Source organism: Ambystoma mexicanum, chromosome 8 (assembly GCF_040938575.1).
Source record: "Ambystoma mexicanum isolate Mex_15411 chromosome 8, UKY_AmexF1_1, whole genome shotgun sequence".
Classification (NCBI taxonomy): Eukaryota; Metazoa; Chordata; class Amphibia; order Caudata; family Ambystomatidae; genus Ambystoma; species Ambystoma mexicanum.
Genome location: NC_090929.1, coordinates 1,391,223,385 through 1,392,376,817, shown reverse-complemented (window position 1 = coordinate 1,392,376,817; position 1,153,433 = coordinate 1,391,223,385). Strand labels below are relative to the sequence as shown.

At 47.1% G+C, this 1,153,433-nt stretch overlaps 2 protein-coding genes and 2 long non-coding RNA genes across 7 annotated transcripts; 2 read left to right on the top strand and 2 right to left on the bottom strand.

Moving 5' to 3' along the window:
• Positions 1-233,981: 233,981 nt before the first annotated feature.
• On the bottom strand, positions 233,982-336,786 carry SLC25A28 (solute carrier family 25 member 28). Of its 3 annotated transcripts, XM_069611533.1 has the most exons (4): positions 336,325-336,786; positions 291,763-291,991; positions 282,941-282,997; positions 233,982-236,975 (listed from the first exon to the last, which is right to left on the bottom strand). In XM_069611533.1, the coding sequence occupies exons 1-4, from the start codon at positions 336,628-336,630 to the stop codon at positions 236,455-236,457; spliced, it is 1,113 nt and encodes a 370-aa protein (XP_069467634.1). In that variant the 5' UTR covers positions 336,631-336,786; the 3' UTR covers positions 233,982-236,454. The 3 variants fall into 3 exon arrangements, with proteins under 3 accessions (XP_069467634.1, XP_069467635.1, XP_069467636.1); XM_069611534.1 differs by lacking the exon at positions 336,325-336,786 and having other exon boundaries at positions 291,822-291,945; XM_069611535.1 differs by lacking the exons at positions 291,763-291,991; positions 336,325-336,786 and adding an exon at positions 291,398-291,663.
• A 195,457-nt stretch (positions 336,787-532,243) lies between these two features.
• On the bottom strand, positions 532,244-610,215 carry LOC138473785 (uncharacterized). Its single transcript, XR_011268915.1, has 3 exons — positions 609,993-610,215; positions 599,969-600,060; positions 532,244-532,410 (listed from the first exon to the last, which is right to left on the bottom strand). It is a non-coding gene; the product is annotated as an uncharacterized lncRNA (long non-coding RNA).
• Positions 610,216-610,374: 159 nt separating this feature from the next.
• Positions 610,375-1,092,581, top strand: ENTPD7 (ectonucleoside triphosphate diphosphohydrolase 7). 2 transcript variants are annotated; one of them, XM_069611530.1, is made up of 13 exons: positions 610,375-610,457; positions 664,056-664,182; positions 694,495-694,677; positions 792,288-792,493; positions 813,809-813,959; positions 913,449-913,552; positions 1,019,546-1,019,605; positions 1,041,299-1,041,447; positions 1,042,580-1,042,746; positions 1,080,342-1,080,666; positions 1,080,764-1,080,849; positions 1,090,567-1,090,728; positions 1,091,472-1,092,581. In XM_069611530.1, the coding sequence occupies exons 2-13, from the start codon at positions 664,175-664,177 to the stop codon at positions 1,091,701-1,091,703; spliced, it is 1,833 nt and encodes a 610-aa protein (XP_069467631.1). In that variant the 5' UTR covers positions 610,375-610,457; positions 664,056-664,174; the 3' UTR covers positions 1,091,704-1,092,581. The 2 variants fall into 2 exon arrangements, with proteins under 2 accessions (XP_069467631.1, XP_069467632.1); XM_069611531.1 differs by lacking the exon at positions 610,375-610,457 and adding an exon at positions 610,461-610,619.
• A 26,938-nt stretch (positions 1,092,582-1,119,519) lies between these two features.
• LOC138473043 (uncharacterized) lies at positions 1,119,520-1,136,900 on the top strand. The gene is made up of 2 exons (XR_011268716.1): positions 1,119,520-1,124,178; positions 1,124,284-1,136,900. It is a non-coding gene; the product is annotated as an uncharacterized lncRNA (long non-coding RNA).
• The last annotated feature ends 16,533 nt before the right edge of the window (positions 1,136,901-1,153,433 follow it).

Genomic DNA, 1,153,433 nt, shown 5'->3' with positions numbered 1-1,153,433 from the left:
CTTGACAGGAAAAGGTCCCAAATACCTGGGGTTAAAGGTCCGAGGCCCCTTGAGTGGTAAGTGCTTAGTGGCTAACCATACTTGGTCCCCTATTTGGTATTGAGGAGCTTCACTTCTGTGCTGATCCGCATCCTTTTTGTATTTTTCCTTAGCCTTTTGCAAATGGATGGTTGCTTCTTTAAAGGCTTGTGTAATAACAGCGTGGAGATGGTCCACTGGGGGCATATCTAAATGCTGGGGTGAGTCCAAATCCGAGGTTCAAGGATGGTGCCCATAATTGGTAAAAAAAGGACTTTGTCCAGTTCCTGAGTGTACGGAATTATTGTACGCATACTCTGCGATCCACAGAATGTCTTTCCAATTCCCCTCAGACTGATGTAGCATACAACGGAGGTACTGTTCAAGAGTCTGGTTGGTCCTCTCCGTTTGACCGTCGGTCTGAGGGTGGTGACTGGTCGAAAGCCTAACATCAATTTGTGCCAGTTGGCAGCATTTCCTCCAAAAATGTGAAATGAATTGACTGCCCCGATCTGAAATTAACACTGAAGGAAAGCCATGCAGGCGGACAACATTTTCAAGGAATTCCTTGGCCAGGATTGAAGCTGAAGGTATCCCTTTTAAAGGAATGAAGTGGGCCATTTTAGAAAAAAGATCTACAATAACTAGAATGGTATTGTACCCTTGGTACGGGGGTAAATCCGTGATGAAGTCTAATGACAAGGTATGCCAAGGGGTAGGTGGTATGTCTAATGGTTGCAATAATCCAGCAGGTTTTTTCTTTTGCCCTTTATTTTGTGCGCAAATGCCACAAGACATGACAAATGACTTGACATCCTTTCGCCAGGTAGGCCACCAAAATTGCTTCCTAATTTTAGCTTCGGTTTTTGCAATACCCGGATGCCCTTCTATTAAGGTGTCATGCTAATGGGAAATGACAAATTCCTGTAGTTCCTTTTGCAGTAAAAATAGCCGGCCTTGGTAATAAGGTAAATCATCGATGACAGAGTACTCTGGACCTTTCTTTGCCCAGTCCTGTAGGGCAACGGAATCAAAGAGTTGGTGGATCTTGTTTTGAATGTTCTCCAGTGTCTGTATGGAAGTCAGGCCAAGGATTCTCTGTTCCGGAATTATGGGTACGGGTTCTAAAGTTATTTCTGCTTCTCCCATTCCAATCCGGGACAAGGCATCTGCTTTACCATTCTTACAACCTGGTCGATAGGTTATTACAAAATCAAACTCGGCGAAGAACAATGCCCAACGGAGTTGGCGCGAAGATTGGGCTTTGGCTGTCTTTAGGTATTGTAAGTTGCGGTGATCGGTGATGACCGTGATGGTATGTCTGGCACCCAGTAGATAGTGCCACCAAGCCTTGAAGGCGGACTTGATGGCCAGCAGCTCCTTGTCGGTTATGGCATAGTTTAATTCGGGGGCTGAAAATTTTCTTGACCAAAACGCCACTGGGTGAAGCTGGTTAGTTTCGGGATCCTTTTGGGAAAGGACTGCTCCCATGGCTGAACTGGATGCATCTGTTTCCACTATGTAGGGAAGCTCGGGGCGCGGGTGTCTTAATATGGGAGCAGATGTGAATTTAGCTTTTAACTCTTGGAAGGCGTTCTCGGCTTCCTCTGTCCACACAAAGCGTTTGTTTTTTCCCAATAGTGTTGTGATGGGATGTACAATGTGCGAGAAGTCCGGGATAAACCTGCGGTAGAAATTGGCAAAGCCAAGCATGCTTTGAACTCCTCTGATTGAACTTGGCGAAGGCCAATTAAGAATGGCATCCACTTTTCGTGTATCCATCCGGTTCCTCTCGGGGTCAGAATAAATCCAAGGAATTCCACTTCCGTAGTGTGGAAGATGCATTTTTCCAGTTTAGCATATAATTTATGCTGGCGTAACTTCTCTAGGACTTCTCGGACGTGTTTTACATGCTCAGATTCTGATAAAGAGTATACTAAGATGTCGTCGATATAAACGACCACACAAACGTCGATAAGCTCTCGGAGGACATCGTTCATGAAGAACTGGAAGGCTGCTGGTGCATTGCATAGTCTGAAGGGCATCACCTGGTACTCAAATAGTCCGTACTTGGTGGGAAAAGCAGTCTTCCATTCGCCACCCTCTTTGACACGTACCAGATGATATGCCCCCCAAAGGTCTAGTTTCGTGTATATACAAGCGTCCTTCACCTGGTCTAGTAGTTCTGGGATCAAAGGCAGTGGGTATCGATTCTTGATGGTTATCTGATTCAGTGCGCGGTAGTCTATACATGTTCTAAGGTCGCCTTCCTTTTTCGGTACGAAGAACAAAGCTGAAGATGCAGGGGATTTGGACGGGCGAATGAAGCCATTAGCAAGGTACTGGTCTAGGTACTGGCGCAAATGAAGATTTTCGGGTTCCGTAAGGGCATAGATTCTGATGCAAGGTGGTTGTGCTCTATTTGACAATCATACGATCTGTGAGGTGGTAAGGTGTTTGCCTGTTCCTTTTGGAAGACATCCTGAAAGTCTTGGTATTCAACAGGTAATTGCATGGCTACTGGAATTACTGGAGCCAGGACTGAGTTTTTAGTTTTCCTTGGGAGCAGGTGTGAGCACATTCTGGTAAGGTTAGTCTCTTCTCTCGCCAATCAATACAGGGATTATGTTTTTCCAACCAAGGTATCCCCAGTATCAGCTGAAACTGTGGGGCCTTGATTAAGTCAAACATCATAGCCTCTCGATGCCCATCTTGACTCAGCAATGTCATCTCTGCAGTGGAATGAGTTACGGGTCCAGAGGCAATTTCCGTTCCATCTACAGTGGTGACAACATCGGCCATGGTCTTGCGGGTGAGAGATAGATTCATCCTGGTAGCCAATTCCCAGTCCAAGTAATTTCCTATGGCTCCACTGTCTACGTACGCCTTTACCGCGTGCATGCGTGATGGCTGCTCTGGATCTACAAGGACCATGGGTATGGTGAAATGCAAGGTCAGAGTGTCCTTCTTTAAGCTCGGCAAGCGGACCTCTACGCTTGCCGGGCGTGGTCATTTCCCGAGTCAGATTTCACATGGTTTTCGTCTGCTGCTCCTATAACTTTCTTGGGTGGTTTTACAGGGCAGTTCCGAAGAAAATGACCAGCAGTTCCGCAATATAAACATAATTGCAGTTGCCGTCTTCTATCTCTCTCCTTTTGGGTTAGGGGTCCTTTAACCCCCCCGATTTGCATTGGTTCTGAGACATCTACTCCCTTGGAGCTTATGTGGGTTTTAACCAACACCCTGTTCTCAAACTTGGTTCGGTCAGCCTTCCTGGTTTGACGTCTGTGATCGAGCTGGACCACTAGATCTATATATTCAGCACATTCTTGAGGCGGGTTCACGATTTGGGCCAAAACATCTTTGAGTTCTCCTCAAAGTCCTCGATGGAATAATGTGATTCGCTTGGCTTCAGGCCATTCGGTTTCCACTACTAATCTATTGAAAGTTGCAATGTAAGATAAAAGATCCTGGTTACCTTGACGTAGGGATAAAAGTTCGTTGTCCAAAGCCTGTCCTCGGGAGTGTCGGGCGAATAGTCTTTCCATGCTTGTTCGAAAACCCTGGAAATCTCGAAGAATCGGGTCATCCTGGTTAACTAGTGGAATGGACCAATCCGCCGCACTGCTGCTGAGATATGACAGTACAAAGGCTACCTTGGCCTGATCGTTTGGGAAAGCCCCAGGTCTACATAAAAAGTGCAAGCGGCATTGATTCATGAATGTTGCAAACCCTTTTGGGTCTCCGGCAAAGCGTTCAGGCGGAGCCAAAGGAACGGCTCCAGGTAAATTTATCTGCACCGGGTTACTCGATGGTACAGGAGCTGGACTTGCCCCAAGTCCTGGTAGAGGTGTTTGTCCAGCCTGGCTCTGTAATAGTTGTCTGGCCAACTCATCAGTTCGTTCTTTTGACACTATCAGTTCCCTCCTGAGGGCATTGGTTTCTTGGCGGGCGGAATGCACTTCGGCCCTTAATTCCCCTAATAATTGGGCCAACTGATCAGTTTCCGAGGTCTCCATGACGCCCAGGTGGGTATTTGTGGGTAGGCTTCGCGTTCTGTTACGCTCACCTGGTTCCCACGGGGGCGTCGACCGGAACTGGGCCGCTGTTATTTCCACCAGCGTGACGTGTAGCGCCGAGATGACTGACTGGACTGGCCCGCTCAGCCTAGTTTGTCTGGCTCGCAAGAATATTCTTCTGCAAAGGAGAAGAGGAATTAACCACCCGTGGAATTGAGTGTCAACCCACCTTCCCCACTCCCGTTGTCTTCCCACTGATCACTCTTGATGTCCCCTCCTTAGTCTCACCTGATGGTTTGGAAGGATGAGCTCTCCATCCTGCGTCGACCGCGTGGGCGCGTTGATGACCAGTTACTTCACTGGCGTAGAGGAATTGGTGAGTTCCAGTATTGACTCTAAAGTCCAATTGTTCATAAGAGTTCAAATGTCTGCTCTTCACTCTGTCCGATTCCTTGCAGGTTGCCGATTAATCCACTCGAAGATTTCCAAATGGCACTCGGTAAGATCCAGGTAAGTCTATTGTGTTTTTCCCCTTAGGGGCCAGGGTACGGCGGTGAAGCAGAGTTGACTGCGCCGACCCGAGATGAGGTGAGACCCCCGTGGTAAATCAGGTAAGTTTTGTGGGGGGTAACTGGTATTGTCCTTGCTTTCTCCCCTTAGGGGCCGGGGTACGGCGATGAAGCAGAGTTGACTGCGCCGACCCGAAATGAGGTGAGTACCTCCCGTGGTAAATCAGGTAAGTCCTTGGGGGTAGCTTGTATGGCCTTAGAGAGTCCCCTTGCTCACCTTGCTGTCTTTGTCTCCTTAGGTGTCGGAGGGCGGCCGCGAGATGGAGAGAGCATGATGGAATGCTGAAGTATCGCCAAGCAGGTGAGTTCAGCGCGGTGCAGTAGGAATGCTTTGTCTTTCAGTTCCGTGGCGAAATGGATCAGGATTCAGGTAAGGGTTAAAGTTAAAACTCCTGTTCTAACCTTTATCCTTTTGTCTTCTTGTTTCAGGAGTCCCAGGACTGAAGCGGGCGTGGCTGAAGACTGGAGCTGCTGAAAACATGGTGAGCGTTACGCTGCAGCAAGCAGAATAACGCGAAGCACGTGTGGCTGTCCAGGCGTGGTTTAAATAGCCTTGGAAGAAGATCCAGGTAAGTATTCTTCCACAGCCCCACCCAAGTAACAAAATAGTCCATTCAGTAAAATAGTCCCTCCTAAGCCTCATTTGGCTTTAGTCTTCATGCAGCATGGTCTGCCTCATGTGAGTATGCAGCATGGTCTGCTTCAGGTAAGTTATCAATAATGAGCCTGGCACCCATGGCACCAGGAATGACTTTATCTTTATGAGCCTGGCGCCATAGGGGCCAGGACTGTACCCAAACAGCCCCTAACTGGGGCTTTTGGGCATGCTCCAAGTGGCATGATGCATGCTTTCGGGGCTGCTGGGCCTGGTCTGGTCTTCCGGGGGCAGGCATCATGACACGGTGTCCTTCTGTGCCACACCACTTTGGGTTGCACTGTGGTGTGTGTCAATGTGAAACTTGATGAGTTTACCTTTCAGGCACCCGATGCCCTGCAGAAGCCTGGGGCATTTTGTATGTCGCTGATATCTGTGGAGTCGGAGAGGCTGCAGATGGATTTGATATGTCCCAATTCTTCTGCTAACTCCCAGCTGAGTAGGAACTCAATGCCTGCATTCACGAAGTACACTTTACACCTGATTACTCTGTCCACTCTGCTCAGCATTGTTTGGAATCGTCCCACAACAGGTAATGGTAGCTTGCACCCATATGCGAACAAGGTGTCTGTGCGTTTGATATCCAGCTGTGGTTGCATTCGCTTAAATGTTTCGACTGGCATCACATTTTTTACGGAAGCCCCAGTATCGATCATCATGAAGGTTTTCTGACCTTGTAGGCACTTTGGTCTCTTCTTTTTCTTGCGTGTATTGCCGCCGTGTTCTAAGGCTGAAATGAGGTGAATCTTACCTTTCTTCTTTGTACGTCCTGTCTCAACTGCTGCCTATACACCGTCGTGTTCATCCCCATGTTCATCCGTGGTGGAGTTGTCTCCATTACCACTAGCCGACTAGCCGTGTGTCTGCTTGTTTCTTCTTCTTGGGGTATGATTTCAGTGTTTGATGCTGAGCTGTCTGAGATTGAGCACATTGTGATGGTCCTGATGACTGACATACATATGCGTAGTGATCGCGGCATCTGCATGCGCCACACGTGGTGCCCTGGGTGGGGCAGTTTCTCTTTCCATGTCACGCACCTCCACACCACCCACATTCAGGAGGTCCAGGTATTCTTGGTTGCCATCGAGAAGTTGTGTGGGATTCATTGGCATCATCTCTGGCCCCTGCAGTGTGTTGGGCTGAGCTTTGCCATTGCTGGAGGCGTGGCCTGGGAACGTAGTGTTAAGGAGTCAATTCAGACTAGTTTCACTTTAAATCCTGAACTGCCGGGTTTCCGGCCTTCCGGGATCTTTAATCACACGTCACGTCCCGCTGTGCGCAGTGACGTGACGCGTATATAACACTGTCAATAGTTTCTTTCAGGAAAGCGTTTAGGGGTTGAACACCTTGAGACAGATGTTTCAATAGGTCACATGAATCAGAAAGGAGGTTGCAATAGCATACTGGAGGAGTGGAGAAAACATCAACAAAGAGGAGGGTGGAGGTGAGAGGGGAGTGGAAAAGGGGCGCTTAAGGGGGCGGGGGGGGGGAGATTAAGCAATGCCCTGAGGAGGAAGTTGAAAGGCGACATAAGAGGGCGATTTCACAGAGAATTGAGGAGTTTGGAGGAAAAGGGCGGAAAGGAGGTTGGAGGAAGAACTCTGGATGGAAGGGAGGAAACCCTGGGACGGAGGTATTCTACTTACATTCTTCAATACACTTACACCCAGATAATGTATTTATTTTGCCCATGGCATCAATGGTGTAGTGTTGGTTGAACATCCCTGTATATCAAGGAGGCTCACTGAAACGCCCAATTCGGCATCATCCAGGCATAAACCACTGCCATTTCAATTCCACCGATTAACCAACCCTTACAACATGCCCATTAGGTAAATCACCTATATTGTTTCATTTTCAATTGGCAACTCATGTTGAAAACTGGACTTAATTTTCTGAAGAAAGAAAATATACATGCTTCAGAGCGGGTTCTTCCTGCGCTTTACAATTAGACACACTAATGTGTCCCTATTCAACAGCGCCACCTTGTGGTTATTAAATTATTGTGTTTTACGTATATTCCCGTGGGATTTATAGTCATTGCCCTCTTTTAAAAAAAAAAAAAAATACAGCTGCCATGTATTAGTTTGGGTTGGTTGGTAGTGCCAGTAAACAAAGTCCACGTGCAGTGCGTGATTGCGCGATCAAGAACTGCACAGCTGGAGACAACGCTGTTTAATATCCTCTCTGGTGAACTTTATAGATCCTGATTGTGTTAACTTAAATCACCAAGCATTTTAATGTTATGACCTTGGAACGCTGAGTGTGCCTTGGCGGGATTCGAAGTCATGCAGGTGAAAGATGTCGGAGACCAGCACCTAAGGAACAGAGCTACTTCTGCAGGAGCTAGCGAGCGTTACAGGCACCGCAGAGGAACGTGGGCTCTCCTTAAGCCTGCGACGGTAGTCCACGCTGCAGGTCCTTCCTGATAGAGTAGGTGGATTGAGTACAATAAGAAATTCAGAGAACCTTGTTAAATTATACATGGAATTTCAGTAGCGCTTCTTTCCATATGTTGAGGCCTAACCCTCTACACCAGCCTAGAAGAACGAGGCACTGACACGAGCAGCCGAGGCACAAGGGCAGCAGGGTTGCACAATATCTGAACGGCAAAGGTGCCTGTCCAGCCCCGGCACCGATGTTATTTGATGTTCTCTTGCTCTCCTGTCAAGTTTCATAGGTTTTAAAAAAAAATAAATCCAAATTGTGTTCGCCAAAAAAAGTCAAATGCTTCATTTCATAAACTTTGAGCTATTCGAAGCCACACAAATGAGAGATTTCGGCCTTAAAGATACAGCACTTTATGCGTGGGCATAGTTTTAGGGCTGGGGGCAGGGGTGTTTGTGCCCTCCAACGTTTGCAGCACACCATTTTGTCCCACTCATTTTGCAGGGCACCCTTTCATTTAGATGGTATGCCCCCCTGACATTTTCAACAAAGTTACTCCACTGACTTCATGCGCTGAGCCCCCGGGCTAAGCCAAACAAGAGTAATCTTTAACAACATAGGAGGGAGGTGTGGGTCGCTGAATCTCATCCACCCTAAGTATTCCATTCTGCAATCTGTTCTTGGGTGCCCGAGCGTTTCATATACCCTCACACACTGATAGGGACATTACTGAAAGAATAGCTCTGGTTACATAGCCATACTTTTAAAAGAAGACGGGCTTGATTGCTAAATCCTGTGAGAACCTGTTTGGGGAACTTTCCCTTGAATTAATACAATGCAAGCAGGCTCCTACAGGTGATGTGCAGTCTCATGATTTCTCAGCACTTAAGTCCCCACACGAAGAGAATGTTTCTGCCACCCCGATTTGTCTTTAAACATGACGTATTTATATATTGCAGAAAATAAATGTTAATGTTTAATTAATCACATCTGCATTTAAAAGGCAAATTAAGTGCTTGTTATTGAAAAGCTGAGCATTGCATTTCCAGTACCTGCAGGGCCGGCCTTAATGGCAGCAGCGCCCTGTTTGAAATAGTGCCCCCCCTCGCCCACGCGCGCCCCTGGTTAACAAGGGGCAGGGCGGAAAGGGGCGGGGCCAGGAAGGGCAACTTTTTTGTCGTTTTTAAAAAAATGTTATCCTCCTCTCCTCGGCGAGGAGGTTAAATAGGGCGCGTTAGCACCCCATTGTCATTGGATGAGCCCGCCGCTGCGGGTGCATTCAATGGCAATGAGGCGCCTGCCACTACACCAGCACAGGGGAGCCCTTGAAAGACTCCCCCGAGCTGGCGTGGTGGGGGGCTAATGGCGCCTTTTCTTATGAAAAGTGCCTGCGGCGGAGGGGCGCATTTAAATGCACCCGCCGCCGTGGGCACATTTTACAGTAAAAGGCCACCTGCCACGCTTTCCCCAACAACTCCAGCTCGGGGGAGTCCTTTAAAGACTCCCCCAAGCTGGCGTGTCGGGGGCTAAGGGCGCCCTGGGGGCGTGGCGCCCCGGGCAGTCGCCCGGCTCGCCCCCCTCAAGGCCGGCTCTGAGTACCTGGTAAAGCCCAAGAGCACCAATCGATACTTCTGAATGACGCATGATCAGTGCATTACACTTCGGAGTGATCCCAGTGCACGCCACACTCCAATCCAATGACCACACATACATCCTGCTTTGAAAGCAGAATTTCAATGCCACAGCACATGGTATTTGAATGTCTCTCTATATTTTAACCGAGGGTCCAGCCTGCCAGGGCCCTCCTGATTTAATTTGGCTCATAGCAGCTTCATTATCTAGTTGTATTCATGTGAACATAGACTGTAGTTTGAGAGGGATTGTGTGAATAATTAAATTGCAACACATTCTCTAGGCCACGTTCAAAGGTGACTTTGTTTAAACGTGATTAGGTGGAGAAATACATTAACATAGCATGTTTATATAGTGTGTGTTCTACTTTCCACGCCACAGCTGCCTGCATGCCCCCTTCGCTGTGGAGTTTAACATCGCTTAGGTGCTGATGGGCCGGATGCATGGCTGAATTCAAGGCCTGTGATGGGTAGCATGCAGCATGCCAGGTGTCAAATGTGCCAGGGTGGGCCGCTAAGAGGTACAATCTGCTACCACATTGCTAAGCGTTCAACTTGAAAAGAAGGCTCACATCCCGACTTCCCGCTCTCATGATAAGCAGGTGGGAAAATCCCTTATCTGACTGTGCTGCTAAAATTGTGAGCAGCTACGAGATTTTGTTAAACATTCACTATATAAACAGTGGGCCTCATTACAACTGAGGTGGTAAGGGGTTAACGGCGCTGACACCTCTACTGGCGCTGTTAACCCCTCATTACGAGGTTCCCTTGCGGGACCCGCTCTGGACGTCTGGACAGACCAGACGTCCTTTGCGGGTCCCGCGAGAGGTCCAGCATGCTAACAACGAGCCCGTTGTTAGCATGCTCCCCATTCCCATTGAGCCCTATGGGGGCTCAAATGGGAATGGGGATTGTCCGGATCTGGGTTCCCTGAATGGGGAAATACTGGGCCCTCCAAAGTCGGAATGGCCCGGTATTTCCCCATTCAGGGACCACGGACCTGGACCCGAGTTTGGAGGCAGCCATGCTCTTATTAAGGGCATGGCTGCCTCCAAACTCGTAATGAGGCCCAGTGTCCCCCCTAGATATAGTAGATGGACAACAACATTGCTCCATATAGGGTCATATATAGAGTACACAACAGCGGCTGAATTGTCTCTTAGACTTTTCATGGAATCTTCCCATGTATGCCATAGCTCTCGCATAAACATGTCAAATGAACGATGAAGCACCACACATTTGAGGTGGGGAAGTTTCCCTAGGCCGGAGTCTACAAGGCACAAAAGGAATAACTGAAATATTTTGCATTGTGTCCTCTGATTAAACAAGAAACATAATGCCAATTGGTTCTAACAAATTCACTGCATATGGATATAGTCAATTTGGAAACAGTGGACCTGAAAGACAATTCCAGATTTTACACACAACCAATGTGGTGTGAACCTGGGCGAATGACATTATCCATTAGTCTACATACAAATTTCCCAATATGGGGAGTCCATAATACAGTTACCTAACACAGTTACCACTATAAGAACTGAGTATAATGTAAAAATTAAACAACAGGGACTATCTGTTATGCCTTTATTTTTAGGGGGGAGGGTCAGCTTGCTGTGGACGGCCCCTAATGTGAGTTTTTAGATAATCCCCAGAAATTATCTATTTAAACAATTATTTTAGTCGTAAGTAGTGTGATCTTAAAGGGTATTCAAAACAAATAACGGGCAGTAGAAGAGGGCACCGAAGAATGTTTCCTGACTGGGGCGCCATTTGGTATACGTACAATCCTCTCGGTCAGTCTATTGTGGAAAGTCAGAAGAAGGACACAGTTAACCCTCTACTGTTAACCCCCTACCGCCTCAATATGAGGTCTCCTCGCGGGACCCGCGTCCTTAGCGGGTCCCGCGTGCAGATCAGGATGCAAACAACGGGCCCGTCATTAACGGGCCCGTTGTTTGAATCCTTGTTAGGGAGAATTCTCTGTTTAGGCTGAATTTCCTAACCTAGTGAGTCCCCCAGCAGCTTTGCTGGATTTTTGGGGTTTATTTCTTCCTCCTGCCAAGAGTGAGATTCTTTTACCCTCACTCTTGGACATGATTTGAGTGTGTTTCTTTGAATCTAGATGTGTTTAATGGGCTATGGGGTCTTTTACTCCATAGGGTTTCGTGTGTTTTTGTGATGTGTGTTACACAGCACCCTCCGTGCAGTAACACAGGGGTGTCATAGTGACCCCCAGTATAGACTCCATACCCTGGGACTGACTACTGTCTCCCAGGGCAGGTAAAGTCACCATTGACTTTACTAGTCTTAAATTCTGAACAGAACCAGTACAAACCATCATATTGTGGATGTACTGGCTGGGGCAATTCGATTGCCCCAGGGTCTGTTAGTCGAGGGGGCACGTCTCCGTCCCCCCTGATCAAGTTTTGGCTGGTGGCAGTGGATACTACTTTTTATATTCAACCGCAAATATTTTCCTATGGGATTTCCCATTGTTTTAGGCTACTATCTTTATTTAATTATTTAAGGTAGCCTCGAACATACCGCCGGTTTATTTAATTAATATTAATTCTCTGGTTGGTATTTTTTGCCAAAACTTGATTCTAAAATGGCGTTTGTGTTCTCTTCTGTGACTCCAATCCAAGTCGAGCCCTTTGTTCCACTTTTTGGCGGGCTTCTCCACAGAAGCCCTCCAAAGTGGTGCCACTATGTCTGGGGTACTTAGGCGGGGTGGAGGGAAATGTAGGCACCCTGGACGGAGTTGCCGAGGCAACTCAAGTCGCACTCCGTCCTGATTGGCCCAAGTGGTGAGCCGGCCGGCTCACCACTTAGCATGTTTGAGTGACAGCTAGGCTGAGTGAATGGGGGTTTGCTGCATAAAAGCAGGGCTTTGGGGACTGGAACTTCAGAAGTCGCCACAGGACCTAAGAATCCGATGAGGGAGAAGCTGAGCGGACCTGCCACGACACCACGACCGGTGGAGCCCTGCTGGACCGTCTCACCACTTTTCCCAACGACAGAGGAGATCTCCCGCCGGAGAGTCTTCTTCCTTTGACTGGTGGGGATAACCAGTTTCACCGTCTTTTCGCTTTCCCGACGTATCTCGTGGCCGTCTTGCCCGTGCTAAGCACCCCGGACTCCACGGGATACCACGTTTTACCATGACCGCGAGATAAAGGTACCACCTTTTACCGGAAAACTCAGCGGCTGGTTTCTGCCCTGGTAGTGCAACGACCTGCATCTTTCCTCCACGTCGAGATCTTCTCTTCTCCTGGACGACGCCGCAACTTCCAACCACTACCACGAACAACTGCCACCGCTGGAGGATCCTTCCCACTTAAGGTACCGTGTCCCGCCTTGCTTCCCTTGCAACCAACTGTACGGGGTAGATTTAGCCCCCGGCTTTCGAACCTGGGCTAGCCTGGGACACCCTGGCAAAACTTTTCTAAAAGCCCCTCTAAACTCTTTTCTGAACCCTCTGCAAGACTTTCTAAGCCTAGTGTAACTGTGTGATCTTGGGCGCATTTGTGCTCTGCCCTCTCTAAGAGTGGGCCCAGCCTTTGGACTTTGGCTCACCAGTGACTTTTTGCTCTCTGCCTTGCTAATAGTGTTCTTGAATCGTAGAGTGGTGTAACCCTGCATATTCTGCCTTTTTCCCTCCCTTTTTCACAACCTTAGTAGAGTGCAATCTAGTTAAGCGCTCAGCCTCTGTATGAAAATAAGTGGTGTCTTACTGTGATTTCCTAATAAGGGCAAAAGGGGTGTATATATCATAATAGTAACTGTGTTTAGAATATTTTTACAATAAGAGGGCTGGAGTGTTTCAACTGTGTGTTTTTAAATAAATAATTATATACTTTGATACCAAAGCTCTGGTCAGTGTTTGCTTGTATTAATGTATCTGAGTGCCTATTGAGTATACTTTGCATACTGCCTAACTCTTCTTGAGGGAAGTCTGACTGCTCAGCCACAGCTACCAGGTAAATCTGGGTGGTACAGACTGCTACCAAGTGGGTTTACTGCTAACGCCTGTAGTCTTAAATCTTTTGCAGTGGGCCCTAAGGGAACTGCACAGGTTTCTGCCTAACACTGGTGTACAGCGGTGGGATTGTTATTGAGTATACACTTTAGAGTGCTTGAGGATACTTTAGTACATCTAACCACAAAGCTTAGCACTGAAAAAGTAATCTTTCTAACATGTCAACTATGGAAACTTATAGTCAAGAGTCCCTTGCTACAAAAACTGCTGATTGTTTAAGAGTATTGTGTAAGCATAAGAACCTCCTGACTAAAGGCAAGAAAATGGAGTTAATAGAAAGGTTGTTAGCTAACCAAAGTCTGGATGATGGGTCTGAGGAACCTACCATGCCAGAAAATGTAGATAACAATATAGAAATTGATATTGATTCAAATGTTGATAATCTTGAGGAAGTGGCGGAAGAGGAGGGTGAGGCTGCTGTGACTGTCCCCCCTAGGCCTGTGTTTGCCCTACCTGCTGTACCTATTGGGCCTTTACCAAGTCCCACACTAAGTCCTCAACATCCTCAATTAGAGAAAATGAAACTTGAACTAGAGTTCAAGAGACTGAATACTCTGGCTGAACAGAGACATCAGGAAATGAATCAAGAACTAAGGCTAAGGGAAATGGAGCTCAAGCATGAGGTAGAAATGAAGAAATTGTCTGTCGAAAATGCTTCTCTCTCTGGCTCCTCTAGAAGTTCCAATCCTAAAAGACCCCGGATGCCTAAGGAATTGGTTGGTATATATGAGCCTAAGTTGGATGTGTTGGATTGGTTGTCTCTGTTTGAATATAATCATGGGCTCCAGAACATCACAGGAAATGACTTACTCACCTGGTTGTTCTCTAGGCTTCCCCCTGTTTCAACTGATGTGGTAATGGAGTTGGGGGAGGAGGATAGGAAAGAGTATGAATGTGTGAAACCAGCTTTGATAGCTAGGTTTGGGAAGACCCCTTCCCAGTATCTTAAGAGGTTTAGAACCCTCAAAAAGCATGATGGTACCCCTTGGGCTACCTGGGTGAGTGAAGGGTTGAAAAACTTAGAGGGATGGATTAAGGGTTACAAAGTGAACACTTATGAAGGTATGAAGAATCTTGTTTTGTTGGAGTCAATTTATGATGCCTGCTCTCCTGAGCTCAGACAGCACTTGGCTGATTCAAAGGAATTAGATTCCCGAAAACTAGCTAAGGCTGCTGACTTGTGGGTTGCCAACAGGGCCACTCACAAGGATGCTGGGGTAACTCAGAAAAAGGATGAGGGGAAACAGCCTAAAAAGGACTCCAAAGAGAATTCTAATACTGCAAATTCCAAAGAGGGCCCCAAACAAAACCAAACCAGAAGGGTAAGCCACCAGGGAAACCACAGCAGAATAGTGTCTCCTCTGGTGCTAAACCAGAGGGAGGTCAGAACAAGCCTCCATTCCAGAAGGCATTTGGTAAATGCTTTGTTTGTGGCTCTACTGACCATGTGAAAGGAGATCCCAGATGCAAGGGTAAACCTTCAGGGATCCAACTTGCCTCCTTAGCCTTCGCTCCAGACAAGGAAGTCCCAATGGCAAGTGGAAACTTTCTACTGCTGGCTGATGAACCCATTGGAGTCTCAGCCAGTGTTTCTTTAGTCTCTCTGGGGTTGTGGGAACAGCAGAATTTAGATGTGTATAATTCTATCCCAGATAATACTAAAGAGTATTATAAAGACAGTGTCCAGGTAAATGGTCAGGAGACTCTTGCCATTAGAGACACTGGGGCCAGCATAACTGTGGTGGATGAATCTTTTTTCAAGGCAGAGGATGTTGCTAAGGCACCCAAATGCCTCACCAAGTTAGCTGGAGGGCCTGTGCAGATGTGTCCCCAGTTACCAGTTCTCATCCAGTGTAATGACATGGCTGTAAAAAATACCTGTCAGTGTAAAATGTGAAGTGCCAGGTAGGGTTCTGTTGGGTAATGACCTGAAAGCTCTTGGAGTTGTGTCACATACCCCCAGACCACCTAGTAAGCGGTTACAGGAGCTCACAAAACCTGCAAGAGAGAAAACCCTGAGAGGGCTATCTCAGGAGATGATGACAGAGATCACTCCTTTGCCACTGGAGCAACTCACTGAAGTAACTACCAGATCAGGAGCAAAGGGGCAACCCAAGACTCCTAGGAAAAAGTCAGCAGCAAGCACTCCAGTGCTTCCAACAGTTACACCTGTAACTCCCCCTCCAGCTGAGGCTGAGAGGGAGGTACAACCCTGTATGGTGGAACTAGACTCTGAAGAAGAGCTAATGGGAGGCCCAGAACTTATTGGAGATCTAGACCCCGAGGACCATCCTGAGCTGCAGTCTTTACTGGCAGAAGGTGTGCCCAGCAGGGCAGCTTTCCGTAAGGGACAAAGAGAATGTCCAACTCTGGAGGGTCTCCACCAACAGGCAGCTGCTCAGGCTGAATGGAAAGAGCCTGGGAAGTAGAGGTTGCACTGAGAAGATGGCCTCTTCTACAGTGAACCCACTGAGTCTGAACCTGGAAACTACAAACGCCTTGTAGTACCTCAAGAAAACAGACAACAGTTCTTGCACTTAGCCCACGAGATTCCTTTGGCTGGTCACTTGAGTTTCAAGAAGACCAAGGAAAGGCTCTCACTCTACTTCTACTGGCCAAAAATGGGGGCCGAAGTAGATAAGTTTTGCAAGAGCTGCCATACCTGCCAAACTTCTGGTAAGGTTGGCACCAAGAATGTGGCACCATTAGTGCCTCTCCCAGTTGTGGGAGTCCCATTTGAGAGGGTAGGGATTGACATTGTTGGTCCCCTTGATCCCCCTACATCCTCAGGCAACAGGTTTATCCTTGTTGTAGTAGACCATGCTACTAGATATCCTGAGGCAATACCTATGAGAACTGTTACAGCTCCGGCTGTGGCTAAGGCCCTCCTTGGTATTTTTACCAGGGTTGGGTTTCCTAAGGAAGTAATCTCTGACAGGGGATCAAACTTTATGTCCCACTACATGAAAGCCATGTGGAAAACCTGTGGAGTTACTTACAAGTTCTCAACCGCCTACCACCCCCAAACCAATGGACTGGTAGAAAGATTTAACAGAACCATGAAGAGCAGGATAGGTGCTTTAGAAGAACCCCTGAAAAGAAAGTGGGACCTTCTACTGCCATGCCTTCTCTTTGCTTATAGAGAAGTCCCTCAGGAGGGAGTAGGTTATTCTCCCTTTGAACTTCTCTATGGCCATCCGGTCAGAGGTCCATTGGCCCTGATTAAGGAGGGGTTGGAAGGCGCTCCCCCCCTCAAGCCAGTCAGAGTGACTGACTATGTGATAGGTCTCCGAAGGAGAATGTCACACATGATGGCAGAAGCTAGTGATAACCTGAAAGCTGGACAAGCTTTGGTCAAGCATTGGCATGATCAAAAGGCTAACATGGTTGAGTTCACTCAAGACCAGCTAGTTCTCGTTATGCTCCCCACAAGGCAGAGGGCCTTGCAGGACAAATGGATGGGACCCTTCAAAGTTGTGGGAAAACTTGGAGAGGTCAACTATCTGGTGGATCTGGGCAGACCCAGGGAAGCTCCTGGAGTCTTCCACACCAACCGACTGAAGGCGTACATCTCCAGACCTGAAGTAGGAGCCTTGCTTCTAGCTTCAGCAGCAGAGGAAGAAGAGAAATGAGTCTCTCCCTGATCTCCTCAGAGGTGTACCTTTGGATGAAAAAAATTGAAGGAGTCAATCTCTCTTCATATCTGACACCTGAGCAACAAGAGGAGTGCAAATCTATGATAAATCAGTTTGCCTCCCTGTTCTCACTCTCACCAGGCTTGACCCCTTGGGGACAGCACGAGATACTCACTGGTGACTGTCTGCCAGTCAAAAGCATAGGATACCGAATGTCAGAACATGTGGGAACCCATATCAAGGGGGAGGTCAAGAAGATGCTTGATCTCGGGGTAATAGAACCCTCTACTAGTCCATGGTCTAGCCCAGTTGTGTTAGTACCAAAGGCAGGATCCAAAGACTTGAGATTCTGTGTGGACTATAGAGCTCTTAATGCAGTCACCAAGACTGATGCCCACCCTTTACCAAGGACAGATGAGTTGGTGGATAAACTTGGTGTCGCCAAGTACCGCAGCACATTTGACCTTACGTCAGGCTATTGGCAAATAGCCTTGACAGACCATGCCAAGGAGAAAACTGCATTTTCCACCCCAGTTGGCTTGTACCAGTTTAAGGTCATGCCTTTTGGATTAAAAAATGCACCTGCTACATTCCAAAGGATGGTAAACCAAGTTCTAGCTGGGATGGAGGACTTCTACATGGCATACTTGGATGACATTGCAGTCTTCAGCCACTCCTGGGAGGATCATGTGAACCACCTATGACATGTTCTGCAGGCTCTTGGACAGGCCAATTTGACTATCAAGGCAAGTAAATGCCAGATAGGTCAAAGTAAGGTGGTCTACCTTGGACATGAGGTAGGAGGTGGAGAAATAAGGCCTTTGCTCAGCAAGATTGAAGGTGTGCAAAATTGGACAACACCTACTACTCAAACCCAAGTGAGAGCCTTCCTAGGCCTCACTGGGTACTACAGGAATTTCATTGAGAACTATGGGACCATAGCTTCTCCACTGAATGTAATCTCCTCTCCAAAATTCCCTAAAAAGGTCAAATGGAATGAGGAATGCAATCAGGCCTTTGAAAAACTGAAGAAAGCTCTTTGCCAAGCTCCAGTATTGAGAGCTCCTGACTACCACCAAACTTTCATTGTACAAACTGATGCTTCCAATGTAGGTATAGGTGCAGTCCTCAGCCAACTGGATGAGAAGGGTAGGGAGCACCCCATTTGCTTCATCAGCCATAAGCTGAAGGATTCTGAGACAAGGTGGGCAACAATAGAAAGAGAATGCTTTGCTATTGTGTGGGCACTGAAGAAGTTTAGGCCATACTTGTATGGTTCTACTTTTGTCATTCAGACTGACCACCAACCCTTGAGATGGTTAATGCAAATGAAGGGAGAAAATCCAAAACTATTGAGATGGTCAATCTGCCTGCAAGGGTTTGATTTCACCATTGAGCACAGGTCAGGGTGTCACCATCAAAATGCTGATGGACTCTCTAGGATGTATGTCATCGACTAGAGGTATGTGGTTCATCCAGGAGTGGATTAAATCCTCCTGTCCCTTAGTCTGGGGGGGGGGGGCGAGTGTTAGGGAGAATTCTCTGTTTAGGCTGAATTTCCTAACCTAGTGTGTCCCTCAGCAGCTTTGCTGGATTTTTGTGGTTTATTTTTTCCTCCTGCCAAGAGTGAGACTCTTTTACCCTCACTCTTGGACATGATTTGAATGTGTTTCTTTGAATCTAGATGTGTTTAATGGGCTATGGGGTCTTTTACTCCATAGGATTTCGTGTGTTGTTGTGATGTGTGTTACACAGCACCCTCGTGCAGTAACACAGGGGTGTCATAGTGACCCCCCAGTATAGACTCCATACCCTGGGACTGACTACTGTCTCCCAGGGCATGTAAAGTCACCATTGACTTTACTAGTCTTAAATTCTGAACAGAACCAGTACAAACCATCATATTGTGGACGTACTGGCTGGGGCAATTCGATTGCCCCAGGGTCTGTTAGTCGAGGGGGCACGTCTCCGTCCCCCCTGATCGAGTTTTGGCTGGTGGCAGTGGATACTACTTTTTATATTCAACCGCGAATATTTTCCTATGGGATTTCCCATTGTTTTAGGCTACTATCTTTATTTCATTATTTAAGGTAGCCTCGAACAAACCGCCGGTTTATTTAATTAATATTAATTCTCCGGTTGGTATTTTTTGCCAAAACTTGATTCTAAAATGGCGTTTGTGTTCTCTTCTGTGACTCCAACCCAAGTCGAGCCCTTTGTTCCACTTTTTGGCGGGCTTCTCCACAGAAGCCCTCCAAAGTGGTGCCACTATGTCTGGGGTACTTAGGCGGGGTGGAGGGAAATTTAGGCACCCTGGACTGAGTTGCAGAGGCAACTCAAGTCGTACTCCGTCCTGATTGGCCAAGTGGTGAGCCGGCCGGCTCACCACTTAGCATGTTTGAGTGACAGCTAGGCTGAGTGAATGGGGGTTTGCTGCATAAAAGCAGGGCTTTGGGGACTGGAACTTCAGAAGTCGCCACATGACCTAAGAATCCGATGAGGGAGAAGCTGAGCCGACCTGCCAGGACACCATGACCGGTGGAGCCCTGCTGGACCGTCTCACCACTTTTCCCAACGACAGAGGAGATCTCCCGCGGGAGAGTCTTATTCCTTTGAATGGTGGGGATAACCAGTATCACTGTCTTTTCGCTTTCCCGACGTATCTCGTGGCCGCCTTGCCCGTGCTAAGCACCCCGGCAACCAGGATACCAGGTTTTACCACGACCGCGAGATAAAGGTACCACCTTTTACCGGAAAACTCTGTGGCTGGTTTCTGCCCTGGTAGTGCAACGACCTGCATCTTTCCTCCACGTCGAGATCTTCTCTTCCCCTGGACGATGCCGCAAGTTGCAACCACTACCAGGAACAACTGCCACCGCTGGAGGATCCTTCCCACTTAAGGTACCGTGTCCCGCCTGGCTTCCCTTGCAACCAACTGTACGGGGTAGATTTAGCCCCCGGCTTTCGAACCTGGGCTAGCCTGGGGCACCCTGGCTAAACTTTTCTAAAAGCCCCTCTAAACTCTTTTCTGAACCCTCTGCAAGACTTTCTAAGCCTAGTGTAACTGTGTGATCTTGGGCGCATTTGTGCTCTGCCCTCTCTAAGAGTGGGCCCAGCCTTTGGACTTTGGCTCACCAGTGACTTTTTGCTCTCTGCCTTGCTAATAGTGTTCTTGAATCGTAGAGTCGTGTAACCCTGCATATTCTGCCTTTTTCCCTCCCTTTTTCACAACCTTAGTAGAGTGCAATCTAGTTAAGCGCTCACCTCTGTATGAAAATAAGTGGTGTCTTACTGTGATTTCCTAATAAGGGCAAAAGGGGTGTATATATCATAATAGTAACTGTGTTTAGAATATTTTTACAATAAGAGTGCTGGAGTGTTTCAACTGTGTGTTTTTAAATAAATAATTATATACTTTGATACCAAAGCTCTGGTCAGTGTTTGCTTGTATTAATGTATCTGAGTGCCTATTGAGTATACTTTGCATACTGCCTAACTCTTCTTGAGGGAAGTCTGACTGCTCAGCCACAGCTACCAGGTAAATCTGGGTGGTACAGACTGCTACCAAGTGGGTTTACTGCTAACGCCTGTAGTCTTAAATCTTTTGCAGTGGGCCCTAAGGGAACTGCACAGGTTTCTGCCTAACACTGGTGTACAGCGGTGGGATTGTTATTGAGTATACACTTTAGAGTGCTTGAGGATACTTTAGTACATCTAACCACAAAGCTTAGCACTGAAAAAGTAATCTTTCTAACATGTCAACTATAGAAACTTATAGTCAAGAGTCCCTTGCTACAAAAACTGCTGATTGTTTAAGAGTATTGTGTAAGCATAAGAACCTCCTGACTAAAGGCAAGAAAATGGATTTAATAGAAAGGTTGTTAGCTAACCAAAGTCTGGATGATGGGTTTGAGGAACCTACCATGCCAGAAAATGTAGATAACAGTATAGAAATTGATATTGATTCAAATGTTGATAATCTTGAGGAAGAGGCGGAAGAGGAGGGTGAGGCTGCTGTGACTGTCCCCCCTAGGCCTGTGTTTGCCCTACCTGCTGTACCTACTGGGCCTTTACCAAGTCCCACACTAAGTCCTCAACATCCTCAATTAGAGAAAATGAAACTTGAACTAGAGTTCAAGAGACTGAATACTCTGGCTGAACAGAGACATCAGGAAATGAATCAAGAACTAAGGCTAAGGGAAATGGAGCTCAAGCATGAGGTAGAAATGAAGAAATTGTCTGTCGAAAATGCTTCTCTCTCTGGCTCCAGTCCTAAAAGACCCCGGATGCCTAAGGAATTGGTTGGTATGTATGAGCCTAAATTGGATGTGTTGGATTGGTTGTCTCTGTTTGAATATAATCATGGGCTCCAGAACATCACAGGAAAGGACTTACTCACCTGGTTGTTCTCTAGGCTTCCCCTGTTGCAACTGATGTGGTAATGGAGTTGGGGGAGGAGGATAGGAAAGAGTATGAATGTGTGAAACCAGCTTTGATAGCTAGGTTTGGGAAGACCCCTTCCCAGTATCTTAAGAGGTTTAGAACCCTCAAAAAGCATGATGGTACCCCTTGGGCTACCTGGGTGAGTGAAGGGTTGAAAAACTTAGAGGGATGGATTAAGGGTTACAAAGTGAACACTTATGAAGGTATGAAGAATCTTGTTTTGTTGGAGTCAATTTATGATGCCTGCTCTCCTGAGCTCAGACAGCACTTGGCTGATTCAAAGGAATTAGATTCCCGAAAACTAGCTAAGGCTGCTGACTTGTGGGTTGCCAACAGGGCCACTCACAAGGATGCTGGGGTAACTCAGAAAAAGGATGAGGGGAAACAGCCTAAAAAGGACTCCAAAGAGAATTCTAATACTGCAAATTCCAAAGAGGGCCCCAAACAAAACCAAACCAGAAGGGTAAGCCACCAGGGAAACCACAGCAGAATAGTGTCTCCCCTGGTGCTAAACCAGAGGGAGGTCAGAACAAGCCTCCATTCCAGAAGGCATTTGGTAAATGCATTGTTTGTGGCTCTACTGACCATGTGAAAGGAGATCCCAGATGTAAGGGTAAACCTTCAGGGATCCAACTTGCCTCCTTAGCCTTCGCTCCAGACGAGGAAGTCCCAATGGCAAGTGGAAACTTTCTACTGCTGGCTGATGAACCCATTGGAGTCTCAGCCAGTGTTTCTTTAGTCTCTCTGGGGTTGTGGGAACAGCAGAATTCAGATGTGTATAATTCTATCCCAGATAATACTAAAGAGTATTATAAAGACAGTGTCCAGGTAAATGGTCAGGAGACTCCTGCCATTAGAGACACTGGGGCCAGCATAACTGTGGTGGATGAATCTTTTTCCAAGGCAGAGGATGTTGCTAAGGCACCCAAATGCCTCACCAAGTTAGCTGGAGGGCCTGTGCAGATGTGTCCCCAGTTACCAGTTCTCATCCAGTGTAATGACATGGCTGTAAAAAATACCTGTCAGTGTAAAATGTGAAGTGCCAGGTAGGGTTCTGTTGGGTAATGACCTGAAAGCTCTTGGAGTTGTGTCACATACCCCCAGACCACCTAGTAAGCGGTTACAGGAGCTCACAAAACCTGCAAGAGAGAAAACCCTGAGAGGGTTATCTCAGGACATGATGACAGAGATCACTCCTTTGCCACTGGAGCAACTCACTGAAGTAACTACCAGATCAGGAGCAAAGGGGCAACCCAAGACTCCTAGGAAAAAGTCAGCAGCAAGCACTCCAGTGCTTCCAACAGTTACACCTGTAACTCCCCCTCCAGCTGAGGCTGAGAGGGAGGTACAACCCTGTATGGTGGAACTAGACTCTGAAGAAGAGCTAATGGGAGGCCCAGAACTTATTGGAGATCTAGACCCTGAGGACCATCCTCAGCTGCAGTCTTTACTGGCAGAAGGTGTGCCCAGCAGGGCAGCTTTCCGTAAGGGACAAAGAGAATGTCCAACTCTGGAGGGTCTCCACCAACAGGCAGCTGCTCAGGCTGATGGGCAAGAGCCTGGGAAGTAGAGGTTGCACTGAGAAGATGGCCTCTTCTACAGTGAACCCACTGAGTCTGAACCTGGAGACTACAAACGCCTTGTAGTACCTCAAGAAAACAGACAACAGTTCTTGCACTTAGCCCACGAGATTCCTTTGGCTGGTCACTTGAGTTTCAAGAAGACCAAGGAAAGGCTCTCACTCTACTTCTACTGGCCAAAAATGGGGGCCGAAGTAGATAAGTTTTGCAAGAGCTGCCATACCTGCCAAACTTCTGGTAAGGTTGGTGCCAAGAATGTGGCACCATTAGTGCCTCTCCCAGTTGTGGGAGTCCCATTTGAGAGGGTAGGGATTGACATTGTTGGTCCCCTTGATCCCCCTACATCCTCAGGCAACAGGTTTATCCTTGTTGTAGTAGACCATGCTACTAGATATCCTGAGGCAATACCTATGAGAACTGTTACAGCTCCGGCTGTGGCTAAGGCCCTCCTTGGTATTTTTACCAGGGTTGGGTTTCCTAAGGAAGTAATCTCTGACAGGGGATCAAACTTTATGTCCCACTACATGAAAGCCATGTGGAAAACCTGTGCAGTTACTTACAAGTTCCCAACCGCCTACCACCCCCAAACCAATGGACTGGTAGAAAGATTTAACAGAACCATGAAGAGCATGATAGGTGCTTTAGAAGAACCCCTGAAAAGAAAGTGGGACCTTCTACTGCCATGCCTTCTCTTTGCTTATAGAGAAGTCCCTCAGGAGGGAGTAGGTTATTCTCCCTTTGAACTTCTCTATGGCCATCCGGTCAGAGGTCCATTGGCCCTGATTAAGGAGGGGTTGGAAGGCGCTCCCCCCCTCAAGCCAGTCAGAGTGACTGACTATGTGATAGGTCTCCGAAGGAGAATGTCACACATGATGGCAGAAGCTAGTGATAACCTGAAAGCTGGACAAGCTTTGGTCAAGCATTGGCATGATCAAAAGGCTAACATGGTTGAGTTCACTCAAGACCAGCTAGTTCTCGTTATGCTCCCCACAAGGCAGAGGGCCTTGCAGGACAAATGGATGGGACCCTTCAAAGTTGTGGGAAAACTTGGAGAGGTCAACTATCTGGTGGATCTGGGCAGACCCAGGGAAGCTCCTGGAGTCTTCCACACCAACCGACTGAAGGCATACATCTCCAGACCTGAAGTAGGAGCCTTGCTTCTAGCTTCAGCAGCAGAGGAAGAAGAGAGTGAGTCTCTCCCTGATCTCCTCAGAGGTGTACCTTTGGATGAAAAAATTGAAGGAGTCAATCTCTCTTCATATCTGACACCTGAGCAACAAGAGGAGTGCAAATTTATGTTAAATCAGTTTGCCTCCCTGTTCTCACTCTCACCAGGCTTGACCCCTTGGGGACAGCACGAGATACTCACTGGTGACTGTCTGCCAGTCAAAAGCATAGGATACCGAATGTCAGAACATGTGGGAACCCATATCAAGGGGGAGGTCAAGAAGATGCTTGATCTCGGGGTAATAGAACCCTCTACTAGTCCATGGTCTAGCCCAGTTGTGTTAGTACCAAAGGCAGGATCCAAAGACTTGAGATTCTGTGTGGACAATAGAGCTCTTAATGCAGTCACCAAGACTGATGCCCACCCTTTACCAAGGACAGATGAGTTGGTGGATAAACTTGGTGTCGCCAAGTACCGCAGCACATTTGACCTTACGTCAGGCTATTGGCAAATAGCCTTGACAGACCATGCCAAGGAGAAAACTGCATTTTCCACCCCAGTTGGCTTGTACCAGTTTAAGGTCATTCCTTTTGGATTAAAAAATGCACCTGCTACATTCCAAAGGATGGTAAACCAAGTTCTAGCTGGGATGGAGGACTTCTACATGGCATACTTGGATGACATTGCAGTCTTCAGCCACTCCTGGGAGGATCATGTGAACCACCTATGACATGTTCTGCAGGCTCTTGGACAGGCCAATTTGACTATCAAGGCAAGTAAATGCCAGATAGGTCAAAGTAAGGTGGTCTACCTTGGACATGAGGTAGGAGGTGGAGAAATAAGGCCTTTGCTCAGCAAGATTGAAGGTGTGCAAAATTGGACAACACCTACTACTCAAACCCAAGTGAGAGCCTTCCTAGGCCTCACTGGGTACTACAGGAATTTCATTGAGAACTATGGGACCATAGCTTCTCCACTGAATGTAATCTCCTCTCCAAAATTCCCTAAAAAGGTCAAATGGAATGAGGAATGCAATCAGGCCTTTGAAAAACTGAAGAAAGCTCTTTGCCAAGCTCCAGTATTGAGAGCTCCTGACTACCACCAAACTTTCATTGTACAAACTGATGCTTCCAATGTAGGTATAGGTGCAGTCCTCAGCCAACTGGATGAGAAGGGTAGGGAGCACCCCATTTGCTTCATCAGCCGTAAGCTGAAGGATCCTGAGACAAGGTGGGCAACAATAGAAAGAGAATGCTTTGCTATTGTGTGGGCACTGAAGAAGTTTAGGCCATACTTGTATGGTTCTACTTTTGTCATTCAGACTGACCACCAACCCTTGAGATGGTTAATGCAAATGAAGGGAGAAAATCCAAAACTATTGAGATGGTCAATCTGCCTGCAAGGGTTTGATTTCACCATTGAGCACAGGTTAGGGTGTCACCATCAAAATGCTGATGGACTCTCTAGGATGTATGTCATCGACTAGAGGTATGAGGTTCATCCAGGAGTGGATTAAATCCTCCTGTCCCTTAGTCTGGGGGGGGGGGGCGAGTGTTATGGAGAATTCTCTGTTTAGGCTGAATTTCCTAACCTAGTGTGTCCCCCAGCAGCTTTGCTGGATTTTTGTGGTTTATTTTTTCCTCCTGCCAAGAGTGAGACTCTTTTACCCTCACTCTTGGACATGATTTGAGTGTGTTTCTTTGAATCTAGATGTGTTTAATGGGCTATGGGGTCTTTTACTCCATAGGGTTTCGTGTGTTTTTGTGATGTGTGTTACACAGCACCCTCCGTGCAGTAACACAGGGGTGTCATAGTGACCCCCCAGTATAGACTCCATACCCTGGGACTGACTACTGTCTCCCAGGGCATGTAAAGTCACCATTGACTTTACTAGTCTTAAATTCTGAACAGAACCAGTACAAACCATCATATTGTGGACGTACTGGCTGGGGCAATTCGATTGCCCCAGGGTCTGTTAGTCGAGGGGGCACGTCTCCGTCCCCCCTGATCGAGTTTTGGCTGGTGGCAGTGGATACTACTTTTTATATTCAACCGCAAATATTTTCCTATGGGATTTCCCATTGTTTTAGGCTACTATCTTTATTTCATTATTTAAGGTAGCCTCGAACAAACAGCCGGTTTATTTAATTAATATTAATTCTCCGGTTGGTATTTTTTGCCAAAACTTGATTCTAAAATGGCGTTTGTGTTCTCTTCTGTGACTCCAACCCAAGTCGAGCCCTTTGTTCCACTTTTTGGCGGGCTTCTCCACAGAAGCCCTCCAAAGTGGTGCCACTATGTCTGGGGTACTTAGGCGGGGTGGAGGGAAATGTAGGCACCCTGGACGGAGTTGCCGAGGCAACTCAAGTCGCACTCCGTCCTGATTGGCCCAAGTGGTGAGCCGGCCGGCTCACCACTTAGCATGTTTGAGTGACAGCTAGGCTGAGTGAATGGGGGTTTGCTGCATAAAAGCAGGGCTTTGGGGACTGGAACTTCAGAAGTCGCCACATGACCTAAGAATCCGACGAGGGAGAAGCTGAGCCGACCTGCCAGGACACCACGACCGGTGGAGCCCTGCTGGACCGTCTCACCACTTTTCCCAACGAACGAGGAGATCTCCCGCGGGACAGTCTTATTCCTTTGAATGGTGGGGATAACCAGTATCACTGTCTTTTCGCTTTCCCGACGTATCTCGTGGCCGCCTTGCCCGTGCTAAGCACCCCGGCAACCGGGATACCAGGTTTTACCACGACCGCGAGATAAAGGTACCACCTTTTACCGGAAAACTCTGTGGCTGGTTTCTGCCCTGGTAGTGCAACGACCTGCATCTTTCCTCCACGTCGAGATCTTCTCTTCCCCTGGACGACGCCGCAACTTGCAACCACTACCAGGAACAACTGCCACCGCTGGAGGATCCTTCCCACTTAAGGTACCGTGTCCCCCCTGGCTTCCCTTGCAACCAACTGTACGGGGTAGATTTAGCCCCCGGCTTTCGAACCTGGGCTAGCCTGGGGCACCCTGGCTAAACTTTTCTAAAAGCCCCTCTAAACTCTTTTCTGAACCCTCTGCAAGACTTTCTAAGCCTAGTGTAACTGTGTGATCTTGGGCGCAATTGTGCTCTGCCCTCTCTAAGAGTGGGCCCAGCCTTTGGACTTTGGCTCACCAGTGTCTTTTTTCTCTCTGCCTTGCTAATAGTCTTCTTGAATCGTAAAGTGGTGTAACCCTGCATATTCTGCCTTTTTCCCTCACTTTTCACAACCTTAGTAGAGTGCAATCTAGTTAAGCGCTCACCTCTGTATGAAAATAAGTGGTGTCTTACTGTGATTTTCTAATAAGGGCAAAAGGGGTGTATATATCATAATAGTAACTGTGTTTAGAATATTTTTACAATAAGAGTGCTGGAGTGTTTCAACTGTGTGTTTTTAAATAAATAATTATATACTTTGATACCAAAGCTCTGGGCAGTGTTTGCTTGTATTATTGTATCTGAGTGCCTATTGAGTATACTTTGCATACTGCCTAACTCTTCTTGAGGGAAGTCTGACTGCTCAGCCACAGCTACCAGGTAAATCTGGGTGGTACAGACTGCTACCAAGTGGGTTTACTGCTAACACCTGTAGTCTTAAATCTTTTGCAGTGGTCCCTAAGGGAACTGCACAGGCTTCTGCCTAACAATCCTCTCCATTCCCATTGAGCCCTATGGGGGCTCAATGGGAATGGGGATGTACCGGGTCCGGGTTCCCTGAATGGGGAAATACCGGGCCCTCCAAGGTCGGAATGGCCCGGTATTTCACCATTCAGGGAACCCGGTACCCGGTATGGGCAAGCCATGCCGCAAATAACAGCATGGCTACCTGCAGGGCCGTAATGAGGCCCATTGACCAAAAGCTAATACTAACTGACCCTATCACTAACATAAACAACTAAGGACAGGAGAATGTCTCCCTTCTCCTGTGGGGTGCTTGCTGCACGTGTCTTCTTATTCTTGGTATTTCAGATAAATACCCAATTTTTGAATAGTCCTTCTTGACTCTTTGTATTAGTTCATGCTATTCTCTCATCAGATTGTGACTTTTGTTTTCTTCCCTAGTGTTGAGTTTCTTTGTCTCTCTTCTAATTCTTAGATCAATGTTTTTGGGCTTTGTATTATCTGCTGAAATAAGTTTCGCATAAGGTTTTGGTTTTCTGGACCTTTATATTTCAGGCTGTTCTGACCTCGGTTATCTTCAAAGACATGTATCCACAAGGCTTCGCTGTCTTTTAGTTTAAATACTCATTCTCTGTTATCTCCAACTCTTCTATTTTTACCCAAGGGATATCCTTCCACTCTTTCCAGTATAGTGTTATCCCTGTTTCATTATGCCCTTTCTCTGGGATTTCTATTGGTTTTTTTCTTGTATTAAGACAGTTCAGATTCTGTAATTGTCTTTCTAATTCCTTCTCACTGTTACTGAGATGAACTTAAATTGGTTTTCCACTTCTCTGTGTTTCACTTTCCAGGACCGTTATTATCTTTTCTTTTATGTTAAGACAGTTCAAGTTCATCAGGTTTACTTTCAAGCATTTTCCATTTTCACTGAGACGAGTTTCCCAGGTCATATAATGGACCTCTTCGAGCCTCCCGTGCTCCCCATTACCCTGCTGATTCTTAGGGAATGTCTCTGAGATTCTCACAGACTTTGGCTTCTCTCTTCCCCTTTGTCTCGCTTCCTGCTCGTGTTTACTGGTGTCTCAGTCGGTCGATCCTCTCTCTCCAAGCTTCTCTGTGTCGCAGTGGTGAGCTGAGTCCTTGACTGCGACCATCCCATGGTAGTGACAGTGTTGTTGCAAGGGCCACCTGCCGGCCACGTTACTTTCATGGTCACAGCACTACCAATTCTCTGACTCTTGTTGTCGGCTCTGCTTCTCTTGGTCTCTCGCACACACCGGATTCCCAGCGTTTGGTTTGCTGGCTTCCAGCAACTCAGGATTTCTTGGGCCCCACATTCATCGACAGCTTTGCCTCCTCTTGGTCCCATGTTATCGGGGGAATTACCCTGCTTCTACAAATATTCCTCTCTCCCTCTGATGAGTACTCCTCCATTAATCCACTTGTTGCAGTGTATTGCTACTTTCTAATTAAAGGGCCAACATCTCTTTCTTCCACATGATGGTCCATGTTAACTTTCTCTTCAATCCAGTTTTGGTATTTAACAGTGTATGATTTGCTGGATAGTCCCATGTTGGCCATCATGTGTCCAGGTTTTGGGAGTTCCTTGCAGCAACGAGAGTCCTTGTCCTCTAAACGGGAGTCTCTCACAGTGAGGTCCCACTTACCTCGACCCCTAGGGAAGGTGTTGCAGAGCAGGCTAACCTCCCTAGCTTCACAGGGGTTCCCCCTTGGGGAGAAGGGACACATTCCCTTGATTTGTCACAATATGTATGTGGGCAGCAGAAAAGGATGGCTGGTAGCTGTGCTGCAATGCCACATAGCATAATTGTTGCCATGACTGGCCTTTGTATGGAGGGCTTTTGTTTTCTATGTGTTTTATTTCTCTAATATAAAATATTTTGCATAGCAAATATGCAGTTTCAGTGATTGTTTGGGGCCATTACACAACTTGTCCCCCTGGCCAAAATGTTCCAGTCTTCCTATGCATATTGACCACACGCCTGCACCACTTACCTCAGTTCATCGCAAGGTACAGCCACAACAAAGTCCGTCATGGCATCCATGTATGGAAGTCCACATCGATAGGATTGGCCCATTGATGAAACCAGCGGCTTCCATGTCAAAAATCAGGCAAGTGTCAGGAAGTCAGCTGTGCAGCATGGGGCAGACTAGATACGCCAACCTTCTCAACACCTCTGTGATCTAATGAATAAACGGGAGAGTAAATAGCTCTTTTGCACTCTGGGGAAAAGTTATACAGTAGCAGTATGAATCACTAATGCAAGTATGCAATCCATTTCCATCCTCAAAACGAGGGTGGAAATGGGTGAAAAGCAAGATGCATTGTTATGGAAATCCTATTCCATTGCCACTTTCTGGTAGATTTTCCTCCATTAGGTGGATTTCCAGAAAGACCACATGTGAAATATAATGAGAGTCTGAGTGCAGATTGAAAACATGTTTTAAGAATGTGTCATCGGGCTGACCGCTTGGCCACGCCTGACATTTCTAAGAGCCGTGCTGCAGATTAAGTTCTACACAACTATCTGTTGTGTCTCCCTCTCTGTCTCCCGTTGCTGTGGGAAATCTGCAGCTTGCAACTTCCTCTGCTATGGAATCATGCCCTGCCCGTGATTGTTGCACCCGCAAATGAATGACCCCCATTGCTGTCTTGCTTGTGTCATTTCTTGCCTGAGTTACTGGCACCTAGCTCCTCTCGCCTACCTCCAACAATGGTGGCCCACTGTGGGATTTCGCATTGTCACCTCACAAATCCCCATCACTTTGAGAATCCACCAGGTACCGGTCTGGGGGCATTGCCTGAAATGGGCAGTGCTTTCTACATTGGGAGTCAGTTTGAAAAGAACATCTTAAAATTGCAATAGACTAAAAATTAAATAATTGAAGCCTCAATAGATAGAATGTAATAGATATTAAAAGCAACCAAAGAGCAAAATGCCTTAGTCACAGATGGTAAAACATTAAAAGGATTTGTTTAAAAAAATAAAAATAAAGGTAGACTTAGCGGGCGTGTTCAAAGGTCTGAAATTAGTTCCTATCAAAGTCTGAGATTACCAGCACCCGGACCATGCTTCTGAATTCCTCAGGTGGAAGAAAGGGTGTTTCTTTATTCCTGAGGAGTGCTACTTGATACAAGGCAGTTTGGACTTTTTTGTTGCTATGCTGATAGGAGAGATGGTGGTCAATAATGAACTAGAATGATTTGGCACATAGGGTCAACTGAGGTGTGAATCCATCAAGGTGTATGTCATGTAGCCGCCCTTGGATGGCTTCTTGCTTAGCGGCATGGACTAGTAAAATGAATTCCAATTTGATTGGATTGTGCTTCAGGTAGGTGTGTGTCATAGAAGCTTAGATTGGGGTGAGGATTGTCCTGAGGCCTACACTACATTTATTTATTGTTTTGTAAATCATGCGTAGAACAGCCAGACTTACGGCTTACCACTAGGATCTTTGATTTTTGGTTGTTGACTTTCATGCTCCTGGAATTCATGAATTGTGTATATTTGTTAATTAACACCTGCATTGGTCTTGCTGTTTTAGCAATAAGTAGAGCATTGTCTGCATATTATAAGATCAGAAATGGTGCTCCATTTATAGATGGAACATCAGCAGATATCAGTTTTAGTTCTGTCTCTAAAGCTTTCGTATATATGTTGCATAACAGTGGTGCAATAACGCTCGTCTGTCTAACGCCTCTCGTTATGCTAAACAATCTTTACATTCTCCCCAATCCATAGCACCATGACAGTGATGCAACCTGAGAAACATGGATCTCCCCTCATGGCTCTGCTACACTGGTAGTTCACTGGTAGTTCTAAACACTGACTCTGCTACCTTCTCCCACTATCCCAGACCTACTGGGAATGGTGGAAGTGTGGGCTTCCTTATCAATAAGGCCCACCACACTGGTCCTCTACCCCTATGACATCAACTCTTCCTCTTTTGAATATGCCACTATTCAACTGCTTCCACTACTGCTCTCATTGTTCTGGCTCTCGATCGGCTCCCTGGTACTCTCAACTCCTTTTCCCCTGATCTGACCCTTCTCCTTAAGTCACCTATCAACATCCTCATTGTCATGCTTGGGGACTTTAACCTTCCCAAGCTCTGTTCAGCTACCTGCCTTGATCATAAATCTCTCCTTTGACCACTCCTTCTCTTAAATATCTCCTTTGACCACACCTCTCTTAAATATCTCCTTTGACCACACCTTCTACTCCCTCCATGACCAACCTATCTACTCTGGTAGAAACGCTTTATCCTTGTCTTTCTAATTCACTCTCCTCCTCCTACCTCTTCATTGGCCACTCTCCCTTGGATCACTTCATTGTTCACTTTAACAACTGAATCATTGCACCTTCTTCTCCTCATCTCCCCTCTTCATTGAATCAAAGGAAATTCAAGCAGGCCTTTGTTGCCCCTTACCTTGATGATGTTGGGGCTTCCCTCATGTCTCTTTTCCCTGTTCATGCCTCTTCCAGCGGTCATGCTTTGACTTTTACTATACACTTAGGACTCTGTTTGACCAACACAATCCTGCTTGTTCATTCACACTTCCCAGGCCTGTTCTCAGCCTTGGATCACCACTGAAATTTAGATCATCAAAACAAACATGCACCATGACCTACAATGTTGGCGCAAATTATGGACAACTTCTCTACTCATAACCTACAAAAGATCCTTTGCTTTCTGGACCTCTGCACTGGAATCTGCAAAATGTTCCTACTTCACAAACCTTATCTCCTCCCTTTGCAATCACCCACACAAACATTTACCCACTGCCCAATATTGGCTCACAGCCCCCAAGTCAATAGGCTTTGTTCACTACTTTTCCCCTAAAATTCTTAACCCTCCCATAGCCCTCCTCTCACTCTCTAGCCCTCCTTCGCTCCACCACCTCTCCCCATACCTTTTCTAGACTACCTCTCCCCTGTCGCTCCTTTTGAATCAGCGCCCATCTTTCTCAGTGCCAACCAATCTTGCACTCCTATCAATCCTTTGCTCCCCAAATGGTCAAAGACATGATCTCAATCACTTGGCCTTATCTCTCTGAGCTTTTTAAACTTTCTCTCCCCGCTGTACCTTTGCCTGCCTCCTTCAAATGTTATGACATGTTATTTTATATGGCATTTGTATAGCACCTATTGCCATTGGTATGGCCGTTAAGCGCTGTGGGTGAATGCCCTTGGAGGACTGAAGTCCGAGGTAGGAGAATTGAAAGGAGGATTTTAGAATGTGTGTGTGCATTTTAGCCAGTACAAAGGTAGGTAGGGGCAGCTAGGTCCCTGGTAGCGACCCATGTAGATCTGGCTAGTGGATGGGGGCTGTGATAGACTGTCAGGGGAGCAGGAGTCAAGGAGGCTGATGATGTGTCCAGCTGGACAGAGTCTTTTTTCGTGGGTCTCAGCTGCATTCTGATGGCAGAGGTGATGTGCGTTATGAAGTCAGGTAGTGAATTACTGCAGATGTATGCTGGTGGGTGGCCAAACCCTAGGAAGGACATGACTTTGTGCTATACATACTTGAGAATCCAGACAGTTATCTAGTTGTGATGAGAGTATGCAGATCATGTCATGTGAATTGACTGGAGTCCGTTCCGTGCTGGCTGAGTACTGACTTCTTGATTCTTCAAGTGACTTATCATTACTCCCCGCTGCCTGACTGTGGGTCATAGTTGACTCGGAGGTGGACTAGGATATGCAAGATGCCAAAGGGAAGAGCAATGATTTGAGTGTCTTCCGGAAAGCGAGGTGATCCTTTATGCGGCAGATGCTATAGGGAATAGAGTTCCAGATGGTAGGAGATTGGATGGAGAAACAAGATCCTCTATTTTGATCGATTTAGTGACTGGGATGGTAAGGAGGAGAGCTGTGCCAGGTCTCAGGTTTCTGGTGAGCCTGCATGGTGTGAGCTAGTTATTCTGGTCCTGTGTTGTACACTACTCAGTGAGTGATACACATAGCCTTGAAGGTGGATCGACATCCGATCGGCTGCCAGTGAAGGACACAGAAGGTGTGTGTGATGTGTTTGCTGCGTCCAAGGGAAATAAGGAGCATTGCTGCAGTGTTTTGAACCCATTGGAGGTTTCCAAGATGTGATGCAGGGGCGCCCAGTTATAGGGTGTTAGCATAGTATAGCCATGTGAGAGTGATAGCTGTGATTGTGGTGACTGTGTGGGAAGGTCGGGTAGGGGAAGATGTGTTGGAGAATGTATAGGTGTAGGATTTTTACACTGAGTTTATAGGCTAGAGTCAGGTCTGCGTCCAAGGTGTTTTACTGTTATATCTGCAACAGTGTTAGCCCTATTGAAGAAACCCTCTGCTGACCTAAATGTGCCAACGAACTATCACGCAGTTCACAATCCTGGGGTCCTCTTTGATAGCAACCTACAACTGCAACAGTTCATCACTATGATTACCTGTGCTGCTCATATTAACCTTCTCAACATCCAGGAAATGCATCCTCTTCTTATTAGCCACTCTGTATAAATTATAATCTCTAGTTGTGCTCAGCAATCTAGACTACTGCTCAAACCTACTCCTTGGACTTCCTCTCTACTCTTCCCTCCCTCTAGTTAAAGTCCTCAACTTTGCTACCCACACTCTCAACAACCTACCGTTATCCTCCCCATCTTCTACCTACCAACAACATGGTGGTTGGCTCTTCATGCACAACCGCCTGTCTCTTCAACTTCCTCTTCTAGTCTAAAAAAGCTATCACTGGTCTTGCTCCTCAGTACCTGTCTGATTGTATCTCAGTTTGCTCACCATCTCATCCCCTCTGATCCTCCTCTGCACTCAACCTCGCCATCCCATATCGTCCTTGTACAGCCTCTCACTTTCGCTCTATATCCGTACTCGCCCCGCTCCACTGCAACCAACTTCCCACAACAATCAGAGCCAGCCCAAGTGTGGATCTCTTCCAAGGTTGGCTTAAACTTCACTTACATGCTAGAGAGGGTGGTCCCACTGCCATCTCCCATATCCTCTGTATCTGGCCCCACCACTGACTTCAGTGATGCTTAATAATGTAATGTGCATATCTGATTAGTAGTACTCCTAGTTCGAAGCACTTGACCCCTTAGGTTAATGTTACCTTTGTAAGTCTCCTGGTTCCTCATATGCATTTTGTTTCTGTTTGTTTTTATTTTCCCCTGGTAGTTGCCCTGCTATTTTTACACCATTATAATCTGGCACACTACTTGTTTATTTATTTATTTTTGTTGCTTATATAGAACGTCAAGCCCAAAGGCATCTGGGTGCTTCTTACATAAAATTTCCATTTGTTGCATAGGTTACAGGTGTGCAGATATATTTACAATTATACATTTTTGCAGTTTTGAAAATATTCATATTCTCTAAAAAAAAAGTCTATAAATACAGATATGTACAGGTTGCAGCGGTTATTTACATGCATTGGATAAGTGTGTGTTTTAGGTGTGCAGTTTGTGTGTGATCAGGTGAGTTTTAAGCTGCTTATGGAAAATCCAGAATGGTTCCTGTGCTCTCAGATGGGTTGGTAGGGCATTCCAGAGTTTGCCGCCCTGAGTGGGTAAACTGCTGCCCACCCCACTTTTTGAAGCTTATATTTGGGGGTGACGAGGCGGTTCTTGTAGGCTGCTCTGGTGGGTCTGGTCGACTGGGGTTTGGAGAATCTGTCTTCTAGGTATGAATACACTTGTGCGTAAGCGTGAGCGTTTTGAACCAGATCCCTTCTTGTATGGGTAGCCAGTGACGTGTCCGCATAGTTGCTGATATCTGTGCTGACCTGGGGATATTTAAATCTGCTCTGACGGCGTTGTACGGAAGCACCTGGAGTTTATGAATTTTGTATGTGGAGGTGCCGATGTACAGGGCATTGCAGTAGTCTAGGCGGGTTAGGACCAATGCTCTGGCCAGTGTGATGCAGCTGTCGGGAGAGAGAAAGGGTCTGCAGGAGTAAATGAGTTTGCATATGTATGAGGTGGCTGAGGCGGTGGCATTGTTTTCATCTTTATACTATTGCACAGGCACCCTTCGTGGGAATGCTTCCAGCTATACATTTTTTATTATGTCATTTCTGTTCAAAATTGACATCCCTGGTCTTCAAATAAATATATATAAAAATAAATACATTTAGTACATTTATCAGTCAGTTTCAGGGTATTACTAGGGGGAGGAAGGTTTAAACCTGGTTCGACATTGTTCTAGGGGGATTGTGTGTCTACCAGTTGCTTCATGGTTTGGTTGAAGGTTGCCAGTAAGGCGTCATAGTTGGGGTTGGTTTGGCTGGCTAAAGCTGCAAGACAGTTGTAGTTCTTCAGAAGGGAAGGTCTTAAAGGAGTGGTTGGAAGACATGGTGGGCTTTTGGGAGGGTATGCATAAGGAGGATAGGGATAGCAGGATGGTCTATCCAGTCAAGTGTGATTGGGTTGATGCATTTGACCAGGGTTGGCACAGAGAAGATGCGGCCATGTGTGTGTTGCCTGATGTGGGTATGGTTCAGTACATTTGTTTTGTGTTCATGGATTTCATAAGATGATATAGCACACCGCTGGTGGCTCTGGTTCACGGTAAATTGAGATCAACAAGGAAGATGTTTGCTGAGTTTGCGGATATCAAGATATCATTAAGTAATGGCCCACAACTATGTCACCGAAAGTGCAAATGCATACACATTCAGAAGGTTTTTATGAAATGTAAGTGTATGTCAATATAATAATAGTAATAGTGAGCTGTGTGTTAGTTTGAGAAAACACATTCTCAATTTAGCCAGGCAAAAGAATCCATCTTGAAAAATGTGATTGCAGGCAGAATGCAAATGAATAGATTTTTAATTTACCAATGTATTTACTCTCACATTTGAAACTGCTGCACCAGCACAATTATTTAGAATAACCCTTTCACTGTGAACATTATATTAAAGCATGCTGAGAAGGATGCTCTAAAAAATAGAAGTCATCTTTCTCCTGCATTCCAATGCCATCCCTCACCTCCCCCTTTTCCACCTGACCTTCATGCTTCCTCATGCAAGGCTTGCAACCTCAGGGTCCTCTTTGATTGTGACCCCTGGCCACAACAATTCTTCACTACCACTGCTGTTCATATTAACCTTCACAGCCTTTGGGAAATATTGACATTTCTCAATAGCCACCCTATGATAACTCATTTCCACCCACATGCTCAGCAAACTTGACTACTACTCATGCCTACTCCTCAGCTTTCCTATCTACCCCCTCCTCCCTCTAGACAAAGTACTCAAGGTTGCTACCTACACCCTGCCCTAACGCCAACCTACTGACAACACGCTGATTGGCTCACCATGCACAACCATTACATTTTCAAGTTCCTTCTCCTAGTGTAGAAATCTGTCAATGGTCTTGCTCCTCAGTACCTGTCTGGTTATACCTCTTTCTACTCACCATCTCCTTCTCTCTGCTCCTCTCCTGCACTCACCCTCAATGCCCCATTCTACCCCTCCACTTGCACCTCCTCTAACCTGATCTTTTTCTCCCTGTTTGCTCTGCTTCACTGGAACCAAAGTGCCCATTACAATCCAAGGCAGCTCAACTGTGGATCTCTTCAAAATGCGGCTCAGACCTCACTTACTCACTTAAGGGTGAGCTCCCCATGCTCCCCCTTTCTGACCCCACCACTCCATGCAGTGATGCTTAGTAATGCAATTGTGTGCATTTATACAGTACTCCTATATTACTCCTCTACCCTCATCCCTTAGGTTAATGTTACCTTTGTAAGTCCTATGGTTTCTATATGTTTTGTCTGTTTATTTTGCTTTGTGCCTGGTCTATGCCCTACGTTTCTTTATTTTTACAACCTAATAAACTGGCTTGCCCTTGTTCTTAACGTTGTGCTATTTGTGCTTGCGCCCTTCGGGGGAATGCATCTGTTAATGTGTTATTGTTAGTTATTTCTGATCAAAATTAGCATCTCGGTTCTTCAAATAAATACAAATTTTAAAAAGCTAAGGAAAGGGGCGGGTTAAATTTATGCTACTTTATATGTAAAAGCAACAGATCAAAACACTACTATATGCTACTTGTGTCAACCTACAAGAGCCTTAAAAGAATGCAACTTTGAGCCACTTCCTTCACCTTTGCAGACATTGCACATGCAAAGGGAATTATTTTTGAAGACACCATCCTGCACAAGTGTTTGCTATTCCAACGTCCCCCACTGACAGACGAATTAGGAGGGCTTCTGAAAATACTGAGTGTTATAAAAGCAATGGACTCCTGAGTTTAAAAAAAAACAGAATGATACACTTAATCAACTTAGCTGTGTGGCAACATCTTCAAAACACAGAAATGCTATTATGAGATTAATAATAGGAAAATGGCACCTTATTCGTATAGGGGAGCATTTTCAATCCATACTCCAGTTTGCATTTAATAAAGGCTATGCACTGGTAGACATACCTCTTTAGAAGCAGTGCACCACGCTGAAGCACGTCTTACAACGGGTGCAACAAATCACCCATCCTATGTTAACTACATTGGCAACCTCCCCAGGCCAGGATACTGTTCAAGAATGCATATATCATCTACAAAGCAGTCACGATTAGCACACCAGCGTACCTGGCAGCTAAGTTCCACATATCCGATGGCGCACTCTTCTCTTCTCGTGCAGCAAATCGACCAACAAGCTAGAAACACAACTCGTCTGCAAAGAGAGAACCCGCAAACGATCCTGCTCTTGTCACGTACCCACCCTATGGAACTCAATCCTGGTATTGTCTCAGAATGCCACCACAATTCTCCAGGTTCCCAAATCTCTAAAAAATTGCTTTTTGAACAACACCCAACCAATGGATGCACAGACCACAACTCTCAGTTCTGCGCTATTGTTAAAAAGTGCCAACCCAAACGCTGGCTACCCACACACTGTACCCACATTCTCGCTGCTCTCAAGCGAGGTCTGTGCTTTAAACAATAAAATAAAATAAATAAATAAATTCTCAGCCTAAGAAATGTCCTGCCCCACACTTCACTATGAACATCCCTAAAGAGTTTCTAGCAAGCCTAAAGAACATCCAGAAGCACAGTTTGGGGTTTTACTCCCAGGGAAGCCATAGTTCAAAACCCTCCCTCTGTTAAAAGTGCCCATATTTCCAGTTTCCCAGACTGGCTTTTCGCAAGGCCTGGGGGGTACGTAGAAGGGTTTTGCTCTTTTGTATTTTATTGGGCTTGGTTTCAACATGCCCATGCTCACAATGGCACCTCAGTGTCCTAAAAATATTCTGCACAAACGGAAAAGCCTAGGCACATTGAGACCACTAAAGAAGTGGTTTGGAACATCATAAACACTGTGTTCCTTATTATGGGAAGAAAGATTGGAATGTTTTGCTTATTTTTCTGGGAGTTGCAAACATGACAAACTTAAGGTTCTGCCATAGATCCCCACCCAAATGTATTTATTAAAAGGGTTCCTAGGTATACAAGCTGCACAGATCACCATTTCCCATACCTGTGAATCTGTTTTGGAGCACATTCACTTCTGTTGCATGCCCCTTTGCTCTAATTTGGCTTGTTGGAGGGACGGCTAGCTGGGCACACTGGTGTTCACATTGTTGACTTGCAACCTGAAAGCTTTCCTCTCTGCTCTTTGTCCTGTGGGGTGGCCTGATTGGAGCATAAACAGTGCTTTAAGTGGGGTAAGAAATTGAGGGGGGCCCTCGTTTGGGAGCGTGGCTTCCATTGTGGGCATGGCCTAAAACGTGCACAAATCATTGTAAGGTGCGCAAACAAATATATAAATGTATGTGAGCATTTATATATTTGTATGCGTACTACTATGGTTTGTGTACCTTTCAAGCCTTATAAACATACCAATGTTACGTATTTCTATGTTTATAAAAAGGTGGCTTGAAAAGTGCACAAACCATAGTAATTTACGCACACTTGTGTGCTTACCTTACTATGGTGTGTGCACTTTTCAAGCCACCTTTTATAAGCATAGAGATTTATAACATATTTCTATGTTTATAAAAGGCGGCTTGAAACGTAAACAATTCAAGGCATCTTTTATAAAGTGTTGAGGACGGACAAAACCCTAGGTGGCTTTGTCCATCGACAAAGCTTTATAAAAGATGCCTTGAATTGTGCACGTTTCAAGCGGTCTTTTATAAACATAGACATATTTCTACGTTTATAAAGATGGCTTGAAACGTATACAATTCAAGGCATCTTTTATAAAGCTTTGCCGATGGAGAAAGGCGCCTCGGGCTCTGTGATCTCTGCTCAGAGCAGATAGATCACTGAGCCCGAGGCGCCTTTCACCCTCTGCAAACCCGCGGGCTCCGTGATCTAATCTGCATATTAGATCATGGAGCCCGCAGGTTCGCTGAGGGTCAGTGACCTGGCGAGGGCAAACAAATGAACTGTAACTTCCCTGATGACCCCTCGGATGAGGGGTCATCAGGGAAGTTACAGTGACTGACAGAAGTGCCAGCCAGCCTCAGAGACGCTGTGCCTGGCTGGCACTTCTGTCAGCTCACCTGAAATTAAACTGGCGGGCGCATCTCCCGTCGCGGCTGCAGCGGGATAATGCATCCCGCCAATGTTGTGTGGGATGGGGGGCCCCGGCAGGGCCCCGGCTCAGTCCCACTTTTTGGAGACTGCCGGGGCCCGGCACCGGCAGTCCCCGGACCACTTTAAGCACTGAGCATAAAGTATTGTACAATCGACAAAGCATGTCATACCCTTAAGGCAACATAACATAACAGAAGGGTGCCAAACTGTCACTGCAACAAAAATACTCAGGCTAGGTTTTCTCTCTACAGCTGAGGTGAGCCCCCCTTCACTCCAACCTCAATTTGGAAATCTGTAGTTTTTTGGGCCTGTGATTTAAGTTTGAGCGATGCGTGCACTTATTCCTGCCTGCCTTCCGTGTATGCCTCCCCGTCTCGTGTCCCACCCCCTCCCTGATTGGTAAACCGACTTTCCTGCCAAACGGGGACCTAGTCCCACGTTCGCCACCTCTTGCACACAATCTTTGGTCTCTGGTAGAAGCTGAAGTGAGGCCCCCTGCACACCAACCTTAATTTGGCAATCTGTGTTTTTTTGGGCCTGTAATTTAAGTTTGAGCACTGTGTACACTTCCTCCTGCCTGCCTTCTGTGTTTTGACTCCCCACCTTGTGTCCCGCCCCCTCCCCTCATTGGCTAACCGACTTTCCTGACGAACGGGGACCTAGTGCCGTGTTCGTCACCTCTTGCACACCATCTTTGGTCCCTGGTAGAAGCTGAGGTGAGGCCCGCTGCACACCACCTTAATTTGGCAATCTTTGTTTTCTTTTGGGCCTGTGATTTAAGTTTGAGCACTGCATGCGCTTCCTCCTTCCTGCCTTCCATGTTTTGTCTCCCGCCTCATGTTCCGCCCCCTCCCCTGATTAGGTAACCGACTTTCCTGCCGAACAGGACCTAGTCCCGTGTTCGCCACCTCTTGTACTCCATCTTTGGTCCCTGGTAGAAGCTGAAGTGAGGCCCCCTGCACCCTGACCTTATTTGGGCAACCTGTTTTTTTTGGGCCTGTGATTTAAGTTTGAGCACTGGATGCGCTTCCTCCTGCCTGCCTTCCGTGTTTTGGCTCCCGCCTCATGTTCCGCCCCCTCTGCTGATTAGATAACTGACTTTCCTGCCAAACGGGGTCCTAGTCCCACGTTTGCCACCTCTTGCACACAATCTTTGGTCCCTGGTAGAAGCTGAGCTCAGGCCCACTGCACACCAACCTTAATTTGGCAATCTGTGGGGGGTTTTTTGGGCCTGCGATTTACGTGTGAGTGCTGCATGCGCTTCCTCCTGCCTGCCTTCTGTGTTTGTTTCCCTGCCTTGCATCCCAACCCCTCCCCTGATTGGTTAAACAACTTTCCTGCCAAATGGGGGCCTAGTCCCGCGTTCGCCACCTCTTGCACACCATCTTTGGTCTTCAGTAGAAGCTGAGGTGAGGCCCCCTGCATCCTGACCTTAATGTGTTTTTTTGGGCCTTTGATTTAAGTTTGAGCACTGCGTGCGCTTCCTCCTACCTGCCTCCCGTGTTTGTTTCCCCGCCTCGTGTACCGCCCCCTCCGCTGATTGGTCCAGAGTATCCCATTAATATCATAGTGTGTTGCAGCCCCTGCAGCTAAGGGCCCCAGGGTAAAGGGCAGCCCCAAGAAGTGTCTGCAGGTGTCAGCAGGGGAAGCAGGCAGCCACCGACCAACAACCAGAACAGCCTAACAGTCTACTAACCCAAGCCCTCATTCACATATGCAGTCCAAAGTAGACAACACTGCCCCCACCTAACGCTTATCTCAAGGAAAAGGAAAGCTGTGATGGGCACCTAGTACCCTAGTTAGCATTGGTAAGCTCTAAACACTCGGTAACTTAAAATCCCTCTCCCCAACCACCACTCACCTCACCTGCGATCACCACAAGTAGCCCCCGACAGCATCCACAAGAGCTAGATGAAGACTACACCGCCATCAATCAGCATCAATGGACAAGGTAGACACAATTTCAGGCACAAATTGCTGCGCTACTAACTAGAAATCTCAAACCTAGGTGTGTTTAGATCTACCATTTTGTGCAGCATAGGCCTCTCTCCCACTATCTAGGAGTCTCAAATCTAGGTGTGTTCAGATCTACCATTTTGTGCAACATAGGCCTTTCTCCCACTATCTAGGAGTCTCAAATCTAGGTGTGTTCAGATCTACCATTTTGTGCAGCATAGACCTCTGTCCCACTATATAGGAGTCTCAAATCCAGGTGTGTTCAGCTCTACCATTTTGTGCAACATAGGCCTCTCTCCCACTATCTAGGAGTCTCACATCTAGGTTTGTTCAGATCTTCCATTATGCGAAACATAGTCCTCTCTCCCACTATCTAGGAGTCTTAAATATGGGTGTGTTTAGAACTGCCACTTTGTGCATCATAGGCTTCTCACACAATATCTAGGAGTCTCAAATCTAGGTGTCTATAGATTTACCATTTTGTGCAACATAGGCCTCTCTCCCACTATCTAGGAGTCTCGAATGTGAATGTGTTTATATTTGCCATTTTGTGAAGCATAGACCTCTCTCCCACTGCCTAGGAGTCTGAAATGTGAATACGTTTATAGCTGCCATTTTGTGAAACATAGGCCTCTCTCCCACTATCCAGGAGTCCCAAATGTGAATGCGTTTATCTCCGCCATTTTGTGAAACATAGGACCCTCAGACTGTCTAGGAATCTCTAGTTTAATTATGTTGCTCCCGCGTCTGCCATGCTGTGAACTGTAATCCCTCTCTAACTGTCTAGAAGTCTCGAATCTGGGTGCAGTCTGATTACGGCCTAACATCCTCTGGGGCTTAGATCTCTTGAAACACTATCTGAGATCCCATAATTCTAAAGCCATTATCTCTCTATAAACCACTCTGTGAAACTTAGGCTTTCCTGTGAAACCTGCCCGACTGCCTTAACTAGGTGCCATAGACTGGGTAAGTGCACATATCTAGCGCTGTATCCCAATTGGAAGTCCACCTCTCCCCAGACACAGAGGGCCTCATTACGAGTATGGAGGTAGCCATGCTGCTCTTAGCGGCATGGCTACCCCCATACCGGATACCGGGTCTGGTTTCCAGGAATGAGGAATTACCGGGCCATTCTGACCTTGGAGGGCCCGGTAATTCCCTTTCCTGGGACCCGGACCCGGTACATCCCCATTCCCATTTGATCCCCCATAGGGCTCAATGGGAATGGGGAGGATGCTAACAACGGGCCCGTTAATGACGGGCCTGTTGTTAGCATCCTGGTCTGCTAGCGGGTCCCGCTAAGGACGCCTGGTTTTACTAGACGTCCTTAGCGGGACCCGTGAGCAGACCTCATAATGAGGCGGTAGAGGGTTAATGGCACCGGCAGCTCTACCAGCGCCGTTAACCCTCTACCGCCTTCCTCGTAATGAGGCCCATAATCTGGCATTCCCGTCTCACTAGACAGACACCATGCCACACACTGGTCAAAGCAGATCAGCACGCTTGCACACCAGTAGGCCCGATGAGACCCACCAGAGCCAAACTCAACCACCACCAACACACAACCCATCACCTCATCCCTGCACCTCATCAATCTGCAACCCTTACACATCACCTATCCCCTCTCCTCGCCAGACCAGCCCCCACCACCCGGACCACTTCCCCCACCCCACGTAGATCCAGCTCTGCTCAATTAAGAACAGCAAGATGGAGAGAGGGAGCAGAAAACATTGTTGCCCGGAACATACCGGACCGCACAGCGAGCCATATAAAACACCCATCACACACCACCCCTGCCACCAACCACTCACCCGCACCAGCTGCTCACACCACTTCCGAACAACATAGTACCTCCAACTCACGCTTCCACAGTCTCAGCGCAGCAAGAGCAGCTCTGGCCAAAACCCCAAGCTCCACAGCCTTTCCCACTCTCACCCACACCCTTGGACTGTCCAAAAACCAAGGAAAGGTCCGGCCCAAAGGCACCTTATGCTCCTCCTAGCATCACCTATTCTCCAGCGCATATTGCAAACACTGCCACCACACTATAGGACCCAAACCTCCCCACCCACACCCAACCTGGTCCTAGCCCTATTCCCGTTATTCCACCTTCTCCACACTGCACCTCCCCCATCACCCTGCTCCACCCACCTCTCTGCCCCACTCACTCCAGCCCCTCTACCACTCACAACCCTACCCACCCAGCACCTACAAGGACACCCCCTCAACTATCCTGCGTACTCATCAACGCCAGGTTCAGTCTCCAAAAATAAATTCCACATCTCTGACCTCATCACAGAAGAAAACCCAGACATCCTCTTCATTACTGAGACCTGGTTTGCTGACGACCACAAGCCCATCGCGCACATGACCTTCCCACCCGGCTGCAGCCTTATTGTCCAGAACAGATCGTGAAGGGGCGGAGGGCTTGCAATACTACACAAACACCAATTCCCACTAATAATTAAGGACACCTCAACCAACACCACAGACTATGAATCCCTCATGGTAAAACTGCAACGCTCACCCTCCACCTTGCACATCTTCCTACTCATCTACAGACCTCCCAGCTAGAACAAAGCCTTCGCAGACACACTTGGTGAAGTACTGTCCACCTACCTCATCCAACACCTACCATCTTATGGGTTTTCAACATATGGTTCGACTCTCCTGCAATTTACTTCACCATACCACCAAGCACATCGGCTGGTGGTCAAGGTGGCACACGACCACCACCAACCACCTCTCTTCTCATTCCACTATGGAGTAAAGTCATAATCACCCTGAACTTAGCACACTCACTCCTCAACTCTCTCCCTACACTTCCCCTCCAGGAAGGACCACTAGTGATCGAAACCTTCAACCTCTGGCTTACAAACGCCCTCACACCACACCATAATGGACCCCCTCAGAGATTAGGACCAACACCTAACCCAGGGGGTTCACCGTCAAACTTAAATCACTAAAAACCTTCAAGCACTATTTTAAACGGACCTGGAGAACCGACCCCACAGCCCAGAACAAAACCACCCTAGCAAGAACAACCAGAGTATGCAGACTGGAAATCAGAAAAACAATAACTGTTTTAATGTCAGTTATCTAAAACAGGGAGTACAACGAACCTCATCAAACGTATCATAGCAAGGTCTCAATGAACTTCACTCAAAAGCACTCTTTTATACTAAAATCTCGTTATAGGTGACATACAACCTTACTAATGCCATCCTACGTGGCAAACTATAAAACCTACTAGCAAGTGTGATTGGGTCTAAGGGAATATCTTCGTATATGTTCAATACTAGTCTAATGGGCGTGAAAGAGGTGATAGGTTTCTTAACACCAGGTGGGGTAACTAGGCCCTTCCCTCAAAACAGGTCACTATGAACGTCACTAAATACACAACGTCCCATTGGTTACTTAACTATAGGTCTCCTACTCATGTGGCCCTCTATCATTGGCTGATTTCTAACCTCCGTCAGCCCTCTTCCACCAACGCTAGCAGCACGCAGGCCAGACTGCCAGGTGCTTGGTGAGCTGGTCATAACCATACCTTCTCACCACTTAGAACATTGTCCATCATCATCTCAGTGGTCTGCTGTCAATTAGGCCTTTTGAACTTGTCCTTGAAAATGTTCTCTGTTCCTGCAGAATGCAGGTGAGTAGAGATACACTAATTTCTCGTGCTTAGGTGTAACCATCATGCTCGTCCAACTTCCTCCCTCCACGTGACTGAAGACCACAAAATCGAGCTAAGACGTATTAAAAAGACCATTGTCCAATGAGCCTCTGACATCTTCTTTGTTCTTATCCACACCTTCAGAACAGGTGGCTCATTCCTTCACAGACTGCAACTAATTCCTGTTCCTCCCAGCCAAATACGACCTTGGCTTCTTGGCTCGTTCAACCTCGCCTTCTAAAATTCACCTGTAATTCACTTATTTTCTTACTCTGACACACTTGGAAAAGAACATTCTTTCCTTCTTTTGGTTCGGCTCTGCTATAATGCGTGGTGGAAGACTCCATTTCTTACTCCGCTGTCCCTGGACAAATCCTCACGAAACTTTGCAAAAACAGTATATGGCCCACTCTGAATTTTTTTGCAATGTTTGATGAGGTTTGGTCCAGGGTGGGGGGGAGAGTTGTAGAGGGGGTCCCAAAACGTCTTTTTTTCACATAGACTGAATGGGGGAAAAACTTTGCGCACGCCTACAGGCCAAACCGCTGGACGGATTTTCACCAAGTTTGTGGCTGGGGCAGGGGCTTGGTCCCGAAAGTGTGCTTTTATAAATTTGGTGACAATCCGTCCAGTAGTTTCCTTTTAAACGATCGAAACATATTTCTCTACAAATGTGCGATATCTATGTCCGCTCTGCAGTCACACTTCCCTGTTCACTCCGCGGACAGGATACCGATTGGCTAAGGGGCTGACGTCTTGACCGCGGACACGCAACGTCTCCGTCGATTGGCTGCAGTGAGCCGTGATTTGCGTCAGGTTGCTTGTATGCGCCCGACATCTTGGATCCGCCGACAGCGCGGCGGCATCCAGAGACGAAATGCTGTTCCCGAAACTGTGTTCATGATGTATTCCCTATGCCCGCCTTGTCCGGAATGTTTGTAAGTACTGAAAATGGGAGGTCTCATAAGGATAGTACTTCAGTCTGTGCTGTGCGTAGGCACTTTGAAGGTATTCTAAGGACACACGTGGTGTCAGCGAACATTAAGATTGTGTACATGCCGTACTTAACATTTTTATTAGTATGAGGGTGCTCCTCATTTATACGCCACCAGGGGGGTAATATGCTGCGGTGGTTGTGGCCAGGGCCTAGGCCGAAGGCCATGCACCCAAAAACAAAGCTATAAGCACTGTAGTTATAGGCCACTATGGTTTTTACATATTGCACACCCATACATTGCAATATCTATGGCCTTACACCCAAGACTGTAGGCTCTGGACATGACTGCAGCATATTATACAGCCACGCTAGTGGCTGTGCAGTTACGGTTAAGTTGCTGCTTCCATACAAAGAGCACTTTTTGGGCGGCTTCCATGTCCACTGACAGGTGACCCCTTTACTGATAGGTTGTGGAACAGCGTGAAGTGCATGAGATTCAGTCGCTGCGTCCGCCATCTTTCGTTCGTGTTTTGGTGTATGCAGACATCGCCCCTAACACATACAATCGCAGCCAGCTTTGCACTTGTTACACTTATGCAACACTGTTTTGGAAGTTGAGCGTTACTGAGGCTGGGATGGACTGTGGCAGCAGTAAGTCCAAAAAGTGGTGTTTTCATGTCACCAAAGTCATACAGTGCAGTGGCAGTAGATGCTCAATATACGGTGAAGAATCACTCTGTCTGTCTTGCAACGCTTTAACAATACTATTACTGTGAGACTGGCGTCCTACATTTTAAAATCTGAGACAGCCACCTGCACTATTTGCTGCCAACAGTGGTTCTGCACGTGTATGGGAGTAGCAATTCTCATGAATGGATTCTAATATGTTGTTGTAAAGTGAGAATGTATTTGCATTCTGAGTGAAGGTCACTTGATTTGCTTTTTCTGGTTTCCGGCACAGTAGGGCCACGCATCCAACTGTACCCATAAGGGTCCATTGTTTTATTACCTTCAGCTTGAGCGAAAAAACAGTAAGAATGAGGGAGTGAAAGTTTGCAACACATACCATTTGATAAGGTTATGTTTCAAAAACATTTTAAGGCACATGAAATATCACTTCATTAAGAATCATTGAGCCAAAAACATTGCTGTCTGAATTCATCTAAACCAATGGAGGCGGTACATATCATGTAAGTTGAATTTTGACGACTGCACACCGTACTGAGTTTGAATTTTTATATTACCAGACCATTATTTTTGACAATATTACTGATGTAACCTTTCTATGCAGTTGTTATTTTTTCCCCCTTACCGAGAGTGCAGATTGTCCGCGTTCTCAGGCTATGCATTCATGTCATGTTTGGCCATAGCGGTAGCTGTATCACTTTGCACGTTCTGTTGGTCTTTTCTGAAATCACGAGGTGGCATTTGCAAATGCTTGCACATTACTTTGCCTTGGTAGCTGCAATAGTATCTTTGTGTATAGTTGTCATTTTTTAAAGTTATAGAGAGTGCAAATTGTTGACTTTTGTAGCCTGTCACTAGCTATAACCATGTTGAAACCTACTATTTACCAATTTACTTAACATTTTTTGTATGGCAACTTCGATTTGTGTCTTAGTTCCTACGTTCTTTTTGTCTTTTTTTTAAATTGTTTGGTAAAGGTTGGTTTTTGATACGTGTTTTCTTTACACTTTCCCGACCAGCTACTTCCTTCCATGCCGTGCATGTCATGGTTTCCAGTTGCAGAGTGATGGCTTCTTCAGCCACCAAATGCAGTTGCTGGTGACCGGGTGCCTGCCGTAATAATTCTGTGGATGATCGCGCCAGCCCACTCTGTCCGTACACTGAAGTGTCTACTAGGAGTAACATAACATCTTTTACGTAGCCAAAAGGTCATGGCGACGTTTTGATAATCATTGCGGAAACAAAGGGGTTGCTTTATCGAAAACGCATAATTTGTGTTTGGGAAAAAAAACAACGTGTGCTTCACTATTAACATTTTCAATGACGACCGAAGGAACAAATTTATTATGTGATTGACAATGGGATTACTCCGATGTTCGTGCACAGTTTATTGTGAAATAAAAGTACTTTAGAAATTAAAAAATGTTACTCTTTCTTTTAAAAACTAGTTTACTACTTCAAAATGTCACGTGCTACATTGTACGTTCCTGGGTGTTAATTTTCAGGTGCTGCATCATGGCACGTAGGTGCTTATGAGCGCATTTGGCTATGCTGGAGAGGATCGTCAATGAGAAAAGTACTGCATATCACTAGGGTTGGTTATGTGAAGGTCAAGGGTGGCCATTATGTTTTATTGACATCAGGCCCACTTATGTTAGGCAGCTGCAGCAATGGCGAACATTACAACAGGAGGAACACGCTCTGCTGTCAGATTTAGTATATTTGTCAAAGAGGAAAAATGAGGTAAGGTACACTGCAAATGTTTGTGCTACGTCAACGTTTCTGCAAACATACATGGTTGCATCCTCGGGACAATCTTATCTTCTGACCTTTCCTCCTGGGCACCTTATGAAAATGTGTACAAAGGTGAGTTCTAATGCTCATGGTTTCAATATGTCTGCCATGATTGCGATCGAGGCCACAGAGTTTGTTGGGATTTTTTTCCACACGTAATATGAAATTCATTTGGGCAGTTATGTGACAGTTTTGGGGGGAAAAACTTGGTGCATTTACTGAAAATGTGTCTACGGCAGATTGGTAACGCCCGAAAAGACTGGTGTTGCAGATGTTGCAGTGTTTTGGTGTTTGACAAGTGTCGGTCTTTCAATAAAAAACAACTCTACAACTTCAATGGCTGAGGGGTAGGCTGTACCTATGGGTAGTGGCCACAGTGTCGGGGTCATGGTATAAGGTCATGATGTGTGCAATGTGGCTACTGGCCATGACCAGAACGGAGAAAAGCTAGCATTACAGTGGCAATGTCCACCTGGGACTGGCTTTGTGGTAAATTGTGGCACATAACCATACATTTCAATGGGAATAAAAATGTGCTCATGGCAATATGGTCACACAGTTTCCATTTTTTGTGTAGACTGCAATGGAAAGCGAAGTAGGACTATGTATGCAACACCCGGCTTCCCTTTTTATGGAGGCCATCTGGAAAGGTTTTTTATTTCTTAAAGCGGGACGCCAGAGGCGGCCCGCTTCAAGACACAAAGTCATCTGTTTAAATACCACGGGTTAATGCTTTGGAAATGTGGAAATGTACATTGCAAATGGCTTGCATCCCCCATTTTAGGAGTGGAAAGGGGGGGGGGTTAATGATCCAGAGACCTCGTGATGCACTTTCGGTTCCATTGCCATCATAACTTGCCCTGCTGGCACTTTGTCCACCGTTCCAGTCCCTGGAACGGAAGATGAACACTACAATATTCCCATTAGCATAACTGAAACTATAAGTGGAACTGTTTGAAAATATTATTGCATCCATGTACCTTACTACGAAATATAAAGCAGATGCAGTGTATGCATTTTTTTTTCATTCCTTTTTGTGACTGTGAATGGTGGGTCCCCAAGGAACATTTCTTTTGTGTATGTATGGCTTTTGTTTGGCAGGATAGCTAAGACCGAAGTTTGCGGACGGAACGGAGGAAAGAGGCAGCAAACAGTAATATGGAGGGGTAGGTGGAAGGTGGAAAATGTAGTGGGTGTGTTATTTGTGAGCTGGGGCCAGTGCTTCTATAGCTGCTTCTTCACAGCACTACTGGTGTTTTTTGGGGAGGAGGGATGGCTTTAGTTAATGTCGTTTTAAGACGAATAGCAGTTTTATTAAAAGTCTGTGCTGTGTACTACATTGTTATAAGCTGTGTACGATTAGATGTTGGAGTTGTGCACGGAAAATGTTGCGGTTGCATGTTCACACAGCAGCACAAAATGTACCTCCACACTGTCTACGAGGCACATATCTTATTGTGAATTGTGTATGGGTTTTCGGACACGTCACCATGCTGTGCGCCAGCATATGATCATGTGGTATTCTTCGGAAGATGTGCAGTGAAGGCAAATGTTTGTAACTGATATGGTTACGTGTCACTACTAGAAACCTATTGAATTTACTAGAAGAATTTTGTACAAGGCACAATATGGGTCAGTTGCCCTACTAAAAACCTATGAAATTCAGTAAAAAAAACCTTTTTAAAGGGACATTATGGTTATGTTGCACTACTAAAAACCTATTAAATTCAGTAAAAACAAAACTATGTTAAGGACACAATATTGTTCTAGGTAAAATCGAAAAACCCCTGAAATTCGCCAGTTATGGTAGGCTAAGCAACCATACCTGCCCGCACCACTGTGCACTGCTAACACCCAGGACATGACAGATGGCATCACAAATGTCATTGAGGACATCACTGATAATATCACATGTGTAGGCCCTTTGTTTTTGTTTACTTCCATATATATATATGTATATCAGTAAAAAAAAATTGTTAAAGGGATGTTATGGTTCAAAGTCAAACCGAAAAACCCTTGACATTCGCAAGTTATGGTAAGTTAAGCAACCATAACTCGCGCCACCTACGTGCATTGCTAAGACTAACACCCGGGACATCAAAGATGACATCACAAATGGACACTTGGAATCAGAAACACAGCCCTCTCATGGATCTCCTCTTTCATCTCAAATCGCTCACAAATCATTCACCTCCACCGTTCAGATCCACCTCACGACCAGTAAGAAAAGGTGTCCCACAAGGAGCATCCCTATTTCCCCTAATCTTCAATTTAACCTAAAACCACTGCCCTCAATCATCCGCTTCCACAATCTTACTTGCTACAACTACGCAGACGACACCCAGATCATCCTTAAAATCCCCAAATCTCAAGGCTTCCGGCAGTCCGAATCTGTCGTCATGCCTCTCGGATACTAGCCATTGATGATGACCAACCACCTCATCCTAAACCCTTGGAAAACTGAAATCCTAGCCTCAAACAGCCCTCCTTCCCCAACAAATTCTGTGGCCTCAATCCCTTGGACTAGCACCGGCAACTTCAAATGTGGTAAAAAACCTTGGATGCACATTGGAGATGGACTTATCCCTCACCCAACACACAGGTCCATATCTAAGACCTGTTTCTTCCATCTACGAATTCTTAGGTGTATTTTTCCTTACCTCAACTATCCACAATGCTTCGCAGCCATCAACTCCATCATCCTGTCCCACCTAGAGTACGGCAAACTGCCTCTACGTAGGCAAACCAGCGTTTCAACTGAGGAAACTCCAAAGAATCCAAAACGCAGCTGCATGCCTGCTCATTATCCTACCTCCAAGAGAACACATCAGCCCTCCACTAAAAGTCCTCAATTGGCTCCCGATTGGTCAACGCACTACCTTTAAAGCCATATGCATCACCCACTGCACCATCCACAAAATTGGTCCAGAATTCCTTCAAGACAAAATCCTGCGCCACCAGCCCTTAAGGAGTCTCAGATCACACACAGCATATTGCCTAGTGGTCCCACTTCACAACTCCTCCAGGCTGTGTGGATCCTCACTGTCCATCCAAGCGCCGATTATCTGAAACTCCCTACCCTATACATTTGCAATGCTGAAAATCACCTGAAATTCAGAAAGGCCCCAAAAACCTGGCTTTTTCCAACATCCTCTTGTACCGCTACAACTCTCTAAACTACATTGCTGAACCCAACATTCCTATACACCAATTACAGCACAGCTGCCAGCAGTGTTCACAGCAGATCACATTGACAGACTATCGCCCCCATACACAACAGCACTCCTACCCGATAAATATCGCAGGAAAGCCAGAAGCATTTGCTGGGGCACACCTCAATAAACCCTAGTCCTCCTCAAATCACAGCACCGATAATCAGCAACGCTCACATTGACTCACCCTGACAAACTATCGCCCATGCACAACAACACTCCTACCTGATGAATACACAGGAAAGCCGGCAGCATTCGCTGACGCACACCGCAATAAACACACTCGTCCTCGCTGCTCAGACTTTTGCTCCACAGAGACCACGAACAATGAGAGCATGCCATCCACATTGGACAAAGAAATAACGCTGCAGCTGAACTACATTAAAGCATGTGATACATATACCTTACACCACGTAAGTGGACACAGGGCACAGGCACGGCCAAACATCCATGCACCATAGAATGAAAATATGGCTATGCCATTCCGGTCTAGCAGCACACATAGCCATCCACACTGAAAACCCTGATGTGCCTCAACAGCTCTGCCACTAGCATACAGCGACTACCAAAGAAAGAACTTCAGTATAGCTGGGAACACATCAAATCTTCAGCAATAGCACTCTATCCAAAACCAACAACAGCGCCCACCCATGTGCCTGACCTTTGGGCTGCTTAGTGGAGCCTAGCCAGCCACCGAAGTTTCTAAGCCGGCGAAAATCCACACAAGCATCTTTTAATCTAAACTCTTAGAACCTTCCACCACGTTGACTGCGGTCACTGATGCTGTTCCAATCACAAAGTGCATTGAGGCCATACAAATGGGGAGAGAACACTATATAAAAAACCAAATGCAATACAATACAATACAATCAACTGTGCATCTCTTTAAATGAATTCAATGTAAAACATGTATACTACATTAATTTGTTCACCAGTATACGCAATATAAAACATTTCTACTCATGAACTTGATGTTACAGACAAGAGGACATGCACTAAAACAGAATCTAACATTTAAAACATATGATCAAGACTTTGTAGGTCAAATTACAGTTTCCTGTGTCTCCACATTCAGCAGAGGTGCCTTCAAAACAAATGCTTGAATTTGTAAAAAGGTGTTTAAATATCAAAACGAACACAACCACTGGTCTCAAAATCCTCTGTAGTGTATTAGCAAGGTGTGTTTAGTTGAATATACCGTGTTTTTGGCCTTCACTTTCAGCAAAGAGGCCACAACACTTAATGGTCAAAATGAACATGATGTGTCTAAAGTCAAAATGAATATCACTACTGGCCTTGAGATGCTCTCAAATGCATAACCCAAAGGTTTTTAGATGAACATAGTTATATCATTGTCTTCATTCCCAGCAAAGAAGCCACAAAACCTGAAGAGGAGTAGTCACAAATGGACTGCCTCCCGTCCCTCCTATGGTAATGGACAGGTAAACATGTCACTCAGGGCCCATGCCCAGGTCTCCTGTCCAACATTGTAAAAGTGAGAAGCATTGTCTGTTGATGCAGCTAATTCCTGGCCAGTACATTAGGAAATAGACACAATGTAAATTGAAGATGAAAAGAATAGGTGACACTTCATACATTCATTTAGGAAAACAGAAACATAAAGAAAGGCCCACATCGTGTACAACCTGAATAACACCGAATATAGCTCCCTGACATAGGAATGCCAGAGCAAAATCTAGCTATCATTCTCAAAATGGACGCCATAGCACACATTACAAATGAATGCAGTTCTTGAACCTCTTAAAAATTCAAATTGTTGAAAAAAAAGCAAGATAGGACTGTGTGGAGCTCAGACAAATAGCAACTGAAGGTAAGATTATTGGGGACAGGGGGAGACCTGGGTAAATGCCAGGTGCAGCCATTTAGCAGTATTACATTGTAGGAAAATACAGTTTTAGACTAAATGTTGGCAGAAAGCAAGGAATAGATAAAGGATATAGGGAACCAATTAGAATGCGACAGGAAATTTCATGTCCTTGGCAGGCTGACGGTGGCTCATGTTATTTCAGAACTGCTTTTATCCCATTTTTTAAAGTTACTTCATTGAGAAGGGGAAAAATATGTTTTATGCTGACCAGCATAGAATGAGGTCATTGCAAGAAGAAATCAGGATGTGTTTCAGGAAAAATGTATGACCAATTATATTGTAAGGTTCATATTAGAACATAATTGATGTGTGAGGTTTTTTGTCCATAAATATATGTTGGTTGTAAGAGAATTATGAGACTTTATTTTGTCAGCTTGTATTGCAGTTGATTAAACCAAGCTTCCAGCTAGCTGTTGGAAAGACAGGTAAGGTTTTTCTTTCTTGCATGGGGTGTGTCTTTATCCAGAGATGGCTGCATGGCAGTATGTCTGAGGAATGACCCCCCCCCCCCAATACATATGGCGTCCAAATCGCGGGGGCCTTGAATCTTTCACAGATCAAAAAGACAACTGCCACGATCCTCTGATGTGCGGCGCTGAAGAGCACAGAGAGTTTGTAGAACAAAGATGAGTGGTGTGAGTAAAGGCTGCAGTCTGACCCCATTTTTCAAAGCATGTGTTCTCTGTGCCTGGCAGTGCAAGCAGACGAGGAAGAAAGAACCTGCCCCATAGATTTATGGTGATATATGCATTGTGCAAGAAACGAAAGTGAAGAGAGGGATTGTAAATAGATATATAAGTGGGAGCAACAGGATTTTATTTAAGAAGAGAGAGATTTCCTCGTTTCACATCCTTAAGGAGATAGAAGGGCATGCATTACACTCCAAGTGTTGTATGGTTTTTTAAGAACTCCTGACGCAAGGGCCGATATGAAGGATGCATGTTCAACTCTAAAATGGGGTAAAATAGAGATGAGTTACCTTCTCTAGGGAAAGTGGGAGTAGACAATTGTAGAAAATTAATGTGCACATTTTTTGAGGGTTTATTTGTGACAATAAGGTATTTTGTATTAGCATTAGATGTATAAAATGATGTTGTTTTTGATGGTGAATAGAAGTGGAGTTTATTTTACCACTTATTGTGGAGAAAGGGGAACTGTAGATTGGAACAAGAGGTATCATCTAGAGAAAAGGCAGTGTTTTGATGATGGCCTGAGCCGTTGGCTTTTAATGTACAAATGTTTTATAAAATATTTGTTATGTTGTGTGTTCATGTCTGTTGTGTTGGATGTGTCATTATTTGTTGAATTCAAAGGAAACCATTTTTTTAGCAAAGGATTTCATTTATTTTTTTAAATAACATTTGTTCCGTGGCTCGTTGAAATGTGGGCTCCGTTTCTCCGCAAGAAAGGCATGCACAGTTTTGAATAGGGGTGGATAGCCAGTGAACATAGCAGTTGCAAAATGTATAGCCGTCTGCCAGGCATGGATAACATTCCTTTGGCTTACTCAGACTTCAAATGGGAGGGGTATAGGGCTTTTAAGGCAGGGTTGTGCGTATGTGCGGCAGAACAGACAGGCTGTATTTCTTAAGAAATTAAGAAGATGAACAGGGGCTGAGCAGGATAGCTCAATTAGTATAAAGCTGTAGGTGTACAGTTTAGTTTAAGTTTACTATTTGAGTTTAAGTTGAGGCCAGTCCCTTTAGGGGCCATTGTTTTTTGGAGATGCCAGCAGGGCTGGGGAAGTTTTGAGAAAAGATGGGAAATGTTTGTATTTTCAGGAAAGCTGGATTTGGTTGTTTGCAAGTATTTTTGAAGTAATATGTGGAAAAATGACGGCATGTTTTTTAGGGCGCAAATGGTCAGCAGGAGTATTTGATAAGACATGCACACAGACACATGCTGACATAGAAGGAGAGGTTGTTTATGTGAGTGTCAATTTTGACTGGGCAGTGATAATAGCAATTAATGAAAAATATAGGCCATGTAAAGTTCCTTGAATCATGAAGATATGTAAATATCAGAGTAATATACATTGAGTGATGTTGAAATGTAGTGTGAGGGAAATGTATTTTGCTTTAGCTGGAAGTTATTGTGTGTTAATTTAGATATGAAAATAAGATGACAAGTTTGAAAAGGCGGTGTTGTTAGACCTTTTAAATGAGGAAGGGAGTAATTGGCATAGATGTATCTGTGTATAGGATGTTTTTGTGAATAAACAAAAAAAGGGCTATATTGTAGGTCCCTTTAAAAAAGACAAATCCCTTTTGGTGGTGTGATCTGAGGTGGATAAAGGTGTACATGTGAAAAATAGATTGGCAAAATATGAGATTAGGATTAGGGTATATGAGAATAAGTAGAGCTATAAATAATATATGTGTGTGCATGAAGATGATCAGTGTAGATGGTTGAACAAAGCTAGATTTTAAAGATGTATACATTTTTTTTTATTTTTGTTGAATATAATAGCAACGTTGTTTTGGACTGACATTGTCAGTGGAGAGAGTTTTAGAATGGATGTGATGATATATTTTGAAAAATATATTTTTAATAGCGATCTTTAAGTCAGCAGGGGCTAAGTACCACTCTCATTCAAATAGTGTTCCAGAGCCAGGACTCATTGAACTGACTTTTTTTAAAAAGTTTTTTTTAATGAGATACATCAGTAATAATGGTGTTTTTTGACTAGGGGATGTCATTTTTAGGTTGATCTAAAAACACCAGTTGAAGGAATTTGAGATTGGATGGGTTTTAAAAAAAAAAAAAGAAGAAAGGGATTTGATTGTTGTTATATATTACATTAAGGTGATGCCCTTGGGGTGCCTTTGATCGATATATATGGGATTATGGGGTATATGGATCCCTGGATTTGATTTGCTGGGGGTCTATATTTGTGAGTATTTTTTTTTTGGTCAAAATTGATGTTTGATTAACCATATTTCTAGTAAATTGTTTCACGCTTGAATGGGCCCCCTTTCATTACACATGTATGGATCAGATTGGTTCCATTAGATCATCTTTTTTTAAAGATTACACAGGCCACTTCCCTTTTAAGGTTTTATTAGCTATTTTGAATTTTAAGGCCCTGATCAAAGACATTATATTAGCACACATTAGAGCCCCCTCCTCTGATTTGTTTATCCCATATAAACATTGTAGGTACCCTTATTAGTAAAGAAAGGCATTTTTAAAGGCACACTATAAGTATGCACAGGGCAGGAACACAAAAAAGGGAGAGCCACGTTGATCAATAAAAGGAGACCCTTTTTAAAAGTTTAGGTACATTGTTGAAAAGTCATTTGAAGAAGGGAAGATGCCCTGCCCAATGGTTTTCCAACACACAATGAATGAGCACATTGAGATGTCTGATCCCCTTGTGTTAAATAGCACAGAAATTATCGCAACAACTGGAAGAGCTATTGGATGTGCCAGTACATTATAAGAAAAAAAGAGTAAATGCACACAGGTTATTTTTATAGAATGTGTAACAATATGAAGGCAAGGAATTAAGTAGAAGAAGAGAAATGAGAAAGAGATTAATGAAGGAAAGGGAGAGTCACAGTGGTGACAAAGAAACAGGCAAGTAGGACACTGGTTAGAAAGGTAACTAAGGACAGAAAGAGGAGAGACAGCATATCCCCCACTGACTAGCACAGAACCATTGGAATATTATGCGCAAGATCACACATAGTGCCAGACATGCGCCAAGAATAAAAGTGCAATTATAAATGCAAATTATACAACAGGGAAGGTTAATGCAACAGCAAGTGGCACTAGTTCAAGCATGACAAGCCCCTACACAAGCACAGCAGGAATTAACACAATCATAAGCACTTTTTGCAGCAAAACACAGTAACATCATGGAACGTGTATGTGCTGACACAGACAGACATACTCAGAATATGGGAAGCAATAGTAATGAGAGGGTGCACTTTCACCAGCACAGGACTAAACGTACACATACCATTATTTTATTTTTATTGTATTTTATTTATTGGCAGACATATTGGGGAGAGATTTGAGTCACTACTTCAGGTATTAATTGAGTAAATACTTAAAAATTAATATTAGCATTTTGAGGCCAGAGAATATAATGGGGTGAACAATTAGGTCAAGAAGTATTACTTATGGAGCACACACACACAGATAAAAAGTATCCATGGATGAGAAAGAAGGACCAATGAGTGCAAGCAAGCTAGGAGCTGAAAAAGTGAGGGAATAAAATTGAAGGGCTGTGATAGCTCTTGGTGAGGAACGCAGCTAGATTAATTTGACAAACAAAGGCTTATTTAATGTAAGTTTATTTAGCAGTTAAGGATTGCAAATAGAAACAAGGGGGATTTGGCACAAGTATTGAGCATGTTGTGGATCAGTAGTAAATATGATGATTGGTTTATTAGAAGGCATGAAGAGAAGGGAACTTGGAGATGTGGAAAGAGATGGTATCGTGCACAAGAATAAATATATGTAGCCCACCTCAATAGTAGACAATATTCCCACATTGCAAGCATAGCACCAACTAAGCAACGGTAACCCCATGTCCTGCTAGCACAGCATAAGAGAACATAGAGTGCATGTCATATATATGGTATATTTGGAGCATTTAAAAAATAATGGGGGAGGGACTACAAGAAATAAATTGGCACACAGTAACATGCAACTGTCAGGGCCAGGAATGAGAGGCTGTGAGGAAAAACATAATGAGAAAACCCCTGCCAGCATATGGAGCAACGTAGGAGAGTAAGTAACAAAACAATTATTTTGGATATTTGTGTGAGTAAAAATATTGATTTGTGTTATAGAAGAAAACATTGTCCTTTTTGGAGCACAAGACAGAAGAGGAATTTCTATATGGCCTTATTGGAGTATAGTGTGACGATACAGATGGAAGGAAAATCATGAGAAAACGGTAAGTACTAGTGGAGGAAAGAGGGAGGCGAACAGAGAAATAAACGGTAGGCACCTGCGGACACAGGGAGTGTGTGGATCTCCTCATTGATTATTATTAAAGGAAAGAGTACACAGGTGAGTACAAGTGAAAGGTAGTGAGGGATACTGTGGTTTCAAACTGATAGCATATATCCTACAAAGAGTGTAGCAGGTGTAGGTAGCGTATAGTACATATATATGTAGGGCCATATCTATTGAAGACGGAAGATAAGACCCCTGGATATAAGAAGGTGGAGTAACCTTTTTATGATTATGTCAATTTAAAGTATTGAAAATTGATATATGTTTAAATGCATTGGATATGTGTTGTGTTTTATTAAAGTAACAGATAAATATTGTAAATAAAAGTGATAGACAAAAACGGTATGCATATATGTCACATGTGCCTGCACTTAAATAGAACATGTGCTTGTTTTCAGCATCCAGGGTAGGTATATTAGAGTAAGGGCAACAAAAGTGTTAATTATATCCTGCCAGGGTAAACACAGTAAAGAAAGAAGAGACAGAGGTCCAACAACATCAGAAGAAAAGCAAAGACACAGAGAAGATTTTCATCAAAATGAAGAATGTTAAAAGCAAGCCTGCCATCACATTTATACAAAAAGGATAAAGCACAGTGCACCACCACCTCTACTCTCAAAAGATGAGATTGCGCTCTACCTGGCCAGAGACGTACAGAGATAACTCCATCATTGTCACAACAAGATAATATACAGCAGCAAGGCCAATCCCCTACATGCAAAGACAGGCAAAGACTTACTAAATGGAAGTACAGTATTGTTTGTTAGTATATCATGACTTTTGCCTCCATTTGGTCACTACAGGAAGTGAATAACATTGAGGGATGCACCAAAAAGGAAGGAAAGGAGCAGCACAAGAGAAAACATAAAGAAGAGTCTTCCTTTTTTATTATTGTTGTGTCTTGTTTCATTTTTGTATTTTATGGTTACAAAATAAAAGGGGACAATTTATCCTCAGTAGTAATGATGCAACAGTTCACAATTAGTTTTACCAAAAATAGAGGAGAGATTCTTTCCTTTTTTTCATTAAGAGAAGCGCTTCGAGATGACGTTTGAGCTCAACATGGCATCGAGAAGGAAAATGTTGGACATGAACCTGTGGTAAAAATGCAAGTACAGCGTGGTAAAAAGGTGTGAACTTATCAGCTACTGGAGTAGCACTCTGAACGGGGAAGGGGCTTCCTTGATAGCCACACATTAATTTGAACTAGGCTGGAGAATACCCTAAATAAAAGTATTTCATGTTAAATAAACTTATATACTAAATATGGGTCAAAGGTAAGTATACAAGGTTTAGCATTAGGCTGAGGCACAGCAAATAGGCCTCAAAACATGCTTTCAGAAACTAGTGCTTGTTTCATTCATTAGTTTAAAAACCACAGCGGCTGGTAGCACATTGCAAATCCCAGGATCCCAGGGTCGCACAGTTGGAAGCAAACCATCTTTGTTACTTTCGAGGTCATAAAATAGAGCTCATGGGTCCACGGAAAGGCAATGAATATACAATAATTTTATAATTTGTCATATTAATTTGCAAAGCCCGATCTACTGACGGTTTCTGAAAGCCCATGGTGGTTTCAAATTGCCCCTGAGTATATTTCTGCCTAGGAAGAAGGTCAAAGAGTTCCTAATGTGCAACTTTAACATTCTAACTTGTTCTTGGTTCAAGGCTCTGACTGTGTCATGGCAGAAGACTTTCTCATGAGAACTTACATGAGATGATCGGGACAGATGAATAAAGATCCGCTGGTCATCTCAAATGTCTCAATGAATTGGCATTATGATGTGTGAATTGGGGGTCGGATTGTGACATCACAACAGAAAGCTAGGGGTAGTGTGGTAAGGTTTGCGGGACCCAATCATAAAACATAATGTTTGTGCTTCTATAACGGTATGAAAGGTTTTTACCAATCAGCTTCTTGTGGGGAGACATTTTAATGTTGCAAAGTGATTAATGTTAATTAGTTTAAATGATTATATAAAAGCTTTTGATTTAGGGGTGTTTCTTTGAAACTGCCTTTTCATGCAGTTCTGTTCCAAGTTCTGTTTGAATATTGCTGTCCCAGCTGCGTCTGGGGCCCAAGAATAAAACTGCTTTACTTCTTGCCTGGCATACGCTCCTTTTTTGACTACTTTTGTAATCTTTACTGTGAGTTCCGAGGCAACTCCCTGAACATTTATTGGAGGCCCCAGCAAGACACATCAACTTTCCTGACCAGGCATGGGAATTCCAGCCATAATCTTGGAGGAGTTTGGGATATAGTTCGCTGACCAGTCCTGAGAGCTCAAATATCCAGGAGGCACGTGGAAGCTGAGTTCCCGAAGGTCCACCTGGTCGGAGCGCTGCCTTTGAAGGAAGACTCCAAGGTCGAGAGGATTGGAGAATCTCCTAAAAGGATACGTGAGTGTTCCCACGCTTGAATGCACAGAGAGCGGGAGGGGTTCTTTTTATGGTGTATAGGATGCACCCTCAAAAGATGGAGGGCGATTGGCCGTAGTAGTCTTCGATTTTAGGTCCATTTATCCAATAGGAAATAAGAGGGCGGTGGCACATCTGCGTTAGAGCAAAGGGTTGCGTAGTAAGTGGCAGACCTTGTTAGACAAGAGTAGCGCATAGTGCAGGCAATTAGTACATTTGCGTCATCTTTTATATTTTTTTGAGATTAAAGAGTTTGAACGAGAAAAGAAAAAGGGGAAGAAGCATATCTGCTGGCGGTTTTGTGAGTAGTAGCAGCTGATAAGGTGGAAGTTGTCACACTTTTTTGTTTATTGTGGCTGTGGAAAATACAGAAGTGCCCAGCTGAACTAACGTGTAAATATCGAAAGAGCTGAGTAGCGTGTGCAGGGGTTGCGGTCGAACAAAGGGAGGAGCAACCGCACTCTCGGTATACTAACATGGGGCCTTCTTGTGAAGGTGGTGGGCCTGCGGAGAGGGCCATTCATGTACTAATCAAAACTAACAAGACAGGCCTTTGGAGAAGGCCATTGGGTTTGAGCAGTGTGAAAGGGTGGGCCTGTGGAGAAGGCCAGTACGAACGAGTTAGGGTAAATGAGTTAAAAGGGTAAGTACAGGAGTGAGTGGACATGTGTGAGCAGGGGTAACTATAACAACAAGAACAATTAGGAGGGGATAAAGAGTAAAAGTCGGAGGGGAAAGTGTTTTTTAAAAAAAATCATTGTTTTATTTAAATGGATGCACCGCTTAAGCATATGTGTAAAAAGTGCCAATTTTGAGTGGGTAAACGACACAGTGGGGAAGTGTTATCAGGAATGGCCCGGGGTGGGAACATCCAATAAAAGTATTATCGACAGTATGTACTCATACCTATCGGCTACCTACAAAGGAACCAAGCTCAAAAATAGGCAGGACATTTTAGGACTTTGGAAGCTGTACGACAAAACTAAAAAAAGAAACAGAGAATGGAGAAGGGGAGGAGAAGGGGTTTGCGCCACCCCCTTCCTATGCAATGTACCCACTGTTGAAACTAGCGGCAGGATATACAAATCCTAGGTGAGTATCTCAAGATAAGGAGGGAACAAACAAAAAGAAAGATGAGTGCGAAACTAACTCTGGAAATAAGGATGAAAAGGGGAAAAATAAATATTTAGTGTATATTAAAAGTAACACACAACAGCAACTTGACTCAGTGTTCAGGGAAGGGGAAAAAACAATGGAAAGGGAGATAGAGAAAAAAGGAAAAGAATAAAGGAAGACAGCAGATGAGCAGGGATGGACAGCAGGATTCATACAATTTTAAATTGATAACTGGGGGCAGGACTTGGATGACGGTTAACTACATATGATAGGGTGTGATCGCACTGCAATTAGACAACTGCAATGCCATCTTTCTGGGTACCTCCACCAAAAACATGGGTAAACTACAAGTAATTCAAAACAACGCTCTGCGTGCTGCCATCGGAATCCGAAAAAGAAAACATATCACGGCCACCAGAAAACAGGAGCACTGGCTCCCAGTTAAAGAACAAGTCCTCTTTAAAGCTCTTGCCCTTACTGATAAGTGTATTCACCACACTGCCCCATACCTCTCTGAGAGAATACACCACACAGTTTCCACGAGACCGACCGGAACACCCTATACAAACATGCTCTTGATCCCCAGAGCCAAGAGAGCCCGAGCCAGAGGTGCTAGCTTCCCATACTTATCAGCTCTGCAATGGAATGCCCTGCCACCACCCCTGAGAGGAGAAGCCTCTCTCTTAGTATTCCACAAAGCCATGAAAACACTACTCTTTACATAAGCTCTTGACCAGTAGGTGATCCTTCAGCACATGTCCTGGAAGGTATTAATGTATGTATTTCATATTGTTCTCATCTGAAATTAAGGGGGTAATTCATAGAATTCAGCGCACAAGTGGCGCACGCGGCTGGCGCACAGTGTGCGCGTGCGAATCCCTGCGCCAGCCGCGTGCGCCAAAATACATTTACGCGCACAGCGTATTCATGGATTCCAGCCACCAAAACCAGCCGTGGCGCACAGTGGCGCAGCGACCCTGCAGCAGCGCCAGTTACGCCCCCAAGAACGCCCCTTGCGCAGGGAAAAGGCATCAAAATCCCCAATCCAGCGCAAAGGGCTGCGCTAACCCTGTACCAGCACGGCAAGCGGGGTACGTGTATCACTGGGGTGAACGGGAAGTTCCTCACGTCATTTCAGCTGGGTACGTGTATTTCAAGGGTGCGCGGGAAGTTCCACACGCGATTCCATCAGGGTACGTGTACATCAGGGGTGCGCGGGAAGTTTCACACGTGAATTCAGCAGGGTTCCTGTATTACTGGGGTGCGCGCGAAGTTTCACACGCGATTCCATCAGGGTACGTGTATATCAGGGGTGCGCTGGAAGTTCCACACGCGAATGTCCTGGGTACGTGTATCTTGGGGTGCGCGGGAAGTTTCACACGCAATATCAGCAGGGTACATGTATTTCAGGGGTGCGCTGGAAGTTCCACACGCGAATGTCCTGGGTACGTGTATTTCGGGGTGCACGGAAACTTACACAAGTGAATTCAGCAGGGTACCTGTATTACTGGGGTGCGCTGGAAGTTCCACACGCGAATGTCCTGGGTACGTGTATCTTGTGGTGCGTGGGAAGTTTCACACGCGATATCAGCAGGGTACGTGTATTTCAGGGGTTCCGGGGAGTACTACACGTGAATTGGCCGTGTGGGTCCTCCAGGTGTTCGCTCCACAACCTCCATGGCCCCTGCAGGCAGCCCACACCACGGGAGACTAGCCTGCACCCCCACTCATGTCCCCCAGCACCCCCACCCCCCAGCACTGTGGGGCACCCTCCACCAGGCCCCCAACTCATGTCCCCCTGCACGCCCACCCCCAGCACTGTGGGGCACCCTCCACCAGGCCCCAACTCATGTTCCCCTGCACCCCCACCCCCCAGCACGGTGGGGCACCTCCCAGCAGGCCCCCAACTCATGTCCCCCTGCACCCGCACCCCCAGCACTGTGGGGCACCCTCCACCAGGCCCCCAACTCATGTTCCCCTGCACCCCCACCCCCCAGCACTGTGGGAAACCTGCCAGCAGGCCCCCACTCATGTCCACGTCATGTTCCCCTGCACCCCCACCCCCCAGCACTGTGGGGCACCCTCCACCAGGCCCCCAACTCATGTTCCCCTGCAACCCCACCCCCCAGCACTGTGGGGCACCTGCCAGCAGGCCCCCACTCATGTCCAACTCATGTTCCCCTGCACCCCCACCCCCCAGCACTGTGGGGCACCCTCCACCAGGCCCCAACTCATGTTCCCCTGCACCCCCACCCCCCAGCACTGTGGGGCACCTGCCAGCAGGCCCCCAACTCATGTCCCCCTGCACCCCCCCCAGCACTGTGGGGCACCCTCCACCAGGCCCCCAACTCATGTTCCCCTGCACCCCTACCCCCCAGCACTGTGGGGCACCTGCCAGCAGGCCCCCACTCATGTCCAACTCATGTTCCCCTGCACCCCCACCCCCCAGCACTGTGGGGCACCCTCCACCAGGCCACCAACTCATGTCCCCCTGCAGCCCCACCCCCCCAGCAGTGTGGGGCACCTGCCAGCATTCCCCCACTCATGTCCCACTCATGTCCAACTCATGTCCCCCTGCACCCCCACACCCCAGCACTGTGGGGCACCTGCCAGCAGGCCCCCACTCATGTCCAACTCATGTTCCCCTGCACCCCCACCCCCCAGCACTGTGGGGCACCCTCCACCAGGCCCCAACTCATGTCCAACTCATGTTCTCCTGCACCCCCACCCCCCAGCACTGTGGGGCACCCTCCACCAGGCCACCAACTCATGTCCCTCTGCACCCCCACCCCCCAGCACTGTGGGGCACCTGCCAGCAGGCCCCACTCATGTCCAACTCATGTCCCCCTGCATCCCCACGCCCCAGCACTGTGGGGCACCTGCCAGCAGGCCCCCACTCATGTCCAACTCATGTTCCCCTGCACCCCCACCCCCCAGCACTGTGGGGCACCCTCCACCAGGCCCCAACTCATGTCCCCCTGCACCTCCACCCCCCAGCACTGTGGGGCACCCTCCACCAGGCCCCAACTCATGTTCCCCTGCACCCCCACCCCCCAGCACTGTGGGGCACCTGCCAGCAGGCCCCCAACTCATGCCCCCCTGCACCCCCAACCCCCAGCACTGTGGGGCACCTGCCAGCAGGCCCCCACTCATGTCCAACTCATGTCCCCCTGTACCCCCACCCCCAGCACTGTGGGGCACCTGCCAGCAGGCCCCCACTCATGTCCAACTCATGTCCCCCTGCACCCCCACCCCCCAGCACTGTGGGGCACCTGCCAGCAGGCCCCCACTCATGTCCAACTCATGTTCCCCTGCACCCCCACCCCCCAGCACTGTCGGGCACCCTCCACCAGGCCCCCAACTCATGTTCCCCTGCACCCCCACCCCCCAGCACTGTGGGGCACCTGCCAGCAGGCCCCCACTCATGTCCAACTCATGTTCCCCTGCACCCCCACCCCCCCCAGCACTGTGGGGCACCCTCCACCAGGCCACCAACTCATGTCTCCCTGTACCCCCACCCCCCAGCACTGTGGGGCACCTGCCAGCAGGCCCCCACTCATGTCCAACTCATGTCCCCCTGCACCCCCACCCCCCAGCACTGTGGGGCACCTGCCAGCAGGCCCCCACTCATGTTCCCCTGCACCCCCACCCCCCAGCACTGTGGTGCACCCTCCACCAGGCCCCAACTCATGTCCCCCTGCACCCCCACCCCCCAGTACTGTGGGGCACCCTCCACCAGGCCTCAACTCATGTTCCCCTGCACCCCCACCCCCCAGCACTGTGGGGCACCTGCCAGCAGGCCCCCAACTCATGTCCCCCTTCACCCCCACCCCCCAGCACTGTGGGGCACCCTCCACCAGGCCCTCAACTCATGTTCCCCTGCACCCCCACCCCCCAGCACTGTGGGGCACCTGTCAGCAGGCCCCCACTCATGTCCAACTCATGTTCCCCTGCACCCCCACCCCCCAGCACTGTGGGGCACCCTCCACCAGGCCCCATCTCATGTCCCCCTGCAGCCCCACCCCCCCAGCAGTGTGGGGCACCTGCCAGCATGCCCCCACTCATGTCCCACTCATGTCCCCCTGCACCCCCACACCCCAGCACTGTGGGGCACCTGCCAGCAGGCCCCCACTCATGTCCAACTCATGTTCCCCTGCACCCCCACCCCCCAGCACTGTGGGGCACCCTCCACCAGGCCCCAACTCATGTCCAACTCATGTTCCCCTACACCCCCACCCCCCAGCACTGTGGGGCACCCTCCACCAGGCCACCAACTCATGTCCCTCTGCACCCCCACCCCCCAGCACTGTGGGGCACCTGCCAGCAGGCCCCAACTCATGTTCCCCTGCACCCCCACCCCCCAGAACTGTGGGGCACCTGCCAGCTGGCCCCCAACTCATGCCCCCCTGCACCCCCACCCCCCAGCACTGTGGGGCACCTGCCAGCAGGCCCCCACTTATGTCCAACTCATGTCCCCCTGCACCCCCACCCCCCAGCACTGTGGGGCACCTGCCAGCAGGCCCCCACTCATGTCCAACTCATGTCCCCCTGCACCCCCACCCCCCAGCACTGTGGGGCACCTGCCAGCAGGCCCCCACTCATGTCCAACTCATGTTCCCCTGCACCCCCACCCCCCAGCACTGTGGGGCACCCTCCACCAGGCCCCCAACTCATGTTCCCCTGCACCCCCACCCCCCAGCACTGTGGGGCACCTGCCAGCAGGCCCCCACTCATGTCCAACTCATGTTCCCCTGCACCCCCACCCCCCAGCACTGTGGGGCACCCTCCACCAGGCCACCAACTCATGTCCCCCTGTACCCCCACCCCCCAGCACTGTGGGGCACCTGCCAGCACGCCCCCACTCATGTCCAACTCATGTCCCCCTGCACCCCCGCCCCCCAGCACTGTGGGGCACCTGCCAGCAGGCCCCCACTCATGTTCCCCTGCACCCCCACCCCCAGCACTGTGGGGCACCCTCCACCAGGCCCCAACTCATGTCCCCCTGCAGCCCCACCCCCCCAGCAGTGTGGGGCACCTGCCAGCATGCCCCCACTCATGTCCCACTCATGTCCAACTCATGTCCCCCTGCACCCCCACACCCCAGCACTGTGGGGCACCTGCCAGCAGGCCCCCACTCATGTCCAACTCATGTTCCCCTACACCCCCACCCCCCAGCACTGTGGGGCACCCTCCACCAGGCCACCAACTCATGTCCCTCTGCACCCCCACCCCCCAGCACTGTGGGGCACCTGCCAGCAGGCCCCACTCATGTCCAACTCATGTCCCCCTGCATCCCCACGCCCCAGCACTGTGGGGCACCTGCCAGCAGGCCCCCACTCATGTCCAACTCATGTTCCCCTGCACCCCCACCCCCCAGCTCTGTGGGGCACCCTCCACCAGGCCCCAACTCATGTCCCCCTGCACCCCCACCCCCCAGCACTGTGGGGCACCTGCCAGCATGCCCCCACTCATGTCCCACTCATGTCCAACTCATGTCCCCCTGCACCCCCACACCCCAGCACTGTGGGGCACCTGCCAGCAGGCCCCCACTCATGTCCAACTCATGTTCCCCTACACCCCCACCCCCCAGCACTGTGGGGCACCCTCCACCAGGCCACCAACTCATGTCCCTCTGCACCCCCACCCCCCAGCACTGTGGGGCACCTGCCAGCAGGCCCCACTCATGTCCAACTCATGTCCCCCTGCATCCCCACGCCCCAGCACTGTGGGGCACCTGCCAGCAGGCCCCCACTCATGTCCAACTCATGTTCCCCTGCACCCCCACCCCCCAGCTCTGTGGGGCACCCTCCACCAGGCCCCAACTCATGTCCCCCTGCACCCCCACCCCCCAGCACTGTGGGGCACCCTCCACCAGGCCCCAACTCATGTTCCCCTGCACCCCCACCCCCCAGCACTGTGGGGCACCTGCCAGCAGGCCCCCAACTCATGCCCCCCTGCACCCCCACCCCCCAGCACTATGGGGCACCTGCCAGCAGGCCCTCACTCATGTCCAACTCATGTCCCCCTGCACCCCCACCCCCCAGCACTGTGGGGCACCTGCCAGCAGGCCCCCACTCATGTCCAACTCATGTCCCCCTGCACCCCCACCCCCCAGCACTGTGGGGCACCTGCCAGCAGGCCCCCACTCATGTCCAACTCATGTTCCCCTGCACCCCCACCCCCCAGCACTGTGGGGCACCCTCCACCAGGCCCCCAACTCATGTTCCCCTGCACCCCCACCCCCCAGCACTGTGGGGCACCTGCCAGCAGGCCCCAACTCATGTCCAACTCATGTTCCCCTGCACCCCCACCCCCCAGCACTGTGGGGCACCCTCCACCAGGCCACCAACTCATGTCCCCCTGTACCCCCACCCCCAGCACTGTGGGGCACCTGCCAGCACGCCCCCACTCATGTCCAACTCATGTCCCCCTGCACCCCCACCCCCCAGCACTGTGGGGCACCTGCCAGCAGGCCCCCACTCATGTTCCCCTGCACCCCCACCCCCCGGCACTGTGGGGCATCCTCCACCAGGCCCCAACTCATGTCCCACTGCACCCCCACCCCCCAGCACTGTGGGGCACCCTCCACCAGGCCTCAACTCATGTTCCCCTGCACCCCCACCCCCCAGCACTGTGGGGCACCTGCCAGCAGGCCCCCAGCTCATGTCCCCCTTCACCCCCACCCCCCAGCACTGTGGGGCACCCTCCACCAGGCCCTCAACTCATGTTCCCCTGCACCCCCACCCCCCAGCACTGTGGGGCACCCTCCACCAGGCCACCAACTTATGTCCCTCTGCACCCCCACCCCCCAGCACTGTGGGGCACCTGCCAGCATGCCCCCACTCATGTCCCCCAGCCAACATGTCATCACAATCTAGATCCCTGGTCCCTATGGTCAGCCTCCAAATGCCAAACACCCACCTGAGTATTGCATCCACCCACTTAGAAATGGCAATAACATGATAGAACCCCAATTGCAAGTTTGGAAATGAACACATGTCCCTCACATACACCCAATGGGTGTCAGTGAATCTCAAAACCCATATCATGATATGCATGAAACCAATGAGATGATACTACACATTGAAGTTTGAACAAAAAATATGTATTAAAGGAAACATAAAGTGAATCAAAAATAAACAAACAGAAATGGGAATTTAAAAAAATAAAAAGCAGCATGTCCGTGAAAGAATGCAAAATCAAAAATCATAATCCAAAGGAATGGTGTCCAAAGTCACAGTCGACAAAAGTAAATCCAATGGAAAATTATAATTGAAAGCCATTGCTCCATGGGTAAATTGTAAAAAAAAAAAGAAAATCCAACAGTCAACTATATACAGATGAACAAGCCAGGGTCCATGATCCCAACAGAAGAAATTAAACCTACCTAATAACACTACCTAATAAAAAAAACTATATACAAAAATGTGGCTCATTGTCCAAAAGGTCCAAAAAAAATGCAAAACCAAAGGAAACCTAACACTAACTACAGAACTATTTACAAGGGCAGCAGGCTAGTCCGACGGCTCACTTTTGGATGTCCCGGGCCAGGGCATCATCGAACTCCCACTCAATGTCCCGGAGGCGGTCCTCCTCCATGGCCCCGAGGGTCCGCAGGGCCGTCGACGTGTCCACCTCCAACCCCCTGCGGATTGCCTCGAGGCACTCGGCCCGCCTCAGGGCCCTCCGCATGGAGTTCTCCGCCCTGACCATCGTGAGCCGTGCCTCTTCCGCCCGCTGCCGTTCCGCATCTATGGCGTGGCCCAACCGCTGCCACACGGAAGACACTTTCTTTTTTTTTTTTATTTATTTTGGTAGGCTGAATAAATTCAACCTTTCAAAAAAGTTCTTCATTACAAAATACATTAATCTTTCCCAATTTTGCAATATTACAATTTTACAATTTTTCATAAAACATTTTTACATAAATTGATTTATCGAGTTTTACAATTTTTCAAGCTTTCTATGGCCTATGTGCATGTTTGATTGATCGATTTAATTTTACAGATTTGCTTCAAAAGTAATAGATAATGTTTGGTTCACAAGGACAATTGACAAATAATGTTAAAAGTTGAAAACTAAAATGAATAAATAAAACCCGCATATCCTGAAGTTTAAAATACATTTGTCAAATGGCCATCAACGATAAATTGCGAGGTAATATCGTTTTTATAAATTGCGTTAAAGCGATGTGAATAGCAGTGCGATTGCTTGTCATTAATATAGTCCATATTTCATATGAAGGGCGATCACAGTATAATTGTAATACATTACTAAAGAAATGTTTTCGTATACCACTCAAAGCCGGGCAATCCACTACTAGGTGAGCTAAGCACTCTACTTGCATAGCATCTTTACAGAAACGACAAGCTGTTTCAGTTTTTAGGATTACACCTCTTCGTGCTAGAATTTGATTTGTGGCCTGTAAATTCAAACGCAATCTTAACATTTCAGAACGAACATGGTGTGATGGAGACGTTAAAAGATAGTGGGCCATTTGTTTGAGCTTCTTGTGAGGGAACAGATTTCGATCAAAATCTACATATTTTTTACATTGTTCTTGTGTTACGTTCCAATCATGCCAATACAATCTTTTTTTTGCTAAAACAGGATTCTTGATTAGTAAGTCAATTGAAACATTTGCACTGGCTAGAGCAGTAATGATTTCTCTCGTCCACCTTTTAGGGAATACATCATTGGATACACAAATATATATTGCAATTGAACCCAGCATATTCTTAGTTTGAATACCCAATAGACATTTTCGATAAAAGTTACAAAATTTCCAAAGAATTAGGCCAAACAGGGAGATACTACCAAGTTCGTACCTTAACATACACAAGGGCGTACACACTGGTAAGCACAAAACTGTTTTCCAAAATTTTCCTTCAAGTCGGTCCCAGTAAGTTCTAGATTGAGGTAGCAGAGTTTCAACTCCGTAAGATAGAATTGGGACCGCTTTTTGATTGAAGAAGGTTACCACATGCACTACAGTGAATTTGCCATACTTGTGTAGAATTATTTTGGCTTGTGAAATTAGGGTCATGACTTTGATTTTTACAGAGACATCGTAAATTTGGTTTGACACAGAGCCAGAAAAAGGTAATCCTAAATATTTATAACTTGGTACCGTTTGTAAAGGAACTTCACGCAAAAACCACTGACTTCTAACCATTTTTGTGTGCCTTTTTCTTTGACAAATCACAATCTGAGTTTTGTCCACATTGATAGTTAGGTTGTTGGTGTGCGTGTAAAAGTCCAATTTGTTCAAAAGGTTCTGTAATCCGCTAGGAGTTTGCGAGATTAGGACAAGATCGTCAGCATACAAGAGCCATATAATTTTCTGAGCTCCTAGTTTGGGAGAATCGGACACTGCTTCTTCAAAGAAGGTCCCAATATCTAGTATGAAAAGGTTAAAGAGAGTGGACGCCAAGATGCACCCCTGTTTTAATCCTCTCATTGTATTAATGTTCGCAGACAACAGCCCTTCAAGCGATAGTCTGACTTGCATTGTCGTATTCGAGTGTAATTTTTTGATTATAGTTAACAATGACGGCGGACACCCATAGCTCTGCAATTTCTGAAATAACAAAGATCTATCAATTGAGTCAAAAGCTACCCGAAAATCGACAAATGCCATATACAGGGGTTGATTAAGTTCTGCATATTTGGATTTTAACATATTTAATGTGATTAAATTCACTGAAGTGCCTAGCCCTGCAACAAACCCAGTCTGAAATGGGTCTCTTTTAAGGTCATGTAGGGTCCAATTATTCAATTCTTGGAGAATAATACGACTGTAAAGTTTGCCAGGAGCGTCTAATAAGGCGATGGGTCTATAGTTCTGTGGCAGACACCGATCACCTTTTTTATGAATTGGCACAATCAAAGAATGGGTCCATGATGCCGGAAGCTCTTGTGACTCATTAATGTACTCATATATATGATATAGGATTGTCGACCATATTACTGGATGTTCTTTAAACATTTTGTTTGAAAGACCGTCTGGGCCAGGCGCCCTAGACTGACTTATTTTATTGATAAAATATAAGATGTCGGATTTATCAATATTAATATGAAATCGTTTGTAAGGGGTGGTACTTACAGGTAATATGCAGTCAGGCGGCTTGGCATAGATTTTGGAAAAATAATCAATCCAGCTTGCTTCTGGTACACTCTGCGTTTGTGACTTTATTTGCACCGGGGAGACGGCACTGGTCAGGGCTTTCCAGATTTGGGCAGTATTGCTATCACGAATATTTCGTAACATTAATTCACCATCCTGTTGAAATAATTTACTTCGATGGTTCCTCCGCCAGTTCCTATGTGATGTTTTGATTTGTGTCAATGCAGAACGCCTAATACTCAAAGGAAGTTTCATGGCTTCTCTTTTTTTTAGGCGAAATTCAGTTTTCTTACTTTTAGTCTCCAGGTCAAACACATGTGAATTTCTAAAAATGTGTTTTTTCTGTACCCTGTTATCTGAGAAATGATGTATTAAATCATGATAGAGAACTGGGGTGCGAGGTGTGTTATTCCGTGAGTGACAAAAGGCAGCTTGCAGGGAAGTATTGAAGTTAATTAGTTTGTTTTCAGTCCAAATAATACGATTCAACTGATTGGAGACGGTTAGTTGACCCAAATTCGCCATCATGCTACGATTGGTTTTCGTCGCTATTGACGCCCACTGTAGCGTGAGTATTCGATGATCACTATTTTGGTTTGTTACAATGTTAAAAGAGTGAATTTGTGAAAAAAGTCTATCATCAACATAAATGTAATCAATTGTAGCTTTTGCGCTGCCCTGTTGCCATGTATGAGACAGCTCGCTTTTGTCAAATTTACTCTCATTCATCATACAAAATCCTCTCGTAAGCATAAGTTGTTCCCACAATTTACAATTTGAATCCCCCGATCTGTTCATCGAGGGGAGGCAGTGAAGATTTAAATCGCCAGCGACAACTATATGCTGTATTTCCGGAACAAGCATGATAAAATCCAGCATGGAAACAACATCACCCAAAAACTTCCGATTATTAATGCTTTTGTGGTTCCAATAGAGATTAACTATAGCGTACAAGGTTGAGTCAATTGACAAAACAGTTAATTGCGTAAATGAGTTAGGAGTATGCGAATATAACATGCTGATATTAGAGCTTAACTTAGTTGCTGTGATAAGGCCAGCCATCGGACGGCCTCTCTTTCCTTGAAGAGCTGGCAGAAAGTGAATTTCATGGTTATTCCATAAGGGAGCAGTTGTTAACCATGTCTCTTGTAAAAGAATCACATCGTGTTTATTTAAGATGTTTTGTGTGTTATTAACCAAATGATTAAAACCACGAGTGTTCCAAGAGGCCAATGAGATATATCTTTCCTTCTCCGCCTTGTACACAAGTTAACTCTTGGAATCGCAATTACAGCAGCATTTGGAAGCTTCTGTTATTGCATCGCTATCTGTGTACACAATACCCTTATTAGGTTCCCTTATGACAGAATCAATCCACATTCGAGCACTAAGAGAACCATTAGATGAATTCGTTGGGCCCAGAAGTAGTATAAAGCCCAGTGACAAAAGTTGGTTTTTAGCTTCCCAGATGAGATTTCTGACAACTCTTGACGTCAGCCATAGGCATGCCGTACTTACTGTATTGTCATTGAAAAACTCAACCTGTGCTATGTCTGCCGAGCCAATGTCTTGCAATAGCGGAATATCGGAGAACACCTGTAATATGCTTTGTCGATTTAGCACGTATTGCGGATATGGGGCTGGCCGGCATCCTAGCACTAGTGCAATATTGTTATCCTTTGCTACTTTGGATTTCAAAATTGATTTACCTGGTAGGTTATTAGAAGTATTTTGTGCAACCGTGGGAGTTTGTTTAACCACAGAAGAGCGCAAAGTTTTTAACATGGTACCAATTTCATCATCGTGGGAAGCCAAAGGAGAAAGCGACTCTATTACTTCTATGTTTTTGTCGCATTTGAATGAGACTGAAGGTTTCGATAATGAATATTGAGTTTGAGAATGATCAGTTTTCTGTGATTCAAGTAAGGGGGCTTTGAGTCTCGGTGCTACAATAAGTCTGCTCATGTAAGCATCAACTTCTTTTCTGATTTCAGCACGACAACTAGCAAGCGTATCTTGTTCATGTTCATCTTCATTCACTGAAGAGGGTTGAGAAGCGCGTGCTACATTGGTTTTAGATTTCTTAGTGCATGATGATTTAGCTCTTTTGGCAGAGGATAAATTCGCACCGGATTCAGTCAAAGCCAATGGATGATGTATTTCCAGGGCAGCTTGTTCTTGTTCATGGCTATTGACTGCTTTGATCAAATTATCTAAGGGCTCATAGGGCGTTGCAGATACTTGTCCTTTCATCGCAGAGCCCAATTTATTTTTACGAATTTGGTTTAATTGTATGTACTTTTTCGTAATGGCACAGGCAGTTTGTTGACTATGTTTATTTGGAATGGTCAGCATATTAAAAAATTGTTTTGAACTTGTTGGCACCTGTACTTCATTTTTTTTAACATTTTTAGTTTTTTTAACAGTCTTAAGGTTTTTCCTTTTTTGCTGTATTGTTTTCCCAGATGAATTGGGTTTCGAAGCAGATTGAGTCATCTTTTTGCAAAATATTGTATAGGGCTCTGGAGTTGGTGAGCTGATAGAGTCACGCTCTGTCTCCTTTTCATTAACAGCTACAACCTCTCTAATCACCTGTCCTATATACGGCAAAGAACACAATATGCCGGAGTTGTCTATGGTGATTGGAGACAGTTGATTCTCTGATTGAGCGATTACATTTGATACTGCTGGTGTACTATTAGATTCATTTGTGGACATAATAATTGGAGCCATGACTGTTGTCATAGTGGCAACAGTAGCCATTTTGGTTGCCTTTGAGGACAACTCAATTGGGCTATTCGGCGAAACATGAGGCTCTTTAGTTATCAAGAGCGGAGGGGCTCGCCAAGTTTCTTGCTTAGCCTGCCAGGCTAGAACAGCTAGTAACTGGGCACTTTGTACATCCATTTTCGTGTTCAATGTATTGAACAAAGTAGAAATGGTTTGTAACGTTAAATTCATTGCTCCTAAAGTTAATTCGATTACATTTGGTACATTTGATGGAGTTTGAACCTTTTGCATAGGTGAACGCTGTCGAGGAGTGGGAAATAAAAAAGAGGAGGTGAGATTTGATTTCGTATAGCCTCCATTTGAATACAACTTGGGGGAAAAGGAAAGATTAGCAAGTGACTCTTGCATTGTAAAATCCGAGCCAGGAGAGGGTAGATCAATCACTGCTACATCCCCCAGCATTTTGGCTAAGGCAGGGCTAGATTTGGTAGCGGAAAGTAGCGCCAATGATTCTCCTCTTAATACGGTGCTGTCCGATAGAGAGACATGCAGAGTAGAGCCACAGCCCGCCTGGTTGTGGTTTGCTGTCTTTGGGTCCTTAGAGTTTTTTAAAGAAGCACTTTGTATAACGCAATCAGGGTAAAAAAAGTGTATATCTTTGGTGCTCAGATTTGGTTTCAATGCCTTAGCGACAGAAGTCACAGCGCGCTTTTTTAGTTTAAAGTTCTTTGGTACTTCTGTATTGGCTGTACAAGGAGTAGATACACAAGGCACTGCCCCAGTTGATTTACCAGTGAGGTTTAGGGACGGCCCTTGGATCGGGGGCATTCCCGTGCGAAGTGTGTATAAATTACGTTTCATGATGTTATAATTTAATAACAACTGATTGCCCCTACCCACCAAGGACTTTGAAGAAATAATCCACCAATTTGCACTTCCACCAATTTGGCGACGCGCAGATTCTCTCTTATTAGGTGAACAACAGTCAGTGTTTACTTGCGATAGACCCCCGGCCCTCGCTTTGCTCGCGATGCCGCGGCGAAGCGGCAAAGCGGGACTTTCTCGGGACTTCGCCGGTGCGCGCGTGCGGTGCGCGCGCGGTTCTTCTTAAATAGGCACGCCCACACAGAGGGCTGCAAAGCCTAAATTTAAAAAACGCAATATAAATATATATGTATATAATGGGTTAACAAGTTAATGACAATACTCTGCTGATCCTGGGGGCTTCACTTTATGGGTACTGTAGTTGTTTTCGGTTCTTCACGAACAATACTTCTCAGGGAGAAGGCAGGGAGCAGAGAGCAGCGGCAAAGCGGGACTTTCTCGGGACTTCGCCGATGCGCGCGCGCGGTGCACGCGCGGTTCTTCTTAAATAGGCACGCCCACACAGAGGGCTGCAAAGCCTTATGGGTACTGTAGTTGTTTTCGGTTCTTCACGAACAATACTTCTCAGGGAGAAGGCAGGGAGCAGAGAGCAGCGGCAAAGCGGGACTTTCTCGGGACTTCGCCGGACTGTCCTGGGTCCTCCTGCCCTCTGGCCGATGCCTGCCCCTCCGATGTCGAAGGCCCTGAGCCATCATGGCTCCCACCACGTTGCTGCTGCTGCTGTGCCTCTGCCCGTGCACTGCGTCCTGCTGCCTGCACATCCTCCGCTGGCTGGGGTGCAGTCATTGATGTGGCCACCCCTGCTGGACGTCCGACTCCCGACTGTGGCAGTGATGCCTCCTCCACCAGCCTGGCCGCACCGTCAGAGGCAGCTCCACAGGACACCCAGGTGACTGATGGGTGGGAAGATGGCACGGAGGACGACTGGCGCATAGGGGGTTCAGTTGAGGAGGGGGTCGTAGCAAGCCCCATCAAACGGAGGAATCCGGCCTGGGTGACCTGTCCCAGTAGGCCGACGCGGTCAACGAGCCATTCAAGATGACGTGCAGTCTCCTCATGAAAAGACTGCAGGTCACCTCGCATGGCCCGTTGACGCAACGTCACACCAGTCAGGACAGGCTCAACCCGGACCCGTATAGGCACGTCCGCAGGCAGAGGAAGGCCAGTTGTCGTGAGCTCATCCCCTGCCTGAAAACGGGTCTGGACGTAGGCATCCCTGCTGGTGCAAGATGATGCAGGGACAGGATTGCACACAGGCACCTCTGCGGCAGCCTGTGCTGCCTCCTGTCCCTGGTCCTGCACTGCACCACTAGCACCAGTGGAATCCCCTCCTCAGATCACAACCTGGGAGGGGAGCCGGGCCTTGCGTCTCCGGCTGGCGGTGGGATGCCCGCCGCTGTGCTCCACAGCACCTTCTCCGCCCTCTTCATCAGTTGACGCTGCAGACAGGGAGAAATAAAACACAGGCATCAGGGCACTGTACAATGGACACATACACACATGACAGTTGTACATGAGTGGCATTGGCAAACCTCAGACATGCCATCACAATCCCCAACACACATGTCATTTCAACTTGCACACATGAGCCATACCACAGCCATATCGCAACTGCCAGCACCATCCATACACATACAACAGCATGAGCAGGAAATGGTGAGCCAGACATCACATGCAACACAGGGAGTGCACTACACATGTACACACACCACCACACTTGCATGCATGTGTACACCTCTGCCAAGTGTCGCAGTGTTCAGATGGGCATCCATGTCACATCTGCCAATCAGACTTCCACATCCCGCTGTCACATGCATCCATGTTGCATCACTGTTGCACCCTTGTCAAATACACACACATGCACATGTACAAAGTGCTGATACATGCTGCTGAAAACAACATACATGCGTGACATCACAAACATGTCTACTTACATACACATTCATCCAAACATGTGTGCCCACACAACTGCATTTGGCATGCAAGCCTACACACACAAGCACCATCCATGTCTCACACATTACAGCCCTCGCATGTGTTAGTCTCACGGCCCTGTACACCCCCACCCATATTCGACCCCATACAAACAGATGTTCAACCTGCACACTACTGAAACATCACCACACGCACAGCTCACAATCAGGATACATGTACACTTACCGCTCGACTCCAGACGGGTCTGCCTCTCAAGGACCTGGACGTGGAGCGCTGGGGATATGCGTTCCAGGACCCTCATCTGATCTTCCGACAAGTGGCCCCGGCGCCCCTTAGCATACGCTACCTTCAAGAGGTGCCGGGCCTTGTTCAGGGTCCTGGACCTGAAGTCCTCCCAGCGCTTCTTGATATGTTGGAAGTCGCGGACTGCCACCCCTCCGCGTTGATGGCAGTCACGATGTCCATCCAGATCCGAGTCCGTCCTTCCTTGTCGGTGCAGGAACTTCCGAAGAGGGCATCATACTGCCCCAGGACTTGCTCCACCGGGACACCAACTTCCCTGGCACTGAAGCTGGTGCCCCTCTGCCTCTCTGGCCGGGGGTTGTCAGTGGTGCCAGATGTTGCAGTGCCCGACATGACAACCCCAGAGGCAGGAGTGGGTGGGCAACTGGGTCCTGGGGCTGGGCTGTGGAGCGATGGAATCCCAGTCGGGAGTCTTCGGTTCCAGCAGGGGTGGTCCGAGCAACAGCACCCGTGGCTGATGTGCAGGCAGCAAATGGCAGGGCACGTGGGCAGCAGGCAGTCAGGCAGCAGCAGATGGCAGGTGGGAGCGTGCTCGGGGCTCTGGGGGGCAGTAATTCGGCCTTCTGGGCAGGAGCGTGGTCTTCCGTGTGCTTACGCGTGGCCAGCTTCATACGGAGTGATTTGGCACGTGAAAATTCTGCACGTCAGCGTGTAATTCGAGGAAAGGCCCTTAGCGCGTAAGCGCGTCTGCACGCATACGCAATTTCATTGGACAGAAGGCCCCTCAAGCGCAAGCGCCCCTGTGATGTGATGCGCGCAGGCGTGCATGGGCATTTCAGCGCGCGTGAAAAACTGCACGTCCGCGTGTAATCCGAGGTAAGGGCCCATGCGCGTAAGTGACGTGACGCGCACAGGTGTTTCCCTCAGCACGGGTTAAAGGTGAGCGGGGCCAGCAGTTCGCTGTACGTGCCTTTCGTGGAGACCGACGTGTGTTGCTGCTTCCTGGTGTTTCGCGCGCCATCACAACTTCACAGCTATCAAGGACATATCTCTTCTTTTGGCGGGGGTATTGGCTACGCTTGTTTTTCTGCATCGCGCTAGTCAGACGGTGAGTCGCACACGCTCTTTTTCCCACTGCGGGTGCCCCTGTGTATCACACCCATTTTCGATGTCATAGTAGCCTGCGTGTCCCACGCGTACCGTTATTCGTATTACTGGGTGCCACCGCGTACTGCGGGAGGTTGAATCCACGCACGTAGGATGCAGGGTTGCGTGCACGGTTTTATTGCAGTTTTGGGGTGCCTGAGCGTTGCGTGACCCGTCACTACATCACCGGGGTCACATACAGCCTTGCAGGTGCAGGGGGCTGTTAACATCTTGCTTCCCACCCCCTTCACCACAATTGCCCAGGTCAATTGTGGTGTACACCTCCTATTGGCACCACTCCATCTGTGCCGGCACTACTACATCTGTGCCATGGTTGGGAGGCCACCAAAGGTGAGGGGCGCCTCAGCTGGGCGTACTCCTCGTGGCGGGCGTGGTCAGGGACGTGGCCGTGGTGACCAGGGAGTAGGGGGACTCCAGGGTGTCCAGGGCAGCCACAGAGGGGGAAGAGGCAGGGGTGCGCCACTTGAGCACAATGTTGTGCCATGTGTCGGTGCAGTCATGCCACCACCCCCTATGGTTCAGGGGGATGCAGCTTCTGCATCTGGCACTGGTGCCCGTGTGACCCGGCAGTCCGTTCCATCGACTGCCACGGGCCCAAGGGTAGTGGTAGCTGCAGGTGCAGCTGTGGACACCGCCACGCTGCACCTGCAGCCTAATTGTGCCAAAAGCAGCTTTTGGCACAATTAGGCGAGAGGAGCAATTCTCAATCTCTGCGTAGATTGGAATCGCTTCACCATTGCAGTATCCCTTCCGCTCAATTTTGGCTCAGGGTCTGCCAGCACAGGCTGCGTTGGCACTTGAGGAGCCCTTGGTAGATCTCCAACAGGCCAGGAGGGAAACTATAGGGGCAGGCCGGGCTGCTCAGACCAAGACACGTGTCCCTGGAGCAGATATGTCATCTGCTGCCCCGAACAGCCGGGTGTTGGCAAGTGCAGGGGCAGATGCACCCAACAACACCCCGGTTGTGAGTCTGCCAACCAGGACCGGTGCGGTCAATGACCCTGCCACAGCTGATGTTGCTGCGCAGGGTCCATTAGAGGGCACCCAGCTGCCACTGACTCAAGTCAGGCCTTTGGTCATCCCTCCACCTGCCACTCCCTTGGCTCAATCCACCAAACCCACTGGCCATACTGGTCAGGGCGGCATTAGCCAGCCAGGGTCTGCGCCACAGTCCAAGAAGAGGAAGGTTGCACCTGCAGCAAAGGCTGGGTCCCCACACACAGCCACGACTTCCTGCACGTCGAGGAAGAAGCCTTTCTGCAAGCAGGAACTGGACTTCCTCGTGGACTACGTGCGGGGCCATAGCCGTGACATGCTAGTGGGTGCCAATAGTCAGACTACGGCTGCCCAACGTGACACCCACTGGAAGCATGTTGCGGAACAAGTCAGTTCATTCGGCCATGAGGTGCGCACGGCGCAAGAGTGCAAAAAGCGTTGGAATGACATCAAACGCAGCACTAAGGCTAAGCGTGCCTCTAATTACAACTTGACTCTGGTGACTGGCGGTGGGCCTGCACCAGAGGAGGAAGAGCTCACTCCGCATGAGGCACTCGTTGCGGAGTTCATACCACCTGAATTGGTCGAAGGAGTGGGAGAGATGCTGGACTTTGATGCCCAGTCCAGTGAGTGTTGATGCGTGTTTGTTGAGGACGTGTGTGTTTCACTTGTGGGATGTGTAGTGCATGATTGCCACTACATGTGACTTGTACATGGTTCTGATGTGTAAGTAATGCAATGCTTCAGTGATGCATGTCTCCTCTGCCTGCATGCGGGGACTCCATGTAGGCATGCTCCCTTGCCCCTCCTCCGCCACTCTGCACCCCAGTTCCACCTTTGCACTGGTCTGCTTCAATCTTGCCAATGTGTACTTTCTTGTTCATGCGTCCTGTGTAGATGCTAACTTCCAGCGTAGAATCTGCCAGAAATATGCCGTGTGGTACAGCCTTAGTACTTGATGCAGGGTATCTCACTTGTACTGTGCATAGGTCAGATGTCCCGCAGGGACATGAGTGCCCATTCATGCTCCATGTGCATTGCACGCATGCCCCTATGTATCCTTGACTGGATGATCACTGTAATACAAGTCCTTGGTTACATACATTGCATGGCATCTCATCAGCCTTCCCATGTCAACTGTGGCTCAGTACTGCGTTGCACACATGTTTAGGGTCTGACAATCTGTGTGGCTCACAGGCCTCAGCCTGTTCAATGGCCAATGACTCTGTCCAACTGTTGTTGTGTCTTCTTCACACATGGGCGGCATCCAGAGTTTTCATCATGTGTCCTGCTTACTGTCCCATCATCATTTGCAGTGTTGTCACTTGAATCACATTAAGCTGTTGATGCCAGTCAACACTGCCTGTCAATACACAGGTGTATGGTCAGCCTTTTGATACCATGCTAGGCATCCCTGCTTTGGTACTGGGGTGGAGGGGTGCTTGGCTTCTAGATATGGTACACATTGAATGCACAATGCACATGATGCCTGAATTTGACCTTCCACTGCCTTCACATTTCCTGGCACACACCATGGAGTCCTTGTACATGTAGGTAGTGAGTGGCGTACACATTTTCTGCACTGCATAGACCCACTTCCATGGAAACTGCCACCTTTCAACAGGTCTGATCACAGAAGCAATTCAAAGTTGACCCAGCATGCATGCCAGGTTATATGTTGTGTGTCACATGTCTGCCTGATGTGTTTGCTGTCGGTGTGTGTGTGTGTGTTGTGTGCTTCTGACATGTGTAGTGACCTTTTTTCTCTCGATTTTTCACGTGATGACGCAATGGAGGCGGAGGATGGTGTTGTCATGCCAGACACAGAGTTGTTACCACTACATCAACCCGGCACAAGTGGGGGTCGTGGGGTGGTAGGCCACAAAAACCCCCAAGTGCTACAGTCCATCTTGTCTCTGGCTGCCTATGAGTCCAGCCTTGATGACGACTCTGACGTCCATGTTGAGTTGGATGAGCATCAAGTCCATGTGTCAGGGGTGAGTGATTCTGATGTGGACACTCCTCTGTCTGCGACACCTGCACTGAGGGATCAGACAGTCTTGGTTCCTCCGCCCATGGTGGATCGGGACGCAGGGTCACCCTCCACACCAGTCACTGATGTGCCTGGGACATCACGTCGACGGGGGCATGTAGTTGTGCAGCCGCGGGCGGTGCCAACACAGCCAGGACCCCCGGTCCTTGGCTCCCGCAGGGGTCAAGCCCGGCAACGCGGTCGCCGCGCGCAACCGCAGTATACTGAGTGGGAGCAAGACATGACTGCCAATTCAGAACGGCAGGGGGCCGCAATGGAGAACATCGCTGAGAGCATGGAGCGTGTGGCCCGATCTGTGCTCCCCCTGCTAGGCAGGTGCTTCTCCAGGTGGCAGGCGGCACGGTCCACGGCCCGCTCGCTCAGGCTGGGCATGGCGGCCTCAGACAGGGCACGCCAGGCTGAAATGTCGTCTCTGCGTCAAGCAATTGCTGCTCACGCAGAGGCGCACATGGATGCCCTGAGGGAGGAGTATGCTTCCCTCAAATCCACTCTGGGTGTCCTTATGATGTCCCAGAGGCAGCGGGCAGAGGAGAGGTTTGCACAGCTTGAGCGTACCATCTCGGCTGAGCTACAGACTTGCCGGGAGGTGCAGCGGTTGTCCAGCCAGGCCTTGCAGGAGGAACTCCATGTTACACGTGCTACCTTGCAAGAGGAAGCACGTGTATCACGTGAGGTTCTGCATGCAGACCTACGTCACATCGCCACACAGAACCAGGCTCACCCGTCCGGCAGACTTGCTGCCGACGAGGGACAAGCTACGGCTAGGCGTGGCCAGGCTACTGTGCCACGTCCTCCTTTCCAGGATGAGCCAGACTCGGACGACCATCTATCTCCCACATAGGTCGGTCTGTGCAGGCGTTGAGCCCATGGAGGTTTTTTTTTTGGCTCAGCATCATCGCATGTGGATGTTGAGCAGCACCCTGTCCCTCCCCCCTCCTGGGTGCCTCCCCTCCCACCCGGGTCGTATGTGGCCATTTTTGATTTTTCTTTTAGTTTAGTTAGTTAAGTTTCTGTTTGATAGTTAGTTTAATTAGGTAATGTAGGTTTTCCATAGTTAGTGTAATTAGTTAATATAGTTTAAAATTGCTTGTCTATTGTGCTTTCATGTGACGGTGCGGTGCTTTGTGGCATTTAAAGGCATCCACTGTCTGTTCCAGCTGGGCCCTTCAGGCTTGTCTTGTGTATGTGTTTGCTGCTTGGGGTCCTTGACTCACATATGCCACTCCTGCCTCCCTTATCCATGGGCTCGCAAGGATGGTTCGGTGTGACAACCTATTACACAAGGGCTTTGGACTGTCATATCTGTGGCGTGTCTGGTGCTGTGTGACTTGTGTTGACACCGCTAGTGGGGATGATTTCGGTGTTATTGTCCACTGTTCAGCTTTTTCTAGATGGGGTGTTTCATGATTAATGTGTACATTCATTGCTATGCATTGTGTAGTATGTTTCTTATCTTTACTGTACACGTGCTTGTTGCAATTCATGCCGTAGATATTGTGTTCCACACTTTGGATGTGAAAGACGGACTGATGGTGTGATTTCTGATGTAACTCTCTGACATGGTCAAGTAATGAGATGCCTGAAGAGACACACACAGAGGACTTTAAAGCATTAATCATGTGTTTCATGCCCTTTCTGCAGGGGGATGAGCCTCCAGAGCACCTTTGCCAGCAGACATGGCCCATTGGACGTCGGAATTCTGGACACGTTTGTTGGTGCCCACATGCACATCTGTGCACAAGCAGAGGCACAGGGATTGCAGACCTACATCCTAGAACTGCTGACGTGTTCCAAGGAACTCCAGGCAAGGTAAGCAGCACAGGGAGACCACAACACAGCAAAGCTTGCACCAGGCGAGTTGCACATGCAGGCTTAGTCACAGCACTGAGGGTGAGCTTGGACAAATATTGGTGTTGAAGCACACAATGCAGCTCAGATGTGTTGGTGGACTGATGGCTGTTGATTGTAAGGTTGTCTGGGACACCTGCAGGGGCAGTGGCACATACCCTCCGGTACACCAAGGTCCATTGAGGCACTTGTATCAACCATGTAGCCTTCCGAGACATGGAAAGGGGCAGCTCACAGGGACATACAGCAAGGGACATACTCGGGTGCAGTGCATTTCATTTCCATGTACATTTTGATAAATGCACTGCCAACTTTGTTTCGGTCATGGTGGTACACAATTTGCTCTGAAGTCATGCCTTGCTATATGGGTCTGTCTGCTTACCCAGGGAACATTGCATGTTGTGTGAATTGTGGCACATTGGTGTTCCATTTGCCACGCACCCACCGGCGGCTGACTTACTGCATTGACTGTGTATGACCCATCACAGGGGTAATGTTATATATGGGTACGAAGCATCTACACCAGATTTTCTGTTTGTAGAGTAGTTTGTTGCTATGGGGCATGTTTGGTGGTGTGTTTTTGTGTAATGGGCACATACAGGTTATTGACTGTGGCTCTCTTTGCAGCATTGCAGTGCTCCTGTAACCGGACCTGAGAGTGCGCAGGCAGGAGGCCAGCACTCAAAACCAGAGCTAAGTATCTTGTTGTTTTTCTTTCAAACTGCTCTGCATAGGCTTGCTGGGGGGTGCACTAATGCATGGATGAATGTGTAATTCAATTTGGTATGTTTTTTTTTCCCCTAATCACCCGGAATCCTATCCAATTTTGAACCCTGTACCCTCTACCCGGTGTTCCTGCTTCCCGTACCTATCCAAGCAACGTTCCCTAACCCTCTTTCCCCGCTGGGGTTGTGGATGCCTGTGTAAGCCCCAAACTTGCAGGCGCCAAAACCCTAGAGGGGGTGGTTGGTTCGTGCCACTCCTAAGCCTGGACTACAGAAGGCCATGACAATGATGTCCAAGTTTGTTTGGATTGTGTATGTGTTCATGCAGGTAGTACATTTTCGTGCATTCACTACTTTCATGTGTCATTCCTCCTCCCCTCTCCTGCCACTCATTCCAGTTATCCAGTGTGCCAACACCTGTCCCGACTGCATATCCCTGACCCTCCTTCCCCACCAGGGTCTCAGAGGCCTGTGTGAGTTTGACCTTGCAGGCAACCGGGACACGGTGGGGGTGGTTGTTTCGTGACACTCCCGCGCCTGTACACGGGACCTGTGACAGTACACATCCGTTCATGGTGCATCATTCTATGTTATGTACCACACATGGTTCACATCCTGTTGTGACATTGTTTTACTGTGCTACCTTGGTTGTTACATCATTGTGGTAGTACTTGGCTTTTGTGAGGTACTGCTACATCAAGTCATCTACTGGAGGGTGTTCTGGTTCGTTTTTCTGGCTTGGATTTTGTGGTTTTGCAAATGAATGTGGACTCTGAGGGTGCAGGCACCTTTTTACACACAAGGTGGGAGATGGTGACGAAGGGGAAAGGTGATCCTGTGGCCAGGTGGAATTGAGGGTTGAAGGCTCCATGACCCAGGTGCAGTTGTTCAGTGGGTCATGGTCATTTGTGAGGGGGGGGGGGTTGTTGTTGATAGTTGCCTTGCCCTGCAGTGTGATGGGAACCCTGACATTGTAATGGTGGTATCCTATGTACATGTTGTGTTCTGCTGATCAATGCCTGTTCATGTGTTGTGTTTACCTTTCAGGTGTGAGGGGATAGTTGTGGTTTGACATGCTGGGGTGTACACATTGTGAATGTTCACATGTGATGTGTAGAGGACACTGATGGTCACTTGATTGCACATGCATATGTTGAGTGCATGTCCTTACTGACCCACATACTTGCACTCTGATGCACTACATGTACAACCACCCTTGCATATCCACGTGTACACTGTTTGCCTTCTGGTGCCCACTGTGTCCCTGCAGCACATGTTCTGTGACCAATTATGGATCCTGTACATGCCTAATTTGCTTTTTGATGTGGTCTGTCGCTTAGATGTATTGCTCAGGGTGTGCATCACACACAATGGCTGTTCACTGTGCTGTGCACTGAGCAGTGTGTTGCAGGAGTTGGACACAGCACACAGAAGCTGCAGTGTTGATTTTGCAATGCACAATGTGCATGTAGACAGGCATTCATTGTTATGTTACGTCTACAACTCTTGTAATGCATTTGGAAATGACTTATTTTGGGTGGGAGGTTGTTGGTCAGTCATTTCATCTGATTCCATGTCAGGCATCATTGTCTGATGCCACTGTACATTTTGGACATGGCAATGTGTACCTTATTGTTACTGTTTTGGTGTATGGGTATTGCTTGCCATGTCATCTTGTGGTTTGGGAGGGTTTGAGTGACATAACAGTGATGGCCGTGGCCTGTTTTGCAGGTGTGTGTGATTCACACCTTGCATGTCAGGGTCATCCGCTTCTCAAAGCAACTAGCTGGGGGTAGATCTCTCTCCGCGGCAGGGGCCTCCCTCTGGAACAGCCTTCCTGCCTCACTGGAACTTGAGGAGAACCACCTCCGGTTCGGGAAGCACCTCAAGACCTTCTTCTTTGCTTCTGCTTTCTCTCTGCCTCTCCCTTGCAAAATTCTTCACTGGAACTGCACTGGATCTGCAACTGGGCCACTCTCACCGACCTCAGTCCCTGGCCCAGTCACTCTCCACTTGCACTGCCTCCCTGGCAACCCCTGCACTGCAGGACTGTCTCTCTATCCCTACAGCCCCCCCTTCCCAGCACTTGTCTGCACTTACCTTTGCAGTTGCCACCAGCTGGCCTATGTATTTGTTTTTTAGTCTACTTACCCTGTACTGCACTCCCCCCTCCCCTTCCCCTTGCACTTTTCCCTTCCCCCTACCCCTGCACTTTCACAATCTAAATCACACCTGGCCTAGTAGTATCGTTGTCTGTCTTCCCTTGTTCCCCCCTCCCTGCCTCATCGCACCTTGAAATACTTGTGTATAGGCCATATCATGTCATGTCATATGTGTGCCTTTTGGTCACACAGGATAGCTTGTGTTTAAGTAGCTAGGGATGCAGACAATGTGGCACTTCCATGGCAACTATCTCAGGGTGGTAGGGTTGTGACAGTTGACTGTCTCTTTGTCATCATCGATTGTCACCTGGTATTTGCCAGGCCTGTGTGCACTCCGCAGGGGTGGGAGTTTAGGTGAAAAATGTGGCCACAAGCTGGGTCCGGGCTTCCTCGCCACGTGCCCTGTCCCCTCCCATGGGCAGTGCCTGTGCCTGTGGTTGTGGATGTGGGGGCACCACCATGTCCACCGGTACGCCCTGCCGTGTTGCAACATTGTGCAGAACACATGCGGCCACAATGATCCTGCACACTACTGGGGGTGCATAGAGTATCTGCCCGCCAGAGCGGTCAAGGGAGCGGAAACGTGACTTGAGCACTCCGAATGTGCGCTCCACTATGGCCCTGGTTGCAATATGGGCGGCGTTGTATCTTACCTGGGGTGGTGTGGTGCCGGATTGGCGTCATCATGTGGTTGCTCAGAGGGTAGGCACTGTCCCCTGGGGAGGTGTAAATGGTTGTGATTATTGGGGTTTGTGTATTTGTGTGTGTGACATGCATGCATGTGCAAGGGCATTTGTACTCACCTAGGAGCCAGGTGTCGCCATGCTGCCCAGCTTCCAGGGCCCGGCTCAGGGCGGACATTCTGTATATTAAACTGTCATAGGTGGAGCCAGGGTAGTTTGCATAGACAGAGGTGATGATTCCCTTTGCATCGCATACCACCTGTACATTGATGGAATGCCAGTGCTTGCGGTTTCGGTAGATGTGCTCAGTGGCCCTAGGTGGACGTAGGGCCACATGGGTGCAATCTATGGCACCGAGCACTTTGGGGAAGTGTGCCACCCTGAAAAAATCCAGGACAACGGCCTGCCTTTCTGCGGGTGTTCTGGGCATGTATATGTGCCTGCGGACTGAGGGGCGCGCTGTCATGATTGCCAGTACCTGGTGTAGGCAGCGTGACTGCGTGGCCTGTGAGACACCCCCCACTATGGCAGTAGTCCGCTGAAATGACCCAGCGGCCATAAAATGCAGGACATTGAGCACCTTCTCCAAAGGGCTCAATGCTTGGGAGCAAAGGGTGGGGGATGTAAGGTCATCTTCCCACTCCCTGACCAGGTCTAGGATGATATGGGGTGGAAACCTATACCTGCCGTAGACCTGGTCGTCAGGCATCCCAAAAAGGCTTGTCCGTGGTGCGAAAATGCGTGCCCTGGCTATTCTCCTCCTCCTGCGGTGTCCCACGATCAGTGCTGCGACAAATGGGGCATTCATTGTAGCTGTATATACGTGTTTGTTGTTTGCGCACACTTTTATACTGTGCGCGGGGACGCTTCCGCCTGCCTTCGTGTGGCGGACGCGTTGACGCCTGTGTGCGTCTTTTGCCATGCGCGGGTTTCCCCTATTCGAATCCATGAATACGGGTTGCTGGCGTGCGTGTGGGCGTTCCGTGTAGTTCCCTGCAGTACTTCCCCAGTTACGCCTTCTTTTTCACACGTTATTCCCCATTCCGCGTGTTACGCCCACTGTTCCGCCCACTTTGGTTGTGTGCACCGCGCTATGTGCGCTTTTGCTGTGCGCGTAGCGCACGCCGTGTGTGCCTGCGTGCGCCATGGCAGGATTGGGCGCACGGACAGCGGGAAACACGCGCAGCGTCTTCCTTGAATCGCACTCATGCACGTGCGCTGCATTTCTCACACTTGCGCTACCTTGCGCCTGCTTGCGCTGGGATTTTCGGCGCACGTTTGCTCCATGAATCGACCCCTAAATGTTTAAATGACTCACATGCATAAGTGTCCCCTGTAAACAACCTAGTCTCCTCGTCAGCATACTATATTGAACTCCTGGCACATATAAAACCATTCCTGTCACAAACAGGATGTGAAACCATCTCGAGAGCTATCATATCTGCAAAACTGGACTATTGTAGCTTGTTACTCCATGTAGTTCAGAATAGCTCTATAAGAGCACTTATGGGTTTAAGAAAATGTGCCCATGTTTCAGAGATAAGAAGAAAACTGCATTGGCTACCCATAGATCAGAGGGTGACTTTTAGACTCCTAATTATCACGTTTAAGGCTCTTGCCGGTGATGCACCTTCTTACATAGCTAAGCTAAAACCTAAGCAAATAAAACGGTCACTCTGCTCAAATGGAGATCGAAACCTTGAAGTTCCTAAAACCTCCTTAGAACTCTGAGAAAGTGTGCGTTCTGGTCTAGCGCCCCCGTAATATGGAACGCCTTACCATCCAACATAAAAAACTGTGGCTCAATTGGAGAATTTAAAAATAAACTCAAGACACACCTCTTTAGATAATCAGCTTCTTAAGCTATCTGCTTGAAATCTCCACTCTAATGATCTGAGCCCGTATGCCTCTGGGCCACTTTGGTTGCGCATAACAAATAATAATAATAATAAGCCAGCCACAAGTAACAGCACTGCGATGCCCTTGGGCTGAATGTGCACTATACAAATGTAAAAATAAATAAATAAATACTGTCTCAGATTGGGAGGAAAGCAGCGATAGCGACCATAGGGATGACGAATTCAACACATGTGATCTAACAAATGTGAGCAGGGGAAGGTGATGAAAGAAAAGGGAAGAAGAGTAAAGAGATGAATCATCAGGGGACTGGGGAAATGGGCTTCGGCATAGGAAGACAAGAATAGCAGTAGTGAAAAGACCACGGCGAGGGAATAAAGCCAGAGCACGAAGGCAGATGCCCCTTTTGCAGAAAGCAAAAGGAGACAAGCATTACTTACCTTGGCAGACAATGGACAGGGATAATTTGGTCTACAATTAACCTTCACTGATGGCGGGAGTGAGAATGTGGATGTATGTTTTTGAGAAGGAGAAGTCAGGGATTCCGCTGGCCATAGGAGACATTAAGAGTTTATTGGCGTATTGATGGGGGAACAAAGTGACAAAATTTGGCAACAAGCAGGATAAGCATGGGTAAAATTAAGTTCTAACATACCTGATGGAGCACTCATTACCAATTATCACGCACAAATGTGTAAAGCTCTGAGAGAGCTGTATCCAGACACATCAGTTATGGGGTCAATATTAGCATGAAAAATGAAGCCAGAGGAGGACCCCGCAGAGCATATACGGTCCATACAGGAGATGTGGACACACAAAATAAACAGTCGTGGGACGAGATAAATGTCTTTGTTTTATCACATCTTAGTGAGGAGACTCCCCACGGATGTGCAGGTTTTCCTAGAAAAGATGCTTGGGATAGAAGCAAAATGATGGCCTGGGATACAGACAACTATTGTGCACTATTGCGAACAAATGCAGGAGAAAGATAAAGAGATAGCAGATAACGAGGTAAAAGTGGAAAATCAATGAGTGCAGAAAAAACTGGCTAAAATAAGCATGGAAGGAGCAGTGCTCAAAGGACCAGTTGTTGTTGCACCCGCCCATCAAGGGGGTCTTCCAGTAGCAGTGGTAACACAGCCAGAAGGATACATGCAAGCACCATATAACCAGCAGTGGGGGCCAGTACAGATGCAACAACAACCTGAATTTACGAACACACAACAGCCTGGGGTTTTCAAATGCAGTAGGATTAAACAATTACACGGGACAGCATCAGACAGGAAGAGGATATTATCCAAGGGGAAGGAGATTGGGGTACAAGGGTATGGGGCGATGGTTTGGAGGTCAATGCTTTGCCTGCTGCAACTTTGGTCATTTTGGCAGAACATGCACACTAATTGCGCAAACATGGCAACAAGGAGTGCAGCAGCATCAGGCATATATGCAGACGCAGACACCTCAACAGATGCAAGTGATACCGCAGCAGGAACTGCAATTGCTGCCCACAGAGACACAGGTTATACCAGCACAGGGAAAACCACGAGTGCAAGGTGGGGAGATGACAGGAATGCAAGGTACAGTGAGCATACTTCAAGCGCCACCACAGACACGGGTACAAGAAAAAGTAATGCTACTGGGACAGAAAACAGTGCAGAAATACACAGGAGTGACAATGGTGGGCCGCAATCCATGTGCGTCTTCTGCACACATATTTTCCCAATAGGGGCACCCACGGGAAGTGCGAGTGAGTCCTGTCCTAGCAGTAACTGAAGACCCCGAAGAGGAGCCAGAGGTAGCAGTTCAAACAGGACAAAAGGTATTTTGCTTTCTCATAGATAATGGAGTGACCATATCATATATAAAAGAAGAGGGATTCCCTTTATCCAACACATATTTGGACACACAAGGCTTTTCAGGGACAATTTAGAAGGTTTCTCTAACTAAAGATTTACAAATAACAATAGGGATGCAGCATATTGTAGCACCATTATTGTATTCGAAAGACACACCCATAAAAATTCTAGGAAGAGACCTGCTAAGCAAACGTAATGCTACAATTTCATCAATTACATTTTCAGAAAAGGGGATGGTGTGCACCAGACCTGGGATGTAACCAGCCAGTGTGGCAATGTTGATACAGGCATACAGTGCACACAGCACAATGAGAGGCATACCTACACACACACACACACACACACACACCACACCACACACACACACACACACACACGTTTCTATATGGGGTGCAGGTGCTGCTGGGAATGATCCCAGGAACTGAAGAAAAAGGTGATTCCATTGCATAAGAATGTCTGTTAAGACCACGGTGCCCCTCCACTATTACCCCAGGCACACTGCTATACCTAGAGGAAGTAGTACTGAGAAAAGACATGATTATATTTTTTGCTACTGATACTGATGATGACAACATGGAGTGGCGATCAATCTTATACATCGTTCCCAACCTGACACTGACAGGAGTAACAGACACAGAATTGTTCACTACAAAAGACAATGAGGAGGGAGAGATAGTGTTTGAACTGAGCATACTATGTCCAGTGCACATAAAAGAAAGAGCAGTGTCTCAGATAACACAATTGATGAAGAAAGAAATACAATACTTGCAGGAGGATCAGGAGAAGGGTCCAAAGGTCCTATGGACAAAAGAACCCCATGATGTGGGCATACTAAAAGGGGAGGGGGCAATACACATCAAAATAAAATAAGGAGCTCTGTTACCACAAATAAAACAATACCCCCTTTCCGAGAAGCAGACCAGGGCATATATGAGACGTTGCATGCCTTATGGCAGCAAGGCATAATACAGGAATCCACATCACCTTGCAATATTGCTATCTATCCAATCAGAAAATCAAAGGGAGGGGTGTGGTGTTTCATACAGGATTACCACCCCCTTAACAACATCATCGAGGCACAATACCCATAATTTCCAAACCCTGCGACAATTTTTTGTAGCGTTCCAGCAGGGGCACACCACTTCACAGTTGTAGATTTTAAAAATGCCTTTTTCTCAATTGCCCTACACCCATACTCCATGTATCTCACTGCGTTTACCTATCGCAAGACCAGATTCAAACATACAAGAATGCCTCAAGAGTACTGCGAGGGACCTAGCATATTAAACACAGTAATAAAAATGGATTTGAGTAATTTACAGGTTGCAAGTACAGTAATACAATACGTGGATGACCTTTTTGTGTGTAGCACAACAGAAGAGGAATGCAGACAGGACTCAGTGACACTATTGACATTGCTAGCTGACAAAGGGTGCAATGTGGACAAAGACAAATTGCAGTATTGTCAAAAAGAAGTAGTTTACTTGGGCCAGATTGTGTCAGCAGACAGGAGAAAAATAACACATATTTGAGCAATACATAAATCACCCAGGCCAAAGACAGTGAATGAAATGCACCAGTTTAAAGGGCTGTGCAACTATTGTAGGGCATGGGTTTTTCACTTACTCCACTTACACCAGGCCATTACTGTAAGCACTAAAAGAAGCTCAGAAAAACAAAAAGCAACATAAAAAGGACAGCTGAAATGGGTGAAAATGTTGACAAACTCAAACACGAGTTAGCTCATGGACCAGTATTGGCTAGACCCAATTACAAAGCAAAGTTTCACTTGTTTTCCCATTCAGATGGTAGGGTAATGACAGCTGTACTAACAGAAAAAAGGGACAGGGACACACGCCACTGGCTTATTACAGTGGATCACTGGATCCAGAAATTCAGGGACACTTCCAATGTGAGTAAGCACTTACTGCTGCTACATTTGCAATTGAGGAAGTAATTTTGTACCCAGCAGAATTCATTGCAGAAAGAATTGAGGCGGGAGATTACATACATTATTGTGTGGCATGGATACACAGGAGTGAAGGTAACCCCCTGGTAAAAGAGGAAGTGATAGATGGGGTAGACATGATTTTTATTGATGGAAGCTCAATTATCGACCAAAGTACAGTACAAAGGCATTCTGGTTCCACAGTGGTGGGACACAAACATGGAATACAAAAGGAAGGGGAGTTGATAGTGTACTCACAAACATGATTGCCAGCACACTACTCTCTGCGAGCAGCAGAATTATTGGCATTAATTGAGGCACTAAATATGTCAGAGGGTCAAGCAGTTAGCATCTGTTCCGACTCTGCATATGCAACATCCACTGTGTATTCAGGACTGGCAAGGTGGGAAAGGAGAGGGTTCACCAGTACAGCATGCAACACTGTTGAGTAAATTATTAGAAGTGTTACCACTCCTGTAAGAATTAGCTTTAATAAAGTGCAAGGCCCACCTAGGAGGACACAATTTAATTTTATTTGGTAACAGAAAAGCAGACAAAGCAACAAAAGAAGCAGCATATCTGCCTGTAACGCTCACCTGGTATCCACAGGGATGTCACTCAGCCTGTTCTGACCTCTTACGACCTCGAACCCTTCCCTGGAGGCTATTCGACTGGAGACTGGGCCTGAAACACAGGATTGGTAGAGTTTAACTCCCTATTGTCTCTGTGTGCTTGAACCCCTTCTTTCCCGGGGTCCAACCCTTCCCTTTGATCCACAGCTCACCTTGTTTTCTTGGATAGTGTGCTCTCCGTCCTGCCTTCGGCGCAGGGGTGTGTTGATTGATGAGGGCTCATTGCTGCCTAGTTACTTCACTGGCAAGAGTCCGACAGGTAAGTATAATGAGTCTTTTGAACAGTTCTCTAACTTCGTTCCTTTCCTTCCTTAGATGATGGCTGGCGTCCGGGGGTGGAGGCGTGCTGCTGAGATGAGTGGCGCTGAAGGTGAGTGAGAACGCGATGCACCCCTTTCATATTTGCATTGAACTGAGTTATTTTTCTGTGTCTTTTAGGTGCCGCAACGTTTTCAGCGTGGATGCCGGTTATGAAGAACAAATGCGGTGGGTAAGCGCGGTATGCGGCGCCTCTAGATGTTTCCACGCTAACCTGGAGTGTCTTTTCCCTCTTGCAGATGGATGAGAAGTTCCGGAGACAGAGTTCCCCCAGAGTGGCTGGGATTCAGGTAAGCGTTTGAAGCTCGTACAGTATTTACAAATAAGCAAAGATTTGCAGAATGCTTACTAATGCCTTTTTTCTGCTCTTTTCCCTTTTCCTTAGGAAGTGGCGTGCCGGGATGGGAATGACACCACCGAAGATGCCCGCAGAACAGAAGGAGCGATGACTGATGGGCAGAAGCGCCGCAAGGTAAGGCTGTTCCTAACGGTGTTCTTGTTCTTGCAAGAGCTGAGCGCAGAAGAAAGATGCAGGCCTACTGGAGACCGATCTGAACACGGTGAGTGTCACGCTGCAGGTGCAGAAAACGCAAAACATGTTTCTCAGCCTGGGTGTGGCTTAAATAATCTCTGGGTATCCCAGGTGCCTCTGGGCTGAACCACACCCAAAAGACTAGACCGCACATGTAGTTCTGGGAACCGAAATATGTGGGGCATCCATCTTGTCCCCATCAATGCACTACAAGTCCAATCCCCAATGTTATCCTATGGGGGTGAGTGAGTCTGGTGCCACAAGCGCCAATTCTGACTCCAAGTGGGCCTTTGGAGGGAAGGGGAGGCCCTTGAGGGCCATGTAGGTAATCGTGGCCTGGCTCCACCCTCACATCTTGGAGGTCTGGGGACATGAGGGGCAGGAATCATGACAGTGCCAGAAGGGACACGTGCTGTTCCCTGGTGAAGGAGAAAAAATAACTCTTATGGGATTGATAAAAACTGGCAAGGAAAAAGAGGAATTGCCTGAAAATGTTAATGCAACCCCAATAGTGCAAATGATTGAATTTCAGGGAGAAGCACGAGATTTAATGTGGTGGCATGATAGTACAGGCAAGGTGGTAATGCCAAAAACGTAGTTTAAAGTAGCATTAGAACAACTTCACAACTCGGCTCACATATCCGAAAGAGCATGTGGCTGCAGGGATAAATGAAGACTGATATGGGCCAAACTCATGCGAGAATGTTTCTAAATTTGTAAACAGCTGCGTGATTTGCCAGAAATTCCTACCTGGTCACATTTTAATAGTAGTATGGGGAACTTTGCCACGACTGGAGGGGCCCTTTTGGCACTTGCATATAAACTATGTCGATATGCAAGATAGATTGTTGGGTGTCCTGACCCACGTTTGAGCTATCATGCTGCAAAATTTGGTGCTGTGGGCTTAGAAAAGCCAAGATGGCCAAAAAGCCCACATGTGCGCCAGAATCCAGGAGAACCATGCAGTTTGTGCACACCAAAATGGCTGCCTAACTTGCCACCCACCAGTGCGAGCATCATGGGCCAGGGTGCCATGAGTGGAATGGGTGCCAAAGGTAAAACAGCAGCGCCTGTTAGCTCAAAAATGCTTTAAAATTACCTTTGGTTTCTCTGAATGCCAGCTCAAAATGCCTATTTTCAAACATTGCAACACATCCAAAAATCTCACTGAACACCAGCGGACATCTGGCAGAATGAAGTATGTGTGCATACTAAATCTGGGAAGTTGAAGAGCCCCAAAACAATGTTCATAACAAGACTGGCTGAGCTCTGCAGGTCTGCAGCAGCCTAACTGAAACTGGATTTAAAACTACCAAAAATCGAAAATGTTTAAATTAACTGAGTGACCTACTTTTGAGTGTCACATAGTTTGTAACTGTTAAATGTCATAGTTTTGAACTTAGAATCAGCATTCTAGCTGCATATGTAAAAATTGTCTTGACTTAAACTGGGGAACAAAAAGTGACATTTTACCTGAAACCTGGCTTAAGGAAACTGGAATTCTGCCAGACAGCTACCCCCGACAGGAGTGGGGGCTTGCCCAACAAATGCATTCCCAGGCCTGGCTGCATTCTGTTGCTCCTGCCAAAAGGAGGTCACACACTCTCTGATTGAATTACCAGGGGATTGCAAGAAACTAAAGAAAGGGCCCAGGCAGATGGTTTATTGGGGTGGTCGTATATGGCTTCCTTTTGAACAAAGCCCTGCCTTGACTCAGGCAGATGGTTTATTGGGGGGACCGTAAAATAGCTTCCTCTTGTCAGAAGCTGGGAGGGGCAGGGTCTCTGAGCTTGGCAGAAACTGGATAAACTGGTTTCTACACCATGTGACTTGAAAAGTCACCCCTGTTGGCCAGAATATGATTCTAAGAAAGATGTATAAGTCACAGTGCGGACTTGTCAAAATTATTTAAATGATACCATAATTCTTGTGATTCTTCTGTGCACGTTTTAAGACGTATTGGGAATTTGTGTGATGTTCTGGGGCAAAACCCTGCTATTTATTGACACCACATACTCTGTGTTTAAGCTAGAGATATGGGAATTTACTGGAGTAGGTATGGACAGCCTGTGTACATGTGTATAAATCTGGAGAAAAATCTGATGTTGCAAAACCCACTAAAAAGCACAAAATGTTGCCATTTCTGAATGCAAGCCCCCAGGAAGAGCACAGTTTGAACAGAGTATACCTCATGTGATATGTGATGGGTGCATGTAATTTTAAACACATGTGTACCTGTGCAAATATGTATTTGGGTCAAATATAGATTTGTGTAAAATTTGACAGGGGAGTATCCTTCCTGCAGACCATAAAACAGCATCACCATGACACACATTTCCTTCCCCCAATCAAAGCAGTGCGGAAAGCTTGACCAATGGGCAGTTGAGAGAGGGGCTGGCTAGTGATGCTGCACACACACCCACTTTCAAAAGACATAAAAAGAGCCACTGGAAGCTAGAGAGGACATTCAAATCCAGTTGCTGCAACGCGCTCTGCCGGACCACACAACATCCAGAAGATACCAGATCCAACACTTAGACTTTAAAACTCCAAAGAACTTGATTCAGAACTCAAATCAGAGGCCTAAACCCACAAACTGAGGACTCTTCTCAGCAGGCCTCAGCATCCAGCAAACCTAACAGCGGTAGCAGCATCCAGGAGCCGTGCAGATCAGCGCTGTGTCCAGAGAAAGCTGTGCAGAAAGATCCAGGAGCTGTGCAGAGACGCTGTACCCAGAGACCGCTGTTAGCAGAACCAGAGAGCTGACCCAGATCACTGTGAAGTGCCAAGACCAGAACCGGAGTCCAGTCCAAAACCTGACCAGATCCGTGGCGAGGCCTATTTCAAAAATATATTGTGAGCACCTAGCAGAACCGTGCAGAACCAATCTCTTAGTTAAAATAATCTAATCCAAACTATTTTAATCTAACCAGAACTGCCTCCTAACTGTCACCTGTCATTTGTAAAGCTGCACCACTGTCATTTGTCAATTCTGCAGCTGCAAAGCTGTAACCTGTTGCTTTGAACTTTTAAAATTTCAAATCCGAAAAACAACCTTCACAAAATCATTCATAACTCCGTAGCCGTTTGTGCTAGAAACTTCATTTAACTTTCCTCTGAAAGCTTAGAATCTTAGCTTTTGAAGGAACCTAGAACCGACCTGCTACTCCTTATACTTTTGCCGTGATCTTGCTTCACGCATTCGCGAATTTTGCCGCGATTCGCGATTTGGTTAAAAATCCAGCCACGTGTGAAAACAGCAGCTTCCTTGCTTTCCTTTGCCAAAAGTTTCGTTTGCCTCTTAAGAACCATCCCTGAATCATTGCTAGAGTGAGCCTGAACTCATATTAACTAGATACCACTCACCCTGAACCTCCTAAAGGGAATTAAAAGCATTTTCAGCATATTTCTCACTGCATTGTCACCATATTCAAAGCATTTTGCCTGTGTTTCAAAACTCCTATCTGTTGTATAAGCTGCTGGGGGGAATTGAACTGAATTCTATTTGATTGCATTTCTAAGAACTGTGTGCTCTCATCTTCATCTCCTTACACTGCATAAAGGGGGGGGGGGGTGAATTGTCCAAGAAAGTGATTACATTGTCTTTTGCTAAAATCCTATCAAGTTATTTTCTGTACTGCAATTTCATTCCACATTGCATCTATTTGAAACCATAAAAGTATTGTTGCTATCTTATCCATCCTATACCCACTCATCATTGATTATAAAGAAGTGTGCTAGTGCCAGACTATCCATTATTGATTACTGCTCAGATTAAGTGTGATATTCAATTATTAATTCATTATAAAAGTGTGATATATATATATATATATATACTGTTAATTATTTTTCAAATAAACCTTTTAAACTTGCAAAACAGAACTACTTCTTGGCTCAGTGGGGTCAGGGGGATTCTAAGAGAGGGGTGTTATATAGGGGTAGTCATCCAGAACTCATGAACTGGACATAAAGATATATCAATAAGGGTTTCCATTCAGTATCCCAGACTAGGCATTGACTTAGCTGTAGTGTTGAATTGAATCCTCTTACAAGATGCACCTCTTACAGATACTTGCTTGTTATGGTGGGTCTGTTATCACGTTGGCTTGAGACTGGTCTGTGTGCCCATAATGACCCCCGTTCAGTGGTGAAATTCCTGGTGAGGGAGGTGTTCCCAACGTGGGGTATCCAAGATGAAATTCGCTCTGACAATGGTCAGCATTTTACAACCGATTTAATTAAAGAAATAAAGACCCTCCTGGGGATAAGGCACAAATTGTACACAGTTTATCATCCACAAGCCAACAGTTTGGTTGAGGAGATGAATGGCCTATTAAAAATGCACCTTGCAAAGCTAACACAAACGCTTGGAAAATCATGGTGCACTGCTTACCTCTTGCACTTTTCACTTCATGCAATTTACCTGGAGGAGATCATCATCTCACTCCACATGAGATTGTTACTGGTCGGAGAACGCATGCGCCTATATCTCCATCATGTACAATCTCTGATACCAATTTCTCTGCTAGCATTCTGTGTTGAGAGTTTCATGCGTATCTCACAGAACTTTCAAAATCGCTTCAATATATATCCCTGCAGACAAGGCCGAGAGCTCATGCAGAGCAAAAAAGTGATCAAGGAGGACAGTTTCCACAAGCAGCACTTCTCTATCCAGGGGACAGTGTGTATGTAAAAAATCACATCAGGAAGTGGAAAGGGGAGCACTTTATTGGTCCTCACACAGTGACTTATGCAACACTTACAGCTGTGAAGATTAAGGGTTACCAAGGATGGGTTCACATCAATGATGTGCACGAAGACAAGAGAACCACCTCCTATTGAGAAGAGGAGCAGAGCGCAGCATAATGGACAGTACTTGTGAACTTTCATTATCTTTCTTTTCAGCAATATGATTTTATAAAAAACCTACAAAGGAGGGAGGAGATAGTGTTTTTAAAGACATTGGGGGTCATTATGACCCTGGCGGTAGCCGTGCAAGTAAATACCAGCACGGCTACCGCCGGTATCATTTTATTTCCGGCACCCATGAATGGGCAATTACGCACTCATTAGGGCCCCGCCGGACCCAGTAATTGCCCATTCGCAGGCACCAGAAATAAATGCTCCCCATTGAGCCCTAAAAGGCTCAATGGGAATGGGGAGGTTGGATGCACCGGCACCATTCAGAATGGTGCCGGTGCATCCGACATGCTCTGCTCGCGGTACCCGTCTGCCCAACAGGTCAGTCCTAGTGGCCGGTAAGGCACCCGCAAGCAGAACTCGTAGTTTGCAGAGTCCGGTAACAACGGCACTGGCAAGCTTATCGGTACAGTTGTTACCGGACCAGCAAATTTATAATGAGGCCCAATGTCATTATGAGGTGACAGCAAAAATGTTCTTTTTTTGGAGTGTGATCATATTCACATGCATTAGTATATAATTAATATTTTTGTTTTATCTGGTTTTGAAAGAAAAAAGTGGTACACAGTTAAATGGCAATGTGAATAGAGTAAAAAGGTATATAATGGATGAAGAGGGTTTTCATCATGACACTGAAAAAGGGCAAAGTTTATCATCCGGTAACGTCTGCTAGGATGAAATGTTAGGAGTGGGAAGAGAAAGGGTGAACGGTGCATGCTACATCTGCTTACTCATCCTAGACGTAATAGGAGTGCCCAAGCTCATCCTACCTCAGTGTGTGTCTTATGAGGAAGAGCAATGCCTAATGCACTCATCCCTCTGCAAAACTAGGGGTATATTCCAAGGAGCAAGTGTCACAGTCCAGTAGGTGATGAAGGGGAAAATGTCTATGCCAATAACTACATGAAACTTAAAAGAATGGCCGAAAAAAAAGGGGGACCAAAAATATGATAATAGAATATATAACAAGAGTTCTAAAAAGGGAGACTAAAAATAAATGAACACAAAAAATGTTGGTGCCTAAATAAGGAGGGCCAAAGCCCTGGTGTGGCACAATACAACTAATGAGAATAAAAGAGGCAGTATGGTATGGTAGCCAATGGGAGGGGCGGAATAATGCACTGTCATGCAGAAGGGTTGATGGGATATGAACAAAGTGTTACGCTCACCTGGTATCCACGGGGGTGCCACACGATACTGGATGGAGGTCTAAGCACTATCCGGGACCCCTCTCTGCTTGGTTATGTGCCAGACATTGGGTAGCGCCTATAACAGGAGAATGGAGGGTTAAGATACTGGTTCTGTGATGGGTGGACTCCCACCTCCCTTTGATCCAAATCCCCTCCCTTGGGGTTATTGCTCACCTTAGGTTTTTGTGCTTTGAACTCTCCGTCCTGCATGTCTGTGCAGGGGCGCGTGGTTGGTGTGGGCGTTCCGTGGACCTAGTTGCTTCACTGGTCCGTGTGCCCTTATGTCGGGTCCAGACCGGCTGTGACTCTGACTCTTCTTGCTGTCTTCCAGGTGAGTTATAACGTTTTTTCCGTCTTTATTCTGTCTCTTTCCCTACGTTTTCTCTGTCTTCTAGGCGTCTTGCTCCACCACGCTGTTCGCTAACAATGTCTCTTTTTGTTTTCACAGGGATGGTTGTGATCTCGGAGTTGCCGCGCCGTTGGTGAAGACCACAGTGAGTTATTGATGCGCAGAGCGCTGCGCTGTTTATTGGTGTTAATTGTTAACCTGTGTTCTCTTCTCTTCTTTGTACAGTTTGCAGTGATGTTCCGGAGTGATGAGAGATCGAAGCGCTGCTTGCCCAGGTAAGTGCTTTGTTAATGCTGACTTTGTTCCTTCTCCCTTGCATGTTGCGGTGAAATCCGGAGATGGGCGAGGTAAGAGAAGTGCAGGGTGCTGCCAGGACTCGCTGCTTGCCCAGGTAAGAATTGTTATTAAAGTCCTTGTTTCTTTACCTTTGCAGGTAGCGGCGAACTCCGGAGATGGGCAAGGTAAGCGAAGCGCAGGATGGATTCAAGGCCAGTTACTTCACAGGTAAGTGTTCTTGCTCCCTAATGCTGTTCTTGTTCTTCCAGGCTATTAATGGAATCCGGATCTAGGGCTTCAAGATCAGGCCACCGGAGAAGCAGATGAGCAGGAGCTGGAAACGGTGAGCGTTATGATGCAGGGGTGCAGAATAACGCGAAGCATGTTCTGCTGTTTGGGTGTGGTTTAAACAGCCCAGGCCAAGTAGTTCCAGGCCCAGCCACACCCAAAACACTAGACCGCATGGCTTGGTTCTAAAGAACTGAGCTGTATAATAGTCCTCCATGTTGGATTAAGGTCCAAAACTGGTATTGCTTTATTCCTGATAATGAGCCTGGCAGCAAAGGCACCAGGACTGACTCCATGTATGTTTCTGATGCAGTTTTAAGGCCCTTGGGGCCAGTGTGAATGGCTTTAGCCCTACTGCTGCCAGGGGGCTGTTATACCTGAGGGGGTCAGGGACATGGATCGCGACACAAAGTGTGGCAGCCACAGTCAATGGAAGTTGTAAGGCAATTTGGGGAAAATATGTGCATGAATTGACCTGGTTAAAAGAAATACACCACCCAGTTGACATAAGGAGCTTTACACGATTCCCCCTATGCTTCTTGGGACTCATACTGGCTATACCAAGTTGATGAAGAGTGTGGCACTGATGCAGGGAACAGTAGCTATCATCAACGTGTGGTGGGCCTGTGGATCGAAGGCCTACGCCCAACTTACGCCTGACTGGAGTGTGATCTGTGCAATAGTCACTCTGCACAGCCCTGCTCTGGTGGTGCCTTGAAATAGCACTGCTGTGGGACTTGCGCTACAGGAGAAAGTAGTGCAGCAAAGTGAGATGCAAAAATCGCTAAGCAGAAAGAGAAGAGAGAGCAACTATTGGTCTGAAAAGAGAAAGTTTGGCCGCTAACCCTGACGAATTTTGGTTGTTCTCCAAGGGTCCCACTTTCTTTACCCAAGGGTCCCACTTTCTTTACATCCCTGTTGCTTACAGGTGTACAGGCTGTAGCCAATGCGAAGTGGATTCAAGCTTACGTGTTATGAGCTGCTGCAATTGGTCAATTCAACCACAAAAGGGCTAAATGCAATAAAGGAAGAGTTAATGGAACTACGTTCATGGTATTCCAAAATCGGTATGTTCTTGAAATTCTTACTGCTATAGAAGGTGGAGTGTATGCTATTTTTGAGAGCAGCTGTTGCACGGGAATACCTGATGAGAGGCTTCAAATGGAACATTGCAAGCAACTATAAGGGAAATACAGACACTCCACGAAAAAATGAAAAAAGAAGGTAGTGGAATGCAGATAAGTAACTGGCTGTATGACATTTTCCCATGGGTGCCCACCTGGCTTTCTTGAGTATTGAGAATGACTGTCTCTGCATTGGTCCTCATGCTCATCACCTTCTGCATTGGCAAGCATATTTTGACACTTTATACTAACAAGCGAAGAGGAAGATTTATGCTGCCCCTGACCGTTGACAGGGTTAATTAAAAAAAAGAGTACTAATTAACTAATTGGGGAAAATGCAGAGGACAATATTCAGAGTTGGGTCAGAACACAGTTGAGGATTCCGAAAAAACTATGAGCAATTTTGGATCTCATGTCTTAAGGATGGACAGGGCTGTATACGGGTGGGAGGCTCATTGGATGGCTGGGAAGAAGCTGCGGTGACATGACGAGATTAAAAAAGATATGCATTCATAAGAATAGAGTAGCAGAAAAGGAATTGGGGTGGGGGAAAAGAGTTAGTTATTGATAGATCAATAAAAGAGGGAAAAAAGTGGTAAAAATGCAAGTTCATCACGGTAAAAAGGAGCCAACTTATCAGCTTGAGAGTAGCACTCTGAACAGGAGGAAGCTTGCTTGATAGCCCTACAGTAATTTGAAGTAGACTAGAGAATATCCTTAATAACAGTATTTCATGTTATTGTAAGATATATAATAAAGATGGGTCACAGGTAAAGTATACAAGGTTTAGCATTGGGCTGAGGCACGGCAAATAGGCCTCAAAACATGCTTTTCAAAAACAAGTGCTTGTTTCATTCATTTGTTTAGAAGCCGCAGTGGCTGGTAGCACATTGCAAATCCCACAATCCCAGGATTGCACGATAGGAAGTGAACAATCTTTGTTACTTTAAAGTTCATAAAACAGAGCTCATGGGTACCACAGAAAAGGCAATAAATATAAAATCATTTTATAATTCGGCATATTCATTTAAAAAAGCCAGATCTACTGATAGTTTCTGAAACCCCATGGCGGTTTCAAATTTCCCCCAGAGTATATATCTGCCTGGGAAGAAGGTAAAAGAGCTCCTCATGTGCAACATTAACACAGTAACTTATTCTTGGGTCAAGGCTCTGACAGTGTTATGGTAGAAGACTTTCTCATGAGAACGTAGATCAAATGACCGGGACAGATGCATAAAGATCTGCTGGTCATCTCAAATGGTTCAATGAATTGACACTATGATGTGGGAATTGGGGGTTGGATTGTGACATCACAACAGGAAGCTAGGGGTCATGTGGTAAGCTTTGTGGGACCCAATCATAAAAGATAATGTATTCCCTTTTAGAGGGGTATAAAATGTTTTCACCAATCGGTCTCTCGTAGGGAGACATTTTAATGTTGGAAAGTGATTGATGTTAATTTGTTTAGATAATTATAAAAGCTTTTGATTTAGGGGCGTTTCTTTGCCAGTGCCTTTTCATGCACTTCTGTTCCGCATTCTGCTTGAATATTGCTGCCCCAACTGCGCCTGGGCTCCGAATAAAACTGTGCTACTTCTTGCCTGGTGTAAACTCCTTTTTTGACTACTTTTGTAATCTTTACTGAGGCAAGCCCTTGTGAAAAGGGTGAGGCAAGAAATAGTAAAACACCTGTGTGTGCTTTCTGGTCCCATGTCACAGGCACACCCAGGTATAAGTATAGATGAACAAAGTAGATACTAAACTAAGCACAAGAAGTAGTAGGAGCAGCCATTTAACTAAATTAAAAAAGAAGACATTTAATAGCAAATGTTTAGAAGAATGTAATATTTCAAAGAAACAAAACATTTGAAGTAGTAAGGTTTAGGTTTTAGGAGAGAGTGATGTTAATAAAATGCACTTAATTTTCAAAACAACTAACCCGGTTTTTCACATTACAGCTAGACAGAGAATACCTGTACTTAAAAGTGACCTATACACCCAAGCCTACCAGCAGGGAGGAAGGCCCTAACTGTCATAAAAAGAGTTTAGGGGGCCCAGCCAGATGCCCGGTTGCCACCAAACTGAAAGAAACAACAATCTTCTTATGAACTCCCCCATCATTTTGTCCCCAATTGCAACAATGTCCCCTTAACTGACTTTTCTGTTCAAGAAGATATAGCATGGCCCTTATATGAACTAAGGGGATCCTGAACTTGCTGCAAAGCAGCCAAAGAAATCATGGATCAATGAAAGGTCCTTGGACTCAATATGGAGAAGAACAAAAGAACCAGATGGAAGATGTGCAGACAGATGTTGAGCCAGTTAATTGCCAGACAATCAAGGAAGAACTGCCAGCGAATGGGACAGGGACAAGGAAACATTGTGGGGTGGAGAAAGAAAATGTATGTATATACATTTTTAATGGCCTACTAAGAGAAGAAGAAAGAGGAATGAAAGTAAAAAATGGCCTGGTGGATCCCTTCAAAGAGTATATAAATGTTGTCTAACAATATATCCCGATTCTCATAGTGGCAGAGTCACTCATTGTGCATGTTAATTAATGTTTAATTGGGTAACAGGGGTAGGAACAAGATTGAAGTAAACAATTACACTTTCTGGGGATACATATATACACACAAAATAACAAAGGAGGGCAAAACATACCACATCTCTGACAAAAAAGATACGTATACAATAGATGAGAAGAATACAACATGATTGGAGACACTATTGGTCCTCTAGGATTTTTCTCCATGACACCTCTCATATTTAGCACTGAGTTGACTGAGATCGGGATACATAGGTATACCTCATGACAGGGAGGATAAACAATGAGAGTATGGTTCATATATTGACCAGAGGGGGAGTGAAGAGAAGTAGACAAAAATGTACTAGCCCCGCTCCTCTGGTGATGGACAGGTAACATGTCACTCAGGGCCCGTGACCCGCCCTCCTGTCCAACATTGGAAAAGTGAGAAGCATTGTCCATTGTAGCAGCCATATGCTCTTATTCCTGGCAGGTACATTAGAAAACAGGCACAATGTAAATTGAAGATGACAAGAATAGGTGGTACTGCATACATGCATTTAGGAAAACACAAACATAAATAAATGCCTACATTGCGAACAGCATGAATAACACAGAATATATCTCCCTGACAATGAAATGCTATTGCAAAAGGTAGCCATCTTTCCCAAAATGGTTGCCAGAGCATGCATTACAAATGAATGCAGGCCTTACGTCTCATGAACATTTAAATTGCTGAAAACACAGAAATATAGGGCTGTGTGAAGCTCAAATAGCAACTCAAGCCAGGGATTTTTGGTAACAGGGGGAGGCCTGGGTAAATGCCAGGTGCAGTGATCTAGCAGTATTAAATGGTAGGAAAATACAATTTTAGCGGTGCCATAGCAGAAAGGGACTTTTAGACTAAAAGTTGGAAGAAAGTAAGGAATAGATAAAAGATACAGGGATCCAATGAGTCTGGGACAGTGAATGTCATGTCCTTGGCAGGCTGACGGAGGTTCATGTTATCTCAGAACTACTTTTATCCAGTTTTTGCGAAACATGTCCTATGATTCATTGAGAAGGAGAAAAACATGTTTTATGCTGACCAGCATAGGATGAGGTCCTTGCAAGAAGAAATCATTATGTGTTTCAGGGTAGCCTTTATGTCCAATGAAAAAAGGCAATGCAATTTGCTTATAGAAACATGACCAATTATATTGTAAGGTTCATATTAGAACATAACTGATGTGTGATGTTTTTGTCCATAAGTATCTGTTGGTTGTAAGAAAATTCGTAGACTTTCTTTGGTCAGCCTGTATTACAGTTGATTAAACAGAGCTCCCGGCTAGCCGTGGGGAAGACAGATAATGTTTCTCTTTCTTGCATGGTGTGCGTCTTTATCCAGAGATGGCTGCCTGGGGGTATGTCAGAGGAATGACCCCCCAATACATAAAGAATGGTAAAATGACCCATGGAGAGGGAGGCACGTGAGCTGAAGTGCTTCTGGTGGGCAAGGCAAAGAGAAGATGCTCCAGGAACTGTTCCTGTCTTACTTCAAGAAAGTCATAATGGATCAAAGAGAAAACGAAAGCTCGAGAAGACCCCAAGAACAAGCAACTCACACAGTCATACAGGATTGCCCATCAGCACACGTCAGCCTTTCAGACAAGATAAAAATAATAATATTTGATTTTTATTTTGCACCTCATGCTGGATTCCTTTCACTTCCAAGTGCCGTAAAATATCAAGACAACAGTCTAATCAGGGAAGGCAAACATGCCCCACCATATGCTTGGTTGGGCTCTGCAGAGCACACACATGTGGCAAGGAATAGAGATCCTTTTGGCACATAGCTGCATGCAGGGGTACATGGGAAGGATTTGAGGCATGCAGGGCACTGTTTCAGTGAAGAGATCAATCATTATGACTTTGGGTGTCTCAAACTTAATCCACCACTGAACAGTGATAGCTGCAAGGGTGTGAATTAATTAAAAACCACTGGTGAAGTGATGCGTTACGCACCCAAACTTTATTTTTCAGACTGCCATGCCATTGCAGAAGGGGAAAGACGATGATCTAGAGCGTTGCCCAGAGCAAAGGCAGTGGTTGAATTCAATACCTTGCAGCCATCAATCTATCTCCAGTTCTGCTTATGTCACCCTGAGTAGGATGTGTATGCCTAGATACGGTGCTGAGGCTGTTGTTCCTAGAGACACAGGCTTCACCTCACTGGGATCAAGACCCCGTTTGGCTGAACCACCCCTTTTGGGTTGGAGCCACACCTGTTTTTCATATGGTTTTTCCCCTTCTATAATGGCATTGCAGGCTAAAATATGATGGTCTGGAGGACTGCCAAGAGCAATGCCATATATTATTAATTCAAAACCTTTCAGCCATCAACCTTATGTTTATGTTTTGCTTGACTGAAATATAACAGGCAGACGAGAAAACACTCAGAGGCGCTCCATTGCAGCTCCAAGCAGATCTATGCAGATCTATTACTTTCTTCTAGGCACTAACTCTATCAGAAATGTCCCTGGACCGAGAATGTTAGCAGACTCGTCTGTCTCATCCCCCTGAACCCCAGCACTATCTGTAATGTCATCAGGCCTAGTACGATAGTCGCTTGTTTTGTTCCTCCCCTCCCTTTCTGCACCCCTCTCCCTCACCTTTTGCTTTTCTCCGGCTCTACCAGAAATGTCGCTCGGCCTAGTACGGTAGTCGCCTGTCTGTTTCTAGTTTCTTCCCACTCTCCCCCTCCCTTCTTTATCTATGTCTTAGCTCTTGCACTATCTGAAATGTTGTCAGGCCGAGTACGATAGTTAATTTCACATCCTTACTGTTCATTGCCTGTAAGAATGTCATTGTATTTTCCTTGTTCCCTCCCTTCCCTGGAAGCGCTTTGAAACACATTGTGTATAGGCGCTATATAAATAAACAATCATATCACCCACTTGTAAGGTTACCAGATGACCCCATGTCACTGGGGATATATTTCACCAGTTGTGCATGTTACTGCTACTTAGGTTTAATTTTACCCCATTGTATTCCCTGGAAGTGACCCAAGACTACAACTCCCACAATGCAATTAAAGGAGAAATAACATCCCAGGACTGCCATGTTGCTCCTGATGCAAAGCGTCATATCCTACATAACCTTACCTGTAGGCCTAGTTTTTAAAGGAATAACATTGCTACATACTCTAAACCTTCAACTCTGAGGTTTGTTAGTCAATGGGCATTTTGTTCAAAGGAAGAGATGTGATCTTCGCTTATAGTGAAGAGCTCGTATAAAACCCAGAAAAAGAAGCCTACGTAACAAAGCATGCATGTGTACCGCATCTCTACATTTGGAGTTGCAGTAAATCACAACTCCAAAGTTGAAAAAAGAAACACAAATGCAATCACTTATTGGTCAATTTGTTGCAAATGTGAGTGACTCTGACAAGTGTCCTAAACACCCGATATGCTTGGCCACACTTAACGAGTTACATGGGACTCTGTTCTGCACAGCAAAGGCTCAATCACTTTTGGTGCGTTTGACATGGAGCCTGCATCATTATAGCAAGTTGTAGACAGTGCAGTTTGCTTGTTAGCTAGGCAATGCAGAGATGAGGCCTGGTCCTTCCAGGTCAGGAAAGGAATGTATGGCTCAGCTCTGGTCTATTTATAGAAGAGCATGATTTACAGCCTGATAATGTGCCCAGAGAAAGGAAAGGTTTACACGGGTAGAAAAGCAAAAGTGAGCGGCCACCCAACCGCTCACCTTTAGAGGGAACATTGAATATCCTTTTTATCTGCTTTAGTTTAGAAATAAAATGAACGCAACTCCAAGAACAGATGCCCAATAATACAATTAATTTTCCTTTGTTGTAGTAGTATGACATTTCCTCTTCATTTTCATACTTATCCTGCATGTTATTTCTCACCAAAAGCGATGAAGAATGTCCAGTATAATGCTGAATCTCTCACTCCAAGATCCCTATTCACTTTTAAATCTTTGGAAATGCAGTTGTTAAAAGGTGTACTCACGATTTGCAATGCTCCATCGTCCAACATCCAAATCCATATCTCTCAGCCGTTTGTGTTCATGGTGTGGGTGAAATCACACTATTTTATGGTTGGCAAGTGAGAGCCCATTGTTGTGTATGGCCGTGTAAAGGGCGTGGCAGGTGAGTTAGCTGATTGCATGGCAGCTGGCAACCTCCAAAATCATGTGGGTTGAGGGGCATGACAAAACCTCTTACACCTGGCTTTGGGTGGGCATTGCTCCTTTGGATGGTATGGGCACGCCTATCCTGCTCTGGTAGTCTAGATCACCATTAGACACTATTACATCACATGTCAGCTGTAGACACCATTGGCTGGAAAATAAGTTATGTGGCAACGACGGGTTAGGCAGATGTGGGTCAATAAGGAACATTGTAATATTCTGTCCTAATGTCTAAACGTTACATTGTTAGCGGTTGTATTTCTTTATTAGTAATCCCATTTTCAAATGTCCTAAATATATATTATTTCATGATCTGAATCACAAATAAATCCTGTGCTTACATCTAACTTGCTTAGTCCATATTGGTTCCGTGCTCTTGTGAATCCTAACCTGAATGTGAAACTTTGCATCATAGAAGCAAAATGCTCATTTTAAAACAAAGAACACTTTGTTCTAAATAGTTTTCAAGTTTTTATCCATGTGCATGCTGAGCTGCCGTGCATTTCCATGGTCGCAGGTTTGAGAGAACTGCTTTGATGAGTGATGAAGCTCATCAGTGGCTGTACATGGACTCAAATGTCTTTTCTCCAAACTTCACGTTTTGCAAATGGACATTCCTAAATAGTAGCAATCATACAAAACTTAGTGCAGCATATATTTTGCATTTGCCTATTTTATTAATTGTACATCCACTGACCATACAATTAAGATATCCTAGTCTGCCAACCCATTCACTAATAACTATAACAACGAAAACAAAAATCGATCACTGTGCTTTTGACACTTTTGAGTGCAAATAACAGGCAGAGTCATTACTAAAATAATAAGGTAATCGTTATGAATATATATATATATAAATATATATATATATATATGTGATCTTCATGTACATCATTACTTCCATGTCCCTCTTCCTCGTCCGGGTACTTACTATTACGTCACAAACCCCTTTAAAAAATGTAATTGATAAACGTAATAAATATGATTGAAGAAAAGCTAACCATTCTAAAGTTTTTTTAAGATTCAAATGCACCATCCACATTTTCAGGGTAACTTCCGAATTGCTTTAGAATTCAGCCTTATAGATAGAAAATGCACACCATATACTTTACTGTAGTTGGAAGGTCCTAAAGTAAGTTGATTCAGCTGCTGCATAAATCATAGTAAAAGAAGAAAGAAATATTTTTCAGATTGTTAGATAAGCATAAGCAATGTACTTGCCACTTATACTATGTTGGCTTTCATGTGGATCTTGCCCTACCTTCATAAGGGGGGGGGATAAGAAAACAGAAATTATTGTCATTCTAATCCTCCATTTGAAAAGTGTCCTGCTTTTGAACATGCAGAGGTGTCAGAAGCAAGTTCCACCATTTTACCTGAATGGTGAAAGAGAGGGGAGAGGCCAGCTTGAAACAGCACCACTAACCATTGGAAAAGTTTTCTACCATCATCCCATTTGTACAAGCTTGACATTTTGTAGAACACAAGCCGAATGAGTGGCATTGAAGGATACACATGCTCGTAGGCTTCACACGGTTGATTTTCATGACCTAGTAACACCCCTTTCACACGTACCTATGTACATTATTATTTATACTCTACTGTTACTGATGTCCCAATTTTTTCACATACCTCACAGTATTATTTACTGAAAGGGCCTTTCTTGGCATTACAGTTTTAAATTATAGACTATTGTCTGTAGTTACTATACTTTCCCTTGCCTTCTTGGCTGAAAAGCCAAATAATGAATTTTCATATTTCCATCCGGGTAGGTAGAGTAATTTTCAAAATGTGTAAATGGTATATAGAAAAGTTGGAAACAGTTATGAGGAAATCCCGGCACATTATAAGTGTAATATCCTCTCATATTGTTAAACATAGAGGACTCAAATTATCTCTATTAGTTATATTTGATCTCTCTGCAGCGTTTGAAATGGTGGATCACCGTATCTTGTTCAACCGCCTCAGAGAGATTGATTGGAAATGTATCAGAACCAGCCATAAAATGGTTTGACACATTTCTAACAGATTGGCAGCAACAGGTGAGGCTGGGAGGGTTCATCTCGGACGCCCTTCCTCAGAACTGTTCCCCAAGGATCGTCATTGTCTCCCCTACTCTTTAATTTATGGCTGCACTTTGATGGATATCTTTGAGGAAGCATCAGGTCAATTTCCATCCCTACACTGATGATACCCAGGTGTTTATCAAAATAGGTACCCGGGGCAAATAGATATAGACTAGTCCCTAAACGCAGGCTGAGTTTAACAGGGATGCAAGCAATAGCGAAGGAAGGTGTGGGTGCAGGCAAAGCAAGTATGGTTGCACTTGTAGATGTGGGCAAAATACTCACAGGTTATCAGATCCCAAACCAACAAGTAGGCAATGAAGGGACATTGTATAACATACCAGTGGAGGTTAACCCGCTAGGGGCAAAATCTAAGCAGTCTGAGAGTGAAGGAGGAGGAGGAATCATTCTACCTGAGGTCGAGGCCAAAACTGTCACCATGCACGCACCTGAGGTCACCCTCAGCAATGCATTTCAGATACTTAGCACTATGCCTACTACTGATGTCATTTCTGCTGGTTTACCATTCTCTGTGGACTTGGAATCTGCATCCCCCTTGAATTTCTGACCACCACTGGGGGGGGGGGGGTGCCCTAGAACCATGTGCAATAAATAGTACAAGGGCTAGGGGGTGCAAGGGCTGTAGGTGTGCAATGAAAATCATAGCTCTAATCCGGAAGGCGAATGAGGAACTACCAAGAGACCCGAGCAGACCATTGAGGGCCTGGAGTCGCGGGTCCCAACAGCCCGGGTGGCAGCGGGTGGTGAGGGGGCAATGGCACCAGGATCCCAAGGCAGAAGGAATGTGATGCCTACTGGGCCAAGTGGCATCAAGGGGCAGAGTCACCCGGAGTACCTGTGGGCAAAGAATGATCTTCCACTACGTTCTGTCAGGGAGGTTGTGAGTAGCCCTTGGGCAGCAGTGCCGCCAACGAAACCTTCTCCCTGGAGGATTAAACAGGATGGAGCACACAGGAAGGACACCTTTTATTTAATTAATTTGCCCATGCCCCAGCATAGTACATTTTAGCATGGGGAGGGTATCATCAATAAGTTTATACACTGGCTGAGAGGCAAGACAGCGTGTCTTTCTGTGATACTTAGCAACTTTGTGTCCTGTATGAGATTATTTGGGCCCTATGGCAAAGACTCAATAAGAATTCATCTCAAAGACCCACTTCTGGTTCAAGGGGTACTGGAAATGGAGCAGGGTCGCTGCCCCCAAGTGGATTAGAAATTGGCATAAAGATGCTCCTGCCCATCTGGGATACTGCTGTGGTAGGAAGTAGAAGGGGGCACGATTGGGCCCAGGGGGCATATTCCATGAAGATGCAGACAATGATTATCTCGGTTAGCAGGTCTCTAATCATTTGAGAGTAGACAGTATTCCCATAGGTGCCAAGGGCTGTATGGGGGGCTCTGAAAAGGTTGACTTGGGGGAGGAATTGGATTTGTCAAACCACCCTCAGGGTGTTAGTCCAGCTCAGCCAGGGCCCAGGGTGTGGGTCTTATCATGGTACATTGCCGGGGTGAACAAATACATGTTAGATAACCATTGGCTGTCCTTTGTTCAAGAATTTGGGGTGATCTGCTTACAAGAATCGTGGGCTCTGGTACCTCCAAATGTGCAAGGATATGCTACTTTTGCCATACTGGTGCCCGGGTGAGAAGGGCCGTCCAAGTGGGGGCCTGTTTAGTATGGGTGAACGCTACTCTGGTTAAATCTGTTGAGCAGACAGAAACTGGTTCCCCAGACCTTCCTGAACTAGAGCTTAAGCTCAGGGATGACTCAGTAATCCTGTTGTTGAACTTTTAAAATAGGATCATTGCAGGAAGCGGCGCAGAGCTCGTGGGGAAGATAGTGGATAATGTTTTGGCATGGAGACCATCTGCGTGAGGGCCTTTGAAGATCCTGGTGGTGGGGGATCTCAACCTCCAGTATGAGCCCCTGCGTAGTATGGCTGATATTCTGGAGGAGGAGGATAGTCACTGGATGTTGGGGACCCTAAATGTTACCCGTGGAGGTAACATGGCTGGCAGTAGAGATTGCTATTTCATTTCTGTCGGCCAACCTAAGGGCTTGTAATGGCCGATTCCTGGGGGACACACCAGCAGCCTCAACGTTAGACAACAACTTGACCAATAGTAATATTGACCATATGTTGGTGAATACTGAGGCCTAGGGGTCTGTGAAATCTTTCTGCATATGCAATAGGGCTCAGATAGATCATCACCCATTGCTTTTGGGGGTGAGTGAGGACTTTTGGGCAACAGTAGATGGGAGAGAGGCCAGAGCTAAGGCGGGTGCTGTTCCAGTGGAGGTTTTAGGTCATGCTAGGTGAAACATTAGGTGGTGTAAGCTAGATCTTGATGGGATTGTGCCACTGGTTTACCAAGATATTGTTCCGTTCCTGGATGATTTTGCCAATGCAGACCACCTCAATAGGGATGCTATAGTGACGATTCACGAGAACCGGATGGCAAAGGCAGGGTTTCGCATCTCGAAAACCTTCAAAGCAGTACATAAATACGCTGAGGTCTCAAACCCTCGGTACGACAAAGCATGCAGGCTGGCCAAGGGGAGGTTGACTAAAGAAGCAAGAGATTGAATACCTGGCAATGGGCTAAGGATGGCTAGAGCAGAATATTGCGGGGTAATCAAGAATAAAAAGAGAGTTTTGTCTGGGGGAGGTTGCTGCATGCCATAGCCAAAGGGGATTCTAAGGGATTTTGGATTCTAATGGGGCGGGGCAGTGCAAAGGATCCAACATGCTGGAAGCCTGCATCACAGAGCAAGACTGGATCGATCATTACAGTAGCCTCTACGGGGAAAGTGTGGTGGTGAGTAGTATGGTTAGACTTGGAGGAATGCACTCTAAGGGCAAAGATGTCTTAAATTACCCAGAGCGGATACTAACATGTGAAGACTTTGGTAAAGCACTACTTACCCAGAAGCTGGGCAAAAGACCTGGCCCAGATAGGGTACCCATAGATTTTTACAGGAACTAGATTGCTGTTTGGGTGCCATATCTAACAAGGTTATTTAATGTTATTCTGAGTCCGAATGTGGTGGCAGAGTGCACTGGTTAACATTACTAAGCTCTTGTCCCTTTCCTCTCTACTATTCATGGTTAAAATATACATCTCCCACAAAAAATCTTTATATGTATATGATCTGCCAGACATTTGAAACTTGAGAAGTGCTAGTATGTTGTGATTTGCACCCAAGTGTATGTTTTTTTGTCATTTATGTTTGTTATTGTACAAATTATTAGCAAAGCTAGTAAATAAATCTCTTTGTTCCTTTTCTTTATACAAAAAATCATCATTCTGTGGTCTGTGTGCTCCTTTCTGGCACCTAATACAGGTAATACTGACTAATAGCTTTTTTTTAAATAACTGGTTGTTCCAATTAGGTTGTGAGTAAGATAACCCTTTTTGTTGTCAACCCCTGGTAGCAGTACTTTTCTCTTTTGTTTATTTACTTGCAATTTGCCCAACCCTGCAACCTATCCACTAGGGCAACCAAACCCCCTTTTTTTATTTTGTGCCAGAGTCATGGACAAGAGCAGAGCTGGTCTAATTCACAAAAAAAGGCCCCAGAGATGAATCTGCAAATGACAGGCCTATTTCACTGCTGGATGCGGGGGGAAACATTTTTGCAAGGACTCTGTTGGCACACTTGGACTCCTTTGCTAGTAGCGGGATGATTATCAACCACCACCAAGCCAGGTTTCCTGAAGGACTGAGCACAATCGACAAAAGGTTTCAACTACGGTTGGTGTGCAATAAGTACACAGTCCTGAGAAAGGTCTTTGTGGACTTGCGTACTGTTTTCAACAATGTTCCCAGGCAGCATCTCTGGGAGGTGTTCAGCAAGCAGGGCAGTCCAGGTCCACTCTTGACTGGAATCCAGACTTATACACAGCAGTGGTTAGATGGGGTACCAATGGGAGAACTTCTGGTAGCATCAGAATAGATAAGGGTTTCCATCAGGGATGTGTCTCGGCCCCCAAGCTCTTCTGTATATTTATCAACAGCATGGTCAATGAGTTTCTGGCCACACAGAAGGATGCACCGGCACTGGTAGGAGATAGGATGCTGGTTTTCCTGTTTGCGGATGATGCAGTCTTGTTATCACTGACACCTGTATGCGCCCGCAGGAAGCTGGACATAAGTATTGCATTCTGCAAAAGAAACGGCTGATCAAAGGAACTGAATGTCAAGAAGACAAAAACTATGATCTTTAAGTCCAATGCCAGAAGGAAACATAAGGGATTTACACAGGGCTTGGACAAAGGGGTGATTGAACAAGTAACATCATACGATTACCTTGGGGTGAGAGTAATGGCAACCTGTGGCTGGTCGATGCAGCTAGAGAAGGCTAGGTTAACGCTGGAGAGGTCTAGTGGAGCATATGTCAGATTCACTGCAAAACATGGAAATGGGGCTGTGCCTGTTCACTTGAAGCATACAAAGCTCAGGCACAGCAACCTGCAATGTACGAAGCAGAGCTGTGGGGGCAGATGAATACACATACCCTGGCAGTTGTTGAAAATAAGTATCTCAAAAAGCTATTGGCATTGCCAATCTTATCCCTGAGCACACCAGCATGTTTAGAGACTGGCATGCAGGGAATAGAATCCATTTGCCAACTGCGCCCCATCCTCTATTAGGTCCGGTTGTGGACCAACACAAACCTCCTTAAATACAGAGAAGCATTGCATGATGTGTTGCCTCAGCAAGGGGGACATGAACTTGAAGTCGGCATCCCATGTAAGCATGTAAGCAGGTGCTTGGGGGACTGGGTCTTGGTGGCTATTGGTGTGATCCACATGCTATTACTACTGACTGTAAAAACAAGGGTAATACTGCTGCTTCAGCTAAGATGCGACAGGATTTATTGGTCAAAGCCTCATCATCAGAGTCCTTAGCATGTTAACGTAACTATTAAGACCGAGGAAACGTGGACGACCTACCCCAATAGATTATTAGTTTCAGCGGCCATTAGGGCGGCCTAACCCTACTGGGCCCTGAGTAGAAGCTTGTGCTAGGCAGGGCTAGATGTGGGGGTGCCTGAGATCCAGGAATGGAGCTGGGCAACGGTTGGGGAGGGTATTGTTGGGGGAGGGGTGGGTGGGAAGAAGGTGGGGGGACGGGAAGTTGAGTGTGTGTGTGGTTTTGGGGAGTTTGAGTTTTGTTTCGAGCCTATTTGAAGAAATCAGCATGTTGTACTTGTGGTGCATGAAGGGGCGGAATTGGCAGAGGATCGGGAGAGTGCTTACTAACGACCTATGGGGGACCTCAGGATAATAACGTGGAACGTCAGGGGCCTTAACAGTTATCTGAAAAGAAACAAAATCATGATGTATCTGAAAAGGCAGAAAATTGAAATCGCACTACTACAGGAGACGTACTTGACGCGAGAGAAGTTGGACTTGGTTAAGAGAAAGTGGAAAGGGACTGTAGTGGGCTCGCCATACTCGGCATACGCCCGGGGTGTGTTAATCTGGGTGGCACTGCATGTCCCGTTCAAATCGACACAAGAGGTAGTTGAAACTGATGGAAGAATGGCTACATTGCGAGGGCTGGTGGAGAGCAGGGAAGTATGCATAGTAAATACATATGCCCCCAACCAAAACACAGCAGCATACTTCAGAGCCCTGTGTACCAATCTCAGTACGTGTATAGGGAGCGCGGTGATCTGGGGTGGGGACTTTAATTGTGTGTTGGATCCTGTGGTAGACAGATCTGATGGCGGGGTGGGTAAGCCTAGCCCAGCGGTGAGAGCGTTGCAGACACTGCTAACTGATTTTGGCTTTACAGATGCGTGGAGGATGAAACATCCCACTGAGAGGCAATATTCGCACTATTCAGCCCCGCATCAACTGCACACTAGGCTCGATTACGTCTTTGCTTCAGCAGATGTGATGTCTGAGATTACCCAAATCGAATATAAGGCTAGAGTCCTCTCGGATCACTCGCCCCTGATCCTCGGATGGCAATATTGCCCTCGAGGGCGAAGATCCCTACATGGCGCCTCCGAGCGGAGGCGCTTAAAGATCCAGTCTTTAGAGAAGATATAAGGGAAGAGATTACTCATTTCTTTGAGGAGAATACTGGGAGTGTTGATTCCGCGGGTACGTTATGGGAAGCTTTTAAAGTGGTGATGCGGGGGGCGGCCATTGCTAAGTCAAGAGGGTTACAGGGTGGGGTCTTGGCTGACCTGCAGAGGATGGAAACTGAGCTAGAAACAGCATTGAAGAACGGTGACGTAGACACTGAGCTGGTACTCCAACCACAGCAACAATGTGCAGGGCATTGGGAAAGACTCTGCAATCTCAATTATAGGAAATATGTTGAGAGGCAGCACGCGGGGGGAGATAAGACAGGCCGCCTTTTGGCCTGGCTATACAAAAGCGAGACCCCTAGGCCTCCGATTAGGACCATCATTAGAGAGGACGGGGCTGAGGTGGCCACGCAAGAGGGGGTTAACAAAGAATTTATGGAATATTACAGAGTGCTGTACGGAGTTGATGAGAGGGGTGACCAACGCAAGATAATTGAAACGTTAGAAGACATAGGGCTGCCGAAGATAAGTGAAGAAGAGAGGGAGGAGTTAGATGAGCCAATCATGTTGGAGGAGTTAGAGGAGGTTGTGAAGCAGTTGCCTACCTGTAAGACCCCGGGAGCAGATGGGTTCCCCAGCAAATTCTATAAAGTATACAGAGAGGAAATCCTTCCCCCAATGCTAGACATGCTTAATGAAGTGTTCGAGATAGGACGGTTGCCTGAGTCACTCAGAGAGGTGATCATAATACCGCTGACTAAGCCTAATAAGCCGGAGCATAGATGTGGTTCCTACAGGCCTTTGTCGATGCTAAATCAGGACAGCAAGATTCTCACGGCTGTCTTAGCGAATCGATTGCAGAAAGTGATTGGTAGACTCATACATCCGGATCAAACGGGTTATGTCCCGAACAGGAACATAACACACAACCATAGGCGACTTCACCGGGTGGTCGAATGGGGTAGTAAGAACGAGGGTGAGATGGCAATAGTGTCTCTAGATGCAGTTAAAGCTTTTGATTCGGTCAAGTGGTCATGGCTATTGGCTGCTTTGGAAGGGTATGGAATGGGGCCGGGCTATATCAGGTGGGCAAGGATGTTATATAGTGAGCCACTTGCCAGGGTCCGAACTGGAGCGGTGATATCCGAGAGATGGCATCTTGGTAGAGGCACCAGACAAGGGTGTCCCTGGTCCCCGATGCTTTACATCTTAGCCCTGGAGCCTCTGGAAATATGCCTTAGGGCACAGTATGATGCGATAGGCATTGAGGTAGGAGGGGAACGACACTTGATATCCTTGTACGCAGATGATTTGTTACTGTACTTGCAATACCCAGAAGAAAATCTCTTATACATACTTGAAGTGATGGAAAGGTATGCAGAGTTGTCGGGCATATCGGTGAACCCCCAAAAGTCTGTCATATTCCCGCTAGGTATCTATAAGGGGACCCCCGTAGATAGACTACCGGTGCTATAGGTACCATGGGCAACTAGCTCTTTTCGTTACTTGGGTGTAGAGGTATATCACACGGTGGAGGAAGAACACAGACATAACACGGAAGTAGCCGTCGAGAAAATTAGGAACAGCATGCAGTTCTGGGCAAGATTGACCTTGGCGATGATGGGGTGGGGGGCTATGCTTAAGATGGTAGTTCTGCCCAGGCCCCTGCATTACTTTAGTAATATCCCATACATAATACCCAAGAAGTTTTTCAGTAAATTGAACAGCATGTGTAGGGATTTCCTGTGGCATGGTACCCGAAATAGAGTGGCATTTTGGAAACTGCAGAACTTTTATGAAAAAGGAGGTATTAGACTGCCTCATTTTGAGGTTTATTATTTAGCGGGACAGTTACGATATGTGGCTAAGTGGCTTTCTGATGAAGTGACCCCTGAGCACAGGGTGCCTGGACAGGACTGCACCCCGTTCTATTTGAAAGAGATGATTTGGCTGTCTGAAACCGAAATGAGGGGGCATCCTGCGATGTTGAGGCTTGGATGGAAAATTTGGCATAGGGCTTGTCGTTTGATGGAAGTCCCATGCCCGTGCCTCCCGCAGATACCGCTGGTTGCTTTGACAGGAGGGGATAATCAACTGAGGGTGATTGTTAGAACCTACTGGGAATCGGTGGGGCTGGCAACGCTAGGCGATGTTTGGCAAGAGGGATCCATTAAGGAGTTCATAGAACTCAACGAAGAGGCGGGGCTACACACGGGCCAATATGTCACGTACATTAGGTTGGTGCGGATGATTAAGAACACCTGGCCAGAGACAGTTTTGATAGAAGAACCAGATGCAGTTTTGGGAGCAATATATGATATATCCGAAGGAGGTCATGAGATCTCGAGACCCTATGAGATGGTGATGGCTAAGGCAGGGTAAGATATGACACATCTGAGACTGGACTGGGAGGCGGAAGTGTGGGCCCCGATAGAGGATGGGGTGTGGGAGCGTGCCCTGGGCTACCACAAAAAAGTGTCTAGAAATGCCAGATTAAAACAAATACAGCTGTATGTTACGCACAGGGCATACATGACCCCCTTGAGGATATCTAAGTTCCGAAACGCTGGAAGACAAGTGTGTCCTAAATGTAACCTGGTGAACGCTGACATGACACATATGTTTTGGTCGTGCCCGATCATTAGGTGTTTTTGGGGAGAAGTGGCGCAGAAACTGGCTGATAAAGGGGTTACTCTTGTCACAGATACGGCCTGGGCCTGCTTACTGGGCGGGTTTCCAAGGCCACGGAAACTTAAGCACATTGAGAAACTGAAAAATCTGGCGTTTGTGCTTGCGAAACATAGGATCGTCATGGGGTGGAAGAAATGCCACAAACCCAGGGTGGATGTATGGTGGAAGGACTTGCAGAAATGGGTGGAGGCTGAAACGGTGGCCTAGCAAGAAGCGAGTAGCCGGGCTGATGAGGGGGAGACGGGCACCCTGTTGGCTTGGAAAACGCTAATAGCAGAATTGTTTGGAGTAATATCAGATCCAACTGACTCCGAAGAGAACGAAACCCAGCAGCATGTGCCAAACATTGAATGAGATTGACAAATAGGCTCACGGGTGTAGGGAGGGCTAGTGGGAGCAGTGATTAAGATAATTTGATGTGTAATGGAACTATTATGATTATGCTGCTTGTTTGGTTTTTGTCGTTTTGTTTGCATAAAATCAATAAAATAAATAAAAATATATATATATATATATTAAGACCGAGGAGCGTTATGATCCTTACCTGGATTATATTTGCCCCAAATTTGAAAGGTCTATGTATGTGAAATTCCGAATTGGGATTTTGCCTACAGAAGAGTTGATTCACAGCTGGGACAGCGATGTTTCCCCTATATGTATGTTATATATGACTAGAATAGATGACCTGAAGCATTTAATAATGTTCTGCCCAGTGACATTGCCCCCATTTTTCCGGGGGCGTGGGTGCAGATCCATGGAATGGGCAATGGCAATCTGCTTAAATTCAGCTGACATTCCGGCAATGTTTGCGATTAGTCAATATCTGAAGTGGGCATGGAGAATATGCAAGAGATAACAGTATGGATTGCATTAACAACCAATTCTGAAACCTACATTTGCATTTTAGCCTTATTATGATGGTCCATGTGTTTTATGTATTTTATGATGTTACAAGGTTGGGTCAAATCAAAAAAAGAAAAAAAGATAGGTAATGTGTACAAGTCGTTTTTGAGGGTCAAACAGTGTTAGGATGAAGTCAGTAATTGGATGTCTTCCAAGTGGCTTCACCTTAATGCTAGTAAAACTGAAGTAGCACTGTATGGGTCCAAACATCTTCGTGACTCTAAGAGGCATTCCCACCCACCTTGTTTTCTTGGTGTGGATCTGCCGTTCGCCACTAAAATAAAAATCCCGGGCTGCATCTGGCAGGAGAATCTGAGTTGCGAAGCGCAGGTGGGCACCAAGGTGCAATTTATTTTTGTCTTCTGAGGCAAGTACTTCCGTTCGTTCCTGTGGACCATCATGCAGTGGTGGTTGGAGCCCATGTGAATTTCCAATTAGACTATTGCAATGGCCTCCTTGCATGTATTCCAATAAAACGATGTCAGCGGTTGCAAAGAGCACAAAATGCTGCAGTTAGATTGACATTCAGAGTGCGGCAGTCCTCCCTTATTTCAGGACTAAGTCGATCTTTGCAGTGGCTGGCTGTAAATGATAGAATCGACTTTAAAGTCCTTCAATTAATCTTTAAATGTTTAAACAACCTCGCTACATCATATCTTGTGAATAAAATCTGCAGATATCAACCAACACGTCGGCTGTGGTCAGGTGATAAATTTGTTGCCGGTAGTTCCACCATCTCTCTGTGTTTTTAGAGGCAACCAAATTGTCGAACAGCCTTCTGTCTGGATTCAGCTCTTCAAATGTCTTTTTCAAGCCCTAAAAACCTACCTGTTCAAGTGATTGACAGGCGGGAATATCATCATGGTTGGGTTTTGCTGGTTGTATCATTTGGTATCCGAGTTCATTTTTGTCCCTCCTGTGTTATCTACACAGTGTTTTCCATCTGCGCTTTGATACAATTTAGTTTGTTTAGTGCGTGATATAAATATCTCAAATCAAAACACCCTTCGGTGGCTACCTAATGGCTCAACCCTTTTTTCTCTAGAAAACCAGTGCTAGTGAAAACTGAACACTTTCATTGATGCAAACGTGGGAAGCGTCAATAGAAATACTTTTTAACACAATACAAATATGTTCACGAGTTGGAATGCTAGAATTCACATACATTAAACATGTGTTCTAAGGATAAGTAACATTAGACAAAGATGATAACTGACAGTTTATTAACCATCATCTCTCCACCACCTTACATACATTAGCAGGCTATGATACGTGAACAAACCACAACTCTTGATTACAGATAAAATAAATGTTATTATATTCCTTTCAATAACATTGCATTCCATTTTTCAGACAGGGCATTTTTACAATATAAAAACATCTTCGAGCACCATTACACTATTTCTTTCAAATCTTCTTGTTAGTTTGGCTACAATGGCAGACTTGGGAGGACATTTCACCAAGCTATATTCTGTTTGTGGAAGAAAATCTTTTCTAAGACCATGGGCCTCATTACAGGTCTACCGGTCTGGAAATAAAGATCCCATTAGCAACGTACCGGCACCCTTTCCAGACTGGCAGACTACAACCATGCCTGCCGGCACTGATACGCACGGCAGGTCTGACCTGCCGGGAGCAACGGCCCCAGTAGGCACACTTGCCATGGAAGCACCAGCACCATTACCAATGGTGCCGGTGCTTCTGAGTCCCCACTCCCGTGGAGTCCTATAGGACTCCACGGGAATGGGGACTAACATTTTCCACCGCATGATATCCCGGCCGCCAGTACTTGGAATGTCCCGGTGGTACAGGGATTTCAGGCAGCAGAAATGGTGTTAAAGTCTGGCGACAACCCACCAGAAGCACCAGCGGGTTACCACAGGACTTGGAATGAGCCCCCATGTGTTTCCATTGCCAACACAGTCAAAGTGAGATCTCTCATGAACTCAAATATTAATTTGAAGACATGATTGGTGACCTATTCCTTTCTTTTTATGAATGCCAAACTATAACGCAATTCTCCTGAAAGAACAGCAGTTCTGGCCTGTTGCCTACCAATGTTCTCATTGCAAGCCAGTACAGCAATCTGTGTACAAGCCTCCATACAGTCCATGCTATAATGTAATCCCATATGTGGCAAAATTCCGGGATGCCCTTGGGCTGAGTCATATGGTGCTGACATTAGAATCAACATAACGGTAGAATCCTTTGGAACAAGAAAAGATAAGAGAAGTGAAAAAAGACACACTATTATAACAGACAAAAGGTTGATAAGCATTGTAATCTGCATATTGGGAGAGTAATATCTTTCACTTGTGATATAGTTGCTTTTAACAAGCCTATAAATCCTACCCATAGATATGCAAAAAGCAAACACTAGCAACATACCTAGTCTCCTGGGGCATTGTCGTACATTCCATAAATAAGATTGCCCACCACATTATCCTCCTTCGAGACATTACTTTTTCCTATCATTTCATTGACATGTTACGTTTTATCTGCAACAAAGATTGCCTTCTACTTAGAGAGGTGGAACATTTATTTTGCAGAAAAAGAATACCAATCAAGAGGCGCTCCAAATAGTCACATGCATTTGTGGATAAAAGGCACTCCAAAATTTGGCCATGACACGGATGAGACTCTCTTACAATGTATTGAAAAATGCATTAAATGTGTCATCTCAACGGAAGACATAAATCATGATCTCTGAGCCAAGTAGTAGATAGATACAGAAACAAAATAAAATATGTTATCAAATATTGTTTTGGATACCCAACACCTGGTTTCACTAAATGGCAATTCCATGTCTAATGTGCTATATATTGCATCCATGTTGAATGCTAACATAGACATTCAAATCACCAGACAATTTGTGGCATTTGCAAGGTATGTCACCAAAGCTAAGCAGAGCAAGTTAATAGCTCTCTGGTTGACATTTCATCTGAGAAAACCCTTTCTGAATAATTATATAGCTTTCGCATATAAATGCTTTCCCATAGTGAATGTGGTTCATATAACACATCAGACTATTTAGCAGGCCCAGCTGGACAATCTGAGCACATTCTCTGGCTAAGCCTTGGTCTAGCTTCATCTAGAAAAAGAGTACTAAAATCATTCCAAGAAATTGAATGTTGAGTGGTTGAAAATCCCAACAGTCAAGACACCCTGAAAACAAATATCATTGACACATACTATTCAAACAGATTTCCGTCCTGGAAAAACATATGTTATATGAAATAGCGCAATAACTAAACATACACAAAATGCCCCTCCGAATGAAACAGCTGGTAGAGAGAGTGTTTTAAATTGCAAAGGGTGTTTAGTGAAACATTGAAAATAAAGTTCAATACACCATTTGAAACTAAACCTATCTTATCAATCTGCATACCATAAAGAATTCTATTACATAGCTCTGCTACAGTTATTTAAATCTTGACAAATAGAAGTAGAACTGAGCAGGCAGTAGAATGCACTTCAGTCTGCCTTTGAGGCAACTGAAATCAGGCTTAGAACAGACAATTGTACACAGTAAAAACATATGTTAGAAGATGAGGCTCGCCAAGAAGAAATAGCTACAGAAATCAGCCAGGAAATTCCTGAAGAAAATAAGCCATCCCTCTTATGTAGCCAAGAACCATTCAGACAACCCCCCATTCAAAACAAAGCAGAAAGCGGAATGAATGTGTTTAGAAACACAATGGTACAATTCAAACAATCTAAACAAGATTTAACAGCGCCTCTCTCAGTTTAAATGGAAACAACTAAGCATTTACCTGGAATACACAGAACGTACAGACGTTGGGTTACACCACGGAAAACAAAATATGCAACTGTAATAATTACCAACCTTGCATCTTTAATGTCTGTTGTGAAACTGGTTCAGGCAAACCTTTAATAGAAACAATCCATATATTTTTACAAAAAACACAAACATCCTCTCATGTGTTTCTACAGTCCCCACAAGAGTAGCTGCTTACAACATTGGAGATATAGCTTTACATTACCTCCTACTGGTCCCGGTTGAGCATTAAAAGAAACTAGACTATCCCAAAATATTTACAGTGGTAGCATTTAAATTAGGTAATTCTATGTCAACGGAAGGTTCTCCTAATAGGCGAGTTAAGCATAGATTTTAATTTAATGCTAACCCTTACTGACCTCAAAATACAGGAAATACTTAAGACTGGATACGAAAAAATGTTTGGAGGAAAACATATCACTGTATTTGGTGATCTCCTACAGGTAACACCAGTCAAGGGTCAACCTGTTTTCAAAACATCAGGTCATAACAAATGTCATACCACACCTGGAAGCATAAGGAATTATAAACCTCTGGCATCACTTTGGCTACTGAAAGCAAGTACACAATATGCATCAGGCAACAGACCCTATCTATGCACAAATACAAATGAACATCAGAATAAGTGCACTTTCTGAGATAGAACAACCTTAAAGATTACACTTTTAAACAATCTACATGGAAAACAAACATCAGGTCCTAAACCAATGGACCAGTTGTGAAAATCTAAAGGGTATCTCACCCGCTAGTCCTCGGGGACTTGTCATCCAGGTTGCCAGGACACAACCATCGCTTTTGGATCCAGTTCCTGGTGGTGAACCAGTACAGGAGGAGTTTTCGGTTAGTGGGGGTGAGATAGCCGATAGTGAGATGCAGTAATCCACCCTTTTTTGTTCATTTATTGTACCCCATCTTTTTTTTAGGATTTTCCGAAGGCCCAACCCCATTCCCCTTTTTACACAAACACTGGGCAGAGGAAGAGGGTGACAGAGTAACCAGACTAACTCTCTCCTATCGTACTGGACATGTCCCATTCATTGAGTCAGAAAAATGAGGCACTTTACCCTAAGTGCATACACCTGATACCAATTAGCTCTCCTTACCCGAATAAAAGGCAACACCTAAAGACACACTCTGAGCAAGACGGAACATGAGAACGAGCCAACATTCTGTGACAAAGGCACACCTACTGGAGTAGAGCACCAGACTAAGGGTCGAGAGCAGCAGGCCGAAAACTCCAGGGCTTCCGTATTGGAAGTCATTGCCTCTAACAGGCTGCAAAAGACGCATGGAGAAGGCAAGATCCCACAAGTGAAGATTGCATTGTGTTTCAAGGACACCAGGGACCCTCCCGGGTGAACAGCAGAGTTGGGAAGGCAAGGTCAAGCCTGTGGTACTAACCTTGACTCGAAAATTGGAAAACGGTGCACAAGAAAGAAGCTCACAGCCGGTGAGTTGGCAAACAACCTGAGAGACGGGTGCGTCTTAAAGTGAATGAAGTAGCAACATCATATCACAAGTGAAAGCTGCACGCGTGTGGATGAAACGTGCAGAAAGGCAGACCTGTGAATGAACTTTGAAGTGAAATACAGCTGCAAGATAACCGATACTAAGTAACAGAGTGGCCCGGTGAAGGTAAGTGACCCATTCAAAAGTTTCAGTGAAAGGTGCATTGTTTGAAGCAAAAGGGCGAACAAACAGCAAGAGTGAAAGTAAATAGTGAAGGTTGAATCGAAGTGGTCCTGCGGTGGTCTATAAAGACAAACACGCACATTCGAAAGACTTCAACATCCGAAAGTTGTTCCAGCCCGGCAGAGGGATACCCAATGTGTATGTAGCTTGAGGAATGGAGCCCTCCTTACAACTTTGTGTGAACTGTATCATGAGAGGCCTAAGCCCAGCAGAGGGAAACCTAAAAGAACTGTGTTGTGAAAGGTCTGAGCCTGGCATAGGGGGACCTTTGTGAATGTTTTGTTTGAAACATTATTTTGAAAGCCAGTGAAAGAAATTTGAACGTGGAAAGCCAGGTGGGCCTCGATCCACAGTGGTACACTGTGAACTGTGTTGGAAGCTGAGCCAGAGTGTGTCATCTTGCCTACAAGGATCGCCTTACCTCGTGAGGCCTAACGTAGGGAGGAGAGCTGGTTCAGCCACATTATCATTTGTCCATTGACTTTTCCTTTTGGCATACATTTTCTCCATGTTACACTTTTTGTACAAGAGATAGGACAGACATTAGTTTATTCTTAGAATAGGCCATTTTGATTTGACAGCACCAGCACTGCACTGTTTTGTTTACAGTTTGATGGTAGGGACTACTCCCATCTTAGTTATAGGGCAGAATAGGAGTTTCTCCAACCCCAAGATTATCAATAAAGGTTTAATTTTTTCAATACTGCATTTTATTGAGTTTTTACAACATATGTGAAAACAGGAGTCAGAGTAACAAACATTGAAACAGTGCATCAGGGAGGAGACAGCATTATGCCTAGAAAGTTAATCATTACATTTCATTGGGCCTAATTCCGACTCAGGCGTTAAGGGGTTTACGGCGCCGTAAACGGCGCCGACCCTTAACGCCTGATTACAAGGTTCCCTTTGCGGGATGGCTGTTTAACGCCTGCTTTTTGCAGGCGTTAAAAGCCATGCCGCAAAGGGACCTTGGCGATAATTACGGTGCCGTAATTATCGCCTTTCCCCATTCCCATTATGCCCTATGGGGAAAAAATGGGAATGGGGAAGGGGCCATTGGTGAATGGGGAATTACCGCCCCACTCACCTTGGAATGGGGCGGTAATTCCGCCATCCACCGTGGCGGAATTGCAACCTTAGCGGCATGGACCATGGTGCTGATAGCACCATGGTCCTCCGCCAAGGTTGTAATGAGGGCCATTGACTGGTATCAATGGTATGCTTATGTTGAAGGGTTCCAGTGTAGAGTTTTCAGTTTGCTGTGATAGTAGAGCTAGGGTCATATTGGTGGGCTTGGATTTCGACGTGTGGCTGTGAGGCATGCATTTATCTGTGTTGGGTGAGTGTTTGTACACCAGCGAAGTGCGGATGGTTGGTGGACAATACCCGGGAATTGTTCAACATACTCTAGAAAGGGGGACCACGTGCTGTAGAATCGCCCCATGTTTCCAATGTGAGTGGCAGTTATTTTTTCCAGCAACTGCTGTGTCCCAACATTTCGTCCACCCCAAAGAGAGCACAGGTCCTTAAGTTTGCTTCCACAATCGGGCAATGGTGATTTTGGCTCCAGTGAGCAAGTGTGTGGTTAGGTCGGCCAGGTGCCCTGTCAGTGGGAATGCCCCATCACCAATGTCCCCAGTAGTACTAGTCCTGGATCCCATAGTATTATCAGCCCCGTGATCAATTAGATCTGTTCTAGGACCTCCCTCCAGAATCGAGTTGACTTTGGGCATGTCCATAGGAGAAATAGTAGTGAGCCTGTTGCTTTGCAGCCCCTCCAGTATTGTGGCGATAGTGCTGAGTTGCTTTTGTTCAGAATATTTGGGGTGAGATATCATCTATAACAGACCTTCACTGCCCCCTTCCTATTCGTAACACATTTAGATCTTTTATGCATACAGGACCAAATGCATCCCCAGTCCTCCAACCCTAGCTCTCTTCCCAGGTCCCTTTCCCATTTAAGCATGTAGTTCTCCATGTTGGTGGGGTCGGCTCTATCCAGGAGTCTGTAGAGGAGCGAGATTTTCCCTTTCGGGGTCGCTGATGTTAGGGTGCACTCTTGCGCGTTTAGTTCTCTGCCTCCGTGTGTTCTCGTTCTGTTTTGTGACAACAGGTGCCTGAGCTGGGCGTATCGAAATCTTTCAGTTTCTGGGAGTCAGAATTTTGCTTTGCATGCCACAAAGGATAGTGGGGTCCCATTGGTGAAAAAATCTGTGATTTGATTTAGTCCCACTTCCTGCCTTTTATGGAATCCCGTTGGGTTGATCCCGGGAGTGAAGTCAGGGTTGTTCCATACCAGGGTAAGGGGACCCAATGAGCCTCTGTTGCCCTATCTGTGCAACGCTTTACTCCAGCACTGAACTTTGTTTTTGGTGGATGTTAGTGGGCCAATTCCCAGGGCCCCACAAGGTGTTGCGAGATGTGGCAGAGTTGCAAGCGGGGATGGGCTCAATGCTTCCTCTATTTGCTTCCACCGTGGCTGGTTATGGGTTACCTGCCAACCAAAGGAGTGTGAAGGTTGCATTTAGTCTGGAACGGTTTATAGTGACTTTTTTGAATGCCATATTTTCGAAATGCAATTTTCTCGACACAATTTTGCTGAATTTTCTTTTTCGAATGGTTTTAAAAAATATATTTTTTTTTTATATGGGGGTGGTCCCCCTCAACCCCTGTTGTTTTATATTGACACTTTTTTTCTAACAAAAACAAAAAAACATATAAAATAAAAACAAAAAACATTTGAAAAAAGAAATTTGCCATTTTGTTTTCGACAAAATGGCATTTCAATAATATGTTTTCGAAAAATGTACCAGATACCGTCTGGAACACCAAAGACTCCCCATGCTGCGCAATGCTGGATGACTTTCTTGGCTATTCGTGTTTTTTTCCTGCCCCATATGTACCTTAGCAAACCCTTTTTGCTCGATTTTGTCCAGTATCTGAAACCCTAAGTAAGTGATGTGGGATCTAGTCAAGGGATGAGGCCTGTGCTTGTCAGTGCTTCTCTGCTCCTCTGTGAAATATTTACCCCCAAGGCCTTTGATTTCACGTAGTTGACCCTAAAACCTGACACCTCTCCAAATGCTGAGACCTCCTGCCAGAGAGCCTCCAAGGAGCCTTCAATCTGGGTTAGGGTGAGAAGAACGTCATCCGCATACATGAGGCCTATAGTAGCTGCCACCCACCCTTAGGCCTTAGATTTGTGGATTGTTGTGGATTCTGGCCACAAACCGTACCATGAAAATGCAAATATTAAAGGTGAGAGGGGCAACCTTCCCGTGTGCCTGTAGAGATGGTGAGTTTCGGGGACCTAGCGCTGTTTATTCTCAGAAATGTAGTGGGGTGTTGATAGTTTGCAAGGGCCCATTTGATGTATATTGGGCCAAACCCATAGTGGGTTAACGTCTCGCTAATGTACCCCCAATCTAGTAGGTCAAATGCCTTGTGAGCGTCGAGCGATATCACCGCTAGTTCAACCCCTGTCCTGGATGTGTTCTCAATTTAGTTCAGGGTACGTCTGATGTTATCTTGCATGGTGCGGCCTGGGATGAACCCTGTTTGGTCTGGATGTATTAGCTCGGGGAGGATCCTCACAAGTCTGGTTTCCAGGAATTTAGAGAAGATTTTAGCATTGTTGTTCATTAATGTTATGGGTTGATAGGAGGCGCAATTCTCCAGGTCTTTTCCTGGTTTTGGAATGAGCACTGTTAAGGATTCTTCCATGGAGGGGGTAATGCTTCCTGTGGTCAGGAAGGTGTTACAGAGTGTCACGAGTTGGGGGGCTAGGATGTAGGCGTATGCCTTATAGAATCGTGCATTGAACCCGTCAAGATTTGGGGCTGCATTTTTCAGGGATGTTATTGCTTCTGTTACCTCTTCTATTGTGATGGGGAACTCAGGGGAGTCTAGTTGGGGTGGTTCCTCACCTCTAGGGGTAGCCACCAGATAACTTGTTTGTGCCGCTTTCTCTATAGGGGTCCCCAACATGACCTCCCTGTGGTGGTCCATCATTGCTCTCATTTTATCACCCCCTGTGCATAGTAACGTTTTATCTGGGGCCCTAAGTGTTTGGATGTTGTTTTGGGTATGTTTTGGGCATGTAATTGTTTTAGTTTATACACCAGGAACCAGTTTGCTGTATTGTTGTTCGTGTAATAATATTGCTTAGTGTATGCTAACGCCCGAGCGGATATGTCTGCTAGGTGCATTTCCAGAGTGGATTTGGCTTTGTTGAGCTCTCTTCCTGCTTTTGTGGTTTGGTGTTTTTTAAATACTTTTTCCAGTTCCACCACTCTGGCCTCAAGCCTAGTTTGTGGTAAGCGGTCTGGCTCTTCTTTGCGCTGTGGCGAAACTGATCAGAGCTCTCAGCACCACTGGCTTCATGGCATCCCAGATCACTGCCTCAGAGCACCCCACTGAGCGATTTTCCCTAAAATAGCAAACAATATTTCTTCCCTAATGACTGCATCTTGAAGCAATGAGTCTTGCAGCTCTCAGTGCCTTTGTGACTGATTTGGGAGGCCCTGCACTCGCACTAGTACTGGGGCATGGTCTGACAGCACTCTTGGTTGGATTTCAACCTATTCGATGCAGGGGAACAGCGCACTAGACATTCGGATTAGGTCTCTTCTAGACAGTCCTTTGTGGATGTGGGAGTAGAATGTGTAGTCCTGGGCTCCTTCATTAGAGAGTCTCCATATGTCTACTAACCCTGTTTCCCTCAGAAATTCGGCCAAACCTATTGCTCGAGTATAATCTTCCCTTGAAGATGGTAGGGTTTTGTCATTGTGTGGGTTAGGGACCAGGTTGAAGTCTCCTCCCATGAGGAGTCGACCTTCCGCGAATGTGGTGATGTCTGGTATAATAGTGTGGAGGAAGTGGTCTTGTGCACTGTTTGGGCAGTATGGGAGGCATAGGTTAGGGCCTGTTCGAGCAGGTAACCCCTTCCTAGTAAATATCTCCCCACAGGGTCTCGTTTTATGGTGATTTGTGTCAGTGGCATCTCCCCACTGAAAAGTAAGACAACCCCCTCTTTTTCTCTCCTGCAGTGGCAAAATAGCACTTAGTGAATCGGCCAAAGTGTATCCGTTTTTCGTTGGCTGCCAGGAGGTGTGTTTCCTGTAGGCAGACTATATCGGCTGAGAGCGCAGATAGTCTGCGTTCTACTGATTTCCGCTTCCCCAGAAAGTTGAGGTCTTTCACATTCCAGGTCACCATGCATAGTTCTTTAGTAAAGTCAGCTGTCATGTTTGTTCCTTGTTGTCAAGCTCATCAGCCCCCAACCTGGGCCCCTGCCACGTGGGATGGAATAAAAATGCCCTATATTGATTTCCATCCTGTCTTGCTGTCAAGGTGATTCCCTGTTGCTGCTCCTACCGCTTAACCTTCCCCTCAAACAAATCTTTCCCCATCAAATTCCCTCTCTCCCTCAACTCCCCCTAACAAACAGCGAGCACATGAGCCCAGTCCACAACCCTCGGGTCAACCGCTCAAAGTCCGACAACCAACCTTAATAGAGACAGCTAGTGCCTCTTGATGGCATAGGTAAAACACTACAGTTGCATCAATTCAATTCAATGTTATCGTTCCGCTGACCGCCAGCTCCAGGTGCATTTTAGGATTGCGGTTGCATCTGTTTGTGTTCCATCAGTAAGTGTTCAATAGTTTTAGTTCGGGGGGCGACTTGCCTGACCCCTGCAGGGCGCATAGATGCCATTCTGTGAAGAGCACCGGAGGCGTCATCTGGGAGATCAGATCTGCAGCGCCTGGATCAGGTACCTTTCGTTTACAGGTGAGTTATTCCGTCTCACTCCTAGTTGCTTTTCTTGCTTTTGTAGGTTGAGCCTTTGATCCTTCGTCTCCTATCCACCCAAGTCCAGGGTTTCGTGGTGCCTCTCAGTGAGGCCTCATTGAATGCGGTGCCACCTTTGTTGCTGTCATCCTCACCGATGATTCTGCAGTTTTTCCGCTTCTTTCATGGTGCGGATTTGCCATTGCTTGCTCTACAGGAAGAAGTTCAGTGAAGTGGGGAACCCCCATCAGTACAGTACTTTCTTTTACCGTAACAATTCTGTCAATGGTTTTAGGGATTTCCTTTTCAGCTTTGTGGTTGCAGCTAGATCTTCATATAGCGTAATGGAGGCGTGTCTGAATTAGATGCATGCAGAGTTCCTGTTTTCTTGCATTATCTCCTCCTTGACCGTGTAGAAGTGCACTCTCGCTAGGACATATGGCGGGGTGGCTAGTGCTAGTCTCGATCTGGTACGGTGCACCCTGTCCAGTTGCAGAGGGGCGCTGTCGGGAAGTGTTAGGATGAAGCAGAAGAGGTCTCAGGTGAAGTCGCCTAGCTCCGCATCTGTGATGGAATTTGGAATTTGGAATTCCCAGCAGGCAGATGTTATTGCAGCGAGAGTGGTTTTCTGAGTCCTCCTGCTTGAGTTCTCAGACCTCGCATCAGGCCTCCAGTGTGATGACCCTGTCTGCTCCTTCCCCAATCTCGTACAAGTGGTCACACAGTGTGGTTTCAATCTCAGTGGTTCTACTTTCGACCTCGTCCCTGCGTTTGTCGAGGCTAGTGATTTTCTTCAGTAGTTCCTCAGTGACTTTTTGCTATTCTTTGGTCATGGCTGCCAGGAGGTCCTGAAGGTCTGTCTTAGTTACAGCACAGCTTGTGCAGGAGGAGTGTTGGCAAGCTCAAGATCTCCCCCTTGGGTTAGTGCCTCATCCCGTTTCCCCCTTTTTGATTTCTTCATGGTGGTTGCCGAGAACAAGGTGAAGATGTCCACTTGCTTCACTACTTTAGGGTTTTTTGCCATCTTCTCCTGTTGTCCGAGGAGTGCTCCCATGTTCCCTCCGTCTGATACGAGATTGTATCTTGCATTGTTGTTTTGTGAAGGTGAATCAGGTCATGTCTACATTGAAATGGCTTTACTCTGTGCAGTTCTGTTGCTCCCCCTCATCTACTTGCTTAGGCGAGGTTCATATAAGGTTTATGCGGACAGCATAATCACCTTCACGCTCCTGTAGGGTTAGAATGGTGCATACTGCACCTCTGGGTAGCAGTGCTTTGAGGAGACCCTGCGCTTATGGGGCTATGAAGCCCTATTAGATGCAATGGTGAGCCGGTGCAGCATCCTCCCAAAAGAGAAGCATTATAGGGGTCGGTGTTGAGGATGTACCCTGAGCTCAGCCACCCCATTAGCTAGGTCCCGAGCGGGCTGCCCCTATTCCGGGAGGAAGACTGCCTGTGTCAATTGCAGGGAGGTGTGTAGGCCCAAAGAAATTCTCGAGCGTTCAAGTGTTCAAAACAGCATTTCTTCTACTTGTGGCTGCAGGCTTTGTGTGTTCCGCCGAGTGGGTGGAGGATTGCTACTGCTTGATGCAAACATTGCTTAAAAGTCACATTGACGTTAGTGGCAGTGCTAGGATCTCACCATGAACCTACCAGTAGCTAGTTGATATGGTGGAGGATGGTCTGATTGTTTTCAGATTGTGTCTGGTCATAAAATAGCAGTGCTCCTGGAACAGTTTGATATTTTAAATGGGATAAGAAGCACAAAGCTGGGGCTTGTGCACCTGCTATTTAGTTGTGTTTTTTTGGCACACGCTGAATAGCCAACTTATGTTTTCTGTTGTCAATGCTGAGGAATGATTTTGACATTAAAGAAGGACTGGTTACACGGTTCAGACATCTTCCCTGGAATTGCAAAACACAGTGAGTGGGGTTGAATCCTCCAGTCAGGGCGGGATGGCGAGGAGTAAGTGTTCCTATAGCAAGGGATACATGCTGATTATTGTGAGTTGCTGTAACATTTCTGTCCTCAGTCGACCTAGTTTAGAACGGCAAAGTAGTTTGTAGAGCCTTTCAAGAAAGTTGAGTGTTCCTGCAGCCTATCATACATTGAACTTCTATGGCTGTAGGGAAGCACTGACTTAGGAAAAGGGGCATAGTAGTAAGGCTGTACCGAATAGCATATTTAGTACTTGGCCGAATACCGAATAGTTTGTCAACTATTCGGCCGAAACCGAATATGAAGCCGAATAATTGCTTCATTTAATAATTCATGTCCCAAACTTAAAAAAACAAAAACACACTTATTAAAAAAACAAATAAAGCACCATTTTAAATGCATTCTATACTTTTATTTCTCTTCATTGTAATTAATGTAGCATCTTTATTTAAAGTATAAAAGCCAGCAATAAAGCAGATTTAACCAAAATGAAGGGACCAAATGTACAGAAGCTTGTTGTATATTTAATACCAGTTAAAGTAGGAGGCTTCACAAATGCAAAATGACTGCCTTTGTGAATCAGATGCATTACATTCTCTATCCAGTTGTAAAGTCGATGCAGTCGATTTTTGAAACTTCTTTACAGCTCACATAGAAATATATGAAATGGTTCATGTCGGCTCATGCAGGACACAAGTCAAGAGGAAATCTGAAATGCATGAACTCCATCTCACAACTATTCACCCCCACGCAAACAAATGCTGCTCATTTTTCACTTATCCTAGCCACTCTTTCTCGCCAGTACACAGAAGTGCACTAGAAGTTGAACTTAGAAGTGTGCCCAATAACCTCTGTGAATCTAGAAAGGTCCCAATTGCCTTTGTGAAAGTTGAATTGGAAGTGGGCCCAGTACCCTATTAGTCTAATACTGTGTGCCAATTGCCTCTGTGAAAGTTGAATTGGAAGTGGGCCCAATATCCGATTAGTCTAACTGTGCCTAGTTGAATCGACTAATCTCCCTAATAACCTCTCTGTACAAAGTTTATTTAGAATCATGCCTAATACCCTCCTTGTATAAAGTCGAATTGTGAGAAGTGTGCCTAATAGTCTGATATCCCCTCCCTCTACACAAAATCGAATCTAGAGATAGACCTAATAACAACTCTATACAAAATTAAATCGAATTGTGAGAAGTGTACCTAATAGTCTAATATCCCCATCAACACAAAATTGAATCTAGAGATAGACCTACTAACAACTCTATACAAAATTAAAATCTAGAAGTAGACCTAATACCATCCCATTGTACAGCTGAATTTGAAATGTACCTAATAGTACCTAATAGCCAATAGTAACTATAACAATAGTGCCCAATAGTCTAATATCCCCTCTTTACAAAATTGTATCTAGAGGTAGACCTAATACCATCTCTGTGTGCAGTTGAATTTAGAAGTGTACCTAATAGCACCTAATAACCTAATAACACCTCTGTGTACAGTTGAACCGAGAAGTGCACCTAATAGTCTAACATCATCCCGGTGCAAATTGAACTTAGAAGTGCGCCTAAAAGCGTGCCCCCACTGAATTTAGAACTACAATTAGAAAGCCCTTCTAAAATCCACCTAAAATCTTGTACCAAGCATGAGTACACCAACTCCACCAGAGTTTGTCGGAAACGACGACCACCGTGGACCACCCCAACTCCCCCATCTGCCTTCCCTCCCGTCCCCCCTGACCAAACTATCGCACCCCCTTTTGCATTCCCTACCATACCCCTCTCCAAACACCAAGCCAGAGGGGAACGATGGCGAGCCAACCACCCTAAGACCACTCCTCCCCCGAGCCCCACCACAGACCAGCCAATGTTAACCATGCCCGCTCCCCTCACTATCATAACAGGTACACCAAATCTGAACCTCTGAATCTACGCAAATGTTGCAAAAAACTAATAATCGTCCCGGACCTAGCCGACGCACTGATCCAGTCTCCACCACCGACCTGCCAACTCAACAAACAACTAACCCCCGACGCCTTTGACTCATGGCTCAACGCATCTCTGATGCGGCTCACACCCTCCTGCAAACCATCAACCCACCGCGGCCTCTTCCCCAGATGGTTCACTCCCGAGATGAAGATCAGCAAACAACTATATAAATACCTAGAACGCAAATGGCAGAAAGACAAAACCAAGGAAACAGGGCCACCTTGGCCAGACACCTTAATCAGTACAAGGCTGAAATCTGGAAAGCAAAAAAAGCCCACTACAACTCCCGAATCCTAAACTGCAAAAACCCAAGCAAAGAACTCCACAAAATCATCGCCGAATTCACCAATCCGACTTGCAACACGACCGTCCCGACTCCCTCACAATCACTGTGCGACTCACTCTCCCTCCACTTTTACACCACAGCTCTCGAAAGAACAAATACTCTAGCCACCAAACTGGTCCTCTTACATCCACCAAGCAACTCTCCCCCCATACCAGCCGGCCCACCAGCTACGACCGCTACGCAACCAACGTTCGAATCCTTTAGTCCAATATCACCTGAACAATTTCACAAACTTCTATCTGCCGGCAAACCATCTGGCTCGCCGCTGGACCCTTGCCCAGCCACAACCCTCAAAGAAATGTTCACATCTACCTGCGCAGGAGAACATGCAAGATCCATCATAAATGCATCCCTTTCCTCTGGTATCTTTCCCGACGCATTCAAAACGGTTCATGTCAAACCTCTAATTAAAAAACCCTCGCTCGACCATCTCGAGCCCAAAAACTACCGCCCCATCTCAAACACCAGATTCCTTGACAAACTCATTGACCAAACTGCCTACTCCCAACTAAATGCCTTTGTCGAAACCAACAATCTTCTAGACCCTGCTCAGTCAGGTTTCAGAGCCCATCACGGAACTGAAACCACCCTAACCTCTATTTGCGATGACCTTAAAATGACGGCAGACTCTGAGGGATGCGCAGCACTAATCCTTCTTGATCTATCCGCCACCTTTAACACAATCAATCACTCAAACCTCCTAGACCGCCTCCACTCACTAGGAATTCGTGGAACCGCTCTTAAATGGATAGCCTCATTCCTCACAGATCGGTACCAAATAACGATACTCTCCACATATACCTCCCAAGCCCGACCAGTTGACACGGGAGTCCCACAAGGAGCATGCCTATCCGCCCTCCTGTTCAATCTCTACTTGATCACCCTCCCACCAATAATTCGTTCGCACAACATCCTGTGCTACAACTATGCAGAAGACACTCAACTAATTCTAAAACTCCTAAACTCAAAACCCAACTCCCGTCCTGACCTTGCCTCCTGCCTCCTCGACATAGAACTCTGGATGACCCAAAGCCACCTCCTGTTAAACCCCTCCAAAACGGAAATCATGATATGTGGCAACTCTGAACTCCTTCCCCACCCACTACCCTGGCCATCCACCATGGGCAACTCACCGACCCCCTCCAACTCAGTGAAAAATCTTGGATGCACCCTTGACTCTGACCTAACACTCTCGCGCCAAGTCAACAACGTCTCAAAGTCCTGCCACTACCACCTTTAAACCCTTAGGCGCATCTTTCCATATCTCTTCTTTCCCAACAGACTCTCAGCGGTCCAATCAATCGTTATATCAAGACTGGACTACGCAAACCCCCTATACCTCGGAGTCCATGCGTACCAACTGAATAAACTCCAAAGAGCGCAGAACGCGGCAGCCAAACTGCTACTTGCGCTTGGCCCAAGAGACCACATCTCCCCAGCCCTTAAGACCCTGCACTGGCTTCCAGTAGCCCGAAGGGTGACTTTCAAAACCTTGTGCATCTCCCATCGAGCACTACATAAAACCAGACCTCAATATCTTCAAGACAAGCTAAAACCCTACAACCCCCCACGCACCCTAAAATCAAGCTCAGCCGGTCTCCTAGTCATACCGAAGACAAACTCAATCAGTCTCAAGGTCGAACCATGCACCATGCACTTGTAAGACATAGGCAACAAAGTCTTTAAAGAAGGTATATGTTATGTGGTCCTCTCATGTTTTTGTACACTCACAGTTCTTTTTTATTCAAGTTTGATGCAAGTAAAGTAAAAGCAGATATCCCCTGCTTTTGAAAGTACGATAAACATGGAAAGTATAGCTTGAGCATCAGAGCTCCCGGCAGCACCCATTAAAAAAGTTAAAAAAGCAAAACAAAAACACACCTCAACCCCTCCATACTCCACATCTGCTGGTCCCTTTAAATTTCAGAACAGTCTTGGAATTAAATGTTATGGAAATGCTGCTACGAATCTGCTGCTTCAATTGTCACCACATGTAAATAATACGTACATGCATGGCTCACAACAGTTATATGGTGCACTTGCTCACCTGCACAGATATACAAGGAATTTGGACCTAAATCACAGTGTATCCTAGCTAACAGACTTAGTGGATAGTTGTGCAGGAATTCTTAAATTCACCCAAAACACACAAGTGGATCCCTAAGAATTCCTCATGCACCTGGTTTTCTGGACAGAAGATATTCCTGTGAATGAAATTCTGGACATTGCATACACTTGGAAACATACATGCAGTCTATGTGACCATGGTTTACATTCCAATGGTAAAAATGAACCATTTGTGTGCATATCTATACCAAACTGTGACAGTGTTCCATTTCAGCTACTTTATTTAAAGAAAGTGATACCACGTGGTGCTTCTCCATGCAATTCAGACATTGTTTCCACTATTAAAAATACACAGAAATGACCAATTAGTTATACTAATGATTCTAAAACACAGCAGATGAAACAAGCTATAAAATTACCAACTTCACACGCACAAGTGTCTCTTGGTGGAAAAACATTCACTACAGTTGGCATAATATACGATTTCGTTTTCAGTACTACATCTGGCCATTACACCGCATATGTAAAACATAAAGGTGGTTGGTTGGAGTGTAATGATCATTGCATCACTCAAACAACTACTAACTGCAAACTTGCAAAATGCCTACTAAATATTTCCTAAAGCAAAATTCACCAACCAAAGTTATACCAGCAGTGTTCATGCTTTTTAACACAACTAATAGAATATGCAAATGAGTATTTAATTACTTTACAACCTTACGAATGCTACAAGATTTATTAAAGGCAATATTTGCATCATTTTATCTTTAAAACTATGATATTTGAAGTAAGGCATTCTGCTTGCAGTAACCTACATTTATAAGAATACCTGCACAGTTAAGTAGTTATATTTCACATTATAACCATCCCTCCATTGTACATTGTTTTTACTGTTTAAAGTTATAATGTGCCAAACAGTCTCTTAAAAACTTTGCAACATTGATTACATAGCAAGCTTTTATTGTAGGCAATACTCCCCATACGTTCTTCTTAAAAACTCTAATATTACAAGTAAATAATGTTGTGTTTAACAACTTAAATTCAAAATAATACCTGGCCAACAAACTAAAATTTACACTTAAAAGAATAGCCACATTCTGCGCTAAAATGAACAAAATAATGCTGTTTGTACAGTTTACTTTAGAATGTTAACTAGACTGCAAGATTAATGTCTAACAATGTTAAGCACACACACTGATTTGCTTATCATTGAAAGTAAAAACTCCCTTATGAATTGTACATGTTTTTTTAAATCTCTCTTGTATTTTGTCCCTTGACATAATGATTAGAAATATGTAAACAGAGCACCAATGTTCTAAGCAAACTGTTGTATAAACCAAAGTACATATAATATAATATCGGGGTAAAAAAAGTAATGTTTGTATTGTTCCACAAAACTTATTCCAGATCTAATAAGGTTTTCCTTTTTTTGCACTATATGCAGAACATTGTTTCACATGGGGCAAATCAAACTTGTCATTCAATTATTTCAATAATGAAAACACAATTTTATGGGAGGAAGGATAACTCAGGGGCAACGGGTTTCTCTTGGAAGCAAGACAACGCAACGCAACACAAGTTCGAATCCTGATCCCGCGGTTAGAAAACACTTGTTGGTATTAAGCGTGTTATAAAAGAACAATTATAATTAATTCATTATAAATCTACAAGTTGCAGCACTAAATGTCTTCCTAACACACCCATCCACATTCATACCTACAACCTAACCACCATAATATTAATTCTATATGTATATTTCTTAATATGAAATTCTTTTTACCTGAAATTAATTTAACAATAACTATATAAAATTTCATAATTATATACACATTTGTATATCTAAATTAATTTAACTTAAGCCAATCAAATTTGATGTATGTACACATTCACATATAAGCTTCTTTGAGCCAAATTACATCATCAATTATTTCAAAATATTTTGACATTTCTCATGATCCCCAATTGACCAAAAGGCAACTTTCCGACATGGGCAGCACAAGTCCATTTGATTTGTTGAGAGGTGCCTGCGGAAACAGAATCAGGAAGGGAGTTCATGGACCAAACAAAGATATCACTTGATTTTTACCTGCTTTTTGGCCATTTTAAATACAGAATACTGAACTGATTAATGTGAAATTTGCATTTGCACGCTTTTTGCCACAGACCACCACCCCTCCCACAAACTGGTTAAACATCTATCCAAGGTATCGAGCTATAGGCATGACAGAATTTCCTTCTGGTTTTTAAGTCAGTTCTTTTTTTTTTGGTGGGTAGGAGGTTCATGTAGTTTCATTGAAGGTGACAAATCTATAAGCCTGCATAAAAGTGTTCTTCCCAACTTTACAACACCAACTACTAGCTAGAACATCACTACAGTGGTCTGTCTTAGGTTCATAAAGCTATGGACAGTATCTATGGACAGTATAGTGCTGCTCTAGAAGATAGTATTTTCTGGAGCGAGAAAGCAAGCTTTTGAGCTAATTCACATACTCACGATGCATCGCTCAGTGACTATGAACGAGAGGCAAGCCTCTAGGGGTGGCTACGGGGTGGCATTGTGGCATGTGTGGCTTACCCACCCCGACCCCACTGAAGGCAAACATTGAACAATGGGAGAGAGTTGGATCTTGGCTGAATCCAAATTATAGGAACCAGGATTCCTTGCTGCAACATCCTGATACTTACCAGAAGATTCAACCTTGCACACCTGAAATCGACCGGCCTCCCTGAAGATCACTGAGGCATGGAAGAATGTTTGGAGGAGAGCATCACTGGACTGTGGAACTGATTGCAGCTGGAAACCTGAGTTTCACCCCTGCACCCCTCTTTTGTCTGTATATGCTACTGGACGGTGGGGCTCCAGAGGGGCTGCACCCAATCTACCTATGCCTGACTTTGGAATACCACACTTGTGGTACCATCCCCTCCTCCCCACTGAGGGTAAACATTGAACAATGGGGGAAGGGTTGGATCCTAGCTGGCTCCAAACTACAGGAACCAGAATTCCTTCCTGTAACATCCTGGTACTTACCAGAAGGATTCAACCCTGCACACCTGAATCCGATCTGCCCCCCTGGAGATCACTGAGGCATGAAAGCACGCTTGTAGGAGAGCATTTCTAGACTGTGTAGCGGATTGCAGCTGGGAACCAGAGACACACCCCTGCCACCATTGCTTTGTCTGTGCATGCTAATGGAGTGTGAGGCTCCAGAGGGGCTGCACCCGGACTACCTATGCCTGACTTTGGAGTACCACACTGGTGGCAACTTCACCCTCCCCACTGAGAGCAAGCGTTGAATAATGGGGGAGAGTTGGATCCTGGCTGGCTCTAAATTATAGGAACCAGATCTCTTCGCTGCAACATCCTGGTACTTATCAGAAGGATTCAACCTTGCACACCTGAATCAGATCTGCTGCCCTGAAGATTGCTGATGCATGAAAGCACTCTTGGAGGAGAACATTGGTGGACTGTGTAGTTGATTGCAACTGGGACCCAGACTTGTGTCTCTGCCACCCCTCTCCTCTGTACATATATTTATACAAATATTAACATACCCACAATGCAATGCCCATCTGGCTCTGAACTGGAGATGAACTTCCAGCGGTGGCGCTGTGTTATGGGTGACGCACTGTGCTATGGGTGACTAAGCTGCATTGCCTAATTCTGCTTTTACATTTCATGTGTAAGGCTTTTTTCAAGCCTTTTAAACCCACCTTACTTTATTGGTGTTTATATCTTAATATCGCTCTCATTCCGTCCCTCTCTCTTTCTCGTTCTCTCTGAATACATGTTGGGTTTAAAAGAAGCAAGACAAAAACCTGTCTACATGTAATGTGAGATTAGAAAAGCCCATTTCGCCTAGTAAAATACACACAATACAACGCCACCTAGTAGCCACTGGAAGTTCACCTCCAGATCAGAGCAATAAAACAAGGGCCGCACTGATGATCACTAATTAGGTTGAACTGCCTAGGTTGTTAGTTGCAGCACCCTCTCCACAAAAAACAAACACTGAAATAAAATAGAAAAACTTTTAAAAATAGAGTTAAGGTTACTCTAACAAAAAGGAAAGTCTACAAACAGTAGAAATACCAATGTTGAGGTTAAAGTACTCACCCAATACCATTATAAATCCACCCTTAGAACTCCATTCAGATATTGGACAGTCACCTCAATTACATAGCTGAAGTAAGTGTTAATGTTGGATTTGTAGTGGTATAGACAGAGTATCTATACTTAGAGTTTCATTATTGAATTTGTAGTAGTATAGAGTGAGTGTTTGTACCTTAACATTGCTATTTCTGCTGTTTGTATACTTTACTTTTTGTTCCGGTAACCTTTACTCCTTTTTAAAATTGCCATAGCAATCTTTCCATTAAGTGGCAATCCCTGATCTAACATTGCCACCCCACAATTCTTGGAGAAAAAAAACAGGCTTAGTTTAAAAATAAAATGCACATTTATTTAAATAAAATAAAATCAAAGTTGGTATCCTATATTTAGGGGAAGCCACCACAATCAGATACATGTCCTTGCAAAAAAGTATTTTCACAATTAGAGTTGTCTTGAATGATAAAATATAAAACACACACATTTATTCACATAGCAGAACTATTAATGACATTTCTGATTCTAGTTCTAATAAGGGAATCTAACTTCTAAACACAATCCTACTCTATAATTACATCACTGCTGACCAGCCAGCATATTGAAACTATCTTCAGTTAACAATTACATAAAATTAGTTTCTGTAAAAGAAATAGCAGATTAAAACTTTTTATTTTCTCCGATATCAAAAACAAGTATTGGTATCACAGAAAAGTTGCATTAAATAAATTATATTTATGCAAGCACATTAACATAACTTTGGGTAAATGTGCGGTTGTGGGTTACTAGCACTAGCACATTCATGGAAGTACAATAATAAGTATGATAGGTTACATTAAGATCGACAGGCCTTATGTTTAGGAAAACTGTGCTATCAATTTAGAATGCACAGCATTTATGTTCTACTTTGTGTGTCCACCCCAAATTTTGACTTCCTGAATGGACAACCACCATGTCCCCCAGGAACATAAAATTACTTGGGTATATTTAGTTAGAGGTCATCTCACTCCATCACAAAATCATTGGTGAAATAATAACTCTTATTTGGAAGGGTATCTTTTCTATAGGAATAAAAATGCTAAACCCCTTCCATTCCAATATGTCTTTTTAAATATCTATGGCTTTCACAGGTGTTGATTTATCAACTTGCTATTTAGGATATGAAGTGAGTCCACTGATTCACAACCTAGGATACCTGACTCCACATGGGTACAATTTGATTGGACTTACTTCACAATTAACTAATCTTTAGCTGCACTGAAATGGGATCAGGCTTTCACTGCGCACACAGAACAGATAATGCTATTGGTTTGCATTGAAATTAAAACCTCACATAGTTTTAAATACAGTGAGAAAGCAAAGATAATTTCCCACTATATTGTTAAAGTATTTCATTGAAAATGGGCACTGCACCCTCTAGTGGCATCGCCACCCCAGTTCAATCCCATTCCAGGGACTTAGCAGGGCAATGATTCTAGGGGACCTATCTAATTACATTTGGGGTAATTCATATATTTACTTAGAAATAATTATGTAGGGCGCTGAGCCAGAATGTACCCTCGTGAGGTTAAGGAACTCCCAATCGGTCTCTTGGAAATGTAGGCCTGCTCCAGGTAATAGTGTCCTCATTGATAGGGCCCAATCCTCCATGTACAATCCAGGCTCAGACCTCATCCATTTGGTACAGGTGTTAACCCTTACAAGCAGCTTTTGATTCCAAATGGAGATCCCTATTCCATGTGGTTTTCCTTTTTATTAGAGGTGATATTCCCACACTTTGTGATTGATAACATCACACTTTTGATTGACCAGTCTTTCCACTGGCTTGCCTAATAATCAGACACTCCCAAAGAATACACCCCCCACCTTCAATCTTCAGAAGTTCCTCATAACTCTGACATGAAAAAGTGGGGAATATTCTGATCTTAACACTTTTGAATGCAAAAATATTTGTAGGCCATGTATCATCATAGCAACATGCCACGTCCATGAAATGTGGATTTCTGGGAGCCCAGGCCTAGATGAGCACCTGGATATTCCGCATAAATATGTGCTATCATATTTCATGAAGTTAATAATATTCATAATTTAAAAATAATGTAAAGGCAATTTAGATTTGGACTCATGTGATAGAGGAATATGTCACAATCATAACACATTTTTCAATTTGTTTCTAGGTTATATGGTTGCAGATTTAATAACTTAATTCATTTTTGAATGCACAAATAGTGTTCACTCAAAAAGCCCATTATATTCATGCAAAAGAGTTCCACCATCAAGTTTCATTTCTTCGAACTTTGAAACCCTCCTACTAGCATCATGGATCATGTAAACAGCTCTCATATGCGCCATTGTCTATTTTAGATTACGGGCTTCATTGCCTTAACTGAGTTCAAAGTTCACACTCTTAGTGCAATAATGTTTCTTTGAAGCCCAGCATTAGGAGAAATGTCATGTGAGCAATTCTGATTCTTGTCAGCTTAGGAACCTGTCGATTCAGTCTTTGTGTATTTAAGGTTTATTTATTAGAATATTCACTTGAACTGGGCTCACAAGTTACGGGCACCTCATTAACTTAGGGATCTTGGTGCAGATGGCCCTTTCTTCCACCAAACCAATTATGTTTCATGATTAAAAGCAAAAAAACTATATTCACTCCTGATGGCTCAGCCAAATTTCCTTCAACATTGAAATATCCCCCATTTGAACATATAAGCAGGGCTCAAGTGAGCTTTATGTGTGGTCAAGTCAGCAAGAAAACAGCATTAATCAAGCCAACTCAAAACAACATATGATTGTATATGCATTAAAGGCGTATTCATGTCTATTGTACTGATGGAGTGTAAGCCATTCTTACCAAATACTTTACAATGGCTTCACCCCTTTATTTCAACATATTCTACTTAGAAGACACATTATAATTTAAAACAAAAAGTGATCTTTTTATTTCTACATTATTAGCTTCTCATGGGCTTCATTTGGAACACTTTGCATGTGAGCTCACATTCCAACAATGAAAACTACGTTTTCTTCTGTGGTGATCTGCATTTCACACATATTTTCACAATGAAGTATCAATGTTTCAAAATAAATTTTCTTTCTACATGTCTAGCAGGAAGCAGAAACTACCCTTTCACCTTACAATTTGGTAACGTTCCTAATATGTGTCAAACTGTGTGCCATTTGTTGGGTGTGGTCTCCCATGGAAGCAAGTACCACTGGCATCACTCAGGTGCACCCATTTCATGATAACGGCTAAGAGACATTAATGAATGAAGCAAGGCTTTATTCTGATGCCTATTGCTTTAAATTGAGGCAGTCTCCATGTCTCTTGTTTCCCAAATCTTGCCAACAAGGGTTTTTTATTTTGCTTTCGTGCCTTACTTGTGTTTCCTCACAGTCCACACCACCAAATATGTTGGGGGTCCCAGAAAAACTAGATAGTAAGGATTTGAGATGCATGACAACTCAGTACATTGGACATTTTACAATGCATTTTTATGGCAGTGCAGACCACCCACACCCCTAGTCTAGCTCCCTCCTTTTTACTCTCCAACCCCTATGCTCCCCATTTCACCACCACGACCCACCACCCTCCATAAACATTCCACATTAAAATGGTGAGTTGGGGATGTGTGAGCAGGGGATGCCTGAGCTAAAGGTGGTAGATTATTTTTATGTATTCTTTACACAAACAAATTGTCTTTACATGCCATGAGGCAGCAGTTAATTTATGTTATTTGCCGAGAGTTCCCTTTCATTCATCTGCGTGCAACATTGGTGAACTTGTCAATGGAAAGCTCCTCTTGAGGCTTCTGATGTGGGGGCAGGCTTTTCAGTGCAGCAGAGATATACACAGCACAATGTAGAAGCCATTTTAGGTGGGCTCTCTGCCTTGGAAAATGTGAACGATTGTCCCCACCTATCCCTTACTTTTCTAAATTAACAGCCTTTCTTTTTGTGAGCTCTAGTAAGAGCAGTAACTAAAGTGAAACTCCTGCAGTATTTACAATAAATGTGTTTTTTTGACAACACGCTTCTCATTGCTTGGTGGTGACTATTGGGCTTTATATTTTGTGCAACGTTATTTCAAGCAATTTTCTCTTGAAAGGAATGCAGACATGTTAAACAACTGATGGCTGAAGGACACATTTGGCCCACCTTCCAGCCAAAGTTACCTCGGGTGCTCATGGTCTTGTTCTTGGTGTGCAGTTTCCTTCTCTGGCACAAATAGGCTGTTCAGCCACGCCGCTTTTTTGCATTCGGGGCCGCTGTGCTGCAACAATGGCAGCCTGCAGTGGTGCATGTCCCAGTTCGTGTTCATGTCCCAGTTCGTGTTCATGTCCCACCTTGTTGCAGTGGATTCCTAGGTTAGTTTGAGGGATTCCAGACTTCTTGTACTGTACTCCGTGGGCCCATAATATCTATCTCTTAAAGGGTCCTCCCTCTCTTCTGTTGGAGCATGGCACAGGCTGCTACCTACAGCGGTGTACGACGGTCCCTGTGGCTGAGTGGCTCCACTGTTTCTCCAGTAACAGATTCACTTTTTGGCGTTGTGTATACCTCTGTTCGGTGGAGAGCGCACCTGGGAGGCTTTAGTGGGCTAGATCATTGTAGGTGGGTGTGCCCTGCTCTCTGAAGCTTGAGTTTACCTGCAATTAAAGACAAGCATTGGCAAAGCCAACTATTGTGGCTTTTGAGTGGGCACAGGACAGGCATTTGCCAGGCACTGCCATAAAGATGCTACCAAGCCATAAAATGGTAACAGCTGCCAAATGGTGCGAGTACTAGGGTATATGAAAGCAGCGCCTAACAAATGCTTACCCAACACCTATACCAAAACCAAAATGTTTGACCATATCACTGCTTGTTTTTAACAGAACTTCAGTGAAAAGATAAGCATACTGCTTATAAATCAAGTAGTTGAAGGCACACTTGGTTAAGAGATGTTTTTATTACACCAGTAACACATTTATAGCTACAAGTATACCATTAACCCTCTGAAGACAGCTTTGAAATAACGCTAACAGCTCCAAGTTTGATCTGACTGCTTGATAAAACTAGCTCAAAGGGACGCCATGAGAATGTGTTTTGGGCAGGGAGGGGCAGGTAATGGGTGTACATGACTATGGGAAGAGGCATGGCCAGTCATTGGCTAAGTAAATAACCAAACAACACCCTCAAGCTGTGTCCCACGTCACATACCATCTCCCTCCTCCAATGCATTTGCTGCTTTGGCTCATAGGTGACGCTAGCACTGGCAAGCATTTGGTGGTGTAGGTATGAAGTGATGCAATGTGGTACTACGCATATATAAGCAGGCACTTGGGGAGGGGGACAGGAATGTGGGCCCTCTCAACTGCTAGCACCCCCCTCTGGGGTTGGATTGGCTTTAGCTTCCACCCTGGTAGGCCTCCCAAGCCGAGAGCAGTTCCGATTTCCTTGTGACAAGGTCAGACTACTTACCTTATCACACCCGTCTTTCAGTGAGGGTTGCACCCTGCAATCCTCTGATGTGCATCCAAACCCTCCTCATTAATAGAACTCATAGTCCCAATTCAGCATTATACCAACATCAAGCTCTAACCTTCTTTGTGTACAAGACTTCCTATTTTTTACTGAAGTGCTAGCTTCAAGTTTGGCCACTAGGATTCCCTTGCCTGTCATGGACGGGCTTCATTTAGGGGTCGCCAGAGGTCGCAACTGCGACCTCTAAAAAAAAATCTTTTTTTTTTAATTTTTTTATTTTTTTTGTGTTGCAAGCTCTTGTGCTGTGGCCACCACCATGTGGCTCTTTACTTCTGGAGTGGCTGGCTTTCTTGTTCAGGCCCCTTAAAAAAAGAAGAAAAATAAGAGCAGGAGTGCCACAAGTCTAACACTTTCAGCACTGACCCTAAATAAGAAAGAATAGGAACACCAAATAATGTGTCTTTCTGGAATTCTATACAATAATTGCTAGGCTCATTAAAGGTTTATTTCAGACACACTTCAGGGGGTGAGCCACTGATTTAGTCTGTTCTTAAACACCTCAACTCAACCTTTCATCCTTCTGAGGTCGATAAATGAGTACCAACACAGGTTGGGTGATATTGGGTGTATATTTTTTCTATATAAAGCGCTTAAGTGTAAGTGCTATATAATAAAACATCGGTATCATATGGTCATGGACATCTGCTTGCATTCACAGTAATTAGGTAATATGGGACTATACACACTGATCTTAATGAGACATATGGCGATCCATTCTTGTATGAAATGTACATCACATTATAGTGATATCGTAACCATATTTTTCGTAGTGTATAATGCTATGTGATGCCACTTCCTGTTTTGTCAACAGGTAAAAGGATGTATTCCATAGATCCCCGCGATATCACTTTGGGATCGGGCCAAATGATATCACTTCCTATGATGTCATCAGGGGTCAAGGGTCATGTGATGTCATTTCCGCTACCCCTGGCATTTTAGTGAAATGACGCCGCTGCTATCGTGGACTTTGTCGGTCCTGGTGCTAATGCTTGTGGACGATTTTGTTTTTTTATTTTTTAATGTGTTCTATTTCCTGCTTCAAATTGCATACTCCATTGCATTTGGTTAACTACTTTGAAGTGGGGGAAGGCAAGATGTTTATTATGATATGTTATGATGTTGCATTTATAACGCGCCTGTACACAAGCATACACACGTTTCTACACTTGTTGCTTCTGTTCAAGTTCAAAGTTGCCAAAATATTAGTTTTTAAGCAGACCAGTGGTGATGCATATCCAACATCATCAGCTATTTCTAAGTCAATGGTCTATCGTGCATGTTTATGCTGGTCGGATACGAAAAGTCCACAGTCCCCCGAAATCTTCCTGCTGCAAACAAGACAACATCTATGGTCGGAGGAAAAGACACAACAAAATGATTACTGTAGGAAAAAAAACATATCATCATGGCTTTTTCTTGGCGTCATGAGACTGAGATGCGAACATAATGCAAAAGGAATAAAGTTTCATAGTTCAGGCGTTGGTATACATAAAGGCAATCCCCCCAGCTGTTAGAAGACAAACCATCTATGAAAGGCAAGCTAGAGCACAAGTTGTGGGAGGGAGCATGGGGGCAAGTGTTGTTCCTAAGGAACAGGGAGCTCATGAAAGTCTTGGACGAATATACAAATCCTGGATGATGGGGCCCCTAGGGGACCCTCCCGTATGTTAACAAGTCACAATCACCACACACAAACTGATACGCCAGACACAAGGTTCAGTTCCCAAAATCTAGGGTTTATTGCAAAACAAATAGTCTCAGTCGGCCAACTGGGTCTCACGTCTCCCAACGTGTGTCACCCAAACCTCGTGGGACGCAAGAGAGTGAGCATTCTACAACAGTTACATGTATACAAAACGATCATCTTAATTTCAGTAGTGACATATTCAATACCGCCCATAATGTATTTCCTTTGAAATGGTTTCGATGATTGACAATTATGACGAATATGACAGACTTGGATATTTATTCAGCAACAGTTTGCAATTTGCAAAGTTGCAGACACGATTCTTTGTTTTAGGCAACATAATGCTCTTGTTCTTACAAGCAAGCTGCATGCAGGGGAGAGACACATTCCAGGCCTCACTATCTTCTAGTTTCTATTTGTGTGCTAGAGGTCAGCTCGATCTACAGGGGCTCAGTGAAGGAGGCCGCAAAAGAGAGCATAATTCAAGCCATTAACTGTTCCTTTCTACCGTTTCTGCTGCACCAGCGAGACTAGCTGCACCTGCGTAGTGATTAAATGCCTTGTTGCTTACTTCCAAGGACGTGTGAGAGAGGAGACCGGGCATTGCTGTCTGGGTTGCCTGGGCTGTGTTTCAACATGTAAGTTGTGGCCTTGCTCTATGCATGAGCAATAACGGAATATAATTCACTTACAGCAAAGCAGTTTAAACAGAAAGCAAAAAGTGAAAATTAGTCAAAATGGCAAATTCTATTCCTACAAAATGGACGCTCTCTGGTCATGGTTATGAGTCTGTACTAATAATGCTGAACATATGATGTGGTTGGTTTTCGGCCAACAAAATATATTGCCTATGTTATGGAAGGGTAATTTCTAGACTCACAAACCATCCTCTTGGCCGTAAGCCAAGCGCATCATCCGAACATTGCATCTTCCTCTGACCAGGTATCTGATTCCGAACTTTGCATACTACTATAATCGTTATCATTGTCATCGATATTAATTGACATAAATTCTTTTACTGTCTTCATTTCATGATTCACTTTAGTATCCAATCTGGGGATTCTTTTCTGCGTTACCATGTGTATGCATTCCTCACTTATCTCAGTGCAAATTATTGCTAAACAGTGTATGCAACAACAACATGTCATGAATATTCCAAGCACTGCTACTAGAATTGCAACTAATTTCCATCCCCATGAGCGTAATACTTGCCAGAACCAGGAGATTATATTCAATTCCCAACTACCTTCTGGGGGGCGGAGGTCGCAGCTCAGAATGTGCAACTTTTTTATCGCTTCAAAAATCGTAGGGGAGGTGTCACTTACAAATACGCAACACGATGATCCCACGATTTTGCAAACTCCCCCACGATCAGCCAAAACTATGTCAAGAGCCATCCTATTTTGGAGTGTCATCAATCTAATCCCTTTTCCCTCCAAAGTCATGTTGTATAATATATCCGTTGTCCCATTTATCGTTTTTTCTAATATTCTGGACGGTTGTCTTATATTATAGGAGTTTATTGCTTGCCCCCAAAATGTTATAAATGATTTTGCTATGTCTCTGCAATTAATCCTCCGTCCTCATTTCGTCATGGTCTTGATCTAGATAGTTTCGCTATATCTGCTGTTTTTGAAAGAAACACCCCCGGAAACAGAATCCCCAAGTAACAAGTACCTCCCCAATTTCTAGGGATAAGCTTTTTCTCCACATATAAAATAGACAGGATCACCTATATATACTGATTCTTCCTCTCTGTCGAGGAACGCTATGTTCATACATCTAGTGAATGTCCCTACTGAATAGGAGCCTTTCTTTCTTAAGCAAAATGGTACAGAGTGTGGACTGTAATTTACTGTATAGAAGGGGGACACTGTATCCTTATTCCCTTCTAGGTTCATGTGAAACGGGATTACAGACTATTTATATGGCACATATAGTCTATCTTGTGGCATTATTACTGGTGTTATTAGTCTTGTTTTGTGAAATATAGGGAACCTACATGTTTCATCATTACCTCCTCAAATTCATCCATGTTTGTTCTATCTAATTGACCTGTTTCACTCTTATTCCATTTCCCATAATATAATGCACTTAAGGATGCATAACATGCAGAACTCAATGGCAATGGCTGCACATATCAACCTATTCCCTTTCCACCATGTTGCGGTATGTGTGTACACACCCAACAATTGTTTTTTCTCATGATTGAGTGTGTGATATTCATTATCAGAAGTAATGTGTTATTTCCATATCCTTCCCTGTGTCTCTCTTCCATTGGGGACAAAGTATAGGAGATTACATGGACCGGGCTTTCAGTGGCAGAAATATTTCTAATAGGCAAGAACACTTCCAATGGGTGTATTTCTTCTAGATACCATAATACCAGTACCGTCATTATCGGGGCTATTATACTCATGACACACATGACTATTGTTAAGATCAGCATACAATTCTTTCAGCACTGTTTTTTCGGCAACCCTACAGTCTCTATATTTACTACATTATCAGCATTGGTGCAGGAGGGGGCAGAAGCTGGTGCAGGCATTTTTCTTGATTCTTCTTCTCTAACAATGTTTGTTGTGAATACCTCTTACCTCTGCGGTCGTTCGAATATCAGTAAGTCCGGAAGTGTCAACAAAGTGTTTAGCCAGTTCTCCATAGCCTGGATTGCTATACGTTATGCAAGATTATCGTGCTTCTGCACATTGCTCAAAGAACTCCGGAGCAGTCATCAAATGCCTTTGTACCACATGAGCCCCAGTGTGGGGTGATCAACACATGGATTTTTTTTGTTGTTTTTTTTTGTTTTCAAGGATAGCACGGGGAGCCGCGTTCCTGAGCTGTCAGATTTGCACAACTCCCACGCCTGTCTCCACTAGGCCTCCGGTTACCACTTCATCCATGATGGGAAATAGAGGCAATAAAGAAAATGGAACAAATCTCTGATCACTTCTTGTCTCGAGGCCATAGATTGTACCGCATTGCTCCAGGTACTGTGTGATCGATGAATAGTGCGGGTGCACTCCCAGATACAGGCTCAGAGTCAGCCTGCGGCGCAACGAAAAGTGGTGGGCGCCAAAGTGATGATGCAGGCTTTGTGTCAGCCAGCAGCGATGCAGATCCTGCTGGGCAACGTTGGGGCACTCTTAGCCCTTTCTTCTTTTTAGCAATCTTTCCAGGCTTTGTGTCAGGATCAGACAGATTTTGTGGCAGAGAACTGGCAACAATTTCCTTCATTTCAGAGGCAGGCGTCTCTTTCTTGTCGTCTGGATCAGGCAGTTCTTTCAATGGCGATGGAACTTTCTTCGTATGCGTGGCATTTATCCATGTCTTCCTACCGTCCACACAGACTGCTGTCTGTGTTGCCAAAAGTACTTGGTAGGGCCCACGCCATCTGGGTGCAAGCGATGACTTCCTCTTGAAATTCTTCACCAGGATCCAGTCGCCTGGCTGCAGAGAATGCCCCGGACCAGTGTATCTGATGGGAAGAGCCTCCTGCACCTGCTGATGAATCAAACACAATTTCCGCATTAACAGGTTACAGTATGTACTGAGCACAGGGTATTCTACTTCATTCAATCGCCTTGGCTGCAGCGCACACCAAACATTAGCAGGCCTCCCCATCACAATCTCATAGGGGGAGAGCCCAGTCCTTGCTTGCACAGATGTGTGCATGCACAACAAAGCTAGGGGCAATGCATCCGTCCAGCGTAACTTGTTTCCTGCACAAATTTTACTAATCTTGGCCTTTAATATGCCGTTCTGGCGTTCAACAAGCCCGGCACTCATCGGGTGCCTGGCACAATGGAATCTTTTATCAATCTGAAGACCAGCGCAAATCTGTAATATTACTGCACCAACAAAGTGCAGGCCATTATCTGACCATATGACTCGGGGCAAGCCAAACAGCGAGAAGTACTCTTTTAGCATCACTTTAGCAGTGCTCATGGCGGTGCAATCCTTCAGTGGATATGCTTCCACCCATGTACTGCACGCACACACAACCACCAGTACATATTTTAAGTTCTGACACCTTTCCATCTCTATAAAATCAAAATGGATCACCTCAAATGGCATAGAGGGGGGGGCCAAAGCTTCCTGTTGGGGTAGCTGTTCCTTTTCCAACATTGTGTTGCAAACACGTTATGCAATTCTGTACCAGCCTTTCTGCATTTTTCTTTATGTGTGTGTTCTGCCATACTGTAGCTAGATGCTGAATTATTTTCTTTGCACAAATGTGCGTGGGACTGTGAGCCATAGTGACCATTGCAGTTACATAGGAGTTCGGCAGCATCCAATTTCTACTCTTCTTGTGTACACAACAACCTTCTAGATCTAATTCTGCAGAGCCCTCAGCCCATTCTTGTATTTCATCGGCAGTTGCTTCGGCCTGCATCTCTTTGACGGTAGCAATCCCATTCTCTATCATACATGGCACTTCCTCCGACTGTACTGTTAACATTTTGGTACTCAAATCAGTGGCAGTTTGTTTCGCAATCCTGTCTGCAAATGCGTTTCCCTCTCCTACTTTACATATTACGTTTTTATGCACCTCGCATTTTACTATTGCTAGGCGCTTTGGACACGTAAGTACAGACAGCAATCGTACAATCAAAGGGCCATGTTGAATCCTAGTTCCATGTGATGTCAAGAAACCCCTCTCAGCCCAGAGTTGGACAAAGTTATGTACCACCCCAAAGGCGTGCTGGCTGTCAGTATATATGTTTAGACTCACATTTTCAGATATTTCACATGCTCTGGTTAACGCTATTATCTCTGCGGCTTGTGCGGAGTTGTAGGGGATTCTTTTGCTTTCTACAATACCTTTTTGTGTTGTAATGGCATAGGCAGCAGTTGATGTGCCATCAGGTAATTTGAAGCAGGAGCCGTCACAAAACAGTTCTCCATCTGGCTCTTTCTGTGGGGTGTCTGTTAAATCAACTCTTCCTTTAGTTTCTTCTTCAGTAACCATTAAACAATCATGGGGAGGTGGTTCATTTTCCCTTATTTCTCCACTTGGCAGTGGCATTAATTCTGCTGGATTCAAAGCGCTACACCTCATAATTTGAATGTGGGGTGCAAATAGGACAATTTCATATCTCGTCAATCTAGCGGACGTGAGGTGTTGCGTCTGCGTTCTATTTAATAGAACGTCTATGGCATGTGACACCATTAAAATTAAGGTGTGCCCCAGCACCATTCCTTGTTTGTTTATTTATTTATTTATATAGCGCTCCGGACCCGGGAGTAAATGGGCGCTGGTACAGGTTACAAAGCACAATACAATGTAATTGACATATTATATACATTATATACAGAGAGTACGGGCAATGGCAATGAAGACATCCATTAAAGACATAAGTGATACATGTACAGTATATACAGGTAGTAGCTGTGTCTAACATACTAATTGACTTTGTGCCAATAGCCACCCAATGGCAAGCTTCCTGAAGGACTGGAAGGAATTGGCCGACTTAGTGTTTAATGGCAGGGAGTTCCAACGTTGGGAGGCGAGGACCGTGAAGCTAGAGCCTCCGGCTCTTTTAGAGATAAATCTAAGCACCATGAGACATAGGGTGTTGGAAGATCTAGTAGTTCTGTTGGACTGCTTCCAGGTGAATTTATTGGTAATGTAGGGGGGGGCTAAGTGGTTGAGAGCTTTGTATGTGAGGCACAGAGCTTTTAGGTCAATTTTTTGTTGGATGGTGAGCCATTTGCATGTAATTCTAGTGTCAGAGATATGCTCTCGCCTAGGAATGTTTAGTGCTACTCGTAGCGCATTGTTTTGAATGACTTGCAGTTTACTAATTATAGCTTGGTTGGCACCTAGGTAGAGGCTGTTGCAGTAGTCTAGCTTCGACTGTATGAGGGCTCTCGCTAGTTTAAGGCAACTATTAGTAGAGAGAAAAGGTCTACAGGCCCGAATTAGTTTTCCTGTATAGGCGGTGGAGGAGGCGGTTGAGTTGACTTGCTTAGTGAGATTGATATTGGCATCAAGATAGAAGCCAAGAGTTTTCACATTTTTGGCGACAGGGATGGTGTTGCCATCGATGATGATTTTGGAGTAGTTCGGGCTCAGTTTTTGTAGGTTGTTAGGTGAACCCACAATGAGCAACTCAGTCTTCTTGTCACTCAGGCAGAGGCCATGTGTGGACATCCATGCCTGAATGACAGAGAAAATTTCATTGATCCTGGTGACATCAGTATTGTAATTGCCAGATATGGTGAGGAGTATCTGGGTGTCATCCGCAAAATTTGTATAGGTGACACCCAGACGATCCAATTTATCAAAGAGAGGCTTTGTAAAGATATTATAAAGGGTGGGGGAAACACATGAGCCTTGTGGGACACCACAAGTAATGGGGATGGGGTCTGCTGCTGCCACAGGGGAAAAGTCCCTCATGGTTCTGTTGGCCAGGAAGGACTGTATCCACGTGACAGCAGAAGGGGAGAAATGAGCGGCGGAAGAGAGGTGGTTACAGAGTATTTTATGGTCGACCAAGTCGAAGGCTGCTGAGAGGTCTAGGAGGAGTAGGATAGCAGCCTTGCCCTTGTCTTTAATATCATCAATCTGACTTTTGAGATCAACAAGGTCAGTTTCTGTTCCATGCTGAGGTCGAAAGCCAGATTGGCGCAGTCCCAGTAATTGGTTGGACTCTAGATAATTCTGGATTTGCAAGTAAGCAATTCTATCCAGGATTTTTAGCAGGAAGGGAACGGTGGTGATAGGCCTATAATTAGTAGGTATGGCTGGGTCCAAGGTCTGTTTTTTTAGAAGAGGGAGGACCCATGACTGTTTCAAATTGTTGGGTACTGAGTTAGTAGAGAATGATACGTTTATAAGTTTAGAGATAAATGGGGAGAGGTCTCTTGCTGCACCTTTTATAATCTGTGCGGGACAGCTGTCCCATTTACAGTTTGATGGTTTGTCAAGAAAACTCCTTCAGTTTGTTTCACTGACGCAGCAGCCGCTGCAACAGCTTGCAAACAACGTGGTAAAGCGCATGCCACAGGGTCCAGCGCGGTAGAAAAATAACCGCATGCTCTATTTCTTCCACCTTGTTCCTGCTTCAAAACAGCCAACGCGCAGCCTTCATTCTCATGCACAAATAATCTGAAAATCTTTTCATAGTTTGGTGTGCCCAAAACTGGGGAGGAGCACAATGCAGTTTTGAGCAGGTCAAATGCTTTCTGGCATTCTTCATTCCATTGCAAAGGCATCACAACATCCTTCTTCGTCAATGCCACCATTGGTTTCACAATCACCGCGAAGTTTGCTATCCATTGATGGCAATAGGAAGCCATGCCTATTATGGCTCTGACTCCTTTTGGAATAGGCATACCAGAGATACTTTCTATCCTTTCTGGTGTCAGTCTTCTCCCCTCTCTCGAAAGTAGGTAGCCCAAATAAGCCACCTCCGTTTAACAATACTGGAATTTTTTAAAACTCGCTTTATGGCCGTGAGCTGCTAAGTGTGATAATAACAAAACGGTACTCTTTTTACAAATCTCTTCTGTATCAGCAGCAATCAACAGATCGTCTATATATTGCAATAATACACAACCCGCTGATAGTTCTAACATATCTAACTGTTCTTTCAATGCTCTGCTGTAAATACTTGGACTTTCTGTATAACCTTGCGGAATACGTGTGAATGTAAATGACCGGCCTCCTAACGTGAAAGCAAATAAATATCTGATATCCTTGTGTACTGGAATGCTGAAAAATGCATTCTTTAGGTCTATCACACTAAAATATGCTGCCGAGGCAGGTATCATTGTCAAAATTGTGGTGACATCTGGGACCAATGGGAATTGAGGATCAACCACTTTGTTCAATGCGCGTAGATCAATTATGAAACGATACGGTATCTCATTCCCTCCTTTCTTATACACTGGGAGAATGGGGCTGTTACATGTGCTACCTGTAATCTCCTCAATTACCTTCAATTTTACCAAATCTGAAACATTATTTGTCAATGCTTTCTCGCCTTCCATCGGAAATCTTGTACTGAGGAATACGTGGCAATGTTACTCCTTCTTACAAAACAATTTTCACTGGTTCTATTTTCAAGCATCCCACATCGTTGTCATTCATTGCCCACACACAAGCTGGTACTTCACCTAGCTCCCCTGGCAGAGGTTTGGACAGAAATTCAGGCACTGGTATATTCTGTGGTGATATTGTCAAGAAAACTCCATCAGGAGTGCAATGGATAACTGCACTCAGTTTCTTCAATAAGTTTAAGCCTAATAGATTTTCCCCACAATTCTCTGTCAAGAGAAATGGACAATATTCGGTAAATGGTCCTAATGTTACTGGTACTGATTGGGACACTGGATTGATTACTGGGGTACCTGCAAACCTTACTAAAATATTCTTTTGCCCTGACAGTGGTATTTCCGGAACCAAGTGGTGGTCTATTGAGCACATTTGTGCACCCATGTCTACGAGAAAGCTGTGCTCTCTATTCCCGACTTTCATTTCTCCGTAGCGTCCTTTTTGATTCACGGGAATAGACACTGGTTCCGACCCCTGTCTTGGGCTGTCCTATTGGGGAAACAATAAATCATCTGATGTGTAGTCCCCACAATAATATGTATTTGGTTGTGTATCAAACATATTTCCGCTCCTGCCTCTATTACGCTCACTTTGATTTTGGAAGTAAGGAGTCTGACTCTGATCTTGGTTCTGATTCTGACTGCCATTTCCTTGATTATTCTGGTTTTGCTGCATATTATTATTTCTGTTCTCTGTCCATTTGTGCCCGGATGCCTTCTGTGCTGTCTTCTCTGACCATACCCATTTCTATTTTGCAAATGTGGACATTGCACTCGCCAATGACCCTCTTCCTTACAATATGCACACTGATTTAATCCCAACGGACCTCCATGCATGTTGGAATTACTTCCTCTCCCTTGCGCATTTCCTCTTCCTCTATTGTGACCCGCTACCTGCTGAAGTAACACCCTTGTTTTCAAATGTACTCTATCTTTCACCTCTTTCTCTTTCTCTGTATTCACTCTATTCTCATAATACTGGGCCATATGCAATACTTCACTCAATGATTTTGCCTGCCATGCACTTTCAGTTGTCATTATCAGGTTTTGAATTGGAGGTATTAATCCCCTCACATATTTATCAACAAACAGTCTTTTCCCTGCCTCAGTGCTTACATCCTGCCCACTGAAATCTGTAAAAAACTTCCTCAAATCTGTTGAAATAATCTGTTGCTAACTCATCTTTGCCCTGAACACATGGAGTTAATTTGTCCCATAAAATTCTTTTTTCTGGAACTATCTCCTTCAATTTTTGTATTATTCGTCCCGGTAATGCTGCCATATTTGGCAATGGTTTCTCATCTGCTTTTCTGTCCGCATTTTCTGCTGCTAGATTCTCCCATGTGTCACAGAAACTATCCTGATCATTTACTTTTCTTATTTGTTCCCATATGTCTGCTGGCAAAATAACTGGGAATATTAGGTCAATATCGTTCATAGTAAAAATGGACGATCTCAAATAGGTCTCTATTTCTTTATAGATTCCCGCCGGATTTTTTCTCAAATAAGGGATCGTTTGTTTTATATTATTCATCTCTTGTCTGGAGAAAGGAACATGTACATACTGTGCTGTATAATGTGCTTCCGTACCTGTGCTGGTTGATTACCTGATGCAGGAATTTCTACTTTCGGCACAAAAGTAGGTGAAACTTCCCTCATGGGAAATACCGCACTTACTAGTCCTCCTCCCTCTCTCATATGCAACACTATTGCTAAGTCAAGCGATAAGGCTGTTTCTCCTGTTTCGCGTTCAATAGCTCTCTTATATATTGCCATTGATTTGGGGGGGGGCTAGCTTGTTTATTTTCTATATCTCTATTCTGCAAATATTCAACCATTACCTGCAGTGTTTTCCTCTTCATTGGTAAGGTATATTGATCAAATATTTTGTGCACTTCCATCGTGGGAACACTAGGATTTGTAATCCATTTTAGCGCCTCCCGCATGCATATTTTCATTTTCTCACGAGCCTATCTTGACGGCGGAAGAAATCGCTGCTGTACATATGGTACCACCTCTTTCCTTTCCCTCCTTATGTCTTTATTCCTATACCCTGGCATGGAAAACATTTCAGCATATGCATCAAGTTCATTTTTAAATTCAAAAAGTCTGTCCACATGTTCCTTTATTTCTGCATCTCTTTCTCTTACCCGTGCAAAAGCATTCAACTCCCGCAACTTCTGCAGCGGTACCATTCCAATCAACTGCTTCCATCTCTCCATTAAATATTCTCCCATGCATTCCAACAATACCTGTTTTTCACTAGTCTTCCTGAAATCATACATCAAATCCAGCGTTGATGTCTCATCATTTCCGTCTATATACATTTCTGCCTGTTCTTTCAACTCCTTTCTTCTCTCTTTGCTGACCGCACTACGGGTTACTCTAGTGCACTCACTTTGTGCCATCCTCTCTCTTCCCTGCCGTCTTCTCTTGTTACAGTGAATTCAAGTTCAATAGGCGGAGGGGGAGGGGCAAGGGGAATGTCTTGGGAGGGAGGTGCCGGTGCGGATGGAACAACGGGAACAGGGAGTGGTTGCTGCGGCTGTATGATCTGCGGCTGTAATGGGGACTGGGCAGCAGGGAGGGGTTGGGCAATAGGCAATGATGCAATTCTATGAGCCTCCTTTTTCTGGCGCTCTTGTCTTTTATCAGTAATATTTTATTAATTAGTTCATCTGATGAATGCAATTCTAGTTGAGGATATATTTTGTCTACTCCATCTGAACACATCTGTCTGTCTTTCTTATATTATCATCCCACTCCTTTTCATCCTGCTCTTTCACTCTCTCTGTTCTTGACTTGTGCCTGCGCGCATTTTTCTCTCTGCTTTTCAAACGAAGCATGGCTTCCTTCCTCCAGTCAAATGTCGCAGGGCGCGCTTTCTTCTTTAACAGTATTGATTCCAAATAGTCTATGTGCTCAATCTCATAACTCCCATGGTTTGGCCATTGTAAATCCTCCTCATGTCTGGTTTGCATATGCCAAATTTCACAAAACATTATTGCCCCTACACCATATTTCACATACATCTCATATGCCGGCAACCCAAAAGGGTCTCAGCCTGGCCAGTTTCCAAAAATTGTCTTCCGCAGTGGAAAAATCCCTCTAAACAGGAAGACAATACCCCAGGCATGTTTTAACCTTACCCTGGGTGTTTGATCTTGCAAGAGCAACTCTCAACCAATATCAGAGTTATTTAGAATCGGGGCATGACTCACCTGATCAACCGAGTCGTCTTTCGAGACGCAATTCGTCCATATACTAACGCAACCAAGAATCGTGTCTGCATATCTTGGCTCACTCTGCCTCGTTTCGGGACCCTCGCCTCCTTGCTCTCTGGCCAGACACATCGATCAGGGATCAGTTGTGTACAGATCTGCAAAGGCGCCCCGAACACCTCTTGATCCCGGCTCGACCATCTCATCCTCGCTTCATTTTCTCCTGTCGCCTTTTTAAATTACAACGTATACGATGGAGCAAGTGGGAGAGGGTCCCTGTTCGGGCGCCATTTTAATGGGACCCCTAGGGGATCCTCACGTATGGAAACAAGGCACAATCACCACACACGAACTGATACGCCAGACACGAGGTTCAGTTCCCAAAATCTAGGGTTTATTGCAAAGCAAATAGTCTCAGTCGGCGACTTGGTCTCACGTCCCCCAACGTGTGTCACCCAGACCTCGTGGGGCGCAAGAGAGTGAGCATTCTACAACAGTTACATATATACAAAACAATCATTTTATTATCAGTAGTGACATATTCAATACCGCCCATAATGTATTTCCTTTGAAATGGTTTCGATGATTGACAATTATGACGAATATGACACCCTCAGAGATTTATTCAGCAACAGTTTGCAATTTTCGAAGTCGCAGACACGATTCTTTGTTTTAGGGAACATAATGCTCTTGTTCTTACAAGCAAGCTGCGTGCAAGGGAGAGACACATTCCAGGCCTCACTATCTTCTAGTTTCTATTTGTGTGCTAGAGGTCAGCTCGATCTACAGGGGCTCAGTGAAGGGGGACCGCAAAAGAGAGCATAATTCAAGCCATTAACTGTTCCTTTCTACCGTTTCTGCCGCACCAGCGAGACTAGCTGGCACCTGCGTAGTGATTAAATGCCTTCTTGCTTACTTCCAAAGACTTGTGAGGGAGGAGACCGGGCATTGCTGTCTGGGTTGCCTGGGCTGTGTTTCAACATGTAACTTGTGGCCTTGCTCTATGCATGAGCAATAACGGAATAGAATTCCCTTACAGCAAAGCAGTTTAAACAGAAAGCAAAAAGCGAAAATTAGTCAAAATGGCGAGTTCTATTCCTACAAAATGTACGCTCTCTGGTCATGGTTATGAGTCTGTACTAATAATGATGAACATATGATGTGGTTGGTTTTCGGCCAACAAAATATATTGCCTATGTTATGGAAGGGTAATTTCTAGACTCACGTGGATACACTGTGATAGGATTTCACCTGCAGGAGCCAAAGAAAGGTCCATCAACTTTATTTTCAATATTCAATATTCAGTATTGAATTTGTAGTCATTCAAAGACTTAGGCATGAGCTACCCAGGTAGGAAGCAGATCAAATATAGAGGCTCAAATGACCACTAACAGCCAAGAGATAAGGCTGGATTTTGCAGAGGACCCAAAGAAGAATATGAAACAAAAAAGACAGGCATTGGCAACTATGACTTGGAGGTGAAGAGAAATAGGCCTTTCTTAAGGCGTAGTTCCTCACATGGCACAAGAGTGGAACAAGTTGCCCAGCTAGAAGAGCAGAAGGCGGAGTCCAAATTATCTTCTGAAATCCCAGTCATCCCATGGGTGTAGTCAGAGTTTAATTCTAGCCAGTTTGAGCCCAGCTGACAGCCCTTACAAGGTATTGCTGGTTGCCATCCATTCAAAGTAAAACCAGGGTGTAGCCAGCATGTGACTAAAAAGGCAGCCCACGCAAGCCTAAATGTTAAACTGCGATGCAGATGTAAAGACTTAATAAGACAGGAGACAGTAGAGAACTCTGTGGGACCACCCAATAAAGAGAGGGGGGCTATGTTCTGTTTGTGATATCAAGTATATTTGCTCTCTTATAAGAATGTTAATGCATATATAAGTAAAGAAAGACAAGATATTGTAAAAAGTTTGATATTCAAACTAAACACAATAATAAAAAAATTAAAAAGAGGCGGGGGCTTCAGAGGAAAAAGGACTGGTCGTGATTAGAAAGAATAAGGAAAAAAAGGACCGAAGCAATTCAAGGCCGATCCCTCAAATACCTGCCCCAGAGGTACAGTCCAGGAGCAGCAGATGGTCAGCTGTGTCAAACAAAGCCAAAAGGTCCAACAAGATGAACACTGACCCACTTATCTGCTGACGCAAAGGGACTGTCAAGGACTGAAAGCAAGCTTTATTTTGTGCCTCTAACGGGGCAGAACCCCACCATCTGAAGATCTTGAAAATGAGGTGAAGTGATAGATTTTACGTTACAATAGCAAGTAAGACTACAGACTGAAAATCAGATGCCTCGCCACCTGAGCGCCCCACACCTGCGTATCCAGACTGCGCCGCTATTCAGAATTCAAAACCACAGGTGAGTGAATGAGCTCTCAGAAGCGTTAGCTCACCCCAGGATTGCATCCTCTCCGAAGTGTATCCTCTCCCACTTAAACTCTTTTTAGTTGACAAATAGAGATGTGGTTTCCCAAATGGCAAACAAAGAGTACACGTGAACTAGAACTTAAAAACACACCTGGCAGTGATCGCGCTTCATAAGAGGATTTTCCGGGGCAAAATACATGGGAGTGCAGACGGCTTGCCACCAGTTGAGTCAGCACAAGAATTTGCAATGCTTGTTTGTCTCTCCTGCTATTGAGTGAGTTTCCAGGGCTTGCTGGAGAAGAGCAGGTCAGTGGTAAGGAAACACGCATTCAAAAAATTCTCAAGGCCTCAACAACCCTCAAGCGTCTGATGTACTACTGGTGGCCACCTCTATAACAGTTACTCCACACTCATCGTCTCAATGGCATAACCCTTGCAGTTGTCCATTCGTACCTTTAAGCCAATAAGCCACATTTTGCTCATTCTTCTGTTTCCCTCTGTACCTCTTAGTAAAATACCAGAATGAGACAGTTCTTCAAAAATGGCAAACTTGGCCGCAGATTTATTTTCACAACATAAAGAATCACTGTACACATTAGTGAAAATAGTATGTAAATGTTGCGCCTGCTCCGTATCCAACACCTGCTTCCCCCTATTCCTTTGCACCAAGTCCATAGTAGGCCCAACTCTCCCAACCCTTTGTGCCTGAGCCCTGCCTGCCTTTGCAGGTGTTCATGGGCGAGGAGAGCGCCGTTTTTTTGGGGGAAGCTGAGCCCTTATTGTTACCACCAGACGTCCCTGCCGTTAGGCTCCCAAGAAACGCTGGTCCGAGAAGAGCGAAGACCCTTCCGGCTTCCTCATGGCTCATTCGGAGTCTGTCTCTTGTGCTTGGTCGACCGAACACCGCCATACCACCTGGCCGTCCTGCAACGACAACGACCTGGCCTCGTCCCCTCTTTGTTCCGGTTGTAGGGTGGGTGGGTATAAAACGGAATCCTTATCTCTTCCGCGACGGGCATCCTATTCCTGGACTGGCTGTTTCCTGGTGTAGGATGCCTGACCATATAAAGGGGCATACCACGCCCCTTTCCTTTGTTCGCCCTTCACGGGCTTTTGGCAACTTTTGCCGATGGTTTTTGCTTGCTCCCTGCCCTTTACCCAGGGGGGAGGGGAGGTGGAGGAGGACCCGGAGAGGGTTATTGGGCTGCCTCCTCCATTATTCTTTTTTTTTTTGTCGTCAGCTTCATTTCTTCCCTTGCATGTCTACACACCAGTTGGGACAAGACATAATGGCTGCCTAATGTGGCCTGATTTTTCTAATGTGGGCTAGTTTGATGACTTGGTGCAACTAGGAGGTCTGACCAGTGTAGTGGCCCAAAAGGTTAAAAGATCCCTTTTCCACAAATTGTCCCAAAACATAGACCCTGTGTATTGCTTAACGCTCTGGGCCTCATTTATGGGTCTGCGGCTATTCCTCTGCTTACGGTCTATCCCTAATCTCTGCTTCTGCAGTTGTTTGAGGCTATTCCCAGTTGCCCTTGTGCTTCTTTTTGGTTGCCTTTCAAGACAAATGTTTCCCTAATCTTGCCACCTGTGTGCCAGAATTTTATTTTATTTATTGCTCTAAACATGTCCCTACTCCTCCACACAGCTAAAGGCGTATGCAAGTGTATTTCCATCCATGCAGGCCTCGGTGTGTCCGGTGTGTGCTGCATAGTTGGGTCCAGTTCTCCCCTTGTTCCAGTGTCCATTAAACCATACGCCTGTCTATAAATGGCCTTGACTAAAGTAATGCTAAAGAGAGGGGGTATTAAAACGCAGGGCATTTGGTTAGCCAGGCAATGCTCTTGTGGTATGTATCGGCTGCACTTTTCTATGTATTTCACAATATTAACCAATGGGGGGGTTAATCAGGAGTTAAAGCTAGTTGTCTGCTGTGCAGCCGGCTGGCCTGACCCCTCACAGCTGTTTACCCACTGTACACAAACGTAGGCAGTTTCCCCCTAAGTGCATCCCCACACCATACGGGGACAGGGAAGGCCGCATGGTGAAAGCACTGCATCCTATCCAATACCTGCCCACTCCTAAGGCAGACTTGCTACTACATCTGTCCAGATCAGCACTGCCTTGCAGCTCCTCCAGGGCGGGGGCCTAGCTCATCTGTGTGACCACTTCTTCTGCATACTCTGGCCAAAAGCATGGCTGCCCCCTGGTACACCTGGCCGAGCTATAAAAGACAGAGCCAAGGCCTCCACAGCTACGGTGTTTGTGCAGCAGTGAGCAAGGAGGGGACTTCTTTTTTTGTACCTCTGCCACCCACCGTATCCTTTTCTGCCCGTACGAGAACAACACCGTATGCCATGACCTTAAAGAACACAGCATTGACAGTTCAAGCTGGCACAATCAAGGCAGTTGGGAATGTCGAGACCTCGATTTCGGCATTCCACCCGTGGAAACTGTGCCCATTGCTTAAGGTGTGCTCTCGGATCCCCTCAAGTTTATTAAATACAAGCCACTCGATACCAGGAGATATTGAAATTAAAGGGAAATACTCTAGACTGTCCCCCTTATCAGAGCACCCATTGCTCCCAGGGCTCAACCCTTTGCTCCTTGCCCGATATCTCAGCACCGTATTCCCAGGAACTTTGACCCTGGGACATCTCGTCGACATATTTGCACCCTCCACGCGCACGGTCCCCAATCTGTCTCTATACCTCCAGTATGTGCTTCCAACCTCTGGTCTGTGCTCCCTGGCCCCCATTTCCATTAGCCCTGTGAGCATTTACCCTGACCGGTGGACCCTTGGTCCCTTGCCACTGTTTTTAACACCATTAACTTTGTCAACGGACTCTGCCTTTTGCTCCGAATAAAGGGGTGTGCAAGTGCTCCAATTCCCCTTGTGCTTCTGGCCATCCATCCTCAGTGTCCCCAAATCTCTTCTGTGACTCTGTCCCATGCCCCTTGATGGTACACCCTGTCTCATGCTCCACCCAGCCTATGGCTCATGGGTATGTTCACCCTGTGCAGGGGGCAAAGATTAATGTCTCTGGTCTATGTACCCCGCTAAATGTGCAGTGACTAATCCTTGTCCTAGGGCATCGATTCTTACTCCTGTTCTTTGCTAATTGTGATGTCTAAGCTCCCAGACCAATGCATAGCTCCTGCATGATTTGATTTATAAGTGCATCAGAGCATAACGTTCAAGGCAGTGGGTACTGCATTGACGCGCAGTTGTTGCTAATTAAGAGTTTTTAATTCTTTGCAAAAAAATGATAAGGGAGTTGCCATTACGAACATGAAGAGGTAGAGAGTGCCATAGAAGTGGTCCAGCTGTTGAGAAGCTCTCACCTCTTGTAGCACAACTTGAGGGGGAAGAATTAAGAGATTAAAATGTTATGAGCATGGGGGCGCTGGTGCGCATGCACGTGATGGCTGCCTAACTGTTGAGCTCCGATTCAGCCCAGATCCTTTAGTCTAAAATATTTGGTTCAGAGCCACCAGTCAAGCAGATTTAACACTGCATTCGTCCACAAACAGTCATAGAACATTCGACTAAATTCGTGAAGCAAACCTATGGAATGAACTCGAGAAAGTAGTGCTTGAAGGTAGGACCGTGAACGACATACTCTTGAGGCCGGCAGCGAGAACCCCACAGCAAGTACTCAAATCCACTGGAGAGGCGTTGCACTGCAGGCCATGAGGGAGGAGGAAGAGCCTGCCGGGAGCCCACCACACCGCCCAGTACCATATGCAATATCTCGTCGGCTTACAACATTTTATGGTGGGTGCACGCTCTGAAATAACCCCTGAGAGTGATACATGTTCAGAGATCCCCGCAATACCTCTCGCAATAAACCGCCCGTGGGATGGCCGTTTGAAAGGCGAGTGGCCCCATCATTTACCGGCCAGGAGGAACAATACTGGTGACGTTCATCTGCACCGGCCCTGGCTGCAGAGCACGGAGCCAGGCCCGCTCCGAGTGTGACTGCACCCAGCGGACATCAGCAACCGTCCCCGATATAATACGAATGACGTGATAACTGCAGCAGGTATACGTGGTGGAGCAGGCTGAGTCCTGCAAAGACAATGGGAGATGGTCCCATCGCTGGCACCACCAGCCACATCTCTCTAGACACGGGGCAGACATAGGATGATCCCCTTCTCCAGGCAGCACCCCGAGCTCTGCACATGGTGTTGTCGGTGTGGCCCACTCTATGTGGACCGACGGAAGGGACGGTGCTGGATCCCGACCGGAGTCCTGCTGCACTCCCCTATCGGAAAAGCCTCGGCCATGAAATCATTTCTGCTCCACATAATCCCTCGAGGCTTCTAGGGAGAAACACCAGGCAACTCTGATACGCACGTGGATCAGGCCTCACAATACGGTGGGCAGTGCGACCGTTGGGATGCCCGGGACAACGACTCATCACACGCTACATTTACCGCGGTGAGCAGCCTTACAAAGTACATACTAATTCCTGGGACGTGGGAGATCACAATCCATTCACATATCCTTTGGTGGAAGTTCGGGCACCACATTGACACCTTGGCATTGACATTCGTAAAGATCTGGCCAGTGGGGTGTACCTAGTGTGCTTGGTGTACTCGCTACGTTACTTTACCATTTAACCTCTCACCTGATACCCACACGCGACCAACCCCACAATGTCATCAATGAAGGAGGCCACAGGACGGATCCTGCTGCAGCAGCTGTAAGACCCCTGTGAGTTAACTAGGCGGGTGTTGGAGAGTACTCCTCGTGACAAACGTCCAGTCACAGACATACATCAGGCAGGACGATTTGTATACTGCAGCGGGCTCCTCCTGGGTGAGACACCACCGGCTACGCTAAACCGCATCCTATCCCTAGGTGGACATGGCAGATGGTCACCTGGATTGCTAAATAGCCTCATGTGAACGACCTGAAGACTACTCCACAACAGCTTGCAGGCGTTCAATTTAAGTCTGGTATAGAACACCGGACAGACTCTCTGCTGAGTGTGGCAACACTGTGAGCAAGGCTCTCGAAGTCGTGTGGGGAAACAGTCCATGCCTATCCGGACTGTGAGGCTGGCAACACATTTAAAGACTGTGCAGAGAAGAACATTCGTTGTGAGAAACTATATGCATGATAGGCCCTTCCTCTTATGAACTCTGTGCACAACTAACATTACTTGGAGCCCAGTAAAATTTGCACAGAGGAAATTGGGACCTGCTCCTGACCGAGCACACCTGGGTAGCATTGCCTCCAACAAACAACCTCGGTAGATCAGTTAGGAGGTGCCAAGGAAGCATATTACACGCAGTGATTTGGATAACAAGGTGCTGCTGCACTGCAGGGACAGGCTCCTGCCACAAACTAATCATTGATCCCCGGTATACATGACAGAGCTGAAATACCTAGATTTGAAGACAAGACCCTTTGATTGTGCTGTGCTCCAGATAAAACCACACTATCGTCAACTTGCTACACTGAAGGTTCCCGCAGCTGCAGGAGGAATACACCTCCTTTGTCAAATATCCAGCATACTCTACTTAACACTGCACTATGGAAGCCACACAGGAACAGCTCTCCTTGCGGAACACGACATGCCCTCAGCCATCTCCCCCTCCGATAGACAGTACAATGCCTGAGAACACGAGATCCAAAAGGGGACAGATTCAAGGCAGCGTGTTGATAATGACAAAAGGCTCTGGCACGAAGAAGAGCCCAATGGACTCGTACACAAGTTCCCAGGCTCCTGTGGCAACAATGACTATACCAACAACCAATGAAACACCCCGACCACATGCTGAACTAGTCAGAGAGACGATCATCTCCTCGCCACAATGCAAAATTTAGCTCTCAACGTGAAATTGGATGAAATTGTGGCCACCATTGGATGACTAAAGACGAAGTTAGGTAAAGAAAGTGCCCGAGTGACAGAAACCAAAGCTAGGATAAGCACCAATGAAGACACCATCGGCCAACATAGCCACAATATCACCCAAATGAAAGGAGAAATCGTGACAATGCAAAGCAAATGTGAAGACTTGGAGTCCAAATCCAGGAGAAACAATATCCGGATAGTCAGGGTTGCTGAATCCTTTGGTAAGGGGCCCATGGAGGTGCACACTGAAGATCTACTAAAGTCCCTATTTGGTACGACCGCATTTTGGAATACCTCCTCGTGGAGAGAGCACACCGCACCCCGGCCCGATGCCTAAACCTAGGGCCCTGTATCATCATTGCTAGGTTGCTAAACTATTGTGATAGAGATTTGATCCTCAAGCTGACCAGGGAGACGGATACACTACGTTATGAAGAAAATAACATGTACATCTACCCCGACTTCACTGCAGCAGTACAGGCTCAAAGAAGGTCCTACAAACCAGTTAAAAGAGAACTTAGACAGCATCAAATCCCTTATGCCTTACTCTTTCCAGCGAAAATGCGAATCCAACATGGTGGCCGGGCACACTTCTTCGAAAACCCAACCGCATTAATGGACTACAACGAGACCTCGATCACGCTGCCACCACGTGACCGCAGAGCTGATCAGAATTTAGCACCACGACACAATGATGAAAGAAGAGATTGAGCTAATTGAATGTAGCAGACTGCAATATCCATTTGATGTGTTTTTGTGTACTGTGTCAATGGGTGGCACCGACCTCTCTTATTAGTTGTCTGGATTCGATGCATCCAGCTGGGGCAGACGTTAGGCTGCATCATACACACCTCCAGAAGGTTCCATGTGTTTGAGGGGTATCAGCATTGAGTTGGGGTTGATGGGGTGGGAGGGGGGAGGTAGGGGTAAGCGCAATGGTCACTCCCTGCTGCACCTGATGCTGCGTGGACATGGGTGCGAGGTGTTGGCTGAGTTGGGGGGGTTAACATTTTTAAAATGTATGGTCATGTCGCTATGTACAGTACTGGAATGAGAAAAGCGCGTAAAGATTACGTAGGATGAACATCAATGGAACGTAATACATCTGCGGCCAAAGGGCTGAAGCTTAAAATATTGTCTTGGAATGTGAGGGCCTCAACAACTCGAACAAAGCTAGGAAAGTGGGAACCTATGTAACCAGACACCACCCACACATACTGATGCTCCAAGAAACCCATGCGCTACAGGAAGTGAACATTGACTTTATCGCAGGCTGGGGTCCTCTCCGATATTACACTGAATATTTCTCACAGGCCCGGGGGATCCTTACCCTTATTCATCCATTGCTGGGCTTTTGATTTGTAGATAGTAAAATAGACCCACAGGGGCGATACATACTGGTTTGGGAAGACATTGCTGGGCAGTCTATTATCCTTATAAACACTTACGGACCCAATACTGACAAACCAGATTTTATCTCAATGTGTTAAATATGCTGATCCCACTAGATGAGTCCTGGGTGCTGTGGGGAGGTGACTTTAATACGCTCCTTGACACCTCCCTGGATAGGTCATCCGACGCCCCCCCCGGACACCCACTAAAGCAGCTGCCACCCATCATCAGATACTGATACAGCTACCATTGATAGACGCCTGGAGAACGCTGCATCCGTCTGACAGACAATACTCATATTACTCCTCTGTGCATAATGCCAAATTGCGCATTGATTACTGGCTACTTACAGCCACCCTTTCAAAAACGCTGCCGAGTTGTGATATCCATCCACGCACACTTTCGGATCACTCCCCGGTTTCCCTGCTGCTCGAACTATGCAATGTCCCCCCACCTGCTAAGTGATGGAGGATGCCCTCAGCTATCCTTTGAGACCCCAATGTAACTGAATCCCCAAACACAGAAATTGAGGAATTCTTTGTTATTAACAAGGACTCTGTTAGCAGTCACACAATACTTTGAAAAGCCTTTAAGGTCTGGATGCGGGGTAACCTTATGTCCAAAACCACTGGGTTACTCAAATTCATTAGGCAGGAACTGACCCAGGTAGAAGCACGGCTACGAGAGCTGGAGCAGAGGTATAGTAGCGCATACAGCAGAGATATACTTGCAGATATCAATAAACAACTGGCAGAGTTCCACAAGCTAGCGGACAGGGAAGTACAATACATGGCCGCCCCAGCAACGGCGCGTAGATACAGGGAAGGAAATAAGGCGGGACAGTCCCTGGCCAACATGCTAAAGGCTGAACATCATCGGAACGCTATTGCCAGTATCCAAACAATAATTGGTAATGTGGTTACCCAAGAAGAGGAAATAAATCAATCACTTACACAATTTTACACTGAGTTATACTCTAATCATGATGAAAAATGTGTGCAGGATTATCTAGACACAATAGATCTCCCAAAGCTCCCCCTTGAAGCCAAATCCTTACTGCACCTACCAGTCACCCATGAGGAAATAGTAGAGGCAATTAAACCACTGACATCAGGGAAAGCCCCTGGATCTGACAGTCTGCGCGTTGAGTTTTACAAGGGATTCCATACAGAGATAACCCCTGTCTTGCTAAATGTATGGGAGGAAGCAATGGACTGAGGTATACTCCCTGAGTATATGGGTGAAGCCATAATTACCGTATTATTAAAAAACAAGGCGTTCTCCCCACGATATGTCCTCAGACAGGCCTCTCTCCTTAATTAACTCTGATGCCAAGATCTTTGCCAAGGTCCTCGCGACCACGCTTCTCCCGAACATACCCAGTTTGATACACCCGGATCAATGTGGTTTCATCCCAACTCGGGAATTATTCTACAGGGGAGACCCCACACTTTGGTGATATTCCCTCCTACTACGTGAGGATATAAGATATATATTTCTACAAAAGGAAGGAACAATCAACACATTCCCCTCCGATAGCAATTTCAAGACACCAGCCTTTAAACAAATATAGGCTGCATTCTGTGTTTCTAAGCATCATCAGAAAACATTTTCTTCACAAAATATCATTTTTAATATATTAATTTTTTGTTAAGCACAGGTAATACAAAAATTATTAAAAAACATATACACATCACATAGTCATATACAAAGTAAAAACACAACCACCTCACAGTATCGCAACTAGTATGCTGAAATATTCAACCAGCATACCACACTTCTGGCAATTCAATAGATCTCATTTTCCATTGTGTGACAAAGCCCAACTCGGTACACTGCCCTCAACCTCTGGAGATTATTCAGGGTAATGGCACAGATAAACCCCAAGACCAAAGCAGCTATAGCCTCGCTATACGCCAAAAAAATCATTTGATTCAGTTTTCTGGGAGTATTTGTTTGCAGTGCTTACGCGCTTCGGATTAGGCCCCTACTTCATAAAATGTGTTCGGCTCCTATACACCGACGCAGGGGCCAGAATCCTTACTAATCACACCCTATCTGCTATATTCCTGTTCGGCAGGGGCACCAGAAAAGGCTGCCCTTCTCTCCTATACTTTTCACTCTAACAATCGAGCCTATGGCTGCGTTTGTGCGGAAAAACCACGGGCACAGGGGTATCAGAATGACGGGCCCACCTCAAAGTATATCACTATACGCGGACAATACACTTCTTTATATCTGGGATCCCGAAGTGAACCTAGCACCTATCATGAAGGACATACACGAGTTTGCGAGATACTCTGGTTACAGGATTAGCAGCTCCAAATCAGAACTGTTCCCACTTACACCAGCTACTGAATTATGCCCTTCAAATATCAATGGATTTAAAAGGTTGCCCGTTCGTGTCCGCTACTTGGGCCTCAGTGTCTTTAAAGAGAGACAAACGTTATATACAAACAATCATGAAAACCTCCTGCAGCTGTTAGCCACGAAACTCCAAATATGGGCCACACTTCCCATCTCTTTATATGGCCAGATAGCACTCCTAAAGATGGTGGTTCTCCCCAAACTCTTTGGCAATAATCCCCTCTGGCCGGTTAGGGAATTCTTCACTAAACTTCTGTCAATGGCCACTTTATTCATATGGACCGGGGGAACAGCTAGGATGAAATATGATAAACTGGTTGAGCCATACAACACCGGTGGCATAGCCGCACCCGACCTCAAACTTTATCTTTTAACGGCACAAGCCCAATTCACTAAACACTGGTTCAATCCACAAGATACAGCCACACATATGCCGATAGAGAAATATGCTGCATCCCCCACTGAACTTTGTTTGGTCGTGTTCAGTACGCACCACAAAGACCCCTGCAGATATGACCCAGTTAGCATAACTTTCCATGCCCGGTCTATGATATTTAAAAGACTTAAAATAGAAACACTCTGCGATCCAGAAGCCCTGCTTTGGAAATTCCCCGGTATTTCCCCGAAATTCGATGAGGCCCTGCAGAGGACATGGGACCCTGACAAACAATTAAAGATGCAAGACATGTTCCGTGAGGGCAAATATGTAACCCTCGAGAACTTTGTCCATACTCTTGGTGGAGGTCAGCTGAAATCACTGCAATATTACCGTATGTGCGACGCCTTCGGTGCACGATAGCCAATATTCCCTGATGAGCCGGCCTCACAAATGCGTGCGGGCAGTGACATTCGTGGAAAGAAAGGGCGCGGGTATCTCTAAACTTTATGCTCTAGTACAAACACACCCTACACCCCAGAATACCAATAAAATGAATTGGGAATCAGATGTGGGTACCACACTCAGTGAAGAACAATGGTCTAAATATTGTTAACTGACGAAAGCTGTATCTTTAAACGCTGGTCTTCGTTTGATTCAATTCAAGATCCTTAATCAACTGCAATACACCCTAGTTTAAATGGCTAAGTTTACTGAAAACTGCTCGGGGGAATGCTTGAAATGTGCAGACCCACACGCAAACTCTTTTCACATGTATTGGGCATTGGTGGATTTTGGAATGAAGTGGCTGGGATTATCAGGAAGATAACACAAACCCCTGCCCATCTTACTCCTCGGAAATACCTGTTCGGGGATATTGGGAAAGTGGCTGAAACCACTAGAAGATTGTTCAATGTGTCATGCGCTGTCGCAAGAAAATGCATCTTGCAATGTTGGAAAGTCACACACGCATCCCGTACGGACAACTTCCTCAGAGAATTGACATTTGTAAATGAACGTGAGGAACAGTTTGTGTTGACAATGCCTACAACTAACCGCCCTAAAGACATATGGGTCCCCTTCAGAAGCTTTTTATGTGAAATGTTATCTGACGAGGACTGGTCTTCTGCCTCATCACCATGATTTTATAAAACCTGAATGTGCTTGTACTGCTGGAATTACATTGCGTTGCTGAAAATTATGTTGTGCTGTAATGTTGTCGACATGATAAATAAAGTTAAAAAATATATATATATTTGATGAGCATGGAGAATTTGAAGGTTGATAAGGTAGCAGTTTTTGAGAAAGATATTTAAGGGCTAAGCCATGAAGGGATTAAAAAAGCAAGCAAACTATTTTAAAGATGACCCGCTGGGAAAGAAGGAAATGAAAAAATCGCTTAGGTAATCTAGTCTTGCTGCAGCTTTCTGAACTTTCTGTAGACAGGTTAGTAAAATCTGTGGCAATCCCACATATAATGCATTTGCATAATCCATTCGGGAAATGATCAGGACCACGATAGGATGGTCCAATGGCGGAAAAGAATTGAAGAGTTGGACCCAAAAGTTGTAGGAAGAATAATGATGATTTGACAACTTTTATTATCTGATGATTCAGAATCCAGAATTACTCCAAGAGTTTTTAACTTCTATGCCATTTTTCGAGAAGTCACAAGTAAATGAGCAGGAGTAGGGTATCTTGCCAGATCGGTTAAAAGATGTGTAGGACCAAGAAGGAGTTTTGTGGGATTGAACTGAAGTTGATTCATGGTCAGCCGTGCCTTAATTTTGATGGGGCAAGTTTGAAGTTGAAAATAGTTTTCATGCAGACCTGATGCCTCAAAAAGTAATTGGGTATCATCTGCATATGACTGAAAAAAATCTTGTTTGTGAATAATATACATAAGGTTTAACATGTACACAATGAACAAAAACCTGCAGGGCTCCACAATTGGCCTTGGTCAGAGCTGATAGATGTTAGTCCATTTGAACTACTGCCTGGTGTCAATCTGACAGGAAATTTAGGAACCATGCCATAACAGAAGCTGCAAGTCCCAAAAGATTCTTCAGACGAGAAAGTAATATTCTATGAGCCAAAGTATTGAATGCTGCAGTTAGTTTAAACAGCAAAAGAAGGGAGAATTAATCCATATCTGAGCCTCATCCTGGACTGATACCAATGCTGATTCAGTCCCATGCCAGGTTCGGAAGCCGAACTGGAATAAATAAAGGATTTGAAGATTTTCAGGATAAGTTTAGTATTTTTTTTTACACAACTGACTTGAGGATTTTAAAGATACATTATAGACCTACTATTGGGCGATAATGTGCTCTGGCACTTTTGAAGCATCTTCTTTGTGCTAGATGGAATTACCAATAAAATATCTTAGGCCAAATAACCAGACAAACTCAAGGAAGATGGTAAAATACTGCTTTAAACTTAATGAAAGAAAGCGGGGAGATATAACAGCTATCAAAATAGATGCATGAGTATTCACACCTTTATCTTGTTCATGCAGAGTGTATATACTTTCACATACATCATATATAACATCATCCTACATGGCAATGTACAAAAACCTATTGACAGGAGGGATTGGATTAGGGAAAAATGTCTACTTATAGAATCATATAAGTGTTAATATCTCATTGGTCACCCCTTGTCTGTAGGACACGCCTGCAGCTACTTCTACATACGTCATATACTGATTATAGCCGAGAATATGGCACCGGACTGGTGAATGCAACATTGTTTGTAAAAGTGTGTGGCAGGCTTTCTGATTGGTTGCCAACCCAATCTAACCTTGGACTTTCTGCTTGCTTAGCAGCACGTATGTAGAAACAAAACTTTGGTGTTTGAGATGCAACAACTCATTCTCTGTTTTCCCAATTAGCCCATTGTCTTTCATGAACCTGATCCTTAACCAAGGTCTTCCTTTTGTAGTTGACCTTGCAGTCTGCTCACTATCTTGGAACATTCAAGGGAGTATGAGCACACCACCATCTCCATCTGGACTTCATGAATAGCCCTTGTTTTGAGTTCTCCATCACATGTTAAGAGACCATAAACTTGTCCATTTCAACTTCTCATTTACTGCTATTTGATTTTATTAAACACAGTGTTGTTACCCTTTCTGGCCTTTAGAGACTTGCTCACTCCACCTGACATGGGTTTTTTGCCACCTTTTTTATCCCTCACTTGGCTTTCAGAAATGTTCTTGCCTCTCCTAATCTTAACAAAAATATGTCTCATGCGCATGGTCTATTCTTTTGAATCCCTGTGTGCTCTGCATTCATCTCCCAAAATAGCATCCTTGAATTCAGGCCAGAGTACTCCCTTAGTCTGCACATGAAAACAGCTTCATAATTTCTTCATTTTTGCAATCCTAGGTTCCGTTGTTCATATACCTCTTTTAGCAAGCTTCTATATGCCTTTTCTACCTTGCGTTATGGCGTATTTACAGTTATTGTTTAGCAATTTTTCATCTGCTTTATATTCACGATTACTTTATCTTCAGGTACATGTTTCGCTTAGTTCTTCAGTTACATCATGAGTCTTAAGTATTTTCATATTGTTTCAACATAGACTCATATATCTTGTCATCATACTTTGCTAAACGTACATCCACATCATCCGTAGGCACATTCTGACAACTTGATAGGTGGCATCCTTCCTGGTAGCATCCTTCCGCTGTTTGAACATGAAGGTACATTCTGAATGGTGTTACGCTCACCTGGCTCCCACAGGGGCGTCGGTCGGACCCGTACAGCTGCAGTCTCCACCCACGTGATGCGTAGTGCAGCGATGACTGACTGGATCTGCCCTCCTAATCCTGTCTGCTTAACTCGTAGAAATATTCTCCTGCAAGTGGAGAGATGGATTTAGCCACTTGTGGGTTCAAGTGATGGCACCCCCACAGTCCTCCCCAGCTAATCACCTCCAAAATGCCCTCAGAGCAATCTCACCTTATATTCTTGAAAGATGAGCTCTCCATCCTGCGTGGATTTGCAGGGCCGACCTGAAGGATGCTGTGAAGACTGGTAAGTATGGTGCGGCGCTGCAGCTGGAGGTGCGGCGCGTGCAGAAATTATGTTCTTTACAGGTCCGGAGACAAGATGGATCCAGAATCAGGTGTGGAATAGAAATAAGTTTGTTTTCTAACCTTGTCCCTTTCTTTCCTCTTTGTTTTAGGAGCTCCGGATTCAAGGCGGGAGTGGCAGAAGACTGGATGCAGGCTGCAGGCACGGTGAGTGTTACGCTGCTGGATGCAGAATAACGCGAAGCATGTGTTGCTGGTCGTGTGTGGTTTAAATAGCCTCAAAAGTAGTCCCAGGTAAGAAGTCCCTAGAACCACACCCGAGTAAAAAATAGTCCCTGTAGAAAAATAGTCCCTTTCAGGCTTCATGTTGGATTGGAGTCATTTGCAGCATGGTCTGCCTGAGGTAAGTAATGACTATGAGCCTGGCGCCTTAGGCGCCAGGACTGATTCCTACTATGAGCCTGGTGCCTAAGGCACCAGGACTGAACCCAGATAGCCCCTGGCCGGGGTGCTGAGGTTTTACTAAATGTCTAGATGCCTGCTCCCAGGGCTGATGGACTTGGTCCAGATGCCTGGGGGTAGGCATCATGACAGCGGCTGCCTGAGTGCAAATTGTCTTTAATATACTCGCTGCGGTACAGGAATATTGCATGTATTCATACATGCGTCCCCAATTGTAGCTCTTCGCCTGCTATTCCAATAAGATGGTTGTGAGGGGGCAGGAACCAGGGAACAAGCATCCACCTGCTCCTCTACATTCCCCCCTCTGGTCAAGTTCTCGACCACACTCTTCTCCTCCTGCTTCATCTTCTTCTATAATCTCATCATATTTTCTTTTCTTTGGGCCCCATATCTTTATTACTCTGCTCAGATGACCTGCATTCCTTATATGTTCATCCACACTCCAGGTCATAGGATGACAATCCCCTGCTGGTGAACAGAATGTCCATCGTCCCACATACTTTTCAATCCTGAGGATAATAAAACTTCATTCCTGGGGATGAAAGAGAACTCCTTTTTATGTTCTCTCGAATACTTTCTTCATTTTGTCTCCAGTGTCTTTTTTAATGTCAATCATTATCTTCATTCCAATCGCTTTTTTGGCTGTCTTCTCGTATTGTCTGGTATTGTCCCAAGATGAGCCTTATGAGACAAAATCCTAGCATCACTAACACCAATATTGCTCCCAGTAGTTTGAAGGCATTTGCCAACCAAGATGGAATCCATGAAAACAGAGATGAGAACCAATCAACCCCTGCCATCTTATCAGCTTCATCTTCCATTTTTGTATGCAGGATTAATATCGTTATTGCTTCTGTCAGGGTTCCATTTTGGTGTGAATGTGCAACAAGAAGGTCTGATCTTGGCCCAAACGCCTCCCTCCATTGCTGTTATCAGGTCCAGGACATACCTGTTCTGAAGGGTCATCAGCCTGATGCTCTCAATTCTTTGCTGATTGCATTGAATTCTTTTATTGTTGCATCAACTCCCATTGTGTATTTTGGCATTTCCTGCAGCTTGAAGTCCTGGCATGAATATAGATGTTATTATCATGGCTGCCTTGCTAAATAGCATGTGTTCACTGGGAATATTGTCATAAGCCTCTATTAATTTTGATCAGAAATAGTTCTCTCTTTTTAGTTGATGAAGTTTAAATGATGTCTTCTTGCTCTGATGTTCATTCATTTTGGGAAATTCCTCAATATGGAGGTCACTTTGAGGGATCACTAATGCTGCAACGTGTACATTTATGCTAGAGCACACTCCTCCCCAATTCTAAGGCAACTGCATGTAGTATCTGGATCCGCAACCCAATATCGATCCATCAGCACTGCAGTTCCTCCATTCATTCCTGGTACTTCAATTATTTCTCCACAAGCTTTATTTTCTCCAACACAGACTTTGGCATCATTCTTGAAGCAGGTTGTTGCATTGTTTAATTGCAATATATGCACTGGTCCTGCTTCCTTATCAACCCAGGTTAGCAATTTTACATACTTGGCCCATGATTCCAGGCATTCATCATTCACCTTTTGCACCTTGAAAATTGATTCCTTCTTCAGTAAGTGTGCAGGGCATGATAATAGTCCATCTTCCCATCCAGTACTGGCGGCCACACGCCCATACACCAACAGCTGTGTTCCTTCCCAGCATCCTGGATCTCTGGGTTTTTCAGTTATGTCTGAGCTATTCATTCTGTTCATTTTGACAATTTTTATTTTTTCTCCATACTGGGACGGATACATGCGTTTTTTATTTGTCCACCCCGTTCCAGTCTCCAATCTCTTTGTTTTCACATATGTATCTTCGTATAGGAAAGTCTGTCTTGTTTGCCACCTAAAGTTGGCCATTTTCCTTCGAATCGTCTTTTGGTTTTGCATGCTGCCAGGTGACTGAGACATAGACATTTCTCTTGCAATACATGTTTGTGCTGCATTCATGGCATAGGGTATTAGTGAACAGACATACCAACTTTCTTCTGATGTTTTCCCTCTCAACTCTTTCATGCTCTGGTACCGTAGGTTATTAGCTAAATTAGCCTATTTGTCAAAGTACTTTCATTAACTTCTTAAGCATCTCCCCCAAAAATCGAGAAAAAGGTCTTCGAATATCAGGTATCAGTGTTTTATTTTTAACTCTTAATGAGGCTAATAATAATAATATTAATGTGTAAATACTAACATAATAAGGATAGCAGCTAAAATGAAAATACCACAAAAATGTCTGATAGTTATCTTACGCACCGTACATTTCTTTCATGGAGCTGCATTCCTTACCTCTTGAAACATTTTTCATTTCTCCAATTATTTTTAATATATCAATTTATTGGTGACTCATATTTTATAACAAGAACTGTAAAAATTATCCCGAAGATCATTCTTAAAACAATACTGTTTTTTTGGGGGCTTCCGAGAAATGTCACAATATCTGTGTTACTTCTGATTAAAGGTGGGTAAAACTGTAGTATGTTTGGGGACATGGCTAGAGAGCCATGGAATAAGCCGTGTCTCTGTGCGGCTCCTGAGGATCCTTCAATATCCTGATGTACATGGACTTCTAAACGAACGTGTTATGGCAACAAATCTAACTAAAGCTGTGGGAGCATGTGAGGCATCGAAGGACCATGCCTGGATGAAGATCCGTGACCAGAAATCATAATTAGGGCAGAAAACGTTTGTCGCAAGTCCCGAGGACAAATCCCCAAGATGGCGCCCGTCACGAACAAAGGACAATGGTGGACGGCTGATGCACGGAGAAAACCCTGACACAGGACTGGTCCAGCCCGCTGGAGCGAATGACTGACACCAATGCGCTGCAGCACTGCATGGGGATGCCAGGCCGGTGAACGCAGTGGCCCATGTGAACATTTTGTAAGCAATACACACCAGGATTACCTATCACTGGGACGGATGCGGGGTGAGGCCAGACAGACCCTCCCAGTGAATCGCGCAGTTACTGGGTTATTGACGGAGGCCTGGACTGATAGCCCCGAATTACGCTGAACGCTGAGGTAGGCGTGGGAGGCTCTGCAGCTATGAAGCAGGAAAGGGAGCTGCTGAAGTGGCGTAGCTGGGCGGGCTGTGCAGGGCACACAGTGCTCGTGGCCCCGCTGCGACAGCCCTCGAGCTTGGCAGGAGCAGAGCGGCACAAGCAATGTCAACACCCCGGCTATATAATAGCTAGAGTGGGTGAGGTGCGCGTAAATGAAATTGACATTCCCGAAGTGCACAGCGATACATTGTAACTGTGGCAATGTCACACTCGCGGTAAGCGCGAATATGCGAAAAAGAATGCTGCTGGACACAAAACAAGCAATGTTCGTTCCTAATGGTGGCAATGAATGAAGGAGCGGGCGCATGAAGAGGAGTGTGACACCGCTGGATGGGGGCTTAGACGCTGAATAGCTCCCTCCGGGGACCTGCATTACAAATGACAAGAGCGCCTCTCTAAAAAGACACGCGCATTGTGTCATAGCCCTCAGCGGCTGCCACAAATGTAATCAGTGAGCCCAGCAGTTAGTACTGTGCATAGAAGACAGACAGCTCATCCCGAACAGACAATAATCTGCGCAGGAAAGTGGACGGCAGGCCCAAATAATAAACATAATGAGACTGCGGGACACATGTTGTTGAGGGCTTGGACTAAGTAGCCTGAGATACAACGACTGTACGCCCGGACCAAGCAAATGTGCCGGGGTGACAGGGACCGCTGTTGCTGTTGGCCCGTTGGACCCTGCAGCCTAAAGCAAGTGGCAACACATCACAGCACTGCCACACGATGAAAACAGGGTGCAGAGCTAGCGTTGGAGGGATAAACCGGCGAACTAAGAAACGTGCCCTGAAGCTGGTACGTGGAAAAGAGATGAGGGCAAGCAAGGTGGTCTGCAAAGGAAGCAAGCTGAGTGACCGCCTGCCATAGGGCGGATAACACGGACGCCGGACCACTGAAGCAGAAAACTGACAGACGCACGAAAGGGAAACCAAAACACACATCCCAGGGATCCGGTGGCATTCACTGAGCGGAGATAGCAGAGCAGACAAGTGGAGAGCAAGCACCAAGACCTGAGCAAAGGACAGGATTGGACACAACACGGGGCAAGGAACATTGAACCAACAAAAAGGAAAGACGCAATAACACAGCAAAGATACACGGAGTGAGATTGCGCCGGGGAGGAAGCAGAACGGGCGAGCAGCACATCCATTGCTAGGAACCCATCTGGCAATTAGAAACCGGACCTGCACGACATGAGAAACCATGGCAGGACTGCCCTGCGAGGGGACCGCAGCAAACAAGGGATTCCCTGTCCCCTAGAGAATAGATCCAGAAGCACCACAGCTCCAGGAACAAAGAAACCGAGCCTTAGCATAACATCAGAACGCCCGAACCCCAGTCGTGCACACACTAACCCTCACGGCCTACAACAACGATACAGGGGACTGGCAAATTTCTGCTGAGTACTCGGGAGATAGTGTACTCCAGGTGTCTAGAACCCGTACAAGCCCAGGCACCAAGATGACAACTAAACTTCCCAAGTCCAAAGGGAAGCAGTCCACACTGGAGGACTTCACGAAAACCCTGCAACTGACAGAGGGGGCTAGAATTAAAGACAAAAACCCACAGGTGGATACGACACCAATGCGCAATGACCGGCAGATCCTAGATGCAATCGCAGACTTAAAGGCGACGTGGGAGAGCAAGCTGGAGGCAGCTACAGATGAACTTAAAGCAGCGCTGGAGCTCAAAGTGGGCAAAGTACAAGAAGAAGTCAACCTACTCAGACAGGATGTACGGAAGATAGCAGAATGTACAGATGAGCTGGAGAATGAAGTGACCACAAACACGAGGGCCCGAGCATCTCATGCCTCGGAAATCCACATACTGAAGCAACAGGTCAGCAATCTACAAAACAGAGCGGAGGAAGCTGAAGGGGGCGCCTGGAGGAACAATGTACGCATAGTAGGCCTTCCGGAAGGGGAAGAAGGCCCCCCCCAAGGCCAATCATCGCCAAGATACTGAATTATCGAGACAGGGAGAAGATTCTGGAACACTTCCAGAAAGGGGGCACTATACAAAGTGCATCCGCGACCATCTCGGCATATCCAGACCATACACTTCTAGTGCAGGGACAGCGACTGAATTATGGGACAGTGAAGAGGAGATTGCGCGATGCAGGTCTTCGATATATGCTGATGTACCCAGCCAAACTGAAAGTTTTTCATAAAAACAAAGCTCTGTTCTTTGAGACTCCGTAAGATGCAACAGAGTGGCTGGATGCCCAAAATTGTCCAGAGGGAGCGGACAGTCGGAAAGAGGACGGTACGGATAAGTGAACCCTGATCCTGAGGCCGAGGTGCTGTATATATTGTGACTTTGGAACTTGAATACAAGATAGAGTAGGATGGTGTTGAAATTTAGGGGTCACGGATTGAGAGGATAATATAGAATGTGCATAACATAATGTGGCAGATAGCAGGAGACGCGATGGACTCACTCTTATACCCCAATAGATAGGATAGTTGAGTTGCTGGTAGGGTAGCAACCCCCTGCTGTGTCCCTAGTATCGGCATCGCCGAATAGGTACTAAATGCGGGTAGGCCTGAGATCCAGGGATGGAGCTGGGCATCAGTTGGGCATGGGAAGGGTGGGAGGCGGGGAGGGTGCAAGGGGGTGTGTTGTGGTGTTTGTAGAAGAGGGGAGGGAATGTTGGGAGTTGGGAAGTAGGTTGGGGCTGGTAGAGGAGGGGGGTGATGGCAGGCTGGAGAAGTTGGGGTACAAAGGAGGGATGGTTCAAAGTTGGGGAACGCGCCTACAGACATGAGCGATGGCCTACGAGCAAAACCTGCAGACCTGCACAAGGAAGGGCGGGAAGGTATTGGATAATGGGGGACCTCAAAGTAATAACTTGGAATGTTAGGGGGCTCAATAATTACCTGAAAAGGAATAAGGTTATGATGTACCTGCGCAGACAGAAAATAGATATAGCCCTAACACAAGAGACACACCTTACAAAAGAAAAATTAGAGGTTATCCAGAAGAAATGGAAGGGGTCGGTGGTCGGCGCAACATATTTGGCTTACGCTAGAGGGGTGATCATCTGGGTGGCGCCGCATGTCCCATTCCAGTTATTACAATCCAGAGTGGAAGACTGTAGTATGAAGGAGAAAACAGCAAGTAAAAATGGGTGTACAATAGGTAACATAGGAAACAAGGTGTTTTTCTTTTCTTCTGGCTTCTAATATTTTTGTCTCATTGTTCCTTTTGACTTAATCTAAAGAAGGTGTTCCAGGATCACTGCAAGTCCATCAGTCCTTAGGAAACCCTAATCTGAAATGTTGCCATCTTCTTCACTTTTCTTTTCTTGGCTTTTGGTCATAGATCTTGTCTGCACACGCTGAAATTCTTCACTTGCTTCATGGAGGGTACCTTCAGGAGGGGTCAATGGTTCTCCTTTGTAGGGTTTGATGTTGTGTAGGTGGATCCACACTTGCGTTCCTCTCAGTTTGACGGCAGTAGGGCTCACTTTCTCCACTTCATGTGGGCCCTTGAAACGGTGGTACTCCATGTGAATATGAATTTGCACACCAGCACCTGGTCCCCTGGGCATAGGCATAGTGATTTGAGTGTATCTTCCACATCAACAGGTTGATTGCCTTTGTTATTTCCTTTGGACCCCTACAGTCGGTTCTGGAGCTGTTGAAACATACAAGAAACACTTTCAGTAATTTATTTCAAATACGCATGCATTTCAACGCCTAACGCCCTTGCTACACTATGGCGTCTTTATTTGCCCTTGTTGGGGGAGTGACAGGAGTTCTCATACAGTGTCCAGTCATAAACTCATGAGGAATTAGATGGTGATCTCAGCCAGGTTGATTCCGCAACACATATAGCGCAAGGGGTAGGCAATGTAGCCATTGCTTCTTTAAAGTGACTTTTAATTTTGCTATCCTTTAAAAGACCATTTACTTGCAGCAGATGAGCTGATGCAAAAGTATGTTTTATGCCTAGTAACAAAACTATTTTGTAAAATATCTCTCTTACGAAGTGCAGTCCATTATCGGACCGCAGAACCTTGTACACTCCCCATCTTGGAAATACTTTGCGCACCAGAAATTTAGCGGTGCACGCGGCATCATGGTGCATGCATGGACCAGCCTCGGTCAATCTAAAAAAGGGACATACTACAATCAGCATGTATCTATAGCCATTACAATTCTGCAGCATATCCACATAGTCTATATGTAGATGTTGAAATGGTCCATTGGGTCTGGGGATTACTTCTCTCACTAATCACAAAGTGTGTCCTGCAGTAAATTTCTGGCACACAATACAATTAATAATAAACTGTGCCACATGTTCACATAGGTTCAGTATGAACCATTCCTCTGCTATTGTAGCAGCTAGACTCTCTCGAGTCCCATGCACTGGGTAATGAAACTGCTTCAAAGCTACCCTCAATAAGGCTAGAGACATAACTGGCTTTCCAGTGCTATCCTGTCTCCAAATTGCCTCAGTGGCGCACAGAGAACACCCACGCATTTTCCATAACTCTTTCCTCCTGCAATGCTCGTCCTTGTATTTCAATTAACTACATAATGGACATCATATTAAATCCTTCCTTAACCAGCATGCATTGCCCTGTTGCCTGCCTTATATTGTTTACTTTACCCTCAAATGTAGGCTGCTTTTTGGGCCTCTAAGTCTGCGGCTTCATTCCCGCAAAAGATTAAATCTGTTCTCTTTGAACGGGTGGTACATTTTACAATTGCTATAGTCTCTGGGAAACTTACTGCTTCAATAAGTTTTTCTAATAAATCTGCATGTTGCACTGGAGTGCCGTCAGCACAGAGGAACCCCCTCCTTTTCCAACGTGATAAGCCTGCGTGTACTATTGAAGTCACATAGGCAGAGTCAGTGTACACTGTCACTCCTCATCCTCAAAGCTTCACAGCGCGTCAATAAGCGCTGTTAATTCTGCAGCCTGTGCCGAGCAATTTGGGGGACAATCGCCTGCTAATCATTACCTCAAATTGACCCTCTCGGTTCAGCTTTACCACAGCTGATCCTGTATGTCTGAGGTGTTTTTTTATCAATTCTTGATGGCCTTTTCTAATCACCTTTTTTAATTCGTAAAATCCTTCAGTCATCTCCTCTGTCCACATTAGTTTATTTTTGGCCATCTGTGCCTCTTTGAGTCCTTTCAAAAGTGATTGGATATACATACTGTAATCAAAGAGCCAGGCACTGCAATAATTAGATAGACTTACAAATTGTTGCATTTGTCTTACTATTTTTGGTTGCTGAGTCCTCATAATAGCCTTTGCTTTTTTGGGTGTCACTTTTCTTCCTTCATGTGAGATCCATTGTCCTATATACAGTACTTCTACTTGACAATATTCTAATTTCTGCTCATCTACTTTGTAACCTTTTTCAGCCAGTATAGGCATACGTTTGACAGAGTCTTCTCTACATCTTTCTTCTGTCTTACCATGCACCAAAATGTCATAGCGCGCATTCAAGGAAGTGCTCAGAATGTGCTGTTGTGGCTGTTTGGGCAGAGTGGGCATACAGTATAATGTATATGTTATTCCAAGTCTTCAAAATATAACAGAATCAGATATAAATCTAGTTGAGTTTCTTCATGACCCTGATTTAAAAGTCGCCAGGCTATGGATTCAATCTGGATTAGTTCTGAATGCGATTTGGCTCTATAATCTTGGATTCATTATCATATACCAATGCAACAACCTTGAGAAGACATGCCAAAATACACTGCTCTCTCAGGCTAGAAAAGACCCCTTAACATCTAATTTTTGCATTACCACTATGCGATACCCTGAAGATGGACAATCAAGACTTATCAGCAGGAATGTATTGGTTCAAAAGCCATCACCGTCAAGAAATTCAATTCTCAAATAAAGGGACAAATTCACTTCAAAGATGACCCTGACTGGAGCCAATCCAAACAACAAATATGCAACTCCAACGCTATCAACTAATAAGCTGGAACACGCAAGGCCACACATCTATTTTCACATCAAACAATCTTGCGCAATATGACATCATAGCTTTGCAAGAGACTTGGTTGACTGAAACACCTGTATGGGACAACTTTAATGTCCTATTAGTTCCTACGATAACTCAAGCTAAAGGTAGACCGATGTCTGGTCTGTTAATAGCTGCCAGAATTTCCACAGGATTTATGCTCCAGAAATGGGCAGAACCAAACAAATTTCTCCAATTAGTTAAAATCACCATTCAACATAAAGTTATCGCCCTAATTAAAATCTACTGGAACCACTCCGCAATACCATCTGAGATCTTCTTCAAAGATCCAGAAGCCCTTTTGAACCTGCTTATACTAGACATCACTATGACAGTCACACTCATAGCAGGCGATTTAAATACATGGTCTTCCAAATCCAAAAGGAAATCTTTTGTCTGCAGCCAAGCGATGGACTTCTCTAATGGCCAGTAGGCAGATGATCATGTTGAATGCATCAATGAAGAACGATATACCACCATCAAGTACATGGAGGAGATTTAACCAGCAAGCCATCATAGACTATGTCTATACGGACACATCTTTCTTCTCCAACGTTGACTCCTTTGAGGTTATTCATCAAAACTTAAGTGATCATGAGCAGCTAATAACAATCTGGCAATGGCAGTTCTCTCCAGCTCTAAAGAATGCCAACAGGCTCACCACCAAATTGTTAGTAACAGGAGGGTGCAATCAGCTGCGTTGGAATCCTAATCAACTGATGGAGCGGAACAAAACCATCACAACAAAGTCATCTGTTCTGCCTAATACCGACGGATACTATGTTGCTGCCCTACAACTTTTCAGAGAAGCTCATGCCAAAGTGATATAAATGATTTTCAGGCATAAACACACAGTTGATCAGGAGGTCCAGAACCAAAAGAGGGCCATGCGCAAAGCAATAAGATTGGCTATAAGATTACCGTTGGAAGAACGGTTAAAACAGATCAAATCGGGACATAAAAATTAGCAAAAAAAGAGCAGCAAGTATTAATGTACCAGAAAGATGGTGAAATTATGTTGCAAACCATAGCGTCAAAAAGTTCAAGAGATATATGGCAATTCATAAATCAAGCGACTCATAATACCCAAGCCCCTCTACAACTGAATGCAGTATCTGAGGCTGAATCGATAAGACAATTTTCGAATGTTTATGCTACAATTTAGTGTACTGAGTTGAAGTATGATCCAATACCAGGAGCAAAAACATCACTAAAATGTGATCTTGATGACATAAAATACTACATCTTGAAGCTAAGTTCATCTAGAGCTCCGGGCCCGGACAGCCTGACTAACCATATGCTCAAAGACCAACCAGAACAGTGGGAAAAGATAATGTAGAAAATCCTTTTGGATGCGACCCTAACCAGGATTATAATTGCTTAATGGCACAAATCTTTGATTGTACCAGTATTCAGAAAGGGTGACAGGCTCTTAGCCTGCAATTATCATCCAAAAGCACTAATGGATGCTCCAGGTACATTATTTGGGCAAATAATTTTGAGAGATCTCAATGCATGGACACAAGACAACAACTTGCAAGACCCCCACCAAACTGGGTTTAAATCAGGAATAGGAGCAACTATCAATCTAATGACAATATCTGCAATACAAGCACAAATCGTAACTTCAAAACAACCAATCTACATGGCCTACGTAGATTTCAAGTCAGCATTCAAATCCATTTCAAGAAACAAACTGATGTCAAAACGTAGGGATGCTGGTTGTCCGAGCAATCTCTTAGAATTCATCCATCAGTTACATTCAAACACATCAATCCAAGTAAAACTTACTCAAGATGGAATACTCTCACAGTCAATTAACACCTATCAGGGCCTAAAACAAAGGTTGTGTATTGGCCTCCACCCTATTTAATTTCTTTATAGGAGACGTGAGACAATCTTTGGCTAATATAATTTCGGATGCTGTGTGCTTTGGAACAGCTACAATAGCATGGATTTTCTATGCAGATAATCTCGTCCTTTTAAAAATTCCAAGGGGCCTGCTAAATCTAACCAATGCCCTAGAAATCTATACAAATAAGAATCAATTAGAAATAAATGGATAGAAAACCAAGATTCTGTAATCCGACAAAATCAAGGAAAAGCACACAACAAAATGGATGCTAAATGGTGAATGAATATAAGTACTTGGTGCTAAACATAAACAATAATATTGCAGATCAACCGTATCTTGAAGCACTCCGAAGCAAATTAACAACTGCAATTTCACAAGCCAGATTAATTAGCATATAATATGGGACATTTTCGCTTTCGTCTGTTATAATTCGGCAGAATTCCAGCTGAAATCAGCTATTCCGCATTCAGCATACTTATTGGAATCTTACTCGAAGCCAATGTTACACCCGTAGCACATACCACGTCTGGCGTCTCTGCAATGTCATTGGCCCTCATTACGACCCTGGCGGAAATCGAAAAACGATGGCGGAAATGCAATACCGCCATCGAATAGCGCTCGGTGCGATTACGACCCGTCACCGTAAAGTACGATGCCATTAGCGACACCGTAGCGAACGCCAACGCTAACTGCACCAAGTACGCGCACGCGCGCCATGCCAAACCGTAATTACCACCATGGCGCAACGGTACGCGAATTCCGACCCTAGCGGACATGTACCTAACGCCATCAAGCATGGCGGAAAGTACCATTCCGCCATGGTGAGAAGTACGGCATCGCGAATCAACCGTAAACGGCCCTACTGAGTGCCCGTACACCACTCCCTGGCCACATTGCACAACTCCTCGTAGGTGCAATGAAGTCACACTATGCAACCAGTGAAATGAACAAGTCACCCATGCATGCCAACAAACAAATGAATCCAGGGGCTCCAAGTGCCTTGTGAGTGGGCATCCATATCTGCCATGGCACCATTGCCGCACTGATGCAGCACAGGCATTTGAAGGTCCAAGTACAGCAACATGACCAGAAAAATGAGACAAACAAAAACAGAATAGACATTTAATGCACCACAAAACCACCAAGGGCCATACAGCCATTAGGTCATGAACTCCTAAATACATTCCAGTATTGTGGGCTGCACCCGCAAGAAATGACCAGCTACTCCTTGTGTGACGCCCTGTTCCTTCATGGTACACAGGGGCTACACTCACGTCCAAAAAGGCAACACGGAAGCGCCTAGAACCGCAGGGCCGTCCCATCAGGTAGGCACTAGTCCAGCAGAAAGGACGATATGTTGCTCCTAGCCACTAGCACTGCGTAAGGGCATGTGGCCCATTGACGATCGTCCCATAAGATCGTAATGGTGCTCCACTGATTGACACGAAGCAGCAGGTGTCGGGAGTAAAAGCCATCTGCAGGAGTGGCGTACAGATGGCAGCGGCAAAAGGGGAGGAGATACCTGTCACCCAAATGAAATGAAAAAGAATAGTATGGGCATCAGAACTACAATTGTATAACTCACTTCAATGATCACACTAAATCTACAGCCATATGCATGCCAGCCCACTCAAAAGGAATATACCCACCCAAAAATCACTTGCGAATCACAACCATAAAAATCGAGGTGAAAACAGCATTACAAACGAGTGTTTGTGTGCATGCGTCTGTGAAGACAGAATCCATCAGATGGGATTAGTAACGTGCATAGACACAAGTGCCTGAAGGCGCGTCGAGACAGGGAGGGTTCAACAAGGGCAGAAAGACGATGGTCCCACTATGGCAGCTCTGCATGACATAGCGCAGGGGAGGCGGATAGATTCCAAAAAGCCCTGTACATGGCAAACTCTCCATCAAATCATCTGTCCATGCATCCATACATCATTCCCTCATCCCGGTATGAAAACGCCTGATTATTTACTCACATCACATTTGAAACTTCCATTGAGTCTGTGCGTAATGCAGTCTGCAAAATCCACTGTTCTCCAGCCCGGAATTCTAGTGTTGTGAAGTAACATGTATTTGGGAACGTCCTGCCTTTTTGTCCACTACGCTATTGCGCATCCCATACTATCCATATCAATCATAGCATACTCGCCATGGCCCCTGTCCCAAGGACATTAAACAATAGAACGTTATACTTGCAGTCAGACCTGTGGGCGTCTCCTCGCCGCTAGCTGAAAACCGAAAGCGCTGTCCTTCGAATTCCTCATTCGCAACATCACGTCGAAAAGGCATCTGTGACCGCATGAAATCACAAATCCATCCATGTAGTGCGGCAGTGTGTGTAAATGGCAACTGGCTTCACTCACAAATGGGACGCCCCGCCCGTCGGTGAACCTCGGTACGGTGCTCGCCCAAAGGGGATTGCAGCTGGCACAGGTGGAATGAATCACCACAGGTGGAGGCTATACAGCCTGAAAACACATAAATTGCACACCCAACCCCCTCCCACAACCACACCCGCTCCAAAATGCTACCGGCAGGACTAGCGATGTTGGCCCTGGGGGACCTGATAGCACTGCAAGTACTCCAACTTCAAGAAGAAGACGAACACCAACTACTACAACAACCGGCCGCACAGAGGAGACGCAGGAGGAGGAGGAGGGCAAGGCAGGGCCAGCAAGGCCCACCAGCACAGCCACTACCACCACGCAGGCAGCCTGAAATCCCACGCCTCCGAGCTCATCCGTTCAACCTCACTGCTGAGCAGATCCACACCCTCTACCGTTTGGACCGGGACACCATAACCGCCATTGTAGACATGACACAGGCTGACCTTGTCAGCATGATAGATAGCCCTACCGCCATCCCACCCCTACTGAAGGTGGTGTCTGTACTCCACTTCCTGGCCACAGGCACCTACCAGCACACAGTCGGACAGTTGCATGGCATTTCACAGCCACTGTTCTCACGGACACTATTGCAAGTGCTCGATGCCCTCCTGAAGCACGCAGACGACTACATCTCTCTACCACGCTCGGAGCAGGAAATTACGAACACAAAAGTGGGATTCCATGCACTTGCCGGCATACCGGGTTGCATTGGTGCCATCGACTGCACCCATGTGGAATTGGTCGTCCCACATGCCATGGAGGCCCAGTACCGCAACCGAAAACAATTTCATTCTCTTAATGTACAAATGGTGTCTGACTCCAACAGGATCATTACACATTGTTGTGCCCGATTTCCTGGATCAACCCATGATTCCATGGTCTTGAGGAACTCTACAATACCACGCTACATGGAGCGACACGCAGGGAACAGATCCTGGCTACTCGGTGAGTCTCATTTCATGCATGATAATGTGGGGTATGTGATGCGGCAATGACCTGGCAGGAAGGGGGGGGGGTGCGTACGTAGCAATGTCATTCCACAAACGTCCTTTATTGTCCACATACAGGTGATGCCGGGTATCCACTGAAGAGATGGCTCCTTACACCACTCCGGAACCCACAGAACCAGCCTGAGGAGGACTACAACCATGCCCACTCACGTACCCGTGTAGTCATAGAACAGGCATTCGGCCTACTGAAGGCTCGTTTCCGCTGCCTCAGCAGGTCTGGCGGGGCACTCCTGTACCGCCATGAGAAGGTTGCAAAGATAGTCATGGCATGTGTCATGCTACACAACATGTGCGTACGTACAAATGTGCCCATGCCCCCTGACGCAGAACTGCAAGCACCTGAAGATGGTCATGATGAGGCTGGGGATGTGGCAGCACCTCAAGGAGTCCGCGAGGCACAGGAGGCCCGTGAAATTCGTCAGAATATCATAGATTCATGCTTCTAGCACCCACGCCTGGTGGCTGATACATGGACACGGGACTTGTGGCACTGTGTGTGTCTGGAACATGCACAATATGGACTGTACGCCTATGAAGGCCTCGTACACAAAGATCAATGTCCACACATCTCATTGGATGAATGTGAAATGTTTATAGCATATGTGAAATTATGTTACACACCCCATCGACCCGCCACCCAAGTAAGCCCAACACACCCCCTCCACCCTCCTACCTCCCCCCCGAACACCAGTGTCCGCAGATGCTCATTGTCAGTGGGCAGACGCTATTGCAAGCCCCCTCTCCGGGTATCAGGGGCACCCCTGCCTGTGGAGCGCAGGTTCCTCCCAGATCTACGTTGGGGGCTGCCCTGGACGGAACTTGCAACGGATGATGTCTCTGCCTGCTCACGTCCATGCATGTCCCTAAGGGTTTGTGGGAGCTCAGTGAGCACACGGCGCACAGCGGCAAGTTCAGCACATACGTCTTTGGACGTCGCATGCAGTTCCCCCCTCAGGCTCTCGGTGCTTCTCTCCATTTGTACTCTCAGGCTCTCGGTGCTTCTCTCCATTTCTGCCCTAAGCGTCTCAGTTGATGTTTCTATGGCTGCCTTAGTACCCCCACATTCATCAGCATGGTCCTTGAGGAACGTGACCAGTTGCTGTGTTGCACGATCACCTGGTCGAGGGACTGTTGCCTCTGCTGTGCCATGGCCATTTGCGGTGGTGTCACAGAGGGGCTGGTCACCTCATGTTGCCTTGCCACAGGGCTTGGGGGGGATGGCCAGTCGTCGTCTTGTGGGTGCCCCTGCGTGGTATCCTCATGGTGTACGGGATGAAACAAACAGGGGGATTGAGACAGGTCATGGATGGATCTTACTTCGACATCCCCGTCTTCTGTGTCGGAGCATGCTGCCATTAATGGGGTGTCACCTATGGTGCTGCTGCCACCAGAGGCAGTGCCTTCTGTGGCATCCATTGGGGGGACCTGTGGTGGTGCTGTTGTGGGCATGCTGGCTGCTGGGGTGCCTGTTGATGTTCCCTCCTGTGTGCTGCCACTTGATTTGTGCTGCTGCCGTGTCTTGATGCGTGCAGCTGAGTTGGAGGGTCTTTGGCCGTTGGTCTTGGCCCTCTTTGCAGGTGTGCTGGTAGGGGTGTCCTGGGGCTCGTCGTTTGAATCGGACCCTGTGGTGGAGTAAAGGAGGGCGAGCGTTATTTATGGGTCTGTGGAAATTGGAATGGCAATGTATCACATGCATTGGGGTGGTACCTGAGGGTGATTTGGGTCGGGGCCTTGGAGGTGGTTTCATTTTTGTGTGGATTGAGGATGCAGTTGTTTTGCAGCCTGCAGTTAGGGTGTGCCTGCTGCACGTGTAGGGGGTGTTTTTAGGGTTTTTAATTATTTATGTATTTAATGTGAGTTTTAAAGTGCGCTGTCAGGCCAATGTATGTGGACGTTCTCCTGGACATGTGTTACTGTTGCACTATGTGGACACATGGTACTTCACATGATTGGACATTGTGGATTTGGCATAATATCAGTTGGCCCACCTACCGGATTCTTCGGTTGTCTGCACTCCTTTCTCCATCCCTCCGACTCCCTCTATACTCTCCATTCCAATGGTGGAGGCACAGATTTCTTCCCAGGGGGTCAACTTGATGGGTGATTCCGATCCTCCCCCGGTAGCTGTGGCAATGTTGCGATTGGCGGATAGTATGCTCCGTACGCGTATCCGCAGGTCGTCCCATCGCTTTCTGCATTGCAGTGGGTTGCGGGGTGCGGTCCCCACCGCACTTACCTGCTGTGCCACCAGGGCCCATATGGCCTTCTTGTTCTCAAGTGCCGTCCTGGTCATTTGCGTGGAGAAGACAACGGCAGCATTCTCCTGGAGGGTCTCTGTTAGCACGGTGAGTTCCTCACGGGAGAAGTGGACCTGCCGCTTGTGGTCGCACGCTTTTTTCGCTACTTTTCCCATTTCTATTGCTTTCACTGGGGTGGATGACGGGTTGGGATGTGTCTCAGGGTAGTATTTTTAATGGTTGTGTGGGAATTCTGATTTTATAGGTGTACGGCGTGCTGTTTCCCGTTCCGGGCCCATGTTTTTGCTTCCGTTTCCGTATGTTTACGGTCACCGTACTTTCCGGTTGCCGCTCATTACGGTGACCGCTAAAATGGGTGGCGGAATTGCACCTAGGGCGCCGTACGACGGCGGTGTGGCGCGTTTTGGGGACATTTCCGCCATCGCGGACTTTGCACTTCCGCCATGGCGTAGTGCTCGTGCCCGATGGGTCGGAATTGGCCGCACTTTGCTCCGTCGTGCGATGGCGGAAATGCTATTTACGCTATGGCGGTCAGGTCAGTCACTTTCCGCCAGGGTCGTAATGAGGGCCATTGTGTTAAGCACATGCCAAGCTTGAATTATTCTCATTACAGCTAGCATGAAAGTGTGAGCTATTAGTATTATTGGCCAGCAGGTGACGCCATTGCATCACCTTTCACAATCAAAAAGTGGATGGGTTTCTTGCTTAAACTAATTCTACATTCCGCAACATTATCCGCATACCAGGCAGCCCCAGTGGACTGACAAGGGTGGGGGCGGCACTCCTGCTCTGAATTAAGCACGCACATGGGGGTTCCTGCAGCCCTAAACAGCCCGGTTCCTGGTCTGAATGACTCCGGCCTGCAGCTGGTCCTGCAGCACTGGCAGCCCTTGCCTCTTACATTGGAGAAAGCACTTATTGGGAAGGGGTGGGTGTCTGTTCGTGCTCCCAATCCCTGCTGCCCCTAGCACGTGGTGAGCCGTACAGCGGCCGATAGGTGCCAACAGCACAATAGAAAAACGTGAGCTCGATAGCTCGATAGACATATTTACCGGATTCAGTTTAGGAGATGCCGCAATCCCAATCGTGTTTTTACATACGGCCCTCTGCTATGGGGAAAACTAGAGAGGGCACGCAACTTCCGGAATTGAATGGAGCATGTTGCCATGAATTGCAAAGTGTTTGATACCGGCGCGACCCCCAACTCCTTACACGTGTGTACCGTGTATTGTCTCTGATACCACGCGGCTGTTGAGTCTCACACCGAGAGGCATGTGTTTACGTTTTTTCAACCAAAACTGGGTTGTTTATTCACCATTCTCCCATGAGAACGTGGCGATAAGGCAATCCCTGTGACAGGAAGCAGAGGACGAGATGCGCAGAGCTGAGTACAGGCACCAAGCGAGAGTCGCCGACGTGACGAGGGAACTGATTGCTATGAGGATTCTGAAGCTCCACAAGGGAAAGCGGGTGGCGGGACTGTACAGTGCGGGCCGTGCATGCATGTGTGAGAAATGCGGGAGCGCAGCAATGGAGCACCACTGCTCACCAATGCAATGGAATGCAAAGAGTCATGGTGATAGCCCGCGGATGGCAGGTCAATTAATCCAAACACAGCCCATTCACCCCTGCCCATGTGTGCGTTGAACCCTGACATCTCATTCGTATTATCCACGCCGGCATGCTTCTGTTTACAGCCTGGTTAATGCTGTTCTAAAAGCAAATCAATGCAGATAAGATGGGGGCGTTAATGGGCCTCTGTCCAGGGCAGCTTCTCTTCAATCACTGTTGTGGCGCCAAGTCCGACCCCTGCTGCTAAGTTTCATTAGCAGCCAGGGTAATTGAAGGGAAGATAATAAAGGTTATAGCGACGGAGGGGGAGTGAACTGCACCAGTTAATTTAATTTAGAACATGAATAAGGCCTCGCTAACTTGGGACGCAGCTGGAGGAAGCAGCACACTGATCCCAGTGCATCAGTGTTCTCTTTATTCACATTCATTTTTTTAAGTAATGGTCCATTTAAGAACCTTTGTTGGGGACAAGGGCTTGAAAATGTGCATTCAATACTGAAAGCACAGACAGAAAAACTAGTTGCCATAAAATATGTTGATCAAAAAGAGATGTGCACTATTTCAATAGTATTTATATGTCGGCATTTGGTGTGCTAAAGGCATTTGTTTTTTGGGGAAGAATGTCACTTTTAACTGGCATCATATAAAGCATGCCTTTGTTAAACAATGCAAAAGGTTACCATTACACATTATCTTTTGTTATGCTTAAGTCTTCAAAGACAGCCTATAAGCAATTGTTTATGATTTTGTGGAATTGCATTCTGGTATGGTATTTGTAGGCTTCAAGATAGGGTGAAAATGCAACATGTGTACTCTTTTTGGTTAACATGCTATTTATAAGCACTATGCATGTCCTTCACTGAAGTCTTGTTAAAACAAGCATTGCAAAGCCAACCGTTTTGGCTTGTTATGCATATTGTGACACATTTCCAGTACTAATCTACTATTCGGTCACTATTCGATTCCGGCCGAATAGTTGGACCAACTATTCAGTATTCGGCCGAATAGTTGGAGTAACTATTCGGCCGAATAGTTGCCCAACTATTCGGCACACCCCTAGTTATAACATTTTACATGCAAAAAGCAACCCCAATCATCTCATACAGATTTGAAACAAAACCTCTCAGAATCCAAACTATAGTACACCAAGATAGAAGGGTTCTTCTGGAAGCGGGTCCTAACCTTACCAAAGTCATTGCCCATGGCTATTCGAAGATTCAAACTTGGCTTACCTGCACTGTTCACCATGTACAATTGGAAAATGTGTTAATTGCATGGGAAGCTTTTTAACCAACCGATATCAAAAACACTCATCTCACCATTAGGAAATTATGTGAACAGTTCCAAGCATCCATTTCCATCAAAATGGAGAGAACAGACCGGGTTGCTCTTAACAACAGCTGATATTTCGAAAGAGTTATTACTAAATGATCCAACCAGTGCGAAAAAGAAGCTATACCAGCAAAATTGGATATGAACCATTAACCTATGTAAATCTTATAACTCATATGGAACAAATCCACTTATTGAGAAAAAGTTATCTCAAAGGGAAAATTACCTTTTAAAATTCCCAAGTCCGGTTTACAGACAGGAATTTTCACAATTTTGCCTAAATCTGTAACGCTCACCTGATTCTCGCAGAGGCGCCGGTCTTGACTGGGCGACTACCGTATCTTCAAAGGTGATGTGTAGCACCCGGTTGGCTCTTTGGGCTGGACCTCTGTGCACTGTATGCCTGACGTGTAGAGTAAGATGTCTGCAGATAGAAAATATGGGGTTAATGAACTGGGGTTATTGGGGTGTCCCTATCTCTTTCCTCTTCTCCTCTCCTGTAGACCCCCAAAGGTTAACGCTCTCACCTTAGGTAAGTGAATGCCGAGCTCTCCATCTGCCTCGGGGCAGGGTGCTGTAACCAGTTTCTTCACTGGATAGGTAGCGCAGGCCTCTTGACTTCAGAGGACTGCTGTCCGTCGTTTACTGCACTAACGGTAAGTTTCGAGTCATTCAAATGTCTTTAAAGTCTTTAGTAATGATGTCTCTTGTTTTGCAGGGTTCCGGCGATGGCGGATGACGGGCTGAAGTGAGTTGAAGATGGAGCCCGTGTGATGAATAGAAGCGCCTGGAAGCACGTAAGTAAGCGCTTGATTTTGCAGGTACGAGTTCGGAGCGGCTGCAGGGTGCCGGAATACCCACTGGATTAGATGTGGAAAGGAGTAATGGCACGTGAGTATTAAAGTTCCCCAATGTCTTTAAACGCACCTTGTTTTGTCTTTCAGATGCGGGATGCAGCGCCGAAGGCCTCCGGAGCGTGCGAAGAGTTGGTAAACTTTTGTCTTTCAGATGCCGGAATGCAGTGTGAAGACCTCCGGAGCGCACGAAGAGTAGGTAAGCCTTTGCCTTTCAGATGCCGGAATGCTAACCTGTTCTTTCTTGTCTTTATAGGTGTTGCTGAAGACTGGATTCAGGATGGTAAGCCTTTGCCTTTCAGATGCCGGAATGCTAACCTGTTCTTTCTTGTCTTTATAGGTGTTGCTGAAGACTGGATTCAGGATGGTAAGCCTTTTTCCTTAGGCCCAGGACCGGATGCAGAAGACACGATGAGCGTTCTGCTGCAGAGGTTGCAGAATAACGCAAAGCAAGATTCATCCACCGGGTGTGGTTTAAATAGCCTCCTGTAGTGCTTAGGTGCCTCCTTCCACAGCCACGCCTAAGTAAGAAAAGAGTTCCTGGTAAGAAAAGAGTTCCTGCCTTCCAGAAGAGTTCCAGTGTTCTGAATCTAGGGAGTGGCTCCAGCCCCCACCCAACAGGAAAAGTAGTTCCAAACAGAAGAGGATCAGAGGCTCAACTGGCAGGCAAGTAAGCAGCATGGTCTGCTGAAGGTAAGTCCACCCAAGCATTATGAGCCCGGCGCTTCCAGCGCTGGGACTGGGCATATTTATGAGCCTGGTGCCACTGGCGCCAGGACTGGGTCCAAAAGGTCCCAATTGGGACTGGTTGGCACTCGGAACAATGGGTTATGGATCTGCTTCCAAGGGAGTTGGGAAAACCCTGACCTTTTGGAAGCAGAGATCATGACAAATCTACATCAGACCAAAGAAATCCTAGCAGGGTGAAAGAAAATATTGGAGAGTCAAAACATCTGCTGATTTACTTGCGGATCGCAGCAAACCGTAAACCTGAAACATCTAATAGTAGAATGTCCAAATTTAGCTGCTCATCGGACTAAATATCTCAAACCATATTTTGAACACTAACTCCCGAAATTCTATGGCAGATGATTTTCCATACCAATTGGCAAATTGCCATTGTAAAATGTATTCTATCTTTGAAACTTTAACAGTCAGAACTGGTAAGAGAGGATTAGAATGCCTATGTATGTGACCGAATGAAGCTATTTTGATCAAACTGTGATGTAATTTCCATTTGGAACATTCTCTCATCATGTATACTTTTATTTACTCAAATGACAGTTTGAAAAACTATGAACCTCTCTTTCTCTACCAGCCATAACCTAAAAAAGAACATATCTACTACATGTGGTTTGATTAAGTTACATTTCTACTTAATTGTGATATACCAGATTTGTGTAAGTTTCCATTTTAATACATACTCTTCATCTTTTATCAAGCAAATGACAGCATAGGAAAATGAACTCTACTTTTACTATTAGTTGTAACTTAGAAAGAACATACTTATTGCATTTTTCGGTTTGTTAAATCTTAGTTCTTTTTTATTTTTTCTTCTTTTCTTTCTTTCTTTCTTTCTTTCTTTCTTTCTTTCTTTCTTTCTTTCTTTCTTTCTTTCTTTCTTTCTTTCTTTCTTTCTTTTTCTTTCTTTCTTTCTTTTCCTATTTGTAATACATGAATCAATGTAAAGTAATTATTATTGAAAGGTTGATTTATTCAACTATAACAATAAATACATTTTAAAAAATTAAAAAAATGTCATCAACATATTGAATTATGACACTTTCAAGTTGAACATTACCTAAGTTCATCTGAAGGACTCTATTAAAGATTGACGGGGACTCACAATACCTCTGGAGCAAACAAGTATGTTTCAAGCGAAACGTTCTGTATGAAAATGAAGTAAAATCCATTAAGTTTTCATGAAGGGGAATTGAGAAAAACGCATTTTTCAAATCTGCGACAGTAAAACACTTGGCTTTCAATGGAATATTACACAATATTGTCGCTGAATTTGGAACTAAAGTAAACTCTACTTCAACTACATTGTTTAGGGTTCTTTCCGTTAAATCTCCACAACCCCCTCCCCCCTGTTGATTTTTTGACAGGGTACATGGGCATGTTTCACAGAGAATCAGACGGTACCAAGATGCCCCGCTTCTTTAGAGTGGATATGGTTTCAAATATAACTTTGTACGCCTCTCTGGACATTGGATACTGTTTTGAACGTGGCAAAATGGCTCCTGGTTTGAGCTTAATTTTAACTGCTCCCACTCCTTTCAATAGGCCCACGTCATATGGACTTGTCCATAAAATACTTGGTACCTTTTCCAAGTCTTCCCGAAAGAATGGTGGTTTCATTTTTACTAATGTCATCCTATGTGGTACCTCTATACTCTCTACTTTAATCCAATAAGTAAGACTTATAAAAAATACTAACTCATCATCTGAATAATCATCCCTAAATAGCGCTTTGTCTGTCAAATCGGTCAACCTATATCCTTAGTTCAGGGATATTACTGTTCTCCATCCCCTTCCCTCATCATCTGTCCCATGAAGCATCACCTTTTCTTCCCTGACCACTGCTGCTTCTAACTCTAAAGGGATAACTTACCCATCCACATCATCCATGTGTATTTCTGGCCTGAACAAAAACGTATCAGCTATTCTCAATAGCTTACCTACTAATTTAGGCAACCACGATAATAAAACAGTCACTCCATAAAAAAACACTTCCTCATCTAGAGGGAATCCTTGTAAGGCTTTCCTACCGGTAAATGCTAATATAAACTCTCTCACATTTACATAATGTAACCCTGGGGTACAGCACACTATTCCTTCGTCAGTAAAAGATATCGTTTAGAGGAGCAGCCACATGCCTCTGCAAGAAGTCCCACCCCCTATTACCTATATGCTTGGAGCCTGATATAGTGCCATGCTTGACACCAGCAGTTGTGACCATTCTGCTACGAATATTCGAGAAAAGGTACCCATTGAGAAAGCCATATCAAATGGATTCCCGAAGAGAAGACAATCTGATGGAGGAGCTCCCACAGGGAAAATGAAAATGAGAGAAAAAGGAGTTGGTGACATCACAAGAAGTAAGAGGGCGCACAGAGAAGACTGGCTGAAGAAGATGTATAGACCTTATAGAATCTGGTGACGAAATAAAGAATTGAGTGAACATTCATGTGCGAAAACAAGATTACACGTGTGAAGAGCACTGCTGTAAATGCAAACAGTTCGATAACTGTACAGATGCAGTAACTGAAGTTGATTAAGTGATCATAGAAGCTGGCTGTGCGCAGTGAATAGACTGCAGGCAGAGCCGCTATTATATAGAAGCTGGACATCGGTGTCACAACTTTCAAACCCATGGAGAGAAAAATCGAAAAGCTGTATCTGGCCTGGTGTTAAGGCTGAAGCAGCCACAACTGGTTATCTATTCTTGAAGGCAGTAACCGTGAGACGCTGAATCATCCCTTGTTAAGGTGCAAAGAAAGAGCAACACAAGTGTCAAGTTTTATTCATTCAAAACAATTAAATGCTGCAAAACGGGTCGAATTGTGGTCTCCTGTCACATGAGCCAAGGGGGGACATCGAGTTGAGCATGCGGTTCCAGAACTATGATAGCGGGTGCTCACACTCCTTTCTATTGCCAGTGACGAGAATACAGTGCAAGGCCAAGTTCAAAGACACTCTTCATGGCAGAAGGCATGAGTGATGAGAGATGTTTGGCTAATTGGGTGGGGAGGTAAAGTCAAGTCCACCTCCTGGCATCTGGGGTATGAGCTTACGGGCTGCTAGTGAACCAAATGATCCAGACTGACACAAACGTGCCAACCAATTGTAGAAGGCCATATAATGAAGGGCTGTATAGTTTGAGAGCCAATCATGTACCTTGAACTTAATAATGATGAAGAATGACTTGCACTAGATATGGGCATAAGTGGAGCACCTGACAGTAGATGTCCAATCACAACCCAACCCCTTATAGAAAGTATACTTCGATGTTTCCCTTGAGCCTATCACAACTCCTCATAGGTTTTTCTCATTTGCCACGTAGTATGACATCACATATAACACATTTTTGCTATAAAAGTGTAATTTTTCATGAAATGCTTTGAGAACACTTGTACGATGTCCGTTGTAACTCCCTGTTTATGACAATTGATATTAAAACAGAAAAGTACTTTGCCATCTTCCCAAGTTGGTTCGATTATTTGGTATCAGAGTTATTCTGCATCCCAACCAGGCATGCGTGTTACCAAAAGAGTTCTAACGCTCAATCATATTAAGCTTCATCATTAAGTCACACCCTTGAATATTTTTCTGATGTTTCTTTAGAGTATAATAATGGCATAAACATGTTGTGTTCTCCTATAGAAATTGGTAATTCGTTTGTGAATGGAACTAAAATCATCACCTCAGAAAATCCCTGTGCATTCATGGCAATGCCTGACATTCAGTATTTTCCCTCATGGACTCAGGGCTCCAGTGTCTACAAGAAAAGCAAAGGTCTTGACTCCTACCCTCACCTTGAACTTTGTTCCTATTGGGGGTCCGGTTTTACAGATAGTATTGAACACATCAGGTCATTCTGTGGGCTGTCCTATTGTTGATATAAATTCATCCCCATGCCCGTTAAAGGATTCCCTCCTACCACGGTCACACTCCCTAATTTGAGTGTGGCTACTTGCGTGGCTCCCGTATCCATGTGTCAGTGTGGCGCACCTGCCTCTTGCAATGGAATATATTGTACTTGTTGTGTTGGTGCCTGTTGCATCTGCATAGGTGCTTGCTGTTGTAGCCCCTGTGGAGATTGCATCTGTATTGGTAATTGCTGTATTTGCTGTGATTGTGGTGCATACGTCTCAGGTTGCGTATGATCTTGGGCATAATAACCGGTATTAGGTCAAATGACCTTTTCAAAAAAATTTCTTTAAAAAAAATGATTTTGAAAGACCACTCTGTGACCGCACAAAGTGGTTTTTCTAAATCCAACTGTCAGCCCCTACAACACACAAGAGTGCATGCAGGGGCTGACAGGGACGTCAGGACCCAGAAGCGGCTATGAGGGAGAATGGGTAAATGCATGTGTGTTTGTGTTGGGTGTACCTGTTTGTGTGTGTATGTGTATAATGGTGGGGGGTCTTCAGCAGAGAGTGAGGTGGTGGGGGCTGAGGGAGAGGGGTCTGGCCGTGAACCCCCCCTTTCTTTTATTAAATTGGGCAATATGATGGCGTTTGGGAGGGGTGAAGAAAAGTCCCTTTTTCTATTTTTGTAGGCTGCCTAAAAGCGGCCAAAGGAAATCAGTCATTTGGTTAGGTGACCTACACAAAATGAAAAAATTACTTAGAACCTAATATCCTTGGGCATCTGTATTGTACTGTGAAGCATATCCCATCCCCCCTCTTAAAGATAGCCAATTCTGCGGCTGCATGCCTCCCCTGCTTCTGCATGCTCTGGCCAAGCGTCCTATTTTCCACAATTCCAACATTGCAGTGGCTGTATGCCATTAAATCCTTCCCTTCCTTGAGGGTTTTGAAATCCCCCTCGTCCGCCTCGAGGCCCATTGCTTCTGCCTCTGCAATGGTGAATTCTGATAATTATTTCAGCACCAACTTTCCCTCTTCCTGTTTCCTACCCTCGGTTTCTTTTTATCTTTCTCCTTTAATATTCTACAATAATGCACAATTGTCAATTATATTGGTGGCCAAGGTTTTGCTTCCATTCCCACCTGTTTTTTTAACTGACGTTCCACCGGCTCTGGTAGCCATTGACATAAAATTTGGTCAAATAATGCTACCATCTTATCCAACGGTTCATGCGTCTCCAAACTCCATCTGTCCTGAGTAACTGGATATTGTACTCTAAGTGCTCGCCACACATCCGCTTTACAATTATTAAATGGTGCTCCATCATACACCATTTTGTGCAGTTACTTTTGGATATCCTGCTCTTTTCCAACTGTCGTCAGCTCTCTCTAGAATAGCTGATAATAGGCCCTTAGTATCGCCTCTGGTTTTCTTTTCTATAATTCAGAAATCCATTTTCCCCCACCAGAAGTTAAACTTGGTAGTGTGCACTTTGAATTCTCTTTATCCATCTGGGGCCATGGAATATATAGTGGTCGACCCACTTTCTCTAATAGTGGAAACTGTGAAAATCCTGGTCCATAATCATATCTGCCCACACTCCTGGTCTTCCAAGCAGCATTGTCCTCTCCAGTTTGTCTCCGTCCTGGCACTGCTCTTAATATGGTTATATAAGGGCGGTAATATATCCCCTATATTGCACAATCATGCTTGCAGTTGTTCAGTGGATGGTATTGGTTCTGGTGTTTTTTCTATGGGGTCTTCTAAATCTGACCATTTTACCCCTTTATGTATGCTTGATTCTCCTAAAAATCCATGTGTCCTCTTTTAGTGCTCTCTCGTTTTCTCTGCTTTCTTCGCCAGACATCATTATGCCTCAACTGGTAGGACTTATCTTCTTCTATATCGTCAAGATCTAACCTGCTTAAGGACATCGTTCTATGATCGTCTGTTATGATGTCATCCACTCCTCCTTCCATTTCCTTAAAGGAACAGTCTTGTTCACCCTCTTGAGTTTTACATCCTCCTTTATCCCTTAGTTGCCTATATAATTTCCCAATCCTTGTCCCTATAGTCTCTGTGTCCTCTTCTCTCCATATCGGTATCCCTGATATTCCCTGCAACCCCCGGCCCCAGAGGATGGTTGTGACACTCTCTCATCTTCAGCTCGTTCTTGTGCTCCTATGGACACTATGCTTCTGTGGCATATATTTTCAATCTCATCCTAGTTTAATCCCCTACTTTGGTTCATTTCTTCTTTTCCTTGATCCCCCTCAATTCATCTTCCTCTCGTCTTCTTTGTAACCTACGTACTTTCAAACTTTGGGCTTGTGCCTTTTCTCGTTTCTCTTCTTCTAATCTCTCCTCTTTTCTCATCTCATAACTTTTCTGTTCTTCCCTTTGCTTACATTCTTTATCCCTTTCTTGTTTGTATGTTCTCTCTTCTTTCGCTTTCTTCTCGCTCTTCCCATTCCTCTTTCTCGAACTCCATCAATGCCTTTGTGTAATTTAGACAGTATTTGTCCCTCCGCCCATTCATTCTGTGCTATTGTCATACTCTTAGCCATGTCCATTATTCCCTTCTGTCTCTCTGCCTCTTCCTCTATGCCTGTCTGTTTTGTCCATCCTGTCTCCCACCACACTGTTTACCTTTGTTGTGTTAATATATATTTACATTCTTCATTTCCACTGACTTCCATACTGTCTTCTCAGCTATAAGCAAGGGGTTCATACTTTGGATTAGCATACTCCGATGCTGCCTTTAATTCTTTAAATGATCAAATCCCTTCTCTTCAGTCTTTACATCGTGTTTTTCAGGAGAGGAAAGAGGAGGCAAATGCATTATGTTGTCTCCTTTATGTTGATTAAGCATCCATTCCCTCTCAGCTGGATCTTCTTTCTCACTCTGGTACATTTTCCAGAGTTCTAAAATTGCCAACCTTTTCTTCAACTTCTTTCTTTCATAAGTGACATGTAAATATGTCATCATGTGACGCAGTATCGGCTTTGACAGCTAACCCTTTTGAGGCCATGACATAAGAGTTTTATTAGTTGTGCCCTTCCCCCACTCAGAAGGATACTTTCTAATTTTGGCAGTACATCTTGGCAATGTAAAAAAAAAGGTATAGAAGAGTTGTGCCTTCCATAATGACAAGTCGATTTAGGCTGTCAATACTTACCTGATCTTTTATTCTTCTTTCTCGATTAAGTGTACTGTTTTAATCTTTTTGAGCAAGCACCATCAATCGCCGCTCATAATGCATGAATCAAAATATTTAGCCTCTTCTTTTTTTTCACTCTTTACGACTGTTCTTCTTGCTCCTTAATTTACACCTATCAATTATTTTTATATCGTTCTTTGTTTTATTGTTCTCTTATTTATTTGTATTTTAATGTCATCTAATGTTAACCTTTTGATTGGCATCAATCCCTTGTTTAACCTCTTAAGTGCCAAGGATGAGGTATCTCGTCCTTGACATTACCATTACAGTGCCATGGATGAGATACCTCGTCCTTTTTGGCACTGCACTTTGTGCGATCCCTGCATAACAGGGATCGCACAAAAGTGAAATCCAAACCCCGGGCTATGTGAGGAGGAGGTTCCTCCTCACGGCCCGGGGGGTTGGATTTCCTTCAGTTTCACGTCAGTGTGCGTAATGCACGCTGATGTGAAACTGAAAGTAATTTTCAATGCGGCAGCCATTTTCAGCTGCAGCAGTGAAAAGAGAAGGTGAATGTCCACCTTCCTCTCCTTCGATCTGCGGCATTATTGTGCCGTTCGGATCAAGGGAGGTGTCGTTGGAAAGGGGAGAATCTCCCCTTTCCAACAACACCTTATTCAAAGCATTGCTGGGTGCGGATCGGACGCAGATCGCTCGACCCGCGCCCAGCAATGTCTCTAGACCACCAGGGATCTGTTTTTTAAGTGAGGGGGAAAGCAGGCTGTCAGGGCTCCCTGAGACTGCCGCTGCACTTGGGGATGGTCAACCCACATGGGAGACAGGTGCCCAAGGCCAGGTACATGATCCCTAACCATCCTGGTAATCTGGCGGGCCTGCGTTACAGCTTCTCCCTCCGGGAAAGGTTGGGGACCCTGCCGGGGCTCACTGGAACCGCTGCTAGGCTTGGGGATGGTCAAACCACATGGGAGACAGCCGCCCAAGGCCCGGGACATCATCCTCGCCCATCCTGGAGTGCTGGCCTGGCTGCATTACAGAATTTCCCCCTGGGGAGGGAAGGGGACCCTGCCAGCAGGGGCTCCATGGTGAAGCCGCTGTGCTTGGGTATGGTAGACCCACATGGGAAACGGATGCCCACAGCTGAGGACATCACCTCCAACCGTCCTGGAGCTCTTGCTGGCCTGTGTCAGTGTGCCAATACCTCCCCGAAGGGAAAAGCTGTAACACAGCCCAGCCAGAAGTCCAGGACGGTTGGAGGGGATGTCCCCGGCCTTGGATATCCGTTTACCATGTGGGTGTACTGTCCCCAAGCACAGCGGCAGCTCTAGGGGATGGTTCACTGTGCTTGGGGACGGTACACCCACATGGGAAATGGATGCCCATGGCCGGGGACATCACCTCTAACCGTCCTGGAGTTCTTGCTGGCCTGTGGCAGTGCGCCAATACCGCCCAAAGGGAAAAGCTGTAACGCAGCCCAGCCAGAAGTCCAGGACGGTTGGAGGTGATGTCCTCAGCCTTGGACATCAGTTTACCATGTGGGTGTACTGTCCACAAGCACAGCAGCAGCTCTTGGGAGCTCTGGCAGGGTCCCCTTCCTTCCCCCAAGGGGAATTCTGTAACGCAGCCCAGACAGCGCTTTAGGATGGTCGGGGAGATGTCCCTGGACTTCGGTGGCTGTTTCCCATGTGGTTTGACCATCCCCAAGCCCAGCAGCGGTCCCAGGGAGCCCCAGCAGGGTCCCCGACCTTTCCCAGAGGCAGAAATTGTTGCGCAGACAGCCAGAGCTCCAGGAAAGTCAGGAGTAGTGTCCCTGGCCTTGGGTGGCTATTTCCCATGTGGGTTGACCATCCCCAAGTGTAGCGGCAGTCCCAGGGAGCACCGGCAGGGTCCCTAACCTTTCCCAGAGGGATAAGCTGTAACACAGCCCAGCCAGAGCTCCAGGCTGGGCTTGGGGATGGTTGACCCACATGGGTGACGGGTGCCCAAGGCTTGGGACATCACCCCAGACCATCCTTGAGCTCTGGCTGGGTTGCACTACACCTTCTCCCACTGGGAAAGGATGGGGAGCCTGACGAGACTCCCTGAAACCACCGCTGGACTTGTGGATGGTCAACCAACATGAGGGACAGCCACCCCCGACCAGTCTTGAGCTCTGGCTACGCAGCATTACAGAATTTCCCTCGGGGAACGACAGGGACCCTGCCAGGACTCCCTGGGACTGCCGTTGGACTTGTGGACGGTCAACACTTTTTCTTTTCCACCCAGGTAGGTGCACCCACACATGTGAGGTACGGTTTTCATCCGGACACATGTGGGAATGGTGGAAGGTAGGACATGTGTTGTTGGCAGTGTGTTTCAGTGGTTTCCATGTGGGAAATGTCTGAAAATTGGTACTTGCAGGGGCTTGTCGGTAATACATTCTAAGGTGATTCGCCAAAGTCAGACCTCTGTGCATTCCCACGGATGTCTTCTTTTCGGAAATCCATGGGGTTCCCTGTTTTTCTTGCTGGCTGCGACATCCCAGGTCCAAATCTGTAGGTTGTCCAAAAGAGCAAATTCCCACAAAACCTGCTCTGCCAAAAGACTTGGGGTTACCAGAGGTTTAGCCTTTTCCCTTTGCGCCCGGGTAGGTGCACCCACAAATGTGAGGTAGCGTTGTCGTCGGGATCCCTACATAGTTGTCGTCTGACCTACGTAAATCACCCCTTCCTAAACCTGGAATTTTGTCTACTTTTCAGAAATGTATGCCTTTCTTTCTTCCCATTCAGCTTTCCTACCCTCCTCTTCCATTCCGTCCATGCATGTCCTATTGGGAAAAAAGGGCAAAATATTTCTTTAGTTTTCCACTCAACCTGTTTTGTGAAAGCCTGAAAAAGGTTGAATTCAGCGTAGCAAAACATTTGTTCCTAGCTCTTACAAGGAAAAAACCACAGGCTTCTTTGTACATCATTTTATGGGCATTTTCTGAAAAAAGACAAAATATGCTCCCTTTTTGGTTATTTTCTCTCACCCCCATACAGCAAACTATGACCGCCTAAATGTGGGAAGAAAAGGAGCCAACTTGGGCTGAGATATCTCATGTAACAAAAAAGTTACAAGGGATTGAATGGCGACATACCACAATTGCCAAAAAAAGCCTTGGCACTTGGGAGGTTGGGGGGGGGGGGGCGGGCCTTGGCAGTTAAGGGGTAAAAGATGTAAAAATAAAACATTTTTATTTATTTTTGCTATCGTTTTATATCTGTCTATTTAAACATGCAAAAAGCTTTATACAAACATATACATGTGCACTTTCAATGTGTTCCCCTACGTAAGTCTTCATTTACTATTCTAGTAATTTTATCTCCTCTCATATTGTTTACTCCGTCTCGGAGTTTGATATGCATTCTTTTTATTACTGTATGCCTCAGGAATCCTTAACACGCCTCAATGGAGTTATAGTGCGTACCCTTTCCGTCCCTCGCGGGCCATGAAAATGAGGTATCCTTTTCTCTTGCTTATAATCCCCAAAAATCCAGTTATGTTTAATATATGTATACAGCACCCCACAATACAATCCCTCCCCCCCTTTATCTTTTACCACGTTCGATGGTCTACTTAGATCCACTACTCAGCTCGAGACCTTCGGCATTGCCTATCCCACAATCGACCAGTTTGACTTCCATCCACAGGGTACCTGCAGGGATCGGAAAGGAATTTTTTCAACGGGGGACCGGCCAAACGAATCTTGAACACGTGTTCTTCTAAACGCTGCTCTCCGCAGGAAACTCTGCTGTCATCTAGTTAATGGTCAGAGTAGGCAATCGTCCGGGGTCTCGATCTGGGCCTAGATCTAGTCGATTAGACCAGAACCATCCTCACTGCTACCAAATGAGCTCTGGCATTTTTGAAGCATCTTCTTTGTGCTACATGGAATTACCGATAAGATATCTTAGGCCAAATAACCATACAAATTCGAGGAAGATGGTAAAATAATGCTTTAATCTCAATGAAAGAAAGCAGGGAGATAGAACAGTTATCAAAATAGATGCACAAGTAGTCACACCTTATCTTGTTCGTACAGAGTTCATATACTTTCACATACATTATTTATGACATCATCCTACGTGGCATTATACAAAACCCATTGACGGGAGGGATTGATTAGGGGAACAGGTCTACTTGTTTAAGTGTTAATATCTTATTGGCCACCCCTTGTCTGTAGGACATGCCCTGGGCTACTTCTACATAAGTCATATACTGGTTATAGCAGAGAATACGGCAGCAGACTGGTGAATGCAACATTCTAAGTAAAACTGCACAGCAGGCTTTCAAATTGGTTGGCAACCCAATCCAACCTTGGACTTTCAGCTTGCTTAGCAGCACATACACGGAAACGAAACCTAGGTGTTTGGGATGTGTCAACTCACTCCCTTTTTTCACAATTAGTCCATTGTCTTTCATCAACCTTATTCTTAGCCAAAGTCTTCAGTTTGTAGTTGACCTTGCAGTCTGCTCACTGTCCTGTAACATTGGCAGGAGTATGAGCAGACCACTATCTCCATCTGGACTTAACAAACAGCCCTTGTTTGGAGTTCTCCATCACATGTTAAGAAACCACAAACTTGTCGCTTTCAACTTCTCATTTACTGCCATTTGATTTTATTAAACAGTGTGTCGTTACCCTTTCTGATTTTTAGAGACTTGCTCACTCCTACTCACATGGGTTTTTTGCCACCTTTTTTATCCAACACTTGGCTCCAACAAATGTTCTTGCCTCTCCAAATCTTAACAGAAATATGTCTTACACACATGGTCTATTCGTTCGACTCCCTTTGTGCACTGCATTAATCTTTTGAAATAGCATCCTCGATTCCAGGCCAGGGTACTCCATTATTCTGTCTGCACATGAAAACAGCTTCTTCATCATTTCTTCATTTTTGAAATCTTACCTTCATATTTGAGGTAACTGGGTTGGTTTTTGACATGCGCCATCGTCCACCTTCTAATGGTCATCCTAAACGTTGTTCATATACCTCATTTAGCAAGCTCGTATGTGCCTTTCCTACCTTGCGTGTTGCAAGTTACTTCATCTTCTTTATATTCAGGATTACTTAATCTTCAGGTACATGTTTCTCTTAATGCATCAGTTACACCATCAGTCTTAAGTATTTCAATTTTGTTTCAACATAGGTTCGTTCATACATCGTCTTTATTTTATTTTTTTATTTTTTTTTAATTCTTTTTTTAACAACACATCAAACATTTCAAACATTGAGGACTTTCGTATCACATCATTAAATTCACATGTTGTGCGTCACAGTCGTCCCCCCACCCACCTCCTCAACTCAAGCCCCTGCTTCAATGCCGCCAGCTTGCATAACTCCAGGCTTGTCTTCCTCGTCACTCCCTCTCATATCATCCTCACCAAGTTCGGCCTGGGGGAGGGGTCCCACCATTGTGCACATAAATTGTCTCCACGCTATCAGGGGTCCCGCTTCCTCCTCCACTCCCCTACTGATGCTTCGTATCAGACTGCCGTTTCTGCATCTGCCCACTTTAGGAGGGCAGCCCACCACATCTCTATTCTAGGTCTTGGGCTGCCTTCCAGCCGATTGCAATTCTTCTTTTGGCCAGGATATAGGCCAGGTCTTTCCTCTTAATAATGTGCTTAAGGTTGCGTGGTCTGGCAAAACCCCCCAGCATGCATGCCCAGGCTGACTACCTCCAGTGTAATCCCTTTTTCAGCCAGGTGTGTCTTAACCTCTATCCAGAATCTACCCACCTCCGGGCAAGAACAAAACACGTGTAACATCCCAGCTTCCACATGCTCGCACCTTGGGCATTTCTGTATTACTGAACTTCCAAACCTGGCAATTCTGCTAGGGGTCATGTATGCCCTATGAGTAACATATAACTGGATCTGCTGTAGCCTCGCGTTTCGGGACACCTTCTTGTGGTACCTTTGGGCCCTGTCCCATTGTCCATCTGGCATAGGTTCTCCCACATCCTCCTCCCAGTCCCGCCTAAGGTGTAACAGCTCCTTGCCCACCCTAGTCATCAACAGTTCATATATGCGGGATATTTCGTGCCCACCCTCCGAGATATCATACATCGTCTCAATGACCGTATCGGGTTGCACCGCTAGCACCGCCCCAGGCCACCTCTCTCGCACCCGTTTGAGAATTCTTGTGTGAGTGATATATTGGCCTGTGTGCACCCCCGTGTCCTCCACTAGTCTCTGGAAATCTAATGCCTCCCACTCTTGCCATACATCTCCGAGGGTCGCAAGGCCCAATGGTTCCCACTATCTACGGATCCCTTTTATCGTTTGCGGGTCCTCCCCACATAGCGCCACCTGCGTGGGGACAGGTTTCCCACTACTCGCCATGCTTTGTTCCATATTTCCCAGCCCAATACCAGCAGTCTCGCCCGTCCTTGCAACAATGGTTTGGGCAACCACACCACCTCTCTTAGAAAGAGGGGGGCAGAATCCTTGTACAAAAGCCTGGTTTCAGCCGTCTCTTCTTCGGACAACCACCTGGCCACATACGGAAGCTGTCCCACCAGGTAGTATATCTTGAAGTTCGGTAGGTTTATGCCCCCCGTCACACGGGTTTTGCAGCTTCCAAAGGGCCACCCTGTTCCTGAAGTTGTGCCATATGAAACCCCTGCACAGGCTGTGGAGTTTCCTGAAAAAGCGTTTGGGGGGCATGTGTGGGATGTTCGTAAAATGGTGTAGCAATCTCGGTAGGACCACCATCTTGATCAAGGCCACCCTACCCCCCATGGCTAGGGGTAGTTTGGACCAAAACCCCATGCTATTCTTGATGCCTTCATCTGCCCTTTCTCTATTATATTTGTGTTCCTCCTCGGCCGTATGATATATGTCAATACCCAGGTATCGGAATGTCCTGGTCTGCCAGGGTATCGGAAAGATCAGTAGGTTCCTATGCCGGGCCCCCTTGTATCTACCCAAGGGGAACATGCATGATTTCTTGGGGTTTACCGCTATGCCCGAGAGGGTGGCATAGCGTTCCATCACCTCCAGGACCTATTGTATGTTTTCCTCTGGGAAGCGCAGATACAGCAGCATATCATCGGCATACAAGGATATGAGGTGCGATACTCCCTTCGTGGGGATCCCCATTTCCCCATACTGTTGTCGGAGGCAGATTGCCAGTGGTTCCAGAGCAAGGATGTAGAGCATGGGTGACCAGGGGCAGCCCTGTCTAGTTCCCCTACTGAGTAGCCACTTATCTGAGATTATTGCACCAGTTTTAACCCTGGCGATCGGGGAGCTGTATACCATTTTGGCCCACCTCAGGTACCCTGGACCCATCCATATTCTTTCAACGCTGCTAGCAGCCACCTCACAGAGTCGAAGGCCTTAACGACATCCAGCGAGATTATCACCATTTCGCCAGGGTCCTTCTCTGTCTGATCAATAATGTGGTGGTGTCTCCTATGGTTGTCGGTTATGTTCCTGCCTAGAACGTAGCCTGTTTGATCGGGGTGTATCAGTTTGCCGATAACTCGTTGGAGCCTATTTGCCAGCATAGCCTTGAGCATTTTGCTATCTTGGTTGAGCATTGATAGGGGTCTGTATGACCCACAATCTGTTCTTGGCTTGCCCTGTTTCAGGAGCGGAATGACCACTGCCTCCCTCAGGGACTCCTGCAGACTCCCTCGTTCAAACGCCTCATTTAGCATGGCCAGCAGCGGGGGGAGAACCTCCTGCTTGTGTGTCTTGTTAAATTCTCTTGGGAGCCCGTCCGACCCCGGGGCCTTACATGTGGGTAGATGCTGTATCACTGTCTCTAATTCTTCTAGTGTGATTGGGGCGTCCAGGTCCTCCCGTTCCACATCATTCAATTTGGGCAAGCCTATGTCTTCCAGTGTTTCCTGAATCTCCCGACCAATCCCCTTCCCCATGTCCTCATAAAGGTGTTTGTAGAATCTTTGGAACCCCTCGTTGACTCCCTCCTGGGTATCCCAGGTCTGGCCATCTTCCCCTCTTATCTCCCTGACCACTGGTCTTGGCATTTCGTTTTTGTATAACCATGCTAGCAGCCTTCCTGGTTTATCTCCCCCGGCATGTTGCCTTTCGACGTATTTTTTATAGTTAATTTTACATAGTCAGTCCCAGTGATCCCTGCTAGTTTGTTGCAACAGATTCATCCGTTCGGCATCCTCTTGTGAGGTGCTCCCCTATGCATTATTTCTTCTAGCTCCTTCTCTGTATCCCGTAGCTCTCTCTCTATGCCCCCTTGGAGCCCTCTGGATTTGGATATGGCTGCACCACGTACTACCACTTTGAACGCCTCCCTTAACGTTCCTTCTGACTGCACACACCCTGTGTTGCTGTCAAAGTACTCGACAATCGCCTCCCTTAACTCCTCGTGGAATCCTGAATCCTGCAGGGCCTCGGCTCTGAGCTTCCAAGTCGGGATTCTCGTTCTCGGGGGATGATGCCTCCACTCCAACACCAGGGGAGAGTGGTCCGAGAGTACTCTGGCCTTGTATTCCGAGCCTGTCATTTCTTCCACCAACTCCGAGTCGACAAACATATAGTCCAGTCTTGTAGCAGCTTGTGTGGGGCTGCATAATGTGAGTACTGCCTATCTTCTGGGTGTAGCTGTCTCCAGATATCCTCTAGCCCAAAGTCTCTCAGCTGGGCCTGCAATGCTCTCGCTGCCAGGGTGGGCCTACTTAGTTTGCCATCATACCTGTCCATTTTGGGGTGTAGCATACAGTTAAAGTCCCCACCCCATACGATCGCTCCGCCAAGTAGGGGGCTGATTTTGCCGTACAGGGCCCTGAAATAGGCCGCCGTGTCTTGTTTAGGGGCGTATGAGTTTATAATCCTCACTTCTGTTTTCCAGCATCCCACGCACTACTATCATTCTGCCATCTGGGTCTGCTGTGGACTGGAGCAGCTGAAACGGTACATGAGGTGCCACCCAAGTGACCACCCCCCTCGCATAAGCAGAGTATGTGGCTCCTGTGGTAGTCCCTCTCCACTTTCTCTTAAACACTTCTAATTTCTCCTTAGTAAGGTGGATTTCCTGCAGCAGTGCTATGTCCACTTTCAGCCTTCTCAAGTACATCATTACTTTGTTCCTTTTCAAGTAACTATTGAGGCCTCTCATATTCCAGATTACCATTCTAAGGCTACCCATCGCCATGCTTGGTTTGTTCCCCCTCCTCCCCTCCCGGTTTCCCTCTCCCATTTAGTTTGACCTGAACCTGGGCTCGTATCCCTCCCTCTCCCAACAAACTTCCCAACTAACCCCCCCTTCCCTCCCTCCACAATTATAAAACACAGCACACAACCCCTTCCCTGCCCCTCCCTACCTGTCCCCAACTGGTGCTCAGCTCCATCCTTGGATCTCAGGCTCCCCCGCGTTTGGTCCTGCCTCAGAGTGCCGAGGTCAGGAACCCAGCAGGGCGTCACCGCTCTGCAGGTAACCTAACTGGTCTATTCGTGGGGGTATGGGGGTATGAGGGCAGGTTCCGTTAGGCTCCTGTGCCAAGCGCTAAGTTCGCGTGCTCAAAGGATCATAAGTATGCAGCCCCGGTCGCACTACTCCGACAGGCTATATCCTGTCCTATATTCTAGTCCCAGTGTCTGAGACTGCAACACCCTGGGCACCACAGTCTCCATGTTACTTATCTGCACCGCCTTCCTCCTGGATACCCGATTCCGGGGGACAACTCTGCATATCCAGCCATTCTGTCGCGTCCTCCGGGGTATCAAAAAACAGTGCGCTATTTTTGTGGAACACTTTCAGTTTCGCAGGGTAGATCAGCAAGTACTTGTAGCCTGCTTCTCGCAATCTTCTCTTCACTGCGCCAAAGTTCATGCATCAGCGTTGCACCTGCAGGGTATAGTCCGGGTATGCAGTTATGTTTGCCGACGCCCGTGGTATCGTTCCGCCCTTTCAGAAATGCTCTAGAATTTTCTCCCCGTCTCGGTAATTCAGGATCTTTGCAATTACAGGCCAAGGGGGGGCTCCCGGTGGTGGCTTCCTCATCAGGGCCCTATGCACCCGCTCCACGGCAAACCCCTGAGTCAGCGCTCCTCCGGATATCTCTTGCAGCGGCAAGAGGATCTGCTGATCCTTGCTCGTGGTCTCCATTCCCGTGGTGGGGGTTCTCTCTTTGCTCCTAGCCCCCTCTGCCACCGGCGATGTTCTGTAGTATTCATCAAGCGTGGGTTGTTTGCTCTTGGTTTTAGCCAGTTTGTTGGCCACATTAATGTTACTGGGCTTGTGTGAGCAAGCACCATGGCAGGTTGGGCCTTGGTCGCCAAAGGGGTCTGGATAGGCCAACTTGAGAGTTTCCTTGTGCTGCTGGGCCTATGCCTGGAATGGATTGTGTCCTCCCACGTAATTGTACACTGGCAGTTCTTTTTCGACGGTGTGCCCCAGCTCCTACTGGTGTTGGTCTGTGGCTGCGCCCGCAGGTGCCCACGGGCCCTTCCAGGTGTCATTGTGGGCTCAGCATTCTCCCGCCGTGAGTACCATCTGGTCGCGGGTGCACTGCAGCGCTGTCCGCTGGGTGTGCCTCACTCTTTCCGCCTCTTGCGTGGGCCAGAAGGTGCCGTCTGCACCCAGCGCCTGTGTCCTCCACTCATGGCCCATTATCATAGGGGGCACATCCCTGCCGGTCCCCCAGGAAATTTCCACCCGTGCCCTCAGCCCAATGACTGCACACAGGGCCTTTCCGCCGGCTGCTGCCGGTCTGCATCTGGGCCAGGTTGTGCGTGCGCTCCTCCAGGCTCATGTGCTGCACTAGTGCCTAGCTATGTGACACTGTGGGGGGTCACCGGGCCTCCCCCGCGGCAGCCACAACTTCATATTGGCTATTGCCCTCCTCTTCATCCGGGCACCTTCATGCACATGCCATCTTTTGCCCCTCTCCCGCTGGCACAATCAAGGGCACCCTTCCTGTGCTCCCAACGCGGGTCTGCCTTCCTATCCAGGATCCCACTGGTGCTGGCTGCTCACAGTATCATTTGCTTAATACAGTCACACAAAGCAGTTAATTCTGCTAATTCATATTTAGTTCCTGGGCTACAATGTATAGGCCCACACAGCCTGTCGGTTTCAGCCTCCTAGCAGGACCGGCTGCTCTTCAGTGTTCATCTGACACAGCTTGTGTCTCCGAGTTTCTGCACTTGCCTGGTATATTCTTCTCTATCCAGTGCCTGCACGGCAGCCAACAGCCACTGTTACATGTGTTGTTGGTCCATAGCCGTTACAAGCGGGGCCTTGCATTCCAAACGTTCTTTCAATCACGCGCGCACAGAAGCCCCCACTGCGATGTGAAAAGGTCGCTGTCATGCAGCGCTAGCCCCGTGGGTCCACAGACCCATTGGAATCCGCTCGGCTGTGCCCCGACGTGTTGGTCATCCTCACAGGCACTGTCGCTTCGTTGTCCCCACCAGCTGTTTACTGCTTCTATTGAGGTGGGCACCGTAGCAATGTTTATTGTGTGCGTGCACATCTCATTTCCGCCAGCTTCACAATGGCAATTTTCTGATGGAATCCTTTCTTGTAGCTACTTCAGGCAGTCCCTTTGATGCTCGGGACCACCATTTTGAATCCTTTGTTCGTTACGTGCGCATCCGTGAAAGACTTTGGGCTCACGTATCATCACGCCGAGGCGCTTACAAGTTTCAGCAATTGTGCAGCCTGGTTTCCGATGTCCAAACCTTCTTTTATGAATTTTTTTGTGCTTTTTAAATGAATTTAAGCACAGATCGGTTTCGGATCAACAGGAGCCACCCAGAGAGCATGTCCTACTCCATGGCTGGTCAGCCACGCCCCATACATCGTCTTTATGACATCCTTTTGTTGTCATCACACTTTGCTTAACGTACATCTGCATCATCCATAGACACATTCTGATAACTTGGTAGGGGGACATCTTTCCATTGTTTCAACGTGAGGGTACATTCTGAATGGTTGCCTGAGTGCATATCGTCTTTCATATACTCTACGCAGTATATGAGTATTGCATGGATTCATACATGGTTTCCCAATTGTAGCTCTTCACCTGCTATTTCAATAAGACTGTAGCGAGAAGGTGGGAACCAGGGATAAGGCATCCACCTGCTCCCCTACAATAATTACCCAGCACAGCCAGGTGCAACAAAGGTCTTTTAAAAGAGGTGTTATGCATGCACACTTGAGTTCTAGAGGGACGAAGTCTTGTGTAAGGGAAAGGTCAATGAAGTGACAGCAATGGTAGGCAAGAATAGAGGAATGGTGTCTTGCCACCCAGGCAGGTAAGACAGAGATGGACAGAGTAGATTTGAATAACATAGGAACGATATGCTTGGCAGTTACCTCCTAAAAAGAGAAAACATAGGTAGGCACTGAAAACGTTTTCAAAAGGTCTAGCGAGGAAACTTTCAATAAATAATCTTGAATATTGGTACATTTCTAAATAGACATTGTTAAATTCCGTTGCTAAGGAAACTGATGATGGACGGGGGACTGGCAATAGATTTCAGAGGAGGAAAAAAGTATTGAGGAATTGTTGGTCGCCAACTGAATGCAGCTATTGAAAGGCTGTTTTAGCTTTAATTATTGCTGTTTTAGAACCGTTAAACATTTCATGAGCTGCTGCCCAATCGATGGCAGTGTTAGCTCTGTGCAATTGCTCTTCTTTAGATCCATTTAGCTTTTTTGAGTTGCGCAATTTCTACTTGTCACAATGTTTATTCCTGGATCTGGTCTATGCAGCACTGCTCCTTTCTCCTTGTAGTCCACTTCCTACCGATGGCTTCTTTCCTGGGCGTTTGCTTTGTTTTCACTCACATAGCTGGTGCCAAGTGGTAAGCCTCTGCACTCATGCCTATAAATGCAAAACACAATAAACAACTGCAAATGCCAACAGTACTGGCTTTGCAGTAGGTTACTGGAAATTGTTTTTTTTTTTAAAAGAGATGCATTCCCAAATATTTCACTAGATCTCATGCATATGCACATTAGATGCAAGTACCAATTTTGTTTTTGGTGCATTTTGGTAGCACAAAGCACCGGCGTATGGCAGAGATAAGAGAGAAATGGTGTTGGAATCAGACTATCTTGTCAGAATAACAAATCTTGTGGCATTAATTTGGCAGCTGAGATTATTAATTCTGGTCTCCTTCCACCACATCAACTAATTAGGGGCTGTTTAACAATAACTGATTTTGGGTTGCATTAAAATGCATACCTGGGCTCTCTCATCCCTGCTGGTGCAGGGCTTGTTGCTTCCCGACTAAACAAAAGCCTGAGGCAATCCAATGGCCAAGGCAAACCCTTGGCAATGTTGACCTATGCACAATAAAGGAAGATGGGAAATCGATTGAAACAACATTGAGGGTGATTCAATGTTTTTATAGGCACTATATAACATTTCCCCAAATATTGTATTACTGGAGTTTGTTTAAATAATTGCACCAGTCCTAAAATAGGTCGGGGAAAGCGTTGGATAGTGCTTTTTTATAAAAAAAATATCCAGTCACCCTCGATGTTTTAACCAGTGATTATTTCACATATAACCGGAAGAAGTGCCTGTGCTGTTTGGGATGCACGCAGATACATTTTTAGGGTGGCAAACGGGGCGTGTTCCCCTGGCCCCCACACTTTGGGGCCAAGGGGACCACATGCTGCACACCTTGGGTTGGGAGGTGAAGGCTGCCACTGCTTTGGGTAGGTAGGCACGTCATAGTATGGTATGGGGCCAAGTCACGAGGCCAGAAAACATTGTGTTCTTTATTTCTCCCTCTCATTTGCATCATCGTTTAGACACCAAAAAGAACATATGCTTTGTGTGTACATGCATGCACATTTGACACACACAAAAACCAAGCATCAGCAATGCCAACTGTTTGTGCTTTTGTGTAGGTATGGGAAAGGCACTTGCCAGGCACTGCATTGTGCTATTAACTGGCCATTGATGGTAGCAAGTGCAAGATGGTGCGATTACCTGGGTAATAATAGCAGCACCTGACCTGCAAAATACCGAATACTTATACAAAACCCGAAAACCGTTGGCTTTTTTAATGCTTGTTTTTAACAAGACTTCAGTGAAGGGCATGCATAGTGCTTACAAAACAAGTGGCTGAAGGCAGACCTGGTTGACACTTATTACACCAATAGCGTGTTTACAACTCAAATGAAGTCATTAACTTTCAGAGGACTGTTTTGGAAAAAACACTGGCAGGCACTATGAGAGCAACGTTTGATGGCAAGGCTTGTTTAAAGCTAGCTGAAAGAGTTCCCATAAGGAGGTGCTTTGGGTGGCGAGGGGCAAGCACTGGGAGGGAATGGCCATGGGGATTAGTATAGCCATGGGCAGTCAATGCATGGGCAAATAGGCCTAAGAACACCTTCAAGCTTTGTGTCAATGCTCAGATGACATTTACCCTATCTGTACTCCAATGCAATAGTTTTCACTACAGTTTGCCGATTCGACACATGCTATTCATGGCTGGCATCAGAGTGGGGACGACACCCAGGAATAAGATATAAAAACAAGCATTGGCAATGCAAAAGGTTTGGGCTTTTGTGTAGGCATAGGAAAGGCACTTTCTAGGCACCGTGTTGATATTAAATGGCTATTGATGGTAGCAGATGCAAAATGGTGCAAGAACCTGAGTGTCTAATACACAAGACAAAACGGTTGGCTTTGCCAATGCTTGTTTTAACAGACCTTCAGTGAAGTACACGCATAGTGCTCACAAATCGAGTGGCTTGAGGCAGACCTGGTTAAGACATTTTTATTACACCAGTAGCGTATTTATTATTACAAAAGTCATGAAACCTCAGACGACTTCAACCGAAGCACCTGCCGGTGTTTCCTCAAAGCAAAGTTTGATGGTAAGGCTTGATTAAAGCTAGATAAAAGAATAAAGTTTCCATGAGGTGTTTTTGGCAGGACCTGGGTGGGAATGGACATAGGGATTAGCATGACCATGGGAAGTCAATTGGTAGGCAAATAACAAAACACCACCTGCAACCTTTGTGCCCCTTCTCATAGGCCATTTCTGCGCATCTGTACTCTAATGCAATAGTTTTGGCGTATAGTTGGTGCTAAAGCACAATCTATACACCAAAACTTTAAAAAAAACAAAAAACAGTAATGATGTTTGACATGGAGGTCCTCGTGTTGTCTGATGGCTCAAACCCTCCTTGCAGTGAGCCATTGATTTGTCACTGTTCTCTTTGCATTCCCTGACTGTTGGGCATGGCCATGGGTGCAAAAGCGAGTGAGTGCACCTGTTCAAGCCTCAGAGCCAAGCAGCACGAGGCCCCCCGCTTTGAGAGACCACAAGCTCTGGCTTCCATCCAGATTCCAGCCTGCCTTGGATCAGATGCTTGCCCTCCTCCTCTGTGGGCGGCACAATGCTGCAGCTTGCCTGAGGCTGCTGGTCTGCCTCTGCCCTCCCTCGGTGCGCGGTGTAGCAGGTCACCAACACTGTTCCTGTTTGTCTGCCCTCCACAATCAGCACTTTTGCTTTTCTGCCTACAGCCTGCCAGCCAGCCACAGAAGAAAAGCCAGCCAGGAGACTGAGCATGACAAATTGTAATCAAACTGGGCAAGGCACATATGACGTTCCTACACGGATGATGAACATAAGGGGAGTGCCAGTCAGAGGGGCAAACTGCACCAGACCTCACAGGGAAGCCTCACTGGTTGGGGTACCTCATGTATTGAATTGTAGTTATATAGAAGTATAGGGGTCGTAAGAAGACAGTGCGTTAATTAATACCACTGGATATCAGTGTAAGAACACAGTTTAGTATGGCTCGAGTCTGCTGCCTCGGCGCCCTTCCACTGGTACCCCCTAAAAAGTACCAGGACACATAGATTAAGTAATATAGAATGAAGGTAAGTTCAATGCGCAGATCCTGAAACTTATAGAAGTCCAAGTCAAAAAGAATATTCCTGTTCATGGTTACAGAATTGTATTGATCATAGAACAGCTCATCATGAAACAGCCGACACGTGTTTCGACCCATCTGGTCGTTATCAATGCTGTTCATTAACAGAGATTGTATTGTAGCTAGACAAAAAAAAAATTAACATTAGAAAGTTACCATCAAAAGCACAATACAGAAAAGGATTCAAAGACAAATATGCAAATTATACAATAAATTGTAAATAAAATAGCATACCAGTATGCAGCAGTTGATTGGAGAAAGTGAAGGCAACGGTCATGATCAAAAAAACAAAGACAATTTCAAGATAAAGCAGGGTTAATGGAAACTTATATGCCATAAGGTAAGTAAAAAATAATGTGATCAAGGTTCAAAATGTGCATGTGGGAATAAGTAGCATATCGTGTGTCCAGGTCGATGAGTGAAAAGTAAATACAATGCTCGAAAGTTGGTGATAAAGTATAGTCACCTCAAAGAAGGGAGAGAACCCTAAATTCAGCAAATAAGGTGGTTTGTAGTTATAGAAATAAATACTGATTGGAATGGCAGACCCACTTACCATCACACGAAAGTCATAGGTGGATTAGTAAGTATTGAAGTCTGAAAAGAAAAGGGGATCATAAACCAAATATAAATGCTAAAACTAGCCATATCTGGGAAGTGTATTGACTTAGTTGCATAGTATGCAAAACGAAAAGTATACCTGTGTAGCAAAAATGTTGTCCTTGATTCAAAGGGCCCAATCCCCAAATAGAAAGAAATATGTGTGCCCAGTCCGTGGCAAAACAGTGGAACAGTGACCAGGTATAACGCTGGCCGCGTTCTTATGAAAGCGCTGCATCACGCGCGTGACGTCACGCACACGTATTGCAGATGACTTCAAGTGCACCGCGCAAGAGCGTCACTGCGTAATGAAAACAATAGAGGAGACGAAATCAACCAAGACTTACAGGTAAATTAGTACTCTCACGCGGGTAAATCCATATGCGGTATGAATAAAAAAAGAAAGAAACATAAAATGGAATGTAACGTGTTGCCGATTTACAAGTGAATTCCCACAGCACATGATGAAGCTTGGGGAAATTGAAAATTAGTATTTAAAATACATTGCCATGAACATGGATGTGGCAGGGGAAGGGATGTTCATTGTGAATGCAGGACTACAGTGTTCACATGATGAAAGTGCGAGATACTAATCATAAAGCACAAAAGCTGTTATTTGCATTCCATAGTAAATTAAACCCATTGTTGGGAGTTATATAATACTTATAAATTAGATATACAGAAAGTGAAAAGGAAATGAAGAACTACAATGTTTACATGACAATAATTTGAGATCATTGTCATAGAGCACAAAAGCTGATTGTTGCATTCCATGATAAATTAAACCCATTGTTAGGAGTGCCATAATTACAAATTAGATATACAAGAAGTAAAAGAAGCAGGGCATAGGAAGTTGAAATTAGGCTAATTAAGTCTACTGGCAAGGTATCAAACGGTACAAGGATAGTATTAAGCTCCTTATATAATAGTGTGACAATTGAAAATGTAGCTAACACTAAATATTAATGGCACAATGTAATTGAAAGATGTCAACAAGACGATAGGTTACAAAAAGACATGCATTTCATGATCTGAATTCAGGTCCATGGTAGCACATCTGAAATGGCAAATAAGCTTGCATTCAAGTTGGATCAATTTCATACAAAGGTTACCACCGCGTTTGCGGTTTGTGGCTCTTGCCAAACCTAAAAACCGTATGTCTGCTTTATTGGCTAGTTAATGTTGCGTTTGCCAATGTAATGCCAAAGGTAAATTAACACCAGTTTTATTAAGACTCGAAAGGTGTTCCCTAATACGGATTCTCAACTGCCTGATCGTACTCCCTATATATATAGTTTGTTGCAAACACAGATGATTGCATAAACTACAAATTTTGTTTTGCAGTTGATGGAAGTCTTAATCACAATTTTAGTCCCAATTTGGTCAGCAAAATCCGGATAGTTAGGCTAGGCGTATTGGCACTGATTGCAATTGCCACATTCGAAAAAGCTCATCGGTTGTTTCAACCAAGTTAGCTATCTTGCAACATCTGGGGGATCAAAGAAAGAGGGACTGAGTCTGTTGCGAAGAGTATTTGCTTTAGCAAATATAGGCCTTTGTGAAATAAAAGGCATCAAGACTGGATCCAAATGCAAAAGATTCCACTGTTTGGAGGCCAATTTAAACAGAGTTGGCGAGTCCCTTGAGAACTGCGTAATAATTGAAATGGGCCTGAATTGGTTATCTGTAATAGTTTTTGAGCCAAGTAGGTCAGCTTGATTTGTTAGCAAATATTTTTGGGATGCTTTATACAGTGTAGGGACTGGATAACCTTGTTGTTTGAATCGATTAATCAACTGTTTGCTTTCTCTGAAATCTGTGTCTTTAGAGCAATTTCTTCTTGCTCTATGGAATTCACCAGCCAGGATATTGTGCATGATGGCTCTTTGATGACAACTCCTGGCGTGCAATATGGCATTAACTGCTGTTGGTTTGTGAAAAGTTCTGGTTTGTAGTGTATTATTTTCAACAAAAATGTCAGTCTAAAAAAAGGTAACTGTGGTGAGACTGGAATGACCAGACAGAGTAATTCCAAAATTGTTGTTATTAACAAAAGTAATGATTCATTCCCCCAGATGTTACAAGACATCTAACTTGGTTGCAACAACCGATGAGCTTTTTCAAATGTGGCAATTGCAATCAGTGCCATTTTCGCCTATCCTAACTGTCAGGATTTTGCTGACCAAATTGGGACTAAAATTGTGATTAAGGACTTAATTGACTGCAAAACAAAATGTGTGGTTTATGCAATCATCTGTGTTTGCAACAAACTATATACAGGGAGTACGATCAGGCAGTTGAGAATCCGTATTGGGGGAACACCTTGCGAGTCTTACTAAAACTGGTGTTAAATTTACCTTTGGCATTACATTGGCAAATGCAACATCAACTAGCCAATAAAGCAGACATACATTTTTTAGGTTTGGCAAGAGCCACAAAAGGCAAACGCGGTGGTAACCCTTGTATGAAATTGAGGCAACTTGAATGCAAGCTTATTTGCCATTTCAGGTGTACTACCATGGGCCCGAATTCAGATCTTGAAATGCATGTCTTTTTGTAACCTATTGTCTTGTTGACATCTTTCAATTAAATTGTGCATTAATATTTATGGTTAGCTACATTTTCAATTGTGACACTATTATATAAGGAGCTTAATACTATCCTTGTACCATTAGCCTAATTTCAACTTCCTATGCCTTGCCTCTTTTACTTCTTGTATATCTAATTTTTAATTATGGCAGTCCTAACAATGGGTTTAATTTATCATGGAATGCAACGATCAGCTTTTCTGCTCTGACAATTATCTCAAATTATTGTCATGTAAACATTGTAGTTCTTCATTTCCTTTTCACTTTCTGTATATCTAATTTATAAGTATTATAAAACTCCCAACAATGGGTTTAATTTACTATGGAAGGCAAATAACAGCGTTTGTGCTTTATGATTAGTATCTCACACTTTCGTCATGTGAACACTGTAGTTCTGCATTCACATTGACCCCCACTGCCACATCCATTTTCATGGCAATGTATTTTAAATACTAATTTTCAATTTCCCTAAGCTTCATCATGTGCTGTGGGAATTCACTTGTAAATGGGCAACACATTACATTCCATTTTATGTTTCTTTCTTTTTTTAATTTATAACGCATATGGACGTACCCGCGCGAGAGTACTTACTTGCCTGTAAATCATGGTTGATTTCGTCTCCTCTATTGTTTTCATTACATAGTGATGCTCTTGTGCGGTGCAGCGCTTCCTAGGAACGCGGCCAGCGTTATACCTGGTCACTCTTCCACTGTTTTGCCATGGACTGGGCGCACATATTTTCTTTGTATTTGGGGATTGGGCCCTTTGAATCAAGGACAGCATTTTTGCTACACAGGTATACTTTTCGTTTTGCATACTATGCAACTAAGACAATACACTTCCCAGATATGGCTAGATTTAGCATTTATATGTGGTTTATGATCCACTTTTCTTTTCAGACTTCAATACTTACTAATACACCTATGACTTGTGTGATGGTAAGTGTGTCTGCCATTCAATCAGTATTTATTTCTATAACTACAAACCACCTTATTTGCTGAACTTAGGGTTCTCTCTTCTTTTAGGTGACTATACTTTATCACCAACTTTCGAGCATTGTATTTACTTTTCACTCATCGACCTGGACACACAGTATGCTACTTATTCCCACATGCACATTTTGAACCTTGATCACATTATTTTTTACTTATCTTATGGCAAATAAATTTCCATTAAACCGGTTTTATCTTGAAATTGTCTGTTTTTTTGTTCATGACCGTTGCCCTCACTTTCTCCAATCAACTGCTGTATACTGGTACGCTATTTTATTTACCTTCAGTTTTGTTTACAATTTATTGTATAATTTGTATATTTGTCTTTGAATCCTTTTCTGTATTGTGCTTTTGATGGTACCTTTCTAATCTTAAATGTTTATTTTGTCTTGCTATAATACAATCTCTGTTAATGTACAGCCTTGATAACGACCAGATACGTAGAAACACGTGTCGGCTGTTTCATGATGAGCTGTTCTATGACCAATAAAATTCTGTAACCAAGAACAGGAATATTCTTTTCGACTTGGTCTTCTATAAGTTTCAGGATCTGCGCATTGGACTTACCGTCATTCTATATTACTTAATGTATTGTAGGTTTATTTATTTTTTCATTTATAAAGCACACTAAACCCAGGGGCATCAAGTCCCTGTTCCAAAACCTTTTACTCAAAAAGGATGTACAAACGGTCACCATCAGGCAGACTTGTATTCACAAAGTATGCAAACAGCCAAGTTTTTTTTTTTAAAGAGTCCTCCAGAAGGATTGCTCAGTTCGTCAGTTTAAGCCGTGCTGATTCTGTACCAAGGGCAGGGTGGAACCACAACTTCTGCATTCTAGGATGTGGTTAGCTTCTAGGTAGTGCTGAAATTGAATGTAGGCTGCTCTGTCCAAGACTTTCAATAGGAATGGGGCAGTAGGGATTGAGCGGTAGTTGTTGGGGACAGTGGGAGCTGGTTCAGGTTAGTTGATAAGTGGGAGTACACAAGCTTCCTTAAGGCAGGTGGGGACTACACATGGGGTGTTGATAAAGGCAATAAGGGGGGCCAGGGCCTCTGAGAAGTCCTTGTAAGGGCCACAGGCATTGTGTATAGGCGTGTTATAAATGCCATATGATTGGTTATTTATAATGCGCTTATTACCCAGGATGTTTCTAAGCGCGGACCCGGGGATCGAACATGTGATGCTGCACGTCATCTTGCTTCCAAGGCGAGCACGTTGCCGCTGAGCTATCCTCTCCTCATGTCTTGATGATTTCAGACCACCAAGGATGATTTGACATCATCCTCTGAGACATTGCTGAGCAGAACATGGCGAGGTCTTGGTGGGGGGTTGGGAGTCTTGGGCTTAAGCGTAGATTGCTGGAGGTTGATTTTTTTGTGTAGGGTGTCAATTTTGGCAAGGATGGCATTTTGAAGATTGGTACACCAGCCCTCCTCTTCAATGATACAGGTTGGAGGGGGCTTCTAATTCCGCCAAGGATTTGGCATTAGCATTTCTGTCATTGTGGGGGTAGCTTTGGCAAGAAGAATGGCTTTATAAAATTTGGCTGCAGTATTGTACACCAACTTCATGGCATCTGAAGGTGATTTTTTTCCCACTTAAATTCAGCTGGCCGTTTTTCTGTGTGGAGCTCTTGAAGGTCAGGGGTGAACCAAGAGTTAATTGCGTCTCCAAGAGACAACAAAAGCAGGTGCCAGATAGGCCGCATACCCAGATGTAACAGGAAAGTAATAGCAATGGAAATTATTTGAACCCAATGCACAATAAATACGTTTTGGTTTGTGAAGGCTTTCGTTGAGAATATTTTCTCTGGCAATTATGTGGTGTCTAACTGTTGTAGGAGTGGTACAAATTAGAAGAAACAGACAGATTGCAATTGCACCTTAGTCCCTGAGGCTCAATGGTGGAAATTATAGTTTTGAAAAACAACTGACACGCTTACTGCTCTCAGTGTGCGCTTTGCAGTACACCTGTTAGAATTCATCTTTAATTTGGGACTGGCATTCACACCCTAGCCATTAGCACCTTGTAAATCTCAATCAACACCTAGCTAAGGTGATGGCTAACAACAAAAGGAGAGTGATAATAGGGAGGAAAGTGTGATCTATGTCGGCATGCACAGATGTTGCACTGTGGAAGGGGACGCCACAAGGCTACACGTTTAAGACGACTTGAACACAACATGATCATGCATAGTGTGCCGAAGAGGTATTGTATCAAGATCAGATCAACTGGACATCTAAAAGCCGGCTTGTGCATTCCCTACAGCATAACCTTTGTGGAGATTCCATCTTTCTTTGGGAGATACAATAATCAAAGTTGACATTGATAAGTTTGAGTTCCATTATGGTGAAGTAGATAGCTCAGCGAGTTAAGCACGTGTTGCAGAGATCTGTGTTTGTGTGCTGGGGGGGGCTCAAATTTGTGCATATACATGCTGTTGATAGGAGCACTTACTGTGCTACTAAACAATATACCTGCAATAAAAAAAAACTAGCTATGTAAACCAAAATAGCATCATTATGGTGCTGGTCTAGATAGTGGTGGTGCATGTCTTTCCTCACACCAATATTCTTTATAGCAAAATCAGCATTACAAGATAAATGATAACCGCTACATTTCCCAGTGTCACACATCTACTGGTTTGTGCATAATTTGCAATGGGAAGTGATGGTAGTGTTTCTCAAAGCCCACTTCTATTTGCCCTCACAAGTTCTCTACTTTTCCATTTGTGCTTTCTTTGAGGCATATATTTCGTATTATGGGTCCCCTTTGATCATTGTCCATCAATTCCTGTGCATGACATGTCACATTTTAGAAATTACAGTGTGCAGAAATGCCATCTGGTAAGGGTGCAAAGCCATGGCCTTTGTTAATACATACATTGATGCAGGTAATTTCATCTCCAAAAGGGTAATCTGCCAACGAAACTCCCTTTTTCATCAACTCCATAGCAAGATCATAGTGTAACATAGTAGCCTAATCCACGACACAGCAAAGGTCAGAAGATGCCCCCTCAACAACAAAGTTTCTGCCACCCAGGGGCAGCATTTAAGATATAGCCCTGTACCAAAACTATGATTATCAAGAGTAACCCATGCTGGAGGCAGGGTAAACTCTAAATAAATCTATGCCTGCATTTAAGCATGGTACTACTTATGATCATGGACACCACATCCCAATTGATATCGCACATGGGTCAGCTCCTGTGAGTCAGCTCTGCTGTGGCAGGTGAAGTGTATTCTAGCCAGCCTGGTGGAGACTGCCAAATGGCAGGACAGGTACCCAGAGGACCAAGTCTCTTCTTGGATCTCTTTTTGAGGACAGGTAACACCCTCTGCCAAAGGCAGCTGTCCTGAGTCCAGCCAACAAAGGAACACACCCATTCAAAAGTAGCCGGCTCACAACAGGGTGCTGCATCTCTAAGGTTTTGTTCTTAGTGGAAAGTGGGCTGGACTGGAGTAGGGTAATTGGTCTGCTGTGTGGGCATGAGCTTAAACGCTAAATTAATTGTGTTTGTTCCCTCTGCTGCCTAGTCATGTAATGTTTTTCCAAAGGCATGTACTTTGGACACATTCAAACAGAAAAAAATAAAAGTGTACGGTTGAACTTTTAGGTTATCATTTTAGTAAATAAATACTATGATTAATATTTTTCAGAAAACATTGAAAATGTCAATATAGCACCCTCTTGAAGAAACCGGTCACAGATGTGTAATATTTATATTTTATTAACTAGATAATCCATTTAAAGCCTAGACTAGTTTGTTGAATTTGACGCAAGGTATGTAAACTCTTGATTTTTTAGATTGGAGGGGACATGGGTGTCAGGGGGCACCGAAGGACATCTGTGCCCCAGGCAGCAGAAACTGTTCAAATGGCATCTTCCTAGCTTTCATCTCTTTATATTCACTCCATTCTCAGTCTCAATTCTCATTAACAGTCCCCTCCCTCCCCCCAGCCGATGTGTGCTCAATCACAATTTCTCTTTTACTTTGCTTGCACCACTCTATTGGAACGCTCTTCCCCTCTCTCTTCGCTATAGAACTGCTTACTCTCGATTTCACACTACCCTTAAGAGCAAACTCCTTCCCTCCCGATGTTGATAATATTGTATCGTTTTGAAACTCGTTTTATTGTAGGTTTTCTGAAAAGCGCTATATGAATGACAAATACAGAATACAAATGGGCTTCACGTCAGTTGATTAAGCAAGTGGACATAGAATAAGGGAACCAAGATGTCCTTAAGCAGACAACATGATTTTCCTTTGGCTCTGGGAGAAGCGAGACTGAATGAACAAGTTCTGAGGCAGTTCGGGAAATAAGAACATCCTCCCTCTGTTCAATCGAAGCCGCCCGAGTCTCAGATTAACAGCCAAATTAGCAGAGCACCTAGTGTGCATTCAAAAGTGTTTCATGCTTCAATCACTATATTTCCAATACACAACTCTTGTAATTACCAAAATGCTCATCACATTGTGCCATTTGTCCCATTACCCTTCTCACAGGTGATTTGTTTCAATACAAAAGTATTCTAACTGCCTCTTCAGGGTACATTTCTCCGCTTCTACTACACAAAAAGCAGTGAGGCTTTCGTCTAAAGATCACCATACATTTTCACTTTAAATACAAAAAAAAGGTAGCCAGCTAGACGGCCACGCTACCAACGGCACTTCACAGTTTACTTTGGAAACATTTAATTTCTTATGAGGACTTTGGTTGTCCATCAGCAGAACATCAGTTTTTCTGCCTTAATAGATTGAAGATAAATAAGGGTAAGAAAGCGTGCAGCACCACTGACAACATGCAGGTGTCTGAACAAGTTATCACTTGGCACGCAAAACTTCACTCCAATACAGGAAACTAAAGACCAATGTTGCATAGATTTTAAACATACAAGATCGTCCCGCGGTGTAGGCAAAGCGGTTTGTCAGTTAGCCAGTCTAATTCCTCAAGTCTCATTCCTCAAATTAGTTTGGTCAAGTGGGCCTGCATGATGATCATCTGAATGGTTTGCATTCTTTTTATGAAAGTTTGTAAATAAGAAACTAACAGTACATTTTCTTTTAATGAAGGTTCTCTACGTCATATTTATGTGTGTTGGTGGGGTTCTGATCACTTTAACAAGTGTGTCTTGTTTTTGGTATTTTTTGCATTGGAAGCAGGTTATTAAAGACTTCTTTCGAGGGTGCATTAGGCTCCATCTAGCACCATCCACCATACCACATTATGCCCATCCACCCTACAACCATACCTCATTCCTCTATACCATACCCTTCTGTCACCATATACACCCACTAACACCACTCATTCCCTCACCTTACACCTACACCCTACAATCCACATCTGCCTACCCTCTCAGCCTACTTCACCTCCATACAACCCCACTCTACTGACACCCTCCCTACCCCATTCATGTCCATTCACCCGATCTCACCCTGCTCATCTCCACAAACTCACCCTCCTACACTGCTCCCCCTCGCCCCCACTGATTTTGGTTTATCCATGCTCAACCCTGCCTACTAACTCCCACCATAGCTCACCCCTTTCCCTCATTTTAGCACACCTGAACTCCAACCACCCTAGGTCACCCTCATAATGTTTGCCCATATTCCTATGCACATAGTAAAAAAGAATTCTGTACATTGCACTGAAGAACAGCCACTCTTCTATGTCCGTTACTAATATTTTTCTGCAAACAACTAGACACGTTTAGAATTACTGCCCAAGAAGAGCCCAATTATGCACTGGTTTATTGACTACAAATGTAAAATGCAATAACACCAAAACTACTGGCTTTGCGAAAATGCATGTTAATAGCATTGCAGAGTTAGACCGATACGTGAAGTCAAGCAAATTAATTTGCAAAGAGGTCGAATGCTGAGGTATTGTTTTTGAGCCAATAACAATTGCACGATCCAGTTAGTTATACCAGTTTTCACCACAACACAATTTGTCTACTAGACATATTACTGCTCTTTGGCTTAGAAAAGGATGTTCGTTATATCACCAATTCCAGGGTTTTGGAAAAGAACAGGTTATTAAGAGTACCAATACTGTGAAAGTCAGAGAAATGAAAACAAAATTCAGGGGTGCATAATGCAGGCTGCTTCACTTTTGGGTGCGTGTGCCTTTCTTAAAACAATAGCTTTAGAGCACGTTGAAATCAGAAATCTCCCAATTCAGTGTGCACCATCTCTCATTGCTGGTTATTGTACCCCATTTGTCGGAGATGCTGCAACAAGAAACATCCACACGTCAGATTTAAATGAGAAACAGAATATGTAGCATTCACTTGAGCGTTTGATGCAGAGTTACAGTAGTAAAACCAAGTGGTTTTTGTTTTTTATTGTGGAATGCACCGAAATAAGAAGGCAAGAAATTGTATTAGTCACATCTCCAAAATTTATTCCGGTTCAACCAGCCCTAGAAAAGAGGCGAGATGACAACATTTGAGAGAGAGAATAGATGAACTCAAAGCTGTAATTGTGGTGATGTCGTTTGAATGCAAAAATGAAGTTCTGTCTAGAATTAGCAAATTGGGGCAAATACATAAGACTTGCTCAGCTAGTATATTCTGACTTCCAAGTGAAAAGGCAAAGCATTACTGGCTATGCTCCAATAACATCAAACCAATTGCGTTGGATAGAAGAGAGCAAGAAAAAAAATAGAGGTCCATACAAGAGTAGATCAGCACTTCCACACAGAACATACTGCAATCATCAACCACCTCTGAGGCGTATACACTTTAATGGAGACAAACTTTTGAACACTTTGAAGGCATTAGAAAAGCCATTTCCGTCAAAGTGTGATGTGCCATTTTACACACAAGGCCGTTAAGTCACAGGTAGAAATCACAGGAAGGATGACTGTGGCAACCTTGCCTTTCATGTAGTCTCCACCTATCCTCTATAGCCCCAACTTCTAATGCGGAAAACAAACATCACTTTCTCTCTTAGGACTTCGTTCAGTGTTTCGAGGGATGCCCAATAAATAACCCCAATACTTAACATTTGTTACTTGTCAATCAACTTCCCCCCACCCCAAAGTCCTAATTCCAGCAGAAAGACAATCAACTGCAAAACAAGGATATTTGCCCCCCAGCAAAGATGTACTCCACTCATCAAACCCTACCAAATTCCCACTGTTGGCTACGTATTCCTTGTTAACACTACTGTTTGGAATACAATCAAACTCTTATCCAACTCTTATCCAACAGATAGACCATCCTGATTTTTACTGGAAAGTAAATATTTCTCTTAAAACACTCATACAAAGCATTCAAGAGCAGAGCCATTCCAAAGGTCTGACACAAGGACATGACAACCAGTTCAATGTCATGGCCCAACAATGCAGAAATCTGTGTAAGGAAGGAAAGATGTTGAGAAGATTGCGATGAAAGTAGAAATTTCACCCACAACAGTAGGGCCCCAGCCACATTCTTGGCTGATGTAAGTGAATTTAAGTGTGCGTGCTTAATGGCGACAACGGCCAAGGCTACTAAATCCCTCAAAGCAAAAATAATAGACAAATTTTGGTTAGCACACAGCTATCAAAATCCAACTAACAATGATTACTTGTTGAGCACATGTGAATTCAGACAAGCTCCACAAATATTGTAGCCTCTCTCTATGGGGCAGTTACGACAAGATAAACCCTGGGTCAGAAAAGCTCAGTGTCAAATACATCATAGAAAAGTCGAACTCCAGGCAAAATTAAACAATTCCCAATGGTGTGACCTTGGGTTCGAGGTCGCACAGTATAAAACAACGCAGAGGGGAGCCAAACTTAAAAAAGTTTCGACAAAGGATGCCCAAGAAGACAAGGAGTGAATTTCCGTTTTGGCGTTTTGTCATAAGGCCTGCATGGTTTAAAGCAGCAACAAATATCACATTTTTCTTATATAGAAGAGCTACATTTGAATAACCACCAGGGTCAATTCACATATTTCGTCAACACATTAGTTCGAACAACATTGTAGTCTTCACAGGATAACAGTCGATCGGACAGACTGCACTATCCAAGCTATACATATGGTGGGGTAGCAAGAAGAAAAACATTCTGGAGGATTAGAAAATGCAGTCTGAGATTTAACAGGAGAAAAGTAGCAGCCAGGGGATTCAACTACATTCACATCAGAACATTGTTTTTTCTCTTTACAAATTAGAGCAATCTCTCAGGTGTTCAATTCAGGTCCCCCTCCCTCAAAAATAAGAATACATCCATCTGAAAGCAGGACCCAGCCCACATCAGGCAAATAAAAACAGTACTGTGTAGCATGGTGGAGGGGCAAAAGGAGCCTACAGGGAGAACTGGTGGGTTGGTTTTGAGGGGGGGGGGGACAATACACGCGCTCTGCAGTCTACATGTGGAGTAACTTTAGCAAAGAGATTGCTGGTAAACCAACAAGAGTGAATCTAATTCCCACAAGTTGAATTGAAAAGCGCCAAATGCAACATTGGAAAACATGTTTATGGGCTCATTTTAGAACTGCTCCAATGGGAAAAACTAGGCGAATTAAAAAGTGACAGATTCAGTAAGGGCCAAGACTTTGTTGATGGTTGACCGAGTTTGTGGATAGAGCAATGGGAGTTTGTAGACCTGAAGGAGTGTGTCATTTGTTTGGTTAGCATAAGATTCCAACATTCTCTAGGGTTCGCTCAGTTATCTGACTCAAGGAACTAGATTGTTAAAAGCATTCTAAAAAACAGCAAGGGAAAGGTTCACTGGAAAGAAAAGATTAACTCTGCCTGGAGTAGAACTAGACCGAGTGCACCCGACGCCCACTGTCCTTTGTTGCAGGCATTCAGTGGCCCGCCCTCCTTTCTTCTTTACGTTTGGTAATGAAGTATTTGAAGAACTCATATACAGACCATGCAATGGCTGTGGAGGGCACCTGATAAATGACTCTGGCTTGGACCCCACGAAAGTAGGCAGTCACTCCTCCAACTTGGTATACCGTCCTAAAGGCATTAGCCATGCCTGTGATATGTCCTCCAACGTTGAGGGAGTTTACAGCCAGAGATTCTTGGGTGTTGAGCAGTGTTTTGCAAACGTCCAATGGTGTGGTGGCAGCAGCGGCCACAGCCCCTGCACAAGCTCCAGACAGCATATGAGAGGCAGGATTGTATTGTCTGTGAGGATTGAGGTGTTCCTGAAGGAACTCATAAGTCATGAAGTGAATGGCCTGGAACGGGATGTTCATAGTCAGTTGAGTAGTGTAGCTTCGGTAAAAAGCACCAGCGCCTTCTTTCCGCCACACAGCTCTCATGCAGTCCGTCACCCTTTGATAGGGGGAGTTGTACATCTGCATCCTTTGCTTCACCACTTAAAATAGATGAGGGGAAACGAAGCATCACGAAGACAGCAAGAGTTGGTATCACAGAAGATCCAGCAAAAGGCCATCATTAAAGAAAGAAAAGGGAACAAAACAGAATAGTCAGTTACAATGCAAACTACAATGGCCAATGGCCAAATACATTACTCATCAATAACAGAATGCGCCATCATGATGCCAATTTTAAGATTAAATACTAGATTACAGGATCCTACATTAAGATTTCTATTTAAAAGAAAATAAGAAGCAAAGCCAAGTACAAGGTTATCTATGGAGCAGAATACCCATGTAGAAGTGGTTGTTATACAGCTATCCGGATGCTTATCAAAATATATTTTGCTTTTTGGGGGGCATACTTGAAACTATGGACTATAAAACCTGCTTTTCAAAGAGCAGGTTCTCAACTACATCGTTCTGTCTTCACAAGCTGGCCATCTGAACTAAGTCCCCATTCCCTAGGAGAGTCCAATCTGCCCCTCCCCCCTCCACCCCAAATGTAAGCGCCCAACGGGACAGAGTGAATGTGGGATGGAACAAACAAATGATTACATCCAAAGGGGCTCCAGTTGTACAGCTATTGCAAGGTGGGTAGAAAGTGCAAAAGGAAAAGAAAAGTGGGCACCATTCATAAAACTTGCAGTGCATTAGATGAGGAGAAATAGCACAAATCCAAAGAACAAAAATGCACATTTGTCAACTCATTGAGCATTAAAAAAAAAACAAACGCAGGGAGGCCCAGGTTTTATGAAACTTCTTCACGATTAAAGCCGTTACCTTCCTGGGCTATGGCCAAAATATTACACACTGATGTCCAATAGGCTGCTAAAAAGGGGGCGGGGAGATTTTCAATTTGAGCATCACAGCTATGCGGTAGTGGGTAAATCATCTGGGGGTTTAACCATTCAGGTCATACACTTGATCTAGGTTGGCATCTTCAACAAAAATTCAAGGATCAAAGACAAGATCAACTTTAGTAATCCCCTTCATGCGTGATCAAACTTCCTCAAAATAATTTAATCATATAGCAATCCCACCATAATAAGATTAGGGAGCCTCGCACAAAAGGCATCAACTCCAATTAGGAAGAAACGTCTTAAAATGTAATGTAGTAAGATACTATACAAACTTTTTTTATCCTTAAAATCCTGCTTCCATTTGCTCAAATTTGCATATAAGTGGAAGACTTGCAGCTCTGGCCCATATATTGTTCTACAACTATTGAGTTATCTCCCTCTGTGACATGGGTATTTGTCCCAGAATGGGACAATATATGAGGGTGGGGTGGGGGGGCAGCTAACACCACCTTTAACATCCAGCACTTTGTAAAGGGTAGGCATCTTGGATTGCAACAAGTGTTCGAATTTAGTAGTTTCCCCTTCTTCCTCCCATTTTACTATTCAGATGGGATATCCAGCATCAGCTGACCGTAAGAGAATCGCTCAGATTCAGAAATATGGGAAGTTGCAAAGAATTTGCAAGCCTCAAAGTCTAAGGGACTTCCTTCTGGAAACAGATTTCAATGCAGGTAACTGTAAAGGCATCAATCGAGGAGAGAAGGAACAACTTACTTACCTGTAACTATTGTTCTCCAGCATGGATCTGAAATGGATTCACATGCCCATGAATACTGCCCCCCCCCAGCCAATGACTGCCCTTTCCCCAAGCCCCTCCTCTGGCAGCCATCTTCAGATTTGGTAAGCATGTAAAGTGGCGGTATAACCAGGAAGAGTCACAGGAGGGAGCGTTTGCATGTGAATCCATGCCAGACCCATGCTGGAGAACAATAGTTACAGGTAAGTAAGTTGTTCCTTCTCCAGCATGGGGCCTGGCCTGGATTCATATGTTCATAAATAAAGAATATATCAGCAGTACAACATTACACAACCACGGGAGGTGGCAAGGCTCAACAGAAGCAATTACTCTTACCTCTGGAACAGGCTCACCTTCAAGCTAACAGGTTGCGCAGCACTGCTTGGCCAACCCTGGACTCCTTTCTGGAATCCCTGTCGACACAGTAGAATCTTGTGAAGGGGTGCGCGGACCTCCACATAACAGCCCTGCAGATGTCCAGCAGGGGCACACCAGACGAACACCGTCGTCGCAGCGATCGTTCTTGTGGAATGGGCTCTCAGACAGCTGGGCAGCGGTCAGTTTGCCAACCAAGGACAGTGTGCGATACAGCAGTAGAGCCACCTCGAGATAGAAGCTTTGGAGAAGGCCTTCCCATGTTCACTGGACCAAAGTTCAGGAATAGTTGGACGTCTTCTAGAATCTCTTCAAGCGTGCCACGTACAGCTTCAGAGCACGAGCCACAAAGTCCTTTCCACAGCGATGAAGGTTTTGGAAAACACACAGGCAAAACCAAAAGGCTGTTAAGGTGGAATTTTGACAGAAACCTTGACATTAATGAAGGGTGCATCCACAGCACCACCCTTGTGTAGTGAAAAGTCCTGGATCTCACCCACCCTCCTGGCGGAGGGAGAGTGGACTGATTCATAGGCTCGAAGGGGGCGCCCCCATGAGCTTCGTCAGCACCACGTTGAGTTCCCATACTGGGGCAGGAGCATAAACCGCCAGAAAAGATTGAAACAGTCCTAGAGGAACTCTTTGACTAGACGATGTGACCAAAGAAGATCTTCCTGGAGACCAGGTGTAGCGGAAGATGGCCGCCAGATGCACCTTGATAGAGGCATGTGCAGGCCCTGCCTTGGCAATGGACAAGTCTGGAAGAATCTGCGGGGCCATGACCCTCAAGAGGGTTGCTCTTCTGTGATCGGCCCCACGTAGCAAAACGCTTCCACTTGTGCCCATAGCACTTAGTCAATGACACTCTGGTCTTGGCAAGGACATCCCTGCAGTCTACCGGCAACTCGTATCCTCCCAACTCTAGGGCTACAGGAGCCAAGCTCAGGTTCAGCGACCCTGGGTTGTGGTGCAGGATTGCGCCGCCTTCCCTGGTGAGCAGATCCACGACCACCGGCAGCTTGACCGGAGGCAACACTGACAAGGTCCGGGTACCAAATCTGCCTCAGCCATGGCGTGGCGACGAGCATCATCCTGCATCAGCACTGTGATTTGATTGATGATTCGTGGAGGGAACTCTTACAGGAACAGGCCTTCCCACAGGAAGGGGAACAAGTCTCTTCCCCCCCCCCCCGTGCTCCTCGGCACCTGCCGGCAAAGTCCTGGCATTTGGAGTTCGTGGATGTTGCAAACAGATCGATCTGGGGTCTGCCCCACTTGAGGAAGATGCAGTCCACCTGAAGTTCCCGCTCGTGGCAGGAGCGCAGCTCCCTGCTGAGGGATTCTGCAATGGTGTTCTTGACTCCTGCCAGGTGAAAAGGAATGAGGAACATCCCTTGGTCAATGGCCCAGTGCCACAGATCTGGAGAGCGCTGGGGATCGGGTGCCTCCCACCCCCGCTTCCTGAAGTAGAACATTATGGTGGTGTTGTCCATGAAGATCCTCACCACTTTGCCCTTCAGGGACGGAAGGAATGACTTTAGGGTCCAGACCACTGCCCTCAGCTCTAGGATATTGATGTGGAGATCCTTCTGTTCTGGCAGACACAGGCCTCTGGCGTGTAGATGTCTGGTGTGGGTCCTCCAGGGAAGCATCCGTGGTGACCGTCTCCTGGTATTCCCGGGCAACTGAGTGGACACCCCACCACCTTACCGCTCGACAAAACTCCTCGATTGGGGGGGGGGGGGGGGGGGGGAGTGGTGATCTTGTCTGCGAAGCTTCCGGAAACATGTATCCAGCGAGCGTCCAGGCACTCCTGAAGAAAGGTCGCATCTGTAGCCTGCCGAGCTGGAAGTCCTGCCCTGGGAGCGATAACGGCGCTGCCCACCTCCACTGGCTCTGGCGTGGCTGACCTCCTTCCTCTCCAATCGACCCTCCCAGGTCCAACTGGGTTCCTTCCTCTCCGACATCTTTTTCTCTACCTGTGGTGTCCCCCAGGGATCTAACCTCTCCCCCTGGTTGTTCAACTAGTATCTGGCACTTCTTGCTCACTGCATCGCCGCTCTCTGTCCCAACTTCCAGTGCTACGCGGTTGATGCCCAGCTCATTTTCAGACTACCCTCGGCCTCCTCTTCCCCTTCCCTTATCTCTGACTGTCTTTCTGCTATCCAGGAATGGTGTGCCGCCAACAACCTCTGCCTTAATGCCAGTAAGACTGAGATTCTACTCATCAGCACACCCACTCCCTCCTTCCCTGCAGCTCTCTGGCCGGCCTCCCTTGGCCCTCTTCCTGCAAGGCAAAAAACCTCAGGGTCATCTTCGACTCCACACGCTTTCTCACCTCACATCTCTGACATCTCTAAGAAGTCACACTCCCAGCTACACCTCCTCAGAGGTATCCTTCCTTTCCACTCCTTCCCCCAGAAGCTCACGGTCTCCAGAGCCCTAGTTCTCTCGAAGCTGGACTACTGTAAGAGCCTCTATCTAAATCTTCCTGCCTCTACTCTCCGCCCTTTGCAACTCATCCAGAACAGGACTGCGAGACTTGTCCTTGGCCTCAAGCCCAGGGACCGTATCTCTCCAGGACTGAAATCACTACACTGGCTCCCAGTGGCTGCGAGGATTAAGTTCAAACCCTCTGCATTGTCCACAAGGCCTTCTGGGGCCTTGGGCCAAAATACCTTCAACTCGCTCTTCCTAAATATCTTCCTTCTCGAGCTCTTCGCTCATCCACCTCCAACTACCTCAGAGTCAGCCGCTTCTCCAAGCAACGAGTTGGGGGTAGATCGCTCTCCGCAGCAGGGGCCTCCCTCTGGAACAGCCTTCCTGAAACTTGAGGAGAACCATCTCCGGTTCCGGAAGCACCTCAAAACCTTCCCCTTTGCCTCCGCTTTCTCTCCCCCTCTCCCCTGCTAAAATCACTGAACCTGCACTGAATCTGCAACTGGGCCACTCACCAATCTCGGTCCTTGGCCCAGCCACTCTTCCCTGCACTGCCTACCTGCACTACAGGACTGTCCGTTTCCTACAGCCCCTTCTCCCGGCACTTACCTTGCACTTGCCACAAGCTGGCCCTATTATTCATCTTGCATTCTACTAACCATGTACTGCACTGTCCCCTCTCCCCTTCCCCTTGCACTTTTCCCATTCCCCTCTACCCTTGCACTTGCGCAATCTGAATGACACCTGGCCTAGTAGGATTGTTATCTGTCTCCCCTTGCCCCCCCCCGCCTCGTCACGCCTTGAAACACTTGTGTATAGGCGCATTACAAATGCCATATCATATCACACCGAAAGCCTTGAAACAGCCTCTGTAGCCCTCCTGGGTCATGGACCGGGCGGGTTGATGGTACGATGAGGAACCTCCACTGAAACCCTTTGTCGATCTGCTGGACCTTCTGCCGGAGGCGCAAAAGGACAGGCAGTGTTGCTAAAGGGTGCCCAGGGCACAAGCTGTCTGTAGGCCATCAAGACTGACACGGAAAGACTCAACGGTCCTCCCGAAAAGGCATATCCAGTACTCTCGCTGGACCTCCTGGCGGAAGTTGGTGGCCTTCAGCCAGCCTCGACGTCGGAGACAGACACTGATCGCCATCTGTCAGAAACCTGTGTCTGCGATGTCCAGGGCCACCCTAATGGTATAGTCTAATGCCACCTCCCCTTCCTGGAGGAGGGAGCTCACCTCTACCCATTGGTCGTCAGGTAGGAAGTCTAGAATCGGGGCCAGTTTGTACCAGAGTGCTCGGTCGTACCTGGCCACAATCGCAAGCGTATTGGCCGCGTTCCTGTCGACACTGCGGAGTAGATCCTTCTCCCTGGCTTCCAACTTCTTTCCCTCGTTGTCCAGTGGGACGGAGGATGAAGTCGAGGGTTTAGAGCTCTTCCTCGCAGCCCCGTAGGCAGCTGGGTGAGAACTACTGCACCCAGTATTTTTTTCTCCAGCTTATCCAGCTTGGCGGGGGTCAGGTTCTTCATCAGGGCCAGGCCCTCCTCCCATGTATCATCCAAGAGGGGTATCGCCAGGATGGTCTTCCTCTTTGCCTCGTGCCTCTGGTAGATGAAACCTTCCTTTTTGGTCTCATTGGGTGTCAGCTGGAAGAGTTTGGACACACTGGTGACCACAGCATCAAACAACCCCACCTCGGCCAGAGCCACCGAGGTCAGAGGCGTCGTCTTCTGGATTTCCAACACCAACATGTGCAGGGTCGAAAGTGTGTCCAGCAAAACATTTCTTGGAGCTAGGTCAACAGGCTTGCTCGGCCCCGCCGGCATTTCCACCCTGTGTCAGTGTTTCCGTCGTCGTCCCACACGTTCTCATGGATCGCGTAGATCGACTCCTGGTCTTCCTCGTCTGATGAAGAAACATCAGTTCCTTGGAGTACAACTCATCCTCAGGACTCCTTGCTCACCCCCTTTTTAGCATCCCGAGGGGCTAGGAGGGAGTGGGGGTCGCATTCAGGGTTAGCTCCAGCATCCCCTTTTCCGGTGTCCTCTCCACGGCAGAGGTCTCCTGCCTGGGGGGCAGGGAAACCCTGGGCACAGCCAGGGCTACCTTGAGCGGGTGAGCCTCTTTGGCCTTCGAGAGAACAGCCGCTACCAACTCTATCATCAATGATGATTTCTCCTGCGCCACCTGGGCCTTTTTAAAGGCAGGTTGGACACCTTTACTCGCACCTTAAAGGAATGGTTTGCCCAAAAAAAATTTATTTCAAAAATAGATAGGCAACATAAAACGATTGGCTTTTTTTTTCCGAAGTCCCTATGTAAAAGTTTGAGCAATTCAAGCTCAAAAATTGAAATGGCTGCCCGTCTGTGCTGGCTTTTGCGGCACTAATGAAGGAAAAGTCAGCCAGCTGTAGTAAACAAAAGCTACCACTGGGTGGCTTTTCCTTCATTGGTGCCGGGACTCGTAGTCTCCGGTCCGCGTCCTCCAGGCAGAAAAGCTGCAGCTGCATCTCGGTAAGTGCTATTTATTTTATAAAAATAAAGCCTAGCTGCGGTTTTTTTTCCTAAGTTTTCCGGGCTGGAGGAGCCCAGAAAACTTAGAAATAAAACCACAGCTTTAAAAATGTCGTATTTATGTTTGCGGTCGCAAACATAAATACGTTATTGTGTTTGAAACGCTGCGGTTTTTCTTTCCAAGTTATGGTCTCAAACAAATTTAGAGAAAAAGTTCATGTTACTCAGAAGGCACTACTTATAGCAGATTATGGTCTGGTATGGAGCATAGCATCCCACTTGCCAGGACCAGGGAAGAGCTTTTCTAAGCACAGTGAAAACAAAAAGGAATCCAAATGCACATGCAGTCTCATGCTCGGCCCCATCCACATCCTGGGGCTACTAAAGTATCTCTGTGGGTGGTTACTAATGGTAAGGTGAGTGGAACAGAGGAAGGCTGGTTTGGGAAAAGCAAGTGATTGAGAAAAGTGGTCCGTAAAATGAGTAGCTTGCATTCGCTCACATTCTGGTCCACCTTTCCCCAGAATACTTGCCAAGAATCCAAAGCAGTATACGTTTTGGGAGTAAGATTGAGAATTTAAAGTGTGTTTTTTTTTTTGTTTTTTTAAACTGACTGCCTAAACATGGCATTGACTTGAGATAAATCTAAATAGTTTAAAACATGCCAATTTACCAATAACATCAAGGAACTTTTAAAAGTAACCAATGCCACCATTGATCTCAAAATAAAAAATAATATGCAAAGATTTGATAGCAGGTTAGCCCAGTTTCAAAATCAATTTTTAGATACCTTGTATTGGACCAACTAGAAATATTATTCCAACAACGGGCAATGAATGAGCTTTTGAAGTCTTATAGATCTCTTCATCACTTGGTTACAGAGCTAAAAAAAGTAGCAACGAAACCTAAACTGGAAAATGTGTTCAGATGGTAAAGGGAAACAAAAATGGACCCCACTTTAATATTTGTTTTGTGAAGCAAAAGAGAAATTGGAATCAAGGCCTAGAACGGCCACTCTACCTAAAGGAACAAATCGGACAAGAAAATATGCACATTTAAAAGGATTAAAAAAAACAATGCAGCAGCCAGGTGTGCCGCGTCACATCTCTTCCACAAGGAGTTCTTAGAGGTTAAATGGATGTGCTGAAGTCATTGTTCACATTCATTGAAAAGCCCAAAGTGCTATTGTCTCCGCTGCGTGCTGGTAGCACTACTTTGCACTATAAAGAGTAAGGAGTCAGTCATCTAAGCAGGTGTAGACATGCATTACTTCTTTCTAAATGGGCGTTCACCATTGCCAGAACCTTTATGAATAGACATGGTGCCAATGTAATCTCAGGTAGGCATAAAAGCCTGCCTTAAACAAGAGAATATTTGATGTGGGGAACAAAGTATGCAATGTCTAGACTTGCCATATAATGCTCGTTGGGTAATGGGGATGACCCCCTGAAACCTATTCATTCAGAACGTCTGCACCCTGACATACATGTTTGCAGGACACAGGTCGAGGACTGGTCAGTTTCTTTGTTACGATAAAAAAAAAAAAAAGTGGAGTAAATTCTGGCGTTCTTCTCTAGTGGAGGTACATTTTATTGGTTCCATTTTGTAGTAATTAGTGGAGCTTAAGCGAAGTGGCATTAGTAGTTTCCCTTGTGGCATGTTGTATAGCAGGCATGCAGTACTTTTTTTAAATGTTTATTTTTTTGAAACCTTATTTCCATTTTATCACAAAACATTACAAAACCCACTCAAACAACACCACCACACAACACATTTCTACTGCCATTTTTCGTGTCGGAGTCCCTATATATATTTATTATTATTTTCCTTGTTTTTTTTTTGTTTTTTTATCTGCTCAATTCACAGTAGGGCCCCCTTTTCCTCCATCCATAATGTGCTGCGCCACTCTATGCATCTCATCCGGGAGTGAATGGGCCGGTCTTCTCGCTCGACTCATTTCGGGTCGGAGTCCCTGTACTTCATCCATCGCCTGTTGGTTCTCAACTCGGCTCTCCGACTCGCCTGTGCTGTCTTGGTCATTGCCACCAAAAAGTTCCTGCACAAGCGTATTCCATACCAGAATATTGGCCCCACTGTTGCCTTCTCCCCTTTGCGTCGCCCTCGTCCACACCAATGTCTTGTCTATCGCTCACTTGTGCAGGTCCGGCCACCACCCCTCTTTCGAGGGTCCCATGCTTGTGTTCCACACCATTGCTATGCAGCGTTTCCCCAGTATTGTCATCAGAACTTTCATTTTTTGCCAAATGTGTTCTCTGCTTGTCTTCTCTCGGGAACAGGCCCAACAGATAGGAAGCTGGCGACCACGCCTGTATCTGGATATCTCCCTTCAACGCTCCATCCTTGATAGTGTTCCAGAAATTCATTATTCTCGGGCATGACCAAAAGATATGCACCATATCTGCCAGTTCCTCCGCACAATGCGGGCAGCGCCGGGTCTGTCCACTCCCCATGCTAGACATTCTTTTCGGCGTTAGATATGCTCTGTGGATGAGGATCATGAGATGCATCGGTCTGAACCTGGCGTTCCTAGACACTTTCTTTGGATACCTGCGGGCCCTGTACCATTCCTCCTTCGTCAAGGGCTTCTGAAGTTCTTCCTCCCATTTCACTCGTGCTAGTAATTCTCTCCTGTTAACTCCCAGCAGTCGTTCGTAGTGCCTGGACACTGTCCCACCCTAAGAGACATCGTACCATGAGTCCATTTCCTCCCGTGTCAACCTTCGGCAGAGTCTCCCATCTTTTCCTTATCATCCGGACCATATTATTGTACAGGATAAATTGGCCCATGTGTATGCCCCGTTCTTCTACTAGAGTCCCAGTGCCCATCACCTATTTGGGCTAATCCCTTGTCCTCCCACTGTGCTCTAAACGTTGCCAGGCTTGCGATACGGTTATCAACCAGTCCCGCTAGAGGGATTTGCCTGGAGCAGGGGGTCCTTTGCGTCTTGGGTTTTCCATGCTCTTTTCCATAGGGCTCGGCCCAGTTCGACCATATTAGGGAGTGTTTTAGCTGAAGCTGCATGTATCCACAGGAGTTCTCTCAGATAGTATTGTTGCAGCAACGGTTGAAACAGTATTGAATCTATGGAGGTTTCCTCGCCCAGCCACAGCACCACGAACTGGCGTTGAGCTGGCAAATAGTACCGCTCAACGTCTGGGAGCCTGATGCCCCCCCGACCCCATTCATAGTCTCTTTGTAATGTGGTCAGTAATAGCCATCATCTTCAACAGGGCCACCCTCCATACCATCCCCAGAGGCTGTGTCCTGAAAAAATGCACGGCCTGCTCTATTTGTTCCAGGGCCACCTGTGTATTGGCCTGATGTGCATCTTGTGGGTCGTGATGTATGTCCACTCCTGGATATTTGAAGGTGAGTGGAGTCCATGTGAGGCCTAAATCCAGTAATCGGTCTGGCATCTCGCCTCTCAAGCCCACTAGGGGAAACAACAAGGATTTCCCCTTGTTGATAGTGATCCCCGACAGCCTGCCAAATGCCACCAGGGCTTCGAGCAGGTCCAGCAGTTGAGTCTGTGGGTTCTGGACAAAGCAACAGGTCATCTGTGTAGATTGATATTTGATGTACTTCCCCCCCCCCCCCGCCCCATCTATAACTATTTCCGTATCCTTGTACTCAGCCCTAAAGGAAGACGGCAAATGGTTCTAGGGCTAGGATATACAACATCTGGGACAGCTTCGTACCACGCACTATGCTCCACTCCTCTGAGACGTGTTTGACCCCACATAAGAACCCTTCTCCTATCCTGAAGTGGGCAAGCACTCCCAGAAGCCAGTCCCAGTTCACTGAGACAAATGCCTTAATGGCATCCAGCGATGCCACTGCGCACTCCTCTTTTCCCTGATTTGTGTTTTCTATTATGTTATGGAATCTGCGGAGATTCTGCGCTGTATTCTTTGCCGGTACATACCCAGTCTGGTCTGGGTGCACCAGCATGGATAGAACCCTTTTGAGTCGGTTGGCCAGAGCCGCTGTAAGGATCTTGGAATATCAAGGAGATTGGTCTATATGACCCACACTCCAGAGGTGATTTTCCAGTTTTAGTATTGGTACTAGCACTGATTCAGACATGCTATTCAGGAGCCTCCCCCTCTCATATGCCTCCTCCAGTGTCTCTAGCAGCCAGGGTATCTTTGTACCTCTTGTAGAATTCGCCTGGCAACCTGTCAGGCCCAGGGGATTTACCGGTCGGAAGCTGGGCCATGACTGCAGACAGTTCCTCTACCGTGAGGGGCATGTCCAACATTTGAGGCTGTTCCTCAGTTAGGGGAAGTGCAATTTCCGCCAGGGTATCCGCTACATGCCCCTCCTCTGACTGTTGGACCCGGGAATATAGTTTCACATAGAATCGCAAGTAGACCGTGTTAATGCCTTCTTGATCACCTCATCGTGTTCATTGGCTTCCTGTTTGGGTAGCCAGGCCTAATCAATCTATCTATATCACTCTCACTCTCATGGCACAGTCCACACTCCCCATGTTATGCTCAAGGTAGTCGTCTAACATGCTCTGAATGGGCTCCTGGAATTCACCATCTAACAGTGCTTCCGCCCTCAGTCTTCAAGTCGGTATAGGGGGGGGGGGGGGGTTCTCCTGTATGTGCACATGTGACCCCAACAGGGCATGGTCGGATAATGTTCATGCATGAATGTGCCCCCCAGTGAATTCCCCCAATGTCTCCTTGCCCGTGAACAGGTAATCAATTTGTGTGAATGGCCCATGGGGGGCATTATAGCCCACATACCTTCCTCCAGACGTCTTCTAGATCAAGCTGCTCCAGTACCTTTCGTAGTGCCCTGGCCGGTGGCGCTGGTTTTCTTATGCTTTGCATCTGACCCGTCTAGCTGGGGGTCCAATGTGCAGTTGAAGTCGCTGGCCCAGATCGATGAATCTCTGTATGGGGCCAGCCAGGGCGCAAGTGCCCTGAAAAACTGTTGCATCGTGGTTGGGGACACACGTATTCACCAGGCACACCTGCCAGTTATCCAGCATGCCCTCCATGTCAGTTTCTTGCTTTATGAGTTGAAACTGAATCCCTGTCCATGGCAACATTCACCTTGCATGAACTGATGATACAATGAACAGTACACTTGGCCCCCCCACTTCTTGGCTGTCTTGCCTTGTTTTTCTGCCGTCAGATGCGTCTCCTGCAACATTGCAATGTGGACCTTTGCCCTATTTAGTCAGGCGTAGACCATCAACCTCTTGACATAAGCGCTCAATCCCCTTACATTCCATGTGACTAGATTCAAGTCTTCCTGGCCAATGTGTTCACTGAATCTGGCGGCTCGTTCTTCCCCATGTGCCCCTGCGCTGTCTGTCCTGTGTCAACTGCCCCCACTTTCTCCACCTTGTCAGGGTGGGGCTGGTCCATCCCTTCCTCAGTGGCCTCATCCTGCATATGTTCTGTGCGGGCCCACGCTCCTGGTGTGTCTCTCTGGTTCCTTGTGTTAGGGCGCTGGTCCGACCGTGTACTTGCCTTTCCCCTGCTATGTTCCAGTTGCTTTATACTTCTTCCTCCTCTACTTCTTCCTCCTCTAGTTCTTTCACCTAATTAACCATGCAACTCCTACAACTATAAACAAACACCCAGCCTCCCCCTCTCTTGGGTGCTCCCCTCCCTCCTGCGGATGCACTCTTTGCAGCGTGGTGCCTTAATACTGGCATCGCAACTTCTGTTCTTTTGCGGGGTCACTTCTATGGGACTTGGCAGCCTGCTTCAGAGATTGCAGGCTTCCGCTTCTAACAAAATGCTGGTTCGAGTCACTGAACTAGTACTCATTTTTCGGTAAGTTTCTTCCTAGGTCATGGGGGGGGGGGGGGCGGAGTACCTGTTGTCACGCTCTTCCCGGTCTCTCAGCTGCAGGATTACCTGCTGGTCCATCCACTCTTGCGCCTCTGTCATGGTGTCAAAGAAATAGGGCCTGCCATCGTGTAGCACTTTCAATTTGGCTGGGTACAACATGAATCATACCTTGGCGGCCCTAAGACGTTCCTTTGTTGGCCAGAATTGTGCTCTGTGCCTTTGTACTTGTACCGTGTAATCTGGGTACATAGTAATTTTGGCGGCATTTCTTGTTATGACCCCCACCTTCTCTTGAAAATGACAAAATCTTTTCTCCATCTCTAAAGTTCATAATCTTTGCCATCTATCATGGGTCTGGGGGTGCCCATGGGCGAGGTCTCCTGGCGAGGGCCATGTGCACTCTCTCGACCACGAATCCCTGGGATAGATTCCCCGCCCAAACTTCATGGAGCAGAAGGTTCTCCATGTATCCCGTGGGGTTTCTGCCTTCTTCGCCCTCCAGCAGCCCCACTATGCGCACGTGGTTACGCCTGGCCCTTCCTTCCTTCCGCGTTTTCAGCCCTCTGCTCCAAGGTACGTATTCGGTCCAACGCCTCCACCCTTTGGCTCTGGGTGGCAGTTAGGTTCACTGCTTTACTCTGTACTTGCTGTTCGGCTATGCCAACCCCTTCTAAAAAGCTCCTCACATCTTGTTGTAGGAGTCCTATATCCACTATTACTGCATCCATTTTAAATTAGTGTGAGGTTTTCAGTGCCGCAATAGCCCCCAGGACACGGCCCTCTTTACTCCCCTTCTTGGCCTGTGCGGTGTCTGGTGCTGGAACCAGCTTATGGCACCCCCACTTGGGGCGCCTCAGTTTTCCGGGCAAACGCCTCCATGTTTGTTTGTTTTCCTTCGCCCCAAACCCCTACTGCCTTTTCGACATACTCCTGCTGGGGGTGCCCCGTCTCTTGCGTCGAGATCCCAGTGTCGCTGCCTCCCCACCATCGCTGTGCATCCGGTTGGCTTTCGGCCCCCTCTCTAATCTCTCCTTGTATCGTAGGTTCCTACTGCCATGACGCTTCAAAGTTCCCGTTCCGTTTGAAGTTTATTTTTATTTTTAAAGTGCAGCGAGGCCCATGGGCAACCGGGCGCATATTCTTAAGCAAGTTACAATATACATACATTAATATACACATACACTAGAATAATCTGAGATATATACAAGCAAGAGATATATTACAGTAGCAGAGCTGGTGGAGGAACTTATAGAGTCTATGTGAACAGCCAAGATTTCCATGCTCTCGTTGACTGCGCTCCTTGCTTCGGTGTGGTCCCGGCCCTTCCATACTGACGCAGCCCTGTTGGCGGCAGGCCACCGTAGCGCAGCGTCTATAGTGTTCCCCGGCTCCTTCTGCCAGCTGCACCCCCTTCCCGGGTCCAAGCACTCTTATCGGCTTATGCTGTGATGCCCTGATCAGTTAGGCTAGGTCTCCCTTTTGTAGGCTTTTATCTGAACGTACCCCTTGTCCATATGTTCGTTGCCAGATTCACACTTTTCCTTTCAGCCGATGTGATTTTACAACGTCTATGGCCTCCTTTACTGTCTTACAAGGCTGGTCTGCCATCTCGGCTGGTGTGGGCCCCTCACTGCTTGTTATGTGCTGCACAGCCACAGTCTTGGGCCCCCTTGCTCCCATCTTGGCTCTGCTGCCGCTGTCTAGTGGCCCAGCCTCATTCCCGGCTTCCCTTTGTGTCCATTCTTATCGTCCTTGCCTCAGCTGCCGGATTCTCTTCTCTTGCTCGTAGATACGTGGTCCTAGGCCGTGGACTGTGGCCTCCCATGTACTATAAAACAAACAATGGTGGGACCCTCCAAACCCGGCACCTAGAGGTAAAACAATACATAAGAAACAGGTGGTGGTGCCGGAAACACGAGAGCAACTGAAGAACAAGGCAAAGGGTATTACATCAAAAATTCATTTTATTTTGTTATAGATTGTAAAAAAGTCTTTAATTCATTTTGTAAAACACATCCTATATAACAGACATTCATACATTCCCTCACCATCCACCCCACCCCCCCACCCCCGCCCCCCCACCCGCCAATCCCCCCCCCCCCAACTCCCCACCCCCCTGCCAATCCCCCCCCCCACCCCCCACCCCCCCCGACCCCCCCACTTGTTGGGCAGAGTTATTATCCGCAGCACACAAACCCTTTCGGCCGCGTCACCACCTTCCTGCCGACTCTTCAACCCCGTCTCTCCAACATTAAGAGTACATAGTGACACAGTGGATTTGACTCTTCAAGAATATCTCCAAGAACATCTTTTTCCTCTACCTCCTGTTCAGTTGTCAAACCAGGCAGCTACTTTTAAGCAGGGAGGCATATATCATTGATACTACTGTTGAGGCTTCAGACGTCAAAATCTGGTCCTTCCGCTGAATAAATGTGGTAGCTCTTTCCGTTTGAATTTATAAAGACCTTTTTGCTAAAGCACTAAAACATTAAAAATTGTACAAATCATTTGAGGATATCATTGTTGAGTTTAGGAGGCAAGAAGCTAATCCTTAAGACAGGAATTTAACTAAGTTAGAGGAAAAAGCAAAAATTAAAGTGCTCCAGTGCCTGGGTGCAAGCAAAGAGAAGGAGTGAAAAATCAGACTGAGCGCAGAGGACAAGGAACAGAAAGAAGAAACAAAGATTGAGAGCGAAAAGAACATGTAAGGGTGTAAAAAAAAGATATGAGTGAGGAAAGGTTAAGTGGGAGGCAGTTTATGAAGAGACTTACAGAAGAGACAGAAAATTAAACTGATGAGAATGAAATTGGAGCCAGTGAAGAGATGGTAAAACCGGAGAAATAAGTCACAAGATGATAGTGGGAAAGATTGTAGACCGAACTAAGTGGACTGAGAGGAGTAGCAGGAAGACCAAAGAGAAGACTGAAGCAATAGAATAGATGAAAGAAAATGAGATCAAGGCAAGTATCTTAGTCTACCTCAAACATCTGTGCATCAGAACCAATCTCATATTCCCCAGTTATTTTGCAGCCATGGTCATTTTTAAGGTGGAGGTTTTTGGCTCCTCCCCCAACCCGGTTTTCTCTTTACTTCCTCATGTGAAGGTTTACAATAGCAAATGTATGTGCACCAATGCCTGGTTTTGCCATAAAGCAGTGCCATCTAAGTTACAGATGCGCTTGTTCCTTCTTTTCTCCCTCTGGACTTTCCACTTACCTCGACTGGGTCTTGTTCAAATTGCATTTTATTTTTTTTATGTGTGTTTAGTCAACAAGAGACATTTCACAAATTGCCTTTTTGTCTGGAGTGCTAGCGAGTGTTTAATCTGACAGTGTAAAAGCATTACTATGCACCATTGTCCGGCTCGACTATAGCATGTAAAAATAATTGTGTCATGAAAGTGTCTGCAATTTCCAGTTTGGCGGCGTTCTTTCTGTACTGAAATTATCCTTTCAGTGCAATTGACGCAATGGGGTGCCTCCAGGCAGTGTCATTCGCAAACAATATAATTGGATATTCCACCTCTCCTCCCTCCCAACACTGTGGTAATATCCAACTGGGGGTTGCCAGCATTAGATTTATAACTTATTTAAGTAACATGCAGAATCATTATGTAGCCAAAACGCAAACCTGCCGGACTCTTTTGAATCAGAAACGGTCTGGATAACTGCCAGGTTGTATTGCATTTTACAGTAGTTTCATTGTTCGAATACAATATTAGCTGGGCCAAAAACCAATGTCCGGGGATCCCCACAACTTTAACCCCTAAAGTGCTCAGGACGAGTATCTTTGCAAAGACTTGCAGAATAGCCCCGCAGTTAAAGGGTTACGTGTACTCCATAAAGTAGCGCAGGGAATGCCATGGAGTTGACAAACATGACATACAGATAGGATTTCCTGAGACCTACATATTTGTAAACAAGCAGCTGGAGCCAAAAACACTGATCCACTGTGGGAATCCCAGTTTGGAATCCTGCCTGTAGATGGTTAATCTGACCGGTTTCCTGAACCTACTTCTATATGGCCCAATAACACTCTTGCCTCTCCCGCATCAAGTAGAAACACGGGATGAAAATTTGAGGGGTCCTCCCCCCCCCAACCCCCACCCCCCAGTCTCCCCCCGCCCCCAGTCTCCCCCCCCCCACACCCCTCCAGAATTATGTAAGCAGATAATCATTTAAATCAAGTAGAGGTTAAATGGATTGCAATTTAAGAGGAGTGTCTTGACACCCTTCTCAAAGTCTGAAAGGGAATTAGCCTGCTTGAGATCGGACAAAAGCTTGTTCCACGAGGAGGGAGCCTGAACGTCAAACGAGGTACCTCCTAAACTCTCAAGCTTAAACCTTGGTTGTACCAATTTTAGAGGGTCGTAGGAATGTAAATGACGCCCAGGTAGTAGGGTGGTAAGGCGATCAGCCAGGTATTGTGGAGCCTCGCCATTACTAAAATTTAAGTAAGAGAGTAACTTTTGAGTAATGCAATGTTTAATCAGGGGCCAGTGAAGCTCTATCCTGGCCTCCGTAACATGGTCTCTCCTAGACAAGCCGAAGACAGCTCTAACTGCACCATTCTGTGCAACTAATTGGCCTTAGTCAAGGACGATTTAATCAGAGCTGTTGCTAGTAATTATCTTTTTAGCAAGAAGTAGGGACGAATGCAATTGAATAATTTGGCAACATGAGGCGCAGCATGGGTACCTGGGATTTCATAGAAATCTCAGCATCCAAAATGATGCACTGCGCCTTTACATTCTTAGTGACCGATTCGGTTCCCTGCTATAAAGAAACTTCCATAGCCCAGTTTTTTTAATCTTATATCCCGATGCTATGATCAAAAGTTCTGTTTTTTTTCAGCATTCAATGCCAGAGAATTGAGGACCATCCACTCTTGAATAGACTCATAAATTAGATTAATAGCATCAGAGTCCTGGCGATAACAACAAATTCAAACACTACCTGGGTGTCATCTGCATAATTAGTGCACTGGACACCCATGTCATCAAGGAAGGCGAGAAAAGGCAGGATATTAATTTTTTTAAAAAAGTGGGAGAAATACACGATCCCTGTGGAACCACACGGAGCCGAGCTGGCATTGTCCAGAGCGACTCTCACGCTCCTGGGATCGGGAAAAGAGGAGATCCACTGGGAAGCCGTGTTAGAACAATGTGCCTGTTTGCCTAGCAACTAACAGAGTAATCCACTAGGTCGAACGTGGCAGATAAGATCGAGCAGCATAAGAAAACTGGCTTGCCTTGGTCAACAATGCTGGCAATGTTTGATTTCAGATCCAGTAATGCGGTCTCTGTCCCGTGCCTTCATCTGAAGCCTGACTGTTGTATTAAAATTAGATTGTTGCCCTCGAACTGCTGAAATTGAAAGTAAGCGACAAATCGAAGATTTTGAGTAAAAATTGACCATTGTTGATAGGTCGGTAGTGTTTCGCTATGTTGGGGTCAAGATTACTCTTTCAGAAGGGGAGTGATCCATGCCTCCTTAAGAACCATAGGCACATTGGCTTCGGTAAAAGAAAAATGAACACGTTTAGACACCCAGGGAGCAAGAGTGCCCATACAGTCCTTAAAGATGCTGGGGAGGAATGGAGGGACCTGTCAAGATGGCTGCAAGGCAGCGAGCTCCTGGCCGAGTCTATATAAACCCGGTCTTTTACCCTGCCACACAGTCTCATCTTGCAGTGCCTTATATTGAAGCAGGTAACCCTACAATCACCCTGGTCCAACTCCTGTGTGCGGGAGTGCACCAGGAGTAGAGATACTGCGGCTGGAAGAACTAGCACGAGGCTCTGTTGAGGGTGGGGGCTGGCGCATGCGGTTTGCATCTTTGTCAGAGCCGGTGGTTGCAGAGGATCCACTAGGGGAGGTTTGCTGCAGGCAAGCCATGAAGAGCAGAGTGGTTGGTGAACCCAGCGGATTGAGGAGTCATCTCTCCACGGGTGCGCAGTACGATCGCAACCTGATGAGTGGTGTAAAACTGCAGCCAGAGTGAGAACGAGTTGTGCAGTGCTTACATCCTTTCCTCCCAGGGGGACGACCCGGGACCCACTGTGAACGGTGATCATGGCCTGCTTCAGCGGATGCCAGATTGTGTGGAGCAGGCTGGTCTGACAGCGCAGCACGGAGGCGGTAAGGAGGGGCACACTTTCCTTGGGCACCAGATCCTGAAATAGGCCTAATCTGGACTCTAGGGCGAGCACTGGTGCGGCCCAGTGGATTACTGGGCTGTGGTGAGGGTTAGTGGAGACACCCCTGATGATACTCCATCAGGGGTGTCTTCACTATGGCAGACCTCCCTCCTCTTCACTCATGGATCCAGGTGGAGCACCAAGTGTCATTAAGCGAATGCTTGGGAAGTTGCAAGCAAGCATTCGGACGGCAAGATGTATACCTTGACATGTAAGGTGGCCCATATGCAGGTGCACCTGGACAAGCATGGAGACAGATTAGACGAGGTTGAGGACCGTGTTTCCACAATTGTGGATGAGACCCTCGCCACAGGGAGGGATCTGGCCTCAATCAAACAATCAAAGAACTAACGGACAAACAGGATGCCCTAGAATGTCGCTGCAGATGCAATAATTTGCGCATTATGGGGGTGCCTGAAGGGGCAGACCAGCGGAACATGGACGCTATGGTGGAAGGCCTATTGAAAGACGTCCTGGGCGACGGAGACTTCTCAGCGGTGTACATAGTGGAAAGGGCTCATTTGATTCCAAGCGGTAGGAAGCCAGTACCGGTAGCACCCACTGCACCTCCAATTGCCAAACTGCTTATCTATCGAGATAGGGACATGGCCTTATGCAAGGCCAGGGAAAAGGGTCCTCTTAACATACCAAGGTGCCCGGACCCAGCTCCTCCCTGACCCTCTATACCCCCTCAACTCCCCACGACTTCCCAGACAAAGTAAAGTCCACTAGAAAGAAGTTTATCAGTATCAAAAGAAAGCTGAGACAGACCTGAAATAGGCTATGCTCTTTCCGGCCAAACTAAGAATGGAACATGAAGGGAGCATTGTTTTTCTACACTCCAGAAGAGGCACAGACATTTCTTGAGATCCTACCAAGGGCACCAAGCTGTAAATGCATCAACGACTGAGGGAGACCCTCCTATATTACACATGGCAGAAGGCTTGGCCTCTGAAGTGAGAAACACCTGGGTCAGCATCTGAGGGCACTATACGGTAGACTGGCCCTGGTGGGCCCTCATGCGTGAGATATGGTTTTGTGTTTTGGTCAGAGGGCGGGGGGGTGGGGGGGGAACTGGCAGGTTGGGGTTGCTGGAGGGGGGTGGTTTGTTAATGTTTTGTTCGAGACTTACCCAACCTCATTACAGAATGGGGTGGTACTGTATTACACACCACATAGGTGGAACACTATACGGTGAGCATGATGACGGGGAAATTAAATGACCAAGACATGAAATGTGGGGGTCTGAACTGTCCATCTAAGTGTTGAAAGGTCCTCTTATACATGCAGAGACATCACGAAGAGGTGGCGTTTCTACAAGAGACTCATCTACTAGTCAGGAACCAACGTTTGGTCAGAACTGTGGCTGTCACTGGTATTTCTCATCCTACTCTTCTTATTCCAAGGGGGTTCTGGGGGGTTGTATCCTCCTACATTACTGTGGCAATTAGGCAAAACCCAACCGAGTTAAGGATCAGGAGGGTAGGGGTTTACTAGTATGGAATACCATACAGGGTCAGCTATACACACAAATGAATTACTACAGTCACAATCGGGACTCAGTGGAAACACTGGAGTGAATTAGCCGCCAACTTGAAGGGTCACCACACAGGTAAATCATATGGGCTGAGGATTTTAATGCAGTCATGGATCCCAATTGGGACCGCACCAGGGAGAGTCATCATCCGATAGAGACGGTGACACGTAAACTGCAAGATATGTCTTGGATCAGAGAGATTGCTGACACTTGGAGAATTAGAAATGCAGGGAAAGCAGAATTTACATTTCACATGTCCATGGCTCAGCATCCCGCCTGGATTATTTTCTAGTTTCCCAACACACTATTGAGTAGAGTCTGAATTGTCTATACTTGCACGTACACTGTTGGATCACGCGCCAGTGTTGAGGACTACCGGGTTACCTGGCCGGGGAGAGGAAAGGACGCCCTGGGTATTCAAGAACAAGGGGTTAGCTGGTGAGGTATTCAGGGAGGAACTAGCTAAGCCATAGACACCTTTTGTTAATTGAATGATGGAACGGAGTTGCATGGGACACGGTTTTCAATGTGGGATTAGAGGAGAATGCATCTCAAAAGAAGCGAGGATACGGAGGCAAATCCAAAGTGAATTAACAGGCACAGAGATCCATTTACAGAGGGCACAAGTCGGGGCACACTTACAACAGAGCAGGTAGTGATTAAACAGCACCTACAGAAATGTAGGCAATTGGCAAAAAGAGGTAACATTTCTAATTGGGAAAGCTGCAGTGAGGCAGTCTGGGGAAGGTTCACGCCCAGGCAGATTACTGCAGAGGGCGGCAAGATCTGATGGGCCTAGGGACCAAATCTCATCAATAAGGGATGAACACAGGGAAAGAGGGGTTTGCGGACTCAGAGATAATCCAAGAATTCTATAGTCAATTGTATTCTTCCCAGATGCAGGTTCCACACCCGGACGTGAATATTTATTTAGACCAGGTTGCACTGTATTTATTGGTGCACGGATGAGGAAAGGGAGTGGTTGGGTCTGCGCTCATCGGTGGAGGAGGTGCTATCGGCTATCAGATCTCTCCAGTGCGGGAAATCCCCCAGACCGAACATCTACACAAACAAATTCTATAAACACTTCACCGGGAAACTAGCCTCTCATTTACTTAAGGTATACCACCAGAGTCTGGAAGACAGAAGATTATCAGACTATGAGGGAAGCGGTGATACTGTTGAAGCCGTACAAAGCAGACTGTTCTTCCTACCGTCTCATATCCCTTATTAACCTGGAGAACATAATTCTGGCCACAATATTGGCGTCCAGGAAGGCACCACTGATGCTTACGTCAGTGGAAGCTGATCATTTTGGAGGGGTGGGGGGGTTTGGGGGTTCATCCCTGGGCGCTCCACTTTATACAGACTACGTAGGATGTTTGGATTGATATCCATGGCACAGCAGGATGACTTGTCTGTAGCTGCATTGTTGGACGAAACCAAGGCATTTGACTCTGTCGAGTGGACCTTCCCATTTGTGGTACGGCGCAGGAAGGGAATTGGGGGGCGGGGAGGAGGGAATCAATTTGCATCTTTGATTTTGTTGCTGTATGAGATGCCTAGTGCCACAGTCAGGGTGAACGGTCAGCTCACCACAGTGATAACTTTGGCAAGAGGCATGGATACCCTTGTCCTCACTCCTTTTTGCACTAGCGATGGAGCAGTTGGCATAGTTGATCCAAGATCGCCACTTACACAGAGTGATACAGCTCTGCAAGTATAGGGTGGTTGTTTACCCCTCTACGCTGATGATATGGCGTTCTTCACTGACCCGAAGTGCAACCTAGACCCGATTATGAGAGACATTAAAATGTAGAGACTTCTCAGGACCAAGAATCAATGCTATGAAATCGGTCGTTTTCCCCCGTTAACGAGGCACCAAACGTTACGCCGAAGGATGGGAGTTTCAATGACAGGCGGATTTCACTCAATACCTGGGGATTAATATAGCTTGGCTCCGGGGGATTGATATAAAAACAATTACTAAAGAGTGCTGGAGCATTCTAAATTAACTATAGGTAGTTAGATGGATTTGCCACTTAATCGCTATGGGAGAATCGCCTTAGTAAAAATGGTGCTCCTGCCAAGGTTCCTGTATGCGTTTCTCAATGTGCCTTTTCTGCTACCCAGTGGCTACTTCGAGATCTGCGATCAGCAATCCTGGGGTTCATATGGGCTGGGAAACAGGCTAGAATCTCATGGGGAAGACAGCATCACTAACAAAGGGTAGCTAGCTCGCCCTGTTTTTGAAACTTACTAAGAAGTGGCACAGGCTGGGTTCATTCTATACTGGTATGGTGATCACGTAGATAGAAAGACACCTTGAGGCGGGGAGGGCATTGGCGGCGCCGTCTGCAATCAATGATTTTGACAGCGCTAGATAGGACATCCAAGGTAAAAACATGGCAGATCTGACCTGTAGGGTATGCGCCCCGAATGGACCAAAAAGCCAAAGGCGAGGTCATCTATTCGCCAGAACTACCAATTATGTATATTCCAGGAATCCCACTGACTAGTGAGAGAAGCTATGTGGCCTACATAAAAACGAGGGAATGTGACTTATCTTATTGTCGTGATCTTTTCCCGAAGGGTCAGTGTAGAACATTGGAAGAGATGCGGCATAGGGGGGGGATATACACCCTTGGAGTTATCAAACTACGGAACTCCTTGCGTGAGTTATTCCTGACCTTCCCTAGAGAGGCCGATGTAGCTCCGATACTCGACAAAATGCTTAAGGACCCCCAGCAGGGTGGGATAGTTTCCACTCTGTATGGTATGTGCATCAAAAACAGTGAAAGTCGATAATTCTTCCCGGGAGAAATGGGAACCTACATTAGGTTGTACGATGAGGAAGCACAGAGCTACTGTTGTGGTGAGACGAAACACGTGGCACTCAATACAAAGTGATACACTTTAAATACTTGCAGCAATTCTATTACACAAAAGCTTCACTGCATAGATTCTTACCAGAGGTCTCAGAGATGCAGGTGTTGTGGCATCACACACGCTGATTTTACGGATCTGGCATGGGGTTGCCCAGTGATCTTCTCCTTATGGGAGGGAATCTTTGAAAAACGTTGCGGAATAGCAGGGGAACGGATAGCACGGGGGCCGAACACTGCGCTGTTGGGTTACAACAAACATATCCCCAAGAGCGTGAAGAAACTGATGGTGTGCTCTTGCTTTTAGCCAAAAGGAGGGTTGCAATGGTATTGAGAGGGATTCAGGCTCCTGAATTGGAACAATGGCATGTGGATACCCTATACTGCAATGAAATGGGAGACTTCTGCATCCCCAAGCTAGACAGACATATGGGGACCATACATCCATCATTTGATTGCCCAATCTCAAACGTCATAGGGAGGCATGCGATTACTTTTCTTGAAATGTATAAGAAAACGGTTGTAATGTGTCGCAGGATCATTGGTATGAGCAACAGGAGAATCCAAGGTAATAGCAGCTGAATTGTACCCACTTCATCCTTTAGGGATATTCTGTTAATGTACTGTAGCCCTGACCACAATGCTTGGACTTACTGATGAGACCTGCGCTGTTCCACTGTGCTGTTTGTCTTACAAAATATCAATAAAGAAAAGTAAAAAATAAAAAAAATGCTAGAAGGGCAGCTGTCCCCTAGACAGGAGGTGGGGTTCATATCTGCAACAATTTTGCAAATTTGGGCCATTTTAAGGATAAACTCAAATAGTGGTTGTATGTGTTCTTTGTAAGAGAGGGTGCCGAAGAGTCAGCATGCCTGGATGGGCTTTTGGTCCACTTGATGCATTTTGTCAGACCACTATGGATTGTTGAGGACTGCAATTTTGCGATTACACTCATGTATCGATTGGCACCAGGCAGAGCCCTTCCATAATGTTTTTTTCATTGGGTAGTTTACCGTCAAACTCCGAGGATTGTAAAAAGCTCACGCGTGTTGGATTTTGCAGAATAAATTCGGACATTAAAACTGATTTTACATCAATGATGGCCTTTTTCAGATTATGTACCGATTGCTTATAAAAGGAAGAGGGAGAAAGCTTCTTCCGCCAATCCCTCTCGGCTTTCCGTTTTATACGCCATAGAGTAATAACTCATCAAACCAGGCACTCTTTCTGGATTTGGGCTGAACAAATTTGCATTTTTTAGGTGCAAGGGCTTCAATAATGTCATTGATGGTAGAAGTAAGATGAAAAGCAAGATCGTTAGAAGTGGTGAACAAATCTGCTGGAATAAGCTTGGCTTAAAGCTGAGAAGATAACACTTGAGGTTTAACCTTGTTATTTGACAGTTGCAAATTGTTTAAAGCTAGGCGCAAGGAAGAAAACAATTCACCAAAACGTGATCCGACCAAGGACAATGGTTAATGCTAGTGGAAATTGCAGGTATGCAGGGAGTCAAAACACAATTCAGAGTGTGTCCATCTGTAAGTGAGAACCAGGAGCCTCGGAGTAAAGCCAATGACCTTCAGTGCAAGAAGGAGGGAGACTGCTTGTTTATCAAGAGAATTTTACCCAGAGATTGAAATCTCCAAGGACAATCGCAGCGGTGCTTGCCTGAGGGTTTGTTATTAGGCAAATGAATCAATTATTCCTCAAAGACTGAGGTATCGGATGGAGGGCAATAAACTACCACGATGGTAATGGAGCCATGTTCATAGAGTTTAATTTTAGCTACAAGACATCACAGCAGTCTAGGGAAACGTGAGTGTTTGCCTGCATGTCAAAGCAGTTATGTACAACAATGGCAACTGGCCTCTGCGATCAAGACGATCGGCTCCAAGGACAGAAAATCCGGGTGGAATAGCCAATGTAACGGAAGTAGAATCGGTAAGCCAAGATTCTGTAATGGCCACGAGATCACACAATGTGTCCATAAGATAAGCATGGTGTGGAGGTCCACGACTAACAAGTGAACGAGTGCTCAACAAAGACAGACACATAGAAGTGTTCCGAGGATTCATATTATGTTTGGCTTTGTATGGTATTGGAAGCAGGTGGCGGTGGAAAATGTCTTGGGTCAGAGCTTAATAAATCACAAGAAACAGATTCTGGCCGTAACATAGTACTATTAAAGTGGGTTGTTCAACTGCCAGTTTGAAGGAATCTGAGATTGAAGTCTTGGACATAATTTTCCATGGCTAAGAGAATGGGGTGGGGGAGAGGGGGAAGACTTTCCACTTTGTCCAACGTCTGCGACAGTATCAGATGGCGCAAGGTGTTGGCACGCGGGAGATTCATCATCGCGAAGGGCAATGTGCAATATTTGGCAAGAAGATCAGTACGATTCTGCGAGTCAGAAGGGGAATTATGCAGATTATCTAGGATTTCCACAAAGGGCTTCATTTAGAGAGACAACGGAAGAATCTGTACATGAACAGAGCACTGGATGACTCATGTCCTGATGACTGTCAGCTACTTAAGCCCCAACAACTTGGGTTGAGGAGGCGATGTGCCACAACCTATTACATGTGGGCACTTAATTTGCTTGCAGCTGATGTTCAAAGCGGAGGGTTATGGTACTGTATACCTCTGCTTTGACTACACAGCAGCTTTTGACTATGGGAGAAATTGGAATGCTGGGGGCATCAACAAACATCTGCATTATTACATTAAGCTGCACTAACCATGCCCTCCATCACAGTGAGCCGTTCTCAGGATGGTACCATCTCAGCTCCTAGGGCCACCAATAAGGAACTCATGCAGGGGTGCTTCTCTCCCAGTATGCCATAGAGAACCAGTGGAAAATTAACCAAAGTAAAACTAAGATCCTGCAGATTCACGGAAGAGTATGACGAGCCACTGTCCATTACTGGCAGATGGTTGGTGGGGGGTGAGGGGTGGCTTCAGTAGCCAGAAGCAGGACAGTGGAAAAGATCTTGCTACTCGTGTCCAACATCACAAGGAGTCGGAAATTGCGAGGCTCAGCAAGGGCACCCTTCTTATGTACGGGAATGAGGGTGGAACTCCACCAGCTATTGGGTATAATACCATTCAAGAAAATATTTCAAAGCAGGTTTAGCAGTAGGCCAGAATACTGGATTTCTTCTTGCCCAGCATTAGCCATCCAGTCTGGGCCGGGGGCCCTAGATGCCTTAAGCTTGACAATGATCTCCAATAGGTCAGCCTCATTCATTTACATCTTGAGGCTGCCTTGTGTGGGTTTTTGTGAGTCGTGATCCAAATAATCCAAACTAGAATACCACTATAATTCCCCTCACATAGATGGTCCAAGCCTGCTCGGTTATCCCACATGTCTCCCTGGTAGCTTGAGCGGAAATGTGCTTGCAGGGAAGATACCAAAATGTACAAGCATCGTCGCATTTTATTAAACCAAACACCATCTTCAAATTCGAGGAGTTAGTGTATTATGCAACCACAGCCAATTTGTATAGATGGTGCACTGCACGCCAATCATGTTTTTTTTTACATGACAGTGGGAGTGCTTTTTACTCTTAATGGCCACTATGTTTTTGAGAAGGGCAGCCTTTTTCCTGTGAATGGTGATATCAAATAAGGATGAGGCATCTTGGTGATGTCTAACAACCAGTTAGGCATTTACTCTGGGGCCACAGTTGTTCCAACAACACTACAGAGGAGTAGGAATTACCACAGCATTGAACTCGTCAATATGCAATTCAGTCCAGATGATTCTAGTCCTAGAGTAGTGGTGGTCTCAGCCAGTAGCTGCTATTTTTTATTTTTTAAATACTAAATGTGGCACACATCGCATGATCACTAATTAAGGTTTGAAGGGGGGAATCCTCAGGAATATGCTAATTCCCTACTAACTTAGAGACCCCCCCCAGCTCTTTTTGCTGGACTTTAATTTCTAACCTGGAGAGAGCAAGAACTTTTTCCCCACCCTCATGTATTTTTCTGTGATTTTGACTCAGTTTCTTTTGACTTTGGAGTCTGACAAACCGCATAGGCAACATCTTTACATTGTGTCACAGAGCCCCTTGAGTGCAGTGACACAGGGAAGTCTTCCAGACTTCCCAAATGTTTAAATAGCTTCTCTTGGTGAAGCTACTGTTTCCAACAGCAGTGAAGTGAAATTGACTACTTACATTTTGTAACTTTCTAGACCTAGCACAATACCTTACAGTAGGGTGCGGGAGAGGTTACTTAGCATCCCATTTGTCTAGTTTCTCATATAACATTTTTATGTTACCCTTTCTACAAGTAATGGCCGGGGGCAGTGGTTTACTTTCTCCAACCATTGTGTGTTTTTACAGCGGGCTGCAGCTGCAGTAAAGCACCCATGGGTGTCCATTTTGTCAAAATGACCCTGCCGTCTTTTTTTGCCATTTCTTGTTGGAAAGGTACACGCAAGACCAGGTTTGGTCCCTTGTCTTTGGCGGGATTCACTGGTGAAGCTTGCCCCTGGCTGCTGTGTGTCTGGTAGGGGCAGGAAGTGTGGGAGGTGCCGAAACTCCCTGTGCCTAATCCCCTTGGGTACAGGAATGCAACCGAAAGGTGATTGGCCTTCTGGCTATCCTTGGAGGACAATCATCCTGCTGTTTGAGTGACAGCTATGCTGTGGATGAATGGGATAAACCTGCATAAAGAGGCAAGGCTTTTTGCTTGGAAGGCAGCTTCGACCACTGGACGAAGGAATATGAAGAACTTGAAAGGAGTGCTTGATGCAACTCCTAGACCGTTAGTTTGCCTGGTGAAGCCCTGCTGCACTGCTGAAGCTCAATTCGCCGCAACTAGAGAAGCCCTGCAACTGACGACTTCTCCCTTTGGGTTGGTGGGACCAATCAACCCCAAAGCGAACTTGTCTGGATATTCTCTCAGAGCTGGCTGTACTTCCACTGCTGCTCTAGGAACCGATTGCTAGGGAGCGCAACACCAGATTGAGTGCATCGTTTTTAAGTCGGACCCAAGCTCTAGGAAGATCCTTCGGACTCCCATTGAGCAGGACTGACCAAGCCTGAGCCACCTCAGAGTGTTGGACCCCAGGTGCGAGCAAAGTCATAAAAGGTATCCGAGAACCGCGGTGGTGCTGTTTTTGCGAGAGCCGCGAGGAGCTGAAACCGCCAAGTGCTGCTGATCTGAAGTTTGCCCATTGCTGCCGCTAACCTTCCATTCCTCTTGTTGTGTAGCCTTGCTAGCTCTCAGTTGAGACTTGTCTTGGTTGCTTTGCAGAGTTGCTTGCAGCTTTGCCCCTCACAAGCCTCCCAGCTTGTGGCCCTACAGTGATTTCATTTTCTTCAAAGACTTCTAAAACTACCAGAAGTGCTTTTTTACATTATTTTTTTGTTTATTTTTATAATCGCACTGCAGCCTGCAGGCATCAGTGTGCGCACATAAAGACAGACAACAAAAGAAGACGGGACAGCAGGTTCATTGACAAAATAGACAAGTCATTTATTTTAATAAAAGCGTTTTCAGTTTCCTTCTGAAAATCAGATCATTTGATTCTAATCTTAGGGTGCGGAGGAGCCCATTACATTTTGCTGCTGCTTTTACAGCAAGAGAGCATCAAAGTCCATTCACTCTTTTGGCACCTGTGTCCCACCAGACCTTGAGCTTCAGATCTCAGGGACCAACCTGGTTTATAGAGTTCGTTTTTTCAGGTAAGCTGGAGATGATCACTAGAGACAGTGATGTACAATTGCCATAGCTTTAAAGGCAATACGATCTAAGGCTAGGCAGTGGATAGACTTTCTTCGGAAATTTGCTTTCTTCTGGTTTTCATTCTGATGGTTCTCAGTGTTATTTTGAACGGTCTGGCATTGCGCGATACAGCCCTTGTTAGCTCCAGCCAGCAGGGCGTTACCATAGTCCAGACTAGAGAGGATAGTGGGACAGTTTTATTTTCGCTCAAGACAAGTCTAATACATTTGAGCAACCTCTGATAGTACTGGCAATTTTTCCTCAAATAAGCCACGTGTGCTTTGGCCCCAATGGACGCCTCCAGATATACACCTAAGGTTTTAACCTTCCCAGAGACTGGGATGCTGGAATCTGATACTAAAGGGGGTGCAGTCAGAATCAAGTTTGGCCCTAGCCCAAGAGGAACCAAAAATCATGAGAATGGTCTTGCTTCCAATTGAGTAGAGCCATTTTGTCTTCATCCAAGCCTCTATGATATTGTAAATATTGGCGATCTTGGTATTATCAGAGTTATGCACCCACTCAGTTCAATTACTAATTGGGTGTCGTCAGCAAAGTTGTTGAAAAACACCCCTAAATTGGTAAGCGAGGTGCAAAGACATTGTAGATCTAAGATGAACACAAGGGGGCCAGGGTGGGGGTGGGCAAGGGGGGAGAACAGACTTACCCCATGGGGTACTCCACAGCTCATCGAACAAGGCAGTGAAGACTGGTCACCCCAGTGAATTTTGGAGCTCCGTTCGGCAAGAAAAGAGGTCACCCATCCTACAGCATCCTGAGAACAGCTGCCTAATTGTTCTAAGGCCTCTTGAAGTTTGATGGTCTAACAAATTAAAGGCCGCTGATAAGTCCAAAAGTACCAGCATGCCGGTTTTTCCTCCGTCCCTGATGTTAAGCATTCTGGTTTGAAGGTCAAGCAGAGCGGTTTGGTGTGGTGCGACCCTATGAATGCCTGATTGCTGTTTGTGGAGTAGATTGTTTTCGTCCAAACACGCTTGGAGTTGTCTGGTTGCTGCCTTGTCGAAGATCTTCAATAGAAAATTACAGATGGGTATCGGGCCCTGAGGTGACCTTCAGTTCACCTAGACTTTTGCACAATTAACATTGGCTGGCCTGGCTCCCTGAAAGACTCTTCTTACCTCCGATTGTGCTTTAACTATTCCCCAGGAAAGGGTACCCAATGTACTTAAACCTCAGTATTGCTCTAAATGTACAAGTGATCTATCAATATCCCCATTGTACTGGTTATTTAAGTCACCCGAGGGTGTTGGAAGTGTCTGTGTGCCATCCTAAATGGGTATCTACGGATTTATTGAAACTGAGTGTGTAATTTTGAAGTATATTATGGGGTTACATATATTTGCTCCCTTCTAAAGAAGGCTTATTCAACTAATCATAAAAATGTGACCACCGAGTTTCTTTGGCTATATAGAGCCGGTAATTCAAGATTCTCAATGTCCTGTGCAGTCACGATCCTTAATCCATTAACTTGATGGAACAACTGCATCAAGTTGCCTCAGTTAAGAAATGGACTATTAGTTGGAGAAATCTCCTGAATCCGTACTCGGCGACATCTAGTGCCTAGGAGATGAAACACCAGTTTGCCAAATTCAAACCTGGTATGAACAGAGGCATGTTGTTGAATAGATGCGTCAATGGGATGTAAGGAGATCAGTGCTGGATATGCAGGTTGCATCGTTGTGATAGTGGTAGCCCTCACCTTCCTCAGACCTGCAATCTCTCGCAGAGGATGAAAGTCTGTGATGCACAGAATACAGGCATATTTAGCGGGGCAATCACTGCACCCCAACACAATATATCAAAGAAGAAAGATTAATGCCAGACAGCACAACCATACTTTTCCATTCCATCTCCTACAAGTTCACATTCTTAGATGGCATAGTCAAGACCAAGGGTTCTGGGAACTACAACCATTTAGCTAAGGTGCCAGCCTGTACAATGCTCAGTGTCATTTGATTTTGATCTAAAGTGGTGGTCGCCATAACTTGGGCTAGTAATTGGACGTCTGCTTCTGCGAGACATCTGCCAAAGAGCTAGCATTGGCAGGGTGTCTGGACAGGAGTTCAGGTGTTGCCTGACCATCTTCTGTTGATCTTTCGGTCTTCTCTTTCGCTGCATTATTTTCCTAGTTTTCTGGGGTGGTAACATAACTAAAGTATCAGTCAAGCAGGTGATACAGGAACTGTGGCCAGGTGCTGTACTGCTGAGTAGCCTTAACAGCCACCAGTGTATGTGTAGGCAAACCAATGGTTTGGAGGGAGGGTTGGAGGGGTTAGTATACAAGTCTCATTAGCGGAGTCATCCGCATCAACAGTTTTGCTGTCCTCAATATCCCCACCGGCTCAGGTCTAGCACTACACTAGCCAAGAGGACATCCCCAACCCTGGCTAAGATGCGTTTCATGGATCTCTGCTCATTAGCCAGCATCGACCACAAGCCAAAGACAGCATCCACAGTGACCACGATCGTGTTGAGTCTGTGTTTGAAGGAAGTCACATGAGAGTCCCAGTTGTCACTCATCGCAATTCCACTTAAATTCACTGCCCTGGCCGTAATACTGGACAAGCCGATTTGGTAAGGACCGCAGCAATTCTGCAGTTGTAATTGGACTTCCTAATGACGGTCTCTGTAAATCAAGACATATTTAGGAGGGAATGGTTATTTGTTGAAATGGGAGAGCTTGCCGATGCTGGAACCCTACAACGAGCAACAGGGGGGTGGGGTGGGCCTGAGGAGAGGGCCATCATGAACGGGAAAATAAATTGCACATTTTCTTTCCACTCTCAGTAGGTGCTCGGATTGCGTCACGCTGCACCTCATTAGCAGCTCCTGTAGCCAAGTCTAAGGCCAGTTCCCCAGACGCACCAATAGAGGCCATGCTGTTCTGTTCACAAGCCACAGCTACAAAGTGCATAAGAACAAGGCAGAGGAGGCTTAGTATTCCTCCGCTTATGCATTGTGCAATCTGTGATAATCATGAGTGGTGGAAGACAAAGGTCAGTATTAAGGTTGTAAAAAAAAATATCCTGGAATCATCTCTAAAGCTTAATAGTTTACAAACCATGTCCTGCGTTAGTAAAGATGTAACAATATTTAAAGTGCTAGCTTAATGCCTTCCCTACAGCAGACCACTCTGCTTCGACACTCCTGGATGGATGGAGGATTTACCTCCAAACCAGTAAAGGAAATTAAGTCATGCTAAACAGTTTCTTATTTGGTCCAAATCTGTCAAGCAGTTTTCACGCTACGACTGTAAAAAATAAAAAAATTAATAAAAAAAACACCTGATTGCCTTCAGCTGCCATCGCTGCATTCAACCGCCACATCTATGGAGACCTTTGCCTGCATGGCATGGGCAACCCAGCTTACAGGGTTTACAGTGCTTCGTGACATGATCGTGTCGAAGGCAGCGATTGCACACCCGGTGCATGTCCTTCCAGTGATATTTCCGATTACAAGATTGGCAGAATTTAAAGGGCGTATTGCCCATATTTTATAGAAAAGGCAACGCGGCAATAAAGGGGAATAGAGGGTGCCAAAATAGGCATTCTCTAAAAGTAAAGTGTGTAACCTCCCCCACACTCCCTAGTGTAAGGGGCCGAGGCTTGTGTAGTCCGCAGTCACGGTCTGTCGAGATGTTAGTCGGCAATGGGTCCGTCCGTCGAGAGCCACCAAAATGTTCTTGAGAGCAGCAGGAAATGGCTGGTTATACGAAAGAAAGTTAAATGTCCAAATTTAAATTTTAGCATATCTAAGACGTTCGCCTGAAGAACTCTGCAATGTGCGACCAACTAGTATGGTGGAAAAAACAATCTGATGGACCTCGACACGTGAAAGTCCATGGCTACAGTAGACGTCAAACTAGGGATAGCATGACACGTCGACATCCCTTTGAGTTTCAAAAACAAATCATGTAATACTCCGAGACTACCACTAGATGTCGGCCTATGCATAGCATGTGATCTAAGCAGATCCAAAAGCCTCAGAAGAACAAGTTACTTACCAACTGTATTGCTCTTTCGATTGGATGTTCCTCCCATGTATTCCTCATCTTAGATATGTCCTTACCTTCAGCTTTGCTGGTTCGGAAAAAATTATCTCCACCAGAGGGCGATGTGGGATGTTTTTACCCATGCATCCAAGCCCTACCATAAAACTGTGCAGTACTGGCATGGAAAACATCACGATGACCAGAACTCCCCAGAGAGTGCACAGGGAAAACATGAGGATGAGGCTGCCACCCATTTTTGCCTATGTTGTGAGCACAGGAGGGCACTGCCTAAAACCACCATTGGGCTACACACACAGTAGCCTGAAACCATTGGGAATGGCAATGCCGATTGCCAAAAAGCAACTCAGTACTGTGAGGAATTCATTTACTTAATCCCAAAAATTGAGGCAGTACCAGTACTCACCACTATCAGAAAGCCAGCGTTTTAAAACCACCAAACTTTTGTGTAAAACTGAACAAATGAAACAAAACCAGACCAAGGAAAGACTTGCTAAGAGGTGGATACAATGTAAAACTATATTCTGAAATGACTTGAAGGAAGTAATTATTTAATGTATAGGTACCAATTGTCAGTTTGATTTGAATGATTTAAACTGGGAACTAAAGTGACATTTAGCTGAAACCTGGCTTAATGAAACTGCATTCTGCCTGACAACTACCCCCGACAGGAGTTGAAACTGGATCAACAGCCACTCTTCCCAGGCCTAGCTGCATCCTGCTGCCCCTTGCCAAAAGGAGTTGACACCTCTCGGATTAGATTAGGGGTGGAGCACGTGGGAACTGGAAGGGACCGAACAAATCAACTTCCTTGACTCAGGCAAATGTTATATTGGGGGCGTCGTAAAAGAGCTTCCTCTTGGGAGAAACTGGGGGGCAGCTGTGCCTCTGAACAAGCTGGCTTGGGGAAAGTGGATAAACCAGTTATTCCACCATGTGATGTGGGAAGCCACACCCCTTTTTAAACAAGGCATAATTTAAAAAAAAGATGGATAATTCATAGTACGGACTTGTCAGAATTATATAAGTAATACCATTATTCTTGTGATTTTTCGGTGCACATTTTAAGAGGCGTTAGGACCCTGTGGTGTATTCTGGGGGGGTTGCTAGCGGAAAAAAGGTTGTCACTCCAAATGTCTGCATGTTAAAAAATCTGACACTTCATCAATTAATGTCCATACTCCTTGCGCACGTGTGTAATTTTGGGTAAATGTCAGATATTGCAAAACCAGTCAAAAAGTGAAAATTGTCATTTTTTAATGCAAGCCCCCAGGAAGATCAGAGGCGGACAAGCATGTACCATAAGGAATATATAATGTGTACATGTAATGTCAACCACTTGTGTATCTGGGAATATGTATTTGAATCAAATATAGATTTGTGGGCAAATTGACCAGGGGAGGATCCTCTGACCCATAAACAGACCTCATTATGATGACAATCCATTTCCTTCCCCCAATCATGGGAGAGGGGCGAATTGGGCCAATGACAAGTAGAGAGGGGCAGGCTTAGCTAGGCCCAGGCACACACTCATTTTCAAAACACATAAAAAGAGACTGCTGGGACAGGTAGAGACATTCAATTCCATTTGCTGCGGAGCATGCTGACCGACGACTTCACATCCAGAGATACAGACTTCAAATCCATCAATCTCCAGAACCTGTAGCAGAAATTAACTCCAGAATGTGTAGCAGAGAGGCCTGAATCCACCAGCTGAATCCTCTTCAGCAGGCCTCAAAACCAACCAAACTATTCAACAGCCGGGCGAGCCGTTTGAATTTTTGCCAAGAATTTTTGCAAGAACCTGTAGCAGTATCCAGAAAGCAGTGCTGTATCCGGAACCCGAGAGAACCACAAACCAGACCGTTGTGAGCAGAACCAGTGCCTGTTTGACCCGCCGAGCAGACAGAACCGCAGCCGGACGTGTTGACCAGATCCGTGACGAGGCCTATTTCAAATTGATATTGTGAGTACCTAGCAGAACAGAACCAATCTCTTAGTTAAAATAATCTAATCCAAACTATTTTAACCTAAGTAGAACAGCCTCCTAGAAATCGTGTCATCTGTCATTTGTAAAGCTGCAAGCTGTCACCTGTCACTTTGGGTCTTACGTTAAATCCGAAAATCTACCTTTATTAAATCGTCTGTATCTCTGGAACCGTTTGGGCTAGGAACGAAATTTAGAATCTAGGCTTTCCAAGGAACCTAGACCCGACTTCCTACTCCCTATACTTTTCCGTAATCGCGAAACACGCACTTGCGAAATTTACCACGATTTGGCCCGATTTCTTCATCTGTAGAAATCAGCAGCTTTTTGCTCCTCTTTGCTAAAATTCGTTTGCAATCTGCTAATCATTCATAGAGTATTGTTAAAGTGAGCCTGAACTAATATAAAAGTAGCCATCACCTACCCTGAACCCCTAGAGGGAATTAAAAGCAATTTTAGCACCTTTTCACTTCCTTGCAAACCACATTAAAGTAATTCGCCTGTGTTTAAAACTCATCCCTGTTTTCTCTAAGCTTGCTGGGGGAACTGGAACTGCGTATTGCATTATAAAGTGTGATTTGTTGGGATTCTTGAAGACTGTGTGCTCTCCTTCCATTTCTTGTATTGCATGGGGGGGTGGGGAGTGAATTGTCAAAAGAAAAAGTGATCATATTACCTTTTGCTAAAATCATAAGTTATTTCTGTACTGCATTTTATTCCACCTTGCGTTTCCTTGAAACCATCAAGCATTGTCAGCTACCTCATCCTCTACACTACTCCTAAGTAACCAAATCAGTGTACCCCTGTAACATTATCCATTGTTGATCACGGTCATAGTCTGAAGTGTGATATCAGTTATCAATTTATTTATAAAGTGTGATAGATATATATTGTTGAATTGCCCAAATAAACCTTTTAAATTTGCAAAACAAACCTACTTCTTGGCTCAGTGGGGTCAGGGGGATTCTAAGAGGGGGGTGTTATACAAGGGTTATCATCCAGAGTACTGAACTGGACATAAAAATACATCAATAAGGGTTTTCCTCAGCATCCCAGACTAGGCATCAACTTAGCTGTAGTGTTGATTGAATATCGCTTACAGCGCTCTACTCGAGGCTGCGGCGGCGATGTCCCTCGGCAGCATCCGTTGAGCGGCGACATCATCCACTGTATAAATGCCTCAAGCCGTGCCCGTTCGCCATAGTTCCGTTTTTTCGTATATTCTAGCCAATGGATTGTAGTTAATGGCATGCCTCTTTTGACCAAAGCCTTAGGAACTTTGAGTGTAAACCACGTAAACTGTACTGTAGGGTAGGCAGGGAGGGTCGATGAGGAATACGTGTGAGGAACATCCAATCGAAAGAACGTTTCTGTTGGTAACTTGTACTTTGAATGGATTGTGTCCTTCCACGTATTCCTCATCTTAGACTCCCAAAGCAGTTTTGTATTGCGGCGGGGAGTACAGAGATATCAATCATGAACAGAATGAAATACTGATTTAGCAAAGAGACCTCCCTGTGAAGAAGTCGAATCTAGGGCATAGTGTTTTATAAATGTGTGCAAGGATGACCAGGTGGCTGCTGCGCAAATACCTTGCACTGGGACACCCCTTTGAAGTGCTGTTGAAGTCGCCATGCCCCTGGTTGAATGAGCCCTCAGCCCATCTGGAGGATCTTTCCCAGCCAATCTATAACATCTATAACATTCAGTTATAGCCAAAATTATTCATAGACACAGTTTGCTTAGTCACTGCCAGCCCCAATTCACGGCCAGTGTATCCCACAAAGAGTTGGTCACACTGACGTAATCTTGCCAGTCTTGAAATATAGAAAATAAGAGCCCTCCCAGGGTCTAATCTATGCAGCCTTTCCTCCTCTGTATATGCGTGAGGGGGAGGGTAAAAAGCAGGCAGTGTTATTTTTTTGTGATAGATGAAAATCGTGTGAAAATCGTGTGAGGAGGCCCTCTAGAAAGTGGCTGCCACTCGCATACCCTGCAGGCTGATGTAATTGCCACTAGAAGTGTGTTTTTTAAAGTAAGGAGCCTTAACGGACAAGAATGTAAAGGCTCAAACGGGATGCATGTGAGGAACTTTAATACTAAGTTTAAGTCCCACACAGGTACTTTAATATGTATTTGAAGAAACACATTAAGACCTTTTAGGAATTGTGTAATCAAAAAGGTATTTTGAAGCAAGATTCTTCCTCTGAGGAGCATTTAAAAAATGGATAGTGCTGCTAAATAACCCTTTATCGTGGCAACCTGGAGTCCCAGATTGGCCAAGTATAGCAGAAGAGACAATATTGTGGGAATATTACACTGAAAAGGGTCCACATTCTCATCTCTGCACCAGTTACAGAACTTCCAACAACACTGGTTTTGACCTCTGGATGGAGAACTCGACCTTCCTCTCGTGAGAGCAGGTCCTCTCTTTGTGGAAGACGTATTGGAGGACAGATGACATGTCCAGAAGGTCCGGGTACCACGTTCTCCTGGCCCAATCGGGGTCAATTAGGATCATGGTTTTTGCTTAACCTCCCGATTACTTGAGGGAATCACAGGGACTGGAGAAAATGCAGGAAATTCCCAGTCCACCACAAACGAGTCCCCTACAGCTTCTCGCGGAAGAAATTCCCTTGAGCAGTACAGTTTGCACTTACTGTTGACACTGGTCGCAAACAGATCTACTTGAGGGGTTCCCCAAAGGGCAAAGATCTCTTGAAGGACTCCCCGAGCTAGTTCCCACTCGTGGGAGACTGCTCAGAGCGTCCACCGCTGTGTTATACCCTTTTCCGGCTAGATGAACTGCCGACAGAGAGATACCTTCTTGTATTGCCCAGAACCAGAGCTGCATTGCTTCTCAGCACAGTGGTAGTGACCCTTTTCTTTTGTTGAGGTAGTACATGGCCACTATGTTGTCCGCCATTATCAGGACATTCTTTCCCCGTACAGAGCGCAGGAAGGCCTTCAGCGCTAGTCTGATTGCCCTCTGCTCTAACAGGTTAATGTGTAGTTTGACTCCGATGGAGATCAACGACTGCTGATTGCCAACTCATTGGTGTGTGCGAGGCTTCCATCACTACAGTGATCTCCGGCCATGGTTGCCAAAAAGATTCTCCCTTGAGGATATGTACTCTGCAAGCCCACCATCTAAGATTCTGTGCTACTCTGGCTGGAACTTGCAAAAGATCTGACATTTTCTCCTGAACATGGGACCATTGAGTCCTGAGGGCCCATTGAATGGATCTCAAACTCAATCTGGCTTCTGAAAAACTCAGGCTGCCCTAAAACCGAGGAACCTGAGAAAATCAAAGGCCGCTAGATGCTGGGCATTCTGGAATTTTGCTACCATCTGCAGAATGTGGTGAGCTCTCTCTTCGAAGGCGAGGCTTTGCCCAAGCAAATATCCAGGACTGCTCCGATAAACTGGAGTTTCTGTGATGTATCATGTTTGACTTTAATTTCAGAGAAAAGCCCAGTCTGTGAAGGAAGTGGCAGGTCTTGGATAGATGCTCCTGGGCTTGTTCGAGAGAACGTGCCCTGATCATCCAGGTAGGAGTAGACATGAATTCCCCCTCTCCCGAGACTCGCTGCCACCACCATCATCAACTTGGTGAAAACTCTCGGGGGGGTGGTGGTCAACCCGAAAGGCAGAACTCGAAACCGATAGTGAGAATTGCCAATCGCGAACCTCAGGTACTTCCCGTGTTTGCGATGTATTGGCACATGAAAGCAAGCATCCCGAAGGTCCAATGAAACCAACCAGTCTTGAGGTTGGAGAGCCTCAAGGATCTGAGAGAGTGTGACCATCTTGAACTTGTCCTTCCTGAGGAACTTGTTCAAGTTTATCAAGTCCAAGATGGGTCTGAAACCTCAGTCCTTCTTGGTATGAGGAAATATGGAAATATGGGGAATACCAACCCTTGTTCCTCTCCCCTACAGGTACATGTTCTATTGCACCTTTCTGTAGCAGGGTTAAGATTTCCTGCAACAGGAGCGGGTCTGGATGTTTGGTAGAGTTGGATCCCAGCGGGTGATTGTTTCCAGTGCGCAAGCATCTGAAGTAATGCCTCACCATTCTTCCAGATGCTGTGAGATCCTGCCTCCCACCGAGGTCTTGTGGGTCAAAACGTCAGAGTGGTTTTGCGGCAGTTGCTGAAGGGACAGTTGCCGTTGCTGGGGCAGATCTAGTACCTTTTCCTCGCCCCAGGGGAAATTTCCTTTGTCCTCTTGACTGGCTTGTCCCCTTCCCTTTCCAAATGAGGAATAAAATCAAAAAGGGATGACCCCTCCAGGAAGGTGAGCCTGTGTAGGGGCGTTGAGGTTGTCGTATGGCGGCACCGAGTGATTTTGCTGCCGCTTTGGAGGTCTGCAGCTTCTCCAAACTTTCCTCCGCCTTGCTGCCGAATAACCTTGAGCCGTCAAATGGCATATTAATAAGCCTTGCCTGCACATCCGGTGCAAAACCTGACTTCCAGCCACGCAAACCTACGTAGCACCGTATTAGACACCATGGACCTACTGATACTGTCAGCCATGTCCAAACCTGATTGAAGGCATTCCCCCTTAGCCTCCTTGCCATCCTTTACTATGAACAGGAATCCTTCCTTTCCTCACCTACAGGGATGTGTTCAGCTGCTGCTGTCATACAGTCCCACGGGGTGTATGTACATCTTGCAAGGGTGCAAGTTACATTTGTAGACTTTAATGCCATGGTCCCCGACGGAAAAAGTATTTCAGGACCATGCATCGATCTTCTTATCCCTAACTGGGAGAATTGTAGGATATGCCACATTCCTAGTAGAAGTAGCTGCCTAGACTAAAAGACTCTCGGGTGATGGGCGTTTACTCAAATATTCAGGATCTGAAGAACAGGGCCTGTATTTTTAAACATTTTTTATGCCGGAGTAGACAGGGTTTTCCCATGCAGTGTTCACCTTCCTTTGTAGAGCTACATGAAAAAGGAAGTATGGGGTCTTGTTGAGGAACCCCCGAAAGGACGTCAGTCATATCTTCCTGATAAATGGGTGGATTTCTGCTCCACCCCATAAAATCAGTTACCCTGTTCATTAACTTTCTGTATCCTGCATCAGCATGCTCAGCCGGGTCAGGCTTTTCAAATTCATATTCTGGAGAGGTGTCCAGACCACTTGTTGACTGCAAGCACTCGTACAAGTCTGCCATCTTGGACTGAGGGTCAATCAACTCTTCAAGGACTTGTTTTGTTCCTTTTTCACACCAGCAGGTGAAACATCTTCTCCTGATGAACCTCCCTCATAAACGGAGGACATGGTTCTAAAGAAATCCTGTCTACTTTCAGGGTGAAATAATTTCTCAGGTGGCATAGACTTCAATACAGATGTCAATTTTGTAACAGGAAGGAACGAAGATGTCGACAAGGGCGTCGATGTTGTAGGCATCTTCAATACCATCGAGGAACCTTCGAAGGAACTGTTAACTGTGCATTCGACGTAACCTTCTTGGGATGGTTTGTCGACACCACATGCTCGACCGGCTTCGATAGAAGCTTCTAGGAAGTTTTTGACAACGATTTTGTTGGCGGATGAGTGTCTGACGCCATTTTAATAGAGTTCTACCCCCGATTTTTGCACCGGTAGGCGTTTGAGGTGTCAGGGAAGATTCCCTGGAAGACACCCTTGACGATGTCTCATCTGATTTTCTTGTCTTAGATCTTCCCCCGTCACTTTTTGTATTAGCAGGGGCATGGCCTTTGCTAGACTTTGAGGAGGTCTGGCCCGCACTCTCAAATTCGTTAGCATAGATGTTCCGAAAGCTTCCCACTTTCTTGGGGAATCATGTTTTGAGGGACACGTAATAACTTCCTCAAGGAAGAGGGAGACTGTTGTCTTTTCTTTGAGGAAGATTTCCCGTATCTACTCCTTGACCTAGATTTCTTGGGTTTGTGACATCTTAAAGACTCAGCCGAGTCTCTCCCCCCCCCGCCACACCCCTGAAGAAAACTTCAAGGACTCCTGCCCCTCCACCAGTTAACCCATAAAGCCTTAAAGGAACAGAGAGGTAATCGATTGACAGGAAACACTTGTCTATATGGTGGTCGGAGCAAGGCACCAGAGGCAATTCCGATGGGGGGGGTCAGTCCGCGACATCTTCCTCCCACATTTCTGGCATTTTTTTAATTCAGTCTTCGGCGTGGAAGGACTTGATGAAGAGGACATTATCACGAACTGAAGCACAATTTTCTCGATCTGAAGCTAAGCTAACGGAAAAACTGAACTAAGGCCAATGGGCGCAACTTGAGGCATTTAAACAGCGGATGACGTCGGCGCTCGACTGATGCCGCTGAGGGACAGACGCCGCAGCCTCGAGTGGACTGCCCTCTGGTGGAGAGAATTTTTTTTCCGAAGCAGTAAAGCTGAAGGTAAGGATATATCTAAGATGGGGAATATGTGGGAGGACACAATCCATTCGAAATATATATTAAATGAAATATGTACGTACTCAGCGGATGCAAGCAGTTTTATGTTGTCCTCTGCTGTTCAAATGGCAAACTGCACCCGTGTGCCCTTCAATTACGCAACAGCTATAATTTTAATAAACAGAATGAGCACGGCCCTACGCAGTGCACTCCACCTTCCACTATCGCAAACATTCTGAATAATTTCAAGTTACTTCTTTCCACCCCCACTTCCCTTCACACAGGGCAAGGCAGTTCCAGCGTCAATGAACAGTCAGTTACCGGCTCAACGTTTCAGTCTCTAATGAGCTAAACGCTGTAGGATGAATGCCTCCTCACAAGCTAAAACTGAAAGTAGGTGCTGTAATTATGCGACTATGCAATGTTATGTGATAAAAGGGACTACGCATAATTGTCAAACTTGTTCCAGTGCAAAGACAAAGAGGCCTGTGTAATCGATGGATTGTACTTAGATACTGTTCTTATACCATGCATACCTCTCATTCCATCTAATAAACATGTCTTTCAAATTCTGAAGAAAACCGTTTCCTACACATTTAGCCTTTTCAAATGGCCATTAATAAGTCAAAGAGACATACGCCCCCTTCCTGGAACCGATCAGTGGTAATTACGATATTTAAGGGAGAAAAAAGCGACTTTATGAATTACCGACCAATATTGAACTTTAACATATGCTAGAACGGCGTATGTTACGCCAAGAACAGCCATCTAATTTTCTATTGCGTGCCCAGTAAAACACCCCACCCATACATTGAAAGTCCATAGTTCTGGTCGATTTCAGTATCAAGTTTAAATCCTGGGATCTTTTCAAAGGTCCTCCTGAATCTCTGCAGTATGCAATGAGATGCAATCTTAATTATTTTCTAGGGTATCCGAAGTAATTCCCACAAACGGACAAAGTGCTCACTGCAACTACAACTCCATGTTGAGAAATTAAACAATGAAACTACAAAGCAGTTTGCAGCATCGGAAAGGTCAATGGACCAGTACACCTCATGTATAGTTAGTGCAAACACTAGCCAGGGAATTCAAGCACTGAGAAACGGGAAAGATTAGGAAATATTAATGGATGAGTTCTGTTCATTCAGAAAGTGTAAGACCAGATTTCAATAAACATTTTCTAGCAGCAAAGGAAGAGAGGGCTGCCTCCGATCTCACTCAGGATGTGTAGAGCTGAAAGCAAAACCACAATACTACAAAGGCTGTGAAATAATTGAATGCTTTCTGCTATTTAACGATCTAGTCAGTACCAGGTCCTTTGTGGCAATTTTTTCAGCTGGAAAACGTATTAAATGCGTTGTACTTTGATCGGTCTTTAAACGCAGAAACCAAGATAAAGATTGATTGGGGGGGGGGGGGGGCTTTCATGGAGACCATGGCAAGAGATTGTTCCAATGTTAACATGTTAACTACAGACACACTGTTAATTCAATTAAAGGAAACTATGATATTGCCCTCCACCACACCGTCGAGCCTCTGTGGTGTAACAAGAAAAGCACAATCAAGACTCTGTGCCATCAGCAAGTTCAGAAAACTAGCCCCAGTTTAACCGGTGCGCAACTAAGGATAGCCTTTTCATAGCATTCCTGAGCAAGCTCCGGGGTTTAAATAAAAAGGGAATCGGGAGGGGGGGGGGGGACTAAATTGCATTTGAATGAAATGACCCACTTAAAAAAAAGTAACTATTCAGAAAAAAGATGAACAGAAAGAAATGAACACATGTTAATGTTAGAGAAGGCGAGGAGGCAGCAACAATGCCTTACAAAATGAGATCCTCAGATGTCGGTCGTCTTCGACCTACTGTTGAGCACCAGAACAAAAGTCAAGTTGGCTCCAACTATTTGCTGACTTCCATGTTTTTCTTTTTACAACTGCCTTTCTGTGACTAGATGGTCGTCTACTGAACCCCCTTTCACTCAGTGTTTTTTCTGATGTACTGACCCTTAGTAGCTCATAAGGTAGGTTTGAATGTTTCCTGGGTCAGCTTCCAATGAGGGAGACTAAGGTAGGTTTCAGTGTTTCCTGGGCTCCTTTACTCTGCTCCTCTGTAACTGTGCCATAATTGCCCATTCAATGTATGTATTAAGCTGTCTGTAACCTCACCGTGATACCTAAGGGTCTGGGCGTGTAACAAATGCAATCCAATAAAAATAAAAAAAAGAAATGAGTGTCCCATTGTCAGCATCAGAAGAGGGTATGAAAATACAACCCCGCCCACCATTGCAGTGAGGAGGTCGAGGACGTACCTATTTTGCATTGTCATCAACCGGAGGGCCCTTAATTTCACCTTGATAACGTTGAACCCTTCTTCAGTGTCGTTAGCCAATTGGATCAGCTCCCATCTCACTATCTGGAGCCACTTGGCGTTCGCGCTTGTCTGAATGCTGGGAATCAGTAATGTGAAAAATGTCTCTGCTGAGTTAAATAGTTTGTACTCATTAGGTATCTGTGCAAGGAAGTCGGAGGAGTCTTGGTAGATGTAGTTTGAGCGTCTTTTCGGGAACAGACGATCAGGTCGCTCTTGCTCTGGCAGGATGCAGAAAAAAGGGGGCTCTTCAGTGAAGGCTGCGGTAGACTTTGCCGATTGTGTCTGTTGAATTGAGAGCGGGTCATCAGGCCGCAGTGCCCCACCCCCTTTCAAATGTTCTTCAGGTATCACCAGGAGCGCAGAGTGCAGGGTCACAAGTGCACAGTAGTCCCTCCATGAGGGCAGGAGATGCACACTTTCTCTCTCCCTCTCCTCTGTTAATATTACTGAAACTGCACTGAATCTGCAATGGGGCCACTCACCAACCCCCGGTCCGTGGCCCTGCCACTCTCCCCTGCACTGCCTACCTGGCAACCCCTGCACTGTGGGACTGTCTCTGTATCCTTACAGCCCCTCCTCCCAGCACTTGTCTGCACTTATCTTGCACTTGCCACCAGCTGGCCCTTATTATTTATCTTGTTCTACTAAACCTGTACTGCACTTCTCCTCCCACTTTGCCCCTTGCACTTTTCCCCTCACCCCCCCCCCCCACCCTGCACTTGCGCGATCTGAATGACACCTGGCCTAGTAGGATCGTTCGTCTGTCTCCCCTTGTCCCCCCCCCCCGCCTCGTCGCGCCTTGAAACACTTGTGTATAGGTGCGTTATAAATGCCATATCATATAGGTGCCAAGGCAGGCTCCCCGGAAGTGTGTATTGGAGTTTTCTGGTAGCAGATGTAACTTAGTTTGGCTACACCAGGGTTGCAGCCACTTTTACTGCAGTAGCAGCTCAGTACAACTGTGTGGTAGACATCAGGGTACCAACTTCGTTCCAGCCCCGTTCTGGGTTATTTGTTTTTTTTTTGTTCTTTTTTTGTGGCTCACGAGGCACTAAATTGCTGAGCCTACAAAGTCACCTTCAGTTTCGGATTAGGCTGGTTTAAAGTTCCCTAGTGACCCCAATCTACATCCAGTATCAAAGTGCCGTTTTGGGCTCAGTGGAAGTACATTTTAAATTAATTTGTTTCACTACCTGCCTGCAGGCAATATCAGGCACGCGAGACAAGCATTTTAAATGTATTGCAGATACCAGCCATGAAATCCCATTGATTTGTTAATTTGCATAAACTGCATTCCCTTAAATCCACAGCAATTCCAAAGAAACTATACCTCCTATAATAAATTGCTTCCACAAAACAGCTATCCTGAAGTGGTGCGAGAAGGGGACTTAAGGGAGCCAGCAGACATCCATTGAGCAGGAAGCCTGTGGTCACACGAATGACAGGATACACTTCCATTTCACTATTCAAGGATTGTTCTGGCACACGGTCATGCAGCTACTCAATGCAAGAGACTCAAGTAAAGGAGACTGGACATGACATTAAAAACGATGACCATCCAGAAATACCAGGGAAAGCAGATGTGCCTCCAGATGTTTGCAAACAAAGATTAAGACAGTTTAAAAAAGGGTGAAGAAAGATGAAGTGGGGAAAGAAATAGATATTTAATAACGCCGTGCACACCATGCAGACAAGATGGTTGAGGTAAATAGGGTTGTCAATACAAGGGTGTCTGTGTATGCAGGTCAATGTTCTGGGCTACCATCCAAGTCACAGTGTGGGGGATTGAATCAATAGGGCTGATCTATCAATGTACCTTCAAAAGAGAAAAATCAAAAGACCACATGGTCAGGCAAACATTTGAACGATCATGTAAGGAAGTAAGTGATCCAAAATGGATGCCCAAAAATGAGTACCAGGTCAAAGACCTTGATTCAACACACTATGTGCAATTATTCAATCTAGGATGATGTAGACGTACATATAGGTCAGAGGATTGGTCAAGGTACTTTAGCAAAAAATCAACATTATTCTTGAATGTAAAAAATCTTCACCTTCTGCTGGATTCATGGCTGCATCGTGAAGAAGAGTTGCCACACACCCAGCAGTACCTGAAAGAGAAACAGTCACAATAGGTAAAGTAATCAAGCAAGTAATAAGCAGACCTTGAGGGCAAGGCGCAGAGCTGTTTTTCTAAATTATTAAGCATACATAAAGCCTTGCATCAAATGAACTACTTATAGTCAAGCGGTCTGAATTAACATGTAACCTCTTTTCATCAAATCTCAGCTTGGTACCCTACACTTCTGCCAATACCAAATAATCTCAATGACTAGTGAAGTGGCCAAAAGGAATTACTTTCCATATTCAAGTCACAAAAACGCGGGCATACATATAGCTCCTCCCCAAATATACTCTGAATGTGAATAGACTGATCACAGATCATGTTTAAGCCTGGCAAATTTTCAAAGACAACCCCAATTAAAAGACAACTTTTTTCAGTCTACTAAAATAATCTATTTTCGCTTAAAGGTCAAAGAACTTGCAAACAATTACTCTTCACTAAACAAACCAGTAACTTGCAGAATTCAGCTTAATCTTAAGTGTCCTTAGCCGCTTGCACACAAGCCCAACTATATATGTTCAAGGTTAAAATGTCATTCTATCAGTGGTAAGCAATGATCCATATCAATTTGTAATGTTATGATATTTAATCGGAAGCCAATGATCATGTGCCAACACGTGTTTCGACCCTACTACTGGGTCCTCTTCAGGACCACTAAGACCAAACAGTTCAATTACCAATGCATTTCAACATTTGTGACGGGTTACTAGTCTGGAGGCACAGGGGTATGGGAGTCACAAGTAGCGCATACAACTGTTCGGTCTCTTGAGGTTATCAGACGTGGAATTTGGTGGTTTAATGGAGATGGTAGTCCTTAAGGAGATATCAAGCATGAGGAATTGTCAGGAATAAGGGCTGGTGCCGCCGGGGAGTAACTAAGTTTGCTTATTAAAGCATTGGTAAAGAGAACTACATTTCCCAGCATTCCGGGGAGAACCTGTAGTTCAGCGCAAGTTGCCGCGCGTTGCCAGCTGCAAGTAATGAAAGGCAGCATAAAGCCAAAACGCTCGCGCCCGCAGGTGTGGCTTATTTTGTGTTCCTGGATGGGTGCGGTCGGAGCGAGACGTGAGCAAAGCTTTCCTTGCAGCCCGTAAGACTTTGGAGCAAGACGAAGTGGGCGGACTGGCTGGCAGTTGCTACGGCGTTCTCTTCAGACTCCGAGTGGTCCCGTGGGGCTGCACGGAGCTCAGATAAGTACTGGGCACATTACGAGTTTACAGCAAAGTGTGTGTTTTCAGTGAATCCTTGTTAAGGACTTTGATGCTTAATACTCGTGTGTTTAAAGGCACACGGCAGAGTGCAGACAATGTTTATGGTTGCTAAATCAGCAACACACAGTACAGGACATTCGGGGTTAGGGGCTGTTTGGGCACAACAGTGATCTGGTGTCCTTGTCTGGGCATGTACATTATGGCTATATGTGTTCAGTGTTGCTTCAGCTTGCCCAACGGGCCATGTCATGTATTTCATGTATGGAATCTAATTCCATTGTTTGTGTTCATCTATACTTGCTATATGTTTATCTTGTTACATGTTCACACGTATTGAGGTGTGTTTATACGATTTAGAGGTAGGCTGGAGGCAAGATCAATAGCGCATACCCTATGTGTTAGGTTGAGTAAAAGAACTAGATAAGGAGTTTTTTCCCTGTGCTTCCCCTTTCCTATCGACCTTAGGAGTTCCCTAACCCTCTATCCGGTGTTCCTACATCCCTACCCTATCCACAACCTCTTCCTCTTCCCCCCCATTGGCTGCCACGTGGTGTCCCGTGTATGTTATCAGGCGCCTGTGCCAACCAAGGGTGGAGGGTCGAATTCATTCGGCTTCTGTAGTTCGGGAGGGGGAAGGGTGTGTCGATTCCTATCCTCCATTATTGTGTGCATTCTGACAGGAATGGTGCGACAGTAGGGCAGGCAATTGGGCCATATGGACAGTGTCAACCACATGGGGGTGGGGAGGGGGCATCAATATATGAGATTGTGGATAAAAATCATCCCCCCTTGTTTTTGCTTTTCTACTCCACAACTCGTGAATATGATGCACATTTGTGGGTGGAACTCGTTCTCAAATGTTGGTAATGTAGCAATTCGAAATGTGCATGTTTTGGTGAAATGTGTACTACTATGGTTGAATTGTAATAGTTATGAATGTGTATGGGGTATAACTATGTGTATCAAAATGTATATCATTTGCGATTGCCGCAATGCAATGGTAATTAAACTGTTTGGTCTTGGTAGCCGTGAAGAGGACACAATAGTAGGGTCAAAACACATGTTCGCACATGACCATTGGATTCAGATTAAATATCATAAAATTACAAATTGCTTATTTATGGATCATTGCTTACCATTGATAAGGATATTTTAACTTTGAACTATATATATTTGGGCATATGGCAAAGCAGCTAAAGACTTCTGTGTTTTTTGTGGCTGAGGGATCCAGTCACGTCCTTTTGCACTCGGAACCTGCTCATTAGGTCTTGGGTGTCAGCTTGGTGGGGGTGAGCCCAATCTATACAACACACTAATAATCTACAACAGCAACTGTTCCCATTTACTCACCTGGCTAAGACGAACTTGAGCACCTTGGACATACTTGCACCAATGAAATAAAGAACGTTCAAATTACAAAACAGACACAAAATGGCTCGATAAGAGCCGGCAGAGGTTAAGATGAAGGACAAGCCACTGAAGTAAGTTTCCTCCAGAAAAATGTGTTAAACGTCTCTGTTCAATTCGCACCACAATCTGCCAAAGCATTTACTTGTTCAAAATGGTAAAAAAAAGAAAAGTCAAAAACAACCAAATTGACAACCAACACACGCTTCAAACAAGCAAAGAACCTACTTGCCCTCATCCTAAAAGCATAAAAAGAATACATCATTGGCAAAGCATTGGACACTGGAAGCACTCTTCACGTCATTACTCACTACCAAACACTGAGGTTAATGCTCTCCAATTATTATCCCATAGGTTACTTTCAAACTACTTGCTGCAGGGAGTGTACCTGCCCATTCTGCTCCCTAAAATCAAGCAAATAGAATTAGACAAATAGATGTGAATTAACCAATGTGACCCTGCACTACGGAGGTGCTGTGTTCAGACAATTGACATGAGCAGCACCTTCTACACAGAGCAACCCTTTAACGTTGCTGCCTTGGTGCAAAAGAAACAACCTATATGACAAAGGTTTTATATTTATTTGAATTGCTAACTAAAAGAATATTTGATACATGGAAAAAGTAAATCTTTAAAAAATCCATACACTTCTTTGCCTAAAGTGTGACTCGTTCAAAAAATCCTTTTCCTTCCAACTTCCAAAAATAAAAAGCAAAAAAGAGAAACCCCGCTCAGATTCTTATCAGACACCCTGCTTACAGCACTAAAGTAAGGACATGCATTGAAGCGCAGCTCAGTTTAGACTTCCTAGAAACCAGATCAAGCTAATCAACAAGTCCAAATCTTGCGACAGGTCAGCAGTCCAGATTAACTGCAGCTCAGTCTCACTCAACACCATTGAAGTCCAAACCAAGTTAAGTAAATTCCATAATAGGCTTAAATTCCTCCCTAATAATTTCAAGGTACGCACTAGGTGATGCTGGCGTTTCATCAATTTGCTTTCCTCAAGGTAATCACACTTTCAATGCGTTGAATATTTGAGTGATGAATTCGTGTCTTTAACAGACTACACATTTGAGGCTGACACTTGTAGTCCTTTTCTTAGTCCTCTTCCCAAATGTTTGTATAGATTTAAAAAAGAAAAAAACGGAACAAAAAAAAAAAACCCAATTTATCTTTGGTCCCAATGGTGAATTTTTACCAATCGAAGTGGAGCCGAAGTTGTAAACATCAGCAACAAAACGTGGTTAAGTAAGTGGAGAAGAGTCCAGGGCATACCCTCATCTCTACCAATTTCTTTAATTCAATACAAGCTTGGTCTATCTTAATGAACAGCAATTGTAAATGGAAGATCTTGATGACTTACTTAAATGTTTGCGAGACCTCTAGGAATTAGTTGTACAAGGATATGAAATCGGGCCCTTAATAAATCATCCAACATTCTCTCTCGTTGGAATGTAGAGCACCTACTTATCTAGGTGGAGGCCAACCTATATGTATATTTAACTCAATTTGGGCAAAGAAAAGGTTTTTTCTAGGAGATTGGGTGAAAACATGAGATAAAATTGCTGGACTGAGAATGAAAGAAACACTGTTGAAGAAAAGAAATAAAAACATTTTAAAAAATGATTTGCGTCTTACTAGGATGTCTCAATTTTTGCAAATCGCCTGAGAAGAAAGGTTATAAAACTGAGTTTCAATTTATACCTAACTTTTGAAGTTTTGGGAGCCAGACCCCTTATCTGATCAGAGACAAAAACAGAACTTGTAGGATGTGTGATAATGTGGAAATAGAATCCCTAAAATACCTTCTTTTAAAATGACCTCAGTCGGTACAGCAGAGAATTTTATTTGACATATTTGGTCTATAGCTTTGATGTTTTTTTTGGATAATTTGTTTTGGACAAGGATTGGAGCAGGTTCCACTACTATTCGCTTCATGTTACTTATTTTCAATGGAAATGAATTAAATGTATGAAATGCATCTTTAATAAGTTTTAACTGTTATAGCAGAAAACGTTGTCTTCTCCGTTTATTCTGAAGACTATTGTGCAAGATTTACAATGTTAAATTTACACAAAATAAATACCAGTTTTTGACTGATATGAGATTGAATTATTGTAAAGTATAAAATGTGGGATTAAAATCGATGTAGTCACATTTTAAATTGTTTCAAATGGAATCTTGTACTTTGTATTTAAAATATGTACTTTTGTTGGAGTAATTTCCTCGAATAACATGATAATGAGCAGTTCGATCTTATTGAAAACCTCTCAAACCAGTTAGACTTCTTTTATATGCTTTTTTGAAAAGAAAAAAAAAATGCTGCCTTGTCCAAGAGAGCAAGCATCTATTTTATGGCAGACACGAAAGTTACCCTTTTAAATTTTAATTTTGCCTTTCCACTGCTTTTACGTCTCTGCATGTTTAGGATTCATTGCCAGTCTTCTGTGAAACAAGAGTGATATGTTGTTTTGTTTTAGGTACACTTCTGAAGCAATAAGTCATGAAGAGGTTTTCAACACAAAATGTTCAGGGCTCATTTTGCAGTAGCAAGCCCTTAAATAGGGGATGCATTGCATTTCAGTATTGGTACAGGCAAGAGTCCCATTTATGTATGTAGGACTTCATTCTTTTCTCAAAGAAGGTTTTGAAGCCTAATTCCATTTAAGGCAGAGGAGCTTTGGGGTCAGTTGACTTGCACACAATTTATAGGTTTCATTTTCCAGTAATACCATGGTTACTCATTTTCACTCGTTTCAACAAAGGGTACATAGACTTTGCATTATCAAAGTATTGCATTTCAGGGCATTTAGTATGTTAGTATATGTGCTTTAATGGCAACTGGAATCCACCAGATGTTTATCATCAATGGTCCCCTAAATATTTAACAGTAGGCCCAAACTATCAGGGTTAATGTGGGACTTTGGGTAGAGCAGAAGAAAAATACTGTCAAACTATTAAAGCACATGGTTAGATGTGTTCTAGTCCTAACCTCCAATACTGAAACAATAATAATTCACATTTATGAACCGACCAAAGTATCTCTCCTTAACCCCTTGTAAAGGTTTGCGTAGGTAGCATGTATGCCCTGAAGCATTATTTTAGTTCCAACATTTTCTAGAATCGGAAATTGGTCTTAAACCTACTTTTAATGTTTCATTGATTTACACTTGATGCTCAAATGGTAGGATATGGCTCATTTTTTCAAGTAGTCCCAATACGTTCATGTATCCTCGTTTTATTAAAGACTTCCAACATATCAAGAGAAGAGGGTTTTGTGCAAGCAGCCAAAAATGGGCATTCTAGGTCTAGGATAGCTCCTGCTGCCTTAAGTAGGCTTTTTGGGTATATAATATTTGCATGTGTGATCCGCGAGCACCCACAGAGTATTTTTTTTTTGTAGAAACAATGAGTTTTCTTTTTCCAATCGAAAAGCCTAGAGTAATGGGTATAATGCATTGTCACCTGTGTTTTAAATAACCTCAACAGCTAGAAGAGGCATTTTGACTCGGTAGAAGGTTGGAATAATATTCCTTTATGGGGACAGGGCAATCTTCACTCTATGCCTGTTGTGCCCATTTGGTAAGGAGGAAACTCGCTTTGCTTCTAGAGTGGATTTCAATAGGTTTCCCAGATGCATCAAAGAACCAGATGTTAAAATCTGCACCTTTGTGCCCCCCCCCCCAATCACTGAAGCAGTCTATGAACAATATATTCAAAGTAGTAGACGGAAAGAGATATCCTCTGCTTGCTGCGCTCTCCAACTGGGTTCTATTTTGTACAACAACAAAAAAAAAGGAAGGACGTTACAGGTAAAGATTTTCTGCCAGTGTGGCTCCATTTATTAGTGATGTACTGTTATCAAAACAAAGTTTTTACCAGGTTTGCTGGACGGACCAGAATGTTGGACCCATTATGCTGGACGTTCAAAACCTTTAGTTGGCAAATCTGCCACAAAGAATTAAACTGTGATACAGATAAACTTAAACAAAATTGGAGATACTGATAACTTTCTCAGTTAAGATACAAACTGATGTTTGTAAAAACAAAATTTTAAAAAAAATATATACAAATTATTGATAACTGCCGACACGTGTTTCAACCCTCTAGGGTCGTCATCAGGGCTGCACATATGAAAGCAACATTTTTGTGAAAGCCAATGCATTAGAGGAGCTTGTTTCTGTAGTAATACAATTCAGAAAGTTATCAGTATCGCAAATTTTGTTTAAGTTTCTGTATCACTGTTTGATTCTTTGTGGCAGATTCGCCAACTTATTGTAACCCAAAGGTTTTGAACGTCCAGCATAACAGGTCAAATATTTCTGGTCCGTCCAGCAAATCTGAAGAAAATAATTTAAAAAAAAAAATTTAAAACCCACACACACTTTGTTTTGATAACAAGTTCATCACTAATAAATAGAGGCACACTTGCAGAAAATCTTACCTGTACCGTCCTTTTTTGGTACAAAATAGAACCCAGCTGGAGAGCGCAGCAAGCAGAGGATAATCTCTTTCAGTTACGACTTTTTAAAAGGTGACCTAGGGAAATCACCAAGTACCCTGCGACTGCAGCATATCCAATCCTTTTGAACTCTTTCAAATTTAACCTTACAACCACAGTGTAAGCGCACTGTTGCTTAGGTCCACTACTGTTTATGAATATATTCAAAGTACCCTCGACCCAAGTTTTTCTCCACCTAGTGGATTGTATTGAATGGGTGGCTAAAACGAACAAAACGTCAAACGTTTCCTAAAAAAATCTGTCGGATAAGAAAAAATTAAACAATAGCCAAAAAAGATTGCATGGTAATAAGAAACATGTGGCTGATGATCACAGTTACATGTAAATGAATGTGTTGCTATAAAATTGGCAGGAAAACAGAAGAGCATTATGTTACACAAAAAATGATTTTTTCCCTTTGCGATTACCCCTAGAAAAGGTGCTTCAGTGCTTCTACAATGTATCAGAAATAAAATTTCTGCAATTAAGTGAAATGTGCTAGTACTAATTACTGTGATGTTACTTTAGAAGCTTCAAAAGTTAGGAACACACTCATGGGTGGTAGGGGGCAGGGGTTCACAAAGACATCGTTTTAATATGCAGAAACATCTTAAAATCTGCATTAATATTGTTCCCCACAACCGAAAGGGAGCACCTCAATTTGCAGAAACTATTGAGAAAATGATTTACCATTTATTTAAATAATAAAAATAACGAACTAAACCACAAACCAACTTGACCATTCCAAATGTTAAAGAAAGCTGTACTGCTGTGTCCCCATGTATAGCTGCTGCGGTCTCACCTCCCAGGCTGCATTCATCCCATCTTCCTTTATTAAGAAATCTGCTCTACACATATGTAGACTATCTACTATTAATATGTACCAGAGTGTCGGGGATCCAGTCACATCAACATTGAGTGTACTATTTGTCACATGTGCTGGATAAAGATCACTCTTACATTGCTTAGATCCCATGCCATAAATTGGCAGTCTCTGGTTCCAGCAAGCTAAGAAGCTATTTCCAGCAAGCCGAGAAGCTACTGCCCTAATGGATAATGGGCACTACGATAAAATAGGCCAGTCTACAGCTGAGCACATTAGTTATTTGAAGTCTGTATGGCAACGAGGGTGCACGTTTAAGCAAGGAACAGATATACTATAAAATTCTAAATTTGAATAAAGCATCAATATGACTTTGGAAGTAGTTTGGAAGTAGAGTGCCAGTGACTAACGGCGCTAATGGTCATTTTAATGCCAACCCACCAATACAAGCAGAAACTCATTGAAGCGTTTTTTATCGCTAGCAAAAGTGGCATCAATGTGTCAGTAGAGTGGGTTGAACTTGAAGACTCTCAAAAAAGTAGTATGATTTATGGAAGTCTTGGTGCAGTCAAGCATGGGTCCTAAAACGTGTTAGAAAGGCTTATGAAGGGAATCATTAAAGAAAATACTTTGCTGGGCGGCACCAAAATAGCATGTGTATAACGCATTTGCTGGGCTTATCATTTCACTTGTCAGAACATGCTACTTTGGGGCGCAAGCGAGATTAGTCAACGACAGGATAGGCATTGCCATGGTGTAGAAGTAGGAAACCGCAGGGCGGTAACTGTTACAGGAATCATCAATACCATTGGCAATATGGCTATTGCCCCCAGGGCGGATTACATCACTCAATGTCTTTTTTAACTTTTCATAGCAGGCAAAGTATAGGGCATGGGCTGGGCCCGCGCCTGTGGCTGTAACATTCAATCCTCGCATGGGTCTCCAAAACCCCTCTGTTCGGATGATCCGCATCAGTGCATCCATCACATTCCGATAACGAGCAGCTGGTTCAGGCTGAAGGCTTTGCATCCGGGTCTGAAAACAAGAGACATCTCAGCGTTAAGGACCCAAGTACAATCCACACAAAAAAATTAAATTATGAACTGACAAAGCTGAAACTTCACTAATGGGAAAGGAAATGTTTCAAGCATTGTTGGCTACAGTCGAATAATAACTGCTTTCTTATTTGTAGATTATTTTGATGAAAACGGATGGGGTTTTATCAAAAACACTGCACATAGGACAAAGCATGACAGTCGCAGACAGTTTGAGCGCTTTACAATTCAGAGAAGTGAAAGAAAGAAAAACCAACCTCTGGGAGTAGAGCTAAACAATGGCATGGCAATAGTGATATACAAAGGGGTAGCCATTGCCTCTTGCGGAAGGGAAGGACTGTGGACAGGTACCCAGCAGCTTCCAAGGAGTGGGATGCACAGAGGAGATGGTGTAGGAGGCATGGAAGGAGGTGGTCTGGGACACCAGAAATGAGCCTGGATGAATTAAGCACAGAAACCAACCAGCGAGAAGGGTGGGGAATCCAAAAAGTAGCCCAGAGTGACAGTGTGGGAGGAAAGGACAAGAGACCTAACTGAACGGAGTAGTGGACAAGAACCACAGTCAGATTAAAGCGACATCCATGCCAGGGTGCACCTGAAATGCTCAGCCATGCGTCGTGCATGGTGTCCAGACGAAGAGGATCGTTACTTTACAGAGAACCATTTTGAAATGCATTGACATTAGACTGGCACATTCTTATTTCAACTATAGAAATAATAAAGGACTTGCAAACACAAACCTGACGGACACAGACGGTCAGCAAAAAAGAAAGGATCCTTCAATTGCATTGTGCAACCGTGTGAGCACACATGGTAATGCCCCCCTCCAGGCTTTACAAAACATTTCATTTCCATCGGCAAGAAAGGGGAGGGTGCTTTGGGATATGGTCTAGGAGTACTGTAGTCTCACTATGGGTAGTAACTCACTCCAAAGTCTCATTTTCCAAGAGTGTGTAGGAAGAGTATCTACCAAGCAAGAAAACCGTGCACAGGGAGGAGGACCCATGGGGAATCAAAAGAAAGATTCTGCAATACAACTTTGCCAAACCGAGAGAGAGTTGACCACAAGAGCATGGCCAGGCAATAATACTTTTAGAAATCCTAAAGTGAGGCCCATCTAGCAGCCCGGGCAAATCATCATAGGGGGTATATGCCTCTGAAAAGCACGGGAGGCTTCCATTGACCTGAATGCATGAAGACCATTAATAGGAGTACAATTCTGAAACAGATTGCTCTCGATGTACAGGATACAATCCATCAAGTTGTTTTAGAGGCCAGCTGACAAGGTGTTCCCCTGTAAAACAGCTAAGTCTTTCTATATTCTAAGAGGACAGAGCCCTCTACAGGCAAACATCCAACCTGCAGAGCAGATCGTACTAGAGGCAGGACTCAGTACAAAATTGGTAGCGAGATTTCCTGGCTAGTGTGAAAATCATTGACCACGACGGCAGAAGCAAGAGAATTTCTACAAGCCTCTGTAGGCAGTCAAGGAGGAAATGGACGTCTGACAAGATTAGAGTCTAAAATTAGCTAAAATTGTTAAGTTACAGATCCAAGCACCAGTGGCAAAACGGAGACCACTTACTATTTTACTGGTTCCATATGGAAGACTGCCAAGACACCATGATCGCTTACATGGCCTTTGTGCAGACCCAGACGCACTAGACTTACTCGTTCAGGTACCAGACTGACAGGCTTGGAGACTGAGGGGAGGCGTGGCAAACTCCTCACCTCGACCACTGAGATCAAAGGACCAGCCATCAGGCCACCACAAGTAGCAGTCTTTACCAACTTGTGGCTAGCAACGTCTCCAATGTATTAGAGGAAAGGGGGGGGGTCGCAGTCTCGCATGAGAGGTCGAGCCTGTAAACCCACTTGACTCCCCATTCGGAAACACTGACAATATGAAACCTGAAAACAAACCAGTGTGCATTTAAGGTCCAAGAATCTGCCACAATCATCCCTAAACACGAGCAGTGTGTGTGGGAGAGGGGGTGCGGGGGGAGTCAGTCGAGTTATCTGAATAGCAAGTAGTATTAATTCATTAGGAAGCAACTACAGACATTGGGGAGCTCTTGCTGACCACGTAAACGTTTAGTTTTAAATTAAAAAAAAAAATAAAAATAAAAAAAAGGAACCCCCCCCCCCACAAACATGCTTGTTACATGGATTAGCTGCTCACATCAAAGTGTTAGTTTTCAACAAATACGATTACATAATGAAAAAGTTATCTAGCAAACATTTTACATTTCTTACAGGAGCAGTATTAATCCAGAACCGTAAAAGGTATTAGAGAGGGAGAGCTGCTCTGCCTTGCTCTAACCCGAGGGTTCACACCAAATCGGCTACGCGTCTTCTCAAATCAGATATACAAAGCTACCATAAAGCTTCTAAATCAACACAGATTAGAGAAACACAGGAATTACCGTATCCCGATGCTTTTACATACCGGATGGCTGCCAAAGAAGGTTTTAAGATATAGATGTAATGAAATCCTAAAACCACAAACAAATTGCTTAACGCCATAATTATAAACCCGCTTTCCACAATGGATTCTGCTAGTGCTGAAAACAGGTCTGCGTTTTCAAGAATACATCGGCCTTAACAAAAACACAGCATAGTGAGTAGTCTGCCGTCAGGATCTGCATAACAGCATGTATTGGAGCAAAAGGGACATTTTCCGACTAAATGGGTAGTGAATTGTAGCTTTCCCACAAACTTTAGTGATTGCACGACATCTCTCTCATATGTGCACATTTTGCAAATGAGCATGATTTAGGAACACAGCTTCACAGTGCTCAAAAAACACCAGTATTGGCAATTTTTTTTAAACGACAGTAAAATTATATACACAGCGGCCCTGTAGTTATAATTGCTCAACCAATAGGAAGAGCACTATTTGGGTGGCTTATAACTTCTTTTGGCGCAATGGAAAAAATATTTTGCTCACGCCTATAACTTTGTTGCAATTTGATGAATGCGGACAAAGGTTTTCTAAAAGATTGGAGACCCAACCTTGAATGTTTGTGCAGTTTGAATGGATTTTGACAAGTGGGGGCTAAGTTATATACAACTATTATATGTAGATACTTTGACACTTTTGAAAAAAATAAAACCTGGGCAGTTTCCAGCAAACTTGTGTAGGGAGCATTGGCAAGGACCTGAAAACATGGTTTTTCATATCTGTCGGTTTTATTTTTTGACAAGTTGTCATAATGTAGGTAAAAAAAAAAAATTTTTTAAAAAAAATCAGGATATACCTTTGGTGACTGAGTGGGCAGTGGCCAGCATAAGGTCATGACCCGGACATTCTGGCTACTAGCCATTACCACGAGGGACAACCAATGGATTAAAGTGGCTAGAGAGGTTAGAAAGGGAAAAAGAAATACGTTTGTGGTAATATGGTCACAGGGTTCTCCCTTCGCCTTCTGCAGGCCGCCATGGAAAGGGAAGAGGGGCTCTATACAGAGCCCCCCCCTTACCTTTCCATGGTGGCCATCTTGGAGAAGGATTTTCCTTCCTACAGCGGGACGCCCCGCGCATCCCAGTGTACGAAGAAATTATTTTTCTGTTTAGCACCCCGGCTCACCACTTTGGCCACATTACTCCTATTAGCATAACAAAATGCTAACGGAAATGTTGGAAAATCTTAGGGAGTATGTTCTTTACTGAGAAACGTAAGGTAGATGGAGTTCTATTTTTTTTACTGTGAAAGGTGGTTCCCAAAAGAACCTTTGTTTGGTTGGTTTTTCTTTTTACAGGAGAGGTTAGAACATAAGCTGGGGAGGGAAAAGGCACCAAACACTAATATGGATGGGCAGGTGGACAGGGGAAAATGTTGCGCATGCGTTACATCCAAGGGAGGGGGCAGTGTTTCTCATGCTCATTGATTACAACTTCAAAAATCACTTTGAAATTGCTCCCCTGTGCAGTATATACAGATGACTGTTGTCTTCAAATGATATGGATCAACAGCCTCTTATATTGCTTACAAGGTAGCTGGTGGGATTTTGTCCCCCACAGAAGTAGACTGTGGTTACACTACTGGTTGAGGAAGATAAGTTAAGGGAGACAGCCTCACAGCCTACTACTTGCTAAGAAAGGAACAGCCTTTGAGAGCATTTCAGTGGTTGGAATGGGTGTTGTGGCGCATGGCGGTGGTCCTGTAGGAGTACTGTCCAGGTAACCCACGACTGAGTACACCGCTGCACACTCCGTGCATTTCATGGTACCTTTAGCCTTTGGTACATTCCCAACATAACTGCCACTCCCATGATTCTCTATAGGTGCTAGAGGTAGGCACTTGCTCTACCTCATCTTCTTGGTCCTCTTCCATGTCTTTGGAAGTACTGCGCTTGTGTGTGTAGGTCCTCCAGCTGGATGTGGCTCTTGTGGAGGAGGGATGGCAATAGCCAATGCCATTTTTAAGATAAATAGCAGTTTTGCTAATATGTGATCGGTACTAGATGATTAATGGAGAATGAGTAAGAATAGGTGTAGGAGCTTTGCAAGGGGAAAGCCTATGAGCTTGAAAGTCCCTAGATCAGTAGAAAGGGCAGTTCCAAACTGTCTGTGAACACAAACCCGATCGTCAAGTGCATACGCGTTCACTAACACATCATGCTGCGCGTGTCACAACACTGTCTGAAAAGTCTGTGATGACGTCAGATGTTCACGAACGTCAACGGACACAAAAACTGGAAAAAGCTGCAAAAAGTGTATAGAAGTGTTAAAGATGATGCTAGAAGGTGGGAAATGGGAGAGTTCTCTGTAAATTGGACAGAAATGTTGCTATGTTGGGGCAAATGGGATATTAGTAAGTTAGACATTAGCATGCACTGGTAAAAACCCCTGAAATTCGCAAAAAAAAAAAAAAAAACTGTAAAGGAACATTATGGTTACAAGTAAAACCGAAAAACCTCAGCAATACCAGTTATGGTAAGCTAAGCAATCATAACTCACGTCACTACCATGTACTGCTAAGACTAACACCCATGACATCAAATGGACCTTTTTTGTCTAGAGAAATAAAATGAAGGGGGACTAGACCGAAGTGTTTTTTTTTGGTTTTCTTAAAAAAAATCTTTCCCAAACTTTCCATACAACATTGTTCGCATAATTTCAGCCAAATCCATCAACAAGTTAAACGTAATTTTTTAAAAATTTTATTTCTTAAAGGAACTCATGTCTCACCTTAACTTGCTCCCTCTTTCTCCCCCTCACTCTGGCCATCTCCATCTGAAGCCAGAAACCTTTGTGTCCGTCATCTTCGACTCCCTCTTTCCTTCCTGCCTCACATTCAGGACCTTGACAACAAGGCCCACTTTCAACTTCACCTCCTCAAAAGGAATTCTTCATTTTCTCACTTTCCCCCAGAAGCTCAATGTCTCCAGAGCTCTGCTACTCTCTAGGCTGGACTACGGCAATAGCTTTAATCTACCCTCTTCTTCTCTACGACTCCAGCTAATCCAGAATAGGGCTGCGAGACCTTGGCCTCAAGCCCAGGGACAGCATCTCTCCAGCCCGGAAATCTCTACACTGGTTCCTGGTTGCTGCAAGGATCAAATTTAATTTCCTCTGCATCATCCATATGTGGCTATCGCAACCGACAACTGGCTCTCACTAAATACTGTCCTTCCAGATCTTTACATTGCTCCGGCACCAACTCTGTGTCAAGCGCTTTGCTAAACAGCAAATGAAGCAATATTTAAAAAAAAAAAAACACAAAACAAAAAACTGCATTGCCAAAGAGTGGGCAATACTGAAGAGGAACAACAACCATTGCCAAAGTAACTAGCATGGGCAAAGCCAATAGTTTTGGCATTTACGACTTTTTAGCATTTATAGGCACCAGGGTGCAAAGTGAAATTGCAAAGTTTCAAAGGAGGATACGATAAAGGGGGTGCAGTTGTGCAACAGCATGAGAAGGAAGGAGAATAGGGCAAGGGAGTAAGCGATTGAGAGAGGGTGCCATCGATGATTAGCAAGAGAAAATATGAATGAGAAAGAGTGAGAGGGTAAGAAATGCAGTGAGAGTGAAAGAAAGGATGAGAGGGGCAGAGAGTGGGGGGTAGGGCAGGTGGGGTGGGCTGGTTTAGTGAGTTCAGGTTGGTGGCAATAGGGATTGAAGGCAGGGAGAGTGAGCTAATGACAGAGGAGGTGGGGCGGGTGGGCTATAGAGAGTAGGGGTAGGTGGGATTAGAGAGTGGGCCAGCCTTTCCAGGCCCTTGTTTTATCCGGTTGACCACATTATGCCATGCTAGATTGTGTGACGCTGCAGTATTTTGGGCGCTACAGGAGTGCATGAACTCTGTGCCCACAATGTCCAGTTGACCATGGTCTTCTATCAGGTGGAGCAATGGCCACAGCTATGCCAACCAAAGCACCACTAATCCTTTCACGTGGTAAAGCAGCAATACGGCAAGCAAGCATCAAGAACGGGTAACTAACAGCCACACATACATAACAACCACACTGCAACCTCAGCATTCCCATGTAGGCAATTGCAGTTAAGAGGTAATCTACTAGTTTGATGATTTGCTCTGCTATTCAGCATGCAAAGTTAAGTTAATGCCCATTTGCAAATTACAAACATGAAAAATATCCATCCTTCTCAGAGCCGTGTAAAGATTGGTGGTTAGCCTCAGTGTCCATCCTTCAGCAGTTTTACAGTTCCATTTATTGTGAACTGGTGGGCCAGTCCAATGGAAGGCCCCTGTGTGCAACATATAAAAAATAATTATATGGAGTTCTTTCACAGTTGACTCGAGGGTTGACCAACGACTAGGTCCTTTCCCAAGAGTCAACTTCAAAACACTCCATGTCAGAAAGAATGGTTTTTTGATTTTGACTTTTTGTATTATCCATATCCAGTTGGTTGCCCTGTGAAAGAACTCAATATTATTCTTTTGTATATGTTGCACACTGAGGCTAACCACCAATATTTACACGGCTCTGAAAACTGCTCAGCACGTGTCTGTATATGTTTGTTAATATTCTTCTATGCATTTGTTGATTAAGTTAATGTTCTTGTTTTACACGAATATCAAACACTAAAATTGGAATGTGAACTTAATGCGGAATCGTATCTGCATCTCTAAACACTGTAAAGTGACTAAATACATGTGGTAGGATGCCACCCTTTCGTTTGCAGTGCTCTTAAGTCCTCCCACATTTCTTTGGAGCTGTCCCTCCAGTTACCTGTATTTCCATCAAGTGGCTCCTGACTGCCTGAGCACCCTTGAAGCATGCTGTAATCTATGGTGCCTCTGTGCTCAGGATACTGGGATTCTGTTTACATAGTGCCACTTGGGGAACGTCTCTGTCCTCACAGGCGGCATATGCACAGAACACTACAATTATGTAATTACGCCATTGTAATCATGTCATTAAGATGCAACATGTATTAGAGCAGCCTGGATATTCGGTGTAGAGGAGAGATGGACCTGTGGTGCATCTTTAATTATATTTTTACATTTATGAGTCAGAGCAAAGTCTAGGTGGTGAGGAAGCTTGCCACTCCTGCTGTGTTCTCTTAAATACGGGAAAACCCATTTTTAAAAAGTACACAACAGCCTTACGTTTCTCTTCCAATGCTTAAATAAAATGGCACATGGCAGTCTTGGGAAACAAACACGTAATCCAAAGCCAATCACATCACTAAAATACTGCATTTCCAATTAGGTACTGCTCCCATCAGAAAAAGCTAGACCAAACACCCATAAGTAAGGACAGACATTGTCATAGCCATTTTAAAACCCAACGTAGCTCTAACAGCAACTTGTTTATTTTGAATACAAAATACATTACAATATGTAACATAACTGAAAAGATGCAGTAAATATTTTTTAAAGCATCTAGTCAAAAAATGTTTTATTAACATGAACACATGGCGGCTGCCATTTTGGAAGCAGAAATGGCCACCAAAATAAAAATGCAGGCAGAGTGCAAAAAGAGGCGTGGTTGGAGGGGGAATGGGTGGAAAAATCCTATTCACTTAATGGGCATTAAATGGGTGGGACACATAGCCAAACTACAGAAATCCATCCTCTTATGTCATCTGCATTGATAATCATTGCAAACCTACATTCAAAGCCCCCATTTCAAGCTCCTATTTTAATGACAAATAGTTTTGGCGTTAAAGGTTGTACTTTCAGTGCTACCCAATAGCCAAAACAAAAGGGGCAACCTTCAGAAAATATATAACCCACATTGGCAAGGTAACACTGCAAAGAGTGTTTAATCATTTTTACCACGATGGAGGTTGGTGGTGGCAATAATTAGGCTGTACGCCAACCAGCATTGCCCAAGCCAAAGAATGGCAAAGGTAGTAAACAGAAACTGTAAATAGTTTGATGTCAAATTGAGATATCAAGAGTGGCAGGAGAGAATCCCCCCGCCCCCTCCCCCATTGTAAGAGGAATCAAGGCATAAATGAAAACTAACCTGTATTGCCTGTGGCAAACAAATTAGGTGAACAAACTGCATCAATGTGTGTTGTGTCCTCACAGAAGAAGTTGTGAATATCAATGTTGAAAGTCAAAGGCTTTGCTGTATTGACAAGTGTGAATGAAATCTCACCACAGAGTACTTGTTAAGTAGTGTTAGAAGCTCTTATCCTGGCAGGCAATTATACCAGCCAAGAGATTGTTAGCCTAGCAGGTTAGTAGGGGTGTCACGGTATTAGCTTTATGACGGTACGATAATCTTCTTGCCAAATGACGGTATATCATGGTTATCGCGGTATAGCAGGTGGAGTTAACCAATCTTAACAAATATTTTCTAAAAATGTCATGAATTGTCAGATTTATCATCACAAACAAAACCAGGCACCCAGGGCCGGAATTGGGCTTTTCAGCATACTTTCCACTGAAATGCCACCCCTTGCTTCCACCAAACACAAACACACGTGTGGAGAGGAGGAGGAGGGGGGGGTGGGGGAGCCCTGTTGCGACTGGTAAAGCAAACTGAATAGCTTTTCTTAAGTGGTCATTTAAGCTTTTAGCTCCCCCACTGGCTAATGTTGAAGATGAACATGTTGCCATCTTTATAACCTGCATGCCACAGATCAATGGAGGCTGATGGTAGTATACGCTTGTGCGCATACACACGCACGCTCCCTTTACGTTACAGCCTTTAGTTTACTTGAGGGCCAAAAGGTGTTCAGTAATCACGGACATCTTACCCTTTGGTATGGCAGCAGGGAATACCACAGATGAGTGAATTTCTCAGTGTGACTTATTATATGTAAATTCAATGATAGAACCACGGAAATCCCCCAATGTCATATGTTTAGCAAACATTATCCATTATAAATATATAAACCCCAAAGCCGCCAACCCAAAGAAACCCTTTTCCTTCTTGGCACCGTATTTATTCTTCCTATTGCTAACGTACTGATTTTGTGTCAGGCACGTGTGGTTTATTGAATGGCATTAAAAACTGCTCCAACTGATACTGCTTGGCAGATGGCACATCCAACAGTGCAAGACCAAGACTGTGCAGCACTTGCTTACTGCAGCCTTTCCAAATCAGATTGGAAAGCACACTTAACGGTATAAACGTTATAAACAATGTGACGGTTATTATTGTTCAATTAAGTGGTTCACGGTATCTTAACGGTATACCGTTATACCGTTACATCCCTACAGGTTAGTGAACCAGGAAGAAGACAATGAAGTACAGCAGTGTGGCTGTGGTTGTGAAGAAAGTGGCAAAACCACTACTGCATAATTTAATGAACTGTGGCAAGAACCTTCCTGCCAAGAATTGCGTTTTGTCAAGGAGGAGATTGTGGAAAAATCATCCAGACAAAAATGGTTATGAACTCAGAAGAATCCTGAAAGTGTTTGTTTTCCAAGAACTGATCTTTGAGATTGTGATTAGTAGTTGGAAGATTCATTTTTGTGGAAACTTTGTCAAGTGGAAAACATTTTGAACAAAGAACTTGGTTACAAAAAAGGAACTTATTTTTGCACTTGGAGTAGAAATCCTGCTTTGAACCTGGGGAAGGTGACCCAACCCAGGTTACAAGAGTAACTAGTTACTCTTGTTATGTTGAGCCTAGTTTTGTTAAAATCTGAAATGCCATCTACTTTTGAGTTAATGTATGTATAAGTAGGAGGGACAGATTCCTTTTAAAGTGTTCTCCTTTAGTCTTGTAGGCAGGGAAACCCATGTTAGGTTAGGGAAAGCAAGGCCTTTATCACACCCTTTTAAAATTTATAAAATGTCTAACTTAAGTTGTCCGCCTCGCATTTCTAACACCTCACAACACGTACCGCGTTGAAATCCAGAGACTTAAAGCACACTTCAGTAGCACTTTGAAAGCTCCAAAGACGCAATTAACTTTGAAGGCTGCTTCGAAATAACACTGGCAGGCATTGACATCAAAGGTTTCATGTTAATGCTCGATAATCCTACCTCAAAGAAATCCCAGGAGGATGCATTTTGGGGCGGGAGGGATGGAATGGTCATAGGGTTTAGCATGGCCATGGGCAGCAATTGTGCGGATAAATAACCAAAACATCCACAAGGTGTGTGCCCCCGCTCCTGGCCCATCTCCCCCTAGTCCTCTAGCTGTAACAAAACACAATAGTTTCAGCATGTAGATGGTGCTTTAGTGTCACCTCCAAGCCAAAACAAAAATGCTTACCCTCTACATTTACAAAGCCAAACCCATTAGCTTGGTCCATGGAAAACATAAAGCGACCATAAATTGTCTCTGCCATGGCTAGAATGCGCCCCATTTCATACTCGCCAAGTGGAAATGATGACTCACCAATGACAAGTGGAGAGTGCACATTTTTGAGGCATGCTCATCATTGGAGATTTGCACAGGAAGATAATTCTCAATGCTTCCACTTCAGAATAGCTACCAGATAAGGGTGTGGGGAGGATGTTATTTGTGATCAATTTCTCCGTCACTTAGGAGGAATTACAAAAAGGGTCGAGGGGATACACGTCAGGAAAGAGCTAGATAGATGCAAGCTACTAGCCAGGCAAAAGTCACTCGGCCCCTCTTTCTCCAGATACATACAGCACACAATGTCTTACTCATCAACAGTCCATTCTCCCTAACCAATCGCACATTCAGATTTTGTGCCCTGGCCTCAATTGTCCACATGCACACAACATACAACATACAACTTCTTACTTGCCAGAGGTTAAGTCAGTGTGCGTTATATGTATGTTTAGAAAGAGCAATCTGCTATACTTTTGAACATCTACTCTACTGCAATACATTCAGGGCACCATATAAAAAGAAGATGTTCCCATTTTACTCAATAAGAGTGCCCAATACTTTAACAAAGTAAATAGGGAGTAACAGGTATACACGTGTTGAACTTTTACGCCACTATCAACTTCTAATGTTTTCAAAAGAGTGGCATTAGTGACATTTATCTGAACTAAATGTTACTGCGTCCCCATAACCCTTACTTTCTATAGCAATAAGGGGAGTCTGTAGACCGCCCCCTTCTCCCATTCCCAGATTCTTGCTGCAAACGGGTACAATGTGGGAAAGAGACTAACCATAGCAATGTGAGAACATTAAGGGGTCCAATCTGCAAGAGGCCAGTTGCAGGAGCAATGGGTGAGGTGGGGTCGGGGGGGGGGGGCGGGAGGGAGGGTTGCCGGCGCCGAGGGAATGACAGGTTATAATCCCTTTTCATGAGTTGCTATGACATAATTTTCTGTATGTCGTTTGAGGTTTGACTGTACCCCTCACCAACATGCCCAAAGTGGTCTCAAAATACTCCCCACACGAACACATTCAAATTGTAAACCAATGGCACACCACCTAAGCCACCCATACATCGAAGATGAATACCTGTCCCAGATATCAAACATTGCAAAAGTACACCTCTACCAGTTCCCATTCCACAGCCCGCGCCAATGCACCATAGCACTACAGGCACGTGCGACTCTAGTACTACAAATGCCTTTATGTTCTTGATGCAAACTTCCTAGAAACTGACCAGTGTGCAAAGCCCAAGGTTCTTCCGGTCTGCATACACACCACAGCAACTGTGTTTATGTTTTGTATTTGATGTAACAACCCTAGCTAGGCAGCAACAGAGCACTGTACATTTTCTTGAGGGTAACATATGAGGCATAGGGCAGAGATTACAATATGTGGCATGGGATGTTCCAGGCATGGGGATGGGATGCGATGCGGGAACGGAAGAAACCTCGACAGGACCTACCCAGGGATTGATTGAAGAGTACGTTTTAAGTGCCATACTGAACCAGGAAGGGGTGTAGCAAGAAGGCTCTGCAGTTTCTCCCCCTCACCCCCCACCCCCCACCCATGTGCTGGTTTAGTGTTGAGTCTAGCAATGCCCTGGCTCCTGGAGCAGTGCAACCAACCAGACATACATAATTGTGCAGCTAGTAATGCAGATGTGCAAGCAGTGGTTGCCATACAGGTAATGTAGGCAGTCACAGTACTCTGGCTGAAATGGGGTGCTAATGCACCTCCAGGATGGTAGTACGGAGTGGCGTGTTGGACAGCCCCAAATGGGGCCCGGGTCATGGCTGGTGAGGAGGGAGGTTCCCCCTCCCATTGATTTGCCACCATTATGAAGGCAGCCACTGCAGTTTTGAAGTGCTCAGGTGAAAGAGTGTTTGAGCTTTCAAAGAGGGTGATGGCGTGCAGGGGAGCCGGTGTACAAATGGGTTAACTGGTACTAGGTAGTTTGGGCCTTTATGTAGGTCTTTTGCATCCCCACCACCAACCCGTGCCTAACCAACTAACTGGCACCCGACCCCTGTTCAAAGCAGCTAGACAACCCAGAGGCCATACAAAGGAAGCAGAGTGGTAGAGATCCAAACGCAACGAGAAGAATGTTTGCTTTTGAAATTAATATATTTTTATTTGCCCAAAAATAAACCAGGCAGGAGAATCGTATACTCCATAAAAAAAGAATTTGACTCCAAACTACTAAAAACGGGGAGTAAAATAGTCTAATTTTAAATTCTTCACTGCAGCCTCGGGTACAAGAATGTTCTTTTCACAAAAGCGAAAAAAAAATAAAAATACACAAACACTTCACCCGGCCCCCCAGAGGAGCTTTGTAAAACTTCACGAAAACGAGTACACGAGTGTGCAGAAGAGGTTTTGCTAGAGAGGGAAATGTACCTTATACGCCTTTTAGGGTGGCCCCAGCAGTTCAGTTGGCCTTTTGCACAGGAAATAACTTTAAACTAAGGAAAAATAAAACACAAATAACAAGAATAAAAGAGGTTGGTGGTGACCAATTTTGGTGTAGTATAATCGGTGCTGAATCAAGGGTTAGATCTGAAGCAGCTAATCATGTTTGGAAATTTACCCAAGGGAAGTTTGTACATTTCAAAATTCATTTTAAATTAATAATGGAAGAACACTGAATTCTATGAGAATTCTCATCAATTAGGATGAGAAGGTATTTTACGCCTATTTAAACGCAATGTGAACGTAATTCAATGTGAATAATGTTTTATTGGAAGACAATGTAACGGTTGCATGCCAACCATAAATACTTAAATAGAAAATACAGAAACGCACGTAATTTGTATTTTTTGCCTCAAGTGTAAAAGTTTAACTGTAGGTACCCTTCCATCCACCACCTGTGTTCCTGGAGCAGGTGGAACCGGACAGAAATCACCAATATATAGTGGGGGATTATAGGAGGAGCAACCCCACACAGACAGAAAGGCACCTGCCCAGTGTTACGCTCATTCACCAAGCATAGGAGACCAGAATACGTAGCTTGCCAACGACCACAATGCTGCTCTGATAGAACACATTCAGTTTCCAGTGCAGATGGCTTCCATTTGTCCCTTTTAGCAGCACAAGAGCTCTGGGTGTACTGCTTTCCCAAAGATCACAAAGCTGTACAAAAACCCTCCAGCCCCAGAAGCAACTGCTGTTCTTCTCGATGTCTGGAAAACAACAGCTCAGAATACACCGTTTGGCAAATATCACAAAGCTGCATTTCATTGAATCGATTTGGGTGTTGCTTGGCATTCCTTCACATGGAAAGAAGACAACATAGTACTTTGTCCATGTGTGGAGTTCGTTCAAGTACTCAATTATACAAAGAACACTTAAAGCGGTCACAGGAAAAAAAGAGCAAAGTCGGTGTTCCTACCCTGCTCAGATGGTTTTGTTATTCTAACGGCATTTTCAACCCGGTAATCTGCTAAAACTACTATGAAGCGGACCCTTGCAGCAATGGGAATCACCACATCGTAGCAACAGTTTATGGAAGCCATGCAAGTGTGCTGCACCCAGGGCAGTTTCTAGCCACCTAGAGTGCCCGGGGCTAAACACTAGAATGCGCCCCCGGCTGGCACACTTCACTCCCAAACTACACCTCTGTCCTGCGACAAAACCCCTCAATATCAATAAATTGCTATATAAATGAAGCTGGTTTCAATGCATTGTAATTCATGTACTTTACAGGAGAAATCTGATGTGAAACACAGCTGTTGCTGCCCAAGTAATTGTTTCTGTCCTCTGCACTTCAGAATATTCTTGCCTGAATGCAGTTTCAAACTGTTCGTACTGGCACACTGCAGTGTGACCAGCTTGCCAGGGTCTGTGGGCCCACTGGCCCTGTTGCAGGTGTTCCGTTTTGTACCTCACTTGCATTTCGCAAGGGGCAATGCTAGACTAACCATATTAATTATTTTCTGATAGAAGGTTATCATTCCAAGATGACAGTCTGGTACTCTTATTGCACCCTTTCAAAATACTTCTGAGAGTGGGAAAGGGGACAAATAGCTCCCATGAGGGTTCCTGTATGCTTTGCATTAAACCACATAGCATTTCAGGAATATAACAGTGATCAAAGATCTCCATTTGATAAACAAGGCTGTGATAAAAGGAATGCATGTGTGAATGTCTAAATTAATAACAGACACATGGCTTGGTGTTCACAACACTCGCCCCAACCTTAAAATGTTTGAATAATGTATAGAAAGGGCGTTTGGCCAAGTGGATGAACAATTTGAAGCAACTTCGACTGCTTTATGGGTTTAAGTGTGGGTACAGATGGCATACTCGTGAGAGCCACATACACAAGACGTTCCAGGCATATGTGCTGTTACATACGGGAGTGCCACATAGATGCCATTAACTAACATGGTGGTGACTTGTGCAGTGCACAAATCATTGCTGCACACATCAATGCATTGATTTGCCACAACTGTCTGCATGGTCATGGACAATGAACCCCGATTTACTATTTAAGGTGCCAAGTCACATTAAGGTGTCATCGCGCGAGTGCGTTCGTGTGCAATAAAGTAAGAAAATGACAGTTAACCATCCCAGAGATGTGCCATATATAACTAAAAAGTAACACAAAAAGAAGGAAAAAAAATAAAATGTGTTGGTGTGTCAGATAAAGAGACATGAAACTAAATAAACTAGTTTTAAAACTGTGGCACCGCACGTTAATTCACTTTGCAGAATGCATAGGTTCGGTCAGCTAACATACTTGTTCTGGCCTTCCGAATACAAATGCAACTTGTTCTTAACACTGAAATGTTAACCGCACACCATGTAAAAACAATGGCTTGTTAAATGATCCAGCACAACGAATGAGGGGCATATGCAGTGGGAGTTCAGAGCATCTCGACACTGCATTTGGAATATGCATTCCTCTGCATATACCGATCGCATCGCAGCCACCTACAAAGAGCAGCCAGGTGGACCCCAGCGCCCCCCTCCTGAGCGATTTACCTCCGAGCGCCAGGCCAAGAAACAGGCCTGGCTGCGCCCACTAGGCCACTATCTCAATTATGTTTTAGAGCAGGGGTCTTTAACCTGCAGCTCACTATGTTGTGGACTGCGACTCCCATGATCGACCACCGTTGATTATGGCTACCGGGAGTTGCAGTACAAAACGTCCAGTGAGCAAAATACCAAAGTTTGGTGCTTTCAAGTCTGCTGCACTGCTAGCAAGTGCGCCAACGGAGACACCAAGTTTCAAACTAAAATTCTACGGCTAATCCTATAGAAAGAGGAATATTACTGCCAACTGCAAATATTTACTATCTTCAAAGGACAGAAACCCCACCAATGATCAAAACTTGCTAATCTAAGTGCAATGTGGAATCAGGGTTAGTAGCTTGATTGGCAAAGCACAGGCAGCAGAAAATTATCACAGGAAATCTAGATTTCAAATGTTTGTATTTGTAATTTTTTTTTTTACTTTGTACAAAACATGACATTTGTTTACAAACACTATGGCACCAACGCACAATTCACTACTAATGGAGTATTTAAACCGTAGGTAGGTACACGTTTGAATGCAAGCCTCAGTCCACGAATTATATGAACATGATGCAAAGGGAATTAGCTCCCAGACCCGTTTCCAGTCGATGAGCCGTGTGGAAGATCACTAGGTATTTCCCCATTCAAATTAAGTGCCCCACCCCACGACCATTAACTGGTTTTCGTGTAAAAAAGTAAACAGTTAACTGGTGTAGGCCACACAAGCACCAACTGGTGCGATGGACATCCCGGGCAGAGGTGTGCCACCTGCAGCTCTCCAGAGGTTTTGGACTATAGGTTTAACAATATTGACACTATTGGCCCTTCACCGGAACCACTTTCTTCTGTCTTGGTATTCGCTCAGAAAGTGGGTCAAAAAGTGAACAACCCAAATCGGTGAACGCAATTGCCAAGCTGGGATCCTCACAGAATCTGAGCCTAAGGAAGCATCACATGCCGAAAGTAGACGATACAAGTTTACATAACTTTGGTATGGACTAGAGAAACTGTGATCACCAATATCTGCAAGGTTGATGGTCCGGAGCCTAGAGAAGCCTTGTGCTACAAGGTCTTAGCTTGGCTAATACAAAGAACCAGGCCGGTGTGGTCAGATTATCTGACCTGAAGTTTCTCCGCAGGTTGGCCATAAGAGACTGGTGCTCGGAATCCAATAATGTCTGTGTTCTAGTACTTTACCTGTGTTTTTAATAGTGTGTAAATACCTCCACAGAGGATCATCTAATTGTAATCTTATTCTTATGTACATCAGTGTTTTGGGAGTCTCATATATGCCACTCTTTGTATGTATAACCGAGCCTTAGTCATGCATTATTTTTATGTCGTTGGTCTGCATTTCTCCTTTGGATGTTAAATATACTTGATACCAGCACAATTTGGTTTTTGTGTTTGTTTTGTACCCATACACCTTTGGGTACTTCGGTGCACATTATAAATAAACAAATCTCATGACCCCCACCCCCATACTATTGGCTAAGATGGTGGGAGCCAGAGGTTACAGACCCCTTAGGGATGAGGAAATCAACTGGACTAAGGACTGCATTACTAAACATTCCTTGGTGTATGGTTTCTCATGCAAGAAGAAACACAGAATGTAGTGCTGTGGAATACTTGCTTCCCTTGGCACAGGAAGAGCAAGTCTCCCATTAGTGTACAGCACAGGAAGAGCAAGTCTCCCATTAGTGTACAAAGGGGTAATGTTGTGTAGCTGACGGTCTCCCCCCACCCCCACGTACTATCCAACTTCCAAATAAATACAATGATGCAAGAACCAGGACACTGGATTGCAATAGCTTATGCATTACAGCAATAACTCTTCTGGGAAAGAAGCAGAGCAAATGACTGCCCTAACGGGTCATACAACTACAAAAACTGCCTTACTTACACAAAAGGATATATATATATATATATATATATATATATTTTTTTTTTTTTTTTTAAAGGCGGTCTTTGTTAGTGTCAACTTGCTTTATGCACTGGTATACAAATGAATTCAATAAGCGGTAATGTGACATTTGTGGGGCTATAAACAAAGTATAAAATAATTTTAAATCCAGGTGCTGGTGCGTAAGGTGCCTTTGGCACTCACTGCCCTTTCTGAGCAGTGAGTTTTAAAACTTTGTATCCCTTTGCCACCTCGTGCTCCACTCAGCCTTCGTCACTCCTCGTGTGTTTATCTCCTTCTGCCTGCCTCCCCCAGTGACATCACGATAGAACTAAGAACATCACCATATGCCACACTAGGAGAGAACTGAATAGTAGCCTGCGCCACATTGAGATAAAACTGAATATCAGCCTGTGTTGCACACAGAGAGAATGGTTATTGTCACCTTGAATCACATATAGAGAGCCAAATCGAAAACGAACAGAGGATATCAGCCTGTGCCACATTGAGCTAGAGCTGCGAATATCAGCCTGCACCACAGGCCGCTGCCAGATAAAGATTGAAGCTAGCTGGTGCTGTAGTGAGAACTGAATACTGGTCAGCATTGCACCCAGAGGGAATTTTGAGCTTTGCCTTGTGTCAAATCGGGGGTAGGGGGAGGGGGGGGGGGGGGTTTCCACGAAACAGTAGCCTCTACCAGACAGAACTGCGAAACCTAGGCCTCTGTCCTGTTGTCTAATTAACGAGTTTAATTAATTAACGAGTTTAATTACTACCTGCATCTCTTGATACGTCGGCCTCTCTCCCATTACCTAGGTGTCCCAAACCTAATGCTGGATCACTGCCTGCCTTTCTGTGAAGCCTAAGCCTCTCTGCTGTCGTCCGTGTGTCAGGAATTGAGGCGATTAGTTATTGCTTGGCATCCGCCGAAACCCAAATCCATTTACCAACCTCTGATATCCAAGAGTACTACCTCATTGTAAATCACCTGTGAGACCTAGGCTCCCCACAATCTTGTCATCTCAAAACCTCTGGGTATTCTATCAGTATCTGCCATAATTGAGTTCTCACCCCCCCCTCTCTCCCGACACTCAAGAACACCCAAAAGTCACTAAAAGCTAGTAATTACAATCACTACCCTAGTTAGCCTGCACTCCATAGGCCCCTCCCCCCCATAACCAACCACGGCACACGTCCAACGCCTAGTACTCCCTTGGACAGCCCTCCCGTAGTAAGAGGAATACCCTAACCCAACCGACTAAACAGAGACACCCTCGGACAGCATCCAGACATTGCAACATAAGAGGATATATAAACAAAAAAAAAAAAAACTACACTATCCTAGCACAAGGCACGACAGTTAGGCAACTGCCCCTTAAACTCCCAGACCAACTCCTACCACCGAGGACCCAAAATGCCGCGACGCAAAATTGGACGCCAACCAAGCGAGCAGGAACATGGAACAACTAATAGGGATACACAAACTCAACCCGCCTGCAGTAGAAGCCACCTTCAATGCAGAACACACCCTGCCAATAATACAATCAACAGACCAAACATCGTAAGAGAAAAATCCTTATACCTTACACTGTACCTCGCAAAATCCGCAGAACCTAGATACTTACGGACATTTCCAGACAGGCAAAGAACTCACCCGAACAAAAGACAGGAGGACACAAAAAGAGAACGGGATGATACCAATCCCCTTTCTCCATATATAACAAGAACAGAAGGGCACTATCAATATCTACATCAAACGACAGGAGATTATGAAGCAGTAGAAGTCAACCACCCAATTATCAATCTAACAGACCGATTCAATGACAAAGCAGCGTTCAAAGAACCTCAACCAAGAGGAGTTAACACAGAAGCACTCCAATTGAAAACCCACAAACCAAAACAGGGAACAACCAAACTACACAAAAAAAAATAAAATAATCCACTGCTATCCAATCAATGAAAGGTCAATGTCCAAACATGCCACCGAAATCTACGACCTAAGTGACGTCCAAGCAAACAGGAAAACCAAATGAGGTAGTGCACTGGCAATCAAACAAGGAAGGGGGCTCGCTGTTGCGCGGCATTAAGATGGCCGCAGCCTGAAAGCTCGGGCTCGTAAATCCTGCAGAGAAATCCTTGCCTCCGGCCATCTGCTACTACTACCCCTCAGTGGTGCCAGCACAACTGCTCCCCGCTATCCGACCAGCCCAACATGGGAGCCTCCGGAACTATTGCAGGTAGAGGCAGGTGCTCTGGGCCTGTGGACATCTGCGCGGCCGCAGGCAACCTTCACCGCCGCCCCCTGGGGCTGCATCGGTGTGGTGCAGATGGCTTTCCGCAGCTGTGTGGTGCTCCCCCCGCACCACTCCTCCGCAAGGAGAGTTGGACGGGAGGGCTGTTTCGCGGGGGTGATGTGCCACACCGATTCCCGTGTCTCTCTCGCTGGAGTGAAACTTTTGCAGGGCTCTGCTTTGCGCCGGCCCTCCCCTGGAACTCCGGGCGGTGACGGCCGATCTGCATGATTAATAGCCCTGGCTTCATTCTGCTCCCCAGCGACATCCTGATCTTGCCCGCATTGCTGGCGGGTCTCCATGCCCCCCCAACCCCCTGCTGTGCGGACCCAGTCACTCTCCTCATGCTGCGGGGATGGTGGGTGCAGCCCCTGGAGCTCTGTTTTCCTCCTTACTGCGTTGGATCTGCCCCAGACTTGATGTCATGTTGGGGGAGGCCTGGGTCCAGGCCTCCCTCAGTTGGCTGTCACCACTTCGCGCTATTGCCTGCATAACCACAGATGATTGGGGTGGTCCGGCACTTTTTCCTCGTTTGGAACTGCAGTGAGTGGGACATTTGATCTTCTGCTGACAACTGAGCTCTGGGGGGGTTGGGAGGGCCCTAATATTTCTTCTGTGCCTTATGCCCCTCCTGAGCACCCCCCCCCCTGCTGGGGCGCCAGTGAGTGGGGCGTGGGTGGCCCCTTGCCCGTTAGAGCTGGTGTTAACCCCCTCATCCCCCTGCACCACTAAGTCACCTTGATGAACTGTTCCTCTCCTAGGGTCGGTGCAGTCTCGTTATACCCGGCAGATCTTGGTGGCTCCTGTGCTGTAGCCCTGGAAGCTGCCTACATCTTCCCTGGTGTCTTGCTTCTTCAGAACTTCTGTCCACTAGGTCTCGCCGCTACCCACCTCCACATCCTATTGCCTACTGTGCAGCCCCTGGCGCCTTGTTCACCTCTTCGACGCCTGGGCTCTCCGTGAACACTCAAACCCAGCGGCATGGTGAATCCTAAGAAGCAGGGCAGGCTTTTATCAGTACACCCCCTGCCTCCAGCCCAGATCCTCGCAGCTGGATTTGTAGTGCTGAATCAAACCTTGCTGGCTCTTAAGACCAGTACTGACCGCTGGGCAATAATACCGATGCCTTAACCAGCAAGGTTGATATATCAGCGATTCAAAATGACAAGCTGTGCGGACGGATGTCAGAGGCCGAGACCAGAATAAGGGGAGGACAATGTGTCAACTCTGCAGCGGAAGGTTGCCCTTCTGCAGCAAACAGTTAAGACCACTTCTGCAAATAAATGACAATCTGGAGGGTCGCTCCAGCCGGAACAATCTGCAAATTCTTGGGAATTCCCACCCCCCTGGTTTCTAAGATGTTCCTTGAGGAAAGGGCGCGCCGCTGCCCGGCTGCTACGTCACCTCCTGGGGCCCCTGAGCACCCAATAATTGCCTGGATTTTCAATTACCGCGACTGTGATGTCCTGCTGAAAGCGGGCAGGGAGAAGGGAGGATTAGCAGCGGCAATCCGCAACAATTCAGCCGTGTCCCGATTTTAGCCCTGTTATACAGGAGCAGAGGAGATCCTTCCAGACAGCCAAGAACATCATGCCCTATGCAATTATGTACCCAGTATAATGAGACTTTGTATTTCTTTTGCTCTCCCCTGGAATGCACAGTTTATGTTTGGGGGTGGTGACGCATGGGAAGGCTGGCCCCGAGTGAGTGGGTTGAGTTTTGTAAAACCAATAAAAACAAGAAAGAAAATCCACAAGGAACACCTGGAAATTAAATTGGAAGACCCATTAAACAATTGATAAATGCGAATCTCTAATCCTCCGTCCGCCCATCAACAAACCCCAGAACAAACCTGAAATTCATACTGGTATACAGACCACCAACTTATGATGCAACCTTTGTAGACACCTTGACGAAAGCAATCACCAACCTAGCTATCAAGCACAATCTCCTGATTAGCCTCAAGAGACTTCAACATCTAGTACGATGAAGAAACCACAACCACACATTTCTAGCCAGCCAACTAGCAACAATGAAACTGCATCAATTAGTCAAAGGAGCAGCCCACATGGCAGAACATACACTAGACACACTCTTCGCCACAATCTTCGCCAACAGAAAACCACGGTGGCACCAAGTAAGATCCTCTGGAGCGATCACCTCATCATTCCCTTCGGAATAACACTGCCCACTCCAAAAACAAAGCAACAGGGAAAGCCACTGATTGTGAAAAGAAACTGGAGAACCATCAAAAACTCCAACTTAACTGAACTACTGGAGATCAGCAAACCACAAGCAACAACTATGGACGAAGCAGACCTGGAAAAAAATATATATAACAATTGACGAGATCGCCAAAGCAAAACCTTTTACCCCCAGCTCGCAAAAGCAAAATGGTTCACCCCACTACTCGGCGGCATGAAAAGGAAAAACCGAAAACCTAAACTAGAATGGAGGATTTAAAAAAAAAAAAGCGAAAAGAAATTCAAATTTCAATATACCCGCTCATACAAAAAGGAAATACAAAAAGCAAATACGACAGAATCCTCAAACACTCTAAAAAGAACTCTTTAAAACCATAAACATTTTTTGTTAAAAACACACCTGGCTACAACAGCACTCCAATGCCATTTAAGAAACTATGCAATGATCTTGCAGACCATTTAAAAAACTAAATCATGACCATCCAACACAGACCATGCGACCACAATATTGAACATACCCACCCCTACGAGGAACACCGGAACAAACTTCAAAGCTTCCCCCAAATATCAGTGGAGACATGCATCAAACTGGTACGGATCCCTGCCCCCGCCAGACTTCTACAAATCCATCCTCTCACAAGGAACACCCATGGAATACTACAGGAACGTCTTCAACCAATCAATCTCAACAGGGAACGTGCCACAATTGTTCAAATCAGCATACATTAAGTCGCTCCTCAAGGATACAGCAGGAAATGTGGAGGACCTCTCCAATTACACACCCATCTCCAACATACTGTATTTATGAAACTGCTGGAAACACACTATATATATGGAATAACTCAATAATTCATAGAGGAACACTGCCTATTAGACCAGGCACAAGTAGGCTTTAGACCAATGAGAGGAACAGAAACCGCACTTCTCTCAATCTGGGATGATCTAAAGGCAAACGCAGACTCAGCCAACAGTACCGATTTGATACTTCCACACCTCTCCGCGGCATTCACAGTTAACCACGGCATCCTCATGAACTTGGAAGAATTTGGAATCACCAACAGTGCCTTTTATGGATCAATTTCTTCCTAACAAACAGAACAGAAAGGATATGGATCAAACCTTTCAAATCCAACCCAATAGAGTCCTCATGCAGAGTAGAAGGATCATCCTTCTCCCGTTACTATGGAACATCTACCTGTCTCAACTAGGCTGATGACACAAATAGTCTATAAATACAAGACAGACAAGCAGAAAACATAACTTTAGAGAACTACCTTCTTGAAATATACAACTGGATGAACGCAAACTACCTCACTCAACCCAGGCAAAACAGTAAGAATGATGATCATCGCAAAAAACGGAGGAGACCACTACATCCCCTGGCCAAAAGAACTTGGTACAACCCCACCCCATCGTCGATTGTTAACACCTGGGAGTCCTGATGGATAACGAACTTACTCTAGAACCACAATTAAAGGATCTAATCAAGAAATGCTTCTTTCTACTGCAAGCGGTAAAAAAGGATCCAACCATTCCCAAACAAAAAACACTCCATCATCGCTCTCGTAATTTCCAGAGTAGACTACGCCAGTAGCTTATATCTAGGCATGCCTGAACGACTTCTAAAAAAAACTCCAACGCATACAAAATGTGGCGGCCAGACTGCTCCTTAAACTACCTCAAAGCCAACACATCACACCAGCGCTGAAAATGCTACACCGGCTATGCAAAAAACAGCGAATAAAGTTCAAATCAAGGTGCATAACGCTCCGAGCAATCCACAACCAAGGCGCAGAATTCCTTAAGAAGAAATTAGGCGTACATTGCACAAGACCACTCAGATCCAGCAGCATCATCAGTTTGGAACCAAAACAATACAAAAAAATTAATTATAATACATTCAGGGGATCCTCTTTCCATCACCTGGCCCCAAAAACCTGGAATGAGCCAACAAAGAACATACGTAACAAGAGATCACCTCCTATTCAGAAAACTCCTCAAATCTTGGCTCTTTTCGCCCTATAGGCATTCTTTCTAGTTATGGGGTGTGCACACAGCTGCAACAATGCTGAGAGGGGAACTGAACACCCCCTGACCCCCCCTTGTTCCCTCTAAGCCATTGCCCATCAACAGACAGAAGGGAAGAACAATCTCCGGCATATCAATTTACCAAATGACATGTCTAGAATCATATCTAAGAACAATCGGGATGGAAGGGTAAGGATGACTTATCAATTACACCTTGGCCTACAAAGTAAAAACAGGCAGCAATGGATCACCAACAGAAAATAGATAGGAAGGGAGCGGGTTAAAGTAGAGCACCAATTCCAGAGTGGGGGACAATGCTCGCCCCAACCGGGTACACCGAGGTCTGATGCCATCGCCCCTAGAAATAATTAACTCACACAAAAACCCACACAACCACTTCTCGCACAGCAAGCCGCATGCACTTCACCACACCAACAAACATAAGTCGCACCAACAGCACACAAGGACTCGTAGCGATCTGATATTCACACCCAGGTTCAGCGCACAGTGAAAACCGAACTGAAGCTGCCGACAGGACAGGACACCACCTTTCTCACTTTCCAACGCCCTCTTCACCCTACTAACCCACACCTGCCTTCTTGTTTGCAGATCCGCCTGAGCGTCTGGGGACCAATTCCATTGGTGACAGTGTGCGGTACAAATACCTTTAACATACCTAGTTTCCCAGGCAAGACATCTGCACACCTCAGAAACAAACCTATTTACTAAGTAGCCAGTCCTTGCGCAACACCACCCCAACCCCGTGGGCAAAGGGGGCTGGCTGCATGGTCTTGTGGTAGCCCTTGTACGATTCTTGCTGGCTGGAGGCAGCCAACTGTATCCCAGGGATATGGCAACAATAAACCAGTGTAAAACTGAATGAAAACTAAGCTAGAATTGAGAGAGTTAACCTGCTAAACTCCAAGTCTCCTAGAATGTACATCCTTAGGGTTCGAAAGTGCTCGGAGCTATTTAGCTCCTGCTTCTACTCTAGGGGAGCCTCGTTAGCTTGAAAGCAACAGCCATTGGGGGCTACTTTTGCCCCCCCAGGGAAAATGGTGCCTTAAGCACACACATTCAACAGTAACTTGGAGCATGAGAATTTTAATAAAGAATTAGGACATCTAACCAGAAGGGACCATACATAATGGGCAACAAAAATGTACGTTTTCCTCTCCAGTAGAATTGAGATTTGCAGTGGGCTGTGTACTCTGCTTCCCCAGCTGTTGCTTCTTCCTACTGGGTGATACCCGAAACCTAGAAGCTGGTTTTAGCTCATTCTCATTGACAGATACTCTACCTCCAATTTGAAGAGCAGAACACAGGACCAGTGACCAAAAGAGCCCTAAGCCGGCTGTGGCTAACTGTACCAAAAGTACTAACGCAGAATTCTTTCCCCCGACTGATGTTACTGAGGGGGTGAAATACAACTCCACCCTGATATCAAAGTATGCATCATATGAAATCAGATCTGCACCTCTGCAAACCGGACAGCAGCACTCCAACCCACACAGCTAATTTTCGTCTCAGATCTACTACAGTGGTGCTTGAGCACACTACAAAAGCAGATAAGTAACTGCAGAACTCTTGCTTGAAGATAACCTTCAGCTGAACCCAGATTGCAGATCAACGACTAGAACACTAAAGTGATTGCTCACCTTTTGAAGAAGAGAGCAGTGACTGGGCGGACAGATTTTTTCTCAAGAGATACCGGAACACAGCCGTCCCGCATTTGAAAATGCATACGAGCAGTACTTTCGTAAAGTCCTACATGTACTATTGACACATCTTCAGTTTATTACCACTGGGACAGTGCAGCATCTGGACCAGCAACCAATTCAACCAACAAGAAGTCTACCATCTCCTCAACCATTTCCAATGCAGCACGCTAGCTCCCATGAGCCACTACAGGTACTGCAGTGCCTAAAGTTCCCGTTAGCCAGAAAAAGTAGGCTCAAGTTCTAAAAACACTCCTCTCCATCGCTGGAGACTTTCTGAAACCGAACTACTTAAGTCAACATCCGACTTTCGTTCAACAAGATGCAAGTATATTTTGATATATCCATCTGTGGGTGCATACATAGACGCACACTTTTTTAAAACTGTTTTTGGTTGAAATTAATCAACCTTACAATATTTATAACATTAAAAAGGAAACATACAGATATAAAACAAATATAGAACAATTGCATTACAGATTGTTTCCATTGGTACAATTACTTAGACATACTTCAACCAAAATTCATAAATAGAAAAAGAAAAAGCGCATCAAAACAAAACTAAGTGGACAGAACAAACACAGGAACTAATGCTTCGCAGAACACAAAACCAAAGAGCCATATAATTCTCTCTTTTCCTTTTAGTAGAGTTAAGGCACACACTCCCTTTATGTAAAAGGAATACAAATTGTCCTTGTATTCTGGTCTAGTCCACCTAACCCGCCTCCTGCACCACTCCAAGATTTTAAATTGATTTCTCACCCACACCTAGGGGAGTCAAGGAAAGCTTCCCCTCGCGTGTAGAAATCCCTACACGAAAAAAAGAAATGTGAAATTAACAATTCCAGAGAATCCATCGATTTTAGCTCCGATAAGCGAAACGAGCTTCAGCAAGTTTAATATGAATAGGTTTAACAAAATGATGCGACACATACATTGGCCTTATTGGATCGCTCATGGTCAGATGGTTACGCATTCATAATCTATGGTTATGAAATAAAAAGGATGCTATGGTTCATATCCTAGACGATAGTTTAAATATTTAGAATAAAAGGTAGATACATCTAGATGTATACATTCATACGATTTCTATGCACCAAAACACTTTGCTTATAGAAAAATGTCATAATAAACTTCGTCTTGAAAAGGTTACTAAAATGCTGATACGACGCACTAGAAGTCGAAGTAAATGAACAATGCATGCAGTCATAAATATGGGGCATTCAAGCAGATATGTATTATACATACAAGCATACACATCACAAACCACTCCGAACAGAAGCCCATATTTCCTCTGGATCGTCATTAGCACCCTTACGCCAATTAATTACGCCCAAGTCAAACTAAAATGGGGTTTGGAGGCTCATTCTGTCGTCAAGGCTTTCAATGGTCGTTAACATGTGAAGGGACCGCACACATTTAACACAATTAACTCAAGGTTAAAATTTATATTAATCCGGTTTAATAGTTGCCGTCTTATTACCAAACAGATGTGGTGGCCTTCCTATCAAAATAAGCAGTTCATTTATCAAGGCTCTACTTATATGTAAGTGCCTTATGCATGCAAAGCCTGCTTCTTGGCAGCCATGGCTTGAAGAGCACAAGTAGGCAAACACTAGAAGTGCTTACGATCACATTTCCTCCCTAGAAACATTGGCAACGGCGAACTAGCCAGCTCAGGACATGTACAATTATCTGTCCGAATTTTAACGCTCAGCTTACTTACCAGTAATTCTCATTACCCTTAGTCCTTTTCTTTCTCGTCCCAGTACTTACCAATTAGGTACTTTGTCAGGAACCCTTTTCAACCCATTCTTTTCTCTACTTGGCCCCACTGTTAGGAAAGATTTCTCTTTACTGCACCTTCCCCTTCCATATTTATGCAGCCCCCAAACTTGTTTACTTTTTATTTTTGAATCAGACCTGTACTTTTTGCAGTACAGTGAAGACTACAGCTTCACTGCACTGGCTTTTGCTCATATGTCATGGGGAAACCGAAATGTCCTTCAGGCTGTCAGTACTGGGAAACGTGGTTTCCCTTAGTCGTGTTATCACTTGTGGTAACTTTATCATTGTACAATGTAGCTTACACTGCAGTACATTTTGGCTTTGCTCTAGAGCAACAGGCAGAGGATTTTTGTTTACTCTAGGTGTGCTAAAAGGATAAGCTTGTGGCAGCAGTGACTTTTCCCCAACTTTTTGGCAATTTTCGTTTTAGCCTTACCGCACTTGGCTACTAACTGGCTACTGGTCAAACATGGCCGTGCCGCAAGATTTTTTGCCATCTTGCTCTTTAGCATTCTTCCTGGCCCGAAAGGCCAGGAAAATCCTTATAAGAACTTCCAGTGCCCAGGAAAGCAGAAGCTTTTGGTAGGCGTGGGTTTGCTGGCAGGATGTGGGCTGGGACTGTATGGTCCCAATCCACAAACTGGTTTCAGTGTATTTGAATGCATGAATGTTCCCACCAGTGGTCCCGGTTGGACCACTGCTGGGGTGTGTGTGGGCTAGTCCTGCTATTGGCGAGTGAGAGTTTCAGCTCTTACCTGGCTTTTAGGAGAAGAGGACCCCTGCACCCATTCATCAGAGATCCTCGAGAAACCTGAAGGAGCCAAGTATCCTGTCCAGCTGTGAGACATATGAAGAAACACAAGACCTGACTGAAGGAGGCCTGCCAACCAACTTCTGCTGCTGTCCTGGAGGAGCCCTGTCTTGCTCGTGGAGCTTTAGCAGTCCTGCAAATGAGCTGCCACCCCTAGAGGAGAGGGCCCATCAATTTCTGATGTCTGCTCAATACCCTACCAAAGGAAGCCTTTGGAAGTGCCCTGGAACCATCCTGTGGCCGACTAGCTTTGATTTTGGGCTACCATGCTGCCAGCATCACCGTACCGAGTTTTGCCCTGAAACTTGGGGTAGTGGGGGAGGTGATGGGGTCCTCAGCTGGCCCTAGGAGACCAACCTCTGCGAAATTTCAGCATCCTAGCATTGAGGGGACCAGAGATGGGAGTCTGACCGTGGCTGCCGAGTCCCTTTGCGTCGCCATGCTGCGGTGACCACCGTCCAAAGTCCAGTCCTGAAAGGGGTCCTGCATCGAGTTTTGCTGCATTCTTCAATCAAGAGTCCTTGCAACAGTGAAAGACACCAACCAGAGATCAGCTCGAACCTGCAACCCCCTGACCATCTTCATTTGTCCTGCCAAGTCTGGGGAAGAATCGGAGTACGGGGGTTAGGGGGGTGGGGTTAGTTACAACCCCCTATACTCCCATCATAAGTAAATGGGCTTATAATAAACCTTAATTTTAACACTTTTGGCTTTGCCACCGCTCGATTGCGCATCACTTCTGAACCTGGGGGCTACTTTTGAGCATTAGTCCAACTTGAACCCTAACCCTAAAAACCCTTCACTGGACCCCAAAGACCTTACCTGCATGTTTTCCTGCTTCATAACTTCTGAGGAATTCTCATCTTAACTATGGGGAAAAAGGCCCAAGACAATTCAGGGCTGGCCAATTTTAGTGCATAATACTATTTTAACCGTTCCTTTGAAGGAGTTTGATATGTACTATGCCCTAAGCCAATGCAAATGTATATATGCATTTAGTTTAACAATGTTGTGTGACAACTTAATTGCTAGCAGTCATTTTTCATAGTGTGTTTTGGCCATAAATAACCATTTGTATACAAGCGTAATTTGTGATTCCCACTGTGTGACCTCATTGTGGCCTCTTACAAGCTCATCACCTCTGAGAATCTTAGACTAGACCGCCTGTCTCTGCTACCTGATCTGGCTACAGCTTCCCCAGAGTTGTCCGTGTCATAATATACATTGGCCTTCCACTAGGCCAAAGAATAGAAAATCAGTCCTAACATCCACCCATTCCCTACACGGCATAATAGCCCTCCTCCACCTGCCACCGACAATTATTACCAACTGCCGTGGAAGGCCCATTCATTGTAGTAAAATTTGGGGAGGAGGGGGAGGAGGGGCAGGACAGAGTACTGGGATAGTGCCTTGTCCCAGTACTTAGCTATGAAATTTACAAACTCTTGTTAACGTATGGGCCTATAACAGAAAGACCAGACTAGGAGGAGGTATGTGCACCCACTATCACCAGATATATTGAAGAACCAACAGACCACAGCCCTGGGTACATGTCCTGTAGGTTACAGCATTGTCACGAAACACTCAAAACCCCAGTACCAAAGGTCCCAGCCTCCTGACGGTGCAAAATAAGATGGTGTCTAGAGAAAAAGTGTGGTCAACCCAGGTTGCTGCCCTACAGATATCTTGAATGAAAGCTCCTTTGACCTCTGCCAAGGATACCAACAGCCCCTGGTAGTTTCCCCACTGGTGAGGCGGAAGATGTGCCTGCCAAATGACATGCAAGTCAAGGTGATTGCATCTCCCAGCCAGCAACTAACAGTGGGTACTGTTGCCTAAAGTACATAAGCACAGCCAGTCTATTTTGCCCAGCGCTCTTCCTCCAGGGATGATGAGGGAGGGGGACAAGGAAGGCAGAACAGTCTCCTGCGAAATTTCAAAACCATCTTGGGAAGAAACAAGGGATGACATCTGAGAAATAATGCTTTTGGGCAACCAAGTATGATGCCTTGCAAGACAAGGCACATGATTTCCTGCAGTCTCCAGCCAGAGGTGATATACATCAGGAAGAACGTTGTAAGCATAAGAAGATTCATGGGGATCTCCCGAAAAGGGCTTAAATGAAGGGATTGCAATGGCTCGAGGACCAAAGGGAGATGCCAGGGAAGTAGCCCTGACATTGCGACATGCTTGGAAAGGGAGAAATTCTTCCGAAGCCGACCGACTAAATAGTGCAGGTCAGAGGCATCATCCCCCTGAACTCTGAAGGAGCAGATGGCCGCCCACTGAGCCCAGACAGTGGAGACAGGCAGACGGGTGTAAAAGACCTTCTGGAGGAATTGGAGAATACGCGCTGCAGGGCCTGAGGAAGATGAAACCCCTGGATTTGACCCCACCCCCATGAACCAAAATGTCTCCAGTGCCCGCCATAAGCCCATAGTGTGCAGTAGGGATGTAACGGTATACCGTTAAAGATACCGTGAACCACTTAATTGACCAATAATAACCGTCACATTGTTTATACCGGTATACCGTTTATACCGTTAAGTGTGCTTTTCAGTCTGATTTGGAAAGGCTGCAGAAAGCAAGTGCTGCGCAGTCTTGGTCTTGCACTGTTGGATGTGCCATCTGCCAAGTAGTTTCTAATGCCATTCCATAAACCACACGTGCCTGACACAATCAATATGTTAGCAATAGGAATAATAAATACAGTGCCAAGAAGGAAAAGGGTTTACTTTGGGGTGGCGGCTTTGGGGTTTATATATTTATAATGGATAATGTTTGCTAAACATATGACAATGGGGGATTTCCCTGGTTCTATCATTGAATTTACATATAATAAGTCACACTGCAAAATTCACTCATCTCTGTGGGTATTCACTGCTGCCATACCAAGGTGACATGTCCGTGTTTACTGAACACCTTTTGGCCCGCAAGTAAACTAAAGGCTGTCACACAAAGAGAGAGTGCGTGTGTGTGTTCATGCGCACACGCGTATACTACCATCAGCCTCGATTGATCTGTGGCGTGCAGGTTATCAAGATGGCAACATGTTCATCTTCACCAGTAGCCAGTGGGGGAGCCAAAAGCCTAAATAACGACGTAAGAAAAGCTATTAAGTTTGCTTTGCCAGTCGCAGCAGGGCTCTCCACACATGTGTTTGGTGGAAGCAAGGGGTGACATTTCAGTGCAAAGTATGTTTTAAAAGCCCAATTCTGGTCCTGGGTGCCTGGTTTTGTTTGTGATGATAAATCTGACAGTTTATGACCTTTTAGAAAATATTTGTTAAGATTAGTTAACTCCACCTACTATACCGCGATAACCATGATATACCGTCATTTGGCAAGAAGGTTATCGTACCGTCATAAAACTAATACCATGACACCCCTAGTGTGCAGTGCCTTTTGTCAGTCTGGGTGGAGCAAACCACCTCCTCTGAAATACCCTCTCCCTAAACTTCTTCCTCCTTCCCCAGGCTAATTTCATGGCCAGGTCCAGAGTTGGACACCCTAGGACACAGCAAAGAACAGGGAGCAAAACCTGGGGACTCCAGCATTCCGCACAGGGGCACAAGAAGGTCCAGAGTTGGAGAACCTAGTATAGTAAATCTTCTGAATGTTCCTCCAACAATTCCCAGTCTGACGAGGCAAACACCCTGCTGAGCCAGTGTGCTATTTTGTTGTCCTGGCCCCAGATGTGTTCAACTAGCAGAACCAGCGAGTTCGCTTCTGGCCAGGACTCAGACTTAAGTGCCAGTTGGCTGGTGTTACCTACTCTGATGCGGGACCTCATGTTACAATATATTGTAAGGAATGTTCCCGTAATTCTGCTGTCTAAATACAGAACCAATAATCTCCCATAGGGTGGGTCTTTGTACAATGAGCTGGAATAGTAGGTGAATGGTTAGCCCCATAAAAGCACAGACGCTGTTGACCTATATTGAGAGAAAGTCAATATACTATTCCTGCAGGAAACATGCCGCAGGCAGTGTTAAATCTTTGGGCAGTAATTGGTATCCTAGTCGACAATCTCAGGTAGTGTCAATCATACATAAATCAATGTATATGAAGCCTTCCCGTTGTTTCCAATAGGTGGGGGGTATGAACACCATGCTAGATCTGAGTGTTGATCGCACAGGGCCCTCTACTAGGACGCTATCCAAGGATACGCACAGTCTACGGCAGGGCATGAAGAACTTGGTGCCGAGTGATGCTTGGAGGTCTGCACCCGCTAGAGAATATACTTCTTCACAGTGCACAACATGCCCTCTAGGACAGAGCTAATATTAAAGTTGCAAACAGTATTACATAAGCACGATCAAAGGTTTTCTGCAAACATAATGGTCATAGAAATGGATATGGGCAAAGGAAGATGTCACCATGTGTGGATATTTAAACCTGCGGCACCCCAGGACATTGTATTTGAGACAACACAGCAGTACTTTATAATCTATCAAGGTGCAGTTGCAGCAATGGGGACAGGCCTTTGAAGTCTATCAGAGGGGTGGTTACGGTGACATGGGGGTTTTGAAGGACATCAGGCGAGACATTGCTGCCAGCAAAACGTCTACTAACTGGAAAAATGTTACATACTCCTGTAGCGACAACCATTTAACCAAGATTAAAACTGCGTTTGATGAATTCAAAGAGTAGGGATGCAATTTCTTTATTATTTTTATTTGATTACATTACAAGGAAATGAGGAGAAATCGCCCCAGAAGGGGTCTATCTCGCCTGATCACCGAGAGTGGAAATGGGTGCAACACATTGACTCATGGGAATGTACAACACTGATCGAAGGATAAATGAGGCCTTGTAAAGTATATCCTATGCAAGACTATCTCGAGCATAGAAATTCCAATAATTATATTGTCAAATAATGCGAGTGAACATCTAGATCTTCCATTCACCATCGAGGAAATTATGAAAGCAATTAAACACCTGCCAAGTTACAGGTCCAGATTAGACTTACTTCCAACTTTTATAATGGCTATACCACCATCTTGGCCCTGCGCTTAACAGTCTGGGAGGAATCCCAACATACTAAGCAATGAACTGATCACCTTAGAGAAGCAACTATAACTCGGATTCTTACCCCCAGGAAACTGGCAGAGGAATGTGGCTCATATAGACCACTGTTCCTCAATGTTGTCTCTAAAATGCATGCCAAGGTCATCGCTAATAGACTGTTACTGCAATGCAACATAATTCACCCTGATCAGGTGGGATTCAGCCCAGGTTGCTCAGCAGTGCTCAATGTGCGCAGGCTGTTCAAAAAAGCGTCACAGTAGCCCTATAGCATCAGCTGTAGCGGTCCCTGTGGCTGCCCAGAAGCGTAAGACATGTTCTCTTGGAAGTTCCTGTAAGTGTAGATTCGGCAGTCAATTTATACACTTTAAGTTGATATACGCTGGACCAACGGCCAGAGGGTGAGTCAATGGGATGCCTTCAACATCTTATGAGCTTCGAAGGGGCACATCTCAGGATCTCCCCCATCACCCATTCTATTGCAAATAGAGGCACTTGCGAATTTCATAAGTGCACGCAATGCTCACGGGACAGTCGCTTAGTGGGTACTCAGGGGGGGGGGGAGAGATCTCATTTTACGCAGATGACATTATGCTTTTTAAAAGAAACCCTCAAGAGAACCTAGCCGAATATGTGCAACCTGACATTTTGGTGATGTTTCTGGGTTGACAGTAAATAAGTATAAGAGCTATTTTCCCTTAAAGAAAAAAAACAGCAAACACCATAGCAGATACAACCTCAAATGGGTAAGCACACACGGTGGCAGGTTACCAGAACGTGAATATCACAGTGCTTTATCGTTAGATAATATGGGATACCATGCTGCTGAAGCCTAGGTGCTTGTGAGACGGTGCCCTTCCATCTCGAATAGTGTATTAGACAGGGTGGGGTGAGAACCTTTGTCAAGCTGGCGCTGGGTCGTCGGTGAGCAGTTATCACTGAATATACTTGCGAAAGGTTGTTGAAATAATTTGACATTTTTCATTGTTTTGTACCTTAGCGATTGTTATTGCACAGGAAACCAGACACGTTTGGATCCGACGGGTCTTTTTCAGGGCTTGTGTTAAAACAGATTTAGCTAAATTGTGCAGAACGGGATGTGAGCAGCCAGTCAGACAGTGTGAACCAAAGTGAGCGATATGTAAGGGCACCAGTGAGCGGAGTGTCCGGTTTGGGGACATTTGAATCGTTGTACCCCGATATGGTATGGTATCAATTGTTAGGAGCACGACATACATGATTAGTGTATTACAGTGGTATATATGATGACCATTGCGGGTGACATAGTGCAGATACAACTTCTAATGGGCACAAGGCAGGCAGTATTAAGCACTGGCAGAGGGTGGGGAGGGAATCACCGAGGGTTACTATATCTAGAACTAAACAACCCCTGTATTGTTAAAAAATAAAAATCGGAATACATTGCTAAATCTTATGATAGAGGCTGTTCTATGGCACCCGGTTTTAAAATAAACTGGCAGAGCAAGCACAGTTTGCATCTTACTGGTTTGGAGTGAGCAGATACCGCTGCATATTAAAAGCCACAAGGCTGTCGCTGGAAATGCAGATCTTTGAATCTTATTAAAAAGCAACAATTACAGACAATCGTATGACCCGATAGGCACAACGATACTACCTCGAAAGAAGAGCTTGACTAAAATGGGGCGTGGCACTGTACTACAAAAGAACACCACTATGGGGGTTCCCAGATATCCTTCCAAAGATGGATAGATCAATACAGGTACACTGAATATACAATAAAACAGGGGATGTTCCCAAGGGCTGCTTTTCTGTCCACGCAAAGATTGAGTGAGCATACAAGTACACATACTGAAATAGCACAGTACTACTGTCGCCGCCTTCAGGGCAAAATGAATGATCTATTCTCAAACCTCCAGAAACCCCTTTTTTATCCTGCTTTGAAAATCTATATGATGTCCTAGAATAGTAGCAACACTGTATAAACTGTTACATGATCAGATGCCAGATGTGTCAACCAAAGTAGGAAACAAACGTGCTCTGGGTTTAGCCATTCATAATACCGATGTAGAAATGGCCAAAACATGTAGTCTGGTCAGATGTGTCTCCTTGAATTGCAGGTTCAAGTTAAACCAATTTAAAGTTTAATAGATTACACGACACTGTAGACAAATTACAAATGCTATAATCCAACAACAACGACCAGTGCACAAGATGCAACATTTTGGCTACCTGCACATGCTTTGGCCAGGCCTCCAGTTCCATACTTGTTAGTTGCAGATCTGTTTTAAGTGATGAACAATCGCGAACGTGCCACTAAACCTGGATCCCTAATTCTGCTGGTTTGCTCTGCTAAAGATGTCTGAATGTAACCAGTGATTAATCAGCACTTTGGTATAAAGTGCTATACAAGCCTAATAAATACAAAATGCAAATCACCTTCCTCCTGGCAAAATGATGCATCCAAAGAAACTGGACTGAAAGAGCTCCTCCTACCCTTATTGAATGGATGCGTTAAATAACCCAGGCAAACAATAACTATTTATCACACGTTATCACTCTGCATACAAATCCAGAGATATCTGGATAGACTTTAGAAACTTTGTTAAAATAGGATCTAGATGTATAGGGCAAGTTATGCAGTAATTAAAAGGTTATAGCAGATTATAGGTACGGTGAGGGGAGGTCTCTAGTGACAGTACCTCCATCTGAGTATATGTCATTACTTTAGATACCATGCTCAAACACAGTGATACATGTAAAGTTGAAGCACGTAACTATGTTTTACCAATTTTTTTTTCTGTTGAATAAACGCTAGGGTTGTGCCACGATTTGTACCCCTTTGCTTGCGTGTGCGATTTTTCTTTTTTTAATAGTTTAATGTGATCCTAGGTTTCATACATATGGGTAGGCTGCATGTATGGTACGTATTAATTCAGGTCTTCTTGCCTCTCCCGAAGAATCTTAGCAGCCCAAACGTTGTGGACTCGACCTGGTAGTCGCACCTAGATCAAGAGCATAGGGTTGTGTATAAAAGGTATTCCAACAAACAATTGAATTGTCACTAGCCAATAGTGACAAGTACACATTTCGTGGTCTGCTTGTATTAGATACATAGGATCCCTGATCTCGACCCTTTCTGTGTAGTATGCAGTAGCAACATCATATAGCTCTACAGAACTATATTATGCAGACAAATACCAGTGGTAGGTACAAAAAGTAAAGGGAAGGAGATATTACAATGGCTGGGAAGTTAGTTACTAGATATTGACAGGCGACAACATCCACTGGATGTAATACAAGTAGGACGGAAGACATTGCATGCACAGTGGCACATGGAGCAAGCGATGGTGATGTGAAATAAGTAGATCTTCTACACAGTACATCCCCACTTTGAACAAGTTCATGAGTGGGAGCAGAAAAAGACCACCAGGTCGATTTCCTATGATCCTTTGCCAACCTAATGCAGCCACCCAGGCTCCGAATCCAAAGTACTGAACGCACCTACTACTCTGAGGATCAGACGCCGTACACAGTTGCTTTTAAGCAGTCTGTTCTCCATGTTAAATCTTCGTTCCTTCGCAGTCCCATTCCAAGCAGCAGTTGTCACCAAAAGATTCTCTGTGCTCCCTAATGCACGCATGTACTGCCGTGTTTATTCTCCATGTCAATACTGGGGAGAGGCCCTGCAAAAAAATGCCCCAACACACCTTGCAAGGCCTTTCCAACTTGTCATTCTAGTGTACTAATGCCATGATAAACAGTACATACCTTATTTATGTGTGCTGGCAAGTTTCAGCTTGCATCTAGAATTTCACGTATAAACTGTTGGGCATTCGTTTTCATGCAGCCAAGAGGCAAACTTCATGTTCCACAGAGCCTAAAGCGTGCATCTGTGTCCAATGTAAATCTTACAAGAACATAAATTGATCTGTGTGAAACAGATAATGGTAAAAATGTTTCTACTAAAACAAGCAAGGAAACAGTTTAAGCTGGTGTACAGACATTGACTGGGAAGTCATCACATTTTCCAGCCATTGCCAGCATAGGACCTGAGAGAACCATGATTTTTCAGATACTGTCATATGCTCATGTGCATATTGAAGCTAGGGTACTCACACAATTGACAAGACCATGCCCAGTTTGACGGCAGTAGGTACCCTTACGCTCAGTCTGCACAGTACGTACAGATCGGGTACACCCCTTAGTGTTGTGTAAGGCGCGATTCCACTGGCCCACTGCAGAAGCAGGCACAATTTCAGTATGCACAGCAACAGATTCAACTATTACAGTTAGCATAGCGATACTAGATGGCATTTGGCAATACGGCTCTGAACACGGGCACCCATGCACAACTTCCAGACTTCGCTCCCATTAGCAAGGAGTCTAAAATTCACCGCCCCCGCACTCCCGGTCACGTGCCGATTTGACTGAGGCCAAGCGAGCTTGGGAGGTAGTCTAAGAAGGCAGGCAAACGTGCAAGGGGTAGAAGGTTATGTGTGCTCCTTTCTGGATACTTTCAGCAGGAGGTACCACTATTCTTGAACAAAAGTTTAACACACTAGAGAATTATTTTACCAGAATGATACGCTTTGTTTTGCCATTGCTACTGCCGAGTCAAAAGTAAAATTAGATACAAGATAATGGAAACTATTTCTACTAAGAAATTAATAAATGCCTCTATGCGTTTGACAGACCACCTAGACACAGACCTCCCATTTAGAACTTAGGGTATTTGCGAACTGCACGCACCAAAACAACATCAATCCAATGTAAAATTGTAATCTATTGCAAGATTACCCCTTTTTATGACGAATAACACCGGCCTGTCAACTTCTAGATGTACATTTAAAGTGACCCATTCGTAGTCCACACAAATCAAATAAACTTAAATTTACTTTGAAAATATAAGTGTGTTTGTGTATTCAGGGTAGGATCCAGCCCCATAACAGTTGGTGGGCTGAAATTTTGGTCCCAGGTCATCCAACCAGTCTGGGGTGTACTGGTGATAGTGAAATCTAACCAACCCCACCCATTCGACCTGCACAGAGCAGGTTCTGGCCCTGTGCTATCAGTATGGGAGATTGCTGATTAAGTTGCCACACAATAAAACACACAAGGCTATAGCAGACCCCCACGTGCATGTCGGCTACAGACCCAGGCAATGCCGGGTGGTACCACTAATAGTTCTATAATTTCCTTACAAAGGGGTGGCCTAGTGTTTTAGGCAGAGTAGAGACGACTTGTGTATAGAAGAAACAAATAAAAACATGATTGCTAACATAGGTCATGGGTTAAAATACCATTATCGTACACTGATTGGGTCGCCTGCTCTGGGGTGAATGCAGATTATCTGAGGCTTCCACATAAGCAGCATACATGCCTGCATTAGACCTTAAAATTAAGGGGGGGGGACTAAAATATATTTTTTTAAAAGGGTGGCTGCCCCTTTTATCCACTGTGTTCAGACCAATGGCATCTGCACACTATCCATGACTAGAAAGGTCAGCGCCAGCACCTCTGCCTCAGCAGACACCACAAAGCTAATAAACGCCATAAAACCTTACTTATCTAAGCCCAACTGTCCATCAATAGCCAGAGCCACCATTGGTGCCAAACTAGACTACTGTAATGTCCTTCTAGCAGGTACATCCGAAAAAAAACCTATCGACTCCAAATCACACAGAACAATGCGCTTGGAGCACTTAAGCATCCCCAAAAAGGAACATATCTCCCAGGCTAGACAGGCAGCTCATTGGCTCCCAGTTAACGAGCACATCACGTTCAAAATCCTCACCCTCACATACAAATGTTTCACCCTCTCAGCACCAACTTATCTATCAGAGACTATAGAGAAAGTCACATCCACCCGGCCCATCAGAACTCAATACACCAACCAACTTCACACCCCGCGCATCAACGGGTCCAAAGCAGGTGGGCTAGGCTTCCCCTACATTGCAACCAGATTATGGAACGCACTACCCACTGACATCAGAAGAGAAAACTCACTCTTGGCTTTCCGCAAAAAAAAAATATATATATTTTTTAAAAAGTCCCTCTTCGTCCAAACCGTCCGATTGCCTTGCTCTTTCTTATGCCTGCAATATACACAGTTTTCTGTAACTAACAAATCTGACTGTAACAAGCGCCTTGATGCCCCCGGGCTGTTCCACGCTCTACAAATTAGAATAAAATAAATCTGTGGCCTATCCCATTCAGTGGAGCCACAATAGCATAATCTTGTCTGAAGAGGCGCTGGAATGTATATATGTTTTTAAATCTCCACTTATGGTCCTTACCAAACTATTTGCAACAAAAATCGCTACATTATTTTATTGTTTTTACTTGCCTAAAATGACCGCCTGCTTAGAAAGGGAAATACTGTTTACTCCATGGAAAATCGTTTTCCTGCCGATTTCCAAAAGAAAGGAGCCAAATAGTTGAGAGTTTGAAATTGCTGGGAGCCATTTAACTCCTGGTTATAGCCTATGAGGTTGGATTGACACAAAAAGCTACAAGATGCTACTTTAGGCTCCCCAAGACAACTGGTGCTACGAAACCTAGGCGTCAGAAAATGTGCGTGTTTGGGAATGTGTATAAATGAGCAACAGGACATGTATAACTTAATTACAGCTTTATAGATCTAGTCAGAGGGGTACATCAGGCGTTATGGGCCCTGAAGCCCTAGTTCAAGGCCACAGCATAGCCGATATAAAGCCATTATGACCTGCCAAAATTTGGGGTCGAAGAGGGTTAAAAACAATTTGTTTACAAAATGATGAAAGCAATTTACCTTGTGTGGTTGCTAGGAATGGCTAGCTCCTTGCAAACACTTAGAAACGTGATTTGGGGGCGGGGGGTGCAGGGAGAGAGACTTTGTAAATAGTTGGGTTGCGAAGGGCAGGTGCAGTCCAGTAAAGTAATGGGGGGCGGCCAGGTTAGGAGAAGGCACAAGTGGGAAAAGCTGGGCCGCATATGCCATGCACGGCCCAGCAGAGATTAAGCTGGCAGGGGGCAGAGCCTTCCGCCTCAGACCCCACTAAAGGAGCGTATTTTGGGATGAGGAATGTCTGTGCCTGGCAGGTGCGGGGCAGGGGACAAGGGGAGTGGAGCGAGCGGTAAGGCTGTCAGCCCAGCACTCTCCAGGTGCGAGGGAGCGCCGTCCTGAGAGCCCTGCCAGCAGCCATGACAGGGGGGCCTGGGGAAGTGGATCACGCAGCTCCCCTCCCCCCCCCCCCCCCCATGACCAGTTTCTGGACCATTGATTGGATTACCAAGCCAAACCGGCAGTGCAGACCACCATACAACAGCTCCTCGTTGCGCACAGGTAGCTCCTGCTTACTGAGTGTTGCCGAATACCTAGGCACTGTTTGTATCTCCTGCTAATCAAACGCATTTTGTTCCATGCTTAGTAATACCTCAAACTCTTTTCTGAAGACCTGGGTGTGGGGTTGCATGCTCCAACAGAATGGTCCTCATTAAGAGTATGGCGGTAACCCGCCGCTGCTACTGTATCCCTGGTTTCGCCACCTGATATTCCGGTGTCACCGAAAAGTCCAGGAGGCCTGGGATAATAGGCAGCAGAAAGTGCAAGTCCCCACACCCGTGGAGTCCCAGGACTCCACAGGAATGGGGACAAAGAAGCACTGGCACCAACACTGCCAGTGCTTCTGTTAAAACCATGCCTGCAGAGGTGGTGCCACCGACAGGAGGAAGAGCAGGTCATGGTTTTCCTGAAGAATTCTCTCCAAATCACATCTGAGTGGGGTACAGTCAAAACCTTTTGTTCACTACATGGTCCAAAACTATCTTCAAGCGTGTATGTGTCTCCCATCCAAGCACATTTATGCCCTTCATCGCTACATATATTTTATCCTCTGCATAGCGTCCCTTGAATTCCCGTCGAGCATGAAAACGCCCTAGAAGAGTGATGCCCTCGCCTTCATACTGATGTATTCAATGGGTGGCCAAGGGAACGAGGTCCGGACAAAGATACAGCTATATGAAAAGGTTCAGGAGGAATGGTCTGTGGAGGATGGTATGTTAATTTGTGATCACAGGATTGTGCCACCCGTTTGGGTGCGCAGGAAGCTGTTGAAAATGGGTCATGAGGGGCATGTGGAGGCCACATATTCTAAGAGGCGTCTACAGGATAAGGAAGTAGATTGGTTAGTCACAGATAATTTGATCCATTGCATTTTTGGCCAATCTACCATTTGCAATGGCACTTTGCCACACTGCAATCCTTTGTGAGCTGTGGATTCTGTAGGTCCCATGAACTGGTTGCCTCCAGATGAGCATTACACGTTGGTAGTGTTGAATTACCATTCTAAATGGGAGGTGAAATTCATGTCTGTGCCCAACACAATGGGTGTGATGGAGTATGTTCGGGAACCTTTCAGAAGAGAAGGGACCCCAGAGATGTTGGTGACTGATAACTGAGTGCAATTCACCTCAAGGGAGATGCAGAGGTTGCTAATTGAGATGGGGATGAAAAGTTGGCGCAATGCCCTTACCACCCCCAGGGAAATTTTTTGGTGGAAAGGGTAAACAGGAACATGACGAGTTGCATTCAATGGACAATCGCTAACCAGGTACCGGTGCAGACAGCGATGTGCAAAATATTGTGGGCATACAGGACCACGTCAAATGTTGAGACAGGTGTTATCTTCTTTAGAATTGTTAAGAGCAAGGAAGGCCAGGTCAAAGTTAGTGCAGTTTGGTTTGGGCAATTGTTACTTTACTTAAGGGGTTTCCTGTTGATAGCGTACACCAAAAAGGTGTTGACTGCACAGTACAAGAGCAGGGCTGGTTTTGATACGAAATGTGTGTCAAGCTGAAGGACATCCTGGTGGGTGATGCTGTACGGGTCAAAAACCATTCAAAGTAATCAAGGGGGAGTTTCAGTATACCAATCCAGATGTTCTCACAGACACGGTCGAAGTGCAGTCACATTGGAAAAAAATGGATGGTGAAACAAAGAAAGGACTGTCAGGTTGAACAGGAGGGGTGGGGTGCCTGAAATGGAATGAGGTGGGGGTGAGTTGTTCAGTGATTAAGGGAGAGGGGAGTTTATCCCCATGAGACAAGGGGGCATGTGAATGAATCTGTCAGTGGTTCAGCTGATGAGGTGGGACAGGATCATTGGTACGTTGGGGCATTTGACCAGACTAGTGAGAGGGCAGTGACAGATGATTAATGTAATTTCAGACGTGGTTCTAGAGACCACCTTAAGCACAATGTTAGCTGCCCTGAAAAGTTTAAAGACTATGGGCCTCATTACGAGTCCGGCAGTAACCGTGCCTGGAATTACGGCAGGTTACCGCCAGACTCATATTACCAGTCCGCCTCTGTGATTCCCGGAATTACCGGGGCAATATGACCCAGGAATTCCAGAGGCAGAATTCAGTAAATCCCCATTGAGTCCAATAGGACTCAATGGGAATGGGGAAGTGGAAACACCGGCACCATCTCATGATGGTGCCGGTGTTTCCACGTCCGCCTGCAGGCGGGTGGTGTTAAACCCGCCAGGTCAGACCTGGCGGGAATGACACCTACCGCCTGTAGAACTCGGGATCACCCGGTATTGAAACAACGGTGGCAGCAGGTTTACCGCCACCATTATTTCCATAACGGGTGACTCATAATGTGGTCCTAGATTTTCTAGGATTGCATTTCTATACCCGATTATTTCATTGTTGAAAAGAAGAGGAGATCCGATCCCGCGTTCCATGGCGTGAGGCACCCCTGCCACGCGCAACTGAACACAGAGACATAACATAGGGTGTGGGAGTGATTTGAGTTGGCAGTTGTACCTGTGGTGGCAGATGGCGCAAGACCTGTGTCGGGGCCCCATTAAAGTACTTTCATTACTCACTGACCAGAAACCAAACCATTCTTGTGTTAATACAGGTCTACTACAGTGGATTGTGTTCTAATTTGCTGAGCAACATTTTATTACCTGCGGTGTGGTTTTTCATCCAGATGTTTTTTGCCGGGCTGGTTGCCATTTTTATTTATATTTAGTTGGAGCGGTGGGCTGGACACAACCAGAGAGAAGGGTGTGTAAACTATAAAATAATCTTCATAAAAAGGTCCCATGATAACAGGCTGATGTTAAGCAACAAAGAAAGTCCTTCTGAATCGACAATGAGTTTTAGATGTCAGACTTGAAAATGCCAATCACCTTGGAAATTAAAGCAGCTGCAACCGCCTCTCAAATTCGAATTATGAGTGCCTTAGAGAAACGAGGTGTATCGCACAGACAAATGGATTGGTGCTTTGGCCACCAACATGGTGTGCGCGCGCGATTGTGGCCCTTTTAAAATGAATTACTGTTTACTGTCAATTCATTTCAGGCGTGGGGGATTGCCTTTTGGGACACTTGATACTCGCATGGAGGACAGTACAGTAACATGCCAAGAGCAGGGAGGAATCTTTCAAGCATGGCACAAAATTGAGCTCGGACTTGTGCACCGCGACAATCACCGGTCTGGACCACGCTGCACTGGCCGAGGTGCTGACCACCTCGTCCGTCTCGCTGCAATCGCCCGAGTCTTCATTTTACGATAAGAACGTCCTTATAAATCAGCCACAATAACCACGGCATCAGAAAAAGTCGTCCAGCGTGGAACAATTTCAAGAGACAGCCGAATTGAAGAGTAGTGTCCCGGGGATCCGACTCGCCAGATCACCTTAAATGTGCCTCCCCCCTCCATCCTCACCCTTGAAATGTCACATGAGGTCATCTGCCTTCCGCCCGCAGACGGTCACACCCACGATCGGTCCCCTTTACGCCACTCACCTTCACGCAGTCCACGGGGTACATGAGGCAGTGCTCCATGATGCCAGCCACGGCCCCGGCCAACATGTGCGTGGTGACAGTGGAGCCCTCTGGAAGTGCCTCGTACTCCGGCCCCTCGTCCTCTTCCAGCTCAGACGGCACCTCGCGCAGTTCTCGGGCACGCCTGCCCTCCGCTGTCCCGGCCTCCCCTGTACCACCAGGCCCTGCCACTGTCCGGCCGCTCCGACGGACCCAGCCTTCCAGCACACGTCCCGGCTCCACGGGCCCAGCAGAGGCCCGTTGCTTCAACACAGGCTCCAGCTCCATGCCGCGCTCCGCGGCCGGCTCGCCTGCGGGCCGCTCCCGCTGCCTCGGAACTACTGCGCCCGCCGTGCCACCCTCTCTTGCACCCCTGGGTCCGGCTGCTCCCGCTGAGGCCCGCGGACACACCCACCGCGCTGTCCATTGGTGCCCGTTGTAAAGTGAGATTGTGCAATCACAACATCGATTGGCTACACAGCCTCCCGCTCGCTCCAAGATTGGATAGTACATCCGTCTGTAGGACCACGTTCCGCCCTTCTATCACTTTATCTACAGAAGTACCGTCTTCTCTGTAATCCGATTGGCGTATATAACTGTCAATCAATGTATTGCCCAGCCCTGTTTGGTTTTATATAAGCGCTTCGAGTCTGCGTGACAGTCTGTAGCCGAGTCAGTGTCGGGGTCAACCAGAGAACGTGTAAGATGGAGGAAGGCTGGGAGGGGCGGGCTTGGGGAGTCTGTCCAATCATCCTAAACAATCATAGTGCTTGTGGGTGTTTGTTAAAATACTTTAGGGTTAACGTGTCAGCTCGTCTTTGCCCTATAGCATAGGTCACGTGGCAAGCACGGTGACGAGGCTTTTGAAGGTTGTTGCGCCAGGGTCAAGCGTAATCGCAGCCCACTAATATGAGCTCAATGTCACTGTTTTGGGGCGTCATTTACAACGTGGATTGTTGCCAATAGCTAACGGAAATGTCCATATGGTGTATATTATTAACACAGAACAAGTACTTAAGCCATACCCTAATGGTTTTTAGTTCATCAACTTTTTTGCCTTTTCAGTTCCTTTGATCGGAATTAGTGTTGTATACGATCCTGCTTCTCCGTGATAAATACATGTGTTCTACACTAGCCGTAAGCAAAGTCATGATTTTATGAAAGACGAGGTAAACAACTATGCTTCTCCATCTTTAATCTCAGAGAACCAAGTCAAGCAAGAACACTAAACACTTAAAAGAAACTATCCTTCCCATGAAGCCAATGGAGAAGGAGTAGTCACAGTGAACAAATCACCATGTGACCCAGTAGCCAATCACATTCCATTAACATACATAACGTGTTGAAACCAGAACCCTCATCCACTCCTTTCATGTGAAGAATATCGTCATCTCACTCCACCTGCATAATTTAACTGCATCAATGAACTGACCACCCACCAAGCCCACAAAATACTCTTTTCACCCACCTTGGTGACTCAAAAGGTTGACAAGTTCCCAACTGCTATTGTACACAAATCTGTTTTGCCCCTTTATGCTATTTTAGTCTCTGCTCCTGAAAGGAAACCAGTACACTTCCATTAATCATTCAGTGGCCCTTCTCCTTTTAACTATTTTGGTCCATAATACAGATTTTCCATACTAACGTTTTAGAAAGTCGTGATTTTATTAAAGACAGAGAGGCGAAGGATTATGCTCAACTCTTCTCTTTACTTTTCGAGCAGCAAATAAAAAAAAAACATAACTCAAGATCAAACAGTAAGAAAAACTACAAATCCCATGGGGTCAAGTCTTTTCACAGTTTGAACTTGATAGTTTACCTTCTCCCCGAGGTAACACCGTCCAATCACGATCTGTATATTACTTTAAACTTTTCTGCACCATCATATTCCCCTTCTTTCTTTTGCTGCTTTTGTGTAACTTAACTATGCGCCCCAACCAGTGGTCGCTGTAACTTCAACTTTGAGTCATAATCAAAGATGATACTGAGTGTAAATCAGTTCCAGGGCGGGCAATCGGGATATTGATGAACCAGTGTGCCTTTGCCTAACCACTGGTAATGCATCCTCGCCAAGCACTCGTTCATATTTTTGCGATTGTATGGGTGGGATAATCCTTCGCCTCCATGTCTTGAATAGAATCATGATTTTCTATAACATTAGCATGGAAAATCTGTATTCTGTGCCAAGACAGAGGCTTGGATTATGCTTGTTTAAAGCTTGCCGACAATGAGGATACTCGGTTGATCGGCTTAAAAGAGAACAGAATTCATCCAACCCATCCGGACATGCTGACTAACCTTTGAAAAGTGGCAGATGCATTCTTTAATCCAAAGGGCATTACTCTAAACTGGTAAAGTCTTCAGGTATCGAGAGTGCTTTCTTCTCCTTGGCATTTTCTGTCAGAGATATTTGCCAATGCCCTGCAGTAAGGTCAAATGTGTTAAGGTATTTACTATTTGGCAGCATCTTGCTTGTCCACTAACTCATCAGTTTGTGCCAGGGGATAAGCATATGCATGGCTATGTAGAGACAAAAACGAGGATCCAAAGTTAGGAGCCCTCCCGTCCCCTGCACTCTGTCATAAATCCATCAAAAGATGATTCAGCAAGTTTGGTTGTGTTAACTATAGTTAAACATTAGTCTTCAGATTAAGTTGACAATAAAGAAAAACATTAAGTGATTTTGGTAAAAAAACAAAAGAGGTTTTAATTGTAATCACAATTAGTTCACCATAAAGACTTAAAGTGAAAAAGCCAAAATAATTGTCAACAAAATAACATGAAATCTGTGGGAAATGATAGTCCATGTATACAATTTGTGGCTGACGCGTTTCGGGATACACACCCCTTCTTCTTGAGCCTAGTAGATTTTGACTGCAAAACATAAATAAACATAAAGAGCTGTTTCAATAGACATAATATGTTGTGTGTTAAATATTAGACATAGTAATCATTATTCATTTCACATAGAAATTACATGTAGAGGTATATCCTGTCGGGTACAGTTCAGAGACATATGCAAAAGGGTCCCCACTGTGGCCAGTGCACCAGTAACTGCCAATTCTATGCACCAAAAGTAATCAAAATACTTCTATTGGTTGCCTACCAGTAACACCAGCCTCCATTAAATGTCTACAAGCACTTCCAATGATGGCCTACCTTAAGTGTAGTCAAGGTGAGGTATATATTTTCACTTAAAGCATGGTGAACTCGTCTATTCAATTCTTCCCTCCTGCCGGTGAAGGAAAATGCTCATCTCAAGAGTGTATAGCACCTATGGGTGAAGATAAATAAAGCGGTTCTAAAGGTGGAATGCTGAATTCCCACACAAATGGTAAAGAATATATTACAGCATTTACAAGACTGTACACTTGCAAAAGACTGAAGGTGCGAGTGTCCCTTGTCACATGTATACCAACAAATGTGACCATCTTATAAAAAGTTGGCGCTAATAAAAAGGGGCCATATACAAAGTAGCGGCTTACCTCTAAGGATGCAAGATATGTCGGGAGTTAAACGAGCGAAATCTCTGATAACACGATATTCTTGTAGTGTCCCACAATGACTTCGTGGACCAAACTGTGATGTTCTATATAGAAATATGGGGAAATAAATAGCTAAATCAACTACAAAGCGAAGAGCTATGAGATCTGTCTGCACTAAGTTAGCCGCCAGTGAAGAAGTTTTCTATTTACCTCTGACTTGGAAAAAGGCTACACGATCGCGTGTAGAAAAAGACCCGCATGTGGGGATGAAAGCTTCCCGAGTGCGAGCGCCTCCCTAAGGGATACGTTCTTCGTGCAGGCTGTGGTGAGTCTATTCGTCTCCCTGACAACCCTCGACACAGACAGCAGCCTATCTAGGACTGAGCGTGTGTGTAATAAACATTAAAAACGGACTAAGCGAGCACTAAATGCACACAGAGGCTATTAAGCTGGTGCACATGGGAGCGCCATTTTGAGATGTCCACTGTGTTACCAAGATAAGCATATGCATGGCTCTCAACTCACCCGCTTTTGGCGGGTGTCACCCGCCTTGCAAAGGGCTGACTCACCCGCCAAGCCTCCTGCACGCCCATTCATTCCAATGGGCGTCTCACCCGCCAAAAACAAAATCAGTGATTTCACCCGCCTTTGCGAGACAAATGGTTGAGAGCTATGCATATGTTTTGGTGACAGCATTAAGAGCTCTGTAGTCCACACAGAATCTCAAATCAGATGTACCCGCTTTTGTTACCAGAACCACAGGACTAAACCTAGGACTACTTGGCGGCGCTGTCACCCCTAGATCCAACATTGTGTTGACCTCAGACTTTGTGGGATCTCACTCTGTCTGACATTCTATAGCGCCTACGTTTGGTAGGCACACTATCTCCAGTGTCCATGTCATGCTTGCACCAAGGTGTCAAACCTAGAGTGAGTGAAAACAAGGGTGAAAACTGCCTAAGCAAAATCTTCACCCCACCTTGTTGCTGTGGAGTCAGTTGAGGGGGCAATTTAACATCCTCAATTGAGACATCAGAAGGGCTACCCTGCAACAGATCAGGGAGAGGTTCAGATTCCTCCTCCTCCCTATCTGAAGCCAGAAGTAGAGCCCCCATTTCAACCCTAGGGATGGATGCCTTCAATCTATTCACGTGGAAGACTTTGGGAGCCTGACCAGGTCTTCCAAGGACCACCAAATAGTTTATCTCACACAGTCTTTCAACAATACAGTAAGAACCCGACCACTTATCTTGTAAAGCTCTAGGCCATATAGGGTTCATAATAAGGATTTCTTACACGTATATGACACCCCACATTCCTTCCACGTAGCCTGCATATATTTGTATAGATCAAAAACGGATCAGCTCGAGATCGGATATATAGTGGCCCACTATTTTATTGTAGTTGTTATCTTAACCAACAACAAATTAAACACAATCAAAGACAAGTTGTCACAGATGAAAGAAAAGCATACATTCCCTTATAGGAAAACAACAAAAAACATTGAGATGAACTAATACATTCAACATTAATCTAATCTTGACTAAAAACGTTAATTCTTATCTGAGGCACAATATTTCATTTTACATGCCGAATCAATCAGTTTAATCAACAGTGTTATATGATGAGCACTGTCTGGTGATGGAAATGTCGACACGTCTGTGTTTCAGCCTTGTACCAGGGCTGAAAAGTGATAATTGTATCAGCCTTCATCAGGACAGGCAATTGTGTGTCCTCCTCAAACATGAGGTATCATGTGATGATGCAGGCGGAAATCAAGCACGAATGGGGCAGACTCGCAGCTGTGTGTTGAAATAATCTGGATTTGAGGACCCAATGATGCAAGGGGTCGTAGAGTCCACTGTAGTTGGCCTCAGTTGTATGGGTGCCAGCTGTGCACACTGGGGTGTGAGTGGTTATCCCTCGGTGTGCGTCACTTGTCAGTAGTGCCCACGGCACTACTACATGTAGTTGGCATGAAGTTGCTGCCTCTATACGACGCAACTTCTTTTGGGAAGCCAACATTAGTAAATATGCCCAGCAATGCTCTTGCAGCTGATTTGGCAGTCACATTCTTCAGTGGGATGGCTTCAGGATATCTTGTGGCATGACCAACAACCACAAGGATGAACCTACTGCCAGTGGACCAACAAAATCACTCACCACCCTCTCATTGGTGTACCCACAGTGTCTGAAAATAAGATTCGATTAGCATGAGCTAAAACCAGCTGCTGGGTGTCAGGCATCACCCAGTAGGCAGGAGCAACCACTGGGGAACCAGAAGAGGGCATCCAGTGCACCACGAATCGTACTTCCACATGAAATGCACACTTTAGCTTTTTGTCAATTTTGTATTATTCATTATTATATACAAGGCTTTGGTGCCACATGTATATTAACTTAATACATTAATTATTCATTATGTTTAAATGTTTACTAGATGTGCACCAATTCTTCCTTATAAGCATTCTCGAATACTGAAAGTTAGTGTCACATATGCATTTTTGTAAGGCACCAATTGACCTGTGGAGCCAAAAGTAGCTCCTGATAGCTGTTGGTTTTAAGCTAACCAGGTGCTCGTAGGCTAGAAGCAGGTGCTAAATAGCCCCAAGCTCCCCTCAATTTTGAACCCTGACCCACTACAGGTAGTGGTAATAATGGAGCATGGATTTTTGCACCACTTTCCCCAAAAATCTGACAAGTAGCACAACTGCTGCAATGCCTTTCTACCTATGCTGCCATCTTAGGTAAGTAGAAGTGCATGCTTAACCGTAGTCTTCTTTTAAAATAAATAGTTATTTCCTATTACGTTTTCTTAACATATCTCATAGCAAGGAAAAATACAACAGTAATTCCATACATGGACTAAAAAAAACACATTATCAGGAGCATAACAAAGTTAAGGTGTCAAAACCAAGACAACATACATTGCATATAATCAAGACCATCCCGTCCCTTCTGAACCTTACTCATTATCTACCCACTTGTCCCAAATATTTGCAAACATTCCTGAAATTTTGTGAACTTGTGTAGATAGATACACCCTTTCTTCCATGCAAATACAGTAGTCCATGTCTTGAACCCATTTGGAAAATCTCGATGGGTCTCTGGCTACCCATTTCACTGCAATATTTTGCTTAATACTTGGGCATTATGATCACCCAGGGTAACAATGATAAGGTGTTTAAAAAAGAACTTGAATTGAAACTGCAAACCCTAATTTCCCAATCTAAGGCCATTTTATATAAATTTGGAAAGTTTACATGTGTTGGGTGTCCTGACCCACGTTTAAGCTATCATGCCACAACAATTGGTGCTGTGGGCTTAGAAAATTCAAGATGGCGGAAAACCCACATGTGCGCCAAAATCCAGGAAAGCGGCGCAGTTTGTGCGCACACCAAAATGGTTGCCTCACTTGCCACCCACCAGTGCGAGAATGAAAGGCCGGGTTGCCATGAGGGAAATGGGTTGCCAAAGGAAAAACAGTAGCGCCGGTTAGCTTCAAAGCGCTTTAAAACCACCATTGGACTACCCGCACAGTAGTCTGAAACCATTGGGAATGGAAATGCTGATTGCCAAATGCAACCTAGAATTGTGGGGAATTCATTTCTTAAATCCCAAAAATGGGTGCAGTACCAGTACTCACCACTATCCAAAAGCCGGCGTTTTAAAACCACCCTGTGTTCCTCTGAAGGCAAGCCAAAGTGTCTATTTTAAACATTGCAACATGTGCAAAATATTCACTGAACACCAGCAGACATTTGGCAGAATGAGGTTTTGTGTGCTCACAAAATCTGGGAAATGAAGAGCCCAAAACAGTGCTTATAACAAAACTGCTATGGAGTCAGCAGATTAAGTTGCACTGGATTTAAAGACACTAAAATCGAAAATGTTTAGATGAAATGAGTGACCTATGTTTGGTGTCACATGCCTTTGTAACTGTTGAAATGCCATAGTTTTGCACTTAGAATCAGCATTCTAGCTGCATATGTAAAAATGTTTAGTTTTATTTGAATGCAGGAACTGGGGAACAAAAAGTGACATTTTATCTGAAACCTGGCTTAAGGAACTGAATTCTGCCTGGCAACTACCCCCATCAGGAGTGAAACTTGAGTCACAGCTGTGTTCCCAGGCCTAGCTGCCCTTTTGCTGCTCACACTAAGGATATGCCATCTATCTGATAATTGAATTACCTGTGCTCTGCAGGAAAGTGAACAAAGCCCTGTCCTGGCTCAGGCAAAGGTTTTATTGGCAGGAGTCGTAAATGGTCGTAAAAAGTGGCTTCCTCCTGAGGAAAGGGGAGGGGCACTGCCTGTGAGAGCAAGCTGGCTTGGCAGAACTGGAAAAACCAGAAATTCAACCTTGTGCTGAGGGTAAACCACACCCCTTTGGAGCCAGAACATAACTCTAAAAAGATGAATAACTCATAGAGCGGACATGTGAAAATTTTATAAATGACACCATAATTCTTGTGATTTTTCTGCCCACATTTTAAGAGGTTTTTCGACCCGGTGGCATGTTCAGGGGGGTGTTAGCGGAAAAGTGGATATTACTCTAAATGTATGCATGTTAAAAATCTGAAACTTCATCAGTGAATGTCCGTACTCCCTGCGCACATGTATGTAAAGTTGGGTCAATGGCAGAAATTGCAAAATCAGTTAAAAAGTGAAATATGTGCCATTTCTGAATGCAAGCTCCCAGGAAGAGCAGAGTTTGAACAGGGGATACCTCCTGTAATGCATGATGGGTGCATATGATTTTAAAACAATATGTACCTCTGCAAACATGTATTTGTTTCAAATCTAGATTTGTGTGTAAGTTGACAGGAGGAGTGGACTTTCTGCAGGCTGTAAAATGACATCACTCTGACTCACAGTTCATTCCCCAATCAAATGATAAATGGAAGTTTGACCAATTAGAAGCTGAGAGAGAGGTAGGGTCAGTGATGCTAGAACACACCCACATTCTAAACACATAAAAGCAGACAGACAGTACAGATAGGGACTTTGCAATTCCATCTGCAGCGGGACGCTCTGCCGGAAAAATCCATGCTTTACCTCCATCAAACCTCCAGAGAGCCAAACTAGAGACTTCAATCTATCCAGAACTAGAGACCCAGACCAGAGAACCAGAGAGAGCTGACCCAGATCACTGTGAAGTGCAGAGACCAGAGGCGAATTTAAAACCCTGACCAGATCCGTGATGAGGCCCATTTCACTCAAGAATATAGTGTGAGTACCTAGAAAACTGTACAGAACCAATCTCCTAGTTAAAATAATATAATTCAATCCATTTTTAACCTAAGTAGAACTGCAGCTTAGCAATTGTGTTATCCTGCCATCATTTTTAAAGCTGAAAAAGTGTGCGTTTAAAATTTCAAATCTGAAAAACGACCTTTATTTAATCGCTCATATCTCCGCAACCGTTTGTGCTAGAGACTTGCAGTAACTTTCATTTTGAAGCTGAGATCCTAGGCTTTCATAGGACCCCAAAACGATAGAGATAGTCCTTGTGGTTTCTCTGTAATAGCGCTCGACGCATCCGCGAATTTTACCGCGATTTGCAAATTTCTTCACGTGTAAAAAGACAGCAGTTTTGCCTTCCATTTGCCAGAAATTCGTTTAACCTGCTAACTATCCCTGCATCATTGCTAGTGTGAGCCTGGACTAATATTAACTAGATACCACTCACCCTGAACCTCTGAAAAGGGAATTAAAAGCATTTTAGCATATTTTTTAATTCATTGCCAGCACATATCAAAGCAATTTGGGCCTGTGTTTTCAAACTTCTGTAGTCTAAGCTTGCTGGGGTGAACTGAATCACATTTGATTGCATTTCTGAGAACTGTGTGTTTTCCTTCCATTTCCTTGCCTTGCATCAAGGGGGGGAGGGGATTGCCAGAGAAAAGTGATTACATTGTTTGGTTGAAATCATATTGAGTATTTTCTGTACTGCATTCATTGAATATTGCATCCACCTGAGCTTACATAAAGCATTTTGTACCACCTTCTTCTTTTGTTCCTATTTACCAGTGTGCTACCTTATCCATTCCATGTCAACTCCTTATTGATTATAGAGAAGCGTGTTAGTGCCAGATTCTCCGTTGTTAATATTTATCATATCAGATTAAGGGTGCTATTCAATTATTGATTTATTATAAAGCGTGATATATATATTGTTTAAATTATCAAATAAACCTTTTAACTTGCAAAACAGAACTACTTCTTGGCTCAGTGGGGTCAGGGGGATTCCAAGAGAGGGGTGTTATATAGGGGTAGTCATCCAGAACGCATGAACTGGACATAAAGATATATCAATAAGGGTTTTCATTCAGTATTATAGACTAGGCGTTGACTTAGCTGTAGTGTTGAATTGAATCCTCTTACAAATTGGGGGCTCGAGCCGAGACGTTGGGTTAGATTTACCATTTGTGCAGCTTAATACAGTGTGCGAACTGACGGGATACATACATCCGGTCGGATCACCACGCTGCATTACGCTGTGAAGCATTCCTCAAAAGGGACACTCCAAGAAAAGTTCTGTTCTGCAAAAATAAAATACAAACTTCTGTAAGTCAGGACAGAGACCAATCTCTAGAATGACGACCTTAGTAGACATGAAAATAGCCAGAGAGCACCTCTTGCATAAGCTATTTGTGAGAGGTGAATGGACCGAACAGGGCCAGGATGTGTGGTTGCAGGCCATCACACAACAGGTCACTGAAACAGGGTCAGATATATATAGAGATCAGGGTCCCTTACATGTGGCCCTGAGTGAACTATATATGGCTCCTAAAGCCAAAGAGGAACACAATAAGATTGCCAGGATAGCAGCATACCTGTACCTATATATGGGAGACATGCAGGATAGATGTGCTGAAAGCCAAAATCTGGCAAATAGGCAACAGATGGCATTACAGAAGGCCCAATCTGATCTGGACTCTTCTGAGCAGAGGCTGCAGAGGAGCCAGGAGGCAGAAAATAATAGTAGGCAATATATCATTAAAATAAAAGAGGATATGGGCATCCTACAACAGGAAAAGACAGACCAGGATACCCGATTTCTGGCCCTGCAGAAGGAGCACCAAGACAGTTTGGACTCCTTACTGCAGAACCAGAAAAAGCTGGAGCAACAGATCAATTTCAACAGGGCATGCACAGAGCAGGTAGCCACCCTGCAAATCCAACTAGACAGAGAGAAAGAGGAGAGCAATAAACTGATTCTGAAAGACCTGGATACCCAGGCAGAGTTTGATGAGGAGCGCCAAAAAGCTGGTGCCCTTCAACGGCAAAGGGACGACCTGGCGGCACAAATGCAGGCTCTTAGTCAGGAAAGAGACGCCATAGGCCAGGAAGTCTGCCACTTAAAAAAGGAAATTGAAGAAAATCACCTGGCCCTCCAGGGGCTGGGTGATCTCCAAAAAGAAAACCAGAACTTGGTAGAGCACACCAGAAGGGTGGAAGATGCTCTAGCAAGAAAGGAGCAGGCCAATAGGGACATTGCCCAGGAGGTAAACCTCCTGCAGCAAAGACTGGCCCAGTTCTCCAGGACCAACCAGGAAGCACAGAGGGAGAATGAGGCCCTCTGTCAACACAATGATAGGCTCCAGCAACAGGTAGCGATGCAGGAGAAACTGATAGAGTCGAGTAAGGCCTTAACAGAGGAACTGAAAGCACAAATGCAGGCTCTTGCATTGCAACAGGGAGCAGGGGCGGATAGAGATGAGGTCCGCTGGGAAAGAGAGACTCCTGACCATAACCGCAGGAGCCCTAACACCAGGGGCCTTCATCTCCCCCAGTCCCTGGACTCTACCACCCCCATGTCCCCTGGCGCACATGAGCACAGGGCCACAGGGATGGCAGATTACTATCCAGCTAAGAGTATGGGGCTCATAGGCCAGTACCACTCAGGAATGGAGGGGTGGGCATCCGGGTATGGGCACCCAAGTACAGTACAGTTCAGTGGGGAACCCCAGGAGAGTAGGCCCATTAAGGGCATCCTGAAAACCTCTGCCCAGTTAGGTCAGTGGAGGGGGTACCCATCAAATCCTGGCAGCAAGGAGGAATCTGAAGACTCCTCTGAACTGCGCAGGACACAGGAGACCAGGTCCCCACATTCTGCCAGCCATTCCCAGGCTCGCAGAATCTGGGAAAACCTGGAAGATCAGACGGGAACCTCTGGGAGCAGTGCCTCTGAGTCCGAGGATGAATGGACAAGGGTTACCCGAACCAAAAAGGCCAATAAGGCAAAAAGGGCCTTGCTTAAGGACCCCTTAAAGCAGATTAAGGCGATCAGGAGCGTCATCACGCCTTACCATAAGAACGCTAAGTATTCTGTTTGGGAGCACTTAGAGCTGTTTGAGCAAATGATGGAGACTTTCCATTTGAAGGACAGCCAAAGCTGTATTCAATATGTAAAGTGGACCTTCTCCCCGGAATACTCCAGTTTCTTTGCGGGGCTGGAGGACCAAAATCATTTAAGATGGTCCACCTATAAGGCGGCCATCCTGAAACATTTTTCTGTTCACAGAAATCCTCAAGAGGCTCGCAAGGCAGCCTACAATTTGCAATGTGGGGAGGATCAGGCCCCACAAGAATTTGTGCAGGAGTTAAAGCGTGCTTTTGCACAGACCACAAGAAGGGTGCGCACGGATAGCAGGGAATTTATTAATACGTTTTTCCATGCCTTGCCCAAATATATCATGACCCAGCTCGTGAGGGATTTTCACGAGAAAAGATCTTTAGACTGGGTCATTGAACAGGCTACCCGGATCTATGAGGTGCAGAAACCGGTAGATAGCAAAAGTAATGCCCAGAAAAACCCCAAAGCCAACGCCACCCCTGCTGCTGCCAAGGTGGCAGAGGTAAAGGTCACCCCCGTTTTAGATTTGGAGATGGGGGGGCCTAAAAACCTACCTGCACCTAATAATGCTAGGCCCAGGAGGTCCTCGGGTCAGTCACAGACAGGGAGCCAAGGAGGCAGCCCCACAAATGGGGTCCCTCGCTCTCCTGATTATGTAAGTCCCCGTTACAAGGGAAATCGACCCATCCTGGGTTATGTGTGGACTCCCCCAGCCCAAGGGGGGGGATCCAACCGAGCACCGAACCCAGGGAACTTCCCTCCAAACTTTCCACAGGAGGGCAGAAATTTACCAAACCCTGGGCAGAACTTTTTCCCCAGATATCCACCCGACTTTCAGCCCCAAAACCATCCATCCTTCTTTCCCCAATTCCCTGAGCCCAGACCACTGAATCCGGGAGAGGGGAGGCCAAGGGTGGAGGGGTACCCAAATCTTCCCAACCCGGGGTATTACCAGAGGAGGGACAGCTACCCTTCCCGGGATCAGCCCAGGGGGGAAAACAGGGCCCCGTATCAGCCTGAGCGGGTTTCCCAGTTAGAGCGCCAGGTTCAAAACATGGCGCGGGATCTGGGTCACATACTGAGGGCTCAGCAGAACCCTCAGATGGGCGTGCCGGCGCAGAACGCACCCAACTCTGGACCTGGTGCTCCAGAACAATGACGGGGGCAGCACCCCGATAACTCACCGGTTCCCAGGGAGGAGGCACAAGGGGAAGGGGGGTGTAAAGCCTTGGAGGAAGCTTCCTTCCTCACTTGTAAACAGCCCCTGGAAACCCAGGAACCGGAAACAAAATCTCTTGCCCCTGAAAGTCTGCCTCCTAAGGAGCAGAGGGGGGGTAGGAGAAACAAAAGACCCAAACAGACTCAATTTGAGGAGGAGGTACAGATCTTCCAATTTGAGGGAGAGGGATCCTCAGAGGATCCTGAGAAAAAGATCTTCTCCTTCAGAGAGGGGGGAACTCCTCCCAAAGAAAAATGGGTCCCTAGGAATGCAAATCCAGACTGGGGAGATGTGGAGACTGAGCTACCGCCGCCCACCATCTCATCCCAGAACCAACAGCCAGAAAATCCCCGGGTTCAAACCCATACTGGGGACTGCCTCCAAAAAGGGGGGGGCAGCCCAGAACCGGAACCAGGGGAACCCACAATGGCTCTGATCTCCAGTTGCCAACTTTTTCTTTCAGATTCCCAAGACTCTCCACAGAATTCTGCCCAAATCTCTTCGCTATCGATGTCCAAAACCAGAAAGTTAGCCCACCAGTTGTCCAAAAACGTGCATTATCTGTGCCCCCTTGAGGAGAAGGAGGGAAGATATTATGCCCCGGTACAAGTACAGGGGCAGGGTACAATCTCGGCACTGGTGGACACGGGATCTCAAGCTACCCTTCTGTCCAGAAGGGCCTTTGACGAACTGAATGCAGGAAGGGGAGTGAATTACCAAATTCCTCTCACCTCTCTTCCTGGACAACTACAGAACTTTGACGGGAAGGAAATTCCCGTCGAGGCGACGGCAGATTTGGACATTAAAATTGGGCGACACAAGTTGAAACACCCGGTCATAGTTGTGACCCCAGAGGGCACCCCTTGTTTACTAGGGAATGACCTCCTGAGAAGGTTGTCACCCCTAATAGATTGTGTAAACAAGGTCCTCTGGACCCAGACTAGCCGACCAATAAAATTAAAACAGAGTGTCAACCATGTTAGTTTAAACGGCACATGCCACATGGTTGAACAAAAATCTGACCAAGTAGAATTTCACTTCCAGAACAACCAGATTCCAGACGTGACAGTAATAGCAGTAGGACAACAGACTAGTGATGGGGGGTCCTCTCTATTTCTGAAAATCAACCTTCCTTCCAGTTTAAGGTGGTATTCCACGCTGGAAGGAAACACTCTGAAATTCTATACCAATCCACAATCTCAAACTCCCACTCCTATAGTCCAGAAAGATGTGAAATCAGCTCAGAGCCTGGCTGATATTCAGCAAATTAGAGAGCAGTTGTTCATCCCTGTTCAGTTAAATGATGGGAAGGACTCTGTTCTCGCTCGAGCGTGTGTGAACAACGGTAAGAGCTTCATCAGCGAAGCCATGTTTCGCCAACTCCCAAAAGATCCAGCCATTCCCACCTTCAAATTGATAGACAAATGGGAAATGGACCTGGAAGCACCTAATTCCAAACATCTCCTGCCAAGCAGGTGTATGCTCAAAATCTCCATTGGCAACAAGAGCATAGTCCACAATTGTTGGGTCGTGCGAGACGTCCCTGCCGCCTTTTACTTAGGCAGTGACATTCTCAATCGCTTTGCCATTAGTTTGGACCTAATAAACTTCAAAGCTTGGTCCCGATTAGCGGATAATCCCATGGGCTTTGATGATCCAGAAAAAGCATTTAGGTCAGCTCAATTGCTACCTTATGCAGTTGAAATTCAGGTTAAAGAGGAAGTCACCATCCCAGAAAGGACCCGACAATTCTCCCTGGAAGTGAAAGTTAAAAGGGGACAAGAGTTGAAAAACCCTGATGCTTACATACATCTAAATGCTTCTTTCCAACAGCAAGGGTTGGGGGTAAACTACTCCATTAGTCAACATAGAACATGACACCATTCTAATAGAGGTGGATAACAGCGACTTAAAGAGTATTACTCTAGCCGCAGGCACCATTATTGGAATGGCGGTTGATGACCGACATTTTTCCATCGACTTAGTAAATGAACTGTTAGGACCAATCCCCAAGGACTGTTTTGACAGTGACAGTGATGACAATACAACACCAGACAGGATTTTTACCCGGCATGGGGGGAACTTCCTGGTGTACACTTCCTGCCCCTATGGTAAGGAAGATGTGACTTGTGATTTCAGGAGGGAGGAGGTGATTTTCCAGGTCCATGAGGGCTGCCTTTCCCACCTGAAGCCTCCGGTCCAAATCAGCACTCTGACCAGGGACTTCTCCACCCAGCTGGAGGAGGCCGCGGAAATAGCCAAACCAGAAGTCTTTCCAGGCTTCAGGCAGATGGTGGAAGAGAGAGTCAACCTAGCTGATGCCTGTGTGACTCTGGAACAAAAGCAAAAGTTGAAACAAGTTTTCTTGGATTTCCAAGATCTCTTTGCGGTAGACTTATATGACTGTGGTCGCACTGACATCCACACAACAACAATCCCCACGGACCCTGGCATGACTCCTGTGTTTGTGAAGCAATATCGCTTGCCTCTCGCATCAATGGAGTCCCTTACTGAAATAATTAAGAACCTTGAGTCCCGGGGAATAATCCGTCCAGTCCACAGCACCTTCAATAATCCGGTGCTGGGGATATTGAAGCCAAACGGCCAGTGGAGACTCTGCGCCGACCTCAGGGAGCTCAACAAACGGGTCCATACTTCCCGGTGGCCTCTGCCCTACATTGACCAAGGGCTGGCCCAGATCCAGGGGTCACAGGTATTCACTGCAATAGACCTGACCAATGGATACTGGACCGTGCCTGTCAGCAGGGAGGACCAATACAAACTGGCTTTTACCTTCGGGGGCCAGCAGTACACCTGGACCCGGACTCCCTTCGGATACCTCAACTCCGGTAATGAGTTCAATATTTTCCTACATAAGGCCATGCCCGACCTGGGTGCAAGGGGTAACCTGGCTTATGTAGATGATGTCCTCATCAAAAGTTCATCTGTGGAGGAACACATAGCGGAGATCCGTTATGTTCTGACCCAGTTGAGAGCCGCCGGAGCAAAACTTTCCTTTCAAAAAGCACAGTGGTGTAGAACCCGTGTTAATTTCTTGGGGCATGAGATTACTCCTCAGGGTCTCTGTCCCCAGGAAAAGAAAGTGGAAGCACTTCAGAAACTGAAAGACCCCACAACTCTGCGGGAACTAAGGAGCCTCCTTGGACTGACTAATTACAGCAGAAAGTTCATTGAGGGCTACGCAGAGATCACCAGACCCCTGATTCATCTCCTGAAGGGGGGGGTCAAGTGGGAATGGGGTCCAGAACAAGCCGAGGCAGTAAAACAACTCAAAAGAAGCCTCTCACAAGCGCCTTGCCTAGCTTACCCGGTCAGAAACAAGGAGTTCTTCCTGGAGACAGGGTTCTCTAATACGTGCTTGACGGCAGTATTATATCAAAAGCATGACAAGGTCAATAAAGTAATCTCCTATGCGAGCAAAACTTTATCCTCTGTGGAGGAAAAATTCAACGATTGTGAGAAGGCACTCCTGGCAACGGTGTGGGCATTGAAGAATTACCGCCCGTTTATCCAGGGGGAACACATCATAGTGGAGACTCCACACCAGCCTCTGCAATATCTCCAAAGTGACAGAATCCGGGCCGGAAATGTGAGTAATTCCCGAATTACTTCCTGGATTCTGTCAATGCAAGGCTTTCCTGTGGAGGTCCGATATGGCCAAAACAAGAAGAGTCCCCTCGCGCAAGGTCTGGCTGACTTGCATGATTGTGCCAGAGAAAACTGTCTCGAGGACGAAAGTCTAAAAATAAAGGACAACATGGAGGCATACCTTAATTCCCCCCACAAAGTCTTTGAAGAGGACAAGTGTGAGGGAATGCCCACTGTCTATGTGGATGGATGCTCTTACCATGTTGACAACGACGGGGAGAAAGAACTGGTGGCCGGCGTAGGGAATGCATGGGTGAATGAGTCCCCAGTACCCTCCGCTGGATACAAAATTGGTCCCCGAAGTAGTCAGGTGGCAGAATTGATGGCTGTGCATCAGGCCATCCTCACTGCTGTCCAGCATCAACTCCACGAACTGGTCATAATCACAGATTCGGATTATGTACGGAACGGGTTCGTGGAGCACCTGGTTAATTGGAAAACCAGAGGCATGTTATGTGCTAACCACAAACCCTTGAAACATGGGAAGTTGATCCAAAACATTGATGATTTGGTCACCTCGAAAGAGATGACCATCTATTGGAAAAAGATCAAGGGTCATTCCAAAGTAGAGGGACCAGACAAAACTGGAAATGACTTAGCTGATCAGCTGGCCAAAACCGGGGCCATCCAAGGGGATCTAATTGAGATTGAGTCCCTATTGGGGGAAATCCAGGTCACTGCTATCACTAGGTCCCAGACAAATGCTCACAACGACCTTTCAATTGCACAATGGAGTAAGGAGACCCCTGATGCTGATTTGATTACTGCTCAGAAGGGGGATCCAATTATTGGTAAATTTTACCAGCACCTTGAGGACCCTGAGAACTTTCCCCTGACGGATACCGATTACATTGGGAAAGAGGACCTAAGAGTGTTGATGAAATGTCCAAAAATGTTCCGAATCCAAGACGGTTTGTTGGTAAGGAAATCCAAAGCTGGCCACGATCAGTGGGTGGTTCCTACCTCATTCCGCAGCCTGATGTTAAGTCACGCCCATGATGCGGCCACTGCCGGTCACAGGGGGTTTCACACAACACTGGAAATCTTAAGAGAGGTTGCATACTGGCCACACATGGGGCAGGACCTCGACCAATACTTGAAGGGGTGTCTTGTGTGTGCACAATTTCAGCCATCATCCCTCACGCACTGTGCGCCTCTCCAAAAGAGGGGGATGACACTGCCATGGTCAGATTTACAAATCGACTTTGTAGGCCCTGTGATTCGCTCGGCTAGGGGGAATAAGTACATGTTGACTGTGACATGCTTGTTTACCAAGTGGGTGGAATGTCTCCCAGCCCCAAACTGCAAGGCAGAAACGGCAGCTGCCTTGATGATTAACCACATCTTTTCCCGTTTTGGTCTACCTCAAAGGATTGAGTCAGACAGAGGTAGCCAATTCACCAGTGAAGTAATGACAAAGATGTGGGAGATACTGGGGGTCAAGAGAAAGCTGCATATTGCTTATAGACCAGCTTCTTCTGGGGCAGTAGAGAGATATAACCGGACAATTGTGAGCATATTAAAGACGTTTGTGGCAGATTCTGGGCCAAGTTGGGATATCCGATTACCTCTGGTCCTAATGGCTATCAGATCTACCCCTTCATCTGCAACCAAAATGTCACCATTTGAGTTGATGACTGGACGCAAGATGGTGCTTCCTCAGCATTTGCTCTACAGGACCCAAGAGCAGACACTGATAAATGCCTCCACTACTCATGAGTATGTGGAGAATTTAAGGAAACACCTCCAACATGCTTTTGCTTATGCTCAGCGGAATCTAGAAAGATCAGCTGATAGCATGAAGACCCATTATGACCTGAAAACTTCCAGGAGGGAATATCAGGTGGGAGACCGGGTCTATCTATACAACTTCCAAAGGAACCAGGCCAAGCAGCGCAAATTTTTGCCTACATGGAAGGGACCATTTGAGATCATCGACAAGATCTCCCCTGTGGCCTACAAAATCCACATCCCCAAAGGTCCTTTGGCAGCGGGGGAAGACAAGTGGGTCCACATAAACCAGTTGAAGTGTTGCCATCCCAGGCACGCTCTGCAACAACTGGAGGAATCCTCTGGAATCCTAGCGGGTACTGTCTCAGACTAATTCAGTTCCAATCATAAAACATACCACATCTAGTCTCTAAAATATTGTGATTTGCATGAAACTGTCTCTTAGTTATACTGTTTTTATCAAAATAAGAATGTAATGTTTCATTATGATGAAATGCATATGCTGCCCCACTATCTCAACAGTGGTGGAAAAACGTCTATGAGTAGGTATTGCCGCTCTTCCTTTGTCGTCCTAGGAGAAAGAAGACCTCGAGAATGACCAAGAAGGACGATCCGGAGACCGGGAACGAAGATCCAATGGGCCCAGTGGACCGCCCAATATTCACATCAGGACCGGCGAGGAGAACCCATCGATCAGTACCGGATGGAGAAGAAGATGCTGAACTGTGCCATCTACAGAAGAGGAAGAAGATTATGCGGACAGACCGGTGCATGGGTCAAAACCCTTGTGCACGCGACTCCCCATCGACTCAAAGTCAAGGGGCAGTCACGTGGGGGGGACTTGTTGGGTGTCCTGACCCACGTTTAAGCTATCATGCCACAACAATTGGTGCTGTGGGCTTAGAAAATTCAAGATGGCGGAAAACCCACATGTGCGCCAAAATCCAGGAAAGCTGCGCAGTTTGTGCGCACACCAAAATGGTTGCCTCACTTGCCACCCACCAGTGCGAGAATGAAAGGCCGGGTTGCCATGAGGGAAATGGGTTGCCAAAGGAAAAACAGTAGCGCCGGTTAGCTTCAAAGCGCTTTAAAACCACCATTGGACTACCCGCACAGTAGTCTGAAACCATTGGGAATGGAAATGCTGATTGCCAAATGCAACCTAGAATTGTGGGGAATTCATTTCTTAAATCCCAAAAATGGGTGCAGTACCAGTACTCACCACTATCCAAAAGCCGGCGTTTTAAAACCACCCTGTGTTCCTCTGAAGGCAAGCCAAAGTGTCTATTTTAAACATTGCAACATGTGCAAAATATTCACTGAACACCAGCAGACATTTGGCAGAATGAGGTTTTGTGTGCTCACAAAATCTGGGAAATGAAGAGCCCAAAACAGTGCTTATAACAAAACTGCTATGGAGTCAGCAGTTTAAGTTGCACTGGATTTAAAGACACTAAAATCGAAAATGTTTAGATGAAATGAGTGACCTATGTTTGGTGTCACATGCCTTTGTAACTGTTGAAATGCCATAGTTTTGCACTTAGAATCAGCATTCTAGCTGCATATGTAAAAATGTTTAGTTTTATTTGAATGCAGGAACTGGGGAACAAAAAGTGACATTTTATCTGAAACCTGGCTTAAGGAACTGAATTCTGCCTGGCAACTACCCCCATCAGGAGTGAAACTTGAGTCACAGCTGTGTTCCCAGGCCTAGCTGCCCTTTTGCTGCTCACACTAAGGATATGCCATCTATCTGATAATTGAATTACCTGTGCTCTGCAGGAAAGTGAACAAAGCCCTGTCCTGGCTCAGGCAAAGGTTTTATTGGCAGGAGTCGTAAATGGTCGTAAAAAGTGGCTTCCTCCTGAGGAAAGGGGAGGGGCACTGCCTGTGAGAGCAAGCTGGTTTGGCAGAACTGGAAAAACCAGAAATTCAACCTTGTGCTGAGGGTAAACCACACCCCTTTGGAGCCAGAACATAACTCTAAAAAGATGAATAACTCATAGAGCGGACATGTGAACATTTTATAAATGACACCATAATTCTTGTGATTTTTCTGCCCACATTTTAAGAGGTTTTTCGACCCGGTGGCATGTTCAGGGGGGTGTTAGCGGAAAAGTGGATATTACTCTAAATGTATGCATGTTAAAAATCTGAAACTTCATCAGTGAATGTCCGTACTCCCTGCGCACATGTATGTAAAGTTGGGTCAATGTCAGAAATTGCAAAATCAGTTAAAAAGTGAAATATGTGCCATTTCTGAATGCAAGCTCCCAGGAAGAGCAGAGTTTGAACAGGGGATACCTCCTGTAATGCATGATGGGTGCATATGATTTTAAAACAATATGTACCTCTGCAAACATGTATTTGTTTCAAATCTAGATTTGTGTGTAAGTTGACAGGAGGAGTGGACTTTCTGCAGGCTGTAAAATGACATCACTCTGACTCACAGTTCATTCCCCAATCAAATGATAAATGGAAGTTTGACCAATTAGAAGCTGAGAGAGAGGTAGGGTCAGTGATGCTAGAACACACCCACATTCTAAACACATAAAAGCAGACAGACAGGACAGATAGGGACTTTGCAATTCCATCTGCAGCGGGACGCTCTGCCGGAAAAATCCATGCTTTACCTCCATCAAACCTCCAGAGAGCCAAACTAGAGACTTCAATCTATCCAGAACTAGAGACCCAGACCAGAGAACCAGAGAGAGCTGCAGAAAGCATTTTGTACCACCTTCTTCTTTTGTTCCTATTTACCAGTGTGCTACCTTATCCATTCCATGTCAACTCCTTATTAATTATAGAGAAGCGTGTTAGTGCCAGATTCTCCGTTGTTAATATTTATCATATCAGATTAAGGGTGCTATTCAATTATTGATTTATTATAAAGCGTGATATAATATATATTGTTTAAATTATCAAATAAACCTTTTAACTTGCAAAACAGAACTACTTCTTGGCTCAGTGGGGTCAGGGGGATTCCAAGAGAGGGGTGTTATATAGGGGTAGTCATCCAGAACGCATGAACTGGACATAAAGATATATCAATAAGGGTTTTCATTCAGTATTATAGACTAGGCGTTGACTTAGCTGTAGTGTTGAATTGAATCCTCTTACACATGCAATCATATAATATCATTCTATTCCATGAAAGTAAAACCCATTATCTCGTATGGCTCTGAAGCTGCATCGATGCTGCCCCGTTTAGTGTGGGATCGATTAGAAGGAAAATATTGGCGCTCAATTTTTAATTTGCCTACCTGTGTCCCCATTGCAATGATTCGTTTTGAATTAGGGCTGCTATCGCTATACAGTACTATTGCATGGAAATTGTTAGCCTTGTTGAGAAAATGCATCCTGTCATTACAATGTCTAGACATATCCGGTATCTTGGGTAAATATTTACTATGCTCAGATCATCAATACCCAAAATGCTGGTTAAACACAGCTATAAATATCCTTTCAGATATCCATCTGCGGACATCTCCGTAGATATTTTAATTCATAATCCAACGCAGGCTAAAACTAAACTATATCGGCAAGACTGGATACATACCTTGGAAAAATGTTCCCATTCTAAAGATTGGAACACTGCCCAGTTTGGCCATAAAAAATGTAGAGTTGCGGAACCATACATTTTAAAATATCCATCTCCAAAATTTAGAGATGACTATATTCGTTTTCGTCTAAATTTGTGGCATACAAGGGATATTTTATTTAGGCGAAAACTAATTGATGCCAGCGAGAATATCTGCCGTTTTTGTATGGATCCTGCAAACGCAGAAACGCTGAAACATGTTATTGTCTACTGTCCTGCATTATATGTTATACGTTGTAAATACTATTTCCATTGCTTTACAACGCAAACTGTAACTGATATGGAAGAATTATGGCTATTGATTTTTGGTACAAAGAGAATGTCAATTAGATTAGCTACAACAGGCTTTTTAAATGAATTATATCCAAGGTGATTGTGAATGCTGTCATGAGAGAATGGTGATAGAAGGGAAAGAAAGAAAGGAAAAAAAAAATGAGAGAAAAAGGGGAAAAAAAAAAAAAAATGCTGCTGCTACTAAAATCTTTTATATATTGGGTGTCAGGTGCAAAATTTAAAAATGTGTTATATATTGATGAATTGAATTGTAATATGTTTTTGATATGTTTTTATCCATTTTGTAATTGTTGAAAGGTTGTTCCATACAGCCAAACAATAAATAAAAAAAAAAATAAAAAAAATATTTTGCTTAGCAATAATTAGGGCATTCAACATCAGAAGTTTTTCATATCTAGTGAAAGGGTCTCCCTCCATACTGCCAGTAGGGTGAATTGTTGGTCATCGGGAACAGGTTGTGTAAACACTCTGGACATCTGCCCATGGACCGCAAGCCAGAATCTCCTAATTACTAGACACTGCCAAAGTGTATGGAAATATGTACCCGTATCATATTTGCATCGTAAACAGTTTGGGTCTGGAGCATAACCACATTTAAACAATAGTTCACAAGTATAATATATCCTATGTAGGATTTTCAACTGTACTAGCCAAAGTCGTGCCGAAATTGCCACTTCGCGGGAGGTCTTTAGGGCCTCCAGCCAACCCTTCCCCTCAGTGAAGCGCACATTCTCTTTGCATTGAATCTTAAGTCTCAAAGCGTGTTTGGTGTGAAAATAATGACCACTTAAAGGGATAATTTGCTCAGAAATTTATTGTCCCAATGAAACGGGTATGTATTTTCAATCATACATCGATCCATCTTAAAAAAAAATCCTATGCATTTTACCTTAGTTTTCCTCACTTTTATGCATGCAAACACGCCTGCCTGGACAGCGCCATCTTATGGAAATCTTATCCATTGATCCATCGCCCTAAGTTCAAGTGCCCTCGTGGCACTAAATCATATCACCGCCCCTCAAGCTGGCATCACTAGACGCTTACGCCCCTGCTCACAATGCCAATGCAGGTCTCATGTGAACGTTCTCTGTGTGCCATCTATTGACGTGTCTTCATGGAAATGCCATGACGCCTCTTTCCTCCATAAATGTAAACAAACCCTTTCTGATCACACAACATTGGAGATTCTTTTTTCTTCGTGTCAGTTTATTTCTTTTCAGGGTACCAGACTTGTTTGTGCCCTGTTCAGCTTTCTGCCAAGTACTACACATATTTACAGCAGGTATTTATGCTGCTGAAAAAGAATGAACTTGGTAGTCGCTTTTTATTTTATAATTTCTTATATTAGTACAAATGGCTTTACCAAACCATATTTAAATTATACCTTAACATGGCATGTTCTTTACATGTGTCCTTGCGAACTTTTCAATTTTGTCCTGATTAATCTTGTCTTTGCACTCTTGGTTTTTCTAGCATGGCTGTTTTCTTGCTTGTTTTTAGTTGACATTGAATTGTAATCTGAAACCTAATTTTGTTAATTTATACAAACAAAAACATTTCTATTTATTTCACTTTTAATTCTGTACTTCTATAATATTCAGGAACTATGGCCAATATTCAGCCCTACATGTACGAGCCTGAATATTCAAAGAGGAAATCTGTGAAAGAGACATATCCTCCTGGTGTACCTGCTATCGTTGTGAGGTTATGCCAACTGTGTTACTGCAGAGAAAACTCTGGCTTCTTGGGCTACATTGCCGAAGAAGACACACCACGGCTATGTGTTACCAAGCTACATTACGTCAGGGAAGCCTGCCTTACAAGATCTGTGTTGTGAATTATGATGGTCTTTATGAACGAATTTCGATCTGCAGTTCGTCCGCGTAATCGAAATAACGAGGAACTTTACTGAATATATGTTATGTGTTTGACAACCGAGACAGCTAACATTTAAACGTCCACACAATTAGCTTTCTTTCACTCGGATGTAAAAAACCTTTTTTAACCGTCTCCCAAATTGTTTTTGATCGAATGGGAATTCACATTTTCAATTGATCCCCACTTGATAGCCCAATCACTGATAGTACTTTCCACGTAAATTTACTTAAAGCATCACAATGTCTTACATGTAAAAAGGTATTTCAAACATAATTCATGCAATTATTGGGTACATTTACATAAGTAAACTGCTTCTGCATCTCTTTCATAGGTGGTACAGGCCTATCATGTGTTACATGGTGGATTCATGGAAGACTTGGATTCCATGTTCGACAAGTGATACCTGCCTGTGTGGTTCGTGCCACTCGTGACAAATTCCCAAGTGACTCTGGATAATACAGCAGATTTATACAGACAGTTCCTAGTCCGCAGCAGTACAGTTTGTAGTTTAACATTGCAACCCACTTTACCAAAATTAGTAAAAATAAATACAAAACTGATTGTATATTAAAAGTTGTTGCAACTTATTTGTAACTACACATCACGTACAGAAATATAAGAGGATTGTGAAAGATTGGTGTGCTTGAACAAGTTTATGGGCCTATTGCGCTTCTCTCATCAACATCCATCCTGCGGGATCAGTGGCAGTTCGCACCTGTGGCCCTCTGCTCAGAAAGAGGGCTAAGTGGGAACGCACAAGGTGCAGAATACAATGTACACCTTAAAGGGTTCGTTGGCACGGGGACCATTGTCCATCTGGCCTCCCCAGAACCAGTGGCTGTGAAACTACGTCTACCTGTCAATTTCAAGATACACCTGGTATTCCATGTGTCTTTTCTTAAAACTGCAGCTCCTGGGCTCCGGACACAGAGGCCTCCAGTGATCGTGAAGGATGGGCAAGTGGAATATGAGGTGAAGCGGATTCTGAACTCTAGGAGAAGCTAGCAAGGATTATGGTATTTGATTCAATGGAGTGGCTATGGTCCTGAGGACTGCTCGTGGGACCGGCAAGTGAAGGTCATGCTCCCAGACTGGTGCGTCAATTTCATTTGAGACATCCAGAAAAACCTGGTACTGGGAAGAGCCCTGGGAGAGGAGGTAATGTCAGGAATTGGGGCTTGAGAGCAGTCAGAAGCATGTGGGGTTCTAGAGACTTCAGTTCCCAGCATGCATGGTGAAAAGCTGTAGTCATTTGCGCTTTGTGCAGATTAACAGCTGAAGGACGATTGCAGTTCCTACTTCAGCCGCCGTGCGCAGGTGTGGCTTATTGAGAGTATGGAGCATGGGCGGTCACGACGGCATGTAGGAGAACTTTTGAAAATCTAAGGAACGCCGAAGAAATGCTTCTCTACATTCATTCTGGGCGGCGGCGGTGAGCGTTCTCTTAGGATTCAATGCACTGCTACATTTGGTTCGGGTCATTTGCCACGGAAGGGCCGGGCCGTCAGTTAAGTGCTGGGAAATCAGATATGGGCATGTTTTTTCCTTGTGCATTGTACTAACTTTTGGCAGGCAACAGGCATTGGGGGAGTCAGTGGGCATAAAGCTATTAGAGACTTCTAAATGCAATTTCATGCAGAATGGCTCAGTAAGAAACCGCCTTCCCCATTGCCTAAAGAATATGACTTCGGTGTCACGCTCGTTTTGAGAGCACTAGGGGCAGCATTAAGACGTTGTCTTCCATGCTCTGCTTTATGTGTGCTTACGCTCGCCCACAGGGCCATGTGTTTGTCTCATTCAAGAAGGGAGTAATTCCCGTGTTTGTTTCATTACCGCTTGCTTAGCGATTAAGTGTTGCAATGTCCCAATGTGCTACATGTCAGTTTACTATGTTAGTGTGGCAATATATTTATATTCATATGTGAAATGTTCACACGCTGTATGTCAAGCGTATATGCTTCATGTGGCTAAGTTTGCTAAAGCATCAGGTTGTGTTAAGAGATAAAGGGCAGGAGTTGTTTGTAGGAATTAAGAAGGGTGCAGGCAGGAGTCTATTCCAGTCTTAAATGTTACAGTGTATATGTGTTGCTGCAGACTGGTGTTAAAAGGCAGTTGTAAGTATTTTGACTTTTCCCTTTTAACCCCCTTACCCTGTTTTCTGGTTTTCCCAATTTCCCTTCCCTATCCACAACCTCTCCCTAATCCCCCCTTCCCCCATTGGATGGCACGTGGTACCCTGTGATTCTAGTATCAGGAGCCTGTGCCAACCACGGCTGAAGGGGTTGATATATTCGGCTTCTGTGGTTCGGGGGAGGGTGTCATACAATTATCCCTCTAGTGTTGAATCTTGACAGGGCTTTCAGAGGAATTCAAGGACATCCTGGCAACAGTACCAGTTGTTCATACTGTTTTTGGTGAATTGCTCGATCTAGTGCTACAGATAGACGCTAGAAGAGCCGAGAGGAAAGGGGAAGGCAAACCGGCTGCACCAGTGCCTTCCCTACTGGATTCCGCCGGGCCTCCTCCTTCTGCCCCAGAGCCCATGCAAGTGGGGGCTGTACATGGGCCTCTGACTCCTGCTCAACGTGAATACCGCAGAACACACAGCCTTTGGATGTATTGCAGTTCGGCAGAGCATCAATTAAAAGATCATCCAAAGAAACCTGTCAAGAAGGCGGGAAACACCAGAACCCTGTGCTAGTTAGAGTCCCTACACCAGGGGTTCATTCTTTGGACTCTCACAAAATAGCCTCTGCTCCTGTCAGTTTTCCTGGGGTCTTTACAACGGCACCTGACACTTCTTTCTCTTCTTTTGCTAACATTGACCACGGAGCAACAGGGAATTATATGGACTATGATTATGCCATCTACCACAACGTTCCCGTGATAACTAAGGCTCAACCTTAGACCGTTCACTCTGTGGACGGTACCTCGTTGGTCTTCAGATTGGTCATGCAAAATACCTCCATCGTCGGTATGCAGATGGAAGAGGGACATGTGGAGAATATTTCTTTTGACCTGATCAAGGCTCCTCAGTTCCGGGTCATATTAGGCGTACCCTGGTTACAACATCATAATCCCACTATCGATTGGGCTAAGAGGGTCGTTTAATTTCCTTCTTCGATCTGTATTGAAAAGTGCTTCCAGAATACAAGTGTTTCTCCGGATTCCTCTTGCCAGGCCTTGGTGGCCTCCACGGCACTCATCGGGGCTACTACAGCAGCCAACGGGATCAGCATCCCTTCTGAGTATATGGATTTCCGGGATGTCTTTCACAAAGGTGGTGCTGACCATTTACCTCCACATTGACCCTACGACTGCCCCATCGACTTGGTACCAGGGTCCAAAATCCCAGCTTGTAGAGTATACTGCCTCACTTTACCAGAGGAGAGAGTACTGAAAGAGTACATCGACAAGGCCTTAGCCACTTGGTTCATTAGGCCTTCCAGGTCTCCTGCGGCTTCTCCTCTTTTTTTGTTCCGAAGAAGGAAGGCGATCTCCACCCTTGTATCGACTACAGAGCTTTGAATGCTATCACAGTAAAAAATCAGTACCCTCCCCCGTTGATATTGGTCCTTTTGGATCAACTTGGTTCATCTGTAGTGTTTACCAACTTGGATCTCTGGGGTGCAAACAATCTCGTTCGCATACGAAAAGGGGACGAATGGAAGACTGCCTTCAAAACCCTATGTGGGTTATACAAATACCTTGTTATGCCCTTTGGGTTGTGCAATGCCCCAGCCACTTTTCAGGCATTCATGAACGACATATTCCATGACTGCCTGGACCAATTCGTTGTGGTCTATTTGGATGATATTTTGATATATTCATCATCGAAAGAGGCACATGCTGAACACGTGCGTTTTGTCCTACAGAGACACAGGGAAAACCATTTTTTCGTCAAAGCCGAGAATTGCGTGTTCAATACAACAGAGGGGGAATACCTTGGTTACGACCTTACCAACCACGGCATCAGAATGAGTCATTCAAAGGTCAAGGCAGTGTTGGAGTGGCCTGCTCCTTCTACAGTCAAGGCGTTTCAAACATTTTTGGGTTTTTCGAACTTCTGCAGACGGTTCATCCACTCGTTCTCATCCACCTCGGCCCCTCTAAAGGCTTTGACCAGCTCCAAGCAATCGTATCGTTGGAACCCAGAGGCGCAACAGGCCTTTGATGCCCCCGTTTTCGTCCGCTCTGTTGTTACAATACCCTAATCCTCTTTTACCATACCTGGTTGAGGCCGATGCCTCGGGATCGGCTATCGGGGCAATATTGTCTCAACGTTGTGCCGATTCAGGGGAGATACATCCATAGCCTTCTTTTCTAGAAAGCGTACTCAATATGAAAAGAATTACCCAACACGGAAAGAGAACTATTAGCCATTAAGGAAGCTTTTTTTGAGTAGGGACACCATTTTCTGGCGCCCGCCATCCTGTAACGGTCTTCTCAGACCATCGTAGTCTCCTGGCATTCAATTCAATGAAATGCCTCACCGCACGACAGGCCCGCTGGCATCTCTTCTTTTCTAAATTCGATTTTACCATCACCTATCGTCCGGCCCGTTTCAACACATGTGCAGATGCACTGTCTCGTCTGTCTCCTGGTCCTCGGAGTGTGCCGACCAAACGCCCTTTGGTGTTGCCTTGTAGGGTTGTTTGTGGGTGTATGCCGCAACCATCACTATGCTCCATGGTCGCTAATTGGGTTTCCTCCCACGCAGCTGAATGTGATGATCTCAAACTGGATGTTGTGCAGGGTCTGCTGTATATTCAAGGTCGGTTGTACTTACCTCCTGGGGAGGCGCGTCTGCGTGCTCTCAGCTGGTCCCATGACTCATTGATGGCGGCGCATCTGGGCCAGCAGAAAACCCTGGACTCTTTACACTGTTGGGCCTGGTGGCCGTCTATGTCTAAGGACGTTGCTGACTATCTAGCCTCATGTTCTATTTGTTCCCATTGCAAGACCTCACGCTCTAAGCCCGTGGGCCTATTGCAACCTGTGGACTTGCCTCCTGTGGACGGTTTTGACACCATCTGGGTAGTCATAGATTACTTCACTAAGATGGCAATCTTCATTCCATGTACTGGCCTCCTGTCATGACCCTTGCCCCTGGCCCTCACTGGTAAATCAGCCTTCCAGTTAGGGCCAGGTCCAAGGCCTTAAAACCTCATCCAAGACTCTCTTGGAGTCAGTCCTGGCACCTTTGGCGCCAGGCTCATAACCACATGAAGACCAACATTAGAATGGGACTATTTAACTCGGGGGGGGGGGGGGGCGGTTCAGCCAACATGGAGACACACACATAGCTCAGTTACAAGGAACTGAGCTATGCAGTCTATGCTTTTGGGTGTGGCGGGCCTGGGACTACTTTACCTGGACTACTTTGGGTGTGGCAGGCCTGGGACTATTTTACCTGGACTACTTTACCTGAGACTATTTAAGCCGCACCCAAACAGCAGAACATGCTTTGTGTTATTCTGCTGTGGGCAGCGTAACGCTCACCGTGTCCAGTTCTTTGATGCCAGCTTACCTGAAACCAAGGACCTGAAGAGAGAGAAAGAACACTATGAAACTTACCTAGAACAGTATCCTGTCTTCAATCCATCGCTGACTTCAGTTCCACTCACCTGAAGGTACGAACTCCATCATCCGGCACTGCATGCATCCTGCAATACCATAACCTGGAAAGAGGAGAAAGAAAGACAGCATTAGTAAGCGTTTACTCATGTTTCCTCCCGAATAAAGAAAGCCACACAATTCTTACCTGGGTAATCATCTCATGGTCAGTAACATTGCTGGATCATTACGGCGCTCGGTGAGGAACATCGCAACCTGCAAGGAGAGTAAAGACACAGGTTAGCAATATAAAAGGCGAAACAGTGCCGCGCATCTGGCATTACTCACCGGACAGCATCGCGCACACCGCGCTTTCGCCTACCGGCCCATGCTCATCTTCAAACTGCATAACATCACCAAAATACCTTTCCATACCTAAAAGGAAAGAAGCAAGACATTAAGAGGAACATAAGAACTGCATATAAAGACTGTAAAGCAGCAAACCTACGGAGTCGCAGCAGGTCTGGATTCCCACAGGGGGGCTTGCACCAGTGAAGTAACTTGGTCACTGATCGCCCCCCACATCTACGTGCCCCCGCCATGAGGAGCAGGACGGAGAATCCACCTTTTACAATATTAAGGTGAGGAGAAGGCCCATCCAAGGGGGAAGAAAGCGTTGAGGCCAAGGGAGGTGGGAAAACATAAAGACAATCTGGTATGGAATCCAGCTCTCCTATATTGCAGACCCATCTTTAACCAGAGGCCTTACTAAGGGACCGGGAGAGGGTTCGAGAGTGCAAATCATCCAACCAGGGCTGGGTGGCGTCCCCGTGGATACCGGGTGAGCGTAACACCTCCCTTTGACTCCGGTCCTGGCGGGCCTGTTCCTCAAGAATGTGTTCAGGTTTTTTGGCCTTCCTTCGGTTGTGGCCTCGGATCGCGAACGCAATTCACGCGATGCTTTTGGAAGGCTTTGACGGCATCCCTCTGCATCGAGGACCGGTTTAGCTCAGCTTATCATCTACAAATGGACGGACAGACCGAAAGGTTCAACGCCACTCTTGAACAATATCTTCGGTGTCTCTGCCTACAGTTTCAGACTACCTGGTTGGCAATGCTTCCTGCAGCCGAATATGCTTACAATAATTCTGTGCATTCAGCCTCTGATGTTACTCCTTTCCTTGCTTTGTATGGACATCACCCGCTGTCCTTGCCTTTGGATCCCACTCTTCCCATCGATAACCCGGCGGCCAGGGATTGTGTTAGAGATATCAGGGCTGCTCACGCGTTAATTCGTTTGCATTTACTTCAGACCCAGAATAGGGCAAAGCGTTATGCTGACCAGCATAGGGTTCCCGCTCCCGCTTACAAGGTGGGCATGAAAGTGTGGCATTCTACACGCAACCTGAAAATCCCTGGTAAGCGCATGCTTCTCCCAAAAATTGTGGGTCCGTATCCTGTTGCGGCTGTGATCAACCATGCAGTGGTGCGTCTTTCTTTGCCATCCTCTTGGAAGCTACATCCTGTTTTCCATGTGAGTTTGTTGAAGCCATTTCCTCTCTCTACAAGACTGCCCCCTCGTCCGTCCCCTATACAAGTGGAAGGTGATCTGGAATATGAGGTGGCCGATATCTTAGACTGCCAGCTGCGCAGGGGTTGCCCCTTCTATCTAGTTGATTGGAAGGGTTATGGTCCCGAGGACACGTCTTGTGAACCTTTGCGCAACAAATATTCATCTGTGCTTGTGCGTCGTTTCTATGCCCGCAGGTGGTTGGCGGTGCCTTTGGGGGTGGATGCTGTTACACCTCGCCGCTTGCTCCCTGCTCATCGGTGCCCTTCCGCATGTCTAGCCAGGCAAACTCATTCATTGAAGAACGCGCATAAAACCATTGCCCTCCTTCATGGTGTGCAGCGCTTTACTGCTCCGTTCTACACGCAGTGGAGGTTGTCATGGAGAAAGGGATAGTACAACTACAGTTCCCATGAGGCTCCGTAACATGTGATCCGCTCCACCAATCACCCAACACAGACTCACTTCCTGGTTACGTCTGCTCCCGTTCCTTCATTAATAAAAGCAGCTGTGAACTTCCGATAGCGGCTTCTGTTTAAAGTTGCTAAAGATCCGTCTTCGTGCTTATCCTTATTTTGTGTCTTTCCCGTGTCCGGAACCGTTGCCTGTTATCTGGACTTCTCTCTATCCCGTGAACAGAATACTGTGGCCTGTTTTACGGACTTGTTTATCTCCTGGATAATTACCAAACCGCTTTCCCGTGTGCCAGAACCTTTTTGCCTGCCTTGTGGATTCTTTTTTCCTTCCGTTTTGTTCTAGTAACTGCCAGCCCGTGTATCGAACATTGTGCCTGCTTAACAGATTCCATCAGCTTTCTGTTTGTTTTAGTAATAGCCAACTGTGTACCGGACACCTTGCCTGCTGTACAGACTCCTTCTGCCTGCAGGCAAACCTTCTCCCGACAGCTTACGTGCCTGGTCCATCCCTCTTCCCAGACTCTCCTGCTCCTCCTACTTACCAATCAAGACGCTCCTCTCTGCTCCAACATGGTGAGTCTGATAAAGTGCTTGCTGGTGTGTCTGGGGAACATCCAACGGCCTGATCTGCATACGGCCCTTTATTGAATAGTGGTCTGGGTATTGTCATTCCGCTGTGTCTTCTGAGAGTGTCCACTGTCATCTCCTCTGAACCTTGGTACCTGGGGCAACTCATACTCATTATTGCTGCATTTCATCAACAATCCGTACTGGAACTGCATATCATCCACGTATCCTCAAGTGCACAGAGGGCCGAGTGTGCACCAACCCGTACCTAGTGCGTTCCTCATGCCGTCCGGGACTAGTATCCTCACTAACCTCCCTGTTTGTTATTTTATGCTATCGTTGTTCTTTTCCTTGAAACTGATCCCAGTTACCTAGTGGTAAGAGTAGCTCCTTTCCTGGTTGTTTTGATTGACCGTCATAACTATTCTCTGTATTTGTAGGAAGAAGTATATCTGTGTCCCTCGTGACAAGTCAGAAAGAGTGTTTTCAGGTATATTCCCTCAGTGTTTTGGGGATTGTTAGTGCTCTTACACCACCTGTTTCTCATTGCCTGTTCTTTCTTTTCAGCTGGTTTTGTGGCAGTGCATTCTCCCCGCTCTTTTAGGTGATCGGTCTCTTTACCTGTTTTTACTTACAGCAAAGAGACATATTATAGAAAAGTGCTTCTTTCCCTCATAGAGAGGAGGCTCGGGTGGAGGCTCCAACCCGAGCTCTTCAATCAACAAACCAGGGCAACACAGATGTGTATCCTGTCTCGGTCATTCACCATCCGGTGAGTAATAGTTATATGCTCTGCCACTTTCTATTGCTTTATACTCAATGTACACCCTATTCTCAATTTAATATATGTAAATAGTCTACACCATTATCAACCATCATATGTACTTTTATCTATCTCACTAGCTCACGGCCCACTTGATGTATACCTTCTCTTCTAACGTTCAGTGTTATGCAGATGACACTCAGCTCTCTTTCAGGCTCACCTCTTCAGCCTCCTTTCGTACCTCTATCATTCCTGAGTGTCTATCCACTATTCAGGATTGGTGCGCCTCAAAAGATGTCTGCCTTATTGCCAGTAAGACTGAGATCCTTCTCAATGGACCCCCTCACCCGCTTTCAACCGCTTATTCTGCCTGCCGTCCTTGGGCCTTCTTCTTTCACCTTCCTGTGATTCAAAAAACCTAGGTGTCATCTTCAAATCAACTCTCTTCTTCTCTCCGCACACTACGGAGCGTGTAAAGAAGAACCACTTCCAGTTGCACCTCCTCAGATGTCTTCTACCTTTTCTCACTTTACCCCAAAAGCTGACTGTTTTTGGAGCCCTAGTTCTCTCCAGGCTGGACTACTGCAACAGCCACTTTCTCAATTTGCTGAACTCGACATCTTCGCCCGCTCCAACGAATCCAGAACAGGGCTGCTAGACTTATACTTTGCCTCAAGTCCATGCATCGTATCTCGTCATCCCTTATTTTTCTCCACTGGCTTCTGCTGACTGCAAGAATCAAGTTGAAGACCCTCTGCATCATCCACAATCCTTCCTGAGGACTTATCTCTCTCGCTTCCTTACTATCTTACCTGTATACTGTGCTGACTTGGTGCTTTGCTAACCTCAGAGTCTCTCTAGGTACAAGGCTCCTCCATCACCAGTGTTCCTTGCACTGCCTCCGGGCCTACTGCACACTTACGGGCTTTAACTGTAAACCATACAGCCCCCCTGCCTCCTTTCACTTACCCAGAGCCACTCTGCTCTGGCTGAACTTTACCCAGAGTCATGCAGCCCTGATCCCACCTCCCCCTGCCCTCTCCCTTTCACTTACCCCTCTCCCTTCCACCTGCACTTTGCATTGTTTCACTTCCATGATCAGAGTAACATAAGGCCTAGTATTATTATTTTTCTTGTCTTCCCACTTTCTTCCATCCCTTGTATTGTGGCTCCTAGATACACTTGTGTACAGGCGCATTATATTTGACATATAATATCCTCCTATCACATAACATTACTGAGTATTGCTTCCAAATGTAATATTTCCTAGTGCACGTTTTCAACACATGTTTGCCGTACTACTCAGTTTTACATTATTTTTATATTAAAATCTATGGGCCTCATTACGAGAATCACGCTAAAAACTGAGTCATTACCGGCATGGAGGTAGTAGCGCGTCCGTGCTCCCTTGACGCCGCTAATAGAGGCTGATTACAAGTGCGCGAGCACGCGCGAACCCCCATGCCGGTAATGGCTGCACCCCCATGCCGCAAAAGGCCCTTCAACCCCCTGATAGCACCATCACGGGACCTGCCGATACCGCCTCTGCCAAGAAGCAACCCTTAATAACGACCCCAGAATAACATCATGCTAATACCGGGCTCGTAATACCAGACCTGGAAGTAACGTCATCGCGTCGGAACGGGAAATGTGCCGGCGGCCATTTTTAAAAACACAATCCATTGCAATCCTCTCAATCCAGCAGTGATACAGAGGAGAGACCAGGGCCATACCATCCAGCATGTCCAAGGCTACCCGCAAGACAACCGGCCCCCGCCTGCACCAGAAGCAATTCTCTGATGAAGAGCTAAACATGCTGGCTGATACCCTTGCAGCCCATGCAGATGAGGTTTTTGCAAACAACCTCTCCTCTGCCTTTGACACGGTCAACCATACCATCCTGCTCAACCGTCTCCGGGATAACTTGGGCATCACCAATCAGGCTCTGCCCTGGCTGACCTCTAAATCAACTACAAAGCGAAGAGCTATGAGATCTGTGTCTGCACTAAGTTAGCCGCCAGTGAAGAAGTTTTCTATTTACCTCTGACTTGGAAAAAGGCTACACGATCGCGTGTAGAAAAAGACCCGCATGTGGGGATGAAAGCTTCCCGAGTGCGAGCGCCTCCCTAAGGGATACGTTCTTCGTGCAGGCTGTGGTGGGTCTATTCGTCTCCCTGACAACCCTCGACACAGACAGCAGCCTATCTAGGACTGAGCGTGTGTGTAATAAACATTAAAAACGGACTAAGCGAGCACTAAATGCACACAGAGGCTATTAAGCTGGTGCACATGGGAGCGCCATTTTGAGATGTCCACTGTGTTACCAAGATAAGCATATGCATGGCTCTCAACTCACCCGCTTTTGGCGGGTGTCACCCGCCTTGCAAAGGGCTTACTCACCCGCCAAGCCTCCTGCACGCCCATTCATTCCAATGGGCGTCTCACCCGCCAAAAACAAAATCGGTGATTTCACCCGCCTTTGCGAGACAAATGGTTGAGAGCTATGCATATCTTTTGGTGACAGCATTAAGAGCTCTGTAGTCCACACAGAATCTCAAATCAGATGTACCTGCTTTTGTTACCAGAACCACAGGACTAAACCTAGGACTACTTGGCGGCGCTGTCACCCCTAGATCCAACATTGTGTTGACCTCAGACTTTGTGGGATCTCACTCTGTCTGACATTCTATAGCGCCTACCTTTGGTAGGCACACTATCTCCAGTGTCCATGTCATGCTTGCACCAAGGTGTCAAACCTAGAGTGAGTGAAAACAAGGGTGAAAACTGCCTAAGCAAAATCTTCACCCCACCTTGTTGCTGTGGAGTCAGTTGAGGGGGCAATTTAACATCCTCAATTGAGACATCAGAAGGGCTACCCTGCAACAGATCAGGGAGAGGTTCAGATTCCTCCTCCTCCCTATCTGAAGCCAGAAGTAGAGCCCCCATTTCAACCCTAGGGATGGATGCCTTCAATATATTCACGTGGAAGACTTTGGGAGCCTGACCAGGTCTTCCAAGGAACACCAAATAGTTTATCTCACACAGTCTTTCAACAATACAGTAAGAACCCGACCACTTATCTTGTAAAGCTCTAGGCCATATAGGGTTCATAATAAGGATTTCTTACACGTATATGACACCCCACATTCCTTCCACGTAGCCTGCATATATTTGTATAGGTCAAAAACGGATCAGCTCGAGATCGGATATATAGTGGCCCACTATTTTATTGTAGTTGTTATCTTAACCAACAACAAATTAAACACAATCAAAGACAAGTTGTCACAGATGAAAGAAAAGCATACATTCCCTTATAGGAAAACAACAAAAAACATTGAGATGAACTAATACATTCAACATTAATCTAATCTTGACTAAAAACGTTAATTCTTATCTGAGGCACAATATTTCATTTTTCATGCCGAATCAATCAGTTTAATCAACAGTGTTATATGATGAGCACTGTCTGGTGATGGAAATGTCGACACGTCTGTGTTTCAGCCTTGTACCAGGGCTGAAAAGTGATAATTGTATCAGCCTTCATCAGGACAGGCAATTGTGTGTCCTCCTCAAACATGAGGTATCATGTGATGGTGCAGGCGGAAATCAAGCACGTATGGGGCAGACTCGCAGCTGTGTGTTGAAATAATGTGGATTTGAGGACCCAATGATGCAAGGGGTCGTAGAGTCCACTGTAGTTGGCCTCAGTTGTATGGGTGCCAGCTGTGCACACTGGGGTGTGAGTGGTTATCCCTCGGTGTGCGTCACTTGTCAGTAGTGCCCACGGCACTACTCCATGTAGTTGGGCATGAAGTTGCTGCCTCTATACGACGCAACTTCTTTTGGGAAGCCAACATTAGTAAATATGCCCAGCAATGCTCTTGCAGCTGATTTGGCAGTCACATTCTTCAGTGGGATGGCTTCAGGATATCTTGTGGCATGACCAACAACCACAAGGATGAACCTACTGCCAGTGGACCAACAAAATCACTCACCACCCTCTCATTGGTGTACCCACAGTGTCTGAAAATAAGATTCGATTAGCATGAGCTAAAACCAGCTGCTGGGTGTCAGGCATCACCCAGTAGGCAGGAGCAACCACTGGGGAACCAGAAGAGGGCATCCAGTGCACCACGAATCATACTTCCACATGAAATGCACACTTTAGCTTTTTGTCAATTTTGTATTATTCATTATTATATACAAGGCTTTGGTGCCACATGTATATTAACTTAATACATTAATTATTCATTATGTTTAAATGTTTACTAGATGTGCACCAATTCTTCCTTATAAGCATTCTCGAATACTGAAAGTTAGTGTCACATATGCATTTTTGTAAGGCACCAATTGACCTGTGGAGCCAAAAGTAGCTCCTGATAGCTGTTGGTTTTAAGCTAACCAGGTGCTCGTAGGCTAGAAGCAGGTGCTAAATAGCCCCAAGCTCCCCTCAATTTTGAACCCTGACCCACTACAGGTAGTGGTAATAATGGAGCATGGATTTTTGCACCACTTTCCCCAAAAATCTGACAAGTAGCACAACTGCTGCAATGCCTTTCTACCTATGCTGCCATCTTAGGTAAGTAGAAGTGCATGCTTAACCGTATTCTTCTTTTAAAATAAATAGTTATTTCCTATTACGTTTTCTTAACATATCTCATAGCAAGGAAAAATACAACAGTAATTCCATACATGGACTAAAAAAAACACATTATCAGGAGCATAACAAAGTTAAGGTGTCAAAACCAAGACAACATACATTGCATATAATCAAGACCATCCCGTCCCTTCTGAACCTTACTCATTATCTACCCACTTGTCCCAAATATTTGCAAACATTCCTGAAATTTTGTGAACTTGTGTAGATAGATACACCCTTTCTTCCATGCAAATACAGTAGTCCATGTCTTGAACCCATTTGGAAAATCTCGATGGGTCTCTGGCTACCCATTTCACTGCAATATTTTGCTTAATACCTGGGCATTATGATCACCCAGGGTAACAATGATAAGGTGTTTAAAAAAGAACTTGAATTGAAACTGCAAACCCTAATTTCCCAATCTAAGGCCATTTTATATAAATTTGGAAAGTTTACATGCAATCATATAATATCATTCTATTCCATGAAAGTAAAACTCATTATCTCGTATGGCTCTGAAGCTGCATCGATGCTGCCCCGTTTAGTGTGGGATCGATTAGAAGGAAAATATTGGCGCTCAATTTTTAATTTGCCTACCTGTGTCCCCATTGCAATGATTCGTTTTGAATTAGGGCTGCTATCGCTATACAGTACTATTGCATGGAAATTGTTAGCCTTGTTGAGAAAATGCATCCTGTCATTACAATGTCTAGACATATCCGGTATCTTGGGTAAATATTTACTATGCTCAGATCATCAATACCCAAAATGCTGGTTAAACACAGCTATAAATATCCTTTCAGATATCCATCTGCGGACATCTCCGTAGATATTTTAATTCATAATCCAACGCAGGCTAAAACTAAACTATATCGGCAAGACTGGATACATACCTTGGAAAAATTTTCCCATTCTAAAGATTGGAACACTGCCCAGTTTGGCCATAAAAAATGTAGAGTTGCGGAACCATACATTTTAAAATATCCATCTCCAAAATTTAGAGATGACTATATTCGTTTTCGTCTAAATTTGTGGCATACAAGGGATATTTTATTTAGGCGAAAACTAATTGATGCCAGCGAGAATATCTGCCGTTTTTGTATGGATCCTGCAAACGCAGAAACGCTGAAACATGTTATTGTCTACTGTCCTGCATTATATGTTATACGTTGTAAATACTATTTCCATTGCTTTACAACGCAAACTGTAACTGATATGGAAGAATTATGGCTATTGATTTTTGGTACAAAGAGAATGTCAATTAGATTAGCTACAACAGGCTTTTTAAATGAATTATATCCAAGGTGATTGTGAATGCTGTCATGAGAGAATGGTGATAGAAGGGAAAGAAAGAAAGGAAAAAAAAATGAGAGAAAAAGGGGAAAAAAAAAAATGCTGCTGCTACTAAAATCTTTTATATATTGGGTGTCAGGTGCAAAATTTAAAAATGTGTTATATATTGATGAATTGAATTGTAATATGTTTTTGATATGTTTTTATCCATTTTGTAATTGTTGAAAGGTTGTTCCATACAGCCAAACAATAAATAAAAAAAAAAATAAAAAAAATATTTTGCTTAGCAATAATTAGGGCATTCAACATCAGAAGTTTTTCATATCTAGTGAAAGGGTCTCCCTCCATACTGCCAGTAGGGTGAATTGTTGGTCATCGGGAACAGGTTGTGTAAACACTCTGGACATCTGCCCATGGACCGCAAGCCAGAATCTCCTAATTACTAGACACTGCCAAAGTGTATGGAAATATGTAACCGTATCATATTTGCATCGTAAACAGTTTGGGTCTGGAGCATAACCACATTTAAACAATAGTTCACAAGTATAATATATCCTATGTAGGATTTTCAACTGTACTAGCCAAAGTCGTGCCGAAATTGCCACTTCGCGGGAGGTCTTTAGGGCCTCCAGCCAACCCTTCCCCTCAGTGAAGCGCACATTCTCTTTGCATTGAATCTTAAGTCTCAAAGCGTGTTTGGTGTGAAAATAATGACCACTTAAAGGGATAATTTGCTCAGAAATGTATTGTCCCAATGAAACGGGTATGTATTTTCAATCATACATCGATCCATCTTAAAAAAAAATCCTATGCATTTTACCTTAGTTTTCCTCACTTTTATGCATGCAAACACGCCTGCCTGGACAGCGCCATCTTATGGAAATCTTATCCATTGATCCATCGCCCTAAGTTCAAGTGCCCTCATGGCACTAAATCATATCACCGCCCCTCAAGCTGGCATCACTAGACGCTTACGCCCCTGCTCACAATGCCAATGCAGGTCTCATGTGAACGTTCTCTGTGTGCCATCTATTGACGTGTCTTCATGGAAATGCCATGACGCCTCTTTCCTCCATAAATGTAAACAAACCCTTTCTGATCACACAGCATTGGAGATTCTTTTTTCTTCGTGTCAGTTTATTTCTTTTCGAGGGTACCAGACTTGTTTGTGCCCTGTTCAGCTTTCTGCCAAGTACTACACATATTTACAGCAGGTATTTATGCTGCTGAAAAAGAATGAACTTGGTAGTCGCTTTTTATTTTATAATTTCTTATATTAGTACAAATGGCTTTACCAAACCATATTTAAATTATACCTTAACATGGCATGTTCTTTACATGTGTCCTTGCAAACTTTTCAATTTTGTCCTGATTAATCTTGTCTTTGCACTCTTGGTTTTTCTAGCATGGCTGTTTTCTTGCTTGTTTTTAGTTGACATTGAATTGTAATCTGAAACCTAATTTTGTTAATTTATACAAACAAAAACATTTCTATTTATTTCACTTTTAATTCTGTACTTCTATAATATTCAGGAACTATGGCCAATATTCAGCCCTACATGTACGAGCCTGAATATTCAAAGAGGAAATCTGTGAAAGAGACATATCCTCCTGGTGTACCTGCTATCGTTGTGAGGTTATGCCAACTGTGTTACTGCAGAGAAAACTCTGGCTTCTTGGGCTACATTGCCGAAGAAGACACACCACGGCTATGTGTTACCAAGCTACATTACGTCAGGGAAGCCTGCCTTACAAGATCTGTGTTGTGAATTATGATGGTCCTTATGAACGAATTTCGATCTGCAGTTCGTCCGCGTAATCGAAATAACGAGGAACTTTACTGAATATATGTTATGTGTTTGACAACCGAGACAGCTAACATTTAAACGTCCACACAATTAGCTTTCTTTCACTCGGATGTAAAAAACCTTTTTTAACCGTCTCCCAAATTGTTTTTGATCGAATGGGAATTCACATTTTCAATTGATCCCCACTTGATAGCCCAATCACTGATAGTACTTTCCACGTAAATTTACTTAAAGCATCACAATGTCTTACATGTAAAAAGGTATTTCAAACATAATTCATGCAATTATTGGGTACATTTACATAAGTAAACTGCTTCTGCATCTCTTTCATAGGTGGTACAGGCCTATCATGTGTTACATGGTGGATTCATGGAAGACTGGGATTCCATGTTCGACAAGTGATACCTGCCTGTGTGGTTCGTGCCACTCGTGACAAATTCCCAAGTGACTCTGGATAATACAGCAGATTTATACAGACAGTTCCTAGTCCGCAGCAGTACAGTTTGTAGTTTATCATTGCAACACACTTTACCAAAATTAGTAAAAATAAATACAAAACTGATTGTATATTAAAAGTTGTTGCAACTTATTTGTAACTACACATCACGTACAGAAATATAAGAGGATTGTGAAAGATTGGTGTGCTTGAACAAGTTTATGGGCCTATTGCGCTTCTCTCATCAACATCCATCCTGCGGGATCAGTGGCAGGTCGCACCTGTGGCCCTCTGCTCAGAAAGAGGTCTAAGTGGGAACGCACAAGGTGCAGAATACAATGTACACCTCAAAGGGTTCGTTGGCACGGGGACCATTGCCCATCTGGCCTCCCCAGAACCAGTGGCTGTGAAACTACGTCTACCTGTCAATTTCAAGATACACCTGGTATTCCATGTGTCTTTGCTTAAAACTGCAGCTCCTGGGCTCCGGACACAGAGGCCTCCAGTGATCGTGAAGGATGGGCAAGTGGAATATGAGGTGAAGCGGATTCTGAACTCTAGGAGAAGCTAGCAAGGATTATGGTATTTGATTCAATGGAGTGGCTATGGTCCTGAGGACTGCTCGTGGGACCGGCAAGTGAAGGTCATGCTCCCAGACTGGTGCGTCAATTTCATTTGAGACATCCAGAAAAACCTGGTACTGGGAAGAGCCCTGGGAGAGGAGGTAATGTCAGGAATTGGGGCTTGAGAGCAGTCAGAAGCATGTGGGGTTCTAGAGACTTCAGTTCCCAGCATGCATGGTGAAAAGCTGTAGTCATTTGCGCTTTGTGCAGATTAACAGCTGAAGGACGATTGCAGTTCCTACTTCAGCCGCCGTGCGCAGGTGTGGCTTATTGAGAGTATGGAGCATGGGCGGTCACGACGGCATGTAGGAGAACTTTTGAAAATCTAAGGAACGCCGAAGAAATGCTTCTCTATATTCATTCTGGGCGGCGGCGGTGAGCGTTCTCTTAGGATTCAATGCACTGCTACATTTGGTTCGGGTCATTTGCCACGGAAGGGCCGGGCCGTCAGTTAAGTGCTGGGAAATCAGATATGGGCATGTTTTTTCCTTGTGCATTGTACTAACTTTTGGCAGGCAACAGGCATTGGGGGAGTCAGTGGGCATAAAGCTATTAGAGACTTCTAAATGCAATTTCATGCAGAATGGCTCAGTAAGAAACCGCCTTCCCCATTGCCTAAAGAATATGACTTCGGTGTCACGCTCGTTTTGAGAGCACTAGGGGCAGCATTAAGACGTTGTCTTCCATGCTCTGCTTTATGTGTGCTTACGCTCGCCCACAGGGCCATGTGTTTGTCTCATTCAAGAAGGGAGTAATTCCCGTGTTTGTTTCATTACCGCTTGCTTAGCGATTAAGTGTTGCAATGTCCCAATGTGCTACATGTCAGTTTACTATGTTAGTGTGGCAATATATTTATATTCATATGTGAAATGTTCACACGCTGTATGTCAAGCGTATATGCTTCATGTGGCTAAGTTTGCTAAAGCATCAGGTTGTGTTAAGAGATAAAGGGCAGGAGTTGTTTGTAGGAATTAAGAAGGGTGCAGGCAGGAGTCTATTCCAGTCTTAAATGTTACAGTGTATATGTGTTGCTGCAGACTGGTGTTAAAAGGCAGTTGTAAGTATTTTGACTTTTCCCTTTTAACCCCCTTACCCTGTTTTCTGGTTTTCCCAATTTCCCTTCCCTATCCACAACCTCTCCCTAATCCCTCCTTCCCCCATTGGATGGCACGTGGTACCCTGTGATTTTAGTATCAGGAGCCTGTGCCAACCACGGCTGAAGGGGTTGATATATTCGGCTTCTGTGGTTCGGGGGAGGGTGTCATACAATTATCCCTCTAGTGTTGAATCTTGACAGGGCTTTCAGAGGAATTCAAGGACATCCTGGCAACAGTACCAGTTGTTCATACTGTTTTTGGTGAATTGCTCGATCTAGTGCTACAGATAGACGCTAGAAGAGCCGAGAGGAAAGGGGAAGGCAAACCGACTGCACCAGTGCCTTCCCTACTGGATTCCGCCGGGCCTCCTCCTTCTGCCCCAGAGCCCATGCAATTGGGGGCTGTACATGGGCCTCTGACTCCTGCTCAACGTGAATACCGCAGAACACACAGCCTTTGGATGTATTGCAGTTCGGCAGAGCATCAATTAAAAGATCATCCAAAGAAACCTGTCAAGAAGGCGGGAAACACCAGAACCCTGTGCTAGTTAGAGTCCCTACACCAGGGGTTCATTCTTTGGACTCTCACAAAATAGCCTCTGCTCCTGTCAGTTTTCCTGGGGTCTTTACAACGGCACCTGACACTTCTTTCTCTTCTTTTGCTAACATTGACCACGGAGCAACAGGGAATTATATGGACTATGATTATGCCATCTACCACAATGTTCCCGTGATAACTAAGGCTCAACCTTAGACCGTTCACTCTGTGGACGGTACCTCGTTGGTCTTCAGATTGGTCATGCAAAATACCTCCATCGTCGGTATGCAGATGGAAGAGGGACATGTGGAGAATATTTCTTTTGACCTGATCAAGGCTCCTCAGTTCCGGGTCATATTAGGCGTACCCTGGTTACAACATCATAATCCCACTATCGATTGGGCTAAGAGGGTCGTTCAATTTCCTTCTTCGATCTGTATTGAAAAGTGCTTCCAGAATACAAGTGTTTCTCCGGATTCCTCTTGCCAGGCCTTGGTGGCCTCCACGGCACTCATCGGGGCTATTACAGCAGCCAACGGGATCAGCATCCCTTCTGAGTATATGGATTTCCGGGATGTCTTTCACAAAGGTGGTGCTGACCATTTACCTCCACATTGACCCTACGACTGCCCCATCGACTTGGTACCAGGGTCCAAAATCCCAGCTTGTAGAGTATACTCCCTCACTTTACCAGAGGAGAGAGTACTGAAAGAGTACATCGACAAGGCCTTAGCCACTTGGTTCATCAGGCCTTCCAGGTCTCCTGCGGCTTCTCCTCTTTTTTTGTTCCGAAGAAGGAAGGCGATCTCCACCCTTGTATCGACTACAGAGCTTTGAATGCTATCACAGTAAAAAATCAGTACCCTCCCCCGTTGATATCGGTCCTTTTGGATCAACTTGGTTCATCTGTAGTGTTTACCAACTTGGATCTCTGGGGTGCAAACAATCTCGTTCGCATACGAAAAGGGGACGAATGGAAGACTGCCTTCAAAACCCTATGTGGGTTATACAAATACCTTGTTATGCCCTTTGGGTTGTGCAATGCCCCAGCCACTTTTCAGGCATTCATGAACGACATATTCCATGACTGCCTGGACCAATTCGTTGTGGTCTATTTGGATGATATTTTGATATATTCATCATCGAAAGAGGCACATGCTGAACATGTGCGTTTTGTCCTACAGAGACACAGGGAAAACCATTTTTTCGTCAAAGCCGAGAATTGCGTGTTCAATACAACAGAGGGGGAATACCTTGGTTACGACCTTACCAACCACGGCATCAGAATGAGTCATTCAAAGGTCAAGGCAGTGTTGGAGTGGCCTGCTCCTTCTACAGTCAAGGCGTTTCAAACATTTTTGGGTTTTTCGAACTTCTGCAGACGGTTCATCCACTCGTTCTCATCCACCTCGGCCCCTCTAAAGGCTTTGACCAGCTCCAAGCAATCGTATCGTTGGAACCCAGAGGCGCAACAGGCCTTTGATGCCCCCGTTTTCGTCCGCTCTGTTGTTACAATACCCTAACCCTCTTTTACCATACCTGGTTGAGGCCGATGCCTCGGGATCGGCTATCGGGGCAATATTGTCTCAACGTTGTGCCGATTCAGGGGAGGTACATCCATAGCCTTCTTTTCTAGAAAGCGTACTCAATATGAAAAGAATTACCCAACACGGAAAGGGAACTATTAGCCATTAAGGAAGCTTTTTTTGAGTAGGGACACCATTTTCTGGCGCCCGCCATCCTGTAACGGTCTTCTCAGACCATCGTAGTCTCCTGGCATTCAATTCAATGAAATGCCTCACCGCACGACAGGCCCGCTGGCATCTCTTCTTTTCTAAATTCGATTTTACCATCACCTATCGTCCGGCCCGTTTCAACACATGTGCAGATGCACTGTCTCGTCTGTCTCCTGGTCCTCGGAGTGTGCCGACCAAACGCCCTTTGGTGTTGCCTTGTAGGGTTGTTTGTGGGTGTATGCCGCAACCATCGCTATGCTCCATGGTCGCTAATTGGGTTTCCTCCCACGCAGCTAAATGTGATGATCTCAAACTGGATGTTGTGCAGGGTCTGCTGTATATTCAAGGTCGGTTGTACTTACCTCCTGGGGAGGCGCGTCTGCGTGCTCTCACCTGGTCCCATGACTCCTTGATGGCGGCGCATCTGGGCCAGCAGAAAACCCTGGACTATTTACACTGTTGGGCCTGGTGGCCGTCTATGTCTAAGGACGTTGCTGACTATCTAGCCTCATGTTCTATTTGTTCCCATTGCAAGACCTCACGCTCTAAGCCCGTGGGCCTATTGCAACCTGTGGACGGTTTTGACACCATCTGGGTAGTCATAGATTACTTCACTAAGATGGCAATCTTCATTCCATGTACTGGCCTCCTGTCATGACCCTTGCCCCTGGCCCTCACTGGTAAGTCAGCCTTCCAGTTAGGGCCAGGTCCAAGGCCTTAAAACCTCATCCAAGACTCTCTTGGAGTCAGTCCTGGCACCTTTGGCGCCAGGCTCATAACCACATGAAGACCAACATTAGAATGGGACTATTTAACTCGGGGGGGGGGGCGGTTCAGCCAACATGGAGACACACACATAGCTCAGTTACAAGGAACTGAGCTATGCAGTCTATGCTTTTGGGTGTGGCGGGCCTGGGACTACTTTACCTGGACTACTTTGGGTGTGGCAGGCCTGGGACTATTTTACCTGGACTACTTTACCTGAGACTATTTAAGCCGCACCCAAACAGCAGAACATGCTTTGTGTTATTCTGCTGTGGGCAGCGTAACGCTCACCGTGTCCAGTTCTTTGATGCCAGTTTACCTGAAACCAAGGACCTGAAGAGAGAGAAAGAACACTATGAAACTTACCTAGAACAGTATCCTGTCTTCAATCCATCGCTGACTTCAGTTCCACTCACCTGAAGGTACGAAATCCATCATCCGGCACTGCATGCATCCTGCAATACCATAACCTGGAAAGAGGAGAAAGAAAGACAGCATTAGTAAGCGTTTACTCATGTTTCCTCCCGAATAAAGAAAGCCACACAATTCTTACCTGGGTAATCATCTCATGGTCAGTAACATTGCTGGATCATTACGGCGCTCGGTGAGGAACATCGCAACCTGCAAGGAGAGTAAAGACACAGGTTAGCAATATAAAAGGCGAAACAGTGCCGCGCATCTGGCATTACTCACCGGACAGCATCGCGCACACCGCGCTTTCGCCTACCGGCCCATGCTCATCTTCAAACTGCATAACATCACCAAAATACCTTTCCATACCTAAAAGGAAAGAAGCAAGACATTAAGAGGAACATAAGAACTGCATATAAAGACTGTAAAGCAGCAAACCTACGGAGTCGCAGCAGGTCTGGATTCCCACAGGGGGGCTTGCACCAGTGAAGTAACTTGGTCACTGATCGCCCCCCACATCTACGTGCCCCCGCCGTGAGGAGCAGGACGGAGAATCCACCTTTTACAATATTAAGGTGAGGAGAAGGCCCATCCAAGGGGGAAGAAAGCGTTGAGGCCAAGGGAGGTGGGAAAACATAAAGACAATCTGGTATGGAATCCAGCTCTCCTATATTGCAGACCCATCTTTAACCAGAGGCCTTACTAAGGGACCGGGAGAGGGTTCGAGAGTGCAAATCATCCAACCAGGGCTGGGTGGCGTCCCCGTGGATACCGGGTGAGCGTAACACCTCCCTTTGACTCCGGTCCTGGCGGGCCTGTTCCTCAAGAATGTGTTCAGGTTTTTTGGCCTTCCTTCGGTTGTGGCCTCGGATCGCGAACGCAATTCACGCGATGCTTTTGGAAGGCTTTGACGGCATCCCTCTGCATCGAGGACCGGTTTAGCTCAGCTTATCATCTACAAATGGACGGACAGACCGAAAGGTTCAACGCCACTCTTGAACAATATCTTCGGTGTCTCTGCCTACAGTTTCAGACTACCTGGTTGGCAATGCTTCCTGCAGCCGAATATGCTTACAATAATTCTGTGCATTCAGCCTCTGATGTTACTCCTTTCCTTGCTTTGTATGGACATCACCCGCTGTCCTTGCCTTTGGATCCCACTCTTCCCATCGATAACCCGGCGGCCAGGGATTGTGTTAGAGATATCAGGGCTGCTCACGCGTTAATTCGTTTGCATTTACTTCAGACCCAGAATAGGGCAAAGCGTTATGCTGACCAGCATAGGGTTCCCGCTCCCGCTTACAAGGTGGGCATGAAAGTGTGGCATTCTACACGCAACCTGAAAATCCCTGGTAAGCGCATGCTTCTCCCAAAAATTGTGGGTCCGTATCCTGTTGCGGCTGTGATCAACCATGCAGTGGTGCGTCTTTCTTTGCCATCCTCTTGGAAGCTACATCCTGTTTTCCATGTGAGTTTGTTGAAGCCATTTCCTCTCTCTACAAGACTGCCCCCTCGTCCGTCCCCTATACAAGTGGAAGGTGATCTGGAATATGAGGTGGCCGATATCTTAGACTGCCAGCTGCGCAGGGGTTGCCCCTTCTATCTAGTTGATTGGAAGGGTTATGGTCCCGAGGACACGTCTTGTGAACCTTTGCGCAACAAATATTCATCTGTGCTTGTGCGTCGTTTCTATGCCCGCAGGTGGTTGGCGGTGCCTTTGGGGGTGGATGCTGTTACACCTCGCCGCTTGCTCCCTGCTCATCGGTGCCCTTCCGCATGTCTAGCCAGGCAAACTCATTCATTGAAGAACGCGCATAAAACCATTGCCCTCCTTCATGGTGTGCAGCGCTTTACTGCTCCGTTCTACACGCAGTGGAGGTTGTCATGGAGAAAGGGATAGTACAACTACAGTTCCCATGAGGCTCCGTAACATGTGATCCGCTCCACCAATCACCCAACACAGACTCACTTCCTGGTTACGTCTGCTCCCGTTCCTTCATTAATAAAAGCAGCTGTGAACTTCCGATAGCGGCTTCTGTTTAAAGTTGCTAAAGATCCGTCTTCGTGCTTATCCTTATTTTGTGTCTTTCCCGTGTCCGGAACCGTTGCCTGTTATCTGGACTTCTCTCTATCCCGTGAACAGAATACTGTGGCCTGTTTTACGGACTTGTTTATCTCCTGGATAATTACCAAACCGCTTTCCCGTGTGCCAGAACCTTTTTGCCTGCCTTGTGGATTCTTTTTTCCTTCCGTTTTGTTCTAGTAACTGCCAGCCCGTGTATCGAACATTGTGCCTGCTTAACAGATTCCATCAGCTTTCTGTTTGTTTTAGTAATAGCCAACTGTGTACCGGACACCTTGCCTGCTGTACAGACTCCTTCTGCCTGCAGGCAAACCTTCTCCCGACAGCTTACGTGCCTGGTCCATCCCTCTTCCCAGACTCTCCTGCTCCTCCTACTTACCAATCAAGACGCTCCTCTCTGCTCCAACATGGTGAGTCTGATAAAGTGCTTGCTGGTGTGTCTGGGGAACATCCATCGGCCTGATCTGCATACGGCCCTTTATTGAATAGTGGTCTGGGTATTGTCATTCCGCTGTGTCTTCTGAGAGTGTCCACTGTCATCTCCTCTGAACCTTGGTACCTGGGGCAACTCATACTCATTATTGCTGCATTTCATCAACAATCCGTACTGGAACTGCATATCATCCACGTATCCTCAAGTGCACAGAGGGCCGAGTGTGCACCAACCCGTACCTAGTGCGTTCCTCATGCCGTCCGGGACTAGTATCCTCACTAACCTCCCTGTTTGTTATTTTATGCTATTGTTGTTCTTTTCCTTGAAACTGATCCCAGTTACCTAGTGGTAAGAGTAGCTCCTTTCCTGGTTGTTTTGATTGACCGTCATAACTATTCTCTGTATTTGTAGGAAGAAGTATATCTGTGTCCCTCGTGACAAGTCAGAAAGAGTGTTTTCAGGTATATTCCCTCAGTGTTTTGGGGATTATTAGTGCTCTTACACCACCTGTTTCTCATTGCCTGTTCTTTCTTTTCAGCTGGTTTTGTGGCAGTGCATTCTCCCCGCTCTTTTAGGTGATCGGTCTCTTTACCTGTTTTTACTTACAGCAAAGAGACATATTATAGAAAAGTGCTTCTTTCCCTCATAGAGAGGAGGCTCGGGTGGAGGCTCCAACCCGAGCTCTTCAATCAACAAACCAGGGCAACACAGATGTGTATCCTGTCTCGGTCATTCACCATCCGGTGAGTAATAGTTATATGCTCTGCCACTTTCTATTGCTTTATACTCAATGTACACCCTATTCTCAATTTAATATATGTAAATAGTCTACACCATTATCAACCATCATATGTACTTTTATCTATCTCACTAGCTCTTGGCCCACTTGATGTATACCTTCTCTTCTAACGTTCAGTGTTATGCAGATGACACTCAGCTCTCTTTCAGGCTCACCTCTTCAGCCTCCTTTCGTACCTCTATCATTCCTGAGTGTCTATCCACTATTCAGGATTGGTGCGCCTCAAAAGATGTCTGCCTTATTGCCAGTAAGACTGAGATCCTTCTCAATGGACCCCCTCACCCGCTTTCAACCTCTTATTCTGCCTGCCGTCCTTGGGCCTTCTTCTTTCACCTTCCTGTGATTCAAAAAACCTAGGTGTCATCTTCAAATCAACTCTCTTCTGCTCTCCGCACACTACGGAGCGTGTAAAGAAGAACCACTTCCAGTTGCACCTCCTCAGATGTCTTCTACCTTTTCTCACTTTACCCCAAAAGCTGACTGTTTTTGGAGCCCTAGTTCTCTCCAGGCTGGACTACTGCAACAGCCACTTTCTCAATTTGCTGAACTCGACATCTTCGCCCGCTCCAACGAATCCAGAACAGGGCTGCTAGACTTATACTTTGCCTCAAGTCCATGCATCGTATCTCGTCATCCCTTATTTTTCTCCACTGGCTTCTGCTGACTGCAAGAATCAAGTTGAAGACCCTCTGCATCATCCACAATCCTTCCTGAGGACTTATCTCTCTCGCTTCCTTACTATCTTACCTGTATACTGTGCTGACGTGGTGCTTTGCTAACCTCAGAGTCTCTCTAGGTACAAGGCTCCTCCATCACCAGTGTTCCTTGCACTGCCTCCGGGCCTACTGCACACTTACGGGCTTTAACTGTAAACCATACAGCCCCCCTGCCTCCTTTCACTTACCCAGAGCCACTCTGCTCTGGCTGAACTTTACCCAGAGTCATGCAGCCCTGATCCCACCTCCCCCTGCCCTCTCCCTTTCACTTACCCCTCTCCCTTCCACCTGCACTTTGCATTGTTGCACTTCCATGATCAGAGTAACATAAGGCCTAGTATTATTATTTTTCTTGTCTTCCCACTTTCTTCCATCCCTTGTATTGTGGCTCCTAGATACACTTGTGTACAGGCGCATTATATTTGACATATAATATCCTCCTATCACATAACATTACTGAGTATTGCTTCCAAATGTAATATTTCCTAGTGCACGTTTTCAACACATGTTTGCCGTACTACTCAGTTTTACATTATTTTTATATTAAAATCTATGGGCCTCATTACGAGAATCACGCTAAAAACTGAGTCATTACCGGCATGGAGGTAGTAGCGCGTCCGTGCTCCCTTGACGCCGCTAATAGAGGCTGATTACAAGTGCGCGAGCACGCGCGAACCCCCATGCCGGTAATGGCTGCACCCCCATGCCGCAAAAGGCCCTTCAACCCCCTGATAGCACCATCACGGGACCTGCCGATACCGCCTCTGCCAAGAAGCAACCCTTAATAACGACCCCGGAATAACATCATGCTAATACCGGGCTCGTAATACCAGACCTGGAAGTAACGTCATCGCGTCGGAACGGGAAATGTGCCGGCGGCCATTTTTAAAAACACAATCCATTGCAATCCTCTCAATCCAGCAGTGATACAGAGGAGAGACCAGGGCCATACCATCCAGCATGTCCAAGGCTACCCGCAAGACAACCAGCCCCCGCCTGCACCAGAAGCAATTCTCTGATGAAGAGCTAAACATGCTGGCTGATACCCTTGCAGCCCATGCAGATGAGGTTTTTGCAAACAACCTCTCCTCTGCCTTTGACACGGTCAACCATACCATCCTGCTCAACCATCTCCGGGATAACTTGGGCATCACCAATCAGGCTCTGCCCTGGCTGACCTCTTTCCTCTCTGATTGACCCTCCCAGGTCCAACTTGGGTCCTTCCTATCATCTGTCTTCCTCTCCACCTGTGATGTTCCCCAGGGGTCTAACCTCTCGCCCTGGCTTTTCAACCAATACCTGGCAACTTTCGCTCGCTGTATTGCCATTTTCTGCTCAAACATCCTGTGCTACGCAGACGACACTCAACTCATTTTCAGGCTGCCCTCAGCCACCTCCTCCACCTCTCTCATCCACCTCTCTCATCACTGATTGCCTAACTGCCATCCAAGATTGGTGTGCCGCCAACGATCTTTGTCTTAATGCCAGCAAGACAGAGATCCTCCTCATTGGCACACCCACTGGCGTAACAGGGGCCCCCGCAGCCCCCGCGGTGCGGGGGGCCCCGCTATCACATGTCCTGGGAGGGGTCCCCACTTGAAAAAAAATATTTTTTTCAAAATATTTTCTTTTTTTATTTCTTTTTTAAATCACTTTGCCTTCATAAAGACATTATTTCTGTAACATAAATAATGTCCTTATGAAGTCAGAGTGACTTCAAAAAGAAACAATCAGCCTTATTACAATTTTGGCTGTAGCCTTGCTGGTAAAACCGCCACGCTGAGGCCAAACCTGTGCTTTTTTCCAGCATCCGCGAATGGGCAATTACCGGGTCATTACGGCCCCGCTGGACCTGGTAATTGCCCATTTGCGGGCGGCGGAAAAAAATGCTCCCCATTCCCATTTGATCCCCATAGGGTTCAATGGGAATGAGGAGATCAGATGCACCGGCACCATTCTTAATGGTGCCGGTGCACCCGACATGCTCTGCTCACGGGTGCCGGTATGCCCGCCAGGTCAGACCTGGCGGGCGGGAAGACACCAGTGAGCAGAACTCATAGTTTGCCGGTCTGGTAACAACGGTACCGGCAAGCTTACCGGTACCGTTGTTACCGGACCGGCAAACTTATACTGAGGCCCAATTTCTTTTTGAAGTAATAGGGCTCCCCTCAACCCCATGACGTGTGTCTGTGAGTGTATGGTGAAAGGGTGCACACAAATGTATGGGTGACTGGGTGTGCGTGTACGGTGAAAGAGTGCACACTTAAATGTAAGGATGGCCGGTGTGCATGCGTGTATATGGTGAATGGTGTTTGTGCTTGTGCTGAGGGGGGCAACAAAACCTACATTTCAGGGGGCTGATGCTTGAAATGTTGGGGGAGGCGCTAACTTCACGGGTGGTGGGGGAGGCAAACTTTTTTGTGTGGGGGCATCTAACCTCTTTACGCATTTTAATGAGACTATTCTAGTGCAGCTTCAATGTTACAAGCAGCTAACTCTCTCCTTTAAGTGTGAAAGCACCCACTTATGAACTGTTGTGAGAATGAACAGTCTCCTATCCCCTTTCTACACTTCCAATCACTTCCCTGCCATGAAAGTGCTAAACACACATCACAATTTCAATTGCTTAAAAGATTTGGCATTTGAATGTAGGTACTAACAGTGAAATGCTTTACGTTAGTAACTGCTTGGCCCTTGTTAACCCAGGTGCCGTTTAACATCGGTGTCCTGTTCTGTCCGGCAACTGCTCTGAAGGTCAGCCAGGTTGAGTCAACATATCCCAAAATTACTGGGGGCGAGTGCTGCAGCCCAGTCAACTGAATTTTGTTAAGACCCTACAAGTGTTTAATGCCTTAATTACTTATTGGTAATCGTCATTACTCCTAGCCCTATTCTTCCTTGCCCTGTAATTGTGTATGAGGCAGTACTTGCCTCATACTCAAGGACTGGGATGAGGTAGAGGTGCATGGAGGTAATGCCTGACTTAGCTACCGGTATCTTCATTACTCTAAATCCCACTCTTTCTCATCCCAGTACATACCTATGAGGCCAGCAGCCTCAAACGTAAGCTCTAGGACAAGGAGGAGGGATGTTAAGGTAATTCTGGGCCAAGGAGCTGATTTTGGAGGTTGGGGTAGGGCATGGGAGGGAGAGGGCATGTGTGGGAGGTGGAATTATGCAATAAATCATAATGGTTGTCCATGTCCAGGCTAAGCAGGCATGATATGTGGTATTAGTGGCTAGAGGGGCATTTTGGTGCAGCCAGTCTAGTTATTCCTCAATTTGGTATGACTTTTTTTAACTGTGCATTTCTGATAAAGCAGTCCTTCTAAGTGTAATTACCTGGCTAGATTGGCATTTGGGTGCTGCCAGTCTAGCCATGTCTTACTGCAGCATTGTATATTTTTTGAGCATCTGTGATAAAATGATATGATAGAAGTCTATTATAACGCGCCTGTACACAAGTGATTGTTGGCGCGACAAGCAATGGAGTGAAGATAGAGGGAGTGACAAGACAAATGATCTTACTAGGCCTTGTCATTCAAATCGTGCAAGTGCGAGAATGAGAAATGCAAGGGGAAAGGGAGGGGGAGTGCAAGGAAGAAGGGCGGGGAAAACAGGGCTGTAATGCTCTGAGTAAATGCAGCCAGGACAGTGCAGCTCTGGGTAGTGCAAGGAGAACAAGGGACTGTAGGGTTACAGTTACAGTCCCTAAGTGCATGGTAGGCCATCGGCAGTGCAAGAGTGAATGATCAAGAAAGAGCCTGGACTCAGTGAGACTCTGAGGGTAGCCAAGCAACCAGTCGGTACAGCAGACAAGTAGGTCAGGTAGGTCAGCAGGGGAGGGAGAGAGCAAAGGCAGAGGAGAAGAGGAAAGTTTTGAGCTGCTTCCAGACATCAGGTGGTCCGCTAAAGTTTGAGAGGGGCAGGGAGGCCATTCCAGAGGGAGGCATCTGCAGAGGAGAGAGATCTACCACCCCCACTCTCTGCCTGAAGAAGCATCTAGCCCTTAGAGAGTTGGAGGTAGCCGGTGGAAGGGCTAGAGAAAAAAGGCATTTTGGAAGAGAGCGTTGGTTGTAGTGTGGGCCCGACCCCAGAAAGCCTTGTGGACAATGCAAAGGGCCTTGAACTTTATTCTTGCAACCACCGAGAGCCAGTGGAGAGATTTCAGGGCTGTAGAGATAGGATGTATACGAATTGTTTGTTTCCAAATTGCTCGAATTACAATTGACCTTTTCACAATTGACCGAATTGTGAAGGTCAATTGTAACATATATGCGGGGGGAAACCCCCCGCAACCCCCCACCCACCCCAAACCCGCCCCAAACCCTTCTCTCTCTCTCTCCCTATATATATATATATATATATATATATATATATATATATATATATATATATATATATATATATATACGGTCAATTGTGAAAAGGTCAATTGTGACTCTTTAAATTCGTGCAATTGTGCATTCGAACAATTGTAAACAAACAATTCGGGTAATACCTAGAGATATGATCCCTGGGCTTGTGGCCAAGGACAAGTCTCGCTGTCCTGTTCTGGATAAGTTGGAGAGGGCGGAGAGTAGAGGAAGGCAGCTTGAGAAAGAGGCTGTTGCAGTATTCCAGCCTAGAGAGAAACAGGGCTCTGGAGACAGTGAGCTTCTGGGGGAAAGTGAGAAAAGGAAGAGTCCCTTTGAGGAGGAGCAGCTGGTAGGTAGTGGGACCTCTTGGCAACATCCGAGATGCGAGGAGAGAAAGAGAGAGTAGAGTCGAAGATGACGCAAAAGGTTTTTTGCGTCGCAGGAAGGCGAAGGAAGAGGGCCCAAGGTGGGTGGCCAGAGTGAGAGAGGGAAAGCAGGGGCAGGGGTCCCAACGAGAAGGATCTCCATCTTAATGGCACTAATGTCGATATCGTTGGAGGTCCACCAATCCTGAATCACGGATAGACAGTCAGGAATGGGCAAGAGATGAGAGGAGCCTGAAGGAAAGCTGAGTGCCATTTACATACACTGAAAGTTAGAGGAAAAGGTAGAGATCAGGTGGGCCAGAGGGGCCAACTAGAGGTTGAAAAACCAGGGTGAGAGGATAGAGCCCTGGGGAATGCCACACGAAGAGAGAGAGAGGTGATGGAAAAAAAGGGACCAAGTTGGACCTGGGAGGAGCAGTCCAAGAGGAAGGAGGTCAGCCACTCCAGACCCTGATCCGTGATGCCCAGGTTCTCATGTAGTCGATTGATCAGGATGGCATGGTTGACTGTGTCGAAAGTCAAGGAAAGATCACAGAGGATTAGGACAGAAGGAATGCTGGAATCAAGGTTAGAGAGCAGATCATCACATATATTCAGGAGAGATGTTTCTGTGCCTCTGTCAGTTCTGGAGCTAGACTTATGGGCATGGAGACAACCAACAGATTCAACGTGGAGAGTAAGCTGGGAGATGGCCAGCTTTTTTCCAAGAGTTTTCCCAGGAAAGGTGTGATGGAGATTGGGCGATAGTTTGCCGGACTGGTAGGATCGGCAGACTGCTTCTTGAGGAGTGGGTGCAAAAGGGAGTGCTGGTGAAAGGGTGATTACAGAAATTGGCCATGGTGCAGCGAGGGTGTCATTATGGCCCTTGATGGTTCTGGAGGAGCAGGGGAGCACCTGTTTGTACGACACTTTCATGGATCGGACTTGTCTAGAAACCTTGTCAGGTGTTGTCAGAGAGAAAGAGGAGAAAGGAGGAGGAGAGGTAGAGATGGCCAAAGGGGGGTCGAGAGAGGAAGAGGGAGAGGAAGAGGGGATAGTGGACAGGATGTCCTGAGTTTTAGCTGAGAAGTGAGAGGCCAGAGCCGTACACAGGGCCTGGGAGGGAAACAGAGAGGTGGAGACCGCAACAGGATTGACCAGTACCATGAAGATTTTAAAGTTTGGCTGTGTTGTTCGAGGCAGCAGAGACCCGGGCTTCAATGTGTGCTCTCTTCTTGATGAGTGTTATTGCTTCGACTGGCATTTTTGTGCATCCAGTCTAGGTCTGTATAAATGTGGCCTGGCATGCTTTACTGTAATTTCATAACGCGTCTACACTGGTCTACATTGTGCAGCCAGTGGGACGTGTTTTCAATGTGGCATGGCATTTTTAATAGCAAAGCATTAATTTTTCACCGTTGGTGACTTGCATATATTGGATTGGTGCTACCCTACAAAACAATTGCAAACACTTTGGCTTTTTGGCCAATTATTCTTAGAAAGTGTGCTTATAGTGCATTAAAACGCATATTTATATCTTTCTCCTAGTACAGCGTGCGGTATACCCTTCAGCAGCACGTTCATGCGTATTGTGCAAGCGTGATAATCTAGGCCGGCCCAGAGTGTGGCACGACCGTGATTTGTTGCCGAGATGGGGGGGGCCCCCTCAGCATGGCTCGCAGGGGGGCCCCCACATTTTGTGTTACGCCACTGGGCACACCATCACCTTCCTTTCCCCTCACTCTCTGGCCGACCTCCCTTGGCCCTCCTCCTATCCCCTCCTGCGAGGCCAAGAACCTTGGTGTCACCTTTGATTCCACACTCTCCTTCTCCGCCCACATCGCTGATGTATCAAAAAAGTCAAACCTCCTACTGCACCTCCTCAGAGGTATTCTTCCTTTCCTCTCATTCCCCCAGAAGCTCACTGTCTCTCAATCTCTGGTTCTCTCTAAGTTGGACTATTGCAACAGCCTCTTTCTTGATCTACCTGCCTCTACTCTCCACCCTTTACAACTTATCCAGAACAGGACTGCGAGACTTGTCCTTGGCCTCAAGCCCTGGGATCGTATCTCTCCAGCTGTGAAATCTCTCCATTGGCTGCCAGTGGATGCCAGGATTAAATTCAAAACCCTCTGCATTGTCCACAAGGCTTTCTGGGGTCTGGGTCCAACATACCTTCAGCTATCCCTCCGCAAATACCTCCCATCTCGAGCACTCCACCCCTCTACCTCGAACTCCCTCAGGATCAGTCGTTTCTCAAAGAAACAAGCTGGGGTAGATCTCTGTCTTCGGCTGGGGCCTCCCTCTGGAACAGCCTCCCTGCCACTCTAAAACTTGAGGAGAACCATCTCTGGTTCGGTAAGCACCTTAAAACCTTCCTCTTTGCTTCTGCCTTCTCCTCCCCTCTCCCCTGTTGATTCTACTCTCCCTCGGCACCATGCACCTGGCCACCCTCTGTCCTCTGGGCCCAGGTACCTGCTCATCTTGCCACCCTCACGCACTGTCTCCGGGCCACCCCCTGCACCCATACAGCCCTCCCCTTTTCTTCCTGCACTTTCAGACCTACATGGCCTGCTGCCATAAACCCAGCACTTGCCACTTGCTGGCTGCACTCCCATTGTTTGTTGCCTTTTTATTTATTATTTTATTATTATTTTTGTTTTTTCCTTCTCGCTCCGCACTCTCCTTTTGTTCCCCCTTCCATGCACTTCTCCCCCTTCTCCCTCTACCCTGCACTTGCACGTTCTCAGTGTGACTGGGCCTAGTAAAATCGTTGTTTTTGTTCTCCCCTGTTCCCTTTCCCTTGCCTTGTCGCGCTCTGAAACACTTGTGTATGAGCGTGATAGAAATAAAATATCAATCAATCAATCAAAAGGGAAGTTCAGCTGAGAAAGAAAGAAATCTGGGAGGAGGTTTGTGCGCAAGGTGTCAGCGGTTGGCACCACCACCCGCACAGTCAAAGACTGTAAAAAATGATGGGACGACCTACGTCTCCGGGTCAGTAACATCCTGGCCACTAATCGCAGGGAGGCCATGGCCACAGGTGGGGGTGCCCACTCTCCAGTTAAACTGATGCGCTGGGAAGAAACCTGCAGCACAACCATACAAATGGAGTCCATAGAGGGCTTTAGCGAAATGGAGACAGGTGCCGTGACATCAGGAGATGGAGGTGAGCGACCCTGCAAATCCCAGTAGGCCAAACCATGACGTATTACAACTGATGTGAAAGTGAGCCAAGCCAATGCATGGCCCATCATACACAGACCTATTTCCAGGTAGAGGCCCAAACCCTGGCACAATGTAATGCATGCTGCGTGCCAATCACATTACCAACAGACACCCAACACACAGGGACCATTTGCATGTCATACATCACACAAACCTCAATACAATAGCAGGCCACCTGGTACGCATCAGTGCCCGAATGGAGATGCCACGGCTTACGCCAATATGCCCCCCCCCCTTGAAAGTACCCTGTGTGACACACCTATAAGAATGCAATGCATGAGCAATGAAATACTGTACAGCACCAACTCATGCATCTTGCATGTAACACCATCACTGATGCCCTGCATCTCTTGTTCCCCCACAGGCACTGATGCAGAAGGTGAAGGGCAGGGCCCAGCCCCAAGGGCATCAACATCCAGGTCCAGACCACAGGCATTCCACTTCCGGGGCAGCACTGCGGCCCAGAGTGCAACCCAGGGCACCTGTACAGGCCAGGCAGGCTGATGAGGAGACAACAGCAGCAGACGAGACTGCGAATACTGAGCTGGCAACAACACCTGAAGGCGAGGCTGATGGCACACAGTCCGCTGCCACCAGTTCAGTGGGTGAGGCAGCAGCCACAGCCCCACTCAGCGATGTGGATGTTCAAGCAGAGGAGTACAAGGACACAGACTGCACAATCCATGTCAAATGCCCCCACACTCCAAGCCCCCCGTCCACCCCGCAACACACCACTCAGGGCACACTGTCCAGCCCCATGCAGGAACCAGCGGTTCAACTGCAGAGTCCGCATCTCACAAGCACCCCAGAGGCCAGCCCTGCAATGGCCCACCCAGCCGCATCACCCACTACATCCACAGCCCCCACTGATCTGGAGGCACGCCTGCCAAGGATAGAGGCCCGCCAGGACTCAATGATCGAGCTGGTGTGCCAGTATGTGGCCGATGGCGAGGAAACACGCTGTGAGATCCAGGAGGCGAATGATGGAACCATTGCAGCCATCAATTCAACTGCCATAATGATACGTGACAGTTTGGGTGCCGTCACACAGGTCCTGAACAGGATGCTCGAACACATGCAGCACCAACAACCTACACCGGCATTGCAAAACCCATTCACATCCACCCCATCGTCCACACCTGCAAGCTCCACTCCCTCGAGCCCTGTGCGGATGACAAGGCACATTGCAAGGCAGACAGAAATGCTGCCCCCGACACAAAAAAAGTCCAGAAATAGACGGTCAAAACACATCGTGTGTGAGATGACGATGGGTGAGGGGGGCGGTGGTGTTGAGGGGATTAAGGGGGTGTTTATTGGGGGTATGGGTTGTTGTGGGGGTATGGGTTGTTTGGGGAGGTATGGGGTGTTTGGTTGTTTCTGGGGGAGGAGGAAGGGTGTGTGAGGGGTGGAGGGAGGAAGCACTATATTGATATTTTTCTTAATACACCCGTTGTGTTCAAAATCATTTCATGCCTGGACATCGTTCATTTTGTGTGTGTTCATTCTATTCATGACAGCGCACAGTGCCCAACTCCCCACACACCCTGTGTCCATATCCACACGGCCCCAGTGCTCAGTGTATTACTGACACATAACCATCAATGTCCTCTTGGTTCAGGAGTAATCGTCAATCAGTGATTGGCGTACAGCACGGCCATCTTGTGCATCACATACTGCCAGGCGTGCTGCTTCTCTGTCATCCGCCATCCTGTTTGGCGTTTGTATCCACGTTGGCGGCTACGCACTGGAAGGGTGAGCGGAGGTTCCGCTATGTGAATTCTCCTCAGCTCAACCTACGGTCTAGTGGTTTTCCAACATGGCGCTGCTGGGAAGTATTCTTTTCCTCCTCTCCCAGCGATGCCCGCGTTGCAACCCCCTTCACTGCACTAGCTCGCATCTTTGGGTTTACACGCTAGTTTTTCCAGCCTCGACCGCCACGGTCACCTCCTTGTTTCTCGGTCTGCCTCCCTCGGACCACCTATCCTTCTCTCTCCCCTCCTACCTTTGCCTTGCCTCTCCTTCCTGCTTTCTCCTTACCTTCAGGCTTGTTTTCTCCTGCAGCGCGCGGCCCCTCCGCGCCCGCCTTCTCTGCCTTACCCTCGGCTGCGCTGTCTTCCAGCCGCCACGGTTTCTGTTGCTCCGGAGTAGTTTTCTCCGTTGGTTCTCTTTCCGGTGGCTCTCCCTCTCTCCGGTTCCTTCTCTACTTTGGATATCCAGCTTCGCCTGCTCCCATCAGCTACCTACCTCAAGAACGCCACTACTACTGCTTGCTCCGGACCTTCTCAAGCTGCTTCACTCATCGGAGGGTTTTTTCTGCCTGAACAGGCTTTTTCCCTTCGCTACTGTCTGATCGCGGGAAGGGGGCCCCAGGTTTGCTATACTTTAGCGCTCACTGTGGCTTCCTCTCGAGACAGATACGTTCGACACAAAAAGGAGAAGGACTATCTCTCTCACAGGCAACTGCAACCACAGGATTTGGAATCAGGTGAGGAGAGCGGGGAGGAACGGGAGTTGGCGGAATCTTCCAGGCGGGACATTCTCCTCCATCATCCTCATCATCCTCACCCGGTGCATGCATGTCAATGTCAGGTGGCAGTGGTACGTTTCGCCGGATGCACATGTTGTGCAGCATGACACAGACCATGGTGATCTTTGCCACCTTCTCAGGGCCATAAAGGAGTGCTCTACCAGACCTGCTTAGGCATCGGAACCGTGCCTTCAACAGGCCAAAGGTCTGCTCAATCACAACACGGGCACAGGTATGAACCCAATTGTACTCCTCTTCGCAGGGGTAAGTAGCCACGTCTTCAAGGGATAGCCTCCATCACCTGCATGGGAGCACAAAGAGGTATGTGTGAGTCATTCTGAGCTGAAACCTTTATGATTAACAGCCATGGCTGCAGTTATTTGGTGTTGACATGCACATGTCACTGGATGTATGCACACATGTTAAATGATGCATTGTGTACTGCACAATAGTCTACTAGTGTGGATTGCGTTGTACAGATGATGCAGGGTGTTCACTTGCATGCTGATGCGGATGTACTGTGGATGCGGAACAATGTATTGCCACCCATTATTGCAATGTGTGCTACTCTGTACCTAATCACACTAGCGGCATTGGCACAGTTGTAATCATGTTTAGTCATGCATCGCTTGACATACGCATGGTGGCCTGCTTGTGCGTCTGGCATGTTGTCATTGATGTGCGGCATTGGTCTTATGTATGGCATTGATGTGTCATGTTCAGGTTGGGATGTTTAGGACAACAGTGTTTAGCTCTGAGTGCATTGTCCACTCACCGCCCAATCCCACCCAGGTGGAGTATGCACCCCCCAAGCCCACCCAGGTGGAGTATGCGTCCCCCCCCAAACCCACCCAGGTGGAGTATGCATCCCCCCAAACCCACCCAGGTGGAGTAATCATCCCCCCAATTCCACCCAGGTGGAGTATGCACCCCCTACCTCACAACCCCAATGCACTGCCATGGCCCAGTCAGGCAACTTACCGAGCAGCCAGGCACATCGTCCAGCATGTTGCTCCATGTAGCGGGGTCGCGTGGAGTTATGCAGCACCATGGCATCATGTGTAGATCCGGGATATCGGGCACAGCAATGTGTGATGATCTTGCTGGAGTCACATACCATCTGCAAATTGATGGAGTGATATTGCTTGCGATTGCGGTACACCACCTCATTGGCATGAGGGGCCACCAATTCTACATGGGTGCAGTCGAGGGCAGCGACGCAATTGGGCATGCCTGCCAGTGCATGGAAGCCTACTTTGGTGTCAGCGAGCTCCTGGCCAGTGCATGTTCGGGAAATGTGTATGCTTGCATGCTTCAGGAGGGCATCAAGCACTTGGGTCAGCATGCGAGACAATAGTGGTTGTGATATGCCATGCAGGTGCCCCACTGTGTGCTGGTAGGTGCCTGTGACCAGGAAGTGGAGCACAGACACCACCTTTAGTAGAGGGGGGATGGCAATGCAGATTTCTATCAGGATGACGATGTCGTCGTGTATCATGTCCACTATGGTGGTGATGGTGTCCCGGTCCAAACGGTACAGGGTGTGGATCTGCTCAGGGGTTAGATTGAATGGACTGGGTCTGATGCGAGGGATTGGTGGCTGCCTACGTGGTACCACTGGCTGCACTGGAGGAACTTGCTGGGGCTGTTTCACCCTCCTTCTCCTCCTGCGTCTCCTCTGTGCTGCCTGTTGTTGTTGCTGTTGTTGTAGCAGTACAGGCATGTCCTCCAGCCCCATGATTGGAACAGCTAGTGGGATCATTTTGGTGTTGGAAGAGGTATGGTGTGTGGGTGTACTCCTTTTGTACTGGGACAGGCTCCATTGACTCCACCTGTGGTGATTGTGTGCACCTGTGGCAGTTGCCTGCACTGCAGGTTGCTATTTACGGGTGGTCCGCAATGCCTGTATTGCCGCCGTTGTGCACACCCTAATTAACACCTTTGGGATGCCGGTAAGTGCATGCCCGTGTAACTTGTGATGTCCTCCTGTTAGCGGCATCTGATAAGAAGGGGCACGGTATAGGCGGTGGCGGTATTGGCAGGTTGTCGGGTCGTAATGGCCCGGACCGGTTAATGATGCCGGTATTGCCATTCCGCCTTCCTTTTTTCATTACCTCCATACTCGTAATGAGGCCCTATATCTTTTTTTTTTGGTCATAAGGATGATCCAAAATTGCCTTCATGTATCATTTTCGGTTGCCGCAATGCCAGTCATGCCAAAATTGAAAGTACAGTCCTGCATGTCTTTCCGAAGGATATCAATTTAGTAAAGAAATGTCTGTCCAACTGCAGGTTTCCAATGTCCGAAAATGAAAGCAGAGCCAACAATGTCTTGGCTGACGGGAGGGGCGATCAATTCCGTGTCTGCAGCTTGCCCTTCATTGAAGATATGAACAAACAGTCAAAGTTCACTAAAAAGGGTCATCCCAGACTCCATCGCAAAATTACTTCCCAATACAGTTCCAAAGGAATTTCTGTACACGCTGAACCAGGTGAGCAGTGTAGTGGGGCAGATTTATTTTAATTTATTGCACTATTTTGTAAACTTTTTCTGTTTTTCTATATAGCATATTTTTCAAATGATCATTAAATACATTGAACTAGTCTCTGAACAGGTAACATAATGAAGGTTTTGGATTTTTTGTGGCACAATGTACTGTGGTTTTTACATGTATAACTGTACATTATTTTGTGTATCCCTTGTTTATGGATACAGTAAAAGTACAGAGCAATGTGAGCCTTTTTCAAAAAACGTACATTGCGTCTTTTACAAATAGATCAATTGGTTTAATGTGTTGATTAGCATCTCTATCTTTACGTAGACCGCGTGATGGTCTTTTTTTTTATAACTATCCTTCAGATGCGACTATACAAAAGATGTATTTGTTTCAGTGCATACCAACCCTGAAATCTGTCTACATGTCATATAGGCTTCTATGTAAATATTGTCCAACAATATTTAAAGTGTAATTTGTTTTAGATTGGAGGCTGGAACTTCAGCAACCTTCTATTCTTGTACTGCAACTGTTCTGGCAGATGAGGGATGACAAGTGATGAATTATTGAATTATATTAAACATTTTTGGTTGGAATTATCAATACAGTCTGGAAATTGCTAAGCATTATCTCAACAACCTCTACGTATTCCTCACAAACTAATGCCACAATGGAAGAAAAACATCATGAAAACATAATTTGTTACTGAATTATAGACACTTTCACTAACTATATGAAGGGAGTATGTTTTGTTCATAAACATTATCTGCTTGTTTAAAAAAAGTACAAAAATGTTAATGCATCTTTTAATGAATGTGTTTTGTAGGATGATCACACACCATCTCCCAGTGACATTGCTGAAGTTTATCAGGTACACTGACGAATCTTTCTTTTTAAAATGTTACATATACACAGTGTTAGAATATATGTACATAATAATGCCAAAATTGTAAACAGCCGATTTAACCATATCTTTTAATACATTTTTAAGTGATATTGTAAGGTGGACAATCATTAGATGAACTGTCTCAAGATTTAGTTTGTGAGATCAATGATTTTAATATTACATTGTTTAACAATCTAATAATTTTCGTTTAATTTGTTATGTTTACGGAACGTACTACTGAAGTGGTCAAACTGATAGATACCCATGATCCTGAGGTATACATAAGATATTTATACATTTCAAGTTATCATCATTTATAACAATCATGTAATATTTTTACATTTTCGGTGTCATTTTGAGGGTGTCATTTCTATATAATGTATGTGGACAAATAATTAAGCATGTTTCTTTTCATCCATCAGAGACCTAGGAAGAAGCGGAGCATGAAGACGCAGACAACAACACAAACTAATAAAGTGGCTTGCCAAACCGATTTCAATTGGGAGCAGCTACTTTTTGAAGCTCAGCATGGTTGAATCAAAATTCTGAGCCTTGATGAAGATGTCCAGTGTCTGGAGCTTGAATGGAATGTCACCATTGACCCATGTAAAGTAAACATGGATCATTGCTACAGCAAAAAAATGCTCCACGAAGATACAGAAATAACAGTTGATTTATCTGAATTGCTGGCAGAAGCGCTCACATAATCCACACCCGCTAAAATGATACAATCAAAGAAAGAGAAATGTTGACTCCCTCCCCAAGACTTTTGCAAAATCCAGAAATGTCACAAACTGAAATAAGTCAAGCAACTTCACAAGCGGTTGATGAACATGCTCTTGATCTGGACTTCACTCTTTTGAGTGCTGAGGACTTATCCACCGACATGGAATCGCAAAACATGGGATTGCAGGACAATTGGCTGTTACCAAAGCCAAAATACATTGTATTCGACTGCTGCCTGATTGAGATTATGAAAATGATAAGATGTGATCAAAAATTACATAGGAGTGTTTGTGGGGAGCCATTGGTGAACTTTACTCATGTAGTTAAAGGCACAAACCTAAAGAGTAGCTGTTTACACAACCATATCACATTTGCATGGTCTGCGTAAACTATACTTGGAAAAGTACCTGCTGAAATGTACTTTGTTCATCTGCTTTGCTGTTTAGCGGAACAACGTTCAGCAAACTTTCAAGTTTCTGTACATTTGTGGGACTTGAGTGCCTTAAAAAAAACAGTACTACATCTATCAGAAAAAATTCTTGTACCAGTCGATTTGCCAGGCATGGACACGGGAAGAAATATCTTTGGACAATGCTTTAAATGGGAAAAGGCTCAGGCTTGCGGCTGATGGACAGTGCGACAGTACTGGTATTTCAGCTAAATACTGCACTTACCACTTCCAAGAATTGAAAACCAAATAAATAGTGAGTTCAGTCGTTGTGCAAGTGTCTGAATGTATATCTTTGGTTGCAATGGAAAAATACAGGGTCATTAAAATCCATTTAAACTTCTTCAGTCCAGAGGAATGCAAATAGGCCTGAAAGCCACTGACAGACATGTGGCAATAGCCAAGGTCCTGCGGGAGCAGTTCACACACATACAGCATCAGTATGATGTATGGCATGCTGAAAAAACAATTTTTAAAAAAAGTTACAGCAGCTGGGAAAAAAGGCTACAGAAAACCTTTTAAGTTGGTCACATTCTATCAGCAATCATCATTGGTGGAGCTCAAAAACTTGGGATGGATCTGTAGATATGCTGCTTAAAATATGGCACTCATTGATGCACCATTGTTCAAACGAACACTCTTGGGTAGAAAACAAACATTCCCACAAATGTGCACATGGACCATTGAGCAAGGAGCATGAGTGTAAGAAAAGGTGGTTGGTGCAAGGCTCCCCTCCTCACACAACACTTGAGAAGATTGTGTATGACAAAACATTTTCAAGAGACATGAGAGGACCCACCGAATTCTGACACACTGAAGATTTGGAGGTGTTCCATAATATAATAATAATACACATTTATATAGCGCTACAAACCCTCAGGCATCTAAGAGCTGCTTATTATTACCCACGGTGTGTGGTGCTCATTTATCGACTTCAGAAAGATGAAAGCTTAGTTTGGCACTGCCGGGATTCAAACCTGCATTGGCAGGGTCTGCACGGGTTTCAAAATGAGCGTTGTAATCGCTGTGCTATCTGACCGGCATAATATGCATTTTTCAATAGACGGTATGGAGGCCAGAACAAGACTGGTTGTGTTTGCACATAATGAGAACGTTGGCAGGGAACAATCAAAAACTGCTGGAACATTCTGTAATCTCCTTACAACCAGGAGTTTACCAAAAGAAGCAAACAGTGAATGGCAAAGCCAATCTTCCAGCCGATGGATTTCAAATTTGTAAAAGATCTGACATTGAATGTGCTGGCCATTGAAACACACAGAAAAGCTGTCTGATCTTGTTCCCAGAGCCCAGTCTATGCCACAGAAAATTTCCAAAGAGGTTAGCCCTCCCAAACTTGAACTTGTTGAACGGTTGTCTTCAAGATTCAAATGATGTGTTTCTCACTTTTCTTTTACATAAAGCTTGTTTTAACCATTTACACAGTGTTTGTAATTTTTGGTAATTGTACAACGTCACAGTGTTGTGCAAGTCTCTCTCCATGGCTGGTGCCTTCCTTGGGAATAGCCTCCCTGTCACCCTCAGACTTGAGCAGGACAACAGGAAATTCCAGATACCGGTCATAAATCTGCTCTTCACCACCTCTTTCACTCCTTCACTTCCCTGCTGATCACCACACTGTCGCTGTGACCGAGGGAATTTTATATGATCATAGTCCCTTCTTCTCAGTCAATTCAAGCACCCCCCACTGCAATGCCCTGTGGGCCCTTGCTTGGTGGCTACACATACCACCCTTGTGAGTCGCCTGTGCTTGCACTTAACCTGAGGTTCTCCTCCTTGGCTCCCATTAGCACTTCCATCCCGGCTCTCCTCCAGCACTGATCCACTACTCTGCTTCTCCTTCCATCCACATCCCCTGCAGTACTCTTAATTGCACTTGCACATCCGAATACAACAAGATCCAGTAATGGTGCACCTCTAATGATCTTTGTATCAGTGCTAGCAAGACTGAGATTATTCCTATCGGGACTCCGGTTCCCTGAATCCGTCCTGCGCTCAGGCCACTTTCAATGGGTATCCTCCCACACCTTCCTCTGGAGTCCAAAAATCTTGGGGTGTTGGTCGATTCTTCTCTTTCATTCACTCCTAATATTATGGACCTTGCAAAGAAAGCACACTTTCGCCTTCCCCTACTTAGAGGGATTCTCCCTTTCCTCACCTTCCCCCAGATGCTCAATGTCTCTAGAGCTTTGGTCCTCTCAAGGCTGGACTACTGCAATGTCCTCTTTCTCAAATCTGCCGACCTCTCTGCTTCGCCCCCTCCAACTAATCCAGAATAGGGCTCCCTCGACGTTTCCTTGGCCTCAAGTACAGGGACCTTATCTCTGTAGCCCTAAAATCGCTCCACTGGCTTACAGTTGCTGCAAGGATCAACTCGCTGTTAATAAATACTCTCCTTCTAGAACGCTTTGATCCTCCAGCTCCAACTCTCTGCTGGTCAAACTCTTCTCCAAGCAGAGAGCTGGTGTCGGCTGGCTCCCTCCTTTGGAACAGCCTCCCTCTCCATCTTCAACTGGTTCTCCTCAAGTTCTGCAAGCTTCTCAAGACTCTCCTCTTCCTTCCCTCTCTCCCTTACGTGTTAACTCTCCCCAGTCCCTGAGATTGGCAGCCAGGTGCCTTGGGAGTCCTACCGGGTCGTGGGCTTCTGCCCACTCACCTCCAGCATCTGACACCCCTGCACTTGCCTTGAGGCCATTTCCTGCCTGTGTAACCGTATCAGGTCTGGTTTGAACTTACTGCTCTGGCTGCTGGCATCCCCTTCCTGGGCTGTCACAACCTTGACACTTGCCTGTTGTCTCTTCCCCCCTAGGGGTCCCCTAACAAATCATACCCCCTTTTCTTTTCCCTCCCTCTCTGCATTTGCATGTTCCAAATGTCTCAAGGACTAGCAGGACCATTGTTGTCTTTTTTATTTATTACCATTTTCCTGCATTGTCCTGATTGTTCCCTTGCTTCGTTGGCTTGTTGACTTCAGGCTCTTCTAAACACTATTCAAGTTGTATAAGTGTCTTACAAATGCCCAATTAATAAATAGTAGGACCACGACTGTATAATGTTGGGAAGGGGACATATTTTTCCCACACCCCTAAGCGCTTTAGAATAAGGCAGAGGCCATTATCGGTAATGTGAGAGAACAGGGGGGAGGAGGGTGCCCTTATCAGCGTCCACACAATTACATTATTGTGCATTTTGTAGGTGTAGCATGCATGTGGGGATAGCAGCCATCTTAGATATTAGCAGCCAAATTGTAGCCCGCAGCTTAAACGTGGTGTGGCAGATAGCACTCCAAGCCTAGGCCGCAAACATTAGCGCAGGAATAGGTTGTATCCCAAACGCTGATGAGATAGCCAGGAGCTACATGGATCCATAAAACCCTTCATTGTCCTAAAATGTTGCCATACTTCATGCCCTGGGAAGAATGTGCCCTGCAAGCTCACAGGAGGAGGGCTGGGTGCCTGTGAACCGAGTGATCCCATGAGAAGGAGGGCATGGGCCTCCAGCCCCTCCCCCCCAGCAGCCCTAATCCTAAATTATATCCCCCAACTGCTTTGGTTTCAGGACTCATGGATTCCAATGTACCAGATAACCCCTGACCTAAAACCTGCTGGACTTACGATTAATCAAAAGATAAGAAAGCAGGACCCTTCTGCGGTCACGTGTTTTGCGCTGCAAGGTGGGTTGAAATTATAGCAAAAGTCTGCTTAGTGACAGGTGTGCTAGTACATAGAGATAGATGTGTTTTCTTAGTTAGTATTACAATTGTTACATGATCATCAGTTGACCATTGACGACTGCAACATCACCCACGTGGACGAAGATGGACCAATGAGGCAGAGACCAATGGCCTGGCATCCCGTATGCAGAAGGTGACCTATGTGTAGGATCTTTCCAACCTGCAGCACGGGTTTCTCCTGTATGCAATGACGTCAACAGTGACAATGACGACTGTTACAAAGTACTGCACATGCCGATGTTGCCCAAACGTTCAGCGGTGGCAGAGATCTTTAATTGCACTTTTTTCCATTTGTATGGAAACTAAATTTGTTTTCCATGAAGAGGATTACTTTAATAGATGTACACATAAATCAATTAAGCCTTTCAAAACCGAACCCACAATAGACATGTGTTAATTATAGTGATGTAAATTCTGTTTTGTGCCATAAAATGTTTCCACACTTTCACACAGAAAAATTCCCCACAGTATTATTTTAATTTCTTTTTTCGACCATTGCCTTATTGCTGTGCAGGAGCCTGTCTGCACCTGCACTAGGTGCATCTGTGAAAGAATCCATAAATGTTGTGTCACCAGCTGTGTTGTTGCCGTTGGAATTGGAGTACATATTTTTCTATGAGGAATACTATAAATAATTCATCGTGTTTCACTGCACAGCCTCGTATGCATAGTGTTTTTTTTTTTTTGGGAGGCGCACCCTCAGAAACTAAACTTGCTATGAACACAGGATAAAGGGTCCCATTGTTATTTGGTCTTCGATTCACCACAATAACAACTTGAAGGACATGCTGCGAATATCCACAAATAATTGATAAGATTCACTATATTGAAAGCAAACCAGGCAAAGTTAGGCTTCAATTACTGAAATCTGTCTTTTGAAGTGGTTGTTCTCGCATGACAGAGAAAATGGGCACTCAATGCACAATGTAAGCAAAGTTTTAATTAATATTTATGCAAGTGAGGATGGCAAGTGTGCTGATTGCTATATGATTAACAATGTAACGGATGAATGTTCAAGTAGACGTAGAATCGACATCATATGTGTTAATTATAACTTGGAATTTTAGGGAATATATAGATTTAGTGTGTCCATAATATTAAACAGTTTGTACTTAAATATGATTTTTTATTCTCGATTTACAGTTACGTAGTATCAATGTGGGCTTTGTCATGGGGGATGTTCCCTGTAAACAGCTTCTTCAATAGAAATTAGACAATACTAGCGAACAATGCCTCAGTAGTTCCCATAATTTGTGACGATCGCCAGATGCCAATCTGTCCTTTAACCCTTGCAGTAACAAGGAGCAACATGGCAGCCTATAGATTATGAAAACATGCAGATGTGAAAGTGTTGCATTGTGAACTGAACCCACTCAGACCTTCTCACTAAGGTATCGCAATGAACATCGATCAAAAAAACTTTAGACGTACAATACAAAGACTGTGATTTATCAATCGCTAAAGGGATCGGCATCATACATGTTTTTGTGGACATAATCTTTTCTTTTCATTAATTTGACAAAAATAAAAGTACTTGCTATCATTACGATTATCGCTGTTTTCTTTGAAATACGTGTTTTTTACCCTTTCTGTGAAAAGTACAAAAAGTCTTGTGTACTGAGTAGATGTGTGTGTTTATGTTCCAGGTTCTGTGTTAGATAATGTTATGATGTGGGCGATGATAAGGTACATTTGGTTACGTTGCCCACCAACTTCTTTAAAATAGGCGTATATTTATGACAAGTGATGCCAGATTGGGGGACGGGTGATATGTTTTAGTGCTGCGAGGGCACTTGAACTTAGGGCGACAGATCAACGGATGAGATTTCCACAAGATGGCACAGCCCAGGCAGACGTTTTCGCATGCATAAAAGTGAGGAAAACTAAGGTAAAATGCCTAGGATTTTTTTTAAAAGATGGATCGATGTATGATTGAAAATACATGGCCGATCGATTGGGACAATAACATTTCTGAGCAAACTACCCCTTTAATATAAGGTCGATATGGCTCGTTTAGCAATAAAGTCAGCATTATTGTTGGCCCCCAGAAAGGTATGAAATGGATAGTCTTATGTGACTCTGGATTGTGTGTACATGGCTCAGACTGCGGATATCCCTTCCAACTCACTAGATATTGTAGAGTTCCTTTGTTATGCTGAGAGTCGCGTATGCAGAATACTTCATACTCCTTGGAATCCGGAGAAGTAGTGGTGTGGAATTTCCTCTTCTGCCGGGAGTAGGGATCCGGTACCCAAGAGCACAGGAGTGATGATAGAAAGACTTGATGCAATCGGTCCAAGGAATTAGGTAGTCATAGGGCCTCATTACACGGAAGGCGGTAAACCATGGTGCTATTAGCGCCATGGTTCATGCCAGTAATTTACCGGTACCGCCTTGGAGGAAAGGGGAATTACCGCCCTATTCCAAGGTTGGGAAGGCGGTAATTCCTCCTTCCTCCATTGCCCTTCCCCATTCCCATTTTTGCCCCATAGGGCATAATGGGAATGGGGAAGGCGCTAATTACGGTACCGCAAATTGCGGTACCATAATTAGCACCCCGATCCCTTTGCGGGTTCGTTTTTTAATGCCTGCTAAAAGCAGGCGTTAATGTACCAACCCGCAAAGGGACCTCGTAGTAAGGCAGTAAGGGTTTACCGGTACCGGTAAAATACCGGTACCGGTAAACCCTTACCACCTACCGTGTAATGAGGCCCATAGTCTGAATGCCAATGGGTTCATTTTGGCTGTTATCTCGTAAGGCCCAATATACCCGGCGGACAGCTTTGAAGGACAAAACCATTTTGGTAAATACATTGTGAATAGCCAAACCTTTGAACCAAATTCCCATCCAGGAACCTCAGTCTTGTGTTTGTCAGCTTGTAGTTTATGCCTTTTCTTACTTTCTTCCAGGCTCTGATACGGGGTCTTGTGAACACTAGCGATGTCTGCCAATAAAGAGTCCACTGATGGCATTGAACAGGAGGACCCTCTGCCCTCCCTGAGCATTTGACATCTGTGGACCCAGGCACTGGAGACAGGACAAAGACAGAGCAGGAAAAGGAAGCCCAGGCGCTTGCTTCAAAGTCATCTTTAATACAGGTTCAGAAGACAGACTAGAAGGCACACTGAGCTCCTACAATCAGCTTGCTTATATGGACTTTTTCAGGCTGATGCAATAATTCATGCAAATTCAGGATATGTTTCTAATTGGTTCTCTTAACAGGAATATAAGCCCTCCCTGTCTTTCATTGGTTGGCTTACTTGTCAATCACCAAGCCACATTAGTCACACTTGGCAAGCTCCAGTTGACTGACACACAATTTGATAAATTTGCCTGAAACCCAGCCGGACCTCCTTATAAATCCTTTATCGCCTGCCAAGAAGCAGCCCCTTATCTGATTCTCGAGACCTGCCAAATTCACTTGGCAGGCTATAGCATGAAAACCCTCTATGAACAATATCTTACTTGCTGCCAAATAATATTCCAGATCAGAATGAGTCAGCCCTTCTGACACCTGCCTGCAAGACACCATTTTGTATTTTGGCATCCATCTTAGAATCTATCTGAGCCTGTTCAACCTAGATGTTCGGCTACCAAACGGCAAACCAATTTACATTTGAACATAACTATTTTTCTATCTGGTTTCAGACTAAATTATTACATATTCATGATATGTGTAAAATACCTGAGATACCCTTTACTTCCTGAGTCATTCTGACCCAAGCATCCCCCAGAATACAGAGGTATACTGTGAGCCAGAGTCTGAAATGATGTGTTCAGGAAGACTGTGTAGTCTGAATATTTTGCAATGAAACACCTTAGCCATTTCAGCTGCGGTTGGTAATCCTGGAAGTGGCACAAAGTGGGCCATCTTGGTGAAGGAGTCAATGGTTACCATGACAGCTGTACACTCTTGAGAGGGTGGTAAATCCACCACAAAATCGGTAGAGAGATGACTACAAAGTTGTGTTGGTACCGCACTCTGCTCCAAGTATTTGATAGGTCTCCTGGTGCCATACTTGCCTTGAGCACCGATTGGACAGGAACGGGTATATGTCTTGACATCCTCATGGACGTTAGGCCACCAGAAGTTATGTTTAATGAGGTCCAAGGTAGCAGCAAACCCTTTATGACCAGCTGTTTTGTCATCGTGATACCATGACAGAACTTGTCCTTGCAATGAAGAGTCTGGTAGTACCAGTCGATCCTGGTAAAACAACAATCCTTCCTTTTCTTCGATGGACAGCCTCTTATTGTTGTTCAGGTAGTTAGACATGTGGACTGAGGCTTCCTTGACCTCTTGTAGGAAGGATGAAACTGTGAATATAAACCTGTTTCTCCAGAACAGGTATTCCTGAGAAGATCCCTGGAAGGCACCCATTCCTTGGTAACGAGATGGGGTGTCTGCAATTATATTTTGGCTGCCATGGATGTAGGTTATGGTCAAATCAAATTGTGCAAGTTAGTGAGCCCACCAGGTTTGTCTGGAATGGAGGCATTCCATCTGTTGTAGAATTCATAAATTCCAGTGGTGTGAGAAACCTAAAGGCGTCTCCCTGTCTAAACCACGAGGATCCGTCATCCAGGTGATACTCCCTCACTGGTACACCCCCCGGAACTGGATCCAATAGCGATGTCCATGTCCTGGTCACCTGGATGATGGATCCTGGAAAGTTTATACATGGAGAGACCTTCAGGTTTCTCACATATCCTTCCCCTATGAAAAGTGGATATGCCTGTTCTTTGGTCAGGTCTTCTGTGGTTAAGACCGGGCAAAGAACAGGGATGAGAGATGTCCATGAACTCTCGCATATTCCACTGATTGGGGTTTGTAGGTAGAGATATAGTGGTTTTATCACTCTCCATGCAATAACCTATGAACTGGGTGTTACCGATTGTTTTGGAATTTGTAGGTTCTAGACTTTCCCAGTCCCATACAGGCAAGTTTGGGCAAACAAAATCTCTGAAGGGAGGTGGAGACTTTTGTAAGAGAGTAGAGAAGATGGGAAATTCTCATCCCAGGATAACGTCCTCAGGGAACCCTTGAATGATGGCTGATGGTATTTCACAGGATTCACCCCAGATTTCAATGCTCACTGGAATCTTTGAGTATACCTCATTGTCTCCATGTACACAAGTTGCTCGGACCAGGGGTGCATGACCTAGGTCTTTTGTGGTAACTAAATTGGCCCGTATAGAGGTCTGTTTACTTCCCGATTCGATTAAGGCCTGTACCTGTTTCTAATTTACCCAAGCCTTTTCATATATGAATTCAGTAGGGGTTGGTTTCTAACTCATCCTCGGCCTCCTCCCATTCTTCCCCCTTCATAGGTTCCTCTTTTATGTTCTTGGGACAAAGTCTGGCTAGATGTCCTATTTCTCTACAGGAAAAATAGGCCAAATGAGGTGGTTTTCTTCCTCTTACTTCTTCTCTTCTACTTTCCTCTTTCGGTTTTGTGTCAGTTTTCCTGATTTCTATTCTTTCTCTCTGTACCCCTTCCTTGCTCTTGTAAAATCCCCCTGGTTTGTCTATTCCCTGGGATTCAGGTCGATGGATGGGTTTATGATCTCTTTTATCCTCCCATCGATGGGCTAGGTGGAAATGCTTAGCCGCATCCAAATGGTTTTGTGCCATTTCAATGGCCATGGCTAGAGCAGGTAGATTGAACTGAAGGACAGCTTTTGAAAAAAGGGGGTAAGCGTTGCTAAATTGTTCTAAGGTAATCATCTGCATCAGTTTATCTAGAGTCTTATTGCTAGTACATAGGGCTACTGTGTTCTTAATTAGTTCGCCCATTTCTAAAGGGGTTTCTCCCGGGTTCAACCTAATGGTTCGTAATTTCAGCTGATAAAAATTGCAGGTTTGCACCTACCCTTTTCAATAAGTCTTCCTTGATAGATAGGAAGGAGCACCTTGGGCAAGGTTGAGTAACTGATAGGAAGTTTGGCGTTCCCCTTTTAGTAAAAGTCCCAAATAACATATCTTAAGGTTCTCTTCCCAACCTAATTGGTCAGCTAGGCGTTCGAAGTTTAGAAATAAACTTCCCAAATCTTCACCTTCGAGATATGGTTGAAAATGTGCTTCCCTTACTTCCTCTCACTGGGGTAGGAAAGGTCTTGCCTGTAACTCAATTAGTTTTGTTAAATTCTCTTGGAGTCTGTTTTCGGCCTGTATCGGGTGGGCCGCTAGTTGGGCAATGATATTGGTTAGATCAGCCATTTCGTCTGAAGGTGTAATGGATTCCCCTGAGGTGTCTGAATCAGAGAAGAAACAACTCTGATCCCTTTGGATAGGGTCTCAAAATATTCAGAGTCCTCCGACTCTAAGTCTGTTGAAGGAGTGGACTGCGATAGATTAATTTGAAACCCTGATGGTCGCGACACTGATGAAGACTGAATACCTTGAAAAAAAAGGGTTCAGAGGGAGGGGGATTCAAGGCACTGGGTCTAATGAAAGAAAAACACGCCAGAACTTTTAGAATTATCCGGTCCCAAGGTTATAGGTTATAATGAGAGCGATGAAGGATATCTAGTAAGACTTGCGTTTTGAAGAATAGATCTTGTTGACTAGATGGAATATTTAACTGAGAGGATAACACCTCTTTTAATGTGGATACGCGGCCAGATTCTAGGAGCTGGACTATCCTATTTTCCCATTCTGGTGGCGCCACAATTATTAGCATGGGTTTTCAATTTTTGTCAGTTGAATCAAATCCCACATCTGACACCATATGTAAGAAACTCACAACAAGTAAGAAAGACACAAGTGATCACAGTTGAAGGGTGTTTATTGAACAATGAATGCTGTATCCAGGTTAGAAAAACAACTAATCTAAACCTAAATCTAAGATGGGAGCAATCGTCAACGATCAAATGAAAATAAGACAGTCCTAGTGGTGTTGTGTCAAATAAAAGGGCCTATACTAAGAAACATATTGCCAAACCATACAACTAATACAAAACAAAGGGTGTGGGATAGCTTTCAAGAAAAGAAAGAAGTGTTCTCAAATAATATGTCAGGATGCGGTAGCCTGGGTCTTCCTTCCCCACGTTTTAGGCACAGGGCAAGGTGGGATCTCGGATCACAGCACAGTCTCGGGCCTCTTCAGCACAAGATGACAGTTCCAATGGCAGCTCTCAGGACCATCAATGGTCAAGTCTTGTTTCCTTTGAAAGGCACTTGCCTTCGAGGCCTAACGTGTTCACTAAAACAAAAGTTCCTTTAACAAAATGAAAGTTTGTTAGGATGATAATGGTTTTCCTCTGGTTCCCCCTCTTCTGGGTGCTGACCCTCTCAATCCTCAGCCAAACTTCATGTAGGATAATGGCTTCACCCTTGGGTCCCCCTCTTCTGGGCGCTAACCCTTCTCAATTCTTATTCCATAAATTATATAACAGTCCTTTCTCAATGAGGTCTGGGTGATAGCTTCACCCCTAGATCACCCTTGGTCAGGCTCGGGCCCCTCTTGACTGTCAGTACCCTACTGTCGGGTTGGCTATGGCTTTCTCTTCTTTTTAGTGGGTTTCACTTCCCTTGCTTTCTCAACGTCGTTTCAAACAGTTCATAGTGGACATCCCTCGGCCGGGTTCCCGTTTGTCAGCACACTGTAACTTGGGACTTTATACTTTGCCCCTTCTCACTGGCATCCCTCGGTTGGGTTCACTCTTGCCATCTCTTTTTCTCACTGGCTTCCCTCGGTCAGCTTCACCCTTGCCATCTCTTTTAGCCAGTTCAATGTTGGTGGGATTTGCTTCCTTTACTTGCTCTAACTGCAGGATTTATTTCCCTTTCTTTCACACAGTTTGTAGATCAAAGTCTTTTGATTGTACGGCGATTTTACTTTACCCTCAGTATTACCACTTTGACCTATTTCGGTGGCCCTCCTATGGCCCTCTGGTATCTGTAGTTTCGCTCAGAGTAATTTCTCTCAGACAGGGATTGATCAGAGTCTCTTGAGTTAGGACCCACATGGTGCTAGTTTGCCTCTGCAGCTGGTCTCCCCATAACACTTTTACAGTTCTTTCATAGTTCATTGAACTTGGTTCAAACTTGCCACTTTGCGATTCTCAATTAACACAGCCCGGTTCTTATCGGTTGGTCCCTCGACTCACCGGGTGTGATGAACCGCTTGGCTTTCCTATTCATTGTAGTCTAGGCCGGTACCACGGGCGCAGGAGATTCCCTCACTCCTGCTTATCAGCGTAGGCTTGCCTCGTGTACCGTTCACATCTGCTGTAAGACACTTGTGCTATTGGTCGCAGTCTTGGGCTCCCTTGCACAAAGGTTCCGCGGGCCTGGGACAAAAAGGGCAAGGTCACTTCTCTCCTCGCCACCCTCTCGATTCCTGCCGCCTTTCTCCTTCTCTTGAACTGCCACGCCTGGTTAGTCGTGTTGTTGTGCTGTCTGCCATGCTCTTACTGTGATCTCAGGCTCCATCTTTTATCCCTGTGGGGAAGGGAAAGGGCCGTCAGGTGTGTGAAATTCTGGTCAATTGCCTGACTTTGCCTGACCCTTGTATTGGGACATGTCAGGTAAACAGCACTGGTGTTACTCTGTTCTCTTGTGTATTGTGCGAAAGAGTTTGTGTCAGAAAGGGGGGGGCAGTGTTTGTGAATGTCCCACAGAAGAGGGTGGAGAAAAGGCATTGAAGGAAGGGGAATACTGCGTCTCACCCATCGGTGCCCCACTCCCTGAGGACCCACATCCAGGTGATCCGCCCTCACTGGTCCACCCCAAGGAACTGGATCCAACAACGTTGGCTGTGCCCTGGCCACCTGGAAAACAGATCCTCGAGGTTTAGACAGGGAGACAAATTCAGGTTTCTCACAGTGGTCAGTCCGAACTTCAAATGGATGGCTGGCACCCTGTAACAGATGGCGCCATTCTTCCCAAGCCAGTTTGACTGCCAGGAGCTCTTTTTCTATGACCAAGTAGTTGTATTCGCTCGGGTTCAGTGTTTTGGACAAGTAAGAGATGTGGTGTTCCTGACCGTCCACCTCCTGTTTGAGAACAGCTCCTAGAGCACCAGCAGATGTGTCGGCTTCGATAGCAAAATGAAGATCTTGGTTGGGCTGTAGTAAAATGGGTGCTGTGCAGAACATGGTCTTGAGACGTTGGAAAGCCATCTCTGCCGGCCACCCCCACCGGAAAGGGGTGTCTTTCCTAAGGAGAGATCTGATGTTTATGTTTATGAATTTGTATAGCACACCAGGTACTCTAAGGCTTACGGGCGCTTGACGAACATACGATAAACTAGACAAAACACATAAAATAGAGAAGACGCTAGTCACGTGGACAAAAGAGTAATCTCAAAGGTGAAATTCCAGGAGTTCATAGGGCTAGAGGGACTCAACAGAAGAGTAAGCTTTTTCTTGAAGATCTCTATAGATGAGGTAGCTCTCAGTGAGGTCATTAAGGCATTCCATGCCTGGGCGGCTGCTAATGCAAAGGCACCATTTCTTGCCTTCTTGGTCTTACATCGAGAGATGGTAAGAAGATTTGAATCGTCTGATTTTAGGTCTCTGAGGCTATGTTTAATTATAATAGCTTCTTTAAGGTAGGCGGGCATTTGGCCCTGTATACATTTGTGGGTGATAATGTTATGTTATGTTACTTGGCATTTAAATAGTGCCTTATATATCATTGGTATGACCTCAAAGCACTGGTAGGTTGAACGCTCTTGGGAACCATAGTTCAGGGCAGTAGAGAGATATTGTCATATGGTGTGTGGGTGCACCGGATATTTGTGCAGCTAGTGTAGTTGTCGGATGATAGCTGCTTCCTAGCGATAGGTGTGGTGCTGAAAATATCAGTTGGATGTGTGCAGTCTGGTGAGTGGACACCCAGACTGGGTTCTGGTTGCGTTAGGCCTGAGGAACGCCTATGTGAGCAGCTGGCCGGAATGTGCTCAGCTAGCTCCTTTTTATTAGGGTGATGAGGTGTTCATGGGGTCGTATTCGTATGTGGACAGCTAGGCAGAATTATCAGGGGTATAGCTGTGTTCTGATTGAATGATGATGTATAGTAGAGAGTAAGCATAGTGGTATGATATGGTGGTTATCTGTAAAGCATCTGAGACCAGGCACATGAACAGGTCGGTGGGACATACATAGCGACATATGGATATATAGCAACCGGGTTCAGTACAGGTATATATGGGGATACATATAAATAAGGGGATACAGATATATAGCATATATAGGGGATACAGATATATGGCAACAACACGGGAGCAGGTGCACAGTGATACTACAAGTGGGGCGAATTTCAACAGATTCCACTCATTCTATTCTGCCCCATTCGTTCAATCCACTCCGTTCATTTTTTCTGCTTCGTCTACTCAATCCATTCCATCTATGTTATCTATGTCATCTATTCCACCAATTCTATTCACTATATTCATTCTACCTATTCTAGTGCGGGATTTGCTATCATTCACAATTCCAACTAAGTGAGGGATTTGCTACTAATGATAATTCTATTTAATTGTCCCGAATGCTATAATTCACAATTCCATCTAGGTGTTGCACATGCTATCATTCACAAATCCATCTAAGTGTTGCACATGCTATCATTTATAATTCTATCTAGGTGAGTAACATGCTATAATTCGCAATTCCATCTAAGTGTGGCACATGCTATCATTCACAATTCCATCTAGGTGTTGCACATGCTATCATTTACAATTCTATCTAAGTGCTGGATATGTTTGTAATTCTATCCAAGAGTGACACATGCTACCATTTACAATTCCATCGAAGTGTGGCACATGCTATCATTCACAAATCCATTTAAGTGTTGCACATGCTATCATTTATAATTCTATCTAGGTGAGTAACATGCTATCATTCGCAATTCCATCTAAGTGTGGCACATGCTATCATTCACAATTCCATCTAGGTGTTGCACATGCTATCATTTACAATTCTATCTAAGTGCAGGATATGTTAACCTTCACACAATTCCGTCTAAGTGCGGGATATGCTATCCTTCACAATTCCGCCTAAGTGTGGCACATGCTAACATTCACAATTCCATCTAAGTGCGGGATATGCTATCCTTCACAATTCCATCTAAGTGTGGCACATGCTATCCTTCACAATTCCCGCTAAGTGTGGCACGCGCTTACATTCGCAATTCCGTATAAGTGTGGCACATGCTATCCTTCACAATTCCGTCTAAGTGTGGCACATGGTAACATTCGCAATTCCGTCTAAGTGTGGGATATGCTATCATCCACAATTCTGTCTAAGTGTGGCACATGGTAACATTCGCAATTCCATCTAAGTGCGGGATATGCTATCATCCACAATTCTGTCTAAGTGTGGCACATGCTATCCTTCACAATTCAGTCTAAGTGTGGCACATGCTAACCTTTGCAATTCCGTCTAAGTGTGGCACATGCTATCCTTCACAATTCCATCTAAGTGTGGCACATGGTAACATTTGCAATTCCATCTAAGTGCGGGATATGCTATCATCCACAATTCTGTCTAAGTGTGGCACATGCTATCCTTCACAATTCAGTCTAAGTGTGGCACATGCTAACCTTTGCAATTCCGTCTAAGTGTGGCACATGCTAACATTCGCAATTCCATCTAAGTGTGGCACATGCTAACATTCACAATTCCATCTAAGTGTGGGATATGCTATCCTTCACAATTCCATCTAAGTGTGGCACATGCTAACATTCACAATTCCATCTAAGTGCGGGATATGCTATCCTTCACAATTCCATCTAAGTGTGGCACATGCTAACATTCACAATTCCATCTAAGTGTGGCACATGCTAACATTTGCAATTCCGTCTAAGTGTGGCACATGCTATCCTTCACAATTCCATCTAAGTGTGGGGTTTGCTGATCTTCAATATTCTATCTAGATGTGAGGCAGGATAGTGATCATGATTCCATCTAATTGTGGCACTTGGTAACAATCTCAGTTTCATCTAAGTGTGGTGCATGCTAACATTGTTACACCTGCCTCAATGTGAGGCTGGATAGTTTTCACTATTGTCTCTGGGTGTTGCACTAGTTAACATTGGCAAGTATGTTAGTATGTTATGCAAGACAATTTTACAGTCTAGCCTTGAATAGAATTAGGTTGGTGGTCAGATCTCTCTAGGTGTGCATGGTGTAAGTCTTTGGCAGTTTACGTTATGGGAAGTTAAGGTAGAGTGGCAGGGGCTTTCTGGAGTAGAGTAATGGCTCTAAACCCCACCCATGCCACACTTACAGTTTTGTTGGTGTCTGTTCACTGCTGGCTTCACTGGCTTCCCCTGCGGACACCTGCAGACACTTTCTGGAGCCGCCTCTGTAGGGGCCGCCCTTTGCCATGGGGCCCTTAGCCGCAGGGGCTGCACGGGCAGAGAACTGCCCTGGGGGGGTCAGTTAAGACCGGTGGTGCGGGCAATCAGGGGTGGGTGGCCGGGTCAGGAGGCGGGAGGGAAGGGCATTCAGGAAATGGGAGGAAGCGCTGGAACGGGGAGGAAGCGGGTCTCTTGGGGCACGGAACCCGGAAATTCAAACAAAGATTACTGGGTACAATTCCTCAGGGGGGGAACAATAATTGAATAATGCTCACCTCGTCCTGGTAGGAAAGGGGTGAGCGCGCGCAGCAGCTGTGGCCTAGGGCTACAGAGTTAGGATGGTGCGGCCAATCAGGGGTGGGTGGGCGTATCGGGAGGCAGGAGGGAAGGGGATTCAGGAAATGGGAGGAAGTGCTGGAACGGGGAGGAAGCGGGTCTCACGGGGCACAGAGCCCGGAAATTCAAACAAAGATCACTGGGTACAATTCCTCAGGAGAGGAACAATAATTGAATAATGCTCAGGGACCAACAATGTTGATCCCTACACTCTCAAATGGTACCCCCACAACTGGGAGTGGTACCAATGGAGCTTGGATTATTGAGCCACTCTTACCAGATAACTGGCAGGAGGCACAACTCCTGCAGTGACTTCCTACTTGCACCCCCATCTTGGGCCAGTAGAAGTGCATGGATAACCTTTGCTTGGTTCTCTTGATTCCAAGGTGACCAGCAAGGGTCATTTAATGTGCCAGCTGCAGGAGGAAGGGTCTTACAGCAAGGGGAACCACCAACCTCCTACGGTCTCCTTCTGTAGACTATCTAGGCTCACTATACAGGAGCCCACCTTCCCAATAAATCCTGTGCTTCCCAGGAGGTTCATCCCCAAGCTGGGAGCAGGCCTTCGAGAGATGGGCACTCAAGTTGGCCTTTACTAAATTCTTCCCTGTCAGGACCACCTTCTACTAATAAATCATTTAGTTCAGGATGGTCATGTGGGTCAATTATTTCAGGTATCACCACCTCCTCGTCAGGTCCTGGTGATTGACCAACTACCTCCACCTCAGTGGTAGGTGAGTTAGGGGGAATGTTCCCTTTCCCTCTTTTGGATTTTCTGACTCCTTTAGCCTTGGGTTTCCCCTTTGGCTGGGGCATGGCATTGGTCTTGGCCAGTGCTGCCCTTGTTTGAGACCTTGTGCAGGGTCTTTCAGCTGTATCTCCCAGAAGCCCTAAAGCTTTGAGATCATTTCCCAGCAAGACCTTTCCTGGGACATTCATCTGTATGCTCACTGGAATTCTGACTGCTGTACCATTGATAGTAAGAGTAAGCAACAAGTTACTTACCTGTAACTGTTGTTCTCCAGCATAGGTCTGGCATGGATTCACATGCTCATGAATATTCACCGTTGTCAGGCCGGGAATCCTCGGTAAAGAAAAAATCAGTATCAGTTTCGTTTCTGATCTGTCTTTCTCAGTAGTAACCAATCACTGGTCTCTGGGTCATACTGCACCCAGTGTCATGACCACTGCTTCCAAGGAGTTAGGACCTACCCAACATCCTTGGAAGCAGGCTCATAACATATACTATCGGCACCAGCAAGTCCCAATAGGGACCTTTTGGACCTTGTCCTGGCACCGGTGGTGCCAGGCTCATAGCATGGACCCGTCCCGGCACAGGAAGCGCCGGGCTCGTAACAAGTGTGAAAGTGCTTGGGTGGACCTACCTGCAGCAGACCATGCTGCTTACTTACCAGCAAGATGATGTTTCACTCTCTTCTGGCAGGGACTACTTTTCCTTCTGGGTGGGGCAGGCACCACTCCCTGGATCATTGATGCTGGACCCCTTCTGGAAGCAGGAACTCTTTTGCCTGGGCGAGGCTGTGGAAGAAGACACCTAAGCACTCCTATGGACTATTTAAACCACACCCGATTGGTGCAATGTGCTTCGCGTTATTCTGCATCTGCAGCAGGACGCTCACCGTGTCAGCTCCAGCGAATCTTCAGTTCCGGATCCTGTGAATATGAAAATTACCTGCTGGGAACCAATCCTCAGTCTTCAGCAGCTCCTGCAAAACAAAAGGCACAGGTTAGGCAAAGGCAAAGTTAGCGGTTCAACTTACCCGATCCATCGGCAGCATTCAAGGCGTTTTTTCTGCATATCTCGTCCGGCATCGGGCCTGCAAAGACAAAGAACATTGGTTAGTAACGCTTAGTTACAAAACTGCTTACCTGTGTTACGCTCGCTCCAACTCTGCTCGCGCTGCATTCCGGCACCTGTAAAGACAAAAGAGACATTAAGGTGCATCCTACAGCCCTAGAGCAGCCTTTCTACTTACGTGCCTTTGTATGCACCATCTTCTTGTTGCGCTCTCTGCCACGAACCTGGGGGGAGCATCTTCTTCGGCACCGACAGCATCTGAAAGGGAAAAGACATAGACATTAAGGAGATAAGACATTTGAAGAGAGCAATCTAAAGGGAACTTTAATACTTACAAGTCACGCTCGTGCAGCACACGGCGGCATCGCTCTCAACTTACCCTCTGCAATTAAGAGGCTGAACTCATATCCAGTGAAGTAACTGGACCCAGCGCCCCTGCATGAGACGCAGGATGGAGAACCCAGCATTCACCTATTTAAGGTGAGCACAACAATCGACCGAGTACCACGGGGAGAGAGGGAGAGAGGGGCTTGGAACTTCTCCCAACCTTCCAGCCACTAATACCTTGATTTTTCACTTGCAGACACCTCACCCTTCAGGTGAAACTTTCGGTGAGAAAGGGGCCAAATCCGGGAGCCAAACGAATCCGACGCCTGACATTGAAGACGGTTTCACCGCCCAGTCAAGACCCGCGCCTCCGAGGGAACCAGGTGAGCGTTACACCCAGCCAATGACTGCCCTCTCCCTAAGCCCCGCCTCTGGCAGCCATCTTCAGATTTGGTAGTACGCAAAGTGGCAGTATGACCAAGTGAAGAGCCGCAGAGGGGTAGGAGGGAGGGTTCGCATGTGAATCCATGCCAGACCCATGCTGGAGAACAACAGTTACAGGTAAGTAACTTGTTCCTTCTCCAGCATGGGGTCTGGCATGGATTCACATGCTCATGAATATAAGAATACATAGCAGTGCACACATGCACAACCAACGGGAGGTGGCAAAGGTTCAACATTAAGCATTACATCAAAAACTCAACATTAAGCAATTCTTACCTCCTCACCAGGCTCACCTTAGGCGAACAGGTTGCGCAGCACTGCTTGGCCGACCCTGGACTCCTCCCTGGAATCCCGTTCGACGCAGTAGAATCTCATGAAGGTGTGCATCGACCTCCATGTAGCAGCCCTGCAGATGTCCAGCAGGGGCACACCAGACAAGAACGCCGTGATAGCAGCAATAGCTCTGGTCGAATTAGCTCTCGGACGGCCAGGCAACGGCCGGTTTGCCAACCGATGACAGTGCATGATGCAGCCGGAGAGCCATCTGGAAATGGAAGCATTCAAGAGAGCCTTCCCTTGGTTCACAGGTCCAAAGTTCACAAATAGCTGTGATGTCTTCCGAAAACTCTTCGTGCGGTCCACATAGAACTTCAGCGCTCTAGCTACATCCAGCGAGTGCAAAGTCCTCTCGGGCGGCGACAAAGGCGACGGGAATAAAACAGGTAACACCAAGGGCTCATTGAGGTGGAAGTCTGACGGCACCTTGGGCATAAAGGAGGGGTGCGTCCTCAGAACCACCCTCGTGTCGTGAAAAGTCAAGTATGGAGGCTTGCAGGATAGGGCCAGGATCTCTCCCACTCGTCGTGCAGAGGTGATGGCCACAAGAAACGCAGTCTTCCACGACAAGAACTTCAACGGTGCCGAATGCAGGGGCTCAAATGGCACCCCCATGAGCCTGGTCAGCACCACGTTGAGCTCCCACGCCGGGGCAGGGGTCTTCACCGGTGGGAACGATCGGAACAGACCCTTCATAAATTCCTTCACCATGCAATGGGACCACAAGGACGCCAGTCCTGTGGTTCTGGTGTATCGGGAGATCGCAGCCAGATGTATCTTGATGGAGGCGTGAGCCAGTCCAGCCTTGGCCAGTGACAGTAGGTACGGCAGCACTTGAGGGGCTGTAATCTTCTGTGCACGGCACCAGACAGAGAACCTCTTCCACTTATGTCCATAGCACTTGAGAGTTGAGGACGCCCTGGCCTTTGCAAGAAACACTCTGCAGTCAGCCGGGATATTGTACCCTCCAAACTCTAGTGCTGCAGGAGCCAGGCCTGCAAGTTCAGCGACTCCAGGTCGTAATGAAGTATGGCGCCTCCTTCTCTGGAGAGAAGATCCGCGTCCGTCGGCAGTTTGACTGGTGGGGACGCTGACAAGTCCAGAAGGTCAGGGAACCAGATCTGCCTCGGCCAAGCCGGTGCGACGAGGATCATCCTGCACCGGGACCTCTTGAGCTGGTTGACGAGTCGGAGCGGCAACGGCAACAGAGGGAACGCATATAGGAACAAGCTGTCCCAGGGGAACGAGAAAGCATCGCCCATGCTCCTCGGCTGGGGAAACGTGCTGGCGAACCTCTGGCACTTGGAGTTTGTCGCCATCGCGAACAGGTCGATCTGCGGTCTTCCCCAACGTCGGAAGAGTCGATCCACTTGATCCTGACGTAGTTCCCACTCGTGGCACGAGCGCAGCTCCCTGCTGAGCGAGTCGGCGATGGTGTGCTTTATCCCTGCCAGATGAAAGGGCACCAGAAACATCCCTTGGGTGATGGCCCAATGCCACAGATCCTGGGCTTCCTTGGAGAGGGCTGGGGTTCTGGTTCCTCCCTGCTTCTGGATGTAGAACATCGTGGTGGTGTTGTCGGTGAAGATTGTCACTACCTTGCCCTTGAGGGACGGGAGAAAGGACCTGAGGGCCCAGAACACTGCACGGAGCTCCAGGATGTTGATGTGGAGCGGCTTCTCCTCCGGGAGCCAAAGGCCTCTCGCGTGAAGTTCTCCGGTGTGCGCTCCCCACCCTTCCAGGGAGGCATCTGTCATCACCATTATATGGTGAGATGGGGTCTGAAAGTCTGTGCCCGCCGTCAGATGAGCGCGGGGGCCCCAACACCGGATCGCTCGTCGGAAGGTCTCTTTGAGCGGGATCCTGTCCTCGAAGCTGCCCATCGCTTGGATCCAGCGGGCGTCGAGGAACTCTTGCAGAGGACGCATCCAGAGCATGCACAGGCGCACGAGATATATGCAGGAGGACATCATCCCGAGGAGGGACTTGATGGACCTCACCCTGGCCACGTCTGTGGCCAGCAGATGTTGCACCTTGCCCAGGATGGCCTTCGTCCTTTCCTCCGACGGCGAGGCCAGACGCGCCACTGTGTCGAGCTTGGCTCCCAGAAACAGTGCGACTTGCGACGGGACCAGGTGGGATTTGGGAAAGTTGATGGAGAATCCCAGGTCCGTGAGCAGCTGGACGGTCTTCGCTGTGTGATCTACGGCGAGCTCCCTTGTCCTTGCTCGGATGAGCCAGTCATCCAGGTAGGGGTAGACGTGGATCTCCTGCAGGTGCAGCCGCGCCGCCACCGGTGCAAGGCACTTGGTGAACACCCTGGGTGCCGACTTCAATCCGCACGGGAGGGCCTTGAACTGGTAGTGCTGTCCTTGGACCACGAACCTGAGGAACTTTCGGTGTCCTTTTAGAATGGGGATGTGGAAGTACGCATCCTCCAAATCCAACGACGACAGGAAATCGCCCTCCTCCAGCTGTCCCAGCACGTGCTGGAGGGTGACCATCCGGAACCTCTGTGCCTTGATGTACTTGTTCAGTCATCGCAGGTCCAGGATGGGGCACCATCCTCCTGTCTTCTTTTTCACAAGGAAGTACCTTGAGTATACTCCAGAGCCCCAGAGCCTCTTCGGGACGAGCTCAATAGCACCTTTTTTGAGCATCGCCCTCACCTCCAATAGCAGTTGAGGGATGTGATTTTCCTTCCTGGCCACGGGTGGAATGCGGGGGTACTTTTTTAGAAATTCGAGGGTGTGCCCCTGGGCCAGGGCGTCCAGCACCCAACGGTTGGTGGAGATGGACTCCCACACGCTGACGAACTTCGCCAGCTGGCCTCCCACCGGGGTGCTTCGGTGGGGGCCCGACACCGCTGTGGGTTCAATCTTGCTTGGAGGACGCCTTGCCGCCTTGGCCTCCCTGGCGACGATGGCGGAGTCCACCCGACTTGCCTTGTCCTCTATAGGCTTCCTGTGACGAGGAGTGGGCCACTTGGCGGTACGTAGAGGAGCCACCGCCGAATCCCTTGGGGGCACCCTGCTTGCCTCCGGTGCTCCGAAAGGACGGCCTTCATTGCTGGAGAACGCCTAGGGCCTTAGCTATCTCTGTGTCCGCCTTGATGGCTTGTAGGGACTCATCCACTGTTTTCCCAAACAGATTGTTCCCGTCGAACGGCATGTCCAAAACCTTGGCTTGTATGTCCTGGCGGAAATCCGTCGCCTTGAGCCACCCTCGTCGTCTAAGGCAAACGCCGTTGCCTAGCTGGCAGAAACTGGTGTTGGCAATGTCTGTTGCCACCGTAATGGCGTGGTCCAACGCCACTTCGCCTTCTTGCTCGATCTCCAGGGCCTCGGCCCTCTTGTCGTCCAGTAGGAAGTCCAACAGGGGGGCGATCTTGTACCATAACTCCCTGTCGTAGCGGGCCACGATTGCGAGGGCATTGGCCGCTTTAATCGTTGTTGCCGCCGACAAGATAACTCGTCGTCCCATTGTGTCCAGCTTCTTTCCTTCGCCGTCCGGTGGGGAAGTTGACGTTGAGGCCGATGCCCCCCCGCTTTCTTCTTGGCCGTCGCTGAGACGACCGAGTCAGGGGTCGGTTGTGCCCTAAGGCACAAAGGGGCCGCGTCGGGGACTGGTACTTCTTCTCGTACTGATCTCTCTTGGCAGGTGTCGTAGATGGGTTCTTGAGAAGGGTGAGACCCTCGTCCCAGATCTCATCCAGCAGAGGCACGGCGAGGACTGTTTTCCTCTTGGCCTCGCGCCGTTGGTAAAGGAAACCTTCCTTCTTCTTCTCTTCAGGGCAGAGCTGAAAAGGCTTGGATGCCCTGGCGATAATTGCATGGAAAAATGGAAAGATCCGATCTCGTTGGGCGGGGAGGCCCGGGCTGGGGGCGATGGGAGCTCTGTCCCGTCATCACCGCCGTCGTCGTCGGTACCTGTCGTGGCCGTGTCCGTTCCCGTGTCATCCCCAGATACGGGGGACGTGGGCAAAGGTTGAGCAGGCAGCGAGGGCTGAAAATGCGGGGCTGGATGGATCTGTCTTCTCTTGTTCGGGGGGCTTCCCGCCAGGCCTGGCTCTGGCTCCTCTGTCGAGCCTGGTTCCGGATCCTCCGTCGGTGGTAAGGGCAATCTCGTCCTTATCTCCGAATATAAGGATTGTATCGCCAACAAAATGGCCGCCGAGTTATCCTGCGGCTCCGGAAGCGACAGGAGCGATGGGTGACTAGGACCCTCGCTGGTGTAGCCGTCGCTCTCGTCGTCACCTTCGTCGGGATCCCTCCCGTGGGACCGGGCCTCTTCGACGCCCTCGTCGAGGCCCTCTAAGACTTCTACCAGCTCCTCCTCGGATGCTGTGTCCGTGTCCACAATGGCCACCGCCCCCCCTCTTTTTCCGCCGGGGTCTTCACGGGGGTCTTTTCGAGGGGTCTGAAAGAGGCTTCCCTCCGCGGAGGCAGGGAGCTCTGGGCCCCGAGGTCGCCTCCACTGGTGTAGCCTCCACAGGCTGCACCAGGGCCGTCGCGACTTCCTCGATAGAGGCCTTGGTCGGGTGAATCAAGGCCTTTACCACCTTGTGTGGGCCTGTGGCCTTCACCTTGGGGGGAGGGTCACCGCCTCGCTCCCCCTCGGCCGGATCCTTCAAGCTTCACCGGGGCCTCTCCAGAAGTTTGACCAGGTTCTCGGCCTTCCTCTTCCCTGAGCCAGAGCGTTGACTCGTGGTTGATGGCACTGGAGAGGGTGCGCCCTGCCTGGCAGCCGAGGAGCCCGACCGTTCGGACTCGCAGTGCTTTGCCTTCTGTTGGGCCCCCGTTGCTGGGGCGCCCTCACAGGACTTAGAAGACCGCTTGGACTTCTTCTTCTTCTCACCTGACGGGCTCTTTCCTTCCAGCCAGTAGGAGAGACAAAGGTGTCGGTCCCTGATGGTCCGTTCCGACATGTTCCTGCAAAATGCACAGTCCTTCTCCACGTGCGTTTTGTCCTCATGAAGGCAGTAGAGACATTTCGAGTGCTCGTCCTCCTTGAACACATTCTGCAGCTGGCATCCAGGGCAAACCCTGAACAGCTTTCCGGGCGTCGAGCTTCCTTTCTCCTGGGCCATGTTCGGGTAGGCCGCAGAAACTTCTGGACTCCTCCAAGAAGCATAACTCAACGAAATCTTCATCCTTGAGGGGCATAGAAAAATCTGACACGGATCCCCATTAATCGGATGTAGAGACGGTGGAGCTTGAGGCTCTATTTGACCGAAAAATTAGAAATTCTATTTGAAAAAGCAAAAGCTCGACAGTTAAACACGAGGACTCCCAACACTTGAGCGTGCGGTAAAAATCTGAGGGTGGCTGCCAGAGGCGGGGCTTAGGGAGAGGGCAGTCATTGGCTGGGGGCAGTATGACCCAGAGACCAGTAATTGGTTACTACTGAGAAAGACAGATCAGAAACGAAACTGATACTGATTTTTTCTTTACCGAGGATTCCTGGCCTGACGACGGGGAATATTCATGAGCATGTGAATCCATGCCAGACCCCATGCTGGAGAACAGTTATTACTGGGAACATGAGAGGTGGGCCATCAGTCAACTTAGTGGGGGCCAGAGGAGCTCTGGCAGCTTCCTCTGGGTCTACCAAGCTAGAATCCACTACCGTTCGACGGCACCCACTATCCCTAAGAGCTGGAGTATCTACTCCATTGATCAGCACACTGTCTTTAAAGTAGTGCTTTGTATTATCTGGAATCCTAGCATAAGCCTCTGAGACTTTAGGCTCCCAGGAACCCAGGGAAACTAAAACTGCCCCAGCTTCTATCCCACTGGGGAAGGAGTCTGAGGAGAAGGATGCCCCTGTAATCTCTTTTTCCTCATAGGAGGAGAAGGCCATATTAGCAGAGTGGACCCCCAAGGTTTTGACCTTACATCTGGGATCCTCCTTCACATGGTCAGCTGTTCCACAAGCAAAACAAAGTCCACTGGGTCTGTTTACATAGGGAGGCTTACTATAACCAAAGTTCTGTTTTGGAGGCTGACCTCCACTACCCTGTGAGTTCTCTTGTGTCTTACCCTTATTTTTGTCTTTCGTAGCCCTTATGGGAGGAAGTTTATCAGTTTATCCACCCTCCTTGTCTTTGGACTTTTTCCCCTCCTCCTGCTTACCAGGATGAGTCTTGTCCTTATGGGACACTCTTTGTGACACCCACAAGTCTGCTGCTATGGCTAGTTTCTTAGGATCTATCTCCTTTGAATCTGCCAAGTGCTTCTTAAGCTCAGGGGAAGAAGATGCAAAAATGTGTTCAAGCATGACAAGGCATATCATACCTTCAAAAGTAGAGACCTTACAACCTTCAACCCAGCCAGTCAAGTTCTTTAAGGATTCAGTTACATAAGATACTCAAGTACCACCTTCTTTCTTTTTGTACTCTCTGAATCTTTTTAAGTATTGGGCAGGAGTCTTTCCAAACTTTAAGATGAGAGTTTGCTTCAACATTGCAAAATCTGCTCTATCAGCTTTTGACATTTCCATAATGGCACTGCAGCCAGAATGGGGCAGTCTGCTAGGTAACCAGGCAATTTTATCAGCATTGTCAACTTGTTGAATTTCACAGGCATACTCAAATGCATTCAGCCAGTCCATAATGTCATTCTTTTCCTCATATACACTGAGCAGATCCCTAGGAAACCTGGGATGAGAGGAGGCCCCAAACCCATGTCCAGGACCCTTGGATCTATTGGCAACCTGAAGCTTGGCCAGTTCCAACTGGTGATCCCTGTGTTTCTGTTTTTCTGCCTGGTCTATTTTCAGTTTGGTCATGTTAAATTCAAACTCATTTTGTCTAAACAGCAGTTCTTGCTTCTTGAATTCAAGCATGGCCTCACCTTCAGTACTGGCAGAGGAAACACTAGACATTATATCCTCCAAATCCTCATGGGTCCCATGAACATGTGCAGTGACAGAACTATCAGTTCTGCCAGTGGGAGCATCCCCACCTCCTTCTGTACTGTCCACAGGAGCTATGGCATTAAGCGGAGCTTCTTGCCAGTCCATGATTCTTTTGATCATTTCCATTTTTGTGCCTTGAGCAGATACACTTCTCTCAGCACCCATCCTTCTCAATGTTTTAGATTTAGAAGCATTTAAAGTTAGCAAGGTACTTGTTTCCATACTGTTTGATAGGACTATGGCCTTTTTCAGTTATACTACAACTATTCACTATGTGTCCTGGTAGAAATAACTTGAAATGCCCTCACCAGTATGCAACACTGGTTACCCTCAGTCCAATCCCACCGCTGTACACCAATTTGTTAAAAAGGATTTTTGAACTCTGCCCAGGAGGGGCAGAGGTTCAGAAGGCCAACCCAGTTTCTTGGAACAGGGTAACCTCTGGACAAGCCAGTCCAATCAGGGTAGCTGTGGCAGGCGGTCAAGACTAGGGGCCTCATTACGAGGCAGGCGCTGCCTCGTAATGAAGGGTGCCGGTACAGGACCGGCACCTTTCATTACGGGATGCCTGATTACGAGGTCCCCTAGCGGGACACGGAACAGACGTCTGGTAAAACCAGACATCCTTTCTGGGTCCCGCGAGGGGCCCAAGGAGCTAATAACAGGCCCATTGTTAACGGGCCCGTTATTAGTTCCATCCCCATACTCATTGAGCCCTCTGGGGACTCAAATGGGAATGGGGATAGGTTCCTTCAAAGAGGAATTACTGGGTCCTCCAATGTTGGAATGACCCGGTTATTCCTCACTGAAGAACCCGGAGCTGGAACATGGTATGGAGGCAGCCATGCCCTTATTAAGGGCATTGCTGCCTCAGTACTCGTAATGAGGCCCTAAGTCTCAGGAGGGGTGAGGGTGACTGAAGGACCTCAATGAGCACACAGAGCAAGGACACTTACAAATTACTCCAGACAGGTGTTATATTAAAAATATAGACACATTTATTACAAGGCCTTTGTAACATAGAACATATCAAAGAATCACAGTAACACTAAGTAAACCAATACTTCACACTCAATACAATATATATACCAGACCAGGGGGGTCTAAAGGGTTGACTGCACGAAATATGTTAACAACCTAGAGGGGAAGGAAAACAGGCAGTGCAGTTAATCTTTAGGCCCAATTCAACATCAGTTATTCACCTAACTAAGAGGCAGTCCAAGCCCTAAGAAGAGGGGAGCCGTGTGCTCAATAGTACATGTATGCCAATGCACACGGTTGCTCCAATGGGCAAAACAGGGTCTCTTCAGGGGTCTCTAGCAGCTCGGGAAGGTGGATAAGGCGATGAAGAATAAGTTCCCACTATTCAAGAAGGACCGCTACTTGAAGGCAGAGGCAGTTTGAGAGTTCGGGATGCAGTAGCAGTGGACAGGAGAGGGGCCCCCAGGGGCCACTCATGCGAAAAAGTTGGGCTCTGGTGCTAGGGGCCACCGGTTGGGGTAATGCTTACTCACCGGTCCCTGAGACAAGGAGACCCAAACTTCGGCAGGTTAGTCCAATTCGGTTGCAGGTTCGACGGAGGCAAAAAGTTTGTCTCAGCACCTTTTAGTTCCTGAGTTCCAGCGAGGATTCCCAAACAGGACAGTGGCGATTTCTCCGCTCCGGGTGGATGAATTGCCCCAGTTTTACTGCAGCAGGCTTCATGGGCAAGAGGGTCACAAATGCAGTGGACTTGCAAAGGACATTGCCACAGCAGGGCAACACGGTAACCGCGTTTACTCCGGTCCGGCCGCACTCGTCTCACTTCAGACCTGGGAATGCCAAGTGTAAGCAATTCGGTGTGAGGGTGCCGTGGACACAGAGCTAGCAGTATACCAAGTTTCGAGGGCCTCCCTGAAACGATGGCAGAGACAGAGCAAAGGTCCTGCGTAAGCTGGTCAGCCCACTGGTTGGCCCAGGGGCACTTCCGAGAAAGCTTACTTGCAGGTTTTGGTGAAGCTGCCGAGAATAGTTGGTCCCACTCCCACTATTCCAATGGGTCGAAGCGGCTTCGCAGACCTTGTAGGATGACCAGATGTAGAGGGGTCCCACGGGACGACAGCGGGCTCAGGGTGCCAAACCTTCCAGCGGGTCACCAGCGGTTCCTCGACTCAGCTTCGTAGTTGCAGGATACTTGGATCCTATCCTTTGTTCAGTGAGAAGTCAGGAGATCGACCTGGTAGTGGTGTTTCCAGCCTCCTCTTATCCAAAGTTCCCTTTGCGCCAAAACGGAGAGAACCCATTGGGAGATCTTCTCACAAACACACACTCCATACGTAGACCAATCATAGGCCGCGGTGGTCTCAGGCATTCAGGACACTCCATACTCTCTGGCACACAGGATGTGTATTGGGACAGACATCCCGACCCCACATCCTGGAGGCACACACACAAAGCATGCAGAAGCCCACGAAAGCATTGGGATTCGTGGGAAAATGCATGACCAAATAAGGACTGACCTGGGTCGACTCTACCTGTGGAAGGTGAAGGGGCAAGATGGCCAAAGGACAGGACAAATAACCTTGTGGCATGGCCATATTGGGGCCAGGCCACCTATTCTTGCCAAGCGCGGTTGACGCGGTTACGTGGCAGGAAAAGGTTAAAAATAATGCAAAACGATAGCTGCCACTAGTCCTGTCCCTGACACATCTGCACTGTTCATAAAAAGTCCAGCGAGAGTATCTAGGGCCTTTGGAAATGACTATAGACCCAAGTGTGCTGTATGGTAAGATACATTGCACACTTGTTACATGTTGCACAAAAGTTGCAACATGAGAAAAAGGACTAAGGGAAACAAAGTCTCCCAGGACTTTACTGTCTTAAGGGCATGTCAGTTTCCCCATAAAAAATGAGAGAAAGCCCAGAGGAGTGCAGCTGAAGGCTGTGCTTCTCTGGCAAAGTCAGTCAATGGTGTTTAAACAGCAGCAAAAAGTTTGGGGGGTTGACACATGGAGGGACAAATACATACATATATGAAATCTTTCCTAACAGATACTGTTAGGGTCCCCGACCCATTTCTGGCGATCACTGGTCTCGTTGGTACCACTGCGACGAGGAAGTTCTCCTTGGGTGTTTGGTTCGATATTATTAGGGCCCCTGGTCCATCTCTGGTGGTCAGTGGACTTCTTGTTGCCACTGTGACGAGGAAGTTCTCCTTGAATGCTCAGCCCACTCTTCCCAATAGTTTGGTTGTTAATACTGGGTCAGTGGAGTGCCCTGGAGCCTGCCTCTCTTCCACCCGTTTCCCCACCAGGTCTCTTGTACCTCTTGTTACCTTCTCTGGGACTTTGGTACGCCATCAGGGCTTCTTGGGACTGGGGTCCTTCTCTCCGGCTCTGCGCTCTGCTGGACTGCTCGGCTCTCTTTTCCTGATTCGAGCTCCGGTCCAGTCCAGATGGACCCAGGGACAACTCCCCCAGCGATTCGCCGGCATCCTCTGCTGTCCGGTCTGCTAACAGGATTTCAAACTCCCATTCTGGATGGTTTCCACACCTATTGCCTCTGCCGGCTGGGCTTGACAACTTCTTTAGTTCATCGTCTCTTCTTATACATTATTGCCAGTCCCTCTCTGGCAGATTGTCAAAGTCATTTGTTTTTTTTGACACCTTGATCGTTTTGCTTCCTCTGCCTCTGGGCAACCTTGTGACAACACTAGCACATTCAGTAATCTTCATCTCTTCCGTGCTCTTCTTCGTCCGAGTACTTTCTGTCTTGGCTGTATCCCTTTGACTACAGTAATATATTGGTCTATTTTCAAGGAAGTGGTTTGAAATGGAGGGGGGCTAAGAAATGTTGCGGTGTGACGTTTAACCCCAGATGGTCATCCTCACTCTCCTGCTCCTTCTTCTGAAGCCAGAAACCTTGGAGCCATCATCGACTCCTCTCTCTCCTTCCTCCCTCACACTCAGTACGTTGACAAGAAGTCCCACTTTCAACTCTTCCTTCTCATTGGAATTCTCCCTTTTCTCACTTTTGCCCAGAAGCTCAATGTTACCCAAGCCCTAGTTCTCCCTAGGCTTGACTACTGCAATAGCCTTCTACTGAATCTACCTTCTTCCACTTTACGACCCCTCCAGCTAATCCAGAATAGGGCAGCAAGACTTATTCTTGGCCTTAAACCCAGGGACCGCATCTCTCCTGCTCTAAAAACTCTTCCCTGGCTCCCGGGTGCGGCACGGATTACATTCAAATTCCTCTGCATCATCCACAAGGCTGACTGGGTCCTGGGACCACGCTATCTGCAACTTTCTCTTACTAAATCCTCTCCCTCTAGGTCCTCTGGCACCAACTCTCTGTGTGTAAAGCATTTTGATAAACAGAGGGCCAGAGGCATATCACTTTCTTCAGCTGGATCCCTCTTATGGAACAGCCACCTCCCCTCTCGGTCTTGAGTAGGACTTCCACAAATTCCGGAAGCTCCTCAAGACTTTCCTCTTCACCTCCTCCTTCCCTTTGTCCCTCCTCTGCTAATCACACAGTTGATGTGATTGGTGTCCAGGGCCCTTATGTATCCCTCGGGGACCTGGCCCCCATACCCAATTGTCCAAGCCTCTGTCTACCTCTCAGCACTTGCCTCAACACCCACCGGCCTCAATCCTGTAGGCCTGCACTTTCTACCCAAGGCAGCATAGCACTTACCTTACGATGCACTTCATCTGCTGCTCACCCAAGAACACGGACATTCCAGCTCTTACCCCCACCCCTCACTTACCCTCTTCTCATTGCACTCGCACGTTCTGAATACTCACAAGGCATAGTAGGCTCATCTTTAGCTTTCACTGTATTCGTTGTTTTTCAATTCCATGTTCCCTCCCTGCTGCCCTGTGGGTGTTTTGAAACAGAATTGATTTACCGTATAAGCGCCTAACAAATGCTCAATAAATAAATAAATAAATAAATAAATACATAAAAGGGGTAGTCCCTCCCCACGAGGTCCTCCCACATTAAATCATCCCTAGAGGGACTATTGGGTAGGGCTGCACCTCCCTAGCCTCCTGTGAAAGGACTCCCACCTGGGGAGAAGTGTCAGAGGCAGAAGATGGGGGGCGTGGTTGGGGCCCCACTGTCAGTAGAGGCTGCATTGGTACACGCCATGGTGAACTAGGGGAAATTATGCAGACACATACACATGCCCAATATAATAGGTGCCATATTTGCTCCAGGTGTAGATGCAGCCTGCTGCACATAGGCAGAGCCAACCAGAGAAAAACATAAAAAAAACCAAGAAAACAGAGCCAGAGCCAACCAGAGAAAAACACAAAAACCCAAGAAAACAGAACCAGCACAGAGAAAAACCTACGTTTGAGGAAGCTGGAGCAGAAAACCACAATTCCAAGCATCCTCTCAGGAGCAAACGTGCGCTCAGAGACTCTAACCCACGCGTGTCAATCCGCATGTGCTCGCAAAGGAAATCATTTGTGCTCAAGTCTCCGAACTGAACGGATGTGTTCTGGAGCTCGTCTTCTCCAGATTTCGATACCGGCAAGCAAAACTGCGGGGACGCGCCCTGCCTGACCCTCATTACAGGCCCGCTGCGCTAAAGATAAGTACTGCGGCTTTGCCGCTCTCAGCCTCCGCTTGGGAAATATTAACCCTCCACGTTTGGGGACACAAACCAGAACTTGAGAGTTACTAACCCACAAAGTCTTACTTTGCCGATGTGTCGGGTTGCTTATTACAAAACGATTGAATCGATCGCTGTTATCGACTGTTGTCTACGTATCAGCAGCTTCTAATTGTGCCTTTCCCATAGACTCACAGCAAAATCACAGAGTTCACAGCAGTGCTTATCACAAGAGACTCGCAGTACTCAGGCATCACGCAACGCCAAGCAAAACACTTGGACTACAGGAGAAAATGAAACTAAGTGCTAATGTCAATAATGGTTTGTTCTTGTGTGTTATGGTATGATGAAATGGCAGGTGAATCCTGCATGTAAAAACATTTGTGCATTAGCAGCCAGTGAGCTAACTGGGTGAAAACAGTAGGTGATTATAAGTGCTTGCACACAATCTTTTGGGGGAAACGTGTGTAGGAGTTGTAAGAGGCAGCCGTGTCAACCCTTGGGCAAGTGTTCTGATTTGAGGTGTGTGTGTGTGGTGCAGTGTGCGTGGACATTACAAAGGACCACAAGTGTGAGCACTGCTAATGCAAAAGAACCAAGCAGCATGTTTTACCCTAAATCCTCCCTAACTATCCAACTTGTGGACCCTAACCCTCTTTCCCCACGGGGGCTGCGACCAACCTGTGTTATTACTAGGACAGATGCCAGAAACCTCTGAAGGGAGGCAGGAGTGTGTGCTATCTCTGCGAGAGACAGGATCTGACAAGAAGTGACAACACCTAGTGAATCGTCACATATTCCATAAGGAAGCTGCCAGAGTTACTTTCCCACGCCATTCCATTGCCTTTGTTGTCAATTTTGCGTTTGGACCACTTGTGAGGCAAGTGCAGTCTCTGTATGTCCTTGTCACTGTAAAGCATGAGGAGCGGGTCATCACCCACACCCACAGTCGTTCGAGTATAATGACAAACCTCCTTCAACCATGAATAACAATGATTTGTTCCAATTAACCCTCAATCTGCTATATACCCCCAAAATCTGCAGGATTTCTATGAACCGCATGATAGATCTACGTGGATCACCCACATATAATAACAGATAATCAGCAAACAGTGAAACTCTGTCTACATGCCCCGAAGACCACACAAGCCCTGTTATCAATGGATACCCTCTCAGCTAGATCGCCAGAGGTTCAATAGCCAAGATAAAAAGCAACAGGGAGAGGAGACACCCCTGACATGTGCCACGTTCCAGTGGGAAACACCAAGACATCACTCCATTTGCATGGATGGCAGCCATTGGGTGCTTGTATAACAACCCAACCCATTGAAGAAAGGTTAGACCATACCCTTCATCACCGTCCAGATGAACACCCAATAAACTGTCAAATGACTTCTCGAAGTCAATTGTCAGACTAGCAAGCTTATTACAGATAGTGTCTGCTTTTTGTAGGGCAATGTGTAGTGTGCGAATATTCATGTGAATGGCCCGGTCAGGTAGGAACCCACTTTAATCCGGACGGATCAATGAAAATAAAACTGTTGTCGGTCTATGAGCTAAAACCTTAGTCAATATTTTGGCCTCGCTATTAATAAGCAAATCGGCCTATATGACGCATAGTCTTACAGTGGCTTGTCTTTCTTAGGCAAAAAAAACAATATTGGCCTTACATAACTCGGGGGGTAGCTCTTTGTGCTCTTTACTTGCCAAAGACATTGAAAGCAGGGGTTTGGAGACCACGCCTGTCAAAAATTTCCAGAATTCAGCCTTGAAACCGGTAGGCCCTGTAGATTTGCCTGACTGAAGCGATTCAATCACCAGGGTAAGCTCGTCCCCTGGTATATCTGATTCTAATTCATCTCATTGCTGTGCAGTGATAGTAGGGAGAGGGATTTCCTTATACACTCGGGTTCAGCTGAGTCCACAGGCATTTGGTACAGTCGTTTGTAGAACCTCACCAATCTCAGTTTCATCGGTCATCATCGCTGTATCCATCCTAACCTCACGAATATATCGCAAAGCATTTTCCCTTTCCTCCAGCCAACTAAGCACTTTTCCACCCTTGTTCTTTGTTTCATATAGCCTGGCATGGGATGCCAGATAAGATTGACGGGCTGCGTTGGATTGCAGCAGGGCTCTCTGCGACGTCAAAGAACGTTCAGCAAGGAAAGCCTGTTCCAGTCGTTCAGTTTCGAGTTCCAATTTGATGAGTTTTCCAAGCCTCTGCTTTTCCCTCGTCGTGACCGTTAAGCTCTAAATATGCCTTTATTTTGTCAGCCAACTGTGTCGAGACCTCTGGGAAGCCAAGAAAATATGGGTTGAGTCGCCAGGCCGTCTGGCTGGGAAACCTTGAGCGACCCATAGAGAGTAGAAGTGGAGATTAATCAGAGATACCCTGTGAAAGAAAACGAACATCTATGACACTGAAAAGGTCTGCGTTGGACAGAAAAAGTAGTCTATTCGGGACAGGAAAAGGTGAGCTCCAGAGTGAAAAGAAAAGTCTTGGCTGACCGCCATCGCTCAGGGGTGGGACGCACTACTTATTATTATTTAATAAAATGTTCCGATTACTAAATGTTTAACTTTAGGTGCTCCAGGTTAGTATGCATGGCTAAAGGGATGTAGTAAACTGTATAAAAAAGGGTGTTCCTTGAAATGAATCAAGGAAATACCTGGGCACTCTCATGGGAGAAATCACAAATACTGTATTACGTCAATTCACAGGGCCACATTATAAGCATGGCGGTCCGGAAATAAGGATGCTGGTAGCAAAGTACCAGCACCCTTTCCGGATGCCATACTATGAATATGCCTGCAGGAGCTGTTGCTCCAGGCAGGTTTGACCCCATTCCCATAAAGTCCTATTGGAATGGGGACTTACACTTTCCGCTGCCTGACATTGCGGGCTGCCAGGACTTGTAATGTCTTGGTGGCACCAGGATATCAGGCGACGGAAATGGTGTTGCGAGTACGGCGGCAACCCACCAGTAGCACTGCCAAAATCGTAATGAGGCCCACAGTCTCAAACGTAATCTTGAAAAAACGAAGTTCAAGAAAACATGAAAAACACATTTTATGTTGATTCACAGCTTGTCCTTCATATTTAAATTCAAGCATTAATCTGTGTAAATCAATAAATGAGAAGTGGACACAAAATGGTAATATTCTCAATTTTAGCCATTTTATTAACAGAAATGGGTTTGGATAAAGTCCTATCTTTCACTATCCTAATGCAAATGTCCCTTCCTACCAAACTAAAATTAAAATAGGCTAACCTTGTGCCCAAACTAAATCAGACCCTCACACTAACATACACAATCAAAAGGTGCAAGGTAAATGTTTCAGACTTCAATTCACCAAAAATGTGCAAAAAACATAAACATAATTTCAACCAAACAATCCTTATGCCCAGAGGGTGGTTCCCTTCCCCTGGATTATTTCAGGAACATTGTTCAACATGTTCTGTGTCAATACCAGTCTCTTAAACCCAATACAAATGTCTCTTTTATCTAATACTCTCCTCAGGATAGCAAAACAAATGTTCCTTCCACAACCCTGGTTGGAATATAACAATCTTTCAGTATGGCATAACAAAATATCTTTTCCACAATGCTGGTTGGAATTTGGTAAAGGAAAGTCTTCGTCCTTTTCAGGTTGGTTAAACATATGTCTTTTCTCCAATATTGATTAAAGTATGGCAAAATGTTCAATTGAAACAAGAACTTAATACAACAAAAACTCTATTTTACACACCAGCTCAAAGTGGGTTTTCTGGAGTACTCTCCTGCCAGAAAACCTCTCAACTGAAAACTCTTGATATCCTGGTTTATTCTCCTGCCAGCAATATCCCACTTTTGGCTCACACAGGTCCCCTGGTGTACTCTCCTACCAGGTATCTCTTTCCAAAAACGTTCACTGCCTGATGCTCTTATCAGGTCTCTCTGCGACATTCAGATTCCTCTTAAGTATCACACTCATGTACTTCTTCAGTGGCATACCTTTTTTGACTTCAGTTAGTCAGTTAGTACTTGTACTATATATATTTCTTCCGCTCTATATATATATATATATAGAGCGGAAGAAAGTCACAGTGATAAAGCAGCATGAAGCGGAAAGTGTGATAAATTGTACGAAGGACAGAAAAGTGCAAGAGATATGAGAAATAGAAAGAAGGAAGCTGCGCTAGCGGCACCCAAGAAAAGTAAAGTGAAGGAAAGGCATTTGGAATAGTGCGAAGAAGGAAAGTGGAATACAACCTTTTAAGAGTGCAAAGAGTGCACGGTAAAGAGAGAACAGTGGCTCAAGTGTGCAAGAGCCACGATAAGAAAGTGAAGGAAGGTGCAAGAGTGCATAGTGAAAAAAAGGAAAGCAAAGGGAAGGTGCAAGTGTGCACGAGGGTAAATCAAAGGGGAAGAAGAAGGGGGGCCGGAAGCACCTGAAGGTGAATGGTTTAAAAGAAGGTGCAAGGAATAAAGAGAGGGGTTACAGATCGGAGAGGTCACACCTAGGAGCAGTAAGGAACCAGGCGGTTTCTAAAGTATCTGATTGTCCCCCACAAGTGAAGTGTGTGGGAAAGAACTGTATCTGAAAGGAGAGGAGCATCCTTACAAAACAGAACTTTTTGTTTCAAAATGAAAAGGGCCTGAGCTTGGGGAAGGGAGCCTTAAGAGACCCAACAAAGTGGAAAACCTATTATCTCATGATATTGAAGGAAAAGCAAGGTGCATCCTGACAAAACTGAATTTTGTGTTGGAAACTGAAAGGGGCCTGAGCTTGGGGAAGCTGAGAGGCCTGACAAAGTTGGATATTTGTAGTTTTGTGGTATTGAAAGAACTGAAACCTGGGGAAGGGAACCCTGACAAGTTTCAAAAGGAACTGTTATATTTCTTGTTGTGGTGTTTGGAACTTGAACAAGTTGAAGCTTGGGGAAGGGAACCCCAAGGAACTAAGGACACTGAAAGTATTTGAGAATATTGCAGCAAGGGCTCTGTGGAGAAGGTTACAAACAGCCCTTTATGAATTAACCCATTTTTGTGACATTGCCTGGACTGCACCTGGTGAGACGACCACCTGAAACAAACCTCGGTTTCTTATTTTTTGTTGAAGCTCTGTTCTCTTCCTTTTTAAAGACTACCCATCACATTTTTGCAAATAGTGAGGGCAAGCATAGGTTATGACACAGACAGACTTTTATTTTGAACGATCTGACATCAGCGGCCTTTAGAAACATCAGTTAAGGGCCAGTAGACATTACACTAACCCAGGAAACTTAGTAAATGAAGGATTTGAAACTAACATCTTTGAGTCTTTCTCTTTCTTGATACCATGCCTGTCTCACATCCCTCTATATAGAAGTCCATGTTTCTTACAACCCTGAGGTTCATATAGGACTAAAAATGTTTCAGCCACTAAAGGATCATTACTCTGGGCAACGGCTAGGTCTGGGAGTCTATCGGGTTCTTCCTCTATAGTTTTTCTGGATTCAGGTTTGGGAGGGGCATTAGGTGTCTCATCTGCCTCTCTGAAGCCTTAGATTCCTCTTATTTGTGTTCTTCTCCCCAGATCCCTCATTAACCCTAGGGAGCATTGCTTGCTCCAGCACCCCTTGAGCATTTTAATACTTTGATGGATTTGGAATGGATCTTTCCCGTGATTTTGGAACAACACTTTAACATCTCCTCTAATATCTGGGTCTATAACTCTGGCAAAAACATCAATAACAAACCTCCATGCCAACCCAGATTTGGGTGCAAGTCTGATGTAAGTATCAGGGAGTGGAATTAGAATCAAATCAGTAGGATTCAGTCTTCTTTCATCGGGGGGAATACTCTCGTCCCCACTGCTACAAAGATCAAACCCAAATCCAGCCCTTTGTGGCTACTGATGGATCTGATTCTCTGGTACTCAGCTTCTCAAATGTTAGGGTCCCCTGACTTGTATGCGTTCAGCAACATCCCAATCCTGACACCATTTGCAAAGGCATCATGAAGCAAGACACAGACAACAGATTCAAAGTTTAACTAAAATGTTTGTATTAACTCAACTGTCAGGATGGTGTAAGGCCTAACTTGCCCTATACTAAGGTAGGATTTCACTATGTAAATAAACTAAGGATATTCCGAGTCAGTTTGTTCAACTTAAAAGTATGTCTGTGTCCAAAACCTATACTTTCTCTCACACCTAAAGTTAACAATGTGTAGGGATGTCAGCAACCAAAGAAACAGTGTTAAAACTAAAGTTCTGAGCTGCTTCCAGTTCCAACAAAAATGGCCTTGTGGTTCCCTTCCCAGGTTCAACACAGTTCGACAAAATTGTCTTGGGGTTCCCTTCCCCAAGTTCAACACAGTTCAACAAGGTTTCAAATTCACAGTCAAATCCACTTGTTGAGTTAGCCTTCTCTCTTCTATCACTTGAACAACATTTAGGCTGACCAGCCTCAGCCTGTTCAGTTCTCTTGATTTGCTGCAAGGAAGGCTTCATCAGTCTTGGTGCAGTTGTCAGACCACACAGTCCACCCATCACAGGTCAGGTGCTTTACAACAGTTCATACTTTTTCATAGGACTTCCTTGACAACACAGGCTTCCTTTCTGCCTCTGTGATATAAGTCCACTTATTATTCAGGTGTACTTTAAGGGCTTCTTGCCTTTACCAACATGTGACTCTCACACACTTTCCTTTGTGGTATTTCTCCTGGTTACCACCATGCTTTTACACTATCCAATAGTGTTTTGCTTTACTCGCTTTTCACTTTGTTTGCAAATGCTGTCTCTTTAATTTCATCTTGTTCGCAAATGTACATCACGTTCTGTTTCATTCATGCAATATTCTGATATCTTTTCTTAAATTCAGCATTCAAACATATTACATGCTTGTCAGCTTGTTCGGTATTCAATAGCTCATCTTTGGCCTTCCGACCCACTCATCATTATTCAAAACGTAGTTCGTTCTTGGTAATTTGTTCGGTATTCAATAGTTCATTATTTAGTCTCCAAACCCCTTTATTGTATATTCCTTTTCATTTGGCATTCACCGTCGCCTACACCATGTCCCTGAAGCACCCTGGCCTGAGTGAACCTTCCCTGTCACTCAACAGTGTGCGGCCACTCCTCTGGGTGCACTGCTTTCGCTCTTGGGTTCTCACTCGCTCCTCTCTCACTCCCAAGGAGCTCCAGCGAGCAGCACTCTCTCGCTCTCTCTCTCCAAGCTTTCCTGCAGCGGTCGGCAGCGTTTGTGTTCCCCACTCCCAATAGGAAACACACAGCAATGGGCTTTGCTCAGCTCCAGACCCTCTCGCGGCCCGCAATGGCCTCTGCGTCTTCCTGGCTTCCCTTCTCTCTGCATCTTTTTCCCCAGCCCATATGTTGCCTGCTCCACCTCGGATGGTTGTGCTTTCCGGCCCAGCTGCTTCTCTGCTCTGCTGCTTCTCTCTCCTTTTATACACCTGCAACAGTTTAACAGATTGCAGGTGTGAATACTCAGTTTAAATTGCCTGACCACAGTTATTGGGATGTGCCTGACCCTCCCGACAATTCCCAGGCCTCTTCCTCCTCTCAGTACCAGAGTGGTGAAATTAGGTGTTAGTGTTCACTACTCTTAGCCGCCTCTTCCTCATCCCAGTACTATAATGGTTTGAATGAGGGAAAATGAGGGGAGATGGTTTACAACAGCCTATGAAGTCAAGGCGAGTGTAAGATTGGTTCTCATTAGAAAAAGGGGCATACCATGTCTTGCCTGCGGATATCCTCTTCCCAATCCCTGAGGACTCATTACCCCCCCCGCCCCCCCGGTGATCCTCCCTCGCATCCAAAAGCGATGACCTTTCCCTGGCTACCTGAGAAGAGGATCCAAGATGAGTATGTGTGAGGATACCCCCAGGTTTCTCACATGCCCTGAACACAATCTGCTTATCTATCCAAGCATGGATTGCAGCTAATGGCCTTTGCCTAAATGACGGACGAAAAGACAGATCCTGGTGGTCGGGCCTTACTCTATCATCAAAAACCTCTGCCCCCAATCCGCCAACTTCAGTATAGATGGGTTTCTGATACCGGTCTCCACTTCGGTGAAGACCTTACATGTTTTACATGGATTCTTCACACTCCCTGACACGCCAGGTCAATGCCACTGCAAACTCAGCCGCTTTCATGACAAAGCTAATCAATGCTGCCAGGCCATTCTGTTGGTGAGGTCTGGTATGCCAGAGGTCTGGGGGTTACCACGAGCTCACCCATTCAGCTCCCAATGGTCCAACAACCCTGCCCCCAGTACAAACTGAGAACTCAGTCAACAGCAAGTTAGAACTGTCGTTTATTACAAAAACTGACAGGGATCATACAGGACATTCAACAATCTCCGGAATCACCATTCCCAAAATACTGCATATTATATACATAATTGCGTCACAATCTGAGCCCTCCCCAAAAAAACCGATCACACATACTCATTGGGTGCTCAGAGTGGTATACACTATAGATCGCCCCTATAGATCTTACTCAATTGGCCCTTCCATGTCAGTTGGCTGGCCTGCCCCTTCTCCACAAACTATCTATTATATTGTTGCAGGGTCACAGGATTACCATTGGCCCCTGTCCCCTGCCACCCGCCACTGGATTTCTGTCACCTGATTGGCTGCAATTGGTCTTCTCAGGCCTGAGACCCAGTACTGTTCCCATCATTCTCTGCGCTGCTTCAAGGTGATGAGAATGACTATGTGTACCCAATGTATCTGTTAGCAGTACCACTTTTGCCTGTGAGAGTGCATTCCATGTTGCAATGTTTACATGTTCATGTTTCACTTCATGTCTGTGGTGCTGAGAACTGCTCATCTTCCCACCGTGGGTGAATACCCATTGTCTAGCTGGTTCGTATCATGTGGTTGAGGATCACGAAGTCGAGCACTTCCGGTCTGCAATTATGAAGATTTATTCTGTTATTCTGCAGATGGCCCCTCAACGTTTTAAGTTTGAATGTGCTGTTCGTCTGTGACCTTGGCTGTGAGCCCTGGCCTTCCAGCTCCATACATCCTGGCTCTGCTTTTCTCTCTTCTCTCGTCCTGCAGTTTGAGGCCTTATGTGATCTTCGTTATGTTTATATTATGATTTCTACACACCTATATCGTGCTATGTTACCTGTAGGTTAGGCGTACTTGGTCCTGCCAGGCTCCTTATGTGATCCTGTAATTCCATAAGGTTAGTTGCCATAGCATCTGCAAGTTTGATCTGCATCTCTTCATTGCCTTGCGTTCAGCATTTCTGCATTTGACTAATGAGAACAATAATTTAAACTTTTGGCAGTATGTATATGTATCTGTCCTCTATATACAGAACTGTGTAAGCATGTTCTTTGTGTATACGAGTGTGTGTTTGTGTACCGTTCATGGTTGTGAGTGTGCTCCATGACTAACATGGCTATGTCGTGGTGTAACTAATGACATCAACACAGGGGGTTCTCGGCATTTAGTCAATGTAATCCATCATGGCATTTGGGTCTATGACCAGTTTTGAAGCACCTGTAACCATAAAGACATTCACTGGATAAGGCTTGAATGGCTGTCTAAGACAATTGGGCCTCATTACGACCCAGGCGGTCCGGAAATAACGGTGGCGGTAAACCCGCCGCCACCGTTGTTTCCGGACCGCCTGAGTCCGACCCCTGCAGGCGGGAGGTGATGTTCCCGCCAGGTCTGACCTGGCGGGTTTAACACCTCCCGCATGCAGGCGGACGAGGAAACACCGGCAGCATTACGAGATGCTGCCGGTGTTTCCATGATCCCCATTTCCATCGAGTCCCATAGGACTCAATGGGAATGGGGATTTACACCATTCCGCCTCCGTGATTCCCAGAAAACCGGGGTTGTAATGCCCCAGTAATTCTGGGAATCACAGAGGCGGAATGGTAATACGAGTCCGGCGTTAACCAGGCGGTTTTACCGCCTCGGTTAACGCCGGACTCGTAATGAGGCCCAATATCTCTCTGCATACATCTCAGTCACTGGTTCTCCTGGGGGTTGTCCAAATAGTGACTTCGTGCATTCGGGCTCTCCTGAGACCTTTTCTTTAGTCCCCCCTCTGGTCGACATGTGTTCCAAACCTCCATACTTTGTCACTCTTGCTTTTGGTAGACATGTCTTTGTTACTCCTCCAAGTTGTCCATAGTAATTTGCATGATCATCGAAACCTCCAGCTCATATAGCTGCAATCTCCTTCTGGGTTGCACCATACCCATTTCCCCCACTATCTGTTATTGTCGGATGTAATCATCTCAGTCGAGAACAGTGGACACTCCTTCATCCTGGCTCTTAGGTTATTTCGTTCTTCTACTATCTATTGTCTGTCTGTTCTTCCGTGGTCACATATACTAACACCTTAATTCCTATTGTCTGCTCTGTAGTTTTGCGGCATTGTGTAATTCAGATCTTCATCACACACAGTCCTACTAGTTTTAGGGCTCCTAGAAATACTTTCAGTTGGTCTGCTAACAATGATGGCATCGAGGACCATATGTATGACAACCAGCTCTGGTATTTTCCTGTGCCTTAGGCTTCTCCCTTCATCTTGCCGTGCATTTTCGATAATCTTGTCACTGCTTCTGTCAGTGTGCTGTTCACTCCGTCATTTGCAGGTACGAACGTGCAACAGGAACATCCCATCTCAGCGCAAACTCCTCCATCCATTGCTGTGAGAAGGTCTACAACATATCTGTTTTGGAGTGCCATTAACCTTACTGCTTGGAGCTCTTCTTTTACTGCATTGAAGCCATTTACTGTAGTGTTTATTGTCTGCATCAGCTCCCATCTTGTTATCTGCAATCATTTTGCGTTTGTGTATGTCTGGACAGCTGGAACTACTGATGCAAAACATCTATGTCCTACTGAACAACCTGTGCTCAAGTGGTACATCGTCTAGAGATGTTTCTGAGTCTGATGAGAAATAGTTGTCTCTTCTCACTCTACTTACTTCTACTGACCATTTCTTTCTTACCTTTTCTTCCATTTCTACTGATCTCTTCTTTTTTTGGTTAGTTTCCATTTTAAGAAAGTCATCTATCTTAACGTCCTTCTGTCGTACTACCAGTGCTGGCATATTGATGTGCACCAACGAGTTAACTCCTCCCCAGTTGGGTGGCAGCTTCCCGTATGCCTTGTGTCCACACGCCCAATAGTGGTCCATTAATACTGCTGTGCCAACCTTCATCGCTGGATGCTTCTCTGTGTACCTACACTCTGTGTTATCTTCAACCTTAACTGTGCCTTCATTCTGGTAACATAAAGCTGGTTTCTTCAGTGCTATTATGGGCATTGGTCCAGCTTCATTGTCTACACAGGCAGGCAATTTGATGCTTGCATCCCATTCTTTCAGGCACTGGTCGTTTTCTCCTTGGACTGTGTTTACTGGTGCTTGTACTAGGGTGTGTGCTTTGCTTTCCACTACTCCCTCTTTCTGCCCTTCTGCTGTGTATACTTGGCCATACACAAGCATCTCTGGTCTTTCCCAGCATCCTGGTTCTGCTCCTATTTCATTGACCCCCCCTCTTCAGGTAGGGTAATTCCTTCAGTGTTATTGTTTTTGTCTCTCGTTTCTGTGGACCATCAGTTATGTATTGGATAGCTTGGTCTAATTGCCAGTAATTGGCCATCATGTCAAGAGTCTTTATATAACTGTCTTCATAGGGGAATGTTGCCCGAGACATCCATCTCAATGTCACTGTTTTCCCTTGGAAATACCAGCAGCTCTTGCTGCTGGTATTTCAGTTGCTATAAATGATCTGAGGGCACTCATGGCATAGGGGATTAATGAGCAGACATAGAAGCTCTCCCCAGTGTTTTCTTTACCTTCTTTGGTCATGTGCTTGTAGCACATATTGTTAGACACTCGAGCAGTGTCAATGAGATATGTGTCCACCCCTCCCATGTCTGTATCAGCGCTGTGCTTACTGTGCTTACACAACTCCCTTGTCAACCCAACATGGTCATACCGCCTGCTGAAGATGGGGTGATGTTAGTAGAGGATACAGCAGTATAACTAGATACAAAGGATATTCCCCAAAACAGTAATGTAAGAACACCACTTGGAAATAAGAGACAACACAAGTATGTTTATAATAAGCCCTTCCACTACCTGTGCTGCTTGGATCCTGATGCAGCTTGAAGATATGTGTTGCCCGGCTGAAATACGTAAAAAATAGTGTTATTGTGTTAGTGTTGTAGTAGTTCAAGCCCTGTTAATCATATAATCGGTCATGGCAAAAATGAATAGTTTTTCTCACACTGCCTTAATTCTAGGGTCTTCGAGGACTGCAAGTTCAGATGTGTTTCCTCCATTTAATTGTGGGTAAACTTGGGACAGATATGCTATGAAGACATGGTAATACACATTAGGCTGGCCTGCTCAAGACACGTTGGATCTTCTAATGAATTGGATGAATTGGCCTTGGAAGGTATCAGGTTGAGGATCAGTCGGCAGCATGGAAGAGATGCAATCAAAACTGAAAGAACAATAACAGTGTAACCTCACTCTGGATGTGTAGGAAGTCCTTGCCCCAACTCTGCTGCTCGTGAGCGAGTAACCATTGGGTGTCCTCTGCTCGGCACTGCTGCTTCCATATTGTCCGTTTGCTCTTGTTGCTGAGGATCGTTGGCTCTGTCGAGGTCGATGCCAGGTGAGGCCACAGCTTTGTAGGGCTTGATGTCACCTTAATGGTTCCAGACGCTCTTTCCAATCAGCTTTACAGCTCTTTCTGTTACTTCTTCAACAGTGTGGGGGCCCATGAACCTGGGCGCCTCCCAACGCCTACAAAACCTTCTGAGGAGAACCCGGTCTCCTGGGTATACGAGTGGCTGCTTAAGTGAGTCCACTTGGCTTTCCATGTCACTGTCTTCACCGGCTTCAGGCCTCTCCTGGTGTCTTTGCAGCTGGCAAGAAATAAAAGAAGCGCTAGCAATCAAGGATGTAGAGAAAGAGCTAAGTACCCCTACCTCAACCATCTCGCCCACAGCACTTGTATGTTGGATGCCGGAGTGTGAAACACGTGCAGTCCCAGTGAAAATACTGATACCTAGGAACATTTGGGAGGCAAGGTTCCCATTGAGGAAACCATACTTGCATACGAGACAATACAATGATCATCTGAATGAAATTCCGGAAGAAACAGGACAGTTGACTGATGAAGAAGAATGGTGACGTCATCACCACCACTGTCATACAAATGCAAAGCTTACATATATAAAAAAAGAGATGCAGAGATTAGAGGATGTAGACCATTCTATAAGGCATCAAGAAAGTATCGAGATAAATGACATCTTGGAATCAAGATGAAGGATCTTATGCCGCAGACATAATGAACATATCAAACTATTTTACACGTGTACACATGCAAAGAAACGCAAGCAGATGAAGTATTCTTAAAGGCTAGCTAAATAGTGAATAGATTGCGGCATGCGCCAACATGAATAAAAAGTCAGTAAAGGATGGATGTTTCCACTATATACGATAGCAGTGCTGAGCAAAAGAAGGAAGGCTGCTTTTCCCAGTTTCCAAGTGTGGCGTAGTTAGAAAACAAATGAATTAACAAGGGTGAAATTCAAAGGCGAGGTTGGATGAGCCAAGAAGCCAAGGCCATATCAGAGTCTGGTGAGCTAACACTGGATACAAAATCATGTAAAAGAATCAAGCTTCCTGTTCAGAAGGCATGGACAAAAACAAGAAGATGTCAGAGGTCTATTAAAAAATTGTGTTTTAATACACTGAAAGCTCAATTTCGTGGTCTTTAGTCATGTGGGGAGAAGAAGTTGCACAGGCATAATGGTCACACCTACACACAAGGGCAGAGCGTGCCTTCACCCCCCTGAATTCCCCGGAGCAAAGAACATGTTCAAGGCCGAATTCAAAGACCTAATTGACAGTGGACCATTAAGGTGATGATGGATGGATATGCTAATTGGTGGGAAGCTATGGTTAAGACTAACTCATCTGCTGTCAGAGTGTGTAAAGGTTCCTGCCCCCTGAGACTCCTCACCTGGAACTTCAGCAGGGTTTGATGACCTTGGTCTCCTTCTTCTTTCTGTCTGGGAACTCCCTCTTTCGTCGCTTGACTGGATAGTCCTTCTTCCCTTCTTACGTTCGAAGAGATAGGGACGGTCTCCCCCCGAGGCCACCTTGCCCGCCTATGGATCTGGCAGTCAGGTGAACCCAGGGGAGTCCGCTCCTCAAACAGGGAAAAAGCCTGATATGGCAGAAAAAACCCTGTGTGTCAATTGATGGTATTGACAAATCCGATGTGAAGACTGGAGACTGGAGACTGGAGATTGGAGACTGGAGAGGCTGGCGTAGTCCCGTATCAGCTGAAACAGTAAGTTAACAGAAGGTCTGATCTCCCCGGAAAGGGGTTTGCTCCAAGCGAAGTTCTGGGAGAGAATGGGGTTCGACCGATCACTGGAAGTGAGGAACTATTCCAGACAGGAGGCTAAAGAAGAAGGATAGCCACGATAGAACTCTGGAAGAAGGTAAGAGAGGAGGAAAAGATGAAAGAAGAAGAGATCGAGAGAGAGAGAGAGTGCGAGCGCGAGAGAGAGAGAGAAAAGAGAGAGTGTGAGTGCGAGAGAGAGAGAGAGAGAGAGAGAGAGAGAGAGAGAGAAAGAGAGAGAGAGAGAGAGAGAGCGAGCGGGAGAGAGAGAGAGAAAGCGAGCGGGAGAGAGAGAAAGAAAGCGAGCGGGAGAGAGAGAAAGAAAGCGAGTGGGAGAGAGAGAAAGAGTGAGAGACACGAGCGTAGTAAGGAGTCGCGGACACTGAACACACCGCGAACGGGTGACTGGGAATCCGAGCAGGGAAAAAAAAGGGAGGAACGAGAGAAGGGGAAGTGAGCGAGGCAGAATCCAGTGGAGAAAAAACTCAGTCGGAGAGGTCAGGGTAGCAAAGGACCAGACGGAGCAAGGAGTAATAATGCACACTGGACGGGGCACTGCTACGCGGGCGAAAGTCAAGAGACTAACGAAAGCGAGTTGCAACGCGAGTTGCAGGGGGCGTGGTCTCCTATTATACCTGCCGGTCCAAGACGACTAGAGAGTCAAGCGGACCGGTATAGAGGCTCGATACCGCCTCCATCTTGCCCAGAGTTTCCACGGCCGCGGTGTGACATCTGCACCTGGGCTCTTAGCCTGCGTACTGCCAATGAAGTTTGGAAGGGATTGACTGAGGTTGGAAAGTAACCAATGATAGAGGACTGCATGATCAAGGGTCCTATAGTTGTGTAGCCAGTTAGACGTCGTATATTTAGTGATGTTCATAGTGACATATTTTAAGGGAAGGCCTTAGTTTCCCCACCTGATGTTAAGAAACTAATCATTTTCTTCCACTGCTCTAAACAAGTATGGATCATTTACCTAGATGATCCTTGTAGAACCTATCACACTCACCATTAGGTTTTTGTAGTTTGCCACGTAGGAAGACGTTAGTAATATGCAAGTTAAACGTCACCTATGATGATTTTGTACTATAAGAATGTAATTTTTTATGAAATGCTTTGAGAAGTCTCGAGAGAGATCATGGTGAGGGATGTCTGTTGATATCCGTTGTACTCCCTGTTTTAGATAATTGACATTAAAACAGTATATTTTGCTAACTACCTGAGTTGTTTCTATTATTGATGTTTGAGTAAACTCTGCATCCACCGTCCACCTCTAAGGTACTGCTAACCCATTTTAAATGGCTGAGAAGGAACCTCAGTTCAAGGAAGTCATATATTCATACATTTCCTGACCCAATACATTTGCTGCACTCTCAGCATCTTTGACTGTTCTAGTGGGAGGAGTCTGGGATAATCACTCCTGTTACCACCTTGTGTGGGGTTAAATTGTGGTTGAACCCAGGCTTGTTGCGCAGTGCGAACAGGGCTAGGGGTAGGCAATGCAGCCAACTTTGTTAAGACGCTTTTTAGTCTTGGCTATAGCTTCTTTAAGAAAGCCATTGAGGCGTTCACACACGCTGTTCGCTTGTAGGTGATAAGCACAGGAGAATGTGTGTCCTAACAGGGGATACCAATGTTTTCTGTGTTCAATCTGTATCTACAGCATCGTCTTGCAGATAAAATGCCTCCTCAAGACTTAACCAGATAAACACCTTACGCAATCTAGGCCAGCTTCCTTTGCTAAGCCTTACACAGGGAAACCATCATCCATGACCCGAGCTAAAACACCCAATCCACAGGAAATCCACTATTCACATAGCTTCTGTCATCCGTGCCCTTAAGTCAATAGTCTAGGTTATTCACCAGAACCGTTTCCCTTAAGACTGAATGTGCCCTAACCACAAAAATTTCATCTACCTCCGCTCCTTTCCCTACTAAGCATCACACTACTCGGCACTTCTAGACAATACTCGACAATACTTCATATATACTCAACAATGCTCAATACCACCCTTGATCCCCCTGTTACTTTCCCACTTCACTTACTCGCCGCCTGGCGGAGTCAATACTTACACTCTGTGATCCACTGACGCTGTTCGGCTACCGGGTCTCCCAAAGCTGCCACACCACCCTTCTGGTCTGCTGGACTTCTCACGGAGCACGAGCAGGATATTTCCAAGCTGGCTCCCAACGGCCTTTGTGTGGGGTTGCACTTTCCCGCCTAACTCATTGGCTGCGATTCGCGCTGCCGCCCTCCAGGTGCTGCGGCGTAAGGGGCGGCTTTATACCAAACGGGCGTAGTAAACCATCCCTCTGCTACCAGCTTGTTGGTGAGGTCTGGTATGCCAGAGGTCTGGGGTTACTACAAGCTCATCTGTTCAGCTCCAAAGGGCCAACAACCCTGCCCCCAGAACAAACAGAGGACTCAGCCAAGGGCAAGTTAGAATTGTTGTTTATTACAAAAACTAACAGTTATCATACAGGACATTCAACAATATCCGGAATCGCCATTCCCAAAATCGGGTCAAACCTTTTTGATACAGAAGTGCATCACAATCAGGGCCCTCACATGTACTCACTGGGTGCTCAGAGTGGTATACACTATAGATTGCCCTTATAGATCTTACTCAATTGGCACTTCCATATCAGGCGGCTGGCCTGCCCCTTCCCCACAAACTATCTGCTATATTGTTGCAGGAATACCATTGGCGCTTGCTCCCTGCCATCCACCCCTGGATTTTCTGTCCCTCGATTGGCTGGAACTGGTCTCCTCAGGCCTGGGATCCAATCCTGTTCTCAGCGCTCTGTGCACATCTTCAAGGTGATGAGAATGACTATATGTACCCAGGCTATCTGTTAGCAGTATCACTTTTCCCTCTCCATGTTGCAACGTTGTTGACTTGTTCATGTTTCACTTCATGTCTGTGGTGCTGAGAACTGCTCGTCTTCCCACTCCAGGTGAATAAAACATTGTTTAGCTTGGCCGCATCACGTGGTTGGGGACAAAGAAATGTATCTCTTCTGGTCTGCAATTATGAGGATTTATTCTGTTTTTCTGCAGATGGCCCCTTGTCATTTTAAATTTGGAATGTGCTGTTTTTCTCTGACCTTGGCTGTGAGCCCTGGCCTTCCTGCTTCATGCAGCCTGGGTCTGCTTTTCTCTCGTCCTGCAGTTTGAGGCTTTATGTGATCTTCGTTATAGCCTATATCGTGCTAGGTTTCCTACCGGTTGGTTGCACTTGGTACTGCCAGGCTCCTAATGTGATCCTGTAGTTCCATAAGGTAAGTTGCCATAAGCTTCTGCAAGCTTGCTCTGCATCTCTTCGTTGCCTTGCATTCAGCGTTTCTGCATTTGGCTAATGAGAAAAATAATAAAAGCTTTGGACAGTATGTATATGTGTCTGTCCTCTATCTACAGAACTGTGTAATCTGTTCTTCGTGTATACGAGTGTGTGCGTTTGTGTACTGTTGTGCATGGTTGAAAGTATGCTTTATGACTAACGTGGCTATGTCGTGGTGTCACTAATGACGTCAGCACAGTGGGTTCTCAGCATTTAGTCAACGTCATCAATCATGGCATATTTATGTCTATGTCCATTGTTGAAGCACCTGTATCCATAAAGACATTGGGCCTCATTACGACCCAGGCGGTAAGTTACCGCCTGGGCCGTGACTTTACCACCATGGCGTAAACTATGTTTACGCCATGGTGGTTGGCGGACTTACCGCCCCATTCCGACCATGGCGGGGCGGTAAGTCCCCAATCCCCATTTACCCTTCCCCATTCCCATTTTTGCCCCATAGGGCATAATGGGAGTGGGGAAGGCGTTAATTACGCCACCGTAAATTACGGTGGCGTAATTAACTCCATGGTCCCTTAGCGCCATGGATTTTAACACCTGCTAAAAGCAGGTGTTAAGTCCGCCATGGCGCTAAGGGACCTCGTACTCAGGCGGTAAGGGTCGGCGCTGTTTACGCCGCCGTAAAACCCTTACCGCCTGAGTCGTAATGAGGCCCATTAACTGAATAAGGCTTGAATGGCTGTCTGGGAAAAGATCTCTGCATACGTCTCAGTCACTGGTGCTCCTGGGGGCTGTCCGAATAGTGAGTGACTTTGTGCATTCTGGACGCTTTGGGCAGTCATGTTCATGGGGATGAGGGGGGCATTCCTGGGACCCTCTCTTCAATTCCTAGCCCCAGACAGTTGTCTCAACATTGCAAGAGCCATCATTGGAGCCAGGCTAGACTAGTGTAACGCTCTCTTCACTGGTACATCTTCACAGAGCATCCACAGGCTCCAAGTGATCCAGAACAATGCTATCCGAGCAGCACTGAACATCCGTAAAAGAGAGCACATATCCAATGCACAAAGAAATGCCCACTGGCTGCCTGTCAAGAAAAGGATAATCTTTAAAACCTCCTTGATCATGCAGAGAAGCCTGTCCAATTCTGCCACACCTTATCTGTCACAAAGCTTAGTGAAGGCCCAGTACTCAAGAACTGTTAGGAGGGCTTACATCCACAGACTCATCCTACCCAAATCCATGTGAGTTAAATGTGGATGTGCCAGCTTCCCCTCTGTGGCTGCTCACCAATGGAACTAACTCCCACCACACCTAAGAGCGGAACAATCTTACTGGGCCTTCAGAGCCATATGACATTGTATGTTTTCTGCTTTTTTCCTTCCCTCTTCTACACAAGTTAGCCGTCTCTAGTTGTAAGAGCACCTTCATGCCCATGGGTTATGTGCGCTTAGTAAATGCAAAAATAAATAAATAAAGACATTATCCGATACTGTCATTGTTACTTATATGCATCTTCGTGATAGCCCTCACTACTCTCGGCGTTGCCAGAGGGTAATCAATCCGGGAGTATGTTTTATGGATGTGGGAATAGGAGGAGTAATCCTTATTCCGCAGGTGGTGTATTCACCATACATCACGAATGCCTGCTTCTTCAATCCACCCTCTTAGTGGATTGAACATTCTCAACACCTGCCCCCTCGCCCCACTCGATTGGTCCATGCTCGAGTGCATGGCCAGATTATAGTCCCCCGCTTCCACTAGCTCACCCTCTCCAATCTTGCCCAGATCGGCCAGCCACATCTCCAGAAACCCCTCTTGTCTCTGGTTAGGTGCATACAATGAGACCCATGTATACACTTGACCTCCCAACCTCTCTTTCACCATCACAAATCTGCCCCCAGAGTACCTCTTTACTGTGTTCTCTTACAACTGTACAGATTTATGGAACAAAATAGTCACCCCGCTCTCTTGCACCCCGCCGCTGCGTGATACTGCACCGGATATTCCCTGCTTCTCAGCCATCCCACATCCCCTTCATCAAATGAGTTTGCTGTAAGCACACTATCCCTGACCCCCTTTTCCTGATGTTCCACAGCACTGTCACCCTCAGTCCCCTATCATTCCATGATTCAAACTTATACATTGCCCTTTGATCACAAACAATCCCGACTCTCGGATGTATTCCCCTCCCAAGCTAACCGCCTGTGCAACTATTTGAAACCCTGCCCGCTAGACTAGGAACATATAATCAAACCTATCCCTGGATTCCACCATTCAGTTTCTGGATGTGTCCACCATTTGCAAACAGCTAGCAGCAACCGCCCCGCTCCATACACCCCTCTCCCTCCGCCTCCCTGATGAGGCTTGCAATTAGAGCAGGCCTAAGTCCCACATAGTTCCACCTGCCCAAATCATGACTTCTTCCCTCTCTTCGAGCTCCACCACTGGAGGCCACTATGAAGGTATTGTGAATGAGACCCAGACAACTCACTGAAAGTTTGGGCTACACACTTTTATTAAAGTAAAGACGTTTGGAAAAAGGTCCATCTTGACCTAAGCTAAGGTGGAAGTTCCCTACCTAAATAAGACTAGGGATAGTCTGCCAGGAAGGCCAAAGCAAATGTCTGCCTGTACCCAAAACCTATACTTGCCCTTACATCTATTTGTAAACAATGTGAAGGGATGTCAGCCTCAAAATGATAAGTGTTCGAATAAAAGTTCTGAGCTTTGTCCAGCTCTTTGTCAAAAGGTTTCCCTTCCCCAAGGTTCAAATAGTTCATGGTACAAAAGGGGGTTCCCTTCCCCAAGCTTTCAGGTCTTTCAACAGATTCAATACAACACAGTTCCGGGGGATGCTTCCCAGCTCTTTTGTCTTGGTTATCTTTAACCAATCATATAGAATTCAACTCCTTACATTCAAATCACACACAGTTTCCTTCTAGAACAAACCACAAGCTTCTATGTGGTGCTTTAACTAGATTTTCCATAGGTGCAGTTGTTGGACCACAAAGTCCACCCATTACAGGTCACGCAACCGACACAACTTACTTGCTACTTCATATGCACAATGCTACTGTCTCATCTCTACAGTGGTATATTGACTTTTTCTCATTCCACATCCTCATAATGCTTTACATTTGTTTGTTTTGTCACCATTCTCTTGTTGCACTTTCACATACTCTCATGGCTCTTGCCAATGCTTGCACAGTTGCTTTATGGCTCTTGTCAATGCTCGTTCTCCTAGTCTGTACAGTTCACAGTTCAGCCGGTCAAGTGGCACAGCGAGTAGAGTGCTCGCTTTGACATCAGTGCAGAGCCTGATAACGCAGGTTTGAATCCCGGCGGCGCCAAACTCAGCCTTTTATCCTTCCGAGGTCGATAAATGAGCACCACACACCGTGGGTAATAATAAGCAGCGCTCAGATACCTGAGGGTTCATAGCGCTATATAAATGCCAAATTATTATTATTATTATTATTATTATATCCTTGTGGCTCCTGACAATGCTTGCTCTCTTAATCTGCACTATTCCTTTAACTCGTGTGATTCCACAAAACAACTTGAATTCATAATGGTATTTAACCCTGCTTGCTTTCATGTACATCGGTATTCAATATACTTGTTTTCATCAAAATGCTGGCTTTTGTTTATATCAGAACTTTCCTTCACTTTCTTATAAGTCTTTCATGATAGCCTGCTGTCCCGTTTTCCCCTTCTCTAGGCTGACTCACTAGTCGGTGCTTTGGGCATGCCGCAAGGCTTCCAGCTGTCACAAACTCACTCCCTCCCTGTCGTGCAGCTTCTCGCGTAGTCTCTGCACCGGCTCACTGTGGCTTCGCTCCACCAAAGATGCATATCTCGCAGCCTAGGTCTCACCTCAGCAGCCTCTCCTGCTCATGCCAGTTACTCTTCTGTATTCTGCCACTGGTATCCATCATCCTTTAGTACCTCGTACCGCTGCATACACTCTGCATCTTCTCTGGTTCCTCAAACACTCTGGCCCTCATTATGACCCTGGCGCTAAGTGTTTAACAGCGCCGTAAAAGGCTGTGGCGCCGTTAAACACTTAGCGCCTAATTACGAGGTTCCTTTGCGGGACCCGACCTTAACGGCTGGTCTACACCAGCCGTTAAAGTAGGGACCCGCAAAGGGACCTTGATGGCAATTACGGTACCGCAATTTGGGGTACCGTAATTGCTGCCTTCCCCATTCCCATTGAGCCCTATGGGGCAAAAATGGGAATGGGGAAGGGCCATGGCGACATGGGGAATTACCGCCCCGCCAACCTCGGAATGGGGTGGTAATTCCCCATTCCGCCATGGCGGACTCCGGCATCGACCATGGTGCTAATAGCACCATGGTTTAGCGCTGGAGTCCTAATGAGGGCCTCTGTCTGCCACGCCGTCTTCCCAGAGAGGTTTGCTTGCGCAGAGCAGTTCCGTTACCTGCTTCCACAGTGTTAAGATGGATTTCTAAACTCTGACCTGGTGGACAGACTAGGAGGCCACCAGAGTTTAGTGGAACAGGGGAACCTTCTGAAAAAACCAGACCAATCTACGGTAGCTTGGCAGGCAGTCAAGACTAAGGGCCTCATTACAAGTCAGGCGGAATAGGTTAATGGGCTCCGCTAATGGTGGCAGGCCCGTTAACACCATTCGGCCTGATTACAAGGTCCCCTCGCGGGACCCGGTAAGGATGCCTGGTACAACCAGGCGTTGTTACCGGGTCCTGCAAAGGGAAGAGGGAGGTAACAACGGGCCGCTCGTAATTGGCCCGTTGTTAGGTCCCTCTCCCATTCCCATTGAGCCCTATGGGGGCTCAAATGGGAATGGGGAAGGTCCGGGTACCCAGAGGGAGGAATTACCGGGCCCTTCGAACTCGGAATGACCCGGTAATTCCCCATTCAGGGAACCCGGTAAAGGAGCCCAGTTTGGCGGCAGCCATGGAACTCGTAGCTCCATGGCTGCCGCCAAACTCGTAATGAGGCCCTAAGTCTCAGGAGGGGTGAGAGTGATCAGAAGCCCGTAGTGAGCACACACAGTAAAGCTCCACAGTTTACTCTTAGACAGATGTATATCAAAATTACATTCATTATAGGCCTTTATAACAAAACACGAATAAACCACAGTAATAATAATACAGTTACCACACACGCTTTTAACTATGTAACATATATACAAAATGCGTTACGCCTGATGCTGATGAAAGGGGAGAAAATAACCATAACCTGCAACAGAAGAGGTAAGTTCAACACAAATATCACATTAGGAAGTTCTTCAAAGTCATTCCCTATCTTATGCAGTCCACCCCTAAGAAGTGAGGAGCCTTATGCTCAAAGTACAGCAGTGCGTTCACAATGCGCGGTCGTGCGTAAATGAAAAGCAGGTTCTCTTCGGGGAGCTGTAGCTGTTCAGGAAGGGGGTTGAGGTGATGAAGAATAAAGCCCTACTCCTTGAGGAGGATCTACCCTTACAGATAGAGCAACTTTCAGAGTTCGGGAATAGCTGGGGAGCGGAGACTAGCCCAGCCAAGGTGAGTATCTTTTCAGGGATTCTCATGCATAAAAACAGATGGATGTGCCACGGGGCCACCGGTAAGTGATGCAAGTACTCACTGACTCTCGACACAGTCGGAAGAAACTTTGTCAGTCTAGTCCACTTCGCTAGTAGGTTTCACCCTTGCAGTTACTGGATGCTCCAGCTCGCAGCGGCTGCGGGACAGGACGATCGTCCGTGGTGAGACAGTAGCCTTTTCTCAGCTCTCGAGGAAAGCAGAAGGATAGTCCAGTGCAGCATGTTTCAGCACACAGTGGGGCATTTTTGCAGGCCCTTACAGCGACAGTCACCACAGCAGGGCAACACAGGGCCCGCAAATGCTCGCAGTGTGGCGCACTCTCATAAATCGTGAACCAACGCGATTGGACAACAAGTTTTGAAAGGACAGGGCCCAGGACCACAAGTAAGCAATGCCTAAAGTGTCAAGTTAACTCAGGGCGGCGGTGCTCCTGTGCGATACCCTGGGTTTGACCTGGTCAGCTCGCTGGATAGCCCAGGAACATTTCCAAAGAGGCTCTTTGCAAGGGTAAGCTTGAGGTGCCGAGAGTAGTTGGTCACACTACTCCAAAGGGTCGAAGCACCCTTGCAGCCCTTCTTGGGGTCAGACGGGACAACAGCGGGGTCAGAGTGTCAAACCTTCTTGCACGTCTCCGGCAGTTCCACGTGTCTGCTCTTTCGTTCAGGATACTTGACTCCTGCTGTAGGTCAGTGTGAACTTCAGGTGATCGACCTGGAATGGATGTAGAATGCCCAAATCGAAGATAACCAATGGAAGATCTGCTCTCTTGCAAGCACGCCAATCGTGGCCCATGGTAATTCCATTCATTCAGGCCTACCAGACATACTGGCACCAGTAGTGTGGATTGGGACCAGACAGTCCCAACCCTCTTCCTGGGCACTGGCACACGTGACATGCAGGAGCCCGCGAACAATGCAGTTTTCACGGGAGGCTGCATGCCCAAATAAGGAATACTTGGGTCTCTCAAGCTGGGGGAAGGCAAAGGGAAAAATGGCCAAAGGACAGAACAAAAGAATTTGTGGCATGCCCATTTTCAGCAAAGGCCACCATTTTGGGGCAAACGCGGTAAACGCGGTATGGTCCATAAAAGCAAAGGAAAAATACTTTAACAGTAAACTGCTGCCACCAGTTCGTCCTAGGCACACTTGTACAAACACCAAAAAATCCTTAGCGGGTGGCTAGGGCCATAAAACAAAAGGACCCCTATGCGCAGTACTGTAAGGTACTTGGCGCATAGATAAAAAGTTACCAAGAAATGGCAACATCGTCGAAGACTAAGGGAAACAGTTTCCCAGTAGGGACAGCATGAAGGACGTGTCAGTTTCCCCATAACAAATGAGCGAAAGCCCAGAGGAGTGCAGCTGAAGTCTGTGCTCCTCTGGTAAATGTCAGGTTAGGTGAGGCAAACAAAAGCAAAACATTTAGGGGGTTCACAAATGGAGGGAAAATTGCACTTAAGGGACATTTTTCCTAACACTCGCCCCTCCCAGACCTAAGGACAGGGGGAATTAATGCACCTGTGGATGAGTCTCCTGTTCAGGTCGACTAAACATTCTGGACAACCCATCAGCGTTGCTATGTTGGACACCTCACCTGTGCTCAATGGTGAAATCAAACCCTTGCAGGCTTATGGACCACCCGAGCAACTTAAGATTCTCTCCCTTCATGTTCATTAGCCACTTTAAGGGCTTATGGTCAATTTGCACAATGAAGTGGGTCTCATAGAGGTAGGGCCTCAGCTTCCTTAGGGCCCACACGACAGAGAAACATTATTTCTCTACAGTGGACCACCTGATCTCTATGTCCTTAACCCGGTGACTTAATAAAGCCAATCAGGTGTTCCATGCCTTTCTCATCTACCTGGGATAGCACAGCACCTATCCCAATGCCAGAGGCATCTGTCTGCACAATAAAAGCACGTTTGTAGTCAGGGTCCATGAGGAGAGGGGCCTGGCACAGGGAGTCTTAAGACATTAAAGGCTTTCTCACACTCCTCGGACCAAGAGACCTTGGGTTTCTTCAGAGACAGTGAGAGCAGTCAGAGGGGCAACAATGGTACCATATCCTGCTATAAATTTCGGTAATACCCAATGAGACCTAAGAAGACTCTCACCTGGGTCTGTGCAGTGGCAGTAGGCCAGTCTTGTACTGCTTGTACATTACTGGGTAGAGACTGAATACTCCCTCCACCTACTTCATGTCCAAGGTAGACCACAGATCCTTGTCCAATCTGGCACTTACTGGCCATTATAGTCAAGTGGGAGTATTTCACATGTCTTTCCTAGGTAGCACTGAAAACTGCTATATCATCCAGATATGCTAAGCAGAATTCATCCAATCCATTTAAGACATGATTCACAAGCCTTTGAAAAGTAGCAGGTGCATTCTTTAATCCAAAGGGCATTACCCTGAACTGGTGAAGACCCGCTGGGGTTGAGAATGCGGTCTTCTCCTTGGCATGTTCTGCTAGGGCTATTTGCCAATACCCTGCAGTGAGGCCAAATGTGCTTAGGTACTTGGAGGCACCCATGGTATCCACCAGCTCATCAGTTCTAGGCAAGGGGTAAGCATCTGTCCTGATAACAGCATTCAGAGCCGTGTAGTCCACACAGAACCTCAGTTCAGAGATACCTGCCTTTGGCACCAGAACCACAGGACTGGACCATGTACTACTAGAGGGTTCTATCGCCACAGGATCCAACATCTTGTTGACCCCCATCTTGATGTAGAATCTCACCTTGCACCAAGGTGTCAAACCAGGAGTCAGGGAGAACAAGGGGGACAACTGCATAAACAAAGTTCTTACTACCTCTTGCTGGGTCAGGTGAGGGGCCACATGGACACCCTCAATTAAGCCATCTGAAGGACTACCTTGGAACAAGTCAGGCAGAAGTTCCGATTCCACTTCTCTGTCTGATGACAAATGTAGTGCTATTTCAACCCTACGGATGAAAGCCTTCAGCCTATTTATGTGGAACACTTTGAGGGCCTGACCCGGTCTCTTAAGGTTCACTAAGTAGTTTACCTCCCCCAGCTGCTCCACAACTGTGTAAGGGCCTGACCACTTATACTGTGGGGCTCTAGGCCTATAGGGTTCATAATCAGGACTTCTTTGCCTGGGGTGAAGTGAATAAGTGAAGCCGTCTAGTCATACCATGTTTTACCAGAGCCTGAGCCATCAGAAGGACCATTCTCTTCCTTAACCCCAGCACATAGTCTACTGCATTGGTAGTGATGGAAGGAGTGGGTAGCTCCCATCCTTCCTGACTATGGCCAATGGTCCCCTAACAGGGTGACCAAAAAGAAGCTCAAAGGGGCTGAAACCAACCCCCTCTTGAGGTACCTCTCTGTAGGCAAAGAGTAAGCATGGAAACAGGAGATCCCACTTTCCCCTTTGAGGTTCTTCCAGAGCCCCAATCATGCTTTTGAGAGTTCTAATAAACCTCTCAACTAAGCCATTCGTTTATGGATGATAAGCCGATGAAAACGTATATGTGACCCCACACTCTTTCCACATGGCTTGCATGAACTTAGACATAAAGTTGCTGCCTGAAAACTTCTTGAGGGAAGCCAACCCTAGTAAAAATGCCAAGTAATGCTTTTGCAACTGACTTGGCAGACACAGTCTTCAATGGGATAGCTTCATGCTATCTGGTGTCATGGTCAACCAGCACCAAGATATACCTATTGCCTGAGGATGTCTGATGGTCTAGCGGACCAGTAATGTCGATCCCTACCCTTTCAAATGAAACCCCCACCACAGGGAGTGGCACCAATGCAGCCCGGATTGTTGAGCCACTCGTACCAGAAATCTGACATGTGGCACAACTCCTACAATGGCCTTCCACCTAGACCCTCATCTTGGGCCAGTAGAAATGCATGGATAGCCTCTGCTTAGTTATCTTGATCCCAAGGTGACCAGTTAGAGAAACCTCATGCACCGGTTGTAGGAGGATGGGTCTTACTTGAAAGGGGACCATCAACCAGGTATGGTCACCTTCAGTAGGCTCTGTGGGCTCACTGTACAGGAGTCCACCTTACCAATAAAATCTATGTTTCCCAGGAGGTTCACCCTCAATTTGGGAACAGGCCTGTCTCTTTAGGCCTTCTAGAGATGGGCACTCACGCTGGCCCTTACTAAACTCTTCCCTATCAGGATTACCATCAACCAATAAACTTTGGAATTCTGGAGGGTCATGTGGGTTGAGAATTTCAGGCCCCACCTATTCCTCGTCAGGTTCAGGTGATTGGTCAACTACCTCCACCTCAGTGACAGGTGAGTTAGGGGGAACATTCTCTTTCCGCCTCTTCTGAGTTTCTTGTCTCCCTTAGCCTTGGGTTTCCGCTTTGGCTCAGCCTTGGACTTGGCCAGGGCAGCCTTTGTCTGTGACCTTGTGCATCGTCTTTCTGCTGTCTCCCCCACAAAATCCAAGCCTCTGAGGTCATTACCCAGCAGAACCTTTCCAGGGACTTGCCTCTGAACACGCACAGGTATCCTTACTACTGTACTACTAATGGTTAGATTTACAGGCATTACTGGGAACTTGAGAGGGGAGGCATTAGCTAACTTGGTGGGCATCAAGGGAGCTCTGGCAAGGTCTTCTTGGTTTACCAAAGTGGAATCTACCACAGTTCTGCTGGCCCCACTATCCCGAAGGGCAGGAGTGTCAACTCCGTTGATTAGCACACTGGGCCTCATTACACGGACGGCGGTGGAGCAAGGTGCTATTAGCACCTTGGTCCATGCCAGTAACATACTGGCACCGCCTTGGTGGAAAGGGGAATTACCGCCCTATTCCAAGGTTGGTGGGGCGGTAATTCCCCCTTCCCCCATTGCCCTTCCCCATTCCCATTTTTGCCCCATAGGGCATAATGGGAATGGGGAAGGTGCTAATTACGGCACCGCAAATTGCGGTACCGTAATTAGCTCCCTGGTCCCTTTGCGGGTTTGGTTTTTGACGCCTTCAAAAAGCAGGCGTTAAATTCTCCAACCCGCAAAGGGACCTCGTAGTAAGGCGGTAAGGGTTTACCGGTACCGGTAAAATACCAGTAAACCCTTACCGTCTACCGCCCACTGTCTTTAAAGTAGTGCTTGATATTATCCAGAATACTAGCATAGGCCTCTGAAACTCTAGGCTCCCAGGAACCCAGGGATACTGGGACTACTTCAGAGTGTCCCGCTGGAAAAGGAGTCTGAAGAGAAGGATGCCCCTGTGACAATGTCTTCCTCCTCATAAGAGACGAAGGCCAGACTCAGAGTGGACCCCCCAGGTTTTGACCTTACATCTGGGGTCCCCCTTCACATGGTCACTTGCCCCACAAGCCACATAAGATCCACTGGGTCTTGGGACATAGGGAGGCTTATCGTAACCAGAGCTATGCTTGGGAGGATGATTTCCACTATTCTGAACATCCGCATGTGACTTTTTCTTGTTATGCTTTTTGTGGCCCTTATGGGCGGAGGTTTTATCAGATCCCCCACCCTCCTTAATTTTGTGCTTTTCCCCCTCCTCCTGCTTACCAGAAGCAGGTGTGTCCTTATGGGACGCTCTGTGTGACACCCATATATCTGCTGCAATGGCTAACTTCTTTGGATACATCTGCTTAGAATCAGCTAAGTGCTGCTTAAGCTCAGGGGAACAAGAAGCAAAAATATGTTCAAGCATGACTAAACAAATCATACCCTCAAAGGTGGTGACCTTATAACCTTCCGCCCAGCCAATAAATTCTTTCAAGGAATCAGTTACATATGAGACCCAAGTATTACCTTTCTTTTTGTAATCTCTGAATCGCTTCAAGTATTGGGCAGGAGTCTTTCCAAACTTTAAGACCAGAGTTTGCTTCAATTTCGCAAAGCCTTTTCTGTCAGCCTTTGACATTTCCATAATGGCACTGCAGCCAGAATGGGGTAGTCGACTGAGCAACAATGCAATCTTCTCAGCATCCACAACTTCTTGCAATTTACATGCATATTCAAATGCAGTCAACCAATCCAAGATGCCATTGTTGTCATCATACATACTAAGCAGATCTTTTGGAAACCTTGGATGAGAGGAGAATTTAGATCCATTACCAGATCCTCTAGCGGAGCCATTGGCAGCTTGTAACTTGGCAAGCTCAACTGGTGATCCCTGTCCTTCTGTTTCTCTGCTTTCTCAAGTTTTAGCTTAGCCATGCAGAATTCAAGCTCCAACTGCTTAAACAGCAGCTCCTGTCTTTTGAATTCCAGCAGGGCCTCAGAGCCAGCAAAAGAAGCATGGGACTCTACATCATCCCTATCATCATCTGTCTCCTCAATGACTGTAGCAACAGCCCTTCAAGCACTGTTACTGGTAGCAGCCCCAGCACCTTCTGCGCTGTCATCGGGGGACAAGCTGTGATCTGGTTTCCCTGCCATTCCATGAGCTTTTGGATCATCTCAGCTTTTCCGCACATATCTTCCTTAGCGTTTCTGATTTGGAAGCACTGAAAGCTATGGTCACAATTGCTTCCATGCTATAGGTGAGGCAGGTGGCTTACACTTGAATTTAAACTAAGGTCACTGTGTTTTCTGTGCAAGTATAACCTGGGTATTTCACCAGTGCGCAACACTCAGTACCACCGATTTTATTCCACCGCCGTACACCAATTTGTTAAGATGGATTTCTAAACTCTGACCTGGTGGACAGAAGTTTAGGAGGCCACCCTACTTAAGTGGAACAGGGGAACCTTCTGGACAAACCAGACTAATCTATAGTAGCTTGGCAGGCGGTCAAGACTAAGGGCCTCATCACGAGTTGGGCGGTAACGCAGGCGCTATTAGTGCCGGCGTTAATAGCCCTACCGCCAACCCCCCCGGAGCTAATAGCGCCGGATCACGGGTTTGGAGGAACGGGAAATCCCCATTCCCCACTGAGCCCATTCGGGAATGCCCCATTCCTCATTGGGCTCAATGGGGAAATTTCGCGCTCTTACCGCCGGCGGATTCCCCAGCTAAAGTGAATATCTTTTCAAGGATTGTAGTGCGTAAAAACAGATGGATGTGCCAGGGGGCCACCGGTAAAACAGATGGATGTGCCAGGGGCCAACGGTAAGTGATGAAAGTACTCACCAACCCTCGACACAGTCTGGACCAAATTTTGCCAGTCTAGTCCACTTCGCTAGTAGGTTTCCCCCCTGCAATTACAGGACGCTCCGGCTCTCAGCGGCTGAGGGACGGGACAATCGTCCGTGGTGGGACAGTAGCCTTTTCTCAGCTATCGAAGAAAGGAGAAGGATAGTTCAGGTGCAGCACGTCTCAGGACACAGTGGAGCAGGTCTGCAGGCACTTAAGCGACAGTCTCCACAGCGGGGCGACACAGGGACTGCAAATGCTTGTGGCATGGTGCACGCTCATAAATCGTGACTCAGAGGGGCTAGGACAACAAGCTGTGGCAGCAGAGGGCCCAGGACCACAACTAAGCAATGCCTAAAGTCTTGAGTCTCAACTCAGGATGGCAGCTCTCCTGTGTGATACCCTGGGTTTGAGCTGGTCAGTTCGCTGGATGGCCCAGGAACACATCCGAAGAGGCTCTCAGTGAGGGTACGCAGGAGGTGCCGAGAGTAGTTGGTCCTACTACTCCAAGGGTCGAAGCACCCTTGCAGGCCTTCTTGGTACGATGCAAAAGCAGGGGTCTGGTGGGACAACAGATTGGTCAGGGTGCCAAATCTTCCAGCACATCTCCAGTGGTTCCACAAGTCTGCTCTTTCGTTCAGGATACTTGGTTCCTGCTGTAGTTCGGTGTGAACCTCAGGTGATCAACCTGGAATGGATGCAGAGCCCCTTCTCTTATCCAAGATTTGTTTTGTGCCCAAATCTAAGATAACCAATGAAAGATCTGCTCTCTTGCATGCACACCAGGCATGGGCCAATCATGGCCCACTGTGATTGCAGTCATTCAGGCCTACCAGACATACTGGCACCAGTAGTGTGGATTGGGACCAGACAGTCCCAACCCTCCTCCTGGGCACTAGCACACGTCACACGAAATATTACGTTTTTGCAGGAGGCTTAATGCCAAAATTAGGAATACCCGGGTCTCTTAACCTGGGGGGTGGCAAAGGGACAAAATGGACAAAGGACAGAACAAAACACTTTGTGGCACGGCCATTTCCGGCACTGGCCACAGTCTTGGGCAAAACGCGGTATGGTCCATAAAAACGAAGCAGAAATACTTTAATAAACTGCTGCCACCAGTTTGTCCTAGGCACACTTGTACAAACACCAAAAAATCCTTAGAGGGCAGCTAGGGGGACCCCTAGGCACGGTACTGTAAGAAATGGCAACATAGTTGAAGACTAAGAGAAAGAGTGTCCCAGTACTGACAGCCTGAAGGACGTGTCAGTTTCCCCATAACAAATGAGCGAAAGCCCAGAGGGGTGCAGCTGAAGGCTGTGCTCCACTGGTAAGTCAGGTTAGGTAAGCCAAACAAAAGCAAAATATTTGGGGGGTTAACAAATGAAGTGAACATTGCATCTAAGGGAAATATTTCCTAACACACAGCTGCCCCTCAATCTTCCTTCTTTTAAATGTCCCGCCAGGCTCATTGGTCAGAAAAAGATTAGACCGCTCATTTCTGGTCCGGGAGTTCTGTGCTACTCTTGGTTGCCTCCTCCTCATCCCAGTACCTAACTGGTGTTTGGATGTGCGTGTATCAATAAAGAGAGGCTGTGTGTCTCTAGTTGGTCTCCTCCTCGTCCCAGTGTATTACTGGTGTGTTTTAGGGAATGATTTACACGAAAAGTAGGGAAGGGATTGTCATGACCACAGGCCAGGTTCCTAGTTCAAGTTCTAAAGGAAAACCTTGAAGGGTTAAATCTTGGTGGAATATTGGGTATTGTTTAGGTTAGACAGATACAGTAAATTCCCATAGAACAAAACAAGTTTCCTGGTTCTCCTTAATGGCCGCCTGTTAGTGCCATGAGTAGCTAACATTGCTGGTCTAGTCATTAGCCTTGCTTGCCTATATTAGCCCTGCCTTCCTGGAGGCTCGCGCTTCACGTCATCGACTGCCTTGCAGTACAATGCTTTCTGCGGTCCACAGCTGATTCCTGTCAAAGTTTTACCTCCTCATAATTCCTGTAATTAGCACCGTCGTTTTATTCCCCTTGCTGCCCCTTCCCTGAAGCCACCGTTCTTTTCACCTCCTCATTCCCTTTTCTCTTCAGTTGTTTTCATTCTGTCATTGACGGCCCCTCCTCAGAGTCCATGAGAAGAGTGTGTCCGCGCACACGCAAGTACCGTTTTGAGGGTTGTCGGCACAACTAATTTAATTGCATTTCTCATTCTTTTCTGAGGGGATTAATTTTAGAGTTTTTAGTATGCTGTCAGTGGCGCACTACATTCTGTTCTGTGGTGAATGTTATTTACGTAGCTTGGCTTGTGCGCTGCTCCGTGTAACGCGTCTCTGAAGCGTTATACAATCATACCTGTTTTTCCTGATATTAAAATTGAAAATCACACGCTCCTCCTCACATCTGGTTCAGCCTGCCTATGGTTGTTTTTTGAAGGGTTTTTGGGGTACCGGATGTTGCGCACATTTACAACCGTCAGTTAGAGTTCTTATCCATTTTAACCATTAATGCATTGTACCTAGATATTTGTTTTTGCTCATTTCAGTTAGGTGTGTTCCTATCCTGGGGAATACGTTTAGACATATAATAGAGAATCCCTATCCAGTCCATTTGAATATGCCAATCTCCTCACAGTGTAGTTTCTACCCTCAGGCATAGGTGTCATCATTTTTTCTAAATCAATCCTTCCTCTATCGTTCCATTGTTCAGGTCTTGCGCCCCTGTGTAGAACAGGATGGATAGCTCTCAAAATTAAAACTCCGGTGAGCTTACTGGGTTGCAAGACAACCATTCCTTATTTGTCTGTGTGGTAAATTAACTAGGGAGCACATTACTAAGGAAGTTATAATAATTATGTTTTCTACAGAATTCACTTGCCACCTCTAATCAAAAGTTGAAGATGCCTAGAGCTTCTAGGGCGTCCCTGCAGAGTTCAGGTAAGCGTTACAGGGACTGACAAGAGCCTATGAAGACTTGGGGGACATTGGATTTATGGTGAAAGGGAAATAAGGGATGTCATGTCTCAGCTAAGGGTGCTTCATCTCCACTCCCCAAGTCTCATCCACCCAGATAATCCTCCCTCGCATATCCACCTCCAGCGTCAGGATCTGATAGCGACAGCCTTTTCCTGGCCTCCTGGCAGGAGGATATTTTGGGGGTAGAAGTGAGGACGCACTCGGATTCCTCACATACCCTTCTTAGCTATGCAGGTTTAATCTGGATGTTGGCAACCGAGAAAGGAAGTCAACATTACCTTGATCTCAATCCTTCCAGTGTTCCACACTGAAACAATATGGTTGAAGATCCAAAAACCACTACACAACTCTTGGGCTTGTCTCCTTCCTTTGGCTAATCCACACTAGAGTTAAATGATCCGTGATTAGTCTGAACTTCTGCCCCAATAGGTAATATTTTAGATCAATGATGGCTAAGCCCTCTAGTTCAATGACCAAGTAATGTTCCTCTCTAGAGAATAGATTTATACTAATGTAGAGTATTGGATGTTCCAGGCCGTCATGGTCTTGGGAAAGGACAGTTCTTAATCCTGCTAGAGAGGCATCAGTTTGAAGCATGAACTCTGAAAAAGTCAGCCACTTTTAAGATGGGGCTCGACAGAGGGTTTCTTTCAAAAGTGTATAACATTTCTGGTCTTCTTCATTCCACCTGATCGTCTGGGGTTCTGCATTTCTCAACTTGTCAGTGAGTCTAGTGGTTTTGCTAAATACATTTGTTTTAAAAAATCAGGGATATACCAGCGATAATGAACAATCAGTCCCAAGAAAGCCCAGAGATATTTCTTTGTTCTTGGTCTAGGGTGTCTGACTGCTCTGACCTTTTCCTGGTGGGGTTGTACCATGCCATTTCCCACGAAAAACCCTAAATATTTCACGGCAGATTGAGCCAGTTTACACTTTTTAGGGTTAGCCGTTAATCCCGCCGATCTTAAGTTTCTCATGACTGTATAAAGGTAATAAACCTAATCTTCCCAGGTTCTATTGTGTATTACAATGTTGTCTATGTAGGCCCCACAGAAATCAAGAGTATGGTTGTAAGATTTATCCATCAACTGTTGGAATGTTGCTGGGGGCCCATACAGTCCAAATGGGAGGACTTTAAATTGGAACAAACCTAGGGGTGTGGCAAAGGGGGTATTTTCTTTATCAGGGCTATACAATGGAACCTGCCAATACCCTTTTGTAAGATAGACTCCGTTGCTGAGCCAATAAATGAGATCGTCAATACAGGGCATCGGGTAGACATCAAAGGCAGATATTGCATTGATTTTCCTGAAGTCAATACAAAATCTCCAGCTCATATCAGGTTTGGCCACTAACATGACAGGGAAGACCAGGGGCTATTAGATGGTTCAATAATATTAGCTTCAAGCATCTTCTGGACTTCCTGGATGATGGCCACTTTCCTTGTCTCGGATAGTCTATAAGGTTTTAGGTGTACCACTTTCCCCTCAGGGGTGCAGATATGGTGGTATATTCCTTTCAGTCTCCCTTGCTCCTCTCTAAATAATTCTGTAAATTGGAATAGTAGTTCATAAAGATCTTGGTTCAGGTTATTACTAAGTTCAGTGGGGATAGGTAACTTTCTATCAGAGCCATCAAGTAATAAACATGATATGCTGGTAGTAGACTCTGTAGGGCTTTCTTTTCATTCTTTGAGGAGGTTGATATGGTATGCCTGGGTGTTCAATCGGCGGTCTGAGAAACCAAAGGGTGTATCACCCGCTCTTCCTCAGGGGCTTGTCATCCAGGTGGCCAGGACACGGCCATCGCTTTTGGATCTGGTTCTCGGTGGTGGACCAGTGAGGTAGGATCCCCTGAGTGAGGGGTCTTTGGGGAGTGTGGGTGAGAGCCAATGGTGAGACGCTGTATTCCATCCTTTTTTGTTCATCTACCCCATCCGATTTCCTATTTTGTAGGATCTTCCAAAGCCCCAATTCCCGCCCCCCTTGTTACACAAACACTGGGCCAAGGAAGAGGGTGACAGAGTAACCAGACAAACTCTCACACATTGTACTGAACATGTCCCGTTAATCAGGTCAGGCAAAGTCAGGCACTTTACACTAAGTGCATACACCGGATACCAGATAGCTCTCCTCACATGAATAAAAGGCACCACTAAAGACACACTTTGAGAAAGACGGAACACAAGTACGAGCAGAACCTCCGGAACAAAGGCACACCCACTGGAAAAGAGCAACGGACCAAGGGTCAAGAGCACCGGGCCGAAAAACCACAAGGGTTCCCTACTGGAAGTCGTTGCCTCCGACAGACTGCAAAAGACACGTGGAGAAGGCCAGGTCACACAAGTAAAGATTGCATTGTGTTTCAAGGACGCCAGCGACCCTACCGGGTGAACGGCAGAGTTGGGGAAGCAAGGCCAAGGGTGTGGTACTAACCCCGACTCGTGAATTGGAAATAGCAAAACAAGAAAGAAGCGCACACAGCCGGTGAATTGGCAAGCGACCTGAGAGAGATCGGTGTGTTAAAGTGAATGAAGTATCAACATTATATCACAAGTGAAGGCTTGCACATGTGTGTGTCAAGTATTGGCAGAACTCAACGGTGTTAGGACGCCGTAATTATCCGGCTTCCACGGCTTCCACGAGACCTAATACTTATGGATCTCGTATTTGCCGACGAACGGTGGTTACGGTCCCTTTAAGACCTCGTCTGCCGCGAGCTTGGAAGTTGGCATGGAGACGATGGCGTCCTCTCACGGCTTTCAGTTTTCACCGCGCAAGCTGAAGGACGTATGGTGCTCATGTGATTCCTATTTAAGCCACGCCTGTACGTTTTGCCGGTGCTTCTGAATCTTGTATTCTAGCAGCTTGCATTTCCTCGTATCCAGGTTCTTGTCTTTTCTGCCTTGTATTCCCCGTGTTCCTCGACCTCGGACTGCCACCGGACCTGCCTTGCTTACTCCTTTGTACTTTTGCTTCCAACCCTGCTCTTCGACCTCGGACCGTCAACGGACCTGCCTTGCTTACTCCTTTGTACTTTTGCTTCCAACCCTGCTCTTCGACCTCGGACCGTCAACGGACCTGCCTTGGTTACTCCTTTGTACTTTTGCTGCCAGCCCTGCTCTTCGACCTCGGACCGTCAACGGACCTGCCTTGCTTACTCCTTTGTAGTTTTGCTGCCAGCCCTGCTCTTCGACCTCGGACCGCCACTGGACTTACTATACCTTGCGGGCCAGCTTTTTGTACTGTTTCCCGCTTATGGTTTCCACTCCTGCATTGGAACTTTGCACCACTGGTACACGGACTAGAGACTGCCTTAAATGTACCTTTAGGTGTCCTCGTGCCGTCGGGTTAGGTGTTGCTCTTTGGACATCTGCTTGGATCCGCCTCCGTTTCCTGCTTTGCCTTCTCTTCTGGTTGATTCCTTGTCATTTCGTATTTGGGTTTGCCACGAACACTTCCACATTACTTCTTCTCCTTCCTGGGGATATTCTGACATTCTGAAGAACTGCACAGGTTAGTGGTTGGTTTCTCTTTTGATGTCTGCATTTTGGCATAGAATTGCACCATTGTGATTGTTGCTCTTATTGCAGTTGTCTGGGGGTCTTGCCTGTACACCTTGAGAAGACGTCTCGTCCCAGTATCCTGTTCCATGCGGTTCTGGGTTCTTCGTTGGCATTCCATCTTTCCGCCAATCAATTGTTCTGGTTGTTCATTGTACCAACTAGTTCGGTAGATTGGCGAGAAGAATTCCTAGGCTACACTACGAGGGCAAGAGCGCTACTGACATATTCAGAAGCCTTCTATATAAATGGATGCCAATGAGTCTTTGACAGCCATCATGCAACTGGTGGCAGATTTACGCAATGAAATGGCTAATGCCCATGCTGCCACCGAAAGACGCATTGATGAGCTGCAGGCTGGTTTTCAGCCCACCGGTGCCGGGGCGCCTCCGCCCGCTGTGGCATCGGGTTCTGGGCTACCTCCTGCCCGTTCTGACACTGGGCCAGTGTACATGACTGCTCAGTTTCCCCTGGCTCCGCCAGAGCGGTTTTTAGGTGACCCTAAGGCCTATCGAACCTTCCTTAACCAGTGTAGGTTACACTTTCTATGTAGGCCAGCCTTGTTTCCGGATTCTACCACAAAAGCGGCCTTCTTGTTGTCACACTTGGGTGGTACGGCGGCGGCATGGGCCAATCCACTACTGGAAGAGGGCAGTTACCTCTTGTACAATTGTGATGCCTTGATTGAGGCTATGAGTCGGGTTTTTGATACGCGGTATGCCACGCAAGCCACCGACTTACAATTATTGGCCTTACAGCAGGGGACTTCTACCCTTTTGGCTTACTTAGCCAAGTTTAATCAATTGGTTGCCTAAACTAATTGGCCAGAGGAGAAGAAGGCATCCCTATTTTATAAAGGGTTGTCTGATCCCCTTAAAGATACTCTATCCACAGTACCTGTAATCCTTACCGCTTTCCCTGAGCTGATTGACTTGGTACTGCAGATTGACTCTAGACAAGCAGAGAGAAGGGGGGAACGGAGGGCGCTTCCTCCTCTCACGACCACCACTTCCAATCCTGCCGCCGGGTCCTCAGAACCAATGCAAATCGGAGCATTGCGGGGACCTTTGTCAGCAGAAACAAGGGAACACATTATTTCACACATTATTGCGGGTTATCAGATCATTTACTACGATCATGCACTAAGAAACCTGTTAAGAAACAGGGAAACGCGAAAGCCCGGCAATAGAGGGGGTTCAGTTGCCGGGTGGTTCTTGCAGTGACCCCCTCATGTCTACACCCTACTGTTTATCCGTTACTCTTGCTTCCACCTCCCTCGGTAGGCGGGTGGTTCCATTTGTTTTGGACTCAGGTGCTACGGGTAACTATATTGACGGTGCTTATGCTCGAGAGCTGGGTATACAGATTGTTTCCAAAGACTGCCCCGAGGTCATGAATGCGGTCGATGGCTCATCCCTGGTTTCTGGTCCTGTGACTGAGCGTACTGCTACCTTGGTCATGAGGACAGAATGTGGGCACACTGAAGAAATCTCTTTTGATCTGATTGCCGCTCCACAGCTTAAAGTTATCCTGGGGCTTCCTTGGTTGAAACTACACAACCCCGTGGTGGACTGGCAATCAGGGGAAGTGAGCTTCCTTTCAGAACATTGTGACCAGTTCTGTTTGACATCAGTTCAGAAAACCTCTAGCCCAAGCCATGCACTCATGGATTCTGCCTCCACGATAGGGGCTGTTATTAACACTCAATTACCCCCAGAGTATCGAGAATATCTGGATGTCTTTGACGCTAGTGGGGCAGAAATCCTTCCTCCCCACAGGCCTTTTGATTGTCCTATAGAATTGGTTCCAGGGGCCAAGATACCATGTGATCGGATTTATTCGTTGACACCCAAGGGGATGTCATCCTTAAAGAATATATCGACAAATCCTTAAAATCAGGCTTCATTCGGCCTTCGCGTTCTCTGGCAGCTTCCCCTCTGTTTTTTGTTCCGAAGAAGGAGGGAGACCTTCGTCCTTGCATTGATTATCGGGCCTTGAATGCTGTTACGGTCAGGAACCAATACCCGATTTCCCTGATATCAGTCTTGCTCGATCAGCTCGGCCAAGGTCTTTTCTAAGCTAGACTTACGTGGGGCGTACAACCTTGTACGCATACGTGAAGGGGACGAATGGAAGACCGCTTTTAAAACTAAATACGGTCTATACGAATACACTGTAATGCCCTTTGGTCTAAGTAACGCCCCGGCCACTTTCCAGTTCTTCATCAACGAAGTCTTTCATGACATGTTGGATCAATATTTGATTGTTTATCTAGATGACATCCTGATATACTCCCCCAACCATGAAACCCATGTTGTTCATGTCAGTAGAGTCTTACAACGTCTGCGGGACAATCATCTGTATGCTAATCTGGAAAAGTGTCTCTTCCACGTACAAGAGGTTGAATTCCTTGGCTATAACATCACCAACAAAGGGGTTAAGATGAGCAGATCTAAGGTCTCTGCCATTCTGGATTGGCCGGTTCCCAACAATCTGAAGGCGTTACAATCCTTTTTAGGCTTTGCGAACTTTTACAGACGTTTTGTTCAAGACTTTTCAGCCATTGTTTGTCCCCTTACGGCTCTGACTAGCTCTAAGAGATCTTTTCATTGGAATGGGGAAGCTCAACAGGCTTTTGATTCCCTGAAGTCCGCCTTCACCTCAGCACCTGTGCTCCAGCATCCGGACCCAACCCAACCGTTCATAGTCGAGGCTAATGCTTCGGATGTCGCTTTGGGTGCTATCCTGTCTCAACATTGCCCAGATGATGCAGGTTTACATCTAGTAGCCTTTCATTCGAGAAAGTTAACGCCTTATGAAAGGAATTATACTATCACGGAGCGCAAATTGTTGGCTATCAGGGACGCCTTCTTGGTTTGGAGGCATCACTTGTTGGGTTCTCGAGTGCCTGTCCAGGTGTTCACGGATCATAGGAATCTCTTGGCTCTTCACTCAGTGAAGTGCACTACTACTAGGCATGCTCGTTGGCATGAGTTCTTTTCGATGTTTGATTTCACTATTTCCTATCGTCCTTGTTATCAGAATTCTAAAGCGGATGCTCTCTCTCGTCTACATGGACCCGCCAAATCCTCTCACACCACTGGTGCACCTTTGTTACCCACTCAGGTGGTGTGTGGTTGCTCCTTACGTCCGTCACTTAAGTCCTTTATACAGGAATGGCTTCGAAACGATCCTCCAGAAGTAGCCAAATACAGACTGGAGATCGTAAATTCATTACCCTATAATCAGGGTAAAATATTCCTGCCTACTCCGGGGACGCGACGTACTGCTATACAATGGTGTCACGATTCGTCTCTGGCTCCTCATCCAGGTATTAGGAAGACGGTTGATCTACTAAAAAGATGGTGTTGGTGGCCATCTTTATTGCAGGATGTCACTGATTACATAAATACTTGTTCGGTTTGTGCTCAGTGTAAGACATCACATGGCAAACCCGTGGGTTTGCTACAACCTATGCCTCTTCCAGATCGCCCTTGGTCCTCCATTTCCATGGATTTCGTTGTGGAACTACCTGTGGTGGAAGGTTTTGACACGATTTGGGTCGTCATCGACTATTTTACTAAAATGGCACTGTTTGTACCTTGTCAGGGGATCCCTACTGCTCCTAAACTGGCGGATCTCTTTCTGCGGAACGTTTTTCGGTTGTTTGGTCTTCCTTCTATGATCATCCCCGACCGCGGTCCTCAGTTTACTTCACGCTTTTGGAGAGCCTTGTCAGCTGCTTTAGGTATTGAAGCTCGGTTTTCGAGTGCCTACCATCCTCAGACAGATGGGCAGACCGAACGTCTTAATGCCACTATGGAACAGTATATAAGATGTCTTATCTTTCAGCGCCAGGACGATTGGCTTTCTGTACTGTCAATGGCCGAATTTGCTTATAACAATTCGCTCCACACTGCTACACAGGTTTCTCCTTTCTTTGCCCTCTATGGACAACATCCACGTTCCTTGCCTCTTGCCCCATAATTGCCGACTCATAACCCTGCTGCTCTTGCCTGTGTTAGGGACATTTCCGGCACCCATGTCCAGGTCAAAAGACAGTTGGTGAAGGCTCAGAACAGAACCAAGCTTTATGCAGACCGGCATCGTACCCCCGCTCTGGTATAACTCCCGGGCATGAACGTGTGGTTATCAACTCGCAATTTACGCCTGCCTGGTCAGAGGAAGTTACTCCCACGTTTTGTCGGTCCATATGCTATATCGCATGTCATTAACCCGGCAGTGGTACGTTTGGTTCTCCCACGTTTGTGGAAACTTCACCCAGTATTCCATGTGTCTTTGATTAAACCGTGCAGTCATGATACCCGTCTCCCCTCTCATCCTCCACCTGTTAGGGTTCGGGGTGCTGTGGAGTACGAGGTTTCAGCGATCTTGGACACCAAGGTTCGGAACGGTAAAAGACTCTACTATGTTGACTGGAAGGGTTATGGTCCGGAGGATCGCACCTGGGAACCATATGAGAACATACATGCTCCGGTTTTGTTGTCCCGTTTTTGGAAATCTCGGAATGTGGGGGCCTCTTTGGGGAAGGAAACTGTCAAGTATTGGCAGAACTCATCGGTGTTAGGACGCCGTAATTATCCGGCTTCCACGGCTTCCACGAGACCTAATACTTATGGATCTCGTATTTGCCGACGAACGGTGGTTACGGTCCCTTTAAGACCTCGTCTGCCGGGAGCTTGGAAGTTGGCATGGAGACGATGGCGTCCTCTCACGGCTTTCAGTTTTCACCGCGCATGCTGAAGGACGTATGGTGCTCATGTGATTCCTATTTAAGCCACGCCTGTACGTTTTGCCGACGCTTCTGAATTTTGTATTCTAGCGGCTTGCATTTCCTCGTATCCAGGTTCTTGTCTTTTCTGCCTTGTATTCCCCATGTTCCTCGACCTCGGACTGCCACCGGACCTGCCTTGCTTACTCCTTTGTACTTTTGCTTCCAACCCTGCTCTTCGACCTCGGACCGTCAACGGACCTGCCTTGCTTACTCCTTTGTACTTTTGCTTCCAACCCTGGTCTTCGACCTCGGACCGTCAAAGGACCTGCCTTGGTTACTCCTTTGTACTTTTGCTGCCAGCCCTGCTCTTCGACCTCGGACCGTCAACGGACCTGCCTTGCTTACTCCTTTGTACTTTTGCTGCCAGCCCTGCTCTTCGACCTCGGACCGCCACTGGACTTACTATACCTTGCCGGCCAGCTTTTTGTACTGTTTCCCGCTTACGGTTTCCACTCCTGCATTGGAACTTTGCACCACTGGTACACGGACTAGAGACTGCCTTAAATGTACCTTTAGGCGTCCTTGTGCCGTCGGGTTAGGTGTTGCTCTTTGGACATCTGCTTGGATCCGCCTCCTGTTTCCTGCTTTGCCTTCTCTTCTGGTTGATTCCTTGTCATTTCGTATTTGGGTTTGCCACGAACACTTCCACATTACTTCTTCTCCTTCCTGGGGATATTCTGACATTCTGAAGAACTGCACAGGTTAGTGGTTGGTTTCTCTTTTGATGTCTGCATTTTGGCATAGAATTGCACCATTGTGATTGTTGCTCTTATTGCAGTTGTCTGGGGGTCTTGCCTGTACACCTTGAGAAGACGTCTTGTCCCAGTATCCTGTTCCATGCGGTTCTGGGTTCTTCGTTGGCATTCCATTTTTCCGCCAATCAATTGTTCTGGTTGTTCATTGTACCAACTAGTTCGGTGGATTGGCGAGAAGAATTCCTCGGCTACACTACGAGGGCAAGAGCGCTACTGACAGTGTGGATGAGACACGAAGAAAGACCTGAGAATGAAGTTTGAAGGAAAAGGCAGCTGCAAGACTAAGTAACAGAGTGGCCCGGCAAATGGAAGTAGCCCATTCGAAAGACTCAGTGAAATGTACATTGTTTGAAGTTAGAAAGTCAACTAACAGCAAAAGTGAGCTAAGTGAAAGTAAACATGATCTTTGTGTCAATGAGGTCCTGCGGTGGGCAGTAAAGCGCCACGCACATTCGAAAGTCTTCAACACCCGAAAGGGGTCCGAGCCCTATTGAGAGAGACCCAAAGTACAATAAGCTTGGGGAAGGGAAGGGATCCCTTCGGCAAGTTTGTGTTGAATTGGTATGCAAGAGGTCTGAGCCCGGCTGTCATGATCCCTGGCCCCATAGCCTAGGCAAGGCCTGGACACTTGGGATGGCGGGCTAGCGTAGGTTTCAGCAGTCATGCCACCTCCAAAATGGCTCCCAAAGCAAGATGTCATGTAATGACCAAGATGGCCCCTGGCAAACCCTATCAGTAACATCCTTGGTGGTCTAGTGGTGCTGGTTGCAGACCAGCGCTATATAAACCCTGCCTTGGGCCACACCCAGTGCTTAGCGTTTTCTCTGGCTGAGAGAGCAAGCAAAGTTACGCTTTCCATCCCTGCATCCACGTGCTACTGTTGTTGTTGTCCTCTTGCTACGGCTCCAGCGTTGCAGTACCTTTATTCACCTGATCATCTCTGGAGTCCTTCGACATGAGGAATACTTACCCTAACAGCATCGGGACACGCCGGGGCAACGCAGCTGTCTGCTGCTCCTAGGAAAGAGCACAAGCAAACAAGCAAGCCACCAGCGGTGTCCTGTCCCCCCCAGCATACTCCCTCTTACCTCCGGCAGCTCCAACGTAATTTGCTCCAGATCACGCCCAGAAGGCGTTCTAAAGGCATCAGCTGCATTCTTTTCACTCAGCGGCATCAGGAGGCAAGCTGAAGGCTTGCCTCCTGATGCCGCTGTGCCATGATACCAATCACCACCTGTGTTCCTTGTTGTGGAATCCAGATACTGGCACCTGAGTAGCGAACGGACAGACGTTTGAAGTCTGAGCACATTCAGCTTAGAAGGTCAACGAATGGGTTTGCCAGTCTATGGCCGGGTTATGACACTCCAACCAGGGTATGCCTAATATGAGCTAGAACTGGGGTGCATTAATTAGGTCAAAGACTATGGGCCTGATCACGACTTTGGCGGTAACGCCGACGGTATTACTGCCGGTGGTATTAGCCCTACCGCCGAACTCCCCGGCGCTAATAGCGCTGGATCACAAGGTCGGCGGTAATGTAATTCCCGATTCCCCATTGAGCCCATTCGGGAATGCCCCATTCCCCATTGGGCTCAATGGGGAAAATTCGCGCTCTTACCGTCGGCGGATTTCCAGCTGGCGTAATAGTGCAAATTTTAAGCGGATTTCCCCCCAGCTCAGAGCTGGGGCGAAATCCGCTGAAATCCTGATTTGGCGGACCCTTAAATCCGGCGGTAATAGCGCTACCGCCGGATTTAAGGGTTACCACCAAAGTCGTGATCAGGCCCTAAGTGTTCCTGATGACAGTCATGACAATACAACCTCCAACGTACATTGGGTCACTAGCCCGGATGACAGCTGCGTTCCATCCACTGAAACAATGTTGTCCGCCCTTTCCCTTTTCTGGATGGGAACACAGTGAGGTCCATGTAGTGTCATACCGCTCCACAGTCGATATATGCTTCCAAGGCATGCATTCGTTGAGGCTGTTCGGGGCACAGTAGGATAACCTGTGTTGTAAGATGCAAGACCGTTGACATCTTCTCCTTTCCCAACAAGCCGATCTGTACTCTTGTCGAGCCACTGAGTTTTCTGACGGCTCCTTTGGTTCTGATATGCCTATGTCGATAGCTCCCAGTGGTCTTCGGGGTGTTTTTCTCAGGCAATCCCTGAGGAAGTGCCCTGCCTTGCCGCAGTATAAACAGAGTTGTTACTGTCTACGTCGGCCTCTCTCTTCTTTCGTTAAGGGTCCTCTTTAACTGCCCAGTTGCATGGGCTCGGGCGGATTCTCTGTGGTCATGCATGGAATCTCCAGGGGACGCACATACAAGGGACAGCCCTCAGTGTGAGATCGATCGGACCGTCTTTGCTGTAGCCGGTGGTCCAGTTGCACCACTAGGTCTATGTATTCTGCACAGCGTTCTGGGGGGTTCACGGCCTGTGCCAAAACATCTTTCAATTTGGTGCAGAGACCCCGATAGAAGAGAGTAGTCCTCTTGTCTTCTGGCCAGTTGGTCTCGGCTACCAACTGGTTAAAAGTGGTGATATACACTAGCAAGTCCTGGGAACCCTGTCTAAGGGCCAGCAATTCCCCATCTAAGGCATGTCCCTGGGTTCGATGGGCAAAGAGCTTGTCAACTCTTGTTGGAAACCCACAAAATTGTACAAAAGCGGCACTGACCAACTGGCTGCATGCCCCCCTAGGTAGGATAGAACAAAGACCACCTTGGTCTGATCGGTCGGAAATGCCCCTGGACGGCACAGGAAGTGGAGCCGGCACTGATTCAAGAATACAGCGTATTTTTCAGGTTCGCCCAGGAATATTTCAGGTGGAGCTAAAGGAACCGTGACTGGGGTGGTTACTTGTATCTGGGGTAGCGACGCTGCGGAGCCGTCGACTGAACCAGGTAAGAGGGTCTGCCCAGCTTGTGTTCTAGTTGAGCACTTTGCTAGTTCCTCTGTTCCCTACCTATTGACTACTAGTTCCGTCCTCATGGCATTGGTCTCTGATTGGGCGCCATGTACCTCCGCTTGTAACTCTCCTAGCAACTCTCCTAGCAATGCAGCTAGCTGATCGACCTCTGAAGCCATGAAATTCGGGCAGGGCGTGTGCATGAAGACTTAGCGTTCTGCAACGCTTGCCTCTGGTGCCCCGCAGGAGTGCCTGGTCCGGATCGCCTGCTGTGTGACCCTCAGTGTAATGCTGCTGTTCCAAGCTACTCCCTTCCCACTGGTCTACTGAAAGACTAATGCCCAGCATACTGGTAAGCTGAGAGTGGCTTGGAGGTCCTGGAGATAACGATGGGTGCAGGGCCTATGGGTGTACCTACAGGTGGACAGATAAGGAGAGGATAAACCACTGTATCTCCTGCTACTCCACCCACCACCCCATCCTCTCCAGGGCAAGCTGACTGGCTGGCAAGGTAGAGAACTGCTCATCGTGGTGTTTAATGTGCAGACACCTGTTGACCTCCGTCTCCCAGTTACTTCACTGCGAGTGGTGGCCCAGACCTGCTGAGGCTCACGTAATGCCAGTAGGTAGGTTCTGTTTGACATGTATGAGTAGAGGTCTTGCACGTTAGGTTAGTGTTCTTTCTTGCTTCAATGATGAGGCACAATGCGCGTTGTACTTAATGTCCTTTTAACTCAACGGGCCTCATTATAAGTATGGCGGTAAGGTAACAACAGTGCCGGTAGCGCTACCAGCACTGTTGCTACCGTACCGCCATACTACGAGCTGTGCTTGCGGGTGCTTGTCAGACCGCCAGGTCTGACCTGGCGGGCAGAGCGGCACCCACGAGCACAGCAAATTGGATGCTCCGGCACCGTTGTAAACGGTGCCGGTGCATCAGATGTCCCCATTTCCATGGAGCCCTATGGGGCTCAAATGGGAATGGGGATGTACTAGTTACGGCACCCGCGAAAGGGCAATTACCGGTTGGTCGGGCTGGAATACCCCGGTAATTGCCCATTCCCGGGTGCCGGACCCGGTTGCGAGTTTGGAGTTTGGAGGTAGCCTTGCCAGTTTTACCGGCAGGGCTTCCTCCAACCTCGTAATGAGGCCCATTGTCCTTTGATGAGGCGCAATGTTCTTTTATGTGCTTTTATGTGCTAATGTCTGTTCCATTGTCAAGCACTAATGTCTGTCCCTTTCTTCCCTCCCAGGCCGTTTGCTGAGCAAGAATTCAAAAGAATGCAGCTACTGATGCCGGCGAGTTAAAAGAATGCAGCTGATGCCTTTAGAACACCTTTAGCTTGCGTCTGGATGCCGCAGAGTGAAAAGAATGCAGCTGATGCCTTTAGAATGCCTCCTGATGCCGTAGAGTGAAAACAATGCAGCAACTGCCTCTGGAATACAAAGCCTATCAGTATGTCTTCCGAAAAGACCAAGCTACCACCTTACCACCCCACAGACCCTATGACTGCCAGATCAACCTGGTCCCGGGAGCCCAAGTGTCATGCAGCCGCATATATGCACTTACAGAAAAGGAGAACCAACATCTACACAATTACTTAGATCAGTACTTGGCCAATGGGTTTATTCGACCGTCTAAGTCGTCCGCCTCCTCTGCTCTTTTTTAGTCCCCAAGAAGGAGGGGGACCTTAGAACTAAGAACCAGTGCCCACTGCTGCTGATCCCTGTGCTACTGGACCAAGTGAAGGGAGCAGGAATATACACCAAACTGGACCTTAGAGGAGCCTACCATCTGGTTCGCGTAAAGGCCAGGGACGAATGGAAGACGGCCTTCCGCACAAAGTTTGGGTTGTTTGAATATGCTGTCACGCCCTTTGGGCTGTGCAATGCCCCAGCAGCGTTTCAGTATTTTCTGAACAATGTCCTGAGGGAATTGCTGGACGCTTGCGCCATGGTGTACATAGACAACATCTTAATCAACTCAACGACTCTAGAAGAACACGTAAACCATGTGAGGGCGGTCTTGGAGAAATTACTCTAGCACCACTTGTTTGCAAAACTTGAGAAGTGCGCCTTTCATGTAACTGAGGTAGAGTTTTTAGGATTCATCCTGGCTCCCCAGGGAATTCAAATGGACAACCGCAAAGTAGAAGCTATACTCCAGTGGCCTTCATCAACCTCTGTCAAGGCAATCCAGAGTTTCCTGGGGTTCGCCAAATTTTATAGCCGGTTTATCGCAGACTTTGTGGACATAGTCCATCCCATTACTTCCCTACCACGAAAAAACAGACCTTCAATTGGACCGCCAAAGCTGAACAGGCCTTTGTGCAACTCAAAGACCGGTTTACCACCGCTCCCATACTAAAGCACCCAGATCCTGAACTCCCATATTTGGTTGAGACAGATGCGTCAAGTGTTGCTATGGGAGAAGTCATGTTTCAACGAGATCCTGAAACCCACCAGTTGCATCCAGTTGCATTCTGGTCCAAGAAATTGAACCCAGCAGAGCTAAACTACGCAGTGACCGATAAGGAATTGCTTGCTATCAGGGCTGCCTTAAAGAGTGGCGGCATCACCTCCTTGGGGCTCGTCATACAATCACAGTACTCACAGATCACTGCAACTTACAATTCCTACGGACAGCCAAGGGACAGTCTCCTCATCCATTTACGGTGGGCTCAGTTTTTTATAGAGTATGATTTCACAGTGACTTATCGCCCTGGTGTGAAGAACGTAAAAGCGGATGCACTTTCTCGAATCGGCTGGGATACGGAAGAACAGGACATTTATGTAAGCCTTGCGCCTGTACCTATCATTCCGGAAGAGAAGTTGTTGGGAGCCATGAACGTCCACTCATCCTCTTTAATGGAGTTACAGGATGAAGTTAGAAGAACCATGAAGCCTGACCAAGTATGATTATGGGTTGCTCAGGACACCCAGTGAATGGAAGAGAACAATCTCCCGTATTATCAGAAATGTTTGTACCTACCAAACCCTACAATGCATGACCAGGTCTTAAAATCTTACCACAAGGCACTTGCATCAGGACATCCACGTATCACAAAAACAATGGCAAAGATTTGGCAAAACTTCTGGTGGCCTACGTGGCGGAAGGATACCATGCAATATGTAAAAACTTGAAACATCTGCGCCAGAAACAAGACACCTAGAAGCAAGCCGCAGGGGTTACTCCGCCCATTGTCCATTCCACCGGCGCCCTGCCACACGATCTCTCTGGACTTCATCACCGATGTACCGCCCTGCAACGGCTACAATACAATATTGATTATCATTGATTTTATGACCAAAATGGCACATTTCATCGCCTTAAAGGGGCTACCAAGTGCAGGCATCCTGGCGCAGACATTCTTGACAAATGTTGTCAAGCTACATGGCTTTCCCTTGGTGGTTATATCCGATCGAGGAAGCCAATTCGTTTCCAAGTTCTGGAGAAGTTCTTGTGCCAAGGCCCAGATTGACGTCAGTTTATCCACCAGCTACCATCCACAGACCGACGGCCAGACCAAAAGAGCAAACCTGTCATGATGCCTACCCCCGGGCATCCAGATCAAGCCCATCAGCCCCGGGAGCAGGCATCATGGTATTTAATAAAACCCCAGCAGCCCCGGCTGAGGGCTGTCTGGGTTCAGTCATGGCGCCTTAGGCGCCAGGCTCATAATAGAAATCAGTCCTGGTGCCATAGGCGCCAGGCTCATAGACTTTACTTACCTCATGCAGACCATGCTGCAAATGAATCCAAGCCAATGTGAGGCCTGGATGGGACAAATTTTTCTACAGGGACTATTTTTTACTCGGATGTGGTTCTAGGGACTTCTTACCTGGAACTACTTTGGAGGCTATTTAAACCACGCCCGAACAGCAGCACATGCTCCGTGTTATTCTGCATCCAGCAGCGTAACGCTCACCATGCCTGCAGTCAGCATCCAGTCTTCAGCCACGCCCGTCTCAAATCCAGAGCTCCTAGCAATAGAAGGAAGAAGAAGGAAAGGTTAGAAAACAGATATTATTTCAATCCTTACCTGAATTCCGGATCCATCACGTCTTCGAACTTGAAAAGGACATTATTCTACACGCGTCGCATCGCCAGCTGCAGCGCCGCGCCATACTCACCAGTCCTCACAGCATTTTTCGATCCGGCGCAGCCTCCATCATTTTCTCCGCCGAATTCCACCATCTAGGGGACAAAAGAAACATAAGGTGAGCCGAGAGAGCCAACAAATACAACCTCTCCACCATAGACTTACCTGATTAACAACCGGAGGCATTATTCTGTAACAAACCGCAACTTGTTACGCCGCACCTGTAAGGAGAGAGAACCCAGCAATTTAAACACACGCATCTTTTGCCGGACAGTGTTGGGTAATACAGACTCTTACCTCAACACCATCAGCTGCCACAAGACAATCTTCCCTTGGACCCAGCTGCAACACAAGAAAGGAATGTACAACAGTGAACATCGGACATATTGAACTCTTTGAACGTTATACTTATGGGTTCTCGCCTGGAACCTCGGAGTCAATATTCATCCAGAACTCTTCCAACTCCCTCAAACCAGTGAAGTAACTGGTATCTATGCGTTCCTGCATTCCACGCAGGATGGAGAGCTCATTGTTTACAAACATAAGGTGAGCTTACAGAAAGTGAATATCGGTGGTGATTAGTGGGGAGAACAGTGGGGTGCCATTACTAAAATCCATGGGTGGCTGAATCCCTTTCTCCACTTGCAGGAGAATATTTCTACGGGTCAAGCAGACGAGATTAGGAAGTCCAGTCCAGTCTGTCATCTCTGCACTACGCTTCACGTTGGAGGAGGTCGCAGCTGTCCGGGTCCGATCGACGCCCCTGTGGGAGCCAGGTGAGCATAACAAAACCAAACTGTGGAGTGATACCTGCGATGTATACTTACTCAGGTAGACTCCAGTTGGGTAGAACTACTATGGGCAGCAGAATTTGCTTATAATAACACTGTCCATAGTTCCATCAGTTTTTCACCTTTCTTTTTCATACATAGGAGGGATCCACGCACAACAGCCCTTGACCCACTGGCACCCTTAGAAAGGCCTGCCGTTGACACTCTATAAACAAGCATTATAGGGACCTTGAAAAAAGCCACCCATACCTCCGTGAGTCGAAAGCGGCTCACAAGTGCTTTGCTGACAAAAGGAGAACCAAAGAACCCCTGTACCAGGTGGAGGATAAAGTATGGCTTGCCACAAAGTACATCCAACTGAAGAGGCCCAGGAAATTCCATCTGAGGTACATCGGTCCATATGCAATAGAGGCCATTATAAACCCTGTGGCAATGCAGCTGAAATTACCCTCCACACTTCGCATACACCCAGTCTTTCACATGTCCCTGTTGAAACCCATGCATCCAGGTACCCGGAGTTCACTGAAGCAGCCCCCTCCAGTATCCGTACAGGGAGGAGAAGCTGAATACGAAGTGAAGGACATCTTAGATTCCAAAGTCGTATGGCACAAACTTTATTACCTAGTTGATTGGAAGGGGTATAGCGTGCTAGATCGAACCTGGGAACCAGCAGAAAACATACACGTTCCACGCCTACTGGCACGGTTTCACCGCAATCATCCTGGGCAGCCAGGTCCGGGGGCTTTGAGGGGGAGTGCTGTCATCATCCCTGGCCGGCACCATAGCCTAGGCAAGGCCTGGACACTTGGGATGGCTAGCTGGCATAAGTTGCAGCAGTCATGCCACCTCCAAAATGGCTCCCAAAGCAGGATGTCAGGTGATGACCAAGATGACCCCTGGCAAACCCTATCAGTAACATCCTTGGCGGCCTAGTGGTGCTGGATGCAGCCCAGGGCTATATAAGTCGCACCCTGGGCCACACCCAGTACTTAGCTTTTTCTCTGGCTGAGGGAGCAAGCAGCATAACGTTTGCCATGCCTGCATCCACATGCTACTGTTGTTGCTGTCCTCGTGCCACGACTCCAGCGTTGCAGTACCTTTATTCACCTGGTCATTACCGGAGTCCTCGGATGTGAGGAATACTTACCCTGACAGCAACTGGGCACCGCAGCGGCCTGCGGCTCCTAGGAAAGAGCACAAGCAAACAAGTAAGCCACCAGCAGTGTTCCCGCCCCCCCAGCATACTCCCTCTTACCTCCAGCAGCTCTGACATAATCCGCTACAGATCACGCCCGGAAGGCGTTCTAAAGGCATCCGCTGCATTCTTTTCACTCTGCGGCATCAGTAGCTGCATTCTTTAGAAGGCTTGCTCAGCAAATGGCCTGGGAGGGAAGGAAGGGACAGACGTTAGTGCTTGACAACGGAACAGACATTAGCACATAAAAGAACATGAAGTACAACGCGCATTGCGCCTCATCATAGAAGCAAGAAAGAACACTAACCTAACGTGTGAGACCTCTACTCTTACACGCCAAGCAGAACCTACTTCTGGCATCATGTGAGCCGCAGCAGGTCTGGGACACCACTCGCAGTGAAGTAACTGGGAGACGGATGTCAACAGGTGTCTGCACATTAAACACCACAGTGAGCAGTTCTCTACCTTGCCAGCCAGTCAGCTTGCCCTGGGGTGGTTGGGGTGGTGAGGGGAGTAGCAGGAGATACAATGGTGTATCCTCTCCTTATCTGTCCACCTGTAGGTACATCCAGAGGTCCTGCACCCAATCGTTATCTCCAGGGCCTCCAATCCACTCTCAGCTTACCTGTATGCTGGGCGTCAGTGTTTCAGCAGACCAGTGGGAAGGGAGTGGCTTGGGCCAGCAGCATTACACTGAGGGTCACACTGCGGGCGATCCGGACCAGGCACTCCTGCGGGGCATCAGAGGTAAGCGTTACACTGGCAGAGGGGGACCTTTGTGAACAGTGTGCTGTAAGGTCTGAGCCCAGCAGAGGAGGACCTTTGTGAACTTTACGCTGGAATTACAATTTTGGAAAGTCAAGAAAAAGACTTTAATGTGGAATGCCAGGCGGGCTTCAATCCATGGTTTGGAACTGCTTATAGTGTTAGAAAATGAGCCAGAGTGTGTCATCCTGCCTACAGGGGCAGCCTTACTCTTTGAGGTGTAACGTTAGGAGGGGAGCTGGTTCAACCACCTTTTATTATTTTGAACACTGATTTTTCCTTTTGCATACATTTCTCCTTTTACACTTTTTGTACAAGAGATAGGGCAGGCATTAGGTTTTGTTAGCATAGGCAATTTTGATTTGACGGACACCACTAGGACTGTTTTGTTTATCGTTCGATGGTCGAGACTACTCCCATTTTAGTTATAGGGCATATTAGGAGTTTCTCTGACCCCAACATTTTCAATAAAGGTTTTACAAATTGCATCCATTGTGTCAGTGTCATACTCGTGCTACCATGCCTTCCCTATAGCCCTATAGCAGTCAGGCTGGGAAATGTAGTTAGAGGGTCCTGTCTGTGTTAGTACCTCATAAGGCTTGTGTCATTTAGATACTAGTTTATTCTCAGAGGTACCCGAGCAGTACTGTAAGAAGTGATTGGCAAGTGCGAATATATGAATCAAACTGACACTAGCCACTTGTTTTCAAACCCTACAAGGAACAATAATTTGACATTTTCCTTCCTTGGCACCCTTGAAATATAGATTTTTGGACTAGTAATCTTAGAAAACTTCTTTTACATAGGAGAAGAATTTAATTCCTGTGACACTCAGCGTCTTTACTGAAAAGAATGTTTCTTCTTTTATTTTTAACTGTTTGTCTTTTCTAATTTTTCAGTTCCTTTTTTTTACTATTGATGCATTTATTCTTGATTATTATTGTCTGGTATGGTGTATGATTTATTCAGATACTGTTGATCTTATTATTATATGTTGTGAGCCCGATCTAAGAAAATAGTGTTTAACAGCTTGTGAAATGTCACTGAGGCTCATGTGTAAAAGGTTGTCTTATGTTCTTTATTAAATAATGAGAAACATTATTGATGTACATGGTGAGATTTCATATCTAGTCAAGTGACAAAATCAAAGTAAATGATTTTTTTATTTTTTTTCGATTGCATTAATACATTTATGTGATATTAGTGTGTACAAATAGAGAATATTAGGACACTGACTGGAGTTAAGGAGTAGCATACCCAGATAGCAGTGTTCCTGTTGTGAAATAGTTTTGTGCAAAAATTTCCATTTTTTTGTCTTTCCTTTTTGGTCAGAGAAAATGAGGTGTGTATAGGTAATACATATACCGTATCACCAGTCTATAACCTGTGGGGACATATTTTGTTGGTTTATTCTCAGAGGTTGGCAACAACACTAACACCTTTTGTTTTACCAAGAATGATCTTAAGGTGACTTTTCAATTGTATTGTATGGTGGTGGTATATAGGCACTTGTCTTTTGGCAAATGGCACCAGACTGTACAAAGCAAGTCTGCATGAATTCCTGGCCAGTAGAATTTGTTAACGATCCGTTCCTGGGATTTCGTCTGTCCTATGTGACCTCCCGTCAGATGGGAATGAGCTATTTTCAGGACAACTTGCAACTTGGACTTCTAGGTATGACTAATTGTGTCCTCACCATGCCCTGTGAAGTGGGGTCTCCCCTATACATTAACCCATGAATTAGAAAGAAAAAGGGTCCTCATTTCTCACAGCCTTCTCGTTCTAGTATAATTTGTATAAAGGCTTCAGCTAACTGTGCGTCATTCCTTTGGGCAAAGGCTAGGTTGGGAAGTGTTTCTGGTTCTTCTTCCCTGACCCATCTGGCCTCAGGTTTTTGTGGGTTGTCGGGTGTTTCATCAGCCTCCCGTAAAATCTCAGGTACATCGATCTGTTATTTCTTTCCCAGCCTCTTCCTTTACCTTAGGAAACATTGCTCTTTCGAGCACCCCCTGTACAATTGTATCTCCCAGTCTGATCTGGAAGGGATTTTTCCAATGGTTCTGTAGTAACACCTTTATATTTCCCATGAAGTCTGGATCTATGACCCCTGCTAACACATCAATTCCAAATCTCCAGGCTAACCCCGACTTGGGAGCCAATCTAATGTAGATATTTGGGGGTGAAAGCAAAACCTGATCAGTGGGTATTAGTCTTCTTTCATCTGGGCGAATGATTTCTTCCCTACTGCTGCAGATATCAAACCCTATAGAGCCTTCTGTGGCTACTGAGGGGTCCGATGGTTTGTGACTTAACTTTAGGGTTTCCCAACTTGTATCGCTTGAGCCGCATCTCACTCTTAACACCATTTGTGAAGGCATCATGAATGACACACAAACAACTCACTGAAAGTTTGGGATGCAAAGTTTTATTAAAATAAAGAAGGTTGAAAAAAGGTCCACCTTGCCCTACCATAAGGTGGGGGTTCCCTACCCGAGTAAAACTAAGTATAGTCTATCTCAGGAAGTCCAAATCAAATGTCCATCTGTGTCCAAAACCTATACTTGCCCTCACGTCTATTTGTATACAATGTGCAGGGATGTCAGCCTCAAAAATATGTGTTCAAATAAATGTTCTGAACTTCGTCCAGCTCTTTGTCAAAAGGTTTCCCTTCCTCAAATTTCAAATAGTTCATAGTACAAAAGGGGGTTCCCTTCCCCAAGCTTAAAAAGTGTTTCAACAGTTTTAATACAACACAATTCCTGGGGATGCTTCCCAGCTTTTCTGTCTTGGTTATCTTTCACCAATTTCATAGAATTCAACTCCTTACTTTCAAATCACACACTGTTTCCTTTTAGAGAAAATCACAAGCTTCTATGTGGTGCTTTAAGTGGATTTTCCATAGAGGGGTGTATTTGGTCTAGGCAGTTGTTGGACCACACAGTCCACCCATTACAGGTCACGCAACCGCCACACCAAACTTGCTCCTTCTTCATAGGCACACTATGCCACTGTCTCATCTATACAGTGGTTTATTGACTTGACTTTTTCTCATTCCACATCCTTATAATGCTTTAACATTACCTGTTTTGCCACCATTCTCTTGTTGCACTTTCACATACTCTCATGGCACTTGCCAATGCTGGCACAGTTCCATTATGGCTCTTGCCAATGCTTGTTCTCTTTATCTGCACAGTTCCTTTAATTTATCTGATTCCACAAAACAACTTTCATTCATAATGGTATTCAACTATGCCAGCTTTGATTCAAATTGGTATTCAAATTTCTAAGTATTTCCTTTCATGTAAATCGGTATTCAATATACTTGTTTCCATCAAAATGCTGGCTTTCCTTTAAAGAGGTATTCAAGATCATTGTTTCATCAAAATGCTTGCTTTCATGTAAATCAGAGCTTTCATTCACTTTCTTATAAGTCTTACATGCTCACCTGCAATCCCGGTGTCCCCTTCTCTAAGCTGACTCACGGGTCGGTATTTACAGTGTTTTGTAAGACTTCCGGCTGTCACAAACTCTCCCTCTATTGAGCAGCTCCTCGCGTAGTCTCCTCAGCGGCTCTCTGTGTCTTCGCCCCACCAACAATGCATATCTTGCACGCACTGTGGCCCTCAGTCAGCAGCGTCTCCTGCTCAGGCGGTTCCTCTTCCTTACTCTGCCACCGGTATCCAGCTTCCCTCAGCTGCGCTTCTACCTGCATACACTCCATCTTCTCTGGTACTTTGAGCACTCCATCCCTTGGTTTCTCACATGTCTCTCCCCGTCAAATGTATTTTTCATATTCCACTGGCCTCGCTCACAATTCTTGATTTGTCCATACATTTGTGCATTTTAACCAGGACATGCCCAGGCCGTGCCCCATGCTCCGCTTTCCACCTTCCCACTCTATGCACGCTTTCGATCTTCAGCTCTTGCCCTTGCTGTCCTTGAGTAAGGTCTTCAAACATCTCCCGAATGCACCCCTCCAGGTCAGAGCCTTCCATCCCTTCCTTAAGTTCTTTAATCCGGATATTGTCACTCTGTGATTGACTTTCCAGATCCTCGCATTTCTCCTCCAAGGTTCGCATCCTCTCTTCTGCACTTTGTGCCTGCTGAACCAGTTTGTGCACCTTCACAACCAGATCCATGATATAGCCTTCCACCTCCATCACTCTGTCTCCTAGCACATCAATGTCTCTTCAATTTGATGCACTCACCAATCACCTGCGAGAGCTCTTCCTCAATGCTGGCTTCCTGTTCTGACTTGAGTATTGTGTAGACCGTTGATACTTCCGTCCCCAAGTGATGCGCAGGGGTACCTGAAGAACCCCCTGTGCGACCTTTGAGGCCACAGGTGGGAGATGTCTCTTCCCGGATCCACGGAGCCTCAAGAACACCGATGCTGCTGCAAAAAGAACAGGATTAAGTACCAGGCAATGACAGTATAACACGAATCATAAAATCTGAGAGGTCTTACCTATCCGGTGGTAGGAAGGCACGGGAAACCTAAGTGCAGGAGGTTCGAGACTCAGATGAAAAGTAGTCCCCAGAAGAACAGGGACCAGAGTGGTACGTGGAAGCAGGACGGCCCACCTGAGCCAAGGACTGGGTGCGTAACGTGGGAATCAGGAGACAGGTACGTAGAGGGAGCGCACAAAGTTACAAAGGGCAAAATCCGATTGCAAGTGAGGGACGGTCTGAGGTTCAGCGACGAGTAAACAGTTCCAAGCAGAGGGACAGAAGGGCAATCCAAGGGAGTCCAGGTGAGAGTTCCGAGGTCAAGGTATACCAACAAGAGCAAGATCCAAACGTAGCGCCAAACAAGGTCCAAGAGACAGCTGAGAAACGGTGACTGCTTTGCTCGTCAAGCGTTTTGTAACGAGCGCCTGACAGTCACGTGACACGCTCTGCCACCACGTGACGGACGTTGCACTGGATCACGTGATCGGACAGCTACACGATGTGGGAGCGTTCTGCCGATCCTTCTGGCGTGTGTTCTCCATGGCAACTGCCAATGCAGGAATGGCTGCAACCGGGTACGAACATGCCACCTGGTGCGGCGTAACCATTCCTGTGGGACAACCAAATCATGTGAGTCTCGTAACCGGGGAGTAGTGTGCAAACAGGAGGGAGGTGTTGTGGGAACGCTAGCTAAGTTCTGGTGTTCGTGTGGATGCCTAACATAGACCCCCCCAAGGGCCCACGACCTCGTCGGCAGGACGGGTTGTCCTGGTGGAAGCGGGAGACCATCCGAGGCGCATTGACGTCCAAGGCGGAAACCCAAGAGCGTTCCTCCGGGCCATTCCCCGCCCAATCCACAAGGTATTGGAGACGACCCCTAGACCAACGAGAACCCAGGATAGCAGACACCTCAAAAACGTCAGGGGAGGCCAGAGACACAGCGGCCACCGGGGCACGGAAACCAAATCATGTGAGTCTCGTAACCGGAGAGTAGTGTGCAAACAGGAGGGAGGTGTTGTGGGAACGCTAGCTAAGTTCTGGTGTTCGTGTGGATGCCTAACACTTCCTCCGTCTTCACAGTCTCTGTGATCTCTCTGTTAAATTTGGCCAGTGCCGCATGTAGATCCTCCTTGGTAAACGCCATTGCCCCTCCGCTCCTCTCTTCCTGGCCCCCGAATTGGAGAGTAGTTTGAGTGTGCCCTCACTGGTGCACCTCCTTCTCCTGGATTTTAGAGGTGATGACCGTTTTATTTGGTCCCATCTACATCTTGTGTCCTGCCCCTTCTACTGGCCTCTTCTCCTGCCACTCACCTCTGTAATATCCTCCACTCCAGGTATTTTCCTCTAGGCAGAGTTTCTTGCTCTTTGGTGCAGAGGGGCTGCTCAGCTTCACCCTCCTAGGCAATCGGCTCCCACAATGCTCTCTGCAGGGATCCCAGCCTGTGCCACCCGACCTTCCACCAACCTGGACCCGGGACCGATTATTCTCACTCGAGGTGGGTCCCTCTTCCTCTCTTCTGCCATTTATTCTTTCTTGCAGTTGCTCACTGCTTCTGGTTACTTCTCTTTGGGCCTAGTGGGGCTGGGTGTGTACTGACACCCCACCATGCAGATCTTCTGGCATCTCTTCATACACCCTTCCAACCATCCGCCACAGGGATGCCCCTGTCCAAGCTCCCCTGTGGGGTGGCCTCTCCTGAGGTCCGCCTAGAAACAGCCTCTGCAGATGGTGTCACCTCCGGCCGTTCAGGTTTCCCCCAGTGGAAATGAGGGCTGCACACTCACACCTCTGCGTACCTGGAGACTCTTGTCTGGACCTGCCACCTCCAACATGCTTCCACAATTGCAGCCGCATTCTCTGCTCACCGCACCCGGGCTGCTCCAGCTCTTCTGACACCGGCCTGCTGCACAAGATCCTCTGGTGACCATCTCCTATCAGCACTGCCCTCGGATTGCGCGCAACATATTCAGGGCCGCTGCTACTGCAGCCATCACTCACCCCCCCACTCCATTATCTTCACTTGTGGGCAGAGTCTGCTGGCCTCCTCCACACACTCCCAGCGCTCCACGGGGTCCATTCGCTCCCCCTACCTGTGAGGCTCAGCACACCGCCATTCACTTGGCACACTAGTGATACCGCTGGCCTGTGCCAACTGCCATGGCTGCCATCTTTCACCAGCTGCCCTCCTCGCACTCTACATTACTCCGCCCGCCGCATTCTCTCTGGCACCCCAGGGCTGCTCTATCGGTTGATGTGGTGTTACGGCCAGCCCTCAACCTTTCCTGTTCACAGTCGACTTCTGTGGATGCAGGGTACGGGGAGATTTACACTGTTTACTTCACATGCTGGTAAGGCACTAATGACAGACGTGTCTGCTCAACCCACCATCTTGTCCATGCCGTTCAAATGAGAATTTAATAAACTCATGCTCTACACAGACAATATGGTGATTCCGACCACCAACTTACCAACATCTACGGTCAACATTTAACAGATGGATCCCAGTCATCAAATCCAGGCAGGAAAGAGAATTACAGGCATTCACCTGAAACCAAGCAACTTCTTTTGGAATTTATGTTGAAAAGTGACAAATTGTTCTTTTTAAGTTTACTCGTCAAAATCACAAAATTACGACTGACTACTTCCAGAGATATAGAATTGGTGGATTTCATTGATCCACGGAGTCCATTCGCTCCCCCTACCTGTGAGGCTCAGCACACCGCCATTCACTTGGCACACTAGTGATACCGCTGGCCTGTGCCAACTGCCATGGCTGCCATCTTTCACCAGCTGCCCTCCTCGCACTCTACATTACTCCGCCCGCCGCATTCTCTCTGGCACCCCAGGGCTGCTCTATCGGTTGATGTGGTGTTACGGCCAGCCTCTCAACCTTTCCTGTTCACAGTCGACTTCTGTGGATGCAGGGTACGGGGAGATTTACACTGTTTACTTCACATGCTGGTAAGGCACTAATGACAGACGTGTCTGCTCAATCCACCATCTTGTCCATGCCGTTCAAATGAGAATTTAATAAACTCATGCTCTACACAGACAATATGGTGACTCCGACCACCAACTTACCAACATCTACGGTCAACATTTAACAGATTGATCCCAGTCATCAAATCCAGGCAGGAAAGATAATTACAGGCATTCACCTGAAACCAAGCAACTTCTTTTGGAATTTATGTTGAAAAGTGACAAATTGTTCTTTTTAAGTTTACTCGTCAAAATCACAAAATTACGACTGACTACTTCCAGAGATATAGAATTGGTGGATTTCATTGATCCTAATACAACAGGTTTAGTGGCCATTACAACGTATTTGATCATTGTAAGTGAAATGCGAGTGACAGAGGGAGAGATTTTCAGACAAATGTGGTATAATATAATGCCAAATAAAGTGGTCGGGCAGTGCCGATGCATGTGGTTATGGGGTCTGCCATTGGACAAAACAGAGCAAATGGCGCAGAGGGGACTTAGCTTTTATTGTGCTCTCAATATGCACTTTCTTGAAAGTCAGCTGCATATTTCAGTTGAAGGAACCAGAGGAAACTGCAAGGAGAGTACATCTGGGATCTGGTAATGAAGGAGTAAGACCGACCTATCATATTCATTTGTATCAAGGAAGGTGGAGGAGGGGGTTGGGAGAGGGAGATGTGTGTGTGTTTTTGTGTGTGTGTGCATGCGTATGTGTGGTGATATGGTGGAGTGTTTTTACAATTGGGTAAAGTAGAAGTAGAAGAAGAGATCTGCGTTCATTCGATTATGTATATATATGTGAAAATGCTGTTGATTTGTATGTGTGTCTTTTGGTGGTCAGATAAGAATGTTCTTGACAACATAAAAAATGAAAAACATAGGGCGGTCATTCAGAGTACTGAAAATCGACCTAATTTTACCTACACCTACGAGGGGGATTTAATAAAACTAAACAGTACAATTCTTTGTAAAAAATGTTGTCCCTGTAGAGATGGTAAGTGCAGGCACTTTCTTTCAATATATGGAAAAATGTTTTTGCAAAGGGCAACTGTAGAGACGTGGAAAGTTGGGCATCTCATATGCCCTCCCTCACCACCTTACCTACTTTTTGCATAAAAGAGTCAGAATGGAACATTTTGCGCATACAAAATGTACAGTAGTGGTATAAACCACTAATGTACATTATCCATTTGCACCGTCAGTTTGAAGGTGGAAATGACTAACATTTTGTTTTTAAAAAAACACCTTTTTATATTACCACCTCCATAGGTGGTATTTCTAAAATAATGCCAGAGGTATTCCAAAAAATCCAGTCTTCGCCGGTTTTAAACTCTGAATTGGACAGTTCTTCACAAATACGACTGGCGGAGGTGGTAACTTTCTTCAGTGGTATTTGATAAAATAAATCCACCCAACTCTGAACGACCCCCTTAGTTTGTAGTCTTCTTATAATTAAAATGCGACTGTAACCTCTTTCTGCGTGTGTTTTTCAACAGTGCCCAATAGTGAGTACCACAAACAATCCAACTGCCATTTTTATAATCCCCATATAGTAATATCCATCACCGCTATTCACAGTGCTATTAAAATGTTTTTGTAATGAGATCAAAAGACTCCCCATAAGAAAGGCAAAGCATTCTTACAGAATACAACTGGGGACAAACTCTAAGATAGGGACCCTTGCTTCCTTAGCAAGGAGTTACGCTATGCTGCTGATGATTATAACAGACCAATGGTGTGTAGCCCACAGTGGTGCCAACATTACTATGCAGGGTAATAGAATCCTGTCATTTAAATGCTGTGAGGAATCTGAGGGTGTCCTCACTGCTTTCTCCAACATGTCCTCCTGTCAGGTGACTAGGGAAAGGGCACCACTTTCAAGTTCCGGACCCTGGGAGTGGATATGTGAGGGAGGATCACCTAACTGAGCAGACTTGAGGAGTGGGGATGAAGCACCCTTGGGTGAGACATGGTATCCCCAGTTACCTTTTCCAATTAACCTAATATTCCCCAGTTCTTTGTAGGGTATTATCAATCCCTTCCCTATTTTCTTAGACAACCTACTCTCAACAAACACCACATACTCAGATGAGGACGAAGAAACATGAGCGGTCTAGTTGTTTACCATGGAGGCGGCAGCTTTAAAACAGGCTCAGCTGAGAGGTATCAAGGGAAGCACAGCAAGTGTGAATGAGAGATCCAGGGCAGAAGCTGTGGCTGTGAGCAGGCACCTTCTCAAGATGCTGGGAGGTTTATAGAGCGCAATGTGGTGCAACGGGTGAGAGAGGCTCGTTGACAGTCTGAGGCAGATTGGGGAAAGCAGTGCGGTACAGTGCGAAGGTATCGGGAGTGTTGGAGAGGCTCCCGAACACTCGCCGGTGCAGGACTGCTGAATGCAGCTGACCAGAGCTTTGTCGCAAGCTGCTGGAAATCAAGAGACAGTCAATATTGAATATCTGAATTGAATATAAGGAAAAAGTGAATGGAAAACAAGCATTACTAAGAGTCAACTAAGCTAACATTGTTCAATTTCAATGATCAAGCATTGCCAAAAGCCAAGAATAATTAAGCATGAGAATTAAAAGAGTAGCAATACCGGTATGCAAGAGAATATGTTTCCAGCCGGAGAGTATACTGATAAGCTTATGATGGATTGTGCAACTTGAACTATAAACAGCAGCCGAATTTCCTAGCAGGAGAGTGTACTGGGAAGCCTCTGTTGGTTTTGCAATTAAAAGCTACTGGAAAAGTGAATGTTAATGAAATCTGTGACAATAAAGCTTCAAAGGCAGTGGAAAGGACACTGAGTAAAGCCTCATTGTGAAGTTGAAACTGTAGCAAGAACCCTATGAAACAGAACCAAGTAAGGTATGTCGGTTGCGTGACCTGCAATGGGTGGACCGTGTGGTCCGATAACTGCGCCTTGACCAAATACACCCATCTGAGGAAAAGCCACACTGATCAAATACAGAAAGCCTATGTGAACTGACTGAAATTGATGAGCTGAACTTTATAAATTGGTGACAAGTAACCAAACTCAAAGCTAGGGAAATATCCCAAGGAACTATGTTATGTTGGAACTTGAACTATCCCAAAGAATTGTGTTGTTTTGAAACATTGGAAGACTTGAAAGCCAGGGGAAGGGAACCCCTTTGTTGTAAAGTGAACAATTTGAATCGTGTGTAAGGGAAAACCCTTTTCCATGTACGAGCTGGAAGAAGCTTGTAACTATGTTTTGGAACACTTATCAGTTGATGCTGACATCTATACACATTGTATTTGGTTAGGTGTGAGGGTAAGTATAGGGTTTGGGCACAGACAGACTTTTTTTGTGTGAGAAACCTGAAGGTATTTTCCCAAGTTGACCTTGTGAATCCCTTATTCAAGTGGCAAGGTAAGGGCTGTGCTCTCAGATCCGAACGCTAGGGGCGGCCGAGCGAGGGACTATCACCTGGTTAGGGGAGCCCAGGGTTGTGCTCGGGAAAATACCCCGGGTGAGATGCAGTATTATACCGGGGAAGCAGGGGAGGCTGACAAAATCTCTGAGGCTTTTATAGGCTGTACCACATCTACCTCACTTCTACCCTATGACACCCCCTTACCCAAATCCAACAAACCCTCCGTATATGGTAAATCCCCTTGGAACCCAAACCCTGTTACACTCGGAAACTACGTCTCCCAGAATCCCTGTTTTCCAGTGTCCTATCCGAATACTCCCCATCACTCTCCTCCATGTCCCTCTGATTATTATTTACCGAAATTCCAATCTGTAGCGACAAAACACTACCCTTCCCACAATCTCCCCTATTCAATTCACAAACCTCACCTTTCTGAGTTGACCAACCACGCCGTTCCTTATGACACCTTTTCCCCCATCCTACCGCATAGGATACTTAGAAACTCTACCCTCGCCCCCTTTCCAACACACACACTTTATCACACTGTGACAGACAACAGACTAACGCCAAAGCCGTTTACCTGACATGTCCCAACACAAGGATCAGTCAGAGTCAGACACTTGACTGCCCTTTCCCTTCTCCACAGGGATAAAAAGGTGGAGGACAAGAGCACACTTTGAGCAAGGCCAAACGCACGAGAAAGCAGCTATTCCACAGCGACACTTCAAAACGGAGGAGAAAGGCTGCGAAACCTGAAAGGACAAGGAAGGAATTGCCCTTGCCCTTTTCAACCTAGACCTGCAAAGCCTCTGTCATGACCCTTACCCCTGGCCCTGACTGGCAAGTCAGCCTTCCAGTTAGGGCCAGGTCAAAGCCCTTAAAATGTCATCCAAAACTCTCTTGGAGTCAGTCCTGGCGCGCTCATAACCATCATGAAGACCAACATTAGAATGGGACTATTTACTTGGGACTATTTAACTTGGGGGGTTCAGCCAACATGGAGGCACACATATAGCTCAGTTACAAGGAACTGAGCTATGTGGTCTAGTCTTTTGGGTGTGGCAGGCCTGGGACTACTTTACCTGGACTACTTTGAGTGTGACAGGCCTGGGACTATTTTACCAGGACTACTTTACCTGAGACTATTTAAACCGCACCCAAACAGCAGAACATGCTTTGCGTTATTCTGCTGTGGGCAGCGTAACACTCACCGTGTCCAGTTCTTTGATGCCAGTTTACCTGAAACCAAGGACCTGCAGAGAGAGAAAGAACACTACGAAACTTACCTGGAACAGTATCCGGTCTTCAATCCATCGCCGATTTCATTTCCACTCACCTGAAGGTACGAACTCCATCATCCGGCACCGCATGAATCCTGGAATACCATAACCTGGAAAGAGGAGAAAGAAAGACAGCATTAGTAAGCGTTTACTCACGTTTCCTCCCGATCGAAGAAAGCCACACAATTCTTACCTGGGTAGTCATCTCCCGGTCAGTATCATCGCTGGAACATTACGGCGCTGGGCGAGGAATATCGCAACCTGCAAGGAGAGAAAAGACACAGGTTAGCAATATAAAAGGCGAAACAGCGCTGCGCATCGCGCATTACTCACCGGACAGCATCGTGCGCACAACGCTTTCGCCTACCGGCCCATGCTCATCTTCAAACTGCATGACAACACCAAAATACCTTTCAATCCCTAAAAGGAAAGAAGCAAGACATTATTATTCGAACTAAGAGGAACATAAGAACTGCATATAAAGACTGTAAAGCAGCATACCTACGGAGTCGCAGCAGGCCTGGATTACCACAGGGGGGGCTTGCACCAGTGAAGTAACTTGGTCGCATCGCCCCCCACATCTACGCGCCCCTGCTATGAGGAGCAGGACGGAGAATCCACCTTTTACAATATTAACGTGAGGAGAAGGCCCAAGGGGGAGGAAGGTGTTGAGGCCAAGGGAGGTGGGAAAACATGAAGACAATCTGGTATTGAATCCAGCTCTCTTATATTGCAGACCCATCTTTAATCAGAGGCCTTACCAAGGGACTGGGAAAGGGTTTGAGAGTGCAAATCATCGAACCAGGGCTGGGTGGCGTCCCCATGGGTACCAGGTGAGCGTTAACAGCCTCCAAAAGGAGAATCCTGAGACCGGGAAGTACAGCTGGTGTATGGTGTGACAGGTGTCAACGGTAGACAGGGCCCTCCCGCATGGATAGCCAAGGCGGGTAGAAGCGCTTGGCCGTGTGGTGCCGTCCTTGACTCCAGAGGCAAGACCCTCCAACGAGTTCAACACAATCGGTGAGTCGGAGAGAACTGAGAGTAGATCGAACTGTGCTGAGCCCAAAGTTGCAAGCGGCAACATTGTATAAACAAAGAACTTCTGTGTATTGAACTTTAAAGAAAACCCAGTAAAGGTCCAGATATAGGGCCTCATCACGACTTTGCTGGTAACCCTTAAATCGGCGGTCGCGCTATTACTGCCGGATTTAACGGTCCGCCAAAGCAGGACTTTGGCGGATTTCACCCCAGCTCTTGGCTGGGGGGGAAATCCGCAAAAAATTCTTGCTATTACCGCCGGCGGGAAATCTGCCGGCGGTAAGAGCGCAAATTTTCCCCATTGAGCCCAATGGGGAATGGGGCATTCCCGAATGGGCTCAATGGGGAATGGGGAATTACATTACCGCCAAAGTCGTGATCAGGCCCATAGAGTGGTCCAGCAGCACGTGGGCGCTCCTTCGAAGGACTCTGGCTGGAGCCTTTTTGTTGAAACTACAAGAACCAAGAGGCCCGACGGGAGGCCGGCAAAAAAGTGGTCATACAAGGATCAAGCAAAACCCCTTGTACAGTCCAAAGTCTTTGACGCATTGAGGAAGCAAAGTGAACTGTGTTACTGGGGCAAATGTGAACCCGACTGAGGGACACCTACACATTAGGGTGACCAGTAACACACTCGAGAACATTGTGTTAATGGCTGAGGGCTTAAGGGAAAGCCTGACTGGGGGCTGAGACCTGGACGTAGGTAAAAAGAGAACCTAAGGGGTCTAGATGAACTTTCTTGTGAACTGTGGCAAATGGGAACCCAACGGAGGGATGCCGAAAGAAAGCTAGGGGAAGGGAACCCCGCTTTTCTGATGAGATGATAGAATCATGAACTGTGTTAGAATGGCAATGTGAACCAGAGGGATGCTAGGAGAAAGCTTAGGGAAGTGAATCCCACCTTGTGACAAAGCTAAATGAACTGTGATACATTGGCAAATGTGAACCCGACTGAGGGATGCCTCCGAATTAGGGTGAACAGTGATACACCTGTGAACATTGTGATAACAAGTATAAACACAGTTGTGGGATGTCCACAGCGTTTAAAAAGACATTGAGACTCTTGAATGTTACATTTTGAATGAAAGGCCATAGTGAACCCGACTGAGGGAGGCTAACACTAAGAGAAGGATAGAGGTCCGGCTGAGGGGGATCCAAAAGGTGAAGAGTAATCGCGCAACATGAAGATTTACTGAAGGAACTTTTTGTTTGTTGTTTATGGTCCATCAGGTCCTCTGAGGCAAGAGACTTTAGGTAAAAGACTTGGCCACAGAAGGTCCTGATATCGTTGAAAGGAACTGTAAGCTCATGCTGGAGAAGCCCAGGAGTGTGCTGTGCTCAAGAGTCCCACCTTGTCTCGTACTAGATACGTGGGGAAGGGAGACCCTGGCTATAACATCCTGACTTATCATTTTGTGAACACTTCTTTCTTTTCTTGTGAACATTATTCCACACTATTTATTAGCATAGCGGTAAGGATTGGCAATTTTTAGTATAGGCCCTTTTTTATTTGACTAGACTCCACTAGAACTATATTATTATGTAATGGTCGTAGCTTGCTCCCATCTTAGATGCAGGAATAGATTAGGCATTTATCTAACCCATTGTTACAGTTTAATAAACACCTTTGAACTGTGATTACTTGTGTCTATTTTGCTATTGCCACCATGAGTTCCTTACATTTGGACTTCCTGACACAGACTATTATTAGTTTCATTTAGGTAGGTAAATACCACTTTAGCCTAGGGCAAGTTAGGCATTTTCCCAACCCTCCCTTTTAGTTTATGTTAAATCATTTTTATTAATATTTTTAAACATTACAATGAAAGAATACATAAGTTGGTTACATAGAAGATTTCATAAAAAGTGTTACTACGATGGAGAACAATTTTTTTGTGATAAAATAAATTGTAATTAACAAACCAATTATTATATTTCGACATAATGCTTATAAGATTGAAAATATTAGCAAAATGGGAGAAAACTGACAGGGGAGACGAACAAGACAAACTTGCATACAAAAAAAGGAAAGAAGAGGAATAGGGGGCTAGCACAATTTCAAGTAAGATTAGTATTTTACATTAAATATGATGAAAAGATATTCCATTTGGCATTACATTTGGGTATATTTTTACAAGACAAAGCATACATTTTTTCAATTCTATGGAAAGAACAAATGGAATTCCTCCAAAGATTGTATGTCAGATTGTGTGAATGTTTCCAGTTTGAAACAATAATATGAAAAGCAATATAAACAAAAAATAAAATAAATCTGGTGAGGGAATAGAAGTCATAAAAGTATTCACTAAAACAGCAATCATTAAATTGGATAACGTTAATGGTTCTTGAAATGAAAACATTTTGTAAACAGTTCAACATTTTTTCCCAAAAGGAGAAGACAAATTTGCACTTGTATATAGTATGAATGAAATCAGCGGATGGGGATTGACAAGACCAGAATACATTTGGGATAGTATTAGACATTTTTGCTTTCCTGAGAGTTGTTAGGTATGCGCTATGTAGAATGAAATAGTGCGATTGTGTTAAGTTATCAGCAACATATGTGGAAAAACATTGTTCCCATATCATTAACCAAATATCTGGTGAAATTTACAGATCCCAATCGAATTCTCAATTGTGTAGTAGTTTTAGAGGTGGGACAGTTACTTTGTTTGGGTTGATTGAGGATTGAATATAATTTAGAAGCTTTATTGGAAGCAGAACGTAATATTAATTCTATATATTTAGAAAAGGAGTTTTGGCAATAAGAAGGAATAGCTTTTATAATTAAGTTAACAAAGGTGGTATACGTCTTGTGGTAGAATGATTGAGCTTGAAACAAGCACATACTTGGGGAAAAGGTATAGGTACATTATTTAGAAAAAGGTGTGTAACCAGGAACATTCCAGCAGAATACCATCTTTGCAGAACATCATGTTTAGGTCTGAACAGGTAGTTTGTTGAACCATAAGAAGGCATTGGAGGCATATTGAACAATGAACGGGCAAGATAATAGGCTATTGCTAGCAAAGAGGTTGTTTTTAAATACAAGGCCATGATGTCTGAAGTAAATGAGACAGAGAGAGGGGCTTAACATTTAGATTCTAATTTGATCCAGGTAGGGCCATCTGTCAAGTTAGGTTCGTTATTTTGATTTGCTTTGAATTTATTAAAAGCAACTTTGGGAGTTTTATTATTCCAAAGAAAGTTAGACAAAATATTATACATTTTCTTTAAAAGGCTAGTTGATATGACTAAAAGCATCAAAGCAAGATAATAAAGGATAACAGGGCCAAGTGTCATTTTCATGGAGTCAAGACATCCCCACCAGGAAAAAAATAGAGGAGACCAATTATTGATATAAGAATTTTTATTTTCTAAAATAATAGTTTGGTTTGAAGTTAGGGTAGAAGTAATATGTTTAACTATAGTGATGCCCAGATATTTAATAGATGATAGGCACCATTTCATTCCATATAAGGGACTATCAGACCTTAAGCAAGAGTTGGTTAATGGCAACATTTCTGATTTATCAACATTTAGTTTGTATCCAGAGACTGTAGAACACTGATCAATACAAGCCATAAGCACTGGGATAGAGGTGGAGGGTTCAGATAAATAAAGAAAAATCTCATCCGCATAGGCAGAGAATTTGACAGAGATGTCTTTTATAGTAAGTAACTTGATATTGCCATCAAAAGTAATGCTTTGAAGGAAAGGTTCTAGAGCTAGGATAAATAATAATGGGGATAAAGGGAAGCCTTGCCTAGTCCTGCAAAATATGGGAAGCAATTGAGAAAAGGTATTCAAAAGTCTGGTAGATGGTAAAGAATAAAGATGTGCAATGAATCTAGAGAATGTAGGGCTAAATCCCTGCCATGATAAAGATTGAAACATAAAGGGCCAAGAGACTCGATCAAAAGCATTCTCTGCATCAGGTGTGAGAAGGATAAGAGGGTCAGATGATTTTGGTGCATGAGAAAGAACATTAAAAAGAAGTCTTGTATTAGAAGAAGCAGATCAACCTTTAATAAGGCCATATGGATCCATATTAACACACTTAGGCATTATGGCTTCTAGTCTGTTAGCAATATGTTTGGCAAGAATCTTAGATTCAGAATTTGTAAGAGAAATGGGGCGGTCATTTTGAACAAAAGAATGGTCTTTGTCAGGTTTAGGGAATAAGATTAATAGAGCTTCGCCAAAGGTGCTGAAACTTTTATCAAGATTTTTAAAGTGATAAATAACTCAAGGAGTTTAGGAGAAAGAATAGCTGAAAAGAAGCAGTAGAAATTAATGGGGAAACCATCAGGCCCAGGAGCTTTACCAGTTTTAAGATCATGAATATATTGGTTTAATTTCTTGTAACGATATAGGAGCATCTAAAAAGGAGAGATCAACATGATTATCAGTAATTCTCTTGTTATTATGTAGATGGTTGAAAATATTGTCATTAAGAATAGTCTCATCAGAAGAATAGAGTGGACAGTAAAATTCCAAAGAATTAATTTGTTGGAGACTCGTAACTCTTGTACCTTGTTGACTGACAATAGATGTAATCGTTTTTCCTTTCTTTTTTTGAGATAAGAAGCTAACAACTTCCCATATTTATAAGTCCCACCACAGAACTTAGCTTTTGGCCTAAACATAGAAGAGCTTGCTTTATCTGGATTGTATTTGTTAAACTCAATACGTTTTGGAAGGAGGGATTTAAAGGTAGTATCAGTGGGATGATTAAAATATGAGGATTCAAGTTGCTTGATTGAGTGAAGTATGTATTGAGAAGCTTATCATTTTGTTTCTTTTTAAATGCAACAAATTGTACAATGAAACCTCCTAGGGTAGCTTTAAATACGTCCCAATTATTATGGACATAGGTGTCAATTGGATAATTATAGATGACAAATTTGGTACAGAAATCCTTAATATGCTGAATAAAAGGAGGATCACTTAATAGAAAATAATTGAACATCCATCGAGAAGAAAGATTAAGTTGGGGTTCCCATTGACGAACAGTGAGAACTGGTGCATAATCAGATATAATAGGGCCAATTTCCGAATGCAGAATTCTAGAAGCAAGTGATGAGTTAAGGAATATATGATCAAGTCTAGACAAGGATTTGTGTGGACGGGAGAAAAAAGTGAATTCTTTCATATCAGGGTGACAAAAGCGCCAAGTATCAATTAGGGTGAGATATCTAAGAAATGTATAAATTGTTTATGTGATTTAGAATTTATAAATTTGGTATCAGATCTTCAATCGAGTTTGAAATCACAAATTTGGTTGCAGTCACTGCAAATAATAAGCCAATCATAGTCTTTGGAAAAGGATTTGTTTTAAATTAGTCCAAAAAGAAGGTTTGGGGGAGTTAGGACCATAAATATTAACAATAGTAGCTGTCAAATTATCATTAGCTTCAATAATCAGCGACCAGAAGGGTCATGTTGGCCTATTAATTGAAACTTTGTTCTTTTGTGGATAAGTATACTCACTCCTCTTTTTCCCCTCTATAGCTGGCGCATTAAAATGCATTTTTAGCCCACAATCTAACTAGTTTGGTATTTTCTTCAAGCAAATCTCAATGTGTTTCTTGAGTGTAGGCGACGTCGGCTTTACTTTTGAAAATATGGCTCAGAATACTTTGTCTGTTTATAGGATTAATTAACCCTTTGACATTCCAAACATAACTTTAATACTCATTGCAATATATTCTTGGAATCATGATAGACAATGAAGCTTCCTAAATCGTAAACCAATCTGTGCATTGCGTTAAATCAAGTAAGTAGTTGTCACTGGGGTCAATAATATCCTCATTTTCAAAAGAAGAGTCCGATTCACCACCCTCCCCAAGCTCCTCACCTTCGACCTTCTTCTTGGTACCCCTCTTATCTTTTCTTCTGGGTCTCTCCTTTTTTTTGTGGAGATAGGGACGTTCACGGAAGGATGCCACCTTGCCACCTACAAGGGTGACAAAGGGCAATCCTAGGGGAACGTCGAGAAGGGGAAAAAGCCAACGGCACATAAAACCCCTGAGAGACCTCTTTAGTTGAATGGAGTGGGCCGGTAGATGAAATGGTATGCAAAGCCGATTGCAGAGTCAAGGCGGCGAGGCAATCCAAAAGGTGAGCTGAGGTCTGGTACACTGGCGGGCTGAAGAGTACACAACGTGAGGCAGAGGCAATCCAAAGGTGGGCTGAGGTCTGGTACACAGGCGGACAGGAGAGTGCAGAGGAGTACAGAGGAGTACAAGGAAGAGAGAACAGCTGAGGAGGGAGAGAAAACACAGGAAACAGATTAGATGATAAGAAGGAAGGTAGGAGAGGGAGCAGGAGTAATAAAACAAGAAAGCAAGAGTAGCTGGAGGGAGGAGGGAGGAATGAACACCGTCCGCAAACTACAGGGAAGGAACGGAGGAGAAGCGTTTGGCAACAAACAGGTGAGTAACCAGGAAGCGTTGCAACGCGTCCATAAACCGGAAGTGGTTGTAGAAATACCTCCGCCCACGTACGAGCGCAACAACTAGACCAGTAAGAAAACCCAAAGAGCCAACGTGACGGAACTGACTATGGAAGACCATAGCGCCAGCGGTTCCAAATCCGCCACCATTGCCGAGGCATGACAGTAGTTGCAAAACCATTTGTTCTAGGAAAGACACTACACCATGAATGGATGGTTTTAGAGTATGATACGTTAAATTAGAGGGTAGGAAAAAGACAAAAGCAACACAACAAGAAAGGTAATAACAGTATTAATCCTTATTGAATGAAGAAGCAGTATATGAGCAATAAGAAAAAATCAGGACCAAAGAGAAAATTAATTAACCATTGGGAGCTGCCATAAGCAAGAACAAGGTCCACTGTAGATCTATGAGCCAAACGAGGATGGCTAAGTAAGAAGATCAACAAACTTGTCCATAATGATGAACTAGTGGTTGTAACACCAATGAATGAGCAAGTTACAAATACTGTAAAACAAAGAAGTAACTTTACCTGACTGGGGCCCCCCCTTCTGGATCGATTTGCTTAATAGGAGATCTGGATTTGTCTCTATGTTTGTACAGGCTATCGAAAGAGTTTGAAGGCAGTTTATGATCAGATCTACTCCTAGAATGATGCGTTTTATCAAATTGTAACTTATTAGGACTGGATAAGTTGTGAACTTGAAGTGGTTGTTGCAGGCCAGGGCCTGTTGTAGATCAAGACAGCGCAGGATGAAGTGTCCATATTGGAAGATTGAAGAGATTTAATCAGAGCATATAACTCATCAGGAGAGTGTACTCTTTGGTGATGCCATGAGGTGGAGTGATAAGCATTCTTGCGGGTTCCAGTGGGCCATATTTAATGTCCAGAGTCTTCAAAGCTGGTCTCATGTCCAAAAATCCTTTTCTTTTGTCCTGTGTAGTTTTTAAGAAATCTAGAGGGATACATATTTTATTTCCTTGGAAGGTTAAAGGAGATAGATTTTCAGCAACTAGGAGGATTTGTCGTGCTTGTTGATGGAGCAGCACACGGGCACTGAGTGGTCTTGGGAATAAGCTGTTGCTGGTAAAACGTGGTTTAATTCTGTGTGCCCTTTGAAATTCAAGAGGAGAGAATGGTATATTCAAATGTTTAGGAAGCCACTCTGTTTAAAATTGAATGGGGTCATTCTGCTCTACATTTTCAGGCACTCCATAAACTCTTATATTATCTCTCCTATTTCTATCCTCTAAATTGGACATTTCTGACTCTAAATGGAGATGCTAGTGATGCATATGCTCGAGATCCTCCATTGTATCTTCAGTAAAAGACACAGGCTCCTCAACTTCAGTTAATATTGAATTGATTGTTTTAATTTCATTTTTGAAACCATTGCAGTCATTCTGTAGAATTAAGGATCTGGAATCTAAAACTGATATGGATGACTGTAGTGGAGAGCTCAGCCGTAGTGCATGCCGTCTGCTCAACGTGCTCGTACAGAGCCCTGGATCATTGTGTCCAATAAGGGTGAATATTCTTGAGCCAGACTCCTTTGAGGTTGCGGCTCCATATGGGAGTTCGTGTGTGCCTCTGGAGTGGCTTGTTCCCTTTTGTTATGCACCACGCTCCAACAGGGAAATTATTTGTCCCCACTGAGAAAATACTAAGCCTTCAGTGGGTGTGCAGGCCCTGTTTAGTGCCTCATAGGTATATGTGGGATCTACATTAAGCAATTGCCATGGCAGATCTAGCTAATGGGGTACAGGATGCTGGAAGACTTTCCAGATAACAGGGATCTCTAGTTCCACTGGTGGAATTCGATATCTCAGGAACGCCATCAAGCCTAGGTCCAACATTGGCGATTGTTGGTAGAAAGACTAGAGATGTATTTTGATGCTACAGGAAGGTTAAATGACAATGCAAATAAATCTACCCTGTTATACTTTGCTGGTCTGACAACACTGAAAGAATATTTCAGCCCTATGGTCAATATTGACTATGAAAGATTCATCCTCAGGGTGGCTAAACAAAAAGGAAGAGGAGACACTGGATGCATTCCATGCCAGACTCCGCCAACTGGCATTCACATGTGCGCTATTGAATGAGGAAGATGAAGTCTGGGTACAATTGATCCAGGATTGCTTCTCAATCAAGCTGAGGGAGCAAATACTGGTATCACTCTGACTCGCATATTGGAACTGGGCAGGTCGCACACATTTGCGGATGTGCGAGCATCTAAAATGGATGCCACTATGAATGAATCAAGCTGAAGATTCATTCACTGTAAGGAAGCAATCGACGAAGCAAGTCAAAAGGAACGGAATGAATAAAGGTGAGAGGAACACGGAGACTGTGACTATCTGTGCACAATATGGGTACAACCTGCTTCACTCGAGTGAGTGCCCAGCAAAAGGACACACATGTGGTCGATGTGGCATGCTAAATAATTTTGCAAGGGTATGTCAGGCCCAGCTACTGTCCATGAATCCGAGAGAGAAGGCAAAACCAGGTTCAGAAACAGAAGGTTGCACCAGGTTCAGAAACAGAAGGTTGCACAAGAGAACCCAGCAGAGCAGGAAGGGGAACTGTCGGGAGGGGCGAATATAGATGGGGATGGGTTCTTTATATCCACCGTACTAGGGGCAGGAAGGAAAAGGAACGCCAAAAAAGGTGCGCAGTACAAATACAGAACACAGAGACCCCAATAATGATAGATACCGGGGCATCAGTAAATGTCATGGCAGCATCTCACTATAAATCGTTGTGACAACCCTCTCCACTGTCTCCCACACCAGTTTGGATCTTCAGGTATGGGGGAACCAAGCCACTGCCTCTGGATGGAGTTTTTTGTAACCACTGTAGACATGAAGATTTATAGATTTTATGTCACTGCTGTTAGCGAAGAAACTTTTCTTGGTTATGCGGCGGCAGAAGCACTGAGAATCGTGAACTTCGCATTCAGCGTTTGTGGCAAGTACATTCACTCACTGTTGCAGAGATTTGACTCACTGTTCAATGGCAATTAAAGGTGATACCATTCTCCTCCACAGCAATGAAACAGTGCAAACCATAGCCCTTAAGCACACAAGGGTCCCACTTCACCTTCGAGAACAGGTGAAAGCAAAAATAGAGAAAGTTGTGAAACTTGACATTATTGAGAGAGTGGAGATACCAACACCATGGGTGTCCCCCATCGTAGTGGCCCGAAAACCCAAGCAACCTGGCTCAGTCAAAATATGTGTCGACATGCGCCTACCCAATTAGGTTATAAAAAGGGAAAGACACATAATGCCAACTATCAATGATGTGGTGTCCGATCTTCAAGGGGCTGCTTTCTTCACTAAACTAGACCTGAGGGCTGAATACCACCAATTGTTCAAACACCCTAACTCTAGGTGCATCACCACTGTCACACCACATAAGGGTTTGTATCGCTATAAAAGTGCTTTGTTGTCTCATCTGTGGCAGAAGTATTCCAGAATGCAGTGAGGGGTGCGATTGCAGATATCCCAGGCACAATGAATATTAGCGATGACATACTCATATTTGCAACAAGTGATGGGGAACATCTGAATCGCCTGGAGAAGGTACTAGTATATATCCAGTCTTTGGGGCGCCCTCTCCACAGAGAAAAATGTGTTTTTCTCCCAAGAATAATAGTGTTTTTCTGGGTAGATAATTAAAAAAAGAAGGTATTTCGACTGATCCCAGTAAAGTGCTGGACATCAAGAATGCCCATGCCCCAGCTATCATATCAGAGGGGAGGAGCTTCTTGGGGATAGTTACACATTGTGGACATTTCATACAAAACTTGCTGACACTGTCTGAACCTGCGGTTATTAACGAAGAAAGACCCATTGTTGCAATGGACCCTGCTAGAAGAAGATGCATTCTGCTGGATGAAGATGGCTCTCACAGCTGAGAGGACCATGGCGTTCTTTGACCCAGGACAAGAGAAAGAGCTGGTGGTTGACGGCAGTCCTTTTGGCCTGGGGGCAGTGTTGTTGCAGAAGATCAGAATGGAGTGGGAGGCCTGTGGTGTATGCGAGCACAGCATTGTCTGCTGCAAAACAGAGGTATTCACAGATTTAACGGGAGAGCTTGGTTGTTTTTATGGGGTTATCACCACAATCTCCTGAACATATATGGAAAACCCAATTCTGTGATTACGGATCATAAGCCCCACTTCCCAATAATGGCAGGATCGTTTTAAAGAGCTGCCGCCAGGATTGAGAAGTAGAGATTAGCGTTTCAAGAATATGATGCAACTCATCTACCGGCCTGTAGGTGACCACGTAGCAGACCATCTGTCTAGGCATCCTTCCCCACTTGGAGAGAAATTGTTAGGGCCCAAGGCTTGAATTCAGAAATGGTGGCTTGACACGTCGTGAAGCAATTGAGTCTTTCTGACAATATACCCCTCAAGTGTACAGAAGGTCAGATTGAGGTGAGTACTGCCCGAAAGTATTTGGTACACCCAGGTACCCACACATCTGGCTGAAAAAGAAATATCCAAGTATTAACACACAGCTCAAGACAATGAATTCACAAGGCAAGAAAAAAGAGTTACTACTCACAAGAAGAATAAAGGATTGGATCGAGGTTTCCAGGGTAGACTGGTGAGAATCCTAGAACAAGAGAGGTACCTATTACTGAAGGTCACAAGGTAGATAAGAAGAGGAGTCAGACAGTAGTTTGCTTACCAACAGGAGGGTGTGGAATGTTCTGGTGTAATCCGAAGTAGGGGTTGCTGGACTTGGAATCTAATCCGTGAAACACAAAGTCCTGTTCCCTATTCCCGCCAGCACGAGGACGCCTAACCAAGTCTTTTGGTCCTTGCGCCGTTGCGCTAAGGTCCCTTTAGTTCTTTAGAGTCTTTAGGCAGAAGACGGAAGGATGAAGCGACAAACATATGGTGATTTCCGGCTGCGGGTTTATCCAGCAGGGGTAAGCAGTCCAGTGGCGTTCTGAAGTGGCAACAGGTAAGACAGTAGCGGAGAGCTTAGGCTAGTGCAGTCCGTAGGCATTCCGATTTGGCAACAGGTAAGGCAGTAGAGGAGGGTTTAGACGAATGCAGTTCGTAGGCGTTCCGGGTTGGCAACAGGTAAGGCAGTAGAGAAGGGCTTACGTGAGTGCAGTCCGTAGGTGTTACGGGTAGGCAACAGGTAAGACAGTAGAGAAGGGCTTAGGCAAGTGCAGTCCGTAGGCGTTCCGGGTTGGCAACAGGTATTCAGTTCAGCAGAATCAATATGAGGTAAGGAAGTCAAAAGAACGGACCAAGGGATCAAAACCCAGGATAACAAGGAGAAAATATACAATGCTTTGAGAATACAAATTCAGAAGCAGCGCCGTGCAGCGTGGACAGGGCTTAAATCCCAGATCAGCTGATTGCATGTACGGCGCTCTGCCGTAACCTTGAATGCATACGTGTATGCAAAGGGAGCCAGTGTTTCCAAGGCAACCAAAATTGTTCCCAGAAGGAACTCATCCTTCTGTCCGAACGATTGTTCTGATGGCTCAGTTTGAGTCCCGCATCCGCAGGCATACCAGGGAACCTATTAGCGAAGCGGGAGTGTTTCCTAATTTGTGTCCCTGATCTAAGACTTGATGGAACAGAATCTAATGGAACCCAGACAGAAATCACAGGAAGAAGGGGGGACAAAAAATTATGTCTGTCTAGTGACAGAAGCTGTGCTTCCCAATTCCATGACGAATGAGGAGCTAAAAGAAACATTGGGGAAAGATTAATATTTTCAGATTAGGCAAGAGGCAAAGACAAGTGACCAATGGAAGACAATATTGACAACATTGACACATCTGGATAAGAGAAACTGTAGAGCAAAGGTGACCTTGGAACAGCTGTGGAAAGTAAAGAGTGAACTAACTTTTGTGGCTGATGTTTTGCTACTAAGAGGATCGTGCAAGGCGATTCCTGTCACACTGTTCCCTAAGTTGATTAAGCTGGCTCATTATGGGTGCAAAAAGACAGCCAAGACGAAAGCCTGCATACGTCAGAAAGTGTGGTTCCCAGGATTGGATGAATTTGTACTTGTTTGTTTGGTTCCAGGAAGCCTCGCCGCCTCGATACCTGGAAGTGGAGTTTGTGGCATCCACTGCATTGGTGAAATGTGCTTCCAGCAATGGAATAGATATTTGCCAATCCCGGATACCCCACCAAGATTTGGTTAGACAATGGGCCACCGTTTCAGGGCAAAGGTTTCCGGCAGTTCATGGAGGCTTGTGGCATTCAGCACCGAAAGATTACTGCACTATGGCTAACGGCCAATAATGAAGCGGAACGCTTTATGAGAACATTGAATAAGATATTTTGCATTGTAAGTACCCTGCGTGAATGCCTTTTATCATGCATTATACCAGATTTTGTTTGACTCCCGGCTCACTCAGCACTTTTCAACGGGCGTTTCCCCAGCAGAGGCTTTATTTAAGAGGGGCCTGCTTCCTAATCATGTATCCTTTCTTCCCGCTTCCTTGCTCCCACTTCCTCCTTCCTTGACTCCCATCCCGTCTCCCAGCCTGCCCCCCCCTCCTGATTGGCCAGCAGCTCCCCGTTGCCTGGCTCTTGTGCCGACACTGCACCCTGTGCGCCTTTCCCACTTTGGCATTAGCAGGTGAGTGTGGCGTGGCGTTTGTCCCTTCTGGGACTTGATTTTTAAAACTTGCGGGCCTACTGGTTCCCCTAGCCCCAGCCTTTCTTCCTGCTTCCCCGCTCCCACTTCCTCCTTACTTGGCTACCTCCTCCCAGCCCGCCCCGCTCCTGATTGGTCAGCAGTTCCCCGTTGTCTGGCTCTTGTGCCAACACCTCACCCTGCGTGCCTTTCCCATCTTGGCGTTAGCAGGTGAGTGTGGCGTGGTGTTTGTCCCTCCTGGGACTTGATTTTTAAAACTTGAGGGCCTACTGGTGCCCCTAGCCCGACCTTTCTTCCCGCTTCCCCGCTCCCACTTCCTCCTTCCTTGGCTCTCTCCTCCAGCCTCCTAGCCACCCCCCTCCTGATTGGCCCAACTGTTGGTCTTCACTGACCCTCCAAGGGCAGCCCACTGCCCGTGCAGCCCATGCGGCTAAGGGCCCCAAGGCAAAGGGCGGCTCCATCTAGTGTCTGCAGGTGTCAGCAGGGGAAGCCAGTGGCCAGCAACCTTACCTACAGTAGATTAATACTGTGACTATTAGCCTGTGCCATGCTGAATAGCGCTGTGACATTAATGAAGTATTTAAATTGCATTGTGAAACCCAGGCCTTTTTCCCACTCCACAGGACTCTCAGACTTAGGTGTATTTTTCTACGGTATTTTTCTACGGTGTTTAAATTGCATTTTGAAAGTAGTGCTGTTCTTTGGTTGTGCCTTCTTAGCAAAGTATTCTTCTAGTAAACTGTTTTACTATTGTCTGAGCTCCTGTTGTCTTGTTCAATTGTCTACTTTTGTCTTGTCTCTTTGTCTCCTCTGCTTGCACCCTTCCCTAGTGTTCTCCCTGCGCCCTTTTCTACTCTCCTCTCCCTACCTACTCTATGGTGCTCACTGCCTCTCCTGTCTTTTCGAACTGCTTCTCCATCGACTATACTGCTCTCCTCATTAAATCTGGTAGGAAAAAGTTTTAAAAGGACATCCTGGTCTCCAACCCAGGCCTCTCCATCGCTGATACCTATACCAGTGCTTCATCCAGGCAAACCCTCACCAACATCCTCTTTGTCGTTCCCCTGCCAGACCTATGGAATCTCCATATGGTCTCTGTGCTTTCTCCTTTCTCTTCTTCTCCCATTAATGATGGCACCCGGTGGGAGGCCCTCCTGGCCTCCTTCCACTCCTCTAAGGTCATTATTAATGTTTACGTGAATGGTACCATCTTGGTCCCAGGCCCGCAGGCCAACCTTCTCCTCTTTGATAGATGCTTCCTGTGCCTCATCAATTTCCTTTCTTCTTCTGCTGTCCCCTCTCTTCCCTCTATGGTTTCCTTGCCTCCCCCTGCTGTTCCTTCCTTGGCTACCTTGCCCTCTCCTCCTTCCTCTTCTGCCCCCCTCGGGCTTCTTCTACACCTCTTCAGGACGTACCTCTGATCTGTAACCCTCCCCAGAAGTCTTTCGAGGACGGCAGCCTTCTCCTTATTGCCACTCTAAACTCGCTCAGCTGTCAAACACTCCTCTGACATCTGCCGCCTCCTTGAAGAACTTGACCTCTATGTCCTCTGTCTCACTGAGACATGGTTCACAGCCAGCTCTGTTACGAGCATTGACACTCTCCTCCCTCACGGCTGCAAGATCCTCTCCGCACCCAGGTCCAATCGTTCCAGAGTGGGAGTAGCCCTGATCTTCCCTGAGTGGATTCCTGCTTCTGTCATTCCTACGCAGGGCTACTCCTCTTTGTAATGCCTCGTCTGCAGGCTCTCTCTCTCTCACTCCTAGCCAATCCCTTACTGTGGCTATCATCTATCGGCCACCCAGTCAGATCTCCTCCTTCCTCTCTGAGTGGGTGGACCTCTCCTCTTACCTCCTGATTTCGACCACTGAACTCCTCCTTCTTGGAGACTTTAACATCCACCTGAAGGCTTCCTGTCCTTCCTCTGGACTCTTTCACAACCTCTACGACTCTCACTCACTCTCTATCCTCCCCTCTGGCCTGACTCTGCAGGGCACACACTGGATGTTCTGATCTCTACAGACCTTCCCCTTTCTATTCCTCCCACCACTCCTCTCTCCTGGAGTGATCACTTTCTCCTTTCCTCCCAGCTCACTCTCTCCACCCCTCAGGCCAAGCCAACTCCAGCACTGCCACCTTCCTTCTCGGTTATCCGACCCATGAAGCTTTTGTCAGTTGAGGCTTTCGCTGCCACTTTCTCACATCCCCTACCCCTTCAGCTGACTCACACCCTGACACAGCCCTTTCTATGCTCCACTCTGCCATATCTGACACTCTTGATGTTCTTGCCCCTGCCATGAGGATCCGCTTGAAGCCCAAAGCTAAGTGCAACTCCTGGTATGACTCAGACCTTGTCACCCTTAAACGCAAGTGCACTGAGGCTGAGAGGAAATGGTGTGCTTCCTGTACATCCTCTGACAAACTGGCCTGTTGCCTGTTCCAAAGGCAATACCAGCTCTCTGTCCGCACCAAGAAGAGAGCCCTCATCCAAGCCCGCATCTCTGTGGCATCCAACATCTCGGCCGAACTCTTTATAATTTGCAAGGAGCTGGCCAATCCTTCTGCAGTCTCTACCTCTCCTGTCCCCTCCCAGGCCTTCTGCATGGCCCAGGCTTTTCATTTCATCTCTAAAACTCAGGACATCCTGTCCTCTCTCTCTTCTGGCCCTTCTGTGGCCACCTCTCCTCCCTCCTTTTCTGCCTTTCCCCTGTTCTCCCCAGACAAGGTTTCAAGACAAGTCTGATCTATGAAAGTCTCGTCAAACCAGGTTCTCCCCTGTTCGTCTAAAACCATCAAGGGTCCCGTTGACACCCTGGCTCCTGCTTTGGCTAACTTCTGCAACCACTCCTTTGCCACTGGAGTCTTCCCTTCCCCCTTGAAGCACTCCCTGTGCACCCTCTTCTTAAGAAACCCTCTGCCAGCCCCTCCTGCCCTGCTAGCTACTGCCCAATCTCCACCATTCCTTTCCTGGGCAAACTCCCAGAAAAGCTGGTCATCTCCCAGCTTAATCTTCACACTGAATTTGTTGGTTGTCCCCATGACCATCAGTCTAGCTTCAGAGCCGCCAGAAGCACTGATACTGAACATCCATGAAGACCTGTTCTCCAACAGTGACTCCAATATACCCTGTGTCCACATCTTACTTGATCTCTCTTCCGCCTCTGACACGGTCAACTATGCCATCCTGCTCAACCGTCTCTGTGATAACCTGGGTATCACCGATCAGGCCCTGGCTTGGCTTATCGCTTTCATCTCTGTTCAACCCTCCCAGGTACAACTTGGGTCCTTCCTCTCCTCTATCTCTACCTGTGGTGTTCCCCAGGGGTCTAACCTCTCTACCTGGCTGTTCAACCAATACATAGCACTTCTTGCCCACCGCATTGCCGCTCTCTGCACCAACTTTCAGTGCTATGCGGACGAAACTCAGCTCATTTTCAGGCTCCCTTCTGCCACCTCTTCTCCTTCTCTCATCTCTGAATGTCTGTCTGCTATTCAGGAGTGGTGTGCCGCCAACTATCTCTGCCTTAATGCCAGTAAGACTGAGATTCTCCTCATCAGCACAACTGCTCCCCTCCTTTCCGGTCGCTCTCTGGCTGGCCTCTCTTGGCCCTCTTCCTTCTCCCGCCTGTGAGGCTAAAAACCTCGGGGTCATCTTCGACTCCACTCTCTCCTTCTCTCCTCCCATCTCTGATGTCTCTAAGCAGTCACACTACCAGCTGAACCTCCTCAGAGGTATTCTTCCCTTCCACTACTTCCCCCAGAAGCTCACTGTCTCCAGAGCTTTGGTTCTCTCTAGGCTCGACTACTGCACCAGCCTCTTTCTAAATCTACCTGCTTCTACTCTCCACCCTCTGCATCTCATTCAGCACAGGACTGCAAGACTTGTCCTTGGCCTCAAGTCCAGGGATCGCATTTCTCCAGGACTGAAATCCCTGCGCTGGCTCCGACTGGCTGCGAGGATTAAGTTCAAAACCCTCTACATTGTCCACAAGGCCATCTGGGGCCAGGGGTCTCAATACCTCCAACTCTTACTTCCTAAATATCTTCCATCTCAAGCTCTTCGCTCATCCGCCTCCAACTCCCTCAGGGTCAGTTGCTTCTCCAAGCAACGAGTTGGTGGTAGATCTCTTTCTTCGGCTGGGGCCTCCCTCTGGAACAGCCTCCCTGAAACTTGAGGAGAACCATCTCCAGTTCCGGAAGCACCTCAAGACCTTCCCTTTGCTTCTGCTTTCTCTCCTCCTCTCCCCTGCCGAACTCCTGACTGAAACTGCACCGGTCACCTGGCTACCCTCTGAATTCGGGCCCAGGTCCCCTCACCCGCCAGCTGCACTACTGCACTGCCTCCCGGGCAACCCCTGCACTTGGGGGCTGTTTCTGTATCCCTCCAGTCCCCTCCCGCTCTTGACACTTGTTGTCTGCACTTACTCCTGCACTGACACTTGCTGGCTGCACTTTTATCGATTGTTTACTTATTTTATTTATTCCTTACTGTTGATCCTATGTATTGCACTGCCCCCTCACCCCTTCCCCCCGCACTTACCCTTTCGCCCCTCCCCTGCACTTGCGCAATCTCACTGTCACCTGGCCTAGTAAGATCGTTGTCTTATTCTTCCCTCTGTTCCCCCCCCTTGCCTAGTCGCGCCTTCAAACACTTGTGTATAGGCGCGTTATAAATGCCATATCATAGAATATCCTAACCATGTATTGCGGAGTCCAGAGAGGATCCATGACCAGTTCCTAGGAGAACAGCAACATAAAGTTAATGACACAGAAATTAAGAGAAGGGGCTACGAGATTGTCACTCAGCAATTGGTGATGCATTACTGGTGCGATCATGACGGCCTTGCGGGAAGCTGTCATTGACGTATGAACCCCGTCTTTTCCAAGTAGTAGTTACAAAAGGGTCTATGGTCACTGTGTCCGATGATTGAGGCACGGTAACCAGAAATTCATGTTTCTTTCGAAAGCTGGGAAGGAGTGTCGAAGAGATGTAAGGTGACAACACGGAGAGGGAGATGTCCCCAGAGCTGGATGATGAACATGACGAGGGAGATCGCACAAGTGCCTGTGATGTAATGTTGGAGTCAAAGGCAGTGAAGGATGAAGAAGAGGGGGGAGGAAAAACATGACCAGACATGGATGCTCCAGGGGTTGAAATTGAGATTCAATGAACAGGAGCCAAAACCAGCTCCTGGGTGTCAAGCATCACCCTGTAAATAGTAGCTACCGCAGGGGATGGGATCAGAGATTCCCTTTTAACTTTTTGTCCATTATGTATGAATTATTGTTTGAATGTGTATTAGATGTGTTCTAATTCTTCTTTATTAACTTAATGTTACATTTACATGTTTGTAAGGCACCAGTTGACTCTAGGAACAAAAAGTAGTTCCTGGTAGCTGTTGGGGTTAAGCTAACCAGGCTCTACTATGCTAGAAGCAGGAACTAAATAGCTGCCAGAAATTTGGAACCCTGGTGCTCCAATAAGTAGAGAGAAAGTTAGAAGATATCCTTTGCGAGCCTCCAGAAATCCACCTGGATATCTGAATGACTATGTACTGGATGTATGAGGCATGGTTGGTAAAAAAATTGATATTTGTTAATGTGTGTTTATTGTTATGAAAAAAAGGAGGAGTGTTATGTGCCTTTACGAAGAATCGTTACGTCCGTACACTCTTCCAATAAATGGGGTGTCACGCTCCATGCGCAAGCAGAGCACGGGTTGACCCCAAAACGGCAACACAGTGTCTCATGTGTTAATAGTTCCTAGCGATGGGGGTGTGGTGGCCTCCCAGACAATGCAGAGGCTCAGAACGCGGGCGTTACCAGACAGTTATCCTGCCACCTTGTGCCTCCTCAGGGCCTGCGGTCGCCATCTCTCCTCGGCAGGGAATGAGGCAAGTCTTCTAACCCTCCCTCCCTCCAACACTGACCTGCTTTTCGGGAGCGAACGTGCTGGAAACACTTCTGTCTCCGGCGTGTCCGCTCCTGATCTGCAACAGGCCACCATGGAAAGGAAGAAGGGACTACTCCTTTCCATGGCTGCCATTTTTGTTTACTTTTTTTTTTGAATGGCCGCAATGGAAATGGAGAAGGAACTACAGGGTGAAGGGACTACCTGTAGTCTCTACTCCCTTTCAATGGCAGCCATTTTGTTTGGTTACTTTTTTTCTGTTTTCAATGGCCGCCATGGAAAGGGAAAACTGACTTTGCTTTCCCTTCCGCGGCAGCCATTTTCTTAACTTTCCAAAACGCTTTTAGTACCCCGTTCTTACGGGCCAGGGTACCAATAGCAATAAGCCCCTCGCAGGAGGGGGGCGCATTACCACTTCAGGTAATGTCCTGGGGCCTTCATAACAATGGGCCCGGGGCATTACCTGAAGTGGTAATGCCACCCCACCCCCTGCGAAGGGCTTCTTGCTTAATAAGGAGCACACTGGGAGGTCCATTAGTACCAGCACTAATAACAGTGATGGCATACTGAGAGATGCAGAGGAAGATGATGTTGCTCTGTCTGCTAACACACTGCTGCTGGTGATCCCCAGGAGGCCCAGGGTTAGTTTTATCGGAAAAAAATGAAAGGCACTGACGTCGTCCCTGCCGGATTTTATGAGAATTGGTGTGCAGATTAGCCCACAAGGGCCGTGGGTGGCTTCAAAATAAAAGGAATACAATCACCTTCTTGATTATCTCCTGTTTCCACACCAGTTAGTGACCCTCGCCCCACTTTTGACGTGGGTGAAACATGCTTGGGGCCGCCGGGCAGGTGTTGTCTAACTGTAGAGTACATAAATCCGTCAAACTGCCTGCCTGGCTGCCAAACGACACTGTGAGCTCATGGCTTCGGCAGTTTGCCGATACTCCAATTATGGCCAATACGTGGGCTCTCTAGCAAAAAACAATGGCCGTCTAGACTAGAGTTCCTTTGGGGACGGGGCGGTTCTTTTGATTATGCTCCTGCCATCATCCCCAGTTTCTTCATTAGGTCAGAGTGTTGTCAATCAGAAGACTTAAGTCAAGCACGTTCTCAGCCAATTGGAGGAGAGGAGTGTCTTCTACTGGCCTCGCTCGCCTACAAGTGCTTGGGTGTCAAAAATCAGCCCCTGTGACATGTCTTTGGTGGCAGTGTGTCAACGCTATACAGTTGAAAACAAGTGCGTTTTACATTGATTGTCTTGGAACTGTGCTATTCTGCTCTGCAGAGATCTGCATATGCTCCTCACTGAGCCTCATTTCATTTCAACACCTCGTTAGAAGAAGGATAGCAGCTCCATTCCTGCTGATATCATTTTGGTGTTAACATAGCAACCATTCTGGTCTGAAAGAATAGACTGCTGTACAGTACCACCTTGATTGTTGAAATGTGATACATTCACTTGCAACAAAACTCAAATGCGCCTCAGTCTGTTCTAGAACGACTTAAACAGTTCACTATAGGGGGCGTGGCCAGCGTGCATGGATTGAGGACGTGTTCTCCTCGCGCTCCTGCCCAAGATCCTACAACGGACCGAATCGTTCGGCCTGCTTAAGCTGAACAAGCACGCCTGAAGTAGCTATGGGAAGAAGAACCCTTTCCCTACCCTCAACGAAGTTTCCGCAAGAAAATCGGACCGAGATAACGGTTCTCCGAAGCGAACAGAGAGGAGGCACCGGCCCAACAAAATGGAGGCACCCGCCGGTCCCATCTGAGACGCACCGCTGGAGGGCAGATAGCCTCCAGAGGTGAGAGAGGAGGGCCCACAGCGTCCAACCCAGTGATTCGATGACACCCCAGGGGGGACGGACCCCCGCGGCCGGCTGTGACCCGGGTCTCTGTCTCTGAGACCGAGTGCCGGGAGGAGTACACGAAGGGGGGGCCCTCAGCACGGGACCGCATGCAGGAGAGGCGCTGGCTGGCGGGAGGCCGCGAGAGACTACGAGAGACACGAAGAAGAGAGAAGGCGACGGGCGGTTCCCTCCGGAACATCCGCGGGCTGACGACTCCCCATCTGCAACGACCGCCCATGCAATCGACCCTACATGCACGTTCCCGCTGAACGGGAAAAGGCCGCGGAGCACGCTCAAAGACAGGCAATGTCGCCCCCCAAAAGCAAATTAAAAACCGCGACCATGGACTCCTTCACCACAGTCAGGGCGAAACAACAACAGGGGACAGAGGCAGCAGATGACCCGACGGCTAAGGAGGACGATCTGACAAATACGCAAGTGCTACATGCCATAGCGGCACTACGAACGTCCATCAAAACCAGGATCGATGAAATCAAGTCGGACATGCAACTGATGAGACAGGACGCCCGCAACCTTAGGGAAAGGGTGACCACAACGGAGGCAACACTCCAAGACAATGTTAACGACACCATAGAACTTAAATCTAAGGTCCAAGACCTTGAGTTGCAAGTAGCGTGGCTAGAGGCGCGATCAGAGGACGCTGAAGGACGAGCTCGCCACGGCAACATTCGAATCCTGGGGTACCGGAAAACACAGAGGGCCCAGACCCGACCGAATTCGTAGAAGCGATGCTATTGCAAGAAATCGGGGCCGGCAAACTGACCCAGGGCTTCTCAATAGAACGGGCCCACAGATCACTTCAGAAGAGGCCCCCTCCGGGCTCCCGACCGTGCCCTATCATTGCAAAAGTCTTGAACTTTCCTGACAGAGAGACTATACTGAGATTCTCAAGAGAAGGAGGGGAGATCGAGAAACATGGCGCCAAAATAGTCATTTACCCAGACTATACCCCCGCGGTGCAGCGAGCATGGAACTCATTTGTACCGGTGAAAGCTAGGTTGCGCAAGCTAAACCTCAAGTACATGCTACTGTACCCGTCCCGCCTTAAGGTACTATACAAGGGGAAAGCTATCTTTCTTGAGACTCCGGCAGCGGCAAATATGTGGCTTGAGGACAGCAACCTTGGTGATGATAAGGAAAGCACTGCGCATGAATCACAGGCCATTGAAAGCACCAAACGACAGGAAAATGAAGGTTCACACAACTGCCGAATGAATACCGGACCGCTTGAGATCTACAACTCTACGTACGCCATAACTGGCAGGAGCGCACCGACCCATGCAAATAACAACAAAGCCGACGCACCCCCCTGCAACACGTGGAGGCCGACTGCCGACACACCACCCGCACCGGGAGGCCCGGAAAGGCCTGGAAGGATCGGGTGCCCCCGAGCGCTGCAAGTTTGAGGCAACTGCTGGGGGCAGTTTTGAGTTGAAAGGTTTGTTGCCCTTATTCACTAGAATGAGGATTGTTAATGTTAATAAGTCTCCAATTGACACTGAGAGGGAGGGGGGAAGGGAGGGAGGAAACGATGAGGCTCGCACCCCAACCCCAACACAGACTGACCCCTGGTTAACAGGTCCAGGCCCGGGGGCGGCAGAGGCGGGGAAAGGGGGGGACAACAGATCCGTTACTAAAACCCTATGGCTGTGACCACCATAAAAATAATGACATGGAATGTAAGGTGCCTAAGGACTTATCTCCGAAGGAACAGGATTAAAACCTACCTGCACAGAAAAGGGGTAATGATAGCATTACTACAGGAGACCCACTGCACGGCGGACTCGGTGGCCAAGCTACAAACACATTGGGGTGGACAGGGGTTTGGTACCACTTATTCTAAATACGCAAGAGGGGTCTACACCTGGATTCACCCACAGCTCCCATTCCGGGTGGACAAAACTGAGATAGACCCGGAACAAGAAGCAGTATGCATCATGAACTCCTATCTCCCTAACAATAACATACCGTCCTACCTGAACTCACTGTACCCTAGAGTTGCACAGTACAGGAACGATCTCTTTATTTGGGGGGGGGGGATTTTAATTGTGTACATGACCCACGGCTGGACAGATCCACACCACAGCTAGGAGGCCCATCGACCGCTACGACAGCACTATCCGCCATGTTGGGGAGGCTGGAAATGACGGATGTGTGGCGGGAAAAACATCCTGAAGCATGCGAATACTCATTCTACTCATCCCCACATAAGTTATACACAAGACTAGATTATATATTCATAGACAGGGAACACTTACCCCGGGTGGAGGGAGCACAATACTTGGGGAGGACTATCTCTGATCACTCCCCGCTTCTGATAACATGGAACCACAGAGGGGCCCAGACCACCCATTCCCATGTGGAAAATGCCCACACATGGCCTGAGGGACCCAGCCTTCTGAGAAGAATTACGCGATTCTATTGATGCATACCTAGAGGTTAACACCGGTAGTGTAGCTTACAATAGCACAGTGTGGGAGGCTCTAAAGGTGGTAACCAGGGGAGAAGTAATTGCAAAGGCGGGAGGTATCAAGAAGCTGCTCAGGAAAGAACTAGACCTAGTGGAACGGCAGATTGAGCGACTTGAGGCTACCCCTGTAGACACCCAAAAGAGGGAAGAGGAGCTTGTGAAACTTAGAGAGCGGAACATAACTGCGTGGAACAGGCTGGAAAAGTTTGACTATACTGCCAGAACAAATAGAGCACATGTTGAGGCCGACAGACCGGGCAGACTACTCGCCTGGCTCTGCCGTAAAGAGCACCCCAAACACCCCACCACCTCACTACAAGATGAGGATGGAAACACACACTGTACGCAGCGGGGCATAAATGACACTTTCACTCGCTTTTACACCCACCTGTATTCACATGAGGTCCTCCATGAACGGTTGATAGAAACACTAGAAGAGATAGGGCTCCCCAGGCTGTCCCCTGAGCAAGCCGACTCCCTAGAAGCAGAAATCACGCCCGAAGACATTACCGATGCAATCAGATCCCTGGCTACAGGCAAAGCACCGGGAACAGACGGGTTGCCCACAGAGTTTTTTAAAGCGTATGAGTCCTCCCTGACCCCCCTATTACACGCAGTATACCAGGAGGCATACGCAGAAGGGATACTACCCGAAAGTATGAGGGAGACGCTTGTGATCCCGATCCTCAAGCCCAATAAACCGGCAGACCAATGTGACTCATATCGCCCGATTGCAATGTTAAATTATGACGTTAAAATCCTAACTACGATCTTAGCGAAGCGACTGTCTAGAATAATAGGAGACATAGCTCACCCAGATCAGTGCGGCTTCGTGCCGGGCCAAAATACGTCCATGAACCTACGCAGGCTGCAGCACATTATAGCGCAAACCGATAAAGACAAGGACTCATACGCGCTGCTGTCCCTAGACGCAGTCAAAGCGTTTGACTCCATTTACTGGGAATGGCTTGTGGCAGTGCTTAGGGAGTTTGGCTTTGGTCCCGGGTTTATCAGGTGGATTAACATCTTGTATGCTAAACCTAAGGCAAGGGTGAAATCTGGGAAGTATGTGTCAGAGGCCTGGGATATATGCAGGGGGACTAGACAGGGTTGTCCACTATCCCCAATGCTTTACATACTAGAACCCATAGCTGTCTACTTTAGAAAGCAATTCTTTGATGCGGGCATTAGACTAGGAGACATGGATCACATCATCTCGCTCTACGCGGATGACGTTCTCATATACGTCAGGGACCCACACCTCAACGTACCAACCATGTTAGAAGTTCTGGAAAATTATTCCAAGGTCTCTGGGATAAGTTTTAGCAGGTCAAAGTATTGTATGTTCCCCCTAGCGGCCCTGAAAACAGAGAGTTTAGAAGCACTCCCTGAAGTTGGGATCCAGTGGCAGAATACGCCATTCTGATACCTTGGAGTGCACATTATGTATACCCCCGAGCTAATGCACGAACGAAACACAAAGGCAGCACTCCCCGCCCTGCCCTGCGCAAATCAATGGCGTTCGGGGCGAAACTCCCCCTCTCGATGATGGGCAGGGCTTCGATAACTAAAATGATCGTTCTCCCACGTTTCCTTTATGGGTTTCAAAATGTACACTATTATATACACAAGCCCCTCTTCTGACTGCTTGAGACCATACTGCAAGAGTTCCTATGGGGGAAAGGCAGGCATAGAATAGCATTGCAATTGCTAACCCTACCATATAGCCAAGGCGGTATTCAACTTCCAAACCTAGAAAAATATTATATAGCAGCACAGCTTAGTTTTGTAACCAAATGGCTAGTGATGAACCCACATCTGAAACACCATTGCTACAGGCCATGCTGCCCCAATTCCATCTGAAAGAACTGGTCTGGGCACCGTCCAAACTGCTGGGAACTCTACCCTTTTTGGCTGACCTGGGAAGGAAAATTTGGCACAGGGCGAAAATGCTCACTAACTGACAGAACTCCTATACCCCAGAAGTCCCCCTGATCGCAGACCTATGCACAACACTTTCGGATTTGAAACATATCAGGCTCTGGGAGAGGGAAGGGGTCTACACCTGGGGAGATCTGTATGATGAAGGCACTTTCAGGGAGTTCACCTCGCTGCAGGAGACGGAAGGCATACATACCGGCCAGTTTCTGTGGTACCAAAGAACTCGTGCTGTGGCCCGACGCAAATGGGACTCGTGGCCGATGGAACCAGATACAGACCCACTCCTCACCTTGATGTACAACTTGGGAGAGGGCGGTAAACCCGTTTCGCAAATATATGGCCACCTGATCGACATGCCAAACCCTCGGAGCATGGAAATGAAAAGCAAATGGGATGAGGATATAGGCTGGGAAATGACTGAAGGGGAGTGGAACAGAGCTCTCACATTCCCCAAAACGGTGTCCAGAAACCATAGATTTAGGCAGATTCAGTTGAACATACTACACAGAACTTACCTGACCCCATGCCGCATAGCCACCTTCAATCCCCAGGCACAACCGACCTGCAACTGGTGCAAGGGGGAAAAAGCGGATCTGATCCACATGTTATGGGAATGCCCCAGGACAAGGGCTCTGTGGGTCAGGGTCCAACAAACTTGCGAAAAAGCAGGCCTGAGTAAATATAATTGGACACCCGGCGAGTACCTCTTAGGAACCTACCCCAGACCAGCCAAACTCAAGCATGCAACAAGGCTCATGGACATATCGTGCATACTGGCCAAAAGAACTATAGCAATGGCCTGGAAGAAACCCATGGGCCCTCAGTTCAAAATATGGCACAAAGAGACTGAACGGCGGGTGCTGGCCGGGACCGTGGCATGGGAGGACAGTGTGGCCAGATCCACGGATGACTCTAGTATGTCACTCGAGGCATGGAAGGAACTCACCAGACACAAGTTCCACCCCTCGGATGATAAACCCCCCTGAATCGGAACTTAATCCAGGCCCATGTGGGACCTGTCATAAAGCCAGCAGCAGCGGAAGTACTGCAGAGGATAGAGATCTTACGGAAGCCTTTCCCCCATTGTAGTTGCCGGATGGTTCCCCTTCGCTCCCACCCTCCCCACGAAACAGTTAACGATATATGAAACGGACAGAATATGGAGACAGTTATGGTTGTTTTGTTTTTGTATTTGTAATTTTTTGACGTTAAGTTAAACAAATGTTTATAACTATTTGAGATTGGCTCCATTGTACACAACTTGTTTGATATTATTGGAAAATGCCAATAAACAAGAAAATAAAAATTAAACAGTTCACTATATAACATTTAAAAAAATTGTTGTGTGAACACATGTTGAGAAATATATATAATTCAAGCGCTTGTGCACTAATATAAATGCTTCAGGACCATATAAAGTTTTGGACAAATCGAACACCTACTCCGTTTACTCTCTCCCAAAGTGAGCCTATTGAGTGATTCTCTTCTTTCCCGTGTGGCCAGAATTTTCTTCTTTACAGGGTATGTTGGATGATTACTTAAAGGTAATCCTTGTTGCTCCAAGACCTACTCTTCCTCGTCACAGTACTTACTTTTGAGGTCAGGGGCTGAATGTATTAAAGAAAAGTAGTGGTGCACATCAGCCAACGTGCCTACAAGGCCACCACCATTTGTACCTTTGCTTAAAAATGCATAGGTGACTGTGGAGCGCCAGTCTACCGAGAGCGCCTACTGCCAAGATCTCGCCCGCATGAGCACAGGGGCTCTCCCAAGTCAAAAAGAAAGATCTTCCTAGAATCATTCTGGAGTCATTCGGTGACTCCATCCTATAGTCATCCATGGCTAGTTCAGGGAGATCATCCGAAACCATCCTGAAGTATGTGTATTGGGTGAAATATTTAAACCAGATGACTCTAGTTATCACAGAAACTACTCCAGGATGACCCCATGACAAGCTCAGGATGGGTGGGAGATTACTCCGGGATGACCCCCATGACTTCAGGATGGGTGGGAGATTACTCCGGGACAACCCCCATGACAGGGTTTGGAATTGTGAACGATTATTAGAAACAACTTCAGGAGGAGTTATTTAATGTTGCTTCCAAATGATTTAGGAAAGGGTTTTAATTCCTTGTGTGTCAGATGGGTGGTTTTAATGTAAGGTGAGTCTAGTTAGACTTATGGATAGTGTACTGGAAAACCTCTAGGGAATTTGCAGCTGTCACTTTCCATCTTTGCTAGAGCACTCATATGTCGTTAACTAAGTTCGCTGATTTAGTATAAAAAATTACAAATCCACCCCACAATGTCACAAACCAACCTGTTAACTCCTTCATTTCAGTTCTCAACTCTAGCTAACATGGCATCACACCCAATAAACTCCCACAGTTGCAAATTGCTGCACTAAAATTCAGTAACCTAAACAGAATTTGTTAAAGGTCTACCTGCATGTCAGACTGCCTATCTCTTCACCCAATATCACTATGAGCAGCTAACAATTAGTTCAGCCATTCACCACACCTAAGAAAACACAAGCTGGCTCCAAACAGAAATCATAGATAAAAGCACAAAAATATGTTACATTTACAAGTTGGCACCAACCTACAAATTCACCAGATCAGCTATATAGTTCTACACACAAGAGCACTTGCATCTTCAGTTTCACAGAGCAGCATGTGAGCTACAATTACGTTGTCGATTAGTAGCAGGGGCTGACATAGTAAACAAACTCGGTTGTGGGGATGTTCCAATTGAATCGTTTTTAAAGACCGCAATCTGAATGATTGAGCAGGTGTGTCGGAACGTGTAGGTGTCAATTCACTGTCCAAACAGGCACAACCGTCATACTGTAACAAGGACACACTGTTGAAAAGACATGGTGATAGATTTGAGCTTGTCAAATTAGATCTGTCTGACAAAACCTCGTAGAAGACAATTGACGTAATGTATAGTGCAATATTTTGTAGTTGTTGCGCAGCTATAGCTTTGGGAAATGCAACATTACACAGAGAAACCTGCCAATGTACTGCTGTGTCTTTCAATTGTACAGGTGAAGTAACAGATGCGGGTTCTGAGGCAGGAATGTAGGAGGAAGGAAGAACACTAGCCATCCCTGCCAAAAGACTTAGGTTTTCCAGCTTTTGTGACCATAACTGAACAGCCATTAATCAGTTTGGGAATAGCCGGTTTCCACCCATCAGCTTTTACGATATAATTGTCTTTTGTTTTTTTTCACTGCATCTTCTTCTTGTAGTTCACGCAACACTCTTAAATTGTCCAGCGCTTCCTAGATTCCACCAGCAGCTCCTTTTTCTCTAACTTCTTTTTTAAAGCCTCAATTAGTCCCTCTGCATCACAATAGATTTTAATTGTTTCTTCAAATGTTTTCTGTGTCTTAATACACTGTTTCTTGGCTGGGGGTTTGAAAAAAGGCAAGTTAAAACTTCAGAATGTGACTATCAATACAACAAACGTTTTGCTTGAGCTGTACACTGCGGGTGACTCCCCTTAAGCACAATCCTATCCACCCCCTTGGTTTCATTTTTGCTTACTCTTGCACTCTTTGGCGCTTTCCCTCCCTCCCTATGCAGCTACCCACAACTAAGTTTAGCTGCACACATACTCTGACCTGGACTACGGTCCCAGAGGGCTTTCAACCCATAGCGCTTTGTCAATAATATGAGAGAAATCATGTAGAGCAGAAATGCAGTAAAAGAGTGATGGGAATTGTGCAGCACACATCTGTACGTCTGAAAAAAGGGAATGCGTCGGCGTAGGGACATCAGATGTACCCTCCTCCACCAAACATCAAATATATGAACAAAAAGAAATAACATTTTCTTCACGTATTTCTCTTCTACTTTTATCAAGACCCTCTGTCCGCTATGTATAAATAACTGCACCAGGAATTGCCAAAGGCTCAAATTCGCCATCCTTTCAAATACACAGAGAATTGTCAGAATCAAAAGAAAAGCACATTAAAGAGTGCCATGATTGAGTTATTGCCTAAAAGAAGAAGAAAAAAAAGAATTTAAATTTAGTATGCTCCAAGTATTCGCGAAACTTTTCTGTACCCAAAACCATTGATTTATAGTGGGCTTGCTATGGATTTTCCTGCCTGATGTGTCTGTTACACACTATCAATGTTGGTCGTGGTGGCAAAGCAGGAGGATAAGAAGAGCCGCACATAGCGCTATTCTATCTCTTCCCAAAGCGACAGTCCCTACTTCAGAAAGCAACGGTCTAGTTGTTTCACGTACGACAGATTCACTCACATCGGATCACGTGACGACGCACGTGACGGCTCACATGACCACTGATAAGGAAGGAAGAGCCACCAGCAGACGCGTCGCTACTGCCTTTACTGACGCTCCACACCTCCCTCGGTCGCTATTCATCTCCACCGATCTCTCGGATAGCACCCCTGAACTCTCTTTCCTCACTGAGGACTTAAGCCTTGATACATGGTACATTTCCCTGCTTACTTGCAAACCTCGCTCCTCACTGTAGCTTCCTGTACTGACGCTCACCTGTCTCTCTCTTTCTAATAGAAAGGTCATCAACCTTCCCTGCGTTACAGACCGATTAGAGGAATCCTTTCCGACTCAACACTTCCTTCCGAAGAGTTCCAGCTATCTAGGGTTTTCTTCCCCAGGAGGGTTTCCCTGGGGGTTCCGCTTCCCTCCTCACTGAGATTCTCTGCAGGGAGAGAGGGAGCGGGGCATCCACGGGAGATTTTCCGATATCTGCCTGTTGCCTCGATTATGAACCGCAGTTGCCCAGGTTAGTGAACTCAATCATTGAATACTATACAAGTCGCCAGAGTTGACAGTGTCCCGATTTGTGAGTGAAGCCTCTTTTGGTGCTTGGTAACTTCCTTCAAGACTTTCACCCATTGTGGCTTCAACTGGTTGCATCTACTTCCTAATAAAATTAGAAGTGGGTGTTCTGGAGAGGCAATACGTTCTTAACTGCAGAGCTCTCTTACCTAAAATGCTGCAGTGTCATTGTGTGCATCCTTAAGACAAGCACCCGTTTCAGTTTCTTAAATGTAAAAATCAACCATACAGAGTCCCAGCTTGCAGACAGCAAAATGTACAGGAAACGATAGGGACCGGAAATAGGAGGGTATGCAGGGACAGCATCCATGACCAAAGTGATCTTTAATGAGGGGGAACAAAAAGTAAATATAACACCTTAGCAGGCAGGCCTGAGCTAATATGAGCCAGGCACTATCCTCCAGAAGGGTCAGAAGTTTCCTCCCCCCCAGCCCCCATGAGCATCGCTACTGTGCCATTAATTATGCACTACAACTGAACTAGTGCAGCGCTCAGGAGCAGTGAGAAAATCCTGCGAAAAGTAAACACCAATCCATGGGTACATTTTGCAGAGGCATGGTTTCTCACGCATGCGCCATGGCCTGATACATGTAGATAGCTTATTACCTAGAGGGTCGGGTGAACCTATCTGAGGAAGGCATGTACCTAGTCATGTGGAACATTGGGGGGCATTGAAGCAGCAACAACGTCAAAGACAGAGAGAGGCAGCCAGTAGGAGCATTTAATCCCTATCAGGCCCCTCAAGTTCCTCTCATGCAAAACGCTTTCCTCATGGCCATCACCTCTACCAGGAAGTGGGTGAGATCCAGGCCCTATCCTGCAAACAGCCATATCTGACTTTTCACGACATGAGGGAGGTGCTGCGGACGCACCTCTCCTTCATACCAAAGGTTCTGTCAGAATTCCACCTCAATGAGCCTTCGGTGTTGCCTGTGTTCTTTCCGAAACCTTTGTCGCCAGCTGAAAGGACTTTGCACTCGCTGGATGTGGCTCATGCTCTGAAGTTCTACGTGGCACGCACAAAGAGTTTCTGGAAGACGTCCCAACTATTCGTGAACTTTGGTCCTGTGAACCATGAGAAGGCCTTGTCCAAGGCTTCCATCTCCAGGTGGCTCGGCGGCTGTATCACTCGGTGTCATCGGTTGGCAAACCGACTGCTGCCCGGCCGTCCGAGACCCCATTCCACCAGAGCGATCGCTGCAACGATGGCGTTACTGTCTGGTGTGCCCCTGCTGGACATCTGCAGGGCTGCTCCATGGAGGTCCACGCACACCTTCACAAGATTCTACTGCGTCGACAGGGATTCCATAGAGGAGTCCAGGGTCGGCCAAGCAGTGCTACGCAACCTATTTGCTTGAAGGTGAGCCTGTTCTGGAGGCAAGAGAAATTGCTTCCGTTGAGCCTTGCCACCTCCCGTGGTTGTCTAATGTTATACTGCTATGTATTCTTTATTCATGAGCATCTGAATCCATGCCAGACCCCATGCTGGAGAAGGAACAAATTACTTACCTGTAACTATTTTTCTCCGACATGGGTCTGGCATGGATTTTTCTTTTGCAGAGGATTCCCGGCCTGGCGACTGGGGGTGTTCATGGGCGTGTGAATCCGTGCTGGACCCATGCTGGAGAATAGTAGTTACAGGTAAGTAACTTGTTCCTTCTTGATTGAGTTGGGTACTTGGCTGTCCTTGAAGGAGGCATTTACAAATCTGGTCAAAAACGGGATGAATAGTTCTTTATATTATAAAACAGCTCCATTGTTGTGAGTAGGTCGAGCGCCATCTTGTTCTGGAGTGCCACAAGCCTGAGAGCACAAAGCTCTTCTTGTATTCCATTGCGTCCAATTTCAGTAGCATTAGAAAGTTCCATCAGATCAAAACGTATAGTTTGAAACCATTTGGAATTAGCAGTCTGAATCCCTGGTGATAGCAAGGAAGTGAAGACCTCAGTTTTGGAAAAAAGACGACACTGAGTGGGCACCTACTTCAGGGCTTCATTGGCTTCCTCTGAGAAATATCCAGATATTTTCTTTTCTTTGAACCTTACATGAGTTCATATGTCCTACAACTGTTGGAGGCGGCATGGGAGACTGGGATTGTTGTTTGGGCAATTGTACATGCTTTTTAGGCACTAACAAGACTGGAGCATGCAATGTTAGCAGCAAACAAAGTCTACTCCAAGATGTTGTTAGAGGATTTTGTGCCACTATCAGGAGTCTGGCGGATGGGCACAGGGCAACGTATAGACCTCAAGGTATACACTGTAGATTAGGAGATGCAATATGTAATGCTAGCAACGCTAAGGTGAAGTCCCCTGTACCCCTTTTATAATCTCTGTGGATTCTGCTTAATTGTTTAGTTTAGAAGCACTCCGGTGCCTCGTTAATTCCCCCTGCATCCCCTTCCGTGTTCTCTCCCCGGCTCGTGTCCCGCCCCCTTCCCCTATTGGCTCATAAAATCCCATTGATAGTTCAGCCCTAGGGCAGCCCTCCACCCGTAGCAGCCCTGCGGGTAAGGGCCTGAGGCAAATGGCAGCTCCTGCAGGGTCAGCTCCATACTGTGTCTGCAGGTGCCAGCAGGGGAAGCAGCCACCCACTAACATCATACAGACCTAAAAACTTCAAACTAACCCTCAATACCTCAGTAACACATACAACAAACAGGAGCACTGTGCCCCATCACTTACTTCATTCTCCACACTAAGCTCAAGGACCAGCAGTGCTCCCACTTGAGTCACGGGTGCAGTTTCAAACTCCTACTGTTCCCTCTAACAGCAGCTAACACCTCCCTGCTCCAACCGCAATCATCAAGGTGGTTGCAAAGGCATAATTCCACCTACGAAAACGCACTAGCAACCAGCTGCAGTACCCAGACGTGTCAATTGAGGAACAGACTGCCTCGAACCAGCACCAGCAGGCGCAATTCTTGCACAATGTGACAATGAGGCAAGACAGGCAGGTTGAAGGAACTAAAATGCTGTCTTTATTCAGACTTAACAAATAAAATAACTGCTGATTGGCAAAATTCAAAGTTCTTTTTCCAGCATCCTTTTTGGTGTTCTTTTTGTGGAGCAATGGTTTTCCTCTGTTTCCTTGTAGGGTATGCTGTAAGGACCTCTGGCAGTCTTCTTTCTCTTAGTCCTCATACGCCCAGGTGCTTCCTGTAGTTCCGGAATCCAGGTCTGGTTGGCTCTGCAAGGAGAACAACAATGAGCACACATCTTCAAACTAGCTGGCTCTTTATATAGGCAGGTAAGAATGGGCCAATCAGGTTCTACTTCCTGTTGTAGAGCATAAGAATCCATATAGGCCCCGCCCCCTTCTCCTTGTAAACCTCTCGCCATGTTCCTTCCTGCAGCTGTTCCCCGGGATGTCTTATTGTAGCCCAGGTAAGTGACTGCTGTTTTGTTTGTAACACTGATAGGGTTGTGTATTCCCTGCCAGAGAACTCTCCCTGTGTGTCCGTGACTATGTGTCAGCGGGTCGCCTTTCTCCTGTTCGCTGTTTCCGCGTGACACGCGGTTGGCGTCCTGCTCGTGATTGTAACACATGCGGACTACATCTCTACGCGTTGACTGGGCTTCTTCCGTCCAACGGCAGTGCGCGGTCGAGCCCTCTCTGCGGCCCCAGTTTCCCTCCTCTCTCCCACTTGTCGTCAGCGCCACTCTGGTGAGGCGGGTCTTCCCCGATTGGACTTGGCGCTCGTTCCTGCACTCGGGGATTTTGTCCTGGTGGGGACGGCTACACTTCCCTCTCCTCCTTACCGTCAGTGCTGCTCTAGCGAGGTGGGTCTTCCCCGTTTGGACACGGCACTCTGCCTCTCCGTCCAAGCACTCAGGGATTTCGTCCTCGTGGGGACGTTTCGGCACCCGCGTCTCTGCGGGCTGACCTAGGGTCGGCTGCTTGGTTTTCTTTCCATCAACCTGTGCCTTCCCATACAGTGGTGTTATGGTTCCCCACTCAGTCATTTCCACTGTTCGGGGTAAGTCGGGATTGCATGTGGGTTCCCACCACTCGCCTACCATGAAGGTCGCTCCTGGCTCCTTCCCCAGCCCGCAGGTCTTCCCTCCATAGTCCTGGGTCATGCTGACCCCCGTGGCTAGGTCATTACACACAATCACACTGGTACCAATAACCTCTTTAGCATTCACCTCACCATACAACACTATCACCGGAAAAATGTACATCAACCACTCAACCAGCACCGGCACTAGGAAATCCACTGTGAAGACAAACTACTTAAAAAACGATTGTATGGTGAAACCTAGGCCCCTCTCCCACTGCAGATTAATAAATCGGGGCTCCTGGAAAAAAACATATTCTGCCCAGGAGGGCTACTTGAGAAACAAAGATACAAGTGAAAGGGTTGGTAACACTGGTGCAACCTCTTAGTGTTCAATCACCGTTAGCGCAGAAGAAAATTCTGAGTACTGCACTTGGGTGCATCAAATACTGTTTTTTATGTGTAACAGCATCTGTTTTTGTATTGCTTTCAGTACAGTGCTAAACATCACTGGTTTCAAAATAACGTCATACAGTTTAACATAAGACAAAAAACATCAAGTCAAAAGTAACTTAAACATTAAACAGAGTACAGATCTCTACTGTCGGTATATAGCAACAGGGGTCAAGGATAAACAATTTGGACAAATATACAGAATGGATGTGTGTGCAATAGAGTGTAAAAACTGGTAACACTGTGGTTTGAAAATTCGTCAACACCAATCCAAGTGGTTAGGATGTTCAGGATGTTCAGGAGGTGCTGAAAGAAGGTGAAAAGGAATTCAGTAAGGGGAGTGCCAAGGTGCTATTAGTGAGCCAGGATCCTGTAGCTGATCCGAATCGGCAGAGCAATCGCGATAGCAGTCTTCTTCTTTCGTGATGACCCCAGCACAGCAGCGTTGCTAACGCTGTTGCTAGGTGTCGAGGCATTAAGTACTGGCGGCCATCTTGGATTGGTATGCCCCATTGCGGGAAATATTTACTGTTTGTATTTGCCTCAAATTTGTGTTAAAGGCAATTCTAGTGGATGCCATCGGGGGGTGCATTAAACTGATGAAATTAAAACAAATGTATAGGTCCGTTGCCATGGCAACGGCACAACGTGTCTTATATAGGATAATGTTGCCATGGTAGTGGCACGACGTGTCTTAAATGGGAGGCCACAATCAGGTGACTAGTCAAAGTCGGAGTACACATGGAGGATGGAGGAGCAATCTTTAACCTGTGAAAATACAGTGGGGACCCATGGGAGGGCCCTAGCCCGTGTCTAGTCATATGTTTTCAGAGGGACAAATATGTCTCTGTACGGGGATCAATAATTGCGTACAAACAGGTATATCTGATCTGAGGTGTGTCAGGTGTATCTGTGCAGTGTTATGATATCACATTGACGCACAATACATTATAACCTGAATGGTCTAACATCAGCATAGTGTTCTAATAGCATGCAGTGGTGTGCAAAAGATGAATAGAGAACACAATTATTTTCGGAGTAATCAAAAACGTGGATTACAAAAAGGATTTCCACCCTACAGAAAGATTCAGCCCTGCCTGTACCGTATCCAATTTGTGAACCCACCTCTGTTCTAATTGTGTGAGGGTCTTGTTGAGATCCCCCTTATGGTGGGTGTCACTTTTTGGATAATAAACCATCTTAAATCTGTGTCTTTGTGATTTTTCTTACTGAAGTGCTCAACTAGAGGTTTGTCAGCTATCTTATTCCTAATACATGAACGATGTTCCGATATGCGCATTTTGATTGGGTGTATGGTCTTCCCAACATATAGCAATCTAGAAGGGCATTCTATGATATAAATAACACCTTTCATGTTGCAATTAGTGTGGGCCCTCATTTCCCACTTGATGTTTTTGTGTTCAAAAGTTTTCTTTTGTAGTGTTAGTGCGCTGACTATGCATTTGCCACATTTATAGTGGCCCACAACTGGCGGGAGGCTCCACAAGGTATTGCTGACTCTTTGGGGGGGCTCTAAAAAAGTGTGTACAAGAGAGTCTCTCAAATTCTTGTTCTTTTTTTTAAAGCAAAACAAGGTACTCAATGTCCCTATTTGTTTGACTAGATGCCAGATCTTCTTGACCGTTTTCTGTAGTAAATTACTCAAGGGACTGAAAGTTGTGACACAGACTAGTCTTTCAAGTTCTTTTTTGGGTTTCGTTTCCAAGCAGATATCTCTTGGAGTATGCATTGCCCTTTTTCTGGCTTCTTTGATGGCTTTTCAGGGTAGCCTCTTGCTGACAGCCTCGTTTGCAGGTCTTCTGCATGTTTCTTAAACCTTTCCACTTCTGTACAGTTTATCTGGATTTGCAGAAACTGGCCATAGGGCAAACTGTATTTCAGGCCAAGCAGATGGTAACTCTGGAAGTGCAATAGGCTGTTCCGGTCTGTCGGTTTCCGGTAAAGTTTCAGTTTTCAAGTGGTCGCCTGTCCTATATATGTGGAGATCCAAAAAATCGATTTGATGGTGGTCCCAGTGCATGGTGAATTTGATGTGCGGGTTGCGTTGGTTTATTCATTGATGAAAACTCTGTAGTTCCGATAGCGGTCCATTCCATATCAGTATTACGTCATCTATGTAGCGCTTCCATGAAAAAACTGCAATAAGACCTACCTGAGAGACACCACCGGGCCTGCGCCAATGAAGTAACTTGGCCGCACATGCCCACAAAAGACAACGCCCCCCTGCCAAGAAGGCAGGACGGAGAGCACGCCTAATTCCACAACAAGGTGAGGAGAGGGCCCAGAGGGACTGGAGTCACACGGGGTGGTGGGAGGATATTTACCTCAGTTGGCCAGTCTTGAACACAGCCCTCCTGTATTTTCAGGTGGAATCTTCCCCGCAGACCACATCTGGAAAAACACTGGGAAGAAGGTACCAGCAACCAACCCGGCTGAGTGGCGTCCCCGTGGATACCAGGTGAGCGTAACAATATAGCGCTTCCATAGGCCGGTGTTGACCAGGAAAGGATTCTCATTGGAGTAGATGTTTGTTTTCTCATACTGAGCCATAAATAAATTGGCGATGTCGGGGGCAAAAGTAGCCCCCATGCTAAACCCTTTAGTTTGTTTGTAGATCTGATTTTGAAAGAGGAAAACATTTTAAGACATCGCCAATCTGGTGCACTCCAGAATGAATTCTGTTGGAGTCGAGTTGATGTTATTTCTTGAGTTGATGACATCGCGGATGGCTTCTAAGCCTGCAGCATGTGGGATAGATGTGTATAAGGCTTCGACATCCATAGTTGCAAGAAGGCTATCGGGTCTCAAATTAACTTGGTCAAGCAACTTGATGGTACTGGTGGTGTCTTTTAGATACAACGGCATCTGGACCACAAAGGGTTTTAAGAAAAAGTCAGTGTAGAGGGACAGTAGTTCGAGTAGTGATTCACATGCGCATAAAATCGGTCTCCCTGGTGGTTTCCGGGCATCCTTATGTATTTTGGGGAGGATGTAAAAAGCTGGTATCCATGGAAAGGTTTTGTTCAAAAACAGTTGTTCGTCCTCACAGATCCAGCCTTGTTCAAAAGCATGTCGGGTGAGGCTTCTGATCTCTTCTTGTAGTTCTCTGGTAGGATCATGGTTGAGTGGTTTGTACGCTTCTCGGTCACTTAGGAGGTGCATACATTCAGAGTCGTAGTCAGTGGTGTCCCAGACAACTTTGTCGGCCGGTTTGATTGTTATGGTTTTGTCTGTTTGTAAAATTCTTTTTTTTTTTTAATAACTCTGTTTATTGAATTTAAACAACAAAACATAAGAGACATATAAGAATAAGACATGAATCAGCAGTATACATGTGGAAGGCAATCTCAGCAGTATACAAGTTGAAGGCAGTCGTCCATATCAACGGGGCCCGTAGGGCCGAGGACCAGAAGACAACAAGACAACAATAGGACCAGGCAGGCAAACAAGGCAAGCATCACTACTGGTGCACCCCCACCCACAGAGCTTATTGAGCATCTAGCCATTTGCCCCATATTTTCTCGAATTTACGGGGGCAGCCCCTTGCATTATAAATTCGGCGCTCTAAGGTAGCACCTCGGTCCAGCTCGTTACTCCATCGATTCAGGCTCAATGGTTCGTCCGACCCCCAATTGGCCGCTATAAGCCTTTTGCTCGCCCCCAGCGCCGTTGCCAAGAACATTTTTTCATGTTTGGACAGGTCTACTTCCCCTCCAATGCCCAATAGTACCATCTTGGGGTCCCTGGGAATTGGTGTCCCCAGAGCGGCTGAGATTGTATTAACGCATTCCACCCAGAAGGCCTGTATCACCTGACAGTCCCATATCATATGGTAGAAGGTGGCGGGTTCAGTTTTGCATCGGACACATGTCTCGTCTTCTATTCCACCCCATCTGGCCATTGCAGTGCGCGAGTGATATGATCGATGTAGGATCCTCAACTGTATGAGCCTCTTAAGGCCATCCTTTCTTCTTGGTCCAGGTTGTCCTTATAAAAATTCTGCTTCGAAAAGCCTGCCATCATTGTCTTGGTTACTGTTCTTTCAAAGGCTTCAATTTCACATGGGACAGTGTGTGGAGGTGGGAGGAAGACAGATTTCTGTTTCAGACCAGTGGTGTTATCTCGTTTGACGGGTCCCTCTTCACTAGATATCCCTCTTGTTGTAGGTAGATCGATCTCAAAAAAGTGCTTGAGGCGGATATTTCCAAAGAATCTGCAGAGTTCTAATTCTATTTCGAAAGGTTGAGCTTTTTGAGCTGGTACGAAAGAAAGTCCCTTGCCAAGAAGTCTGAGTTCAGCCGTAGTTATCAGATGTTTGGATAAGTTAAAGACTGGTATCCCATTGGGGGTCCCTGGTTCTGGTACCACTGACGTGTGCGCATACGTTGGCCTGATGGTGTTGATCTTCTCCTGGGTCTCCCTCTCTGTCTGCCTCTCTGAAAAAAAGCTGGTGGTGGTGGTTGTTGTCCAGGTGGGCCTGTGAGACTAGGATCACTTCCACTCCCGCTGCAGGAAGTGCCAGAAAAGTGACACCCCTGTTCCTACGGTTGTATCCTTGGCTCTGCTGCAGGACACTGTAATAGGTGGTTCGTAGGTATGGGTATGTTCTCTCTTCCGAATAACTGGCCAGATCTTTCTTGAATTTGGCTACCTTCCTATCTATGGTGAGATTTTTACATTTATTAATCTCAATTTCAAGTTTGTCAAGTTTTTCTTTTGCTACTTGGATTGTCTTATCTGCAATAAACTTTTTTTCTAGATTCACTAATTCTGCATCTGGCTTCTCACATTCTTCTTTGGCAGTGTCTATCACTAGGATCAACCAATCCCGGCTACATTTATTGCCTACTCCACTAAAGCTTTTGGTAAACTTAGGGTTGTCAGTAAAGACCCTGGGAATGTTGTGTACTTGTAATCTGTCGGGGATTATACCTGCTTTTAAGTATTCAAGCATGAATTTGCCATGCAGTTCCGTATATATGATTTCTTTTTCTTCTGGTTAAGAATCTCGAGTTGGTCTTCGAGAAGGCCTCTGGTAATTACACCCTCCTCATTGCTGAGTGTAGAGTGTAGATGTAGTCCTAAGAAGCTGTTTGAAGTAGTCATCAGTGTATGACACTATATTGACTTTCTCCATGTGGTTTGTGTGGTAGATACTCATTTTCTGAATGAAGGAATACGGCCCCTATTGGGGTCGTGGTTTTGCCCACAGCCGCGGGCTGTACTATGCAGATTAATAAATTGGGTTCCTTGAAAAAACCCTATTCTACCCAGGAGGGCTACTTGAGAAACAAAGATACAAGTAAAAGGGTTGGTAACACTGGTGCAACCCCTTACTGTTCAATCACCATTAGCGCATGTCATGATGCCTACCCCCGGAGCACCAGGCCAGGCCCAGCACCCCCAGGAGCAGGCATCACGCCCCCGGTAAAAGCCCAGCGGCCCTTTATAGGGGCTCTTTGGACTCTTTCTTGGCGCCGTTGGCGCCAGGCTCATGTTGGACATCAGTCCTGGCGCCATACTCGCCAGGCTCATAAAGGGAAGTGTTTGGTGCACTTACCTGAAGCAGACCATACTGCACACTCACCTGATGCAGATCATGCTGCATGAAGAACCAAGCCAAATGAGGCTTAGGAGGGACTATTTTTCTGAAGGAACTATTTTGTTACTTGGGTGGGGCTGTGGAAGAATACTCACCTGGAACTTCTTCCAAGGCTATTTAAGCCACACCCGGACAGCCACACGTGCTTCACGTTGTTCTGCATCCCAGCAGCTGAACGCTCACCGTGTCTGCTCCTGCACCTGGACTCCAGCCATGCCCACCTCGAACCTGGAACACCTGTAAGGGAATAAGAGAAGAGAAAGGTGAAAACCAAGAACTATTTCAACCTTCTTACCTGCATCCGGAATCTTCACGCCAGCATTCCTGAAGGAAGACTTCCATTTAAAAGCACTGCGTTGCTCGCTGCAACACCGCGCTTCACTCACCTGTTCCCGAGACGCCGCCCGGCTCCATCGCGGCTCTCAGTGCCGGTCGCCACATCTCTGCACCGCACCTAAGGGAGAGAAGAAGAGACAAAAGGTGAGCAAGGGAACACAAGAGGAAAGCCGGATTTTCAGCCATATTACTTACCGGCTATTCTTGGTGAGCCATTCCACATCTCGGGTCGGCGCCACATCTCTGGCAGGTACCACACCCCGGCCCCTATGGGGAAAGGACAAAAGACATTACTGGGGAATTATAAAGACATTTAGAGGAGTCGCCCTCATCACTGACTCACCTGATTTACCCCGGCAATTTAACCCCTCAACGCATCCCCTTTGTTCTGCACCTGAAATAAAGGACAGAAAAAGACAACATAAAAGGAGGCTCACACTTGAACTTTTGCATCTTCATACTTACGGCGTATCGCTCAGTAAAGTCAAGTGGAATTGCCAACGCCATTCTGAAAACCAGTGAAGTAACTGGACGAACGCGCGCCCCTGCACCTGAAGCAGGATGGAGAGTTCATCCTTCCAAACTATAAGGTGAGCTTAAACCGGGGGTTTTGGAGGAAGTCAGAGGAGAACGAAGGGGGAAAGGGGGGAGCAAGCACATTATTCAGCAGACAGTTAATCCCCTTTCTCATCTGCAGAAGGATATTCCTACGGGCCAGACAAGCAAGATTTGGGGGTCCAGTTCAATCGGTGGTCCGAATTCTGCGCATCACGCTTGAAGAGGCCACAGCAACCCAGACCAGACCAGCGCCTCCGTGGGAGCCAGGTGAGCGTTACAGAACGCGAAGCCTTCCTACAAATTCCCACCCAGGCGCTATGGAAACTTCCGAGACTGACAAGTTGGCCCACCTACTGGGGGAATTACGGGCCGAAGTACACGCCGCTCGTCAAGAGACTAATGCTCTCAGGAGGGAAGTGATTGTAACAAAGGAAAGAGCTGATGACCTGGCTAAACAGCTTTTGCAAGGTCAAGCTGGACAAACTCCTTTACCCGGTTCCGGAGGGAAACCCGCTCCTGTGCTTTCCAGTAACCCGGTGCAGATTAATCTACCTGGAAACATGCCGCTGGCCCCACCCAAACGCTTTGCTGGGGACCCCAAACGATTCGCCGTATTCATGAATCAGTGTCGTTTGCATTTCCTGTGCAGACCTGGTGCCTTCCCTAATGACCAGACCAAGGTAGCCTTTGTATTGTCATATCTCAGCGGCAGTGCTGCCGATTGGTCAGTTCCACTGGTAACTCAAGATGACCCGATTCTTCGTGATTTTCAAAGATTTCAAGCAAGCATGGAAAGGTTATTTGCTCGTCACTCCCAGAGGCAGGCTCTAGATGACGAACTTCTATCTCTGCGACAGGGCAATCAAGACCTCCTTTCCTACATTGCAACCTTTAATAGACTAATTGTGGAAACTGGGTGGCCAGAGGATAAAAGAATCACATTATTTTATCGAGGTCTACGCGGAGAACTTAAAGATGTCCTGGCCCAAGATGTAAATCCGCCCCAAGAGTGCTCTGAATATATAGACTTAGTGGTCCAATTGGATCACAGACTGCAAAACAGAAAAGCAGATCGGTCCAAGTTTGAGACCCGGGTGTTAGTCAAGACCCACGCTAACCTCAAGGGGGCTGAAGCCTCAGAGCCAATGCAAATCGGAGGAGTTAAAGGACCTTTAACGCAAAAGGAACGTGAAAGAAGACGGCAGATGCACTTATGTCTTTATTGTGGATCCTCTGGACACTTTCTACGAGATTGCCCGGCAAGGCCGCCCAGGAAGGTGGTAGGAGCCGCTGAAAAAATCCATGAAACCTCTGTATCGGGAAAACGACCCCCCCCGACAAGCGTAGAGGTCCGCTTGCCGAGCTTGAAAACGAACTTTCAGACCTCGCATTTCACTGTGCCAATGGTCCTCGTAGATCCGGAACAGCCTAAGCGGTTGCATGCAATAAAGGCATACATCGATAGTGTGGCTATAGGAAACTACGTGGATCATGATTTGGTCTCCAGGATTAACCTCCCCCTGCGTCCTAAAACCAGCAAAGATGTCATCACCACAGTCGATGGAACCGAAATTGCCTCGGGACCGGTAACACATTCCACAGCTGAGGTAACACTTGTAGGTCCGGACGGCCATCAGGAGGCAGTTGTGTTTGATGTAATCAAGGCTCCACAGTTTCAGGTTATACTCGGAATCCCTTGGTTAGAGACACATAATCCTTGAATTGATTGGCGAGCGAAGAGAATAACCTTTCTGGAGTGTGCACGAACCTGCTACCCATAAAATCAGAAGGTCAGTCTAGCATCAGTAACTTCTGTCTCCATGCAACTACCTCCGGAATACCAAGACTTCCAGGACGTCTTCCAAAAGGAACAGGCCAACACGTTACCTCCTCACAGATCGTACGATTGCCAAATCGATCTGGTGCCCGGTGCACAACCCCCTTGTAGCAGGATTTATGCCCTTACTGAGCTGGAGAATCTGCATTTAAGACAATATTTAGATCAATACCTAGCCAATGGTTTCATTCGCCCGTCAAAATCTCCGGCATCCTCGGCTTTGTTCTTCGTGCCAAAAAAAGAAGGCGACCTTAGAACTTGTATCGATTACCGCGCATTGAACCAGATAACTGTTAAAAATCATTACCCTCTGCCTTTGATCCCTGAACTCCTTGACCAGGTGAAGGACGCTTGCATATACACCAAGTTAGATCTCCGGGGGGCTTATCATCTGGTACGAGTTAAAGAAGGCGACGAATGGAAAACGGCCTTCTGTACAAAATATGGACTATTCGAATACCAGGTGATGCCTTTCGGGTTGTGCAAAGCGCCTGCTGCCTTCCAATTCTTCATGAACGATGTCCTTCGGGAACTCATCGGCGTTTGTGTTGTCGTGTATATCGATGACATTCTGGTGTACTCCTCTTCGGAATCTGATCACAGAAAACATGTCAGGGCCGTCCTTGAGAAATTGCGCCAGCACAAACTGTTTGCAAAGCTGGAAAAAAGCGTTTTCCATACCACCGAGGTTGAATTTCTTGGATTTATCCTGACACCTAAAGGGGTCCGAATGGACTCACGGAAAGTGGATGCCATCCTCAAATGGTCATCACCTAGTTCGGTGAAAGGTGTCCAAAGCATGCTTGGTTTTGCCAATTTTTATCGCAGGTTTATCCCAGAATTTTCACGGGTGGTGCAACCCATCACTGCACTCTTGCGGAAGAATACACTTTTTGAATGGACCGAGGAAGCTGAACAGGCCTTTCAGGAATTAAAAGCTAAATTTACATCCGCACCTATTTTGAAACATCCGCGTCCTGATCTCCCATATATAGTCGAAACCGATGCATCCAGCTTAGCCATGGGAGCTGTCCTGTCTCAGAGAGACCCCGAAACCAACCAACTGCACCCCATAGCATTTTGGTCCAGAAAGTTCTCACCGCCGGAGAGAAATTATGCAATCACCGATAAGGAATTATTAGCCATTAAGTCCGCCTTTAAGGCTTGGCGGCATTATCTTCTTGGCGCCAGGCATACCATCACTGTGATCACTGATCACCGAAATTTACAATATTTAAAAACTGCCAAGGCTCAGTCTTCACGACAGCTCCGATGGGCTTTATTCTATGCTGAGTTCGATTTTGTAATCACCTACCGTCCTGGCTGTAAGAATGGCAAAGCAGACGCGCTATCTCGAATTGGAATGGGAGAAATGGACACAAACTCAGAACCTGTGCCGATAATTCCCGAACAAAGAATCTTGGGGATAACCACTTTACAAACCCTTGAAGACATTCAAGCAGGGGTAAAACTATTCCTGGACTCTTCAGCCTTGCAGGATTGGATCAAAAGGGGGTCTGCCTTTTCAATCAACTATGGCTTACCTTACTTCCAAGGACGTTTATTTTTGCCAGAAAAGGAATTGCAAGAACTGGTTATTTCCCATCATCACGATACTCTGATGGAAGGACATCCTGGCATTGCCAAAACAGAGGAAAAAATTAAACGACAATTCTGGTGGCCGTCCTGGCGAAAGGATATTAAATCTTTCGTGATGTCCCTTGGAGCTTGCGCCCAAAACAAAGGTCAAAAAACAAAATCCGCCGGTCTTCTTCAACCCTTAGACATTCCACCAGCACCTTGGCACACCTTGTCACTAGATTTTATCACGGACCTGCCCTCTTGTAATGGATACAATACTATTCTGGTTGTGGTGGATTTATTTTCCAAGATGGCCCATTTTATTCTGTTGAAAGGATTACCTTCAGCTTTTGTTCTTGCCAAGGATTTCCTCGAAAATGTCATCCGTCTGCATGGATTCCCGTCCATACTAATCTCCGATCGGGGAAGCCAGTTCATTTCTCGTTTTTGGAAAAAGTGTTGTCAACTGGCACAAATCGACATAAGACTCTCAACCAGTCACCACCCACAGACCGATGGTCAGACGGAGAGAACGAACCAGACCCTTGGACAATATCTTTGATGTATGTTGCACCAATCGGAGGGTAATTGGAAGGACATTTTATGGGTGGCTGAATATGCATACAATAACTCGATACACTCTGGAACTGGTCAGAGCCCCTTTTATACCCTATATGGACATCACCCTCGTACTTCAGACCTGGACTCACCTTTGAGCCTCGAAATGCCCGCAGTCGACCATTTACATTCTACGATTACTCAAGCCTTCAAGGATGCTACTGCACACTTACAACATGCGAAAGAGAAATACAAAAAGAATGCGGATCTGCATCGCAAGGAGGCGCCTCCATACCAAATAGGGGATCAAGTATGGTTGGCTACCAAACACTTATCACTCAAGGGCCCTCGGACTTTTAATCCAATGTATTTAGGCCCTTACTCGATCAAAGCTATAATTAACCCAGTGGCAGTCAAGCTAGATCTACCAGCTAACATGCGGATTCATCCCGTCTTTCATGTGTCGCTTTTGAAACCATTGCAACCAGGAAACAGATTAATAAAGCCACCAGAACCAATCTAGATAGATGGGGAGCCTGAATTCGAGGTGAAGAACATTTTGGACTCTAAGATCTCAAAATCAAAACTTTTCTATCTAATTGATTGGAAGGGGTACGGGCCTCAGGAAAGATCTTGGGAACCCAGCGACCACGTACATGCACCTCGGCTAGTAAAAAGGTTCCATCGGAATTTCCTGAACAAACCGAAACCCCCTGGGGAAAAGGCCTTGGGAGGGGCCTTGGGGGGGAGTGCTGTCATGATGCCTACCCCCGGAGCACCAGGCCAGGCACAGCACCACCGGGAGCAGGCATCATGCCCCCGGGTAAAAGCCCAGCGGCCCTTTATAGGGGCTCTTTGGACTCTATCCTGGCGCCGTTGGCGCCAGGCTCATGTTGGACATCAGTCCTGGCGCCATAGGTGCCAGGCTCATAAAGGGAAGTGTTTGGTGCACTTACCTGAAGCAGACCATGCTGCACACTCACCTGATGCAGATCATGCTGCATTAAGAACCAAGCCAAATGAGGCTTAGGAGGGACTATTTTTCTGAAAGAACTATTTTGTTACTTGGGTGGGGCTGTGGAAGAATACTCACCTGGAACTTCTTCCAAGGCTATTTAAGCCACACCCGGACAGCCACACATGCTTCGCGTTGTTCTGCATCCCAGCAGCTGAACGCTCACCGTGTCTGCTCCTGCACCTGGACTCCAGCCACGCCCGCCTCGAACCTGGAACACCTGTAAGGGAATAAGAGAAGAGAAAGGTGAAAACCAAGAACTATTTCAACCTTGTTACCTGCATCCGGAATCTTCACGCCAGCATTCCTGAAGGAAGACTTCCATTTAAAAGCACCGCGTTGCTCGCTGCAGCGCCGCGCTTCACTCACCTGTTCCCGAGACGCCGCCCGGCTCCATCGCGGCTCTCAGTGCCGGTCGCCACATCTCTGCACCGCACCTAAGGGAGAGAAGAAGAGACAAAAGGTGAGCAAGGGAACACAAGAGGAAAGCCGGATTTTCAGCCATATTACTTACCGGCTATTCTTGGTGAGCCATTCCACATCTCGGGTCGGCGCCACATCTCTGGCAGGTACCGCACCCCGGCCCCTATGGGGAAAGGACAAAACAAAAGACATTACTGGGGAATTATAAAGACATTTAGAGGGGTCACCCTCATCACTGACTCACCTGATTTACCCCGGCAATTTAACCCCTCAACGCATCGCCTTTGTTCGGCACCTGAAATAAAGGACAGAAAAAGACAACATAAAAGGAGGCTCACACTTGAATTTTTGCATCTTCATACTTACGGCGTATCGCTCAGTAAAGTCAAGTGGATTTGCCAACGCCATTCTGAAAACCAGTGAAGTAACTGGACGAACGCGCGCCCCTGCACCTGAAGCAGGATGGAGAGTTCATCCTTCCAAACCATAAGGTGAGCTTAAACCGGGGGTTTTGGAGGAAGTCAGAGGAGAACGAAGGGGGAAAGGGGGGAGCAAGCACATTATTCAGCAGACAGTTAATCCCCTTTCTCATCTGCAGAAGGATATTCCTACGGGCCAGACTGTCAGAATGCACCAAAGTATCAACTGAAAAGGATACGATATTCAAAAGGATACAGGAGGTAGGGTCTTCCGGATCCCTGTTCACCCGACTTGATAGTCGTGAAGTCAACAAAGACCTTCCAAATGATACAACCCTCTGGCTGATAAAACAGGCAGAGCGATGGATCACTGGAAAGGGCGTGGGTAAGGTATAGTAATCCAGCCTAGGACAAATTAAAGTATCATGAATAACTGCTCCAACCTGAGTATGATGAGTTAGATAATGACAGGAATGATCACACTGACCTGTATCTCTGGGTAGAACAATCCAGAAGCCTCTTGATGGATTTGAATTGAAGAACAAAACGACAGGGAAGGGAAAATTAGTAAGGGAGACTTATCCCGGACGGAACGAGGCTCACGCTAGATACGGGTTGAATTCACCACAGGATAGCGTCCAAAGTTCAGTTCAAAGTCACTTCCAATAATCCTTGAAAGGCTTCCTTCCCACTTAGGGATCAATCCTTCTGTTAATTCCACAGATGCAGGAGTTAGAAGAAAATAGCGTTTTGAAGACAACGTGAGCGTGTGGATTTACACGCGGGCAGGAATCGCGCAGCCTGGGCCAGCCGCGTGTGAAGACAGCGTGCACGTGTGGATTTACACGCGGGCAGGGTTCGCGCAGCCTTGGCCAGCCGCACTTGAAGACGAAGAGCGCGTGTGGATTTTACACGCGGGCAGGATTCACGCAGCCTGGGCCGGCCGCACTTGAAGACGAAGAGCGCGTGTGGATGTTACACGCGGGCAGGATTCACGCAGCCTTGGCCAGCCGCGTATGAAGACAAAGAGCGCGTGTGGATTTTACACGCGGGCAGGATTCACGCAGCCTTGGCCAGCCGCGTATGAAGACAAAGAGCGCGTGTGGATTTTACACGCGGGCAGGATTCACGCAGCCTTGGCCAGCCGCGTGTGAAGACAAGGAGCGCGTGTGGATTATCACGCGAAGGGATAGCTCCAGGAATCAGCGTGTGGCGGAACACACGCTATCGAAGGCCCAAAAGTAGCTGTAGGAATATACCAGGATGTAGATCAGAGGTTCAGCTACACGACGCCAATAGAGACGATCAGAAGCAGCGAGTGAAGTTTCTACGCTGCTTAAATACGTGATACCGTATTTCACGTGACGAAGCAAAAGTCACGTGAAGTTAGCGACGTGAAAAGTGTAAACGTCGTTTTCCCGGTAACGTATCGAATAGCCTCCATTTGGAGTAGAACGGTCTAGCTGTTCTACGAGCGTAGCGTCCAGCATGCATGACAGTGCCATCCCCCAAAGGGACAACCTCTCCCCTTCTTGTGTGGAAGCGCTTCAATAAAGCAGGAGCATGAATGTTGGAAAGAGGTTCCCAGGACCTATCTTCGGGTCCATAGCCCTTCCAGTCCACCAGATAATATGGTCTACCAGAACGGAGTTTCATATCCAGTATGTCTTGTACCTCGTATTCATCAGACCCCCGCACAGAAATAGCAACAGGCCGTACCGGCAGTCTAGTAGTGTCAGAGAATGGCTTGATGAGCGAGACGTGGAATACAGGATGCACCCGCCATCGTTGTGGCAAAGCCAGACGTACAGCAGCAGGATTCAGAACATGGAGCACAACATACGGACCGATGAATCTAGGCAACAATTTCTTTTTGCCCGGAATTCTTAAGTTCTTAGTGGATAGCCAGACTTTCATCCCAGCCTTATAGACAGGTGCGGATACCCTATGAGCATCGGCATAGAACTTGTCACGTCGTTTGGCCTGCTCCAATTGCTGCTTCACCTTTCTTTGTAATCTCTTCAGATCACGAAGCGTACGGCCTGCGGCAGGCGTGTCCAGGGATAGACCGGAATCTAGAGGTATTGATCGGGGGTGTTGTCCATAGAGAGCATAGAACGGTGAAGTGCCTATGGCACTATGATAAGAGTTGTTATAGGCGAATTCAGCCGCCGGCAGTACCGTGAGCCAATCCGATTGGTATTGCAAACACAGACACCGCAGATATTGTTCCATAGTACAATTGACCCTTTCAGTCTGTCCGTCGGTTTGAGGATGATAAGCGCTGGACATTCTATCATCAATTAGTAATGCAGATGTTAAGGCTCTCCAAAAGCGTGACGCAAACTGCGAGCCCCTGTCAGTAATGATTACTGATGGTAGACCAAAGAAACGGAATATATGTTGGATGAATAGATCAGCCAGAACAGTAGCAGTTGGTAAACCAATACAAGGAATAAATAGGGCCAATTTAGTGAAATAATCCACTACGACCCATAGGGTATCATATCCTTGATTTGGGGGGAGTTCCACCACAAAGTCCATAGATATCATGTCCCATGGTTTGGTAGGGACAGGCAGGGATTGGAGTAAGCCCACTGGTTTACCAGGAGTATTTTTACATTGGATACATACAGAACAAGAAGATACGTAGTTTATAACGTCTTTTGCCATGGATGGCCACCAGCACCACCTTTTGAGCAGGTCCAGTGTTTTCTTCTGTCCAGGATGGGCTGCAATCAAGGAATCATGATTCCATTTGAGGGCTTTATTCCGCATTGAAGGAGTTGATAGATAAAGCACCCCCTGTGTGAATGGTAAACCGTTATGCACGTCTAGATTCATATCCTGGACTGCTTGTGGATTATTTTTTACCCACTCTTGTATTTCGGTTTTTAAGGATGGTTGAACCGAACAACCACAAATCACATGATCTGCCAACAGCTGGATCTGTACTTGTTTTTCTTCCTGCGCCTCTTTACTCATACGGGACAAAGCGTCCGACTTAACATGTTCTCGGGCAGGACGATAGGTGACCTGGAAATCGTATTGGGCAAAAAAGACATGCCATCTGGCCTGACGGGCCGTAAGGCATTTCATGGATTTGAATGCTTGGAGATTTCTATGGTCAGAGTACACCAACACCTGTTGTTTGGCCCCAAGAAGATGATGACGCCATTCTCGGAAGGCATCTTTGATAGCCAGTAGTTCCCGCTCAGTAACGGTGTAGTTCCGTTCATATGAGGTGAGTTTACGAGAGAAGAAAGCCACTGGGTGTTCCTCCTTGGTTTCTGTGCAGACTTGTGAGAGCACTGCGCCAATAGCGACACTGGATGCATCCGCTTCAACGACAAACTGGCGATCAGGATCCGGATGTTGAAGCACGGGTGCAGTGGTAAATGCTTCCTTCAGTTTTTCGAATGCTGCTTGGGCATGTTGGTTCCAACAGAAAGGTACTTTGGAACTAGTTAAAGCCGTCAAAGGAGCTACTGTTTTGGAAAAGGAATGGATGAATCTGCGATAGAAATTCGCAAAGCCCAAGAAAGACTGTAGCGACTTGACGTTATGTGGAATTGGCCAATTCAAGACGGCCTTTACCTTGGAACGACTCATTCGAGCACCTAGATTGGTAATGTCGTAACCAAGGAATTCCACTTCCTGCGAATGAAAGACACATTTTTCGGCTTTCACATAAAGGTGGTTCTCCCTAAGTCTTTGTAGGACTGTAGAAACATGTCTGACGTGTTCCGATAGAGATGAGGAGTAAATCAAAATGTCGTCCAGATAGACAACCACAAATCGGTCCATGATGTCTCTGAATATATCATTCATGAAGAATTGAAATGTGGCGGGAGCATTGCACAGACCAAAAGGCATCACCAAATATTCGTAAAGACCATACCGTGTCTTAAAAGCGGTCTTCCATTCGTCGCCTTCACGAATGCGAACCAAATTGTATGCACCTCGCAAGTCCAGTTTGGTGAAGTAACTGGAAGTGCCTAACTGATCCAACAGCACGTTTATTAGTGGTAAGGGGTATTGGTTTTTGATGGTGATATCATTAAGTGCCCTGTAATCAATGCATGGTCTGAGGTCTCCCTCTTTCTTAGGAACAAAGAATAGAGGAGATGCAGCAGGAGATTGCGAGGGTCGTATAAAGCCCGTGGCTAGCGCCTTGTCAATGTATTCCTTTAACACGACATCTTCTTTAGGTGTTAAAGAATAAACACGGCCTGTAGGAATTTTGGCACCCGGAATCAGTTCGATAGGACAGTCGTACTGTCGATGAGGAGGTAATTGTTCTGCCTGGCCTTTATCAAAGACATCAGCATAATCAGCGTATTCGCATGGTATGATATTGTCGCATTGATGTACAACGCTGATAGTAGAATCCTCCACCACAGAGGCCAATATGTGTTGTTTATTTGACACCTCCTGACTGGTAAAGCAATGTTCGTTGCAATGAGTCGAAGGATATTGGAGCGATCCCGAAACCCAGTCAACAGTAGGATTGTGAAGGGTTAACCATGCAAGACCAAGTATGATCTCGTACTGCGGAGCAGCAATAACATCGAAGACGATTTCTTCTGAATGGTTATTTGATAACGTCATCCGAACAGGTACCGTCTCCTGGGTTACCATACCAGAAGTTAACACAGAACCGTCCACGGTATTCACCGTTTCAGGTTTTTTTTTGTTTACTAGGGGTAAGGAACGGTTCTTGGCATAGGTGATGTCTATATAATTGCTGGTGGCTCCAGAATCAACCATGGCCTTGGAAACCACTTCTCGCTCATCACAATGTAACGTCACCTGAACTATTACAGGTGCATGTTTAGGAATGGTACTGGAGTCCGATGAAACACTCGACATAGGGACTCCTGCTAATGTCGAGTTTTGGCGTTTCCCGCACGCTTGACGGGTTTTTTAGGACATGTTGCCAATAAATGCTCGGAAGAACCACAATACATACATAAGTGGTTTTTTCTTCGGTTCTACCGTTCTGCATTGGACAATCGGCCTCTCACGGCGCCTATTTGCATGGGTTCAGGGTCGTTAGAGATGACTGCTGGTGTCTCTGACCGCCCCGAGACTGGCATGAAGGGCTTTTTCTCTCCCTTTCGAGCATTCCTTCGGGCGTCGATTTGTAGAACCAAATCGAGCAGCTCTGGGAAACCCGTAGGAACCACAGGAACAGTAGATAAGGCGTCTTTCAGTTCTTCAGAAAGACCCTTGTAAAAAACAGCCGTTTTCTTGCTGTCAGGCCATTGGGTTTCCGCCGTCAGTTGATTGAACCGGGCGACGTAAGACATAAGGGGTTGGCTGTCTTGTTGTAGGTTAAGCAACTCTAAATCTGTGGCTTGAGTAGAGTAACGCATGTCAAAGACTTTACTCATAGCAGTCAAGAGATCGTCACAATCGTACAACAAAGGGCTATTAGTTTCCAACAAAGGGTTAGCCCAAGCAGCAGCCGTGCCCCCTAAATGGGAAAGCACGAAGGCTGCTTTTGTGGTTAGGTCAGGAAAAGATGTAGGACGGCAAAGGAAATGGAGTCGGCACTGGTTTACAAAGGTTCTGTAGGTTTTGGGATCACCCGTGAACCTTTCTGGAGGGGCCAAGGGAAACTGAGTGGGCATAACCACGTTAATAGTCTCCTGTGGGGGTGCCGTAGTCCCAGATCCGGATGCGGTAGCCATCGGCGCTTGTGTTCCCTGAGGACTACCATGTAGGGCGTCTTGCATAACGTCCATACGGTGCCGTAACATGTCCTGTGCAGTAACCATTTCGTTTCTCAAATCGTGGATCAACTGTGTCAAAACAGTTAAAGGATCCGTACCCTCCATGGCTTCTGATTCTGTCAGAATGCACCAAAGTATCAACTGAAAAGGATACGATATTCAAAAGGATACAGGAGGTAGGGTCTTCCGGATCCCTGTTCACCCGACTTGATAGTCGTGAAGTCAACAAAGACCTTCCAAATGATACAACCCTCTGGCTGATAAAACAGGCAGAGCGATGGATCACTGGAAAGGGCGTGGGTAAGGTATAGTAATCCAGCCTAGGACAAATTAAAGTATCATGAATAACTGCTCCAACCTGAGTATGATGAGTTAGATAATGACAGGAATGATCACACTGACCTGTATCTCTGGGTAGAACAATCCAGAAGCCTCTTGATGGATTTGAATTGAAGAACAAAACGACAGGGAAGGGAAAATTAGTAAGGGAGACTTATCCCGGACGGAACGAGGCTCACGCTAGATACGGGTTGAATTCACCACAGGATAGCGTCCAAGGTTCAGTTCAAAGTCACTTCCAATAATCCTTGAAAGGCTTCCTTCCCACTTAGGGATCAATCCTTCTGTTAATTCCACAGATGCAGGAGTTAGAAGAAAATAGCGTTTTGAAGACAACGTGAGCGTGTGGATTTACACGCGGGCAGGAATCGCGCAGCCTGGGCCAGCCGCGTGTGAAGACAGCGTGCGCGTGTGGATTTACACGCGGGCAGGGTTCGCGCAGCCTTGGCCAGCCGCACTTGAAGACGAAGAGCGCGTGTGGATTTTACACGCGGGCAGGATTCACGCAGCCTGGGCCGGCCGCACTTGAAGACGAAGAGCGCGTGTGGATGTTACACGCGGGCAGGATTCACGCAGCCTTGGCCAGCCGCGTATGAAGACAAAGAGCGCGTGTGGATTTTACACGCGGGCAGGATTCACGCAGCCTTGGCCAGCCGCGTATGAAGACAAAGAGCGCGTGTGGATTTTACACGCGGGCAGGATTCACGCAGCCTTGGCCAGCCGCGTGTGAAGACAAGGAGCGCGTGTGGATTATCACGCGAAGGGATAGCTCCAGGAATCAGCGTGTGGCGGAACACACGCTATCGAAGGCCCAAAAGTAGCTGTAGGAATATACCAGGATGTAGATCAGAGGTTCAGCTACACGACGCCAATAGAGACGATCAGAAGCAGCGAGTGAAGTTTCTACGCTGCTTAAATACGTGATACCGTATTTCACGTGACGAAGCAAAAGTCACGTGAAGTTAGCGACGTGAAAAGTGTAAACGTCGTTTTCCCGGTAACGTATCGAATAGCCTCCATTTGGAGTAGAACGGTCTAGCTGTTCTACGAGCGTAGCGTCCAGCATGCATGACACAGACAAGCAAGATTTGGGGGTCCAGTTCAATCGGTGGTCCGAATTCTGCGCATCACGCTTGAAGAGGCCACAGCAACCCAGACCAGACCAGCGCCTCCGTGGGAGCCAGGTGAGCGTTACAGCGCAGAAGAAAATTCTGAGTACTGCACTTGGATGTATCAAATACTGGTTTTTATGTGTAACAGCATCTGTTTTTGTATTGCTTTCAGTACAGTGCTAAACATCACTGGTTTCAACGTAACGTCATACAGTTTAACATAAGACAATAAACATCAAGTCAAAGTAACTTAAACAGTAAACAGAGTACAGATTTCTACTGTTGGTTTATAGCGACAGGGGTCAAGGATAAACAATTGAGACAAATATACAGAATGGATGTGTGTGCAATGCAGTGTAAAAATTGATAACACTGTGGTTTGAAAATTCATCAACACCAAGGTGTTTCAGCCATCTATAGGGGCTGGATGCGCCTCATGTGTTACACGGCCTTCATCAGGATGGGGAACTGTATGGTTAGGATGTTCAGGAGGTGCTGCAAGAAGGTGAAAAGGAATTCAGTAAGGGGAGTGCTAAGCAGACTTATTTATACTTGTGATGAAATCACTCGGTGCCGTATGTAGAATTAATAGACACGGCTTACCTCTGGATTGGAAAATACCACAGATGCAATAATGGGATAAATCTCATCAGGCCAAGTTGCAGTGGACTCCTGTAAGTGAGCCATACGCGGTGTCCTCAACTCAAGAAATAACATCAACTCGACTCCAACAGAATTAATTCTGGAGTGCACCAGATTGGCGATGTCTGAAAATGTTTTCCTTTTTCAAAATCAGATCTACAAACAAACTAAAGGGGTTAGCATGGGGGCTACTTTTGCCCCCGACATCGCCAATCTATTCATGGCTCAATACGAGAAAACAAACATCTACTCTAATGAGAATCCTTTGCTGGTCAACGTCAGCCTATGGAAGCGCTACATTGTTATGCTCACCTGGTATCCACGGGGACGCCACTCAGCTGGGTTGGTTGCTGGTATCTTCCTCCCAGTGTTTTTCCAGATGTGGTCTGCGGGGAAGATTCCACCTGAAAATACAGGAGGGCTGTGTTCAAGACTGGCCGACGGAGGTAAATATCCTCCCACCACCCCGTGTGACTTCAGTCCCTCTGGGTGCTCTCCTCACCTTGTTGTGGAATTGGGCGTGCTCTCCGTCCTGCCTTCTTGGCAGGGGGCGTTGTCTTTTGTGGGCATGTGCGGCGAAGTTACTCCACTGGCGCAGGCCCGTTGGTGTCTTCAGGTAGGTCTTATTGCAGTTTTTTCATATTGTGTTGTTATTCTGGCATGCCTTTCTTTGTTTATTAATGTCTTTTTTCTCCCTTAGGTGTGCGGAGCTTCAGCGTGGCGAACTGGCTGAGTTGGGCCTCGCCGGTAAATGATGGAGCGTGATGTGCGCTATGATGCGGTAAGTAAGCGCTATGTGCAGCGCTGCATTGTCTTGCCTTTGCGAACCTGTTTTCTTCTTTCCTTGCAGGTCGCAATGTTTCCCTAGCGCATCTGGCCCTTTCTAAAACCATCACTTCATCCCCTTCGCCCTCTGACCCTCAGACAATCTCTCGGACTGCTCTTGCAGCCAAACGCACAAAACACGGAATGGGTGACCGACCCCTCGAGTCTCCATACCTCACCATTTTTTCATCAGTGCAACCTCCCATCATTTCCCAGCACTTCCTTCAGCCCCACCCCACCTGCCATCCCCCATCTCCACCTCTTTGAACATGCCCTCTCACCCAATACACCTAAACCCCTAGCTCCCTCCAGACATGAACTGCACTGAACAACTCGTCTAACCCCTCACACCACATGTGTACCACTCACCTCCCACCCTCCCTTCCCAGATCCACCCAACCACATCTCACGAATACCTACCACTGCCTGCCTACTCTTCGCACTCCCCAGCGACCGGACCCACTCACCCCCCCTCAAAGAGCACTTCTATCCCGAACTCCCACTACCACCCCTCTGCCAGCCTCAGCCACCCTGACATTTACGACCACACCTTGCATTGCAGCGACTGACATTACCCACTGCCTCTCAATCCAACCGAGCCCTTCCAGCCACGAGTGTCAGGAAATCAGCCATGCCTCATGAAGTCACCTGCCTCCTCTTCAAAGCCCTTTCAGTGGCAGGAAACACACAGAATCTTTGACCTCCTATCCTCTAACAATCTTGACCTCATTTTCAACACAGAAACTTGGTTCTCTGATGATTTTGCACCAGTTGCGCACAAGTCGTGCCCCCACCACCCGCCCAGGCTGCTCGCTAGACCTTCCAGAGGTGGCAGAGTAGCGATCCTCTATACACCTCATTTCATCATCTCACTCAGAGAATGCCAGCCATGCAATGCTAACTGAATACCTTCTAGTAAAACTCTTGCTACTACCAACACTCACTAACAACTTCCTACTCATTTAGAGACCCAGATTAGGACCATCTAGGGCCACCGGAACTCACCAAACTATAGAATCATGAGTTCAATGACATTAAATTGTAATTACAGCCGGCCAACAAGTGTTCCTATGGATACCAAGAGAAGGGACCACAGAAAGCAACCAATAAGACATTCAGGCAGTTTTAGCAACTGCAAGGCCACAGTTGGCAGCTTTAGTGTCCCGCAGGCTCAAGGATATGCATCTGCTGACTCTTCACTTCCCGATACTACTAGACAGGTCTGGCAGCCTGTTGTGCCATCAAGTTGATCATACCTATTCACACCCTACCTTGTCTGACTACACAGCTAAGATACGAACCCTCCCAAGGCACCAAACAGCCGGCTTCTACAATGCCTCTGTCCAGCCTGTCCTTTAACAAAACTGCCTCGGTAGGGCTACGTTACTGCGAGATATATCGTGACCTATATCTAGTATCCTGCCTAGACCTACCCTGCAACCCACCATAAACCGCAACCAGGGACCAGGAAAATGAGCTCCATTACACAGTGCCGAACCTAAGAACAATGACCCTGTGAACGGGCAAATCATAACTTACTCCGGTCCAACCTGTAAATCTACCTCAGAGTACCGTGACCGCCAAACATGAAGACGATCACTGCCAGCTCATCCAGACCTAGAAAGTAACCAGGAACCATACATCATCCACTCCAGACACTCACCTCCCCTACCTCTATGCTCACTCTCCACTTTACACCAGCAAACAATAGAGCACAGCTAGACGCCTCGATCAATTTCGGCCTAGCTGCACACATATGAGCAATTTCTCCATGAATACCTCAATAACCTGTTAGAACGCAGTTATACCGCATGAAATAAAACAACAACAAAAACAAATTGGCTTAGTTTCACACATAAACGTCCTATACAGGCCTAATGCCGCCAGAATGCAGTCTCGGAGACCACCCACCCGATTGTACACATTCAACTGATCTTTCACTACCACCGCACCTAGTGTTAGGATGCAGCCACCATTACACAAATCACACTGGCTGCACGTATATTGACTGCACCCAAATACTGTATTCTACCCTACTGTCTCGACTGACCTAGACTACGGTCCCCAAGGGCGTTCAACCCACAAGCACTTTGAGATCATACCAATGATATATAGGGTGCTATATAAATGGCAAATAACATAACATAACTTGGCAACGGTTTGAAAGTGATCAGACTATCAGTAGAACAGTCATTGCGTGTAACTAGAAATGGGAAGGGAAAGAATCGGCCCAGCCAGGAAAAGGGAGCCTCTGCATGCTGAATAGCTAGGGTGCCTTAAGGCAGTGGTCTTCAAACTGGGGGGCTCGAAACATGCCCGGCAGTGGGGGGCTTGAAGGATTATGGTGACTGTTTTTAATAGAAAATATGAGCATTTAATAGAAAATAAGCATTTGTGGCAGGGGGGCCCGGAAACTATATTTTTACTCAATGGGAGGGCTCAGCATAAAAAGGCTTGAAGACCACTGCCTTAAGGGAATAAAGTTACCTCCCACTTTCAAATAGCAAAGCAATTAACATCACTGCTTTCATGCTCAGGTTAGAACTCTCGCTACCGCGCCAGTCCTCCGATACACAAGGCTGCTGAAAAATACAGAAAAGCAAGAAAAGAGCTCCAAGATCCACAACATCTAACAAGAATAACTGGTCCCATCATTAGAGAGCAAAAGAAAAATCCACCATAAAAAGCATTCACCCCAGATCACCATAAACAATGATCAAAAAATATATTTTCTAAATTAATGACAGTGATCACTAGCCCTGGCAAGCATTCAATAAATAATTCATAACGTTTACAGGCAAACCACCTTGAATTAACTGCTGTGGTGCAATGGTCGGAAAAAACAAACCGCATTGAAGGGACAATAAAAACCCTCCATGAACCTCATCAACCTATATAGAGAATGTGACATAAGTATAACTAGAACATGCAGTAATCCAGAGTCCCTGAAACTTACATTTGTATATGTTAGATCATGTAGGGATTTCCCCAAAGTGTGGAACATCAACTAAACGTGGATGGCGGAGGGCACGAGTCATGGCGGAAATTAGAACACTATCCCGCCGCAACCAAAGGCTGGCACAACGAGCCCAACTGTGAATTGAAAAGGCAATGGAAAACTGGGATAAACAACCTCACGGGTATAGCTGTCACCGGGGTCGGTGATATCTTCGTCCGAAAGTGTAGTTTCTGAAATCTCCCCCTCCCCCGACTCCTCACCTTCTTCTTCCTTCCAAGAACCCTTCTTTTCTTTTCTTCGGGCTGACACCTTTTTTTTATGAAGATAGGGACGACCCCGGAAGGAAGCCAGCGTGCCCCCCCAAGAGGGGAGACCAGGGGGCCCCCACCCCCGGGATCGACCAAGAGGGGAAAAAGCCTTTAGGCACAAAAAACCCCTGTATTATAGTTGGGTGTCTTGTAGGCGTGGAACCAGGAATACTTGAAAGGTACGAGCTGGTGGAAAGTGTCTGGAGGCAACACGAGAAGTGAATACTCCAGAACTCAGGCAGTCCAGTAAGAGGTCCGAGGATCTGGTACACAGGCTAGGATTGGAAGAGACTAAAACAGCAAGCAAAGGCAGTCCAGGGAAAGAGGCCGGAGTCTGGTACACAGGAGGTCACAGCAACAATACTGAAGGTAGACGAGGAAGAGCAGAAGGAGCTGAACAGACAAGAGGTGAAAAAGACGGTAAGTGAAGATGGGAAGGAGGGAGGGTAAGCAAGTTGGAAGGAGGGCAAGGGAGACGGGTTAAGAAAGAAAAACCAAAGGAGAGAGAGAAAGGCAGAAGGACTAGCGGAAGGAGGAGCGAGGAACAGAAGGGGCCGGACAGGGTACGAGGACCCGACCAGCAGACAAGCGAGAGACTCTGAAGAAAGTCACAGACAGCAAGCAACTCAGCCAACGGACGAAACCGGAAGCGTTGCGACGCATCCGTGAATCGGAGGTGGCCGGTTAAAAACACTGGGCCGCGGAGGGCCCAACCAATAAGAATCAGAGGAAGGGAAACCAGGAAACAGGGGGCGTGGCCGAAGCGAACGGAGCTAAGTTCTGCGTCGCCAGTGGCTCCATAGACGCCAGGAGCTCGGCAATATGACAATAGCATCCGTAACTTCCAGCAGTGAAAAAATATTAAAAAGCATTACAATACAAAATGACAGTCTTTGAATGCCAGACAATTTGCTTTTTTATGGGGGTCGTGAGGCAGCTTTACAGAACCTTTTTAGGGGTGCTTTGACCTTGAGAACAGAGTACCTGTCCTGTACACTTTTCACATTACACAAATCTCAAACTGATGCTTACTGTAAACAATCTTCCCCAGCTTGAACGAGGTGGAAAAGGGGGGTGGGTACAATACGATGGGGTTGAGACATTTTTTAATGCAAATTCAGTTGCTGGATATTTAAAGAATTCCACTTTTTTTTGTTGGCTGGTGTTGAATGACTTAAGTGAAAGCAACAATCAGGTCGCAAGCCATGTTAAAAGAAATAAATTGATGGGGGCATCTGTCCACTGTTGATTAGAGGAGCCTATTTCTTCTCCCTTCTTAATGAGAGATTGGATGGCAAATATCTGCAACCATTCTCTGTGCGCAGAATCACAATAGCAAATCTAATTTGGAGCTTTTGTAAAGTAAAGTCCAAAGCGCCCTGTACCACCAGAAGCAGGAAGGCAGGAATCAAAGAGTGCATTCATCAGGGAATTTCAAACATACCCGGACTGAGACTACACCTGGCGATGTGTGCAGCACACCAGTACCACACAGCGGCTCAAACATTCTGCCACACATTTTAAAACTTAGCCAGCCTTCAGAAATAAGCAATATTGAAGATGCTGCGAAAGTCACACATGCTTCCCATATAAACAATCCCCACACAGGAGAAATCTATGCCAGTGGGTGTCTGTGCACCCGCATGCAGCTTTCTGGGCAACTTATTGAAAATTACAAGCATAGCGCCACTGTGCACTTTATATACGATAGACACAATCTCACAGGGGCTACGCGACACTGCAATGTTCTTAAGCAGACGACGGGGTCAAATCTTGAGTATCGCTGGGCCCGTGTGACTCTTTCCTTCCCTGTAAAGCACTGGAATGATTTGCTCATACCCACTGAAGGTGCGGTCATGTGTACGAGTTGTATATGCACCGCACCATACACATAGCAACCTCGCACACAAGGGCACCGCAAGCACGTGGATAATGGACCACTTTAAAAAGTAAAAAAGCAACCACAGATTTTGCAAATGTTTGTTTAGTACATTAAGCTTCTGCCGTTCAAGCCCGCATGTGCTCTGTCCCTTAGGGACCGGAGAGGGTCCAAGTGCTCTTCCAAACTAGCAATCAAAATATATGTTAACTTATAACAGTGCCAGCAAGATAGCAATTAGGTTTTTCATCTTTTTTTTTTTAAACAAAAATTCTTGATAACAAGATAGTCGCTCTACAGCAGGGGTCTTCAAACTTTTTTGCCCCCAGCCGCCTAAGAAGAATGTACCTGGCTTGGGCCTCCTTACACACATGGACTCCAAATGTTTATCGGTTGAGAATGGTTAACGAACGCTGGTGTAGAATGGTGCCCCAAATGAAGGTGTGAGTGCCAAACACTAAATTCTTTCAAAATCATTGCTTGCAATAACTCAAATTAGATTAGAGGGAAAATATTTGTAAACACAGAATTCAGAATTAGTACGGTTGGATATTGATTTCCTACAGTAACGTTTGACATGTAACAATTTCTTTCTTAAGTGCAACAACAGGCAGTCACTTGCAAGTTGGACAGTGGCATACTGGAGAACTAGTGTGAAGGGTGGGCCTGTCTTTCAGCAGCCAGCCGGTCACTATTGGGTTCAATTTTTGCAATAGCCAACTGCAGGTTTTCTTCCAGCATTGACCGATATTTCGGGCCTGATTCACAGAAGCATCTTATAATGGAGTAATGCCACAGGAAAATGTTTTGTGAATCAGGCCCTTTGTCTTTAGGGCTGTTATTGCTGAGAATCTAATCTTGTAAAGGTACAAGGTGCTGAAAGGCAACAGTAAGTGGACTGCAGATTTGGATAAAGTTGGAAACTGCATTTTGTCCATCCAAAGACAAATTGGATCTCCAGTAGGCGGTCACTTTGAAGCTCCATTAGTTCTTCCTGGAGGTGTATTGGGAGGTGGGCCCCCTACGTTTGCTAGGAAAGGCTGAACCACCCAGTCATTTATGTTAGATTTGTCCTCTGGAAAGTACTTTGAGAATGGAGCTGTTGTGACTGAATAAATGGAAGCGGCTCCTTTAAGGAAGGAAGCGCATGCCAGGGCGGGATGAGGGAGGAAGGGGAGGGACTAGGGGAGGAAAGAGTTAGATACGAGATGTCGAGAATAAAGAACGGTTGAACTGCAGAATGGCTCCTGTCTTAATTGGACCATGCCATGAGTGAATGATTTGTATGTATAGCGAAGTACAACAAATGGCGACAAAGGTGGGATTTGAACCCACGTGTGCTGAGCGCAATGGCGTTACGAACCAACAGAGGTAATTCAAGGCTACCCATCGGACAGGCATGAAGTTACAGCAATAACCTGTCAGCCCCTCAACAAAGATGCCCTCAAAACCCAGTTCCCCAAACTGTTTGAAGGGGGTAGGGATGCTCAAGGACCCTGTCATTAAATTACACATTGACCCCACGATAACACCAGTGCCGCAGCACTCCCGCAACGTGGGCTTCCACCTCCAAGCTCAAGTGTCCAAAGAACTGCAACTCCTACTACTGAATGACATCATTGAGAAAGCCGAAGGGCCAACACCATGGGTATCCCCCATTCTAATTGTCCCCAAAGACAATGGACAACTATGAATATGTGTCGACATGCGCATCCCCAACACCACCATCCAAAGGGAGAGGCACCCCGGACTGAGCATAGAAGACATGCTCATCAGGCTGAACCAAGCAACAAACTTTTCCAAAATGGACCTCAACCGGGGCTAACACCAGCCTCCAGACCAGTCACCACCTTTGCCCCACATGAGGGGCTATTCAGATATAAACGCCGCAACTTCGGCATATCCTCAGTCAAGGAAATCTTCCAAGAGACAATTAGACGACTGATATCATCAGAGGTCAATGCCTTAAACTATAGCAATGACATCCTTATTTTTGGGAAAACTCAGGAGCAACATGACATGGCACTCATAGCAGTATGCAAGATCCTACAAGAAGCTGGCCTAACACTTAACGGCCGCAAATGTGACATTAACAAAAGCAGCCTTAGATTTTTTGGGCATATCTTTTCTGATAAAGGCATAATAGCTGACCCGGACAAAATAAAAGCCATCACCGACCTTCATTTCCCCACAACAGCGGAACTATGGTTGTTCCTAGGAATGGCAGGATACTGCGCAAGATACCTCAAAAATTACACCACAATCACTGAACCACTTCAAGCCCTCCTTAAGAAGGACAACCCCTTCGACTGTGACTCACGGTGCCAGGCAGCATTCCTGGCCATCAAAGAAAACCTTGCCAACCATCATCAACTAGCATACTTCCACCCGGAATGGAACATCATCATCACAGTTGACGCTAGCCTGGTCGGCCTCGGTGCCATTCTGGCCCAAACCAGCCCCAGGGACAATGCCCAACATGTGGTAGTAGCCTACGCCAGCAGAGCCCTATCCCATACCGAAAAGGCCTACTCACAGGCAGAACGAGAGAGCCTAGCTGCCGTATGGGCCTGTGAAATATTCCACAACTTCATAATTAGCTGAAAATTCACACTGGTCGCAGACCACCAGGCACTACTATCCCTGTTTGGAAACCACAAAATGAAAATGCCCCCCCCCGATTAGAACGATGGGGGATAAGACTTCAAGAGTACGATTACGACATCATCCACAAACCAGGAGGAGAAGCCAACCCGGCTGACTACCTGTCAAGACGCCCGACGGCAGAGAACAACTCACTGGTCTGCGAGGCAGAAGAATACATTGCATACCTGTCCTCCAATGCCATGCCTCCTACCATCTCGACAGCAGTCTTCGCAGCCAGAAGCAAGGCCGACCCCACCATCAAAACTGCCTTACACCTCACTCCCAAACGGAGGGGAGAGGACGGACAAGAAAGACCTAAGTCGACTAGCCAAGATACACTCAGAGCTAATAGCCACCGACCAAGGCATACTGCTACGAGGCAATCAACTAGTAGCCCCGAAAGACCTGCGGAAAACACTGGTAGCGATAGCTCATGAGGGACACAGGGGGATCGAAAATACAAAAAAATCTTAAGAAATCATACATGGTTCCCCTACATGGACGTCATAGTAGAAGACATACTAGCACACTGCAGACCCTGCCAGCTAGCGGCAAAGAAGACAGATCCAAACCCGATGCAACTGACAACACTTCCAGAGAGAGACCCTGGCAAAGGGTTGCAATGGATTTATACGGACCTCTGGAGGAAGGAGGCTAACTGTTCTATTCAAGATTTCCATTTGTAAAATAGTAGGCTGTAGTCGGATGTAGGTTTAGCAATTTTAAGATTTATTGCGGTGTTAACTTAAACAACAGCTCTCCTTGTGCACATCAAACAGTATTAGTTTTCATGAGGTTTGGTTTCTGTGAAAGGGTTAATGCAGTCCAGAGTTCAAAAGAAGCTCCACTTGGCTTCTCGCATCTTTAAAAGGGAAAATAAAGTCAACTTAATTATTTTTCTCCACGGACTGACTCACCCTCTGTTCACTGGGTTAAGAAAACAAAAAAAAACAAAAATCCACATGGAAGGCACAGTCCTTGATTAAGGGTTGACGGCTGGCGCTTCTCCTCAGCGAGTTCGCCTCTGATAGGGATCTCCCCTGTGGCTCTCACTGAGCCTTCTAGTACGCCCAGCTCAATCACCTTTCCATTCCTCTCTGGTCTCTGGCTCGGCTTGCAGCTGTAATCAGAAACACCTGGTGAGCTCTCTGTTGCTGCATTTAAGCCCCTCTCTGCTCCTCCCCTCCCTTCAGTCTCCAGCCAGTTTTCCCTCCCATTCCCCACACCTGCAGGGCGTTTTCTTTCCTCAGTCCACCCAGTTTCATGCACTGTTTGACCCCACCGTGTATGTCTCTGGGGCCACCGATCTACATGCGGGCTGACTGCATTATACCAGTGCCAATCTCTGGTACACCTATTTCCATGCTGTATGATTGGGTTGTACCTATGCCGTTTTCCCTTTTTAATTCTGTCTCTGCCCCCTCCTTGGTTTCGTTTCTCGTGGTGGTTTCAGGGACATGTAGTTTTCTTTTGATTTGCTGTGTAAACCTTTTGTTGGCTGGGTCTCATTACTAGAATAGGATCCTCCCTTGATTCTGTTGCCTCTTTGATCACCTCACATACTCCCCCCCGGGAACTAGGCCGTTCCGGCATGTTCAAGGCCCTGGACAAGTAATCAGCTACTAGCTGATATTTTCCGGGTTTATGTACTGTAACAAAATGATAGGGTTGAAGGGTTAAAAACCACCTAAGGACCCTATGGTTTGAGTCTTTCTGGGTAGCTAGCCATCGAAGAGGGGCATGATCTGTAAAGATGGTAAACTTTCGACCTAGTAAATAATAACGAAGAGATTCAACGGCCCATTTTATCGCTAAACATTCTTTTTCTAAGGTGGAGTATGGTATCTCGTGTGGGAGGAGTTTTCTACTGATGAAGGCTATTGGGCAGAGGTCTTGTTCTGATCCTTGGGATAGCACGGCACCTAGACCACATCCTGATGCATCAGCCTGTAAATAGAAGGCTTTTGAGAAATCTGGGCAGTGTAGAACCGGTTGTGTTGATATTAGTTGAATTAAGTGGTGAAAAGCTTGCACAGCTTCTGGCTTGATTTGAATTGGCCGGTTGGTTTTTAAGGCGTCTGTCAGTGGTGCTGCTATGGTAGAAAAATGCAGTATGAATCTTTTATAATACCCTACGAACCCTAGGAAGGCTCGGATCTCTTTCCGGGTTTCCGGTATTCGTAATTTTTTCAAAGCCTGTATTTTGTCCACCAACGGTGTGATTACTCCACCTCCTACAGAATAACCCAGATACTTGGTAGTTTTGGCTGCCAGCTTGGTTTTCTTGGGGTTGATATGAAGTCCTGCCTCTTGTAAGAACGTAATTACTTTGATTAGATGTTCTAAATGTTCCTTCCAGGTTTTACTAAAAATCACTATGTCATCCAAATAGGCAGCTGCGTATAGTTCATGAGGTTTTAGTACCTTATCCATTAAGGCCTGAAAAGTGGCAGGAGCCCCGTGCAACCCAAATGGTAACACCGTAAACTGAAATAGACCTTGAGGTGTTGCAAAGGCTGTTTTCTCCTGATCCGCTGGGTTGAGCGGTATCTGCCAATATCCTTTGGTTAGGTCCAATGTACTCAAAAAGGATGCAGCCCCCAGTTTCTCTATTAGCTCATCTATTCGGGGCATAGGGTAGGCTTCATATCTGGAAATGGCGTTTAGTTGCCTAAAGTCCATACAGAATCGGGTGGTACCATCTGGTTTGGGTACTAGTACCACCGGTGAACACCATGCGCTCCTGGAGGGAATAATGGTACCTAGTTTCAGCATGCTCTCTATTTCTTGTGCTATTTCCCCTCTTTTTGCTTCAGGGATTCTATAGGGTCGAAGGCGTATAATCTTGCCTGCCTCGGTTGGGATTGAGTGAGTAGCCATATGAGTCCTTCCAGGTAGACTCGAGAATGTCTTTGCTACAGGGCCCAGGGTGTCAAATAATTAAATTCTTTGGGTGTCGCTTAATTGTTCCCCCAAGCCCACATCTCGTAGGTTACCAGCCGAATGTGTGACCATTTGTTCCGGGACCGACATCTCTACTAGAGACGTACACAATATTGCTGAATCTCTTTCTTTCCACAACTTGAGTAAATTAATGTGATAGTTCTGATGTTTGTTTTGTCTATCTGGTTGCTCCACCTCATAATTAACTGGACCCAACACCTTTGTTATACTATATGGGCCTTTCCATTGGGCGAGCATTTTGTTCGTGTGAGTGGGTAATAACACCAGCACTTTGTCTCCTATTTTAAGCGTCCTAGGTCTGCTTCCTTTGTCGTAATACTTCTCTTGCGTTTCTTGAGCTCGCCCCAGGTTTTCCTGAGCATAGTCTCTGAGTTTTCCCAGGTGATCCCTTAGTTCATTCACATATTCCGTTAAGGTTGTTTCTTCCTGCTGTTCCCAAGTGTCCTTTAGTAATCCCAAGATAGATTTTGGCTGTCTCCCAAATAATAATTCAAATGGGGAATACCCTGTTGAGGATTGAGGTGTATCACGTAAAACCATCAATACCCATGGCAGTACTTTCTCCCACCCCAGACCAGTGGGGCTGGTTGCTCTTGTTATCATTTGTTTGATGGTTTTGTTATATCTTTCCACCAGCCCATCAGTCTGTGGATGGTACACCGAGGTCCTTAAATGGTTGATGCCAAGGGTCTTGCATACTTCTTTCATAACGTTCGACATAAAATTACGTCCTTGGTCTGTTACAATCTCCAGGGGAATCCCCACTCTAGCGAAATAGGGTAAAAGTACATCACATACTTGTTTGGCAGACATTCCTTTTAATGGAAATGCTTCTGGATATCTAATGGCATAGTCCACTACCACTAGTATGAACCGGTATCCTCGGCTGGTAGGCTCCATTGGACCCACAATGTCTAGCCCTATCCTCTGAAATGGCTCTTTGATCAATGCCATTCTTTGTAAAGGTGCTCGTGCTGGAATATGGGGGCTTGTTTTCTGACATATATCACACTCTTGGCAATATTTGGTTATCTCAGCGTAAACTCTGGGCCAATAGAAATTTTGCAACACCCTTTTTATGGTCTTGTTCTCAGCTAGATGTCCCCCTGTGGTGTGGTCATGTGCCAGCTGAATCAGCCCTTTCCTGTAGGACTGGGGAACCAACAATTGCTCCTTCATTATGTTATCAGATCCTTGGGTTACTCGATAGATTAACCCCTGTTTCTCTTTAAAGTAGGGAGTAGGAGGTTGGACCCCACTAGTGTCTAGAACTTGTTCCCTGGCCCTTTTTAATGCTCCATCCAGCCCTGTTTCTGTTCGAATTGAAGGCATATGGTCCCCCACCTTCCAGTCTATAATGGAAATGTCTTTATAAGCTTCCTGATTCCCTCGGTTTCTCCTTTTCTGGGCCTTAGATAATTTTTCCCGACTACATGCCCCCAATAGTTCTGTTTTTGAAAACGGGGCTTCTCTCAACCATCTATCGAATTCAGGTAGATCTGTTCCTATTAGCACCGGAGCGGGCAAGGTAGGAATAACGGCGGCTTTGATTGGCATCTCCTGCCCCTGTATTCCCAACACAATGTCTTTAGATGGATACCCTTTTACATCCCCATGCACGCACTTTATGTCAATGGTTCTCACCTGTTCGCTATCTTGCTCGCTCACATGGGGCTGTATGGCCGTCTGGCGGCTTCCGCTGTCCATCATTGCTTGACGGGGATGTCCATCGACTGTGACCTCTATCACGTAAGGCAGTCGTTTCCTTCGGTATTCCTGCGCTTGTATGGATCCGATTTCCATTGGTTCAATTTTTGGTTTTTTGGAACAGAAACGCGCAATATGCCCCCACTCTCCACACTCAAAACATTGGGGTGCCTGTCCTTTGCTTAAGCCAGTCCCATTAGTGGGTCGGGTTTCGGCCTTGTTCCTGGGTTCGGTTCCTGGTCCTTTATAGGTTCCGATACGTACTTGGGAAGCTTCCACACTTGGTCTCAATTGGGTGGCCGGGAAAGGTCGGGTGCTCCCTGCCTTCTGATATGCTGTTGCCACGTCTATTGCCTCGGCCAGTGATAGATGGTGATGTTGCCTCACCCACCTCTGAATTGGTCCTGGTAAGGCATCAATGAACTGTTCCATCATTACTTTATACTTAATCTGTCCTATTGTGGCTGTGCCTGTTTGCAGCCATTTTTTCGCCAAATCTTGTACTCTGTAGAACAATTAGGACTTTCACCTGGTTTCAATCGGGTTTCTCGAAACTTGAGCCTGTAGGATTCTTCATCCATGCCGAGTCTTTCCAAAACAGTTTTTTTAATCTCGGTATAAGGAGGGTCTCCGGTGGGGTTAGCCGCTTGGTATGCCCCCTGCATTACCCCTGTGAGCAAGGGAGCCAGATAGAAAGCCCATCCCCATCTGTCCTGTGGCCATTGGGCTGCTCTAGCTATTCTCTCAAAATTTACGAAGAAAAAACTGGGGTCTTCTCCTACTTGGTATTTTTGTAATACCGTAGGCGGTATTACTGGATGCGTCCGGTTCGTGGCCACTGCTTCTCCCAGTATTCTTAAAGCTTCCCGTCCTTGCTCTTGGGCAGCACTTTGCACTTGTATGGCCTGTTGGAGGGCTTGTCTATCCACCTGCGCCTGGTGACTTTGCACTTGTAAAAGTTGCTGCAGCTGCTGTTGCCCTTCTGCGAGTGCCTTTACCACAGCTTCCATGTCTTCTGCTTGGGCGTTCTCTTGAATCCCACCGCTGCCACCACTGTAAAATAGAAGGCTGTAGTCTGATGTAGGTTTAGCAATTTTAAGATTTATTGCGGTGTTAACTTAAACAACAGCTCTCCTTGTGCACATCAAACAGTATTAGTTTTCATGAGGTTTGGTTTCCGTGAAAGGGTTAATGCAGTCCAGAGTTCAAAAGAAGCTCCACTTGGCTTCTCGTATCTTTAAAAGAGAAAAAAAAGTCATCTTAATTCTTTTTCTCCACGGACTGACTCACCCTCTGTTCACTGGGTTAAGAAAACAAAAAAAAAAAAAAATCCACATGGAAGGCACAGTCCTTGATTAATGGTTGACGGCTGGCGCTTCTCCTCAGCGAGTCCGCCTCTGATAGGGATCTCCCCTGTGCCTCTCACTGAGCCTTCTAGTACGCCCAGTCACAATCACCTTTCCATTCCTCTCTGGTCTCCGGCTCGGCTTGCAGCTGTAATCAGAAACACCTGGTGAGCTCTCTGTTGCTGGATTTAAGCCCCTCTCTGCTCCTCCCCTCCCTTCAGTCTCCAGCCAGTTTTCCCTCCCATTCCCCACACCTGCAGGGCGTTTTCTTTCCTCAGTCGACCCAGTTTCATGCACTGTTTGACCCCACCGTTTATGTCTCTGGGGCCACCGATCTACATGCGGGCTGACTGCATTATACCAGTGCCAATCTCTGGTACACCTATTTCCATGCTGTATGATTGGGTTGTACCTATGCCGTGTTCCCTTTTTAATTCTGTCTCTGCCCCCTCCTTGGTTTCGTTTCTCGTGGTGGTTTCTGGGACATGTAGTTTTCTTTTGATTTGCTGTGTAAACCTTTTGTTGGCTGGGTCTCATTACTAGAATAGGATCCTCCCTTGATTCTGTAGCCTCATTGACCACCTCACACCATTCATCAAACAGACGCCATCGACATCGTTCTACGAGACGGCGCCAATCATAGATGAACTCTTCAACGAATGGGGCATTCCAAACATTGTCAAAACGGACAACGGTCCCCCATTTCAGGGACGAGAATTTGCCAAACTAGCAGACCACCTTGGCTTCCATCACCAAAAAATCACACCACTATGGCCCCAGGCCAATGGCATGGTGGAACGATTCATGGCAACCATAAAGCTAACCCGGCAGAAGGCCCTTGCAGATCAAATGCCACACACACAGGCAATCTGCTGCATGCTCAGGAGCTACCGGAATACACTGCATGATGCGACAAGGTAAACACCAGCAGCACTAATGTTGAAATATAAACCCTGAATCCGCATCCCTCAATGGGAGGACTATACACCGGAAGAAGACGCAGCCATAAGAGAACGAGATGCTCAGAAAAACGCAAAGGCCAAAGAATGGGCCGACAAGAAAAGGAACGTGAAAGAATTGCAGCTTGAAGTGGGACAGACAGTCCTAGTCCATCAAAGACAACTGAGAAAAACCCTATAGCCCAGAACCCCGAGTCATCACAGCCATAAAAGGGCCCATGATAACCGCAATGGGAGAAACAGGCGAGATAACACAGAACGTGTCATTCTTTAAAAGGCTGTACTTCGAAGGCCCGGAAGCACCAGTGAATACGACAGAGGACTCAGGACCCGAAGAAAACGTAAGACCTCTGGCTGAAACAACTGGTGAAACCAGAGAGTCTCCAGGCAGACCCCACAGAACAGTGCGGAGACCTGCGAGGCTCATCAAACAAATATGAACCCCGGCTTTCATGTTAAGCACGGGGGAGATGTTGTGACTGGATAAATGGAAGCAGCTCCTTTAAAGGAAGGAAGCACGCCAGGGCGGGAAGAGGGCAGAAGGCGAGGGACTAGGGGAGGAAAGAGTTAGTTACGAGATGTTGAGAATAAAGAACGGTTGAACTGCAGAACGACTCCTGTCTTAATTGGACCATGCCATGAGTGAATGATTTGTATGTACAGCGAAGTACAACATGAGCATTTAAATGGTTTCCTATTAGTTCACCAACAAATGAAAGATAATACTCCATCTCCTCAAGAGCATCTGCTAATAATGGAAATGCGTCGGTAATGCCGAAATCAACCGTCCTCTTCCAAAGCTCTAGCTTCTTGAATGCTGATATTTTTGCGTTCATAGCAAATGATGTGGTTTCTGTGCCTTTCAGGGAGAAGTTTAGAAAATGGAGCTTTTCAAACATGTCGCCATAGTAAGCTAACAGTACAAGCCAGCGTGAATCACACAGAGGCTCTTCTTTTGTCTCAGGTCTAAACCCAGGATAAAGTGTCTCACTTTGTTCCCAAGTTCATGAACGCAATTTAAAACCTTTCCCTTGGAGAGCCACCTGACCTCCGTGTGAAACAACAACGCATCATGTTCAGCTCTCATTTCTGCACATAATATGGCAAACAGACGGGGTCTTTTAGGGTGCATCTTAATAAAAATGTACAATCTTTACAACAGAGGTTAGCACCTCTGAGAGTTCATTCCCCATATTGTGCACAGGCAAAGCTTCCCGGTGTATTACGCAGTGTGTCCACAATATATGTGGAGCTACTGCCAACACTTTTGCTTTTAACCCAGCTCTAGCATCACACATTGAAGGAGTACCATTTGTGCACATACCAACACAGCACCTCCCACTTTAAGCAGTGGGAACTAACTTAGGAAGTAGTTGACAATGTCAAAGACTACAGATGCAGTTGCTCTGCCCTGAATTGGTTTAAAAAATAAGAAATCCTCCAATATTTCTTTTCCATGGCAGTGCATCACATAAGCAAACAAATGTGCTTCTTTTGAAACATCAGTGGCCTCATCCAACTGTAGGGCAAACTGACTGTTTCAAGCACAATATCAATTTTGTACTGATATCAGGGGACAGGTCAGTGATGCAGCAGACAGTTGTGGTGTCAAACAGAGGGATACTTTTGCATTTCTCTTCTGCACCATCACCAAGCATTAGGCGGTTGACAGCGAGAATTGTTGGCAGAATTCCTTTCCCAGCATCTGTAAAAGGCTTTTTATTTTTGCACAGATAATGTGGTAAGAAGCAAAGCATTTGCAGGTACTTTTTTAAGTGTCTTTTTGCTTTTTTATGCCTTGCAGCTGCCGTACAAAGAAATCCCTCTCTTTTTTGCTCAATCAGTATGTTTTGTTTTTAATGCCTTAATTGTGTTGGCTTCGGACAGTCATTTGCGAATGTAGCACCACAAACAAACAGACACTGCGGCTTAACTTCTCCAGCAACTGCGATCCATGCGCACCCAAAATTCAAATAAGCGACATCATATTTCTGTGTTTTTGCATTTCTATTGTCTGTTTCCACCTCTCCTTCTGCTTTTCATTTGAGATGCCTACCATCTTTGGGAACTAGGAAACCATTTGGTTCTATGTAAAATGTTTGCATTTTAAAGCCCAAACACAGAAATGACCAATTGTTTTCTCGACGTTTTATGTTGGCTTTAAAATGCAGAAATATCACATACTGCCCCTCTCCGTCCCTGCCCGCTCATTCACTCGATGGAGGGGGGTTATAACCCTTGAACCCATAATATCCCCACACACCCAGCATCAAAACACGCAGCCTCGCCACACATACCTACATAGACACATACACATGCACGCACACACACAGTCCAAAACTCACCTCTGCCACCTGCAGAGTGTCCGCGTGCGATTGTCTGCGCCAGGCACGTGCGCCAAAATCGATTTCCGCGCACAGCGTATTCATGGATACTAGGCTCCCAAACCAGCCGTGGTGCAGAGAATCGCAGCGACCCTGCAGCAGCGCCAGTAACGCCCCGAAGAACGCCCTCGCGCAAGGAAAAGCCATCAAAATCGCTAAATCATCGCAAAGGGCTGCGCTAACCCTGGACCAGTTCACCGGGCTGGCAAACAGCAAACGCCAAGCGGGGAACGTGTATTTCAGGGGTGCGCGGTAAGTTCCACACGCGATAGTCCCAGTGCGAGCAGGGTACGTGTATTTCAGGGGTGCGCGGGAAGTTCCACACGCGATAGTCCCAGGGCGAGCAGGGTACGTGTATTTCAGGGGTGCGCGTGAAGTTCCACACGCGATAGTCCCAGTGCGAGCAGGGTACGTGTATTTCAGGGGTGCGCGGGAAGTTACACATGCGATAGTCCCAGTGCGAGCAGGGTACGTGTATTTCAGGGGTGCGCGGGAAGTTCCACACGCGATAGTCCCAGGGCGAGCAGAGTACGTGTATTTCAGGGGTGCGCGGGAAGTTACACACGCGATAGTCCCAGTGCGAGCAGGGTACGTGTATTTCAGGGGTGCGCGGGAAGTTCCACACGCGATAGTCCCAGGGCGAGCAGGGTACGTGTATTTCAGGGGTGCGCGTGAAGTTCCACACGCGATAGTCCCAGTGCGAGCAGGGTACGTGTATTTCAGGGGTGCGCGGGAAGTTACACATGCGATAGTCCCAGTGCGAGCAGGGTACGTGTATTTCAGGGGTGCGCGGGAAGTTCCACACGCGATAGTCCCAGTGCGAGCAAGGTATGTGAATTTCAGGGGTGCGCGGGAAGTTCCACACGCGATTACAGCAGGGTACGTGTATTTCAGGGGTTCGCGTGAACTTACTCACGCGATCGGGCCTGGGGGAGCGGGCTACGTGTATTTCAGGGGTTAGCGTGAACTTTCTCACGCGATCGGGCCTGGGGGAGCGGGCTACGTGTATTTCAGGGGTTAGCGTGAACTTTCTCACGCGATCGGGCCTGGGGGAGCGTGCTACGTGTATTACAGGGGTTCGCGTGAAGTAGCACACGTGATTGTCCCAGTGCGAGCAGGGTACGTGTATTTCAGGGGTGCACGGGAAGTTACACACGCGATAGTCCCAGTGCGAGCAGGGTACGTGTATTTCAGGGGCGCGCGGGAAGTTCCACACGCGATACCAGCAGGGAATGTGTATTTCAGGGGTACTGGGGAGTACTACACGTGAATTGGCCGTGTGGGTCCTCCCAGGTGTACGCTCCACAACCTCCACGGCCCCTGCAGGCAGCCCACACCACGGGGGACTACCCTGCACCCCTGCTCATGTCCCGCAGGCAGCCCATTCACCATGGGCATGCCCCCCAGCCAACCCACATGTCACCTTGCACTACTGATCAACAATGCATGTCTCCCACCACCCCCACCCCCCAGCAGTGCAGGGGCAGCCTCCAGCAGGCCCCCACTCATGTCTCCCACCACCCCCACCCCCCGGCAGTGCAGGGTCAACCTCCACCAGGCCCCCACTCATGTCTCCCACCACCCCCACCCCCCGGCAGTGCAGGGTCACCCTCCACCAGGCCCCCACTCATGTCTCCCACCACCCCCACCCCCCTGCCACCATGGGCAGCCCCCACCAGGCCCCCACTCATGTCTCCCACCACCCCACCCCCCGGCAGTGCAGGGTCAACCTCCACCAGGCCCCCACTCATGTCTCCCACCACCCCCACCCCCCGGCAGTGCAGGGTCACCCTCCACCAGGCCCCCACGCATGTCTCCCACCACCCCCACCCCCCGGCAGTGCAGGGTCACCCTCCACCAGGCCCACACTCATGTCTCCCACCACCCCCACCCCCCAGCAGTGCAGGGGCAGACTCCAGCAGGCCCCCACTCATGTCTCCCACCACCCCCACCCCCCTGCCACCATGGGCAGCCCCCACCAGGCCCCCACTCATGTCTCCCACAACCCCCACCCCCCGGCAGTGCAGGGTCAACCTCCACCAGGCCCCCACTCATGTCTCCCACCACCCCCACCCCCCGGCAGTGCAGGGTCACCCTCCACCAGGCCCCCACTCATGTCTCCCACCACCCCCACCCCCCTGCCACCATGGGCAGCCCCCACCAGGCCCCCACTCATGTCTCCCACCACCCCCACCCCCCGGCAGTGCAGGGTCAACCTCCACCAGGCCCCCACTCATGTCTCCCACCACCTCCACCCCCCGGCAGTGCAGGGTCACCCTCCACCAGGCCCCCACACATGTCTCCCACCACCCCCACCCCCCTGCCACCATGGGCAGCCCCCACCAGGCCCCCACTCATGTCTCCCACCACCCCCACCCCCCGGCAGTGCAGGGTCACCCTCCACCAGGCCCCCACTCATGTCTCCCACCACCCCCACCCCCCGGCAGTGCAGGGGCAGCCTCCACCAGGCCCCCACTCATGTCTCCCACCACCCCCACCCCCCTGCCACCATGGGCAGCCCCCACCAGGCCCCCACTCATGTCTCCCACCACCCCCACCCCCCGGCAGTGCAGGGTCAACCTCCACCAGGCCCCCACTCATGTCTCCCACCACCCCCACCCCCCGGCAGTGCAGGGTCACCCTCCACCAGGCCCCCACTCATGTCTCCCACCACCCCCACCCCCCTGCCACCATGGGCAGCCCCCACCAGGCCCCCACTCATGTCTCCCACCACCCCCACCCCCCGGCAGTGCAGGGTCACCCTCCACCAGGCCCCCACTCATGTCTCCCACCACCCCCACCCCCCTGCCACCATGGGCAGCCCCCACCAGGCCCCCACTCATGTCTCCCACCACCCCCACCCCCCGGCAGTGCAGGGTCAACCTCCACCAGGCCCCCACTCATGTCTCCCACCACCCCCATCCCCCGGCAGTGCAGGGTCAACCTCCACCAGGCCCCCACTCATGTCTCCCACCACCCCCACCCCCCGGCAGTACAGGGTCACCCTCCACCAGCCCCCCACTCATGTCTCCCACCACCCCCACCCCCCAGCCACCATGGCCAGCCCCCACCAGGCCCCCACTCATGTCTCCCACCACCCCCACCCCCCGGCAGTGCAGGGTCAACCTCCACCAGGCCCCCACTCATGTCTCCCACCACCCCCACCCCCCGGCAGTGCAGGGTCACCCTCCACCAGGCCCCCACTCATGTCTCCCACCACCCCCACCCCCCGGCAGTGCAGGGTCACCCTCCACCAGGTCCACACTCATGTCTCCCACCACCCCCACCCCCCAGCAGTGCAGGGGCAGGCTCCAGCAGGCCCCCACTCATGTCTCCCACCACCCCCACCCCCTGCCACCATGGGCAGCCCCCACCAGGCCCCCACTTATGTCTCCCACCACCCCCACCCCCCGGCAGTGCAGGGTCAACCTCCACCAGGCCCCCACTCATGTCTCCCACCACCCCCACCCCCCGGCAGTGCAGGGTCACCCTCCACCAGGCCCCCACTCATGTCTCCCACCACCCCCACCCCCCTGCCACCATGGGCAGCCCCCACCAGGCCCCCACTCATGTCTCCCACCACCCCCACCCCCCGGCAGTGCAGGGTCAACCTCCACCAGGCCCCCACTCATGTCTCCCACCACCTCCACCCCCCGGCAGTGCAGGGTCAACCTCCACCAGGCCCCCGCTCATGTCTCCCACCACCCCCACCCCCCTGCCACCATGGGCAGCCCCCACCAGGCCCCCACTCATGTCTCCCACCACCCCCACCCCCCGGCAGTGCAGGGTCACCCTCCACCAGGCCCCCACTCATGTCTCCTACCACCCCCACCCCCCAGCAGTGCAGGGGCAGCCTCCACCAGGCCCCCACTCATGTCTCCCACCACCCCCACCCCCCTGCCACCATGGGCAGCCCCCACCAGGCCCCCACTCATGTCTCCCACCACCCCCACCCCCCGGCAGTGCAGGGTCAACCTCCACCAGGCCCCCACTCATGTCTCCCACCACCCCCACCCCCCGGCAGTGCAGGGTCACCCTCCACCAGGCCCCCACTCATGTCTCCCACCACCCCCTGCCACCATGGGCAGCCCCCACCAGGCCCCCACTCATGTCTCCCACCACCCCCACCCCCCGGCAGTGCAGGGTCACCCTCCACCAGGCCCCCACTCATGTCTCCCACCACCCCCACCCCCCTGCCACCATGTGCAGCCCCCACCAGGTCCTCACAATCCAAAATCATGTGCGTAATGGCCAGCCTCCACAGCCAAAAAGCCCTACCAAGTAACCCATTCACCCACATGGAAATGGAAATCACATGTTACACCCCCAATGTTCATGAAGCAAATGAACCCATGTCCGTCACACACATTTTTTGCAATTGAATGGGAAAACACACAACATGACATGCATGAAACCAATGAGATGAAACCACACAGTGAACAATGGCAACAAAAATGTATTGGAAAAAATCACGAATGCTAAAAAAAGAAAACTAACTACAATGTAAATGTGAAAAAATAAGCTGCATGTCCGCATAAAAACACAAAACTGGAAATCAAAATCCTAAAAATTTTGTCCAAAGTGAAATGTAAAAACTCTCCATGCAACAAAGAACTATGTACAAAAATAACAAGGGTCCATCATCCCAACTGAACTAAGGAAACCTCCTAAAAAACCTACCTAAATATCAACTATATACAAAAAGTGGAGCAGTGTCCGTCAGCTCCAAATCATAATAAGAACGAAAGGAAACCTAAAACTAAAGAACTATATACAAAGGCGGCGGGCAAGTCCAGCGGCTCACTCTGTGGTGTCCCGGGCCAGGGCATCATCGAACTCCTGTTCGATGTCCCGGAGGCGGTCCAGTTCCATGGCCCCGAGGGTCCGCAGGGACGACGCTGTGTCCTCCTCCAACCCCCTGTGGATTGCCTCGAGGCACTCGGCCCGCCTCAGGGCCCTCCGCATGGAGTTCTCCGCCCTGACCATTGTGAGCCGCGCCTCTTCCGCCCGCAGCCGCTCCGCACCTATGGCGTGGCCCAACCGCTGCCACACGGAAGACACTCTCTGTCCTGGGTCCCCCTGCCCTCCGGCCGATGCCTGCCCCTCCGATGTCGAAAGCCCCGAGCCTTCATGTCTCCCACCATCTTGCTGCTGCTGCTGCTCTGCCTCTGCCCGTGCACTGCCTCCTGCTGCCTGCACATCCTCCGCCGGCTGGGGTGCACTTGTTGATGTGGCCACCCCTGCTGGACCTCCGACTCCCGACTGTGGCAGGGATGCCTCCTCCACCAGCCTGGCCGCACTGTCAGAGGCAGCTCCACAGGGCACCCAGGTGACTGATGGGTGGGAAGATGGCACAGAGGACGACTGGCGCGTAGGGGGTCCAGTTTAGGAGGGGGTCGGAGCAAGCCCCATCATACAGCGGAATCCGGCCTGGGTGACCTGTCCCAGCAGGCTGACGTGGTCAACGAGCCATTCGAGATGACGTGCAGTCTCTCCATGAAAAGACTGCAGGTCACCTCGCATGGCCCGTTGACGCAACGCCACACCAGCCAGGACAGGCTCAACCCGGACCTGGATGGCCACGTCCGCAGGCAGAGGAAGGCCAGTTGACGTCAGCTCATCCCCTGCCTGAAAACGGGTCTGGACGTAGGCATCCCTGCTGGTGCAAGATGATGCGGGGACAGGATTGCACACAGGCACCTCTGCGGCCGCCTGTGCTGCCTCCTGTCCCTGGTCCTGCACTGCACCACTAGCACCAGTGGGATCCCCACCTCCAGACCCTGTCTCTGGTGCTTGCGCGGCCCCCTCCTCCACCAAACCCCCCACCAACCTGGATGACTCTGTGCCATCTTCCGCTGTTGGGCCCTGTGGGGTCCCAGCTGCCCCTTCTGCTGCCGAGGAGTCCAACTGCAACCTCCGCCTCTTGGACCTCCCCCCGGCAGCTGCGGCCTGGGACGCGGCACCGGACTCCTCACTCCCCGACGAGATGACAACACGGGAGGGGAGCCGGGCCTTGCGTCTCCGGCTGGCGGTCGGATCCCCGCCGCTGTGCTCCACAGCACCTTCTCCGCCCTCTTCATCAGTTTACGCTGCAGACAGGGAGAAACAAAACACAGGCATCAGGGCACTGTACAATGGACACATACACGCATGACAGTTGCACATGAGTGGCATTGGCAAACCTCAGACATGTCATCACAATCCCCAACACACATGTCATTGCAACTGGCACACATGAGCCATACCACAGCCATATCGCAACTGCCAGCACCATCCCTACACATACAACAGCATCAGCAGCCAAAGGGGAGCCAGACATCACATGCAACACAGGAAGTGCACCACACATGTACACACACCACCACACTTGCATGCATGTCTACACCTCTGCCAAGTGTCGCACTGTTCAGACGGGCATCCATGTCACATCTGCCAATCAGGCTTCCACATACCGCTGTCACATGCATCCATGTAGCATCACTGTTGCACCCTTGTCAAATACACACACATGCACATGTACACAGTGCTCATACATGCAGTCGAAAACAACATACATGCCTGCATCACGGACATGTCTACTTACATACACATTCATCCAAACATGTGTGCACGCACAACTGCATTTGCCATGCAAGCCCACACACACAAGCACCATCCATGTCTCACACATTACAGCCCTCGCATGTGTCAGCCCCACGGCCCTGTACACCCCCACCCATACTCCACCCCATACAAACAGATGTGCAACCGGCACAATGGCGAATGATCACCACACGCCCTGCTCACAACCAGGATGCATGTACACTCACCGCTCGACTCCAGACGGCTCTGCTTCTCTAGGACCTGGACGTGGAGCGCTGGGGATATGCGTTCCAGGACCCCCATCTGTTCTTCCGACAAGTGGCCCCGGCGCCCCTTGGCATCCGCTGCCTTCAAGAGGCGCCGGGCCTTGTTCAGGGTCCTGGACCTGAAGTCCTCCCAGCGCTTCCTGACATGTTGTAAGTCCCGGACTGCCACCCCCTCCGCGTTGATGGCAGTCACGATGTCAGTCCAGATCCGAGTCCGTCCTTCCTTGTCGGCGCGGGAACTTCCAAAGAGGGCATCATACTGCCCCAGGACTTGCTCCACCAGGACACCAACTTCGGTGGCACTGAAGCTGGTGCCCCTCTGCCTCTCTGGCCGGGGGTTGTCAGTGGTCACAGATGGTGTTTGCCCCGACATGACAACCCCAGAGACAGGAGTGGGTGGGCAACTGGGTCCTGGGGCTGGGCTGTGGAGCGATGGAATTCCAGTCGGGAGTCTTCTGTTCCAGCAGGGGTGGTCACAGCAACAGCACCCCTGGCTGATGTGCAGGCAGCAAATGGCAGTGCACGTGGGCAGCAGGCAGTCAGGCAGCAGCAGATAGCAGGTGGGAGCGTGCTCGGGGCTCTGGGGGGCAGTAGTACGGCCTTCTGGGCAGGAGCGTGGTCTTCCGTGTGCTTACGCGTGGCCAGCTTGGTACGGAGTGATTTGGCACGTGAAAATCCTGCACGTCAGCGTGAAAACCGAGGAAAGGCCCTTAGCGCGTAAGCGCGTCAGCATGCATACGTGATTCTATTGGACCAAAGGCCCTCAGCGCGTAAGCGCGTCTGTGACGTGACCCGCACGGGTGTTTCCCACACAGCACGTGATGACAGAGCACACGTGGAAAGACTGCACGTCAGAGTCTCATCGCGTGTGATTGGTGGAAATGGCCGTACACGCATAAGTCACAATGCGTGTAATTGGTGGAAATGGCCGTACACGCATAAGTCACAAAGCCTGTAATTGGTGGAAATGGCCGTACACGCATAAGTCACAAAGCGTGTAATTGGTGGAAATGGCCGTACACGCATAAGTCACAAAGCGTGTAATTGGTGCAAATGGCCCTAGCGCGTACACGCCGCGTAAGTGACGTTGAACGTGTGGGCCTGTATAAAAGGTACGCGTAGAATACCATTTCCTTGTACGTGCTTTTCGTGGAGAGCGAGTGGGTGATTTCTGTACTTCTTGTCGTTTCACACGCAATTTACTTCACGGCGTTTCAAGTTCGTATTCCCTGTTACCTCTGACAGATTTTTCTCTTTTTTCTCTTTTACTGGTTTACCTGGGCCTGTTCCCTCAAACAGTGTTCCCTTCTACTGTTGTCCTGTCTCCTCAGACAGCGTACAAATCTTCTTTTGGTGGGGGTGTTGCCAACCAAACGCGCTCCTTTTTCACGCTCTTTTACCTGGCAGACGGTGAGTCACGCACGTATCTAACATCTGTGCTTGCCCCGTGTGTAGCCTACCCCTTCAGAGGTCATTCTAGGCTGCGTGTGACACGCATACGTTCATTCTTGTGTTACTGGGTGCCACAGCGTAGTGCAGGTTTTTCTTTCTGCACACGTGGTCTAGGAGGGGTTGCGTGCACGTCATCTCCCTTTTTTGGGGCTCCTGTGCGTAGGGTGACCCGTCATCTTTCCCCAGGGGTTACAATCAGCCTTGCAAGAGCACTAGGGTACAATTACCATCTGGTACCCAACCCCTTTGACCCCCAATTGCCCAGGACAATATTTGACAGCCACTCCCATACGCACATCAACATCAGTGCCATGGTTGGGAGGCGAGGATTCCGTAAGGGTGGCAAAGGTGGAAGAGCCACAAGTGGTGGCCGTGGTGGATCCGGTAGGGGACGTGGTCGTTACTTGCAGGGTGAGCCGGTCCCCCCATGTGTGGAGGACCAGTCAAGGGCACCCATAATCCCCCCCCCCTCCCGTTGAGGCTGATGTGGCTGACACCATCCATGCTCAGCCCTTGTTGGACCAGCCAATTGTGGCACCAGACCTGGCTGACTCCATGGCTGACTTCCAGGTCAGCAGGCCTATGACACGTGCGCTGGTGCACGTTGATGTCACCATGCCACGTGCATCTGGGGCAGCAAGGTCATCTGCTGCACCAAGTAGGCAGGGCGGAGAGGCTGCAGGGGCAGCTGCGGCTCCATCCACCACAGCCCTCACACACCCAGCCAGGACAGTGTCGGTCCTAGTCCATGCTGCTGATATTCCCCCTGACACCATCACACTAGAGCCAATGCCTGCACCAACTCCCATGCTGAGTGTGCAATCCCACACTCCTGATACAGAGTCCACCAGGGCTCCTGCCCCTAGTGTCCAGAGCGGCGCAGGACACTCAGGATCACCACCACCTTCCAAGCGAAAGAGGAAGAGTGCTCGTCCGGCACAGGCTGATGCCCCAGACACGGCTACACAGTCCGGCCCGTCCAGGAAGCCCAGCTTCACGGATGACGAACTGAATGCACTTGTCGAGTATGTGTCCGCACATGACAACGAGATGGTCATTGTTGCAGGATCCAAGACCACACCTGCACAACGCCAGGCACACTGGGAGACCGTTGCGGACATCGTAAGTGCCCTTGGAATCGTGAGGCGCACAGCCAATGATTGCTATAAGCGCTGGAATGACCTAAAGCGCAGGGCAAAGAGTAAGCTGGCCTCAAGTCATGCCGCAACTCTAGTGACTGGAGGTGGGTCTCCAGTAGTAGACATGGAACTCACTCCACATGAGTCCGTCGCTGGGACCTACGTCACGGAGGAACAGATCCAAGGCGTGGGAGATCTCCCTGATTACGAGGCATTGTCCGGTGAGTGCACATGCATGTGTGTGTCATCCATGTGCATGGTGTGTGTGAGGGCTTCTGCTTGTGTGCCAGGTGAGAGTGTGTGCGCCTGAGTCGTATCGGTCATCCATGTGCTTCATGCAATACATCCTGCACAGCTGCATTTGGCCATAGCTGTATCCCTTCTGCCAACAGTAGACATGTAGTCCAACTGCAGGCCAGTTGCCCTTGAAGTGTCACCTTGCCACAACATTGTTGCAAAATTTAGCACTGTTCATTTAGTCAGATATTTACCATTCCACCACTTTTACTAGGCATGTCGCAGTCCTCTAGTCACATGTCTGACATGGCTATGGTAAAGTTGAGTGACTTAGTTACCTGGATATCATTTGTTCAAACATGTCCCTGTGCAATTGCACCATTTCGGACTGGCAGCTCCAGGTGAAGAATCTGACCTGTTAGAATTAGAAAAGCTATTACATGCGGGAACTGGACAGTATGCATAGGTGCTGCCCTCCTCTCCATCTTCACTCAATAGCAATGGTACATGCCATCTGTGTGATGGCATGTGTGTTTCACCTGCCAATCACAGGCCAATGTGTGATGCCACTGCCAGGCAGCATGCAGAAAATGTGTTCATCTTCAATCTTGGTGTCATCAGTGTGTGCCATTTGCCTGCCCTTCATACGCAGTGAGGCTGCATGCATGGGAGGGTTTTAGTCATGTGGGACATGTGTCAAACAAGTACTGTTTCTCTTGCTTCTCAGCCCTCATTGTGTGCCATGGTGCTAATGCCTGTTTCCATTTCTTTGTTTTTATGTCTTTGCAGGGGAAGACGCACCTGATACTGCTGGGGTTGTGGAGATGGTGCTGACCCAGGAGGGGCCCGAGGGCCGACCAACCACCAGTGAGGGACGTGGTGTGGTGGTGGGTGAGAACCCACAAGTGCTGCAGGTCCTGCTCTCAAGGGGTGTCTCTGGCTGCACCTCCCCCGAGCTGTACTCAGGTGTTGATTCGGATGAGACCTACGTGCCGTCGCAGGTGAGTGTTCCAGGGAGGGATTCTGTTCTGTCTCACCCACCTGCACCAGGGTCAGAACCCTCAATGGGGATGTCAGTGTTGCCAGCTACGCCTTTGGTGGTTACGGATGCAGGGTCACACTCCGCGACATCTGATCCTGTTCCTGGGCCAGCAGATCAGAGGGGGAATGCAGTCCTGCAGCCTCAGGCAGTGCCGGCACAGCAAGGCGCAGTTCGCCTTGCCCCAGACAGGTGTGGTGCCCGCCGACGTGGTGGCCATACGCCACCTGGCAATACCGCATGGGAGCAATCCATTTACGGTATGGCAACCCAACAGGCAGCATCATCCGAGATGATGGCCCAGGCCATGGATAGGGTGGCCACTTCCATTGTCCCCCCTGAAAGGCTGATGGAGCGACTAGAGCAGGCAACCGACTCCATCTGCCAGTCACACAGGGAGGACATGTTGGGGTCCAACAGGGACAGGCGGGCAGCACTGGCGACTCTGCAGGAGGCCATCTCCATTGAGTCCCAGGGCCACAGGGAAGCCCTGAGGCAGGAGCTCCTTCACCTCAGGACGACTCTTGTTGAGCTTGAGGCTTCTACACACCAAAGGACAGAACAGCAGCTGGAGCGTCTCACCCGTACGCTCTCAGCTGAGATGCAGGCAACGAGGGCGGAGGTCCGGGCATCCCGTGAGTTGTTGCATGGGGACCTCCGCACACTCATCCTCCAGAACCAGACCTACCACACCCGCATGCTTGCAGCCATGGAGGAGCAGACTAGGGCCTTGCGTGGGCTGCCTCCCATAGTGCAACCACCTCCGGATGCAGCTGCACAGGGTGATAATAGCGACAGCAGTGATACTCCCACAATAGGGTAGCCGTGTGGGCCATGAGCCCATGGAGGTGTTTTTTTTTCCCAGGATCCACGCAGGTGGGTTCTGGTGTGCATCCTGTCCTCGGACCTCCTGGGTGGCCTCCCCAACCCCCCCGGGCCCTTCAATGGCCATTTTTGATTTTTATTTTTATTTATTTTTTATTTCTTTTATTCCCAATTTTTTTGGGACAATTTGTTGGCTTCTTCCGTGGTTCCTGTGGGCATACGCTGCATTGTGGCTGGGCACATGCAGGCTTATAATGTATTTGGTTCAGATGCTTGGGTTTGAGTCACACACACCCCTCCTGCTTCCCGTTTCCATGGGCTTGCAAAGGGTGTGCCCAAGTGACAGTGAATTACACAGTGACGTTGGACTCCCATGAGCTGTGTGGGCAGTCTGTAGTCAATACTGTGTATACATTCCTAGTGCATACTGCTGTTGTGTTGTACACTGCATGTTGCATTGATGTGTAACTCATCTTCTGTGTCTACCTCCAAATTTGCAGGTCCCTTCCTCATGTCTACACAAGGACCTCTAGTCTGGAGATGTGGTCCATGTTGGCAGCAGTGCACCTACAACTCTACAGGCGCCAACACTGCACAGTTGGTAGTGGTGGGAGTGCAGGCATTTCCAGGTGGTGAGACTCATAATATTATACATTAGTGATGTCATGTTAATGGTAGTACGTGCTCAAGTTTGTTGTTGGTCCGGCATTACTGTGAGCATTTCAGGTGTTGCAAGTTTCTAATAGGGACACCGTACATTGTGACACTAGTGCCATGTTGTGGGGATTAATATGTGTACGTGCAAATAGCATGACATGGCACGGTGTGTCGTGTGGCGGTGCTGGGGTTGGGTTGGCTGACATGGCACTGTCCTCTTGTTGCATTTTGCAAGTGGGTATTCATTTCAGCTGCTTGAATTTGTAACTTCACAAAACTGCATTGGTGGTGTCAGTGTGGGTAGGGATGCACACATTGTGACACTTCCAGGTGAACAATCTCAGGCTGATATGGTTTTCACGGTTCTTTCTCCAGACATTCAGGATCAGTGTCAGGTTGAGTCATCATTGATTGTCAGATGGAATGTGCCAGGGCAGTGTGCACTCCACAGGGGTGTGATTTCTATGTGAAGTAATTAGCCACTAGCTGTGTACGGGCTGCCTCCCCCCGTGCCCTTTCCCCTCCCATGCGCAACGGCTGTGCATGTGGTTGGGGATGGGGGGGCACCACCATGTCCACGGCCAGGCCCCGGCGTGTTGCAACGTTGTGCGGGACACATGCTGCCACTATGATCCTGCACACTACTGGGGGAGCGTACAACAGCTGACCGCCAGAACGGTCAAGGGAGCGAAAGCGTGACTTCAGCACTCCAAATGTGCGCTCCACTATGCCCCGGGTTGTAATGTGGGCTGCGTTATATCTTACCTGGGGTGGCGTGGTGGGGTTCCGAATTGGCGTCATCATGTGGGGGCTGAGAGGGTAGGCACTGTCCCCTGTGGAGGTGGTGATTGGTATCATTGGTGGGGTTGTGTCCTTGCTCAGTATCTGACATGCATGCATGTGCAGTGGCGTTCATACTCACCAAGCAGCCATGTATCACCATGCCGGCCAGCTTCTAGGTCCCGGTTTAGGGTGGACATTCGGTAAATGAAGCTGTCGTGGGTTGACCCAGGATAGTTGGCATATAGTGAGGTGATGATTCCCTTGGCATTACATACTACCTGCACGTTGATGGAATGCCAGTGCTTGCGGTTCCTATAGATGTGCTCAGATGCCCTGGGTGGACGTAGAGCCACATGGGTGCAGTCAATGGCACCTAGCACTTTGGGGAATCGTGCCACAGCGTAGAAATCCAGGGCGGCAGCATGCCTTTCTGCAGGTGTTCTGGGCAGGTATATGTGCCTGCGGACTGATGGGCGTGCAGTGATGATGTTCAAGACCTGGTGTAGGCACCGTGACTGGGTGGCCTGTGATACACCACCCACAATGGCACTTGTCCGCTGAAATGATCCAGTGGCTAAGAAGTGCAGTACATTGAGGACCTTCTCCAGGGGGCTGAGTGCTTGGGAGCACAGGGTGGGTGATGTGAGGTCGTCCTCCCACTCACTCACCAGGTCCAGTATGATGTGTGGTGGAAACCTGTACCTCCCATGCACCTGGTCATCAGGCATCCCGAAAAGGCTGGTTCTGGGTGTGAATATTCTGGCCCTGACTATCCTCCTCCTCCTCCTCCTTTGGTAGGCCACGCCCACTGCTGCTAGGAACGGTATGTTCATCCTGGGTCTGAGCTAGTTATTTTGTTAGCGCGCAAATTAATGCGTTGCGCGTGTTGTAGGCGAGCGTGTGACCCGCGCACCCCTCCAATCCAGTGCCCAGTACAATAGCGTGTGGAAATTGGCGCGCACACCGGGATGCAGGTGCGCTGACGTACTTGCGTGTGTAAGTGTCCGCGCACACCTCATATACACGTACATAGCCCAATCGCGTGTACACACACTTTTGTCCAATTACACGCGATGAGACTCTGACGTGCTGTCCAATTACACGCGATGAGACTCTGACGTGCAGTCTTTCCACGTGTGCTCTGTCACCACGTGGTGTGTGGGAAACACCCGTGCGGGTCACGTCACAGACGCGCTTACGCGCTGAGGGCCTTTGGTCCAATGGATTCACGTATGCGTGCTGACGCGCTGAGGGCCTTTGGTCCAATGGATTCGCGTATGCGTGCTGACGCGCTTACGCGCTAAGGGCCTTTCCTCGGTTTTCACGCTGACGTGCAGGATTTTCACGTGCCAAATCACTCCGTACCAAGCTGGCCACGCGTAAGCACACGGAAGACCACGCTCCTGCCCAGAAGGCCGAACTACTGCCCCCCAGAGCCCCGAGCACGCTCCCACCTGCCATCTGCTGCTGCCTGACTGCCTGCTGCCCACGTGCACTGCCATTTGCTGCCTGCACATCAGCCAGGGGTGCTGTTGCTGTGACCACCCCTGCTGGAACAGAAGACTCCCGACTGGAATTCCATCGCTCCACAGCCCAGCCCCAGTACCCAGTTGCCCACACACTCCTGCCTCTGGGGTTGTCATGTCGGGGCATACAACATCTGTGACCACTGACAACCCCCGGCCAGAGAGGCAGAGGGGCACCAGCTTCAGTGCCACCGAAGTTGGTGTCCTGGTGGAGCAAGTCCTGGGGCAGTATGATGCCCTCTTTGGAAGTTCCCGCGCCGACAAGGAAGGACGGACTCGGATCTGGACTGACATCGTGACTGCCATCAACGCGGAGGGGGTGGCAGTCCGGGACTTACAACATGTCAGGAAGCGCTGGGAGGACTTCAGGTCCAGGACCCTGAACAAGGCCCGGCGCCTCTTGAAGGCAGCGGATGCCAAGGGGCGCCGGGGCCACTTGTCGGAAGAACAGATGGGGGTCCTGGAACGCATATCCCCAGCGCTCCACGTCCAGGTCCTAGAGAAGCAGACCCGTCTGGAGTCGAGCGGTGAGTGTACATGCATCCTGGTTGTGAGCAGGGCGTGTGGTGATCATTCGCCATTGTGCCGGTTGCAGATCTGTTTGTATGGGGTGGAGTATGGGTGGGGGTGTACAGGGCCGTGGGGCTGACACATGCGAGGGCTGTAATGTGTGAGACATGGATGGTGCTTGTGTGTGGGGGCTTGCATGGCAAATGCAGTTGTGCGTGCACACATGTTTGGATGAATGTGTATGTAAGTAGACATGTCCGTGATGTCAGGCATGTATGTTTTTTTCGGCTGCATGTATGAGCACTGTGTACATGTGCATGTGTGTGTATTTGTCAAGGGTGCAACAGTGATGCTACATGGATGCATGTGACAGCGGTATGTGGAAGCCTGATTGGCAGATGTGACATGGATGCCCGTCTGAACAGTGCGACACTTGGCAGAGGTGTAGACATGCATGCAAGTGTGGTGGTGTGTGTACATGTGTGGTGCACTTCCTGTGTTGCATGTGATGTCTGGCTCCCCTTTGGCTGCTGATGCTGTTGTATGTGTAGGGATGGGGGTGGCAGTTGCAAAATGGCTGTGGTATGGCTCATGTGTGCGAGTTGTAATGACATGTGTGTTGGGGATTGTGATGACATGTCTGAGGTTTGCCAATGCCACTCATGTGCAACTGTCATGTGTGCATGTGTCCATTGTACAGTGCCCAGATGCCTGTGTTTTGTTACTCCCTGTCTGCAGCGTCAACTGATGAAGAGGGCGGAGAAGGTGCTGTGGAGCACAGCGGCGGGGATCCGACCGCCAGCCGGAGACGCAAGGCCCGGCTCCCCTCCCGTGTTGTCATCTCGTCGGGGAGTGAGGAGTCCGGTGCCGCGTCCCAGGCCGCAGCTGCCGAGGGGAGGTCCAAGAGGCGGAGGTTGCAGTTGGACTCCTCGGCAGCAGAAGGGGCAGCTGGGACCCCACAGGGCCCAACAGGGGAAGATGGCACGGAGTCATCCAGGTTGGTGGGGGGTTTGGTGGAGGAGGGGGCCGCGCAAGCACCAGAGACGGGGTCTGGAGGTGGGGATCCCACTGGTGCTAGTGGTGCAGTGCAGGACCAGGGACAGGAGGCAGCACAGGCGGCCGCGGAGGTGCCTGTGTGCAATCCTGTCCCCGATCCTGTCCCTGCATCATCTTGCACCAGCAGGGATGCCTACGTCCAGACCCGTTTTCAGGCAGGGGATGAGCTAACGTCAACTGGCCTTCCTCTGCCTGCGGACGTGGCCATCCAGGTCCGGGTTGAGCCTGTCCTGGCTGGTGTGGCGTTCCGTCAACGGGCCATGCGAGGTGACCTGCAGTCTTTTCATGGAGAGACTGCACGTCATCTCGAATGGCTCGTTGACCACGTCAGCCTGCTGGGACAGGTCACCCAGGCCGGATTCCTCCGTCTGATGGACCCCCTACGCGCCAGTCGTCCTCTGTGCCATCTTCCCACCCATCAGTCACCTGGGTGCCCTGTGGAGCTGCCTCTGACGGTGCGGCCAGGCTGGTGGAGAAGGCATCCCTGCCACAGTCGGGAGTCGGAGGTCCAGCAGGGGTGGCCACATCAACAAGTGCACCCCAGCCGGCGGAGGATGTGCAGGCAGCAGGAGGCAGTGCACGGGCAGAGGCAGAGCAGCAGCAGCAGCAACATGTTGGGAGCCATGAAGGCTCGGGGCTTTCGACATCGGAGGGGCGGCCATCGCCCGGAGGGCAGGGGGACCCAGGACAGAGAGTGTCTTCCGTGTGGCAGCGGTTGGGCCACGCCATAGGTGCGGAGCGGCGGCGGGCGGAAGAGGCGCGGCTCACAATGGTCAGGGCGGAGAACTCCATGCGGAGGGCCCTGAGGCGGGCCGAGTGCCTCGAGGCAATCCGCAGGGGGTTGGAGGAGGACACAGCGTCGTCCCTGCGGACCCTCGGGGCCATGGAACTGGACCGCCTCCGGGACATCGAACAGGAGTTCGATGATGCCCTGGCCCGGAACACCACGGAGTGAGCCGCTGGACTAGCCCGCCGCCTTTGTATATAGTTATTTAGTTTTAGGTTTCCTTTCTTTCGAATTATGATTTGGAGTCGACGGACACTGCTCCACTTTTTGTATCTAGTTGATTTTTAGGTAGGTTTTTTTAGTAGGTTTCCTTTGTTCAGTTGGGCTCATGGACACTTGGTAGTTTTTTATACGGACATGCATGTTTTTTGTTCTCATTCACATTGTAGTTAGTTTTCTTTCTTTTGTATTCTTAATTTTTTTTAATACAATTTAGTTAGCATACTTCACTGTGTGGTGTCATCTCATTGGTTTCATGCATGTCATGTTGTGTGTTTTGCCATTATATTGCAACCATTGTGTGTGACGGACATGGGTTCATTAGCTTCTTGAACATTGGGGGTGTAACATGTGATTTCCATTTCCATGTGGGTGAATGGGTTACTTGGTAGGGCTTTTTGGATGTGGAGGCTGTCCATTACGCACATGATTGGGGATTGTGACCACCTGGTGGAGGGTGACCCTGCACTGCCGGGGGGTGGGGGTGGTGGGAGACATGAGTGGGGGCCTGGTGGAGGGTGACCCTGGATGCTGGGGGGGTGGGGGTGCAGGGGGACATGAGTGGGGGCCTGGTGGAGGCTGCCCCTGCACTGCTGGGGGGTGGGGGTGGTGGGAGACATGAGTGGGGGCCTGGTGGAGGGTGACCCTGGATGCTGGGGGGTGGGGGTGCAGGGGGACATGAGTGGGGGCCTGGTGGAGGCTGCCCCTGCACTGCCGGGGGGTGGGGGTGGTGGGAGACATGAGTGGGGGCCTGGTGGGGGCTGCCCATGGTGGCAGGGGGGTGGGGGTGGTGGGAGACATGAGTGGGGGCCTGGTGGAGGGTGACCCTGCACTGCCGGGGGGTGGGGGTGGTGGGAGACATGAGTGGGGGCCTGGTGGAGGGTGACCCTGCACTGCCGGGGGGTGGGGGTGGTGGGAGACATGAGTGGGGGCCTGGTGGAGGGTGACCCTGGATGCTGGGGGGTGGGGGTGCAGGGGGACATGAGTGGGGGCCTGGTGGAGGGTGACCCTGCACTGCCGGGGGGTGGGGGTGGTGGGAGACATGAGTGGGGGCCTGGTGGAGGGTGAGCCTGCACTGCCGGGGGGTGGGGGTGGTGGGAGACATGAGTGGGGGCCTGGTGGAGGGTGACCCTGCACTGCCGGGGGGTGGGGGTGGTGGGAGACATGAGTGGGGGCCTGGTGGGGGCTGCCCATGGTGGCAGGGGGGTGGGGGTGGTGGGAGACATGAGTGGGGGTCTGGTGGAGGGTGACCCTGCACTGCCGGGGGGTGTGGGTGGTGGGAGACATGAGTGGGGGCCTGGTGGAGGCTGCCCCTGGTGGCTGGGGGGTGGGGGTGGTGGGAGACATGAGTGGGGGCCTGGTGGGGGCTGGCCATGGTGGCAGGGGGATGGGGGTGGTGGGACACATGAGTGGGGGCGTGGTGGGGGCTGGCCATGGTGGCTGGGGGGTGGGGGTGGTGGGAGACATGAGTGGGGGCCTGGTGGAGGGTGACCCTGGATGCTGGGGGTGCAGGGGGACATGAGTGGGGGCCTGGTGGAGGGTGACCCTGCACTGCCGGGGGTGGGGGTGCAGGGGGACATGAGTGGGGGCCTGGTGGAGGGTGACCCTGGATGCTGGGGGGTGGGGGTGGTGGGAGACATGAGTGGGGGCCTGGTGGGGGCTGCCCATGGTGGCTGGGGGGTGGGGGTGGTGGGAGACATGAGTGGGGGCCTGGTGGAGGGTGACCCTGCACTGCCGGGGGGTGGGGGTGCAGGGGGACATGAGTGGGGGCCTGGTGGAGGGTGACCCTGCACTGCCGGGGGGTGGGGGTGGTGGGAGACATGAGTGGGGGCCTGGTGGAGGGTGACTCTGGATGCTGGGGGGTGGGGGTGGTGGGAGACATGAGTGGGGGCCTGGTGGAGGTTGACCCTGCACTGCCGGGGGGTGGGGGTGGTGGGAGACATGAGTGGGGGCCTGGTGGGGGCTGCCCATGGTGGCAGGGGGGTGGGGGGGGTGGGAGACATGAGTGGGGGCCTGGTGGAGGGTGACCCTGCACTGCCGGGGGGTGGGGGTGGTGGGAGACATGAGTGGGGGCCTGGTGGAGGGTGACCCTGCACTGCCGGGGGTGGGGGTGGTGGGAGACATGAGTGGGGGCCTGGTGGAGGGTGACCCTGGATGCTGGGGGGTGGGGGTGCTGGGGGACATGAGTGGGGGCCTGGTGGAGGGTGACCCTGCACTGCCGGGGGGTGGGGGTGGTGGGAGACATGAGTGGGGGCCTGGTGGAGGGTGACCCTGCACTGCCGAGGGGTGGGGGTGGTGGGACACATGAGTGGGGGCCTGGTGGAGGCTGCCCCTGCACTGCTGGGGGGTGGGGGTGGTGGGACACATGAGTGGGGGCCTGGTGGGGGCTGGCCATGGTGGCAGGGGGGTGGGGGTGGTGGGACACATGAGTGGGGGCCTGGTTGAGGCTGCCCCTGGTGGCTGGGGGGTGGGGGTGGTGGGAGACATGAGTGGGGGCCTGGTGGGGGCTGGCCATGGTGGCAGGGGGGTGGGGGTGGTGGGACACATGAGTGGGGGCCTGGTGGGGGCTGGCCATGGTGGCTGGGGGGTGGGGGTGGTGGGAGACATGAGTGGGGGCCTGGTGGAGGGTGACCCTGCACTGCCGGGGGGTGGGGGTGCAGGGGGACATGAGTGGGGGCCTGGTGGAGGGTGACCCTGCACTGCCGGGGGGTGGGGGTGGTGGGAGACATGAGTGGGGGCCTGGTGGAGGGTGACCCTGGATGCTGGGGGGTGGGGGTGCAGGGGGACATGAGTGGGGGCCTGGTGGAGGGTGACCCTGCACTGCCGGGGGGTGGGGGGGGTGGGAGACATGAGTGGGGGCCTGGTGGAGGGTGAGCCTGCACTGCCGGGGGTGGGGGTGGTGGGAGACATGAGTGGGGGCCTGGTGGAGGGTGACCCTGCACTGCCGGGGGGTGGGGGTGGTGGGACACATGAGTGGGGGCCTGGTGGAGGCTGCCCCTGCACTGCTGGGGGGTGGGGGTGGTGGGACACATGAGTGGGGGCCTGGTGGGGGCTGGCCATGGTGGCAGGGTGGTGGGGGTGGTGGGACACATGAGTGGGGGCCTGGTTGAGGCTGCCCCTGGTGGCTGGGGGGTGGGGGTGGTGGGAGACATGAGTGGGGGCCTGGTGGGGGCTGGCCATGGTGGCAGGGGGGTGGGGGTGGTGGGACACATGAGTGGGGGCCTGGTGGGGGCTGGCCATGGTGGCTGGGGGGTGGGGGTGGTGGGAGACATGAGTGGGGGCCTGGCGGAGGGTGACCCTGCACTGCCGGGGGGTGGGGGTGCAGGGGGACATGAGTGGGGGCCTGGTGGAGGTTGACCCTGCACTGCCGGGGGGTGGGGGTGCAGGGGGACATGAGTGGGGGCCTGGTGGAGGGTGACCCTGCACTGCCAGGGGGTGGGGGTGGTGGGAGACATGAGTGGGGGCCTGGTGGGGGCTGCCCATGGTGACAGGGGTGTGGGGGTGGTGGGAGACATGAGTGGGGGCCTGGTGGAGGGTGACCCTGGATGCTGGGGGGTGGGGGTGCAGGGGGACATGAGTGGGGGCCTGGTGGAGGGTGACCCTGCACTGCCGGGGGGTGGGGGTGGTGGGAGACATGAGTGGGGGCCTGGTGGAGGCTGACCCTGCACTGCTGGGGGGTGGGGGTGGTGTGAGACATGAGTGGGGGCCTGGTGGAGGGTGACCCTGGATGCTGGGGGGTAGGGGTGCAGGGGGACATGAGTGGGGGCCTGGTGGAGGGTGACCCTGCACTGCCGGGGGGTGGGGGTGGTGGGACACATGAGTGGGGGCCTGGTGGAGGCTGCCCCTGCACTGCTGGGGGGTGGGGGTGGTGGGAGACATGAGTGGGGGCCTGGTGGAGGGTGACCCTGCACTGCCGGGGGGTGGGGGTGGTGGGAGACATGAGTGGGGCCCTGGTGGAGGGTGACCCTGCACTGCCGGGGGGTGGGGGTGGTGGGAGACATGAGTGGGGGCCTGGTGGAGGCTGCCCCTGCACTGCTGAGGGGTGGGGGTGGTGTGAGACATGAGTGGGGGCCTGGTGGAGGGTGACCCTGGATGCTGGGGGGTGGGGGTGCAGGGGGACATGAGTGGGGGCCTGGTGGAGGGTGACCCTGCACTGCCGGGGGGTGGGGGTGGTGGGAGACATGAGTGGGGGCCTGGTGGAGGCTGCCCCTGCACTGCTGGGGGGTGGGGGTGGTGGGAGACATGAGTGGGGGCCTGGTGGAGGGTGACCCTGGATGCTGGGGGGTGGGGGTGCAGGGGGACATGAGTGGGGGCCTGGTGGAGGGTGACCCTGCACTGCCGGGGGGTGGGGGTGGTGGGAGACATGAGTGGGGGCCTGGTGGAGGGTGAGCCTGCACTGCCGGGGGGTGGGGGTGGTGGGACACATGAGTGGGGGCCTGGTGGAGGCTGCCCCTGCACTGCTGGGGGGTGGGGGTGGTGGGAGACATGAGTGGGGGCCTGGTGGAGGGTGAGCCTGCACTGCCGGGGGGTGGGGGTGGTGGGAGACATGAGTGGGGGCCTGGTGGAGGGTGACCCTGCACTGCCGGGGGGTGGGGGTGGTGGGACACATGAGTGGGGGCCTGGTGGAGGCTGCCCCTGCACTGCTGGGGGTGGAGGTGGTGGGACACATGAGTGGGGGCCTGGTGGGGGCTGGCCATGGTGGCAGGGGGGTGGGGGTGGTGGGACACATGAGTGGGGGCCTGGTTGAGGCTGCCCCTGGTGGCTGGGGGTGGTGGGAGACATGAGTGGGGGCCTGGTGGGGGCTGGCCATGGTGGCAGGGGGGTGGGGGTGGTGGGACACATGAGTGGGGGCCTGGTGGGGGCTGGCCATGGTGGCTGGGGGGTGGGGGTGGTGGGAGACATGAGTGGGGGCCTGGTGGAGGGTGACCCTGCACTGCAGGGGGGTGGGGGTGGTGGGACACATGAGTGGGGGCCTGGTGGAAGCTGCCCCTGCACTGCTGGGGGGTGGGGGTGGTGGGACACATGAGTGGGGGCCTGGTGGGGGCTGGCCATGGTGGCAGGGGGGTGGGGGTGGTGGGACACATGAGTGGGGGCCTGGTTGAGGCTGCCCCTGGTGGCTGGGGGGTGGGGGTGGTGGGAGACATGAGTGGGGGCCTGGTGGGGGCTGGCCATGGTGGCAGGGGGGTGGGGGTGGTGGGACACATGAGTGGGGGCCTGGTGGGGGCTGGCCATGGTGGCTGGGGGCTGGGGGTGGTGGGAGACATGAGTGGGGGCCTGGCGGAGGGTGACCCTGCACTGCCGGGGGGTGGGGGTGCAGGGGGACATGAGTGGGGGCCTGGTGGAGGTTGACCCTGCACTGCCGGGGGGTGGGGGTGCAGGGGGACATGAGTGGGGGCCTGGTGGAGGGTGACCCTGCACTGCCAGGGGGTGGGGGTGGTGGGAGACATGAGTGGGGGCCTGGTGGGGGCTGCCCATGGTGACAGGGGTGTGGGGGTGGTGGGAGACATGAGTGGGGGCCTGGTGGAGGGTGACCCTGGATGCTGGGGGGTGGGGGTGCAGGGGGACATGAGTGGGGGCCTGTTGGAGGGTGACCCTGCACTGCCGGGGGGGTGGGGGTGGTGGGAGACATGAGTGGGGGCCTGGTGGAGGCTGACCCTGCACTGCTGGGGGGTGGGGGTGGTGTGAGACATGAGTGGGGGCCTGGTGGAGGGTGACCCTGGATGCTGGGGGGTAGGGGTGCAGGGGGACATGAGTGGGGGCCTGGTGGAGGGTGACCCTGCACTGCCGGGGGGTGGGGGTGGTGGGACACATGAGTGGGGGCCTGGTGGAGGCTGCCCCTGCACTGCTGGGGGGTGGGGGTGGTGGGAGACATGAGTGGGGGCCTGGTGGAGGGTGACCCTGCACTGCTGGGGGGTGGGGGTGGTGGGAGACATGAGTGGGGGCCTGGTGGAGGGTGACCCTGCACTGCCGGGGGGTGGGGGTGGTGGGAGACATGAGTGGGGGCCTGGTGGAGGCTGCCCCTGCACTGCTGAGGGGTGGGGGTGGTGTGAGACATGAGTGGGGGCCTGGTGGAGGGTGACCCTGGATGCTGGGGGGTGGGGGTGCAGGGGGACATGAGTGGGGGCCTGGTGGAGGGTGACCCTGCACTGCCGGGGGGTGGGGGTGGTGGGAGACATGAGTGGGGGCCTGGTGGAGGCTGCCTCTGCACTGCTGGGGGGTGGGGGTGGTGGGAGACATGAGTGGGGGCCTGGTGGAGGGTGACCCTGGATGCTGGGGGGTGGGGGTGCAGGGGGACATGAGTGGGGGCCTGGTGGAGGGTGACCCTGCACTGCCGGGGGGTGGGGGTGGTGGGAGACATGAGTGGGGGCCTGGTGGAGGGTGAGCCTGCACTGCCGGGGGGTGGGGGTGGTGGGACACATGCGTGGGGGCCTGGTGGAGGCTGCCCCTGCACTGCTGGGGGGTGGGGGTGGTGGGAGACATGAGTGGGGGCCTGGTGGAGGTTGAGCCTGCACTGCCGGGGGGTGGGGGTGGTGGGAGACATGAGTGGGGGCCTGGTGGAGGGTGACCCTGCACTGCCGGGGGTGGGGGTGGTGGGACACATGAGTGGGGGCCTGGTGGAGGCTGCCCCTGCACTGCTGGGGGTGGGGGTGGTGGGACACATGAGTGGGGGCCTGGTGGGGGCTGGCCATGGTGGCAGGGGGGTGGGGGTGGTGGGACACATGAGTGGGGGCCTGGTTGAGGCTGCCCCTGGTGGCTGGGGGGTGGGGGTGGTGGGAGACATGAGTGGGGGCCTGGTGGGGGCTGGCCATGGTGGCAGGGGGGTGGGGGTGGTGGGACACATGAGTGGGGGCCTGGTGGGGGCTGGCCATGGTGGCTGGGGGGTGGGGGTGGTGGGAGACATGAGTGGGGGCCTGGTGGAGGGTGACCCTGCACTGCCGGGGGTGGGGGTGCAGGGGGACATGAGTGGGGGCCTGGTGGAGGGTGACCCTGCACTGCCGGGGGGTGGGGTTGGTGGGAGACATGAGTGGGGGCCTGGTGGAGGGTGACCCTGGATGCTGGGGGGTGGGGGTGCAGGGGGACATGAGTGGGGGCCTGGTGGAGGGTGACCCTGCACTGCCGGGGGGTGGGGGAGGGGGGAGACATGAGTGGGGGCCTGGTGGAGGGTGAGCCTGCACTGCCGGGGGTGGGGGTGGTGGGAGACATGAGTGGGGGCCTGGTGGAGGGTGACCCTGCACTGCCGGGGGGTGGGGGTGGTGGGACACATGAGTGGGGGCCTGGTGGAGGCTGCCCCTGCACTGCTGGGGGGTGGGGGTGGTGGGACACATGAGTGGGGGCCTGGTGGGGGCTGGCCATGGTGGCAGGGGGGTGGGGGTGGTGGGACACATGAGTGGGGGCCTGGTTGAGGCTGCCCCTGGTGGCTGGGGGGTGGGGGTGGTGGGAGACATGAGTGGGGGCCTGGTGGGGGCTGGCCATGGTGGCAGGGGGGTGGGGGTGGTGGGACACATGAGTGGGGGCCTGGTGGGGGCTGGCCATGGTGGCTGGGGGGTGGGGGTGGTGGGAGACATGAGTGGGGGCCTGGTGGAGGGTGACCCTGCACTGCCGGCGGGTGGGGGTGCAGGGGGACATGAGTGGGGGCCTGGTGGAGGTTGACCCTGCACTGCCGGGGGGTGGGGGTGCAGGGGGACATGAGTGGGGGCCTGGTGGAGGGTGACCCTGCACTGCCAGGGGGTGGGGGTGGTGGGAGACATGAGTGGGGGCCTGGTGGGGGCTGCCCATGGTGACAGGGGTGTCGGGGTGGTGGGAGACATGAGTGGGGGCCTGGTGGAGGGTGACCCTGGATGCTGGGGGGTGGGGGTGCAGGGGGACATGAGTGGGGGCCTGGTGGAGGGTGACCCTGCACTGCCGGGGGGTGGGGGTCTTGGGAGACATGAGTGGGGGCCTGGTGGAGGCTGACACTGCACTGCTGGGGGGTGGGGGTGGTGTGAGACATGAGTGGGGGCCTGGTGGAGGGTGACCCTGGATGCTGGGGGGTAGGGGTGCAGGGTGACATGAGTGGGGGCCTGGTGGAGGGTGACCCTGCACTGCCGGGGGGTGGGGGTGGTGGGAGACATGAGTGGGGGCCTGGTGGAGGGTGACCCTGCACTGCTGGGGGGTGGGGGTGGTGTGAGACATGAGTGGGGGCCTGGTGGAGGGTGACCCTGGATGCTGGGGGTGGGGGTGCAGGGGGACATGAGTGGGGGCCTGGTGGAGGGTGACCCTGCACTGCCGGGGGGTGGGGGTGGTGGGAGACATGAGTGGGGGCCTGGTGGAGGCTGCCCCTGCACTGCTGGGGGGTGGGGGTGGTGGGAGACATGAGTGGGGGCCTGGTGGAGGGTGACCCTGGATGCTGGGGGGTGGGGGTGCAGGGGGACATGAGTGGGGGCCTGGTGGAGGGTGACCCTGCACTGCCGGGGGGTGGGGGTGGTGGGAGACATGAGTGGGGGCCTGGTGGAGGGTGAGCCTGCACTGCCGGGGGGTGGGGGTGGTGGGAGACATGAGTGGGGGCCTGGTGGGGGCTGCCCATGGTGGCAGGGGGGTGGGGGTGGTGGGAGACATGAGTGGGGGCCTGGTGGGGGCTGCCCATGGTGACAGGGGTGTCGGGGTGGTGGGAGACATGAGTGGGGGCCTGGTGGAGGGTGACCCTGGATGCTGGGGGGTGGGGGTGCAGGGGGACATGAGTGGGGGCCTGGTGGAGGGTGACCCTGCACTGCCGGGGGGTGGGGGTCTTGGGAGACATGAGTGGGGGCCTGGTGGAGGCTGACCCTGCACTGCTGGGGGGTGGGGGTGGTGTGAGACATGAGTGGGGGCCTGGTGGAGGGTGACCCTGGATGCTGGGGGGTAGGGGTGCAGGGTGACATGAGTGGGGGCCTGGTGGAGGGTGACCCTGCACTGCCGGGGGGTGGGGGTGGTGGGAGACATGAGTGGGGGCCTGGTGGAGGCTGCCCCTGGTGGCTGGGGGGTGGGGGTGGTGGGAGACATGAGTGGGGTCCTGGTGGGGGCTGGCCATGGAGGCTGGGGGGTGGGGGTGGTGGGAGACATGAGTGGGGGCCTGGTGGGGGCTGGCCATGGTGGCAGGGGGGTGGGGGTGGTGGGACACATGAGTGGGGGCCTGGTGGGGGCTGGACATGGTGGCTGGGGGGTGGGGGTGGTGGGAGACATGAGTGGGGGCCTGGTGGAGGGTGACCCTGCACTGCCGGGGGGTGGGGGTGGTGGGAGACATGAGTGGGGGCCTGGTGGGGGCTGCCCATGGTGGCAGGGGGGTGGGGGTGGTGGGAGACATGAGTGGGGGCCTGGTGGAGGGTGACCCTGCACTGCCGGGGGTTGGGGGTGCAGGGGGACATGAGTGGGGGCCTGGTGGAGGCTGCCCCTGCACTGCTGGGGGGTGGGGGTGGTGGGAGACATGCATTGTTGATCAGTAGTGCAAGGTGACATGTGGGTTGGCTGGGGGCATGCCCATGGTGGATGGGCTGCCTGCGGGACATGAGCAGGGGTGCAGGGCGTGTGGAACTTCCCGCGCACCCCTGAAATGCACGTACCCTGCAGAATTTGCGTGTGGAACTTCCCGCGCACCCCTGAAATACACGTACCCTGCTCGCACTGGGACTATCGCGTGTGTAACTTCCCGCGCACCCCTGAAATACACGTACCCTGCTCGCACTGGAACTATCGCGTGTGGAACTTCCCGCGCACCCCTGAAATACACGTACCCTGATGGAATCGCGTGTGTAACTTCCCGCGCACCCCTGAAATACACGTACCCTGCTCGCACTGGGACTATCGCGTGTGTAACTTCCCGCGCACCCCTGAAATACACGTACCCTGCTCGCACTGGGACTATCGCGTGTGGAACTTCCCGCGCACCCATGTAATACACGTACCCGGCCAAATCACATGTGAGACTTCCCGCGCACCCCGGTATACACGCACACGTATTTTTTGTCAGCGGGTCCGTGTTTGTGGGTACCCCTTTGCACGTCATTTGTCCTGGAGGGCCACAGTATAGGACATTCTTCATGGCAGTATATAGGTGCTATTTGTTGGCGCACCTTTTGGCGCATATTTCTTACAGCCGCAGAGACGCTACCGCCTGCTTCCTTGTGGCGGTCGTGTTTGTGCCTGTGCGCTGGTTTGAGCGTGCGCTTTTTTGCCCTATTCTATTCCATGAATACGTGTTGTAGGCTAGCGTGTGGGCGTTCCGCGCACTTGTGCCCTGTACTTCCCCCGTGACGCCCACGTTTTGGCAAGTTGTTCCCCATTCCGAGTGTTACGCCCGTGTTCCGCCTATTTTTGTTGCGTGCGCCGCGCTATGTGCGATTTTCGCTCTGGCCTGTGCGATTTTCGCTGTGACCTGGCGCACGCTGTTAGATGGCCTGTGCGCCAACGTGCGCCGCGCACTTTTTTATCGCACATCCGCTGGTTTTCTCGCGCACGGACGTCCATGAATCGATGTGCGCTGCTTTTCGTGCAATTTTCGCACTTGCACTGCGATTTTCGCTATTCTACTGCGATTCGCACGTTTTTGCCCACTTGCGCCGCGCAAATTATTCCATGAATCGGCCTGTGTATGTCGTGTTACCATTTCAAGTTTTCAAAAATTAAAAATGCCTAAAAAATTAAAAATGTAAATGTCAAACACCACATGCAAAGATGTAAAACGAACCATGTAAAAAGGTTGGGGAAAGAAATCATTTTTTAAATTCCCCAAAAGATTGAAACAATGGCAAACAGCACATGCAAAAACTCAACAGGAACCGTGTGAACAGCTTGGGGGAAAAAGCCCTTGCAAAAATGGGTCAGAAATACTGGTTGGATTTAAAAAAACACCACATTGATACAAGTCTCAGAAGTCTCCCTGTTCAGATTGTGAAGTCTTAGCTCGAATTTCTTTTTGAAGTGTGGTCCTGGGCTCAGTCACATATTGGCAGCAAAAACCACACCTGGACGCACATTGCACAGGGCCGATATAAACCTTCAGCACTTCTACTCAACCAATGGTACATAGGGAAAAGAAATCCTTACCTGCCTGCGTGACTGGGTCAAGCGCTTCACTGGCTTTTTCTTGCTGAGACACAGGTGCTTAGATTGATACACCGACGCTTGGAGCTAAGCAGCTGCAATGAAAACAAACAGTTAGTTAAGGATACATGGGTCTACCTGAGACTTCTAAATTAAGATTAGATGTGCAGGGGTTAAAACCAGCTCTTGGTTGTTAGGCTTCAGCTAGCAAGCAGGACCTAACACTGGGAAACCAGGCGAGAGTACACACTGCTCTGCAAATGCAACTCCCACATGAGACGTGAGATTTCAGTACCCCCCCCAAACTGCACGAGAAAGGAACAGCCTCAAAAATAGGTTTGAAATCCCTGATTATGACCCCTAACTATACTTTAAAATTACCCCACCATCACCCACAGCAATATACAGTAGTTTTAAAAAAAGGCATTCTAACCGTCGGCAAGTCCTACTACAGATGTCAGGATTTTTTATGGTGCCACTGCTGCTGGGGACTTTGCTGTCCTAGATGGGATGATAGAGATAATTTGTGTTCCTGCAATTGAAAAAGTGCAATAAAACCCAATAAAAAAAATTATTGGAGACGTACCAGATTGACTGTACCAATATTTGCACACTATACTCTGCCAGTCAGCGCACATACTCCCCCGCACACAAAAGGGACCTAGGGTGCAGGGTCCTACTGGGAAATCTCCAAAGTTCCCTGTAGGCCAGTCCACCCCAGATGGCAGAAAGAACAGAGAGCAGTCAGAGCACATACCTGAAAACGTGACTCATGCTCAGTCACAGAGACAAAAAATGATAAGAGCATCACCTGGTTATATTTTACACTTTCTTTTCCCTGCCTAGAATAGTTGAGAAGTCGGGCCTGCTGGCATTCCAAGAATTCATCTATATATCTTACATTGAATCTGACACGCTAGTGCTTAACCCACCGGGCTAACTATCGGAAACATCAAGTAATAGCCATTTAGCTTTTGCTGCAATTCGGTGAAAGCACTCAAGTAGCAGCAGACTCTGCTGCAGCTGCCATGCCAAACAAGAGGGCCCCTAGCTTGTCTGCAACATATGGTGCCCCATGCAGGTGAAGGCATGGCATCCGCAGCAGAAAAATATACATGAATTCCACTTAAAATCACTTTGATGGCAGTGGTGCACCCAGGTATTGTTGGTAATGCAGTCATTTTAGTACATCAAGTGATTCATAGACTCGCTTAAGAGTAGATGGCTACTGGGGTAGCTCAGTAGATTGACAGACCGCTGTTGAGACGTTATATATGCAAAATATAATTATGTGTACTGATATATTGTTCTTGTTTCATTTAATGTGTTTAAGGTTAAATGTAACCAAAACAATAAAAACAAAAAATACAAAACTTGTTAATCAAATGACTTTTTCCAATTACTTATAAAAAAGTAAGTGTTATAAAATGTGTTTGGCCAGGGGATGGGTTGGGATAGGCAATGGGTTGGGGGTATTTCTGCATCTGTAGTGAAAATCAAAAGTTGGCAACCATGAACTCAGTTTAATTTTCTAATAACTGTTGTCAGCACAACGGAAGAATATATTTGTTATTAACCAGCTTGATAAACATCTTTATAAATATAACCTGTGATAAAACACAAAGGGTCACACAAATTACAGAGAATTGGAAATGTGCGAGTGACGGCTGGAGAAAGGAGCACAGCGAAGATTAGGTCACCGAGCCTCCAGCTTCCCTCTGCGAACCTGGGGGCTTGATGAAACCTGGTCATGGCTGAGGTAGGACAGGTCCCAAGATCCGGCCAGACATCTGATGCTGTATCTCGGACCCGTACCGAGCCGTTCCATGGACCAGAGGGGTGACGAGGCAGCCAAAGCAAGGGGCCCATTATTGTATTATTTCCGGCTCACCCACGGCAGATTGCTGAAGGCCAGCAATCTGCTGTGGGGAGCCGGATATCATACAATGCATGCTTGCATCCTCTCCCTTGTACCCCTCAAGGTGGAGGAACAGAGGGAGAGGGGTGTAGGGGGACCAGCATTGTAGTGATCCGACCCTCCTGCTCGCCTCCTCTCCCCACGCGTTCGCCTTCGTGTGTCCACAGGGGGCGAGGGAAGCAGAGGGACCGGCAAAGGCCTGAAATTCTCGCTTCCCAGCACCCCCTCTAACTGTAGTGTGGGGGATGAGCCGAGGTGCAGCAGCCATTACCAGGCAAGAAGACGCTGGCGGCACCAGCAGGAAGCAACAACGCAGCCTGGACGGGCGATCCAAATGTGGGGAAGCACACGTCTAGGCTGCTTTAATTTCCTGTTTCATGGCCACGCCCCCATCAAGTCTCACTGACTGAGCATGTGCATGGGGGGCCAGTGGCTCGCTATGCACAGTTAGGTGCGGCAAAGAAAAACAGTATGTTCTCATTTCTCGCCGTCCTGGATCACGTCCCCCCAGTCAGGGGGGGTGCCCCACAGATTGTAGACCTCTGCCTACAATATGGCTAGTTATAAAGCAAAATACTCAATTACTGTTATCTGGAGTCTGCATTTTCACTGTATACTACCATAGTATACATGAACACACAGGTATCTAGTCAGTGAGACAACGCAGGGAAATTAAGGAACTCTGTTCTATACAGACAGGGGAAGAAATGCCCTGGGGGTTCAGAGGGGGAAGAATCAAGAAAGACATTTTGTGATACAAACAGACTCTGGCCGGAGAACACATGGGTCCAGGGACAGGAAGAGAATCATGGAGGGACGCCCGAGTTGTGCTGAGAACTGACGTGCTGTAGTGCGTGTGTAGTAAGCAGTGCCCCCCCCCCTGAAATCATGGGCCCCCCTTGTGCTCCTTTACCTCAGCTGGGCACTTCTTTGTCTCCAACACATGCATCTATTTGAGGAAGCAACGTTTAGCAAAGGAAGTGCATTCGGCATAGTGTGTCCGGTGCTTTGCATTCCGCTGAACCTTCTGGAAACTCTGGGATAAGCTGTTTGGCCATAGATGCTCTAGGAACCGATAAAGCTGCAACTATCGAGGCTAAAACGGATGCGGTTTGTAAATGAAAATCTACAAAAAGTATTTCTCATCTCAATTTCTGTGCGTCCACCTGAAAGGATGCTAATAAAAATGAACTCCACTAGAAGACCCCTTAAAGCTATGCATGTACCGTGTTTCCGTTGCAGCGGTTTTAAACATAGTAATTTTCACTGTGGTGTTTTTTGCCACTTTTTTGTTTAAAATAAATATGTGTTCTGTGTTTGGGGTAGGGGATTGGGGGTGGGTGGTGGCTGGGTGAGGTGGTGGGGGCGGGCTAGAGAGGGATGGGGGAAACCGCATTAAGAAAAATGCTGCAGAACAATCGAGAGCTGTTAAATCAACCTGCATCCAAGAGCAGCTCCTCCAATCAGAACCAGGGGTGTGGTAGTTGCTGTGCACAAAAGATTATTTGCAGGACTACTTCTTACGTCACACATTGCCCTTTTATAGGCAGCACCTGGGCCCACCCTACTTTTGTCTGTGGCCCCCTCTGTGCCCCTCCTAAATGTGATTACTGGTCATGCCACTAGTAGTAAGAGGTGGGTGATCTGACTGGGCGAGTGGCAGCTTCGACTGGGCACGTGAGAGGAACTTCAAGGGAGCAGCAGAGGTTGGGTCGAGTTTTTGTTTTTGCCGATGGAGAACTCCTCGGGTTCTAGTCATTCTGGAACTCAGCGGCAGTCGGTTCATGCTAAGAAGAGGGATAAGTCACGGGATGATCGGGTGGGGGTTGTTCATGGTATCACTGTGTCTTCGAGGTACTCTGTGTTGGAGAGTGTGGGGGCAGAGGGAGCCAGGCATGAGGATAATACTTTCCAGCCAAGAAAAAATACAAAGATCTGCTGTTGCTGCAACCAAAATCAAAATAGCAAAAACAAAGCCACCGGCACACCTGCCTAACCTCCGGGTTTTTCCCGGAGACTCTGGTTTTTTAGACATTTCTCCGGGTCTCCGTGGAAGAGCCTGGAGTCTCCAGGTTTTCAGATCCCTCCATCCGATTGGCTACCGGCAGTGGTCTTTTGCAGCCAATCGATGGAGGATTGGACGGGAACCCGAAACGGCACGATTCCAGTATTACCACGTTTATTTAGCTTAAACTTGTATTCTTTTTGGCCAGTTTGCCTTATGTTGTAGTAGCCCTAAATTGAAGGGTCACTAAACCATAAGGCAAACTGGCCAAAAAGAATGAAAACTGAAGCAAAAAAAAAAAATATGCATTGAAAGCAGTATTCCTATTTTTTCAGCTTCCATTCTTTTAGGTCAGTTTGAGGGTCCACGCGGGTGGACAGAGTCCACTCACCTTTTTCAGAGGCTGGACTCAGTCACCCCAGCTAAAATTAGAAACATTGAAGGTCCTCTTTCAATTCATGAATTAGCTGACTGTTACATCCACCCTGCGTCCCGCTGCGCGGTGACACAGGGCGCGCTAATAAAAGCCCCGCCCCTGAGTACGGGAGGCAGTTCCGGGCCAACCCGAATGCGGTGTGCCTTGAGTTTCATTGCGCTCTCGCTGGAGCTGCCCCACCAGGCCGCGCAGCGTAGTTTCCACAGTGATCCGGTCTCCCCGCGTGCAGGGACGTGGAGCTCGGATCTAACAATGGCGACGAGGAGACCCAGACGAAACACACGCGCTCGGCGCTCAACGGGCTACTGAGTCCCCACGGCCATACATATACCAATTTGTGGACGCCCAGTGGGGGGGGGGGCACACACGTTACCCCCCACCCAAAAAAAAGAATTATAATAAAATAATCGAACTTCAGGGGAACACAAACCCCCACCAGCGCCATGTTGCACCCAGCCAACATAGAGCCAACCAGCAAATCGAGTGGAGGCACCAAGACAGTCTATCTGCCTCCCATGAACCAGAGACTCCAGGTAACATCGGAGGTGGCCCACTGTTGAACCACATCCACGAAGGCACGTGGTCAGCGCTGAATCCGGCGACCACTGCCCAGCTGGAAGATCAGAGAGATCGCCCGAGGACCAGTACTGAGGTGAGGCAAGCATTGCCCAACAATGGCCACCGGGGCATCCACCCCTAGACCCAGCCCACCCTCAAGATTGGCGGCAAATCTATCGATGTCATCACCACAGGCTCGCCCGCAAGGGAACTCCTCGGGCATGATCCAGCCTTTTGACCCTTTTACAGACCCGTCATCAGTTGGCCCCAGGTGGCAACTATGGATACTGAAATTCGAAATGGCGATGGACTGCAAGGACATAACGACTGCCAGGAAGATGAGGTCGCACCTGCTGCTAAACATGGGAGATGAGGTACTACGCATATTCAACTCTTTAACCATTGATGATGGCCAGGACGTATACCAACAGGCAAAAGATGCCCTGACGGTGCACTTTCTCCCACAATTAAACCCAGACTATGAAACCTTCATATTCTGCACCACCATTTAGGCAGAAGAAGAAACTTTGGACGCATACCATACACGACTGAGGAAGTTAGCCGTCTCATGCGAATTCACGAACGTCGAAAAAGAAATCCAGAGGCAACTAATAAATGGTATCCAATCTGAAAAACTGAGACGGATGATACTTAGTGAGAAAGACATCTCCCTCACACGGATTCTTGAACTAGGTCGACAAAGAGAACTGGCACACACCAGGGCTGCTAACATGGGGGCAACACTACAAAAATTACAGCCGCCCTCGCTACAGCCATGGTGTCCCATGTCACCAACAGACAATTCACGAGGGACGAAGCTGGTGGTGGCCACGGACAAAACAGGTGGCAGCCACGTATCCCGGGTCCCACAGAGTGTGGATGGTGTGGTGGAGCGTGACATGGATGGCGAAACTGCCCTGCGCAAGGAACGACATGCGGGGCATGTGGTAGAAAGGACCACTATGCGAAAGTATGCCGATCAGTGGGCACCCCGGCACAGCCTCCACAACATCCTCAAGAAAAGAGCGGGACCAAGAAGAAGAAGCAGGCCAGTGCACGGCAAGTTGAAACCGCCAATTGAGGAAGACCACAACATGAAGCCAGAAGGGAACAAGGAAGAAAAGGCAGGAAGATCTACCTAGTGTCTGCGTTGAATCAAGGGCAGATAACACAGAGAAAGAACCACCTAAGGCGCAAATGTTTGGTCACCCTCCAAGATCAGCAAGTATGGATGACCATCGACACGGGAGCCTCCGTAAACGTCATGCCCACAAGCATGTTCCAGACGTTACAACCACAACCAGAGTTGAAAGTCACGGACACACTGTTGTTTGTGTATGGCAGCAAGAAGCCCCTACCGGTCGTAGGCAGGTTCCGCACCACTCTCGTCCACAGCGAAAACAAACTACGATCCAAAATCTACGTCGTGAAGGCAGGGATCGAATGCCTTTTGAGTGGGGACGTGGCTGAAGATCTAGGTGTGGTCAAGTTCATCTGCCAAGTGGATGAGATGCAAGAAGTTGAGAACATTTTGAAACATTACCCCAACCTGCAGAAGGGGATAGGGTGTTTGAAAGGAAAGACAATAAGACTCCACATTGATGTGTCGGTACAGCCGAAGGCAGTGAGACACAGGAGGACACCGTTCCACATGCGAGAACAAGTGGAGAAAGAACTCAAAGTGCTGGAAGAAGCCGGAATAATAGAGGGAGTGACTGGGCCTACGCCATGGGTCTCCCCGATGGTAGTAACAAGAAAGCCTAAACAACCCGGTAAAGTCCGGATTTGCATTGATATGCGTCTTCCAAATACCGCCATCAAGCGGGAGCGCCACATTACGCCCACAATAGCCGAAATTGTGGCCGACCTCACAGGGTCACGAGTGTTCTCCAAAGTTCACAGAGACTCTCACTACATAACGACCTTCTCGACACATCTGGGGCTGCGGAGATACAAACGCCTGAGCTTCGGGATATCATCGGCGGCCGAAGTCTTCCAACAAACAATTCAAGAGGTCATGCGAGACATTCCTGGTGTCCTCAATGTGAGCGACTACATCCTGATCCACGCTCACGACAGAGAAGAACATCTCAAGAGGCTCCAAACACTTCTGGGCAGGCTTGAAGATGCTGGATTAACAATACACAAGAAAAAGTGCACATTTCTCAAGTCGGAAATCACGTTTTTTGGGTACAAATTCAGCAGCACGGACATTTCCCCTGACCCCCAGAAGGTCGCAGACATTCAAGCTGCAAGCCCGCCAATGACACCCACGGAAGTGCGCAGTTTCCTGGGCATGGCCACCTACTGTGGTAGGTTCATCCGAAATCTAGCAACTCTTTCAGAGCCCCTATGCGAACTGACCAAACAAAACACCAAATGGGAATGGGGCAAGAGTGTCAGGAGGCCTTCGAAAACATTAAGGAGTCCCTGTCCGTCGACACAAGAATGGCGTACAATGACACTGAGCTCCCGACGGAGCTGTTCGTGGACGCGAGCCCCGTAGGGCTAGGGGCCATCCTCATGCAAGTCACCAAAGAAGGGGAGAAGAGGCCCATCGCATACGCATCAAGAGCTCTCACTATGACAGAACAGCGGTACTCCCATATTGAGAAGGAGGCCATTGCCGTACTATGGGGGTGTCGTCATTTTCACTGAGATTTACGGCGGTAACAGATCACAAACCTTCCTACCCATCTTCATGGGTACGTTGTCGCACCCACCAGCAAGAATAACCAAATGGCTGCTGCACCTCCAGCAGTACAACTTTGAACTGACCTACCAGCCGGCAGCGGAAACCCGGTGGATTTTCTCTCGAGGCACCCTCGAGAGGCTACCTCACAAGAAATCCAAGTAGCCGAAGAGACCGAGGAACACATATGCCAGGTGGTGCGAGCCATGAGACCAAACGCTGTCACTATCGAGGACATTGAATCAGAGACCCACAAAGACCCATGCTGCGACCTGGTGAAGGATGCTATCATCTCAGGCGACTGGAAAACCTTCATGAAGAACACCCACAACAGGACAATGGTAGCAAAAGGTTTTCTTTCTGGGATGTTCACCGTGAGACAAGACCTGTCGATCACGGAGAGTGGACTTCTGCTCAGGGGAAATCGGATTGTCATCCCACCGACCATACAAGACAGAATAGTGGCACTGGCCCACGAAGGACATCAAGGTATGGCGCGGACAAAAGCTCATATCAGGCACCGGGTGTGGTTCCCACAGATTGACGAGAAGGTTGAGAATCTGATAAACACATGCCTACCCTGCCAGATTACCGGGGCGCCATCTGAACCAGAACCCATTCAGTCGCCGGAATGTGGTCTGGGCCGATGGGATGCGATTAGCATCGATTTCTGCACCGTACAGGATGGCTTATACCTCCTGGTTGCCATTGATGACCATTCACGGTATCCTGAGGTCGAGATAGTAGAATCCACAGCAGCGGAGGTGGTCATCCCTGCGATGGAGAAGATGTTTGCGACACACGGTCTACCCACCACCGTCAAGAGCGACAATGGTCCCCCTTTCCAAGCGGAGGAGCTCAAACAGTACCTGCACAAACTAAACATCAAGTACCATCATATCATGCCGAGATGGCCCCAGGCGAACGGTGATGTAGAACGTTTCATGAGGACCCTGAAAAAAGTACTGAGGCTGTCAAAGGCGAATGCCAACCCGTGGAAAGTTGACCTGTACTGTTTCTTGCGGAACTACAGGGTCACCCCTCACAGCACGACGGGCATCCCACCAGCCGATCTAATGCATGGCACCGTAATAAAATCCTCGATTCCACATCACCCCAGCAGGACCCCGGACGAGGTCAACAAGGAGCGCACGGAGAGAAGGAGAATGAATGCCAATGCACACATGAGTGTCAAGAGGAGGGCGAAACCGTCTGACCACCAGGTGGGCGACCAGGTGGTCATGCTGTGAAATCCGACAAAGTTGAAATTGGACACTAGATATGAAGAACTCCCGTGGACCGTCAGTGGGAGGCAAGGGACCATGGTGACGGTAACGAGAGGACGCCGCCAGGTGACACGAAATGCGTTGTGGTTCAAAGCAGTGCCCGCAACCTGTGGACTGATGGTGAAGGCCACCAGGATGAGGAAGCATCTCAGTCAAACGAAGAAGAGCCCACGCACCTCCAGGACGAAGCAGCAGTCGGGGACAGGACTTGGGAGCAGTGGAGCGAGCCGGACATGGGTGAGTCGGACAAAGAATGTGAGGCACCCAGTGGGACAGTGAGCATCAGCCCCCGAGGCGAGCGATACAGCTTGAGAACGGCCACGAGACCGTCCGCCAGGTTCAAAGACTATGTATGTTAGTTTGGCCCCTTGTGGACTATGAGCAAGGAGGGCCCCTAGATGCTTGATAGTTAAAGTTTGTAGCATGTTGTGTTCATCATTAAACTTATTTGAAATAAAGGAGGAATGTTATATCCTCCCTGCGTCCCGCTACGCGGTGACGCAGGGCGTGCTAATAAAAGCCCCACCCCCGAGTCCGGGAGGCAGTTCCGGGCCAACCCGAATGCGGTGTGCCGTGAGTTTCATTGCGCTCTCGCTGGAGCTGCGCCACCAGGCCGCGCGGCCTAGTTTCCACAGTGATCCGGTCTCCCCGCGTGCAGGGACGCGGAGCTCGGATCTAACACTGACCTCAGGGATTGAACCACAGCCATCAGGTTTGCAGGCTGAACACCTCACCACCACAAATACGTTATAAATACGTAACTAAAAAAAAAAAACAAAAAAAACAATTCCTGTAACAGCGCCTCGATGCCTGCGGGCTGTGTGAGCGCTTTATAAATGTAAAAAATAAAAAAAATAATAACAACTAAGGTGAAATGTCCAATTTCGTACTGCAAGTTCCAGGGAAAACCTTTGTATTGGTTCTTGGAGTTTAAAACATGCACAGATGTTAACGTTTTCACAAACATTATTTGAGGAAAATATCCTCTCTTGGTTTTGTGTGTGTATTCCTTTATGCGAATGCTATTTGTCCTAGGCACTTTGTGTCCATGGACATTCATATTTATTGCATTCCACTGTAAAGTGCAAACTGCAAACATGTTTCCAAAGACGGCTACAAGAGGCGAGTTTACCTTTTTGACAGGTGGGCGGGGCGTGCGGGCGGAGCCGTGTGCAAATGGCCTGAGTCTTTGTGACTGTGGGCGGGACATTAATCTCAGGGTTTTTTATTTTCAAATGTAGGCAGGTATGGCCACAGGCACCCAAATATACATGGCGCTTCGAAACACTTCTGAGATGTATAAGTGCCTTATAAATAAACAATACATAAATAGCTTGTTGTGCACGGAATGAAGTCCTGCTTCCTCCATGAATCGCTTCCTAAGCACGTAGACTTCTATGTGAAACGCCACGACGACTTAGAAAACGTAAAAAACGTCATGTCCTATTAAAGGCATTTCAGGAACTGTCGGCCAACTTTTAAAGATACATACAATGCTATCGGGTCTCACAGGGACTTTAAATATGTGATTGATAATGAAGGCAACATAAGGCTTCCCTTTACGAAACGCTCATTTAATGATTCCAGACAGCATCAGGTGAGTGCAATTTCTCTTAGCATCCATTAGCTCGCGTCATTCTCGTCCCTTTGTTGTTATATTGGTAAGAGGAGCCCTTTTGCAGCCTCTGGAAATGCACGTTGAAGATGCTGCAGCTGGAATTCCTTGAATTGTACTCATCACATGTTCAAATTAAACATTGTAAGTACGTCACTCTAAATGACACAGGCAGCCTGTTGTTGGTATTGTAGACCTAGTAGCTGCCCGAAGCTCAGTTACGGTGCAGTTCATGCTCCGGAATGCTCGCAGAGGCAGTAACTGCTGTGCAGCCGCTATACAGACCGTGCTCTGGTGTAAGTGAGTCATATATATAAAGACCTGCGCCGCTAATGATGGCAGACGTGTACTGTCTCCAGTTCCAGTGCCTGCTCTGAAAGTCATGATTCCCCCAGGACTAATGGCTGCAGGTCTGGTACTTTCTCTGGGTCTAATGACCCTTCTGTGGATAATAACTGCAGGCACAGTGTCTGTTCTCAGTCTAATGGCTTCACCCCGGTGAATAGCAGCAGACACCTTCTCTAGCGCTAATGTCCTTTGGCTGGAGCGCATGAGTGCAGGCACAATACCTGTTCTGGAGCTAAAGACTTCCTATACAGTACATATGCACAAACTTAGGTGAATTAATTACTTTTGGGTTTGACACAAACTTAAGTTGAAACTCACAAATGTATGGGAAACCTTTTGCTATCACACATGATGCTGTTTAACTAACATGTCAGCTACATAAGAGAAATGGACATGCGTCCGTATCGACAATTTATTTTAAAGTGCCAGTTTTACCCCAGCTTCGCAGAGTACAGATGACGGCATAGAATATGTCAACAAATGTGTTCTGCCCTTTACACATCATGTGAAAACTCACTACTCCGTGTTTTGTGCTAATCTAAATGCACTCCTTGACCTGCATGCTGAACAAACCTTATCTGCCTGTTATATAGAAGTGCTCACAAACTCAAAAACAGTGTGGTTTTCTACTTTTCAAATGGTGTTATTTTTTTTTTGAAAAGCATTACCTCCACTCTTCTCCCAGTTCTTACCTCACGAGGCCCCTGCCTCCGACACAGGACCTTCTTCTATTTATTTAAATCCCTATAACTCCTCCCCCCACATCCACGTCACTCAGTTTTAATTTTTCCCGCCTCTGGCAGGTTGGACTTTTTCTTCCCGGTGCGGGGCACAAGAGAGCACTGATTGCTGACCCCCTGGGGGCGCTGTGTGGCAGGACCTTCGACTCCCTCTGGTGCGGCACTGCTCCTGGGTCCCCTGCAGAGCTTGGGGTCCCAGTTGAGCGGGATTGCCTCGCTCGGTTCTTTGCTGGGGTCCGGACCGCAGTGTGGGCATTGGGTCCTGCTCGGCCTGGGGGAAGGTAAGACGAGGGGAGGGGGCTCTGTGCTTGCTGTTTTTCCCCTCTCCTGCTGGTATGGCCATCTTGGCGTCCCATTCATGCTGGCGCCTTGGTGTGCCTTACGGAGGCTGGTGCCTCGCCCGGTTGTGTTTTGCGAGGTTGTAGGCCGGCGTGAGGACATCACGGCCTGGGTCCTGCAGGGCCCGGGATGCGGGAAGGAGTTGGGGGCTTTGTGAATGTTTGTGCCCTGATTCTCCTGCCATTGCGGCCGTGCAAGGATATGCCTCCTGGTTGATGCAGTGTTGCCTAGGGCATTGTTTTGTTTGTTTTTTCCCTCTTGGTTGGTACCTTCTGGAGGGGTACCCATTAGCTCGACAGGCCGTTTCCTCTTGCTCTGTGTACACATCTTTATTGGCTGCATCTTTGAAGACGCTCTAGCTGAGAAGTGGGGACGTTAAGAAATGATGGCAAGCACTTGGCAGTATGGGCTAGCCTTCCCTTTGTTGTGAGGCCTCTCTGCTTCTTGTTGTGGGGTGACAGTGGCAGAGACTCTTTGAAAGTGCGGGGGCTCTGTTCTGTTGCAGGCATGTCACATGCCACCCGCTCCTCAGACACACACAGCCCAGGATGCACTGGATGTTAGCTGCATTCTCTGCGTGCAGCCTGTGAAAACGACGCAGATTTGGACACGTCTGCAAGCACTATCTTACGGCCGGAAGGGTAGCAGCCTGGCAGAGTCTACACTTCGGGGGTTCGAGTCTCAGCGGGGCTGACTCGGCCCTTCTTCTTTCCCAGGCCGACACATTGAGAACCATTTAGAGCATGGGGCTACCAGCTACTTGATGCAGGGCTCAAGCCCCCTTTCAGTCATGTGCTATGTACACAGGTGGCGAGTTAGTGGTGTGTTTGGGTCTGTGCTAGCCATGGACGCAGGCTTCTTGTCCTGTCCTCTTCCTCTGAACTGCGCGGGGGACGGACGAAGGAGATGAATTTCTTTTCCCTTGTCTGGCATGGAATTATAGAAACTGCTTATGCATCATGGAAGTAACGGCCATGCAGGGGGTTCCCAGTGTCTCTTCTTTTAGGGCCTTAGTCCTCCGGTGCCGACGTGTTGCTTTCACGCCTCCTCTCAGACGCGTGGAAGTAATATGGCAGATGGTGGCACATGTCGGTGCTTAAAGGGGTTCTCGGAGCCCCTGGTGCCGGTGGAGGGGGCTGTCCCTTCAGTGAGTTTTCCAGTATAGGCATACCCCCAGGTATGGGATTGCCTTTGGTGTCTGCTATCCGGATGGATTGCGTTGCCCCGCTTTGTGACAGTACTCTGCCCATTGATGCCAGCCAGGTGGCTCCTCTGTTGGCTGAGGGGGCCATGGTCTACTGGACTACTGGGCCGGCCTGTATCTTCCTTTTGATAGGTCGGATCTTTTTGTGGGCTGATAAGCATGCTGTTATATTCAACGTCCTGTGATTTTCCTCTGGTGCAAGGGCAGTGACTGGCGGTTTTCCCTGGCTCCTCGTCTCTTCTCGTAGGTGTATGGGACCGGTGGGGTTTGGCTTCCTGGGTAATGGGCTCCTTCCGGAGGGGGGTATCAGTTGCCGTTCCTGTCTCCTCCTGTCCAGGTTTGCATGGTTAGGATTTTGGTACCCAGCTCACGGACCAAGTAGTTGGCTATGGGATCCGTTCTCTCTGAATTGTTGTTGTGGGTTACCGTCTTGCCCATTCCTCTCCCTGTTTGGGGTCAAGTTTTCTACTTGCAGGTGTTCCTGGTCCTTATGCCTTCTAGGATGTCACCTGCTTATGTGTCTCGAGGCCCTGCACTGCTTGTCCGGATGGAACGCTTCAACGTGGAGGCTTTGCGGAACATAATCTGGATGTTGTGCAGGGCGGATTTGGATGAGATCACAGCGTTTTCGGTTCCCAGTGCTCCCGTGTGGGGTGCGATCGGCTCCCGGAGTGTTCTCCATGCTGGTGACTCCCCTGGTGGTGCATTTGCATCTGCAGGGAGTGCACATTTTATTTTTTTTCCCTACCTGGACGATTGGTTGGTCGAGGAGTCCTATCGGCAGGCTATCCTGCCTCGTCTCCCTTTAGTCTGCCAGGCGTTGCGGGACTGAGGTTTGCTAGTGAACTGGCGGAAATCTCAGCTGGAGCCTTCTCAGTATCTAGTTTTCATTTAGGAACTGGTTTGTACCGGGATGGAGAGGATGTTCCTGTCCCTAGGGAGGGTCCGTCGCTTGCTGGCTGTTCTGGGCATGGTTCTCAGAAGGCAGTATGTCTCGGCTCACCTGTTGCTGAAGTTACAGGGCACGTGGCATCTTTGTGTTTTCTAGTTCCTTGGGCCCGTCACGTCCCCTGGTGTCTTATACTCTCTCCCACTGGCTCCCGGCGTCTCAGCTTTCGAAGCTTTGATTTCAGTGTCCCCAGCGCTGCAAGTCTCCCCACTATGGTGGCGGGGGGTTCCAAATCTACAGGCTGAGGTGTCCATGGTCCTTCCTCCTGTGGCCTCTCTTACTACCAACGCCAGCAGAATGGGTTGGGGGGGGCTACATTGGGGGTCCTCTTAGCTCAATGGTTGTGAGATCTGGGGAGAGCCGTCGATCATACAATTGGCGAGAGTTGTGTGCCATTCTCCGAGCTCTGGTGTACTTCGAGGAGTTGCTGGACGGTCGGGTGGTTTTTGGTCCGAACGGACAATACAACGCCCTTGGCATATGTCAACCGCAAAAGGGGTTCCGGACGCTCCTTGAATGCTCTGGCAGCACTGATAGGCACCTGGGGGGAAGTGCATCTGGTGTCTCTGGTGGCCTCACATATCAGGGGGGTGGACAATTTTCAAGCGGATCTTCTCACTCTGGTTTCACTCCTCTGCGGAACTGGTCCTGTCGGCCCAGGTCTTTGCAGTGACCTGTGTCAGTTTAGGGTCCCCTGTTCTAGACCCGTTTGCATCCCCGGCCTCAGCAGTAGTTCCTCTTTTGCTCACGGTTTTCAGGCCGAGGGTATTGGGGGGTGGACGCCCTCTCTGTACAGTGGCCTTGGGTTTTTTCCTTTATGCCTTTCCACCTATTGCCCTTCTGCCCCGGGCGGTTCAACGCATCAGAGTGTCCAGGGTGACTGTGTTGTTGTTAACTCCGTTCTGGTCCCGCTGGAGTTGGTTCCCCTCTCTGTTGGAGCTTCAGTACTAGGAACCTTGGCTGGTTCTGAGGTGGCAGTGTCCCCTTCAAGGAGATCTGCGGTTGGAAGTCCGCCGGATGTAATGGACAGTGTGGCTATTGCTCAGTCTAGGCTTATATCTCAGGGGTTCTCAGGTCTGTAGTTGAGTCCATAATGGATGCTCTTGGACCTTCCACTCTGAAGGTGTTCAGCAGGCATTGGGGCCATTTCCGAGACTGGTATGGGCGGTCTGGGATCCCTCCCCTGTGTTCTGGCCTCCCTGCTATCCTTGAATTCCTCCAGGAGGGGTTTTGACAAGGGCCTGGCGGTTCTTTCCACGCTTCGCTCTCAGTGGGCCTCCATTAAATTCCTTTTGGGGGACTTTGTTGGTCACTTGGATTGGGAGGTGTTGTTGGGGAAGTTGCTCCGGGGTTTTTCTTCTTCCTGTCCTTGTACTGATAAAGGGCTTCCCCCTTGGGACCTCCCTCTTGTCTTCCGGTTCCTTCAAGGGCCTCCTTTTGAGCCCATTTCCGGGATTGATATCAAACATCTTACACTGAAATCTGTTTTTCTTATTGGCATCACTTCTGCCCGTAGGCTTGGGAAGATTGGGGCTCTTATGTCGCCCTCCTTTCCTGAGGGCGCTGCCGGACTCAGTGGTGCTGAGGTGTGGTCTGAAGTTTCTCCCTAAAGTTGTCTCTCGGTTTTTCACACCTCTCAGGATCTGGTTATCTCTGACTTCTTTCATGATCCGAAAACGCCTGAGGAGGTGGCTTGGCATAGCATTGATGTCCGGCGGGCCTTGTTGGAGTATTTGGCTAGGGTTGCTCTTTTCCGCCAATCTGATAGTCTTATGATTGGTTGTGGTCCGGCTGGGGCATAGGGCGGAAGGCATCTGTGGTTTCTATTTTCTGGTGGTTCCGTGTTGTGATCTCCATGGCCTATGTGGCTTCTGGCCTGCCTGTGCCTGCACACGATCAGGGGCGGTCCACCGGGGATTTGGCGGATTCCTGGCCCGATGCAAGGAGGTTTTCTCTGCAAGAGATTTCTATGGCTGCCGCCTGGGCTGGTCTAAGCACTTTTCATCAACCGCTATGGGTTGAGTTTCTCCCTCTCAGGGGTTTGTTCCTTCGGGGTTGGCTTTTTTTCTGTGGGGATGTGAATTAAGAGTTATTGTTGGTGTGTGTTTTGCGGCACTGTTTTTGGCTCTGTCTCTCATTGGGACATTTTCCCTGTCTCATTGGGACATTTTCCCTGTTGCTGCTTTGGTATACCTCATGAGGTAAGTACTGGGACGAGGAACAGTGGATGTGGAGGTAATGCTCTGATTACTTACTGGTAATTTTCATTACTCCTAGTCCTACTCTTCCTCGTCACAGTATTGTCGACCCTCCCTGCGGGGAAGGTCGCATGCTCCGGCTTGGTAATATGAAACTGAGTGACGTGGATCTGGGGGAGGAGTTATAGGGATTTAAAGAAATAGAAGAAGGTCCTGTGTCGGACCTCATGAGGTACGTACTCTAACGAGGAAGGGTAGGACTAGGAGTAATTAAGATTACCGTTAAGTAATCGGATCATTAATAGCTTACTACAGCTTCAGTTATTAATATGATGCAATATCATTGGTTATATATCATAAAAGAATATACAAGTGGAAATTGAAAATTAGCTCGTTTAAAAAAGCTTAAAATCCCCTTTACAATTCCCATGTTAGACTCTCATTTGATAATCGTCCATTTTGTTCATTATTTGGCTAATGCATGAGTAGGCTATTTTTTGCAATTGTTATTTAGTTACCACTTTTCACAAAGACTTTTATCCTATGTTGAATGCCAACATGAAATTAAAATTGAGTTTCATGTCAATCTTACATATATTGCATAGAGCAATTGGATGACTTTTGTTTCTGATGGGCCGCTTACACAGCATAAAATAAGCAGTAGCGCATGGCAGTTTGCAATACTATATTGCTGATTTAATTTCTATTTAAAAAATCATGTTGCACTAAATTCAACATTCTGTATAGAGCAGGGATTACAGGTCAATTAACTAGGCCTATGCTTGGTGTGCACAGCTCGCAGGTGAGGCAGAAGACCAAGCTCCCGGAGTGGGCTGAAACTGTGTATACATTTATGGAGCCCATGTGCGGAGGCAGGGATATAGCAGCTTGAGTCACTGCTCTGCTGCACAGGCATCGTGGATGCTGCGGGTAAGTACTTGCACATTAAATGAATGCAGTTTATGACTGCAGACTGTGTAATCAGTGAAGGGGGCTGTGTGAGCCCCACACGATACCACAGCCTCGGGCATAATGCTTTTTTAATGTCTTTGAAGGGCTGGACAGCAGTGATTCACTGCCACACCACGCATGTAAGAACATTTAGAAAGCCTCATAGGCTGTGAAATCAGTGCGGGGGCTGTGTTTCCTCCCCTTACTGATAAAACATCCTGCAGGCATATTACTAAAGACCGGAGGGGGGTGTCTGGACTTCTGCTCTCTATATGGCAGAGGAGAGGCACAGAGGACCCCAGCCAAGATTCTCTATTATTGGTATGTGGTGGAGCAATCAAGGCCTAGCTTCACAGGAGGTGATGCAGGCTGGTTCTTAAGTACAGTGTATTCCCCAAGGCCACACAAAGGAATGTCCACACACTGTATTAGTTAAAACACAGTCTTTGTATATAACCTTGAACTTAATTATATAATCAAAATAACTCACTTTGTGCTCAGTTCATCTAAAATGGACAATATATATACAGTTCTAACGTGGTACCACAATTATTATTAGATTCCTTTAAAGTGCATCAACTGTACTCTGGTTAAATGTCACACAAATCAATTAATAGAGGTAACCAACAATAGACATAGGAGGAAAGCAGTTGGTTAGAACAATTGGCAGAATACTGGCCCCTCCCCCTAGACACAGTTCTGTGTGGAGATCCCCGCCCACCTGGGCAACCTGTAAAGTAAAGATATATCATAAACCCTGTCCATATATTGTTCTCGAAGTCTTATTTCCTTCTAAGATAGTTCTAAAACCCCAATGTACCTGGAATAGCAGAGTTCGTCGTCTGGTTGTCGACGGATCCTTCTTGAGCTGCTCCCTTTAAGGCAGGAGCCACGGATCATTGAGATCCCACGATGAAAAGGGTTGAACAATGACGATGAGGTGGCAGCTTCGTTCCTAGCGGTGCTCGTCAACGACGGAGCATTGGCGTCCTGCAAGGAAGAGGTGTGCGGGGCACCTCGGTGTCAATAGTTCTGGACCGCAAAGAGTTTGAAGAACTGTGGCCCAGCAAGGACCTCAAGTCGTTGGCGTCTCTGTGGTCTTTGGGTGGCGGGAAAACCCACTGGCGGATGCTCCATGGCGCGTTGACTGCCTGGCCTTCTCTGATGGGATAAGACAGGCGGCGGTGCGGACGAGCGTATCTGTGAATCAAAAGTTGTTAGGCAACGGCAGCTCCGTCGGCGATGGCGGTCGTCGACGGTGGCGGACAACAGTCCGGCGCTTCTCTTTGGGATTCCGCGGCAGACCCCGTCTCCGGTCCGCAGCCTGTTGTAGGTCTGTCTACCAAGGAGCTTTGGCAAAGATCAGCTGGTGCACGATGGTCGCTCGGGAAGAGGGCGCCTTACCAGGTCCTCTCTGGGTCAGTCCTTGGAGACAAAGCAGCTTTCAGATTGAAGAAGGGCAACAGCAATTCTTCTCTTCCAGCAGGGCTTCAAGGTCAAGCTTCAGTTTCAATCCAGTTACTCTTCGTAGTGGACTTGCTTCTGAACACAAATTCTAGCAGTGAGAGGCCCCTAGATATACTAGTTGATCTCCCATTCGTGCTGCTGGGTCACACTCAGGCAACCAATCGGTCAGAAGGGCATTCATGCAGGCAAGCAGCCAATCAGATGCATGGTGCATTCAGGCCATTCACTTCTCTCCAGACACTCGCAAAAAGTTGTGTATTGGGACAAATACCCAGCCATTCAACACTCCACACTGCAATTCATACCAGTTTTGGGCAGGGCTGTCTCAGTCATCGTGTCAAACACCAGAAACTAGACATCCACAACAAGAAGTGCATATTGGTCACACACCCCATTCACCCAGGTCCCACCCACAGAGTGTACCCACAACATACAGTCACTGGGAAGGCTCCAGCCAGTCTGGCCTGGACTTCACACCACCACCATCTATGGAACTTCCACTCAACAGCCAATCCGGGGGAAAGGACAGAGCCAGGGCTTCCCAGGACTTTTGGGAAAACAAGGTAACAGTAACAGGCAATAGAAAGCAAGAGGCCACAGGGGCCATCTTATGTCCTATCAGGAATCAACTGATTCCAATGGCAGGGCCTGGGCATCCCCAAAATGGAGGATACTCAGAGCACCTGTCAAATTCAGCATGGAGCTGCCACCAGCCCATATCCTGCTCTGTGGGCCACACACAGGTGCCCAAAAACATACACTAGGGGCACAGGGGTTGTACCCCCACCCATGGGTGCCATAAGGGTATCCCATGGGTCTGTACACCAAACTAAAAGAGAGAACTGCACCGCCAGGAGTCCCACATGAACTCCTGCATGGAAAACACGACAGAACACATGATAAAAACAGTAAAGGACAAGGATACGGAGGCCCTGTCCCTCCGATGCATTTCCAGCATCACAATATTGCCTTCTTAACATTCTTTGAAGCGCAGAACTGCAGTGATTCGCTGCTGTCCCATGCTTCAAATAACTTTTAGAAAGCCTTGGGCCTGCAGGCTCTGTTATTGGTTCGGGGATCATGCAGCCCCAGCACGCTTAACACAGCCTGCAGGTATATTTTAAAAATACTATAAATTCTGTCCTCGTCTCACCTTATGTTGAATAAAGGGGGCAAATGCGCAAAAAAACTAACCTTAACGTTTTGCAATAGTGCTCTCACTACTTAAAGCCACATAATAAAAATACTGTGAGATCGACTGCTTATTAGTTAACCCCTGTATCCTGCTTATTTGTGTTGGGGGCAGGGTGTGGGGGGGGGGGGAGTGTATCGAAGAGTAAATGTACTATTCGACTGAATAGTTGGCCTAAGTATTTGGCCGGGGCCGAATAGTCAGCCGAATAGTGATTTACTACTAGAAATGTGTCAATTTATGTATCTCTCATGACCTTATTGATTGGGACACTTGAGAATAAGACTGCGCTGGTGGCAGTGTAATAATCAGAGCTTTAAATAGAGGGGGAGGAGGGGGAAAGAAGCGCAGGTACTCAACATGCTACCAAGTCGGACATTTCCAGTGCAGAGCTTTCGGCTCTGGCCATTTTGGAGCACCACCTTGGGCACAGGTCTCTTTTAGGCGCACCCTGTTTGCAGGCAATGCCCAGTAAGATTAAATTATTTGCCATGGATCACACACTTTGGCAAAGCAGTGTATTTGGGATCCTTTTCACGCAAACCTCCAGTTTGTTGTAATGCAGGGTATTGTGTTAAGAAAGTTTGAATATCCACATCAAATGAGACTTTTCTTGTGTGTATCAAACTAGCAGGTATAAAAGCTGTAAACTAAGCTTTAGAAGGGGGAGCTTTATTCTTGCTTGCTTTCATTGCCTAATAAGAAATTTGGTAGGGAACTGGGGCTGTGTGCTAGTTTTCAGTCGCACATTCCAACACAATTCCAACTACTTAAACTTTTACATATTAGTATATGCACTGCTAATAACAAAGAAACCCCTTAAAGTAATTTCCCAGTCTTTCCAAATCAATCTCTGCGCCATCAAGTGAAAGGTTAAGCCCATTTGGCGAAATAGTGTTCCGTGCCCCGTGTGCTGAAAGCATTGTAGTTGGATGTTTGTCACCTTTTGTTCTGCAGGGTGGGCCCTGAAGGAGACATTATAGCCACTGTGGGTGGTGGATCATGGCTACCGGGCACAGGGGCGTGTCGGTGAATTCCGTTTTGTTAACCTGACGATTTACCAGTATCTGAAGAGGCATGGATGACATTGGCCACAAACTAACTCTAGAAAAATATGTATTAATAAAACTAGGCATAATGCCGTTATTCTCAGCTCAGTTTACCAAATGCTTGCACGCACCTCGTGATTTCTTTTGTAAAAAGATGTTTTGCTCCTGCATTCTTATGTAGATGTGAGGGACACGTAATGGAATGCAGCCTTGCACATCATACAAAGAAGGGAGGGGTGGCTTGGTGCAGAGGAACGTGGAATTAACGGCAACATGACATCATGTAATGTATAACACTGAGCACCCTCTTTTGCATCTGGAAAACAGCATATGCAACCTTTATTGCATGTTTAGTTCTATTTTTGCATTTATAGCAGCGCACAAAACCCTAAGGCGTCTAGGTGCTAGTTACAGTGGATATGGTGTTATACAGTGTTATCGATATTACATGTAAGCTGCATATACAGCGCAAAGCTGAACCAGTCATAGTAGGTAGGTTGCAGGTAAATTGCATTTGCAGAAAAATGCTAAAATTGTCATAGGTAGGTTGCAGGTAAGTTACATTTACAGCAAATGCTGATGAAGTCAAAGGTTGCGATTTTTACAGCACAATGTTGACAATTACGTTGCTGGCAAACAGTTGCAACCGATGGCATGTTGATAAAGGTAGTGAACTACCTGACTCATGTTAGGGTCTGCAGGTGAGCAGCTATTCTCCCGGGGTCGGCTGGGCCGTCCGCGGACCTCCGGGCAGGGAGGCCCCAACTCCTCCCGCGTATCCCAAAAATGAGTATGAGGCACACGCAAGAAGCAAGGTGGTTCTGCTGTTTATTAAACAACGGCAGGGATGGGTCAAGGATCGTACGAGTCCGTCCTGACTCTCTCTCAAAATTCGTGGGGCTCGCAGGCCCTTTTTACCTCAGTCTGACGCGCTACTTGCGTCACCTGGGAAAGTTAGCAAAAAACCTATCGCCACTCTGGATTGGTTCCTCGAGTGGTAGGGTTAGTATAGCATACGTATAGAGAACGCTGTTAGTGGTTGAGGGTCAGTCAGGTGGTATACTTGGGTTGTCCCTTCTATTAGATACATGAAAATTGTTACATGAAGACCCCCTGAGGATTGGCTAATGTTAATGGCGTCAGTGATAAGTGCCCCATGTTCTGATTGGTCCACTCGCGAGCCCCCCAGTCTGGGACCATCGTTGTTCCCAGCTCGCGGTGCACCTGTCATTTGCAACAATGTGTAACTATGTGTTTGTGCAGACAATGCGTGGATTTTTTCATATGCTTGACGGCAGACTACTCCCACCGCCGCAGATGTTCATTGAGTCGCTTCAGTGTTGCTGCCTGTGTCTCAAAACGTGGGATCCAGGCGCCTCCTCCCTCCTGGGTCTGGCACCCTGTCAGGTTCGGCTTGGTCACGTGAGGAGAGACCGTGGTTGAGGCAGAATTCTGCACATTTAATACTGCATTTTCCACTGTGTGTCTGGCTTAGTTTGCAGGTGTGACCTTGGCTTCGGCTTGTGGCATGCGAGTTTGCAACATTGTTCCCTTGGCTGTCCGTTCTCGTCGGGCTCATTCTGCAGGGTCAGCAATTGTACTCTTGCTCGTTCAATGTTCGTGGAGGCTCTTGCTTGCGGCCTACTTGGGCCTGGTGCATAGGTGGGGATGTTTGATGCACGGCACTTTAAGTTACGGTATCATATTGCTTTATCCCCAGTATCATGTCTTCGTTATATTTCTCATTGCAATGCATGGGTTAGGAGAAGCGTCGGCAAGCATTTTAGATGAGTTCGTTGTGCGTCTTGCGTTTCTGCATTTTGAAAAACCTATGTGAAAAATAATAAAGATGCGCGTCAGTGGGTGTGTCCGTCACCTACGTCATAGCACTGAATATGTTCTTCGTGTGGATTGGTGTGGGAGTGTCCAGTGTGCATGTTTGCACGGGTGTTCTGACCGTTGGCTAGGTCGTCATGGCATCTCTAACGATGTGTTTATTTACTGTTGAATGGTTCAGTCGAGTTCATCCATGCCGCAGGTGTCGGCTTGGGCAGGGCAGGCCGGTGGGCAGGCTGGTGGGCACATCCGTATGTTCCTGTACCAGGGTATTTGGTCGTCTGGTAGATAGGCAAACTCCTCTCGTGGCGGGTGTCTGGGCCGCGATCCTCTAGGCCAGAGGCGTGAGGGGATTGGTGGGACTCTTTTGTCCCATTCTCCCACTTCAATAGTTACAACAGAAGATGATAAATCATGTAAGGTGCGCTGCATGACACACAATGAGTCTGCAGGCAAATAATTTTACGACATGACCGCTCGATGAGACCATAAAACATGATTGATGTGCGAAAACATTCAAGTCAGTGGCATTACCTGGCAGCACATGGCCAGGGAAAGTACTTTTTGTATCGACATACTCTCCAGGGCAGGCGGAGGCAGGCTGGGTGGTTTGAAATGCCCATGCATGGTAGAGCAGAAGCGGAGTGCCATAAATGGCGCAAATGTTCCATGTCGTCAGCAGTACATGAGACAACAGTGCTTGCTTGGTACGTTCTCCATCTCTGACTGGACACAAAAGAAACAGGTTCCGGTTACTCCTTTAGACTAGCACCAATAAATGATACGATATGTTTAGGGGGCAGTGACGCCTCCCACGGGGACACAGGTCTGTCTAATGCTTCCTCTTTTGGTTGATACATCAAAGCGACTCGGCAAGCTCCCCCACCTTCTGTAAGGAAGAGGCCTTTCCGACTCCAAGAAAGCGAGAGCCGCTAATGTGTATCCTTTTCATCTGCAGCACAGTCTTCTTTGTTGATGGGATCGCTGAGTGTGTGTGTGTGTGCACAATGTGGCTGCATATTCACATTTTCGGATTACAGGGTCCCAGACAGCAGGGGCCCTCACCCCTCCCATAGTCTGAGAAGCCACCCCTCGAAAGGGAGGGCAGTTTACTTTATGCTGTTAAGTTGTGTTATCCACATCACAGAAACATGTTTTGGTGTAAACAGAACAAAATGAGAGGTACGACTAAGGGTGTACTGAACTTCAGCTTCGAGTAAGTATTCAGCCGAAGCTGAATAGCTGGCTTTCTGCAAAAAAAATCATCCGATTTACAAATTCAAAGCCGAAGTTCAAATTCTTCAGGCTTGTAAACCTCTTCGCTATCAAATAAGAACACATGGTGAAAATGAGAGACCGTTTGAATGTTTTTAAAAACACTGACTTTTGTACTTAACTGGAGCTTTATTTGTGCTTTATGATGCAAAATAGCCAATGCCTTCTCGGTTTTGATTACTGAATATTAACAAAGAGGTGTTAATTATTTAAATGCCCCTTGGTGGGGGCTCTGTGAGCTTTGCTGACTGTAAGCATCATTGTGTACACTCTCTCTCACGGGCATCCCTCTGATCACTGCTGAAGGAAGAAAGGCACTGCTTTTATTGCAGGCCTTGACCATCACAGAGACTTCATGCTCTTCCCTGGAGACCCACAGAAGAGCACGAAAACCTGGAGGCTCTGGGACTCCCCTGTAAATTAGACGGGTCTGCTTGGAGTCTGTTATCAGTGCAGGGTTGTGTGCTATCAAGTGTCTGAGGAATAATCTTTCTCCTGTCTGATGATTGGCAGAAGATATAATATTCCCACATTTACTAGCGGTCGGGCCCGTACTGATCACACAACCTGCAGGCTTGAGACCCTTTAAATCTCTTTGAAGCACTGGACTGCAGCAGGCCCAGCTGAAGCTGTGCGTGTGCTGGCCCATTTCAACATTTTTTATTTTTTTATTTTAAAATGTTTTTATTATTATTTAGAAAATATATTTAGTAACAATAAGCAACAAGCATCAAGTGCAAAAAAAAAACAATTATCAACAAGTGGGTGAACAAACAACAAGAGAGAAAAAGAAAAAAGTGGACAAAGAGAGGAAGAAAAAGTAAAAAGGGGAAGGTCGTCGCAGTTCCATGTCATCTTCTGGGTTTCATTCAGCAGCAGGATAAAGTTCTTGTGGGGGGCAGTGTCTGCTGGATGTTATGGTTCCAAGGCCAAGGTAAGGTGGGACAGTCTGTCGTGGGGGTGTGGGTTCTGGATTGTGTCCAAAATGTAGGGTTTAGGTATATATAGTTCATGGTGGCTTGTCATCTGGGGAATGAAACATGTCCCAGATCAAAGATTTCCAAGCCTGGTAGGTCGAATGTGGGCTGTCCCCTGTTTTAGTTATACCGCCCCCCCCCATATCTTAGTTTCCACCTCCGCCCAGTGTTCCAGGTCTTTAAGCCACTTGGGGTAGTGGGGGCCGGTCGATGTTTTCCGCATCATGAAGATGGCTCTTTTAGCCAAAATGCAGGCCATGTCCATGAGTTTGATGCAATGTCTAATTTTGCTTATCCGTGGGTGGGAGCCCAGTAGGCATACCTGCATTGTCCATTCATAGCGGGTCAGTCCTGATCTTTTGCAGGCATGCTCGATCTTGGCCCAGAAGTGCTGTATCTTGGGGCAGCCCTAGAACATGAGCTATACCCGCGTCTTCCGAATGGCAACGGGGGGCATAGTGGGGTCGGGGGTTTACTGAATTTGGCGATTCTACCTGGAGTCATATATGTTCTCTGAAGGACATTCAGTTGAATTAATATGAACCGCGTGTTTCTTGATACCTCTCTGGCGTACTGTAGTATTCTCTCCCATTCCTGGTCGGATATGCTTATTCTGAGATCTAGCTCCCATGAATTCTTTAGAGCGTCACTCCTGGGGTTAGGCCTGGCTGTGAGCTGGGTGTATAACCTGGAAGTCGGCCTCCAACCGTTTCCCAGGGAATGTAACAGGGTCAGGGTTGGGTTAGCCTTGGGTTCCTCTGGCTATTCTATCCATTTCCTTTTCGCTACTTTCCTGATTTGCGGTAACTGAGGTACTGGCCTTTGGGGAGTCCATCAGTCGACTCTAGGGATTTGAACTCTCGGAAGACACTGTCCTCATACATATCTCCCCAGGTATAGATGCCATAACCTTCCCATATTCTTATCAACGCCAGTTAGTCTCTGTTAGGGCATGCTTCAGTGATTAGTGGTGTTTCTGGGGAATATGGGTTTGTGATGTTTAGCACATTTTAATGCCCTGTCCCATACTTTGCGACCCAGCTGGATAAGAAGGGGAATCTGCGCTGGTTGTTTCCATCTGACCCAGAGGATTTCCTTCAGGCGTAACAGGGCTATTAGTTGGCTTAAGAGATCTGACTCTGGGGTGGATTCATCTGCGAGCCATTTAGCCACAAAGGTGAGCTGGGCTGCCAGGAAGTATCTTTCCAGATTGGGGAGTTGGACTCCTCCTGCCTTGTATGGTAGCGTCAATGTGTCCAGGGAGAGTTTGTGTCCTGGAGTTTCCCCATATCAAGACCTTCAATAGTGCTCCGAGTTGTCGAAAGAAGGAGGCCGGTATATAGTAGTGGACGTTTTGAAAGAAGTACAGGAAACGAGGCAGTATTAACATTATGCCGATGGCTACTTGGCCCATCACTGACAGGGGAAGCATGGACCAGAACATTATGGACTTGAGCCTTTGTATTGCCAGTAGAGTGTTGCCCCATGTGTCTGTTCGGGGGTATGCCAGATGTTAACGGCCAAATATCTGAATGTGTGTGGTTCCCAATTTATCCCGACTTCTGGAAGTGTTGTTTTCGTGGTGTCCACCAGTCCAGCTAGTGGGTATACACAGGACTTCATCGGATTGAACGATATCCCTGATACTTTTGCAAAGTTGTTTAGCACTTCCAGGGCAGTGGGTATGTTGAGCTGTGGGTCTCTCAGGTACAGTAGGATGTTGTCCGCGTAGAGCGACATTATGTTATGAGCTCCCAATTTTTATTCCTGCATCAAAAAATGGTTTCCTAAAGTATATTGCCGGTTCTAAGCCAAGTATATACAGCATGGGGGAGAAGGGGCATCCTTGCCTGGTGCCTCTTTGTATGTTCCATGAAGTTGATAATATTCTTCAGGTTTTGACCCTGGCCACCGGTGACTTGTATAAGATCCCAATCCAATGGATGAAGTGTGCGCCCAGGCTGAATTGTTTCAGAGTCGAACGCTTTAACGGTGTCCAAAGAGAGCAAAGCATAGGGTTCTTGCGAATCTGCCATATGTGATATGATATGTTGCAGTCTCTGTAGGTTTGCCGCTGTGCTTCGACCCGGAACAAATCCATTCTGGTCTTTGTGTACCAGTGTCCCAATGACCCTCCACAGTCTATTCGCGAGTATGGTTGTGAGGATTTTTATGTCATAATTGAGGATCGCTATCGGTCTATATGAGACGCACTCGGTTGTGGATTTCCCGGGTTTGGGTATAGGGGTCACCAGGGTGTCGTTCATGCTGTTCGGCAACACCCCTGTCTCGAAGGCCTCCTTGAAAACCTCATATAAAATCGGAGTTAGCTCAGCGTTAAATGTTTTGTAGAACTCGGGGTGGGGGGGCAGACCATCACTCCCTGGGGCTTTGGAGGTGGGCAGTGGCTTGATAGCCCCTTGTATGTCTTCAGTAGTAATTTCCTGATTTAATCCGTCTCTTTGGGTTTCTTCCAGTGTGGGGAGGCCTATTTCCTCTAGCGTGTCGAAGATATCATCTTGGGATACAATAGAGTTGTGACTGTATAATTGAGAATAAAAGCGCATACATGCCTCATTAATTCCTGTTTGCGTGGTGTGTATGGTTCCGGGCTGGTCTGTGATTTCCAAGATTGGCCATTGTGGGTTTTCTTTTTTGCATAGCCTTGCTAGTAATTTGCCTGGTTTGTCTCCTGAGTGGGCTCTGGTGGTTTTTGCGATATAGTCAAATTTGGATAATCTGGCCCAGGCTTCTGAGCATTCTTTCCTAGTTGCGGACATTTCTTTCTCCAGTTCTTTAGACTTGTCGACTGTAGCCTCTAGAAGTTTGGCCTTCCGTTCCCCAGCCTCCAGTTTTTGTTTGAGCATTTTACTGATTCCGCCGGCACTGGCTATAATTTCCCTTGTCAGCACTACCTTCTGGGCCTCCCAGATGGTGCTCCACCTGTCTACACTCCCGACGTTGTTGTCTATGTATTCTGCTATTTTGTTGCGGAGCTCTTCTTTGAATGCTCCATCCGTAAGAGCATCCGTCGGCGTCTGCCACATTGGTATAGGCGGTCTGTGACCCCTGAGCTTCCGTACCATCAGGAGCAGAGAGTGGTCTTAGATAGTTCTGCCTAGGTAGGAGGCGGACTCTATTTGGAGCATGAGTGCATTGGCCATCAGAAGATAGTCTATACGGGTGTACACTCCATGCGGGGATGAGTAGTACGAAAATTTCTTACCTTCCAGGTGGAGCTTCCGACATACCTCCGATAGGTCCAGCTCCCGTATGACTCTTTGGAGGGCTGAGGGTGGATGGCTGATTGTCATTGGAGGAGTAGATCTGTCGAGGATGGGATCTCGTACACTGTTGTTGCCCCCCCAAATGAAGAAGCATTCTTTGTAGGGTGCTAGCTTCAGTTACAGTTTAGCTAGGTAGGCAGAGGTTCCATTGTTGGGGACATGTGTTGATGAGGCATACCTCCCTTTGTTCGATGCTCCCTCGAAGAATAAGGAATCTGCCCTCAGGGTCGACTTCTTTGGATAGGAGTTTGAAAGGAACCACATTCCTTATCCATGTATAAACTCTGCAAGTGTATTTTGAGTATGTTGCCCCAAAGCCCTGGCCCCCCCACCAGTACGGGATTCGAGAGATGGTCTCGGCAGTGGGATGTGTCTCCTGGAGGAGTGCAATGGAAATGTGTTTACGTCTCAAAAAGGATTTAATCCTATTTCTGCGCGTATAGGTGCCCATCCCCCTGACGTTCAAAGTCAGTATTCTGATGTCCGCTGCCATGAGATATAGAGTTGGTCCTTGGGCTTTTCGTGCCGTGCCCTCCAGTTTCGTGAGATGATTACTACGTGAGCCGCTAGACCCCTCAACCAAAACCAAAAAACAAACCAAACATGTCCAAGTGGACCAACCGCACCCAGCATTTGTGGTGGCCCAACTATGCTCGGGTGGCCCCGCTCTGTCAAGGCCTTTCCAGATCATCCTGAGCGGGTACAGTGCGACAGCGGTATGCTGCTGCGAGACCTTTCGCTGGGGGGCGCCCTGGGTCGATTCGGTGGATTTGCTCTTTCCTGCCTTTCTTGTTGTCTGTGAGTAAATTTGTCGCATTCGTTGGTTTTAGGATGGTCTTATCTGGAGGTGTGTGTGTGTGTGAGTGAGAGAGAGATATGGTGCCTTCTCTTCGCCATCTGCCATATTGTTGTGTTCTAGCCACATGGTAGCTACCGCCGGTGACTTTAGGAAGATTGCCCTGCCTTTGTGTATGATCTTGAGTCTCGGGGGGGGGGGGGGGGGGGGGGGAGGTACATTAGCATGTATTTAATGTTCAACTTGCGTAGCCTATCCTTGATTGGAATGAAAGAGTTCCTCGCCCTTTGCACTAGCGGTGTGTAGTCCGGATAAATGGCTATCTTAGCATCCTCTCATGATTCCCCCTCCTTCCTGGGAGAATCTCAAAATGATTTCCCTGTCTTGGAAATTCAGGATTCTAGCAATTATTAGGTGCGGGTGGGATTCAGGCGGTGTTTTTGTTTTTTTTCTGTAGGGACCTGTGCGCTCACTCAACTGCAAAGCCTTGTGAAAGGCGGCCGGCACCTATTTCTTGTTGAAGTAGGGTTTCTATAAAGGCGGTAGGGTTGGGACCCTCCATTCCTTCCAGGATTCCGAGTAGGCGTACATTATTGCGCCTTAAGCGCTCTTCGGCGTCCTCAGCCCTCTCCTCCAGGAATTTGTTATGTTTCTCGAGTTCCAATACTCTGCTTTGAATGTCTTTGAGGGCCTTGGTAGATTCCCGCTGTGCCACCTCCGTGGTGGACACTCGGTCTGTAAGGTTGCGCAAATCTTGGCGCATTAGCATAACGTCTGATTTCACCTCCCCAATCTTAGTATCTATGAAGGAGCGTAACCCATTGATGGCGTCCAATATTTGGCTGTCTTTATCATTCCTTTCGGTTGAAATTGATCCCAGAGCCGGTGTTGTAGCCTGCTGGTCCGATTGTTTGGATTTGCCTGCCGTGAACGACTCCATGATGGTGTTTTTGGGTTTGCCTTTGGAATTCGGCATGGTTCACTGGAGTGCCCGTGATATGTCGCAGGAGATCCAGTCGGAGGTCCGGTTTATGGTCTCAGGTGTCAGACGTGGGCTCTGGTGAGAGTTCTTGTGTGCCCAGGGGACTGCAGAGACTGGGGTAGGGAGCGGCTGGAGATCGAAGGCGGCCACTGGGTAATGTTCCACTCAAGCGCTCTATTTCTTTGCGTGCAGCGCTTTCAGCAATGTCGGCTCATTTGACCTCGCCGCGCCTGGTGTTAGTCCTGGGGTCTGTGGCCCGCAGCAGAGACGAACTGGGGAGCACCTGTGGGGCCACCGCTGGGACCAGCGATTTGAGAGCGCCAAAGTCCGGATTTACATCGCGTTATTTGCAGGAAGCATTGGGCTGCTCCTGGTAGGCGATGGAACCAGTCTATGGTTGGGGTGGTAGGCTCCGGGGGCTCTGTGCGGTTCTACCGCGTCAAGATTGGTGTGGTGTAGGCTTGGGGCTGGTGGATGTGCCGGCCCGGCAAGTGTATTGGTGGGGGGGCCCCCTCGCTGGATGTTGGAGGTGTCCCAAAAAAGGAATTGACTTTTGGCCCCATGGCAGGACACTTGCGGAAGTTGTGTGTCTTGCTCGCCTAGTTCCAAGCAATTTAATGGGCGTATTGTTTGTGGCGGGGCCCGCCGCACAGTGTAGTGTGTAGCAGGCGCTCACCTCCACTAGGCCCGGGGTCCGTCTCTGGGTCGGCGGCGTCAACGGAATGTCGCCTGGAGGCCAGGACCCGCGGTATCGGGTAAGGTAGAAGGCGTCCTCTCGGCGGTCAGCTGGAGCCCAAAGATCGCGGGCAGGCTGCTCCGTTTTGTCGGGTCTTGGTGTGCCCCTCCGTCCCTCACAGTCCACTCGTGAGGGCGCCAAGGGGCCGGATCGCCCACCAGTGCCTCCGGTGTACAGCGCGCAGCGCCAGCTGCTTCGAGTTCACCGTCTGCCCGTGCCGGGTGGTTACAGCGAGGGGAGGGTGTCACAGCGGGTCCGGGAGCAGGATCTTCGGGTCCACGTTGCTGCTGTGGGTCTGCAGCCTTCCGATGGTATCCCAAGTCGGGTGCGAGCCTTCGCTCCGATTCAATGCTGCAACTTTTCCATGGCCACCATCTTGGGTCCCCCAGGGGCTCGGCTTCAGCAACCGCGTTCGGGCACAAGCTGGCTCCGATTTTTGTCAGACTTGGGCGCCGAGTGTACGGTATCGTATGCTGCAAATGGGCACACGTTTATTTTGGGTGCTATATGCATTTATCTGTAGCTACTAAAGGATCAGTGCGAGGATCAGGGCAGGAGCTCGAGAGAGGCACGTCCTCACTCCATGCACCCTGGCCACACCCCCCTGGCCCATTTCAACATGTTAGCGGGCTCCTTTGCCTGTGTTAAGGATTCTAATCTGGCGTCACACACCAGACCAGGACTCTTGCCACTAGCCTAGGATGCAGCGCACAATTAAAACACTCTTACTTTATTTTACTAATGATTCAGATTGAGATGGCACCCAACCCGTCTCGCACTGCCTTTTACAAATACCCTGGGTCACAATGGACCATGAACCAGGCTGGTGGATAGTAATACAATATTTATTTATTTTGAAAATCCAAATGAAAACGCACTATTTAATATTGGGCAGCAATCACCAGTGGGGTGATAATAACACTGTAAAATGATAGAATAGACTTATTTGGCCTTCTAATATAACATGCACAAAAGAATGGGAGAAATTAAGAATTCCCCCCTGCAACCCTCACTCAAACCCTGATTAACCGGGGGGATAGAAAGGAGTAGCAAGGAGTCGGGTATACTAGGCAGCAAACGGAAGTGAAATCCGACTTTCCCCCACGAAATGGGAGGCAAACGATTTGATTTGCAATTGCACAGAATAACACTCAGAATTAGTAATATTTGTTTTACCTGTTGTGCCTTGAAACACTTGTGAATAGGCACGTTTATAAATGCCATATCATATCAATGAGGTAAATATGTATAGCACTATCACAGATGTACGTTTGTTTATTTATAATGTGCACCAGATCAGGGCGCAAGGACAAGTATACTTTAAGCTTACAAAGTTGTGAAATACAATACAAAATACAGTGTAAGGTACAGTTGAATAGTAAGACAGGCAAATAATAAACAGAACATATGTTATAGGATGTGGGTTGTCAAATACATGGTCAGAGGAGACAGTACAAGTGAAATATAGTTGGATAGTAATGACAGCATAGTAACCGATGCATAAGTTGTGAGATATGGGTTACATAAACTGCAGGATATAGGTTGCCAGTGACCTGGTCAAGGTACTGTGTTGCAGTCCTAAGGTAGTTATGAACAGTACACCTATGGAAGGGGCATGCTACATGTGTAACAAGACAGTGAAGGTCTGAGGGGTCAAGCTGGAATTAGTGATTGTTTTCTTTAAACCAGTTGATAATGTTTAGTCTAAAATGTTTAATAGGTTTGGTCCGCCCTTGTGGGGCGGAGGGGGGGCGAAGGGAGTTCCAGAGTTGGGCAGCTTTGACAGAGAAGCTATTGCCGCCAATTCTGGTCGTTTTGAAGGTAGGGACTGTCGGGCAGTTAGTGTAGGTAGTTCTGGTAGGTCGGAGAGTGGATTTTCTGTTGATTCTGTCTATCAAGTAACAAGGTGCTGCATTGTTGAGGCACTTCAATGTTAGTGAGGCGGTTTTCAGTCTAATTCTATCAATAGTGGAAAGCCAGTTATGCTGCCTCCTTACCGCCGAGATATTATCTCTTTTGGCCATTCATTGCACTGCTCTCAATGCATTGTTTTACAATGTTTGAATCTTCCTGGTAATGTATTTGTGGGAACCAAGGTATAGGGCATTGCAGTAGTCCAATTTGGATAACACAAGTGCTCTTGCCAGTGTAGTACAGCTGCTTGTAGATTGGAAGGGTTTGGCCGATCTGATCAACTTGCATGTGTAAGCTGTGGAGGATGCCATTGCATTCACCTGTTTTTTCAATGTAAGGCTGGAATCCAGGTAAAAACCTAGTGTTTTTCCCTCCTTGGCAACCTTGATAAGGTTGCCATCTATATCAAAGGAAGTGTATTTGTGGCCAAGTTTATTAGTCATGGTCCCCTGAATAATGAGTTCTGTTTTGTCATCATTCAGGCATAGACTGTGGAGAGCCATCAATGCCTGGATGATGAGGTATATTTTATTCACCAAGGCCAAATCCTTGATGTAGTCCCCTGTAAGTGGAATGAGAATCTGGGTGTCATCTGCATAGTTAGTGTAGGTGACACTGAGACAATCCGGATCATCAAAAAGGGGCTTGGTAAATATATTATTATACATGGTAAGGGACACGCATGACCCCTGAGGAACAACGCAGGTGATTGGGATAGGGCCCGCTGCTGCAGTGGCAGAGAAGACTCTCATTCTCGTACTACTTGGGAATGATTGGATCCAGGCTATAGCTTGTTGGGAGAAGTGTGATGCTGCATCTAGATGGTTACAGCAAATCTTATGGTCCACCAGGCCAAACGCTGCTGAGAGATCAATAAGTAGTAAGGCAGATTTACCTTTGTCTCTTAGCTCGTCGACCTGGTCTTTAAGGTCGATAAGTGCAGTTTCCGTTCCATGGCCTGAATCCCGATTGCCGGGTGCCAAGTAGTTGGTTCTGCTCCAGGAATTTCTGAATTTGTAGGTAAGCCACCCTATCTAATAACTTTAGGAGGAATGGCACCTTTGTGATAGGCCTATAGTTCATAGGTATGGAGAGGTCGAGCGATTTGTTTCTTGAGAAGTGGGAGGACCCAAGATTCCTTGAGGTTATTTGGGATAGTGCCAAAAGTAAATGATGCATTGATTAAGCTTAGAGATAAAGGGTGCTAGGTCTCTGGCTGCGTCTTTTATGATTTGGGCAATACATTCATCTCTGCGACAGTTGGAGGGTTTAAGTGAAAGTATGATTATTATTATAATCTTTTTTTTTTTTTTCAACCTCTAGCTTAGAAACTTAAGTTGAACCGTTGTGCTGGTTTAGGTGAGTGACGTGCAGGCTTGTGGAGTTGGTATATTTTGTTTTTTTCTTGGAGATTTTAACTTGCAGTGTAGCAATTTTGTCCGTGAGGGCCTTCTGTATGTCAGAACACCATGACTTGTCTTTAACGCAGTTATCGGGTACAGGGATCGGGTTCTCAAGTTCTTTTAGGATTGCAAACAGTTCCTTGGTGCCTGAATTTGCTTGCAATATCCTGTTATTGTAGGTTTCCTTTTTGGATTGCCGAATTTCAGTTTTGTATTTAGTAGAGATGCTGACGAGGTTCGCTTTATTTACCTCGGATGGCGCTAGCCTCCAAATGGATTCACTTTTTTGTTTTTCTTTCCTTAGTGTTTTTAAATATGGAGTAAACCAGGCATTCAGATGTGCTCTGGGTTTGCTATTCCTCATTTTTAAGGGGGCAATGGTGTCTAGGGCATCTGTCATGACATTGTTAAATTCATTAACTAAGATCGATGGATCGGAGGTGTCTGGTAGGGAATTTAAGATGGGGAGTATCAGTGGTAGTAGTTTGTCGGCGGTTATATTCTTTTTGTTCCTTGTTAGAGTGGGCGGTGCTATAGGGTTATTTTGAGTTGTAAGGGTTTTGGCATCTAATGTGAAAGCTATAAGTAAATGGTCCGTCCATACCTAGGGGGGGGGGTAATGGCAGTGATGGTGGTGTCACAGTTATAGTCAGCCACCCAATCAAGTGTTCTACCCTTCTCATGAGTTGACAATGTCACTTTTTGCTTGAATCCGAGCTTGGAGAGGACATTGTCTATGGATGTTGCTTGTGAGTCTTTGGGGTCATTGAATCCCAAGTTCATGTCTCCCAGTAGGAGTACCTGTGATGCATTTTTTTTTTTTTTTTTAAGTTATCCGAGAGGATTGTGGATAGGTCCTCCTCGAATGTGCCAATGGGGCCTGGGGGTCTATATAAAAGATGGATAGTAATGGTTTGGGAGTTTGATATGGGTAGCTTGGCGGTGAAGGATTTGCAGGAGTTGCCATGCAGAGGGGCCGCTAGTCTCATTGCTAGACTGGATTTGGCTATGATAGCTATGCCTCCTCCGCGGGTTTCAGCTCTTGTCTTTTCCGAGAATAATACAATTGTCTGGCACTGCAAGCATCAGGATTAGGCCTGCTGCCTGATGTAGCCAAGATTCCGTAAATCGCCAAGAAATCATAGTTTTCTGTTTGTATCAAGTTGGCAATCTCTGTGGCATGGGCTACTAGAGACCTCGCATTGATGAGAGCTCCTTTGAGGAGAGAGACTGGAGTCCCTGCCAGTAGTGTAGGAGGGGCATTGCTATTGAGCTCATTGGTTGGAGCTAACAGTTTATTTTGTTTGGGCAATCTAGAATTCGGTTTAGGGGTTGTGCTTAAGTTGGTATAAGTCAATCTTTTTGATGTGATATCTTGTTTATTAAGGAGGTGCTTACTTTGAAGGACAGTGGTAGATGGCAGGCTGGCAGGCGGTTAGAATAATTTAGATAGTCTTGAACTGAGTCTAAGGTTTCGAAGCGTAAGGTCACACGGTATATTAGTTCTCAATGTACTCTGGGTGTGATTGCGGTCGATTAGCTCCACTGGCATACTTTCCACGCCTGATGTGGTGACCCTAGTATTGATAGCCATAGTGTTTAAAGTAATAGTGTAAAATCGGATCAAGAAATGTGGTCAGTGTAGTCCAGAGAACAATTAACTGGGACGCATTGGCATACATCATGTGCTACAATGATTGAAGTTCCTCTGGTAGTAGTTGGTAAGCATAGGGCTGGATAGGCCTAGTTGTGTGCAGTATGGTACATGCTTAAGGTCAGAGGATGAAATCCTGGGCAGTTTCGGGAGGGATTGCTAGCCTTATTCTAGTGCTAGGGAAGTAAGCACAGTGGCAAAAGGTCAATGTGCTCCATGTCAAAGGAGTGAGGTGGTGAAGATCAATTCAACTGGTGCATTTACTACACAGGTACAGGAGTGCTGGGCTATGAAAGGGTGAATAACTAAGTATGGGCAAAGTAGACTGAATCAAAGAATGTTGAGACACTGGTGGAATAGGCTTGTTTGAGATGCAAAGTAGATTCGAAATGCTAGGGCACAGAATAGGCAGAATCAAAATGCTGAGACACTGTGGTGGAATAGGCTAGTTCGAAGTGCAAAATACAGTTTAAACCGGGTAGACTCAAAATGCCAGGACACAGTATAGGTAGAGTAGGCCGAATCAAAATACTAACACATTATAGTGGCGTAGGCTAGGCTAGGCTAGTTCGAAAAGCACAAGATAGTTTAAAACGGGTAGGCTGATTAGGGATACTATGGAGGAGTAGGCTAATTCGAAGTGTAAGGATGCGGTTGAACAGAGTAGGCTAATTCGGCATGCGTGGACATAGTTTAGCTGTGGATGGGTACGGTTTGTTGCCATTAGGTGGGCAAAGTACAATATGGTGAGAAGTGAACTTTCACTTACAATAGCCAAGTTTGTAATGCTGCTGATGGGTGAAACAAGGGTACTGATGGATGAGCATACAGCGGCACACTGTATGGGTCGATGGTCTCAGGACGTGTTCGCTTTGCGGCGTGAGGAACGGCATAGTATCTTTCTCGCGTGATGGTTAGTCAGCAAGTGGTTATCCATGCGTAACTGTCATAAGTTTAGAAGCGTTCATGGTTAATCAGAAAAGATTGAGCACAATAAAAGAAAGCTTGCTGCCCGTTTAGATAAGTGTTGTGAACATTGCTGGGTACAGAGGGAAGTTTTTATAGGTCAGGCCAATGAGGTATCCTGGTAGATGCAGTGTGTTTGAACACCCGCCTGATCTGTTATATAGGCAGGTGTTGTCACGTTGAGGGTTTCAGATAGTATAACTTCTAGAATGTACTTACAATTACGCGTCCTACCGCCGTCCCTCCGCAGACAGCCGATGGGCCTTGGAAGCCCGGCCTTCGATTGGTGGGCTTGCAGGCTCTCGCCTTCCGGTTCTTCTGGTGGTGACAAAAATACTCGGATGGCCAATTGGGGCCAGAGCACATGAGTCGGGAGGTGTGTTGCTATTGTTGCTAGGCAACAGGTTGATCAGAAAACGTGGTGGCCATTTTAATGGGGTTTTGTAGGCACCAGCGTATATTTTCGTTTGGCAGGATAATGATGGTAACCAGGCTTAACAGTGGTCATTGGGGTGCGGGGGGTGCAATCTGCACAGGATGTGGGGAAGGCAAAATATGGAAAGGCAGAATCAGTGCCGTGAATCTCGCACTAAGCCTTACCCATAATATAGAAGAGTGAATGCAGCAGAGGAAGACGACGATCGACGTCCGGTGGTGAAGAGGGCTTCTGCCCTCCTTCCAGGTCAGCGACATGCAGGCTAGCAGACTACAAGCAATGTCCTAACAATCGGCATACAATTCAAAAATCAACTTGAAAGTGAAAACACAGTGCAGCCAAATCACACGCATAGAAATTGCATTTGCTAATTTACACGGGTTTAAATGTCAAAACAGTTTGAAAAAAGGGTGAAATAGACAAACTCGCAATGTGGTTTTTATGCTGGGTATCAGAGGCACATCACAGGGATAATATGAAAATGAAAGAGTGACTCTAAATTACTGACAGGATGGGATTTTCAATGGGAAAATAAAATCGGTTTAAAAAGGAAAGGATACATTTTACAGAAACTATATTTTAGTGGCTAGAAAAGAGAAACGCCACCCGTGAATAGAACGTTGTATCCCTTCACGCAGTGTGCCTCTTTTTAGGGAAAATTAATTAATTTAATCAAAATAGTACTAAGAACATACACAAGGACAGAAATGAATGGAAGAATGGCGCTAACACTTAGAGATCAAGGACAGGATGCACAGAGGATTCTGACAGTTTTAAGGATTTCTGCTAAAGCAGTTATAGGATTTCTATGGGATTGGACCTCATACAAGATAACAGAGCAAAGGAGGCAGTTTGTGGTTGTTTGGGGAGGGAAATACTCGCAACAACCACTTGAATGGGGTATTTTGGATAGCGCACCAGGTTTCTGGACAGCAAGGCAATATCTGGTCACTGGTCACAGCGGCAAACTCTCCCAGAAGAACACAGCTGGGCAAAGGTCTGGTCACGGCACAGCGGCACCTCCGCTGGATAGGGCGGATAGCAGAGCAAGCAGGCAACACGGGATAATCCCACTGAGGATTCAGCCACCTTTCCCCTTTCTCCCTGAATCTCTTGGGATTTTTAGTGGGGTTTTTATCTGGATCAATGGTCCTGACTGTACAGAGTCAGCAATGCTCTGGCCTGGCAGTGGAGTCTGGAATCTTGCAGCGTGAATATGGAATATCTGGATACGCAGGAGATGGAGAATTCAGAAGAGTGTGTGTTGTCTCTGTGAGCTTCCCCCCCTTTTTATAAGGCGGGTGACATCACAGGATTTATTGTTGGGCAGAACTAAGCTAGACCTACCCCTAAGAATCGTATAGGTCAGCCTATGTTATGTTGCCTGCTCCTTAGAAGCATTTGGGACTGAAGGAGGGGACTCGGCTTTAGGTGTTGTGTTTTTATGAGGTACAGAGCCATCCCACAGTCAGGACATAAATCGCAAATCTTTTCAGTTGTGGCACTTTTGCAAATCACATATGCTTGGTCTGGAATATGTCATTTGCCTAACATTGCAACTCCCAGGTCTGTACAACATTGTTTCGTCCTTCTAATGATCTTTCGCCATTTTTGGTGGGAAATATTTCACCTAAAATTCTATAACATTACACATGTGTACATATTATCATAGAGCATGTTTGCATTCATTTTTAACGTTCCACCATGGATACTTTCCCATAAGTTACCCTTTTCTGCTGTTTGCGTCCCCTACATCCTAGGGAAAGCTACAATGTCTTGTTTTAATGCCCCCAAAATCATATTTAAACTGTTAAACATTCGCATTACTGCGTTGTCCGGTTGTAGAAATAAGTCTGTTTTTTTTTAATTCAGAACAGTCTTTCGCCCTAAATGGGCTAGCTTTTGTCTCCCATATAAGGACATACTTCCAAATGTTGCTCTGGAGTGGCCTTTGAGGCTCCCCAGTTTTAATTTGAGGGGAGGTCTTACTAACCAATTCACACCTAGGTGTCCCAGAATCTATTGTATCAGGTTGAAGCACTGCCACAGAGTCTGATGAGTGTGTTACATTCTTCCTCCTGGTCCATTCATACTTTCCAGATGCTGGTCCCCTTGGGGGGAGGCAATATGCTGTTCCCAGGAAGCAAATGTCCTTTGAAGCCAGGCCAGGAAACCTGTTCTGTGGCTTCAGCACAGTAAACACATTTTTATAATTGTTTCTTTCTCAACCAGAAAGTAAATCTGTTGGAATTAAATATCCCATATGTTTACCAACAAACCCCCCCCCCCCCCTCAAAGTCTGTGCAAAGACGGGCCTTAACTCAACATTTCACTTTTAAACAGCATTTTTCTTTGTTTGTCAAAAGCACATTTTACAAGTGGGTTAATTCTGCTGGGCTGTCACTTTCAAATGCGGCCTTCTCACATTCATTTTCTGAATCTTTCCAAAGCCCCAGTCATGTTTCTAATGCACAGGCATCTGTCCAAATAAAGATCCCTTGAAACTGATGTGAGCTAGGAGAGAGAGAGGACTTTGTATAAGGAATTTATTTGTGATATTTTGTTGCAAAGTAAAGAGTTTTGCGCATGGCTTGAAGTGAAGTTTCTTATTTTGCAGATCTTGCCTGACACGGCCTGTCCTTCAATGATAAATGCTTTTCTTTTGCTGGAGCACAACCTGAATATGGCAGGGCGTTGCTGGGTCTCACTGGAACCAACTGTGTACTGTTGAACAGATGAAAGAGCATCAGGCGCAGTCACTTTAAATGTAAAACATTTCCTTTTTCAATGGGACATTTTGAGCTAGCAGCAAAGCAGCGCTGCTTTTCAATTCTTTTCTTTGGTGCACATAAGGAAAACACTGGCAGCCTTTCTCTGGGTGTTCCATGTTCCCTCTTGCCCCATATGTGCTTGGCAAAGACAGCGCAGCCATTCTGCTGGTACTGCTGAATTGCAGCTTGGTGATGGAGGGGAATTCTGCTGGATTGGTAAATGTACCCAAATCTGGAGCTGCGAAAAAGTCTGAGGCACCCGTGGGGTGCAAACATTCTAATAAAGACAATGAAATAGAGCCTGAGGGTTAATAGCTGCATATTATCAGGAGACTGCCAGCAAACTGGGAGCTGAAACACTATGCATCTACTGAAAAGCTATTAATCCTTTATCAGCAAGGGGCTATTGTAGAGGCAACGAGGTGATAACCCTTCTAAATATTACAGAAGGGCTCCAGCTAATGCAGTATGTAACACGTGTGCTACAACAAGTATGGAATACATGGAGTATGTTGCTGTGTCCTAAGATTCCCGACTGCCAACATAGTGGCAGTTGCTGGGGGAACCCTTGAGGCTCGGGCCCCTTTCAACTGAAAGGGTGGAAAGGCCCCTACGTCGCCCCTGGACCTGGAGTGATTTGCTGCCATCCTGCACTTCAAAGAGCATTTAAGAGGCATATGCCTGAAGGCTGTGTTATCAGTGCAGGACTTTTTGCTGTCAAGTGTCGGGATGGGGAGGGTCAGAGATATATTTCTCCCACCTGATGATTGGTGGGAGATAGATTGATCCCAGTCATTTGCTATCACTTGGGCTTGCACTAACCGTCTGCAGACATGAGGCCTTCTAAATGTTTAAATGTCCACGTGATAATGGAGTGTTGCCTGCGTTGCATGGTAAAAAATGTCTGGCAATTACTGCTGTAAAACATGTAATTGTTGGCAGTAACTGCACCTTATTTGGGCAATGTTTGTGTTAGAATTAATTGCTCATCCCTTAGAAAATGGATATAAAAAATTGCTGATCATTTTAGGTTGGATTGCTAATCGCTTATTTAGCAATTTCGGCTAATTCATTTTGCAAAACTGATTTATGCCTTGGATTAAGATTTTATTGTGCGAGGATACTTTAGATTAGCATGTGGTTGTCTGTAAAATCGATGCAAGTAGCTAAGAAAATATTGCAATTGGGGTAGGAGCTCCAGGTTACAGAAAATGATTGACTTCTGTGCTCTTAACTCTTGAAAGCAGTTGTATGTCAAAGAGGAATGGCCCTGTTGGGATCTTTCAAAGATGAAAAACAGTGACTAAGACACGAACGCCCACTTGTCTGGATTGGCTGGTGTTGAGATGGAATTCTAAAATTAAGCCATTAAGCCTACTTATTATGATTAACAGGAAAGACACTGAAGTCTAGCGAATCCCAATCAGTGTAGGTAGCAGAGTGCCAAGGCTTCAACTCAGCAAGGGTGTGAGAGTGGTCTAGTGTTGCAATGAAACACAAACGCAGCGCTTCAATAATTCCAGTTGGACAGAGAAGTACATACGTATACAATTATATATTCGGCCTTTAAGATGCACCTTCAGGCAAGTAGAATCGCACAACTACCATAAAACGCATATATCCACAAATGCAGGGGTTTAAATATAACTCCTACACCTTATCTTCAAGAGTGTTAAACAACAGCGAGGATCAACAAAAGCAAGACTTGCAATAATGGTATAGGGTAAAGTGGGTGACGAGGAAGAAAAAACAGTTGATTCAAAATCAGTATGGACAGGTAAGCTAATCAAAAAAACACAACAACCTTTTTAAGCCATCCTAGAATTGGATCTTTCACTCTTGTAAGTCCAGCCCTGAGATGGAATGGGGCCTAGTGACGCCATTTCCCTGATTTCCAGGTCTACTATTGGGTTGAGCAATGCCTGTGGTTGCGATTTAAGTGGTCCAAAGGTTAGGTAAGTACCCCTCTCTGTCCCGTCACACTAAGGAAGGTTTACTGAGGGATCCTTCACTGGACCACCTCCGATCTGAGACCAGCAAGGAAGAGATGGGGCCAGGACTTTGCAACCATGTAACCCTATGGAATATATGGTGTGTGGTGAACCAGAAGTAGTCTGACTAGATATCATTTCATAGGGCTTGATTTTAAATTAAAAGAAAAATGCCTAACTGTCCCTATGTAACGCTCACCTGATTCCCGTAGAGGCGCCGGTCTTGACTGGGCGTATACCGTATCTTCAAAGGTGATGTGTAACACACGGCTGGCTCTTTGGGCTGGACCTCTGTGCACTGTATGTCTGACTCGAAGGGTAAGATGTCTGCAGATAGAAAATATGGGATTATTGAACTGGGTTATTGAATGTCTCTCTCTTCTTCCCTTTCTCTTCTCCTGTCGAACCCCAAAGGTTAACGCTCTCACCTTAGGTAAGTGAACGCCGTGCTCTCCATCTGCCTCGGGGCAGGGTGCTGTAACCAGTTTCTTCACTGGATAAGGGGAGCAGGCCTCTTGACTTCAGAGGACTGCTGTCCGTCGTTTACTGCACGAACGGTAAGTTTCGAGTAATTCTAATGTCTTTAAAAGTCTTTAGTAATGATGTCTCTTGTTTTGCAGGGTTCCGGCGATGGCGGATGACGGGCTGAAGTGAGTTGAAGATGGAGCCCGTGTGATGAATAGAAGCGCCTGGAAGCACGTAAGTAAGCGCTTGTTGCCTGCTTCACGATGCGCTCTAACTGTCTTTTTATTTTGCAGGTACAAGTTCGGAGCGGCTGCAGGGTGCCGGAATACCCACTGGGTTAGATGTGGAAAGGAGTAATGGCACGTGAGTATTAAAGTTCCCCAATGTCTTTAAACGCACCTTGTTTTGTCTTTCAGATGCGGGATGCAGCGCGAGGCGTTGGTGACAGCCGATGGACCAGGTAAGTGAAGCGCTGTCACTGAAGACCGTAATGCTAACCTGTTCTTTCTTGTCTTTATAGGTGTTGCTGAAGACTGGATTCAGGATGGTAAGCCTTTTTCCTTAGGCCCAGGATCAGATGCAGAAGACACGATGAGCGTTCTGCTGCAGAGGATGCAGAATAACGCAAAGCAAGATTCATCCATCGGGTGTGGTTTACATAGCCTCCTGTAGTGCTTAGGTGTCTCCTTCCACAGCCACGCCTAGGTAAGAAAAGAGTTCCTGCTTTCCAGAAGAGTTCCAGTGTTCTGAACCTAGGGAGTGGCTCCTGCCCCACCCAACAGGAAAAGTAGTTCCAAACAGAAGAGGATCAGAGGCTCAACTGGCAGGCAAGTAAGCAGCATGGTCTGCTGCAGGTAAGTCCACCCAAGCATTATGAGCCCGGCGCTTCCAGCGCTGGGACTGGGCATATTTATGAGCCTGGTGCCACTGGCGCCAGGACTGGGTCCAAAAGGTCCCAATTGGGACTGGTTGGCACTCGGAACCTGGGTTATGGATCTGCTTCCAAGGGAGTTGGGGAAACCCTGACCTTTTGGAAGCAGAGATCATGACAGTACCCCCCCTCAAGGCCCCTCCCAAACCGTGCTTCTCCGGGGGTTTTGGCTTGTCAGGAAATGTTCGGTGAAATCTTTTGATTAGGCGAGGAGCGTGGACATATTCAGCAGGTTCCCAGGATCTCTCTTGGGGGCCTTAGCCTTTCCAGTCAATTAGGTAAAATAGTTTAGATTTGGAGATCTTGGAGTCCAGAATGCTTTTGACTTCAAACTCGAGTTCTCCATCAACTAGGATGGGTTTTGGAGATTTAGTTAGTCGGGTTTGAGGTTGCACGGGTTTTAATAGAGAGACGTGGAAGACCGGATGTATCTTCATGTGCGGGGGCAAGTCCAACTTGACCGCTACTGGGTTTACTATGGTAGTGATGGAATAGGGACCAAGCTATCTTGGGTTGAATGTGCGTGGCCCTTTTAGAGGTAGATATTTGGTGGATAACCAGACTTGATCCCCTACTTGATATTGAGGGGCTTCCTTCCGATGTTGATCTGCTCCTTTCTTGTATTGTTCTTTAGCCCTTTGAAGGTGAGAAACAGCTTCCTTAAAGGCTTGGGTGATTGTAGAATGCAGGTAGTCTACTGCTGGTGTTTCAAGATCTTGGAGGGGATCCAACTCCGAGGTTCGAGGGTGACTGCCGTACAAAAGAAAAAATGGGGTTTTCCCAGTTCCCGAATGGACAGAGTTATTGTAGGCATATTCGGCTATCCAAAGGATGTCTTGCCAAGTTTTTTCAGTTTGTTGCAGCATGCAGCGTAAATACTGTTCCAGAGTTTGATTGGTCCTCTCGGTTTGTCCGTCGGTCTGAGGGTGGTGACTGGTCGATAGTCTCACATCAATTTGAGCCGACCGACAGCAACTTCGCCAAAAATGAGAAATAAATTGACTACCTCGATCCGAAATTAGAACCGAAGGAAAACCGTGCAGTCGGACGATGTTTTCGAGAAATTCTCGGGCCAGAGTTGCTGCTGTTGGCAAGCCTTTGAGCGGAATGAAATGTGCCATCTTGGAGAATAAGTCCACGATTACTAGAATCGTATTGTATCCGGAGCATGGAGGTAGATCGGTGATGAAGTCCATAGAAAGCGTATGCCAAGGGCGAGGTGGGATGTCAATAGGGCGTAAGAGGCCTGCTGGTCTTTCCTTTTGACTCTTGTTTTGGGCGCATACTCCACAGGACATTATAAAGTCTCTGATATCTTTTTTCCAAGACGGCCACCAGAAGTAGCGCTTGATCGTTTCTGAGGTCTTGGCCATACCGGGATGTCCTTCCATTAAAGAATCGTGATAACAAGAGATTACTTTTTTCTGTAAATCTGTGCTGGGTAGGTATAATCGTTCTTGGAAATACAATAAGTTGTCCTTTACTGCAAAGTCCTTTCCCTGCAGATGCCAATTCTGTATGTCTGCTGGAGTTACAAGTTGCCTGGCTTTATCCTTAACTTCCTCTATGGATTGTGTGGCGATTACACCCAGAATTCTTTGTTCGGGAATGATTGGTACAGGTTTAGGGTTGATCAAGTGTTCTTCCACTCCCATCCGAGAAAGGGCATCAGCTTTACCGTTTTTTGTACCAGGTCGATAGGTAATTATGAAGTCAAACTCGGCAAAGAATAATGCCCAACGGAGTTGTCTAGAGGATTGGGCTTTTGCGGTTTTCAAATATTGCAGGTTTCGGTGATCCGTAATCACAGTAACGGTGTGTCGGCCCCCAGCAGATAATGCCGCGAAGCCTTAAAGGCAGACTTGATAGCCAGAAGTTCCTTGTCAGTAATCGTGTAATTGATTTCAGGAGGCGAGAATTTGCGGGACCAAAATGCCACGGGATGCAACTGATTGGTTACCGGGTCCTTTTGTGATAGAACTGCCCCCATGGCAAGGCTTGAAGCATCAGTTTCCACGATGTAGGGGAGTTCGGGGCGAGGGCGTTTTAAGATTGGTGCAGAGATAAATTTAGTCTTCAAATCCTGGAAAGCTTGTTCCGCCTCGGTAGACCATTCAAAACGTTTGTTTTTCTTTAACAAGGCAGTGATGGGCTGGACTATTCGAGAAAATTTGGGGATAAACCTGCGGTAAAAGTTAGCGAAGCCTAACATGCTTTGCACACCTTTTAGGGAGGATGGTGATGGCCATTTGAGAAATGCATCGACCTTCTTTGAATCCATACGCACTCCGCTAGGTGATAATATGAATCCCAAGAATTCAACTTCAGTCACGTTGAAAACACATTTTTCCAACTTAGCGAAAAGTTTGTGTTGACGCAATCTTTCGAGGACCATTTTCACGTGTTTCCGATGTTCAGATTCCGATGAAGAATAAACGAGGATGTCGTCAATGTAAACAACAACACACACATCTATGAGCTCTCTGAGGACATCGTTCATAAAATATTGAAAGGCGGCCGGGGCATTGCAAAGTCCGAAGGGCATGACCTGATATTCAAATAGCCCATATTTGGTGCGGAAGGCCGTCTTCCATTCATCGCCCTCTTTTACTCGTACCAAGTGGAAGCTCCTCTAAGATCCAGCTTTGTATATATGCATGCTTTTCTGACTTGGTCCAGGAGTTCAGGGATCAAAGGTAACGGATATCTATTCTTGACGGTGATCTGGTTCAGGGAGCGATAATCTATACAAGTTCTAAGGTCTCCTTCCTTTTTTGGAACAAAGCTGAAGAAGCAGGGGACTTGGAAGGACGAATAAACCCATTTGCCAGGTATTGATCCAGGTATTGTCGAAGGTGAAGGTTCTCAGGCTCGGTGAGGGCATAAATTCTACTACAAGGAGGAGTAGATCCAGGTATCAGGTCTATCTGGCAGTCATAAGACCTATGAGGAGGTAGAGAGTTAGCCTGATCCTTCCGGAAAACATCTTGGTATTCTAGGTTTTCGGGAGGTAACTGGGGAGTCTCTGAAGAAATTGCTGCCAGTGCAACACCAGGTGGAGGGTGACAAGTAGAGACACATTCTGGAAACTGGACCGTTCTTGCTCGCCAATCGATCAGAGGATTGTGTTTCTCTAACCAAGGTATTCCTAGAATAATCTGAAACTGAGGAGCCTTGATCACATCGAACACGATCTTCTCATGGTGTCCATCTTGACTTACTAGCGTCACTTCTTGAGTGGTATGCGTTACTGGTCCGGAGGCTATCTCCGTTCCATCCACCGTAGTAATGACGTATTTTACAGCCTTGGGACAAAGAGTTAGATTCATCCTCAAAACCATTTCATGATCCACATAATTGCCGATGGCACCGCTGTCGACGTAAGCTTCAATTGCATGTAATCGATCCGGATTATCAGGGCTAATGAGGACCATAGGTATCACGAAATGCGAGGTCACGGAACTGGTTTTCACGCTCGGCAAGAGGACCTCTATTCTTGTCGGGCGAGGTCGTTTCCCTGCTCAGAGTTTGTAACTTTGGTAACTGCAGCTCCTACTGCCTTCTTGGCAGGTTTCACCGGACAGTCTCGAAGAAAGTGCCCCGAGTTTCCGCAATAGAGGCATAATTGCAACTGTTTTCTCCTTTCCCGCTCCTTTTGTGTTAGAGGACCTTTCAGGCCCCCTATTTGCATGGGTTCCCCGGAGTCTACTCCTTTGGAAGGAGTTGGCGGTTTGGAAAATACTCGAGCATCAAACTTGGAACGATCGGCCTTCCTGTTCTGCAGTCTGTGATCTATTTGAACGACTAAGTCTATATAGTCCGAACAATCTTGTGGGGGATTCACTACTTGGGCTAACACATCTTTGAGCTCTCCACGTAGACCTCTATAAAACAGCGTAATCCTTTTGTCCTCAGGCCATTGAGTTTCCACTATCAGTCTGTTGAAAGACGCAATATAAGCCAAAAGGTCTTGATTACCTTGTCGCAACGAAAGAAGCTCATTGTCCAAGGCCTGCCCCTGTGAATGTCTTGCGAACAGTTTTTCCATACTGAGCTGAAAAGCTTGAAAATCATGGAGGACCGGATCATCTTGATTTACTAGAGGGATCGACCAGTCTGCCGCATTGCCACTAAGGTACGAAAGCACGAAAGCTACTTTAGCTTGATCAGTTGGAAAGGCTGCTGGCCGGCATAAGAAATGCAACCGGCACTGATTGATAAATACTGCAAACCTCTTTGGGTCACCAGAAAATCGTTCGGGCGGAGCCAGAGGTACATTCCCAGGTAGTTTGATCTGCACTGGATTCATAGAGGATGTAGAAGGAAGATTTCCCCCAGATGCGGGTAACGGGGTCTGTCCGGATTGTGACTGTAGCAATTGTCTAGCGAGATCATCTGTTCGCTCCTTGGAAATAATCCGTTCCCTTCTTAGAGCGTTCGTTTCCTGACGGGCTGCATGCACTTCTGCCCTTAGTTCCCCAAGTAACTGGGCTAGCTGGTCGGTATCCGAGGTTTCCATAGCGCCTGGACGGGAGTTTTGCGGTAGGCTTTGCGTTCTGTAACGCTCACCTGATTCCCGTAGAGGCGCCGGTCTTGACTGGGCGTATACCGTATCTTCAAAGGTTATGTGTAACACACGGCTGGCTCTTTGGGCTGGACCTCTGTGCACTGTATGTCTGACTCAAAGGGTAAGATGTCTGCAGATAGAAAATATGGGATTATTGAACTGGGTTATTGAATGTCTCTCTCTTCTTCCCTTTCTCTTCTCCTGTAGAACCCCAAAGGTTAACGCTCTCACCTTAGGTAAGTGAACGCCCTGCTCTCCATCTGCCTCGGGGCAGGGTGCTGTAACCAGTTTCTTCACTGGATAAGGGGAGCAGGCCTCTTGACTTCAGAGGACTGCTGTCCGTCGTTTACTGCACGAACGGTAAGTTTCGAGTAATTCTAATGTCTTTAAAAGTCTTTAGTAATGATGTCTCTTGTTTTGCAGGGTTCCGGTGATGGCGGATGACGGGCTGAAGTGAGTTGAAGATGGAGCCCGTGTGATGAATAGAAGCGCCTGGAAGCACGTAAGTAAGCGCTTGTTGCCTGCTTCACGATGCGCTCTAACTGTCTTTTTATTTTGCAGGTACAAGTTCGGAGCGGCTGCAGGGTGCCGGAATACCCACTGGGTTAGATGTGGAAAGGAGTAATGGCACGTGAGTATTAAAGTTCCCCAATGTCTTTAAACGCACCTTGTTTTGTCTTTCAGATGCGGGATGCAGCGCCGAAGGCCTCCGGAGCGTGCGAAGAGTTGGTAAGCTTTTGTCTTTCAGATGCCGGAATGCAGTGCGAAGACCTCCGGAGCGCACGAAGAGTAGGTAAGCCTTTGTCTTTCAGATGCCGGAATGCAGCGCGAGGCGTTGGTGACAGCCGATGGACCAGGTAAGTGAAGCGCTGTCACTGAAGACCGTAATGCTAACCTGTTCTTTCTTGTCTTTATAGGTGTTGCTGAAGACTGGATTCAGGATGGTAAGCCTTTTTCCTTAGGCCCAGGATCAGATGCAGAAGACACGATGAGCGTTCTGCTGCAGAGGATGCAGAATAACGCAAAGCAAGATTCATCCATCGGGTGTGGTTTAAATAGCCTCCTGTAGTGCTTAGGTGTCTCCTTCCACAGCCACGCCTAGGTAAGAAAAGAGTTCCTGCTTTCCAGAAGAGTTCCAGTGTTCTGAACCTAGGGAGTGGCTCCTGCCCCACCCAACAGGAAAAGTAGTTCCAAACAGAAGAGGATCAGAGGCTCAACTGGCAGGCAAGTAAGCAGCATGGTCTGCTGCAGGTAAGTCCACCCAAGCATTATGAGCCCGGCGCTTCCAGCGCTGGGACTGGGCATATTTATGAGCCTGGTGCCACTGGCGCCAGGACTGGGTCCAAAAGGTCCCAATTGGGACTGGTTGGCACTCGGAACCTGGGTTATGGATCTGCTTCCAAGGGAGTTGGGAAAACCCTGACCTTTTGGAAGCAGAGATCATGACACCCTATTGCTATGAGGAATTTTCCCTGCCTAACAGGCTAAACTAAGGGTGCTCATCAATTGTCCTGAATATCAGTCCTCCGTCCGAAAGCCTAACTCTGATCTGGCCCAACCACTGATCAGAAAAACATAACCTAAAAATAGGCCATACAGTAGCCTTTCCTCTTCGGCTTCGTCTGGCCAACGTTTCTTTAATTACAACCCAATATTTTTTATCAGTCTAACATGGATTTCAAGGGTTCGTCAAAATTAAGTTTTCAATCCTCTCTTCACATTCCTTTATAACCTCTTTTAAGCCTTAAGCCTTTCTACAAATCCAATAGTTCCTTTTCCTTAAAAAAGAACTGATTCACATATTGCGATTTAATAACCTTGCATATTTTCTTTCAATCTGTCCTTGTATGATTAATTAGCACTTCCAGGTTCCTCAGCTTCCAAGCTTTGTAAAACATTGCTCATTTTCCTAGTGCTCCTTAAAGCCTCCTGGCCCTCTGATTTGCTGAACTCAGCAGGGGTCTCTTGGGCATCAGCCGGTGTACAGAAATCTGGTTTCTCAGGCTTCCATAACTCTTTTCGCTTCTTACTTCGGGGACTCAACCTTTCGTCCCTCTCCCCGGCTTCCCCTTTTCGGGAGCACTTGCTTCCCTTTTCGTGTACAGCTCTGCAACAGTTGCACAGAGGTCTGGGTTTTGGCTTCCCTCTTCTGATGTGGTCTCTGGATCGGTTAACTGGCCCCCAGCCCACCACGGCTGGTGTGTGGTTGCGACACCAGATGAGATGGTCTGTCTACTGTCCCCGTCTCAGCTTTGGCATTTTCGCCCTTCAGTTCGCCGACCTTCCGGCATGTCTTGCGCTCTCTCTTTCTGCTCTCTCTTTCTGCTCTCTTCATGCTACCGCTGGCTCAGAGGTGTAGCGGCTCAGCGGTGTAGCGCGGCTTTCTGCGTAAGATTCCTTCTCCTCTGTTCCAGATTCCTGGTCCCTTTTTATTCCCGCCGACGTCCCTCCATGGGGCGTTTTGATTTCAATCGGCTGTTGCCTTCACCAGGATACCGGCATTGCCTTGACCCAAAGACATGAAGGGGCGGGGTGTTAGTATGTTGAGGTTGCCAATCCACAGCAATACGATCAGTCTTTAATATTCCCATATAGGCAGATTCTATGTTCTTTGTAAGGAGTTCCTTGTGGGAATAGATGTCCTTATCTCCTTGAGGGGAGTCGCTGCTAGTGAGGTACCACTTTCCCAGACCCCAGGGGAGGGTCTTGCTTAGTGGGCTCAACTCCCTAGCCTCTAAGGGAGTGTCTCCTCCCTCCCACAGGAAGAATGGATAAATTCCCCAGATTTGTCTCAGGGAGATGAAACCGGTATATTCACTCACCCCTCCCTCCCCCCCCTCCCCGAACCTCTCATCCCCCTTACTCTGATTTTCCCTGAGACCACTTCAGAGGTTCTGGAATCTGTTGGGGCCCTGTACGGTCCGGTTGCGCCAGAGAGAGAGCCAGGGGTCGTGGGTGCAGCACTTGTTTTTGGACGCAGTTTGGTCGTGGTACTTGTATTACTGTTTGAGAAACAGGACAGCTGATGACACTTGATATCAAATGATGAAAAGGAGCTCTTGACAGAGTGACATAAAGTGGATGCAATGGGAGTGGCCAGGCGGTAACAGGCGATCTTCAGATGGTGAACAAAGGAGCAGGTTCTGAACAGCTTCTGTTGGGACTGGAAGGCTGAAAATGCAGGAGCAGGTGTCTTTTAGCATCGGTCAAAGATACTCCAAGTTCCGAGGATGCACTCAGAAGAGTGACAGCTGCAGCAAGGTAGCCCAGGAGAGAGCTGGTCAGTCCACCGGGTGGTCCAGGGACACTTCCAAAGGCTCAGCAGGCATGGATCCTTGAGCAGCGGTTGAGACTGGTTGTTCCGACCAGTCCAGGGGTTGAAGCACCGATGAGGGCCTTCTGGAGATCACGAAAGAAGCAGGGCTTCAGCTTGTCTTGGCTTTAGGCCATGCTGGTCAGACCCAACGTTCGTCCTTGGGTCTTCAGCAGACTATACCTCTTCGTAGGGGTCTTGACTCCAAAGATGATCTGTTGAATGGCTGCAGGAGTCGTCTTTCTTTTTTTTTTTTTTTTTCATGATTTGGACTGCAGTAGCCACCAGGTCACCCAATGATAAGGATCTGCACCATTCAAACTGACAAGAGCTATCAAACCATGGATAGCCCCTGTTGGTTCAAACATTCTGCCCAGCAACAGAAATGGATGAGGCAAACCGATATGGACTGGGATCAGAAAGTCCCAGTCCCCAGATCTGGCCACGCACAGACCTCCACTTTGCCCAGGAAAGGGCTTTCAATATGTCGAAACTCCAGAGGGTAGGAAGAAAGCTAAAGTACAAAATGGCCAAAAGAAAGAAGAAAATATAGTACATTTTAGAGTATATGATCCTCTTTATGGCATTATATGGAGAAATGCAAAAGTGTATGAGTAAAAAGTCAAAAACCTGGTAGAAAAATATCACCTGCCAATCTTGAACACATTGTATTTGTAACCAAAAAGTTAAAAGGATACAGATTAGCCTAGCCACAGTTAATGGTTGTGTATGCAGCAATACATACAAGAAATTCTCTAATGGTGACAGCCTCACGGGACTGATTGTCTTTAGGAAGGATCAGTTTCCCCATTACAAATTAGCACAAAGCATGGCAAGTGAAGCATTACTTAACTACAGAAAGTCAGGTCAGCAGTCAAAACAAAGCAAAAAGAAAGGCTTTCCCATAAAATTCTATGGGAGGAAGGCTGCCAAAATAACATCTTTCATAAGGGCTGGCACGGAAATGGGTGGGATAAAGATGGATGTAGATAAAGTTGCAACTTGACACTTTTACCCCTGGTCTGAAGCAAAACTACTAGCCAGCCGTAAAGTCACTCGCCACCTCAATTCATATAAACTGCACACCATTTGCTACTCTCCAAGAGTCAATTATCACTAGCCAATGGCTAGTGGCAAGTGCAATTTTTTGCACCCTGCTTCAGTCTATATATACCAGCGGAACCACAGAGCTAAAAGAGCACAGATGCAGACATATGCAATGTTCCTAATTGGAAAGCAGGAGGGGCAGGGGTGGGCGACCTAGCTGGACTGCCTGGGTAAGATGCACAAAACTATTTTGATGCATCTACCATGGCAGAGTAATTTGTTTCTGAGGCTAAATTGCTCCTTTGTCAATTTTCCAAATTCAAATGTTTGTTTTCTTCAATATTTCGGAGGTAGAGTGGTAAAACTAGGCTGGACTGCTTGGGTTTGGAAAAGCAAATTGCTTTCTTATGCCTTCACCATGGCAGTCAATTTGCTTATGGGCCTAAAAGCTGGTCTTTTGTAACCACTTAAAAATAAATGTTCTATCACATTGCAGTGTTGCAATGCAATATACCATATCAACACATTTTCCCTAACCCCCACTTCCCTGCAATATAACCAAACCCACTAGAAAACCCACGGCTTGTAGTCCACAGAAGTTCCACCAGGGGCACCTCCCCTCATGCTCTCTCCAGTGGGTTTGTCATCTGGCGAGCTAAAAAAATGTTGCAGGCACCACATTTTCCAAACGTTACCTCTTCCTGAACTGCATAGCGTCATGCCACACTGCAGCTTCGGCAATGGACCAACGGCGCAGATCTTTCCACCACCCCTCTTTGCATGGGCCCTCTTGAGATTTCCATGCCATGGCAATCCTCCTTTTTCCTAACACCCAGGCTAGGTCCATCAATCTATTCGCTGGTTTGGCACTCAAGGGGTGCACAAACACCCCAAGTAAGCAAGCCTTCAGTGTCCAGACATTTCTTTTACCCCTCCTTTCCTGAGCCTTGATTCCATCTCTCCCCAGAACCCCCTGATTTATCTGGCACGTCCAGAACATGTGCATCATGTCTGCCCCGCCCTCACCACTCCTGGGGCACACCCTCAACGTTGAGACCAAGACTTGTGAGAGATAAGATGGGGTGTCATATAGGCCCTATCCAACCCATATAGCTGGATCAGCTTCAGCCTAGCATTCCTTGGGCCCTTCTTTGGCTATACTGGTGCTCTAGACTATTCTTATGTCTGATGTTGTGAGCTCTCTACCTACATCCAACTCCCATTTGTGCCTCCCTTTTGGTGTCTTTCTTCGATAATGCTGCTAACAGCCCCTGGTACAATCTGTACACTCCATGTCCTCCCTCTGAAATGTCATACAGCAACCCAAGTATGCGATCTTCCTCTACGTGACTCGGGAAGCCCTGCTATCTCCTCTGTACCTCGTGTATTATTCTGGAGTATGTCAAAAACTGTCCCCCATGTACCCCAAACCCTTCTATTGCTCGAAACTCCAAGAGCACCTTAGGGGGGGGGGATTTTAGGGGGGAGCAGATCCTCCCACCCCCCCCAACCATCACTAGCCCTTTGTCTTCCCATTGCAACCTAATCAGCGATAGGGCTGCTGTGTCTCCACCCTAAATTGCTGCCATGGGTATCTGGGAAGAGTAGGGTTCTCCTCATCTGAGCAGCAGTCCGGTCCAAATATTCCTACCCAACTGTAGGAGATTGGGGGGGAGGGCTCCCATATTCCAACCCTCCCCAACCATAGCACCTCCTTAAGTAGCCATTCCCGCCCTCTGGAGGGTGTGCTCCAATCTCTCTATATCTGCCAGCCACCCCGCCACGTGTTGTACTTGTCCTGCTAAATAATATAATTTGAGTGCGGGAGCTGTACGCCTCTGCTTTGTTAGTCCCTACATAAAGTGTCTAAGGCCACCCTGCGCCTGCCAGATCCCCAGATAAAGCCTCCTATTACTGTATGCAATTCCTTGAAGAAGGCCTTCGGTATGAGATACAGAATCTTCAGAAAATGATGCAGCAAACGGTAGAGGGAGACCATTTTCAGTAATGCAATTATACCCATCACCGAGAGAGGTAGTGTCTCCCAAAACATTATTGAGCTCACTAACCCGGTCACTTTGTTTTATGGTTAAACTATTGAGACACAATTAAAACCTTTTCTCCCCCTTATATCTGGTTGGCCAGGATAAGTCAACCCGTCAAAGCAAATGAGGATGGAAGAGGAGGAATGCTGGCACAGGGATTTACCAGCCTTTTTAAATCTTTGCTTTTAGATTGTTTTTAAGTAACTTCCCTTAGAAGCCATGAACCTTTGACAGTTTTTCAGTAATTTGAATTTAATTTGTTTTACAGGGGTTGGTAAAACCTCACCGGTCTCCTGGTTCACAAATCTTGACAGCAATACTGGGAATATAATTCCAAGCTTGACTGCCACAATCTTCGAAAGAACACATTGCCAATTGGTTGTGTGACCAATCGAGGGAATTTGTTATGTTATGTTACTTGGCATTTATATAGCGCCTTATGTATCATTGGTATGATCTCAAAGCGCTGGTAGGTTGAACGCCCTTGGGAACTGTAGTTCTAGTCAGTAGACAGAGAGTGTCTTATGGTGCGTTGGAGCACCGTATATGTGTGCAGCTGGTGTAGTTGTTGAATGGTAGCTGCTTCTTACCAATAGGTGTGGTGCTGAGGAAATCAGTTAGATGCGTCCAGTCTGGTGGGAGGACACCCAGACTGGGTTCTGGCTGCGTTAGGCCTGAGGAACGCCTAAGCTAGTCGGAATGTGCTTCAGGTAACTGTGTTTTTATTAGGGCGATGAGGTGATCATGGAGTCGTGTTCATATGTGAACAGCTAGGCCGAATTATCAGTGGTATAGCTGTGTTCTGGTGAAGTGCTGTATAGTAGAGAATAGGCATAGTGGTGTGATATGGTGGCTATCAGTATAAGCGCCTGAGATCAGACGCATAAGCAGGACATTGGGGACGTACATAGTGACACACATATATAGCGACATGATGGGTAGAGGTATCTGTGGGATATATTTAGAGGTACATAGGATATATTGGCGATGCACATATTTGGCATATGTAGCAAATATAGGGGATAGAGATATAAGGCAACAACACAGTAGCAGGTGCACTGTGAAGCAACGTGTGGGGTGAGTTTCTGTAGGTTCCACTCATTCTGTTCTCTCCAATCATTCAGTCTACTGCGACCATTTTTCTGCTTCATCCATTCCATCTATGTTATCTATGTCATCTATTCCACCTATTCTGCTCACTCTTATTCATTCTACCTATTCCAGTGCGGGATATGCTATCCTTCACAATTCTAACTAAGAGAGAGGTATGATATCAATCATAATTCTATCAAGATGAGGCACATGCTATCATTCACAATTCCATCTAGTTGTTTGTTCCTTCTCCACACCCCCTCTGCCCCCGCTCTGCAAAACCCTACCTAGCGGTAGAGGCAAGTGGGACCTTCCTGGGAGAGTCCCTTTCAATGTTCCCTCTAAGCTGTGCGCATGTGCGCTTGCCCAGCTTCCTTCTGGGTGCCGCTCAGAAGATTTTTAGCAGCGCACAGAGACACTTCTCACCTATTCAAAATGATTTAATAAGGTACAAGCCACAGCAATTGCCTGAAATGTTCTCTCTTAAAATAAGCAACTAGTCTTGATATTCTGCTAATTCCCTAACAGAAAAATACAACACAAGAGGTTAAAAACTAATATGAAAAACTGGCTTCATGAACAGAAGAATCTAACCAAGCTATGCCTGCACACATTTACCAAAAATGTTCCCTCCCCACCCATGACTCCTAAACCTGACTCTAACACACTTTAACCTTATGACTCTAACTTCTGCCAGAGAGTACATTAAGATACTACCGGACAACCTTGACTCTTCCTCTCTTGGCTCTGCGAAAGGTTAACCGACGTGTACCTACATCCACTTGTTTTATGTTTGTTGTAATATGAATAACGTTAACGCACAAGAATTTCTGTTACTCATTGTGCCTTACCAAAAGCATCACCCACACTATATAATCTAACTACCATCTCAAATATCGGATACTGACTGTAAGTATGCAGGCTACTTGGATGTGTTACCAAATCCCATTCTTCCTCTTCTTTGTACATATGTCACGCAAGTGCTTTGAAGTGGCCCACTTTTAAGTTAAGGCATTATGAAAATCAAATATTAATTTGCCCTCTAAAGATTTTGAAACGACAAATGTGATGTACAGCGTCTCCTACTTTAGCATTACTAACATTACCGGATAAGTAGAGAGCAACATTGCAATATTATTTACTTAGCCTACAAGGGAAAATGGGTATGGACTATGCCTGGGATTACTCGTCCATGGTATCAGGGCACTGGATATTCAGACAGGAGAATGCTTTTCACATAATCTGCATAATTTCCAGGTTTTCAGAGTTCCTTTGGGCATAGACCTTCAGACATTATATGGTAACTCACTTCTATACAAAAACAGTTTCACTGAGCACTGTGTAATCCTACACAATGATAAAAGGGTGGGGTATGTTGCAAACAAATTTGTATGCACTGCAAAAGAATTGTGTACATGTAGAGTCATGACATTCTTAAAATGCACATCATATGTTCAGGCATTTAAATATGCCTTGCTTGCAAAGTATTGTGAGTCTGCAAATATCCCAGTGAGTGTTTACTGCTACAATACCTCACTTTTTACAGTGCTCTATCAACTAATATTGGAGGCTAGCACAGGCGCTGGGGAAGGGTATGGGTGGAAGCATAACTCCTTGTAGGTGATGATCAAAGCAGCATATTTCAAAGACCAAGTCAGACGTTTCAGCAATACACTGAAGGAAATGTGTTGCATGTTTGCTAAAGGATAGGAAATTCTAGTATCCATCTAGACAACAGCACCATCCATTTCTTTCTATGCTCAACTGCTGAGGGCTTTTCAATATAACCATGTGGTTCTGTGTGTGCAGTCTCTAGCATCTCCCTGCATCCTATTTAACTGATCACAAAGAATTACAGTAGAGGGATCCATAGTTATAGAAGAAGGCACTAAATAATTTGTATCTCTGATGAATTGATGCAATTAACTTAAAAGGCATATATGTGTGATTGTCTTCAACAGGGCTCCATAATAAACCTCGGTAAGGCTCTTGTTTAATTGTATCTTGGCTGTGGTGCGGAAGGGTGGGCAGAACTATACACTTTATTATGCAGGGGTACAAGAATGGCTCTAATCAGATTTTGCACCTTACTTGGAGTCAAATGATTTTTCAGGGAGTAAAAAAGTAATTAGCTTTGCCAATAGGGATACTTTCTGCTTATTAAAAGATATTCTTTCCCCATAAAATTTGTTATGAGATTGGGTATTAATATTAGAGTTCCTTCCTATACCACTACTCTACTGGTCACTATTTTGAAAAACTATCAGTGGAGCTTTGTGGGTTGAAGCAATGATATGTTCATTGTTTCTTGTTTTTGCTAGGCACATTCTCCTTTTTTGGGGAGAAAAAATTCATGGTGCATATGTCATTTAGCTCTAAGGCTAGTGTTATCACTACCCACAGGAGAATGTAATGTGGATAGTAAGCAGAGGCAAAGGAATTTGGATCATCATATTCTAAGGTGCAGTTGTTCTGATACAATTATCATCCTTACACAAATTATTAGAAGCATGTTCTCCTGACCCTTGAATTACTTCATTAAAGTGGCACTTGAACTTCTTTCAGCATGTTTTTGACACATTGCTTTTAATTGCCATTAATCCATCATCAAATGTATTCTGTGTGAGTTTCTTGACAGCCCCATCAGTTATGACAGAACATATTTGAGGGTGACAAACGCCAGGGACGTCACTCGTAGCAGTAACAGCCTGCCAAGCCAGCCTATTCAAGGAGTGGAACCCACCTACCCCAACCCACCAACAAGAGCCAACCTACCTAACCGTCAATGAACAATAATGCACCAGCCTTGATAAAGACCCCTTGGGTCGAAACACGTGTCGGCTGACCATGAGATTATCGCATCAAGAACAAAATTCCCTTTTTTTGAAAAATCAGAATACAAAGAATCATTTCTTTAAGAATAAATATTGTTTGCGCGAGATATCTGGGAACACAACTAAGAGATATTTGTGTTTTGTAATACAAATGAGTGATTTTTCCAGTGGCATAAAACATACAGGGCCTCATTAAGACTTGGGGCGGAATCCCGGCATAAACCCACCAGAATACTGCCCAATCTAATTACTGTTAGCGCCATGTGGTCCAGAGGAATTTCTGCCGGATTACAACTGGTGGTGGCGGTGTAATTCCCCATTCATGTTGAGTCCATATTGAGTCCATGGTACTAAATGTGGCTTTTTGGCAGAATTACTGCAGTGGAAATTCTGACGGTTTCAGCATTGAGTTGGAAGATTTACCTCCAGGATTTTCCTGGAGGCAAATCTTCCACTCCAGGCCCGAAATCGTAATTTGGTGTAGTGGTAATGTTGGCGGCAACAGAGTTACCGCCAACTTTACCACTTACTGCCAAACTCGTAATGAGGCTGACATTTTTCTCTGCGCAGAAGTACCTCTGCAAGGTACTGTGGCAGATATTGAAGTCTTGGACTGGTTGATGAGTTTTCTGTGTAATCACATAGGACATATTTGAGTTTAGCCCATTTATTTGGAAAATGTATTGTAAGATTTTTAAAGAATTGCAGTGGCTGGGAAGAGGAAATTCCTTTCCTAACTCTCTTCTGCGATGGTAGCTCACAAAGTGGCTTAACTCATAAGTCAGTTGCGCACATGGGAAATAATGTGCGCACAACAGTCAACCGGTTGCGCACATAGAGAAAAATAATTAGAGGGAACATTGGTCCCTTTCCCCCTTGGGAGCAAGGACTCCTGTTCCCAGGAGGAACTCCCTAAAGAATATCCCAAAATAGCCTTAAATAAGGAGTTGACATTTGTTATTGTCAATCGAAATAATGTATGTCTTTAAATACAAATTCGCATTTAAATTGGATGAGAGGAGACACCACAACCAGCTGACACAAAGATATGTACATAGACAAGGGAAGTCAAACGGGAGCCCTACACCTGAGAGGGGCGGAGAATCGCCCGAGTAGAAAACCTGCAAGTTTGAAAATGACAGCAGGGCACGGGACGTGATGTCTCCTTCAGGAACAAAGAAGAGAGGGTCAGGGTGGTGGCTTGACCATGGAGCACCTGCGGTGGAACAGTGGTTACCAGAACTATGTCAAGACCTCTGGACCGCCTATCAACCACTTACAGGTGAAGCTGCCATTCTGCCAGGAGAGAGGATACAGAGCGTGTCATGCCGGACCGAATCGAGAGAGAAAAGCAGCGGACCGCGAGGATGCACAGGCCCTCGTGACGTTCTCCCAGTCAAGTCCAAGTAACTGGGAGGCCTAAGGGGAGCTGTTATGGGACTATTCATACTCGTCCCAGTCATATAGATCAAAGAACTGCTCATACTCGTCCCAGACGCGTATATGAGAAAGTAAACAAATGAATAAGGATGGGAGAATCAGTATGCAATAATAGCAAGAAAGATAAAGAGTGGGAATAACTCCTGAAGAGAGGCAAAGTCGATTTATCTCTCAAAAATCAGAGAACTCAAGAAAAATGAAGTGTTTAATAAGGGAACTACTAATATAATGATTGTAAGAGACATTGAGAGTGAGAGAACGCCTGAAGAAAAGGGCAAAGTGAAGGATAATTTAAAAGCCCAAGAAACAGAAGAGAAGGCGTAAAGGAGAATATGAACTAAATAGACTTGTAGATCTATACCCTGGGAAAGGGGTAAAGCCATCGTATATGATTATAAAAGTTGCTCAAGATTAAAGAAACCCACACCTGAGAAGGAACAAGAGTCTGAGAAGGCCTTAACGGAATTAAAGGAACTGGTTAAAGAAATCGCAAGAGAGTATTTGAAAACATCACATTAAGAGGAGTATAAAAGAAGGAATCTTGCCAGAAGGAAGATCCAGGAAAATTGAGTCATTATCCTCGCCTTAGTTCTTAGAATAAGTGGTAGGGTCAATGGAGGTTAGTTTGGACTGTGGCCACTTTTCCTTTTGGACATTCGTAGATGGCTGACGAGCACCTTAGTTCGTTTTGTAGGTAGGGAACTCCATAGAGATGGGAAGAATTGGGCATTATATTTTTGGTTTTCAATAAAACATCCTTGAAATCTCCATAAAGAATAAGAGTCCTTCTTTTGATCCGCCACCGTTGCTTTCAAATTCTAGAATTGAATAGAGAAGGTGTATTATGTAAGGACTATATTCAACTACAACGGATCTGCGGGAAGACGGCACTCTTCTCCCCATGCCCCCATCCCCGGTCTTTCTAAATCGAACTGCCAGCCTCTGCAATGCATACGAGTGCACACCATGGCTGATGGGTGCGGTGAGACCCGGAAGAGGAGTCGTGGAAGTGCCTGTGTATGGCTGTGAATGAAGGGTGGAAGGGGAGGTGAAACTGTGAGGGGGTGGCAGAGTGGGCTACTATGGCGGGAAGCCTTAATGGTCCTTTTATTTTGGTGCAGCCTTCAAAAACCGGGAACAAGACATAGAACCCATCCAACTCAGTAAAGAACCTGGGATTTACCATGGATGCTGATCTGATACTTTCTCACCACATTAACTTTGTATCTAAATCCTGCTATCTACTCCTCTGCATTCGCAGACACATCTTCTCTTACCTCTCCTACCCTCACAGTCGCAGCAATCATGACTATCGTCCTGTCCCACCTAGACTATGCTTACTCCCTGTACCTGGGCGCCCCGGCATGTCCACTTGGAAAGCTCCAACTGGTCCAAAACACTGCAGCTAGTCTCCTCCTAGTGCTTAACCCCAGGGAGCACATCACACCCGCCCTATGTTTCCTTCACTGAATCTGTCGTGCATCGATCCACTTTGAAAGCCATGCGCATCACCCATTGTGTCCTGCTCAAGACGGGTCCAGAATACTTTCAACACATACTCTGCCCTTACCATCCAAATAGAAACCTGCAATTGGGCCCGCTCTTCTCCTTGTCATCTGCCCTTTCAAATCGACAAGAATAGGGAGGTTTCTCCTTCTCCGGCAAAGCTCCTACAATCTGGAATGCAATTCCCTCTTGGCATCTGCTGCCTAGAGGATCACCTTGCCGTCCGCAAGGTCCTCCAGACCTGGCTTCTCCTCCCCCGCCCAACATGCTGATGAACCCTTTCCACGCCACAGGCTACCTAACCCCCTCTGCCCGCCCCCCCTGTCAGGCCGTGGCAGCATTTGAACCCTTCATAGAACATACAGAGAGAATTAACTCCTGCAGACTGCAGGACAAAATCTGTGCCACGTCTACGAAACCAAGAAACCAGCAGAGACAAATGAGTACATATTGCACTCCATGTCGATGGAAGATGGCCGCAGGCACGGCCACCAACTCGCATGCATCTACTATCATACACTGCTGGAAGACACCTCGCACACCTGCCATTAGAATGCAGCTATGTCCCACAACAAAAATGTGGTCTAGCTGGACACATGATCAGTCTCCTGCACTCTCCTACTCCCCCGACAACCTCACAGCACCCATCCACAAGCCAGCTCGACATGGATTGCAGTAGGGACTTGGCCACCTTAGTATTGGCTAAAATGCACACATGTATTCCATACTTTTTCACAAATATCCCATACCTTGGACTTGGTCCCCCCAGTCCGTTCATCTACACCGCTTTGAGGTCATACCAATGGCAAAACGCGCTATACAAATGACACATTACATTATTGCTAGCATTTGGAACTGCATATTGTTTGAGTATGCTATTTTAATTTTATAAATGCCATGCCATATCATATCATATATATCAATACTCATTAGTTAACTGTACAAGAGGAAAAAAATCTACAAAAATGCTTTACAAAAATTCAGAGCTTTCTTGATCTATTATGAAATATAATAACGTTCTAGTGGTAAAACTGTAGTGAAGCTATTGATAACCTCTAATGTTAATCGTATACAGAAGGGTAATTGGTATTGGTTCCTAGATGCTCTAGAGAGGTAGACCTATGACCATATTGCTGTCCAGTAGTAAAAAGTAGATGCATTGGTGTTTTATCTTGGGTATGAGATTAATTGGTTGTGGCTTGTGAGCTCCGTGTTCCTCCGACGTGGCCTCTGTTGATAAGGAATTCAGTATTACCACATACCATTTTATGTGTGTCTTGAATGTATCTAGTAACCATTGCTTGCTTGCTTCCACAGGACCATCGATAACTCTGGACTTAATTAGCTCAGGGCATGAACTCCATCAGTGTAGGGTTTTGTTTTACTTACTATGCCTTAAATGTAATTTTGCCAATGCATGTGTTTCGAGGATGTGTTTGAGTTTGGCGTCTGTTGTATGGTAAACCCGGCCTGCTGTCTGCTGTGGGGGGCAATTGAGAGCCTGGCCAAGGGCCGTCCAGGTTGTTGGACACCCGGCACTTAGTGGTTTTTGACCGTGCCTGCCATTGGTGTTTGGAACACGGCACTAGTTTATAGAGGTGTTCTGCCACCTGTGCCACACATTTTGGGGTGTTGGACACCACGCCTGAGAGGGTTTCCTGCCCATGCCTTTGGGGAGTTGGACGCTGGTACCTTAGGGGGGCGGTCCTCTCTACGTGCTTGTGCACGGCGGTGGGTGCCTGTGCTCTGTGCCTGTTGAACGTGGATCATTTGTTCTGTATTAGAATAGTAGAAGATGAAGGGTGTCCTGTGCTTCAGTGCGTCTTAGTTGTTGGTAGCAGGATGAATGAGGGTGCTGTTTTGGGATTGTGTGGCATGGTGGTGTGTTGAGAGTTTGGGCTGGTTCCTTTTGTTTTGAGTGTATTGTATGGTTGCTTTGCTACATTGTAGGTTGTTGAAGGGACGAGGTAGGTGCAAGCATGTCTCCTTGTTCTTCGGAATGGAGTGAGTGGGATTTGGATTGGAGTTTGGAGTGGAGGTGGCCAGAGTGGTGTTGGTTTTATACTTTGATCGCAATTCCCTGTGTTTTTCCCTTGTGCTTCTTTCTGCACCTTTTTATCTTGATTTCTGTCTAGGTGGGGGATGTTGTCTTGTGTTCCCTGCCTTGGTTTTGCATGAATGCTTGCTGGAGAGAGAATGCCTGGTGGAATATGCCTGTGGAATGTTCTGTGTGAGTGCCCCTGCTAGTTCCATGGATGTCAGTTGGAGTAAAGCAGCCTGTGAGAGTGGATGCCAGTGGATGTCTCCTGTGTACCTTCCTACTTACCCTTGAACTTACCTGATGTGTATATAGTGTACTTAGTAAAGAAGTTCAATTCCCTTATCTGCAGTATCAGACTTTCATTTCACCCCACTACAAAGCTTTAACCTAGTGCAGTGTGTGACATGCCTGCATCAGAGTGAGTGATCATCATGCGCATTGCACACGTTTAGTGCATCGGCTGGCCCAGGAGTCTGTGGCGCGCCACATTCGTTGCTGGGCTTTGGTGGTCCCTTTACATGGCTCGCAGGGACTCCCACATTTTGTGTTCTGCTGCTGGCTGTAGAAATTCTCAATTCTGCTGACCTTTTATTTTTGGTTGAGCAAATCTGTGCTAACTATTGTGTTTGCAGGATGAACAGACTGTGTGAGATTATTAGCAGAATAAATGAAAGGTTTTAAAATGTACGTTTCTTCTAACCTGTTTATGTTCAATGACTAATGATTCAATAATTAATGCAGTGCTGCGAGGGAGGGACTAGGTGACCGAGGAGGAGTGTGCCCCTGTGAGCCTTTGGCAACGAATGCCAACTCTTTGCAATTACCTGCTTATCTCTAGGCAGCCTGACTGGTGGAGGAAGGAAATACTTGACGCTATGACGCCGCCTCGTTGGAACTGCACACGGAGGTGACACGTCGTTCAAGTTCTCTGCGCGCCGCGGAGTCCCTGAGGAGTTTATGGCCAGGTAAGCGGGTATTTGATTGGGGCACTGCACCTAGGAGAAGGGACATGGTTCCCCTTCCGCCCCGTCCTTGGCAGCCTAGCACAAAGCAGCATCTTAAGAGCACCAGGACGTTCAACGGGAGCAGAGCTGTTCCGAATTTGGGAATGAAAAGCATGTGTATGTATATTGCGGAAGTGTCGCTGCGTCCATTGTGGGGGGCGACGTTGAGTGGGAGCTGCGATGTGCAGAAAGGGCCAAAAGTAGAGCATTGAAGGAGGCTGTATGTAAAGTTTAATGGTTTGGTCTCTAAAGATGGCGTGGAGCAGCATGTGTTACAAGCACAGCACATAGGGGCTATGGGAGGCATGGAAGTAGGAGGCATGAAGGGTATTGGAATGAGAGAGCAAGGTAGGAGGACGTTAAAGATATAGAACCAGCTAGTTTGAAGCCGGATGAGGACTAACCTGATCCTTCAGTCTGCCCATTTCCCAGCTGCTCCAAAGACGTTCTACATGGTATTCAGTTTTATTCATTCAGCTTTGCTAGGTACTATTTTTAAAGTCCTACGGCTTGTTACGAATCTTGCTGCAAGATACTTTCACCTGTTCATTTTTTAGAGCAATATTTCATACCTTGTCTCCAGTCATGAGCCGTCACTCGTTCTAAAAAAAATTAGATTATTCTCGGCTCTTGTATTGTTTGTAATTCTCTTTGGAAATGTGAGTGTGTGGGGTTAGCACTCGTCATATCTCTTTACTGCTGAACTTCCAGTCAGAAAATATTCTAAAATGTCCGTTTCTGGACCTACTCGCCAAACAATGATGTGCTTGCAGTGTGTAAGATGGGCCACATCACTTTTAATATTGTCTACAAGCCTGATGTACGTACACCTGGGACCCTGAATTATACGAAGACCAGGGAAATTAACCCACAAAACACAATTTCTTCCTAATAAATAAGTAAAGCAATAATACTTAACACTATCCTACCCACTACGAGCGATTTTTAGTACAACTGTTGCCCCTTAACATATTCTACATGTATTCAACCCATTTTTGTTCTCAACACATTTTTATTAGTGGTGAAAGACGAATGTAAAAATATGTATATTCAAAAGACGTATAGACTAGCAACACTTGTACGAATTACATAGAAAACAAACTGTTTGAAAGCACATTGGGCAATGTCTCAAAATAATTTCATCCTGACCTTTCTTTCATCAAAACTTGTTTTAATAAGCTTTTATTTAACTTTTCAGTCACAATACAGCATAGAATAACAAATAAACTAACAATACACGATCACGTGACACATATCCTACCCACCCCTCCCCAAGTACCAAACAAAGTGAAAAAAGAAGAGTGGGGGGGCCATCAACACAAAGAACAGGAACACTCCCTTGCATTGGCATTTGTTTTCTGTCGCTGGCAAAGAGCAGACAGGCCCCATGTCCACATATTGCACCATTGTCCGGGTCGGTGCCAACAAACCAATCATTACCTCGTTGCTCCTACTCCCATGAAGCCCCGACTTTTGCCCGTGAGGCCTCCAACATCTCCCAACCAATTGTCTCATGTGAGGCACAAGTTCTGCATAAGACCCGTCCTCCCTGTCCCTGACATGCTCGATAAGGACCAGGTCTGTATGTATTTGGGGATCGTATTGGACAGGAGCAATGTAATTCTCTCTGTGACCAGAATCTCCCATGCCTTTGTCCACCAGTAAGCCAAAGGGGGGGGGGGGGTGCCCTTCCAGGACGTCTAGATATTTTAGCCGTGAGCAGTACTTGATTAATCATGCGAGAGCGGGAAGAATCTATTTTTCTGGAGCGTCCCCAAGCAAAACCACCAGAGGGTCCAGGGGGAGCTTAGTGTCAGTGATTTCTTTAATCTGCATCAATACCTCCTTCCAATATGTGCGTATTCAGGACAGGACCACCACATGTGTGTGATGTTTCCCTCCTCCTCACACCCATGCCAGCACTGGTCAGGAACATTTTGTGGAGCTTTGGTGGCGTTGGGTACCACCTATAGTAAAGCTTAATGGCCCCGTCCTTCATTTGTGTGCACTGCAAGCTTTTATGTGTTAGCCTCCAGATCCTGCTCCAAGACTCCCCCGAAATGTCTCAGCCAATGTCCTGCTCCGAATTGATCATGTAAGGGTGTTTCCTGTCATTCTCCAAAAGCCTGTATAATTGGTAGACTCTGCTAGACCTCTTTCCCTCCTGTGCCTTAAGTTCAATCCCTCTGGGGGTGCGAACGGCCGCCCTTTTAATAGCTGGGTTAGTGATGAAATGTCTAAATTGCACATAGAAGAAACGCTCTGCTTCACCCAGGCCAAATCTGGCCTTACATTTGTTAAAGGGTAGGGGTGCCCCCCGTACTCCCAAAGAGATCCCAGAGTCTCAACAGTGAGTCCCTTCCCCAGGCTGTGAAAGCCCCTTCTGGCCAGGGAAAAATCAGGGTTATTTAGAACTAGTGTGAGTGGACGGCGACCCGCCCCGTCTGAGTGTGCCAGGGCGACCGCAGTCGTTGGCAGGACATTCCATATAAGTCCTCTAGCCTATTTTGAGAGAAATGGAAGTTCCTGTAATGGAGCTATCCATCCCGCTTTCTCAATGTCTTTCCATTTCGGGTCCTCATGTCTAGTGACCAGTCCAGTAGTGGGGCTATTTGTGTCTCCAAAAAGTAATTCCACACTGATGGGACTCTCATATGTTTGGGGATTTCAGCATGACCTTCCTCGGGACCCTAGGTTGTCTACCCACGCAAATAAACTTGGTGATGAGCCTCTGGAGCTCTTCAAGAACTTGAGCCCGCCCGTTCAGCGGCAATGCCTGCAAAGCATACAAAGGCCTCGGGTGCTGGGTCATTTTTACTGTGTGGATTCTGCCCAGCCAAGACATTTCCTGTTGATCTCACCGCAACAGTTGTTCCGTTGCATTCTTTATCAGGCCCGGGATATTGGTGCCCACTAGTGAGTCTTGATGCAATAATCAGGATACCCAGGTATGGTAGCTTATCCGACACCCACCGATATCCATAACCCTCTTGAAGAATATGCAGGGTCGCATGAGTCTCTGTGATGTTAAGACCCAGTGCGTTTTCTTTGTTAATTCAGAACCCAGATGAGCTCCAGTGAGTTTGGGCAGGGACATGAAGGATTGGATAGGAAACACAACACATTGTCAGCATAGAGTGCTAGCTTATGAATGGTTCCCCGTAAGGTTACCCCATAGATCAGTGGGCTGCTTTGGACGTGTTGAGTCAGAGGCTCCATTGCTAGGGCAATTATTGGGGGCAAAAACGGGAAGCCCTGCCTCGTTCACCTTTCTATTTGAATTGGCTGGGACAGCTGCCCATTGATATTTATCCTGATCTTTGGGGATTTATAGTAGGCCATGATGAGTTAAGTTCGGGCCAAAGTTGCAACTTGGCAGAACCCCTCCATATAGCTCCTCCAATCCATGCTATCAGATGCCTCACGGGCGTCCAGTGACCATATTGCAAACCGTTTCTGAATTTCCTTTTTGGCAGCAATTATATCCATGAATCTGCAGATAATATCGTGTGCACCCCGCTCCTCTACAAAAACCCACCCGATCTTGATCAATTAATTTGGGGAGGATTTTTAGTCGGCCTGCAGGCCAGGATGTTCCCATGTTTTTGCATCCACGTTTAGTAGTGCTATTGGCCTGTATGCTGAGCAATCGGCTCCATCTTTGCCGGGTTTCAAAATAAGCGTGGTGTTGGACTCAGACATGGTTCCTGAGACCGAACCCTTTGTTGGGAAGCTATTAAATACCTTAGTTAACTGAGGGGCCACTATTGGTGCAAATGTCTTGTATTGAGCAGAAAAGCTGTCAGGCCGCGGGTCTTCCCTTATGGGATTCTCTGAATAGCTCACAAGACCTCCTCTTTACAGATGTTTCAAGCGCGTCCCTGTCTTCAGCTGAACTACGGAAGCCTGGTCTGTGAATCACGTTTTCCGATCCCGTTCCCCAGGGCCCATGGTCCCTATCAATAATGGAAGATTATTTTAGGGAATTAATTTGCCCACTTCTTGAGTGACCCTGTTTCTTTCCCATAATATCAAAATCGGGATAAAATTCTGCTGGGCAAGTTTACAGAGTTTCGCAGCCCGTAGTCTATTGGCTTTGTTGCCTTTTACTTAGTAATACCGATGGGCAGTAAGCAAAGCCTGTGATGCTTTGTCTGTTAATGGGCTTCTAATACTTTCTGCGCTGCACGCTTTTTCAGGGATCTATGCGTGTCTACCCTCTTGTGGTTTGCCTGTAGCTGACTGACTTCTTCCTCTAGCGCTAACCCTCCACGTGTCTACCCCCGGCTTTCCGAGCTCTTGCATATGCTTAGAGTAGGCAATAGCACCTCGAAGGACCACCATGGCCGCATCCCAAACTCTGAAGTAATTGGTTAGGGTGTCTGATATGTGCGATTTCATGTCTGTGCGATTTCATGTCTGTCGTTTAGGCGCCATGGCTTCCTTTGCCAACGTGTAAGAACCCCAAGGTCCAATGAGACACAGGCTAGGTCATGATCGGAGAGGACCCTCTGGAGAATCTCGCATTTGGTGACCGTCTGGATAAGGGACCTGTAGACTAGCATCATATCAAGCCTTGAGCACCCCAAATGCACATGGGAATAGAATGTGTAATCTCTCATCTGAGTGAAAGAATCTCCAGATCTTGATCACCGAGAGGTCCCTTTGCAATTTCGTCATGACCCGGAAGTTGCGTTTGTCTGCACTTGTAGGGGGGAGCATTTGCATTTGTAGGGGAGGAGCGTTTTATCCTTAGTGGGAGTCTACCACACAATTGAATTCCCTGGCTATGACTAATTCTCTATCATAAAACCCCATTAAGGAGGTTGCCCCTGCATCAAAGAAGGCCTCCTGGCCTGAGTTCGGGGCATATAGTGAAACCATGGATACCCTTTGGTCACCGAACTTAGTGTTCAGAGCCAAATATCTCTCTCCTGGGTCCCTCAACACTTGCAGGACCTTAAGTGGGAGCCCCTTCTTGACTAGGATGGACACCCCCTTAGTCTGGCTGCTGCTCTTGGCAAAATGGGCCGAATGGAAATCTTTGTGGCCCAACACGTGTCATCCTCCAGAAGCAGGTGAGTTTCCTGGAGAAAGAATGTCAGGAGAGGGGGATACCAGCCTCTGGAGGATGGCCTTGCACTTAACTCCCCAATTAAGTCTCTGCACATTCGGGGTTAGACAGGAGAGTTTGGGAATTTCCAGACTGTGGTGGTGCTTTGTATGAATACCGCGGGAGGGTGTGACACAATAGAGATACAATCACCTCATCTGAGGAGGGGTCACCTCCGCTGCTGTTTAGCAGTAATGCACCTGGCAGGGTGCTGGCTGGCTAGTCACCAGAAAAGAATAACAATTGGAACAATTGCCATTATAAAATAAGTCCCCTTCCTCCAAATCCTTAATTAAAAAAAAAAAATTAAAAAAAACCACCCATTGCAAAAACCTACTCACCATTGGGCATTACGCCAGGGACTGCATCTCCACGGGCCCTCCCTATTTGAAATAAATGCCCAACCAAACTATGGTATACAACTCTGTGAACTGTTTAAACCTCTCATAACAAAACCTCATCAGCTTGCGTAGCAGCTGCCCTTGACTGAACCCTCTAACCAAAGTCCTTCCGGACAGGAGAGCAATTTGTGTCACTCATCTGCCACCTCCCATAAGTCAACGATCTTCAAGCTGCTGCAGGACTTTCTTCTTCAGGGATCCCCTTGGGCCCCGTGGACCACTCCGTGAATTGTTAGGGAGGCCTTGCTCATCCATTTCCGGCACCTCCTAAGTGGCTGCAAGTCTCTTCAGTCCTGAGTCCCCGCTTTTTCCCCTCTGCTGACTCGAGGAACTCCTCCGCCTCCTTCTCAGACAAAATTGTGTGCAATGCCCCTGATGTTCAAAAAGCAACTTGCAAGGGAACCCCCATTTGTAGGGTTTCTCCCATCCACACAGCTAAGCTGTAAGAATACTGTGCTTTTTTTTTTACACCTGGCCAGGGTTCCCTGGGGGCTACGGCCTAGAACAATTGAAGGTCCCCAGGATACGTTATCTTTGTTTGAAAAAATGGTCCCTCATCAGTACGTCAGGGAGAAGATTCCTCTGTATCTTGGCAGAAGAGTACACTCTGTGTTCTGTCCAATATTAGTTCTTCGCTATTCCCCCAAATCCAGCAACTTGCAAAAGAGAGCTTGCACATAGTCCTCCAGATCTTGATCTTTCACTCGCTGGGGTATATGAACGTTGTTATGTTGGGGGCGATTTTCAATATCCTCCTGCCGGAGCCAGATTTGTTCCACTGTTCCTCCACTGAGTTCCATTTGCTCCTGTGCATGTTCGCAGTGTGCCGTTTCCAGTTAGTCCAGCCTCTTTTCTGCCGATCAGTCATTCAGCTCCTCTGTGGAATTTGAGAGCCTATCCCTGGGCTTTGGATGTCTTGCTTACATTCTGCCAACAGGACCTTCAGATCGGACTTGGTCACTAATGCATCTTCCTGTTCCCCAGCCATCTCTGGCGCATGGACCTGCGCAGTAGCTGACTGCGTACGCTTCTTTTTAGTGTCCTGTGAGATTAACATAGCTTTTATATCCCCTTGTTTTGGCCTAGCAGGGGTGTTGGTCACGGCTGCGTGAGGGGGAGGGTTCTTTATCACCCACTCCTGAGTGCTCTGGGTGAGCTCAATATTGTAGGAGTGCAATTGTTATGATCTACCAGGGCCCATAAATAACGCGCAGACACTGTGGCACGTCTTAACCTTAACTTTATTAACCACCAACTGTCAACTCTCTCTTTCCTGCCTCCCCTCCTCCCTGTCCCGCCCCCCTCCTCCCTTTTACTTTCACTTCTGCCTTAAAGGGCCCGTGTCCTTTTCTGCTGTAACACCCCCCCCCCCCTTACTTATCGATTGAGTCCGTGGTCTACATCTCTTCGATGAGCCGGGTGGGCCTTCTGGCTGCCCTTTGAGGCTGTCCGGCTGGCTCGTTTCTTTCATGGTCCGGGCTAGCTGGCTCTGGCGCCTCGGGGGGTGGGGGGGGAGGGTCTGGGGGTGTCTCAGGGTCCTCAGGGTCCTCTTCTTCTAAGGGCATGTCCTCAGTCGGATCTTCTTGGAACATTTGCCTGAAGAAGGATGCGTTTCGAGTTATCTCACCCTGATCCCCTGTTGCGGTGACCATGGGTCCCTTTACTTCCGTCACTATCATTGGTTTGGGTTGGTGTCGCGAGTCTGTCTTTCGGCGCTGGGCTTTCCGGACCAGTACTGTTTCTCCTACCGGGAATACAGGTTCCTTTGCTTTCCGTTTCCTGTCGGCACATTCTTTGACCTTTTGTCTTTTCCCTGCCTCTCGCCGTCCTCCTATGGCGTGTAGTCTTCGAGTTGAGGAAGTCGGGATCCCGGCTTGTACTTGATCATGAGTTCAGCCGGGGTGTAGCCGGTTGTCTCATGTGGGGTGTGCCGATAGCTCCGTAGCATCTGTGAGATGGCCTGCGGCATCGAAGCTTGATCTGTTGCCGCTTTCTGGCATGTGCGCTTAATGTTCGCCATGAAACGTTCCACCATCCCGTTAGCCTGCGGCCATAGCGGGGGTGATCTTTTGGTGGTGGAACCCTAGTTCCTAGTCCTTGGAACGGGGACCCGTTGTCCGTTTTCACCGTGTTGGGTATGCCCAACCAATCACTGAACAGCTCATCTATTACGCCTACCACATGATGGAAGGCTGTGGACTGCCCGTGTTTCACCAGTGGGAAAGTGAGTTTTTGCGCTTTCTTGTGGGTCTGTTTGAGCCAGTATTGCCTCTAGCCCTACTGGGCTGGCGTCCACCGTGATTTCAGTGTGCCAGCTCGGGTTGAAGTATGCCAGTTGTCTATTCGTGGCCAGTTCTCGTTTGATGGAGGAGAATACCTGTTGGCATTGTTCTGTCCATGTGAAGGGCTGATCTTTCTTCAGCAGCTGTCTGAGCGGGCATGTGAGTGAATCGTATTGTGGGAGGTAGCGTGGGCAGTACCCTGCCATGCCCAGGAATGAGCGAAGTTCAGATGTGTCCGTCGGGTTGGGCAAGTTTGTTATGGCGTGGATTTTGTCGGGGTCGGCTTTGATGCCCTGGCTCGAGAAGATGTGGCCAAAGAAGCATAGGGTGTGGGTGTTGATCTCACATTTTTTACTGTTCAGCGCGAGTCCTGCCTCATGCAGGATGTGGCAGACCTGATGTAGCACTGTGTCATGTTGGTCCTGGGTGACTCCGAATATGAGGATATCATCACTGTAATTGAATGCGTTGGTGACCAGGCTAATCGGTCTGTGAATAGTTTCCTGAAAAATTTCAGCGGCAGATGAGATGCCAAAGTTTAGCCGTTTGTAGTGAAACAGGCCTTCATGGGTCGTGAATGTGATGATGGGTCTTGATTCGGGATCGGTGGTTGAGGTTCAGCTTTGAGAATTTGGTGGCTTGGTTGAGCCTTATTAGCATGTCTTTGATGTTTGGGCCTGGGTGTCTCTCCCGTTGGATGGCAGTGTTGGGGATCCTCATGTCTACACAGAGGCGGAGACGTCCGTCTGCTTTGGGGACAACGACCAGTGGGGACACCCACGGTGTGGGCCCTGTCGATGATATCATTGTCCAGTAGTGTTTGCAGTTCGTGGGTGACTTTTGCTTGTAGGTGAAACCCTATGCGCCTGGGGTGTTGCGGCACTGGTCGTACCGTCGGGTCAATGTGTAACTTGATGACATTGTCTTTCAGAATGCCTACTCCTTCAAATAGGGCTGGATTAAGTGGTCTTTAGTGTCTCGATGTTTAGGAGTCCTTGGTCAATGGCTTGTATAAATTGGGAGTCGGGTGGGATTCCTTGAATTGTTTCTGATTCATCGTAGTGAATGTCGATGAGATGCAGGGCGGCAGTGGTTTTGTGGCTGAGTAAACCTCTCCCTTTTGCTGGGCTGTGAATGACATGTATTGTTATCTGTGCCCTTTTTCCTCGGTGGATGAGATCGCACGCGAACTGCCCTTTTGAAGTCAGTGGATGAGTAGCACCTCATTGGAATTTGTTGGCATGCGAGGGTTGTAGTGGGAATATATCTGCTAGGTGATCATAGGCCAGATGGCTCATGACGTTGACGGTGGCTCCGGTGTCTACCAGGAATGGGGTGTCGGCTCTTCCTAGACGGACCGTCACTCGGGATGCGGTGCTGTCGTCTGAGGCTTCGGAAATGAGGCGGACATACTCTCTGCTGTACCGGTCATATTCTGTGTATTGTACCCGTTCAGGTGGTTGGTCCACGAGGGGTGGGTTTTCATATGGGTCTCTCGTGCTGCTCTCTTCTGAGTTCTTCCTCAGGGTATGATTGCATTTGATATATCTGTTCCTGGCTGGGGTAGTTCTCGTTTGCCAGTTCTACTTGTAAGTTTTCCACTGCTCTGATAAACCCAGAGTTGGACATGGGTCTGGGGTTGTTGTTTCTGGTGCTTTCTCGCTCAGGAGACGGTCGAGGGTTGAAGGGTCTCGGAGGGTTGAACCGTCTTGCTTGTGTCTGTTGACTCGGAGGCCGGTATGCTGGTAATAGTGGTGTTTTCTCCCGGCACATGCTCTGAAAGTGGTTCTCCTGTCCACACCTCATGCACATTTGTCCTATTGCGGCGGGGCACTGGCCTTTATGCGGGAATTCAAACCTGCAGCGGTAGCACTGTCTTACTGGGGTTGTTCGTCTCGCAGGGTTCCACTGGTCTTTCCTGTATGTTGTGCCAGGCTGGCGGCCTTGCTGACCGGATGTAATGACCGCTATCGTCTCATTCTTCTATGGGTTTTCTGTGTGCTGCCTGGACGTCGACCCTCTCGTAAACTCTAGATAGTTCCGCTATCTCCTTCAAGGGTAGTGGCTTCTTCAGCAGGTGTTTTCGAAATATTGAGGACAGGCAACCCTCGATCACTCTCAGGCGTATAGCTTCTTCGTCGTTAAAGTTGGCGAAATCACAATGGGTAATTTTCCTCTGGAGGCGCAATATGAACTGACCAATCCTTTCTTGCGGCATTTGGGTGCACTGGTTAAAAAAATAACGTTCATAGTCTCTGTTGGGGACTACCACCAGGCAACTGTTGGTGGCTTTGAGTTTCGGGTAAGTCGTTCTCTCTGCCCGCGGGATGGTCTTGATGACGCTCTTTACATCCTTCCCTACTAGGTTCGTAAAGATGTCTAGTTTGTTTGGTGCATCCTGGTTTCCAACCGCCCTCATAAATTCTTTGAACTCGTCCATCCATTCTTGCCACCTTTTGGCCTTGATTCTCCTGGGGGTCTAGTGGAAATGGGTTTGGGCGGCGTTGGAATGACACAGGGTTTGTGGGGGTGATACCTGGAGCAGCGGGTGCGTATTGTCCGCCGCAGCATCTCCTTGTTGCGACATGGTTGGTGGTGTGTGGCTCGGGTGGTAGCCACTGGTGATCCTGTGGTGAGGTAGCGTGCGTATCTGCCTCTTACTTTCCTTTCCACCTGCGTAGGTTATTCCTGGTGACACCTTGCTTGGGTTCACATGCACTAATGTATGCAGTGTCTGAGAGATTTGTGGCTTTTGCTCAATGTTTTCCTCTTATTTTCGTTTCTTTTTTTTTTGTAGGTCGGGGTCCTCGCTTTCAAGTGGCTTATGCAGGAGGCATGTGATGGGTGCCGTCCTGTGATTGTGGATCCTTGCTTTCAAGTGGTCTCAGCTGCACTTTCCTTGCGTGTGTTTATTCTAATTATCCTCCGCACGTGCCCCCTGTGCGATCGTCTCGGCTGCACTTTCCCTTTTATGCGTATTCGTATTGTTCACTGCACGTACCTCCTCTGCGATGGCTCATCTGCTCTTGGCTGGGCCTCCTTCCCGCGCTCGAGCTGCTGGCGTGTGGCGCTTCCTTGGCCCCTCGCGCGCCGGGTCTCTCTTGGGTCTCCTTCCCTTCTCCGGGTGGTGGGCGGTGCTCCCTCTGCTCCCGTTGGGCCACTCCCGTTCGCTGTGCTGAACTTCCTTACCAGCACGGCGACGCCTCCGTGTACCTTCTTCGGTCACGCCGCCTGTCGACGCCGGACCTCCTCACCGGTGTAGGTAGCCATGCATCTCCTGCACGGGTCTCCTCCCCTGCACCTTCGTTCATCAGCCGGCACCAGCGCTGCGCTCCTCCTTCTCCGCAGTGGCTTCACGGCCTCCTTGGATCGCGTGAGCAACCTCCGCTCGTCGCCAGTTGTTATGATCTACCAGGGCCCTTAAATAATGCGCAGACACCGTGGCACGTCTTAACCTTAACTTTATTAACCACCAACTGTCAACTCTCTTTCCCGCCTCTCCTCCTCCCCGTTCCACCCCCTCTCCTCCCTTTCACTTTCACTTCTGCCTTAAAAGGGCCCATGTCCTTTTCTGCCGTAACAGCAATATTCACCGGTAGTACAGATCCCCCATCCAACCCGACCTACAGGAACGTGGCTGGGGCTTTGGGCGCTAGTTACGCCTCTGCATTGTAGCTTATTGGGAGCAGACCCAAAGGTAGGCTCTGCAATAGAAAATCCACTTCCAGAGTTGCTCCAACAGGCTTTGCCACAGGGTAAGCCCGGTTAATGCCTAGCTGCCACCATGTGCAAGGGCTTATATCCTAGGTGCTCTATATGCAAGCATTAGTATAGTCCAAAGTCTATGGGGGGGCGGGGGTTTTGGGGGGCGGTGCCCTTATGGAGGCGCGCAGCGCTACTTTGTCTCACGTTGTCTGTTGCTGTGTCAATAGGAGGGCAGGGCTACGACACCCAGGGGCATGGCTCAACCCCACCAAGGCGATTTTCGGATGTTGTGCTCAGTCTGAGGCCCACCTCCTCCCAGGATGGCCACTGTCTTTCCCCCACCAGGGCACTTCAGGTCTCTCAGCTGTGTGTCAGTGGTGGTAAGGGGGAGCTGTCGCTGCCTCTCACCTCCTATATTGGAGTGAGCCATGTGCCACTCTCAGGCGTCCCGGGTGGCGTCCTCTGCTACATGGGGTCGACCCAGCGCAGGGTCTCTGGGCTCTGTGATGGCAAGCTCCAGCGTGGGGGGCTTGCAGTGGCCCGCCCTAGCGCCAACCTTCTGGCCCACAACACTGCTTCGGCGTCTGCCTCTTCAGCTCCTCAACACCACAAGGGCAGTATTTTGCCCCACACAGTGCCACTTAAAGCAGCCTCACCAATCTCCCCCGGACCCTGGCAGATGTCTGGGGGGGGGCCGGGAACCTAAGCGACCACCAGAGCGGGGTCTCCATCTCACAGGCCAGAGGGAGCCGCCGTTTTGGCAGAGATTGCGGCATTCTCACTACTCCGGTTTGATCACTGCCGCCTCTATCCCTGCATTTCGGTATACTGCTGGTTGCACAGAGCTCGCATGTACTACCTCTTCCGTTTCGGCGCTGAATTTTAGACATCAAACGCTGTTTTTCGGGACTGCGGGGAAGCTACCCCGGGTGCTGACAGCAGATCTGTCTTGCCGGTCCGCCACCTCGCCACGCCCCCCTCAAAACATCATTTGTAAAGATTAATGATAGATTCATTCATAATTTCATAAGGTTCTACCCAGTGCAACATGTGCTATTCATTACATACAAAATCGCAGAACACTCATTATTTTGCCCCACAACCAGACCAACTAGAGCAGAATCAATATTCTGATCTAGTGTACCTATTTCTCCATTAGAAAAGCTTTATACAAGTGTGAAAGCCTTGCCTTTATAAGGGCCTTTCATACCACCCATATTCTAGAAAAAACAGTCCCACCCAGGCTATGACAAAGCAAAGCTCTCAGGAAGCAGTAGACTCTTTACCCCAAAGAATCCCACTTTCCGAGTAGTACTTCACTCCGGGAGAGGGCTCCCAAAAGGTTGGAGCGTTACTTGGCATGCCCCAGAAGTACAGCGGTTGTGGGTCCTAGATCTGGAATGATGAGCAAACGAACGTTAAGACCCCATCCTCCTTGATTTCCCCTATTGATCATAGAGCAAGTTACATTACCTGGAACAAGAGGAGGACCCGACTTGTGTCCCGAGATTGGGGAAGTAGAGTCGAGTCTACCTAAGGCTTAATCAAGGGCTTGGTTCATCAAAAAGCGTAAGGCATTCAGAGACCAAATCTAGTACAAGAAACAAATAAAAGAGGAAAGCAAATGGAGAACAAGGCTAATTGCATACAAAAGGAAAAGGCAAGGAACTGCTCATGCAGATTGCAGGTCTCTGAAAGGAGAACTCAGTGCTCTGCCTTCTTTATTCTGTTTATGAAGGCGACATCGGAGTGTCCTCATGCTGAGGGTCTGTTACGGGAAAGGACCCTCTGGCGTGATAGAACGTCACTGTGTGGACATTGAGTGTCGCTAAAATGGAAGGCTGTTGCTTGCGGCGGGTTGCCGGCAGCGTCCCCTTCTGGGTGTCGGGAACCCCATTGTGTGTCTAAGCTTCCACAGTAAGTTATGCGCCCTGCCGTAAAACGTCAGAAAGAACTGCAAGGTCCCAACAAATACATAAAATTAACTAATAATATGCACTATAGTCATGTGGAAAGAGGAAAAAGCAACACTCTCATTTGAAGGGGTTATCCAACAACTCCACAAGGGAATTAATTGGAGCATTCAGTCTTCTGCAATATTTGCGATCTACAGTGCAACAGGTAAAAATGTATGTTATTTTGTGAGAGCTCCTAAGCCACTTTACCTGAGGCTCTATTTGAAAGCGTGGATGTCATTCATTTAGTGGCCATGCTGAACTCTTAGATGTTACAACAGGGGTAAGGGATACATCCCTAGAATGGTGAAACATTTTCACTTTTAATTCACATTTGCTGTGTACCTTACTCCAGCTCGCTACTTGAAATTCATTTTATAATTATTTGATAACGACTTTCACAACACTTACCCTCCTATTGTTTAGATGTAATCCATACAGAGCTCTGATGCACTTTGCTGTGTTGAGTATGTGTTGCCATTCTCTTGCCATAATATATGTATTCTCACGTCCTAGCACGTAGCAATGTCCTCACGAGTAACAACTAGAATGTTGCACTCTGCTCCATGCATAAAAGATGTAGTTTACCCAAAAATGATGGCTCCTATGACTGTCGTGCAATTAAACCTTCTGAAGCGGGATGCTATTAGCCCAGCATGCCTTATCACCAAGTGTATAGCCCTTACGATAATGAAAACAATCTGTATGTTATGCATACATACATGTGTACCCATAAGACTTCTTTAGTCAAAAAACTCAAACTACTCCTTCTCAATATAGAGAAGTACTTGACCGAAATATTCTAACGTGTGTCTGTAATGAATGGAACCCTCTAAAATAGGCTGTTATTAGTCCATTACAAATATCACCAAGTGTATACCACTTAAAATATTGGGAGACGTCCTTAATGTTATACATGCTTGCATACTTAAATGTGTACCCATTATAATGCTGCCTTGGATAACCGCACTAACCACTTTATCTGATCATTTAACCCCTCAATATGGGATATGAAATTGTAAATCCAAAATTGTTCCCGTCTGGCTAAATTGACATCTACAAGCCTGATGTGGGCTAACACCATTTCCTGTCCCAAATTGTCATTTGATGTTGTATGGCGTTAACCTGGCTTGGTTTTTTGAATGCTTTGAAACTGATTTGGATGACTGCGCATTTGGCCTCAATGAAAGAAGTAATGAAATGATCCAAGATGAAAATCTTTCTCCCCCCTCCACACCCTTCTCTCCCCTCGCCTAGCCTTTCTGGCCCTAGAGCGAATGAAGGAAAACGTGCATGGCGCAGTGGAGCCCACATCCACATGACGAGGAAGGTGAGCAGTTTAGAGGCAGAAACAATGACGCCACCCCACCCCCCATCCCATCACACTGATGTCAAGTGCCATAATGCTTCAGTATCCTGGTCAATGACGTCGCACAAGAACCATTGCTTCACACAACACCAGAGCACTGCATCTCACTACTCTGTGAATGAGCAGCTGCTCTTATGCTACCTCGGAGGTTCCGTTCCAGTCTAGAATTTCTAGAACTTCCCTTAGGCAATAACACTAAACACTTGGGTGGGGTATGGAGAGGGAGAACAGTGAAGATTCACATTGCCCTTTATTTTCCTGTCTGGGTTTCTACTTTTTCTGTAAAACAGCCTGTGCTTGGGTAACCTTTTTGCTTTCTGCATATGCATGGGTCTGGAGTGAGGAGTGCAAGGCAAGATTGTCGTTATCCAAGTTAGCTTTTTTTTTTCTTGACTGCCAGTTACGCCCCCTGCTCTTCCCAGGGCGACCGGGTGTTGTTTGGGTAGTGCACAGTAGTGGAAGCACTTGTGCTCCCAATGCCATGGATATCACCTGAGGAAGACACTCTGAGGCATGTGCTCTTCCGAGAAAGTGTGCCCCAATAACTGTACCCCCTACATAGCCACCTCCCATTCAAGCTTAAGCAACATAGTGATTCTTTGATGATGGGAGGCCAGCCCTGAACTGTCTTCTGGTGACCAGAGAGCATGCGTCCTGGCAGCTCCTAACTCCCTCTGAAGAGGAAGAGGGAGAGGGCACCCAAGCAGTCTAGGTAGGGACACCTCAGATATGAGTGCTGTGCCAATGGCTTTTGTTTTTTGTCCTTTTTTGCTAACCAGACACCAAGTGGAGTGTCTCCCCACACGTGGTATCTGTTTTCAGGCCCACACCCGCTTTTCTTTTTGTTATATTTCATGTTATTCGATTTTTGTCATTACATTTCCAAACCAATAGTCGTAAATTGAAGGGTTTTGAAGGGTTTTGTAATAATGATGACACTGGGTAGGTGGGAAAGAAGCTTTATTCGTAGCAAACCCTTAGCCCAGCAGGACTCTCCAACCTCCTTTAGCCAACTGCTCTTACATGGAATCTGGAACCTCTTCCGGAGGTAAACAGAGACACAGATAACGGAACATGTAGAATGCTAACCCAGCATTCCAGGTAAGACCTCCACTCACATTGTAACACTCCCCCCCCCCCCCCATAATAAGCTGAACACAACACAAGAGTGGACACATAGCCTACAACATTCACGCCCCCAGACAAGTACTACACCCCCACATGCAGTCACCATTCATCCCAGTCACAATAAACACCACATAGCTAACATACAGGAAATGGAATGGAACATCTAACCCATCACAGCTCCTACAACAAAGTCACTATACTTAGCAGGCATTCTTCTCTCTCCGCACAGGGTGATTGCTCTGCTGCCCACCCCCAGCACTACCAGAATGTGATGACTCTAATCCTTCACAACTGGCACCTTCGCATGGCACCTGAACAACATGCTCCGTTCGCACTACTGCACCTGCTTCAGTCTCCTCATTACAAGGACTCATTCCATTCTCCTCATTACAAGGACCCGCTCCAATCGCCCCACTTATATGTTCGGAGGCAAACATATCAGCCTGGACCACATTCCACTTACTTTCCGCACCCCTTTTCTCTACCATCACTACCCGCCTTTTACTCCATCTAGACCCATCCTCTAACTTAACATAACCTCGCCCGCCTTTACAACTGCACAGGGTTGCATGTATCTACTGGTACCCTTAAAAATATGTCTGGGATTCTTAATTTGGACAAAATCACCTACTTTCAAAACCCTTCACCTACTTTCACTTCCAAAGGCGTCCTGCTCCCATACCGTTCCCTGAGCACCTCCTGTTTCATCTGCACCCGTTCCAAGACCTCCTGCATATCGACACCTGAATGGGTACTACCGCCCAAAGAAGGCACCCTTAACTTAGTGCCCGGCTTCCTTCCTCGCATAAGTTCAAATGGGGAACAACCTGTCAGGGTAGAGGGGGTGTATCTGTATGCCCTAAGTGCTTCCGAGACTACACTGCTCCAAGACAGGCCCTTAGCTACCGCTAACTGAATCGCTAACTGAATCGCCCCCTTAACAAATCTGTTCATCCTTTCCACAAGACCATTGGCTGCAGGATTGTACAAGGAAACTCTGTGATGTCGTATTCCCATACTCTTCAAGAACTGTTGCATATGGTTAGACATAAACTGCACTCCATTATCAGTTACAATCCCAGCTGGAACCCCTTCTCTAACAAACACTTTATTTAAAAAATCCACTACTTTCTCTACTTTCTCTGCAGTAACTGTTTCCAGTGCAGTCGCCTCAACCCACCTGAAGGTGTAGTCTAACAGTACAACAATAAACCTGCAATCACCCCCTAGAACCTCCATGGAGCCCATAATGTCGAGCACAACCTTGCCCCAAACTTCCTTCGGAACTTCCACCGGATACACCGGTTGAGGACTGCGAGCTTTGCTTTTATCACTAGTGGCGCACTCCACACATTCTTTTACTTCCAGCTCTACATCACTATCCATCTTGGGCCACCAATTAGACTCTCTTAAGCTTTTCTTGGTCATGGATCTGCCTAGATGCCCCTCATGGGCCAATGCTACGAGCCTACTCCTAAGGCACGTAGGAGGTGTTGATCTCTGGCGATGCCCCCACGGGCCTTCAGAAAGTTAATGCCAAACATGACCATAGTATCTACTCAACTCCTCAAGGGCTACCCTAATTTTCGACAGGGTCAAATCATTGGAACACTTCTTGTTCCACACTTGTTCATCGATTGCTGGAACAATGCTGGCCACCATGGTACATTGGTCAGCATCCACTTCCTCTTTCTCAAACACACTTCTACCACAGGGGAAGTGAGACCAACAATCTGCCACAGTATTCTTTCCACCCGGTATATACTCCACTCTAAAATTGAACTCATGCATGTCAGCCATCCATCTCAAAATCCTAGACGATGCATGCGATAAACACTTGGTGGTCAGAACGTGGACCTTGTAATCAGTGCGCAGCGTATACTGCATGCCCCACAAAAATGTTCAAAAATGTTTCAATGCCTAAACAGCAGCCAGAGCCTCCCTCTCAATGACTGCATACCTCTGTTCTGCCTCCCTCAAAACCCTAGATGCAAATGCTATGGGGCGATACTCTCCTTCATCCTTTTGCTCCAGTACAGCTCCAACACCAAACTCACTGGCATCAACTGTTAGTACAGTTTTCTTGCTGGGAGAGAATCAACCTAAATCAACCTAAAGACGGGGCCCGGTCAACCTCTGCTTTCAATCTGTCAAATTCCTTTTGACATTCCTCAGACCAGACAAAACGAACCCCTTTCTTCAACAATGCTCTCCTCTTGAGCGTCTTATCAGCATATGATGCAACAAAACAGATATAAAGTATTCTGTAAAACCCATGAATGGTCTAAGTTGCTCTTTGTTTGTGGAGGAAGTTGTATCCCTCAACACCCTAACGAGTTCCTCTTTGGGATGAAAAGTGTGTCCCAGGTAGGTGACACTGGACACTCCCACATGACATTTGCTCAATTTCACGGTGAGACCACTACCCTTCAATATTTCCATCACCTCCAGTACTCTTCTGTCATGCTCGCTACGATTCCTCCCCCACACAAGAATGTCGTCGTGAAAATATTCCATATTCCAAATGTCATTAAACAACTTTTGCATGATCCTTTGGAACACCGCCGATGCGGAAGCTAAACCAAATGGCATCTGACAAAACCGGAACGCACCAGAGGGAGTTACGAATTACGTCAAAGGTCGGGATTCTAAATGAAGATCGATTTGGTGATACGCCGAAGACAAGTTGAAGGTGGAGAAAAATGAAGCCCTTCCTCCAATATAAGTAACTTGTTTATGTTGGGCAGGGGATGTCTGTCTACCCATATGCTGGCATTCAAATCTCTAAGGTCGCCGCACATCCTCATGCCACCGTCTGCTTTCCGCGCCAATACTACTGGCGCCAACAACTCGGAACTCGCCACCTCCTCAATTATGCCAGCTTCCTGGAGCTTCGCCAATTCCTCCTTAAGCCCCTCACAGGCTAACAATGGAACCCTCTTCACCTTTTGTACACTTGGCTTGGCACCCCTCTTGAGCACTATCTTGTGCTAAAACCCCTTTAGTTTTCCCAAGGTTGAAGTGAAAACACTGTGAAAGGTCTCCTTGAGGTACTCGGCGGACAACACGTGACCCTCCATCTGATTTTCATCAGCACTCGCACTCGGGACAGGAATAGCTTTCCCTGGTCGAATTTCTATTTCTAGAGCTGCCTGTTCATCCAAGTCCACTACGGAATCGCCTTTATGGGCCACATCTAACTTTCCGCCGGTCTCACGCCCTTCAAATTTAATGGTCGCCCACTCGTACCCCAATACCTTTTATTGGCACTCGACCATAAGCACATGGGTTGATGTCAGGGGGGAGCAACTCTGCTACGTCTTTGTGAAACCTCACCACATATAACTCGTGCGATATCATTGTGTAAGGCTAACTGGTGTCAACCATCATCTTCATAGGCGCACCATTCATGGACAGTGTAGCCCATGCACCTTTCCTGCCATGCCCATTTCCCACACTCAACAACATTCTTTCACACACAATTTTGTTCAGTGGTTTGGGCTCGTTATCACCCACATAGCCTACAACAGTTACACTGTCATCAGGTTCAGGATCAACCATCCTGACAATTTGTCTGTTGACATTGCTTTTACACATTCCGGCATAGTGCCCTCTTCCTTTGCATTTCCTGCAGTCAACAGTGGATGCGGGACACTCCTTGGAACCAGTAGAGTGTCCGCGCCACCCACATCTTCTGCATACTTCCCTTAGCGCTGGCATTCCTTTACTGTCCTTTCCCTTTGTGGTCCTCACTACCTCTCCTGGCAATTATGGCATGCACTGTTTCATTTTTATCTGTCATCACTTGAACACTCTTCTTAGATTCTTCTATAGCCCTCGCTATCTCCACCACCTTTTCTAAGGGCGGGTCCCTCTCGATCCAGAGCCCCTCTCTTATCCTGGAGTCGCTGGTGCGCACCATGATTTGATCACAAATGTTTTCATCAGCCAGTTCAGTAAATTTGCAGGATGCAAAGTACGCAGTGCAGCCATGTAAGTATCATTACTCTCCCCGGCACCTTGAGCTGTAGAGAAAAAGTGGTATCTCTCCAACACCACATTTGTCCTTTTTCCGAAACGGGCTTCTAACTTTCCTAAAGCTGTCTCATACACTAATACAACTCCCTCGCCTTTGTCTCCTCCATCTGCGCGGGGAGCCCTCACTTCCTGCCCAGGAAGGTGTCTGAGGACTCTTAACACTTCCGTACCCAAACAATTCAATAGGGCGGCTTCCTTATCATTATTCAGTCTTGACCCACCAGCCGCTCTCAAGTACACTTTGAAGGTGTCTAGCCACAAATCCCATGCTATAGGAGGTTCTCCTGGGTTGGGGAGAAAGGCAGGGGGTGGACAAGCGTTGTTTTGCTGCATAGTTATTTGTTCTATTTAGAAAATATGCTCTTTTCAGTATATACTTTTGCAGGTGCAGCTTGTATCTCACTCCTGAGAAGGTGCTCTCTCATGGTTCTGAACATATGAGGTTAATTTCCTATTTGTTCAGTTGTTTATGGGTATAATTCCCAAGCATCTGGTTTTACTGTTGGCCCCTTATGTGTCTGTGTCCAGCTTTATTGGCCCCCTTTTTCAATGAATTGAGGCCGCCTTAATTTGTGTGTTTAGCCTCCTCGCCCTTCTCATTCTTCGATGCATTGAGGCCATCTTATTTCTGTGTTTTCAGCCTCCTCACCCTTCTCATTCCTCCTCCTCCTACAGGATTGGCTCTGCACGAGCCTAGGCGGAGACACGTGAAGCTGTGGCTCCTCCCAGCAGACTGCGGAAGGGCTGCTGCAAAAATGGCGTGTCGGCTGCGCTCGACCCTGTGCCTAGAAGGGAGCGCGGGCCGACACAGACTGGAGTTGGCGGGGGAACTAGTCTGTCGGCACTGACGCCCTGCTACGCTTCATTTCTGAGCAGCGCCGAGACGCAGTGCAACCGCTGCATGTAGAGGATTCCACCAGGGGGGGCTGGGGACAGAACAACGAGGTTACTGCTCGCCGCAGCGCTGTACACCCACCCGGTTGGGGAGCACAGTCAGTGGCTCAGGGATCACCTGTTGTTTGTACCCGTGCCGCGCTCGACCCCCTTCTGTCACAGGGAGTGCAGGCGGTGCACATAAAGAAGAGCTGGTTCGTTGTTCGGCGGCTTGCCGAAATGCAGCAGCTAGTCCCGTGCTAGGTCCACCTCGTCGGGGAGCACAGGGAAGGCGATCAGCTGATTTGGACAATTCAGGACACACAGGTTGTTCGCTCGCCGTCCGCAGGCCTTGGATACTGTGTCCTGTCAACGGAAACGGTGGTAGGTGCTGCTGGGCTGCTGTAATGTTGAAAACTGCACGCGTGGGGTACCAGGGTAAGCTGCCCTTGTCGCCAGTGTAATAATGATGACACTGGGTAGGTGGGAAAGAAGCTTTATTCGCAGCAAACCCTTAGCCCAGCAGGACTCTCCAACCTCCTTTAGCCTAGGTGGAGACAGAGACACAGATAATGGAACATGTAGAATGCTAACCCAGCATTCCAGGTAAGACCTCCACTCACGTTGTAACATGTTTCTAGCCTATTGGCAAGGATCTTGGTGTACAGTTTTGCCTAATTTATTAGTGCGATATGCCGGTAAGACCCACATTGTGCCGGCTCTTTAGCTGGTTTGGGGAACAATATAATTTTGGCTTCTTCCATCATGCGGATGATGTGACAGGATTTGCCAAAGGAGTTGAATAGTGAGGCCCACCTGGGTGCCAGGACTTGCTGGTATGTTTTGTAAAAAATGCTGCTGGGTACCCGTCTGGACCTGGTGTTTAAGGGGTAGGCTCCTTATCGCTTGTCCCACTTCCTCTATTGTAATCTCAGCCTCTAATGCTGCTTGGGCCTCTAAGGTAATTTTTGGGGGTTTGAGTGAGCCCATGTACGCCTTCTGCTGTGCATCTCCTGGTTCGTCTGACCTATAAAGTGCAGAGTAGAAGTTGACAAATTGTTCAGCGATTTCGGGGGTGGTGTTCACCTTAATACCTTGTGGGTTGACGATCCCCCTGGATTATTTTGGATGCCGTTTTCTGCTTCAGCTGTCTGGCAAGCAGCCTAACTGCCTTGTTGGCATGTACATAGTATCTCTATTTTAACGCTAGGAGATTCCTTTCTACCTGCCTCGTCTCTAGGAGGTGTAGCTTTCCCTTTGTGTTCTGATCTGCTCCCCGTAACGTTCTACTTGATCTTGGACATTTTACCTATGCTGTCACGAAGGTCATCTTCCAGCTCTGTTTCTAGGGCCCACAGCTGCTTGAGCTGCCGCACCTGTAGGGCAATCAATTACCCCCTAAGCGTGGCTTTGAAAGGGTCCCATCACCGCTTCGGAGACCCCGGCGTCTGCATTGTGTTCAAAGTATGCCTTGATTTTCCCCTCTACCTCCCCTTCATGACAGTCTGTGAGTACCTCCTTGGGGAAACCACAGCTCCGGAGCCCACGCTTATGCTGTTGAAGATTGAGTGTCATGGAAACAGGGGCATGAACTGAGTGCGATGGTGTGGAGATCTACCTGTGTGATATTGGCCAGGAGCGGAGTGGAGGACCATATATAGTCTATGCGGGAGAAGGAGAGGTGTACGTGGGAATACAAAGTGAAGCCTGACTCTGACCCGTTCAATGACATCCAAACGTCCTGGAGTGCCTGATGTTCCATTTTCAATTTTAGAGCGGTTGACGGTGGGGGTGTGATTCTGTATTTGTTATGCACTCCTATATCTCCTTGGATCTCATGCCAGGTTGAAGTCCCCCATCACCAGGATCTCCCCTTGATTAAATAGTTCCAATTCTGTGTGGCCTGTTCTCGGAAGCCGTCTTGCCCAGAATTTGGCGCATATATCATCGCCAATGTCAGTATTGATTCTTCCATTCGGAGAGTGATGAATAGGTACCGCCCCTCTGTCTGTCTTTGAAGCTATTAGTTGCACTGCCAGTTTCGTTGAGATTAGAACCCCCGCTATCTTGCCCTGTGCATTTGCCTGTAGTATCTGCTGGTATCGCCATAGTTTCATGCGGTGTCTGTCTGCGCGCTTGATGTGTTTCTTGGAGCTCCTCAATGTCTGGTGTGTGGTGTGTTAGTAGCCTTTCTAGTTTTTTCCTTTTCACCATAGTATTTAGCCCCCTTATGTAAAGTGTGAGGAACTTGACCATCTTACATGATATTCCTTGTGTGACTTGGAGCTAGTGCCCTGGGAAAAGAAAACAATGAACCAAAACTATACCGGGAGCCCTGCCCCAACTTGGGTCCCCTAATCCCTCCCCTGGCCTGCCCATTAACCAAATTCCCACAACTCCCCTCTCCTGCCCCCCTGCCTCTGTTCCCCCTCCCCTATACCTCCTCCCTTCACCCTGGTGTGAGTCACAGTACCTATGTGACTTCCAAACCCTAAGCCTCGGAGTCGTGCTCACGTATCCTGCCAGGGCCATCTTGTGGGGCATCCTAAAGCTCCTGACTTGATTCCAAGTTACTTTCGACTGACTGCAGCCTCCGTTTCCTGAGCCTGCAGCCGTGATGTATGTTGTCGGCTTTCCAGAGTCAATTTTCACCTGATTTTGCGGCACTGTTGTCTTTTTGGAGATCTGGGTACTGTGGGCTCCGTAGCTGGGGTTGCCTACGGCTTTTACTTGCTAGTGTCCGTTACTATGACTTGGGGCGTTGGGGTAGCCGCAGCGCTTCCATTGCTTCCGGGTAGTTGTCCTCCTCGATGTGTAGAAGGTGTGCCCCCCTTCCTACCTTGTTGTAATCCTGTGCTGGTTGCTTTCCCACTGAAAGAGAAGCCCGAAGTGGAATGTCGGTTTATACTTAATTTGCTTGCTCTGGAGCTGTCTCACTACTGCACCTTTTTTATTTTATTTTCTGGAGGGTTGACCGAGCCAGATCTTGATGTAGACAAATTTCGGCTCTGTTGAAAGTGATGTTCCACTGGGCGAGCTACTGGGAGAATGGCCTCCTTTTGGGGATACCTTGCCAGTGCGACCACCACTTCTCTTGCTAGCGCGCCTGGCTCTTGACGCTCAGGGGCCGTCTGTGGATACTGTCGAATTGGACTTACCCGGGTCCCTCCCCTCCCAGGAGTTCTGAGAAAATGTGTGGCCGTGGATTTCAGGTCTGCGTCTCCTATCGCTTCCGGCAGGTTCCGGATGTGTATGTTTGACCTGCGGGACCTGCTTTCAACTTCTTCAAATTGCAGTTCCATGTTTTGGTTTACCCTTGCTAGGTCTTCCAGGGTCACATCTATTTTTCGAGTATCTTCTAGCACCTCTTGCAGGACCCTTTCGGTGGAGTCTGTCCTCTCCTCCAGGGCTGTAACGTCTCTTCTAATGTCTGATTGATTGTATAAAGGAGGTGAATTGCGTTTTGGAATGTCTGAGTTTATCCTGGTACTCAAGGAAGTAGGCTTCAATGTCTGCTTTCGAGGCGGCCATTCTGGGTGGGGTGGAGGCACCTGGTTTGTCTTCTGGGATGTTCAGGAGCTTCTGTGTTGTGCCTTGCTGATCCCCTATCTCGACTGTAGTTGTTTGAGTTCTCTAGCGGGGGTGCCTTTTCCCTTGACTCCCAGCATCAGGTATGCTCGTTGGATGTGGCCCTTCCAACTACCTGTTCCCACTGGCCCCATGGCATGCATCCTAGCTGCCTCAGCAGGTAGAGTTGCCTAGTGGTCCTTAACACTCCCCTGCGTTGCTTATTTCAGGTACTACAATTCTTAGGGCCTTCCTCCTGGGCCGCGTGCTGCCTTGTCGTTTCCCCAGCATGCACTTCTTAAGGTGGTATTATCCACTGCCTTGCAGGGGGCTTCATGATCCCATGGGGTTCAGTAGAGCGTGTTGTTCCCGGGGGGGGGAGGGTTGCTATTTAACCCCCACCTCCCAGACCCTCCCTTTGGTGGTGCTGGTGCCGGGATTACTGGGAGACCCGGTATCCCCCTTGACCGACCTCCTCCTATTTGCTCCTGGTAGCCGAGAGGGGTTGCTAGTTGCCGCCTGATGGGAAGGTGAGGGAGTCCGTTAGTGTAGCCTTCGCTGGCTGCCAGTGGAGGGCTTCTGTTACGGGGTGTGGTGGTTCTCCGGGCCCCACGTGCTATGCAGGGGTGATTATTGGTTGGGACCACATCCCCTGTATACATACTATATGCATAACCTCTCTAAAACTCATTTGACATCTGGTGTTCATGCTTGTTATGTAGACACAAAGGTTCAACAAAAGAAATTCAATCACTGTGAAAATGCTTTGGACTCCAATTACCAGAAAGCTTTTAATACTGGGACACAGAAGAGTAAGGAGTCCATGAACGTCAACAGCAATACTAAGAGTAATGTGCATTCTAGTTATCATTCAATACATTTCGCATGACATTTCAATCCAAAAATCACCCACAAGTGAAGGAGAAGTCGGAACGGGCTGCAGAGTACGCGGAGCAGGAAGCAGCGCTGTGTAGAGAGGCAGATGTGTGGGAGCAAGTCCAGCTGAAGGGGAGGGTTGCTCTGAGACTGCTGATGGTCCACCCGACATAACGGGGTGACGGGAGACCCAACTGAGACAAGAGGACTCCAGGTTAGTGCAGCAAAGGAACAGGCAACCACAGATGGGTTGTCCACGACGCTGTCAAATTCCAATGCAGCAACCGTACTGGCGAGGGACCAGGAAGCCGACATAGTCCCTGAAAGTGGGTTTGACCAGCTGTGGATGTCTCGACTGAGGCAGGGATCTGCCGCTACAGCAAACCACAAGTCGGAGTTGCAAGGAGAAACTGGTGAGTTGGCCCTTTTTATAGTGGTAACACAGAGGCCTTCTGACAGGGATCTGGACAATTAAATACTGGTTTTGAATACCGATCAAATAGAGTGAAACCGAGGGCAAATACGGTTCAATTCACCTGATGGGCTATGTCAGTCGGGGGAAACCTAGAACAGACAGACATTGTAAAAGAGGCTGAAAGAAGGAGCTTGAACAAACTGTCATATAAGGAATGGCATATAAGGGATGCCACTATCGGGGAAATTGGTGCAAGTGGTAACTGAAGTCAACAAGGTTTTGCCACTGAAGAGGTGCATGAGAGAAAGGTGAATGTTGCAGAAAGACCTGAAAGAGTATCGGGTAGTGAAACCTTTTGAAAGGGATACCTCGCAGGAGTGTACACCAGGGGATCTGTATGTACCAAGAGGAGGGTATTCCTGGCAAGGGAGGACACCAGGAACTTTAGTGTTGCTTTGGAAAAACGTTTTGTCCTATTATGTTTTTCGTTTGTTTGTTGAAGCTGAATATTTCAGTAAAGAAGTTACTGACCGGGGAGTATACCAGGGAATCCAATGTTCCATTGAATTGAAACGTTCTTATACCTAGTCTTCTGGTGAAAGCGAACATTTTGCTTTGTCATCCTGAAGCATTATACAAGACTGCTAGATTCCAACCAGTTTTTATGGACCTTTATTATATCAAGCTTTTGTCAAAATTGAACATTTTGCTTTGCCATCCTAAAGACTATAAAAGACTGTCTTCCAATCCATTTCAACTTGTAATGTAGGAAGCACATTAGCCTTGTCATCTGAAAGGGGAATAGAATACCCAGGAAAGAGACACTTCCATCACCATGAATCCTTTCCCTGGAAAAGTTCAGGGGAAGGGAAGTTAAACCTTGTAGACAAGGTTGTTCTGCTGAAGTTGTATGTAGCTATGGTTTTGCATAACTTGGTTGAAGTGACAACAAGAACTATATTGTACCTTTTCATTTTGTATGTTAGTGTGAGGGTCAGATGTATATTGGACACAAGGTCAACTTTCTTTAGTCTTAGTTTTATAGGTAGGGACCTTTCCTTTTGGTTAGGGCAAGATTGGCCCTTTTCCACACACATTTTTATTTAATGAATATGTTTTTTGTTGAGAAACGTGCAACTTCGTGTCCACCTCTCATTGCTTACCCTCCAAAATAAAATAATAAAAACTCGTAGTAAAATACAACAAAGTAATTTGGGTTGTTGAAATAACATGGAACCGACACATAGACCCAGGACAACACAATCATTTTGTGAGAGCCTAGATAATCAGGGATTGGTAGATTTGTGGAGACTGGAACACCTGGTCACATTGGGATAATCATTCTATTCACAACCGCATTGGATATATACTAGAATAGAGTTCTTCATGTCGAGTGCACAATTGTTTTGTGTCTAATGCATGAACATGTATTGTTACAACGTTAGTTTGATTACTCTTGCCATCTTCAACTTGGATTGTATCCATCTCCTGCTGTACTTTCCTGGGTTTAGGCGGTACGGTTGTCTTGGTGAGTAACGTTTCTCACCTGTGCTGTGTTGGGCTGGGGGAGGAGCAGAAGCTTTGGATGACCTATTCATCTGCCTCCAAACAGGTAGGATATCGCTAACAAAAATGATTATTTTACCACGTCTGTTGTATTTTACTAACGTGCCATATAATGTTCCTAAAAGTACACAGAAACACTGTGGATAAAGGGCCTTAGGAGAGTGGTATTAACCATGTTGCAAGATAAGATAAGGTAAAGTATGGGGTTTGCAAGAGCTGGATTTAAAAATGTATTGTAAGGCTGCTGAGCTACATTTGTAGCACAATGGTTGTCTGATGAGAACACCTGAATTACGACTACTAGCGGGTTTGGCCAGCCCCCATAGACTCAAAGGAGTATTTTCGGCAAGCACTGCGTGAAACGAAAGAGGTATACCTGTTTGATTTGGGTCAACAAATCTGGAAGAGGGCATGTAGAATGGCAAGTGAGACTCTCCCGTACTCCCCTAATATCCTGATGGGGTGTGAGTATAGATCATGGGAAGGTACCCAATAAGAAATTGGTGGATTCATGGGAAGGGTCTGTTGACCTAGAGAGATTTATTTGTGAACTGACAGCTCAGATCGTATTCTGATCTGTGCAGGCACTGAAGGCCTGAGAAGGGAAAATTTCTTCATTACACAGGATTCACTGGGAGGACGTTCAAGGTTTGGAACCAAAGGGTAGTCTGTTGTTGGAATGCCTGTATGGTGTAGAGAATGGGAGGAGACCGCTCTCCATAATATATAACCTAATGCTAGAGAATAGGAAAAAACTGACGGTTAAGGGCAATTGGGGAAAATGATTTGCGACCCCCCTCCCCCGGATGATGACCATTGGGTGAGAATTTGCTTGTGCACCAAATCTGTGTTCCAAAATGCGCAATTGAAATTGATACAATATATTACATAGGGCATACCTAACACTGGTAAAACTGCATAAAATGAACCTGTGCAGAGATACTGGCCGAGATGCGGTGTGGAAGAAGCAGAGTTCCTAGGTATGATTTGGTTTTGTGAGCAACTATGGGGTTTTTGAGAGGGTGATTTTTACTTGCAGGCTTGCTATACCCCTCAGATGTTGGGGCACCATGCGAATTTCAAATGTTTGGTATTGCAGAATATTGAGGAGGTGATAACCAGTACTCCGGAATCTCAAAATGTTGATGAATCGGATTACCCAGGGATCTTTCGCCTCTTGCTCCCCTCCTGAAAAAAAACATTTGCAGACCTGTATTGTCCAGACAACAACTGTCCCATACCTATCGCCCCCTTCCTTGGTGAAACTCTTGCAGAAGTTGGTCTTCCCCCATCTAACCAAGCACACTGAACTTGTTGGTTGCTTACACAACAATCAATCTGGATTCCGAGCATCCAGAAGCACAGAAACTACTCTTCTAAACACCTGTGAGGAACTGCTCATCTCTTGACTCCAACTCTCCAGCTATTCTCATTCTACTTGATCTCTCCTCTGCATTTGATATGGTCAACCACTCTATCCTCATGAAACAGCTCCACGATAACCCTATTTATCTCGGAGCGGGCACTGGACTGGCTGTCCTACCTCAATGACCGTCCGTCCCAGGTTATTCTGGGCTCTTTCTCCTCCCCCACCTCTATCTCCACCTGCAGCATACCCCAGGGCTCCAACCATTCTCCCTGGCTCTTTAACACCTATCTTGCTCCACTTGCACACCTCATTTCCATCTTCTCCCCCAACTTCCAATGTTATGCAGATGGCACACAACTCTCCTTCAAACTTTCCTCTGATCCTCTTCTTTCTTCCTCCATCATTCCTTACTGTCTATCTGCCATCCAGTCCTGGTGTACTTCGAATGATCACTGCCTCAACGCCAGCAAGACTGAGATCGTTCCTATTGGGATTCCTGCTCCCTCTTTCTTCCCCTCATTCTGATCCTCTTCTATGGGCTCTCCCCCTTCATCTGAAGCCAGAAAACCTGGAGTCATCTTCGACTCCTTTCCTTCCTCCCTCACATTCAGGACCTTGTCTAGAAGGCCCACTTTGAACTCCACCTCCTCAAAGGAATTTTTCCTTCCCTCACTTCCCCCAGAAGCTCAAGGTCTCTAGAGCTCTGGTTCTATCTAGGCTTGACTACTGCAATAGCCTTTTCCTTAATCTACCCTCTTCTTCTCTAAGACCTCTCCAGCTAATCCAGAATCGGGCTGCAAGACTTATCCTTGGCCTCAGGCCCAGGGACTGCATCTCTCCAGCCCTAAAATCTCCCCACTGGCTCCTGTTTGCATCAAGGATCAAATTCAAATCCCTCTGCATCATCCATAAGACTGTCTCGGGTCGGGGAACCCGCCATCTACAACTGGCTCTCACTAAATACTCCCCCCTCCTGATCTTTACGTTCCTCCGGCACCAACTCTGTGTCAAGTGCTTTGCTAAACGGTGAGCTGGTGGCCGATCTCTTTCCTCGGCAGGCTCCCTCCTATTGAACAGTTTCCCTCTCCCTCTTGTCTTGAGCCGGATTGCTTCAAATTCTGGAAACTCCTCAAAACCTTCCTTTTCACCTCTGCTAAAACCCCACAGTTGCTAAGATTGGTGATCGGGGCCTCCAACACCCAATTGCCTTGAGCCTCCACCCGCTCCATGCACTTTCCTTGACACCCACTGGACTGCTTTCTCCCTAGCACTTCTTTTGTACACCTAGCACCTAATATAAATATCTTTCCCTTTCCCTATTGTATGCCACTGATGACGTTATGTTGTACAATGCTAATATATATATTATACATTTTATTTTTTAATTTTTTTTACCTGTCTTTGGGTGGGAGCTGGCTAATTGTGTGGAACGCAGGTAAAGAAGAATTTTAATGGGATGCATGGCAGGCTATTTGGAGGCAGTGCTGTGCTGTGAGGAACAGGTGGATATGCCATTTTTAAATGTTGGCTTTAACGGGGCTTCTGAATGTTTATATGCTGAATGCCAAGTCGGAAGAGGGGAATCTAACACTCATTTATGTTTCTGTCTCCTTCAGAATAACCCTCTCCTGCTTGTTTCCAGTGTCTTGGTACTGCACTCTTCCCTCTGCCAGTCTGTTTGCCCGGCAGCGCCTGCTCACTTTGGTGCTAGCCTTGGTGATCTTGGTGCTCCTCCTTCTCGCTCTTGTGGACTGGCATCACTGGGGCTCGTCTGCTATTCAAGACCGACAGTTTGAGAAGTGAGTAATGTTTAAGTGCCGTTATGCAAAGGTTTAGAAATTGTCCACCAATGTAATGTACTGAGAATCTTCCTGGATGGTTCTAGCAGGTTTCACGTGGCGTTGTCCATACTTTTTTTTGTGTTTAATATTTAGGATGGATTTCTTTTGTTGTGCTAGGGAGCACAGTAATGCAAACCTGTTCATTCTATCTTGAGCAAGAGCTTGTCGCTCGGAAGATGGCGATGTCGATTGCAATGGCTCTTTTGGAGTTAATCCATACCAGGTGACAAATCCAGGGAATTCACCCCTTCTCCTCAAGGGGGAGCCACCGCCTTTGGGGACTAAGGGGGTGAGTCTCCTACCCTATACCCTCCCTAAGGGATGGGGCAAGCAGTAACCCACTGTGGGTGACCCTTGCCGCCGCCATCCCCTTCTTGGGGATAGGCAATGCCCTAGCTAGCGGGGATACCATCCCGCCACCCGTCGTGGCAAAACCCTCCCATGTTTGTTAGTTATATGGGAGGTGAAAGGGGCAAACATATACAGTCAGTATATGTTTGTGGTCAGTGGTTTCTGACTTTTTGTCTGTGCCTCTTCACGCAGAGTGGTGCTACTACAGTACTTACTTACTTCCTTCCTTCCATTCCAGGGAGGGATTTAAATACAGTGGAAAGTCAAGCCAGAGAGGGAGAATTCCCCCGGAGAGCAGGAGGCTCTGATCTACATGGATGCGCAACAGAGGGCGATGCTCCCAGTCACACAGAGCTGAGAACCATTTAATGTGCGTAGTAGATGGAGCCCCACAGAGCGCTGCTGCTCCACGGAAACTAGGACTCCCGGAAAGAAGGGAACCAACGAAGAACCAAAGAGAACAGAGAAACAAGACGCGCCGGCAACATCCTCAGCTGACACTGAAATCCAGTAATGGAAGAGGTACTGTGGGGACAGGAGACCGCCTGAACCAAAGCAAGAGGAAGAACGCAAATCGCAGGGGCCATAATGACCACCTGCAGTTCAGAGTAGTGGTGTTGGCTCACAGGTACACAACCGTTCCAGAGGAGCAGTTTGAGAGCGCAAGGCCGCACCAAGGCCCACACAGGGCTAACGATCCGAATAACCCAGAAGCGTGGGGTGTGGTGGGGGATAGAAGCAACGACCGAGCAAACTGGGCTGAGCAGGCCCAAAAAGCCCACATGGTGCTAACGATCCAAATAGAGGAGAAGGTAGTGTGAACAGGTGCCTGACCAGACTGGGCCCAGCAGGCCTGTAGCCCATACTGGGCTAGCGCAGTACTCCAGGATAGTGAAAAACTATAGACCACATTGGGCAGAGTGGGCCTAAAGCACATACAGGACTAACAATCCTGAATACCCTGGGAAGGGGTGAAAAGCATAATTGAGCAGATCAGGTTCCGCAAGCCCTAAGCCCGCATGGGGCTAACCAATTCAAAAACCCAGGAGGGGCAAAGAACAAACCCATCCGTCCCCACCCGTAGGGAGACTACATCCCAGGAGAAGGGATGATCTAGAAACTATACGGAATACCTGACGAGGGCTTTGTGTTGACCCGGAGGAGAAGCTGAGAGACATTTCTTTTGTTTGTAACTGTTCTACGTAGTCCAAGAGCAGAAGGAAGCCATAAGAAATCTTTCAGTGGGGGCGGTGGAGTCAGAAAACCAGCCACCACTCTAGTTAACCAAGGGTGACTAACCCTATACTGAGCTAGAGCTTAGAATTGTGTTGTCTTTCTTTGTATAATGGTAGGATAGTTGGTAAGGTAGGATAGGTAAAAAGACTAAATTTATTTTATGACATCCTGACAAGCACTCGTTTTGTTGATTTCTAGCATAGGTAATCTTCCCTATCTTAGGCAATCCACCATAGGAGTAGGGTTTAGGGGAGGTTTCATTTATTTAAAAAAGGATACTGTTCAAGCATGTCTTGTCCATCTCCTATGTCTGATTTACTACGCAGGTCTTTGTTAACGTTGGAACGTAAAGCCAGAACCCCAGTGTTGTGCTTTAAGCATCCTTTATTTGCACTGGATATTCTTTGCTGCCATGTTTTTCTGAGGTCTTCCGTCTACTTTCGAGTCTAGAATACAGGTCCTTGCATAGACTGGACAAGGTATGCTTTGATAGGGGTAATGTCCGATCGAGGGCTCCTACTTTTCCCGGATAAAGTTTCGTCTTTATGGTTTAGCTGAATTTGTGTGTCACCCATTCAATCAGTTCACCAGTCATTGTGCTTCCACTGGGGCCAGATTCTTAAAAATGTGTAGGTAATGGTTCAAACAAATGGTGACTTTTGAAAAGGGATATAAACAAAAGAATGTAGAGCGTCAGTACATAATCTTGTTTACATGTTTGGCAACTGTACAGCCACAGACTGTAAACTGCTATATTGACATTTATTAATGAATGAACAGGTTTGTAGTTCACATTGAGTGTCTGGATCACAAGGCATCTCTATTATGCAGATGACAATTCTTCCCAGTGCTGATTTTGTTTTTTTTGTTTTTTCTTTGCCAGGCTTACGGATAAAGCCCATCTGTGTTATGTATTGGACAGTTACAAGAAAAGAGCATTAGCAAAGATGATATGTTGCCTGTTATGCCAAGTGCAGACTGAAATATCCCAAAACCCTAACAAATTGCAGGATATGGTCTAAGGACAGCAGAACCGTTCACACCATTACAAGTGATAACCATCATTAAAAGTACTTCACACAACGGGCACACACTTGAAAAGCTAGCCCAAAACCAGCACTGTTCTGTAAAGTCTGGTCATCGTTTACTCTTTCAATTGAATTGGCATTCAGCAGATGCAACCAGTTGCAGCCACAAACCTCTCCCCAAGCACACTTTTCAAAGTTCAGCAACACACAATGCCAGAAACGCACAAGGGGAAATGGCACATGACTAATGTGGGGGCGGAATTATACATATTTGCCATCCAGCACTGTACATGCCATTTGTTTTGGCTCCATTAAGTGTCTCTTTAGGAGAATCCTAAACTCCAAAAACCCAAGCAAAGAACTCCACAAAATCATCTCCGAATTCACCAATCCAGCCTGTAACACAACCATCCCGACCCCGTCACAATCACTGTGTGATTCACTCTCCCTCCATTTTTACACCACGGCTATTGAAAGGACTAAAACTCTAAACACCAAATTGGCTCTCCTACAACCAATTGACACTCCGCCGCCCGCACCGGCCAGCCCCTCACCTGCGACCTCAACGCAACCAACGTTCGAATCCTTTAGTCCATTATCACCAGAGCAATTTCTCAAACTTCTATCTGCCCGCAAACCATCTGGATCACCACTAGACCCTTGCCCAGCCAAAACTCTCAAAGGAATTTTTGCCTCCACTTGCGCAGGAGAGCATGCAAGATCTATCATAAACGACTCCCTTTCCTCCGGTATATTTCCCGAGGCATTCAAAATGGTATACGTCAAACCTCTAATAAAAAAATCTTCGCTCGACCCTCTCGAGGTCAAAAACTACCGCCCAATCTCAAACACCAGGTTCCTTGCCAAACTCATTGACCGAACCGTCTACTCCCAACTAAATGCCTTTGTCGAAGCCAATAACCTCCTAGACCCTGCTCAATCAGGTTTCAGATCACGTCACGGAACCGAAACCTCCCTAACGTCGATCTGGGACGACCTCAAAATGACAGCAGACGCCGCAGGATGCGCAGCACTAATCCTCCTTGACCTATCCGCTGCCTTTGACACGATCAATCACTCAATCCTCCTAGACCACCTCCACTCCCTAGGAATCCGTGGAACCGCTCTTAAATGGATAGCCTCTTTCCTCAAAGACAGGCACCAAATAACTACACTCTCCGGCCTTACCTCCCAAGCTCGACCAGTCGACACGGGAGTCCCTCAAGGAGCATGTCTATCTGCCCTGCTGTTCAATCTCTACCTGATCACCCTCCCGCCAATAATTCGCTCACACAACATCATATGTTACAACTACGCCGACGACACCCAACTAATCTTAAAATTCCTGAACTCGAAACCCAACTCCCGACGCGACCTGGCAGCCTGCCTCCTTAACATTGACCGCTGGATGACCCAAAGCCACCTCCTGCTAAACCCCGCCAAAACAGAAATCATGGTGTGCGGCAACTCCGATCTTCTTCCGCACCCTCTTCCCTGGCCACCCGCCATGGGCAACTCACCGACACCCTCCAACACAGTGAAAAATCTTGGATGCACCCTAGACTCCGGCCTAACACTCTCGCGCCAAGTCAACAATGACTCAAAGTCCTGCCACTACCACCTTAAAACCCTCAGGCGCATCTTTCCATACCTCTCATTTCCGAACAGAGTCTCTGCCGTCCAATCAATCGTTATATCCAGACTGGACTATGGAAACCCCCTATACCTCGGAATCCATGCCTACCAGCTGAATAAACTCCAAAGAGCACAAAACGCGGCGGCCAAAATGCTACTTGCGCTAGGTCCAAGAGACCACGTATCCCCAGCCCTCAAGACACTGCACTGGCTTCCAGTAGCCCGTAGGGTGGCTTTCAAAACCTTATGCCTCACCCATCGAGCACTGCATAAAACTGGACCTCAATATCTTCAAGAACAACTAATACCATATCATCCCTCTCGCACCCTAAGATCAAGTTCAGCCGGCCTCCTAACAATTCCTAAGACAAACTCAATCAGGATAGGCGGAACATCATTCTCAGCCCAAGCTCCAACCCTATGGAACTCGCTCCCACCCCACATCCGCCTAACTGAGGACTTCACGTCCTTCCGCAAACTACTGAAAACCTGGCTCTTCCCCTAAAACCAATCGGCTTCCAAACTAGCACCATCACACCGGCCTATCAATAAACGACTAAAGTAGATCAAATACAGGGAAGCAGGTATTACGAATAAATCAATGAGAAACTAAGGAGATCTGAACCGATGGAATGCACATAGCAGTATGTAAAAGCTAATATGAACGCAAATACAGAGAAGCGAACAGAACTAAGGAGCACGTAGAACTGATGAGGGCGTATAAAATTAACTTTACTGAACCAACAAACGTATAGACTAGGTGAACGCGTGGCCAGACGATCGTATACAAGCGAACGAGCATATAGAGAGGATGACCGTGGAGAGCGGATGTGTGTTGAGGGCGGATGTGTGTGGAGGGCGGATGTGTGTGGAGGGCGGATGAGTGTGGAGGGCGGATGAGTGTGGAGGGCAGCCGGGTGTCTAGGGCGGCCGGGTGTAGAGAGCGGCCTGGTATGGAGGGCGGCCGGGTGTAGTGAGTGAAGACGTGTGTGGAGTGAAGACGTGTGTGGAGTGAAGACGTGTGTGACGAGAGAAAACATGCTTGGCGAGAGGACGCGTTGTGGCGAGAGGACGCGGTGTGGCGAGAGGACGTGTGTGGCGAGAGGACGTGTGTGGCGAGAGGACGTGTGTGGCGAGAGGACGTGTGTAGCGAGAGGACGTGTGTGGCGAGCCGACGAATGTGCAGAACGGACGAATTGCTTAACTGTATGACGTCCATATTATACCTAGAATGCATGGATCCTTTAAAAGATCATACCTCATATCACACCCCACGCTTACTCTCTCCTTACACCACCACCCAACTAGAACACAGAGATACTATGACACCATTCGGTATAACTGTTCTCATATCAACATATGACGCCGCTCACTCCACATCACTCTATGTAATCACTGCTGGTCTCGCACCCCCAGCCAGGCGTTCTCCTCAGGCCTTACGCTGCCACTCTCGGTCTGGATAATTCCTGCCAGATTCGAACACATACCCCTGACCTCTCAGCCACCACACCTACCGCTATGAAGCAGCTTCCACAGGAATTTTCGCACCAGCTGCACACATACCAGTTGCGCACTCGCACCTTTTGGACCCTCTCTCCTCCCTATACTGACAAGAACTTCGGTTCCCAAGGGCGTTCAACCTACCAGCGCCTTCAGACCATACCAATGGTATATAAGGCGCTATATAAGTGCAAAATAACATAACATAACATACTTTAATTACTGCTCAACCCAGCCTGTTAAATCCTACACTGTGTTAAAAAGGTAGTACTGCTCACAGGAAGTGCCCTTACTCTCCAGCCTCCTACTAAAGCCATTAAGCAAAGTTGCTTCTTCCAAATCGTATAATCCAGTGATTCTTATTTTAGCTTCATGCCTAGAACCATGACCGGCATTGCTCTCAAAATGAGAATCTGCCAAAATCCTATACTTGGTGCTCTCTAATTACTTGTTGAACAGATTACTACTAAGGGGTCAAAATGTGTCTGACCCACTTTCAGAGGCGTCAAGACTCAACCCAGCGGCGCAACCCTAGAATTGCTCCACTGGCCCCCCTTACATACCTTGCATGGCTGGAGGCTCAGAATCGACCACGATGCAATTCATCCGTTACAAACTAACCATGATGCTGCTGTCCAGTGACCAGGCTTTAGTAACAGTGGCGAGCTTCAATTGTAAATGCCACGGAGATTTGGCTTTTCTCTTTACCAAGCTATGGAACTCTATCCACAGACAGCTATACTTGAAGGAAAGCCAGCTCGCCTTCAGAAATTGCCTGAAAACCTGGCTAGTCAAATGACACGCTAGCACTTGGACGCTTGTGAGTCATGTTTCAAGGGTTTTATTAAAAGATCCAAAACCCAACTTGCCCTATTTCTATGAGGGAAGTTCCCTACCTAACAAAACAAAACCTAAGGGTGGATGCTGAAGTCCAAATTAAAGCTCTTTAGTAGGAATCCTATCCAGCTAACTGGCCCTACCACTATAGCTAAAAGAAGGAAAGAGGGAGGCGTTGTACTCTAGTTCGGCAAGGCTTCTGCCTGGCCCACACTTGACTTGGTTTCAGTCCTTGTGTTCCATTTTCGTAGCAGGATATTCTTTCCAGCCTATGTACCTGGTTAAGCTTTTCAGTCCCTCCTCTTGATAAAGAAAACTGTTTATGGATGCAAACAATTCCATTCCTCCATGATTGCTTGGGAACACACAAAAAACATTTCTGTCTCCTCCTTCCTTCCAGGTGCTGGGACTCCCCAAGTCCTGTAGTCCTCAGACGGATTCTTTACTTTCACACAAGTTATTTTGAATAGGGTTGTTCAAAGTTTGTAATCTTTCTGACTGACTTTGTCTTGATTCAATTTTTCATGTCCTTTTTTCCCCCCTTTCATGCGTTTGTTGCATTCTCTTGTTTCTCAGGCTCACAAAACCTGAAGAGGTGTTTTTTATTCTGGTTTCTCAAGCTCCTTTAATTTGAATAGCTTTTCCAGCATTTTTTCACACTTCTCGTATTACTCTTACTCTCCCTTTTTTGGGGTATTTGCACAGTTGGCTTTCTCAGGCTCTCATAAACTGGATGTGTTCCCCAGCTATTATGCAATGTTCGTACCTTGTAGCGGTATGTATTCCGTCAGGTTTCTCAGGCTTCCGAAACCTCATCGGCTTTCCCTGTGGCTACGTACCTCTTTAGCTACAGTCCAGCATGTACAGAGCGTGGGGATCCGGGCTCCCTCATATGGTCTGGTCTTGGCATCTGTGACCGGCCACCTGGGTCACCACAGGTCTTGCGTGGTTGCGCCACCAGGCCAGACTAGTGTCTTTCTGTCTCTGCTCCAGTTACGACCTGGGCTTCTAGGTCTGATTAAAACTCCAACCGGCACGCGTTCGGTTGGTATTTTGCTCTCCTTCCTTGCTTTAGCTCTGGCGTGGCTCTGCCCCTCCAGGACATCAATACTGCAGACACTGGCCTCTTGGTAGCAGTTCCACTGCTTCCGCAGGAGTCTCTTTGCTTTACAATTCATCCTCTTCTTATACACGTCACAGAAACAATTTGAACAGTGTCCTTCTTTGTTGACCAAGGTATTCAGGTTGTGTTCAGCATTACCTGCAGCCAAGAAGGGTAAAGACGGATCTTTGTAAAATACTGTGGTTGCAGAAGATTTACACGTTTTTTCTGTATTCATGTATGCAGACAAGGTGGTTTCAACAGGGAATCTTCCGGAATGAGAGCCCTTGTCCCCAAGAGAGGACTCACTCCCAGTGAGGTCCCACTTGCCCAGACCCCTAGGGAGGGTCTTGCGTAGCGGGCTCAGGGTAGTCCTATCTATCAGAGACCATCTCCAAACCCTCCTCCTCCTGTCCCACCAGGACGCAATACTCCAACCTACTCTACATCCCACACATCAAAAAAGCCAAAGCCGGGGGCCTAAGTTTCCCCTACATTGCCGCCAAGACCTGGAACGCTCTTCCTGCAGACATTAGAGCGGAGAGCTCACTCCCGATTTTTCGTAGGAAACTGAAGACCTCTTTCCTTGCACAATAATATGAGACACTCGCGTATCTATGTAAATATACTGCTTTGCAAATTTGTACAAACGTCATATTGCCACTGTAAATAATGTATTTTATGTAAATAATGTATCCTATGTAACTAAGATATGTCTGTAACAAGCGCCACGATGCCCCCTGGGCTGACGTGCGCTCTACAAATCTGAATAAATAAATTGTCTGGATTTGTCACGCTGCACCATTAAAGCTGCTACCACACCAATGCAGCTCGAACATCGAACAAACGCCCACAAAGAGACCACACTTTTATGGGTCTGTTCGTCTTGTTGGAACTGTCTCTGCTAGCTCTTGTTCATACAAGGAATATGGCAGATCAGACTTCTTCGGGGCGATCTCCCCGTGCTCCTTTTGTTGAACTAGTATGATCAGAACTATTTTCACCCAGAGACCACAATGTGCGATAACAGCAATCTTGAACCAAGAGGCTCACTTTCGCTAACCCAATCCTTTCCCCTTTAAATAGCCTGTTAACATCTTCTACCACCTTTACGCTACTCGCCGATCAATCCTCACAGATGGCAGCCTGTTGTCTACAAACATACCATACTAACGAAGTAACATTACTGCTCACTCCTCATCCTATCCTTATCCCATGACAGCCTTGTCTTGATCTACTGACTTTCAAATGTATCTATCTTCGGCTATCACCTCTGGATGAAGCACTGGGAAATCACTGCTAACCACTGTGTCCTTATGCCGGCACTCAGAACTCTGGTACTTCTGGCTTGCATGCACGAAGACTTCAGAATTCATACCTGCCTCTTCATCCCATTAACAACCAACCCCTCCACTTTTCCGGCAGGGTCGCATGCAACTAGGCCACCAAAATGGCAGAGATATGCTAAAAAAAGGCTGCTTTACATTGCTCAATATTGTGGTAGCTCAAGCATCAGCAATGCCCAAAGTTGATGCTGCATAATGTGCTGGATGAATCTTTATTTGATGCAACCCTATTCAGTCTGTTTTATCCTAGGATCGTTTTGGAACCCTGAGCTGTGCTGATTTTATGTTGACACTGTATGAACTAAAGGATTTTATTTGTCATGCACTAAGCAGAGGTAACACCTTTTTGAACTATATCATGCTCGTTGAACACTAGCAACCACCCTGGAACATGTGCGTCCTTCCAATATTAGCCTGGAGTAGCACTACTCATCTGTTTATTCAAAACAATATTTTTGATTTTCACATGAGACTGTTTTTATTGATTTATTCATTCTACATTCATCCATTTTCACATGTGACTTATTGATTATATTTTTCAAATTTGTAATCGATCAATATAATTCACACATGGAAATGGCACAGTTTGGAATTCATAATCAAAAATATCTCGTGTGAAAATCAGAGATTGGTTTGATTGAAATATGTAAGAATCATTTACCATAAGTTAGATGGCTTGGCACCGAAGAATTGTCAAATGAGCTATTTCACAGATGAGATTAGCACTTTTGGTATAAAGGCTACACTGTGTTTCCTCTGCTGCCTGCCTTCTATTTCTAAGACAGACGAATCAATTAAACAGCTTGGATTAAACCTACATTATGCACCTTTTTTTGTTATTTAATCTGTTTATTCACTTGGCGCAGTTTGGCAAGACATTTGGCAGCCAACTAGTATGTCAGTGCTGCCCACCATCAATATTCCCTACCCTATAATACAAATTAAACGCATGATCCTTGAAGGTCCACTTTCACAGCCTTTAGTATTTGTGCTTTCTTATTTAAGAAAGTGTCTTTATTTTTTTTGTTACAGTGCAAACTAAGCTTGGGAGCAACAGAGTGCTGTGCAGTGTGTGGGAATCCAGTGTTTGTGTTGGCATCTTTTAACAGTAGTGCAGTACTGTGAGTTGAAGTCTTTGGGATTAGACCTAGGTCCGGTATTGTTGAAAATGCCACGCTTTCAGAGATTTCTGAAATTGGGGAACTGTGGGGGCATTCCTGGATGATCTTGGGATCGAGTTCCACAGGGCGGTTTCGTGATGAGCAAATTGTTTGTGGCTCCTCTCTTTTGCAGATGAGTTTTGATTTGAGCCGGTTGGTCAGTTTGCTGCATGAACAGAATTCCCCACCAAATATGTTGAGTTTAGCTACCAGGTACACTGGTGTGCTACTCATGACTACTTTGTAGATAACACATGCAGTCTTTAACAGTATCCTGGCCTGGAGAGGAAGCCAATATAGTTTGCGTACGACGAGGGTGATACGTTCAAATTTGCATGCACCCCTAAGGGGTGCTTTTAGGGAAGCCAAGTGAGTGATTGGGAGCCCCGTCAGGAGGGAGTTTCCCGTACTATGTGTGAGGCTACAGGGGCCTGCACTACAGTCCGCAAGTCGTGTGGCGGGATAAGCGGTTTGATTTTCCGATGGTTGAATATTTGGAGCCAGGCCGTTTGGGCCTTCTTTGCTTTGTGTTCCTGGAACAGGCTGCTGTCTATGGAAAAGCCTACTGATTTTGCTGAATCCGAGAGTTACTGATCAAACCTTTCTAGGCGCATATCATTGAGCCACTGTACGAGTTGTTTAGTGGGGACTGATCAGAACCAATTCAGTTTTGGAGATGGTCAAGTGTGAGGTACAGTTGACATCCAAGATTGGATGAAGGCTACGCAATCTAATTCAGGACAGTGTCAGAGAATCCCATCCTGTCAGCTAGTAGGATGCAGTGTTCGATGGGGTTGAATGCACCAGAGAGCGTATGACAAAGGCATGAGTTGCACTTATCCATGATTTGGAGGGCATCATCCACCACCTTGATGGTGGCTGTCTCGATGCTACATTTGAGACAGCACCCAGACTGAAGGTCATTTTAGGAGGTGTAGCTGTTACATTTTTGCAGATAAATGTGAGGTTCGTAATGGGCCACTAGTTGGCCAGGTCATCTGGGTCTAAGGTCATTTTTTTTCAAAAGAGGTTGTATGAGACCAGTCTTGAGGATGTCCGGGTATGACTCTTCTGAGGGAGGCATTAAAGATGCCAAGAAGTGAGTTGGGCACAGGGCCCATCAACTGTTTAATGATGGAGGCTGGGACGGTATCGGAGTAGGAGGTAGGTTTAAGGAAGGCAAGGGTTTTAGGAGGTCCAGGGGAGAGAAGAGAGAATTCGGTGTAGAGGGACAATTTTCCATGCTGGGTTACAGGAGAGGCTAACGTTGGTGAGGTTAATTCAATGATCTGTAGTTTATGTCTAATTTCTGTCTCTTTGAAAAAGTTGTTTATTCTGTGCTCTAGCACCTTGAAGCGTCTCTTGTGCTAGATGGAATTACAAATAAAGGTCACAGACCAAATAACCAGACAGACTCAAAGAATATGGTGGTAAAACACTTCTTTATTCTCAGTACATAAAGTAGGGAAACCTGACAAACTTGATGCATGCACACTAACAACTAACCTTGATACGCAAAGGTCTTATACCACAGTGTGCAGCATTTATGATGGCTTGCTGCATGGCAAAATACAAAACATATTGAGGGGAAGGATTGGTTAAGGGAACAGATCTACTTATAAAACATAGAAGGATTAGTGCATCATTGGCTACCCCTCATCTGTAGGGCACACCTTAAACTAGCTCTAAATGCATACAGTACTGATTATAATGGGCAAACTATCAGTGGATTGCTCTATGCTACATTGTATGTTAGGTTAACCCCAAAAACTCACAGATTGGTTGGCATGCTATCCCAACCTTGGACTTTTGACTCTTTAGTAGCATGTCAGTGAAACGAAATTTAGGTGTTGGATTCCTGCCAGACGGCTCCCCTTTTTCCCAACTAGTCCATCACCTCTCATCGGTAGGCCACGTAAGCCAAGTCTTCCTCTTTTAGTTGACCTTCTTGGCTGCTCACTGGCCTGGAACATTCAAGGGATTGTAAGCACACCACTATCTTCGTCTAAGGCTTGATGAATAGCCATTGTTCACGTCTCCGAAATCGCGTGTTAGCAGACCACGAATTTGTCTATTTGGACCTTCTATTTTCTATTATTTGATTTAATTATGCTGGGTGCACTTACTCATCTTGGCCTCTAGAGACTTGCTCTCTCTATCGCATATGAACTTTGTACACTTATAATTGACCAACCTTTTCTTCTTCAATGGGAGGAGTGTCCCACATGCAAAGCATATCCATGTAACTCCCTTTTGTGTCCTGTGCTTATTCCTTAAAATAGCATCCTTCATTCTGGGCAAACCTTGATTCATGATCGGTTCTGCACACACAACTGCTCTTCCGCGTCTCCTGATCCTACCGTTTTAGTCTGTTTCTGAGGTAGCTTAGTTGAATCGGACACAAATCCGCTTCCATTTTCCTATCATGGCCATCCTAGCCATGTTATATATACCTTTTTTGAAGCAAGCTTCTATAGGTTTCCTTTCTACCTTGCATTACTGCATATTTATAGTTATTGATCAGTAAGTAACTTGATCTTCTTTGTAGTAGTGATTACTTTAGCTTTTAGGTACATGTTTCTCTTTGTGCTTCAGTTACATTGTAACTCGTATTTTCATATCGTTTCAACATAGGTTCATATATCTTCTTAATGACATCACTCTGCCCTTGTCGGAGTTCACTTAACGCTCCAGGATGTCCATAGGTGTGTGCTGACATCCTTCCATGCGGCATCCTTCCATTGGCTCAACGTTGGGGTACATTGTGTATGGCTGTCTGAGTGCATAACGTCTCTCATACACTCGATGTGGTATGAGAACAACACAAGGGGTCCACATTTACTGCTCTTCTCTGACTATTCCAGTATGATGGCAGTGAGGGGGCAGGAACTAGCAAGAAAGTGTCTAACTGCTCCTCTATAATTCCATCACATTTTTTCAGATGTGCTGGCACCTCTGTTTCGACTGAGGATTTGGTACAATGCTTTTCTACTTTGAAGAGGGATTTGCTACTGTTAGAGGATGCTGCGATGGTGGGGGGGAGTAGTAAGCAGCTTCAGCATCGGAAATCGGAACCCTATGGTTGGTGAGGAGAGATTTGAGGTTTGTGAGATCTACAAGGTCGCAGGTCTTGTGCCACCGTTCCTCTAGGGCTCTTAGCGTTTGTTATAGGCGAGCTTGGCAGTGTACCATGGGGCAGCTGGTTTTTAGGCGGTAATGACTATCCACCATAGCAGCGTTGTTGAATAATTCTGACGACTGAGGTATTTACTGTGATGGGTAAGTCTGCAAGTCTGCTTCTAGCTCATTGACTGTGGAGGTTTTAAATGAGCAGCGCCGAGTGAGGGGGCATTTAGCCTGACTTGTGTGGGCCATGGTCAAGTGGGTGTTGAACAGTGGGATGGCAACTTGGTCAAACTAGTTGAGCGGCATAGTGTCTGCGCTGGTGATGGGGATGATGTAAAGACTAGGTCTAGGGTGTTGCTTTTGTTGTGCTTGGGGGTTGGGGGGGAGAGCACAATTTGCTTAAGGTCCATGTATCCTGTGTCTGTGAAAGAACTCTTCAGTTTTGATTGCCAAATTACCACACACTGATGTGTTGGCCTGATATTTTAACATCCCAAGTCTCATACTAACAGAGGAGAGTACGTTGCAGATGTTGTTAATGAATCGCTCCTTTGAGGTGGTCTGTAGGATGTGATGTTAGGTGATGAATTCCTTGTGAGATGAAGGGAACCTGCAGGCAACTAATTCGAACAGGCTTGTTCTGGGAGAGGGGATGATGGAGCGAGTCCAATCGCGTCTGTGGATGGTTGGTATTCCGCCTCCTGTGCTTTTCATGGCCGGTCAGCATGTTGGACGCAGTAGCCATGGGGTACAAGGCTGTTGAATACATGGGGAGGGGCGTAACCCATGTTTCAGTGAAGAGGGCGTCAAGGTTGTTGTATGAGTTGAGGATGTGATGTCTGCGGCGTGAGCAACTGCTGTGTGGGCATTGATCAGCATTTTCCAGGATAAAGCAAATTCCACCACTAGACCTGTACCCCAAACATTTCAAACTATGGCCCAAAGATTCCCTTTTATTTGCTGTTTTTCTGAAATAACTAGTGTGGCCACCTCTGGTTTGACTACCTGTGCTGGTTTTGAGTCTGGCTCTGGCGGGTGCATTGCAGATAACATGGTTGGGTCAGTAACGCCAGAAATTGATATGCACACCTCCAAGTTTGAGCAGATGTTGCTGTAGATGGTGATGGAAATAAATCTGCATCCTGAGTCACGATGATTTTTGGTTGTTTTTATAGTCTTCTTCAACGTGTACTAGGTCTGGTTCAGGTATTGCTCACTGTACACATTGTTTTATGTAATTAACATCAGAAGGTGAATGTTGGAGGCTGACACCTGAGCACCTTGGAGGAATTCTGAGGGGCGTGCGGGACTGGTCCCAGTGTAAGAAAAGGAACCCTGGCGTGTTGCCTGCAGGAATCTGGATCTTTTCGGGGGTAACTATTGTTTTTATGAGTGTTTAGGTTCCATTATATTGTGTGTTGCTTGAAAATGTGTTTGGTACCTTCCTGGCGGTTTGGTGGTATAATGCGAGGCCTAGAGTTATGGTGAAGTTCCAGAACTTGGTTGCACAGTCTGTGAAGGATTGGCAGAGCGTCTGTTTCCTGACAAAGCAAGTTGGGTGTTTCCAAGTGTAGTACACTATCCATTCAGTGCATACAGGGTTCACCCGAGCCCTGATATGTTTGGTAGCATAGGGGGATCGCGTTGTAAGTCCTAACTTTTATTAAAGACAGTCCTCCCTTCCAGGGCAAGGCAGTGCAGAGTCACCAAGAACAGAGCAAGGTAGTATTAGTAGGTAAGTGCCAGTCATCAGGACAGATTCCAGTAGTTTTACTTTGCGGTAACCTTTGTGCTTTTATTGTGTAGTCCTGTAGTGTGCCCTGGATAGCACTAGGTCCTTGGCCTTATTTTCGAATTTTTGACAAGTGAATGGGTTTCTTCATTTAGCAGTGCAGTATGGATTGAGTAGATTTTAGTTTTATTAATGTGTCGAACCATGTACTATTTGTAGTCTTCATGTTCTGTTGTGGGCCTGTGTTTACTAGAGTTCACTGGCAGCATTGGTTGGCAGAAGGTGAACGTTGTGTTTGAAGGGCCTTTTCTTCTGCTCCCATCCTGACATTCCCTGTACCGTCCAATCTATTTCATGTACCCCAGCCTGTACATGCATGCGTTTTTGTTTTGGCTGTGAGGTGGCACTTCAGCGCCACCCATAAGCCAAACTGTTGCACTGGAGTAAGGCTAGGAGGGAGATGGCCTGTAAGGAGGGTCGCACAGCTTGTACGTGGTATCTCGTTATTTACCCACTCATGTACTACTGCCCGTGGCAATACACATCCCTGTGACCATTCCACCCTGTTCCAAACTGTCCGCTAAGAGTCAATGGCTTAATTGCAACTGTAAAATGTGCTCCTGCTGTAATTAAAAATGTCTTAACCAAGTGTGCCTGCAGTCCCTTGATTTAGATCTGTTTCGCATTGAAGTCCTGTTAAAAACAAGCACTGATGAAGCCAACCGCTTCTGACTTTCTTCTAGTCACTCCTGGCATGGGACCATACGAGAGTTGTAAAGTAATTTGATTAATTTGACTTTTATATAAGGTAGATAGCCCACCTTAAATTGTGCTGAACCAGACGTGGTTTCTGGGTACAAGAACACGTTTTGATTTGTAAGTGCTCATGAGTAGCTTTAAACTGGCAGTGCCCGTTTCACACCATCATTACGTTTTATCGAGTGTATGTATTCTTTATGTCTAACTATTTAAGTGGCCATCACTTTGTTTCTCAGTAAATAGGATGTATCCAATGAAATATCGAAATTTTGTATTCACACCTGACCTTCGTCACCTGAATATATTTGGTAATTCTTGGTCAACATGTTTTGTGGATGATGGGTAAGAAAAGTCACGAGGTTGATTTTCGAAAGCAAAGTATTCATTAGTCACCAGTGGTATTACTGTGCAGACTGCAAATTCTGCACAGTGGCAGCTTTCAAAAGAGAAATACTTCCACGTCCTTGATTATTTCATATTTTAATGCAACTGTGTTTTCTGCATGTTGTGTGCTCCAATCCCAGTTTGACCAAGCCTACGCACACATTTCTGTCCCTGCTTTTTGAGTGGCCACTTGTATCCCGCATTTCCCATTACCTTTGCGGAAATATTTACAGCAACTCTTTATTTTCAGTTTACACTGTTAGAGACTGGAGTGGAGGGCTGCCGTGGAAAATGGAGAGGCAAATCACAATATGCCACGCTAACCATTGGTTTGCAGACCGAGGCAAATCGAATGCTTTCTTGAATCACGTTTCAGCTCACTGATATTACAATGCGAGCTCAAATGATTAGCTCTCTTGAAGTGTAAGGGAGGCCAGAATCGCTGAGCTCTCCAGTTTCCCGTGGCCACGAGTGAGGCGTGAGAAGGCAATTCAGTCCTTTATTTATTTTTTTATGTTTTTTTGCTTTGATTTCTGGAACTTGTAGTTTTCCTACATTTCAAATGGGGAAAGAAAAAAAACCTACAAGTTGCAAGATCGAAAGGGGGGTAGGGCGGACGAAGCAGAACTTGATGGCCTTCTTATGCATGGCCACTTGAAACTTGAGCGCTCTAGAATCAAAAGTTGGCATTCAAGAGGTGCTTTAAGCGCGGTCTATAAGTTGCAACTATTGGCATGGGAAGTGGAGCTTTGGATATTGGTTGGCTATTTATTCACCCAATTGCCATTCTTGTCCCTATGCCCATTCTCAACCACTACCTCACCATGTAAAACACCCCCCCCCCCCGGATCTCATTGAGCTGGCACTGTGGTTTTAACAGGAGACTGGTGTTCTTTTTAAGCAGTCTCCTATAAGGAAATGGCTTTTTTGCTGCAATAGACCAGATCCCTGTGTAATAAAAATGTTTCGTCTGAGTGTGTGACTTAATTTGTAGTGAGTATGTGTGTCCTTAACCTGTTCCTTGCATTGCATTCCTGTTCATAACAATCATTGGCAAAGTCAATAGTTTTGGCTCAATGATGGGCATTAGCAGGGCTTGCAAAATCTACTAGCCCACTTGCATTGGCGACGAGATTTTATGACTGGCGAGTAAGATTTGCATGGCACTAGACCTTGCCAGTATGGGTTTGTTAGTAGTATATAGCAAATACACGGCCGGTCTTTTGGTGGCAGCATTGCATCAAATATGAAGTGTGCTTATGGTAACATGCACCGTTTTAAAGGAAGACCTGGTAAGTAGTTTTGTCACCCATCCCTATACATTGAGTATGCACATTTAAGGAACACGCCCTGCAGGTCTAGTGGGTTTTTAAAGAATTTGCGAGCCGTGGGCATTAGATGGGCATTTTCTGGGCACCGTCATAATATACCCACCTGTTAACACACTTTGCCACCTATTGGCATCTTATGGCCAGATGGTACCATCGTGGCATTGTCTGGGAAATTTGTCACGTGCGTACATAAGACAAAATGGTTGGCTTTGCCAGTGCTTTTTTAAAACATTGTAACACGGATGCGCTGCTACTTTCTCATTTTTACTGTGCTAACATTTCCACCTTCTTTGTCCAAAGCTGTGCCCTGTCGTCTTTAAAAAGGGGTTTCTTTTCATATTTAGATCAGTCGTCACCACCTACCCAATTCAATCCTACATCCAGCTCTCATTTTCAGTCTTTATCTGCCCTCTTGGTTTTCAAATGTTTATATTCTCCGTTTTTTTTTCTCCAACCTTTAATATTTTAAAACCTTTGTTTCCAAATGTAGACGAGTACCGTTTGGGTGTTGACTGTTAACCCGGTCGCTTGGGTGAGGTGGACTGTTGCTGTGCCCAGTTGGGTACACAGCGGTTCAATTTGCTGCTGGGGTCAAGTCCTAATAATTAAAGTGGGGGGGACTCATCAACAAACAATGGGATGTGATATTGCCAGGAATTAGCAGGTCAAGGTCTAACAGTGTTTGGAAACGCTAAAAGATGTGCATTTGTAACTCCTAGGAAAGTCATGTCCCTCAAAGGGTTTCGCATTTCTCGGACCGGCGCCTCTTGGGAGCCTAACAGCAGGGGTGTCTGGTTGTAACAACAACGGCCCAGATTCCCCCAAAAAAGAAACGGCGCTCTCCCCGCCCACGGACACCTGCAAGGGCAGGGTAGGCTCAGGCACAAAGGGTTGGGAGAGTTGGGCCTACTACGGACTTGGTGCAAAGGAATTGGGGGAAGCTGCTAACTCCTGCAAGGGCAGGCAGAGGTGTCCCGGAGCAGGCCCGCCCTGGTTAAGGCGGAGCATGATGGAAAGGTGGCAGGGGCAGAAGTGTCCCGGAGCAGGCCCGCCCTGGTTAAGGCAGAGCATGATTGAAAGGTGGCAGGGGCAGAACTGTCCAGGAGCAGGCCCGCCCTGGTTAAGGCGGAGCAGGATGGAAAGGGGACAGAGGAAGAAGTGTCCCAGAGCAGGCACGCCGTGGTTAAGGCAGAGCATGATGGAAAGGTGGCAGGGGCAGAAGTGTCCCAGAGCAGGCACACCCTGGTTAAGGCAGAGCAAGATGGAAAGGTGGCAGGGGCAGAAGTACATCAGACATGGCCTGAGCATCTTAAAATCCACTGAATACTTTCTAAAAGATGGGGTTCATCTGTCGGCAATGGGGGGGGACTCTTCTATGGGGAATATATTTACAAAGCTATTGGAGCGAGAGAAGGAAGCAGGAAAGAGGGGGAGCCACAGTGGATGGTAACCCACCAAGTGGCGTGGCGGTGTTTGGGCGACCAAGCACAAAAGACAGACTCTGAATGAGCCAGGAGGAATTTGGAAGGGTCTTCACTCTTCTCGGACCAGTGCCTCTTGGGAGCCTAACGGCAGGGGTGTCTGGTGGTAACAATGAGAAGCTCAGCTCCCCCCCCCAACAAATGGCGCTCTCCCAGCCCAAGAACACCTGCAGGGGCAGGCGGGTCTCAGGCACGAAGGGTTGGGGGAGTTGTGCCTACTATGGACTGTGTTGGGAAAGGGGGGGAAGTAAGTTTTTGGACACGGAGCAGTCGCTGCACCTTCGGAGCTATCTTCACAGATGTTGGCTGTGTTTCATTATATGTGTGAAAATAAAATCTGCGGCCTTTTATGCCTTAAAGGAAACGGGCCTCATTCTGCAACTTACTGGTTGGGGAAAATAAGGGGCCAAGAGAAAGGAACAAGAATGATGTATATTGGCATAATAATGGACAAATGGCCGGGTTAACAACTTTCCTCAGCGTCTTTGTTGCCCTCTGGCAATTGGCAGCAGTTGCAGTGCCTCTCCTCCACATGTGCTCTTTGTTGACTGCTCTTGTACTTCATGCTCTTCTGTTCTGGTCGTTATATTATATAAAAGTAATGCCCCTCACATGCTAGTGTGTTTTACGGTATCATATTATCGACTCATCTTTTATGTTTTACATGAGTCATTCATCACAGTTGAGAGAGCCCATGGTTGACCAGAAGGGTCCGTCGTTTTAGTCATGCAAGGACAGCCCTGCAGTACATGTGCTGCTGCCAAGGGGTTATTCTGCTCAGTTGTTGCGCACAGGGAGGCGGGGGTGGTGCATATCAGATTGTGTCGCACATTTCTGTGAATAAGGCAGCTGTCTTCAGGGCCAGTCTTCCAGCAGGGACGTTTGAGGTAAGCTTCCTGCATATGTGACCTTTGAAACGAAAGGGCTTGAAATAGTTCCACCGTGAACAGCAGAACAGGTTATCGAGGGAAAGTGTACATTTCCAGACATTCATCAAGCAGAATATGTAATTATCACTAACATTTTGTAATTTAAAATACACCTGTAGTGTTGAGCGCAGCACTCTAGTTGTGACCAAGAAAAGGGGTTGAAGGGAAGTGACGGAGGGACATGGAAGGTACAGGGCAAGAAGTCTACGAATAAAGTTATGTTCAGAATACTCTGCCTTCTCTGAGTCCGACTGTTAACAGAAGGCTCTTTGTGGGTGAAGGTAGGGCTTTAAGTGGGATAGGGCTGAGCCCGGCAGACTCAAAAAAAAAAAAAAAAAAAGTGGGGCTCAGCCGGGGCTCCCCTGTCCCACCACACCGTTATGGGGTCTGCATGTAATGATTCCACGGTCGCGCTTTCAACCTCTCGGGAGGCTGGCAGGCTGCCCCAGTGGTGCCGTGGCACTCAGTCTAAAGTTGTACCCATGCTCGTCCCCATTTTTGGAATACGCCCCTTTCGCCTTAATTTTACCCCCATTATTTCCGAAAACACAGAGCTGGTAACGCAGGCCCGGCTCCGGCAGGTGGGGCAGGGGGGGAACCACGGCCCCCCCCTAGAAACTGTTCTGGCCCCCCAGAAAGGAGGCCTCTGACCAAGAATTGCTTGTGTACCATTTTCTTTTCGTTCCGTTAATGAACAAAAAGAAAACATACACACACTGGACGCAGCACGCACGGTAGTCACCAGCATAGTGTAGGGTTAATTTGGAGGCATACAGGCGTGATATTGGATACCAATGTACTTGCACCATTTTGCACCCGATAGCCAGTTAATACCTCTACAGCTGTACCTGGCAAATGCTTTTCCATGCCTGCACAGAAGCCCAAACAAAAGCCCAAACTGTTCGTATTGCCAATGCTTGTTTTGGACCCGCTTTCCATCGCTCAGGGAATTCGCTAATCACTTTGTCTCTCGATTGATTGACAAGGCACCCTATGGTGTGGAGCTTGCACAGTGCCATGTGAAATGACGCTCTACAGTGCTTCTATCTCTGGACAAGTCAATTGCACAAGTCCGAATTTGTGTGTAAATTAGTCCTGTCCATGTCCCTGGGTGCTTTACAACCATGCATCCACCTAGTTACTCACACAGTAGTTATTTTTATTTTGCCCCACGCGCACATGGTCGCCATATTTTATTTTGCCCCACACGCACATGGTCGCCATATTTTATTTTGCCCCACACGCACAGCGTCGCCGGGACACGGCGACATCCCGCTGCTTTAGAGGAGCTCATGATGTTCCAGGACTCAGACTTGTGGTGCAGGGTACAGGTGAGCTGAAGAGTCTTGCGCTCTATTTGAAATGTGCAGTCTTTCTTTTGAAACTCGCAGTTGACCTAGGCGTTTGCATTTGCAATGAGAATAAGCGTAGCAGATTTTGGGCGCAGAGGAAATGCACAATTATGAGGTTTACTGACGTCTTTAAGGTAGCACTTCCATACTTTGTCACTTTGCTTTACCAAACAATAAGCAGCACTAATAGGATAGCTCAGGTTCAATGCGTTTGTCGTTTGTCATGGAAGTAAGACAACCCAGAGCAACACGTACAGAAAGGCTGCTGGATCGCACAGCCTTGGCCTGCGCATTCATTGAGCAGTGAAGTTCTGTAATTTCTGCATGTGCCCCTCACTATGCGCAGGCGTGGGCCAAGCAGCAGCGGCCAAGTCTAAACACCCTTGCTGGCACAATATTGCACTGCATGCAGTAACGGGCCAGCTGCAGTGCCTACACTTTATTTTGGAACTTTTTTTTAGGTCCGAGTAGGAGTTGCAGGTAGGTGGAGGAGGCAGAAGCCGGTCGGCCCTAACCCTGCAGTGGTTGGATGGGAGTTAGATGTTTTGTTTACTTTTTTTAATTGGCTGGCACTTCTATGAGTATTGAGAAAATGCTTCTCTTGCAATGTCGCACATAATCCAAATTCAAATGAGAACACATAAGAACAAAATACTATTTTTCACTGCTCTCAAATGGCATGGTGGTTAAAAAGCCTTTTTAACCTGCTTGCTTAAAAAGGCAAGGGCAAAACCAACGGTTTGAGCTTTTGGTTAGGTATGTGATATGCATTTGCTAGGCACTGATATTATGGTGGTACTACCTGGCCATAGGTTTGCAACAGTGCTGGGAAAATGATGCGATTGCTTAGACTTTTGATAGCAGTGCTTAGCAAATTCCTATTTAATACCTATACATAAGCCACCTGGCTTTGTCAATGCTTGTTTTTAACCGGACTTCAGTGCAAGCAACATATAATAATCAAGGGCTAATAGCACACCTGGTTAAAACATGTTTTTATTACACCATTAGCTATTTACTTCTGCAATAAACTCAGCAGACTGCTTAGAAATAAGTTTGGCAGCCAAAAGTGTGATATTTCGGATTGATGGAGGGAGCTCAATGTGATCTGAGAGGGATGTGTTTTGGGTGGCTAGGGGAAGGTAGTGGGTGGGAATGACCATAGGGATTAGCATGGCCCTGGGCAGTCCGTGGGTGGGTAAATAACCAAACAGCTACAAGCTATGTGTCCTTCCTCACTTGCCAACTCCCACTTAGCTGTTATTGAATACAATAGTTTTGGCTTAAAGGTGTCACTGAAGCGCCCAAACTAAAAATACAGTGGCTAAAATGTGCAGGTATGGACTTTGGGAGCCCTTAATCTTTACACAATCTGCCTGCCACATGATGACAATGCAGTAGCAATGAATATTGTCCCTAATGGTGTTTGCTTGATGCCTGCCCTAATTGAAGATGCCAAGAATGGGACTTTCAGACTGTCTCTTTGATACTTGGGTGTTAGGCAGCCTGCCTTGTGGTGAGTTTGTTGCTCTTCACTCTAAGGATACCTCTCATAATGATTCCTACCTAATCAGAATGCATCCTCTGTACTTGTGGGGGGCAGAGGGATAGCAGCTTTGCCTGCCTGCCTGGGACTGGGGCCAGTTGGTGAGTATGGGACGTGTTTCAGTGCTTCCTTTCGTACGTACTTACTGGAGGTTTTCTGACCAAACAAGTGTGCAAGACTGCCCGGCCAGAGGGTGTCATGGCTGGGACTGTTTATAAAGTACTCATCTTCATTAGCTCATTCAGTTTGGGTAACTGTCCATAGTGTCTTTATGGAAACAGAATCAAACCTGTGTTTTGTTTGTGCCAGAGGCTTGGAAGGCTGTATGATTTAGCTCCTGGGTGGGTTTAGGCTACTTTCACACCAACTGGAAATTGGGGCCCCCCAATAACACCACCTAGATGATGCATTCTGGAGCCGGGCCTGTGGTAACGGCCGTTACACCACCCTTATGCTTGAAAATGCAGATTGCCACCAATTTTTCTTTGATTCCTTTTTCTTTAAAATGTACAGATTGGTCTTACTGATGGGCCTACAGGCTTCCTGACGTGTGTGTGTGTGTGTGTGTGTGTGTGTGTGATGTAGGTTTGTCCTTCTAGATGGCATCGGGATTGCCCAGGTTTTGGAACCTAGGCCCAGTAGCGTCCTATTGGCTAAAGACATATAGCTATGTTTTGCCTAAGAATGTCTTATTCATTGTATTGGTTTTGTCTCACTAAAAACTGCGATCACCTTTTGGTTTTCCATAGACTGGGCCTTACAGATGAGTACAAAAATGCACAAATGTTTCAATTTTATTTACTAAACTGCTTTAAAGTGAGAATTCATGCAATAAAATCTATATCTACAGGGTATGATAATTTTGACTGGCTGAGAAAGGGCTAGGTGCTAGCACGGAACATTTCATTTGGCACTATGAATAAATGCAACGTGAATTACATGCACATGTCTCATATGAAGGTCATTCAAGAATACAAACCGGTTTTAGTCATTTTCTAAATCAACCGAACAATATACGACGAGAATCCATACATTGGCTCAGATAATAATTAAAACCTGACACAGGGTTCGAAACTCGGAGGAGCTGGGAGCTTTTTAGCTCCTACTTTTATCCTTAAAGAGCCTAGTTAGCTTGATACCAACAACTACCTGATATACTTGTGGCTCCCCAGGTGATCTGATGTTCAACAAACCCACCTATATGAATTTTTCTGTGCCTTTCGGACAATTAAATACACATTAGGACACATCTATGCAACATTTAAAGCATATGGGGCCATAAATGACACGAGAGGAGTGTTAAAACCCTGGACAAAGCCTTTCTATGAGATGCAAATGATGAAGCTTACCAATGCAGATGTGCCGTGTACAGTGAATATCTTAATGCTTTCACTCCACTTTACATGGCAGTTGTTCAATAGGAGTTGGCAATGAAATGGCAGATGATCTGGCAGTCAACGAACTTACTGAGTAGGCTCCATATCTCAGTACATTGTCCAAGATCTACAGGGTGATGAAGGCCGCCAGCGTAGCATACTTTATCTGACTTGCTTTGTGCAATAAGAAATTATAGTGAACGCATATGAGTTTTAGATTTTGGTAATGAGGTTGCACACTAATTTGTGTGCAAACTTTCCTAGATGGGCAGAAGAACGTTGGGATAAATAAGGAGAAAGGTCTATAGTGTAGCTGACGGCAATAGTGATGTTTTGGACCCAGGTAAATACTCTCTGAAGCAAGCATTGACAGTACCAACAGTTTGGGATTTTGTGTGGGCGCGGGAAATACACTTGCCAGGCACGGCTGTAGTGTTAACTGACCATTGATGGTAGCAGGTGCAGAAATGGCGTGAGTACCTGGGTATCTGATAGCAGTGCCTGGCAAATGCCTAATACTTGCACACAAGCCAAAATGGTTGGCTTTGTCAATGCTTGTTTTTAACAGGACGTCTGTGATGGAGACACGTTGTGCTCATAAATAGATCTGAGAAGACTGCTTTGAGAAAACACTATCGGGCACCGAAGCACAACACTTGATGGCAAGGCGAGCTCAGAGTTCCCACGAGGAGCTGTTTTGGGCCAGAAGGAGCAGGAACTGGGTGGAAATTGCCATAGAGATTAGCATGGCTCTGGGCAGTCAATGGGTTTGGCAACTAGCCAAACACCTACAAGCTATGTGCACCTCCTCAGATGCCATCTCTCCCTATCTTTATTGTAATGCAGCCCAAACTACTAAGTACGGCAGACGTGGACTTCCACTTCATAACATTTTGGAAACAGGCCAGAGTCTTCCATTACATGCTTGTTTTCACTATTGTTGGGGAATGCAAATAGGTTGTTACAGGGATTGTGGCCCCATTATACCTCTCCCTGAAGTCTATATAGATTGCACTAGACTCGGAACTCCTATCCGCACACTTTTTGAAGTGTAATGGCTGGAGGAGTTCTGTGGGTCTGGGACACAGATTTAGTTTTCGTTTTTGTGAAGAATTAAAATGAGCATGGCCAATGTGCGGCAAGGTTTGTGAGCTCTCTCCGCTGAAGGAGAGACGCCCCATATCTGCTGAAAGCATCACCCATAAGCAGTATCCTTTTTATGAATGAATCCCACCTGTGAGAGGTCAAAAGTGAGGCGGACATCTTTTGGATGATTTTTAAACGTATCACTACTCTGACAAGGATTTCCCTGCCTACCAAAACTAAAGGAAGACACTCTAACGTAGGATATCTGGCCCTCACACTTAAACATCAAATACATTAAGAAATATATGGCATTTCATAATTACATCAACAATGAAATTCACAGTCTCTCTTGGTAAACATTAGGAATTCCCCTTCCCTAGGTTTCAAGGTAAATTCAACGTTCAACAGAAAGAACCCAGGAAATCCGGGTTTGTAATAGTCTTAATTCAGTTCTTGGCTCCTTCAATGTCCAGTGAAGTTTTGTTAACCAAAGTTCAATCAAACAACAGAAAAGATTATCTTGGTGAAATACAGACTTCCCACTTCCTCAAAAAAAGCATCAATGTTATTGCCAGCCACAATGATTCACATGGCTGGAGGCTGCCGTCGTCACCCACCAGTAACAAAGCAGGCTAAAGGTAAGTGGGGTGGGGAGGGAGGAGGAGAAGAAAAAAAAGAAAAAAAACGTACCCGAGTCCCTGGCGGGGAGCAAAGGCATCTTCTCAGCCCTGAAGGCTCGGAGCCGGGATGGCCTCGCTTCGAGCCTCCTCATTGGCTGAGGGGCTGCCCCACCCCCCCGCCAGGAACAATGGCCGTGGAATCCCAGCAGAGGGATTCCTGGCCGGGTAATGCCTCAGCGAGGGCCAATCTGAATGGTTCTCTCATTCTGATTGCGCCCTCCGTGGGTACTAATCTTTAAAATGTACAGTTTGCATCACATTTTTATCAAAAACCACCCCCTTGGGAATTATTCAAACATCGTCACAAAAGGAATTAATTCCCTTTTGCAACTGTGAGACCCTTTTTTTGTTGGTGCCCGAGAAAATGTTATGCCAGAGTCTGACCCTGAGTCATGCCGGCACGGACTGGCCTATAGGGCAAGGTGCCGCCGGCCCCGTCTGAGCACCGATCGGGTCTTGCCTTCACGGCTTTGCTGTGTCTGGCTGGGCGGCGCCTGCTTGAGATGCTTGTGTTAAGTGGGGCGAACTGTCGGCTCGGAAGGGGCCATGGGCCTGTGTTGGGATGACAGGCCAGTGGGCACACTGCAACAGGCCTGCTCGAGCCCTCCTGCTTTCCGACTCTGCCTGATGGCTGGTGGCCAGACCCGAATGTATGCAAATCTCAGGCAGAGCCTGGCCTGTTGGCAGAAGGGAACTGTGCTACAATGTGCCTCTTCTGCTTGTCTCTGCCTGACAAAGCTTCCCCTGCATGTGGGACTGGCAGCTCTGCAGACGCAGAGTGCTTCGGGGAGGGCTGGGTCTGGGTCATGGCCTACCTTCTCACCCTCGCTTAGGCTTCCAGAACAGGCCGTGATCAGAAAGGCTGATCTGCTAGGGTGACGCTCATCCATTGTACATAGGATTTGCTGACCTCTGCATCGTCCCTAAATGCTGGATACTGCATTCGCACTTCCCCCGATTTATTGGTGAAAGAAAAGTTAAAGTGGGTGAAACCGCAAGTAGGTTGGTTGCACACAGAGCCAAGCTCGAACTGTCCTGTAGGCCAATGGCCGAACAAATATGCTTGTGTGGGTCAGTTTTTTGGGTCAAAGTGGGGCACTTTTTTGGCCAATGTGGGCTAGTTTGATGAGTTACTTCACTATGCGGCTTATAGTTTTGACCAGTGTTGCTGAATAAATATTCTTTAAAATGTACAATTTGCATCACATTTTATCAAAAACCTCCCCCTTGGGTACTCAAACAGTGCTACAAAAGGAATGAATTCCCATTGGCAACTGTGGGTGACTTGTTGTTGGTGCCCGAGACAATTATATGTCCCAGTCCGACACCGACAGTCCAGGTAGTACAGCTCCGTGGGCACGGGTAGTACATTTAGTGGCAAAGGGCTTGTCTTGGAAGCAATATGATGCAGAACACAGGTTCGAATCCCGGATCTGTGCTTAGAAACCTCTTCGGTATTAAGCGCGTTATAAAAAAACGATTATAATTTTAGTCTAATCCAATTCAATCCACCAGGATCCATTGGCACAGTCGGCGGCCTTGTCCTCCTAACCCTGGACTGGCCGGATGTTCGGAGTCCGCACTTTCGGTACATCTGCATGGTCTTAAGTGGCAGACACCAGCATTGTCTGGTCCCAATACAATATTGGTGTGCTTACCAAGGGTTTTGTGGGATTTAGGGAAACATTAACTATAGGGTCCTAAAGCGCAAGTGTTCCAAACAATATTTTACTCCAACCTCTTTGATTTCCATTTCCGAGGAAGTTTGTCCAGGACCCACCCCTTTGCATTTTGTGATCCCATTCATTCCCCTTCTCACATCCTTATTTCTCTACTCATTTTGCTACTTTTGTTAGGCTGGGGTTCTGTGACCTTCAACATTCTTGTTTCGATGCAGAACGTGGGTGAGGATGTCTTGAGCAGGTGGATGTCGGTCTTCCGTTAGTCGGAGCTCTCCCAGTAACGTTTGGATGAGATCACCTTATGGGGGATCCCTTGGACCTCATTGGCTCCTGTGTCAACAGAAAGAGAGTTGTGGTCCTAGGAAATTCCTCTAAGGCGAACTCTGCATTAAATGGTGAGTGGAACTTCGAGCTCCTGTTTTACTGCTGATTCCTGTCATTGTGATGGTTATCAGTTGTCTGCGGAAGTTCAGGTCCACCATGTTCTTGATGGCCCAAGACTGGGACCGGAGGATGTAGTCTCAGACCTTCTTGATATATCCATCTGCCTTGCTTGGCACCTCCCAGCAAGGCTGTACCTGTTTTCCCTGATGGAGGGCAGCAGTCCCACATCCGAGCATCAGCAGCCCCGACCTTCATGCTTGGGTGTAGACCGGATGAGTTACAAAAAGTGGGAGCTGTCTGACTGCATATGCCAGCAAGTGATGTACATGTAAGGCTTGGTATCATAAGAAATGTCTAAACCTGCTTTGTCCAAACTCTGGTTCTTGATGTTCTGCTTTCCTTGACCTGGCATGGCTTTCAAATCAGTACTGAAGGGGTACTTGGGACACTATGTCAATCTTTAAGAGGGACCCCAAGCATTGCTTATTCTTTACCATCCTTATGGTTTTTTGCAGGGACTTTCGAACCAGTTTCCGCTATGCCATGTCAGTTTATTGTTCATGTGTAGGATTTGAAAATTGTTTTGACTTTTGGCTCAATTTGAGTCTTTACATTGGTGTTCTTTACGATTTCTCACCCTTGGGGGGATTTTCCTAGTCGCCATCACTTGCGCTAGGTGCATGAGTGAGCTCCGGCTCTGTTAAAACTCCTTTACTAGTCTTCTTCAAGAAGGTGATTGAAGGTGAGGCCAACCTGGCTTCCCAAGGTTTTGAAACTTTCACTTTTCACAGAAGATCGATCTTCTTGTCTTATAACCTCTGCCTCATCCATCTAATAATGAGGCGTTGCTTCACCATCTGGTCGCCAGAGGGCTCTGCTGTTATGTGCCTTTTTGTGACATCATGAAGAATACATTTCAGGGTACTATGATATGGCAAGGAATAAAGTGCCTGAAGATAGGATTTTGGAGTTAGAGTATTTTACTCCCAATTTTTAGAATAAGAGAGTAAATCCAATTTCAACAGAGTAAAACTGATTTTCATCCTTCGCAAGAGAGTAAAAAGTGTTTGACAACTATCCAATTTATGTGTGTAAAATTAAAACGTTGTTCGAAAACGTAAGTGACAAAACAGCTGCATTTAAAAGTGGTTCTAAATAATTTCTTGCACCTGTGGAAAACACTTTCCCCACAAAAGAACCTTGTAGATGCATACTACCCTGCTTCATCTTCATGATACTTGGGCACAAACTCTGAGTTACTACAGATGCCAGCTAGTTACATTGGGTGATTCATAAATCCAGTCCCTCACTCTACCAGCATCACTTTTCTGCCTCCCGGAGCTACTGTTGCTGCCTGGCACTACCTGCTTGACAGCCACTCCATGTTTTTGCTTCATCTCTCCTTCCCTTTGCTACTTTGTTTCCCATGTCTCTCACTTTCAGACGCTCTGCCTCTCACCCTTAAGTGTTGCAATGCCACATTGTGCGGTCTGTTTCTCTGTCTGCCTCTTCCATCTCTGCATTCTATTGTTGCTTTTTCCCTCCTATATCTCGCTTTATCGATTTATAGAACTTCGTCTCTCATGTCATTACTCAGGCTAGATCTGTGTTTTCATTTTCTCAGTTGTGTTTGCCACTCCATTGGATTATCTTTCTTGCACTGTCTCATGTTATTGGCCTGCCCTTTTCTAGTCTTGCTTTTCTTTTTCAAGCGTGCTTTGGGCGAGGTCCTGGAACAAGAAAACTTCTGACCCATTTTATGGCATTTGAGTCTCTTTGCCGCCTGTAGAATCTTTTCCTTCGTTGAGTAGTCCTGGAGTGCAGCTAGGACATCTCTTGGCCGAACTCGCAGTTCTGATCTCCACGGGCCAACTCTATGCACTCTATCCAATCAAATATCCCCCTGTGTCGCCTGGTCCAGGAGGTCCACAAAGAGGTTAGTGATCTCTCTTCATCTAGCACTTCTTCCGGCAAGGCTTTTATGCGTATATTGGATCGTCCTCCGCTTGAAGTTCCAGATTGTGGGTGGCTGTTGCAAGCTGTTCCATGAGCGTGTTCGCCGTCCTGGAGTCGTCTGCCAAGTCTTGGATCGCCCCTTTGTTGGTGTCCACCATCTCCTCTATCTTGTTCACGTCCCTCTTTGTCTTGGAGGGCCTCCTCAAGGTCCTCCCTCATCTTGTCCATTTGCCTCTGGACAGTGCCTGATATTTTGTCTCCGAAATCCTTCAAGTATTGCTTTTGGACGAGGGGGTAAGTGGGAGGGTGACCCTGGTTGTACTGGGAAAGGCGAGACTGGATGAACAATGTGTAGCTTTCGGGCCTTGTGCTCGGCATGGACTGGAATATAGTGGGCAAAATGCAAGTGGGAGCTGCATAGCATTGACATAAAGTGTAATAAACTTGAAAATAGGAGCAACGGGATGGAAGCAACCCACCCCGGAATATTAGTAGTTGAGTGGCCATTAGGGCGGCTTCACCCTACTGGGCCCTGAGCATAGGCTTGTGCTAGACAGGGCTAGATGTGGGGGTGCCTGAGATCCAGGAATGGAGCTGGGAAACAGTTGGGAAGGGTGTTGTTGGGGAAGGGCTGGGAGGGGGGAGGGAAGAAGGGTGGGAATTTTGGTGTGTACATAGTTATGGGGAGTTTAAGTTCGAACATGAGCCTATATAGTAGAGTCGGATGGTTGTATTTGCTTTGCGCAGGCGGGAGGGATCGGCTGAAGGTAGGGGAGAGGAGGATCAATGAGCCATGGGGGATCTTAAAATAATCTCGTGGAATGTCAGGGGACTTAACAGCTACTTGAAAAGGAATAAGGTCATGCTGTATCTAAGAAGGCAAAAGATAGATATTGCACTGTTGCAGGAGACGCATCTGACGCGAGAAAAGATGGAGTTGGTAAGGAAGAAGTGGAGAGGGATTGTGGTGGGCTCGTCATACTCTGCCTATGCTAAAGGGGTGCTTATCTGGGTGGCGCCACATGTCCCGTTCCAACTATTGCAGGAAGTGGTGGAGGCAGATGGGAGAATGGTTATAGTAAAGGGGCTGGTGCAGAATAAAGAGGTAAGCATCGTAAATACATATGCCCCCAACCAAAACACGGCGGCATATTTCAGAACTTTGTGCACCAACTTCAGTATGTGTGTAGGCAGCGCGGTGATCTGGGGCGGGGATTTTAATTGTGTAATGAACCCCAAGGTAGACAGATCAGACGCCAAGATTGAAAAGCCCACCCCAGTGTCCAAGGCATTAGACGCTGCTAGATGATTTTGGCTTGGTAGATGTGTGGAGGACAAAATATCCCCAGGGGAAACAATACTCGCACTATTCCGCCCCGCAGCAGCTGCATACAAGGCTTGATTACATCTTTGCCACGCCAGATGTGATGGCAGAAACCATTCAGATAGAATATAAGGCGAGGGTCCTCTCGGATCACTCAAATTTCAGACATACCCTCACTAGGTGGCTGAGAGCCAATGACAGCTAACTACTCTAACTCGCCTGACCCTATATGTCACATTGTACATAACTGTATATAACTATATATTACGCGACCATGACTATGCAGGAGCATGTTCCTTGCTCCCCTGTTCCTTGATCTCTCCTTGTACATATTTGCTTACTGCAACATTGTTGATCTCTACACTTTCTGCTTTTTTTCATGTACTTGCAATTAGCCAAGCATATCTGTAACCAAGCTCAGCGTATCTCTGTACCCTCATCTTATTTTTATGTATTTGTAACTAAGTTGAGCATATCCTTGTCTGTTTGCGCTCTGATGCCCCAGGGTATGGCGCGCCATATAGATAATAAACTAAACTAAGCCCCTGGTTCTCGGGTGGCAATACTGCCCCCCGACGGCGCGGATCCCGACGTGGCGCCTCAGAGCAGAGGTGCTCAAAAACCCAGTTTTTAGAGAAGATATAAGAGAAGCGAGTTGAATACCGGTAGTGTTGATTCAGCGGGTACATTGTGGGAAGCCTTTAAGGTAGTGATGCGGGGGATGGCCATTGCTAAGTCAAAGGGCCTGCAGGGTGGAGTCATGGCAGACCTACAAAGAGCAGAAGAGGAACTGGAAAGAGCATTACAAAGTGGAAGTGTAGACATGGAGCTAGTACTTAAACTACAGCAGGCGTGCGCGTAACACTGGGAAAGACTCTGCAACCTCAATTACAAAAAGTATATAGAGAGACAGCATGCGAGAGGGGACAAAACAGGACGGCTTTTAGCGTGGCTATACAAGAGTGATACCCCCAGACGCCCGATCAGAACGATAACGAGGGAAGATGGTGGGGTAGCGGACACCCAAGAAGGAGTCAACAAGGAGTTTGCGAATTACAACAAGGTGCTATACGGGGATAAGGAGGGAAGCAGCCACGAAGAGATAGCTGAAACACTAGAAGATATAGCACTGCCCAAGATAAGTGAAGAGGAAAGAGAGGAACTAGATGCACCAATCACTTTGGAGGAGTTAAAAGAAGTGGTGAGGCAGTTGCCTACTAGTAAGACCCCGGGGGCAGATGGGTTCCCTAGTGAATTTTATAAAGTATATGGAGAAGAAGTGCCCCCCACCCCCAATGTTAGAAATGCTTAATGAAGCGTTTGAGGTAGGGCGGCTGCCGGAATCGCTCAAAGAGGCGATTATAATACCGCTTCCCAAGCCCAACAAACCGGGGTATAACTGTGGTTCCTATAGACCTTTGTCGATGCTGAACCAGGACAGTAAGATATTGACGGCTGTCCCGGCAAACAGATTGCGAAGAGTAATTAGCAAATTAATACACCCAGACCAAACTGGCTATGTCCCGAATAGGAACATAACTCACAACCACAGGCGGCTCCACCGGGTGGTCGAATGGGGTGGAAGGACTGAAGGCGAGATGGCGATTGTGTCTCTAGACGTAGTAAAAGCTTTCGACTCGGTGAAGTGGCCATGGCTGCTGGCGGCCCTGGGAGAGTACGGATTGGGGCGCGGTTACATTAGGTGGGCGGAGATGCTATATAGCAAGCCGCTAGCCAGAGTTTGGACAGGATCAGTGATATCTGAGAGATGGCAACTGAGTAGAGGCACCAGGCAGGGGTGCCCTTGGTCCCCGAAGCTTTACATTCTAGCCCTGGAGCCTCTGGCAATATACCTCAGGCAACAATATGATAGAATAGGAATTGAGGTAGGGGGGGGGAACGACACTTGATATCCTTGTATGCGGATGATCTGTTATTATACTTGAAATACCCGGAAGAAAATCTTCAGTATATCCTGGAAGGGATGGAGAGGTATGCAGGGCTGTCTGGGATAGCAGTGAATCCTCAAAAATCTAGCATTTTCCCGCTGGGTAGCTATAGAGGAACCCCTGAGGGAAGATTACTGGTGCTACAAATACCATGGGCGGTTGGTACTTTCTGTTACCTTGGAATAGACGTGCACCACACAGCAGAAGAGGAACATAGGCATAACACCGAGGTAGCCATTGAGAAAATCGGGAAATGCATGAGATTCTGGGAGAAGCTGCCCCTAGCAATGATGGGAAGAGGGGCAATGCTTAAAATGGTGGTCCTGCCTAGGCTTTTACATTATTTTAGTAATATTCCATACATGATACCCAAGAAGTTTTTTGTTAAATTGAACAGTATGTGTAGGGACTTCCTGTGGCATGGTACCTGAAACAGAGTGGCGCTATGGAAGTTGCAGAACTTCTATGAAAAGGGGGGATCAAAATGCCTAATTTCGAGGTCTATTATGTAGTGAGCCAGCTACAATATGTGGCCAAATGGCTCTCTGAGGAAGCGACCCCTGAACTGAGGTTGTTTGGGCATGATTGTACCCCGTTTTACTTAAGGGAAATTATCTGGCTGCCTGAGTCTGAAATGAATGAGCGCCCTGGGATGATGTTGCTTGGGTGGAAAATGTGGCGTCGAGCATGCCGGATGATGGAGGACCCATGCCCATTATCCCCGCAGGTACCACTGGTTGCATAGGCAGGGGGAGATAATCAGTTGAGGATGATTATCAGGACCTACTGGGAATCGGTGAGGTTGGTAACGTTGGGGGACGTTTGGCAAGAGGGGACCATTAAGGATTTCGAAGAACTTGGGGAAGAGGCGAGATTACACACGGGCCAATATCTTACATTCTATGTTCTAACATAGAATGGTACGGAAAATTCGGAAAACGTGTCCTGAAACAGTGCTGGCGGAAGAACCAGATGCTATCTTTGGGGCAATATATGACATATCGGAAGGGGGGCACGAGATTTCTAGGCTGTATGAGATGATGATGACTAAGGTGGGAAAGGAGTTGACACAATTGAGACTAGATTGGGAAGCGGAAGTAGGAGCCCCGATAGAGGATGGGATGTGGGAACGTGCCCTGGGATACCACAAGAAGGTGTCAAGAAATGCTAGACTAAAACAAATACATTTGTATATAACGCATAGAGCATACATGACTCCCTTGAGGATATCTAAGTTTAAAAATGCTGGGCGACAGGCGTGTCCCAAATGCAACGAAGAAAACGCTGATATGACACACGTTTTGGTCATGCCCTGTGATTGAGCGTTTCTGGAGTGAGGTGGCACGAAAACTAGCGGAGAATGGGGTAACGATCACCATAAACACGGCTTGGGCCTGCTTGCTGGGAGGGTTCCCCAGATCACGGAAACTTAAACATGTTGGGAAGTTGAAAGATTTGGCATATGTGCTTGCCAAATGAAGGATTGCCATGGGATGGAAGACGTGTCACAAGCCGCGGGTGGTGGTGTGGTGGAAGGAGTTAAATGGGCAGAGGCTGAAACGATGGTATGGCAAGAGGCGAGCAGCATAAGGGGGGAGGTGGAAGCGGGTACCCTGATGGCATGGAAATTACTAATAGCAGAACTGTTCGGAACAATATCGGATCTGACAGAATCCGAGGGGAGCGAGACCCTGCCGCGGGCAGCAGATACGGAATGCGAGTAACAAGAGGCTCATAAAGGGGGATGGGAGGGAGGAAGCGGTGACCAGGATTAACGGGTGAATAATGGAACTGTTATAAACTGCAATGCGTGTTTGTTTGCATTGTTGTTTGGTTTGAAAATTAATTAAAAAAATGTTTTAAAAAAAACTGTTCAACAGCACCACAAGGCTGCAAAACAAATAATGAAATTTAACCTTAAGGTATTCACCTACCACATGAGTAAATATGTAATCTTAAATGACTATTATGAGAATTGGGTGAGACTAGTTAATCCAAGTATTTTTCGGTCAGGTACATAAGCATTCCTTTTGCTTGATGGCTTTGGGTCTTCAGGCTCTCTGGGATAAACCCCATATGATTAATAATGATTCTAAATAAACTTTTAAACAGGCAGTTATATTGTGTCGACAAAAAGTATTGCTTTTGGACCATTGTGGTGACTGCCTGGTCTTGGGAGTCCTGTAGGTGAGGGTCGCCTTTGTCAGGCTTGTCTAGAACTGTTCCTAGATGCGGGGGCGGGGGGCTCATCTCACTGCCCTACATCATTTGAAGGTAGCTGTCCTTCTTGGCCCCCATCGTAGGCAGGGAGGGCTCTTTCCCTCTCGTTTTAAACATACTGGGCAGTCGCCCCCGTCCACCTCTGTGGGGTGGTTTCCCCAGTGGGTCTCCTTTCTGCTCTTCTCCTCCTTCTCCCCACGGGTGTCTCTCCGCTTTGTTAGGGAGTTGGGAGGGCTTCCTACCTCGTTTTGCTGGGGATGGGTTATTTGTAGCGTTACACGCTTGTTGCCGGGCCTGGTCATGGCTCCACTCTCGCCCCACTTGTGGCGTGGGTGTGTGCCTTTCATAGTGCCCCGCCACGGCCTCCTTCCTCTCTTGCTCCCCGGTGTTGGTAGTTGTGTGTGGCGCCAAGATTGTAGAGTTTCCCTGGACCCCCTCCCTGGTCCTCACCCCACTGGGTGATTGTTTTATCCCTCACAAGCGTCTCCCCTTTCCTTTCCTGGATTTAGGCACGTCTTCCTGTATTGCGCCTGGCACAGGCTTTCCACCTAAACGTGCCGGGGAGCTCTGTCCCTGCTGGGCCCGCCTTCTCTGCTTTTCCTCTGGCAGCTTTGTCTTTGAAGAGGCTGCCCGGGAGTCTGATGTATGTCTTCCACCTGCTCTCTTCAGCCTTCCGATGTCTGCAGTCTTGTGGCCTTTCTTCCTCCGGAATTTAATCGTCCGCCTCATAGGTGGCCTGGGCTGCGTCCTCTGATCCCAGCCCTTCAGTCTTGCTCCCACCTGGGGCTTGCGCAGGCCAACTCCGCTGGGTCCTAGCTTCCCCGGCTCCAGCGTTCTCTTCTGCTTCCTTCTTTTCTTGAAAGCCGCGCGCTACGACCTCCAAGCCCCCACCTGCATGGGCTCCTATTCTGTATCTGCAGCGCCCCGGCAGGGCAAAACCCCTTATTTATGTACCTGTGTCGGTCCCGGGGTACAGGGGTGCATCGATCACGCTGCTCCCAGCTCGGCGGCCATCTTGGACTCTTTTGTTTGACTTTTAACATAGCATCAATAAATATCCAAAAAAGCTGATATTGCCTTTTCTATTTATAAATCTAGTGCAGCTTTACCGTTGGGTGCTCCTTTTTAGATGTGTGCAAACCTTCCTTTGGCCATTAGGCTTGGAATTAGTTAGATGTTTGTCTGACCAGATGCAGCACTTGCTTGAATGCAGATGCTTTACTAGCACTGTATGCCATTACAAGTACAAGAGCCCATATGAGATGTCTGTTCTGAGCCATAACAGGTATAGCAGCCCAGTTAGGTTTGTTTTCTGAGTCATTACAAGCATAGCAGTCCTGAAGAGTTGTGTTCTGAGCAATCACAGGTATAGCAGCCCTAATGAGTTGTGTTATGAGCCATTACAAGTAGAGCATCCCAGATGAAATGTGTGTTCTGAATAACTGAGCATTTAGTAGTCCTTTTGATAAGTCAAAAGTTAAGTCAACTGTGTTACAATTGAATGTTACCTGCATCGTAAAAGCATATCTCTGATGCAGACTCATTAACTCACCTATTAACAGGATTTGAACTGACAGGTTACACAATGATCTCTGCAGCAGGGTTATTGACCCACTGAGCTGCCTTGCCAACAGGCTGTTGACACTGAAAGGCACATAGGGTTAGGGCACTGGCAACTCCGTGTGAGGCTTGCCTGACATAAATAGCTTGTCAAAAGCTCGAAGCCTGTTTGGACTATCCTACGTTAGTCAGGGGATTCGTAATGAGGCTTTGAAATGTGCTAGATATTTGGCAGTGGGACCAGGTAATCTGACATGGGAGAAGCAGAAGTTCTGAAAAGCACAAGACTGAGTAGAAGGGATTGAAGTATATGACGGCAATGCCATCTTCTCGCACTGTCAGAGGTTGGTGGGAAGAGCTGAGACTCTGTTCTTGCTCTGTACTTTAGCTTGCTGCAGAACATGCCAACACATGTTTGTGCTTTCTTAACAGCAGCTCTGTTAAGATATTCAGGTACTGTGCCAAAACATAGCAGTCCTGCTAAGAAATGTGGGCATGATGCAATCAGCCCTGCTGTGAATATTTGGCATTGTGCCATGACATGTGTACGGTATAGCAGCTTAGTTGATAAATTAGGCTACTTTGCCTGCGAATGTATAGCAGTCCTGTTGAGAGATACAGGTACAATCTGCGCCACTGAAAATATATACAGCACTACTTCTACCTGAATCCATTATACCTGCTTGTGGTGGGTGGTCAGAAAGGGAGTTAAAGTTCAGACCACATGCCTTGCTATGCAATTGGTGTGCTTCTGTGATGGAAAAAAATATGAAATGCCCATGCTGCTGCAACTGCGCTGCCTTTATTAAAGCCAATTAATCAGAATGCAGCCCTTGTTTAAGGCAAGTTTCATTGTATCTGTTTTCTAAAGCAAAGTGAAAAGCATGTTCATGATTCAAGATGCAGTAATAACATTGTAACCAACAAAATGCAGGAAGTTCAACAAAGTGAACAAAACACAAATTCCCTCTCGCATAAAGTATTATCTTGATGGAATCATTAACGGAGGAGAGTGTTAAAAAATTTATCAGACCAGGATTTATCCCAGTTGCTTCTTTCAAGGAACTGTGTCGATTATTGCTGCTAGCCAGGCTGTCACCAGTGAGCTCCATGATTTATGGTGGTGCTGCTATAAATCGCCCGTGTAAGTGGTATGCAAGGAAGAATTAAAAATGCCGTATTGACAAGATTTCTGTGCGTAAAAATGCATAATATGCCCCTTACCTGGAGGGCTGACCTGAAGGGATTAAGAGATCCGGCGGCTACCTCTGGCCTGTAGAGGGAAGACTAGACCGCCCTTGCACCAATCCTTCCAAAAGAACAAAGTAGGCTCAAAAGACCCTTTTTAAGAATTTCCAGCCAATCCATCTGTAAGTCTTCAATAAAAGACCCTTGTGCTCACTACCTAAGTCAGCGCGGTTCTTTGTGGCAGCCCACCACCCACAGGTCACACTATCCATATAAAAACACCCATAGCTTATGATGAAATATTTGACCCATAGTACTCCATCCCATCTTAGCTTTGATATGTCCAATTCAGGTTTTAGGAGGTGCGTTTCTTGTAAGAATGCTGTCTACCGCCATTTCTTTTTAAATGGGGCCCAATTTTCATTTGTTTTTGCCTATTGCCCGGCCCCTTATATTCCTTGTCATGACTTTTTCTCTAATATTCCCAGTACTAGAAACAAGATACCATTTCGACACAATGGGAGTCAGTGACCCTGACTTTCATTGGTGCACACATTCATAGACATTAAAACACTATAATCGCCCTCTGAAACCCCACAATTCACCACACTAATCTCTTTACCAACTCACTGTTTTTATATTCAGGAACAAAAATCCAAAATAAACCTTTTCATCAAGAGCATGTATTCTGAACATTTGGTGGATTTTAGCCACCCAAATACCTGTAATATGTGCCTGCAGAATGCTGGGTCAGCTTTTCCCCAAAGAGCATCTCTATGGGAGGGCATCCCAGTGGTCTTTTTGGCAAGAACATATTTAAGTTGTTGCTGAGAAAGTTTTCTGTAAAGGAGCATTAAATACCCTGTCGATGACTTCTTGTGTCAAGTGTGGGTCTCCTATGATTGCTCTGCCCACTGCAATCTGTTCCTGCTGATCTTGAGCACCATGTCCATTTCTGCCAACATCTTTTTGGGTTCCAGGTGGATACACTGGAATCGTAGGGTGTCTGCCGTTGCATGTTTTTTGCAGATCTCACCCTGTCCACTATTCTCCCTTTCACATTGTTGCCTGTGTTCATAATCCAGGATCCCTCGGTTTCCTACCAGTCACATGCATCTTGAGGAGAGTTACAGATCTATTGTTTAGTACCCTGAATTAGCTTTAATTTTGTAGGATAGATCCGCATACATCGGCATGTAGCAGATATTGTGAGCCCTTAGGTTTCTCTTCACTTCTTCGAAGCTTTGACACTCTTCTTGAACTTTTAGTGTAGTCTGGAAAGACCATGATTGAATAACCATTGTATTGATTGCGCCTTTACCAGCCGCCTTGAATTTGGCATCTAGACCTGTGAAAATATTTTTGCAACGATGGGTCTCGGTCTAGTCCTGGGGCGGGGTACATGTTGGCACTCTGGTCTCTTTCAATTGCGAACCACCTATAGAGGCCGTTTGGGGCCAAAGTTTTCTTGAAGCCAAGCTTCCAAGAAGAATTCCATTTAACCACCCTCCTCGTGTTGCGGCATACCCACAATCCTGTGGTTGCTTCTGTGCGAGCGGCCTTCTGCTTCTTCTATTCTCTGCCATGGGTGTACTGGGAACCAAAAGAGGCCCTGGAAATAATGTCCCCCATATTACACATTTTAAGCAAGCCCAACCCTTTTCCTATGATAAAGTTTGAAAATAAAATAGGTTACCAAACAAGAGGCCCAGGGTGCAGAGGCGTACTGGGATATCTCCAGAGTTCCCCATAGGCCAGTCCACCACTGTTCTCTGCTCCAACACTCGAGTCATATGCTCTAAGAAGGTTCATGTCTACCGCCATTTCTCCCATTTTGATCTCTAAGGCCATTCTCAAATCTTGCACAGGATTGAGTCTTGTACAGGATATAACACTTCTGTAACTTTTCCTCCTAACAGTATTTATTGCAATTTCTGTGCTGATTGGTGAGCCGGGAATCTGCCATCTACATGGTCATATTGGAAATTGTATATTAATCAAGTTTGTGTTGGTGTGTTTCATGGTATTTGTTTTTTGCTCCCGCCATGTTAACGGAATACTGTCGGCTAAGTTTACCCACATAGCTGTTCTACCTTGTTTATTTAATCCTAGAGACTCTGCTTAAGGGGATGACCATTAAGCCAAAAATATCTTTGATGTGGAGATGTATAATGTAATATACGTCCCTTGCATAACACTGGATGAACACTGTGGCTGTGTGATAATACAGTCCGTGCTTATGAACTTTCTTTTTTTGCGTGAATGAAGAAAACGTTGAATGGTCTGGTTACTCACTTATTGCTTGTGCTTCTTTTCAGCTAGTCCCCAGTAAGACCTGGAAGCTTAGCCTTTTATCAGCTTCTTCAGTAATTCTACAATGTCTCCGAATGCACCGGGGGGAGAGGGGGTTGAGGGGCGGATGAGAAGACCGCTTTTTACACTTGTGGGATATCTGGGGAACTGTTATACTGGTAAACAGTTAAGAAAGAAAATGTTGCCATTATCAATCGCAAACAGGGACCTTAGAATGTGATGATGGGAGTGGATCAATAGATTTTACAACCCAGCTGCATGGGTGCCCCTTTTGGAGGGAACCACTGAGAAGCCCACAGGTAGGTCCCCAACCTATGTAGTTGCACTATACATTCATATGGAAAGAGTTTTGTGCTTCTCCTGTTCAGTGAGCCCCTGCATGGTGCTCCAGCGGCGGCAATGATGGGGTCAGGCAGCAGCACCCAATGACCATGCGGCCCCCCCACTCAGCCACCAAACAGACCCAAACTACCACAGTGAGACACTTGCTTCGGGGAGGATGGAGCATGTAGATCATGCGTTGTCAGGTCACACTCACTGCTTAAACAAAAGCCATGTCCATGTCGGGTCTGTGGTTTTCAGAATGTCCCCAACGAGGAGGCCCTGCTCATGGCTTACAGCAGGAAGTGCACATTCACTGCCTCACAAGACCTCCAAATCTTTGTCAAGGCCACATCAATTACGAAGGAGCACTCCCGGCTCACTCTGCGAGGACTTCGGGCCATCTATGACAGCCTGTCATGTCGTTGCTTGCCGTTGGTTTTGTAGACCATTTTCCAGGTCCCCAAGGACACGGCAACCCTTTCCACTCTATTTAGAGTTTCTTTCCAGCTAAATTTCTTTCCTTTCCAGCCAAACGATTTTGCAGGTGGGTGGGGGATCTGAGCAGGACCTCACAGAGCTCTTCTCCAGTCGACTGCTGACCAGACTTCAGTCTATACAACAAAGCTAAAGACTATGTAGAGTAATTTTTTTGCGCGTAGGGGGACAGGTTTGTGCTGCACAAAAACATACGGTTAGTGGGAGGGGAACCAGAAACCTCATTGCCCTTCTGGGGTAGAACTGGCTTTGGTGGTCCCTCCCTTAATCCTCCCACCTTTTACTAAGAAGGGTTGCCCTCCTCGCTGGACAAGATCTTGCCTTGTCACGTCTGCGACACACTGCAGTCCCTCCTTCCTGAGAAACCCATAACTCTGTAGTCCTCTTCTTTATTAGCAATCTATCCGTAGGGTTGTTTGGCACTTTGCAAGACTTGGCCAGTTTGCATGGTCTAGATGTGTGCAGTGTATTTCTTGGTCGCTCCATTTGATGAATCCTTTAGTTTGAATTTCTATTGCAGTTTATTTTATAGGAATCATGCCACTGGGTTTGTTGCTACTTTTCATGGTTGGGCATCGGCACCAGTACTTTACCAGTGATCTTTAAGTTTGTAGGCAGTCCTTGTGGTCATGCGAAGCCGGTTTCCTTTAGGCCTTCAATATTTTTACTTCTTAGATCTTGAGTTGCTCACAAATGTTTCTAGGTGTTGTGTGCAGAACTGCCATATGAGCCCCTGAATTTTCCTAGTCTTCCCAAACTTAAAGAATCCCGTCCAAAATATTACATGGGTCCTCCCATGTGTATGTTCAGACTGTGAGAAACCCGTAAATGTTTTGGGTGTCAAGGCAGTAAAACATCCACATTTCTTGCATCTTAATCCAATACTTTTCTGAAAAGATGTTCCATTGTCTTATAGAACCTTTCAGTTTGGGGATGGAAGGAGGGCCTCAGTATTTTCACTCCCAACCAAACTTTCATTATGCTCGCAACTCTAAACATAGGAGGGATACCGTGATCTAGTAGGCAGTATGTGGAACTTCAGTATATTGTGGATGGTGTTGTAAAGGGAAGATTTCTGGATATCTGGTAGCATAAGCCAGTTTTAATGGTATGCACTGGAGTCCGGGCCTGATGACCTCTGCGATTACCCCATGGATAGAGGCAGATGTGTATAAGCCCAGTCCATCCCAGTACAACGAAATGGGTTTGAAATTAACACTTGTCATCAAGGTTGCCCATCTCCGTTTGGGGCAACCCTCTAGAGGAGTCTGCATTTCTCTGTAACACATGCTGGCCTCTTATCCCATCTGCATATGTGGTATGCTACTCTCATTCATGTCTTGGCAGGGAACCTTCAGATTAGACACTGGCAAAGTCTAGAGAGATAGTTAAGAGTTCTTCATACAATTTACTGTGGATCCATGTACAGCTTCTTGTCTGCATTAGTGCAAGTGCTCCTGTTGAAATGTTTTGAATCTATGGAAAGAAACCCCTGTATTCCACTTCCCCTTTAAGTGGAACCCCATGTCTTCAACCACTGGGTAACTTGGATGAGGTGAGCTATTCTTCACTGCTTGCCATGAAGGGGAAATCTCTACATTTTGGCAGAGCACCTAGGTTCTCCAAGGTGAAATAAAGTGTGGTGTTTTTAATGTTTTTAGACATAAGCTGGCAGATAAACTTGCAATGTGAGTTTATTAACTTTATATCTTCTGTGATGAATCAGAGGTGATCATCCCAAAGACCCTGTTCTGGGACCCCTCTCATGTGGCCAAGGAAAGGCAGACGCTTCCTGTTCCTGACCCTGGGGGTGGTGTTCTGCAGGAGGATCACATGGGAGGGGACTCTGGTCAGGAGGATTGGGAGAACCCTCTTACTTCCCTTAGGATCCCATGTTCTTAATGGCCTATTGTGAAATGTAAGCCTTTGATGTTACAAGGAGCAAGAACATTAGTCCCATAATGCTCCAAGTACTGGGACGAGGAAGAGGGACTGAGAGGTGCAGAACTATGGTGTGCCGTCTAGTGGTTCTAATGACCCACACCTGAGCAGCATGTTTAAACATTTAAAACCTCCTCAGGTGCGGGCCATTAAGGAAAAGCAGTGGGAGCAGCAGAGACCAGAAGAACGAGACAGCCTCCGCTGTCATCAAAGCGGGATGCCGTGTCTTGGAAATAGCAGAGGTCCGAAGCCCTGTAGAATGCAGAAGACGTGCAGCAGGAAGTGCTATGAAGACTGACTGTCCCGAGCGAGAGATTTGATTTGAGTATTTATATTGCACTCAAGACGGACTCAACCGTATAAAGGCCCAGTTAGTATTCAAAACGGATGACAACCCAGGTTGCATGAGAAGAAGTTCACATGAAAATGTGTTAAGTAAAAGGGAGGAAGAGGCCTACCAATAGACCCACTTCTACTATTTGAACAGGAAAGTCTTGAGGGCTTTTCGAAACCAAGCGGATCACAGGCCCTGATCTCTATAGGAACGCTGTTCCAGAGTCTCAAGCAAAGACTGCAAATCTTCTGTCCCTTCTGGAAGCGCATGCCAATCAGAGAACATTAGACAGCAGCTGGTCTTTTGATCGAAGCATCCTTGACGGTTGTTAGCGTCAGGTTTTATCACTCAAATAGTCAGGAGCCAGACCATTTAAACATTTAAAAATCAAGCGTGCCGCCTTAACTGTGATGCGATCTTCCACAGTCAACCAGTGCAATGTTCTGCAAAGAGGGGAAACATGAGCTGATTTACCAAGATGCCCTACCAGTCTAAGGGCCCCATTTTGGGCTTTTTGGAGCCAGTGGTCATTCGTTAAGGCTCTCGCCACCATTGCATGATTCTCGTCGGGAATGAACGGTAAACCTGACTAAGCATACGCAGTGAATAAAAAAAACAGCTTGGATCTTTGCACTAACCTGAACCTCACCTCCAAGATTATCTTGCCAAAGACAGCCTGCGTTTTTAATCTTGGGTGTCAATTGTGGCCTTTTGCCAAGAAAACTCGCAACAAAGGATTCTTTAGCAGCCATAACAAGCTGTTTGGCCCAACAGTATAAGCTTGGTCTTTGATGTGTTCAACTGAAGCTGGTCTTTGTACATCCACTCATTTATGTCTTCGAAACACTGATTAATCCTACGGAAGGGATCTTCGATGTTACCAATTTTGATGTAGATCTGTGCGTCATCGATAGAAGAATGATGGCTCAATCTGTGACTCTTCATGATATATTTATCAAAGATCGCATATATAAGTTCAAAAGCGGAGGCAATAATGAAGATCCTTGCAGAACTCCACATCCCATTGCAATGGGATCCGAGATGTAACCCAGATATTGATGTCTGTTGGTCAAGAATGATCCAAACCATTTAATGGCATGTTCAGAGACATTACCTGCCACTCTGAAGCGATTGAGCAGGATATCATGGTCGACTGTGTTGAAGGCCGCAGACCGGTCCAGCATCACTAATCGTGATGGCCCCCCCTTTATCTGCGACCTCCCACAGCTCATTTTATACCGATCGCAATGCCGTCTCATTTCCAAACTTGCACCGAAATCCTGATTTGAAGGCCATTAACCAGCGACACCTTTTCTACAAATGTTTGCAGCTGGGAAGTAACCACCTTCTCCAGTATTTTCATAGGCAATGAGACCTGCTACAGGGTGATAATTCTTCAAGCTGGCTGGGTCCAAGTTTGTGTTTTTCAGTAAAGGCGTAATGATGTCATTTTTATGTTACCTAGGAACAATCCCCTGGGCTAACGAGTTATTTATGAAAGTGGTCATAAAAGGAGTAAGGTCTAGACGTTTTGCTGTACATGCAGGTAGAGTAAACAGGGAGTCATTGGTAGTTTTGAGGATTTAAAATAAGTGATTGTACTTGGTCCTCTGTGACCAGTTGAAAATCAAATGAGTCACAACCCTCTCTAACCTCTGCTTCCAATATGCCTGATAAAGGGCTCGGTCCCAGGCCACCTGAGATAGATGAGGAGACACAATGGTCTCTCCTGGGACATAGCCGCATTACTCTCCCCAATCAATGTTATTTTTTCTACACATATATTAAAGGAGGAGCTCTCTGGATGCTGCATGTGACTCCGGTATGTGGCATTGACAGAGTGTGAGCGGAGCAGAGACCGCTCCAGCTACAGGAGGTACGAGCTTGGGGAAACCTTACCGGAGCGGTCAGACACCTGTGCGAACTTGACAAAGGAAGTAGTAGCAGCGGATCCGTTGGGAGGCAAACTCGCCAGTCTTTCCTTGCGCCTCCATCCGGTAACCTCGGGCAGTCCAAAACAGACCACTGACTCCAGATAAAGTTTTTCCGAGGTGAGAGACATTGTCAATGTGTTGTAACTTCTAGGTGAAACAGTTATTGATCATCCTTTCCCATTGAAGTGTGGAAAGTTTGAAGTGGCCTCACCACAGAGTACTTGTAGTAGTGATAAGAGTTTTGTCCTGGCAGGAGAGTATACCAGCAAAGGGACTTTTAGTGGTTAGTTGTGGAAGGTTAGTGGACCGGGAAGAAGGCAATTGAAGTACTGGAATGTGGTCAAAGGTTGTGGTCGAAAGAAAGTGGCAAGGCCACTAATGTGTTATGATGAACTGTTCTAAAACCATCCTTTGTTTATGCAGAAGAAATCTGAAAGTGGTTGTTTTTCAAAGAAGAGAAGTTACATTGAATACTGACTGGATGTGTGAAGACAGTCTTTTGCTTTATGAATCAAGAACTGTGGAACTTTGACAATCCTTTTGAAGAGTGATCTATCTTGTTTAGCAATAAGACAGTGTAATGCGTTTGCAAAAATGGGATAAAACATGGCACCGCTGCGCAGCCATTTTGGACATTCACTTCCAAATCGCGATGAAAGTCTATGTTTCTGTGGGCTCAGTTAGAAAGCAGACATGAATTCTACAACGATTGCAATGTTATATTATGGAACAGAGGAGCTCACTATAAAGGATAGTTGTATTGTTCGCTCAAAGGCTGGAGTCAGATGTGCAGGTGCATTGATAATGGGTGCTGGGAACGAGCGCATGGGAGACGAGCTGGGTTTTTCCATTACTGTCTGGATTTTGTCGCTCTTTGCCTCCCATGCTTGCTGTCTGTCCTTCGGCCGGGGACGGTTTGCAGCCTATGAGGGATGGGGATTTGTCCCCAATAAGAAGAGCGGTATCCTGATGAGTAGACAGAGAATTGGAACCCCAGGTGATAAAGTCTTGCTGAGTGGGAGGACGCTCCGCTCCAGACCTCGTTTGTACGTGCAGTCTCTTTGCTACCTGCCTCGGGACTGGGTAGTGTCGTCGTGGTGGTGATTAAGTGTTCCCCTACAACTGCACTAATGGTGATATAGACCCTTTATAACCATCTTTGTTTATGTGTAACCAATTGCATTTATTCCAATAGTTATTTGTCTGCTTATAATTTGTGTGAATAAAGGCCTGTAAAGAGCCAATTATATTCCAACTGTTGGCCTGGGTGTGAGTTATTGCCTTCCTGAGTCCATTAACTTTTGGTCCATGTAATAGGGTTAGTAGGTCTAAGGTCATTACACGTATCCGAAAAGCAAAAGACGGTCCAAGTGCCATGTGAAAGACTTGTGGAGAAATCTTTGGGTTACATTTGAAGCAGAACTTGGCTATTGAAAAGAACTGGCTTGATTTGAACTTTGGTTTGGAAAATCCTGAATTAATCCTGGGCAAAGGGATCTGACCCTGGTTACAAGGATACATGTTTACAAATTTTGTTTGTATACAACTGCTATTTTATCGAGTTTCAACGGCCATATGATACCTGTATGATTTTGTTGTATGTAGAAGTATGAGCGACAGATACCTTTTGATATTGATGTTTTCCTTTTAGACTTAGTTTAGCAAGCAGGGAAATCTTCATTGGGTTAGGCAAAGCGAGGTGTTTTTCTCACCTTTTTATTATTTAAAAAATGGCTACTTGTGAGAACTATCTACTCGTCCGTCTCACATGTCTAACCCCTCACACTTCCAAATATCATTGTAGTAGGTAATTGGTTAATTTTGTGTGGGCTGCGCCTCTTAACATCTTGTAATCCTGCTTCTCACGCCATATGAGACATTCTTGGAAAAACAATGACTGACAACTGGTATCCTATTTCAACAAGTCTTCATGATTTTGAAATGCAAGTTGGTGCGATTGGGCTTTGTTAGTTTGTTCATGAAAATTGGCAATGGTCTTGTAATTTGCAACAGCTGGGTCTTTGTCTGCCTGCCCTGGAAAACACAAAATGAGAAAATTCAACACAGACTTCCTGTTGCATGCTGGGAGATAGTCCAAAGACTCCACAAACAATGGTCTAGTAGTGGACAATTTCAGTTTGTGCTGCGAGACTGCACTATGTGAGGGGTCAGCAAAGCAAGGCGGACAATTGTTTGATATTTGTTCAAAATATGGCATTTTATTAGAATATGAATTATATCAAACTGCCTCACTTTCCCTACTATGTGGGTTTCCCTACCTAACAAAACTAAGGGGAAACATTCTAACACAGGAGTTCTGGCCCTCGCTCTAAACATCAAATACAAAAGAAAATATATGGCAATTCAACAAGAACATTCATAGTATCTTGATAACCTTTTAACAACCTGGATGAACTCCTTTCCCCAGGATTCAAGGTGTATTCATCTTCAATATTCATGAAAAGAATATAAGGAAATCCACATAGGTAGCAAAGTCTCAGTTCAGTTATTGAATAATCAATATAAAAGTAAAGATCTGTCAAGCACAGTTCAACAACACAAGTTCTGATGAAATAAAGACTTTACACTTCCTCAGAATAGCATCAATGTTTTTCTTAGCCACTATGCCCTGTTACCACTTCCAGTCATTCAAGAGGACTTGACACAGTTCAGAAAGAAAAACAACATTTAGGATGTTAATGTAACAAAAGTCTTGGTTAACAATTATGAGTTGTCTATTCAGGTTAGAATTCAAAATAGGTATATTTGTCAGAATTACTTCTCAATTCTGCTTCTACTTCAACAACCTTTCTTCTACCTTGATGTACCATGAGGACATTCTCCTGAGGCCCCATAGAAGTCCACTTCATTGGGACTACTGTATTTGTGCATCCACTGACAACTCAAATATACCTCCACAGCTTCAGTACTTTGTATATTATAGACCGGTTTGGACAAGATTCAGTTTAAGGCACTGCAACACCTTCAATTAGGCAAGGCACTCTTCCTCTGAATATCCCTTTAGAAGGGACAGCCTCTCTGCCCTTCTTGCCTGTATACAACCACTACAATGTCAGTATGTTATGTGAGCAGCAAGGTTTCCCTTCACCTCTTCACCCACATAATTATTCAGAAGCATTGGTGCCACTCTCATGGCTTTAGGTATTAGGTAATGTTTTAACACATGTATCTTGGGCAAGGTTGAACTTCTATTGGGCTCACGGCAATGATTAAACCAGTTTCTGGCTTTGAGAAAGGCTGATGTTGCTCTCAAAAAGGGAATACTCTTGGCTTGGGCAATGCTTGCGCTCTCTCCAACTGCAGATGCAATTATAAACACTTCATTTCGAAGGGATAGTGTCCTCCGACGTATTCCTTATCTTAGATAGATAGAAATCCTTCAGCTTTGCTGGCCTCGGAAAATTTTTTCGCCAGAGGGCGCTGCGCGTCGATGATCGCCGAGTCGATGACCCTCGACGGCCTCCGTGCCGACGTCGACGTCATCCTGCCTATAAAGGCCGCGCGCAGCGTCCGTTGCTCAGTTCCGTTTTTCCGCGCTTCGTTGTGCCTCGGAACACCGTTGCTCAGTTCTCGTCAAGATAACGTATATAATAACTACTATTTACCTCGATATCGATGGCATCCTCCTCCGACCCGACGACCCCTCGGTCCGGTTTCAAAAAGTGCCGAGACTGCGGGAAGAAAATGTCGTTGACGGACCCTCACAGGGTCTGTTTGTGGTGTCTGGGAATCACGCACCAGAGTTCGGAGTGTGAGGAATGCCTTTCCATGACGGCGAAAGCCTTGAAGGAGCGTAGGGGGAAGCTCGAGAGAGGTAGGTCAACTTTAACTTCCTCGAAAGCTTCTTCGGTAGAGTCGAGACGTTCGTCTCCTCACCATAAAAAACACTCTCGATCTAGATCACGAAGTGGCTCCCACCACTCGTCGACATCGAGACACTCGAAGAAGAGACGTAGGAGATCCCCTTCGTCATCTTCGTCGAGTTCTCCTGAGAGAGTTCATTGCCCCACAAAACGCAGCTCGCAAGCTGAGTGGGAGGAATTCAGGAAAAAGATGCTAAGCGTCTTCGAGAAAGCGGCCTCGTCCCCCTCGAAGACAGCTGAGGGTGATACCCCGGGTAAAAAACCCAAAAAATCTAAACGCCGCGAGTCGCAGTACCCGGCGGAAAAGTCAACCCGAAAGCGCCTCGAGCCATCGGGAGATAAAGCATCATCGACGCCATCGTCGAAAACTCCTTCGAAACAGAGGTCGGCGCCATCGACGCCGTTGTCGAAGGATTCATCGGCGCATCAGTCGATCGAGTCGACGCCGACGTCGACGCCGATATCGACGCCGGTGAAGGAAATAACCACGGCTACTCCACAGCCAACGGTTAGACAAAAGACCTCCGACTCGACGCCGAGAACGTCGACGTCGTTCTCGAGCAGGACTCCGATCCTTTCGAGTTCTTCGAGGCCTAGTACACATTTCTCGACGCTTTTCACGGCGCCTTCGAGTACTTTCACGTCGGTGTCGACGACATCGACGTTTTCAAGGCCTGTGATGATGGCTCCTTCTGCATTGGAAATGGGGTTTATACCATTCCAAAAACCAATGTATCCCCCTTTAACCTCGATTTTTGAGGAAAGGGAGGATTCAGACCAAGATATTGATTTACAGAGGACCACATCACCAGAGCCAGAGACTTTCGCCTCTGAGGAAGGAAGATTAAAAAATCTTCAGGATGCACTTCAGGAAGCTAGTGGCTTGGACACTTCTCCTGAAGCAGAATTTATCAAACCAGACCCAGGAGAACATGCGGAGACTCCATATAGAGCTCTGATGTCTAGAATCATAGAATTTATGGGTTGGTCTGCACCTTCTCCTGCCTTTCAGCAGGATGACCTCACTGACATACTGGACAAGGGCCCACAGGAGGATCCTGTGGTTCCATTTCACTCTGCTCTACAGAGAAGGATTTTGACAAACTGGGAAACGCCAGAAATTATCCCGGCAGTAAATAAAAAACTGTCAACAAAATACAGGGTGGCTAGTTCTGACCCTGAATATTTGTCAAAACACCCTACTCCTGAGAGCTTGGTTGTACAGGCTGCAACCTCATCAGGCAGCACATCTGCATACCCCACTGCTCCGCAGGATAGGGATGACAAAAAGTATGATGCCATGGCTAAGAAGGTTTTTTCTGCCTGTAGCATGGCGTTAAAGTCTATTAACGCGACCTGTACGCTCGCTAGGTTCAGCCACACCCTTTGGGAGTGCGCTTCATCAGCGGCTGACTGCCTCCAAGAAGGAGAGGAAAGGGACGCATTTTTAAACATCATCAGGGATGGTAAAGATGCGATGTGCGAGACCCTACAAACTGGCCTAGATTCTGCTGACAGTATCAGCAGGGCCATGGCGGCAAGTACCACAATCCGCAGGCATGCGTGGTTGAGGAAGTCTGGTTTTGCCTCTGACGTGCAGACCAGGCTTTTGAATATGCCCTTTGACGGTTCTACCCTCTTTGGAAAGAAGGCGGATGACAGTTTGGAGAAACTGCAAACGTCCAAGGCAGCAGCCAAGTCATTGGGAGCTGCTATCCGTCAGAATACCTTTCGTCCTTCGGGATCATCGTGGAGAGGACGGTCCTTTCGTTACTATTCCTCATATGGAAGGGGCAGGGGACGACCGGCTCAAAGAGGCCAAGGAAGATTTACCCGTGGTGGACGGGGTAGGGGAAAGAAAGCCGCACCCGCAGGAGCAGGAGCCACTTTACCTTCGGCAACTGCATCAGCCGCTTCAAAACCACTCTGAGGTCTCCCCTCACAGAACACCAGTAGGGGGCAGGTTAACTCACCATCTGACGGAATGGCAGGCTATTACGTCAGATGCTTGGGCTCTGGAGACAGTGGCCCAAGGTTACTGCCTGCCCTTCCTACATATCCCTCAGAGTCATCCACCGGGGAACAACCCTTTGAAGCTTCCAGATCCGCTCCTCTTGCAGGAGGTTTTAGACCTGCTAGAGAAAGGTGCCATAGAACTGGTACCTGTAGCGGAAAGGAACAAGGGTTGGTACTCCCCCTACTTCATAATACCGAAGAAGGACGGAGGACTGAGACCCATCTTAGACTTACGGGAATTGAACAAATTCCTCCGAAAGGACAAGTTCAAGATGGTGACTCTCTCTCAGATCCTTCAGGCCCTCCAGCTTCAGGACTGGTTGGTATCTCTAGACCTCCAGGACGCTTATTTCCATGTGCCGATCCATCCCAGGCACAGGAGATACCTGAGGTTCGCAATTGGCAGCTCTCATTATCAATTTCGAGTTCTGCCATTTGGGCTAACCTCCGCCCCGAGGGTCTTTACCAAGCTAATGTCGGTTGTGGCTGCAAGTCTAAGGAGGGAAGGGATTCATGTCTACCCTTACCTAGACGATTGGTTGATCAGAGCTGTATCTTCGGAACAGGCTCAGAGACAACTAGATTATGTTTGCCACTTCCTTCACAAGCTGGGCTTCTCCCTCAATTTAAAGAAGTCACAGATGATACCATCACAGAGACTCCAATTCATTGGAGCAGTCCTGGACACTTCCCTGGGAAAAGCCTTGCCACCAGAGGTGAGGGCTCGAGATATTCTGCAGATGGTCATCAGATTTCAGAATGCCCAATATCTCCCAGCCTACGACTTTCTGAGGTTGCTAGGCCTCATGGCATCCTGCATATTCCTCGTGCCGGAGGCTCGCCTGAGAATGAGATCCCTCCAGTGGGCACTGAGAACTCAGTGGTCACAGTTCTCAGGAAGGATGACAGATCTCCTTCGGATCCCGGTCAAAGTAGCCCGAGACCTTCAGTGGTGGGCCTGTCGGGAGAACATCCTGAAAGGAGAAATGTTTTGGCAACCATGGCCGGAGATAACAGTAGTCACGGATGCCTCACTCACGGGGTGGGGAGCTCACGCCAACGACTTGACCATCAGCGGTCGTTGGTCTCCATCGGAGTCCAAACTACATATCAACCTGTTGGAGCTGAGAGCCATCAGACTAGCGCTGAAGGCTTTTCTGCCGTCTGTACGGGGAAGAAACGTCCTAATAATGACGGACAATACAGTGGCCATGCACTACCTCAACAAAAGAGGAGGCGTAGGCTCACTACCACTGTGCAGAGAGGCGATGCAGCTCTGGTTTTGGGCAATTCAGGAAGGAATCTCTCTATCGGCAATTCACCTAGCCGGAGAGAAGAACTTGACAGCGGACGCTCTGAGCAGGCAGAGCACAGTCTCTCACGAGTGGGAGATAGCTCAGGAAGTCCTTCAAGAGATCTTCGCCCTTTGGGGAACCCCTCAAGTGGATCTGTTCGCCACCAGTATCAACAGGAAGTGCGACAGATTTTGCTCAAGGGAATTTCCCCCGAGAGGAGCTCTAGGAGATGCGTTCGTAGTGGACTGGGAGTTCCCACTTCTGTACGCGTTCCCTCCGGTCCCTGTCATTCCTCAAATGATCAGGAGGTTGAGAAGGTTTCGGAAGACCATGATCCTAATTGCCCCGGATTGGGCCAGGAGAACGTGGTACCCGGACCTTCTAGACATGTCCATCTGCCCTCCAATTCGACTGCCATACAGAGAGGATCTTCTCTCGCAGAAGGAAGGTCAGGTTCTCCATCCAGCCATCAAGACCCTCAACCTTCACGCTTGGTGTCTGAAAGGTTGAGGTACAAGGATTGGGACCTTCCGGATGATGTTATGGAGGTGTTGCTTTCGGCCAGAAGGCCGGCAACTAAAACTCTATACCGCTGCCGTTGGAACAAATTTTGCAGCTGGTGCAGAGAAAAGAATATTGAACCCTTTTCTTGTGGTACACCTATGGTGTTGTCATTCTTACTTTACCTGGCTAATTCAGGCCTACAGGTTGGCACAATTAAGGGCTATCTCGCAGCGCTATCAATCTTTAAGCGCACTGCAGAGGAGCCTTCATACTTCAAAATTCCATTGGTAATACAATACCTAAAAGGATTAACTAATGTTTATCCCCCGAAACCTTTTCAAGTTCCCTTATGGGATTTAAACCTAATTTTAAACTTCCTAAAGGGTGCCCCTTTTGAACCACTACACTCTTGTTCATTGAAGCTTCTCACCCTCAAAACTGTTTTGCTAATAGCATTGACATCTGCTAGAAGGGTTAGCGAGTTGCAAGCCTTATCGTGTAAACCTCCACATACAATCTTTTACAAGGACAAAGTTGTTCTTCAGGTGAAGCCTAACTTCCTCCCGAAGGTAGTCTCGGAGTTTCACATCACTCAGAAGATTATATTACCTTCTTTCTACCCTCCTCCTCATCCGGGGAAGGAGGAAGAGAGACTGCACAGGCTGGACCCTAAGCGAGCCTTGAGCTTCTATATCAGCAGATTGGCTAAGATCAGACAAGCAGACCAACTCTTTGTAGGTTATGCAGGACATAAGTTAGGCCTTCCAATAACAAAACAAACCATCTCCAGATGGATTATTTTAGCCATTCTGGAGTGCTACAAATTGGCAGGAAAGGAGCCTCCTCAAAATCTAAGGGCTCATTCTACCAGGGGTATCGCAACATCCTCAGCCCTTCAAAGAGGGGTGCCAATTCGAGATATATGTGCGGCTGCCACATGGTCGTCCGCACATACATTTACCAAATTCTATAGCCTGGATTCCTCCTCTAGTCAAGAAACTAGATTCGGCAAGGCTGTGTTACACTCTGTCCATTCTGGAAGGGTAACATAACTTTTATTACTCCCGCCTCCAGTCACAATACCACTGCTATGGGAGTCTATCTAAGATAAGGAATACGTCGGAGGACACTATCCCTTCGAAGAACTAGTTACTCTTACCTTGTAACGTTCTTTCGATGGGATGTTCCTCCGACGTATTCCTTATCGACCCTCCCATCCATCCCCGCAGTATGACTTCCTGTGGGTTTGCAGCCTATGCTCCTTCAAGGTGATTAGTCTAATCCAAAAACATTACTGGGGACTACAAAACGGAACTGAGCAACGGACGCTGCGCGCGGCCTTTATAGGCAGGATGACGTCGACGTCGGCACGGAGGCCGTCGAGGGTCATCGACTCGGCGATCATCGACGCGCAGCGCCCTCTGGCGAAAAAATTTTCCGAGGCCAGCAAAGCTGAAGGATTTCTATCTATCTAAGATAAGGAATACGTCGGAGGAACATCCCATCGAAAGAACGTTACAAGGTAAGAGTAACTAGTTCTTCTTTTAGGAACAATGCTTGAACAAAGAGATAAAGTTCACTCTACTTGGAAAACGAATTTAAGCACACACAACCACTTCTTCCTTAAGTTTAAAGGCTTTAATGGTTTAAAAATGGTGTTCCCCGACTTTCGTTCTGCTTAGAAAGAGACACACAACCACTTCTTTGTTTGACAAGCTTTAAATGTTGAACAATGGTCTTGCGCAATCTTGGTTCTTGCTTAATGGGACACACACACGACCACTTCTTCTTAAGTTAAGGATTTAACAATGTCTTTAGGTAACATTTGCTTTTTACGCAAGTAAGACACACCCATTCACACGCGCATGCTGCGTCCCATCGTTCCCTTGTTAAGGAATGCAATGAACAAGTTCAGCTCGCTTTGGCTTCTATGCGAGTGAAGATTTGCCTGGATACAATTACCAGCAGTGGTCACGCAAGCAATCCGAACACGAGGTTTGCCTCACCGGCTTCTGTGATCCTTGTTCTGCAGGTTGCTCGACTTCCACGACTTCGAGCACAGCATCTACTGCTTCTGGCTTCACTGGGACCCACACCCTTCTTCTGCTTAGATGTCTATGGTCTGGCCACTCATTCAAGGAGCCCCTCTCGCTGCTGAGACCTGCAACTCCTTGCTTTGGTCTCCGACACACATCCCGTCCCGCAAACAACGGCAATCCGGCTCACACAGGAAAAGACAACCTCTCTGCACTTCTTCCGCTGCACATCCTCTTCACTTTAGAGTTGGGGGAACAGGACCCTCTCAGAACAAGCAGATGAAATCTGCTGTATCCATGTTCCTGCGTCCCTCTGGTTCTCCCACAGCTGTGTGCCTTCTTTCTGCCTTTACTGCCCCAACTTGCATTCCAGTCACAGTTCCATCTCCTTCAATCGCCTGCACCAATGGGGCAGTTTATGCCTCCCAGGTCCCTTAAGGTGTGGGATGTTGGGATCAGTTGCCCGACTACTGCTACTGCATGCCACTTCAGCACTCTTCCTCGTCCCAGTACTCATAGGATTATGGGACATGTAGTCTTCAACAACATTCGTTCTTTTTGGTATTTGTTTGACTTTAAGGGTCGATTTACTTCCCTTAAGGTCTTTTAGAATTTGTTACAGGGGAGCACACTTTATTCTAGATTCCTTTGCATTATACCTTTGGGAGTAAGGAAGGAAGGTGTTTATCCTGAAATCCCTTGAAGGATCTATCCATTGGTAAGGCTTATTCAGATTTAATTCTTGTGTCCAGAACCACAGGTTTTAAATGTATGTTAGGGACATTACAATGACAATATGCCGTTGCCTGTTTTGGTAACCTAGAAATATTTTCCTTGTCAAATGACAAATGCTGTGTCTCATGCCACGGGATCTCCTCACCACCCTGGGTCTTGTCTCCTCCCAAGTGATCCTCCGGCAGTACACCACCCCAAGGTCAGGATCTGGAAGCGTTTGCCTTTCCCTGGCCCCCTGGGACTTTAGGCAGGGTTTTAGTGAGGGATCTGTAGGATTCTTCACAACTCCTTATCCTAATGTGCAACAGTTTCTGGTCCACTGATCATCTGTTTGGTCTGGGCGTTTGGCCTCACTATCCTAGTGTGCACTGGTTTCTTGACCAGTATTTCATGCCCCTCTGAATCTTTATGTTCAGTACCACAGGATAAGTGGTTTCTCGGCAGGGTTGTTATTTCGTTTGTTTTGTGACCTTGTACTCCGTGTCGCAGTATGCAGTCAGTTCTTAAAGTGTACTTTCTGTACCCAAATAATGCTAACTGCAGTGCATTCACGAAGTGCTTCAGGTCATTGTTTTTTCTCTCACCTGATCACCAGATTTACTACATTGACGTCTTAATTTTGTGGCCTGCTCTCCACTTCTGCAGCCACGCGAGTGTCTGAAGGCTTTCTACCTCCTTTCCTGTGTGTGTGGGATGCATTCTTGCTCATTCTGCATAGCTTTCTCCTGCCTTTCATTCAGAGTGAAACGCATCCAAATTCTAGCTCTATTGCCCGCAGTACTTTCTCCTAGGCAGGGGTAAATAATGTAAAATGTGGTAAAACAGTATGCGCTATTCTCCAACGGCATATACCATGTTCAATGGATCAATATACTTCTTACCACATGGATAAGATATATAATATTCGAAAAGAAGGTATATTAACAGGTGTCTATACCACCAAAATAGAATCAAAACTAATGGTTCATGAAGTCATTAGTTTTGATTCTATTTTGGTGGTATAGACACCTGTTAGTATACCTTCTTTTCGAATATTATGTAAAACAGTATGTGCACCTTTTTAGTTGTGGGTTATTTGTAGGTTAATGAGAACACTTCTGATAAGTAAGTTATATAATGGGTTTGAGGTGCAGAGGAGAGATAAACAACCTTGGCATCTAGGTGGTAGGACACTAGTGAGAAAGAGAAAGTTCCCAGTTTGGGAACTCGCGTCCCCTGCACACTATCTAAGGTTAGCAGACTAATATCCTTATGCTAATGTTCGTAGTCTTTAGTACACATATTATTAATATCAGTGCAACTTATGATAAATGTTGTAACAGAAAGCAATTTAAAAAATGACCGCTTATTATCACAAGTTCTTCTTTTATTCATGGTGTTGGAAGAAGCCCAACGCGTTTTGAGTTGGTACTCTTCATCGGGGGCAAAGGAAATTCTAAAAAGCAGGACACTAAAACAAATTAAGTCTTTATCTCATTATTACAATATTTATATTTTCAACTCATAATAGCTGTATTAATGTCCTATTCATTAATCTCATATTCATTAAGGAAAGTAACAAAGGTCAAATGTTAGGATCTGAACATCTAATGAAGAAATACAAGTTAAAAAAAAACATGAAGTGTCTATATGGTCCAAAGTCATGCCTTAATACTTTTCTTCAGAAAAATACTCTTTCAACAAGAGATCACCCATATTTTTCAGAACACTCAGCCTGTTTCAAAACTTATAACTGTGAAAAATACAATTTATGATGTATATAGTCCCTATCCTCTGGTAATGCTCAAATTAATCATTACGAAAAAATATATGGTGACTTATTAGATGAACTTAAGATATGGTACCTGATGCGGTTCGGCTAGGTGCGGTCTTAATACAGAATGCTGAGTAAGATGGAGAAAAGTCTTGCAGTAAGTCCAAGCTTCGAGAGTAGAATCAAGTAAAGAAAAATAGTGGAGGAGTGTGAAATAAGGCTAATATACAAGGTTCAATAGCCATGAAAACAGACCTAAAGCTAAAGTACTTACTGTTGTTTTTTCTAGGTATCTTTTCAGAAGAATACAGGGTTCGGCAGGGTCAGGAACTACCCGAAGCGACTGATAACTACCCCACTGTTAGATCCTTTCTATATATGGTAACCTGTGGTGACGTCACAAACGCGCATGCGTGAGTGACGTCACATATATTCCATAATAGAAGTTTGTCTAGCGTTAGAGATGCCGCATATATTCTGGTCCTAAGCCTTGGTTTGATCCAAAGCAGGATAACTTGGAAATGACCATTAATTTCCGAGAGGAGTGAAAATTAGTAAAACTCATGTGGAATCTAAACATATGACGCCATGCTGCGCATGCACGGATTCCCTTATCAGATTCATTATGAAAATGTCTGAATTAAAAAAGATTAATCTGATGATACTGGACAATAAGTAATGATATTATGGGACACAATAAACCCATAATCATAATGTATGCATGTAATGCAAGGAAGTTTGAAATATAAACGCTAGACGTCACATTGCACATGTTCAGATGGTGTCATACGTATTATTGTTACAGCAGTGTCCCGACTAGCCGATCTTGTAAGCTGGGTAACAATGAAAGGAGATTTCTATTAGGGCGCATAAGGAGCCACCTATTAACGATTTTGAAGAGATTGAAAGCACTCGAAGGCAGATATTAGTGCCTAGGGATTAAGTGAGCATAATGTTGTTAAATCCACTTAAGTAAAAGTGGTTAGTCCAATTTTAGAGATTGACTGAGATAAGAGTAAAATGTGTGTACTCAAGATGAGCAGTTGCCGATTGTACAAAGTTACATAGTAGTCAAACGGCAATGGATAAGATGCTGATTCCTAAGTCACGGTCTGTGCTTTCAGGTCAATGTATGAAGAAATGTATGATGGTATGTCTCGGCTTAATAGATCCGATTGTATCTGACTTATTTAAGATGTGTACATTCTCTGCCTCATAGTGTGAAAAACATGACGGGCATTATTTGAAAAATATTACAGGCGTTATTATAGGTGGTTTCGATTGCCGTGCTTCTGTACCTATGTGGAAATACAGTCTCTTGATGTTTTAGGTCTCTGAAAATGTGTCTTCAATTGAGAATGAACAATGATACAAATCTAAAATCCTCATCATCACTGTCACATAATAGGATCACAATCTTATACAGACTATTTCAGAAGATTATTTTATACAAAAGAGAGACATCAACACATTTTTGAACAGCTGACGAACATAAAATTTCATTGGCCTATCCATGAGCCCAAAAAAAGGGAGAACAACAAAGGAGGTATAGCAGAATCTCCCTATTTTTTTTAGCACTATTCTTTAGAAAAATAGAAAATAGCCATAGAGATTGTATAGGAATGGGCCTAGGTAATAGTCTTCGTTTAGACCCAGGAGTGTCGTGACATTTAACCTGTGGATCCAAAACAATTCCTGCTGGGACAGGATTTTAGTTTGATTACCTCCCCTTGGAAGTGGGTGTACCACCTCTAAAATGGCTACCTTCATTTGTGAAACATAATTGTTATTGTCCCTAAAGTGGCGGAACACAGGTGATTTTATGTTGCAAGTCCTGATCTGCGACTTGTGTTCGGTCCACCGATCTTTAGCTCTTCTTGCGGTTTTGCCCACATAATATTTTCCACATTGGCAGCGTATTGTGTATATCACATTTCTGGAGTCATAGGTGGCATCATTTTTCAAGGGTATTTTTTTACCAGCATTCGGATGCCGAACATGGTCCCCTTTGATTACGTTCGAGCAATGTTGGCAACTTAAGCATGGGGCTGTGCCAAGTTTCTGTTTACTAAGACTTCTTTGTGATGTGATATTTCTTTGTATTTCAGCTTTTATGAGTTTTTTCCATAGGTTGTGACCTCTCTTATATGCCAGCAGCAGAGGTTGAGGGAAAAGTCAATGGTTTGGGTCAGATTCAATTAAGTCCCAGTTTTTATTGACCATCCTTTAATTTGGAAACTCTGACTGGAATATTTGAGTGTGTAAATTAAATTTGATTTGTCTTTCTTGACATTTGGTCCTAGAAGGTCTTCCCAATTCTGTGTTTGAGTTCTGAGTATTGCTTTATCAAGAATTATTTTGGGGAAACCTCTGTTCAGTAATCTTGATTTCATGTTTTCATATTCATCTTGTAATTTCCCAACATCTGATGTGATTCTTTTCAGTCTCAGTAGTTGACTATACAGTAAATTCTCTTTGAGGTGCTTTGGGTGAAAGCTGTTGTAGTGAAGAGTACTATTTTACATCAGTAGGTTTTCTGAAGATGATTGTGTTAAACCCTGTTTCAGTCAATTCAATTGTCACATCCAGGAAGTTGAGTTTAGGTTTCCCAATCTCAATGGTAAATTTTATTATTTCATTGCATTGGTTAATGTAGTCCCAAAATTGTAGTGATTCTTCTTCAGTTCCAATCCAAATACCAAAGAGGTAAACTATATACCTTAACCAACTCTTGATTTTGTTCTTCCAGTGTTGATGTTCCAGGACAAAGGTGTTCTCGAAAATGATACATAAAAATGTTGGCATATGAGGGAGCTACTGCTGACCCCATCAAGGTGCCTGATGTTTGTAGATAGAATTGTCAGTTAAACCGGAAATAATGATTGTCAAGAATGTTGTTTATTAATTTAATTGCAAATGTTTTGTGAATTGAAATGCCGTCTTCTTAGTATGAACCATTCCAGTGCTGTAATGCTTCATCATGGGGTATGGATGCATACAAACTGCTGACGTCCATTGTAAACGGCAATAGAATGGGTCAATCTATCTTACAAACTATCAGAACACTGGAGAAGTGTGTTGTATCTTTAAGATAGGTCGGAATCTTCTGTACCATAGGTTGTAATGCTGTATCTAAATATACAGCTAATGGCTGAAAAATACTATCGGTACTGGCAACTATGGGCCGGAAAGGTGGATTTGTCATATTCTTGTGTATTTTTGGTAAGCCATAGAAGACGGGTGTCACTGGGAATTTTTTGATCAAGAATTCCTCTGTTCTTTCTGAGATTCAATCCATTTCACTGGCTTTGTCGACCACTTGTTTTATTAAATCCATTATTGGACTGATCGGGTCATTGTCCAATGGCAAGTAGGTTTGGTGATCATTAAATCATTTTAGACAACCATCATTATAAAAGTCGGTGTCCATCAGGACCAGCGCTCCGCCTTTATCTGCTTGTTTAATGATTAACGTGTTATCTTCCGCCAGATCTTTAATGAATTTCAGTTTGTTTTAGAATATTTTGTCTGTGTGGTATTTCATTCTTTAGTCCTTTTAGATCTTTGGTGGTTTTAACTTTAAATAAGTTAATCAAGGGGTGGTTAACTTGTGGGTGGAAATTGCTTTTGTTCTTCATTTCCAAGTAGTCCTGGGTTTTGGTGCTAGGTATCACGTCTCCCAAGATTATCAAAAAATACAGTTTGAACAGGTCAACTTCCTCTTCAAATAAACTTATATTATTGGATGGTATGAAGGAAATTCCATGGTTTAATGTGTCCATTTGCGATTTTGTAAGTTGTTTTAATGAGATGTTGACCACTATTGGTGATGTTATTTGTTTTTCTGCCTTGTTTTTCATTTTCCTCTCGTCTTGTTTGCCTTCTCCTAAAAAGGTTGTGCCAAAGGTACAGTTTTTCCAATGATTCTTGGTTGTTCCATTAGTGAGTCCGTTTGTGGTGGTGGTATCTCTATATTTGAGCTGGTGGTGGGATGTTCTTCTAGTTCACCACTAGTGACTTCACTGCTGTCTGTTTTGTTGTTAGCAGAGGGTTGTCTCGGTGGGCCCGATGGGCTGGGTCTTGGTCTGTTGTTACCGTAATATTCTTGCCAGGAGTAAAGTATTTCTCTTGCATAATCCAGGATATTGCTCCGAAATGTCCTAATTTTTCACTGTTCTATATCCTTTTGTACCCGTCAAGTTTTCTATTGGTGTCCTCAAGGATGCTTTGTAGTTCTACTCCAGTTTTTAATTTTGAAAGTTGATGTTCGCCAGTGATTTTGCCAATTCTTCAATGGTTAGTAATATCAGATCAAAAGAGCATTTATTTAAGATATGTTCCCATCTCTTGACAAATTTGTGGTTGCCTTTACAAAGGGTTGGACGATGGTAAACTTTTAGTCCTCTTGGTATCCTTTTTACTTTGTAATACTGTGTTAAAGTTGTGGCATGCACCTTTTGGGAGATTTCTCTCCTGATGAGTCTTTCCAATCTTTGGATGAGGATTTCAGGGTTTTCCCTGCTTGTGGTCTGCTTACTGGTGTCTTTTATTAGGCCTAAAATTCTCTCTGCTTCCTCATCAGTGAAAGCTAGAGATGTGGCTGATTTGTCAGTCAAAGTATTAATTTTTGAAAATGACATTCTAATGTCAGGGTGCTGGTGTTAGTACTGATGCCAACCCCCGATGGGGGAAACAAAGATGGATACAAAATGTGGAAAAACACTATGCACACCTTTTTTAGTTGTAGGTTATTTTTAGGTTACTGAGAACACTTCTGATGTTATGTAAGTTATATAATGGGTTTCAGGTGCAGAGGAGAGAGAAACAACCTTGGCATCTAGGTGGTAGGACACTAGTGAGAAAGAGAAGGTTCCCAGTTTGGGAACTCGCGTCCCCTGCACACTATCTAAGGTCTGTAAAAAGCAGACTAATATCCTTATGCTAATGTTAGTAGTCTTCAGTTCACATATTAATAGCAGTGCAATTTATGATAAATGTTTGAACAGAAAGCAATTTCAAAAATGACAGTTGGCTTATCACAAGTTCTTCTTTTATTTGTGATGTTGAAATAAGCCCAACGTGTTTCGAGTTAGTACTCTTCATCAGGGGCAAAAGAAATTCTAAAAAGGAGTTCACATAAAACAAATTAAGTCTTTATCTCAGTATTACAATATTTATATTTTCAACTCATAGCTGTATTAATGTCCTATTCATTAGTCTCGTATTCAAGTAACAAAGGTCAAATGTTAGCATCTGAACATCTACTAAAGAAATACAAGTTCAATCTCTCAACCGGATCAGACAAAAAAAACATGAATTGTCTATATGATCCAAAGTCATGCCTTAATACTTTCAGCAGAAAAATACTCTTTCAACAAGAGATCACCTATATTTTTCAGAAACACTCCACCTGTTTCAAAGTTTACGACTGTGAAAAATACAATTTATGATGTATAACTCGGTAGCAATAAAAATGCTTACCTTGTGATCACTACATCGTTTCTTAGCAATCAGCAGGTAATTACATCAGATGGACTTCTCATAAGCCAATTGGATATTGTCTTCAATAGCTATACTGAAAATGGTCAAGTGGACCCATTTCGGTTACTGGGGTGTTATATGCATGTTTGTCTAGTTGATGGACCTTGTACTCCGTGTCGCAGTATGCAGCCAGTTCTTAAAGTGTAGTTTCTGTACCCACATAATGCTATCTAACTGCAGCGCATTCTCAAAAGTGCTTCAGGTCATTTTTTCTCTCTCCTGATCACCGGATTTACTACATTGACGTCTTAATTTTGTGGACTGCTCTCCACTTCTGCAGCCACGTGAGTGTCTGAAGGCTTTCTACCTCCTTTCTACCTCCTTTCCTGTTTGTGGGATGCATTCTTGCTCATTCTGCATAGCTTTCTTGTCCCTTTCGGTCAGAGTGAAACGCATTCAAATTCTAGCTCTATTTCCCGCAGTAATTTCTCCTGGGCAGTGGTAAATAATATCCCTTCTGTGGGATTGGTCTCTGCCTCACCTGTCCTGAAAGGACAGCTGGTCTCGGTTTTCCCCTTGTCTTACCCACACTTCTCACAGTGATATACCAGCGTCGCTAATGGCTATTCTCGCCCAGGGAGATGACCTGCAGCTGATGGTGACCCTGGCGCTTCGTCCACGTGGAGTTTTTCAAATTGCATCAGTACTGCAGTGGGCATCACATAGCTTCCAACAAACTATACAGATATCTGAACACCCCTCAGACCAATAAAATGGGTGACTTGTGGCATCTTGAAACTTTGGAGAAAAACAAGTTGTGGAATCACTTGTAAAATGTAATATTTAAAGGTAGTACAAAGCCAAAATACATGCGAGATGAGAAACCAAGCAGCCTGTGTTCGGAATTATGGGATCCAGTAGCCAATTATAAAAGACTGTGATCCCTGGTAGTATTTGATAAACCCAAATCGAGTTTTCCTCCACATTCAAAGTCCCTGAGACTACAAGGTATTTCCTGTTGAGTGCCAGGAAAGAGGAAAGCCTAGACCCCTTATGCTTGTAATTCTAGGCAAGGCGATGTCGCAGATGGTCTCAGGAACACACCAACGCCTGAAGACAGTTCAGGGTTTTTTATTTGATTTGTTTTCAAGGGGCTTTCTAATTGTTGTCCCGCTCTGTATATCCTAGGGATGGGCAGGCCCTCCGTAGTCCAGGGGTCCCTCCATCCCAGGCTTATCACTATAGGTTGTTGACCCCGGTATACAGTGATTTAAACCAATCCAAAATAACAAATGAATTCATAATGAATCCAAAAAAAGAAAAATAACAAATGTTTTGGTAAAAATATAAATGGGTTGGGGTTAAGGGGTTAAAGCAGATGGCTAGGGGGTTGAGGTGGTCTTTCAAACATAGGGAAACAAAGGTTTGGGGGGGCAAACTAAAGAAAAGAAGAAATCGTTATTTTTCATGGTTATAGTTTGGTTATTAATTCATTCTGTTATTTGATTCATTTAAATCACATGGAACCGGTAACCCCCCACTATCTAATAACTGCCTGTCTTATGGTGATGGTCTAAAGGCTAGTACTTTCTCTAACTCCCCCTGTGAACATTCTGCGTGGTCCCTGGCCCCCTCATTGACTGTGGTTTTTTAAGCCCCACTTTGTCTCTTACTTCCACGCCCTCCTATTCCTCTCCCTACATCTTTCTGTCTCCTGCCCAACTCCCATCCTTCTCTTCTCGCTACAACTTCATCAACTGGCTCTTCTTTCTCTCCTTGGCACTTCCTGCTCTCTCCTTCTGAGGTTCCTTTCTATCTGTCTACCTCTGATCTTCCATTTGTTCCACTCTGCTGCGCCCTGAGATGGCCAGGAGTGTGGCATTTGCTCCACTCTCTACTGGCCATTGGGAGAGGCCTGCTGGCCTAGCTCCCTTCTCTCCCTTCAGCCATCAGGTCAGTCAGGTCAACATCCTACATGCCATAAATATCCCTCCCTGCGATCCACTGTTCAAGCACTGGTGCTATCCCACCTGGATGGGGGCAATGCCCTCTTCGAAAGGCCTCCCGTCGTCCCTTGTGCCCCTGAGAAGTATCCTCCATGTGTCATCAAGGGTGTACACAGATAGGAGCACATCACCCCGGCCCTCATTGACCATCACTGGATCACACTGCACGCACAAATCACCATCAAGTCTTGTTGCATCACCTATAAGGCAGTCGCCCTCAAGTCACCCAGCTACCATCTCCGTCGGACAGCACATCACCAGAAGCCAGAACATGTGCAGACTTGAAATCCATTGCTGCAAAAAGGAAAGGACCAAACCAGAAAAAATCCTTCTCTGCCTACACCCCAAGAATATGGAACTTCCTCCCCGTCAGCATCAGACTTGCCTCCATGCTCCTACAATTTGAAAAGAACTTCAGACTCTCCTTTCAATGAGTCTCAACACCTAGGCCATCCCTCTGCGCCACCTGACTCGATAGACGCTGTCCGCCTCTCTCCTCCCCACCACCCTGTAAAGCTGTACCCCTCCTCTGTGCTCTTCTGTATCCTACCCCCTGCTGTATATCTGTTCTGTTGTTACCTCTGAAAAGCACTCTGTCATGCATCTGTACTGTTGTATACCTCTGTCAATGCTCCATAGCTTCTCAAAGCTAGTTCTGCCCTCAATAAATATAATAATCGTACTCTTCACTATCTCCTTCATAATACACCCCTCACCACACTACTACTGCTCCCTTCGCCACAAAACTCTCCACCACACCATCTCCTCAGTCACCCTCCTTTCACTGTCACCTTATCACTCAATATCTATTCTCCCGCCACAAATCTCACTCACCTAGCACGCACTTTCTTTCACCAGCCAATACCTCATCATGCACACTTCTTGAATAATTTGCTTCTGCACTCCTCTGCATGTCCTTCCTCTGCCTGGTCTCTTGTTCTGCCTCCACCTCCTCTGACCTCGCCTGACACAACCCAAAACATTTTGCTATGTGGGTTTCTTTACCCGTTTCCTCCCCCCTTTCCATTGGAATGCTCCCCTGCTGGTTCCTCAGGCCAACCATGTACCCCCCTCCCCATATCCCTCCTGTCCCCTCCAGGGAAGTGTTGCAGTTAATAAAAAGACCTATAAGGATGTCCTAACCCTAACCCCTTTCGCGTGCAGGTCTGCCTGGGTTTGTCAATGGCGGCACAATGCATTTACAGTTACTGTCCATCCGTGTGTGGGCATTCTTCTTGCCCATGATTGTTGGTCTCGCCGGGGAGCCATTCTGCGGCACCATTACAGGTGAGCATTCTGTTTCTGCTGTGTATTTTGAGGTTGTCCGCTGACATTTAGGTTTCTTTGTGTAGCTACATCCTTTCACTGTGCTGCCCGTTGAGGAGCGCAGTTATGCAGAATTTCTACGAGTCTCTTTGGTTAGTCTCATCTTTCCTCTACTAGGCATGCTTGGGTGTGTACTTTTTTTCCAACAACAAAACTCGGAGAAAACAGGCCAGCATCATGCCAGACAGGTTTGGGGGTGTTCGACAGTAGTAGTACGCTCAAGCACGCAGGCAAAAATGGAAAGGACAGGTACTGGGGCCCTCCCAACTGCCACCTTCCTCCTCTCGTATAGGATTGACTATGGCTTCCCACTGGTAGGCCTCCACGGCCCCACCCCCCACCCCCCAATACGGAGGGATAGCTTCATTTTCTGATCCTTAATTTGTATTTTGTGGCACTACCTATGTACCTTGACAGGATTGGGGCACGGCGCAAGACCACTTGAACATCTTTCATGATCATCGCCTGCCAACCTCCTCTGTAAATCTGGATGTGAACTTAATGAAAAAATGAGTACTACCCAAATGATGGGTGGAGAAAAAAGTACATTTACATAAGCATAAGTGGTGTCATTTGTTTAATGTCTCTGTTTCTGCTACATACACTTATTTGCCTTACCTCCCATCTAATACAGTGCACACCAAACACCACACAAGCAGCCACATGTCGGTGCTAGTTTCTTTATCTCACAGCCATTTCCTAAAATTGACTTACTACCTTTTATCCACTGCAATTTTTAACATTTTAGTCTGTCCCTGCCTGCCTGTTTTTAGGGAAATAGCCCAGGACAGATGCTGATGACCGTTTAGGATATCCTCTCTCCATCCCCCTTTAATGCAAAGCCCACAGGTTTCTACGGAGACCTCTTCTACGATGTTTTGGTTCCCTTCTTTACAAGGGGACTAGTATAGCAGGACCTAGATCTCTTCTGGGAGATCCTTTTACCAGTAATTTGGCAAGACCATTGGTGATCCTCATTAGAAGGGTCATTTCCAGAATCTATTTTGTTTCTTCCCTTGGTCAACTGAGCTCACAATAGAAAGACTTCTTAGGGGGTATATGGGGTATTATTCTAGCCGCTCTAGTGCTGTGGGCACTGCATACCTTATGTGGCTCTTAAGCGACTTTCTAGGGAATCCTTTTATAATCCATTCTTCAGTCCTTGTCAGACACTCTGTGGAGCCGAAATCCCACCAGATGATGCAATCCACCTAGTGGAGGCCAAATTTCTTTTGGAGGCTCATCCAAAGTTTGAGGAGACCTTTCCTTTGCTCTCTGTTGTTTTGGGCATAATATTATGTGGAGGCCCCTCCACAGAATGCCTACGGCTGGGTCCCTCAATGGGCAAGCTTCCAGTCGGGAGCTTTGTGCAGTGTTGCTCCTTTTATTTATTTTTACACTTGTAAAGTGCCCAGAGGCATCAGGGCGCTATTGCAACCAGTTACACTAAACAAAAAGTATGTGATTAGAGCTCACAGTTGGAGGTCAGGCAGTGGAGATCGAGTTTAGGCAAATAGCATGTTTTGAGCACCTTCCGGAAAGGCCAGTAGGATACCTTGAGGGATGTTTTTACCCACGCATCCAAGCCCTACAACAGAACTGTGCATTACTGGCATTGAAAACATCATGATGGCCAGAAATCACCAGAAAATGCACAGGGAAAACATGAAAAATAGGTTGCCATCCATTTTTGCCTCTGTCAATGTTAATACAAGTGACCATTGCCAGGCCCTATCCTTTGGCTACACCCAGAGCAAAACAAGTGCTAAGGAATATGGTGCTGTTCAAAATCTGTTTTAATTAATGTCAAAAATTGCTAAAATCATGGCACAAAATTACTCTACTGCAGAATCCACATAAATACCATGTTACCAAGGATCATATGCTATCAAGTAAAATCCTTTTTTTGAAATGTATTAATTCGAGACAACTCCCAAAAATGGGTGTAGTAACGGCGCTTGACACTAACCGGGCGCTAGCAATCTAAACTCTGACAGGAGACCGGTATTTCAGGAGCTGAAAAGGAACCGAAGCCAGCTGGGACTTCAAAGTCTTGCGGGTTAATGAGAATTCTTAACACCTACTGTTCCCGGGCCGTATACTAGAAGGAAGTCTGAGTTAATTAAAAGTTCAAGAGGCCTCTGTCTATGGGAAGCTGTCACACAGAACTCCACACCAGGAGGCAGGAAATCACAAGTTTCTGTTAATCAAATGGAGAGTGGCACCCTGGACTGATGCCCTGCTAGCAGGAAAAAACAAGACAAAGGATGCCTTCAGCTGAAGGGGATATGCTGATTTGAGGTGTAATTGTCAACAGTTGCTCTGGGGAAGGCAAGACACATGATCTGAGTCAAGCCAAGTTCCCAGGGGCGGGGGCAAACAAAGGGGTGTACTGCATTGAGAGCAAATTTATGTTTTATTAAATCACTTATAGAATATTGTATTAAGCTGACCGAAATGTACAATTTGGGGATTCTTAATATGAGAAATGTACCCACAATTGGAGACTAAGCTCAACTCTGTGTGATGTTCTGAGACCGAACCCTGCGATTATTAATACTACAGACACTGTGCTTACACTAGAGAATTGAAAACTTATTCTAATCTGTTCACGTAGGGGGTGAAGGTCTGCGTTAAATTCGAAGCCGAACCGACCATGGCAAAACCCACTAAAAGTGCAAAATGTTGTTGTTTCTGAACCCAAGCTCTTAGAAAGACCAGGCTTGAACAGAGACCTGTCTTAATTCATCTGTGATGTGTATATGTATTATGAACCACGTGTGTATCTGGGAAACCCGTTGTTATGAGAAATTCATTTTCTAAGTAAAAGCAAAGGGGCGTTTCTTCAATAGATTGTAAAATGGTAGCATCACTCGACTCACAACTCAGTCACCCAGTCAGGCGACAGAGAATCCTCTAGCCTATCAGGATCCTTAGTGGGTTGGGCATAGAAAGTTAGCCTTCCCACCGATTTTCAAAAGACATAAAAAGAGCCACTGAGACCTAGGTGGGGACTGCTCTTTTCCACTTTCTTGCGAAGCACTTTGACGGACGACTTCAAATTCAGGCAATATTCAGAGACCAGAACTTAGAAAACCAGACTCCAGATTCCAGAACTTTGAAGCAGAAGGCCTACTGCAAGCTAAAAGTATTCTCAGCTGGCCTTACAATTTTGCAAACTGATTTTACCCCAGACTTCCAAGGGGCACATCAGAATAAAACAGCCGGGCTGTGGTGTTTGATTCTAGCCAAGAACTTTTGCCTTAACCAGACCCAGAGAGCAGTGCTGTATCCAGAACCGCAGACCAGACCGCTGTGCAGTGCCAAGAACTTTTGCCAGAACCACAGATCCAGATCAGCAGAGCAGAGCTGACCCAGATAGCTGTGACTTCAGAACCACCCGCTAGAAGTCCAGTCTAAACCTGTTGACCAGATCTTGACGGCCTATTTCCAATTTATAGTGCGAGTATCCAGCCAGAACTGTGCAGAACTCTTAGTCTAAAATAATCTCATCCCATCCATTTCAACCTATTTAGAACTGCATAGAAATCGTGTGTCCATTCTGTGATTTCAAAGCTGTGAAAGTGTCATTTGTCATTTGAATCTTACTTTATTTCTGAGAATCTACCTCCACTAAATCGTCCGTATCTTTTGAACCGCACGTCCTAGACCGACTTTCTACTCCTTATAGTTTTTCTGTAATCGCGATCGACGCACTCGGAAAAAGTGCCGCGAATTGCAATTTGACTCAATTTCTCCACTTGTCAAAAATAGCTGTCTTTTGCTTGCAACTGCTGAAATTCGTTTTCACCCCGACAATCCCTCATGAATCAGTGATAGTGTTGACCTGAACCAATCTTAAGTAGCTGTCACCTTCCCTGAATCTCCTATAGGGAATTAAAATCATTCTTAGCATATTTTTCACTTCATTGCAAATCACATTTAAAAGTATTTCTGCCTGTTTTAAAGTATACCGGTTGCTCTAAGCTTGCTAGGAGGGACCTGGAATTTGTATTGCATTTGATTGTATTCCTGAAAACTGTGGGCTCCCCTTCCATCTCCTTATATTGCATAGTGGAGGGGGTAAATTGTCAAAGAAAACGTGATCATATTATCTCTTGTTGAAACCATATCAGTTTATTTCTGTGCTGCATTCTTTCCACCATTACTTTTCCTTGAAACCATAAAAGTATTCTCTGCTACCTTATCCTTTCTATACTAACTCCTCTCTGATTGAAAAGAGTGTGCAATTGTAACATTACCCATTGTTGATCAACATTATATTCATAAGTGTGCTATCAAATATTTATTTATAAAAGTGTGATATATATCTTGTTTAATTTTTCAATAAATCTTTTAATTTGCAAAACAAACCTACTTCTTGGATCAGTGAGGCCAGGGGGATTCAAAGAGAGGGGCATTATACAAGGGCTTATCCCGATCTATGAACTTGTCATAAAAATATATAAATAAGGGCTTCTCTTGGGCATCCCAGACTAGGCATTGACTTAGTTGGAGTGCTGAATTGAAGTCACTTAACAGAGTGGGGGCTCGAGCCGGGACGTCTGGATTAGAACTACCACTTGTGCAGCTTAATACAGTGTGCTAACTGATAGGATACATAAATCCTGTTGGATCACCACGCTGTGTTACACTGTAAAAGCACCCCTCAAAAGAAGGACGCTCTAAGGAGATGGTCTGTTTTGCAAAAGAAAATACTAACGTCGGGAAGGAAATCAATTTCCAGAATGACGACCTTGGTAGATATCAAAATAGCCAGAGAGCACCTCTTACATAAGCTATTTGTGAGAGGCGAATGGACGGAACAGGACCAGACGGTGTGGTTGCAGGCAATCGCACCCCAGATCACTGCAACAGGGTCAGACATATGGAGAGATCAGGGTCCATTACATGTGGCCCTGAGTGAACTATATATGGCCCCTGAAGCCAAAGATGAGCACGACAAGATTGTCAGGATAGCGGCATATTTATATTTATATATGGGAGCCATACAGGACAAATGTGCTGAAGGCCAAGATCTGGCAAATAGGCAACAGGTGGCATTAGAGAAAGCCCAATCGGACCTGTTCTCTTCTGAGCAGAGGCTGCACAGGAGTCAGAAAATGAAAGTAGACAGTATCTCATTAAAATCTAAGAGGATATGGGTATCCTGCAACAGGCAACAGGAAAAGTCTGACCAGGATGCCAGATTACTGGCCTTGCAGAAGGAGTACCAAGAAGGTTTGGACTCCCTACTGCAGAGCCAGATAAAGCTTGAGCAACAACTGGACGTCAATAGGGCATGCACAGAGCAGGTAGTCACCCTGCAAAGCCAACTAGATGGGGAGAAGGCAGAGAGCAACAAACTGATTCTGAAAGACCTGGATACCCATACAGAATTTGAGGAAAGCTGGTTCCCTTTAAAGGCAGAGGGACGACCTGGCGGCCCAGAGGCAGGCTCTTAGTCAGTAAAGGGACACCTTAGGCCAGGAAGTCTGCCACTTATAAAGAAAAATGGAAGAAAATCACCTGGCCCTCCAGGGACTGGGTGGCCTCCAAAAAGAGCATCAAAACTTGTTGGAGCACACCAGGAGGGTGGAAGATGCTTTGGCAAGAAAGGAGCAGGCCAGTAGGGATGGGACTCAGGGGGTAACCCTCCTGCAGCAAAGACTGGCCCAGTACTCCAAGACTAACCAGGAAGCACAGAGAGAGAATGAGGCTCTCTGCCAGGACAATGATAGGCTCCAGCAACAGGTAGACTGTAGAGGAGGAGAGACTGTTAGAGTCTAGTAAGGCCTTGACTGAGGAACTGAAAGCACAGGCTCTTGCATGGCAACAGGGAGCAGGCGCTGATGGAGATGAGGTTTGCTGGGAAAGGGAAACACCTGATCATAACCTCAGGAGCCCTAGTACCAGAGGCCTTCATCTCTCCCAGTCCCTGGATTCTGCCACCCCGATGTCCCCTGGCGCACATGAGCACAGGGCCACAGGGATGGCAGATTACTATCCAGCCAAAAGTATGGGGCTCATAGGCCAGTACCACCCAGGAATGGATGGGCGGGCATCCGGGTATGGGCACCTAAGTACAGTGCAATTTAGTGGGGAACCCCAGGAGAGTAGGCCCACTAAGAACATCCTGAAAACCTCTGCCCAGTTAGGTCAGTGGGGGGGTACCCATCAAATCCTGGCAGCAAGGAGGAATCTGAAGACTCCTCTGAACGTCACAGGAGACCAGGTCCCCACATTCTGCCAGCCATTCCCAGGCTCGCAGAATCCGGGAAAACCTGGAAGATCAGACGGGCACCTCTGGGAGCAGTGCGTCCGAGTCAGAGGATGAATGGACCAGGGTTGCCCGAACCAAAAAGGCAAAAAGGGCCTTGCTTAAGGACCCCTTAAAACAGATTAAGGCAATAAGCAGTGTCATCACCCCTTATCAGAAGAACGGTAAGTATTCTGTTTGGGAACACTTGGAGCCTTACGAGCAAATGATGGAGACTTTCCATTTGAAAGACAGCAATAGCTGCATGCAGTACGTCAAATGGACATTCTCCCCAGAATACTGCAGTTTCTTTGCGGGGCTGGAGGCCCAAAATCATGCAAGATGGTCCACCTACAAGGCGGCCATCTTAAAGCTTTTCTTTGTTCACCGGAATCCCCAAGAGGCTTGCAAGGCAGCCTACAATTTGCAATGTGGTGCAGACTACCAGAAGGGTGCGCACGGACAGCAAAGAATTTAACACTTTTTTCCATGCCTTGCCCAAATACATCATGACCCAGCTAGTGAGAGATTTTCATGAGAAAAGGTCACTAGACTGGGTCATTGAACAGGTTACCCGGATCTATGAGGTGCAGAAGCCCATAGAAAATAGAAATAACGCCCAGAAAAGCCCCAAATCAACCAGCAGCCCTGCTGCTGCTAAGGTGGCAGAGGTAAAGGTTGCCCCCATTTTAGATTTGGAGATGGGGGGCCTAAAAACAAACTTGGCTGCGCAGAATAACTCTAAGCCCAGAAGGCCCTTGGGCCAGTCACAAACAGGGAGTCAAGGAGGTAGTCCCACAAATGGGATCCCTCATTCCCCTGATTATGTAAGTCCCTGTTACAAGGGAAACCGACCCATCCTGGGTTATGTGTGGACTCCTCCGGCCCAAGAGGGGGGATCCAGCCAAGCACCTAACCCAGGGAACTCCCCTCCTAACTTCCCACAGGAGGGCAGACATTCCCCAAATACTGGGCAGAACTTTTTTCCCAGGTATCCACCCAATTTCCAACCCCAAAATCATCCATCCTTCTTTCCCCAATTCCCTGAGCCCAGACCACTTAATCTGGGCGAGGGGAGGCCAAGGGTGGAGGGGTACCCAAATCTTCCCAACCCGGGGTACTACCGGAGAAGGGATAGCTACCCTTCCAGGGATCAGCCCAGGGGAGAAAACCGAACCCCGTATCAGCCTGAGCGGGTTTCACAGTTAGAGCGCCATGTCCGAAATATGGCACGGGATCTGGGTCACATGCGGAGGGCTCAACAGAACCCTCAGATGAGCATGCCGGCGCAGAATGCCCCAAACTCTGGGCCTGGTGCTCCAGAACAATGACGGGGGCAGCACCCCGATAACCCACCGGTTCCCAGGGAGGAGGCACAAGGGGAAGGGGGTGTAAAGCCTTGGAAGAAGCTTCCTTTCCCACTTGTAAACAGCCCCTGGAAACCCAGGAACCGGAAACAAAATCTCCTACCCCTGAAAGTCTGCCACCCAAGGAGCAGGCAGGAGGTAGGAGAAACAAAGGACCCAAATGGACCCATTTTGTGGAGGAGGTACAGATCTTCCAATTTGAGGGAGAGGGATCCGCAGAGGATCCTGGGAAAAGGATCTTCTCCTTCAGAGATGGGGGAACTTCTCCCAAAGAAAAATGGGTCCCAAGGGATCCAAATCCAGACTGGGTAGATGTGGGGACTGAGCTAGCGCCGCCCATCATCTCATCCCAGAACCAACAGCATCAAAATCCCCTGGTTCAAACCCATTCTGGTGACTGCCTCTAAAAAGGGTGGGGCGGCCCAGAACCAGTGGAACCCACAAAGGCTCTGATTTCCAGTTGCCAACTTTTTCTTGCAGATTCCCATGACTCTCCATAGAATTTTGCCCAGATCTCTTCTCTCGCAATGTCTAAAACTAAAGAATTATCCCACCAGTTGTCCAAAAATGTGCATTATCTGTGCCCCGTTGAGAAGGAGGGAAGATACTATGCCCCGGTACAAGTACAGGGGCAGGGTACAATTTTGGCACTGTGGACACTGGATCCCAAGCTACCCTTCTGTCCAAAAGGGCCTTTGATGAACTAAATGCTGGAAGGGGGGAGAATTACTGTACTCCTCTCACCTCGCTTCCTGGACAACTTCAGAACTTTGATGGGAAGGAAATTCCCGTCGAGGGGACTGCAGATTTGGACATTAAAATTGGGCGACACAAGGTGAAACACCCGGTCATAGTAGTGACTCCAGAGGGCACCCCTTGTTTACTAGGGAATGACCTCCTGAGAAGGTTGTCACCCCTAATAGATTGCATAAACAAGGTCCTCTGGACCCAGACTAGCCGACCAATAAAATTAAAACAGAGTGTCAACCATGTTAGTTTAAACGGCACATGCCACATGATTGAACAAAAATCTGACAAAGTAGAATTTCACTTCCAGAACAACCAAATTCCAGACGTGACAGTAATAGCAGTAGGACAACAGGCTGGTGACGGGGGGGGGGTCCTCTCTATTTCTGAAAATCAACCTTCCTTCCAGTTTAAGGTGGTATTCCACACTGAAAGGAAACACTTTGAAATTCTTTACTAATCCACAATCAGACATTCCCACTCCAATAGTCCAGAAAGATGTGAAATCGGCTCAGAGTCTGGCTGATATTCAGCAAATTGGAGAGCAGTTTTTCATCCCTGTTCAGTTAACTGATGGGAAGGACTCTGTTCTCGCCCGAGTGTGTGTGAACAACGGTAAGAGCTTCATCAGCGAAGCCATGTTCCGCCAACTCCCAAAAGATCCAGCCATTCCCACATTCAAACTGATAGACAAATGGGAAATGGAACTGGAAGCACCCAATTCCAAACATCTCCTGCCAAGCAGGTGTATGCTCAAAATCTCCATTGGCAACAAGAACATAGTCGATAATTGTTGGGTCGTGCGAGACGTCACTGCCACCTTTTACTTAGGCAGTGACATTCTCAATCGCTTTGCCATTAGTTTGGCCCTAATAAACTTCAAAGCGTGGTCCCGATTAGCGGATAATCCCATGGGCTTTGATGATCCAGAAAAAGCATTTAGATCAGCTCAATTGCTACCTTATTGGAGAGGAAGTCACCATCCCAGAAAGGACCCGACAATTCTCCCTGGAAGTGAAAGTTAAGAGGACAAAAATTGAAAAACCCTGATGCTTATATTCATCTAAATGCTTCTCTCCAACAGCAAGGGTTGGGGGTAAACCCAACACAGTTAGTCAATCTTGAACATGACACGGTTTCAATAGGGGTGGATAACAGCGACTTAGAGTATTACTCTAGCCGCAGGCACCATTATTGGAATGGCGGTTGATGACCGTCAATTTTCCATTGATTTAGGAAGTTAACTGTTAGGACCAATCCCCAAGGACTGTTTTGACAGTGACAGTGATGACAATACAACACCAGACAGGATCTTTACCCGGCATGGGGGGAACTTCCTGGTGTACACTGTCTGCCCTTATGGTAAGGAAGATGACTTGTGACTTCAGAAGGGATGAGGTGATTTTCCAGGTCCATGAGGGCTGCCTTTCCCACCTGAAGCCTCTAGTCCAAATCGGCACTCTGACCAGGGACTTCTCCACCCAGCTGGAGGAGGCCACTGAGATAGAAAAACCAGACGTCTTTCCAGGCTTTAGGCAGATGGTGGAAGAGAGAGTCAACCTAGCTGATGCCTGTGTGACTGGAACAGGAGCAAAAGTTGAAACAAGTTTTCTTGGATTTCCAAGATCTCTTTGCGGTAGACTCATATAACTGTGGTTGCACCGACATCCACACAACAATTCCCACGGACCCTGGCATGACTCCAGTGTTTGTGAAGCAATATCGCTTGCCTCTCGTATCCATGGAGTCCCTTACCGAAATAATTAAGAACCTTGAGTCCCGGGGAATAATCCGTCCAGTACATGGTACCTTCAATAATCCGGTGCTGGGAATATTGAAGCCAAACGGCTAGTGGAGACTCTGCGCCGACCTTAGGGAGCTCAACGAACGGGTCCATACTTCCCGATAGCCTCTTCCCTACATTGACCAAGGGCTGGCCCAGATCCAGGGGTCACAGGTATTCACCGCAATAGACCTGACCAATGGATACTGGACCGTGCCTGTCAGTAGGGAGGACCAATACAAACTGTCTTTCACCTTTGGGTGCCAGCAGTACACATGGACCCGGACTCCCTTCGGATACCTCAACTCCGGCAATGAATTCAACATTTTCCTACATAAGGCCATGCCCGACCTGGGTGTGAGGGGTAACCTGGCTTTTGTAGATGATGTCCTCATCAAAAGTTCATCTGTGGAAGAACACATAGCTGAGATCTGTTATGTTCTGACACAGTTGAGGGCTGCCGGAGCAAAACTTTCCTTTCAGAAAGCACAGTGGTGTAGAACCTGTGTTAATTTCCTGGGGCATGAGATTACTCCTCAGGGCCTCTGTCCCCAGGAAAAGAAAGTGGAAGCACTTCAGTAACTAAAACCCTTGAAACATGGGAAGTTAATCCAAAACATTGATGATCTGGTCACCTCGAATGGGAGGACCATCTACTGGAAAAAGATCAAGGGTCATTCCAGAGTAGAGGGACCAGACAAAACTGGAAATGACTTAGCTGATCAGCTGGCCAAAAGCGGGGCCATCCAAGGGAATCTAATAGAGATTGAGTACCTGTTGGGGGAAATCCAGGTCACTGCTATCACTAGGTCCCAGACAAATGCTCACAATTATCTTTCAACTGCACAATGGAGTAAGGAGATCCCAGATGCTGATTTGATTACGGCTCAGAAGTTTTACCAACACTGAGGACCCTGAGAACTTTCCCCTAATGGATACCGATTACATTGGGAAAGAGGACCCAAGAGTGTTGATGAAATGTCCAAAAATGTTCCGAATCCAAGACGGTTTGTTGGTAAGGAAATCCCAAGCTGGCCATGATGAGTGGGTGGTTCCTACCTCATTCCGAAGCCTGATGTTAAGTCACGCCCATGATGCGGCCACCGCCGGTCATAGGGGTTTCATACAACACTTGAGATCTTAAGAGTGGTTGCATACTGGCCACACATGGGGCAGGACCTCGGCCAATACTTGAAGGGGTGTCTTGTGTGTGCCCAATTTCAGCCAACATCCCTCACACACCGTTCGCCTCTCCAAAAGAGGAGGATGACACTGCCATGGTCAGATTTGCAAGTCGACTTCATAGGCCCCGTGATTCGCTCCTCTAGGGTAAATAAATACATGTTGACAGTGACATGCTTATTTACTAATTTGGTGGAATGTCTCCCGGCCCCAAACTGCAAGGCAGAAACAGCAGCTGCCCTGATGATCAACCACTTCTTTTCGCATTTTGGTCTACCCCAAAGGATTGAGTCAGACAGAGGTATTATTTCATTCGCGGGTTGCCCCACACTAAGGTGATAATCCCTCCTACCAAGTGGGAATATAATATCTATTTCATCAAAAAAGAAGGGACATGTATTGTGTCAATAAGTATGTACATGTCCCTTCTTTTGATGAAATAGTCAGACAGAGGTAGCCATTTTACCAGCGAAGTAATGACTAAGATGTAGGAGATACTGGGGGTTAAAAGGAAGCTACATATTGCTTACCGGCCAGCCTCTTCTGGTGCAGTAGAACGTGACAACCGAACCATTGTGAGCATATTAAAGTTTGTGGCAGATTCTGGGCCAAGTTGGGGATATCCGATTACCTCTGGTCCTAATGGCCGTCAGATCTACCCCTTCATCTGCAACTAAATGTCACCGTTTGAGCTGATGACTGGACGCAGGATGGTGCTTCCCCAGCATTTGCTTTACAGGACCCAAGAGCAAACATTGACCAATGCCTCTACAACTCATGAGTATGTTGAAAATTTAAGGAAACGCCTTCAACATGCTTTTGCCTATGCTCAGCGAAACCTAGAAAGATCAGCCGATAGCATGAAGACTCATTATGATTTGAAGACTACTAGGAAAGAATACAATGTGGGAGACCGGGTCTATCTATACAATTTCCAAAGGAATCAGGCCAAAAAGCGGAAATTTCTTCCTACATGGAAGGGACCTTTTGAAATTGTAGACAAGATCTCACCAGTCGCCTACAAGATCTGCATCCCCAAAGGCAGTTTGGCGGAAGGGGAAGACAAGTGGGTCCATATAAATCAGCTAAAGTGCTGACATCCCAGGCACACTCTGCAGCAACTGGAGGAGTCCTCTGCAATCCCAGAGGGGGCCGCTCCAGAGTAATACAAGTCCAACCCTAAAATATTCCACATATAGCCTATTGAATTCTATGATTCTTGAATGCAAATGTCTCCTGATTTGTATGTTTCTGCCGCTTTGCTTTGTCATCCTAGGAGAGCGAAACCATGGAGACTGACCAAGGAGGACGACCCGGGGACCGGGAGCAAAGATCCGAGGGGCCCGAGGTACCAACCGAAACTCCCATCAGGACCGGCGAGGAGAACCGACCGATCCACCCTGAGGGAGGAAAAGATGCTGAACTTTGCCATCGGCGGAATCCGAAGAAGATGAGGCGAACATCCCAGATCTTGCGAGTTCCATCGGTGAAAGTTCAGAATGGCCATCGCAAGAGGGGGGCTTGTGGGATGTTTTTACCCACGCATCCAAGCCCTACAACAGAACTGTGCATTACTGGCATCGAAAACATCATGATGGCCAGAAATCACCAGAAAATGCACAGGGAAAACATGAAAAATAGGTTGCTATCCATTTTTGCCTCTGTCAATGCAAAACCAGTGCTAAAGAATTTGGTGCTGTTCAAAATTCCGTTTTAATTAATGTCAAAAATTGCTAAAATCATGGGCACAAAATTACTCTACTGCAGAATCCACATCAATACCATGTTAGCAAGGATCATATGCTATCAAATAAAATCCTTTTTTTGAAATGTATTCAAGACAACTCCCAAAAATGGGTGCAGTACCGCCGCTTGACACTAACCGGTGCTAGCGATCTAAACTCTGACAGGAGACCGGTATTTCAGGAGCTGAAACGGAACCTAAGCCAGCTGGGACTTCAAAGCCTGTTCCCGGGCCCTATACTAGAAGGCAGTCTGAGTTAATTAAAAGTTCAAGAGGCCTCTGTCTATGGGAAGCTGTCACACCTCAGAACTCCAGACCAGAAGGCAGGAAATCACAAGTTTCTGTTAATCAACTGGAGAGTGACACCCTGGACTGATGCCCTGCTAGCGGGAAAAACCAGACAAAGGATGCCTTCAGGTGAATGGGATATGCTGATTTGAGGTGTAATTGTCAACAGTTGCTCTGGGGAAGGCAAGACACATGATCTGAGTCAAGCCAAGTTCCCGGGGGCGGGGGCAAACAAAGGGGTGTACTGAATTGAGAGCAAATGTATGTTTTATTAAATTGCTTATAGAATATTGTATTAAGCTGACAGAAATGTACAATTTGGGGATTCTTAATATGAGAAATGTACCCACAATTTGAGACTAAGCTCAACTCTGTGTGATGTTCTGAGCCCGAACCCCGCGATTATTAATACTACAGACACTGTGCTTACACTACAGAATTGAAAACTTATTCTAATGTGCTCAGGGAGGGGTTGCAGGTCTGCGTTAAATTTGATGCCGAACCGACCATGGCAAAACCCACTAAAAGCGCAAAATGTGGTTGTTTCTGAACCCAAGCTCTTAGAAACACCAGGCTTGAACAGGGACCTGTCTTATTTCATCTGTGATGTGTATATGTATTATGAACCACGTGTGTATCTGGGAAACCCGTTGTTATGAGAAATTCATTTTCTAAGTAAAAGCAAAGGGGCGTTTCTTCAATAGATTGTAAAATGGTAGCATCACTCGACTCACAACTCAGTCACCCAGTCAGGCGACAGAGAATCCTCTAGCCTATCAGGATCCTTAGTGGGTTGGGCATAGAAAGTTAGCCTTCCCACCGATTTTCAAAAGACATAAAAAGAGCCACTGAGACCTAGGTGGGGACTGCTCTTTTCCACTTTCTTGCGAAGCACTTTGACGGACGACTTCAAATTCAGGCAATATTCAGAGACCAGAACTTAGAAAACCAGACTCCAGATTCCAGAACTTTGAAGCAGAAGGCCTACTGCAAGCTAAAAGTATTCTCAGCTGGCCTTACAATTTTGCAAACTGATTTTACCCCAGACTTCCAAGGGGCACATCAGAATAAAACAGCCGGGCTGTGGTGTTTGATTCTAGCCAAGAACTTTTGCCTTAACCAGACCCAGAGAGCAGTGCTGTATCCAGAACCGCAGACCAGACCAGACCGCTGTGCAGTGCCAAGAACTTTTGCCAGAACCAGAGATCCAGACCAGCAGAGCAGAGCTGACCCAGATAGCTGTGACTTCAGAACCACCCGCTAGAAGTCCAGTCTAAACCTGTTGACCAGATCTTGACGGCCTATTTCAAATTTATAGTGTGAGTATCCAGCCAGAACTGTGCAGAACCAATCTCTTAGTCCAAAATAATCTCATCCCATCCATTTCAACCTATTTAGAACTGCATAGAAATCGTGTGTCCATTCTGTGATTTCAAACCTGTGAAAGTGTCATTTGTCATTTGAATCTTACTTTATTTCTGAGAATCTATCGCCACTAAATCGTCCGTATCTTTTGAACCACAAGTCCTAGACCGACTTTCTACTCCTTATAGTTTTTCCGTAATCGCGATCGACGCACTCGGAAAAAGTGCTGCGAATTGCAATTTGACTCAATTTCTCCACCTGTCAAAAATAGCTCTTTTGCTTGCAACTGCTCAATTTCGTTTTCAACCTGACAATCCCTCATGAATCACTGATAGTGTTGACCTGAACCAATCTTAAGTAGCTGTCACCTACCCTGAATCTCCTATAGGGAATTAAAATCATTGTTAGCATATTTTTCACTTCATTGCAAATCACATTTAAAAGTATTTCTGCCTGTTTTAAAGCATACCGGTTGCTGTAAGCTTGCTAGGAGGCAACTGGAATTTGTATTGCATTTGATTGTATTCCTGAAAACTGTGGGCTCCCCTTCCATCTCCTTATATTGCATAGGGGGGGGTGGTGAATTGTCAAAAGAAAAAGTGATCATATTATCTCTTGTTGAAACCATATCAGTTTATTTCTGTGCTGCATTCTTTCCATCGTTGCTTTTCCTTGAAACCATAAAAGTATTCTCTGCTACCTTATCCTTTCTATACTAACTCCTCGCTGATTGAAAAGAGTGTGCAATTGTAACATTACCCATTGTTGATCAACATTATATTCATAAGTGTGCTATCAAATTTTAATTTATTTATAAAAGTGTGATATATATCTTGTTTAATTTTTCAATAAATCTTTTAATTTGCAAAACAAACCTACTTCTTGGCTCAGTGAGGTCAGGGGGATTCAAAGAGAGGGGCGTTATAGAGAGGGGTGTTATACAAGGGTTTATCATCCAGATCTATGAACTTGTCATAAAAATCTATGAATAAGGGCTTCCCTTGGGCATCCCAGACTAGGCATTGACTTAGTTGGAGTGCTGAATTGAAGTACCGCCTGAGCTGAGAGTCCGCTCTCAGCTCAGGTGGTAGGGAGTTCCAATGTTTAGCACTGACTGATGGGAAGCTGGAGCCTGCTCCTCTGGACCTGATTGTCTTGGGAATGTGTACTCTGTTCGTGTACACTGCCCTTACTGGTCTGGTGGAGGTGGCTCTTTCAATCTTCTGGCATAGGTATGGTGGAGCTGTGTCGGATAGGCATTTGTGTACGATGAAAAGAGTTTTGAAAATGATTCTTTCCCAAACGGTAACCAGTGAACTTTTTCCTAACGTCTGAGATATGGTCTCTTTTGGATATGTTCAGGGCTGCTCGGAGGGCATTATTTTGGATGACCTGGAGTTTAAGTTGTGTTGTGAAGTTCCAGCGAGAAGGATGATAAAATAGTCAAGCCTTTCTCCGATGATTGCTCCTGCAATTGTGAGGCTGCTTGCTGAGGAGAGGAAATGTCTGGCTGCATTAATTAGTTTTGTGGTGTATGCAGCCGAGGAGGCTATTGCATTCAGTTGCTTAGTGAAGGACAGGGCAGCATCGACGTGGACTCTGTTTTCACTGACGTGGATTTTGGTATACGTAGGCCATCAATGAGGAAGGAGTTAAAGTCCTTGCCAAGTTTTTTGAGCAGGGAGGGTGAGCCTACCACTAGAATCTCTGTCTTCTCATCATTCAAGCATAAGTGATTGGTTGCCATCCAAGTTTGAGTCGTGGAATACATTTTGTTGATGTCAGGGAGTCTATTGTGTAGGAACCGGATAGAAGGAGGAGGATTTGGGTGTCGTCCACATATTTAGTGTATGAGACACTCAATGAGTCTAGCAGGTCAAACGAGGGCTTAGTCAAGATGTTGTATAGGGAGGGGGAGACACAGGACCCTTGGGGAACCCCACAGGGTATGGGTATGGGGAATTGGGGGGTGCGCTGTCTGTGTCAGAGAAGACTCTCGTGGATCTGTTGGTTAGGAAGGTGTTGATCCAGGACGTGGTTTCCGGTGAGAAGTTGGTGGAGGCAGTGGCAAAGGGTGTCATGGTCGACCAGATCAAGGGCTGCTGATAGTCTAGGAGAAGAATGAGGGCTGGTTACCTTTATCTTTCAGTGAGTCGAGTAGCATTTCTATGTCGAGGAGGGCCAACTCTGCTGTGTCCAGGGCGGAAGCCTGATTGGCGTATTCCTAGGATTTGGTGGTCTTCAAGATGGGCCTGGATTTGTATGGATGCTGCCCTTTCGAGGATATTGAGGAGAAATGAAACTGTGGTAATCGGGCGATAGTTGTTTGGAGAGAGAAGGTTGAGGGAGTGTTTCTTTAGCAATGGAAGTACCCAAGATTCTTTTAGGCAGTTTGGGACTAGGCTAGAGGCAAAGGAAGCATTGATGAATCTAGTTAGGAAAGGTACAATAGTAGCAGCGCACCCTTTGATAGTAGCATCCCCTTTGCATCTGGACAGTTTGAGGGTTTTGAGAATCTTAGCTGACTCCTCATCAGATACGTTTCTGAAATTGAATGGGAGAATGTACTGGTGTGATTTTATGAGGAGGGCCGGTTGGAGGTGGTGGTTGCTGCTTGTTTTTCTTTAGTTGAAGCAATGTTCTTTTGGCACGCATCGCATCCTGGATACTGTTGCACCAGGTTTGATCCTTAACAAGGGGGGAAGGTGGAGCATAGGGGGTCACCAGTTCTTTAAGTATTTTAAAGAGCTCTAGTGAGTTGGATTTGGCATTCAAGATCCTTGAGTTGTAGGCTGAGGCTTTGGCTTCGATGATGGCTTGCTTGTAATCATTAGCTAGGCTTGTGAAGGTGAATTTGGTCGTCGGGGAAGGGATTTCCCTCTGATCTCTTTTTTGAGTGTAAGGCCGACAGATCCGAGGAGAACCAGGAAATGATGTTACTTGCAGGTTTGGCTTTTCTAGGGAGGAGGAGGCCAACTGAATTTTTTGCATTAGGAGGGTGGTGGTGTAGAGGTTGGCCAGGAGGTCTGGGTCTGTAGAGTCGGTGTGATCTGAGGCAAGGGGGGTGAGGAGGGGCGTGATGGAATCTTTGATTGTTTCTGATACTTTGTGCTAGAATGGGTGGTAGGTTGTTGGTGTTGGGGCATATAGAGTGTTTTAGTAGTGGGAGAGCAAAGCATATGACATGGTGATCTGACCACGGGCAGGGGGTGTTGGACATGATGGTCTGGTCCCTCTTGACTGCCATCAAGGAGCAGCAACTGCAGCACTTCTACTCTCCTTTCTCAAAAACCACACCACTCTGCCAGCAGTGTCCTTTGTCGTCTACTGGCCGTCACCTAGTGTGGCAAAGTGTTCACTGCAGTTCTCGCACAGACTTTTCTGGTATGACCTACTGAGGCTTTGCATGAAGTGTTAATGTATTAACAGACCTCTGACCTTCCATTCTGTAGATAGGCACTTTTATTGTTTAACAGGGTTGGAGGAACTCCTTAGGAACCCCAACAAATGGTATACATTGGTGTGGTGTGTCACCCCTTTAGCTATGGCGTGTTGTCCCAAGTCATGAGGGGCCTTCTGCAGGCACTGCAGCGGAGACTCGGGAAGCAGCAACTCTGTGTCTGTGTATTTCTTTATGGTGTTCTTGCTGTGTGCCCACGGCCTGTGTGATCACAGGGCTGATGCCAATGTCTGCTGGGTGTCCTCAGCATTGGTGTTAGGTCGGGTGAACCCGACCTCAGCAGGATGACCCCTGCCCGGCCACCTTCTGAATGTGCGTAGCCTTTCTATCTAGCCGAGTGATCTCTGTATCTGGTGTGTCCTGCTTTGGTGCCCGAGAGCGGGACACCACATTGGCGACGAGGAGTACGGGCCCTGTGCCCCATCGCTGTGCTGTTCGTAGCCTGTGGGCTACCCTGTGCCTGTGGAAGAGGCAGGGAAGCAGCGTCGGCCGCAAGTGTGGAAAGTGGTGTCAGACGCACGTCAAAGAATGCCTGGTGTGGTCGAGAAGCTCCTGGGGCCCACCAGCGGTGACAGAGAGATGAGCTCTGTGGTGAGGCCGGCGGCCACTGACTTTTCCTTGCCCAGTGCGGTATGGGGGTGCGCGTGGTCGTTTGTGCCCATCCCCCACCATGTTTGGAGTGAGTGCTGGCATTTCCCTGCGTAGTCCCAAGGAGGAGCCACATGTTTGCTTGGGCCCATCTCACACCCGGGCCGAGCAGCGGTGAACGGGGGGGGGCGGCTGCTGTGTGCTGGAGCGTTTGGCCAGAAATCCCTGGGAGAAGGGGAAAGAAAAAGATAATAACATGGATGCCTGTGTTGTACATCTGCTATTCCTGGAGCATGAAAAAGGACACCACATTCAGCCACCTAACTGGGCCGCCTGGCGGTGAGTCTCCCTGTGCTCTGGGGTTGTGCAAACCCAGAAGGGGCACATGCAGGCCTGAGCTTGGTCCCGTGGTGCAGTGGAGGACTGCACTTTGCAGGTTCAAACAACCGAGACATCCAGGTCAAGTGATCACATGGGAGGCGCCCAGGGATACTGAAGGCTGTGCAGGCGAGTAGACGCCACAGGGTAGCGGCTCCTAGTGAGTGCTTGTGCGACCTTGTGACAGGACTCTGTGCAACGTCAGGCACCCATCATGGGGATGAGGAGAATGGCGCCCAAGGGGCATACCAACAGAATGGACAGCTTGCACTTCTGTATGCCTTTGATGTGAAAGGAGCACCTGCCAGTCTAGGACCCCAGTAGACGGCTTAGGTGGAGAACCTCGATCTGTATTTTGAGGCATTCGAGATCAAGGAAAGGGTGAAACGGCCAACTCTGCTATACTCAGCAGGCCCAGCAGTGCTGAAACTGTTTAAGACTTTGCGGCCCAGAGGCCAGTCATATGCCGCAGCCATTGCCACACTGAACTAGTACTTTATGCCCATGATCACCCGTGATTGTGAACGGTTCAGGATGAGAAGTGCGAGACAAGAGGAAGGGGAGAGCTTAGATTCATTTCAAGGCAAGCTTCGGAACATCGCGCTGTCCTGTGCTCTGGGCAACTTTGAGGATGACGAAATAAGGGCTCAGATAATTCATGGCTGTAGCTCTGCCAAGCTGCGTAAGCAGGTCTTCAGAGTGCCAGGGCTGAGCTTGGACCGAATGCTAGAACTGCTACGCGCCCAGGAGCTGGCAGAGGTGCGTGACTCAGCCATGGACATCTCTAGGCAGCAGCTCAAGCTAGAAGCCCCCATGCAGCGGGTGAAATTGGGGATTGCGTGTTGTGGGCAAATGGCAAGGAAGTAAGTTGGCAAGAAAAGGGTAGTTGCCACGAAAGGGGATGGTGCCACGCTATGCTCTGAGTGGATGGGGCTTGCCGCATGCACATGAGTGCCCAGCCAAAAGACATACGTGCGGGAAAGATCATTTTGCAAGGGTCTGCCCAGCCCCATCACCTGCCAGTCCAGTGGTGCCAGCAGCAAGGAGTGCTTCAAGGGAGGAAATGAGACAAGCTACGGGTAGGAAACTGCCCAAAACAGCCGCGATCCAGGTGGCAGAGGACCAGAAAAGGCAGTTTGACTACGCGGACGATGACGAAGAGTAGGATGTATTCTTCTTGTCCTGCAGCAATACATGTGGCCAGGGGCGCATCCAGCAAAGGCAGGACGACCAACGCATGACTCCCCAGGGAGGACAGTTTGATCCAGGAATATAGGGCCGCTGGGTCTCAAGCAGATGCTCGCACTGGAAAGCACCAAGGTTTGCTGTGGTTGGATACATGTGTGACAGCACTGGTGTACGAATTGGAATGCACCAAAGTTGTGAGCTTGATTGTAGGGCCATTGTTACTGTGTTGTTTGGTTTTGTTATAATAAAGGACTGTGGCGTGTTGCCCCTTAAAAGGGGCCTGTGCAGGCACTGCAACGGAGACCCAGGATGCAGCAACTCTTTGTCTGTGTACTTCTTTAGGGTGTGCTTGCTGTGTGTCGGAGCCCCGGCCTGTGTGATCACAGGACCGATACTAACGTCTGCTGGCTGGCCCCAGCATTGGTGTCAGGTCGGGTGATCCCGACCTCTGCAGGGTGACCCGTTCCCAGCCACCTGCTGCATGTGCGCAGCCTTTCTGTCTAACCGAGTGATCTCGGTATCTGGTGTGTCACACTCCGGTGCCACTAGAGTGGGACACCACAATGAGTTGCACTTTTTTTACATTACCAAAGCAATTCAATTTTTTTTATTTTTTGCATTGATTCCTTGATTTAGCCTTTTTTGATAGAATCAAGCTAACTCCTTGATATGTATACCCATTGTTCTCTGAGCAAAATAAAATGCAGTGTACTTTACAAGGGCCTCTGAAGCAACGCCATTTTGACATTCTGTGCTTCCACCTTACTTTGCAACCGGTTCACCGGGCACAGTGTACTCCTGTCAAAGTAATTAACTAATGAGCACGTGTCTTAACATACGCGCTCTCTGCACACAAGTTTGTATAACTTCGAAAGATTTCCTGTACCAAATTATGATTTGGCTTGTTAACCGCACAAACCACTTCATAACAAAAAGCTAATGTATTTTTTTGTAAAGCTGCCCCAGAAATGTTCTGTAATTTAGTTGCATACATTCACGGTAAGCTTAACTGAGGTGCTCTAGATGAAATGGCATGCGCTGTTGTGGGCACCAAGGTTGAAATACCAATCTAACAAATGCCATTGAGCGCTTGGGAAATTAACTGTGTTGCACGAGTTTGCGCACCAGCTGACAAGTTGCCTTGAAGTACACCTCCTTTTCTTTTTTTTCTTTTTTTTAATGTAGTGTTGAACTACAACTTTGTTGATAACGTTTTAAATATTTTGAAATTCTGTCTAAAATGGCCGCTCTAAGAGTCGTTCTGCTTTCTGCCTTTAATAATGCCTACCGTGCCCCCTTATGGCGCAAGAGGGAATTTGAAAATCGTATGCTGCATTCTAAAAAGTACATTGTGTTTACCATGACAAAAGCACTTGCTTAACCCGGAATATATAATGCACGTCTGTGTTTGAAGCCTCTGTATCGTCTTTGACTCGCCTTTCCTCTAATTAGGTTAAGTTTGATTCTTGAGAGCTCTCAAAATGCCTGGCTCTCCAGTGCTGAGATTTGTGGTCGTCTTTTCTGCTGGAAAAACAAGTTCATGTAACATAACATCCTGCGGCCGGAGTCCACAGGCGCTAATAAGGAAGTCAAGGACGGGCCTGGTCACGACGGATGAATGTTGCATTGGATTTCGCTTGTTTATTATCCATAGCGCAGGCCATGGGGATGTGTAAGTGGTGACGGTATGAAACCTGACGATGAGATGGCCGTAATTGTGTTCAGGGGCAGTAATCGGGTTTCATAATTTACAAAGTCCGCAGTGACCCGAGAATGATTACCTTGTCTTGTAATGTACTGTGGACAGTTTTAATGACTGCTCGCTAAGCAAAATGGAAAGAGGCGGGCGGGCCTGTCGTTGATCTGCTGAGGCTTGGCGGATCATAAAGAGCTCATGTTTTCCATTCTGCTATGTGTTTGACTGGCTTCTGGCAAGAGCAGGGTCGGACTGGGGCATAACATTGTCTCGGGCACCAATGAAAAAGTGGCCTACGGTTGCAAATGGTAATTCTTTCCTTTTGTTACAGACTGTTTGAGTAGTACCCAAGTGGGAGGTTTTTGCTAAAAATATGATGCAAATTGTGCATTTTAAAGAATATGTATTCAGTCACACTGGTCAAAACTACTAGCCGCATGGTGAAGTAACTTATCAAACTGGCCCACATGGTCCAAAAAGGGACCCACTTTGACCCAAAAAAACAGGCCCACATTTTGGTTTTGGGTATTGGCCTATTGCCCTATAGGCCAGTCCGAGCCTGGACAAGAGTGTTAAGGTGTGATAGACTCCAGGAGAGAGAATGCTAGGGAAACGGGCTTGGTTACAACCAAACCCCATGGTCTAAGACCACTAAGGAAATAGTCATTGATCGGGAACCTCGGACATGCAGGTGGACCATTTGGCCCCCATCTGCAACAAATATGCGATCAAAGACCACCTACCTGGTCACATCCAAGATCCCCTATTGAAAAGACATTGCTGCCATTGCATTCATAATCGCAAATGTTTTCCCATGTTGAACATTTCTAATATGTCAGGGCAGTGCAGTCACAATGATTCACCTCCTTGCCTCTTCCCATCTGATCTCCATTAAGTCGTTCTACATATAACGGAATATTCTGTTCTTCAGACCACACCTCTTATTTATTTCTTACAGTCCTAATTGCATGCTTTCTGACTGTGGGACTGGTACCAAAACTCTGACTGTCCCCCATAGCTCCTCCTGTTACCAAATATTCTCTCCTGTATAGGCCTGTCAAGTGTCACTCATCTAGTGTGACACTACCACATTTTTACTTTTGCATTCCAGCAAGCCAGGGAAAATGTGTCACATAGGCGAGGTGCGGCTAGTGTGCACCGCACACCTTTCTATGTGGTGGGTGTAATCAATGTTTGTGAAAGGTATAGGTCTAAAGGTACAAGGTTTAAAGTGTTAAGGTGCAGGGGAGAGTGAAACGGTCCTGGCACATGGATCGTCAAAATATGCGAAGCAAGAAGGAAAAGTTCCCACAATGGGGGTACTCCCGTTCCCTGCACACTATCCATAGCTTGAGACGGCCAAGTGTTCAAGAAGAAAGTATCAACTGGTTCAATTGTGGTTGATTGGAATGGAGATAGTTATAAGGTAAAGCAATTTAATTACATATCAAGGTAATGGAACATGATAAATCATATCTCAATATATATGTTAAGGAAACATGTTTTAGTCCACGAGGTACTGTGGTTTTCACAAGTTCTTCTTTTAATCAGATGCCCAACGCGTTTCGAGCAAGAATGCTCTTCATCAGGCGTTCATATTTGTGACGTGTAACTAACATAACAAAAATAATAAATGGTGTATGAGTCTCATGATTTGTATCGATCATCTACAATAGTATTTAATAGTACTCAGAGCTTGATGAATCACCTTAGCGAAACAGGGATCCAGAGGGGTCTAGCATCAAAGTCCTATAAATCGCAAAATATCTCGGGTAACTCATTCATGGGACTGAAAAAGAAAGACAAAATGAAGGAGGGCTGTTATCTAGATATAAGTGCTCAGCTTTGTAAGTCAAACTCCTAGTATGCAAATCAATCAATGTTCTTTCTCACCTCACAAGGATGGGCGTAGAGCCAATGAGTGTCTGAATCCACGTGTTGATGGGGGGCAGGGGGGCTAGTGTCTCCTGGGACAATCCATCTGTGGAGTAAGAACATAGGTGGATGTATGAGTAGAAATATCCACTCTCATGTAGAAAAGACAATTCAAGAATGGTAAATGGAGCTAAATAAGGAATGCAGCACTTACATGTTGGATGGTTTGAAAGACCTGCTCAAAGCCGTGCTGGAATTGTTCCTCGCCGTGAGAGTAATCACTCGTGATTAATTTCAAAAGTGATCTGTGGAATGGGGAGTAATGTCATCAATGATTGCTGCGGAGTAGTGAAGGAGAAGTCCCACTGATATAAACTGTAAAAAGCTCACCCAAGGGATACGTCTCAACGAAGCGTACAATGATATCTTCATACAGCTGTGCCGTTTGTGGAAGGAAAGCCTCATTGCTAGGGCTAGCCGTTGATAGCAGTGGGTTGTGCGTGTGATGTAATGACGTCCACGTGTGTGTCTTGCGCTCCCAAACCTGATAGGCAAGTTGTATGTGAGCAGTCAAGTTGCTATGAGAGGTTGTTTAGTTATAGAGAGTCCACTATGCACGGAATGATTATGTAAGCGGAAAGGCGCCCAATGCTAAATAAAACGTCCAAATTTGAACAAGCAGGTCCATATCAAAAAATTAAAAAGTGTAACCAGATATTGCTATCTTGTAATGGAAGTGGTCCTAATGGAGGAGCATAGGGTAACAAGATCATAAAAACATCAGCGCAGTGAACGCGATTGTCAGAGTTCTAGTGACTTAAGTGAGAATTTGTGATAGTTAGGAAAATTGATCAAGCTTGGAGTCTCACACAATATCAGACAGGTTCTGATAATTTACATATAGTTGAAGGTGCAACAATTGTCACATCCAAAAGGTCACTCTGGATTCTGTAATAAACACAATTGGAGAAAGAGAACAACCTAAAGTAATGAATGATGACTGACTTTACCTTATAACTATCTCTATTCACATCAACCTCGATATGGCATTCTTGCTCAAAGCAAGTTGGGCATCAAATCAAAAGAAGAACTTGTGAAAACCACCATTGAGGACTAAAAGCTTTATTAAGATATGATATGGGGTCCCTGTCGGGATCCAGCCCAGATCGCCGTCGGAAGAGACAGAGTGGAGGTGGAGCAGCCCATCATCTGCCTGCCCCCACCAGGAGGCGCTGCAGGTGGAGTGTGCAGGCACACAATGGTGTGCACGTCAGCGGCCTGGGGTGCCTCTGTTGTGCTCATGAAGTGTGCTGTGAGGCATGGAAGCCTCCCCCTGTGAGAGCGGCTTGGAGTAGCGGTGACGCGCAACCCTGATTCTGGCTGCAGGGTTCATGACGAGCACAAGCGCATTGTGAGACAAGTGGAGTGCACAAAAATAATGTGCTGCTACCTGTGATTAGTATGACGCTCGTCATCCCTGCAATACACCACTAGGAGTTCATAAGGGAAGGACACTGAAAACTGTAGAACCATCCTATTGACACATGGGCCACATCGCAGGGAATCTGCATCTTACCAAACCCAGACCATCAGTGGCCTAGCCACCTAGCAGGGTGTCGGCCCACGCCAGCACGTGTACGCTGGTGTGGTGCTTCTTGAGCCTCCTAGTGGGCTGCACACCATGCTAGCTCATGGACGAGTAAAGGACAGCCACCAGGTGAATGGAGTGATCTGTGAGGCGCCATCATAGTGGATCAGATGGAAGACCCAGGGCTGGAAACCGTGCCCATTCAGCCTCCTACGGCAACAGGATAAGGGGCCCCGGTGGACTGAATGGGTTGAGGATTTTGACAACTTCAACAGGGCCGCGGGGGATGAGAACACGCTGGTCCTGAAAGAAATTTTCATGAACTTTGCTGGTAAAGAAATAAAAGGGATCATGGTGCACTCCTGGTGGCATTGAACAAGAAGCTGGTGATACAACCCAACAGGGATTACGAGAAATACATATTCAATCAAGGTTAACAAAAGTAAACAGGAGAGATCTAACGCAATCCAAGGTACGCACTTTCCAGTGGGGATCCAGCACACCGGTGCCGTCACTTGGACAGTTTCAGAGGACGCTCTCTCACTATGGGAAGACGACCAACACCACCATTCACGTGTTGTGGAGCCCAGTGAGCGGGAATTGTCTGCTCAGTAACGGACAGCAAAGGCGCCTGGTCTGATAGACATTCACATCCAGGACAAGGATATAGTCCGGTGCAGTGCAGAACTGGTGGGGGATCAGAACATTGCCAACATGTCCGGGACGCCAATGGGGAAAGAAGTAATCATACAATCGTTTCCGGAGCTGTTTCAATGACTTGGAAAACACTGTGCTTTGGTTACACGTCAACGGAAACATCAGGCCAGTCCCACAGCAACCCAGGAGGGGTAGGGTTTCACCTACACAAGGCTGTGTCCCGGAAACTGCAACAGCTGATGGACAATGACATATTCGAGAGGGCAACTGGCCCCACACCGTGGATTTCACCCCTGGTCTTAGTGCCAAAGGAATGGAACAAAATAAGACTGTACATTGACATGCGAGTGGCCAACACCGCGATAGAGAGGGAGAGACATCCCAGGCCTAAAATTGATTGTTCAGCCACAAAATGTTCTAAATTGGACCTCAACCAGGGGTATGACACGCTGGAAATGCATTCAGAGTCAAGGATGATCACGACATTCGCCACCCACAAAGGGTTATTTCTTAAATGCCTGCATTTTGGAATGTCATCGGCCGCAGACATTTTTCAGGAGGCCATCAGGCAACTGCTGATTCCAGTGAAGTCGGCAATTAACTACTCTGACATTGTGGTTTTTGGGACATCCCAAGAGGAACATGATCAGGCCCTCATGGCTGTGTGTGGCATCCTGAGTAAGGCTGGGCTCATATTATGTTACGAGAAATGCAACATCATCAAGGACAAGCTACATATTTTCGGCCACATTTTTCCAGCCAGGGAATGCAACCAGACCCGGAGAAGGTATCCACCATCGGGGAGCTGCCGGCACAAGTAGCTCATGTCTGGTCTTTCATAGGGAAGGCAGGGTACTGCGCTTGGTACCCTCCAAGAATTGGAATCACCGCCAAACCATTACGGAGACTGCTGCGGAAAGGACCATTCCACTGTTCCCAGGAGAGCTGGAGAGCGTTTGACACCGTTCAGATGGAGCTGGCAAGTGCAACTCATCTAGCCTACTTTAACCCGGCGTTGCACACAGAGATTGTGGTTGATGCAAGCCCTGTGTGGTTGGGGGCCATCCTTGCCTAGCGTGAACAGCCTGAGGCGCCGGCGAGCTTCATCGTGGGCTATGGCAGCCGTGCACTATCCCATACCGAATGGCCCTACTTGCAGGTGGAGAACGAGCTTGGCTACAGTCTGGGCATGCATGTACTTCCATCACTTTGTAATAGGGACGAGGTTCACGCTTGTCCCTGACCAGCAAGCCCCCTGTCGCTGTTTGGCAACCCGAGGATGAAGATGCCACCTAGGATAGAGAGGTGGGGCATCCGCCTACAGGAATACAACTATGACATCATCCATAGACCGGGAGGGGACAACAACCCAGCCGATTACATGCCGCAGCACCCAAACCCGAAGATGCAGGCACAGAGAGATGGGGACGCAGTGTATCTCTGCTACGTTACTGAACAGACCATGCTGCCGGCACTGACCATGGAATAACTGACACAGGCGTCCATGGCTGACCCGTCCATCAGCATGGCCAGAGAACGTACAACAACCAACAAATGGAGGGGACTATAAGCAGCCACTTCCACGACAAATAGGTGCCAACAAGCAGGAAATGTAACGAATGGCAAAAGTTGGCACGGAGCTAGCTGTGTCCGAAAAGGGGATATTGCTGAGAGGGTGTCACCTGGTTATACCATCCTCCCCACGGAGGTGCCTGGTGCTGCTGATACATGAAGGACACCAGGGGGTCGAGTCAACCAAGAAAATGCTCAGCTGTCCCTTATGATTTCCTTTCATGGATGCCATGGTGGAGGCGGCCAGGCAGTGTTTCCCATGTCAATCTGTGGCCAAGAGCAACCTGCCACTCCTGCTACAAATGACAGTGATTCCTGGGAGGGTGTGGCACAGTCGCAATGGACTTTTACAGACCGTTGAAATCTGGAGACTACATGTTGGTGTTCATGGATGAGTTTTCAAGATTTCCATTGGTGAAGAGGACCGCCTCCACAGCATTCACTCAGGCGGTAGCGGTAATAGACAAGGTCTTCATTGAATGGGGCATTCCCATACCATAAAAACGGACAATGAGCCACCGTTAAACGGCCAGGAGTTTCACAAACTAGCGAAACACCTAGGCTTTGTGCACCAGAAGAGAACTCTGCTGTGGCTCCAGGCGGAACGATTCATATCATCTATAAAGAGGGCAATACAGAAGGTTGTAATTGAAGGGATACCAGTACAGCAGGCACTGTCGAATGTTGCGGCATTACAGGAACACACCACACACCGTGATTGGTGTCATCTGGCGACCTGATGAGGGCCCACCTTGCGAGGACGTGACTGCCTCAAGCAGAAGTGACTTTGGCCCAGTCAGGAGAAGCAGAATTCATGGAAGTGGATGTGTGTGAGAGGGATGCCACAGAGAAGGAAGTGGCCAAGGAGCGAACAGACTGGGAGAGGAAGGCGAAAATGAGGGTGTTCGGTGAAGGAGATGAAGAGCTGGTGTAGCAAAGGATGCAGATGCCTGTGTCCTTTTTCCTGCAGTGCACATATTGCCCTTTCAAAAGACCACTGTCATCTTAACATTACTGGTACTGCCATGTTCATTCGTATTGTTTTCATGTTTGTTTTACCAGGAAATGCAGAATGCGCAATACATATTCTTAGGTAGAAGAGAAGGCTTGCACAGTAATGGTGGCATTTCATGCACTAGGCCCAAATCCATGAGGTAACGGAAATCTCCAGTCATGCCCGGGCTCCCATGAGGATAGTTTGCACCCCCACCCGCCACAATAATCGTTCATTGTTCTTGAAAGTGTTGCGAAGATGTGTCTTTCACCCAAAAGGAATATGCCCCACAAGGCCACGATTAGAGTACGGCGCCTGGTGGGCATGTTATCTCACTTTGGTCAAAGCACGACCCGCCCCATTCCTGAGTGACCACGAGTTATAGCCCATATAACTGACTAACCGCTAAAATCCCAGAATTCCATGACACCAGGTGCCCTTTGACTATCAACCCCGAAGTAACAAGTTCTGAAATGTTCAGAGGATGGACAGGATGTATCATGTGATTTGTATTGCAAGGTGCTGGGAGGGATAAATTGTAGAGGGTGGCGACCTGGGAGTCTGTTTTGAAGCCTGCCAAGTGCACGGTGTGAGTGATAAATAAGCTGTATAGTAGGAGTGTAGTTAATTTGTTTTCCTACCGTCGGCGTGCGAAGATGAGCCCAGCAGTGCCCATGTGATGGAAGACGGATGGACGGACTGGGCTGGGGCCAATAAATTGCCACCCCATATGGATAAAGGCAGCACCTGTATAGGGTCCATCCAATCAGCCGCGTGGGTGTGTACTGCATGTATTGGGTCATTATGATGATGTTTTTGCCTTAAAATGTTTCTGCTTGTACCTTTTTTGGCAGAACTTTCTTGGCAGCAGAGTTCTTTGCTGGTGCTCTGATCTGCACATTAGATTAAAACTCATTATCCTTACAAGATCGACTAGGGCCTTTCTTCCCTAGCTGGTTGTATTTTCTCTGGAGTGAGCGTTCAGGGCTTGCTTTCACTACCTTATCCTATCCCCTTACCCCACCCCCATCTGTGTTTTAAAATGTACCCACTTACCTAACCAAATTCGAAGAAAAGACGTTTCTAAGATTTTTCATTAGGTGAAATTGGATTAGATGAAATTTAGGTATCCCTTCCTCGCACCACATAAGGAAAACCTGCGAGCGCTAATAGTGCTAATTAGTCTAAAGAGGACCCTGGCTGGCCTTGAGCAGTCCCGAGGCCCGACATAACTTGGGCTGTTACCGTCCCAGCTCTCCCCAGCCCAGTCTCAATGCTATATTATGTGTAATGTAGTTAGCGAGAGTTTTTTTGCACTTCAATCTCCATTGCTTTCTATTTGCCTTTAGTGTTGCATTTGAGAGAGACTGACTTCCCTTTCCCCTTCACATGGGTAGCCCTCCTAAGAAATGGGGGCCAGGCTTGTCTTGCACCCATGCATTGCACGCTTAAGTCTGCAGTTCTCCTCCAAGCAGTCTTTGAGTAGGCTCTCCTTTGAAGTGCCTAGTCTGCTATGCTCCGCTGATGACTACACAGAAATATAAAACATCACTTCCTAATAAAATGGTTTTTGGACTATCAGCAGAAATTAAGTAGGCTTAATATGCTTGGAAGATCCCATTACCATGTCGATAATACTCAGTTGATGCAGGTGCTGCTTACAAAATCAATGCTTTACCACTTTGGCTAAGTAACCTTCCTCTTCAAACTAAGCTACCCTCTGTGCTGTCTCCACTGAATGTCATGAACTTGCGAGGCTGCTGCTGCTCTTCGGATATTCAGAAATATGGGGTCTGTGTTTATTTATTCACAATTGTAGAATGTCAAAGAAAAGGGGGTACAGTTATTTAGGATGACGGAAACGCACTGAATGATGCTTGAATTATGCATGCAATGCTACTCAATATGTCCCCCTGTACAGTAGGTGTCTCTGGATTCAAAGCAATGACCTGTAGCTCACTCCTCTGGACTTTTCCCTATGTACATGAAAGCTCCCAAATGTGTATATCAAAAGTAACCTAGTTTTGTATCTTGAAAGAGAAATGTGAGTAAGTTATTATTGTACCATAGATCGCTGTTATTGTCCCCATGTCTTTATTGCTGTATTGCATAGTTGGGCCTTCACAAGATGCTTGATTGTTTAGCCTTTTCTTTGGAAGCTCTGTATAGATTCTCTGATGCTCTTGCTAGTCTGACTGCCACCCCCTCTTCCTCTGACAGGTACTTGGCACGGGTAGGAGACTTGGAAGCCACCGATACAAAGAACCCCAAGCTGAGCTATGGCATTGTCGTGGACTGTGGCAGCAGTGGCTCCAGGGTCTTTGTTTATTTCTGGCCTCAGCATAATGGCAACCCTCACGACCTTCTGGACATCAAACAGATGAGGGACCGAAGCAGCAAACCTGTTGTTAAGAAGATCAAACCAGGTACCGAGGCCTACTGCAGCAGGCAGATCGCAAGCAGTTTTTGTGCTTGGGCCTGACTCTGCTGGTGAGGGGGTAATATGAAGCACTAGATTTGGGGCACATGACGACTCATTAGTGTGAAGTGAATGAGACAATGTAACAAAGGGTGTCCTAATAGTCTAAATTTCATGCGCAGGGGTGTGCATTCATTTTCTAACCAACAGTGATCATCAACGTCTCATGGTTCCTAACATTCCCATCAACAACAAATTGCAATAACATGGTTTTTTGACATGTTTTATCCAGTGGTCTATGTGTCCCCAACTTCTTTTAGTTTTATTTACTTTTGATTTTCCAAGCTAGTGGATCATTATTTTTCCTCAAATATTTAATTATTCAATGACAAAAATGGACCCAATCGGAAGAGCACCGACTATCTCATGCTCCTCTAAGCAACCATCTGCTTAAGAGTGCATATACAGTGACATACAGTATATTCTTAGCCAAACAGTATGTATAGGATGGGTGACGAAAACAAATGTATCCGATACAAGTTACATCCCAAAATTACATAGACATACATACATAAATAAATATATATAGCATATACAGTTTGTAACCATTTTCACGTGTATGAGCCTTTGTTATGCAGTGCTCCCTTTACAATTTAGATGTAGCTGTGACCCAGAAGTTCCTGTGGGTCTATACTCCGATTGTATTTCTTAAACGTTTTCATCTGGGAGTTTTTAAATGGGTCAGAGTGTCCAATTTGTGGTTCAGTAATTGATAAAAAGGTCACCTGACCCATCATTGGTCAACGTCACTAATTATTAATAAAAAAGTGTGAACAGGATCCTTCTGTGAACGTTTCGGCAGGTCTTGAAGTACCTGGACTCTGGGACCCCTAGTGTGGGGACACCAAACAGCCCAATTACTTGGAGGCATGGTTGCTGGTTGTAAAATAGACAGATGTACATGATTACAAACTACTAAAAAAAGAGGGCTTATAATGAGCCTGAGAGTGACTGATTTTGTATTTAAAATACCCCCTCCACTGGTGGTCGACTAGGGATGGGTAAAATGTGTCATATAGCACCCATTGGAGTCCAAATTCTTCAACCTGGAAGTCTACAATAAAGGTTGAGAAACAGTGTGCTAACTTGTTTGTTACATCTAATACAGGTGAATGAACTGTCCATCATGGGTGGTTCACAAACCTGAAGTAGCATAATTGTCTTGGGGACTATTTGGTGGAACTGCCTTCTATGTGAATTCAATAATCCATGAAACCAGAGGACACAGTGTCTTAGTATATCTGCTTGTCGCCACATAAGGAATATTAGGGGCAGAGCAGTGAAGAGCTAGATGAAATTATTTGATTACCTGGATGTCATCCCGTTTGGGTATTCCCCAGCATGATGTGCTTGAGAAAGGTGCTGCGGAGGAGGCCTTAGTTAAGTGTCTGCTGCTGACTCAAAAATTCAATCATCCAACCGATATATTGTATTGTATTGTTTATTTATTTGTAGAGCGCACCGGGCCGTTAAGCAACTGGGCGCTTGCAAATTCTTAGTTACAAGTACGTAGTTATTATACAATGCTTATGTTACAGGAAGACATGTACATCATACATTATATTACATTGTCGCATAGTTTTCCGTGAAAGGAAAAAAGGAGTTACTGTTACAGAGTATTTACATTCAATATACATAGTGTTCAGGTACATACAGGTTGAGGCTATAGAAAATAAAAGACCAACACACTTGTATGTGTGCCTTGTGCTAAATGTGCAATGTTGCGCAGAGACCTAGTGCAGGGGAAGGGGGCTTACCTTTGTGTCTGCTGCTTTCACAGGAGCTGCAGAGAAGTTTGCGGGAAGCTACCGCAACCCGTTGCTCTGGTTGATAAGTAACCTTACTGATCAAGTAAAACATGGACATGGCCCGTTACTATGGTAACTCCCAGGCCTAATGGTTAGCACCTGCGTGGTGTACGTGGCCGTATGAGCTCGGAGGGTGGGCGTCCTGGGCTGGAGTCCAAAATGCAGCTGAGCCGGTTGGCACCCCATGGTGGGGCCTTTTTTGAGTGTACGGCCTGGCAAGACCGAAGAATCGTTGGCGGTTATACATGGGTCTACCACCTCAACCTGTCGATGTGGACAACGTTCCTACATGTACTATATAATGATTTCTGGGGTGTGTAGTCAACGCATAAGTTCCCATGTTTTAGTACATAATAGGCTCATTGCACGGGCGATGTATCCATGTTGTAATAGATCATCACCACTGGATACCTAGAATGAGGGATCGGGTGGGGCGCCCGCATGTTGGAGGCTGCAGGGCCAGCGGGTCCTAGCAAAGCAGATCCATACTCTGCGGGCTGTCATGTGCCAGTGCGTAAGTGGCACTACGCCTTGGGATGAAATCCAGCCTCAGGTGGAGCACTGTTGTAAGGATGTAGGAGGTGTAGGGTGATCCCTTCATGTATTTATGATGTCATCCGGCAGGGTATCGGCTGTTCGATGGGTGCCACTCCTGTGTGAGTGCATCTCAATAAGTACGCAGAAGAGGGGCTGGCATCATCCCACGTGCAGGGGCCACCAGATGCTTCGATCTCAGTGGAGCCAGCTGAAGGAGGTTGCTAGTGAGCCCTGTTTAATAGTATTGCGGCATGTAGCACTTAGTTACCTGAGTCGCTGGGTGGTCCTAAAAGTGGGGGGATGACACCTTCGGTATCTGGTGGTATTTAGTTCCTCCATCTATTCTGTTTGTTCATTATTGGTACAACATTCCATGCAGGTATGCATCTAGTGGGTCCCCTGTTATGAAACAGGGGCTCAATGTGTTAACATAGGTTTGTATGGAACCTAGGCCATAGATGTAGCAGGGGTGACGGTGTATGTTTATGCAAAGGTAGGCATTTGTTCATTAAGGCCTGTGGTTTGACTCTGAAGCTTTTGTATCCACCAGGCTTCCTTATATAGTAATGCATTAGTTGCATTTGTGTTGGTACTCACCAGGTCTACCACCTACCATAGAATATCATCAGGGCCATGTTGGAATTCTATAAAATATGAGACGAGTGGTGCCGTACCTACCCTACATCTGATTTTGGAGCAGTGCTCCCCAATTCTTTTATTCACAGGCTGAGCTGTTTGGCCCACGTTACGTAATCCGCAGGGACACCGAATCATGTAGACTACAAGTGTTTCAAGGATCAGTCTCTATGTGCTATCTTGAAAGTTTTCATTTTGATGGTAAATCTACACTCTGTGCAGTTGCCGCAGGGATGATTGCCTACTATTTCTCTTAGAAGCCACAGAGAGCTCCTAGTTTCCTGCTTTTTTATCCGCGAATGGGTCAAGCATTCTTTCAAGTTCGTTTGACCTTTTTAGTGCCATACGTGGCAGTGGATCTCCTAGCATGCTTGTTTGTACAATGGTCAAACATATTTTTTAATTGTTGATCTTATTTTGACTGTTTCTGGGTCAAGTGTTGTCACGCAGGTTGGCATAGTATCAGACATGCTCCTGTTTCTGGGTGCCAGAAGGGTTTCCCTGGGTGTACATTTGGCCCTCTTTCAAGTTTTTCAAATGTGTTTTTAGGGTAGCCTCTTGATCTCTGTCTTCTGAAGCCAGTCATTGTATTCCTTCCAACTCCCTGTCCTTAATTAGGAACATTGGTGATCCACAATCACAATCCACCTTTTTAATCAAATTACATGTGAACCGTTTTTAATGGCTAGGTATGTTAATGCAAAGTGAAGCATGACTCTTACAGAAGCACAGCCGGATCCTTTAAGAGTAGTAAAGCATCAGGCTCCCTTCAGAATTCCCCACCACTCTCTAGATGTTCACTGTGAGGAAACGGCATGGATGGTGGGTCGGACATATCCAGGTGTGATATGCCATATAGCACAGTATACCCTTCCTCCATTGTCCTATTGCCTTTCTAACGTTGCAGATGCCTAGAGTTGGCCATGCCACTGTTGCCCCATTTCTAACCTCTTTTACCCTGCAAAGCATGATGGTGCAGCAAGTTCAGGCATACCCAGGGCAATACCACCTGCTTGACTGATTTCAGACTGGTTTTCAACCATGTTGTTGCATGGAGTCTGCCCTGTTAGCCTATGTTGGACGACTTCTCTGCCTCGGTAGGTGAAGCTGGAGACACTGCATTGGCCTTTTTGAAAATTCTGCCATTTTTGATCATATTCATGCAATCATTAAATCTGGATGATCAGCTGAAGTGCCAGTGGCCATTCAAGCCACACAGTTCTGAAATTGTTCACATCCTCTGAACGGACAGGATCTCTGATTGCAAGAATTCCAAACTTCAATTGACCTCTTACTACCATGTCCCCCAAAACCCCCCCACGGTCACCACTTTTGTGTCCCCATTCAGTTGGGGCCTCTGCTTACCCCAGATTCCACTGCACGCCAGCACACCAAAATGAGGGACACAGAGACCGGGAGAAAGTGATGGTGCTTTTATTTTCTTTCTCTCTCTCTCTCTCTGCATCGAACACAGCAAAACATCACTGCGAATGTGCGAGCATGCGCAAGTCCATTGGTTACAGACGACATGAAAAGGATCCTCATCACGCCACGTTAACCATATCCATGCTGGACACGATATCCCCCTCAGGCAAAACGGAATCCCGTTACTCAGTCTCAGATTTCCTCAATCAGTCTCACACGCCTTGTGATGCATTGTTTGGTCTTGTAGGCATCGCCACAGACTGCCCAGGCTCTGTCAAAACAGCATCCTCATTTTACTGACCTTTCTTGACCGCCTTCCTCAACACTCTCTTGTCATCAAGCTTCTTCTCTCCCTCTCGGTAGAGCCTAAATTGTGACACATTCAGTTTGATCACCCTTCCCGGGGATCCGGCTGTCGCCATAGGTCCCTTGATCTGCATGATGACTAAATGAGCAGGATCAAATCTCGACTCTTGACTTCTGTTCTTGCTTCCGACACACAAGAACCTTGTCCCCTGGTTGCAGTGTTGATGACTTTGCTTCCCACTTCTTGTCAGTATATCGTTTCATCTCGCATTTCCTGGCCGCATCCTCGGCCTGCAGCGTTGTGAGGTCATTTTCCCAAAGCTCTTCCCTCTGAGGCACTTGTTTTCACTGTTCTTTGAAGCGCAAGCTCTGATGGGTAATCTCCCTGTCGTTCCATGCGGTGAATTTCTGTAATCTCTGAGCATGTTGCATACAGCTTGATTTAGCGACATCTGACTCAGCTCATTTTATTGCAATACTTTCTTTAGGGTTAACATACATTTCTCAATCATTCCATTGGCTTGCAGCCAAAACAGTTTGATCTTCCGGTGACATATGCCCATGTGACTCGTGAATCGTGCAAACTCTAGACTGCTAAATGGCGGCCCATTGTCAGATTTCTCAGGAATGCCCCAAGCCGAGAAGATAATGTCTAATTCAGGGATGACGGTGCTAGCTGCTGTGGTTGAGATCTGTAGAAGAGGGAACCGAGAGAATTCATCCATTACCACCATGCAGTACTTTCCACCACCAAACGGTCCAAAGAAGTCAACCGCAACATGTATCCACGGAGCCTCTGGCAGTTCTGACATTCTGAGGGGTTCTGGGTTGTCTGGTTTCGATGTGCACGGACATAGATGACCTCTTTTTACAGTGCTTTCCACCATTAAGTCAATCCTGGGAACCACATGGTGTCTCGTATTTTTCGCTTGGTGGCCACCAGGCCTCGATGCCCTTTGTGTGCAAGGTCCACTACTTGCTGTCGTAGGTATAATGATCCCCCTCCCACGCATCACAAGGCCTTATACGATAACTGACAGCGCATGTGTCACCTATCTGAAAGCTTGTATTTCTTGCTTTAAAAGGCGCTTGGTTTCCGTGTGTGTATTCTAAATCACTGTCTCTTCACCGTCGAGGTGTTGTGAGTTCCTTCACCTTCTGCAGTATCCGGTCACTCGTGGTATGATCTCTCACCATGCTCGTCGTAAGTGGCTTCGGAGGTCCATGCTGAGCGAGGAAATGCATGTATTCCTCCGCCATGGACATGTCACGGTCTTGTTTGACAAGTGGGTGCCGAGACCTAAAGTCTGCCGGGTTTTATTCTTTTCCTGGCTTATTAATGATTCTGAAGTTGAAGTCTTGCAGCCTTAACCCCCACCTCTCAATCCTAGGAGGCATTCTGCACTGAGGGTTTCTGTAATCGGGACCAGGGCTTGGTGATCAGTAATGACTGTGAACAGTTTTCCTAGCAGGAACATCTGGAAGTGTTCACACGCCCAGACTGCCAGCCTCTCTTTTTCCATCTGGGAGTACTTTCTTTCAACATCTGTTAGACATTTGGAGGCTATAAGGAGCTTCTGGTGGCAACAGTAAAGACTAGTGATCACAGTTCAGGGGTGTTTAAACTGTAAATGCAGGGTGGAAAAAAAGTCTAACCTAAATCTAAGATGGGAGCAAGCATCGATCATCAAATGAAAAAAAGGCAGTCTTGTGGCGTTTGTCAAAATAAAAAGTCCTATACTAAAAAAAAAAAAAAACTATTGCCAATTCCTTACAACTAATTATAGAGAGTGTGGGACAGGGTTTTCAATAAAGAAAGAAGTGTTCACAATAAGTCACAATGTGATTGCCAGTGATCGCCCTTACCCACGTTTTGAGCACGGGACAAGGTGGATCTTCTGAGCACAGCACAGACTCGAGCTTTCCCAGCACGAGTCGACAGTTCCGTACCAGCTATCAGGCTCTTCAATGGTAAAGTCTCTTTCCAATAAAAGTATCTTGCCTTCGAGGGACTGATGCTTTCAACAAACTAACACAACGTTCTGTTCACATATACTTTGGGTAACAGCTTCACCCCTAGGTTCCCCTCTTCCGGGCGCAGACCCCTCTCCAATCCTATTCAACTGGTGGTGGTGATGGTGGTGGTGTACCACCCTTGTATTGGGACATGTCAGGTAAACGGCTCTGGTGTTAGTCCGTGTCTTCTGTGTTGTGTGAACATGTGCAGAAAAAGGGGGGGGCAGTGTTTTGGAATATCTTCCAAGGTAGGATGGAGAAAAGGTGTTGAAAGAAGGGGGATACTGCATCTCACCTGTCGGTGTCCCACTCCCCAATGACCCTCCATTCAGGTGATCCAACCTCAGGTACTGAATCCAATAGCGATGGCCGTGTCCTGGCCACATGGATGACAGATCCCCGGGGAGTAGCCAGGGAGACACTGTCAGGTTTCTCACATATCCTTCCCCTATGCAAGGTGGATATGCTTGTTTTTTGGTTAGATTTCCTGGCATTGAGACTGGCCAAAGAACAGGGTTGAGAGAAGTCCAGGCACTCTCGCATATTCCACTGATCGGTTTTAATCGGTAGAGGTGACGTCATTTTATCTGACTCTCTACAATAAACTTTGTATTGGGTTTCATGGGTTTTGAGTTTTCCCAGTCCCATACTGGAGAGTTCTCGGAGCCGTGATTTTCTTGCCAGGACTTCTACGGCAGAAACTCTTCAAAGAGGGCAGAGATTCCTGTAAAAGAGTAGAGAAGATGGAGAATTCCCACCCCAGAATAGCTAGCCCTGGAATTGTGGCTGATGGTATTTCACATGTCTTGCCCCGGATTTCTATGTGTACTGGTATCTTAGGGTAGATTTTGTTGTCCCCATGTACACAAGTTACTCGGACTAGGGTTGCATGTTTTAGGTCTTCAGGTGAAACTAAATCGGCCCGTATAGTGGTCTGCTTACTTCTTGAGTCGGTTAAGGCCTTTACCTGTTTTCCCATTTACCCAAGCCTTTTCATAAGTAAACTCGGTGGGGGTTTGACATAAGCAGATGCTAAAAGTCTCTAGCTCTTCTTCGGCTTCTTCCCACTCTTCACCCTTCAAGCAGCCTATTTCCATATTTTTGTCTTTTATATTCTTTGGACAGTGTCTAGCTAGATGTCTGATTCCCCTCTACAGGAAAAACCGATCAGAGGGTGTGGCTTGCTTTCTTTTACTTCCTCCCTTCTGCCTTCATCTTTAGGTCGTGGATCAGATTTCTTGATCTGTATTCTTTCTCGAGACATCCCCTCCTTGCCTCTATATGACCCACCCCTTGTTTGTTCCCTGGGGTGGAGTGCGATGGATAGGTTTATGATCTCTTCGATCTTCTCATCGTTGGGCTGGCTGGAAGTATTTAGCAGCATCCGTGTGGTTTTGCGCAGTCTCAATGGCCATGGCTAGGTCGATTTTTATTTATTTGTTTATTTAGTTTAATTGAAGGGCAGATTTTTGCAAAAAAAGGGGGTAAGGAATTTGTAAATTTATCTAAAGTAAACCTCTCGGTTAGTTGTTCTAGGGTTTTATTACTAGTCCATAGGGTCACTGTGTTTTTTATCCGTTCGCCCATCTCTAAAGGAGTTTCTCCCAAGTTCAACTTAATGGCTCGTAATTTCTGCCAATTAAAACTTGCAGGTTTGCGCTACTCTTCAACAAGCCTTCCTTGATTGATAAGAAGGAGACGCCATGTGCAAGGTTGAGTTAAGTTGTTCGGCCAGGCGTTTGAAGTTTAGGAAAAGATTTCCCATATCCTCGCCTTCAAGATAGGGTTGAAGTACGCCTTGTGGTAGTAACGGACTTGCTTGCAAGTCCGTTAGTCTATTTAGGTTTTCCTGGAGTCTGTTTTCGGCTTGTATCTGATGGGCTGCTAATTGGCCGATGATATTGGCTAGATCGGCCATTTCTTCCGGGGGTGTAAGGGTTTCCCCTGTGGTGTCTGAATTGGAAAAAAACTACTTTCGGCCCCTTCGGATCGGGTTTCAAAATCCTCTGAGTCTTCTGATTCTGAGTCTGTGGAAGGGGTGGACTGGGAGAGATTGTTTAACACTGATGGCCCTGCCATCGATGGAGAGTGAATACCATGGGGAAAAAAGGTTCGGAGGGAGGAGGATTTAGAGCACTGGGTCTGATGAAAGAAAAGACCGGCCAGATTTTCCAAATTATTCGGTCCTATGGTTTTAGGTTATGAGAGAGTGGGAGGGTATCTAGTAAGACTTGGGTCTTAAAGAACAGATCCTGTTGACTAAACGGAATATGTAACTAGGAGGACAAATCCCTCTTTTAAGGTGAATACACAGTCAAAATCTTGGAGATCAACTATTTTATTTTCCCCTTCCAGTGGTGCCACAATTATTAGCATGGGTTTTCATTTTTATCAGTTGAATCGCATCCCACTCTGACACCATATGTAGAACTCATGGTGGCAACAGTAAAGACAGACAGAAGTTATCACAGTTCAAGGGTCGTTATTAAACTGTAAATGCAGGGTGGAAACGCGCCTAACCTAAATCTAAGATGGGAGCAAGCGTCGACCATAAAATGAAAAAAGGCAGTCCTCGTGGCATTGTTCATATAAAAAGGCCTATACTAAAAAAAATAACAATTGCAAATTCCTTACAACTAATTACAGAAAGAGTGTAGTATATGGTTTTCAATAGAGAAAGAAGTGTTCACAATTAATAAGTCATGATGTGATTGCCAGTGGTCTCCCTTCCTCATGTTTTGAGCATGGGACAAGGTGGCTCTCCTGAGCACAGCACGCACTCGAGCTTTCGCAGCACTAGCCGGCAGTTCTGTTGCAGCTATCGGGTTCTTCGATGGTTAAGTCTCTTTTCAATAAAAGTCTCTTGCCTTTGTGGGTCTGATGCTTTCAATAAAGAAATACAATGTTCTGTTCACATATACTTTGGGTGACGGCTTCACCCTTGTGTCCCCATCTTCCGGTTGCAGACCCCTCTCTAGTCGTATTCAACAAAACAACTAAACGGTTCCTTTTCTCAATGAACTTTGGGTGATGACTTTTCACCTCTGTAGCTCCCTCGGCCATGTTCGAACCCAAGTGACAAGGGGGACAATTCACTTCCCCTGGTCTTCCAATGCTTCTTGCTTTCAAGAATCTTAATGTCTTTTTAAACAGTTCTTTGGGCTTTGCCCCTGGTTGTCGTCTTCCCTCTATCGGGTTCACGCTTGCCAACTTTTACGACACACGGTTCATGCACTAATTTCACCACACAGGATTAATTTCCCTTAGCTTCACAATCGTCTGTCGGTCAAAGACTTTCAATGAATCAGAGGAGTTTACAAGACCCCTGTATGACCACTTTGACCGCTCTTCGCCTCTTCCCAAGGCCTTCTGGTTACAGTAGTCTCTATCATCGGGTAATCGCCCAGAGTTTCCTGCGTGAGCACCCACGTGGTGTCGGACTGCACTGTTGCTGGTTTTCCCCCTTTCTATCAATGGTTCATTCAAAGTTCAAATCAGCTGTTTGCTATTTTCTTGTTCAACACAGTTCGGTTTCTTATCGACTCACCTCTCGACTCACTGGCTGTGATGAACCGCTTGGCTTAAGGTTTGTACCACAGAGACGAGCATCTCTCCCCGGTTTTGTAATCAGCGGAGGAGGGTCTTATGCTGCAACACCCGCTGGGTATTGTTCGCAGTCTTGTGTTTCCATCTGCGGAGGTTTCACTGGCCTTGATCGGAAAGGGCTAGGTTGTTTCTCTCTTTGTCACCCTCTCTGTATGCACTGTCTTTTGCCTTCTCTTGAACTGCTGTGCTGAGTTGGCTCTCACATCATGTGGTCTGCCTTGCTCGTCCTGTGCTCAAATGCTCCACCTTTTATCCATGTGGGGGAAGGGACGGGGACATCGGGTGTGTGATTCTGGTCAATTGCCTGACTTTGCTGAAAGAAGGGGGATACTGCCTCTCGCCGGTCAGTCTTCCACTCCCCAAGGACCCCCGCCCATCCAGGTGATCCTCCCTCACTAGTCCACCCCCTGGAACTGGATCCAATAGCGATGGCCGTGTCCTGGCAACGTGGATGACAGATCCCCGGGGACTAGCCAGGGAGACACGTTGGGTTTCTTACAAGACATAGGCGACAATGACCGTTGGGCTGTCTCTGCCAGGCCTGCGCTGCGCCAAGATGGCACCCAAACCTACCAGGCTTGCATCTACTGTTAGTTCAGTGCAATTAGCCGGGTCGAAATAGGCCATGCACTCAGCAGATCCAATGTCTTTCTTGATCTGTGTGAACGCCCCTTTACAGGATCGGCCCAACTGAATCTCTCTCCCTTGCTTGGTGAGTTCTCTTAATGGTGCGCTGATGGTAGCAAAGTCCTTCAGATATCTACTGCAATAGCTGGCCATCCCCAAAAATGACCTTACATCACTCACATCTTGCGGGGGCGAAATGTTTTCAAGCACGGTTACTTTTTGAGGATCAGGACTCATTCCCTGTTGCGTAAACACATGTCCAAAGAATTTGAGATGTTTCCTGTGAAACGCACACATTTTAGCGTTCGCCCCGCCTGACAGAGAGCTAGAAAGACCTGATGCAACGCTCCATCATGTTGCTCAAGGTTCACCCCAAAAACTAAAATATCGTTTCTGTAGTTGAAGCAGTTCTTTATGTGCCGAATTACCCTCCTAATGCTCTCCTGGAAGATTTCGGCAGCCGACTATATCCCAAAGCTTAACTGGTTATATCGAAACAAGCCTTTGTGAGTCGCAAATTTTATGTAGCGTGATTGTTCGTCTAACTGTATATGGTAGTACCCTTTGTAGAGATCAAGCGTACTAAATATCTTGGCTCTTTTTAGCATGATAATCATGTCATCCAGATGCATGCCAGAATGCCGCTCTCGTTGAATTGCTTTGTTGGCCTTGCGCATGTCCACACAGACTAATTATATTGAACGATCCTTGCTTGGGCACTGCCACCACAAGCGAGACTCTCCGGGTGGGACCACAGGCAGGTTCTATGATGTCCTCCCTCAACAGGCACTGAATCTTTCTCTACTTGTGGTTGTAGGTGAATGGGTATTCGCTGGGGGTGTTGCGCTAATGGGGGTACTGACCCATCTATGTGATGAGAAACTGGGTCTCCTTTCAAGCATCCAGTTCCTTGGAATAGTTCTGGAAATTGTGGCATCACTGAGACTCAAGTTGCAATGTGTACATCACAGCGGCAATCTTCATCTCAAGGGGCGTGGGTCTGCCTAGCAGGAAAAGGCCCTTCTCCTTTTTTTGATAAAACATTTTATTGAATTTTATAACACAACAAGACAGCCACCAAACAAGGGGCCAGTAACAAAGTAAAAGCAGAAAAGAGGGCAAAGAAAAGATAAGAGATTAAAATGAAAGTTAAAAGGGGAATCCAGCATCTTCATTCAAAAAAGTCTGCACAGTATTATTAGTATCGCCAATTACCATGAGACTCCCTCCCCGCACCACTCTCCCTTTGTACATGGAGAGATCGCCTCTATCCCTGGTTGTCAAGGTCCAATGTCTTCCCATTTCCCCCATATTTTAGTTGCCTTGGTCGGACATCCCCTTGCGCCATAAACCCGGCGTTCCATCAAGGCACATGTGTCCATGTCGAGTATCCATTGTCCCAATGTCGGGGGGGGGAAGAGGGGGATCAGGAAATCCCCATTTCTGCGCAATGTTGCGCTTCATCAGGGCCGTCGCAGTGTTCAATAACAGTTTATCCCACTTGGTAGAATCGGACGCGTCCGGTACACCCACAATCAGGACCCGCGGGTCCAGTTCAATAGGACAAGTAAGGACCTTGGACAATTCCGTACAACAAGCATTCCAGTAGGCGCGGATCCGCGGGCATGACCACAGTGTATGAAAGAAGGTGCCCTCCCCACAACGGAGACAGTTTGGGTCTGTTGCCCTCTTCCAACCGTACAGAATGGTTTGAGGATAGTACACCATATGGAGGATTTTGAGTTGCACCAATAGAAGTCTAGAGGAGATGGCCACTTCCCTTGGATGCATCAGCACCTGGATCCAATCCTCTGGGTCTATGTCCCCCCACATCTCCCTCCCATTTAGCCTTTAGTCTCAAGAGTTCGGGGGTAGCAAAGGAAGTAATGGCATTGTACAGAGTAGATCTGCATTTGCTGGGAATGTACGCTGGCAGCATGTTGCGCTCTATTGGTGTATAGTCGGGGACCGTGGCTTCCGAGGGTATGTGGGTACGCAAGGCATGGGTCAGTTGCATAAAATTATATAGTTTGGTTGTGGGCAGGTGGAATCTACATTGCATGTCTTCAAAGGAGGTAATTTTCCCCTCTTTCAGGATATCTGCAACCTTAAGGATTTCCGCCCTCACCCAGCGCGGCCATGGTTCAAGTTTCTCGATTTGTTTCAGGTTTCCATTCTGCCATAAAGGTTGCGCTGCAGTTATTTTATTTCCCCACCCCACAAACACATGTGCCTGTCTCCAGATGGTAGTGATATGGGCGCTAATTGTGGACGTGGGGGGCCTCCGCGGGGATTGGTATAGCATCTGCAATGGCTCTGTGCCCTGCATGGATTCTGGTTCCGCTCTAATGTGAGGCAGTGTCCGATCTCTGTGAAGCAGGTCGTTTACCACCGCGAGTTGTGAGGCCCAGTAGTAGGTTTGAAGGCGAGGTACGCCTATCCCACCCTCCCAAACCGACCTCTGCAGCGTGCTTAATGCCACCCGTGATTGCCCAAAGATGAGTTCCCTAAGAAGGGTTTCTATGCGGTTGAATTCAGAGGTGGGGATCGTGAGCAGGGCATTCTGTAGGACATATAGAAATCTTGGAAGAGACATCATTTTGAAGAGTGCGGCTCTCCCCATAAGGGTCAAAGGGAGGAGTTTCCAGTGGTGGACGTCATTAACAAATCTATTCAGGATCGGCTGGAGGTTATGCATTGCATACTTGGTAAGGTCAGATGTTACCCAGATCCCCAAGTACTTGAACCTGCCTTCCATCCGGTATGGGCAGTTTGGTAGGTCGGCCTGTTCCCCACCCCACCCCCTCTTCACCGGGAAGAATACAGATTTCTTCCAGTTGATTTTCAATCCACTGAAATCCCGTAAGTGACCAGCATCTGTCACTTGGGCAGTACCGAGCTGGATCCGCCAGGTATAGCAGGAGGTCGTCAGCATAGAGCGAGATGCGGTCCTCATGTCCCTCGGGCCATCTAAATCCCATCCATGCCCCGCTCTGGCGAAGCCACAGTGCCAGCGGTTCAATCGCAAGGGCAAAGAGGAGGGGGGGAAAGAGGACAGCCCTGCCGTGTGCCACGGCCTAAGGGGAAGGATCGGGAGGTCCACCCGTTCACTTTGACTTCTGCTCGGATATTTGTGTATAGCAATTTTACCCAACCCAGGAAACCCTCGCCAAACCCCATGTGGGTCATGATTTCCCAGAGGCTGTCCCAGTGGATAGAATCAAATGCCTTTTCAAAATCAATCGCTAATAGGGCCAGTGGGGTACTAAGTATGGGAGCCCGTTCTAGCACCGGGTGGAGTCGGTGTAGATTAATTCGGGTTTATTTATGAGGCATAAAGCCACACTGGTCCGGGTGAAACAGTGTATCCGCTACCGGTTGGAACCGGTTAGCTAAGAGTTTGGCCAGGGCCTTAGCTTCGCCGTTGATTAGCGAGATCGGCCTGTAAGAGGCACATTGCTCCTGGGGTTTGTCAGGTTTGGGGATAACCACTATGGTGGCCTTGCACAGGTCATCTGGGAGAGAGCCTCGCTCTAGGGCGGCCAACAGCATCTGGTGCAGGGGGGGCGCGGTGTTATTACTCCCTACTTTCTGCCAGATATCTATCGGGGGGCCCGTTTGGGCCCGGGGTCTTTCCCGGTTGCAGTTGTCAAAGGGCTTCTACTATTTTGGCCTCTGAAAGGTCAGAGTCCAACATCTCATGTTGTTGCACTGATAGAGTGGGGATCACCACTTCGTCAAGGAGGGTCTGATCCAGCGGTAGAGTTGGGGCCTGGTATAGTGCAGCATAGAATTGAGCAAAGGCTTCTGCTATCTCGGCGTCTGATCGGCAAGTCTCACCCTGTGGGGTGATGATCTCCCGAACACAGCGCTGCCCCTCGTCTCTTCTCCAGCCAGGCCAGCGTCTTCCCTGCTTTGTCCCCCAGTTCGTATATCCTAGTTCTGGATTCCCAGTGGGCCTGCTTGGCGTTATCTAACATGAGATTTCGGAGGTATTCCGTGGCACGTGTAAGGGACGTGTGGGTCTGTGGGGTAGGATCAAGGGTGTGTTAATTTTCTCGGTGGGTTACCTCTGCCTCAACTATCTTCAAGAGCCTCTCCCTCCTCCTATTTGCCCTCAAAGAGATTATTTCTCCCCGGAGCACGGTCTTGTAGGCCTCCCACAACACCATTGGGTCATGTACGCCAGTGTCGTTGATCTCGAAATACTCAGTCGAGACCTCGGTGAGGCGTTCAACCAGCTCCGGGCAGCCCAGATAGTAGGTGTTCAGCCACCACTTTCTGGGAGGGGTTATTCCTTGCAGCCTCGACTCCACCATCAGGGGTGAGTGGTCCGAGATTCCCCAGGGTAGCAAGACTGCCAAAAGTATCCTAAAGAGCTCCGTGTGCAGGACAAACAGGTAATCTAGTCTGGAGAGGGAGCCGTGGGCCCCGGAGTGGAACGAGTAACCTCTGGTCCCTGGGTGCAGTTCTCGCCATACATCACAGAGACCCAGGGCAGACACAAAGTTAGACGGCTTTGTGGAAAGGTTCGAGTTGTGTTGTCTGAGGTGGGAGCGGTCCAGGGTGTTACACAGTCATTAAAAACCCCACCCAGAAACCGCTTATCCGGTTGATGCCTGCCCATCAAGGTGGTGAGGTCATCGAAGTTTGTGCCCCAGTCCAGGTGGGGAGTAAATTGAGGCGAACCCAAATGTCCCCCCCAGAGTGTCCCCATCACCATCACGTAGCAACCCGAAGGGTCTTCTTCTAGTGTCTGCATAGCAAACGGGACGCGTTTATGTATAAGAATAAGGGTGCCCCTGGACCCCATGGTATATCCCGCATGGAAAGCGGTCCTATAATTAGTTCGCAGATTATTTTTTTTTTTACAGTGTGCCCCCGCCAGGTGTGTTTCAGTAAGCAGGGCCACGTCGGGAGAGTATCTGGAGAGTAGCTGCTTGACCAGGCACCTTTTGATCGTGGAGCCCATCCCATTTACATTCCAGGTGAGGACCTTAAGGGATCTAGGGCGCATGGCCGTGGGTGATTGAGATTCTTCAGGTGGCATCTAATAGGATTATTGGAGGGGCTGGCGGATGTCCCACATGGGTGCACTCCAGTGTGTGGCGGTGCAATGGGAAGCAAACGAGGAGATACGGCTGAAGCGCTGCCTGTGTGTAATACGGTCCCAAGTGGCCAGGATCCCTACCTTCCCCTGACAGTTACCGGGGAAGGCTGATTCTAGGGTAACAAAAAACTCTTCCCAACTAATCCCTCCCTCCCCCACCCTATACTCCTCCCCAACATGAAGTACCTGTCGCCCAACCATTTCTGACAATCAAAAAGAAAGGTAGAGTGTCAGCTTAACAACCCTTGTGAAAGTTCAACTAGAAAAATTTGGGGGGGGTTTGTTCTCCCCCTTCAAAAAACCCCAAGTGGGATGGTAGCAATCCTCTGCTTACCTCTTTGTGTGTATAAGAGATGCCTTTGCTAGACCCCGAGAGGGCCAGCTGCGGCTGTGTCCGTGAGGTGAGCACCCGCCAGCCAGGAGATGAAACCTTCGGGAGGGGTCAAGGTGGAAGTTCGTCCCCTCCGTCCACTGGTGGATTCGGCAGCGGCGGTCGGTCAAAGTGGACTGTTGTGCCTTTATGGTAAATTTTCAATTGTGCAGGGAATAGCAGGCCGTACTTGACTCCCATTGTTTGAAGTTGTTCCGCCTGGACCTTCCTTCACTTTCCTCCACGCTAGCTTCCAGCGTCTTAAGTGTGGCTGAGACGCCACAGAGTTGTTGTTGCACGTCACATAGCCCATCTTCGGTAGTCGAAATGCGCTGTTCTGCTTCGCCAGTGCGTGCGGACAGCTTCTGCAGGTCATGTCTGAGAAGGGAGACATCTAGATTTATCCGGTCTATCTTCTGCTCCATAGATGAGCGGGAGTCCGTAATAGCAGCCATGACGTCTTTGAGGGAGAGCGTGTGTACGGCCTGTCTCTTCGGATTTCTGTGGTTGGAGATCGGCATGTTGTGACGAGGGCACTGTGTATTGTTCAATTCTATTCAGCTTGTTAGGCTTTTTTGTCTTTTCTTTGCCCATGTTCACCACTTAGCCCGGCAGTCGTTGTTTCTAGGAGTATTCCTGCCAGGGATCTCGTTTGGTATTAGCTGGGTCGATCCCACCCCGGCCGTGTGTTGGTAACACAGCGCTGTTGTCTTCTATTGCTGCAATGCCGGGCTTGCTTTCCGCGGCGTGCTTTTATTGGAAGCGCTAGGTCTGGCGCGTTGTCTATAGGCTGCAGTCACTGTCTCTAGGCACTCAGGATTGTTTGGCCTGAGACCCAGTCGGTAGCGCGGCCCAGCACGTATGATTGTGACGACGGCACATAGCGTACCACAGTGGGAGAAGAGGTGGGTTGGTCGGGGGGAAATACCCACTGATTTTTGAGTTGGCGTTGCACGCTGTCGCCAGATCAGCCCTTGGTGGTCACTAGAAACGTTCTGATGCGCTGGGGCATTGGATCGTACACCGTGTCGTGCACACTTGGCTATGTTCCTGTAACGGCCCAGGGTTTTCCTTTGTTGGCTTCCCTTCGTTGTTGCCGGGGCCCCACGAGGATCCGCCACTCTGTGATCCGTGTGGTGCATGCAATGGGGCTATATTAACCCCTTCCCTTGTACCGCTTTAGTGTTCATGGTGGTCCTGGCATGGAAAACGTTGACTGTCAAGGTTGTCGCGAGGGTGATGCAGCCCCTTCACTCCCCTCGAGAGAAACCGCCACTGTGTGAAGGTTTAGTAGCCCCAAGCACGGCGTGCCGAGTGTCAAGGCAGTCCCCAGGTTGGTAAAGAGGTTATCAGCTCTCTACACGGTGGGGCCATTCAGAGAGGTGGGTGCTGGTGGGTATAAGCCAAGGACGCGGGCTACCGCTCTTCCCCACCAGTGCGGAGGTCGTACCCTACAGAGGTTGCTTGGAGACACGATGTGATGTCCTCTGCTCCACCAGTGAGCTCCGCACTAGCGCCGCGCAGCTTCCCCCGGCTCAGCAGCCTCCCACTGCCGGGCCCGGAGCCACGTCCTCTTCATCGCGTAGTTGGCCACGCCCCCCGGCCCTTCTCCTTGAAGGACATGAAACTCTGCCATGGCTCGTCGCCCTTTGTAGTTCAGTTGCATCGAGAATTTTCCATGATTTCGAACTGGACCCCAGGCGGTACACTGGAATACCTTCAGTTCTGACGGTATTCATTCCGGTGCATGTGCCATCTTGCGAAATTCGGATATGCACATAATATTCAGCGTAGCTTCCGTGCTGATGACAACCTTGGCAGGATGTTGACCTACTTGGAAGTCGATGTCTCCTTCCGGTGCAGTCGCAACATTATTCATCATATATGCATATTCATGTTGACTTCTTTCCTGCACTGGTGGCAGTGATGGTGATTTGGGAACGTGGCTGACCAAATCTCTCCTCACACTGGTGTCTTTTCTGGGCCCTTCAATGTGTATACTGTACTCTGGTCTAGCCCTGTCATTGCTACCTTCTTGCGCCCTGTTCGGCGACGCGTTACATACTCTCGACATATGGTTTTCCCATCTACAGTTGGTGCACTTTTGTCCAAAAGCAAAGCATTGTGTTCCTTCCTCATGTGGAAATGGCAGACCACACCTATAACACTTTCTGGTGGTGCCATTATCTTCTTGACCACGGAGTTGCCAAAGTTATTGCTTCTTCCATCTTGACTGATCTGGTACACTTGCTCTTTCACCTGTCCCTTGCTTGTCTCTATCTGCGTAGCCTGTGAGTCTGCTCTCACTTCTGTCCATGCCATTTGTAGAATGGTGGTTGAGGGGAAGAGGTTTGCAGAGTAGTTTCTTTCTAAAGGTGGACGATAAACACCCTCCAATTAATCCTTTACCTGATGGCCTCTTCATTGAAGAATTTGTGAAGGTCACAATGAGCCACCAATTTGCGCAATCGAGTCGCAAGAGCATCCATGGACTCCCCAGTCATTTGACAGATTTTATTGAATGTGTGTCTTTCATGGTCTGCGTTGCGCTGAGGGTCAAAGTAGGTACACGGGGCCTCCTTGAGCCCCTCCTATGTCTTTACTTCTTCAGGTGGGAACGTAGGGATGAGATCTTCAACTTTGTCACCAGCCAAGTTGATAAGTAACCTCCTGGCGAACTTGTCTGGAGCTTTTTCATCGTAAACTGCCATGTCATTTTCAAATCTCTGTAGCCATCACTCGCATCGCTGTCCCAGGGCTTGCTGATCACTCATATCGAAAGGGCCTGGTCGGCGAAACGTAGCTGCACTAGGCCCTTCGTCATCTGATGAATAACTCGTCTGCCCTGTCCATCTTCATTCTCAGACATTTTTACAGTGGTCACTCATCATTCAGTCGTGCAAGTTTTGTTTGAAGGATCAGGGTGCTCACCAATAATGTTTTTTTGTATGAGGCAGTGTGTACATTCCATCCTCGTCGCCAGATTTTGTATCCCTATTCAGTTGGGTCCTCTACTGACACAAGATTCAACTGCACGCAAGCGCGGCAAAATGAGAGACACAGAGACCGGGAGAAAGTGATGCTTCTTTTATTATTTCTCGATCGCGGCAAAACATCACTGCACATGTGCGCACAAGTCCATTGGTTGCAGCAGGCGTGATGCAGAGGTTGCACTGTACCTTCACCCCCCAATCACAGGTCTCGTAAGTTGTTTTGGCATGCTTTGCCTGAATGGCGCACAGAATATGCAACTCCTGTTCTGTTCGTAGAAGATCTCAGCTTGCACTCCCTTATCAACCAAGGTCCAACACTGCCGGTTTTGTGCACAAGGGGATACGGTCGAATCTCTCACATCGTAATGGAGTGCACAGGGCCAATAGAAAAACGAAAATTATTCAGAGATATGTTGGCGATCACGAGAATGCTGATGGCTCCGAACCAAAGATGGGCTCAGATCCTTTCATGAATGGATAAAAACCTTGTTATAACCATTCTTATTTTGGAAGAATATCATCGAACCATACAGAGATGCATTGATTTAATATTCATTTGCTTTTTTAAAAAAAATGTATTATTGGTTATGAACAAGGATGGTTAACTGGAATATATTACATAAATAAACCCTCTTACTTGCAGAGACTATAAATGAAAAATGTTTGTAAATAAACTAAATAAAAATAACAAAATTAACAAGGTCTGCAGAATGTATGTTGGGGCTCCTTTGAAAATGATGGTTCGGTGCAGTTAAAACTAGTGCTTCCTTGTGCAGATTTCAATGGCTTTTTTATCATTAAGACTGCATAACATGAGTCACACCTTGAACTTCATTAATCTCCAAACAAGTTTTGCTGCCTCTTGCCAAAGAGCTGGTAAACGGGGTGAAACCTGTCTGACTATTGAACGCTTTTTGGCAAGATGTATTTCACCAGCAAATGCACATGCAAAGTTCCACCGCCCTTAGTTTGCAAACACTGACTCACGGCGCCGCAGCCCCAGCTCTAGACAATGCTCTTCTCCGAAATGAATTGCTTCTGCTTACTGTGGGCGTGGTTGATGGAAGAAGACATTTTATTTTGTGTCAAACACAACGTTGCGCTTATGTCACGGCGCAAACCTTGTATTGTCGCTGCTAACTCACAAAAACGTATTGGCACAATTATTTTGGGAGTGTAAAAACATGCTTCGATTGGCTCTACGTGGACAGTCGTTTTACAGGGCACACATAGAATGAGCTACGTTTTGCTAATCCTCGATTATTGGAGGTCTATGCTGCCCTCTTCTGGTATTGCTGGTGAAGTACGTATGATCGTTGTAGCAGTACGAATTCGCAAAAAAGTTACCGAGGAAATTAACGCCGCCACTTTCCTTGTTGACGATTTTTTTTTCGTTTACTTTATAGATTTGTGAAATATAAAAGCGCAAATCCGCAAGCATGGTGATTGGCAGCCCAATTTCCACTCTGGTTTTTATCCGTGTACCAGCATGCGTTCAGATAGCATACCGACCAAACAACCTGAGCCGATCTCTTTTTGGTCCAAGGCTGTTGCCAGTTTGTCGCCTCGAAATCTTTATACAGCCGTACTAAAAAGGAAAATGCAATGTTTACAGTTTCGGTTTATTTTTTGTTCCCTAAATATTTTTAGTAGTTGTATTTACTCCGGTAGGGTTCCGTTTGTTTTTTACTCTATTTGTTACTGTGTCAAGATCTGCACCCAGGTGGTTTTAGACTGCCCTGGGAGGCAGGTAGAGTGTTTGTTTATTTTACTGTGCGTGTGCATCGGTTAAAGTGCACTCTAACGCTTAGCCGTTCTCCTTCCACAGGTATCTCCACCATGGCTGGCATACCAGAGAGAGCGAGCGACTACATGCAGCCTCTGCTGGGCTTTGCCGCTGCGCATGTTCCAGTCAGAAAGCACAAGGAGACGCCCTTGTATATCCTCTGCACAGCAGGCATGCGGTTCCTGCGCGAGAGGTGAGTGCCAGCACAAACACCATTGCAGCATTCACCTCCAAGCAGGGTGTGGCTGTGCCTCTCGAATGTTCTCTGCCATTTGCTTCATTGTGTTCATAGTAGTTTATATTGCGTGCATAGCAGTTTCAGAGCGCACAGGCTTGTCCGTGGAGTGTAAACTTAAATGCCTGTCGTCGTTTGTCCAAGCTTTCCCTTTTCTGGTGTGCGAATCTGTAGTGGTCTTGGTCTGGAGGTGCAAGCACTATGCATGGGGGAATGTAGTGAGGTACTTTAGAATGTGGTGAGGTCATGGTACAGTGTGGAGTGTGCGGGACTGCTTGGGGTTCTATTATATGTGGAGTTATACCTACCAGCTCTGCACATCCTGTGCACGGAGATACGGACAAGGCTGCCAACGCCGACGGGCGATCCGGCGCCTGGACCATCGGAGGATCCACCAACTAAGAGGAGACGTGCCCATCCTCCTCCACCGTACCACCGCTCCCCTCCATCCCCTCTACCGAGGGCGACGACGACCGAACAGATCTCTCGTCGCCAGTACCCAGGGCTTCTCCCCCCAATGAGATCGGATCCTTCCACGCCATGATCTCTAGGGCCTCAGAGCTGTTTCAGCTCAACCCCGAGGAAAAGGAGGGTTTCCTTTATCAGCGACAAGAGGCCAAGAGGAAGACCATGCTCTCGATCCCGCTGTTGGATGACATTTGGGACAAAGGGCTGTCCCTCTTGAAGAACCCATCCTCGACCCCGGCGATGAGAGACCGGTACAAGAAGAAATACCAGGTACCAGACTCTGCACCGATGTGCCTCAGAGTGCAGCCGTCCCCAGACTCAGTGGTCTCGGCGGCGGCCAGGAAGAAATCTGCAGGGTCGGCGGCATCGACTTCCACTTCCCCACTGGACGGTGAGGGAAAGAGGCTAGACGCCATGGGACAATGGGTCATCTTGTCGGCAGCGGCAACGACCATTAAGGCAGCCAACGATCTCGCTTTCGTGGCCCGCTACGACGGGGAGCTGTGGTTTAAAATCGCCCCTCTCCTGGACTTCCTCCCAGACGACAAAAGGGCGGAGGCCCTTAAAAACCTATAAGAAGACGAAGTGGCTTCGGACCATGCCATCACGGTGTCCACGGACATCACCCACACCAGGTTCTGCCAGATGGGAACAGCTTTTGCCTTCGCCGGTGTGGTTGGCTCAAGGCCACCAACTTCCGTCAGGATGTTATTGGACATGCCCTTCGACGGGTACAACCTGTTCGGCAAGACGGTGGACGAGTCACTGAAGGCCATCAAGGCAGACACTGAGACGGCTCGTGCCTTGGGCACACTCCAGCAGCGTCTGCCATCCTTTCGGTCCTCTGGAGGCTAGTCACAGAGTGCCTCCAAAGTATTCAGTGGCAGCTCTTCTTTGTACCGTCAAGCGGCCTGTTCTTCGTTCCAGGAGGCCTACAGAGGCTGCAGCAATGCCGGAGGAAATCGTCGTCGCCAAGGGGCCGGCCTCGGCGAAGCAGGACTGAACTGGCCGTGACATCGGGCCCCCACACGAGCACCCCGGTGGGAGGCCGGCTGGCGAACTTCGTTGGCGTGTGGAAGTCAATCTCCACCGACCGTTGGGTGCTGGATGTCCTGGCTCAAGGACACACCCTGGAGTTACAAAGAAAGTGTCCCCGTTTGCCACCTGTGGCCAGGAAAGAAAACCACATTCCACAATTGCTTCTAGAGGTACGAGCGATGCTGAAAAAGAGCACGATAGAACTCGTCCCTAAGAGGCTCCGGAGTATACTCGCGGTACTTCCTTGTCCGAAAGAAAACCGGCGATTGGCGACCCATACTAGATATCCGCCGCCTCAACAAATGCATCCAATCCCAGAAGTTCTGGATGGTTACCCTTCAGCACGTGCTGGGACAGCTGGAGGAAGATTTCCTGTAGTTGCTGGACTTGAGGTTGCTTATTTCCACATCCCCATACACAAGGGGCATCGAAAGTTTCTGCGCTTCGTGGTCCAAGGGCAGCACTATCAATTCAAGGCCCTTCCCTTCGGTTTGAAGTCAGTCTTTAAGTGCCTGGCACCAGTTGCGGCGTGGCTGCGCCTGTAGGGGAACCACGTCTACCCCATCTGGACGATTGGCTCATCCGAGCGAAGTCGAGGGAACTCGCCGTCGAAGACACAGCGAGGACCGTCCGCCTGCTCACGGAACTGGGGTTCTCGATAAACTATGTGAAGTCCTGCTTGGTGCCATCGCAGGACGCTCGGTTCCTGGGATCCAGACTCAACACAGTGGCGCGCCTGGCTTCACCGTCGTAGGACAGGATAAAAGCCATCCTGGGCAAGGTACAACAGCTGTTGACCATCGAAGTTGCCAGGGTGAGGTCCATCCCTGCTCGGCATGTCGTCATGCATCTACCTCGTTCGGCTGTGCAGGCTGCGAATGCGGCCGCTGCAGGAGTTCCTCGACGCCTGTTGGATACAAATGTCGGGAAGACCAAGGACAAGATCGCCCTCAACAAGACATTCCGTCGAGCGATTTGGTGGTGGAGCGTCTGCACACATCTCGCGGCGGGCACAGACTTTCAAAACCCAGCTTATCAGAAGACGGTGACAACGGACACCTCCCTGGAGGGATGGGGCGCACATACCGGAAAGCTCCACACGAGAGGCCTTTGGCGCCCAGAGGAGAAGTCCTTGCACATCAACGTCCTGGAGCTCTGGGCCGTGTTTTGGGCCCTCAAGTAATTCTTTCCATCCCTCAAGGGCAAGGTGGTGCGGGTCTTCACCGACACCACCATGATGATCTAAATTCGGAAGCAGGGGGGCACCAGATCCCAGCGCGCTCCAAGAAAGCGCAGGATCTATGGCACTGGGCCGTCGCCCAGAGGATGTTCCTGGTACCCTTTCATCTGGCAGGAGTGAAGAACACTGTCGCCGACTCACTCAGCAGGGAGCTGCGCTCTTGCCACGAGTGGGAGCTTTGGCAGGATCAGGTGGACCTACTGTTTCGGCAATGGGGCAATCCCCAGATCGATCTGTTTGCGATGGCGATGAACACCAAGTGCCAGAGGTTCGCCAGCAGGGTTCCCCAGCCGGGGAGCATGGGGATGCGTTCTCATTCCCCTGGGACGGCCTGTTCCTCTGTGCGTTTCCACCGTTGCTGTTGCTTCTGTGACTCATCAGTCAACTGGTCCCAGTACAGGATGATCCTCGTTGCACCGGTGTGGCCGAGGCAGATATGGTACCCAGATCTTCTGGACATATCGGTGTCCCCTCGAGTCAAGCTTACGGCGGACGCAGATCTTCTCGTCAGGGAAGGAGGTGAGATTCTGCACCACGACCCGCGGTCGCTGAACCTGCAGGCCTGGCTCCTGCAGCGCTAGATTTTGGAGGATACGAGATCCCGGTGGACTGCAAGGAGGTACTTGCCAGGGCTTCTTCGACTCTTAACTGCTACCGACATAAATGGAAGAGGTTCACCGTCTGGTTCGGTGCACAGAAGATAAACCCTCTATGGATTACGGCCCCTCAAGTGCTGCCGTACTTGCTGTCGCTGGCCAAGGTGGGGCTGGCGCACGCTTCTATCAAAATCCAACTGGTGGCTATCTCCCGCTACACCAGAACTCCGGAGCAGTCGTCGCTGTGGTCGCATCGCCTGGTTAAGGAGTTCATGAAAGGACCTGTATGCTTATTCCTGCCGGTGAAGGCTCAGGCCCCGGCGTGGGAGCTCAATGTGGTGCTGACTAGGCTCATGGGTCCTCCGTTCGAGTCTCTGCATTCAGCGCCTCTGAAATTCCTATCGTGGAAGGCAGCGTTTCTTGTGGCCATCACCTCCGCAAGGTAAGTGGGAGAGATCCAGGCCCTCTCTTGTAAGCCTCTGTACTTGACATTCCACAAAATGAGGGTCGTGCCGAGGACGCAGCCCTCCTTGATGCCCAAGGTGCCGTCTGACTTCCATCTCATTGAGCCCTTGGTGTTACCTCTTTTCTTCCCGTCGCATTTGTCGCCAGCTGAGAGGACTTTGCACTCGCTGGATGTGGCTAGAGCGCTGAAGTTCTACGTGGACTGCACAAAGAGTTTTCGGAAGACATCACAGCTGTTTGTGAACTTTGGCCCTGTGAACCAAGGGAAGGCCCTCTCCAAGGCTTCCATTACCAGGTGGCTTTCCGGCTGTATCACCCATTGTCATCGGTTGGCAAACCGACCGTTGCCTGGCTGTCCGAGAGCCCATTCGACCAGAGCGATCGCTGCAACTACGGCATTCCTGTCTGGTGTGCCCCTGCTGGACATCTGCAGGGCTGCTACGTGGAGGTTGAGGCACACCTTCACGAGATTCTACTGCGACGACTGGGATTCCAGGGAGGAGCCCCGAGTCGGCCAAGCAGTGCAGCGCAATCTGTTCGCTTGAAGCTGACCCTGGTGAGGAGGTAAGAGATGCTTAATGTTGAACCTTGCCACCTCCTGTGGTTGTGCATGTGTGTACTGCTATGTATTCTTTATTCATGAGCATGTGAATCCATGCCAGACCCCATGCTGGAGAACTAACAAGTTACTTACCTGTAACTGTTGTTCTCCAGCATGGGTCTGGCATGGATTCACATGCGAACCCTCCCGCCTACCCCTCTGCGGCTCTTCTCTTGGTCCTACTGCCACTTTAAATGCTACCAAATCGCAAGATGGCTGCCAGAGGGGCTTAGGTAGAGGGCAGTCATTGGCTGGGGGCAGTATGTCCCAGAGACCAGTGATTGGTTATTAGGAGAAAGACAGTTCAGAAACGAAACTGATTTTTTTCTTTACCGAGGATTCCCATCCTGACGACAGGGAATATTCATGAGCATGTGAATCATGAGCATGTGAATCCATGCCAGACCCATGCGGGAGAACAACAGTTACAGGTAAGTAACTTGTTCCTTATTTTTGATTGTAGCATGCACACCACAAAGGGAATTGCTTCTTGGCACTGGCAACAGATGGACAATGGAAGAATAAAACAGGAAAGGGGAGGAAGAAAGAGAGAGGCAGGAAGGAAGTAGAAGTTGCATTTAAGCCGTAAAATGAGTGTGGCAATTACGAAAGGAAGGTTGTAATTGCTGCTCTACTACATGAGTAAGTCCAAGGCTCTAAGTTGTGATGGAAGGGAGTTCCACAAGCGAGGGCCGAAAACAGACAAGCAGTTGTATCCTTTAATCCTGCATCGACGGGGGGGTGGGGATTATGAGAAGGGTGGAGTCTGAATAATGGAGATCTCTTGTATGTTGGTATCAGTGGATTTTGTCTTGCAGATAGAGGGGAGACGATCCATGAATATAGGTTTTTGTAGGTGAGGCACAACATCTGGTACACTCAAGAACTCAACTTCAACAAACGAACCATCAGAAAAAAAAAAGACTTGGCAAAAATCCTGCAGCGCGTCCGACCTCACCCTGCTCGAGGAACTCCATGATACACGCAGATGACTGATCGCCACTGCTAAGGCCAACTACCAACACACCACAGCCAAGGCCAGCAATAAAAGCAGAGCCCTCTACAAAGCTATCAAACAATGCATCAACCCTCTTTTCGACCCACCCGTACCACACTCCACCGAAAAATCCACTGACATCAACTTTCTTCATCAACAAGATCAGCATGATCCGCCCAACAAAGAAACCAAACCTACAACTGACACCACACTACACACCCCATCTCGCAAAACCACAACTGCCTGGACCATTTTCCAAGCTATCATGGAAGACCTCACTTCCACCCTAGCATCCCTCAGGGCCACATTGTGCACAGACCACATTCTCCCTGCCTCCGTACTGAAGACGCTTCTGACTGAAGCACTCCTCCCATATGTGACAATCATCAACCGCTCCCCAACACAAGGCACCTTCCTCTTGACCCTCAAGACCAGACAACTCCTCCTGCTTCTCAAGAAACACAAACTGGACCCTGATGACCCCAGCAACTACCACCCCATCATCCATCTTTCCTTCCTAGGTAAGATCCTTGACAATGGAGTATACACACAACTCCAACAAGCCAATAACCACCTTCAGTCCTACCAATCTGGCTTCAGACCCAGATGCTACCATCAAGGTAATCAGCGATGCCCTTGAAATCCTTTTTGATGGCCACCCTGGCCTCTCTTTGCCCTCTCAGTAGCATTCGACAGGGAGCACCTGACACTTTTACCGACAATCTACATCGACGCATGGAGATCAGCAATATCGTCCTCTGCTGGTTCAAATCCTTCCTTTCTAATCGCCACCAGTTTTTGCTAACAGATTCCTCAATATTACCATCTCTACCCATCACCTGTGGAGTCCTGCAAGTATCCATCCTCTTCTCCCATGATCTTAAATCTTTACATGGAACCACTCTGAACCCTCCTAGCTCCACATATATCCACTGATGTGCACATGATGCTCAGTTCTACCTTAAGACCTTTTCCATTGAAGGCCTCCACATGTTCAAGACCTTCACAATAATGCAGTTGTGGGTGTCCAGTGCTTACCTGAAGCTCAACCCCTTAACTCAATTTCTACTGCTGACCAACAACACTCAACAACCTGACATCCAGATCTGGCTCTCTGCTATGAACCTCGACGGCTTTATCCGCCAGCTGACCACCTGCACCAATTCCCTTGGGTTTGACATCGACCAGACAGGACTTCAAACAGGACATAGCAAGGAAGTCGTAAACTGCTTGGTACCAACTTTCTCTCATGTGGCAAATCAAGCCCTTCATCCCAGAAAACAACGTCAGATCTGCTGTCTAAGTATTGGCCCTCTCCTACCTGGATGGTGGCATTGCCCTTTTAGAAGGCCTTCCGGCAATTGCTGTGACACCACCCCCTGGGATGTGTCCTGCATACTGCAAATTTGACCACATCACTGACCCTCCTTGAACTGCACTGGCTCCCGTTGCAGACATTTTTCATCTTCAAATCCTGCTGCATCATCTACAAAACTGTCATTCGAGGGGATTGGGTCTCCGACGTATTCCATATCTATGACAGTAATCACCACAGCTGTGCTGCTTCGGAAAATCTTTCGGCGTCGATGACGTCGATACGCTGTTCTCCAGGGCCTCAGTCGAGCCGACGTCACCGGATTTTATAAGTAGGACGCACAACGCCCGTAGCCCCAGTTCCATTTTTTCCGTGAACGTGTTCACTTTGGAGATCCTGGCCCGCCTCAATTCTACTGAATCCTCTTCTTCGATATTGTATGTCGTCTTCGGCTTCTTCCACCCGCAGTCCGGGTTTAAGAAGTGTCGAGTGTGCGGGTCCAAGATGTCGCTGACGGACACGCACAACGCTTGCCTCTGGTGCCTCGGGGAGGACCACGATACGGATGACTGTGTCGACTGCCAATCGCTCACATTGAAGGCCTTGCGGGAGCGTAAGAAGAAGCTGTCGGTCCGTAAGGTGGCCAAGCCCCGGAAGTCGAGTTCCGCTGGTCTGTCGACGGATGATTCGAGGGGCGACTCTCCGCATAGTCGTCGTGAGTCCGGGGGTTCTTGGTCTGGGAGTCGGTCCCGCCATTCCTCTGCCTCGTCGAGGCACTCCAGGAAGCACCATCACAGGTCGCCTTCCTCGTCCTCGTCTGAGGACTTCGCCCGTCGGCAGGTTGCTTGTCCCAACAAGCATTCCACTCCTGAGGAATGGGATTCCTTCCGAAAGGAGATGTTGACGATTTTCCAATCGCAGGGCTCTGGTCCGTCAGTGCCGTCGGAAGACGCCGGCCATGACCGTTCTAGAGATGCTGCTCATACGCCTTCGGGCTCGAGCGGTCGTCGCGACCACCGGGCGCCTTCGAGGTCCCGGTCGAACAATGATGGTTGCTCTAGACATGCCCGTTCCAGGTCCCGGTCCTCGACGCCCTCGAGACCGCGAGAACCTGTGAAGTCTCTGCCGAGGTCGTTGACGGACTCTCTCGAGGCTCTGCCTCCGAGGAAGTCGTCGATGCCATCGGCGCCTGGGCTGTCGAGAGACACGCTCGGGGCACCGCCCTCGTGGCCTGTGTCGAAGCCATTGATGCTGTCGCACCGCGCTCGACGTCGAGTCCGTCGACGCCTTTCAAGGCGGTGTTGTCGGGGGTACCCCGTGGCATGGTGGAACCCCCAGAAAGGCTCTGGCCAAGGCTAAACATGTCTTTGTTCCTTTTTCTGTACCCAGCCTCTGGATTATATTTCTGAGGTGGATGAGGGGTCTGAGGAAGGTGAGGTTCCTGCAGAGGTTCCTGATGACCTCCTTTCTAGTCATAGCCAACTTGAGGACCTGCGTCAGTCGTTGCACGACGCCAGTGGTCTAGACACCTCTCCGGCGGTGGAGTTTGGTAGGCCTGAGCCTGGCACGCATGCCGCATCCTCGTACCGGCGCCTGATGTCGAGGGTCACGGATTACCTGGGGTGGTCTGCCCCACCCTGGGGATTTTCAGCAGGATGACCTGACTGATATCCTCGACCAAGGTCCACCAACTGACCCGGTGCTGCCATTCCATATGGCCTTGCAGAGAAGGGTGGCTGCGGCTTGGATTTCTCCAGAGAGTCTCCCGGCAGTGAGCAAGTCCTTGCCGAAGAAATATCGCCCAGCCAGTGGCGACCCATGCTACTTGACCACGCCCCCCACTCCGGAGAGTTTGGTGTTGCAGGCGGCTACAGCCCCCGCAAAACAGGCGTCGTACCCTACCATCCCTCCTGATGGGGACGACAAACGTTTTGACGGCTGGGCGAAGGTGTTTTCTTCTGGGGGTATGGCGCTTCAGGCTGCCAACTCCGTTTGTGCCTTGTCTCATTTCACGCACACTCTGTGGAACTGTATTTCCTTAGCGGCTGATCATATTCCCGAAGGGGACGAACGAGATGGTTTTCTTGCTGTCGTGCAGGATGGCAAGGATGCCATGTGTGAATCCGTTCAGTCGGGTCTGGACATGGTTGATTGCGTCAGCCGGTCCATGGCGGCGAGCACCGTAATACGCAGGTTTGCATGGTTGAGGAAGTCGGGGTTTGGTCCTGATGTGCAAGCCCTGCTCCTCAACGAGAGACTTGAGAGGTTGCAGACCTCCAAAGCTGCAGCGAAGTCATTGAGCGCTGCAATTCGCCAACCTCTGCCTTTTCGTCCTAGGGGACAGCAATGGAGGGGAGGTTCCTTTCGGTATTACTCACCCTTTAGTAAATCGAGAGGAGCTGCAAGTCAAAGGGGCCGCCGTAGGAGTGCCAGAGGTGAAATACAAGGTACTTGAGGTGCCAAGGCCGCTCGAGCAGTTGCCTCTTTGCCCTCAGGCACTGCCACAGCCGCTTCAGCTCAGTCATGAGGCCCATGCTTCGCCGGTTGGGGGAAGGCTGGCGCAGCATCTTGTAGAATGGCGTGCCATTATTTCAGATTTGTGGGTTCTGGAGATCATAGCCCACGGCTACGGTCTTCCTTTCCGGCAGGGGACTCACGACCATCCACCAGGGAATCTCTCTTTGAAGAGTCCGGATCCGCTCCTTGCGCAGGAAATCGAATCCCTGCTGGAGAAAGGCGCCATAGAACTGGTGCCTGTAGCGGAGAGGAACAAGGGATGGTATTCCCCTTATTTTTTGATTTCGAAGAAAGACGGGGGGATTGAGACCCATCATGGACTTACGCGGTTTGAACAAGCTCCTCGGGAAGGACCATTTCAAGATGGTTACTCTCTCTCAAGTCCTCCAGGCCCTTCAACTTCAGGACTGGTTGGTGTCTCTCGACCTCAAGGACGCTTACTTTCATGTGCCGATCCATCCCAAGTACAAGAAGTACCTGAGGTTCGCGGATGGCGACTCACACTTTCAGTTTCGGGTCCTGCCGTTCAGATTGACCTCCGCCCGAGGGTTTTCACGAAGCTCATGGTGGTGGTGGCAGCGTATCTCAGGAAAGGGGGGATTCACGTCTACCCCTGCCTGGACTGTTAGGGAGAATTCTCTGTTTAGGCTGAATTTCCTAACCTAGTGAGTCCCCCAGCAGCTTTGCTGGATTTTTGGGCTTTATTTCTTTCTCCTGCCAAGAGTGAGACTCTTTTACCCTCACTCTTGGACATGATTTGAGTGTGTTCCTTTGACTCTAGATGTGTTTAATGGGCTATGGGGTCTTTTTACTCCACAGGGCTTCATGTGTTTTTGTGATGTGTGTTACACAGCACCCTCAGTGCAGTAACACAGGGGTGTCCTAGTGACTCCCCAGTATAGACTCCATACCCTGGGACTGACTACTGTCTCCCAGGGCATGTAAAGTCCCCATTGACTTTACTAGTCTTGAATTCTGAACAGAACCAGTACAAACCATCATATTGTAGACCTACTGGCTGGGGCAATTCAATTGCCCCGGGGTCTGTTAGTCGAGGGGGCACGTCTCCGTCCCCCCTGATCGAGTTTTGGCTGGTGGCAGTGGATACTACTTTTTATATTCAACCGCGAATATTTGTCTATGGGATTTTCCCATTGTTCGAGGCTACTATCTTTATTTATTTAATTACGATAGCCTCGAACATACCGCCGGTTTATTTAATTATTATTAATTCTCCGGTTGGTATTTTTTGCCAAAACTCGGTTCTAAAATGGCGTTTATGTTCTCTTCTGTGACTCCAACCCAAGTCGAGCCCTTTGTTCCACTTTTTGGCGGGCTTCTCCACAGAAGCCCTCCAAAGTGGTGCCACTCTGTCTGGGGTACTTGGATTTAGGCACCCTGGACTGAGTTGCCTAGGCAACTCAAGTCGCACTCCGTCCTGATTGGCCCAAGTGCATGTTTGAGTGACAGCTAGGCTGAGTGAATGGGGGTTTCCTGCATAAAAGCAGGGCTTTGGGGACTGGAACTTCAGAAGTCACCACAGGACCTAAGAATCTGACGAGGGAGAAGCTGAGCCGACCTGCCACGATGACACCACCGGTGGAGCCCTGCTGGACCGTCTCACCACTTTTCCCAACGACAGAGGAGATCTCCCGCCAGAGAGTCTTCTTCCTTTGACTGGTGGGGATAACCAGTTTCACCGTCTTTTCGCCTTCCCGATGCATCTCGTGGCCGCCTTGCCTGTGCCAAGCACCCCGGCAACCGGAATACCACGTTTTACCACGACCGCAAAATAAAGGGTAATACCTTTAACTGGAAAACTCTGCGGCTGGTTTCTTCCCTGGCAGTGCAACGACCTTCAGCTTTCCTCCAAGTCGAGATCTTCTCTTCCCATGGACGACGCTGAGACTTGCACCCGCTGCCAGGAACAACTGCCACCGCTGGAGGATCCTTCCCACTTAAGGTACCGTGTTCTGCCTGGCTTCCCTTGCCACCGACAGTACGGGGTAGATTTATCCCCCGGCTTTCGAACCTGGGTTAGCCTGGGACAACCTGGGACAACCTGGCTAAACTTTTCTGGGCCTCTCTAAACTCTTTTCGAACTCTCTGCAAGACTTTCTAAGCCTAGTGTAACTGTGTGATCTTGGGCGCATTTGTGCTCTGCTTTCTCTAAGAGTGGGCCCAGCCTCTGGACTTTGGCTCACAAGTGACTTTTGCTCTTCTGCCTTGCTAATAGTGTTCCTAAATCTTAGAGAGGTGTATCTTTCCATATTCTGTCTTTTTCCCTCCCTTCTTCATGAATTTATTGGAGTGCCATCTATAGTTAAGCGCTCACCTGTGTCTGGAAATAAGTGGTGTTAACTGAGACCTATCTGATAAGGAATAAGGTTTGTATATATTATAATAGTAACTGTGTTTAGAGTGTTTTACAATAAGAGTGTGTTTTTAAATAAAGAATTATATACTTTGATACCAAAGCTCTGGTCAGTGTTTGCTTGTATTATTGTATCTGAGTCCCTATTGGGTATACTTTGCATACTGCCTAACTCTTCTGGAGGGAAGTCTGACTGCTCGGCCACAGCTACCAGGTAAATCTGGGTGGTACAGACTGCTATCAAGTGGGTTTACTGGTAACACCTGTAGTCCTAAATCTTTTGCAGTGTTCCCAAAGGGAACTGCACAGGTTTCTGCCTAACATGGACGATTGGTTGATCAGGGCGCACTATCCCGAGCAAGTCCTGGATCATCTGTCCGTCACCTTTCACTCCCTTCACAAGCTGGGCTTCTCCCTCAACTTAAAGAAGTCCCCTTTGACTCCAACTCAGCGGCTCCAGTACATCGGAGCAGTGCTCGACACTTCCCTGGGGCAGTGTTTTCCTCCCCAGGTGAGGGCTCTTCACATTCAGCAGATGGTACACAAGTTTCGACATGCCCAGAGTCTCCCGGCGTTCGAGTTCTTTTGGTTGCTCGGCCTCATGGCATCCTGCATTCTTCTGGTGCCAGAGGCTCGACTGCGGATGAGATCTTTGCAGTGGGCTCTCAAGATGCAGTGGTCACAGTCCTCCGGCAGGACGTCGGAGCCCGTTCAGGTGCTGCCCTCGGTCAGCCGGGACCTTCTGTGGTGGGCCGACGAAGGCAATCTGATGAGGAGGGCTGCATTTTGGCTACCCTGGCTGGAGGTGACGATCGTGACAGACTCATCCTTCATGGGATGGGGAGCTCATGCCAACGAGTTGACAGTCAGCAGTCGTTGGTCTCCGACAGAGTCCAGACTCCATATCAATCTGTTGGAGCTGAGGGCCGTCAGGCTTGCCCTGAAGGCTTTTCTGCCGACTGTGCGAGGAAAGAATGTCTTGATTCTGATGGACAACACAGTGGCCATGCACTACCTCAACAAAAAGGGGGGGGTGGCCAGGGTCACTTCCTCTGTGCAGGGAGGCGATGCAGCTCAGGTTCTGGGCCATCCAGCAGGAAATTTGGATCTCGGCAGTTCATCTGGCCGGAGACGAAAACGAGACGGCGGACGCTCTGTGCAGGCAGAGCGCGATCTCTCACGAGTGGGAGTTAGTGCAGGAGATTCTCCTGGAGATCTTCGCCCTTTGGGGGACCCCTCAAGTGGATCTCTTCGCCTCCAGTGTCAACCGGAAGTGCGAAGAGTTCTGCTTGCGGGAATTTCCTCCAAAAGGAGCCTTGGGAGACACGTTCGTGGTGGAGTGGTCCTTCCTACTGCTGTACGCGTTTCCTCCAGTCCCCGTCATCCCGCAAGTGCTGCGGAGGTTCGGTTCCCGGATGATCCTCATTGCTCCGGCATGGGCCTGGAGGACGTGGTACCCGGACCTTCTCGACTTGTCCATCTGCCCTCCATGTTGTCTTCTCTACAGAGACGATCTCCTCTCACGGGAGGGGGGGGGTCAGGTTCTCCATCCAGAGGTCAGGTCCCTCAACCTTCACGCTTGGCTTCAGAAAGGTTGAGGTATAAGGATTGAGACCTCCCTGAAGACGTGATGGAGGTGTTGCTTTCGGCCAGACAGCTGGCAACAAAGTCCCTGTACCGTTGCCGTTGGAGAAAGTTCTGCGACTGGTGCAGGGTTAAGAATGTGGATCCTTATTCGTGTGACATTCCTGTAGTTCTGTCTTTTTTGCTTTCTTTGGCCCACAGGGGCTTGCAAGTGGGTACCATTAAAGGTTACCTGGCGGCGCTGTCTATACTTAAGCGGAGTGTTCTTATTTTAAAATCCCTTTTAATTTCTCAGTTTCTGAAAGGGCTCACTAATGCGTCCCCTCCGTCACCTTTGCAGGTGCCCGGTTGGGATCTGAACCTTGTTCTCAAGTTTCTTTATTTTTTTAATTCTTTTTATTGGTTAACAGTGGTCTCAACAGTTACAGCAGCTTCATTCCCATAATATACACAAGTTTATATGTTAGTTTAATTTCTTACAAACATTGTTACATGGAGGTTTCGTCCTCAGAAAGCATGTCACACAGTTACATATGGAAGGGGCCCCAAATGTCCTTTGGCCTGCTTGCCCCGGGTTGGGTCAGAACGTATTGCTCCCCGCACTCATTCACGTAGGTTAATTCCCGAAGAAAATTGGGAATGCTTGGTGGTGTAGCACTTTTTCTGGTCTGTAATATACACTTCTTAGCCACCGCACATGAGATGTTAAATAATCTTGTTTTTCTCTGAGCATTTACCAATGTCTCCAAATAAATATTTTTGAGGAGTCAGCTGTGGGGGTATCTGCGTGATTTCCGTCAGCAACCCGGCCACCTTTCTCCAGAAGCCCATCAGTGCCGGACACCCCCAATCCATGTGAAATGAGCCCGCCTGTGGGGACCCGCACTTGGGACATTCGCCATTGCAATCGGCCACAAATTTGGCAGTTTTAGCTGGTGTGTAATGCAATCTATTTAGGATTTTAAATTGAATTCAGGCGCAATCCAGCATTTAGTGAAACTTTCTTCGTGAGTGTACAATATGTACTCCATTTGTCATCTGTGATTGGGGTCTGAAGGTCCGTTTCCCATTTGCCCTTAACCCGGTTCCCTGTGGGGGTGTGTGTTTGCACTGACTTATCACTACTAATGGAGGGCTGGGTATTTCCAAGTTGTATGAGTTGTGAGCAGGGATGCGGGGGTGGCTCATCAGGGAAGAGCGGCCATTTTTTCTGAAATGCGGCTCTCATTCTATAGTATTGTAGTACCCTAAGTGGCCCACACCCCAGCGCCCTTGTGAAGTCTTCCAGGTTTGCAAATTTACCATTTATGAACATGTCCCCCACCCTCATCTCCATATTGGGATCCCAGGCTTCCTGTATACCAGTATCAAATATCGGGGGGATACCCGGAAAGTTCCACAAGGGGACCTCCGGGTTGTAGGGGTGTCTCCAATTGCAATCCTTTGAAGATTGCACCCCAGGCCCGGACAGTGCAGCTAACTGGATCATATTCGCATGTGTCTTTGTATAGAGAATTAAATATAAATGACTGGATGTCCTTCGGGGATGTGGTATGTGTTTCCACCCACGTATGCGGTGTACCGTCAGTCTCTTCGTACCAGTACTTTGCCAATTGTGCCTGGGCGACCAGGTAGTAGAGCTCAAAATCCGGGGCAGCTATACCTCAGGTACAGTATGGTTCAGTCATTTTTTCCCACCCTATTCCGGCTGTTTTCCTGTTCCAGAGGAATGTCACTATCATGGAGCGTAGTCTGGAAAAAAAAATCCCTGCCGGGCTATAAGGGTATATTTACACAGAAATATAGCAGCTTAGGGAGGGCTACTATTTTAAGGATTGCTATCCTGCCATGTAGTGCTATGGGGAGGTGTCTCCAAATCTGTAGCTTAGTATTCAGTGTTTGTAGTGCCTGTTCGTGATTATCAATATATAGTGTGTCTACTGCGGGATATTAAGGATCCCCAAATATCTGATATGACGTTCCAACCATTTAAGTCCGCAGGTATTGGCTGGGCACTTAGTAGAGGGGGTGAGAGGGAATATTTCCGATTTAGCATCGTTTATGGTGTATCCCGAGTATTCAGCGAATTCATGTATGTCGCTCATTATGGGCGCTATATTTTCCTCTGGCTGGCGGACATATAAGAGTGTCTCATCGGCATATAGTGAGATTAACTGGATGGAGCCTTTCATGTTTATTACCTTATCTCTATGCCTCAGTCTGACTGCCGCTGACATGGGTTCAATAGTCAAGGCGAACAGTATGGGTGAGAATGGACAGCCCTGCCGCGTGCCTCTACCCAGTTGGAATGATTCAGAGATAGTTCTGGTGGTACATACTCTGGCACCGGGGCTGTGTAAAGTAACCGTACGAATCTGATGAAGCCGGGTCCCACCCCAAACGTTTCGAGAACCAAAAGGAGATGCACCCATGAGACAGAGTCGAACGCCTTCTCGGCATCGAGGGCTGTTGCGACTGCACTTCTATCTGGGTCTATCTGTGCCATTATACTAAATAATCTGCAGAGATTTAACGCTGTAGACCTTTGGGGGATAAAGCCATTCTGGTCAGGGTGAACCAACATGGAAACCAGGGGTAGCATTCGATTCGCCAGCACCTTCGCAAATATTTTGGCATCTACATTTATGAGCGAAAGGGGTCTGTACGATGACCTATTGCAGGGTTGGCGTTGGTGTTTGGGTAGTACTGTTATTATAGCCTCTCCCATTGTTGTGGGTAATATGCTTTCCTCTAGCGCTTCCTCCCAGGTTCTGAGCATTATAGGCACTAGTTCCGCGCAGAACTCATTATAAATTCGGCCCCCAGACCGTCAAAGCCAGGTTCTTTACCTGATGAGAGGTCCTTAATCGCCTCGTTAATTTCTTCCACAGTGATCGGCTGATCTAGAGCCAATTTATTTTCAAGTAGGAGTTTGGGGAGCTCCAGTGTCGCTAAATAGGCCTTTATCTCAGCACTTGTTTTCCCGTCTTTATTTGCATATAGTGTTTGGTAAAATGTGACGAATTCCCCGTTTATCCCCTTCTCACTTGTCACCACCTCCTGTTGTGCCGTTTGTATACTGGTGATCGGGTGTTGTTGCTTCTCATGCTTGATCAGGTTGGCCAAGGTTCTACCCGCCTTGTTCCCCTCCCCATATCTGCGCGCTCTGGCAGGGGCTGCCAGATATCTCATTTCTCTGGCGGCCAAGTCATTGAAGTCCCTTATATGTTTGTGAATTGATGCAAGGGTATCTTTATCACGTGTGCTGCTATAAACTTCTAAGTTTTTTAATGTATTCTCCAGCGCCTCGAGCTCTCTTGGTACCCCTTTTAGAAGACCTGTGGGTTTCGAGATCAATGTCCCCCTAGCCCACACCTTGAACGTCTCCCAAACCGTGGATACCCGTTCCACCGTCCCAATATTGTTGGCGAAGAACTCATCTATTTCAATTCGTAAAGATTCCACCACATTTGGGTCACCAAGTATCCCTCCCAGCATTCTCCATCTCCTTGCTGGTCTGGGGATATCTCTAAATTTAAGCTCCAACAGCACTGGTGAATGGTCAGATAGTGTAAGGGGTAGGATTTCACAGGTCTGCAGTGTCTCCGATAGATCATGTGAAACAAAAAAATAAATCTATGCGTGATTCACTGTTGTGGACAGAGGAGTAATGGGTGTATCGTTTGGCCCCAGGGTGTAGTATACGCCAAGCATCCACCATTGCCATTTGTGAGAGTAGTTGGCCCAATGTGAGTGCCATTCTGGTGGTCACTCTCGTTTTCGTGCTGGATCTGTTAAATGTGGGGTCTAGTGCCACATTGAAATCCCCTCCCCATATGACCGTGGATACCTCTAGCTTATTCATTATTTCATACATATTGAAGTAAAAGTCCGGGTCATCAATGTTGGGGCCATACGAGTTGACCAGTGTTATTTGCTTACCCGCCACTTCTCCCCACACCAGGGCATATCTTCCCAGTGGGTCTATCTTATGCCCCTTGGCCTGGAACCCTAGTGTGGGGTGTATTAGAATAATAACTCCCCTGGACTGAGACGAATAGTCTGTATAGTACCGTAGCTTTCCCCATTTAGGCAATATTTTCATGTTTACATCTCCCTGTGCACGAGTCTCCTGCAACATCACAATCTGAGGGCTATACCTGGTAATGTAATTCCCGACCTTCCTGGCCTTCATCGGGTTGTTTAGCCCTCGAACGTTCCAAGATAGCAGTGGTATTCTTAACCCATCTGTGGTATTACAAACACATGTGCTATGTCCAGCCATTGTGTCTAACAGTCCCAATGTTCGCATAATGGGAGCAGCAACCGCTTCTGCGAGACCAAATAACTTTGAAACTCAAAACCTGGATTGCCCCGTTCCACCATTCGCGGGCCCAATTTACCAACTTCCCCTCATACCCCCCTCCCCTGTCCCCCATATATAGCTCAACATAGCTAAACAGTTCTTGGTGTCTTGACCCCCCACCCGCATCATCCCCCCAAACTTGCTGATGCTGCCCCATAACGCTCATAACTTGCCCAGCGGGCATTCCTCGGAGCTGGTGGACTTTTCCTGAGGGGCTGCCGCTGTGGCCATCTGGCCGCCTTCGTCGAAGGCTACACGGCTCGAAAAACAATGAACTTTTATCCAGTCCAACAAAACAGTATTTCTTCAAGCTTTTTTTCCACTGTCTTGGTCTCGCATTTTGATCTCCCCTTTATCTCTGGGAGGAAGCGGGATGGAGGCCTCCACATACGCCATAGCTTCCGCAGGGTTCTCGAAGAAATGGGCCCTTCCACCATGCTGAATTTTCAGTTTTGCAGGGAAGATTAAGGCGTAGGGCACATTGCGCATTCGTAGCTGTTTCTTGACCAACTCATAGGATCTACGCTGCGTTTGTATGTTTGCTGAAAAATCCGGATATATGTGTATTCTATTTTCTTCATATTGCAGTGTTCCCTTTTCTCTAGACAATCGAAGTATTGTGTCCCGATCTCTATAATTAAGGAGTCGTTCTATTATGGTGCGGGGTGGAGCACCCGGCTTCGGAGAGGGGGCAAGGGTGCGGTGAGCCCTCTCAACGAGGAAGTGATCCGAGAGGGATTCCGCCCCCAGGACCACCTTAAGCAGATCTTCCACCTCTCTTTGCATGGAGCCCTTGCCAAACTTTTCTGAAACCGTGACTATTCAAATGTTATTTCATTGCGATCTAGATTCAAGATCCTCGCACTTGTTCTGGGTTGAGTTGGGTTATATCGCTGCCATGTTGTGAGATCGTGTCTTCATTCGTGCTTATTCTATTCTCTGCCTCCGTAATGCGTGTGCTCTCCTTTTCCACCCGTGCTTTCAGGGATCCAATTGTCGCCACAATGTCATCCAGCTTAACGTTTATCGGCAGGAATCCATTTTGCACTATTTTAGCCAGGCGATCCATAGGGTCCGTTCCCTGGCTGTCGGATGTTTGAGGCGTCCCCCCGGTCGTGGCATGCGGCTGGGAGCCGGCAAAGGAGTCCATTGGGCTGGTCTTTTTCCCTCCTGCGCCCTTTTTTTCGGTGCGGCCCATGTGTCACTGCTCCCGTTTTAAGGGTGGACTGTGCTCTCCCATGTATGTTTGTCTAGGATTCTGCAAGCGAGTTCAATGAGCACGGGGGGTTGTCCATGCCCCAGCCCCTCTGCCCAATTCAGGATGTTTGTACACAATGTAGGGTTGGCGTCTCCCCACCTCCAGCCAGCGGGGGCCCACAGCCACCATATCCCCTTGTTATTGTAGAGTGCCTGTACGTATGGCTCTCCCCGGTTTATGGATGTTGGTTCTGGCAGGATGTATTCGTAATAAGGATTTCTATCGAGCTGGAGTGCGCCTCTCAGGCGGCCATTTTTGATTTGCGCAACAGCGCCCCCCCTTGTTCTCAAGTTTCTAATGGGTGCTCCATTTGAGCCTTTACATTCTTGTCCTTTGAGACTGTTGATCCTTAAAACTGTATTTTTTAGTTGTGGTCACTTCTGCTCGCAGAGTGAGTGAGTGAGTTACAGGCACTTTCAGTTAAGCCACCCTTCACTGTGTTTCATAAGGACAGGGTTGTCTTAGAGTTCGTCCTTCCTTTCTTCCGAAAGTGGTGTCGGAATTTCATTTACGCCAGAAGGTTATTCTTCCGGCTTTTTATCCTCCTCCGTATCCTGGTAAGGATGAGGAGAAGCTCCATAGGTTGGATCCTAGGAGAGCTTTATGTTTCTACATTTCACGCATGTCCCGGGTCAGAGTAGACGATCAGCTCTTTATAGGTTACGCTGCAAGGCGTTTGGGACAAGCTGTTACTAAGCAGACTTTGTCTAGATGGATTATTTTGGCAATTTCTGAATGTTACCGCTTGGCGGGTAAGGACCCTCCGTTAGGTTTATGGGCCCATTCTATTAGGGGTATGGCTGCCTCTACTGCCCTGCAGAGGGGTGTTCCTATTCGTAACATCTGTGAAGCAGCCACTTGGGCTTCGGTCCATACTTTTGTACGTCACTACTCCCTAAATTCCATCCATGGACAGAATCTGGCCTTTGGCAAGGCGGTCCTTTACTCTGCAATTTGATTGAGCATTCTAAATGTCTATATTCTAAATTATTTTCCCATCTCCTTACGATGGTACTGCTTTTGGAGTCTGTCATAGATATGGAATACGTCGGAGGACCCAATCCCCTCGAAGAACAAGTTACTCTCTTACCTGGTAACGTTCTTTCGATGGGATGGTCCGACGACGTATTCCATATTGCTCCCTCCCTGCCTACATCGCTACAGAATTTTTTATGCGATTTGCAGCTTACGTTTCCGCAAGGCTTTCTGTGGTCATACTGGCAGAAGATTGGTGCCACACGTTCTGAGAAAAAACTACAACTGAGGCTACGGGCGTCATGCGTCCTACTTATAACATCCAGTGACGTCGGCTCGACGGAGGCCCTCGAGGACAGCGTATCGACGTCATCGACGCAGACGCCGAAAGATTTTCCGAAGCAGCACAGCTATGGTGATTACTGTCATAGATATGGAATACGTCGTCGGACCATCCCATCGAAAGAACGTTACCAGGTAAGTGAGTAACTTGTTCTTCTGAAGTCCCCAAGCTGCCCCATTGACAAATCCAGCATCTCTGGAGGCCTGCGATCCACCAAAAGCAAGGACATGTGCAGACTTGAACTCCACCATTGCATGAAAGAAAGAACCAGAAGACTCTGGAACCTCCTCCCAGCCAACATCCGAGTTGCCCAGTCGCTTCCATAGTTCAGGAAAGAGCTCAAGATCCTCCTCTTTAATAATTGTCTCCTCTCTATTGCCTAGGGTTGCGCATCGTCCATTTCCCACCGGACTGGAGTCTGGGTGATCTTCTCCCCATTGTTTACTCACCTGATGCTTGTAGATCCATCGCTGCCCAATTGCCGCTCTCTCCCGCCCCCATTGTTGGCTCCCAATTCCTTGTTTCTCTGCTTCCATCACTGGGATCGTCCCCCAATGATTGTAAAGCAATCTGTTGCAGCTTCTCAAGTTAGGTCTGTGCTGAAGAAAAATACCCTAATAACATCTTGCATGTGATCCTGGCAGCCATTTAACACCCCTGGTCTTTTCTTAGGTGGTTTGATTCTGATGCTTATTCATTGTCTTTTTCGATATTTGGAAGATTTTATATTCGATAAGATGGAGGGGCTGCCTTAAGTGCAATGCAATCATCCAGCCTTGAATTGATTTGGAGCTCTGAATACCACAGGGGGATTTTCCTGGAGAATATAGAAGATGATCATCCTCAGTAGTTTAGTTTTGAAGGGGTTTTTGAACACAGCACTGATATAGCCCCTTAAGCTCATATCGGCATCTCATAGGAAGTCGAGGTTTCGCACAGAAGATTTACCTGATGGAGATAGATCAAAGAAGGTGGGATGTGGACATAGTGTCAACTTGCTTGGGAAGCTGTGGCAGTCCCACTACCAGAACTGTATTCTTCAATCCGTTGAGCTTCAAGAAGCTGGTGCTCATCTAGATATTTCTGCTTAAGACCCAAACATGTGTTTCACTTTCCTTGCCTTCTTTTCACGTTGAATGCTCCGACTATCAACATTAACCAAACCAAAATGTTGTTGCTTCATTTTTGTTCTTTGTAGTGAATGGTGGCAATGCATTGTGCAGGACAGATCCCATAACCCAATTTAATGTGTCCAGTATTGAATTGTATACTGAGGTGCATAACAAAAAAATACTTTTCACTTCTTTTCTTTTAAGAAACATTTCCCCGTTTTGCGATATAGATGTCAGCCATGCTGGCCACTCTACATACAATCTATGAACACAATTGCGTGCTTGCAAGCTCAGGAGTGGCAGCCACATTTGACAAATTGCCTTGTAAAGGTGTTTTTGGTGCCTATTCCTTCTTAGATAATTTTCTAAATCCATACATACTTCTATGTTATTGTCTGGCGCCTAAAAGGGCCCAATAAAGAGAATATGAGACTGCACTATGGGAGGGAGAACAAGCTGGATGAGGCAAAGAAGTATCTGATCAGTTTGTTTCGGACTGCTCCATTATACTAAAAAAATACGTAATCTAAAACAAGGTACGTAATAATAACACGCATTATAAAATACAAATAAAAACATTCAATACATGTGTAAGACTCCTAAAAGAATATCCCACAATGCAATCCTCGAACATCATTTATTTATTTAGGCATATAGCTGTCACTTGAGCTTTTACCCAAGTCACAATATCAAAATATAAACAACGCATATCTCACATTTTACATAAGCTTTCCATAAAACAAACATTAAAACGTAGAATAAATTAGTGTAAATACTTACACAGTAAGGGATATACATTCATAAATCTCCAATTTCTTACCCCTCCTACAAATTTATTTGCTTCACAAAATTCACGACTGCAATCATCGGTGACAAATATCGCCAACTGTATAAAATTCCTGACCATTTTTCACTCATTAAAATTCGACAGTGGGTTATACATTTGTCAAAAAAACAGGATCTTAATTCTTGCTAATCTTCATTCAATCAATAAATGCTGCATGCTTACAAAACAGACAATGCCGGTTAAACAAGCCTACCATTGCTCTGATTCAGAACACTTCCCGGGTGGGTAGTAGATAAAATCTCACTCTGAAAATAATATTTGTATAAGAGGGGTTTGTAAACTTGCCCAAATATTTAGGTAAAACATCATTATAAGATTTAACCTCATCCTTAAAACTTTCAAAAATCTATATTTTGTACAAGCAGACTGTGTCGACAGCCAATCGGCTACTGTGAGGGCATCAGTCATGGGAGACGGACACATAGATGGCGTTTTCTCACAAGTTACCATTTATAAAATGATAAAGGGTAAGACAAACGCCTATCTTTCCTTAACCCAACAAAGCGTTGCCTACATAACAAACTGAGGCTAAAGGAAAAGGACCTAATGTCCAAAAATGTCTGTCCCTAAAACTAATGCATACAACAAAATCATATAGGAATCATTTGGCTGTTTCAACTTTACAAAATAAAATAAGGATTCAAACATAAAAATTATAAACGGAAATCCTTGTAACCAGGGTTGGATCCCCTTCCCCTGGATCAATTCACGATATTACCAACCAAAAGTAAATTTTAGGAAATTTCTTTTCACTAGTCAAGTTCCAATCAAGGTAGAATATACAGTTCCAACAAAAGGTTCTTCACTCTAGAAACAATTGTTAAAGCTTTCGCAGCCTTCTGCTTGGCAAAGACTCTCTCTTCATACGGCAAATCAAACATCAATGTAAATGTCATTTGCACTTTTGTTTGATCACATTGCATTTCTTCTTCATAAGCACTTTTGTCAGGATGGATATATAATAGTTCATCAAAACACAGTAGTGAAATCACGCCTTTATTTCCACCACAAGCTTCTACCACATTGCAGTACTTCAAATCCTCTTCTTCTGGGTGCACTGTTCTGGCAGGATTAACCAGTATTTGTCCCTTTTCTGTTATACTGGCCTACCAGGATAAAACCACAACTACTGCTTGTACTCTGTGGTGAAGCTTGTTCCAAACTTTCCACTCTTAAATCCTCAAAGGCGAAAGTTGAATTAACTGCTTCTTGATTCAGACTCTTGACTTTCAACACACTTGGTTCATAACATATTCTACATACATATTGTACAAAAGCACAATGCTGCTCATATTGGTCTGTTTGACATAGACAGTGCAGGTTACACTTCTCTACTCCTTGATCCTTCTTATTGGCTGCTGGCAATGTGGTTTTCAACGTTCTCCCACAGGGTATCTTTTTCTGCTACGTTCAAATAGTCTGTCACTTTTAGCTTTCTTTGGCTTTGGCAATGCTGGTTATAATGTCCCCTTGTTGGATATCCCTCTTTAGGCCAGTTGTATCCCCTTTGCTTAATCATTGTCTCCTCTTGGCTTGGGCAATGCGGGTTACAATGATCTCATTCAAACTCTCGTTGCGCCCAGTTTACGGCCATTCAAAGGTTCGGTATTCAAAATATATATTCTTAAAACAGCGGTCTACGTCGGATTGCCCCAGGGTCACCTGTGTTAGGCCATCCTTCTGATCTTTCTTGGCATCTCCTCCTGACTCGCTGCGTCTGTTTCTTCGCTCGTCGGGACTTCCATGGCGTTTGACAGCTCCGGTCTGTCAACGGAGCTTCCCTTGCTCCACATGCGCTCCAGTGAAAACTTCACACTGGGGCAAAAAGTAGGACACTGAGCTTCTCTCTCCCTTGGGACAGCTGGGCTTAACACCGCTTCCCGATGTGCATCCTCTGCCTTTTCGATTTCACATCTTAATCGCTAAAAAGGGGAGGTGGGGGTAGCAAGTAAGCACTTTCGAAATAAAAGCACACTTTTCCTAACATGCCATAACCAACAAGGAGAGTAGACCCAATGCAAACCTAATGACCGTAAAAGGGGTTCCCATGGAAAGCGGCAGAAGGCGTTTCCAATATATACCTTTCAAATACTGCCAGTTCACCTCAAGTTGGTTGATTAAAATCTCTGCTCCATATGTGAGCATAGGTTCAACCTTCTGTTTATTAAAAAACAATGGGCATGGCGTGAGGAGTCAGGAATGAAACACGGATGCAAGTTTGCCATGCTTTTGGTTGAAGACTTTTATAGAAAGAAAAAGGGGTTGGGAAAATGCCTCTCTAACCCTGCTCTAAGAGGAATGTCCCTACCTAAAGTAAAACTAAGGGTCTGTTGGTGTTGGAATGTCCAAAATAATACTGTCCTGTGTCTATTCTGACCCTCCCACTAAAACTAAACTCTAAGGTGAAACAGGAAATGTCTTTAATCTTTGGGAGGTTTTGAAAAGTGTTCACAAAATCAGAATAAATGGTTCCAACACAAACATTCTTCGGGGATAAGAAGTCTCTGCTCTAGAGGGTGGCTCACCGCCACTGGATTCCTCTTTGTTCTCTGAAGTTTCAAATATAACAGATCCTTATGCCTCTTGTGGCCCACAACAATGTTAACGTACACATGTGTCCGACATTGCAACATGTCTCTTTCTGAATAGCTGGTATGCCTGCCTGCCAGGCTTTTGCTTTCCTCTTTGATTCACACAACTCCTTTTCTAGTCATGATGTCTTTTCTCAGGATCTCCTTCTTTTCAATCAACACAATCCTTCTCTCAGTCCTGATGTTACTTCTGAGGGCCTATTTTAATCAACAGTCTTTCTCTCAGTCCTGATGTTTTGTATCTCAGTACCTTTTATTACAAATAGGTTTAACCGTTTGATATTTTCTTCTATCAAGGCCTCTTGCTTTCAAAGATTTGGGATTGCCTGGTATATTCTCCTGCCAGGGCTTCTTGTATTCACACATTTGTGATTGCCCGGTATACTCTCCTGCCAGGACTTCTTTTATTTACACACTTGTCATCACACAGGCTTTGTGCCCTAGCCAGAGTTGCACATTTACTTTCTTTCACTATGTCCTTTGGGTGTATTATCTATTCCGGGTTCCATCTATTTTTGCACAGTACATATTTATGTGTTTGTAAGGGTCTTTTTTGCAATTCAAATTCACTTTTAATATTCAGTTATTTCGTTCTTTCGGTTGCTTGTATTTCATTTACTTCATACGGTACGGCCGGTGATACGCCCCAGCATCCACATTGTCATTGGGCAGACTTCTTGGCCTTTCTTGGTGTTGCTGCATTTTTCTGTGGTCAACCGGAGATGTGTTTCCATCGGTTTTCCTCTCCTGAGGGTTTCTTCCTGGTTTCTTTGGCTCTTGCGGCTGTCCCCCTGACATGTCTGCTTTGCTCAGGGTTCCGGTATGCAAAGTGCTGCATCGCAACCACCTGCCACCCCCCCGGAGTCCCTCAGCTCTTGCCGTTCCCGCCGCGTGTCTTTCCCCTGAAGCAGTCTTCCTTCGGTGGCAAGTCTCCTAGCCCCACCATGCCGGTAATCGCCTTTCAGTTTCCTCAACCTCAAAGAGTGACTTCGCTCTCTCGTGCCAGCATCAGTCGACGTCCATTCTTTGCTTCATTTGCCTTTAAACTTCCCGGGCTCCGGTGTATACACAAACACTAGAGCGCTCGCTAGGATCGTTTCTTCCTGCTCTCTGCACTGTTCTGTCCCTCTTCCTCGTCACAGTATTTCAGTCACTTTGGGAAAGGAAGTTCAGTTTTGAGAACTGACTCAGATAACTTGAATAACCAATCTGACTAGTCTCAAAGGGTGAATGAGTTCTGGATAAATGATAGGTGGAACTGGAGAGAGTGATTTCCTTATTCTTCATGGGAGCAAGAGTGGATGCATAATAGGCCATGAGGGAATTGGATATGGGAGGGTTATTTTTAGAAGAAAACGGGGGGATACCATCTCTCACCCAATGAAGCCATGAAATCTCCCCAGAGGCTGTTCCACCCCCCCCCCTCCTCCGCCGCCATGTGATCCTCTTTCATATAGCCACCACCAGGGTCAGTCAGCAGCTGCCGTCCCCTGGTCACATGGGAGGAGGTCACCACCGGTAAATGAGTGATGACTCCATCAGATTCATCACAGTAGTGACCACATTTGCCATATATAGGAGAGCTTGAGCTTCCAGAGTTGGTCTTGGACTTCAACTTTTGTAAATTATGCTGATCTCTTTCATGGTTATTTTAACAAACCCCCCAAATAACGATATTCATCACTAGTGAGATCAAATATGAGGCCAAAGACCATTTTAAAATGGCCTTGTTTACCTCTCGTGCTGGAACACATTCTAATCATACTGGACTTCACAGTATTAATCTTGAGTCCATTGAGACTGGCATATTGATCTAATGCTCCCAACTGCCTCTGGAGTCCAATGGCCATTTGATCCATAAGAACAAGATAGGCATAGAGAAGCCACTGCGCCATACTCTTACCAATGCGTGACGGAAACGCTTGCACTCTCTCCAAGTACGTATTCAGGTCAGCTCTAAATAAATCAAAAAGTGTTGGTTCAAGAGGACAACCTTGCTTCAAACCTCTATGTAGGGATTGATGAGGACAGACCGCCTTAACAATTTAAACAAATACGAATAGAGGTATTGCTATAAGAGTCCTTCAATTAATTCCAACAGATATTTTGGACTGCCCCGCGCGGTTTGCTTCCTCCATAAGACACCCCGGCGAACACTGTCAAAATCAAGCCAAAAATCAATAAAAGCTAAAAAAAAAATGCCGGCTTTTTGTAGAAAAAGTAGAGTCAATAAAAACCCATTTTAAAGAAGTCACAATTCCCTATAAAAAAACCTGATTGATTAAGATCAAACACCCCTGCAGATAAAATCCATTCATTCAGCTTAGACAAGAGCAGTGTTGCAAATATCTTTCCCAGGGGGTCCAAAAGGGCAATCTGGCGATCACTTCTCAGAATAGCTCTGTTCCCCTTTTTTAAAAATGGGAATAGTAGCTGCTGTAATCCAGGGGGTGGTTATCTGCCAGGAGGTTAAAATCTGATCAAAGTGTGCGCACAATTATGGGCAGACCTTCAACATGGCGTTTGAAAGGCCAACAGGGCCCCACGGTCCTGGAGTGCTACTACCTTTTATCAACGTTCAAACATCAGCTTTTTCAAATCTCAGAGACCATTCAGATTTGGAGTATTTAGTGTGACAGCGGAGGCATTGCTAGGGGCGGGCTGAGGGGGCAATAGCCCCGGGTCTTTTGGTTGTAGCCCCGGACAGACGCTAATGCTAGCTAGCCATGAGTCCCGACATTAGCGTAGCCCCAGATCCTTTCCAGAATTAGCAACACCCCTGTTTGACAGTACCCTTTTTATACTCATTATCCTGAGACAGCTTTGAGAAGTAAGTCCCTCACGAGTCATTTGAAATGGGTTTGATTGTAATGCCATTTGCATGGGCTCTCTTTGCATTACCAACCAACGTATTTCTCCTGTACTTTTAGTTAACATAACGGCAAGCATAGATTCTGCATCCCTTTTTAATCAAAGTGACTTCATAGCCACTCAAAATTCCTTTATTCTAATATTATCTTCTCTAATCTTATAGTGGGCTTGCAGATCATCTCTAGGTAGTTTTCTTATTTGTGCTCTCGTACACCTTTTGCTCTCCACTGCATTTCTATCATAGACATGCTTATGATGAAAATTATCTATAGTAGATGTGGTATAAGTAGTGGTAAAGGATTGTTAAATGTCTGTGTGCATCTCCTTTGGCCAGACCTCCTGAAGCAAAGCTTTATAATATATAGCAACCAGACTGAAATATGTTTTGCAACCTTTGGGGCGTTCCGTTTCAGTCGATTCCTATCTGAACCCAATTTCGGCAAATAAAAGTGGGAGGATCAATTCACTTGGCAGATTGACCATCTTTTTAAAAGTAAGGCATGATCACTGGTTGAGGCAAAAGAGATGGTCCTGTCCAATAGATGCGACAGGACATTTCCCAAAACAACGAAGTAATCTTAACTAGTCATCTGGGAGTTCCTTCTCCAGGTGGTATTTGCCAGCATATCCCACTTTACAGCACCATGAGTATGAGTAAATCTCGAATCTCAGTCAGAAACATTAACTGCCAGCCTCGGTTTCTTGCTCGACTCTGCCCTCTTGCCTGCATCCAGCTCACAACAAGTTAAAGTAAAGGCACCCCCCCCATAAAAATTGAGGAGATGGCTTCATCTTGGAGGCACATATCCAAGGCATCCCCCAAGGCCTTTAGAAATAATCAGCTTGTAAGCCCGAGCAGGTTCTACCCTTAGGACCTTTGGGGGCCTGAGCCAAAACTACAGTAAACCCATCAATAACCGGTTTCAACATGAGTCACGTTTCCTGGAACAAAAGCATACCCATAACCCGCAGGACCGCATTATCAGGTTGGAATAAATAAGTGAATCCAGGAAACAATTTATATTGGCCTCCACGGCCCGGGTGGATTTACTTAATCTCTATAATTCCCATTTGTGAGAACCCCAGGCAATCAAGACCAGGCATTTAGATTGAATTGATTTGATGATGATCATAATACTCCACAAACTTTCTTTCCTGTTGGGGATTACTTGATTGTGTTATCTGCAGAGGGCCATAGGCTTTGATATTTGGGTCTTCCTCCAAACCCAACGACCGTCTAGCTAATGGTGCCACAAAATCAGACCTTAGTATTTCCCTTAAATCATATGCCATTGGTAAGAATAATTGAGCTGCTTCTAACAAGACATTCCTAATCATTTTAGAACCTATGTGCAGGAGAACTAAATCAAGTTGCCCCTCTAGACGAAATTCTACTTGATCGATGTTGCTGGAGCGACTATTTCGCAAAGCCAGAAATGTGCTGATTAATTTTAAACATTTGAGCAATTTAAGATTGCAACCTCTAGAGATCGGCAGCCTTTCCACAACTAAACAATTACACAGGTCATGCAATACATGTAAAAGGTTTAACATTTCTCTTGAATTCCAGTGTCCTCCTTGGGTTGATCAAGCAAGTGGAGCCCCATTCTTTTCTGTTTTAGGGTATAAAATTGCAGCTCGGGTTCAGGCATAGTCAATGGGGCTGAAGTAAAGTTTGACTTGGCATTTGATGACCCCCTTACATCAAGGGAGGTCATAGGGCCTTTTGTGGATAGAGGACCCACCACTTCTGGGATATCTGTGAAAATGTAAACACATTTTCTTTAAACAAATGGAGAAATGATCTACTTTTTTTGACTGAATTTGCTTTTCTACATTTTTTGTTTTAAAAATGTGGGGGGGAGATCCCCCCATTACCTCCTAACCTAACTTTTACCCTTTACCCACCCCCACCTATTATTTACTATACATATACAAAAATACCTACCATTTTTGGTCCAAAAAAATGCAGTCGTTTCTCCTTTTTGGTTTCTCTGAGTTCATTATTTTCGACAGATTTGACACTTCTGGGCTAAGACCGATGCAATATCCAGTGGGCCATCCAAATATTGAGAACTCAATTAGGGCTTCCAACTCTTCGCTTTTTGTTGTTTTCTTGGGTCCCTTGAGCTGCATTTTCTTCCTTTGATGAAATATCGAATAATAACCTTTTGGAACGATATGAGAGTGAGATAAGTAATTGTACTCGTAAGCCACTACTCGCACTATATCCTGGATGAAATGCAGCAATCCCACAGGAACAGCGTGAGAGAAGTCTAAGCCAACTAGCAATTGCGGTTGTGTGTTGTTGGTATGCACGCATCCTTCTAGTCACAGCAGCGTTTGTTTCCACCATGGGTTGATTTTTATGCACAGAAGAGGTACAATTGTAACCAGCACATTGACTAGTAGCCATGATATAACCCTCTATGAATATAAGCTTAGTGGACAAATGAGATGCTAAAGATATTTGCTAATTCATTTTAGCATGAATCCACTGAGTTTTACCACGGTAATCAACTCAAAATTCATGGTCGGAATTGAAGTTAACGAGGTGTTCTGGATAGTGTGGTAATGCCTTTGAGAGGAAGAAGGCTGACTAGAAAAAGCAGAACGAGTCATCCGAACTGGAGTGTAAGGCAGACCTCCAGACAACCGGACACAAGGACAACAATCCACTGAGGAAAAGGACTTGGTGTACCACTTTGTAAGGAAAAGAAGATTTATTTTGTATACAAAAAAGAAAAAGTTGACAGTACTGTAGAACCCTACTGCCACAGAGCTCTCTGGGTTAGTTCAAAGCAGGCAGATCATCATAAAGCACATCCTAGTCACTCGTGACGCACACTGTATACAGTATTCACCCCCATCCTCATTGGCTATCACCTATATACATACTACCAGTCCCCTATAATACCTCAACCAATTGGCCTCATCTAATCTACCCCAGCCCCAAAAACATGGTCTTCTGCTCCGCCACCTTGGGTTCTAGTTGCAGGATTGGCGGGCCTCTGTGTTACCCTCCCCATGGGCCTAATCATGTGATGGGCACCTGGTCATTAACGTGATCTCAGTGACTACTTTGGAGGTCAACCTGGCCCTCTAGAATAAAGAAGCGCTTGTCTTGATCCCAGACACACAGGCACCCCCGCCATGCCTCCCCAGCGCAGAACTAAATTTGTTGGCATCAATCGCCCTTTGCACCTCGTAGTACAAATCACGGGACAGCTCACTCCTTTATCAGCAGCCCCTCTCTTGAGCTTCATCTGGGTCTCCCAAGGACCACATTAATCAGCTGAATTGTGAAGTATTTAGATGTTCTGTTTGTGGGCATCTGGCAGTTCAAATGGGATGACCATCATTCTGGGAGGCGATAGTGCCCAAAATCTAGACTGGGCCTTTTGGCAGCTCAAGACCTCTGCCCCGGCTCCCATGGGTTTGTCCTTCAGGATGGCGCAGCCCTACACATGCTAGGCCATTCACATTCCTTTCTGGTTTCTCAGGCCTGCAACACAATACAATTATGTTTAATCTACCGGGCCTGAAGGCCTCCTCGTTTGGCTCCTTTGATGGGATGGGAATGTGATTCACGACTCATTGCCATGTTTTATTACAACTTCCACCGCGGCCTGTGGCAGCCTGGGCCTCACTCTAATATGGCAGTGCTTCAGTATTTCCTGCAGCGGGGACTAGGGCTGACTATTACGTTATTCTTAATTCTCCGTCAGCTGTTATATTATAATAACGCACACACACCCTATACCTGGGCCTACCTGTAGTTACACAACTTGCTAAAAAAATGCTACACACAGTACCAGTTTTGCATGTTTCATCCCCTGCAACCACCTTGCGACCGCAGGCTTTCATTTCCACATGCACTCATTTATTTTCCTCATCCTAAATCGTTTGGGGGTGGCCTGGGAACTGGACGTGCATCCCAACATTCCCCTTTCAGTTAATCCACCATTAACTAACCCAGCTGCCTCCTGTGCCCTTTAATCATCCTTGGGTATCCACACCCTGGACATGTGATGCAGGCTCCCCCCGTCTTGGGCGTGTTCCTCTGGGATAGACGTAAGGTAGGTACACCCCCACCCCCATTGCCCGCTAGATTGTCCCAATGTTCTACGTACATTTCCTGATCTCATGGGGGCGTAGTTAGGATCCCCGGGGATCTATGGGCCAGTCAATTCTCACTGTACAATGTTTCTTTGAATCATCTGTTTGAACATGTTCATCTTTTGTACTTTGAGTATCATCCGGCACATGCAGAACTTCATGAGCAGGAGCACCACGATGGGGATCAGATCTTCACCACTGCTTTGAGCCATGTTGGTGTCCTTGAGAACCTTGTGTTGAACCAATCTTCAGCTTCTACTCCTGCTTCATTCTCCATGCTTGTCTTGAGCTTGTGAAGGGCCCCTATGATGTGTGACGGACACATTTTCTGCATTGTTTGGTGAGGGGGTGACGTATGTGCAACATGACAGTCCAATTTCTTGCACACGCCCCCTTCCATGGCTGTGAGTAGGTCTAGGACATACTGGTCCCGGAGGGTCCTTAACCGGATCGCATGCGCTCTCTTGATCGCATTTAGTCCTTGTTCCGAATCATTTGCCAGATGGATCATTTCCCACCTCGCTATCTGGAGTCACTGGCGTTGGTTTCGTCCTGGACTCCTGGTAGCAGAAGGGAGGCGAAGAACACCTCTGTCTTGGTGTACAGATGATATTTGTCTGGAATTTCTTTTTGGAGGAATCTTCAGACTGATTATTTTATCAGTTCTGCCATCTTCATAGTGAGCACTTCTTCTTACTGGCAGGGGTTGGGATGGGGTTTGTTTTGACTGTGCTGTGACATACTCGGGTGCTATAGTAAGTGTGCTTCAGGAACTACGAGGATGGCTGAATGGAAGGTTTTTCATTTAAAGTTGGTTTTACTTTACTTTAACGTTACAATCGATCAGCATGAAACGTACCATAATTTTGAAAACCAGGGTTACATAACCCAACGGGGTCCGTAGTTGAACAATAACCCATACCCAACTTACCCCCGTCCCCTACCTGTAATACCGCCCGTCTTGAGTTGCCTGTAGGGTGGTCATATGGTCTATGTGTATGATGATTATGTGTGTTAGGTGTCAAAGTTTGTGGTTGCGGAGTATCCGGTTGTTGGGGCCGTCTACGTTAGGAGCAAATAAAGATTGGGTTAGTGTGGTCCATAGTGTAATTCTTCATTGGTGTCCAGTAAACTTGTGTGCTGTACTCCTCCAAGCAGCAGTCTTGGCTGCCAACCACTCTTTAAGGTCGCGCCAACAGCCTACTATGTTGGGGCCGTGTGGAGATTTCCAGGACATTGCTATTCTGCATTTGGCGAGTATATATGCTTGATCCTTCATTTTAGAAACATATTGTGTCGTTTTGCAAGCATCCTAATAGGCCTGCACAAGGCAATAGCAGGTTTGTGGTCATGCCTGCTTTACCCCGTCTAGTCATCACTAAACTCCAATATTTCGCAATAGTTGGGCATGACCAAAACATGTGTAGTGGACTGGCATCAGTGGCGTAGCATCTGGGGCAGTGTTGTGTGGCAGTGGGCACCGGGGAAGCTGGATATTCTAAGGGGCATCAGATAAGCCCTATGAGTTACGTACAGCTGGATCAGTTGTAGTCTAGCGTTATGAGATACTTTCTTATGATACCTCAATATCTTTGCCCACTCTGTGCTTCGGCCACCTCCCCTCCCTCCTTCTCTGCCTTTCCCCTGTTCTCCCCAGACAAGGTTTCTACACAAGTCAGATCTATGAAAGTCTCATCAAAACAGGTTTATCCCAGTTCCTCCAAAACCATCAAGGACACATTGACTCCCTGGCTCCTGCTCTGACCAACGTCTGCAGCCACTCCTTCACCACTGGAGTCTTCCCATCCCCCCTGAAGCACTCCCTTGTGCACCCTCTCCTTGAGAAACCCTCTGCTGACCCGTCCTGCCCAGCTAACTATCGCCCAATCTCCATCACTCCCTTCTTGGGAAAACTCCTGGAAAAGCTTGCCATCTCCCAGCTTAATATTCACACTGAATCTGTTGGCTGTCTTCATGACCATCAGTCTGGCTTCAGAGCTGCTAGAAGCACGGAAGCTGCTCTCCTGAACATCTGTGAACCTCAAACCTTGATTCCAACACCCCCTGTGTCCTCATCTTGCTTGATCTCTCTTCTGCCTTTGACACGGTCAACCATGCCATCCTGCTCAACCGTCTCCGTGATAACCTAGGGATCACCGGTCAGGCCCTGGCATGGCTGACTTCTTTCCTCTCTGATCCACCCTCTCAGGTCCAACTTGGGTCCTTCCTCTCCTCTATCTTTACCTCTACCTGTGGTGTCCCCCAGGGGTCTAACCTCTCGCCCTGGCTATTCAACCAATACCTGGCACTTCTTGCCTACCGCATTGCCGCTCTCTTCCCCGACTTACAGTGCTATGCGGACGACACTCGGCTAATTTTCAGGCTACCTTTGGCCACCTCTTCTTCGTCTCTCATACCTGACTGTCTGTTATCCAGGAGTGGTGTGCCGCCAATGATCTCTGCCTTAATGGCAGCAAGACTGAGATTCTCCTCATTGGCACGCCCGCTCTCTCCTTTCCTGTCGCTCTCTGGACAGCCTTTCTTGGCCCTTGTTAGGGAGAATTCTCATTCTATGGCTAATTTCCCTTACCTATAGAGTCCCCCAGCAGCTTTGCTGGATTTGTAGGGTTTGTTTCTTTTCACCTGCTAAGAGTGAGAATCTTTTTCCCACTCTTAGGCATTTTTGCTATGTGTGTTCTAGGCTATTTTTGTGTTTAATGCCTAAAGGATTTTTCTCTGCCCCATAGGAACCATCTTTATGCACATGTGTTACACAGCACCCTCAGTGCAGTGACACAGGGGTGTCGTAGCGACCCCCAAACATAGGCTCCATACCCTGGGACTGACTACTGTCTCCCAGGGCATGTAAAGTCCCCATTGACTTTAGTAGTCAAATCTTATGAACTTAACCAGTACAACCCATCTTACTATGGAGGTACTGGAAAAGGTTAATAGTTTTTCCCTTAGGTTCATTTTCGAGGGAGTACCGTAAAGTCCCTCTCTCTAAAGTTTCTAGCTGGTGGCAGTGGTTACTACCATAAATATTCGACCGCAAATATTTTCCTATGGGATTTTCCCATTGTTCGAGGCTACCACTTTTTCTGACAGCCTCTAACATACCGCCGGTCTATTTTATTATTAACTTTACTCCGGTAGGTTTTATTTGCCAGAACTTTAATATAAATTCTTTCTCGTGTCTTACTATACACTCCTAACCCAGGTCGGGATCCTTTGTTCGTCCTTTTGGCGGGCTTCTGCCAAGAAGCCCTCCTTTTGGCACCACTGAGTCTGGAGTGGATCCTTTGTGTGGGAGGGGGAGTTGGACCCCTGAACAGGGTTGCCTGCGCAACCCATGTCGCACTCTATCCTGATATGCTGGAGGGTCTCCTGCCAAGATGACCACTCCACTGTGTGAGTGACAGCTAGGCTGTATGAATGTGGTTCTTTCTGCATAAAAGCAGGGTCCTGAGGACTGGAAGAGCAAGACGTTGCGACTGGAACTACGGAACCGAAGGGGAGAGAAGCCACAGACATCTTCAGCACTTGCACCACCAGTGAAGCCCTGCTGCAGCGTCTCACCACTTTTCTTCCACATGATGAGAGGAGATCTTCTTCGCAAGAGCCTTCTTCCCTTGAGCTGGTGGGACCAACCAGTTCACCAATCGCTTCCTAGGACCTGCCGTGGTCGAATCGCCAGTGCCCAGCACTTGGAGGCTGGATAGCCAGGCAGCCATCCACCCGGACTGCGATTTAAAGGAGCGTACCTTTTTTTTTGTTGGGCAGCACCACGGCTGGTTTCATCCCTGGGTAGTGCAGTAACTCGAACCTTCCTCCATGACGAGAGCCTCTCTCCCTCTGCTGGATCCCCCGAACTGCAGGAACTACCAGGAACAACCGCCACAGCAACATCCACTTCTTCATTCAAAGGTACTTTGTTCCGCCAGGCCCTAAAGGCGTTTTAAATCCTTTATCTACTTGTTGGGTTGGCCGCCCTTTCGTCTAACATTGTCTTTTGCCTTGCACCTACCTTTTCAATATTCGTTAACCAAAGATTTGACTGCAGCTACAAGAACATTTTTGCTCCTAAGCTCTTGGTCCTGTATCACCGACTGGCTCAGGCCTATTGACTCTGGTTGATTTGTTAGATTTGCTCTCGCTAGATTGATTCTCTATGAGAAATGTGTTGATGCACCTGAATCTTTAACTTGTGAAGTGCCATTTTGCTTAGTTTTCAATTACTTATCTTTCTGCTAAAGTATTACTGTGCATTACTTGTTCACAAAACTTCAGGGAAGTGTTGCTAGGGGGTGTCTGAAGATATTTCGGTTTAACTTGTGCTTTCCCTCCCATTCGCAAAATTGTTAGAGTGCCATTTGTAGTTGGTTTTCACTGTGCCGTTTTGCTCAGTTTTCACTCTACCGCAAACTTGTCTACAATTGACTAGGGAGTTGTATATACTTTCCATGACTTAACTTAACTTGCTTTATCAACTGTGATTTATGTGTTGAACTAGATGTGTATAAAATAAATCAATACTTTTTTTGATACAAAGCTTTGGTCACTGTTTCCTTGTGCCATAGTACTGTGATACCTATTGTGTAAACCCTGAATACTGCTCATCTCCCTCTTGAGATAAGTCTGACTGCTTAGCTACAGCTAATAACTAAATCTTTGTGGTGCAGACTGATACCAAAGGGGATTTTTCTTGCCCATACCTGTAGTCTTAATCTTCTGTAGTGTTCCCGAAGGGAACTGCATAGGATTCTGCCTAACAGCCCTCTTCCTGCTCCCACCTGCGAGGCAAAAATTCCCTGCCTAGTGAGTCTGCAGGGAGTTTGACATGGAAGTCTGCCAGCTCCACTTGTGCCTTAGCAAAGTTTTCGCACACTCAGTGGAATTGCATCTCTAAGCATTTTCCCGAAGGGGAAGAAAGGGATGGCTTTCTGGCTGTTGTGAAGGATGGCAAGGATGCCATGTGTAAATCCCTTCAGTCTGGGTTGGACACTACGGATAGCATCAGCAGGTCCATGGCCACGAGAACCGTGATGCGTAGATTTGCGTGGTTGCGGAAGTCGGGTTATATGATATTTTATTTATATCTCGCTCATACACAGGGGTTTCAGAGCACGGCAAGGCAAGGGAAGGGAACAGGGGCGAACAAAACCAACTAATCTTACTAGGCCCAGTGACCTTGAGAACGTACAAGTGCATGGGAGAGGGGGAGGGGAAAAGTGCATGGGAGGGAGAAAGTGGAAAGTGCCGAGCATTGGAGAACCAGGATAAATAATAATTAAATTAAATAAAATCAGCAAAAGTGGTAATGCAGCCAAGTGCTAGGTTTGAGGCAGCAGACAAGGTGGGGTCTGATAAGTGCAGCAGGGTAAACAAAGGGGGGGCTGTATGGGTACAGATACAACCCCCAGTGCAAGGGGTAGCCCGGAGGCAGTGCGGTATGGTGGCAGGGTGAGCAGGAACCTGGGACCAGAGGACAGAGGGTGTCCCGATGCATGTTGCCAAGAGAGAACTGATCAGCAGGGGGTGGGGGAGGCGAAGGCAGAAGCAAAGAGGAAGGTCTTGAGGTGCTTCTGGAAACTGAGGTTTTCCTCAGGTTTTAGTGGCAGGGAGGCTGTTTCAGAGGGAGGCCCCCGCCAAAGACGGAGAGCTACCCCAGTTTGTTTCTTAGAAAAACAACTGGCCCTGAGGGAGTTAAAGGAGGAGGAGCGAAGAGCTTGAGAGGGATTTACGGAGGGATAGCTGAAGGTATTGGATCCAGGCCCCAGAAAGCCTTGTGAACAATGCAGAGAGTTTTTTAAATGTAATCCTTGCATCCACTGGGAGCCAATGGAGGGATTTCAGAGCTGGAGAGATACAATCCCAGGGCTTGAGGCCAATGACCAGTCTTGCAGTCCTGTTCTGGATTAGTGGTAGATGGTGGAGAGAAGAGGCAGGTAGATTTAGAAAGAGGCTGTTACAATAGCCCAACCTAGAGAGAACCAGAGCTTGGGAAGACAGCGAGCTTCTGGGGAAGGAGAGGAAAGGTAGAGTACCTCTGAGGAGGTGCAGTAGGAAGTTTGACTTTTTAGAGACCTTAGAGATGTGGGCAGAGAAGGAAAGTGTAGAATCACAGATGATCCTGAGGTATTTAGCCTCGCAGGTAGGGGTAGGAGGAGGGCCAAGGGAGGCCGGCCTGAGAGTGAGGGGAAAAGATGGAGAAGGTGTCCCGATGAGGAGGATTTCAGTCCTGCTGGGGTTCAGACCGAGATCGTTAGCGGAACTCCAATCTTGAATGGCAGTAAGGCAATCCGAGATGAGAGGGGGTGGCTGAGGGCAGCCTGAAGATGAGTTGAGTATCGTCAGCGTAGTACTGGAAATTTGAGCAGAAAATGGCAATGCTGTGGGCGAGAGTTGGCAAGTATAGGTTGAAAAGCCAGATGTGCAGGTTTGTCTTCTTAACATGCCCTTTGATGGGTCGCATCCATTTGGCAGCAAGGCAGACGAGAGCCTTGAGAGGTTGCAGACCTCCAAAGCAGCTGCTAAATCTTTGGGTGCAGCTGTTCGACAACCTCTGCCTTTTCGTCTTAGGGGACAACAATGGAGGGCTTCCTTTCGCTAGTACTCCTCATTTGGAAGGGCGAGAGGGATGGCCAGTCAGAGGGGCAAACGTAAGTTTCCTCGTGGTGGACGAGGTAGAGGTGCTGAGGCCGCTCAAGCAGCAGCCTCTTTACCATCAGCCATTGCCGCAGCCGCTTCAAAACCGCTCTGAGGCCTTGTCTCATTGTTCACTGGTAGGGGTAGGCTGAATCGGCATCTAGAAGAGTGGCGAACCATTACTTTGGATGCGTGGGCTCTGGAAACAATAGCCCACGGTTACTGCCTTCCTTTTCTACGACGGCCTCGCGAAAATCCATCGGGGAAGCACTCTTTGAGGGTTCCGGATCTGCTCCTTGTGCAGGAGATTTTGACCCTGCTAGAGAAAGGCACTATAGAACCAGTGCTTGTGGCGGAGAGGAACAAGGGTTGGTATTCCCTGTATTTTTTGATTCGCAAGAAGGACAGAGGCCTGAGACCCATCTTGGACTTAATATACTTGCACAAGTTCCTCAGGAAGGACAAGTTCAAGATGGTCACTCTTTCTCAGATCCTTCAGGCCCTCCAACTTCAGGATTGGTTGGTGTCATTGGACCTGCAGGATGCTTATTTTCATGTGCCGATCCATCTCGAGCACAGAAAATACTGCAGGTTCGAAGTTCGCTCTATCAGTTTCGGGTCCTGCCATTCGGGTTGACCTCCGCCCCGTCTACGCCTACTTGGACGACTGGCTGATCGGGGCGCGTTCTCCCGAACAACGATCATCTCGGCGTCACCTGCCACACCCTTCACAAACTGGGCTTCTCCCTCAATTTCAAGAAAGGCTCATATGAAACCTTCCCAATAGCTCCAGTACATCAGGCTGTGTTGGACACGTCCTTGAGGATGTGCTCGCCACCCATGGTGAGGGCTCAACACATTCTTCAGATGGTCTCCAAGTTTCAAAAAGCCCTGAGTTTTCCGGCTTTCGCATTCTTAAGGTTGCTCGGCCTCATAGCATCCTGCATTTTTCTGGTGCCAGATGCCCGGCTGAGAATGCGATCCCTTCAGTGGGCTCTCAGGACTCAATGGTCCCAGTTCTCAGGCAAGATGTCAGATCTCCTTCATGTTCCCGTCAATGTCTCCCAGGTTCTTCTGCGGTGGGCCAGCGAGGAAAACCTCATGAAGGGGGCGATTTTTGGCAACCGTGGCCAGAGGTAACGTAGTGATGGACGCCTCATAGCATCCTGCATTTTTCTGGTGCCAGATGCCCGGCTGAGAATGCGATCCCTTCAGTGGGCTCTCAGAACTCAATGGTCCCAGTTCTCAGGCAAGATGTCAGATCTCCTTCATGTTCCCGTCAATGTCTCCCAGGTTCTTCTGCGGTGGGCCAGCGAGGAAAATCTCATGAAGGGGGAGATTTTTGGCAACCGTGGCCAGAGGTAACGTAGTGATGGACGCGCCCCTCACTGGGTGGTGGGGTCATGCCAACAATCTGACCATCAGCAGTTGTTGGTCTCCATCGGCGTCCAAACTGCACATCAATCTTTTGGCGTTGAGAGCAATCAGGCTAGCACTGAAGGCTTTCCTGCCGTCAGTACGGGGAAAGAATGTCCTAATAATGACTGACAACACAGTGGCCATGCATTACCTCAACAAGAGAGGAGGTTGTAGGGTCACTCCCTCAGTGCAGGGAGGCAATGCAGCTCTGGTTCTGGGCAATTCAAGAAGGCATCTCCCTAGCAGCGGTTCATCTGTCCGGAGAACATGGCGGCGGACGCTCTGAGCAGGCAGAGCACAGACTCCCATGAGTGGGAACTAGCACAGGAATTCCTTCAGGAGAGCTTCGCCCTTTGGGGAACCCCGCAGTTGGACCTGTTAGTGACTGGTGCGAAAAGGTACTGCTCTTGGGAATTTCCTCCGAGAGGGGCTCTAGGAGACGTGTTTGTCATGGATTGGTTGTTCCCAATTCTGTACGAGTTTCCTCCGATCCCGTCATTCCTCAAATTCTCAGGAGGTTACGACGGTACCTGTCCAACATTATCCTCATTGCTCTGGATTGGACCAGGGGAGCGTGGTACCCGGACCTTCTAGACATGTCCCATCTGTCCTCCAATACATCTTCCCCAAAGAGAGGATCTTCTCTCGCAAGAGGAAGGTTGGGTTCTCCATCCAGAAATCAAGACTCTCAACCTTCACGGATGGTTTCTGAACGGTTGAGATATAAGGATTGGGACCTCCTGGATGACGTGATGGAGGTGTTGCTTTCGGGCAAGCGGCCAGCGACACAGTCCCTGTACCGTTGCCGTAAGTTTTGCGACTGGTGTAGAGGAAATAATGTTGACCCTTTTCAGTGCTTAATTCCTAATTTCTTTGGCCCCCCAGGTACCTTCAGGTGGGAACCATTAAAGATTACCTGGCAGCGCTTTGAATCTTTAATCACTTGTCTGAGGAATGCTCCTATTTTAAGATTCCACTGATCACTCAGTTTCTGAAAGGGCTCACAAATGTGTTCCCGCCGTCGCCTTTTCAGGTGTCCTTCTGGGACCTTAATTTGGTCTTAAAGTTTCTGATGGGTGCTCCGTTTGAACTTTTGCACTCTTGTCCGTTGAGATTGTTGAAATTTAAGACTGGTTTCTTGGTTGCAGTTACCTCTGCTCGTAGAGTGAGCGAGTTACAGGCACTTTCTTCTAAGCCACCCTTTACTTTGTTCCACAAGGACAGGGTTGTATTGAGAGTACGTCCGTCCGTCCTTCCTACCTAAGGTAGTGTCAGAATTTCATTTAGGTTAGAAGGTGGTGCTCCCCGCCTTCTATCCTCCTCCACATCCTAGTAAGGACAAGGAGAGACTCCATAGGTTGGATCCTAGGAGGGCATTGAGCTTTTATGTTTCTAGAATGTCCAGGGAATGTCCTTACTAGCAAATAGATTAAAGACAGGTGATCGGCTTAATGAGACACGCTGATTAGACAAGGTACATGCCAAACAGGAGCACTGCTTGGAACCTGTGGCGAATCCATGTGATGGGTGGCGCCAAATGCCTAGGTATAGACTGCGCAGTAACCTCCCTAAATGTGATTAAAGCGGTTAACTGTTAGATGGGACTGGCTGCGCACAACGCTATAGCGATTTGGAATAGGGAAGATGTTCCGCAGATGGTTGAGGTGCTGTACACACAACCCCGGGCCAGAGTGTAGACAGGAAGACAGATGACTGGGGAGTGGGAGCTGCACAGGGCACTAAACAGGGCTGTCCTTTATCACAGTTGCTATTTATCCTAGCCCTAGAGCCCCTGGTGGCATATTTGCACAATGACTATGAGGAGGCGGGGATAATGTTGAATGGAGTCCGAAATCTAGTCTTGCTGTACGCAGAAGACATGCTGGTTTATCTACACTCGCCGAGTGAGAACTTGCTGCACATTCTAGACACAATATACCAGTTCGGGGAGCTCTCTGGTATCCACATAAGCAGGGAGATGTCCTGCCTGTTCCCACTCGCAGGCCTTGCTGGACTGAGCCCAGACAATTTACCTGACCTGGGGTTGAAGTGGCACGCAGACTCTTTTCGGTATTTAGGGGTAAATGTCATGCATGATGTAGCCGCGGCCCACAAACCCAACACGCAGTGGGTCCTGGAAGGCCGCCTCCGGTCAATGTAGTTTTGTCCGACTGCCCCTGACGGTAATGGGCAGAGCTGCCCGGCTCAAGATGGTGTTACTACCCCATCTGCCGTATCACTTAGTTAATCCCCTATGATATTCCCAAAAAGTTTTTTGTAGGTTTGGATTCAAAGATGCAAACGTTCCTGTGGGGAAATGGTCAGTGCAGGATCGCGCTGGATGCCTTGCAGGGGGATTACGAACATGCCGGAACAGGGCTGCCTAATTTTGAGCTGTATTACCTGAAGGGCCAGCTGCAATTTGTAACTAGCTGACAGGCGGGTGAAGCTACGCTGGACTCGATGCCCCTGCAGCAGGCAATAGGGCGATACTAGCTGAAAGATGTCCAGTGGGTGGCAGACCAAGGTGTCACGGCGGCGCCCTGGCTCCTACAATTGGGTAAGATAATATGGCACAGTATATGGAGGCTGGTAGGTGTTAGGGACCCATACTCCCAGAACATCCTGTTGGTAGCTCTTGCAGAGAGAGGGCGGGACCCCACATCGCATATAAGGAGGATCTTGGAGACTCGCGGAATAGCCACAGTAGGAGACTTACAGGCAGATGGGAAACTGGTGGACTTCGAAACATTAATGGGAATTGCCAGTATACATGGGGGACAGTTTCTGATGCACCAGAGTCTGATCGTGAATATTCAAGACAGACAGGTTGCCTTCCTGGGGGCACAGAAGGAGATCAGATGCTGGAGACTCTGTACGATGTAGCTGAGGGCAGACACACGGTCTTCAGGTTATACGAATTGCTGTTATATAGTGTAACTAAGCTCAGAGTACGCGAGAAGTGGGAGGCATATGTTGGGAGAATGCTCAGGGATGCAGAATGGTTGCGCGCACTGGTATATACTAGGCAGGTATTGAGAAACCCTAGATTTAAGCTTATTCAGCCGTATGTACTACATGGAGTCTACCGGACTCCCACAGGATTTCAAAGTTTAGGGGTGCGGGAGTCATGAATTGCACCAGATGTGAGCACGAAATCGCTGACTTTTTTCATATGTTTTGGTCCTGTCCAGTTATTGGCAGGTTCTGGCAGAGGGTGGCAACCAGTGCTGCTAGTGGAGGGATACTGATGCAGACTTGGCCTGCCGCAGCCCGCTTGTTGAGTCTTTACCGTAGGAGTGGGAAGCACGCAAGACATCTAAACCTCATGAAGGACCTTATTTGAATATTAGCTAAGCAGAGCATCGCTATGGCTTGGAGGTCATCTGAGGGACCCAGAATTGAAGCCTGGCGGGCAGACTTGGGGAGATGACCTCTGGCTGAATCTGCTGCCTGGCGCAGGGCAGCGCAGTGCGGGTCGAAAGAAGGAGGTGCGGATGTTAATGCTTGGGAGGCACCAGTAAAGGCGATGTCCCCCCATCTGATGCACTTCCCCCATAGGTTTGTGGCAGAAATTCGGCATGACCGCTGTCATGGTATGGGGGAGGCACACAAGGGAAAAGGGACCTGTTCGGAACAAGGAGACCGGACTGCTGGACTTGAGGAACTGTCATTGGACAATGGATGCAACTCTTGCCCCTGGCGGACAAAAGCGTGGTCCCTGAAGCTGGAGAGTACTGGCCTTCATGATTTGGCAGGGCACCGGAGCCCTGCAGCAGAACACTGGAAGTAACCAACAGCTTGTAGACTAGCAGGGACAAATGATGCAGCCACGGCCCACAAACACAACACGGTGTCCTGGAAGGCCTGCAGGGAGGAGTTGGGCAAATGGCCAGGGGGTGGGATCCTCTGTGGCTGGCGTGCTGTTTTGTCAGTGGATGAATTGTGCCCATCTGGACGCAACCTGCTTTAAGGTATGTGGCTTTGTTTTGTCTACTAAAATGCCAATAATGTATGTTTTTAAAAAAGCGTGTTGGGTCTGCTGGGAGCAGCAGTCCCTGCATCCCACTAAATTGACCCACCCTTCTAATTACTCCTATTTTTGCCTATCACACCATTCATAAGCATCTCGGTTAACTGTTTTGTTTAGCCTTCTCTCACATCTCCCTAAGAAAGTCACCTTTCTCCAGCATGGGGTCTGGCATGGATTCACATGCTCATGAATATTCCCCGTCAGGCCGGGAATCCTCGGTATAGAAAAAATCACTATTGGTTTCGTTTCTGATCTGTCTTACTCAGTAGTAACCAATCACTGGTCTCTGGGTCATACTGCCCCCAGCCAATGACTGCCCTCTCCCTAAGCCCCTCCCCTGGCAGCCATCCTCAGATTTTTACCGCACGTTCAAGTGTTGGGAGTCCTTGTGCTTAGCTCTCGAGCTTTTGCTGCGTTTTCGCGCTTTTTTCAGGAGATTTTCGAATTTTTTCGGTTAAAAGAGCCTCAAGCCCCACCGTTTCTACTTCCGATCAACGGGGATCCGTTTCCGAGTTTTCTACGCCCCTCAAGGGTGAAGATTTTGTCGAGTTACGCTTTTGGCGATTCCAGAAGTTCCGAGGCCTACCCCGGACATGGCCCAGGAGAAAGGGAGCTGGACGCCCAGGAAGCTATTCAGGACCTGCCCTGGATGCCAGCTTCAGAACGTTTTCAAGGAGGACGAGCATTCGTTATGCCTCTACTGTCTCCATGAGGACAAGACGCACAAGGAAAAGGACTGCGCGTTTTGTGGAAACATGTCGGAGCGGACTATGAACGATCGCCACCTCCGTCTCGCTAACTGGCTGGAAGGTAAGAGCCCGCCAGGCGAGAAGAAGAAGTCGTCCGAGCGGTCTTCTAAGTCCTGTGAGGGTGCTCCGGAGACGGGGGCCCAACAAAAGGCTGTGATTCACCCTGCTAGGACCTCGATTGAGGATGTCGCCGCAGCCCTGGCTCAGCCTGTGGAGGCTACACCAGTGGAGGCGCCCTCAGGTACCAGAGTCTCCCTGCCACCGCGGAGGGAGTCGTCTTTCAGGCCCATCGAGAAGACCCCCACGAAGTCCTCGTTGGAAAAAGGGGGGGAGAGGGTGATGGCCATCGTGGATACGGACACAACCTCTGAAGAGGAGCTCATCCAAGTCATGGAGGAGACACAGCCCATCGGGAGGGATCCCGACGAGGCCGACGGTGACGCAGACGAGGCTCCTCAAGAGCCCTTGCGCCCGTCGTTTCCGGCGCCACAGGTTTTGTCAGCCATCCAGTCCTTATGCTCGGAGATAAGGACTAGGTTGCCCCTTTCCCCGACGGAGGAGCCTGAGCCAGACCCGACGGAGGAGCCAGAGCCAGGACCTTCGGGGAGCCCACCGCCTAAGAGGAGGACGACACATCCTAGGCCTCCTCTCCCGCCTCTGCGGCCTTCTCTGCCTTCCCCCCGGTCCACTACCCACGGGGATGATACAGGCATGGACACGACTACGACGGGTGCGGTTGACGACGGAGGCGACAACGGGACATGTCGTCCCCTGCCCGGGCGTCCTCGCCCGACGAGATTGGATCCTTCCATGCAATGATCTCCAGTGCATCCGAGCTCTTCCAGCTCTGCCCCGAGGAAAAGAAGAAGGTGTTCCTTTACCAGCGGCGCGAGGCTAAAAGGAAGACGGTCCTCGCCGTACCGCTTCTTGATGACATCTGGGATGAGGGGCTCACCCTCCTCAAGAACCCTGCCACGGCTCCTGCGAAGAGGGACCGGTACGAGAAGAAGTACCGGATCCCCGACGCTGCCCCCTTGTGCCTTAGAGCGCAACCTACCCTGGACTCGTCTTGGCGGCGGCCAAGAAGAAAGCGGGGGGGCATCGGCCTCGACTTCAATCTCCCCTCCGGACGGCGAGGGTAGGAAACTGGATGCGATGGGACGACGGGTCATCTCATCTGCAGCGACGACCATCAAGGCGGCCAACGCCCTGGCCATCGAAGCCCGCTACGACAGGGAGTTGTGGTTTAAGATCGCCCCTCTGTTGGACTTCCTTCCGGATGCCAAGAGGGCTGAGGCCCTGGAAATCTTGCAGGAAGGTGAGATTGCCTCGGACCACGCCATTACGGTGGCTACGGACATCGCCGACACCGGTTTCAGTCCGTTGGGCAACAGCGTTTGCCTGAGACGACGAGGATGGCTCAGGGCGACGGATTTCCGGCAGGACGTTCAGACCAAGGTTTTGGACATGCCCTTCGATGGGAACAACCTTTTTGGCAAAGCGGTTGATGAATCCCTTCAGGCCATCAAGACGGACACGGAGACGGCCCGTGCACTGGGGGTGCTCCAACAGCGACGGCCGTCCTTTCGGAGCTCCGGAGGCAGACAGGGTGCCTCCAAGGGAGCCGGCAGCAGCTCCTCTACTTAACGTCAAGCGGCAAGGTCTTCGTCGCAGGAGGCCTACAGGGGACGCGGTAAGTCAGGTGGATCCCGCCGTCGTCGCCAAGGCGGTCAAGGAGGCAAAGCGGCCTCCAAGCAGGATTGAACCGTCCGTCGGGTCGGGCCCCCGCCGAAGCACCCCGGTGGGAGGCCGGCTGACGAAGTTCGTCGGCGTGTGGGAGTCCATCTCCACCGACCATTGGGTGCTGGACGCCCTGGCCCTGGGGCACACCCTCGAGTTCCAGAAGAGGTGCCCCCGCATTCCTCCTGTGGCCAGGAAGGAAAATCACGTCCCTCAACTGCTGTTGGAAGTACGGGCGATGCTCAGGAAAGGTGCCATCGAGCTCGTCCCGAAGAGGCTTCGGGGCTCCGGAGTTTACTCAAGATACTTCCTTGTGAGGAAGAAGACAGGAGGATGGCGTCCCATCCTGGACCTGCGACGACAAAACAAATACATCAAGGCACAGAAGTTCCGGATGGTCACCCTCTAGCACGGGCTGGGACAGCTGGAGGAGGGCGATTTCCTGTCGTCGTTGGATTTGGAGGATGCTTACTTCCACATCCCTATTCTAAAGAGGCACCGAAAGTTCTTCAGGTTCGTGGTCAAAGGGCAGCACTACCAGTTCAAGGCCCTCCCGTTCGGATTAAAATCGGCGCCCAGGGTGTTAACCAAGTGCCTAGCACCGGTGGCGGCGCGGCTGCCCCTGCAGGGGATCCACATCTACCCCTACCTGGACGACTGGCTCATACGGGCAAGGACAAGGGAGCTCGCCGTGGAACACACTGCGAAGTCCGTCCAGCTGCTCACGGACCTGGGGTTCTCCATGAACTTTCCAAAATCCCACCTGGTCACGTTGCAAGTCGCCCCGTTTCTGGGAGCACAGCTCGATACAGTGGCGCGGCGGGCCTCACCGTCGGAGGAAAGGATAAGGACCATCCTAGGAAAGGTGCAATGTCTACTGGCCACGGACGTGGCCAAAGTGAGGTCTATCAAGTCCCTCCTCGGAATGATGTCCTCCTGCATTTATCTGGTGCCCCATTGCAGACTTCGGATGCAGCCCTTGCAAGAATTCCTCGACGTCCACTGGATCCAGACGACGGGCAGCTTCGAGGACAGGATCTCGCTCGACGAAACGTTCCGTCAGGCGATACGATGGTGGGATGTCTGCGCTCATCTGACAGCGGGAACAGGCTTCCTAGCCCCGGCCCACCAGGTGACGGTGACGACGGATGCCTCCCTGCAAGGTTGGGGAGCGCACACCGGGGGCCTCCACGCGAGAGGCCTTTGGTGCTCGGAGGAGAAGACTCTCCACATCAACATATTGGAGCGCCACGCAGTGTTCTGTGCCCTCAGGTCTTTCCTTCCGTCCCTCAAGGGCAAGGTGGTGAGGATCTTCACCGACAACACCACCACAATGTTTTACATTCGGAAGCAGGGCGGAACCAGATCCCCTGCCCTGTCCAAGGAAGCCCAGGATCTGTGGCATTGGGCCATCGCACAAGGGATGTTTCTGGTACCCTTTCATCTGGCAGGGATAAAAAACACCATCGCCGACTCACTCAGCAGGGAGCTGCGCTCGTGCCATGAGTGGGAACTGCGCCAGGATCAAGTGGACCGACTCTTCCGATGATGGGGCGAACCCCAGATCGATCTCTTCGCGACGGCGGCGATCTCCAAGTGCCGGAGGTTCGCCAGCAGGTTTCCCCAACCGAGGAACATGGGCAATGCTTTCTCGTTCCCCTGGGACGGCCTGTTCCTTTATGCATTCCCGCCGTTGCCGTTGCTACTCCGGCTCGTCAACCAGCTCAAGAGGTCCCGGTGCAGGATGATCCTCGTCGCACCGGCGTGGCTGAGGCAGATCTGGTTCCCGGACCTTCTGGACTTGTCAGCGTCCACACCAGTCAAGCTACCGACGGACGCCGATCTTCTCTCCAGAGAAGGAGGCGCCATTCTTCATCACGAACCGGAGTCGCTGAACTTGCAGGCCTGGCTCCTGCAGCACTAGAGTTTGGAAGATCCGACATCCCGGCCGACTGCAGAGAGGTTCTTGCAAAGGCCAGGGCATCCTCAACTCTCAAGTGCTACGGACACAAATGGAAGAGGTTCTCTGTCTGGTGCCGAGCACAGAAGATTAACCCTCGGCGTATTACGGCCCCTCAAGTATTGCCGTACCTACTGTCTTTGGCCAAAGCTGGCCTATCTCACGCCTCCATCAAGGTACATCTGGCTGCCGTCTCACGTTACACCAGAACTACAGGACGGGCGTCCTTGTGGTCTCATTGTCTGGTGAAGGAATTTATGAAGGCCCCTACCCCGGCGTGGGAGCTCAACGTGGTACTAACTAGGCTCATGGGGGCCCCATTCGATCCTATGCATTCAGTGCCATTGAAGTTTCTGTCGTGGAAGACAGCATTCCTCGTGGCCATCACCTCTGCACGACGCGTGGTAGAGATCCAGGCCCTGTCTTGCAAGCCTCCATACTTGACTTTTCACGACACGAGGGTGGTGCTGAGGACGCACCCCTCCTTCATGCCCAAGGTGCCGTCGGACTTCCACCTCAACGAGCCCTTGGTGTTGCCAGTTTTCTTCCCGTCGCCTTCGTCGCCGGCTGAGAGAACTCTGCACTCGCTAGATGTGGCTAGAGCGCTGAAGTTCTATGTGGACCGCACAAAGAGTTTTCGGAAGACATCACAGCTGTTTGTGAACTTTGGACCTGTGAATCAAGGGAAGGCTCTCGCGAAGACTTCCATTTTCCAGATGGCTCTCCGGCTGCATCATGCACTGTCACCGGTTGGCAAACCGACCGCTGCCCGGCCATCCGAGAGCCCATTCGACCAGAGCGATCGCTGCTACTACGGCGTTCCTGTCTGGTGTGCCCCTGCTCGACATCTGCTGGGCTGCTACGTGGAGGTCGACGCACACCTTCACGAAATTCTACTGCGTCGACCGGGATTCCAGGGAGGAGTCCAGAGTCGGCCAGGCAGTGCTGCGCAACCTGTTCGCCTAAGGTGAGCCTGGTGAGGAGGTAAGAGTTGCTTAATGTTGAGTTGTTGTATTGCTTGATATTGAGCCTTGTGCCACCTCCCCTGGTTGTGCATGTGTATACTGCTATGTATTCTTATATTCATGAGCATGTGAATCCATGCCAGACCCCATGCTGGAGAAGGAACAAGTTACTTACCTGTAACTGTTGTTCTCCAGCATGGGTCTGGCATGGATTCACATGTGAACCCTCCCGCCTACCCCTCTGCGGCTCTTCACTTGGTCATACTGCCACTTCACGTGCTACCAAATCTGAGGATGGCTGCCAGGGGAGGGGCTTAGGGAGAGGGCAGTCATTGTCTGGGGGCAGTATGAGCCAGAGACCAGTGATTGGTTACTACTGAGAAAGACAGATCAGAAACAAAACTGATACTGATTTTTTCTATACCGAGGATTCCCGGCCTGACGACGAGGAATATTCATGAGCATGTGAATCAATGCCAGCCATGCTGGAGAACAACAGTTACAGGTAAGTAACTTGTTCCTTATTTTGAATTGCTGTTGTGTTTAAAACGAGGCCTTTTCCCCCTCTTTTTAGGAAAGTCAAATCTTGGTATTTTGCACTGCAGTTCCACCTTCCCCATCCTCCTTCCTCGCTGTTCCTGCATTCCCCCTGTGGTGGGTTACCTGCTTGTGCCTCCTGTGCGCCCCTCTCTGTGTGAACCCGCCCCCTCCAGTGCTTTCCGTGGCGCCTGGCCCTGGGCTGTATTTCTTCTGCTCACTCTCTCTCCCCTCTTGGCTCCTCGCACCCTCTATGGTGCTCTTGATCTCTCCAATCTTCTCAAACTGCTACTCTCTCTCCTATCCCTCTCACTAAGTCTGAAAGGAAAAAGTTCAAGAGGGATATCCTGGTCTCCAACCCAGGCCTCCCTATCGCTGATACTTTCAGCAGCGCTTTCTCCGGATAGACTCTCACTGACATCCTTTGTCGTTCCCTCTCCAGACCTTTGACCCCTCATATGGTCTCTATTCTCACTCTGTTCTCCTCCACTCCCATCAATGGTGGCACCAGCTCGGAGGTCCTCGTGGCCCCCTTCCAATCCTACAAGACAATAATCAATGTCTATCTAAATGGTACCCAGGGCCCTCAGCCCAACCTCCTCCTTCGTGATGGGTGTCTCCCACATCTTATCAATTTCCTCCTTTCTCCTGCTACTCATTCTACCACCTCTCTGGCTCTTCAGCCACTTCCATCCTCCTCCTCTGCCTCCGCTCTGGCACCCCCCCCTCTCTCTCTCTCTCTCTGACCCCTATGCTACCTCTGTCTACTACCTCTGGCCACTCTCGGTCCCCTCTGCCTACTCCGCTGGGTGTGCCTCAATCCTGTACCCCACCCCGGAAGTCATTCAAAAGTGTCAACCTCTCCACATTGCTACTCTAAACTCCCGCTCTGCTGTCAAACACTCATCTGCTAGCTCCTCGAAGACCCTGACCTGGATGGTCTCACTCTAACCGAGACTTGGTTCACGGCCAGCTCTGTCACATGATTTGACACTCTCCTTCCCAAGGGCTACACGATCCTCTCAGAGTCCAGAACCAACCAGCCCAGAAGTGGAGTGGCCCTGATCTTTCCTGAGTGGGTCCCTGCTTGTCGCATTCCTATGCAGGACTAGTCCTCCTTGGAACGTCTGGTCTGCAGGCTCTCTATCTCTCCTGGCCTCTCTGACAGGCCAGCTGGCTAGGTCCCCTCTTCCTCTCTGAGTGGGCTGACCTCTCCTCCTCTGTCCTTGCATCTACCTCTCATCCGCTCCTCCTCAGAGACCTCAACATTCACCTGGATGCTGCTAATCCCTTTTCTGCGCTCTTCCGCAACCTTTGCGACTCTCTCCCTTTCCATTCTACCCTCTGGGCCGTCACACTCTGCCGGACACACCTTGGATGTTCTCATCTCCCCCGACATCCCTCTCTACAGCCCTCTCATCACTCCTCCCTCTTGGATGGACCACTTTGTGCTCTCCTCCCATCTGAAATTCTTGTCACCTAGGTAAAGCCCTCCCCACCACTGCCACCCTCCTTCTCGGTCATTCAGCCCATGAAGCGAGTGTCTGTAGTCGCCTTTTCCTCAACTTTCTCTGCTCCTTCAACTCCTGCGGCTGACTCCCACTCTGACACAGCCCTCTCTGACCTCCGTCTTTCCATTTCCAACACCTTGGACATCCTTGCACCTGTCATGAGTCCGTCTGAAGCCTACCTCCAAGTTTAACTCTTGGTATGACTCTGACCTTGCCGCCCTGACACAAAAGTGCAGGGTGGCTGAGAGGAAGCAGAGGGCTTTGGGTGCATCCTCTTGAAAAACTGGCCTGCCGCCTACTCCAAAGGCAATACATACTAGGGGTGTACCGAACTTCGGCTTCGAGTAAGTATTCGGCCGAATTCCGGCTGAAAAAAAGCTATTCGACTCCGGCCAAATAGTTTCTAGCTATTCGGCTCTTGCCGAATACTTTGACATCCTCATTTGAATAGAATGCAACATGAACTCAGAAAGGCAAATATAGACTTCAGTTTGCAAAACTGAATAGAATTAGACCAGACAAATTACTATCACACAGCTGAAAAATATCTTATATTGTAATCTGCTCTTTAGGGCATGTTTTGTTACAGATTCTTAGACAAAAAAGGTGCTCAACTTTTATACTTGGACTGCAACAATATGGGAACATCTTTTTTTTTGGCGAATGTTGCACTTTTTCAGTTGGAAAAAACAAACTGAAGGAAATGGGCATAGATACTTTCAGTTCCTGTCATGTCGCTTCCCATTGCGTACGTCATAGTGCCCCCTTTTCTTTTTTTTTTAAGGACTTGAGTCCAGAGTTTAACATTATCTGCTATTTTATCAGGAAATTGTAAGTTGCATATGTTCGGTATTGATGAGAAAGAGTAGCTAGTATAAGTGAAAAGTGAGCAGCATTTGTTTGGGTGGGGTGAATAGTTGTGAGATGTAGTTCACGCATTTCAGATTTCCTCTTCACTTTTGTCCTGCATGAGCCGACATGAACCATTTTATACATTTCTATGTAAGCTGCAAAGAAGTTTCTAAACTCGCCCACATCGACTTTGCAACTGGATGGAGAATGCAATGTATCTGATTCACAAAGGCAGTCCTTTAGCATTTGTGAAGCCTCCTACTTTAACTGGCTCTGAATATGCAACAATCTTCAGTACATTTGGTCCCTTCATGCTGGTTAAATCTGCTTATGCTACATATAATTAGAATGAATGGTTCTCCAGCCACCTTAAAGCCCTTCGACTAGAAAAAAGTAAAATGGAACAAATCTGGAGACAGTCTCCCACTGACCACAACAAGTTATTACTAAACAAAATCAAGGCCAATTACAAAAAAGAAATTATAGCTGCCAAACAAGAATCCTATAACCAGAGGATCGCACATTCCAACTCTAGTACCAAAGAATTGTTTACAATTATCAAAGAATTGGAAACACCAGTGCCTGTCCCAGATACTTGCGTGAAGAACAAACAATGGTGCACTAGTGTCCAAAATGCACTAAACAACAAAGTCGTAGGCCTTCAAACCAAAATTAAAAATAAGAAAGATTCCCTCTCCAAATCAACCAACCCCAGTAATACCCCCCCTAGTACTCCACCCACTCACATCCCACCCAACAGTACTCGCTTTAGCTTCTCCAAAGTCACTACCCTAGAAGTGAAAAAAATCATTCTTAGCCTCAAACCTTCCAACTGTAAAGGCGACCTCTGCCCCCCACAAATCATTAAAGATGCGGCAAGAGACCTATCGCCATTCATCACCAGACTCATCAACGCCTCATTCGCCTCAGGAACAGTCCCCAGCAACCTCAAAGAGTCCTGGGTCCTCCCCCTCCTTAAAAAACCTTCCCTTGACCCCTCTATCCCGACCAACTACAGACCCATTACCACCGTTCCTTTCCTGCTTAAGATACTAGACAAGACAGCATACCAACAAATCCAAAAACACCTGGAAACTAACCACCTCCTAGGTACGCGACAATCAGGCTTTAGACCCCTACACGGGACTGAAACGGCCCTCATCGATCTGAAAGCCCAGATAGACACTATCAGAGACAACAGTAAAACTGCACTACTTCTCTTATTAGACCTCTCTGCGGCGTTCGACCTAGTTGACCACAAAATCCTTTGCAATCATCTAGATTCAGCCGCGCACTTCTCCCAAGAAGCCATCAGATGGATCGAGTCATTCCTCAGCAACAGATCCATGCGTGTCTTCTCCACCACTGCCGCTGCCGACCCCATCCCCATCACATGCAGAGTCCCTCAGGGCTCCTGCGTCTCCCCTACTCTGTACAACGTGTTTCACGAAGCCCCTGTTTGATGATCTAGATGGCCTGGGTATCACCTATACTAATTACGCTGATGATACACAGATCCTCATCCCGCTGACGGGAGACTACAACCAGGATTTGGCATTGGTGAATAAGGTGTACCTCATCATCCAGGCATGGATGGCTTCGCACAGTCTATGCCTGAATGATGACAAGACGGAACTCATCATCCTTGGGTCCTCTACAAACATAACCAAATTAGACCAAAACTATACCAACTTCATCATAGACGGGAACTCGATCAAGGTTGCCAGAGAAGTGAAAACTTTAGGAATATACCTCGACTCCGCCCTTACCTTCCATAAACAGGTTAGTTCCATGGCATCTTCCACGGCCTACACATGTAAGCTTATAAGAGCTGCCAAACCCTTCCTATCGCCCCAGAGCTGCATTACACTAGCCAGAGCCTTGGTATTATCCAAACTGGATTACTGTAATGCCCTCTACGTCGGAGCCAGCAAGCAAATCACAAACAAAATTCAGACGCTCCAAAACAACGCTCTGAGCTGCGCTTAACATCCCCAAGAGAGCCCACATCTCCAACATCCGGAAATCCGACACCTCAGACAAAATCTTGCTCAAAGTAGCATCGCTAACGCACAAAGGTCTGAACAACGCTGCCCCATGCTACCTTGCAGACAGAATATGCAAATACACCCCCAACAGACCCACCAGAACCTCTAACGCAAACCTACTCATAGTCCCTAGGTACAAATGTACTAAAATGGGCGGCAACAGCTTCCAGGTGAAGGCACCCCAACTTTGGAACGCCCTACCACCATCCCTTAGGTCACCTCAAACCTTTACTCACTTCAGACGCAATTATATCCAATGGCTAAAGAACAAAGAGCTCTAACTCACCTAACCCAACACCACATGGCCGCCAACCTAGAACGAATGCTTATCTCCAAACTCCCTAATATATCTGCAATGTAGGTATATGATATGTATAAGCTGTATATGATATGTATAAGCTACCTCACTGTAACACTGTAAGTGGTATGTATAAGTTATGTATAAGCAACCTGTAACCAAGCTTTGAATAATCTACTGCTCATGCGCCCACATACTCAAGGTCTGGCGCGCAATACAAATGAATAAACTAAACTAAACTAAACTAAAAGCATAAAATGCATTAAAAATGGTGCTTTATTTTTTTTTTTTTTAGTAAGTGTGTTTTTTGAAGTTTGGTACATGATTTATTAAATAAAGCAACTATTCGGCTTCGGCCGAATAGTTGACAAACTATTCGGCCGAATACTAAATATGCTATTTGGTACAGCCCTAATACACACTCTGTCTTCTCCAAGAAGAGGGTCCATATTCAAGTCCACATCTCTGCGGCCTTTAACAACATGACCAAACTCTTTCATATCTGCAAGGAGCTGGCCAATACAACTGCAATCTCAACCTCTCCTGTTCCCTCCCAGGCCCTCTTTCGGCCTTGGCTACTCACTTCACCACTAAAACTCAGGACATCCTGTCCTCTTTCCTCCTCCTCTCCCTCTCCCAGGCCCCTTTGGCCGCCTCTCCCTCACCTCCTCCATTCTCTTCCTTCTCTGCGACACCTGCTTGGGTTTCTAGACCAGTCCCATCTATGAAAGTTTTGTCCAAAAATGTCCTCCCCTGCTCTTCCTGAACTATTAAGGACCACATTTCCGTCCTCTCTCCAGCCTTGGCCTATTTCTGTAATCCTACTTTCGCCACTGGATCTTCCTCTCTCCTCAAGCACTCCCTTGTGCACCCCCTCCTAAAAAAGCCTTCTGCCGATCCTACATGTCCAGCATACTATCACCCGATTTCTATCACTCCTTACCTGGGCAAACTCCTGGAAAAGCTAACCATCACCCAGCTTACTCTCCACACTGAATCTGTTGGTTATCTCCATGACAATCAGTCTGACTTCAAAGCAGCCAGTGAAGATCTGCTCTCTAATCTGGATTCCAGATTCCCTCTGTCCTCATCCTCCTTGGCATTTCCTCTGCATTTGATACAGTCAATCACCCCCCCCCTGATCAATCGATTCAGCAAGAACCTGGTCATCAAGCAGGGGGCGTGGCTAGGAAGCCATGTGAAAGGACGTGTCTGTGCGGGGGCTCCCGAAGATCCGTACATTATCCGACTGAAAACCGTGCAAGGACCGATGTAATTTGGCTGAGACTGATATGGCTGCGTACATGAATCTCAGGTGCACGTGTGGACATATTTTGATACGGGCCTGCACCGTGAAAGCGCAACAAGAAGCTAAGAGAAGACTTGGAGGCGAGAGTGCGATGAACGAGAAAATGTCCGCCGCCGCTTAACGCAGGAACAAAGGAGTGATTGACCTGGGCGCCTGACGATCGCACTGGAGCGTGGTGGTAGTGAAGGAGCATGACTCGGGTGCATCGTGGTCATTAAGGACACCCGGTCCCGCAAGGCCGACGGCGTGGACCTGGGAAGGGAGCAGGGCCTGGCCGAAGGTACTTTGTAACCGGACCTGCGGATAGCAGGGGAGCGTGCGGTGTGACCTGAAACTGTGCCCCTAACTCTTCATGGCCTAAAATGCGCTTCAAAGGGTGAGACGCGACCTGGCCTAGCTAGGTAGTAGACAAGATGGCCGGGGGAGCCGGAGGACAAAGGAACTTTGTGTCGGAGATGTGGCGATAGCGAGGGGACACCCGAAGAGCGCACTGTGACACCCTGCCCCAGATCCGAGCGGGGATAGAAGGACGGGAGACATGTCTAATAAGCTCCTGAGAGCGAAGAACAAACAGCCCACGCTCGACGAATACGCTAAGACACCTCCCGGCCCAGACGGAGCCAGAAGCAAAGATAAACTCAGGCCAAGGAAATGGCCGCCGGGGGTGCGAACCAGGAGGTCCTCGCTGCGATCGCGGACCTGAAAGCGACCTGGGAGACTAAGCTCCAGCTCGCTGTGGCGGAACTGAAGACCGCAATGGAACTCCAGGTTGGGGCGGTGCAGGAGGACGTGAACCTCCTAAGGCAGGACGTGCGTACTCTGGCAGAGCGCACGAGACTTTGGAAAAAGAAATGGGCCCTACCGCGGCGGACTGCGCTGTGCATAAGCGTGAACTCTATGCCCTGGTGCAACGTGTGGGCAATTTGGAGAGTAGGGCGGAGGAGGCAGAAGGACGCGCCCGGAGGAACAACATCCGTATCGTGGGCCTGCCGGAGGGAACTGAGGGCCATAATCCAACGGAATTTATCGAGAACATGCTACTGCAGGAGATCACAGGAGGCACCCTGTCGCAGGGTTTTGTGGTGGAGAGAGCGCACAGGGCCTTAACTAGGAAGCCACCGCCGGGAAACCCGCCCAGGCTGGTGATTGCCAAGATCCTTAATTACCGGGACCAGGAAAGGATTCTTGAACACTTCCGCAAGGGAGGCACAATACAACGAGGAGCGGCGAACATAACTGCCTATCCCGATTATACCCTGCAGGTATAGCGCAGTCGTATGAACTTTGGATCGGTGAAGAGGAGATTGCGGGAAGCGGGGTTTAAATACATGCTGCTCTATCCGGCCAAACTGAAGGTTTTCTTTCAGAGCAAGCTGCTGTTCTTTGACACTCCGGAGGATGCCATGAAGTGGCTGGATGCGCAAAACTGCCCTCAGGAGCCAGATGTTCAGACGGCTGGCGAAAAAAAGACGAGATAAGTAACGCTGTAGGCCCGGTCGGGTTACGAACATTGGGACTTGAATATAGTCATTGAACTCGCTGGAGAACATGTGCGCGTCAGTGGTTATGAAACATGGTCCGTGAGCACGGACATGGTTGCGAGGGAGAGGAGCCTCCAGAGGCCGCTCTTTACACCCCTTTTTTGTGTTTAGTTTAGTCACTGTTAGTGGGGTGACACCCTGTCGGGTTCTCTATTTGGGTTCCCAGAGAGGACCGAACACAGGGATGCCTGAGATCCAGGGATGGAGCTGGGCAGTTGTTTGGGTTAGGGGTTTGGGGTGTTTTAGTTTTTGTATGAGCCTGGGAGTGAAATCGGGATTGGGTGTCCGCAAAGTGGGGAGGGATTGCCTCGGATGGGGGGAGGAAACCACTGATAGGCCATGGGAGACCTCAGGATATTAACGTGGAACGTTAGAGGGCTTAACAGTTATCTGAAGCGAAATAAAGTCATGTTGTATCTTAAGAGGCAGAAGATAGACGTAGCCCTGCTACAGGAGACACATCTAAAGCGAGAGAAACTGGAGCTGGTAGGGAGGAAGTGGAAGGGGACAGTGGTAGGATCAACGTACTCCGCCTATGCCAGAGGAGTGCTGGTGTGGGTGGCGCCACATGTCCCATTTAAGCTAATTGAGGAGGTTGTGGAGGCGGATGGGAGGTTGGTTATGGTGAGGGGGCTGGTAGAGAACAAAGTAGTGTGCATTGTAAACACATATGCGCCTAACCAGGACACGGCGACATATTTTAGGACGCTGTGCACTAAGCTCAATGGGGGGTACGGTGATATGGGGTGGCGACTTTAATTGTGTGTTGAATCCCAGGGAGGATAGGTCGGATGACAAGATGGCTAAGCCCGGTCCGGCGGCCAAGGTATTGCGGACGCTGCTGGCGGATTTTGGCCTGGTAGATGTGTGGAGAGCGAAACACCCGGGCAGGAGGCAATGCTCACATTATTCGGCCCCACATCTACTGCACACGAGGCTTGATTACTTTTTCGCCACGCCGGACATAGTCGCGGAGTGTGACCATATAGACTACAGGGCGAGAGTCCTCTCTGACCACTCGCCCATGGTCATGCGATGGCAGCTGTATTCCCCACGAGCGCGTATACCAACATGGCGCCTCAGGGCGGAGGCGCTCAAGGACCCTGCCTTCAGAGAGGATATGAGGGAGGAGATAACTGCTTATTTTGAGGTGAACACAGGTAGCGTTAAGTCGGCTGGCACCTTATGGGAGGCCTTTAAGGTCGTAATGCGGGGGATCGCCATTGCGAAGTCTAAGGGATTGATGGGGGGAGTCCTGGCGGATCTGCATAGAGCTGAGACTGAGCTGGAGGAGGAGCTGTAAGGTGGTGGGATAGATGCGGAGGCGGTCTCCAAATTGCAACAGAAGTGTGCGGAACATTGGGACAGGCTCTGTAATCTGAACTATAGAAAGTATATTGAGAGACTGCATGCGGGGGGAGACAAAACGGGCTGACTCCTAGCTTGGCTCTACAAGAGCGAGACCCCACGATCCCCGATCAGATTGGTAATCAATGAAAAGGGTGAGGAGGTGGACACCCAAGAAGGTGTAAACAGGGCATTCGTGGAATACTATAAGGTCTTATACGAAGATTGTGAGGGGGCAGCCAGGAGGAAATAGACGAAGTGCTGGAAGACGTAGGCTTGCCCAGGGTCAGTGACGAGGAGCGAGAGGAGCTGGATGCTCCGATCACCCTGGAAGAGTTGAAGGAGATTGTGAGGCAGTTACCCACTAGCCAGGCCCCAGGGGCAGATGGGTTCCCCAGTGAATTTTATAAAGTATATGCGGAGGAAGTGCTCCCGCCCATGCTGGAAATGCTCAACGAAGCGTACGAGGTGGGACGGCTGCCGGAGTCACTCAGGGAGGCGATTATAATACCGCTCCCCAAGCCAAATAAACCGGGACACGGTTGTGGCTCCTACAGGCCCCTGTCGATGCTGAACCAGGACAGCAAGATCCTGACAGCTGTCCTGGCTACTAGAATGCGTAGAGTGATCAGCAAGTTGATCTATGTCCCAAACAGGAACATTACTCACAACCACAGACGCCTCCACAGGGTGGTCGAATGGGGATGTAGTGATGACGGCGAAATGGCGATAGTGGCATTGGACGCGGTTAAAGCGTTCGACTCTGTTCGGTGGCCTTGGCTGCTGGCGGCTCTGAGACGGTATGGGATGGGACCAGGTTACGTTAGGTGGGCCGAGATGCTATACAGTGCACCACTGGCCAGGGTCCGCACGGGTGCAGTGGTGTCAGAGAGATGGCAGTTGGGCAGAGGCACTAGGCAGGGATGTCCCTGGTCCCCAATGTTGTACATCCTGGCCCTAGAACCCTTGGCAATTTACCTCCGGCAGCAATATGACCCGGTCGGCATCGATGTAGGAGGAGAGTGTCACCTCATATCCCTGTATGCAGATGATATGCTGCTATACCTAAGATATCCAGAAGAAAATTTGCAGTATGTCTTAGAGGTGATGGGGAGGTATGCCTGGTTGTCCGGTATAGCAGTAAACCCCCAGAAATCCACTCTATTTCCGCTGCGAGGCTATGTGGGGACTCCGGTGGAGAGGTTGCCAGTGTTGCAGATCCCGTGGGCGACGAGCTCCTTCCGATACTTGGGAATTGACGTGTATCACACGACTGAGGAAGAACACAAGCACAACACTGAACTCGCTGTGGGGAAGATCGAGAAATGCATGAGGTTCTGGGAAAGATTGCCATTAGCGATGATGGGCCGGGGAGCCATGCTTAAAATGGTGGTACTACCCAGGCTTTTGCATTATTTTAACAACATCCCTTACATGATTCCTAAGAGGTTTTTTGTGAGGCTACATAGTGTTTGCAGGGAATTCCTGTGGCACGGCACGCGTAACAGAGTCGCACTGTGGAAGCTGCAGAACTTCTACGAGAAGGGCGGAGTTAAACTGCCGAACTTTGAGGCATATTATGTGGCAGCGCAGCTGCAATATGTGTCCAGGTGGCTCTCTGACGACGAGACCCCTGAACACAGGCTGTTTGGGAGGGATTGTTCCCCTTTTTATCTGCGAGAGGTGATCTGGGTGACTAATGCATGCATGAGGGAGCGGCCTAGAATGCTAGCTTTGGGACGGAACATGTGGAGACGGGCCTGCCGGATGATGGGTAACCCTTTGCCGTGTGTGCCGCAGTTACCATTGGTCGCACTGGCGAAGGGAGACGGGCAGCTCAGAGCAATCATCCGGACATACTGGGAGTCAGTGGGGTTGGTCACCATGGGAGATATTTGGCAGGACGGGACCATCATGGAGTTCGAAGAACTAGAGGCAGGGTCGGGATTGCACAGGGGTCAATATGTGACATATCACAGGATAGTGCAGGAGATCCGGAGTAGGTGGCCTGAAACTGCCTTGGCCGATGAACCCGACGCCACGGTGGAGATACTATATGACACATCGGAGGGCGGGCATGAGGTCTCTAGGTTGTATGAGATGTTGATGACAAAGGTTGGGAGTGATTTAGTGCACTTGAGACTGGAATGGGAAACGGAGATGGGGGCCCCGATGGCAGATGGGTTGTGGGAGCGTGCCTTGGGGTATCATAAAAAAGTATCGAGGAATGCCAGGTTTAAGCAAATACAGCTTTATATAACGCACAGGGCATACATGACCCCCTTGAGAATATCCAAATTTCGGGACGTTGGACGCCAGGCGTGCCCCAAGTGTGACGAGAATGCAGACATGATACACATGTTCTGTGCGTGCCCAGTAATTGCAGGCTACTGGGGTGAAGTGGCGCAGAAACTGGCAGGGAGGGGTATCACGCTCAAAGTGGATTCAGCCTGGGCCTGCTTACTGTGGGGATATCCCAGAGCGCGTAAACTCAGACACGTTGAGAAATTGAAAGATCTAGCTAATGTGCTTGCTAAACGTAGGATTGCAATGGGATGGAATGAGTGTCATAAGCCACGAGTGGAGGTCTGGTGGAGGGATCTCCAAAAATGGGCGGAGGCCGAGACGGCGGTGTGGCGGGATACCAGTATTGCAGGGGAGGAGGAGGAAATGTGCTCCCTTGCGGCATGGAAATCGATGATAGCCGAACTGTTTGGAGCGGGGTCGGCTCCAATTGAATCTGAGAGCGATGACGCCCCTCCGTTCACAGCAAGTACCGATGGTGGACACCATACAGGCTCATAGGGGGGAGGGATGGGGATTGCAGTGCTTTTGTTGTTAAATGTGTTTATTTATGTTCTGTTGTATTGTTGTTTGGTTTATATATAAAATAAAAATATATTTAAAAAAAAAAAACCTGGTCATCAAGCATCAGGCCCTGGCGTGGTTGTCCTTGACCGACTATCCCAGGTCCAACTTGGGTCCTTTCTCTCCTCAACCTCATCCGCTCCACATGTGGTGTGCCCCAGGGCCCTGTCCTCTTGCCCTGGCTTTTCAATGTGTACCTTGGCCCCTTGGCCTACCTGATCTCCACTGTCTGTTATAACTTTAAGTGTTTTGCGGATGACACTTGGCTCTCCTTCAGGCTCCCCTCAGCCTCCTCTCCTTCCTCGCTCATTCCCGACTGTCTATCCACGATTCAAGATTGGTGCACCTCCAACGATCTCTGCCTTAATGCTAGTAAGACTGAGCTCCTCCTCATTGGGACCTCTGCTCCCACTTTCCATCCCTCACTCTGGCTGCCCTCCTTGGGCTCTCTACCCTCGCCTCCCTGTGAGGCAAAAAACCTTGTCGTCATCTTCGACCCTACTCTCTCCTTCGCTCCGCACTTCACGGACTTTGCCAAAAAGGCCCACTACAGCTGCACCTCCTCAGAGGTATTCTCATTTTTCTCACCTTTCCCAAGAAGCTCACCGTCTCCAGAGCCCTGGTTCTCTCCAGGCTGGGGCTAATGCTGCCATTAACCCCGGTTTATTACTGGCGTGGAAGATAATTGCAAGAAGGTCGGCAGTGAAACGCCTATGTGGGGCGTCGGACCAGAGTAAAAACGCTTGCAAAATTCCAACTAAAGGCGAGTCGAGCGAGTCACAGTGCTTTGCTGCGCAGTGCGTGAGCATACGACATTGCGCTTCAAAGACTGAGAAAGAGCAGTCAACAATTGGAATTCTTAAAGCAGTCTAACTGCTATGCTTCTGATGCCCATGAAGACTACCGCTGACTGCCTCCACTTGCCACCTCACGCTTCACGCTGGTGCTTTGCGTCGGCTGAGATTTTGTAGAGCCGATCCAACAAAACAAAGATTCCACAATAAAAGGCATGTCTGGCTGGTAGCTGGACTGCCTTCACTTGCCACCTCACACTTCCTCTAACATCAATATCCCTGAAGTAAAAACCAAACCTGCAAACCAGGTTCACTGGCCCCTCTTATAGAAGAGCCGGATTTCATCTGTGGATTATTTCCACAGAGGTAACCAAGGTAATCATAAATGATATTAAGGCACTCCCAAAAAAAATGACATGCAGCAATACCTATAAAAATCGAACAGATCATCCCAAGGCTATAAAACCATAAGCATATTTTCTAGTCCTTAGTGCAGATATACAAAATAATTCAAGAGGCTAGGCTACGAGCATATCTGGAACCAGTTTTAGAGATAAAAAGGCAGGCGGCACTGAATAAACCCTTTGTTGCCTTTGTTCCTAAGTATAAACAGTAAAGTTTCCCAAACAGTTTTGGAGCATATTGGGCACAGGAGGAGAACGTGCATCACCATCTTCTCCAAACGATTAGATTGGGGAAAAGATGGACGGCTTCAAAAAAGCTATGCCACTGTGCTATTATCGTACCAATTTGCTGCAGATCAGAACGTAAACAAGCTACCCAGTGTGTCGTCGTAACAAGATGGTATCTGTTTTTTACCTTGCTTAGCTTGCTCTCTTCTCTTTCAGTGAGTAGGAATTCTCTAACCCTGAAAGATCACTCTTTCCAATTGATTGGAGATTTCCAAAATAGCCAGAACAGGAGCAAGTCATGCCGCTGGCTTGGAATGAACCCATGGAGCTTCCAAAGTTCTAGTTACATCAGGTGTCTCAGTGGACAGACTATTGCCACAGGTGATGAGACCAGGGCTGCTGAAAGATGTATGAGCTGCTGCAAGGCTCAAGTTGCTGCTCTTTGAACTACAAGCCATGGGGAATACAGTGACCCATTGTCAATCAGGAGCCGGGTGGGGGATACAACTAAAACTGTGAGCCCCATGGTGCTGGATGGTGGCCAGGCTGTTAGAGAGCAGTACAGGGGGAAGACGTGACTGGTTGAAGTTTACTAGACCAAATGAAATGAGAAACACTGCATTATGGGAGCTGGGATAAAATCCGAGTGTTCAATATACGAGAAAGAAATCAAGGAAAGGAAGATGAACACGATATTCTAGAGATGCAGTAAACTTCAAATTGAGTAGACTCTAAGAGAAGCTACGGGGGACAAGACATTGCACCTGGGGGGTGCGGAACAGCTGAGAGAGAAAGAAGTGTGGAGAACTTTGGAGCTAAGTGGGGCAGACTTACTAAGAGACCTAACGTGAGTCAGCTTTGAAGAAGGCGAAACCACGTGTTGGAAGGTAATAAGCAGCCGAAACCTGTGGAACGTAAAGGAAATTACTAATTTATCTATTTCATTTGTTGATAGCACTCAAAACCGGAAGTATCACAGCGCTAATTAAGATTACAATACAGTAAATACAGTCAATGCAGTCATGATAAGTAGGACAGGCCGTTAAGCATATCTGTTAAACAGCACTGACGCCAGTACTGCACCAGAGCAAAACGTTCGTGTTGGAAACTATTCCACAAGAGCAGAGTGCCAAGGAGAAGGAAGCCCCAACGCCCTCATGCTGGTAACTCCGGGATGAGGAGAGCGTAAACCCAATGGTGCTAAAAGCTGAAGCAAACTAGACTGCCCAAAAGTATAAGGTTTGGAGGTGGGACGCATTTTAGGATTGAGGGTCCATTTGTAGGAAAATCAGAAATGAAATAAAAACTGTTTAAAAAGACTGTGATCTTGATGAATGGACTCGAAATAGGAAAGACCATTAATGAGTGAATACAATAATTGGAGTTGTACTCCAACACTGAGGCAATCTTTCATTACATGAGTCGATTGTGCCTTTCACTTGTAATGCCCTTTATGTAAACTAGGTGCTTATAACCGAGTTGCTATTTTACATAGGCTGATGGCATGGCTCAAGCGGAGCAAGACATATGACCGTGCTCCAAGCAGAGCCATGCCTTACCCATGACCGGTTGGTCCGAGGAGCGGTCTCCCTCTGAAAGGAAGTCGAAGTTCTTTGAGGATGCCCCATCCTTGGGGTTCCAAGATAAGGCAAAGAACCGCAAGGCCGATGCTGATGCGGGTCCCAATTCGGATAGACTGCGATCACCATCGCCATCTGCCTCATTAGCCAGCTTGCCATAAAGTTACTCCTCAAAAAGGAAGTCCTCCACCCAACGAAGTTACGGGACAAATCCGAGAAAGAGGCCGGAGGAAGAGAAGGCCTCAAAGCAGGCTCATCAGGTGCAGCCGAAAGCTCAGTCGACCACTTCGTCGACATCCTCTGGAGCGACTGCTACAGCGGGTGGGCCCGACCCGACGACAGTGGTCCCTACAGCACATAGAGGATCCCTGCCTTCCAGGCACCACATGGCCGCTGAGGCAGTAGGCACCCCTGGAGAGGGAAAAGCACTGGCTCAGGTACCGGTACACAGCCCTCAGGAGGGGAAAGGATGGGGGGCACGGAGGCCCGAAAAGTCCTCCAAGGCTTACGTTCAGCCAATGTCCATCTCATCCATGGACAACGACGACCAATTGTCCGTCCATAAAACCCACAAGGAAGATGGCGGCGCAGGACATATCACTCAACCATTCCCTCCACAGCCGAGGGACATATCCATGGACATCCTGTCAACTCTCCACACCCTAGTGACAGAGATCCAGCAGAGGCTTCCTCCAGCACCGGCACCTACTACCACAGACCCCTGACCATCTTCCACGTGAGAAGAGGAGGTGTCATCCGATGCCGCCGCACACTCTTCCTCCGCCGCGTCAGCACCTGACTCTACCAGCGGACCCGGATACACACATGGACACTGGTACAGAGACGGCCACGGAAACTGAAAAAGATGTGGACTTCGTCCCGGCAAACGACGAATCACTGCACCTGGACGCCCCTCCTAGATGCTCTCCGCCAGATGAGGTGGGATCATTCCACTCGATCTCCAGGGCTTCTAAGCTGTTTCAGCTGGTGCCCGAGGAAACCAAGATGGAGGGCTTCTTACATCAACGACCGGGAGTCCAAGAGGAAGGAGATCATGGCGGTCGCTTTCTTGGACGACATTTGGAGGAAGACCCTCATGAAAATCCCATGCACGGCTCCAACCAAACGAGACTGTTTGGAGAAGAAATACATGGTGCAGGGTGCTGGACTCCGCACACAAGTGCTTGAAGTCACAACCGTTGCCGGACTCGGTGGTGTTGCCCGCAGCAAGGAAACATTCAGCCAATCTGGCCTCCGCATCAGTCCCCCTGGACAACGAGGGGAAGAAGATTGACGCCATGGGTAAGAGAGTCATCTATACAGTGGAATCCACAATCAAGGTGGCTAATGCTCTGGCTATCTTGTCCCAATACAACTGGGAGCTTTAGTACAAGCTAGTACAAGCTGGGCCCTATCCTGGAATTCTTCCCCAATTACAAGAAAATGGAGGCTCTCGCCCTCTTTCAGGAAGGGGAGGTGGCATCGGACCATGCCATTACGGTGGCAGTGGACATCGCTGATACGGGCTTTCAACAGATGGGGAAACAGAGTTTGCCTTTATCAACAGGGATGGTTGAAAGCCACAAAGTTGCCGGGATGTTCATGCGAAGGTGCTGGACATGCATTTCGACGGCAACAATGTTTTCGGGGAATGCGGCTGAAGAATCCCTTCGTGCCATAAAGCCAGACACAGAGATGGCACGTTCCCTTGCTACTCTGCAACAGCAGCGCTCGTCGTCTTTTTGCTCCTCCAGGGGCAAATCAACCAGATAATCCAACGGGTACTCCACATCATCCTCCACCAGGAAACCTACAGGGGTCACTCCCAGGCCTACGGTAGCATAGGTCCGCTTTGCCCACAGGGCAGGGTGCCGGCACCCAAGCAAGCCTGAACCAGCCAAAACGTCAGTCCACCACTTGTGCACCCTAGTGGGAGGCCGGCTGACGAGGTTTGTCAGAGTGGAAGATCACCACCGACAGATGGGTGCTGGACGCTCTCGCCCAGGGACACAACTTGGAGTTCCAACGCCGGTGTCCTCGTATTGCACTGGCTCCCCGTTAGGAGCAGCACATCCCACAGCTCCTGAAAGAATTGCAAGCCATGTTACAGAAAGGGGCAATAGAGCGCTGTGCTCCGAGACTCCCAACCGGCCCATAGAGTCAGGGTTTGCTCAAAAGCACTTTAAGACAAGATAGCAGCACCCGTGAGATGGATGGGGGTGCAGATATATACTTCGACACCAATCAATAAGGACAACTCCACGATTTGGCAAGTACAAAAAACAGGGAGTCTCATGAATATCAGCGGATGCGTCATCTTCCTTCTCGCTTCACAACTCCAACGTTCTTCACAAAAATCATAACATTTATACTGAAAACTCGTCGTCATTGATGTTTAACGCTTAAAATTGACATGCATTTCTATTGGTTAGGAAAAGGTAACTTTAATATAGGTACTATATCTCTATATGGTAACGGAGTAAGGGGATTGGGTAAACACAGTCAGGTGGGGCATCTAAGCCCTACCTTCAAAATGGCTACTGTAGACGTCACTAAAAGTATGACGTCTTATTGGTTCTACTAACTATAGGATCCTAGATTACTTGGTCCACTATGATTGGGTTGGCATCAACCCCACTCATACTTTTCCACTTCGCTTAGCAGCATGCAGAATGGTCGGCCAGGTGCCGGGTGCCCCTTAACTACCCCGGCCTTCCTCCAATTGTTATTACAATCAATCCTAACTTTAGCAGCAATGTGTCAATTATTTCACTGTGGTTGGCCTCGAAACTTCATCTTCAGTCTGGAAAAGTTCTGATATCTACGCCTGGCTTGCTGCCATGTGTAGATGTGTCTCACTTCAGCTCGCTCGGCTGGTCACGTGCTTCAGACACTGTGAATTTGCCTCTTCTGCACATAATTTGTGTTTATTTTTCGTTTCACCCACCACCTGCTTCCAGTTTCTTAACTCGATCTGTCTGAAGCGGCATATTCTGCTCTTTATTCAATTAATTGTAGCTACTGTTTGTCTATTCTACTGATACGACCTTGGTCTTCCTGGCACGGTCTGCCTCTGCTGAGTTTCGTTTCTGCCGCTTATTCTAGATTTGGCTAAATATGAAGCTCTTCTCGTGTGGCCTCTAGTAACCCTTGGATTTATTCTGCTTCTTGTGCAAAGTGGGAATATACTTATAGAATGTGCTTTGTTGAGGTAGGTATGTATAGGTGGCGCTTGCCGCAGTCTATCTTCTACTAAGCATAGCAAGCCGCATGATTTTCTTAGCTTTCTTGCGGTTCCAAGTATATGTACATGCGTAAACTGGTCGACTATCTTCATCATGCTCGTGGCTTAAGCTTCTGCATTTGACATCGTCCTTTCACTTTGGGCTCATGATGTCCTTTATTCATGGCGCTATCTCTCTTTGTCATTCGCTGGTTGTCATTTCTTCTACATGTGAGTCAGTTTAGGTTCTTGTGATGTCACCATTCGTCTTCCATTAAGACCTTTTTTGTTTCTTCAGGGACTGTACTCGGATGATCTTCGTTTCATTTGTTGATACGGTTTTCTTAATGGATACCTTACTGTCCATGGTTTTCTTGGTATTGGTACTTCAATAGGTGCTGTTTTTCTGATAGTTACTGGACAGAGCCCTACTGCGGCTCTCTGTTGGTTTATTTGCTCATTATGTGTCACATATTTCGGTGTGAACGTTCCTGGTACTTCAAAATGGGCGTTTGGAGTGCAGGCTTTATTTGGGACCTCCTCTACACTCCCCCCCCCCCCCCCCCCCACTCCCACTTTGGGCGATTCATCAACCACTTTCACCTATTTCTTTGGTTCTTCCGTATTCACTTTTACTTCATTGCCTGGGCCCATTTTCTCTTCATCTTCTGGGTCCACACATGATGGTCTGAAGAAATGTCTCTTTGGGGTCCATATCTTTATGGCTCCTTTTTAAACTTCCTGCTGTTTTGACGTGTTCGTCCTTGTTCCATGTCACTAGTTAACATTGTCCATTTGGGCAGTAAACCCATCTTCCACATAATTTCTGTGTTTTCACAAAGTCTTTCACAAAGTCTCTTTTCTTCGTCGGTCAGGTCTTTGGGCTTCAATCCTGGTTTGACATCAATCATGATCTTCATCCCTATGGCTTTCTTTGCATTTTTCTGGCACTGAGAGATTATTATCTTGATGACACAGAATCCTAGTAATATTGTCACTAACATGGCTCCTAGGAGCTTGAATGCATCTGCCATCCATTGTGGAACCCATGAGAACAGTGATCCAAACCAATTGTCATCGTCCACTTTGTCAGTTTCATCAACGATTTGGTTCTGTAGTTTTGTCAGCATATCTATGGCTTCTGTTAAGTTCCATTTCTTCATCATGTGATGGTATGAATGTGCAACATGATTCTCCAATTTTTGCACAAACTCCACCATCCATAGCTGTGATCATGTCAAGTACGTATCTGTTTTGGAGAGTCTTCAGTCAGATTGCCCTTAATTCTTCTTTGATTGCATTGAATTCCTTTATGGTTGTGTTGATGGTCTGCAGTAACTCCCATCTGGTTATCTGCAACCATTTAGTATTTGCTCCAACTTGGAATCTTGGCATGAAAATTGTCGTGAACACTGATGAGGTGAGGCTAAACAGCCTGTGTTCATATGGGATCGCATGAAAAGCTTCTTCTGATTTGGCAGAAAAGTAATTCTCTCTCTGCATTTGATTCAGCAGTTCCACAGATCTCTTCTTCCTTCGGTGAGCATCTGCTTTCGGGAAACTGTCAATATTCAGGTCGCTTTTCAGTATCACCAACGCTGGAACGTGGACATTCACTATTGTGCATATACCTCCCGAGTTTCTCGGCATTCTGATGTATGCTTTTGATCCACATGCCCAATAATGATCCATAATTACTGCAGTCCCATGCACCATTCCTGGAGCATCAAAAACTCATCCACAGTTCTGATTCTCTCCCATCTTCCTTGTGCCATTATTCCTGAAGCAGAATTTTGGGCTTTCTAGTGGTACTATCTGCAAAGGTCCTCCTCTGTCTTTGACCCATGTCAGCAGCTTTGCAAGCTTTGGCCAAAATGGCTTGCATCCATTTCGCACTATGTTGATGGTAGGCTCGTATTGACCTATGACCATCCATGCTCTGCATATCACTACTCCTTTCTCCCATCCATCCGGTCAAAGCTTTGTTCCCCAAATCTGCATTTGGCCTCTGTTTTTCCAAGCACGAGCTTCTTCTGGAGTTTTTTCCTGGACATTTAGCTTCTGGTTTGCTTCTCTTCTGATTTCTCTTCCTTTAACTCCAGGCTTCTCATATCTGATCACAATCTGTTTTGTCTTTCCATTGTCTCTTGTCTTTATATCCTAGACATAATAGTCTTCATTTGGATCGGTTGCTTCAGTTGCCCACTTCAGTGAGGCATCACGACCCATGAACTGGCCTGTGGTCTTGCACATTGCTACATGCGAAAGACAGTGTGCTGTCTGGACATCAATTTCGGGAATGTTTTTTTTTTTAAACTTTGGTTTTATTAGCATTTTGCAAAAAATAGAAACAGAAAACGGGGCCTAAATAAATCCCCCACCCCCCCCTCCGAGACCGATCCAAACTTAACAACAGTAAAGAGACCAAACTTTCACATCTTTTCCTGGGTTTTTGAAGCGCCGCAACATGTGACCCATTCAGTTACTGGCTTGAAGCCGGTATCGCCCCAGGTCGAGGGGACCCCTCATTTGGGTATTGTCCTTCATAGCGGTGGTCAAGCCCTGACCATCCGGGGGCACGATTTCGGAGCTAGTGGACATCCCATCCCCATGTCTGCTGGACCCCATACCATTCCGCAAGGAATGAGCATGAGTCTTTGTTCACCAAGGCAGTCAGTTTGTCCATCAGGAACATGTTCTTAAGTTTTTTGGTCCAGTCTTCTTTGGAAGGTGTTTCCGGGCTCTTCCACCTCTGGGCTAGGGCCACTCTGCCTGCTCTCAACATAGTTTCCCACATCCTTGGGTACCGATGTATTTCCGCTTCCTCCGGGGGGAGGCCCAGCAACATGGTCAGCGGGTTGAGGGGCAGAGGGTCTTCCGTGACCTCCGCTATCCAATCTCTCACCGATTCCCAATAGGTCTGTACCTCCGGGCATAGCCACCACATGTGACCTCTAGTTCCTCTCTGACCATAGCCCCTCGGACATTCGGGTGATACCCCAGTGAACATTTTCGAGAGTTTAGCCGGGTCCCTGTGCCACCCCTGCAGGATTTTAAAGTTGTGTTCCATGTCCGAGGTGAAGAGATTGCCATGAAACGATATCCTGAATATGCGAGCCCAGGTGTCCTCTGATATCTCCTCCCCCGCCAGATCGTTCCAAAAAACACAGAAACCTCGCCTAGCCTGGAGGTCATAGGTGTTCAGGATAGTGTACAAACTGGAGACCGCACCCTTTCTAGAGGTTGCTGAGTTGAGGAATTTCTCGAAGGGAGTTAGTTGTCTCTGCAGGTTAGGGCCACAAGCAGGGTCATTGAGGATGTCCTTGAGACGGAGGTATTCGAAAATGGATAGGGTCCCACCTCCCAGTCCCTCCCGGAGGTCCTCATAACTCAAGAATTCTCCTTCCCTGAACAGCTGGCCCGCCCATTCCAGTCCCGCATCAGACCAACTCTGGGAATGTCTAAACCCTCTGCTGCCCACTTTCAGGGGGGGCCCCCACAAGGAGGACATGGGGGGACGGCCTTTTCCCCCACTCCCTCCCAGAATTGGGCCTGGCCTTCATTCGGGGCATATACGACCGCCAGGGTAATGGGCGATCCCTGTAGGGAGCCTCGTACGAAGAGGTAGCGGCCTTCGGGGTCCCTTAGGATGGAGTCTTTCTCGAAACCCATCCCCATAGCGATCAGAATTGCGACCCCTCTTTTCTTTCCCTTGTGGGATGCATAGAATGTCTCCTCAATTCCGCCACCCCGCAGCCTGGGCTCCCTCCCCCTCGCCCAGTGAGTTTCCTGTACGAAGAGTAGGTCCAGTTTAGCCCTCTTAAACGCCCTACTGATTAGGGATCTTTTCGTGGGGGTGTTCAAGCCCCACACATTCAGGGTTCCCACCCCTAGGGCCGGTCGGCCGTCAGCCATGGTCATTGTCGCCTTTCCCCTTGGTCACCGGTGTCGCATAGACGCTCCCTCCCTGCTTACTGTGATTTCTTGTTTGGACCTCTTTGAAGCAATTCCCCAACATTCCCCCCACGCATTCCCCGCCCTCAAACCCCCAACTTGTAAACAAACCCCCACCCCCCTCCCCGGCATCCAGCCATGTAGTTCTTCCATTTCTAGATTGTTGGCTGGACCACCAGCCGGTTCCTCTCGGCCGGGTATCCTGTCCCAAGCTCTCTACCGTGAGCCCCCCCCTTCCCCCATCTTGTCACTCCCCTGACCCTCTCAGTTTAGAAACTCTCCCGGGCCTTCGTTGATGCATCTCCCGGTACCCAGCATAGTGATCCCCCCCCTAAACCCCCTTATACTTACATTTCAAGGGGGAGCAGCAAACCGGGCCTCTCCAATGTCTTCCTGTTATCTAGACCCAATGATCTCCGAGGGGTCGCTGGTGTCACCCCTCCGAGTCTGCCCGGTCTTCCTCCCTTGATGTTGGTGGCGTGTTCAATTTCTTGAACTTCCTTGCGCCGGTTTTTCTCCTCCTGGGGTTGGGCTGCCCAGGGGTACTCCCCCTGAGCGCCTCTGGGCCCACTGGTTCCCTCCGGGGGGCGGGCTCACCCACGTAGTCTTGAATAGCGCTCTTGATGTCTTCTTCAGTTGCCAGCGTTGTGCGTTGGCCTGAATATTCAAAGGACAGGGTGAAGGGATATCCCCATCTGTACCGGACACCCTTCTCTTTCAGTTGTTGAGTCAGAGGGCGGCACATCCTCCGTTTGGCTAGGGTGTAGGCTGAGAGATCTTGAAAAATGGCGATCCGTGCGCCATTGTAGGTTATCTCCCCCGCTTTCCTCGCAGCCTCCTGAACTTTGGCTTTCTCCGTGTAATAGTGGAAGCGACCCAGGACCGTTCTGGGGCCCCCCGCTCTTCCCCCAGCCCTGTGCACCCTGTCAAACGTGAGTTCCGTCGTCATTTCTTCGGCAAACAGGAGGGTGATGATGTCTCTCACCGCTCGAGTCAGCTCTCTCTCCGTCTCGCCCTCCGTCTCCGGGATCCCAAAGAACCTTAGGTTGTTCCGCCTTTCCCTGTTTTCGTAGTCGTCCATAATCCTGGCTCTCTCTTCGTCCCTCTTCTCCAAGGCCACCAGCCGCGTGCCAAATTGGATTTCCTGAGATGTAGAGGATGATTGATAGTTTTCCACTTGTAGGACTGTATCCTCAAGGTCAGTTTCGTTCCCCAATGGAATTTATCTATGGGACTAGTAATCCATAATCTACATTCATAAAAAAATTGCTTTGTTACATTGACGATCTCTGTTTGATTTGGAGTGGCACCGGTGAACAACTAAACTCGTTCCACACATGGTTGAACACCCAAAATTCTTACATTCAGTTTACAATACATTCAAGCCCCAAAAACATAGCTTTCCTAGAACTTGACATACAAAAGACAGATTTAGGGGGTTTGGAAACTGTCCTATACAGGAAACCGACAGAAACATGCTACTCAACTATAGCAGCTTCCACCCACTTAGTCTTAAAGACGGTCTCCCATATGGACAGTTTCTGCGAATTCGCAGAAACTGTTCTTCGGTGAACGCGTACAAAGAACATGGTAACACATTGAAATCCAGACTCAAAGGGAGGATACCCAAAGACCACTATAAAACAGGCCTACAAAAGAGCGCTACACATAAATAGCCAGCTGCCTAGAACCATCAGAGCAACACACTGTGGATAAAATAACTTGTGTTAGTACTTATAGTCCGATCAGCAGTCGATTAAGAAAGACAATCTTAAAACACTGGCACATGATAAAAACAGAGGATTTTAACCCAGCGCCACCACGATTTGCCTTTAAAAGGCAAAGAACCATCAAGGACACCCTTGTACATACATATCCGATTACTGAGAGGATCAAACCGATGCAACCCTCTTTGTGGGGCCTACCTCCAGTTTAAGGCCACCACCGATGCGGCAAATGTTCGGTATGCGCCCAAACTGCAGATAAGAAAAGGGTGATTTAGAGTCCCTATTACCTGTAACACGGTAATATTATCAAACACCATGGAAAAGAATAACATTTTCCCAAATTCAAGCAAGTTAGATAATTAGAACAGCATGCCTCTGCGTTTGATATATCCTTTTGAATTCAAATAATTATCTATACATGCTCGTAATACAATATAATCACGTGACTATACACTGCCAGCATAGTAATAGCATGTAACATCAAGCAACAACATTCCTTTAAAAAGCCATGTAAATGAGACAATTAAAATAGCAGACATGAACATCAACATTCTGTCCAATATATTTAGCAACTTATTTGAAGTAATGTTTTGCTATACGTTCGTATAACAAAAATGTCACGTGACCACATGACGCGAGTCACGGGACCGCTAATAAGGAAGACATTTACAGCCATTTCGAAACAACATAGAACGACCGATGAACAGAATCTATTCCCACTACTAGGAGAAGCAAGGTAAGTCGAAAGGGCTGTTAACTAGCCTACATTAGCAAATTCTTCTTGCATTTTGATGGTGATTTTGCCTCTAGCAGAGTACGGTAGACGTAATCTTCTACCATGTAACTACATCACCATGGTACACAATAAATATATATATTATTAAAAAATATCACGGGCCAATTAAGTTTACAATGAAACACAGTGGGACATTTATAACTCCTTTATATGCTATTTCCAGCAGCATGGCTAACAGCATGATTAACAATATATATGCAATAAAACAATCTGGACTCGCGAAGTGCACCACGAAGGGCTAACATATCCGCCAAAATATCTACAGATGACTGTTAACAGCCTCCATGCCATCCAGCCGCTAAGAACAAAATATACCACCGGACACAGGTACTAGAGTAAGTTGCCTCCACTAACCATAGATATATCCATGATATAAATAAAGGACGCAATGTCTATAATCTTATGTCTCCTCATCATTCACAGATAGCACAACAGAAGTATTCCTGAAGTGCCGCTCCAAATCCCCAGACTGCCATTGCCTGGCCCTAGCCAGATTAAGCAACTAAAGTTGCACTACGGCTAGACAAGTGCATTATTGTAAGTTCCACTAAAACCTTTTTGAATAAAGTTAGATCCAATAGTACAAATAATGTAATACTGACTAGTCCCATGTTCATGTTTTCAGAACATTGCATACTGGATAAAAAAATCCCAAGTAGACATACTCAGAAGTCCTAAAATTACACTATATGGACAACAGGTGGATTAAATGAGTGATTCATCAGATGCGCTATGCGTCATCACCTTCAAACCAGTTGGGTAGTAGAAGTTTTGTTTTTAATGGTATTTTTTGTTTAATATATTTCTGTAGATCGTCAAATCTATCATTGGGGAACGAAACTGACATTCCAGCTAAAGAATATGTGTCCTGAAGATGGCCCTATATTTGTATAAGTGACCACCCCAGACAAGAGTAGTACACATTCAAGGGGCGAAACATATGTCGACCTCTAAAAGGGAACTCAATGTATTTTCTCACTTGCATAATGTACTGATTGTTATGCTATAAGAAATAAGTTGAAATACCCCATGTTTGTATTGGGTTTATTGAATGAAAGTGTTGAATGATGATCACAGGATCAAATGTTAACTGTTTTTTAACATGTTTTTATGAAAAATAATTAAAGAGAATTTTGTTTTTGTAATAAAAACTTAAAACTAAAATTAACCCAGGTGACCTTTCTACTTATCGACAAGGTAGACCATCTCTTCCTATCCTGCTGTCCATCAAGGACTTCTAGAGAGAGGTAGTCAGTCTGTCTTTCTTTTTGACACTGGAATTCAATTTCGACAGCTACGAAGATCTTGGACTTTGCTGTACGGTAGGAGTGCACAAACAAAGCATTCCCCTTCTGAATTTCGTCTTCCAACTTCCTTCATGTGCTGGTAACAAATGTTTCCCAAATGTGCTGTGCTGCCCAAGTAGTTGTTCAATTCACTTTCGTCTCCATGTATGCTTCTCGTGATTCTCAAGGTTTTCATGCAGTTTGCTATAACCACATTTCTGAATGCATCTGTATGGCTCCTTCTTGCTGGAGGATTCTCTGGTACCCTGATCCTTGGTGCAGGCCTCTTTATCTGCACCAATTGAGTAGCTAATGTCTGGCAATTCTCTCCTTATCCTCTTGGATCTTTTTCCCGCTGGTTTATAAATGCCCATCTCATCCACCCTGACATTGGTCCGGTATATGGCTGTATTGTAGAACTTGTACTTGTTCCCTTCACTGGAACGTATGTGCTTGTCAATATTGCCTCTGTTGGTTTATTCTCCGGCTCCTCTGGTCTTTTCAGGAGTTCATCTATTTCCATTTGTCTTTTCACCTCACTTGTAGTGGAACTTCTCATAGTAGGCAGTCTTTTCTTCTCCCATACTTTGGATTGTGGTTATGCAGCTGTTGACACTAGGCCTGATGTGTGTGCATTCAATGTTTGCATTCAATGTTTGCATGCGTGTGGTTGTCAGTAACCTTTCTACATTCACACTGTCTCCAGCTTTTCGATTTTTTTTGTTGGAGGGAGGGAGGGAGGGAGGGAGAGAGAGAATATGAATCACATCCATCTCAAGTTCACTCACTCCATTATCAGATCTTCTAGGGACTGGAATGACTATGTACGGTCTGGGTGCCTTCACCCAGTAGGTTTCACATATGCAATATTAGGCGGGTGCACTGAAACTGAAGCGCTTTGTGCACCAATAAAAAAATGCAGTCTGATCGTTAGTGACCGTTAAAGAATGATGAATATAATATATAAATACATTATGCCCCTGTAGGTCAGGCGGCAGCATTTACTTTCAGAAAAATATGAACGTCTTTCCTCCCGAAGGAGGACTAGATTACTGCTCTGGATCCCCCATCTCGATTATTCGTTGAAATGTTAACATTTAATATAACCTTTAGACCATATTATCACTGGATTCTGTTGGTTCTGTTTGTGAGCTGTAGGAACTAAACAATTGTCTCTCTGTCTGAACACTGGATTGTCTATTATTTCTGGATACAGTTCTCTTTTTCTATGTGAATGTCAAAAACATGTGAATAATCCAGCAAGTCTCTTTACTGTGCATGTTCAAAATATATCAGCTCCCAATCTAAGCCTCTGATCTGCTTCATTCCCGAAGACCTGCTGTGTCCTTGTCAGTATAACAAAAATAAAAAATGAAATCTTTGGCACTGCTTTCTCAATCTCACCCTCGGCGGAAAGTTTTAGAATCTCCTCAGATGCTGATGGTTAGAAAGTTCCACTTGCATCACGATACCATGCAAGAGCATGCTCATCTGTGTGGAGTTTGCTGGGTCTCTGATGAATGTGAGGACGTCAACATTGATCAGCCTCCCCACAAGCTCTGGAAAATCCTCGATTAGGCGGAAGAACACATTACTCGCCAACCTGCTGTCTTCTGGTGATGGGGACATTTTACTGAAGTTTGGGACTGTTTGCTCTCCCTTACCGTGAACAGTTTCTGCAATTTCGGTGTGCGTGAAGAGCTACTTGCATACCAACATCATTTAGGATTATGCTTAGACGTTCTGTATTTGCTGAATCTCGAAGAAATTTTAACACATCTGTAGTTCTTCCGACAAGATCTGGACAGTCTTCAATTAGGTGAAAGAACAGTCCATTAATAAGCTTATTTGCTTCTTCCTCCGCTTGGGACATTTGGTTTCTCCTCGCTGTATTCGGGAAGTAGGAGGAACTCCTCGGCAATCACAGTAAGCAATCGCCTTATAGTCTTTTCGTTTTCAGGATCTTGAAGAAAGTCAGTGGCACTGGTGAGCCTCCCCACCAATGACGGGTATGATCCAAGTACTAGATAGAAGTATGTCACCACATCTTTGGTTATATCACTACTGCGGGACACCGTAAGTGATTCTGAACAAGATCTGTGTCAAATTCTTTCTTATTCTGTGGCATATTCTTTTATAATCAAGGCATTAGTGTGCCTCAGTCCAAAGTTCAAAGTCAATAGACTATGTTGTGGTTCATAAGCGTAATTTTCTTCAACCTGCAACTAGGATGCACAGAGTGTACGTGTTTTAAAAAAAATAAAAAATGTTATGTACTTATCCCCTTTTTTGTTCAGGACTGTCCAAAATGAAACCACAACTTTTGCAAAAAAGTTCTTGTCTTTGTCTTGATGCTGGTCATGTGTCCTTCCTCGTCATGGTTCTCGTCTGCACGTGCTGTGGTTCTTCCCCGTCGTCCGTAGTTTCTTCGTGCTGGGGTGCAGGCAGGGGTCCTACTCCGATGTATGGTTTGATTTCACCCAAAAAAGATCCAAGCTCTCCATTCCTTGTAGCTTTACTGCAGAGGGAGTGCAGTCTTCCACTGTGAAGGGACAGTTGAACCTTGGCTCGTCCCACTTTTTCCTCGTATGCTTCTTTACCAGGACGGTGTCTCCAGGGAAAACAGATAGAACACAAAGTCCTTGAGCTGTGCCTGTAGTAAGAACACAAAGTCCTTGAGCTGTGCCTGTAGTAGTATCTCCTTCTGTGTCCCGTGCTTCCCTGCACCCTTTTCGTCGTTGCTGCAGCTGGCCTAAAATTACAGTAAGGCAAGATGTCGTGCAATTCAAGTAATTTTGCATTTCAGACCCTAAGATTTCTCCTATTGACTGGGCATCACATCTAGCTCTGTCTCGGGGTGTCAGGGGAGTGCGCATTGTTCTTCCTGTGGCTATTTTGTGCGGCGTAAGATGGTGGTCGGAACCAGGTTGGTTTCTGAGTGCATACAGTGCCAAAGTAAGGCAGTGTAACCATCCCTTTCTTAGAGTAAGCTTCAGCTTGGCTATCCTCTCCTTTAATAAGCCGTTGAGCTTCTCACATACTCTGTTACCTTGTGGGTGATATGCCGACGAGAACTTGTGCTTTATACCAAGCAACAAGCTAATCTGTTCAAAACTTTCATTTACAAAATGGGTCCCGTTATCTGATCTCATGACTTCACATACCCCCCACCTGGGAAATACCTCCCTCACTAAAAACTTGCCCGCACAGGTAGAGTCTGGGTGTGTACATGACCCTGCCTCTATCCATCTAGAGAATGGACACACCACACAAATGATGTATCTGTACCCGTTATATACTTGGATCATGTTGACGTAATCGACATGCAAGTGCTGAAAAGGTCCATTCGGCCTTGGGATAACTCCTCTCATTACTTTTAATGTGTGCCCAGCTGTGAACTGTTGGCAGATTTTACAGTTCATTATAAAAAATGCAACGTGCTCAGCTAACTTCGGTATAAACCAGTCTTCCGCAAGTGTTGCCACTAGATTCTCTTTTGTCATGTGTGTTTGATAGTGTAACTGCTCCAGTGCTAATTTTAACAGGGCTATAGGAATTACTGGTTTACCAGTGCTGTCTTGTCGCCACAAGCTTTCAGAGGGGTTTAAAGAACACCCTCGACATTTCCATAAATTCTTTCCTCCTGTGGTGCCTCTCCTTGGAGTTCCATCAACTATGTTAGTCCCAGATTATTGTAGCTTTCAGGTGTACTCCGTGCAACAATAATTGAGCTACTTCCACCTCCTTGATCATCTCACTCTTGGATGGCATACGCTTGGCTTCTGTGTCTGCTGCTTGATTTCTTCATGAGATAAAATCTGTCCCTGTCATGTGGGCGGTGCATTTCACGACCGCTATGCCCACTGGGAGCTCTAGTGCCTTAATCAGCCTATCCAATAGGGCTGCGTGCTGCACTGGTGTTGCCTCCGCTCAGAGGTAGCCCCTCCTTTTCCAGTGCACTAAGCCTGCATGCACTGTTGACGTCACATAGGCGGAGTCACTGTACACTGTTACTTCCTGGTCTCCGTGATTCTCAATCGCGAGTATCAACGCCAATAATTCTGCAGCCTATGCTGAATAATGAGATGGTATTCCTGCACTAAGTAGTACTCGAAAATTCTCCATTTGCTGTGTGCTTCATCACAGCAACGCCTGTATATCTTTGCCCATCGTTTTGATCGATTCTCGAAGAACTGTCAATGAAGACAATTTCTCCTTCTGCCAATGCATTTTTACTCTGGGAATTTCATCATAGAATTCTTCATAATTAGCATAGTCGTGTATTGGCTCTCCTTCAGTGACTGGTTCTCCTATGAACATAGCTAGGTTCACTATTTTGCATCGGACTATCTTGATTGAGGGATTCGATAAGATCACTTCATAAGCAGAAGCTCTTTGAGATGTCAGTGTGCCCTTGGGCTTCTCCAGGATAGCAAATAGCGAGTGCTCAACGTACAATGTCATCGAGCATCCCATTGCAATGGTAGTAGCTTTTTCTATGGCAAACGCTGCGGCAGCTAAACTTTGTTCGCAAGGGAACTGGCCCCTCATCACTGGGTCCAAATTTCCACTATAATATGCTAGGGGCTTGTACCCCAACGTGGTTCTCTGTTGAGTACTGCCATCATAACACTGCCATTCGTGTGTGAGAACAGGTAAAATTTCTCTGCGTAATTTGGGATTCCTAAAACTGGTGCTTTGCAAATTGCTCTTTTGAGTTCAGCAAATCCTGCCTCCATGGTCTCAGACCATTCAATCTTTCCTTTCGCCACTTGTGCCTTCTTTAGGGCCTGAAGCAAAGGCTTAGTGTAAGAGCTGTAGTCGAAGACCCATGCCCTGGCATAATTGCACAGGCCTAAGAAACTCTACATCTACTTTACTGTGTGTAGCTTGCCTGTGTTCAGTATGGCTTCAGCTCTTTCTGGGGTAACCCTTTTCCCTTCATGAGAGATCAGCTGACCTATGTGGAGTACTTCTCATTGACAATATTGTAACTTCTCTTTGTCAACCTTATATCCTTTTTCAGCTAGTATAGTTAATAGCTGAACAAAATCGTGTCTGCATTTCTCCTCTGTCGTGCTGCAAATTAATATGTCGTCCACATATTGCAAGACAACACTTTCTAATGCAATATTGCTTAGGTCCATCTGCAGGACTCTGTTAAAGATAGGAGACTCACAGTACCCCTGGGGTAGCGTGGTGCTTTTCAGATGCCTCTGTCTGAACATGAATGACGTCGGATCTTGTGAGTCACGGTGCAACGGGATTGAGAAAAATGCATTTTCCAAGTCAATCACCATGAAATATTTTGCCTCAGTCAGTATGTTACATAGGATTGTAGCCGGGTTAGGGACTAAAGGGAACTCTGCTTCCACAATATCATTTATCGGCCTTAGATTTTGTACTAGCCCCCAAGACCCCCCTTTACTTTTTTTCACAGGGCACACTAACGCATTACATGGTGACTCTGACGTCACTAGGATGCCTTGCTCCATCGTAGCCGGAATTGTTTTAAAAATTCCTTCATCGGCCTCCCTGGACATGGGTTATTGCCATGCTTTCGGTAGAATTGCTCCTGGCTACAGTTTAATCTTCACTTCTCCGACTCCTTTCAATAACCCTACGTCATAGGGTCATGTGGTCCACACTGAGACAGGCACCTGGGCCATGTCGTCGTCGAAATATTCGGGATGGTTCTGTGCTAACATCATTCTCTGAGGCACTTCTCTTTTGATCATTTTCACTCAAAAGGTGAGGTTCACCTCCACTGTTGTTTCTCGTCTGTCTGCTTGTTCATCAAACAGATCGTCATCAGTGACATCAGTCAATCTGTACCCCTCTTCAATGGCGATAACTGTGCACCATTGTCGGCCTTCATCATCATAACCATCGATCAAGACCACTTTTCCTCGCATCGCGGCTGTGTGTATTATTAAGGGAAATACTTGTCCCCTTTCCTCATGCATAGGTATTCTTGGCCTGAACAAAAATTCGTCTGGGGTCCTGGTAGTTTTTTCAGCAAGGCCTGGCAGCCCTGCCATTAACACGCGTATTCCATATGCGAATATTTCTGGCTCTAATAGTATAGCCCTCATAGCTGTGTGTCCTGCGTATGCTCTAATCATTTTGCATACATTTGAATAGTGGATTCCTGGAGTTGAACATACTATGCCCTCCTCTGTGAATGAGATTGTCATATTTAACTTGCGTCATTAGATCTCGATCCAAAATATTTACTGGGTTTTGTCGTGAATATAATAGAGGCACATTAATTTCACGTTCTCCTATAGAGACTGGAAGTGCATTTGTGAAGGGAACACAACTTGTAACTCCTGTGAAACTCTGAGTATTTATAGCATTGCCGGACAAGGAAAACTTGCCTTCACGTATGAACTAACTTGTTGCACCCATGTCAACGAGGAAGGAATATTCTTTATCCCCTATAACGAGATCCACCCTTGGTTCCCGGTGAGGGTCTGGTGTCACTGATAGGATAGAACACATCAGGGTTCCCAGTGATCTGTCCTAGTCCATATATAATTTGTGCGAAAGGACTTCGCCCCATCACCAGTGTTACTCCTCATTCCAGGGTTCACGGTCTGTCCTGTGCTTACTGTCTGACAGTTGCATCGGTGACTGTTGGGACTGTCCTGGTGGAAAACTCACAGAATTCTGAGGTTGCAAGCCTTGTTGCTCTCCTGGCGTTTGTTGTTGCACAGTGTGATTTTGTGCAACTCCTTGCTTTAAAAACACTGGTGTATTCACCGTACCTGCTTCTATTCCTTGGCTGTTCTGCATCATGCCTTGATTTCTGCATGTGCGCGCTAAATGCCCTGTCATCCCACACAAACCAACATACTGGCGGTGGTCTGATCATTTGCCCATTTGATATATCTTGATTGCCATTTTGCATGTTTTGAAAACCTCCTCGATTATTCTGGAAACCTCCCCGATTACTCTGCCATCCTCTTCCTCTAAATCCTCTTCCCCTGGGATAAAACCCCATACTGCCCTGATTATTCTGCTGTGGATTGACTTGTGGCATGCTCGATTCAGCTGTGCTAGTTATCATTGCTCCTTCAAGAGCATATTTTGACAATTTCTCCCGCACTCATTTTGCCTCTTCACCCTTTCGTGCAGCTTCCTGTTTGCGATTCTTTTCTTGCAGCAGCCTGCAATGGTGTGCGATGGTCAACTGTGTTTCTGACCATGGCTTGGCCTCGATTCCTACCAATTTCTTTGTTTGTTTGTTTATTTTATTTGTATGGCGCTCCAAACCCAGAGGTAGAAGGGCGCTTAAGAATTTGGTTACAGAGTTGAGAAGTATCTGTGTGTTGCATACTTCGTACAGGTTTATAATATATACATATATACACAGTGGTCAATAAACAGAACCTATGCAGTACATACAATATACAATTTTCAGAATAAATACAGTGTCTAAACCAGTATCCGCACGGGTCTAGAGTTAGTGGTGTTATTCTTTGTTTAGCAGCCAGCTGATGACCTGCTTCCTAAAGATCTGGAAGGATTCGACAGTTTTGATGTTAAGCGGTAGGGAGTTCCAGAGTTGGGGGGCAAGCACTGTGAAGCTTACCCCTCCAGCTCTTTTTAGGTGGAACCTGGGCACTAGTAGGCAAAGAGTGTTGGAGGATCTGGTGAATCTGGTGGCAGGTTTCAGGGTGAGTTTATTAGCTAGATAAGGTGGTGCTAGGTGATTGAGGGCTTTGTACGTGAGGCAGATGATTTTTAGATCAATTATTTGGCGTATGGATAGCCATTTGCAGGCTTTCCTAGTGGCAGAGATATGCTCTTGTCTGGGAATGTTGAGGGCTGCGCGTAAGGCGTTATTTTGTATTACCTGCAATTTGTTGAGTACGGATTGATTAGCGCCTAGGTACAGGCTGTTACAGTAATCCAGTTTGGATTGTATTAGGGCACTGGCAAGGGTGAGGCAGCTGTTGGGTGATAGGAAGGGTCTGCTGGCCCTAATGAGCTTGCCGGTATAGGCAGCGGCTGAGGCGGTCATATTGGTGTTTGCTAAGGTTGGTGTTGGCATCTAGATAGAAGCCAAGGGTTTTTACGCTTTTGGCTATGGGAATGGAATGCCCATCGATGGTGATGTTATTATAGCTAGGGTTAAGTTTAGTTAGAGTGTTGGGGGGCCAACAATTAGGATCTCTGTCTTCTCATCATTCAGGCAGAGACCATGGGAGGCCATCCATGCCTGAATGATGGAGAATATTTTGTTGATCCGGGCGGTAATTACCAGTGATAGTGAGGAGTATCTGGGTGTCATCTGCGTAGTTTGTGTAGGTGACACCCAGATGGTCCAGTTGGTCAAATAGAGGCTTTGTAAATATGTTGTACAAAGTGGGGGATACACAGGAACCTTGTGGGACCCCCCATGTGATGGGGACTGCTGCAGCTGTAGTGGAAAAGACTCGTATGGTTCTGTTTGCCAGGAAGGATTGTATCCATGTGATGGCAGGGGAGGAGAAGTGGGCTGCGGTGACAAGGTGATTAGAGGACCTCATGGCTGACCAGGTCAAAGGCCGCTGAGAGGTCTAGGAGGAGTAGGATTGCGGCATTGCCTTTGTCTTTAATTTCATCAATCTGGCTTTTGAGATCAACAAGGGCGGTTTCAGTTCCGTGTTGAGGTCTGAAGCCAGATTGATGTATTCCTAGCAGTTGGTTGGATTCTAGGTATTCCTGAATTTGGATGTAGGCGACACTGTCCAGGATTTTCAGTAGGAAGGGGACTGTGGTGATGGGCCTGTAGTTTGTGGGTGTGGCCGGGTCGAGGGATTGTTTTTTCAGGAGAGGGAGAACCCATGATTGTTTTAAGTTGCTGGGGATGGAGCTATTGGTGAAGGATAGGTTGATGAGTTTGGTGATGAAGGGGGAGAGCTCTCTGGCTGCATCTTTTATGATTTGAGCCGGGCAGCTGTCTCCTTTACAGTTAGAGGGTTTCAGGGAGGTGATGATTTTTTGAACTTCCGGGATGGTGACTTTTTTGAACGAAAAGCCTGCGCTAGTGTTAGGTGTGGGTAGGCTAAGGTTGGTGACATTGTTGAAGAGTTGTTGCCGTTTGTTTTCGATTTTTGTTTGGAGTCCTAAAATTTTATTGTTGAGGGATTTTGGTGCACCAGGATTGGTCTTTCAGGCAGGTTTCCGGGGGCGAAATAGGGTTTTCTAGTTCCTTCAGAATTTTGAATAATTCTTTAGTGGAGGATCCTGCCTGAGTGATCCTGGTGTTGTATGTATCTTTTTTGGTCCGGATTATCTCGCTTTTGTAAAGTGAGGATAAGTTAGTGAGGTTGGATTTGTTTTCCGCAGTGGGGTTAGTTTTCCAGGTGTGGTGAGCCTTCGCTTTCTCTTTCCTAAGTAGTTTGAGCTCAGGGGTGTACCACGAGTTCAGATGAGCTTTGGGTTTAGCTTTGTGTATTTTCAAGGGGGCAACGGTGTCCATTGCTTTGGCCATGGAATCATTGAAGGTGTCAATCAGCAGGTTTAAGTCAGCGTTAGCTGGGAGAGCATTGAGGGTAGGTAAGACCAGTGGTAGTAGGGCTTCAGCAGTGATGTTGCGTTTATTCCTGGTGGGGCATGCTGGTGCCATGTGGTGCTTATTGGGCAGTACCTGATTGGTGTTAAACTCAAGGGGGATCATGTGGTGATCGGTCCATGCCAGAGGTTGGGGGTCTTTGCAGGTTGTGTTGCAATTGTGGGTTGCTACCCAATCAAGGGATCTGCCTTTTTGGTGGGTAGGGAGTACAATGAGTTGAGTGAGACCATGATCGGTTAGGACATTGGCTAGGGATGCAGCATGTGCATCGTTTGGGTCTTGGTAGCCGAGGTTGAAGTCTCCGAGGATCATGATTTGTGCTGTTGGTTTGGAAATTTCGGTGATGAGGGATGTGATGTCTTCTTCGAAGGTCCCAGGGGGACCTGGGGGTCTATATATGAGGTGGATGGTTATTGTGGCTGTGGGGGAGGTTTGTAGTTTGGTTGAGAGTAACTCGCAGGATGTGAATGCGGCTGTGTCGGTTAGTCTAAGGCCTAGGGCCGATTTGGAAATGATTGCTACGCCTCCACCTCTGGCGTTTGGTCTGTCCGCTCTGAAGATAGTGTATTTGTCTGGGATGGCTAGCGATAAATAGGGTCCGGACGCCTCATGAAGCCAAGTTTCTGTTAGGGCTAAGAAGTCAAGGTCATTGGTAAGGATGATGTCTGCAATTTCTGTGGGGTGGGCAGCCAGGGATCTGACGTTGAGTAGGGCGCCTTTTAGTGGGGGAGGAGTGGGCTTGCTTGGTGCAATGTGCTTTGTATTAGTTTTGGTGTAAGGTCTGGAGTTAGGTTTAGAATTTGTGGTGGGGAGCCTGGAGCCTAATCTGTCATTGCGGGTTGTGATGTTGGGAATAAGGGAGCGGGGGGTTGGCCCGGGCGGCTTAAAGCGGGTGGGAGGTTTGGTGGTCATTTTGGTTTGGTTAGACTTAGTAATGGGACTGTGGTGACTGTTGGTAGGTAGGCCATGGATGACGATGGATGTGGAGGTGAGAGGGTGGTGGTAAGTGGAGGGGAAAGGGGGTGTGGAGGGTAGGAACGGAGTGGGGCAGGGGATGGGATGGTGTCTGGGGCACCCTAGTTTAGCCAGGCCGTCCTGGTGGGCTATGTAGATATTGTTGCTACAAGGTACATTGTCCTGTATTAAGCAGAAAGGGAACATGGTTAGGGCGAGCCAGAAGATCATGGTCTGTAGATAGCGGTGGAGTCTAGTGGCGCTGGTGGGGAGCAGGCCAGACTAAGATAGATGGTGGCTGGTTAGAGTCGGGTAGAATCGGTCAGGTACAGTCTGTGCACTATAGTATCTAGATTGGATACAACTAGTTGTGAGGTTGGAGCATACAACAGGGGCACCTAGATGTGACAATTCCTGACATTGACTAAAATGCATACATCAGAGGGCACCTAGGTGTGACAATTCCTGACATTGACTAGAATGCATACATCAGAGGGTCTGTTAGCGACCATAGGGCACAACTCAGTTCTGGTGGTCGGTTAGCGACCATGGGGTACGACACAATTCTAGTGGTCTGTTAGCGACCATAGGGCATGACACAATTCTAGTGGTCTGTTAGCGACCATAGGGTACGACACAGTTCTAGTGGTCTGTGTGTATCTGCATTGCATCACAGTATGGTTTGAGGGAGGTGTGCAGCCGTGAGCAGTGTGTGCGGAGGACTAGTTCTGAGTACAATTGTCATATAATGGTTGGGCAGCTGCAGTGACTAAAGCAGTGACCGTAAGGCACAACACAGTCTAAATGTGGTCGGCTATTGACCATAAGGCACAACACAGTCTAAATGTGGTCTGCTAGTGACCATAAGGCACAACATAGTCTGAGTGTGGTCTGCTATTGACCATAAGGCACAACAAAGTCTAAATGTGGTCTATTGACCATAAGGCACAACACAGTCTAAATGTGGTCTGCTATTGACCATAAGGCACAACACAGTCTAAATGTGGTCTGCTATTGACCATAAGGCACAACACAGTCTAAATGTGGTCTGCTAATGACCATAAGGCACAGCATAGTCTGAGTGTGGTCTGCTAGTGACCATAAAGAACAACACAGACAAATGAGGTCAGTTAGTATTCATGAGCCAAACAGGTATTAGGCTCTATAGATAGACCAACACTTGCCACCGGAGTAAACGGGCGAGTGCAGAGTGAGGCAGCAAAAAGGAAACAGTGTAGAAGATTGAGTGATATATTGTGCGTCTTAGCAACCAAGGCCAGGTAGGCTGCAATCTATAGCTAGAACGCCTAAATTCAGAGTCCCTGTGGGACGCTATAGCACTTAAGACAGTGTGGTTGTCAAGAGTGTGTTGTATGAGATGGATGACCATCCATCTAATACACTGGCACAATGGGCATAAAGTGTTGGGTATAGCAACGTGCTGGTTTACTCACATGGCCAGGTGGGTATATGGATGCTTGAAAGCATTGGCACATCAGTGACGCCTCGTTGGTCGATAAAGCATATAACGGAGGCCCAGGATAGTTCTGCAGACGGGGTAGCGAGTGTTCCGGAGCCTTCACTTGCCAGAACTAAGGGGCAGCATCTGTGGCCCAGGCCCACAGTGCTCCGAACAGGCGCAGGAACAGGCCTTTGTATGGCCTTTGGACTGGCCGGCGATTCCGCCTGCCGGCGGATCCACGTGTTGAAAACGAGGTTCGGCCTCGATTTCGCGCCGCACAGCGCCCGGCATGGGCGAGTCAGGCACTGTATGGGGACAGGGTCAGGCAGGCCCTGCTCCGTGTAGCTCGCTCTGAGCCTGGATCCTCTGCTGGGCTGGGGGGGGGCTCCTGCCCTCACCCCTCAATGAGGATGGATGAAGTGGGGGGACCTGGGGCGCAGGAACAGGCCTTTGTATGGCCTTCGTACTGGCCGGCGATTCCGCCTGCCGGCGGATCCACGTGTTGAAAACGAGGTTCAGCCTCGATTTCGCGCCGCGCAGCGCCCGGCATGGGCGAGTCATGCACCGTATGGGGACAGGGTCAGGCAGGCCCTGCTCCGTGTAGCTCGCTCTGAGCCTGTACCCTCTGCTGGGCTGGGGGGGCTCCTGCCCTCACCCCTCAATGAGGATGGATGAAGTGGGGGGACCTGGGGCGCAGGAACAGGCCTTTGTATGGCCTTCGGACTGGCCGGCGATTCCGCCTGCCGGCGGATCCACGTGTTGAAAACGAGGTTCAGCCTCGATTTCGCGCCGCACAGCGCCCGGCATGGGCGAGTCAGGCACCGTATGGGGACAGGGTCAGGCAGGCCCTGCTCTGTGTAGCTCGCTCTGAGCCTGGATCCTCTGCTGGGCTGGGGGGGGGCTCCTGCCCTCACCCCTCAATGAGTCTTGAGCTGCTTCTGTACCGGCTCTGGCAGCCCTTGGCACAATATATGGTAGAACACGGGTATAGACTTCCCCCAAGATTCCCGCTTCTCGAGTACCCACGTGTCTTGGAAATTCTGTATGTAAATCAACGGATCTTCCGACTCCTTCATTTTCTGAGTCATGATAGCTCCCATATCGGAAGTATCTGGGTATAGCACCCGTAGTGCTTTCCACACCGCGTTTCTGCAATTGTTAAATGGAGCTCCGTCATGCGCAGTATTAACTGTGGTCACACCAGCGTAACACCAGGTAACCCACCAGTGTCCACACATCATCAGCTCTATCGCTGAGTATGGCAATTAGGAGACCTTTGATATCCCCCATAGCTAGCGTGTTTTTTCTAGCTTGTGTATCCATTTTCCGACTCCCGATGTCAACATTGGAAGCTTATTTTTCAGGTTTTCTCGGTCCATGTGTGGCCATGGAATATACTGTGGTCTTGCTCCACCTTTCTAGAGCAACGGAAATTGGGATGCATAGTCCTCTTTCCTCTCTTTGTTCTTCTGTCTATTGCAGGAGTAATATTCCTGCATCGCCGCCTACCAGCAATGTCCTTGTTGGAGACACCCCCCTCTGACCATGAGATACTTCTTTGTGTCGGTCTGACTGTGTGGCTGACTCTGATGCCCTTGGTGCAGACTCACTAGAATCTAGCCATCTTATGCCTTTCCATCCTGAGAATTGTTTTTCGCGTCTCCTCTCTTCCTCCTTTTCCTCATGTCCCACTCTTTCGGTGTCAGACATTATCTGTGCCCAACTTGGTGCAATGTCTTGCATCATCTTTATTCCTACTTATTTCCAACCTCTCTAGGGACAGTTCTCTATTCCTACTACTTCGGGAGACATCCTCAGCATTGTAAAGCTGAGTGCTCTCTAGGCGCTCGTCTTCACCCTCCCCTTGTGGTACTTGTTCTAGCCACATTTCATCATATATTCTATCTATCATTTCTCCGATGCTTCTGGTGTCGAAGTCCTCAATATTTGCCCTAGACGTGCCTGGTACTGAATTGTACTCAGGAAAGAATTCTTCTATGTCCTCCCAGTCTACCACTGGATCAGGTTTTTTAACCTCATTCCAGATATTCAAGATCGCATGCTCTGTCTTCGCTTACGTTCTACATCGTCACTTAATTCTCTGCGCTTCCTTGCTTCTTCTCTTCTTCCCCATCTTCTTCCTCTTTCTTTGCATCTCTATGTTCATTTACCCTTCGGATCTCCTCATCCCTTCGTCTCTTTATTCTTTTCTCTCTTATCCTTTGTTCTTCCTCTATTCTTCGCTGCTCTTGTCTGTTTTGATCATTGGCTGTTCTCTGTTTACGATCATGTTGCCTTTCTTGCTCTTCGCGATATAACTGTTCTCGTCTCTGCCTATCTTTTTTCTTTATTCTTTCCTCGCTCAATCCTTTTTCCTTTTCCTTCTCCTTTCTCTGTACATCGTCTAACTTCTCCTTTTGTTTCGCGTCATCAATGCCTTTGCCATTGAGTTTCAATCAATTCTGCCCTCCCATCCATTCATTCTTTGCGAATGCTATCTCCTCAGTTCTATCCTCGCTGCCTTTCCATCTTTTGCCTTCTCTCTCTGCCTCGAGATGTACTTGCCTGTGTCTGCTCTCTTCTCTCGTCATCGCGTCTCTCCTTGTGCCTCAGGACTTTGGAGGCGATATCTCTACCTCTATCTGTATCTTGATTTTCGTTACTACTTTGCATAGGTAACTCATAGGCTGGATAGCTATACCCCGTGGCTGCTTTAAGGTCACTGAGTGGGTAGAACCCTTCCTCCTTATTTTCAATTTTCGTTTCAGATGGGGCGGGTGGCGCTGAAGGCGTCTCACCCTATCCCCCCCTCCTCTGTGCATACATTAAGTATCCAGTCTAGTGGTGGTTCCTCTTCCTTTGTTATGTTGATACATTTTCCACAACTCTAGACTAGCTAGGCGTTTGTCTAACCTTTTGACCGTGTATGTGGTGTGCAAGTATGTCGTCATGTGTTGCAAAACAGCTTTAGATAATGACCCACCCTGTGGCCAAGGCATAAACATTTTGTGGGTGGTTTCTTTAACCCATTCTGCACTGTACTTTTTCAGTTTAGGTGCATGTTTTGGCAACTGTTTGCACAGGTGTGCTAATGGAGTTATGTCTTCCATGCTTAAATCTGTTCCATTTGTCTTTATAACACTTGTAACGCTTTACGTGACTTAAACAATTCCAACAATATGAGCGAGCACCAATCACTGCAAGCTCCAATCCTGTTAGTTTCCACAAAATTTGATATCTTCTATTTTACTCGATAAACATCAATTCGTATACTACAATATCCCAGTTATTTAATCGTGTAAATCTTATGTGCGTTCCTCTAAGAAAAATGTTTTGACTTATGATGTCACAACAAACAACACATAAGACAGACGTTAACAGACTAGACGAACTCCAGCTGGCCACATATACCTCTGCCTCTAATATTTTTACCCCAACATGGAGTTTAAACCCATCCCTTTCACAAAAGCGTCTTGAACCGCTGTGGTGACCTATTTGTTCCCCTTTATTTGGGACTCTGGATGCATGTTTCTTCTAGCCACTTATATTAAAAGCGTAGGAATTGGGCGAATCCTCTCACTTCTCTGGTGTCTTCCCCAGTATCCTCTCTCCGTCTACTTGATTATTCTTGAGTCATTATTTCCTTTCCCATGTATATATACATTCCTCTCTACTTCTGAATATATTTTGTTTTCCCGCCTCCCTCCGTTACCTTTTCCCTTACTTGTTCTAAGGTATATACTTTTTGCCAAAGCATTAGTCTTTTTCACTCACCGTTCGCATGTTTCCTCTCTGGATGCTCGTGATCACCGCCTTCGTCCCCGCCTTTTCCGGCCGTTCTCCCGCTCAGCTGCCCGTAGGAGTGGGAAGGGGTTATGTGGGTAACACAGGTCCCTTCAGACTTCGTTCTGCAGATTTTATTTTTACTTTGAAATACGAATTAGCACATTATGAGGTGACAAGCACCTAGCACTTTATAATAAAATGTCAGCAATTAGAATATAAAATAGCACGAGAAAACCCCGAAAGGGGAAAGAAGTTCACATGGAAAAGTACTATATTAGTCAGAGTACTCAATTGTAAAAACTAGAGGCAAAGAAGAGGAGGAAGCTCAGACATAAATATTCACATTTTAATTTTTAATTTATTATCATAGTAAAATCGCATGATATATAAACATCTAAACATCAATGAAAAGGAAGAATTAATTTATGTATAAAATTGTTGTCAAATCTCATGCCTCGAAATATTCAGACACAATTAAACTACCACAGTTCATAACCTTGTATTGATCGAGGTAAAAACATCACTGTCTCATTTATAAGTTGCATTCAAAGGATAGAATTGCTGTAAACCCAATTAATAATTGAGTGCTGATTGCAAACGAATGCTAACCAGGAAATAAAGTGCTGGATGCAAAACAAAGTGCTAAGTGCCAAACTACCACAATTCATAACCTTGTATTGATCGAGGTAAAAACATCACTGTCTCATTTATAAGTTGCATTCAAAAGATAGAATTGCTGTAAACCCAATTAATAATTGAGTGCTGATTGCAAACGAATGCTAACCAAGAAATAAAGTGCTGGATGCAGAAAAAGTGCTAAGTGCCTACTGTACATACTGTGCATAGATGATCTTAAAATATCAAAACAGTTTCGGCGAATTCAGCCTATCTGGTTCAATTAAACGAACCAGTAGTCGCCTTCTTCAGGGCGCACTATGTATTAAAGATATAAACCTAGAACATACTAATGCATGAGTATCGATATATCATTCAGTAGTTCTCGTAGATAAAATCTTTGTGTGATTCATAAGGGCTTGATTGTGGATCTGGAGTCTGCTTTGAAGACGTAGACCCTTGATAAAACACATTAGGACAAACAGAATGAGAAAAAACAAAAAAACTTGGTGGTTAAAAACCGAAAATGAATGAGTGAGCCTCCTAATATTCAATGCCTCATAACCATACGAATAGAGCCTAGGGACATATGTTATATATATATTTACCTAAGTTGGTCCAAGATAGTGGTGCCGCAAAATAATTTTGATTCGATCCGCCACCCGAGCTGGACTGGTGATGCAAATTAATTCACATCTAAAAAGACATATGGTTATGAGGCATTGAATATTAGGAGGCTCACTCATTCATTTTCGGTTTTTAACCACCAAGTTTTTTTGTTTTTTCTCATTCTGTTTGTCCTAATGTGTTTTATCAAGGGTCTACGTCTTCAAAGCAGACTCCAGATCCACAATCAAGCCCTTATGAATCACACAAAGATTTTATCTACGAGAACTACTGAATGATATATCGATACTCATGCATTAGTATGTTCTAGGTTTATATCTTTAATACATAGTGCGCCCTGAAGAAGGCGACTACTGGTTCGTTTAATTGAACCAGATAGGCTGAATTCGCCGAAACTGTTTTGATATTTTAAGATCATCTATGCACAGTATGTACAGTAGGCACTTAGCACTTTTTCTGCATCCAGCACTTTATTTCTTGGTTAGCATTCGTTTGCAATCAGCACTCAATTATTAATTGGGTTTACAGCAATTCTATCTTTTGAATGCAACTTATAAATGAGACAGTGATGTTTTTACCTCGATCAATACAAGGTTATGAATTGTGGTAGTTTGGCACTTAGCACTTTGTTTTGCATCCAGCACTTTATTTCCTGGTTAGCATTCGTTTGCAATCAGCACTCAATTATTAATTGGGTTTACAGCAATTCTATCCTTTGAATGCAACTTATAAATGAGACAGTGATGTTTTTACCTCGATCAATACAAGGTTATGAACTGTGGTAGTTTAATTGTGTCTGAATATTTCGAGGCATGAGATTTGACAACAATTTTATACATAAATTAATTCTTCCTTTTCATTGATGTTTAGATGTTTATATATCATGCGATTTTACTATGATAATAAATTAAAAATTAAAATGTGAATATTTATGTCTGAGCTTCCTCCTCTTCTTTGCCTCTAGTTTTTACAATTGAGTACTCTGACTAATATAGTACTTTTCCATGTGAACTTCTTTCCCCTTTCGGGGTTTTCTCGTGCTATTTTGTTGTTTCCCAGTTCCATGGTTTAGGGGTTACCCATCCGTTGCGATACAGCAATTAGAATATAGCCTCGCCCTCACTCACCAGCGCATATGATAAACTCATAAGATCTTCATATTCTAGCAATATATCATTGGGTTCACTACTTTCAGCATGAACCTGAGCGTTAACACTTTTAAAAATAGAGCCTCCGGGATCAAAAGTGACTAATCACAGCAGTCTCCCTTCTAAATGTGCCGCCAAACAGCCGCACAACAGCCAATGGGCTTTTCACCGTCAGGCTTAACGCCGCAAGGGTGGGTTGAGCGCAGTTTTCAACTCGCTGCCAGTCACGTGATCACACACGTGGTCCGAGTGACTCCGCCTCCTCCAGGAAGCGGTATGGGCCAGGCAAGAGCAACGCTCGCAGTGCCTGGATGCTGGCAGGTAAAACACAAGGTCAATCACAGTAGTTCACTGCTCACACGCTCTTGGATTCCGAAAATAAAGCACTGCTCAGGCGGCTCGAGCGCAGTTTTCAACTCGCTGCCAGTCACGTGATCACACACGTGGTCCGAGTGACTCCGCCTCCTCCAGGAAGCGGTATGGGCCAGGCAAGAGCAACGCTCGCAGTGCCTGGATGCTGGCAGGTAAAACACAAGGTCAATCACAGTAGTTCACTGCTCACACGCTCTTGGATTCCGAAAATAAAGCACCGCTCAGGCGGCTCGAGCGCAGTTTTCAACTCGCTGCCAGTCACGTGATCACACACGTGGTCCGAGTGACTCCGCCTCCTCCAGGAAGCGGTATGGGCCAGGCAAGAGCAACGCTCGCAGTGCCTGGATGCTGGCAGGTAAAACACAAGGTCAATCACAGTAGTTCACTGCTCACACGCACTTGGATTCCGAAAATACATTTTTACTTTACCACTGTCTACGGGGAGCTTCATGGTCTACTCAGCCGGATGGCAAAGGACTTGTGATATTGCCGAGGACCTAGAGTTACTTTGTCGACGGTCAATGGGTGTCTTGACTAATCTGTAACCATCCGATCTCTGCTACCAAGTATGCTCCGAGACCCCCCAACCGGCCCATGGAGTCAGGGTTTGCTCAGAAGCACTTTAAGACAAGATAGCAGCACCCATGAGATGGATGGGGGTGCAGATATATACTTCAACACCAATCAATAAGGACAACTCAACGGTTTGGCAAAGGGAGTCTGTTTAATGACAAGTACAAAAAACGGGGAGTCTCATGAATATCAGCGGATGCGTGATCTTCCTTCTCGCTTCACAACTCCAACAATCGTCACAAAAATCATAACATTTATACTGAAAACTCGTCATCATTGACGTTTAACGCTTAAAATTGACATGCATTTCTATTGGTTAAGAAAAGGTGACTTTAATATAGGTACTATATCTGTATATGGTAACGGAGTAAGGGGATTGGGTAAACACAATCAGGTGGGGCATCTAAGCCCTACCTTCAAAATGGCTACTGTAGACATCACTAAAAAGTACAACGTCTTATTTGCTCTACTAACTATAGGATCCTAGATTACTTGGTCCACTATGATTGGGTTGGCATCGACCCCACAAATACTTTTCCACTTCGCTTAGCAGCACACAGAATGATCGGCCAGGTGCCGAGTGCCCCTTAGCTACCTCGGCCTTCCTCCAATTATTGTTACAATCAATCATCACTTTAGAAGGCCATGTGTCAATGATTTCACTGTGGTTGGCCTCGAAACTCCATCTTCTGTCTGGAAAAGTTCTGATATCTTCATTTATTCTGCTTCTTGTGGAAATACACTTATATAATGTGTTTCGTTGAGGTAGGTATGTATAGGTGGCGCTTGCCGCGGTCTATCTTCTAAACTGATAGGTACTGGACAGAGCCCTACTGCGGCTCTCTGCTGGTTTATTTGCTCATCATACGTCACATAATTCAGTGTGAACGTTCCTGGTACTTCGAAATGGGTGGTTGGAGTGCAGGCTTTATTTGGGACCTCCTGTACAGCTTGTTCCCCAAAGGCTCTGGGGCCCAGGAGTCTATTCCAGATACTTTCTAGTCAGAAAGAAGACTGGGGTTGGAGACCCATCCTGGACCTGCGCCGTCTAAAAAACTTGAAATCCCAACAATTCAGGATGGTCACGTTGCAGCACGTGCTCGCCAACTGGAAGAAGGGGACTTCTTGACGTCGGTAGACCTAGAGGAGGCGTACTTCCATGTCCCCATCCACAGGAAACATCGGAAGTTCCTACGGTTCGTGGTGCATGGACAACACTACCAGTTCAGGCCCTTTCCTTTTGGCTTAGTCGGCCCCAAGGGTGTTCACGAAATGCCTGGCCCCGGTCGCGGCCCACCTGCGTCTGCAGGGAGTACATGTATACCCATACCTGGATGATTTGTTGATACAAGCCTGCTTCTGGGAACTGGCCAACACGCACGTGAAGTAGACAGTTCTGCTACTGATGGAGCTGGGGTTCTCCGTAAACTATCCGAAGTCCTGCTTAACGCCATCGCAGAACACACTGTTCCTCTGCGCCAGACTCAACACAGTGGCTTGCCTGGTACTCCCAGCTATCGGAGGAGAGACTACCGGCCATTCAAGGGAACGGGTACATCGGCTTTCGATGGCGTAGACCACCACGGTTCGGGCCATCAAGTCTTTGCTGGGCATGATGTACTGCATCTAATTCGTCTCTGCGGGTTGCAGAGGCGATCCCTGCAGGAATTCTTGGACGCACGTGGGATACAAGGAATTTTGCAGACAATATCCCCCCAACAAGGAGTTCCGGCGGGCAATAGTGGTGAGGGATACGCTCCCATATCACCCAGGGATGGGATTTCAAACCCCGCCATACAAGGAGACAGTCACCATAGACGCCTCTCTGGAAGGTTGGGGAGCTCACACTGGAAGTCTGCACACCAGAGGTCTGTGGCTTCTGGAGGAGAAGGATCTGCACATCAACATCCTGGCGTTAAGGGCAGTGTTCTGGGCCCTCACTTCTTGTCTCTGAGAGGCAAGGTGGCGAGTATCTTCACGGACAACACCATGTTCTACATCAGGAAGCAGGGGGTCACCCGATCCCCAGCGCTCTCCATGGAAGCTCAGGATTTGTTTCATTGAGCCATCGGACAGGGGATGTTCCTCACCCCGTTCCACCTGGCAGGCATCAAGAACACTATCGCCGACTCCCTCAGCAGGGAGCTTCTCTCCTGCCACAGGTAGGAACTTCGTCCGGTGGACCATCTGTTCGTCAAATGGGGCAGACCTCTGATCTTTTTGCCACGGCGGCAAACTAAAAATGCCAGAAGTTGGCCAGCAGATTCCACAAACAGAGGAGCATGGGGGACGCGTTCTCCTTCACATGGGAAGGTCTGTTTCTGTACGCCTTCCCCATGTTTCCTCTCCTGCTACGTGTGATCAACACACAGCGTCGTTGCAAGATGATACTCATCGCCCCGGCGTAGCAGAGATAGATTTGGTATCAGGACCTACTCAGCCTGTCAGTGTCTCCTCCAGTCAAGTTCCCCGTACTTCTGGGTCTGCTCACCAGGGAGAGATGTGCAGTCCTTCATCACGGCCCAGGATTGCTGAACCTGAAGGCATTGCTCCTGGAGCCTTAGAGTTTGGAGGTTATGAGCTTCCAGCCGACTGCAGGGAGTTCCTCTCCAAAGCCAGGGTATTGTCGACTCTAAAGTGCTACAGCTATAAGTGTAAGCAATTTGATACGTGGTGCCGGTTGCAGAAGATTACCCCTCTAAGGGTCATGGCCCCACAGATACTTCCATACTTTCTTTCCTTGGCAACATCCATCAAGGTACACCTGGTGGCCATCTCATGCTACACCAGATCCCTGGGAAGATCCTCGCTCTTGTCCCACAGACCCGTCAAGGAGTTTCTCAAGGGGCTTTTTCCATCTTTCCCTCCGGTAAAAGGCGCCTGCCCCGGCATGGGAACTCAACGGTTGCATACGAATTGTTCGTTTTACAACTGTTCAAATTACAATTGACCTCTTCACAATTGACCGAATTGTGAAGGTCAATTGTAACATATATGTGGGGGGAAACCCCCACAACCCCCCACCCAACGCCAAACCCCCCAAAACCCATATATATATATATATATATATATATCAATTGTGACCCTTTACATTTGGTCAATTGTTCATTCGAACAATTGTAAACAAACAATTTGGGTAATACCAACTCAACGTGGTCCTGACATCAAGCCCCACTCATGTTTCTCTCGTGGAAGACAGCTCAGCCAGACAAGCAGCCGTATCTGACTTTCCACAAATCGAGGGTGGTACTGCGTACACACCCCACTCTCATGCCAAAGATTCAGTCTGAATTCCACCTCAACAACCCTTTGGTGTTGCCATTTTTCTTCCTGAACCTTTTGTCGCCGGCGGAGAGGACCTTGCATTCGCTGGACATTGCTTGCGCCTTGAAGTTCTATGTGGCATGCACAAAGAGTTTTCGGAAGACTTCTCAATTGTTTGTGAACTTTGGTCCTGTGAACCATGGGAAGGCCTTGTCCAAGGCTTCCATGTCAAGATGGCTCTCTGGCTGCATCATGTACCGTCATCGGCTGGCTGACCGGCCTCTGCCAGGCTGGCCGAGAGCCTACTCCACCAGAGCGATCGATGCGACGATGCGACGAAAGCGTTCCTATCTGGTGTGACCCTGCTCGTCATCAGCTGTGCTCCGATGTGGAGGTCCATGCATACCTTCATGAAGTTCTACTACGTCGACAGGGATTCCAGGGAGGAGTCCAGAGTCGGCCGGGCAGTGCTACGCAACCTGTTCACTTGAGGTGAGTCTGTTCCAGGGGTAAGTGTTAATTGTTTGTTGAGCCTTGCCACATCCCATGGTTGTGTAATGCTGTGTATTTGTTATTCCTGAGCATGTTAATCCATGCCAGACCCCATGCTGGAGAAGGTTTGTTACTTACCTGTAACTATTGTTCTCCAACATGGGTCTGGCATGAATTCACATGCAAAACCTCCCTCTGCGGCTCTTCTTGGTCATACTGTCACTTTACGTGCATACCAAATCTGAAGACAGCTGCCAGAGGCGGGGCTTAGGGAGAGGACTGTTATTGGATGGGGGCAGTATGACCCAGAGGACAGCGATTGGTTTAGAGGAGAAATACAATTTTAAAGTGAAACGTTTATTCTTTTTTTTTAACCTGGGATTCCTAGCCTGATTGGGGCATATTCATGAGCATGTGAATCCATGCCAGACCTATGCTAGAGAACAATAGTTACAGTTAAGTAACTAAACCATATTGCCAGTATGGTCACTCTTACTCCTACTAATGGGTGTCATTCTGCTCATTAAAAGCACCCTCCAGCTCATGTCCAACACTGCTGCACTCATGATGGTATTTTTGACAGACTCGAGTATGTACAGAGCAGTGGCCAGGTTTCTGCTTCCTGTTGCTCAGACTAAATTGCTAAGCCGTTCTTTCTGGTACCACAAATACAATGGTGTATAGATCCCAAAAGCGGATTATGCCAGAAAATAGTTGGTGTACGAGTGTCTGATTTACTGGTGGTGAGTAGCTTTTTCTGTCCTTATTTTTTTCCTATTGGCAGTGTCCTAAAGCCCGTTCAGGATGGACGGACTGCTGTATGGAGCTAAAACCTGAATGGCTAATGTGTTAAGCACTCAATTTTGACATGAGCCACCCTGTGCTTGTCAAGTTCACATTTCTGGCAGAGCAGACTCCGCTGTTCATCCTTCCAAGGTTCATATATGAAGTGCTATTAAATTGGGTAATAGCTTGTGGTGGTATGAACGCTCTTAGAAGCATGAGGAATTCGATATGAAGAGTATACAAACAAAATCGGATATTAACATGATTCTCATATGAAGTGGTTTCTTATTACGCTCTGTTTTCATACAGCCAGCAAACTGCCATTCTGCAAGACCTATTGAAAGACGTACCGCTGGAGTTTGACTTCATTTTTTCAGAATCGCATGCAGAAGTGATATCAGGAAAACAAGAAGGTACTGGGGTTGTCTGTAGTAAAACGCAAGCATGGGGACAACTTTGTTTTTCTGAGTAGATGCCTGCCTGCATCCACTGATGACCTACCTTATCCCTGCATTGTGATGTAGCCTCCACACACCATAGTGTGTTTTTTCCACGATTGCATTTGACCTACCTTGTACCTGCACTTTTTAATCTTTTGCATTTTATTGTATCGCTCTCCTCATCACTCCTGCACTCCCTCTCCTCTTCCCTTTGTTTCAGCACTTGCACGCTCCAAATCGCCTTGCAGCCTAGTTGGAACAGCTTTTATTTTTCATTCCTTCTTCCCCTTGCTGCATTTCCCCTCCTGCCCCTCTGCCCTGGTCTCATGCTTTAGAACTTGCACGTCCTGAAAGTTTCCAGACCTTTTAAGAACGTTTCTGTTTTAGTTTTTATCCCCTTTTCTCCCTTTCCTCGCCCCCCTTTGTCTTGATGTGCCGTGAAACACAATATGATGTATAGTGTGCATTACAAATAACCAATAGATTTAATAAATAAAAGGAGAAGGCTTGCCTGCAGGAAATGTAAGGGCCGCTGACCATGCAAAAAGACTTAAGGATGACTGTTTTTATAAAGCCAACATTTTTTTTAGAACTCTTATTCTGAATGGATGCATTAAAGCATATGGCGTTGAAGAACTGCATCTTTGCTTATCATAAAGAATGGTTTCTTATTGTGAAGGTGTGCACTAAGCAATAGGATTTCAGAAAACTGACGGTCTGTGTTAGGAATGTGGGTTTGCTGACCCTTTTTAAGGTCCCCTAAACGTTTTGCTTTTTTGTTGTAGATCACGCCCAAATCTTTGTGGGCAGTGGCACTTTACGAAGCCCGCCGCCCCCCTCCCTCTCTTCCCCCTTGTGACTGCAATCTTTTCAGCATATATGGTCCTTGGTAGACCATGTGGCCCCAGGTGTGATTATTTGTTTGTTTTACATTTATTTTAGGGCAGGTGGGTGGCAGCTGTTATTTAATTTTGCCTTCACCACTGGTGATTTACTGCTTTAGTAGCCAAATGTAAATTTATGGTAGCCATTGGGGTATTAAGGTGTTTACAAAAGAAAAAATCCTAGCTTCCTTTCTCTATAGGTCCGTTTCTGTTCCTGGGCATGCCATCACACTTCTTGTGGGGGTGTAACTGGGATTCTAGCCATTTATCTGGGGGCAAACCCATTTGCCTGGACGTCAAAACCTTTGTGTGAAATCATTGTGTGTTTAGGCCAGCCCCTGTGAGTGTATGTAGGAGAGGTCCTGTTCTTGCACTCAATTCTGCTGGAATTTTTCGGGAGAAGCTGACTTACTTTCCTGTTGGTTGATTTTTGTTCAATATTTTGGGACGTTGCTACATTGTATACGGGGCTTATTGCTGGTTATGATTTTTGGCTGCTGGGCCCGTCTCGTGCTCCCAATGATGGTCCTCATCAGCTAGGCCAGTCTTTGCATGTTGGGACAGTGTTGTGGACAATTATACCACCCCTTACTGTTTTTACAACCTTAGTGTCCCACCTTAATGTTGGAAACTGCCCTCTTATGGAAGTTTATTGGGACCCCATACCTCACATCTGTTCGTGTTGGCTGTCCTGGGTCACCTTTGGGTATTGTGATGCCAGAACGTGTTCTTCCATCTTTCTGGAGCTTCCTCTATTGTTCTGTTCACTTCTGGCTGGTGTGTCCCATTCAAAGGATGGCCGTTTGTTCTTTTTTTGGGCTGTCGGAGTCGTCGTTAGTCTGGGGTTCAAGTCTCTGGGTGGCTGGACCCTGTAAGGGAAAAGCTGCACTTACTGGGCTTTCACTTTACTGGAGCTATATTTTCGGAAAAAACTTGTGCATGCCTACCTTTTGGCCCATCGGTTGGTGGGAAATTCTAGGTACTGAGGGTTTCCTGTGATGTAAGATTTCTGCAGGTATGCTTCAGCCATGTTTCCCCTTTGACGTGCATAGGGGGGCAGAGTCGTGCTTGGCTGAATCTTCTCCTGGGCTGCTGGGTCTTGAACCTGGCCCTGGATCCCTTCAAGGTGGTCTATTCTTGTGTCTCCTTGGGTGTGTTGCAGTTGTCTGTGCACTTGTTGGGTAGAATTAGGACTTACCTTGCTTCTCACCACAACCACAGAACTGCTTAATAACTGTCCTGTATCCCTGGGGAACTTACTTACCTTTAAACTATTTATATATATATATAGAAGTATACTTATAGCTGTACTTAAACTAGGAACTGACATTTACCTTGGGTTCCCACTAGGTCGCTGATGATTTAGGTCCAAAGACAACAGTTTGAGCTGGTTTTATGTTTATTTTTACTCCTACTTTCCATTGTTGTCTGTTAAAAGTGCCTTATAACTTTGTTTCCGCTGTCGTCACTATATATCACTGTCTGCTCTAAGAATGTAAGGGTCGTTGAGAGTCGCATCCCAAGTCTGAATTATTCTGACCTTGTGTAGTTCTCCTGATTTTATTTTGCATTTGTGAAATACTGCATTACACTCCTGCTATTAAAATGCTGTGTTGCTCTGTGTGTGTCACTTGTTAGTACATTTTTATCTGCCCTTTTTCGGTTTTGCGAGTCTTTGTGACTAGAGTTTTAAATCTGATCCATCATGTCTTTTGGGTTCTGTGTTTTAAAAAGTAACTTTATTTTAGCTCTATATACTGTGTAGTGTGCATTTGTAGCAATCCTATTTCTGTGTGCTATAGGGGTCGGAATACTGTGATACATGTTTGAGTGGGAACTTGTGTACTGATCATGGCTATTTAAATGCAATGTTACACTGTGTCTAGGTCCCCTTGTCTCTCCTCATCTTCAGTCTACAAGTGTAGTGCGGATCACAAGATAGTGGTCTCGCATGTTAGTAGTCTAGGCGAAAAGTGTCTTTATTGACATTTGCTGTTTCTTATACATATGCTGGTTCCAACTTTTTGCTGTGTGCCTAAAGTACTTATTTTAACCAGATAGATATTAAATGTATTACTTTAATGAGCCTTTTTTTCAGCATACCAGTGTTTGGTGGTTAACTGTGTGGACTTACTGATCTTCTCTGCTGGCCTTCTCCCTTCCTGAGGTTAAGCCTGACTGCTCTCACATGCCGACTTACTTTTAGAGTGGGTTGACTTCCCTTTTGGTTGGAATTGTTGCTCTGCCATTAGGTAGTTGCACAGAGGCTTTCTACAAATCTCCCTTACATTACAGTCTGTACAAAAAAAAAAAAGATTACAGTGCAAGCACGTTGGCCCATCAGGAATGGTTGAGCAGTGAGTCTTTAACTGCTAGCTACACAGGTTGGAACCTAATCTAAGCTCGTGGCAGTTCTGTGTAAATACACCTGTTAAGTAGTTTCAACCTGGATCCTGTTGTGTGTGTTATGAATCTTTGAGTATTCACTTTCTCTCCTTTTACAAAAATCTCTGTGCCAATTCACACCATGGCCATTCACTGGCTTGTGCCTCAATGCAGAGGGTTAATCATGCTGTGCTTGTTAAAGTAATATCTGTCTATCCCTGGTAAAGTATTCCCACCATTCCTCAATTCCCAAATTGCAGAAAATGGAGTAAAATGTCCTTTGTCATTTTCAATTGGGGGGGGGGGGACATTTGCATATTGTTGGTCGGTGGAAGGCAGTCTCACTAGCCAATTCCTGTTTAGTTCACCTGGGTAACTTTCACAAAACCTAAAATGCATTTGATAACCCAGGGTATTCGTCCCTTCTCCCCAAGGGGGAGCCACCCCATTGAGACTAGGGAGGTGAGCCCGCTACACAAGACCCTCCATAGGGGTATGGCCAGGTAGGATCTCACTGGGAGTGACTCCCCCTCTGGGGACAAGAACTCCCAATCTTTAAAAAGATCTCCATTAAACCCAGTCTTCTCTGCTTATATGAGAGTAAAGGAGGTTGTTAATTTGATAAAACTATAACCTCTGCCTAATAGAAATGCTGACCTCCTACCCCCTCGAGTGTGAATTCTTGTAACTAACGGAACTCTTACAGAAACGCATATAAAGACCCTTCGATCCTCACCAGGAAGAGGGAGGTACCAGCTGACGTAGAGTCAGTCAGCTGGGGCGGAAATGCACAGAGCGGATGCTGCTGCTATCACGCGGAACCAGCACTGGGTATCCAACTGATGCAGAGTGTGAGAAAAGGGAATATTGAGATTGAAGTGGTCATGCAACGGGTTAAGCAAAACCCTGTGCACATTCGAAAGTCTTCGATAGTTTAAAGCGCATCACAACAATTGGTCCGAGCACGGCTGAAGGAGGCTAACTGAGTGAAAGAAGGGGATCTGAGCCCCGCTGAGGGGGATCCAGGGTGAAACGTGAGTTAACCGAGAGAATGATCTGAGTCCGGCTGAGGAGGCTCCAGGGTGAACACCCAAATTGAGTGCTGGAAAAGGAAAATAACGTTTTTGTGTTATTTTTGTATACATGGGCCTCAGAGTAAAGAGGCTTGGCCACATGTCTTGAACTGTATACTCGTGTCGCAGAAGCCACAATGTGTGCTTTGCTCAAGTGAACCGCCTTGTCCTGCCTTGTCCCGTGCTGATAACGTGGGGAAGGGAGGTTAGCGGCTCAAACATCCTGACTTATCATTTTGTGAACACTTCTTTCTTTTTCATGAACATCACCCGAACTTATTTTGTAAATTAGTGGTAAGGATTGGTAATAGTTTACTTTTAGTATAGGCCCCTTTTAATTTGATTGACTCCACTAGGACTGCATTATTATTATTTGATGTTCGTAGCTTGCTCCCATCTGTAGATTTAGGTTCAAATGCGCGTTTATCTCACCCTTGTCAAAGTTCAATAAACACCCCTGAACTGTGATCACTTGTCTGTCTTACTGTTGATAACATCCTTCCTTACAGTAGTAAAATGAAGATCATAAGGAAGTGGGTTCAGGAGCAGAAAGGAACAACTTGCTACAAGGGAGCATCCGCTTGGAGAGTCAGCAGAGCATTGCAACTTGCTGGGCTGCGGTCCAGGTTTCCCTTGTCTTCCTGGACTGGCGTAGGAGAAAGTGTCATCATTTCAAGGAACATATGTGCTGCGTGTGTAACATGCGTAACATACGTGGCAAACCATATTGGAATGGGCCACGTATGTCTCCATCGTTGGTAGAGGCTCCATGATCCAGGTGCTGGTATCCTGACACTGGGACACTACTGACATGTGCTGGAGATATATATCTTTCATCAAAGGTGTTGAAACCACAAGTCTTTGCTAGCTCAAAGTGACTCTTTGTTTAGGATGATGAAACTGAGGCTGGCTGTCTTTTTAAGTGTACTGTGGATAACCAGTCTGTGGGCACCTATGAAACAGGCGCAGATGGATTTTGTGACATCAAAATGGGAAGTGGTTTGGAGACACCCCCTGGGCTGAATTGCCCCTATGTCTACTTGGTACATTCAAAATGATTATCCAACAGGTGGCTAACTGTCTTGGGTTATGCGTCCCTGTGGCACCTAGGACTGTGCATATGCTGACTGGGCTCTTAGAGTATGAGGGCGGGTTGTCCTTGGCCCTTTTAGTGGGGTCTTGCAAGGGCTGGTTTCTCTGGGAGAAGACTTTCCCTGCTCCTCTGAAAAGATGCAAAGAACTAATGGTCTGCTTATGGAAAGTCTGTATTGCTGACAAGTTACTTCACTCTTTAGTCTGGACCAGGCCTCGAGCTTGAGATCCAAGTCTGAATGATTTTCCTAACATGCCACAGGGAATCTAAAAAGTTGCACTATTTTGGGTGAATGGTTGCCTCGGCATCTGAGGCCTTTGCGCTGACCATGCTTCACATGCTTGGGCCCGCTACTTTGACACCTTTTTGGGTGAGGTTTGTGAAAGCTGCACAGCCTATGCCTCCAGAGGTGTTGTCCAATGGTAAGGACACTGTTAAAAAAAAATCTTAAGGACCGGCCTTGACCCAGATGACGCTTTCAAAACAATGCAGACTCCATTGAAAACATTTTACACCTCTAGAATTTTGGATTAGTCTGAAGTTGTCCACTCAAACTATTCAGAAATCTCACCCTTTCAGGTCCCTCATTTCCAGGCCATATTTTCCATATGCTAGGCAGTGGCAACAATTGTACCATTGGGTGTTACTCCACAGGCATTCGTGCCCTTGGGCCTGTCCACCACTAAACCTCTTTAATGAGGAAGACCTTCCATCAGTTGCCTGTGGGGGAAATTCTTCAGTATTTTAGCCATGTGAGAAGGTTACCTGGAATCACTGTCCTGACAGTTTTGTGTATGTACTGCCTCTCTTCTGATATCGGCTCCAAATCCTCCCCTTCCCTACATTCCATCCTCTCAGGACTATATTTTGGCCCATGAGGAATTTCATACTTTTTTGGGGGAGGGGAATATGCAGAATACTCCATGAACATGCAAATCACTTATATATACAATATAAACTGAAAATAATCATAATTGTGCAAATATAGCATCGTAATCCGTATGTCACTATGATTTATTTATACTGCGCCTATACACAAGTGTATCAAGGCGCGAAGAAGTGTTTCAAGGTGCCAAAATGCAATACAAGTCCTCTCCTTTCGCCGTTCGAATTGGCTTCAATGGCTTTTTTCGCTGGGTTTTAAAGCCAGATGTTTTGCTCTGCAATTCGCGTCAGCCTCAACAATCCTAGTCAATTGTGGGGGATCGTGAGAGTTGTAATTCAAAACATCTGGAGAGCCACAGGTTGCAGACCCCTGATTTCAAGTATTTGGTCCTATCCGAGAATGGTAGCAGTTCCTTCTTGGATAAAACCATGCTGCTTGAAAAAGCTGAGCATCAGTAAGGGGTTGCACGTGACCAGCAGTATGCCACATAGGATTTATGCTCAGTGAGTTCAAGATTCAGGAGAACCCCTAAAACACCCTGAAATGCCTACAAATGCAGCTGGTCTAGAGATCATCCCAGTCTTGCATGTTGGAACATTTGGAGGCTGAAACAGAAGGAAAGCGGTACCGGTGATCGTCACCAAGTTGTCCTACATAATTGGGCCCTGCAGAGGAGGGATGACATTGTGGCAGAGTGGGCAGAAACTGAAGCCTGCCAGACCCCTCCAGGATCTTTGGGCCTCCAGAAGTGTGAGCTTGTTGGGGGGGGGGGGGGGGGGGTCTATTCCATTCTGGGGCAGGTAAATGCAGGGCACAGCCTTGAGAAAGACTTGCGTTGTATATCTATCGAACTCCACCACTGCCAGGCTTCATGCTGGGCTTGAGGGGTTTAGGGGAGTAAACAAATGGGGGGGCACATCACTTCTGCCCCACAATGCGTCGAGTACTGGAGGCCTTGATGATGTGCTTTAGGTTTGGGGTGAACTATATTTCTCCTGGCCTGCCGGCACCATTGGAAATGAATAACATTATGGATCTAATGGCCCATTGACTGCTGATGAATCTGGGGGATTGCTCGTAGGGAGCGTAAGGTTGGCAAACGTTGACATGGAGACAATGAGTTCCCCTGCATTGATTCCAGTTTCTCATACAGGCACATCACTAGGCCCATCAACTAGCGTTCATTGTATACCTGCAGAGACGTTAGGTCAAGTACCACAGGATAGAATTTGATCAGCTTGCTACATGTAGCAAGCAATCATTATGCCAGAAGAAAGTTATTTTTCTCTCCCCACATTAATATGAATGAAGAAGTGTTCAAAGCAAGTGAAGCAGAGGAACCTGAGGTGGTGTTGGAGGAGAAAAAAGATCTGCTTTCACTCCAGAGACCCTCCCAGGTTTAAACGACCATGAATTGGGATCTTTAGCAGTATTTTGAAGTTTTCCAAAGAGAAGTGTGCACATAACTTTCGGGGGCAATTTAACCGTTTTAATGAGGCGATCCCCAAAGCCATCTCAACCATCAGGTTAAACTTTCAACATGTCTGATTGAAATAACACTTAAAACCTCTCTAGAAGAGCCAACAGGATGATGAAGAACCTGAAAGATGATGGTAGTGAAGATTCAGATGTAACCTTGTGCATGCAGAATCTATTCCGAGAGTCCTGGACCAGAGTCTTCCCCTAGAAAACCTGATTGAAAGGGCACACCGTGTAGGATGGCTTATCAGGGAGCGGTCAAAGAGACCTTATGGTGAAAATGCATCGTATCATGTGAACAAAAACATACTATTAGCAGTGAGAATGATGGCAAAACAATTTTCACACGATTGCTAAAGAACTCAATACTTAGAAGATGAGATATAGATGGATTTCCCCATTTGGATTCTAGTTTCAACTGCAAGCACAGAACCATATCCTTGATAAGAAAATGGTGTTGCATCATCTGTGTGAGAGCAACTAACCCATAACAAGTAGACTGCTATCTGCCCATCCTGCTGCAGCCGTCTGATCACATTGGTTAAATAGACAACCTACTGCATTTTACTGCGGTAGGTTTAGAGTGGGGGGGGCAAGAACATTTTAGAACTTGAGGTGTAAGGGGCGGGAGGAGTAGAACTGGGGTTATGTTTGGCTGACCCCATTTTTAAAACAACGCTGTGCTAAAATGCAGCACTTTGGCACATGTGGCAACATCTTGGAAGACACCAAGGTGACAGACCAATGTAGAATCAGAAACCATAATACTGGTGTTGGAAATCAGCCAACATGCATGAAACGGACCACGTTTAGACCATCACTTCTAGCAATGAACAGTGAGGCGGTGTACCAGCTGCAGGGAATGTTTGTTGGAGAGACCATATGGGGGTCATGCATTTGACTTGTGGCTTTTTACGTCTCAACCTTACCCATAATGATGGTTTGACTGCCGCACCTTACTACGTTTTCACCCTTTTTCGTATTACATGGTGTTTTGTTTTTTAGGTCAAAATGGGCATTGACAGATCCTTCCTGTCATACTATTGTAGAGGAGGAGCCAAGTACTCCCCCGCCCATATTACCTATAGAATGGGAACCAAAGTATGTAACATATGCGGAGCAATTGAATCAGGAAACAGTAGAGCGTGGACTCTGTGCAGTACCCATAAGAGTCCCAGTACCCAAGAGAATCTGGGAAACAAGGTACCCATTGAGAAAACCGTACCTGCATGCAAGACAATATGATGGAAATTTGAATGAGATTGCTGAAGAAGCAGAACAGATGAAAGGCAAGAATGAATGGTGACGTCACAAAGAAAGATGACGCACATAGAATCGATGCAGGGATCAGAGAATACAGATATTCTATAAGGCATCAAAGCAACAAGGATAAGTGACATCTTGGGCTCAGGGTGACGAAGCTTATGGCCGCAGAAACAGATGAAAATATCAAGTCAGTTTACACGTGTACAGATGCAATTGAAACACAAGCAGCAAAATGATTGTGAAGCTAGCCCTAAGCTTATAATAGACTGCGGCAAGCGTATATATTTTTGAGGCTTGTGGAATCTGCTTAGATCACATGCTGTGCATAGACCGACATCTAGTGGAAGCTGCGGAGTATTAGTTTGTTTTTCGAAACTCAAAAATGTACGTCGACACAGGGCGTGCCAGTAATACTATCCCTAGTGTGACGTCCACTGTACCCTTGATCCCTCACGCGAGTAGGACCCTCAGATTGTATTTTTCCGCCATACTTGACGGAAGCATTCCGCAGAGTTCCCTGGCTTTCAGCCATATTTTGCTAAATATCATATTTCCCTGTTTCTTCTACTCCCACGTCGAGTCATCGAAGTTTGACGCCAACCCGGTGAAGAAACAACCGTCGAGAGCTGCACGACAGACCTTGGGCCTCGGAAGACCTCTGACCTCGGCCCGGGCGCTGGAAGTAGGCAGAGTGCGGGGTGGAAACATGCTCTACACTCTTATATATTTTCCTACACACACTAGCCTGCTGCCACAGGGTGCGTATGGAGGGCACCCCTTTTAAATTCTGCCCCAAGTGCAACCGCAAGTATCCTTGGGTTGACAAACACGCCATCTGTAACCTTTGCTTGCCGAGGGACCACCCCGAGGCGAACTGTAGAGCGTGCAGCCGGTTCAAGGCTAAGACACTAAAGGACCGCCCGACCAAATGTTGGGCCCACCACGCCAGGCATTGCGAGGCCATGGAAGCGGAGGGCACCTTCAGTGATGGCAGCGACGCCGTACTTTCGGACGGCGAGGGCAAGGAGGCGTCGAAAGACGCCCAAGCGCAAGTACCCGACCTTGGAAGACTGCCTGGCAGGGCAGTTATGGGGAACACATCCGGCGACACGAGCGCTACCCACACCACTTCCACACATAAACACTCGCGAAGTCCAACCAAGACTCGACGCGCGTGTCGAGTTCTCGGAAAGAGGCACACAAAGAGCAGTCAACCGAATCGGTGTCCTCTACGCGTTCTTGGCCAAGATCGCCTCACGACACTAGGTAACCATCCATAGTTGCCAAAAGTGCCTCACTAACCAAAGTCAACAAGGTACGCTCATCATAAGACAAAGCCGACCGCCAGCCCCAGGCCGCTCACCAGGAGTCGGCTACAGCAGACCGTTCGGCGGCTGCTTCCGAATCCCGACATCCTCACTCAAAGGAAAGGGACACTTCCCCCGAATCTCGACGCCAGGTGTCGAAAAGCACTGAGAGGGTGAAAACACCAGGGACACACTCTTCCTCTCATGGGGAAGGGGGGAAACAGCAGAAGAAACCATCTCACCCTTCTTCTGCACCACAGTTACATAAAGACAGTTCTAAGTCTTCTGATAAGCATCTAGCCAAGACCCCTGCACAGGCCCATAGGTCCAGTCAAGTCATAAAAAGGGGAACCCTCTCGAAAGGGTCAATCCCAGCTCCAAAAAAATGGACCAGTGAAGATATAGACAGGGTTATGACTAGAATGTCCTCCCTAGCAGACTTCAAGAACCCAGAACACTTCCTCACCTATACCCCTGACGGTGTTACTCCCTCAGGATCTAGGGACCCGCAGCCCCCTGGTAAGAAACCTCGGTTTGAGACCCCAACACAAGGTCTGTCTTCAGACCCTTTTTACATCCAGCCTTACACCCAGTATAGTGGGGATCCACTACAGGATGAGGATCTAGACTTGGTAACGTTGGACGACCAGACTGGGGTGGACTATTATGGGGACGAGGACCAAGATGAGGAGGAAGATGACCCAGAAGTCTACAGAATAGACTCCCCTGTAGGCAAAGAACCTCAAGTTACCGACTCTCCAGTCGACAACCAGCCCCTCCTAAATGAGGTTTTAACTAGAGCAGCAGAACACTTCCGCATAGACACTCAGCGAGCACAGGAGGAGAGAGACTTTGCTGAGGAACTAGTGGGAGAAAAGAAACCCATTGCCCATGCCATTCCAATGCTTCAATCCATCCAACAGAGAATTGATCCCTCCCTTCTCAATCCTAACCTCACCAGGGCAGTAAACCCCAGAATCGAGAAATTGTTCAGGGCAGCCCAGTCAGACCCGCTTTACATAAGGGGTCAACTGAAGCCTGACTCCCTGGTAGTTACTAATACCCGGAAGAGGGAGGGAACACCTCTATCATCATCATCATCATCATCATCCGAGGCTCTGTCCGACAAGGAGAGCAAGAAAATCTACTGGTTGGGAAGGAAGGTACACTCCACTTCTGCTTACCAGGCAAGGATTGCCAACTCCACGACTCTGCTGGCTAGTTACAACTGCCACCAGTGGGAGCAGGTAGCTGCCCTCATAGACTCTGCACCGGAACCATTAAAGGGCCAGTTGACCCAGGTCGCGTCGGAGGGGAGGGCCGTGTCCGGTTGCATCCTTAAGGCAACCTTTGATGCTGCAGATAACGCGGGCAGGCTAATAGCAGAGAACACTGCCATTAAGAGGCATGCTTGGTTAAGACAGTCGGGGTTTAAACCCGAGACACAAGCATCCTTAATCGACATGCTGGTGGAACCTAATCTACTGTTTGGCAAAGCGGTAGAGGACGCATTAAAGTCTGCCAAAGACGAGTATGATACTCTGAAATCCCTGGTTAAATGGACTAACAAGCCCCCTAATCAAAGAGGCAATGGTAATTTCCGTCGCTCACGCGGCCAAAATTCACAAAGAGGCTCCAATTATACACAGGGGCAGGGTACATCATGGGGTAACAACCAGCAGACTACCCAAAGTTACAGCAGAGGAAACGAGAGCGGCTGTGGTAAGGGTAGAGGCAGCCCCAGCAGAGGCGGCACACCTCCCGCAAAACAGTGACGCCGCACTCAAGGTCCCTTCTCACGCATCCCCAGTAGGGGGACGTATTTCCAACTTCACCCAAGCTTGGGAAGGGATCACATTAGACAGATGGGTGCTGTCCACAGTGTCCGCAGGATACTGCATAGAACTGCTCGAGCGTCCCCGAAACCACCCTCCACGTCAAAAGATACATTCCTTGGACCACCAAAAGATCCTCCTCGAGGAGATTGTCAATCTTCTAGCAAAGGACACGATAGAACTCGTCCCGGGCAACCAGGTAAACAAGGGTATTTATTCAACTTACTTCCTTGTGCCAAAAAAAGATTTGACAATGCGCCCAGTATTAGACTTACGCCCTGCAAACAAGTATGTCAAGCCCCAAAATTTCGCATGACTACTCTCCAAGAGGTAATCCCCCTCCTAAAAAAGGGGGATTACATGGCAACATGGGACATGAAACATGCCTATTTTCATATTTCCATGTTCCCAGCGCACAGAAGGTTCTTGCGCTTCAAGTTGGACAGTCAACACTACCAGTTCAAGGTGCTGCACTTCGGTATAGCCTTGGCTCCGAGGGTATTCACCAAGGTACTGGCGGTGGCGGCGGCACACCTATGCAGGGAGGAAATCCCAGTGTACCCTTACCTGGACGACTGGCTCATCATGGGGGAGACCACAGTAATTTGCAGATCAAATATTCAAAGAATGATCGACCTCCTCTTCGAATTGGGTTTCTCCATAAACGAGAAAAAAATCATGCCTGGTGCCAAGCACCTCCAAACAGTTCCTAGGAGCTGTCCTAAACACTCAAGAGGGGTTGGCCTTTCCATAAGAGGAAAGAATTCAGAATCTACTACTGCAAATTCCTCTATATCAGCACGTCGTCAGATAAGGGTGCGCAAAGCGATGCGTTTGCTAGGCATGATGGCGTCATGTATTTACCTGGTCCGCCACGCGCGCCTGCGCATGCGACCCATGCAAGAGTGGTTGGCGAAACAGTGGTCTCAGGCAAGTGGTCAGTGGGACGATCTAGTGGTCGTTTTGCCAACACTTGTACAAAGTCTTCACTGGTGGACAAGAGAGAACCTGTCAAAGGGGAAACCCTTTTACGATCCAGAGGTACAGGCTGTAGTCACAATAGACGCATCCCTGTCAGGGTGGGGAGCACACCTCCTTCACCACACAGCTCAGGGTCTCTGGTCTCACACAGTGGCCAAGAATCATATCAATCTGCTAGAGCTTCTGGCAGTATTCAGAGCGCTTCAAGCATTCGAGCCCCACCTGTTGAACCTGTCAGTGCAGATCCTGACAGACAGCACAACAGCAATGTTTTACCTAAATAAACCGGGAGGGACTCCGCCAAATCTGTCCAAGCTTGCCCAGAAAATTTGGATATGGGCACTCAGACGGAACATTTACCTGTCATCTCAACATGTTCCAGGGGATCTCAATTCGCTAGCGGACGCTTTGAGCAGAGATCCCCTCCCAGAAGAACACAAATGGTGCCTACTCAGAGAAGTCGTAGAAGACATCTTCTCCCAGTGGGGTTTCCCCACTACAGACCTATTTGCCACAAGCGAAAACAGGCAATGCCCAGGATTCGCATCCAGGTTCCCTCAGCCAGACTCCAAGGGGAACGCCCTGTGGATGAACTGGCAGGAATGTTTGCCTACGCTTTTCCACCAACCCCTCTCATGAGGAAGGTGGTCAACAAGATGCACAGAAAATCGATGACGCTCATCCTAGTTGCTCGCTTGTGGGCGAGGCAACTGTGGTTCCCACACCTACGCAGACTAGCGGTGTGCGAACCCATCAGATTCCCGTGCTGGTACAACATACTGTCCCAGCACCAAGGTCAAACAGTGCATCCTCAACCCAGCTTTATGAACCTGGCAGCATGGCTCCTGAAGTCATAGAGTTTGGACATCTCAATTTACCACAAAGATGTATGGACATCCTAAAAGAATGCACTGTTACTTTGATAAATGGAAAAGATTTGTTATCTGGTGCCAGAATAAGCAAATCAACCCGGTTGATTGCACTCCCTCCAATATTGACACATACTTGCTCCACCTGCTGGATGCAGGGTTGGTATTTAACTCACTCAAGGTACACCTGGCAGCGCTGTCAGCCTACACCACCTCCCACAACAAGGTTTTGTGGTGGAAGGTACCAGTGGTTAAAGCCTTCATGGAAGGGGTAAAGAGACTCCACCCTCCAATTTCAAACCCACCACCTGGATGGGACCTTAATGTGGTGCTTGCTAAGCTCTGGGCCCACCCTTTGAACCCATGCATAAAGCCAGTGTCAAACACCTGACCTATAAAACTGCCTTCTTAGTAGCCATTACAACCATAAGAAGGGTCAGTGAAATTCAGACTCTATCAGTGCAGGATCCTTTCTTTAATGTTCATAAGGATAAACTGGCTCTACGAACACACCCTAGGTTCTCACCTAAGTTCATTTCTAAATTCCACGTTAACCAGTCCATTGAGCTTCCGGCCTTCTTCCAAGAACCCTAAAGCTCTGCTGAGGTAAAACTACTCACTCTAAATGTGCGAAGAGTGGTCCTCTACTATGTAGACAAGACCAGGCCGCTAAGAAAAACAGACCAACTGTTCGTCTCCGTGGCTACAGGCAGAGAAGGAGATCGCGTCTCTAAAGGTGCCATCTCGAAGTGGATAGTCAATTGTATCCAGCTATGTTACTCCCTTTCTGAAAACTCTCTGCCTTTTACGCCAAGAACCCACTCTACAAGAGGCACTGGGGCCAATTGGGGTCACTGTGGCTTTCATTGCAAATGTACCCCTTGACACCATTTGCAAAGCAGCTACATGGAGCTCTATTCACACTTTTTTACTCCGCACTATTGCATTGGCAATCATTCCAAGACAGATACTCAAGTGGGACAAGCGGTTCTAAGACTTTTATTTGCTCATGACCCTTCTCACATCCCACCTCCTTCTTCTAACACTGCTCGCTAATCTATGCACAGCAGGTGATCTAAGCAGATTCCACAAGCCTCAGAAGGGATACATTACTCACCGTAATCGTATTTCTGATGCCTGTATCTGCTTAGATTCACATGCGCCCGCCCTTGCTCCCCTCTGAGAGAAGGCGCATGGATGCTTGTAGTCTTATCTTTCTATCTATCTGCTTGGATAATCTGTACTCGCGCTACTCCTCATGCTACCTCATGTCAGGAAAAAATACAATCTGAGTGTCCTACAGGCGTGAAGGATCATGGGTACAGTGGACGTCACACTAGGAATAGTATTACTGGCACGCCCTGTGTCGACGTCCATTTTCGAGTTTTGAAAAACTGTAATACTCTGCAGCTTCCACTAGATGTCGGCCTATGCACAGCATGTGAATCTAAGCAGATACAAGCATCAGAAATACGATTACGGTGAGTATGGATCATATATATATATATATATATCTATAGTTGCATATGGACGAATAAAAGATGGATGTTTCCATTGTACGTTATAAAGCAGTACTGAACATGAATAAGGCCTCACTCCAGTGTGTTAGAGTTAGAAGCAAGTTTTAAGTGCAAAAATGAATCTCAGCAGACGGAGATAGGATGAGCCAGGAAGCCAAAAGTCTTATCAACCAGGACTTGGCTGACGTTGGATACAAATTGTGTGAAGGAACAAGGGGCTCCTGTTCAGGAAGCTTGAACAAAACAAAATATGCCAGAGGACTATTAAAAAGAATATTAAATACACAAAAAGCTCGATTTCATGGTGTCCAGCCATGGTGAAAAGAAGAAATTGGAAGGACGAGGTGGTCACACCTGCGCACAAGGGCCGCTTGTGCCTACACTCCATAAAATTCTCAAGAGCGCAGTACAAACTAGAGGCCAAACTTCAAAGCGCTAATTGACACTGGACCATTGAGGTGATGATGGATTGATATAATAATTGGTGGGAAGTTAGTTTCTAGATGAGCGCACTAACACCTGGATGTTCAGTTTGCGTGCTGCCAAACGTAGTTGGTAAAGTACTGATGGGGATGGTTAGAAGCCAACCAATTATAGAGGACCGTTTACACAAACTAGAGGACTCTTGATTAGTCAATGGAACGTCGTGTTTTTAGTGACGTTCATAGTGGCCATGTTTTAGGGAGGGCTTAGTTGCCACACCTGATGTTAAACACCCTTTCACTTTTCTTCACGGTTCTATACTGATATGGAACGTATGCTTAGACATTCACTTAGAACCAATCACTCCCTGCAGTAGGTTTTTGAAGTTTGCCACGTAGGTAGTAACGCAGGTCAACATCAATGATGACGATTTTATGCAATATAACCTCAGTTTCTACTAAAAAGCATTGAGTAAGAGGATCGAACGACTGCTGATGTTAGTTGTACTCCCTGTTTTATATACTTGTTATTAAAAGAGACTCCCCTTTTGCCAAACTACCTGAGTCATTTTGATTATTGATGTATGACTACAAATCTGCATCCCCATCCATCTCCATGGTATTGCTACTCATCTTAAAGAGCTGGAAGAACCCAGTTCACTTGGTAGCAGAGAGGATGGTTCTTTAAAAAGTCAATCGACCATTGATATAAGTAAACTTTAAAGTCTCTGTAATATTGCACGACCTTTGCCATTTGGCTGACGGGACGTGAAGCTCCCCGTAGATAGTGGTTAATGTAAAAGACAGAATAATCCTTGCAAGGAAGGTGTGACGGGTCCCTTTAGTTTCTATAAGAATCCCCTGCCACTCCTACGATGAGCGGAACGGACCACGGTTTGAAGATTTATTTATATATATATATATATATATATATATATATATATATATATATATATATATATATATATATATATATATATATATTAGAGAGAGAGAGGGAGAGAGAAAAAAATAGGAAAGAATGAACCGCACTCTCCACGGTCAATTGAAGGACCATAGTCAATGAAAAAATAGCACAGCTCACAACACGGTATGGGTCTGAAGGTATTTAATATTATCAGGAAAACAAAAAGTACAAAAATACGTCTGAAAAGCAGTGGCAAAAACAGAGGCAGGGCGCCCGTCAGCACGACCCCCACACAACGCGTTACGCACGCGACTGAATATATGATGTTGACTTGAGTGTGGCCGAGCAATATAATAAGTAAAATCGTGTGAGAGGCCACGATAAAGAGGATACGCCCTATACCTAAGTTTTAAAGAACGTTATAAGGAATCTTATCTACAATCCGTTTGTGGATGACGCAGAATACGGGTCCGATTAAAGGCGGTCCTAAGGAGATGGATTTAAGTTCCACGAGGTTCGTTTTTTAGAGGGGAAGATGAGTCTTAAGAAAGAAGATCGTAGAAGACTTTGTGACTGGTCAAGTTTGTCTGTTTGTTTTATGTAGTTTTGAAAGCACGATGACGTTATAGTCGAAAGAAAGATTTATGATAAATGAGAGAAGTGTGAAGTTGAGCAAAAGAAAGTGACTTTTTAAATTGTTTTTCTTGGTTGTTTTTTAGCAAGATTAAAGTAAAATTGTGGTCAAACGGGATTGAAGCTTGCGACGATTCGTGCTCGCTGTTATGGTATTCTTTTAAAACGTGCTTTAAACCTATGAGCGGGGGGGGGCGCTGTTGAGCAGCCGACAAAATGGCTGCCTAGCTTTCCAGCTCCGTGTGCTGCCGCTTTATAACTGCTTCCATCTGCGGTTTAACATCTTGCCCCATCTTCAAACCCGGCTCCTGCCTTCCAGACACTTGGAACTACCTACCTGTGAAATTCTGACCCGAACCGGACCTTCTGAGCCTGGGTTTGACCGACGGCGCTGCCCCCCGTACTGGGCCGACTGGGCCGCCGCGCTGCTGCCGAGAGGGGGACGAGGTGGCGCCAGTCGGGGCTCGCCGCTGACTGCGGCCCACGTGATCCTACTAACCGCCTCCCTCGCTCGGACGCTGGCCTACCGTCGCCTGGGGGCTGGGGCTGATCTGGAGCGCGGGGGCCGCCTTCACCGCCCTGCTACGCGTGGATGGATCCCGCGTCGAACTTCACCGCCTGGGATCTCCCGTGGCCGTCTGCCGCTCTGCGCTCTCGTGGCGCCGCTGCCTGGCTCCCTCCCTCCCTCCCGCGGCCCTGTGTCTCCGCGGGACCCCCGAAGACATCTCCCCCGCTGGGCCTGCGGCCGGGGAACTCCGCGGTGCACTGCTGTGCCGCCAGACGCGTGTGACGCCCGCGGGTGACGAGTGGAATCGCTGGGGACCCTGTCATCTGGATTGATCGCTGGCTTGAGGTGAGGAGCCGGGGTGGCTGCCGTGTGTGGGCGTCCCTGTAATCCCTCCACTCCATTTGCGGCCCTCGCGCCCTCACCTGTGTTATACACCCCTGGGGCCTCGCGACGCCGGCTCGCTCTCCTGTGACCTATTGAGGCATCTCCCCTGACACACCCTCCCCTGATAGCTCCGTATGACTCTGTGAGTTACTGCGACACCATCTAGATGAGTGGTTTCCTCCATTTGACCTTTACTCTGCATAGCCCCAGGTCATATATAGTGCCTAAGTACTCATACCACATAATGTCCAACAGATCCAGGAATACCAGCAAGACTGGGGCTATGGATAAATTTGCAAAAGCCACCTCGAGATCTGATTCGGACCATTCTTCATGCGATCAGACCGACACGCCGCTCCCTGCGGAGGGGCCTCAGGCGGACCTGACGGTCATGATGGAAACTATGACCAGAAACTTTGCTGCATTTCATGAAAAGCTGGACGACATCAATGCAAATGTGGCATCTCTTAGGGCCAAGTTGGATCAACAGGGGACGCGACTCGCTGAGGCTGAAAATAGAATTGGTGCCAGCGAAGACACTGTAGCCACACTGCAGAGTACAGTGGCCACCCTTGTCACGGACATGAAGTCAGTGAAGGCTAAGTGTGATGACCTCGAATCCAGATCAAGGAGGAATAATATACGCATTATTGGGGTCCCGGAAAACGCGTTGAAAGGCCGACTCGAACTGGCTGTCGAGAACCTCTTGAAGGATTTATTGGGCAACCCGGTTTTGTCCCCCTTCTTCACGATCGAAAGGGCTCACAGGGCACTGGCCCCACGTCCCAGGCCTGGGGACTTTCCAAGACCCATCATTGCGAAAATCCTGAGTTTTAAAGATCGCGACCAGATCCTCCGCCTCGCACGTGAGAAGGGTGAGCTCAGAATGGACTCGCAGGTGATCCGAATTTTCCCTGACTTCTCGACTGGAGTCCAGCAGGAACGTCGCCAATTCCTTGGAGTTAAGAAACTGCTCAGGGAGAGAAACATTCCTTATGCCATCCTATTCCCTGCACGTCTGAAGTTCACATTCAACAACAAACTTTACTTCTTTACGGTGCCTTCGGAGGCGGTGAAATTCATAGAGGCACACATTCCCCCTCATCCACCCGCTGAGGATATGATGCAGAATGACTGAACTCCATCCGAGGCTTGCTCCCTCTGATCGTCCTATGGCCAGGCGGCCTCATGGCTACACAAGTATCTGGTTGTTCTATTTACATCTCCTATGTAGCCCTGGCTGTACTCATAGCACCTAATCTCTCGAAAACGCACTGTCAAATTACCATAATACTGAACCACTCATCTTGTCCATGTTGACTTCCTATTGTTGTTGAGTGTAACGTTCCTCTGTTCCACACGCAGGCCCGGCACGGCCACCGATAGATGCAGCGACTTGCATTTTTATACCGCAAACACTGCTTGTTTTCTCACGGATCCCACTGGGCTCCAAGCGTGCTAGCGCACGGCAATAGCGCACCCCATTGCGATTGCACTGTTCTTTATACTTTTGTTATGGGTTAGCCCCTGTTGGGCTCCTGCACCAGCTGGTTCAGGTTGGGGTCGATCCGGCGGTGCACAGGGAGGGTGGGTTGGCGCTTACACTACTAAATTTGGGTTAGTGGTGAGGGAGGTGGGTGGGAACGGGGTGTTATCTAAAAAAGGCATACGAGGTTGCATGGTGCGAGCATTAAAGGTCCATGAATGCATGTTCGACTTCAAACGTTGGGGCACACACCACTGCTGGGTCTGGGATGTCCACTAAAAATGTGTGCAGTATGATAGGATATTTACTACTGCAATGTCTACCGTCATAATGTCCTGGAATGTCCGTGGGCTAAGCAATCACACCAAGGCCCGTAAAATCATAGCTTATGCTAACAGACACAGCTGCAAGTTACTGCTCCTACAGGAGACGCACTCTAATGGCCCCATACCAAGAACTATGGCCCCGGCATGGGGACCGGTGAGATTCTTCACCTCCTATTCCACTCGATCCAGGGGTGTTCTAACGATGATCCACAAATCCATTAAGTTTACACTGCACAAAAACCACACCGACCCCGAGGGACGTTATGTAATACTGCACTTTACTCTGGCTAACAAAGAATACCTACTTGTTAATACCTACTGCCCCAATGTGGATTCCCCCGAATTTTTCGACAATATCACCACCATACTGCTGGGATATGTGGGCGTACCGATCCTGTGGGGTGGGGATTTCAATCTTATCCTCGACACGGTCCTGGACAGAACTTGTCATGATCTCTGCTTCCAAAAGATCAGGACTTGCCCGACTCCCTTGGAAGCAGACCCATAACCCCGGTTCCGAGTGCCAGCCAGTCCCAATTGGGACCTTTTGGACCCTGTCCTGGCGCCAGTGGCACCAGGCTCATAAAGATGCCCAGTCCCAGCGCTGGAAGCGCCGGGCTCATAATGCTTGGGTGGACTTACCTGCAGCAGACCATGCTGCTTACTTACCTGCCAGTTGAACCCCTGATCCTCTTCTGTTTGGGACTACTTTTCCTGGTGGGTGGGGCAGGAGCCACTCCCTAGGTTCAGAACACTGGAACTCTTCTGGAAAGCAGGAACTCTTTTCTTACCTAGGCGTGGCTGTGGAAGGAGACATCTAAGCACTACAGGAGGCTATTTAAACCACACCCGATGGATGAATCTTGCTTTGCGTTATTCTGCATTCTCTGCAGCAGAACGCTCATCGTGTCTTCTGCTTCTGATCCTGGGCCTAAGGGAACAAAGGCTTACCATCCTGGAATCCAGTCTTCAGCAGCACCTGTAAAGACAAAGAAAGAACAGGTTAGCACTACGGTCTTCAGTGGCAGCGCATCTCTTACCTGGTCCATTGGCTGTCACCAACGCCTCGCGCTGCATTCCGGCATCTGAAAGACAAAAGCTTACCAGCTCTTCGCACGCTCCGGAGGCCTTCGGCGCTGCATCCCGCATCTGAAAGACAAAAGAAGGTGCGTTTAAAGACATTGGGCAACTTTATTACTCACGTGCCATTACTCCTTCCCACGCCGAATCCAGTGGGTATTCCAGCACCCTTCAGCTTCTCTAAAGCTCCGAACTTGTACCTGCAAGATAAAAGGGACCGTTAGTGCGCATCGTGAAGCAGGCTACAAGCGCTTACTTACGTGCTTCCAGGCGCTTCTATTCCTCACGCGGGTTCAATCCTCAACTCTCATCAGCCCGCCATCCGCCATCGCCGGAACCCTGCAAAACAAGAGATATCATTACAAAAGACTTTTAAGACATTTGAAGTGCCCAGAACTTACCGTTCGTGCAGTTAACGACGGACAGTAGTCCTCTGAGGTCAAGAGGCCTGCACCCTTATCCAGTGAAGAAACTGGTTACGGCACCCTGCCCCGAGGCAGATGGAGAGCTCGGCGTTCACTTACCTAAGGTGAGGGTCTTAACCTTTGGGGTTCTACAGGAGAAGAGAAAGGGAAGAGGAGAGAGTCACCCAATAACCCCAGTTCATTAATCCCATATTTTCTATCTGCAGACATCTTACTCTTCGAGTCAGACATACAGTGCACAGAGGTCCAGCCCAAAGAGCCAACCGTGTGTTACACATCACCTTTGAAGATACGGCATTCACCCAGTCAAGACCGGCGCCTCTGCGGGAATCAGGTGAGCGTTACAGAACTGGAACTGCTCCTCGTTCCTTGTCCGGTGCTGCACGCAGACTGCAAGCCCACATTATGACACTTGACATCTGTGACGCTTGGAGAAAGCTACACCCCCAACGGAGAGACTACACCTACTACTCATCAGTGCACGATAGCTCCTCTAGGATAGACCTATTTCTTGTATGAAAAGGAGTCATGGGTGGGGTGGTGGAAGCCCAGATTCTACCTCGCACACTGTCTGATCATGCCCCGATTACACTCTCGGCGAGGCTGGGGATACCTGTCCCGACGTTCACCACCTGGCGTTTCAAATCCGAGGCCCTTAGGGATGTTGTATTTAGGGCTGAAATACTTGCTGACATTCTGTCTTTCTTTGAACACAACACTCTTTCGGACACCTCGGCTGCAGTCAGGTGGGACGCCTTCAAAGTGTACATTAGGGGTATGTCTATCTCCCGGGAGGCTGGGGTGCTGAAATCAATCAGAGCCGCATTGGGTCGATCTGAAACCAAATTGAAGCAATTGGAACTACAATGTGCCACTAGGGCTGACCCTGCCATGCTTGCTCAGGTCTCCGATGAACTCCAGGCATACAACAAGCTCGCCGTCAGTAAAACACAATACTTTACCCGCCCGCAAGCAGCCAGGAAATATGGAGAGGGAGACAGGCCTGGGAGAACATTAGCGACGCTATTAAAATGGGAATCTGGCCGGACGCAGATCACCTCTATTAAAGATAAACATGGCAACGCACAATGGGCTGACCAACAAATCCTAGACACGTTCGCTGAGTTCTACAGGTCCCTCTACTCTCAACCCGCTGAACACACAGAACAACATATGCGTGAACTCCTCGACCAGATCCCCACCACAGAGATCTCCTCCGCTACTCGTGACGAATTGGACTCCCCAATCACACTAGATGAAATTGTAACAGCCATTTCTGACCTGCCCAAAGGCAAGGCCCCGGGACCTGACGGCCTAACCGCCGATTTCTACCAAGAGCACGTCGCCATAATCGCCCCCAGGCTGCTTGAGGTCTGGGACGAATCGCTCCGTGCCTCTATCCTCCCCCTCTCCATGCGCGAAGCAGCCATTACAGTGCTGCTCAAGCCTGGCAAACCTGACAATGAATGTGGGTCCTATAGACCCCTCTCCCTTATGAATCTCGACACAAAGATTTTTGCAAAAATTATAGCTAACCGATTCCTGCCCATTATGACGTATTTAGTCCATGAAGACCAGGCCGGCTTTGTACCCGGAAGGTCTACCTCGCACAATATCAGGAGACTGTTTAACATGATGTCCCGCATTGATCAAGATGTACAGGCTGTGGCGGTCACGCTTGATGCCCAGAAGGCCTTCGATATGGTCTCCTGGAAATACACATGGCTAGTGCTGGAGCCCATGGGCATAGGCCCAAACATGATTAGGTTCATCAAATTGCTGTACACTTCTCCTGTGGCGCGGGTTAGGACCAATACACTGACATCTGATCTTTTCACACTCTCCAGGGGCACCCGACAGGGATGCCCCTTCTCTCCTATTCTGTTTGCCCTAGCAATAGAACCGATGGCAGACTATGTCCGTGCTCATCACGCCCGCAAGGGAATAAGACTGAAAGACAGTCCTGAAATTATATCGTTATATGCGGAGGATGTTTTACTATACATCAGAGACCCCCCAACACACCTTGACCCCATACTAAGGGACATCACCCGCATTGGCACCCACTCCGGTTTCACTATTAACTATTCCAAATCAGAGATCTTCCCGCTCACTAAGTCCACCCGACAACCCACCACCGAATACCCCCTCCGCTGATCACCGAACGGTGTTAGATATCTGGGTGTGCAAATATCGCTAGACAAATCCACCCTCATCGCCGACAACTATTCTGCGATATCACAAATAGCTGAGACTAAATTCCTACGGTGGCGTGCCCTCCCACTATCCATTGCTGGACGGCTCTCCCTCATTAAAATGATCCGACTCCCCAAACTGTTATACACGTTTAGCAACGTACCCGTATGGCCCGGGAGGCGATATTTTACTAGACTACACACACTATGTGCACAGTTCCTCTGGCACTCTGGCGCAGTACGCAAAAAGTGGACGGACATGGCACTCCCATATAGACGAGGGGGACTCACGGCTCCAGATCTGTCACTTTATTGGGCCGCGGCCCAGGCCCAACATACCACTCACTGGTACCCTGGCACTCCGGTGCGTCCCCATATCAAACTGGAACGACTGGCAGCTGCTAGTGTCAACCTAATGTCCCTCATACTACATCGGCACTACACACCTGACTCTCCCATTGACCTAATCAGCACGACCCTTCAAGCCTGGACTCGCTTGCTATTTCAGACACCTGAAGCCCTCTCCATACTACAAGTGGCTTCCTGTGTGGGCCTTTCCCGGCTTGGAACCCACTCATGATGCAGCACTGGCCCGACACTGGGGGATGCTGGGATACCAAGCACTGATGGACTTCTACCCCGAGGGCAGGTTTATCGACCCCCAAACTTGGAAGCCGGGGCACACCGGGTCCGCCTTGAAGACCCTCCAATACTACAGACTGCGAGCTGCGTTTCGCACCAAATGGCCCATATTCCCCGATGAGCCCCCAGACAACTCAGCCATTGCATATATTGCCAATTCTGGAGGTGCCCATGGAGTAGTCTCATCACTTTACAAGATCCTACTCCCACTCTCAAGGCACGTGATGAATGGGCTGGCGAACTAGATCTAGTAATATCAGATAGGGTTTGGGGGGATATGTGCCTACACACTCAGAAAGTCTCCCTCAATTTCCGTTTTCGCGCCATGCAGTACAAACTTCTAAATAGACTTTACTACACTCCACACAGGACTTCGAGGTTCGCCCGTGCTACGGCGCACCCCTGCCCCCGCTGCGGAGCGACGGCAGCTGACCACTTACACATGTTCTGGTCTTGTGACAAATTGCTGAGGTTCTGGGAAAGCATCCTAGAAACGCTCATGGCTATCACTGACACAGTGATTGACCCTGATCCTTTAGCCGTCCTCTTTGGAGCCTGGAAAACGGATGACACCAGACGTTTGGCTAAGTTTCTTAATATTGGGTGCATGATAGCCAAAAATGCATACTTCAGAACTGGAAAAGTCCCATCCCCCCGGCCAACCAGAAATGGCTCCATATGCTTACTTAGGCACGGAACTGTGAGGAGGAATTTATATCCATGCTCCCCGTCACTTCTCGACCCAAGAATATCTGGTTGGAATTCAATTCGTACCTTAACAGTCGTAGCGAAGACACACCCGGCTCTGGCTCGTCCCCCAACCCTTCAGTGTCTACTACTACAACATAAACTCGTATTCATATGTATCTTGTATGATCATTGTCTGACATTACTGTGATTATGTACAACAGCTTATGCACTGCTCCACCTAATGTTTCTTACTTGTGCTTGTTGCCTTGATGTATGTACCATGTAACCTTTGCCGCCAAAAATAAAAGTTTAAAAAAATAAAAAAATAAAAAATAAATAAACCTATGAGCAACAGTAAACGAGTGGTAAATAAGTTAAAAATAGACAAATTAAGAATGGAGGATGTTACTCCATTAGTGCATCTCTGCAAACGGTTGCCAAAACTTGCACCTAAACTTAGACAGTGCAGAATGGGTTAAAGGAACCGCTGACCAAAAGTTTCACGCTGTGGCCACAAGGCGGATCACTGTCGAAGGCAGTCTTATAGCATATGACAATATATCTGCATGCTGCGTAGTATACTGGGAAGAAGCTAGAAAAGCGCCTAGCGAGCTCGGAGCTTTGGAAAATGTATCAACAAGAAAAAGATGAGGAGCCTCCTTTAAATTGGATACTTAATGTATGCAGAGGGGGGTGAAGAGCCCTCTGCTCCGCCCACCCTGTCTGAAATAAAAGACGAGAATAAGAAAGACGATGGGTTATACCCATTAAGGGAACTTAAAGCAGCGACAGGGCACAGCAACCCGGCTTATTTTTTTCTATTTTTCTATTTCTATGTGCTTGTAACGTGCCGACAGCCCGCAGGCATCAGGGCGCGGAGAAAACCTAAGAGAAAAGATTTGCATGGAATGGGAGGATCGATGGGGGAATTAGTTCTAGGCTAGCCGTAGCTATACCTTGAAATGCCCTGTTATGAATGACCTACGCAAAGTAGTGACGATGGTCCAGAGAAAAACAGTGAGAAAGATGTAAGCTCCAAGGTCCTGAGGGACAAGGATAAATGTGATAAAGAGAGAAGTGATTGAGCAAGCACATCTCTATATATAGGAAGAGAAATAAAGAGATGGAAAGGAGAAAGAGCTATAACTGATGAGGTAGCGCTCTTACAGAACAAATGGATGGAAGATCAGATTTTGCTTAAACTCGATGGTAAAGGCATTGAGGATGTAAGACAAAGGGGAGATCCACACGAGCAAGATAAAAGAGACAAGGAAAGAGAATAATGATTAAAGGACGAAGGCGCGAAAAGGAAAGATAGCAAGATACGAGAGCAGTTCTATCAAGATGAGCAGGCTAATAAACAAGAGAGCAGAAGAGCTAAGAAAACTGGACAATAAACAAAGAACAGTTGATGAACAGGAGAGGTTAGAAAGAAAAAGAATGGAAGAGGAACACAAATTAAGGGATAAAAGGATGCAAAGACGAAGGGATGAGGAGCTACAAAGGGCAAATGAAAGAAGGGATATGAAAAAGAAACAGGAAGACAGAGTGAGAGAGGAAGCTAGAAAGCAAAGAGAAGTTGACAATGATATAGAGCATAGAAGAAGGCAGAGAGCACGCGATCTTGAGTACTTGGTGTTAGGACAGTTTTTCTGAAGTCCAGTTAAGGGCCTAGTAAAACCATTCAACTGAGGCAGTACAAGACTCCACTCTTAGAATAAGGCTGTACCACCTGAGTTCGGGGTAGCGTAGACAGAGCAGCCAGGCCCATCTTAGGAGGGAGAGAGGGCAGTAGATACAGTACAAGTGAAAATTGTAATACAAATGATCCAAAGAAACACTGAAACACTATGTATTATAAAAATAAAGGATTTATTGAAATACAAGTAGGCCCAGATAAATCTAGGGGTTAAGTAAATACTGAAACATTATATGAAATCACAATATAAAACACAACACTATACTTGAAAGTACACAGACCCAAGTATAGACCTTATTTGGAACACCTAACAGTAGTTCTAGGGAAGTCAAAACCTTGTTATACACATTTAGTATAGGCCAAGCCTATTCTTTGGGAGTAAAAGACCAATGGTTACTTTTTAGATTACTTGTGGTAATACAAGGACAGTAGGCCCTTCCAGTTGTACAGTGACTCTTGGAACAAATCACATAAACAGTCAACTGGACAATATACTTTTGATGAATAGTGAAACACTTATTCTAGGTGCAGTAACAACCTATAACTACTTTTGTCATAACACACAGTTATACCAGGTGAGTAAAACCTAATGGATGTAATATACAATTACAGATGCTTTGGAAATCAGGGAACCCCAGATGGAGATAAGCAATAACTCTTGTAACTTGTTTTGGATGGCACACAGCTAACACAAGGTAAGTAAAACCCACTTACTTTAACTTCACAATGAAGGGGAAAGTAAAACCCAATGTCACACTTTACTGAATAGATATTCTAGGTAGGCAACAACCTAATGTAGACTTATTAAAGACAGGCTAGCAGCAAGTCAGGGGAAGCAAGACCCAGTTGGGGGACACTCATACAGTTATCCTAGCAGGACTAACCTGGTGATACCAACAGTTGGAGGACACTCATACAATTACCCTTCAGGAATAATCTGGTGAAACCAACACATTACTTTTGTAAAGAGGCACAACCTAATCACAGGAGAGTAAAATACCTTCACATCTACTTTCTTTTAGACTGGCAAAACAGTGGCTAAGGAAGGAAAGATGTTAACCATACTTTTAAGAATAGTGCATCACACATCCAAGATCAGTAAGAACTTTTGTAACTGTTCACTCTTAGAATTACAGTTACCAACCAACTCTTTACAAGGAAGTAAAAACACTTGATTTCTTTTCTAGGCAGAAGTCCCAATCCCTTCAAAGTCTTTTCCCTTAGAGCATGAGTGTTCTCAGTGGCAGAAGGGGGGTCACTAGGACTAGTGACCAACAGGCAGTGTTAGAATAAGTTCTTTAGTAGCAAAAGCCAGAGTTTCCTTAGGAAAACTGGGCAACCAAGTGAGTACTTTACTTCTAGGGTTAGAAGAGGGTCCAGGGGCTTCACAGAAGACACCCCAGCGGGATTCTAGCAGTGGGACTGGGTGTACTGGACGAGGGACCTCCCAATCACAGAAAACACCCCAGGACTACACAGAAATCCCAACAGGCTTAAGGTAAGTATATACCCAAGCCAACACAGTACCTCAGCAATGAAGAAGAGATTGCAGCAGGAGAACTTCAGGGACTGCAGCCAAATACCCGGTCACTGGATTCCTTGTCCTGGAGACTGAACACAAGACCTCAGAAGGGACTTTGCAGCAGGGATCGATGAAGAAGGCTCTAGGCAAGATTTCTCTCACGGCTGAATGCGGTTCTGCGGGTTTGGCGCCTTTTCAAGGAGCACAGATGAAGACAGAAAATCGCGGTTGAATTCTCGTCGTTTAAAAGGTCCAGCACTCTTGTGAGGGGACTTTTTGGACTCGATTCGTGTCTCTGGAGATAGACCAAGATGCCCACGAAGTTTCAGCGAGATTCAGAATTCGGAAGACCATGCACCGCACAGTGGCAGGAGGTCCCAGGGTATTGGGGTATTGCAAGAACGCAAGGTCGCAGGAACCCGTGGGATGGCTCAAAATGCAGGTCGTCTTGAGTCTAGTGGGTCTCACTAGGCTCTGGGTTCGGGTCGTCGTTTTCGGAGACCCCAGGTCGATCGGAAGGAAGGGCTGCAGCAGGCTCCGGTTACAAAGCAGGCTCTCCGGCCGCTGGAAATCATTCCCGCCGCTTTTCCTTCGTCATCCTCTTCGGTTTTCGGTTCCAGTGGTCGACATGACTTCAGCTTCCAGGTTTCCAGTATTTATCAGGAACTGCAACACAACCTCTGCATTCTCTCCCCGCATTTTACAAGAAAGGGGCGTTGGCTGTCCAATCAGGACAGCCAACCCCCCACTGGGATTTGGCCCAGTTGAAGGAAGACCTAAGACAAAGGAGGGGGAAGTTTGGGACCCCTCCCCCACTTCCTGTGCTTACAGACTGACTGGAGCCTGGGCGGGGTGTCCAGAGGACTCCCGCCGAAGACAAAACTCAAACAAAGGATTTTCCCGCCCTGGATGTCAGGGGAAGGAACAAGAAACGACAAGAAACACTAAAATGGCAGAAAAAGAAGACAGGGGCCATTTTGGTAAAAATGAGCACCCTTAGGTGCCTTTACTGCAGCTGTGATTACAGCACGCGGTAAAGGTGCACCAAATTAGTAAAAGGTATCACTGCCACCAGCCATTAAAGGTAAGCTTGTCACTGTAACAGAATTGTTACAGTTTAAATGTGAAAGGGGATACATTGTATCTCCCCAGCACTCCACATAAGGTGGGGGTGTGCTGGTTTCACAGAAGTAAATGTAAAAGGGATCCAAAGATCCTTTCTACCCTTGGGAACTGTAGTTCACTCAAGGTTAGCACAAGAGAGTTAAATGGGGAGCCCCTAGGGCAACCCAGCAACAACAGGCACTTATTGCCAATAAGTTGTTAGACATGATAACTTTAAAAAGACACTATGGAGAGTCTTAAAAATGACACCCATAAAAAGAGTTAAAGACAGGTGAGTGTGGAAAAAGGTTCCCACTCACTGAGGTATTAATGGAAAATATCTCACTAGAAAAGCAAAAAGTTCTGGAGTTGAACCAGGCAAGGAAGATTTACCAGCCCTGTGGAAATCTTACCTAACACTTGGGGAAGGAAGTAAGAGATCCTAAACCAAAAGTAGGATGGGAGGATATAGAGGAATTCTTCCCAGAATACGAGTCCTTACCAGGCACGTCTAGAGCAAATCTAGAAGACTAGTTTGACTCAAGGAGCAATGGGGAAGTGATCGATGAAGTATACCATGAGATGAAGGCTAAAAAAGAGTCGATGTGGAAGGGAAGAAATTACCGTCTCGAGAGCACTCGCTTGTATGACACGGGGGAAACCTCATGTAGTGCGAGACATAAGTAGCTGTCTTTAGACAGACGGACACTAAATAGAAATGAAGACGAGAGAAGTTGCCCAAGTTGGGCACAGGAAATGTCCGATGAAGAAATGGAAGCCTTGCATGGGGAAGAGAGAGATGACGTATGTGGGTCTTAGGGATGCTTTTCTATGGATAAGGAAGTAAGATGGTCGGATTTAAACGTGCCCGTGTCTAAGGCGATGGAGCCATTAACACAGTCAGACCGACCTAGGGGGCAACTCCACGGTCAGAGCTGTGAGTCGCCGCCTCATGTAAACAGGTTAAGATCATTGCCAGAAAGACTGCGATGTGGCAATATTGCCCCTGCAGTGGACAGAAAAATGATGAGAGATGAGAAGGAGTTTGGGGCATCAGTTTCCTTTGTTAGAAAAAGGAGGGGCCAGACCACAGTATATACCATGGCCCGAGATGGATAAGGCTAATTAATTTAAGGTGTAAACTCCCAATTTTAACTTCTGGCGCTGGGAAATGGATACATGAATTAGACAAAATGATGGGAGGAAACACATTGGCTATAGCGGACATAAAAGGTCTTTTAATCGCCATACTTAGTGAGCGTGCTGATGACGTGTGGACGAGGGCGGGGTACCCTGGTGTGACTACAGTCAACACTGCTCAAGATGGAGCACCGTTCAATAACTGTAGAGCAGCAGTCTGGAAAGCGCTTTGAGTATTATATCCGGACATGTCTGATATGGGAGCTATAATGACAAAAAAGATGATCCGTTGGTTTACATTCAACATTTTCGTGAATCTTGGGGGGTTGGGGGGGATCTATACCAATGTTCTACCATATATTATGTCAAGGGCTGCCAGAGCCAGTGCAGAAGCAGCTCATGGTCGGAAATTCAGCTGACCATTGAGCATTACTGCAGACTAATGCAAGAAAAGAATTGCAAAAAAGATGATGCTCGCAAAGGCGAGGAGTCAAAATTACGGCAGAAATAACTATCCAAGTATACCATTAAAGGGGCAATGTTGACCAGTGTAGACGGGTCGAACTCACAGCAGGGAGTAAACATGCCGCAGGTGAATAATCAAAGACAGTTCAATCAAAACAATAGTGGTTATACCCCACAAGGAAGGGGATTCCGAGGACGAGGGTGGCAAGGTTATCAATGGAATTGGCAGAGTAATCGGAGAATCTTTCAGGTTCTACCTGCCAGTCCTGGCAAACATGACATTAGAATGCGAACGCCATACTGAAAAAACTTTGGTTCTAATGGAATCACTCTCATAGCTATTTGTCCTGCAAATGCCAAGATCATTTCGCACACGTTTACATAATGCATTCCTGGCGTTGAACACACTATACCTTCTGCAGTAAATGAGATTGTCATTCAATTTCGTTATTAATTCTCATCCCAGTATATGAACAGGCGTTTGCCTCAAATATAGCAGGGACACCTTCTTGTCACATTCTCCTATAGAAACTGGTAATTCTTCTGTAAAAAACTCGACTTGTAGCTCCTGTGAATCCCTGAGTGTTCATGGCATTGCCAGACATTAAACATTTTCCCTCTCGTATACATGAGCGCGTTGCACCTGTGTATACTAAAAACGAAAAAATGTTGCCTCCTATACTGACATCCACCCTTTATTCCTCAGGGGAGTTTGGCGTCACGGATAGTATTGAACACATCAGGTCTCCCAGTGGTGTGTCCTATTGCGGGTACAGCCTTGCCCCATCGCTTGTGAAAGGATTCCCCTCTATTGGCAGTGACATCTCCTATTCTAGCAGTCATAACCTGACCTGTGTTCGTGGTTTGCTTGAAGCTGCATATGTGACTGCTGCGACTGTCCTTGTGGCAGATAACTGCTACCTGCTGTAGTTGCAAGCCTTGCTGCATTCTCGGGGCTTGCTGCTGTGCTGTTTGATTCTGTGCAAATCCATCTCCATTCTGCTGCCAATATACAGGTGGATTTGACACCCCCCCTCTTGAAAAGTGGCCATTTTGCACGAATCCTTGACTTCTACATGTGCGAAACAAGTGCCCCATCATTCCACACGTCCGACATATAGGCGGTGGTCTCCCAAACTGCCCATTTTGCATATTTAGATTACCATTCTGCATATTTTGGAACCCACCTTGGTGATCGATGAGAACTCCCCATTCATTTTTGTTTAGGCCAAGGGTACATGTGCTCGAGGAAAATGGACAAGTCTTTCCCTTGGAGATACAAGCAGCCATAGTGCAAGGAGAAACGGCTTTGCTTGATGACAATGATGATGAGGGCAGACAATGGCGCGCAGTAATCGCCATTGGAGAAGGTTACAGATTGACTGACGTCCCTGATGAAGAGCTGTTTGGGGATCACCCATCTAACGATGAGGTGATATGAGATGAGCATTACTTATTGGGTAAGGGCGATTAAAAGAGAAGTTCTCAAAAAATGATGTTGGCACAAAACCGTCCTGAATATTTTGACGAAGATATGGCAAAGGTGCCAGTTTCATTATGGAACACAGGCCCCTATGACGTTGGTTTACTAAAGGGGGTTGGAGAAGTGAAGATTAAAATGAAACCAGGAGCGATTTTACCTCAAGCCCGAAAAATATCCCATGTCTCGAGAGGCAGATGAAGGTATTTTTAAGATGATTTCTGCCATGATGGAACAGGGCATCCTGGTGACGTCAGTCACCCTGTAATACTGCTTTGTACCCTATCAAAAAATCTAAGGGGGGGTGTGGCATTTAATACAGGACCTTAGGCCAATGAACCAAATTGTAGAGGCCGAGTTCCCTCTAGTCCCGAACTCATCTCTAATTCTATTTAATATACCTGTTGTGCACAATATTTCACGGTGATTGACTTGAAAAACACATTTTTTTCAATCCCATTGCATTAAGACTTGCAGGATCTGGCGTCATTTACGTTCAGACAGTCGCCTAAAAAGCACTCTTTTACCCCAGGGGTACTGTGAGTCCCCATCGATTTTCAATAGAGTCCTTCAGGTAGACTTAAGCAATATCGCTTTGGAAAGCGTTGTGTTGCAGTACATGGACGACATTCTAGTTTGCAGCACCTCAGAGGAAGAGTGCAGATGTGATTCTGTCCAGCTGATGATTATACTCTCTGACAAAGGATATAAGGTTGACAAGGAAAAGTTACAATATTGTCAACAAGAAGTGTTTTACATAGGCCAGTTGATTTCGCATGAAGGGGAAAAAAGAGCTGAGGCTATTTTGAAACCTGCCAAGCCACACATGATAAAACACATGCAGAGATTTTTGGGAATATGTAACTACGTCAGAGCATGGGTCTTTGACTACAGCTCGTATATACGGCCCCTATTACAGGCCTCAAAGAAAGCACAGGCAATGCAGGAAAAAACTGTGGACTGAGGAGATGGAAAACTGGTTTGACGAATTGAAAAAAGCAATTTGCAGGGCTCCAGTTTTAGGGATTCCCAATCATGCTGAGGAATTCTTCTTGTTTTCACATACAGACGGCACTGTTATGACAGCAGTCCTAATGCAGAGAACCACATTGGGGTACAAGCCCCTTGCATATTACAGTGGAATCTTAGACCCAGTGATAAGGGGTCATTTTCCATGCAAACAAAGTTTAGCAGCCGCCGCGTTCGCCATAGAGAAAGCTGCAAGCATAGTAAGGGATGTTCCATGACGTTATTTGTTGAGCACGCACTGTTTGCCATTTTAGAAAAACCAAAAGGCACGTTGATTTCTCAAAGGGCTTCTGCCTATGAGGTAGTTATGGCCAACCCAGCTATCAAAATAGTTGGATGTAAAATAGTGAATCCAGCCATGTTTATAGCTGAGCCAATGACAGAGAGAGAGCCTGTACACGAATGCGCGAACTATGAAGAGTTCTGTGTTCAGCTTCTCAAAATAAAGGAGAATGCCTTAGCAGGAGGAGAGATTGTTTTTATTGTCTGTTCTTCAAGGATCGATCAAGATGGACAGAGGTATACAGGTGCCGCTGTGGTAAAGCACACAGTTAATGGGGAATTTCGGGTGCTTATTCGTACTCTATTGCCGTCTCATTATTCCGCACAAGCTGCAGAATTATTGGTGTTGATACTCGCGATCGAGAGTCACGCAGACCAGGAAGTAACAGTGTGCAGCGACTCCGTTCTCAAGGTGGATAGAAGCAGGCCCTTGTACACACTCAGATTCCACCTGTTCAGAAATTATTTTAGTGCAGGAAGTATTTCCTAGATGAGGAGGGTCAAGTTTTTGTTCAGGTATGAGACAAGAACAACACACAGCTGTATACTTCTAACCAACTCTTTATTTTATTACATCTTGTTCATTTCTTCAAAATGGGAGAAGCTGGCACCGTTAGCAGCCTCTGGGGAATTTTCAGGGTCTAGATGAGTGGTGTTCTCCTCTTTAGTGTTTTATGCAGTGTATTTTCACTTAACAGATGTCTGCTAAGTTTGTGTCTTTTTATAAATTAGGAGGATGGTAAGTTTGATTGCTCATGAACTTTATTCAAGTCTCAGACCTGAGGAGAGTTTATATTTATTTGTTAACCTTTATGGTTTGTTCATATTGCTTCTCATTCCCTTCACTCTTTATGGTTCCCCGGTAGAAGACACATTTGCCACTAATAGGCTTATTCGTATCTCACACCCCACGTCATTTGGGTGGGTCTCGGTCTCCTCCCTTTTCACACAAATACATAAAGGATAAGTGGAAATTCGGTTCGCCCTTCACTCAGCTGCGGTCCTTTCTTTCCGACACATCCGCGCCCGTCTCATGTTCTCCACTCATCTCCTGACTGGAATTCAGCGTCTCCCCGTCTTGCCTCGACTGCGCTCCTCTCTCTCTCTCTCTCTCTCTCTCTCTCTCTCTCTCTCTCTCTCTCTCTCTCTCTCTCTCTCTCTCTCTCTCTCTCTCTCTCTCTCTCTCTCTCTCTCTCTCTCTCTCTCTCTCTCTCTCTCTCTCTCTCTCTCTCCCTCTCTCCCTCTCTCCCTCTCTCCCTCTCTCCCTCTCTCCCTCTCTCCCTCTCTCCCTCTCTCCCTCTCTCCCTCTCTCCCTCTCTCCCTCTCTCCCTCTCTCCCTCTCTCCCTCTCTCCCTCTCTCCCTCTCTCCCTCTCTCCCTCTCTCCCTCTCTCTCTCTCTCTCTCTCCCTCTCTCCCTCTCTCTCTCCCTCTCTCCCTCTCTCTCTCCCTCTCTCCCTCTCTCCCTCTCTCTCTCTCTCTCTCTCCCTCTCTCCCTCTCTCTCTCCCTCTCTCCCTCTCTCTCTCCCTCTCTCCCTCTCTCCCTCTCTCCCTCTCTCTCTCTTCCTCCCTCTCTGGGCTCACGCCGCTAATTCTCCTAACACGTCCGGCAGCCCTCTTCTTACTGGTTTTCCTTACCTTGCTCTCGCATCGCAGGCATCTCCCGTCGTCCGTGACTGGATTTCTGTCAGCTGCCGCGTCGCCCTCCTTCCTCCACACCCCCTCCTTTTCTTCACGCCGGATTTGTTGATACGTGTGGATCTTCAGGACTTTGGTCTCCTGTGACAGACTTTCAGATAACAGCTGGGCTGAAATAAACAACTTGCTGCCGGCGTAACTTGCAGCTTTAACCCCTTTTCAGTCAAACATGCCTACAATTTAATTTGTCAACTTAAACAACTCGGGAACTTCATTGATAAACTGTTGCTCAATACACCATAGCCCTCGTCTTCCTGCATTCCAGATCCCTGTCAGAATACAATAACAAACTCCAGTTAGAGGAAAGTCCCTTGAGCTTAGCATTTCACTGGTCAATTGTGGGAAGACCTATCTGTCACTTTCCCCGGGACTCTCCCTCATGACTATGATGACTATGATGGCACCCTTTCACTGCCATCATGTCCTGTGCGGCCCATGTACAACTCCAGTTTATGCTTCTGTGGATGAACGCCTTCACAGGGAGTATGTGAAGTTATGAGGTCAGACAATGGTCCTCATTATGTTAATACAATTTTTGAACAGATTAGCTTGTTGCTTGGTATAAAGCACAAGTTTTCTTCGGCTTATCATTCGCAAGGAAATGGGCTTTGTGAGAGACTCAATAGCTTGCTTAAAGAAAGAATAGCCAAGTTGAAGCTTACCTTGGAAAAAGGGGTGGTTGCATTGTCTACCACTGGCATTATATGCATTGAGGAACTAACCAGGTTCTGACCACCATCTCGCACCCCATGAAATTGTGACAGGGAGGCGATTGAGAACATCCCTAATGCCGCCATCCAGAGTTAGAAGTGATGCTAAACCAACGACAGAACTATTAGGATTGGAATTATGTGAGTATTTGAACTGTGACTTCCAGTATCGCTGTCATTTCAGGACAGCTGCAGAAACAAAGGTGTACAGCAGTACAGAACACAGGAGATGCTTCAGTAGACCAATCTAAAGAACTTTCTATTCCCAGGAGAGGCGGTTTTAATCCGCAATCACGTGAGAAAAAAGTGGGACGACCCCTGCTTTTGTGGCCCTTTCATTGTGGAGGAGATCTCGCCATGTGCTGTCAAAGTGCAGGGTAAGCGTGCCTGGATTTTCCTGGGAGATGTGAAAATCTTAGCTGGAAAGACTCCTCTGCACCCCTACACGACGAGGCAAGTACAAGCATCAGGGAAGAACCACAGCATATGCAGACAAGATAGATGACGAGGAAGAAGGGACGCAGAAGATGACAAGTAGAAAGACAAAGAACCCAGTGGACTGTGGCTTGGTTTGGGACACTCCTTTTTAAGTCATTTATAAAAGGGTCAAGGAAAACTAGTTTCAACATGCTGTGCTGTCATTTCAGAGTGAAAGAAAATCTTTTTGTTCTTAAAGCCACAGTAGCTTATTGACTTTGGACTGAGGCATGCTTAAGCCTTGATGAGAAGTGGATTATACCAGATTTTAATCGTGGACACAGCAATTAGAAAAGGGTACAATACCCAGATTCGTATAAGAGAGTTCCTGTTTGGATTTACTTATGGTGTTACCCAGTGATGACCTTATTAGGAACATTCTCACCTATTTTGAGTTAGTACTGTGCAATTATCCTTTGCTGGTGGGGAGAACCACCCGCATTCCAGCCTTTTTACAAAATCCTAAGAATGAAGAAGTTATAACAAGATTGCTCTTAGTCATCCCTGAACAGTTCTTGCAATTACCTGAATACAGTGAGGAGAGTACAAATGCCCCTGTCAAACGAAGCAGCTCATAGACTAGTGTGATGTTCTTTCGTCTATTTGAAGAATATCTGCACCTTGTTGGGAGGCACACTGATGTGCGCACCTTTCTCAGAGATCCGAGAAACACTGCCAATCTCAATGTGATCCTGGAAGGCATCATTATCCAAGTGAACATCTATTCTGAAAGAAATCACAGATCAGTGTAGAAACATTTCTTCAAAGGATAGATCGAGAGGTTGCTGATAAAGAAAGACTTTTGGTTCCTGCTGAAAGAAATTCAACATGTCTTCTGGGATGAGGCAGATTCAAGGCATAGATTGGGAGATAATCTGTGTCGTACAGATTGTGTAGACTTACTGCGGTTGTTTTTCATCATACTAAAGAGGGGTCTACAGTTCGAATAGTGAAAGACTGATTTGGGAGGCACATGGACAGTGTTTTCATCATCCAGTAAGCAGAATTGATCAAGGACGACTTGCTGAATCAAGACAGCAGTTTCCAGAAGCAGTTCACCATGCTGAAACAATAAAAATTAAGTTTTTCTTCCTTAGGTGGTCAAGATGGGTAATCTAAATAGCAACATCATTCTACCACATGAAGAAAGGCGTGCACGTTGTCCAAGAAGTAGATGTTGCAGGTTAGCGTACCACTGTATAATCTACACCTGTATTGTGTTCATAATTCACCTGTATTGTGTTCATAATTGTACTGCTTTCCTTGACTGTGAGAACAGCATTTTACATTGGTGCACATGGAGCTAACACTCCTGTGCACATTTCTGAGCAGAAGGAAATTGCACGTGTGGCAACTACTAGGCGGTCTAGACCATATGTAGTTATTGCTATCCCAAAGAAAGATGGCAAATTGCCTGAGCTTGAGATGGATGTTGTTAGTAATAATTCACATATAAAAGTGTCTTGGAGACCATTTCTAGATGCCAGAGACAAGCTGGGAAAACCAGGCAAGGGGTCGATAAAAGATGAGCGTACACAGGTAACAACTGCACATACACCTGGTCCAGTGACAATTGATCCAAAAGCAGTTTCAAAAGGATGATCCCAGATGGAGATTATAAGACATTTTCATGCCTAAATGGGCTTCTGAGCAGATGAGACGTTCTGAACTTTCTCCTACCCCGGGAACCCGGACGGATGTTCCTGTGATTAATTCAATAAGAAGAAGCTACATGGGTACACTTCATGATATGATTATCAAATCAAAATCAAATTCTTTAATGTGATATAGTATGGAAACAAATTCAAACTTTACACATATATTAATAGACATAAACAAAAAAATCATACATATATATAAAATCATACACATAAAATCAACACATCTAAAAATCACTATTAATAACATCTGAGGCAAAATGTATGTAAATCTCCTGTGTGCCTAGAGACCGCTAGACATGTACTAACACAATGCAGAGCACTCAAGAAGACTATTGTTCATTTTTTGGATGAATTTGTGCATGATCTGCTTTATATACCCAAATTCAGATTCTGGCAGTACTGTACCAACACATCGAACATGCATTTATTCATAGCCCTATACAATGTCTGGCAACAGACAGAACTTGAAGTGGAAAATTGAGTGAACTTTAACATTGATCTCTACGTAGTAACTTGAGGGTGTCTGCAAAGCCGTTTAAAAGCATGTAATTAATAATATGAAGGTCTCCAGTGACCATATCTATCTCTCTTCTATTTAGACGCACATTTTCTCTTATTTCCTTTGCATTTTGCCTCAGATGTTATTAATAGTGATTTTTAGATGTGTTGATTTTATGTGTATGATTTTATATATATGTATGATTTTTTTGTTTATGTCTCCTGTTCAGGAAGCTTGAGCAAAACAAAATACGTCGGAGTACTATTAAAAAGAGTATTAAATGCATGAAAAGCTCGATTTTTATGGTGTCCAGTCATGTGAAAAGAAGAAATTGGAAGGACAAGGTGGTCACACCTACACACGAGGGCCGGCTGTGCCTACACTCCTTAACATTCCCAAGAGCGCAGTACAAACTAGAGTCCAAACCTCAAAACACTAATTGACACTGGACCATGGAGGTGATCATGGATTGATATAATCATTGGTGGGAAGTTAGTTTCTAGATGAGTGCATTAACACCTGGATGTTAAGTCTGCGTGCTGCTAAACTTAGGTGGAAAAGTACTGATGGGGGTTAGAAGCCAACCAATTGGACCCTGTAATCAAGAGTCCTATAGTTTGTGTAGCCAATGGAACGTTGTGTATTTAGTGACGTTCATAGTGGCCATGTTTTAGGGAGGGCTTAGTTGGCCCACCTGATGTTAAACACCCAATCACTTTTCTTCATGGTTCAATACTGATATGGAATATATGCTTACACATTCACTTAGAACCAATCGCTCCCTCCGGTAGGTTTTTGTAGTTTGCCACGTAGGTAGTGACGCAGGTCAACGTCAATGATGCCGATTTTATGCAATATAACCTCAGTTTCTACTAAAAAGCATTGAGTAAGAGGATCGAACGACTGCTGATGTACGTTGTACTCCCTGTTTTATATACTTGTACTTGTTATTAAAACACTCCCCTTTTTTCCAAACTACCGAGTCGTTTTGATCATTGATGTATGAATAAAAATCTGCATCCCCATCCATCTCCACGGTATTGCTACTCTTCTTAAAGAGCTGGAAGAACCCAGTTCACTACCCCAACCCTGTGTGTACAGTACCCATGCTACTTCACACGTCTGTGCTCATATTGGGTATTTTCCATCATAGGGTTGGAATCTATACGCAGAGTTTGCCAAATGTACTTGTGTTGTATAGCGCTCAGCTGCGAAAATCATTATTTGAGCAACCATTTTCGACGCCAAGATGTTTCCACTTCAAAATGAAGACACCTCCTCGACAGAGACTGTGGGAAACTATCAGGGGATCGATATCTGCCGACTACGTGCTTGCAGGCCGAAAGGCAAACCTGGGGAGTGGGGTAAAACATTTTTCAATACACGTTAGGTTATTCATAGGATACCTTCAGACTCCCCATGCTCCCTTAATATCTGCTCCCTGCCTCTACCAGCAGTGAGGAATACTCCATTTAAGTTTTGTCCTCCCTGCAACACCAAGTTTTTGTGGAAGGACACACACTGATAGTTGTCTTCTACAGGACCATTGGAGGGAAAAGCATTGAGCGTGTAAACTCATTAAACAAAAGACACGCAAAGAATGCCAAACTAAACCTTGGACAGCTGTGATGAATCCTGTAGAATCATTTCTAACTCCCAACTAAGATCTCCTCCTATGTGGCCAGGGGAAGGTAGCCGCTACCTGATGCTGTCCCTCCGGGTGGAAATAGGAGGAAGGATAACCTGGGAGGAGATGGCTATTAGGGAGATGTGGTGACCACATCATGCGAGATGCAGTTTTCTTCCCTTCCAAATGAAGAAGACCCTATCATTCCTAAATTCCTGGTGGCTTGTCACTTTAAAAATCCCTCTCATTGTAGACCCCAAAACCCCTTCTTGACAAACAATCCAAACCGAATACCATTTATACTTCCTGTACACATAATCCTCACTTAACATCTTTTGTCTCTGATGGTTTTGATTTAAACAAAGATCCAAAACGATGTAACTTTAAAAGATCCAAAATTCCTATGGACTCTAAAGCCTCAAGTAGTACGACGAAGAAGAGGAAGAGTCCATGTGGATTGAAAGAAATCTCAAGCAAAATGTGTAGACTAGTTGTTATAATGGAAGTCAGCTGCGCTGGACATTTAAACATCGTGAACACCTGCAATTGGAGAGTGAAGGTGAAGAAGGGAGATGCAGAGCGGGTGAAGCTGGAAGCAGAACCGTAGGCAGAGCAGACGCTGAGAAATGGAACACGCTGATAACCTGCTGGAATTCAGAAACGCCATCAAACATAAGTGAGTCTGCCCATAGGTTTTGAGGACGCTGGGGCATGCCGAAAGACATATGAACCATTGAACAAGTATTTTAAATACTGACCAAGTAACTTAGAAAGCCAGCATTTAAGAGAAGTCAATATGGGGAAAGTTGGAGTAAAAGTTATCAACAACAAATTAACTTTAATGAAGACGTTGAAAGGCAAAATGTGTACAAGCCTCCAGATATGAGAGGTCAATGTAGTTGGAACAAGTAATACCAGTATAAGCAGTGAAGGAGTACAACTGTGTTATACTGAAAAAGAACATTGTAGAAAGACCATGTGAAAGACACACATTAGGCAGTGAGCCTTTGGGAGAAAGATCCTTGGCAGGGGAGTATACCAGGTAATCCATTTTCAATTGATTGAATTGATTGAAAAGAATTTTGTAAGTAGTCCTGGTGAAAGAAGCACATAAGGCAGTGAGCCTTTGGGAGAAAAATACCTGTCAGAGGAGTATACCGGGGGATCTGCAAAACTCAGAAGGATTTCTGGCGGGGGAGTATACGAGGAAACCATCATCGTGAAAGTATTGTGTGAAAGGGACATTTCTGCTAATCAATGTTTGAAAAACCATTCTTGTCTTCCTTGACAGGTTGTGTAAAAGACACTTTTTGGCAGTTCTAAGAAAGTATTGCATGAAAGACATTTATTCTTCAAAACATTTTTTTTTGTCATCCTGAAGAAAATGTTATGTGAAAGAAACATTTCTGCTACTATTAAGGAATCATTGGTTGAAAAAGGACACTTTTGCTATTCTACCTGAAACAATCCAGGGGAAGGAAACCACTTCCTGGATTCAAGGATTGTTTGTTGAATTTTCACAATTGGTTTTGACACTTTTTGCTAAATCAAGACGGAGACACTTACCTTACACCTTTGATTGTTTTAGTGTGAGGCTCAGATAAGTTTTGGCCACAAGGACAGTTTGCATAATTTTGACGACGAGTCACAGACTGATCTTTAGTTATAATTTCCTAGCGAGGGAAAAACTCTTTAGGATATGGACAGGAAGGCCTTAATCCAACCCCTTTTTCTTTAATAAAGATGTCTGTTGTTGAAAATATTGCAACTTTGTGTCTGCCTCTCATTTCTGACCCCTCACACAGCCTGTGGATGCTGGCTGAGTTAACCGCTGCAGCAGAACATTTTGAAGCCCATGAAGGCAATATCTGTTTGGAAACTGAAACCGATGAGCCTATTCCCAAAGAAATGTCAGTTTCCCTTCATCTTGTCCCCATCTCTGCAGAGCAGACGTCAAGGCTAGCTGTAGAGACCGCACCTTGCGAAAAAAGGCTACTCACGCACCAAATCTACACTGAGCACGATCAAGCAAGCACATTACTGTAACACCACTCAAACAGGGTTACTTCAGGATTCAGACTCCAACTCAGAAGGGGATGAGGACCAATGTCCACTTACTCCTAAACTAAATGAACTAGGGAAAGTTTCAGGACACAATGGACAATAAGTCTTCTTTTATGGACTTTCTACAGAAACCTCTAATAAAAAGGAAACGCAGAATCAGTGAAGATGGCACACTTGTTAAAAGAACAAAGGTACAAACTATACCCTTAGAATAGTTTGAGCTACAAGAGGTTGAAATACCTTTTCTTGTGTGAACTACAGTTCCCAAGAATAGTAAAGTGAAATTGATTTTACTTATCTTTTTCTCTTTGTAGGTCCAGCACACACCATTTTATGGGAGTGCTGGGGGGGGGGGTTTACCTAGTAGCCCCTTATCCTACTCTCTCATGTTCATGTTACCCTCACTACTTTAAATGGCTGGTGGCAGTGGTTTACTTGTTCATACCGTTGTGCTTTTCTACCGCAGGCTTAACCCTCAGTTGCAGTAATGCACCCATGGGTGTCCATTTCGTCAAAATGGCCCCTGTCGTCTTTTTTCACCATTTTCTTTTTGTGAGGTCTTTCTTGAGTTTCACTCTGTTCGTCGAAACATATTTGAGCCCTTTGTTCGTCTTGCCTTTGGCGGGCTTCAACACTGAAGCCTGCCTCTGGCTCCAGTGTGTCTGGAAGGACAGGATGTGAGGGAAGGTCATGAAACTCCCCTGTCCTTTTGTCTCTAGAAATATCTGTATGCAACCAGTCCTGATTGGCTGGCTGTCCTTTCTAGACAGCCACCCTGTTGTGTGAGTTTTGGGACTAGAGGCAGAGTCGACCACTGGGAGAAACACCCGACAAAGGAACTGTGAATGAAGCTTGCTGCATCCTCCTGGGGCTTTGAATTGCCCGGTGAAGCCCTGCTGCTGTGCTGAAACTCCTTTTTCTGATCGACAAGAGATGCTCCGGAACGGACGACTTCTCCCCTTGGGTTAGCGGGACCAACTAACCCAGAGACTATCTCCACTGGACTGTCCTCTCTGACTGGCTGTACTTATTCATTGCTGGAAGAACCGAATGCCAGGGGTCGAGTAATCCGTAGTCTAGTGAAATGTCTGAAGGGGTAACGAATCCAGCTAGAAGCTCCAGGAGGCTCCTAAGGACCCTCCAGAAGCAGGACGACCAGATCCAGAGTCCCCTCCTTAGTGAAGGAAGCCCAACCGAGATCCGCAACAGTGCTGTTTGCTAAGCGCTGAAACTGCGAAGTGCCGCTAAACCGAAAAGAGCCCATAGCTGCCGATGACCTCCCAAGTGCCGCTGCAGAAACCCTCCAGACGTCCTCCCTCTTGTCCCCACAACTGAGAGGTACTGTTTAGGGTTGGGGTACTTACCTCATTGCCTTTTTTAGCTGTGCTTTTCTCAGTTTGGAATTGCATTGGCTTACTTTTAGAGTTGATTCCAACTCTGTTCCTCACAGGCTTAAAAGCTTGTGACCCTACAAGTGATTTTATAACACACTCTCTAACTTTGCGCAAGACTTTGATTCTAAGAAGTGCCTCAGCTTTGTAGACTGTTTATTGACTTTTGCTGTCCTGGCTCCCTCAAAGACTCTTCTAGTCAATCGATTTTGATATTGTTTGTCCCTCAGAGGTGGTAACTTGTTAATGCTGGGAAAGGCTTGTCTAGATTTCATTGGAAGGTTTAGTTGTTCTCACAATTACTGAGTACCTGTTTACCCTTTTCCTTCCCTAAACCTTTCCTTTGTGCAACCTCAGAATCTGCAAAGTATAACTAGTGTGATATATAAATGCCATTACTGTCCTTGTGATCAAAGTCACCTCAGGGTGTAGGAATTGTGTAAGAAGCATATCCAAAAATGATCCACTAACTTGTTTTGATTCTGAAAAGTGATTTTAAATTATATTTACAGTGTTACATGCCTTTAAAAATGGATAACTCCGGACTGGCCACCAGGGGGCGCACGGATGGCAAGCTCCTCCGCTTGAGCTCCGCACCGAGGTCCATTAAAAGTGGCATGAGCCCCCACTATTGGACCCCCCCTTGGTACATGACCAACTGATCAAGATGCCTTAAGGCTTGCTGCACGCCCCGGGAAAAGCATACTGAAAAACGGAGGTGTTTCCACAGAGATATGGACTCGTAAAATCCAGTGCAGCACCTGCGTAGGCGGACTGAACGAGGCTCGCGGCTCGCGCATCCCGCCTCTGAACAGCGATCTCCCCTCAACGCCCGGCCCACGAGCAGCCTGTCTGGCCCGTGCCAACATACCCGCGGCTCCGGAGGGGCGAGTCCATCCACCCGCCGGCCGCCCTGCACAAGACCCATTCCTCGCGAGAAACGACCGCAAGCTCGTCATTCGGGAACGCGGGGGCCCGGACTCTACAGGCACCCAAGGACGTCCGCACTCACCCCGAGAGAGGTACAGACGGTACGGGCACGGCCTGGGGTGGGGGGGGTTCGGGGAGTCCTACCTCGTCGACCACCACCATCGAGACCCTTCGCTGTGGGGACCCCCCCTACCCCCCTACCCCCCTGAGCACCTGTTGAGGCCGGCTCCCTGCGGCGGCCCCTCCGCCTCGGAGCTTTGTTTCAAAGCCCCACATTCTCCTTTTGCCAGCACCCCGGGCCTCACTTGTGAAACGGAGAAACATGCTTAGACCCCCATTGAGGGAGATCGCGCACAGGCCCTGCACAGAACAGTCCCCCCTGGGCCTGATCAGCACAACCCACGTGGCCCAGTGAGCAAACACAAGCAGACTCTCAAACCAACTTCTGCAGGGTGCCTGGCTGCGGATCGGGTGGCGACATTCACGGAAGGCCTCCGCCGCCTCCCCCCACTCAGGAGACCATAGCAGAACACGGCGGGGGGAGGTACTGGTACCGGACAGGCCGTCAGAAACCGCAAGTGGGGACAATGCTGTTATACAGGCAACCCAGGATTACGCCCTGAAACCTGCCGTCCGCAGTGGTAAGCAAAGCGCCCCTGAGCTAACAGCTGGAAATTGAAGGGTCAGCATCCCACAGAACTTGGAACGAACACGTATTTGAGCACCTCTGGAAATTCCTGAGCTCATCTTGCTGAGAACTGGGCCCCTGCGTTGCAGGGCGTGGGCCCTTCTCAGACCCACCCCTCCAGCTACGTCCCCATCCACCAAACAGCAGAACCCCCGTCCCCTCTAATCGGTGAGTCACACCCGACAAAGTCACTTGGGCGTCAGGGACGGGCCCCACCACCCATCTTTTAGCACATCTCAAAAGGGCCCACTAGTACAAGCATCTCATAAACTGCCACATGAACGCCAGGGAGAGTTGGCCCCTTACCACTTTTCACCATCACCGGATAACCCCTGCTCCCTTCGACCCGCTACAATGGCATTACAGAAATCTGAAGCAGCCTCGACTAAAGCGGATGTTGCCGATATCCTCACTGAGATGAGGAGTACTAGAGCAGATATTGGTGGCAAGATTGATAAAATCACCCAGAGGATAGATAAGATGGAGGATAGACTTGAGGAGGTCGAACATGATCAGTCATCCCTGAACACCCTAGAAACCCAAATGGATGTACGCATTGCGGAACTTGAGGCCAGAGAGGAAGAATTCCGCCTAAAGATTGATGATTTAGAAAATAGGGAGCGGCGTAATAACATATGCATTTTTGGCATTCCAGAAAAGGAAGGCAAGACTGAGATAGACTTGAAGATAACTCTACACACCATAATGAAGTCGTTGTTCAATGATGACTCGGTTGATGAACCCAAAATTGACCGCATCCACGGAGCCGGCGGAAAACCAGGAGGTCCTAGATCGGTCCTCACCCGATTCCATAATTACCCAGACAAAGCCAGGGTTCTGGGAAAGACCAGACACACCCCACAAGTGATGTTGGGCACCGCAAACATCTCCATCTATCAAGACCTCTCCTCACTCACTCTGGCGATGAAAAGAAAATGTCTCCCTCTCACCAAAATATTGAAAGAAAAAGATGTGGGAGGGCAGCGCCATAAAACTAATCACCAAAAAGCACATTCAGAATTGCATTGCCGACCTGTAAGGAACCCATGAAGAAGAACCAATTCAGAGTGGGAAAAGACCAGAGGCTAAGGAATGGCACACTCAGGGTCCACGAAAAAAAGAAGATCCTCGGTGCTAGGAAATATAGGCGGATGAACAATTCCCCGGACACCGAACACTGATGTCCTCCTTAAAACAACAGAATGGTTGTTTAATAGAGCACAAGGTCACACGATACTTGGGGACGATTTTAATACTTGAATGAATAGCGCCATGGATAGGCAAACCTCACGAGACACCTCCCAGCCTCCTCAGACAAATGAGTACGCAGACATCAAGACAACCCTTGCCCTGTATGGCCTCTCGGATAGTTGGCGCCACCTACATCCAGCGGACAAAGGATTCACCTTCCGCTCTATCCCTCACAACACGCTCAGAAGAATAGATTATGTATTCCTCTCTGAAGGCGTAATGAAAATACTCCAGAATGCAGACATACACCCCATTGCGTGGTCGGACCATGATATGTTTGTGGTGGACCTGGACTGGGATGGTCTTGCCCAACGCAACACAAAGTGGAGATGCAATGAATCAGTATGGTCCGACATAGTCTTTAGGGAAGAACTGGAAAACAAAATCAAACAATTTTTCATAACTAATGATACAGGCGAGGTTGCAAAAATGAATGTATGGGAAGCAGCTAAGGCCACTTAGCGAGGGATCCTGATTAGAGAAGGGGCTAGAAAAAAGAGAGAACGCACTCTAATAGAGACTTACATCAGAAAGAAAATAGACCCAGCGTAGTGTTTAGCACAGACATCCCCACAAAGCAGATCCATACATCTTGCTGAAGCCAAGGAATTTGGGGAGGAGCTTAAAGCCCTTGAAATAGGCAAGGTTACCCAGACCTTACAGTATGTGAAACAAAAGTATTACGAAAAGGGAGATAAAGCGGATGCCCTCCTTGCGGCACGGCTTCGAGCGCAAAGGGCAGAAAGATGGGTTGACACGATAGAGAGGACGGATGGCCCCTTTAACAGACGCAATAGAATCTTCCCCAGAAGGAATACAGGAAGCATTTGTCTTCTTTTATGAAGACCTATACACCAATGACCCTCCCCCCCCCAACCAGGGAGCGTAGACACTTATCTCAAGGAGACTTGCCTCCCTGCACTCTCGCACTCCAAGGCTGAAGCCCTCGACGCACCCGTCACCGTCCGATGCCATCAAACGTCTTAAATTAGGGAAGGCACCGGTAGATGATGGATTCACCCCTGGCTTCTATAAAGCGTTCACTGCTTTCCTTACCCCCTTCCTGGTGACCCTATTTAATGACATCTTTGAGACAGGCCGGGCACCCCCAACGTTTACCCAGGCCCTTCTAATGGTCATTCCAAAAGAAGGCAGAAACCCAAAACACTGCGGGTCGTATCGCCCAATATCACTTCTTAACATAGATGCCAAAATGTACGCCAGGGTAATCGCGGCCAGGTTAGAAACACACCTACCAAAGTTAATACACACAGATCAAGTCGGCTTTGTGATGGGTAGACAGGGTGCGGACACGATGAGGAAGACCTTGCACTTGATATATGAGGCACAGGGGAGACGCGATGACCCAACTCTCCTATCACTCGATGCCGAAAAGGCTTTCGACAGAGTAGACTGGGGATTTTTGGAGAGGGTTCTGGTCTGGATAGGTCTTGGTCCCAAACTCTGCCGCGCCATCAAGGCAATTTACTCATCCCCCAAAACCTCGGTGGCAGTAAATGGTGGTTATTCGAGGTGGTTTACCTTGGAGAGGGGAACCAGATAAGGTTGCCCTCTATCAGCCATACTATTTGTACTATCCCTTGAACCGCTGGCACAGAGGCTAAGGCTTGACAAAAGGGTGGAGGGAATTGTAGTAGGGGACCAAGAATATAAATTAGGTCTATATGCAGACAACATCCTCCTGCATACAACCAACCCCCTAAGCTCGATACCGGCAGCTATGGAAATAATCGAGGAGTATGGCCAACTGGAAGGTCTAAAAATGAACACAGGAAAATCGGTCCTCCTCCCGCTCGACAAGGCAAAGGACGCGGAGCTGGAGCGATTTGCACCTCTGGGGATGAAGGTCAGCCTCACCACGTTGCGTTACCTGGGTATCAATGTGACCCGAGACCTGGGTGATTTATTTGAAGCCAACTTTCCTCCGATACTACACACAATTCAAAAAGATATTGAGAGGTGGACAAGGCTCACCATCTCATGGATGGGACGCGAGAACACAATTAAAATGGTCATTTTACCAAAGTTGCTTTATCTATTCCAGATGCTCCCTATCCAACTACCCAAGGAATTCTTTGCAACTACAAAAAAAAGCCCTGCACACCTTTCTATGGCAGAACAAAAAACCCAGAGTCCCTGCTGCTCTACTCCATCTTTGGAAAGATAACGGTAGGGTTGGCCTCCCAGATATAGAGCTCTAATGTAGAGCGGCCCAATTAAGAGTACTGATTCCACACGTCAGGCAGCAAAAAGAACCCCAATGGATAAGTCTAAAAAACTATCACCTCCGACCATTCATTGTGGGAGAATGGTTATGGGTACCAGGGCCCCTATTACGCAACAGTATTAAAAACCACCCCATTCTCGGGACCATATGGGCTATATGGAAACCTATCAAAGTAGGATTCCAAAACACTGTTTGACTGGCGCTCCAATAAGAGTTTTATTATATTTTCCAAATGTTATCCTCTACACGTGTTTCACCACTTATCAATGCAGTGGCTCATCAGGAGGTATACAAGTATTTGTGGGTTTTTTTATTGATTTTTTTCTCAAATGTTTTAGAATCTTGTCTTTCTAGTATGCAGTTTGGTAAGGTAGGTTTCCTGTGAGGTTTATTTAAATCAGTCTTCACAAGTTGAAGTCTTTACTTCTGGTTAGTTAGTGGGCAGTCCCTAAATATCTGTAGCTCCTCGATTGCATTAGATTCAGGTCAGAATTCCGGACTGCTACTATATGGAAACCTAACAAAGAATGAAAGGGATAATAACTTGGCCCTACCCCCTTATCACACTTATGACCACCGGGGCATCGGGACGATATCCCAGATCCAGGCAGCTTTGATTCTTGGTACGACGAAGGGCTTGAAAGGGCAGGGCAATTATGGAGGAATAACTCATTTATCACCATCCAGGTGCTGGAGGAAGCCCTAGGCCTAGGTCCACTCTGTGTTTCAATATCTAAATCTGAAAGGTGTCATGACTCGAGAGGTCTGTAGGGAAGCTCTACAGAGAGATCTTACTCCATTCGAAACAATACTGGACACCCGCACAGGTTCCAAGGGCCTTATAAGCGCAATGTACACAGCATTAGTTGAAGTCGACACAACCCCCTCAGTCACAAATCGGGGATATTTGGTATCATGAGAATTGTAACGCAATTGCTTTTCTTCTTAATCCTTTTTTGCCTTTCTTCTTTTCTCTCTCTCCCACCCTCTTTCCCCCTCCTCCCTTCCCTCTTTCTTCTTTTCTTCTCAGATTCTAACTGCCACGTTACTTGGTTATGTATGTATTGATGCCCACAATGTCCTTGTTTAAAAATCAATAAAATCAATTTTCAATAAAAAAAATTGATAACTCTTTATCTGAAACCTTGAGTGTAAGTTTTACTTGGCTACTTGTATTTACGGATTTTATTTGTACAGCTCACATTCACCCCTCTTGAGGTGGGCCTGGCTGCTCAGTCACACTACCAACTTGTGTAGTACATTCCTATACCAAAAGGTGGGTTACCTAATACCAAGTAGAAAAGTGTTGTGTAGTCTCACACAGTGTGACTACATCAATTCTTACCTAACAAAGACCAAGCTAGAGAGCCAGAGGACTACCAAATGCCATCATCTGACATATCCACCCATAACATCCTCAGATGACACAGCCTGTATAATTATCTACTGAAGAGGGCTTGTTTGGGATAGAAACAAACGAGGCCAAAACCCTTGTAGTCCTCTTCGATTCCTCTCAACTTCCTCCCTCACATCCAGGACCTTGCCAAGAAGGCCCACTTTCAACTTCATCTCTTCAAAGGAATTGTCATGATTCCTGCCCCTCATGTCCCCAGCCCTCCAAGATATCAGGCTGGAGCCAGGCCACAATCACCTACATGGCCCTCAAGGGCCTCTCCATCCCTCCAAAGACCGACTTGGAGTCAGACTTGGCGCTTGTGGCACCAGACTCACTCACTCCCAAATGGATAACATTGGGGATTGGACTTGTAGTGCATTGATCGGGACAAGATGGATGCCCCCACATATTTCGGTTCCCAGAACTGCATGTGCAGTCTAGTCTTTTGGGTGTGGTTCAGACCAGAGACACCTGGGATACCCAGAGACTATTTAATTGAGAAACATGCTTTGTGTTTTCTGCACCTGCAGCGTGACACTCACCGTGTTCGGTTCGGTCTCCAGTAGGCCTGCATCTTTATTCTGTGCTCAGCTCCTACAAGAACACCGTTAGGAACAGCCTTACCTTGCAGCGCTTCTGCCCATCATTCATCGCGTCTTCTGTTCTGCGGGCATCTTCAGCGGTGTCATTCCCATCCCGGCACGCCGCTTTCTAAGGAAAAGGGAAAAGAACAGAAAAAAGGCATTAGTAAGCATTTAGCAAATCGTCGCTTATTTTTAAAGACTGTACGAGCTTCAAACGCTTACCTGAATCCCAGCCGTTCTGGGGGAACTCTGTCTCCGGAACTTCTCATCCATCTGCAAGAGGGAAAAGACACACCAGGTTAGCGTGGAAACATCTAGAGGCGCTGCATAACGCGCTTACTCACCACATTTCTTCCTCATAACCGGCATCCACGCTGAAAATGTCACGGCACCTAAAAGACACAGATAAAGAACTCAGTTCAATACAAATGCGAAAGGGTATCATCGCGCTCTCACTCACCTTCAGCGCTACTCATCCCAGCAGCACGTCGCCATCCCCGGACGCAGGCCATCATCTAAGGAAGGAAAGGAACAAAGTTAGAGAACTGTTCAAAAGACTCATTCGAGGGGATTGGGTCCTCCGACGTATTCCATATCTATGACAGTAATCACCACAGCTGTGCTGCTTCGTAAAATCTTTCGGCGTCTGCGTACTGCGTTGATGACGTCGATATGCCGCCCTCAAGGACCTCCGACTGCTGACGTCACTGGATGTTATAAGTAGGACGCACGGCGCCCGTAGCCTCAGTTCCGTTTTTTCTGCAAACGTGTTCGCTTCGGAGATCTTGGCGCGCCTCAACTCTTTTGGAGTTCTTTCTCGGTTCTTTGAACCTGTTTCGTTTTGTGAAGTCTTTTCTTCGTGAAGATGTCTACCTCGTCTTCCACACCGCGTCCTGGCTTTAAGAAGTGCGGGGACTGTGGGTCCAAGATGTCGGTTACGGACTCCCACAACGCCTGCCTCTGCTGCCTCGGGGAGGCCCATGACACAGATGACTGTGACGACTGCCAGTCGCTCACATCTAAAGCCTTGCGGGAGCACAAGAAGAAGTTATCGGTAGGTAAGGTGTCTAAGCCACGGAAGTCGAGGTCTGCGGGCTTTCGACGGACGATTCGAGAGGCGACTCTCTGCGTCGTCATCGGAAGTCCAGTGGGCCTCGGTCCCGGAGTCAGTCCTGCCACTCCTCTGCCTCTTCGAGGCACTCCCGGAAACACCGTCATTGGTCGACTTCCCTGTCCTCTTCCGAGGACTCCGCCTGTCGGCGGGTCGCTTACCCTACCAAGCAGGCGACGACGGAGGAATGGGCTTCCTTCGGGAAGAAAATGTTAGCGATTCTCGAATCGCAGGGCACCGGTCCGTCCGCGCCTCTGAGTGGGGTCGGTCGTGATCAGTCGAGAAACACCGCTCGCACGCCTTCGGGCTTGGGTGGTCGGCACGATTCGCTCAGACAAAGGGAATCATTCTCGTCATGCCCGATCCAGGTCCCGGTCCTCGACGCGCTCGAGACCGTGTGAACCTGTGATGTCTTCGAGGACGCCGGTGGCGCCAAGGTCGTCGACTGACTCGTTCGAGGCCCCGCCTCCGAAGAAGTCGTCGGCGCCATCGACGCCCAGGCTGTCGAAGGACACGCTCGGGGCTCCGGCCTCGAGGCCTGTGTCGACGCCATCGATGCTGTCGGCGTCGCGTTCGGCGTCGACGCCAATTCACTCGATGCCCTTGACGCCTTTCGAGGCTGTGTCGACGGGGGTACCCCAAGGCTCGGTGCAACCCTCTAGAAAGGCTCTGGCCAAGGTCAAGCATGGCTTTGGTTCACATTCTGTGCCTTCTCACCGCCATCTTCAGTTTATTTCAGAGGTGGATGAGGGCTCTGTTGATGGCATGGTTTCTAATACGGTGCCTGATGAGATTCTCTCGGGCCATAGCCAGTTTGAGGACCGGAGGCAGTCCCTGCACGATGCTAGTGGGCTGGACACCTCTCCAGAGGTGGAGTTTTGTAGGCCTGAGCCTGGCACTCATGCTGACTCCTCGTACCGGCGCCTTATGTCGAGGGTCACTGAGTACTTGGGGTGGTCTGCTCCACTGGGGGAGTTTCTTCAGGATGACCTTACGGATATCCTCGACCTTGGTCCACCAACTGACCCAGGTACTGCCGTTTCATATGGCTCTACAGAGGGTGGCGGCGGCTTGGACTGCTCCGGAGAGTCTCCCGGCAGTGGGCAAGTCTTTGCTGCGAAAATACCACCCAGCCAGTAGCGACCCCTGCTACTTGTCCAAGTACCCCACTCGGGAGAGTTTGGTGGTGCAAGCGGCTACGGCCCCGGCAAAGCGGGCATTGTATCCTACCATACCTCCTGATAGGGACGACAAGCGTATTGACGGCTGGGCGAATAAAGTGTTTTCTTCAGGGGGTATGGCGCTTCAGGCGGCCAACTCCGTATGTGCCTTGTCACGTTTCACGTACACTCTGTGGAACTGTTTCTTTAGCGGCTGAACATATTCCTGAAGGGGACGAACGGGATGGTTTCCTTGCCATGGTTCAGGATGGCAAGGATGCCATGTGTGAGGCTGTTCAGTCGGGTTTGGACATGGCGGATTCCGTCAGCCGGTCGATGGCGGCGAGCACCGTGATACGCAGGTTTGCGTGGTTGCGGAAGTCGGGGTTTGCTCCTGAATGTGCAGGCCCGGCTCCTCAACATGCCCTTTGACAGGGAACATCTTTTTGGCAGCAAGGCTGACGAGAGCCTTGAGAGGTTGCAGATCTTAAAAGCTGCAGCGAAGTCGTTGGGCGCTGCATTTCGGCAACCTCCGCCTTTTCGTCCTAGGGGACGGCAATGGAGGGGAGGTTCCTTTCGTTATTACTCATCCTTTGGTAAAGCGAGAGGAGCTGCCAGTCAAAGCGACCACCGTAGGAGTGCCAGAGGTGGAAAACAAGGTACTAAGCCCGCTCGGGCTGTTGCCTCTTTGCCCTGAGGCAATGCCACAGCCGCTTCAGTCCAGTCATGAGGCCATGTCCCATGGTTCGCCGGTTGGGGGAAGGCTGGCGCAGCATCTTGCAGAGTGGCGCACCATTACTTCAGATGTGTGGGTTCCGGCGATCATAACCCACGGCTACTGTCTTCCTTTCCCGCAGAGGCCTCAAGACAATCCACCAGGGAATCTCTCTTTGAAGAGTCCGGATCCGCTCCTTGCGCAGGAAATTCTATTTTTTGACTTCCAAGAAAGACGGGGGATTGAGACCCATCATGGGCTTGCGCGGTTTGAACAAACTCCTCAGGAAGGACAAGTTCAAGATGGTTACTCTCTCTCAAGTCCTCCAGGCCCTTCCACTTCAGGACTGGTTGGTGTCTCTCGACCTCAAGGACGCTTATTTTCATGTGCCGATACATCCAAAGCACAAGAAGTACCTGAGGTTCGCGGTTGGCGACTCGCACTTTCAGTTTCGGGTCCTGCCGTTCGGTTTGACCTCCGCCCCGAGGGTTTTCACCAAGCTCATGGTAGTGGTGGCAGCGCACCTCAGGAAAGGGGGGATTTACGTCTACCCCTATCTGGACGATTGGTTGATCAGGGCGCGCTCTCCCGAGCAGGTCCTGGATCATCTGTCAGTCACCTGCCACTACCTCCACAAGCTGGGCTTCTCCCTCAACTTAAAGAAGTCCCATTTGACACCAACTCAAAGGCTCCAGTATATTGGAGCAGTGCTCGACACGTCCCTGGGGCAATGTTTTCCTCCCCAGGTGAGGGCTCATCACATTCAGCAGATGGTGCACAAGTTTCAGCTTGCCCATAGTCTCCCAGCGTTCGAGTTCTTGAGATTGCTTGGCCTCATGGCATCCTGCATTCTTCTGGTGCCGGAGGCCAGGTTGCGGATGAGATCTTTGCAATGGGCACTCAAGCTCCAGTGGTCTCAGTCCTTCGGCAGGATGTCGGACCCTGTTCAGGTGCCGTCCTCGGTCACCCAGGACCTTCTGTGGTGGGCCGACGAAGGCAATCTGATGAGGGGGGCTCCATTTTGGCTGCCCTGGCCAGAGGTGAGGATTGTGACGGACGCATCCCTCATGGGATGGGGAGCTCATGCCAACGAGTTGACAGTCAGCGGTCGTTACTCTCTGTCGGAGTCCAGACTCCATATCAATTTTTTGGAGCTGAGGGCTGTCAGGCTAGCCCTGAAGGCTTTTCTGCTGACTGTGCGAGGGAAGAAAGTCCTGATCCTGACGGACAACACAGTGGCCATGCACTACCTCAACAAAAAGGGGTGGGGGCAGAGTCACTTCCTCTGTGCAGGGAGGCGATGCAGCTCTGGTTCTGGGCAATCCAGCAGGAAGTTTCAGTCTCGGCAGTTCATCTGGCCGGAGACGAAAACGAGACGGCGGATGCTCTGAGCAGGCAGAGCGCGATCTCTCACGAGTGGGAGTTGGCTCAGGAGATTCTCCTGGAGATCTTTGCCCTTTGGGGGACCCCTCAAGTGGATCTCTTCGCCTTCAGTGTCAACCGGAAGTGCGAGAGGTTCTGCTCGCGGGAATTTCCTCCGAAAGGAGCCTTAGGAGACGCGTTCGTGGTGGAGTGGTCATTCCCACTGCTGTACGTGTTTCCTCCAGTACCCGTCATTCCGCAAGTGCTGCGGAGGTTACGGAGGTTCGGTTCCCGGATGATCCTCATTGCTCCGACGTGGGCCCGGAAGACGTGGTACCCGGACCTTCTTGACTTGTCCATCTGCACTCCACGTCGTCTTCCCTACCGAGACGATCTGCTCTCATGGGAGGGGGGTCAGGTTCTCCATCCAGAGGTCAGATCCCTCAACCTTCACGCTTGGTTTCTGAAAGGTTGAGGTATAAGGATTGGGACCTCCCTGAAGATGTGATGGAGGTGTTGCTCTCGGCCAGGCGGCCAGCAACAAAGTCCCTGTACCGTTGCCGTTGGCGTAAGTTCTGCGACTGGTGCAGGGTTAAGAATGTGGTTCCTTCTGCATGTAACATTCCCATGGTTCTGTCTTTTTTGCTTTCTTTGGCCCACAGGGGCCTTCAAGTGGGTACCATTAAAGGTTACCTGGTGGCGCTGTCCATATTTAAGCGCTCGTCTGAAGTGTTCCTATTTTAAAATTCCTTTCATTTCTCAGTTTCTGAAAGGACTCACTAATGTGTTCCCTCCGTCACCTTTCCAGGTGCCAGGTTGGGATTTGAACATTGTTCTCAAGTTTCTGATGGGTGCTCCGTTTGAGCCTTTGCATTCATGCCCTTTGAGACTGTTGACTCTTAAAACTGTGTTTTTGGTTGCGGTCACTTCCGCTCACAGAGTGAGTTACAGGCACTTTCAGTTGTTTCATAAGGACATGGGTGTCCTTAGAGTTCGTCCTTCCTTTCTTCCGAAGGTGGTGTCGGAATTTCATTTAGGCCAGAAGGTTGTTCTTCCGGCGTTTTATCCTCCTCCACATCCTGGTAAGGAAGAGGAGATGCTCCATAGGCTTGATCCTAGGAGAGCGTTAAGCTTTTATATTTCACGCATGTCCCGGGTCAGAGTGGACGATCAACGTTTCATTGGTTACGCTGGAAAGCGTTTGGGACAAGCTGTGACGAAACAGACTTTGTCTCGCTGGATTATTTTGGCTGTCTCAGAGTGTTACCTCTTAGCGGGTAAGGACCCACCGGTCGGCTTACGGGCCCATTCTACCGGGGGTATGGCTGCCTCTACTGCCCTACAGATGGGTGTTCCTATTTGTAAAATCTGTGATGCAGCCACCTGGGCTTCGGTACATACTTTTGTACGTCACTACTCCCTCGATTCCATCTGGGGGCAGGATCTGGCCTTTTGGCAAGGCGGTCCTTTACTCCGCAATTTGATTGGGCATTCTAAATTTCTGTTTTCTAAATTCTTTTCCCACCTCCTTGCATTGGTACTGCTTTGGGAGTCTGTCATAGATATGGAATACGTCGGAGGACCCAATCCCCTCGAAGAACAAGTTACTCTCTTACCTGGTAACGTTCTTTCGATGGGATGGTCCGACGACGTATTCCATATCGCTCCCTCCCCACCTTCCCCGCAACAGAATTTCTTATGCGATTGCAGCTTACGTTTCCGCAAGGCTTTGTGTGGTCAGACTGTCAGAAGACTGGTGCCACACGTTCTGGGAAAAAACTACAACTGAGGCTACGGGCGTTGTGCGTCCTACTTAAAACATCCAGTGACGTCGGCCGTCGGAGGAAGTCCTCGAGGGCGGCGTATCGACTACATCGACGCAGGACGCAGACGCCGAAAGAGTTTCCGAAGCAGCACAGCTGTGGTGATTACTGTCATAGATATGGAATATGTCGTCGGACCATCCCATCGAACGAACGTTACCAGGTAAGTGAGTAACTTGTTCTTCTACTTACCTGTCGGACTCTTGCCAGTGAAGTAACTAGGCAGCAACAAGCCCACATCAATCAACGCGCCCCTGCGCTGAAATCAGGACTGAGAGCACACTTTCCAAGAAAACAAGGTGAGCTGTGGATCAAAGGGAAGGGTTGGACCCCGGGGAAGCACACAGAGACAATAGGGGGTTAAACTCTACCAATCCTGTGTTTCAGGCCCAGTCTCCAGTCGAGTAGACTCCAGGGAAGGGTTTGAGGTCGTAAGAAGTCAGAACAGGCTGAGTGACGTCCACGTGGATACCAGGAGAGCGTTACAGGAATACTTACTTTTTTTCACCTTTCCCCAGAAGCTCAATGTCCCTAGAGCTCTTGTACGCTCTAGGCTTGATAACTGCAATACCCTCTTCCTCTCTACGTCCCCTCCAGCTAATCCAGAATAGGGCTGCAAGACTTATCCTTGGCCTCAATCCTAGGGACTGCATCTTTCCAGCCCATAAAACTCTCCACTGGCTCCCCGTTGATGCAAGGATAAAATTAAAATCCCTTTGCATCATCCATAAGGCTGTCTGTGGCCGGGGACCACACTATCTACAACTGGCTCTCACTAAATACACTCCCTCCAAATATTTACGTTCCTCTGGCACCAACTCTCTGCGTATCTATCGCTTTGCTAAACAGCAAGCTGGTTGACGATCTCTTTCCTCGGCTTGCTCCCTCCTATGGAACAGCCTCCCTCTTTATCTTGAGCTGGATCTCCTCAAATTCTGGAAGCTTCCACCTCTACCCTTTATTGGCAGTTGACCACACTTACCAAGTGATCTCTAGCAGTCACTTAACAATTGCTTGCAACTTACTCCCTAGCACTTCCCTCTGTGTTACTCCTAGCACTTACCCCCATACCTCTCTCTCTCTGCACTTGCATGTTCTGAATGCTCACAAGGCCTAGTAGGACCGCCTCTCTTTCATTGTTATATTTGCCTCTCATTCCCATGTGCCCTCCCTGTTGCCTCTTTGAAATGCATTTTACTTGATGTATAATTGCCTTACAAATGCACAATAAATAAAGATAACAGACTCCATAGAGGATACCCTACAGGAAAAACGCAGGTTGCCCAATATGTTGCACTATTGAAATCGTTTACAAAAAATGTTTTTTAATAAAGGATCACTCCATCCTTGGTGAGCCCTGTCCTCACCAAGTCAGTCAACCCTCAGTTTAAAAAAAATATATAAACTGGCACCAAGTGACCCGTTAAATATCGGCGGTCATCTAGCCCTGGATTCACTGTTGTCACAACTACACACAAGGGGGTAGAAATCCCCACATCTACAGAATTCCTCTCTTTCTTTGTCTTTCTCTTCCCTGCCCCCCACCTGTGCCCCCCCACCCGAACTGCCTCTCCGTTAGTCCTCTTCTCTGAATTTGATCTCCCGTGTTGGTATCTCGGGACACCAGTTTACCTCACTGTGGCTGCAGGCCAACTTTCTGTTCCCTTCTTCAGCCTTTACTTTATACAACAGGTTCTGCCCCCACGTAACGTCTGTCTCTTTCCAGTCTTTTCGAGTTCCTCTTCCTGCTTCCTTGAAGCCACCTCATCGCAGTCCCTTGGTAATTCAGTCTAAGGTTATTTTTTGTTTCTCCCAGCATCTTCTTCGTTAGTTATTTTTGATCTTGCAGGTGATCTAGAAGAAACCGTACAACAGCACACAGTAGTACTCTGTGTGATTATTAGATGGATGACCATGACCGTGGGTTGTAAAGGAAAGGGTTTAGGGAGGTTATTCATAGTATGGGAGTCCTTATCCCCATGAGGGGAGTCTCCTTATGAGGTCCTCCTGCATATTACCACTGTGAGAAACCTGAAGGTGTCTCCCTAAAAAGTCCCCGAGGATCTGTCATCCAGGTGGCCAGGACACAGCCAACACTATTGGATCTAGTTCCTGGGGGTTGGACCAGTGCGGGAGGATCGCCTGGATGACGGGGTTCCTCAGGGAGTGGAGCAGGAACACCGACGGGTGAGACGCGGAATTCCCCTTCTCATAACCCCTCTTCCCCATCCTACTACATAGTATATTCAACTTCTTTCTCCCCCTCCCCCTTTCTAACACAAACAGTTTCGCGCACCACGAGAAACAGACTAACAATAGGGACCTTTACCTGACATGTCCCAACACAATGGTCATGTAAAGTCAGGCAATTAACCAGAATCACTGACCTCGAACGGCCCTTTCTCCAGCATGGGGTCTTGCATGGATTCACATGCTCATGAATATTCCCCGTCGTCAGGCTGGGAATCCTCGGTAAAGAAAAAACCAGTATCAGTTTCGTTTCTGATCTGTCTTTCGTAGTAACAACCAATCGCTGGTCTCTGCGTCATACTGACCACAGCCAATGACTGCCCTCTACCTAAGCACCGCCTCTGGCAGCCATCTTCAGATTTTTACCGCACGTTCATGTGTTGGGATCCTCGTGCTATTGCTCTCGAGCGTTAGTGCTATTTTTTCACGTTTTTTCTCAAAACTTCGTTTTTTCGGTCAAAAGAGCCTCAAGCTCCACCGACTCTCCATCCGATCAACGGGGACCCGTGTCGGATTAGTCTGCACCCCTCAAGGGTGAAGATTTCCTCGAGCTACGCTTTTGGAGGACTCCAGAAGCTTCTCAGGCCCGGACATGGCCCAGGAGAAGGGAAGCTCGACGCCCGGAAAGCTGTTCAGGATCTGCCCTGGATGCCAGCTGCAGAACGTCTTTAAGGAGGACGAACACTCCTTTTGTCTCTACTGCTTACATGAGGACAAGACGCACGTGGAGAAGGACTGTGCGTTTTGCGGCAATATGTCGGAGCGGACCATGAAGGACCGCCATCAGCGTCTCGCCAACTGGCTGGAAGGGAAGAGCCCGTCAGGCGAGAAGAAGAGGAAGAAATCCGAGCGGTCTTCTAAGACCTTTGAGGACGCCCTGGCGACGGGGGTCCAACACAAGGCCAAGCACCGCGAGTCCGCTGGCACCGGGAGCGCCGAACGGTCGGGCTCTACGGGCGCCAGGCAGGGCGCACCCTCCCCGGCACCTTCAGCCACGAGCCAACGCTTTGGGTCGGGTAAGAGGAAGGGCGAGCACCCGGCGAAGCTCCTGGAGAGGCCCCGGTCGAGCTCGAAGGCCCCATCGGAGGGGGGGGCGAGGCAGTGTCCCCCCCCTCAAGGATAAGGCAGTGAGCGCACCTAAGGTGGTGAAGGCCTTAATCCATCCGGCCAAGCCCTCTATCGATACTGTCGCGGCGGCCCTGGCTCAGCCTGTGGAGGCTACACCAGTGGTGGCGACCTCGGGGCTCAGAGTCTCCCTGCCACCTCAGAGGGAGTCCTCTTTTGTGCCCATCGATAGGACCCCCGTGAAATCCTCGGCGGGGAAGAAAAAGGGGGCGCAGGGCGTAGTCGTAGATTCGGCCTCAACCTCGGAGGAAGAGCTGATTGAGGTCTTAAGCCACGGCCTTGGCGTGGAAGAAGACCGGCCCGTCGGTCCCCTGATCGCCCATCGGATTCCCCTCTGCCAGCGCCGCAAGACAACTCGGCGGCCATTTTGTTGGCTATACAGTCCTTATGTTCAGAGATAAGGACGAGACTACCGTTGCCGACGGAGGAACCTCTCCCGTCGGGGGATCCTGAACCGGGACCTTCTGGTGTTCCCCCGCCCAAGAAAAGAAGGATTCACCCTCCACCTCCTTTTCAGCCGTCGCGCCCCGTCCAGCCCTCCTCCCCGTCCACCCGAGGGGATGATACGGGTAATGACACGGCAGCGACGGGTACGGACGACGAGGTATACGATGAGGATCTACCGTCGTCACCTCCCACCAGGGCTTCTCCGCCCGACGAGATTGGATCGTTCCACTCCATGATCGCCAGGGCATCCGAGCTTTTCCAGCTCTGCCCTGAGGAGAAGAAAAAGGAAGGATTCCTTTATCAACGGCGCGAGGCCAAGAGGAAGACGGTCCTCGCGGTGCCTCTACTGGACGACATTTGGGATGAGGGCCTCGCCCTCCTCAAGAACCCTTCCACGACGCCAGCTAGAAGAGACCGGTACGAGAAGAAGTACCGGGTCCCGGACGCGGCCCCCCTGTGCCTCCGGGCGCAGCCTACCCCGGACTCCGTCGTCTCCGCGGCGGCCAGGAAGAAAGCGGGGGGGGGTGCGGCCTCCACATCGACTTCCCCACCGGACGGCGTGGGAAAGAAATTGGACGCTATGGGACGCAGGGTCATCTCGTCTGCAGCGACGACGATTAAAGCAGCCAAGGCGTTGGCTATCGTGGCCCGCTATGACAGGGAGCTATGGTACAAACTGGCTCCCCTGCTGGACTTCCTACCGGACGACAAGAGGGCGGATGCCCTGGAGATCCTACAGGAAGGTGAGGTGGCGTCGGACCACGCCATCACTATTGCGACGGACATCGCCGACACTGGGTTTCGCCAGTTGGGCAACGACGTGTGCCTTAGGCGGCGTGGATGGCTCAAGGCTACGGACTTCCGTCAAGACGTACAGACCAGAGTCCTGGACATGCCGTTCAATGGGAACAACCTGTTTGGGAAAACAGTGGACGATTCCCTTCAGGCCATTAAAGCGGACACTGAGACGGCCCGGGCCCTTGGGGTTCTGCAGCAACGACGGACGCCCTTTCGGAGCAGCGGAGGCAAGGGCGCCTCCAAAGGTTCCGGCGGCGGTTTCTCCACCTACCGTCAAGCGGCCCGCTCGTCGTCTCAGGAGGCCTACAGAGGACGAGGCAAGTCTGGCGGACCCCGCCGTCGTCGCCAAGGAGGTCAAGGTGGCAAAGCCTCGTCGAAACAGGATTGAACCGGCCGTGGGGTCGGGCCCCCACCGAAGCACCCCGGTGGGATGCCGGCTGGCGAGCTTCGTCAGCGTGTGGGAGTCCATCTCCACCGAACGTTGGGTGCTGGACGCCTTAGCCCGGGGTCACGCGCTCGAGTTTCAAAGAAGGTGCCCGCGCGTCCCCCCCGTGGCCAGGAAAGAGCTTCACGTCCCTCAGCTTCTCCTGGAGGTAAAGGCGATGCTCAGGAAGGGCGCCATCGAACTCGTCCCAAAGAGGCTTCGGGGCTCCGGAGTTTACTCGAGATACTTCCTCGTGAAGAAGACGGGAGGATGGCGCCCCATCCTAGACCTGCGACGTCTGAACAAGTTCATCAAGGCGCAGAAGTTCCGGGTGGTCACCCTCCAGCACGTCCTGGGTCAGCTGGAGGAAGGAGACTTCCTGTCATCCTTGGATTTGGAGGATGCCTACTTCCATATTCCCATCCTAAAGGGGCACCGAAAATTCCTCAGGTTTGTGGTCCAAGGGCGTTACTACCAGTTCAAAGCCCTCCCCTTCGGACTACGGTCGGCACCCAGGGTATTCACCAAGTGCCTTGCACCGGTGGCGGCGCAGCTGCGCCGCGAGGGGATCCACGTCTACCCCTACCTGGACGACTGGCTCATCCGAGCCAAGATGAGGGAGCTCGCCGTGGAGCACACGGCAAGGACCGTCCAACTTCTCACGGACCTGGGATTCTCCGTGAACTACGCCAAGTCCCACCTGGTACCCGCGCAAAACGCACTGTTTCTGGGAGCGAAGCTCGACACAGTGTCCCTTCTGGCCTCCCCGTCGGAGGAAAGGACCAGGTCCATCCTGGGCAAGGTACAGCGGATGTTGGTTTCCGACGCGGCCAAGGTGAGGTCCATCAAGTCCCTCCTCGGAATGATGTCTTCTTGCATCTACCTCATTCCCATGTGCAGGCTCCGGATGCGCCCGTTGCAGGAGTTCCTGGACGCGCGCTGGATCCAAACGACGGGCGGCTTCGAGGAGAGGATCACACTCGACGAGAGTTTCCGCCGAGCGGTCCGGTGGTGGGGGCAACCGCGCGCATCTGACGGCGGACATGGACTTCCAGACCCCCAGGAGACAGTGACCACGGATGCCTCCCTGGAAGGGTGGGGAGCACACACCGAAAATCTGCACGCGAGAGGCCTTTGGCTCCCGACGGAGAAGTCCCTCCATATCAACGTCCTGGAGCTCCGTGCAGTGTTCTGGGCCCTCAGGTCCTTCCTTCCGTCCCTCAAGGGCAAGGTGGTGAGGATCTTCACCGACAACACCACCACCATGTTTTACATCAGGAAACAGGGCGGAACCAGGTGCCCAGCACTGTCCAAGGAGGCACAGGACCTGTGGCATTGGGCCGTCGCCCAAAGGATGTTTCTGGTGCCGTTTCATCTGGCAGGGATAAAAAACACCATTGCCGACTCACTCAGCAGGGAGCTGCGCTCGTGCCACGAGTGGGAACTACGGCAGGATTTAGTGGATCGCCTCTTCCGACGGTGGGGCACACCCCAGATCGACCTGTTCGCGACGGCGACGAACTCCAAGTGCCGGAGGTTCGCCAGCAGGTTTCCCCAGGCGAGGAGCATGGGCGATGCTTTCTCGTTCCCCTGGGAGGGCCTGTTCCTCTACGCGTTCCCTCCTTTGCCACTGCTAATCCGGCTCGTCAACCAGCTCAAGAGGTCACGGTGCAGGATGATCCTCGTCGCACCTGCGTGGCCGTAGCAGATATGGTTCCCGGACCTTCTGGACTTGTCAGCGTCCCCACCAATCAAGCTGCCGGTGGACGCGGATCTACTCTCCAGGGAAGGAGGCGCCATCCTCCACCACGACCCGAAATCGCTGAACTTGCAGGCCTGGCTCCTGCAGCGCTAGAGTTTGGAGGATACGACATACCGGCCGACTGCAGAGAGGTTCTTGCAAAGGCCAGGGCGTCCTCGACTCTTAAATGCTACGGACACAAATGGAAGAGGTTCTCTGTCTGGTGCCACGCACAGAAGATTAACCCTCTACGGATTACGGCTCCCCAGGTACTGCCGTACCTGCTGACGCTGGCCAAAGCTGGACTGGCACACGCGTCCATCAAGATTCATCTTGCTGCGATCTCCCGATACACCAGAACCACGGGCCGGACGTCCTTGTGGTCTCATCGTCTGGTGAAAGAGTTCATGAAGGGACTGTTCAGATCGTTCCCGCCGGTGAAGGCTCCGGCCCCGGCGTGGGAGCTCAACGTGGTGCTGACCAAGCTCATGGGACCTCCGTTCGAGCCTCTGCACTCGGCCCCGTTGAAGTTTCTTTCGTGGAAAACAGCGTTTCTTGTGGCCATCACCTCCGCACGACGGGTGGGAGAGATCCAGGCCCTTTCCTGCAAGGCCCCGTACTTGACTTTTCACGACACGAGGGTAGTGCTCAGGACGCACCCCTCCTTCATGCCCAAGGTACCGTCGGACTTCCATCTCAACGAACCCTTGGTGTTGCCTGTGTTCTTCCCGTCGCCTTCGTCGCCGGCTGAGAGGACTTTGCACTCGCTGGATGTGGCTAGAGCGCTGAAGTTCTACGTGGACCGCACAAAGTGTTTTCGGAAGACGTCACAACTCTTTGTGAACTTTGGACCTGTCAATCAGGGGAAGGCTCTCTCGAAGGCTTCCATTTCCAGATGGCTCTCCGGCTGTATCATGTACTGTCATCGGTTGGCAAACCGACCGCTGCCTGGCCGTCCGAGAGCCCATTCCACCAGAGCGATCGCAGCTACCACGGCGTTCCTTTCTGGTGTGCCCCTGCTGGACATATGCAGGGCTGCTACGTGGAGGTCGACGCACACCTTCACGAAATTCTACTGCGTCGATCGGGATTCCAGGGAGGAGTCCACGGTCGGCCAAGCAGTGCTGCGCAACCTGTTCGCCTGAGGTGAGCCTGGTGAGGAGGTAAGATGCTTAATGTTGAGTTTGATGTACTGCTTAATGTTGAGCCTTTGCCACCTCCCGTGGTTGTGCATGTGTGTACTGCTATGTATTCTTTATTCATGAGCATGTGAATCCATGCCAGACCCCATGCTGGAGAAGGAACAAGTTACTTACCTGTAACTGTTGTTCTCCAGCATGGGTCTGGCATGGATTCACATGCGAACCCTCCCGCCTACCCCTCTGCGGCTCTTCACTTGGTCATACTGCCACTTCACCTGCTTCCAAATCTGAAGATGGCTGCCAGAGGCGGTGCTTAGGTAGAGGGCAGTCATTGGCTGTGGTCAGTATGACGCAGAGACCAGTGATTGGTTGTTACTACGAAAGACAGATCAGAAACGAAACTGATACTGGTTTTTTCTTTACCGAGGATTCCCAGCCTGACGACGGGGAATATTCATGAGCATGTGAATCCATGCCAGACCCATGCTGGAGAACAACAGTTACAGGTAAGTAACTTGTTCCTTCCCTTCCCCACAGGGATAAAAGGTGGAGCAAGAGAGCACACTACGAGCAAGGCAGTCTGCACGACGAGACAGCTATCCCAGGGCGACAGTTCAAGAGGAGGAGAAAGGCGGCGAGAACCGAGAGGGTGACGAGGAGAGAAGTGAACTTGCCCTTTCCGACTCGGACCCGCAATTTCTCTGTGCAAGAAAGCTTAAGACCGCAAACAAAAGCTAACGTGTGCTGTAGCACATGTCAACGGTACACAGAGCGCGCCTATGCTGACAAGTAGAACAGAAGGCGCTTGCTACCGTGGTTATGTCCTTGACTCCATATACCAGGAAAGCCAAGCGGTTCATCAGAGCCGGTGAGTCAAGGGCAGAAACCGAACTGTGTTGAATGAATGTTACAAGAAAGTTCAAAGAACTGTAAAAATCGTAGGGGAAAGCCAGCTGAAGGGGTCCGACACCACGTGGGTGTATGGCAAGAGACTCCTGTTGGTTCCCCTATCTTGGTTGAAACTACCGATAACAGAAGGCTGTGCGACGGCCGTGAGAAGTGTGTCAAAGTGGTCATACAAAGGTCTAGCAAAATCCACTGTACAGTCGAAAGCCTTTGACCGGCAAGTAACGAAAAGCTAAGGGAGGCAAATCCCCCAAGATGAGCGAAAAGATTGGCAAGAGTGAACCCGATGGAGGGATGCCGATGAAAAGGAGTAAAAGGGGTAAAGCCTGATGCCTCAATGGACATTTGTGTTGACAAGAGTGAAACCGAGAAAGGGAGGTTCACCGTGAGATGCATAAAAAGATGTTAATCATGAATGTAACAGAGAAGATTGTTTAAAGTCCCTTGGAATACAAGTCATAGTGAACCCGGCGGAGGGAGGCTAACATTCAAGAGGGGTCTGAGCCTGGAAGAGGGGGACCCTGGGGTTAAGAAGCATCACCCAAAGAGGGAAGCAAACCTAGAGAAGGGTCGGAACCCAGAAGAGGGCGACCCAGGGGTGAAGAATCATCGCCCAAGTGTAATTAAGAAGGAACTTTTGTTTTGTTGTTTTGAACCCATCAGACCCTCGGAAGCAAGGTACATAACCACCGAAGGTCCTGATATTACTAGACATTCTCTGTGGAGCTGAGCCCAGAAGAGGGGGATACAGAGGTGATGAGGCATCACCCAACGTGCCACGAAAAAGGAACTCTTTTGTTTATTTTTTTACATGCACGAAGTCCTTGGAAGTAAAATACTTTTTGGATGAAAAGAGACTTAACCACCAGAGGTCCTTCTACATGAGAACAGAACTGTAGGCTCATGTTGACAAAAGCTTGAGTGTGTTTCGTGCTCCAGAATCCCACCTTGTCCTGTGCTAAAAACGTGGGAATGGGAGACCCCTGGCTACTACATCCTGACTTATCATTTGTGAACACTTCTTTTTTTTCTTAAGAACTTTTATCCCACACTTCTTTCTGTATTTAATTGTAAGGATTGGCAATAATATTATTTTTTTTTTAGTATAGCCCCTTTTTATTTTGAAAAGAAGCCACTAGGACTGCCTTATTATTATTTGATTCGTAGATTTAGGTTTAGATTAGGTGTTTTTCCAACCCATTTATACAGTTTAATAAACACCCTTGAACTGTGATCACTTGTTTGCCTGGAGAGAAGTGACGAGATCCCATGAGTCCTCACAGTAAGTAGTACCAAAGTGCTATGAAAAACAATCCAATTCTTTGTTTCCTTTACAACTTAAACGGAAGGTGATCCAGGAACTAAAACCACCATTGTAAGATTTTATTTGTATTCAGATTTGCTACAGCTTGGCACATACGCCCATTTCGTTCACCCCTAAAGTTCGCTTCACATGTAGCACTGGGACACATTTAGCATTCATTGTAAATGTGTACCATAAGGTGCAATTTGTAAAAAACCGCAACATGGATTTCAGTGCACACATTCACATAATGCTATTGTTTACAAGCCAGCATTATTTGCCCAGCAATCCTTTCTGTGGCTTGTATCTGATTGGTCATAGGCTCCAACCCTGCATCCCCACATTGGAGCTAAGGTTCAGTACAACAAACATGGTACATTTGTGCAGTACACACGTCATGTCAGAAAAACAAACCGTCTGTGGACATTGACGCATGAAGGATCATGGTTCCCAGCATAGGTGGTGAGCTGACGTGAACGTTTGACGTTAATATGGGTGTTAGTCAGGGCTGCATCCTGGTCCCCCTTCTTTTTAATATTTACATTCAAGAGATAATAGATGTAATATTGAGGACTGTCCAAAGATGGACTCTGACAAGTATCCTGCCTTTTTCTACACGGATGACGCTGTCTTGATCGCTACAACTCCAAAAGGTCTGAGTAACTCCCTATCAATCTTTTTGGTAAAATGTGATGAGTTGCACTTAGACTTAAACATCGATACATCTCAGGCAATGGTGTTTAAAACTCAATAGGCGGCTCCCCAAATGAACAGGTCAGTCCCTATGACTATTTGGGAGTGAGGTTTCATGGGTCTGGCAGTTGGGTTGCTCAGATCAATACATCCACTATTAGCTTGAAGAAATTGAGTGGAGCTATTATGTCTTACTATTTTAGATATGGTAGTGGCGCAATATCTCCAGTTATGGATTTATATCAAAAACAGGTTTTATCTGCCACAATGTATGGATCAGAAATATGGGGGTATGCAAATGTTAAGATGAATATTCATGGAAATGTTTAAGAAAAGAATATTGCTCCCCTCTAGTGCCCCGTCGGCAATTAATTTACCTGGAACTTGATAATTTACAAGTGGTGTCACAGGTCACTCTTAAACCAACTCTTTTCTGGGCTAGGTTATGGAAATCACCCGATTTAGAAATCTATCAGGCTGGATTGTCTCATATCATGACTTTGGATGGGGGAAAAGAGTCTGAAATTGTTTAGTCATGTTAAAAGAAAACTCTCCAGTGCCTGGACGCTCTTGAATTTCAGGAAGACCACATCGTCTGACCTTCTCAGCGATAAAGAAATTAGAATTTGTAGCAAAATCCAATGCCTGTGAAATTCGTATGGCAGATGCTTCTAAATTAAAGTTTGGTCCAGATTATCTCGAGTTCAGGATGCAGTCTGGGTTCAAAACCTATTTGAACACAATCACTCACTCATTTGAACAATCTTTGGATATGCAGTTTTGGCTGGGCTTAAGCCGATCCTGCACTTACCAATGCGCTGAATTTGAAGGGTTTTGCTGCGTTAAGTTTTCTCATCTTAACTGAACTTCAACTAAAACATTTTTTTTCTTGAATTTCAAGGGTTTTGGTATACCTTAGTATTTCTTTCATGCCCACTGTATATTTTTCAGCGCCACTGTCCATGGCCTTCGGCCGTACCCATTTCATATTTTAACACTAACCTGCCACTAACCATGGCCTTCAGCCGTGCTCACTGTATTTTTGAAATAATCACTCCCTGCTCACTAGCTTTTTTAAAAAAAAATGTTTTTATTATAACACTATGGCCTTCTGCTGTGCCTACTTCCTATTTTTTAATACTACCATGTCTTCAGCTGTTTAAAACGCTACCAAGCAACAAGTGAACAACACACTCAAACGTTGCTACTGCAAGATGATCCTCATTGCACCGCCATGGCCCAGGCAGATCTGGTACTCGGACTTTCTCCATCTGTCGGTGGCTCCAGCCATCAAATTACCTCCACTTCCAGACCTCCTCCTTCAGAGAATGAGGGTCAATCCTACTTCACGGCCCAGTGTCTGAGCCTCACAGCCTGGCTCCTGCAGCCCTAAAGTCTGGACACTATTCACTGACTTTAGAATGCAAGGACATTCTAGCCAAGGCCAGGGCCCCCTCTATGCCCCGCTTGCTACAAACACAAGTGGGTGCATTGTACAGTCTAGTGCCGGCCACAGAGGATTTCTCTGCTGTGCTTAACAGCTCCACTACTTCTCCTGTACCTCCTCTAACTGCCCACGGTTGACTTTCCCCATGCATCTATTAAAGGCCATCTGGCTGCCATATCCTGGTGCACCTGGGCTCCAGGCAAGCTTTCCCTGTGGTCGCACAGGCTTGTTAATTTGTTCCTCAAAGGCCTCTTCAGAGCATTTCCTCCAGTGAAGGCTCCTGCCCCGGCTTTGGAGCTAAACCTGGTACTGTCTAAACTGATGGGGCCTCCATTTGAACCTATGCATGAAGCCTCTTTGAAGTTTCTGTCATGGAAGACCGCCTACCTGGTGGCGATCACCTTGGCCTGGGAAGTCGGGTCGGGGAGCGGCAGACTCTCTCCTGTTAACATCCATATTTGTCGTTCCACTCATCTAAGGTGGTTCTGTGAGCTCATAATTCCTTTATGCCAAAGGTACTGTCGGACTTTCATCTAAACCAGCCTTTGGTTCTGCCAGTTTTTTCTTTGCAAATCCTTCTTCGCCTGGTGAAAGATCATTGAATTTGCTGGACGTTGCACGTGCCCTGAAGTTCTAAATCGCACACAATAAGGACCTTCAAAAGACATCTCAACCTTTTGTCAGTTTTGGACCTGTGGCACATGAGAAGACCCTGCCTAAGGCGTCATCTCCAGGTGGCCCCTGGCTGTATCAAAAAACAAGGGGGGGTCCTGGGAGTCCCTCTGCCAGACATTAGTCCTGGTTACGAGAGCCTTACCCAGAGTCTGTAGCTCACTAATCTGGGTAAGGCTCTTGTAACCAGGACTAATGTCTGGTAGAGGGAATTCCAGGACCCCCCCTTGTTTTCTCCGGCTGTATCATGCTTTGCCATCGGCTGGCCAACAGACCACTTCCAAGCCAGCTGAGAGCCTGTTCAACCAGAGCCATCGCAGCAACTACAACCTTTCTCTCTAGTGCTCCACTGCTCGACATCTGCAGGGCTGCTACGTGAAGGTCTACTGTGAAGGCATCATGAAGCAAGACACAGACAACAGATTCAATATTTGCATAAAACACTTTTATTAACTTAATGTCAGGATGGGAAAAGGCCCATCTTGCTATTACGCTCACCTGGTCTCTGCGGAGGTGTTTGGGCATGGTTGCAGCCCTCTCTGAACTTGAATCGCCCCCTTCAGGCCTCTCCCTCAGTAGAAAAGCTGTGAGCGGTGGTATGTGGTGATACTTCTCCTGTGAACTATGGAAGATAAGCTCTCAATCCTGCTACTTCTGACAGGGGCGCGTCGAATGGGATCTAGTTGCTTCACTGATCTCTGATAAGGATTAGTCCAGTCCAGCTGCGACTATGCTTCTCCTTATGATTGGTAAGTCTTTCTTGAGCTCTTGTGATGCTGTTCGTTCTGTTTAATGTCTTTTATATGTTGCTCCTATTTATGCCTGCAATAATATCTCTCTTCTGTTTTCTTCCCTTAGATGGAAATGCTGCCTCAGTGCAGCTGTGAGACGCGTCCGAATGGAAGATGGTTGCTACGGTAATGTTAGACAGCAGGTAAGTGATGTTTTAAGGAAAGCGCAAAGTATGGCAATGCGCAACCTTAAACTGACTGGTTTTTTTAATGTCTAACCTTGTCTTCTGTTTTTCCTTGCAGGCGCTGCTGTCGACGATGGAGCGTGTCGTGCTGTGGTGCCAAGATGAAGATTTCGGCGTTCCGGAAAGTGTAAAGATGAATACCTGGTTCGCCGAAGAGATGTACAGGTAAGAACAGCTTCCCCCAGTTGGTAAGTATGCTAGCAGGAAGCAGGATGTCCAGGAAGCAGGATCTTCAAAGGTAAGTCTGACCTCAGGTGACGGTGAGCGGTGCGCTGCTTGCAAGTGCAGAATAACGCAAAGCGTCTGTCTTGAGGATCGGGGCAGCTTATATAGCTGAGATCGTGGGCATGCCCATTAGGGCCGGCTTACCAGCCACACCCTGCCACTCCTATAGAGTGAGCACGTGCGAAAGCAATCCATTAGCCACACCCAAGAATACACTTGGGGCTGCTTAATGGATGGAATGTTCAAGGTTAATGCATCTGAAGTGCTATGTCCATAATAAAAGCTTTTTGGTGTTAAATGGATGTTCTTGTTTTACTTTTGTTCATGAGCCTGGTACCAAAGGCGCCAGGATAGTGTCCACCCAGGTCTCCTTTGCATGCGACCCCTGCATGCCTGTGCCCCTGACTTCATGACCATGACACTTGCCCTATGCTAAGGTGGGATTTCCCTACCTAAATAAAACTAAGGAAAGTCTGAGTCAGAGTTCAACTGAAGAATCTGTCTGTTATGTTATGTTGATTGATACAGCGTATTGCTACCACCCAGGGGCAGTCTCCAGGCGCTAGCGTGTCTCTGCAAGAGAAGGGGGTTGGGAGGTTAGTGAGGATAGGTTCGGAACTGGCATCTATGAGTGTTGTTTTGCATGTGGGAGTTTGTGCGAGAGGCTCCGTGCGTTGTAACCGTATGGACTGGATTGAGTGCCTCAGGTGTGTGGTAATGTATTGAGTCGGTGTTAGTGGGTTTTGATTGTGCGCACTGGTTAGTGTCCAGAAGGGATCCAGAGTTGCAGGTGGCCGTAGCTGTATGACTATCCAGTGTCTATGGTGTATACTTGTGGTGTTGATGGTTTTATGGACTATGTGGGGTGTGCTTCAGCATCTCAGAGATGTTGGGTGCCAACATAGAATTGATTCATGGCTTGTTAATGCATAGTGTGGCTAGCCCAAGGTCTAGTGTAGTGGCGTCAGCAGAAAGGGGAAAGTGGGTTAGTAAGACTGTCAAACTGTTGGAGCCTCTGGCACGGCACGGCTCTTTGGTTGCCGCTTGATGGTATCTAGCCAGGTTCCTGGTTGTGGTTCTTTGGCCCTTCTCGTCTCCTCTCTAGTTGTTGGTCAGTGATGTTATTGTTGCTGGTGTTCCTTCAAGGTTGTCATTATCTGTTGAATAGCCAGGTTTTGAGTCATTTACTAAAGGTGATATGGTCTTCTGTGCTTCTAATTTCTTTGGGCATGGTCCAGAGGTTAGTAATTAGACGTGAGAACGCTGTTCTGCCAAATTTCCTTTTCATAGTGTTTTGCCTCTATTTGTATGTCACTGCTGAATCTTAGGTCCCTTTTTGGGAGGTACCGGCTAATCTTGTCTTGGAGGAATTCAGCTCCTTGTCTCTGCAAGGCTTTGTGGGCAATGCAGAGTGGTTTGAATGTGATGCTTTTTTTGCTAGTAACGAATGAAGGCTTTTCAGTGCTGGAGTGACGTGGTCTCTTCTGTTTCGTCTTACTAGGATCCTGGCTGCTGTATTTTGCACACTTGGAGTTTCTTGGTGATTCTTTCTGTCATTCATAGGTAGAGGCATGTTTGTGTAGTCAATTCATGACAGTATCTTGGAGTCAATTCATGACAGTATCTTGGATATGATTGTGAGGGTTATGTGAGGGAAGGTGGGGTGGGTGAGGAGGCGAGTAGTCCTAGGAGGAAGAAGCATTTTTTTGGTGATTGCGTTGACTTGAGGTTCCAGGGATAGTCCATTGTCCATTAGTATTCCTAGGGTTATTCACTACATCGGTAGCCTCTGGTTGCGTTCCCATGCCGGTCAGCTAGTCCAGTTGTGGATTTCCTTCATCGAATACTGCGGGTGAGAGCATTATTTCAATTTTTGCCGGGTTCAATTTAAGGCTGTTGTTGTCATCCAATTGTAGATGTCTGTGAGGCAGTTGTTGAGGCTGTTATTTTGTTCCTGGATTCTGTTTATTTTCACAGTCAGTTGCGTTGTCTGTGTAGTTGTAGGTGCTATGTCCGTGAGTTCCAATGATTTTCATCAGTGGGCACATATAGATGTTGAAAAGCAGAGGAGGAGAGGCTGGATCCCTGTGGGACTCCGCAGGATATATTTTTGGTGTTTGAGGTGAACAGAGGTAGGTAGATTCTTTCGGTTGGGTTTAAGAATTAGGTAAGCCACTGTAGTGCAGATTCCTGTATGCCACATTTGATCAGTCTTTTTATTAGTGTTGCGTGGTTGATTTTCTCAAATGCCGCTGATATGTCCAGTAGTATGAGAGCCGATTGTAGACGGCGTCGTCTGCATTTATTTTCAGGTCGTCCCATATCAATATGAGTGCTGATTCTGTACCTCTCAATGGTCTGAAGCCAACTTGTGATCATTCAAGTATTCCGTTTGTTTCAACGTTTTCATCATTTTTAAGTAAGATTTTGTACACGTGGTTCTCGAGGATCTTTACTGGGTAGGGCAGGTTGGATATCGGTCTGTAGTTGCTCTGGTCTTCTGCACTTCTGATTCCCTTTTTAGCAGTGGTTAAATGTATGCTGATTTGAAGGAGGACAATACTATTCCGCTTTTGAGTGATAGATTCATTAGGATCCAGAAGTGTGTGGCCGGGTTTGTGTGGTTGAGTGTCAAATGGGGAGAAATGATGAGGACGGGCTTATAACAGCCCATGAAAGATGGGTGAAGAGTCGGGTTGGTTCCTAAGCGGAAAAGTGGACACCATGTCTCGCCCAAGGTCACCCCATTTTCAGTCCCCAAGGACCCTTTATTCGTCCTCGCCCTCCTTCTAGGTCTTCAAGGCTTTTCCTTTCTCCTGATGTTATTTTGACGAAAGAGAATAAGCTAACAGTAACCCACAAAAGCTTCCGGGACTAAGGTTTCATCACAGAATGGAAATGGGGAATACAGGGTCTCACCTGAGGACATTTCATTCCCTCTCCCCAAGATTCTCGACCCAGGAGATCCTCCCTCCCTTCTCTACCCCCATGGCCAGGATCCAAACGCGATGGCCCTTCCCTGGCCACCTACGCAGAGGATCCAAGGGGAGTAGATGGGAGGACACCCTCGGGCTTCTCACACTACCCACACCTACCTACATTCTACTGTGTCGACAGGGATTCCCGGGAGGAGTCCCGGGTTGGCCAAGCACTGCTGCGTAACCGGTTTGCTTGTGGCGAGTCTGTTGAAGGGTAAGTGTATTGCTTCTGTGAGCCTTAACTCCTCCCATGGTTGTGTATATGTATTGCTATTCCTGAGCATTTGAATCCATACAAAACCCCATGCTGCAGAAGGAACAAGTTACTTACCTATAACTATTGATCACCAGCATGGGTCTTGCATGGATTCACACGCGAACCCTCCCTCCTTCCCCTCTCTGGCTGTTCTTGGTTCATAATGCCACTTTACGTGTGCAGCCAAATCGGCCACCAGATGTGGAGCTTAGGAGGACGAGTGTCCTTGGCTGGGGCAGTATGACCCAAAGTGACACTGATAGGCTATAGCAGAAAAGAGCAGTTTTTAGCTTAAAGCTTAACTGCTTTACTTTTACAGAGATTCCCAGCCTGATGACAGGGAATATTCTTGAGCATGTGAATCTGTGCAAAATGCATGCTGGAGAACAAAGTTACAGGTAAGTAACTTGTTCCATACAAATGGTGGCTCATAAACTGTTATTGCTGAGCCTCCTGCATGTCATAAACTGTAAAAGTGTACCTAAATCAGCCTCAAACCTTCTACACAGCTTCTTAATTCACTTGACAAAACGCTCTACTGTGTCGAACTACCTTACTTCGTAGCCGCGGCTGGTCAGGTCGGGTCTGGTATAACCGGCAGCACATCTCTTCCTAAACCCGACCGTGTAACCAGGAAAAAGGGTGGTCTTGGCGTGCCAAGTGACTAAAAGTCTGGCCTAGTAATCAGCTGTTGATCAGCTGTTGCACAGCTACACATCCGAGGCTCTGAAGCCGCTAGAGGAATGGACCCCACAGTGTTTGTGTGCGTAGCAGACGAGCAATGCTGGCTGTTAAAACAATGTGTCAAGTGTCGCCAAAAGGCCACTTTTCCCAGACTGGTGTATAAAACAGATATGGCATCCCTCACTTTCCTATGCAACTCAACTAGCAAGAAGATCCTGATCCTGCGTAGTCTTGGCAGTGTGCTGATTAAGACAAGAACTCACTCTCGCCCCCCCCCCCCCCCATGATTCTTTGGATTGGTGACTTCTGTGCTTCTGAGAAAGTAGTGTGTACCCTGAGGCCTGCAGGCATGTTTCGCGCGGTCAATAAAAATTCGGTCAAAAATCTCAGGCTCCTCATGCTAGAGCGATTGGATGGAAATGGCAGTTTCATACTGAGATCCAAATGGGCTTACTATTTGAAACATTTTGCCTTGCTGAAGTAATTACTTGGTAACTCACAAATGAGTAGCCCTTGAGCTGCCCACAAAGCATAATTAAGCTGATTTTAAACTTCCACATAGCGATTTGACACAACCACAAAGCATATCTCAGGCTCACAATGGGAGAGACATTATGTAAATACAGTCCTCGCCTTTGAATTGAATAGAGAGCCACCAGCAATTACCAAAATTATAGCCCCAGCTGCAGCCTTCTTGAAGTTTGAAAAAGCTGCCTATGAACCTTTTAGAGCTACAACACAAGATCGTTCTAGCCTCAACGTATTCTTCTTTTATGCTTTTTAACCTGAGCTTTTCTATGAACACAAGTCCTCTTCCAACCCACTTGTACTTCATTTTCTGGGTTATATCATGGACAGGATGCCAGCCTGGTGGTTCCAGTGCTTTTGGGCCTCAATACTTCAAATGTGACCACACCTGCTTCATCTGATGGAGCACTGGAGGCAGCTCTTGGATCATTAACACATTGTTCCATCCATTTGATGCTAGTCTGAAATCAGAAATCTCCTTTGATGTTGTCCAGTTCAGCCCTCACCACCAATAAAAATGTCCATTGTCAAAGAATCTTCTAAGTTGGTACGAGTGGCACATTGCTTAAGATTCTGAACACTTCACGGGGTAGATCATATTCATGACTCTGAGTGAATTACTAGAGCTAAAAGCCATTTTTGTTGGTCTGAAACGCTTTGCTACCTGTGATTCTGTTACAGGTTAATTGTGGGACTGGGGTACTCCAAAAACATTTCAAACTGAAAGCAGATCTCCAAGGTTTTATTAAATAATATGTCATTAGGATCTGGTCAGTTTTTAAAATTCTTCACCCCCGTTTGGGATGGTTACCAATCTCTTTTCCCACTCTTAACTCTCCTTTCAGTCTCCTCTGCCTTAGTGCATTTGTATTGCATTCTGATACTTGTAGGGATGAGCCCCTAATCACTTTAACCCAGAGCGGGCCAACCACTTACGAAGCCAGTGTATGTTTTGTACATAGAGCAAGTTTTATTGTACAATCGTCCAAGGAGGAGCTGGATGACGCTACATAGTCAAAATAACCTGGGTCTCTCATAACCACTTAAGTTGACACATTAGATACATTTTTGCCACAGTTAAAACACTCCCATATATTTTATTGCAATCCACCCCTTCATGTGATTGGACAAGACCTTTACAAAAGAAATCCAGTCCTCCCGTTTTCATTGGTTCCAGTTATCTTCTACCATCCTGAGATCGTAGTCATAGCACACCCCTTTTTAGGATTCGTCCGTGGTAGGTCGTGACATCACATGGTTAAACATTCATATGCAAACATTGCTATTTTGTATTATAAATATTGCTAGCCAAAGGTGGTCTGAGAACTTTAACTCGAAATGTAATTGCACATGGTTTGCATGAATACATCAATCGACATGAGAAGAGAATAAACAGGTTCCCTTTGAACTGATGATAACCATCACATCCACCCCGACTTTTCTGGTGTCTCGGAACATTTTGATCTAAATGACTACCATTTCAGTATCAGTCACTCTGGTCACGAGCGTCACTTCACCCCACGTTTGTTGGTCAAAGCAAATTGCCAGATCCCTCTGCAAGCTCCCACACACTTAAGAGGTTACCTCTGCCTCCTGTGAAACTACTAGGCCATAAACACCCTAGCCGGTTTGTCGGCTGACCATCTGCTTGGTCAATCATTACTTATCCTTCGGCCTCCACGCCTGCAAAAACAGTTGTTCCCAGACGCTCGGAATTCGCCTTGCAAGCTCTTGGCTGCAGAGTTTAATACATTTGTAAAGAAAGCATACTACATGTACATTTATACATTCCCAATGTATGTATATCAGTGTACATGCATGCTTAATAACTGTCGTCTCTTTTTCACAATGGGTTCTTCATGCAGCTCCTCATCGCCCAGCTTCTAGGCACTTCGTAGCACTCCATATCTGGATCACGTTTCTATTTCATTTGGTGGTTTGGGATTTTTTATTTGCCACGCGGGTTTAGATTTAATATAGATCAACTTGAACACCAAGTACCACCAAGTATTTGAAGCAACACATCCCATTCACATTGAACTACACTGGATACATATAAAATCGCACCATCGCCCCGATTGCACAGCACCCTCAGTCACAAATATGGCACGCACAACATGAACCCCTCTTCATCTCTGGGACCTTTGCTGGAACGACAATCGTCTCTCATATTGGTCCCAATATGGGCATACTCCTCTGCTGAAAAAACCCAACTCGTCCCCCCACCATTTCCACAATCTACCGCTGCTCCGCACAATCAACCCAACTTGGTGGAGGGCACAATACAGCTTCTGTTTGAGTACCCACATGAGATGAAATGGCAGTGGTTCTGGCTTTGGACAGGGTCACAGTCATCGTGGCAGCTGCTTTCGGTACCTGGGCATAAGAGCATTTGGCAAGAGCAAAAAATAATAAGAAAAAAGACAGAAATAGACAACAGAACACTTACAGCTAGGCTCATCCAGGACGGCACCAAGGAAAGAGTCCAACCACAGGTCATTTGTGATTCCTGCCTCGTTCTCCATGTCTTTCTAAGCTTATGCAAGGCAGAAACAGTCTGAGTCAGGGACCCGTTCTCCAGATCTTCGGCAGGCCCAAACGTACAGCACATGCTCTCTATTTTCTGGCAGATCCCTCCCTCCATCGCTGTTTGGAGGTCAAAGATATATCTATTTTGTAAGGTTATAAGCCTCAGGGCCCACAGTTCTTCCTTGATGGCACCGAAAGCTGATTTGGACGCATTGACAAACTGCAAAAGTTTATACCGTGTCACCTGGAGCCACTTGGCATTTGCCACGGCTTGGACGTCAGGTGCCGGGAGGGACGAGAAAAAGTCTCTGTGCGACTGAACAGCCGATACTGTTCAGGAATGTTCATTAAAGCTTTTGATGATGCCACTAAAAGGTAATTGAGCCGCTTTTGTCCATCGCAATAGTCCCTCTTTTCTGTGATCTGACAGCGATTGATATGTCCATCTGTGATGATAGCGGGGACGCAAAGGGCGCAGGGGACAAACGGGGTACAGATGTGGCTTTAAGCATTGGGCGGGACACGGATCAAGTGTTCCTCAAGAATGTCAGGGACATGCACATGTAATATGGTGAAACTGCACACACCTCTCCATGTTGGAGGCAACTGCCTATAGGCGAACGGTCCGCAAGTCCAAAAAATGTCCAGAAGAGTAGCTGTACTTCCAGCCAGGTTCGCAATGCGAAATGTGCGGCTGTAGTTCCCATTTGTGCCAACAGGCACTGTGCCATTGCCCTTAAAACGCAGAGAAAAATTGGTGTCAGCAGGTTTTTCTAACTCCTTGAGCCATGTCAGATGTTGTAGATATCTTTTCCACACATTTCCACATTATAGATTTACCCATGCCATCCCTTCTTCTGATAATCCCCTCATCCCTCCAACTCTGCAACTCTTCACCCCTTGCTCCTATCGGTTGTTGGTGATGATAGCCCCTCTTAAACTCAATTGGACTCTTTGTGTACACCGAGCCTCCTTCTACTCTTTACGATCTGGAGATGAACATTCTTCGTCAACTGGTCAAATGAATGTTGTGACTGATTGACCTTAGAACTGGCTTCGGACTTTGCACAAAGCTAGATGCACTAGACAAAGTGTGTCTGCTTACTCCACATCATTTGGGATAAACACCGTAGGAACATCAGAAGCATGGGGGATGAGAGACCAAATGTAGAAAAATCCCACAGTCCTCTCTCCCAACCCTCCTCATGTGGCTATACCATACGTTATCTATTGTAAAACCATGTGCATCGACTATTGGATCTACATTTTCACCGTCCTGATTGTTCAGGAAATCAGTATCAACACTTCTTCTTGAACCTCACAATATGTTAGGGGTCAGAAATGGGAGGTGGACTACGTTGTAACGTTTTCCCCTGGTCTCCGCTGATGAGGTTTCTAGACAAGTCCGATCTATGAAAGTCTCATCAAAACAGGTTCACCCCTGTTCCTCCAAAACCATAAAGGACCACATTGACTCCCTGGCTCCTGCCCTTGCTGATTTCTGCAATCACTCCTTTGCCACTGGAGTCTTCCCATCCACCCTGAAGCACTCCCTTGTGCACCCCCTTCTTAAGAAACCCTCTGCCGACCCCTCCTGCCTGGCTAACTATCGCCCCATCTCCATCACTCCCTTCCTGGGCAAGCTCCTGGAGAAACTGGCCATCTCCCAGCTTAATCTCCACACTGAATCTGTTGGCTGTCTTCATGGCCATCAGTCTGGCTTCAGAGCTGCCAGAAGCACAGAAACAGCTTTCCTGAACATCCGTGAAGACCTGCTCTCCAACCTTGACTCCAACACCCCGTGTGTCCTCATCTTGCTTGATCTCTCCTCTTCCTTTGACACTGTCAACCATGCCATCCTGCTCAACCGTCTCCGTGATAACCTGGGTATCACTGGACAGGCTCTGGCATGGCTGACTTCTTTCCTCCTGACCGACCCTCCCGGATTCAACTTGGGTCCTTCCTTTTTGCTATCTTTTTCTCTACCTGTGGTGTCCCACCGGGGTCTAACCGCTCTCCCTGGCTGTTTAACCAATACCTGGCACTCCTGGACCACCGCATAACTGCTGTGCCCCAACTTTCAGTGCTACGCGGATGACACTCAGCTCATCTTCAGGCTACCCTCGGCCTCCTCCTCTATTTCCCTCATCTCCGACTGTCTGCTATCCAGGAGTGGTGTGCCGCCATTGACCTCTGCCTTAATGCCAGTAAGACTGAGATTCTCCTCATCGGCACACCCTCTCCCTCCTTTCCTGTATCTCTCTGGCCGGCCTCTCTTGGCCCCCTTCTGCTCCCATCTGCAAGGCCAAAAATCTCGAGGTCGTCTTCGACTCTACACTCTCCTTCTCTCCTCACATCTCTGACGTCTCTAAGAAGTCACACTACCAGCCACACCTCCTCAGAGGTATTCTTCCTTTCCTCTCCTTCCCCCAGAAGCTCACTGTCTCCAGAGCTCTGGTTCTCTCCAGTCCGGACTATTGTAACAGCCTCTTTCTAAATCTACCTGCTTCTACTCTCCGCCCTTTGCAACTTATCCAGGACAGAACTGCGAGACTTGTCTTTGGCCTCAAGCCTAGGGATCGTATCTCTCCCGGACTGAAATCTCTGCACTGGCTCCCAGTGGCTGTGAGGATTAAGTTCAAAACCCTCTGCATCGTCCTCAAGGCCTTCTGGGGCCTGGGGCCTCAATACCTTCAACTCTCTCTTCCTAAATACCTTGCTTCTTGAGCTCTTCGCTCATCTGCCTCCAATTCCCTCAGGGTCAGTCGCTTCTCCAAGCAATGAGTTGGTGGTAGATCTTTCTTCGGCTGGGGCCTCCCTCTGGAACAGCCTCCCTGCCTCCCTGAAACTTGAGGAGAATCATCTTCGGTTCCGTAAGCACCTCAAAACGTTTCTCTTCTCGTCTGCTTTTTCTCCTCTTCTCCCTTGCTGATTTCCTGGCTGACACGGTAATTGCACTGGTTACCTGGCCATCCTCCGATCTCGGGCCCACATCAACTCCCCCGGCAGTCGCACTCCTGCATTGCCTTCCTGACAACCCCCGCACTTTGACTGTTTTCTGGATCCCTACGGTCCCACTTCCTGCACTTGACACCGGACGTCTGCACTTACACTTGCCACCTGCTGGCCGCACTTTTTTTGTTGTTTATTGTTCTTATCCCATGTACTGCACTTTCCTCTTCCACCTTCCCCTTCCCTTGCACTTGCGCGTTCTGAATGACACCTGGCCTAGTAGGTTCGTTGTCTGTCTTCCCCTGTTCTCCCTCCCTTGCCTCGTCGCGCCTTGAAACACTTGTGTACAGGCACGTTATAAATGCCATATCATATCATCAATGCCATTTTATTATATTCAAAGGTTTGATGAACGTCTCACTATCCCCACCCTGACAAGGATTTACCTGCCTAAAATAAACGGAAACACTCTAACAAAGGATATCTGCCCCTCACACTTATACATATAACAAATCAATAAGGAAATGCATGGCTTTTCAAAACAACAATGATTGAATTCACAATAATAACCACAGTCACTCTTCACAACCTTGACAAATTTTCCATTCCCCACGTTTATACATGATTCTATGCCAAAGTTCAACAAAAGGACACAAGAAAATCCTGGTTTCAACAAAAGTTCCAATATCGTCTTATGCCACTTCAACTGGTCAGCATAAAGTTCCAGCACAAAAAGTATAAGACTTTGCTTCCTCCTTGAACAAATTCAGTTCATCAATACCAACAATAATTGTCTTGGCCAGGCTGATTTAACACAAAAAGTAAGTTCCAAAGAAATAAAGTTCCTTTGCTACAGCTTCTCTCAGCTTTTCTTTTAGCACCACAAACAACATAAATTGTCTGTCAAAAACACCTTGTAGCACTTTCAACTTCTACCTGGTTTACTCCCATGCTAGGCTTATTCTCCAAAGATTTGTCATCCCTGCCCGAACAGCTTTTCACACAAACAGTGATTTTGTGGTTTAGAACAATTGATGAGAGGTTCACAACAACTTCATAGTATTCCATAAATTTCAACTTCAGCGCTTGCAACAACTCTTCAGGGAAAACAAGATTCACATTGGTGCCCTTTCATTTTCTTCTACAAATGATGCTCCTCTCCTTCTGGATATCCCTTACCCAGAAGAGCAGCCTTTTGCCACTCTTGGTTGCCTACTACACCAGTAACAAATGACTACCAAGAATAGGGGTTCGTTCTGCTTCTACCTTGGCTTTGGCAATGTGAGTTTATACCGGCTTTCACCCTATGTTGGATAAGGTATGGGCAATACGTCTCCCAGCTTGTGGACCTCTTATCAGCCCCCTTCTGCTGTTGCTAATATTGATTGAATTGCGCTTGCCTAGGTTTTAGTCTCTTTTGGCTTGGCCAATGCTTGTAGGTCTCGACTCTTACCAATAGTCTTTTTTGGCTTGGGCAGTGCCTGTAAATCTTAGCCTTTATCAATGTCGCCCCCTTGGTTTGCTGGGCTTTCCACCAACTCACACTTTTAACATTACAGTAATTCGCCTTAGTTACAATATGTTAACTTTCACTAGTAAGTGATCAAAATCACCTTCGGAATCACTCTCTCCTACGCGAGTGTTGCTTCTGTTGCTGTTGAATAATTTGGTGTTCAAAGCTGAGCTCTGAACTTCCTTCACTTGTACGGAAGCGTTGCTTAATCGCCGGACGCCTGCTTCAGCCACGCGAGCGGGTTTGGAGTGCTCCAGTGTAACTACAAACATGTGAACTCATAGTTTGCAGGACTTATCATTCTGTGGGTCCTAGCTTCACGGCAAAATGCCTCCTTCAGTATGCCTTCACCCACGCCACCTGCTTTTGGAGCTTCCCTTGCTCCGTATATCTTCTGATGCACGCCAGCAACCAGAAATCTCCTCGAGGCCTTCAGGTGCACACCAGCCACCTGAGAGTCCTCCGCGGAAGGAAAGCTTTTCTTGCCTTCGCTTCCCACTGCGCAACCTCTGCCTTTCAGACTCCAGGAGCCACAGACCCTCTTGGGATCGGCAGCTGCATTCTGCCACACATGGGTCCCGGTGTCTTCTCTCTCCTCCAGCTTCAGTTTAGGCAGTGTGCACGAGTCTGTAACGCTCACCTGATTCCCACGGAGGCGCGGGTCTTGGCAGGAAGGTGTCTGTAACACGAAACGTGATGTGCAGGATTCGGTTGGCTTCTGGGGTCGACCCTCTCCGCACTGTGTGTCGAACTCGAAGGGTGAGGTTTCTGCAGGTGAAATAATATGGGGATTAAAGGTCTGGGTTGCTGAATGTCCCTATCTCTCTCCTCCCAGCTTGTCTGTTGAACCCCCCCTCCCAGGTCAACGTGCTCACCTTAGATAGGTGAATGCTGGGCTCTCCATCTGCGTCTAGTGCAGGGTGCCGTTGCCAGTTCCTTCACTGGTGAAACGTGGGCCTCTTGACTTCAGAGGATGGGTACCGTCGTTGACTGCACGACCGGTAAGTTTCTGGACACCTTTAGTCTTTATAGTCTTTTATGCGTGGCACTGAAGCGCCTGGAGTTGCGTAAGTATGGCAGCGCTCTTACTGTCTCTTTCTTTGTCTTTGCAGGAGACGATGCAGAATGAAGAAATCCGGAATTCGCCACGTGCCGGTAAGTGTGACACTGCTATTGTCTTTGCAGGTGAAGATGCGGCGTGAAGAATCCGGAATGCACTGCGTGCCAGTAAGTAGAACAATGCTGTTTATCTTGGTGCAGATGCAGCGTGAAGAATCTGGAATGCACGGCGTGCCGGTAAGTAAAATAATGCTGTTTGTCTTTGTGCAGATGTAGCGTGAAGAATCCGGAATGCACGGCGTGCCGGTAAGTAAAATAATGCTGTTTGTCTTTGTGCAGATGTAGCGTGAAGAATCCGGAATGCACGGCGTGCCGGTAAGTAAAATAATGCTGTTTGTCTTTGTGCAGATGTAGCGTGAAGAATCCGGAATGCACGGCGTGCCGGTAAGTAAAATAATGCTGTTTGTCTTTGCAGGCGAAGGAGCAACGTGAGGCACGGCAGCTGCCGATGGATCAGGTAAGCAAACACTGCGTGTGAAAGTTCATTCTGCTAACCTGTGGTTTCTTATCTTTTGCAGGTGCTGATGTTGCTCGGATACCGGAATGGTGAGTATAATTCTTGCAGGTTCAGGATCCAAAGAAGAAAAGCTGGAGCAGACTCGGTGAGCGTTCTGCTGCAGATGCAGAATAACGCGAAGCACGTTTCATCAATCGGGTGTGGTTCAAATAGCCTTGGAGTGATGAGGCGTCTCCTTCCACGGCCCCGCCTAGGTCAGAAAAGAGTTCCTGCTTCCAGAAGAGTTCCAGTGGAGTTGTGCTGCCCCACCCAGGTAAGAAAAGTAGTCCCAGTTCACAGAGGACTTTTAAGAGTCTGGCAAGTCAGCAGCATGGTCTGCCGCAGGTAAGTCCACCCAAGCATCTTCACACCCATGATGAGCCCGGCGCTTCCAGTGCCGGGACCGAGGCTTCTGATGAGCCTGGTGCCACCGGCGCCAGGACAAGGTCCAAAAGGTCCCTGTGGGGACCGGCTGGTGCCTAGGATCAGGGTTAGGGGCCTGCTTCCAAGGACGTTGGGCTGATCCTGGCTCCTTGGAAGCAGTGATCATGACAGAGTCACGCTGCTGCTTCTTACTACTACTGCGCTTCTCCTGCTCTCTTGGCATGCACCTGAGGGGGCGTTTTTAGCCTCTGTCTCCCTCAGGTATGGGTCATTTGTGTTAATGATTTGAATAATCCTTGCACCTCTTCAGCCCTCTTCCTCGTCCCAGTACTTAGGGAATTATGGAACTTAAGGTCCCTAATGACAGTTCGGTTTCCTCATTTCTGTTATTTTGCAATAAACCATTAGAAGAGTGGGACTTTGGCAAAGTTAAACAAGACCAGGGGGTTTCCCCATTTCTCCTGACTTGCTCCCCCCTCATGTGATCCTCTCGCAGAACACCACACCCAGGGTCGGGATCAGAAAGCATCTGCCTTTTCCCTGGCCACATGAGAAGGGTCCCAGGTGAGGTTTTCTGGGGGGAATCATTGCTGATTTCATCACAATGCCTTCAAATGCTATGAGCCTTGATACATTTAAGCCATTCACATCCATACTTGTCGCCATCTTTGACCATGATGACAAAAGAAACAAAAAAGACATATAAACAATCATTATCATTCTAACATACATTATAAATTCAAGTTTTCTTCTCGAAAAAATGTAAATTCCTGTTTTTCTATACGCACCCCCCTTTTCCTCTGGAATGAACTGCGAATCATTAGGGCTTACTTAACTTTGTGCCTGCTCATGCTCCTGTGCCGGTGGGGGGGGGTACCGGTATCCCGAAGTATGTCGCTGATACAAATCCAGCTCTTGTTGCCCTCCACCTTCACAGCAGTCAGAGTAGCGAAGATCACATGGTATGCCCCATGGAAACGCTGCTCATTCTAGCTTCGTACGAAGATCCGAATATAAATCCAGTCCCTGGGGAGTAATAATGGCTTGTGATGGTTGCTTGTTTCCTTGCTGCTTCCTCCTGTAGGCTGTTGGTGAGAAGACACAACAGTGAGAGCGGTGTGTGTAAAATACGTCCTGTCATGACCCCATCACGGCTGAGGTGGTGCTCTTTCCCTGGCTGATTCCTTAAATAAGATAGCACCAAGAGCAGACAGTGCAACCATGATTTCCTTAGTCTGTTACACATCTTAGCCAACCGGATCTTAAGAAACCCATTTATATGTTCCACAAATCCGTTGGCCTGCGGATGGTACACTGTATACATGTGCTTGATTCCCATGAGCGAAGTGATTTCTGAGAGCAAGGCATTAAAAAAGTGGGTTCTGTTGTCTGAATTCAAAACCTCACTAATTCCCCACTTTGGTAATACCTCCCTCACCAGGGATTTTGATGCATACTTAGCAACCTCAACATTCAACAAAAAAGAAAGGATCCATGCTGCTAACAACACAATGTGTTGTAAACATCAAACAACAGGGAGAATGGACAAACTAGGACTGTAAGGTACGAGTAATTGTTACATTTCAGGAGCATGTCAACAAAATATATGTGGAGCTCCTGAAATGGCCCAGAGGGAGTAGGCAAAATTCCCCTTACTGACCTCATGGTGTTTACAGGATTGTATTCCCTACAAACTATACAGTTTCCTATGAATCTACTTACCTGTTCCTCGAGGTTTGGTATAAACCATTCCTCCTGGAGCTGTGCTGCAATTTGTCATCAAAGTGTGCGACCGGTAATGTAGTTGCTCTAGAATTACAAGAAGCAGTTCTGCAGGCATTACCAGCTTCCCCGTCCGTGTCTGTCTGCACAGCAAATCAGTGGGCGAGAGGCCACATCCTCTTTGCCCAAAGCTCCTGTTCCTCTTTAGGTGATTTCTCCTTGCAGGTCTGATTTGAAGCACTGGGACTGCAGTATATTGAGCTGGCAACTGTACCTGCTGGGACACGATTTCAATTGTAATGGAATCTGCTGATGGCAAATATGGAGCTTCTTTCGACGCCCTGTCTGCAGCATTTCCATTTGCTATGGAGTTAGTACGTTTAGTATGCGCAGCACATTTTACGATGCCTGTGGACCGGGTTAGCGCTTCGATTAGTCTAGATCGCAGTGCAGCATGCTGGACAGGGGTCCCATCAGATCTCCTAAACCCTCTTCTCTGCCACCTTGATCACCATGAATGCACAGTGGAGGTTACATATGCAGAGTCAGAATAAATAGTGACTGCCTTCCCCCTTACTCATTTCTACTGCCTATAAAAGTGCCACTAGTTCCACTGCTTGCACGGAGTACAGTTTCTTCAATCTGACCTGGCATTCCCCATCAATAAGGCCCACAATGGCTGCACCCGTATGCCTCTCACCAGTGTCATGATTGATTGTCGAGGACCCATCAACAAAAAGTACCTCACCTCTCTAAGGCATCCTTCTTAACACTCATCCTCTTTTTCTGTTCTCCTTCATATGTTGCACAATCATGGACAATGTCATCAGATTTCACTGGCTCAGCTACAAATGTCGCAGTATTGACTAGGTGACACTGTATGGGATGTATCGATGCATTTGATAAGATAACCTTGTAACCCGAAACACTTTGGGTCGTCAAAAGTGGACTTGGATTTTTCCAAGATCGCAAAGACTGCATGCTCCACGTACAATGCCACCAGGCAACCAAAGGTAAGGGTTGAAGACTTTTGAATTGCAAAAGCAGCTGCCGCTATAACTTGCTCACAAGGGAACTATCCCTGCATCACTGGGTATAGGAGTCCGCTATAGTATGCTAAATGTTTATGGCCTGGCATTGCTTGCTGGGTGAAGACCGCTGTCATCTGCACGTTCGAGTGAGAAAACAAATAAAATGGTTTCTTGTAATTCAGGGTCGCCAAGACCGGAGCATTGCTGAACGCAGCCTGGAGTTCCCAGAAGCAAGTCATAATTTATTTAGACCATTCTATCGGACCCTTCACCTTCTGCGCTTCCTTAAGTCCCTGCAATAAGGGCCTCACGTAACTATAGTAGTCAAAGATCCATGATCTACAATAGTTAAGAGTCCCAAAACTGCTGCATTTGTTTCACTGTGACTGGCTGAGGTGTTGAACTGCAGTGGCTCTCTGGCATTACCTTCCTTCCTGCGGGCGATATCACTTGCCCCAAATATGCTACCTCGTTCTGGCAGTACTGCACTTTTCCTTTGTCCAATTTGGGCCCCTCCTCCGCAAGCAGGGTGAGGAGCGTTATTGAATCTCCTCTACACTGCTCTTCTGAAGTGCTACAGATTATTACATCATCCACGTACTGAATTGATGTACTGGACACATGTACATTCCCCAAATCAATTTCAACCACCCTGTTGAAAACACTTGAGATTCTAAGTACCTCTGGGGCAGCCCTGTGTGCTCGAATCTCTGGCCATGATACATAAAAGCCATGGGGGGACTGAGAAAAATGCATTCTTTAAATCAATCACCATGAAGTGGATATTACGGAGAATGGTAGTAGGATTGCTGGTCCACAAATGGTCCTGCACTTTTTCCAAAACCTCCTTCGAATGTGGCAATGTATTTCTAACGATGAGCATGGTCTGCGGTACTTCCCTTTGCTCGGTTGCTATCTGGCAAGGCACCCCAATCTCAAAAACGACTGTCTTCGAACAATTGCTCGCCAGACACGTCCCTTAGCGACAAGGTCAGATTGATGCACAGAACTGTCCGCCATCCTCATTGGTGCCTGAGAGAAACACCCTGTTCTTCTTGGGAACTACTGCCTCTAGGAGATTCTAACAATGGTGCTGGGTGTTACCTCCTGCAGCACAACAGGCCGAAACAAGAACTCAATAGGTACACACCATGTCTGAGCTCTGATCTCCGGAGCCCAACTCAATAAAAGCATTACCCCATTAAGAAACAAAGTTAAATGTGCAGACACCCACCACCCCTTATCGCGCTGTCAGTATGCATGCAAGCGCGCTGCTTCTCTTACCGGATACAGACCTGGAGTCAAGCATGCTATACCTTTCTCTGTGAAAGCAATTGACATACAGAGCTTGCTTAGGAGATCTCTGCTACAATACAACAAAGGAGCAGATACAGTTGTGGATCTACCTTAATACGCAAATCTTCAGTATAAAGAACTGACGGGACAGCCCCGGAGAATCCCTGTGTCCATTGTTTTGCCTGACAGGGGGAATGCACCTTTCTTGATGCAAGATTTTCTTGCTTCTGTATCGACCATAAATTTAAATGTTAGGTCACCTACCTGCACAACTATCTGGGGTTCTTCTTTCTGTTCGGTGGTAACGGACAGTACTGGACACATCCGAGATCCCTGTGGGCTGTCCTACTCTTGGTACATATTGGCACCGGGGAGTGAAAAAGGATTCTCCCTCCACCCCACAAAAATGTTTCTCCCATGTCTGTACTGGTGCCTGTGCTGGCATGGCAGTTGGGATCCCATGGGTCTGTGCAGCCTAGTTGCTGGTTTCTGTCCAACCCGTACCTGGTACAATTGCACAAAGTCTGGGGCATATTAAAATACTGTGACCTGTCTTGACAATCTTGTGACGTGTCAGATCCTTCCACATGACCAACACTGAATCCCATACAACCCTCCATAGTTCTTTCCCATTGGCCCATTAAACCGGGGCCCCATTCCTCCGAACCTGCCAAATGACCCACTTCCTCGTGAAAATCCTCCCCAAACCAATCGCAAACCCATTTGCCTTGGACCGGGAGCATACCCATCTATCCACCTTTGTGTGATACCTGATTCACTATGTCCCTGTTGTCCCAATTGCATATCTGGATACCTAATTCGCAGGCCCCACCTTACCATACCTGTGCCCTGCAATTATTAAAAGCTGCTCCATTGTGGGCATTTGTATCCAGCTGAACTCCTGGATAAACCACTCTCCTCCAAAGCTCATCTGACTGTTCCCCCATTAGAGCCCTTAATAAGATTTTCATATCCCCTAATTTCAACATGACACTGGTAGTGTGGTGTCTAATGCATGAATCCACTGCCGTGCGCAAACGGTGTGTCTTCTTCAAATAATTCTGGGCCATGTGTTACCACAAGACATAATACGCCTTTCCCAGCCCCTTTGTAACGCTCACCTGATTCCCGTAGAGGCGCCGGTCTTGACTGGGCGTATACCGTATCTGCAAAGTTGATGTGTAACACACGGCTGGCTCTTTGGGCTGGACCTCTGTGCACTGTATGTCTGACACGAAGGGTAAGATGTCTTAGGTAAGTGAACGCCGTGCTCTCCATCTGCCTCGGGGCAGTGTACTGTAACCAGTTTCTTCACTGGATAAGGGGAGCAGGCCTCTTGACTTCAGAGGACTGCTGTCCGTCGTTTACTGCACGAACGGTAAGTTTCGAGTAATTCTAATGTCTTTAAAGTCTTTAGTAATGATGTTTCTTGTTTTGCAGGGTTCCGGCGATGGTGGATGACGGGCTGAAGTGAGTTGAAGGTGGAGCCCGTGTGATGAATAGAAGCGCCTGGAAGCACGTAAGTAAGCGCTTGTTGCCTGCTTCACGATGCGCTCTGTCTTTTTATTTTGCAGGTACAAGTTCGGAGCGGCTGCAGGGTGCCGGAATACCCACTGGGTTAGATGTGGAAAGGAGTAATGGCACGTGAGTATTAAAGTTCCCCAATGTCTTTAAACGCACCTTGTTTTGTCTTTCAGATGCGGGATGCAGCGCCGAAGGCCTCCGGAGCGTGCGAAGAGTTGGTAAGCTTTTGTCTTTCAGATGCCGGAATGCAGCCCGAGGCGTTGGTGACAGCCGATGGACCAGGTAAGTGAAGAGCTGTCACTGAAGACCGTAATGCTAACCTGTTCTTTCTTGTCTTTATAGGTGTTGCTGAAGACTGGATTCAGGATGGTAAGCCTTTTTCCTTAGGCCCAGGATCAGATGCAGAAGACACGATGAGTGTTCTGCTGCAGAGGATGCAGAATAACGCAAAGCAAGATTCATCCATCGGGTGTGGTTTAAATAGCCTCCTGTAGTGCTTAGGTGTCTCCTTCCACAGCCACGCCTAGGTAAGAAAAGAGTTCCTGCTTTCCAGAAGAGTTCCAGTGTTCTGAATCTAGGGAGTGGCTCCTGCCCCACCCAACAGGAAAAGTAGTTCCAAACAGAAGAGGATCAGAGGCTCAACTAGCAGGCAAGTAAGCAGCATGGTCTGCTGCAGGTAAGTCCACCCAAGCATTATGAGCCCGGCGCTTCCAGCGCTGGGACTGGGCATTTTTATGAGCCTGGTGCCACTGGCGCCAGGACTGGGTCCAAAAGGTCCCAATTGGGACTGGTTGGCACTCGGAACCTGGGTTATGGATCTGCTTCCAAGGGAGTTGGGAAAACCCTGACCTTTTGGAAGCAGAGATCATGACACCCTTCTGGAGCAGCTGAAATGGAGTATCTGCTTTTACTGGGGCTTCCCTCATCTCTCCCCTGCTACTTACTATGGCCATGCAAGTAACACAGTGCTTCCTACGATTCCACGGTATACTCTCTGTTGCTGCTGATGGAGCGGATGGTGGGGCTGCTGCGCCCTGCTCGGCATCCGATTCCCATTCCGCTTAGTCTCCTACTCCTGTTACCACTTCCCCTGACACTTCTACAGGCACGGAAGCATACTCTCCACTACAGTAGTAGTGGAGAGTCTGCTCCCGTTCTCCCTGCTCGAACCCTGTACACATAGCAATATTTTTGTTCTCCAGGTTCAGATTGACCTCTTTGATAATCAATGCATCTAACCTAACAACAATTGGCCATGCCGCCACCTTCCTTCCTCTACGTCCTTTGCCGGTCTATTCAGTTCTTCCCGCTCTTCATTTCTCGGCCGCCATAACAGCACTACCTCTTCCTCTGCTAGCCTCAGCGCTGCTTCCATTTTTTTCCCTGCTCCTGTGTCTCTACTACCCTGCGCAACCTATCCTCTATCCTAGTGGTAAAAGGCCTAATCTCCTCTTTCTCACTCATTCTCAACCCTTCACCCGCTCCTCTAGCTGCCGGCCACACTCTTTTTCATTCCTCCACCCTTAATCCCTATGCTAACCTAGCAGTCGGGGGAGTTATTCCCCTTCCGCTCTCCATTCTCCAGCCCTAACCATTGAAGGTGTTAGCCGTCCACTTTCCTCAAAATTCAATTTTCTAGAAATTGTAGCTGATGGAGCAGTTACCTGTGTCCGTTTTGTAACCACTACAGTGGCCACTGGAGAAAATGGAGGCTTGAACTCAGGGTCTGTATACCCTTCTCTGGGTGAGAAAGGATAGCATCCATATAGGGGCGCTGCATAAGGAATTCCTGCACCCTCCTTTTTTGGCCCTTTCTCTGAGACTTGAACATTATGGGCCTTCCCCCCCCTTTTTCATACATCCTTCATAGCTCTAAGATGTTGTAACGCTCACCTGATTCCCACAGAGACGCTGACCCGAACTGGACTGCTACAGTTTCTTCTATCGTGAGGCACAGGGCCCGGAAGATGCTCTGGACGGGGCATCCGAATTTGGATTGCCTGGCTTGTAGAGTAAGTTTTCTGCAGGTGGAAGAAAAGGGATTGATTACCAGCTGGGGTGGATATGTGTTCCCGCCAATCTCCCGTTTCTGACTCTTCTTGACCCCCAACTTGGTTTCTGCGAGCTCTCACCTTAGGTATTGTAAAGATGAGCTTTCCACCCTGCTTCAGGTGCAGGGGTGCGTAGAATCCAGTTACCTCACTGGATGGGAAATAGTTGCGGACACTGTGTCCTTTCGTCTCTCCTGCGGTAGCCGTAAGTATGAGTGTCTTTTCTCCACAGGAGCCGGGGCCCAGAAACCTAAAGCAGGTAAGTCTCTTGGTGAGTATTTGTTCTCCGTGCTTAGTTGGTGCTCACCATGTATTCGTCTTATGCAGGTGCTGGGATGTAGCTGACGTCGTAGCCGCGGTGGAGGAAGTTAAGTGAAAGAAAAGCGACTGCTTACTTCTAATGATTGCCTTTTTCTGCTTACAGGTGCCGAGATGCTGCTGGCGACACAGCCGCTGTCGCGCGTGATGAGGCACGTAAGTAAGTGGAAGAAATGTGGCCGCTTTAGAGCGGGCACCTCTAATGACTGTCTTTTTCTGTTTTTCAGGTGCCGAGATGCTGCCGGCGTCGTGGCCGCGGTGGAGTTCGGCGAGGCCACGGATGGGTAAGGCAAGGCGGCGTGGCTGCGAGCGTTTCAGAGCGCTGCTAATCTTGTACCTTTCCTTTGCAGGATCGTCGGAGGTAGGATTGCTGAGGCCGGATTCCGGTAAGTATAATTTCTAATGCTCGGCTTCTCTTTTCTTGTCTGTTTGCAGGTGTTCCGGGTGCTGGCGGGCATGTCAGGAGCCAGGATGCAGGAGCCGACTCGGTGAGCGTCCTGCTGCTGATGCAGAATAACGCGAAGCACGTGTATTCCATCGGGCGTGGTTTAAATAGCAGAGAAGTGCTTCAGGTGTGTGTTCTTCCACCGGCCCCACCCAGGTAAGAAAAGAGTTCCTGAATAGAGGAAATAGTTCCTCCCAGCCCTGATGGCTGGGGACTTCAGCCAGACTGGATTGTTCTGGGTAAGTATGCAGCATGGTCTGCCTCAGGTAAGTCCACCCAAGCATTATTACACAGTTTATCAATATGAGCCCGGCGCCTATGGCGCCGGGACTGAAGTCCTTTATGAGCCTGGCGCCAAAGGTGCCAGGACACGGTCCAAAGGGCCCCTGTAGGGGTCTACTGGGTCCGGAGATGTGGAAGAAGGGTCTGCTTCCAGGGGCGCTGGGCCAGTCCTGGCTCCTCGGGAGTAGTGCTCATGACAGATGTTTAACCTCCTCTCTAACTTTGAGCCCTTCGACCTTGTAGTTAAAAAAGTATGCAGGTTCTCCAATATCCCCTTATCATGGGTTGCCTCAGTAGGCCAAGAATTGAGCATTTTACCCATAGTTTCCTGAAGCCATAAAGTATCTGGCACAGATGATTCAGCAGAGTCTGCATACTCCGACCAAATTTACCCAAAGCAATTTCACCAAAGCTGAACCTGTTGCACAATATTTCCACTCCAGAAAGCCCCTTCCCAGTTTCTTAGTCATTCCTCGTACTCACTCACCTTACTTGTTTTCACCACAATCGCCTCTTAGCTATTGACTTTAATTATACACTTGTGTATAGGCGCGTTGTAAATGCCATATCATATCATACTTCTCACACTTACACAAAAGACAGCCTGTTTATTTATTGTTTTAAAAACACGCCGGACGATATCTCTGAGATATCTCCTTCACTCGAGCATAGAATGAGCTCAATGTTTTCCACTACCACTGCTGCTCTCGCTCTCTTCATCGCTAGTACAGTATTTTCTACTACAACACCGTCTTTTCCTGACTGCAGGAAGATACCCTTCACTACTTCGACTAACCAAGAAAAGCGAGGTAAAGGCTCCATCCGCACGGTCAATACAAAATGAAGGGTGCCAAGGGTATACTTCAGGAAGGCATCTATGGGTGGACTTGCCATAAATTGCCACCTCACCACTAGGTGAGGGCTCCAGCCAACCAGACAAGCAAACTGAAGGGTATCGAGACAAACCTCACAATGGACGTGCTAGGTGGGAATAACAAACTAGGTAAAAATAAATACAAAGGACTTAGAGAGTTCACTAACTCCTTCAAGCATTCACACTTTCAATTCCCGTAACCTTGTCTAACTCCACACAAGCACCCCTATTCTACCCTTCTTAAACCCCTTAAATCAAAGAAACGGCCCTCTTTTTTTTCCCCCCATTTCCCTTCCTGCTTTACCCCCCCCCCCCGACCCCTCCAAAAGAGCACTCGCGTGAACCCAAAGCGCTCAGAAGTGGTGCTCCTTCAATTTGTCCTGCACAGCTGAACCAGGGTACCGCTCTTCCCGGGAACAGACAGGCCTTTAACCAATAAGGCGCCCATAAACCTCTTTTTCACTGTGCACGGAAGACTGATCCCTGTAGAGAATCGCTGCAGCCCAGTTGTTCGGACAGGAGATCCCCAATGTTGTATCAGCAAGCCTGGGCTACTACCTGGCTCACCAAATGTAGGGATGGGGCCCCTAATCACCTTAACTCAGAGCGGGCCCACCACCTAAGAAGCGAGTGCATGTTTTGTACGTAAAGCAAGTTTTATTGTACAATCGCTGGGGAGGAGCTAGATGATGTAGAGTCAAACTAACCTGAGTCTCTCTGAACCACATAAATTGACACATTATTCACATTTTTGCAACTGTTAAAACGCTCCCACACATTTTATTGCAATCCACCCCGCACATGTGATTGGACAAGACTATACAAAAGAAATTCAATCCTTCTCAGGTTCTCCCGTTTTCATTGGTTGCAGTTATCTTAACGACCATCTTCAGATCATATTCATAGCACACCCCTTTTTAGGATTTGTCCTTGGTAGGTCATGTCATATACAAACATAATTTATTACAGGTCACTGCTGGCCTGAGCCCTTTAACCCTAAAGTAATTGCACATGGTTTGCATTAATACAAACGACATGAGGAAGAGGAGAATGAACAAGTTCCCTTTGCACTGACGATAACCATCTCATTCATCTTTTTTAATGGTGTCTTGAACATTTTAATCTAAATGACTACCATTTCAGCATACATGGCACATTCTGAGACCACAATCAAACCCCCTGCATATCGGTCACTCTGGCCTCGAGCGTCACTTCACCCCACATTTATTGTTGTCCAAAGCAAATGGATGGATCCTTCTGCAAGCTCCCATGAACTAAAAAGAGATTACATCTGCCTTCTGCGAGACTAGCAGACCATAAATAGCCTAGCCGCTTTGTCGGCTGACCATCTGCTTGGTTAATCATTACGTATCCTTCAGCCTCCACAGCTGCAAAACAAGTTGTTCCCAGATGCTCAGAATTCATCTTGCGAACTCCTGGCTGCAGAGTTTAATACATTTGTAAAAAGAGCGCACTGCATGTAGATTCATAAATTCCCTTTGTATGTATATCAGTGTGCATGCGTGTTGAATAACTGTCTCTTCTTCACAATGGGTTCTTCATGACAGGCTCCCTTCCTCGCATGTGCATTATGAAGCTCCTCGTCGCCAAGCTTCTAGGCACTTTGTAGCACACCATGTCTGGATTGTTTTTATATTTCATTTGGTGGTTTTGGCATTTTATCTTGCTACACACGTGCAGATCTAATATGTATCAACTTGAACACAAAGTAACACTTGAAGTAACCCAGTTACATTTAACTAAACTAGATGCATATAAAATCACAACATCGCCCCTATTTCACTGCACTCCCAGTCAAGAATATGGCACGCGCAACATGAACCCCTCATCATTGGGACCTTTCCTGACCACCCCAACACCCTTCAGCAAAGTATGATTCAATGTTTTTTTCTTTTATTTTCTTCTGACACCGTTTATTCACCTCATTGGCATACAGCGTTTTATTGTTCCTTTCTTTTTCCTTAGGATGTTCTGGTCTTTGCCTATGTCCCAACACTCAGCACCTGCTTCATTTGACCTTTTCATTCCTTCTTACAGAGAAGTATGGGACTCTGTTCCCCAGAATACACTCTTCCAGAAAATGAAAATCTGTTGATTTTCCTCTTTTCCTCTTGGCATTGTTTCTTTCTCTCACATGTGTGAAGATTAAGGACTGGATTCTTTCTTCTGATAGACCCCATCAGATTCACTGTATTTAATAGTTGCTCACATCCTCCCCATTTAGAGTGAAAGGATTTGACCTTTCCTTCTCTGGGCCTTTTGGCTGCTCCGCTACATCTATTGTTTGTAATTCTCCTCTAGCTCATGTGGGGATACACCTTGTGTTTCTTTGTCAAGATTGCTTTTGCAGCCTTTATTTTTTAGCTCTTTCATTACCTTCCGGTGTCTGCTGCTGCAGGGCATTCTGTCTCTGCAGCATGTGTCAAGCCATGGATTCTTTGTATCACATGAGTTATCCATTTCTTGTTTTTTCTCGTGGTCTGATACCAGTACATATTCTCTTCTCACTCTAGTCAGCAGTATTTCACTCATTCAGAACAACAAAACAAACCACACAAAGCCTCGCCCAGTAGCACATGGCGGCTACCAACCGAAAGACACACCTACGCTCCGTGAAGTGTAAACCAAACTGAAGCTGCGAACAGCACATCACAGCTGTTTCTTTTCTCCTGCTCAGTCCTATTAACCTATTCCCCTCCCCCTTGCTTTACAGATCTGCCAGAGCACCAAGAAACCATGCAGGTGGCAACAGTGCACCCCCTTGATTTACAGATCTACCCGAGCGCCAAGAAACCATGCAGGTGGCAACGGTACACAGTGCATGGTACAAGAACCTTTAACTTAACATTCACAGGATCTCTCAGCTTTAATCTCTGTTGAGCCTCTGTGTAGGCTCTTGTTATTGCTCTTGGACTGTGACTGTCTGACATCAGCCACTCACTCACTCCTTCAGTGAACGTCACCCATTGTGTTCTTCTGCTTGCCAATCTATGCTCTTCTGTCAAGTTTCTTGCTTGAGCGGGACTCCTCCGGCCACATGCCCTGGCTCCTTTAGCCTTGTTTGCAATGCCACTGAACCTCCCACATTGACCGTAATGAAAGACTGTGATGTTTAGGCTTTCCTCCTGGTGTCTTTTCTTCTGCATGGGCTTTTCCAAGGATACCCCACCCCCAAATGATTCACCCAACCACTCTATACTTCATCTGAAAAACCCCAGAACTCTGTTGTGGCTGACGATGGAAATGTAGGAGTAGGCCATTCATTAAGGGATTTTTCTCATTGTGTCTTAAATCGCTGGCTCATCAGTACAGATGCTAGGAGAAGATGCCTCTTCAGCTCCTATCGAAACTGAAGCAATCAATACCCAAGGCTGTCTTTAGGATCTCTAGTAGTCCCAGATGTGATGATGCCTTTTGAAACCCACTTTAGCTCCAGGTATCCAAAGTTTCTGACTTGGATCGTTTCTGAAATAGAACTCTTGGGGATGGCCTCATGATTGCAAATGATACCCTGTGTTCCCTCCAACCCAACCAATTCTGAATCTATTAAGGAAGTACAGGACAACCCCAGAGTGCAACCTAATACTCTTTTTGCACCATCGTTCCTTCACCAACTAAGTAAGGCTTTTAGAGCATCACGTTGGTTAGAGGTATCCTTGTCCTCCAATCACTCACATCCTCCTATCCAAGGTTGGAAGGATCAGTAAAGTCCTGCATCTCTCTAAAATAACTCAATTTGATTACCTGGATCCTCAGGAATCATCAGTTAGACACATTTGTCTTTCCTCAGAAAACATTCTTGGTGTGTGAAAAGAGGTAATCTCTGGTGGGGGTGCTTTTGTGGAATGCTTTCATCTACCTGTTACCTGTGGACTGCTCTTCCTGATTGCCGTTGTGCTCTGCTGCCATTATTCATATTGTGTGGATTATATATGAACTTTTCCATAAGAACTTGTTCGGCATTGACCACGTCCCTTTCAACCTTGCCCACAGAAAAACGGCCTCTCGCGCGCATGTGGGAGTGCTTTCGTGGAGTGTTTTTGTCTACCTGTTACCTGTGCACGTCTCATCCCGATTGCCATTGTGCTCTGCTTCCATCATTCATATTGTGTGGATTATATATAAACTTTTCCATAAGAACCTGGTAGGTGTATCTACCCTTAGACTCATTTCCTTATTTGCTTAAATGCCGGAGTCTTTAAATCATCATTTTCTCAGTTTTTTCTAGTTTACGCTTTGACCACGGCCCTTTCAATCATGCCCACATAAAAACTGGCAATCGCACACTCGTCGGAGTGCTTTCGTGGAGTGCTGTTCGGCTGAGCAGCTGGGCAGCAAAGCAGCACTCCCTTTTCCCTTAATTATCGTGTTGTGACTAGTGATTCGTATCTGGTGTTGCCTGCTATTTAAGCGAACTGTTGGTCATCTGCTGGTTATGCTGATTTACATGCTGAAAACTGACATACCTGATTCTAGTCCAACGTTTTTGTCTGCTGCCTCTAAAACTAAAATGTCAGGTACTGTACTGCTTGAGTTACCAAGAAATCGCACTATGCTCACAAAAATTGTTGCACTCCAAATCTGTTGGCCCTGACATACAAACGTATTCAGCAGCCTTACCAACAGTATCTGACCACCAATTAATGCGTTTCAGTCTTGAATCAACAACCACATGTTATGCAAGTTTATAAATCATATGTACAAACCGCTACCAATTCTATCCTCGATGCCGGCCTGCTTGCCCAGCTCCCTCCCACAGGAGAAATGTGCGAGATGCTGGCATCTCTTGAATTAGTCCCTGCCAAGCTGAGATGCACTGATACACTTGTGTGCCAGACTGTGCAAATTCATAGAGTGGACTCTGTGGATATCCCTTTACTCTATTCACAGGCCATCAAATCATCTTCTACGCGAACACAGGACCGAGTGCCCCAACTCTGCCATCAAGTAGGGAAAAACACCTGTAAACAAGTTGAGTTGTTGGCTGATCTACAATTTAAAAATGGTGCTCCCCAATCTAGTATGCCTAATGCTGTGGCTATTAAAGTTGCTGCTGGTAGACAGCAGATGCCTTCTAGCCACCTGCTTCCCCCAGTTGTTTTACCAAAACCAGAGACACAAATAAGTGCTGACACAGTGCCCCATGATTTAGACTTGTCACAATCATCCATACTTTATCTAGAATCCCCCAACTCTATTGCAAAATCCTCAGTGGCAAATAGTCTGTCATTTATACGGGTTCCCACCGACCCTGATCGCGCTAAACAATAGCATGTACATTCTTACTATGCTTTATGAGGCCATATTAAAAGAAGTTGTTACCCAGCAACATGGCCTAATGAAAATCGATAGTAAATTAGACTTGTTGTTCGACATAAATAAGTCTTGGAAATTAGATGAAAAGCTGAATGAGTTTCTAGACCTTGCTAGAAAACTCGAGAAATCTGATTCTACAAATACTGAAATTAATCTGGAGTTGTGCATTGTTGTTGCCGTAACTGGTGGTAACAACGCTGCCCTGAGGGATGACCTGGGAGTAGGTGTTTCTTGTAATGAGAATAACTCCATTGTTTTGGATGAGGGATCAAACTCTGCCTCCATATCCTTGGATGCAACCATTACATCTGTTAGCCCTGTTGCGAGCAAACCGGCTCCTGCAGCGGATGATTGTGCTGATGACCAAGTTTTGGATATATTCAGTATTACATGGCGTGGGAGAAAGAGAAGATCGAGACAGACTAATGCTCCTAAAATCATTTTAAAAATGAAGATGCAAAAGAAAAAACCTAAAAATCTAGAGTTGCATAACATTTCCAAAACCCATATTAAAACATTTATCAGTGCACAAACTATGCTACCTAGTGCAAACCTACAAACAAAAAGAAATAAAAAAACAAGCCATCTAAAAAACAAGTAACAACTTTGCATCAGCCTACCATACTGGAGTCAAACTACCCTCAAGGAGACGTTTCCAATCTGGTCCCTATGACCCAGGGCGGGCCAGATCATGAGAATATCCTTGACTTTTCTATGTATTCGATCTCCTCACTTCCTGACTGCAGTGAAGCACCAGCATGTGATGAGAACTCTATTGAAGGAGCTCTGCCTAAGAAAACGGTGGTGAATGAATCCAAACACAAGGTCGAATGTTGCACTTTAGAGGAAAAGAGACAGATTTTGCCTAAACAAGGTAATTGGAATTCAAGTGACCCCATTACCATGAAACCTGATGAAATGGTTCAACTTGATAATGTTGTTACTTCCCGCCCTTATCCTCGTACAGCTAGCCCATCTAAATTTTTGAGACCTTGTAGTAATGACTCTGTAATTCAGAATGTGCATAACATACCTCCGAAGATGGTCCCTCTGCAAATGTCGGCAGAGCGCCTCGCCCCTATAGGTAAAGATGTCTATCTTTCATTTCAGATGAAAGATAGAAAGCAACATTACTCATATCCATGTAGAACTACTGTCCTTCCGATATTTAAACAAATTCAAGGGTTAAAAAAGTGGTGTCTAGGGGCATTGAGGCTATATACTACACTGGCATGAGAAAATTAGACAGTGTGCTTTTGAAAATTCCTCCCCATATAGTTAGAGAACGTATATCGGAGGAAAGAAGTGAACTTGCTAAGAAGGGCATTATAGTGTCCACCCCTGAATACCATCGCTCATATAAGAAATTGTTGTCATCTAATACCAATGAAATAGTTATGTGAAATACACAGAACTGTGAGCTTTATACATCATAGACCAATACAAACACATAGTAAAATGAACATGACTGGAGTAATTAAATCTACAGCCCAGTCTTATCATTCAGAAGATAAAATTGACAAAAACACTGTGCCAACATATTGGGCTTGGCTACGAAAAACCTTAGGGGAGTCTGCTGAAAAATACCACCAGTAGAGCCAGGTCCTTTTGGACCACACATTAAGAATTGCTGTGTGGAATAGACAAGGGCATGCTTATTTTACGGACTTAAAGGATTCATATAATCTAACAAATTATGACATCTTGATTTTCCAAGAAACCTGGCTCATTGAACACCCAATTTGGCCTGACTTTGAGCTATCTAGTGTACTGGCAACCAAGCAAGCATGTGGTCGTCCAATGGCAGGTCTACTGATAGCAGTGAAAAGGGACTTAAAGGGGAAGTTGATTCCATGGGCATCCCCTCACCCTGGCCTACAATTCGTAAAACTGATATTACCAGACGCATGCATGACTCTGGTTACTCGAATCGCCATCTTAGACATTTGTTGGAACTCTGCAGCATTAAATGATGATATATTCTTTGACTTTTTGGGATTTGGTTTCAAATGAGCAAGATTGTTTTACATTACTTATTGCTGGTGATTTAAATATGTCATGTTTTGAGCCTAAGCTTGGCTGTATTAAAATAAAAAACAAATGATGGTTAGACATGATGGATGTGCGCAATCTAACAATGCTAAATGGTAAATCCCCCCCAAGAGTAACGTGGCACAGGGACCACTCAGCTGCAATAATTGACTATGCATTTCTCTCCTACATGGCAATGCCCTTAGCTAAACAATTTGAAATATTTCATACCTCCCTGAGTGACCATAATATATTGAAAACCATCATGGATAAAACTCCTTCTCCTGTCCCTATGTATTATAGACATCAACTAAGCCTCATACAGGGACAAAATAGGATTAAATGGACTTCTACTTCACTCGCCTCCCTTACAAATATGCTGATTGGGCAGAACATTCATCACCCGAACAATGAAGTACTTGATTATACCAATGTACTCCAAACATTTTGCGTAACAGCAAACAAAGGCATGCGGCCGCAATACAAAAATAAACATGTTTATGATCAATCTATACATCTAGCTAAAAAGGAATTGAAAAGAAAAGTGAGACACTAGACAGATAATTAAAAACTTTCATACGAAATAAAGAAACTTTGTGGCCCAACATAAGAGGTTAAAATCGCAAGCCGAGAAATAATCTGTTAACTGCTGTTGGCGCAACATCTTGCAAAATTATCTGGAAAGTGCTAAACACTGTCTCTGAAAAAAAGTAATGAATCTCTAATGATAAATTCAATCTCTGAAGCTGATTCGGCAGATTATTATCAGAAAATATATGCTGACGATGATTATACTGCTAACACTATATCTTTTCAAGATGATGAGATTGTTCTTGAGTTTGACAAATTGGAGATCAAATTACTTATTCAGAAGCTTAGTACTTCAAGGGCCCCTGACGGGTTAACGAATGCAACTTTAAAAGCACACCCAGATGCTTGGGGTAACATCTTACATTTACTGTTTAGATCTGGAGGGATACCGAAAACCTGGAAAAGATCCATAATTGTTTACATCTTTAAAAAAGGGGATAGGTGCCTACCATCTAATTATCGCCCTTTGGCCTTGTTGGATATCCCGGGGAAACTATATGCCAGGCTTGTCCTTAGAGATCTGAATAGGTTGACTGTAAAAACTAAGATGAGAGACCCTCTACAATCTGGATTTGTTCCCGGTCTTGCCACCTCTTGCAATTTAACTATCCTAGCTACCCTTAAAAACGAGGCAAAACAGCTTAACTATCCGTTGTTCTTGGCATTTATAGACTTTAGGGTTGCATTCGACTCTGTGTCAAGGAAATTATTATGGCAGAAACTAAGTAATGCTGCTTGCCCTCCTTACATATTGCATACGATTCAGCAATTTTACACTGACACTACAATTCAGGTTAAAATTACCCAAAAGGGTCTCCTCACGCATCCTCGTAATACCTAACGTGGCCTAAAGCAAGGCAGCTTATTCGCAGCATCAGTGTTAAATTTTTACACAAAAGACATGAAACCCTCTCTTCCATAACTCCTACTCATTTCCTCCAAGGGTGGATGAAAACATTATACCCTATCTATTCTATGCGGATGATATAGTTATTGACTGCACGTCTTTTGGATTGCAGAGGCAATTATCGAACGTATCTATGTATGCAGAATTGAACATTGTCTATTAATGTTGCTAAATCGAATGTGATTAAATGGAATTGTAACAAAACAGCTTGCGCCAATCATACAAGAGGAATGCAGGCGGAAAAACAGTTGCCTTAGTCCACGATTATAGATATTTGTGCATTATTGTAAGTGACACAAAGAATGAAATGGCGTACAAAAATGACATACTGAACAAAATGCAAATATTGATCATTCAGGCCAGAATTATCCTGACAAGATATGGGATATTCTCATATGTACCTGTTGTCAATTTTTTATAAAGGCAAGGTTGTCCCTGTAGTGACCTACGGAGGACACACGAGGTTGGTAATGAATCAACCAGACTAGAACCTACTAGATGGCCTATTTTGGAAAGCGCTTTTGCCGATCCCAAAATCTGTCCCAATCCAAATAGTGCGAGATGAATTGGGTTTGCTGTCCTTGAAGGTGATAGTTGACTAGAATACTATGGCTTTATATACAGAATGCAAATCTAATGAGTGTTACCCGGAGTCATCGCTCACGGCTATAGATGCTTGTATGGAGCCGATGAAATCCTTTGCAGCTTGGGGTGATGCCGGCAAGGTGAATTTGAACGAAGCTGGCATAGATGTGGAAATGCTAATAACCAGTCCCACAAAGGCCAAACAAAAGTGGTGGAATGCTGATTGGATAAACACCATTTCCTGATCGGTCATATAGGGCGTAGATACTGAGATTGAGACTAAATTTGTGGCCTACTAGGTCTCTGTTAGCTTAGAGACTAAAAACATCTTATGACCAAACGTTTAGTTTCTGCAAATTACCGACCTCTATTGAGTCTCTCAAACATCTGCTTGTGGAATAAAAAAATAACTGAGACCTGAGCATTTTTACAAATTATTATGTGAATACCACTGCTTAACTGAGCAGACTATGTGGGAATTAATTCTTAATGCTCAAATATCAATACATTTAGCAACTATAAAATATCTAAAGAAACTTGAACTATAGTATGCCAGATTTATAATAAGTTGATACCTGATGCAATGTAAGTTACAAAGCGTCCCTTTCAAATATGCAGATTTTTTAAGTTAATCAACATGTATGTTTAATGTAGACGTGTTCAGTTGCTGTTTTATGATTGTCAATTTTATGTAAGTAACTTGTAAAATCATGTGAATAATGTATTTTATGTTGAAAAAAGTTGAATTTCAACTAAAACAACTGAAATAAGAAAAGGAAAAGGGAAAAAAAAAAAGAAAAGAGGTCATCATCAGTCCTGGGAGGGTAGCTCGGGGACAACGCATTTGCTAAGCAAGACCATGCAGAGCAACACGGTTTCGAATCCCAGTCACCCGTTTAGAGACTGATCTCCAGTACTAAGCGTGTTACAGAAGATTAATTATGAGGTTGTTGTATAAGCAAATTGCTCCGAATGGGCTCTTGAGGGACTAGTCATTCTTTGAATAAGCCTTTCCCAACATTTTGCTCTTTCTTCAAACATCTGGCCGAATCAGATTTGCAAATTGATACTCATGCAACCTCTTTGGCACCTGTAGGTACTTGTAGAACTATGTCTTTTCACATCCAATTTGGTCCAGAGTCATCTTTTTACCGGTCATAAAGACCTACATTTCGACAGTGCCTTAATTTAATTTTGTTCCGCCTTGTCTTAAGAACAAGCTATTCGAACGTGTAGCCTTGTTATTAACTATTTTTACTAAAACAACATTGTTGTTACTTCAACTGGGGACATTAGCAAGTTACAAGCCCTATGTGCCTCGGAACACTGCACTATTTTCCAGCGGGGCGAGGTGGACTGTACACTCACCTCCCTTTTATTTCCAGCTGTGTCACCTTAACTAGGCAATGTGTCTCACTTACCTTCCTCTCCCACATGCTTCCTCAGCCGAGTAGATCCTCCAGAGCCAGGATGTAAAACGTGCCCTGAAATTCTAGCACTAACGTCTTCAGTGCAAAACCTAACGGTTGTTGCATCTAATACTGCTATCTGTTTTCTCCTCCAAAAAATATCGTACCATTCACGCTTTTTCAATCCCTGTGAACCGTTCAAGTTGCTTACCTTAGGTAAAATCCCACTAGTTTTGCAAAATGGTTGTGGGCTATTTACTACAATTTTAGTGGTGCTTTTTGCATGTGTGGGTTCGATCTAGAATACTGGGTCCCTGACTGGCACCAACAGACACACATTGTAGATTTTGTTGAACAGCAGGGACAAGATTGTTGCCTTTCTTGTACAGTTAGAGGTAAAACATTCCCATACCTGAGAAGTTGTCAAATACCCATGTTCCTTTTTTTTTAGGTTTAATGTGCATCCTTGTGTTGTTGATGGCTTAATGTTTGTATTGTTTCATCACTGTGCAAGTCCATTGACTGACCTACTCTGTGAATGTTAGTTTCTAATGGAACTTTCCACACATGTCCCATGTTTTTTCAGGTGTGTATGCTTGGATCAGTATCAACTTTGTCCTGGGCCGGTTTGATCACATTGAGGATGGTGAGTAAGACCGGTGGCCTTAAAAACATGTGTACACTGCCTTCTCTCCATTATGATTTGAGTGTTCATTCTGGGTCTTGCATACTTTTGATGGTCGGTGGTGCTGCGTAGGTCTGTTTTTATTCTTTTATTTTTTTTTAAATGGGCCTGTTCTGTCGTAAAGGGCGCTGTTCAGGTTTTGTTAAAAGGGAACTGAAATCTTTGCCTAGATCTCCCCATTTCTACACCACCCTCTAATCTGATAAATCATCGGTCAACTGGGCCGCTTCTTGTTTAGAGTTGGGTCCAGACATACTAAAGACAGTACCCTTTTTACCTAATTCTCTTGATCAGATTGTCAGTGTTTTTATTTGCTCCTATGACGGCTGTGTTTAGGTTTGCTATGTGTGTACCTACTGAAACTAAAAAAATGATTGCATGGAGCTGCTGGCACTGCTTAGGGGTTAAGGAAACATGCCATTCTATATCCCCAAATGCCATTTTGCATTCAGATACATACTAGTCACGGGAGAATAGCTCAAGGGCAACATGCTCGACTTGGAAGCAAGACGACAGAGTAAGACAGGTTCAACCCCCAGGTCTGCACTTAGAAACCTCTGGGTATTAAGCACATTATAAATAGACTATCATATCATATACTTGAAGCTACCTGATATACACACATATCTATGAAACTGGCTAGAAAGTGAAACTTTAAGGTAGATGGCATTGAAAAAAAGCAAAAAAAGCAAAGCCAAAGTTGGAGCTTGCAGTGATGAAAAGGTAGTCCAAGCAAAAAAGATGGCCATTTGACTGAAGGAAAGTCTCTAAGCAGCGTTACACTAAATTAACGACTGACACATTTCAATAATTGAGCTTTGTGGCAGCAGATTGTATAGTGATATGAGTGGATCTGGAGGAGTTGTGCAGGAACTGAATGTTGACAACAAATGGCAAGATGAGACGGGGCAGTGGGTTTCAGTTTGTGTACACGAACGCTGGACCAGAAGAAGTGATATACACTTGGTAAAGTGTAATTACTCATTTTCTGTGGCTAGCTTCAGCCCTTGGATGTCCAAGTCTCATTATTTAATGGACCAAAACATGTTGTAATCTAGTCAAGGATGACACAAGAGCCTCAAGTACCAGTTCAGAATCATTTATTCTTCTTCAGGTTAGATGTTCCAGTTATTCGTGTATCTAAATAGAACACCTGCAGGACGTACCATCTGTAGGGCAGCGAGGGACTTCCAGGTCCCTCTTTTCAAACTGCAATCCAAACAGGCATATGACAGAGTGCTGGATTCCACATTGACCAAGTTGTATAATCCTAGGCAAACATTATCGCCTGGCTTTCCCAATTGTACAAATCGTATGGTCCCTGGCAAGACTGCATTTTTATATGCTTCTGTTCCATTATCTGCTAAAAAAGACTCAAAGAAACAAGCTTATTGCTAGTAGTAAGTAACATAAATTTGGACAGGTCCCACCACATGATCAACATTATACAATTGCAATTTGGAATTAGACTTGGATTGCACCAAACCAGAGGTGGTCTAGTAGGTAGATGTTCCTACTTGGAACCAGGAGATGTGGCTAGTAATTCATGCCGGTTGTTCTCCCTTCCCTGGAAGGGTTGGAGAAATATATAGGTACGGCATGGTCCTCCCCATAAGTACTGTAGAGGTGCCGCAAGTGGGGGTTAGGCCTAATTCTTCCCAATCTGAGCTTTTAGCTCTTGCTCAATGTCCAGGCCTTATGGCCAGCATTGCTAAAGAGTTACTCCTATGCACTAGTCCCTTTTGATTTGGGACTATTGATGGACTCATTGAGCAATTGGGTGTCAGATTTTCGTCCACCCAGAGCCAATACTGCCTCACAAACAGACGAGTCTTACAGTCCAGTTGTCTGGCCTCAGTTACCTATGCTGGGCATTGCCTGTCAAATCAATATACAAAGTGAGCTATCTCATCAAGCCTCACAAACTGACCCCTGCAGTAAGGAGCCTTTGATGCCTACTACTGCAACAATGGCTAATAAGGAAAGGGGTGAACACCTAATACTGTCACCAGGGGACTTGCACACGAACCATCGCTTCCCCCTCCGCCCCCCCCCCCCCCCCCCCGCTACATGCTCCGAAATTGGCTCAAAACGTGATTTAACAACATTCTTCTGCGACTGCTATACTCCAGTTGGGACCTTCTTAGAACTTCCGCCTTAGAACGTCTCGTATGCCTAAAATAGAAGATCCGAGCACACGTGACTTTATTATGGACCAGAGGAACTTCATCATTACAAATATTCAGAAGGTGGAAGGTCAGGACCCCAGAGAAGCCTTGCGTAATGAGGTTCTAGGTTGGTTAAAACGGAGAACTGGGCCGGGTGCGGTCAGACTATCCGACCTGAAGGTTCTCCGTAGGCTGGACCGAAGAGGCTGGTGCTCGCAGCCTAACAATGTATTTTAGTGGGCTGCGGGTACAGCACTTTACCTGATTTTTTTAATGTGCAAATATCTTCCTGGGGGTCGTGTAATTGTAATTTGATTCTGTAACTTGCTTTGATTTACAGGGACTTCTTCCTACACACTGTATTTTATGTATAATGGACGCTTAGCCTTCCTCACTAATGGTGGCTTTGTTTGTACTCCTCCTCTGGTTGGTTGCTACTCATTGCGTACTACTTCTGTTATTATTTGTATAACCTGCTGATCTCTGTTTGTTTTGTATGCGCCCTCACGCCTATGGGTTTATTGGTGCGCTATATAAATGAAGAAGAAAAAATGTATCCGTGCTTAAATGGGCAATTACAGTCACAGAATGCCGGGAGGTGCTGCAGGTCATTTTTAAAATCCATTGGCAAAGTTGTGTGTTGGCCCCAATACTGTAAGAAGTATGGGTTCTGCAGACATGACCGAGGTTAATTGAAGTGCGTACTAAAAAAACAAGGTCTGCTGCAGTGTATAATAGAGGTGCATAGGTGCTACGTACGTCATTGTCCTGGTATTATAATAAAAAATTACTGCAGGCAGGATTGAGGTACTTTTGCAGAGCCCAAGTTTGAATGGAATTCTTTGGACTTGATAATCATGGTGATTTGTCATCAAATGCATGTCGAATCCTGGCATTTCTCAGGCTTCGAGACCACTTCTTGGAGAGGGCCATTGCATGGCAAACAAAAGTAAAGACTTTAGGCTCTAGGAAATCTCTTGGTGTTGGCAGGGGGTCAAAGCCTTTGCCTCTAAGTAAAGCAGACAGCAATATATTGTGGTTTCATGCACATGCTCGGAGACCCCGCTCATTTCCTTACTGTGCCCACAAAAATCCCTCCCCTCTTCCTCCATCCCCAGCTGAGGAATTTGCACTGTAGGATACGATTTGTAGGAGTTGATTAGCTACACTGAGTCTTGGATGATGTTAAGGGTGTCTGTCTTTTGCAGGTGCTCGTCTTTGTTCTTGGCCACACATTCAAATAAGAATGTATGGTTGCTGATGGGCTATCATCAACCAGACTGAGTGAGGGGTGTGTTTAGGGCATTCAGAATGTCTGAGGAGGAGTGACATATGTAATGCCTCAAAATGTGGACTCGCCACTATCAGATGGCGAGAGATAAGACATTTTTTGCACGTAAGAAAATGGTGTTGTGTGTGTGTGGAGAAATGAGGGGGCAAGTGACTTTCTATGCCTGGCTAGTTGCTCACAACCCTAAATGTTTATCCCTGTGAGTAGTAATGACTAAGCAGGCCAGATATGTGAGAAATGGGCAGTAGAGGGTTATGGGCAATGTTGGAGGTTTCCGTTCAATTTCTTTATATAGCATTAGCTGTTTTATGTGCTCTAAAGTGCGTCATATAGGCAAACAGTGGCAACAATGGCTTACGTACATGGAGAATCACAGAATTATTTAAAGAAGGAATGTGGAGATTAGAAGGTTCCACGGTATAATAGCCACTAGATCACGTCTTTATATATTTGCTACAGATGTGGGTCTTCAGGCTGAAGCCCAGGGCAATTTTGATTGTGCAGACGGGCTGGTGCAGTTATTTTATATTGAAGTACAAGCTTGTTTATTCAGCACTTAACATCTCCGTTTTCATGTAATAGTATTGTTCCAATTTTGTAAATCGCAGATCTGAAGTTGTATAACCAAGGATCCAATTGGCGGAGTGTCAGTAAACTGACAAGAGAGCGGTCAGGAAGGTTTGTGATACAGATAAGATACCCCGGAAGAAACAGATTTAAACAGATTTTGTACATTTTTACAAAGACTTACATTCCATAAACAAGGGAACCATCGCATAGATCAGTTAAGAACCTGCAGTGATGGTGTCTCATTTTTAGTTTAGGCTTGCTATAGTGTGAGCCAAAATGAATGTGAAAGATGTGTAGATGGCGTGTGCCATATCTAAGGCAGAAGTAGATCCTGGCTTTTGGGCTGTGCTGCCGCCTGACTTGCTCAGGGGCAGTTGCATGTTGTGGCTATCCTTCAAATCGGGCATTTCTTCTGCAGTGGGCAGAAGTCTTTTTTTATTTTTATATGCCTATTATTAATGGTAGTGGGCATAAATAATGAGGGCATGTTCAAGTAACTGTTGTCTTTGCAGCACGGTTTAAAATTGTTAGATTTCTTATGGGGTTTAGTTGCATGATACTGTTACATCTTATAGTAGGACTGCCATTGGTTTTGAAATGATATCAATGTTGAACATGAAATGTAAGCGGGTGCCCACTGTACCTGTAACAAATGTTTATGAATGTGTAAAATACAAAGTATTATTTCAAAAACCGATTTGGCCTCATTCCATTCCCAGTACCTCACAAGCTCCTCTTCATACCATGTTGCACATGTAATAAAGACGTGTGTATTCTAGGTAAATGTCACGGGTGCCTTCAAAATAACATTCCAAGCTGCTTTGGAATTGATGTATAATCTGTATATGAGATGGGCTCTCAAGTGCTTTCAATCACTCTCTTCCAAATTCTTCATTGGTCATTGGATTTTCTCATACATCAAAAACCATAGATCACCCTACCGCCAGAAGGAATTGATACTTATGCTATCTTAGGGAAGGCAGAGTCTGGGACTTCCAGTAGGGTTGGCATCTGGCCGACACATCACTCCGTCTTTAATCATTTTTCATTGCACCCTTGGTACAGGCTGGTTTTTCAATTTACCAATTCACTCTAAGCATACACATTAGTTCCGAATAGAAGAGACTTGCAAAGGTTTTCTTTGTTTAATCAGTGAGCTATGGCATAACAACAAAGACCCACCATTGATCTCCAAATCGGCATAGTTCTATTGGCTTGGACATTGCAGACCCAACCTGTAAGAACGGAGTGCAGAAAATGAACACAAGTAGTGGCCACCATGTATAGTGACACATGCTTGTGATATGAACTATACCCAACTTTTGGGGTTTGTGTATTGCTACGTGCAGACGAGTACTGTCATTAAAACGTGTGCAGTGAAAACATTGCTTTCTGGTGCTGTTGATGCTTAGCCAATGCGTCAATTTACATAGAAGCTGATGTATGGGACCACTGCTTTTGTTACTGGTGCTACTAAGGCATGATCCTCAAGCTGTGTTCAAGGGTTCACTTGAGGCCTTTTGTTAGGAAAGATTTGCCTTAGCTGCAATTGGCCCTCCATTTATGGACCCCCCCAAACGTTTTGCTTTTGTTTGGCTTACCTAACCTGACTTTTAACTGTGGAGCGCAGCCTTCAGCTGCGCTCCCATGGACTTTGGCTCATTTGTAATGGGGAAACTGACACGTCCTTCAGGCTGTTGGTACTTGGAAACTGTTTCCCTTAGTCTTTAACTATGTTTCCGTTCTTTGTAACTTTTTATCTATGTGCCAAGTCCCTTACAGTACCGCGCATAGGGGTCCTTTTGTTTTATGGCCCTAGCCACCCTCTAAGTATTTATTGGTGTTTGTACAAGTGTGCCTAGGACCAACTGGTGGCAGCAGTTTACTTTTAAAGTATTTTGACGTTGTTTCTATGGACGATACCACGTTTACTGCAGCCAATAACAAAGTCTTTTGTTCTGTCTTTTGGCCATTTTGTCCCTTTGCCTTCACCCAGGTCGAGAGACCCGGGTATTCCTTATTTGGGCATGCAGACTCTTGCAAAATCGCATGTTTCACAGTCTCCTGCATGTCACGTGTGCTGCCCCTATCATCTCTTCCTTTGGGATTTCTCATCATTTCTATGCTGATGACACCCAGCTGTTCCTCTCCTTTTCTTCCTTTTGCCCTGACTTGCATCTAAATCTCTCCGCCTGTCTTACTGCCATTAAAAACTGGATGCTATCTCTCTCTCAATACTGACAAGACTGAAGTCTTATTCTTTCCTTCTACCACACGTCCTCCTCCCTCTGCCCCTCCTTCTTTTCATTTCCCCCTTCTAATCTTCCCATCTCCACCCATGCTCGTAATCTAGGCATTCACTTTGACTCTTCCCTTTCCTTTACCCATCACATCTCCCTTACCTCTCGCGCATGTCGCTACCATCTCTTCAATATCCGTAAAGTCAGCTCTTCTATCACCTTCCATGCCACCAAACATTTTATCTCCTCCCTCATCCTTCCTCGCCTTTTCTATTGTTCTTCACTCTTCTTCGGTCTCCCTGCTTCCCATCTTGCCCCCCTCAAATCCCTCTACCACTCTGCCATCCGCACCCTCTGCCTTCTCTCTCCTCATGACTCAATCTCCAACTCACACTCTTAACTAGGCTGGCTTCTCTTCCACTCTCAACTTAAATTTCACTTTCTATGCCTTGTCTTTAAATCTCTTCATGACCTTGCCTCCCCTTATCTCTCCTCTCTTCTCTCATTCTATACCCCCTCTCGCTCCCTTCGTTCTGCGGACCTCTTCTTACTTTCTGTTCCTCCTCCCCCTTGTGCCTCTTCTCGCTTCCGCTCCTTTCAACTTCTTGCCCCCCTGCACTGGAACTCCCTACTTCTTTCTATCCGCTCCATCCCCACATACTCCTCCTTCCGCGCCTCTTTGAAATCATTCCCTCATTCCCAACTCTGACACCTTTTTTCCCTTTCACCTTTCTCTCTCTCCCTCTAGTACCCCCTCATAGTTCGCCCTACCTTCCCCCTTCTCTCCTAAGTCCCTCTCCTACTGACTCACTTTACTCCTTACGCTCTTCCTCTTCCTTTCCTTCTTCCTCCTCTCTTCTTCATCCTCATATGTAAATTGTCCTAGTTACTATTTACATATTGTTATTTGCTTCTACTGTTTCATGTTGGATGTATTCTTGTTGTTTAACTGTAAAGCACTTTGGATTAAAATGCTATAGAAATAAAATAAATGCAAGTACAAATACACACCACCTCCGCCCGCAACTCCTTTGTGGATCCCATTTGTTCTTCATTCATTCAACGCATTAATTTCCGTTCACCGATTCGTGGGGTCGGTGGCTACTGTCCTGCGGACCATTATTTTCCCAGCATGCCTTGTCTCAATCATTCTCTGCCCATTTCCCCCATGTCTTATGGTGTTTGGTTGGGTACCCTCTCGAGCTGTATACCCTTTCTTCCGGTGAGCAGCATTGGTCCATTCCCTCCCTCCAAATTGTGATGCTCGGGGAGTCTGCCCCTCCCCACTTTGCTGCAATATCCCTTTTAGCCACCATAAATGCTATTATTAGCAATTTCTTGTCCCAGGTTGAGATATCACTATCCCCCCAATACATTCAACAGCATCATCCTGGGGCACCTTTGGATTTGGAGGCCCATTACTTCAGACAATCTAGTAAAAACTCTCTTACAGTAAGGATTATAATCTTGGACAGCTCCAGATCATGTAAACAAATGTTCCTACTTCAGCCTTACATTTGAGGCAATTTGAGTCTGCGGCTCTCCCCATGCAGAATAAGCCATCTGTGGTGTAATAAATCCTATGTAATATCTTATATTGGACAAGTCTTCGCCTGCTGGAGGTATTTACCTCTCTAGATACTATTTGGGCATCAATCCAGCCCACCTCCTTCCAGAGGGCCCAAGTCTGCCTCCGATTTGTTTTTACAACTTCACAAATGGTGACAAGGTGGAGTTATTTATGGCCTAATACATGACTCTTCTGTCAGCAAATTTGCCAACAGCGGTGTGAACTCTGGGAGATCCCCACTCTCCTGGAGTTCGGAGTACAGTGCATGTTGTTAGCATATGTAGGTGTATGTAGCCTTACCAGTCAACTTGTGTTTGTCTACTAAGCTCTGGAAGGGCACTAGCTCCTTCTGCTGAATGACATCCCACATTTCTATTATTTCCATAGCAACCTGGCGTGGTGGGTTGCCTAACTTCATGATTTCAGGCAAGTCAGGATTTTCCCATAGAGCTCATACCAACTTTGGTTTCCCTTCCCACCCCATTGCTTTAGACACTTCCCTTCTTATTTGAATTATTCACTATCCCGCGGACAACAACATTTTCCACTGGATGCTCCCATACAGGATTTGCAGTTGGAGATGGTTGTTTATCAATTCCATCTCCAATTTTATGTGTGCTGCGTCAGATCCCTTGAGCATCCATCCATCCATTGTCTACAGCTGCAATGCCCAATAATACTTCTGCGTGTCTGGTAGTCCTAGCACCCCTTCCCAGACCAATCCAGGCAGTGTCCTAAGAGCCATTCTCTGAGGTCCTTGTCCCGAGCCAAGTTCTCTGTAGATTCTCAATTTTCTGGAAGATGCCTCCTGGGATTCTTACTGGGGTGTTTTCGTGCACATAAAGCAGTTTCGGCAGGGCCATCATTTTAAATAATTTACTCTACCAATAAGTGATATAGGTAAGGCCGCCCAGAGTTTAATATCTTCCTGTAATTTGGAGTGTACCATCTCCAGATTCCCCATCAGAAAGCCAGCCTCATCCATGCCTACATTAATGCCCAGATATCGGAAGGAAGTTGTGGTAATTTTTAATCGGCAGTCCTTTGGGATCGTGACAGCACCTCCTTTAACCGGGAATAGTACCAATTTCCCCCTGTTAATCTTAAGTCCACTGTGTTCACCAAAGGCGTGGATCGGCTCCATCGCCTAGCGGCCGGAATTCTTTCGGGACCCCAAGGTAGATTAGGATGTCTGCATTCAGTGATATGCAGTCTTCACGACACCTAGGCCACCCGAAGCCCTTGGACATTTGGTCTCCTGTAATTCTTTCCACCAGTTTTTCAGTTGCTATCAGGAACAACAGTTGTGAGAGTGGGCACCCTTGGCGTGTGCCCCTCTGCAGTGAAAATTCACCTGACCTATACCCATTTTCCCAGATTTTAGCAATAGGTTTAGTTTATAGGAGTTTGACCCATGAGGTGTATTGTGCCACAACCCCCATTATTCCCATGAATACCCAGAGGAAGTTCCATCTAACCGAATCAAATGCCTTTTCTGAGTCTAGGGCTAAAAGGGCACGAGGGCATGTAAGAGCGAGTGTTTCCGCAGTGCCTTGTGTATTCTCTGTAAATTCATTTTAGTTGCCCTTCCCGGGATGAAACCGCATTGGTCAGAGTGTATCAACTAGCCAATCAATCTGATAACCCGTTTTGCTAGGATTTTTGCCAGTATTTTGGTCTCCACATTCAAAAGGGATATAGGCCAGTATGCGCACATGAATTTGGGGTTTTCCCTTCTTTATGAATGACTGCTTTTGTATCCAGTCTCAGGTCTTCGGCCAATTACCCCTTCTTGGAACTTTCTTGAAACATATTTAACATCGCTGTAATTAACCTCTCTCCTGCCTTTTTCCAGAATTCATGTGGGAGGCTATTTAGCCAAGGGTCTTCCCAGACTGTAGTTTGGATTTCTTCTATGTTCATTTCAACTTCTAGTTCCTGTCTGGCCTCCTCCCCTATAATGGGCAGCTGGATTGCATTCAGATATTGTGCACTGCACTCTATGCATTGGGCCCCCTAATCCTTGTAGAGTTCTCGTTAGTAGTGGGCAAATGCCCCTGCACTGCAACCCCCCCCCACAGCTCTTATTATTCATATTAATTACCTCTCTCGCCCATCTGGACCCTTCTTCTCTCTTTTCTAACAGGTTAGCATTTTCCCTGACTTCTCTCCCAGTTCCTATATTCCCACTCTTTTTACAAAAAGCCTGCTTGGCCTCATCTATAGCCACTTTCTTGTATCAAGCTGTTACTTTTACCATGTCCCTTCTAGACTCTTTCGTATTGTCCCTTATGTAGTTTTTTCTTTTCCTCCGATGTCTTTTCAATTCAGCTTGTTACAATCTTCTCTCCCTTTCGTGCTGTCCTATCGGTGCCATTGCTTCCCCTCTTATTAAGGTGTTATATGCCTCCCAAATGGTGGTGTGGCTATCAACCGTGCCCTCATTCAATTAGATATTATTCCGTCCCTGCCTTTAGCCTATCAGTAATGTTGGGATTGTTGACGTAATGGGCGTTTAGCCTCCAAATAGTTCCCCTCCCCTCCCCTCCCTCAGTGCCTGTCCTGCGGGTCTCATGTATAGGGGTGCATGGTCTGAAATACCTCTTGGTAAATAGTTTGTCTCCCCCACTCTCCTGATAATTGTGCTGAAAATGAAAAGATGGTCTAAACGTGAGAGCGACTTGTGGGCGTTCGAGTAAAAGGAGTATCCCGCTACCATGGGATGAAGCTTCCTCCAAACATGTCTCATTCCCGTCGCCTCTACAAATCTTTTAAGCTTTGTGCTTGTGGAGTCTGGCCTCCCATTATGTGTGGACCTATCTTTTTCAGTTTGCATGGTGTCGTTGAAATCTCCCCGACCACTGTTATGTCTGCCCCGTGGTTTGTCAGTAAAGACTGTTTCGTTTGTAGAAAAGCCCCTTGCAGTGGAGGCTTTGTGTACATCTTTAGGATGGCCCCTGATTCATCCCACAGTTACCCAGGTAACCAGTATGCATCTCCCTTCTGCATCCCTTTTAACCTTAGAGATATTCACGGGCAGTGTGTGTATGATCATTATGGCCACCCCCTTGATTCTCTGTAGTACCCTGTACGTTCTACCAGATTTTAGTGTTCTCCACAGAAAGGCACACGCCGTACCTATAATGTTTGCATTTTGTCTGCTAACGGATTTGGTGATCAAGACCCTCTTCATTTTATTGTTGAGCCCATTCACATTCCAGGTCAGGCATTTTAGGGAGATCCTATCCCTGTTTTCCAATCCTGTTATTTATGTCCCCACCCAGGATCGTGCCCCTGTTGTCAACCCTCCTTGCTATAAAGGATTTCTTTGGGTGCTCCTCAGTCCGGTGGCTAGGGATATGCAAAACCTGAACTTTCAATATTACCCTAGAAACTCCCCATAACCCCCGACCCCCAGAACTAGAAACATTTGTCGCCCAACGAGCACATGAAAACCTTCAACGTCACCCGTAAGTGAGTCTTGGGGGACAACTGCTATAATCTTCCCTCCCCTCTCTGACAGTGACTTTATTTCTAATAGTTGTCCTCATTGTGCATAATGGTTGTAAGACTGCTTCTTGGCTTGACTGCCTTTTAAGTCCTCATTGTGCATAATGGTTATAAGACTGCTTCTTGGCTTGACTGCCTTTTAATGCCTGCTCCGCCACAATTCCCTTTCATCTGTTGTGGTCTCATCCCCAGTCTCTCCGGCCGTTTCATCTCTTAGTGAGTCAGGGCACTTTCCCCAGCGTTTCCTGTATCAGAGGGATATATTTTGGTGTTGCAATTTTTATTTTTTACTTTGTTGCCTCAGATTTTGTATTCCGTGTTTAGTTCATGCATATGTGACCTATTGCAGAAGACCTAAGTAAAATTCCGAAATTCTATTGCCTAAGCTTTAATTGTTTAATTTTTAAATCACTTCACTATTAATAGTCTTCTGTGAGGCTAATGGCAATATTGGAAAAAAAAACCTGCAGCCCTATAAATCGGGCCATAAGAAACTGACCACCCGGCATCGGTGGTAAACAAAGTTTACCCCACCTATCACCTGGCACAATGCAGTTAGCCACATTCCAGCTCTTTGTCAGTTTGCGGTTTTATGCATATGTAAATCTCCACTCCTGCGTATTGTACAGTGAGAGTAATAGGTAGGTCCCTACCTTGCATCTGTGTTCTTCTTTCCTTGCATTTAGGGGTTGTGAGAGAGGCATGGTATCAAGAGACACAGACTCAAAAGTAACAGTTTCAAATCATTTGTCAAATTTTCTTGGGCTGTTGTAATTCCTTACTGGCCTTAACTCTAAAGGGGTTGTTCCCTCAACTGATGGGCCGTCGATGTAAGCAAGTCCAAAACCAAAGTCCGTCTGTGTCAAAACCTATTGTGCCCTCACTCTTAGACAAAATGTGTTCTGGGGTCTTAAAGTAAAAATGGTGACTCAAAAAGAAATGTAAACCACAACTGGTTGGTTTCAGGTGACGTTACCATCAGGCGTAGTTCTGCCAATTTCAAAAAGATAGTTCAACATAAAAAGGGTTGCCCTCAGAACCTTCCACGTAGGGCTCTTGCAGCAAATAAAGTCCACAATGTCTCTGGATCACCTGCGGTTCCCTTCCCAAAGCTTTACTCCATCTAGTTCCAAACAAAAAAGTATAGTTCTTGTCAGGGTTCCCTTGCCCAAGTGTAGGCCTCTAAAATGTCATTGCAGGCCTCTCAGCGTTCCCTTCCCCAAGCTTAGTACCCTCTGGTCTCAGTTCCTTCCATGGGGCAGTGTCAGACTTTTGAAATGCCAGTCTTTTGCTCCACCTCTGCGTGACCACACCCTTCACGCTTTGTATCTTTTCTTCTGTCTTGTTTCGCGTTCCCCTTTCTTTCCACTTTGCAGTGCACTCCTGCCACTTCTTTCGCTTTGCAGTGCCTCTTGCACGCTCCTCTTTCTTTGTACCCCTGGCAAACTCTTTTCACTTTGCCGTGCACCCATGCACCTTCTTTTCTTACCTTTGGGTCGCTCGCGCCCCCTCTTCTGTCTTTCTCTTTGCGCTGCTTATGCACCTTGTTTTCCTTGCTTTCTTTTGTTTTGTGCCGATTTCCACTTTCAAATCTCTGCTCCTGCTCCAGCCACACGCACACCACTGGGTTTCTCTCTCTCTCTCTCTCCCTCCCTCCCCTCCTCCCCCGCTACAAAACTCACCCAGATAGTGTGGCGCTGGCAGGCAGCTTCTTGAGATCTTTGGCCCGAGGTCAGGGCCACCTGCCCCTCTGACACCCTTGGGACCGGCACACATCCCAGGGGAATGAGCACTGGGACACGCCTCACTCTGGCTCCATGTAAACACTGCTCCCTCGCCACGCTGCAACCCTCCAGCCACACAGGGTCAGCGACTCGGCGTCTCGCTCTCCTTCATGCTCATTCAACTTCTTGGCCAGCACTACACCTTTTATACCCTAACTGAGGGTCAAGTGGAGTCAGGTGTGAATGGTTAAGATAAAGTGCTTGACCTTGCCTGACTCTATTAGTGGGACAGCCTAGTGGTGTAACGTGATAGGCCTCTCTCTGCTTCTCACTATTATGTCTATGGGCAATCTTCACTGCTCCCGGTCATCTTTCTCATCCCAGTATGACTTAGCTTGTTGGAAATGGGAGGGGGAGTTGGAATGAAATTGGAAATATCCCATAATAGCTGAGGGAAAGGGTTTAGATGGATAATGGGGAAAGGGGGTATAACATGTCTCGCTCTTGGGCATTCTCCTGCCAATCCCTATGACCCTCCACTCAGGTGATGCTCCCTCGCTTGTCCACCCCCAGGGTTGGGATCCAAAAGCAATGCCCCTTCCCTGGCCACCTGAATGAAGGATCCCAGGGGAGTAGGTGGGAGAATACCATCCTGTTTCTCACAGGGTGTAAACAAATAAACTGTATGTTTTCTTACTGTAATTCAAACTAGATGCCTTGATATGATCATCACATTCGAGGGGATTGGGTCCTCCGACGTATTCCATATCTGACAGTAATCACCACAGCTGTGCTGCTTTGGAAAATCTTTCAGCGTCTGCGTCCTGCGTCGATGACGTCGATACGCCGCCCTCGAGGACCTCCTCCGAAGGCCGACGTCACTGGATGTTATAAGTAGGACGCATGATGCCCGTAGCTTCAGTTCCGTTTTTCCCGCGAACGTGTTCGCTTCGGCGATCTCGGCGCGCCTCGACTCTTTGGAGTTTCTGTTCTTTCGGTTCTTCGAACCTGTTAGTTTGTGAAGTTATCCTTCGTGATGTCTACCTCGTCTTCCACCCCGCGTCCCGGCTTTAAGAAGTGCGGGGACTGTGGGTCCAAGATGTCGGTGACGGACTCGCACAACGCCTGCCTCTGGTGCCTCGGGGAGGCCCATGACACGAATGATTGTGTTGACTGCCAGTCGCTTACGTCCAAAGCCTTACGGGAGCGCAAGAAGGTATTGTCGGTAGGTAAGGTGTCCAAGCCACGGAAGTCGAGGTCTGCGGGGCTGTCGACGGACGATTCGAGGGGCGACTCTCCGCTTCGTCGTCGGAAGTCCTGTGGGTCTCGGTCCCGGAGTAGGTCCCGCCACTCCTCTGCCTCTTCGAGGCACTATCGGTCGCCTTCCCCGTCCTCATCCGCTTATCCCACCAAGCATGCAACGCCGGAGGAATGGGCTTCCTTTGTTAAGAAAATGCTAGCGATTCTCGAATCGCAGGACACTGGTCCGTCCGCGCCTCCGAGTGGGGTCGGTCGTGATCGGTCGAGAGACTCCGCTCGTGCGCCTTCGGGCTCGGGTGGTCGGCACGATTCGCGGGAAAGGTCCCGCTCAGACAAGGGGAATCGTTCTCGCCATGCCGGTCCAGGTCCCGGTCCTCGACGCGCTCGAGACCGTGTGCACCTGTGGTGTCTTCGAGGAAGACGTCGACGCCTGTGGCACAGAGGTCGTCGACGGACTCTTTGAAGGCTCCACCTCCGAAGAAGTCGTCGGCGCCCAGGCTGTCGGACACGCTCGGGGCTCCGCCCTCGAGGCCTGTGTCGATGCCGCATTCGGCGTCAACGCAGATTCCCTCTACACCTTTCGAGGCTGTTTTCGACAGGGGGTACCCCGAGGCATGGTGGAACCCCCTAGAAAAGCTCTGGCCAAGGTCAAGCATGGCTTTGTTCCCTGCTCTGTGCCATTTTACCGCCATCTTCAGTACATTTCAGAGGTGGATGAGGGCTCTGATGATGGCATGGTTCCTGATACGGTGCCAGATGAGATTCTCTCGGGCCATAGCGAAATTGAGGACTTGCGTCAGTCCCTGCACGATGCCAGTGGTCTGGACACCTCTCCGGAGGATGAGTTTTGTAGGCCTGAGCCTGGCACTCATGCCGACTCCTCGTACCGGCGCCTTATGTCTAGGGTCACCGAGTACTTGGGGTGGTCTGCTCCCCCAGGGGATTTTCTTCAGGATGACCTTACGGATATCCTCGACCAATGTCCACCAACTGACCCGGTACTGCCATTCCATATGGCTCTACAGAGGAGGGCGACGGCGGCTTGGACTGCTCCGGAGAGTCTCCCGGCAATGGGCAAGTCTTTGCCGTGAAAATACCGCCCAGCCAGTAGCGACCCCTGCTACTTGACCAAGCACCCCACTCCGGTGAGTTTGGTGGTGCAGGCGGCTATTGCCCCAGCAAAGCAGGCGTCGTATCCTACCATCCCTCCTGATAGGGACGACAAGCGTTTTGATGGTTGGGCGAAGAAAGTGTTTTCTTCAGGGGGAATGGCGCTTCAGACAGCCAACTCCGTGTGTGCCTTGTCTCGTTTCATGCACACTCTGTGGAACTGTGTTTCCTTAGCGGCTGAACATATTCCCGAAGGGGACGAACGGGATGGTTTCCTTGCTATGGTCCAGGATGGCAAGGATGCCATGTGTGAGGCCGTTCAGTCGGGTTTGGACATGGCAGATTGCGTCAGCCTGTCCATGGCGGTGAGCACTGTAATACGCAGGTTTGAATGGTTGCGGAAGTCAGTGTTTGCTCCTGATGTGCAGGCCCGGCACCTCAACATGCCCTTTGACGGGGAACATCTTTTTGGCAGCAAGGCTGACGAGAGCCTTGAGAGGTTGCAGACCTCCAAAGCTGCAGCGAAGTCGTTGGGCGCTGCAGTTCCACAACCTCCGCCTTTTCGTCCTAGAGGCCACCAATGGAGGGGAGGTTCCTTTCGTTATTACTCATCCTTTGGTAAAGCGAGAGGAGCTGCCAGTCAAAGGGGCCACCGTAGGAGTGCCAGAGGGGGAAAACAAGGTACTCGAGGTGCCAAGGCCGCTCGGGCAGTTGCCTCTTTGCCCTCAGGCAACGCCGCAGCCGCTTCAGCTCAGTCATGAGGCCATGTCCCATGGTTCGCCGGTTGGGGGGAAGGCTGGCGCAGCATCTTGTAGAGTGGCGTGCCATTACTTCAGATGTGTGGGTTCTGGAGATCATAGCCCACGGCTACTGTCTTCCTTTCCGGCAGAGGCCTCACGACAATCCACCGGGGAATCTCTCTTTGAAGAGTCCGGATCCACTCCTTGCGCAGGAAATTCAATCCCTGCTGGAGAAAGGCACCATAGAACTGGTGCCTGTAGCGGAGAGGAACAAGGGATGGTATTCCCCTTATTTTTTGACTTCCAAGAAAGACGGGGGATTGAGACCCATCATGGACTTGTGCGGTTTGAACAAACTCCTCAGGAAGGACAAGTTCAAGATGGTGACTCTCTCTCATGTCCTCCTGGTCCTTCAACTTCAGGACTGGTTGGTGTCATCCAAAGCACAAGAAGTACCTGAGGTTCGCGGTTGGCGACTCGCACTTTCAGTTTCGGGACTGCCGTTCGGATTGACCTCTGCCCTGAGGGTCTTCAAGTTCATGGTAGTGGTGGCAGCGCATCTCAGGAAAGGGGGGGGGGGATTCATGTCTACCCTTACCTGGATGATTGGTTGATCAGGGCACGCTCTCCCGAGCAAGTCCTGGATCATCTGTCAGTCACCTGCCACTCCCTCCACAAGCTGGGCTTCTCCCTCAAATTAAGGAAGTCCCATTTGACACCAACTCAGAGGCTCCAGTACATCGGAGCAGTGCTCGACACGTCCCTGGGGCAGTGTTTTCCTCCCCAGGTGAGGGCTCATCACATTCTGCAGATGGTGCACAAGTTTCAGCTTGTCCAGTATATTCCCCCTAGGTAGCTATAAGGGGACCCCGGAAGAAAGGTTGCCGGTGTTACAGATACCATGGGTGACTGGTTCTTTCAGTTACCTTGGCATAGATGTGTATCACACCGTAGAAGAGGAACATAAGCACAACACCATGGTAGCTGTTGAGAAAATCCAGAAATGCATTAAGTTTTGGGAGAAGTTGCCCCTAGCTATGATGGGACGGGGGGCAATGCTTAAAATGATGGTCCTACCTAGGCTTTTACATTATTTTGACAATATCCCACATATGATACCCAAGGAGTTCTTCGCTAAACTGAATAGTGTGTGCAGGGACTTCCTATGGCATGGTACCCGGAATAGAGTAGCGCTATGGAAGTTGCAGAACTTCTACGAAAAGGGAGGTATCAGGCTGCCCAATTTTGAGGTCTACTACATAGCAAGTCAATTACAATATGTGGCCAATTGGCTCTCCGACGAAGTGACCCCTGAAAATAGGTTGTTTGGGCGGGTTTGTACCCCATTTTACTTAAGGGAAATGATATGGTTGCCTGAAGCAGATATGAAGGAGCGCCCCAAGATGATGATCAGGTGGAAAATGTGGCGTCGAGCGAGTCGGATGATGAAGGACCCATTCCCGTGCTCCCCGCAAGTACCGCTGGTCGCATTAGCAAGAGGGGACAAGCAGCTGAGGGTGATTATCAGGACCTACTGGGAATCGGCGGGACTGGTAATGTTGGGGGACATCTGGCAAGAGGGGACCATTAGAGATTTCGAAGAACTTGGGGAGGAGGTGGGATTACACACTGGCCAATATGTTACATACCATATGATGGTCCAGAAAATTCGGAAAACGTGGCCCGAAACAGTGTTAGCAGGGGAACCAGATGCTACTGTGGAGGTAATATATGACATATCGGAAGGGGGGCATGAGATTTCTAGATTGTATGAGATGGTGATGACCAAGGTGGGGAAGGAATTGACACATTTGAGACTTGATTGGGAGGAGGAGGTGGGGGCCCCCGATTGGAGATGGGATGTGGGAACGCGCCCTGGGATATCACAAAAAAGTGTCAAGAAACGCCAGACTTAACGAAATACAGCTGTACATAACGCTTAGAGCATACATGACCCCTCTGAAGAGATCCAAGTTCCGGAATGCAGGGCGACAGGCGTACCCCTAAGTGCGACATGGAAAACGCTGACATGACACACATGTTTTGGTCATGCCCAGTAATCGAAGGTTTCTGGGGTGAAGTGGCACAAAAATTAGCGACAAAGGGGGTCACGCTTGTCATAGATACGGCTTGGGCCTGCTTGCTGGGAGGGTTCCCCAGACCACGGAAACTTAAACATGTTGAGAAACTGAGAAATTTGGCATATGTGTTAGCAAAACGGAGGATCGCCATGGGATGGAAGAAGTGCCACAAGCCACGGGTGGAGGTATGGTGGAGGGAGTTATAGAAATGGGCGGAGGCTGAAACGGTAGTATGGCAGGAGGAGAGCGGCACGAGTGGGGAGGAAGAAGTGGGTACCCTGATGGCATGAAAACTATTAATAGCGGAACTGTTTGGATCTATATCGGACCCGACTGAATCCGAAGATAGTGAGACCCAGCCACATGTAGCAGATTCTGAACGAGATGTACAAATAGGTTCATAATGGAGGGTGGGACTTGGGGAGCAGTGGCAAACTGGAAATACAAATGGTGTTTACTGGATTTTTTGTAAATTACACTGCGTGTTGGGCTGGTTTGTATTGTTGTTTGGTTTGAATAAAATTAATAAACTATTTAAAAAAAAAAAAAGTTTCAGCTTGCCCAGAGGCTCCCAGCGTTCGAGTTCTTGAGATTGCTCGGCCTCATGGCATCCTGCATTCTTCTGGTGCCAGAGGCCAGGTTGCGGATGAGATCTTTGCAATGGGCACTCAAGCTCCAGTGGTCTCAGTCCTCCGGCAGGATGTCGGACCCTGTTCAGGTACCGTCCTCGGTCGCCCAGGACTTTCTGTGGTGGGCCGTCGAAGGCAATCTGATGAAGGGTGCTCCTTTTTGGCTACCCTGGCCGGAGGTGACGATCGTGACGGATGCATCCCTCACGGGATGGGGAGCTCATGCCTTCGAGATGACTGTCAGCGGTCGTTGGTCTCCGTCAGAGTCCAAACTCCATATCAATCTGTTGGAGCTGAGGGCCGTCAGGCTTGCCCTAAAGGCTTTTCTGCCGACTGTGCGAGGAAAGACTGTCCTGATCCTGACGGACAACACAGTGGCCATGCACTACCTCAACAAAAAGGGGGGCAGGGTCACTTCCTCTGTGCAGGGAGGCGATGCAGCTCTGGTTCTGGGCAATCCAGCAGGAAGTTTTGATCTCGGCAGTTCATCTGGCCGGAGACGAAAACGAGACAGCGGACGCTCTGAGCAGGCAGGGCGTGATCTCTCACGAGTGGGAGTTGGCTCAGGAGATTCTCCTGGAGATCTTCGCCCTTTGGGCGATCCCTCAAGTGGATCTCTTCACCTCCAGTGTCAACCGGAAGTGCGAAAGGTTCTGCTCCCTGGAATTTCCTCCAAAAGGAGCCTTAGGAGACACGTTCGTGGTGGAGTGGTCATTCCCACTGCTGTACGCGTTTACTCCAGTCCCCGTCACCCCGCAAGTGCTGCAGAGGTTACGAAGGTTCGGTTCCTGGATGATCCTCATTGCTCCGGTGTGGGCCCATAGGAAGTGGTACCCCGACCTTCCCGACTTGTCTATCGGACCTCCACGTCGTCTTCCCTACAGAGACGATCTGCTCTCACGTAAGGGGGGTCAGGTTCTCCATCCAGAGGTCAGATCCCTCAACCTTCACGCTTGGTTTCTGAAAGGTTGAGGTATAAGGATTGGGACCTCCCTGAAGACGTGATGGAGGTGTTGCTTTCGGGCAGAAGGCCCGCAACTAAGTCCCTGTACCGTTGCCGTTGGCGAAAGTTTTGCGACTGGTGCAGGGTTAAGAATGTGGATCCTTTTGCATATGACATTCCTGTGGTTCTGTCTTTTTTGCTTTCTTTAGCCCGCAGGGGCTTGCAACTGGGTACGGTTAAAGGTTACCTGGCGGTGCTGTCCATATTGAAGTGCTCGTCTGAAGTGTGTTCTTATTTTAAAATTACTTTAATTTCTCAGTTTCTAAAAGGGATCACTAATGTGTTCCCTCCGTCACCTTTCCAGGTGCCCGGTTGGGATTTGAACCTTGTCCTCAAGTTTCTGATGGGTGCTCCGTTTGAGCCTTTGCATTCATGCCCTTTGAGACTGTTAACTCTTAAAACTGTATTTTTGGTTGCGGTCACTTCCGCTCGCAGAGTGATGGAGTTACAGGCACTTTCAGTTAAGCCACCCTTCACTGTATTTCATAAGGACAGGGTTGTCCTTAAAGTTCGTCCTTCCTTTCTTCTGAAGGTGGTGTTGGAATTTCCTTTAGGCCAGAAGGTTGTTCTTCCGGCATGTTATCCTCCTCCACTTCCTGATAAGGAAGAGGCGAGGCTCCATAGGCTCGATCCTAGGAGAGCTTTAAGCTTTTATATTTCACGCATGTCCCGGGTCAGAGTGGACGATCAACTCTTCATTGGTTAAGCTGGAAAGCATTTGGGACAAGCTGTGACTAAGCAGACTTTGTCTCGCTGGATTATTCTGGCTATTTATGAGCGTTACCGATTGGCGGGTAAGGACCCACCGGTCAGCTTTCGGGCCCATTCTACCAGGGGTATGGCTGCCTCTACTGCCCTACAGAGGGGTGTTCCTATTCGTAACATCTGTGATGCACCCACCTGGGCTTCGGTCCATACTTTTGTACGTCACTACTCTCTCGATTCCATCCGTGGGCAGGATCTGGCCTTTGGCAAGGCGGTCCTTTGATCCGCAATTTGATTGGGCATTATAAATTTCTGTATTCTAAATTCTTTTCCCACCTGCTTGCATTGGTACTGCTTTGGGAGTCGGTCATAGATATGGAATACGTCGGAGGACCCAATCCCCTCGAAGAACAAGTTACTCTCTTACCTGGTAACGTTCTTTCGATGGAATGGTCCGACGACGTATTCCATATCGCTCCCTCCCTGCCTTCCCCGCTACAGAATTTCTTATGCGATTGCAGCTTATGTTTCCGCAAGGCTTTGTGTGGTCCGACTGGCAGAAGACTGGTGCCAAAAGTTCTGGGGAAAAAACGACAACTGAGGCTACGTGCGTCGTGCGTCCTACTTATAACATCCAGTGACGTCGGCCGTCGGAGGAGGTCCTCGAGGGCGGTGTATCGACGTCATCGACGCAGGACACAGACGCCGAAAGATTTTCCGAAGCAGCACAGCTGTGGTGATTACTGTCATAGATATGGAATACGTCGTCGGACTATCCCTTCGAAAGAATGTTACCAGGTAAGAGAGTAACTTGTTCTTCATGCCTATCAACCACATTCTACAATTCATATGTAACATTTTACATAGTAAGGGGGGACTCTGTTGGCAGGCATCACACCAACAGAAGCAAATACAGGGTTAAGATTCCAAAGAGGTATAAAGCTGGTAAGAATAATTGGTTAAACTGAAGTATAGATATGGGTTTGTGTAAACTGAGTTAACAACCCTGGGCAACTCGGGGTGTTTCTAATTCTCAACTCTTTTTGGTTTCAGAGGATGATGCGGTGGTTGCTGTGACAATAGGTACCCAGAAAGATGCATTGATTCGGAAGCGAACGGTTGGAGTTATTGATATGGGTGGTGGCTCTCTCCAGATTGCCTATGAGGTTCCAAGCTCTGTGACCTTCTCTTCTCAACAACAGGTTTGTTTTTTGTTTTTTACATGATCGCCCAGTGTCCTTATTGAACAGAGCTGTCAAAATGTGGTGTTGAGCGTACAAGGGATTCCACCTCTTCATGCTCTCTTGTTTATCTCTATGCAAGTAAGGGGGTCTCCAACTCCAGCCCAAACCACGCCAATCTTTACAGCCCTGACTGTAAACTCCTGTATAGATGCACTGAATTCAAATTTCATTTAACTCCCAAATAATGCTGCATTCAAATGTTTTTTGCGGATAGACTGAAAACCTAGAGTGGAATTTGCAAGCTGCTTACTTGTGATTCTAAAAGCCTGGTATTGGAGAGCAAAGGGGCCAAATGAGGGATGGGACTCCTCTCACACCCTGATAAAGAAGAAACCAAAACATTTGTGAAATAGGAGATTCTGCTCCTTTCTCATATCTGACATACAATTGGTTAAGCATTCTTACTGTCATATTATGGAGTACTTGTATCATTTTAACCTATACTTCCGGCAGATTTCTGTTTCTTCTCGCTTCATTGCAAATATTAAAGTCAAACCGCACTTTTCTGGGATGCCCAATTTTGCATAGTGTAATACTCTGGTCAGTGCTACGTCTCATAAGAGCTGTCCAATACAGTGCTCTATAAAAATAACCTGTATTCTGGCTGGGTTAAATTGAGGATATAAAAAGATCTGCACCTTCCCTGCTCATCTTGTGCCTAACAGCTGAAGGGTTTAGCTAGATATGCTGATCTGATCAGGGTGTGATATATTGTGGCCGCCGCCTCTGCTCATTAGTTTTATCATTTTTACTGCACTTTGTGCGTAGAGAAGAACACTGGCAATTATGCCCACTTTTCTGATATGCTTTACTGAATAGCTCCAACTCCTTTTTTTATTTTATCTTGTTAAATATAATCCTATCACTGCTCTGGCTCAAAGTTTAATTCTCACACCTGTGAACCTCATGACGATGGCTTATGGTATCCTTGCTCTGGATAAAGGTGATAATTGTAACCAAAAATGTATAGCTCAGCTGATCCTCTCATGTTAGTGTGGGTGTGATGTGTCAAGGGGAACATGAATCATTGGCACGGTGGCAGCCTTCTTGGTGATGCTTCTATTAAATGTTTTTTTTTTCTTTGTTTCAGGAGGAGGCGGCAAAGGCCCTGCTGGCAGAATTTAATTTGGGGTGTGACATGCAGCATACAGATCACGTGTACAGAGTCTATGTTACAACCTTTTTGGGCTTTGGCGGCAACTTTGCACGACAGCGCTATGAGGACATGGTGTACAACAAGACTATTACAAAGAACAGGTAATCTGCCTAATGGCAGGCTCAAGGGAGTTCTAGGTGTGATTTATCCAGCCAACGACTAGATCAAGGTGTAATACTGCTAAGTGGTTTCATTTCATCATTGCACTGAAATCATAGACTTAACACAAGTGACCCTTCACTGACCCACCCTCTCCACAACTCCCATACCTTCACAGATCATGTGTACAAAATGGCTGCGTATTTTAGTCCTACCATTTTGTTTAAAAATAGAGGATGCTGATAAAATCTGCCTGAAAACAAGCACCAACTACTGACGAAGGGAGCAAAAGGCATCATTTGTAATCAGCAGATTAATGATTGAGAGTTAGTTATATGAAAAATAGTGGTTTCAGTTGAATGTGCAGGACGGAAACTGAATTGAGTGAAGGTTAAGATGGGAAGAGATTTTAGAATACGCAACACGTAAAAATGTTTCGAGAGCAGCTGGAGAAGAGTAACAGGGTGGTAATTGGATAAAGAAGACTGGTTGGTTAAAGAGGTTTTTCTTAAGATGTGAATGAACACAGCATGCTTAAACGAGTAAGGGAAGGTAGATTAAGACAATGAAAGATAAGTAAAGTCAGAAAAGGAATGATGAGGGATACATTGAAGGAATAAGAGAAGAAGGCAAAGGATCAAGCAGGGAGGCTGTGGGATGAGCACATGAAAGAGAAGTAGTCCGAGTCAGTGAGAGGCAGGAATGAGAGAAAAGAGGAAGAAGATTGGGTGGGTGGAAAGGGTACAGGCAGGAGTATTGACCAAGGGGAAGCTTAGGTCTGCGATGAGCGCAGGTCAAAGACTTTCGAGATGAAGAAGTCTGCAAAGTCCAAAGAGGAGATATGTAGAGGGGTGAGGTGCAGGAGGACAATGTTATTTACCTGAAAGAAGCGGCAGGGAATGAGGTAAGGGTAGAGAAGTAGTGTTTTTTGGCAGATAGAAGTGAGGCATCATACAATGAATGAAGAACAGATTGAAGATCCGAGGGATTGTGGTTCCCCTCCCCCCCCAGTGTTGCTCTGCCTTGCGTAATGATGAATGGTGGGAGCGAAGACGGGGTGTCAGCCATGGTTGTGGAGCTTTATGGGAGGGAAGATAAGAGTCATGAAGCGAATCAAGAGTAGAGGAAAGAATTATGCAGAGTAGAAGAAGCCTGATCAATTGAGATTGTGGAGAAGGTAGGAAGAGAAGGAACAGTTCTGAAGAGAGAAAGGAGTATGAGGCAAAAAATATGTAGGTCACGTTGGAAAAAAGGGTTCGAGGGGGAAGAGCGAGTAGGAGTAGATGGTAGAATTAGAAGCAGTACCAGTCAATACTAGCTAACCTTAATGAGTCGGATCCCTAGCCTAATAACAATTGCTCCACAAGGTTTAAGGCAAGTAAGCAGGTTTTGGCTACTTTGATGGGGCTACAAAATATATTCAAAGTTCTCTCACAGGAAAAAATAGGCTCAATGCGCTAGGTGCTAATTTAGTCAGTGTAATGCTTTTAAAATGTAATGTTTGTTTACTAAAAACATGGAGTCTGTATGAAATGCATTGTGGGTGAGCTCAGAGCAGCAATGGACATTTGTCTTTCTCAATGAGATATGCATTTAATGGAAGTCCTAAAACTGTTTCACTGGTAAACTGGTTTTTCAGCAAGGCTCACTGTTTAAAATATTCTGCATTGCTTCAAGGATTGTTTTGAAGAAAGGTGCCGGCTGATGCTTGTTAATCGTTGTAGGAGCCGAAGGAAAGTTGTGCTGTTTTTCACGCTCTATGAGAAAGGCAATAGTTTACCTCTTCAAGTGACCATAGGCCATTATGCCAATGATCTATGGGACCTAGGAACAGGTGGAAAACCAGAGAGTTCTGGAAAATGCCTTTACGCATTTGTGTAATGTTTAAAATGGCGAGCACAGACAGAAAAGCTTCAGGGAAGCGTGGACACACTGCTTTCCATTCCCGTTGCAGGGAGAATCTCTTGTACTTGGCCTGTTTCAGAGCTTCTCAGTGATGCTGGCTAAGATGAGGCTGTGTTCTGCAATGACCTCAACAGTGAAGTATACTTAAAACATTTACTAATCATTCTTTATTGAATTTATCTTGTTAGTTATGCTGATTGAGAATAAAGCAGCCATAAAGAGCCATGTGATCATCTGAGTGTGTGCTTTGTGCGTATAATTGCCTTTCAAGTGTACAAGGTTTTTTGATTTTGTGTACTGGGGAGAAAAATGAGCACTGTATCCGTTAACGTTTTGGAATGCAAAGCAGTCAGTTGTAACGCTCACCTGATTCCCGTAGAGGCGCCGGTCTTGACTGGGCGTATACCGTATCTTCAAAGGTGATGTGTAACACACGGCTGGCTCTTTGGGCTGGACCTCTGTGCACTGTATGTATGACTCGAAGGGTAAGATGTCTTAGGTAAGTGAACGCCGTGCTCTCCATCTGCCTCGGGGCAGGGTGCTGTAACCAGTTTCTTCACTGGATAAGGGGAGCAGGCCTCTTGACTTCAGAGGACTGCTGTCCGTCGTTTACTGCACGAACGGTAAGTTTCGAGTAATTCTAATGTCTTTAAAGTCTTTAGTAATGATGTTTCTTGTTTTGCAGGGTTCCGGCGATGGCGGATGACGGGCTGAAGTGAGTTGAAGATGGAGCCCGTGTGATGAATAGAAGCGCCTGGAAGCACGTAAGTAAGCGCTTGTTGCCTGCTTCACGATGCGCTCTGTCTTTTTATTTTGCAGGTACAAGTTCGGAGCGGCTGCAGGGTGCCGGAATACCCACTGGGTTAGATGTGGAAAGGAGTAATGGCATGTGAGTATTAAAGTTCCCCAATGTCTTTAAACGCACCTTGTTTTGTCTTTCAGATGCGGGATGCAGCGCCGAAGGCCTCCGGAGCGTGCGAAGAGTTGGTAAGCTTTTGTCTTTCAGATGCCGGAATGCAGCACGAGGCGTTGGTGACAGCCGATGGACCAGGTAAGTGAAGAGCTGTCACTGAAGACCGTAATGCTAACCTGTTCTTTCTTGTCTTTATAGGTGTTGCTGAAGACTGGATTCAGGATGGTAAGCCTTTTTCCTTAGGCCCAGGATCAGATGCAGAAGACACGATGAGCGTTCTGCTGCAGAGGATGCAGAATAACGCAAAGCAAGATTCATCCATCGGGTGTGGTTTAAACAGCCTCCTGTAGTGCTTAGGTGTCTCCTTCCACAGCCACGCCTAGGTAAGAAAAGAGTTCCTGCTTTCCAGAAGAGTTCCAGTGTTCTGAATCTAGGGAGTGGCTCCTGCCCCACCCAACAGGAAAAGTAGTTCCAAACAGAAGAGGATCAGAGGCTCAACTGGCAGGCAAGTAAGCAGCATGGTCTGCTGCAGGTAAGTCCTCCCAAGCATTATGAGCCCGGCGCTTCCATCGCTGGGACTGGGCATATTTATGAGCCTGGTGCCACTGGTGCCAGGACTGGGTCCAAAAGGTCCCAATTGGGACTGGTTGGCACTCGGAACCTGGGTTATGGATCTGCTTCCAAGGGAGTTGGGAAAACCCTGACCTTTTGGAAGCAGAGATCATGACAGTACCCCCCCTCAAGGCCCCTCCCAAACCGGGCTTCTCCGGGGGTTTTGGCTTGTCAGGAAATGTTCGGTGAAATCTTTTGATTAGACGAGGAGCGTGGACATATTCAGCAGGTTCCCAGGATCTCTCTTGGGGGCCGTAGCCTTTCCAGTCAATTAGGTAAAATAGTTTAGATTTGGAGATCTTGGAGTCCAGAATGCTTTTGACTTCAAGCTCGAGTTCTCCATCAACTAGGATAGGTTTTGGAGATTTAGTTAGTCGGGTTTGAGGTTGCACGGGTTTTAATAGAGAGACGTGGAAGACCGGATGTATCTTCATGTGCGGGGGCAAGTCCAACTTGACCGCTACTGGGTTTACTATGGTAGTGATGGAATAGGGACCAAGGTATCTTGGGTTGAATGTGCGTGGCCCTTTTAGAGGTAGATATTTGGTGGATAACCAGACTTGATCCCCTACTTGATATTGAGGGGCTTCCTTCCGATGTTGATCTGCTCCTTTCTTGTATTGTTCTTTAGCCCTTTGAAGGTGAGAAACAGCTTCCTTAAAGGCTTGGGTGATTGTAGAATGCAGGTAGTCTACTGCTGGTGTTTCAAGATCTTGGAGGGGATCCAACTCCGAGGTTCGAGGGTGACTGCCGTACAAAAGAAAAAATGGGGTTTTCCCAGTTCCCGAATGGACAGAGTTATTGTAGGCATATTCGGCTATCCAAAGGATGTCTTGCCAAGTTTTTTCAGTTTGTTGCAGCATGCAGCGTAAATACTGTTCCAGAGTTTGATTGGTCCTCTCGGTTTGTCCGTCGGTCTGAGGGTGGTGACTGGTCGATAGTCTCACATCAATTTGAGCCGACCGACAGCAACTTCGCCAAAAATGAGAAATAAATTGACTACCTCGATCCGAAATTAGAACCGAAGGAAAACCGTGCAGTCGGACGATGTTTTCGAGAAATTCTCGGGCCAGAGTTGCTGCTGTTGGCAAGCCTTTGAGCGGAATGAAATGCGCCATCTTGGAGAATAAGTCCACGATTACTAGAATCGTATTGTATCCGGAGCATGGAGGTAGATCGGTGATGAAGTCCATAGAAAGCGTATGCCAAGGGCGAGGTGGGATGTCAATAGGGCGTAAGAGGCCTGCTGGTCTTTCCTTTTGACTCTTGTTTTGGGCGCATACTCCACAGGACATTATAAAGTCTCTGATATCTTTTTTCCAAGACGGCCACCAGAAGTAGCGCTTGATCTTTTCTGAGGTCTTGGCCATACCGGGATGTCCTTCCATTAAAGAATCGTGATAACAAGAGATTACTTTTTTCTGTAAATCTGTGCTGGGTAGGTATAATCGTTCTTGGAAATACAATAAGTTGTCCTTTACTGCAAAGTCCTTTCCCTGCAGATGCCAATTCTGTATGTCTGCTGGAGTTACAAGTTGCCTGGCTTTATCCTTAACTTCCTCTATGGATTCTGTGGCGATTACACCCAGAATTCTTTGTTCGGGAATGATTGGTACAGGTTTAGGGTTGATCAAGTGTTCTTCCACTCCCATCCGAGAAAGGGCATCACCTTTACCGTTCTTTGTACCAGGTCGATAGGTAATTATGAAGTCAAACTCGGCAAAGAATAATGCCCAACGGAGTTGTCTAGAGGATTGGGCTTTTGCGGTTTTCAAATATTGCAGGTTTCGGTGATCCGTAATCACAGTAACGGTGTGTCGGGCCCCCAGCAGATAATGCCGCCAAGCCTTAAAGGCAGACTTGATAGCCAGAAGTTCCTTGTCAGTAATCGTGTAATTGATTTCAGGAGGCGAGAATTTGCGGGACCAAAATGCCACGGGATGCAACTGATTGGTTACCGGGTCCTTTTGTGATAGAACTGCCCCCATGGCAAGGCTTGAAGCATCAGTTTCCACTATGTAGGGGAGTTCGGGGCGAGGGTGTTTTAAGATTGGTGCAGAGATAAATTTAGTCTTCAAATCCTGGAAAGCTTGTTCCGCCTCGGTAGACCATTCAAAACGTTTGTTTTTCTTTAACAAGGCAGTGATGGGCTGGACTATTCGAGAGAATTCGGGGATAAACCTGCGGTAAAAGTTAGCGAAGCCTAACATGCTTTGCACACCTTTTACGGAGGATGGTGATGGCCATTTGAGAACTGCATCGACCTTCTTTGAATCCATACGCACTCCGCCAGGTGATAATATGAATCCCAAGAATTCAACTTCAGTCACGTTGAAAACACATTTTTCCAACTTAGCGAAAAGTTTGTGTTGACGCAATCTTTCGAGGACCATTTTCACGTGTTTCTGATGTTCAGATTCCGATGAAGAATAAATGAGGATGTCGTCAATGTAAACAACAACACACACATCTATGAGCTCTCTGAGGACATCGTTCATAAAATATTGAAAGGCGGTCGGGGCATTGCAAAGTCCGAAGGGCATGACCTGATATTCAAATAGCCCATACTTGGTGCGGAAGGCCGTCTTCCATTCATCGCCCTCTTTTACTCGTACCAAGTGGTAAGCTCCTCTAAGATCCAGCTTTGTATATATGCATGCTTTTCTGACTTGGTCCAGGAGTTCAGGGATCAAAGGTAACGGATATCTATTCTTAACGGTGATCCGGTTCAGGGAGCGATAATCTATACAAGTTCTAAGGTCTCCTTCCTTTTTTGGAACGAAGAACAAAGCTGAAGAAGCAGGGGACTTGGAAGGACGAATAAACCCATTTGCCAGGTATTGATCCAGGTATTGTCGAAGGTGAAGGTTCTCAGGCTCGGTGAGGGCATAAATTCTACTACAAGGAGGAGTAGATCCAGGTATCAGGTCGATCTGGCAGTCATAAGACCTATGAGGAGGTAGAGAGTTAGCCTGATCCTTCCGGAAAACATCTTGGTATTCTAGGTATTCGGGAGGTAACTGGGGAGTCTCTGAAGAAATTGCTGCCAGTGCAACACCAGGTGGAGGGTGACAAGTAGAGACACATTCTGGAAACTGGACCGTTCTTGCTCGCCAATCGATCAGAGGATTGTGTTTCTCTAACCAAGGTATTCCTAGAATAATCTGAAACTGAGGGGCCTTGATCACATCGAACACAATCTTCTCATGGTGTCCATCTTGACTTACTAGCGTCACCTCTTGAGTGGTATGCGTTACTGGCCCGGAGGCTATTTCCGTACCATCCACCGTAGTAATGACGTCCTTTACAGCCTTGGGACAAAGAGTTAGATTCATCCTCAAAACCATTTCATGATCCACATAATTGCCGATGGCACCGCTGTCTACGTAAGCTTCAATTGCATGTAATCGATCCGGATTATCAGGGCTAATGAGGACCATAGGTATCACGAAATGCGAGGTCACGGAACTGGTTTTCACGCTCGGCAAGAAGACCTCTATTCTTGTCGGGCGAGGTCGTTTCCCTGCTCAGAGTTTGTAACTTTGGTAACTGCAGCTCCTACTGCCTTCTTGGCAGGTTTCACCGGACAGTCTCGAAGAAAGTGCCCTGAGTTTCCGCAATAGAGGCATAATTGCAACTGTTTTCTCCTTTCCCGCTCCTTTTGTGTTAGAGGACCTTTCAGACCCCCTATTTGCATGGGTTCCCCGGAGTCTACTCCTTTGGAAGGAGTTGGCAGTTTGGAAAATACTCGAGCATCAAACTTGGAACGATCGGCCTTCCTGTTCTGCAGTCTGTGATCTATTTGAACGACTAAGTCTATATAGTCCGAACAATCTTGTGGGGGATTCACTACTTGGGCTAACACATCTTTGATCTCTCCACGTAGACCTCTATAAAACAGCGTAATCCTTTTGCCCTCAGGCCATTGAGTTTCCACTATGTCTGTTGAAAGACGTAATATAAGCCAAAAGGTCTTGATTACCTTGTCGCAACGAAAGAAGCTCATTGTCCAAGGCCTGCCCCAGTGAATGTCTTGCGAACAGTTTTTCCATACTGAGCTGAAAAGCTTGAAAATCATGGAGGACCGGATCATCTTGATTTACTAGAGGGATCGACCAGTCTGCCGCATTGCCACTAAGGTACGAAAGCACGAAAGCTACTTTAGCTTGATCAGTTGGAAAGGCTGCTGGCCGGCATAAGAAATGCAACCGGCACTGATTGATAAATACTGCAAACCTCTTTGGGTCACCAGAAAATCGTTCGGGCGGAGCCAGTGGTACATTCCCAGGTAGGTTGATCTGCACTGGATTCATAGAGGATGTAGAAGGAAGATTTCCCCCAGATGCGGGTAACTGGGTCTGTCCGGCTTGTGACTGTAGCAATTGTCTAGCGAGATCATCTGTTCGCTCCTTAGAAATAATCAGTTCCCTTCTTAGAGCGTTCGTTTCCTGACGGGCTGCATGCACTTCTGCCCTTAGCTCCCCAAGTAACTGGGCTAGCTGGTCGGTATCCGAGGTTTCCATAGCGCCTGGACGGGAGTTTTGTGGTAGGCTTTGCGTTCTGTAACGCTCACCTGATTCCCGTAGAGGCGCCGGTCTTGACTGGGCGTATACCGTATCTTCAAAGGTGATGTGTAACACACGGCTGGCTCGTTGGGCTGGACCTCTGTGCACTGTATGTCTGACTCGAAGGGTAAGATGTCTTAGGTAAGTGAACGCCGTGCTCTCCATCTGCCTCGGGGCAGGGTGCTGTAACCAGTTTCTTCACTGGATAAGGGGAGCAGGCCTCTTGACTTCAGAGGACTGCTGTCCGTCGTTTACTGCACGAACGGTAAGTTTCGAGTAATTCTAATGTCTTTAAAGTCTTTAGTAATGATGTTTCTTGTTTTGCAGGGTTCCGGCGATGGCGGATGACGGGCTGAAGTGAGTTGAAGATGGAGCCCGTGTGATGAATAGAAGCGCCTGGAAGCACGTAAGTAAGCGCTTGTTGCCTGCTTCATGATGCGCTCTAACTGTCTTTTTATTTTGCAGGTACAAGTTCGGAGCGGCTGCAGGGTGCCGGAATACCCACTGGGTTAGATGTGGAAAGGAGTAATGGCATGTGAGTATTAAAGTTCCCCAATGTCTTTAAACGCACCTTGTTTTGTCTTTCAGATGCGGGATGCAGCGCCGAAGGCCTCCGGAGCGTGCAAAGAGTTGGTAAGCTTTTGTCTTTCAGATGCCGGAATGCAGCGCGAGGCGTTGGTGACAGCCGATGGACCAGGTAAGTGAAGAGCTGTCACTGAAGACCGTAATGCTAACCTGTTCTTTCTTGTCTTTATAGGTGTTGCTGAAGACTGGATTCAGGATGGTAAGCCTTTTTGCTTAGGCCCAGGATCAGATGCAGAAGACACGATGAGCGTTCTGCTGCAGAGGATGCAGAATAACGCAAAGCAAGATTCATCCATCGGGTGTGGTTTAAACAGCCTCCTGTAGTGCTTAGGTGTCTCCTTCCACAGCCACGCCTAGGTAAGAAAAGAGTTCCTGCTTTCCAGAAGAGTTCCAGTGTTCTGAATCTAGGGAGTGGCTCCTGCCCCAACCAACAGGAAAAGTAGTTCCAAACAGAAGAGGATCAGAGGCTCAACTGGCAGGCAAGTAAGCAGCATGGTCTGCTGCAGGTAAGTCCACCCAAGCATTATGAGCCCGGCGCTTCCAGCACCGGGACTGGGCATATTTATGAGCCTGGTGCCACTGGCGCCAGGACTGGGTCCAAAAGGTCCCAATTGGGACTGGTTGGCACTCGGAACCTGGGTTATGGATCTGCTTCCAAGGGAGTTGGGAAAACCCTGACCTTTTGGAAGCAGAGATCATGACATCAGTGACCTAATTCGTATGATTTTTAAAATTAAGTTTCCTGCAAACGAAGAAGACCGTTACCAATCCCAGTCATCCACAGAGACTCTGACAAGATTCCTATTAAAAGATTTCGCAACAAAATACCTTCAGTTCTGCAGTATGGGGTCTGGCATGCATTCACATGCTCATGAATATTCCCCGTCGTTAGGCTGGGAATCCTCGGTAAAGGAAAAAAATCAGTATCAGTTTTGTTTCTGATCTGTCTTTCTTAGTAGTAACCAATCACTGGTCTCTGGGTCATACTGCGCCCAGCCACTGACTGCCCTCTCCCTAAGCCCCGCCCCTGGCAGCCACCCTCAGATTTTTACCAAGCGTTCAAGTGTTGGGAGTCCTCGTGCTATAGCGCTCGAGCTTTTACTGCGTTTTGCGCTTTTTCTAAGAGATTTATCTCATTTTTTCAGTTAATCGAGCCTCAAGCTCCACCGTTTCTACTTCCGATCAACGGGGACCCGTTTCGGATTTACCTACGCCCCTCAAGGGTGACGTTTTCGTCGAGTTACGCTTCTTGGAGGATTCCAGAAGTTTCTAAGGCCTACCTCGTGGACTGCCCTGGATGCAACCTACAAAATGTGTTCGAGGACGAGCATTCGAAATGCCTTTACTGCCTCCACAAGGACAAAACGCACGTGGAGAAGGACTGTGCATTTTGCTTTAACATGACAGATCGGACGATGAGGGATCGCCGGACCCATCTTTCCAACTGGCTGGAAGGCAAGAGACCAGCAGGTGAGAAGAAGAAGTCTGAGCGGTCTTCTAAGTCCTGTGAGGGTGCCCCGGCGACGGGGGCCCAACAGAAGGCAAAGCACCGCGAGTCTGGGGGCACCGGGAGCGCCGAACGGTCGGTCTCCTCGGCTGCCAGGCAGGGCGCACCTTCACTGATGCCATCAACCGCGAGCCAACGCTCTGGCTCAGGGAAGAGGAAACCCGAGAACCTGGCTAAGCTTCTGGAGAGGCCCCGGTCGATCTTGGAGGAACCGGCCGAGGGGGAGCGAGGCGGTGACCCTCCCCCTAAGGTGAAGGCCTCAAGCGCGCCCAAAGGCGGCAAAGGCCTTGATCCACCCGGCTAAGGCCTCTATTGAGGGAGTCGCTGCGGCCCTGGCGAAGCCTGTGGAGGCTATCCCAGTGGAGGCGACCTCAGGGCCTAGAATTTCCCTGCCTCCGCAGAGGGAATCCTCTTTTAAGCCCATCGAGAAGTCCCCCGTGAAGACCCCGGTGGAAAAAGAGGGGGGGCTGGTGGCCGACACGGACACAACCTCCGAGGAGGAACTGACCAAGAATTTGGAAGAGGCCCGGTCCCACGGGAGGAATCCCGACGAAGGGGACGACGAGAGCGAGGGTAGCAACGACAAGGTTCTCGTGGATGAGGAGCAACCGTCGTGCCCGTCAAGCCCGAGCCGCAGGACAACTCGGTGGCCATTTTGACGGCAATCCAAGCCTTATGCATGGAGATGAGGACGAGACTGCCCCTAGCCCCGACGGACGATCCGGCTGAAGCCTGTCGGGAAGCCCTCCAAACAAGAGGAGAATTCATCCAGTGCCCCTTCAGCCCTAACGGCCTTCTCAGCCTTTGTCGCCTTCCCCGATCCCGAGGGACGACACAGGAACAGACACGGCCACGAAGGGGTACGGATGACGACGGCAGTGACAATGGGACTGACCTTCCGTCTCCGATCCCTCGGGCGTCCCCTCCCGACGAGATTGGCTCCTTCCACGCTATGATTGACATGGCATCCAAGCTTTTTCAGCTCTGCCCCGAAGAGAATAAGGAAGGCTTCCTCTACCAACGGTGCGAGGCCAAGAGGAAGACGGTCCTCGCTGTGCCGTTGCTGGATGACATCTGGGACAAGGGACTTGCCCTTCTCAAGAACCCGTCCACGACACCTGCCAAGAGGGACTGGTGTGAGAAGAAGTACCGGGTCCCTGTCGCTGCCCCGTTGTGCCTTAGGGCACAGCCGACCCCGGATTCGGTCGTCTCTGCAGCGGCCAAGCAGAAAGCGGGGGGTGGGGGGGCATCGGCTTAATCTTAAACTTCCCCACCGGACGGCGAGGCAAAGAAGCTGGACGCCATGGGACGAGTCATCTTGTCGGCAGCAACGACGATTAAGGCGGCCAACGCCCTAACGATCGTGGCCCGCTACGACAGGGAATTGTGGTCCCCCCTGTTGGACTTCCTCCCGGACGACAAGAGAGGGCAGAGGCCCTGGCGATCCTACAGGAGGGTGAGGTGGCGTCGGACCACGCCATAACTGTGGCCACAGACATTGCCGACACCGGTTTGCCACTTGCTGGCTAAACTACCACTGTTTGTTGCCTTTATTATTTATTCTTCGTATTATATATCTGTTTTTCCTTTGCTCCGCACTTTCCATTTCTTCCCCCTTCCATGCACTTTGCCCCTTTCCCCCTCCCACGCACTTGTGCGTTCTCAATGTCACTGGGCCTAGTAAGATAGTTGATATTGTTCTCCCTTGTTCCTTTCCCTTGCCTTGTCGCGCTCTGAAACACTTGTGTACGAGTGCAATACAAATAAAATTTCAATTCACAAAAAGTCACAGGTAACTGCTAAGAAAGACTGTACACCCAATGGTAGCAAATGGGGGCGAGGAAGACTATGACGCAGATATGCAAACAAGCCCCTTCTACCACAATTGGAACTAACAATATGCGAAGAAATGACATCTGCCCTGCAGGAGTACAAGGATGAGTAGTGGCTGAACCACCTACTTTGTCCTCACACTACTACAAAACAAGAGTGATCCCAATCCTAAAGGTGAAATGAGCACAGTTAAGAGATATACCTCCTTCCCCTTTTGTGGTAACGTGGACCGAGGGCAGGCTTTACTTTCAAGAGTGGGGAGGTGAATGTGAAACAGCAAAGTACAACAGTCTAAAATAAAGGAATGTCCAAAGTTCCCTAAAAAATATTTACTTTCATTAAAAACACCTTATGCAAAAATAACTAAATGGAACAACACTGCACAAAACCCCCTGCTGTGGAAGGAACAGAGAATATGCAAGAGATAGAAAGTTGCACTTTGGGTAATAAAACTGGTGAAAGCCAATCCATATTTGTCAATAGATACCTTGTGTGCGATAAAGGGTTCAAAGGTGACCTAACTAGTCTCTAGGGCCCAAAGTTGGCCGAGGGGAAGGGGGGCAGTTAAGAGTCAATAATACTTACCTTCTTGCTGTTCAGTGTTAAACAAGGCTTCTTGGCACTGTGCGAGTGGTTCCAAGATCAAGAGTGTGTCCAAGGCAGCACCGGAGGCTTCTGGGGGTTTGACTGTGTCAAACCTGAAACGTGATACAAAGCAGTATGATGGCTAAAAACAGGGATCGTGCCTGATCTTGCTCTCTGTATACTGTATCCCTATTCAGGGTCTCAGGAACAGGATATCCCCTTGTTGTTCTCCCAAGCATAAGGGAGGCTGGCAAATACCTGCAGGGATCCTTCACCTCCAGGGAGGTCCTGGGTACCGGTGTAGCTGGAAGAGAGGCATGTCTTGCTCCAGCAGCGGGTCACCCGCCAATGTGCCTTGTGAATAGTTAACGAGCAGAGCGTGTCCCTGCCTTGGATAACCTGCCGTCACCTCACAAATGGAGGACTCTGGAAAGGACTGCTCTCCCTGCAGGGTCCAAATGAATTCTTTGTGATGTCCAAAGATGAATCAGAGGAGGAGTGGGAGACTCTGTCTTTGAAAGGCAAAAGTCTACAGACGATTGAACAAAAGCATGGCACTTTAAGGTGTCCAATCTCTGTCCTTGTGACAAGTGGTCTTTGCCTTCTAACTCAAAGCACTTTGAAGTGAAGGGGGCAGGAAATAAGGAGAGGTACAGAAAGAAACATGATGGTGGAATCTTTACCCAGCTGTTCGGAGCTCTCTGACTACACCAACTCCGCCCCCTTCTCAGACCCAAAGCATCAAAGGCCCTTTGTTATGCAACACCCTGGAGTGAGGCTTTTGGAGGAGTAGAAGGAGAGGCAGCCCACATGGCTATAGTCTTGCTGGATGCAGCAGAGACAGCCAGTCTGGGGGAGAATACACAGTCTGTCCACAGCTGGCCTGCGCTCGGTGTTGACATTGAATGATAACAATCAGATGTGGCTTTAATAATTATGAGCAATATTAGTCACCATACCCCACATTTGGGTATGGCTTACATTTAAGGTTCACAGCTACCACCAGGATAGTACCTCATGAGAGAAGCTGTGTTTTTTGGGACAGGGGTGCAGATTTAAATGCAGCCTCTGCAAAGTTTGACTTGGCTGTCGCAGCAGCTGTCAAACTGGTCACTTGTGACCTCTGAACCTTCTCTATGTCACTGGAGAGCAGAAGCTGCAGATGAGAAGACTGCAGCAGGGCACAAGTGTGTGTTCTGCTTTTGGCATGTGTGAGAAACCAAAGGGTGTCTCACTTGCTAGTACCCAGGGGAGCTCTCTCTCAGGTATGCAGGGTACGGCCATTGCCTTTGGATCCAGACCCTGGGGGTGGACCAGTGCGGATGAATCACCTGGGTGAGTGATCTTCGGGGATTGGGGGAGTGACAGCCAATGGTGAGATGCAGCATCCTGCCCATGCCCATATCCCATCCTATTTTATAGGATTCTCCAACGTCCCAACCCACTCCCCCCTTCCCTTTCTACACAAACACTGGGCCGAGGAAGAAGGCGACTGAGAATAAAGGGGCTAACACTTCATTGGACCTGTCCCGTTAATCAGGTCAGGCAAAGTCAGGAACTTGACCTTAATCACATACATCTGATACCGATTAGCTCTCCCCACATGGATAAAAAGCGGAAGATAGAGACACACTCTGAGCAAGGTGAGACACGAGAAGGAGCAGATCTTCAGGAGCAAAGGCGAACCCACTGGAGCATGACGATCGATCGAGGGACTAGAGCGAGTGATGGTGAAACCCTGAAGGTCCCTGCAGGAGGTCATTGCCTCCGGGAAGCCGTGAAGGAAACGCAGAGAAAGCCAAATTCCAACCAGGAAGAAGCCTGCATTGTGTGTCAAGGATGCCAGTGACCCTCCCGGGTGTACGATTGAGTTGGAGAGGCGAGGCCAAGCCTGTGGTATCAACCTTCACTCGTGAATCAAAGCCGCAGAGACAAGATAGGAATGGACACATCCGGTGAGTTAGCCAAAGACATGAAAGTCCGGTTTGTGTCGAGGAAAGATTGAAGCCGCAACAGTCTACCTCACAATTGAAGGTTGCGCGCATGCTGATGAGACGCAAAAGAAACTCTAAAGTTACTGATAACTGTGAAGTAGTGATACAGAGTAGTGGAGTGCTGCAGCAAAAGGAGTGGCCCACTCAAAGGTCTCTGCGAAAAGTTTGATGTCTTGTTATAAAGCGATATCTCAACATTGGGTCAATTCCCTCTTTTTTGTTTTTGTTTTTGAGGGACCGGTTTCCAACGGGAATTCAAAATTTCACGTACACCAAGAAAAACCAGTTACCCCTCTCTATGTCCATGCACTGTTACTTAATAGACTCCAAAACAATATGCTGCCTTACCACGTCATGATAGTGTAAGCAAGACGCATTTGAAAAATGTTGTCAAAGGTTTCAATATTATTTCAAACGCATATATTTTCTGGAGGTGTTTAGGAGCTCGCAATACGCGATGGACGGAGTGGGACTTTATGAAGAGTAATTACGGATACTAATTAAGCAGCTATGAATAGCCACAATGAATGAGCTGTTGTAGAAGTAATAACCGCATGAAGTGAACGGCGTGTCTAGTTCACGGCATCTAACAGATATCAGAGGGACATTTGTTCATATTACCGAAGATGAGCTTTACAGGCATTTGCGCCTGCTGCCAGTCGGGTTCCTCTGAAGACCCGCAAGTCAGTTCTGCAATATAGCAAAGGAAGCGATTGAAGACTTGTTTCCATGTGCAACTTCCCCTGAATATAAGATATCGCGATTAGCCTGCTACAGATCTCCAAGTGAGCTTTAGTAATACGCTCCGCGAGTGACCTTTGGCTGCACCTTGAGGGTACAGAAGATATGTGCAATACAACACATAACAGTGCTTAGGCGTCATGATGAAGGCCTATATAACAACTGTAAAGGACATCAGGGATGGTGTCTAATTTGAAAATCAAGGCCGAAACATGTTGATAATCCCAGAAGACTGTGAAGCAAATGTGTCTTCGCTGTTGTTTGTTATAGTACTGTTAAAGTGCTAGCTTCTTTGTGTGAAAATGAGGTTTTCTCTGAGAGAGTTATGTCTATCCGCCCAAATAATGTGTTGAAAAAATTGATTTGAGAAGTTTTGTGACAGTTACCGTGCTTCAACAGCTTTTCATAAAGACGGATAAGAACTCTGCTCATACTTCCTCACATTTTTTTATATGGTTTTATATATATTTATTTTAATATTTTTGTATCTATATTAGAAGTGAAATTGTGCACCATCACTTTGATGGTTTTTTAGACAAAAAATGTGTTTGAAATAAAATGTAAACCTTTGACACCATTTTTCAAATGTGTCTTGCTTACACGCTCATGACGTCGTAAGGCAGCCTATTGTTTTGGAGTCTATTAAGTAACAGTGCCTGGACATAGAGAGGGGTAATTGGTTGTTATAAAGCGGCAAGTGAAGAAACTCTGAAATATGCAATAGTCGAGATTAATCATGTCAAAGGGCCAATTAGCTCGGATTTCCGCAGAGGGTACAGCCGTGTCTGGTTGCATTTTGAAAGCAACCTTCGACGCCGCGGACAACGCATGCAGATTGATAGCAGAAGGTACTGTTATCAAGAGACATGCGTGGTTACGGCAGTCTGATTTTAAGGCAGAAACACAGGCATCATTGTTAGACAAACCGGTGGAAGCCGATCTGTTGTTTGGTAAGGCGGTCGAAGACGCACTGAAGAATGCCAAGGACGAATACGAGACACTCAAATCCCTTGGTCAGTTAACCAATAAACCCCCTAACCAGAGAGGGAATAGTAATTTTCGTCGCCCACGCGGCCAAAATTCCCAGAGAGGATCTAACTATTCCCAGGGGCAGGGTACACAGTGGAACAATAACCAACAGTCTACCCAGGGTTACGGCAGAGGTAATAGGAGAGGTCGTGGTAGAGGCAGAGGCAGCCCCAGCAAGGGAGGCGGCAAACCTCCACCAAAGCAGTGACGCTCAGTTCAGGGTCCCTTCTCACGCAACCCCAGTAGGGGGACGCATTTCAAACTTCACCCAGGCTTGGGAAGGGATCACATCAGACAGATGGGTGCTGTCAACAGTACCCACGGGATATTGTATAGAGCTACTGCAGCGACCCCGGAACCATCCTCCATGACAAAGAGTACACTCCTTAGAACATCAGAAGATTCTCCTCGAGGAGATCGCCATTCTTCTACAAAAGGACGCGATAGAACTCGTCCCGGGACACCAGGTAAACAAGGGTATTTATTCAACTTACTTCCTTGTGCCAAAGAAAGACTTGACAATGCGCCCAGTATTGGACTTACGGCCTGCCAACAAGTATGTCAAGCCCCAAAAATTTCGTATGACCATGCTACAAGAGGTAATCCCCCTCCTAAAAAAGGGGGATTACATGGCAACCTTGGATATGAAAGATGCTTATTTTCATATTTCCATGTTCCCAGCGCACAGAAAGTACTTGCACTTCAAGGTGGACAGTCGGCACTACCAATTCAAGGTACTGCCCTTCGGGATAGCTTCGGCACCAAGGGTATTCACCAAAGTACTGGCGGTGGCAGCTGCACACCTACGCAGGGAGGCAATCCCAGTGTACCCTTATCTGGACGACTGGCTCATAACGGGGGAAACCCAAGGAATTTGCAGGACAAACATTCAAAGGACTATCGACCTCCTCCACGAGTTAGGCTTCTCAATCAACGAGAAGAAGTCAAGCCTGGTGCCAAGCACCTCAAAACAATTCCTAGGAGCTATCCTAGATACCCTGGAGGGGTTGACCTTTCCTTCAGAAGAAAGAATTCGGAATATACTACTGCAAATTCCGCATTATCAGTCCGGTCAACAAATAACGGTACGCAAAGCAATGCGTTTACTGGGCATGATGGCGTCATGCATTTACCTGGTCCCCCACGCGCGCCTGCGCATGCGTCCCATGCAAGAATGGTTGGCGAAACAGTGGTCTCAGGCAAGTGGTCAGTGGGACGATCTAGTGGTCGTTTCGCCAACACTGGTACAAAGCCTTCACTGGTGGACAAGAGAGAATCTCGCACAGGGGAAACCCTTTTACGATCCCGAAGTACAGGCAGTAGTCAGTACCGATGCATGTCTGACGGGGTGGGGAGCTCACCATCTCCACCACACAGCTCAGGGTCTCTGGTCTCTCTCAGTGGCCAACAACCACATCAACCTGCTAGAGCTTCTGGCAGTATTCAGAGCGCTTCAGGCGTTCGAGCCCCACCTACTAAACCTGTCCGTGCAAATACGGACGGACAGCACTACAGCCATGTTCTACCTGAACAAGCAAGGAGGGACTCGATCGCCAAATCTGTCCAAGCTTGCCCAGAAAATCTGGATATGGGCACTCAGACGGAACATCTTCCTGTCATCACAACATGTTCCCGGGGAGCTCAATTCCCTAGCGGATGCTCTGAGCACAGACTCCCTCCCAGAGGAACACGAATGGGTTCTTCACAGAGAGGTCGTAGAAGATCTCTTCTCTCAGTGGGGTTTCCCCACTATAGACTTATTCGCCACAAGCGAAAACAGACAATGCCCAGGATTTGCATCCAGGTTCCCCCAACCAGACTCCCAGGGGAACGCCCTGTGGATGAACTGGTCAGGGATGTTTGCGTACGCTTTTCCATCAACTCCTCTCATCAGGAAAGTGGTGAACAAGATGAACAGGGAATCGATGACGCTCGTCCTAGTTGCTCCCATGTGGGCAAGACAACCGTGGGTCCCACACCTACGCAGGATGGCGGTGTGCGAGCCCATCAAACTTCCAGCCTGGTACAACCTACTGTCCCAGCACCAAGGTCAAACAGTGCACCAGCAACCCAACTCAATGAACCTGGCAGCATGGCTCCTGAGGTCATACAGTTTGGACATCTCAATTTGCCTCAAAGGTGTATGGACATCCTAAAAGAATCTAGGAAACCAAACACAAGGCACTGTTACTTTGACAAGTGGAAGAGGTTCGTTATCTGGTGCCAGAGTAGACAAATCAACCCGGTTGATTGCACTCCTTCCACTATTGTTACATACATGCTCCACCTGCTAGATGCAGGATTGGTTTTTAACTCACTGAAAGTACACCTGGCAGCCCTGTCGGCTTACACCACTTCCCATAGCAAGGTTACGTGGTGGAAAGTACCAGTAGTTAAAGCCTTCATGGAAGGAGTAAAGAGACTTCACCCTCCTATTTCAAACCCACCACCAGGGTGGGACCTTAATGTGGTGCTAGCCAAGCTCATGGGTCCCCCTTTCGACCCATGCATAAAAGCAGTCTCAAACACCTGACTTATAAAACGGCCTTCTTAGTAGCTATTACTTCTATAAGAAGGGTCAGTGAAATTCAGGCTCTGTCAGTGCAGGATCCCTTCTTTACTGTCCATAAAGACAAACTGGTTTTACGCACACACCCTAGGTTCTCACCTAAATTTATATCTAAATTCCATGTAAACCAGTCCATCGAGCTTCCGGCTTTCTTCCAGGACCCGCAAAGCTCGGCTTAGGTGAAACTACACACCCTAGATGTGCGCAGGGCGGTCCTCTACTATGTAAATAAGACCAGACCGCTAAGGAAAACAGATCAACTTTTTGTCTCCGTAGCTACAGGCAGAGAGGGGGATAGCGCCTCTAAGGGTGCCATCTCGAAGTGGATTATTAACTGTATCCAGCTGTGTTACTCACTTTCTGAAAGAACTCTGCCTTTCACGCCAAGAGCCCACTTTACTAGAGGCATTGGGGCCACTCTGGCTTTCATTGCAAATGTACCCCTTGACACCATTTGCAAAGCAGCTACTTGGAGCTCTATTCACACTTTTACTCAGCATTACTGCATTGACACCCATTCCAAGGCAGATACACAAGTGGGACAAGCGGTTCTAAGACACTTATTTGCTCATGACCCTTCTCACATCCCACCTCCTTCTTCAGGTACTGCTCGCTAATCTATGCACAGCATGTAATCTAAGCAGATTCCACAAACCTCAGAAGGGATACATTACTCACCGTAATCGTATTTCTGATGCTTGTATCTGCTTAGATTCACATGCGACCCACCCTTCCTCCCCTCTGAGAGAAGGCGCATGATTGCTTGCAGTCTTACCTTTCTGTCTATCTGCTTGGATTATCTGTACTCGCGCTACTCCTCATGCTACCTCATGTCAGAAAAAATAGAATCTGAGGATCCTAGACGCGTGAGGGATCTTGGGTACAGTGGACGTCACACTAGGGATAGTATTACTGGCACGCCCTGTGTCGACGCTCATTTTCGAGTTTCGAAAAACAAACTGTAATACTCCGCAGCTTCCACTAGATGTCGGCCTATGCACAGCATGTGAATCTAAGCAGATACAAGCATCAGAAATACGATTACGGTGAGTAATTTATCCCATATAATACAAATACATTTATTTCAAGGCCTTTGAGTTTCAACACACAAATCAAATCACAGTAATACTTTTAAGCCAACACAATCGTATCTAAATACATATATACAAGACCAATGGGGTCTAAAGGGTTATTGCACGAAATGGGTCCACAACCTAAAAAGGGAAGGAAACCCGCAGTGCAAACAGTCTTTAGTCCCTTCTGCATCCAACACACTCCTAACAAAGAGGCAGTCCAATCCCTAAGAAGAGTGCAGCCTGTTGCTCAAATGTACTTGCAATGCTGGCGCACACGGTAATGCAGATGAGCAAAACAGGGTCTCTTCAAGGGTCTGTAGCAGCTCAGGAAGGTGAGTGAGGTGAGGAAGAATAGGTTCCCACTATTCGAGGAGGGTCTCCAGTTGAGAGCAGAGTTGATTCCAAGAGTTGGGAATAGTTTGCTAGTTCGTACTAGCAGTGGAAAGGAGAGGGGCCCTCAGGGGCCACTTGTGCATAAAAATGGATGGAGGTGCTAGGGGCCACCGGTTAGGGTTGCGATTACTCACCGACCCCCGGCGCACTCCGGACCAAACTTCAGCAGTCGAGTCCACTTCGGTTGCAGGTTCAAGTGCCGCAATTTGGCGGCTCTGCGGCTTCCAGCGACAAAGATACAGCATTGATTTCCAGACGGGACAGTGGCGATTCCTCCGCTCCTGATGGATGGATCAGGCCAGTTGCACTGCAGCAGGCTTCAGGGGCAAGAGGCGCACCTGCAAAGTTCGTCACCACGGCTGGGCGACACAGTAACCTTGTATACTCCGGTTCGGGCACACTCACTTTACTCCAGACCTGGGTACGCCAAGTGTACGAAATTCGGTGTGAGAGTGCCGTGAACACAGAGCTAGCGATTTTAAAAGTTTTGAGGGTCTCCTCCAAATGGCAGCGTTATCAGGGCAAACAGTCTGCGTAAGCGGGTCAGCCCACTGGTTGGCCCAGGCACACTTCTGAGGCTTACTTGCAGGGTTTGATGAAGGTGCCGAGAATAGTTGGTCCTACTATTCCAATGGGTTGAAGCATCTTCGCAGACCTTCTAGGACGACCAGATCCAGAGGGGTCCCACGGGACAACAGCGGGCTCAGGGTGCCAAACCTTCCGGCGGGCCAACAGCGGTTCCTCGACTCGGCTTCTTAGTTTCAGGATACTTGGATCCTATCCTTTTGTTCAGTGAGAACTCCAGAGATCGACATGGTATGGCTTTGTGTGCCCTTCTCTTATCTAGAATCTCCTTCCCGCCAAAACGTAGAGGACCTAATGGGAGATCTGCTCACATTCAGGCACACCATATGTGGACCAATCACGGACCACGGTGGTCCCAGGCATTCACAGCATTCCAGACTCGCTGGCACCCAGGATGTGTATTGCAACCAGACGTTCCAGTCCACATCCTGGAGGCACACACACAAGGCATGCAGAAGCCTGCAAAAGCTTGGTGTTTTGCGGCAGAATGCATGCCCAAATAAGGACTGACCCGGGTCGGCTCGACCTGGGGAAGGTGAAGGGGCAAGATGGCCAAAGGACAGGACAAAGAACCTCTTGGCATGGTCATTTTGGAGCCAGGCCACCTGTTCGTGCCAAACACAGTAATCGCGGTTTACCTGGCAGGAAAGGGTTAAAAATATACGAAAAATCTAAAAAAATCCTTCGAGTATGTAGGGCCTTTGGAAATGACTATTAGACCTACGTGTACTGTAAGGTATATTGTACAGTTATTACATGTTGCAGAAAAGTTGCAACATTGGAAAGGACGAAGGGAAGCAAAGTCTCCCAGTACTGACTGTCTTTAAGGGCATGTCACTTTCCCCATAACAAAGGAGTGCAGTTGAAGATGGGCTCCTCTGGTAAAGTCAGACTATGGTGTTTAAACAAAGCAAAAAGTTGGGGAGTTCACAACTGGAGGGAAAATTGCACATAAAATGGAAATCTTTCTTAACGGGCTGCTAGCTACAGGCACAGGACTGTTAAGAGCTCCAATAGAAAGACCCCAGCGATGCAGGACTCATGGAAGCACTCTTCTGGTGATAGAAGAGCAGAGCTTTGCCTTGTGATAGATTGCTTGTGCAATGGTGCTCCCACCAGAAGTCTTCCTGCATGTCCCTGTGGCATCTCCTCATGCTTTGACTAAAAAATGGATCCAAATACCTGAAATCCTTGGCCAGGGACACCCAATTCACTTATCAGACCTGCAACATTCATACTCTGGGCAGCTGTCCAATCCATTCATGGTAATGTGTATTGGGGCTATCTGTAGCCCCTTACCCAGCCTACAACTGTTTCATGAACAGGAAGGCTACTTCCCAGGCTGTGGCCAGAGCCTGCAAAGAGAATGCCCATGTGTAGCCACATCCTACTCCTGCCAAGCACAAAAACGGGGCTTAAACACATGGCCACCCATTTTGAGCACTGCGGTTTACAAAAGGCTACCATGAGGGAGGTAAAAACTTAAAGGTGATTCAAAAGAGGTTGCCCTATCCTCGTTTCCTGGTACACTATTCAATTAAACTGATCCTATAGTCAGTCTTTGTAAGAGTTTTTTAAATTAGCTGCAATTAGTATTGGTGATTGTAATCAACATTCCTTAAGTAAACTGTATTGTTGACGCTATATCCATGCGTTTTACCAAAAAGGCTTTTTCTCCTTGGAAACGCTGATCTTAAATGATAATCATGTAGTACTAAAATAGCATGGCCCTGAACATGGTCATATTGCGACCGTGTATGTAGTTTGGTATAACATAAATATATTTTCAAAATCATAAAACAAGTGGAAAAAACATATCCGTCCAGTGTAACAGATAACGAAGTAGGTCGGTCAAGTTAACAAAAAAAGATTTAGCTTTTAATTTACTTTTACTTTTTAATACTTTTATTCGGCTCGAAGCCATGCAAAGTATACGTTTCATCACAAACAAATGATCAGAATCATCAATCCAAAACTTTAAAACTGTAGCATTGAAGATAAATATACAAGATACAAAATCCTGTTTAAAAAACATCAAGTAGAAAACCTAGAAGTCAGACCACAATAAATGACAGCTTAAAAACATCAGATGCAAACATAAAACCATGAAAACTGTATGTTCAAAAGGTAGAGTAATCTCGCAACCGTTATCAAATAAGTCATTATTTTACATTTAATGGAGAGCTCCAGAGTTGAAGACTTGCACAATGTAGCCTCACTAGTCTATTAGAATTTAAAAAACAGTACTCGATAACTCTAGACGGTATACAATTTTTCTGGTAGTCTGCAGCGCATCAGTGCCTCTGAGGTAGTGCAAATGCCTGCAGATATATTAACAGTGACTTTAAATAAAGTGCACGCAATGCCCTAAAGTTGGGGGGTAAATGGGGAAATGCACAACTGGTTCTTCATCCATGTTACAAAGAGGACAAATGCCAGAGCCATCAGTCTCCCAGGACTTAGTAAAAGAAGCCAACATAAGGGTCCCCATCCTAAAGTTCATATAAAGGGCACAGGCAAACAGGGTTGGGGGGAGGGAGTGACAGTCAAAATATTCCTCGTAACCAAAATCTTGTTTAACCATAAGATAGACTGGGCCTAGTTGTAAACCGTGACAGGCTTTCTCCATTTTCGATCGAGTGAGTGCTACAAACAGCTCTTTCACCTGGGTATACATAGCTTTAGTGATTCTTTCGGGGTGCTGCCATAATTCATGCTCATCCATAACACACAAAGACTTTTTGACAAACGAAACCCATGCCCCCTTCATAGTTAATCAAGTGGATAATTTGTCACATAATTTAATTGGATCAGGGGAATGCCATAGCTGTAGCCAGTACATAACTGGCTTCATAGATACTATGTTCCCTACACGACACAAATCGGTTTCCTTATGAATTAAAGCAGTAGGTGCACCTCTAATGGAGCATAACTAACTTCTTTAAAAGAAAAAGGTTTTCTACAACAGCCAGACCTGAGTTGTAGTGTATCCCCATAATTCTGCCCCATAAAGTAATGGCTTATTTTCTATACAGTTTAATTGCTGGGCTGACTGTCCCCCTCCTGTGAGGATCATGAAAGTGAATGCCCAAATAATCCTAAAACGTGACCTGCTCAATCTAAGGCTCTCTACCCTGATATCAATATTTTGATGCTTTGCAAACTACAGTTTAAAAACCATGGTCATAGTTTTGCCAACATAAAAATGTAAATCATCACATTTCTTTTGAAATGATGCCTGGGTAACTGAGCCCCTGAGCGCAGGATAAATCGTAACCCATTTTTGGAGGATCCCGACCTTCCAAAGTGAGTGTAGAAATAACTTTGTTAATAAATATACAAAATTAGAGGGCCAAGAACGCAACCCTGTCTTACACCTTTTATCACATCAAATTTGGAAGTAATCTCTCCTACCAGCCCAAATCGCACAGCTGCCTTGTTAAAACTATAGAGCGAATGAATAGCCCGAATTAGGTTATGAGGCATATTCTTACTGTTCAGAACCCTCGAGTATATCTCAGAGGCCGGGGACACAGTCGAAGGCCGTCTTTAGGTCTACAAAGATGGCATGAAGTTTAATTCTCTTTAAGACTGTGCACTTCTGTACGAGCATGAACAAACAAAAACCTTTGGTCGATTGTTCCCTTTCCCTTTTGGAAACCTGCCTGGAAGGTGCTAATAATCCTTTGCTCATCAACCCATGACTGGACCCTGCTAAGGATCACCTTGGCAAAAATCTTCCCTGTGCTGTCTAAGAGGGAAATTGGCATGTAATTGGCTGGTTGTCTCTGCCCCCTTTCTTATAAATTGGCATCATTTCTGCATGGTGCCATGACTCTGGGACAATATTCCAACTAGCGCATGCTATAAAAAGCTTCCAAGTTACAGGCGCCCAGATTAAAGGCTTGTCTTTGAAAATGTCAACTAAGATCTTATCGGGTCCTGTAGCTTTTCCCCACTTCTGTTAATTAATAGCAGTAACTATTTCCTCTGGTCCAAATGTCAAGCCACTGCCCTCCAGCCTAGGACATTTGCAATGATCAAAAGTTAAACATTGCCTATACCTCCTCCCTATAGGCCAGCAAAGTGATTACACCATGCATCTAGAGAAATACTACACTGGATGTTTACATCCCCATTCATCTCTGCCCCCGAAATTAGTTTCCAAAAAGCAACCTCTCCATGATCATAGGCAGTCACTAAGCGCTCCCACTCGAACTTCAGAAGCGTTTCTTTCTTCCTTTTTAATTATACTTTTATAATTCTCTCTACTGGCACACAGGAGTGGCTTATCCACATGGGATCCCAGTTTAAGACTAGTTAAACTATCGACTTAGATTGGGTGGCAATGGGGAAAATCGTGTTGGTAATCTTAACAGCCCTACGCGCGCAGCCTGTAATATCTAGCACCTGATTGAGGTGTAAACTCATCATGAGTTTGTGAACTAGTTGATGGGCCAAATGAGGCTCAAAGCATAATTGCCTGTAGTTGCTATCTTGATTATTTAAGACTACAAATTGAACTATCCTGTCCCAATCTGTTGCAAAAATCAAAATGTAATCAATGAGCGATAAACCATTTGGCCCAAAGTATGTGTTACTGGACGGCTGGTCATTATTAAAAAAAACGACCATTACAAGCTCTTAATTCTAATGCAAACATGGTTCTGCTGTATCAACATCCAGGCCGTGAGTCTTCCTGGGTCGGGCAGCAATAACGGTCGGGTATATCCCAGGCCTCATCCTGGTCATCCCAAATGTTTAAGATCAATTAAGGGCTCAATTTGCAGGCTGAAATCCCCAGCAACTATTGCATAGATATTAAAGTCTGACTCCTCCCAGGCTTCAGTCAATTCATGGAGCTGTTTTGTAATAGATGTTGTAGTAGGCCTATTATAAGCATTAAATAGCAACACATGGCAACCAGCTGGGTGGGAGATGACCAAATACTGGAGAACTCTTTAATCTGTTGCCCGAGACGCAACATGCCAATTCAAGGTGGGGCCAATCCAAATAAGACCACCACCACTTGGCCGTCCCCTTTTGTGCTGGAATATGACTCGAAACCATGTATCTCCACCTGCTCCACTGCCCATGTTTCCTAAATGAGAACAACCGTACCTGATACCGAACAACCTGGTATCTCTTAATGAGGGCTATACCAGCTCCAGCTTTAAGGTTCCAGGAGCTAAGATTACATGATGAGGCCAGTACATCCCACTTGCCGCCCTGCCTATGTCACTCTACTCCCTCAAGACCCTCTTCTGATCTAACTGATTGACCACTTGGCCGGTGGACAAATTTACTGCAGGTTTCCAAACTTGTAGAGGTACCTTGTTGGGGCCTTGGTTAAGTCCGAAAATCAATAGCCAGGAGTCCATCCACCAGCTGCCTATCTACAAGGAAGACTTGGATACAATCTTTCTTTTTCCAGCATTGGATCTTTTATAGTGTCACATGCTATGAATATTCTCAGGGATTAGGCTGGGAATCCTCGGTTACCTTTTAATTTGCCTTTCTAAAAGCAAGAAAAAGCTTTAATTTGTAGCCTAGCACCCGTATTGTGGTACCTCGACTAGCTAGAGACTAGTCCCTCCTCCTCCTATTCCCATCAGATTCTAACTGCTTGTTGAAGCTGGGGGCGGCCTCTGGTTTTTCTCCACATATAATCTAGGTGATATATCTAACAAAATAGCATTTTCTTCTCCTTCTCCTAAAGAATTGGATCAGTAGGTCCCCAAGGATCAAAGGTCTACAAGCAACAACGTGTGGCAGATAAATGCGGATGGAGGGCAAAAGGAGACCCCTTTTTAAGGCCTGTGCCACTTGTGGCCTAAAGAATGTATATGAAGGAGATCATCTTTAGAGGCCTTGGCGCCAAGACACTCTGATAGAAATCGGAGGCTGGTCTGCTGGCTGATCGAGGGGAACTAACCCAGGACCCCACCAACGTTGACTCGACCAGGAGAATGGCCACGCCACAAATAAACGACTGCGGTCGAGGGAAAGGGCCAGGTCGGAAGAACAGCCACCGAAAAAAGACCAAGCACTGGGTCACCCACGGCTACGAGATGTCGGTTGGGTGAAAAGACCTTCCAAGGGGCCATCAACACCCAGGGAGGGACGGTCGTCACCAGGGCGGAAGTAGACAACAGAGAAACAGAAGACCAAGCATAGAGCCAGGTCAGTGAAGGAGCCTTTGTGAAGACATCGTCCACCTCGCTGGGGGGACTTGTGGGAGCCCCCAAAATCCCTGGGACAAGCGAAAGCGAGCCACAAGGCCCCGTCGACATCACCGTTGACAGTACAGTGCGGGCCCCTCATCGATGGCACCTGTGGCTACACCAAAAGGGCATAACCACTCATCAGCAACACCTTTAAGATGCACCAAAAGGGTATAAGCACGCTTCGACCTCGTCAATGGTACCAAAGGTATTTATTTAATTTTTTGCATTTTTAATGTGCTCACACAGCCCGGGGGCATCGAGGCGCTTTTACAGGAATGTCTTAGTTGCGTATTTATAACACGCTTATTACCTGAAGGTTTCGAAGCGCGGACCCGGGGATCGAACCTGTGTTGCTTCGTGGCATCTTGTTTCCAAGGCGAGCACGTTTGCCGCTGAGCTATCGTCCCGGGACATGGTAGGCCTGTGACGGTGACGAAACACAAACACAAGCCGAGCTCTCCTACGAGTCACCATACGGCTAGCCTGTCAACAAGGCACCATAAGACCTTCTCGTCGACGGAGAGGTCCACAGAGGGAGACCACACATTAACGGACACTTCATCACTACCTAAGGCGACCGCAGCGGGGAAAGGAAAATTCCCTGGATACAAGAAACAGACGAGCGGCTCGTCGTCGACAACCTTGTCGACGAGGAAATGCAAAATTCCACAGGAGCAGTTGGTACAGCCTCCTGAACCAAAGACGACAACACCTCCTGCTGCAGACCGCTGGCTGGGAGAGCCCATACATCACATCTCCCCAATGCAATATTCTGAGGTGATCCCTGAAGAGATATTGTAATACACGATCAACACAGACTTTGAGGCCCAACATCAACAGCTCCAAGCGTCTGACTCAGAGGAGTCGGTCATAATGCAGGAGGCGGGCCCAAGTAGGCTACAAACACCAGGGAGACATACCCCAGAAGAAGGCTAATCAGGTGGCGGCCCACAAGATCCACAGGGAGAGGCAGGCCGGCTCCGGTCCCAGGACCCACCTACCTAGAGGTGGAGCAGCAGGAGCTACGGGCACTACTACCAAACCTGCAAGTCTTGCTGTCCATGAAAATGCTCTTTGATGCAGAGGGTAATCACCCAACTTAGTGCAGTACTAATGAGGCCAGTAATACCAGCATTACAACATCCTCAACAGCAACCTCTGACTCAGCCGGCTGTACCTCGTCCTTCACGGTCCAGGTCGGGCACACTGTCTGCAAAGTCCTCCAGGGGACGTTCACGATCCAGGTCGGGCTCTCGATCTCCCCCAGCATCCTCGGGGGTGGGAGGGGCCTGGCCAGGCCACATGGGCAGAAGTACATTGCTGGCGCTCACCACGCCCTCATGTAAAAGGAGCCGCACTATCTCACCTCTTGTGCAACCTGTGCCGGAGGAGGGACAGCTGACTGGCACAGATGCTGATGAGCCCCAGTACACCATGTCTACATCGTCCTATTCCCCACATAGGGATGATGATCGGGTCACAGATTTCCCCACAGGAATGCCCCCCGGATGAGGAAACCGCGAAACAGTCTTCCCCCGGACAACATCACAGGGTTTCAATCGACCATCATGGGGGCCTGTAAGGAATTTAGCCTCTTAAGACGAGAAGGAGTGTTCCCACATGGAGGGAAAAATGGGGAAAGGCGGTGTTAGGCAGAAACCTGTGCAGTTCCCTTGGTGACCACCTCAAAAGATTTAGGACTACAGGTGTTGGCAGTAAACCCACTTGGTGGCACTCTGTACCACCAGATTTACCTGGTAGCTGTGGCTGAGCAGTCAGACTTCCCTCAAGAAGAGTTAGGCAGTATGTAAAGTATACACAATAGACACTCAGACACAATAGCACAAGCAAACACTGACCAGACCTTTGGTATCAAGGTATATAATTATTTATTTAAAAACACACTTATTGAAACACTCCAGCACTATTATTTTAAATCACTCTAAACACAGTTACTATTATTATATATACATCCCTTATTCCTTATCAGCCAAGTCTTAGTTAACACCACTTATTTCCAGACAGAGGGGAGCGCTTAACTATAGATGGCACTCCAATAAGTTACCAAAAAAGGGAGGGAAAAAGGCAGAATGTAGGAAAATACACCCCACTAATACTTAGGAACTCTTAAGCAAGGCAGGAAAGTCAAATGTTACTTGTGAGCCAAAGTCCATAGGCCGGGCCCACTCTTGGAGAGAGCAGGGCACAAATGCACGCAAGATCACACAATGACAACAGGCTTAAAAAGTCTTGCAAGGAGTTCAGAAAGGTTTTAGTTAGGCTCAGAAAAGTTTAGCCAGGGTGTCCCAGGCTAACCCAGGGTCGAAAGCCGGGGGCTAAATCTACCCCGTTCAGTCGGTTGCAAGGGAAGCCAGGCGGAACACGGTACCTTATGTGGAAAGGATCCTCCAGTGGGGGCAGTTGTTCCTGGCAGCGGGTGCAAGTCGTGGCATCGTCCAGAGGAAGAGAAGATCTCGACGTGGAGGAAAGATGAAGGTCGTTGCACTGCCAGGGAAGAAACCAGCCGCAGAGTTTTCCGGTTAAAGGTACTACCCTTTGATTCGCGGTAGTGGTAAAACGTGGTATCCCGGTTGCCAGGGTGCTTGGCACAGGCAAGGCGGCCACGAGATGCTCCAGGAAGCGAAAAAGGAAGCTGACTGGTTATCCCCACCAGTCGAAGGAAGAAGACTCTCCGGGCTGGAGATCTCCTCTGTCGTTGGGAAAAGTGGTAAGACGGTTCAGCAGGGCTCCACCGGTGGTGTCGTCGTAGCAGGTCGGCTCAGCTTCTCCTTCGTCGGATTCTTAGGTCCTGTGGCGACTTCTAAAGTTCCAGTCCCCAAAGCCCTGCTTTTATGCTGAAAACCCCCATTCACTCAGCCTAGCTGTCACTCAAACATGCTGGCCGGCTCACCACTTGAGCCAATCAGGATGGAGAGCGACTTGAGTTGCCTAGGCAACTCAGTCCAGGGTGCCTAAATCCCCCTCCACCCCTCCTAAGTACCCCAGACAGAGTGGCAATACTTGGGAGGGCTTCTGTGGAGAAGCCCGCCAAAAAGTGGAACAAAGGGCTCAACTTGGGTTGGAGTCACATAAGCGAACACAAACGCCATTTTAGAACAGAGTTCTGGCAAAAAATACCAACCGGAGAATTAATATTAAATAAACCGGCAGTATGTTCGAGGCTATAGGAATTAAATAATTAAAGTTGGTAGCCTCGAACAATGGGAAATCCCATAGAGATATATCCCCGGTCGAATATAAAAAGTAGTATCCACTGCCACCAGCCAAAACTCGATCAGGGGGGACGGAGACGTGCCCCCTCGACTAACAGACCCCGGGGCAATCGAATTGCCCCGGCCAGTACGTCCTCAATATGATGGTTTGTACTGGTTCTGTTCAGAATTTGAGACTAGTAAAGTCAATGGTGACTTTACATGCCCTGGGAGACAGCAGCCAGTCCCAGGGTATGGAGTCTATGTTGGGGGTCACTATGACACCCCTGTGTTACTGCACTGAGGGTGCTGTGTAACACACATCACAAAAACACATGAAGCCCTATGGAGTAAAAGACCCCATAGCCCATTAAACACATCTAGAGTCAAAGAAACACACTCAAATCATGCCCAAGAGTGAGGGTAAAAGTGTTACTCTTGGCAGGAGAAAAAAATAAACCCCAAAAATCCAGCAAAGCTGCTGGGGGACTCACTAGGTTAGGAAATCAGCCTAAACAGAGAATTCTCCCTAACAGGCAGTCCTATCAATACTTATCCTTGACCATGCCTGGCAGGAATGTGTAAAAACAATGAAGCGCCCATTCACGACTCCAGCAGTAAAAGGTGCGGCTCAACAAGAAATGCAACCCACTGGAAAGTGCACCCAAGTGTCTTCTCAGCCGTCACCCGAGTCGGTGGTCTCAAGAGTGGAGAGCCACAAGGCCGAATCCGACCAGCAGAAATGTGCACTCCCTCTGGACAACGAGGCATGCAAACAAGACGCGTTTGGGGGGAAAAAAAGGTCCTGGCGATAGGGGCCTCAACAGTAAAGGCAGCCACCTCCCTGGCTATTATCGGCAGGTATGATAGAGAGATGTGGCACAAATTAGTTCCGATCCTTGAACTCCTTCCAGAGTAAAAATGGAAGGAAGCAAAGGCAATCCTCAAAGAGGGGGAGGAGGCCTCCAGCTTGAGTATCAACATGGCACTGGATCTTGTGGAAACTTGCTTCAAACAGGTGGCGAACTGAACCGTCCCAGGGAGGTAAGAATGGCTCAAATGCACAGACTTACGTGCCGAAGTCCACCATAAAGTGGTGGGCATGCCAATCGAGGGAGATGAGCTTTTTGGCCCGCAAATCGATGAATCTCTCAAAGCAATCAACACGTACACTGTCAGATCATTGATATCCCTGCAGAACCACTGGCCTTTTTGTTCATCAGGGGAGCCGCTGGCAGAACGTCCACCTAGTCTTCGAATAGAGGAAGGCAATGCTCTATAGGGTCTTTATATTATTCCCAGGGGTACAAGAGGTTGTACCAAGGATGGCAGACGTCCAAGGACTAAAGACAGCGCTAGCGCCGTAAGCAGCCCTCCGGATCCCAAAGAGGACGCCAGGGCAAAGCCCAACAGCGACTACGCACCCTGCAGCACCATAGGGGACAAGATCTCCAGGTTTGGCCGAAACTGGAGACAAATAAAAATGGACAAATGGGTGCTAGACGCTGTGTCGTATGGGCATCTATTAGAAGTCGCATTAATGCCTCCTCCCATGTATTACAAACTGGTAGAGTAGTAGGCATTGGTCTGTCCTCAGCCGCCTCAATTAACTCGCTACCCTCAGTCACACAATTAGAGGCAGAAGTTAGTGCCAGATCAAAGTCTCCAGTCTGTATATAAGTGTCCCCCTTTCCCTGATGCCCCTCCCCTTCCTCTTACATCTGTTGGTCTCCAGACAGTAAATATCCTGCATTAAATCCTTGATTTCCGATAACAAATCATTAACTTCTTTGATAGGCTCAAACATCTTGTAGAGCTTTTTCTTTTGCTGGTCCTTTGGTGAAATTATTGACGGCCTTCCCTTTAGACATGGTGCAAATATAAAAAACGTTGGCGAAGATTCTTGACATTAACCTTCCACCAATCCTCTAAACACTAGCATACACTAGTACTGGACATACTAGGGCCACGTTAAGTCAATATCTCCTAAATAATAGCACCTAGCTTGAGGGGCTGCCAGTCAGTCTCTCCTCCCCCCACTCACCAAACACTATATCACACCACCACCAAACCCACCAAGCCAAAGTTACTTAGAAGGAGGCAGGCAAAATTGTAATTCAGGCTGCAAGCAAGCCAAAGCCAAAGGCAGAAAGTCTTACTTTTTAAATGGCAAGAAGGTGTGCAGTTAGCTACAAGGTCCCCAAAATTACAGAACAAGAGCAGGCACCCCACTGCAGTCTTGTGGATTTACAAGAGTCTGCCACAGTAATCAACAGCACATCCAGAGAAATCCAAACCCGGTAGCACAGATAGTGACCCCCTTTGAGTGAAACACTCCACTCAGAGGGAAAGGGGCAGAACTGCAGGAAACCCATGCACAGAAGTCCAATCACAAATGTGGGCACAAGACAGCCACAACATATGTTGCTACCCCCTTACACTATGCTCACCTGCTCCAGCCGACCACAGACAGCCAAGAGACAGCAGTGACCTTTCCCACAGTGGGCTTTGCCACAGGGGTCAGTGGTTGTAGATTAAATACCACCCCTTCCTCTCACTCAATGATCCGGGGGGTGGGGCCACGCACCATCAGACCAGCTCTGTTTCCAGCTTGAGGGGCTAGGGGGTGAGACAGCCAAGAGACAGCAGCACCCTTTCCAACAGCGTAGTTATTGGTTGAAACTAGTGTTGAGTCACTGTGGGTCATAGTGCAAAGCTAGTAATATCGCCTATGATAAGATCATGCTTTGTTGCAGCCAGTCTAGGCCATAGTCTGTGCGACAAAACTTATGTTGAAAGAATTAATTTGATTCATTAAGAATGGTGCAAACCCTTTGCCTTCTCCGGTGTTTCACTGCGTCTGCAGAATCGGGTGTAGTATGGGAGGGACAAGCGTTGTCAAATACATAACTGATAATGGAGAATAGCATATCTCCAGCCAAGAAATATAAAGAGAATGAAAGAGTTGCATGTGGGCACCTTTTAAAATGTCATGTTTCGGGATAGAAAAGAATCCATTCATGTGCAAGGAAAGAAAGAGACGCACACAATCAAATTGTAGGAGTCCCAAAGGCCCAGGCACACTTTAAACACTCCCCCATAATGCTCTTGGTATGGTTGGGGACCTATGAAGTCTAAGATGTGTAACTGTATTCTCACCCCCCCATATTCACCCAATGGTCCAGAAGTGGCTGTAGCTTTTCCACTATCTTGTCAAAAACAGTGATGTTCATATATTATGTATATCAGAGTTTACCAACACCACCTGATTGCCCACAGTTTTACCAGAAACCAACAAATATCTTCCTTCTGGTTTGTGTGGTATAGTAGTAAAACTACCTATTTATATCCCATTGCCTTCCAAATGGTCCAGGTAAAGATGAGTTTTTTTCCAGCATGGTCAAACTGATGGGATCCCATCTGAGATATGCAAGGCATAACCAAGCTTTTATTGCATTCAATTCAGTCCTCTCACATTTGACTCCATTGCTTTTAGCCGAGCACTATTTAATTTCTCAATCTTAGGCAGATTCACCTCTTATTCCAAATCTGCATTTATAAGATTTATTGGATTTTTAAACCTCTGGGAGTTCAAAATGGTTACCATTGTGCTACTGCTCAATAGGCCAAAATACATGCGATTATGTAACATATAAGAATTCCCAGCGAAGTGGCAAACTCCCTCGCCGGAAACAATCCAACTTCCAGTGGAGTCCCTGCCAAAAACAGCTTCATAAGACAAAGAAAGGAAAACAAGTGTAAATGAACAGGATAGCCATCACCTGGTTGTGAGATCACTATTAATGGTTCTAGGCTAAGATTAACTCTTAACAATTTATATGCCATTTCTACTCTTCAATAGCTAATCAAATTCACAATGTAGGCATGATCTTCCTTGGGGTACGTACAGTCTATCTCCAAAGCTAGCGGCAAGGACGAGCATGGCATGCAAGGAGGCTCACGCATAGCAAAAATGATGCTCTTTATCGTGATGCATAGTTTCCAGTCTAGATGGAAACAGCATTTGGTACTTAATTCCATGTGAGTGAATGCTGCATTTAAATCCTGAAAGTATTTCCTAGCAGCTTTCACATTTGGGCTGAAATCTGGAAAGCAAGGTAGTTGGGTGATATCATGAAGTCTATAAAGATGTGGCAATCGCAGGTCTAGGGAGCATACCTGGTGCTGTGTGGGGGCTCTGTGCAAGGTGAGATCTCATTTGTTCTCCTCCATATACCTACACATGCGAACAGAAATTTAAATACAATTTGATTCTTCTCTGTTTTATTTCTGCACTTATAAATGCAGGCCTGTCCTTGCAATGTACATTACACAGCAAAAACAAAATGAATGGCATATTTTTCCCTATCCTCGTTTGTCAAACCGTATAGTTTCAATGAATTACTAACATGGCAGCATAAAGGAACACATAATATATTCTGACATTGACAGGCAAATACCTTTTGCTGTAATGACATCTGTACATATGCTACTCACATTGGAAAGACAATTGAAAACATCAAAGTATCATTTTAAAGTAAATGGCTTGCTGTATTCCATGCAAAATAACATCTTTAATTCTGGGCCTGCCTATCACATGTTGCATGGATCATTCTTGGACACTGTAACCCTTAATTGTCTCTGCTGAAAGCTGCATCCCAAATGCACACATCCTGCGCTTAATGTTTTGGGCTCAGGATTTCACATGCAACATGGATATGCTTTGCCAAGAAGGCCCTTTTTTAATTTTAGGCCCTTTTTTATGAAAGGCCCATTACTTGGGATATGGATCTTGCATGTAGCATGAGTCCTATATGATAGTAAATATGACTGATCCGATTGTACTAAAATCTAAACTACAACAATTGATCAAATACCTGATATTGATGGTGGCTACAATTTCCCTTTTTAGGATGGTGGTATTCCCAAAAATGCTTTAGGTATACTTTAGTTTGCTATAATAGATCCCAATTCAAAATTTACTGTTCTACTAACTGCGCTGTAGAGGCTTGTTTTGGCCTGGAGGAACCATATGGTGACTTGGGATACTTTGACATTACAATTTAAGAGGGGGGGGTGGGAGTGTTCAAGACTTAGCTATATTGCTCAAAACGGCCATAGTATTCTGGGATACAGTTATCACGCTCTACACCACAGACGGGGCGAGAGCCTAGATTTATTCTTTCCTTTACCCTATGGCAGGTAAATGTTTAAAATTAAATGCAGGGGACACAGCATCACATGAGTGCAAATGTTGGTGGCCCCCTGCATGCAAACCGCATTTCATATAAAATGACCACCTGAAAGTTTATTTTGACAGGGTATTGAGCTGCTCTTTTGATGGTAAAGTGTGCAAAGAACTTGCTAAATTAGGTCTCAGTGAAACCTCAGTTAAAACTCAAGGATTTGTTTCAGGGCAGGGAATTTCACAAAATACAGTTTTAAGGGGCTGGACGGGACTTCCCTAAATAATATTGCTGAATTGTAGACCATAGAATTGGAGTGAACTAGCAAATGTATTGCCAACCTTCCCAGTGGCTCCAACAGAGCACCCTCTGCTCACCTTTTGAATGTCCGCTGGATCAATTAAGCATGCAATATCACCCATGTACAAAATAGTAGTAGTATGAAAAAAGCCCTGCCCCGAGAGATATGGAACTCATTTAGGAAATGGACTTGGGCATTGGAATTGACACCACATGGACCAAGTGAGATCTATGAACTACAAACATTGACTTGTTAATTTAAACTATTGGCACTACACCTACATAACTCCTGTCAAAATTCAAAAAATAGGATCCCTTGGTGTTAAGCATGCCCCTGATGAAGCTGAGACGACACAGATTTTGTTCATTTATTGTTGAGACTGATATTACAAAGAATCCAGTGTTATGCTTACTGGGAAATTAGGTAAATCTCCCCAAGAAACTGCATACATTTTTGGGAATTTCATTGTTGCTGGCTAAGTGCTGCATAGCACTGCACTGGACGATTCTCTCCTTTCCAATTGTAAGTCCCAAAATACATACTATGGAAACAAAATGAGATCACAACAGGCACGGAGACAGATATTAAACAGAAAAACTGTTTATTATGCATGGCAGGGGAAGTCAACTGCTCACTAACAAGCCAAGGCCCCAGCACTGAGCTGTCACACTAGCACTAGCACTAGCATTAACACAGCACTCAGCACTAGCAATGAGAGAGCCCTATTAAATGAGCAATCCGCCCATTCTAGCAATGAGAGCTCCCGTACCGAAAATAAATCCACTGTTAATACATAGTGGCATTGACGTACATTACATGCGTAGAAACATTCCATGGAAAACAGCATGCTTCTACCTACGTGCATACATTTCAACATAGCCATGTACTGTACTGGATATATTCTAAGAAAGCAAGGCATATTGTGAGCATTCCTTCTCTTGTACAAGGCATCCTAACTCTGCAGAAATGTGTCTTCCTTCTGCAGTCAAGGCTGTATTATCTGTGCTGAATGACAGTGTGCTAACAGACATGCTGTTATAATAACATCTATTCACTGTTCAGCTGGGTTCAGCATTTTCGCATTGGCACACAAACCTATAAAGTGCTTCGAAACTAGAATGTGTGCTATATATAATAACTATCATTACATTATATCTTTCTGCATGGCTCTCAGCAAATGTTGATCCATGATGGCTCAGAACAAACCATATTGCTAAACAGATTTTACATGAAGGAATGAATGGATTAGCTCATGCTAACCATAAGTAAATGCAGATTGACACAATGACAGAACTTTGGTACAAATATCCGATCTATGCAATGCACAAGAAGACCCCTACAGAGTGAGGATTACCTATGGTACCAAACCTAAAGATTATTTGTCTGTATTTACCACCTACTTTAGCAAAGAAAAGCATTCCGAAACATAAACCTATGGTCACTGTGAAGGAGTACTGAGCAGGAAAATATGTAAGAATTGGAGCGAACACTGCTGATATCTTAGATGAAGATGTTAATATAGCACATTCTGATATTGATGCTCCCTATAACAGTTGTGAATGGCAACCAATCAAGAATTAAATGTGAACCGAAAGATTCTTTCTTAACTTCGTGAAGCTATTTATTTTTATCACTTTTATAGAGTACAAGTTAAATTTAAAAAAAGTGGGATGTCTGTAATTTAAAATGTTTGAGTCCTGATTTACGTTGACAGGTTTTTAACTTTCAGCGTGTTTGATTACAGAAACCTCCTTTTACCAAAGTTTGTCTTATGTTCAGATTGCTAGGCCAGCAGATTGGTGCAAGTCCTGATGCCCCATACATGGATCCCTGCTTGCCTGTCGGAGCTACAACCAGTGTTCAGAAAAACAGCCAAACTTTGCATTTGCGTGGGAACGGAGACTGGAATGCATGCCGGGAACGGATAGAACCCCTCCTGCTAAAGAGCAATGACAGCCATCGCCATCTGAATGGATTTTACCAGTCTCCAATTGACTTCACTAACAGCGAGTTCTATGGATTTTCTGAGTTTTTCTACTGTACTGAGGATGTTCTGCGTATGGGAGGGCACTACAACAGTTACAGGTTTTCTAAGGCTGCCCAGGTACAGACAGGCATGCACATTCACATGTTTGTTGGATCTTATTACATGTTAATGTTGAACATGTTCCCTGAGCATCATTCTTCCTTATTTGTTTTAGGATTACTGTAGCACAACATGGTCTGCTTTAAGTGAACGGTTCAAGAATGGACTGTATTCCTCCCACGCCGATGAACACCGTGTAAAGTAAGGAAGGACATTCTCTTGCATATAACTACAAGGTGGACAATGGGGCATGGTGGAGGTAGAATCTCTGGGCAGATGATATGCATGTTGGTTAAACACAACGGCCATAGAAACCAAGCTAGAGCTGCAAATACTGGTTATCTTCCAGAAGATGTCTCTTGAATATAGTTTATGCAATTGTGGGCTTGTTTTAATGACTTGCATGTTTAAATTTAGCATGTGCATGCGTTAATGCTTTCTTCCCCTGCCGTGTGCTTTTCCCTTTCTTTCACACCAATTTGTAAATCTTTTTTACTGTTCAGTATCCCAATAGAAGGCTCACAGATGTGAGTGAAATGGTTGTACCTGTTAACAGGAGTGGGGCACGGCATGTGCCACCTGATGTTCCCCCAATAAATGTGCCATGTCTACATGACAACCTGCATTCTGTGAGGAACCTGAAGGTGTCCTCCCTTCTTTTCCCACTGGATCCTCCTTTCGGTTGGCCAGAGAAGGTCCATTGCTTTTGGATCCTGATTCTGGGGGAGGATATGTGAGGGAGGATCACCTGGGTTGAGGGGACGTCCTTAGGTGAGACATGTTATTCCCCTTCCCCTTTCCCTTTTCAAAATGAACCCTCTATCCCTCAAGCATTTGTAGGCTACTGTCAGTCTTTTTCACTTTCTTCCCTCCAAAATGTCCCACTGAAACATCACCTTAATGCTGGGACGAAGAGGAGACAACAGAGTTGTGCACACTATTCAAACCTCCCCAAACACCACTCGGGTACTGAGACGAGGAAGAGGGCTATGGAAGATTTCAGTTGGAAACGCCATGCATGTCCAGCTATTAGGTTTCACCATGGTCAGTCAATTGAATTCAATGACTCGCACCTGCGGTCATTTAACAATCTCCGGGTCTTTAAAAATGCTGGCTGCCCAGCACAGAGAAAGACCGCCTGGAGAGAAAGAAGCGGGCTGGAGAGTTCCCAGCAGGCTGGAGAGGAACAGACTGGAGAGGAGCTGTGCCGAGTAGGAGTGAGGGAGACGCTGAGGCCAAGGCTGGTCGTGAGAGGGTCTAGAAATCGTGCTGCCCTCCATGTCAGGTGCACACAGCATGATCTGTGGGGTGCTAAAGCCTTCCAGTCGCCGCAGGACTCCAAGAGAGCGAGTGGTGCTCTCTGTAGCTGCCACCAGGGGAAGAGCAGAGCTATTCGCTGCAGGACTCCGGGAGAGCTAGCGCTGCTGGCTGTGGCTACCACGAGAGAGGAGCAGAGTGAATTTAAGCAGAGAAACCCAAGGGAGCTGCCGTATACAACCGGTGAGTGAAACCAAGGGAAACACTTGTACCGGGGCAACTCGGTAACTGGAAACAAACACGTTTGAATGCTAAACAAAGTTGTTATAAGCACTTTGGAAGGCCAAAACAAGTGCTTTTTAATGCAGAACCAGCTGAGAGTTGTTATAAGCACTTTTGAAAGTTGAAAACAAGTAATTTTGAATACCGAACAAACGAAGACATTTTTAGCACTTTTGAATGTCGCACAGAACAGAAGCAAGTTATAAGCACTTGTGAATGAAGTGGAAGCAAGGTTGTGCAAATAGCGGATACCACTGGATGAATTGTGTGAGACGTAACTGGTGGCAAAGCCACAAGAATACCAAGAAGGGTATGCAATGAGTTATTAAGTATTGGCCAAAGCTATAGGAGGCCAAAGAACTAAAAAGTTAAGCGGAAAACTGTTGGCAAGAACCGGAAGAATATAGAAAGTGTAACAAAGTGCATAGGGGTATCAGTTGTGTGACCTGCAATGGGTGGACTGCGTGGTCCGACAACTGCGCCTAGACAGAGTGCCGTTTTTTCGAAAGAGCGAATGAAAAGTAAACATACAGAAGCCTATATTTTGCAAAAATTGCTTAAGTGGTTTACAAAGGAAGAAACCCAGCAATTTATGTGAACTGGTGAAAAGCATTGATGACAAAAGATAGGGGAAGTGTCGCCAGGAACTGGTATTTTGAAAAGCTGGAAGATTTGAACTCTTGGGGAAGGGAATCACGAGACTTTGAACTGTTTTGAACTTGGGGAAGGTAAAGCCGAATACAAGCCGAAAGCTGGAAGAAGCTTGGAACATTACTTTGAACACTATTCATTTTGCTGCTGACATCCCTACACATTGTATACAGTTAGATGTGAGGGCAAGTATAGGTTTTTGACACACAGACCTTTCATTCCGACTTCCTGACACAGACTATCCTTAGTTTTCTTTAGGTAGCTAAATCCCACCTTGGCATAGGGCAGGTTAGGCCTTACTCCATCCTGACTTTTAAGCTAATAAAGTATTTTGAGAACCAATCTTAAACCTGTTGTCTGTGTGCAAGATGCCTTCACACTTCCCCCAACTAAAGTAGGGCTAGGTTGAATGCCCCAAAAATGGACTAACTTCAAGGTGATTGTCATTCCTGCTCACAAAATGTATAATGGCCTTGTACACATCCCTACTGGCAATCCCTCAGAACAACACACACACCTTTTTCAACACATATCAGTTATTAATCAGGTGTAAAAGTATCCATGAATGAGAATGCAAGCTCACAAATTCAGTAAGATTTCAAGAGCTCATGATAAATTAATTTGTAAAGAGCAATAACATGCTGACCCACTATGCTTCTCAGCTAAAAGCAACATGCACAGACATCTGTGGAGTATATTCTGCCTCCAGAGACAGCCCTTGTATAACTGGGCACCCTGAGCAACCATTTCCTGAGTAACACTTGGGTTTAGAACCCACCTATGGGGTGATTGCTTTTGAAGTAGCAATGCCGAACCACGCAATCGTCTATGACCTTAGGGAAACTGATCCCCTCCCCCCCCCTTACAAAGAAAGATGTCTCTGCCTGTCACTGAAATAAGTCCTTGGCCCCTTATGGTTTCCCTTAAAGTGTCCCAGATGGGGGTGTTTGTACACACTATAATTGGTGCTGCAAAGTCTTGGGTCACTATGTTTATTGAACACAACAAAAAATTCAGGGGATTGGATCTGATTGAGCCCACTGGACAGGTTCAGATGTAAATACAAAGCTGTATTCCTTTAGGCCAGTGTTGTCCAACTCCAGGCCATGAGGGCCAGAAACATGTCGGATTTTCAGGATACCCCTTGTTAATATTCATGAGATAAATTTGCATTCAATGATTCTAAATGTATGCAATATCTTCTCATGAATATTATTGATGGATATCCTGAAAACCCATTGGGATTACAGGCCTGGATTTGGACAACCCTGCTTTATGCCTTTGCCCCAGTCTTTGCCCTGCACTTTTCTAGTCATGTTGGTCCACCTGGCCTTCTTGGGTACCAGGCACTACCACCACCACATGTGCCTTGGGCCTCCTTGATGGAGGCCACAGTATCAGACTTGTTAATTGTTGCACCCTTGGATTAACAGGATCCTCTTCTCTACCCCTCCACCCCCATTTCGATGGTGTGGGCATGACTGCTGCTTTTCTGGTCAAGCCTCACACTTTCCCCTAATCTTCTCCCCCACAGTATGAAGAGGCTTAGTTTTGAGGCTTTGGGAATCTACTTTCTTCACCTGTTACTTTTCGAATGGATTGTGTCCTCCAACGCATTCCACATCTTTGAGTTCTTTGACATGTAATGTCCACAGCTGTGCACTTCGGAAACTTTTTCGCAGGGGGCGTCCTGCATCGATGGTGGAGGGTCCATGTCCCTCGAACGCCTCTGTCGAGGACGAGATCACAGGATGTTATAAATAGGACGCACGGCACCCGTAGCCTCAGTTCTGTTTTTTCCGTGAACGTGTTAACTTCATGAGACTCAGCGCGCCTCATGTGTTTTCTTCGTAGAAGATGTCTTTCTCTTCGACCCCTCCGACTCCGCGGTCTGGCTTTGACCTGCCGGGACTGCAAGTCGAAGATGTCGCTCACCGACCCCCACTGCATTTGTTTGTGGTGCCTGGGCAAGTCGCACGACACCGACGTCTGCTCGAAATGCCAAATGCTGACTGCCAAGGCCTTGCAGAAGGGGAAGCTCCACGTAGGTGGGGCTCTAAGCCTGTTAAGTCCCGGACTTCCAAGTCCAACCGGGTTTCCACGGATGACTCAAGGGGTGACTCTGTGCGTCGGAAGGATTCCCAGGGATCTCGGTCCCAGAGTGGTTCACGCCACTCGTCGTCCTCGTCCCGGCACTCAAGGAAGTGCTGTCACCGGTCGCCTTCCCCGTCCCCCTCGGAGGATGGTGCCTCGAGGAAGGTTTCACGCCCTAAGAAGGAATGGGCGGCGTTTAAGGAATCCATGATGGAGATTTTTCAATCGCAGGACATGGGTCCGGTCGCGCCTTCTGACGAAGCCGGCCATGATCGGTCTTGTTCCGTGGCTCGCACGCCTTCGGGCTTGGGTTCGCAACGCGACACTCACCAGGAGCCGTCGAGATCCTGTATGGACAAGGAATCAAAAGGTCACAAGAGACGTGTCTCTAGGTCTCGGTCCTCATCCCCAGCTAGACGGCAGCAACCTATTGAGGGCTCGGGCCGACATCGACTCGGTAGGCGCTGTGTCTGTCCGATTCGGACATCAACGCTTTGCCGTCGTATCAGCCCATGGTGCTGTCGGCACCTGTGTCGACGTTGCCGCCGAAGCCTTTGGCGATCCCGTCAACGAGGTTGTCTACGCTCTCGACGGTGAAGCCTTCTGCGCTATTAGCGCCTTCGGGAATTTTTTCTTGAAATTTGCCATTGGAGTTCCCGGATATCGTGGATCCTCCAAGGAAGGCTACGTCTAAGTCGGTGAGGCTGGTATTGGCCTCCAGGCCCTCTTCTGTCCCCAGACCTGGGTTTCAACCCTCTCTGGATATTTTTGAAGAGGAGGAAAGGTCTGAGGTTGATGAACCTGGTGACCTTGATGATGCTCCAATTTTTTCTGGTGACAGTCAGTTGGAGGAGTTGAGGCAGACCCTCCATGATGCAAGTGGGCTGGACACTTCCCCAGAAGTGGAGTTTGGTAGACCTGAGCCTGGGGCTCATGCGGAGTCTTCTTATAAGAGACCTGTGGCGCAAGTCTCAGAGTATCTGGGCTGGTCTAGTCCTCCTGAAGACTTTGTGCAGGATGATTTAACCAAGAAATACCGCCCTTCCGTTAGCGACCCCAGCTATTTATCTACTCACCCCACTCCCGAGAGTTTGGTGGTCCAGGCGGCTACGGCCACTTCGAGGCAGGCGGCGTACCCTACCATCCCTCCGGATAGGGACGACAAGCACTTCAACGGTTGGGCCCGGAAGGTATTTTCTGCTGGGAGCATGGCCATGAAATCGGCCAACTCCACGTGTGCCTTGGCAAGGTTTTCACACACTCTGTGGAATTGTTTCTTTGGGTGCTGAGCATATTCCCGAGGGGGGAAGAAAGGGATTGGGTTCCTTGCTCTCGTGCAGGACGGCAAGGATGCCATTTGTGAATCCCTTCAGTCAGGTTTGGATACGGCTGACAGTGTTAGCCGATCCATGGCTGCAAGCACTGTTATACGCAGATTTGCATGGTTGCGGAAGTCTGTTTTTGCTCCGGATGTGCAGGCCCGTCTTCTCAACATACCCTTTGATGGCGCCCATTTGTTTGGCAGCAAGGCTAACTAGAGCCTTGAGACATTGCAGACTTCAAAAGCTGCAGCAAAATCTTTAAGCACTGCATTGCGTCAACCTCTGCCTTTTCGTCCTAGGGGAAAGCAGTGGAGGGGAGGTTCCTTTCGTTACTACTCCTCCTTTGGTAGAACGAGAGGGGCCACCAGACAAAGGGGCCAGCGAAAGAGTAAACGCGGTGGTCGGGGAAATCGTGGTGGCAAAGCCGCTCAGGCAGCTGCCTCTTTGCCTTCAGGCACTGACGCAGCCGCTTCCAAACAATCGTGAGGCCATGTCCCATGGTTCGTCGGTTGGGGGCAGACTGTCTCAGCATCTCGAAGAATGGCGTGCCATTACTTCAGATACGTGGGTTCCGTATCCCATTGGCCACGGCTACTGCCTTCCTTCCTTCAGCGGCCTCACGACAATCCACCGGGGAAACTCTCTTTGAAGCTTCCGGTTCTGCTCCTTGCGCAGGAAATTTTGAGCCTGCTGGAGAAAGGCACTATAGAACTGGTGCTTGTAGCGGAGAGGAACAAGTGATGGCATTCCCCTTATTTTTTGATCCCAAAGAAATACGTGGGATTGGGACCCATCATGGACTTGCGTTTGTTGAACAAACTTCTCGGGAAGGACACGTTCTAGATGGTTACTCTTTCTCAAGTCCTCCAGGCCATTCAACTTCAGGATTGGTTGGTGTCTCTGGACCTCAAGGATACTTACTTTCATGTGCCGATTCATCCCGCGCACAGGAAGTACCTGAGGTTTGCGGCTGGCGACTCGCACTTTCAGTTTCGGGTCCTGCCATTCGGATTGACCGCCGCCCGGGGGTCTTCGCCAAGCTAATTGGGGTGGTGGCAGCGTACCTCAGGCGAGGGGGGATTCACGTCTACCCCTACCTGGACGACTGGCTGATCCGTGCCCACTCTCCCGAGCTGGCGTAGGATCATCTCGGTGTCACCTGCCGCACCCTCCACAGGCTGGGCTTCTCCATGAATTTCAAAAAGTCGCATCTGACACCTTCCCAACAGCTCCAGTACATCAGGGCTGTTCTAGACACGTCCTTGGGGGAAGTGTTCGCCTCCCAAGGTAAGTGCTCATCACATTGTGCAGATGGTGGACAAGTTTCAACATGCCCAGAGTCTCCCGGCTTAAGGTTGCTCGGCCTCATGGCATCCTGCATTTTTCTGGTTCCAGAGACCCGGCTGCAGATGAGATCCCTGCTGTGGGCTCTCAAGATGCAGTGGTCACAGTTCTCCGGCAAGATGTCGGAACCCCGTTCAGATTCCACTCTGTCTCGCAGGATCTTCTCTGGTGGGCCAACGAAGGGAACCTGATGAGGGGGGAACAGTTTTGGCAACCGTGGCCGGAGGTGACGGTAGTGACACATGCTTCCCTCACAGGATGGGGCGCTCATGTCAACGACTTGACCACCAGCTGTCGTTGGTCTCCGTCGGAGTCCAGACTCCACATCAATTTGTTAGAGCTGCGGGCCATCTGGCTAGCCATGAAGGCGTTTCTGCCGTCTGTACGGGGGAAGAGTGTCATGATCATGACGGACAACACAGTGGCCATGCATTACCTCAACAAAAAGGATGTCGGGTTCTCCAGCCAGGGGGCAAGAATCTCAACCTTCACGCTTGGTATCTGAAAGGTTGAGGTATAAGGATTGGGTGGCCTGCAACAAAATCCCTGCACTGTTGGCGTAAATTCTGCGACTGGTGCAGAGATCACAATGTTGAGCCTTTTTAGTGCTCCATTCCTATGGTTTTGTCTTGCTTACTTTCTTTGGTCCACAGGGGCCTTTAAGTAGATACCATTAAAGGTTACCTTGTGGCGCTGTCTACCTTTTTAAGCGCTCGTCTGAAGAATGTTCTTATTTTAAGATTCCTTTGATTTCTCAGTTTCTTAAAGGACTGACTAACGTATTCCCACCATCCCCTTTCCAGGTGCCGGTTTGGGATTTAAATTTTGTTTTGAAATTTCTCATGGGTGCTCCGTTTGAACCTTTGCACTCTTGTCCTTTGAGATTACTGTCCTTCAAGACTGTGTTCTTGGTTGTGGTTACTTCTGCTCGCAGAGTGAGTGAATTGCAGGCACTTTCATCTAAGCCACCCTTTACTGTGTTTCACAAGGACAGGATTGTACTGGGAGTACGTCCCTCCTTTCTACCTAAGGTAGTTTCTGAATACCATTTGAGTCAAAAGGTGGTTCTTCCATCTTTTTACCCTCCTCCTCATCCTGGTAAGGAAGAGGAGCGACTCCATCGGTTGGATCCTAGGAGAGCTGTGAGCTTTTACATTTCTAGGATGTCCAGGGTCAGAGTGGACAATCAACTCTTTGTAGGATATGCTGGACACCAATTGGGCCAGGCTGTTACCAAACAGACCTTGTCCAGGTGGATTATCCTCACCATTACAGAATGCTATCGATTGGCGTGTAAGGACCCTCCTGATGGGTTGAGAGCTCATTACACTAGGGGCGTGGCTACTTCCACCGCCCTCCAGTGGGGTGTTCCTATTAGGAATATTTGTGATGCAGCTACATGGGCTTCCAACCACACCTTTGTAAAACCTTATTCCCTGGATACAATCCATGGTCAGGATATGGCCTTTGGGAAACGGTTCTTTATTCCGCAATCTGATTGGGTACTCTAAATTATTTTCCCACCCCCATTTACTGGTACTGTTTTGGGAGTCTGTCAAAGATGTGGAATGCGTTGGTGGACACAATCCATTTGAAGAACAAGTTACTTACCAACTGGTAACGTTCTTTCGACTGGATGCTCCTCCAACGCATTCCACATTGCCCTCCCAGCCTGCCCCTCAGGAGCATTTCCTATACGATTGCAGCTTCTGTTTTCCACAAGGCTAAGTGCAGTCCAGCAGGCATCTGACTGGTGCCACACATTCTGGGGGACAAAAAGCGAGGGAGCACCAGTAACCTCTTCATTGGGGAAGCCTGAGACCTGGGACTTGTTTATTCTGTTACCTGGAACTAGTTTACTCACTTCAATCTCCAGTTACCATTGCCTCAGACACCAACAGCCTAAATTCCTCTGTCATCATGAGGTCCTTTGATTGCTTGTGTCATGTATCACTTCTCGATCTCCTGGCAATAAACCCATCTTTGTTAAATGACTACTGGACACCACACACTCCCTATGGTGAATCGTACTCCAGCACAATTCATATAGGCTGTCCAAAAATAAACACCGGCGGGCTGTCAGTCATCCATGTCTCAGATGTTCGGTGAAGGTTAACCACTTGCCATCCCGACCACAATTCACCTTTCTTTCAAGTACTTTAACAACAATAACCGACTGTGGAATGCCCAAATTAACCTATGGGTTACCAATTGTTTTTCTTCTGTGTGCTTCTCTTTCTTTATACATGTAAAAAATGTGGCACTTTGTTTTTAGGGTGCACAAACAAGGGAGGTCCTGGCTGTGTCCCTCTACCAGCCTATATCCCAGGTTAGAGTCTCAACCAGAGTCTTTAGCTCACCATCCTTTCACAGAAGAGAAATGTCCACTACATATCAGTCTTTGTCCTGCCAAATGGCAGTCCAGCACCGAAATGCCAGGCAATTCTCTTCTGAACAAGAGTACCAACAGCAACCCCAGACACGTGTTTCGACCTGGTAGGGCCTCACCTCTGGCATTTCAGTGCTAGACTGCCCAATGACAGGACAAAGACAGATATGTTATAGATATTTCTCCTCTGTGAAAGAGATAGGGAGCTAAAGAATCTGGGTAAGACTCTTGAAACTGGGACTAATGGCTGGTAGAGGGACTCCCAGGACCCCCTTTGTTTTCGCACTTTGTTTTTAGGGTACCATTATGAACTTGGGTGGCCTCAGGGTTTTCTTTCACACAACCCTGTGGAGTGGTTACTGTTTGCAGTTGTGAGGATTTGTGTGTTCCTGTTTACCTCTGCTCTGGTAGTTTCATATTTTTCGATGGAATTGATCTTATTTCTTTTGTAAGTGTGTTTCACTCCCATTTGCTTTTTATATTGCTGTATTGTTTTAATTTTGTTCCTTAAGAATGGTTGTCAAATACAAGCCTTTTCCTTGCATTTTTGATACCAGAATCTATTTGTTTTATTTCCAGATACCAGTGTTTTAAATCTGCCTGGATGTACCAAGTACTCCATGATGGGTTTCACTTCCCCTACGATTACACTAACCTGCAAACTGCCCAATTGGTGTATGACCGAGAAGTTCAGTGGACATTAGGAGCCATCCTCTTCAAAACTCGCTTTCTTCCACTCAGGTACAACAAGCCTTGCATCTCCAGAACCTGTTTCTGATGAATTACATGTAGCCTAGAGTTAGTTTTAAAGTAAACTGCAATCCTTCATTATCTTGCCTCCAATAAGGGACCATATTTAGGGCTTGGCAATCATTGGTGCTAAAATGTAACTTGCCTTCTGCAGTATCTTTAGATGTGTGAGTACTTTGTAATTCAGGGTTTTATTTAAACCATTGGTCCTCTAGTCAAAGCATTACATAACTGTGAATCAACGTACAATAGTAGGTTTATAGTGATAATTTCGATAGTAAAAGCATCTACATACCAAAGTTTCGACAACAAAGTATCGGGAAAAAAAGTGTTGAATGTATTTTTTTCTTATTTTATTTTAATGGGGGGGCCCAACCCCCCGTTTTTTTTCCCCCTCGAAAAATTGGTGTGTAGAAGCTTTTTATTCACAAGAATGACCGGACACCGCAATGGTGCACAAAGGCTGTAATGTTCAAGTCTTGGCAGCACTGTGGAGGTGGGAAAATTATGTGAAAAGAAAATATTTGAATCCAAGAAAAATCTTTATTTTGAAGGAAGTGAAAGCGGTTGCTGTTATTTAGTTGATATTGGCACTGGCAATTCTGCACATGCTTTTGTCCTTGTTTATTAATCTTTTGTTTCAGTTTGTAATTTAATTCTTCCTAAATTTCATTGTCCTGTGTTACAGATTTAATCTTATATCGCTTTTATGTTTAATTTGTGCCTATTTCTAGGGACATTCACCAAGAGAATCTGCGTCCTGCCCACATGAGCCTATTCCGCTTCAGCTTTGTCTACAACCACTATCTCTTTTTTGCCTGCATTCTGGTAGTTCTGCTATCCATAGTACTGTATACCCTGCGACTGCGTCGGATTCACAGGAGACAGACACGGGCTGCAGAACTGAACCTGCTGTTGATGGAAGAGGCAGTGTCAAATGAACCTGAGCAAGGGCACTTGAAGTAAACGGTCTGCAAGGTTTAATAGGATCTCGTCATTCCACTAATATGTCAGTTGTTCCCTGAAATATGTCTCCCCAGTTTCTTGTTCCAGATGAAATGTTAGGAATTGGAATATGCCGAGTGATCTTTTGGGAGAAGATGACTTTCCTTCAGATGACCAAAAGAAATGCACAAAAGAGGGATTGACTATTTTCCCAAAAGTCTAAGAAGATTGCTTACATTTGTGGTGGTCTACGATGTGAAAACAGTTGACCTATGGAACCATTTCAGAGTAAAAGTCCTTTGCCCGTCTTGCAGTTTATGAAGACCTCTTCTGGCCAAAATTTTCTATGAACACTATCAATTTCCTTTATAAAGAAACGAGTCGAGAACATTTGGAGTCCTTTTCTGAGAATGTAATGGACACCTGCAGTGTCTTCTTGCAGGGTGCCCTCACTAGTTGGAGGCTCCCAGATAGGACGAGGGCCTGGGTACATCTCTGGGTTATGGAGATCTTAAGGCCCCTGTGCTACATTTTACAAGTGGCCCCCCACATTTAGTATTACTAGATGGCAAAAACATTATTCCCAAAAATGATTTTGGCAGGTTTTGGTCATTTGTAATAATCCTAAAAAAGTAGTGTTTTTCTTCTGTCAATTCAAATCGAATGCTCATCCTATTCCTTGTACCAGTCCGTACTTATGTAGCAGAACCCATGTCCGTAAGATAGAAACCATAGTTGTCCTTTGCCAATATCGGAGTATGATGATTAGCAGCCTTACTTGGCATTCAGGGTTGTTCCGGTCAAGAGGTGGCTATGAAGGCTCCTTTGTTTCTTGCCTTATGCATGCTGTGTTTTTTGTTAGTAAATTAAATAGTAATGTTTTACATTTTTCAAAGGTCCTTTGCTCCAGTTTGTGATCTTCTTTCTGTGCTAACTAGAGTTGGACAGAAATACCACTCGTACATTGGAGCAGAATGAGGGCACAATCTGCCCCAAAGGCTGTTCAGCGTGACATGGAACTTGGCACAGTCTATCCCTATCCGCTCTGATTTCGGGGAATAGCTAACACTGCAGCCAGTCGGTGAACAATGGTTTCAGTCCATCAGAGAGCCAGACGTTGCTGCTCTCCTTGGTTGGCTGGAATGCAGGGTATGTTAATGTTAATGTTAATTTATATCTAGGTGCTGAGACCTCAGTGTCAATTGATCTCCATAACAGGTCGTATACAAAGTCTACATGACTCATGTCTGTGGCTGGATGAATCTTGTTCAACCATGGTTGGACAGTGTTAGTATGTTGAACCGCTGGCTGTATGTGTTTAGACTTCCACACATGGTCTCACGTAAGTTAAGGACTTGTATGAGAAAGCGCTGGGACTCTGCAGTGAAGCTCACTTGTTAAATATTCAGCTCTTTACTTCAAATGGGTTGGAATGACACTGCCCTTTAGGTGGTAGCAGAAAATGTGCTATTAATACATGTATTAAGGTCAAACCTGCAATCCTTCCAAATACCTTAGTCTGTATTGTGTATGAGCCCAATGAGTGCCTCACACCAATGTTTTCCACCCACCAGTTTAAAGCTCACCTGGATTGATGCCACTAACTGTCATGACCAAGTGAGAAGCTGATTATTTATGGTTTATTTGGTCGTTTTGTTTCCCTCCTTTTTGTCAATGCACACAATTCTGTGCCTCCCCTCTGCTGATAGTCAATGGCAAAATAAATGACTTGAGTGCAGTTTGGAAGGATCATATATCTTGTAATACCACATACGGCCTGCGCCTACTGCCACATGTGCATTCAGGATTAAGAACTGGTTTCAGTATCCAGTTCAGAATGGTCATCTGGTACTGCAATCAAGGCTGTTTCTTATTGGTCTGTCTCTTTGGGTCTCATGCTGCCAGACTTTCCAAGCTGCTGGACTGCTCAACCACAGCAGGACAACCTATCCTCTCTAGACATTGTTCTGAGGTCACTGGTGTCCATGATCGTCTTTGGTCTGCATACCTAAAGCACACTAGGGTTTGACAGTCCATGTCTGCATTTGTTGATATAACTCTAGAGGCCTATTGATGTATTGGGTGAAATCAGATTACAGAGTGAGTCGACATACTGGATACCAAAATGAAGGGCTGTGCATCCCTTTACCAGTGATTCTTTTCAGCACCTCATCCTCTGCCACTGAGATGTGGGAGAACCCACCAGAGCCATATTGCATCTTCTTGATCCTCCCCAGTATTAAAGAAGTAGTATAAATCACCAACAGACTGCACTGCATGTCTCTACAGACCGTGCCACAGGGAAACAAGAGACCGAACACTTGTGGCATACTGCAGCTTCTTGCCACCTGTTTTTGGGACAAGGACATGTTACCCGAGCTGTCCAACAGTCTCCCCATCCTGTAGCACTGGGTGGTGGCTCCTCGGATACCTGCACCCACAATGATGGATAGAAGCGCTGCCTTTAGTCCCTATATCTTTGGTGAGGTCAGTCTCTTCTAAACCCTGGACTACACTACTCCGCTTTACCACAGCAACTGTGCAAATCAACCTTCCCACTCTTTTCACCCACAATGGTGTGATTTATATTATTATTGTTTTTATTGAGAGTGGGCCTAGCTTTGAGAAGCAACTGAGCGCTTTACAGAGGTATACAACAATACAGATATATAATGGAGCGCTTTACAGTGATAACGGAACAGATATACCGTGGGGGTAGGATACAGTGATGCACAGAGGAGGGGGGTACAGCTGTGGCGGGGAGGTGAGGGGCGACTAATTGTTAGTTTCTGGTTTGCAATTATGCTTAACAATATGTTGCACCGCAGCAACCAAACGCTTAAAGGGCCTTCTCACATTTTGAAGTTGAGCAGAATTAATGTAATGGTTTCTCTACGCAGCTCAGCAGTGTAAGTCAGAGTTTTACCGTTGTGTGCACAATAGCTGTGATTGGTCCTTTGGATTGTATTTGTGGTTCTCCCTTCCCTGTGAGTGAACGTGGGAGTCCCAGCTGCTTTTCGCATTGCAAGCACAGTCTGTGCTATGTAGTCCTGGTGCTGTAACTCCTCAGTCTTTGCTTGATGAACCTTTTGAGACATTGCTGCAGTTAGCTCTACTTGGAACCACAATATCAGATAGTCTGGGTAGAAGGTTGAACGCTTTTGGATCTGGATAAATGCCTGTGTGGCAGAATGAGGGGCAGACTCACTAGTCTTCCTTATCCATATCTGTAATGGCCGTGCACGACATAACCCAATACTAGATAACTTAGTAGCTTAGGAGACATGGTGGTAATCCTCCTGTATACTACTTCCATGTAGTTCTTCAGACGGCGGACATCTATGATCCCCAGAGCCCCTCTGTGTTCCACGGGTTGGTTACGCAATGTATTTTTGTCACAGAGGGTAATTCACAGTAATCTCTTTACTTTATCCATACTGTCATTGTGACTGTTAGCCAATCAAGTTTTTCATGGTTTAACTTCCCACAATTTGGAAATGGAGCAAGCTATACAGTGTTGTAACTCATAGAATCTTGCCGAAGTTGTATTTACTTACAATGCGCCCTGAGGCAGCCAAAATGGGAGACCTTGTGCTATAAAAGAGCACTTTGTTTCATCACACTACAATGACCCAAACTCCTTTGACCCATTAAACATATCCTACTGGTGGGTAGTAGTTGAGGACTGAGGTGTAAAGCACTCGAAAGACGCCTGGCACAGTGAGGGTTCTTACTCCTACATCTCGTCCCCTTTCCTCCATGCTGTTGGGAGTCTGTTCCACAGGAATGGGACCTGAACCTTTTGCACTGCAAGAAAACAACTTCCCCTATAAATTTGTTGCACACAAGGGTTTGCCTGGGCATGCTCACCCACGTTCACTCCTCCCATACACCCCGCCTGCTAGTCCTTTTTACTGCTGAAAAGGCTTGAACACTATACGCACAGTTACACATTTTTTTTTTTTTTTTGGTTGCTTCGGCTACCCCTCAAGATTATTTTCTTTCCAAATCTATGCACGGTCTAATTTTGAGCTTCACAGCCATACCTTTGTTGTTTTCAGGTGATAAAGGATTTATCTCCTGCGTCAGGAAGTTCTCACTATCAGACACACACACACCCTCCATATGAGGTGTTTAGGCTCCGACCACGCCTGGAACTCTTACGCATCGTGATCGTTTCTTGCCTACCTCACCCTTTTTTTTTTTTTTAACTTTTATTTATCCAACGTGGTACACTCCATCAACATAGCATTCCATACAATTCAGTAATTTAATTAACAAGTATCCAAACACAGTAAAAACATGTAAAGTCTACACAGCCGGTTCATTTCCAGGTCTAGCCGGGCTGCTACCAGCCGACCCCATTTCCCATTTCACACAAGTATACTCTGAACGGAGCCCAAATGTCTTTTGGTTTGCTAGATCTCGGGAGTAATATTACGTACTGTTCCTCACATTCATTGATATATGACAATTCTTTGAGAAAGTGATTGATGTGTGGCGCATGTGTACTCTTCCATTTCTGTAATATACATTTTTTAGCCACTATGCATGCCACATTAAATAGTCTTCTGGTCACTTCTGAGATCTTCCCAATGTCCCCAAATAGATATTTCTGGGGTGTTCGGTCAGCTGGGACTTGTGTAATTTCTGCTAGGATGGACGCTACTTCTCCCCAGAACCTGTGTATGGGTGGGCAGCTCCATTACATGTGGAATGAGTCAGAATGGTCGCTCCCGCATTTCTGGCAGCTGTCCGATCCATCTCGTGTATATTTAGCTATCTTCTCAGGTGTGTAGTGCAATTTATTTAATACCTTAAATTGGATCAGGCGGAGGCCTGCGTTAATAGATACCCTTTTGGTTAGATCACAATATCTTTCCCACGCCTTGTCCGATATGGTGGTTCCCAGATCAGCTTCCCAGGAAGTTTTAATCTTGTTTGTCGTTGGCATGGTTGCCTGTACCACTGCATAGAGCCCAGAGTACCGACTCCCGCCTGTGTGGACAAAGCCGCGAAGCATGGGTGTGGGGGAGGCTCGTCAGAGAACAGAGGCCATCTGGCCTTGAAGGCCATTCGCATCCTATGATACTGTAGTATTTTCAACTGATCCCTCCCCATCCCAACCTTAAATTCCTCTAACGTTATGAATTTGCCATTGGGGTAGATATCTTTAATTTTGAATTCCCCCTCTGGGTCCCAGGTTTTTCCTGACATCAGGGTCATAAGATGGTGCTATGCCGGAGAAGTTCCAGAAAGGTGCTTCCGAGTAAGAGGGAGTCTCTAGTTGGAGCCTGCGGTAGAGTCTAGACCAAGCATGTACTGTTGTGCTGACTGGATCGAATGGGCAGTCGTCTTTATGCTTAACTTTAAAGATTATGGAGCGTAGGTCGGTTGGGCGTGCCGAGTGTTTCTCAATACATATGTGAGGCGAAGTGTTCAGCTCATCATACCAGAATCTACCAAACTGAGCTTGCGCTGCCAGGTAGTATAGCTCAAAGTCTGGGGCTGCTATGCCCCCTTTGTTGTATGGCTCCACCATTTTTTCCCACTTCATTCTGGCCGCTCCCCCACCCCATACAAACTTTACCGCTAAGGATCGGAGGCCTCGAAAAACTCTGCACCCGGCCATATCGATATGTTATTGAATATATATATATAGTAGTTTCGGCAGAATTACCATTTTCAGTATAGCCACTTGACCAATAAGTGCGATAGGGAGTTTTGTCCATAGGCGAAGTTTAGTGGATTTGATACTCAATAGGTGTTCATGATTGTCAGCGTACAGGGAGGCTCTTTCTCCGGAAACGATAATGCCCAAATATCTTATTTTAGTGGGAGACCACTGCAGGCCATGTGTGTTATTCTGGCATCGCGTGGCGGGGGTCAGGGGAAAGATCTCAGATTTGGATCTATTGGTTTTATAGCTTGAGTATTCGGCAAACTCATGAATGGTTTCGATCGCTGGACCCAGATGTATATCCGGATATACAGCAGTGTATCATCCACATATAAGGATATTGATTGGGTGAGGCCTGCCATCGTTATGCCCCTCTGTCCCTGATGTTCCCTGATGGCTGCTGCGACTGGTTCCATTGTAAGAGCAAATAGTATGGGGAAAAAGGACATCCCTGTTGCGTGCCCCTACCCAACCCAAACCAGTCGGACAGTGTGTGATTAGTCAGCACTCTGGCTCCAGGGTCTGAGTATAACAAACCGACACATTTCAGAAAGTATGGGCCAATCCCAAATTTCTCAAGCACTTTAAACAAATACAACCATGATACTGAATCAAACGCTTTTTCAGCGTCGAGCGATAACGCTACCGCCTGGGCTTCGGGTTTTATCTGGGCCATGACTCCAAACAGTCTCCTAAGGTTTAGAGCCGCCGATCTGGTGGTAATAAAGCCACACTGATCTGGATGTACTAATATGGGCATATGCGGTAGGAGTCTTGTGGCCAGGATTTTAGCAAAGATTTTGGCGTCACAATTTATCAGGGACAAGGGTCGGTATGAGGACATCTTGTTGGGTGGTCGCCTAGGTTTCAATAGCACTGTTATTATGGCCTCTCTCATTGAAGGTGGCAGGGTTCCCAGCTCTATAGTTTCCTCCCAAACCAACAACAGCACCGGGGTCAGTTCCTAGTTTAGTTCCTTATACAATTCTGCTCCTAATCCATCCGAGCCCGGTGCCCTGCCGTTGGCTAATGATTTGATCGCCTCTGCGACCTTGTCAGTGGTCAGGGGCTGGTCGAGCACGAGTTTGTATTCTACGGGCAGTGTTGGGAGAGTGATATTGTCGAGGTACTTTTGTACGTCCTCGTGGATTTCGAATCCTGGTTGGAATAGAGGTCTGAATAAAACCAGGTAAATTCTTTGTTTATCCCTTCTTCACTAGTGGCCACTGTACCGTCTCCGGTTATAATGCTTGAGATCGGCGTGTGCTGTCTTCTGGCTTTTAATAGGTTAGCTAAGTACGGCCTACTCTATTCCCCTCTCCATATCTGCGCGCTCTATGCGGGGTGGACACGTAGAGCAGTTCCCTAGTTGCTAGTTTATTGAATTCCAATAGGCTACAGTTGATGTCAGAGAGGGTTTGGCTATCATGTGTATCTGTGTATCGCGCTTCCAGGTTACCCAGGTGTTTTTCCATCTCCGCCAGCTCAACCCTGACTGCCTTTAGCATACCCGTGGACTTAGAAATCAGTATTCCTCTCACCCAGACCTTGAAGGTTTCCCAAAAGGTGGAATTCCTATCCACTGAACCCCTGTTGATGTCAAAGAAGTGTTCCATCTCTATATGCGGTGCCTCGGCTACAGCTGGGTCCTTGAGAATGTCTGGAGGCATCCTCCATCTCCTAGCTGGGCGTTTTGTGTTTACTAATGTCATTTCTATTGTGACGGGGGAGTGGCCTGATAGGGTACGGGGAAGTATCTCACAATTATCAATCTGGTGCATGAGAGTTGTGGAGGCCAACCAGTAATCTATTCTGGACTCAGTATCATGCACCGATTAATAAAATGTGTATTGCTTCTTGTGTGGGTGTAGTGTCCTCCAGGCGTCAACCATTATCAATTGTGATAGGATCTGTTGTAGCATAGCTGCTGTCTTGGAGGGAGCTCGGTGTTTGGTAGTGGAGCAGTCTAGTGTGACATCCAGGATTGTGTTGAAATCCCCTCCCCACAGGATCTGTTTGCACCCCGTGTATCCTATTTCATGTACCACATCTATGTAAAAGTCAGGGTCATCTAGATTCGGACGATAGGTATTTACTAACACCATTTCCCTCCCCGCAACACTACCCGATACTATGACATAGCGACCCTGAGCATCCACTTTGCTCTTTCCATATCGAAAGCCTACAGAGGGATGTTGAAGAGTGAGAACACCCCTTGCCTGTGTGGAGTAGTCCGTGTAGTATTTATGTTGCCCCCAGTTCTTCAAGAAGTCTAAGTTCACCTTTCGGAGTGCATGGGTTTCCTGCAGCATGATCACCTGAGATGATGCCTAGTGACATAGGCTCCCACCTTGCTTGACTTAGTTCAATTGTTCCGACCTCGGACGTTCCATGTAAGAAGTTTCAACTTCGGCCCCTGAGTCATCACTTCGGCGTGCGCCATGACTGTGTGTTAATACCGTGTTTCTTGTCCCAGTTATTCTCAGGAAGCATGTCCTGTACAGCGACGCAACCACCAATTTTAACTTGCAGAACCCTCCCAACTGGGTTCCCGAACCACATTCCCCCAACTTGAATCCCACACAACTCAACATGGTGCAGTTTCATATAGCAAATTGACCCCCCACCCGCATCATCTCACCCAACATGACGATGCTGCCCTGTAGCTCGCTCTTGGAGCTTTCCTTATGGGCATTCCCCAAAACTGTTGGAGCTTTCCTGAGGGTAGCCTGCTGCAGCCACCCGGCTTCCTTCCAGGGGCTCACGGCTCGAAGCTACAATAAACCTGTGTCCAGTCTGCTCACTGCAAGTGTTCCAGTTTTCCTGTGATGAGGATTAGATGGTATATTCCGGTCAGTCTTCTGCGTCTCCTATCTCCGCTCCCGGCTGGAGTCCGGCGTTTTGATCATTTGCCCTATCCCTGGGAGGCAACGGGATAGAAGCCTCCACGTATGTCATGGCTTCCGTGGGGTTTTCAAAAAAATGGGCTCTGCCACCATGTTAGATTCTGATTTTCGCAGGGAAGACGAGAGCGTAGGGTACATTGCGCATCCGCAGTTGTTTTTACACTGGTTCGTAGGATCGTCGCTGCACCTGTACACCAGCGAAGAAATCTGGGTATATATGGATTCTGTTATGCTCAAAATGTAGAGTGCCTTTCTCTCTGGAGAGTCTGAGTACCGCATCTCTGTCTCTGTAGTTAAGGATACGCGCTATTATGGTGCGAGGCAGTGCCCCCGGTTTCGGCGGTGGAGCTAGAGTGCGGTGGGCCCTCTCCACAAGGAAATGTTCCGAGAAAGATTCTGCCCCTAGGATGTCCTTCAGAAGGTGTTCCACTTGTCGCTCCATGTCACCTTTACCAAAGGTTTCCGCAACTCCAACGATCCAGATGTTATTCCTTCGAGATCTCGATTCTAAATCTTCACACTTACTTTGAGTTTTGCGTAGTTCTGTTTGGAGTTGGGCTATGTCGCAGCCATGTTGCAAGAGTGTGTCTTCGTTTGTGCTAATTCTATTCTCTGTTTCCGTGATACGCGAGCTCTCCTTCTCCACTCTAGCTTTCAGGGATCCGATCGTTGCCACTATGTCATCCAATTTGACATTAACTGCCATAAAACCATTCTGGACCAGTGTTGCCAGGTGCTCCAAGGGGTCCTTTCCCTGTCTGTCGGGTGCCTGTTGCACCCCGTCGTTCGCCCTGCATGTTTGGGAGCTGGGGCCGGTCTTTTTTCCTCCTGTACTCTTCCTCTCGTTGCGGCCCTACCTCACACTTTGTTGATGTCTTAGTTTGTGGAGGGATCTTTTTGGTGCTTCCCCACAACCGGGATCCACCAAGACCCATGGAGGCCATAACTGCTGACAATGTCTCTAGGGCTGAGTGTTATCTTAGCCCAGTACCTTCTTAAGTTCCTAGTTGGCAGGAGTTACCAGTGGTGTCCTCCCTGAGGGGATACTTCGGTATCTCCCAGGCCTAGGCTCTAAACTCCCATCATCCCTGCTATCGGGATCCATTCACAAGGTCTGAGGCCTTACCCCAGGGGCTTCACATTGGTAAGTAAAAGCCCTCGTGCCCCCCAATCTTTGGGCCACAAACAGAATGGCTGACCAAAAGAAGATAGAGCATAAGGAGCATGCCAGTACATCAAGAATATTCACTCATAATTCTGCCACTGGGCCTCTCCCGCTTGTCAACCCGGGATCACCGGCCAGTTTCTCGCCGGAGGAGCTGGCTGCGAAATCTACACCCAGAGGCTGAGAATCTCTGGTGCCTCTGCCGCCAACAGTACTGCAAGGATCATTTGTACCTAGTTTTGTCTGGCAGTCCGATTGGTGCACTTGTTATCCGACCTAATCATCTATTCCATGGACTCCTCAATCGTACTAAGTTCCATTTACATCGTCATGGATTCCTTCTCATCCTGCACCGCCAATAGCCACCTGGTTTATGACAGCCAACCAGCCTGAGACCAGCCCAGAGAACCTTGATGAGTTCCAGAGCCATGACTGATTATTTTAGGGGGATTATTAGTTAGATGATGCTGCAGGTCGCTGGCATCTCCAATCACCTGGTCACCTCCAGCCACACCTATGCCTACAGCGGCGCCCAGCTTCCTTTTAGTCACCCACACCAGCTTCATCTGATCATCTGACTGCACCGGCACTAACCCCAACCATTGTCTCTCCCGGAAGTTCACCACCACAGAGTGTATAGGTGCATTACAAAATACCCAATCAATGAAACATCTGCAGCCATCAGCTCCGACCACAGATCGTTCTGACACCCGATATAAGAATTGGTGACAGCACTGAGGAAGACATTTCCCATCAACTAAGTCCTTCCATGAATGGATGCTCGGCCTGGTAGAGTTACTCGGAGTTCCTACTCCTGAAGAGCTGCAACAAGAGTCAAGTGCCCTCTCTGCGGTCCTGGCCCTCAAATCTTTTGGCAGACGTTTTGGCAGAAGCTTGCAAGATCTGTCCAACACCACTCCTTTGCAACAGGCCCCTTAATTCTAAAATTGTGCCTCACCACTCACCGGCAGCTGCACTCGGTGGTTGTAGCATCTGTATCGCTTTACGCAAAGCCGCCTTCTTCAGGTAGCTCCTCCTCACCAGCCTTATTCGGTAAGGGTGACCAACATCTGGAGGCTTATGCAAAGTCTACACCAACGGAATTGGCCATTTTCAGGCTTTGCGTCACACTGAGAAAACAGCAAGCCTTTGCATGATAGAAGCCAAGTTCATTGCTCAGGACCTGCTTCAGGCTTCTGTTCACCACATTGATACCTCCAGAAGAGGTATGGCTCTGGACGCTGACATGCGCAGGGTATCCTGGATGCATGCAGCCAAGTTTACTCAGGAGGTTCAAGATCGGATATTGATCTTGCCTTTCTGTCAGGATTTGTTTCATTCATCCACTAACCAAGAGCTAAATAAGATATCGACCCAGATCACAATGTCGCTTGCAGTCCCCCCCAAGCCCAGAAATAATGTCCACAGTCCTCTTTCTCCAGGGATGCCAGACAGACCTTTGGTGGGTTTTGTGGCTACCAAACATACGTCAGAAATCCAGACTTATAACAAGGTAGTCATAGATAGGAATCAGCCTCCATCCCTTCCCCTCCAAAGTCATCTTCGCTGGATCTTCCGCTACAGCCTCAGCAGATCCAAAAAGCAATGACAGGTCAAGACAGGTCACAACATCAGTCAGCTGAAGGCTCCCCTGTCACTTTTCGCACTGGCAGAACATCTCTTAGGATCCTTGGACACTCTCCCTTGCCTCCAAGAGCTACTGTCTTTCTGTTCCTATTCACTCTCATTCATTCTCTCATCCAGATGTGATACACTCTGCTTCTGGGAGAGGCCAATAAGCTCCTCTCTCTGGAAGTCCTAGAAGCCGTCTCCCTGATTCCCCCCTCAGACCAGAGGGGTCTTGGCTCCTACTCTAGTCTATTCTATGTGCCCAGGAAGAATCAGGGTGGTCTGGAGGCATTTATAGTCCTTTCTGCTGTCAATCTTTTTCTTCCGAACAAAGTTCAAGATGGTCACGCCTGCCCAGATCTGGGATACCTTCAAGAGGACAACTGGTTTTGTGCTGTGGACCTCAAAGATGCAAACCTACATGTTCCCGCCTGGGCACCCCGTCAGAGATTCCTGAGGTTCTCCATCAGAGGGATGCATTTACCAAACATATGAACGCATTAAGCCAGTTTCCTTTGTCCGATGGGGATACATGTTTACCCATACTTGGACAATTGGCTGATCTGGGCCCCTTCTGCGCACCAAGAATCCACATCCACCCAATTATTAATAGACACTTCCTTCAATCTGGGATTTTCCATCAACCATTCAAAATCAACCCAGGTCCCTTCAGAGTCTGACCTTTCTTGGATTTGGATGGGACACCCAGGCTGCAAGGATTTTCCCTTCTCAGCAAAGGATTGTGGACATTTTGGCGGCTGTGGCCCATTTTCAGTGGAAACAGTCGCTTCAACTTGGTGGTATGAGGCTCCTAGGATTGATGGCTGCATGTGTACTATATGCCTTCCACTGGCACACTTGAAAACGAGACATCTTCAGTTGCACTTAGCCAACTCCTGGAACCAATCCACGGGGAGACCATCGGATTGTATCCCAATTCCAGCCTCTCTGGTCCAGGACTTGGCATGATGGAGCCAATTTAGCAATCTGACTATGGTATTCATTTTGAGGATTTGGTCCCAGAAGAATGTGTCGTTATAGGTTTCTTCCTCGGAAATTGGGGCGGGTGGGTTTCATCTGCCGACTTCAAGGCGCATGGTCCCTGTAGGAGAACCTTCTCCATATCAGCATCCTAGAACTTCAAGCGATTTCCTAAGGGGTTTCCTTCCAGTACTCTGAGTGAAGAGAGCTCTCATCCAGACAGACAGTTTAAATGCCTGGTTTTACCTGAAAAAGTGTAAAGGGCTGCAGGGAGACAGGACCGCATCCCTTGTGCTTGCTGGCAATACGAATTTGGGAGTGGGCCATCAAACATCAAATGTCCCTGGAGGCCATCCATCTACTGGGGGTGCTCAATGCAGAGGCCAATCTCCTCATCAGGATGACATCACTTGTACAAGTGTGTTATAAATGACTTGCCATATCAGATCACCAGATTACAAGTGGGAGGTCAAGCCCAATGAGTCACCAAAGACATTTTGGCCATGGCCGTGAACAGCAAGTGACCTATCTTTACCTTCAGGGGAGAAGTGGGCTAGAACTATTTTGGTGATATCCTGTTTACATTGGGACTTCCTGTCCCTTTATTGTTCCGATCCCTCTTCTCCCCAGGGTTCTCCAACTGCAAGAATGCCCCTCTCCGATAGCCCCGCATTGGCCAGCCTGCTTCTGGTTCTCGCATCTGATGGAAGCTTGGACGGAGGGTCTGATTCCCTTTCCGGTGACACTCAGCTCCTAAAGCAGCATCAGGACAGGGTCCTCCACCTCTCCCCTTGATTACTGAGATTAGCAGCATGGTTCCTGATCAGCTCTTCCTAGGCCATCTCTGATTATCAGCAGGCAATATGGAATTAATTCATTCAGGTAGCGTGGAGGGCAGCTACCCAGGTCCAGTACAGAAGCAAGTGGGCCACATTCTGTTACTGGGCACTAGACAAGCATGTCAATCCTTTGGTCTGCCCTCTGTACAAGATCCTTTCCTTTTATCTCCCATCTTGCGGCCTCGGGTATCTCGGCTGAGTCTTGTCGTTCTTATCTGTAACCTATATGGGCCTATCGCACCACCCAGAATATGACTTCCAACCTGGTTGTGCGCAGAAACCTAGAGGCTCTCACCAGGATTTTTCCTCATATCTGAAGACTTCAGTTTGGAATTTGAATGCATTCCTTTCATTGTTAACACTCAAACCCTTCAAACCTTTAGCCTCCACTGAATTGAGGTTTATGACATGAAAGGTTGCACTTCTGGGGGGGTCTCAAATCCTGAGATTCAGGCTTTATCGGCTTCCGAGCCTTCTACCATTTTCTCCAAAGAGTTGTTTTACGCACTAAGCCGGCCCATGTGCCTAAAGTAGTGTCCTTGTTTTGTGTCAGCCAGGAGGTGGTCTTGCCCCTTTTTTTTGTGTGCATCCTTAATCTTTGGCAGACATCGCTCATCGTTCTTCATTCTTTCTGCCAGAAGTGAGCTTAAGTTCTACCTGCATCAAACTAAGCAATTCAGGAGATTGTATGCCCTTTTTATTACTTTCGGTGGCCAGTATACTGGCTCACAGTCCTCTAAGGCCACTATTGCCAGGTGACTAGTTTCAGACAGTGCTACTCCATGGAAAAACGCAAGCCTACTAAAGGCATCCATGCTCTAGCCATCATGGCTAAAGCCATGGGCGTCGCTTTTCATCGCAACGCCCCTAAGCATGTTATCAGCAGGGCTGCCACATGGTCTTCACAAATGGCTTTGTGCAAGAATTTCTGTCTGGACAACAGTAGCAGGGCTCATACCAGCTAATAGTCCCTGCCCTCCCGCCAAAGCTGCTTCTTGCTGTGAAATCTCCCATCAGTATGGAGGAAATGGAACGGGGTGTATGAGTAAGAAACTGTTACTCACCGTAGTGACTATTGCCCAACACATAGTCCCTTTTCCCCCATACGACCCAGCTCCCATGACCCGTAAATAAGTTAGATCGTAGTAGCCCATGAGCGGTCAATGACTGATGGGCAAGACCGGTGGGAAGAGCCAGCATGGGCAGGCACGCCCTTGTATGCAATATAACTAAAGGGGAAGTTGTTTTTTTGCGGGTCAAAAGACTCTGGTCCCTTCATCATGGGACGGACTCCCATAAGTTTGAAGGGAAGGGAACTATGGACTAGGAGTACAGTAGTTACTATGGTGAGTAACTGATGCTTCTTTTTGGGCCTCACTACATGTAGCTTTAGCACATTTGCCTCTGCTTTCCATAAGGGCGTGCTCTTCTCACAGACCATCTAAGAAAAGTATGCAGAGTCTTATAAGCACACCTTTCAAGCCGGTAAAATGGATCAGCCGGTTCAACGCTTGTTGCTGTGACCTATGCTTGATCTGCAGGTGGTATCCCGGCAAGGCCAACTCTGCCTTTCATCCTTCTGAGGTCGATAAATGAGTAACAATTTCGATTGGGTAATAATAGTAATGTATGTAGATATGTCCTATGTAAACCGCCTTAGATTAAAGCGCTATATAAAAAACAAATTATTATGTTTTAAAAGTTCTGATCAGCCGAGCCAATCGCAAAGGAGGATTACAAGCAAATTCCGGGCACTAGTCCTCCCAATAGTTGTGCTGAATCCTCCTCTCTAACGAGCAGGGATGGCCAGAATTCTCCCTCCTTGCAGTGCAGTGAGAATTTACTTTCTGCTTCACTGCTCCTGCAGCTGGCGCACACCTTCCAGTCTGGCCACCACAACAGTCTTTCATCTTCCACCAAATCAGTGCGCATTACCATGACAATGCTGCACTGTGCACCATACCCTCCACCTCGGCTTACTTTGTTATGGGGAAATGTACAGTCCCCCAGCCGACTGCCTCACCCGCCCCCCTTAAACAGGTGCTATCGGAACCATTAAGGTGCTCATCCAGTCACTTCATCAGCACGAGTCCTGCCCCCTGCAGGTGCTTGGGCTTACATATTAAGAGGTTCTACATCTGTGAAGTCATGTTTGTTTGTTGTGTAACATGGAAAATGGGCGTCGACATAGGGCGTGCCAGTAATACTATCCCTAGTGTGACGTTCATTGTACCCATGATCCCTCACGCGTGTAGGATCTCAGGTTGTTTTTTTTCCGCCATACTTGTCGGAAGCATTGTGCACAGTTCCCTGGCTTTCTGCCATTCTGCAAAAAATCAATATTAATTTCCCCGTTCTTTCACTCCCACGTCGAGACACCGAAGATCGACGCTGGTCCGAAGAACACTGCACGACGGACTTTGGGCCTCGGAAGGCCTCTGGCCTCGGCCCTGCAAGTAGGGAGAGTGGGGGGTGGAAACATACTCAACACTCAATATTATTTCCTACATACACTAGCCCGCTGCCTTAAGGTGACATATGGAGAGTACTCCATTTAAATTTTGCCCCAAGTGCAACCGCAAGTACCCTTGGGTTGACAAACACGCCACCTGTAATCTCTGCTTGCCGAGGGACCACCCTGAGGCGAACTGCAGAGTGTGCAAGCTTTTTAAAGCAGAAACACTCAAGGACCGCTCCACTAAGCGTTGGGCCCACCACACTAGGCAGCTCAAAGCCATGGAAGTGGTGGGTGCCTTCAGTGATGGCAGCAACGCCGCCCTTTCGGACGGCGAGGGCACAGGGGCGTCGAAAGACACCCAAGCGCTAGTCCCCGACCTCGGAGGATTGTCCGGCAGGGCAGTTATGGGGAATACACCCGACGACACGAGCGCTACCCAAACTACTTCTAAACCTAAACACACTAAATCCAACTGAGACTCGACACGCGTGTCGAGTTCTCGGAAGAAAGAGGCACATAGAGAGCGGTCCACGGAATTGGTGTCCTCTGGGTGTTCCAGGTCGAGATCGCCGCACGACACACGGCAACCGTCCACAGTTGCCAAGAGTGCCTCGCTCCCCAAAGTCACGGTGTTACGTCCATCAGAGGACGAATCCGACCTCCACCCCCAAGCCGCACACCAGAAGTCTGCTCCGGCAGCCCGTTCGGCGACTTCCTCAGAGTCCTGACGTGCACACTCGATAAAGGGAGAGACGATACCCCCGAATCTCGACGCCAGGCGTCGAAAGATTCAGAAAAGGCCAAACCATCAGGAAAACACTCTTCCATTCATGGGAAAGGGGACAAACAGCAGAAAGAGCCATCACACTCAACATCTGCACCCCAGGCACACAAGGACAAACACAGGTCATCAGATGAGGACAATTCGAGGGGATTGGGTCCTCCGATGTATTCCATATCTATGACAGTAATCACCACAGCTGTGCTGCTTTGGAAAATCTTTCTGCGTCGATGACGTTGATACGCCGTCCTCGAGGACCTCCTCTGACGGCTGACGTCACCAGATTTTATAAGTAGGACGCACGACGGCCATAGCCTCAGTTCCGTTTTTTCCGCGAACGTGTTCGCTTTGGAGATCTCGGCGCGCCTCGACTCTTCTGAGTTTCTGTTCTTTCGGTTCTTCGAACCTGTTCGTTTGTAAAGTTTATCGGGATTTCTTCCTCTTCTTCCACCCCGCGTCCGGGCTTCAAGAAGTGTGGGGACTGCGGGTCCAAGATGTCGGTGACGGACTCGCACAATGCCTGCCTCTGGTGCCTCGGGAGACCCACGACACGGATGATTGTGTTGACTGCCAGTCGCTTACGTCCAAAGCCTTGCGGGAGCGTAAGAAGAAGCTGCCGGTCGGTAAGGTGTCCAAGCCCCGGAAGTCTAGGTCCACTGGGCTTTCGACGGACGATTCGAGGGGCGACTCTCCGCATCGTCGTCGTAGGTCTAAGGGGTCTCGGTCCCAGAGTGGGTCCCGCCACGCCTCTGCTTCTTTGAGGCACTCCCGGAAGCGCCGTCATAGGTCGCCTTCCCCGTCCTTGTCCGAGGACTCCGCCCGTCAGCGGGTTGCTTATCCCACCAAGCATGCAACTCCGGAGAAATGGGCTTCCTTCGGTAAGAAAATGTTGGCGATTCTTGAATCGCAGGGCACCGGTCCGTCCGTGACTCCGAGTTGGGTCGGGCGTGACCGTACTAGAGACACCGCTCGTACGCTTTCGGGCTCAGGTGGTCGGCACGATTTGCAGGATAGGTCCCGCTCGGACAAGGGGAATCATTCTAGTCATGCCCGTTCCAGGTCCCAGTCCTCGATGCCCTCGAGACCATGTGCACCTGTGAACGTCTTCAAAGAAGACGTTGACGCCGGTGGCGCTGAGGTCGTCGACGGACTCTCTCGAGGCTCTGCCTCCGAGGAAGTCGTCGATACCATCGGGGCCCAGGCTTTCGAAGGACACGCTCGGGCCTCTGACCTCGAGGCCTGTGTCGATGTGGTCGGCGCTGCGCTTGAACGTCGATGCCGATTTCCTCGACGCCTTTCAAGGCTGTTTTGTTGGAGGTACCCCGTGGCACAGTGGAACCCCCTAGAAAGGTTCTGGCCAAGGCAAAAAATGTCTTTGTCCCCTATTCGGTGCCCACGTTCCATCATCTGGAATATATTTCTGAGGTGGATGAGGGTTCTAAAGATGGGTTGGTTCCTGATACGGTGCCAGACGAGATTATCTCTGGTCATAGCCAGATTGAAGACCTGCGTCAGTCATTGCACGACGCCAGTGGTCTGGACACCTCTCCGGAGGTGGAGTTCTGTAGGCCTGAGCCTGGCACCCAGGCCGAGTCCTCGTAACGGCGCCTGATGTCGAGGGTCACCGAGTACTTGGGGTGGTCTGCTCCACAAGAGGATTTTCTGCAGGATGACCTGACAGATATCCTCGACCATGGTCCACCAACTGACCCGGTACTGCCATTCCATATGGCTCTGCAAAGAAGGGTGGCAGCGGCTTGGACTGCTCCGGAGAGTCTCCCGGCAGTGGGCAAGTCTTTGCCGCGAAAATACCACCCAGCCAGTAGCGACCCTTGCTACATGACCATGCACCCCACTCCGGAGAGTTTGGTGGTGCAGGCGGCTACGGCCCCAGCAAAGCAGGCGTTGTATCCTACCACCGCTCCTGATAGGGACGACAAGCATTTTGATGGTTGGGCGAAGAAAGTGTTTTCTTCAGGGGGTATGGCTCTTCAGGCAGCCAACTCTGTATGTTCCTTGTCATGTTTCACACACACTCTGTGGAACTGTGTTTCCTTAGCGGCTGAACATATTCCCAAAGGGGACGAACGGGCTGGTTTTCTTGCTATGATACAGGATGGCAAGGATGCCGTGTGTGAGACCGTTCAGTCGGGTCTGGACATGGCAGATTGCGTCAGCCGGTCCATGGCGGCGAGCACCGTAATACACAGGTTTGCGTGGTTGCGGAAGTCGGGGTTTGCTCCTGATGTGCAAGCCCGGCTCCTCAACATGCCCTTTGATGGTGTACATCTTTTTGGCAGCAAGGCTGACGAGAGCCTTGAGAGGTTACAGACCTCAAAAGCTGCAGCAGAGTCGCTGAGCGCTGCAGTTTGCCAACCTCCGCCTTTTCGTCCTAGGGGACAGCAATGGAGGGGAGGTTCCTTTTAGTTATTACTCATCCTTTAGTAAAGCGAGAGGAGCTGTGAGTGAAAGGGGCCACCATAGGAGTGCCAGAGGTGGAAAACAAGGTACTAGAGGTGCCAAGGCCGCTCAGGCTGTTGCCTCTTTGCCATCAGGCAATGCCGCAGCCGTTTCAGCTCAGTCATGAGGCCTATGCTTCTCCGGTTGGGGGAAGGCTGGCGCAGCATCTCGTAGAATGGCATGCCATTACTTCAGATGTGTGGGTTCTGGAGATCATAGCCCATGGCTACTGTCTTCCCTTTCGGCCGAGGCCTCACGACAATCCACCAGGGAATCTCTCTTTGAAGAGTCCGGATCCGCTCCTTGCGCAGGAAATTCAAGCCCTGCTGGAGAAAGGCACCATAGAAATGGTGCCTGTAGCGGAGAGGAACAAGGGATGGTATTCCCCTTATTTTTTGATTTCGAAGAAAGACGGGGGATTGAAACCCATCATGGACTTGCACGGTTTGAACAAACTCCTCAGGAAGGACAAGTTCAAGATGGTTACTCTCTCTCTCTCAAGTCCTCTAGGCCCTTCAACTTCAGGACTGGTTGGTGTCGCTCGACCTCAAGGATGCTTACTTTCATGGGCCGATCCATCCCAAGCACAAGAAGTACCTGAGTTTCGCGGTTGGCGACTCGCACTTTCAGTTTCGGGTCCTGCCGTTCGGATTGACCTCCGTCCTGAGGGTTTTCACCAAGCTCATGGTGGTGGTGGCAGCGTATCTCAAGAAAGGGGGGGATTCACGTCTACCCCTACCTGGACGATTGGTTGATCAGAGCGCGCTCTCCCGAGCAAGTCCTGGATCATCTGTCTGTCACCTGCCACTCCCTTCACAAGCTGGGCTTCTCCCTCAACTTAAAGAAGTCCCACTTCACGTCAACTCAGCAGCTCCAGTACATCGGAGCAGTGCTCGACACGTCCCTGGGGCAGTGTTTTCCTCCCCAGGTGAGGGCTCATCACATTCAGCAGATGGTGCACAAGTTTCAACATGCCCAGAGTCTCCCAGCGTTTGAGTTCTTGAGGTTGCTCGGCCTCATGGCATCCTGCATTCTTCTGGTGCCAGAGGCTCGACTGCGGATGAGATCTTTGCAGTGGGCACTCGAGATGCAGTGGTCACAATCCTCCGGCAGGATGTCGGACCCCGTCCAGGTGCCGCCCTCGGTCGCCCAGGACCTTCTGTGGTGGGCCGTCGAAGGCAATCTGATGAAGGGGGTTCCGTTTTGGCTTCCCTGGCCGGAGGTGATGGTCGTGATGGACGCATCCCTCACGGGATGGGGAGCTCAGCGGTCGTTGGTCTCCGTCGGAGTCCAGACTCCATATCAATCTGTTGGAGCTGAGGGCCGTCAGGCTTGCCCTGAAGGCTTTTCTGCCGACTGTGCGAGGAAAGACTGTCCTGATTCTGGCGGACAACACAGTGGCCATGCACTACCGCAACAAAAAGGGGGGGGCAAGGTCGCTTCCTCTGTGCAGGGAGGTGATGGAGCTCTGGTTCTGGGCCATCCGCAGGAAGTTTCGATCTCGGCAGTCCATCTGGCCAGAGATGAAAACGAGACGGCGGACGCTCTGAGCAGGCAGAGCGTGATCTCTCACGAGTGGGAGCTGGCTCAGGAGATTCTCCTGGAGATCTTCGCCCTTTGGGGGACCCCTCAAGTGGATCTCTTTGCATCCAATCTCAACCGGAAGTGCGAAAGGTTCTGCTCACAGGAATTTCCTCCAAGGGGAGCCTTAGGAGACGCGTTCGTGGTGGAGTGGTCCTTCCCACTGCTGTACACGTTTCCTCCAGTCCCCGTCATCCCGCAAGTGCTGCGGAGGTTATGCAGGTTAGGTTCCCGGCTGATCCTCATTGCTCCGGCATGGACCCGGAGGACGTGGTACCCAGACCTTCTCGACTTGTCCATCTGCCCTCCATGTCGTCTTCCCTACCGAGACGATCTGCTCTCACGTAAGGGGGGGGGTCAGGTTCTCCATCCAGAGGTCAGGTCCCTCAACCTTCACGCTTGGCTTCTGAAAGGGTGAGGTATAAGGATTGGGACCACCCTGAAGACGTGATGGAGGGACGGCCTGCAACAAAGTCCCTGTACCGTTGCCGTTGGAGAAAGTTCTGCGACTGGTGCAGGGTTAAGAATGTGGATACTTTTTCATGTGACATTCCTGTAGTTCTGTCTTTTTTGCTTTCTCTGGCCCACAGGGGCCTGCAAGTGGGTACCATTAAAGGTTTGCTGGCGGCGCTGTCCATATTTAAGCACTCGTCTGAGGAGTGTTCTTATTTTAAAATTCCTTTAATTTCTCAGTTTCTGAAAGGGCTCACTAATGTGTTCCCTCCGTCACCTTTCCAGGTGCCCGGTTGGGATTTGAATCTTGTTATCAAGTTTCTGATGGATGCTCCGTTTAAGTCTTTACATTCTTGCCCTTTGAGACTGCTAACTCTTAAAACTGTATTTTTAGTTGCGGTCACTTCCGCTCGCAGAGTGAGTGAGTTACAGGCACTTGCAGTTAAGCCACCCTTCACTGTGTTTCATAAGGACAGGGCTGTCCTTAGAGTTTGTCCTTCCTTTCTTCCGAAGGTGGTGTCGGAAGTTCATTATTCCGGCATTTTATCCTCCTCCGCATCCTGGCAAGGACGAGGCGAGGCTCCATAAGTTAGACCCTAGGAGAGCTTTAAGTTTCTACATTTCACGCATGTCCCGGGTCAGAGTGGACAATCAGCTCTTTATTGGTTACGCTGGAAGGCGTTTGGGACAAGCTGTCACTAAGCAGACTTTGTCTAGATGGATTATCTTGGCAATTTCTGAATGTTACCGCTTGGCAGGTAAGGAGCCTCCGGTAGGCTTGCGGGCCCATTCTACTAGGGGTATGGCTGCCTCTACTGCCCTGCATAGGGGTGTTCCTATTCATAACATCTGTGAAGCAGCCACTTGGGCTTCGGTCCATACTTTTGTACGTCACTACTCCCTAGATTCCATCCATGGGCAGGATCTGGCCTTTGGCAAGGCGGTCCTTTACTCTGCAATTTGATTGGGCATTCTAAATTTGTTATATTCTAAATTCTTTTCCCACCTCCTTACGTTGGTACTGCTTTGGGAGTCTGTCATAGATCTGGAATACGTCGGAGGACCCAATCCCCTCTAAGAAAAAGATCTCCAGCATGGGGTATGGCCTGGATTCACATGCTCATGAATATTCCCCGTCGTCAGGCCGGGAATCCTCGGTATAGAAAAAATCAGTATCAGTTTCGTTTCTGATCTGTCTTTCTCAGTAGTAACCAATCACTGGTCTCTGGGTCATACTGCCCCCAGCCAATGACTGCCCTCTCCCTAAGCCCCGCCTCTGGCAGCCATCCTCAGATTTCTACCGCACGTTCAAGTGTTGGGAGTCCTCGTGCTTAGCTCTCGAGCTTTTGCTGCGTTTTCGCGCTTTTTTCAGGAGATTTTCTCATTTTTTCGGTTAAATAGAGCCCCAAGCTCCACCGTTTCTACATCCGATCAACGGGGATCCGTTTCGGAGTTTCTACGCCCCTAAAGGGTGAAGATTTCGTCGAGTTACACTTTTGGAGGATTCCAGAAGTTCTGAGGCCTACCCCGGACATGGCCCAGGAGAAGGGGAGCTCGACGCCCGGGAAGCTGTTCAGGACCTGCCCTGGATGGCAGCTTCAGAACGTTTTCAAGGAGGACGAGCATTCGTTATGCCTCTACTGTCTCCATTTGGACAAGACGCACAAGGAAAAGGATTGCGCGTTTTGTGGGAACATGTCGGAGCGGACCATGAAGGATCGCCACCTCCGTCTCACCAACCGGCTGGAAGGTAAGAGCCCGCCAGGCGAGAAGAAGAAAAAGAAGTCAGAGCGGTCTTCTAAGTCCTGTGAGGGTGCCCCGGCAACGGGGGCCCAACAAAACGCTAAGCACCGTGAGTCCGCGGGCACCGGGAGCGTCGAACGGTCGGGCTCCTTGGCTGCCAGGCAGGGCGCATCCTCCCCGGCGCCATCAACCACGAGCCAACGCTCTGGTTCGGGTAAGTGGAAGTGCGAGAACCCGGCGAAGCTTCTGGAGAGGCCCCGGTCGATCTCGAAGATTCCGGCAGAGGGGGAGCGAGGCTCAGACCCTCCCCCCCCAAGGTGAAGGCCCCAGGCGTACAGAAGGTGACGTTGGCCTTAATTCACCCTGCTAAGACCTCGATTGAGGATGTCGCCGCGGCCCTGGCTCAGCCTGTGGAGGCGCCCTCAGGTACCAGAGTCTCCCTGCCACCGCGGAGGGAGTCGTCTTTCAGGCCCATCGAGAAGACCCCCACGAAGTCCTCGTTGGAAAGGGTGGGGGAGGGGCTGGTGGCCATCGTGGATACGGACACGACCTCTGAAGAGGAGCTCATCCAAGTCGTGGAGGAGGCCCATCGGGAGGGATCCCGACGAGGGAAACAACGTCGCAGACGAGGCTCCTCAAGAGCCCTCGCTCCCGTCGTTTCCGGCGCCGCAGGACACCTCGGCGGCCATTTTGTCAGCCATCCAGTCCTTATGCTCGGAGATAAGGACTAGGTTGCCCCTTCCCCTGACGGAGGTACCTGAGCCAGACCCGACGGGTGAACCGGAGCCAGGACCTTCGGCGAGCCCACCACTTAAGAGGAGGAGGACGCATCCTAGGCCTCCTCTCACGCCTCTGCGGTCTTCTCTGCCTTCCCCCGGTCTACTACCCACGGGGATGATACAGGCATGGACACGACTACGACGGGTACGGATGACGACAGAGGCGACAACGGGACGTGTCCCCTGTCGCCCCCTGCCCGGGCGTCCCCGCCCGACGAGATTGGATCCTTCCATGCTATACGTCCTCGCCGTACCGCTTCTTGATGACATCTGGGATGAGGGGCTCGCCCTCCTCGAGAACCCTGCCACGGCTCCTGCGAAGAGGGACCGGTACGAGAAGAAGTACCAGGTCCCCGACGCTGCCCCCTTGTGCCTTAGGGCGCAACCTACCCCGGATTCGGTCATTTCGGCGGCGGGGCAAGAAAAAAGCGGGGGGGCATTGGCCTCGACTTCAACCTCCCCGCCGGACGGCAAGGGTAGGAAGCTGGATGCGATGGGACGACGGGTCATCTCATCTGCAGCAATGACCATCAAGGCGGCCAACGCCCTGGCCATCGTAGCCCGCTACGACAGGGAGTTGTGGTTCAAGATTGCCCCTTTGTTGGACTTCCTTCCGGACACCAAGAGGGCTGAGGCCCTGGAATTCTTACAGGAAGGTGAGATTGCCTCGGACCACCCCATTACGGTGGCTACGGACATCGCCGACACCGGTTTCCGTCAGTTGGGCAACAGCGTTTGCCTGAGACGACGAGGATGGCTCAAGGCGACGGACCTCCGCCAGGACGTACAGACCAAGGTTTTGGACATGCCCTTCGATGGGAACAACCTTTTTGGCAAGGCGGTTGATGAGTCCCTTCAGGCGATCAAGACGGACACAGAGACGGCCCGGGCACTGGGTGTGCTCCACCAGCGACGGCTGTCCTTTCAGAGCTCCGGAGGCAGACAGGGTGCCTCCAAGGGAGCCGGCAGCAACTCCTCTACGTACCGTCAAGCGGCAAGATCGTCGTCGCAGGAGGCCTACAGGGGACGCGGCAAGTCAGGTGGATCTCGCCGTCGTCGCCAAGGTGGTCAAGGAGGCAAAGCGGCCTCCAAGCAAGATTGAACCGACCGTCGGGTCGGGCCCCCGCCGAAGCACCCCGGTGGGAGGCCGGCTGACTAAGTTCGTCGGCGTGTGGAAGTCCATCTCCACCGACCGTTGGGTGCTGGACGCCCTGGCCCTGGGGCACGCCCTCGAGTTCCAGAAGAAGTGCCCCCGCATTCCTCCTGTGGCCAGGAAGGAAAATCACGTCCCTCAACTGCTGTTGGAAGTAAGGGCGATGCTCAGGAAAGGTGCCATCGAGCTCGTTCCAAAGAGGCTTCGGGGCTCCGGAGTTTACTCAAGATACTTCCTTGTAAAGAAGAAGACCGGAGGATGGCGTCCCATCCTGGACCTGCGACGACTGAACAAATACATCAAGGCACAGACGTTCCGGATGGTCACCCTGGGACAGCTGGAGGAGGGCGATTTCCTGTCGTCGTTGGACTTGGAGGATGCATACTTCCACATCCCTATTCTAAAGAGGCACCGAAAGTTCTTCAGGTTCGTGGTCAAAGGGCGGCACTACCAGTTCAAGGCCCTCCCGTTCGGATTAAAATCGGCACCCAGGGTGTTCACCAAGTGCCTAGCACCGGTGGCTGCGCCTGCAGGGGATCCACGTCTACCCCTACCTGGACGACTGGCTCATACGGGCAAGGACAAGGTAGCTTGCCGTGGAACACACTGCGAAGACCATCCAGCTGCTCACGGACCTGGGGTTCTCCATCAACTTTCCAAAATCCCACCTGGTCCCGTCGCAAGTCGCCCTGTTTCTGGGAGAACAGCTCAACACAGTGGCACGGCGGGCCTCACCGTCGGAGGAAAGGATAAGGACCATCCTGGGAAAGGTGCAACGTCTGCTAGCCACGGGCGTGGCCAGAGTGAGGTCTATTAAGTCCCTCCTGGGAATGATGTCCTCCTGCATTTATCTGGTGTGCCACTGCAGACTTCGGATGCGGCCCTTGCAAGAATTCCTCGACGCCCACCGGATCCAGACGACGGGCAGCTTCGAGGACAGTATCCCGCTCGACGATGGTGGGGTGTCCGCTCTCATCTGACGGCGGGAACAGGTTTCCTAGCCCCGGCCCACCAGGTGACGGTGACGACGGATGCCTCCCTGGAAGGTTGGGGAGCGCACACCGGGGGTCTCCACGCGAGAGGCCTTTGGCTCCTGGAGGAGAAAACTCTCCACATCAACATCTTGGAGCTCTGTGCAGTGTTCTGGGCCCTCAGGTCCTTCCTTCCGTCCCTCAAGGGCAAGGTGGTGAGGATCTTCACCGACAACACCACCACAATGTTTTACATTCGGAAGCAGGGCGGAACCAGATCCCCTGCCCTATCCAAGGAAGCCCAGGATCTGTGGCATTGGGCCGTCGCCCAAGGGTTGTTTTTGGTACCCTTTCATCTGGCAGGGATAAAAAACACCATCGCCGACTCACTCAGCAGAGAGCTGCGCTCGTGCCATGAGTGGGAACTGCGCCAGGATCAAGTGGACCGACTCTTCCGACGATGGGGTGAACCCCCAGATCGATCTCTTCGCGACGGCAGTGAACTCCAAGTGCCGGAGGTTCGCCAGCAGGTTTCCCCAACCGAGGAGCATGGGCGATGCTTTCTCGTTCCGCTGGGATGGCCTGTTCCTTTGTGCTTTCCCGCCGTTGCCGTTGCTACTCCGGCTCGTCAACCAGCTCAAGAGGTCCCGGTGCAGGATGATCCTCGTCGCACCGGCGTGGCCGAGGCAGATCTGGTTCCCGGACCTTCTGGGCTTGTCAGCGTCCACACCAGTCAAGCTGCCGACTGACGCGGATCTTCTCTCCAGAGAAGGAGGCGCCATTCTTCATCACGAAGCAGAGTCGCTTAACTTGCAGGCCTGGCTCCTGTAGCACTAGAGTTTGGAAGATAGGACATCCCGGCCGACTGCAGAGAGGTTCTTGCGAAGGCCAGGGCATCCTCAACTCTCAAGTGCTACGGACACAAATGGAAGAGGTTCTCTGTCTGGTGCCGTGCACAGAAGATTAACCCTCTCCGGATTACAGCCCCTCAAGTATTGCCGTACCTATTGTCTTTGGCCAAGGCTGGCCTATCTCACGCTTCCATCAAGGTACATCTGGCTGCCGTCTCACGTTGCACCAGAACTACAGGACGGGCGTCCTTGTGGTCTCATCGACTGGTGAAGGAATTTATGAAAGGACTGTTCCGATCATTCCCGCCGGTGAAGGCCCCTGCCCCGGCATGGGAGCTCAACGTGGTGCTGACTAGGCTCATGGGGGCCCCATTCGAGCCTATGCATTCAGTGCCGTGGAAGACAGCATTCCTCGTGGCCATCACCTTTGCACGACGAGTGGGAAAGATCCAGGCCCTGTCTTGCAAGCCTCCATACTTGACTTTTCACAACACGAGGGTGGTGCTAAGGGCGCACCCCTCCTTCATGCCCAAGGTGCCGTCGGACTGCCACCTCAACGAGCCCTTGGTGTTGCCAGTTTTCTTCCCGTCGCCGGCTGAGAGGACTCTGCACTCGCTGGATGTAGCTAGAGCGCTGAAGTTCTACGTCGACCGCACAAAGAGTTTTCGGAAGACATCACAGCTGTTTGTGAACTTTGGACCTGTGAATCAAGGGAAGGCTCTCTCGAAGACTTCCATTTCCAGATGGCTCTCCGGCTGCATCATGCACTGTCACTGGTTGGCAAACCGACCGTTGCCAGGCCGTCCGAGGGCCCATTCGACCAGAGCGATCGCTGCTACTACGGCGTTCCTGTCTGGTGTGCCCCTGCTCGACATCTGCAGGGCTGCTACATGGAGGTCGACGCACACCTTCACAAGATTCTACTGCGTCGACCAGGATTCCAGGGAGGAGTCCAGAGTCGGCCAGGCAGTGCTGCGCAACCTGTTTGCCTAAGGTGAGCCTGGTGAGGAGGTAAGACTTGCTTAATGTTGAGTTGTATTGCTTGATATTGAGCCTTTTGCCACCTCCCGTGGTTGTGCATGTGTATACTGCTATGTATTCCTATATTCATGAGCATGTGAATCCATGCCAGACCCCATGCTGGAGAAGGAACAAGTTACTTACCTGTAACTGTTGTTCTCCAGCATGGGTCTGGCATGGATTCACATGCGAACCCTCCCGCCTACCCCTCTGCGGCTCTTCACTTGGTCATACTGCCACTTCACGTGCTACCAAATCTGAGGATGGCTGCCAGGGGCGGGGCTTAGGGAGAGGGCAGTCATTGGCTGGGGGCAGTATGACCCAGAGACCAGTGATTGGTTACTACTGAGAAAGACAGATCAGAAACAAAACTGATACTGATTTTTTCTATATCGAGGATTCCCGGCCTGACGACGGGGAATATTCATGAGCATGTGAATCCATGCTGGAGAACAACAGTTACAGGTAAGTAACTTGTTCCTTACTCTCTTACCTGGTAACGTTCTTTCGATGGGATGGTCTGACGACGTATTCCAATATCGCTCCCTCTCTTCCTACCCCGCTACAGAATTTCTTTTGCGATTGCATCTTACGTTTCCGCAAGGCTTTCTGTGGTCATACCGGCAGAACATTGGTGCCACACGTTTTGGGAAAAAACTACAACTGAGGTTATGGGCGGCGTGCATCCTACTTATAACATCTGGTGATGACGGCGTATCAACGTCATCCACACAGGACGCAGACGCCGAAAGATTTTCCGAAGCAGCACAGCTGTGGTGATTACTGTCATAGATATGGAATACGTCGTCGGACCATCCCATCGAAAGAACGTTACCAGGTAAGAGAGTAACTTGTTCATCTAAGACCCCTGTCCCAGTCACTACACCCAGGCTCATCTCGCCCACTCCTCAGGATATGGGACTAGAAGAGGAACTACAACAGGGGGTTGTCATCGCCAGTTCCAGAGAATGGAGCACTGAGGACATAGACAGGGTGATGAGGAGAATGTCTTCCTTGGCCAATGTTTATGAAAAAAAAACACAGCATTTTCTTAGCTATACCCCTGACAATGCTACTTCTTTAGGATCCAAGGACCCTCAGCCTCCTAATAAGAGATCTCGGTTTAATACTCCAGCTCAGGGCCTGACTTCAGACACCTCTATCTTCATCTGAGGCTCCCCCAGACAAGGAGAGCAAGAATATGTATGGGTTAGGAAGGAAAGTGGCCTCCACTTCCGCTTACCAGGCAAGAATCGCCAATACCACCACTCTGCTGGCAAGCTATAATTGCCACCAGTGGGAGCAGGTAGCTGCACTCATTGATTCCGCTCCAGAACCACTAAAGGGCCAGCTAGCCCAGATCGCGTCGGAGGGTAGAGCCGTGTCCGGTTGCATTCTGAAGACGACCTTTGACGCCGCAGATAATGCAGGCCGGCTCATAGCAGAGAGCACTGTCATTAAGAGGCACGCTTGGCTAACACAGTCAGGGTTTAAACCCGAGACCCAGGCTACCCTTATTGACATGCCGGTGGAACCGAATGTCTTGTTTGGCAAAGCAGTAGAGGACACACTCAAAACTGCCAGAGACTAGTACGATACTCTGAAGTCCCTGGGACAATTGACAAAAAAAACCACCAATCAAAGAGGGTATAGTAATTTTCGTCGCTCACGTGGCCAAAATTCCCAGAGGGGCTCCAATTACGCACAGGGACAGGGTACATCGTGGGGTGGCAACCAACAGACTACCCAAAGTTACGTCAGAGGTAATAAAAGGAGCCGTGGTAGAGGAAGAGGCAGCCCAGGCAGAGGCTGTACGCCTCCTGCAAAACAGTGACGCTTTGCTCAGGGTCCCTTCCCACGCATCCCCAGTAGGGGGGCACATTTCCAACTTCACCCAAGCATGGGAAGGGATCAAATTGGACAGATGGGTGCTGTCCACAGGGTCCGCAGGATACTGCATCGAACTGCTGGAGTGCCCCCGCATCCACCCTTCATAACAAAAGATACATTCCCTGGACCACCAAAAGATCCTCCTCGAGGAAATCGTCAATCTTCTCGCAAAGGACGTGATAGAACTCGTCCTGGGCAACCAGGTAAACAAGGGTATTTATTCAACTTACTTCCTTGTGCCAAAAATGCGCCCAGTATTAGACTTACGCCCTGCAAACAAGTATGTCAAGCCCCAAAAATTTCACATTTCTACTCTCCAAGAGGTAATCCCCCTCCTAAAAAGAGGGGATTACATGGCAACATTGGATATGAAAGATGCCTATTTTCATATTTCCATGTTCCCAGCGCACAGAAGATTCTTGCGCTTCAAGGTGGACAGTTGGCACTACCAGTTCAAGGTGCTGCCCTTCGGTATAGCCTCGGCTCCAAGGGTATTCACCAAGTTACTGGCGATGGCGGCAGCGCACCTACGCAGGGAGGCAATCCCAGTGTACCCTGACCTGGACGACTGGTTCATCACGGGGGAAACCCCAGTAATTTGCAGATCCAATATACAAAGAACTATCAACCTCCTCTTCGAATTGGGTTTCTCTATCAACGAGAAAAAATCAAGCCTGGTGCCAAGCACCTCCAAACAGTTCCTAGGAGCTGTGCGAAACACTCAAGAGGGGTTGGCCTTTCCATCAGAGGAAAGAATTCGGAATATACTACTGCAAATTCCTCAATATCAGCCCGGTCGTCAGATAAGGGTACGCAATGCGATGCATTTGCTAGGCATGATGGCGTCTTGTATTTACCTGGTTCCACATGCGCGCCTGCGCATGCGACCCATGCAGGAATGGATGGCGAAATAATGGTCTCAGGCAAGTGGTCAGTGGGGTGATCTAGGGGTTGTTTCACCAACGCTTGTACAAAGTCTTCACTGGTGGATGAGAGAGAACCTGTCAAAGGGGAAACCCTTTTTCGATCTGGAGATGCAGGCTGTAGTCACTACAGACGCATCCCTATCGGGGTGGGGAGCACACCTCCTTCACCACACAGCGCAGGGTCTCTGGTCTCACACAGTGGGCAAGAATCACATCAATCTGCTAGAGCTGCTGGCAGTCTTCAGAGCGCTTTGAGCGTTCGAACCCCACCTGATGAACCTGTCAGTGCAGATCTTAACAGACAGCTATGTTTTACATAAACAAGCAGGGCGGGACTCGTTCGCCAAATCTGTACAGGCTTGCCCAGAAAATCTGGACATGGGCACTCAGTTACCTGTCATCTCAACATGTTCCAGGGGTTCTCAATTCTCTAGCAGACGCTCTGAGCAGAGATCCCCTCCCAGAAGAACACGAATGGTGTCTACACAGGAAAGTCGTAGAAGACCTCTTCTCACAGTGGGGTTTCCCCACTATAGACCTAGTCGCCACAAGCGGAAACGGACAATGCTCAGGATTCACATCCAGGTTCCCCCAGGCAGACTCCAAGGGGAACGCCCTGTGGATGAACTGGTCAGGGATGTTTGCCTACGTGTTTCCACCTAATCCTCTCATAAGGAAGGTAGTCAACAAGATGCACAGGGAATCGATGAGGCTCATCCTAGTTGCTCCCATGTGGGCGAGGCAACCATGGTTCCCACACCTACGCAGACTAGCAGTGTGCGAACCTATCAGACTCTCGTGCTGGCACAACCTACTATCCCAGCACCAAGGTCAAACAGTGCATCCTCAACCCAGCTCAATGAACTTAGCAGCATGGGTCCTGAAGTCAGAGTTTGGATATCTCAACCTACCACAGAGATGCATGGACATCCTAAAAGAATCTAGGAAACCAAACACAAGGCACTGTTGCTGTCATGATGCCTACCCCCGGGCATCTGGACCAGGTCCATCTGTCCCGGGAGCAGGCATCCAGATACTTGGGAAAAATCCAGCAGCCCCGGCTAGGGGCTATCTGAGGAACAGTCCTGGCGCCGTAGGCGCCAGGCTCATAAAAGGGGTCAGTCCTGGCGCCATAGGCGCCAGGCTCATTTGCTTTCACTTACCTCATGCAGACCATGCTGCTCAGCATTCAAGCCAATGTGAAGTCTGAAGGGGGACTAGTTTACTTCAGGGACTATTTTCTTACTCGGGTGTGGTCTTGGGAACTTCTGGGACTACTTTGAAGGCTATTTAACCCACACCCGAAGAGCAGCTCACGCCTCGCGTTATTCTGCATCCTGCAACGTAACACTCACCGTGCCTGCAAATCAGCATCCAGTCTTCTGCCACGCCCGCCTCGAGTCTGGAGCTCCTAGAAAAAAGGGGAAAGAAGGAAAAAAAGTTAGAACAAGAACAATACTTTTATTCCTCGCCTGATTCTGGATCCATCGCGCCTTCGAACAGGAAGAAAGACGTTATTTGATGCACGCTGCATCGCCTGCTGCAGCGCCGCGCTATACCCACCAGCCTTCGCAGCACCTCCACGATCCACCTCTGTCTTCATCACTTCTTCGCCGAACTCCGGCACCTAAGGGGGACAAAAAGAACAACAAGGTGAGCCGAGAGAATAAACAAGGCAATATTAGTCACCACCATAGACTTACCTGATTTTACTGCCGGAGGCATTCTTCATCTCCACGGGCCGGCGCAGCCTCCATCTCATCTTCGCCGAACTCTGGCACCTAAAAGGACCAAAAGGACAGCCAGGTGAGCCGAAAGAACAAACCAAGGGAATCTCTTTCACCATAATAGACTTACCTGATTTTACCGCCGGAGGCATTCCTCAAGACGTCATAATTTCTCACTCTGCAACTGTAATAAGGGAGAAAGCAACAGATTACATACAGGTGTCATTTGCCAGACAGTGTAGGGTAATACAGACTGTTACCTGGACTTACCAGCTGCCACGAGGCAATCTTCTCTTGGGACAAGCTGCAAGGAATCGGACAAGAGTGAAAGTCGGACATTTTGAACTCATACGAACTATATACTTACGGCTCCTCGCCAGGAACCTCAGAGTCAATATTGTTCTGGAAATCCCCAATTCCTTCGGACCAGTGAAGTAACTGGTTATCCACGCGCCCTTTGCATTCCACGCAGGATGGAGAGCTCATCTTTTTAAAAACCTAAGGTGAGAATATAAAAGGAGACATCGGAGGTGATTAGAGGGGAGAACAGTGGGGGGGGGGGTATCACTCAAATCCACGGGTGGCTAATTCGCTTTCTCCACTTTCAGGAGAATACTTCTACGGGTCAAGCAGACGAAATTAGGTGGGCCAGTCCAGTCTGTCATCTCTGCACTACGCGTCACGTGGGTGGAAACCGCAGCTGTCCAGTTCGACGCCCCTGTGGGAGCCAGGTGAGCGTAACAGTTACTTTGATAAATGGAAAAGATTCGTTATCTGGTGCCAGAATAAGCAAATCAACCCGGTTGATTGCACTCCTTCCAATATTGTCACCTACATGCTCCACCTGCTGGATGCAGGGTTGGTATTTAATTCTATCAAGGTACACCTGGCGGCGCTGTCAGCCTACACCACCTCCCATAACAAGGTTTTGTGGTGGAAAGTACCAGTGGTTAAAGCCTTCATGGAAGGGGTAAAGAGACTCCACCCTCCAATTTCAAACCCACCACCAGAATGGGACCTTAATGTGGTGCTTACTAAGCTCATGGGGCCCCCCCTTTGAACCCATGCATAAAGCCAGTCTCAAACACCTTACCTATAAAACTGCCTTCTTGGTAGCCATTCCATCCATAAGAAGGGTCAGTGAAATTCAGGCTCTGTCAGTGCATGATCCTTTCTTTACTGTTCATAAAGATAAACTGGTTCTACGAACACACCCTAGGTTCTCACCTAAGTTCATTTCTAAATTCCACGCTAACCAGTCCATTGAGCTTCCGGCCTTCTTCCAAGAACCCAAAAGCTCTGCTGAGGTGAAACTACACACTCTAGATGTGCGAAGAGCGGTCCTCTACTATGTAGACCAGACCAAGCCGCTAAGAAAAACAGACCAACTGTTTGTCTCCGTAGCTACAGGCAGAGAGGAAGATCGCGTCTCTAAAGGTGCCATCTCGAAGTGGATAATCAATTGTATCCAGCTGTGTTACTCCCTTTCGGATAAAACTCTGCCTTTTACGCCAAGAGCCCACTCTACAAGAGGCACTGGGGCCACTCTGGCTTTCATTGCAAATGTACCCATTGACACAATTTGCAAAGCAGCTACTTGGAGCTGTATTCACACTTTTACTCAGCACTACTGCATTGACACTCATTCCAAGACAGATACTCAAGTGGGACAAGCGGTTCTAAAAACATCTGTTCGCTCATGACCCTTCTCACATCCCACCACCTTCTTCTAACACTGCTCGCTAATCTATGCACAGCATGTGATCTAAGAAGATTCCACAAGCCTCAGAAGGTATACATTACTCACCGTAATCGTATTTCTGATGCTTGTATCTGCTTAGATTCACATGCGACCCACCCTTCCTCCCCTCTGAGAGAAGGTGCATGGGTGCTTGTAGTCTTATCTAACTATCTGCTTGGATAAACTGTACTCATGCTACTCCTCATGCTACCTCATGTCAGAAAAAATACAATCTGAGGGTCCTACACGCGTGAGGGCTCATGGGTACAGTGGACGTCACACTAAGGATAGTATTACTGGCAAGCCCTATGTCGACACCCATTTTCGAGTTTTGAAAAACAAACTGTAATACTCTGCAGCTTCCACTAGATGTCGGCCTATGCACCACATGTGAATCTAAGCAGATACAAGCATCAGAAATACAATTATGGTGAGTAATGTACTATATATATATATATATATATATATATATATACACACACACACTGTTCTTTTTATCCACCTTAAAGCCTAATAGAGATTTTGTGGATACAAACTTGGACTGAGTGCTTTATCACAAGGAGTGAGTGCTGGCGACTTTCTGCATGTAGCGGAGTTGCAGGGACGTTAAGGTGGGAACTTAACACAACAAAACCATTGAAAGTCAGCTAAAGCCACCTTAACTTTGCACCCCCTTTTGCATAGCCTATGGCCAGTATGACATCACTGATGACATACCTAATGACATCATCTATGACATACACACAAGTCAATGTATTTAAAAAATTGGATACTGTGAAACTATGAAGGAAGCAATAATAAGTGCTACCGAAACCCTGACGTCCTCCACAGGATATGTCATCTTATAGACCTCTTTCACTAATTAATGTGGACACCAAGGTGTCTTCCAAAGTACTCGCAAACAGGCTGCTACCTAACATGCAGGTTCTGGTCCATCCAGACCAATGCAGGTTCATCCCCACTAGATTCACTGCGTTAATCCTACGCAGGGTGCTTGGCATAATGGTGCAAATAAACCCTCAAGCAAGTGCGGTGGCGGTGTCTTTAGACGCGGAAAAGGCATTCGACTCGGTGTCATGGGTATACCTCCTCTCAGTACTAAAGAAATTTGGAATGGGCCCTAACTTTGTTAGGTATGTTCAGTTGCTGTACACAGTACTGGGTGCCAAAGTCCTTACCAATGACACGATCTTGGAACTATTCCCATTCGGCAGGGGAACCAGACAAGGCTGCCCATTCTCACCTATACTATTTGCACTCACCATAGAGCCTATGGCACTATTTGTCAAGCAGAAACACGGGGACAGAGGGATACGAATGTCTGGTCCTCCCCAATCTATCTCACAATATGCAGATGATATCCTTTTATATATCTGAGATCCCGAAACTAACCTGACACCTGTCAGGAACAGAGGAAAATCTGAGATCTTCCCACTGACGCCAGCCACCACATGCCCGATGGCAACCTCGGGGCTTAAATGGTCAGCTCATCATATAGGGTATCTGGGTGTGTTAGTATCCAGAGATAGACACTATATATAGACAATCACAAACGGGTCCTACAACTGCTTGGTGCTAAGCTCCAGACCTGGGCCAAGCTTCCCATATCCATATCCGGCTGAGTTGCCATTTGAAAATGGTCATCCTCCCTAAACTGCTCTATCTCTTCATAAACATGCCTATATGGCCGGGGAGAGCCTTTTTTGCACAGCTACATTCAATGGTTGTAACGTTCCTCTGGGATGGCAAAACCGCTCAAATGAAATGGGAGAAAATGGTCGAACCGTACTGCTCCGGGGGAATTGCAGCACCAGATTTTGAACTGTATTTCCAAGAAGCACAGGCGCAGTTTGGCCAAGCATTGGTATGCTTGTCCGATCGCTCACCCCACATCTGGCTAGAGAAATTCACTGCATCCCCTATTGACCTACGGTCCACTATCTTTAATGCTAAATACAAAGATACATGTCTCTATGATCTGTGAGGAGTACGGTTTGAGCATGGGGCACACTATATAAAAGATTAAAAATAGACACCCCAGATGTCCCTCTCTGGAACTACCCCGACATCCCACCAACATTAGATAAATCTCTACAACGGCTGTGGGATCCACACAAGGAAATTAAAATGCGTGACATGTTTCAGAACGAGAAGTTTGTGAGCATAGACAAATTCCGTGACATAGTGTGAGGGGGGGGCGCTTGGAGCACTCCAATACTACAGAATGAAATCAGCATTCAGCACACGGTGGCCACTCTTTCCAGATGAACACCCCCCCAGTACACCGATGCTTACAAGTAGCGACATCCGACACGGGGCTGGGAATTTCTAAAACATGCATTGACACAGACACACTCCCCCATAATGAATGATGTTAAGACTAAATGGGAAAGTGACTTGAAAACGACCATTACAGATGAGAAATGGTCTCAATATTGTATGCTCACCAAAACCGTATCGATGAAAGCAGGCCTACGTCTGATACAGTTTAAGGTCCTTTACAGACTTCATTATACCCCAGCCAAAATAGCTAAATTCACAACTGTTGGGACTAGGGACTGCCCTAAATGTAAAGCACCTCAAGCGGGGTCATTTCATATGTACTGGGAATGTCCGACGGCTGAGTTTTGGGGAAAAGTGGCAGAAGTAATAGAGGAGATAACGCAGATTCCGACCTATATGACTCCCCAAAAATACCTGTTTGGTGACATCGGCAAGAGTACTGAAACCATCAGGAGATTGTTTAATGTTTCATGTATAATTGCGAAAAGTGTATTTTAAATTGCTTAAATCGCCAAGTATTGAACATTTTCTACGAGCACTGTCATATGTGAATGAATGTGAAGAACGTGAAGAACAATATACGACTGTACCTGCAACTAATCGCCCCAAGGATATATGGGCCCCGTTTAGAATATACTTATGTGAAATGTCCCCGGACAATGATGTCACCATGTAAATGCTAATATACTACAAGATAACTGTAATGTATCACACAACACACATATACGATACTGTGATTGCAAAGTGAGTTGTATCTGCTAAAACCATTAATAAACAGAATTAAAAAAATTAAATAAATTGGATACTGTTAGGCAGAATCACCTGCAGTACCCTTTGGGAACACTACAGGCAATTAGGACTACAAGTGTAAGCACAATTTCATCTTTGGTACAAGGCCATACTACACAATAAAGTGGTAGCGATGGCTAAGCAGCCAGGCTTATCAAGAGTTCAAATGAGCAGTAGAACAAGTTACATAAAGGACCAACCAATACAGTGATTCAAGTAAACACTTACTCAAGGTTTCTTGGTAAAAGAATATACATTTGATTACTCAATCATTTATAAAATATTACACCAGTATAAGCGTCTCAATATCACACACTTATACACCACAAAAATCCAACTGGTAAGTAACTGAACAAGTTTAGCTAAAAAATGAAGTAGGAGCAAAATGACACTTTAGATACTTAGAAAAGGGAGGAAAAGACATGGTTATAAGAATAGACAGCCCAAATACATTCATAGGTAGGGCAAAAGGTTTCAGTTAAATACAACCAGCAATTCTTCTCAACAGGCCTGGGCCAAAGTCAATGGTTCAGAGTCTTTTGTATAGGATAGCACAGTTCTGGTATATAATGGTAAAGTCTTTGCCACAGATTTTTAAAGAATTTGGCTAGGCCAATGGTTTGATGAATGTTTAGGGAAGGACAAGCCTTTGTAGTTGAGGAAAAATCACGGTAATTGATCTAAACCACTGCTACCAACCATTTAAAATAGGAAAAGGTAACATTTTACTGTTACATGAGTGTTTTGACTCGTGAAGCTAAGGAACCCCTCCAGCACTCTATAGTAAGATAGGGTGTGCTGGGTCAGTACATTTAAGAGACTAGTAAAGTCAATTTAACTTTACATGCCCTGGGAGACGGTAGTCCGTCTTAGGGAAGTTATTTAAACATTGGGGAGCCTGAAAGACACCCCTGTGCTACTGCACTGAAGGTGCAGTGTGACACATAGAAAAAGATGATGCCACTGGAGTTGCTTTAAAAACTCCATAACCAAAGAGCACAAAAGTAAAACACATTGGAAATGAAAAGTTCAAAGCCCCAAAATATAGCAAAAGAGCTGGAGGGCTCCAAGGAAGATGGAATTAAGCACTTGTGTGAGAAATCTTCCTAACAGATACTATTTAAAGATTAATTCTACTTTGTACAGTAGGTGTTTTATTTAAATGTTAACCACTTACAAAAGACACACAAAAAGAAATATACATCTAGGTACATGTTTTCAAGCAAATATACATAGAGTAAGTGAACATGTATCTTAACGTGGAATATACAAATGTAGTTTAATTGACCTTCCCCTTAAAAGAAAGTGCGCATATGGATGACCTTGGGAAACTTAGGTTGACTACTAGGGTGGATACCTTCCCAAAGAACAGGTCAATGGGCCATGTTCGTTCTCATAGAGGGGAGCCTATGGACTATTTTCTGATTGTTTAAGGGACTTAGGTTTAGTCACCCTAAGTTTCATAGGGTCATCCAGACGTGGACCTGTTGCTCACTGTGCTCAGAGAGGCACAGCTCCACCTCACGGATGAGGCCCAACAAGGCTGAAACACGTGTATGGGGTTGCTGTTGGTACTCTTGTTCACAACGGAATTGCCATAGCATTTAGGTGCTGGACTGCCCTTGTGGATGGGACAAAGACTGATATGCAAATGGATATTTCCCATCTGTGAAAGGTACAGTGAGCTAAAGTGTGACTGCGGACTCTCGAGTGGGTACCGTCCCAAAGAACAGGTCAATGGGCTGTGTTCGTGCTCGTAGAGGGGCGCCTGTGGACAATTTTTTTTGATTGTCCATTTAAATGTCCCTCTTGCAACCAAAAGTTTCCCTGGAAGGACACAAAACGTGTGTAACCACTGCCTCCCTTGGGACCACCAGGAAACTAGGTGCAAAGTGTGTAAGCTCCTTTGGTCAAAAACCCTTAAAGACTGATAGTTGAAGCACTGGGCAGCTGACGCAATGCAGGCTGAAGCATCATCGGAATACCCCACCAGTGTGGAGGGATCAGAGGCTGAACAAGACAGCCATGTCACCATAAATGACACTGGCGAGACAACCGACCGGGAGACTCCCTGTTGCTCGTCCCCAGCTCTGGAAGGCAGGCGCCCCGCACTGCTATGTAGGGGTCGTCTGTCAAGAAGTGCACACACATTAAACACACAGAAGGGGTGGTGCCCCACAAGGCACTGACACATGCACAAACATAGACATCTTAACCCCTCTACTCATCGTTCGGTGGTCCCGTCCAAAAGTAGCACATTAGCTGCAGAACCTAGCCCCTCAGCAGACAGCTCATCACTTCAGAAGACTGCTGGGTCCAGTGTTCGTACTTCGGTGCACAATACCAAACATAAACCAATGCTGAGCAAGAGTGGTTCCACGCTATTCTTCCCGCACAAACACCTACCCAACAGAGGCACCAAAACACTGTTTCAAAGAATACTGATACACAAGGATCAGGTTACATAGGAACCACCTTCCCATTGTCTGAGGCACTCCAGAGAAGGTCTAACATACAGCAACAAGAGAAAATAGTGTTTCCTCTCCAAGATACCCCGTCTAGTGGTCCCAGGACCAGAGAGAGGTTTGAGAGTACTATGGATAAAATGGCTTCATTTCTAGATTTCCTAAACAAACACTGTATCAAACATAACATTTCACAGGGAGAAAGGGGGACTCTAGCAGAAGTTTGTTGGTTACAACAGACTGACCCCTATGAGCAGTCTCTTACTGAGTTAGATGCTGACGAGGATGATGTCTTCTTAGGAGACGACTCTGACACAGACCCCGATTAGCTTTAAGACTATACTGATCCATCCCCAGATGTCACACAAGAGCCCATCTCTAACTCACCTATTGATGACTAGCTGCTCTATAACTACCTCAAGGGAGCAGCAGAATTGTTTTAAATAGACACACAGGTGTCAGAGGAAGACACTGACTTTTTGTCGATAACATCCTCAATGAGAGGAAACCGGGCAATATATCCCTCTGTTACAGTCCGTCAGAAGTCTCTCACCTTCACTTTCAATCCCTGCTCTTACTAGAGCAGTCAACCCGTGCATTGAAAAGCCAATTCAGAGCCACTTCTGAGTCGCCGCCGGATAAGTAGAGCAAAAAGATATATGCTCTCGTAGAGATAGTCGTGACTTCTGTGGCACACTAGATGAGTATTGCCAGCAATACAGCCCTTACGGCCAGATTCTATAGGGCTCAATAGGATCGGGTGGAAGAACAGGTTAGTGGGGTGCCAACGCCCTTGATCTCTGAGCCTCAAAACCTTGGCTGAGGGCAAGCAAGCTGCTAACGCCATCATTAAAAATTATCTAGACTCCGCAGACACAAGAGGGCGGGTGGTGACCGAGGGAACCCTGCTCAAACGCCACAAATGGCTTAGAAACTCAGGCTTCAATCCTGAGACCGAAGCCACTCTGATCAATATGCCCATAGAAACTACGTTCTGTCTGGGAAAGCAGTGAATGACTCTCTATAAACAGCTTATAAAAAAAAAAAGAGCATGAGACGCTAAAGACCTTAAGTCAAATCGCTAATAAACCCCTCATACAAAGGTGTCTAATGGCTATAAGTGCACTTTTCGTTGCAAGGATATTCAAGAGCAGCACAGTCCAGCTATTTCTCAGGCGCAGGCACCAGAACATGGCATGCTAATCAAGGACAGATGTCAAGCTCCCAATCCTCCTTTGCGAGACAGTTCAAGCGAGGGCATAGTAGGGGTAGAGGCCAAACCGGGGATTTAGCTACCCCCTCCAAGCAATAACTCACAGCTACATGTCCCCTCCCGTGTAGGAGGGGGCACATTTCCCAACTTCTGCCATGTGTGGGAGGGGGGGGATCACAACAGGCAAGTGGGTGTTAACTGTGAGAGGCAGATATCGCATAGAGTTCCACGAAATACAGCAGAATCGTATTCCAAGAAACAGGAACATGTCTCTGGAATATCATCAGATCCTCAAGGCAGAAGTAGAGGCTGTACTAGAAAAAGGAGCCATAGAACTTGTCCCTCAATCCAAGGTAAACGAGGGTATTTATTCTGTGTACTTCCTTGTTCCAAAGAGAGACCAACCCAAATGCCCAGTATTAGGTCTAAGACTTGCAAATACATATGGCAAACCTCAGACGTTCAGAATTATGACTTTACAAGAGGTCATTCCGTTACCAAAGAAGGGAGATTACATGGTAACACTGGATATGAAAGATGCATACTTTCATATTTCAATGTTAGGTTCACAGAAAGTACCTAAGGTTCAAAGTGGGATCCACACACTACCAGTTGAAAGTACTAACCTTCGGGATTGCATCAGCCCCCCTCAGGTTTTCACAAAGGTACTGGCAGTGGTGGATGCGCATCTGTGCAGATAGGAAATCCTAGCGTACCCTTACCTGAATGACTGGCTCATAGCAGGAGACACCACACATGTGTCGGCAGCACACACAGGAGACGAAAAACCGGTTTCAATTAGGATTTTCCATCAGCAAGAAAAAATCAAGCTTAGACCGCAGCCAGGTCCAACAATTCCTAGGGGGCAATCATTTGAACAGAAGACACCTTAGTGTTCCCCTCCAACGAGAGGGTCCAAAACATGATGGATCAAATAATTGTATACAGCCGGTCTCCAGATAACAGTCAGGGAGGTGATGCGTGTTCTTGGGATGATGGCATCATGCATCCTCATTGTGCCACATGCAAGACTACAGGCATCTAATACAAGAATCGCTAGCGAAACTGGTCTCGAGGTGAGTCGGACTATCTAGTGGTAGTTTTGCAGACTGTGGTGTCAGCACTTAAGTGGTGGACAAAGGGCAATTTACTCATTCTCACCGACAGCACAACCACCATTTTTTGCATCAACAAACATGGTGGCACACATTTGCTAAATCTGTCTGGACTAGCACAGAAGATTTGGAGATCGCGCCTCCAGAATAACATCTTACTCGTGTTGCAACACGTTACAGGGGAACACAACTGCCCAGCAGACAAACTAAGCAGAAATACAGATCTACCCTCAGAACACGAGTGGAAGCTACATGGACATCATGAACAACATTCTCACGCAATGGGGTCAGCCACACATAGATGTCTTTGCAACAAAACAAAATGCCACGCATACGCCTCCAGGTTCCCCCAGAGGGAATCCAAGGGGAGTGCACTGTAGATCAGTTGGTCAGGGATATTTGCGTACGCTTTCCCTTCGACCTCACTCCTCAACAGAGTAATCCACAAGAGAAAGCAGGAACACTTAATTATCCTGATTGCTCCAATTTTGGCACGTCCCACCTACTCAGGATGTCCGTTTGCCCACCAATCAGACTGACCAGCCCTTACAACATGTCTCAGAACCAAGGGTCAACCCTTCATCCACACCCTCAAAAAAACCAATTTAGCATTTTGGCTCCTGAGGTCGGGCACCTTAATGTACCCCCTAGGTGCATGGACATATTAAAAGAAGCATGCAAATCTAAAACTAGACACTGCTACTTTAACAAGTGGAAAAGATTTGTCTTATGGTGTAGAAAGTCTGTTAATCCCATTGACTGTTCACCTTCTATCATAGTGTACTATCTACTGCACCTGTTGGACTCAGGTCTAGTGTTCCATTCCATAATACTTCATCTGCATAGACTACATCACAGCAATGTTTCTCGTTGGACGATTCCAGTTGTGAAAGCCTTCATGGAAAGGGTTAAAATAATGTATTAACTCATTGCAAATCCACCCACCAGGTGGGATTAAACATTGTCTTTAGTAAACTCATGGGTCTCCCCTTCGAACACGTGCATAAAGCAAGCCTCAAAGATCTCACTTACAAAGCCGCTTTTCTTATAGTTATCACCTCTATAAGAAGGGTAAGTAAGCTCCAAGCGTTATCAGTGTCAGAGCCTTTTGTCACGATACCCAAGAACAAAGTGGTCCTAAGAACACACCCACAGTTTAAACCAAAGTTCATTTTTAGATTTGATGTCTGAATTGCCAGCATTTTTTCAAGTCCCCCAGAACTCTGGAGAGAGAGCCTTCCATACACTAGACGTTAGGAGAGCCGTCATGTACTATCTGAATAAGACAAAACCAGTCAGGAAAACAGAACATGTCTTTGATTCCTTAGATGCAGGAAGAGAAGCGGATCTTGTGTCCCGTGCCTGCTGGGCCTAGAGACCCAAGCTACTCCTCACTGATGAGGCCCAACGAGGCTGAAACATGTCTCGGGATGCTTGTGGTCTCCTACAGAAGGGATGGGACCAAGCATTTAGGGTGGGACTGCCCCTTTTGGGGTGGGACCAAGCCAGATTTGCATATTGTCTTCCCCTTTTGTAATGGCTTGGAAGGCGAAGACCGATGGTCTGCAGGGTTGCCCAGAGCAATGCCAGAGGTTAAGGTTGATTCTAAACCTTCCAGCCACCACCTCTTTTGTTTTCCTGTTTCCAAAGCAGCCATTTCTAAATTAATTGTAAATTGCATACAACAATTCTACTAGTTATCTAACAAAAAACTATCATTTACACCTAGAACACTCTAAATGTGGTACTGGTGCTAGTTCACACATACACTCCACGTTACTGTGTGGGCACTGCGATGAATCCTAGTGAAACCCCGGTATTGGCCTCAGCCGCTACCTGATCCTGGCCCTAGGGGTGGTATTATGAGCGAAGATCATCTGGGACGAGACGCATATCAGGGGGAAGTGGTAACTCCATTAACATCTGATTTTTCAATCTCCCTGAAACACTAATGGCATGTTGGAAAGTGGAGCCAAGTAGTGCAACTACTAATATTCACAAAACTCCTAATTTTGATTAACTCAAATTCAACAAGCATTTGAAGCAATATAGCTTTGGAAAGCTTGAAACCAATATGGACTTCAATTCCCATAATAACTATGGTACTGGGACAAAGAAGAGAAGAGTCAATGCTCAATAGGAACAACCTTAAGCCAAAGATGAAGACTAGTTCAACAAATCGGCTGTGCTGGAGATTTAAAAATGGTGCGTCTGGCTATGCACCGTGGTGTAGCAGGAGAGGAGGTGGTTGCAGCTGGGAGGAAGGAGAAGGAGTAGAAAGCCACTGAGGACGCGAAGCGGGAGACAAGCTCAGAAGCAGAGTCACAGCAACAAGCTGTGCTAAAGAGGGAGGATGCTCAAAGGCACCCACCTGGAGGCATTTTGTACCGGAAGAGGACGACTCTGGGGAAAATCTGCAGCTGCAGTACCGAGTGAGACGCGGTCGTACAGAACCGCAAGGGTTCCATTTTCAGAGGCGCGAGAGACCAACGCGGGAACCAAGAGAGACTGAATGGGGAAACTGACCCGACACCAGTTCTTCGTTAAAGACACACATTCACCTGGTGAGTCCGCCAAAAGGAGTTGTGGGGGCCCAGGGACGTGTTATAAAGATAAAGGACACCTGAGCAGGCAATTTGAATACTGACCCAGTATAACAGATGGGCAACAAGGGTACAATTCTCGTCACATGGGATGTACGTTTGGGGAAACCTGTAACCCGCAGTGCCACCAGCCAAAAGACTTTGAAGAAGAGAAAGAAAAGGAAAAATGGTGCAATTCTCCTCGCGTGAGATATCAGTTTAGAGAAACCTGGAACCCACATTGCCATAAGCAAAGAACAGGGAAATATTTTTGCAATTCTCCTCACATGGGATGTCGATGTGAAGAAACCTGGAACGAAGATTGTGACAAGCGTAGAGAGAGAGACAGACACACATAAACAGTTGTGTAAAGTAGAAACCATTCCTGGCAGGAACTAAACCGTGTTATGGAAAGAGAAAATGTACTTTATCATCCTGACAAAGTATTGTACACCAAGAGATATTTGTTATGCCAGTTCATAAAAAAGTATTATATGAGGAAAACACTTACTTTGACCACTTAAGAAAAAACTATGAAAGAAACACTTGTTAACCTCTTGTGGAAAAGACTGTTACATCCTCCTAAGCAATCATGTTAACATCTTGAGAAGACTATTTCATCATAAGAGCAACAGTTTCTTTGGTTTTGAACAAGTGTTATATGGAAGAGACATTTACTTTGGCCATTTGAGCAAAGTGTTGGATGAAAAATATATTTGTAATTGAGCTGAATAGAATATTGTTGTAACAAGTCTTCCTAAATTAATTCAGGGGGATGGAGTCAAACCCTGGATGCAATTATTGTTTTGTTGGAGTCAAATTTGTGAACTTTTGGATGAACTGAAAACAGACACATTTACCTTACACAGTTTGGTTGTATTTTAGTGTGAGGATCAGATATATTTGGACACAAGGTCAATTTTCTTTAGCTTTAGTTTGATAGGCAGAGACATTCTTGTTCCAATAGGAACAGAGGGACCTTTATCTCATCCCCCTTTTAATTTTAATAAACATGACAAATGTTGATAAAATTAAAACTTTGTGTCTGCCTCTTTTTTGACCCCACCACAACACCCAGACTAGGAGCGACTCTCCAGTAGGACAAAGCAATGTTAAGACATATTTTGCCTCTGTCCCTTCTAACCACCCACCTCCTTCTTTAGGTACTGCATGATAGTCTATGCAAAGCATGTGATTCTAAGCAGATCCCAAGCCTCAGAAGACAAACATGAGATACCTGTAATAGTCTTTCTGATGCTTGTATCTGCTTAGATTCACATGTGCACTCCCTTCTTCCCCTCGTTGGGAGTAGAAGGTACATAGACATCTCACACCTGCATTCTCTTATACTTGAGTTGAGTATACACTTCATGCAACCTCTGGTCAGAAACACAACAATCTGTGGACTGCGACGCTTGAAGGACCGTGAGTACAGTACGAGTCACAGTAGGGATAGTATTACAAACCCACCCTGTCGATGTCCCTTTTTAATTTCGAAAACAAGTCATGCAATAGTCCGCACCTAGCACTAGCTGTCGGCCTATGCAAAGCATTTGAATCTAAGCAGATGCAAGCATCAGAAAGACAATTTGAGGTATGTAATGTTTGTGATATATATATTTTTTAATTTAATTTCTGATGTGTGAGAATGTACTATGCATAGGCAACATCCAGTGGTTGTTGCAGCAAATTAAATTGTCATTGTTTTTGAATTTAGAAAGTGTGTTGACAAGAGCGTATCTGCAACGCTATCCCTAGCCTACGTGTACAGTTACCAATGTTCCTTCATGCCTTGACGTCCTCAGATTGATTTTTTTGTCTGCCATCGGATTAATCTCAAAATTGCAGAGTTTAATTGTAGTTATAGAATAAAAGCTCATCCTCAAAGAAAAATTGAACTATACTTTTGACTGGTAATCTCAGCTGTGATTTTGAGAGACTGTCACCGGTTGCTGACTTAAAGCTTGATGCCGACCACAGTCCTATAACTCTAGGACTAACTGAAAATAGTAGAGAGAGTGGGGAAGAGGGCTAAGTTGCATACATAAAGTTAGCCAATCTAGAATACCTTTATATCCCTTTAAAAAAATATTTACGACTTCTCGTCCATCTTCGTCACTGATGGAGGCTACTCCTTTTAAATGTTGTCCCTCCTGCAACACCAAGCGCCCCATGGTAGACATGCATGAAGTATGCAATAACTGTCTCCTATAGGATCACAGGGTGAAGTGTTGAGCTTGTAAGCTTTTCAAGATGAAGACACTGAAAGAGCGCCGGACAAAGCTCTGGGCAGCATACACTATGCAGTCCTAAAAGCAACAAGTGGAATCCACCACAGAAGCATGATATTTCGAGGCCAAAGAGGGTAGTGTCTGCCTCGAAAACGATGCTGAGGAGCCACAAACCGAGGAAAGACTTTTTCCCAACAATCTCTCCCTATCACTGGAGGGTGAACGTCGGGTCATGCTTTGGAGACTGAACATGCGGACAAGAAGATATATAGCTTGAAAAAGGGTGAATGAAGGAGAATGCTGTTGTTAAAATGAAAAAAAGCTTGACGGCCAAACAAAACACGTGTCTCAGTCAGCATCCAAACGTAAAAGGGAATACCATCGGTCCAAATCGGCGTCTGACAATAATAAAGACTTGTGGCTCAAAAGAGGAATCAAAGTCAAAAATGCCAATACAGTAAAAAAAACGCACGCAGACAAGCCATAAATACTCACGCCATCCCTGCAGGGGCAGGGTGGCTTATCTCAAGCAGTGGAAAAAAAAGGTAGCTTTTGACTTTGATTCAGAAGATGAACACCCTTCTGGAGAAGGTAAATAGGCAAAGCAAAGATTTAAAAAACAGTGGATAAAGTAACTTCTTTTGAGGAGTTTATAGAGAAACATATCCTTAAAAGAAAACGCTCTGTACCAAGTGAGTGGACAAAGTAAAAATCGGGAAATTTAGCAAAAGGTAGAGTTTATAGACCAAGAGGGCTATTCAGGCGAGAACATTGGCCCTCATTACGAGGTTAGCGGTAATCTGTCAGTGCTAGCGGCAGGTTGCCGCCAACCGTGTATTACCGTTAGCACTGCCTGACATCCTGGTGCTACTGGGATATCACAAGAGGCGGCGGTACGGTAAGTTCCCATTGCCGGGACTCTGTGGGAATGGGAACCCTGAAGCACTGTTGGTAACGGTGCCGCTTTTTCAGTGAAAAACATGCCGGTAAGGGCCTAAACTCCCGGCAGGTGAGGCCTGCCGGTAGTTCAGAGCCCCTAGCAGCAAACACTGAGTAAGCTGGTCCAAAAAAGGTGACGGTAACTTGTTACTGGCACCTTTATTTCCGGACCGGCTCACTCATAAAGAGACCCAATTGTCTTGGAAGAAGATGCATATATATCGGCCAGTACACTTATCAGGTGCCTCCTCACCCCTCTTCCCCCCCACCACCATATGATCAATGTTTGTACAATGATCTATTGCACAGGGCAGCAAATACATTTGGTATAGAAACAAATGAATCTGATTAAGACATAGACTTCATTGAAGATGTGCTTCATGGAAAAAAGGCAGTAGCACATGTGACAAATTGAGGGAATGCGTGCCTTCTCCCAAGAGGTGAACCCCCTGCCCCCCTGTGAGACTAGGGAGGTGAGCCCGTTCTGCAACACCCTCCCTAAGGGTCGAGGCAAGTGGTACCTCACCAGGAGAAACTCCCTTAGAGGACAAGGACTTCCGTTCCCGTGAGGAACGCCCGAATGCTGTGCACACTGGGCCAACATGGGATGCTCTAAAATATCAAACATTTAAACACCGACTGGGATGAAGAAACACTGAATAGATATAATTAGCGCATAGATAAAGAACGTAACCCTTTAAATCAAAATAACAAATCCACTGGGACAAGTACGTTGACTAGCGTGCACTCAACGAGCAACAGTAAGATATACAAGAATAGAGAGGAACAAATAAGCAGTCAAGGGAATGTCGCCAACCTGCATAACACCTGCAGAAGGCGTAGTAAGCATAAACAAGGAAGCTTGCGAGTTTCCAACTCACTCGCTACTGAAGAGCAGGTCTCCAGAGCCACAGTGATTCACCAGCGTGAGAAGCAGAAAGGGCAGGAGCCTGTAGGAAGATGGTGGTGAGATCATGAAGGACCCATTGTGGACAGTCTGTCCACAATAGGTATGAACAAAAAATTGACTGAGAACAGGAGGATGGCAGACAACGATTCAGCAAATTTCAAAACAATATATATTTGTTTTCCTACACTATAGATATTCAGTAGAGGTAAACAGACCAATACTTTAAAAACCAAATATCAAAATTGTCTGTAATGGCTCACACTCCATTCAATCTACTCCATGAGGCGTACTCCTTCATATGTACATTCGCAGTACTCATTCACTGTACATTTCACATAGCGGCCTTGTAACATACATGGCCTCTTTGCACTTATTCACAAATTTCCCTACACACCATATGTATACTGGTGTGTCTCTCTATTATGCAACAAATGTTATCAGCTGTTGTTGACACATGTTTCAGTCGGAAACGGTGGGCCCGGTTACTGTGGCCCTTTATTTCTCCAACCTTCTTCAGGACAAAAGTCGATACCTTGCTGTGCACCCCTTCTACGCTTATGGAGTTGAAATTGAAATCTAAAAATAAAATAAAGCAACCCTGTTACCACCAGTGCTCTAACCACCCTCATTCATTCTGCATTTGGGCACATCAACTTGTGCATGTAACCAGTAAATAGTTACGAAACATGAACTTACCCCCAGTGAAATCTGGATAGAAGATCACGACCGTGGGAAAGCTCCCCAATGCTCACGCAACTAGATCACTTCTGGCAGAGCCTGTCAAAAACACAAAGTGGTGAGGGAACGGGCAACCCTGAAATTCCCTAACCTTGTTTAGATAATTATTTGCACCCCAAATTCAACAAGTATAGGAGTAAATAGTTCTTACTCTACTGTTATTCTATTGGAACACTCGGGTAAAATGTGGTCCCTGTTGTTTCCTTTTCGCTGACCATGGATGCCTGCAGTCAAAGTTAAACTAATTGTCAGCAACAAACTTTCCTTTTACTATTAATGAAGTCTAGTGTACCCCAACACATTGCTTACCAATATGAATCCCTGTTGGGTAGTTGTTCTCCAAAACTCTGGGTACCCTGTGTAATGTTTTTTGCTTCCTTCTCTCATACAGCTGGTCAGCAGTGGCCGTTCCAGACAGTGCGGTCGGACGTGCTCACCTCGAGTTAGGGTTTCTTCCTCTAACCTCACGGTGGTGCAGAGGTGCGACCGGCCACGAGGTGTGCAGCGTCCTGGACTCTGGTGCTGTGGATTGCTGACGTGGGTGCCCTGTAGCAGGGTTGCCCTGGGCTGGTGTCAGCGTTTGGGGTCCAGACTCCTTCGGATTGCACCTGGGGGCCGGTCTTGTCATTCTGTGCCGGAGGGAGATCTCTGGGGGAAGCCGTGGATGCAGAGGCCTGAGGCTGTGCTCGCGCTGGTTCCTGCACCTAGAATCTGTGTGGGACTTGTGATGCATATGCTGCATATGCCGGTAAGCCCCTGTTAGCTCTGGCCTGTTCATACGCGCCCTGGGCTGGTGCTGCCCTTGATTGGGCTAGAATATTGTTTTGTTTAGTCTGCTACTCTTACGTAAGGCCATTCACCGTGGACAGAGTGGATAAGGTCACAGCTCTGAATGAATCTGCAACTGAAAGCGCTTCTAGTGCTATCTTTGTCCCCTCCATCAATAAGTCTAACATCGCTGATAAAATGGAATTCTTTCATCACTCTCCACCTTTTGACTCCTCATAGAAGGAGCAGATGCCTCTCAGAAGTTTTAGCACTTACCAACTTAATCAAACACGAAGCCATCAAAAATCACACCACAGTATATGCGGCTTTTATTGATTTACATATGTCATTTGATGCAATATCAAGGAACAAACTCTGGTCAAAATTGAAGCAATGGAAATGTCCAAAACATATCTTAGAACCAATAAAACTCCTCTACTCTCAAACATCAATCACAGTTAGATTATCGATGGAAGGCGCAACCACATCAGTCATCCACACCTCAAATGGGTTAAAACAAGGCTACCCACGTGCTGAAACCTTATACAATCTCTTCACGGCTGACATTGAAGAAACCCTATTTAGCACTGCAACCAACCCCCTAAAGATCAACTCCATTCCGTTACCTGTGATGTTATACGCAGACATTATCCTTGTGGACAAGACAATAACAGGTCTGCCATCCAGCCTCACTTCTCTAAGCAGATACATGAATCTAAACGAACTGTCCAACATCAAAAAACGAAGGTAATGTCACTGGCCAAGATCCCATTAAAAAAAGAAAAGCATTTAACTCTCACGCTCGACGGGGACCACTAGAAACTGTTACCACCTTTAAGTACCTTGGAATTTTAATAAACCAATCTAAGACAGAGACCCAATGGATTGAGAAAATCGAACAAAACTCTCAAACCCTGGCCAGACAAGGATGCATACTTCATCCAAAATATGGAACATTTTCTTTCAAACCTATCATCTCTTACTACGGACTCAAATTCATACCCACCATCACCTACGGAACCGAGGCAATTATAACTGCAACATCCATAAACTGGAAAAAGTACGAAGCAATATTCTGGCAGAAAATTTTACATCTTCCTCCATCGTACCCCATGCCAAGAATCAGGCATGAGATGGCAACACAATCAATAGCCTCCATTGTACTTTGGAAGCGACTCGACCTATTCCGTAAGATCCTAACTGATAATAAATCCCCAGCCTAATAAATTCTGAGACTTCACCCAAACACATATAACAATGTTGTCCTACAAGATTGGAAACTAAAGCTCCAACAACAAATGGTTAACGAAGACATCTCAGAGGAACTATTAACTCTCCGTCCACAACATGCAAAAACAAAACTCATGCGCCACAATTGGTTAAAAACGATCCAACTCAACAAAAACTTACCAACAAAACCTCCATTGTGCTAAAGACATTCGATCAATTCATGAACCACCTAAATTCCTGACAATCTTTCCTGACATCAACATCAGAACAACGTTCATGAAAATACGACTAAACACCATACCAACAAGAACTAACTTGGCCACTGCAAGACTGATAGCTTTCATTGAACAACACTGCTGCTTTTGCAAAGACCAAGGCTCATCTGAAACTCTCTACCATCTTGTGATGGAATGCACCTTACTCTCAAGCCAAAGAGAACGATTTGTCCTCTACTTTAGCCTCTCATCACAACAAATGGAACCCGAAGAAAGATGGACTACGTTACTGAACGGGCAGAATAACAAATACATCTACACCATTGCCCTGTTCCTCTAAAACGTTCTTGAACTTGGAAAATAGTCTCATGCAGAACCCGACAAACCTTTTACTCACGAAGTTTCTCTTTGCATAAATGAAAAAGTTCATAAATAAACTACACCATTTAAAAAAAAATGCAGAAACTCCAAGAAGAAAGGCTCCTGCTTGCTAACTTCTTGAGCAGTAATAAAGCCTGTACGAGCGATATGAGTCCCCTTTTCTCAAACTACACGCACTCACCGATAAAGGTGTTGGATCCACATGTAACACAGGTTTTATCAGCTTGGACAAAAAACTTAGTGGATGGGTCAGGTGAAGCGGCCATGGAAAGTTATGTTAGACGGGGGGATGCCCTCTTGACACTAGTAAATTGGCTGCTTCTCAAAGAGTCTATGCAGTGGAACCTGGCTGCCTGTACTAATATTGAGGATCTTCAGGCCTGGGTTGTCTCTATTGGCCCAACAAGGCTTATTTCAGAGCCATTAAACGTGAGGAGAAACGGACAAATGGAATCTAAAAGTGCTGAAAAATTCTTCCAAACTACCGGCCCTCAGAGCGGGCTCCATCAAAGCTGTCAAACGTTTGGTAAAGAGGCCTCCTACAAAGAATCGCTATCGCAGGATAAGGCATTCCATCCTGGTCCTGATTTAGGGGATATAGGCCCGGGGGAGTATACCCCAAAGTTAGTCAAATCCACCTCATCTTTAGTGTCCATAACAACTGAGGATATTCGCCAAAACAAATCAGCAATGGCTACAATTGTCGACCCCAATCTAAGGAGCTTTGTCCTCGACCCAAGAAATATTATCACAAATGTGGACAAACCAAGGGAATTTGAATCCAGGGAGGCTCTGAAGAATAAAATCTTATCGTGGTTCAATCAAAAGGTGGGACCCAACTGGGTTAGAACTAAGACCTGAAAGTCCTTCGGAGAATACAACTCAATAAGTGGTGCTCTTCTGATAATTCTGACTGTGTCATTATTGCTGGCGGTTTAAGTAGCCTACCTTTGTTTTTTTAACAGAATCACAAACCTGCATGCAAATGTTTCTGCCACTAAGTTAAACCTTGTATTGATCTGACTTGTGCATTTCTCCTGAAGATGGCTTTACAATATATTCTATTATATTTTAGTTTTAGATGCCGTTTTATTGTTATGCATCATGGATTGTGCGCTCAGGCGTTGAGCTATTTATGTCGGCGCCCTTAAGTCTCAACGGTCAGTGGAGTGCAGTATAAATAAATTCAATTCAACAGTCCAAAGCCAAACATATGTAAACAAAACCGTTACTATGGGGCGCATCAGCTGACCATAGATGTAAATATCTGATGCAGTGTCTCACATTGCAGTTTAAATAAAACCACAGTCATAGTATCTTAGGAGCCTGCCTTCCCCATGTATACCGATGTGACAAAATGCTCCTCGTGGGACCCCTATTCATTTATAACGCAAGACGAACCCTCGCTGAGGTGTGAGTAATAACGTGATGGCACTGCATTTCTAACCCATGTGTTCCAAAGGTTATCACAGATCCAGCATCCGATACGGTCCTTACCTGCAAGGCTATGTCCTTAGGGCTTTGCTACTTGCTCTGGGCATTTGTTTCCGCGCCCCTATTCAAAAGTGAAAATATCCCCATTAAGTGGTCATAGAAACAGGACTAGAGTCCTGATCATGTGGTGGCCAGGTAGTAGAGCAAGAATGCTCCACTTGTAGCCGTTTTACCGTGCCTGTGTTTCCACAAGAGACTGCCCCCCCCCCCTCCAATAGTCACACCAGCAGGGTGAACGATCCCGCTCCTATAATGCCAAAATAATTATGCAAAAAATAATAATGCAAAAAATATTAGGCATGTGGCTATCTCACTGAATCACTGTCAGCCATCCTCCTGTTCTCTGTCAATTTTTTTGTTTATACCTATTGTTTACCTGGGGGACCGAGACTATACCAGGAACCCTTTATAGTTTTCAGTCTGTGCACAAACCATCGCTTTTAGCACTGCAAGTATCGAGACGCAGGGTATCAGGTCTCTCATCGGAACACAGACACAACGAGAAGAGAGACTGCGAGGAGGAAAATGATTCCGAAGAAAAGTCAACGGTGCTCTGGGACAAGAGAGAAGTTCCCCATGGAGCAAAGCTTTCAAAGGCATTCTCCTTCAAAATCAAAGGTAACGGGGAGAACAGCAATAACGGGAGGCCCTCAGGGAATAATTTTACTGTGCAAGCAACTCGTCTCAGTAGAAGTCATGAGACAAAGTTAACCTTGAAACAAATAAACTTAAAATGTGATACAAGAGAAAGAGTTAGTGAAAATCCCAATACTGAAATAAAAGAACAGTGGATAACAATACCCGGGAAAAAGGGGAAAAGGGTGTTAGGGAGAATTCTCAATTCCCACTCATGTATTTTCCTGTGATTTAAACCCTGTGTTTCATTTAGTTTTGGAGTCTGATAAACTCCATTGTTTTGTACTGTGACACACAGCACCCTCAGTGCAGTGTCACAGAGGAGTGCTTTGGCTTTCGCAAAGGTTTAAATACCTTCTCTTGGATAAACTACTGTTTCCAAGAGTATTAAAGTGAAATTGACTTAACTTTTTTCTCTTTGTAGACACAGCATTGTGCGTTTTTACCGCAGTCTGATTCTTCAGCTGCAGTATTGCACCCATGGATGCCCATTTTGTCAAAATGGACCCGGTCTTCTTTTTTCTCCATTTCTTGTTGGAAAGGTCCTTCTTAAGCTTTACTCTGCGTGCCAAACTAGGTTTGGTCCCTTTGTTCGTTTTGTCTTTGGCAGGATTCACTGGTGAAGCCCGCCTCTGGCTCCAGCGTTTCCACCCTTTTGTGTGAGTGACAGCTACCCTGCGAAGTAATGGGAGAAACCTGTATAAAAGGCGAGGTCTTTTGCAAGGAAGGCAGAGTCAACCACTGGACGACGGAACCGAAAAAGAAACTGAAAGAGAAGCTTGCTGCCCCCTCCTGGGCTGTTGGTTTGCCTGGTGAAGCCCTGTTGCAGTGCTGAAGCTTCGAATTTCTAATCGACTAGAGAAGCCCGGACAGGACGACTTCTCCCCTTGGGTTGGTGGGACCAATCAGCCCCAAGACGAACTTGCCTGGAACCCCTCTCTCTGCCGGCTGCACTTCTTTGCTGCTGCAGGAGCCTAGTGCCAGTGGACAGGAACACCAGGACGAGTGCATCGCCTTTAAGCCGGACCCACGCTTCAGGAAGATCCTCCAGACTCCCTCGAAGCAGGACTAACCAAGCCTGAGCCACCTCGAGTGCTGGACCCCAGAAGCAAGGGAAGTCCACCAGGTGTCCAAGAACTGCAGTGGTGCTATTTGCGAGTAGCTGAAACCGTGAAGTGCTGCTGATCTGAATTGTGCCCGTTCCCACCACCGACTTTCAAACCATAGTGCAGGTCGTAGTGGGAGGACGTCCTCGCACTTTTCCCCATGACTGAGGCCCAGGAACTACAGGATCTGCAGGACTACAATAGGAACAGAAGCCAGCTGGAACCTTTTCTTCAGACTCAATGTACTGTGTAACTAGGGGTACTTACCGCTTGTGTAACTTGCTTGATATCACTGGAGACTTGTTATTTGAATATGTGTCACTGTGAATCTCCATGTTACAACCCTACAGCTCACATTGACCCCTCTTGATATAAGCCTGGCTGCTCAGTCACTCTACCTACTTGTGTAGTACAGGCCTATACCAAAGGTTGGGTTACTTATTGCCAAGAGGACAAGGCTGGTGTAGTCTCCCACATAGTTACTACATACAATCTTGCCTAACAAGAGTCAAAGTTGTACCTGAAACCAGTGAACTTAAAATGTTGTGATACAAGAGAATGAATCATTGAAAATCTGAATACTGAGAGAGAACAGGGATAACGTTATCCTGGGAACAATAAGTCTATGTTCTGAGCAAGAATAACATAATACCAAACAGAGGACATTATTAGTCGGAGGAACTATTCAGTTGAACCATGTACAAAATCAAGTAGGTCAAAGCAAGCTGAACTGTAATTGCCCAGGAGGGAAAGCCTACCAGAGCAATAATAAGTTTCAAGGATACTGCGACGAATCCCAGGATGTCGTCACTCCCGCCCTGGGGAGAGTCCCTTCCCATGAGGCCAGGGAGGTGAGGATGCTACCTGATAGTCCCCCTGGAAGTGGTACTCAGTGGTTAGATCTCATTGGGAGGGAAGCCTTCTATGGCATTAGTGAAGACCTGGGGAGAATATGGTATCCCCATAGCCCACCTAACCCTAACACACCTTCATACCCCCCTCAACCAACACTTTCCCTAGTGTTCCTATATGTTTGTGTCATGCCACCAATATAGGAAGTACTGGGACAAGGAAGAGTTTGGACTCCTCCAGGAGCATGTATCCCTTAAGTACTGTGATGCGGGAGAGACCAGTTGACTCACTGAAGGACCTAAAGAAGAACTAAAGATCAGTGCTGGGATGAAGAAGCAGTGCAGAAGTATAGAGAGCACTCATGAGAGCCTGAATGAACAGTCAGTTGTTCCCGAAAGCCACTGGGCAAGACCCATTCAAAGCTGAAGCAGGAAACGGAAAGGAGAGAGAGGCCATCCCTGGAGGAACTGCGAGCGTGGGGAATGCTTGGCTCAGCAAAGAACTCTAGCAGTTGCAGGAGAGTTTACCGGGCATGCATGGCAGGACCATCCGGCGAAGCAGCACGGCAAACATCCTGGCAAGCCAGCAGAAGGACTGCACGGTTGCAGGAAGGGGTACCATCTGGGTATCTGCGAGCGCCGCAGAGACACTGCAGCCCGCCGTAAGAGTAGAGAACCCTAGAGAAGCCTAAAGCAGAGGGCGCAGAACCCTGAGACTGACCGGGCCGAGACAGTAGAAACCCTAAAGGTATAAGGGCTACCGGGGCATTTGGAAGTGGTACCAGAAGGCACTGGCAGATGTTGGAGTTACGATATTGGGGCCTAATGGAAGCCCCTGGGGTACAAGCTAAGACCCCAAGTGAAAAGGAACTGCGACACTAAGGGGAGAGAATCCACTGGTCTTGTCACCCGCATCCTCATATGAAGATCAACCCCAGTCATCTTCATAGTCGCAGTACGTGGCAGGATAGTGAACCAGGACTGCGGCACCCAGTCAGGAGGAACACATGGGTCTGGGATACGCATCCATAAGATTGGGAACTCAAGTGAAATAAGAACTTTTGAAGTGCTGTGAAAGTCTGAAAAAAGCATGGGGGAAGGGAGTAATTCCACCCAGCGCTTGTTTACTGGAAAGCAAGGCAACCCCAGGAGAAGGAGACCATACCTGCTGCTGTCATCCCAGAAGATTGGGTATCATGAACCAGTCAAAAGAAGGCCCACTGAAGGGAGTCCTTCCCTGGGCTCTGTGAGGACATTGAGAATCACATACTTGGAGAACAGAGGCATTCTCCAGGAACACAACAGTGAAGTACAACAATGTTCAAGAAGGAATAATGTTTAAGTTGGGAATTTTTCCTTTGCATTGGAACTGAACCCTTAAGACGCTATAAGATTGAACTTTGTTTCCTCAGAAAGAAACTGAGGCCTGGAGAATGGAGTCATTCTCACAGGTGAAATTCCCCCTATGGTTAGAACTGTGGCTTATCGTCCAGAAGAACGGACCCATCCTTTTGCACCAAGAAGACCCTCTACCCTTTTTCATATTAGTTAGAAGTGTGAGTGTAACGCTCACCTGATTCTCGCAGAGGCGCCGGTCTTGACTGGGCGACTACCGTATCTTCAAAGGTGATGTGTAGCACCCGGTTGGCTCTTTGGGCTGGACCTCTGTGCACTGTATGCCTGACGTGTAGAGTAAGATGTCTGCAGATAGAAAATATGGGGTTAATGAACTGGGGTTATTGGGGTGTCCCTATCTCTTTCCTCTTCTCCTCTCCTGTAGACCCCCAAAGGTTAACGCTCTCACCTTAGGTAAGTGAATGCCGAGCTCTCCATCTGCCTCGGGGCAGGGTGCTGTAACCAGTTTCTTCACTGGATAGGTAGCGCAGGCCTCTTGACTTCAGAGGACTGCTGTCCGTCGTTTACTGCACGAACGGTAAGTTTCGAGTCATTCAAATGTCTTTAAAGTCTTTAGTAATGATGTCTCTTGTTTTGCAGGGTTCCGGCGATGGCGGATGACGGGCTGAAGTGAGTTGAAGATGGAGCCCGTGTGATGAATAGAAGCGCCTGGAAGCACGTAAGTAAGCGCTTGTTGCCTGCTTCACTATGCGCTCTAACTGTCTTTTTATTTTGCAGGTACGAGTTCGGAGCGGCTGCAGGGTGCCGGAATACCCACTGGATTAGATGTGGAAAGGAGTAATGGCACGTGAGTATTAAAGTTCCCCAATGTCTTTAAACGCACCTTGTTTTGTCTTTCAGATGCGGGATGCAGCGCCGAAGGCCTCCGGAGCGTGCGAAGAGTTGGTAAACTTTTGTCTTTCAGATGCCGGAATGCTAACCTGTTCTTTCTTGTCTTTATAGGTGTTGCTGAAGACTGGATTCAGGATGGTAAGCCTTTGCCTTTCAGATGCCGGAATGCTAACCTGTTCTTTCTTGTCTTTATAGGTGTTGCTGAAGACTGGATTCAGGATGGTCAGCCTTTTTCCTTAGGCCCAGGACCGGATGCAGAAGACACGATGAGCGTTCTGCTGCAGAGGTTGCAGAATAACGCAAAGCAAGATTCATCCACCAGGTGTGGTTTAAATAGCCTCCTGTAGTGCTTAGGTGTCTCCTTCCACAGCCACGCCTAAGTAAGAAAAGAGTTCCTGGTAAGAAAAGAGTTCCTGCCTTCCAGAAGAGTTCCAGTGTTCTGAATCTAGGGAGTGGCTCCAGCCCCACCCAACGGGAAAAGTAGTTCCAAACAGAAGAGGATCAGAGGCTCAACTGGCAGGCAAGTAAGCAGCATGGTCTGCTGAAGGTAAGTCCACCCAAGCATTATGAGCCCGGCGCTTCCAGCGATGGGACTGGGCATGTTTATGAGCCTGGTGCCACTGGCGCCAGGACTGGGTCCAAAAGGTCCCAATTGGGACTGGTTGGCACTCGGAACCTGGGTTATGGATCTGCTTCCAAGGGAGTTGGGAAAACCCTGACCTTTTGGAAGCAGAGATCATGACAGTGAGGGATAGAAGTAGGTATTTTGACATGACGGTGGACTCTAGATTCTGACCGATTCATTAGTTCTTTATTAGAGGCAGGAAACGCCTCTTAAAATTAGGGAGAGTTGGGTTTCCGCTTTATTTTTTCCTGAATAAAAGTCTTTGATACTATTGTCACTCGTACTTCTGCACCCTTACAATACGCTATAACCAGCAACCAGGAATATATATCTCATAAAAGATCCCCAAAAGGGATTTCCAAAGAGTAGGGAGAACTGAGAGGTCCTTTTTGAAGAGTTACAGAGACTGATCCAACAAATCACGAGAGACTATTTGAGGATTATGTATTAATAAAGAATCCTAAAGACTGGTACCAGAAGTACTGTGAAGACATCATGAAGGAAGACGCATACAACAGATTCAAAGTTCAAAAATAAAATAGCATAACTTGGCCTATAGTAAGGTGGGATTTCCCTACCTGAACGAAACTAAGGAAAGTCTGAGTCAAAGAGTTCAACTTCAAAGTCTGGCAGTGCCCAAAAAGTATCCTTGCCCTCACAACCAAAGCTAAACAATATGTAGGGATGGCAAAAGTAAAAGAAATGGTGATCAACACAGCTTCGTGTTTAGCTCCCCTTCCCCAAGTTCAAGAAAGTTGCACAAAAGTCTGGAAATTACCTTTCTGAAGTTCAAGGCAATATAGTTCCACACAATCCTCAGGGTTCCTTTCCCTAAGTTCCAAGCAACACAGTTCAAAAGAAAAGGGACTTGATGCTCAGTCCTCAAAACAGCGTTTTAAGTTCCTCAAGTCTTGGGGTTCCCTTCCATAAGACTTCAAAGTAGCAACTTGTATTGGTCTCAGTCTTTCAAGGTTTAACACAACTCTAGGCCAACTTGACCCTCCTTCTGGTTTACGTCACTAGCTCACTTACAGTGTTCCTTCTTGATGTAATTCACAATGTCTTCGGCTTTCACAATTCAGGGCTCCCTGGGCTAGGCGCAGTTGTCAGACCACATGGTCCACCCATCACAGTTCGTGCAACCAGGAACCCTACTCTTCAGCCCACACAGGGTCTTCTGTATCTACTGCTGTGTTCAGTTTCACATTCACTTAGCTTCTCTTTGCCGCCCTCTTGAATTTGTGTAGCTTCACACTTTCCTTGCTTCTCCGGGTTTAGCTTCTTGGCTTTGCCACAACTTGTCACACATCTTATGCCAGTCGTTGGTCTTGCCACACTGTATCCATTGATAAAGTCACCTTCTGGTGGTTTGGTTTATGTCCCACCTTTCTGTCACACTCTTTTCCGTAGGTTGTTTTCAAGTGTGCACTTTCCCTTTCACCTTTCATCAGTTCTTAAATTTGTCCTTTAAAGTTTCATTCAATTCAACATTCAATATGTGTAAATTCGCTTGGTTTCGAATTTTCATTCAGTTCGGTATTCAATATATGTCATACAGCACTTTGATATTCATGCGTAGCCCCTATGAGCCCCCCCACCCCCTCGGCTTTGAATGACATTGCCTTCCACTCACTGGTCCTCGACGTCGTCCCTCCGTTGGCTAGGCGGCTTCCATTCTGCTTCACTGGCGAGCAGGCTGGGCCCCTGAGAGCCCTGCTCGCACTCCAGGTGCTTCCTGACACACACTGGCTTTTCCGCTCTTCTCCACAGATGCAGCCTGCGTCCTCTTTCTTCTCCCTTGCTCGCAGCACCAGCTGCTTTCTCTGGACAACAGAGGCTCCCACACCTGTGGCAGCCTAGCAGCCAGACTCATCCAGGGCTCCACAGGTCTGGGACATCGGCCGGTGTCCTGGCTTCCTCTCTGGTCCCACCACGGCTGCCTCCTCACGATACAGGTCCCCTGCTGGTCTCTCCCACACAAGCCTCCCTGCTGCTCCACTGGTCTCCTTTTATATACCTGCCACCCCTTGACAAGTTGCAGGTGTGGATTTTTAAATGGGCTTGCCTGGCCATAATTAAAGGGACATGGCTGAGTTTCAAAGCATTCTGCATGCATCTTCCTCATCCAAGTACTAGAGGAGTAAAAGGAGGTTTTAGTGCTGTTAAGATGGATTTCTAAACTCTGACCGGTGGGCAGAAGTTTAGGAGGCCATCCTCGATTTGGTGAAACAAGGGAGCCTTCTGGACAAGCTGGAACAATCTAGGTAGCTTGGCAGGCGGTCAAGACGCAGTCTCTGGAGGGGTGAGAGTGATCGGAAGCCCACAATGAGCACACACAGCAACGAATCACAAATTACTCTCAGACAAGTGTATATGAAAGATATCTATACATTTATTGTCGGCTGGACCAATAGACACAAGTAAACTTTACTTATACAAAAACAGTTAACACACAAAATCCTTGTACTAAATAATAAATATACATTACGTTTCCCAATGTGACACGGTAGCAAAACACATCCACAACCTGTGAAGAGTGGGTTGAGTTAACATACTAGGAGCATTAGGCAATTTTTGTGAGTCGTTCCCTAACTTGCGAGTCCAGCCCTAAGAAAAGGGTAGCCTTGTGCTCAACAGTACATGTGTGCGTAAAAACGCACAATCCCACAAGTAACACAAAAAGCAGGTCTTCTTGGGAGGGCTGTAGCAATTCGGGAAGGGGCTTGAGGCGATGAAGAATTGGTTCCCACTATTCGAGTAGGGTCTGCCCTTGGCAGCAGAACAGTTTTCAATAGGTGAGAATACCTTTACGGGCTACTCATGCGTAAAAGTGATCGGTTGTGCCAGGGGCCACTGGTAAGTGAAGCAAGTACTCACCGACCCTCGGCACAGTCCAAACCAAACTTTGCCAGTTTAGTCGAGGTCACTAGATGGTTCGAGTCCTGCAGTTTCTCAGTGCTCCGGCTCTCGGCGGCTGTGCGATAGATCGATCATCCATGACAGGACAGTTACCTATTCTCAGCTTCCGAAGGAGGTATGAAGAAAATTCCAGGGCAGCAGGCATCAGGGCACAGGAGAGCAATACTGAAAAGGTACCTACAGTGACTGTCACCAACAGGTGGTGAAGCGGGAATCACAGATGCAGGCAGCATTACACCCTCTCCTAATTTGGGGAGAGGTTTGGCAGGAGAATGCACAG

Coding starts and splice junctions, on each gene's coding strand:
- SLC25A28 (XM_069611533.1), bottom strand. CDS start 336,630: ATGGAGCTGGAGCCTGTGTTGAAGCAACGGGCCTCTGCTGGGCCCGTG. Junction 291,992..336,324: donor ACCCCGTGGACTGCGTGAAG/GTGAGTGGCGTA, acceptor TCTTGTTTTCAG/ACCCGGATGCAAAGCCTTCA. Junction 282,998..291,762: donor CAATAGCCATATTGCCAATG/GTATTGATGATT, acceptor TTTCTCTTTCAG/GTACTGCTGGGTGTGTGGCA.
- ENTPD7 (XM_069611530.1), top strand. Junction 1,019,606..1,041,298: donor GTTTGATCACATTGAGGATG/GTGAGTAAGACC, acceptor TTTTGGTTTCAG/AGGATGATGCGGTGGTTGCT. Junction 1,080,850..1,090,566: donor GCCGATGAACACCGTGTAAA/GTAAGGAAGGAC, acceptor TTTTATTTCCAG/ATACCAGTGTTTTAAATCTG.